At 43.9% G+C, this 1,039,482-nt stretch overlaps 107 protein-coding genes, 9 long non-coding RNA genes and 16 other non-coding genes across 276 annotated transcripts in view; 70 read left to right on the forward strand and 62 right to left on the reverse strand.

Moving 5' to 3' along the window:
- Positions 1-1,797: 1,797 nt before the first annotated feature.
- Positions 1,798-7,568, reverse strand: LOC147039581 (uncharacterized). 2 transcript variants are annotated; one of them, XR_015063465.1, is made up of 8 exons: positions 7,502-7,568; positions 7,388-7,431; positions 6,982-7,037; positions 6,532-6,625; positions 6,090-6,451; positions 3,239-4,259; positions 2,217-3,160; positions 1,798-2,151 (listed from the first exon to the last, which is right to left on the reverse strand). It is a non-coding gene; the product is annotated as an uncharacterized LOC147039581 (long non-coding RNA). The 2 variants fall into 2 exon arrangements; XR_015063464.1 differs by having other exon boundaries at positions 3,239-6,451.
- A 380-nt stretch (positions 7,569-7,948) lies between these two features.
- fam20cb (FAM20C golgi associated secretory pathway kinase b) lies at positions 7,949-34,335 on the reverse strand. Of its 3 annotated transcripts, none has more exons than XM_085904172.1 (12): positions 33,161-34,335; positions 32,302-32,477; positions 30,592-30,670; positions 14,673-14,765; positions 11,255-11,370; positions 10,600-10,780; positions 10,397-10,506; positions 10,222-10,303; positions 9,954-10,013; positions 9,726-9,876; positions 9,479-9,585; positions 7,949-9,412 (listed from the first exon to the last, which is right to left on the reverse strand). In XM_085904172.1, the coding sequence occupies exons 1-12, from the start codon at positions 33,667-33,669 to the stop codon at positions 9,361-9,363; spliced, it is 1,716 nt and encodes a 571-aa protein (XP_085760298.1). In that variant the 5' UTR covers positions 33,670-34,335; the 3' UTR covers positions 7,949-9,360. The 3 variants fall into 3 exon arrangements, with proteins under 3 accessions (XP_085760298.1, XP_085760297.1, XP_085760299.1); XM_085904171.1 differs by having other exon boundaries at positions 33,158-34,335; XM_085904173.1 differs by having other exon boundaries at positions 7,949-9,585; positions 33,158-34,334.
- A 23,372-nt stretch (positions 34,336-57,707) lies between these two features.
- Positions 57,708-59,347, reverse strand: LOC147039583 (uncharacterized). The gene is made up of 5 exons (XR_015063366.1): positions 59,253-59,347; positions 59,118-59,170; positions 58,909-58,952; positions 58,702-58,762; positions 57,708-58,376 (listed from the first exon to the last, which is right to left on the reverse strand). It is a non-coding gene; the product is annotated as an uncharacterized LOC147039583 (long non-coding RNA).
- Positions 59,348-60,401: 1,054 nt separating this feature from the next.
- On the reverse strand, positions 60,402-100,968 carry trrap (transformation/transcription domain-associated protein). 2 transcript variants are annotated; one of them, XM_085903369.1, is made up of 72 exons: positions 100,865-100,968; positions 100,113-100,306; positions 99,771-99,820; positions 99,576-99,686; positions 99,409-99,513; positions 99,196-99,279; positions 98,969-99,025; positions 98,767-98,892; positions 98,521-98,598; positions 98,093-98,181; positions 97,461-97,557; positions 97,229-97,367; positions 97,062-97,140; positions 96,449-96,683; positions 96,048-96,384; positions 95,875-95,972; positions 95,582-95,776; positions 95,317-95,508; positions 95,076-95,241; positions 94,752-95,008; positions 94,486-94,686; positions 94,237-94,388; positions 93,141-93,340; positions 92,812-93,029; positions 92,545-92,742; positions 92,215-92,475; positions 91,994-92,155; positions 91,814-91,910; positions 91,562-91,683; positions 90,621-90,791; positions 90,401-90,469; positions 89,056-89,175; positions 88,778-88,897; positions 88,415-88,579; positions 88,159-88,340; positions 87,850-88,048; positions 85,867-85,995; positions 85,208-85,474; positions 84,923-85,129; positions 83,923-84,081; positions 83,606-83,740; positions 83,216-83,326; positions 82,569-82,715; positions 80,727-80,940; positions 80,530-80,658; positions 79,971-80,120; positions 79,704-79,903; positions 79,518-79,639; positions 78,745-78,958; positions 78,464-78,643; positions 78,148-78,294; positions 77,956-78,075; positions 77,189-77,476; positions 76,971-77,108; positions 76,787-76,899; positions 76,306-76,441; positions 74,666-74,857; positions 73,429-73,624; positions 72,978-73,096; positions 72,760-72,906; positions 71,735-71,835; positions 70,567-70,768; positions 69,132-69,293; positions 67,554-67,644; positions 67,265-67,470; positions 66,923-67,184; positions 64,994-65,219; positions 64,687-64,904; positions 63,969-64,153; positions 63,703-63,906; positions 61,933-62,127; positions 60,402-61,009 (listed from the first exon to the last, which is right to left on the reverse strand). In XM_085903369.1, the coding sequence occupies exons 2-72, from the start codon at positions 100,210-100,212 to the stop codon at positions 60,725-60,727; spliced, it is 11,529 nt and encodes a 3,842-aa protein (XP_085759495.1). In that variant the 5' UTR covers positions 100,213-100,306; positions 100,865-100,968; the 3' UTR covers positions 60,402-60,724. The 2 variants fall into 2 exon arrangements, with proteins under 2 accessions (XP_085759495.1, XP_085759496.1); XM_085903370.1 differs by lacking the exon at positions 100,865-100,968 and adding an exon at positions 100,590-100,813.
- Positions 100,969-103,303: 2,335 nt separating this feature from the next.
- nptx2b (neuronal pentraxin IIb) lies at positions 103,304-105,754 on the forward strand. Its single transcript, XM_085903905.1, has 5 exons — positions 103,304-103,873; positions 103,948-104,167; positions 104,245-104,489; positions 104,555-104,734; positions 104,818-105,754. The coding sequence occupies exons 1-5, from the start codon at positions 103,433-103,435 to the stop codon at positions 105,046-105,048; spliced, it is 1,317 nt and encodes a 438-aa protein (XP_085760031.1). The 5' UTR covers positions 103,304-103,432; the 3' UTR covers positions 105,049-105,754.
- Positions 105,755-106,689: 935 nt separating this feature from the next.
- On the reverse strand, positions 106,690-108,642 carry tmem130 (transmembrane protein 130; the record flags this gene model as incomplete). Its single annotated transcript, XM_085904521.1, has 7 exons — positions 106,690-106,880; positions 107,108-107,214; positions 107,691-107,893; positions 107,955-108,039; positions 108,121-108,266; positions 108,334-108,505; positions 108,570-108,642. Coding segments are annotated over 7 exons (918 nt in total), but the record flags the coding sequence as incomplete, so codon positions are not given.
- A 1,514-nt stretch (positions 108,643-110,156) lies between these two features.
- On the forward strand, positions 110,157-119,233 carry baiap2l1a (BAR/IMD domain containing adaptor protein 2 like 1a). Of its 2 annotated transcripts, none has more exons than XM_085903696.1 (14): positions 110,157-110,406; positions 111,306-111,381; positions 111,508-111,594; positions 113,897-113,958; positions 114,095-114,166; positions 114,243-114,377; positions 115,020-115,172; positions 115,241-115,384; positions 115,738-115,864; positions 116,130-116,340; positions 117,016-117,075; positions 117,173-117,320; positions 118,293-118,333; positions 118,438-119,233. In XM_085903696.1, the coding sequence occupies exons 1-14, from the start codon at positions 110,356-110,358 to the stop codon at positions 118,508-118,510; spliced, it is 1,440 nt and encodes a 479-aa protein (XP_085759822.1). In that variant the 5' UTR covers positions 110,157-110,355; the 3' UTR covers positions 118,511-119,233. The 2 variants fall into 2 exon arrangements, with proteins under 2 accessions (XP_085759822.1, XP_085759821.1); XM_085903695.1 differs by having other exon boundaries at positions 110,158-110,406; positions 117,170-117,320.
- A 323-nt stretch (positions 119,234-119,556) lies between these two features.
- On the forward strand, positions 119,557-125,754 carry tecpr1a (tectonin beta-propeller repeat containing 1a). Of its 2 annotated transcripts, XM_085904320.1 has the most exons (24): positions 119,557-119,717; positions 120,040-120,291; positions 120,360-120,542; positions 120,606-120,728; positions 120,781-120,900; positions 120,960-121,134; positions 121,199-121,299; positions 121,376-121,477; positions 121,555-121,697; positions 121,761-122,194; positions 122,256-122,401; positions 122,462-122,617; positions 122,682-122,831; positions 122,901-123,058; positions 123,118-123,312; positions 123,396-123,492; positions 123,553-123,632; positions 123,698-123,754; positions 123,817-123,991; positions 124,061-124,196; positions 124,265-124,357; positions 124,430-124,536; positions 124,615-124,734; positions 124,823-125,753. In XM_085904320.1, the coding sequence occupies exons 2-24, from the start codon at positions 120,067-120,069 to the stop codon at positions 124,928-124,930; spliced, it is 3,384 nt and encodes a 1,127-aa protein (XP_085760446.1). In that variant the 5' UTR covers positions 119,557-119,717; positions 120,040-120,066; the 3' UTR covers positions 124,931-125,753. The 2 variants fall into 2 exon arrangements, with proteins under 2 accessions (XP_085760446.1, XP_085760447.1); XM_085904321.1 differs by lacking the exon at positions 119,557-119,717 and having other exon boundaries at positions 124,823-125,754.
- A 302-nt stretch (positions 125,755-126,056) lies between these two features.
- bhlha15 (basic helix-loop-helix family, member a15) lies at positions 126,057-127,422 on the reverse strand. Its single transcript, XM_085904181.1, has 2 exons — positions 127,270-127,422; positions 126,057-126,851 (listed from the first exon to the last, which is right to left on the reverse strand). The coding sequence occupies exon 2, from the start codon at positions 126,788-126,790 to the stop codon at positions 126,230-126,232; it is 561 nt and encodes a 186-aa protein (XP_085760307.1). The 5' UTR covers positions 126,791-126,851; positions 127,270-127,422; the 3' UTR covers positions 126,057-126,229.
- A 7,457-nt stretch (positions 127,423-134,879) lies between these two features.
- LOC147039590 (glutamate receptor ionotropic, NMDA 2C-like) lies at positions 134,880-149,399 on the forward strand. The gene is made up of 16 exons (XM_085903535.1): positions 134,880-135,025; positions 135,897-136,254; positions 136,455-136,553; positions 139,448-139,513; positions 139,641-139,829; positions 139,904-140,244; positions 140,848-140,962; positions 141,394-141,605; positions 142,161-142,329; positions 143,449-143,602; positions 143,810-143,935; positions 144,202-144,431; positions 144,951-145,111; positions 145,393-145,580; positions 146,449-146,681; positions 146,766-149,399. The coding sequence occupies exons 2-16, from the start codon at positions 135,913-135,915 to the stop codon at positions 148,278-148,280; spliced, it is 4,140 nt and encodes a 1,379-aa protein (XP_085759661.1). The 5' UTR covers positions 134,880-135,025; positions 135,897-135,912; the 3' UTR covers positions 148,281-149,399.
- A 7,752-nt stretch (positions 149,400-157,151) lies between these two features.
- Positions 157,152-157,222, forward strand: trnag-ccc (transfer RNA glycine (anticodon CCC)). Its single transcript has one exon. It is a non-coding gene; the product is annotated as a tRNA-Gly (tRNA).
- A 304-nt stretch (positions 157,223-157,526) lies between these two features.
- fbxw10 (F-box and WD repeat domain containing 10) lies at positions 157,527-163,046 on the forward strand. Its single transcript, XM_085904765.1, has 12 exons — positions 157,527-158,085; positions 158,259-158,432; positions 158,747-158,877; positions 158,947-159,048; positions 159,120-159,229; positions 159,596-159,799; positions 159,866-159,987; positions 160,131-160,285; positions 160,341-160,483; positions 160,559-160,720; positions 160,790-160,959; positions 161,024-163,046. Exons 1-12 carry the CDS (start codon positions 157,602-157,604, stop codon positions 161,251-161,253), a joined length of 2,187 nt encoding a protein of 728 aa, XP_085760891.1. The 5' UTR covers positions 157,527-157,601; the 3' UTR covers positions 161,254-163,046.
- Positions 163,047-205,027: 41,981 nt separating this feature from the next.
- trnar-ccu (transfer RNA arginine (anticodon CCU)) lies at positions 205,028-205,100 on the forward strand. Its single transcript has one exon. It is a non-coding gene; the product is annotated as a tRNA-Arg (tRNA).
- Positions 205,101-205,179: 79 nt separating this feature from the next.
- Positions 205,180-205,252, forward strand: trnar-ccu (transfer RNA arginine (anticodon CCU)). Its single transcript has one exon. It is a non-coding gene; the product is annotated as a tRNA-Arg (tRNA).
- A 716-nt stretch (positions 205,253-205,968) lies between these two features.
- trnar-ccu (transfer RNA arginine (anticodon CCU)) lies at positions 205,969-206,041 on the forward strand. Its single transcript has one exon. It is a non-coding gene; the product is annotated as a tRNA-Arg (tRNA).
- Positions 206,042-206,288: 247 nt separating this feature from the next.
- Positions 206,289-206,361, forward strand: trnar-ccu (transfer RNA arginine (anticodon CCU)). The gene has a single exon. It is a non-coding gene; the product is annotated as a tRNA-Arg (tRNA).
- Positions 206,362-206,444: 83 nt separating this feature from the next.
- trnar-ccu (transfer RNA arginine (anticodon CCU)) lies at positions 206,445-206,517 on the forward strand. The gene has a single exon. It is a non-coding gene; the product is annotated as a tRNA-Arg (tRNA).
- Positions 206,518-206,764: 247 nt separating this feature from the next.
- trnar-ccu (transfer RNA arginine (anticodon CCU)) lies at positions 206,765-206,837 on the forward strand. Its single transcript has one exon. It is a non-coding gene; the product is annotated as a tRNA-Arg (tRNA).
- An 85-nt stretch (positions 206,838-206,922) lies between these two features.
- On the forward strand, positions 206,923-206,995 carry trnar-ccu (transfer RNA arginine (anticodon CCU)). The gene has a single exon. It is a non-coding gene; the product is annotated as a tRNA-Arg (tRNA).
- Positions 206,996-207,240: 245 nt separating this feature from the next.
- trnar-ccu (transfer RNA arginine (anticodon CCU)) lies at positions 207,241-207,313 on the forward strand. The gene has a single exon. It is a non-coding gene; the product is annotated as a tRNA-Arg (tRNA).
- Positions 207,314-207,400: 87 nt separating this feature from the next.
- trnar-ccu (transfer RNA arginine (anticodon CCU)) lies at positions 207,401-207,473 on the forward strand. Its single transcript has one exon. It is a non-coding gene; the product is annotated as a tRNA-Arg (tRNA).
- Positions 207,474-207,560: 87 nt separating this feature from the next.
- Positions 207,561-207,633, forward strand: trnar-ccu (transfer RNA arginine (anticodon CCU)). Its single transcript has one exon. It is a non-coding gene; the product is annotated as a tRNA-Arg (tRNA).
- Positions 207,634-207,880: 247 nt separating this feature from the next.
- On the forward strand, positions 207,881-207,953 carry trnar-ccu (transfer RNA arginine (anticodon CCU)). Its single transcript has one exon. It is a non-coding gene; the product is annotated as a tRNA-Arg (tRNA).
- Positions 207,954-208,358: 405 nt separating this feature from the next.
- On the forward strand, positions 208,359-208,431 carry trnar-ccu (transfer RNA arginine (anticodon CCU)). Its single transcript has one exon. It is a non-coding gene; the product is annotated as a tRNA-Arg (tRNA).
- On the forward strand, positions 208,419-219,642 carry cox10 (cytochrome c oxidase assembly factor heme A:farnesyltransferase COX10). 2 transcript variants are annotated; one of them, XM_085904524.1, is made up of 7 exons: positions 208,419-209,109; positions 210,120-210,262; positions 210,924-211,242; positions 211,308-211,432; positions 217,674-217,744; positions 218,396-218,628; positions 218,694-219,642. In XM_085904524.1, the coding sequence occupies exons 1-7, from the start codon at positions 209,064-209,066 to the stop codon at positions 219,107-219,109; spliced, it is 1,353 nt and encodes a 450-aa protein (XP_085760650.1). In that variant the 5' UTR covers positions 208,419-209,063; the 3' UTR covers positions 219,110-219,642. The 2 variants fall into 2 exon arrangements, with proteins under 2 accessions (XP_085760650.1, XP_085760651.1); XM_085904525.1 differs by lacking the exon at positions 208,419-209,109 and adding an exon at positions 209,139-209,815 and having other exon boundaries at positions 218,694-219,640.
- A 2,355-nt stretch (positions 219,643-221,997) lies between these two features.
- hs3st3b1b (heparan sulfate (glucosamine) 3-O-sulfotransferase 3B1b) lies at positions 221,998-230,870 on the forward strand. Its single transcript, XM_085904044.1, has 2 exons — positions 221,998-222,747; positions 228,878-230,870. The coding sequence occupies exons 1-2, from the start codon at positions 222,251-222,253 to the stop codon at positions 229,494-229,496; spliced, it is 1,116 nt and encodes a 371-aa protein (XP_085760170.1). The 5' UTR covers positions 221,998-222,250; the 3' UTR covers positions 229,497-230,870.
- Positions 230,871-231,224: 354 nt separating this feature from the next.
- polr3a (polymerase (RNA) III (DNA directed) polypeptide A) lies at positions 231,225-295,322 on the forward strand. Of its 2 annotated transcripts, XM_085902965.1 has the most exons (37): positions 231,230-231,527; positions 231,720-231,799; positions 232,716-232,992; positions 233,166-233,284; positions 233,409-233,520; positions 235,024-235,117; positions 285,849-285,921; positions 286,388-286,523; positions 286,615-286,752; positions 286,972-287,143; positions 287,229-287,383; positions 287,477-287,716; positions 287,841-288,003; positions 288,144-288,280; positions 288,357-288,460; positions 288,531-288,672; positions 288,743-288,883; positions 288,969-289,038; positions 289,190-289,317; positions 289,485-289,623; positions 289,912-290,076; positions 290,163-290,335; positions 290,456-290,567; positions 290,788-290,906; positions 290,984-291,121; positions 291,194-291,364; positions 291,694-291,807; positions 292,459-292,545; positions 292,621-292,703; positions 292,773-292,943; positions 293,065-293,158; positions 293,229-293,321; positions 293,785-293,949; positions 294,025-294,189; positions 294,324-294,455; positions 294,598-294,730; positions 295,068-295,322. In XM_085902965.1, the coding sequence occupies exons 6-37, from the start codon at positions 235,066-235,068 to the stop codon at positions 295,214-295,216; spliced, it is 4,254 nt and encodes a 1,417-aa protein (XP_085759091.1). In that variant the 5' UTR covers positions 231,230-231,527; positions 231,720-231,799; positions 232,716-232,992; positions 233,166-233,284; positions 233,409-233,520; positions 235,024-235,065; the 3' UTR covers positions 295,217-295,322. The 2 variants fall into 2 exon arrangements, with proteins under 2 accessions (XP_085759092.1, XP_085759091.1); XM_085902966.1 differs by lacking the exons at positions 294,025-294,189; positions 294,324-294,455; positions 294,598-294,730; positions 295,068-295,322 and having other exon boundaries at positions 231,225-231,527; positions 293,752-293,887.
- Positions 267,551-273,056, reverse strand: pmp22b (peripheral myelin protein 22b). The gene is made up of 5 exons (XM_085902967.1): positions 272,964-273,056; positions 272,579-272,673; positions 272,341-272,434; positions 269,279-269,419; positions 267,551-269,071 (listed from the first exon to the last, which is right to left on the reverse strand). The coding sequence occupies exons 2-5, from the start codon at positions 272,654-272,656 to the stop codon at positions 268,911-268,913; spliced, it is 474 nt and encodes a 157-aa protein (XP_085759093.1). The 5' UTR covers positions 272,657-272,673; positions 272,964-273,056; the 3' UTR covers positions 267,551-268,910.
- tekt3 (tektin 3) lies at positions 277,142-279,575 on the reverse strand. The gene is made up of 7 exons (XM_085904030.1): positions 278,986-279,575; positions 278,634-278,717; positions 278,500-278,570; positions 278,265-278,408; positions 277,968-278,190; positions 277,571-277,725; positions 277,142-277,515 (listed from the first exon to the last, which is right to left on the reverse strand). The coding sequence occupies exons 1-7, from the start codon at positions 279,520-279,522 to the stop codon at positions 277,299-277,301; spliced, it is 1,431 nt and encodes a 476-aa protein (XP_085760156.1). The 5' UTR covers positions 279,523-279,575; the 3' UTR covers positions 277,142-277,298.
- Positions 295,323-305,281: 9,959 nt separating the features above from the next.
- LOC147039610 (uncharacterized) lies at positions 305,282-311,872 on the reverse strand. 3 transcript variants are annotated; one of them, XR_015063449.1, is made up of 8 exons: positions 311,785-311,872; positions 311,671-311,714; positions 311,261-311,316; positions 310,803-310,891; positions 308,423-310,722; positions 307,512-307,658; positions 307,161-307,434; positions 305,282-307,099 (listed from the first exon to the last, which is right to left on the reverse strand). It is a non-coding gene; the product is annotated as an uncharacterized LOC147039610 (long non-coding RNA). The 3 variants fall into 3 exon arrangements; XR_015063447.1 differs by having other exon boundaries at positions 305,285-307,099; positions 307,512-310,722; XR_015063448.1 differs by lacking the exon at positions 311,261-311,316 and having other exon boundaries at positions 305,285-307,099; positions 307,512-310,722.
- A 174-nt stretch (positions 311,873-312,046) lies between these two features.
- cbx7b (chromobox homolog 7b) lies at positions 312,047-315,248 on the reverse strand. 4 transcript variants are annotated; one of them, XR_015063313.1, is made up of 7 exons: positions 314,898-315,248; positions 314,202-314,245; positions 313,881-313,946; positions 313,543-313,609; positions 313,058-313,399; positions 312,744-312,940; positions 312,047-312,674 (listed from the first exon to the last, which is right to left on the reverse strand). XR_015063313.1 is itself a non-coding variant. In XM_085903679.1 (7 exons), the coding sequence occupies exons 1-7, from the start codon at positions 314,964-314,966 to the stop codon at positions 312,627-312,629; spliced, it is 837 nt and encodes a 278-aa protein (XP_085759805.1). In that variant the 5' UTR covers positions 314,967-315,248; the 3' UTR covers positions 312,105-312,626. The 4 variants fall into 4 exon arrangements, 3 of the variants coding, with proteins under 3 accessions (XP_085759807.1, XP_085759805.1, XP_085759806.1); XM_085903679.1 differs by having other exon boundaries at positions 312,105-312,674; positions 313,054-313,399; XM_085903681.1 differs by having other exon boundaries at positions 312,048-312,940.
- Positions 315,249-315,393: 145 nt separating this feature from the next.
- josd1 (Josephin domain containing 1) lies at positions 315,394-320,231 on the reverse strand. Of its 2 annotated transcripts, none has more exons than XM_085903682.1 (5): positions 319,558-320,231; positions 318,491-319,177; positions 318,291-318,419; positions 317,437-317,631; positions 315,394-316,977 (listed from the first exon to the last, which is right to left on the reverse strand). In XM_085903682.1, exons 2-5 carry the CDS (start codon positions 318,820-318,822, stop codon positions 316,821-316,823), a joined length of 813 nt encoding a protein of 270 aa, XP_085759808.1. In that variant the 5' UTR covers positions 318,823-319,177; positions 319,558-320,231; the 3' UTR covers positions 315,394-316,820. The 2 variants fall into 2 exon arrangements, with proteins under 2 accessions (XP_085759808.1, XP_085759809.1); XM_085903683.1 differs by having other exon boundaries at positions 315,394-316,996.
- Positions 320,232-320,376: 145 nt separating this feature from the next.
- LOC147039613 (GTPase IMAP family member 1-like) lies at positions 320,377-322,742 on the reverse strand. Of its 2 annotated transcripts, XM_085903676.1 has the most exons (8): positions 322,599-322,742; positions 322,456-322,523; positions 322,230-322,307; positions 321,965-322,015; positions 321,829-321,879; positions 321,710-321,760; positions 321,454-321,495; positions 320,377-321,118 (listed from the first exon to the last, which is right to left on the reverse strand). In XM_085903676.1, the coding sequence occupies exons 2-8, from the start codon at positions 322,499-322,501 to the stop codon at positions 320,397-320,399; spliced, it is 1,041 nt and encodes a 346-aa protein (XP_085759802.1). In that variant the 5' UTR covers positions 322,502-322,523; positions 322,599-322,742; the 3' UTR covers positions 320,377-320,396. The 2 variants fall into 2 exon arrangements, with proteins under 2 accessions (XP_085759802.1, XP_085759803.1); XM_085903677.1 differs by having other exon boundaries at positions 322,456-322,605.
- Positions 322,743-323,092: 350 nt separating this feature from the next.
- Positions 323,093-326,259, reverse strand: xrcc6 (X-ray repair cross complementing 6). Of its 3 annotated transcripts, none has more exons than XM_085903675.1 (13): positions 326,115-326,259; positions 325,758-325,839; positions 325,515-325,624; positions 325,306-325,447; positions 324,943-325,194; positions 324,674-324,860; positions 324,405-324,591; positions 324,175-324,343; positions 323,947-324,108; positions 323,736-323,865; positions 323,569-323,669; positions 323,381-323,497; positions 323,093-323,296 (listed from the first exon to the last, which is right to left on the reverse strand). In XM_085903675.1, exons 2-13 carry the CDS (start codon positions 325,828-325,830, stop codon positions 323,100-323,102), a joined length of 1,827 nt encoding a protein of 608 aa, XP_085759801.1. In that variant the 5' UTR covers positions 325,831-325,839; positions 326,115-326,259; the 3' UTR covers positions 323,093-323,099. The 3 variants fall into 3 exon arrangements, with proteins under 3 accessions (XP_085759801.1, XP_085759800.1, XP_085759799.1); XM_085903674.1 differs by having other exon boundaries at positions 323,093-323,299; XM_085903673.1 differs by having other exon boundaries at positions 323,093-323,299; positions 323,947-324,343.
- A 710-nt stretch (positions 326,260-326,969) lies between these two features.
- On the reverse strand, positions 326,970-342,178 carry shisa8b (shisa family member 8b). Of its 2 annotated transcripts, none has more exons than XM_085903052.1 (5): positions 341,630-342,178; positions 336,828-340,281; positions 331,780-331,907; positions 330,357-330,470; positions 326,970-329,019 (listed from the first exon to the last, which is right to left on the reverse strand). In XM_085903052.1, the coding sequence occupies exons 2-5, from the start codon at positions 337,463-337,465 to the stop codon at positions 328,502-328,504; spliced, it is 1,398 nt and encodes a 465-aa protein (XP_085759178.1). In that variant the 5' UTR covers positions 337,466-340,281; positions 341,630-342,178; the 3' UTR covers positions 326,970-328,501. The 2 variants fall into 2 exon arrangements, with proteins under 2 accessions (XP_085759178.1, XP_085759179.1); XM_085903053.1 differs by lacking the exon at positions 341,630-342,178 and adding an exon at positions 336,232-336,239 and having other exon boundaries at positions 331,780-331,929; positions 336,828-337,493.
- An 823-nt stretch (positions 342,179-343,001) lies between these two features.
- mrtfab (myocardin related transcription factor Ab) lies at positions 343,002-361,049 on the reverse strand. 9 transcript variants are annotated; one of them, XM_085903042.1, is made up of 21 exons: positions 360,962-361,049; positions 360,304-360,468; positions 359,512-359,561; positions 358,506-358,673; positions 349,318-349,383; positions 348,106-348,161; positions 347,897-347,972; positions 347,662-347,820; positions 347,187-347,350; positions 346,986-347,111; positions 346,820-346,888; positions 346,570-346,754; positions 346,325-346,496; positions 345,797-346,165; positions 344,776-345,717; positions 344,470-344,670; positions 344,312-344,404; positions 344,070-344,240; positions 343,851-343,943; positions 343,636-343,696; positions 343,002-343,555 (listed from the first exon to the last, which is right to left on the reverse strand). In XM_085903042.1, the coding sequence occupies exons 4-21, from the start codon at positions 358,651-358,653 to the stop codon at positions 343,008-343,010; spliced, it is 3,699 nt and encodes a 1,232-aa protein (XP_085759168.1). In that variant the 5' UTR covers positions 358,654-358,673; positions 359,512-359,561; positions 360,304-360,468; positions 360,962-361,049; the 3' UTR covers positions 343,002-343,007. The 9 variants fall into 9 exon arrangements, with proteins under 9 accessions (XP_085759168.1, XP_085759172.1, XP_085759176.1 ...); XM_085903046.1 differs by having other exon boundaries at positions 344,070-344,210; positions 360,962-361,047; XM_085903050.1 differs by lacking the exons at positions 358,506-358,673; positions 359,512-359,561; positions 360,304-360,468; positions 360,962-361,049 and adding an exon at positions 358,011-358,479.
- get4 (guided entry of tail-anchored proteins factor 4) lies at positions 361,014-364,227 on the forward strand. The gene is made up of 9 exons (XM_085903058.1): positions 361,014-361,227; positions 361,869-361,947; positions 362,133-362,214; positions 362,289-362,438; positions 362,521-362,659; positions 362,731-362,871; positions 362,948-363,023; positions 363,166-363,238; positions 363,320-364,227. The coding sequence occupies exons 1-9, from the start codon at positions 361,085-361,087 to the stop codon at positions 363,409-363,411; spliced, it is 975 nt and encodes a 324-aa protein (XP_085759184.1). The 5' UTR covers positions 361,014-361,084; the 3' UTR covers positions 363,412-364,227.
- On the reverse strand, positions 364,046-371,326 carry vps35l (VPS35 endosomal protein sorting factor like). The gene is made up of 30 exons (XM_085903051.1): positions 371,084-371,326; positions 370,214-370,313; positions 369,910-370,080; positions 369,632-369,748; positions 369,504-369,528; positions 369,268-369,347; positions 369,034-369,162; positions 368,868-368,952; positions 368,736-368,792; positions 368,582-368,678; positions 368,449-368,496; positions 368,275-368,368; positions 367,997-368,197; positions 367,877-367,923; positions 367,696-367,807; positions 367,504-367,620; positions 367,361-367,414; positions 367,153-367,233; positions 367,013-367,075; positions 366,861-366,946; positions 366,720-366,800; positions 366,586-366,649; positions 366,141-366,239; positions 365,954-366,031; positions 365,771-365,885; positions 365,535-365,674; positions 365,304-365,469; positions 365,125-365,243; positions 364,884-365,036; positions 364,046-364,802 (listed from the first exon to the last, which is right to left on the reverse strand). Exons 1-30 carry the CDS (start codon positions 371,098-371,100, stop codon positions 364,704-364,706), a joined length of 2,895 nt encoding a protein of 964 aa, XP_085759177.1. The 5' UTR covers positions 371,101-371,326; the 3' UTR covers positions 364,046-364,703.
- Positions 371,327-371,349: 23 nt separating this feature from the next.
- zdhhc16b (zDHHC palmitoyltransferase 16b) lies at positions 371,350-375,692 on the forward strand. 2 transcript variants are annotated; one of them, XM_085903056.1, is made up of 10 exons: positions 371,350-371,661; positions 373,123-373,426; positions 373,487-373,681; positions 373,750-373,838; positions 373,951-373,979; positions 374,068-374,201; positions 374,265-374,350; positions 374,423-374,546; positions 374,701-374,771; positions 374,846-375,692. In XM_085903056.1, exons 1-10 carry the CDS (start codon positions 371,474-371,476, stop codon positions 374,946-374,948), a joined length of 1,323 nt encoding a protein of 440 aa, XP_085759182.1. In that variant the 5' UTR covers positions 371,350-371,473; the 3' UTR covers positions 374,949-375,692. The 2 variants fall into 2 exon arrangements, with proteins under 2 accessions (XP_085759182.1, XP_085759183.1); XM_085903057.1 differs by lacking the exon at positions 371,350-371,661 and having other exon boundaries at positions 372,732-373,426.
- A 54-nt stretch (positions 375,693-375,746) lies between these two features.
- mms19 (MMS19 homolog, cytosolic iron-sulfur assembly component) lies at positions 375,747-382,534 on the reverse strand. The gene is made up of 31 exons (XM_085903718.1): positions 382,402-382,534; positions 381,808-381,856; positions 381,630-381,730; positions 381,439-381,524; positions 381,283-381,357; positions 381,134-381,203; positions 380,922-381,050; positions 380,767-380,828; positions 380,580-380,666; positions 380,433-380,507; positions 380,277-380,354; positions 380,067-380,205; positions 379,840-379,994; positions 379,688-379,766; positions 379,480-379,605; positions 379,321-379,402; positions 379,157-379,254; positions 378,906-379,058; positions 378,623-378,778; positions 378,464-378,563; positions 378,250-378,355; positions 378,097-378,174; positions 377,889-378,015; positions 377,713-377,819; positions 377,580-377,636; positions 377,325-377,511; positions 377,120-377,202; positions 376,890-377,054; positions 376,726-376,785; positions 376,413-376,513; positions 375,747-376,348 (listed from the first exon to the last, which is right to left on the reverse strand). The coding sequence occupies exons 1-31, from the start codon at positions 382,514-382,516 to the stop codon at positions 376,318-376,320; spliced, it is 3,117 nt and encodes a 1,038-aa protein (XP_085759844.1). The 5' UTR covers positions 382,517-382,534; the 3' UTR covers positions 375,747-376,317.
- A 431-nt stretch (positions 382,535-382,965) lies between these two features.
- On the forward strand, positions 382,966-387,433 carry ubtd1b (ubiquitin domain containing 1b). Its single transcript, XM_085904516.1, has 4 exons — positions 382,966-383,651; positions 385,124-385,351; positions 385,421-385,578; positions 385,705-387,433. The coding sequence occupies exons 1-4, from the start codon at positions 383,570-383,572 to the stop codon at positions 385,975-385,977; spliced, it is 741 nt and encodes a 246-aa protein (XP_085760642.1). The 5' UTR covers positions 382,966-383,569; the 3' UTR covers positions 385,978-387,433.
- A 948-nt stretch (positions 387,434-388,381) lies between these two features.
- On the forward strand, positions 388,382-481,963 carry mapk8b (mitogen-activated protein kinase 8b). Of its 3 annotated transcripts, XR_015063434.1 has the most exons (25): positions 388,388-388,551; positions 388,649-388,757; positions 389,293-389,393; positions 389,843-389,953; positions 391,836-391,877; positions 392,002-392,125; positions 447,467-447,641; positions 447,920-448,049; positions 448,207-448,265; positions 449,122-449,260; positions 449,724-449,889; positions 450,825-450,896; positions 451,341-451,523; positions 452,311-452,435; positions 452,509-452,572; positions 452,729-452,806; positions 453,116-453,241; positions 460,392-460,517; positions 463,216-463,306; positions 471,340-471,391; positions 472,118-472,225; positions 476,465-476,520; positions 476,889-476,982; positions 477,063-480,193; positions 481,714-481,963. XR_015063434.1 is itself a non-coding variant. In XM_085904513.1 (17 exons), exons 7-17 carry the CDS (start codon positions 447,520-447,522, stop codon positions 453,243-453,245), a joined length of 1,263 nt encoding a protein of 420 aa, XP_085760639.1. In that variant the 5' UTR covers positions 388,382-388,551; positions 388,649-388,757; positions 389,293-389,393; positions 389,843-389,953; positions 391,836-391,877; positions 392,002-392,125; positions 447,467-447,519; the 3' UTR covers positions 453,246-454,890. The 3 variants fall into 3 exon arrangements, 2 of the variants coding, with proteins under 2 accessions (XP_085760639.1, XP_085760640.1); XM_085904513.1 differs by lacking the exons at positions 460,392-460,517; positions 463,216-463,306; positions 471,340-471,391; ... (3 more) ...; positions 477,063-480,193; positions 481,714-481,963 and having other exon boundaries at positions 388,382-388,551; positions 453,121-454,890; XM_085904514.1 differs by lacking the exons at positions 460,392-460,517; positions 463,216-463,306; positions 471,340-471,391; ... (3 more) ...; positions 477,063-480,193; positions 481,714-481,963 and having other exon boundaries at positions 453,116-454,890.
- antxr1c (ANTXR cell adhesion molecule 1c) lies at positions 394,639-409,851 on the reverse strand. Its single transcript, XM_085904510.1, has 18 exons — positions 409,359-409,851; positions 404,662-404,733; positions 403,838-403,909; positions 403,477-403,558; positions 403,322-403,352; positions 403,073-403,146; positions 402,873-402,941; positions 402,512-402,592; positions 402,287-402,347; positions 402,043-402,141; positions 401,886-401,955; positions 399,774-399,852; positions 398,660-398,755; positions 398,491-398,529; positions 398,275-398,373; positions 398,045-398,209; positions 397,252-397,332; positions 394,639-395,232 (listed from the first exon to the last, which is right to left on the reverse strand). The coding sequence occupies exons 1-18, from the start codon at positions 409,520-409,522 to the stop codon at positions 394,981-394,983; spliced, it is 1,686 nt and encodes a 561-aa protein (XP_085760636.1). The 5' UTR covers positions 409,523-409,851; the 3' UTR covers positions 394,639-394,980.
- On the reverse strand, positions 410,202-413,483 carry rbp3 (retinol binding protein 3). Its single transcript, XM_085904509.1, has 4 exons — positions 412,126-413,483; positions 411,859-412,049; positions 410,945-411,087; positions 410,202-410,787 (listed from the first exon to the last, which is right to left on the reverse strand). The coding sequence occupies exons 1-4, from the start codon at positions 413,317-413,319 to the stop codon at positions 410,462-410,464; spliced, it is 1,854 nt and encodes a 617-aa protein (XP_085760635.1). The 5' UTR covers positions 413,320-413,483; the 3' UTR covers positions 410,202-410,461.
- gdf2 (growth differentiation factor 2) lies at positions 415,035-417,057 on the reverse strand. The gene is made up of 2 exons (XM_085904515.1): positions 416,673-417,057; positions 415,035-416,292 (listed from the first exon to the last, which is right to left on the reverse strand). Exons 1-2 carry the CDS (start codon positions 417,028-417,030, stop codon positions 415,394-415,396), a joined length of 1,257 nt encoding a protein of 418 aa, XP_085760641.1. The 5' UTR covers positions 417,031-417,057; the 3' UTR covers positions 415,035-415,393.
- On the reverse strand, positions 418,245-421,814 carry gdf10b (growth differentiation factor 10b). The gene is made up of 3 exons (XM_085904512.1): positions 421,328-421,814; positions 419,373-420,235; positions 418,245-419,235 (listed from the first exon to the last, which is right to left on the reverse strand). The coding sequence occupies exons 1-3, from the start codon at positions 421,716-421,718 to the stop codon at positions 419,044-419,046; spliced, it is 1,446 nt and encodes a 481-aa protein (XP_085760638.1). The 5' UTR covers positions 421,719-421,814; the 3' UTR covers positions 418,245-419,043.
- Positions 435,070-444,123, reverse strand: frmpd2 (FERM and PDZ domain containing 2). 3 transcript variants are annotated; one of them, XM_085904502.1, is made up of 30 exons: positions 443,764-444,123; positions 443,071-443,192; positions 442,831-442,994; positions 442,192-442,257; positions 441,933-442,112; positions 441,774-441,849; positions 441,600-441,687; positions 441,327-441,483; positions 441,139-441,210; positions 440,855-441,029; positions 440,634-440,769; positions 440,405-440,543; positions 440,153-440,305; positions 439,869-440,054; positions 439,629-439,788; positions 439,343-439,541; positions 439,144-439,244; positions 438,965-439,045; positions 438,671-438,778; positions 438,377-438,493; positions 438,104-438,282; positions 437,860-437,958; positions 437,416-437,509; positions 437,235-437,320; positions 436,955-437,150; positions 436,310-436,524; positions 436,075-436,141; positions 435,850-435,994; positions 435,548-435,632; positions 435,070-435,249 (listed from the first exon to the last, which is right to left on the reverse strand). In XM_085904502.1, exons 2-28 carry the CDS (start codon positions 443,189-443,191, stop codon positions 435,954-435,956), a joined length of 3,456 nt encoding a protein of 1,151 aa, XP_085760628.1. In that variant the 5' UTR covers position 443,192; positions 443,764-444,123; the 3' UTR covers positions 435,070-435,249; positions 435,548-435,632; positions 435,850-435,953. The 3 variants fall into 3 exon arrangements, with proteins under 3 accessions (XP_085760628.1, XP_085760627.1, XP_085760629.1); XM_085904501.1 differs by having other exon boundaries at positions 436,075-436,524; XM_085904503.1 differs by lacking the exons at positions 442,831-442,994; positions 443,071-443,192 and having other exon boundaries at positions 436,075-436,524.
- arhgap22b (Rho GTPase activating protein 22b) lies at positions 455,739-465,726 on the reverse strand. The gene is made up of 9 exons (XM_085904609.1): positions 465,541-465,726; positions 463,229-463,316; positions 460,372-460,500; positions 459,756-459,963; positions 459,545-459,677; positions 459,398-459,471; positions 459,193-459,314; positions 458,075-459,056; positions 455,739-457,965 (listed from the first exon to the last, which is right to left on the reverse strand). Exons 1-9 carry the CDS (start codon positions 465,724-465,726, stop codon positions 457,743-457,745), a joined length of 2,145 nt encoding a protein of 714 aa, XP_085760735.1. The 3' UTR covers positions 455,739-457,742.
- Positions 473,252-475,962, reverse strand: LOC147039629 (uncharacterized). Of its 3 annotated transcripts, none has more exons than XM_085904520.1 (5): positions 475,519-475,962; positions 475,143-475,284; positions 474,819-474,873; positions 474,415-474,694; positions 473,252-474,336 (listed from the first exon to the last, which is right to left on the reverse strand). In XM_085904520.1, the coding sequence occupies exons 4-5, from the start codon at positions 474,688-474,690 to the stop codon at positions 473,884-473,886; spliced, it is 729 nt and encodes a 242-aa protein (XP_085760646.1). In that variant the 5' UTR covers positions 474,691-474,694; positions 474,819-474,873; positions 475,143-475,284; positions 475,519-475,962; the 3' UTR covers positions 473,252-473,883. The 3 variants fall into 3 exon arrangements, with proteins under 3 accessions (XP_085760646.1, XP_085760644.1, XP_085760643.1); XM_085904518.1 differs by having other exon boundaries at positions 474,819-474,960; positions 475,519-475,961; XM_085904517.1 differs by having other exon boundaries at positions 475,210-475,284; positions 475,519-475,958.
- Positions 481,964-483,330: 1,367 nt separating the features above from the next.
- LOC147039630 (uncharacterized) lies at positions 483,331-496,546 on the reverse strand. Of its 4 annotated transcripts, XR_015063438.1 has the most exons (10): positions 494,204-496,546; positions 493,450-493,579; positions 490,753-490,840; positions 488,730-488,814; positions 488,620-488,653; positions 487,814-487,925; positions 487,569-487,700; positions 484,479-487,393; positions 483,748-484,417; positions 483,331-483,686 (listed from the first exon to the last, which is right to left on the reverse strand). It is a non-coding gene; the product is annotated as an uncharacterized LOC147039630 (long non-coding RNA). The 4 variants fall into 4 exon arrangements; XR_015063437.1 differs by having other exon boundaries at positions 493,450-496,546; XR_015063435.1 differs by lacking the exons at positions 490,753-490,840; positions 493,450-493,579; positions 494,204-496,546 and adding an exon at positions 489,007-489,248.
- Positions 492,777-501,512, forward strand: ace (angiotensin I converting enzyme (peptidyl-dipeptidase A) 1). 2 transcript variants are annotated; one of them, XM_085904499.1, is made up of 25 exons: positions 492,777-493,130; positions 494,225-494,392; positions 494,590-494,677; positions 495,252-495,395; positions 495,458-495,649; positions 495,855-495,952; positions 496,032-496,201; positions 496,272-496,495; positions 496,574-496,718; positions 496,879-496,977; positions 497,413-497,535; positions 497,607-497,812; positions 497,894-498,030; positions 498,095-498,253; positions 498,337-498,424; positions 498,486-498,629; positions 498,691-498,882; positions 499,165-499,262; positions 499,329-499,501; positions 499,561-499,784; positions 499,855-499,999; positions 500,061-500,159; positions 500,243-500,365; positions 500,442-500,626; positions 501,030-501,512. In XM_085904499.1, exons 1-25 carry the CDS (start codon positions 492,909-492,911, stop codon positions 501,224-501,226), a joined length of 3,843 nt encoding a protein of 1,280 aa, XP_085760625.1. In that variant the 5' UTR covers positions 492,777-492,908; the 3' UTR covers positions 501,227-501,512. The 2 variants fall into 2 exon arrangements, with proteins under 2 accessions (XP_085760625.1, XP_085760626.1); XM_085904500.1 differs by having other exon boundaries at positions 493,001-493,130; positions 493,298-494,392.
- itga3b (integrin, alpha 3b) lies at positions 501,010-521,921 on the reverse strand. 4 transcript variants are annotated; one of them, XM_085904507.1, is made up of 29 exons: positions 521,765-521,921; positions 516,769-516,814; positions 514,679-514,793; positions 514,140-514,372; positions 513,341-513,467; positions 509,400-509,527; positions 509,235-509,317; positions 508,907-509,156; positions 508,715-508,819; positions 508,291-508,495; positions 507,756-507,949; positions 507,296-507,384; positions 507,087-507,223; positions 506,924-507,010; positions 506,785-506,852; positions 506,578-506,723; positions 506,360-506,506; positions 506,180-506,277; positions 505,932-506,100; positions 505,735-505,809; positions 505,581-505,660; positions 505,414-505,491; positions 505,226-505,328; positions 504,877-505,053; positions 504,146-504,259; positions 503,962-504,075; positions 503,786-503,884; positions 503,580-503,705; positions 501,012-502,718 (listed from the first exon to the last, which is right to left on the reverse strand). In XM_085904507.1, exons 5-29 carry the CDS (start codon positions 513,373-513,375, stop codon positions 502,551-502,553), a joined length of 3,075 nt encoding a protein of 1,024 aa, XP_085760633.1. In that variant the 5' UTR covers positions 513,376-513,467; positions 514,140-514,372; positions 514,679-514,793; positions 516,769-516,814; positions 521,765-521,921; the 3' UTR covers positions 501,012-502,550. The 4 variants fall into 4 exon arrangements, with proteins under 4 accessions (XP_085760631.1, XP_085760630.1, XP_085760633.1 ...); XM_085904506.1 differs by lacking the exons at positions 514,140-514,372; positions 514,679-514,793; positions 516,769-516,814; positions 521,765-521,921 and adding an exon at positions 503,302-503,457 and having other exon boundaries at positions 502,570-502,718; positions 513,341-513,644; XM_085904505.1 differs by lacking the exons at positions 514,140-514,372; positions 514,679-514,793; positions 516,769-516,814; positions 521,765-521,921 and having other exon boundaries at positions 501,010-502,718; positions 509,235-509,314; positions 513,341-513,644.
- Positions 518,918-520,854, forward strand: dlx3b (distal-less homeobox 3b). The gene is made up of 3 exons (XM_085903795.1): positions 518,918-519,364; positions 519,487-519,671; positions 520,016-520,854. The coding sequence occupies exons 1-3, from the start codon at positions 519,013-519,015 to the stop codon at positions 520,331-520,333; spliced, it is 855 nt and encodes a 284-aa protein (XP_085759921.1). The 5' UTR covers positions 518,918-519,012; the 3' UTR covers positions 520,334-520,854.
- A 1,591-nt stretch (positions 521,922-523,512) lies between the features above and the next one.
- dlx4b (distal-less homeobox 4b) lies at positions 523,513-525,691 on the reverse strand. Its single transcript, XM_085903984.1, has 3 exons — positions 525,282-525,691; positions 524,865-525,058; positions 523,513-524,145 (listed from the first exon to the last, which is right to left on the reverse strand). The coding sequence occupies exons 1-3, from the start codon at positions 525,610-525,612 to the stop codon at positions 523,882-523,884; spliced, it is 789 nt and encodes a 262-aa protein (XP_085760110.1). The 5' UTR covers positions 525,613-525,691; the 3' UTR covers positions 523,513-523,881.
- A 4,402-nt stretch (positions 525,692-530,093) lies between these two features.
- Positions 530,094-563,745, reverse strand: kat7b (K(lysine) acetyltransferase 7b). 2 transcript variants are annotated; one of them, XR_015063433.1, is made up of 15 exons: positions 563,533-563,745; positions 562,642-562,792; positions 562,308-562,556; positions 562,134-562,216; positions 561,927-562,010; positions 561,742-561,840; positions 561,543-561,653; positions 561,226-561,417; positions 561,055-561,144; positions 560,841-560,981; positions 560,639-560,732; positions 560,409-560,555; positions 533,066-533,125; positions 530,369-530,573; positions 530,094-530,275 (listed from the first exon to the last, which is right to left on the reverse strand). XR_015063433.1 is itself a non-coding variant. In XM_085904511.1 (14 exons), exons 1-14 carry the CDS (start codon positions 563,548-563,550, stop codon positions 559,280-559,282), a joined length of 1,668 nt encoding a protein of 555 aa, XP_085760637.1. In that variant the 5' UTR covers positions 563,551-563,745; the 3' UTR covers positions 558,846-559,279. The 2 variants fall into 2 exon arrangements, 1 of the variants encoding a protein (XP_085760637.1); XM_085904511.1 differs by lacking the exons at positions 530,094-530,275; positions 530,369-530,573; positions 533,066-533,125 and adding exons at positions 558,846-559,381; positions 559,787-559,893.
- Positions 563,746-564,032: 287 nt separating this feature from the next.
- Positions 564,033-565,285, forward strand: ptges3l (prostaglandin E synthase 3 like). Of its 2 annotated transcripts, XR_015063319.1 has the most exons (8): positions 564,033-564,131; positions 564,195-564,308; positions 564,410-564,476; positions 564,558-564,656; positions 564,728-564,817; positions 564,885-564,947; positions 565,025-565,106; positions 565,232-565,285. XR_015063319.1 is itself a non-coding variant. In XM_085903849.1 (7 exons), exons 1-7 carry the CDS (start codon positions 564,097-564,099, stop codon positions 565,031-565,033), a joined length of 477 nt encoding a protein of 158 aa, XP_085759975.1. In that variant the 5' UTR covers positions 564,033-564,096; the 3' UTR covers positions 565,034-565,285. The 2 variants fall into 2 exon arrangements, 1 of the variants encoding a protein (XP_085759975.1); XM_085903849.1 differs by having other exon boundaries at positions 565,025-565,285.
- Positions 565,286-565,516: 231 nt separating this feature from the next.
- aarsd1 (alanyl-tRNA synthetase domain containing 1) lies at positions 565,517-568,243 on the forward strand. The gene is made up of 12 exons (XM_085903841.1): positions 565,517-565,663; positions 565,954-566,082; positions 566,164-566,323; positions 566,390-566,447; positions 566,522-566,678; positions 566,752-566,868; positions 566,948-567,078; positions 567,152-567,218; positions 567,288-567,379; positions 567,447-567,501; positions 567,570-567,664; positions 567,748-568,243. Exons 1-12 carry the CDS (start codon positions 565,625-565,627, stop codon positions 567,884-567,886), a joined length of 1,239 nt encoding a protein of 412 aa, XP_085759967.1. The 5' UTR covers positions 565,517-565,624; the 3' UTR covers positions 567,887-568,243.
- Positions 567,885-581,129, reverse strand: LOC147039638 (myoferlin-like). 2 transcript variants are annotated; one of them, XM_085903824.1, is made up of 54 exons: positions 580,866-581,129; positions 580,423-580,478; positions 580,236-580,327; positions 579,086-579,194; positions 578,922-579,015; positions 578,708-578,862; positions 578,515-578,643; positions 578,387-578,449; positions 578,239-578,289; positions 578,130-578,160; positions 577,948-578,063; positions 577,752-577,878; positions 577,584-577,687; positions 577,441-577,509; positions 577,331-577,374; positions 576,903-576,985; positions 576,765-576,803; positions 576,380-576,504; positions 576,192-576,305; positions 575,948-576,125; positions 575,757-575,881; positions 575,583-575,692; positions 575,326-575,518; positions 575,106-575,261; positions 574,908-575,039; positions 574,645-574,808; positions 574,260-574,374; positions 574,073-574,175; positions 573,819-573,961; positions 573,580-573,750; positions 573,376-573,469; positions 573,238-573,315; positions 572,988-573,169; positions 572,748-572,906; positions 572,564-572,665; positions 572,229-572,390; positions 571,947-572,112; positions 571,805-571,881; positions 571,251-571,262; positions 571,084-571,182; positions 570,858-570,986; positions 570,627-570,782; positions 570,458-570,549; positions 570,210-570,380; positions 569,979-570,127; positions 569,767-569,906; positions 569,616-569,704; positions 569,453-569,548; positions 569,247-569,388; positions 569,082-569,181; positions 568,819-569,012; positions 568,638-568,747; positions 568,416-568,563; positions 567,885-568,349 (listed from the first exon to the last, which is right to left on the reverse strand). In XM_085903824.1, exons 1-54 carry the CDS (start codon positions 580,951-580,953, stop codon positions 568,311-568,313), a joined length of 6,165 nt encoding a protein of 2,054 aa, XP_085759950.1. In that variant the 5' UTR covers positions 580,954-581,129; the 3' UTR covers positions 567,885-568,310. The 2 variants fall into 2 exon arrangements, with proteins under 2 accessions (XP_085759950.1, XP_085759951.1); XM_085903825.1 differs by lacking the exon at positions 576,765-576,803.
- A 4,103-nt stretch (positions 581,130-585,232) lies between these two features.
- On the forward strand, positions 585,233-588,486 carry fam20a (FAM20A golgi associated secretory pathway pseudokinase). The gene is made up of 11 exons (XM_085903835.1): positions 585,233-585,733; positions 586,009-586,202; positions 586,263-586,313; positions 586,402-586,480; positions 586,544-586,636; positions 586,922-587,037; positions 587,401-587,581; positions 587,658-587,767; positions 587,853-587,934; positions 587,998-588,057; positions 588,132-588,486. The coding sequence occupies exons 1-11, from the start codon at positions 585,390-585,392 to the stop codon at positions 588,400-588,402; spliced, it is 1,581 nt and encodes a 526-aa protein (XP_085759961.1). The 5' UTR covers positions 585,233-585,389; the 3' UTR covers positions 588,403-588,486.
- A 957-nt stretch (positions 588,487-589,443) lies between these two features.
- prkar1ab (protein kinase, cAMP-dependent, regulatory, type I, alpha (tissue specific extinguisher 1) b) lies at positions 589,444-593,650 on the reverse strand. The gene is made up of 11 exons (XM_085903840.1): positions 593,477-593,650; positions 592,249-592,458; positions 592,015-592,182; positions 591,858-591,949; positions 591,635-591,696; positions 591,527-591,573; positions 591,297-591,455; positions 591,164-591,224; positions 590,976-591,097; positions 590,805-590,886; positions 589,444-590,584 (listed from the first exon to the last, which is right to left on the reverse strand). The coding sequence occupies exons 2-11, from the start codon at positions 592,420-592,422 to the stop codon at positions 590,412-590,414; spliced, it is 1,140 nt and encodes a 379-aa protein (XP_085759966.1). The 5' UTR covers positions 592,423-592,458; positions 593,477-593,650; the 3' UTR covers positions 589,444-590,411.
- A 561-nt stretch (positions 593,651-594,211) lies between these two features.
- LOC147039641 (WD repeat domain phosphoinositide-interacting protein 1-like) lies at positions 594,212-598,284 on the forward strand. Of its 3 annotated transcripts, XM_085903839.1 has the most exons (12): positions 594,212-594,639; positions 594,916-594,998; positions 595,191-595,360; positions 595,431-595,527; positions 595,591-595,688; positions 595,751-595,843; positions 595,930-596,000; positions 596,105-596,212; positions 596,535-596,699; positions 596,767-596,874; positions 596,955-597,094; positions 597,162-598,284. In XM_085903839.1, the coding sequence occupies exons 1-12, from the start codon at positions 594,560-594,562 to the stop codon at positions 597,272-597,274; spliced, it is 1,326 nt and encodes a 441-aa protein (XP_085759965.1). In that variant the 5' UTR covers positions 594,212-594,559; the 3' UTR covers positions 597,275-598,284. The 3 variants fall into 3 exon arrangements, with proteins under 3 accessions (XP_085759965.1, XP_085759962.1, XP_085759964.1); XM_085903836.1 differs by having other exon boundaries at positions 595,419-595,527; positions 596,955-598,284; XM_085903838.1 differs by having other exon boundaries at positions 596,955-598,284.
- Positions 598,121-607,798, reverse strand: LOC147039642 (arylsulfatase G-like). 5 transcript variants are annotated; one of them, XM_085903827.1, is made up of 17 exons: positions 607,699-607,798; positions 606,849-607,137; positions 606,587-606,760; positions 606,376-606,504; positions 605,879-606,042; positions 605,635-605,811; positions 605,254-605,387; positions 601,227-601,463; positions 600,932-601,167; positions 600,714-600,828; positions 600,160-600,312; positions 599,751-599,926; positions 599,609-599,689; positions 599,435-599,543; positions 599,160-599,280; positions 598,943-599,033; positions 598,122-598,827 (listed from the first exon to the last, which is right to left on the reverse strand). In XM_085903827.1, the coding sequence occupies exons 2-17, from the start codon at positions 607,135-607,137 to the stop codon at positions 598,547-598,549; spliced, it is 2,667 nt and encodes an 888-aa protein (XP_085759953.1). In that variant the 5' UTR covers positions 607,699-607,798; the 3' UTR covers positions 598,122-598,546. The 5 variants fall into 5 exon arrangements, with proteins under 5 accessions (XP_085759952.1, XP_085759957.1, XP_085759953.1 ...); XM_085903829.1 differs by lacking the exon at positions 607,699-607,798 and adding an exon at positions 607,552-607,674; XM_085903826.1 differs by lacking the exon at positions 607,699-607,798 and having other exon boundaries at positions 598,121-598,827; positions 606,849-607,343.
- On the forward strand, positions 601,995-605,159 carry LOC147039643 (monocarboxylate transporter 7-like). Of its 2 annotated transcripts, XM_085903833.1 has the most exons (6): positions 601,995-602,151; positions 602,714-602,944; positions 603,060-603,203; positions 603,284-603,412; positions 603,470-604,315; positions 604,385-605,159. In XM_085903833.1, exons 2-6 carry the CDS (start codon positions 602,716-602,718, stop codon positions 604,657-604,659), a joined length of 1,623 nt encoding a protein of 540 aa, XP_085759959.1. In that variant the 5' UTR covers positions 601,995-602,151; positions 602,714-602,715; the 3' UTR covers positions 604,660-605,159. The 2 variants fall into 2 exon arrangements, with proteins under 2 accessions (XP_085759959.1, XP_085759958.1); XM_085903832.1 differs by lacking the exon at positions 601,995-602,151 and having other exon boundaries at positions 602,317-602,944.
- LOC147039644 (uncharacterized) lies at positions 605,884-609,576 on the forward strand. 7 transcript variants are annotated; one of them, XM_085903847.1, is made up of 4 exons: positions 605,884-607,032; positions 608,364-608,393; positions 608,669-608,774; positions 608,848-609,576. In XM_085903847.1, exons 2-4 carry the CDS (start codon positions 608,377-608,379, stop codon positions 609,106-609,108), a joined length of 384 nt encoding a protein of 127 aa, XP_085759973.1. In that variant the 5' UTR covers positions 605,884-607,032; positions 608,364-608,376; the 3' UTR covers positions 609,109-609,576. The 7 variants fall into 7 exon arrangements, with proteins under 7 accessions (XP_085759973.1, XP_085759971.1, XP_085759968.1 ...); XM_085903845.1 differs by having other exon boundaries at positions 605,886-607,032; positions 608,334-608,393; positions 608,848-609,574; XM_085903842.1 differs by lacking the exon at positions 605,884-607,032 and adding an exon at positions 607,085-607,320 and having other exon boundaries at positions 608,334-608,393; positions 608,848-609,574.
- On the reverse strand, positions 609,474-612,910 carry tepsin (TEPSIN adaptor related protein complex 4 accessory protein). The gene is made up of 13 exons (XM_085903834.1): positions 612,802-612,910; positions 612,414-612,486; positions 612,216-612,307; positions 612,047-612,140; positions 611,920-611,987; positions 611,761-611,842; positions 611,618-611,689; positions 611,341-611,529; positions 611,072-611,267; positions 610,885-610,998; positions 610,729-610,807; positions 610,480-610,614; positions 609,474-610,412 (listed from the first exon to the last, which is right to left on the reverse strand). Exons 1-13 carry the CDS (start codon positions 612,838-612,840, stop codon positions 610,020-610,022), a joined length of 1,626 nt encoding a protein of 541 aa, XP_085759960.1. The 5' UTR covers positions 612,841-612,910; the 3' UTR covers positions 609,474-610,019.
- Positions 612,911-613,224: 314 nt separating this feature from the next.
- ndufaf8 (NADH:ubiquinone oxidoreductase complex assembly factor 8) lies at positions 613,225-613,988 on the forward strand. The gene is made up of 3 exons (XM_085903892.1): positions 613,225-613,510; positions 613,657-613,767; positions 613,827-613,988. The coding sequence occupies exons 1-3, from the start codon at positions 613,430-613,432 to the stop codon at positions 613,845-613,847; spliced, it is 213 nt and encodes a 70-aa protein (XP_085760018.1). The 5' UTR covers positions 613,225-613,429; the 3' UTR covers positions 613,848-613,988.
- A 9-nt stretch (positions 613,989-613,997) lies between these two features.
- Positions 613,998-624,884, reverse strand: slc38a10 (solute carrier family 38 member 10). Of its 4 annotated transcripts, XM_085903869.1 has the most exons (19): positions 624,644-624,884; positions 624,268-624,519; positions 623,138-623,255; positions 622,878-622,923; positions 622,706-622,799; positions 622,480-622,623; positions 622,012-622,136; positions 621,443-621,567; positions 619,883-619,985; positions 619,635-619,817; positions 619,242-619,353; positions 618,326-618,432; positions 618,107-618,257; positions 617,225-617,395; positions 616,787-617,164; positions 616,636-616,704; positions 616,275-616,295; positions 615,898-616,038; positions 613,998-615,827 (listed from the first exon to the last, which is right to left on the reverse strand). In XM_085903869.1, exons 3-19 carry the CDS (start codon positions 623,194-623,196, stop codon positions 614,749-614,751), a joined length of 3,108 nt encoding a protein of 1,035 aa, XP_085759995.1. In that variant the 5' UTR covers positions 623,197-623,255; positions 624,268-624,519; positions 624,644-624,884; the 3' UTR covers positions 613,998-614,748. The 4 variants fall into 4 exon arrangements, with proteins under 4 accessions (XP_085759995.1, XP_085759993.1, XP_085759992.1 ...); XM_085903867.1 differs by lacking the exon at positions 622,012-622,136 and having other exon boundaries at positions 614,000-615,827; positions 624,644-624,883; XM_085903866.1 differs by lacking the exon at positions 621,443-621,567 and having other exon boundaries at positions 614,001-615,827; positions 624,644-624,880.
- On the forward strand, positions 624,238-695,441 carry bahcc1b (BAH domain and coiled-coil containing 1b). 10 transcript variants are annotated; one of them, XM_085903855.1, is made up of 31 exons: positions 624,238-624,387; positions 625,263-625,340; positions 625,471-625,487; positions 625,568-625,705; positions 656,318-656,649; positions 670,999-671,157; positions 674,426-674,536; positions 674,614-676,494; positions 677,047-677,158; positions 677,627-677,817; positions 677,890-678,030; positions 678,882-679,054; positions 679,146-679,497; positions 680,741-681,592; positions 683,391-683,557; positions 683,697-683,833; positions 684,024-684,128; positions 686,124-686,196; positions 686,522-686,708; positions 686,814-686,975; positions 687,829-687,993; positions 688,094-688,317; positions 689,155-689,323; positions 689,442-689,559; positions 689,641-689,716; positions 689,802-689,910; positions 689,991-690,104; positions 690,173-690,301; positions 690,743-692,079; positions 692,153-692,389; positions 692,548-694,950. In XM_085903855.1, exons 5-31 carry the CDS (start codon positions 656,478-656,480, stop codon positions 692,755-692,757), a joined length of 7,863 nt encoding a protein of 2,620 aa, XP_085759981.1. In that variant the 5' UTR covers positions 624,238-624,387; positions 625,263-625,340; positions 625,471-625,487; positions 625,568-625,705; positions 656,318-656,477; the 3' UTR covers positions 692,758-694,950. The 10 variants fall into 10 exon arrangements, with proteins under 10 accessions (XP_085759981.1, XP_085759983.1, XP_085759982.1 ...); XM_085903856.1 differs by having other exon boundaries at positions 624,239-625,004; XM_085903857.1 differs by lacking the exon at positions 625,471-625,487.
- A 6,177-nt stretch (positions 695,442-701,618) lies between these two features.
- On the forward strand, positions 701,619-709,765 carry LOC147039649 (uncharacterized). 4 transcript variants are annotated; one of them, XR_015063321.1, is made up of 5 exons: positions 701,619-701,824; positions 702,717-702,808; positions 702,886-704,870; positions 704,948-706,618; positions 707,711-709,765. It is a non-coding gene; the product is annotated as an uncharacterized LOC147039649 (long non-coding RNA). The 4 variants fall into 4 exon arrangements; XR_015063324.1 differs by having other exon boundaries at positions 701,625-701,824; positions 704,645-704,870; XR_015063322.1 differs by having other exon boundaries at positions 701,650-701,743.
- On the reverse strand, positions 702,645-704,882 carry LOC147039650 (uncharacterized). Of its 2 annotated transcripts, XM_085903890.1 has the most exons (6): positions 704,277-704,882; positions 704,010-704,198; positions 703,753-703,813; positions 703,594-703,655; positions 703,325-703,385; positions 702,645-703,257 (listed from the first exon to the last, which is right to left on the reverse strand). In XM_085903890.1, the coding sequence occupies exons 3-6, from the start codon at positions 703,767-703,769 to the stop codon at positions 702,975-702,977; spliced, it is 423 nt and encodes a 140-aa protein (XP_085760016.1). In that variant the 5' UTR covers positions 703,770-703,813; positions 704,010-704,198; positions 704,277-704,882; the 3' UTR covers positions 702,645-702,974. The 2 variants fall into 2 exon arrangements, with proteins under 2 accessions (XP_085760016.1, XP_085760015.1); XM_085903889.1 differs by having other exon boundaries at positions 703,753-704,881.
- On the reverse strand, positions 708,863-739,545 carry faap100 (FA core complex associated protein 100). Of its 2 annotated transcripts, none has more exons than XM_085903871.1 (19): positions 739,451-739,545; positions 737,235-738,267; positions 735,906-735,997; positions 735,616-735,734; positions 734,574-735,403; positions 734,263-734,419; positions 733,299-734,154; positions 733,043-733,162; positions 732,695-732,781; positions 731,196-732,564; positions 730,990-731,108; positions 729,472-729,658; positions 729,111-729,295; positions 719,148-719,253; positions 716,634-716,659; positions 714,332-714,583; positions 710,512-711,635; positions 709,717-710,435; positions 708,863-709,655 (listed from the first exon to the last, which is right to left on the reverse strand). In XM_085903871.1, exons 2-10 carry the CDS (start codon positions 737,305-737,307, stop codon positions 732,427-732,429), a joined length of 2,472 nt encoding a protein of 823 aa, XP_085759997.1. In that variant the 5' UTR covers positions 737,308-738,267; positions 739,451-739,545; the 3' UTR covers positions 708,863-709,655; positions 709,717-710,435; positions 710,512-711,635; positions 714,332-714,583; positions 716,634-716,659; positions 719,148-719,253; positions 729,111-729,295; positions 729,472-729,658; positions 730,990-731,108; positions 731,196-732,426. The 2 variants fall into 2 exon arrangements, with proteins under 2 accessions (XP_085759997.1, XP_085759998.1); XM_085903872.1 differs by lacking the exon at positions 739,451-739,545 and adding an exon at positions 718,608-718,755 and having other exon boundaries at positions 735,906-737,114; positions 737,235-737,312.
- LOC147039652 (uncharacterized) lies at positions 712,390-714,757 on the forward strand. Of its 2 annotated transcripts, XR_015063326.1 has the most exons (4): positions 712,390-712,638; positions 712,733-712,777; positions 712,916-712,945; positions 713,065-714,757. It is a non-coding gene; the product is annotated as an uncharacterized LOC147039652 (long non-coding RNA). The 2 variants fall into 2 exon arrangements; XR_015063325.1 differs by having other exon boundaries at positions 712,733-712,945.
- Positions 725,905-731,408, forward strand: fscn2b (fascin actin-bundling protein 2b, retinal). Of its 2 annotated transcripts, none has more exons than XM_085903875.1 (6): positions 725,905-725,997; positions 726,178-726,904; positions 730,523-730,679; positions 730,751-730,890; positions 730,928-731,122; positions 731,203-731,408. In XM_085903875.1, exons 1-6 carry the CDS (start codon positions 725,905-725,907, stop codon positions 731,406-731,408), a joined length of 1,518 nt encoding a protein of 505 aa, XP_085760001.1. The 2 variants fall into 2 exon arrangements, with proteins under 2 accessions (XP_085760001.1, XP_085760002.1); XM_085903876.1 differs by having other exon boundaries at positions 730,751-730,872; positions 730,955-731,122.
- Positions 736,625-737,869, forward strand: birc5a (baculoviral IAP repeat containing 5a). Its single transcript, XM_085903886.1, has 4 exons — positions 736,625-736,847; positions 736,957-737,066; positions 737,289-737,406; positions 737,498-737,869. The coding sequence occupies exons 1-4, from the start codon at positions 736,722-736,724 to the stop codon at positions 737,588-737,590; spliced, it is 447 nt and encodes a 148-aa protein (XP_085760012.1). The 5' UTR covers positions 736,625-736,721; the 3' UTR covers positions 737,591-737,869.
- LOC147039655 (uncharacterized protein C16orf52 homolog B-like) lies at positions 738,342-741,866 on the reverse strand. Its single transcript, XM_085903885.1, has 4 exons — positions 741,716-741,866; positions 740,714-741,056; positions 739,829-740,041; positions 738,342-739,545 (listed from the first exon to the last, which is right to left on the reverse strand). Exons 2-4 carry the CDS (start codon positions 740,817-740,819, stop codon positions 739,361-739,363), a joined length of 504 nt encoding a protein of 167 aa, XP_085760011.1. The 5' UTR covers positions 740,820-741,056; positions 741,716-741,866; the 3' UTR covers positions 738,342-739,360.
- On the reverse strand, positions 741,602-749,728 carry uqcrc2b (ubiquinol-cytochrome c reductase core protein 2b). 2 transcript variants are annotated; one of them, XM_085903877.1, is made up of 15 exons: positions 749,576-749,728; positions 745,703-745,881; positions 745,065-745,166; positions 744,757-744,906; positions 744,519-744,583; positions 744,373-744,429; positions 744,154-744,278; positions 743,979-744,076; positions 743,834-743,891; positions 743,656-743,751; positions 743,301-743,500; positions 743,104-743,184; positions 742,935-743,011; positions 742,588-742,741; positions 741,602-742,274 (listed from the first exon to the last, which is right to left on the reverse strand). In XM_085903877.1, exons 2-15 carry the CDS (start codon positions 745,733-745,735, stop codon positions 742,191-742,193), a joined length of 1,380 nt encoding a protein of 459 aa, XP_085760003.1. In that variant the 5' UTR covers positions 745,736-745,881; positions 749,576-749,728; the 3' UTR covers positions 741,602-742,190. The 2 variants fall into 2 exon arrangements, with proteins under 2 accessions (XP_085760003.1, XP_085760004.1); XM_085903878.1 differs by lacking the exon at positions 745,065-745,166 and adding an exon at positions 745,203-745,289.
- On the forward strand, positions 746,100-747,208 carry LOC147039657 (NHP2-like protein 1). Its single transcript, XM_085903891.1, has 3 exons — positions 746,100-746,331; positions 746,492-746,612; positions 746,804-747,208. The coding sequence occupies exons 1-3, from the start codon at positions 746,329-746,331 to the stop codon at positions 747,064-747,066; spliced, it is 387 nt and encodes a 128-aa protein (XP_085760017.1). The 5' UTR covers positions 746,100-746,328; the 3' UTR covers positions 747,067-747,208.
- Positions 747,599-750,624, forward strand: crym (crystallin, mu). The gene is made up of 8 exons (XM_085903883.1): positions 747,599-747,783; positions 748,208-748,358; positions 748,427-748,489; positions 748,570-748,671; positions 749,320-749,503; positions 749,587-749,708; positions 749,791-749,875; positions 749,955-750,624. Exons 1-8 carry the CDS (start codon positions 747,617-747,619, stop codon positions 750,020-750,022), a joined length of 942 nt encoding a protein of 313 aa, XP_085760009.1. The 5' UTR covers positions 747,599-747,616; the 3' UTR covers positions 750,023-750,624.
- Positions 749,890-753,075, reverse strand: LOC147039659 (ras-related C3 botulinum toxin substrate 1-like). Its single transcript, XM_085903884.1, has 6 exons — positions 752,986-753,075; positions 752,440-752,511; positions 752,245-752,362; positions 751,468-751,530; positions 751,210-751,369; positions 749,890-751,092 (listed from the first exon to the last, which is right to left on the reverse strand). The coding sequence occupies exons 1-6, from the start codon at positions 753,018-753,020 to the stop codon at positions 750,962-750,964; spliced, it is 579 nt and encodes a 192-aa protein (XP_085760010.1). The 5' UTR covers positions 753,021-753,075; the 3' UTR covers positions 749,890-750,961.
- A 2,975-nt stretch (positions 753,076-756,050) lies between these two features.
- Positions 756,051-770,624, forward strand: LOC147039660 (cytohesin-3-like). Of its 3 annotated transcripts, XM_085903881.1 has the most exons (13): positions 756,051-756,398; positions 763,059-763,141; positions 763,250-763,314; positions 763,645-763,711; positions 763,801-763,919; positions 764,493-764,573; positions 764,665-764,777; positions 765,219-765,367; positions 765,480-765,591; positions 766,555-766,631; positions 767,447-767,518; positions 767,603-767,757; positions 768,632-770,624. In XM_085903881.1, the coding sequence occupies exons 1-13, from the start codon at positions 756,380-756,382 to the stop codon at positions 768,702-768,704; spliced, it is 1,185 nt and encodes a 394-aa protein (XP_085760007.1). In that variant the 5' UTR covers positions 756,051-756,379; the 3' UTR covers positions 768,705-770,624. The 3 variants fall into 3 exon arrangements, with proteins under 3 accessions (XP_085760007.1, XP_085760008.1, XP_085760006.1); XM_085903882.1 differs by lacking the exon at positions 763,250-763,314; XM_085903880.1 differs by lacking the exon at positions 756,051-756,398 and having other exon boundaries at positions 762,957-763,141.
- A 655-nt stretch (positions 770,625-771,279) lies between these two features.
- usp42 (ubiquitin specific peptidase 42) lies at positions 771,280-778,306 on the reverse strand. 3 transcript variants are annotated; one of them, XR_015063320.1, is made up of 19 exons: positions 778,153-778,306; positions 776,641-776,887; positions 776,124-776,330; positions 775,934-776,044; positions 775,701-775,800; positions 775,529-775,596; positions 775,374-775,444; positions 775,198-775,280; positions 774,982-775,093; positions 774,771-774,911; positions 774,566-774,666; positions 774,276-774,444; positions 773,524-774,165; positions 773,335-773,417; positions 772,178-773,146; positions 771,800-772,059; positions 771,650-771,725; positions 771,475-771,521; positions 771,280-771,380 (listed from the first exon to the last, which is right to left on the reverse strand). XR_015063320.1 is itself a non-coding variant. In XM_085903864.1 (18 exons), the coding sequence occupies exons 2-17, from the start codon at positions 776,876-776,878 to the stop codon at positions 771,688-771,690; spliced, it is 3,393 nt and encodes a 1,130-aa protein (XP_085759990.1). In that variant the 5' UTR covers positions 776,879-776,887; positions 778,153-778,306; the 3' UTR covers positions 771,372-771,521; positions 771,650-771,687. The 3 variants fall into 3 exon arrangements, 2 of the variants coding, with proteins under 2 accessions (XP_085759990.1, XP_085759991.1); XM_085903864.1 differs by having other exon boundaries at positions 771,372-771,521; XM_085903865.1 differs by having other exon boundaries at positions 771,372-771,521; positions 776,641-776,861; positions 778,153-778,296.
- A 101-nt stretch (positions 778,307-778,407) lies between these two features.
- Positions 778,408-783,089, reverse strand: eif2ak1 (eukaryotic translation initiation factor 2-alpha kinase 1). Of its 2 annotated transcripts, none has more exons than XM_085903874.1 (15): positions 782,752-783,089; positions 781,859-782,026; positions 781,650-781,786; positions 781,514-781,557; positions 781,320-781,419; positions 781,159-781,239; positions 780,980-781,073; positions 780,855-780,903; positions 780,394-780,784; positions 780,195-780,303; positions 780,009-780,115; positions 779,830-779,944; positions 779,670-779,749; positions 779,360-779,593; positions 778,408-779,261 (listed from the first exon to the last, which is right to left on the reverse strand). In XM_085903874.1, the coding sequence occupies exons 1-15, from the start codon at positions 782,930-782,932 to the stop codon at positions 779,133-779,135; spliced, it is 2,019 nt and encodes a 672-aa protein (XP_085760000.1). In that variant the 5' UTR covers positions 782,933-783,089; the 3' UTR covers positions 778,408-779,132. The 2 variants fall into 2 exon arrangements, with proteins under 2 accessions (XP_085760000.1, XP_085759999.1); XM_085903873.1 differs by lacking the exon at positions 782,752-783,089 and adding an exon at positions 782,177-782,310.
- A 298-nt stretch (positions 783,090-783,387) lies between these two features.
- pms2 (PMS1 homolog 2, mismatch repair system component) lies at positions 783,388-787,477 on the forward strand. 2 transcript variants are annotated; one of them, XM_085903781.1, is made up of 16 exons: positions 783,388-783,493; positions 783,632-783,711; positions 783,796-783,935; positions 784,003-784,089; positions 784,156-784,258; positions 784,345-784,528; positions 784,615-784,782; positions 784,851-784,948; positions 785,009-785,108; positions 785,199-785,283; positions 785,384-785,536; positions 785,601-786,378; positions 786,466-786,633; positions 786,722-786,822; positions 786,914-787,083; positions 787,148-787,477. In XM_085903781.1, exons 2-16 carry the CDS (start codon positions 783,698-783,700, stop codon positions 787,289-787,291), a joined length of 2,493 nt encoding a protein of 830 aa, XP_085759907.1. In that variant the 5' UTR covers positions 783,388-783,493; positions 783,632-783,697; the 3' UTR covers positions 787,292-787,477. The 2 variants fall into 2 exon arrangements, with proteins under 2 accessions (XP_085759907.1, XP_085759906.1); XM_085903780.1 differs by lacking the exon at positions 783,388-783,493 and having other exon boundaries at positions 783,501-783,711.
- Positions 787,478-787,654: 177 nt separating this feature from the next.
- On the forward strand, positions 787,655-791,295 carry rsph10b (radial spoke head 10 homolog B). Its single transcript, XM_085904184.1, has 17 exons — positions 787,655-787,903; positions 787,984-788,059; positions 788,363-788,431; positions 788,502-788,669; positions 788,773-788,858; positions 788,962-789,082; positions 789,199-789,378; positions 789,446-789,548; positions 789,647-789,744; positions 789,807-789,996; positions 790,062-790,170; positions 790,249-790,328; positions 790,421-790,569; positions 790,646-790,750; positions 790,831-790,890; positions 790,965-791,010; positions 791,096-791,295. Exons 1-17 carry the CDS (start codon positions 787,773-787,775, stop codon positions 791,218-791,220), a joined length of 1,896 nt encoding a protein of 631 aa, XP_085760310.1. The 5' UTR covers positions 787,655-787,772; the 3' UTR covers positions 791,221-791,295.
- Position 791,296: 1 nt separating this feature from the next.
- On the reverse strand, positions 791,297-795,639 carry dlgap5 (discs, large (Drosophila) homolog-associated protein 5). The gene is made up of 16 exons (XM_085904183.1): positions 795,481-795,639; positions 794,756-795,003; positions 794,496-794,677; positions 794,201-794,281; positions 794,068-794,107; positions 793,864-793,938; positions 793,698-793,775; positions 793,553-793,624; positions 793,447-793,484; positions 792,984-793,372; positions 792,827-792,915; positions 792,602-792,762; positions 792,418-792,528; positions 791,822-792,356; positions 791,595-791,635; positions 791,297-791,528 (listed from the first exon to the last, which is right to left on the reverse strand). Exons 2-16 carry the CDS (start codon positions 794,988-794,990, stop codon positions 791,421-791,423), a joined length of 2,235 nt encoding a protein of 744 aa, XP_085760309.1. The 5' UTR covers positions 794,991-795,003; positions 795,481-795,639; the 3' UTR covers positions 791,297-791,420.
- Positions 795,640-795,694: 55 nt separating this feature from the next.
- Positions 795,695-800,151, reverse strand: ccz1 (CCZ1 vacuolar protein trafficking and biogenesis associated). The gene is made up of 17 exons (XM_085904185.1): positions 800,018-800,151; positions 799,625-799,700; positions 799,448-799,544; positions 799,255-799,352; positions 799,077-799,170; positions 798,882-798,962; positions 798,732-798,779; positions 798,542-798,625; positions 798,224-798,399; positions 798,069-798,150; positions 797,919-797,980; positions 797,735-797,846; positions 797,325-797,358; positions 797,141-797,258; positions 796,790-796,948; positions 796,548-796,675; positions 795,695-796,476 (listed from the first exon to the last, which is right to left on the reverse strand). The coding sequence occupies exons 2-17, from the start codon at positions 799,636-799,638 to the stop codon at positions 796,421-796,423; spliced, it is 1,443 nt and encodes a 480-aa protein (XP_085760311.1). The 5' UTR covers positions 799,639-799,700; positions 800,018-800,151; the 3' UTR covers positions 795,695-796,420.
- Positions 800,152-800,658: 507 nt separating this feature from the next.
- On the reverse strand, positions 800,659-801,952 carry pvalb9 (parvalbumin 9). Its single transcript, XM_085903393.1, has 4 exons — positions 801,892-801,952; positions 801,392-801,524; positions 801,000-801,109; positions 800,659-800,749 (listed from the first exon to the last, which is right to left on the reverse strand). Exons 1-4 carry the CDS (start codon positions 801,950-801,952, stop codon positions 800,724-800,726), a joined length of 330 nt encoding a protein of 109 aa, XP_085759519.1. The 3' UTR covers positions 800,659-800,723.
- Positions 801,953-803,810: 1,858 nt separating this feature from the next.
- LOC147039668 (parvalbumin beta-like) lies at positions 803,811-806,566 on the reverse strand. The gene is made up of 5 exons (XM_085903168.1): positions 806,499-806,566; positions 806,240-806,306; positions 805,958-806,090; positions 804,312-804,421; positions 803,811-804,177 (listed from the first exon to the last, which is right to left on the reverse strand). Exons 2-5 carry the CDS (start codon positions 806,298-806,300, stop codon positions 804,152-804,154), a joined length of 330 nt encoding a protein of 109 aa, XP_085759294.1. The 5' UTR covers positions 806,301-806,306; positions 806,499-806,566; the 3' UTR covers positions 803,811-804,151.
- Positions 806,567-807,827: 1,261 nt separating this feature from the next.
- On the reverse strand, positions 807,828-808,620 carry LOC147039669 (parvalbumin, thymic-like). The gene is made up of 4 exons (XM_085903241.1): positions 808,533-808,620; positions 808,328-808,460; positions 808,140-808,249; positions 807,828-807,968 (listed from the first exon to the last, which is right to left on the reverse strand). The coding sequence occupies exons 1-4, from the start codon at positions 808,591-808,593 to the stop codon at positions 807,940-807,942; spliced, it is 333 nt and encodes a 110-aa protein (XP_085759367.1). The 5' UTR covers positions 808,594-808,620; the 3' UTR covers positions 807,828-807,939.
- A 1,886-nt stretch (positions 808,621-810,506) lies between these two features.
- Positions 810,507-818,787, reverse strand: LOC147039670 (regulator of G protein signaling 9-like). 2 transcript variants are annotated; one of them, XM_085904349.1, is made up of 19 exons: positions 816,855-818,787; positions 816,048-816,144; positions 815,611-815,661; positions 815,438-815,544; positions 815,084-815,135; positions 814,952-815,010; positions 814,789-814,865; positions 814,599-814,680; positions 814,253-814,315; positions 814,021-814,050; positions 813,882-813,943; positions 813,696-813,809; positions 813,508-813,623; positions 813,353-813,440; positions 813,085-813,223; positions 812,939-813,021; positions 812,734-812,857; positions 811,657-812,024; positions 810,507-811,577 (listed from the first exon to the last, which is right to left on the reverse strand). In XM_085904349.1, exons 1-19 carry the CDS (start codon positions 817,248-817,250, stop codon positions 811,415-811,417), a joined length of 2,271 nt encoding a protein of 756 aa, XP_085760475.1. In that variant the 5' UTR covers positions 817,251-818,787; the 3' UTR covers positions 810,507-811,414. The 2 variants fall into 2 exon arrangements, with proteins under 2 accessions (XP_085760475.1, XP_085760473.1); XM_085904347.1 differs by lacking the exons at positions 810,507-811,577; positions 811,657-812,024; positions 814,021-814,050 and having other exon boundaries at positions 812,161-812,857.
- On the forward strand, positions 812,386-814,294 carry LOC147039671 (uncharacterized). Its single transcript, XR_015063421.1, has 3 exons — positions 812,386-812,871; positions 812,958-813,041; positions 813,104-814,294. It is a non-coding gene; the product is annotated as an uncharacterized LOC147039671 (long non-coding RNA).
- LOC147039672 (guanine nucleotide-binding protein subunit alpha-13-like) lies at positions 817,439-822,309 on the forward strand. Its single transcript, XM_085904350.1, has 5 exons — positions 817,439-818,016; positions 819,072-819,298; positions 820,911-820,961; positions 821,037-821,237; positions 821,317-822,309. The coding sequence occupies exons 1-5, from the start codon at positions 817,734-817,736 to the stop codon at positions 821,686-821,688; spliced, it is 1,134 nt and encodes a 377-aa protein (XP_085760476.1). The 5' UTR covers positions 817,439-817,733; the 3' UTR covers positions 821,689-822,309.
- Positions 821,121-842,684, reverse strand: bicral (BICRA like chromatin remodeling complex associated protein). 9 transcript variants are annotated; one of them, XM_085904345.1, is made up of 17 exons: positions 842,332-842,479; positions 841,354-841,501; positions 840,165-840,263; positions 837,636-837,845; positions 833,544-833,633; positions 832,881-833,204; positions 831,044-831,109; positions 830,657-830,702; positions 830,520-830,568; positions 830,337-830,402; positions 828,996-830,141; positions 828,799-828,881; positions 828,581-828,726; positions 828,396-828,490; positions 828,215-828,320; positions 827,777-828,152; positions 821,121-821,264 (listed from the first exon to the last, which is right to left on the reverse strand). In XM_085904345.1, exons 8-16 carry the CDS (start codon positions 830,695-830,697, stop codon positions 827,791-827,793), a joined length of 2,094 nt encoding a protein of 697 aa, XP_085760471.1. In that variant the 5' UTR covers positions 830,698-830,702; positions 831,044-831,109; positions 832,881-833,204; positions 833,544-833,633; positions 837,636-837,845; positions 840,165-840,263; positions 841,354-841,501; positions 842,332-842,479; the 3' UTR covers positions 821,121-821,264; positions 827,777-827,790. The 9 variants fall into 9 exon arrangements, with proteins under 9 accessions (XP_085760471.1, XP_085760467.1, XP_085760464.1 ...); XM_085904341.1 differs by lacking the exon at positions 821,121-821,264 and having other exon boundaries at positions 825,684-828,152; positions 832,881-833,025; positions 833,110-833,204; XM_085904338.1 differs by lacking the exons at positions 821,121-821,264; positions 842,332-842,479 and adding an exon at positions 842,576-842,684 and having other exon boundaries at positions 825,684-828,152.
- On the forward strand, positions 823,270-825,379 carry LOC147039674 (uncharacterized). 2 transcript variants are annotated; one of them, XM_085904352.1, is made up of 5 exons: positions 823,271-823,505; positions 823,853-824,635; positions 824,920-825,018; positions 825,105-825,221; positions 825,304-825,367. In XM_085904352.1, the coding sequence occupies exons 1-5, from the start codon at positions 823,496-823,498 to the stop codon at positions 825,330-825,332; spliced, it is 1,038 nt and encodes a 345-aa protein (XP_085760478.1). In that variant the 5' UTR covers positions 823,271-823,495; the 3' UTR covers positions 825,333-825,367. The 2 variants fall into 2 exon arrangements, with proteins under 2 accessions (XP_085760477.1, XP_085760478.1); XM_085904351.1 differs by having other exon boundaries at positions 823,270-823,505; positions 825,105-825,379.
- tbcc (tubulin folding cofactor C) lies at positions 833,912-835,160 on the forward strand. Its single transcript, XM_085904354.1, has one exon. The coding sequence runs from the start codon at positions 833,996-833,998 to the stop codon at positions 835,010-835,012; it is 1,017 nt and encodes a 338-aa protein (XP_085760480.1). The 5' UTR covers positions 833,912-833,995; the 3' UTR covers positions 835,013-835,160.
- prph2a (peripherin 2a (retinal degeneration, slow)) lies at positions 835,835-839,143 on the forward strand. Its single transcript, XM_085904353.1, has 3 exons — positions 835,835-836,469; positions 837,605-837,851; positions 838,430-839,143. The coding sequence occupies exons 1-3, from the start codon at positions 835,889-835,891 to the stop codon at positions 838,634-838,636; spliced, it is 1,035 nt and encodes a 344-aa protein (XP_085760479.1). The 5' UTR covers positions 835,835-835,888; the 3' UTR covers positions 838,637-839,143.
- Positions 842,685-842,792: 108 nt separating the features above from the next.
- Positions 842,793-854,903, forward strand: qki2 (QKI, KH domain containing, RNA binding 2). Of its 2 annotated transcripts, XM_085904078.1 has the most exons (9): positions 842,793-843,284; positions 844,430-844,578; positions 845,604-845,720; positions 847,703-847,846; positions 848,914-849,001; positions 849,197-849,481; positions 849,774-849,797; positions 851,058-851,135; positions 852,973-854,903. In XM_085904078.1, the coding sequence occupies exons 1-9, from the start codon at positions 843,143-843,145 to the stop codon at positions 852,993-852,995; spliced, it is 1,050 nt and encodes a 349-aa protein (XP_085760204.1). In that variant the 5' UTR covers positions 842,793-843,142; the 3' UTR covers positions 852,996-854,903. The 2 variants fall into 2 exon arrangements, with proteins under 2 accessions (XP_085760204.1, XP_085760205.1); XM_085904079.1 differs by lacking the exons at positions 849,774-849,797; positions 852,973-854,903 and having other exon boundaries at positions 849,798-852,647.
- A 3,391-nt stretch (positions 854,904-858,294) lies between these two features.
- On the forward strand, positions 858,295-860,135 carry timm23a (translocase of inner mitochondrial membrane 23 homolog a (yeast)). Its single transcript, XM_085904083.1, has 7 exons — positions 858,295-858,854; positions 858,949-859,007; positions 859,088-859,181; positions 859,309-859,393; positions 859,472-859,530; positions 859,604-859,714; positions 859,804-860,135. The coding sequence occupies exons 1-7, from the start codon at positions 858,749-858,751 to the stop codon at positions 859,926-859,928; spliced, it is 639 nt and encodes a 212-aa protein (XP_085760209.1). The 5' UTR covers positions 858,295-858,748; the 3' UTR covers positions 859,929-860,135.
- LOC147039679 (chymotrypsin-like elastase family member 2A) lies at positions 860,088-861,487 on the reverse strand. Of its 2 annotated transcripts, none has more exons than XM_085904081.1 (6): positions 861,349-861,487; positions 861,175-861,284; positions 861,000-861,094; positions 860,639-860,919; positions 860,402-860,538; positions 860,088-860,334 (listed from the first exon to the last, which is right to left on the reverse strand). In XM_085904081.1, the coding sequence occupies exons 1-6, from the start codon at positions 861,470-861,472 to the stop codon at positions 860,155-860,157; spliced, it is 927 nt and encodes a 308-aa protein (XP_085760207.1). In that variant the 5' UTR covers positions 861,473-861,487; the 3' UTR covers positions 860,088-860,154. The 2 variants fall into 2 exon arrangements, with proteins under 2 accessions (XP_085760207.1, XP_085760206.1); XM_085904080.1 differs by having other exon boundaries at positions 860,402-860,565.
- A 1,332-nt stretch (positions 861,488-862,819) lies between these two features.
- Positions 862,820-864,508, reverse strand: LOC147039680 (uncharacterized). Its single transcript, XM_085904324.1, has one exon. The coding sequence runs from the start codon at positions 864,506-864,508 to the stop codon at positions 862,820-862,822; it is 1,689 nt and encodes a 562-aa protein (XP_085760450.1).
- Positions 864,365-866,781, forward strand: syt15 (synaptotagmin XV). Of its 3 annotated transcripts, none has more exons than XM_085904327.1 (7): positions 864,365-865,475; positions 865,545-865,574; positions 865,650-865,837; positions 865,898-866,065; positions 866,176-866,284; positions 866,353-866,538; positions 866,633-866,781. In XM_085904327.1, the coding sequence occupies exons 1-7, from the start codon at positions 865,091-865,093 to the stop codon at positions 866,770-866,772; spliced, it is 1,206 nt and encodes a 401-aa protein (XP_085760453.1). In that variant the 5' UTR covers positions 864,365-865,090; the 3' UTR covers positions 866,773-866,781. The 3 variants fall into 3 exon arrangements, with proteins under 3 accessions (XP_085760453.1, XP_085760452.1, XP_085760451.1); XM_085904326.1 differs by having other exon boundaries at positions 864,365-865,290; positions 865,345-865,475; positions 865,545-865,837; positions 866,633-866,778; XM_085904325.1 differs by having other exon boundaries at positions 865,545-865,837; positions 866,633-866,778.
- A 277-nt stretch (positions 866,782-867,058) lies between these two features.
- nat9 (N-acetyltransferase 9) lies at positions 867,059-868,585 on the forward strand. Its single transcript, XM_085904330.1, has 6 exons — positions 867,059-867,204; positions 867,500-867,609; positions 867,683-867,823; positions 867,886-867,945; positions 868,107-868,201; positions 868,308-868,585. Exons 1-6 carry the CDS (start codon positions 867,128-867,130, stop codon positions 868,476-868,478), a joined length of 654 nt encoding a protein of 217 aa, XP_085760456.1. The 5' UTR covers positions 867,059-867,127; the 3' UTR covers positions 868,479-868,585.
- On the reverse strand, positions 868,462-870,832 carry lrrc59 (leucine rich repeat containing 59). Of its 2 annotated transcripts, none has more exons than XM_085904329.1 (8): positions 870,666-870,832; positions 870,472-870,582; positions 870,318-870,377; positions 869,847-870,005; positions 869,654-869,758; positions 869,507-869,579; positions 869,230-869,439; positions 868,462-868,994 (listed from the first exon to the last, which is right to left on the reverse strand). In XM_085904329.1, the coding sequence occupies exons 2-8, from the start codon at positions 870,571-870,573 to the stop codon at positions 868,714-868,716; spliced, it is 990 nt and encodes a 329-aa protein (XP_085760455.1). In that variant the 5' UTR covers positions 870,574-870,582; positions 870,666-870,832; the 3' UTR covers positions 868,462-868,713. The 2 variants fall into 2 exon arrangements, with proteins under 2 accessions (XP_085760455.1, XP_085760454.1); XM_085904328.1 differs by having other exon boundaries at positions 868,464-868,997.
- Positions 870,833-871,091: 259 nt separating this feature from the next.
- Positions 871,092-873,717, reverse strand: LOC147039684 (5-hydroxytryptamine receptor 3A). Its single transcript, XM_085903655.1, has 10 exons — positions 873,669-873,717; positions 873,436-873,596; positions 872,944-872,988; positions 872,739-872,848; positions 872,412-872,581; positions 872,151-872,311; positions 871,866-872,076; positions 871,661-871,789; positions 871,501-871,571; positions 871,092-871,441 (listed from the first exon to the last, which is right to left on the reverse strand). The coding sequence occupies exons 1-10, from the start codon at positions 873,715-873,717 to the stop codon at positions 871,208-871,210; spliced, it is 1,341 nt and encodes a 446-aa protein (XP_085759781.1). The 3' UTR covers positions 871,092-871,207.
- A 460-nt stretch (positions 873,718-874,177) lies between these two features.
- On the reverse strand, positions 874,178-882,518 carry rnf157 (ring finger protein 157). 4 transcript variants are annotated; one of them, XM_085903647.1, is made up of 19 exons: positions 882,041-882,518; positions 881,020-881,138; positions 879,958-880,046; positions 879,636-879,785; positions 879,446-879,563; positions 879,302-879,368; positions 879,179-879,222; positions 879,062-879,109; positions 878,912-878,983; positions 878,686-878,845; positions 878,478-878,590; positions 878,171-878,400; positions 877,998-878,100; positions 877,820-877,928; positions 877,276-877,394; positions 877,097-877,147; positions 876,978-877,026; positions 876,620-876,730; positions 874,178-875,981 (listed from the first exon to the last, which is right to left on the reverse strand). In XM_085903647.1, exons 1-19 carry the CDS (start codon positions 882,126-882,128, stop codon positions 875,857-875,859), a joined length of 1,965 nt encoding a protein of 654 aa, XP_085759773.1. In that variant the 5' UTR covers positions 882,129-882,518; the 3' UTR covers positions 874,178-875,856. The 4 variants fall into 4 exon arrangements, with proteins under 4 accessions (XP_085759773.1, XP_085759771.1, XP_085759770.1 ...); XM_085903645.1 differs by having other exon boundaries at positions 877,276-877,493; XM_085903644.1 differs by having other exon boundaries at positions 877,276-877,493; positions 877,820-878,100.
- A 391-nt stretch (positions 882,519-882,909) lies between these two features.
- On the forward strand, positions 882,910-885,384 carry srsf2a (serine and arginine rich splicing factor 2a). 5 transcript variants are annotated; one of them, XR_015063312.1, is made up of 4 exons: positions 882,911-883,456; positions 883,762-884,062; positions 884,820-884,916; positions 885,324-885,378. XR_015063312.1 is itself a non-coding variant. In XM_085903664.1 (3 exons), exons 1-2 carry the CDS (start codon positions 883,128-883,130, stop codon positions 884,036-884,038), a joined length of 606 nt encoding a protein of 201 aa, XP_085759790.1. In that variant the 5' UTR covers positions 882,910-883,127; the 3' UTR covers positions 884,039-884,062; positions 884,346-885,177. The 5 variants fall into 5 exon arrangements, 3 of the variants coding, with proteins under 3 accessions (XP_085759790.1, XP_085759788.1, XP_085759789.1); XR_015063311.1 differs by having other exon boundaries at positions 882,910-883,456; positions 883,762-884,916; positions 885,324-885,384; XM_085903664.1 differs by lacking the exon at positions 885,324-885,378 and having other exon boundaries at positions 882,910-883,456; positions 884,346-885,177.
- A 994-nt stretch (positions 885,385-886,378) lies between these two features.
- mxra7 (matrix-remodelling associated 7) lies at positions 886,379-889,155 on the forward strand. Of its 2 annotated transcripts, XM_085903660.1 has the most exons (5): positions 886,379-886,998; positions 887,571-887,723; positions 887,805-887,838; positions 888,027-888,135; positions 888,802-889,155. In XM_085903660.1, exons 1-5 carry the CDS (start codon positions 886,726-886,728, stop codon positions 888,914-888,916), a joined length of 684 nt encoding a protein of 227 aa, XP_085759786.1. In that variant the 5' UTR covers positions 886,379-886,725; the 3' UTR covers positions 888,917-889,155. The 2 variants fall into 2 exon arrangements, with proteins under 2 accessions (XP_085759786.1, XP_085759785.1); XM_085903659.1 differs by having other exon boundaries at positions 887,571-887,838.
- On the forward strand, positions 888,936-896,658 carry LOC147039688 (alpha-N-acetylgalactosaminide alpha-2,6-sialyltransferase 1-like). 6 transcript variants are annotated; one of them, XM_085903649.1, is made up of 12 exons: positions 888,936-889,075; positions 889,157-889,317; positions 890,391-890,527; positions 890,593-890,698; positions 893,262-893,502; positions 893,962-894,124; positions 894,198-894,360; positions 895,158-895,296; positions 895,359-895,462; positions 895,663-895,746; positions 895,822-895,921; positions 895,995-896,658. In XM_085903649.1, the coding sequence occupies exons 2-12, from the start codon at positions 889,217-889,219 to the stop codon at positions 896,181-896,183; spliced, it is 1,527 nt and encodes a 508-aa protein (XP_085759775.1). In that variant the 5' UTR covers positions 888,936-889,075; positions 889,157-889,216; the 3' UTR covers positions 896,184-896,658. The 6 variants fall into 6 exon arrangements, with proteins under 6 accessions (XP_085759775.1, XP_085759778.1, XP_085759776.1 ...); XM_085903652.1 differs by having other exon boundaries at positions 890,475-890,527; XM_085903650.1 differs by having other exon boundaries at positions 888,952-889,075; positions 889,202-889,317.
- On the forward strand, positions 896,544-896,657 carry LOC147039689 (U5 spliceosomal RNA). The gene has a single exon (XR_015063506.1). It is a non-coding gene; the product is annotated as a U5 spliceosomal RNA (small nuclear RNA).
- A 148-nt stretch (positions 896,659-896,806) lies between the features above and the next one.
- Positions 896,807-904,016, forward strand: trim8b (tripartite motif containing 8b). Its single transcript, XM_085903648.1, has 5 exons — positions 896,807-899,368; positions 901,455-901,550; positions 901,620-901,885; positions 901,954-902,069; positions 902,146-904,016. The coding sequence occupies exons 1-5, from the start codon at positions 898,763-898,765 to the stop codon at positions 902,796-902,798; spliced, it is 1,737 nt and encodes a 578-aa protein (XP_085759774.1). The 5' UTR covers positions 896,807-898,762; the 3' UTR covers positions 902,799-904,016.
- Positions 904,017-904,659: 643 nt separating this feature from the next.
- arl3b (ADP ribosylation factor like GTPase 3b) lies at positions 904,660-907,302 on the reverse strand. Its single transcript, XM_085904610.1, is given in 8 exon segments — positions 904,660-905,495; positions 905,564-905,749; positions 905,891-905,941; positions 906,009-906,125; positions 906,239-906,382; positions 906,821-906,913; positions 906,916-906,967; positions 907,292-907,302. Coding segments are annotated over 8 exon segments (702 nt in total). The 3' UTR covers positions 904,660-905,447.
- sfxn2 (sideroflexin 2) lies at positions 907,149-911,809 on the forward strand. Of its 3 annotated transcripts, XM_085903657.1 has the most exons (14): positions 907,580-907,969; positions 908,040-908,185; positions 908,929-909,004; positions 909,327-909,529; positions 909,594-909,764; positions 909,838-909,936; positions 910,009-910,084; positions 910,142-910,227; positions 910,399-910,459; positions 910,533-910,599; positions 910,664-910,713; positions 910,790-910,839; positions 910,931-910,978; positions 911,228-911,809. In XM_085903657.1, exons 4-14 carry the CDS (start codon positions 909,372-909,374, stop codon positions 911,325-911,327), a joined length of 966 nt encoding a protein of 321 aa, XP_085759783.1. In that variant the 5' UTR covers positions 907,580-907,969; positions 908,040-908,185; positions 908,929-909,004; positions 909,327-909,371; the 3' UTR covers positions 911,328-911,809. The 3 variants fall into 3 exon arrangements, with proteins under 3 accessions (XP_085759784.1, XP_085759783.1, XP_085759782.1); XM_085903658.1 differs by lacking the exons at positions 907,580-907,969; positions 908,040-908,185 and adding an exon at positions 907,149-907,571; XM_085903656.1 differs by having other exon boundaries at positions 907,580-908,185.
- A 273-nt stretch (positions 911,810-912,082) lies between these two features.
- On the forward strand, positions 912,083-918,346 carry timp2a (TIMP metallopeptidase inhibitor 2a). The gene is made up of 5 exons (XM_085903661.1): positions 912,083-912,438; positions 916,000-916,100; positions 916,176-916,284; positions 916,493-916,617; positions 916,681-918,346. The coding sequence occupies exons 1-5, from the start codon at positions 912,309-912,311 to the stop codon at positions 916,876-916,878; spliced, it is 663 nt and encodes a 220-aa protein (XP_085759787.1). The 5' UTR covers positions 912,083-912,308; the 3' UTR covers positions 916,879-918,346.
- Positions 918,347-922,057: 3,711 nt separating this feature from the next.
- On the forward strand, positions 922,058-929,320 carry LOC147039694 (cytohesin-1-like). The gene is made up of 12 exons (XM_085903131.1): positions 922,058-922,268; positions 924,579-924,661; positions 925,528-925,592; positions 925,795-925,861; positions 926,004-926,122; positions 926,264-926,457; positions 926,533-926,681; positions 926,954-927,065; positions 927,467-927,543; positions 927,611-927,682; positions 927,763-927,917; positions 928,187-929,320. The coding sequence occupies exons 1-12, from the start codon at positions 922,241-922,243 to the stop codon at positions 928,263-928,265; spliced, it is 1,200 nt and encodes a 399-aa protein (XP_085759257.1). The 5' UTR covers positions 922,058-922,240; the 3' UTR covers positions 928,266-929,320.
- Positions 928,112-935,893, reverse strand: pgs1 (phosphatidylglycerophosphate synthase 1). Its single transcript, XM_085903130.1, has 11 exons — positions 935,742-935,893; positions 934,789-934,984; positions 934,476-934,553; positions 932,716-932,803; positions 932,435-932,624; positions 932,184-932,362; positions 931,108-931,304; positions 930,550-930,841; positions 930,227-930,375; positions 930,017-930,137; positions 928,112-928,981 (listed from the first exon to the last, which is right to left on the reverse strand). The coding sequence occupies exons 1-10, from the start codon at positions 935,873-935,875 to the stop codon at positions 930,018-930,020; spliced, it is 1,623 nt and encodes a 540-aa protein (XP_085759256.1). The 5' UTR covers positions 935,876-935,893; the 3' UTR covers positions 928,112-928,981; position 930,017.
- socs3b (suppressor of cytokine signaling 3b) lies at positions 929,762-941,946 on the forward strand. 4 transcript variants are annotated; one of them, XM_085903133.1, is made up of 5 exons: positions 929,762-931,928; positions 933,216-933,312; positions 934,479-934,576; positions 938,030-938,315; positions 938,898-941,946. In XM_085903133.1, exons 4-5 carry the CDS (start codon positions 938,187-938,189, stop codon positions 939,411-939,413), a joined length of 645 nt encoding a protein of 214 aa, XP_085759259.1. In that variant the 5' UTR covers positions 929,762-931,928; positions 933,216-933,312; positions 934,479-934,576; positions 938,030-938,186; the 3' UTR covers positions 939,414-941,946. The 4 variants fall into 4 exon arrangements, with proteins under 4 accessions (XP_085759259.1, XP_085759260.1, XP_085759258.1 ...); XM_085903134.1 differs by lacking the exon at positions 929,762-931,928 and having other exon boundaries at positions 932,725-933,312; XM_085903132.1 differs by lacking the exons at positions 929,762-931,928; positions 933,216-933,312; positions 934,479-934,576 and adding exons at positions 934,583-935,962; positions 937,038-937,216.
- A 3,746-nt stretch (positions 941,947-945,692) lies between these two features.
- tha1 (threonine aldolase 1) lies at positions 945,693-948,003 on the forward strand. Its single transcript, XM_085904611.1, has 6 exons — positions 945,693-946,266; positions 946,661-946,744; positions 946,838-946,926; positions 947,046-947,231; positions 947,330-947,467; positions 947,548-948,003. Exons 1-6 carry the CDS (start codon positions 946,020-946,022, stop codon positions 948,001-948,003), a joined length of 1,200 nt encoding a protein of 399 aa, XP_085760737.1. The 5' UTR covers positions 945,693-946,019.
- A 611-nt stretch (positions 948,004-948,614) lies between these two features.
- On the reverse strand, positions 948,615-948,696 carry trnal-uag (transfer RNA leucine (anticodon UAG)). The gene has a single exon. It is a non-coding gene; the product is annotated as a tRNA-Leu (tRNA).
- A 198-nt stretch (positions 948,697-948,894) lies between these two features.
- eef2k (eukaryotic elongation factor 2 kinase) lies at positions 948,895-956,372 on the forward strand. Of its 5 annotated transcripts, none has more exons than XM_085904497.1 (20): positions 948,895-949,058; positions 949,213-949,494; positions 950,115-950,373; positions 950,768-950,824; positions 951,451-951,551; positions 952,393-952,453; positions 952,525-952,562; positions 952,630-952,801; positions 952,883-953,032; positions 953,101-953,233; positions 953,304-953,431; positions 953,505-953,703; positions 953,856-953,914; positions 953,993-954,070; positions 954,200-954,256; positions 954,693-954,824; positions 954,914-955,102; positions 955,176-955,300; positions 955,442-955,620; positions 955,777-956,372. In XM_085904497.1, exons 3-20 carry the CDS (start codon positions 950,131-950,133, stop codon positions 955,884-955,886), a joined length of 2,211 nt encoding a protein of 736 aa, XP_085760623.1. In that variant the 5' UTR covers positions 948,895-949,058; positions 949,213-949,494; positions 950,115-950,130; the 3' UTR covers positions 955,887-956,372. The 5 variants fall into 5 exon arrangements, with proteins under 5 accessions (XP_085760623.1, XP_085760620.1, XP_085760622.1 ...); XM_085904494.1 differs by having other exon boundaries at positions 948,896-949,058; positions 953,847-953,914; XM_085904496.1 differs by having other exon boundaries at positions 948,896-949,058; positions 949,213-949,489; positions 953,847-953,914.
- Positions 956,373-956,467: 95 nt separating this feature from the next.
- On the forward strand, positions 956,468-956,549 carry trnal-aag (transfer RNA leucine (anticodon AAG)). Its single transcript has one exon. It is a non-coding gene; the product is annotated as a tRNA-Leu (tRNA).
- A 157-nt stretch (positions 956,550-956,706) lies between these two features.
- On the forward strand, positions 956,707-962,955 carry polr3e (polymerase (RNA) III (DNA directed) polypeptide E). 2 transcript variants are annotated; one of them, XM_085903623.1, is made up of 21 exons: positions 956,707-956,854; positions 957,750-957,825; positions 957,905-957,955; positions 958,075-958,152; positions 958,225-958,340; positions 958,606-958,688; positions 958,801-958,908; positions 958,982-959,031; positions 959,126-959,245; positions 959,323-959,408; positions 959,719-959,763; positions 959,844-959,935; positions 960,104-960,224; positions 960,298-960,379; positions 960,504-960,563; positions 960,689-960,846; positions 960,917-960,978; positions 961,193-961,656; positions 961,982-962,059; positions 962,160-962,282; positions 962,361-962,954. In XM_085903623.1, exons 2-21 carry the CDS (start codon positions 957,787-957,789, stop codon positions 962,415-962,417), a joined length of 2,073 nt encoding a protein of 690 aa, XP_085759749.1. In that variant the 5' UTR covers positions 956,707-956,854; positions 957,750-957,786; the 3' UTR covers positions 962,418-962,954. The 2 variants fall into 2 exon arrangements, with proteins under 2 accessions (XP_085759749.1, XP_085759750.1); XM_085903624.1 differs by lacking the exon at positions 956,707-956,854 and adding an exon at positions 956,948-957,091 and having other exon boundaries at positions 962,361-962,955.
- Positions 962,956-963,068: 113 nt separating this feature from the next.
- Positions 963,069-968,579, forward strand: LOC147039702 (uncharacterized). Of its 4 annotated transcripts, XR_015063303.1 has the most exons (7): positions 963,069-963,241; positions 963,312-963,774; positions 964,287-966,547; positions 966,612-966,727; positions 967,547-967,627; positions 967,675-967,721; positions 967,783-968,579. It is a non-coding gene; the product is annotated as an uncharacterized LOC147039702 (long non-coding RNA). The 4 variants fall into 4 exon arrangements; XR_015063301.1 differs by having other exon boundaries at positions 963,077-963,241; positions 966,612-967,627; XR_015063299.1 differs by having other exon boundaries at positions 963,077-963,241; positions 966,612-967,721.
- Positions 968,580-971,501: 2,922 nt separating this feature from the next.
- On the reverse strand, positions 971,502-976,867 carry LOC147039703 (uncharacterized). 3 transcript variants are annotated; one of them, XR_015063306.1, is made up of 8 exons: positions 976,819-976,867; positions 976,714-976,748; positions 976,306-976,366; positions 975,823-975,946; positions 974,645-975,707; positions 973,501-973,754; positions 972,690-973,389; positions 971,504-972,628 (listed from the first exon to the last, which is right to left on the reverse strand). It is a non-coding gene; the product is annotated as an uncharacterized LOC147039703 (long non-coding RNA). The 3 variants fall into 3 exon arrangements; XR_015063304.1 differs by having other exon boundaries at positions 971,502-972,628; positions 973,501-975,707; XR_015063305.1 differs by lacking the exon at positions 975,823-975,946 and having other exon boundaries at positions 971,502-972,628; positions 973,501-975,707.
- Positions 976,868-977,307: 440 nt separating this feature from the next.
- Positions 977,308-993,416, reverse strand: LOC147039704 (rho GTPase-activating protein 44-like). Of its 3 annotated transcripts, XM_085904817.1 has the most exons (24): positions 992,903-993,025; positions 991,894-992,285; positions 986,722-986,761; positions 986,517-986,636; positions 986,266-986,342; positions 986,066-986,177; positions 985,778-985,854; positions 985,578-985,695; positions 985,430-985,498; positions 985,281-985,362; positions 985,046-985,173; positions 984,824-984,935; positions 984,674-984,755; positions 984,511-984,591; positions 983,929-984,042; positions 983,516-983,607; positions 983,245-983,425; positions 982,739-982,756; positions 982,274-982,465; positions 981,682-981,738; positions 981,088-981,576; positions 980,291-980,397; positions 979,835-980,218; positions 977,308-978,794 (listed from the first exon to the last, which is right to left on the reverse strand). In XM_085904817.1, the coding sequence occupies exons 2-24, from the start codon at positions 991,944-991,946 to the stop codon at positions 978,628-978,630; spliced, it is 2,952 nt and encodes a 983-aa protein (XP_085760943.1). In that variant the 5' UTR covers positions 991,947-992,285; positions 992,903-993,025; the 3' UTR covers positions 977,308-978,627. The 3 variants fall into 3 exon arrangements, with proteins under 3 accessions (XP_085760943.1, XP_085760942.1, XP_085760941.1); XM_085904816.1 differs by lacking the exons at positions 981,088-981,576; positions 981,682-981,738; positions 982,274-982,465; positions 982,739-982,756; positions 992,903-993,025 and adding an exon at positions 993,309-993,416; XM_085904815.1 differs by lacking the exons at positions 981,088-981,576; positions 981,682-981,738; positions 982,274-982,465; positions 982,739-982,756 and having other exon boundaries at positions 992,903-993,024.
- stx4 (syntaxin 4) lies at positions 992,511-995,800 on the forward strand. The gene is made up of 10 exons (XM_085904818.1): positions 992,511-992,740; positions 993,339-993,443; positions 993,519-993,618; positions 993,703-993,777; positions 993,945-994,015; positions 994,102-994,210; positions 994,275-994,348; positions 994,590-994,727; positions 994,916-995,026; positions 995,094-995,800. Exons 1-10 carry the CDS (start codon positions 992,711-992,713, stop codon positions 995,169-995,171), a joined length of 891 nt encoding a protein of 296 aa, XP_085760944.1. The 5' UTR covers positions 992,511-992,710; the 3' UTR covers positions 995,172-995,800.
- Positions 994,036-1,015,344, reverse strand: srcap (Snf2-related CREBBP activator protein). Of its 6 annotated transcripts, XR_015063503.1 has the most exons (35): positions 1,015,116-1,015,344; positions 1,013,734-1,013,810; positions 1,011,214-1,013,540; positions 1,010,606-1,010,836; positions 1,010,160-1,010,486; positions 1,009,842-1,010,034; positions 1,009,134-1,009,303; positions 1,008,872-1,008,968; positions 1,008,613-1,008,702; positions 1,008,249-1,008,428; positions 1,007,960-1,008,171; positions 1,007,696-1,007,873; positions 1,007,464-1,007,600; positions 1,007,213-1,007,382; positions 1,006,768-1,007,097; positions 1,006,510-1,006,696; positions 1,006,183-1,006,352; positions 1,005,897-1,006,081; positions 1,005,442-1,005,657; positions 1,005,018-1,005,176; positions 1,004,799-1,004,927; positions 1,004,345-1,004,662; positions 1,003,896-1,004,116; positions 1,003,341-1,003,657; positions 1,002,916-1,003,118; positions 1,002,469-1,002,638; positions 1,002,086-1,002,282; positions 1,001,835-1,001,949; positions 1,001,623-1,001,754; positions 1,001,327-1,001,503; positions 1,001,111-1,001,194; positions 999,000-1,001,012; positions 998,793-998,878; positions 995,068-995,275; positions 994,036-994,962 (listed from the first exon to the last, which is right to left on the reverse strand). XR_015063503.1 is itself a non-coding variant. In XM_085904813.1 (33 exons), exons 3-33 carry the CDS (start codon positions 1,013,323-1,013,325, stop codon positions 996,981-996,983), a joined length of 11,367 nt encoding a protein of 3,788 aa, XP_085760939.1. In that variant the 5' UTR covers positions 1,013,326-1,013,540; positions 1,013,734-1,013,810; positions 1,015,116-1,015,343; the 3' UTR covers positions 995,410-996,980. The 6 variants fall into 6 exon arrangements, 4 of the variants coding, with proteins under 4 accessions (XP_085760939.1, XP_085760937.1, XP_085760938.1 ...); XR_015063502.1 differs by having other exon boundaries at positions 994,037-994,962; positions 998,793-1,001,012; XM_085904813.1 differs by lacking the exons at positions 994,036-994,962; positions 995,068-995,275 and having other exon boundaries at positions 995,410-1,001,012; positions 1,011,214-1,011,930; positions 1,012,003-1,013,540; positions 1,015,116-1,015,343.
- A 642-nt stretch (positions 1,015,345-1,015,986) lies between these two features.
- On the reverse strand, positions 1,015,987-1,026,956 carry fbrs (fibrosin). 7 transcript variants are annotated; one of them, XM_085904058.1, is made up of 19 exons: positions 1,025,208-1,026,956; positions 1,024,071-1,024,247; positions 1,023,827-1,023,853; positions 1,023,676-1,023,705; positions 1,023,557-1,023,605; positions 1,022,989-1,023,325; positions 1,022,699-1,022,922; positions 1,022,305-1,022,600; positions 1,022,181-1,022,225; positions 1,021,995-1,022,042; positions 1,021,469-1,021,570; positions 1,021,155-1,021,238; positions 1,020,952-1,020,990; positions 1,020,364-1,020,435; positions 1,020,126-1,020,279; positions 1,019,807-1,019,887; positions 1,019,640-1,019,723; positions 1,019,286-1,019,505; positions 1,015,987-1,019,187 (listed from the first exon to the last, which is right to left on the reverse strand). In XM_085904058.1, exons 1-19 carry the CDS (start codon positions 1,025,508-1,025,510, stop codon positions 1,017,609-1,017,611), a joined length of 3,951 nt encoding a protein of 1,316 aa, XP_085760184.1. In that variant the 5' UTR covers positions 1,025,511-1,026,956; the 3' UTR covers positions 1,015,987-1,017,608. The 7 variants fall into 7 exon arrangements, with proteins under 7 accessions (XP_085760184.1, XP_085760183.1, XP_085760182.1 ...); XM_085904057.1 differs by having other exon boundaries at positions 1,019,286-1,019,502; positions 1,021,155-1,021,268; XM_085904056.1 differs by having other exon boundaries at positions 1,021,155-1,021,268.
- A 163-nt stretch (positions 1,026,957-1,027,119) lies between these two features.
- On the reverse strand, positions 1,027,120-1,029,015 carry mrm1 (mitochondrial rRNA methyltransferase 1 homolog (S. cerevisiae)). Its single transcript, XM_085904369.1, has one exon. It carries the CDS (start codon positions 1,028,874-1,028,876, stop codon positions 1,027,818-1,027,820), a length of 1,059 nt encoding a protein of 352 aa, XP_085760495.1. The 5' UTR covers positions 1,028,877-1,029,015; the 3' UTR covers positions 1,027,120-1,027,817.
- On the forward strand, positions 1,027,359-1,032,101 carry chmp2a (charged multivesicular body protein 2A). Of its 3 annotated transcripts, none has more exons than XM_085904381.1 (6): positions 1,027,359-1,027,509; positions 1,029,974-1,030,141; positions 1,030,228-1,030,407; positions 1,030,491-1,030,621; positions 1,030,695-1,030,756; positions 1,030,883-1,032,101. In XM_085904381.1, the coding sequence occupies exons 1-6, from the start codon at positions 1,027,480-1,027,482 to the stop codon at positions 1,031,002-1,031,004; spliced, it is 693 nt and encodes a 230-aa protein (XP_085760507.1). In that variant the 5' UTR covers positions 1,027,359-1,027,479; the 3' UTR covers positions 1,031,005-1,032,101. The 3 variants fall into 3 exon arrangements, with proteins under 3 accessions (XP_085760507.1, XP_085760508.1, XP_085760509.1); XM_085904382.1 differs by lacking the exon at positions 1,027,359-1,027,509 and adding an exon at positions 1,029,274-1,029,419; XM_085904383.1 differs by lacking the exon at positions 1,027,359-1,027,509 and adding an exon at positions 1,029,450-1,029,606.
- Positions 1,031,247-1,036,248, reverse strand: msl1b (MSL complex subunit 1b). 2 transcript variants are annotated; one of them, XM_085904363.1, is made up of 9 exons: positions 1,036,099-1,036,248; positions 1,034,531-1,035,137; positions 1,033,848-1,034,047; positions 1,033,428-1,033,735; positions 1,033,237-1,033,361; positions 1,033,095-1,033,162; positions 1,032,692-1,032,816; positions 1,032,550-1,032,622; positions 1,031,247-1,032,401 (listed from the first exon to the last, which is right to left on the reverse strand). In XM_085904363.1, exons 2-9 carry the CDS (start codon positions 1,035,098-1,035,100, stop codon positions 1,032,311-1,032,313), a joined length of 1,560 nt encoding a protein of 519 aa, XP_085760489.1. In that variant the 5' UTR covers positions 1,035,101-1,035,137; positions 1,036,099-1,036,248; the 3' UTR covers positions 1,031,247-1,032,310. The 2 variants fall into 2 exon arrangements, with proteins under 2 accessions (XP_085760489.1, XP_085760490.1); XM_085904364.1 differs by lacking the exon at positions 1,036,099-1,036,248 and adding an exon at positions 1,035,366-1,036,052.
- On the forward strand, positions 1,036,192-1,038,829 carry snf8 (SNF8 subunit of ESCRT-II). 2 transcript variants are annotated; one of them, XM_085904375.1, is made up of 9 exons: positions 1,036,192-1,036,674; positions 1,036,834-1,036,915; positions 1,037,181-1,037,231; positions 1,037,345-1,037,483; positions 1,037,567-1,037,671; positions 1,037,746-1,037,818; positions 1,037,914-1,038,055; positions 1,038,143-1,038,217; positions 1,038,285-1,038,829. In XM_085904375.1, exons 2-9 carry the CDS (start codon positions 1,036,862-1,036,864, stop codon positions 1,038,420-1,038,422), a joined length of 777 nt encoding a protein of 258 aa, XP_085760501.1. In that variant the 5' UTR covers positions 1,036,192-1,036,674; positions 1,036,834-1,036,861; the 3' UTR covers positions 1,038,423-1,038,829. The 2 variants fall into 2 exon arrangements, with proteins under 2 accessions (XP_085760501.1, XP_085760500.1); XM_085904374.1 differs by having other exon boundaries at positions 1,036,202-1,036,915.
- calcoco2 (calcium binding and coiled-coil domain 2) overlaps positions 1,037,359-1,039,482 on the reverse strand; it is a 7,619-nt gene continuing 5,495 nt past the window's right edge. For all 3 annotated transcript variants that reach the window (XM_085904366.1, XM_085904365.1, XM_085904368.1), the window contains 4 exons: positions 1,039,420-1,039,482; positions 1,039,219-1,039,342; positions 1,039,124-1,039,155; positions 1,037,359-1,039,056 (listed from right to left, as the gene is read on the reverse strand). The exon at positions 1,039,420-1,039,482 is cut by the window's right edge and continues 54 nt beyond it. In XM_085904366.1, the coding sequence (XP_085760492.1) occupies positions 1,038,892-1,039,056; positions 1,039,124-1,039,155; positions 1,039,219-1,039,342; positions 1,039,420-1,039,482 (384 nt within the window). In that variant the 3' untranslated portion in view covers positions 1,037,359-1,038,891. The remainder of the gene's footprint in view (positions 1,039,057-1,039,123; positions 1,039,156-1,039,218; positions 1,039,343-1,039,419) is intronic.

The raw sequence follows: 1,039,482 nt of genomic DNA on the forward strand, positions 1-1,039,482 counted from the left end.
TTTGCTACTAGTCTAGGCTGTTCTAAAAGACCAGCTCGTATGCTTAATACATATTAAATGAGGTAAAAGAAAAAAAAATCCCGTCATTTACTTCATAAGGTGTACATACCGGCACGAAAGGTTGCAGTGCTGAGGGACATGTAGAGCCAGTGATGACCGTGACGTACAAGCGCTGATGGCCGAGTGGTTGGACGCAATGACTGCGCAACCCGTCGTCCCGAGTTCGAGTACAGCAGTGCTCAACTTGGAAAACTAAACAAAACTGTCGACAAAAAGAACAATCTGCATACAAGTAACATATACAGTTTTGTCATGTACTTTAGAAGTAGTGCATCTTATTACTTTGCACTTTTTGCACACAAGCACATTGAAAAAACAGCAGCAGTATTTGTTGTATGTTTGTTAGGTTGCCACGAAAGATGGGCCGCGTTGGCACAGCCGTCCAATTAGGCCACCTATCAATTTTAATAGTGCAGTTTAAAGTGAAATATTTGCACATCGTCAAATGGAGCGCCAGACAGGTTAGGGCAAACTTGCCGCCACTAGATGGCAGCACTTGGAATCATCTAAAAGAGGCGAGTCACTCATTTTTGTCACGGGCCGCATCTTCGTCATACTTCCCCTTGGAGGGCCATTATGATTGTCTACAAAACAATGTGATGAACTGGTTTTGAAAATCAGATTAGTAAAAATTGTTCAAATATTTTAAAAAGACGAATTGCAATGTTTTCCTAAATGTGAAGACAATTTGTAGTTTTAGTAATGACATGATGCAAAATCTGTCTTGGCAGGCCACATAAAATATGACAAGCCACATAGTCCCCCCAGGCTTTGAGTTTGACATTTATAATCTAAACTGTCTGAAATGGTCAATTTAATAAAGATAGTCATTAAGAGTACCCCTCTGCCTCACTTGCGTGCCACCTAAACAGGTTCCAGTGGCCTTTTGTCACGTTTTTGCAGACTTAACTCTGAACTGACTGGTCTCACACAGTTCTAGTACTCAGTCGGCGGTGTTAAGTAACATGCGACCATAACAAGTGCTTTGAATTGAAGGCCATGGTTCTGGAAGTTGTATGTTATGTTCATAAATTCAAACTTCTTTGGCATCACTCAACTGTACAGCAACAGGCCTTTGTAGTCAGACAGCAACCGAAGACATCAAGATCTGTAACAAAACATGCAATACAGTCCATATTTAAGAGATACAGTATCAACTGTGCCACATGGTGAATGACGACTGACGCAAAACACACCAAAGTTGACTTAATTTACAAAAGCACCCAGAGGAACAAAACACACCAAAGTGGACTTTCATAAACACACCCACATGATGCATGACTGTTCAACAGCAAGGGGGGGGGGGGGGGGGGAAGACTTGATAGAAATTAAGGCTTCTACTCATACAAAAAATTGCACTAATACTGAGCAAGATTCTGACTTCAGTGACCATTTAACAGCAGGGTTGCAAAGAGGGTTCGGCTAAGATGAAGTTTGTTGGTCGCAACTCACTGGTTTTACATTTCCCAATGGCATCCATGTGTCAGGCCACTTTGCTTTAATCAACAATTTAGAGTGCATAAGGCTTTTCTTTGTGGACTTAAAAAAAAAAAAAAAAAAAAAAAAAAAAAAAAAAGGCCTGACACTGAATACTTAACATTACATATTTGGACACATTTGTTTAGACTTATTTCACAATTGCCTTATACACAATCATTCAATTTTGTATGTTGGCATTTAACTCAAAATTTCCACGGATAGACTTTACATGCCAATGTTTAAAATGGACGACTTGAAGTCAGTTCACAATTTAATTCAGAAACAGAGGCACACAATTACAGTACAAACTTTACAGTTCATTCCATGTATCAAAAAACACTTTCAAACAATATTGCACAATGACAGCGCTGAGAAGAAAGAGAGGCCTCATGCAGACAGTGTGCACACCCAGTGAAAAAGTGGAGGGAGGGGAAAGACAGCGCAAAAGAAACAAAGTCATACTCTCCCCTTGATGCTGGCTGGTCACTTTGCCCTCCCTGCCTTGCCACATTTGCACCCGCCCCGTGTAGGCCGCTTGTCACGGGCGGATGTCCGCTGAAGGTTTGGGTCCACTCCGGGCCATGTTCGACGTTTGGACTCATCCTCGCACAACTGCAAAAAGAAAGACGCCACTCAGTCGCATGCGGTTCACGTCTGTCGACATACTCATTACCTACCCCCTTGGTCTCACCGTCCGGTCCAGTCCCTCTCAGTGCAGGCACTCATCTGGCAACCCTGAAAGGCAGACATTGTGGTGGTTTGGCAAGAGATAAAACCCACTACCACCCCCACGTTCCACCCTGGATGCACCAGGCCATGCAGGTACTGCCGGGCGCGTCAGCGAAAGAGCGAGACAGAGGGGCGGGGGATGCCAATTCGTATCTAGAGGGTCACGCTAGTCCCCCTACTCAACCCCCTTGGTCTCGCCGTCCAGTCCAGTCCCTCTCGGTGCAGGCACTCATCAGGACCCTGAAAGGCAGACATATTGGGGTGGGAACCCCACTACCACCTCACCGACCTTAACTCGGGTTAGTTTGAATAGGGTAACTTGCAGCCTTCCTTCCGCATTGGAGCTGTCCGGTTTATGAAAGGTTTAACCCCTTAGAGATAGAGGGAGAGAGGGAGGGAGAGACAGCAAGAGGCAATGAGAAGGGGCTTCGGTGTGCACTTAAGCACAACCCGCCAGTTCCCCTCCAGGAAAGCCGGCTTGGCCCCGGGAGGAAAAAAAAAAAAAAGGAAAACGTGACGTCACGGCGGGCGTCACGGAGAGTCTCCTCGTCCTCGACACCGTCGACGACCCTGGGAACCAGGCAGGCAGACATTATACCCTGGTATTCCACAAAGGGCAGGGTATAGCCACGTTCCACCCTGGATGCACCAGGCCATGCAGGTACTGCCGGGCGCGTCAGAGAAAGAGAGCGAGACAGAGAGAGAGAGGGGGGGGGTCCACTTTGCCAATTTGTATCTAGAGGGTCACGCTAGTTCCCCTATTCAACCTGACAAACTGAGTCAAGGTCAGGGGTGCTAAAAAGCACCATATTGGGCCACGAGTGAGCGGCAGATGGTACTCATCTTCATTTGAGGAACTGCTCCGGTCCCCCCGACGCCATGTGAGCGAGCCCTACGACAGACAAATAAGGAAATGAGATTAAAAAAAGAAGTGTGTACACTATCCTTGTACATTTGATTGGCTTGTCACCTCTGGCCAGCCTTGGCCAGTCATGCATCAGGCTCCTCCATCACATGGAGACTGCTTTTCTTGGGATGATTTCTTCCTTTGCTTGCTAATCCAAGTTCTTGAGGTCTACGCTTCTCTTCCACCTCGCAAAACACAAGCAGAAAAGTCTGGCTGCGCAGTCGCTTGCGCGTTTGCACTCAATCAAGGCTGCACAACTTATTGGAAAATCAGTGATATATCAGTATTGGGCCAGACCATAGCTTAAAGTCATGCAAAAACTTGGGATGGAAATGAACGATTTGATCTGAATGGGATCAGTTAGAGGTTAACTTTAACTTGCATCAATGACTTGTCAGCTTCTAAAATACTAGTGGGTCAAGAAAACACAGCTTATTTCATTTGCCAGATTTAAACATTTCTTTTGTTTCTTAAAATACATGTCTAACAGACCACCAAATGGCAGTTTTCCAATACACGTGCAGCCCCACACACGTCACCGTTGGTGTCCAAACGGCAGCCTAGGGGCTATTTGCCACAAAAAAAACATTGGACACGTGCCACTAGGCAAGCGCCAAAAGACGACTGATCAACGGCAAATATTAAGATATGCGGTTTAAAAGTCAAATCATCTGTTCAAATTTTTACTCTCAGACGAAGACATACAGTTGTAGTTTATCCTCATTTTTGCTGTGTCAAGGTCAGGTTGATGAAGACACCACATGAATGACCTTCAAAATGAACACCACACAGTTTAGTAGCAGTAGCACAAAATGTTAAGAGCAAAGTGTCTTGATTGATTTGTGTTGAAAAAAATTTGTTTTGAAAATTTGTTTCAGTATGCGGCCCTCAAACGGACGTTTGGAAACCACTGGTGTGAATTAAAAGAAAATAAAAAAACTCAATTTCACGCGTTAAAGCTGCGCAGGTTGACGCCTCCAGGGAAGCGGGTCTCCCTCAGAACCCGGCCGGCTGCAGGATACTTCAGAGTGACGCCACAGCGCTCAGTCCACTTCTGATCAGATGGTCACGTCCCGGTCGCCATCTGCAGAAACGCAAACAATGTCAGAAACTCAAAGCGGCTAGCCACTTTTGGTTATTGTCGCCGGTTCGGGCGTCCTCCCCCTTTTGCGTCCAGCCTGCAAAAGGCAGAACATGCAATGAGTTGTGCGCTGCTCGCGTCATTTTGTCTCGACCGGTGGGTCCTCGTGGACCGCGGTGCTCGCTCCAACGCCGCCTAACACTGAGGGGAGAAAAAAGGACACGAGTACGAAAGTGGTAGGTTAGGGTTAGATTTAGTATGACAGTGGTAGGTTAGAAAAAGACAAAATGTTACAAGTCATATTGCAAAATTGGACATCCTGGGCCGGCTCGCTCCAACGCCGCCCTACACTGAGTGGAGAACAAAGAATGCAAATGTGACAGCAGTAGGTTAGGGTTAGATTATGTATAACAGTGGTATGTTAGAAAAAGACAAAAATGGAACAAATCATATTGCAAAATTGGACATTCGGGACCAGCTCGCTCCAACGCCGCCCTAGACCGACAAAGAGCGCAAGTACGACAGTGGCAGGTTAGAAAGAAAAAATGTTACAAGTCTTTTGCAAATTTGGACATTCAGTACCGGCTCACTCCAATGCAGCCCTACACCGAGGGGAGAAGCAAGAACTTAAGTACGTCAGTAGTAGGTTAGGGTTAGATTAAGTACAACAGCGGTAGGTTAGAAAAAAAATCAAAATGTTACAAGTCATCTTGCAATATTGGATATTCGGGATCCGCTCGCTCCAACGCAGCCCTACACCTAGGGGAGAACAAAGAACCCAAGTACGACAGTAGTAGGTTAGGGTTAGATTAAGTACAACAGTGGTAGGGTTAGAAAGACAAAATGGTACAAGTCATATTGCAAAATTGGACATGCGGGACCAGTTCGCTCCAACGCCGCCCTACACCGAGGGGAGAACAAAGAACGCAAATGTGACAGTGGTAGGTTAGGGTTAGATTAAGTACAACAGTGGTAGGTTAGAAAAAGACAATGTTACAAGTCATATTGCAAAATGGAACATTCAGGACCGGCTCGCTCCAACACTGCCCTACACAGAGGCCAGAACACAGAACGCAAATACGACAGTGGTAGGTTACAAAAATACAAAATGTTACAAGTCATATTGCAAAATTGGACATTCAGAATCGGCTCGCTCCAATGCCGCCCTACACCGAGGGGAGAACAAAACGCAAATACGACCGCTAGATTTGGGTTAGATTAAGTACAACAGTGCTAGGTTAGAAAGACAATTGTTACCGCCTCGCTCCCACGCCACCCTACACTGAGGGGAGAAGAATGGACGCAAGTACAACAGCGGTAGATTAGGGTTAGATCAAGTACGACAGCGGTAGGTTAGAAAGTCAAAATGCTACCAGCTCGCTCCAACGCCACCCTACACCTAGGGGAGAACAAAGCACGCAAGTACCACAGTGGTAGTTTAGAAAGACAAAATGTTACAAGTCATATTGCAAAATGGGACATTCAGGCCCGGCTCGCTCCAACGCCGCCCTACACTGAGGGGAGAACACAAATACGACAGTGGTAGGTTAGAAAGAAAAAATGTTACAAGTCAAAATTGGACATTCATTAGGGACCGGCTCGCTCCATCCGCCCTACACCAAGGGGAGAACAAAGGATGCAAATATGACAGTGGTAGGTTAGAAAAAGACAAGTCATATTGCAAAATTGGACATTCGGATCCACGTCAAAGTTTTGTTTGTGTCCATCCATGTGATAACTTCCCCCCCAAATGTGCACCATCAATGGCAATCCTAACAAAAACACTGCTCTGGATCCAGGCAAGCCACAACCTCAACCACAACTACAGCGTACCTCTGAAGCAAGTCCAACCATCAGACCCCCAAACACTGGCCACTCCTGTACCCATATCCAAAGTGCGTCCCAGAGCTCGACGCTGCCCCCTCCTGGTCACATGATCCCCACTCCTGCAACCTGTTCGTCATGCACCCATAACCAAAAGGCATCCCAGAGCTCCACACTGCCCCCTCCTGGTCACATGATCCCCACACATGTCAACCTTTGCGCTGCACCCATAACCAAAGCGCGTCCCAGAGCTCCACACTGCCCCCTCCTGGTCACATGATTCCCCCACACGTCAACTTTTGCGTGCTGCTTGATTCTTGACTGGGTGTGGAATTGGTCATTTCCTCATGTCATTCGGCTCCTCTTCCAGCCTGCAAATCACGCATCACCATTAATTGTGTGTTGGTAACTTCAATGTCCATGAGAATGTGACAACCATAGATGAACTCACCTCATATTTAAGCTCATTATCTCTTTCCTCACTGAAACCTCGAGAGCTTGCTGCTCGATTTTTATATAAGAAAGCTGCAGTAGTCATTTTGTGGCTGAAAGAAAAAAAAAAAAAGCCAATGTCATGACATTGTGTACATATTTGTGTAAAACAGACACGAATTTAACTGGCAGTTTCGGGGATCGAGCGTTGCATGTCGCTACAGCGTACCATTTACTACACGAACAACGCCATTATGGTCAAATTAAATTTGTTCAAAGCAAGTGCTCAAGACCGGACATTTTCTTATCTGCAGTGTAGTTGTAGCATTGTAGATGCTGCACGGACTGCGCCATTATGGCAGAGTAAAGCCAATTAACATCTGACAAATAGCTTAATAATTACTAATAGGCAGTTTATATTAACGACGCAAGTGCAAAAGCCGCGACATGTTATCCAAACGCAACCTACCTCGAGTCCAAAGACGATCCAAGTTTTCAGACCAAAATCAGCGGTGTGGAGCACAGCTGTACAAAGGGCGGAAACCGGAAGTGAAAAATGTTTGCAAACGATTTTTAGGCATGAGTTTGTCACAACTGAGTAAACCAATACCGAAAGTGGACGAATATTTAGTTTTGATAAGAATTCGCAACAATCTTTGGTGAAAAGTACATTCAAGTTTGCATGAAAACGTCGAATAAAGCACCACTCAATATTCAACAGAACCAAGAAACGCGGACAATTTGTCGAACAAACATTTGCATTCAAGCCCCAGTAAAAACCACCACGCGGGAAAGAAAAGAAAAAAAAAAGCTGTCCAAAAACCAAAGAGCCCACCGTGCTACCTGCAGCAATTCAAAGTGAACTGTGACGTTACCGTGCTTTGCTCAAATGCTGGAGCGGTCCTCAAGTGTGAAAATCCTGCAACAAGCAAAAAGGTATCGTGAAAAAGGGCAGCAAACGACAAACATTCGTTCGTGAGCAGACCCACCTGCGAAATGGCCACACGGGAAGACGCCATCTTGCTTCACCTGTATTTAATAATAACTCCTTCCGTGCACACCTGTCTTCAATTTACCTAAGGGCCTGACGTCACGTCCGCCAATAATCCATGGTAACCTTCTTCTCCTGCTTGTCCAACGGCGCTATGCACACGAGCGCCACCAGGTGAGCTATTATGGTAGCTGCTTCGATAAACCTGGAAATCAAAGTCAATGTACAAACTTGCGCTCATTGCAGAACACGACATCGTCTTCAGCCGCAACGCTGTCGCCATCTGCTGGTCAATTACAGCCTGCTTGCTTCCTGGTCAGTTTCATTGATTTGACTGTAAAAATGACCAGGAAATTGAAAGGAATTGGCAATTACTGTACATGCGTATTGTATCCCTCAATGTATAAATTTTGTAACAAATAAAGGGAGACTTTGGATTCTTGCGTATTTTGTTTTATTGCACTTTAACCATGATGCAAAAAAAAAGGAACAAAAATCCACAGAAACAATGTCTCGATGATGAAAATATATTTTCTTTAACTTGAAGAACATCTTCTCAGTGGGTCTTCTCTCACCTACACTTGCACACACACACACAATGGATTGACACAGGACTGTAGAAAAGCTTTTGTAGAACGGATGGAATGGGCACACACACTCATACGAAGACCTCCCCATTTATCACTACTCGTCTCCGGGAGGAGTTGAAACCTTTTGGTAATATGAAACCAAGACATTCAAGTTTCTATCCTTGCAACAGGCACTAGATTTTCCTATGGTATATATTAAATTTGAGCCAGTGACAGAACCACTAGCTCGACCGTCAAAGCTGTTGTTGATGAATGAAATGTGCACCCTGAAAAATAATCTCTCTGGTACAGCAACATCTGGACACCAACTCGTATATTACAAAGAAACAATAATACAAAACCACTTGTGTAACAATTGGCTTTTTGGTACCATTTACACTCACTGGCCACAATATTAGGTCAACTTACATCCAATTTGTCATATGTCCAAAATGATGTTTGACAAAGATGCTCTGTTTTTAATTTGTGTTTTATTAGAACAGATGCTTGATAGCACTGCAAATTGTTCAATAAATACATGAAATGATATACAAAGGCGAGTTTATAATGTGCAAGTGTACCTAATTTTGTGACTGGTGATTACAGGTAATACAAATGAGACAGCAGTTGGGGGGAGTTCAATGACAAACTCAAGTGTAAACTTTTTTTTGTTTGTTCCTGACCTCTTTCACTGCTTGTTTTTCACGCAGCACTTCCGCCCTCTTGTGGGGCAAATAAGAAAGTACATCACTATGATGTTATTTTTGAGGCTGCTTTTGGACCTATTGGCTTTCAAACAATAAATATGGTTTTTAATAAATACTCTCATTTATGGGCACTATTAATGGACAAATTTGGGAGTTAACCTGCACTCCAATTAAAATGATTTCAACCCCAGGCAATAAAATAGATAAATTCCTTTCCTGTAAACAACTTACTTGTATCTTTAAGATGACAAAAACAACCAACTCCTCCTCCAGGACAACTAAATTGAACATTGGTGATGTCATCAGCACATATAGAAACACATTTGTCAGCTTGGAGAATCTCGACAAGTCCCTCAGAATTCACTGAATTCAAAACAAGGTCCAGGAGGAGACAAAGACAAGGCGTCTCTTACGAGACTTTCACGGTCTGCTAGTGCTGCAGTGGGTCAGTCTGACTGCGGTGAAACTATCCTACACTTAAGTGTGGCTTGGCCTTTTTTTTTTTCTTTTTTTTTTTTTTTTTTAAGAGCCTTGGTGCGGCAGCGTGGTCCAACTCAATAACGGCCCGATCCCAGATCAACCTACCTTGCCCCTGCGTCCACTCGGTACTGACCTGCGGGCGGGCAGCTTGGCCTGAAAGCGCTCACATCGCATCAGGAGGCCATTCAAAACCTCCGAGCTCAAGTTCCATCCAGCTACCTTCTCCTTGGCCCGCTGTGCTCTGTCCATTGGTTCCCTTGGAGGTCGTTCTCCACCACGTAACTGTAGCCCTCCTTTTCAATGCATTCAACCAGCACCTGCAGAACCTGCAAAAAAAAAAAAACAGGAGCCGCAATGTCGTTTTTAGAAAGTCATACAAAACGATTTTTAATATAGACACTATGTAGGAATTGGCCTTCGGAGAAGTATTTAGCTAATGATGCGATACATAAAAAAAAGTGCTGACTTGGCGAAGGCGGCGGTCCATGGCGTCCAGGTGGGGCTGGATGAGAATGGGGCTGAGACGATCCCTCATCAGGGATTCTGCCACCAGTGTGGACAGCTTGTATTCCTCCTTAGCCAGCAGCTGCAGACGCAAGTGGGTGGACTTGCGTACCCTGCAAAAAAAAAAAATGAATTCCAGGCGATTAGCTGAAGCGCACACGACACACGGATGCTCTCAGTACGATTTTACCGGCAGCACTGTGTCAGTGGCACCAGGATGGACTTCTCATCATGAGAGTGTTTTCCAAACCTCCACGAAAAGAAACAAGAATGGAAAGTTAGCACAATTTTGAATGTCTAACAGAAGAGGCTGTTTTTCTCCTCCACTATTGCAAATTGAGCATCACTGATGCTTCCTAAAAAAATTGCAATGGTTGATGAATGCCACAAGATGGCGACAAAGTACTGCTGTTCTATTAGTCAGGACTGTTTTGAGATTCGATTTATAAACAATGTACCCCCTGCCGTTGTCCAGATGAATGATGAATGTCTCGTTTCCAAACTTTTCAAACGTCTCATAATGATGCCGATCCATGTTACCTGTCATGATAAAAAGGAAATAGCAAGTACGATGAGTACCTTATACCTATATAAGCAATATGATTGAAATGGAAAAAAAAATACCCAACTGACCCATAAGAAAGTCAAAGATGGTCATGTCCATTATGTCCAGAAGTCTTGTCCCACTGTCATAGGGCGGAGTCTGTTTGACCTCCTCACAGTAGTCCGGGTCAACTTCCCATCTGAGCATCACAGAATCAAAACTCTTGTTTCCTTCCCCTCACTCGTGTCTTCTCTCATTAAGATGAACGAAGTGAAAGGAGGGCCGATCTTACTCTGCCTTCTTGCGTTTGTGGTAGGAACGTCTCCACGGGTTCCTCCAGGTTTTGCGCTTAGCGAGGGCGAGGTCCGGGAGGAAGGCGGCGAGGGAACCTTCTATCTGGTCGGGCTTGCCGCACAGGGCGTGCTCGGTCGAGCAGTAGTACGAACATTCCCCATAGAAGCACACATTGTTGGCTGTGGGAGGAAGTCATCAAATATTACTCATGTGGGCGGAGCCAGAGCTTAAACACACAAGCTATAGAAAAATAGAGTGACGATAATGAAGAAAGAAAAAAAAAAAGCGAATATATATATATATAGTCCTCGTCAAATTCAATTTTTCATGACTTCACTCTTTTTGCTCTTTAAGAATTCACAGCACACATTTTGGGGAAGGACGCTCAGACAAGATTAATGGCCCCTGGAGGGATTCAATGACTTGTATTAATTGCTGAGACTGTGAGTAAATTCAACCCCATGAGACGCCCCCACGTGCACGAGACCGAAAAGTTGCACAGCTCATTAAGTGCTGTGCTTTGAAGCAAGCAAGCTTCCAGTTGCTCTCCATTTAATGAATGTCCTCAGCATCACAATTAGCTTTATACTAAAAACATTTGCATTCGTTGCTTTGCTTTCTTCATCTCCACTGGAAATCGAGGTGTGGGCTACCTGGTGATATGAAGAATGTCCGCCACAGCTTTTTATCACGCGTGACATCTCGGATCTCCTTGGTCATGTTGACGAGTCTGCCAGCCACGGGAGGGACGCGACGGAAGTCCAAAATCCTACATAAAACCAAAAAAGGCACAGGATTATTAACTTATCAGCATCGTGAGTGACTAAAATGGTCTTATTGCAAAACAAAATAATGGCCACCAGGGGGCACTAAGATCACGCTCTGCATCGCCACCAGGCAAAGCACCCCACGGTCATTGTGTGGCCACCATTCCATTCCATTCCATTCCACACAAGATGCCTGTAACCTCCAGTCCACGCCCACACACAGACACACAACATCCAACAAGACACAACTTCACCATCCGTTCTGGTAAATTCCTCCATTGACCGTTAAGGCGTTTGTGGTTGTGTGCCTTTAGCTGGCACAGTTTAAGTGGAAAGGCAGGTTGGGGTATTGTGGTAGGAAGAGAAGAGAGGTATTCCCTGGCTGTGTGTGTGTGTGTGTGTGTGTGTGTGTGTGTGTGTGTGTGTATGTGTGTGTGTGTGTGTGTGTGTGTGTGTGTGTGTGTGTGTGTGTGTGTGCGCGTGCCAAATGTCCATTTTATGCATCTGTGGTCTTCAGTACGGCATCTTTAACAATTGATAGCCCTTGACAACTGCTAATGGACAAAGGCCTGGGGCAGGCCAGACCAGAATAGATGATCACCCATCAAGAAGACAACAGTATAAAAACTATCACTTATTTAAATCAGGGATCTATTTACGCTCTGAATGTCAATGTAGCAAACCACTTCAAAAAAGCAAATGATTCATTATTAAGAATTCAGATGAGAGGTTGAGTAACACAATTCAAGATTTGAGCTGTAAAAATACAGGTACAACCATCATGTATCAAAATGGTGGAGATTAGACGATGGCACGGCCCAAAAGTGCCAGAACCGGCAAATATCTGCAATTTAATTCAATGGAATGATTTGCATTAGATGTACATAAAGCGCCATCTGTGGGTTCTGATACGGTACTGTCCCACTTGGCCATGGTGGCAAATACAATAAAGTCCCAGACTAACACAGTCACGTTTCTTTAAGCTGCACAGATGGTCACACAGCAGTGTTTGTTCTGCAGGATCTGCACGCACGCTAAAGCAAATAGCATCCCGCCCTTTTTTTTTTTTTTTTTTGGTCATTCACGTGTGTTGATAAAACATGGACGAGCAACGTACGGCTCAGATAAGAATAAAAATAGCAGCAATGTGAACTACTCATAAAATCCAAATGAAATGAACTCATCATGAATAAAAAAGAAATAGTTATTTGTGTCAAGCAATTCATTTTATAAAGCTATTTTTATATGCAGTGGATATAAAAAGTTTACACACCCCCGTCAAATCCCATGCAAATAAACATATACAAACCTAAGATGAACAACTCCAATTATTCAATAAAGCTCAGATGCTCTAGCAAGCTTTTCCTGACATTTTTCTTTCTTTCTTTCTTTATTTTTGAACCCACTTGTCCATTGTAAAAACAAAACGGGGTCCTTGAGCACACACATCCGTGTGCTAATAACCAATTCACCGGGTGTAGGGCATCCGTGCTTGTTTATCTTTTTGTACCTGCTCCGATCGCATAATGAAGTGTGTTAATGGCAGCGTAGCCCATAAGAGAAGCGGCGTTGGCTTTAAAAAGGAGACTCTGTGTGGCTACGGGCCCCCTGGGAGGCAGTGTGGCCTCACTCTGCAACGGCAGCAGCAGCAGCAGCAGCCGCAGCCGAGGTCTAATTTAGAACAGACAAAATAAGAGGAAAAAAAAATATCAAGTGCCGCTTTTGGCAAACCCGCCCTGGCTTATATTTAGAATGGGCACGGAGCCTTTCATGCTTTTTGGTTTCCTCCTCTTCCCTTCCCCTTAACCCACACATACACACATATGTTGCCAGGATGAGTGTGTGCAGAAGAGGACCAGATGTGTAGCAGACTGTTGACAAAAGCTGCTGCTGCTGCTGCTGCTGCTAATGCAATTTATGCACAAGTGTGTCATTGCGCCCGAAGGAAGGAAGGAAGCGAGCGGGTCCAACGCCGCTCCCCTCCTTGGCCCCGGCCACGATGTGAACGGACAAGTGTTGTAACCTCGTGCTCGTCTTGTGCCGCGATGGAAAAGGAAGCGGGGAGGGGGGGGACACACACACGACCCACACACCAGCAGTCCCGCTACAAAGCTTTGTAGCCTCGCAGATGCTTGCTATCTTTTCACAAAGCTACCCTCGAGCGGGAAGAGTCAAGGAGCGTGCCGCTTAGCTAAGTCAGGAGGATGCAGTCGCTGTTGGAGGGAGGGAGGGAGGGCCACGTTCGACAAACAACCTCTCCGATTTTATGAGAGAGAAAATTGATGGAGGTGGTGAAAGTATCAAAGCAGTGCAAGGATTCAATGGCGACTAAAAGAAGACGGGAGGACCTTGACCTTCTGCTTCTTTTCACTGTCGTTGGAACCTGCATTACATAAGGAATGCTCTCCGCCACTGGTGAGATTTGTTTGCCTTTGGAATGCCTCTACAAACATCACCCTGGGCTTGCGCGACTTTCGAGGTTATTTGTCAGGATTATAATTTTTTTTTGCAAAATAGCACATCCCTCCTAAGTTACATTGTGTACATGAACCTTCATATTTGGATGGTGTCCATATTTGAATATAAATATTTGCGGATTTTCTTTCTTTTTTTTTTGTTAGTTGCCAAAAAACACACTTTCTGTTTTCACATTGTCTGGGAATAATAACAAATATTTATTTCGAACATTTCTCTCTCTGGAAGTTCATGCAAGCCGACGCAGTGGAAGAAAAGAATTTCAACGCTTGTTTGCTATCAGGAGAAATAAAGCAATAACCACAAAGGTGTGTGGGGGGGGGGGGGGGGGGGGACTAAACAGAACGCCAAAGTAGTTTGGAATAATGTCACTGTCATTTCTTTGTTTCTATAAACAAAGGGAGATTTTTGCTTTCCTCAAATTATTCTTGGATGGTAGTTGTAATCATTTTATGCTAATTCACGCCTTGATGTGAAACAGCTCCAAAAAAGGCAATTCCGACATTAGTATTCTGGTCTTGATGTAAAAATAAAGGATCATAATCCAAAGGCAAAGGTGCCCTTCACATCAAGTTTTTGTGCAGCTTTGCCATCTTCTCTGCCAGGTGCTTAATGAGCTGACATGAGGAGGTGCAGATTAACAATCAGTAAAAGCAGCAGGACATCAAGCAGGACATTGTACCTCCATGTTCCCAAAGCGCCAGAGATTGCACTTGACCTTCTTGTCACCAACATGTTGGTGGAAGAGCATCGAGCTATTTTGCTCAATCGTTATTATTATTTTTTTTTGCGCTCGTATGTGAGGCTAGAATCTTTGGCTCCGTCTTACTTGTCGAGATGAAAGGCGGCGATCTCGGCGTTGTGTCTCTCAAAGTCGGAGAAATAGAAGAAGTCCGGTGGGGTCTCCTGTTCTCGAGTCTGCCTGAAGGGAGACATCGAAGAAGGTAAATGAGAAATTCAATCATGCAATCCTGTGTGTTATTCTCATCGTTTGTAGAAATAAAACCCGGCCGCAATCAAAGCGTCTCGATCAACACCCTTAAGGAGCGAGGACGATTCAAGGTCAAAGTGTCCCGTTGGTGTATTTATTCTCGCTCCACTCTGATCCTGCGGAAAAATTGCTTCCCTGTGCACAAGCGGGCTTCTAAAGCTCTTATAAGAAAGGCAAGAGCCCTTTTTCAGATTTGAAAAGGCAGCGTCGATGGAACAGCAGCCAGAACGGAGTAGGTCAACGTGTAAAAATCTAACAAGTTATTTTCTCTTTATGAGCTCTGCTTTGCTGTTGTTGTTTTTTTTTTTTATTGACCAAAATAAATGCCTTGCACAGAAGTAACAATTGCAAAGATTTGGCTGACATCCTCTGCCATTTCTTCTTCAACTTGCCAGAAGAAGATGAGCAGCCTCGGCAATATCTTGGCATCTTCTCTCTCGCTTCCTCCTCCACTTCTTTATTGCGTCTTTGCTTACTCCACTTGTGTGTGCACAACTTAATACCTCGCATCGCTCCACTTCTCCCTTTCTCGTCTTTCCTCTCCAGGCTGGCTGGCTCACGCCCGCCACAGCTGTGTAGCTGACATACGGCACCAGTCATTAACTAAACCAAGATGGTGGCCAGAAGCAAAGTCATTCTTGCAATAGTCCTCCATTTCTTTCCCTTGCAACTCCTCCACACATTGTGCCCGTGCGAGAATTTACAGCTCTGTATGACATACATATGTTCACTTTCCAATCAATGAACGGCTGAGGCAAGTGGATGAGAAAATGTTATTTCTAGAGCGGGCAGTTGGGACAAGCACAAATTTAAAAACAACACCGCCTAAGTTCCGCCGCATTACGATGATAGAGAAACATACATAAATGCATGACCGCATCGTAAAGTTTCGGCTCCATAAATGTTTGCGTATGCGACAAGCTGGGGAGGAAAACGGAGGAAGGCTGCTTCCTCTTTATCTCAAATTGGACCCGCTTTGCTTTAAGACCGTGACTTACAAGCGTAATTTGTTCAGAGGATTGTTTATAAAAAAAAAAAATATTCATGCACAATGTGGCGCCTCTATACAGCTGCCTCTCCGTCCTAACATCAGAGCTGTGCTCAATGACGGCAGGTGAGACATACTGTGCCCGGCGTGACCTCGCTGACCCCCAGGGGAGGCCCCCCCCCCCGGTAAACACATAGTTTACACGGTTTGGACGGACACTTTCTTGGCTCTGCTTCCAAGGTCCGAGGGGCCCCGCAGCAGCGAGTGGAGGTCGAACGGCAAACACACCACAATGTGAGAAAGGTGAATGGAGGTGAAATCTACCTGCACAAAAAGTACTGACTTGAAAGCAGCAAGATTTCACATGGACTGAACCGCAATTTAGTGGAATGTGACAAAAAATATTTTGGTCATCTTCTGTAGCTACAAGAATATGTGAGACAGGTACATATATATGATAAACTGTTACTGATACTTCTGTGCAGCACACTGCCACCTACAGGACTGGAGTGGAACTGTATCAACCGCAAGCCACCGTTTCAATTTCAATTTGTTCCTGTATTTTTTGACTCCGCACAGGTGAGCATTACATTTATGGGAGGCTAAGATAGCGCAGCATCATCACAGCGAGGAAGCCGGTGATGAGAGGAGGCGGACTATTGTTTTATCTTGAGCTGCGCCTGTGTGAAGGCTGACCTTTTAAGCAATGACATTTGATAAAGTGACTAAACGGCTCTCGCCGAGCGCGCCAGGCAGGATGTGCCTCCGCATCGGACCGTACGTGGCGGCTATTTAGCCGTGTCGCCGCTCTGTAATTTTATGTCTGCTGTGTGGATTTGGTGCCCAAATGGGGAGGCGTGACAGGCTATTGTGTTTTTGAGTAAGTGGTCTGCACATGGTCGAGATGACATTTGGTTTATGTGAGCGGAGGTGGAAGCGATGGAGAGGTGGGGGGGAAAGGAAACAAGGAGAGGGACGAGAATGATGGAGAGGATCTTTGACAGGGAGGGAGCGAGGTACTGTATCATGCCGCAAACGGGAGACAACCAAATGGAAAAGCTCATTATTATACATAAGGTGAGGGAAAAAATGGAAGGGAAAAAGAAATGAAAGGCAAAGCATGATGGAACAATGGAGTGAAAAAAAAAAAAGGTAATTATGAATGATGTTTCTTTAGATTCCATTTCGCCGATCGGGATCCAGACAGGGACGAGAAAAATACATCACAATAGCCTGGGGGCTTTCGAAATAACTTTGGCAGTGTGATCCAGGTGTGTGTGTGATTTTCAGTTTGGGGTTGTCAGAGCTCCCCGGGCGCTACAGAGCTCCTCTAGTACTTCGCCTCTATTTTCTATTACCTCTTCAGAAGCAAGACTGCTATGCAGACAGACAGCCCATTCCTATCACATCGCTCACGAGTCACAGTTAGATGCGGCAAGACCACGGCAGTTCTGCAAATGGTGAATAATTCTTCCCCGCGAAAAATGTCAACTTATCATGAAAGAAAGAAATATGCATACGGTGCATTCAAAAAGCGATGAGCCACAGAACCCGTGGTTGGGACAAAAGCAAGCGTCACAATAAAGACGGAATAAACACAGTATCAATATGATGAATAATGCAACATCCAGTTTAAGTTTAGCCTCTGTCTCCCGAAGGGGCCGACTGACTGCGTGCATAAATGCAGACATCTTGACTAAACACCCTCGGAACACACGCAGACAAAAAAAAAAAGCTTTTATTATTCCACCATTTCAAAAGAGAGTGCCACCAAAAGAATAAAAATCAGCACTCGTATTAGAGCTGCAGTATGTGGTAAGACGAGGAGGAAGAAGGATGCTCAAGTAGATTGTTATTGAGAGGCTTTTTAGATGACGGCGACGAGGAGGCGTGCGCCATTAATCTACGTCTAAATGGATTTGTATTGTCATTGTGTGCATTAATCCCCCCGACGGAGAGGCGTGTACGCGCAAAGCCGCACACAGTTGTTCATGCTAGCCTGGAATGAAAACACCCAGCGTAGATAAACAGTTCTTGAAGATGAAGCCATCATCTCAAGATAATCTGATAAGAATAGGTTGAGAGAAAAAAAGGCCAAAACACTTGCCCTTGGTTTAAATGAATGACAAGACTATTTAAAACAATTTTTTTTTTTTTTTGCTTTGGTTGCACATCAAGAGCACCGTGACAGGGCAAGCTCGGGATGCGACGGCTTTTATTTGCTTTCAAATGCATCAAAGCCCAGATGCAAATCAGGAAGAGTTCTGCGGTAATTAGATGGCCTATTTGATTAAAATGGAGGTTTGGAACCCATCCGAGCGTTGCAAAAGAGGAAGGATGAGGCAGGTAGGGACGGATGCTTTCAAGATGCGTGGAGGAAAAATGCGGATGAAAAGGATGGCTTAAACACACACACATACATTGAAGTCCCCATAAAAAAAGGCCTCACCGCTTTCTAATCTCCATTTCTAAAGCGGAGGTGGATTACACGTGTGGAGATGATGAATTTTGCCGTATGGCAGCAAAGATGAACCCTAATCTCTGCCATTTAGTTTTCAAAACCAATCCCATCAACGCCACTGGTCTGCTCCCGCTCAATGCAAAAAATATATATATTTATTATATATATATATATTTTTTCCAACATCAGAAATTTCAATCTGTTCATTCAATTATAAGAGGAATCATGCGAGGAAAGCCAGCTTCTGTACATCCCATTGAATTATTAATTAATACAGTTGGGGTCTTCTGGGGTTCATGAGAGCAAAGTCGTCCATCCCTGGCCCCCAGATCCACTTTAAAGCTCTTGGTGCCAAATGGAAACATTTGAAAAGGATAAGAGAGTTGTTTGCGTTCAAAGTCTCTTTCCCTCCGAGGCACAAACAAAGTGATTGGTTGAGATCAACCCAACGGTGTTATTACCAAGACCCATTGTGGTGGCGAATGCCGGCCATTTTTTTTTTCCATTCAAAGTCACCAGCCGGTAATCTGTGGGTTTGGCTCAACCCACATAGTTGAAGCAGTCCTCCTCTGCCTCCATATATGTTATTTTAAGGCTAGCCTGCGACTGAGTTTGAAAAAAATAATAATAATAAATTTAAAAAAAATACCATGATTGCATCATCACGCTCAGTTTCTAATTGCTCCTACCAAAAATGTCTCCAGTGCCGGTTTGTAAAAATAGCCTCTATTCAGAGTTGCAGTCTTTACGGGATGATTATGGGACATGCTTGGCTAAGACTGATTGCTGTGGCCTTTCCAGAGCTATTCTGGCTCTGCTGAGTGTGTGTCTTCCACACCACATCGATCTATCGACCGCAGTCCACTAGAACCCGGCTTGGACCAAAAGGTGAATTTCATTCCGGCTGTGCCACACGCGCACACTCACGCAAGGGTGCTCGTGCGGTCACAGATAAACAAGCATGTTGATTTTTGATGACAAGATTGATGACGCCTTTACGTTTTTTTTGTTTTTTTTTTACCCCATTGTGCCAACAAATGCCGCGCGCTCCGTCTCTAGTGCGCCATCGAACGCTCTTGACTGGTGCGCTGCTTTCACCGCGGCGATACAATTGCGTGCAAATCATCCGAGTGGAGTTAAGAAAACAATTGCCATCATTGATGACGATAAGTACTACCTAGCTCGTACAGTTAGCGGTAAAACCGACTGTATTCTATTCACACGAGGTCTATTCGCTCATCTCGGTAAAGAGTCGAGGAAATAAAATGCTTATGATATCCCGCATACATTACGACGCTTAAACACTTAAGATGAATAATTAAGGCAGGATTGATTACGAGGCACATAAATCAGCCTCTTGAGTATTACTAAAAACAACAACAACAAAAAAGCGGCTTCGTCTATAATGCGCCTTTACCTCCAAGTGGCTTTTTTTTTTTTTTGGTCTCTGCAACAGAAGCTTATGAGCACGGCCAGTGTGTAACTAAATACAGAGCTGCTGCTTTACAGCTCTGTCATGGCCCATCTTTCTTTCACTTGATGCCTGCAGCCCGCGGCGCTTCAGTGCGGCGGGAAGGCTGCCAGTGCGGCTTTGTATCGGACCTTTTTTTTTTTTTTTTGCGGGTCAGCTGGCATTATTTCCCCCGCTGAATTCGGGTGACGTACATACGCAGTACTTTACGTGCACCTGGAGCAAATGGTGAGGTCATACATGATGAATATCTACTGGGGTTTTTTTTTTCCTATTAGAACAACAATTACGGGTAATTATCAAGCTCTCTGCTCGGCTGATTGGCTTAGCTCGCAAAGCACGTCCGTCTCATTCGTTGGCTCACACGTCGGGCCGTTTCTCAGCAGTTCTATCTGCTTCTCCCGCTGCGCGAGTGGCCTTCATCCGCTCGTAACCACAATGGCGCAGGAGGATGCCGGGCCGTCGCCGAGCCTGATGGGAAAGTTCCGGCGCGCTCCATTATTCATGAGCAAGCGGCTCGACGCCGCTTTCCATCTTCCTTCTCTCATTCGCACTTTTGCACCGGCGGTGAGCGCCGGATTTATTAGCAGGTTGCGTATTAGCCGGATGATCAAATCGTTGACCCATTGGTTTCTTTTTTTTTTACAGCCCTAATTTTTATCAAAGCACGAAGATGTGAGCCAAAATTTTACATTAGAGGAAATATTCAGCCCAATGGCATCCAAAGCCCAAAAGAACCACTCCAGTGTGGGCCTTCATTCAAACTTATCAGAGCACTCTCCAACAGTCCACGCTAATAGAATTAGAAGGATTTCACCAGAAGCGAAGAAAACGACAGCCGAGATTTATTCCCACAGCAAAGTGAGCTGGTTGCAGCCATTGTGTGGGCTCAGTCAGGGCGGACATGCTTCACATCAAATGAACCGAGTCACATTAAAGCCCCCCCCCCCGAAGGGACTCAGATCCACTTCTGGGATGGCAAAGCAAGCAAGGCGGAAGAGGAAGTCGGCGACAGGTAATTTCTCGTGGGCCCGAGACTCCCACCGGGGTGGGTCAGTATGGGCGGCATGGCAAAATGTGTTTGAAATGCACCCGCCCGCAAGTTATTAAGGCCTCACAATCGTTACAAAAGCATTTGGCAACCTTATCTAGTTGAAAGAATGCTTGATGGTGGAAAATGCGCATGATGAAATTGTATTACAAGAATGGAATCAAGTAATCATGCAGCATAAGTGGCAATTATGTTACCTAAGGCTGGCTGGCATGATGTAATTGATAGCGAAAGATGAGACTTGAGAAAGACTGGCGCGCGCGTTAAATGGCAAGCAGGGCTGGAAATTAGAGCAACTTAGTCTGCTATTGAGAAAAATTCTTTTCTGCTCATTCAGTGTTTTGGCGTGCTTGAGCCCAAAAAGCTCAATTACAGCGTGTCAATTAGAGGGAACACCCTGTTCTTCTCCCTTTTAAAAGAATGATTTCACTCTCCCACGATCAATTTGCATTCGACTCTGGATTTGACTCAATGTCTTCTTCACTCCGGGTTCTTTCTTGGTCCGAGCACATGATGAAATGAAGCCCAGTTTGTGGCTGTGGCTAGAAAAGACGCACATAGTGCAAGATGCCCTCGGAATTCCTTTGATATGGAGCGCAAAGTCATCCATCTCCTCATTTTCCCCCTTTCATGTTGGCTACATTAGCGACAGGAGAGTAATCAAAGCCGCCCCGCCATTAATGCCCGACCATTTCCTCTGCCCGGTCCTCCCACGGGAGCGGGACGGCGCTTCCACGAAGAGGAGTGCGCCACGTCGCTAATGCAGCTTCCTAATTTCCTCTGGCTTTGGACTTGAAAGGGAAGCAAAGAAATCAGTAAGATGGCGCCGATGGTAAGTGGATTTGGGAATTTGTTAATAGGGCATCATTAGAGTCAAAAGGGGCTTTCTGTTAATAACCGCTAAGTCTGATATGTTTATTCCTGCAAACTAGTCCACGCCGGCGGGCGGGCGGTCCGGCGGGCAGGCTGCTTCCTAATGGGGGGAAGCTCAAATTAAGATAAAGGAAGATGTGTGCTGCTTTTGGGAAAGGGGGGGGGGGGGCTGTTCCATATTCAAGTCTTCTCTTCCCGCATAAATAGTTAATTTAAAAAAAAATATGAAGAGTTTCTTTCTCGACTTACTTTGCAATTCTGCTGACTTGCAGGGAGAAAAAAAAGCAGCAGCTCGCTTACTCTTCCTTTGGCGCAACGCTGAAGACGAGAGATGCTGCGTCAAGGTCGATATGTCAAACATCGTGGCCTAAACGCGGGGTTTATACATGACGGCATATCATTGTAATCCTTAGATAGCAGGCAAGCGTGCCCCCTGGTATCTGCGGGCGAGATAAAAAGGAAATCCGAATGGATGCTCAGTGCCTCGACATCATTGCAGCGAGATGACATCATTCGTTCGCGGGATGTTCGGAACACGTCTTTCGGAGCGGAGAGGAATCAAAGCCGGACGGATTTGGTTGCTTGATTATTTCTGACAGCTGATAAATGAAGATGAAGAAAAATTCAACTGCCATGGAAGCCAATTTTCACTTTTTGCATTTTATTTCATGAATTAAAAAAAAAGTTGTTTAATTTAATTTAATAATTATAAAAAAATAAAAATAATTTCAAAATAAAATTTAATGTCCTGTCTACTCAATTTTTGCCACTAAGTCTCGGCTACCGCAAAAAAGTCTGATCGAAAGGGCCACATTTGTTCAAAGCAAAAGTGACTTTTTGATAGGGATGGAAAAAGAAAGGGGAGGACATACATCAAGGTGTGGTAAACCGTGAGTGACTTCAGCCAGTGCCTGCGGTAAGACCGTGTTTGGCAAATTGTTAGGTGGGGCGCGCCAAGCGTGGCACTTGATAAGCAAGACGGGAAAAGAGGGCAAAAAAGGGAAAGCGTGGAGCCGTTAGACGAGCGCGGCGAGGGCCTGGAAGGCAAACTGGATGCGAGGAGCGCAGGAGCATCACTGAGATGGATGCAGACAGAAATAAACCAACCAGGAGCCACAAAAAAAAAAAAATCCCAGCGTTAAAATGTAATCAGTTGTTCTGTTATGTAAAACGTGGATGGAAGCGCAATGCAAATCTGACCTTGTTAAACATTTATAAGGACCGTTTGGAAGGTTTTTACCAGCAGCGAAAAAAACACATTTGGTGACAACGGTGACAATTTACAACTGGAAAATTTTTCCACGATGATGTGTGAGGAGAAGAAATGAAAGCGGCGTTGCGGGATATGGGAGGATTTGGATTTGGTCTATACTGTACTATTTAAGTCCCCTCACGTTTCTACGGATGAAAAGGAGTCTCGGTTCGCCTGACGTGTGGGTGAGACATGCCTGGAATATTATGGACAAGTGGGAGGGGTGTGGGGGGGGGGGCATGGAGTTTTCAAAAGTTGGCGGAGAGCGTGACTGCCAACTGGCCCAGCAGACGACAGGCAACAACAACTTGCGTGCAGTCACGCATTTACCCGCTGAAAGAAAGCAGCATAATCCTCATGGAACATGCGAGTGTTTGCAAAGCGACTGGAAAGAGACTTTTTTTTTTTGTTTCGAGCAATAACACAGTGGGAAGCTTCATACATCTTAAACCCATTTTGTCATTTGCGCTGTATTCACAGGAGGCCGAGGAGCACTTAACCAATTGTTTGAAATGACAGACATGACAGTCTATTTTCAAGCTGATTAATAAATGACGAGTTAACACGGTGATGTTTTTTTTTTTAACCAAAGCGTTTCCTATTGCAGGATAAAGATCTCCATTATCGCAATGGCTGTTGCCAATAAACAATAAGTGTTTGAAGTGTTGATGATGAATCATGGCTATTTGCAGCAACGGGAAATTAGCTCTTGTTCATTTCCATTGCCGATTCAAATTTCTGCTCACGGCCATTTAAAAAAAGCCAACTATATTTGGGGACTTTATTGATTTGATGGAGTTGTATATATTGTATCATAAGCTCTGAGCAATATGGCTGCTCCTCCTCCTCCCGATGTATTTCATCGGGCGGATCTTCGCCAATGTTTGAAGGGCCATAATCGTCTCATTAAATTGTCCGGCCGATTAATTGGCCGGGCCCTGTTGTATAATGTATGTAGCGGAGTGCTACGGCAGGATTAAATGACACATTTCTCACCAAATTAAGGTTTTATAGTCAATTAAAAATAGCTCACGCAGGCATGGCTTGAGAATGGCGCTAAAGGGGGCTAAAAGAATGATACATTGGGTGTGGGGGGCAAATAATTGATATTTTAGAATAGCAAATACGTTTTGGATGGTCTGAATTGGAACTTCACAGATTTCCGACGGGACTTAAGATACAAGCTTCCGCTATATTGTATGTTTTGTAACCATTAGCATTGTGCACAAATCTAGCTTATCTAATGACCAGAGAACATCTCCCATGAATGCCCTCAACTCTTGGCCATTTTTTTTTTTTTTCTAGGCCATCTTCTGTTTCGGTTCCAAAGCTCATATTTGAATAAGCGCCGGACAAACATTACCCCCCCCCCCGCTAGCCGGACACGCTGCTGAGCGTCATATTGGGAAGGATGCGCTAACTTGCCGCGCGTTAATCCGCGCCCACTTTGCCAAGCCGCTTTCTCCTCGGCAGGCCTAACAATGCTCAAGTCACTTTTTCTCTCCGACTCGCTCATTTCCTCGCTCCCCCTCCTTCTTGCGAACAACAACAAACCATAATCCTTTGGTGAGTCCTAACATATGGTCTTTTCTTTATCCTTTCTTTATCCACACGGCACTGACATTAATAATCACGGGGGGGTTGCGGGGATCGTATAGGGATGCTATAGGCCCAAAACGCTTAAAACAGCGACTCGGTTGTTGTTTTTTTAATTCCGTGCATACTATTTCGATGGCATTTGTTGGACTTAATAAAAATGCAAAACCGTCACAAATACAAATGCAAAAACCCTCACTCGGAGACTGAGTCATGAGGAAATGAACGGCCAACGTTTTCTGTTGACGAGCTTATTTATCCAACCGACTCAAAACACTATTTCGTTTTAGATGCCGCAATGACCAACCCAAATATTAGGTACATCCGATTTGATGAATTAATCGTGTTTACGATTACTTTACGATACTTGCAGTGTTCATTCCAAATATGACTCACTTTCACTTTTAGTAAGGGAACTAAGTTACTCATCGGTAACTGGGCTCCATTTTCAAGGTATATTATTATAAAGTTGCCGTGCTCCCGATGTGATTCGTGATGCAAGGCAAGCATTCGTGCCGAGACTTGTGCATGGCGGGTGGCTTTTTTTTTTTTTTCTTTTTTTCTTTTTTCGATCTCCTCATCTGGGCTTGGTTGCATCACTTGTTTTGACTGCGTAGATCTTTTCTTCTTTCTGTCTTTGCAGGACGGAGCGAGTGAAGCGCGCGGGAATAAGCAGACACACGAGTAAAAGCGCTCGACTTCAATCACGTCTCGGCAGAACGCGGCGGCGTGGAACAGATGCCGCAGACGCGCCAGGGAGGGGACTAATTAGGCCTAGCGTCCAGATGCTAAGAGGTGAAGTTAAAGGAATGAGGTAAATGTAAAAAAAAAAAAAATCACATGAAATACCTTAAGATGTCTAATTAAAGCTGACAATGAGGAACATGCAGTCCTTGTTAATTATCCCCTCCCCGACCCCTCCCAACCAGGGAAAAGGTGCTTTCCCTGACAGTTGTACAGGAGCGTCCAAACCACAAAGAATGAAGATCACAAGAGAAACCGTGGCGGGCTGCACACCAGATTGCACCACACCATAAAATGTTGCATACTTCTGTAAAACTAAAGCAGTCAGCCCCAGTGGTATAGGATAAAAGATAGTATCTGTTTTTATATGTTCCTCCATCTGCTCTCAGATCCCTCGTCACAAAAAAAAACGCGGCGACATAAAAACACCATTTCCACGCTAAATCTGTCTTGTTTGATCCTTTGACAAATTGCTTTTGGAAGCATCTGCATTATTATCAGTTGATTCAAATGTCCCATTTCTTGACTAATGGCTTTATCCTGATGAATATCCTGTTTGGCTTCCGTGCAGTAAATACACGTGAGCGAGTCAGCTGCTATTTGTCGATTGAATTTGGGAGTACAAAAAAAAGAGGGAGAGCACCTCTTCAGTCGGGTCGGGCCAAATGAATCGATGCGTTCCACTGGCGCGTCAACTCCCAAAGTGCGCCGGCATTCAGACAGCCGGTAAAAGCCGCCTTTGATTGACAGCTCGCCCTAAAGCCAAGAGACAAGCTGATAGACGTTTGAAAAGCTAACCCGTCCCACACAGGCACAAAAGATGAACTGGGTTTTTACAACATGCGTGTAATTAAGAGGTTCGGGTTTTTTTTTTTGCTCCCAAATGAGGAAAAAAATAGATTTAAGGAGCAAACATGCTTTTTATGAGGCCTGGGGAAAATCCGTGAGTACGTCACAACAAAAACATTGCTCACAATGCCGCTTTATGCTATTTCAGGAAACTTTTTTTTTTTTGTAGGCGGTAATTACAGTATTAAAATATGTCATGTCTTAAAAACATTGTTTTCAATCATGGCTGCAAGGGCAAACAGGTTGGTTCAAACAGACCAACCTGAAAAATGTCTTTTTACTGGGTCATTTTTTCGCGGAATATCGAAGCTTTAGCGTCTTATCGTTGGTCCGACGGAAGAATGAACGCTGATAACAATTAGCTGAAGGGGGCATCTGAGCGATAACATCGTTAAGACATTCCGGCTCCTGGAAGGCCCGAGCTGCACGTTAGATACACATCAGCCCGTAAATACGAAAAAATGGCGGGATTTCCGTCGAGTCCTTCTCCATGCAGATGATTTTAGTTTGTTAAACAAATGCAAGCCGAGGAGTGTCAAAGTAGTCTTTTTTTTTTTTTTATGTGCTGGCTAACAGAGTGCGAAAAGTGACTTGCGTCAAAGTTAATGATTGAGCTTCTAAGCAGCACTGATTGGAGCCGACGTGTGTGTGTGTTAGAATGCATTAGCGGGCAAAAGCTTTCTGACTTACTGTTATCTACATGAATCACGATGGCTGCTCGACACTGGAGATGGCATCACGCCAGCGGAACATTAACAGATTATTGCCGCAGACTTGTTTGGGCACAAGCTGTCCTATTCCCGCTAGACTGTAGTTTAGTTGTATTGCACGATGTAAGCTTCTTGTGTGATCGTACTCACCTCAATGCATTTTAGTCCAATTCATTCACTACCGTTGACGGTTATAGACGTCGGTGAATAAGTTCAAGTGTATTTTAATAGATAGGGAAGAACATTTCATTTTAGTCGTTCAATTCCAAAAGGGAAAGAAAAGAATGGAATTATTTCATTATATACATTATAAGTCCAGACCAGAGCGGTCCGGTTGGCCGGTCGCGTTGAGGCAGCTAATGAAGCCCGAAGGCACAATTGGATCCTTCATAATCACGCCGCTGCTCACTCTGCACCTTTAACTCATGTTATTCTTACTCGATTTAAAAGGCAGTCTTGGAAAAACGCCTCATGGAACACTTAACACAAACTAGTGAAAATATATCTGAATGCGGGTTCTTAAGTGGCGCTAAACACGTTGCACAGTAATTACCGTTTGAAACCAAACAATCGGTTGTTTGTGAGTAGGATGAATGGTTTGGTTGCCGTGGTATTTTTCAAGCTATTCTGACTGTGATTATTCATGCACTCAGCGCACGCAGCATTGTTGTGGATGTGGCACACTAATGTACTAATTCATGATTTGCAAATAACAACGGACACCTTGGGATGTTATTTAAAGGGTGCATCAATTCTGAATTTCAATCATGTGAGGCATGTAAAGGACGTCGTTGATGTTCTGTCAATTATTTGCTCTGAGGTTTAAATGCTTTATGATGTGGTTGAGCGCAGCTGCATGATGTACATGCACTTTATATCTACCCCCCCCCCCCCTCTGGGACGTTCAAAATGGAATGGCCGTCACCTCCTCTCTGAATGACTTGTCTCCGGGCGGTTCATCCTTTTATTTCCTGACTCAAAGTCAAAGCATGGGCACAAAACATGACTGCAAACACTCAGGAAGAAAATTGATGTAAAAAATGCCATAATAATTTCCAAAACAATTTCAGTGAGCTATTGACATTCCCTCCATTTTCTTTCAATGGGCTTCTGTGCTTAATAGTAAACCAAAGTGAATGTTGCTATTCAGAATTCGACATTCTCCTGGAACAAGAACATCTGCTGATTCCTGTACGCCAATGGCCCCTTGCCCTTACATTAGCAAACTAGAAGACAAATTTCCTTCAGCGTCATTTTCCCGTATGCCACATCCAGTATTTCTCACGGATATCGCACATTTAACACAGACGTTTCCTCCGGGCTATTATTTACGCCTTTGTCAATACATTATTGACACAAACCAGACGACATTATGTAGCCCCCGCCTCCCGTCTCCCCACGGTGTCAATCAAAGATGACTCACGGGAGCCCGACTCAGCGCAATTATGGATCGGCCCATTGGGAGATCCGGCCGGCGGGTCTCGTAAGAATACTCCCATTGATTGGGATGAGACCGAGGGGCCGGCTGATTGGCAAGCGGTACAATTAAGCGGGAGGGAGCGGAAGACCATCATTGCGTCAATCATTCCCCCCCTCCTGTCATCGATCGTCTGCACTCATTATCTAATGGGCTTTGTGCGCTCCCATGCTAATTTCACTGTAAATATTACAATCAACGCTCTTGAAATAACTTTGGAACAAAGCCATAATGGTGAAGCAGCAGAAGCCAGGAAGAACTAAAAATAAAATTGGAGCACAATGATTGAGATCTGTATTAAGTACTGTCTCAAAAAAACCGATGTGGTATTCTTTCAAAGTTTATTACATTTTTTTTTTATAGTTTATAAACAATCTCCACCCTTTGGAAGATTCAGCTCATTTGCAGTCACTCAAAATAGTCCAGCAAACAGCCAGCATAGAGCCCAGAGGTTTTGTCAATCCAAATTTAACATCTCAAGTATTGACTCTAATTGGGTTGTGCAAAAGAAAAGAGACGCCTGGAGTGATTTAAAAGCACAAAAAGTGACCAAAATTGTTGCCACCCGACTGCTGGTGTTGTGAAAATGTTATTAGATGAGCTGAGCTGGGTTTGTAGGATGTTTGGGAAAAGCAGAGTGCAGACAGAAAGTCAGAGGGTGGAGTCCCCTTTGACATCATCGGCTAGAATGCCTCCCCCGCCAAAAAACAGAAAAGCTCCGATTTGTCGTCATAGAAACCCAACACCTGAAACATTACTCACGCAAGTAAACAACTCTTCGCTGATACAAAGTCAAAACAATGGGCAGAAATCCGTGTGGACTGACTATTGTAGCAAACAAACGGGGAATGAAAACACAGCTTGCCCGGACACACAAAAGGAGCCTTTTCCAAAGAAGTAAATAAAATACAACCTGTGTCAATACACACTCTTATGTATTGATTCCTTCATGTGTGTTTTAGAGCCCAAATCTTCCAGACGGAAAAAAAAAAAAACGAGCACAGGAAAGCGGCCGGTGGCGGATAGTAAAGTAGCGAGCTGTTGTCTACAGACACGGACGGTGGGATCAATATGATTGCCCAGACAGCTCGCGCACGCCTGCGCCACTTCCTGGCTGTCGGGCACGGGCGAGGCCTCGATCTCTGTGACACGTCGAATCAAAGAGGACGTCGGAGGCCCCCGGGGGTGTGTGTGCAAATCTGACATTGACCTCCATCGTAGCTCAACTGGCTAGCGTCTGTAGAGCGCCTCATTGTCATAAATGTATTTTTTTTACAATTCCCCCTCTTCCGCTTCTCGTCATCCAGGCCCGTCAGTATGATTTTCAAGCTTGACAAAAGACCGAAGCGGTAATTACAATCGTCTGAGAAACGTCTACCTATCGAGTGCGCGCTTAACCTCGCTCGGATGCTGACAAGCCGGGGCCAAATATTAGAACGTCATTAACCGGCAATTAAATTACAATCGGCATAACAAAAGATGGGTGACATTTAAATCCATGAATTGAGGAAGGATTAGAAGCAAAGCGCTACTTCTCTCGGGATGCGTTATCATCCAAATACGACACTGCGGCGTGATTTCATACAACATGCTAGCAGCGGGTGGGCTTTGCTTATCTCAACAAGTTAAGCCACCCGGCTGTGCAGGGGAGCCCCCCGTTTCATCAATTAAAAAAAAAAAAAAATTACAAACTGTGTTCCTGAATTCCTTTTTTTAAGTGCTTGGACCGATAAATGAAATATGAACGCAAACGGTATGGACCGACTGGAGGCTAAGCCAAAAAGGTACACTTATTATTTGGCACCAGCGCTAAAAAGCAGCCGTTAAATTGTCCATCACGGTTTGCGGATTGCGAGATCACGTCAAGTCGTTTCTCTCAGCGACTTTTTTTTTATTGGCTTTAAGAGTCAATCCAAGGCTTGGCGTGAGCAGCTCTTTAAGGCACACCGGATCTTCGGCATATTAATTTGGGCTTTGTCTTTCTTAGAAGCATTTTCAGAAGCACTTAGTTACAGTAAGTTACAAGCCTTAATTTGTTTTTGGAGCATGACTATAAGGGCAAAATGTTGATCTTAAGTGCATGAAATGGCTTCTTTCCAATTAACAAGGCTGTATTGATCAGTTGGAGTTGGAACTAGCTTTTAACGCGGCGACATTAGGAACGGAATAGAAAGAGTCATGACGACAAAAAAACAATATCCGAATATGACTACAATCATAGTCCAATTTCATAACAAGATTTAAAATATCATATGACAAGTAATAAGAATGAAAAATTATCCTACTTCATGGGCTTGAAGAGCGCCTGTCCGTAGTTCTGGAAGGTCATAATGAGCTTGAGTTGGGTGCCTCCAGATTTCATCGCTGTTGGAGTAAAAAAAAAAAAAAAAATACAAATAAAAACCGGTTCATAGAATGCAAGAATATTTTCTGAAGGGACAAAATGATATTGTGAATTAAAATGACAACACTGGCTTGCGTATTCAAATTATAGACATGACTCGACAAGCTAGCTATCAACAAAGCGCTAATGAATATACTCACGCAATGAGTTTTATCATATTTTGTTTTAGCAAACAGGTAAACAAAATTATGACTTAAGTCCATTAAGCCCCATATTATCCAAAGCCCCCCCCCCCGTTTTGAGAAAAGCTTTTCGCATAAAGCTCCCAAAATGAAACAACATTTAATAAACCTATTAAGCACGATAAGAGGAAGTACGCATTTGTGCCCGCCGGGCTTTCCGCTAATGTTTGACGCTTTAACAAAGTAGGAGCAATGCCTGTTTACATCATTTAATAGCTCCAAAGCTGCATCACAACACAATACACGTGTCAATCTACAAATATTTCTCCATTGTTGGCTTTGGCCTTTTAGCCGCTGACGTCCTCTCGTTCTTCATGTTCCTAATCAGCCTCCTCTACCTCATGTCCCCCCCCCCCCCCCCCCCCCTCAAAACATGACAGCGCATAATAAAAGGCACCCGAGGCTACCAGCTCGAGGACTTTCAAAATAAGCCCGTCCTCTATATATTTGTCTGACAGTTAAGGATGAGATACAGTACATGATATAGTGGATAGAAAAAGTCTACACACCCCTGTTCAAATGTCAGGTAATATTTTTTTTTTTTTCTCTCGCGCTGAACAGTTTGTAGATCACGTTAACCGTGGATAGTTTTGATTTATCGTGCTTTCAAACAGGGGTTTATAGACTTTTGAACCATTGCGTTCCAAATCGATTTCAAATGATACCTGCGCCGTTAAAAGTGAACAGTTTGTTGTGATTCCGCTGCTAACTTATTCGTTTACGCTCGGACCAATCGTATAATTGGCAGTTAATAAAAAGGCGATAGACTGGAATATTTGCTGCCTTGGCTCAGTCGCCGCTAATGAAAAAGAACTTGTTGGTGTCGACTCCATGCAAGCACTGCTTGCCTGAAGTTGAGATAATAACCCAGCGCTGTTGGCTTGTGTTGGTGTTATGCCCTGAGCCTGTGTCACGGCTCTGTAATTACTGAGTCACCATGTATTTAACTGGCTAGAGTGCGCCTGCCTCGATCCACCCAGGCGGAGAGTTTGAAAGTAAGAGGGAGAGGAAATGATGCAAATCTCCAAGAAGTTCAGGAATGTTTCTTTTGTAACACTCCCAGGTAGGTTCTTCATCTTGGCTAAAGGCTTCTTGGGGCTTTCTTAAAGGCAGAAATGGTGCAATCCTCCTTTAAGAGTGACTGCAACATGAGCGACCCTGAGGCGAGAAGCACTTCTGGAATTTGGGAACTGAACTGAGCCAAACAGGAAGAATTTGAAAAAAAAAAAAAAAAAAAAAAAAACAGTTCTGTCAGGTGTCTATTTTCACTCACAGTCGGAGGCTTTCCAGCTCTCAGATTTACATCACGCTTGTTAATTCAAAAAAAAAAAAAAGCATTTGTCACCCCAGCAGCAAAGTGACCCCTCCCCAAAATATGTGAAACACAAGCGGGAAGCCCCCCGACTCACCCACGCTGGTGATCCTCTGGTTGACGAGATCCTTGAGCAGCGCGTCAATGACGGGGTTATGTCGGGAGTAGAGCTCGTAACGATTAATTCCTATGTGGAAGCGCAGCCAATTGGGATAGGAGTCGGCCGTCAGTTCTCCAGTGGGACTGAATTCTTCGGGATTGCCGTCGGCATTCCTGCGTGAGAAGGTTGACAGTTATATTTTTGACAGGTGCTGCACAGATGCAAACCCGTGCGGTTGCGTGGCAATAACTCGAGTTGAAGTCGTGTCAATGGTGTAAAATAGCAGTCAGGTGAGAGATTATATTTTCCCAAGACTCTTTTCCAAATATTCAAGTCTTCTGATGCACAGGTAGATTTACAGGTAAACTGGAGACAATCATTTACACCTATAGACATTGGTCTCCAACCTAAAGCACGGGGGCCAGATAACGCCCATCACATCATTTATGCGGTCCACTTACGTGTACTTCATCTTTTGTGCGACAATGAAAATAAAAATTGTGTTGAGTTTGCTCAATTTTATTTTGCCAAGTGGTTGTATGAAATAAAATCATCTGGATAAAGATAGCCCACTTAAAAAATGTATCTGGATCCAGATGAGCATTAGCATTTACTCGACGAAACCAAATTGAATAAATCAAATCTCGACAGTGTCATTTTTTTCGGATTTGTTCTTTTAGTTTTGGCTTTGTACTCATGTTTGAGGAACCTGCAAGGAACCCAGAGTACCCGAAGAAAGCATGCTAACTCCAAACAGGAAGGCTGGGGTTGAGATTCGAACGCTGAACCTCAGAATTGCAAGGCAGACCTCAATAAGGACTGCTGATTATTTAAACAAAAAATAAAAGAATACCACTCCTGCTCTGCTGCTTTGGGGTCAAATCGGATGTCCGCGTTGACGTTGAACAGCGTGTCCTCATCTGTGAGCGGAGGCGAGGACCTTTTATACAAAGGGTGCTCATAGAGGGCAGCCAGCCTTGAACCCTTGGCCGGCGTGTTCTTGCTGACTGTCGTGTCCTGAATGAACTGTCGTTTCCTGTCCCCACGCTGAGCGTAATTCTCCAGCCTCTTGAAGCCTTGAGACTTGTCTCCCGCAGCGAGGCCCTTTTCCAGGGAATGGGACGAGACGTTGGAGGTGCTGGGCTCGTTGCTGAAGTCCTGCAGGATGCGCAAGGTGTGCTTGTTGGGCCAGCCTTGCTTGGCCCAGCTCCGAGGCTCCTCGCTGGGCGTGTGCGAGCAGGAGCAACCTCCCACGCCTTGCCTCTCCAGCTTGGGCAGCAAGTCGATCATGATGTGCATGGAGCAGGCCACCAGGAACACCATAAGGATCAAAACCCGGAATTTCCGCAGGAGGATCATCTTCATGGTCTCCCTTTTGAGCAGATGTGAGTATTTACTGCAGATGATGAGCACGCAGATGCACAGGCTGACTACATCACTGATGATGTTAATTAGACTGGATGCCAGTCTAATGAAATAAACATTAAACACCAATGACCCATCTTCACTTGCCGTCTTGAGTAGAGGATTCAGTGTTCAAGCGTTGTGGCTTCAGCATCAGACTCCTGTTTTTTTTTTTTTCTCCCCCTTTTCTTTTCCCCCCCCCCAAGCTTTGTGCAGATTATTTAAAGGTTCATCAACGCGCATCCAGGTCGACCGGGTTCAGACCAACGGTCGATTTGCGCAAGCCACATCGTCGTCACACGGCCGCTTTCCAAAGAGGCCAAAAAGCGGAACCTAATATGGATCCGTTAAACGCGGAGGTCCGGAGTCGCGCATGAGTCCAACGTCCGCGCGGCGGGGAAAAAAAACAACAACCCCAAAAAAAAAAAAAAAAACACCACGCACACAACCAAAAGCTCGGATCTTCGCTGTCGAGCTTTAAAAATAAAAAATACACGGAAAAGTCCCCGTAAGTGTTCGACGCGCACTTCTCCCCAAAATCGAAAATCAGCTCTCCGGGTTGACAATTCTCAACGGAGGCGGTCCTGTTTGCACAGGTAACAAGACGAGGGAGGGAGGGAGGGAGGGAGCGGGACACCTTCAGGGCGTGCAGCTGGAGAAGCTAGAAGAGAAAGAAGCACGCCTTGAAACAAGTGAGCATCTGGGCGGGTGCATTAAATATGATGGTGAGTGGAAGTCGAGGCAAAATCCAGCCTTTCTCTGTGCGTCACTGCGCGCAGATTGGCTGAACTCAGATACAGCGAGGGAGAGAAAGAGAGAGAGAGAGAGAGAGAGAGAGAGAGAGAGAGAGAGAGAGAGAGAGAGAGAGAGAGAGAGAGAGAGAGAGAGAGAGAGAGAGAGAGAGAGAGAGAGAGAGAGAGAGAGAGAGACATAAATGATTCTCTGTGCTCCTCTCGGAATAACTTGCACATCCTGACCGTGCAAGAAGAGGGCGTCTTTTCACTGGCCAATATTTAGCCTGGCTCATTTACAGTGCGGCATTTTTTTTATATTTTTTTTATTGGCCACATGAAATTCATCTACTGGAATCCCTTCGAAATGCCTCCATGGAGACAAGTCGGTCCATCAATGAAACATTAGGCAAGCCATATTAAGGAGCGCATCAGTCACCGCAACCACTCCCCATCTCTGCTTCAGTAGCTCGAAAAGATGGAAGACTTCTGTTTTTTTTGCTCGAAAACATCAAAGAAAGAGATTCATTCCCGTGACAAAATAACTGAGAATCCATTTGAGAAATAATCGTATTTTATACACAATACAATGGTTTAAAAAAAAAATGAACACAAAGTCATTCAATGCACAATTCAAGATGCTGGCATATTATTCCATTTGCGTGCGGCATCACGGCGAAATGCTGAGTCACCGTGTTTGCTTTGGGCAGGGAGCAGCTAAGCAACATGAAAAAGTCTTTCACCTGGAGTCACCCTGCATGTTTGACTGAGGTGGCACCAATCTACCCAAGCAAAGAAATGTATCATCAAATACAATCGTCTTTTTAAGGCTAATTGGTAGCGTGTTCTGGCTCTACTCGCGGCTTTAACTCAGCAGGAGAGGAGAACGTGGAATGCGACGTGAGCGAGCTATCATTCCGTTTGTGATTACGTCTTAGATTATCTTCTAATTGAAGCGGGCCTAAGAGAGTGGAGGTTGTTCATTCATAAGGGAGAAAAATAGAGATGACTTAAGAGCAAAACAGTGGTTGGGAATGCTAATGAGGCACAAGCTGAACATAGCCTCTCGCCATTCCTTTCTATCCATGTGAAGATACCCGGCGTCTACTTTCCAGCACCGGACCACTTCCCCTGGTCACGGTGTTCGGTGTCAACGTGGAGGACAAAGTGACGCTTGTTGCTTTTCCTCACGCCGCGGCCGCCGCCAGGCTGTGTGGCCTGAGCTGAAACAATCCCTGATGAATGTCTATTGATGTCAGTCAGCCATGGATCACGGCGGTCGATGGGTCAGCGGTTCCTCACAAGGCCCCCGACTGATGCGATTGTCGCACGGCCTTTCGGTGGAAATCGAGACGAGCCTCTTGGTTCGGACGAACGCATGAATCGAATTTTATCATTTGTTCGATGTGGTAATAGGAGTCGATTGTTGTGGGGTATATTTCGAGTGGCTTTTTTCTCCGAGGTTCTTATCGTAGAGGATGCCATACAGTAGCAGAGCGACAGAGCAAACAACGTTGGCTGATATGTGGCGTGACAACAGTATTAAAGGCGAGCAGGCTTTACACAGACAAGATCAGGAAGAGGTGGAGGGCATCGGAACAGATAGCTGACTGCAGCACAGGTTGTAAATTCACAAGATTTATATCCTGGATGCTCCACGGAGGATTCGAGTGATAGCGAAAAAAAAAAAACAGCCGGATTCTTACTGGTGTGTTACCGGATCAAGACTGGCAAGATGATTCCAGTCGACCAGGTTGGGTTGGATTTGTTGTGTAAAATTTTCCAAGAAATACGATCAGGTTACTAAGATAGCATATTTTCGGGGATCCTACTTTCACACAGTTTTTGTTTTTTTTTCCAGAGTAGAATAACAAACCACATCTCAAGTGATTTATCACACAAACTTACAACTGACGTTCAAATGAAAAGCATGGAAATAAAATGTTAGCCACGTGCTTATTAGTCTGCGGAGGGTGGTGGGAAGCCAAATGAGGCGTCATCTTTGGTGGCTGCCTCGGGATTCATTTGTCCGAACGTGCCCTTGGCGTGACCGCGCTTTAGCGAGGAACAAGTCTAATTTCCATCACTGAGCAGCTGCATCTGATAGCCAAGCTTTGAATTGATATTAGGGATAACAATGGCCTCTATTGGCCTCAATAAGGCTCACGCTGCCCTCGGCTGGCTCCCCCCCCCCCCCCCCCCCTTCCCCCTCTCCTCGGCTGTAAGCGCACACACATTTCAACTGTCATAACAATCGCTGGCAAAAAGCTCACGAGGCTTTGCTGCAAATTGCTTCAAGCCGCCCCCGGAGGCTCTTCTCTTAATTCTTTGTCATCTACTTGCTTAAAACATTGGAATGGATGACCGTCGGGTTTTGTTGACTCAATGGTGGGGTTGCGAGGCGATTGCAATATTCTTGGACAAATTAGCGCCTCTTTAAGACCATCCCCGAGGATTTCAAAATAATCCGAGTGGTTTTCTTCAGAGCGCCAATTACACTTGAGTGTTTTGCACAGCGCGGCCAACTGTTTGATTGCTTCTGTCCTGTGTTTACTCTCGCAAGACACGACAAGCCGCTGCCAACGTTTAGCGTCGATATATAAGAGCCGCCGTCAGGAAATTGGCAGGGAAATAGTCAAGTTTAAATTCAAAGTGGAAATGACGTTGATATAAAAACCGATTCGTAATGGCTAAAGCTAAAATCGTCAAAGAGCTTTGCATAGTTTACACAAACCGAATGGTCAAAATGCGCAAATAATAACGATTTCTGATCGGCTGAAGGAATGAATGAGAGAGTGCTCGGAAGTAAACACACAAACAAAAAAGAATCCTGTGATGTTATTGAAGCGTTTCCCTCGTGAGTTAGCCTAACCTTATCTGCGATCAGACTGTGGAAATAACTAAATGACCTTGGGCTTATTTGTGGGAGTGTTGGCCAGACCAATCGGTCAAGACTTTGCTCACCCAGGTGTTGTCTCGCTCGTCTCTTGTGACTTGGTTCCAAAAACTCGGAATTGTGTACAGCTGCCTGCCTGGAGGGGGGGGAAAAATGTTGAAATGAGTATTTGGATCTATGTGTGTGTGTGTGTTTGAGCAGTTGCACCCAAGCACCCTTGTCCTCCTGGTTGCACTTTTCGCCCTATAATTAAAGTTTACGGCTGGCCACTTTAACGAAGGCTGCTCAGCGTTCATATCTCGAGTTTATTTTTGCATGTGGTTGTGTTAAACACCAGATTGGTCCACAAGTTTTTTTTGTTTTTTTAAATGCTCCACTACTTTACCATATTTGTGCAAATCCAACTCCTCCACCCCCCCCCCCTTCAATTATTTACCGTAACCACCATTTGAATTTGATAAAAGAACCCGGCTCGTATCTTTGTGACATTTTCTGCCACTTTCATGCTTTTATCTCACTCAAATCGCCATTTACGAGAGTACATGATAAGGATTTGATGAGAAGGAAGGAGTCGGATGGAGCCGACCGCCCTGCAGAGGCACGGCTTCATTGCCAAATGCGGTGGGAGTGGAGCACTAAATCTCACACTTGAGACAGCATGCAGAGCTAAAAGGAGACACATCCAAGAGTCATTAAGTCATAATGATAGAGAAAGAGCGATTCGCCCCAAAATTTGACTCAGGGCCAACGCCATTAGCAGATGATAGATGAAGCTATTCCATCGGGGTCCTTACTCAATGTGGACAATATACAGTGGACAATGCGCACCTAACTTATCACCGCTGACTTTGCAACTAGTTCATCCTTCTCGTTTACACATTTGCCCCGACTTGTCCTTTTTGGTCCACAAACGTACTTTTTTTTTTTTGTTGCAAGAATATTAAGTCATCTTAAAGCTTCTAGTCAGGTTTTCAAAGACATTTATTTTATTTTATTTATTTATCTATTTATTTATAATATATATTAAGCTATACACAGTACTGCTGTGTTCTTGCCAAGTGCAAGAGAAACAATTGCAAAAAGATCGATGAGCTGCTTAAGGGTTAAATCAAATGAGTCGTCTCGACTACAAATTGAAAAAAAACAACAACAAAAAACAAAACGGAGATATTCTCTCGTACACGTTGTATTAACAAACACTTTGATAAAATATCATTTTCAGTCCGAGCGTCAAAGGCAAAACGCTTTCCCGAGCGCAGGTGTCGTACATAATTTCAATATTATCAAGGTTGAGTTGCTCGCTGTTAACGACACAATAACCCGGCACCCCAATGTGCACGGAGGTGATAAAGGCCGCGTGCAGCCTCCACGCTTGTCTTTCCCCACCGTATCGCCTCATCCTCGCCTCACCTTTTCGCCGCCGCGTGTCAAACAGTCAGCCAGAGACACGCTTGAACTCAAACGACATATCTGGAAAAAAAAACTAAAGCCGAGATGGATTCATAAATATGGCAGCGACCACCTTTGCTTCCATGCGCTGCTGTCAATTTCAAAGTCTTTTCTGACTTTACAGTGAGTGGTTAAAAGACGGCAAAAGGCCAGGGGAAATGCAAAAGTCGACGTTACGAGATATCCATTTATATTCACGCCCGTCAAAAAGGTCAAAACATTGTCTTGACATTCTACAAACATCTGGGGCCTGATATCCCTTCGCCTGTTTTGGAAATGTGATAGAACCCGAGAAGATAGCCGGACAGAGCGCGCACTGTTGCTGAAGTGGCGGTGTGGAGTTTCCACGAGATTGCGAGTGGTTTGACCTTTCAGCGCCGGGCGACTTCCATGCGGGGGACTTTCCTTCCCACAGGCTGAAAAGAAGAAAGGTGTGTCCGCTGTTCCTTTGGCCTCGCTAGATTGAATAGCCGGCGAGTCTTTTCTTTCTACTCTTGCTTTTTCTACTTTTGTAAATGCCAAGCCAAAATCGTGATGCTAGCATGGTTTGACCCTAATCCATTTGCAAACCAAAAAAAAAAAAAAATCTTTTATGCTTGTAAATGAATAGTTCTCACCACGCACTAAAGTGGATTTGAAAAGACAACGGCAATGTTAAATGTCAGTTTATAAAGAAAAAAAAACGTCTTTTTCCAAAACAGTGTATTATTTTTTTTTTTTTAATCATCCCCCTCAAGGCGTTGACCCTCCTTGTGCTTTCAAATTTCGAGACTATTAAGAGAATAGCATTCCGGACAATGTATACAGACTTATTACCGAGTGATATGAAGCATAAAAGACATGAATATACGTGCTCGTAATAACCCCCCCCCCCCCTTCTACATTCGAGATGGAATTTATTGTATTTTTGCAACAATAAAGTCACTATAAAATATGATCAGTAAAACCGAAAAGCTTGGTGTGGCCTCATAAAAGCGACGTCCATCTATATGCAAACCTGATCCATACGAGAACGGTTGTGTTCCGCATGGGCCGCGTTTTAGCATTCAAAGGACATATCGATTCCGTTCTACACAAAACCCTTCCTGTCTGATTTCCCTCAAGACAGCGCAGATTAAAGGCCCTTGTGCTCATGTTCTACATATTGACCCGCTACTCTTAATAATTCAGCGCACACTTAACACCGTAACCCGTCGTGCGTCACTGCAAAGAGAAAAAAAAAAAGAAAAAATCATGCGTTGACTTTGCCTTTGATTTTATAACATCTTAAAAAAAAAGTTCCCCTGTCCTCCCTCCGATTTTGAGCGTGCAAAGAGAAACGTTGCATTGTGTGTTTGCCAGGTCAGGTGGCGAGGAGTCATGGCGTCACACGGATGACGTCGCTAAAACACACAAAGGATGGTTTCAAAAAAAAAAAAACAATTGGAATAAAATACAGAGCAGCTCAATTTGAGATGAAACTGTGGTTTGGCTGCTAGCGCCTTTTAACTAGATCACAAGCACGTAAAAAAAAAGTAAATTGGATTAGTAGTCTTTGGGTATTCAATCCAATTATTGATCCCTGGCCGGAGGAAATATTTGGGCTGCTGAGGGGGGGGGAGTATATTAATGTATTTGTTGTTATCTTGGTTGTTTTTCTATCACGAAAAATAATAGTTGAACAGGGGTGTGTAGACCTTTTATACAAGATCTTTGGGTTTTATCTGCACAATCAGCCTATTCAGGAATTTAAAAAACAATTTAGGCATTCACTGAAAATAGACCGTGGGCACCATGCACCGTTTTTTCTTTTTTTTTTTCTTTTGAATTTCCAACTAAAAAGAGCACGTTTGACATCACGCATCACGTCGTTTGCATTTAAATTGTACGAGTGACGTTTGGTCTGACAGACATAAAGATGGCGATAACATGCATGAGATATTCAAGCAGAGGCAAATTACAATGTTAATGAAGCCTTTTGAAGATGGGCCTTAAAGCAGAGATGGATAAACAGCCAGCTATGTTTCTTTTATGCTGCCGACAGATCATTTAGAACAGAGATTCTTGTCATCTTTTTTTTTTTTTTGCATTCTTTTACTTTGGGCGCACTGTAGTCTGTTTATATAATTAAGACAACGGACTTGTCTTCCTTTCCGTTTCTCCTGACTGTTTGACTTCTTCTCGGTGTATCGATTGTGAAGGTAAGGTGGGGAAAAAGAAAAGGGTTGGCTGAGAACGAAGGATTTGCTGAAGAGATACGGTGAAATTGAAGCCTTCGGCCAACGGCGGAGGAAAAGATGTAATCCTGAAAGAGGAGCAGAACACAGAGGCGGAAGACAAGAAGGGATGAATATATTCATCTGGATTTGTGATGGCGCAAAAAGAAGACGCATCGGAACGCCGCTGGACCTGGACAATGATGAGTCCAACTTCATTCCGAGGTAAGACACAAAAGGATCCGAGAGAGAGTGAATGTCTCTCCGTCTTCCTCATTATTAAAGGCGATACTGTGAGAGCATAGCAAGTTAATTCATGTTCTGACGGTTGCCATATGTCCAAGAATAGCATCACTCTAGCCTCTCAGCATCCAATCATTTGCATAAAAAGAAGGAAATGTAACCAGGTCATTCTCATTCCCTCAAGCGTCGAATCTGTTTGCAGGTTGAAATTGCGTTTTCGACGCATCCGTGTCACCTTTTCGTAGCAAACAGGTTGTGAGTCACTCGTGAAATGACATCCGGGGGAAGGGGAAAGAAAAAAAAAAAAAAGACAACGGCCATTTTTATTATGGGAAACGGTGTGGTGACGTACAATAAGAACATGAATATTTACATATGTCCTCTTATGTATTTATAGAACAACATGGAGGCTATGTACATAAAATTAGCATAAATATTTCCTGCACATGATACCATGCCAGTATATACAAAAATGTATCTAAAATAGCAGTATATCTATGTATATACCAGTATATATTAAAAAATAATAATTATAGGCCTCAGGTACCAAACAGCCCAAGGGGTGTGTTGACTTTTTATATGCACTATAACTGCTGGTGTGGATTAATTACAACATAGGCACATGCTGAATTAGAATCTAGTTTTGCAAACCTAGAGATGTGTGATTAACTGTCCGGAACAAAAGCTTAATCAGCATTTATTCCCTCCAAAATAAAATTTAGATCATTGTTGTTGTTTTTTTGGTCAAATATACCTGCGGTGCTCCTGACTGATATCACAAATGTTCCCCAATTTCACAGGGGGCGTCACTCGATCGCTTCTCCAACACGAGAAATACAATCTCTCATTTATCTCACTGTGCTCTCATTAAGTGTGCTCGGCTTTAAAGACGCTCCCCGGAGCCTTAATAGCTGCAATTAGCAAGCTAGTGCGCACACACACACACACACACACACACACACACACACACGTTTGCACACAATGTGGGCTGTGAGCTTGTCAAAGGGAATTGTAGCCCTGCAGCACTGAGTGCGAATAAGACAGAGGAAGCATGAGGAGGCAGCCATTCTTGTGCCTCCACTAATAATGTTGGGCTGTGAGTGCCAGGCTCAATTTCATTGGCTGTCAAACTGAGCGCCACTGGGCCTGGATTAGCACTGAGGGGAGGGGCTGGTGATGAGAGTGAAGGACAGACTTGCTATAAATTAAAGGTCTGTTTTAATAAAGGATGCTTAAGAGTACCACCATTAGTGGATCTTAAGCGGCTTTATCCATTTAGAAGTAACCTCGCCCTTTCGGCGGATAAACAATTAGCTTTAGCACAGATTTTCCATCTTTTGTAAATCCTTACTTTGCAGTCTTTCACATGCACAGAATCTTTTTTTTCCCAAAAATGGAAAAATTGTGACTACTGTCGAGGCAACGGAGGCAGAATCGGCACAGCCTCACCTGCATAAATGATTACATTCAATAATTTTCCATTTCTCGTTCTCTAGTTGCCGTCACAAGAACAAGAAGCAAGTCCGAGTAATCTTCCAGGGACACTCTTATTATCCGCCCCGCTGTCTCAGAGCGGTGAGTTCGATCCCCGGGGCGCGGCACACACGCAGAGTTGAGAGACAGACCCATAATCTGACAAAGCAGATGTAGGCACGCATGCATCCAAGCATACACGTAGACAGTGAGGGCAGGTAGACAGGCAGAGGTGGGCTTTGTACACGCAACCCCCCCCCCCCCTACCCACCCACCAGGTCCCCAAGCAGCTCCAGATATTGCCGCTTCACTGAACAGCATAATGACAGCCTCTTCTTCTACTTCTTTTTCTTCTTCTTCACAGGGGCTGGCTGTTGTGAAAATCCACTCAGGGATGTTCTTTTGCTTCCAAAAGAAACTTCATTCTTATTTTATAACCCCCCCCCCCCCAACACACACACATGCTGTATATTTTCTTCATTTTTAGGAGTTTCATGTCATGTAAACATAGCCAATGTGGTTGCAGGCGTTAAGGAGAGGGAGGTTTTTAAGTAAACACCTTCAGGGTCAAGAGCTTTTGGAGGTTATCTGCATGGATCCAAACACACAGGCGAGGTTCGGCATCTTTATTTGAACAGTGTGGTTGAGAGATGAAGATCAGCCACAGATCAGCAAAAACCAACACTATATATACCCACATATATATTTTTAATAAATCTGGTCAGTCCACCATTTTAGTGCCACCTAAAAAATTGAAATATAAAAACTGAATTGAAGAATAAATAATAATAATAATAATAATAATAAATATTATTAATTAATATTAAAAAATATTTTTTTAATCTAATTGCAGCCCTTGTGATTTGCATTCCACTGCATTGCGATATCAATTGGAATCGGAATAATCGTCTGCACTATTAGATTGCAATTGCATCTGTCCACAAACACACACACCAACTATTTACCCCCGTCAGTCAGTCAGTCAATCAGTCACTCTCCTTTCGTTATCCTGATAATTCAAGAGGAAATGAAATCATCTGGCACAATGATGCAGACTGCCGAGTGTGATGCGATGTTTTATTTGCGCTGATTGGAAGCCAATTAAGTAGGTAATGGATGGGCAGCCTCTCACCCAAAAGCTAATTAGCTCAGCATTTACGTTACGGTGATTGGAATTTTTGCTTCTTCTGCTGACTTGGTTCCGAATGCAAAAAAAAAAAAAAAGTATATACATTTTTTTAAAACTTGTTAGTCCACTGTATAACTTCATTGTCATCAAATATGGAGGATTGAATGTTTCATAATGCTTTAGTCAGACTCCAACTTTGAATACACTATTCATGAATGTGCGACTTCAGCAGATTGCGCCGCAAAGATAACCTCGGCGATGTCGCCCAGCCATACCGCCGAGGGGACCCCAAAAGACAAGAAAGCAATTATTTCTCTACCCTTGTTCTCATTTCCAGGTGCCCTCTCTCTCTTTCTCTCTCTCTCAATCCCACACCGATGAGAAATGGAGGAAGAGGAGCCAAGCTGCAGTTGTTGACTGGAACTACTGTCATTACTTCAACCCTCAAATTGGATGGAGTGGCAACATTCACACTTAGCAGCTGGAACGTACGTCTTGAATATTGTCTCAATAAAGGTGGCTACGTTATCACTTTGACTCAATTGCTGTCGCGAGACCGATGGAAGCAAAAGGGCCCAGCGTTTGCTGGCGTTTTCCAATTTCGCCCTGCCACAATACGGGGGGGGTGATACCAAAGCATTTATCTGATGTTATTAGGGGCATACTGATACAAGATAGCGCACACTTGTGTCGGTAACGTGATCTGCTTGTCATATCTGCGGCTACGTTCTGCAGACGAAGAGACGAGAGTGCTAAGCGAGAGCTCAGCAGATGACTTCAATGAAAATATTGCCCTTTTTTTTTTTTCAAAAGCGTTTGGCTCATCTCACTCCCGTCCTTCTCCGTCATCATCTTTCAATCTCTGTCCCTCTGTTTTTTTTCTTTCTTTTTCTGATTGATACACTCATTTCATGAAGATTTCACGCTTGACGAATCCCAAATGGCTCTGCCCTCATGACAAACAGATCCATTTTTATACACTTCAAAGTTGCTAGTCTTGAAAATTCTTTGACCATCTTTCAAGGCACTTTGGATTCGCACTATTATTGGGGACTTTGGGACATGAATTGAGCTAATATAAAAAGTACGTCGCATTGTTGTTGACATTTCACGTCAGCCGAGATCACCGTCTTGATGTTATCGTTGCCGAGCAACAAGCTGTTGAATTGCTAAGGAGCTACTAATACTTTATGAGTTCAAGAAAAAGAAAAAAAGATGGTGAACAAAGAAATGAAGTGAGGACTCCATGAAAGCAAAGGCAACGATGAAAGCAACCGCACGACCGACGACCCTCGTAAAAACAGCCGATGAGCTCGTGGGCATTTATATTTCAAATGATAAAGGCGGCACGGAACTTAAAAGCAGCGTGGAGACAGAGACGTGCGAAGGCAGCAATTAAAATACATGCATCCAGCATTGTTCAGAGCACAGCGTCGCAGGGAGAGAAAGCGCGGCTGTGCTTTGATCGCAGCGGGACGCCGCCGTCGGGAGCTGAGCGACGCATTTCCATTTCCTACGCAGAGCACACAGCAAGGTGAACCCCAACGCGCTTTTGTGTACATCTAGCAGGGTAAAGGCTAACAGCTCTGAGGATACACACAAATCTTCTGATTTATATTGTACGGAGAAGAGTAAAGGTTGCGCCGTTATTCAATGCTCCGAAACATTCTCATAGTGCTTACTCAGGAGTTCTTTGTTTTTAATGATTCATAAAGGATTTTTTTCTGCATTGGCAAAAACAAAACAAAAAAAAGCACATTTCTCCACGAGTGCCACGTGAATGAAAAATGAGCGGGGCCTTGAGGATGCCACCGCTTGCCAGTCGACTAAATAAAGGATGCAGTTCCTTGATACCAAGATGGTGGCAAAGGACTACTTTTGTCTAATAAACCCCCCCCCCACTTTTATCTTGACAGCAAAATTCCACCATATTGCTACTGAGGTCACAAGCAGCATCATGTGTCTTCCCATAATGTAACACGATGCATGTTATTTTTGTATCAAACACCAAGGCCCACAAGATATCAGCAGTATTGTTTTTTTTTTTTTTAATTTTTTTTTTTTCATAGAAGTTGACAGTAGGCGCTGAGGTGGTGGGTGGTCAGTGGTTAGAAACAGCTCTTATTACACCGAGAAACATCAATATGTGCAGAAGATGAGCCCTCTAATTGATTTTGCAGCACCGGATAGATGCGAGAGGCCCAAAAGTCAGACAATTGCGAATGTTTAGTCTGAATCGATTGGTTTGATGCAGAAAGGTGGGAAAAGCGGTATCGGGTTCAAAATGACTCGGGCCACTTCAGTCAGAGAAGCAGATAACCTTGCGATAGTGTGGAAGGACGATGGTCTCCATGGTAACAGGAAAAAAAAAATGGTCATACTTAGTAATGGGTTGCAAACGTTTAACAACAATATTTTGGGTCCGTTTTAATTTGATGGATATTTAGCTAACATAGCATCCTACTTTTAACATCAATTAGTGGAGGTCATTTTAAGGAAGTCATATGGGATGTGCGGCAACAACAACAATAATGGCGTGTTATTAAAAGAAATCCGAAAGTCTTTACCTTCATTTTGTGTCCCGCGGTGACCGCAGGTGGCATTCGGTCAAGCGTGTCCAAGCCAAATGACAACAATCCCGCGTCTTAGCAATTGTGTCCCTAAGGTGGAAGTGGTTCAATAAGTCGTACTCCTGCAAAATAAGAGAGCGGTTTTATATAAAAAAAAAAAAAAAGGGGTTTGGGCATTAGGCATATCTGTGAAAACAGCACGGCTACATTTGCTATGATTCTTCCCAGTGCTCTTAAATGGATAGTGTTAACATTGGGCACAAAATACAACCAGTCTCCATTTCATAATGATTTGCTGTCAAAGATTTTATATATCAGAACCTCCATTAGCATCTGAAACTCAAGAGCTGGACCGTAAACGACGATTTGGCCAATCAATAGGGTAATCCCATACGGGAATGGATGAAGGAGTTGTGTGTGTGTGTGTGTGTGTGTGTGTGTGTGTGTGTGTGTGTGTGTGTGTGTGTGTGTGTGTGTGTGTGTGTGTGTGTGTGAGGCAGCCATTTTTTACACACAAAAGCTGAGAGCATCCGAAAATGGACAGTTGGTTACTTATGGGCCTCCTTTCTTACTGTATTTTAAAATATTTTTTTACACATTAACTTTTACTCCTGGTAGAAGAAAATAATTTAGAGGAATACAAATATTTTACACACATCTTACTTTTACTCCTGGGAGAAGAAAATAATATCAAATAATTTAGATGAATAAAAATATTGTATATACTATCTTACTAAATAATATAGAATAATTTAGATGAATACAAATATTTTTTTACATATCTAAATGTTATTCCTGGTCTAGGAAAATTATTTAGATTGGTCACTGCTTGTACTTCCATTATGTAAGCACATTAAAAGGTACTTTCTACAAGACTGCTTGTCTGTTGGGTTTGAGGCTCATGGAGTTTCAAGGACAAGCTTGAGGGAACAATTTGGAGGGGGGGCGGGGATATATAAGCGGTGGGTGGATGAAAAAAAAAAAAGAGCAGATGAAAGCAAAGCATGATGGGAATGAAAGAAGAAGAGACAGGAGTCTTAACGCCAACTGGTCTTCAAACATTTACCGTCGCATGGTTCGGTTTTTGGGGGGGGGGGGGGGGGGTCGGCTTCTGTCTTTAATGGCCATGTCACAGTCTATTAAGTGCATTCATCTTTGCCTCCACTATATAGCGGCGTTGAACAAAGACAGATGACTGGCGCTTTCGCTATTCCCACGCACCGGACAAGGTGGAGGACACGCGTCCATTCGGCATACTCAGCGCAAACAAGACATTGTAATAAACGCCACCCAAACGTGCACGGCGACACATTCATCTTGCTGTCCAACGTGCTAACCAGGAAGTAACATCAAGAAGAAAGCAAGGTGGTCGAAAGTCATATCAGCATCACGACAAAATGGTCTTGTGGAATAATAGCGCCCAAAATGACATATCTCTGCATTTAAATCCAAATATGTGATATTAGCACCAATGCATGGAAAACTTTTGCCAAGTATTAATTTGAAGAACAACATTTGAGTCGACATTCCCCGAGTCACATTTCATAGTGGAAGAGAGACACGGTGTACCTTGGAAAGTAATTTTCTAATACTTCTCTACAATGGCACACTTTCTTCCCCCTACCTAAAAAAAAAGTGATTCATTGCTTCTCGCCAGTGTCACAAGTTGCATTCGATTTCACAGGCAGGATTGAAAAACCAAAAATCATGTTCATCCAAAAACATTAAGCTTCAGAAGCCATTTTGGACTCGCCAGATACAAATGGATATGTGAATTATGTTCTAATTGAAGGAATTCTACATGTTGGCGAATTTTTAATGATCAAATGCTTCATTAAGTCATTTCTGCATGGTCATTCATTGTTGAGTACATCTCCAGCAGTTGTGCGTATGTTAGGAAACAAAATGGCTGACCTGGATGTAGATCTCCTACATTCATAATATGATCTGACCGATACTTCAAACGAGCTCCTCGGGGGCCATGTTTAACTCAACTGAGCTGCCTTTAACTCATTTAGGGCAGCTTTTAGGCCTTCTACGTTTTCAAAATGTATAATCAATACGCCGTGGCGTTACTACATGACGAATGGCTTCGGCGTGGGGAGATAAACGGCGGCGGAGCGCTCGTCATCTCTCTTGCAATAGATAGCCCCTGTGTAAATGATTATAACCTAATTCGGAGGAGAACATATGAAACCCTCGCCAGAGGCCATCAGTCAGTCAAAAGGTGTTTTATTTTACACTTCCTTCATTGACGTTGCCCTCGTATAGATTTATCAAAAGCTAATTAAGCTCAATACGATGAAATCATTCATGTCAGCTTACTGCGTGTGCCTCCTGGCAAGAAGACACGCTTCCCTTAAAAAAAAAAAAAAAAAAAGTCATATCTGTCACTTTCCCGTTAATGAAAACAAGTTTGCAGGCACATTTAGGTCCAATTTAATTTGTATTAATTCTCTGTCAGCCCTTGTTAGCGCCATTATTAAAGTGGCTCACAAGCAAAACAAGACGGTTGGCCTGAGCTTTGCTAGCATTTAGCAGCTCTAAGCAGGCAAAATATTGTCAAGTTAAAATGAGCAGAGCTAAATTTGTACATGACGAAATATTTTGGTCAAAAGAATAATTTCAGACAAATCGCATTGTTGCTAATGCTAATGGGTGGTTAACATGGCACAGATTATATTTCCATATTGAATGAAGTACATTTTAAAGCCTTGATATTAGTGGCGTGAAAAAAAGTTCCACGATATGAACTATTTTCGAGCTTTTCTGCTGACTCTGCAGATTCAAATTCCAAAAGCAGTGAAGACGAATAGCGGGGACGACAACTTGATCTATTACTTTGCTATCACAAAAATGTGCATTTTATTTTTACATTTTCAAAGACATTTTGACAGGTAACAAAGTCAAAAATGTGTGATAAGAAGGAATCATTAAGGAATTGCATTTATCACGTCGGCTGAGTTGACGCGTGCCACCGTACTGTCATATTTTCTTAATGAGGACGCCTTTGCAGCGACTAGAAAACGTGCGAATCCGATAAACACTTTGGGTAAGATACTCGGTAGCTTTGCGTGCATTCCAGGTTAATTATTCACACCTTTTATGTTAGCTGCTATAATTTATTTTCTGTCACAGAGAAGATTTTATTTTTTATTTAAATCAGTGTCAAGGATATGTTGAGGGAAAAAAAATTCGCCGGGCTTTTGGGAACTGAAATAACGACGACCCGAGTGACCGAGCGGGCTGAATGTAAGCTGCGTTTTATCAATAGCTGCGCATCTGCCCGAGGGTGACTCATCACAAGTCAGGTAAAGCATCGTGGAGGACATCTAATGTGGCGTGACATTCAAGTTAAAGTCCCATAAGTCATGTCAGACATTCAAGGTGAAAAGATGGGATAATCGGAGAAGTGGATTTTACAGTTGGGGGACGGAGGGAGGGAGGGAGGGGGGGGGGGGGGGGGATATGCTTTGTAAAGCATTTGTTGCAGGCGAGATGCATTTCTCACTGGGATCATGTTGAGCAAAGCTTCTTCCCCCTCTGCGCTGTCTCGATAAATATTCACAAGCGCAGCCCACGGGTCATGTTGGGGGTGGCGGCGAGGCAAAGAGCGTTTTGCAAAAGGTTGATGCGGGTCTTGTTGACGGAGCGACTCGGATGCCTTTCTCATTTCTTCTCTACATAAGATTTAAATGTTTCCCCCGGGAGCTTCGCTTTGCTCCCTCGCCTTCTTGAAAAGCGTCTTTAACGCGAATGAATTGATGGCTTACAAAAAAAATTCCAACTTTTCAATGCTATTTTTTCCCCCGACTTTGCGACTCGTTTTATTTATTTTTTATTTATTTTGATTTATTTATCAGGGTGTACTCGCAAAAGACATTTACACTCTCAAAATTGGACCCAAGTGTCATTTCTTCAGATTTATTCTCATCTCCCATGGCTTTGGTGAACTCGATGTTATTTGAAAGATTTGAATCGACGCGCTCGTCATCGCTAGCTGAGCGCTAAATCGGCCTTCTTGGTCGAGAAGTATCTCGGAGAGTCTCACTTTCTAATTCCGAGCGCTCCAGTTGCTATATTGGCACATAATTCAAAGCGACTGTACGCATGTCATGAATCCATAAGCGTTCCCCGGTTTTTGGAGCAAGGTGACCCCGTTCTTAATCATCACCCGGCGTGGATGAGGTTAAGACTGGAAATTGGTTGGACTGTGAAGTGAATGCATGATGGCGCCCCCACTTCCCCTCCCCCCCCCAACCTTCTCGATCCTCCATCGCTGGCCTGCCCTCTTTTGTTTGACGCAATTTTACATCGCGCTGGCTCTCCTCGCCTACCTTTGTCCTCTTTGTCATTCGCCTGCCGCTCGCACATCTCTGTCGTGTAACGGCAACCTCAGCATGTTGATAATGGGATTTATTAAAATGGAGACCCCTCTTTATATTTTGAGGCGACATCACTTATTTTATGAAGGCATTATTCCTATTCTTCCCCGTTCAATGCATACGCCAATTTTTTTTACTTTTCACACCAACACATCAAAAGCCATAAGTAGCCCATTTTGTCTTTTTTTTTTTTCCTCTCCGCAAAAGTCAAACAGTCAAAGTTACAATTGACACGCAGACATTAAACAAGCATTAGCGTTTTGTTTTGCTTACCATGCGTGTCGGTACATTCACAGTTTCGGTAATTAGGAAACAGTCAAACAATCTAAAAAAAAATCAATCAAATGAAGCAATCAAGCAAATGAAACTAATTATAGCACATAAGGGAGATTAGAAATTTAAAGTGGGAAGTACTTAACAGAGGGACAAGAGTCAACCAAACAAAATATGTTGTTCTTCAAAAGCTCTTAAAGAGCTCGCAAAGTTCCTACTTACGGAAATGCATTATAACGACAGCTCGGCTAAATTGTCATTCATTCTTGGTATTGTGTTGTTGACGATTTTACCACGAAAGGCCAAATTTGTTTTTTCTTCCAAACTACCAATCGAAACTTGGTGTGAAATGAGGAAGGAAAAGGTTTGTGCGCATGCCAAAATAAAAAAAAAAAAAAAAAAAAGCCTCACAATATGAACAGATGCTACAAGAAAGACTTTTTGACTACTTTGACGCAATTTACACGATTCCCCAATCTTTCTACCATTGAATATGTTTGAGAGAGCGAGCGAATGAGCCAGGGAGATGATATCAATAGCGGAAAAATAACACGACTCGCTGCACAGTAATTAGAGATGGGGCGAGATGAAAAGGGGATTTGCTCTTTGACACGGTTCACCCACAGAGAGAGACAAATGTGATCTAAATGTCATCCGGCCCTTTCACGTGTCAGGATGTGCGGCGGCAATTCATTATTTGCGGCTATTTACAATCGCCATAACAACGCAGCGAGGAGGAGAATCATCGTTGACGTATGTTCAAACATTGCCGACTGATGTGTGAAGGAACAATCTCATTATTATATATGACAAAAGTGTGAGATTGAAAACTATCAGCTTTATCTGCTTATCCTCCTTGGACTCGGAGGCTCGGGCTATCGGAGCGCACATCAGTAATTACTGCAGGTTGTCAACAATTTATAACTGAGGTCCCGCGAGGCGAACGAGACAAACAAAAAAAAATAAAAACACCAACGCACGGGGGCCCCCAAAAGTGTCGAGAAGATCAGCGTGCATTACTTCCTCTGTCCTTGGCGATAAGAGCAATTCAAGGAAGAAACACAGAGGCAAATGCTTAGGTGACTCAGCAAACCGCTTTGCAGAAATGATTTTTCGATCACAACCTGCATTTCATCTTCGAAACTCTATGCAGACCATGAATTTAGCTGCGGGAGGTCAGGGAAAAACTCAATTCAGATAATTAGAGGCACTTTAAAAAGTGACGTTTGTGATTCCCCTTTTAGACGAATTTGAAATGTGAGAGACAACATATTTGAAACGTTGCTCCAGTATAACATAATGCAGTAGCATACTACAGCTACATTGCTATTTTTAAAAGGGTGTGCACATTTATGCAACCATATTACTTTTTTAATTTGTTCTCATTTTTATCACGTAAAAAAAACGGGTATTTAAACTGGGGGTGTGTAGACTTTATCAAGCACTCACTAAAATAACTGTCGGCAACTCATCCAAATACTTCGGCAAAGACGGCAATCCATCATCACACGGCGGAGGTCACCTCGCAAAGTCAGCTACCTGCAGTTTTAAACCTTCCACGGGGTGCCGGCACGCCGTGCGCTCAAAGCGTGACACGGAGACACACAAAGCGTTAAGTGTTCAAATGTGATTTATGGAAAGTGACAAGAGCGTCGCTGTTTTTAATTATTAACGAGGGAGGAGTCGACGGGAGTCATCTCTCAATCCTCCCACAAAATGTAATGAGGTTATTTGCTGGCGCAAAAAGCGCTTAAACTTTGATTCATTTGACGAGCGGCCCGTTACGCGGCGGCAGATAAGGAGAACGTTTGCGGTCATCCTTTGACATTGACCTGCTTCACGGGAACAGACATTTAATTCTTCGGCTAACCTTACGAGTTCTCCTACTAAGATACCGTCACTACTAGAAAAGCTAAAGGTCGGGAGGTGCTGGTGAGGTTGACCTAAAGTTAAATTGCATTGGAAAGCAATAAAAGTTAACGCTGTTTTGGAGTGTGAAAATTCGGGATAGTTTTTTGTACAGCTATTACAAAATTAAAAAAAATTAAAAAAAAGGACTTCTTATACTGAAGTCCAAAAATCCAATTGCCAAATTGATCTCTAAACTTTTCCTCATCGTTTGTGGTGCAGTTTATTAACAAGCAATTTTCTTTGCGAAAGGTGTCTATTACTTTTATTGGCAAATCCATTTTAATTGTTTTCAGGATTGCGATAGCCAGTTGCTATATTCAGCAACACTTTTGTTTGTTACAAGGCTTGTAGTATGTAACTGCATTTTGATTCTAATATTTTGGGTCCCACCCTCAAAATACAGTAAACATTACATTAGCACAGTAAGATGAAATCGTCACTCCTCTGTGTAAGCCCAAAATCTAATATTTGTGTTCTTACAGTTGGAAAAATTTCACTTTCCCTTCAGGGTATAAGCAAGCGTTTTTCCAGGTAGATAAATTTGAACAAAATCTACAATTGGCTGCAGTCTACCGCCGAGACGTTCTCATGTTCTGTTAGCTAGCACCATCAAATTTATATTTCAAATTTCATCCCCACTTAAGAATCTCATTACCTGCACGTTACAAGGTGCCACGCCCACCAAAAAAAGCAAGCAGGAAATTCATCTCTGCATGTCTGCCATCACGCCGCCATCTTCCTTGTTTATAGCGGCGAATGCATGGGCAAAGCAAATTAAAAGTCATATCTACGTGCTCCAGGCTCCCCACAACTACTTTTCCAATCAGGAGGAGAATAACTTAGCATAAACAGTGGGGTTGCATTACCATCACAGGAGGCTGCAGCAAGGACAAGAACAAATATTGCATATTCATAATCTGCTTTGCCCAAAATCGTGTGGGCTGGTGCTGAAGCTTTCACTTCAGCTCTGCAAGTCAGATAAAGCTTTTAAAAAGAACTTTTTTTTTTTTTCCCTCATCGTTTGAAGCTACTGCAATTCCATACTATCCACAGACTTCTGTTGAGCCAATGCTGAGCGTTTTCCTACAATAATGCCACATAATAAAGTTGCAATTTCCCCTTTGGACACAGACTTGGCAAAAAAATAAAATAAAAAACCCATATCACATTCTGGAAGGTAAGATGGTATCTACTTCTCAGTTTGAAGCAAAGTAGTTTGAATTTAGCTGAAGACATTAGCACATATATTGATGTGCTTTACACAGCCACAAAGGAGCCATTTTTAATCCGTTTCAAAAAAGGTCAATGTAATTAATAGCCATGAAAAATAAAAGGTCTCTAGTTAGTTTATTTTCTCAAATCGTGTGGATTGGGAGGTGGAAATTTAGCATCTCAAACACCCCAAAGTTACAAGAATAAAAATTCTTCATTTCCCATTGTCATTAAGCAGCAGGCCCATGTGTTGACTTGCTTGCAATTGCCGCACAGCACACAATTGACCCTCGGGCACATTGAACCAAAACAAAAATCTATTTGACGTTTTATTTGTTTCACGTGGAGCCGCGGCGCATCGCAAAACAATTTTTGTGCCCATTAGTTTATTAACATTAGCAAAGGAGGCTAATGGCGTGTGCGCAAATGGAGGCTTGGATGATTTATGATAAAGTCATCTCAAATGGAGGCAGACAATGGTCTCGTTGAAGACAATTTTCATGCCTTGGAGCCCCCTGCACTCATCCTTTCAAGCTCTTCTTCATCCCTTCTTCTTGTTGCTGTCAGAACGCATTAGGGCGTTGTTAACAAGCGACTTAAATTAGGATCCCCTGCAGTCCCATCCAGGTGCGGGTAATGAGGTGAGGAGACGCAGAATTGGGCTAAGACCCCCACAGACAAAAAAAAAAAAGAGCACATCACATTTTCCCCTGTTTGTCCAGTGGATGCATAGAAGGGGGGGGGGGGGTGAAAAAAACAACATTGAGCCATGCTTGGATGAGCACTTATACAACGCCTAGACGACAACCGTTTTTTGCACGCAACGGCGTGGATTAATGGAGAGTGGCGAGGAGATTCGCAGACAAGCCTAATGATATGGAAATTGAAGCTGTAAGCTGGCGAGATGCGGCCTCTCAAAGGCATCAGTTAGATGCGAGACACCCCCCCCCCCCCCTTCGCGGCTGATGGGGTGTGATCCGCTATCATCCAAGTGGCCTCCCCACTAAATAGGTGGTCTCCCTCCACTGGAGGTGGAAATGAAGCCCGCCTCACATTCACTCGACTCTCTGCGGTTCCACAGGCCGCAATCCAAGGATGGAACCGCTCGACAAGCGCGTGCACTTCAGTCAAGACGCAAACTTTCCCACCGAAAAAAAAATAGATGATCGATTGGAGTGTAATTTTATTGAATGCAATTTACCTGTGATTCTTTCTCAGGGGTTGATCAGAGACGGCAAGTGGAGCAGAGTCAGCGTAACAGGTTTTTTTTTTTTTTTCTCCATCTCGCTTCATCACTGTCCATCAAGCCAGTGGGACTTATCAGAAACAAGAGAAGCCTTGGCAGAGTGTGGCACCATCACAATTGATAGCCACCTGTCGACACTGAAGTTTTGGAGAGAATTCAGGGAAGAAAAAAAGAATTGATTAACATCTTGCCTTGCTGCATCAGCAGGTTTGCACAATCAGAGTTTACTGTTTAGTAGAGACAAAATTAGACTTTACAGTCTTAATTCAGTTGTATTTAACTTTTAAGTGGAGTTTGCAATTAATCTTCACAACCTGTTAAGTTACCTTTCATGATAAATACATTTTAAATCGTATCATGACGAAGGTTTTCCAAAAAGTTTTTTCTTAAAGCATTTGGACTACTATTCCTTTTTATTTCTTTCTCGTACTGTTGAGACTCGGGGATGGAGCCAAGGGAGCGCGACACCTCTTTGCTGAAGTGGTGCTTTATGTTTCAGGTGAACATGAAAATAAAAAAAATCTCTCGTGTGATTCGATTCCATTGAAGATCTGTTCTGTCAAAAATGTAATTGCAATGAGATCAATCTCCTGACAGAGACGAGCTATACGGGGAAAAAAAAAAAAAGTCTCCTTGGAAACTAATTGGACATACTGGACAAGTTCCAGCATGTTGTTGTGGAGCAGATGGGTCCCCTAGTTGCACCTGGTGCTTTGTCTCCACTTTAAATTGAGCTCGGGCCTTCAAAGCCGCACGTCTCTCCACCAACTCCCAAGCGAGGCGAGGAAAAGACGAGCGTGTCGGCGTCTGACTGACTCGCCCCCTCCCTCTGTGATACATCCTTCATTCTCTCCACAATCCGCTCAAGCAGCTGTCAAGGTGAGGCACTTTTACACGGCGAGCCTCCAATGCCCTTGTCCAATTTCACTTTGGAGTGAAGCTGGGCTGAACGTGCCAATCCCGATATTACCAAACAAATTAAATCACGTTCTTGGATGCAGGCGAGCGGGGAGGGAGAGGGGGAGAGAGGTCGTGCCGAAGATGCTCATTGAGGAGGGCAACGAGCTCCGGGGGTCGAGCGGCGGGTTATTGTTGTCAACCGGGCTCGACAGCTTTCGGCGAGTGCGATCAGGACATAAGCGACGGGGAGGCATTAAGATCGCTCGGTTGCACAGCTGTGAACACGCCATTGTGACCCTGCTACATATGAAGAGCTTAATAAACACAACCAACATGCAGGTCAGCATTTTGGGACTTCTTTGCTGAGACTTGAGAATACTCACAGATGCCCCCCCCCCCCCCTCCCAAAAAAAAAAAAATTACATGTATAAACGTAATAGTGTATTAGGCTGTGCATACTTCGCTGTTCTGAAATCAAATCTGAATTTATGGAACTATGGAAATCCATCTTGTGACTCTGAAAGTAGTGCATAGACATTTTGCTGGCACTATCGAAATGTTGAAAAAAATATATAAAATATTAACATCCATTTAATTTGGGGGTTTTCTTACCGTTACATCTCAGCATTGATTGAGTGAACTTGTTTAAAAAAAAAATGGAATGAAAAATGATATAATACAAATATCCCATGCTTGTTTGTGCCGTGTGCTGTAAAGTAAAATAGAATTATTAGCAACTTACCAACTCTGAAGTAAAATCTTGATTATGCGGCTCTTGCCGATCATTTTCCTTGGCAATCTAAAAAAACCAAAACAGTGTTGTGTAAAGCTTTGTTTCAAATGGCTAACAAGTAAGAAATGACTAATTTGAACAGTATCAGCACATCCTTCAGAAACAATACTCTATTCATTCAAATCTGTCGATGAGCAGATGGCACTTTCCCAGCCGCACCGCATCAATTGCTGAATGTTGACATCTGGCGATTATCTATGCACATCATTTTGTGCCACATTTAACTGGAGAAGGCATAATCAACGTTGAAAGCAAAAGTGAAAGAAATGGGGAGGATTGGCAGAGAATTACAGTCACGGGAAGCAAAACAAAAACGACCATCCCTGTTTCACCTGTCTTGCTATTTTAAGACCATCGTGATCATCGCCGATGCGTTGAAATTTAATGGCCGCTTGCACCCTCCATATGCTTTCTGTCTAAACAATGAGGAAACATATAAGTGACAGTTTACGCACACTTACTTCAGCGCCGTGTCAGCACAACGTGGCCTTCATAATTAATAGAGCCGTTCTTCGCCATACTTTAGCACAGCTGACGATGCCAACTGGCAGCAGTCGAGAGAACTCGATGTAGCTATGGGAGATGGGAGGAAGTTAACAAATTGGTTTAAAATACTTCAGGAAAAAGTTCAGGAACAAAAAAAATACCGTCGACAATTTGCGACATAACCGGGATTGATTGGAAAGATCATCGGGCAAGCAGATCAAAAGCTCTTAATGAATTAAATGAATGCAAACTGGTTTTAATTAGCATCCTGGCTTACTTTTAAAAAATAATTTGGAAAAGAACTAACTAAATGAATAAGTACATATAAGCAGCAGAGAAGAAAAAAATAACAGCCTCCTGTTTCACAGAAGTAGAAAAGTGTCTTTTTAATTGGAAAGGGACTTCTGTTTGATTCATTTAAATGAAGATAATTTGGAAATAATTACTCCATCTATTCTAAGTAGCTAGTTTATTGTCGTTAAATAGGCTTGAGTAGAGGAGTATCAAATGTTCTGCTGCTACGTGAATACAAATTTCCATAACTTTCTCGATCCATTTAAAAGGCTCGAGAACAAATTGCACTTTTTTTTTTTCCTGCTACCGAGACATAAAGTGACTTTGATTGCTGCATCCCACTTGGGCAATTAAAAATTGGAATAGCAGATTTGACACACAAACACTCCTCCAAGTAAAAATGTCATTAGAAATCCTAATGGGACTCCATTGGCGAGCGACAAAACAAATCTTCCGCTTTTGGATATGAGACGAGCCCCTTCCTGGAATGCAGATAAACACATCGTTGTCATTTGATTAATACGGTTTGTTTACACGAGGACACCAAACAGAATTGTGCACGCCTCCCGCTGCGCAACAAGGCCTAAAACAATAAACCGTCGGATGCCGGCTGTGACGACTGAAGAGTCAGATGATTGAATTATTGGAATAAAAACATTATATCGCTCAAGTAGCCCTATTTGGGTTTTATTTTTGCAGATTTGGAATGAAATGCAGGACAAACAATAATATTAAAATTCTTTGTGAGTTGATTTTTGTGGGAGGAAAAAAACAAGGCACAAAATGTGTTCTTGCACTTGTACTTACTGTTGGTTTGATGTTCAGCCATTTTGAGTCATCCTCGAAAGGCAATTTTTATTCATGAGAGCTATGGAAGGAAAAGCAAAAAAGAAATATTTGACAAAAAGTGATTTATTTTTCCAACCATTGTTGTAGGGCTTGATATGACATGAATTGAGAAATCTATTCTGAAAAATGAAAGAGCACATTTTACATGTATTTTTTCATACTTACAAACTTTGTCATAGATGAAAAATTGCTGGGTGCAATTAGTGTGGCTGAAAGAAAAAAGGAAAAACATACAAGCCTTGGCTAAATTCTTCAATAATAGATTTGAAATCTCGAAAACCTTTTATGGAAAAAAAAAAGGTACAAAGAAATGACACGGAACAATTTAGTCATAATCCCACTCACTAATAGAAAACGATTCCTATGGTACTTACGGTTGAAGAATGATGATAGCAGCGTCATGCTTTAGGAATATTTATATTCAGGGCTTGATTGAAAGAGGAGATATTTATTAAAAGTGTGAAATATAAGCACTTAGGACATTTTTTTGTAACTTTATTTTTACTTACCGTTCTATTTTGTCCATCAGCTAAAGCTAGCCGCCCTTTTGCGCATCCTGGTCGCACAGGTGTTTCAAAACAATAATTAAAAATCTATATTTGAGGGCGTGTTTGAAATTTACCTCCGTCGCACCTTTAGCATCAATTCCTGCACGCATCCAACACTTGCGCACTTTGCGGTTCTATTGCGGCGCAAATCAGTTCACCCGCACTCCGTTTTTCATGCACTCTTAATACGGGGAAAGGTAAATTTGCGCAACGCTGAGTTTACGAACGATCAAATTAAATCAACGCTCTTTCGGAGAAATATTCCCCAACGCGCCCTATCTGCCCCTCCTTGTCATGCACTACCTGTTTTTTATTTGATTTAGTTTTTATTATAATTATTTTGACTTCTCCTAATTCTGACCTACTTCAGTGACTTTTTTTTTTTAATTTATCAATAATAACAACAGACTTTCACCTTATAATTGAATCTGTCAAGTATAAAAAAAAAAAAAATTAAAAAATGGCTCCAATGTTAGAAATTGCTCCCAAGTGGAACTGAGACCTTAATAGCTTGTGGATCAGAGAAAAGTAATATTCGCTGATGTAAATATGTTCAAGCAAAAAGGATGCAAGTGTGTGGTTTGCTGGAGACCTAAGTTGTGTTTATGGGCGCAGGGGGGCCATCTGACAGTCCGTGTAAGTCAAGTGAGGGCGGCCTGCTGAGAGATCTAAAGGCGAACATTCATCAGGCAGCAGGGGAGGAGGGGGGAAAAAAAAAAAATAAAAAAAAATGCCTCAACGCACTTCGACAGGGCTTTCTAAGCAAGGGGGAGGCAATGACCCCCAAGGTTATTGTAGCGATGAGTGCAACGCCTCTCCATAACAGTCGAGGGGATGCGGGATGACGGCAATCAACTTGGGAAATGTTGGGGAGCGTTTTTTTGTGTGCAGTCATTTCACAGTGTGAGTTATGATCACAATAACATCCAGGAGTGTGTCCTTCAGGGCGATTATGACGGCGACAAAGTGATACGGGGAGGGATTGAGGCACAGATGGCGATTACCCGTTATTATTGCTCTTTTATAACCCAACTTCAAGAAACTAGGAAGAGAACTAATTGCAGAAAAGTTTTTTTTTTTTATGATGAAACTAAATGGAAAAGGAGAGAGTAGAATTAAAAAATAGCATTTTATTCAAACAAAATGCTTACCTACAAGAGCGGCACGATGGGCTTCTGTAACAAAAATAAAAGCTTGACACAGTAAATGAAATTTGTAATTGCTCATAACTGTTTTTCCTTAAAACCATGTTGTAGTTCAAAATCTGTAACAAAATGATTCAGATACAAAAATAAATACACAAAGGATTATACAAAGTGGCCCATTCAGCATGATCATAAAAAGTCATTTTAGCATTTATTCAAGATGAACCTTTTTCCCCCCAACCTAAGTAAAAGACTGGCACGTCGTCTTTTTTTTTTTTTTTTTTTTTTTTAGAGCCAAGGATGCCACGCAGGGTCCATGCGACATAAATTGTCCAAGCTGTTTGCGGCAGCCACCAAAGTGTTGACTTTACTCTCGCCTCCCTCGAACTGCGCCAGGTTGTGTAGGCGGGTCATGATGGCAGTGACGGCTTTCTGGACCAGCGACACCAGCTGCTGAGAGTCCATGTTCTCTGGCTGGCCAGCCGGCGACAGTGGCATGGACGTGTCCTCCTGGGTTTTCTTGTGCCAAGCGATGATTTCATCACGCAGGACAGCCTTCAGGATACCATCCACCTGGCAGAAAGCAAAGACGTCAGCTTTGAGGTAAAAAAACAAAACCCAAAAAAACAAAAACAAATGTTTACTTGTAAAGTCCGACGGAATATTTCCAACCATTCTTTAGTGGTTTGACTTGTTTGATTTGGATCTCGAACCAATGACCTCTAGCTGACCATGGCCCATTTTTAGAGTGCCTTTCAAGTCTCTCAAAATTTGACAACAGTAAGAATATTTTGAGGCGTTACCATAAGTGTGGCTGCGAGCCGCCCACATTCCAGCCAAATTCCGAGCTAATTCGATAACCGTGCGGGGTTTATCTCAAAGTCATCATTATGTGTCTGAGAATGCTGTTTACATGGGCACAATGCGCCAATCTGGAAGGAAGCGTTATCCTTGGCTGTGTGTTTTAAGAGGAAAACAAAATAATAAAAAAAAAAAAGCCAATGTCAAACAAACACATAAAGCAGACTCCAATTTAAGGTAGGGAGAGCTGCGTGCGCTGTTAGCAGTTCATTATGGTGACCAAGACTTAAAATACACAACCAGTTCAACCACAACAGCAATAATCATCACCTAACTAGGTACACAGTGTTGGCTTATGCTTCCGCTTGGTTGCTATGCTTGTTTATTTGGCCACATCCCCGGAGACGGCGGGAGCCTTGACGGGTCTGCGTTCTTGTGTTCCTGCGTGTTAGCATGTGAAGCTCTTGGTTTCCCTCCGTAAGCTTCAGCAAAAGCGGCCACATGGCCGTGGTTACCGCCCCGCTGGGTTATGTGGACTAAAACGCAACCTGCTGCTTATTCATTGCGCTGACTTTGTTTAAAACAAACGTTTGGTCAAGACTCTAAAAGGTGCTGAAGAAGCATTTGGGTCGACTATAAAAGGCATAAAATAGCAACAAACAAACAAAACAAAACAAAATAGAGGGGGCACCGACCTTGAAGTTGGGTTGAGCGAAACACCGCGCCACAGCGATCATGGAGGCGGTGAGCGGTCCAGAAACGCCGATGGTGGTCAGGAACTCGGAGATGTTCGGCGTCAGGCGGAAAGGAACCGGTCGGTTGGCGTCTAGGTCGCCCGTGGCGTCGTTGATGTCGAAGCGGAAGTACGAGACGTTGAGCTTGCCGGTGTCCTGCGAGCGAGAGCAAGGCGTCAGCCGTATTGCGCGACACTCCCGGGGGTCGATATTGAGTGAGTTGCCCGTCAACCTTGAGCTGATAGAACACTTTAGGTAAAGGCTGGCTGACAAAAACAGGCTGCGAGCTGTTATTGATCAGTCCTCTCAGACACAGTAACACGTCAAACTATCCGTCGCTGAACATCTATAATCCTCATTTCGCTTTCGCTACCTTCCCGCTCGGACTTTTAATACGTACGAGTTTGCATTCGTGAGCGAGGAGCCGCCATTCCGCTCATAAGCTCCCTTTATACGAAAGGGGCGAGCAGCTCTGACAGCTTTACGGCCATCATGCAATTCCCTGCAGCTCGTGCTGTCTGCTCCGCCAGGCCCCCGTGGCGAGCCTCGGGGGCGGTGGGCAGAGAAAGCCTCCCCCTGCAGCGTGTTCTGGTCAGACTGCAGACAGTGATCAGAAGACTAAAATCAGCATGCTAGTGACCGGTTTCATTTGAAGTGCCTGCCGGGAAATGAGATACAGGCCTGAAAAGTGCTCATAGTTCCTTGACCTTAAAAAAAAAAAAAAAAAAAACTGGACGCCTGCAATATGTCAATTAAGTCTTGCTGACAAAAGCGATGGCATTCATGCATTGATGAACTCCACAAGGGCGGGGCACAAATATGTGGCGGTGATGTCCTGTCCTTGCAAACTCCAGCTTGGCGCACACTCCGCACCGTAATCCCCCCCCCCTCGTGTGTCTAATGGGATCTGCCGAATGGAACAGGCAGAGTAGGGGCTTAATACCGGCGCTTAGCTGCCCGAAGGAACGCCTGTCAGCAAAGGGCGATTAGGATCAGAGGGGCGGGGCGGCTGACTGACACAATCATCTTTAATAATGACTTGGGGGAGAAAAAAAAAAAAGCTGGCTGAGGACCTTGAGTAGGGACTGAGAAGCAGATGCGCTCACACACACACACACACACACACACACACACACACACACACACACACACACACACACACACACACACACACACACACACACACACACACACACACACACACACACACACACACACACACACACACACACACACACACACACACACACACACACACACACACACACACACACACACACACACACACACACACACACACACACGCAGCCTCTTCAAATTGAAACATCTTCCGAGCGTTGGCGCGCGGAGGGACCGCGTTGAACGTTCTGTCAAAACATCCGCCGCATTTATAGCGGCTGTTGACTGATAGACGTTAATGTGAATGTCGCAGGGGAGGAGACGGACGGACGGACGGATGAGTCATGAAGACCGATACGGAGGAGGTTAATGGTCATCTCGCCGCATCGACACAAATGTGCGGCTGTCTATTAAATGAAGGTGCATGAAGCCTGCGTGCCCTTGAAAAAAAAAGTCGCAGTGGGTGACTCATCAATTTCACCGATTCATTTGTGAATATTACTGAGAACTGACGCAAATCCCTAAAGGGGGACGGGGAGCTATATTCGATTTGAACAATTGATGTAAATTTGTTTTTTTGTTTTTTTTAGGAAAGTGCGAATGATACATTACCTGAGCTATCTGCAGCATCTCCGGGTTGAGCCGATTCAAGTGGAGCATGAACTCAGCCAGGCCGATGAGAGCCAGCTGGATGGTGAACATTTTGCGGAAGGTCCAGTAGTCGGTGGCGTTGGGGAAAGTGTGGAGGGCCCATTCCTTGAGCATGCTGCGTGGCACCATGTTGCCCTGGACCTCCTTCAGGATGTCTCGTAGGACCTGGTGGTCAACAAAGGTTACGCACGGTCCAGAGGAGACCTAGCGTGATTCTCCCTCCGTACCTGATGGCTGGCCTGCGTGCCTCGGGCTTGTACGGTGGCCAAGCGATCGTAATATCTGGAAATAGGGTTGTCGTGTTCGATTCCCTTCTTGGCACAACGCTGCTTGTAGATTTCGACCAGTGAGAGAGACGAAGGGTTGTCTTCCACTAGCCGCATCTGAGGGGACACCGCCACCACTCTCGGCACTAGAAAAAGAAAAAAAAAAAAAAAAAGAGATGAGTATGAATACTTCAAATGCAGCCTAGCCCTGGAACTGAAATATTTTCGAGCTGACAATGAACCCGTCAGTCTAAACCGAGAAGGCTGCGGGTTGAACCGCGCAGTCAAAACCAAACCTAAACATTTAAAACACTAGCCTCGCTTGATTGAAGGAATTGGCTTGGAACCGACGGCTGAATTCCGTATCCTTACTTGCCCCTTAAACAAACCAATCAAGAGCATAAATGGAGAGTAGGCAAACATCTGAGCGGAGGCGAACCACAGGGGGGGGGGGGGGGGGACGGTGTGGGAGGACAGAGCGGAAATGAAATTGTGTGTGCCGTGCTTGAGGCAGACGGCCAGAAAAAGAAATGAGTGGAGTGCGGCGTTCCTGATATCCCAAAAATGTTGACTTAGAACGACCACAATAGCAAAGCTTATTTTTCTTAGCATGTCTATGGCATTTGTCATTGCTTATTAGCACAGAGCTAACTTATGATCCGAACTTTGTGACCCCTACCGGTAAAGAAGAGGTGCCTTTTGGTGGTCTCCTTTCTCTTCTCCAGACAAGGGTTGAGGAGTCGAAGGAGCTGCAGAACCCTCTCCTCGCGTCGGGATTCGGTCAGGCAGGCGTCGTTCATCACCAGGTAAGGGTAGATCTTGCCGTTGTGCCCGCGAATGTAGAGACGGCGTGCTGCCGTATTGTGCTTCTGGACAATCTCCACTCTCGGCATGAACCTGAAGAGAGGAACCGTGAGCAAATCACATGATCATATTTTCTGGATATGGAAAATAATACGGGAGTGGAATTTTCCAGTGCTAGTCACCTGGCAATTTTGATGTAGTAGTGTGTCGGTTTGGGCATGAGGAACTCCCCGGGGATCTCCACCTCTGCAGTCTGAGCGGAGAAATTGCTGAGGAAGCGGCATTTCTCCTCAATGAGGAAGAACTTGGGCAGCTGCTTGGTCTTAGCCTCCAGGATCTTGATCCATTTCTTGAGCTTGGAGATCAGATTGTGAAGTTTCATGGAGCCTGGCACGCTAAAGTCAAAGTCTGGCGGGAGCGGAAGACAAACAAAAACAAGACGTTAGCCCTCAAGTGAGACAACAAACAGCAACTGATGTTTACCCAGAGGCTTCTTAACACCTAACGGTGAGCACGAGGCCTCGGTGACCTTGAGAATATGAAAAGCTCCATTGGAGCTGATCTCAGCTGCCAACAGTACACGGCTGGAACACGAGTGGGCAGCTCCCAGGTGTGCTTGTGCATGTGTGACCGTTAACCTTCCCCGGAGCTGCGAACCCCCCGAGCTGTTACTAAAAACGTAAGCCCTCTTCCACATTAAAATAAGTAAATCAATAAAAAATAAAATAAATAATTGTTTTTAAAAAAATCTAGAATTTTATGTATAATTAATAATACTAATTTATACTAATAATTTATAATAATAATTGAGGAAACACTACAGGAAGCACAAGGTTTGACCTAAAATCCCCTTCAGGAGGTTGAGACATCATTAAATCAGAGCTACCAAAAAATATAAGAGTGTTAAAGTATTAAATTGCACGCAGCATGTTTTGATGAGCTGTAATCAGCAACAATGAAGAAGGAGGCGAAGCGGAGATTCGCAAAGCCCTTCTGGATGGGAGGTGAAGACTACGTACGTCTAGCTTCCCCATTTGAGGCTTTGCCAGTTCGAACAAATCCATGACAACCGCAAAGCCGTGCCGTTTCAAAATCTGTTCAATCTCTGTCAAAGTGAGAACACCTAATACTTTTTTAAATGAGCCTTTATAAAATTGGAGATGAAAATGTTCTTTTTGCATTGGCCCATTTTGTTGCCTGCAATTCACCTGCAGCGGTAAAATTGCTACGGTTCGGAGAAATTGCTACAATTTATAGCAGCTACAAAGCAACGCAGTAAATATTCAATCTCAGACCAGATACAAAGCGAGCACTTAAGTTGACTCCTCTAACAAGCGGCGGCAGACTCCCCTCCCCCGGGAGGCTGGCAAAGTGACGAGGGCGAGAACGTTGAACAGCTTGCTCTATGACCCGTGTTCTTAAGCCAATTCTGGTTCCATCTGCCCATCTGACGCCAACATCCATCATTATGCATGTTCACTTCAAGGGGGTCAATATGGCACCAAACATGTCAACAACAAAAAAAAAGTTAGTAAAGCTGACAATTGGTACCTGGAGGGAAATGAAACGGTCATAGAAGCCAGACACATTAATAGCAGGTGCAAAAGCAATATGCGCCGTAACGCTTCTCCTACCCGAACACACAGAATTTGAATAAACAGAAATATTACGCAATTCCCCCCCCTCCTCCTAGAAAAGCGGCTGTGACAAAAGTCTGCCGTTCAGATCCCTGACTAAAACAGCAACTCATGCAAATAACGTTTGCCGTAATTGGATTTGAATGCCTCCCTGCTGCCAGATGTTATATATGCTCACATAAAGCCATATTTTCCGGCCCACAAACCCCGTGAAAAGCAAGTGAGCCACTAGCACGGCGCGGGGAGCTTGGCGGCTCAGCCGTTCTGTAAACCCTTTTTGTTCCGCTTTGGCGAAGGCTCGGGCACGGCCGTGGGGACAGCTGGGTAGCGATGGTGGACGGGGGCCGGCTGGCGGCGAGGCGGGATGATGTCTGGCTGCGTGAGCACAGCTGGCGCCGCAACATCTGGCCAGATTTAGCGGCGCTCGCGTCGTCGTTCGGTGGTCGCCACGCGAGACGAACAACGGGAACCAACCTGTCGTGAACTGGCCCTTCATCTTCTGGAAAACCGGGTCCTGGGCCGTAGCTTGGGCGCGGCGGGCCAGCGACTCCGAGGCGGCGCTGGAGAACATGGTGGACACGTTGGAAACGTTCTCCAAGCCCACGCCAAAGGTGCTGACTAGTTTCTTGACAAAGTTGAGCGTGTGCGGTGTGATCTTGGCGTCGGACACGGCACCGCTCTTCTCGAAGGCCACCGAGTAGCACTTGGCCAGGCCTTGTTGGAGCTGCCTCAAAACCTGCATCGACCAAAGGAACCCGTGTTCACACCCCCCCAAAAAAATCATACAGTATAAACAAATATTTTTTTTCTTCTCACCTCTTCATGCCAGTTCTCCCTGAACCACACCATCTGGTCCACGATCCCCTCCAGGGAGGACAGGAGGGTGGGGTGGAGTTCACGCTGCATGTGCATGATTCGGCTACAGCGCCACATTGGGGCCGTGGCCCTAATGGGTCCAGGGTCCGAGGCCCCCGAGTGAGACTGGGACCCCACCGAAGCAGGCTGCTGTTGCCCTGAAGCATCTAAGGATGCAAATGTTTTTGATTACAATATATCAAAACAAATGAGGAGAATCATCTCATTTCCACCACGTTGTGGTTCTTACCGCTTTTGTAGCGCTCCCTTTGCTCGATCTTGAGCGTCAGGTAAAGGGTGCGGATGGGGAAGTAGACAGCCTGAGGGTAGACTCGTCCCACCTGCCGGATAAAAAGGGAGGGTCACGTATTACATTTCAAGGACCCCCCCCAACCCCCCGGATAGCAAATGGAGGCAGGCAGAGGTGTGTGTGTGTGTGTGTGTGTGTGTGTGAGTGCCAAAAACGAGATCACACTGATACAGCCAGCCTGCCCCTGCTGTAACAGAGCGAGTCTTTGAAGCTGTGTGTCAAAGGAGTTGGAATGCAAAACCGAATGCGAGTGATGATGAGATTGACCTTTCCCCCCCCCAAAAAAAAAAAAAATCACTGACAACATTGGCTATAGCGAAATACTGATTTCATCGATTTTCACCGATTACTTGTAGTTTGTCAAAATAACTTCTATAAAAACGTTTTTTTTTTTTTAAAGGCTAGAAAAGATTGTTTTGTTGTCGTCATGAAATAATAAAATAGAAATCGAAAAGAGAACAAGGACGGAAATAGCAAGGAGGCGACGAAGCAGACAGAGGAAGAGGAAAATGGAGGTGGCATCTAAAAGCAGCATTAAAGATGAAAGAGACGGGGCAAAAGGACGGAACGACAGATCAGCACGCAAATGGGAAGTTAAGACTTCTTCTACGTGGCAGAAGGGCAGAAGGCTGAACGCTTAACAAGAAAAAAAAAAAAAAAAAGGCTTGGGAGGGTGTACGAGCGGGGCTGCCGAAATTCGCTCTTAACTTCTGATTCATCTCGCCACCTAGCCCCCGGGCGCGTTCTGCCTCACCTTCATCAATTTTTCAACATACGTTTTTCAAACATCCGCGCAGCTAAGAAAAAAATTCTAAATAATTCAGGAAAATGACCGCTGTAAAGCCGCCCGCCATGCATTAAAACAGGATTTTTTTCTTTTTAGAAGCTGTGAAGTGAACCGTGCTCACCTTTTACTAATCGATCATTACAAAATGGATCTATACGGGAATTGTCACTGGCATGACGACGTTGGTTCAAAAGTAACAAACCCTCATCTTTTTTGTTTTTTTTTCTTCCTCAAACGGTCCGAACAATATCCCCTCCGTCTCCTCTTTGAAGATTGTCCTCGCGCAAAAAAAAAAAAAAAAAAAAAAACTCCATTAACCATACGCAAATTAGTCCTTGCATTAATTACTCTGCTCTTGCAATGTGGATGCGTACAATTTTGTAATCATTTCATGTGCAAAGAATTTAAAATCCAATTCGCTGGGGTCGAGTGGGAGCCAATAAATGGGGTGTCAAAGTGGAAGTGGGGGGGGGGGGGCTAAATGCTTAATTTGCTAAATAGAATGCAGGCAAGAAAGAGATCGCTTGAATGCGGTTAATTCATCGCTGTTAGGAAGTCGCCGATGAAAACTGAAATGCATGAGCCAGATGTGCTGGACTGGATGAATGGAATGAAACAAGAAGACCAAAATAGTTCATCAGTGGCATCGACCCAACATTTGGACAAAATGTTGTTGCGACCACTGAAGATCATTATGATTAATAAACGATTTTCAAAGAGAATATACACACCTGGCTTATTAGATTGAGCAACGGTTTGCCTTCGGATCCAACCAAGCAGGTCAGCAGCTGCGGTATCCATGCCAACCACTGGATGGGCGGGACTCCGATGCAGTACTTGTCCACCGCGTTTGCCAGAGTGTCCTTGTCATCGAAACTTAGAAGCCACAAAACCTACAAAGAAAATACAAGAAGGCTTTGAAATCTGATAATAGATGGACAGTCTAATTTTTTTTTTTTTTTTTTTTGATAATATTTTATATAACTCAATCAGGGTGGTCTTTGGATCATCAGTCAGACTGGCTCTGCACAGCAGGAGGGGAAGTTTGCAGAGCGAGGCAAAGATCCTTCTGGCTGATCGTTACAGCCGTAAATGATGAGACGACGTGGGAGGCCATTTCTATGCCGTGCCTCATTATGGAGAAGATATTACCGACCCCCCCGCTCTCCTCCTCCGTATTTTCGACCAAGTTACAGATTGCACATAATTGCTGGTAATGAGCGGTCAACTGGCTGCATCCATCAGCGAAGGTGGTGTCGCCGCAACCACGTGGTCATAGCATTTCGAGCTAGTAGCAGCGGCGATCATGCTCTTGAATTCATCCATACACGAGGAGCATTCACGTATCGAAGCAATTGTGAAGGAGCTGCGATGAACGTGCTGAGGTGTGTCTGTAAGTCGGCGCGATGCTTGTTAGCGAGAAGTCCGTCTCATTACCTCCCCACATAGGGTTCGCTCGACTGGCGAGTGCGATAGCATTAGTCTGACTCTTTGAAAAAGGTCTGCCCGAGCGGGAGGGTGGGGGGTGGGAGATTGGAGTGTCAAGGGAGGCCATTAGACCGTCGGCGTCCGTGTAAGAGGATTCCACTCCACCATTGATCTGCCGTGGGAACCCATCCACAGCGACTGCCGCTGGACTGTGAGCAATCAAATTACGACTGAGGCTGAGGGTGGAATAAAATGTGTTTGGGCCCATCACAACCAATAATGTATGGGGCCGGATGGGGTCTAGAGACGGGGGGAATTAACAATGACCCTATTTGGAAAAAAAAAAAAAAAAAAAAAGGTCTAATGGAGAGAGGCGCTCCCGCAGGTGCACAGGCATGGTTGCTCATGCTCATATCAACTCGTAAATCTACAAACTCGTGGCTAGGGCTAGCGTCGGAGGAAATCAGAGATCAGCCTCCATGAATGAATCAATCATTCACGTGTGCGGGCTGCTAATATATGACATTCGCTTCTTTCCGTGAGTGAAGACGAAATAATTCATGCGCACTGTCCTAATAAATATAAAATATATATATAAATATAGAATATATAAATAATAGAATATACAAGTATACCTAAAAAATAAAACATGATAATACAAATAAAATAAAACATGATAATGTATGAATATAAAATATAAATAAATGAATATATATAATAGAAATGAGGCTCGCTCACCTTTGCCAGGTATTTGCGAGATTTGCTTTCGTTTTGGTGGCGACAAGCGTGAAGGTAGCAGGTGATAGCGGAGACTCCTAAATGGAGCTGCCGATCCTTGACAAAGATGTTCTCCAAATAGTCACCCCACATGGCCCACGCCTTCACCAACACGTCGTGCATCTGGACAGCGGCTGAAAAGGCCTTGTTGGCCTCTTCTGACCTGCAATGACAAGAAGATGGAGATGTGGTTTGGGGGGGGGGAAAAAAAAAAAGCTAAAATGTCATATTCTGATTTCACTTTTTTCCTCCTCTTGGCTCTCAGTCTAGTAGTCACACTTTCCAGTCCTGCAAATTCAGTGTGGCACACTTAAGGTAAATGACAGGTGCAATGTGGCAGGAGTGCCATTTATGCTGACAGGGGAATTTATTTGGAGTCATCGGTTCTCGTCACACCGTGCAGCTTTTAACCGCTTGGCATGCGGCCTGAATAACTTTTACACATTTCGACGTTTGATGAATAAACAAGGCACGAGGCGGACGCGTTCCTGCCGTCACAAGAGACAGACAAGGCCTGTCAATAAAAAAAAGCTTCGGTGAGCGGGATGTGAATAGAGCTTCCAAAGTACTTATACACAACAAAATGTCTCCCAAGACAATCAATTAAAATGTGTTCTTATGAAAGGCATTTTGGCATGTGATTAAGAAACGGGAGCTTGATTGCTTTGGGAGTCGGAGCCAAGGACCCTCTCGTAATGCGTCATGGAGTTACTGCTGCCACTTTGCTAGCGTTAAAAATACATTAAATATTTCTTCCGGCACCCGACGGATTGTCAAATTTTTGACATCCGTTAAATTGAATGATCCCCAAATCTTTTAGCACACACGTAAACACATCCCGCCACGTGAAATATCTCCGACGTAACCACCACGCCGCTGTTAATCCTCCCGTAGTTAAGCGAATTCATGATTGCAAATGAACCCCCGCCGCTGAGGTGGAGGTAAATTTTGCTGATCGCGGAGATTCTTGAAAATTGCCTCTGGTTAATTATTGAGCTGCGTATCCATTTAATAAGGCTTGCTCAATTTGTCTTTCACCCCTCAGGATAGCCTGTCATGTCAAAAATGACGTGGGACGTGAAGGTGAGTGCGATGGGCGCCAAAGTTGCCAAGTGTCATCCATCCATACTTGTTGATCTGAGCCAGGAACATGCCCTTGAGGGCGTAGAACTCAGCCGTCATCTCCTTCGTAAAGTACTTCAGGTTGGTAGACTCGATCACCTCTAAACCCTGAAAGATATCGAGAAAAAATATATAGATATTTCTCAGAGGTGATCATTAAGACGTAAGGAAGGCAAGCTTCCATTATCGTGAGCGTCTGATTAGTTGTCCCCAGTGCGCAGCAGTGACAAACGGCGTGTAGAAAGTACGAGCCAGAAGATTTGGAGGAGGAGAAAGAGAGAGAGAGAGAGAGAGGAGGGGTTCTTCTGCCACTTTTAATAGCTTGTGGTGCACTGAACCACTTCTATTAATCAGAGCTATTAAGTCAGTAGGCTTAAGTGTAATCCCTTGAGATAGAAACCTTTGCCTTCAAATCTTGGTGTAATAACATGTCAGCAAAAGCTACCGCAAATATATATATTTTTTGGATTAAAAATTAATTAATTAAAACAAAATTCTACATATTATATGGTGTGTATATGTAGAGAGAGATATTTAAAAACTATATTTGTAATTTTTCTGACAGATGATTCAGTTCAGTTGCTGCTTTGAGCAGTAAATTTAGCATGTGATCAAATGTCAGCTCAACGGCAACTGAGCGCTAAAGCAAATTCAATTTGAATGATTTAAATTCGAGTGGACCCGGTTGCTGTATTTTCATGGCACGTAATTACCATATATTGTTCCAATAAAATATTTCATGAGACAGCTGCCGGAGTTTCTGTCCTATGGCTGCTCCATGTGTGTATTTTTTGTGCATGTAAAATGACTTTCCCCTCTGAGGGGACAATAAAGTAATCTTCCTCTTTCTATAATATAGAAACAATTCTGAGGTTAAACCAAGCGTTGCATTGCCGGAATAACCTTTCAGAGATTATCATGTTGATATAAAGAAAAAAAAAAAAAAAAAGAAAATCACATATAAGGATGAAAATGCATTTACTGCAGATACATTTACATGTCAATTCAAGTAAACAAATTTGAAATTCTCACCTGCATGCATTCGTTCTTGCCCATGACGCCCGCTAGCTGTAAATAGCATTTAACCTGCTGTCTGATCTTCTGGAAGCAGTCCACAATGGGTACTGTCGGGATGGTGTGGATACGACTTAGGATGTCCAGAGCAACGTTCACCAAACCCTGTGAAGAGGTAAAAGATGATATGAATGAAATATGGAAAAAAAAATGTTTCCAAGCTTAGAATGACTCACCTGTTTGCGTCCAATCTTGCCGTATTGAATGATAGCAGATGCTGATGCGTGAACTCCCAACATGGCATTGTTGTTGTTTGGATCGTGCTGTGTATTCGTCTCGTAGGCTGTCACTATGGCTACAGAGAAGCGAGAAAACAGTCATAAAAAAAAAAAAAAAAGCTGTCTGTATTTATTATACAGGTACCATCATTGAAGAGGAGCGCGATGCACTGGGGGACATAAAAATATTGCACAGCAAATGGGGCATGGCAATGGATTTTATCAAGAAAATTCTATTTCACTACAGCAGAAGTTTCAAGGCTGTCATGTATAAATGGAGTGGATTTTATTGCCACTCTGGAGCAGAACCAAGGAAAGACACAGAGGGGGGGGGGGGGGGAGTTTATGAGTGGATTCATGTATGAGCTACATTAGAGACAAGTGCCAAAAAAAAAAAAAATCATCATACCTTGGTAGTGATGCTGGCGCCACATGAAAATGCTGCTCCAGTGCGACAGGTCATCGGACACAATGGGAAGTCTGTTCCTCCACGTTTTGACCACAGTCTTCATGTCATGGAGGCTGGTGTTGCGGCCCAGGTTGGTCGGCTGTAGCCCGGCGTTAATTTGAGCCGCTTCTTGTAACTCTATAATCTGTTGTGCCGCCTGGTGAGACGTGGTCCAAAAACGAGAAGGAGACGAGGGGGGGGGGGGGGGGGGGGTTAAAAAATGACAAGTAAGCTATTGTATCTCATTCTGTGAAAAGAAGCCTCATTGATTGGCCCAAAGCTGCTTTGTGAAAGTGTAATCAATCATTCCATTATAACTACGCATCAATCAATATTAGCGCCGGCTCTCCCGATCGATGTGAGCTGGTGATCATCCATTGATTGCCAGACGCCACTGGGAGGGCTGGATTTGATGATAACTTGCTTTTTGAGCCTTTCTGTTATTTGCCGAGTCGGGCTTTCTCAAGCCAAACTGGATGTGGGACATAAAGTTTGGAATGGAGATTTACAGCTGGCTGCTCAGATGCCTGCCGAGAAATGAATAGCTTGTTTTTTCCCCGAGCTGGACGTGCCACACGCACACACACAAGTGTGTGTGTGTGTGTGTGTGTGTGTGTGTGTGTGTGTGTGTGTGTGTGTGTGTGTGTGTGTGTGTGTGTAAAGAACAACAAAGAAGGTAATCACCCAATTTGCATTCCACTTTTCTAAGGACAAATGCGGCAAGTAAGAGATGAGCTGAAAGATTACCTTTTAAGCGGGCGAGCTAAATAAATTGGGTAATATAATATTTATTCACAATTATCAGTTGATATCAGTTGATGGCCCGCTTCTAACCTTCGTTTGCGGTTGTGCTATTCATCATGTAAATGTAATTTTGCCGCAGGTATTTAATCAAATGCTATCTTAAGGCAGGGAAGTAATTACGGCTAAACTAACTCTTCTTTTCACCTCTCGCAGCGTTTCATCGTCCTTAAACTCCATCACCCTGTTTTCTCTTCTTCGCCCATCCTCCCTTTTTCATCTATTTTAATCTCTTGTGGAGGAACTAAAGAGGCTTAAAGATCCCCCCCCCCCCCTTTGCGCATCATCTATTCATCTAACTCAATTTTGCAAAATGGAATGAGGAGAGGAGATAGAAGCCGTTATCGACGTTACTGATGGTCTGTATGATTTGCTCCCCAAAAAAAAACGTCCATACCTGAAGCAGTGGCGTGTGCACGTGTGAAACGATATGAGGCAACCTTCGCCACTCCCGGATGGCGAGACTGGACGCCATCTCCACCAGTCGCTCGATGAAGTTGAGCTGCTGCTCCTCAGGGTGGCAGATGGCTAGGTAGCCGCGGTGCATGTTCACCTTCCAGGCCATCTCCTTGGGACAACTCAACTCCACCTGGAGATGAATATGAAAACAGTCTTTGAATGCGTTCAAATTGATATTATGTTTGTGGTTTTATTTTTTTTATTGAAGCAGGTGAATACTTCGAAGTAGAGTTGGAATATAATTTTCGCTTTCCAAAAAAACAATTGGTCGGCTATATTGCCATCTCAAGCAAAACAGAACAAACAATTTTAAACGTAACAAGGGAAAAAGTAATTAACTCAGCGTTTTCTACTAAACAATAACATGTTTTCCAATTCATATTGTGCCTCAGGAGCTTTTTTTTTTTTTTTTTTACTTCAAACTAATCAACCTGGCTTTGACATGCCGGTAGCAGAACGGGCTCTGCTATTGATTAAAAATGCTGAGTTGATTAGTGCAAAACAAATAGGAACCCCAGGGGGGAGCGGTGGGGGCTTCAAGTCCAACCTGCGTTTAAACCCAAAGAAGAATATGAAGACAACTCCACCCAAAGAAGAATATGAAGACAACTCCAAGTGGTGGACAAGGGCAGGAAGCACGGCTGTGTATTTGCATTGGCACTTGAGAAAATTACAGTGATTGGTCAGAGCGGTTATCGGAGGTGACGCTTGATGAATGTCCCCGAGACAGGCACGGCCTTATCAAGAGCCGGTTAATTGAATTCAGCCGGTCATTTTTGGAATCCGCTTCGGAGCTCACGAGGAAAGCTTCCCTTCTCTACACGCCGTAAAACAAATCAGCCCACAGCAGATGCCCGGGGTAATTATTCACACGGCGAGATGTCGTAAATATTCGAAGGGGCAAATGGAGCGAGGGAGGAAGAAGAGCGGGTAAATGGGCAAACGAGCGTCTTTACTTGAACGAGTTAAAATTGCTAACGGTGGGACGGAAAGGATCAGAGCAAGAAGAAGGTGATGAAGTGGACTTGGTGTTGCCGTCGAGACAATTTAATTAGGTGTCGCCTTAGGACACGGCGGGCGGCTCAATGGATTGGTTCCAAGTCTCCTTGAAAGAGCAAAGTAGGATTATTTGTTATACGTCAGGTACTATCACACACTTTCCATCCGTCCGTGCTTCCCCCTTAGCAAACGTGCCGCCGATAAATTAACGCCGCTTTACGGCCGTCTCTCTCTCTCTCTCTCGCACACACGCCCTGGAGGTTGCGAAGCGACCGGCCGGACCTTGCTTCCCCGCCTCGGCGTGAGGTCTTGGCGGGATATAAAACATTGCAGTCAATTCCGGGAATCAAATGAAAGAAAAAGTGGAATTGAGTCTCCGGTTGAGCGAGTTCAAACCTGAAGGTTCCGCACCATCTGTGATGTTCTTCGTGGGGACTTTTGATTACGCTTCTTTGCCGTGCCCGTTTTCTGTCAGGCTTTTTCATTTCCTTGAAAAGCGAGCGCCTGGTTGTACGTGTGAATGCAAAGGTGTGCGGAGTCAAGTGAGCTAATTTGACACGGTGACTGTTTTCTCCTCACCTGCACTAGAGCTTCCTTCATGGCAGCCCAATTGGAAACCCTCCAAGCACACTCCAGCACTAAATAAGGATTGGAATGGGCTTTAGATTGGCCGTATTCTGTCAAAGGTTCCCACTGGTTCAATTCCTTCGAACAGCTGGAGAGGGAGCAAACAAAAGAAAATGGTGACTCCACAAACACTTTGTGCCTCACAATGCAAATAAAATCTTAAATAGTCATAAAAAAAAACAAAATCTGATGGAAGAGAATCATTCGGTTCAGAAGGGAGAACTAGACTGTGTCAAGCTATTTTCGTGAAGTTGTTTCACTGAGATGGCTCATAAAATCTGACATTTCCCCGACATCAGTAATACAACTTTGTATGAAAATTGTGCTGAAGTAAAACTGAGGGAAGGTGCCGTACAAAATAAAATAAAAAATGCAATAACTTCATTGTGGATTATCTTGACTGCTCTTTGGGGGGAATGACGAAACAAATTACCGTATCCAGTGGTCTTCCCACAGCTGGTACTCGGGGAATATGGCGGGAGACACGTTGCTCCTCTCGTGTTCTTTTCGAGCTTTCTCCATCGCTTTCTCGTAGCTTTCCTGAGCCTACGGACCCATTTAGATGCGTTTAAAAGAAAAAAAAAAAAGGAAAAACAGACTCCTTCACCTCAACTTACCTGTTCAAAGAAGCCATGTTGCTCGTAGGCAATGCCTGTGGCGGTTTCGGGGAACTTGCATCGCTTCTGCCACAGCCCCGCCCACATGTCCTCTTCTTGGAGGAGAGAGTACAGTTCTGCCAGGGAGTCCAAAATCTCCTACAAAAAAAACAAACATTTTTTATTCCAGATTTTTTTTTTTAAAGATGCGTCACCATGATGGACAATCAACACTTCACCTGTTGAGGTGGCGTGATGCTCTCCTGCTCGTAAACTTCTGCACTTTGCTTGGGTTTGGTGTGGAGACTGAGACCCTTTTCGAAGGCCTGCTGCTCCAGCATGAGAGTGGAGCGCAGCCACAGGTTATGCGTCTTGCCCAAGTACTTGAGTACGCAGGGACGGATGGGAATCGGGGGTACGCATTGAGACATGGCCTCCACAAAGCAGTTCAAGGCACTGGGCTGACAATCTCGCTGGGCTTGGTGGCTTCCGCTACATAAGAAGGGACTCATTTCTCCAGATAATGCCTGCAGAGGTCAATAAAAATGTGGGTCAATGAACACCCACAAAATATTGAGTTTTAAAACGCCTTGATGGTCACTTCAAACAATATCGTAATAATGAGGAGCAATCGACAAGCAAATGAATTTTTCAACAAGCGACACGAAATCCGACGGCAGATAAAGAGCCCTCGCTTCCACCGCGACGCGTTCTGGTCTCGTGCGATAAAAAGCCAACGCGGCCATCGGACTTGGAAGTGTGTCATCATTCAAATTCTCATGACTGCATCATCTCTGAAACTGAAGAGCTCAATCACTTCAAATCAAGGCCTTTCAACCTCTACTCCAGATTCATTTGGTTATTAGTTCAGCTCATCAAAGCTTTCCCTTTCCCCAGCTTCTCATTTCCATATTTGGCATAAATGAATCCTCCCTCATTAAGTTGAGAAGGCAAAAAAAGAAGGTCATATTTGTGTAATCGTTTTGGGATTTTTGGTGCTACTCACATGCTGCTGCCTGTCTGATAGAATCTTCCAAAGACGAGGAAAGAGTTGCACCCAGGATCTCTCGGCCAAAGGTGTGGCGATGTGACACAGTTGGACAAGAGCGTTGAGCAGCGCGCCGGTCTAGCAAAAAAATGAAATGAAAAATGAAAACCAAATATTCTCATCGTTTCCAAACTATTGCTCGCTCACTACCTTGACTTCCCGTAAAGAGTCGAGGAACTTGTCGTGGCGATTGGTTAGCATGTGCAGCTGGTTGCCGGCGTCTCTCTCCGTCTGGTCTTTCGTCTTTGGAAGAGCGGTTTGGTCACCCGGCGCTAATTCGATATCAATCTCCACATCCTGGCAAGAGAGGAAATGGTAAAGGCGTTCACTTTGCACTAATGTGTGAGAGGGAAGATGTGAGAAGAAAAGCGATGCTTTCATCTCCCCGGGAGGAGAGTATGTTGCACGCTGCTAATGGGATAATGTGCTAATTGATGTGAGACGGTGCTTCACGTATGCGCCCTACCTCCTCCTTGGTCTCGCTCGTCTCCCTCTCCCGCGGCTCCTGCTTGACGTGCGTGGCCATGGCGAAAGCGGCGCGATCGTGGCTGTCGGCCAGGTTGATGACGTTCGTGATAGACGGAAGCATGAATCCCTGGCAGCTGGTGCCGATAACGGTATTGCGTTCGCACACCGCCAGCAGCAGCTAACGAGAAAATGCAAATGAGACCACGACCGGGTTGCGATTTGAGTCGGTAACGCCTTGGGATTTGCTGACTCGGCACGTTGCCGAGAAAGACGGCTTACCTCGATACATTGCTTGATCCAGAAGTGGCTCCCCATTGCCTCCCAGTTCTGAGAACAACAGATGTAGAGGAGCCTCTCGTAGACTCGTCGCTTCATGGAGGCGTCAAACACCTCGAAGAACTTGGCTCGGATCAGCGGCTGAGTGCAGCGAAGTCCGGAGAGAAACGCCGGCTCCAACTTTGAAGTGATGTCACTTCCTGACAGTGTTTCATCCCTGGATGGCGACAAGGATGAAATATTTACTGATGAACTTGTGACTTGTCTCTAAGGGCCTTTTACATGATAGACCCATTTGTACTGGAGAAAAAAAAAAATAGTTTGCAATTATTTTGTTCCGTATAGATAAAAGGAACCCAAAAAAAAAAAACACAGACAAGGCTCCAACAGCTGGACGTGGCTTCTATTGACGCCACGCTTGATCCAACATTGTTCGGGCACAGCTGCTTTATTATCCATCCCAATATCATTACTGGCTGTCAATCATAGCTTTACCGCTCATTTGAAATCTCCTGACACAAAGAGCAGATGGGGCGGAAAAGGCGAGGTGGGTGCATTTGCCTGATTAAAATTCGAATGGGCGTCAGTCACGGCCAAAAGATGACAGTTGATGACGATGGGATAAAATGGCGAGCTCTGGCGGTTAACACGGCTCTTCGTGTCATTTTTTTTTTTTTCCTTGCCCGACCTTCCATCCTTTATGATGAGACGGATGCAAGGGCGGCTGAGCAGCCGTGGCACGGCCGCTTGGCCATATGATGAATAGCGGTAATTACCTGTAGACGTAATTAACGAGGTCCAGGAACTGGCCGTTTAACTCCAGCTCATCGGGGAAACGCTTCTCGATGTAGGTCATCATCTTAACCAACAAGATGGACTTCTCGCGAATATTGGGCATCTAGAAGGAGGAGGCGGAGTGTTACTTTGTCTCAATCCGTGTCTCTCTTACTCCTTTGTCTTACCTGATTGGCGGCCATAGGCGAATTATTTTTCACCCACTCTTCCACAATCTTGACCACGGCACGGAGAATTTTGGGATCGGCCGACTTCTCGATCAGCGAGGTGAGAATGACCTGAATAAAGTTCTTCCTCATCTCCATGCTCATGACGGAGAGTCTCGTCTTGACCAGGTCGAGGCTCAGCATGACCAGTTCGCTGGTCACTGTGAAAAAAAAAAAGACGAGGGTTAGCTAAAATCTACGGCGAGGCTTGACAAAGTCGTCGTTTACCGGTGCTGTTCTCGGTAGCTGTTTGGTTCGCTTGCTGGGGGCTCAGGTGCTCGCGCACCATCTTCTGCAGCGAGCGCATGAACACCGAGATGAGACGATCGATGTAGCTGGCATTGTAACTGCAGGCTGATTTGAGGATCATCAGTGTGCCTGGAAAACAAACAATGAGTCAAGCGCTGTGAATTACAATACAAACAAAAAAAGACCAACACACTCCCACACGGTCACTTTTTTTTTTTTTTTTTCTCCTCGGCTTGATTATTTTTTTTTTTTTATTGCAACGCGACGGTTCCATGGTGTCACAGTATGAGTAAGCCCGACGCCCCCAAAACAATTCCGCCGCCGTTGCTACTGCTCCCTGGAGCAAATGTTGGAATGTCAGCCTTCCCAGCCAAATGGATACATTACTACACTACCTCCGTGACATAAAGAGACCAAAGGCTTTTTATTGACCACAACTGCAAGTTCGGGGAAATGTGACACATCGCTCATAGCTTTTTTTTTTGCCTCTATAAAGGTGGAAAAAAAAAAAAAAAAAGTCAGTGCGAGTCTAACTTACCAAAGAGCTGTGTGGGGTTGGTTTTGCTCGTGGCTTTTTCATAGTTGTTAAGTCCCTCATAGATGACCTTGCCTACGGCTGCATACAAACACTCCAGCTCTTCATACTTTGATGCCACGTTGGATGTGCCTGGAATGAGATAAGGCGGTTTTCACTTTCAATCTTAAATCCCCACTTTAAGTTGTCGGTCGCCTTACTGGGTTCGGTGGGAAAGATGCTCATGAGGCGAGAGAGGAGAGAGTGAACGGCGCGTAAGACTTTGGTGTTGCCGCAGGTCATACAGGCGGCGATTCCTCTCTGGAGGGGTTTGAAGTGGGCTAGGATAGCGGGTGATTGGAGTACAGTCAGAAGGAAGCAGAGAATCTCCAATCCGGTGCAGATGTTGGAGATGTTAGCCTGAGCTGGCTGCTCCTGAAAGAGAGGAAAAAAAAAAAAAAAAAAAAAACGAGACGCGGCAATCAATATCGAGGATGATCTTATCCCACGAGAAACTTGCGGTAAACATCTCCAGAGAAACTACAAATAGGCTGACTGATTGCTTCCACTTCTCGGCCGGGTGGTCCGACTACTTTTGTCCGTCATTATCACCAATTACCACCAACCTTCCTGAATCCGAAAATCCAGACGACTTCAAAATCAATACGGTGCGAACGGAGGTATCGCTCTCAGAAAAAGAAACGAGGTCGCTGCGATTTGTGCTAAAGCAAAGATCGATGACACACATACGGGCCTAATTTGGTCTGACTTGTAATCAAGGTGCACAAAGATGACGAGGCCAAGAGGATAATCGGAGACAAAACCGCGGCGCTAATCTTGACTAATGAACAAGGTGACCCCCCCCCACCCCCCGGTGATAAGGCTTTGGGTAGATATTAGCGTCGCTATTGATCCGCCGCCGTATGACGAAAAAACGAGTATCTCTTAACATGCGCACGGGGGAATATGCCCGCTTGTAATTGTGTACACGGCTCGTCCCGCCTGCCCGCCCGCCCTCTCACATTACCCCCCTTCCAGCACTGACATGACAATCCAATGAGATAATAAAAGTTAATCTGATGTAGGGCATTGCTCATTAACCCGATGGACATGAACAGCATACTCCCCGAGAGACAACAAAAAAAAAAACTATTGTTAGCGATAGACCTACGCGGACCCTTATTTGTCACACCGTCTGTCTGAAATCCAGAGAGAGGCTACTTGGCAGGTACAGAACAAGCACAGGCAGAGACGACAAGTCGAGCTGATGCAAAGATCCCTGCAGGAGTACAAAGAAAATATGGGGTAACTCTGGGGGTACGCCGATAACCTTGTCTTGTCTGTGCTGGCGAATCAGACCGGCGAGAGATGAGCAAAGACGGAGGCGAGCGACAGATAAGGGAGACAAAGTGAAAACAGAGGCTGAGATGATGACAGCGGAAGGTTGCGGCGAGGGACCGAGGCGGGGGGGGGCACCGGCTAGCGATACTGCAGGCAAGGACAGAGAGTTTAAGATGAAGAGGACGGGGAGTTGAGAAACAAGTCGCAGGCCAAAACCGGATACTCTTGTTATCTCGCCACTGTCATTATTTTGTCATTATGGCAGTTGGCGCTTCACTTCAAGTAAAACTGATAGCAAGGCACACGGGCATTTGCGTAAGCAGCCAGACGAGTGGCTAAGCTGGAACGAGGAAACTTTTGCCGTCCTTTGGGAAGAGGTAACCCGGCCAATTGGGAATAGTGCATGTTTAAAAACTTTGTTGGTGATTATATAGTACGCTAATAATTTGGGGGTGTGAATACTGCTGCTGCTGTCATCATAATTAAATCTGTGTTCCTGTTCATGGTGCAATTTTTCGAAAATGAAATAATAAAAATTTAAATAAATACACATTTAGATAATACAAACTACAAAATTTCAATAAACATATATATTTTTTTTTAATAAAAGTTCCAAACGTTTTTTTACAATAGATTTTATGTGGCCCCAATTCTGATTATTGTGTACCAATTAAGCAAGAAAATGGAAAACGGTGTGGAGTACTTGGCAAAATCCTTCTCACCACAGTCATGAGCAGCCTATCGAACCACTGCAGCTTGAGCTCGGCGCGAGGCCACATGTCAGGTCTGAGGGCCGTCTTCATCAGACTGACGCAGCGGCGAGACAGCAGCTCCCCCGGAGACCCGGCCACGTTGGTGGTGTCATTCACCTATGGAGGGAGAAGGGGCAGTGGGGGGAGTATAACAAAAGGTTGGGACACTTATCACCGCCATTGCCAAAGAGTCTTCATCTTCTAATATCACTTGGACTTCCCGGGGCGGAGAGAAATCACATAGGTCGAGGAGAGACTGGAGAAGGAAGAACGTTTGCTCTCGGGCCAGCATTTCATTCATGTGACAAGTAGGAGAGTCGCTACTTCACGATGGAAACTATCATTCAGCCAGCGTGCCGGTTCAAGGCCGAGCGCTGACAATGAAACCCTGGCGGCAAGAGAGTCTTGTGTACTCCTGCTTGATCATTAGCCCTGACATTTTTCTCCTGCTGGGTTTGATGTAGTATCACAATCGCCTGTTATTAAGCAACAAAGAACTGAAAGACTGTCTCGCTTTGGGATTTATGTCGTATCGTACAATGTATTGAAATAGAAAGCAGGGGAGAAAACAATTTCAAATCACTTACAAAGATCTTTTTATGTGTTGGAGGTTTTACCTGGCATGCGATCCGGATGAGGAAATTGACCACGGTGTCTGTATGTTGTTTGTCGACGGGTTTAGTGAGCATCGTCTCAGTGCCCGGCATGGACTGACTGCGACCAAACACCTAAAAAACAAACAAGAAGAGTTGATTTGATTTAGATGACAGAAATTGCCCTTGGGATGATCTCCAGTGAGTTCCCAAAAGTGAAAATAGTTCTGTTTGCGATGACAAAAACAAAAGAGAGAGAAAACGCATGAAAGATGACAGAAATGATGCTGTCGCCTCCTGGCAAGTTTTGAGATGTTGTTTGATTTGCAAATATTTTTTCTGGAAACCGCTCAAGGGCAACCGTTGCACGGTTGGAAGTGGCCATGACAAATAATACGATGGAAATGAGCTCACAGTAGAGGCCGTTCCCGATGCTAGACGGAATCTTTTAGCATCCTGTCCAGGAGTGGCGCCATCTGCAGAGAGTCCGCTTTTCACGGCGCCGCTCGTCCCTTCACCGCTGGATCCTCCGTCTGCCTCGGAATCGGGCTGGAAGAACCCGAACAAAAAGAGAAAGTAGTTGGGAAAACAAATAATAAATCAGTTTTATTTCCGAACTTTTTTTTACATTTTTCCATTTCCAATTTCACGGACCACTGCCAATATCGCCACGGACCAATAGAGGGCCGCGAACCACCGGTTGACAATCGATGCTTTTGAGTATTTCGCACCAGTTGGTCTTTGATCCTTTGCAGCTCCCACTTGATGACCACCTCGGCCAGATCCACGGCCAGTTTCCGATGCTCGATGGTCACGGTGGGGGTGAAGCCCAGACGCTGCATTGCGCTGATCATGTGCTGCACCAGGTGGTGGCGAACCGGGTAGTACACCTGCAGATGTAACCATTTGCTCATTTACAAAATTAAAATTGGCTCTTCATTTATTTTCACACTCCGGTTACGCTGAGTTTAAGGCGCAATCACCGTGAGCCCGAATCACAAAAACAGTAAAGCTTCCTAACTGGGACTCTCAAGCATCCAGACAAAAAAAAAAAAGAGCAAGACATGAAACGTCGATCGAGGAGGAGGCTGCCGCTAGTGACAAAGAATATTCACGCTTCTCACTTTGAGGGTAATTATAGTCGATGGGGTAGGACTTAACGACAGAGAGGCTAAGCCCTGTCCATCACATGTGCACGTACTCAAAAAGTCTCTCATCTGCCTGTCATTATCTCCCCCCAGTGCAATTATGCTGATGTGATTACATTAGATTAGTCATCTGGCCCAATGAGAGCAACCCGTCAGCGAGATAGAGCCAAAAAAAAAAAAAAAAATGTCAAAGCTGTTCAGAAACACCCTTTCCCTGAACCTGTGAATCCACGGACATCAAATGAGGAGGTAGCAAGTGTCCGTATAGTTTTAAGACGAGCGCTAACGCACGGACGGGTCAATGAGCCTTTTTGCTGGTCTTATTTCACGGGTCACGCTTTCTGAATGTATCTGCTTTAAAAGGCGATTACAGGCAGAAGATGGCCGCCGCGAGGGAGCCGAGGACCATTATTCCGCCCGCTGTCAATAACTTCCATCAATAGGGTGCGAATTCAAAGTGGCTTTTAAAAGTGGGATAACCATGTGATTTATACGCTGAGAAACAAACAAACAAATCTCCCGTTGGTTAAGTGGACGCGTTGGAAATCGCACAGAGAACTGAAATTCTTCCACATCTACTCACCCGGAAGTGCTGCACGATGAGGTGAAGAATGTGGACCAGCTGCGGAACCGTGTGGCCTTCCTCCACGATGATTTTGCGCGTCCAGTGCGTCAGCATTTGGTGGCCATCTTCCATGCGGGCCGGCACAGCTGGAGTGAGGATGGCCATGGCCTGACGGACAATGGCACGGGCCTCCATGGTGTGGGCTTTCAAAAGGCTGTGGAAGACCTAAAACAAGCCCCAGATTTTTTTTATTCTGGTCAAACGGCAGGGCCGCAGTTTGACTCCCCAAATGGAAAACGTTACCTGAAGTACAATCTTCTTGTGAATGGCGAACTTTGCGATGATGTGTGCCAAAAGTAGATGTCCGCTATATTTACAGGCAGGGTCCACGCAGGCTTTCGGCAGCAGGCATGGCCAGGCGAAGGTCATGAGTCGCCGCAGCTTGCTGTTGCGGGACTTGTTGTTGTCGTGAATGTGGTGGGGGGCGTGTTCTACCAACAGAGTAGAAAACTGCAGTAGGCATATTCGGAGAGAGTCCAGCAGGTCCGCTTGCTTCTCGGGATCTAGAACCTTAAAGACATGGAATATTTTTTCAGTACATAACACTGACATTCAAATTGGTGTTCAGTCATGGGAATATAAATGTAAATCCTATTTCATCCAAATATTAATTGACTTTAATTGCATTCAGTATCCGCCGAGTCTTTCAGATGAGAGCGCACCCTGTCAGGGGAAATTAATTTCAAAACTCGACAGAAAAGCAGCCAAAATAGGGCAGGTGTTTGGAAGTGACGGAATCTACAGCTGCACAAAAAAAAATCGCCGACCTTTAACATGGTCACATTGTGACATTTAGACCGGGAATTATCGTTTGGTCTAATAAATGAAATGGGACCAGTGGGATCGCTGGAGGGAGCAAAGACAATCAAGATGGACTGCTTTCAAAGTGTTGCGCAATTTACCTTTGTGATGAAGACGCTGGTAATGCTTTCCGGATTGTCCCCTTCGGGATTTGGCGGGCCGAGGAGCTGCTCTCCTTCGCCCTTCTCAAAACTGTACAGGAAGGCTGGATTCAGGATATGTTGCAGCACCTTTCGGTGAGAAAAACACAGATTACGATTCATTCCCGAGAAGGAAGCCAACGTTAATCGCTAATATTCCAGCTCTCGGTCACATTTTAATTGTAAAGTATATGGAAGGAAAAATGCCGCAACAGCACTAGTGTAAGAACCACAAATTGAACACTTGCCAGACTTCTTGAAAATACAAATCCCTACCATGAGGCATAAAAACATAAAAATAACCAAACGATAAACTACGGGGGGAAGTGCTGATGGCAGAATAAGCAAACGGCGGCGCGGGCTCGATTAGCCAGCGAAAGGCACGAGACGGTGCCCGCAATAAAGCTAACGACTGCATTTATTAAAGAAGCTGCTATCTGTTAATGAGCCCTCTGATTCCATCCATCATCGAGGAGGACGGGGGCGACGCTTGCTGAAGAACGATCACGCCGGCATATGTTCCCCCCCCCTCCTCCGTTGAGGGCATTACTCACAGGCATTCGGCAAGCGTGACGGATACAAATGCGGACGCGCGGCACTGCGGCCGGGAATGAAGACGGCGAGAAAAATGCGCCGGTCGGTTCTCCGGCCTCATCTGTTCCCATCATTTCTTAGCCTCTCTGACATCAATCACAGCACATTTTGGTGATACGTATAATTAGATCAAGTCATCCTACAGGCGACTTGATGCATATAAACACACGCAGAAGCTCTTTGTGCATGTGTAGAGCAGAGAATAGCTATTTAAAAAAAAAATCAAAATTGCAAAATTTGATCTGCCAATTGGTAATAAAATGTTATCATCGGCATTGAGGGGAAGAGGCGGAGTTAAAGGGCGGAGGGCAAAAAAAATAGTATAGAGGAAGGGGCTGTGAAGGAGCATTAATTATTTATAGCACACACTGATCATAAAACAGCAGTTGAATTGTAAACAAACTCTGCTTGCGCCGCATGTTCGGAAACAAAACCACATGGCCGCGCACCGTGAAACAATGTGCTTCATCAACTTCATGCTCGCTTTTGTTCGCATGTCTGCTTGACTTATATACACCCCGACTGGAAAAAAAAAAAAAAACATCTTTATGGCCTGCATGAGGGGGGGAAAAAACCCAAATGAACCATAAGACGATTTCCACTAGGAGGACCCGTTAGAAACAAACTCGAATTGAGTTTGCGGTGGAATTATCACAGGATTGGGAGTCTGAGTGCAATTACCCATGTGTGCTCTAAGTATATGTACAGATCCATGTTTGCCAAATAGTCATTTGGCTTCGGCGCGCCGGGGCAAACCTTCCCCACTGACCTGTTTTCGTGCAAAAAGCTGTAGCTACTCTCTGCCAGCTCAAAATGTGCGTGTATTTGCGTGCAATTAAAAAAAAAAAAAAAAAAAAAGCAGCTAGAATGATTTAAATGCTAGCGGGCGGCAAGTCAGGTCGAGACTACGCAGGCATTCATCTCCGCTGTCTGAAAAAAAAAACTGTTTAAAAAAACCATGACCTTTGTGACTCTATCAAAGAACTAAGTCGCCAATGCTCACAGCGGAACAAAGCAAGTCGGCTGAGGTGACAAACTCATAATTCATGCCTTATAATTTATGACGCTGGGGAGAACAGTTAAAAACACGTTTCAAGCCGAAGCCAAACTTTTTTTCCCCTCTAGACAAAGGGTACATTTGTCACGCGTTTTGTTGCATTATTGATGATTTTCAGAAGGGACAAAATGGATGGATGCTTAACAACAGCAAACTAGGTCATATTTGTTGTATACCGGAGCTTTGACGTCAAAGTGAAATCGACAGCCACCATCTGCGTGTCGATTCTAATTTCCAGTTGACGGAAATATCAGAAGCGCGGAGGAAATTACATCCGTCGATAATGACCGTACCTTAGCTTTGAGCTCGTCGTTGAAGTGCGGGTCATTGAACTCGACAAAGCGGAAAAACAGGGCACGCTTCTGGAGGATGGAGTAGTTCCTGGGAATTTCCTCCTCCATGTACTCCTTCAGGAAGGTCATGTTGCACAAGAAGCGACCCGTGAAGGCCCGTAGCAACTGGAACAGCAACTCTATCTCGGAGTAGTTGCGCCTTTTGATTGGGGCAAAAGGGGTCGGGAAAGTTCAGCGTAGTCAAAATGTTCAAGTCCTCTTGGCTAACAATTACACCGGACGGTTGTTGAAAATGTCAACGATACGTACTTGCAGTAGCTAAGAAGACAATAAGCCAACAACTTGGGCTCCTTCCAGTTGGTGGCGGCCATGTTGTCTTTCCGATGTCTCTCCTGAAAGGCCTCGCTGACCCACACCCGTCTGAGTTGATTGACGAGCGAATGTTGGCCTGCTAGCCAACCTTCGTCATTCTTCACGATGATACTGATGATCTAAACGGAGGCAAAAAAAAAAAAAAAAGTTACACACATCCCAAGTCTTACTCTCCAGGCTGTAATAGCCATACCTTAATGGCTTGAAACTGGAGGTCCAGTCTGGCTGTGGTGGTTGAAGGAGATCCAGGTCGGACAGCGGCAGCCGTGCCGGCGGGAACCAGCAAGGTGACAAAGCGGTTGGGATTGGACGCCAGTACGTCTCTTAGTGGCTTGGCATCTTTGTGTTTCAAAAAACTCTGTGTACAAACCACATACACATTAATTAACTCCAAATACAGTCGATTTTGTACCCAAACAATACGCGCTCTTCAGTTTGCCGCTAAATGGAAAGCTAAGTATCGGAAAAGTATCAGCATCCTCGTTATGACCTATTAGCGGGAGCGCTAAGAACCCAGCGGCAGAGGGATAACCGCTTAGCACGGCTCATTTCTGACCATGAACATGCGGCTCCACTGGGGGTCATTAAGGGTCGCCTCCATCATGAACAACTCCACAGTCTGGGAAGGGTGGCGAGTCAGGAACTTGATCAAAGGCTCCCTGAATGGACTGCCGGCCTGGGAAAAGATTAACTCACTCTCAAAAACACTTTTATATATATATATATATATATATATATATATATATATATATATATATATATATATATATATATATATATATATATATATATATATATATATATTCTTTTTAATTGATTTATTTTCTGTATTACTTCGATGAGCATGGCCCTCTCGGTCTTCATGACCACCTCCAGCAGAGGTTTGACAAGCGTCTGAGGTGCAGCGGGGATCAGGTGGAAAAGGTTAATGATGGCAGAACAGATCTTCATCTCCTACAAAAAAAACAAGTCAGAAACAAAGCAGAGGGGGAGTAAATCAAAGGATCGGGGAAATGTCAGCGCAGGAAAGAATTTATTTCGGATGAGAAGCCACTGTGGGGGGGAAAAAATTACAAGGATGAATTTTAGTCAAATGAAAAAAATGCATTCTGCGTCAATTAGTAAAATAACTTCGACGGGGGACAGACAGTCAGATGAGTTACAGAATTACAAAGCCACGGCAAACAAACACTTTCGGGACATCGAGTGTATTGATTCTTTCAAAACCACTGTCGTCGGCATCTTGGGAGGTGCAGTTGTCAGTGAGGCTTTCAAAAAGATCAAAAATGTGAGAAGAGCTGACATGACAGTGTCTGCAGACAATGACAAACACATGGAACAAAAAACAAAAAAAAAAAAGAAGAAACAACAAAAAAGGGCAACTTTCACGAGCACAACATTGGCTCAAGGAAGCTTCAAAACGTCACCGACAGAGGGCGCGCTACCAGGTCGCATCTCACCTCAAAGCCCTCCAATGCAGGCTGTACCAAAACGGGAGACAATAATCAGATAAGACAAGTTGATAGTTAAATGAATGGTTGGCCGGCTACAACCTTGACATTCGACCTTAGGAACAACTTTTAGTGAGCGGAGTACACAAACTAGAACCCAGCAGCACATTTGGAGGTAAAAGGTCACAAATGAAACGATTTCATCCCCCTCGAGTGTTGTTATCAGGCTCGGCTAATTGACCCACGTGACCCCTGCGACTTCACAGCTCACTGTCAACTGGCACCGGTTGAGAAATGAGAGAGGGGGTGGGGAATAAAGGGAGCTAATTTGCATGTGATTATGCAAAGCATTTCGAAGTGGGGAAGTTGTAACTCTGGTGCAATGAAAGGTCGAAATGGTTTTACTTCCAGAAGAGAGGCGACTGTTTTTACATGCTCTCGCCTTTTCTTTGCCTTTACAAGGTTATCTATCTGTCAGGATGATAATGAGGAGACGCCGCGCCGTGCCTACCGCCGCCTGGCGCCTAATTAATCATTGATTGTAATATGGCCACTCACAACCCATCTGGGAGGCGGCCACGCAGAGGATGCTTAGACGACAAGCGACTTAAGCTTGGTGGCGTTTCTTCTTTTTAAGTTTGGGCAGATTCCAAGTGAATCTCAACTGAGGTACATCAACACGTCAGTGGCGCCCTGCGGAATTGTTCAACTTGAGCGCGGATACTCACACTTCCGTCGCTGCGCTGGCCTCCCTTGTGTGTTATTACAACCACCTCCATCCACTTTCGCAGGTGTTGCTGATGAGACGGAAAAACAAAACCAAAAATAAAAAAAACAAAGATGTGAGACGGTGTGGGCGAGCAGAAAGACGACATGGAATAAAGAGAATTAAAATGTGCAGTAAGAAACCGTGAAAAAGAAAAAAATAATAACAGAAATGTTCCTTACCATCATTTGATCACAGAACTTGTCATTGAAGGAGTTGGGGAAGAGTCGCGTGACAGAGGTCAGCCGGTTGACCACGTTGAGCGTGAGGCTGCGGTAGTCGCCCAGCATCATAAGCAAAGGCCGCATGTGAGTGTGGATCTGGTCCACTTCGATAGTGGCGCCCTCCAGGAACTATAAAAGAAAAAACACAGGGCGGGATTTATCGTTTCGGGGAAACTCCACCAGTCCGTACGATAAGATACGTTGTAGTGTGTGACGGGTTCTCTAACTGTTCGGATAAAAGTGGGCTGGCCCAGTTGCAAACAAGCACACAACAATATAGAAGAAACAAACACATACACACACACACACACACACAGATGAGAGAAAGACACATTCATTTTCCTCTCAGTGGAGAGAACAAACACTCCATCCTGTATTGATCGGGCCACAGCAATGCTCATTAGTGCTATCAGGGCAAAGATGAAAGAACGAGTAGGGAAGGGGCGGTGGGGGTGGTCACGGGATAAAGAGCGATGGCGGTAAAGACACAAAATGAAGGGCACGGAAATTGAAGGAGAAAGGGGACAAAGAGCATCTCGGGTGAATGGATTGGGGTCTTCGTGGGACGGATCGATTGATAAATAGAGGCCAGGCTGGTTCGCTCAATCTGATAAAGCATAGGAAAGTTGGGATGAATTCATAAATGATCTCCGCGTTTGAAAATGTCATGAGCGACGCAACGAAAAAGAAGCATCGAGATGCGGGGAAACTTACTGGAGTCATTAAAAAAAACATGAAAGCGCCTCACAGCTCGAGCAATGTTGTGCGTGAGGGTCTCAAGGTTTTTTCTTTTAAAGGAGGTTTATATTCAATAAGAGTTTGAGGGACTTAAAAAAAAAAACTAAAAGCGTATAATCCTGACAAATAAGGTTGAGATATTTTTATTTTTTTGGACTGACCTTCCTCATGCACGCCTCCCCTGCTTCCTGAAGCTCACTGTTGGTAGAGTTGAGGGCCTTGAACAAGGCGGCGATTATCTTCTCTCTGGACTGCGGCAAGTAGTTGCAGGCAGCCAATGCATCTAAGAAGGGAGCATTAAAATAAAGTAAAAAATAAATAAATAAATAAAAAAGTAGCCCTCCAAACTTTTTTGCAGCCGAGTCGACTGGACGGCTAATTGGTTTAACCCGCTTCAAGAAGACACGACTCACTGAGAGCAGCTATGCGCAGCGGCACCAGAGACGGGAGGCTCTTGTAACATGGCAGCTTCATCAGCGCCGCGTCGTCCGCCTCACACAAGTTCAGCAGCTGAAGACAAAACAGCAAAACGAGGTTGAAGTACGGCTAAGAAAAATAAATAATAAGAGGTGTAGTGCTCCCATGTTGCATACCTCGGTATAGAAGACCTTGTGCTCCATGACATTGAGGTCCATGGTGAAGAGGCGGGGCTGCAGGGTGGTGCAGAAGGTGTTGCCTTCCATCAAGCCAATCTGGGCGTTTGCAGGTTGGTGGCGCAGAAGATGCTTCTTGGGTGGAACCATATCTTGCAAAACCTGAGAACCAACGACCGATTAGCCTCTGAATGGATTTGATTGGTCATCCGACGTTTTACCTCCTTGTGTGGCTCCATGATGACAGTGACGCTTTTGCCAGTGACCTGGGCCAGCACCTGCAGTGAATGCATGGCCTGCTTCCTGACAGTGGAGTTGGGGGAGGTCACCTCTCGAACCAGGTCGTGCGTCACCATGTGGAAAGATTTGTCTTGGGCGGTTAGGAGTTCTTCGCTTTTTTCTTCATCCTTCAATGGAGTGGCGCAGCGGACCAGCAGCTGCTCCAGGGTTGTCTTTGCCATGGCGACAGCGCCATTTGACACCTGGGTCAAAAATCCCATTCAAAAAGTTGAGCAATTCAGAATTCGCTAACTCAAGTCATTTAAGCTCACCTCTCCTGTGAGGTCCATCATTACAAAAAGCAGGGCCTTGAGAAACGTAAGCTGGTTTTGTAGAACCCAGATAAGAGGCAACCTTTCCATCAGGAACTTGATGGACACCACGCCGCCCAGCTTAGCATACCAAGCCTGCTCATAGCAGCAGGCGCACAGACGCTCCACAATGTATGAGAACAAGGGAAGCTGACATGCCTGCAAATGGAGTGTTGAGCAAAATAGTCATTTAGATTTTGTGACGCCTGGAAAAAAAAATGGACTCACCCTCTCCTTGGATCCAAGGATGATGCTGGCCACATCAAAAATGACAGCCAGGGCCACCTCGCCGATCTTACACAATTCCCTTTCCTCGTAAGCCATGCAGATGGCTATGGCATCGATCAGAACCAGTGGATCCATGCCCTTTGACCCGTTCTCTTCGCTGTGGAACATAGCCGTGCTGGGCTGACTGCCGAGCTGGTAGCACGGCAACAGGAAGGGACCTGCGTCAAACGGAAATCCACAAATGAATTTGAGATTATCCTAAATAATGAATATTGTCATTGAGGCAGAGAAAAAAAAAAAAAAAAAAAAAAGGCCGACATTTGTCTTACCACACTGCTGAGCCACGGCAACCATGGTGTAGTGGCGAATCAAGCTGGCGACAAAAGGTAGCGCACTGGGCCTCAGGTCCTTTATCACGGCCGACATGAATGCTCCAGTCAAAGCCTGTTCAAAAGTTCTGCGGGCAGGCGTGTCTTGTGCCTTGTAGCGGTGAGAGATAATAACGTTGGGGATCCACTTCTCGGTAAAGCTGGAGGGAATAAAAAAACAAGATTGACTCCACTCTCCATTTACTGACTGTGATATTAAGATGTTCTCTAATGCAGGATTATCATCATAAAATATTTGCCATTAAAGTAGCATTTGGCGGTTTTATTTGTTTAGCAAATTGTCATGTCAATAAGCAAATTTTTATATGAAAAGGCTTTTGATTTGCATTTTTGTCCTATTTTCCGCAGCTCTGTTGGTATTTGTTATTTACAACAGCTGAAGGCGACGGCGCCGCCGTGTTATTGAGCAGCTGTTTTCTCCATGCTTGAGCTTGTTTTATAACGCCGCACGCCGGGGGTAGAACTGATGGATCGCTTCATCTAATTATTATTTAAAAGGCTGCGATCGGAGGTGGGGGGGGGGGCAGGTGAGCAAACAGGAGCGTGACAAAAGCAGCGCAAGTCGAGCGGCGACTGCCAGAACGTCCGATCAATTGGCCTTTTGTCAATCGCGTGTGGGTTGCCACGGCGACCTTACTGTGTTCTCACAACGGCTGTATTTAAAGTCATCTCGTGAGCGCAGATGAATGAAGGAGAAAAGCAGAGAGAATCGTTCATGAGGGAGGACAAATCAAGATGTCTGACGGGCCCGCCCCCCCACCCCAATCATAACTGACACACTTCATTAGCCCCGGGCAGAACCGTGCACACGGACACACTTGTCTTTCTGCGTGAGCGTGAGTGCGCCTGTAATGAAAGGAGAGCAAAAGGGCCAGGATGTAGCATAAACAGACGGAAGAAAGTCAATTAGCCCCTGCCCGGAATCAATGACGCTAATGTGACTAAGCCATCCCACCGGCACCTCTTCTGTGTCTGTGAGCTCCCTGCTAGTTTTCAAAGAGAGCCTGCGTTGAAAATCAACATGCAATATGCTTACTTGGGATGAGAGAGAAGCTGGTACAGAGCGTGTTTGTTATCGTCCAGACTGGTCATGGCCACCAGGAAGCACTTGATGACCTCCCACGCTTGTCGTCTGTAGTAGGGCTCTGTGTTGGCGCTCTTCAGACAGTCGAGGGCTGTCTCGATAGCCTGGGATGGAATACGGCGCACGAAAATTAATCGATGGAATCATCAATCCCAAAAATGATTGGATCATGGGAGCCGTAGCGTGGCAGCGTGGTCTTACCTTCTCCATCGGGAGCTGAATGGAGGCTTTGCAGTCGGTGAACTCGGCCTTGATGCTGGGCCCTTGAACCTCGGTCACCACGTAATGCAGCCTCTGAGACTCCTTCAGCATCTTCCTGTTGCTGCCGCCAAACTTCCCCAAGACCCGGTAGGCTACTTGGGAGATGGTCTCGGCCGGGTTCCGAAGGGTCCGCCACAAAGCCTTGGAAGACAACATCTCTTAACATCTCCTTTGAAATTCGGTTGATTCTGTAAAACCCGCCTAACCTGCATGAGCTCAGCCCTGACGGGCTGAATATGATCATACAGGAAGTCCGGCTGGAGGTTGTCCACGCAAAGCTCTAAAGTCCGAAGACCCTGGCTCACTAAAGTCTGAGAGCCATTCAGGGCTGACACCAGTGGATCCATGAGCATGGGCAAATATGGCAGCAGAGAGCTCAGGCGCACCGGCACGGTCAAGCACAGCTCCACAAAAAGGTCCTTTATGTGTTGCTTGTGAAGGCCACTCTGCAGCATGTTCAGACCTAAAGCAAGAAAAGTCCATACAGGTGAGCATGGAAACATCGCAGAGATTTGATTTGAGAGTTGCACCTTGTAGCAGATTGGGTAGAAGCGGGAGGAACTCTTGGTAGAGAAGGTCATGACTTCCGCCACCAATGGAGCGGAAGAGTGCCCGTAGGAACAGGAAGTAGTTGTACGGCTCTTTAGCTGACTGGGCCAGTTCCATTGAGCTGTTTACAATCTTGTGAAGGTGCGGCTGAGGAAAAAGGAAGTATTTGATCACTTATGTGAAACCAAAATGTCGAAATTTAACCAATGTATGGCAACTTACTTTGAGCATCTGTTCGTTCTCGGCCGCAAAAAGCGACACGGATCCAAAGACCAGTTTAAAGAGCTTGAGGTAGAGATTGGAGAGCTCCACGTTGGAGCCCATTTCGGGTAGTCTTTCCAGAAGGTACTCCACTAAGATGGTGGCGAAGAGAGCCGACGTTGACAAGTTGGCCAGGAATGAGTTGGCCACAATCTGTGGAAGAGCGAGATCAATTGAACAAATAAAATACAAAGTGAAAGATTTGTTGTGTAGTTGCCGTGTGTACCTGGAGAGCATAATTCTTGGAAATTCTCTCCACCATGTAAGGAACAGTTGTTTGAAAAATCTCCTTAAAAGTAAGTGGGTTCATCATGGTGAAGACCCCAGCAAAGTGCTCCAGAACTTCCTTCTCCTCCTTCATGCGTACCGCTTGGCAGTTAGCCACTCGGATGTATGCTTGCTGGTTATTGGCGACCTGAACCTGAGCATATAAAAAAAAAAAAAAAAAGATTAATTTCCTTCTTTCTAAAAAAAACTGCACAGTGGTTCTTGTTAAATTCAGCAATTCTCTCGTGGTACCTGATAGATGTCCAAAGCCTGCATGGCGTACTTGACCAACTTTATGTAGATCTGCGTTTCCTTTGGTTGGAGCTGCTTGTTTGGTATGAACTGCGCCTCTGTTTGGAAAAAAAATTAAATACAATTCCACAGGTTGAACAATTTCTCATCTCAATTGATTTTTGTCGCCTTACCTCCAGGGGCCTTGCATGAGGTGATGCCCCACGTGATGGTTTTCACGCCGCACACCAGAGTCTTGACTAAACTGCGGCAGTCTGACACTTGAAACGTCTGTTTGTCCTCCTTCTCGCCTTGCCGGTCGAAGGCGGTCGCAGGGGGTTGCGGCGCGCTGGCGACGGGCGTGGGAGGAGCGGGAGGCGGGATGGCTGGCGTGATGGATGGAGTGGGCGTGGCAGGTACACCCGGTAGGACTCCCGGCTCCACCACGCCCATTTCCGACTGAGGTTTGCACTTTTTGAAGATGGAAACCAGCTGGTAGCGTGCGATGGTGTGAAATTTAAGCACAAACACCTGATAAAACAGAAATGAATTTTAGAAAAGCCACTGCAGCGACGGGAAAACGAAGCTCGGCTACCTCCAGCATCCTCATGAGGATGTCCCGCCCGTTGCCGTTCTCCTGCTCGGACTTGGAGCGAATGCAATCCACCAGGTTGAGCAGAAGCTTGCAGGACATGGTCTGAATGTTACTCGGAAGTGACTCGTCGTCGATGTTCTTAGCAAACAGCTGCACGGCCAAGGACAGATCCGTCAGGGGCAGGTTCTGACGGACGTGGTGGACGAGGTCTGCAAGGGTGCTGTAGGCCAAAGGTCTGAAAACAAAAGTGATGATGATACAAGAATGAATTTTATTTGAGGAGATGTGAGAAAGGTGCCAAGTGATAAAAAGAGCGAGAAGGTGAACTAATGAGTGACAGTGATATTCCCGCCAGCTCTTACGCACTGCTAATTTGAAATGACAGATCACTGAAGTGGCGAGGGTGGGGTGGCAGGTCAAAGAGGGGCGGGAGGGGGTCGGCCCTCGGGAGCCGCGGGTGTACATGACAATCTGACAGACGGATCTCAGATGCGGTCAGAGCTCCGAGAGATGTGCCTCATTAAGATGCAAAGGACTCGGAGCTGTCAGAGCAATCGTCCACTAAACAAGGAGATGATTGTGATAGGTGGGGGGGGGGGGGGGGGAAACTTACCGAAGAGTTTCCCGGGCGGTGTAACCCGAGCCAATGAGGATAGATTCGTCAAAGAGTTTATCCATGCAAGGTATAAATTCTGCAACAACAAAAAAATTCTAATCGGCAACCCTTTCACCAAGTGACAAAAAATATCACATGCTTGTTTGTTTTTTGTAGGAACATACGGTTGCGTAGTTCGGTCGTGAGAATATGTTTGGCGGCGATGAGCAGCTCCTTGCGGAGGTGAGCCGTCTCCGAGGGGCAGTTGGTGAGCAGCTGGAGCATGCCCTTCACCATCTGCTGGGAATATTTCCCAACCAGCTCCTGAAGAGTTGGAAACACACATTTTAAAATGCGCGCGCTTCAAAATAAAAATAATATTTTTTTTACAACTGAATGAATATCAAACGAGTATACCTGGTAGATTCGAATGATGTAAGCCAAGAAGGAGAGCGTCTTGATCTGTGCGGCAATAAAATCTGCGTACAGCTCCTTGTTATAAAGCTTGTGTTGCCTGCAAAGAAAAAAACAAAAACACACAAGTCAATTCCTCCTCCTCAACATAATGCCTGCAGTAGGTGACAATTAATGGCGGGTAAAATGAGGATCTACATATGGGATTCAATTCTACATGCATGACTTATTCATTTGTGCGGCAGCTGTTACAGCGGCTCCCAAAGAAACTTTCTCCATACCTGCCACACATTCCCGAGGTTTGTTGTTCCTTAATTAACTCTGCTCCATTTCCCTTCCTATTCCCGACGTCTAATGCAACCCATCTTCTTACGTTCAAATTTCACCTCCCGCTAAGCCAATTTCTACTATTTTAACTTTCCTAAATGGAATGGAAACGGATTTAGCGACGCCATCAAAAAAAATAAAAAAATAAAAAAATAAACCTTCTGCCAGGCAGAAGCGATGAAGGGAGGAGGGGGAGGAGGGGTAACATTCTATTAAGTGTGCCGCAATCTCATTCAGAAGGCCATAAAATGAAAATTAATTTAGTTAGTGGGGGTGTTGGAATTTCTGTTTGGGCAAATGGATGTTACCTGGCTTGTGGAGACACCTGGAGCATGATGGTGCTCATGATGAGGGGCACAAACTCTGACACCACGTTGTGAATATTCAGCTTGTAGAGCTGTGAAGAAAAAAAAAAAGACTTGATCATAATACAGCCACACAATTACAGATAAGGTGATTTTATTCGAGGGATTAACATGCATTTGGGGAGGATATGAATATTTTCAATCCACTCACACCTCTCCCGACTCCAATTATCCCAAAAAACGCAAATGAGTCAATCAAGCTTCAATATCCTTGAATAAATAGCACTTTTTTTAATCTCCTGTTGAAGGAAAAAAAAAAAAAAAAAATATATATATATATATATATATATATATATATATATATATATATATATATATATATATATATATATATATATATATATATATACCCAAATTTTCATTTCACTCACCTGATACATCAGCACAACGATGAGTGGCAGTTCTGCAAGCACTTTGAGAGACAGCGATCCTCTTGGGATGATGGTGTGCTAGATTGAATCAAGTATCAACCAAATGTCAGCTTCAGAAATGAGGATTAATAACAATATCTAAATTACAAAAGGCTGCCGATGTGGAGCACTGCTGCCATCTAGCGCTTGGAAGTGGTAGTTCTAAACTACTCAACCGTGATGTCAAAGAATGAGCGTTGCGATTACCGTTCGCGTTTCACTGTCTTCTCTCTCGGGCGCCGTCTTCACTAACACGGAGGTGATCATCCCGACCATTTCCGGGGAAGGCACCGTGTTCTCAGCAATCACCTGAGGGTTCTCAAAGTACCGGGCCTAGTGGATGCAGCACAATATAATAAATGGTGGTGCGCTGTATCGATGGGAGTAATTAAAGCAAGCAAATACTTACGACGACTTTTGGGAGGTCTTTGTAAATCTGCTTCACAAAGTCCAAGAAGTGATGAATCTAAAAAGATATATATTTTTTTTTAATATATCAGTTTTTTGCTGCTGTATTTTTCACTGCAAAATTTGTTGTTGTTTTTTTTTTTTATTATTATTTTACTGTTACAAAGTTACAAAACTAAATAATCCCTCCAGAAATATCTATAAAAAATTGTGCTAAAAAAAACTCACCTCTTGTGAGATTGGAGGACGAAATTGTTTGTGCAGTTCGATTATAATGCGAAGGCATATCAGCACATTTTCCTCACTTTCAATCTAAAACAGAAAAAAGTGACAACATTCAGATTCAAGCTGATGTAAAACAAGAGCAAGCGTTATGTAATTTGTTTTATAACAAAGACACATGATGCGAACAGTTCCTAAAAGATTTAAAAGCACCCTTACTTCCAAGAAGCGAAACATAACGGACAGGATGTTCTTGGTGTGCGGTCGAAGGTGTTCGTTTGTGGGAATGCGGTGGATGATTTCCAGCACCAGCTTCCTTAATTGCTACAGCAACACAACAGTGTCACGTAACAAAATGCCAAACAGTGTTCCAGAAATGTCCATACCTGTGTTGGCTTTTCTTGTAGAAACTGCACCTCTCCATCCTGAAGAAAGGTGAGGAAGCGCGGGATGATGTGCTCCAGGAAGGTGGAGTACTGAGGCGAGGAGGTCACATTCTGAAATGGAAAAAAAAAACAACGTAGCAATATAATGGATTTAGAAAAAAATAATAATAATTCCCTGCCATGTGTCAAACTCACCTCAAAGTTCTCACTGACTTCCTGCATCATCTTGAGCTTGGTCTCATCAGCTGGAAGATTAGAAACAATACATCCAATTGGTTAACTACAATTTTATACGCCTTCCTTCCCCATAGAGGCTTAGCAGGGGCTCTCAGATCTTATCAGTTTAACTTTCATTGCCAGTTTGGTCAAAAAAAAAAAAAGGTACACACACTCTCTTTGCACACGCACTTTCGGACAAACACGCACACTCACATACATGTACCTTTAACTGGACTAAAGCGTATCGCTCTCATCATTGCCCATGCTAAACATGCGTGGCTTTGATCTCATATTAATTGCTAAGACCAATGAACGTACGTGTGTTTGTGTCAGTGAGCGCCGCCACAAACTGCAGGTACTTTTTCATCAGCGTGGTCTGGTCCACCACAGTGGGACTGGGAGCTGGCCCAAAGGCCATAGTGGCAGTTGGAACAGACAGTGAGACACCGAAAGGGAACGTGACAGACTAAAAGGTCTGCACGGACCTCAGCTTTTGTTCATGTTGTGTTGACCTGCATAAAGAAAAAAGAAAAGAAAAAAGGAGGGGTTAAAAGTACATAGTAGAAATCTAAACACACTGGTCTAGGAACCTTGCCAAAAAGATAAAACCCATCTTTCTTTTCTGTGAGGATTCCCCAAAATGAAAAAAGTTCAAGAAATCAATTAGTTTCGGAAATAACAGTAAGCGATTTTCCATTCAAAACACAGGCGCTTATTGATGACGTTTCACCGCGCGTCGGTTAGCATAATTCTGTCACACTCTAGTAGAATTTCTGAATTAAATACTTGCCATACCTACGTCAAAATTCGAATGTGCTTTCAGGGTAGGCGTTTAAGTATTTTTATTCCAATCACAAAGTCAATACTTATTGAACAACAGAAAAGAGCATTGCCCCCCAATTAGCTTGATGAAGAAAGAGCTCTTTGACGTTCTTAAACTGTTTAAGAGAAATATATATTTTACAACAAAGAGAGGAATCATATGCGTCTAAAACCTAAATCCCTACTGGTTGTAGAAGAAAAACAATTTCCCATAAAATTATCAAAAAAGAGGGAAAACATTATCTTACCTTGTCCGATTTAAAAAGAGCGAGTCTGCAGAAAGCACTGCGCTGCCTCTCTGAGCTCACTGAGCAGCATGGATGTAAATGATATCCCTCCGCACATCACGTTCAGAATACAGATATTTTACGTATATTGGCAACAACTTTATGGTTTATTTGTGATTTAAAAATACATTTTTACTATCTGTGTCCAGTTTTTTCAAACAATGTTCGAGGTATTCTATAATATATGATATTCTAGTGCAAGTGGAAGGATATAGTCCTACAGGCGGGTGGTATATGACCATCGTTTTCGATGGTTTTGTCGCGACTATATGGTGGCCGAAAAAGGACTTTAATTGTATAAGTGCGAAATCCTATTTCGCTTTAATGTTAATAAGTGTCTAAATGCGTAGCTACTACGGAACTATTACTAATTTTGAGTGCACGAAATGTTTCACTAAAATTTCACTCCCACCATATTAAATTTATTATCACGTTAAAAGTTATTTATACAGCATTATTTTCTGGGGTCAAATGCGTAAGGTAAATGATCCGAGTGAGCATAAAAGTCCTCCATATGCAATCCATATTTGCTCAAATATCGCAATTTTTAAAAAATTTGATGTAAATATCATGGTACAATATTACAAAAACGTGGTATTTTTATTTCTCCCACAAGATGGCAGTATACTAAAGGTCTCGTGCTTCCAAGCCTTTACTGACTCAAGGTAGCTTATACACAGAACAAACATAAAAGTACTCAATAAAATCATCTTGACTCATGCAACATTGGATTTTGCAAAGATGTATAGAGAGAAATAACAAAAAATAATCGTAACTTTTGTCTCATATGATCTGAAACCCAATTGTGTTCAGTATACCCAAAAAAAATGGAATTGACCTTGCTGTTGCTAATACTTTTGAAGGGGGCTCTATTTAGATTCACAATCGTATATAGCAAACGATAACTAAAAAGTATTTGACACCCACGCTCCACACTCTCCATTGGTATGAATGTGAATGTTTGTTTAATAACCAGCAGTGAAAAGCTGTTCAGCATCCAAATGCAAGTCATCTTCTTTATTCAGTTCATCTTTGAAACGATCTCCCTTTTAAAACCTGGACACCTAATGTTCTTGCTTTTCTGTTGTTATTTCAATGATTGATTCTGTTCTGTTCTCTTGGCCAGACTAATGGGGAAAAGGATCAAATTGCCTTTGTAATAGCAGTGTTGATTGATCATTAAATACATCATCCTATCAACCCCCCCCCCTCTTGTGTCGCTGGTGGGCTTTAATTAGCAGTTGTCTATCAGTTAACCCAATAACAAGAGTCTTCAGAACACAATATCCCTTTCGACAAATGTCACATAATGTTGATGATAATGCTGGCTTTTTCTTTCACGCAGTGTTCCCCAGGTAATAATTATCTGCTAAAAGAGATATGTGACAAGGTTATTGCAAGACTTGTTTGTTTCATTAAGGTTGTTTTTTGTTTTTTTTATTATAAAGGGGTAAAGAAAAAAAAAACACAGCGGCTCCCCATCTATAAAAGACCACTTATGTGTCCATTAGATGTGTTTTCTCATGCGGTGATACAGCCTGTTGACGACCTCTCGGTGCAGCTGGATCACACGTAGCGAGAAGTGCACTCTCCCGTAGACTGACAATACTCTGAAAACCTATTCATGCATCTAAAGCCTTGCTCTTCTTTCATGGTTTGCATAATGAACTGCTCCCTAGCTTACCTCTCCGAGCTCCTCCAGCCCTATAAGCACCTGCCGGGTGCCTCGAGGGCTAAACGGAGACTCGGAGGTCAGGATCGAGCCTTTGGACTTTGGATTGTTCCTGTTCTGCTACTGTATATTCATTTATGTTTCAATATCACTGTCTTTGTGGTTGTGCTGTTTTATTTGGAGGCCAAGTTCAATGCTCAGTATGTCTTCAGTGTGCTCACCGGGATTTATTGACCTTTCACGACATGGCAGTTAGCTGCTGCTAATTGTTTACGTATTGCATCCTCATTCTTGATATGCCTTTTGTGTGCATTTGCATATGCCATATGTATTTTAATCAGAATTTCTTAGCATATCTAATTTATATGGACAGAAACAAAATGGCTGATAACAAAATCTTGATTGAAATGAATGAATTAAATAAGGTTATTGTGTATCCCTCTTCCCTTGTTTTCCAATAGGCGCCTCGTCATTGCTTAATGAAGTGCTCCAACAGATAAATAAATGTGTCACCCAGCTGGCTGCTGACGTCATCCTACTACAGCCAATCGCAGACGTTCTGTAGACACCTTTTTTTTGATAATCCTCTTTCCCTAAAGATCATTGCCCCACACTCCGCGTCGTTTGCGCCAGGAATAATCCCGCAAACAAGCCCCATTAACCGGTCTTAAACAGACAACTCAGCCTTGAAGGGATTTTGGTTTGCGCTGTTTGATGGATCAATTTAGTTTAGTACCTTTGTAAAAATCCGACTTCCGTGCGTAAATTGCAACTGGCGTCTTTTACGCACAGATCGGATGGCTTCATAAAGTGTTTCCTTTTATTATTACTCGTATTTGAAGGCATCCTTTGCAGGTATGTTTTCACTTTTTTACAGTTTTGTTATGTTTTGCGCGCTGGGCTACCGGCAGCTTGCAGGCGGCCAACCGGACGACGGTAAGCGCTACATTTGCCGAGCAGTGCCCCTCGTCGGTGACACAAGCTGCCCGGTGACCATATTACCCGAAATCAATGCCGGTGGGCAGGAAGAAGAGCTCCGCAATACCGTCATGCAGCTTCGAGAGACTATTCTGCAGCAGAAAGAAACACTTTCCAAGCAAATCGGCACGATTAATGAACTAACCACCAAACTGTCCCTTTGCGCATCAACTACTGATGATAGAAAATACGAGAAGGGGGCTCAATGGGGAAAAGTGAAGCAAAACACAATGGGAGACGTCCCCAGAGATCCAAATGACACTGTGGAGAATCTCGGAAGAACAATGCAGGGGCTCAAGGACCGGCTGGAGAACCTGGAGGTAAGTTGCTGATGCGTAAAAGCTGCTACCCATCCGTGGTCACCTGTGCGTATTTCCTGCTCATCCATCTTTAGCAACAGCAAATGCGGGCCAACATATCCGGCACCTCGTTCCCCAGCGAGCTGCGTGATTTACTGCAGCGTCGCCTAATCGAGCTGGAAAAGCAGCTCCTGAGAAAAGTCAGTAACCTGGAGGAGGAGAAGAGCATGCTGTCCAATGCCACCGCAGCGTATCGGCTCAAGACGGAAAGTACGCTCAACGCGCTGGTGGAAAGAATAAGTGAGCTCGAGAAAGGTAATGTGACCTGAGCAAATGTGATGGATTTTTTTTTTTCCCTCATCAAATGTATATTTAAAAAAAAAAATGGTCAGGAGGAGAAGATTTCAAATCCCCCGAGCAGTTCAAGCTCTCCCTGCCGCAGCGTACAAACTACTTATATGGCCGCATCATCAAAAGTCTTCCGGAAATGTACGCATTCACACTCTGCATGTGGATCAAGTCCAGCGCCACTCCGGGTATCGGAACCCCCTTCTCCTACGGCGTGCCCGGACAAGCCAATGAGATTGTATTGATCGAATGGGGAAATAACCCAATCGAGTTGCTTATCAATGACAAGGTGAGTCATCAGGGCTTTTTGAAATACAAAAACCAGTCATTATCTAACGATCTTTGACCGTGAAGGTTGCACAGCTGCCTTTGGAAGTTCGTGATGGGAGGTGGCACCATATTTGCATCTCCTGGACCACCAGGGATGGTCAGTGGGAAGCTTATCAAGATGGAGAAAAGCAAGGAGCAGGAGATAACCTGGCAGCATGGCACCCTATTAAACCAGGAGGGGTTATCATCCTAGGTCAAGAGCAGGTACGACCCTGGAAATCAAATTTGTGATGACATCATCAATATCATTCGCCAGAAAGATACAAAGATGATCCTATCGTCCCCAGGATGTCGTAGGTGGCCGCTTTGATGCCGGTCAGGCCTTCGTGGGAGAACTGAGTCAAGTCAATATCTGGGACCGGGTTCTGAAGCCAGCCGAAATCCAGTCAATGGCCAACTGTACGTCATACTTGCCTGGTAACGTGATCTCGTGGCTGGCGAGCAATGTGGAGGTGTTTGGAAGGGGAGCCTTCAAGAGGCCCTTGGAGATGTGTCTGGAGCGTCTGCCTAATACCTAAACAATTAGCATCTGCCTTGTTTTTTGCTAATTAGCTGCTATTTCATCACATCTTATATGATGACTGTCAAAAAGTGATCCACATAGCGCTGAATGTGCAAATTAGGTTTCTATGTTTCTATTTTTTACTGCCTGGTGTCAATTACCGTCTCTCTATTATTACTTTGACACCTTGAGAGGCTTTGAGGTGACTCATTCTAGACTCAGAAGACCCGGAATGGCGTTTTACATGTGAGCTGCTGTTGCGTGCCGTTGGGGAGAAAGTAGGAGAGAAGATTAACTCCAAAGGTCTGGCTCATGTTATGTCTGTTGCTTAACAGGAAAATCGGCTTGGAGCCAAAATCAATCACATGTCGTATCCTGACATGTTCAATAGTCTTTGATTCATCACCGTGCTTTTTTTTTTTTTTTTTTTTTCCTCCTTGCCTTGTCCATATGAACAAAAAAAAACTGTTGGATGGTGTTTTGTATTGATGGCATGATTTTATTGGATTTTTTTTATTTATTTATTCTATTGTGTATAGATACAGTGGATTTTATTCATCATTGTCGGCACGGTTCTAACTGTGAATGTCTACTTTGTAATTTGTGGAATGTGTAGTGGTTTATATTGTGCTGCAATGCTTTTGTGTTTAAAATTATATTTGTGTGGCCTTGATAGGGATTGAAGTGCCAAAAAAATAAAAAGTGGTTTTATATGTCTGAAAATGCCATTAAATAAAAAGAGGTAATGCCTAAATGAACGTTTAAGCTTTTTTTTTTTTAATGTATCGGTGCTGATACATTAAACCGGAATACCTGTTAGCGGGAACTGTCAGGTACGATAAAGGATGTGGGTGTGACATAAGTAGTATAGCTGAGCGGGATATTTTGACTGAGCTGGCTTGGCTTCAGGACAACAGCGGCATTAGCAATGCTTAACAGAGCCAAAGGTCAACAGTGACACGTTTTAGCATTTACACATAAAAGAAATTGTTACAAATGTCCGATATTGATCAAATAAGAGCATAAGGTGAGGTCAAAGTTGAAGATCACCATAGCAACCGCAAGCTCCCTAACTGTGTCTGTGTCAGGACATATTCATTAGGGATGTCACTATTATTAATGAACAAGGATAAATTGTCATTAGAAAGAGGCTTGACTGACTCTGCCGTTTTTCATCACAGCTGGGGAAAAGTCCTCAAGTGACATAGTCACTTTATTATTAATAGCTTTTCTCTCCGTTTTTTTTTTTTTTTAACCAGGTTCACTGTATTTATAACGTGTCACCTGATGACACCAATGTAAAAGAAAAAAATATCCAAGCAATATTACTAGAAATATTTTTTTCATATTTTTTTTCTGTCAAGAAATTCACAAAAAGAAAGCACACATTAAAAATAAAATAAAAACATGCACTGTACTTCCCACTGAGCCTAAGCGAACACTGGGTGCAAAAAAATGACCTTTATGAACGTTAATAATTCATGATGGGTTTTGCTCCAGCGCTGTGGGTCATTAATTGATCGTTCCTCACAAGATGCAATACAAAGGTGCTTCCTGACCTACGAGCCTGGTGAACAAACGCGGCTAACTAAATGATTCATTCAAACAGCATGGCAGGAATACAATTGCTCCAGTTCAACTATATGTACACTGCTTTTTTTTCATTTTTTTTTCATAACGTACCAAATCTCCGGCAGGACTCATAAATATGATCGGTTAAGAGTAATAGGGTGTGTAATCCTGTACCCACAGAGGTTGTCTCTCTTCTCTCTGAACAGGAAACAGATTTAAAACAATTTGGCCATCAGCGTGGCCCTTCAAGAATAAAGCGTTGCTGGGTGTTGCCATCTGCAAAAGAATTGAAAGAAAAAAATTCAGTGTGTCAACGCTCACTCCTTCCTTTAATTCTCAGTGGTTTGTTCATAATTTGGGTCAAAATTATCCAGATTTTTTTTTGGGGGGTTATCCAAGATCACATTCCGGTAATTCGTTTTACTTGATCAAAAGCACCTTGGATCGGATCAGACAAATCCGGATCCAAACTTTTAAAAATGACTCAATCTGGATAATGGTACCTGAGCTTTGTTTTGATATCGAGGATGGCAGGCGATGACTGTGATGAAAGAGAAGGTTGCTACAAAAATAGCAGCGGAAGACAAGATGAAGAGGATGTTGGTGTTGTCTGGAATAAAAACGGTGGACAATTGCGGCACTCAAATATTTCCCACAAAGAATGCTATGCTAGGCTGGAGCATAATCGTAGCATGGCCACAAGAGCAAATCAATTAAGCGCAGCTACATTTGCACATTTCTTAGATTCGACTGGCCTCTTGCCACCTGTGGAACTAACGCTGAACAGCACATTGAAAGTTTCATGCGCCTCGTGAGACAGCAAAACATCTCCGGTTTCTCTGTGACTGCTTCAATAGAAGAAAAACTGATACAGAATATAATAATAATAATATAAAATAAAATAAAACAAAATAAAATATAATATAATATAATATAATATAATGTAATATAATATAATATAATATAATACAACGTAACGTAACGTAACGTAACATAACATAACATAACATAACATAACATAATACAATATAATATAATATAATAACAATAATAATAATAATAATGAGCGTTTTAGATTCCTCTTACTGTTTTTCCTGACAAAAAGATTGAAGGAGGTCTGTAGCTTGCTGATGTCATTTCGAACGCTGATGTCCAAGCAGTGAACCCCGGCCGTGGTGAAGGTGTGGTTGAGCCACAAGGTGTTCCCGTACAACATGGTCAGCGTGCAGCCCCCCGTCGTGTCGGGTACGCAGTTGGCCACAAAGCGCCAACACACCCACATGGGGGGACTGAATGACACAATGACCTCAGCTTCAAATCAAAAGTAGAAAACAAAATGTCACTTTTTACCTGCCATCCACGTGGAAAGCCAGCCCGGTGGTTTGAGACACCTCATAATCGATAGGTCCCGTCAACTTGATGCTTTTAATGGCATCTGTAAATCGATTTTCACACTTGTTAATCAAAAACAATCATCAGATATTTGAAATCTACCATCGGACATCAAACTACAAACCAAGCACTTGAATATCCTTGGAGTATACTCCGATTAATGGAGGTGTGTATTCAGTTATATTGACTCCGATTTTCAACCGGAGTGTGTAGTTTCCAGACAAGGCGTAATGGTAACGGACAACAGGCTCGGTCCCTTGGATTACCTCTCTGCATTTCCGGAAAAAAAAAGATCAGCACAAACAATTGGCAACATTTAAATTAGCAGGCTTCATACCCATTTCCTAAATCCCAAGTGTAGCTGAGGTTCGCCGTGCTGAAATTCTGTTGGGGATCAGAAAGTTGGAACATGGTCTCGGTGGGGATGTCTGAAGCCAGTTCTCCTTTGTCTCTCAGATAGGTGGCGTTGCCGTCCGTTTGGTAGAAAATCAACTTCCCGGCGATAGTTTCTGATTCAAGAAAGGTGACATGTCATCGCTGCATGCAAAGGAGTAGAAAGTCATGTTGGATTACCTAAATTTGTCAGAGGAGTGTCAGGCTCTGCCACACCCGGGAAAACCAGGATGAAAAGCAACACTAGTGTTCTGGAAATGTATCATCAAGTTAATGAACCATTCAAATGATAATAACTTTTTGAATAAAAGCATACCTGTCCATGTATTTGCTCTGCTGGTCCCCTCGAGGATGTAAATAAACAGGAAAATCCAGAGTATGAAAAGGAAGCAATGTGTGCAGAGGACTTTTGAGCTCCTCTCAGATTGCCATCATGTCAAGGCTTGAAATTGCCACCATGAAATGAAATCATGTGCCACTGAAAGAACAACCTACTTTTGAGCCTGGTCTTCTTTTCATTTCTATGGATGCTGACCATTGGCTCAAACCACCCCCTTAAATTTCTCTTTCATCCATTTGGGAAGTGAAAGAATTTATATTTATATTTGAACAAATTGAAAGAATTGAAAGAATTTTATTTTGTCATTCTTCTCAGCACTCTCTTAAGAGCCATGCTGAAACAAACTGAAAAAAAACATGTGGAATTAATGGTGGAAGCACGTTTTGCATTGTACTGTTGCCCTCTTGTGGTTCAAGTATGAAGCACATGCTTAAACCATTATAATGCAACATAATGAAATAAAGTAAAATAAATGAAAATAACGAATACAATTATAAAATAAATAATTATGAATATAATAAAATATAATATAGGAAACTAATATATAATATAATACAATATATCATAATATAATATGATAAAATATATAAAATAAAATAAATAAAAATAACTAATACAATTATAAATAAATAATTATGAATATAATAAAATATAATATAGGAAACTAATATATAATATAATACAATATATCATAATATAATATGATAAAATATATAAAAGATAAAACATAATGTATATATGAATATATATATATATATATATACTATATTATACTATATTATATATTATTTTTCTATATTATATTTTATTATGTTCATAATTATGTGTTTTCTAATTTAGTTATATAATAGTATAGTATATAATATAATACAATATATCATAATATAATATGATAAAATATATATAAGATAAAACATATTGTATATATGAATATGTATATATACTATATTATACTATATTATATATTATTTTCCTATATTATATTTTATTATATTCACAATTATTTATTTTATAATTGTATTAGTTATTTTCCTTTATTTCATTATGTTGCATTATAATGGTTTAAGCATGTGCTTCATACTTGAACCACGAGAGGGCGACAATACAATGCAAAACGTGCTTCCACCATTAATTCCACATGGTTTTTTTTCAGTCCTTCGCCTTCCGTGTATGTGTATTTTGCACCGCAGAGAGCCATGGCTCTTAAGAAAGTCAGCACAATTTAATATATTTATAGCAATAGTTATAGGTGTTATATTATATTATATTATATTATATTATATTATATTATATTATATTATATTATATTATATTATATTATATTATATTATAGAGGGGGACATAATTTGATTTTATTTTATTTTTTTACTCAGCAGCTGAGTCAACCCTTGTGACGTCAAGGTCCCACCCTCTTAGTAAAATCTGACAGCGTCCCTGCGAGTGAGGGAGTGTGCAACAACAAGCCGGTTTGCCTTTATGCACGCGTGCATTGCGCCAGAGGTGCATGGCATGCCCGGGAGGAATTCTCGTGCTGTGGGACCGACTGTAGCGACTGGTCACTTGGATTACAATCTTCTCTGTCATTAAATATTTTTTAATTTTTTTTGGGAGAAGCCGAGCACCAACATGTCCGGGACCCCGCAGGACGTGAGCAAGCTCACCGAGCTAACCTATAAAGTAAGTCTTGCAATTATTTGGTTCTAATAAATGACGTTATTATAGTTTGTATAATTTTTCAAATGGGAAACTTACTGTTTTCCTGTAAAGTTTGCTTTTAAATTCCATCAAAGGAGACAAGATGAATATTTTTCAGGGCTTTCATTCCCCCTTGTTGGTCTATATGACGAGCCATTGTTTTCATGTTGTTTGAAAACAAATTCAACTGAAGCGCTGCAATATTAAGCTTGCAACAACAAACCCATTCTAGAATGTCACACTGGTGCATCAGTTTGTTTGAAAGTGCGCGACTCGTGTCCAATCACTGTTTGTTTGCTCCTGCTTATGCACAAATGAGAACAGTAGTCAGTGTGGTGATTGCTTTAATTTGATTTATTTTTGTCTCTATTTTAATCTAATCTTGTAATGGACATACAATGGCATACAGAAAAATAAAATACAAAGGCCAGTTTGACAGTCTTCAAGTTTGAATGAATTTAATATATTAAAACTGTGTCTGTGTTGGCAGACATGCATTAGTTTCAGTGAAATGGGGAGGAGAGAAAGGAACCTGTTTTTTTTTTTTTTTGCTCTCTTAACTTCACTCTGCAGCACGTTTCTAAAAGTCACGCCTGTATCTTCATTGTTACTTTCGGGGTGTGCCAGGAGAGCAAGATGGGGAGGTGAACAACCCTGGACTGCTCAGGCATTTCAATAGAGTGGGTGGGGTGGGGGTGGGGTCAGTTTTGTGCAGGACTTTGCTCCTCTAAGAAAGCGGAAGGTCAAGTTAAAGATTGAAGGTTTTATTACTACTGCATTTAAAGAGCCACGTGCACTCCACCTCTTTTATCCTAAATGACAACATGAAATTGACCACGTGCCAATCAATTCTGACTCCAGTTCTAAACATTTCTCCCCAGAATGTAATGGACCAGTACAATCCCAGTCTGAGGAACCTGGTCAACTTAGGAAAGAGCTATGAGAAGTCAGTCACAGGTAAGAACATACCTGATTGTTTTTGTTGACAACTATTAAAAAATAATTAGCATGTTTGGGGGTCATCGTTCTGAACTTCTTGGCTTAGTTCTGCTCACAAATTGGGTTTGTGATCCTCCCACATAGCCATGACCCTCGCGGGAAAGGCCTACTTTGATGCCGTCACAAAAATTGGAGAAAACGCTACCATGTCTCCAATTTCCAGGGAACTTGGTAAGTCACGCTAATCAGGAAAATTAAGTTGGATGGAGAAATAGATTTTCTCAGTAAGCTTGTGTGTTTTCATCCATCACCTGACTTATCTTCCATTTACAGTGCTCGAATCCTAAAGCCTTTCTTAATTTTCAAAAAGATCCAAATACATTTTGTTATGCTCCATCAACTTACCGCTCGGTTCTAATTAGACACAAAAATAAGACAGCCAGTGAATGCGTTGTCAATTAATTTGAAGCAATGGTGTTATTGCCAATGTGAATAATTCAATGACATTGTTAGTCTCCTTCACACGTTTTGAAACAACCGCAATTAGCTTAAGACTAAAATAGATTCCTTTCATCAGAGCTGACAGGAAGTATTTTTCACACTGTTTGCATGCGGGTCATAAAGTTGCATCATGTGGGTGTATTTAATATCGGACGCTTGAAGATATGATGACACTTAAGTTCTTCAATCACAACGACCGTCCGTCCCAGAGCGATGTCACTCCCTACTGCAGGGACTATTTCTCGAGAGAGTGTGAATTCTCCCGCAGCCTGCTGCCGGCGTCATACGGCAAACATGCTGAATAAACACGAGCACAGAAGAATGTCTTCTCACTGCTGATCCTTGCTTACTCCCAAGTTTGACTCACCCTAATCCGCCAACTGTTTGCCGGGAGGCTCACAGTTGAGCCGAATTGATATTTTATGTTTTTTTTTTTGCGTGATTGAACCGCCCACGTCTTGTAGTTAGCATATCTGAGATTCTGGGTTTTAAAAAACTCAACTATTTGCTGTGTTTGTGTTAAAGGAGAAGCAATAAAAGTATGACTTTGGCGCCGTTTTGTGGCATCTTGGTGTGAACGAACTATGTTGACATGACTGAAAGAGTTTTATTCGGAGAGAAAATGTGGTTTATTGCCATGTTGGTGTTAAGGAACTATGGAAATTGAGTTGAGGAAGACTATTTTTAATTCTTAATAATAATTTCCTAGTTTCCATCGAGTGTGTGATAGCCGACAGAAAGATGACAAAGATGAGCTCACAAGTTTCCCGTTGTGCTCTGAGTCAATATAGTTTTTACGATTTTTTTATTATTACTCTTACACACATTGGGCGTAACACGTCTGAGGCAACCCGTCTCCGGGACTGCCCTTCCACGTAGGATGGCGAAAAACCTTTGGAGCGTGACGCACAGACGATGTGGTCACACAATGCTTGTGCGGGCAAGCTCAGTGATGCATTTCGTTGGAGTTGCGAGAGAGAGAGAACACATTGATATATGTTCTGTACTTGGCGGAATGACCAAAGGACTGCCAAGGGTAACAAACTAAATAAAGACACTAACATTGACTCATATTGCACAATTAATGGATGCCAAATAGGTAATGGTGGATTCGTTTGTACTTTGAGTATGATGTCATGTGATAAGAATGTCGTAGGTGGTGTTCTCAATGTCTTAGACTATTCACAATCCTGTCCAGAATTGTTTTCACAGCTTGTTAAAAATTAGATGCAGCAATTAGGATCCCCGAAATATATTTTATTTTTTTATTTTTTATTTTTATTTATTCATTTATTTAATTTTTTTTTTTTTTTAAATTTATTTATTTTTTATTTTATACATTTTTGATGCAGGTCCAGTATTGGATGTCATTATATTTTTATGAGATCTCCCACTTTTGGGTATCTGTGGAACGTTTGTTTCAAGTCACCCACACCGCAACCTCAGCAAGTTTTCACACCTTATTAAAAGCCTGCAGGTGCACGCTGGCCTCTTTGGCCCCGCCCACTCCTCAACCAATCTCGCGACCCGTGCCACAGCGATCCGTTACGTGGCTTGTCCAAACAATCTTCCGGCGCCACCCTTCCCCGTCGGGAAGCACAAAGGCAGCATTTACTAGTACTTTCTGCTGACCTTCAGAGGGCAATGTTGTTGTAGCTGGACGTTAGAAGTAGCACTCATCGAATTGGGGGGGGGGGGGTGTCAGGTCAAATGTCATACTTTGTTGAACCCGTGGAAAATTCTGGTCATGTTAGCTAACTCATTGCGTTGCTTCCATATGTCCGCCCACCGTATATAATCCTAGAAACCACGCAAAGGTTTACTCTGGATCACCGTCCGGCAGTAAACCAGCGCTCTAGATTTCACCCCATTGTCATGGATGGAGCACTCCTAGTTATTTACAATTGTCAGTGTTGACTCACTTCCATTGTACGCTGCTGCAGCCTGACTCTGAATGGAGACAGTTCTATATCTGCTCCAGTCCAGTGCCAGAACGATACAAATTGTTCTGACAATGATATTTTGTTTCTAGGTATGGTTCTGATGGACATTGCAGATGTCCACATAAAGGTCCATTTTGAACTGGAGCAAAATGTAAGTAGGAAAGAGCGATAACATTAGGAAATGTTTAACCAGTGAGTCCATTATGACGACCTTTTGTCATAATACCGCCACGTGAAGATTTTTTTTTTTGATAAGGTTTTTTTTATTTTTGTCACTTTTATTGCAGTTTAAGAGATTCCACCGAGATGTTCTCTCAGAGTTGGAAAAAAAGACGGAAATGGATGTGAAGTATATGAATGTAAGGAACTCCACGTGTATTTTATTTAGAGTTAAAGTATATATATTAAGTGACCCCCCCCCCCCCCCTTGCTCAGGCTACATTTAAGCGCTACCAGTCAGAACACAAGTCCAAGCAAGACTCCTTGGACCGTTCGCAAACTGACTTGAAGAAGCTGAGGAGAAAAAGCCAAGGCAAGAACGTCTCAAAGTACGAGATGAAGGAGAACGAGGTGAGCATAAAACAACTACTAGCCTAACTCGGAGCTGACTTTCTGGAATCTAGCTCGTCTAGAAAGGCCTGCAAATGACATAACACATAATCATCTTATGAACCCAAATACCTTAGCTGAAGTGCGCTTTAAAATACTACAAGATGGCAATTTGTCTATTGTCTGGCAGGAACTGTCAGACGCTCGCATGAGGTGTGTCACAAAACGTTTCGGAACTGGTGTTAGAAAATTATGTCATGTTTTGTTATATTATATTATATTATATTATATTATATTATATTATATATAAACTTGGTTCAGTGCGTCAGAAGAGGTGAGAATTGTGACATGACAACTCATGGCTGCGTTACCATGACAACGCGACTCTACTGAGTTGAAACGGTGAGCCTCCCTTCTCTCAAGTGGATTTCTAGCCAGAGTGAAGTGAGGCCTGGTTATCGTAGGGAGTGAAATTAAAGGGCTGAGGAATAGATTGCTTTTATTGTTACCATGACAACCTCTGCAGGGGGAAAAATAGAAAAGTGGAGATGTGTTTTGATGTTTTCAAGGATTGTCTTCCATTTGTACGCTTGAACCAGGAGGATCATTCCAAAAAAATTTGCCTTACCTTTTCTGACCTTGCAATTTATTTTGTGCCCGCAGTACATGGAAACCATCTCCTCGCGCCAGATGGACATGCAAAAGTTCATCGCCGACGGCTGCAGAGAAGCTCTGCTGGAAGAAAAACGACGTTTCTGTTTCCTGGCTGACAAACACTGCATGTTCTCTTATCACATTAGCAACTTTCACGATAAAGTAAGAACGGATTCATAAGTAATCCCACCCCGGGTTTTACATAGAAGCGTTCCAATCTGTGCCTTCAGGCAAAAGTGATGCTGAGCGAGAAGATCCCAGGCTGGCAGGAGATATGCTGCAACGTCAGCAAGGTGCCGGACACCGTCAAGCACATGATAGACGGACTTTACATCAATCAAGAGCAATCGCTGCTAGCCGACCGCTACAACAGGGTATTTTTTTTGTTTGTTTTTTAATTCAGATCTGTTGGATGTCACAATTGATCAAAATCAACATCAATAACGTTTGAGCGGCTTAAGTGTTATTATCTCGTCATGGCGGCGCCATCTGATGCATCAGATGTTTGTGTAGCGTGGATTTTAGTTGATTATCAGCCATGAAGATTCCACCTTTTGTTTCTCTCTGATAAAGCCTAGAGAACATTTAGGCCACCTCTCGTGTTGCTACACAGATAAGATAATAATCATGTTTGGCATCAATAACTCAACATGGACTTTGATCCGTGCATGGTTATCAGTTGAAAATGTCTTTTTCATGTGAATTTGATTGTTTTCTGTCCCCTTAGAACAGCGTTGAGTCAATGGTGCCGCCCCCCGCCCCCCCACTGAAGGCGCTAACTAGTCCACTCGCAAACATGTTCAACCCTGAGCCCAGATTTCCAATCACTTCCTCTTTAGAGACTCATCACTCAGGTACAGTTGTGTTTTATTCATTATTATAAATTATTTCCAACAATATTTTTTTTCTGGATTTATTTCAACTTTTGTTTTCATTCTATATCAAAAACACATTTTGAATGTTTATGAGCATTTTTTAAAGATTTTTTTGGGTATGGAATTTTCTTATTTGCTTTCTTTTGTCCCCCCCAAGCAAAAAAAATCTAGCACCGCCCCTGGCTGACCTGAACCCTTTTTTTACTGTACATATTTTAATGAGCCTTTGCTTTTTTTTCCCCAGACCAGGGCATGCTCAGCAATGACAGTCCATCCCGGTCGACCTCCCAGTTTTCGGGTCCCGTCATGAGGAAAAAGCCTCGGGTCAAGACTATCTTTCCTCATTCGGCGGGAAACAACGACACCCTCCTCAGCTTTGATGAAGGCGACGTCATTGTACTTATTAAGGAAGAAAAGGACGGCTGGCTTTATGGCGAGATGGAAAAGACTGGCCAGTAAGTATATCATTTTTATATTTTCTGGACATTTCAAAAATGTGGTTTTTTTTTTGTAAGCTGTTCCACGAGTTATTTTTCAGTGGCCTTTTAAGTGTGACATAACCTGTTCCATCTTTGTAAACAAGCACATTCTCCTTAAAGCTAGAGAATGTCTTGTTGTCCTTTTTCGCCCTCAGCCATTGTCAACTTCGGCGCCTATACCAACAATTGTGCCGCCAAACTGACAGCCACATTTTTTTTCCACAGTGGCAACTTTGTGCTTTGTGTCTATATTTTGTTATGTTATTACGGCCTGAAGGAATACAAGAATATGTCAAGTATGTTCGTGCTAGCATACCTCTTCTGGTGACTCTTTGTGCTTGCCTGGCTGTCTGGAACGTACCCAAAAAAAAAAAAAAAGCCAACACCAGTATGTGCTACAAATATTGGAGTCGGCTTCGTGGGAACAGTTTTGCCAAAACCACTTTAAAAATATATCCTTGGCTGAGTCCCAGTGCACATGACAACAACAAAAAAATGCATAGATGATTTTGACGTGGAAGAACCTGAGCGACGACTACGTAAATTCCCACAGATCCAGAAGAGCGAAATCCCATTAGCTGTTTTGCATGCTAATACATTTCAATGCATTATTATAAGTGCTGTGCCTAATATTGTGTTTTTGTTTATTAGGCGTGGTTGGTTCCCCACATCCTACTGCAGACCTTATTCGGAGTCTATTATATCAAATAGGTAAATAGACATATATTGTGTGGTAAATATAATAATTTAATTGTAAATAACCATGTGCTAATATGTCAAAATCAAAATGTCGCATGTCACACAGCAGCAATTTGGAGTCACCGCTGCAAAATCTGAGCATCAGCAGTTTACCCGAGCCGGATGATTTCGAGTCGTTGTTACTACCGCCGGCGGACTACTCGGATGATTTCCCGTCACGCACGACGATCCCGTCGACGCAATCGCCACAGAATACGGTCAGTTGAATTATCTATACTAAACGGAACATCTGAATTTGATTCCTGCTTATCATTTTAGACAAGGTTGTGACCTTATGTCAAATATTTCCTGTAGTGATAATTTAATTACTTTATGCAAGTTCATTATCACGCACACTCGCACGTTTTCAACTATGACTAATTGTTTCTTATCAACCACGCCCTTGAACGAGGCACGGCTAGAAAAATCTTTCCAGCCGGTCATATTATAAGTCACAATATTTATCTATGCTTGATAAGAATGTCCTATATTCAAACAAAATGTGTTTTGAGTACATGAGATGAATCAGTAACTAATTACAGAGACGGAAATAAAAAGACAAGAAGGTCCAGTCACAGCACGAGTTGACGATTTGTCTGACGATAAAGCGAGAATTTATCCAAGCAATCAGCATACATGCCCAGGCACGTCCCTCCTCCATTTTCTCGTCCCTGTTCCTGTACTCAATGTCCTCTCTATTCCTGCTGCCTCAGGGTTTTACTGTCTCCAAGCCACATGCCATTAATCTTCATTTTCTTTTACGACTTTTTTTTTTATGATATCGATTTTTTTAATGTGCAGTGTTGAAGAAAAGGTCAAAAAGCTAAATGCTCTTTTTAAATCTTGTTTATGAGGCTGTCAGACAAAAGTGGACTATTAGCGCAGGGCTAACCGGTACTTTTTAATCTTTAATGGGTTTTTGAATAGGTTTAATGTGATTAAAAAAACAAAAAAAAACTTCTGCTTATCAGAAAATGATCATCTTGTTTAAACAAGAGAAAAAGAGGAGCCAGTGGGTGTTTCTAGATTAGCTAGATTCCAAACGGGGAACTTTGACATTTGCAAACGTGTTGTGTAATCTAATCCGACCAGTTTGGTAACACTACCTGCACTTCACAGCTGGAGTAGTAATTTGTGTGGATTTATGAGGAATTGTATCTAAATTATTATTTTTTTTGTGTCTTTTGTAGGTTTCGTTACAAAATGGTAATGCAAAGGTTCCTTTTCTAGGGTGAGTGATTTCACACAACTACTTCCAATCCAAAAATGTTGCCACTAATATTCTCAAGCAAAACATCTCACGATAAATTTCTATTTTTATTTTTTGGGCCGCAGAGGAGGAAATCCATTCGCCACTGTCAAACTGAGACCGACTGTCACCAATGATCGATCGGCACCTGTCATCTAAACACAAAACAGAATGGACATAGAATCAAAAGTATATATGAATGCATCTATGACTCGTACATCCCATCTCATGTAATTCCAAATAATATTGGATTGATAAATGCATTATTTTTTGTCATGTTCTTGACCAGAATGCAACCAGGCTGACTTCCTGACTTACAGAAAACGAAAGACACATAAAAGAAAGCGTTTACATTTCTATTTTTTATTATATTGAGTTGTCTACTTTTTAAAAACGCTGCGATGTTATGCGGAGATTGTGAGAATGAAGGGAGCGTGCTGTGTTGCTTCAAAAAAGGATTTGTCATTTGAGAGCCAGCATTGAAGTATGTCATTATCCGAAATAAAATGTTGTATTCATAAGCAGGATATTTGTAAGAGATATTTAAAGAAATAGTTCAGCATAGTTCACGATGTGCTCAAACCAAGCAAGTTTATGGTTTGACTGCCAGTGTATTAAATGGAAACCATTTTGATGAAGGGAATATTTTTCATGCTTCGTGATTTTGGCAGATTATGCTAATGTCGTTCCTCACTAGTTGACATTTACGTTATCCGTGAATATGTCGGGTCACAGTTTTGAAATATATAACGTCGATTTTGTGAAGAGATCAATTTTTTTGGACCCGTATTTGAATTACAGAATGTGTACTGTATGATGGACAAATGATATACTGTTATTCCTCAGTGCCTCCTTCAGTGTACCTTGCCGTTGTGTTCACAATGTAGCCTTTTATTCTTTAATAAAACAAAAGTCTACATATTTAATGTCATGTATGTGTGTAAAATTATCTCCAAATCTGGATAAAATTGTTGGTAGCACTCTTTTAAAGAAAAAAACAAACATAACTGTCACAGAAATAACTTGAATATGACTATGTATTATGTTATATTTATTATATTGTATATTATATTCTAAAAGTTGAACAAAAAGAAATAAATGGAAATAGAGGTCTATGCTATGAAACATATAGCAACAGCGACCTCTGGCGGATTCTACCGTCGTATGCAGGCGCACAACGGAAGCAGCCAATGAGAAGGAAGCACCGAACAGCGCTTCCGGGTTTGTGTAGCCTGAAAGCGTCTGTCAGTTAGATCCCAGCAGCAACTATAAACAATAAAGGCTCTCCTGCGTATTTGAATATTATCTCTTCCAGAAACCCGAAACGAGGACGTCTAACGTGTCAGTTAATGAGAGGAATTTCGAGGTACGTGCATGCATTTGCTATCTGAGAAGACTTAATCTTGTAATCCAGCACCAAATATAATCGACATAATGATTCTTCTTTATGTTCGAACCAATTTTAGCATCCATTGCAACATCTCTGTAAAATGATCTGACGAGTTTGTCGAGTGCATGAGTTAGCATAGCCATTAGCCATTTCAATAAATGTCAGATTAATGGCTTGTTTGATGTTTAATTTGTATATACATCAATGGGAAATGCTTCAAATTTTGTGCAAGAAGTGTTGTTATTATTCACTATTAAATCACTATGAAATGAAATCTTATTTTTATCCTCTCTCAAAGGTCCAGCCTGTGGTCCCAGGTGCAGGCATGCCCATCTCCAGGCTTTGGGCAGTGGACGTGCATGGATGTGTCTACAGCCTGTCCACAGCGGGCCAGCAGTGGGAGCGATGCCATGACGCTCAGATGGCGTTTAAACGGGTGACGGCCGCTCAGCAGTGCTGCTGGGGCATCGCTTGTGACAACAAGATCTACCTGAACGTCCACGCGTCTGACGTGCACATTCGCTTCCAGGAGGAGACTTACGAGAATCAAGTGGGTGTTGTTAAAAGTCTACGCTGAGTGGTCAATTTCTCAACTCACATTTGTCTTTTTTTTGTCAGCGATGGAATCCCGTGGATGGTTTTTCCGAGCGTTTGTTGCCAAGCGACCGCTGGCAGTGGAGTGATGTCACGGGTTTGCATCACCAGCCACCTTCAAATTTCCAGCTTCCATCCAGCAGTTGGGAGTGGGAAGGTGACTGGTATGTGGATGAGAACTTTGAAGGGGAGCCCACAGAGAAAGAAGTGAGTCCATCATATTTTTCCCCCCCAACTACCATTTTTTTAAATGATCAATATATTCCATAGGGATGGACTTACTCCGTTGACTTTCCAGCGGTTTACACCAAGGACAAAAAATGGAACTCCTGTGTCCGTCGCAGGCGATGGCTCCGTCACAGGAGATACAAAGCCATGGATTCATGGGCTGAGGTGAGTCCTCATCTGTTTCTCCTGTTTCTCTTTTCATCTCTTTTTCTGCTAGATCCCCTCCCAGAAGACTTCCCTACCAGATCCCTTCAGTGACATCAGCTGTGGTGGATGGGAGATAACCGAGGAACCCCGTGGCCTACTTTCATTATGGGCTGTGTCGCTCCAGGGGAAGGTACAACTTCTTGCCATTTTGTAGTTACGTAAGAGCATAAAAATATGCTCGCTGTGCAGGTGTGGTACAGAGAAGGTATTCACCATCACAATCCTGAGGGCTCTACGTGGCATGACATCACCCTCCCTGGGGAGGTGGTCCAGATCAGCTGCGGCCCCGGGAACCTGGTCTGGGCTGTGCTGTGGGAGGGCCAGATGATTGTGAGGGAGGGCGTCAGTCGAGATAATCTCCGAGGTACTGATATCAGAAGTCTTGTTTTCTTTGGATTCTGTTATTGGGATTGTTTTCTTCCTTTCAGGTAGCTCTTGGTCGATGGTGGACTCTCCCGATCCTGATGTAGCAGTTATGCATGTGGCGGTAGGAGTCAACGTTGTCTGGGCTTTGACCAAAGATAATAAAGTAAGTTTGTGGATTTGATGCTGCCACATTGCAAAATGTATTTTTAATTTTGAGTTATGATTGGTCGCTTTCCCAGGTGTGGTTCCGGCGGGGTGTTAACCCCCATAACCCGCGAGGCTCAGGCTGGATCAGCATGGTCGGAGAAATGCTCATGATCAACGTCGGACTTAATGATCAGGTCCGCATCACTTCCTGTCCTGGAAAAGCTTTTCCTGGTGTGTCTTTTTTTTTTTAAATTGTACTAAAATTGCACAGGTTTGGGCGATTGGTAGCGAGGACCGAGCCGTGTACTTCCGGCAGGGTGTCACGGCGAGCGAGCTGAGCGGGAAAACCTGGAAAGCCATCGCTGTTCTCCGAGATGGAGATCGACCTCATTCCAGTGCTAGCAGTCAGCAGAGGTAATTATTATTATTTTTTTAAGTAGTCCAAATCATACAACAATGTCATTTATTTCATCCCAGTGCCGGATGTTACTTCAGTGAGTCGCATCCTCCATCAAGTGGCGTGGAGTCTGATACAGAAAAAGCATCTACTGAAGAAGTCAACATCGACACCCCCAAAGCTCATATTCCAAAGGTCACAAGTGACAGCTTCATCTCTCAGCTGGTTTCTGACAGAGAGCCAGTCTGTCCTGTTGACCCACAAGAGGAGAGCATCCCAGAGGAAGAAGATAAGAGCTCTCGAGCCCCCGTTGACCCCCAGTGGAGAAATGTGGATTTGGAGGCGCCGCCAGACAACGCGGACACCTGCAGCCTGTCTTCACTGGCCACGTTAACGATGGAAGACTCTTACGGGGTAGATGGTCATCCTCTGTGGGCGTGGGTCAGCGGAGGAGGCTGCTCCGTGGACAGTCATTCCCAACTGAACTGGTTCCACAGCACCATGAACACCTCATGTATGTGAAACTGATTGAAGAATTTGATCTCTTTTATGATTTTTAAAATCCCTCCCTCCAGTGTTGGCCCAGTCGGTCCAGTCCTTGAGCCTGTCTTTCACTCCGGCCCAAATGGCCACATGGCGGAAGCAAATTTTCGAGCAACTCGACGAGAGGACGAAAAGAGAGGTGGATGAATTCCGACATTATGAACAAGCCGTAGAGCAGGTGAGTAAATCGACACGAGAGAGATTTTTGCCCCAGATCTTATATTTGTCTCCTTAAAAGTGCGTGTGGGTGAAGAAGGGTACCATGCAGTGGTGGAGGGACTGGAAGCCGCACAAATGGGTCGAAGTTCATTTTGCACTGGAGCAGTTCTCAGGACCTGAGGGCAACAAAGATGGCATTCTTTTTGTTTATTATAACTACTATGAGGAGAAGAAGGTGAGAAAGGGAGGCTTACTATGATGTGGCGCAGCATTTACTAATACCTCTGGTTTCTTTCCAGTATCTGCATGCCTTCATCAACGAGGTGACAATCTTGGTGCCCGTGCTCAACGATGCTAAACATACTTTTGCCATCTATACCCCCGAGCGGATCCAAAAGAGGTGGCCGATTCGAGTAGCGGCTGCAACAGAAGAAGAGATGCATGACTGGGTATGAAAAGATGACCCTCAAATATTCCAGGAGGAATTTTGATTATTATTTTTTGGGTTTCACCTCTAGTTGGCGCTGTTGAGCGCATCATGCTGCGACGCCAGAGGCATTCGCGGTCCTCCTTCCAAACAAGCCATCTGGTCCATCACCTGTAAAGGCGACATCTTTGTCAGCGAGCCCACCCCGAGCCTTGAGGCCATGCCGTACCCGACTCCCTGCGACCAGATGTAAACACGCCATTTTTGACGCCGTTGCTTTCTTTGTAACTCACGTGAGGATTCCGCAGGTTCTGGCGTCAGATCGGAGGTCACCTCCGCGTCGTGGAGTCTAACAGCGTCGGGATCGTGTGGGGGATCGGTTACGACCACACCGCTTGGGTTTATGGCGGAGGTACTGAGCACGGTTACACGCAAACTGACGTCAAGAGCGTTTACATCTACGAAAACCAAAGATGGAACCCCGTCACCGGCTACACCAACCGGTAATTTCCTCACTCAGTGTTATTGGATTAATTAATCTTTGGCGTCTAAGCACTCTTTTTTTTTTTTATTTTTTTTTTTTAAGAGGGCTTCCTACTGACCGCTACATGTGGAGCGATGCTTCCGGTTTGCACGAGCGCACCAAAACAAGCACCAAACCTCCGTCCCCTCAGTGGGCATGGGTAAATTAACGCAAAATGAAGTAACACCAACATAAAAAAAGAATTATCGGTTGTCTTTAGGTGTCTGAGTGGGCCATCGACTACGGCGTATCCGGCGGGACGGACCGAGAGGGCTGGCAATACGCCGCTGATTTCCCAGCGTGGGTTTCGGTCTTTAAATTGAACCAAACAAGGCCAAGAATTATAATCTCAATTTTCCATACAGGTGGTATCATGGCCATAAAACCATGAAGGACTTTGTGCGACGCAGACGATGGGCCAGGTAGTTTTTAAAAAGCCATTTTTGTGGCCACTGGTTAGTAATAAATCTTTTCTCTCGGGCAGGAAGTGCAAATTGACCACGACGGGTCCCTGGCAGGAAGTCCCGCCCATTCAATTGAGTGACGTGACCGTCATGCCGTGCGGGCCCGACAGCGATGGCGATGTGATCCCGGTGTGGGCCATCAGCGACAAGGGAGACGTGCTCTGCCGGCTGGGAGTCAGCGCACTCACTCCTGCTGTGAGGAAGGCGGCTTTTCGTTTCCCAAATGACATAAATAATAATATTGAATCACTTTTTGTCGCCAAGGGAACGTCATGGCTTCACGTTGGGACCGACCAGCCCTTCAAATCTATTTCCATCGGAGCGGCGAGGCAGTTGTGGGCTATCGCGAGGGACGGTTCTGCTTTTTTCAGGGGATCGGTATTTCCTCAGACCCCTGCAGGTTAGTCGAGGGATTGGGCAGACTTTTATAATAACGCCATAACTTGTGCTTTTTGTCTCCCTCTGTAGGAGAGTGTTGGTACCACATCCCATCCCCAACCAAACAGAAACTGAAGCAGGTGTCCGTCGGAAGGACGTCAGTCTTCGTCGTCGATGATAACGGTGAGGCTTTTGTCGCCATAGTTACCAGATATGTCATATTTCTAATTTGACGCTCGATTTGTCCCGGGTCAGGTCATTTGTGGTACCGGAAAGGTTTGACCCCCAGTTATCCTCAGGGCTCCTCATGGGAGTATGTTTCTAATAATGTGCGCAAAGTTACAGTTGGGCCTTTTGATCAGGTCGGTACCAGCATACCACAAATATCTTGTTGATAAAATGGCTCAAGCTATAAGTCTGATTTTTATTTTTTTTTTTAGGTTTGGATCATCGCTGATAAAGTACAGGGAAGTCACAGTCTGAGTCGCGGGACAGTGTGCCACCGACTCGGAATCCATCCTTTGGAACCTAAAGGACAGTCGTGGGATTATGGCATTGGGGTAAGCCACGTCTATTTATCAGAAAGACACTTTTTAAAATTCCAGGAAATAAATAAATAAATAAAGGGGATTCCTTTTTGCCTTCTAGGGTGGGTGGGACCACATTTCAGTTCGAGCGAATGCCATGGAGCCCCTTCATTTCGGTCTCTCTGCCCTCGCCAAGCCTCGAGGAGCCTCTAGTCAAGAGGTCAATTAGGTCACGTCATTTCCTTCATCGAACATTTCAGCGTCTACTGTATCATGGTAGCATTATAGAGATGATTATTGTGTATAGTATTCCGTGTAAAACCATCCGAAATGCTTAATTTATAGTCCGCTTCCTATATTTACCCGGTAATATTTTTGGTCGTCTAAATTCGAGTGCTGTAAAGTGACAGTTGTTGTCAGAAGCAGCCATCAAGTTTAAATGAGACACCTTTAAAGTCAAGCCGAGCACCCTTAAGCGACAATTTCAATAAACTTTCCGTTTTAGTTGTGTAAAGAGTCAAATAAACGACTAGAATTTAGTCGTTAAGAGGCTCTACTGGGGCGGGTCTCTTGGCACCACCCTCCTAATCATTTACTTTACAAGGCTCTCATTAAGCTGGTGGTTACTTTTTGCCTCTCAACAAACTAATGTTTAATGTTGTTAGACCACTACTGAGCATGTGCAATGGAAAAGGGGAAAACTGTCTCCAACTTGTTGGAAAACAAATGTAACAAATCTCTTAAATATTACTTTTTTTATGAAATGACTGTTTCTGTGTTTGAAATTTTTCAGAACATTTACGCCTAACTGGGAAAAAAATACGATTATTGGACAGCCAATAATATTTTGGGTATTTTCCATTTTTTTGGAATTTATTTTCCATATTTCCACAAGGTAACTAATATTGACTCTTTAGAAGTGTTTTCTGGACAGTTTTGTGGTGCATGTAAAAAAAAAAAAAATGTTTTGCAGACCACCTTGAGAATATCCTTGCTCCCCCTGTCCCCCCCCAAAAATCTTAGCTCCGCCCCTTGTCATGGTACAATCCACACGTGTAAATGCATGATAAAAGAGCAGTCAATAAATACACACATTTATTGATAGCTCATCTTCAGTACAATATCCCATCATGGGACATTCCAAAAAAAAAAAAACGAATATCTCGTCAGACAAGTCAGTTGTGTTCTTAGGGCGATCATCTCCACCATGAGCAAATGAGCAAACACTTCATTTAAATGCATGTGCTCTCTTCCTTGACTTTTTGACTGAAGGCGATGCTTGGCAGTTTTTCTCCCCCCCCCCCCCCCCCCCCCCCCCCCCCACTGACAAAAAAAAAGCAGGAAGATCACTCGGTTACAAAAGGAGAGTAAGAATTCCCAGCTTCCAAACTAAGACGTTAAAAAGAGAGAGAACAGTCTGAAGTTCATCCTTCGTTTCGCTTGAAGAGCAGCCCACTTAAGTGTTCAAGAGCTGCGGTATAAAACTCGATTTCCCCCCCCCCCCTTCAAAGTCCACTAGCTTGCTCTGCTAGCTGTGTTGGCTTAAACTGTGCATGTGGGTGAGATACTGGGTGAGCCCTTCCTCGCCTTCCTCCTCAAGATGTTTCTGGTAGCACTCAAGCAGTTTGGCGGCACTGGCCTCTGACGGGACCTCGCCAGAGGGGAGGCAGGCCCCCGACATGTCCAGAATGATGGAAGTCAAGGCCTTGATGTAGTTCTTTGCCAGTGTCAGCGTCTCAATCTTGGAGAGCTTTTTGTCCGTCTTCACGTGCGGGATGGCTTCACGTAACGCTTGGAAGGCGTTGTTGAGTTTGTGCATGCGCTGGCGTTCCCGCTCGTTGCTCTCCAAACGTCGGATGCTGCGCTCCTTGGTGGTGGAGCCGCGTCGCCGACGACCTCCGCCCCCTCCTTGCCGCTTGCCCTCCCTGCTCCTCAAGGAACCTCTCCAGGAGCAACCGATCCTCACCGAGGCCTCCGAATCTTCTTGTTCACTGGAGCCCGGTTCCGCTTCCGTATCTGGTTCCAGTTCTGGCTCCGGGTCAGACCAGGTTCTTCTGGATGCTTTTATAGCTTTCCCCTTGGATTTCATCCTGTTTTTTTTTTTGTTTTGTTTTTTCCTCCCCTCCAAATATGTCACAGTGCCTGTGGGCCTTGAGGACAAAGTGACAGATGAGTTTTAACTACATCACACCAAATCACATTACCAGGATCAATAATGCACAGATATGATCTCCTATCGGGAATTCGTTTTTATTTTTTCCAGAGCCAGTCTCCAATTGAAGTAGCCAGTCTATTGCAGTGTGAAAACTCCACGATGTTGGCCTGAAGCTTATCCGCCTTGCCCCCGAGATAATGTCAATTTCAAGGTTAGACTCACAAACGCCACTCAAACAAATGACTAATTCAACCATTGCTCTTATTGATTTGGATGTTCATGTTGAAACACAAATGCCCCAATTCAAACCCCCGAAACCACTTTATGAAAAAAATAAATATTGTTTCATCACTAGCTTTTTACATTGAACTTCTTATCAATCAATGCAATCAATTAAAAATATAGATCCTTACCTTTTAATTCAACTTTTCCTTTTCCTGATGGTTATTCACAGAAAAATCTTGCAGTCAGTTTTTTGGACGTACCATCATACGTGGATGAGCAGGTCGTGGGGAAAGCCGCCTTGCATGACCGTGCAGCCGACACACGCAGGTGGCAGTCTCACATACGAGGGACCCGGAGCAGAATGAGGTACACGTAGCCCTCCTCGGCCAATCATTGTACGGCTCACAAACAAAAGCTCCGCCCCCGACCCACCGTTCCTCCTTCCACACATACACACACACTAATAGGGCCTGCAGTAACTTCACTTTAGTTCACATAATACACTAATGGGCAAAACTATCATGCATTTTTTTTTTTTTAATGATCTATGAAGCAATTCTGCTCAGCACAACATGAAATTAACAAGAATAATATATTCCGTCCTTGAGTAACTTGTGTGTCACAGTGTGTGTGTGTGTGTGTGTTGGACTGGTCCTGCCAGGTATCTAATCAACCCAAACTTGCTGATGCTGGCTCTGTGGAAACATTATCTTCTAGTTTGAGTTTGTTCAGTTTCTAACTTGGTTGGCCTCGAAGGCTTTGCACTGTTTATTTAGTCACCACCGCCTTGATAAATTCAGAGCTGAATACACTTCGGTAATGAGGCAAGCAAACATTGGCCTCTTAAGAAAAGTGGGGAAAAAAAAAGACTATCGAAACAACATATTTACGAAAATAAAGAAAATTTGTAGCTAGCTTAGCTGCAAGGATAAAAGTTGGCATTCAAAAGTAACGTTAGATGTGCTACTGGAAAGCTACCAGCAGCTCTTACGCAAGCGACTGTGTAATCAACGGGCAGCGGGCGATCGTGTCATTCCCACTACTTGACACACTTGTGATGTCACGGACAACAGGTGCCTTGAATCCATTTACAGTGCGGAGACGCCCCTGACTCATCACGAAAAAGCAAGGAGGCGGGGAGTCGAATCAGAGAGAGAGAGAGAGAGAGGGGGGGGGGGGGGGTCAAGATCTAGACTGCTTGTCACTTTTTCCATCAGGCCGAAGCCGCGGGTCGAAAAGAAAAACAAGTGTGGATGTCACGTCGGGCCATAAGCGCCGTGTACCTTCTTGTTATCTCCCAGCTCAAGGTTGGAATAGATTTGGTGGATCTACTGAAACTGGCACTGAATCTGCTTTATGTGTGTTACTGCAGAAAAGTTTGTTGTGATGAAATAGTCAAAATGGTTGCTAAGATCAGACGTGCTCATTCTACGGTAAAAAACCCGCAGGCGAAACCACACCGCACATACCCATGCTGGTTAGTTTTAAAATAGGTCAATAGCCTGTAGCCTGCGAATTCAGTTGATCTAACTAGTTGCCTCAATGTTTTCCAACCTCACGTTATATCTATATTAGCCAGAAGTCCCTCATGACTTCTTCTTGGAATCCATTAGTGGCTTTTAGTAGGAATAGAAAAATGAAGCTTCAAAATTGCTTCATGAGACAGTTGTTATTTTTTTGACTCTCTATTCAACCCTGACTTGCTATTTATTTAACCCTTTCTGTAACCCAACAGTCTCATCTTAGAGGAGTCCAAAAAAAAATAAAACCGGTTCATGAAGCAAATTTGAAGCTTCATTTACTCGGGCTTTCTTTCAAATGAAGAATAAACTCCCAAATCCTGCTCATTGTTTATAAAGCACAACATAATCATTTCCACACACCTTGCTAAACAACAGATTGTCCTAATACTGACTTGTCCATTAGATGATACACAAACACATGCATTATTGTTCCTGAATAAATATCAGTGCCCCCCCCCCCCCCGTCTATCTACGGAAACAAATACGCAATCGGAAACTTTCCCCGCTCACGGGTAACCAGGCAACCGCTGGATGAGTGACTCAGGAAAGGTAGAGGGGAGCTGACTCACAGCGGTTGTGACGTAAAGGACATAGAAGTACACACACGCATGCACACACATTCATCAGGTCATGAAACAATCTGCCGGGGTTCAAATGACCAAGCAGCCTTTAAATTACACAAATGCATCATTTTTGGTATATTTAAAGCTCTCAATGCAAATGAAAGTAAAAGCACCAGTGAAAGTAGAAACAGTGGAAATCCAGCAGATGGCCTTATTGGCCCAGTTTACAAAAACTCAAGATCGGCAGGTGCTTAGCTAACTTCAGTTCTGATTTTAAAAAGACGTACAGAAAACCCAACATATTTAAAATATGTATTTAAAGACAATTAAATGAAATGTCTTTCGAAACCATCAACTAGAAGGGTCAAATGTCACGCCATTGGCACAGTTATTGTTGAGTCCTAGGAAATGATTAACCAGCTCAGATCAAAACTTACAAAGTGAAAATCAAGAAAAATAGCAGGGTCTATGTCACCTCTTGCTAATGACCATCAGATGGCACACTTTACTCATGTTTTGGATTTTAACTCAGGAGTCTGACATTCGGTTAGATCAGCTCCCCTTGTGCCCTCGTCCGGTTATTAACCCTTCTCCTCCTGTTCAGTTCCCCACTGCCTTGAATTCCCAAATAATTCCTGGTAGCCCAAAGGAGTTGATTAAAGTAGTTTACGGAATTCCGAGGACTGCCCTTAAATGGTTCAGGTCATATCGATCAGTTTTCATGAAAGCATTGATGATTTCAAATCATCTCACCAAAGGAGTTCCGCCGGGCTCAATTCTTGGTCTCTTGTTGTTTTTAGATCAATACGGCATTTCATTCCACTTCTATGTGGACGATTACCAAATGTATGTTCTTTTATGAACAATCAGATTCATTGCTAATCAATGACTTTGTGGGATTTTGAATCGAAACTGTCATGGTCACTCAGTTAGCGTTTAAAATAGACCCTCCAAACTGGAGCAGCAAATTAATACAGCTCTTAAAGTTTCTTCCAACTCAGACTGTCAAAAGTTTGACTGTTTTTATCATCGCCTGACCTTGAAACAGTAATCCATGCGTCTATCACGACTTGGCTTGACTCTTTGTACAGTTAGGGCTCAATTTTTAACTGGTTCCCATAAACGAGATCACTCAAGTTCTGGCTGCCTGCGTCCATTTTAAAAAATTTGTTTTTAAAACCTGACATGGCCTTGCACCTCCCTCCATTAGACATGCACCAATCTTAGACTCCATTCAGTTTTCCCAAGTCAACGGACCGAATGCTTTTAGTTGTCCCGAAGGCCCGCCGCAAACTCAGAGGTGTCTCCGTTTCCGCTTCAAAACTGTGGATTAAATTGCCGCTATGCATCAGACAGCCTCCCTTAATGATTATTGTGCTTCCTCAGGTCAGTGGACCAGACGCTACTGGAAGTACAGAGTACTCGTTTTTTTCCGTTGCCGGTTCCGTTCTCGCTAAACAATTGGCAAGCCGCCTCGTTGTTTGTTTCTAAAAGTCGTCAGTTTCTAAAACAATCACGTTTTCACTTACATCACATTGCACGGAGGAAAAAGAATGGGAACTTTTGGATTTAATAACTGGTCGAGCCAACTTTGACAGCAATAGCCAATAAAATGTTTCCTGTTGTGTAGTTACAGAGTAGACCAGCACAACGGTCAAAAGCAATTTTGTTTTAGTTCAGCCACATTCTTGGGATAGCTTGCATGAATCGCTCTTTTGGGATCGTGCCCGTGCCACTTCAGATACTGTAATTTTTTTTTTTTTTATGTTTTATTTGGGCAAGACAACAAAAACCAATATCTCTGATCTTGGCACATTGATGGATTCTAATTTGTGACACTTTGACTGTGCTCTGACCCCCGCTTAAACTTACAAAGTAAAAAATGTGCCTATGCATGACTTTAATGACTTTTAAGATGAACTCGCTGTCTTTTAGCTAGTGGCTAGCTTTTCGTCGAAACAGGCATGGATGCCATTTGGGAAGGCAGAGTTGCTGTTTTTAGCTTGGAGCATTTGTGAAGTTGCTGATGATAGTGCTGACATCAACTCCTCCTCTGACACTCTTTAAATTAATTAATTAGAACAGAAATATTCGTCCAAAAATGTGTTATAAGACATCACAGCATCAGTGAAAACAACCAATGACAGATATCGTTGATTGAATACCTCGTCATGACTTAAATGAACACGTCTGTGAGCTTGACTCAACCAAACTCAAATGCTCTATTTTAGCTGGCATGTGCGTATTTATAGCTAAAAAGACTTGTCACCTGACCACGCCGCTCGGCTTTCATCAGCAGAAGCGACTTTTCAAATACCTTCATAAAAAAAAAAAAAAGCCCGTCGGATGGTGTGAGCGTGACAGGCACGACTAAGGTAAACGTGACGTCTAACTGTGAAGAAGACACACTTGAGTATGAATATATTATATATATATATATATATATATATATATATATATATATATATATATATATATATATATATATATATTTTTTTTTTTTTTAGATGTATATATATGGATATATTTATATTTATATATATTTGTTTTATTTTTTTTTACGTATACATGTGTGTTGGGGTGCTCTGGTCACATTCCTATTAATGGCATTGGTTTCAGACCTGTTGATGACACAGGAAACAAAGGTGATTGAGCAGGGGAAAAAAAAAAAAAAAAACTTGGGATGTGTTGAAATGATGAGAAGAGGTGAATATTACTGAGGAAATGCGGAGTGTAGTGAGTGGTGGCGGAGGGAGGAGGGAGAGGAGGAGGAGCGAGTGGGATAAATCCTCACACTATTATTATCCCAACTCACATGAAGCCCCCTCCTCTGACGAAGCACACGGAGACAAAATGAAAAGGTGAAGCGGGCGGTATTACGGCGTAAGCAAAACTCTCCAACCCTCCCCAAATCATAAAAAATACGAAGAAATCAACAGGGTGAAGACCTGCTTGTGCCCTGCACTTTTTACTCCCAACATCAGGACCGGCTTTGCTTTTGTCCCTGCGGAGTACAAGATGGAAAACTTTTTCCTAGACCCAAACCCCATGGAGATTATTGGCAGCTGAGATGGAAGGAAGTTGTTAACTTGGAGATCCTAGCTGCCGTACCTTTCCTCAACTTTGGATACACACAAGCTGATTTCCTTTCTGCATTCCCCGAGTTAAGAATTCCGCAGATAGCAAGTGACCACACACACTTGAAAGGACGCTGAGGTTTGATAGCTACGGCGAGATCCAACGTCGCACCATCTGGGAAGGGATCGATGCCTGGGATGGCGTGGTGGGGGTTAGTGCTGGATGGCTGCACGAAGCCCAGGTGAGTACTTGCACACACACACACACATTCATACTCAGTGTAACCATTGGGCCAAGAACAACCTTTTAATCTTTGGAAAGAACATCTGAGTGGAGCTAACATGTCCTTCTTGAGTCTTGGGGTCACAGTTTAGGGATGAAAGTTCATAAAACTGATTTGGTTTGTCAAGCTGTCCAGAATGACCCAAAATGACTACCTGGGACTTTTTTGTACATCCGGGTTTTGCCTACCAATTTTGTCTACTATTCAGACTTCAAGGGTGGAATTATCAAATATATATTCTCATTGAAATATATCTTCACTTTCATGTCTTACAGCCACCATGAATTTCAACACCACAATTTGCGATATTTACATATATCCCCGGTGAGATTTATATGTCTAACTATGACAGCTGTACTCTTACTGTCAATTTTCTTTTGAGTGTCAGAAAACCAATTGTCCCCTCAAAGTCACTCATCTTGCGCATCCGACAACGATTTCCTGTAAAGCTGTCAAATCGTTACGGGCGGCACCCCCACCCCATGCAGAGAAGGGTGTGTGTTTTCATACCGCGGCAGCTGCTTAAATCCTAATTGTGATAAATGCGTATGGCAGCAGACGTATGCCTCCATAGCTCAGACCGCGCAGTCGTGTATATTCAAATTTCCTGAGAATTTATACACTATTAGCCGCTATTGCTAACCAATGGGTTGTCATCAATTTATTCAAGGGATATTCACTCATCATAATACTTGGTCAACTGTCTTGAATTTTGTCAATGGATTCTTAAATGGAAAAATCATTTGTATACTTCCATGGAACACATGGAATAAAAATATTTCTACAGTCGCCGTCATTCACAGTGTTCCAATCAATGTGTGGAATATTGTAGTATGCATATGAATTCTTAGATGCATACGTGAGTCCCTCTTTCATCTCCCTAGTCGTTAAGCGCTTGAGCCAATTTAGGAAGGAGATATGTCAACCCCTCCGTACCTCCCATTACCAGAACTCCCTTAGGACTAACGAAACCGGGAGTCTGAGGCCAATTTGAACATTAACCCTAATGACTATCGTCACGGTTCGGCTCACCGTATGGAAAGACTATAGTTCCCATTTTTGAACGATGAAGGTAAAGTTCACAAACCATATGATAAATCTCTGGTGACGATGGTGATGGTGGCGCTCATCCCGTCAAGTAGATCCTCTCTGCTCATTCCTCTGCCTACCCTCCGGGGACTCAGCATGAGGACTCCATCCCATCGCAGCTTAGCGCGTAAACGACTTGACTGCTGTGTGTGTGTATCCCCGCCAGGCGCTTACCGAACACGTCTGCTGGCATTTCCCTCCAACAGGTTGTCACCCAATAGGCCTGGAAAGGCCAAGCAGACTTGGTGGAGGTGAATTAGGAAAAAATGTTTCAAAGTTTGTCTCCTGGAAAAAATATATCATAAAATAGCTTCATGTCTTTTCAAGCATTTTTTAGATTTAAATAAAGGTCAAGTCGTGCTTTGTTCGCACCAGATTAAACACAATATCCTCTCTATGTCGCAATCTCTCTGTTACCGTTCCGCTTATCCATCGAAGGCCTTTGACAAGCACGCATACGCAGTAATCTGCATCATCTAGCAGAGATTAAACTGTTAAAGGAAGACTCTATCCCCTCGCCTCCCTCAGTCGCCATTTATTTGCTTATTCTTATTAAACTGCCAAATACCGAGGCTTGACTTGTAATTCATCCCGCATGGAAAAAAAAAGAGCAGTCGTGACGAGCAGATAACGTTGCCTACAATATTCCGTGCCGACGCTGATAATACAAAACGTTTGTATCTCAAAGAATAGTTTTCCATTGAAATGAATGGTAATGTCATTAATTCGATTTCTTAAAATCGCAGATTATTATAATTTCTGCCATCTAGTGTTCAATTGCCTTCGCTGTACATCGCCGACATAGAAAGAAGAGATATATTATTTGTATAGGAAATCAATTTTCAGACCAATTAAATCAAATTAGAGAACCGACAAAAGAAGTAGCATCCAAATTACATGGAGTGTAAAAACCAAAACCAAAACAAGAGGCGCTTTCCTCTTCCATCTTTCCAAAGCGTGACCCCTCAGCGCTGATCTCGGCAGCTAATAACCGCCGCTTTGTTTTCGCGCCGTGCACCTCAAAGACCGCGAGCATCAAAACCTTATTAAGATGAATGATTGATAGCCCGCCAAGAGTAGCGAGGACGCGCTTAACCCGCTTCGGCTGTTGCTTTGAATCAAAGCGGGGCATGTGTTGTTAATTATCCCAGAGGTTTGAAGGCCGCGGACGTTTCAGACACTTCGGTGGCCTATCAAAGTAGTCGACGCCCAAGTCTTTATTGGTTATGAGAGGGCCCACCTGCACGATATTAAAGAGATGCGTTCTATCAAAGCTATTGATCCGTGAAGGAAAGATCTTCAAAAGAGTTCCATTCAGGTTTTGAACAGCGACCTTCAGTAAAATGAGGCACCACTGCTCAGCACAGTTCACTTTTTGCTACCAAGGTTGATGGGATCCTAACAAAAGGTCAGAGCTAAACTGCCAAGTGTGTCAATGAATAGATAAAGACGGGTCACTTCCTGAACGAGAACAACGAGAACTTGTCCCATGTACGTCTGTATAACAAGCAAGGTGAAAACGTAACACTACCGACCTTAAACGTTTAGCCGGAGGCTCATTTAGGTTGATTTGTTCCGCTAGCCATTCTTTCCCCAGGAGTCCTTTCATGTCAGCTCGGTCGGTATCGTTAACATTCATGAAGAACGCACCACTCGATTGGCCTGTCCGCGACCCAACGTTGACCTTCTGAATATTTAATTAGCCGCCCTGTCCTGCATAGCGAGTGTCGAGTCAAAGGTCCGGGAGAAAACGTTTTCGGATTCTTAAGTCGGTCTTTTGTAGCGGTTTCACATTTGGATGTTTTGACAGTTGATTTGTATCGTCGCTGTAGGTTTGGCAAATCCGTAGAGTAATATGGACACGTGATCTTGAATAAATTAATCATTGAACATCACTGAATGGCTCAGCTGGGCCAAATGTTTGCTGCACCTGAACTTAGCATCAAAAGAACGATTCGGCAGATGCTTCAGAGTGTGATAAAGCCCGTACCGATTTCAGACATTTCCGGACAAAAAAATGATTATAAATCCTCGTCAGCAGACAGACACACATGAAAACAAACTATGTATCGTCTGTCGGCTCGTCTGTCACTCGTGTAGCGATGGAATGATGATTACCAACATGACACCAGGGGCAGGATTAAGGCGGATTACATGGCCGACACACACTGACACATTTACCGGATATGAACAAAACATACTTTGTTACTGTACTTCAAGTATCAGTACTTCGTTTGGGTAATATATGAAGTTAAGAATGTTCTGTCCTGTCCACACAGGAAGTAGGGTGCCAACATGGCCACTCCAAGGAGAAAGTTCACACCTTCTCCCTGGTCCCCATTTTTCGTCATTCTCCTCATCGCATTCCCGGGACCCTTACACGGGCGACCTCTCCTCTTACACTCGTCCATCAACGTGGCGGTGGTGTTCAGCGGTTCCAGTTATCAGAGCGAGGTACGAGGCCGGCTGAGCGGCGAGAACTTTGTGGACCTGCCCGTGGTGGTGAGCCCCGTGACTGTGCTGGTGAACGACACGAATCCGCGCGACCTGCTCACCCGCCTTTGCGATACCATGGCGACGGAGAAGCTGCACGGCGTTGTGTTTGAAGACGATGTTGGGTCAGGTGCCACGACACAGGTGAGAGTCAATGTTGTGAAATGAAAACCCTCAAGCGTCCTTCTTACCATCTGTTTTACTGAAATGCGAAACCGTCGCCGTTCGCCGCCTTTTATTGCCGTGCTGTAACTTTGTCATCAATCAGCCATTTTTATGGAACACCGTGGAGGATAGTGGCATTGAGGCCGAGATTCATTGACATCATTTGGGGTGGTCTTCAGGTGACCGAGGTGGCGCAAATCCTGGACTTCCTGTCAACCCAGACGGCTTTGCCTATCGTGGGCATCAGCGGCGGATCGGCGGTGGTCATCCCGTATAAGGTATTGAGTTTTAATAGTTTGATGGCGACCTTTGACCTCATTCAGCTTCTTTCATCTGTGAATGCTTGAAGAAGGAGGAGAAGGGGAAAATTAACGAAGGAACCTTCTTCGAGGATGAGATGGTTTTTAAAGTGGATGAAGAAGAGAAACCTGACATAAGTCGTTTGTTGTTGCTCAGCTTTTAGGGGGGGGAACAAAAGTCTTCATCTCTTCACACGTCTTGATTTCTTTGCGTAAGCGCCGTTATCAACACCTTGTATTTTTAGCATTCGCTCTCACATGTAGACGCGCATCAACACTCCCGCACACAATAATAGCATACAGTGGGAGAAGAAGTTGCGAGTCAGGTTCCTTGGACTCATTGCTTGTTAGGTTTCATTAGGGTTTTAAGAGTAGGGCTCTAAATCCATCCAGGAATAATGCTCATTCATGATATTTACCATACATGGCATTTAATATTCTCTATTGTATGATATTTACATGGTATTTAACGGCGTATATACCGCCGAGTTCCCCGATTACGTAATTCCTTTCTTGCCCTCATGTAAATTCCTCTCAAGTGTTGAATTCAATTAAGAAACCGTCTGCTCGACCCTGAGCTGCAGGACACCATTAAAAGCCTTAATGAGACGCTTCAGGAGGCTTTGGCTCCCTCGTTGATCTTATCCGTCACCCCAAAATGCCCCCCCCCCCCCATCCCTTAAATCTATTTTGCATACCCACTTTGTAGCATCTATTCAGTATTAAAATGTCTTTTGAGCACCGAATGGGAAAAAGAGACTGTTAGACACAATAGTGCAGGTGGAGAGGCTGATTCTTCTCGCCTCAATGGCTGTTGATTATCAATACCCGCTATGACGAACGTCTTTGATGGTGTCGGAAAGAGAAGCGGCAGCCTCACCCCGGCCCTTCCATCCGCCCCCCCCCCTTTACACACCCAACTGGGTCGCTTAACAACAAAGACGGAAGGCGGGGGAGGAAGTCCTATGAGAGCGGGTTATGGCCTTTGTGTGTATGGACTGCATTCAGATGCGCCTTGCGTCATTTCCATTTGCGACTTGAAGATTTACTAGACACTTTATTAGGTATGCCTGAGCAGTGGAATAGGTTCAGTTTAAGAGCTGTATATAAAGTTTGTCAAGTTTAAAATCGGAGGGTCAATCCTGGGTTAAAGTTCCGTGTCACATCTGGCCCCATGCTAGTTTCACCGCCTCTATCAAATGATCAAGCCAACCACTTGAAGGCGGGCTGGTATTAATTAATGAAGTTTCATTCCTGGCGAGAAAAAAAATTCGTCCACGATTGGAATACCGCTGGGCTTCGGATTTGGTTGACCTCCTTTTCGGAAGAGGCCAGAAGTGAGCGGTCAGAAAAACAAACGGAGAAAGCGGGTCAAACTGTCCTGTTAAAAATACATGAATAGATCCTAAAAAAAGAAATGGCGGTGTGATCCGGTGAGACTTATTGGACCACTTCTGGTCCAAGAGTACAGCAAACGTGCCGGTGGCCTCAAATTGTGACAAATGCTTCCACGTGTCTCTTGGCTGCAAACATCAATCACGAGCTTGCACAAAAAGCCACGTTGAGTCGTTTTATTTGTTTGTGACACGGCGCAGGTGCGCTGCTATGTTAGCATACGCTCCCGTAAGATTGCTAATTACGGATTTGTGAACACGCCAAGGTCATGGCGACAGAAAGTGGACCACAAGGTGTCATGTTTTGATGTTTTGTTTGTGTTTTGTCAATCATATCGGTGAACGTTGTATGGTGGAGTTTTTACAGTTAGCTCGTTCGTTGAGTTAAGTTTAAGGTGACATCCTATTTGGAGGTTAACGTGACTTCTTAAAGTGACGCACCTTGTCACTATCAAGTACTAAATCCCTATTGTTATTTTTTTTGCAGTGATAGGCTTGTGCGCTATTTTTAAGGCTGGCTCCGTGTCGCGGCAGCACCGCACCCTCCCGGGGCGAAGCCCGAGCAACCCCAGACTGAGATTAAATTGAATGACGGCGAGTCTGGCTGTGATACTCTTTTCCGATTCCTCAGGCTCACAGCTCTCAAGAGTAGGGGGGTAGGGGTGGGGATGACAGCTCTACGCCCTCGGAGACGAGGCCCGGAGAGTCAGATCCCAAAAGGCACTTTGACAGTTTAACACTACGTGTTCCCGCCCTCACTACTTTTTATCGGCGAACATGTGCGAGAAGACGTGATGTCGGTGTAGCGCCTGTAGTGCCGCTCTTAAAATAAATACTGTACTTTATTCCGGTGCCTTCTTGCAGCAGCTATCAAATCAGAATATTTTGCATTAAAAGCTGTCTTCCTTCAGATCTCCCAAATATTATAAAAGATATCAGAATGTATTTTTTTTATGCTTATGTACCTCATTATGTAACATGGGATGACACAAACGTAACAAAATCAGTCCCTATGTCGGTTCTAAAGATCACATCCCATCTTGTATGAGTAGATATGCTAATGTATGCTAACACACACACACGCACGCACAGATGATATGCTAACGAATGCTAACACACATGCAACGTGGTGACAGAAAGGGAACAGCTGGTTCACACACACTTGAGAGCAAACACAGAAACTTAATGAGCATACATAAAATGTCAAACGTCATTGTGTTCTCCGAGAGTTCCTACAAAAAGCCGTGTGCAAGAAAGACCATTTGATGTTTTTGTTCAATTTAAATGTCATGTTTAAAAGAAATAATTGCTCTATTAGAAAAGATTGCATTTTTTTAAAAATATAAATATAACGAAAGATCACACAGTAGAGACATTCAAAATGTAGTAAATTCAAAATCTAATTTTAAACTGTGTCCCAAATGATTATATTTTTAAATCTGTAAAGTTTGTCATTAATTGCCGTACTTTCTATGGCAGTCGGAAGGTTCGTCATTCCTACAGATGGGAGCGTCTCTGGAGCAGCAGGTCCTCTGCATGTTCAAGGTATGTTGCTCAAGTTTTTTTGTCCACCAGAAAAAGAATTTGGGGTTTGGATAGGAATCATTTTGATTACCGCTACTAACCCTTGATTACCAAAAGGGCTCCAAAACATTATCACTTTCAATTTTAGATCATGGAGGAGTACGACTGGGGCGAGTTTGCCATCATCACTAGCATGCTGCCGGGATACGACACCTTCGTGGATATCGTTCAGGCCTACACGGATACGTCCTACTTTATGTGGGATCTCCAGGACGTCCTGACCATGGAGATGTCCGTCGGGGCCAACGACATGAGGACCCGACGCATTCTGCAACAGGTCCAATATTTCATATACATATTAAAACTGATCCTATAATTTCTTTGCTAACTTCAAGCGTGGGTTATCGTCAGGTGGACTCGCAGGTCCTTCTGGTGTACTGCTCCTTTGAGGAGGCACATTTTCTTTTCCGCCAAGCCTTTGAGGTGGGTCTGGTGGGGCCGGGCTACATCTGGATCCTGCCCAGCTCAGCTGTGGGCAACCCCGAGGTATCACCACCCGCCAGCTTCCCCGTGGGCGTCATCGGCGTCATCACGGAGCAATGGCGCAAGAGCTTGCGGCAGCGGGTACGCGAAGGCGTCGCCATCGTGGCCAAAGGCGCCGAGAGCTTCAAGAAGCAGCACGGCTTCATCCCCGAAGGACACGGCGACTGCAGCAAACTCGCAAAGCACTCGGGCAACAACACGCTTTTCAGGTACGCTTTCCAATTCCCTCGCTCAACCATTTTGACAACTACTTTCCCAAGTCTGCAAAGTTCTTCATGTCTTGAGACTCGGTGAAGCAGCGTATGGCTCATCGCCTAAGGTTATTTTTGGATTCCCTGTCCCGAGTAATTCAAAACAATATCGTACTTGCAAAAACGTTGGAAAATTTTACCACCCAACTTAACCAACCCAGATTTAATTGCTACCCTTTTTCTTTCCCTAACTCATTAATCATCTTTATGTGTGTGTGTGTTTTTAACCCTTGACTCAAGAGTCATTCTGTCCCGCTTGCCTGTGGCCAAACATGCAAATTAACCTTGATTTATTATTCAGAAGCCAATCTGTCATGGCCGTATCGCATGGTACGTACGCCGTATAACAAACAGCACAAATGGCCTCAGTCGGAACAACACTACCGGCCTCCTATTATCCCCTAATGACTTACCCGGCATTAGATTGAAGCCTCCTGGGGAAGCTGCAGGTTTAATTAGAAAGTGATGATTGCAAGCCTACAAATGAATATGCAAATTCCCCTCTTGTGATGTGGTAAGAATTTTCTTGATTGGAAATAAGGATGACTTTTTTTCTCACAGGCACATGCTGAATGTAACCTGGGAAAGGAGAGACCTGTCATTCAACAGCAGGGGCTTCCTCTCCAACCCTTCTATGGTTATCATCGCCCTGGATAGAGAACGGGTGTGGGATAAGGTATGGGTGAGGCGGAAATTCGTTTCCTCCCTCGTAAATCTCGCAACTTCCTGATGAGACATTATCTCCACAGATGGTTGGTTTTGCTAATGTGCATTATGCTACTTTAACATATTATTCATCTGACAAAAAATAAATAAAAAATGGAGCAAAAATGAGTCTGCTTGGAAGATGACAGGCTAATTCTAGCCTAATGCTAACTAAGAATTTCATAGGTAATGCAAGAAAACGTTTTGATGGGTGTACTGAAACGCTCTCGACGTAAAACGTAATCTCAGCTACACTTGAAATCATTTATTTCCGCTTTGGAGGCACCTCATTCATCACTGCCACCAGACCAGCTAGTGTGTATATATGAACATGTATGATGTGTGTATTTCAACTTTGAGGGGCAGAAATGATTTTGCCCCGCATATTTGACCTGAACCTAGGTGGGCACCTACGGTCGGGGCATCCTGCAGGTGCGCTACCCGGTGTGGCCGCGCTACGGCAACTTTCTGGAGCATGTGACAGATGACCGCCACTTGACCGTGGCCACTCTTGAGGAGCGCCCCTTCGTCATAGTTGAAAACGTGGACCCCGGTACGGGCACATGCGTCCGTAACACGGTGCCCTGCAGGCGCCAGTCCAATCACTCTGAAAGGTACACACAGACGCGGATGTCTAGGCTCTTTTTCCGAAAACGTGTCACCAGACGCCGGGATGAGATTATATTTTGTTTGTTTGCAAGGTCAAGAGCGAGCCGTCGAGCTGACTTGTTTGTTTCACTGATCAAAAAGCTCGCGAGCCGAATCTAAATTTGGCAATTTTATGCAAATGACATGCACTGAGCTCCTGTTTGGAGAACTTCTGCCTTTTAGCAGTCAGTATGCCAGATAATTTTTTTTTATGTAACGACTCTATGGGTAGCAAGACGGGACAAAAAAGGATGTATGGGTTTAACTAGAAATTAAATGACAAATCAAATAATTCATTATAATTCATCCTACACATCCCTCCTTCAATCAGATTGTACTCTGGCAAACAAAAAAATGCAAGCTAAAATAATTATTATAATATAAATAATCAACAAAATAAAATGTAAAAAAAATTAAGATCTATTTTATTTATTTTTTATTTATTATTATAATATAAATAATCAACAAAATAAAATAAAATATAATTAAAATCAATTGTATTTATTTATTTATTTTCTCAGCATCATCGGCCATTCTGAGTCGTACACAAAACTGTGCTGCAAGGGCTTCTGCATTGACATCCTGAAGAAACTTTCCCGCACCATCAAATTCTCTTACGACCTCTACCTGGTCACCAACGGCAAGCACGGCAAACTGGTGCGCGGCACTTGGAACGGTATGATTGGTGAGGTAAGCGGAGGTGGCATCAAAGAAGGACAGAGAAAAGTTTTTCCCTTAAGTTTCACAAACAAAAAACATATGCCGCAGGTTCCTTGAGTGTTGTTTCACCTGCAGGCACAACAAGCATTTGTAGCTTTAAATTTGCTTGCAGTCACAAGTTACTGTCGAGAGCAGAGCTGCCGTTCGGGGGGAACTTTCAAATTCTTTGAAGTGACAAAACAACTTTTTGTCATTTATCAGCCACTTTTAATACCTAATAAATGACCTTTTATAGGCCTCTGTATTATTATCGTCTACACAATTTGAAACCTGCGTCCCAATTTTGTAAGCTACAATAAAATGATAAATGGGGTCTCACATTTTCAATTCATCAAAACATTGACCGACAAGATTTTCTTTATCCTGCTGCTGCAGTTCAAATTGTACAGCAGTACAAACTAAGCCACGACAAATGAAGCTTTTCACACTTTGGAGCTGGAACCAATCGATACTAAACTTCTAATATATGCGTTATGTCGTCTTCCTCCACGCTATTAGCGCTGAAAGGCTCCCAACAGACACCTGCCTCGCTACAGTGTGGACTCTTTGATGGACTCTAAAGTGGGTCAGTGGTGTGACAGCGTGCACACACATGGTGCCACAAACACACACACACACACACACACACATGCATATGGACCGCATCAAAAAGCTGCATGAGAGAGTAAGGCGGCGCGAGCAGGTGTTTTTCTAGAGAGGAGCCTAGCATGTGCATCTGCTCCCAATGTTTATATGTATATATGTATGTATATTTATATATTTGTATTTATTGGTATCTATTTATATTTATTATTATGTATTCATATTTGTATTTAGATTTATTTATATATAAATATATATATCATTTAAATTTATTTATATATAAATATATATATATCATTAAAATTTATATATATGTATATCTATATGTATATCTATATATATATATATATATAAATTTTAATTATATATATATATATATATATAAATTTTAATCATATATTTATATTTATACATGTGCATATGTATATGCGATAAAATGATGTATGTGACAATTTACCGGTTTCTCTGAGTACCGATCGACACAATGCGTCAAACGTGTGTTTCCAGGTTGTGTACCGACGCGCCGACATGGCCATCGGCTCGCTCACCATCAACGAGGAACGCTCGGAGATCATCGACTTCTCTGTGCCGTTTGTGGAAACGGGAATCAGCGTCATGGTCGCCCGCAGCAACGGCACCGTCTCCCCGTCCGCCTTCCTCGGTGAGGTTGTTAACGGCTCCTCCCGCTTTCTCCCGGGATGGCCTACTTTTAAAAAAGTGCCTTCCTCCGCCGCCTCCCCAGGAAAACTTTCTGTTAAGCTTTTATTCCGCCGCTAGCTGGAGCCTACAACTAAATCCCCCATGTCCTCTTCCAAACAACAAAATGCGAAACAAATTCATACCCACTGACGCTTGTTTCCTCCCGCAGAGCCGTACAGTCCGGCCGTGTGGGTCATGATGTTCGTCATGTGCTTGACGGTGGTGGCCGTGACGGTGTTTGTGTTTGAGTACTTCAGTCCGGTCGGGTACAACCGCAGCCTAGTGAGCGCCAAAGGTACGTTTTGGAGAAAACAACCCAGTACGTTCCGGCTAACCTCCGTCCGCATGCGTGAGCCCGTGTCGACTTCCCGGGCTGCAGCTAATCAATCCCGGCATGCACTTCTGACAGAACGTCCCCGGTTGCACGAGTCCGAAAGGTCACTTTCTCGTTTTTTTTTAATTAGCGTTCGTCAGCGCGGTAATCGAAGCTAAGATGGATGTCGGCGCCCGCTCAGCTTGTGCTGTAATGGAAATTGCCGTTTCCTCCATTTCCGTACGCAGCTCCCGGCGGTCCCACCTTCACCATCGGCAAGTCGGTTTGGCTGCTATGGGGCATCGTGTTCAACAACTCGGTACCCATCGAGAACCCCAAAGGGACCACCAGCAAGATTATGGTGCTGATCTGGGCCTTCTTCGCCGTCATCTTCCTGGCGTCGTACACCGCCAACTTGGCCGCCTTCATGATCCAGGAGCAGTACATCGACACCGTCTCCGGCCTCTCCGACAAGAAGGTGAGAGCTTATCCGAGGCCAGCGGGAAACCCGACGATTTCCTCAAACCAATCAATGACTTTGATCTAAAGTGTTTGTCCATCAATATCCCAACGCCGTGTTCTCGCATTCCTCACCCCCCTCCCGCTTCAAGAAAAACACCTCGCTAAATGTCACCTGTAGTCAATAAGAAAACATCTTTGTTTTATTTATTCAGGTAGCCAGTTTTGCTAGCTACGCAGCGCAACAAAGCGACACGTTTCGGCGCTCGTGGAATCTTGCGGCTGATTTGACGGCGAAGAAAATATGCTTTTAAAATTGGATTTAAGGGAGAAGTGCCTCATCCGTTCCCCCTCCTCCCTTCGCCTTCACCTCCATTCTTCCTCGGAGTCCTCGCTCCCCCCCCTTTTTTTTTCCTCATTTACATGTCTTTTTACTACTCACGTATTCCTCATTCTTTTTTTCCCCCTACTCTCCCTCACGTCAGTCCCTTTTCTTTTCCTCTCATCCCGTCATCAAGTCTCCTTGGTTTCCCCGCAGTTCCAGAAGCCGCACGAGCACTACCCCCCCTTCCGCTTCGGGACGGTCCCGAACGGCAGCACGGAGCGCAACATCCGAAGCAACTATCCCGACATGCACACGCACATGATGAAGTACAACCAAAAGGGTGTGGAAGAGGCGCTCGACAGCCTCAAAACCGGGTACGGTCTTTTTTTTTTTTTTTTTTTTTTTTTTGCACAAAAGACTTATTTTTAACTCGCCCTCTTGCTACTTCGTTTGATGACACTTTTTTTTTTTTTGTCGCGCATATTTCAGGAATGTGCTGGATATATTTTTAGATTAAGAAAATCACTTCTAGTGCTTCATTTGTATTTCAAAGTGTTGTCTTTTTGGGGAGAGGTGAAATGGCTTATATTTGGGAGAGTACAAAAGATAGATTGACGTCATGGTCGCTGTGTAAGAAATGTGGAATTGTTTGCAGAAAACTGGATGCCTTCATCTACGACGCGGCCGTACTCAACTACATGGCGGGCAAGGACGAAGGTTGCAAGCTGGTCACCATCGGCAGCGGTAAAGTCTTCGCCACCACCGGCTACGGCATCGCTTTGCAGAAAGACTCACGCTGGAAGAGGCTCATCGACCTGGCGCTGTTGCAGTTCCTCGGCGACGGTGGGCGAGCGATCAAAAAGCTTGCGTAACGCCATTGTGTCAAGCGTGGAGAGAAAACGCGGACCCCCGCTTTGCTTTGTCTGTGTTCTCCAGGCAAATGTCAATGCTTGCGGTTGTTAACTCAAAGGACAATTTTACCACTTGGGAACGAGCAAGAAAAATCGACGATGAACGTTTTTAACAAACACGCCGACAATTTACCCGTTGTTATGACATTCGACACGAAGGCGTTGGGATTGTATCTCAAAATATGAAAAAAACTTTCCCCTGTCAAAGTCATTGTTGTCACGGGCCGCATCGTCGTCGTAGTTTCCTTCGGAGGGCCGTTAAATAAATATATGAACGTCCCATATTAAGATGAATGGTCATACAATTATTTCTAGAAAGTCGTGAAGACAATTCGCAGTTTTTGTATTGACACAAATTTCGTCTTGGCTGGCCATATATAATTACACTACGGGCCAAAATTGCCCCACTGGCCAAAGTTTGACACCAATGCCTTACATCCTGGCTCTACTCGGTTAAAAGGAAATATATGGCGTACCCTTATTTATTTTGCAGAATGGAGGCAGGCATTCCGTGAAGAATGAAATCCATGGGAATGGAGCGTGCGCGATTATCTACAATACATTATACAAACACACACACACACACACACTGTATACAGCATTATAAACAAACCATGAAAGCTGCTGGTACAGAGTTAATATTCATACCTTCACGGAGGGATTTAAGTCTCAACACTTATCCATAAACATATTCTTTTATGCTTTCCATGAAGCTATGATAATGCGGATGGACAATCAAGTGATAAAACCTCCCATGCGGCAGCCATGTTTTTTTTTTTCAATGTATTCTATCATTCCAGGTGATACACAACGGCTGGAGACAGTGTGGCTCTCGGGCATCTGCCAGAACGAGAAGAACGAGGTGATGAGCAGCAAGCTGGACATTGACAACATGGCGGGTGTCTTTTACATGCTGCTGGTGGCCATGGGCCTCAGCCTGCTGGTATTCGCCTGGGAGCATCTGCTCTACTGGAAGCTACGCCACTCGCTCCACAAGTCCCATAAACTCGACTTTCTTTTGGCTATCAGTCGGGTGAGGCCCACGAAAGGAAACATTCATCGGAATCCTCGTTAGCATCAATCACGAGCTATTTATTCGGTTTTCTTTCCTTTTCAGGGTATCTACAGTTGCTTCAAGGGTGTAGAAGATCACGGCCGTTCATCCGGTCTAGCCAAACCTGACCTGACATCCAACTATGCCCAAGCCAACATGCTGAAGATGCTGCGCACCGCTAAGGACCTGGTGTCCACCGCCAATGTCGAGAGTTCCCTTGACAATGCCACCAAGACGATCGAGCACTTTAGCCGGCACAGCGGGAGCGGCTTGCCGGTCCGTGTCCCCCATGTGGCTGCCGAGACGGTACCCGGAGGCTTTGCGTATGTCATGGAGAACCACGTGTCCTTCCCGCAGCAATCTATCTCGCCGCAGAGGTGCGTCAGCAGACCCACGCCACTGCGCTACACGCTCCCAACCCACTCCACTCCCTGTCTATACGAGCGCCCGCTTCCCGTGTCCAGCCTCAGCAGCCCGCACCTGGCGGTCAGCGAAACGCTCCCCCATCAGCATCCCCGCCATTACCAGACCACCGGAAGACTATATGTAGACACCCACCCGCACTCGAGGTTCATCTCGTACACAGACCTGCAGCTGCCTGACATCTATACCTCCCATCCTGTCCCCGTGGTCCAAAACCAAAACACGGAGGGAGGCATCCACCAGAGGAAACGGAGATCCAAAAGCTTCCAGTCTGGGGATGGTGACACAGAGAGAAGAAAGTACAGAGATCACGAGAAGAACAAGCTCACCCTCAGCGAGCTCAAAGCCAACAACCTCCAGTGCAAACACATCTCTACCCCCAGCATGGAGAGCATCTACTCGGTGGAAGGGACGTGTCCTCCGGTGGAGAACTACAGATCCTGGCCTCCGGAGGATCTCATGTTGAGGGGAAGACGTAGGCGCCGCCGCCCCTCATTCCTGAAAGCAACATGGGGCAGCGAGCAGATCCACCAGCTCGACGAGTCCCAATCATCTCTTTCCAGCCAGTCGCCCTCCACGCTTCCTGACCTGTTCCCGTGCATCCTCACGCCAACCATGGCTGCAAAGGCCCACAACCCCGCCTACCTCCGGAACAACCTGTGCCTCCCGCGGAACCAGGCATACCTCCACATACGGGAGGATCACAGGAGGCCCGCTGGTCGTAAAGGCCAACGGCTGAGGTATTCCCAGTCCACCCATCTCCCGACATACGGTGAGGCGGTGCGGTACGGTGCCGGCTTGGGGCGAGGGATGGTACGGAGAGCCACCAGCCTGCTCAGCAGACAGTACGCCCACTACCTGAACTCCTATCCCGGGCTACCGCTCTACCACTCCCCCCTTGACCTTCAAAACCACAACCAGACCCCAGGCAGTCACTCAGTAGCCAGTCCCGTATGCCAACTCCTGGCCTGCGGTGGGGGGCGATGCGGGGGACAGCGGTCCTTGCTGTACCAGGACAGCCTGTACGGGATTTATCAGAGCTCCCAAACTGGATCGGAGACGCAAGGAAGTCAGGGAGGAGTTGGCCAGGCAGCAGGGAGCCCCTGCGTGCTCCGACCCTGGAAACGGGTGTCCAGTTTGGAGTCGGAGGTGTGAACCATAAAGACCAAGGAGACTTTACAACTGACCACTGTGGAGAAGGTTGGCTAATCGTGTTTTTTTGGGGGGGAGACCTTCAACGATTGTGAACATATGCACTGAAGATGGGATCCTCTCGCTTGTGCGTTTCGTGCACTAAATTGTCCATGGTGTCGCTTTGTGATCGAAGTATAATCGGAATTTTTCATGCTGTGATTCGTGGTGTACATATTTTACTGTGGATGGGATCCAAACTCTGGGTGTCATGTCGCCAACTGTGAAGAGATAGCGACGGGGATTAAAGGATCACATCTTTCCAAACTGTCACCAAAAAACAAAACACAAACGCGTTATGAAAGAATGCATATGTGAAGAATTGAGGAAATTTTGACAGGGCAGCGCTATGCTAGGATGATATCGGTTTGAGACATCTGCGAACAGACATCAGGTAACTTCTTCAAAGCGGCTATCTATTTTTATAACAACGTACTACTGTAGCTTATTATTGTCAGAGAAGAAGAATCGCGTGGATCAGTAAGCTTTAAGCTTATTGTTCGATGTTTTGATAGTTTGGAGGCTAGCTTGTTTGTTAGCAGGAGTAGACAGAAACAACATAACGGCTCGCCGCTAAACTTTGCAGGTGGGTGCCATACGAGTCTCGGAAAAACGTGAACAAAGTCCACATGAACACGAGGGTGGTACTATCCGGACAGCACTGACCAGCACGAGGTGTCTTATTCATTCCAACCATGTGCTCCTTGTAGGGCCACAATACAGCACAGAAATTACACAAGGGCCTCACAATACTTTGAATATTTATTCCAAAATGTTATATTGATAAGATGTTATTTCAGTGTCATTCATGTAATCGACTTACAATAGGAATTTATAGTCACTCACAAATTTTCTATTCACGTTTCTGGCACATTGTGTCAAGATAGCATATTTGTTACTAATATACGTGCTCAGTTTACCTATTAGGATTTTCATCGCTCTCTCTTTTCCACTCTTTTGTATTCCCTCGTCATCCCCCCCCCCCCCCCTCCCCGCTTCCCTCGCGCCACTTTTAATTGCTTAATAATCAATTTTTAAATGAGGTGATTGAAAGCTATTATACTATCTATATTACCAATTGCCCTCACCCTGTAATTAATCACTCAGACCAATTAAAGAGCCTTTTGGGATGACTACAAATGTGTGTCTATTTTTATAAATAGATCTCGATTCGTGTTGTCAAGTTTAGTACGTTTATTTACCTTTAGTGCGTATAGATCAAAAAGCACAAGAATGGGGGAGATAACAGCGAGCCATGCAGAGATAGGGCAGCGAGGGGGGGTATACGAGAACAGGTGGGGAAGTGAGCGCGAGATCTATTTCTGTGGTTGCGAGACAAGGGGTGTTAATGAGAGAATACTGAGGGAAAAAGTGGGAGACGTTTGAGCGGAAATCCCTCCAAAGGTGTCTGGAAACCTCGTTCATCAAAGAAGATGAAAGTTACCATGTGACGCAGCCCGTTTCATCGTTGCGACGAAAACCAAGTCTTCAAAGTGTAATCTGACAATTATTTGAGTTGATAACATTTTTGGGGTTCGGGTAAAGGGTTGGTATTGTCGGAAAAGTTGGGTAGGGGGTCAGAGGTTAACGGGTTACAAATCTGGACACTCAAACGCGTTGGGATTAAGAGGTACGATCAAGGCTTTATCGAAACACTAAAGCCAATGTGTGTGTGTGTGTGTGTGTGTGTGTGTGTCAGGCTCGGGCCGCAGCTTGTCTCCCAATCCGAGACGATTGGATCTGCCAGCTAGCAGGAACGTTAATTACTAGCCCAATCTTCAGGCACAATTCCGATACAATCGTTCCCAGCTTGGCCCATTCAGACGGGCCCGGAAAGCAAGCCCTGCCTTCTATTCAAACCCAATTTCAAGGTACGGGGGTGGTGGAAAGAATGTAATCGAATAAGCGGAACAATAAAGATGGAATCCAGAGAAACATTCTCCCGCCCCCGTCGTGCGATTTTAAATATTAAATCTCATTTGTAATCTCTAAAATAGCCGGGGTGATGATTGATAACGGAGCCTTCGGCGGGGAATTGTGTCTGTCACCGATTTAAAGACAGGGTAAGTGACTTAATGAGACAGATTGCATCTTAATTACCATATCAAAGTTTTTGTATGAGTGACATCACAACTTTGTGATTTTCTGTTCATCAAGCCAAAAGATTCTACAGAGCGCCACATCGCCAAAAATTAAACCTGGCGAAAAAAAAATTGTTTTTCTCCGGGCTATTTTCATGTGCAGATGTTACTTGGAGGTGATATGGACAGAGCTTCGTGAAATGGAAGAGCCAACTCCATTTCAGTTAGCTTCCCAGAGGAAATCAAAAAGACGACAGGGGCTATTAGAACTTTAGGGAGACGATTCCAAAACCTGCCGGGTTCGCCAACACAGTGACATTCATCCTGATTGTTTATCAGTTTAATCCTTTATTTTACATAATCCTTATCGTCTAGAATCTGAGATAATCAATTTCCAAGACAAAAGCAATCCCTCTAGAGAGAGTTTCTGGAGACTCATTGAATTCATGTCCATCTCCTCGTCCTCCTTCTGTCTCACTCACTGGTCCAGATGCTAAATCAGGTCATTTAGCTAGAGGCTACACATGCTGTTGCTTTTTCGATGATACCTTCCCGGCGGAAACAAAGAATGACCAATTTTGTCATTTTGCATGAAAGATGCTATCTAAAGGTAAATTTGGCTCCTTGACTCTTCTGATTGAATAAATCCAGTGGCACCAAGTCGGAATTAAAAGCTTTATTTTTATACGGTGAAAATTCACTTTTGTTTTCTGCCAGCCTAAACACAACCAGAAGCACTGACCTACATTTACAACCTAAATTCTAATATTTAATATTTATAATTCCCAACAGTCTCTATACAAGGCACATTTCTTAGAAGACCTGAAATGTGAGAAATGGAATGTCAAAGCAAGATTCCTTGTTGCCCACATACGTAGTATCTCCTTAGGGCAGAGTTCACAATCATGTTCATTTAGCAGCTGTTGCGGTTTTCATTTTGTGTTTTTTGAGGTTGCAGGGCAAGAGAGATGGGCAAAGGATGTGGAGCGTAAAGTCATTAAAAGAATCGGTGACAGTTTGCACACCTTCAATTTGTCCGTGACCTCTAAAACCCTCGCGGGCATCTTTCTACACACAACCTGTGTGACAGTAAATGCGTTCCAATTCCACCTGTGGCAAAAACATCTAAAAGTGTAACTCATCCAGAACATCGTGTTCAAACAACCATATTTTTGGTGTGATTTGAGGCACAAACGGCAAATTGAATGCGGAACGTTGGGGTCCCGTGGGATTTACCGCTCGAAACCGGTCGGCGTACTTCCGAAAGGCACTCCTGATGTGATTACGCCGAATTAAAGAGTATTAAATGCCGCATCACAATTACACATGCACGCACTCCCAACTCGCACTCCCAAATCAGCATGAATAAATAACAATGCAATAATGACGACACCCTGAGACGTGCGTGCAGTTTCTCAGCAATAATATTTGCAACCTCATTTGCACCCTCACCAGTACCAAACTCCAATCCTGCACCTATAATCCTAACCAATCCTGGACCTATAATCCTAACCCCAATCCTGACCTATAACCCTAACTCCAATCCTGCACCTATAATTCTCATCAATCCTGGACCTATAATCCTAACCCCAATCCTGACCTATAATTCTAACTCCAATCCTGCACCTATAATCCTAACCAATCCTGGACCCCTAACCCCAATCCTGACCCATAATCTTACCCACAATCCTGTAGCTATAATCCTAACCCTACTCCTAAACCTAGAATCCCAATTCTAAATCTTTAATCCTAGCCCCAATCCTGACCTATAATCCTAACCACAATCCTGAACCTAGAATCTCAACCCCACTCCTAAACCTAGAATCCCAATTCTAAATCTTTAATCCTAGCCCCAATCCTGACCTATAATCCTAACCACAATCCTGAACCTATAATCTCAACCCCACTCCTAAACCTAGAATCCCAATTCTAAACCTTTAATCCTAGCCCCAATCCTGACCTATAATCCTAACCACAATCCTGAACCTATAATCTCAACCCCAATTTGAATCTATAACCCTTACCCAATCCTGAACCTATAATCCTAACCCCAACCTAAACCTTTAATCCTAACCCTATAATCCTAATCCCAATCCTATGAGCAAATTTTAGATATTGAATCCTAACGGCAAAACCTAACCGTCGCCACACCCTAAATTTTTTCCCCAACGGCAATACACGGTGAAATAGCCTGACCTCTGCGAACATCACTAAATGCGTCAGACCCTCCTCTTTGTCCTCTTGCGTGTCAGATGGAAGCAATAAGTGTCATCTTCAAGATCATCGCCATCAATACTCCCTGATGGGACAAACCCCGCGTGGTGATGACGCTCATGATAGCCTCACGTCATTTCCACGTGTTACACTCCAATAAAACAACAACAAGGGAACAAAACATAAAATATTGTGTCATTGACCCCCTTTTTCCAACAACAAAGAACTCGGCGGAGACGCTTTGATGACAAGGTCATGTTTTTTGTTTACATGCAAATTAGGTCAATCGGAAGGCATGCCATAAAGTGATTTACTGTTTTGTGAAATTTTGATTATCAATTGAGATTTGATCTTCCTGGATGGTGTCAATGTACCTAATGTTGTGACCATCAGGAACGTACGGCAGCCTTGATGGTGGGAGGGGTTAAGTGGTATGAAGGCACAGTCCCTCCTCTTCCTCTTCCTCCTTCCATTATGCCACTTGTCACAACAAAGTGATGAGTGACGAGGTCCGAGGAAAAAAAAAAAAAACAAGGGCGACCGCTCTCCATCGCTAGATGATGTCATCACCCAAACGTTGGGTGTGATGAAGAGGAAGAAAACAAAATGGTTGGTGGTCCCTCCCAATGCTGCCATCTGTCATCTTGGATGATGAAGGTCAAATATGTTGGAGATGTTGTCCCTTTCCTTAACCGCAATCCCGAACCCGGGTCTACCCTGGAGAGCGGTTCAAAAAATATAATTCAATCCAGGTAATATGAAAACTAATATTAGTTTGAACTTTGACCTCACACAATCCCATCAAAGATACTTTGAAGTTATTTTTATAAGCCCTCACTTGAACTAAATATCCACCGAGGACTTTTTAAAGCGCTTCATGGCGTTTGAAGAATGATTTTTAAAAACGTTCAAACCCACTCTTGAGTCATCGCAGCGATTGCGACATTTGATTAATATTACGAAAAAAATAAATAACATCTTGCTCAATGTCAACTAAATTCTGTCTTTTGCAGAGATGAGAGGCAAAAAGCAGCGCTTATGAATCACAGCTGTCATTTGAGGCCCGAGGGGCAGGAAAGATTCTGCCCCATAATGACACTAACGATGATTACGCTCAGGATAGTACCTGAAGCTTTCGTAAAAGGAGTTACCCAACAGGCAACACGTTCAAAAATCAAACTAATAATCCAAACGAAAGCAGCTCAACCTTTAACTGGGTTGCCATTTTTTTTTTTTTTCTCTCATTTTCGACCAGATTGATCTGAGATGGCAAAACACGTTCAATACCTGATGAATATGACACGCACACGTGCAAACACGCCCAACGTAAAGGACAATAAGGGAAGAGAGATGAACACATTCAGGCCAAGTGTCGTGTGACATGAATCAAAAATGACTCCTTCAGGTGTCTTGCAGTTTTTCTTGATCGATTCTCGCCACGGCTGTTAGTTAGCTAGCAAGATTGCGGCCTCCTCGTGAATACAAATTGAGATTTTTTCTTTTTTCTTTTGAGTCACAATTTCCCTATCACACTAAAATGTTACTTTTTTTTTATTCACATATTGTACAAAAATATGTATAAACATGACACGAGGAACGTGCACAAACAAAGTCGCACCGACGTATATATGCGAATCAACGCTATTAGTTTGTGCACCATCAATCACCAGTGACACATTATTAACCATAATATTACTGGGGGGAAGATCTAGATTGCCTCACACATACACGCGCACAAACTCTCAGTTATTCCTTCAGGCTAATTGAATTTAGTGTAGCCTAATGCCACCATTTGTTTGGTCATATATTTTTTTTTAACTGTCATAAAATTGTCAGGTCAGTTTTTCCCTGCACGGCCGACCGGAGTCAAAGAATGAAATGCACTGATTGGTGTGTTTTAATTTTTTTTATGCTAATTTAGGCCTCAGCGCTATGACGGTCCTCGGACTGGGAAAGTCCATGTGGGATGAGCTCGGTTCCCGACTGTAGGATGATTGACAGCTCAATATGCAAATGAATTGAACTTTTTCATGGTGCGAGGTTCATACTTCAAATTGGCCAATTAGTGTAGACTCTTTCGGTCCCGCCCTCTTGACTGTCAATCATAACATGCAGTACCAAGTGGTTGGCTACTTAACATCAGTCACACTTTTTTTTTTCTTTTCCCCACGAGTGATTTTTGAGGGCAAGTTTTTACTTGGTCCTACAGGATGTGAAGTCTGACAGCCGAACGTCTTGAGGGTCCAAATTATTCCACCTTTTCTGTCAACCTCTCATCACATATTCCGTCGGAAAAACGGCAAAAAATTGTCATGTTTCATGAACGTAATCCTCTTAACATGTCATCTTGTTGCTCCTCCACATCTCCACTGGAGATCTTTTCCCTTTGTTTCAATTCAAACTCTCTACCATTGATTAATTTATTAGGCTACGCTGGAATCCTCTCCGTCTCTTTTCTTTTGAGAACTTGCAAGAGTTCAAAGGTGATTAAAAGACATCAAAAATTCCTCCACATGACGGCAGCGTGATGGGCCACATGAGGAGTGGGAAATCTTCTTAATGAGAGGAAACAGTGAGACGGCTAGTGCTGTTTCTAATATTTTGGTTATTTTCTATAGCATAGATTTACCTCCCGATATGAACTAGCATCAGTTTTTGTTCTTCATCACTAAATGAAATGGAAGTCCAAAATATGTCCAGTAGCTAAGGAAGAAGAATTCTCATTGGTCCTCCTGCCATCTATCTGCTTCTCTAATTGGCCTCATGGCACTTCTTCCTGTCGCGATAATCTCCCATCAACCATCTGTTGTGCATTTCCTTTGCAGCAGTATATTAGAAAAAATAATATATATTAAAATAAAAGTTATGTATATTTCAGAGGATGTTGGCAATATCAATCTGCTAATATATAAAGATGACACACCATCTCTCCTGGTGTTTCTCAGGACACATTTTGGACATAAACACAAGTGACTGTTTATTGTTGCACTCACTAGGGAATAAAAAAACAAGCGGCACAAAAGAAGTAATAATACTTTCCGAGAAAAGCTGATCCAATTATGTCGGAAACAACGCGAGGATTAAAGTTCAAATCACTCATTTGCAAAGACAAAGTAACACTAGGACAAAAAAAATGAGTGTAATAATGAAGTTGACTGAATTATTGATAAGATTTAGATTACAAGTAATGTATCCTTGATTCCGCCATTTTACACACTTGCTTGACCAGTTGCCATTTTAATTCTTCTATCATTTTTGCAATGTCATTTAGAATAAAAGCTTTTTTGAAATTCATTGATATTTGTCAGTTTTGCTAATCTTACATTTCATTGTCAGAAATGTTAAAAAAAGACTAATCATAGGTTCCCTTTTGGTTTTTCTTGTGATTTCACCAATTCATTTCCTTGCCCTGACAATAAATGCAAACTTTGCATAATTTATGTTAAAATAAACACTTCATTAAGCTTGAGTGCCTCCGTTGAGCAATTTAAGTAGCGTCACGGCAGCACCTTTGCAAAATGCAGTGTTTCTAGCAAATCAAAACATCTGCACGTCGATTTCACAAATGCACGACTTGACTTTTTGCGCCGCGACATCCATTAACCCTTCAAATGTGTGATCTTTTGGAAGCGTCCGGCCTCTGAACTGAGGACAATTGAGCTAGTCGACCCCTAAATAACTTGGCCGCCTCATCTCGATCACATTAAATTTTGAAGCTGTTCCCCAATGTAATAAAGTTGGAATTGATTGCATGGGAAGCCTGCAGCTTCTTAAAAGCAATAATGCATCTATTCACAATCCAAAAAAGCACATTTGACCCTAAACTGGGTGACCATGAATTTGTAGTTGAACACACCCACCAAGATATAAATATTGGGACTCCATGCCTAACTTTTAGTATTGAAGAAGCCTTATGGAAAATAATTATAAAAATAAAATTAAAAGTTTTCTACAAACAGGAACAGTCCAGTTGCTTTGATTAAACCTTTTCGGACCATAAGCAATAATAAGACAGTTAATTGATGAGCTAAAATGGAGCTCGATTGGGGAAAGTAATGATTTTAATGAAAGTGTATTTCATTTGTGCAGTCAGGCACTCCGGAAAGGCTCGGTTAAGCGGTCTTTTGTTTATTTACATTACAATACCGCCACCCTGTGGCCATCATGCGAACATTACAACTGATTTAAAATTTTCTACGGAATCTCCATTTAGACAAACTACAACGCTGTGATTTTTTTAAAATATACATTTTTAATCGACATTTTTAAACCTATAACTAGTACTTGTTGCTCACATTGTTAACTATTATTGACTCAAAGTATTAGACAAAGTATTTACAGCCACGAAGCTCAAAGACGTCCGTAATAAAGCAATCGTATTCGAATGTTCGATAGGTTCATTTTTGTTATAAAGAGTGATAAAAACCAATTGTGTGACGTTCGCAAGAACGTTTGAACAGCTAAAATAATGCTTGGCCAAATTGCATAAACTTCATGTAAATTTGTTTATATATTTAATATTTGGCGATCCCGATTGTCAGCGCCGCTGGTGTAGTGGTATCATGCAAGATTCCCATTCTTGCGACCCGGGTTCGATTCCCGGGCGGCGCACGTTTTTTTTAAATTGCCTACACCTTTTATTGATCGTTATTTATCTACATTTTAGACATGCCTTTGACGTGTTTAAAAATCCCCATACCATTTACTGTTAACTCTGTATTCTCGCTACCCACCACAACCCCCGCCCTCCCCGAAATGTTCTGCAGAATCGTCATCTTTGAAGCGTGTCGTCTTCTGTGTCGCGCGATCCATCATCAAGAGTTTACTAACGCACATCTTAAACGTAATTGTTAAAGCGTTACACTCAAACTTTACATTTATTCATTTAAAATGCATCCCATATATGCACCGCACACTATGAGGTAATCATGTGTCGTAGTGACGAGCATTGCCTAGTAACTCCGCTGACAGCCCAAACAAGCCAGTCCAAATGTCCGAGTCTCCGAGCTCGCCAGCCCAACAGCCGGCGTGTGAAAATACGGACGAGCCGTGTGGCATGTGTCCATCCTGCCTCTTTGTCACCTCCACAACAAGCGAGTCCTCGCCCACGTCGCTGAACCTGTGGAAGATCTCTGACGAGTCCCGCCGGAGTTTTATTGTGGGGATGTTGTTGCGGTGCAAGAGCGTGCCTGTGCTGGAGAACATCCAAAACTCGTTGCGCCTCACCTCCTGGAACTTGCTCAGCTACGCGCCCAGCAAGGGCAATACTTTGCCGGAGCTTTACGCGCGGCTAGAGCGCAAGACGCGCCCGGCGCCCTTGATCCAGGAAATCTGGGAATGGTTCAACCAAAGTCCGGAATGGGTCCAGATACGCTACCTTTGCCTGTTGCTGCTACGGTGCGACCCGGAACTGCTAAGTATGGCCAAGAATCTCATCAGTGTGGTGGTGACCAAGCTCCGGCGAGAGCTGGACGGTAAGATTAAAAAAAAAAAAAGTATTGGGTACTTGTTGAGGTTTCCGATAACAGTACTCGAGGCAAAAATACCTATATGACATTGAGACCTATTTTGCAGTTGATACTTTCATAACCACATGCTGCTTCACAAGAAATTATAATCCAGTTAGTTTTTCTGGTGTGTTTTACAGAGCAGAGTTGCACAAGTACACAACAAAACCTAGCCAGCAGAGATGAGACAACAAAAGCTGAATTTTTTCCTCTCCTTCCGGTCCTACCTGCGATCTCAAGATTTTTGTTAGGACTCAACAGAAACCGAGACTTCATCAGCAAACTTCCCTCTGATTTGTCCAAGAGGATTTTGGGTACGTTCACATGTTTTGATTTGTCCTTAATATGCTAATTATCCTTGCATTTAATCATAATAACTCATTTGCAATTAATTTCTTTGGAAAATGACGATTAACATTTTTGTTGTTTGTGTCGTTTGTTTGGTCACTTGTTGCTCAGCAATTTGTTTCATCACTTGTTGCCACACAATTTTGTTGTGTCACTTGTTGCTAAGTAGCGTTCACAGAGCACTTGCTGTGCCATCATCATCATCATCATCCTCATCATCATTGGTGATGCTCACCTAAAGTCAGATTGGATTATATGTGGATGTTGTATGTGGAGTCAGGGCTGCTCGATGAGACGATCCTGAAGCGTTGCATGAGGGTATGCAAGACCTGGAAGCAACGGGCATGGGAGACCATGGAGGAGATACGCTTCAGGAAGCTCTACCAGGAACAGGTGGAGGCCATGATGAAGGTTGGTGAGGTGGCGCTGATGATGATCATCAGGTTTTTGGTGTTGTTGACGGGACGGGTTTGTTTTTAGCGCTACAAAGGTGTTCAAATGGTCAGTCCTTCCTACGCGAGGATAGTGGACGTCGCGGTGCCGGCCGAGGAACATGAGAGCGGGGAAGTGAAGTCGAAACACGTAAGGCATCCATCGGCCGATCGGTCGGCTTGTGCGTTGGCAGGAATCCCAATAAATTGATGTTTTCGTAGATGTGGCCCTTTGAATCGGCCTACGCCAACAACATCCGAACTAAGACGGTGCGGATGGAGGAGCGCAACATTTACTGCGGCCCGTATTTCACCTCTGTGCTGATTGACACGTGAGAATCTAACACACAGGTGTCAAACCCAAGGCCCGGGGGCCAGATACGGCCCGGCAGATCATTTGATGTGGCCCGTGAAGACAAATTGTGCATCTAATTCGTGTCATTACTAGAATTGCAAATTGTCTTCACATATTTTTTATTTTTATATATATTTGACCAGTTTTTACTCGTCTGATTTGAGTTATTTGTCAATTTGATTTGTCGCTTTTACTAGGTGCTTATGCATTTAGAATGGCCCTCCGAAAGAACCTATGACAACAATGCGGCCCGCGAAAAAAATGACTTTGACACCCCTGACCTAACAGATGAACTTTATTTTGACCACCTGACCATGTCACGATGGTGTGTTGACTTTTTCAGCGAAGATCCCCATCGTGTGGTAGATTACAAGGGCGGGCCTATGCTAAGCACAGCGTCCAAGGACCGCGCCGTGCGGCTGTTGTACGTGGGGGCCGCGACCAAGCAGGTGGGGCTGATGAAAGGTCACGTGGGCAGCATCCGTGTTGTCCTGCTATGCCCCGAGCGCCAACTGGTCATCACGGCCAGCTGCGACACCAGCATCAGGTAGGCGAGAGGATATCCGCTCGTTTCGATTAATGTCGTTTACCATTGTGTGTCGATGTGTTGTAGATGTTGGAGCGTAAGGACGGACCAATGTGTGTTGGTGCTTTATGGTCACTCCAGCATGATCAACTGTCTTGACATCCATGCCGATAGACTCGTGTCAGGTGCCAAAGATTGCACCGCCAAAGGTAGATAGTCTGGATCAAATGGCCATGATGTGGAGTCCCTCAAGGGTCAATCCTTTGACCCCTTTTGTTCAGTCTGTATAGCGTTTGGGGAAAACAGATAAATTCCCGTGTCCCCATCTTTGGATTTTTATATACCCTCCCAGTTTGGAGTCTCCAGACAGAGAAGCACCTGGAGGACTTTAACTTCAAGCACCGCAGTTCTGTGCGCTGCGTGAAGATCAACGCCACCGCCGTGTTCAGTAGCTGCGACCGAGGTGTCGTCAAACTATGGGACGCTGAGAATGCTTCGCTGCTCAGGGTGAGAGTCTTCGCTATTTTCTGAAACTCGTTCGTGCTAATTTACGCTGGGTTAGGTGATCGACGCCCACAGCAGCGCCGTCCGATGCATGTTTGTGGACGAGTGGCACCTCCTGTCCGCCGACACCAACGGTCAGGTGATGGCCTGGAGCAGCCGATGTGAAACCAAAGGATGCCTCATGACTGTCAGTCATCCAAAGTAAGCTCTGACCAGGCAGATGTTTTCAAACTGATATGATTTGAAACTCCGTTGACTGATTGGTGATTTCTACAGGGAGGTCAAATCTCTGACCCTGGCTTATCTTCGAGTGGTCACGGGCTGCGTGGACGGAAAGATCCGTATCTTCAACTTCCTGACGGGAGACTGCCTGAGGACCATCGTGGTGGAGGCCGAGACAACCGGTCGTATGTTGTCGCTGCATTTCTGCGAGAACAAGTTAACCTCAGCCTCACTAAAACATCACGTACGTTGTAAACGGTATTTTGAAGTCTTCTTCTGCTTTAGCATTTTAGTCAACGCGACGAGTTGTGTGAAGCTCTACCAGTTCGCCAAAGTTTTCTGGGATTACGAGGAGCCGGCGGACGAGGCGAGTTGTGCTTCGATCAAGACGCCATCGCCCAAACCGAACCCTGCCTCCACCTCTGCCAAGCCAAAGCACGTGTCTACAGATGAAGGTGAGTGACTGTCGGGTTTTATCCGCTCAGCACAATCTTCTAATTTTTCTTGTTTTTCGCGCAGTCACACGGAAATTGAAAAGCCTGCTTGAGCCTTTGACGCCCAACATCAGCCAGCGTACACGCCACGTGAGCCAGATAACCAGCCGCCGCTCAGAGGACAGCCAGCCACATTGCCACCGCCGCCAACCTTTGACACCCGTCCGGAACCTGCCGCGGGCTGTCAGTCAAAGTTTTACCACCAGACTTCCCCAAGTCATGACAAATCGTGCGAGAAGCAGGAATACATTGTGAAGGTTTGTTGTGTAGCATTTTCAGTTCTGATTCCTCAAAATGATTGGTCAATAACCTTCTGATCTTGAACATTGTTGGAATTTCTAAATAGTTCAAAATGTCTAAATACCTAATTGTCAGTAGTCACATGCCCACGCAATAATTTATTATAATTTCATTAAGTCCACTAGAGGTCAGTATAGTATCATTGAATGCTACAATTTTGATGCTGATTATTTTATATGCTTCACTGTTTTTTCCATATCCCCCCCCCCCCCCCCCCATTATCATTCCATTCAAGCATTTCTGCTGAAATATCCATTCCCATTTTCATGGGTAGTTGAGATAGAAAGCCAGCAATTCCAAATAATTTATAATCATTAGTCTCGGCCAACGAGCTCCCACCCACCGTCTGAACCGCAAAGTTCTCAGTCATTCCTTACAAGTCAATCCTGTTCAGCTTCTGGTGGAAGATGAAGTGAAGTCATCATCAGAGGGATGGGGCGACCTATACCCCCGCCCCCCCCTCCCTCTCCACCATACTGCCCTCTTGGCCCACTGCCTCCGGGGCGTCATTAGACTTGAGGATCAAGGGTGGAAGGCCCCCACAACCCCCTTTACATTGACAGCATCGGAACAGCTGGGAACAACAAAGAACTAAGGTATAAAGGCTCTTGTCCGTGGATAATAGAGTGCAAAATCCTAGTAAGAAAAGAAGGCTCTGGTTTTATGTATGCATGAGGCAAAAGTTTGACAGAATTGACAGGTGAGGTCTTAAGGGTCACAGGATCAAAAAAAGGACTGTTTCTGTCCTCGTCTTCAAAGGCGTCGTACATTTGCATCACAGTTCATTTGTCAAATTAATTGTTCACCCCGTTTTTGGTCACGCTGTGTCAGTGGCAAAGCTTTGACCAACAAATCTCTTGTCAAGTCATTTGAAGGCGGCATCGGTCAGGGTCAGCGTATTTGCGGGTTGCATCCGAAGGCTTCATTTTTAGGCCACACTTAAAAGACTAATTTTGAAGAAGGTTGCATTTGTAGATGTCACATTTGAAGGCAAAGAAATTCCTAAACACGTGACATTGCAGATTTCATTACGCCCCAGTTTGAAGTGGCATTCTTGCATTGTCCACCAGGGGTCCAGCTTTAGCTACAGCTTGACCTCCGCAGGCCTTAAAGCCTTGACTCCATTACCAAGTCTGATAACTCTATTTGCATTTTTCGACAGATCGACTGAAGCATAACCTTGGAATCAGTTTCAATGTTGTCACTATATGCTTTTTATTGTGTAACAACGGGCCCGTGTGAAAGGGTTCATTATGGGGGCGTCATTGGCCGAAAGCTCCAGACGCATGGCGACCAATGTTAAGTAGTCATAATTTCACTATTTTCTCACGCGTAAATGCGGAGACGTGAAAGTCAAAGGTCAGCTGCGTAAAACTTCACCGTGCAGAGGTCATTTGGTGCAGTTGGTGGAGGGGCGGGGGGTGCTGTTGTGGAACAAGAAGGCGATTCATGGAGAGTGAGTGGACTTCCTCAAGCGTGGTGACATTTCATGTGTCACCTCTTTGGAGTTTTAACGCCATTGCTAATACTGAAGGACGATAAACGAGCTAACACTTAGCTTATCTGACCAACTTGGGCTGGCTGATTTTTTTTATTTCTAATCAATGTTAACCCCTTCACTTGTTGAATGAGTAAATATCTGACATTTTTAAAATGTTTTTCCCTTTCTCTGATGTGCTTTATTCCGATTTAAAAGTTGTATCCTTGACATTTAAAATGTACAAATGTAATCTAACAATAAAATAAGATCACAATGCATTGCTCAACTGGTCTGTTTTTAGCATTATCTCTCATGCTTTTTTATTCTCAAGTAAAGTTATAAAGCAAGGAGACCTCAGCAAAATATTTATTTGGAAGCACATACCACGGGGTCAAAGGTCAACAACATGTCGATAAATTTCAGCTTTTACAATATTGAAACTGGGCACCATGTCTGAAGTGTTCAACATGATTGATTGAATAAAGTGGATTAATCATTTTTATGAAATTCCATATCCACAAATCCAAATTTAGTCACTTAAATTAATTCATGTATATTAGTAATTTTGTTTCTTTGTCATCTCTAAATTTAAATAGTAATGTTCATTCAGGATTGTTAAAAAAAAAAAGTGGCGCAATGTGGGAGTTAACGCGAGTTTGCGACGACGACGCTTTCACGTCGCCATGGAAACGAAAGCTGTGTCGCGCCGGAAGTGACGTAGTACCGCCAAAACATGGCCGACTAAGCATTCTTCGAGAGACACGTGAACTTGAACATATTTTTGGTCATGTTCCAGGTTGGTATTCTTTCCAAATTACACAGCATATTCTCTTTACATTGTTACTCTGACTTTTAATGCCAAGTTAATGCTCATTCACCACAACCTGGAACGAAAAACCGAATGATACCTGACAGGTTAGCTAGCATAAGGCAATTTCCTTTGATGTCAAAGTACGTTTGATTACAATTTTTGTATTATTATTTTGTGTGTTTGATTGTTTGTTTGTTTGTTTACAGATTTGTAGAAGACAAAAATAACACGAAAAGAGAAACACAAGCCAGGTAAGGTTGACCCCACCTTTTATTGTTGCTACTATGTACACTTACAGTATGTCAAAATTATAAATGTTAAAATGCTACTTCATCAATCACATTTGCTGTAAAAGATGGGCACCAGATTATTTAGTGAGCCACTAAAAAAAATACCCAAGCTATAATTAATACAAAATAAAATTTTGGTCTTATAAGATCCAAGTTCAATTTCTAAAACAGTGATTTTATTCTCACAATATTCCATCTTTTGTTTGAAAAAATTCTTTAAAAATAAGCATAGAGGCTTTTCTCAACTTTTTTCAAGGACTTGTCTTTATTATGAGTTGATTTGTCCCAAAACTCTAATTCTTGCACACATTTGGGGTCGGAGGCGTCGGACATTCTCAATAAATGACGCAGTGCCATACATCTGTTTGGCCCCGAGTGACGTGTGAGCCTTTTGTAAGGTGTCAACTGATTTACATGATGGAGTTCACTGAACAATATTTATTAGGGATTCCAGCCCTGAAAGCCAGTTTCACTTATTAGCGTGAATTTTGGTAGGCATGTTTTTCATGGATAGCTCAGTCTCACGGTGCTGCCATTTTCAAACCGTCAATTTAAAAATATTTTTCCACTGATCCCAAATGGATCGTCGAAATTTGACATCGAAACTAAAACTGGCCAGCTACCATGTTAATTTTTGTCAATCTTTTTGCGTGCAACTTTTCCTCTAATATCTAAAAGAATACAGTCTAAAAAAAAAAAAGTTTGACAGAATAACCCCCCCCACGCACAGCTGTAAAAGGTGTTTGAAATTTAATTTGGCATGGGGAAAAAAGGCGACTAATGTGCAAATTTGTGTACAAAACTATCCAATATTGAGCAGAACACATTTACGATTCCCATCGGGGCAGTAAATAATAATAAAAAAAGTTAGGTGAGATAAAAAAACAAGTAAGCGATACTGGTGCAGCTGCAGTCGTAATACATGTGAGCATTTAAAACGGCTCTCTGCTTCGAACGCTGCTTTTCTTCAACAATAAAAGTGCAAAATAGGAATGACAAGGCTAGAATTGGCATTCCCAAACGTTGGATAAAATCAAGTTTGAATCGACAAACAAATTCAGGACTTTATGGATTTCAAGCGAGGAGATTCCAGGAGCGTTTTAGGGAGAGCGCTTTCCCAAACACAGGAAATCCGACACCCTGTGATAGTCTGGAAACATCTTTTCATTCCCCGAGTGTTTGTTTAGCGAGCGTCCCGACGAGGCCACATCAGACGGCGGTTTCTCTGCAGATTGAAAGTTGTGGTTTGCCGCCCTTCAGTAGAGCTTCATGTGCTTTGAATTAACTGCACAAACGCATTAAAAAAATGACCGGCAGCTTGAGAAATTGTCGATTTGATCATCATTACTGCAATGACACGGTAGGTGATCACCAAAGTTGACATCGGAGGCCGTCATGTGAAAAGTACAGTCGAGTACATGGAATTTTGAAATAAAAGATGTATGAAAATATATGGTCATTTCTGAAATCAGTTGTATTGTTTGCTGCTTTAAACCTCTGTGCTAAAGATGATCATTCATTTAATCACACCTTCATTCACCAATCAATCAAGTCAACATCATACATTTTACTAGCTTACAATTGTGTACGACATGTAAAACACACTTGACACTTCGAAAACAAGGTAAGTCAGGTAGGTTTTTTTTACTAAGGTAAGTTTTTTTTTTTTTTTCATTACTGTACTTACAAACACTTGACACTTCGAAAATCAGGTAAGTCAGGTAAGTTTTTTTTACTAAGGTAAGTTTTTTTTATTATAATGTACTTTGTTTCAGCTGTAGTTGTTTTTTTTTAAGTGCCCAATAAATAAAATTGAGTTGAAGTGAGATTCCATTTTAAAAGCTGGACTGTGCTTGCATTCCATTTTACCGTCCAACTCTCTCCCTCGCCAAATCCTGGTAAAGGATTGTAATTAACAGCTGTTGTCCAATTTTCCTGCCACATAAAAGAGTCATAAAGGATGCGGTTATCACGCTCAGGAATGCTATGAAATCAGTGCAGAATGGTTGCAGCGATTGGACGTTTTCCCGCCGGCAGTGTCTAATGGTTTTGGAGTGATACATTAGTCCGTCACATCCCATGGGAGCCCACCCCAGATCCCTTCGCCGATCCTGCACAAAACAAATGGCAATTTTGCGACAGCGGGACACCAGGCTTCATCCTGCCCCCATCCATTAACCCCTATCACAAAGCGCCCACACACTGCACTCGGCGTTTGTCGGCGTCCCGCTGACAGACAGGAAGACGGAGCGCAGAAGGAAGGTAGGGGAAGTTTAGGGCGGGAGGGAAGCGGTGACAGAAAATGATAAGGAGGCGTGCAGAGGAGAGCTTTGAAGAATGAAGCTGCCATCGCAAGTGCCAGAAGTTCTCCGACGGGACATTGCTCATCCTGAACCACGCTGGCTCCCAACAACAAGATAAAAATATTTGAGGACCTTAACCCAAAGACCAGAATGTGCCGAAGGAAGGTGAAACCAACAACTCAAGACACAAAAATCGGACTTGACCTGAAGTCAGTGTCGTACTAGGGTAGGCCAGTTCCTGGTTCAAGGTCAAGTCATTTAGCTTCTGATCACTAACATGACAGTGATTGGGTGATATTTTTACCTGTTTGTCCAAAGGTCCTTGGCATATCGATCAAAACAAAACAGGAAGAAAGATGAGCCGTCATCCCGACGCATTTGTGTCAGACGGCGTCCGGCGTGTCGCTGTAATCTATGAGAGCACTTTAGGTCTGTGACGTGAAGGGGCATCCATCACCCCACCCCAAACCCCCACTGCCACTCGATCCGGTGGCACGGCAGTCCCGCCGGAAGAATTTCAATGCGATGCATCACGATGGATGCGGTCCCTCGCAACTAATTCATCATGTCTGCTTTGCATTTTGGGAGGACAAAAGGTGTCTTTGCCAAATGTTTCAGGCTGTCAACAAAACGTAGGAATGAAGTCGGATTGAAAATAAAAAAACCGAGGATCCCATTGTATTCCACTCTCGGGGAGAGTGACCGGGACCAAGGAAGATATGACCTTGAGAAGAAGGGTTGGGCACGGACTAGACAATTTTGTTGTTTCAGAATCTTAACTCCGCAGACAAAGGCATCTTTTTGAATCACGTCACGTCTATTCTTTTGTTTGTGAGATGATAAAACCTTGACCTCTCATTGGCTGTTCTGTTATCGTAGTAAATTCAGTTCATCTTGTGGATTCCAGTTGAGTCGATGTGTTGTTGTCCGCAGGCTTTCCGATGCGTCTCTTCTAATTCAAAGGAATGATCGGGGTTCGTGGTTTTTCCGATAGAATTTTGAAGCACATTGGGACTTGGTTATGGTTGCTGCTGGTTTAGGTTAAGGGTTAGGGTTAAGGTCCAGTTAAGGTATCAGGAGTTTTTCCACAAAAGAATAAATAAACTATTCCAGGTTAAGACAAGATGTGGGTGACTGGCACTCTTGAATATCTGCAAGAAATCAAGTTACCAAGGAGGAGGAAAGCACTGGTAGCGCTTAATTGAAAGTGTAGCGCTCTCGGGAGAGAAAAGGCGGCGTGCCAAACGCAAATCCGCTTGGCACTAAAAGACGGAGCAGTTAGGGAATCTTTAACGGGCCGCAATCCATTACGGCAAGCCATAAACGTCGCTGGGAATACACACATCATGGCAGAGTGGAATGTGAGCGCACTCTTCCTCCAGACTCATCCTCCTTTATGCGACCATAAGACAGACTTTTATGATGACTTTGTAGAAGTTGCTCAAAGTAAAGCTCAGACTACTTTTATGAGCGTCGAAGTTGTTTGAATGCTGTTGTTTCATTCGTGATGATGTCAACACACTGCTTGCAGTCCTCACAAGTGGATGTGATGCCGTCTAATTGAATTTTGATCAAGATTCATCTAAAAATGTCTGGTTTTGTTTCGAGGGTAAAAATAAATATAATGACAATCACTAGAAAAAGGAGAGCCGAGTATAAATAAAATGAAATGGGGGGGTTATTTTCTATGAATTAAATAACAGTAAATACATGGAAAAATAACACCAATGTTATTTAATATATTTTAAATTTCAAAAAGACTGCTAATACTGTTTTTAAAAAATAGTTTTCTGAGGGTAAATATGAAATTTGTAGATATCTGCTTTTATTTATATTGGACATCAAAATTTCCATTGGACAAAGCGAAACGGTCGTTCTGCTGAGCTGTGTTTTTAGCTGGTGTATAAAATAGACGGCGTATAGCCAAGCCATTTGTCTGCTGCTCGTTAAGCTTTAATATTACATCATGTTTTTTAATAACAACTTTTGTGCCATTCATGAGGAGGAGGGATGGTAATGCATCAGCCGCATGCATGAACGAGCCGCCGGCTGCCGCCGCTTGATGAGCGATGCTCGGGCTTCTCGTGCATCCCATGTACAATGAAACAAACTGCCATTTTGCTAATGCTCTGCACGTGTGTGCTTGAGCTTGCGTGCGTGCGTGTGTGGCATTATTCATAATATTTTCCTGGCGGGGATGCCAACGCTCACAAAGAGCATATTTCAGTTTTTACAGGCACCTGGACATTGTCATGTAAAAGGTTACGCTTTGAAATAACCTGGAGCTGAAACATTAGCGCTGAGTCATGTGATGCTAAAGCCCCTGCATGTGCACTCTAAACATTTGCACGAGCTGGGTCTCCTCATCCTCACGTTGTCTCCGGATTGAGGTTTATCTCCTGCGTTTGTTGCTGGAGCAGAGCCAGGGTGTGAGGAACGTCTACGGAGATAAACAGAACTTGGACACTGACATCTTGTTTGTCAGCGGTGACCCAAAACGTCTTTGACACGTCTGAAGATGTTGACCACTATTGTTTTTTCCATACGTACGTTTCAGGATGTTGTGGAAGAAAAAAAGTACAGAATGCGTCAAATTTGTTATAGATATCAACATAAGCTAAAAATATCTATTTTTAAGTTGGACAGTGACAATGTCTTCATCCTTATTTTTGACAAACATTGATTATGTTCATCAGAATGCAATTTATCATCTTTTAAATCTAATTTGAAAGGGGCTTGGAACTGGACTGCTCTCCGATGATCAAATCCATTGAGTGGGCCAGCTCACACAGACACAAAAAAAAAGAATCCCGAGCTGGTCCATTAATCTCCATGTGTGTGTTGTCATCGCATTGCGTGCAGCGTATTAGAAATCGCTCTCCAATGTCGCTCGCCAGCCGAGTTGCTGATGGCTTGGGAATGATAAGTGGACGGGTAAAATCCGTGCCAGTAAAAAGACCCGCGACCGTTGCTGAGCATCCGGTTTCGTGACTTAAACTGCACTGTCATTGCACAGGTGCTGAGAGGCGGTCCCTAGAAAACAAACTTTCGATTGGACCAAAGATATCACAAGTCCTTAATAATAACGTTTTTCATCTCGCAGACTTGCAGTGCATCTGGAAAGTATTCACTGTGCTTCACTTTTTCCACATTTATAATGTTAGCCATATTTCAAAATGTATTAAATTCATTGTCTGAGAAATCACACGTACCGTGAATTCCTTTATATCGCCAGCGTATCCAGCAAATTATAGCTTCAAGTCTTCTTTGTCTCATCAGACCACAACATTTTCTCTTCTGGTCTGAGAATCTTTCGGAGCCTTTGGCCAAACTCAAAGCGGACTGCAATGCGCTTCCGTCTAGCCACTCTACATTAAAGCCGGCTAACTCCTCGGCAGTCTCATTTTCCTGTAGGCGTCCAAATACATTTGTCGAATCATTGTTTGCATTTTGTAATGTTTACGTTTTTAGAACTACATTAGTCAGCGTTGAGGCTCTTATGTTTGTAGCGCTCAGTGACCTTGTTACCATGACGCCTATCTGCTTTTTTTTTTTTTTGCCCCCCCCCCCCGTCCACTGATAAGATGCTTTCATCCCGTCCATTTTTTACGGCTGACTTTGCGGCGCTCTTCAGCTTCAAAGTGGCACCCTACACAATTGCCATTTAAGGGGTCATTCCTTTAGACGTTTGATGACTCAACACCAGACCCAAAACTCAAATAACCACAAGATTTTTATTTTAAATGCAGCCCCAGAAGCTAGTTTCACTTAGCAGTGTGAAATTTGATAGGCGTGTCTGTCTCAAAAGCTGCCCAAAGACACTCTGGATGTCTGCTGCCATTGAGACTAAGATAAACCTCCAGGTTCTTGTTTGTTTATAAAAATAGAAAGTGGATTCTGTTCTTTGGGAGTGTTGGAAAACTTCAGCAACCAATGCCAGTTATGGATTGAAATCATATGGATCTACGTGATCAAAATCATTTCACAAAAACATTGTTTCTTGGTTACAGGAGTTAAACATTGTGTCTCATGACCCGTGACACAAATTTCAAACCTTTTGGATGATTGCCGTGTTTATATTAGTCTTCATTGTCATGAATGTGACCAGATGCCAAGAAATAGATCCTCTACATGTTGATAAAAGCCAGGCGCAGCGTCGCTTTGGCGAAGGTTTGTCCTTTGTGGGCGGCGACATAAGTGTTCTTTGCCAGCGTACAGTATCACCAACCAAATCTCAGGTTTGGGGCTTCTCGTCCGAGCCAGACTTTTCCCGGAACGTCTGTCTTTCCATGTGGGAAAAGTTAGACTCACTTGAGACCGAAAGGATATTTGTTTTCACCTTCCGTCACTTGACGGCGTGCCCATTTGGGACGGATCAGAGCGAGCCGTCACGTCTTCATACCGCTCGAGCGAGCACGTTTCTAGAAGTAAACACTTATGGATTCTTTTGCCCGGCCGTTTGGAAAGGACCTTCCCGGGCATCCGTCTCTGAAACATCTTGAGTTTTACTCAACACGCCGATCCCAGATGTGGCCTTTGTGCCGCCACTACTTAGGAGTTCATGGTTGCGCTGTTTACACGGGCCGTGCCAGCTGGATCCAAGATTGTGGGCCACTGGTTTGTTTGAATTATCGAGGGAGGAAAAGCTTCTTTGAGGTCCACTCTGTCTTCAAAAACTGAAGTCTGCACCACTTTTATCCTTTGAGGTCGGCTTGCATTTGAGACTTCATGTCTGTTAAATGATAGTTACTAGATGGAAAATAAGGAACTTAAAATGTAGATACTAATGTAAATCTTCTAAGAACATTCTACTCGTGTGAATGGATGGATGACAACAGTGACGGATGCAATGGTGAGTCATTTATAGATTATCGATTAATGAACGTACAAACGAACATTGTCATACTAGTTGTCCCACCGGTTGGCGCTCGGCCTTCCCCCGTGTGATGTGTTCTCTCACCTCAGCCTGTCTGCCCCTTGTTAGCTTAAGTGAATTCCACCAACCCAGACCTTCTTTTACAAGTCCGCTAAGAATTACAGCGGGCCGTAAACAGCCACTCATGCTGATCTTATGAGACAGGCCGTAAATGACTTATGAATGATACCTCCGTGTGATGACTTGAATGAAGCAGCTTTGCTATGTTGTCATATCATGACATGTGATGGACAAACATGCAATTGTTGACGCTTGCCAACAGGAATACGCTTAAAACCATACCACTTATCCTTGTTCAAACCCTAAGAACTGACCTTAAAACCATACCACTTATTTTTGCACACAAATTTTCAAGCCTTCTTTGAATTGCTGACTCTAATCAACAGGACGTTTCAATAATTTCAGAATGTACTGTAAAAGATGTCATCTCTGAATTCCCATAAAGAATGCCACTGGGCCGCCAAACAGTTCATAGTATGCGTTTTCTCTCACCGAGACCTGTCTGGCCTCCCAGGAGGTCCCTAATGGGACTGAGGTCCCCTCCCATCTGTCCTCACAGTTCAGAGGCTAAAGCAGCAGAGAAACGGGACACCGCCACCCTTGCCAGCTTGCGGGCCCCAGAGAGGTGGACATGCGAAGGGTTAAATGGGGGCCAATGTGGCTTAAAGTCGATGAGTGGACGCTGATTGCACTGCAGCCTCGTCCTGAAAACGTAACGCTGAGATGAGAGCCGCTCTCTTGGGACCAAGGCTTCCCTCTGAGAAGCTACCGGGACCCCCGGACAGATGACAGCCTAACGTACCCCCCTGCCACCACAGAACTGATTAAAGCCCTGACTGCTACTTGAAGACCTTGCCCACATTCCCTGGATGTTCTATCCACACCACAGAAACACTTTATCTTCCATAACTACTAAAATCTAAATAGAAACCTTAAATATTAGCATGGGGGACATGCATTCTGTTAGTTTTTACTCATGCTGGCTACTTTTTGCTACACTAAAATACAGAAAGTACAAAGTAAAATATAAATAAATAGTCCAAATTAAAATGACTAGCGGTTTTGCGGGAAGACTAAAGAGAGCACAGGGTGGGGGAGGAAATAGGATAGGAAGGAATCTTTGCGTCTCTGATGTTGTCATCACCTTGTTCTGATTGCATGTCATCGAGTTCGCTATCGAGTTACTGGAGACTCGCCTCCTATTCTTATTATTTTCATGGGAACTGAAGGACGGCACAGTCGAGGATGTTTATGTGGACGTTTAGCGGCTTTTATGTGGAGAGTCATGAATACAGCGAGGCTTTATGCGTTTCATATTGCATGCGTGCCAGCTGGGGAATGACGACTTGACGCCATTTGTTTTTTTTTAATCATATCTCTTCAGTCACGGCACTAACTCAGCACTTGCCATCACATAAAGACGGCGGCCAAAAGCTCCATTTGTTTTACTCGCTCCACTTGTAGCGATCGTCTCGTTTAACTGCCTTTTAATATATATTCTTTTAATTCCATTCTGCGCTTAAGGATGCTGCTGAAATATGTATTTATGACTCCACAAAGATAAAACAGGAAGACTAAGAGGACACCATCGCTTTAGATTTTTGTAGCTTTTCTCTTATCACTTTTAAAGCTGGATATAAAATGGTTTCTAGCCCAAGTTCCAGCTTCAAAGTAATTGATATGAACAGCTACTTTTATGTTTTTAGTAGAACATTCATAGAGTTAGCTGTCGGCTAGCTAACTAGCCAGCTCACCTGCGTATCCTAGCAACCGATGCCGCCAACCCCGCTGAAGGCTCCTACTAACTCGTATGTATCCCAGCATGCCTCGTCTCCTCACGACCTTCCACAATGGCGGCCTGGCAAGATAAAAAAAAGATGCGGAGGGCCGACAGCAAGTCAACAAACTCGACTGGAGTGTCATCCCGCACTTTTTCTATGTGCTTTCAAAGACGCCGAGTCACGTTTGACTTTTTCTTTGATTTTCCAGTCCAGTGATGCGGGATATTGGCCACACAAAGTTTCCTCATCGTTTCCTCGCTAACATTTACAATGATCGCGCCGCCATCTGCACCCGCCGCCGTCGTTCCCGCGGCCCACCCGCATCCTTGTGACGCTAATGGCGCTTTAAATCAGCCCTCCGAGTTCATTACGAGGTGACGGTAACGCGTCGCCGCGACAACAAGTGGGGTGTGTGGTGTGGGTTGTCATCGTCGGGGCAGATGGAGCGTATGGACGACAATGGCACCATTTTGTGCACCTGTAGTGTGACGGAGGACACGCTGGGATGAAAAAAACGTCTGTGACGTGGAGAGGGATGGCTCAATTAATCACACGAAAATGTCTGAAAACTTTCTGCTTTGAGTATCTTCAAGTGTTTGGATATACTACAGTGCTTTTTTAGGGTTAGTGGTCGCTATTTTGGAATTTGTCCCAGTGGTTTTGGTTGTATAATGTCGCCTTCATGTTCTGATCGATGACGACAAAAAGCACATTGTGTTGTTGTAGTTCATTTTCCATTGTGGCCTCCCACGTCACCCCCTGCTGTGATGTCACACAAACACATCCCTGTTGGTCCTCTGGGCTGACCAGGTGTTCCTATTATACAGCAGCTTTCACCCGTCACTCCGGCGCTCAAGCAGTCAGTCAGTCCTCCGCTATCGTCTTACAGCCTGTAATTACGACCAATCATCTTGGATCAAGCGCATCTGCGTGAAGAAGCCAGCAAACATCTGCTGCAGTTGTGTTAACAGGTAGTCTTCACTAAAACACGATCGTCATATCTTTTTTTTTCGCCAAAGAAGTCCAACCCAGATGATTGACAGGCGCGGCCCGACTCGTAGCCCGCAAGCCTGAGTGTGATTAAGTTGTTTACACAGACAGGCGTTTAGGGTGCGACTGGGCGGGAGCCAAGTAGAGACACGCAGGGATGGAAAAAAAAAACATTGGGATGCTAGGGATGCCTAATTGGTGAACATTCCAGTTGTGGCCCTGCCTCACGATGCGGGAATGGAACATTTTGGAACATCCAGGAATGTAGTGCACAGGGATGCAAAATCAGCAAATCTCATTAGACTGTGGTCCTGAGAAGCATGCCAGCTAAGGCAGTGAAGGAGACCTGATGATAGCCATAGAACAGGAAATGCCACTTAGTTGCATTTATATTCGTAAGACTATTTCTCTCATATGACAAAGAAAAGCTGTATCGTTGTAAGTAATGCAAAGTGATGTATGGAGTCATATTATATAAAGTTTGTTTGAATATCAGGAGGCAGCTGTGTGTTGTTGCTTGTACTTAGCAAACAGACTCTTTGTTTCCGCATCATTAGCCCCCATTAGTGGCCTGCAGTCATCGGCACATCGGGAACCTTCGCAGGGGGGGGGGGGGGGGGACTCACACTGCAAAACTTTTCAAGGTCTAGAATCTGAATGTAAATTGTTTTGCTTGTGAAAGCACAGGTGGCCAGTGTTGAGTACATCCGTCATGTCTGCCAAAATCAAGTAAAACATACCTGCGTTGTGTCGCCGTGAGGTGCAAAGTAGACGTTTTGGTGTGTTTTCTTATCGGCGACAAATCAATAGCACGCGCCTCATTGTTGACGGAAGCCACCGAAGCGAGCGCCTCGGACTAATGGAGCCACAACTTGCCATCTGTTGCTCATGGGACTCATCTCTAACAAAATAAACAACAAATTCCATACCTGACAATGCCAGAGATGGGAATGCAATCACATCAAATGCCCAAAACAGAGAATGTGAGCTTTTATTGGGAAGGGATTCACTAATTACCCTCCCATACTTCTCGTGCAGTCCTAATTTGACAGGACGCGAGAAACGTGATAAATCAACAATTAACATAATCTGTAAAATGTGCAAGTGGGCCGGTTTTATGGTCAATTAATTCAACTTCATAGAAGGCCATTTCCTGTGGGTTTAAAGGAAGGATGGAGGAGAAGGAAGGCAGTCAGGAGTGGGGGTGGAGGTATCGCTCTAATGGGATCAGCCGCTGCAGAGTCACTCCGGATGCTTCAATCGGTTTGTTAATGTGATTTTTCCAAGTCTGGCCTCTTCGGGAGTCGCCCCAAACAAGCCCCTCTGCCGCGAAGCACCTGCATCACTTTTCATTTGGGAACAATCCACCGCCCACACTTGACCTTCCCAATTGGGGACAAGTGCTCAAGTAAACACGCTAATCAGGTTCCTCTGCTCATTGAAGACTCTGAAAAGTCAATCGTTAGCTGCTGTCTGCTTCAATTAAAGTCTTAGCTATGTCCTCCAAACGTTGTGTCAGCCCTTAATCAGCTAGGACGTTTCATCAGTGGTAAATCCCACATGGGATCAAGTCGCCTTTCCAACACTTTGACCCTCACAAGAAAGTTTGACAGAATTCCTGGGATCTGATTGCAAACCTTCATTGTCCAAAGATACCACACCCCCTCAAAGCTTTGCTAAAATGTATCCGTCACATGCCCAAACATGCCTCTCACGTGTCTATCACATATCCAAATTGAATCTGTCACATTTCAAAACATTCCAATCAGATACCAAAAACGTTACTGAATAATTTCCATGGTATGTCTGTCCCATGCCCAAAACGTAATCATTCCCGAAGCTCCCCCATTAAATTTCCCAAATATTCCTTATCAAATGATGAAGAAACATACGCCCTAATCTTCAATGCCCATTGTGTCACATGCCCCAAAACCTCGTCAAATTCAACATATTCCATGTCACCTTGTCCAAAACCTTCCCATTGAATGTTCTGCCTAAGTGCAGCGAGCAAAAAGTTAAAAAGCAGCGGCACGGGCACCTGCAAACACATTTTCCAGGAGGGTGGTGCCTGCTGGGTAATCGGATCAGGGTCTCCATAAGTCCCTCAGAAGAGTCGATCCTGCCTCGTTTGTGCCTTCAAAGAGAAACTTTTGTGACGGCTGCTCAGGAGGAAAAAAAAAGAGCAAAGAGCTTGCTAACTCAATTTTCCTTGGAGACGCTTTAAGACCCTGAGTGAAGCCTGGTGAAGCCTGTTTCATTTGTCAGGGGACCAAAAAAACTCCTTTTGACACTGAGACACCAGTGTATGGAAGAAAGCAGATTGGGGATAGCTGTCCACTGCAGTGGCTGATGCCCAAAGGCTGACCAGTGGGAGGAAACATATTGGATATCAGACAATGATATTAGGGAGTCTACACACCCAAGTTCAAATGGTTTGTGATAGAAAACTATTAAAAGTAGGGCTGACGCCAGCCAGTGAGATCTTCCAGCCGGAGGGCCGTATGACCTCAATGCTGGAAGTGCAAACGTCGTAATGCGACCGTGGCCTATTTCAAGTCAGGAAGCGCGTGTCACACAGGCCGAGGATCAAACAAACACGGAAGCACCAATGGCCACCCGGCCGCCATCGGTCCCCTAGCCACAGCGGCTAGGCCGTTTATGCATCAGGTGCCTCGGCCAGCGTTGTCACGTCATTAAAACGCTCATTTGAAACTCAGGGAAGCGAACGTATGCCCGACGGTGAGCTCATCGGAATCGGCTCGCGAGGTACGTAACGCCGCCAAGTGGGGCAGCAATGTTTGACGAGCCGAGAGCGACGAGAGCTCCGTCATGTGAAGGCCTCCAGTTAACGCCTGCCCCTAGAACTTGTCTTAACCCTTTTAAGCATGAATTATATAACAAAAACTTTTTTTTTTATCCACCAACACATTTTGCAAGTACTGCTGACATTACGTTCATGAGCACATCAGTCTCTATACTATCCTTTTTCTCATTTCGAAGACCAAAGCCTTTGAGCAGCTGTCCACTGTAGTAACCGATGTTCAACTTTGGCAAAGACAAGACATCTTTCCACTGTTATTATATCCACTGTGCATGATAGAGTTAAAAGTGAGCTATTGTTTTAAAAATAGCATCAGCGTGATGTGCGCTTGTCACGCAGGGCTAAAATTAACACCACTCACCTCCGTGGCCTTTGTGCGCGCTACACGCCTCTACAATGCGATCAATTATCACCATGCCTGCGAGACGACACGCCCGAATGCCGGAGCTGCTGACACGGGGCGCTCTCGAGATGCTTGGTACCTGAGCACGCGGGCCCTCGTAATTAAAAGCACTTCATTGTCGTGCGGAGGTTGCATGCAAGCCGGGCAGAGATCAGGTGACAGCGGGCCGAGACCGGAGCGGAGAGGTGGCCCGGAGCCCGGGAGAGGGTGACGAGGAGGCAGAAGGGGAAGGGGTGACCTCGAGGCCGGGCCTCGCTCACCAGCTGCCGCCTGAAACGGGACACCCGAGCCCCCTTCTGCGCGCTCGTCCACCTGTGCTGCTTACCTGACACGCACCTTGCGGAAAATACAACCGAAGGGGTCAAACGTCCGCCGTCACATTGACATTGACAATAGCTGTTAAAGCACAACTTTGACTTTGGAAACAATATTTTTTTAAATAGATCCCTCACTATAGTGACTAATGTCGAGAAACCAAAAAGACAGACATTTGGGTGGGCGGAAACTTAACATCAATGTAATCAACAAATCTGATTGGTTGGTGCAAACAGGAACCCCAAAGATGTTCCTGTGGTGATGAATAATTACGCGTTGACTTTTTTTTTTTTTTGCATTTGAGTTAGTTATTAATGATGTCCTTTTGGCCTGTGAGCTACTTTCTGTGTGTTTGGAAAAGTTGTGTATGTGCGTGTGAATGTAATGAGCGGGAGGTAAACATGTCCCGCATGTCATTTATTCATGAGGCACACACGCACACAGTGCAGTGAATGGGAACAAGTTGCTGATGTTTTATTTAAGGTGATTTGTTTCACCGGCTAATTTATTTCTTCTCTCCGCCTGCACTTTATCAAACGACAAATGTTTACAACCTTCACAGCAATACACAACAATGCAGTGTGTTTTATCGACGCTCTCGCTGCACAATATTCAATTTGGAAATGTTATTACAAGTAGAATACACAACCAAAGATTCTGGAGTACTGTCCTTTTTCAGCTTTTGGTCTTGATCTTTGGTCCCTTCCCTGGTATGGGTCTGTGGTATTGCCTTGAGTCCTTTGTATTGGTCTTTAGATCTTAGCCGTTCATATTACGTTATTGGTTTCATTTAAACAGATTTATGATCAGTAATGAAAGACCAAAACCAAGGTCAATACTCAAGATCATTATTATTGATCTTAAAATTTGTGCCGCCTTTGCATTTTTGGGTGTGCTTCAAGAAGGTGCAGCCAACTGAGGCATGGCGTGCTGAGGCAGTCAAAGGCCTCACATCAAAGTTCTTGGTCAAAATGGCCGCCGGTTTGTTTGCGATGAAAAAAAGCAATGTCGATTTCCAAAATAAAACGGCTGTTCTTTGAAGTGTCACATGTTGCAATCGACGGGACGCTTTCCAGACATCTTCTTGCGTCGTAGACGCCGAGGACCTGCTGCCTCTCATCGAGGTCTTGATTGAGCCTGACGCTCCGGTTAACACGCATTCATGTTCGCCTCACATTTTCCTCGCACGCTCACAAATGCCGAGCGACACAATTCAAACTCCCCGCGGGCCCTGAACGCCCCGTCCTGGAACCTCTGACTCACATGGTGGTGAGCCCTTCGGACGCCCGCTGTTTGGAGGGAGTTCCCCAAACTGACAGAGTTCTTTCTGTGAGACGTTTATCACAATATTAAGTACAGCTGCACCACATACAACTACTGGATCAAAAACCAAATGGTTTTAATGAATTGACTATGTTTGTTATTGTGGTTGTAACATATTTGGAGCCTCTCATGTCACTAAATAAGACATAAAAACTATGAGAAACAGCTGTCAGTGAGATGCAGTGCATTTGTACACCACAATAACAAGCAATGCTGTTCAAAAAGAACTTTTGCGATGTATTCCCCTCACATTTTTGGGATGTTTTTGCCTCTGGCATTCCAGAGCTTGTAAGTGATAAGATCAATACCAAAAACGAATTCCAAAAATGTTCAATGACTGATACTTAAGACCAAAATCTCAAGATCAATGACCAATTCAAAGTGGAAGACCAAAGGAAAATACCAAACTCCAGACTAACACCAAATTCCAAAGATCAAAGACAACTACCGTGAAGTACCAAACATTGCATTGGAGGCCAATAATTAGCAAGATTTTCATGTTTAAAATGACCCTGGAAAAAAATTCTGCGGTTGTCTGAAGACTGTTATAAATACGGTTTATACACATAGCATTCCTGAAAACACGAAAGCAAGGCTGGTCCTTGTGCTGCTTTCTTTTCGCTGACAAGTTGCGTGACGGCGGATGCGGAAAAGGCCTGTTTTCAGTTCCCGGATTACTGTTGCCGTGGCAGATGCATTTTTATTTCTGCCAAGCAATATACTTTGACCAAAGGAAATGCCAAGGTGGGCGTTGTCAATTCTTTTTCTCACGGGAACATCAGATTTATTTGTTTCTAACTAGGATTACTTGGCATCAAAGCGTCACTCGCTAAGGTACGAGTATGCTTGATGGTTAGGGTTTGGAGAGCCGGAGGGGTTGGAGGGGATCACGCCCCAGTCGGCTGTTTTGATTAGCTTGGTGTTAGCGTGGAGCGTGCCTGTTGGAGATATTTGCTCAGACTTGGCCAGTGGGGGATTACGAGAGAAAACACACTTGCGATCCGCGCTTTGTCTGAGTCTTTGGGTGTGCGTGTGGTCACAAAGAAGGCCTGCATTCCTGGTCTATGACCCCCCCGCCCCACCTTCCCTTCCTCGCGTCATCGTCATACGAGGGGCTGCTGTCAGGGGGCTGTGGTAGCCCACCCGTCTTGTGCGCAAAGACCCAGCTCAGTGTTTTGCGTGTGTGCAGATGAACGGGTTGGATTTTGTTGGCTTATAGTTAAAGGGGAGGGGGTTCGGGAGAGGGGTTAATTGAGCACAGGTGACCCTAGACAGGTGCACGGCCATGTGTATGTGATGAGATGAGTCAAGAAAACAGACTGCTGAGATTCAGCTGGCTAACAAAGACTCTTCACAGCGCCATTTGACTGCTGGCCCGCAATCATGATTATGTGTTTTTGAAAAACTTGATGATACCAAAGACCAATACAAAAAACATATAATACTGAATATAAAGACCAAAATCACATCTCTAGCAGGCCATCTGGGATAAAAAGAGGCCCAATGTCAACGAAGGACACACCAAATCATTTTTCCATTTCAAAAATGTTTTTAATGATGAGCGATCCACCAGCCAAGCTTTCGTGCACAGTTTTAAACTTTTGATTGTTTAACTGCTTCATGTTTTGGGAAATATGATTCAAATTGCATGATGTATTTTCAAAATACTTTATTTTAATTAACCCCAGATTGTTTTCCCGCTTCTCTGCGGAGAACATTTACAAGAATTACAAGAATGTTTGCAACTAAATTTATTCAAACAAGAAAACCCGTCAATGTTTTGATGCACATCTGCGTCTTACAAGTCCACACACAACAAAAGCAGGAACACAAGCGGGCCTTTGTTCCTTGCGAACGGCGCACGCGGCCCCGCAGGCTTTAAAAGTGACATCGAGCGGAGGCACGTCCGAGGAAATTGGAGTCCCGCTTGGGGACGAGGGAACTCGAGTGGCGGGGAGTGTGGAAAAAAAGGACAGGAGAGTGGAAGTGAAATATAAGCATGTGTTGTAAACACACCAAGTTGAGGTGTTAGACGCAGTTATTCAAAACAAATGTGGAATAAATACGTTTGCAAAAATACTTTTTGAGATTTTGTCTTGTTGAAGACTTGAGGCCCAGGAATAGGGTAGGACAGCAGCCAATTGTCTAGGTGCTTGGCGTAGATGCCGATCTGGATGGTGCTCCATATGTCGATGAGGCCCATATTCCTGTGAGATTCTCGGACTTCTTGGACAGCATCTGTGTGTTGTCCGAGATGGCACCACCACGATCAGTTTGGTGTCCAACACGCGATATGGCCGACATCCGGGCTGGCGCGTCTGATCTGGTCTTTCAGAGTCTTGGGTATTAGGTCCCAGCCAGGATGAGAGACAGGAAAGAATCAGTTACATGAGCAGTCCAAAGTCCAAACAGTACAACGTCACTACTGAGACTGATCCCGGACGTGACAAGCGGTGTAAAATGGATGGATGGCGCCCTTTCACACAGACATGGGAAATGTGACAGGGTCCGCTGCGGCTTCAATCAGTCAAGAATAACACAGGACCGCGTTTATTTATTTGATCTTGATCAGGTGTCAGCTGAGAGGGGGTGGTGTGAGCAAATATTGATTCTTGCAGTGTCGGTGTGTCCCGGGTTGTCAGGACATTCTTGCGGTGAACACCTTCAAGATTCCGCCACCATTTGGCTGTAAGGGGTTTATGAGAGCAACCTGGCTGATCCCTTGGGGACTTTTGAAAGAGGATACCTTGGCTATCATATAATGTGAAGCCCACTTATGAAATATTGATAGTCTGAAGGGCCTCTCAGCATAATTGATCACCTGTTTAAACCAAAGATGAACATCAGCCCCGCATGTGGTTTTCTCACTTCTTCTGCTTCACCATCAAGTTTATTTGAAATAAGGTGGCGGGCGTGGGGAGTCTACTAGAATCCGGGAGCTAAGCAGTTCCACTTGTCCGACTGTTGATTCCAAACCTTCCTGAAATGAAACCCTACTGATGAAAGCCGCTTCATAAATCCAGACTCAAATATTTACGCCCACAAAGCTGGCCTAAGACATTTTCTTGGCAAAACGTCCCAACGCTTCTTTCTGCACTTCCCATCCAGTGACCCGAAGCAACGCAGGTAAAAAGCAAGCCATGAATGATTAACACCAGCTCTCTCTGCCATTTAGAACCTCTGCAGAATGCAGTTTTAAAATTCACTGAAGTACAGAACACAGATGTCAATTATTCATCAGCCGAGGACTGAAGCTGACAAAGTGGCCTGGTTGGACGTCCTGCAATGAGCACCTAGCCAAACTTGACTGAAGACTCTTCTTGGTAGCTAGCTCTCCCAAACTATCTTGTCGCAGGGCTCTGTTAAGTTCCAAATAACCAAACTCTTCAACGGTCTTTCAGTGGAATACCAGTCAGAGTTCCGTTGAATGACAATTATTGCTTCTGAATTTGGACGGGAAAGTAATCATGACTTACTGTTACTGCTACCGAGGCACGTGCAACATGAGTAGCTAATGTTCAAAACCTCGCAGAAATGCCTGCTGGACATTCTCCCATCACACTTGCTGTTGGCACTGATAAATTGCCTTGCCACCGCCAGCGCACTAACTTCAGCTTGAGGTAAAGCGCCCTTACAGCAACCTCACACGAGAACATTATTGAGTGTATGAAAAAGAGATGAGACTTTGCTAAAGGAGGCATCCATATTTGATGGTGAGCGTCACGCATGTTCTGTGGTCAATGTAGCAAAGATGCTAAGGGCCGCTCAAGGGGGTTAGGCAGTTTCAGGGTCAGTGAGGTGGATAGCGACGTGTGGCGTGTGACAAGAAGCCAAACAAGTGTGCGAGTCATGTGTATTTAGGGCAATGTAAATTTTAAAGTTGGTATAGATACTTTATAGGCAATGTCGAGTTTTACTGTTTGACTTTGATGTCTTCATTTGACCGCTTTAAATGTTACATTTCGCTGGCTTCGTTTTTTTGGGAGGCGAGCAAGAAAAACAGCGAGAACAAGATGACTTTTGGAGGAATTTGGATACCGACGCAGGAACATCTTGTGAACCTGTCAGGACTTTGACGTCACTGATGGAAAAGAACAAACGTGATGCCAGGATTCGCTCGTTCGAAGGCATACCCTGTCTTTTTCATAGACCAAATCCAATGTACACACTCAAGTTCAGTGCATCTCTCAATGCTGCCTTTGTAGCATAAAAGTAGTCTGATGCACCGCTCGTTTCCCCTCGCTTGTAAATGGATGTGACTCATGTGCGCCTGTCATATGAAAGCCACAAAATCAACGCCTACATGCACCACCAGGTCTTGCGGACAATACGGCAGCCGCTTCCCGGTGTTGTCCTTCCAGGAAACGAAAGGCTTTGGAAGTGAGCCAGCGTTTTGTCAATGGACAAGCGGCGGTAAGGAAGCCGAAGTGCTTCTCCTTCACATGGCAGGCCTTTTGATTCATTTTCCCTGCTCCTACTGCCAGGCAGGCATAAATACACTCAGACCCGCAGCGAGCTCCCCTGCCACTTCCAGCAGATAATCATCTTGTAATTGGCTCAATATTTCTGCTGTTTGCCGGCCAAGCAAAGGCTAGCTCGCCGAGGCTTGGACCCCGGCGCATATTTTCCAGGTCAGTGGATGTGTGCTGAAGAGGTCGCGGCTATGATTTTGAGTAATGTCTGCCCTGCGATGAAGAGGAAGCCCGTCTCGAGAGGCTTTAAACCTTCAAGCTTTTACCTGCCGAGCATAACATGGTCATTTGACAAATATGGTAACTTGTTTTAATTGAGATTCTGGTTTATTTCAACATGTGGCTGTGTGTCAATTCGGGAAGTTTTTTCTACCAGGAACTTTTTTCAAGATCGAAGCTTGAGAGTGCATGAAGATTCATTCCTAGTCATTATGTTAAATTCTAATGACTTCCATATGAATTTTTTTTTGCTCCCTTTCCTAGTCTTTGAAGTTCTTATTTATACCAGTATCAGCAAACATCTGGAGATCATTCATCATAATCATCAAATATGAGCACAGAACCAACTCAATAGGAAATATACATTGCCAGCCCCCAGGCAACGATAGAGTAGCAATGACACTTGGGTAGCGCCTGTTTTTGTCACCTTAATAGCTTCAGCATATGTTATCCGTCAGCACAACACATTAAAATGGATTTATGAGGCATTCGTTGTCCATTTATTTCAATCAAACCGTGCATGTTTCAGAGCAGTTGATTCATCCACACTTTATCCCTTAACACCAGATTTTCTAACTAATCCAAATAGACCTTCAAAGAACAGACGATACATTGAAAGTGTTTAAGACGGTTAAAGGATATTCGTCATGCTTCTCAAGTGTTTTCCATATCAGTTCAAATTTATACCGCACACGACATTTATTATGGACATTTCCATCAATCTCACGATCAACTTCCTGTTATTCTAAAACTGGCTTTTTCTTTGACTCGTTTTTCCGCCCGAGTGACGTCGCTATCTCGATTTGCTTTTTTATCAAGAAAAAAAAAATCTTGTCATTTCCCCAGCGGATGACTCCGAGACAGTGTCACCGCATGTTTTTTTTCCACGACTAGATGATGGCTCTCTTATCTCGTAATTGTCTAGTCTCTCCAAATTGCTTCCTACCCCCGGACACGGTTCCCATGCGCCACCCTGCTTGGTTTCTGCCGGTCTGGGGAGTTTTGCTTTTGTGTGCTAATGCGGCAATTTTCAGCTTTGAACAACTACACCGTCACTGAGAAATCATGACGCTCAGAGTTTGGATGTTGCCTAAAACTTTAAATAAATTTCAACTGATAAATCGGTCAGGCCCATATAGTCAATAGTGTAACATAAATGTCTGTTGTGGTATGCTTATCTACTTTGATACAGTTCTCACCGAGAGTCGGCCAAATATGTCCAGTGGTCTTATGCAAATATTCATTTTTATAATGGAGTTTTCCTCTGTCGGGGGGGGAATCCATAGAAAAAGCCGATTTTGTTCATCTGGCTTCTCGCCTCAGCAATCTATCTCATCTGGGGGCTCCGCTTGGAAAACATCCATCTCACCCTCAAATATTAGAGGCCCCATAAATGACACGGGAAGGGAAAAAAAAAATAATCAGACGTGGTATTTGTGAGATATGGATTATAAATGGACTATGAGAAAGAGTATTGTACCGTACGCTCACAGTAGAAATAACAGCTTGTAAAAATAAATACAGTACTCACCTTGCCCTCGAGTTTACCCTCATTTTTCGAGCTGCCGCCATCCAGCAAAGTGAAAATTTTATAGAGTTAGCTTTTGCTGGTGCGTCCTTATAAATTTATTTATACAACAGGATCTGTCTTTTTTTCTGCCACACTGTGCTGTGCCAGTTAGTCCCCAGTTTATTGCGTAAGGGAGAGGAGCACAAAAAAAAAGCTTTATCTTTACGGCAACATGTTCTGTGAATTATTCAGCTGGTAGGCGTATCAGTGTGGTTTGGCGTGGGGAAGATAGCTGAGGGTGAGGAAGGATAAAGTCGCACAAATATGTCATAACTCAACTTAGAAGCTTATTATTTTAGAGCCAGAAAGGGGGACTGGGTGAATAGCCTGTGAGAAGCTAACATGTTGATTAGGTCACTTGGTTGGCCGCTGCGTATTCTTACTGTTTCTGTTCACATCAGCATATGAATAAATACTGTGTATGTAGAATATAAAGTTTTGTTTGGGTGTGTTGAATTATTGATACAAAAATAAATGACTAAAGAATAATATGATACCAATAATACAATCATAAAATCATATTTTTACCCTTGTTGGCGACTATCACACTCTAGTTCTCAAACTCCAAACCAACAGGGGGCAACATAGCCGTAAAAGAATAGTCAGAAAATTTGCCGGTTTACCGACACTCCTCACCACCAAATTCTGCTTAAATTTCTGAATTGATTTTCATGGCTAATTTTTGTTACCTGAGGAATAAGCACTATAGCCTGGAGCTTTGAATTCTTTTATGCCGCGCTATTAAGAAACTCATGCGCTCTAGCAGCCTGCTACGAAGGCATATTCCGAGCCCTTGCATTACTTTTTCATACTCCCCTGACCCACTTTGCGGCGATGACACTCGAGCAGGATTAGCTTCACTGACACTTCCTCTCTTTGCCAAGTCAGCTTTTAGCAGGCTTAAGCGGCTCGTGGAAAGATAAGATACCTTAACGTTTAATAGCAAAGCTTATTTTTAACGTATTGTGCTTCCCAGAATGTTGGCTTACATGCTCAATGTGGCGTCATTAGGACCACCACTACCACCAACTCTCAGCCACCTCATACTTTTCTCTCTAGTGCGGAGTTAATCTGAGGGTGTTAAAATGCTCCACATAAGCCCGATTTGAATAAATCAAGTAAAATTGATGGAGTGCACAATAGAGCTTTGGAGTTGGGGTGGGATACTCACTCTGTGATAATTAGCCAGCAGCTTTTGTCTTTGGCCTGGTTACCATGGCAACATGCTCCAAAATGAGCCTGTTGGTGAGCGAAACTCAAATGTTAGAGTGTTAACTGATCCGTAAGCCGCAAAAAGTGTTTTACTGGCGCAAACACAATCCCATCCCGTTATTCCGTTTTCCTTATCCCTTATTGCTTTCGCCGGAAATCCTTTGCCGCTCTTCTTATGTCTTTCATTTCTTCACCCTTTCCTGGGTTTTGGGGTTTCTTATATTAAGTGGCTCAGTTGGTAGGACTTGACTCGGGGAATCAGAAGGACAAATTTTGAACAGTCGAATGAAGTGTTTAAGGTCACGTACCATATTACATTCCATTTTTTTCCCAAGTCCTTACACTTCTGTGTGTTTGAACCCGCGGGCCGCCAGCGGCGAGAAGCAGTGAAACTTCATCTGCGTATGAAAGCAGAGAGCTGAATTGCTGCGAAAGCCAAATATCTGACAGTAAAACTTTTAAAACAGAGACGTGCGCTTTGCTAACGGAGGACCAACAAGTTTACGAGATAGCTAAAATCCACCAGTGTAAAGCACCCAGCTCCGGTTTCTGTCCCAAGCTACGAAAGTCGAGGCGGGTGTGAGAGTGACACGGAAGAGCGTCAATGCGATTATGCCGGCTCTTCTTTTCCGTGTGTTCTGCCATTCCTTGTCCCATTTCTCCCAGGCTCGGAAACACAAAGCGGCTGGCAGCGTCAATCGCTTCCCGCATCCTCGTGCCAAGCCACAGCGAGAGCGCCACAGACAGGATTAGCAACTACAGATGCTCCCCACTTAGTACAACCTGGAAACCTCTGACATTTTTCCCATTGAATCACACCTTTATTTTGTGAGACTGGCTTTTTTGCAGACATAGATTAGATCAAGATACATAGATTAGATTACTTGCGTTCTACAAAACTGTGTTACTTAACTGCTGAGCCCCCGTGAACTCTGTTGCTAACAAAAACAGCAGCACTTACTACAATAAACTAAGCGTGCAGTCTCTGGGGACGTTTTACTGTAACAGTCGGGAAGTGTTTAAGGTCACATTACACGAGACCAGCAGGGCGGGACGCCGCAGTGAGGAAAAAGGTGAAAAAATTTCCAGGCCGAAGTAGAGCCAGCGGTTGCCGGCGGCTTGACTGAGACCCTCCAATTAACCCCCCTGCCCAGATTGTGAGAAAGCAGGGGGGGGGGGCTCCTCTTCTTCCTCCCCAGACTGTTGCGAGGTAACTCCATCCCGAGGCTGAATATGAAGTGTAACAGAGGATGGTGGTGTCTGAGCTGTCGTTGACAACGTGCTAATGTTTTAGCCTGTCGGGCCTCGCTGCATGGAGACGGATAGCGTTAGGAATAAAATAGCGTGACGGGGGCCCGAGGACAAAGGATGCAGTGTAGTGCAGGTCCACCTCCCTGTGAGGCGTCCTACTCCTCTCATGTTGCTATAAGGTAAATATTAGAAGCAACTCTAAGTATCACACTTGCGTTAGGTACTTTACATAGGACCCCATTGAAAACTATCTTGTACTGTATTTCCTCTATTCTTTACTTACCAAAAATGAAAATGTATTTGGTTGGTCAGTCTGCATTTCTGGGGCGGAGCTTAGTAAAAGGTGAATGAAGTACAACTAACCATTGAATCTATACAGCTTAAAGCCAATAACATTTTTTTTTCCAACTCAGATGCTGCGTTGCCATGGAGACGTTAAATGAGCCGTTCGTAGGCACGATAATTGATGGAATCAATCAGAGGGATATTTTCAATATTCCATCATCCTAAAAGCACATTAACATTGAGATAGAACTCCGCCGGGAGATCACGGCAGCGTCATAAAACTCAACCAGGCTCGAATGACGAATGCGGGTGCGAATAAACGCTTCTGCTGTCCACACCGCAATTAGAACAATGAATGCAGAAAGCACAACAACAGTCATCCCTCAGAAGATACTCGATTAGAAGACAAGCAGCAAACGAGACGTACTACATTAATGTGGCTCATTTTCCCGACAGTTGAGGCTAATGTGACACGCTGTCAGACACATTAGCATAAGGACTTATGTGCTCACAAACACACAAAGAAAAAATAAGTAAAACATAACATCAATTTTAGCCAAAATTTGGTGATGCATCAAAATTGAAGTGGTAATTGTTGAATTTGAAATTACAGGTGTGAGTAGTTTTACCTTACTTTTAAAAACACTGAAACATTTTTAACATGGTCATCAGGCTAAAAAGCTTTTCAAAGGCCTATTTTGTGCATTCAAGAAGAAGCTGGGATAAAAGATTTTGTGGATGCAAAGAGTGAGGGGGTTGGTAGTGGGGTATCCCGGCTGTTGCTGCTGCTGCTGGATTCAGGCCGACAGCGATTAGAAGCCAGAAAAAGTGCAAAATAACATTTAGCGCCGCCGGGCTGCTGAGTGGAAAATAGTGTGACGGTAACAAATGGTGTGTCAGAAGAAGGGTCCGCGTGGGCCATTCACACAATGTTTCACCCGTTGCGCGGTCCTCAAGCGCGGCGGGGGCAGTGGCGGGGTGGAAGCAGGAGGATTTAGCTCAACAACTTCAGCCTAATTACACCGGCTTGTCTCTGAAGGTCCATAAATCAATGCCGCAGGTGAATCCTAAAAGAGCACAATCGATGCAGTCGCATCTCGAGGGACTTAATGTGAGACTCTTACTAAAGCTGAAAATGTTCTCGGGCAAGACGAGGCTACATCCCAGTCTCAGAATGTTGGACATGAGCCATTTTCAATTTCTCCAGAGTGTTTAGACAATGACATGATGGCAGGCAGGGGCTCGTGAGAAAGTTGGGCATCAATTACACAGATAAGCAAATGATAATAAATGGTTCTTATCAAATGACTGTCTGGCGATCCGAGGAAACGAGGGACAACTGGAAGAGATTCTTCCGTGATATGAGGCTACATAAATCGTGGTGACAAGCTGAGTGAATGTTGATGAAGGATTCTGGAAAATAGCATTTGATTAAAGTGGAAGTCTATGTATGTAGGCTATACTTTGCTACCAGGAGGTGGGGCCTCCATGGTCTGTCACACGGGAAGAGAGCGCCAACATTAATGGATGCTGCTGCAACTTCCCATTGAATAATGCAGTCTTGCTAATTGGCCTGGTTAATAGTTTATGTGTGTTGGGGGGCCCGTACTTGGTAGATAAAGAACATGCGGGCGTCTTGTTCGAGAGCATCCCACTCTCACTCATTCTGTTGCACCTCCTTATTAATGACTTGGTTATGACAGCAAATGCAATATTGCAAATCGTTTGGAAGACGCCCACCCCAAGGCTGAAGGTTGAGATAACTTATCAAGGGTCTAGAATGGTGTCCGAACAATTCTGTGCCATAGCCTCAAGATCAATAATTGATTTTAGTTACTTTGACCAAAAAGATATTATTTGCATCAGGACGTCAAAGACCGACTTCGGGCAATGAGCCACATGCCCTGTCCCAAGACAAAGAACACAGTTCGATGGTTTGTCTCGAAGCCAGTGACAAGATTTAATGTTGTTCAGATACCAGAAGGATGCTAGCAGATGGGAGAAAAAGATGGGAGTGGCGAAGAAGTAGCACACACAGGAGGGTCGGAAAAATGGATTTGACCGTAAAGGTGATTTAACCCTCTCGTTCTTGAGGTGTCTGCTTTCCACATAAAAGCAGCCCATTAAAGGAAAGGAAAAAAAGTCTTTCAGGTATATGGGCCACCTTTACACCAGAAAACAATAGGATCAATAAGTCAGTGGGTGTTCAAAGAATTTCTGACTAGCTGAAAGCTTGACAGTGTTGGAAAAAGACAATAAAACACTTGACCAATGGATTTGCCGTGTTTTCAACTTTCTTCCTTGCAAGCGTGTCACATTTGCCATCAGTAGGTTAGATCAAGTGAGAAGGTGGCAGGTGAGCCCGGCGGATGGTCCAGGCGGGGGTCTCTGGCAGGCACACACGGCGAATGTAACGTGATCTCACTTGAGCCGCCTTTGGATTGTGAGAGTGATTATCGAGGGGTCGCGATTGTAAAAGTGGGACGCTCACCTCGCGGGGAAGGCATGTAACACAGCGCCCTCCTCCTCAGGCGGCCCCACTTCTCGCTCGCTGACTCCTTGACCTACGCCCCCCCCCCCCGACATCCTTACATTCTCTTAGCAGCTGAACCTGTGAGGCCGCATGCCGGGATCTCCAGAGTAGTTCCTGTCAGCAGCTGCCCTCCAATGTGGTCTGAGGACAGGTAGCAGGTGCAGGGTTGCTCCACCTGGATCACAAGCACCTGACGCACTCATCGCTAAAATAAGAGTTGTTGTTAGGCCACTTGTGAGTTCACCCAATATTTTGGCCGGAGCTCCTCCCACCCCATCATATTTCTATTTGCATAATTGTGATGATACTAATTGTGATCATTTTGGTCACTATTCTGACAATAATCTAGATATATTGTCAAAGCTAAGCGACTACTTGACCGATGACTTCAGAGCGGGGTCCGCTGAAGGTGCCCACCCTGTGAGCTCTGACAGATGGTTGGGAAGTTTTGCTCCTCGTATTACATTGTTTCAAGGATTCCATTGGTTTGTTCACTTTTGACGTTTGTGTGTACACAAGTCGGCAACCTGTGTGACCCCCCCAACCCGCCAAGAATCCCCATCCTCCCGTCATATCGCCGGTCCGCTTAACAGCTGTCGTGCCTTTTATGAGGTATTAGCCTATATATTAACCCGGCTTTTATTTTGGGATTCGGATTTCCAAAGGAGTGCTCGGAGGTCACTTTTTATTGTCGCTCAAGTGTGCAGAAATACGCCTGGATTCTCTGGAATTGCTTCAATCGTTTTTATTATCGCCAAGTAATCTGAGTTAACAACAGTCAATATCTAATATTTTAATGTTGTGAATAAATAGTATTGAATGTTGGGCTATTTTCTTCCTGAAAAGTCCAGGAAGTGACAAAAGAAAGTTAATTTTTTTCCCCCCTGGCAGGCAGAAAAATTGTTGAAGGAAGTTCTTTCTCGGAGCATCCACTGCTAGTATGCTGTAAGGCACAAACACTGGCACTATGGTCGCGTTTTGCTATCTGCAGCCGCCTGTGTAGCGATAGCACGGCTCGGCGCCAATTGCCCTGGCAGAATTGCGGACGGAGAACAAGCCAGACGGCAAGAACCTCCTCAGGCGCAAACCTCTGTTTGAGTGCCCAACCTACGTGTGTGTCTTTGTGTGTACATCCGTCTGTCTGTCAGACTCATAAAAAAAAAAAAATCAAACTCTGGCGCCACTCAGATAAAATAAATGGAACATTGAAATCAATAGAACGATGTTGACTTCTATTTTGCAAATTGTTGGAGTGTCTTCAACGTCTGCAGGCAGGAGCAACTGTGTAATCATCTGACTCGTACATTGTAAACATGAACATTTCTTCACTCTGGGCCTTTTCTACTTTCCATCTTGTCCGTCATGCGGCTCGTTTGCGGGAAAGATAGCTGACAGCTTCCGCCGCACATGCCAGCCGCCTTGATTAAAGCGAAAGAACGTGCTAGAAAATGAGTTTGCCACCCCGGACCGCTTTATTGATAGATGGAGGGCGACAGCTCGGCCCGGCATCCCGCGAAGACGCTGATGAACGGTCGGCGCGGCATGCATTGGGCGCCGTGATTGATGCACCGGCGTCCGAGTGCAAGGAAGCCGCCCGGTAATTCGATTAATCTCATCCTGCGCTGGTAATTGTTACAACAAATGCATGCTAGACTGGAGGGAGATTGCTTTCCAAGTGAGTCGTGGAGCTAATGGTAGCAACATCCTCGCTACACAGACCTTTTTTTTTTATTCTTCTTCCATTATTATGGTGTTCTCCTTAGATGAGGATTTGCATGTTAATGAGAGCAGCACAGTTCCTCTTTCTGCGGACCACAACCAGAGATGATAGATGAAGCGTGGCAGGCAGATTAGCGAGGAGTTTTTTTTCCACACGTGCGACCAATCGGGATCACGTGTAGAAATGGATCACAAACAATTTTAGCTAGAAAGCTAATTAGCTGTCTTATATATTTAGGCATGTATACATATTCATGCGCATGTATACATACTGTATGAATATATATTTACGTCCATTATGAAATCTTTAATTTTTACAAGAGGATGTCTGATCACCTAAAACTAGCAGTGAGGCAGCATGCAGTGGAAAAAGTCGATTTTATGACAAATGACAGCGATTTGCATCATTGCTTTTGGGTGTGTGAGCGACTGTTTAGGGGCGCCGGGTGGAAATTCCCACAAGCGGGACAAGTGTGGGGGGGGGGGGGGGGGGGCGTCGGAGAAGGAGGCCTGTTGGAGCTGCCACGTCCCATTAAGAGCTTAGGAGGCGTTAAAATATGGTCGGCGGGTTCCCATCGGGGAGGGATTGGCGCCGACGACCCGTCCTGGCCCCGGCGATAAACAAAGATCCAGCGATGGATGCTCGCCTCGCGCATGCAGACGAGGGATGACATAACTTTTAGAGATGAGAATTCAAATTAAGACCAGTCAGATGTCAGACTTGGTTTTGAATCAACATGGAACTCTTACAGCGTCAAATGGTGCTGTTGATGGTTGATTTCAGTCATTTTCACATTTCTCAGCTTTCACGCAGTTTGCCTGGCGGGCATTTACTTGGCAATAAATTTCACGCAGATGCCAGGGCATCACACAATCGAATGATTAGATCACTTTGTAGCCTCGACTCAGTGTCGGTGCTGTTAACACCGAACAGCGACCAGGGTAAAAAGGCGGAAACATTTCCGGCTTTAACCACAAGCCTCGACATGCCTCCCAGTGACCCTGAGCCAACCACTTCCCATCTGAAGTGCGGGGAGGGGTCGCGGGGGTGGGGGTGGGGGGGCACAATCAAAGGAGAGCACTCCAGCACATGAACTCCTGCCGAGCGAGCCTGCTTGTTTTAACACTTATTTATTCCTCTTTGCCATTCAAGGCTGCTTCTCTCTTAAATGGGCAGCATGGAAAAGGAGGAGGCGGCGGAGGGGGGCGGCGGGCCGTCCTTGGCGGCACGGTCCAGGATTCCGGGGAATCTTGGCAACGTCTGGGGATAGATGGGACCCTCATGGATATAACCCCCCTATCCCCGCCCTCTCCTCCTTGCAATCCTACAATGGATGAATAGGTAAACAGAAGGGTGAGAAAGAGTGATGGCAAAAAGAGAATGTTCACTCTCATGGTGGAACAAAGAGGGAGGTGTGTGTGCTTGGAGCCAGTCTCCGTGTGCGTGGACTGTGGAGAGGAAAAGTTTGGTCGGGCCGGCCCACTAATGGCAGTTAACTCCATGCAAAAGTTGAATAATTCCTCCTGAGACACTCAGGTAACCTTTATTACGGCCCCTAATCCTTCTATATAGCACTGCCCCATTGGACACACAGTAGAGTTAATGGGGAGGGGGGGGGATGCAGAGGTGGCATTATACCATTATTCCCTCGCCGGGCCACGGAAACGTGAACCGCCAACACTCAGCGTGACAGACGAAATTAGTCACCAACTCGGAATTTTGCCATGGAGAAGTTTTTATTTGGAGGGAACCTTAATTCTGGAATAACTGCCGAGTTATATCAACTTCAGCACAGCCTTGGATGTGTTTTTGTTTGTAGATAAGCCATCGTTTTTAGTTTAAAAAAAAAAAAGTCAAATAAATTACAGACAATTTCAGGAGGCCGAACATTTGATTTGAATTTATTGCAAAAATAACATAAAACAAAACTTTGTTTTAAATTATTTTAAAGTGTGTGTTGTGTTTGAGAAAACGAGTTCAGGATGCAGAACATTTGATTTGAATTTATTGCAAAAATAACATAGTTTTAAATTCTTTTCAATTGTGTGTTGTGTTTAAGAAAATCTTTCCTATTCACTGTTTTCAGTCTGAGGCCAAAGCATTAAAAGTAACAAATCAATCAAAAACCAACACGGATGTGAATTTATTTTAAAACAACAATGTTCTCCTTGCTTCCCCCATCGGCAAGGAGGCCACCAGGGAAGTTTCCCTCCACCTCCATGAACTCTTTACACATAGAGGAACAAAATGCTGATAACAGGCCCTATTATTCCTTTACAAGTGGACAAGAACAGAACCAAATGTTTCACATCTGTTGCTCTGCCTGGCGGCAATTTAGCATGAGAATGTGAGGGGCGGCGTGGCGGTAAAGTGGACGGAGACCCCGACACGACGGGACAGATGTGCCATCGTGTTGTTGGGATGGGGGAACAATGTGCCAGGGTTGCCTCCCCCATCCCCAGGTCCCCAGCATAACTTAACAAACCACTGCAGAATCTTTTTGTAAGCGCTCGATCAGCCTGCATTCCCTCAGAGACTAATTATTTTGTTAAAAAAAAAAGAGCTCCGTACAGCCCAGCTAAAGTAAATAACATAAGCAAAATATCTGACGTGACCATTTTCAAGTGAAATGGCAAAAGCTGAAGATGCTAGAGGATGATACGATCTCGCCGACTAGCAAATGAGCAGCGGAGGCGTCACATTAGAGCGTGTTCATTAAAAAGCAATATGTGGATGTCCCCATCCGCCATTTCCTGAAGATACCCATCGGACCCTGCGGATCCAAAAACGACAGCGAACGCCGCGTGCTTGTAATCACCGCGCTCAATCGCAAAGCACACACCGGATTATGTGAAAGCTTCGCAAGACGAATTTCTTAAGCGTTTGTTGAATCAGGTGCTTCGCTCAGTTGTAGCCGTTTAAGGGTGTCAAAGTGGAGCGTGAATCCCAAGTTAAGGTTTCAAAGTAGGATTCAAGCTTGGGTTAGTATTTCGAACTATTCCGTGTTGAGGTTTCTTCCCACCGTTTAAATTTGCACGGGGTCTGAAGTCAGAGTTAAGGTTTCAAGCTAGAGTTAGGGTTGTGAAGGATAGGTTAGAGATTCAAGGCAGCCCCCCTCCCCCTCCCTACTCATAATAAACTCCCTGAAGGCCATATGAGCAGAGATACAGCAGGAGACAAGGCTGTGGCGGATATTGCCTTCGCTCAGGAGACAGATGAGCTGCTAATGACCAACGGACGGTTGAAGTGGCTGGAAAAAGATCCATTTAGCACCGCAGACGTTCCCGCTTTTCCTGGATGCGTTACAAGTCCGGCCTTACGCCAGCCCGACCCAAGATTTCTAGGAATGTCGGTATCCGTCGCGCTTTAGGGAGACGGCGGGCTTCTCCGAAAGCGGAGCCGGGCGAAACCTCGCGGCTAATGAGAAACTGGATGATTGGCAGCCAGAGAGACTCTGTCGTGAGCGTCTGGCTGACACCTGATAGATTCAAACCGCACTCAAAACAGCAGAGTCACATGCTTAGCAAGCTTAGAGCGATGTCATTTCTTGACGCTGACAAGCCAAAATGGTTTGTTTTTAGAAAGCGATTGAATGGTTTGGGTTTCTTGCATTTGACTCCCGAACAATACTGGAAGTTTAAAAACCCAAAGTCCTCGGTTGTCTAACGATGGTGAGACGATCCCCCGAGGCAATCCGTCCTTGTCACTCGCGTCGTAAACTCAACATCGTTCAGCCGTTAGCGAGCCGCTCACCTCCTCGCCCGCCGAGCTCCGTATTCACAACACACGAGATCTTACCCGGTCAGCCGCAAAATATGTAATGAAGAACATTTGTTATTGTCAGCGTCTGCCCGTGAAATCGTCATCTGTGTGTTTTTTATACAACTCAGACACACTCGGGAATTCTGTTGGATGACTGGCTACCACAGCTAGTTATTAAAAAGCAGTGATGGGATTATGATGGTTAACCATCATCATTGCTCTTTTCAAAAAAATTTTGTCTGAAAATTGGATAACGAATATCTCATCTGCGAAGTCGCGAGGATTCACTGTACTGTGGCCTTCGAGCTAGTAGAGTCGAGTATCGCCATAACAACATCAAGGCCCTTGTTGGTAATTTACACTTGATAGATATGGAAAGTGAAGACTTCAAGCTTCCGTCCCCCTATATCTGCCTGACCACATCAACTCCTGGAACATCTCTTATTAATTCATCCAGGACGAAAGGAGGAACAAAAAAAACATAAATTACCGGAACCTCCCCCGCCTTAGCTCCATCTCATTTGGATGTACAGATAGCAAAGATGGGGGCCACGGTTTGACACCACTCATTTACAACTGCGAGCCTGGAATACATTACCTTGCCAGAACATCATCATAATGGAGGAGCATCCATCACACACATACACACATATACACACACACACACACACACACACACACACACACACACACACACACACAGCACGGTAATAAAGCTTATCTGTGGGTGACAGTGCGTCTGACTGGGCCGAGCCAAGTATCCAGCGGCTCTTCTTAACAGCACATAAATATGCGCCTGCGCCGGCCGACGTTTTAATAAGGCAAAGCTTGACGGCTCTGCACACAAACACCTGCTTGTTCAAAAAATACACGCACTAGCTGTGAGGAATGCGACGGGTTTGGGGAGAAAATATTTAAACTCTTCAGCTGTCATTACGCAGCCCTTGAAATTGTCTGATGTCTGTGTGTGTGTTTTTGTGGGTCTGGCTCCTTCCCCAAAATTTAAAACGGTTTTCAAATTTCTACCTGGAGGTTTTGTCTTCACACTTGGAGTCTTTTCACAATAGTCTTTTTAAGTACATGAAGTACAAATATTTTTAATATAATTAATGTATAATTTTTTAAAATGAATAATAAATAAGAGTTTTTTTGAAATAAATAACCATAGATGTGTTTTTGATATTGCAAGATTAAAGTTGCAGTTTTACGAGAACGTTCGTATGATTATGAGGATTAAGTTGTAGTTTTAGGTTTAAAGAAAAAGTTGTAAATTACTGATGGAAACAATTACAATGTCCTTTTGAAAAACGGTCCAGTTGAAGACCTGTTCCCAAACGCTACCGCTGCTTTTTATTTATTTTTAAATATTTAAACCCCTCAGCTGTCATTACACACCCCTGCAAATTGTCTGATATCCATGAGTGCGCGTGCGTGCGTGCGCAGCCTCCCCCAAAAGTCAAAACATTTCTCTAATTTTTTCCAGACGTTAACTCTCATCTCCACTTTTGCACATTATTCAGACGTATCGACGTCCACGTCATAAACTTATTTTCGTCGACCACCGTACCCTCAAAGTCCTCATTGTGTCCACGTGGCAGCCGCGTGATGTCACGACGTACGAACCCCTGGTAGAAAATGTTGAGTTCTGTCTGAATGAGGCTAACCATGCAAAAAAAAAAAAAAAAAAAGGTTTTCAGATTTTAATTTCCCCCCCATTCTATAAACTAAAATATTTCTAAAGGTTTATGCCCTAAACATGATAAAACTAAACCCCCAAAAGTATGACCAAGACTTCGGGGAGGTGAGTAGAGGTAATCAAGGACCGCTTAGAGGACGGAAAATGTGTGTTTTTGCAGCGTGACGCAATGACACCGCGTATTACGCCTGATTGACAAAGTGGACAGGAGTCCGTGGCATGCAAAAACAAAGTGGCACAGTTTGGATTCCAGGCCATGTGAGAAACGCTTTAAGTTAATGACCCCAACTTTGTGTTTTTATTTCCAATGGCACACAACTACAGTGAGCGGTGACTAAAGTTTTTTGAAATAACCCTCAAAGTCACTGAATTTAGCTGATCTTGTATGCTGCTAATGCTACCTGTTTATTTTTCTTAACTCGTTCCAGAGGCTGACGTTGTGTCATCTGAGCACTAGCATAGCATCGGCTCATCATCTTACCGCGGGGCTTTAACCGCAAGCTAGCTTAGCTCATATCTCGCCAGGTGACAGCCAGTCTGGTGATAAGCCGCAGTCAGACAGCACCAACAACCACCCCCCGCCCTCGTCTGTTCTACGGCCTTTAAAGACACACCCTCACATATACGCACCCGCACAAATACAAACACAAACACACTTCAGCTGTCAATCTTCACAGCCGACTTAGCATCGCGCCTTTGAGTACGTGGCGGACATTTTTATTATCATCACACCTTACTTTGATGCTGAAGCGAACCCTATTTTTACCGGCCAGGCTTTTACTTCTTCTACTGTTTGCATAATTTAGTTTGACGCAGGCCCACAAAAACAAACAAAAAAAACTAACATTTACAGAGTTGTACTTTGGCAATATAGTGGACAAGTGATTCGCATGTTGGCACTGATGAAACCCCTCCCCGTTCTTGCAAGCTTGATCAAAACTGCTCTCCAGGGTTTTACGAGGGAATAAAAATCCTAATAAGAGTCTTCTCCATCCCAAAAGTTTCATTTCAAGCGTAATCCCGCCGTGCGGTGCAGGATTTGCATGGCTAATTTAGAGGCTGTCTTTTGCTTTAGCTGGGCTTTGTCCTGACACCAAAGGGCGGCCAAGTCCCTCCTTTGCTGGCACCTCTGAACCGAAGCTTATGGGGGGGGCTAAACGAAACAGTTTTTGGAGTAAACCACTTTGTCGCCTATCATCCTGCTTTAGTGACAGCTTGTCCTTTCTCCTCCTCCCACAGTATGCTCGCTCTTAGCTTTTAGTGTGGCCTACATTTTTTTACTGCCACGTATTTGCGATATATGTATTTGAAATCTTTAGCTAGCTGAGTTTCCGGCATGGTATGTCAGCACCGTTCCAGATTGCCCGTCTGTCTCCGGTCTTACGTTGTCGTACCAAGGTCTTTATCTAGCTGACTTTCTTCCTATCGCGTTGGCCTCTCCTCCCACTTCTCCTTGTCCTCCGCTTTCTCCGACATGCTATCTACTGACCGTCCTTGACTGTGGTTCCCTCCTGCTGTAAACATGCCCGGGGAGTCACACTTTGGAATTCCTCAAACAACTCAGGTTTGATTTTTACAAGACAATTAAAACCATGCCGTAAATCACAAGGAAAGCTGCTTTGACAGCTTGCTTTTTACTTCTTCTTTGGCTGTGAACGGCACTGACAAATACCACACTCACTTAAATCCCAAAGCTTAAAAGATGGCGGCGATAATGTAGTAAAGCCAAAGTCACACACATTATTTTGCTTGGTATGTGCTATTTTGATTTTCTGACAAAAATTCGAAATATTTGTCAGCCTGGTGCAGTAGAGTCGACTAAATGAACAGTGAATGAATAAATCTCCCATAGCTACTAGATGTATGCGAAAGCTGTCACTTGAACGGAAGCATTTGATTCATCAGGGAAGAAAAATCAATAGTGGAAATATTCTGCACAGTGGCGGCATGCTATTAATCTGCAGCGAGATTAAAATGTCACACAGCGGCGGCTGTTCTTCACGTGGCTCCACGCGCCGGACAGTAATTGCTTATCAATCAAGAAGTGTGCCATGTTGTCGTTTGTCTATGCTAAGACAACAGTAGAAATATATTGCATGGCCATGTTTACGATGCATCGAAATATTTGATTGAAAATTTTTTTTTAAAACTTTCTGGGCTCAACTTTAACAGGACGAATAGTTCACTATTTAATTATGGGTGTTTTATTATTTCAGTGATTTTGAAAACATTAGGCAAATATATGCTTTTATAATGATACCCAGGCAACACATCGCTGTCAATAGTAAATTACGGATGGATTCAACTTCCTCTTGGCAGCCTTAGAATTCCTCTCTTTGGCACTTTGCTGCCTCAAAGGAGTTACTTTCAGGAGGAGCAGATGTTATTGTGCAAGCTTGTTCTCTTAGAGAGCATCAAGGGCACTCGAGGGAGTCGTTTTGGGTGAAATAGAGCGCCGTGTGGTACCTGCGAATCGGCCGCTCAGCGAGGGCCCACGTCAATACTTTCACACAACTTTCTAAGCCACCAGATTTTAAAAGCGTCTTTTCTCGTGTACGCTAATCCTTGTTTGGTTAGTACGCGGCGCTTTAAATTCTTTGTGAGTCAAAATATAGGATTAGCAGCCATGTAAATCTCTTCAGGATTACAAAGTTTACTTTCGATTTAGCAACGACGCCTCCGTTCATTGACCGGAATCGGTTATGGCTAACACTACTGACCCGGCATTGTGTTTTTTATTTGTATTAGCATGGATGAGTTACAAAGTATCAGCTGCTTGGTTCGCGTTTTGCACGATCATGCCAACTAGCTACATTAACTACGCTTCAGTCATGTTAAGCCATGTTATTTTCTGTTACATTACATTTTGTCCTTTTTGTTTCTATTTGAGAAGGGCGCTTGGGCAAAAAGTGTGTCCCGTCATTTAGTTTGAGCACAGGACGGACAAGCCGTGAATCATATCGTCTGACACATTAATACGGCCTGCGTCTGGACAAGGACAACTTACTCATCTTGTTTGGACTTGGTACAAATACGACCGACACTAGTGTGTCGTATACAAACGTAGCAGGGCGCTCATCTCGACGGTGTTAACTTTTATAGGCACGGGGTTGCTGGTGGTGGGGGCGAACTGCCATTAATAAAGGTAAGTGCCGGCCGGATTCTTATCAGACTGACGCCGGCTCCACTTTGGAAGAAGACAAAGTAGAAGCACTGTAATGAAGTCATCAAACGGCGGCGCAGCTGCTCTGCGTCTTGCAGCTGCTCCTGCGTGAAATGTTTATAAGTGACAATGTTTGTCTCCTGCAAAGACAGACAACCACATGAGTGTTGCTTACCGTACTAGTTTGTTTATGTGTCGTGAACTAGTGGTTAGCATGTCTGTCTTCTCGTTTGAAGGTCCTGGGTTCAAATCTTGGCTTTGACTTTTTGCGTATCCTAAGTGGAATTTCTCATTTTTACTGTGTTGTGTGCTCGCCTCAAGTTTGGATTCATTAGTACTTCTCTTTCCCCGACACCCTCCAAGAAGACACAATTTTATCACTCCCGCCGCTGCTTGTTTACCAAGACAGTCTGCACACTTTCCTCCCTTTTCCCCTCCTTTCTGTTTTCCCACCAGACTATGTGACCAATTAAGGGCTTTAGATTGATTGAGAAATGTGAAGGAGTAGAAAATATCTTAGAAACGAAACAGTGGAGGTTAGGATGGTTTCTGGGACAGATAAGGAAAAAATGTTGCCAATGTGAAAAAACGGACCCATCAGGGACATGTTAGTCATTAGAAATTTCATTTCTTTGCTGTCTGTACATAAAGCTTGTCAAACTCACTTAGCAAAAATATTGCTGTTTTTATTGGACCAGTGTTGCATAAACACATCCTAAAAACGATACACGAGCGTGTTGACATAATCCAATTAAGTCTAATCGAAGATGATCGCGATGGAAAAATTGCAGGCCGGCCGATGCTGACGCGCTCGTTTCCTTATAATGATCGGACCGGGAACACACACTGCTGCGCCTTTATCTATGAGCGGCGATAAAAGTCCAATAAAAGCGACGGGCGCTGGGCAGTTAGCGTGCTTCTCCACAGATGAATTAAACATGAGGAAAAGCAGACGAGTTATTCATGAGGCGTGCCAGAGAGCGCTGCAAGCTGGTCAACGTGATCAATGCCCAAAGCAAATGTCGACCACATCGAGGCAATTTTATCCATATCTTGCATTCCTCTATTACTTGGCTATTAGCGTCGCTAATTTCCGTGTTCCGGTGATGCCTGAAAATTAAATGTCCTATCACTCGTCACGTTGCCATTTTACTACCAAACGAAAATCTCAACATTTGAATCATTTTTGTGTTTTGTGTTGTATCTTTTCCTTACAATGTCTCCTTTGGCATACATTTTCTTAACTGACTCCTTGTTACCTCATTTCCTCAATGCGTCGAAACGATCAAATAGTGTCAGATGTTCAGAAGGCTAATCTCTACAAATATGGGTGAGCTGTGCCCTAATTTCAGCTCTAACTATCCATTTCCTGCATCCATTACGGCACACATTGGGCTTCTTTCTTCTTCTCTGAAGCCACTTATTACTTGTCGTTTTCACCGCAATCCCAATAATGTCCCAATGTTTATTTGGAGTATCCCAGCTAAAATGTTAAAAACCAAGAGGAAATGGGCAGAAACTATCATATAGGTGGCATTAGATTTAAAAAAAAAACAAACAAAAAAACATTATAATCTGAAATCTGCTATTGTGAAAAAAACAAAACAAGAGAATTTATTCTTAAGCCATATCGCCCTGCCCTTCCTCGAATGCCATTAAACAAAAACACACATACGTACTTGTATTTCTCACATTTGCATGACTTGCTCAATGCCCTCGTTGATGCACGTTAACACGATGCATGACCTCTCCTTCCTGTTATTTATTGACATACAGAATTTTGGAAATGCATCCTCACGTGCCCACACAAACACGCACTGCATCTCTCCTCGAAGTCTCCAGATCCCGACCTCGACACAGAGAGAGAGAGACGGTTTCTTGTTTTGACGGAGTGCCGGTGGTCAAAACGCACCGCACGTGTGGTGACCATCACAACAGCCCTGTAAAGTATCCGTGCATTCCAGAACGTACGGAATGTCCATCTTTTTCCGCCCCATTCGTCTTCCGCTTTTGTGACTGAGGCCGCAAGTGCCAGATGATGACTTTTCCATGTGGCACCAATATCCTAAAATGTTGTGACCAGAGGAAAAAAAATAAGGCACAGTGTTCTGGACAGTTTTAGCATATGCGGACCTTTGGTTTGGATGAGCTTGGAATGTTGATGAAAATGGATGACAGAAGAAAAGCTCCCTGCCAAAAGTACCGTTGAACATTCCCGACTACCGGAGAAAGCATTTGGCATAAAGAAGCACAATTCCAGCCGGGCAGTGTACGAGAAGGAAGGGGACATGAAAGAAGCCCTTCATGAGTCCAACTAGCTCAAGTTTCCAACTGGTCACCCTACACACACAAAGCCACAACACAGAAAACCATTTGCTGAATGTCCGTAGCGAGAAGTGGCGTCGGGATTGGCTCTGTGTCGTAAACAACGATGGAATTCCGCCCAATGAAAACTTACAGGCTTCAGTAAAAAACTAGAGGTCTTTTGAAAGACAGAGTAAAACAAATAACTGTTTGTTGAGGGGTAAACACTAATCATTGTTTTAAAGATACCAAGGTTCATATTTCTTCCTGGAGTACAAAGAAGCTTGGAATAGACACCAATGAGTAGCCCCACAAAAAAGACCTGTCTTATTAAAATAGATTTTTGGGGCAATTTTGTCTGGTGGTGTGCCGTGACATTATCTTGATATAAAATATGTGCCTTGGCTCACAAACGGTCGGAAACCAACATACTTGACAGACGGCAATGCTAAATCATGAGAAATTGGAGTCATTGTCCTTGCGTGTGGGAGGAGCAAGGCAGTCAAGTGCGTGGATGAGGAGAACGTCTTCCAGCATTTGAACACAGAAAGGGATATAAAAAGTCAAAAATAGTTGAGCTGGTATGGCATAGCTTTCATAAGGATATTACAGGAAAAGAAAAGGAATTGTGCAAAACAAAACATGCCTCTTTGGTTAAAACATTGGCGAGTAAGAATATTTCAAGAGGTTTTATGATGTGGTTTTCTTGTCATTCCTCAAGTTTAAAAGTCAATTGGGTTCAATTCAGATGGAGAGGCAGATTCCCGCCAATGTAAAGTGGATTTATAGCAGGTTGAGAAGTACACAGCCGGATTAGGTTATGGGTTATGATTAGGTCAATGGGACATTATTCCTCCCGCAAAGCCATAAACGTCCGACGGAGCGGAGGGAAGTCTTCAGCAGGAATTGTCTCTTAATGTCTGCTTTTGCAATCATTGATTCACCGGACCTGGACTGGGATTTCTTTTGCCCTTTTGACGGACACAACTTGCTGAACATGATCCTTTGCAGATTTCAAATTAGAGTTTCAAGACACCATGGGTATTTGGAGTTTCAAGACTAGGGTAGCATATTGAAGAAGTGCACACCTCATCTGGGAGTAAAGCGATCCCGCAAAGACAGCACAGAATTTACGAGTGGGAGGCAAGTGCGACTGAGCGAGGCCTATTTACTCTCACCTAGGCGGAAAGCTACCGCCACTGCTGCACTCAGATTTACGACAGGGGTGGCACGACTTATTATTCCCAGTTGCTGCTGGGAATTGGATGTGGTCCTTTTGAGCGTACGCACTTTTGTTTATGACGCAGCAAACCCAGGCAGTGTGTGTGGACCCCGAACCAAAGACCATAGACAAACTTACCTCCTGTCTCAAATCAGGCTTTTAGGCTATTCAGGAGTCCACTCCACGAGGCCCACTCATCTCCCATGCTTGCCTGAGGCTTTGGGTGAAAGGGGGCTTCACTACGTGATGGATGAGCCGTGACCAATTACAAGCTTAGCCTAAGAGATAGTGCATAAACACTGGTGAACATCAGGGGCCTGAGAATACCTACTGTCCATTGAGCGGGGCTTGTGTCAGCCTGGCAGCTGAGGCTCCAAAATATCCATGCGGGTGGTGTTCACTAATTGTGGGTTCGAGTCCTATCTGGGGTGTTGTCCTGTTCTGTAAATTGCTTAGTACTATTTGATTACTATAAATTATTCTGTTCTTTGTGACCCATTTGGGGTATTGCCCTTTCATTGGTGGCTGGTACTGTAAATTGGTGCAGAATGAATTTTCACAACTTCTATCTTCTATAACTTCTCCTATACTTGTGCGCCAGTGGCTTAATGGGTACCAGGGGTTGTGGGATCCTGTCCCATCTCGATTTTACCGTCCAGTACTGGTGTTTCTAGGCCGTTACCATTGGATTTCATCTCACTATATCTTCAGCTGTTAGGCCTCAGTGGCCTAATGAATAAGGCACTGGGATTGTGGGTTTGAGTCCCACCTGCGGTGTTGTTGTTACATTGTTGACAATTACTGGAATTGTTTGGCTATGACAATTGAATTTCTATGACATCATCCTCCAAAATCTTTTACCCTTGTGCCCCAGTGGCCTAATGGATAAGGCACTGGCCTCCTAAGCCAGGGATTGTGGGTTCAAGTCCCATCTGGGGTGGTATCATTTCTTTGTCTTCTAGTTTGTTCGGACGTTACTATTGAATTCGTATGACATCTCTTCAACATTCAGTTTTTGTGCCTCAGTGGCCTAATGGATAAGGCACTGGCCTCCTAAGCCAGGGATTGTGGGTTCGAGTCCCACCTGGGGTGTTGTTGTTACATTGTTGTCTTCTGTGATTTTGTTCGGCCGTTACTATTGAATCCGTATGACATCTATTCAATAACATGCGGTTGTGTACCCCAGTGGCCTAATGGAAAAGGCACTGGCCTCTAAGTTAGGAATTGTGGGTTAAGTCCCATCTAGGTTTGTGTCCTTTCTTTGTTCTCGTGTTGTTCGGTCGTTACTATTGGGTTTGTATGACATCTCTTCAACAAAATGCAGTTTTGTTCCTCAGTGGCCTAATGGATAAGGCACTGGCCTCCCAAGTCAGGGATTGTGGGTTCAAGTCCCATCTGGGGTGTTGTTGTTACATTGTTGACAACTACTGGAATTATTTGGCTATGACAATTGAATTTCTATGACATCATCCTTCAAAATCTTATAACCTTGTGCCCCAGTGGGCTAATGGATAAGGCACGGGCCTCCTAAGCCAGGGATTGTGGGTTCAAGTCCCATCTGGGGTGGTATCCTTTCTTTGTTGTCTTCTACTGATTTCGCTCGGCTGTTACTATTGAATTCGTATGACATCTCTTCAACAACATATAGTTGTGTACCCCAGTGGCCTAATGGATAAGGCACTGGCCTCCCAAGTTAGAAATTGCGGGTTCTAGTCTCATCTAGGTTGGTATCCTTTCTATGTTTTTGTAGTGTTCGGTCGTTACTATCCGGTTTGTATGACATTATCTTCAACAACATGTAGTTTTGTGCCTCAGTGGCCTAATGGATAAGGCACTGGCCTCCTAAGCCAGGGATTGTGGGTTCAAGTCCCATCTAGGGTGGTATGATTTCTTTGTTGTCTTCTGTGATTTCGTTCGGCCGTTACTATTGAATTCGTATGACATCTCTTCAACCTCCTGCAGTTTTGTGCCCCAGTGGCCTAATGGATAAGGCACTGGCCTCGTAAGCCAGGGATTGTGGGTTCAAGTACCATCTGAGGTGGTATCGTTTCTTTGTTGTCTTCTGTGATTTCGTTCGGCCGTTAATATTGAATTCGTATGACATCTCTTCAACCTCCTGCAGTTTTGTGCCCCAGTGGCCTAATGGATAAGGCACTGGCCTCCTAAGCCAGGGATTGTGGGTTCAAGTCCCATCTGGGGTGGTATCGTTTCTTTGTTGTCTTGTGATTTCGTTGCCGTTACTATTGAATTTGTATGACATCTCTTCAACCGCATGCAGTTTTGTGCCCCAGTGGCCTAATGGATAAGGCACTGGCCTCCTAAGCCAGGAATTGTGGGTTCAAGTCCCATCTGGGGTGGTATCATTTCTTTGTTGTCTTCTGTGATTTCGTTCAGCCGTTACTATTGAATTCGTATGACATCTCTTCAACCTCTTGCAGTTTTGTCCCCCAGTGGCCTAATGGATCAGGCACTGGCCTCCTAAACCAGGGATTGTGGGTTCAAATCCAATCTGGGGTGGCATGATTTCTTTGTTGTCTTCTGTGATTTTGTTCGGCCGTTACTATTGAATTCGTATGACATCTCTTCAACCTCCTGCAGTTTTGTGCCCCAGTGGCCTAATGGATAAGGCACTGGCCTCCTAAGCCAGGGATTGTGGGTTCAAGTCCCATCTGGGGTGGTATCGTTTCTTTGTTGTCTTCTGTGATTTCGTTGCCGTTACTATTGAATTTGTATGACATCTCTTCAACCGCATGCAGTTTTGTGCCCCAGTGGCCTAATGGATAAGGCACTGGCCTCCTAAGCCAGGGATTGTGGGTTCAAGTCCCATCTGGGGTGGTATCATTTCTTTGTTGTCTTCTGTGATTTCGTTGCCGTTACTATTGAATTCGTATGACATCTCTTCAACCTCTTGCAGTTTTGTCCCCCAGTGGCCTAATGGACAAGGCACTGGCCTCCTAAACCACGTATTGTGGGTTCAAGTCCCATCTGGGGTGGTATCGTTTCTTTGTTGTCTTCTGTGATTTCGTTCGGCCGTTACTATTGAATTCGTATGACATTTCTTCAACCTCATGCAGTTTTGTGCCCCAGTGGCCTAATGGATAAGGCACTGGCCTCCTAAGCCAGGGATTGTGGGTTCAAGTCCCATCTGGGGTGGTACCATTTCTTTGTTGTCTTCTGTGATTTCGTTCAGCCGTTACTATTGAATTTGTATGACATCTCTTCAACCTCATGCAGTTTTGTGCCCCAGTGGCCTAATGGATAAGGCACTGGCCTCCTAAGCCAGGGATTGTGGGTTCAAGTCCCATCTGGGGTGGTACCATTTCTTTGTTGTCTTCTGTGATTTCGTTCAGCCGTTACTATTGAATTTGTATGACATCTCTTCAACCTCATGCAGTTTTGTGCCCCAGTGGCCTAATGGATAAGGCACTGGCCTCCTAAGCCAGGGATTGTGGGTTCAAGTCCCATCTGGGGTGGTATCATTTCTTTGTTGTCTTCTGTGATTTCGTTCGGCCGTTACTATTGAATTCGTATGACATTTCTTCAACCTCGTGCAGTTTTGTCCCCCAGTGGCCTAATGGATAAGGCACTGGCCTCCTAAACCAGGGATTGTGGGTTCAAGTCCAATCTGGGGTGGTATGATTTCTTTGTTGTCTTCTGTGATTTCGTTCGGCCGTTACTATTGAATTCGTATGACATCTCTTCAACCTCCTGCAGTTTTGTGCCCCAGTGGCCTAATGGATAAGGCACTGGCCTCCTATGCCAGGGATTGTGGGTTCAAGTCCCATCTGGGGTGGTATCGTTTCTTTGTTGTCTTCTGTGATTTCGTTGCCGTTACTATTGAATTCGTATGACATCTCTTCAACCTCTTGCAGTTTTGTCCCCCAGTGGCCTAATGGATAAGGCACTGGCCTCCTAAACCACGGATTGTGGGTTCAAGTCCCATCTGGGGTGGTATCATTTCTTCGTTGTCTTCTGTGATTTCGTTCAGCCGTTACTATTGAATTCGTATGACATCTCTTCAACCTCATGCAGTTTTGTCCCCCAGTGGCCTAATGGATAAGGCACTGGCCTCCTAAACCACGGATTGTGGGTTCAAGTCCCATCTGGGGTGGTATCGTTTCTTTGTTGTCTTCTGTGATTTCGTTCGGCCGTTACTATTGAATTCGTATGACATTTCTTCAACCTCATGCAGTTTTGTGCCCCAGTGGCCTAATGGATAAGGCACTGGCCTCCTAAGCCAGGGATTGTGGGTTCAAGTCCCATCTGGGGTGTTGTGCTTTCTTTGTTGTCTTGTACTGTAATTTCATTTGGCCGTTACTATTGAATTTGTATGACATCTCTTCATCAGCATCTAGTTCTGTGCCCCAGTGGCCTAATGGATAAGGCACTGGCCTCCTAAGCCACGGGTTGTGTTCGAGTCCCATCTGGGGTGTTGTCCTTCTATTGTTGTCCAGGACTGTAATTTCCTTAGTCGTCCTGTACTATTAGCTACAGGAAGAATAGGATGCGTCCAGGAAGTACACATTATCAGCTGCATCTGGTGGACACATGTCCTGAAGAAGATAGTAAAAGGAAGTTGCTTCTTTACTTGGGGGCTGGGCTATTACATGTGTTTGTAGCCAGTCACAAGCTCTCTGCTCGACTGGCAGTACGGCGCCGGCCGGAGGCTCGTTAGACAACAAGAGAGTCACCCTTAAAAATCAATTACAAACAGGACAGCGCCGGCGCATCTGTTTCTGCTCGAGAGTTATGCGGCACTGTCTGCTTCCTACTCCGCTGCCATTCCGATGCTCGTTCCTCTGGGATTAGAGATGGCACTGCAAACCAGTGGGACCCCTTGTAAATCAGGGTGGGAGAAATGGGGCAATGACAGGCACAAGCATGGGGTAGTCTCTGTTATTCCATGAAGCCATTTTATTGGAGTGGCGCAGAGGGTGGTCTCTTTACAGGTCAGTGTTTTGACCAGTAGACATTCTGTTAAAATCAAGACAAGTGTGGAGGGAAAGTACATAAATGAATGTGGTGCATGAGGAAATTTTGGTTTCAAGTACAGTTTGAAAGTTGTGTTTCAAGACGCAGCCTAACATTAAAGTTTGGGTTTGCACCCAGGGTTAGGACAAAAGGCATCTCGGGGTGAAAATGACCTCACAAACTTTCCATTGTTAAAGGTTTTCCACTCCATGTCGCCCATCTGTTGCTGATGTGCACCTCATGGACAAAAGGCAATAAAAGCCTGCATGCATTTGGCTTTTCTTAGCAGGAGTGAACATATACAAAAGAATAATGTACATCTAACGGGGGCTTCACAACAATTGTATTTATATTTCATCTATTAGTAAAGAAAATGAAATGTACACATGATGTATTATTATTATTATTATTATTATTATTATTATTTGTAGTAGTATTGTTAATATTGTCACTGTTTTTATTATTATTGTTGATGTTATTAGTGGTGGTGTTTGCGGTCGCATGACGTCATGTGCCCTAAACTTGTTAGTTGAGGTCGCATGACGTCACATGCACCGGATCTACTTGCAACGTCACATCCTGAGGTCATAATGGCGGCTCACTACGTGTGAAGGAGACCAAGAAGGAAACCGGCTTTATTTTGACCAAAGATCATGTATAAGACGCAATGTAGTCGGCTAACAGGTAATGTCTCTCAAACGCGGACTGCACGGCTGCATGTTAATCCTCGTTGTTGTCATCCAATCGCGTACCTTTAAAAACAACGTGGTCGAGGACGGCAGCTAGGTTGCTAAGCTAGTCGTGCACGGTTACTCAATGCAAGAATGTTTTCCTAATCAGTGTCTTGACCTTTATAATGAGGTCGTAGTCCTGCACTTGTGTGCCTGCAAGTACAGAAATAGTTCTTCCACAACTATTTGCCGTTGTACATTATCGTTCTGTGATTGGATGTTCATCACTGCTACTAAGTATTGTTTTTGTCTCCTAGGTTTGTTTGGTGTAAACATAAAGCAAACATTGGTGGGATGTAGTCCCCGATGCATGCAGACAGCCCGCAGCCGCGTTCTGCTGCACAGAAGAGATCCGTCACACTGGATGACCTATCAACACCTCAACTTCCTCAAACGGCAGGTAACATGCATTGCTTTGTCACCTTTTGTATGCATATATTATGCATGATAATTTTTTTAATGTGCTTTCTCTTAAACAAGGCTTAATATTTGCTTACACATTTATATATTATTTTTACATCATATTTTTTAAAGCATCATTTTAGTTCAGTGTTTTTGTTTAGCCGACATCAATCATCTAATTTATGTAGATTTTTATTTATTTATTTTATTTAACCAATTCTCATAGCTTGCTTGTGCTTTTTATAATTTACTACATTTTACTTGGGTATTTTGATTTCCTTGAATTTAGTCAAAACCTTTAAGCACAGCTTTTGTTGTTCTTTTAGTTTAGTATTATTTGATTGTTGTTAAACATATATTTGCATTTCATATTGTGTGAGGGCTTCATTTCCTCCAGTCACATTTTATTTTTAAGCCAATGTTTTTCACTACATGCGCATATTTATATTACATTTAAATATTTGCTTATTTGTTTTTATGAATCTGGTTCGCATTTTAACGCAGTTATTATCAAGAGCAAATCATATCCTTCACATGTATACATAGTTCCTTTGTGAATGGAGCTTCTGTGTATTTTGATAGATTTTTGTGCGGTCATTTGTATTATTACAAAATTAATGATTCAATCTAAATTACATTTTCTTCTTCTTCCCTGTCAGTATGTGTCAAAGAACCCGGCTGAGCTTCAGCAGCGTGCCGTCCCTAAACAAGTGCTTGCCGACGTGGACGACAACGGCGGTGAAGAGAGACAGGTCCAAAGAATCCCGACGATCGAGCCCACGGCGGAGGACTTGTCCAACTCCGAGATCGCTGAGGAAACCTCCAAACCGGCGACGACCTCAAAGGAGACGCCGCACGTGCAGGTGGAGACAGACGAAGCTCGAGATGCGCGTCTGGACCGACAGTGGAAGCAGCTGAAAGTGGAAGTGGCCGACCTGCCTGACATCTACGCCCGATTGGCCAAAATCAAACTCACGGGTAAGGGATGTGCGGGCGGCCATGATTGGTCACTCTGTGCGACTTCAACTTGCTGTTGGTTTCAGCGCTTGTGGTCACCACGGCGGCGGCTGGTTATGCAATGGCGCCGGTGCCCTTTGACCCCGCCATCTTCTTGGTAACATGTCTGGGGACAGGACTCGCCTCTAGTGCCGCCAATTCCATCAACCAGGTGAATTTGCATGAATGAATTTTGTACATAGACAAAATATTTTTCATGTCTTTTTTTTTTTTTTTTTTCCTGCAATGCTTTGGTGTGACTACAAAGTTTCTCTGTTTCTTCTTGGAAAGAATCTCTGGCCGCTGCAGGTGTTCCAGCCGTCGCTACCTTTCAGTCTGGCCCCCCTACGTGAGCTAATTGGATAATTGAGTTAGACCAGAGTTTCAAGCCGGTCTCTAATAGACATGTCGACCCCCCCCACCCCCCTACCGCGTAATTCCAAACCAAGTCAGCCTCGCCGTGTTTGCTTTTGTGCGCGTTGGAGCGGGCTCGTTTTGTGTCATTTCTGTTTTCCTGTTTTCTTTTGTGTCTGCGCGTCGTCTCCCGCCGCGAGGCTGGCACGCATAAGCGAGCCCCCGCGCAAGACACCCCACCCCCCGTCCCCTTCTGCCTGGCCACTCTAAACTGTGCCCTGTTCAGACATGCATTATTTACCATTCTGCTTGTTTGCATTTTGGGCAGGGCCCTCCCTCGTCTTGATAAGGAGTCGTTTCATTTCAGCGTTCGCCAAGGCATCTGTGGAGCCCTGACGTGGTTTTGGATTTTATAGTAAAGTTTCTTTGAAAAGTGGCTATATTTTCATTTAATATTGAGCTCATATGTATAATCTAAATAATAATTACTGTTGCTATACTTTGCAGGTAGCTACGTAAATCAGATTGTGACTCAGCGTGATGTTCGTAACAGCAGATTATTGGAATTTTTTTTTTTTTTTTTTTTTTAAAGATCCTATGATTGTACCACCGTTGTGGGACCTTTGACAATGTGCGACAATGACAGCGTTTATATTATCGTTCTCAACTTCGTCATAGCCGCGTAATGACACCGTTTTCTTTTTGAAAGCGCCCGCCATTATCGCCATTGGCATTGTTACTGTAAAAGAGTGTCATCGCGGCAAGCGTCTGCTTTCCGTACCAACAAAAAGCGACAGGCGATCAATCACTGGTTTCATACAATTTCTCAAAATGGCCTCCAGAATGGAACAACCTATATTGTTGTGTCGCCAGTTTATTTTGTGGCTATTTTCCCGTGGGGGGGTTTAAGCTTTAAAGGTGAAGAACATGTGACGCGTTCGCTGACAGATGCCGCGCTTAAGATGTCGTTTTCCTCGAGCTGAGCTAAAACAAAAGCGCGCGTTGATCTTTGACTCGAGCGCCTTTGATGCCGGCGGCTTCGGGGAGGACACATGGAGTGTCCTTTTATTTTCTTCTAATTGCCGCGCAAAGAGGACTCCTCGACGGCCACCCTCCCCATCACGGATGAATCTTTAACGAGGCCGCCTTGTTTTGGGCTTAATTTATTTAAAGCCTTTTTGTCTCGTGTCCATTTGAACTACACAAATCTCCCCGCAGCCTCAGATGGCAGACAGATGCATTGCTCTGATAAAAACACCCAAAAAAAAATTGCGTGATAAGCGCCGACGGCGAGGGAAAAGGATAGCAGATTAGATTGTAAAATTAAATAAATAAATGAATAATCACAATACAGGAAACAGTGAAGCCATGAGAAATTGGTCTTTTCAATTTTATGGAAAAAAGCGTTTTGTACATGCTTAGTGTTTAAGTCTTATCCGCTAACCAATCATTTTTACGCAAATAGTCTTGTCTCTGTTCAAACGTTACGTCACTGACAATGACCTCAACGTGTCATTATTTTCCATCAAGTTGGTTCGCCGCGAGCTTGTCGGGGCAAACTTGTCGCCACCGCGTGCTTGCCTTCCACTCGAGAAAAAAAACAACGCTTTTTAGACAGGTGGAGGCCCCGCGTCCCGCCTCGCTGCTTAGCCTTTTAGTTGAGCACAAAACACGGTGATTACGGCCCTCCCGTCTAAAATTTCGACACAAACCAGACTTGAGTCAGAAGTAAAGGGGAGGAGCCGCCCAGCTGAACGGCGCCTGACATCGGTGAACCTTTCTGCACCTCTGCCGCTGTTTTTGGCAACAGCTGAGTAAATGTCCAGAAACAAAGCGGAACGCGTCACGATGTTGCCGTTTTCAGCGGAATTACGATGACGGATTGTCGACATATTTTACTGCACGAGTCAGCGTTAAACTAACAACTCGCAACAAATTTATTGGATTACATCAATCGTCAGATTCTTTGTGTTTGTGCAGAAACAAAAAGACTCTAGTGTGAGCGTTATGAAATATTTAGGTCATTTTGATTTTCTTTATGGATTAGCATACAATCGAATTTCAACTTTGGCCCCGCTCCTTTTTTTTTTTTTTGAAGGCAGGTCAGTCGAAGGGAAGCTGCGTCGCTAAAACGTGTGACTAATTGACAAAAGTAGACCAGCTAGTACAGGCCATGCCCGCGAGACAACATCGCAAGCTCATTTCAAGCCTTTCACATCTGAAAATTGTTTGTTGGGCACGCTCCATTTCAACAATTAGCCCTCTTTGCATTAATTTCCACCTTGTCTCCTGTGGAAAAATATCCGGACATCTTTGAAAGACTTCTTTTTATTTTTTATTTTTTTACCCCTTTGGCTCTAAACTGCCATTTATTGTACTCCCACTCAGGTTTAATAGCACAGGAGGAGAACGTCGTCCTTTGTGTATCTTACCCAGATCCCGAGTATGAAATAGTCACACTTTGTGTGTTCACGCTGAGACGATGTTGCGGTCTTCCACACGCACGATGCTCCTTTTCCTGCCGGAGTGCACCTATTATCTTTTAAACGTTGCCCTGTAATTAGCGCTTGAGCTGGCAGAAGAAGCCTCTTCAACTGTAATAGTGGCTCTTGGCTTTGGTTAAAAAGCAATCGGTCGACTGGAGATACAGATACATTTTGTCCGAGCACTATTTCTTATCAGGCTATTAATGATTTTTATTTTTTTTTAAAACACACCCAAGGCAATAAAATCTCGAAATATAACACAGTTGCTACGGGCCTAGGCAGCTTCCTCGACGCTCCGATTGGCATAAAGACGTTGGCAGCCGTTCAGCTGGGGCTCTCTCGATGAACCGCAAGAGGATGGGGACACAGCTTGAATCTCCTCACGTTAGTCAAGCAATTAATGCGAGCCCTGATGGTGAAAATACAGTCAAGAAGATGGGAGATTTGGTAGAGAGAGAGAAAAAAAAAAAAATAGACTAAAATTAGAAAGTTTTTTTCCGTCTCCGTTTGATCAAGGCAAGCTTTGTTTTATATCCAGTCAATCACATCGGGAAAGTTTTTGGCGTGAGGCTTAAAATAATAGAATTTCTATTTTTGTGTAATCTTGACGAGCGCGGGGACTAAATTATGTCGCAGTTTGTTACGCATACCCAGCGTGTCTTATCATTACTTCTGTCACTTGTGCTGCGCTAAGAATAGTTCTTCAATATATCCATTTTTATGCACGTGAGCGTTTGCTAGCATGAGGTAGACATTTTTTAGACTGTCGAGCAGATTATACACCTTATGAATTTGGCAAATATTTTTATTTTAAGTTTTACATTTTTCATCTTATTTACTGACATTTGAGTGGCAAAATTTAGTGTAATCTCTCTCTTTTTTTTTCTTCAAAGAATTCTATGTAGCCATTTAAATATGCAAAACTATTGGAAACTACCAGCTTTTATTTATTGCCTTGGAGAAATTATGACCATGACAGATCTTAAATCATAACTTGTGATATTTAATCGAAATACAAACGGCGCCCTTAAAAAGTTTATTCAGCTCAATCCTTTAGCGGTTTCGTGATTTGGACTATTTTGCAGGATTTGCAGAACGTGGTTTGGCATCATTTTGCGGCGCAAACTCATACGTTGTTGCTGCTGATGCGCTTTTTTTTTTTTCTTTTTCACTCCAGTCCAAACATGCGTTCCGTGCCAGTGTAGCAAATTCCTTCACCCTTGAAAACTTCTTTGCGTTTGAATGACAATATAAATTTCTACTCCTATCAAAAGATCATTTGGAGAACTTCCAATTGATGAGTGAATTGGATTTGTTTATCTTAAGCCTCTCCTACATTATTTGTACAGCTAACTTTGATCTTCCAAACACTTTTATTCAAACAGCGGCGCCTTTTCAAAGTCACCTCCACTTGTTTGCGTTGAGCGTCTGTTTAGTTTTCACCGCGTTCTCACCCGTCACAGCCATTGAAGCCACTTGTGACGAGAGCTTAATCGGAGTCCATCTCTGGGCGCGTTGTTTACCTAGCGCTCGATCGGAACCTCTCCAGTAGATTTGGCCCATCAAACAGGGCGATGTCCCGACAAGCGCCGAGGCGGTCCCGTTGTCTTGTTTACCGTCGGGCCACCCCCCCCCCCCCCCCCAAACACCTGCGCTGGCTTCAAACGAGTGGAGAGGAACGTCGTGTTTGGACCGGCGGATGTTTCTGGAAGACAAAGCCTTCCAGCTGCTCAACTCTTGACGTCTGTTTAAGTGCGCGCACACACGCTGGCTTTAATGTAGGCACTTTAACTGGGGGAAAAATACTTCCGAACAGAACTTAAGACACAAACACACCACCAAAAAAAAGTCTTTTTAAAACTTTACCGCTGAGTTATTGACGCTTCAACAATAAAACAACTGGATTGGCACAACCCAAATAGCTCACATTCAATTTCTGTAACTTATTGACTGTTTAATTTTCCTCATCTCTTAATTGTGGAATTTTAAGGAACCATCCTTATTATCTTCAAAGCTTTAGTGTCAAGTGTGCGTAAGAAGAGGCTTTCGTGCGGTCTGTTATCAGTGGACCTCTGCCGCTCGGTCTTGGATCACGTTCAGCCGTAATAGCTCAAAGGATCGTCTGATCTTCTTTTAACTTCCCCCGTCGCCTGTTTTCTGTCCCTCCCGTCTGCGACGTAATTGTCATTCCACTTTTGTAGTACATGTGTTTCAAAAGAACAGACTCCACTTCAAGCTTTTTTTTTTGCTTACGTCATTGTTTTGATGGCTGTTTTTAAAACTAACACTGTATACAGCAAGTTTTTTTTTTTTTTTAAGTTCGTCATTGAAATTGCTAAAATGCAAATATTCCGGCGCTGTGACGGTAACACTCGGTGGGTGTCGTCGGGCGGAAACAATAAAAATGGGCCGGGCGGTTGGTTGATCCGAACCAGATGCTCTTAGTTAGCTTAAAAAGACAAAATAAAATGCCAAAGATGGACTAAAGCTGCTGCACAGAATGATTTGACTTCATTTTGTCATCCAAAGTAACAATAAGACGATCGCTTCTCTCCCGCCGCATTTCCTGACCCAGGAAATCGAATTAACACCTCCGCCCCGACCTCCGGGTCCCGCGACCGCAGCTGTGCGATCGGAACGGAACATTAAAAGCACCGCCGTTGTGGGCGTGTGATGTATTTTAGCGCCCCACGCGCTATTTTCACAATAACCGCCGTATTTTGGAAATCAACGAAGAGTCGTCGGAAGATGCTCCAGCTACATCACTGCCGCGAGAGGGGATCGCCGTGGTTTTGTTGAAGCGATCTTCACACTCGCTTGATCTGTTTTCTTCATTATCCTCGGCCGTTACGAGGGAAGCAAACGCACGTACACAATAGCTAGTTCCTGTATTTAAGCACCCCCATGTGTTTGCATTTTAGTCACACATTGCCAATCTCGTGGGAGCACTTTGAAGCCTTCTCCAGAGCGGACCATAAAACGGAAGTATAAGTCGTTTTTTTTTTTTTTTCACAGAGTTGTATCCCACAAAACTCACCAGCATCACCTCCCACCCACCACCTTGAAACCATTCAAACTTGAGTGACGGGTGAGCGCTAAGCAGCCTGATGTCACATCATTGTTTGGGGAAAAAAAATGGAGCTCCTCCGGAAGCCAGATTTCAGTTAGCTGTGGGAAATTTTGCTCAACTCGCAACCAATTCAAATCGTCGGGCGCTACCACCTCATTTTTTTTTTCTCCCCGCAACAGCGTTTTGACGACTTACAATAAAACAGGAAACTCTTAAGCGGTCGGCTCAGCAAATTCACGGCTTGACCTTTCGTGTCCTCCCTTCCTGGGGTTATCAGCACTAAAAATAACACTTGAAGACATGTCGCTTTGAATGTAAATAAATGTTGCTTGAAGAGTCAGAGGAAGGCTGTACTATGTCAATGGAAGTGACAGTCGCTTACTGCTGTTTGAGTGGGGGGGGGGGGGGGGGTCGTACCCACTTCCACGATAGATTTATACAATCTAGTAAACTTACTGTTTTCTCATGCAATTATCCGCTTTGTGTTTTTTTTCCCCCCGCAGTACTTCGAGGTGCCTTTTGACTCCAACATGAACCGAACCAAGAATCGTCCACTAGTCCGAGGACAGATCAGGTACATTCTGATTGGTCGCTGCTATTTTATTTTTTTTACTACCCTCAGAAGACCCTCACATAGGTACAAATTAATGCAAAATGTAAATTCTTTGTCGTACAAAATGTATTTTTGTTTTGACGTTACCCACCTGACCTCATCATCAAAGCCCTGCCATGCATTCCCCCCTCACCCCCACCCATTCCCTCCTTGAAGCCCCCAGATCCACAGCCCCCTTGCCCGCCCACCCGTACACTCAAGCCACATAAAACACCTCTAATTACATTAATGCCTCCAACCACCAAATAAAATTGCTTTTCATTTTGAAGAAGAACGCACCCGGGTTTGGTCAAGATGCTAATCGGCCCTCTCTAATTCACGGAGCGTTTAGTGGCAAACGTCAAGCCGCTTTCAATATGAGATAAGTGGATGAAGAGGAGAACGTGGAGGTCTTGATCCAGTTGAAAGGCTTTTTTTTTTTTTTTCTTCTCCCCTTCCTACTTTCGGGCTTTGATCTTAGGCGTGTTGTCGATGTTTCCGGCCTCAAACTCTTATCAGATGAGCTTTCTTTAAGCCTCCTGTTTGGAGACGCTCTGCTGACTCTTGTGTAACGCGTATGTGAGTGTGTATTCTAACTCACCTGATCCTCTTCTTTTTCTCCATCATCTTCAGCCCCCTCCACGCCGTCGCTTTTGCGTTGGCGTGCGCCGTGCCCGGCGTTACGCTGCTGACTTGCGTGGTCAACCCTCTGACGGGTTTCCTGGGCGCCCTCAACATTTTGCTGTACACGTGTTGCTACACGCCGCTCAAGAGGCTCACCATCGCTAACACGTGGGTTGGTTCCGTGGTGGGCGCCATACCGCCCATCATGGGCTGGACGGCCGCCACGGGCTGCCTGGACCCAGGTATACCCTGCATTCATTTGAAAATATCTCCCACACACTAAGCCCCGCCCCCTTCCTCACCGCAGGTGCCTTGCTGCTGGGGGGCTTCCTATACAGCTGGCAGTTCCCACATTTCAACTCTCTCAGTTGGAACCTGAGGGAGGACTACTCGCGCGGCGGCTACCGCATGATGTCAGTCACGCACCCGGCATTGTGCCGACGCGTGGCCTTGCGGCACAGCGCGGCGCTCATAGGCCTCGCCCCCGTCGCGCCCGCATTGGGCGTCACCACGTGGACCTTTCCACTCGTGTCGCTGCCCATCAACGTATACATCACCCTGCTCGCCTTCCGATTTTACAGGAAGGGTGACCGGGCGAGTGCCCGTAAACTATTCTTCTGCAGCTTGTGGCACCTGCCCATGCTGTTGCTACTCGCGCTCACGTGCAAGAAGCCGCGCGGCGACGACGACGACGACGACGACGACACAGCTAGCACAAGCTAACGCAATCACGTGTATCACGGACTTTTCGTTTTTACCAAGGAACATTTAAAGGCCTCAGTGTTTCCACTGTAAATATGTTTTTATTTATAACAGGGCCCAGCACTACCTCTCTTGGAAGGCTGGGATATCAAAGGTAGGCCATCTTAAAACCTTCATTGACTGTACAGGAAATGCTACATTTAATCACATATAACTGTCAGATGACTTTCATCAGTCTCATGGAAGAATCGTAAATTTTTTCGATTGGTTGAAATCAGAATGTAGATGTTGAAGGATGCGAAACGGAGATGTTAAGTCAACATGTCTTGTAAAGATGCCACTGTAGTTTCTATGCAAACTATGTTAAGACATCACATTTTAAATGATTAAAAAAAAAAAAAATCCTTCAAATAATCCCTGCTATTGACTGAATTTGTAATAGCCCCGCCACCTGTTGGTCAACACGAGGGCTGTTGCTGCCCCTTCAGGCCAACGTTTTGGTGTTTGGTTACATCGCTATCGCTGCCCATCCCGTCGCCATAAAAGGTTTGGACATGGTTAAGGGAAATGGGGGGGGGGGGCATGGGAGGGGTGGTCCAAGGAATTTTGTCCAAGGCCGCCGGAGCTGAGGCGTCCTCGTAAAGTGCCCAAGTGAATCCGGAGTTTTATCCGAGAGGGTGAAAGGGGATTGAGCAGGCCAGCTGTTTCATCCGAAGAACAAGAAGACGGAAAAACACGCAACCTGCTCGGAGATCCGATATCAACCATCGCTAAACACATATTTGTTTGTTTTCATCCGTGTGAAACGCAACATTATATCTCAGATTTTATTAGCCGTATGCTAACTGGAAGGTAAATAATACGGGAATGTCAGCATCCTGTTGAGAAACATTGTACTCGTTAAAAATCATATGAAATTGTAACATTGTAGTCTTAGTTGACCCTCAATCCAAACAAACCGCGTGAGATACATGTAGCAATAAAAGATTGCAATGTGATCTGTTTTTGTTTGTTTGAACACGTTTAAAACTTATGTTTTGAATGGCCATATTCAAATAACTAAGCCTTTTTCTACAAAAATATATTTTGCAAAAAAGTCACTTTGTCTCTGGTAAAATTCGAATTTATGGTCAGCATATTTTTGTGTTTAGGTGTTGATTGATTTCACAAAGTCAACATTTGCATGACAGCAAAAAATAATTCAACAATCAATGTTGACATTAAAGTTTTGGTTGCATGGCAAGTTATTTTCCAAATTAATTTTGTAAATGACTAAATTTGGAAAACAAAAGTAAGTGAGCAAATGACTACATTTTTTATTTTTGAAATTAATTTTGCAAAGGACTAAATTTGGAAAAAATATTCATGAGCAAATGACTACTTTTTTTTTAAGACAAACCTTAAGATAGTGATCTGAAATGTTCATGTTTTTGTTTGCTTGTTACGACACTACAGTGCTCAAAGTTTACCGTAACTATTTTGTTTGTGCTAAACCTTGCCAAGAACATGGTGATCATTTATAGGTTCCAAAACCGGTGATCGATGGCCATGTTTAAAGTCCACTCACTTTAGCATTTTAAATTGGCAACATTAAATTGTGCTGAGAAGCAAATGACAGGGAAAAACTTTATTGTGAGAAATCTGTGTTTTTGTCTTTTGGGTAGACAATAGAGACAAAGACATTTATGAGTTTGCTGATGGAAGAAATGTCATTTATTTGTTCTTATAAAAAAAGGCAAAGTTGTGTCTGTGACTGTGTATGTGTCCTTTGAACTGCAACATTTAGATGGGAAAGCCAACAGCGATTCCGACCAAACACACAGCTGGATCAAAGTAAGCCTGCTTGCACATTCCAAAAGTCACCAAATTGTCTCCTTTTTTCCAAATATTTGTTTTTAATCAAAGAAATCTGAGAGTTTTAATTGCACATATTTTTTTTATTTAGTGTACATTCACAGACATTGGACTTGTTTATTTTTGTGGTATTTTGTAAATATTTGATTTCTTTATAACTATCCAAAAATGTCCAACTTAATTATTAAATATACCATTTTAGAATTCATCTTTGTTTTAAAAAAATATACAGTAGCAGAAATGGATTCAACTTTTTCAGTTTTTGATTTAATGTATTTACATTCACACAATTAATATGCAACACAGTAATTAAAATGAGTTACCTAGTAAATTAAATTGTTTTCAAGTTTAGTCTTTGAAGAAGTTATTTGTTTATTACCACATAGTCTATAATCTGGTGTTGATTTCAATGTGATTTAAATTGACTCCCTGTTAATTTATTTACAATTTTAAAAATAAAATTGTGACCATATGCATGTTCCTTTGAAAGAATTTGTGTCAAACCTTATTGGGAAAAATAAAAGATCATCGCTTGATTTTGTTAAATGCAACAGTTGCATATGCATTCCCTGTTTTTTTAATGACTGAGTGACATGCTTCAATTAAGCAATGCATTATTATAAATGTAATAAGATCGTTACAATTTGAGTCTAATTTTAATTAATGATATGCTTTGTAAAATTAACTAACACTTTAAAGTGCAGTTTTTTTACGGGAGACGATTAGAGCCAGTGAGAATTCCAACTTTAAAGTCAGAATTCTGAACATAAAGTCAAAATTCAATTTTAAAGTCAGACTTCTGAGAATAAAGTCAGAATTCTGACTAAAATCAGAATGTGGGTAGTTTTTAAATAGGTAAGTTATCAATAGTTTTCAATGCCCGTACTTGACGATCCCATGATCCCTCCTCCCTCCTAATTGGCTGGATTCTGTCAACAAACTGCTGCGTGTTCTCCCCAATTGAGCGTTTTGATTGGCCACTGCGGCTGCCAATCATTTCCCCCGCTGCTATATAAAGCTCTGCGCGACTCGTCTCCTGACTCCGATGTGAGGTGAATTTACGTCGGCATCCGGAGGGACCTGACATTACCAACTTTGACACTATTTTTGAGTCGTGTAAAAATGATTTATAATCCACTCTATGATCCTCCATTGTCGGATATATTCTCCTAAAATATTTGTTCGACATTGAACTCACCTAATTTGAGACGTTTCCAGGTGAGCTATGAGCGCAAATCGTCAAGGCGGATTACCGGAGTGACGGAGGCGACATGCCCCGCTGGGACGTGCCTGTGACCGGGGAGGCTTATGGAATATAGCCCACCGCGTCCCAGCCCATATTGCCGCAAGAAGAAGGCGCTCCTCCTCAGCATCATGCTCTTCATCTGGATCTTCGTGCTCTACTCCTGCGTGGGTCCCTGCTCCACTGGGGTGCTGCTGGACCGGGACCGGGACGGTGCTCCGGTCTCTGCGGCGGGTGAGAGGACCGAGCGCGCCGACCTGCTCTCCAGGCTCCGGTGGGAGGACGTGGACTACGAGGAGCCGGGGGCCGCCCGTGGAGCCGGGTCCCGGGACTTGCTGCTCAGCGACGAATCAGAGCCCCGGGCGCTGGAGCCCAGCTCGATGTCGAGCTTCTCCAACGGCGCTGGGAGCAAAAAGCTACCACAGGCAATCATCATCGGGGTGAAGAAGGGAGGCACCCGGGCGCTCCTCGAGTTCCTGCGCGTGCACCCGGACATCAGGGCAGTGGGGGCCGAGCCGCACTTTTTCGACCGCAACTACGACAATGGCCTCGAGTGGTACAGGTAAGACCCAACTCATTCATCTTCATCATTTGATCGAATTTAAAAAGAAAATCAAATTCTTCCCTTCCCTAGTCTGCGTCATTCATGCTTTACAAATTTAATGACGCTTGATTGCAACATCAAGAACTTTTGGCACGGATTCTAATTCACTTTCACACTTTTTGCACCATTTCATGCATTGTCGGTGATATTTCCCTTAATTATTTTTATTTTTTTACTTTATTCACCCTTCGATGCAAAAGTACGTTGCCGCGGATTGCAATAGAGTTTTGCAGTTTTTTGCAGCAATTTGTTTGGTTAGTGTGATTTATGTATTTTACCATTTAAGATTACCATTTAAGACTTAATCAACTCCTTAATCCAAAAAGAAGCACCTTGGCACAAACTGGAAATGTGTGCTTTTTTTTCTTCCAGCTATTAAATATGTGCAGCGTGTACTGATCTCTATTGGACGCGGTGCAACACTGCAGCTCTTCTGGCGGCTTATTACTTGCATAAATTGGTGTGAGACTAATGTTTAGTTTGAATGAAACGAGCAGCTTTGGTTTGGCACATTTTACTTTCAAATTTCCCAAATTCTGCAGAATTTGACAATTTTATTGCTCTTAACCCAAAAACAAATTTTAGGACAATTTTATGGCAAAACATGCATAATTACATTTATTTATTTATTTATTTATCTATTTATTGGTTTATTTTAAAGTGCTAAAATGGTAAATAGGCTCATGTCTTCTTGTTGATTTATTTGAGTTATTTATTTCATGTAATTTTAAAGGACAGTTTAAGTTTTATGAATAGTTAGATTGAGTTGATCATCATTAACTGAAAGGTGTAATTCATTATTATGACCAATTTGTGTATATTGTCTTTATTTTCCCCCCAGCTTGACCCAAAAACTTAATAAAATCAGAACGTTTTTTTTTTTTTTTTTTTTCACATGGATTTCCACATTGCACTCTCTAAAAGGACAAATAATCTTTATATGTGTGAGTGTTGCAATATTAGTTTTGTGTGTGGCATTGCTGTAGTGCGTAACTTTATTAGAGTTGCAACAAGGGATTGAAAATGCATTGATCGTCTATTTTGGACAATCGAATAATTTACAGACCTAGTCTAATTTAAAAGTATCCAAATGCTCCGAAATTCAGTCTCTCATCAGTAAATATTTTCCCATTTCTGTAGTTCTTCATTCAATCAGATTCTAAAATAAAAATATGCCATAAAATATTTATATTCACCTTTTATTTTGGAAAACTGATCATGTTTTTTTTTCTAATTTTCTCGTGGGTTGAATGTTTGCCTCACAATTTTGAGATTGGAATCTTTGCAATGGCCTTTTGTATGCCCCCCCCCCCCCCCCCCCCCACCACCAAAAAACATACTACATGTTAGGTTTATTGAAGTATCGAAATTGTTCATCGCTGTGAATGGTTATTTGTCTCCATGTGACCTCTGATTGGCTGAAAAACCAGCCCAGTGTGCTCCTCTCCCAACTTCTCCAGCTCACCCGAGACTAATAAGGATAAGCGGTATAGAAAACGGATAGATCACTTGGTATAGTTTAATTGTCTCCTCACAGTGATCAGTAGGTGGCACTACATTTTTCCACTACACTTTTAACTGTTATTGTTCAAACCAAAAAAATACATTCACTTGTTTTTTTCCGTAATAAAAGTGCATTTGTTTTCCTTCTCCATTTTGTCTTTGCACCTGTTTGCTGGTCTGGAGTGTGTGGCTGGCTAGCGTTAGCATGTTTTTTTTTTTCTAGTGAAAGCAACTAAAGCCCGGTAAAATGATAAAAAAAAATAAAGCAATGGTAAGAATTGTTATAATAACATTAGTGGTCTTGTGATTTCAGACTTGACAGACTTTTTGAAAGTTTTTGTCCCCAAATCCTTAAAATTCCAAACTCCTCTCTTCCTGCCCCCCTGTGACGCATCCGGGACAGTCCTGGATGGCTGCTCACTCTTTTATTCATCCTTAGCGGGGTGCGCTTGAGTTTCCCGGCAGGTGACCCCCGTCCAGTGTCTATCGCCCGTGACCTTCCTTCCTTCCCCTTCCCAAAAAAAAAAAAAAAAAAAAAGAGGCCCACCTGCTCCTTTTGTTAACTTTTGCACCATTTCTCAAAAGCATCAAACTGTCACGTTTCCTCCTGTGGCGCCGTTTGGCCAACACGAACATCTTCGTTGGTGCGGAACCTTTACGGGAATCGCTCCGCGGCTATCGACTGCCCGAATCTGATTGGAGGGCGTGCAGGGTCAGTCACACATCTGTTGACCATCTGACCACTGGACATAACGGTTGCTACCATACCTAGAATTACTTTGTTGCTTTCCACCTCCAATACCCATCAATTTATCTTTTCAAATCAACCTTCCCCCTAAATGTGTGAACCTCACTCATTCAGTCCTCCACTGTCACGCTTGACCCGTCCAATGAGGGGCAACGCTCCCTGCAGGCCTCACTGACCATAAGTGTCCCCCTTTGGTCAGCATATTTGCCCCCCCCCCCTCCAGTCCTGGCCTAAGCTGCCATTACAAGTGGTTAATTGTGAAAGCGGGAAGACCCCCCCCCCCTCCCCTCAAGCACCCCAGCGCACTCCGATCGGAACAATACGGCCACTGCGAACGCATACACATTAGTGTTTGTGTTAACACAATCCAGAATAAAAACACAAACACTCCCTGTGTGTCCCTTTCAAATTAGTCTCATTTTTAACGAGGTGATAATTCAGACGCCCCCCCCCCCCTCCCCCCAGTAAACGTCAGTTCACCGCTACTATATAAACACACAGTCCGTTAAATTTCGGCTTTTCCCAGAGGCTGCGCCAATATTAATAACACGCACGTTAATCATTATTACCATCCAGCGATTTCTCCTAAAAATGAGAAGGAGGTGACTGTGATGAAGCCGCACTCCTTGTCCCAGGTATGAAGTCCCAAAGGTGGCCATTAGGCTGCAGGAGAAGGGCGACCGCCTCCGGGAGACATATGACTGGGGTCTCCTGAGATTTCCATTAGCCAGGCAGTAAAAGCGCAGAGCTCATTAGAGTCTCTCGCCAATGTCCTCAAAGATGTGGACGTCCCTGTCCGCTTAATACCAACAGCGACTCACCTGTATTCAAACCAACTAGTGGTCATGCATGGTTGTAAGTGCTAACTAGCTAGCTTTTACTAAAGTGACACTGCCTTCCTGGAAACGACAAACATTTGCTTGATTTTTTTCCTTTTTTTTCACCTTTTTGACCCTTCAAGGCTTCACTACCAGGAATGCAAAACAACCCCCCCTTGTTTCTACCCCATGTGTGGAGTCAGGGATTGAGATGGCATGTGCTTTTTCATCTTTTATTCATTTTCGCTGCAGCGAGATCAAGGCGTCGCGTGTCTCATGGTGCATGTCAACTGTCGGGAAATCCACACAATCACACACACGCTGACTATTCACCTGCAGCTCCATTGCACAGCTCGCCACTTTTTTGCCATCCCCTACACAGCTAAACTCTCCCAAGCTGAACCTGCAACTCGGTTTGACGCCGTAGCACATGCTGCTAGCTCAGCCGCGGTTTCCTCGGGTAATTCTGGGCCGTCGCGGTTACGAACTAGAGGCGCTCCCCTCTTTCTCCTTTAAGGAGGACGCATGATGGCTACTTATGGAATTGAATCATTCGAGCTTGTCACAAGTCAACCGCAACCCCAACCACAATCATCTCTGCTCTCTATTTATGGCTTCACTACTTTCTGATGTCGCCTCCAAGACGCCGTGTGGATTCGAACCCTTTTTGTAGTCAACAGCTTGATGATGGATGGGGACGGGTTACAGCGGTCAGGGTCGACTCGGGTTCGGGTTGGGACGGAGGGTCAGCGTGTTCCCAGGCACTGGCATCGTTTCGAAGTTGCATTTCTCAACCAGATCGGGATCTGAAAGTGTCGCTGTAAAGGGGAAATCCTGCTTTTTGATCAACTTTCTGCTGCAGTAAGTCACAATAGCAGAGGCCTCCTTCAATGGATTTTGATGACACAGCAAAGTTGTCACGGCGTTCGATGTCATCCCGATACTACGATTATTTGGATGACATCAAGGGTTAGCGGTCTACGTACTCTTTCTTTAGCTTTTCGATTCAATTTATGGGGGTGAATTGACATTTGTAGCGACGCAACGGGCTCGACTCCAAAGTCGTCTTCTACGCTTTGGATTTACGAGCGACGCCCGCACTCCGCGGTTAAAGTCCGTGTCGGCGCAGACTTTTATTTCACGACGTCTGGCTTCTGTTTGTGCTTAAGTGCCACTTTATAAAATATACAACAGAAGCCCGCAATGGCTCGGTTTTGATGATGAACGCGCACAATAAAGCTTACTCACATGAAGGCGAGCGTCCCCGTGTAAACATTAGCACATGCTTGATGTGAACAATCGAGTGGCGTTTAAGATCCTTATTGGATCCTTTAACAAAACCAAAAAAAAAAAAAATCTTTGGGTCTCCCACTTGATGTTCATGTGAAGGATCTGGATAAGGATGAGAGGCTCTCTGGAGAAGAAAGGCAGCCTTTCAGTACTCGTTTCTTCCTTCCCCTCTTGAGAGATGTCACTTTGCCGTCGGACCTATGGAGTCTGCCGGGAAATCTCAGGGATCAATGGAGGCGGGAATGAATGTGGAGTGGCGCTCGAGTGGCTTTTGGATCCCACTCAAGTGTTGATGGCGCTTGTGGGCGCAAAGGTTGTTTCCTCTTGAGTGCTCGTCTTTTGAAATTTGAATTCAGTACTTCCCGATTTCACACAATCGGTATTAATAAAACACCTTTGATAGCACAGCCGTCACTCAACTAGCTAGCTAGTGGTCATCTTGGTGCGGTATCATCAAAAGGAGACAAAGTATCACTCTGCCACACAAACTCCGGCCCGATTATTTGCTTGCATTCAAATCAAACAATCCCTCCATCATTTGACATTCAAATGCATTCGGCATCCAAACCTTTTGTATCAAATAGAAACCAGCCTGCGGTGGGCCATTATCGTCCAATCAAACGCGACAGGAGGAAGAAGGACACATCAGACAGAAATAACCCACTTCCTCTCTGTTTATCTCAGCTGGGAACTGGTGGGTGGTAGCAGAAGGGGGGGGGGGGCAGGATGGTGGGCGGCCGACCTCCGTTTGATGGCGTCATGTGACAAGAGCCTCTGCTTTGTGTCTTATCGTTGCTTTTGACTTTCTGTCTCTGTTTTGTTTTTTTTTAAAGCGGGATGAACGTTGCCAAAAAAGAATCTTTGGTTTATCGTCCATATAAACGTTTTTGGCGTTGAGATGTTTTTGCACGTTCCACTTGAAGCGTACCCCTTGAAAGGTTTCTCGGCACAGCGCCTCTTGTGCTTCGGACCTTTTCGCCGCAACTCACAATGGGCCGGCTTTGAAAAGGCGGTCAAGAAACACAAGAGCTCGCTGACAGCATCTTTCAAGAGAATCAGCTCATAAATCACAAGGGAGGAGAATAGCCATTGTTATTTCCAAAGAGCCAAAGTCCACCCGCTCTCTTTTCCCCACTTTTCTGGCAACACAGAAAAGTCAGAGGTGAAGATTTTTTTTTTTTTTATGAGCACAAGGGCCTCTTCTTGAGGAATTTGGCGCTTTTTTTTTACTGTTTTGCCATCCAAGCGTCCTTTTTTTAACGCTCCTGCAATCGCAAAGCCTTTGAGGGATTCGTGCCGCTCGGATCAGCATAATCGCTAACCCAAATGTCTGCGCCACCGAATAGGATTAAACTTGTTTTTCTTTTTATTTATTTTTTTTACATTTTCTGTGTGTCTTCAAAAAAAAATACAAGTGATAAATATCAGAAAAAATAAAAAACTGTTTTAAAGTTTTATCACACCTCCCAAAGCAAAACAACAACGACAGAATTTCTTCATCTTAGCGGTCATTTATAAATCCCCCGGTCAATCTGTGCAAAGAACGACATCTTGAGAGTGAGTGATTATGCTAATGCGTTGAGCTAATCAGGTTAATTTAGCAACTAATTGCTTTTTAACTCCTCCAATGAGGCTAAGTGGGGCTCTGTAAGTCATTGATCACAAATACATTCCATCTACTTGATTAGGTGACACAACATGGCTAAACTGCCGTCTTTTGTCCTGACAGGGACTTGATGCCCAAGACCCTGGAAGGCCAGATTACCATGGAGAAGACCCCCAGCTACTTCGTGACCAAAGAAGCGCCCGCCCGGATCTCGGCCATGTCGCGGGACACCAAGCTGATCGTGGTGGTGCGGGACCCGGTGACCCGGGCCATCTCGGACTACACTCAGACTCTGTCCAAGAAGCCCGACATTCCGTCCTTCGAGAGCCTCACCTTCAAGAACAGGACTACTGGCCTCATTGACACGTCTTGGAGCGCCATCCAGATCGGTATCTACGCCAAGCACCTGGACAACTGGCTGCAGTACTTCCCCATGGAGCAGATCCTGTTTGTGAGCGGCGAGCGGCTCATCAGCGACCCGGCCGGCGAGCTGGGACGCGTGCAGGACTTCCTGGGCCTCAAGCGCATCATCACTGACAAACACTTCTACTTCAACCAGACAAAGGGCTTCCCGTGCCTGAAGAAGGCCGAGGGTAGCAGCAAGCCCCACTGCCTGGGCAAAACCAAAGGGCGCACTCACCCCGACATCCGCCCCGAGGTCGTGCGCCGCCTCAGAGACTTCTACCGGCCTTTCAACATGAAGTTCTACCAGATGACAGCGCATAACTTTGGCTGGGATTGATGTGGGCAGAAAAAGACTTCATCCGTATTTTTTATTGTTATCATTACTATTATTATTATTATTATTATTGTCAGATCCCTGGTAATTGAATGGCAAAATGTGGAGATATTGCTATATATATGTAAAATGTACAGAAATCTATTTTATAATAATTTATTTTTATTTTTAAGCAATTAATTCACTAAGCTGCCTAACCATAATTTTAATAGCATCTGGCTCACACATTTTTTTTAAATGAACATTCCTTTTGTCCATTTGGCAAGTGATTCCAGCCCGCATGATGTCCTACACTGGTTTCCAATTTAGAAAACCAGAAGCATTGATGGCTTGAACACAGAACTCCGAGTAAAAAGCGCCAGGTTACGGGTATAAAGTGCTCCCAGAGGTTTCCTTATTTCTCATTAGAATTTCTACTATGGCTACTATTGTTACAATTGCTAGTAGCACAACTAACAATAGCTTCACTAGAAACACTATCAATGAAACTACTGCTATTGGTGATACTAGTTATGCCACTATCACTAGTATGACTATTTACAGCTACCATAGTTAAAATTGCCAGTGTTGTCCTTCTAATGATAGTGTCACTAGTAAAACTACTAACACTGGTAGGCAAGTGTTTTAGTATCCAACCAACATGTTTTATGCCTTATTATTAAACCCTCACGATCCTTACTCAACTTTCTGCCCGCAAAAATACATCAAAATTACACATATCCCACCGCCTTATCTTTTTGCTTTTTCTTTTTTGTTTGTTTTCTACTTGAATCGTTAATATGCAAGAAGGGAGATTGCGCACGGTTGTCGTGGCGCTTTTTTGTTTGACTGTACATTAGCAGACGTCGCGTATTAAAACGTGAGGCCTGAATGTAGCAAAAACAAAAACAAAACAAAAAAAACGTTCTGATGTTGTGCCTCTTAAATTTATACGATTCCACTCTTTTCGACTGCTTGTTGTCTCTTTTTAGTTGCTTTTTCTCCTGGATTCCAACTCGTGTGTCCACATCTTGTATCCTCGGTGCAATGTTTAAAGAAGCATTTAGAGTTGTCATGTCCTGCATAGAAAGACTGAAGATTTTTTGAGATGGAGGGTTTAAATGGGACCGCCGCAATCATGCAAAACGAGATTAAAAAGTGACCCTGCACTCGCAGCTGCATTGTTTATATGCGGTTGAGTTTTATTCAACCTGACTTGTTTGTGTTATTCACAACAAGACGTGTGACACGGATGTTCAAAAGATCATTGTCTTTGGTGAGTGAATTTTACACACCATACAAAGAGCGAAATGCAGCGGCTGTTTCTAGACAATTAAATACTAAACATTCATAATATTTCTTTGTATGAAGAAATAAATGAGTATATATTTTACCAAACTCTTCTGGCTTTGTCTTTTTGAATTATATCCACAAATGAGGGATTCAATTTCAATGCGTTATATGCTACTGTACGGCAGCAAAAACATTATACAGAATACATATAGTATAAATCATATTTGTGTATTGATAGAATTATTATTATTATAATCTATCAAGTGTCGCAAAAATGTTAAACAAATGCATTACATTGATGCATAGTATTGAATGTATCTGTACATTTGAAAAAAAATCTTTATACTGCATACATAATGTTTGCACAGCATTGTACATATATTGTATCTAAAAAATAATTCACATTGATTAACTTTAATAATTATAAACAGGATATGACGTCAGAGACACTTCCGGGTTGTGAAGGCGCGACAATTGGGTTAGCCGTTAGCAGAACAATTAGCAGATGGCGAATTTTCCGGTCCAAACCAGAAGTGTTAAATTTGATGTGTTAATTTGTTTATTTATTCTAAATGAGGGTTAATACGTATCATGGAGATACAGTATTTGGTAAGAAAAAGAAATACATAGCGGTCATTTAAGGACGCGTAGACTAACACATGAACGTTGCTACTCGAGGACATTTTGTTTTTTTTGGATGCCTGGTCAAACGCTCCTTTTCGTTTATTTTTCACAAAATGGACGCACATTTGCGTAACCAAGGTAAGACGTTTTTACTTTTGTATAGATAGATATGAGTCAACATGTAGTAGTTTTACATTTATTTTATGAAGTGATGGTGTGTATATGATATATTGTCACTACATTGTATTAACAACGTGAAATAATTCGATAGAATTTACGTATGACGGTTGTTTGTTCATTATTTTTGAAATAGAATGTTTTTTCAAATAGGTCAGAAAGCACTCAAGTCAAGATTGGGCTGCCTCCCTCCAGTTTTCAGTGACACAAATTCCATCATGAAGCTGAGAATTGTATGTATTTTATTTTATTAATATTTATTTACATACATGGTTAATATGTCTCTCACAGTTCTGAGGTTCAAGGTTTTAATTCAGCCTTTTTTTCAGCCTATTTGTCCCGTGCTTATGTGGGCTTTCTTCCGGTAGTGCAGCTTCACTCCAAATAAAAAACAAACAAACATGCATGTTAGGTCAATTTTAGCCTCTTAATGGTACTTGGGTGTGAATATATACGGTTGCTAGGCCTGCAATTGGCTGGCGACCAGTTCAGGATGGACTCATGCAGCCTCTCGCCCAGTCAACCAGTATAGGTTATTGTTCACCCGTGACCCTAATGTGAATCAGCGTAATAGAATTTCGATGGGTTCTTTGATACTTCCTGTTCTGGTCCAGTGTGGCAGGGCCGTGACGGAAGCAGCACGGGTGGTTTCAGATGGCCCGCAGCTGTTTGGAAATTGTTATTTTCTCGTAAAAGCCACCGATGTTTCCGTAATGAGACGTGGCAGCAGCAAGGGCTCACCTGTTTTGTTTACAAGCTTCACAAACACCTTTCCACAAGAACAACTATTCAGTAGGTTTTAAAACGCTGCAAAAAACCTTAGGAACCCAACAAAGGAACCAAATTTAGAAACCTTAACTGTACACCCTACCAGGCTTGAAAGCCTAAATTGGCTAACCCAAAAGCTACATTGAAAAACATTTATGTGGAATGTTTAGTGGACAGAAAATTTTAACAATACATCACAATCAGGTTCGGGGAGAAGTTGGAGAAAAAAAAACTGTTGTCAGAAACCATCATGGATGTGTACAAGTCGAGATAATTGCTCAGCTGGAGCGCTGAAAGACACGAGGAAGACAAACAGGAAGCGCCTGACTTACACCTGCACTTACTGTTGGCTAACCCGATCAACACTCCACTTGATTCTAGGAGATACGGCAGCGACGGGGGTCCGGGCACGCTGCCAGGCGATGGCGGGAAACGATTTCCACAAGAATCAAGAAACAAAGAAACATGGCGGCTGTGCACAATGACAAAGTGTAGCCTCTGCAGGTGACGACGCGTTGTCATCCGGCATGCCTCCAGGGCTGTTATGGATACAAGTGCTCCAGGAAAGGGCGAAGACACCTGGCAGCGCTTGGCACGCAAGCCCACCGATTCACGAGTCGCCCAACCCTCACGTCCCGCCGGAGCAGCTCGCTCTATGGTGCGTTTGATCGCATTAGCTTCAAGCTGCTGCCTCACTAAAATTGCACAACATTCACTTGTCGTAAGGCGGCAAACATGCCAGAAGGGCTGCGGGGTCAGGAGTAGTTGTTGGGGTGGGGGTGGGTAAATTTAATAATTTAGTTGTGTATGCTTGCTTTTCTTTTCCAATAGCAGATGCAGCGGACACCACACACGCGATCTTGGCTAGATTACAAAACACTCAACGGTCGGACGCAAATGCCAAGAAAAGCCTCCTAGAACAACAAAACTATCCTTGGGCTTCATCACAGGTACTTTGAATGACATTATCAGAATTTTTTATTTTTACACAGCCTATTTTTGCCTGTATAATCTCAGGACTTGAAGTGTTTTTCTCACGTGTGCTCCCTTCCTCATAACCCCCCTCTCTTTTAGGCTCAAGATGGCCGACAGGTGTGCTGCATGGATGAAAGAGAATATGTTTAAAAAGCGAGACAGATGTTTGTGGCATTACAGTTGCTGATGTTGCCAAATTGATTGAACAAAGGTGAGAATATATTATGATATGTAAATATGGCTCCATAAGATCAATAACCCTTCCCACGCAATCCTCGGGTTTCTTTGTTTACATGTTAGTGCCACTTTGAATGTTTCTTGATTCACTTGATACATGGCGCTCACCTCCCCCTGCTGCTAGCCTACTGAGGCACTAAAATGGTGGCAGCGTGCAACCATCAATAATGCACACGGCAAGAGCATCCGGCCACCGCTATCATCAGGGGGAATCATCGGGTCCGCCGGAGGCCGCCGTATCTGGAGACGGATGGCGGTAATTTCTTTTTGCATGGGGAAAGGAAGGAAGAGTAAAAATCTTTCTAGCAGGGTGCTACGTGAGCATTGTCATGGAGTTTGATGCTACTATTCACGTTTTTTTTTTTTTATACCCGCAGAGATTAAATAATTCATTTAGATTTTAAATAAGTACCGCAACCATTTTCTGTTTCCACCTGCAGGGTTGCAAATGCACTTACTTTAAAAAAACAGCAACTTTTAATTATACTTTTTTTCCCCAGTTAGCGCGGAGTCAGTGGGTTGCTTGAAAATGTGTCGTCATGCATATTTTACAGCGCGGCACTCTTACAAGGTGCAAGTGGTTGAAAAGAGGCTGCCACCTACCTTTCCTCTCAACAGCAAAGAAAGTGGACGGCTACAGGAGAAAGAGAAGAAGTAGAATTTAGGCGTAAAGTGCTGGAAGGAGGATGAGGGAATCGCCCGCGCGACTCAGCCTTATTCTCGCCAATAATGCGAGTGCCCTGGGGGGAAGGGATTGTTGAGAATAAAATGGAAGCGACAGTGGCACAAGTGGGTGGTAATTAGAAATATTACCTCCATGTCAAGGGGTTATCTACCCGTCGCGACATTCTTTTGATGCTGACAAGTTGCACCCCGCCAGGCAATTAATGGCCTGTCTGATAAGAGGCCTCATGTTATTAGCTACCATTTACCTCCATCTAATCTTTTCTTCAAGTTCCTGGAAAAAAAACACTAATACGTACTACTGATTTTTCTTGAAGTGTAATCTTACGACAATACAATTATCACGACTGTTTCTACTATTTTGGCCACTTCATCTTAGCTTAGTGCATGAACAGAGCGAAATTTGGGTAAAAGCCAGAGTGCATCTTGGGAGAGCAAAGAGTCTTAGCTCCGCTGCCGCACTTTTATCGATGAAAATTTGATGACGCTAAATCTAGACAGACTTTTAGTGTCGGTCGGGATTACGCCGGCGGGCTGAAGGCTCATCAATGATTCAGGCGGGAGAGAGATCCCGCCACCGCAAACGTCTGCCACATGCAGGGAGAAATGAATGGATCAGGTGAAAGCAAATACACCTGGTCAATAAAGGCGGACATTTTGTGTGTAAACAACTCGGTCTGGTTACCTGCTTGTTGTGATGCTTTTGAAGTTTTCATACAATTGGTTGGCAATTGATTTATTGATTATTGTGAGGGGTTTGTCATAATGCTATTTTTTTTCTCTCTCTGTTTAGATTTATTTGACAACTTCAGCAGTTGAAAGCACATCCGTGCAGATGTGCGTTGTTGACATGAACAACATGGCTGTGAACAGAGACGAGCTACTGAGTGAGTACCAAATTTCAATTGCTACAGTATAACTAGCAGTTAATTCAACCACACTAGTGACTATTGGGAAAAACATGTTTGTGTTTATGCAAGTATAGGTTAAAAAAATAAAAAAAAAGCTCAGCCCTACTTTAATATTTTTCTTCTATTCCACTATATTTGTGTGTATGTAGTATAAATACATGTATATAAAGCTATATTATATTTCTATATTATGTTACGATATTATATTGCGATTGTATAGATCATACATTGTACATATTATATACTATTATATCATGGATGGCTCTGGATCGACCAAGGTAGGTGCCGGGAAACTCAACAAAGTTTTATCCAACCATACTAGTGACTATGTGCTTATGAATGTACTATATGTTTAAAAAGAAGAAGCTGAGCACTACTTTAATATATTTCTTCTATTCCACTACATATGTTTGTATGTCATATATACGCGTACATATGTATATAAAGCTATATTAAATTGCTATATTATATTATGATATTATATTGCCATTGTATAGATCATACATTGTATGTATTATATACTATTATATCATGGATGGATCTGGATCGACCAAGGTAGGTGCCGGGATATTCAACAAGGTTTTGATGGACAGGTACGTACCGGGATGACAGCAACATGTGGTTTCGAGTTACTTTGCCGTGATGGGAGAATGGCGGAAAAACACTTGCGACGGCTGTGACGAATCAGAGGGTGTTGGGGTTCAAAGACTCAAAAAAAAGTGGCGTGGAGGTGTTGAAATGAAATGAGAGAATAGATGTCAGAAAGATAGTGATCTATGGGGGGGAAGTGAGGAATTCACATGGGAATAATGTCGCTACAGCTTGTCCGCATTTACTCTGAGAGGTCAAACTCCGCGGCATTCTTTTTTTTTTGTAGCGTCTAACAGAGAAACCACAAATACATTAAATCATCCTTGATGCAAATATTAACTAGCTAAAAACAACCATAAGATGAGTCTGACAGATTCTGCAGATAGTTTTGGCTTGGATCCAAAATGGCGTCCATGGAGAGGCGCCACATCTTAACACTGCCTGCAGCGAGTCCGCCAACTAATACTGCCTACACTCTGTGAAATGGCAAGCGTGTTCCCATTTGATTTGACATAAGGCTGAGATTGTTTTGTGTCAATTTCACACACTCACAATCAGTTTTCTTTCCTGGCCAATGGTTCGGAGGATTGCGTGCTGTGTAATTGGCATCTCCCGCCTCGGGATCTCGTAGCAGATATTAACAGTCCGTCCGTCTGAGGAGCCCCACTCAACCCGTACGTGCCCCGATTCATTACTCTATTACTCATTTAATCCCAGCGTGCGTATAAGGTTCGTTATGGGCGGTGCCGGGGCCAAGATGGAGATGAAGCGGGCGCCGTGGCCTCATAAGAGCAAGGACGAACGGCACATTGAAGCTTCCCAACTGACAGCTTAACGGTGTCGTTAGCAAATTGACAGTTACATGTGGTTAAGTGTTGTAAATGCTGTGATTGATTAATTATGATCACGAGCTCTAATTAAAGTGGCGAGCAGCGAGTGTTGTTCCAGTAAGGAGCACTGATAATTTTTTTCAGTGTGTGGTCTTCATCTGCTGTCTGGTACTATATATATATATGGTTCAAATATGATTTCAAATCTCCAGGACAAGATTGCTTGAAATGAAAAGTTGCATTTATGCTTTGAATCAGCTATTTTAGGCTCATTTTTCTTGCTATGTTTTCAGGTGTGGGTTTGAGACACTTAGTTTTGATGGACATGTCTGCCAAGTGCCCTTTCTTCTGAGTAGGACTGATTAGGTGGTGAAATGTCAAACATTCTTATAGTTATTAGTGTACACCAAGCTTTAAAAGATTACCAGCAAGAGGGGCTGGAGGGTGCGAAATACAACATGAATGATTCCGTTTTTACCTCAAGGTATGTTTGGGAATTTCCAAGAGGAAGCACCGCTACACCTGCTTGCAACTCCCAGTTGTCTCCATTTAACTGTGGGGTGGAGTTGTCACAGGGTTCTTGGTGACAAGATAAATTTCCCAAATGGGAATTTTAGCCAGAAATTCCATTGTGCGCAAAATCTAGCAAACGTCTCACATCTTGGTGGCTTCATTCATCCCACCTGTAGGCCTCAGGACGTCTTTCCTGCCCCCTAAAGTCTGGGATTCCCCGCATTCCCAAAGCCAACCCTTTCACTTCCGATCCACACTCCCTTAGGCAAAAGTCTAGTGGGAGCTTCCTCCCATCTAGCAATATGCACACAAATGTCCTTCGGAAGGTTTGAGCTACAACATTGCCAAGTTGAACAGCTATCCGACTAGCACTGGTAGGTTCTTTCCAAAAACTTTTTCCAACATTGCGATGATAAGACTAGACAGCCCCCCTTCCCCTTTGTCCATAAAGTCATAAACCCCCTGGCCGGGGTCTAATCACACCCGCCAGGAGAGCTGAGGTCAGAGTCGAGGGACTGCAGGGCTAGCGGAGACGAGGCTCGACTGGATAAACGCAGGACAGCCAGACTGGAGACAGCTGGAATGACGACGTAAAGCGAAACCTGAACTGAGAGAGGGAATGTTTGCAAAAGGTGAAGCAGGAGGTGCATGATCAGAGAGTCTGAAAACTACAAAAATAAAGTAGGCTCTTGTTTCCCGGGGCGTCTTTGATTTTGATTAGTACTTGAAATGTCATTTTTTCATTTTCGTTTTGAAATGAAATTACTTGTATCACTTAATGCTATTCACAATGGCATTGTGTTGTACAGAGCTGGTAGAATATTTTGGCGATGCTATTAGGAAAAGTAATTGATGCCTCTCTAATAATGTTTCATAATAGATATCATTTTTAATGAGCAAATTATTTTGAAGGGTAATCTATGTGATGTTTTAATCCCAAGAACAAGATGCCAGAGGAATCACTAACTCCATTTATCTAGACACATGCAAGGGCATTTGATGTTGACAGGAAGCGGGAACATGGGAAACGCTTTAACCGGGCCCCCTTAAAATCAAGCGGATTAGGAGCCATATGTGAGGGTCTCTAATCTCATTTGGAAGAGCCCCCGGGTGCTCGCAGCCTGTGTTTTACATTAGTCCCAATCAAAGGCGCTCCTAACGACGATCGAGGTAGCTACACGGGTTTGAGGATCAGGACGGCCTTCCACTTAGTGTCAGACACTCCGGAGAGAGGCAATTTAACGTTGCTAATATCAAATTAAGTTTGAATCATCAAGAGTGCCACATTTTTGAGAAAATGACGCAAATAAACATCTGACGTTACTCCTCAAGAGATATGCTGCCGTCGTGTCATAAAATAAACAAGCACCACGCGGAGCCCCGTTGGAAATAACTTGAAAGCCACGCCAGCTTTGCAAAGAGATAAAAGTTGAAGCTTGTCTGTCATCACAAAGATAAATCTTGCTCTTGAAGATGAAGCGCCGTTTCGCTGGCCTCCGAGTTGCCAAATGAGGTGGAAAAGCAGAAGCTTAATTTTTAAAAGCTAAATGTATTCTGTAATGTTGAAATTCTTTTTGTATTTTGACAGAAGGATGTCAGATAGTTTTTATTAGGACACTTGGGAACTTAAATTATGAAAACATTGCATCATGTCTCACAATCGCCTCCCATCCCGCCCCGTCGGCCGCTGTCCATGATCCTGCCTCGCAATAAAGCGCGGGTCATTGCTGGCCGCTATCCATTCAGGACAGTGACCCCCGCCACTGCCTGTTCCTCTGGGCCTATTGTGCCCCCACCCCATTGTGTGTGGGATTTGTGTGGCCGGCCCACTCTCCTTGTGATTGATGCCGACCTCACTGACCCCCCTCAGGACTGGCCAGCTCCCAGAGACTCTGGAGGCAATTAGCATGAATTTGTTACTTTAAGTGTCTAAACTCAATTGTTCTTGGAAGTCCTAAAGAAGGATGAGAGGGATGAAGTGGAATGACTTGAGGGAGGATCTATTTATTTTCACCTGTTGACAATCATTAGCTTAGTTTCTTTGTCATTATTAAGATTTTAAAAAAATGTAGGCAGTGATTTTTATGGCATTGTTTTGGGCGAAACTTGTTGGCATAGTAGTACCTAGCATTCCAGCATGGCTGCTTGCAGCTTCTATCATCTTTCCCTTCCATCCTTATCCTTCTCTTTGTCAACATCTCAGCTTCCACCTCTCACAGTGTTCGGGGAGAGGAAGCTTTTATCTACAGGAACTATTCGGAGCAGTTGGGGGCTGGTGGGTAGATGAAATGGAACTTCCTTGTGTCTTATCCTCCCACCCCAAGAAAGTACGTTGAGAGGAAGTGCTCCCGTCATATCCTATCTCATCCCACTGAAAAGTGTCACCACTCTTACCCGGAGGCGGCGGCGTCTGCTCTCGGCTCGTTCTCAAGGCGATAACACCCTCTCGCCGTGCCTGTCGATGACGCGGCTACCCTGATTGCTCTCTCATATGCGCTCTGGGACTTTCAACCGGCATCTTCTCATTCTCACACCCTTGTCATACATCTGGGAAACACGTCAAGAAGTAAACCAGAGAGTCACCTTCGGTCTTTCGCCTGGGGAAGTAATGTACCTTTATTTCAATCGCAAAGGATGCCCTGGTTTTGTTTTTTTTGTCAACGGGAACAGTGCAGCATCTATAAAAAGAAACTTCTGAGTTTTGCTTCCAAACAAGTCAAAAATACAAAGCTGTCCCAGCATCAGATAGACAAAGAGGATTTTGGCCTCTCAACCTCCTTTTCTCCATATGGACGCCTCTCGGCTGTACCACATTCGCCATCCATCAAGAATTCGGATCGTGGATGATGTGACGGATGCGCGGCGTCTGCTCTCTGAGCTCTCGCCTGACCTCCTATTGGCCAAAGGTCTTTGGGACGCCACTCAAGGCGACTCTCCAGTGGCCTCACCCTGAATCATATTACAGAAGAACCACAAATGGGGGAGCCGTTTTTGCCAACACAAGAAAATGTCCTAGTTCTTCTAAGAATCTAATGTTTGAATAGTAATTACTTTAACCCAGCCTCATTATTTGTCACTTTGGCCCACTTTGTGACACTGTGGAGTGCGTTGGGGATAAAGGTCAGCGTCCCGATAGACTTGGAATGTTTGCGTTTGGTGTTTACGTTGGCCCACATCTATCTTAATAAGAAAAGGCAGGAATTTGTTTTTAGATTTCCTGCAGCACACTAGGAAGGGAGGGGGGGCACACGTTATTTATTTTATGGTGGTAGTGGGGCGGAGGGGCACCCACCACCTGTCCCTTCTCCCACTGCCACTCCCCCCACCGCCTCCACTTATACCACACACATTTCAAAACATCACTGCATTCAACGAGTGGCAGGTCCGTCTGGGTCAACCAGGACTCGGTTCACCTGGTTCGACCACAGGTCGCGGCGCTATATTTGCGTAGCTGCTTGCTAACGTCGCCCCTCCCAATATAGTTTATGATGGCTTTCTCTGTTTCCAATAGCAAATTCAATCCCATTCTTTTGTTCTCCATGTACTTGGCTACTTATTCGGTTAGGACTCTAATGTCCATTTGTGAACCGTGTTGCACTCAAATTCCCCATTTTACGACTTCTGCTTTTGAATTATTTTTGTTTGACTTTTACTGTTTTTATTCCTGTAAATGTTTTTCTCCCCGCAAAAACACCTCTGCGTGTCTCTCAGAGGCAATCTAAATCATAAATATCTTTGGCCCTGCAGACAAAACAGTCGCTTACAATCGCTAATGAAGCTCTTTGATGCCAAAATGCAAGTCATCCCTGCGGACATTGAATCCCATTTCAGGGATTGTAATATACATTAAATATAATAATATTCAGTGCATAGTCTGAGGCCAAAAATCAGATCTTTGATTTCAATCATTTTTTTCCTGATTAGCTTATGTAAAACTATAATGACAATGGCATCATTTTGTAAATAGCTGTCCCCCTTGCTTTTTCAGAGAGATATTTTTTCCATTCGGTTATTTTTCAGCGTTAATTTTGATAGCAGGCATATTATAAATATTTTTTTCTTTATTGGCAAGCACAATAAAAGTACACCCCTTAGCTCTGTCTTTCTTCATGTAGAGTTGCACAGGTGAGGCAAGACAACTTGGTAGCACATATTTTTTACAGCTTGGGTAAACTTTTTCCAAGATGAATAAATCACTGCTTCCACTGTGAACAAATAACTTTGATCTTAGATCTTTGGCAGTGTTCAGAACTATTGACTGACTTATTTGCTGTCAGTGAGCTCCTTTCATGCCATATTGAAAGTGGTTTTGCTCATTTTATTAGCAGGAATTGAAATCATTAATCGCTCTTTTTGAAAACTAATTACCTCAGGGGTCAGGAAAGGTGCTAAATGTAGCAACGAAATTACTAAGCAGAATCAGCTTTCTTGACCACCTCTGCCAGCATGAGATATGAGGAAGGTAAAACCAGCTGAGGGCTCACGATGTTCTCTTGGAGGTCTGCCAGTCTCCCTGGGTACAAATATGAGATAAGCCTTTCCCTCGCAGGGCAGAAACCTTCAGGATCTTTTACGATCCACTGCCAGCGTGGAATAGAAGCTTCTTTAACACCCTGATAAGCTCGCACAGGAACAGGTGTCTTTAGGTCTCGCTGGAACAAGAATAGAAAGACCAGGGGAAAATAGATGTGCAGTAGGAGAGAAGACAAAATGGACGTACCACATTTAGCATCTACCTATGTGCCATTGAGATGCTTGTAAAGGTGGTGGCAGAAACAAAGTGCATTTTGCTGTTTTTCTACCTCAGACATGTCACGGACCTGGCAAACTTTGAACCAGCCAGCCAAAATTGTCTCAATCAAACTTCTGCCCAACATGATTTTCCAATCAAAAGACCTGAAGGGGAAATCCAAGGCAGAGCAGATTTGCATTAAGTCCTCAAGAATTCCATCACAGCTTTTAGAACTACTCTCAACTAAAACTAAGGAGACATTTTGGAGATGATAAATCACCAAAATAGCGGATTGTTTTGCATGTAGATAACTCCACCAGGGCTTCGAAACCAGACGTCGTAATCTCCTGATCAGCGCGGATAGGAATAATCTTTAGTTTTCCCCGCATGTGAAACCTCAGCCGGGCTAAGAGGCTATCTGCTCATCTTCTCCGTGTTTGGGTTTGTCTGCAGGAGCCGTGCTGGATTTGTAACTTTTTGCACCGTGGGTCTCCCGCAGTGCACTTAGCGTAATCTGCCGCCGTCCCCGCGGTAACGTCCATCAAAGTCTCGTGTCTTGATTAAATCCTTCCACGTATTTTTAGAGCAACTTATCAGACCATCTACTTGACCAAGTTTTGTATTCATCCTCCCAAAGGTTTTATTTCAGACGAAAAAATATTTGTCTTGATTTTCACCATTCAACATTGGCACAGATCTTGCTTGGACATTTATTCCTGGAAATTGTGCTTGTTGTTAAAAGAAATCCATTGGGAACTTTTGCTTTATCACAGTAGAAGTCCGGACTGGTTTCAAGGATCAAGTGATACAAACATTCAACTCAAGTTTTCTTTTGAGATTATTCAAAATGAATTGGAATTGATAAGCAGTGACGAGCCTTTCCAGTGTGGGGCAGTCAGCGGCCCTGAACAATCAACTCTGAATATCAAAATCTGAAATTTTACATTGAATCAGTGAAATAGCTACATATTGAAAATGATTTGTATCAAAACCTGAGTGGGCTCCATGGAGGAATCAGGAAATATATGCTACCAAATATGGGCACCCAATCACCCCCTCTGATGTTGAACATGCGTGGTTGCCATCCGGTTAATGAATAAGTTAAATAGAAGCTTCATGGGAAAACAAACGGTCACATCCGGCGTTTGCGTCTGCTCACGATCACAGTCGCGTCCCCGATTCTGACCCTGGTCCCGGTGCCTCATCACCCCCAAACCCGTTCTCCCTCAGTGCCTGAACCACATGTCAGTTCCTGGCCTCTTTTCCCGCCATGGTGTAACTGGTTTCCATTAAAAAAAAAACAACAGGATCTTTTAGGGGACGTCACAGTGAACTGGAATGTATCAAAGATTTTCTATCGTCGTCATCCTAAGAGTTTTCTGCTGGGTGGCCGGGACGCGGCGCGGTTAACGGGATGGCTACAATAACCAATAAACGTGTGACTTGGAAGCAGGCTAGCAGTGAGCATGCGGCGAGGGTAATTTACGACGTGGTGCACTTAAGTTGACCTGTTGAGATTTAAAGCCTCTTTCTGTTGCGTCCTGCCGCAGAACTTTGACGACGACGCTACACGGCCTCTGAAGTTCAATCTCTGTTTCAAGATCATTCACAGATTTGGTTTGAAAGATCTAGTGCCAGAAATATTCCCCAATATTTTTCAAGAAAGTTCAGTGTTCTATTGTATGGTTTGTTAGCCAAAGTCAAGGTTATTTTGGTACTCTGTAGGATTCAGGCAGTTTTCTCCATTTGCTGTGCTATTGGTGGTACTGGGGTATAATTTTGCATAGCTGGCTTTAGTGTGCATATATACATAGAAAATGCAAGGTGACCGCACCTTGCTTTAAAAATACCGTCCAATCAACTCACATTAAGATATTTCTGTAGCTAGTTAAAAAATATGAGCAGAGTGATGTTGCTCACAAAGTAGGCCAGATAAATAAAAGATGCTCTCTGCAGCGCAGCTACCATGAAAGATTAATTGACAACTTAACAGAAAATAATGTGGAGGAACAACGTTTTGTATAGAAAAGTTGCATTTTATAGAGGAAATGCAATTTTAATCTTATGGTGAAAAATTTGGTAATGCTTGAGTTGAACCATTAGAATGAAAGGAAAGTCACTCTAGGCTAACTAAATGATAAGGAACGTTGTATGCAATTGCACCAATCAAACATTTCGTGGGCTCAACCTCATTATTGGCTTCTCTGCACGAGTGCTTTATGGCTTTAATTTAACTGAAGACAAACTAACTAACTAAGTGACTGGTGTAAGTGATTATGCTCCCCTAATGGGCCAACTTGCATCAAAAAGCAAAACATATGTTTGGAGAGAACTGCTTGTATAGCATCCCTTTGTCCAGCGCAAAAGCCTCAACTCAGCGAATGCATCGTAATAAAGCTGTCATCGTTTCTTATTCCGCTGCAAAATTACACGCGTGCAACTGGAGCATGTCAGGAATTTTGGCAACGGCCATCTTCGGGGGACTTCGCCAGTCGCCTTGTTTATCCCAAGCCAACAATCTACAGAGACAATAAATAGCAGTTGTTTAGATAAAGAAATCCATACGTAAATTGTTGACATTTTGGACAAAAATTTAAAGAAAGCATTTTTCGGTTCTATATTGATGATTGACATGATTCCTTGCTCTCTTACAAGCTGGGTGCACCGCTAAACCTCAGGCTACCCAACACAGTGTGTGTGTTTGTGTGTGTCGTCTGGTAATATATCATCAGGGCTTTAACGGCCCCCAAGCCAGAAGTTAATGAAGTGAAATGAGACTTATTAGGCAAACAGCCTTAAAGTCACTGACAAGCAAATGTAGTAGGGGGTTGAAATTATTCATGACATTTGAGATAAAAGGTGAACAAAAAGGAAATCATAGCCACAAAATAGACAGTTTTTACACTTTACGGTTTAAACCTTTAAGCATAGATGTTGCGGCACTCATCATGCTAATTACCGCCAGTCCTCGTCAGATCCAGCATACGAGCTTTGTTCCTAAATTGACTCGCAGGGGCGCTGTTGCATATTTGGGCGCGGCATCAATATTTTGGGGACGCGGCATCCGCCCCCTTCCCCCAACCCTCGTGCTCCCGTCAACATTGAACGCCATCCTTCTTCTTCGGTGACTCGTAAAGATGACCATCAATTAAGATATCAAGTTCCACGCCCACCACCCAAAGAACCGGAGGTCGACGGCGACTTTGAAGCTTGATACTTTTGCTTGCCTAAAAGGTGTTCGGTTTGAACTAAGTCAACTCCCTTTGCCCCCTCTCCCAGTAACCCTGAGCACCACGGGACACTCACCCCGCATTGACCCCTGAGCTGCGTTTGCTTAAGGGGTCATCAAGACCACGTTGCTCGTTCAACCTCAGGTCGACGCCCTCAAAGGACCTTACGTCCCAGGACGTACCCTGACCCCCGATCTTTAGTCACTCTCATGTTTGGAGCTCGGATCTGGAATTAGACTTGACAGCATCATGCTTCTGATCTGACTGGACGGTTAAACATTCGCTTAAGTCGTAATTAATTAAGTCAGTCACTACTTATCCCCAGATCTGAATTTCTGAATTACTCAGCCATCTCTGTCTCCCGCCACTAACGCAATAGCCTTGAGGCCAATGCCAGACTGTTTTCATGTGCTCATCTGAGTGGATGTGGCTTTTGGGAGGGCGTGTGAATTACCATGTGTTGTTTAATTTAATGGGGAATTATTCAAATCAAGTCCACTAACCAATCAAGAGTCAATTACTTAAGAGTTACGCTGATGAATTAGTTTAATTATCCAACATAGAGCCTGATGTCTCGTGACATATTCCTGGGAGACACCCAGGGACTATGCTCAGCAGCGAAGGTGTTTGGTGGGGGCCTGGGGGTCTTTCAGCAGACCTCTGGGAGCACGGAAACGAGAGATAAGAGACCCAGAGCAGAGGCAGCGCTCAATTCTGATCTCCGAGCTCACCCTGGCGCTGATAACCCTTTGTAGACCGTTTGTGAAGCCCGTCTGAGCGGCAGTTCCCAAGGGGGAATTTAAGTGAGGATACCACAGAAGTCGATTTCTGTCTTTAAAGGAATGCTAATTCCGAAATGTTTTTCGAAATTCAGTCTATGATACCAGATTACCTCAGCAACCTGAATGTCTATTGGACCCATAAAAAACTCAATAAGTCCATAATTTAAAATCCATCCAATCATTTTTGGTTGATTTTGTTAACTGTAAAATTGCTTTGTAAAGAAACTCATTGTTGAGTTTTTGTCGGAATGTTACCAACTGAAGGCCTGAAGGTTCTCCTGCTTAGACACAAGATAGCATGGATAGATAATGGAGACACAACCCTCAAATGACATCTCCGTCCCTTTCCAAAGACTCTCTTTGATGCATCACTACAAGCTTCCTGAAGTAAACACAGACTAATTGTCTGGATCAGTTTGAGATTTTTATCTCCGCCCTCCCCCCTCCACTACCTCCATTCAAGCATCTCCATTGAGATCGGATCTCTGGAGGACACTCGGCGAATACTCAACTGTATCCAACCGCGGTCCTCCATCACCCCCCTCGCATATCTCCTGACCTTTTAATCCAGCCAGCGAGACTCACAATTAACACAAACACCGATAAAGGACAACTTCTAGAAGCTTTAGCACCCTGTTTTAATTGTGCACTTATCTTTTAATTGGCTGCTTGCTTACACATGCACCCAGCCACACATTCACGTGCAAGTTGACTTTGTTGCCAAGTGTATGATTTGGAGGGAAAAAAAATTAGGGAAGACAAGGCGAGCTAAAGCAGGTGACGAAACGCTGAACATCTGGTAGAAGGGAAGTGAAGACTGCATCGTCCTTTTTGAAGTGTGCAGAATAAATATTGGTGCTGATGTTGTAATCTGTTTCCCCACAGACCCTTGTTACACATACACACGCCATCCTGTAAGCCCTTCATGTGTATTCTGCGAGCCTTCTCTGGGGTCTGGGATGGAATAGCTTGAGTTGTGTTGCCTAGGGTGGGGGCTTCTGGGTGCTTTAATGTGTGCTGAGGCTTGAAATTTGGTGGGTGCATCTATTATGAGTAGACCCACTAAAATGTTCTCACAAAGCCATGCTGAAGAAAATACATGAATTCCATTTTGGGTTTATTTAGTCTATTTTAGGGGTCCTTCAAAGATGGAATCTATCATGAGTAGACCCACAGGAAGAAAAAAACTCAACCTATGTCTTTGGTCAATTTGTTATGAAGCAGCCATTTGATGGTCTTTTCAGACATTTCCAGAGATCATGGGCTCAGCGTAGAGATTAATGTTAGTGTTGACATAGCTCAGGCATGTCAGTGTGTTTGTGTTCAAAGATGGAATCTATCATGAGTAGACCCACAGGAAGAAAAAAACTCAACCTATGTCTTTGGTCAATTTGTTATGAAGCAGCCATTTGATGGTCTTTTCAGACATTTCCAGAGATCATGGGCTCAGCGTAGAGATTAATGTTAGTGTTGACATAGCTCAGGCATGTCAGTGTGTTTGTGTGTGTGAAACGGTTGGCAAGTTAAGACTCCGCTCTGGAATCGACATCCTGCCAACTGCTTGTCACTCCCGTTATGCCCCCAAACTGGCACTTTGTGGAATAAGGGGCTTGGTGTTTTGGAGTTCGGGGGGTTGCGTGTGTCAAGGAAGCTGACAAGACTGACCGGTGAAGTGACCGCCCCGTCATACATCTCCCGGCGTTCCGGTTATTTGTGCAAGCACCGCCGCCTTAGCTTTTATTCAGTGTTTTTCTGCCACTCAAGACGTAGTAGAAAGAAAAATAGGTCGACACATACAGTGACACTTTTGGCGTTTAAATTAGTGCTCATGGGGTTGCGGAAGCAGCTGGGAGTGATTCATGTGGGGATTTTCCAGTCTGTTTACTTGTTGTTGCTGTTCGTGCAGTGGCTAGTTGAAGTGGAATATAAACATAGTCTTGCTGTACTCTTGTGTTTTGACTGAAGCTTTTATACTCTGCTGGGAATGTGACATACTTGGGCTGAGACAATTTTTTTTTAAAAATGCAGTGTATCATGTTCAATATTGATGCACTAGCATCCAGCGGTCGATAATGTAGCCAGCCAAGTGTAATGGAAATTCACCTGTGGCCGGCTTAGTGAAGCAACATGTGGCTAATTGCCAAACTTTCAGATACCTTGTATAGTGAAGTCGATCTGTTGTTATTTCACCATATTTATTATAGCTAGTATTGTGACATTTTTGTTTAGTGGTGTGCCGTGAGATTGAAATATATACCTTAGCCCAATAAATGCTGGGAAATAGTGCTACGGGATATTACCCCAAATTTCTTTGCTGTCAGACCTCAGCATCGACTGACTGATATCGTAACAAAATTGGCTCTATTCATTATTAAAATTGACTTTGATGTAATGATTGTTGGAAAACGTAAGGAAACGTCTAGTTATTTAGCGTTAACGCAATGGGGGCTGACGTGCATCGAGATTTACTGCTTTCTTTGACGCTCGATTGGATTTTAACTGCCGTCGCTAGTTGCTGCCCGCCCGGCCCAAATCGAACATTAGATCTTTGTCACAGATTGAAGCTCACCCACAGACCGGACAGCGTTCCCTCCAAATCATGTCGTTTGACCCGAATCTCCCATTCCATTAGCCGGCATTCCCCACGGGGACACTAGCGCTTCCCTCAACACTTGAACTCTGACCCACAGCCAATAACAGCCAGGGAGGTTTTATAGGCACGCATGCAATTGGAGCGGTCTCGCTTTATGGAATTTCATTTTGTTCCCCGCATGCCTCTTGGCGTACGGGTAAAAATCTGTCTTGTAATAAATATATATGAAATATAGGGTTGCCATGCCAACAGAGCAGGCGTAATGGTAAATAAAAAGAACATGCTATCACCTATGATGGTTTTACCAACACTAATGGGAGGCATATTTTTCCCCACACACACAATTTCAAATAGTTGTCATGTTTCTTAACATGTCTAACACATTTTAGACGTGTCTGTTGTAAAGGGGGCATCCTCGGCTCATTAAAATGAGCCCTGCGAACCTCACCCCCTCTTGTTGGATGGCTTTTGTTACCATGACGACCAGGGGCGTAGCTAACTCAGCAGCGTGGTGTATTATGCAAATTAGCCACACTCTTGAGACCTCATTATCTGTATAGAAGCAATTAAAAAGTCATGTTTCTTTGTTTTTGTTGCAAGTGTAAGGTCACCTTTATGTTTGTTTTCTTATGTGAAGTCATTGTTAATGCTAAGTTTGGCTAGCATAGAGAACAGCGTGTCCACATGTTTTTTTATACAGGTTCCAATATAGTACTTTGTTCCGTGATTACGGCGTCAAACTTCCAATGACTCATGAATATGTCCAACTGCATCCCACTCAACTGTAGATTCATATATTAAATTGAGGAAAAACGTCCAGCATGACCATATTTCCCACACAATCAGACTTTTGTATGTTTATAAATGACATGTACACGTCAGTTAAATAACTAGCGCGTTAGGGTTCGGTGATATAGCATTAAAATACAATTGGAAAATCTAAAATATTTGTAACTAATCAAATTGTAGATTTTATTTTGTTTTTACTTTCATTGAAAAAACCAAATAGCAGTGACATTTTTCAGAATTTGTCACCGTCCACAGAAATAAACATATCCATATTTTAAAGGTCCCTTTTTTCAGCTCATGTATGTAAACAAGATCCTTAATATATGAATTTTTTAAATCTTCAATCCCAAATCTTTGGTAGCCTACTGGTATAGAGAAAAATAACTAAGGATCAGCCAGCCTTAAAACGCAACAGATATTTTGAGCCGGATCTTGCGCATGCTAATCCAAGCAATGGGAACTTGCACGGGCTGCCAGATCATGCGAATTCTCAAAGTCTCCTGCTGCGATAAAAACAATCAATCCGTTTTAGACTGAAATGAACCGCTTCAAAATTAGTCCGTTTTCACCACAAATTCCCAGATGCGAGGAGTAGCGACCTCAAATCTAAGTGAACTTGACAAGCTGAACACTTGATCGGATCAGAACAGGCACATCATTCCACGATAAATACCTGCCGATTCCTTTTTAGAACCCGATAATGAGTCTGCGTGTGATTGAAACCGGCGTCTTCAGACCCAAGACTTTGAAGCGCAAGCACATCTGAAGCACACGTTCATGCATAATCCCGTGCTACACGCATCAAACCCTAACCCGCTCTGAAAAGGAATGAGTAATGACAACTCCGATGTGAGAGCTGCTGAGGCTTAGAGGAGATATAAAAAGGCCAAGGCGGTGGAACGCAGTGGAGGAAGTTAAGGGTCCTGAAGGACCCGTGGGACCGCCTGAGACAGCGAGGGGGGAGATACGAGGCAAAACTTGAAAGCTCAGCCAAGAGCTCAAGATGCTCAAAGGTTATTGGTTGCCCCTATAACAAACCACCAATGCTTCCCCAAGACCCCTCAAGCCTTACTATCGAGAACCCCGACTGGGAAGAAAGAGAAGACGATGGGCGGGTGCATCAGCTCTCTGGCCTCTTCTCCCGAAGATGATCCAAAACTAGAGTGTAAAACTTGAGTTATTGCTCCTTCCTGGAACATTCCCGCAAGATGTTTCAAGATGCTGTAAGTCCAACAAAGAAGCTGAAGTCATGGCTCCGCGGAGTCCAGTAGAATGTCCACACAACAAATCGGAGGAAACCATGGAGACCGAACAATGGACAGGGCGTTGTCAGCAGAAGATGTTCGTTGGAAATATTTTGTATTCAGAGCTAAAACCATAAAACACTGCATTCCTTTTTTTGTTGTTGCTTTTTTGGTGGCTTTTTATATCCAATTCAACTTCAGAATGTCAATATTGTCATATTCAAAGTGCCTCAATTTATTATGGAGTTACGTTAGTTTTGTTGCCGTGGCAACACATTACTTTTTTGGGACAAAATTCCACTGACCCCCCCCCTTGGAAATGGGTTTCACTAAATGCCCGCCCCCCTCATTTCTACTTTGTCACTACTTTAGTAACAAAATTATATTGCTATTGGCTGGCAACCATTCTAGGTCTTCTTTGATCAAAACCTTCCTGCTATGAAAATGTTACAGAAGAAAAAGAATGCAGGGTCCAACTGTGGTTCTTATGAAGCTCTTTTATAACTATTAACTGTGCGATGACATTGCTGGATATTCGGATTGATTTACCTCCTCAGGGGATCACTTGGCCTGGACCAAAGATTCATTGGGGGCCCTTAATGGCTCCTCCTGCCTAGGCAGTGCTTCAAAGCCAAGATCCAACGACTCCATACTTCATATCTTTGCAGTAATACTCTTATTTATGAGCGCGCTGCCGAAAGCCGTAGAATTAGACGGATCGGAGACCTCGTTTCTCAAGACCTATGGAAAGAAAAAAAATCAATAAAGTACAAAACTATAAAGTAAAAGTATGAGGAAAGTTCCAAAGCAGGACTTCATGAAAGGCAAGAGGAACCAAGAACACCTCAAAATAACAAAAATTCTACCTCCGTGATAGAAAATCAAAAACAAATGCTTGTGTCTCGAGAGTGCCTGACCTCCCATCATGTGTGAAATATAACAACCGAGTATATCCTTACTTAGCTGCTTTTCTGAAATTGTGTACGCAAACATGTCATCAAAGGTAGAAAGTTGCCAGCACTGCAGATTTTTTAAATTCCTTCTATTTTTACTTTTATTAAAACTCCTTGTAGCTCTTTTAAATTGTGGAAAAATAACAGCACAATATGTCCCCTTGTACTATTCAGAAAGGGTTGCGTGACTCTGACCAGACCCGGAAAGTAAAGTCGTCATTTGTCATCGGTTTGTCCGCAACACCGGTGTGATTAAGGCGGGATGTGCCCATGTGGTCCCATTCGTCGTACTCCAATAATGTGAAAAAATGTAGAGCGTAAAAGCAAAACGTCAGAAAACGTCCTATAGATACCTGAAAAATCTGTTGCACAGTTATAAACTTTTTTTACTTCTCAGCCCTTTCCGATTGTAATGTTGCTTGCTACTGCTGGGCTGCTGCGATCCCATCAAGCGAAAGCTGCCAATTCAGTTAGCAGGAAGCAGCGGTGGCGGATATGAGCCAAGGTTATGAACCGGAGGGCATCAGCGCTCGTGATAACGTCCTGTTGTTGTTGTTATTGTGTGTGTCCTTGGCTGAGTGGGGAGGAGTGCAATGAGCTCTCCATTGATGTTTGTTCATAGGGAGAAAGAACAGTACCATGAAAGAAAGAGAAGACAGATGAGGTTCCTGTTTTTTTGTTTGTTTATGTTCGAGGTTTCATCGTGATCAAACTTCAACATCTAAGGTCCAAATCCAGTACATTTCAGATCAGAACACGCCGTCCTTGACATTCACATTGCCAACTGCTAGCCAATCATAAAATGAAGCCTTGGAGCTTTTTGAAAGCTTTTCTGAACACGTCAATTAGTCCGTAAACTAATACTCTAAATGAAATGTCTATTTGGTATGTTTTTGTGCTGCATGAATCAGGGGGGAGATGAGCAACCGCTAATCGGCCCAGAGGCTGCATACTCCCCCTCAGGCAAACAGGATGCAACAAGTCAGAGGAATCAGTATGGGGAGGGGGGGGGGGACTACGGTGGATACTCAGACAGCCAGAGGCATGAGAATAAACCCAAAGCAGATGTAGTGCATGTACAACATGTGTGTTAACATCAAGCAGGACGGTGAATAAGCGGTTTCTGTTAAATGCGCAATGCACACGCGCCTAATCTGCTGCTACTAACCCAAACTGCGTCCAAAGGGTTCTCTTTCGTTGTATGTACGTACTTGTAGAGGGTTTTACGGCAATGTTGAAAATGTTTGCGTGCGAAAAAGAGCAAATGTGCGCACTGTGTACATTTAGTGCTGATTCTACGTAAATGAATTAATCGAGCTGTGGTGTCACATTTGTGTTTGGCGTTTCCAAGCAGACCCCACCCTTATTTCTTCTTCAAGTTCCACCCTAATGGTACTAATGAGCATGTGAAATAGTTGGAAATGTGACACGAGAAAGCAGAAAAGGAATGACGGAGCCAAACGTCGGGCCAAAAAGAGACCAGGGAGCAATTTACTGTATTTCTTCTCCCTTGAGAAATTACAAGCCTGAGTCCTAATGTCTCCGAGCCAGGGACTTGGTTCTGCCCCCAGACGGCGTGATTTTTGGGCACAGGGATTGAAATAATTTTTTTTGTTGTTTAATTCAAAGCGACAGCCAAAACCTTTGGCTCCTCAGCCTTAAAATTGTGAAAGTAAACCGATGCAGTGGAAATATGTTTCATGGCGTGGGGCTTTGTTTTATCAGTATCATATTTGGAGAAGCATCCCAGGGTGCCTCTGCACCACCGCCCTGACCCCCTTTTCATTATTTAGTTTACATGGTTTGCCAAAGACGGAATGAAATAGTCGACATTTGCTGGTTAACCATAGAAAAGTGCCAAATTCCATCTTATAAATGCCACTAGAGTCCAAAAATGAATCTAATTATCTAATGTGCTGTCATCAGCTCTGTTGGGAAGACATCAGGTTACTTTACAGGAAGATGGGTAGATGGACAGATAGACTTTCTCTTTTTTTCCTGCAAGAAGTAAACTAAAATAAGAGGACAGTCTGGCGCTGAAGCCATACCACAAATGCGCCGATGGCTCACAATATCGTGTTTGAGGTTAGCAAATGATGTTGTGCGCTTTCAGACATGGTTTCTGTCATTTCGCACATTTCAATGCTGATGGCGGCCAGATGAGTCGTCGGCGGCTGGAGGAAAAAGTTTAGATTTGGGAATGAGGACAAAACCGCAACATGTTAAGAAGGATTCCTAAGGGATTACCGATGTGGGTGTTTTCTGGTTTTTGCCGACGCCGTAGTGCAGATTTAAGATGGGAACTGCAGCCACTGGGTGAGGTCCCCCCTGCCCCCTCTCCTTGTATCTCTGACCACTTGGCACACTTTTTCCTTCAGAAAGAAATTGTTCATCACAAGGTTGAAGCAGATGAAATGCTTGTCGGGGGGCTGCCACAGCAAGCTGTTGGCCTGAGATGTCGACCATTATCCGCATGGCCATCTTGTTCAAAGGTGGGCCAAGACCCCTCTGGACGAACACCATATGTCCCCCACCCCTTGCCCTGCACTTGAGCCAAGGCACACATGACATCCTCATTGTCACGCCCTCATTTTCCAAAATGTCAACTATGCTTCTGAAGCTCAATTGAACCTGCCTCAACGTTCATGCATTCATCAGTTGATTCCTTTGGTTGGTCTCTTAACCCATGTGAAAATTTATGAAGTTTTGGTTGGTTAGTAGAATGGTTCGTCCATCCAATTGGTTTATTGGTCAGTTGGTTCCTGGATTCAGTTTGGTTAGTTGGTCCCTTTGGTGTTCGCTGGTTTTCCCATGTATCCGTCCATTGGTAAATATCAGTGAGATTTATGTATGGAAGTCAGTTACTAATATAATCATACATTAGTTTGTCCATAATGAAATAGTCATCCAGCTCCAGATAATTTTTTTAAGTAGACTATATGTCGTTTCATTTGGCCAGTAATAGGGAGCCAACACCTAATGTTGGAATATTACAGTAAGTAGTCTGTAATTGGTTATTAAAGATTTAGTTCTGTTGTATTTCTGTCTGCTTTGCATTAGTCTCCCCCCCCCACGCTGCTCCATGTTAGTTCCAGAGCTACAACCGGGGTGTTACCACAGTGTGCATGTCGATGGCCGCACGAGTGTGTTTCCGTGCGTCTGTCTCTCGCCACCAGACAGAACCTCACCTTGGCGGTTGGCAGAGAACTGCCATCAGAAGAAAACTGCAGTTTAGTCATGATCAAACAACCCCGCTGCCTATTATATGTAAAGCATGACAAATATACTCTCCAGTTAATAGCAGTGATTCTTTGCCCCACTCTACTTCATTATAACAGCAAGAGGTGCGTTTGTCTTGCTTTTGCCCGCCAAAGAGACTCCAAGTACAACAAACAGCTCTGACAAAAGGGCCGCTTGGAAAATAAAGACTAATGAGTAACTGCAAGTCAAACAGCGCAGCAACGCGCCGCTTGTTTGCCTTGTGGCGCTCGCACATGTCAACACGCTTTCATTAGACTACGAGGGACCATTCGTCACTGCCACAACAAACAGTGTTGTGGCAATATTTGATATATTAATGCCATAAACACTGGGGAAACACCAAGACTTTTATTCTGGCAAGAGAGAGGGGAAATTGCATAGAGCAGGAATGCTAACAGAGAGGCGCTAATTTCCAAAAAGCAGTCTTTGCCAATTTTAACATTTGAGAGAGAAAGCCCACCCAGCAAGGAACAAGCAAGTTTAATTCTTGCAATTAAAAAATGTGTATGACAAGAAACAAGTCCAATCTCAGAATCAGTCACACTGACTTTGGACAGAAAAGCAGTGATTTTCCCGACATACATATGTGATCCCATGCTAAAAATATTTTGGCCTTACCTCACTTGTTAAATTTAACATGTGCAAAAAAACATATGGATGTATGGAGCAACCAAAATGTGCAGTTTGACGGCTCAATTTATGATACTAAATCAGAATCAGAATCATCTTTACTGGCCAAGTATGTTAAAAGACGTAAGGAATTTGTCTGGAGTTGGAGCCGATCTGCGTGACTTTATTAAGACTTCTATGTGCATGTTTTGACAAAAGGGTAAATAAAAAAATCATAATTTGAAAGACATATTGCCCAACCCTCTATTAAGCATATGTTGTTTGAACGCTACCGCCTCTAAATTCTCCACCAGCTACTTTTAGGTGCTCTGCCTCGAAGGTTTGCAATTTTCCTCGCGGTCAATCAGTGATTGCGACGGTCTGGCGTCCGCCACCCATTTTCGGCTGCACAAAGTCGACCACCGTGTCGTTTCATTAACGAGTGCTTGGTTTTAAGCAGCCTATTTCCATCTGCAAACGACATCAAACATGGCCACAGTTGTACATTTACTCATGTGCGAAGGGGCAACTGGCTCCAGAGATTCGCAAGGTGAACGGAAATTTTAGCCACAATTGATGCCGAAGCATGAACATAAGTCTATGTACATTAGGAGCACTTGGTAGTTGACAAAAAACATCGTCCAGACATTTGCATCATGCACCATTTTGACTCACCACCTGCCCGCTACAATCAGCTACAAAATTGAGTTCTAAACCAAATGTCCAGTTTAGAAAATCCTACTAATTAAAAAATAAAAAAAAATAAAAAACATGCTCAAGGTACTAATCCCCCATCATACAAAAACATCTGGCCTTTTTTTTCACACGTTTGCATCATGTGAAATGTCGACTGTAGCGGAATGATTTCACGGGATGTCACGCTAAGAAAAGCGAGCGACGATAAATCAGTCGCGGTGGCGGCGGCAGAAATGCGGCCGCCGCTGACAAACTGCCGAGATGTCAATCACTCGGCGGACAACCATTTCGACGCATTTAACACGGCCTCTTAAAATCGGGTCTGAAGGGATACGTTGGAATGCTGGGAGAACACAAAAAAAAGAATGAAAGGACGCCTCATCTTCATTGGAGGTGGGGCGAGGGTCTCTCATCTCTGCGTGCACAAAGACATGTTTGTAACCCGGTGTCCATCATTGCAGAACAGCACCTTAACACCGCAACTGATCCAACACCCCTTCCCCCAAACTAGAACTAGAAGGAATTAAAATAAGCAGCGTCAAAGAGGCATGATCCTTGGTGGTCTTACAATTGTTCAAAATAAATGATATATTTCACCAAGGGTCCTAAATATGCTTAGATCTGCAACCTCCTTTCTCTTCGGTGACGCGTCGCCCAGGCGGCTCGCCAAAGGGGGCCTCGTGAAAGGGCTCCCTGAAAAGGAACCGCCAGTCCAGGCCCGGCAAGATTTAAGGGGGAATGAGTTGAGGGGGTCGGCACGGTCAGCCGGAGCATAAATGCCTGGCATTGTCTCTTGTGAGGAGATGCTCTCAGCGGGGAGTCCATATAAACCCCGACGGCAACACTAACACTTGCATCTCCAGGGGCTTCCTGGGGGGACACCCCAAGACCCTCTGCCTGGGAGAAACAGCTGAGGGGACCCCCTCACCCCATGTCTGCTTTTCTGCTCGTCTGCTAGGTTTATCATCCCGGGACATATGTATAGGGAGGTCACCTCGTGAAATGCCGACCCCCACCAAAACACCAAAACCCAAAATGACACAGAAAACTCTTTGTGGCAAACTGGCCAAAGCTTTTAATTCCTCCGATGGAAACAATCGGCGTGCATGCCTTTACCGATACGAGTCTATATGGCGAAGGTTGAGAATGGGGGGCGACGTCTCACCAAGTCTTTTGTGGAGCCTTCCCGCCTGCCTCGTCTCCGAGCCGTGAGATGGGCAAACATGAAATCCGAGTGGAAAAGGCCACAAAGGCTTGCGGGAGGATGACTAGAGAAGGAGCGCTGGGGGGGAAGGAGGGCGGTTTGTCCCTGCACCCCAGGCACTAGAAAGTAGCAAAACCCCACCGATTCATGTGAAAGGAGTCCTTATGAGGACCTGGCTGTTATTCCACAGCCGGATTAAGAGGCTGCCAGCTCCTGTATGGCCCTGTCCTCCTTTTTTATCTCTCACTCTCATTGGACCAACATTCTTGTGTCCATCTTGTGTCCTGACAAATTCAGACCAGCCGTATTTGATACTGCAGTTCAGGGTCGGTACTTCTCAGTATCTGATCTCCAAGATTCATTTTTACATCAGGTTAGGATTTCTTGCTAGGGTTTGGGTTTCAAATTAGGGTTCCAAGAAAGAATTAGGGTATCTCTGTACATAGTTGGACGACAACATCAAAAGGAGTGACGTGATTATTCCAATGTTTGATTAAGTTGTCATGAGGATACAAAATGGCGATGCTTCACAAAATCACAGACTAGTTTTCTTTGTCTCACTTCATCTCTGGAAGTCCCAACAAGAGCCTTCAAGTAGCATTGCGCCCTTTAGCCGCCTCTTCCTCATTTGAATCCACGTGAAATCACAAAAGCATCCTTAATGAAAGTTCTCTTCTGTCATCTGTTTTGTCTCTCTGGCAAACTCAAAGCGACCAATCTCCTGGAAGCAAGAGGCGAGGCAAGAAGAATTCGGCTAAGCTCGGGACCCCGCGCGGATGTCAAGCCCCCCCTCCCCTCGCTCCCCTCTGCCCTGTCGCTGGCTAACTTCTCATTCAGGAAGATTTACAGTAATCTGTCTGATCAAAGACAGCATTGCAATCCCATTCCGCTAATCCGCTTTGATGGCGACTCGCGCGCATGTAATAACGCCAACATGGTCTTTTTTTTTTTTTTATCCCGTTTGTCAGAATCCTTTACTGGATAACAGTCAAATATTAAACCATGTTAGCCTTTGATTACCCCAATTAAGAACATAACTAACGTAACAAGACGGTGTTGGGCTGTCACATTTGGGTTTCAGTACAGTTCAAGTTCAATAACAAGGTTAGTATTTCAAATTAGCCTTCCAAATTGAGTTTTCAAGTCAGCATGGTATTCAATTTGTGGTTTAGAGTAATGTGTAGAGTTGGAAATTAGGAGTTCCAGACAGGGTTAGAAATGTAACCAGGGTTGCAGGGTTCTATTTAGATTTGCATTTATTTCTTCATTTTGTGTATATTTTCTTACATTTCATGTGTCCTGCCTTTTATTTTTTGGTGGATCACTTTCATTCATACTGATTGTCATCCGGTTAAAGTGTAGCTGCTCCCTTGATGCTTATAAATAATCTGTATGCATTTTATATTTTGGGATCAAATTTTCAAGCAGTTGCAAAAATCTTCCAACACTCGCATGCATGTGTATAAATAATGTGCCCGTGTGGAGAGAAGTGTGTGTGTGTGTGTGTGTGTGTGTGTGTGTGTGTGTGTGTGTGTGTGTGTGTGTGTGTGTGTGTGTGTGTGTGTGTGTGTGTGTGTGTGTGTGTGTGTGTGTGTGTGTGTGTCGCTTGATCATGTAGGCAAACAGGTCGGAATCGTGTGGTGTATGCAACCCCTAGTGGTGACTGCGAGGGTTGCGCCATAGTAATCAAAAGTGTCTGAAATATAAAATAGTTTAACAAATGTACAGGACTGTCTATAATATAAAGACTATCTATTTGTAATTCTGTGAACAATTTAGAACAGGAGTCTCAAAGTCAATATATGTGAGGGGGCCAATGGAGATAGTTTTTGTGAAATATATCAGAACAATCTCAAGAAAAAAAACATGGCATCCAATTGGGACACTTTCTACCAATCACATTTATTTCTATATACAGTTGCCACCTAATGTTCATGATGTCACACCTGAATATTTCTCACACACTATATCCTGTCCAAGTCAGAAGGTCGCCGTCACAAACACGTAACATTGTGAGCTCAGGGTTTCGGAACGCCACCGGCACGATAACCTTACCCCACTAACACCCCTGCAGGGCCCATCGTAATCGCCGTCCCTGCTCGTTATCCCGCCCGTGACGGCCTCGCAGATGCTCCTCAAGGAGCTTTTGTGGATTTAATTTGAGGTGCACGTCATTCAGGGAGACATCGGACACCGCCGGGCTTATCTCCAACGCAACCCAGTTGATAACGGCCTTTGGCTGCATGGTTGAGACCGTGTGGAGATTTCCATTTTGGGGCATTCAAATGAACACCTTGTGAGCTACTAAGCTAGCAATGACTTAGAAGAGGAAGAGTCTATCTTTCCCCACTGTAGGGTGAACACCTCAGGAATGAAGAAGTCCATCTTGTCTTCAATTTGATAAACTTTTTGTGCTGTTCTCCTTTCAAGTAGCTAAAGGCGAACTAATATATACGTATGGAATCTTGTTTTCTACCAGTACCAAGAAATGCGAGCCTGATGAGTTAGTGCATTCCGCATACGACATCGCCAATCGGCAATGGCGAACGCGCCTCATTTCAAAACGGGGAAACGGTTGTCTTCTCCTGACAGCGTCCGGCAAGCTGTGGCGGCGAGATAAGCACGGCTGGCATTTTTCATGGCGACGGCGGCGTCCCCGACTTGGCCCATTATCATGAGAAAGAGGCGGTGAATTAGCCCGGAACGCTGATTCATGTTCAAAATTGGGATTAGCAATCCGGGCCAGTCAAATCCCTTCAAACGCAAGCGAACAAAACGACAAAAGATAACAAGCGAGCGCCCGGGCGGACGAGGCGATTTTTATTTATTGTCATAACACAATGATCGTCATTTTAAAATTGTTCTAAAGACACTCATCTCATGGTTTCAAATCTTTTTCTTGCATGTCACAGAAAACTGTGAATCACTTGGATTTCTATCAAATAACCTCCACGTTTTGAAATGCATATTATTTTCAAAGACAAACTTGACTCGGTAACTTTTTCAACCACATGTTGTGACGAGTTTAACGACGTAAATGCACACCCCGAAAGGGTTTTAATTCCGACGGATGAAAGCCGAGTAGCAAAAAAAACAAAAAAAAAAACAGACGCCGTCGTATCGTCGAGAGGAGAATCGAGTGAAGTCGTGCGGTTCCTCATTAAGCTTGGAGAAGCTTAGCTGCTGTCTGCCACTCCCGCCAAATGAACACTTTCACCACATAGGCCCCCACACAAACGCAAACCACGCACACTTACCTTATCATTGAGTGCCAGTGCTTATTACTCAGCGCCTGTCTGTGCTGATTAAAGGAGGGAACACACACCGGGATGTGAGTCACGAGAGAGAGGGTATGCTGGCGCTGCAAGTTATTCTCTATTTGCACCATCACCCTGCTTAGGCAATATACAGTCCAATAAATTGACTGGCTCAAAATTGAACTTTGATGAGTCAATAAAATTAAATCAAACAAGATGGGTAAGGTTAAAAAAATTAGGGCCCTCTTGAAATCTATTATTATTATTATTGTCGAACCCACCTCATGCTCAACGTCATCTGGAAAGGAGAGATCATTTTTTATTCATAAGACGACGCTAATTAATTACGTTATTTAACCCGCTGTAATTAAGAAGTGGCGTTTGGGTTGGATTTCAATCTGTGATTGATTAATCCAACAGAGTTCAAGGGAAAATCTGGAGATTGAAGTACCTATGCAAATTGTGATCTCATGACAAATTATATATATTGTGCAGATATAATTGAAGGCAAGGCGTAGTGTTACACAATGAACATAGAGTTGGGACAAAAGACAACCTTACGTCTTTTATACGCACTTTAAAATACTTAAACGAATGCACGCTACTATGTATATGTATACCACCCGGTTGCTCGCTGAACTGAAGTTGTAAGTCAAATCCTGCGTAACGCTCCCCGGTCCTCATTTGCCCTCCGCCCGACACGATCCATCACTCGTTGCACAAAAGAACAAAGGGGGAGGGGCTGTACCGCCAAAGGCGAGCCCCTCTTCAGGGGCGGGGTGAGGTGTTACGGTGCAACTCCTCCATTCTCAGCTTTCCACAGAAGGGTTAATGACGGCGTGAATGAGTTGCTATTGTCGCGCAGGAGATAGGGCGTCCATTGTGGCAGCTGGACAATGAGCTGGTCCTTTCAAAAGTTTAGGGTTTTACCTCTTACAGCTCAAAAGGAACCGAGCGGCTTGTTTTTTAGCTTTGTTTTTTTTTTTTTTTTCATGTGCAATGGGCTGTGCAAGGGCTTCAGGTTTGTTCAATGGCCACCTTTGATTGGGGGAGGGGGGAGGCCGGGAGTGTGCATCCGGGCATCAATCTTTAACCTCCAAAAAAGCCAGGCTGCTGTTCGTAATGTACCCAAGTGCAGCTTTTGCATACTCATGCTAACTAATTAACCTCCTAACAGACCAGAGTAGTTTTGCACAACCTTTTAAATCATTAACATTTATTAGTGTGAAGGCGAAGGCCTTCACACTATTGTTATTCTACTTTATTTTTCTTCTTCTTATTATTATCCTACTTTATTCCTCCCACTTTTTTGACACCTAACTACTCCCACATGCTTTAACCGATTCACTCCATTCCAACTTTCACACGTTCCAAAAATTCACGGCATGACTGCTAGTATTTTATTTGTTCATAACATTTACCGTTTTTGCATAATTAGCAAATTTGTGCCTTAAAATCCCCCATTCATTCTTAATGGCGCATTAGACACGAGCGACGTTCAAGTTCGAATTTTGTCATCTGACAACTTTTTATGATTTCTTTCCTTAACTCATTTATTTAACTCTTTTATTTTTTATTTATTTATATTTCATTCATTCATTTAGTTATTCATTTAATTTTAAGTTAAAAACATCATTTTACCGTTTTAACGGCATTCACCATTTCTATTTCTTGTTTAATACCATCATTTCACCGCACTAACAGTAAGTCGCTGTTTAGCTCAGTAAGAATACAATGGCGTTTGGAACACGAGCCACGAGGGAGTTCGATCCCGGTTGGCGATAATTTTTTTATTCTTTAATTTTTCATTCATTCAATTTTAACACATTTTAATAATTATTTTCATCATCATCATCAATGCCGTGCCATTTTTATTTTATTTAATCATCAATTTACCATTTTTATGTCATTTAATCATCATTTCGAGTCCCACAATAGTGTAAAGTGCCTTCGCCTTCACACGCAATTTCTCCAGAAATTGCCAATTCTAGTTTGCAATATATAATTTATTTCTAATTTATTCAACCTTTAATTAGCCAAGGGGCAAAACTCTTTTTTAAAAAATGTTTTACAAGTGTCCTAGTTTGTAATAAATTAACCACTTCATATATCAAAATTATACTTAACTCTAATAAGGAATACAAAAAAAGCAGATTTGCCTCATGCCCCTTTAGTTGTCAGTTGGTCTCAAAATGTGTCAAATATTCGTCACCGCTTCAGCCCTATGGTAGGATAAAATAAAGCAAAGTATGCCCCAAAAACGCAGCTATGTGTGGCCTCATTGGATTTTTACGACTCGTCCCCCGCTTTCCTGCTGACACGGCGTCTACAATCCTGCCATTTCGTTTCAAAAAAGTGCAAATTGTCCCTGCCGTTTTATGGCCCTGCTGAGTTTGGGTGCATTTATTTTTTTAATGAGTAAAGAGTAACACTTAATTTGAAATTAATTAAAGTGATTTACACTGTTTTCAATTCAAGAGAAATAGAATATCCGTCGTATCAGTTTCACCCTGTAGTATTCCAAATAAAATATTTTACTTTTGGCCTGGTCATCCACTTTCAACGGCACTTGAGCCTCTTCCAAAGACAATGGGATTATTTCGAAGCTTCCAGTGTCACCAGCAGGTCGCTTTTAATACCCAAGCAGCTTTGTGGTTCCCATTCTGCCGGCGTTACACGCTCTAATTGTGGCTCAAGCTTTCGACTTTACAGTGAAAGTTTACTATCAATAGAGAGTTGCCCCCCGCCCCCCTTTCCGCCGCCCCCTTGTGCAGCAAAGACAATGTGTTTTTACAGCACCTCATTAATGACAGCATGATGGCACTTTGAAAGGAAAACGGTTCCTTCTGGAAAGTTGCTTCATTCGGAGGCAATTGCTGGGGATTAAGGCACTTGTGGCCTTTGTAGACCAACACCTCCTTCTCCTTTTTTTCCTTCTTCTTACTAGCATTAGCATCCAAATGTCCCGAGTGATTTAAAGAGCTTGACGGGAGAAATAAAGTCCAATTTGCATTTGACTTGCTCTTAAATGCGGCGGGCAGGCAGCGCCAAGCTTGAAAAGATACATCTGTTTTCGTCTTTAAATGTTAAGTGAGAGCAAACGTGTTGGCTGTTAAAGTTGTCCATCTATAAACATACATTAATAAATAACTTTATACCGATTGTTTGTGCCAAAATTGCCATTGTTGGAAAACTGTCCATTTAGGAGCAGCAAATCACGGTTTAGATTTTCTACAAGGTTTTGTACAATCTTTTTTGTAAAATATGCCCGTTGGACCGATTCAATAATTTGGAGCATTGAATATTGTCTTGATTTGATGTAGGTTTTTTTTATTATATTTTGTTGTTGTTGTGATACACACAGGAGACACATTTGTCTGGATTGTGTCCACACAGTTATGGTTTATTTGGGGACCAGGTTTTGCGGTTCAGAGTATGGAGACCTTCCCATTGTGTCTTGTCATGGGGGTCATGGCTAGTGGAAACAAAGCCCAGTTGGTATTTTCTGCCAGATGATGACGGAACAGAACAGGAACTGCTGCTACACCGCTCCACCTGCCGCCCCCACAGCTCCGCCCCGGGGGTGCCCAGGAGCACCCGCTGGGCGGCGTCACGGCAACCAAAAGTACTCCCTCGCCGACTTGCGCCAAGCTGTTACATGTCAGCACATCTTGGCGGCTCCATTAGCATATAAAGAGAAGAGCGCTAGCAGCATCTGAGACCGTAGTGCACCCCTGAGATCCTCCAAAATGACTCCCAGGCACCTTGCAGTAGTCCCTGGACAGCAGCGCAGTCATCAAAGTCTCCTCCTCCGCCTGGCAGCTGTACACAGTTCTGGCAAGCTTATAGTCCAACAACATTCACTGGAGGTCCAAAGGTCAAACAGTAGGTTGTCAGTGGATCAATTCAGTTCCGTTAATGAAAGCAGACATCATTAAAAGTTAGTTTCCAAGAACCTTATTGACGTATGCCGATTGTGGGATGGTACTTTGAGGTACTAGTTGTAGTCAGCTGCATTTGTTATTGGCGAAACTACAAATAACAAAAATAACCAAGTTAGCGTTTCCTGGTTGCTGTGCTTTGGCAATACCACTATCTCTTCTTTTGCCTGTCCGACGTTGACCAATTACGCCTTTATTGACCGCCCGATGGCATCTTTTGTCTCGCTTTGGGCTTCTAATGATTTTTTAAATTAGAAGAAGATAGAACAATGCAGCCACGCTTACTTGCAAATGAGGTACAGATACGACGTCCGGCTGCGTCCACGTTGATTGCGCCCTAGGCTAACGACGCTAATCTGTTATTGACCAGAACTTGTTTGAGTCTCAGTGCCCGTTTATCCTGCCGAACCTTGATTAGCTCCGCCTGCTTTTGGACGCTGCAGTCTTAATTTACTAGAACGCGAGCTGTGCAAATTTAGACAGTTTCAAGTCCGATGTGTTTTGGCCCATTTATAGTGTGTGTAATTCAGTATTTAATCCTTTGGAGAACTCCTAAAATGGACCAATGGTCGCATTGGACAAAAGTAATTCAGGTAAATAACAACAACGAAAAACTGGATTAAAATTGTTTTAATCGTTTTCGTGATGTAATTACAATAATCTAATTATTTAAGATAAAATATAGAGCGATAATTGAAACTGATGGTGGAAATGTTTTCGTTCAGATATGTTTGACTCAAAGCGCTTCAATTGTTAGCGTTGTCTTTGTGTCGCAGACGATTTACTTGAACCGCAAGTGTTGGAATGCAAAAGTAACACTTGTAAAATCACAGCTCGAGAGTAGGAAGTTTCCAGATGTTTTAGCACTTGTCAGGTCCACTTTTCCACCACCCCAGGTGGTGTCCAGATGCGGGGTTAAGCCATCTCGACTCGAGGTGACTTACGACGCATCGTAAAAAAAAAAAAAAATGAAGGAAGAAGAAAAACACCTCGCAGAAGGAGTCCAATAAGATGGACTTCCTGTCAGCGTCGCACTAATGTTGTGGCAGCTCATTGCGGAGGGAGTTGACACATTAGCCCGACGGGAGGTGGGGTCAGGGTACGGGGTGTCGCCACGCGTTCTGTTCTGGATCAGCGAGAGCGCAAAGTGGCAGCTCGGGGTCACTCAAGGCCTTTGACTTATTGCCAGCTGCCAAGAGCAGCAAAATAGCGGCAAATTTCCTCCTCCAAATTTACAATATATTGTAACTTTGTGGCACCACTAGGTTGGATTTTTCCACCAGATCCAGCAGATGGCACTGTGGTAAAAAAGCAATTTTCGGTTTGATACAGCAGCATGTTTTTCCCAAATGTAACAGAGGCTTCCAAGGGTGTCCACTCTTGACACGCCTAATAGAAGTAACGTCTCTCTAATGGACTGGGGGGCCGACTATATTAGGTTGCCTCAGGAGCCCCCCCCCCCCCTTGCCTCCCACCTCCCTTTCTTTAAACACCAGCCATAAAAGTCCCTGAACCGTATAGGAATATGTTGACCACATGGCCTTTCAGTGTGTGCGTGTGATTTACTGCAGTGAGTGCAACAGTGTTTTTAAGGCGGCAAGCTAAGTGGCTAAGGTCTTCCCCGAAGGACTGCCATTGAGATGACAAACAATGCACTTTTTCTTTTCTTTTAATTAAAACAGTAAATGCTCATCAAGGCAGTTAAGCATGCTGTGCGCTTTGAAGCCAGCAACTTTCGAGATGATTCCTCGCTTGAAATCGTGCAGTGCTGCTAAATAAATGAGAGACAGAGCACACTGAAAAACAATTAGAGTAAGCCCTTTAACCAACTCGCGCTCATATACTTTGAACAGGAACGGAAAAACAACCTCAAGAAATACTGCTTCATCATCGTCTAATCGTATCACAATGTCATTTATTTTTTTTCCCACATCGTCTCAAGCTCGACACTGCCAAAAGTTCTTTGATGCGCTCATGTTGATGGATGATGGCGTGGGGCTCGACCTTGGAAGGCCCGTCGGCATGGAAGTCATGAGAAGTGTCAGCTGTGCGCGGTAAATGAGTTTGTCATTAGGGAGGGAAGTTTGGCCCTTTCTGACGTGTGCTAATGCTAACGTGCTAAAGGCAAAAATGAGCTCGCATTACACAAATGAGCCGCGCCTGGAGGCTCTTACAGCGCCGGCGATGGCAAGCAGATGGCGGTGAGACCCCCGACCCTTTAATATCGTGTGCCATTTGCATTTCATGAGCCTTAATTGAGTCTGCTGACCGCACCCCCTACCTCTCAAAGACCCCCACGCACAGGCGGAGCTAATTTTGCATCACGGTGTACCACCAAGCATTGATAGATGATGGTGCACCTTCTGGTTGGAGAATGCAAATTGAATATTTGACAAAATTCCAGAAATTGCGTGCCATTGTACTATTTTACATTTCTTTACATTTGCATTTTTTACATTTCTTTACAACTTGCTCATAACAAAATATTGTAATAAAAAAATAATAATTCGTACATTTTAAAGATGATGGTTTAAAAAAAGAAATCCCAGCTATTTTACTTGGAATCTCACTTTGTCTTTAATTACCAAATCCCCTTTTCCGGCCTTTAATCACTATCATTATTAATGATCAGCCATGACCATGACACTGGTGCCAAATGACACATGAGTAACTAATGGCGGCTAAGGCGGACCAGTCGCACATCCAGACCAGACGAATCAATCATAAGTCGAGTTAATGTTTCGGAGACAATGGAGTGAGCCAGAAAATGCTTGCATGACCCAGGGGACTGACTCCTCATCCTCCCAAGGCATGTGAATTGAGCTGCAATGCCGGCATTTCCCCACACGAGGGCAGTGCGCCGTATACATATTGTGTTGTGCGTGTCTTGTTGCACTAAGCAACTATAGCCACCAGATGGCAATGTTGCAGAGAGTTTGAATTTTTTCTCCCCAGTGATGGATGGCCTGCCATTATAACAGAAAACAACGTTGATTGAAAAGCATCATAAAAACGTTCAATTGCACGGCCTATTTACGTCATGTCGGCTCTAACTAAATATCTTAACAGAAAAAGATATGTTGGAATTTTTAGTGTGAAAAATATCATTAAAACATCAACATCAAAGTTAAAGTTATTCATGTCAGATATGTAGACGCTGCTTGAAAAAAAGGGCGAAGGGCTCTTTGGTGGTCAGAGAGGTCCTCTTTATTGGTTACGCTATAAGTCACAGTTAGCTTTGGTAACACGGCGAACGCTACACACGCGTGTAAACATGAAAAAATACACGCACACACAAAGCACAGGCGGCAAAATGGCCGGGCAGTCGTCATCAGAGCGCAACGTCTCTTCTAACTGCACCCACACTGGACATTATACAATAGATGTATATATGCAAGATGGCTGCCGCTTAGTGCTTGGTAGTGCTGGCAGCTTTGTTTTACAGTATATGATCAGGTCACAGATTAATACAATGCAAATGGTTCGAAATTAGCTTTTATTTTCACGTTTGCAGCCCTGGTAGTGTTTGCGTGCGTGTGTGTGTGTGTGTATGTGTGTGTAGTGTGTTATGTGTGTGACATTTGTTTATCCCCACATGCATCAAGTAATTAGTGCGACTTCAGTCCCTTTTCTCAGCGGAATACATCAGCGCTAGCTAGCTAATCATGAGTTTTCATTTTCAATGGAGTTAAGGCGTGTGCATGATTTTCTTATGCACAACTTTAGTACGCAAAGTTGCTGTGCGATGGAGTTCAAGTATGCGTGCAGCTGCATCGCGCTCTTCTTTGCCAACTTGGCCTTGTTTGCATCTAGTTTGCATATGTGGTTAACAGTCATAAATACAAAGTGGTATAGCCGCTATGGAAAAAGAACAAAAATAAAACAGTCAAATAATGAGAAAAAAGCTGCGAAGCAAAAGCCGCAGAGTATATCATGTTATTGTATCGTACTATTCTATCTAATACTGATAGTCCAAATGACTGCATGGATTGAAATCCGACGTCCACCGAGCGACCCACGAGTGGCGTGATGAAAGAGGAATGATAAATATTTATAATAGAGTAATAGCACCATATTTTGTTTTTGTCAAAGAAATATAAAAAGCTCACACATAGAAAAAAAAAAAAAGGACCAGATCTATCGCTTATTGTTGTATCCTGGCTTGCTTACCACTCTTTTTAAACTAAACACACACACACACACACACGCGCACACAAAACAACTTGCTAATACTTCTAGTTTGTTTTAAACATGCACTTTGGTTAATGTACTCATCTGTTAATCCTTTGGCAAATGAACAAACAAACAAAAAAAACGCGGAGGCACTTAAACAAGCTAAACAAGCTAACGTGACAGAGCAACACAAAAACTATGTACATGTATGTAAAAGTGTTACATTATAAATAGGTTTTAAACCATAGATACTATATACATCTTGAAACGGAGACACGGTCGGTTTGCTCGGGGGCGTTGGCATGTGGCGGCGATGCTGGGGGTGGGGGGGGGTGGAGATGACGTCAGCGCGGTGATAGGGATGCCGCCGCTCATTCTCGCTTCCTCAAGATAACGTAGATGAGGCCGCTAATCAGCGCCAAGGGGAAGGCCACCCATGCCAGGATGTAAGAGTAACCAAACTCCTCCGTCTCGGGCACCCACTCCGGACTCATCACCGTGTAGATGATAGCGCCGCTCATCACAAACAAACCTAGAGAAGGTCGGGAGAAAGTTTAGAAAAAAACCCCAAAACAAATTCTTTGCTCACTGTGTCGGCATCTGATATCCCGCAAAAGCTGTTTTGTTAAATTGGGTTGTCTCGCCTTTCTGAGATGTCCTGATTTTGTAGAAGCAAAGAATAACCATCTTCGATGTTCTTTGTATTTGATTACTGCTTGTGTACAGTTAGTGTACTCACTAGCAAGGATCTGGAAGGTTCCGGTGATAAAGAAGCGTCCACCCTTCTGCAGAGTAAAGAGCTGGCAGAAGAAAAGGAAGAGCGCCAGGCAGCTGAAGATGATGGACAGGATCATGAGGGCCTGGACCGCCTGGATCCACTCTGGACATATAAAAAGCAAGAGGAGACATAATCAATAACAGGCCGGTCGGTCACCGGAGACGGCATCGGAATAAACCTCCGTCATTAAGGCCTGTAACGAGCGCAGCGAGCAACCAATGTTGCAAAGGCTGTCGGGAGCATGTTTACTTCAGGGAGCTTGTAATGGATCCATAATGATGCTACTAGCCAGGGTATCTTGTTCTTGAACCCCACCCCCAGCTTCTCCCCTCCATCCATCCCTTGCATCAGGACCGGCGACTAATCATCGATCCAGACACGGCAAGACCTCCAAGTCCAAAAGAGTGGAGTCCATTAACCCATTAACCGCCTGGCATTCTGGGAATTTGCCAGATAGGCCACAACATAAGATACAGTACACATTCTATCCAGATCCAATACCCAATTTTTCAAAACCATCTTGCGTTTTGTGAGACATTATTGTAACAATTATTGGTTGTGCTTAATATGTTAATTTGTGCCAGTCAAAAAATTTGAAACAGATTATGTTAACATGCTGTAGCGATTGTTGTAGTGTCTTGCTTTGATTCTCGACGCATACGCTGGAAATTGAAATCTAATTAGGCCACACGGTGCCAATGTTGTGCTTTTATTTTCAAAACAAAGCACGCAGTGTTTATCTGTATGTGGACCGTTTCCTGTCAAACAAAACTGGATAAGATAAGCGAGGAAACCCAACACGCTCTGACTATTAGCGGCACATCGGCCATCTCGCCAAAATGCGGCCACCACCCCATGGCGGGATTTAGTTTTTGCGACTGTTACATAATCCCACAGGCTGATAAGATGATAGGTCGACGGAATGTTCCGTCCGTTGGCCTTTAAATACGGATGCTACACCGGCGTGCCTTTTTCCTTCCTCGACTGTCAACACGGGACGTTTCCCCTCCTGGTGTCATGAAAACACACAAATCAATCATGCCACTGAGCGTCACTTTGATGCCAAACAGGAAAATAACAGTTGATAAGCAATGATCTTGGAGGTCTTTAGTGTTTAATTCCTGTTTTTCGCCACTAGGTAGCTATGTGTTTGCGTTACTAAGGAAGAATAAAATAATTTTTACTCTTGTTATATACTTTGTGTCTTGGCAAGGTAGATAAAATTGCAATCTTTATAATTTTACAAAAGTTGCTTTGTCAAATTACAGACGAGTCTAAACGCTAAGGGTGCATATCAACATTACTAACATCAGATATTTTCACAAAAAAATCCTGGCGTTACCATTGGTAACGTTTGTCTCTGTGACCTTTACCCTCCAGACTAAATTCCATGAAATAATTTTTCTTGGATGAAAGAGCGCATTCTTTAAATTTGCATTAATGTGTGACCGCCGCCCCCTCACTGCTTGCCCCTTCAACGTGCTTTTCTCTGTGGCGACCGAAATTCTAGAAATTAGCTCAATTTGAGTTTGGAGTGTAAAAAAATCAAAGCGGGAAAAAAAAACTAAGTTGATTACTCAGCAGACAATCCCGCCTGGTGACGCCCTACACTACTGACACCCCCTGCCCTGGCTAGCCCTCTATCTTCCTGTCGTCTGCCTACACACACACACACACACACACACGCACGCACGCACGCACGCACGCACGCACACTGCTTGCTTAAATAAACAGTGCGTCATGAGGCCTCGTGAAAGCAAGTCAAACAAACTACCTGACAAAACACATGGCCGGCCGGCTCTGGGCCGGCCAAGCTCGGCCCATTCTGGGTCTCTGACATCATTGGCATTAAAACCCTGCAAAAAAAAAAAATACCATGTGCTGCACGTTCTAAAGTTGGCACAAAATAACCTCCACTCAAATATTGTCACACATGTGCTATATAAATCTCAAAGAGTGCAGCTGCTGCCGCCCTAAATCGTCCTGCTGGACGCTGCAAGCTAAGATGGGACACTGTGCTCTGGCACTGGGCGTGACCCTCCATCAGCATATGTGCGGCACATACACGCACACACACTGACATGCTTTAAATACTCCTCTGCAACCCCACCCACACACACACACACACACGCATCCCAAATAGCTGGTCACTATACTGTTTCTGCACACGGGACCTCAATATGGACATCACGCCACTGACTATTTATACAAGCGGCGGCCTTTCCAAAGGCCACCGGCGCATTCTCTCCCTTAGATGGCGCCAGAGGGGCAACCCCGACACGCCCTCACAATCGGCAAGTCATCCTGCACTGCGTTGGTGTACTCGACAGCAGAATAGAATTAATGTTGCCATGGTGGCTCTGCAATATCGTCCATTGCACGGCCACTGCCGTACTACTGATAGTCGTGGTATGAAAAATCTAAATAATACCACCGTAGGTTTTGGAGAAGTCCTCCATATTGTCACAAATAATAATCCCAAATATCAAAACAAGTCATTCACTGCTTTACTATTGATAATGATATTGATCAGCTCTATAGTGACAAATATGTCACTGCAGGACATCAAGTAGTCATCGAAAGCACTGCCACTCCTTAGTACTATAGTCATATTTCATGCTTTTAATAATCCCATTGTTGATTTTTTTCATGACATTCCTGGAAATATTTGATTATAGTAATAATGGCAGTAATAATAATAAATCATTAACTGTCATTTTGGGCCTCCCATTGCATTCCCACCACTTTACCAATCATTATTAATAATGTCGATAATCATGATGACATGTCAGTAACGACATTTAAAATGACCGGCACTGTACTCCCATTGCTACCACAATTAATCAGCGATGATGATGATCGTATTAATAATCATTTACCGATAATTGTCAATACTCATAATGCCAATAGTCATTAATAATGCAAGCAATCATATCAATGACATTGGGATGCCACCATTGCACTGGGGCTTCTTTACTATCACAATCGACTGTAATTCATGATTTTTAATAATGGATTCTGACCTCCAGTGGAGGCACCGCCGCAACGGTAGGCTCCATTGATGATGGAGCAGTTGGTCCAGAGGTCCGAGGTGCCAAAGTCACTGGAGGTCCACACCTGTGGAGCCCCAAAAATAAATCAATCAGTCAAACCCACGTGACACAGCATTTATTGTTTACATTAAGACCCTCCACCATCATGACCACCCATTAACCACACCCACCCTCCACACTTCTCCCATCGGGCAAAAGCGGGACTCACGCTGACTATGGTGGAGATGAAGAGGAGCACCAGAGCGGCGATGTGCAGGAGGACGATGCCCAGGAGAAGCAGCAGCATCTTTGCAAGAGAAGAGTCTAGATCAGGAGGGAGGAGGAAGAGGAATTAGAGTGTATGTGTGTGTGCATGCGTTTATGTGAGCGCACACAAGCAGAACATGGGTGTGTCACTGCAGCACGTTCAGGACAAGCGCTCCCACTTTTTACGCACCGAAAGCAATGACGCCGCATCAAGTGTCACCTTTACCGAGCCTAAATGTCCCATGCAACAATTTTTATGATCTTAATCATGTCAGCCATAGTCATATTTAAAGCACAAAGTCCACTTCCATTGCACTTTTAAAATAAATAGAGCAAGTTGTACTTACTTGGAGTCGTGAGCGTGGATTCACGGCACGCTGAAAAAAAGCGGTAATAAGTTTTTGTCCAAACAGGCGGCTGAGGAGAAGGAGCGAGTGTTGTCCACAAGCGGCTGTGTGTGACGGCGCGCTGGGAGCCGGCCGCCTCTTATAAAGTGTCTCATTATGGAAGAGACAAGACCCGCCCAGGCGGCCCGGCCCCCCTCCGCATTTAGATGCACGCCGTGTAATGGCGCGCCGTTTCCCTGGTTACCAGCCCTGTGTGTATATGTGTGTGTAATCACTGTTTTGCTTTAGTAGTAGTCGTAGTAGACATATGTTTACCAAGATACTCTAAACCTAAAATACAAGAAATAATCAGGATTGATTGTATTTGGAATAATAATGTCTTTATTGTTGTTGTCAGCCATCAAAAAGACTAAGATTAGAAAAAAAGGTCAAGATTTTAGTAAAATCGCTTTTGTCACATTTGTTAAAACTGTCAGCAACAGAAGGTTGGACTGATTTTGATGTTGATTTCAAGAAAATCCAACTCTGGTGAGCAAAAAAAATCCATGGCACTTGAGACACAATAAGGATGAAATATTTTTGAGATTGAGGGGCCACAAGCATTTGATGATTCTGAACTGAAGTGAAATTGACATTTCTGCTTGATAAGTAAGGGTATCACCTTTTTTCATTCTCAATCGGATGTACATTTAATTTAAAAAAAAAATACATCCTCAAAACTTTAACACTTTTGTGTTAACACTCCAATGTAGTAGCAATCCTGGCTACCTTGTTGACAGTGCACTGTACCTACAATGCGCATTAAATCTACATATAATTGACTCCCCACAAAAATGCATTGGTGGGAATAGAGAAAGAAACCCTAAAACTATTGATATTAATGAATATTGAAATAAAATGTGAATATACGAATCCACGAGTGTCGAACCAACAAGTATGTCGAGGTCGACTGTATAGCACTATGATGTCTCGATGATGACGGCCAGCCAGGGGGCTCCATCCAGTTGACATTGCCTGGGGTTTCCATGGTAATGGGAAAAATAAACATCAAGGCTTGTGTCATGAGCGTCGTGACTCACGGCCCGTGTGAACATACTAGCTAGCTAGCATCAGTGTAGGGCTCTCCCCTCTGTTTGATATGACTCATTCTTCTGTGGCCACTCTGTGTGTGTGAGTCTGTGTAAAAATATCCACCCATGTTGCTCATAGCGATGCAACGAACGGAATTCCAGGAAATGTACAAGGAGCGGTCAAAGCTGTAAATATTCCCAAATATTTGCTGTCGAGGATCCTCATAAAGACAGGAAGTGGCGCGTGTGCGTCAGGGCGTGCGTTTCCTGTCGCTATAATCACACACTGCGCTCATCTCCAGCCGCTAAGATGTGTCGACATCTTCTCTCTTCACAGCACTTGTGTCAAGATGGAGGCTAGCACGAGTCTTAAAGTGGCCGCCGACGGGGTGCTTAGCAACCTCTCTGATAGCCCAATGAGCCGACGGGACAGTGGCGAGAGAGCAAGCTTCCTCTCCGCAGTCAAACACGCGCCGCTGCCGCCTCTCGTTAAATGTTTTCCATGCCTTATATGTCCATGTTTGCGCAGACGCCAAAGAGTGGACGCACCTTTTTGCTTGAGAGCTGCAAATGTTGGAACGATGTATAAAGACATCCATCGATTTTTTTCATTAAGGGCTAGCCAATGTGATTATAAGGAAGCCCCAAGGGTCAGGCGGTGAGTGGGGATGGGTGCTTGGGCAGCATCCAAGAGTTTCATCTCCTTAGCTTAAAGGACCAAAGTCAAAGGTGGCCACTAGCACACTACTGTATGTAAGAAGCACGACAAGAGTGTGATCCATTCTATTGTTGCTTTCTGTTAGCCCATGGCCATTCGTGTTAAATAATTAACTGCTAAGTCCACAAAATCAAATAAATGCAGCTCGAATGTAAGCAAGCTGTAGCTGGCTTTAGCATCAGTCTGAGGAAACAAATATCACGTTCATACCACACAGTGAGTTAAAAATTCACAAGATGGCACCTAAATATTAACACGTACTTTGCGGACCATTTTGACAGTCCTGAATAGAAAATCAATTGAGGTCTTTGCTCTGAGCCAGCCAAGTAGTAGCATATTCAAAATGAGTTGGGATATTGATCGGTATATCCTTAGAACTCAGTAGCCTTCTGTACCTGGTGAAACCTTGCCTTTAAAACCAAAAAATAGATATGGGAAGTGGACAACGTATAGACTTGTTTGTTTTGACCTACGACGAGTACAACCACCATGCCAACCTTAACTCTGGATTTCTATTTCCACGCTTCATCATAGCTATCAAGTATGTTTCAAATCTTTTTTTTTAGCAAACTGCGAAACGTAACCTCAAATGGCCAAAGCACAATGGCAATGCTTTTCGCAGATTAGAAACATGCAAGATGTCTTCTTCCAAGTGTGAGGCCGTTGGGACGGGAAACCGCAGGGTGCTTATCTTTTCGTCTTAAGGCTTCCTCGCCTCGTATATTTCTTGTCAGTATTGCTCAGCGGCCTCTTGAGAGGCTTCTTCCACGCTGTAGCTGCGCTCCAACAGCCACAGGAAGTTCCCATGAACGTTCCCAACGCCTGCCCAGAGTCTCACGTGAACCACCACAGAGACCGCAAGGGAGGTCCTTGTCACATGCTAACAGCTAATGCTAGTGACTTGATGGCAGATGGCGATACGTCCTTCCAGGTTACAGAGACTGATTAATACAATTCAGATGTACAGGACATGTACTTATCTTGGATTTCAGATACCTCATACCACAAGTTTTATAGGTTCTATTCTACAGAGGTTGAGGAAAAGATAGCTCTCCGATGGGTTCATGTGATTTTGTGTGCGACTATATATCAGTGCAACGACTTATTTGCAGTTCTGCTTCCCTAGGAACAATTGACTTGAGTAATCCTTCACAATAAGAGAATCTGACATGAATCAATGTTGTTGTTGTTTTTCTTTCTCTCAGGCTCCGTTTGTAATTGCAGGCTCTCTTTCCCTCTCTCCCTCTCGAGTCTCTGCTGTCGGAATGTAAGGATGCAAAATAACACACGGCCGTTAAAAATAACCCGTCAATATGTTTGGAGCATCGCAAGGATTCCAGCGTACATTCCGCATGTACGGGGGAAGGGAGGCCCTGTTGGTGGGGGTGTCAAAGAGGAGTGTCTATTTACGTCCCACCTAAAAGGAGACATAGCGATGCAAGTTTTCATTGCTGGCCTTCAGAGAAGACTTTCTCTAAGAATTCTCGGGGAATTCCTGTACATTTTGTGAGGTCGGAAAGAGTTCAATCTTTGTTGACTTCACTTTCCTTCCCTTTTTGACCCAGCGAGTTAGCATACTGTTTATATCCTTTCTGGCAGGAGAGGCAAATATTTGCCCGATATCTTTGGATTGCAGTGATAGGCTATGAAGCTAGCCTGACCCACATACTAAGATTTCTCTTCATATTCTGACTGAAATGTAAATTATTGTTGAGTCGCAATGGTTTAATAGCATCAATCCTTGTGAACTACAAAAGCCGATTTTATCTACTGGGCTCTTGAATGTTTCTGCGTGTGCATGTACACACACCTCTATTAAACACACACGCGTTGAGGACACCATGTAGCTCCCGGTGTTGTTTGCACAGCACGGTAACAGAGAGGCTGTAAAATATTACACCCAAAGCAAAGTGCAAGCGGCGTACAAACACGCAGAAATACAATGGCAAAACACACACACAGAGTTATCAGTTTTATCAGTACAGTCACTCCCTCCAGTGTCACAAACGGCGAACCACGCCTGCGCATTTAGATTTGAGCCTCCTCATCTATTGATTTTAAAAGCATTAGTATGCCGCTACCGTCCGCAAACCCTGCCCCACGCTCGGGGCGGTGGCGGCGACGACTCAATCACGGCGTGGATAGGACCCCGACGGGGCGGCGTGAACCGGTGTGCGGGCGGGGCCGATTGCGGCGTCTCCATTCGAGGCGAAGTGCCGAGTCATCGTAAAGCTGCTGATAGATGCGTGCGATTGTGTATGTGTATACATGTTGGCCTTGACCATGAGGTGACACATCGATGTCACATCGACATAGACACATCTGCAAGGTGTGACGTTAAGTCCGTCAATGCTCACAACGGCGGTGGCGACAACTCCAAATTCGTTTTCTTGTTTTTATTTCATCCATGGGTGTTTCACACGTAACAAGCTTGATGGGGTCTTGCATTACAGTCCAGAAACTCACACAAAAGTAATAACACTCACGTTATTTACTATCATGCAATGACCTCCCACACCTTGTAAATTGACTGTAAACTAATATTGCTCAAGTGTATCCCGTGAGTCGCGGTACGCTGGGGAAGGTCTTGCGTATGCTCATGCACTTCTCCTGGTCCAGGAAGAGTGAGTTGGCCTTGATGGAGAGGTCGTGCTCCAGCGTCACTTTGGTCCTCAGCAGAGACTGGAGGCTGCCCTCGGCTTCGAGCAGCCTCTCCTGCAGCTTGCGGATGGTGTCCTCAATCTCCCGGACCTCCTCCACCAACCTGGGCGTCGTAGAATGTTGGGCTATTTGAAATCAATTCTGGCACACTCTGATACCTGTGATACGGGTTGTCCCTGCAGAGCTCCACGTTGGGCCGGCGAGTGCGCTCTTCCAGCCTTGTCTGAGCCACCTTCAATGGACTCTCTTTGTCCCGCAGAGACTTTTTCAGGGACTCTATCACCATCTCTGTCTGGTAGATCTCCTGCAGGGTCTAAATGAGATAAGCAGCTCACAACAAAGCACTCCAGTGTGCATGGTTAAAAAAGGTACTTGAATATATTCAGATGAGGTTTGAGCTCTAATTTCTTAATTGTGGAAAATGTGCTGAATGATGGATCCTGTTAGGCTGCTTTCCAAATATAAAGACACGTGTAGGTCTTTAGGAATGTTTCAGGTGGCTTCTCACTGACTAATGATCAGCAAACAGACAAGTGTGATCATGTGATGATGGACCTTGGCGAGATGGGCCTGAAGGCTGTTGCGAGCGTCGGCCGTCTGCGCCACGCGACCGGTGAAGGACACGTTAACATTGTTGAACTGACTCCACATTTCGCTGGAGGTGGCGCTGAGCAGCACTTCGATCTCGTCACGAAGTTTGCGCGAGGCGGCACGCTGGCTCTGCGAGCGCAGAACGTTGTTGTCGGTGAACTTGGACCACGACTCCGGCTGTGAGACCCTGGCAGCCAATAGCGAGACAAGCGTTGTGTTGACAATATTGAAAAATATCGGTTTTGATAGGTCGTCGCTCACGAGGGGTCAAGGCGTTCGATTCCGCGGAAGTAGCCGATGCCATCCGAAGTGTTCCTCAGGTTATGGCAGCGGTCGTCTATCCTTTGCGCCATCACTTTGTTGCTCAGGTCTCGTTCCAATTCGTGCTGCGCCTCACGGTTTAACCTGTTCAGTGTCTCACCCCCCCCCCCCCCCCCAAAATATCGACAATTATCAATCAATGTGATCCCGCAACCACCGCCATGATGAGACTCACGCAAGCTGGGCTGTGGCTCTCTCCAGATGTTGCCTCATCCTAGTCTGACAGGACTTTATTACCTCAACTTCCTGTTTGAATCCATACTTTAATCAGTACATTTTATTACTATTATTATTTTTTCCATTTTTCACCTTAATGAGGTCTTTCTCAACGTCGTCGTGGACCAGGTCGATGGCCATGCGCTTTTCGCGGTGGTACAGACATTCCTGGGACACCTGGTGAAAATTTAACACAACTTGATGTAACGGCTACCGTTTAGTTCTCTGCGATAATAGTAGGCAAAAACTATTCAGATTGTTGCTGACTTTAAAGACAGACAAAGATAGACAAAAACTGTCAATTGTCTTAGTTCAGATTCAGGTGAACTCAACACAAGTTAGTGTGTCTTCATGCTAATGGCTAAAATCCTGTGTAATGCTAATAGAGCAATATTATATATTAACCGTTATTTAACCTTTGACATCATCGGTAGTCAACGCTTACCTGAAGGGGCCGCTCGGTTTCAGCCACGGCCCTCTCCAGCCGTCGCTTGACCTCGACCAGTGTAGCAGTCTCTCCCGCCACGTTGTCCACCTCGTGGCTCAGTTCCGAGCGCCAGAAGGCAATGTCGTTGAGGCGCTCGCCTATGTACTTGCTGGTGTTCTCTTGCATGCGGCGCGTCAGCTGCTCCTTGTCCTGGATCAAGCGCATTGTGTCATGCCGGAGCCGCTCTGCACTGTTGCGAGATGCCTCCGACTGGCGGTAGTTGCCCTGGTTGGACTTGAACCAGTCATCCGGTGTGTAACGAGTGCTCATCGTGCTCCGGTTGGATGGGTAGAACATGGTATCTGTGCGGATCAGATCTGGGATGCTTCGCTGTAAAGTAGGGACGGTGCCTTCGTTCTTGTAGTAGCTATTGGTTCTCCACTGGTTGGCGCTGTGGCTGGCAGGTTGCGTGTTTCGGTAGCTCGGCCCCATGGTGGAGATAGCGGGTAGGAAGTGGCCCGTCTTGGGTCGACCATATGAGGCTGTCATCTCCATGCCTAAAAGTGGACTGTCTTCCTTTAGCGTCAAGACTTCAAGCTTGTGCTTCTTTGTGCCACTCACCTGCAAATGAGCTCAAGTCCTCCACAAGGTGATGCCACTTGCATAATTCATTGCTGTATTCTAAGCGTGCAAGTCATTCATTGGTCAGGCCAACCAATGGCAGCGTCAAGCGGTCTGTCCAAGATTTCTGTTGACACAATGCTGGTTGCCGTGGGTTACCGCTGCCCTCCCCAGTGGGCAGCGTTCATGCTGAGCAGGTGCTTTTACTTTGTCAATAAAAGAAGCTAAAGAGACTCTGAGTTTAAAATGACACAACGTTTCACTTCAAAATCTACAATACAATATAGAATGAAATTCCCACACTCAAAATTGTTGACTTACACTACATTGAGGTAATGGAGAAAGGAATGTGAGTGTGATTGGTCGTTTGTGCCCACAGATTGACCGGTGACCAGTCCAGGATGAAGTTTGCTAGTGTCTTTTAAATTTCATTGAATGAATCCATATCCTCTATTTAAACGTTAGAGGAAAGTTAGACTAAGTGCACTTTTTGAGGAAATGCTAGTCCTGCCTTTTAATTTGAGAGTTAAAATTACCTTAAATGTAGAAGTAGCTACCACAAGCTAGGCTAGTTGCATTCCAAAACTGGTGTAGTTTACTTTGTAGAAAACTACTGACTTGAATTTTTTCCGCCAATATTTTTGCGTCGAATGGGACGACGACAAGCAATCTGAGCTGGCAAGCAAAGCGCCAAGCTGTCAGTTTGGATTACACTCACCTGTTGATTAATTCATGCGGCAGGAAGAGGACATGCAATCATAGCCTGTGTTGAGTTACACAATGTTGAAAATGTGGGTCATTTACACCAAAGTCTTCTTGAGATATTTTGTAACGCAAGAAAGAAAAATTGGAACTGCAATCTGCTAACCAATTGTTGTTTTTTGCACAAGCTTGTTTATTTAGACTTGAGCCACGTGTTTTTTCGTAGACCTGACGTAAAACAAATCGGAAGTCGGCCATTTTGTTTTGAGCCAGTCATTCTGAGCTTTCGGTCAAGCCGACTTTATTGTAAACATAGTGGCTTGTAGTTCGAATGGAATGAAGTGTCTCCGCATTGCTTAACATGGCAAGGTTAAAGAAGCCCCCCCACACACACACTCCCACCGTGACCTCACTGGCTATAAATAATACCCCCTTCCAAAGAAAGTAGGAATAAGCCAACCGGCCATGAAATTCCTCCTGTGAATGGAAAAAAAGTTTGTGTGTATTCTGCAACCATTGCAGATTACGACATATGTTGCATGAGTGTGGTGCGGGTACTTTGTGTGTGGTGATTTTCAGAAAAGTTCTCTATCTACTTTGGCTGAGGGACACGGCTAAAGAAATGGTACTTTTTTTTTCTTCTTCTTTTCATTTGTATGTTTAATGTGTAGCCCTAAAAAGTGAGAAAAGAGCCGCTAGCTATTAGCACTACCGCGCTGATCCAGTGGAGCTTGTAGCGCATGAATGCTGGCACTCTGTCGTACCAAGTGAGTAAATAAATAAATAACGGTCACAGAGTCATATGTTAGGGTCTGGACAGTGCCCTCCCCCCCCCCCCCCCCCCACTCCCCATTAATTCTCCCCTCCCTCCCATCAGCCCGCATGGTCGCGGCCTCTCCTCCGCTCTGCTGTGCTCGACACAGTGCCTCCGATGGAATGTGATGACCACGGAGCGGACAAAGCCCACCATTCACGGCCCCTCGGCCCACACTGGACGCCTGCAACTGGGAGCCTTGATTTTACAGATGGGAGGGGGTGCATGAGGGGACAGGGATGGGACAGGGGAGGCTTGTGTCCGCCCCAGTGTAACTCATTCTGTAGGATCAAATACATGGCTGAAATAGTTTAAGGCGATTGGGAGGACTTTTTAAACATGTCCGTCTACTTCCTGTCAAGAGTATCCAGTGCGGAAACACAATAGAGTCTTTGCTGTTGCCGTGCGACTAGTTATAAACACTCGACACTCTTGTTGGGTCATTAACATGCCGACAGTGGATTGTATAAAACAGTGAGGATGTTTCATAGGAAACAGGGGAAATATAGCCACACCCGTTGTGAACTTGCAAAAGTCACATTATTACATGTGATGGGCAAAATTTGGTATTCAGGCTTTTTTTTTTATCGCTAAACATCACAATAGAGTATTTGTCTGACTTCTTTGGACGTCCTGTCATGCTGGGTTTGCCTACCTGATTTCTTAATAAATGGTAAAACGGGAAGTTTTGCAGAGTTGAAATGAAATTCGGACACTGTTAAAGATAGAAAATAAAAGATTCAGTTCTGAACCAAGTGCCGTATCACAAGTCCAGCTGTGCAGACTTTGCCGCGCACACACCGCCAAAATTTTCTTTGTGCGGATAGGACATTGGCCTCCAGCAACTATAAAAAGTGCACTGAAGCGACAACGGCAGCCAGTGGAACGCCGCAGCAGGTGATTGAAAGCGGTGAGGAACAAAAAAGTCGTGCAAGATTTAGGAAGGCAAAAATTCTCATCCAAGTGCAGCCAGTCGCCGCGCAACTGCCGGCGCTGACTCAACAAGCGCAAACTGTAGTAGGGGTCTCTATGAGAATGTCAATTCTCTGAGTTACAGTCACACTAGACTGGTTGGAAAAAATATATATTTGTTTAAAAAAAAAAAAAAAGCCTCCTTCTCTGTGCGTAAGTGCTCAGGAGGAGGGAAATACTTGGAGGCAAATAACTTCAGAGACATGGTTATATTCTTTTGACTAAAGGGTGATGATCGTTGTGCTTCCATGTCATCTTATTCTGCGACAATACGCTTAGCTCGGTGAAAACTAATCCAGCTAGCCACCGTCGCCAAATATCCTCTGACGTCTTCGATTAATCGTTCAGAAAAGATTTGTCGATCAAGGGAATGTGTTTAAATGTCTACCCTTAAGCCCGCTCACTGTCCAGCGGGATGCTTTCTAAAAGGCTGCAACCGGAGCTCTGCGAGTTACGTGCGACACGTAAACCCGACACAAACAGCTGCTCCCGACGCATTCCCGCTCGCCTTGCGCTCAATCTGTGTGCGCGCGCGCCGCCAAAGGCCAAAGTGCGCGCTGGAAGGTGTCGGATGCGCCGGCAGGCACGCGAGACACGCCCCGCTGCCATTTAGCCGCTTCTGATCGCACACCCAAATAGACACGTTTGAGCGCCGTGTCGGCGAAATTCCTTCGTCCCAAACAAAAGCGAGAGGGGCGGGAGATTCAGATGCGCCACTTCTGCGCGAGGCGGAGGAGAGGCATTTAAAACCAAGGCCTTTTTGTTTCTCCAGGCATTTTCCAACCCCTGCAACCAAACCTCCCCCACCGAGCATGCCGGCCGCCCCGCACAAGTGCTCAAATTGTCCTCCCGCTTCCCAAATTTGGGACCCCGAGTAGAACGAGGCTTTTGTCAAAGTGTGACCCGGCCGAGTCCGTGGTCTGTTTGCCGGATGAAGCGCGCTCTTCATTAGTGCAAGTCCATCACCCCACCCTAACCTCATCTCTTCAGTCTACAGCTCTGTTAGCACATCTGCCTATCTTCTGTGGAGTTTGCACGTTTTCTACAAAAACAAGCATGTTGATGAATTGCCCATAGTTGTGAATGTGAGTGGGAATGGTTATGTGCCTTGAGATTGACGATGAGGACAAGCACCATTGGAAATGAAGGCGCGTATTCTCTCCACCATGCATTCATTGTGTCAGGTGCACGAGCCACGTGAGAGGTCCTTGTGTATGATTGTGTGTGAGAGACGGCCGGCAGCAGCTGGGAATGCCCGTCGACCTCAAAGCGACTCTGCCAAGGTCGGCGCGGAAATTTAAAACTCGATAACGACGCGATCCTAGCGGACGCCGCCAAAACGGCTGAAATCCCTGCCGTGACCCGAGCGTGATGTCATCAACTTCCGGGAAAGCCCTGCGGCAAAATGTCCGGAAACGTGACATATCGTAGCCGCCATCGCTCTGGGAAAAAAAAAATTGTCTGTCATCTGCCCAGCTGCGCTTGGTTTGGTGGGCGACCACCCAAAGACCCGCGGGTCACGTGGCCGATCCTAGTCCGACTTGGAAGCGTCCTGCCTCTTTGGCATCAAGCTGCCCACCACGGGCGGGCCCCAAGAGCACGTCAACTCAACAACCAAAACATTAGCTCGTCTTGCAAGAACAACCAAGCCACAACGTGACAATGTATAAACCGTTCACAATGTTTGATTTTCTTCATGCATCTCTGCAAACTAGCACGGTCACACCTCAAGGATAAAAATAAGAAACAGCAGAGTTTCACATACTGGACACGCTCCAGTCGGTGTCACCGAGAGGGGAAACGCTTGTAATTACCAGTCATTTTATAGCTAATACATCATGTCAGACACATTTTTTACGACCTCATTTATTGCGGCGCTTCAGGCGACTTGCCGCCATCTTTGCATTTATTGTCCCGCCAGTGCCACAAAACCCGCCTCTGTGCGATCGTCCGCCTCGTATTCTCCCACCCGCCGCACGTAGGCGGGGACGGAATGGATCGTTTGAGTGACGTCAGCGCTGCGGACGGGACGCCAGTCGGGAGGGGCCGCTGAGAGGGCGTTGGGAGAAAATCCACCGAGGAAGTCATACAAGGACGGAAAGCAAAGACTTGAGTTCAGTTGCTCGGTGTGTCACAAAAAAATATTTGTTTTTTTGCGACAGTCCCATTTTAGTCACGATCGGCAGTCCTAAGCGATTCATTTTAAGTATGTGACACTTCTTGGGTCAACATGAAGGCCACACCAAATATGGGCCCGCAGTTCAAAGTTCAAGATCTCCCATTGGGAGGATTGTGTGAAAGTGGTGTTAGCATTAGCATTACGCAAATGCCATTACTCTTTTCACTCGCTCACTCTCGCCAACACCCGAAGCATCCCAAGCACGTCGGGTCGGATCGGCTCGCACTTTATAAATACCACCCCCAACCTCCCTTTAAACATGTCTGACATTCATTGCATGCATGCGCATGTCTGTGTGTGTTTATGTGCCAACGTACATGGCTGGGTTAGACCCAACAAACCTTAACTCAAACTTAGCCATAACCCATTTTACCCTTAATGGTTAATGTTCATTTTACAAATGCCAAACCCGAAACTCTTCTCATCCTGATTGCTAGCTCGAACCCTCGAACCTATCCCAGCTGTCTTTGGGCAAGAGACAGGGGTAGGACATGTCACTCATATTGTCACTTACAGAAAATTTAGAGCCTTCAATCAGCTTAATAAGCATGATAGGCACATATGAATATGAGTTGTATGTGCAATTTATGTTGGACAAAACGGGAAAAGGCATTCCTGATCGGTGTGTCTTTTTGGAACAATGTCGAATAGTATTCGCTGATGGGCGAGGTTCCAAGTGACCATGTCGTGACCGTTTCCACCCAACGTGAGGTCACGGAGTCCTGACACGACACATCCAGTCAGGCAGCACTTCCTGCCGTCAGCGAACGAGTACCCTCTTCCTTCCTGCGAAAGGCCAATGAATGAATGAACACTTTCATCTGGGGGGCGCATGTCGTCAGAAGCTCCAAAAGCGTGAGGGCTAAGGGGATGAAAACCTTTGACTGATTCGCATTATACGTTATTGTACATATAAGGAACAATTCTATTAACATTTTGAATTTGTTATTGATTGATTACTTACCAATTGGGGTGGCAAAACATTTGGTAAGCATCTGCCACCCTGTAAAACCGCCTATGGTAAGCAGTATACTCAGCTTGCCTGATTAACAGGTACTGGTACTGGAGATAGGTTTTACTTCATGCTCCTAGGCTGCCCCCTTGTGTCCTGTCTGTATTTTACCAATACTTTTAGGTAAAAAAAAAAAGCTATTTTAGATGTTTGTCCTATTAAATTACATGTTTTGTGCAAATTAAACGTTTCTGTGGAGTTCTTAACCGTGCCATACTATCAATACTGTATTGTTGTTTATGTTGTTGTTACGATCTACAAAGTAGTCATTTTCATACTCTTAGTCCCTCCATGTCTTAAATTCCAAGAGTCCACACATTGTACACATTAATTATTTGAAAATAACTTAAATCATATAAAGAAATTTGTAAGAATCGATACTAGCTTTTTAGCATCGATGTGATATCGATACACAGACTAGTATCCATTTTATCGGTACTTGGATCGACATGTCAGTCCTACCGGCCACCGTACAATGTCAGCGTGTGTTTGTTTGCTAGGCTAGCCCACAGCATGTGGTTGTGAAGTTATATTTCTGCATTTTTTGTTGGCTGGAATGAGAACATAAAACATTTCTCTAGATTGGTGTAGGAAGCGAAGCACTGCCAAGATGCCGAAGGAGCAGTTCAGAGAGACGGACGTGGCCAAGAAAATGTGAGTCGCTCGCTAGCATGAGTTAGCTAACGTTATGACAGTTTACGAACTTGCATTACTTTTTTGTTCTTTCTGTTTTCTTTTGGCCATTCAACCACGTGGAGGTGGTGTATAACTTTTCACATTGGAGTTGCGATATCGGACATGACAGTGATTGGGTCGAAAGTTTATTTACATTCACCAAAAGACAGAGTCCAACGATGTAACTATTATTTTCTTGAGACAAATATCAAATTATATTATCAAAGACTGTGGAAATGCACCCATCTCTTGCCAACAACTTATTTTATTTGTTTAAAGTTTCAAACATTTCTACCACTCAGGAGACCTTTGTAGTTATCTCCTCCAGGTTGTTCAGAATCTTTCAAATGTCAACAAAGAGAGTAAATTTCCGAAGCAGAAAAAATTACTGTGTGTTGTTACCCCTTAAGTTTACCAATTTCTTTTGTTTTTCTCAATTCAACAGAAGCCACATTTGCTTTGGAGTGCAATCAGCTGATCAAATGCGTCAGCAGGCCCACATTCAGGTGGTCAGCAAGAATCTGTACAGCCAGGACACAAAACATTCGCCGCTGCCTTATGGAGTTTTGGATCACCGCATGGTATATAGAAATGCTGTATTTAATTAAGCAAGTCATTTGAAACACATCATCGGTTGTGTGTTGATTTGTTTTCATATTTCTTGTCACACAGGGGACCAGCGAGAAAGACCGACCCTGTTTAACATGTGGGAAAAATTTGGCCGATTGTCTGGGACACTACGGCTACCTGGATCTGGAGCTTCCGTGTTTTCACGTTGGCTACTTCAAAGCCACCATAGGAATCTTACAGGCTAGTGCACGATTTGTAATATATTTTTGAGAACAGATTCTCTTGCAATGATGACCTGGCAGCAGAGTCAAATAAAAGCAAATTCTTAAATGTTCACCTCCATCCCCTGTTTTTCAATCCAAAGTCCAGTCACAAAAATAGTGGCAAATTGTAAAAATATAAAAGAACGATGAATTAAAAAAAACCATCAAATTGCAAACTCTGTTCATTTTCCTCCAGATGGTTTGCAAGACGTGCTCGAGCATCCTGCTGAGCAAAGAGGACAAGCTGCAGTTCATGGACATGGTGAAACGGCCCAATTTGGCCTACTTGCAGAAGCGAGGGCTTAAGAAGAAGATCTCCGACAAATGCCGCAAAAAAAGCGTGTGTCCCAATTGTTCAGCGTTCAATGGTGACAAATCCCACCGCGAAATTATCCGTCAGACTTGGAGCTGTCACGCTCTTATCTGGTCTGTCCGTCTGTCTCGCTTGCTCAGGCACTGTGAAGAAGTGCGGCCTGCTGAAGATCATCCACGAGAAGTACAAAACCACCAAGAAGGTCGTGGAGCCGTTTGTGTCTGAGTTCCTGCAGTCTTTTGACGAGGCCATCGAGCACAACAAACTCATGGAGCCTCTTTTGGCACGGGCGCAGGTGACCCATAAAACCGTGCATCGATTTGTTCTTGGCATTTTTAATTGGCAAAGGAAAAAGAGAGTGAAGTGTATACGGCCGTCTGGTGTTTAGGAAAACCTCAACCCTGTGGTAGTGCTGAACATCTTCAAGCGCATTCCCATCGAGGACGTGCCGCTGCTGCTGATGAATCCCGAGGCAGGCACGCCGGCCGACCTCATCATCACCCGCCTGCTGGTGCCTCCGCTCTGCATCCGGCCTTCTGTGGTCAGCGACCTTAAGTCAGGCACCAACGAGGACGACCTCACCATGAAGCTCACAGAGATCATCTTTCTCAATGACGTCATCAGAAAGGTTTCAATTTTTTTTTTTTTTTTACTTTCACTGTTTTGCTTCACAAAGAAGGTCTTAGCCCTTCTGCAAAAATGGAAGATCTTACACTTCCACTTAATGTGAATTTTTATCTCTTGTGGTCTAGCATCGCATGACGGGGGCCAAGACGCAGATGATTATGGAGGACTGGGACTTCTTGCAGCTGCAGTGCGCGCTCTACATCAACAGCGAGTTATCGGGCATCCCACTTAACATGGCGCCCAGGAAGTGGACCAGAGGCCTGGTGCAGAGACTCAAGGGCAAGCAAGGTATGCGGCCGCCTTCTCGGGAAGCTTTTTTTTTTTTTTATGTTGGCGGGCGACCATTACAGGCTGCATTTTGTAGACAGACCGAAATGAAAATACTTGTTCTGCGAAACGTTCTTCAAGGAAGTGCTATGATGTCGCAGGTCGTTTCCGAGGCAACCTGTCGGGCAAAAGGGTGGACTTTTCTGCCCGAACCGTCATTTCCCCCGATCCCAACCTAAGAATCGACGAAGTGGGCGTACCCGTGCATGTGGCCAAAATCCTGACCTATCCGGAGAAGGTAAGCGCCGCTGCAAACCTCTGACGATGCCTTTGGCTCATCTTGTTTGTTGACCGTATGATGGCGTTGAACAAAGGTGAACAAAGCCAACTTGGAGCTCATGAGGAAACTGGTCCGCAACGGCCCGGATGTTCACCCCGGGGCCAACTTTATCCAAGATCGACGCAACAAAATGAAAAGGTGATGCGACGGGTCACCGCTCAGTCGTCATGTGGAATTTTCTCCACTGTAACGCTTTACTTCCGGGTAGGTTCTTAAAATACGGCAACCGTGAGAAGATTGCGCAGGAGCTGCGCTTCGGCGACGTGGTGGAGAGGCATATGATCGACGGAGACATCGTCCTTTTCAATCGGCAGCCCTCGCTGCACAAGCTCAGCATCATGGCTCACATTGTAAGCTTGCTTCATCCTTCCACCCAGACGTTTCCCACGTGTGGCCCTTACCATTTTTCCCATCCGGCAGGCCCGAGTCAAGCCGCACAGGACGTTTCGCTTCAACGAATGCGTCTGCACGCCGTACAATGCTGATTTTGACGGCGACGAAATGAACCTGCACCTGCCTCAGACCGAAGAGGCCAAAGCTGAGGCTCTCATCCTCATGGGGGTACATGGCGGCAATCCCGCTGGTGGAATTCCTATCCCCCTTGTCTTCTATTCCGACTCTGCACTTTTTTTTTTTCCTTCCCCAGACAAAAGCTAATCTTGTCACACCGAGAAATGGCGAGCCGCTGATTGCTGCTATTCAGGACTTCCTGACAGGTAACGATGGGCTCCGTTTAAACCCTCGCATATTGTTTGTGTTACTTCACATGATTTGAAGTACAGCTACATCATGTGCTTTCAAATCAAGTCAGGACTTTTTGACCTTGTGAGAGAAGGGTTAAGTAGCATGCTTGTTTGTCCCTCCTAGCGGGCTATCTTCTGACACTGAAGGACACCTTCTTTGACCGATCCAAAGCGTGTCAGATCGCGGCGTCCATCCTCGTCGGCAACGACGAAAAACTCAAGATCACGTTGCCTCGCCCGTCCATAATGAAGGTATGATTGCTCTCCGAAGCACTTCTCTATCTCACTTGCTATTTATGAAGTAATTTATTTTTAAGATGTGTCATTCCAGACACGTGACAAGAAAATATTTGGTGCGACAACGCTGTGCATTTTTTTGCTTTGTTGTTCATATGTGTGTATTTTTTGGTGTCCTCCAGCCCATGGCCCTGTGGACGGGCAAGCAGATATTCAGCCTCATCCTGAGGCCGAACAAAGACTGTCCCGTCAAGGCCAACCTGCGCACCAAGGGCAAGCAGTACTGCGGCAAAGGCGAAGACCTGTGCCACAACGACTCCTGTAAGCAACCGAAAGTTTGCCGACACGACGTAGTGGTATAGGGAACCCCGCTGTTTGTCACACAGGTCGGAACTGAAACCTTCTGCGAGTAATAAACGCCGACTAAAAAATATTTGCAATTGCCACAAGATGGCGGAAAAGCAGTTTTTTGCCAGCTATGGGTTGATGAAAATGAAGCTCCTTCGGACAAAGATGCCACAAGATATGATCATGAGTTGTAATAAGCAGGGATTTACTGTTTGCATTTTCTGTTTTTGATCTGAACCTTCCCCTTCTAATTGTTTCCAGTCGTGGTCATCCACAACAGCGAACTGATGTGTGGCAGCATGGACAAGAGCACCCTGGGCTCGGGCTCCAAGAACAACATCTTCTACATCCTGTTGAGAGACTGGGGAGAGCTGGAGGCGGCAAACGCCATGTCTCGCCTGGCACGACTCGCCCCTGCCTATCTTTGTACGTCATCACCTCCTTCCCATGGCTTCAAGAGATTTTCGCTTGATATTCAGGGTGTCGTCGTTGTTTTTTTAAACTACTCGCAGCAAACCGAGGCTTTTCCATCGGTATCGGGGACGTGACGCCCGGCCAGGGTTTACTGAAGGCCAAGCAGGACCTGCTGGATGATGGCTATCACAAATGTGACGAGTACATCGAAGCCCTGAAGACGGGCAAGCTGCAGCAGCAGCCTGGCTGCACAGCTGAGGAGACGTTGGAGGTTTGCATCATGTATTTGGAGTTGCCGTTGGCTTCACTTGCGCCATATGATTTCAATTGTCTCCTTGGAGATTGGTTGCACATGGTGTGATTCATTTATTTTTCTTCTTTTGGTCAACAGGCGCTTATCTTGAGAGAGCTGTCAGTCATCAGAGACCGTGCTGGCAGTGCCTGCCTCAGGGAGCTGGACAAGAGCAACAGTCCTCTGACCATGGCTCTTTGTGGCTCCAAAGGCAAGTCTTCGTTCATCTCAACAGCTCTATCTTGACTTAGAAGTGCCCCGTTCGGGAGTTAGTCTACATCCAGCCTCCATCAGTCCACATGCTTATCTCGCAATCAAAGTGCCACTGTTTGTCTTTTTTTGTGCACAGTTGTGCAATGAACAAATTAAACTACCTTGACTTGTGTCCATGCACACTTGAGACTATTCCTCCATCTTTGTTGTGCATACAGGATCTTTTATTAACATCTCTCAGATGATTGCCTGCGTGGGCCAGCAGGCCATAAGTGGATCTCGAGTACCTGATGGTTTTGAAAATCGCTCCCTGCCTCACTTTGAAAAGCACTCAAAAGTAGGGTCCCGGATATCCAAACTGCATAATGCGTGTCCTTTTTCACTCTTCTGAAAAACGCTTTTTCATTTCCACAGTTGCCCGCTGCTAAAGGCTTTGTGGCCAACAGCTTCTACTCCGGTCTGACACCCACCGAGTTCTTCTTCCACACAATGGCCGGCCGTGAGGGCCTGGTGGACACGGCTGTGAAAACCGCAGAGACTGGCTACATGCAGGTAAGTTAGAAGGGAGTCCCAAAAAAAAAAAAACCTCACAAGAATGACCTCTCTTTTTTTTTTTTTTGACAGCGGCGTTTGGTGAAGTCCTTGGAGGACTTGTGCTCCCAGTACGACCACACGGTGCGAAGCTCCACCGGCGATATCATCCAATTCATCTACGGGGGCGACGGGCTGGACCCCACCTACATGGAGGGCAAGGACGAACCGCTGGAGTTCAAGAGGGACCTAGACAACATTCGGGTAAATATGGATGCACTATTGATGCTCTTGAGCCGGGAGCGCGGCACAATAGTGGCAGGTGACCATCTTAACCACTTCCCAGTCTTCTTCTCAGTCACTCGAGAGAGAAAAAAAGAAAAAAGACATTTGGCTAAACACATCAATAAAATAAAAAATAAAAAAAAAAGAATATGTAATGTATTGCAGACTTAAATGAAGTCATAGCTCTACCAATCTGCGCCACTCTAACGCCAGCTTGTACCACGTAGTCAATGGCTGCCTTTTTTCACCCATGTAGTCCAATGAAGATAACTGTCTCTCCTCTACCCTTCCCTTTTCCGTCTTCACAGGCTGTCCACACGTGTCCGGACGAGCCCACCCTCAGCCAGGGCGAGCTGGTTCTGGCGGCAGATGCTATCATCAAGAAAGCCGACTTTATGTGCTGCAGAGACAGTTTCTTGGAGGTATACACGCCGAAGCCCATCTGTGTTCTGAGATCTGTCCATTTGTCAATTGTCATTTTTTTATTATTCTTATTCCTTAAAAGTCCCAAAAGGTGAAGCCTCGTGAATCCATAAAGTGTTCTGATCAACTTTATAGAAATCGGACTATGAATTTTTTTTGTGTTGGAGAAGGCATCCTACTCTGGATTCACGACGTGAATGAGCGCATGTGTGTATGGTAATTGCTGTTGAACTTTTTGTATAGGCGCTAACTGAGACAGGCTCAGAGAAGTACCTGCAGGTATCGTGGCCGAGACCTGAATGGAGTGTCATTGTTCTAATTTTTGAAACCTAAAAGCCTTATTTGTTGAAGCAGTGATTCTCAGTCTGCCATGTAAAGGACACTTGACTTGGATGTCACTTTTGGAGTTCAATACCTTTGCTTTGAACCTAGAACTGTGTATTTAAAACTTTCCTTCTGATACAATGTGACTTTTTTTTTTTGTGGCTAACATTTGCGGCTAACAGTAGCGCATACTCTTTGTTGCTAGCCTGAAATGCGCAACGCATGGCCTGCCCAGCTGCTCAGTTGTGCTGTGTTCTAAGCACAGCATGCGATGCGCATGGCTTTGCACCTGACTCCTCTCACCGCTTGTTCTTGGCCATCTGCAGTCAGTCAAGGAATTCATCAAGGGTGTCTCAGAGCGGATTAAGAAGACAAGAGACAAGTACGGCATCAACGACAACGGCACCAGCGAGGTAGGCGGATGCCGCATATGAACGTTGAGATCTCCACGTGCTCAAATCCTTTTGACCCTTTTGACTTGCCTGCAGCCGGAGGTCCTCTATCAACTGGACCGCATTACACCTACGCAGCTCAAGAAATTTTTGGAAACCTGCAGGAACAAATACATGAGGTTGGATTGCTGGCTGACACATTTCGGTTGCCTCAAGGCTGCCTTCCAATTATGACCGCTGTCCCCAAGAGCGCAGATGGAACCGGGCTCGGCTGTGGGGGCCCTGTGCGCCCAGAGCATCGGAGAGCCCGGAACGCAGATGACCCTGAAGACCTTCCACTTTGCCGGCGTGGCGTCCATGAACATCACTCTTGGCGTCCCTCGCATCAAGGAGATCATCAACGCCTCGAAGAACATCAGGTCCGACGTTGAAAAGCTTTGTTGAGACGAGTGAAAAGTGGCCACGCCAAATTGGCTGGATTTTGAATTTGACTCTCATCTCAAATGTTTCTTATATGTGATTTTGATGCTCCCCGCTCAGCACGCCGATCATCACCGCGCATTTGGACACGGAGGACGATGCCGACTTTGCCCGGCTGGTGAAAGGGAGGATTGAAAAAACGCTCCTGGGCGAGGTATTTCGCAACTTACTCTGATCCTGGAGTGAAGAGAAGAAATGGGATGGCACTCGTTTTTCTTTTGCAGATTTCGGAATACATCGAAGAGGTTTTCCTACCAGATGACTGTTTCATCTTGGTCAAATTGTCCCTAGAGCGAATAAGGCTGCTTCGTTTGGAGGTACAACACATCGCACTGTACTTCCGACTTATCTTTCAAATCGTTAACAAACCATTGAGCGAATGAGGAAAGTGCCAAATTTGGCTTCAATTATGATTTTTAGACTTTTTCCCAAGAGCTGTCGTGTGAAGGAGTGACGACGTGTCGGTGGAGCAGCAGTGAGGTCTCCTGCTTGCAAAGGAGACACGACATTAGCTAACAGTTCATTCACGAGCTGGTGGAAGCTCAGATAGATGTAGTAGCTAATGAATTGACTTTTGACAACATTCAAGTTCCTCTCTGTAACTTCATGAAAGATAACGAAACAAAGACTTTTTGGGAATATTTCTTTCTGTAATGAGCTAGCCACTCACCTTTCTGCCACCTGGACTTAGTTTGGCGCCACTTGTGTTCAGTCATTCTGAAAAGGGTCCGTTGTTTTCACGCACAGTCACGGTCGTGACGGTCTGGTCGGCCTTCCTAGGTGAACGCCGAGACTGTGCGTTACTCCATCTGCATGTCGAAGCTGCGGGTGAAGCCGGGAGACATTGCCGTGCACGGCGAGGCTGTGGTGTGCGTGTCGCCACGAGAAAACAACAAAAGCTCCATGTACTACGTCATGCAGTCGCTTAAGGCCGAGCTTCCCAAGGTGAGAACGTGGGCCAGTGTTCAAGGAACACAATTGTGAACGTGAACACAATCTAACAAGTTCTTGGCCTAAAAGGTGGTGGTTCAAGGTATACCCGAGGTAGCCCGCGCTGTCATTCACATCGACGAGCAGAGCGGCAAGCACAAGTACAAGTTGCTGGTGGAGGGTGACAATCTACGAGCTGTCATGGCAACCCACGGCGTGAATGGAAGCAGGACCACTTCCAACAACATCTACGAGGTGCCAATGAAAAGACCACCAATGGAAAAAAAAAAACATTTTACTTGTGCTTTTTGTCCGCTTTCTATGATACCCGAGTGTTCGACGACAGGCTCCTGACCCCGATGTCACTGTGGTGCTTTGATCTGACACAGGTGGAGAAGACGCTGGGAATTGAGGCGGCCAGGGCAACAATCATCAACGAGATCCAGTACACAATGGTCAACCACGGGATGAGTATCGACCGGCGCCACGTCATGCTTCTTGCCGACCTCATGTCCTACAAGGTGTCGTCTCTTGTTTGTGTATCAGGCCTGACAAATTTAGATCCATCAAAATTAGAAATTGGATTGGGAATTCTTTTTTGGGGGGGTAGTCCAATATTGAGTAACATTAGCATACTTTGTGACTTTAAAAAAAAAAAAATAGGGGGAGATACTTGGAATCACCAGGTTCGGCTTGGCCAAAATGAAGGAGAGCGTTCTCATGCTGGCATCCTTTGAGAAAACAGCCGACCATCTTTTCGACGCCGCCTACTTTGGCCAGAAGGACTCTGTCTGCGGTAGGCCCATGCTTCTAGGATTTCCTTTCATCACTCATGTTGTGTGAAAAAGCTGAGAGAATTTTGCATCCACAACCTTTCACTCCTTCCACCATTCTCATTTGGATATAAATTGCCCCAAAGGTTGCAGTTTCACTATTAATTTGATATCCAATCCGTTGTGGTGGTGTGACTGGCGTGAAGATGAGATCTGTGTCCGTGTCCCAATATTTCTGCACCTGACAAGTCGTTGCGTCAAAATCAACAATGCCCCCTTCACTGTCAACCGAGTAGCTTCGAAATGTGGCCTTTGTCAACTTGTCACCGACTGACCAAATGCTGTTCATCCTGTTTGCAGGCGTGTCCGAATGCATCATCACGGGGAGTCCCATGAACATCGGCACGGGCCTCTTTAAACTGCTGCTCAAGGCGGACAGGGACCCCTCCCCGCCGAAAAGGCCCCTGCTGTTTGACAACCCCGACTATCACCTACCTCTCTTCTCGTAACAGGAAGCCAATTCGGACAGTCTTTAAGTTCCTGCTTATTTCACATGTCTTCAGAGTCTTGTTTTGTAATTTGATTATTTAGAAGATATTACATCATGAACAGTGATCATGTGTACTATTTGCTTTTTTATTTGATGATTCCCCTCAATTCTGGTGCAGTAAAAAAAAAAAAAAAATGCATTATATAGTTTGTTTATTCACAGTGAGAGAGGGAAGTTTGTTGGTGACTCAAAGAATCTAGTGATTTTAAGGGCTTTTTGGGGACCCACTTTTGGAGCTCACTACGCCTCCAGAGTCTGGCACAGAAGCATTGTAATGCGTATTATTCTCCTGGTTGGATTTGGCGTACATACGTGCATACATGTGTTTAGATATAGACCTAGATAAATAAATATATAGATTTAAAAAAAAATGTTGAACAAAAAAAAAGCATGGACTGTAATAGTTCTGTTTATGAAGTTGAGTCTTACTCTATTTACAGTAAAATCAATGACCATGACCAGGAAGCTAGCAGGCTTTAAGTTTATAGGAAGCTAACCAGGAGATGGCGACAGCGGGGCACCTGAAGTCGATGTGTTCTGCAAAGATTGCAAGGTTGCTAAAGCAATCACTTGGTGGCGCTAGCGTGCAAAGCGCCGTTGGACAAGCAGGAGAAGAAGGTTTTAATTGGCGGACGTGACGTCAGGCCCTTAGGTAAATTGAAGACAGGTGTGTACGGAAGGAGTTATTAAATACAGGTGAAGCTATATGGCGTTCTCTCCCGCGTGGCCACTTGGTAGGTAGGGCGAAACACGAGCAAATGTTTGTCGTTTGCTGCCGGTTTTCACGATACCTTTTTGCTTGTTGCAGGATTTTTACACTTGAGGACCGCTCCAGCGTTTGAGCAAAGCACAGTAACGTCACAGTTCACTTTGAATCGCTGCAAGTAGCACGGTGGGCTCTTTGGTTGTTGGACAGCTTTTTTTTTTCTTTTTCCCACGTGATGGTTTTACTGGGGGTTGAATGCAAATGTTCGACAAATTGTCCGCGTTTGTTTGTTCTGTTGAACATTGAGTGGTGCTTTATTCGACGTTTTAATGCAAACTTTTGAATGTACTTTTTACTAAAGAGATCGTTGCGAATTCTTATCAAACCCAAATATTCTTCGACTTTTGGTATTTCTACTCAAGGTTATGTGACAAACTTAAACCTAAAAAACGTTTGCAAACATTTTCACTTCCGGTTTCCGCCCTTTGGACAGGTGAGCTCCATACCGCTGATTGTGCTCTCCAAACTTGGATCGTCTTTGGACTCGAGGTAGGTTGCGATTGGATAAGAAAATGTCCCGTCTTGTGCGTTTTTGTCGCTAATATAATCTGCCTATTAGTAATGATGAAGCTATTTGTCACATGTTAATTGGCTTTACTCTGCCATAATGGCGCAGTCCGTGCAGAATCTACAATGCTGCAACTACACGGCAGATAAGAAAATGTCCGGTCTTGAGCACTTGCATTGCCCAGAGTAATTTTGAACAAATTTGATTTGACCATAATGGCGTTGTTCGTGTTGTAAATGCAACGCTGCAGCGACATGCAACGCTCGATCCCCGAAACTGCCAGTTTAATTCGTGTCTGTTTTACACAAATATGTACACAATGTCTTGACATTGGCTTTTTTTTTCTTTCAGCCACAAAATGACTACTGCAGCTTTCTTATCTAAAAAGCGAGCAGCAAGCTCTCGAGGTTTCAGTGAGGAAAGAGATAATGCACTTCAAAATGAGGTGAGTTCATCTATGGTTGTCACATTCTCATGGACATTGAAGTTACCAACACACAATTAATGGTGATGCGTGATTTGCAGGCTGGAAGAGGAGCCGAATGGCATGAGGAAAGGACCAATTCCACACCCAGTCAAGAATCAAGCAATACGCAAAAGTTGACGTCTGGGGATCATGTGACCAGGAGGGGGCAGTGTGGAGCTCTGGGACGCGCTTTGGTTATGGGTGCAGCGCAAAGGTTGACATGTGTGGGGATCATGTGACCAGGAGGGGGCAGTGTGGAGCTCTGGGACGCGCTTTGGTTACGGGTGCATGACGAACAGGTTGCAGGAGTGGGGATCATGTGACCAGGAGGGGGCAGCGTCGAGCTATGTACCAGATATGGGTACAGGAGTGGCCAGTGTTTGGGGGTCTGATGGTTGGACTTGCTTCAGAGGTGCGCTGTAGTTGTGGTTGAGGTTGTGACTTGCCTGGATCCAGAGCAGTGTTGTTTTTGTGCTAGGATTGCCATTGATGGTGCATTTGGGGGGACGTTATCACATGGATGGACAGAAACAAAACTTTGACGTGGAGCCGAATGTCCAATTTTGCAATATGACTTGTAATATTTAGTGTCTTTTTCTAACTTACCACTGTCATATTTGCATCCTTTGTTCTCCCCTTGGTGTAGGGCGTTGGGGCGAGCCGGTCCCGAATGAATGTCCAATTTTGACTTGTAACATTTTTTCTTTCTAACCTACCACTGTCGTATTTGTTTTCTCCCCTCAGTGTAGGGCGGCGTTGGAGCGAGCCGGGCCTGAATGTCCCATTTTGCAATATGACTTGTAACATTTTGTCTTTCTAAACTACCACTGTGGTACTTGCGTGCTTTGTTCTCCCCTAGGTGTAGGGTGGCGTTGGAGCGAGCTGGTAGCATTTTGACTTTCTAACCTACCGCTGTCGTACTTGATCTAACGCTGTTGTACTTGCGTCCATTCTTCTCCCCTCAGTGTAGGGTGGCGTGGGAGCGAGGCGGTAACAATTGTCTTTCTAACCTAGCACTGTTGTACTTAATCTAACCCAAATCTAGCGGTCGTATTTGTGTTTTGTTCTCCCCTCGGTGTAGGGCGGCATTGGAGCGAGCCGATTCTGAATGTCCAGTTTTGCAATATGACTTGTAACATTTTGTATTTTTGTAACCTACCACTGTCGTATTTGCGTTCTGTGTTCTGGCCTCTGTGTAGGGCAGTGTTGGAGCGAGCCGGTCCTGAATGTTCCATTTTGCAATATGACTTGTAACATTGTCTTTTTCTAACCTACCACTGTTGTACTTAATCTAACCCTAACCTACCACTGTCACATTTGCGTTCTTTGTTCTCCCCTCGGTGTAGGGCGGCGTTGGAGCGAACTGGTCCCGCATGTCCAATTTTGCAATATGACTTGTACCATTTTGTCTTTCTAACCCTACCACTGTTGTACTTAATCTAACCCTAACCTACTACTGTCGTACTTGGGTTCTTTGTTCTCCCCTAGGTGTAGGGCTGCGTTGGAGCGAGCGGATCCCGAATATCCAATATTGCAATATGACTTGCAACATTTTGACTTTCCAACCTACCGCTGTTGTACTTAATCTAACCCTAACCTACTACTGACGTACTTAAGTTCTTGCTTCTCCCCTCGGTGTAGGGCTGCATTGGAGTGAGCCGGTACTGAATGTCCAAATTTGCAAAAGACTTGTAACATTTTTTCTTTCTAACCTGCCACTGTCGTACTTGCGCTCTTTGTCGGTCTAGGGCGGCGTTGGAGCGAGCCGGTCCCGAATGTCCAATTTTGCAATATGATTTGTTCCATTTTTGTCTTTTTCTAACCTACCACTGTTATACATAATCTAACCCTAACCTACTGCTGTCACATTTGCATTCTTTATTCTCCACTCAGTGGTGGTCGGCGTTGGAGCGAGCCGGTACTGAATGTCCAATTTTGCAATATGACTTGTAACATCTTTTTAACCAACCGCTGTCGTACTTAATCGAACCCTAACCTACCACTTTCGTACTCGCGTCCATTTTTCTCCCCTCAGTGTAGGGCGGCGTTGGAGTGAGCACCGTGGTCCACGAGGACCCACCGGTCGAGACAAAATGACGCGAGCAGCGCACAACTCATTGCATGTTCTGCCATTTGCAGGCTGGACGCAAAAGCGGGGACGGGATGCATGTATGGCACGGACCCAGCGACGGTAACCAAGAGTAGCAAGCTGCTGTGAGCTCCAACTTGGGGTGCTCTTTGAGTTTGACATTGTTTCTGCAGATGGCGACCGGGACGAGACACAATCTACTCAGAAGTGGACGGACCGCTGTGGCATCATTCTGAAGTATCCTGCAGCCGGCCGGGTTCTGAGGGAGACCCGCTTCCCTGGAGGCGTCGACCTGCGCAGCTTCAAACGTGAAATTGAGTTTTTTTTTTCTTGTTTTAATTCACACCAGTGGTGTCCAAACGTCCGTTTGAGGGCTGCATACTGAAAGAAATTTTCAAAACAAAATTCATTCAACACTAAAATCAATCAAGACACTTTGCTCTTAACATTTTGTGCTACTGCTACTAAACGGTGTGGTGTTCATTTTAAAGGTCATTCATGTGGTGTCTTAATCAACCTGACCTTGACACAGCAAAAATGAGGATAAACTACAACTGTATGTCTTCGTCTGAGAGTAAAAATTTGAACAGATGATTTGACTTTTAAACAGCATATCTTAATATTTGCCGTTGATCAGTCGTCTTTTGGCGCTTGCCTAGTGGCACGTGTCCAATGTTTTTTTTGTGGCAAATAGCCCCTAGGCTGCCGTTTGGACACCAACGGTGACGTGTGTGGGGCTGCACGTGTATTGGAAAACTGCCATTTGGTGGTCTGTTAGACATGTATTTGAAGAAACAAAAGAAATGTTTAAATCTGGCAAATGAAATAAGCTGTGTTTTCTTGACCCACTAGTATTTTAGAAGATGGCAAGTCATTGATGCAAGTTAAAGTTAACCTCTAACTGATCTCATTCAGATCAAATCGTTCATTTTCATCCCAAGTTTTTGCATGACTTTGCGCAATGCAATGGTCTGGCCCAATACTGATATATCACTGATTTTCCAATAAGTTGTGCAGCCTTGATTGAGTGCAAACGCGCAAGCGACTGCGCAGCCAGACTTTTCTGCTTGTGTTTTGCGAGGTGGAAGAGAAGCGTAGACCACAAGAACTTGGATTAGCAAGCAAAGGAAGAAATCATCCCAAGAAAAGCAGTCTCCATGTGATGGAGGAGCCTGATGCATGACTGGCCAAGGCTGGCCAGAGGTGACAAGCCAATCAAATGTACAAGGATAGTGTACACACTTTTTTAATCTCATTTCCTTATTTGTCTGTCGTAGGGCTCGCTCACATGGCGTCGGGGGGACCGGAGCAGTTCCTCAAATGAAGATGAGTACCATCTGCCGCTCACTCGTGGCCCAATATGGTGCTTTTTGGCACCCCCCCGACCTTGACTCAGTTTGTCAGGTTGAATAGGGGAACTAGCGTGACCCTCTAGATACAAATTGGCAAAGTGGACCCCCCCCCCCCCCCTCTCTCTCTGGCTCGCTCTCTTTCTCTGACGCGCCCGGCAGTACCTGCATGGCCTGGTGCATCCAGGGTGGAACGTGGCTATACCCTGCCCTTTGTGGAATACCAGGGTATAATGTCTGCCTGCCTGGTTCCCAGGGTCGTCGACGGTGTCGAGGACGAGGAGACTCTCCGTGACGCCCGCCGTGACGTCACATTTTCCTTTTTTTTTTTCCTCCCGGGGCCAAGCCGGCTTTCCTGGAGGGGAACTGGCGGGTTGTGCTTAAGTGCACACCGAAGCCCCTTCTCATTGCCTCTTGCTGTCTCTCTCCCCCTCCCTCTCTCCCTCTATCTCTAAGGGGTTAAACCTTTCATAAACCGGACAGCGCCAATGCGGAAGGAAGGCTGCAAGTTACCCTATTCAAACTAACCCGAGTTAAGGTCGGGGAGGTGGTAGTGGGGTTCCCCCCCCCCCCCCCCCCTCTTGCCAAAACCACCCCAATATGTCTGCCTTTCAGGGTCCTGATGAGTGCCTGCACCGAGAGGGACTGGACTGGACGGCGAGACCAAGGGGGTAGGTAATGAAGACGTTGACAGAAGTGAACCACATGAGACTGAGTGGCGTTTTTCTTTTTGCAGTTGTGCGAGGATGAGTCCAAACGTCAAAACACCGGCCCGCAGTGGACCTGGACCTTCGGCCGTGACGAGTGGCCCGCACAAGGCGGGTGCAGATTCAGTGTGCCCAGCCAGCATCAAGGGGAGAGTATAACTTTGTTTTTCCTTTAGCGCTTTCTTTCCCTTCCTCCACTTTTTCACTGGGTGTGCACACTGTCTGCATGAGGCCTCTCTTTCTTCTCAGCGCTATGTCATTGTGCACTATTGTTTGAAAGTGTATTTTAATACATGGAATGAACTGTAAAGTTTATACTGTAATTGTGTGTGCCTCTGTACCTGAATGAAATTGTGAACTGACTTCAAGTGGTCCATTTTAAACATTGGCATGTAGACTCAATCTGTGTAGATTTTGAGTTAAATGTCAACATACAAAATGGAATCATTGTTATAAGGCAATTGTGAAATTAGTCTCAAACAAATTATTCCAAATATGTAATGTTAAGTATGCTGTATCAGCTTTTTTTTTTTTTCTCCAATACATAAAGAAAAGCTAAATGCATTCTAAATTGTTGACTAAAGCCAAGTGGCCTGACATATGGATGCCATAGAAATGTAAAACCAGTGAGTTGCGACCAACAAACTTCATCTTAGCCGAACCCTCTGAGACCCTGCTGTAAAATGGCCACTGAAGTCAGAATTTTGCTCCATGTTAGTGCAGTTTTTTGTAGGGGTAAAAGCCTTTATTATAATCAAGTGTCAGCCTTTTAATTTTTTTTTTCCTTTTTGTGATGGAACTGTCATGCATCATGTGGGTGTTTTTGTGAAAGTTTACTTTGGTGTGTCGTTCCTGGGGGTGGTTTTGTAAATAGTCAACTTCGGTGTGTTTTGTCAGTCGTCATTCACCATGTGGTTCAGTTGATACTGTATTGCTTGAATATGGCACCCATTGCATGATTTGTTACAGATCTTGATGTCTTCGGTTGCTGTCTGACTACAAAGGCCTGTTGCTGTACAGTTGAGTGATGCCAAAGTAGTTTGAATTTATGAACATAACACAACTTCCAGAACCATGGCCTTCAATTCAAAGCACTTGTTATGGTCGCATGTTACTTAACACCGCCGACTGAGTACTAGTACTGTGTGAGACCAGTCAGTTCAGAGTTAAGTCTGCAAAAATGTGACTAAAGACCACTGGAACCTGTTTAGGTGGCACGCAAGTGAGGTAGAGGGGTACTCTTAATGACTATCTTTATTAAATTGACCTTTTCAGACAGTTTAGATCATAAGTGTCAAACTCAAAGCCTGGAGGGGGGTCATATGTGGCTTGTCATATTTTATGTGGCCTGCAAAGACAGATTTTGCATCATGTCATTACTAAAACTACAAATTGTCTTCACATTTAAGAAAACATTGCAATTCGTCTTTTTAAAATATTTGAACAATTTTTACTAATCTGATTTTCAAAACCACTTCATCACATTGTTTTGTAGACAATAATAATGGCCCTCCAAGGGGAAGTATGACGAAGATGCGGCCCGTGACAAAAATGAGTGACACGCCTCTTTTAGATGATTCCAAGTGCTGCCATCTAGTGGCAGCAAGTTTGGCCTAACCTGTCTCGCGCTCCATTTGACGATGTGCAAATATTTCACTTTAAACTGCACTATTAAAATTGATAGGTGGCCTAATTGGACGGCTGTGCCAACGCGGCCCATCTTTCGTGGCAACCTAACAAACATACAACAAAAACTGCTGCTGTTTTTTCAATGTGCTTGTGTGCAAAAAGTGCAAAGTAATAAGATGCATTACTTTTAAAGTACATGACAAAACTGTATATGTTAATTGTATGCAGATTGTTCTTTTTGTCGACAGTTTTGTTTAGTTTTCCAAGTTGAGCACTGCTGTACTCGAACTCGGGACGACGGGTTGCGCAGTCATTGCGTCCAACCACTCGGCCATCAGCGCTTGTACGTCACGGTCATCACTGGCTCTACATGTCCCTCAGCACTGCAACCTTTCGTGCCGGTATGTACGCCTTATGAAGTAAATGACGGGATTTTTTTTTCTTTTACCTCATTTAATATGTATTAAGCATACGAGCTGGTCTTTTAGAACAGCCTAGACTAGTAGCAAAAAAGATAATTACAAAAAAAACTTGCTTAAATTCTAAAAAGTTAATTGCTTTATTATTAATCCTTGTTGAGAGAATGCAATGCAATGTGGTCAATGCTGCTGGGAGAGAGGATCCATTAGGGTTAGTACAGTGCATGGATAGTACAGGGCATGGTTAGTACAGAGTATGGTCAGTACAGGGCATGGTCAGTACAATGCATTACATTTCGCAGGGATGGGGACTCGAACCCTGGATCTCAGGTGTTCAAGCGCAGCGACGGAGCCAGTCGCCAATCGTGGCCAGCTCGGCGGTCACCCCGCTTTCACTTCGAGTCATTCTTACTCCTTCTGTTATTGCGCTCCGCGCGCGTTGGGTAAGTACAAAAGAGTGCAGACGGCCGAGAGCTGCCAGGTCGAAATGCTCGACCGGTTCACGACACGGGTTCTCGCTCAGTAGAAACCTGGTTCGATCCCAGGGTGAGCATGTATCTGAATGGCCTTTTACACTTGGAATCTCTCCATGTATAAGTGTACGCATATGCAATCAAAATTTGCATATGCAAGTATTTATGTGTAAACGAATAAGGTGGCCCCGCCCCCTAGTGGGCGGACCGAACCGATGGGGCCACGCCCCCCAGTGGGCGGAGCTACAGGCCACGCCCCCTGGGTGGAGCTACAGGCCACGCCCCCCGCCCTAGTGTAATTAGAATAAGGCAGGGGGCGGGGCGAAAACAAAATTGTTTTTATCATCATACCAAAAAAGGGCGGTAAAGCACTTTTACATTACAAGGGTTTACAAATGTACAAGTATACAGTCAGAAGTATGCGTGGTCACTACTAGGATACATTATAGATACAGATTCAACATCAAAAACCAGAAAAAAAACCTACAAAGTTTGTATATATATATTTATATATATATATATATATATATATATATATATAGCCCCGCCCCCTACACTACTAGATTTCTATTCATTCTTAATTACACTACTAGATTTTTATTCATTTTTAATTACTCTAGGGTAGGGGCGCCCCGCCCCCTGCCTTATTCTAATTACACTAGGGCGGGGGGCGTGGCCTGTAGCTCCGCCCACTGGGGGGCGTGGCCAATGGGCGTGGCCCCATCGGTTCGGTCCGCCCACTAGGGGGTGGGGCCACCTTATTCGTTTACACATAAATACTTGCATATGCAAATTTTGATTGCATATGCGTACACTTATACATGGAGAGATTCCAAGTGTAAAAGGCCATTCAGATATATGCTCACCCTGGGATCGAACCAGGTTTCTGCTGGGCGAGAACCCGTGTCGTGTACCGGTCGAGCATTTCGACCTGGCAGCTCTCGGCCGTCTGCACTCTTTTGTACTTACCCAACGCGCGCGGAGCGCAATAACAGAAGGAGTAAGAATGACTCGAAGTGAAAGCGGGGTGACCGCCGAGCTGGCCACGATTGGCGAGTGGCTCCGTCGCTGCGCTTGAACACCTGAGATCCAGGGTTCGAGTCCCCATCCCTGCGAAATGTAATGAAATGTACTGACCATGCCCTGTACTAACCATGCCCTGTACTATCCATGCCCTGTACTAACAATACCTTGTACTAACCATGCCCTGTACTAACCATGCCCTGTACTAACCCTAATGAGTCCTCTCTCCCAGCAGTACTAACCACGTTACATTGCATTCTCTCAACAGGAAAAAATAATAAAACAATTACCTTTTAATTTAAGCAAGTTTTTTTTTTGAATTCTCTTTTTTTAACTAGTCTAGGCTGTTCTAAAAGACCAGCTGGTATGCTTGATACATTAAATGAGGTAAAACAAATATCCCGTCATTTATTTCATATGGTATACGTACCGGCACAAAAGGTGGCAGTGCTGAGGACATGTAGAGCCTGAGAAGCATAAACGTCAGAAGTACGGGTGGCCGAGCGATTGGACGCGTGACTGGGCAACCCGCAATCTCGAGTTCGAATACAGCAATGCTCATCTTGAAGAACATTACCAAGCTGCAAACCGGAATAACAATCTGCATGTAGCTGTATGACACACATTAAAATGCGATTTAAAAAATAATGCAAATGCATTTTATTCTTCTTTGTACGTTTTACACACATGCACATTGGAGAGACAGCGGCAGTATTTATGTTTATTAGGTTGCTTTGGGCAAAACATACTACGAAAGATGGGTCGCAATAACCTAACCGTCCAATTAGGGCACCTGTCATTTTTAATAGTGTAGTTTAAAGTTAAAAGTGAAGTATTTTTGCATATGGTCAAATGAAGCGTCGGACAGGTTAGGGCAAATTTGCCGCCACTAGATGGCAGTACTTGGGAATTAATCTAACTTACTGGTGTCAAACGTAAGGCCTTTTTTGTGGGCCGCATTGAAGTCATAGCTTCTTTCAGAGAGCCATTATGTCTGTCAGCCCAAATAAATGTATGAGCACCTCATTATATACAGTACAGGCTACAAAACAAACTGACTCATTTTCAAATAAAACGAGTAAACTGGTCAAATAAAGACAATTTGCAATTCTAGTAATGACAAATTTGATGCACAATATGTCTTCGCAGGTCACATAAAATGTGGTGGGCCATATCTGGCCCCTGGGCCTTGCGTTTGACACCTGTGATTTAACCTGTCTGAAAAGGCCAATCTATTAAAGATGGTATTAGTACCTGTAGCTCACTAAGTAGGTTGCAGTGTAACCTTTACTCGTGTTTTTACAGGCTTAACTCTAAACTGGTTGGCATCACACAGTACTGGTACCAAAGTTGACGGTGTGAAACATGCAACTAACATGTTCTTTGAATTGAAGACCAAAACCCTTGAAGTTACATGTAATGTTGATAAATTCAAATTAACAGCACTCGACTGTAGCAGAACAGACCTTCTTTGCAGTCGGACAGCCAGTAAAGATGTCAAGACCTGTAACAAAACATGCAATCAGTTTGAAATTAAAGCCTTACAGCAACAGAGCCCATCGTGAATGACAACTGACAATACACACCAAAGTTGATTTTAATACAAGACCACCCACAGGAACAACCCACACCCAAGTCCATTTTATTCACAAACACACCCCTGTGACAATTCAATCGCAAAAAAAAACAACCTTAAACTTGAAAAAGTCTTCTATTCATACAAAAATAATGTGCCAACATAGAGCAGGATACTGACTTAAATGGCCATTTTACAGGAGGGTTGCAAAAAGAGATGCAACACGTTCACTTTTACACTTACTCGACACGCTTGTGATTTGCATCTATGTGTCATGCTACTTGGCTTTTGTCAACAATTTAGAATTTATACAGCTTCACTTTGTGTCATTAAAACAAATGTTTGACACATGACCTATTTGGACTCATTTGTTTGAGATTAATTATATTACCTTACCAAAGAGAATGTTTTAAATGTCATTTATCTCTAAATTGGCATGAGAGCCTCTACATGCCAATGTTTAAAATGGACCATTTCAATTCAGTTCACAATTTAATTCAGGTATTAGAGGCACACACAATTACAGTACAAACTTTACAATTCACTCCATGTATTAAAATACACTTTCAAACAATATTGCACAATGACAGCGCAGAGAAGAAAGAGGCCTCATGCAGACAGAGTGTGCACACCCAGTGAAAAAGTGGAGGGAGAGAACGACAGCGCAAAAGGAAAACCAAAGTCATACTCCCCTTCATGCTGGCTGGCCACTTTGCCCTCCCTGCCTTGCCACATCTGCACCCACCCCGTGTAGGCCGCTCGTCACGGGTGGCTATCCGCTGAAGGTTTGGGTCCACTCCGGGCCAGTGTTCGACGTTTGAACTCTTCCTCGCACAACTGCAAAAAGAAAGCCAGCACTCAGTTGCATTCAGTTCACGTCTGTCGACGTACTTATTACCTAGCCCCTGGTCTCACAGTCCAGTCCCTCTTGGTGCAGGCACTCATCCAGCAACCCTGAAAGGCAGACATTGTGGTGGTTTTGGCAAGAGAAGGGGAAACCCACTACCACTGTATCTAGAGAGTCAAGCTAGTTCCCCTATTCAACCTGCCACACTGAGTCAAGGTCGGGGGGATGCCAAAGAGCACAATATTGAGCCACGAGTGAGCGGCAGATGGTACTCATCTTCATTTGAGGAACTGCTCCAGTCCCTCTGACGCCATGTGAGCAAGCCCTGCGACAGACAAATAAGTAAATGAGATTAAAAAAGTAGTGTGTACACTATCCTTGTACATTTGATTGGCGTGTCACCTGTAGCCAGCCTTGGCCAGTCATGCATCAGGCTCCTCCATCACATGGAGACTGCTTTTCTTGGAGTGATTCCTTCCTTTGCTCGCCAATCCCAGGTCTTGTGGCCTCCGTCTGTCGGCTCTTGATTTTGTGCAGCTTCTCTTCCACCTCGCAAGACACAAGCAGAAAAGTCTTGCTGCGCAGTCGCTTGCGCGTTTGCACTCAATCAAGGCTGCACAACATATTGGAAAATCAGTGATATATCAGTATTGGGCCAGACCATTGCATTGCGCAAAGTCATGCAAAAACTTGGGATGGAAATAACTATTTGATCTGAATGAGATCAGTTAGATGTTAACTTTAACTTGCATCAATGACTTGCCATCTTCTAAAATACTAGTTAGGCAAGAGAACACAGCTTGTTTCATTTGCCACATTTAGACATTTCTTTTGTTTCTTAAAATACACGTCTACCAGACCACCAAACAGCAGTTTTCCAATACACGTGCAGCCCTACACACGTCACCGTTGGTGTCCAAACTGCAGCCTAGGGGCTATTTGCCACTAAAGGCCATTGGACACGTGCCACTAGGCGAGCGCCAAAATACGACTGATCAACGGCATCAAATATTAAGATGTGCTGTTTACAAGTCAAATCATCTGTTCAAATTTTCACTCAGGCGAAGACATCCAGTAGTAGTTTATCCTCATTTTTGCTATGTCAAGATCAGGTTGATAAGACACCACATGAATGACCTTCAAAACGAACGCACAACACCGTTTAGTAGCACAAAATGTTAAGAGCAAAGTGTCTTGATTGATTTGAGTGTTGAATGAATTTTGTTTAGAAAATTTCTTTCAGTATGCAGCCCTCAAACGGATGTTTGGACACCACTGGTGTGAATTAAAACAAGAAAAAAAATCAATTTCACGTTTGAAGCTGCGCAGGTCGACGCCTCCAGGGAAGCGGGTCTCCCTCAGAACCCGGCTGACTGCAGGATACTTCAGAGTGACGCCACAGCGCTCAGTCCACTTCTGATCAGATTGTCGCGTCGCCTCCCAGTCGCCATCTGCAGAAACAGAAACAATGTCAAACTCAAAGCGGCTAGCCACTCTTGGTTATCATCGCCGAGTCAGGTGTCTTCCCCTTTTGCGTCCAGCCTGCAAATGGCAGAACATGCAATGAGTTGTGCGCTGCTCGCGTCATTTTGTCTCGACCGGTGGGTCCTCGTGGACCGCGGTGCTCGCTCCAACGCCGCCCTACACTGAGGGGAGAAAAAAGGACGCGAGTACGAAAGTGGTAGGTTAGGGTTAGATTAAGTACGACAGTGGTAGGTTAGAAAAAGACAAAATGTTACAAGTCATATTGCAAAATTGGACATGCAGGGCCAGCTCGCTCCAACGCCGCCCTACACCGAGTGGAGACCAAAGAATGCAAATGTGACAGCAGTAGATTAGGGTTAGATTATTTATAACAGTGGTTGGTTAGAAAAAGACAAAAATGGAACAAATCATATTGCAAAATTGGACATTCAGGACCAGCTCGCTCCAACGCCGCCCTAGACCGACAAAGAGCGCAAGTACAACAGTGGCAGGTTAGAAAGAAGAAATGTTACAAGTCATATTGCAAAATTGGACATTCAGTACCGGCTCACTCCAATGCAACCCTACACCGAGGGGAGAAGAAAGAACGCAAGTACGTCAGTAGTAGGTTAGGGTTAGATTAAGTAAAACAGCGGTAGGTTAGAAAGTCAAAATGCTACCGTCTCGCTCCACTGCCCTACACCGAGGGGAGAAGAAAGAACGCAAGTACGTCAGTGGGAGGTTAGGGTTAGATTAAGTACAACAGTGGTAGGGTCAGAAAGACAAAATGTTGCAAGTCATATTGCAAAATTGGACATTCGGGACCAGTTCGCTCCAACGCCGCCCTACATCTAGGGGAGAACAAAGAACGCAAGTACGACAGCAGTAGGTTAGAAAAAGACTAAATGTTACAAGTCATATTGCAAAATTAGACATTCCATACCGACGCGCTCCAACGCCGCCCTACACCGAGGGGAGAAGAAAGAATGCAAGTACGTCAATAGTAGGTTAGGGTTAGATTAAGTACAACAGTGGTAGGTTAGAAAAAGACAAAATGTTACAAGTCATATTGCAAAATAGAACAGTCAGGACCGGCTCACTCCAACGCTGCCCTATACAGAGGGGAGAACAAAGAACGCAAGTACGACACTAGTAGGTTAGGGTTAGATTATGTACGACAATGGTAGTTTAGAAAGTGTTACAAAAAATGTTACAAGTCATATCGCAAAATTGGACATACAGGCTCGCTCCAACGCCGCCTGACACCGAGGGCAGAACACAAGTACGACATTGGTAGGTTAGAAAAATACAAAATGTTACAAGTCATTGCAAAATTAGACATTCAGAACCGGCTCGCTCCAACACCGCCCTACACCGAGGGGAGAACAAAGAACGCAAATACGACAGCGCTAGATTAGGTTAGATTAAGTACAACAGTGCTAGGTTAGAAAAAGACCCAAAATGCTACCGGCACGCTCCAACGCCGCCCTACACTGAGGGGAGAACAATGAACGCAAGTAAGAGGTAGGTTAGAAAAGTCAAATGCTACCGGCTCACTCAAACGCCGCCCTACACCTAGGGGAGAACAAAGCACGCAGGTACGACAGTGGTAGGTTAGAAAAAAACAAGTCATATTGCAAAATTGGACATTCGGCTCCACGTCAAAGTTTTGTTTCTGTCCATCCATGTGATAACGTCCCCCCCAAATGCACCATCAATGGCAATCCTAACACAAAACCAACACTGCTCTGGATCCAGGCAAGCCACAACCTCAACCACAACTACAGCGCACCTCTGAAGCAAGTCCAACCATCAGACCCCCAAACACTGGCCACTCCTGCACCCATATCCAAAGTGCGTCCCAGAGCTCGACGCTGCCCCCTCCTGGTCACATGATCCCCACTCCAACCTGTCCGTCATGCACCCGTAACCAAAGCGCATCCCAGAGCTCCACACTGCCCCCTCCTGGTCACATGATCCCCACACATGTCAACCTTTGCGCTGCACCCATAACCAAAGCGCGTCCCAGAGCTCCACACTGCCCCCTCCTGGTCACATGGTCCCCAGACGTCAACTTTTGCGTATTGCTTGATTCTTGACTGGGTGTGGAATTGGTCCTTTCCTCATGCCATCCGGCTCCTCTTCCAGCCTGCAAATCACGCATCACCATTAATTGTGTGTTGGTAACTTCAATGTCCATGAGAATGTGACAACCATAAATTAACTCACCTCATTTTTAAGTGCATTATCGATCCTCATTGAAACCTCGAGAGCTTGCTGCTCACTTTTTATATAAAGCTGCAGTAGTCATTTTAAGGCTAAAAGAAAAAAAAAAAAAGCCAAGTTCAGACATTGTGTACATATTGGTGTAAAACAAACACTAAGCTGGCAATTTCGGGGGGCGAGCGTTGCATGTAGCTGCAGCATCGTATCTACAACTCCAACAACACCATTATGGTCGAATTTAATTTGTTCAAAATTACTCTTGACAATGCAAGTGCTCAAGACCGGACATTTTCTTATCTGCCGTGTAGTTGCAGCGTTGTAGTTGCTGCACGGACTGCGCCATTATGGCAGAGTAAAGCCAATTAACATCTGACAAATAGCTTCATCATTACTAATAGGCAGTTTATATAACCGCCAAAAGTGCACAAGACGGGACATTTTCTTATCCAAACGCAACCTACCTCGAGTCCAAAGACGATCCAAGTTTGCAGATCAAAATCAGCGGTATGGAGCTCACCTGTCCAAAGGGCGGAAACCGGAAGTGAAAAATGTTTGCAAACATTTTTTAGGTATGCGTTTGTCACATAACCTTGAGTAGAAATACCAAAAGTGGAAGGATATTTGGTTTTGATAAGAATTCGCAACAATCTCTTTGGTTTAAAGTACATTCAAAAGTTTGCATGAAAACGTCGAATAAAACCACTCAATATTCAACAGAACCAAGAAACGCGGACAATTTGTCGAACAAACATTTGCATTCAGCTCCAGTAAAAACCACCACGCGGGAAAGAAAAAGAAAAAAAGAGCTGTTCAAAAAACCAAAGAGCCCACCGTGCTACCCGCAGCAATTCAAAGTGAACTGTGACGTTACCGTGCTTTGCTCAAACGCTGGAGCGGTCCTCAAGTGTAAAAATCCTGCAACAAGCAAAAAGGTATCGTGAAAACCGGCAGCAAACGACAAACATTCGTTCGTGAGCAGACCTACCTGCGAAATGGCCACGCGGGAAGACACCATCTTGCTTCACCTGTATTTAATAATAACTCCTTCCGTGCGCACCTGTCTTCAATTTACCTAAGGGCCTGACGTCACGTCCGCCAATCCATGGCAACCTTCTTCTCCTGCTTGTCCAACGACGCTATGCACACGAGCGCCACTAAGTGACTTATTGTGGTAGTTGCTTCGGTTAATTAACTCTGGAAATTAAAGTCAATGGGCAACCTTGTTATCATTGCAGAACACGACATCGTCTTCAGCCGCAGTCCTGTTGCCATCTCCTGGACAGTGTATGAAATGCTGTCGGTGACAACCTCGGACCACGAGCCCAAGATCCAGACCATCACACAGTACCTGAGAGAGCTCATGAAGAGCACGTCAGATGTTCACGTCAGAAGACCAGGTGTGTGTGTGTGTGTGTGTGTGTGTGTGTGTGTGTGTGTGTGTGTGTGTGTGTGTGTGTGTGTGTGTGTGTGTGTGTGTGTGTGTGAGACCTGTTTTTGCTCAAAAGCAATTATGTTAAATTTGCTCAAATTTCAATACATCATTGAGTACATTAGTGAAAGCAAACATTTACATCATTTTATTTTTACAAGACATTTGGGCTTTTTTTTTTTTTTTATTCCTTTCAATTTCACTGCAATAATTCAGACATTTTGATTTCTTCTACTTTCACATCTCCACATATATATTCCTCACATTTGTGATGTCGGGCTTTTGGGTGTAATTTTCAAGATCGAGATAGATAAATTTCAGGTGAGAAATTAGTTATGCAGTGAACCACTTATCATTTATGACTGCTTGTTAAAGGATCATTTTTTTTCTCTCGTAGACTACATACATGTGTGTAAGGTGGGTGTGAGCCATCCGCATTTCAGCTCCTGTCCAAGCCCCCAAAAAAAAAGGAAGGGTTGCTGAAAAAGTTCGAAACCCCTGCTTCCCGCTCATACCTCCAGCCCCCACACTCGAAAGAAGCCCTGGGCCACGCGGGCTTCTCGGAACGTGACGGTGAGAGCGTTGATGGTGACGTCGGTGACCGTCACCTCCGCCGGGCTGACGACGGGCCTCCACACGGTTTCGGTGATCTCAGCCTCTGTGAGCTCATCTTGCTCAAGAGCTGGCCTCCACATGGCGGCCTTCCTCTGACCTACACAAGAAAAGCAAGAAGAAGAACCTTCGAGAATTCCGTGTTTGGTGCGCTATGACGGATTTGACCTTGACATCCGATATCTGATCACAACGAGTCAACTATAAGCATACTTGCACTCCTTTCTCGAGTATCCTCACTGTGCTCCTCCTCTTCCTCTTCAACGATATCATCTTCCGCCTCCTCTTCATCGTCCAAGCTTTTCCAATCCTCTTGTGCAGGACTCACCGGCCTCGAGGTAAGACATCTCCGCTGTGGCCTCCTCTTGCTGTAATAGGGCGCTCTACTCCATGCAATGTACGATGGGTCCTCCTCCTCCTCTTCGTCCTCCTCTTCCTCCTCCTCCTCCTCTTCGTCCTGCTCCTGGAGTAGTGAGCGTGTCAGGGAGAGATGTAGCCGGCGTTTGGGCATGTCTGTGGTTTTGTGAGCGCTGCGGAGGTCCATACTATACACTGTGTTCTGAATCCAGTTCAAGAAGAGACAATCATTAGCATCACTCAAGTCCATTTATCCATCGCTATCTAGTTACGAGAAGACCCCATCACACATCACGACAAAAGATCTTTGGTTAATTCATAAATACAAGAAGAATTCTATTTCACCTGTAACAGAAATTGTTTGGCCTTGGATCTTTTCCTCCTGTGACCCAGAGTTCGGTCTCGCTGCTCTCTGAGGAAAGACAAGCATACCATAAGTAGGTGAACACAGAAAAAACATCCATGGACTTAACCATTTAGGCTTGTCACAATAATGATTGGATTGACTTCTTGTCAGAGAAACAATATTATCTAAAAAAATACAAATAAACAAATCAATTAGAATAGTCAAATGGATGCTAAAAGAAAGTCATGTAAAAAAATTAAAGTCAAATGTCTTTTTCCAGGTGAACAATATCACCTTCACAAGTGACCTAAATAGTTTCCATATAATCACATCATACTTCTCTTCATAGGATTGAACTAGACGCTGGTCCAGAATGTGTTCCTCAGGTTCCCATGTGCTGTACCTATTTAAAAAAAATAAAAAGTTGCAACATTTTTCAACATTCAAGTGTCACTTATGCTTGTCAATACACTGTACAGCCACAGGACGGCGCTAAAAACAACAAAAAGAGCTTTTCAGCAAATTAGCCCTATATTCAACACTGCCCTTTGCATGTATGCCATCCTAGATTAAAAATAATTAAAAAAAAAAATCACATCATCAGATATTTTTCTTTACATATGTATTCACTGAATGTGATCCAAATGTTCCCACTCACTTTGGAGGCCATCCTTTCCATTTCAATAGGTACTCCACGTTGCCCTGCGGAGAACAAGAGCTTTTGAAAGCAGCAACAGATAAAGCACTTAAGACTTATGTTGTCAGATGAATTGAAGCGCTATCGTCATCATGCTTCCGGTTAACGGTGACGTCATCACTTCTTCCAATTCCACATGCAAGGTTTGAGCCGCGTGATCATGAATGTTGTGTTCCAAAAGTTGTTGCATGTAAGGAAAGTGTCAATATTAAGAGTGCTTCGGTCTCGCTTGCCGCTTGAGGGAGCAGAAAAACGTTATGAAGGTAAATTAATGTAATCATTGCGAGGAGGGGAGGGCGGGGGTGTAAACTTATACAAAAAAACTTTGTCTTACTTGTTATTTTGCTTTTTAAAAAATGAACAAGTTAGCCAAGACTATTAAATTCATAGAGTTTATTAAGCATTTTTGGCATTTTGCTTTTATTTACAATAAATAAACCAATGACTTAGCAAGACAACAACAGGCCCTAAACAATAAGATTGGCCAGCTGTTTGTTTGAGTCCTCCTGAAAGTGGACATGTAAAAAGGAGCTGCGCAACAACAAAAGCCCATCATCAGTAAATGAGCTCGGATGTCATTATCATCCTCTTGGAATATATTTGATCACGACGTAATAGCATCAAGATGACATGGCAAATATGAGCGTTATGTGTTACCTTCCGAACTCTTTTCTTCATGATGGATTCCACGGCGAACACTTGCTCGCCGATAGCTGACAGCTCCATCAAGTGCGCACCTCGGACCTGCCAGGAAAAATAGTAGCGTCTTTGACGCTTTGAATTAAGATACTGAAAGCTGCTGGCAAGTGGCCCGCTTCATTCGCGGAGTAAAGGGACTTTTGGGCCCATTGAAACGACAACAACTTGCCCACGCTGGACGTTTTTTCGTTGGAAATACAAGCTGCGACACATCTGCACGCAGCACTGTGTACCGCGACCGCGTCTCTTTCGGGAGCGCGCACTCACTCTTGGCCGCGCGCGCCCCCCAGTGGTTAGAATATCAATGTGGCCTCCAAGAGAACATCATTAGGTGTGCGGTTCAAAAAAATGGATGGATGGATGCTGTTTCTTTATTTTCACATCCATCCATTTTTTTTTTTTCACACTTGACCCTCCAACCAGCCTGACAGGAGGAAGTATCTGACAACAAATACGTTTTTCGGAGCAATGGCCCATTTAATACACTCGCACTGCAGCTTTGACATAAAGTGCAATTATAAGCATTTGAAATTTACGCAGAAAACCCCCCCCAAAATAACAGTGATATTCATAGAATTTTCTTTAAAGTATAATGATATGGATTGCTATGATAAAAAAAAACATTTTGTGAGACATATGGCAATGGATTAGGACAGTAAAACAATTACTGTACAAAAATCAAACTGCTGTAAATAAAAAAAATCCTTGGCAGCAACAAGTGAAGACATCATTGATGGATTTGCAACTCAAAATTAGTGCTTTGGAATATATGTGTGAAATTGCCCACTCAGCATCCATGTAAACAAGTTAAGGCCAGTATGGTCCCAAAGACGATACTTTTGAGCTGAATGATCTCAGAGCTACAATAGCGAATCTCTCATAAGGCTCATTTCAAAATGAACACAATCACGTTTTTTTTTTTTATACAAACGCCCTCCACATTGACGAAACGAAGGCAAACATTCTGAGGAACAAATGTGTGTTTACCTATGAAGCAACACATCCACACTTAAGTATGGAAAATTGAAGTCATGAAATGACTTCCAAAAATCAATTTTTTTTTTTTTTTTGTAGACACTCATCATATTTACTTGCTTGTCCTGAAGCTTTTAACAGTGTGGAAAAAAGTTTACCGACCGCCATTTTGAATGGTTAACTAAGGCTTCAAGCGACAACCGTGGTGTTCCATACATCGCCGTTATCATAAAAAAAAAAAAGCGTATACACTTTGTGTATGAAACTCAAGAGTGCAAACATGATTGTGACGTTTTAGGATTTGTAAAACGCTGTGACATATGAAACAGCTTCTTAACCGTAGCAGTTATTACTGCTGAGGCGTTTTTTTTTTTCTTAAAGACTACAGCTTGAAGGGATGCGACAACGAGCCCAAATCTCCAGTAGAGACTATTTGATGGGTGTCGCATTGTTTTGTTGCCGCCTGAAAACTTTGGGTCTGCACAGACTGCACGATCTGCGGGACTCACTGTCGTCTGTGGCGTGTGATACAAAAGGTGAGCAAACGAGGAGCGAGACGTCGTCACAAAGAAGGTGAAGGAGGGCACGCTTTGGTGAAAGCGAAAAGACGTTCTTTCCGCCAAGGGAGATACGACGACATTTTGAGAGTACTCACGAGACTTTGGATATGTGAATCCTAAAAAAAAATATATATGTATAAACCAGCAGATTACAACAGACTGAAAAATAGTCAAGATATGTTGTATAAAAAGCAAGAAAAGCAGAAATTGAATAATCTCCTCTTCAAAGTCAAGAACTACAAATGCTCCCTGGAAAGGTTTTTGCTTTCGTCATTGCTTTGCATCGGTCCAGCAATTGTGCATGTAAACAACACCCCCGCCCCCAAAAGGGGTTTAAAAATAAAAATTAAAAAAAATCCACCAGTGAATAAATCTCAATCAAGCGCAAGGCCAAGCGTGGCTGTGATTGGCCGCTTTGTTCCTCAGCTGTCTGACCGCCACGTTTGCCGTGCCTCCACTTCCTCCGACACCACCAACAGGAGTTCACAGTTCTTCCCTCGCAGCTGTTGGCGGAGGAACTTCCTGGTTTGTGGTCAGGTTTTACAAGAAAACACAACAGCCCTCCGTTAGGGGAAAAACAAGTCTCAGTCTACCAGGAAAGCTGACATGCGCCATGAAAGTTGAAAGTTGCTGTATTGAATGGCTCAGTCTGGGAAAAAGAATCTGATAAGCATTCCAACAAGGACCCAAAATAAATTTGGGACAATGACAAAGACTACAACAATGGAGAAAGAAGCCCAGAGGTAGAGATTATATATCATATTATAATACATTATAAAATATTACATTATTGTATGTTCATATTATATATGATATTATATTCGTATTTTATTTTTTATTATCGTTATTTATTGATGATAAAAACGGAACTATTTACAATATGATTAAATAGTGTTATAAAATTAGCATTAGCATCGTAAACAATATTGAGTAAGTCACATGACATCCCAGGTGAGACTCACCTGAGCTCATCCGGACTGCCGATGGGTTGAGGGCCACGCAGCTTGGAGTCTAGGTTGTAGTAGACCCCCGCCACCTCTCGGACCCCGATCCAGTGCTGGCGTTTGAGCGGCAGCTGTAGAGGTCCCCAGCGCAAATTGGACGGAACGTTGAGAATGAAGCCCGTCACGTTGGACAGCTCGATGCTGCCGACGTCCCTGGATGGAACAAAGACGACGTTTGTATGCGTTTGTCCTTGTGTCACTTTTTTGGAGTTCAGTTTCGGTGAAAGCACGCTGCTAATCGTTCTTGAAGTAAACACGTCAAATGGAAGATATATCTAAAATTTTGCACACTAGACTGATTGGTTATCATGGCTGTGTTGAAACAGTGAACCACCACTCAGTTAATGATTGTCACATTAGTCTTTTTGGCTCACCCGGAAAAAAAAAAAAAAAAATACTGCTTTTCTGATAAGGTTTAAAAAAAAAAAAAAAAAAAAGAAAAAAAAAAAGAAAACACTCACATTGTGACTAAGTGGTAAGTAACATTACGCGCAGTCATGTGACTGCATTTGATTGGTGACGTGGACTCAAATGTCCCTTGAGGTTCTGTTGGATTGAAAAGTCATGTGATAATGCTAGTGGCGGATATTTCTCTGGCAAACCAAAACAAATGGATTAGTAAAAAGCAAATTAAAATAAGTCCAAAAAAATGGCTGTTTTCTTCTAAACAAAATACTCATGTAAGAATTATGCAGCATTAAAAATAAAACCATCTTTATATACACATGTATTTTCAAATTTGTATCGAGTCTGTCCATGAAAAGCCATGTTGGTATCTTCTGCAAGTTTCCCTCAATTGCCACTTTACCCACCTCCTTTTATCCCACCAAACTGCCTCAAAGCCCCGCGTCTGCAAAGCGGCCATGATGACATTCACGTCGTAGTTCCCGTTTCCCAGCATGCTCTTCTTGTGAGACGTCACCAGAGTGCTGGGGGAAAGCCTAAGCGTGATACAAGAGAGGATCATAGTAGGCGTACTGAGGACAATCTGAATTAACAAATGTTCCCACACCTTTGGTAGATCTCCTGCAAGGTGTCCCTGCTGAAGGCTGACCCGTCCTGGAAGACGTTATTGAGAGCGTGCAAGGCACACAGCTCCCGCCGCTGCTTCTCGTGGTAAATCGCCGGACGCCCCGCCGAGGCTCGAGGAAGCTGCGGTGTCATGAGCATGCAAGTGAAGGTGGGTATATCCTGTTGCGGCTCACTGCCCTTGTGTTCCTCCGCTCTCGCCAGCCCACTTCCACATTTCTGCTTGCTGACCTTCCAGGGCATGCAACCCAGCTCCTGAAGGCCACCCTTGCTTTTCTCCTTCCACTCACCACCTGGATACGGCGTGCTACCCATCCCACGTCGTTCGCCACGCGCCTTCGGGTAGCTACATCTGCATCATGACAACTATCGCCATGGTAACCACTCGGTCGCCTGTACGAGAGGAGCTTTTGTGTTTCTGGTTGATTGAAAGAGAGGTGAGAGTTCACGGATTTGTGGAGATACAAAGTCTGTCTTGGGTGGTAAATTTGGAAGGCATGGGAAATTGTGGAACTGAAATCGGAATTTTCCCCAAAACTGACAATTATGCCTTCCTCACAGTGACGACTGTCTCCATCCTTGATATGAATTTGCATCGATTGCTTCTTTCAGATTATAATTTGTTTGGTCCTTTGCTCCATCACCACGCTGCCAAACATCCACTGTTAATCTGGGAAGCAAAACAAATCATTTAAATTAGCAACGGTTTACGACTTAAATGACAGTCCATAGCGCAAATCTCGATGTGGTCAGCCGACCCAAGCATGACAACAAACATCCTCGGCAGCTTTAGAGGAAGCTTGCTCGGTTAGCTAGCAACAACACAAAACGTCTCCCAAATAAACCCCATACATGAAGTCTCAAAACTGCAAATATACCTCCAAAACATACATGTTCCAGATTGAAGCAAAAACCGCAGCAGTGACAGAGAAGATTGTCTTGTGCCTGCGCGACGTGAGTGTTGTCTTGAGCAAACAACCTCTGGCGCCTCCTCTTTTTTTCTTCTTTTTTTACGTTTGGTAACTTCAATTTCGGGCGGCGACAACTTACCGAATCTTTTGTTGAGAGTCCCCCCCTGGTCGACTGTCAAAACACAGCTTTGAGGGTTAGAAGCGGACTCTTGTTTTCCTCGCGACAGTTGTCTCCTTTGTCTTTAGTCACTTTTCACCAAGTGGCTCTTCTGTGGCTGAGTCTGTGGGGGCGCGCATGCGCACTGGCCTCACTCTGGCTCCATGTTGCCGTGACTGCGTGCGTCACTCATCCGAGGGAGGAAAGAAAAGTGAGCGAGCAGGGCCGAACCACACCTTTTCCACCTTATTGTTTCAATGTTGTGACTCAAATCCAAATGTTTCTTCTGTATTCATAGTCCACACAAAAAAAAATATCAGATCAGAAGGCCCATAATCCATTTCTTAAATCATACACTTTCATATCTTTCAGGAATTTCATTAATCATTCTGTTTGGGTTCAGACATTTTTTGGATGAGGTTTCCATACCCTTGCTGGGAATTCAAATGACCATCACTGGGGACTTTCCACAAGTCCTGCCTGGTAAATGCATCATCAGTAGGCAAAGTAAATGGCATTTCAGCTGTCTTTCCACAATACCAACCCCAACCTTTCTCTCGTTTCCCATTGCACACAGCACAGCTTCTGTATAGCTAATCATCATAGCAATTTGGTGTGAATCTGTTGGAATGTAATCTCCAACATGACACATTTTTCCCACTCTCAGACACTCCGACCAGCTCTAAAGACAATGTCATATACGAGGAGCAAAAATAAGGCAGGAGAAGCTGTGCATTTTGTGGGAATAACTTCTTGTCGATCATTTTAAATTGCAGCTCACTGAAAATACATCATCTGCAATTTGATTTCTTTTTTTTTTTTTAAGATGTCATGGCAGAGATGATGTCAGCCAGCAGCTCCTCCCTGACACGTTCCTCCCGCCTCTGCCACTCGTGGACAAAATGTCCCCTGAGCCCCTTCAGCTCGAGGACACGCCCCACCAGCATCCTGCGCGTCACCTTCTGTTCTTCCGGAGACCGATCTGGCCTAGTGTCCAGCAACTCGGGCCTCTGACCGCACACCGACGTGAGTTTATTCACGCCGCCGGCATCCGTACCCAGCAGGTGCTCCAAAGTGTGCCGTCGACCCAAGCGGTCGGCGTGGGTTAGCACCGGGATGATGTGCCCGCGGATGCTCTCTCCAAACAGTTCCAGTGTAGCTTGGATGGCTTGCATTGCCTCTTGTTGCGTCACGTTGCTGGAGCGTGGTGCCTGCATCACCAGCAGGATGGCGTGAGGACCGGGACTTGCCATCTGAATGCTCCTCAGAGCTTCCTTGACTCGAGTAACTCTCTCCAAAGACTCACTCAATAGATCCGGCGTATCGATCACAGTGAGTTCCCTACCGTCCACTATGGCTCTTCTTATGGTACTCTCTGTGAGAGGTTCCTCTGGTTCTTCTGCCCAGCTGTCCAACAAAGTGTTTACCACAGATGTGCGTCCCCCACCAGCAGGGCCCACAACGATCAGTCTGAGGCCTGCTTTTAAGGGACTCGACAGGTTCAGTCTCATGGTCTCATTTGCCATATACCCTTCAGTGGACCCTGTATTGTTTTAAAAGAATAATAAAACAAAGAAATAATTTTTGGGGATTATAATAACTGGATCTTTAAGGGGCGGGGCCTAGTGAGTGACACCAGAAATGATACTATTTTTGCATTTACGTACACATCGATTCACTGTTCTATACACGAGAAAACATGAAAAACTTTTTTTCTCCGCAATAGCACCATCTGCTGGATTTAAAAGGGCACTGAGCCCACCTGCCCCTGCTGCAGAAATCACCATTTGTTTGAAATGTGATAAAAATATGACATTAATATATGTTGCATTAGGCAGTATGAAGTAGATAAAGCAGAAAAGTCAGGTTACAACTCACCTGCGAGGAAGGGAAGCACCCAATGGAATTTGGCAGACAATCCTGAAGAAGGGATTTATGGACACATTATTTTGGTTATTACATGTTGTGAATCTTTGCCAGGAGCACACAACAAAAAAATCAAATGCTTTTTTTATATGCAATTACAATGACTTGATGCTCACTCAGATTGTTCGAAAAAAGCAAACATTACACAAGTAATCAAAATGATTTCCATGATTACAATGAAATAAAAGGAATAAGGAAGAGTGACTACCTTTGATAAACTTCCAAATCCGAGACATCCATTTGCACAGACTCTGGATTCCTACAAAATGTAGAAGACAAATTGTTTATGTTGCTGCTGTTTGTCAATATGTCAGAGATGTGTTTTACCTCGGAGGGTCCCAACAACACGGCTCACCCATCCCCAAAGAGCTGACAGACCTGAGCAACGCAGACACAAATGACGTAATTAATGGCCATACGCAACTCTCATGGCATGCACAATTCCGAGCGTAAATAAACTCACCAGTTATAGAGCAGAAGAAACGAATCGGCCATCGGATGAGCGCGGGAAGGGCTGCGGAAGACAGATAATTGCTTCAACTTGCAAAGAAAAAACCAATCATATTTTTACAGAAGCACCCACATTTCCAATTAATATATTGCTATGATTGATTATTACAAATCTATTGAGGTTCTCAACAATTTTGAGATTTCTATTTGTATGGTGATTAAAATAGCGATTCATTTAATTTCCTTTGTGTTTTACTAAAGAAGCTAACGTGACTGACTCTGTGAGAATCTGTACAGAAGATACCCCACCACGGTGTAAGCTCCCATCTGGGCATTGCTGCCGCTCAACCACCAGTCTAAAAAAAAATAAAAAATTAAGCACATCAATTTTTCTTCCAAATGGAGTATTTGAAGGTATTTTTGCAAAGAATAACCACATTTACATTTTGACTTCCTGTATAACAGGTGTCCCAAAACATTTGTTCACATTGACAAACGTCTTACCAGTAGTTGCATCTTCGGCATTGCTGGTTTCGCATTTACATTCCATTTCTCAAGTATACGAGTTGAGTCTACAAAGTTAAACATTTATTTGAAAAGGTTAGGAAAACAATTGTTTGCTTTATCTAAAAAAAAAAAAGACTGACCTTCTTCTCCTTTTAGCGAGTTAAACTTTGATCAGACTTTGACTGTGATGTCTTCTTTGTGTGCGAAGGCCTGCCCCCCAACAACAACACACACACACACACACACACACACACACACACACACACACACACACACACACACACTTACGCTGCTCATGTTAATCCATTGTGCAGTCAAACGGCGGTATGCTGCTCACACTGCAGCATTTCTTTCATTTAACACACCTTTGCGGGACAAGTAGAACTGGAAATGTTACAATGGTGTATTGCGCTGCAGTTCAAATAAACAAGAGTGGAAAAGCTCAACGTTTTATTTTCGTACATGATGTGAAGGAATTTAGAACAAATGCCAATATATTGATTTTTTTGTTTTTTTTTTCTAATGAGGCTGAGTTTTAGCGACACTGCAAACTAATTTCAGTCATCTGAAATGATTGGTCAAATAAGCTCCGACATAAAACTGCAGCTGCAATCAAACGTAGTTTTGTTACCACTCGAGCCTTATGTGGCAAGTTTGTCAATTAGAGCATCCATCAGTTCCTGTTTCTTGGTTCCAGTGGTCCGGATGCCAAACTGCTTGCAGGCCTCCTTGAGCATTGGCACAGTCATCTTTCCCAAAGTTCCTTTCTGTATGTGGGCTCTCACGTCATCTTCTGATACCTCCGCTTTGGGTTTCTTCTCAGCTGTACCGCCAGCTTCTGCTTAAAGTCAGAAGAGTTAACGGTGCCGTGCGATTCTGGAACAACCACTGCAAATAGTTTCAGAATGACTTCACGGCTGACCTGCTTTGCGTTTGGCGCCTGGTTTGTACTCCGGGTTGTAGTCTGCCGGGTAGACCAAATCCTTAAACTCCTGGACCAGGGAACCCAGACGCCCGTCAATCTGCTCCACCTTCGGCACTGAAAACGAGCAGAATAGAAATGATGCGACGGCTTGACGGCTGACAAATTTGGTGCGGCTTTTGTCTAACTGATGAGGTCTTCGATGTCGTCTGGAGCCGTCATATCCAAAGCCAAGGCCTCCAAGTTCCGGTAGTGTTGCTGGATGACGGGATTCTCAAAAGCCTCACTCCTGCATGATGTTCGAACTAATTGAAATCATAGGACAACTTTTAATTTTGGCAACCCAACCCCTTACCTGTACTTAAAGCGCACTTTATGAACAATCTCCTTCATCTTGTCCACCTGTGCCGGTGACGCAGACGGCGTCCGCGGGGGATCCAGATTCCGTAAATCGTCGGCATACGGCAGGTAAATAACATTAAAACCTGTTGAAATAAGATGAAGGGTGACCTTTTCGAATCACATGACCCCGCTTGCCCTCATTTGCACTGACAGTGTCATCGTACCCGGTGGCGTGATCTGTACATTCTTCTCATCCGTCTGCTCTTGTTGAGGCACCAAGGCGACAAATCGAGGCGGGTAATTTCTGCGGGAAACGCAGCGGCACAAAGCAAAAACGTTCTTCTCGATGCACTTAGTCAACAGTGCCGAGAACAGGCAGGAGCTTCCTGTTGAGGAAACGCATATTATGTCAATAACTTCATGTTTGCATCCATGTTCACATGGAGCATTACCTTTCACTTCGCCCTCCTCGGGATAGAGGAAGACAGCGGGACGAATGTGGTGGTGCAGTTTGAGCTTTTCCATGATTTGGAATCCGATCAAAAACAAACCGGGGTCATGAAACTTCTTGATGGCGTTTACCTCGTCTTTTTCCATCACGATCTGCTTGTTACCATAAACCTGCGACAGGGGGGGGGGTGGAGGTTAAAAAGTTGTTGATTTCAATAAGCCATGTTCCTACCTGGGCTTTCTTTATGTCACTGGGCAGCAACAGGCTTCCTGTTTGATTATTGAAGATGCGTGTTTTGCTGCGGACAGGCTCATTGGTTTCCCTGTACAGCCTGATGGCGCCCGGTTTCCGAGTAGTCACTGCCACGGCGTACATTCCCACGGCGATATTGATACCTTCACCCAGACACAGATTGAGCCTAAAGATAAGTAGAAGGGTTGAGAAGATGAGGAAAAGAGTGGACCACAAACATAAATTGAGGCGTTGGAATCGAAACGTACCTGGCCATCGTTCTCTTTTTTTGCTCTTTGGCCAACACTCTCCTCTGGAGGTCTTCCAGTTTTTCACAAGGCTCATGCTGCAGTCCCAGCTCACTCTCGTCCTCCGGCGGACTTACAACGTCACGGAAAAAGAGGGAGACGTCAAAGCCGCCTGCTTTCATCAAGTGCATTAGTTCGATGACAACGCCTGAAGCAAAAGAAGGGCAAAATGTTTTAGGAAGTCAAGGAATGAATTTTCTTTTGCAGAACTTTTGCTACTTTGGACCCACCAGTTTCTCTGAGGTCACTGGCTTTTGTGCGAGCCTGCCTATCTTTGACACTGTCACCCCCGTGTGGTTGATCCTTGCAAGTGAAGATGAAGAGGCGTTTGCTCCCCAGTCGTAGATTACAGTCCCGGTACAGATTGGCACAACACCACAGGGCGTCAGACAAAGATGTTTGATCACTGCCCATTTTCTCCGCTGCCAGCAGGGCACCCTTTTCCCCTCGTAGTTCGTCTACCTGTTGTACTCGTTTTGCACCTGTGGAAATAAAATAAGCGATAGACGATAGGAATTAATACAACTATGAATCCACGTAATGTTCTTGTTCGAAATGGAAAAAAATATCTATGAGCTGTTGGAATGTCTCACAGAGTTCATTCAGGTTGTGGTAGACGTAGACGTGCTTGAACGAGTTGGTTGGATCTTGGTTCTGCTTGGTGCCATAGAAAACCAATGCAACAAGGTCTCCAGGAGTGCTTATGATCTTACGGGTGTACACGGTGCGCACCACCTACAAGGAACAAAACGCTTTACTGCAGGTGCAGGGTGGAAAGAGACTCTTTGAGTGAGGGACTTACTTGCATGGTCATGTCAAAATTAGTTGGCTCCCCATTTTCTCCTTTGATGAACATTTCCTTTGACGCATCCACCAAGAAAACTAAGCAGTCTCTACCTGCAACCTTGTAATCTCCAAATAAGAGACACAGAACAGTAGTTTTGTCGGGTTGTCAACATGCAACAAACAATCTAAAATGCACCACAAAGATCAATATTCAATTGCAAAATGTGGAGTAGTAATTTTTTATTTTTTTTAATCGCACCATCTTGTTGCTCTCCCTCCTCCTGTGCTTCACCGTCATCCTCATTCCGGAAGTAGGCGTTCCACTCTGCCATTGTTGATATCTGACGCATGTCCAAGAATGGGGTGAAATAGTAGAAATAACGTTTCTCGTTTAAGCATATCCTAAAATCTTAAGCGTTGCATTAGCAAAAGGGACTTTAGAACTAATTGAGTGATGCTAACCAAACTAATCAAGCTAGTACGAAGTATGCTAGCTGGCTTCTGATTAGCTTCGCATCAAAACGTGATTGCAATGCAGACTATATCAGTCAACGAGAGCACAAAACGATTCCGTTTCTTTATGTGTGTACTTCTGTAAGACAGTAAGATCACTTACCGACTTGGTAAAGATTTAAAACAATAAGTCCAAGCAGTCCAACTATTATCAACTCGACCAGTTGTGAATGGCGTCCGCGCCTCACCGTCGATTGGTTAATCTTTGTCCAATCACGAAATCGACCAATCATATTGCAAAAGATGTCCTCAAGGGTTGTTTCAGGACGTCGATATTTCAGTTTAAATTGTTTAAATAAACTTCAACGACTCCAGTAAAAAAACATTATTAGATGTTTTGTTGTATTCATAACATAAATTTCCATATTAGATCCTCCATTAATAACTACAAATCACGCCGTTTGGGTTCCTGCAATACCAATTATAGCCACAGAGTGTCGCTATAGGCTTACAAATAGCGGTTTACATCGTTTTTACCAGGTCATAATTTCATTACTGGTTTACATCGACTCATATTTTAGGCAGTCACTAGATTTCTGTAAGGTTAGAATGCGACTGTAAAGACCATTTTACTAACATGCAATTAAAGATTTTAATTGAAAGCTCATACAGCAAGGATCTGACTGACCTCTGACCTCATTTAACCCTGATGCAATTGGACAGTAGCAATTACACAATTCTTGTATCTGCATCTTAAAGTGTTCTGACTTGGAACTTGTATATATCTGTAAATTTACATAAAATTGTTTGCACAGTGCAAAATAAAATGTCTTTCCCTTTTGCATTTGTGTTTGAAACATTTAATAATCATGTGTTTATGAGATTACTGGAGCCGGCGAAGAAGCGAAGTCTTCAGGAAGACGCAGCAAATCTTTGATACATGTACACAAACAAACTCCACAGTAGTCTTTCAATCTTTAATGATTCTCTGTTAAGAAGTTGCTTCAGCTACTGTACAGTTTCTCTAAAGAACAGTTTTCTTCCCGTCGTTTCACTTTTCTGGGATAAATACTACTTGTTTTTGCTACATTAGATCTCACCCATACGTATTAGGTTAGCATTACTATAATCACGTTGTTATTCTTGCATTGTGTTTCCATACGTGATGTAATTGCTCAAGTTACAATTTGAGATGCTACAAATAAGCTTTACCTTTATAAACAATTTGTTTTTCATTTTCCAAAATGAATCACTAATGCTGATTATAACAGAAAAATAAATTCTTTGGAGAACTTGTCCACTTTTTTAGTGTCATATTTAAATTACGCCACTGCGTTTTATTTGTCACTGAAATAATGTGACACACAGCCCTGAAGGCGTATTCTAACCACCTCACTTGTATTATGATTCCTCTTACTATACAAATAATTACATTTGACTCTAACACCCCCTATAATAAATTCTTAGAAATAAATAATACTTAAAGCCCTTTTTCGACTAACTGTGTACAAAATCTACAAAGCTTCACATTGAGTTTTACAAAGCAAATAGATTTTCACAAAACACTACACAAATCCCCAAGATGCCACGTTTTTAAAAATAGACAACATTTACATGAAGCAGGTATTGAGTCACCAAAATGCAATAGATAGTTCTGATTTGATAAACAGCTCTTCCATATAAAACAATTGAACGAAAACCCTCATTCCGACCATTTCCTGAACTTCACCAACAACTCTCAACTGTTGCTTGTTCACAGCAGCATGGTGACTTTTGCTATCCAGGCTTCGAGTAGTGTTAACGCCCTGGGCTTGGAAGTGCCTTCACATATTTCTCTCCATTGGTGCCTGAAGGCAGGAAAATAAACACAGGTCCACACACTCCGAGTTATGACCCAGACAGTTCGCTAGTGAGGAACTCAGATTAACAGTGACTCGTTGCCTTCCTTCCCCCCGAGGAAGCGAAACAGGGTTTGTTTTCTATTTTCTCTTCTCTCTTTCCTCTTTCTCCTCTTTTCTAAAGGATCCAAGCCTCTGGCTCTTCTGAGCCACCCTTTCCTCTTCTCCCTCTCCATGGTTTTCGATGGAGCTTGATGGGAGTTGACGTGATGGTGGCATTGTCCTCACCGTTGAGTTAATGTCACCCTGGGGGCTGCTGTCTTGCTGTATGCTTGGCCTGATGGCACCAAAAGCAAAACACTACATGGTGGAGCAAAGGGTGGGAGGGTTCCAGAGCCAAAGCAAAAGGTACACAGAGAAGCCAGCTGTGCATAGAGGTAGACAATGAGATGCAAAGTCCTTCTTCTTCTTCTTCTTCTCCCCCCACAGGGACAATAGGCTCAGTGAAGCATCTACAAAAGTGCTACATACAGATGATTGTATTCAACCAAGATAAGAAGAAATAAAATAAAGCTTGAGCCCTGCTAAAATGGTTGAGGATTCATGGTAGTGGTCTGAAGGAGCCTGAGCGGTTTTCAAGTAAATCTAAACGCTTTCTCCAAAGTACAATATGCTTATTGGTTTCTGAAGTTGTTCTTCTTCACCCCGTCGCTCAGACCGTGACTTCAGTCGAACTGTGCGTGGAGTAGTTCTTTTGCCTGGTGTGTTGGTAGTAGGTTGTTTGAGAAGGGTGTTGCATATGGAAATGCATCCCATGAGCTCCTGCTCCACGGATCCCGCCACAGGGCTGGCTAAAAAGATCCGGCATGTTCTCAATGCTCTGTTGCCGACGGGTGGAGTAGGCGTGTCTCCAGTGAGAAGCGTGCGTGGGTCCGGAACCCGGGGCCGAGCTCTGCCTTTGGACGTGGCGCCCGACCGGTTCCCAGGCTTTAAAAGCCGAGCTGGACAGCAGCGGGTGCGTGGTGGTCTTTGGGAGGTGGGAGTGCTCCAGATGACTGGAGGGGATGGAGATGGAAAGAGGAGCGTGGAGGTTGGATTGCGACGGGAGATGCTGGTGGATGTATGATTTTTCTTTGGGCTGCATTGGTAATGGTTGAAAGGCGGGTGCTCGGTAGTGGGCAAAGTCCATGAGTGGGAAGCTCTTATAGTAGCTGTGAGATGCACTGTCCGCTGCATAATTAGGAAGAAGGCAAAAAAAGATGAGAACTTTGTATTATTGGAACCTTGGTCATCATCAAAGCCACTTTAATTTGGACTCTCACCTGACTGATGATCTGCATTAGCTTAATCTGTCTTTACTCCCCAAGGACAGAAGCTCGGTCACGTGATAAAGCGACATGACAGACATTTAAAGGTACGAGTGCCAGCCAGGGTGTGGTAATGTGGTACTGGTGGTTTATAAATACTCTCGCCCAGAGTCGTATGTGTGTGTGCATGTTTATGTATGTGTCATGGGATGGCATGAATGTCAAAGGGAATTATAAAAAAATAAAGTCAACACTAAGGTTGTGACTGCAAGCGTTCTTGCCATCTGAACTGTTTTTTTTGTTTTTTTTTTATGTGCAGGTTTTCATCTATCGTCCTTAACCGAATATCATTTTTGAAATTGAATTTATATACCCGACAAAACCATTTTTATACCGGCTACCCGAAGGCAATAATACAAATAAACATATTTTGCCTAATTTGAGAATATCTACAACAATCTACAAGATAAACAGTGATGTCAGAGGAAAAAAACACGGCACTAATTAAAAAGTGTGCGTCAACAGAAACTAAGAAGATGGGCAGAACAGAAGGCAGCTGAAAAGGGCATTTGTACAGAGGATAGTGGATGATAAAGGTTAATAAAATCCATCTTGTCAAGCAAACATTTGCATGTCTGAGGCTGGAGTTAGTTCAATGTCCTGTTACACCAGCTCGAGGACAACAACAACTTTTGCATATGTGGTGACCTTTAACCAACATGAGACTTTTTGTACTCTCTAACACCCGGTAAAAAGCCTCAAGCTTGTTAGTCGAGGTGCAGAAGCTTTGTTGTTAATAATTGAAACAGGTTTAATAACTAAATAACTAAATAAATAACTAAATAACTAACTAACTAAATAAAGAAATTAATTGATTAATTAAAAAATACTCAAACAAAACATTTAAAAAAAATCAATGAATAAATAAACGAAATGAATTAATTAATCAATTAAAAAATACCAAAATAAAATACAAATAAATAAATAAATAAATAAATATTCCTTGGAACTGACCTGTGCTGATAGCTGATAGAAAATATTCCTGAGCTAATCCCTGTGGGACATTACATCTGAATCTTCACACGGTGAAATCACACCACAGGACCCGAAGTGTTGCTTCCTTTTTAAGATCACCTTTAAGGTTGCCACTGGGCAATGACACCGTTGTCAGCCAGCCGGCTGTTCTTACACTGCCAAGTACCTGCTCTCCTCAAAAGGTTATCATGCCATTTGATGTCAGCGTCATATTGGGCGACTTACCCACGGCTTTGAGGGAAGTGTACTTGTTGAGTCCCACTGTGCCATGATTGCTGTGAGAGTGAGGAATGCCTTGTCCTAATGGACCATGAGCTGAGTTATTTAGATGGTACTGCTCTAGTAGGATAGGTGGGGAAAAAAAAAATAAAAGTCAGTTCAACATTATCTTGCATTTTGTCTGCTCTCTTTCTGGAACAAACATAAATTCATGCATAACTTGCCCAACTGTGACAGCCTGTCATTCCTCATGCCAAATGAACTGAGGTTGATGAACAATTGGACCAAACTAGCTGGGAGAGTAAAGTCGCGGTTATTAGCATTAATGAAGTCCACTGATGCAGCCAACGCACTCGATGTCAGCCCCGGGGATGTAAGCGGCGGCGCACAAACCACACGCAAAGGCTTTTAAGTTCATTTTGGGGGAGAGCGCAATCAAATCGCCAATAATGGCCATAACCCGGTAAAATGTGTCGCAGATGTTTTATTTAACAGAACTGCATTGTGTATTTGATTCGAGCGCTCGTTGGGGGTTCGGCACGCACAAGTTAAGTCAGCAGTTAAGACAAATCATCTCATCATTTCAATGACTGTGGGTGAAATGCGATACGTGGCGAAACCTCGGGATACTAATCCCGTGTCACACACTGGAAAGAAAGAGGGAGCGTCACTTGTGGTTAGGATGATGAAAGAGGGAAGAAGGAGGAAGGCAGGTTGTTTGTTCTGGTGAAAGAAATTTGAGATTAAGCCAGAGAGGTTGCCAGGGGTCAAAGTTCAATTCATGGTGAAAATTGTGTATTGAATGATCTGTTGTTCTGCTGCTCCATTTCTTCTGCCTGTTTGTCTAAATAGGTCAGCTTATTTTATTTTTTTTTGCTCCCAGCGTTTTTTCTGCAATGAGTCATATTTTCTGGAGAATATTGGACCGCATTTTTCGCTTCCTATCTCGGGTGAACGTCGCTAAGCCTCTAATAGCTCACGGAAACTTCCAAAAGTTGATCTGACTTGAAAGCTTTTTGATATGTTAGTTACAGACAGAAACCTTTTACCACTTGGCTCTCATCAGTTTAAACACACTCAATTAGCTTGCATATGTGTGTGTAAGCAGCATGAGTTTTTTTTTTTCTTTTCGTTTTTTTGCCAAAGGCCCTCTGCTGTCCATCCTACTCTGGAAAAACCAATACGGTTCAGCTGTTTAGAACACATGCAATCTATTCAATGTTCCACTTTATCACAAGGCTCAATGGTTTAACCTTAATGAAGAAATGCAAGCATTAAAAAATGTCACCTGAGAAATAATAACCCTGTCACTTTATTAGGAACATATCATTATTCTAGTAGCATCAAATATTTTCACCATCTTGGACATTGTTGCTATCAATTCAATTGTTGTCCGTGTCAGTCAACATGTGTGTGTGTGTGCGCTCACCGCTCCTGCTGCGCTTCATCCTGGACGAGACGCCATTGGCTCTCCCTCCGCTGGGCGAAGTGGTTACGGCGTTCTCCGCTGGGCTCACCTCTTCTTCTCCCTGTTGCTTCAGTAGGTCAGTGAGTGCTCTGGGTGGCGAGAAGATCAAGTCTTCTTTTAAATGTACTAATTGCTTGATTTTATTTTTCCTCCAAAAAAAAAAAAAGTCTCAAGAGGCACATTTCCAACATTGGTGTTTTGCTTCGCTCAAGGCTGAAATCCAGTCGTACTTGACTGGCGGCTTGTTTCGCTCTACAACATATGGACATGTTTTTTCTCGCAATATGGTCCTTTTGGATCTAGAGTTTTCTCCACGTGCACACACACACACACACACACACACACACACACACACACACACACACGAGTACTGCTGCAGTTTTCTGATTTTAGCATTGATGCTATTCATTCCCTTGATCAATAATTCAAACAGTAGTGCCACTGTTCTACTAATGAAGCTCATGTGCTAACACACTTGCACACACACACACACACACACACACACACACACACACACACACACACACACACACACACCAACTGACAGCGACAGATTGTGGCAGTGATGATGTCATTGAAAAATAATGCCCCAAAAAAATAAAATGCTTTTGTGATACACCTAATGGTATCACCTTTCTAAAGCACTCGAATAATATTCATTTATCTCCAGAACCGCTTATCCATAATTGTAGATAGGATAGGATGATTGTGAGCAGCTCTCTTTACCATCGGCAAATTATATTCATACATTCAAATTGATTCCGATCCTAATCATCCTTTTGTGCAATGTGATTCAATTTTGACGCAAAGTAGCCAGGCCCCCGTTTGAAATATTCGCTTTGGCGGGACAAAAAGAGCTCATCCTGCTCCACCCCGCCTTCTCCCAAAACTAAAATTGCTGTCTATTTCCCCTTCTTCCTCTTCTTTAAATCATCCCGTTAGTCTTTGTCTCCTTCAGTCTGACTCATTGCCATGCGGAGCCCCCCCCGGGGGCCACCGAGCGAGCTCTATTGGCTCGCCGCTCAAATAACAATAAGACTTTCCAGTCTTTAAAAAAAAAAAAAAAAAAAAAAGCATACCTGTCCCCGAGCGATGGAGTCTTTAAGGAGCATTGGCTTAGCGTCATGCTATTTTCTGGAACATGTGACCCATCGTTTATCTCAACCGACATTTCAAATACATCACCATCCAAATTTCGGTACGATGAAGCGCTCACCCATGTATAACCTTCAAATGTTATGTAAGGACATTTCAGACAGCTGTGGGTTCAACCTTGCCAACCACACGTGAGACTTCATGAATGTCCTGTGACCGACCCATCGATCCCAATAATGTCACAACCCCAGACACGCTGATTAGTAACAGCGGCTTATTGATCGCTTTCGTGACCTATACATTGCTTGACAATTGTATCGAATTAGACGTCACGTTATAAAAAGACATATCGTCCGGTAGATTTGGCGGAAAGCTGCTTTTTTTGGGCTGATAAAGTCGTTGAGCGCTTTCTTTGTAATATTCCATCTCTCTGACTTTTAAGTCACACTGACAGATAAGTGATGGTCCTCTTTTGCCCCCCCCCCCCGTCAGTCCGATAATCTACTTGGGCCACAAATCTTGGCCCAAATATTACTTGACAGCGTGCGTTTTAAACACAACACTTTGAGATTGTGTTTTAGTGAAAAAAAAAAAGTGACCGTGGCAAGTATCTCTGTTTGAGTTCTCTTTCGGTGTCACTCTGTCTCTTCATCAAAAGTTAAAGAGATTCATTTTTACTGGCTGATAAAATAAAAACCATTTAAGCCAAGTTTGATACAATACAGTGAATATAAAGTCTACACACCCTTATTCAAATGCAATTTTTTTCTTATTATATTGAAAATTAATTATTTCAAATCCATTTAAAATAAAAAATAAAAAAATTCTAAATTTTAATTCATTTTTTTACTCACGTCTCAACTGAATTAGAATAGTGGAAAGTAAAAATAACCAACTGAAATAATGTATAGCTTACAAGTGGGATGCGGAGGTGTTCAGAATTAACCGATCACATTCAAGCCCATAAAAGGGAGTCAGCACACACGTGCCTCACGTCAGATATAAGCTTTGTCACACAAAATCCTGAGAAATGTGGATTAGTCCATTATTAAATCCCGTGATTAAGATTTTCCGTCGACTTTCCTCACTTCTACTCTCAAGCAAACGGGAAGACAGATTTTAAACTAAGACTATGCTCTTTTTAGTCCTAAAGCGTAAGCCAACGTGTTTCTCTCTTGAAGGAGCCGAGCATATTCCAAATATGATGTCGTTGGGATGCACACAATCGTTTGGAGACATTATCAACCAGCATTTTTTTAGCATCGGCTTCATTTTTAAGATGGACTATGACGTCGGGGGAATAAAAAGTGGAGTCCAAAATAGTTAAAGGTTTCTCAGGTCCTCGGGACCGTTGACTAAAACCTCACTCTTGTCCAGGACCAAAAGTCTACACACCCCTATTTGAATGCCACTTTGTTGTGATAAAAAAAATGAGACCAACGTACATAATCTGAAACATTTATTTCACTATTAATATATCCTATAATATAACATTTATAAGTCAATAAAAACTATTTTTACCAGGGGGAAGTAAAAATAATGTGGTTGCACAAGTGTGCACACCCTTATGACTGTGATCAGGATTAACCAATCACATTCATATTCATTTTAAATGAGCACACTGTTTGTTTCTCTGGTAACCAAGTTGAGAATGACCAATTGGCTGCTAACTGATGAAAAGCAGATTGGGTCAATAACAATATGCCCTCACTTCCTCTCTGTCAATGCACTCAATGGCAACAGCGTTCCATAACAGCAGCTCTCTCATAATAAAATTCATTCCAATAGCATCTATTTTATTTATATGTGAAATTTCCAGATTTTGTTTGAGATTTTGAATTTAGGTTATTTGAGGATTAATATGAAGCCAGACTGAATACATACAAACAAATGACCTACACACAAATGACATACCGGTAAGGTATGAAATTCTGTGAATGGCTTTTTAAGCAATTAGAATGTGGATGATGAAAGTCGACGTGATCCCATTTGTCCCCCAAGTCCATATGTGCTGCAGTAAGTGAGATTTATCTATCCGACTTAAATCGGGTCAACAGTCAAATACTTTAAGTGACTCTGTCCTTCATTACGTAACATGGTGGCTAATAAGTGCAAACATGCATACCAAGCCAAACATATACAACAAATCTATATGTCCAATAATAAAAAAATTGCAAAGAAAATAAAATTGATTGTCTCATTGGAACTCCATGCAGGCACGCACACACACACACACACACACACACACACACACACACACACACACACACACACACACACACACACACACACACACACACACACTCAAGAGCCCGTAGATCTCTGCTGGATTTTCACAGTTTGAACATTAAATAGGAGTGAATCTCCCCTACTGACTATCCTGGTGACGTGAACCGTGCTCATGCAACCTAAATGCCATCGCCATCATTCTTGTTGTTAATTCAACTATAAAGTGTGTATGTGCTCTTATACACACACATATTTTTTAGATATATATATATCTAAATAATATGCACGTTTAATCTTAGTGCGGGATCACCTTTGGATTTTTCGTCTCCAAAGCTGATTAAGGAAAAGCGCTAGGATTTGAGAGTGCTAATCATCTTGTGCGAGATTCAGTGTAAAACATTTGAACACGCCGGTGTGACAGCTGCTGCTTTTTGTGAGTTGTTTAGGACAAATGTGGGAAGTGAATCAAATGTACACACTGTATTTGTGCTTTTTGAAGTTCTTACAGTATATGACATGTGAGACGCATGAAGTCGGGATTTCTGTCAGCGTGTTTAATAGCTAAATGAGCAGTCCAGAGACAGTAAATCTCAATAATCTTCTGAAATGAGGAGAGGCAGCATAAAGATTATTCAAGATGGGAGAAGGTGATGCATGGAGAAATGAAGATGCGGGATGAGGCAATATGGCTGCGCCCGGTTTACTTCTGTGCTGCCTTGAAGACTTTGTTCAAAAGAAAACGAGGAAACCAAACAAGGAGAAGATAAAGAATCGTTGATCACGAGGAGGACGCCCATGTTGGTTTGATGTGAAAAATGCCAAGTCGGCAAATTACAGCAAAGATATCTCTAGCACAGTTCCTCAAAATGTTTGGTTTATTTCATATATAAGTCATGCTTACAAGAAAATAAAAGGAAGAGATGCGCGGGAGAAGCAAAAGATGGCAAATAAGACACACAGAGAAATAAAAAACAAAAGAAAAAAATTAGAAAGTAGGCTACGAATGGAAACATGTGCAGCTATGTTGTTTTCCTGCAGGCTCTCCAAAACAGTGACTCATTAAAAATTACATGACTCATAAAGAACAACATAACAACCTAAAGTCAGCTGGGATTTGAACTGGCTATTTTAGGTACTGATGTCTTCCTAATTTCATTTAATCACGTCCTCATTAGGTGAGCTGGAGCCTATCACAGCTGACTTTGGGTGAGAGAGAGGCCTTACACCCTGGATTGGTCGCCCATCAAACCTAAGTTTCCATGACAACTATTTCGACAGGATCACATGATCATCTTCTTGTCTAATTATCTTGGAAATTACTTTTAGATTTATGCAAGGGAGAACAAACATGCACTTATGTCAGTTGACTTTTTTTGCATGCTTGGTTGTAAAGTTGTAAATTTATCATTGCCACATTTTTCCACCTCAGCTGTGTGTTCCAATTTGTTTTTCTTCTTGGAATCATTTCCAAAACATACACACACACAATGGACTCATGCTGACGGCGTGAAACAATAGCAGCTGTAGAAATGAGTAGATGGAGCTTCCAGGTCCAATATGTGGAGGGAGCTAAAATATTGAGTTTCTTTGTGACTCTGTCCACTCTTTTGTACAGTTGATTGACGTAAAATGACTTGACTTAACCCCCCCCACACACACACACACATTTTTGCCATGCCTCCTACCTGGAGTTGAGGTCAGCGTGTGTGGCGGCGGTTGTCCCTCCTCCTCCGCGACTTTTCTCCAAGCCCAATTTGGTGAAAATGCCCACCAGGACCATGATGGCCACCACGCCGCAGATGATGTAGACGATGAGGTGCGTTCGATCCCGCTCCTGGTCCTCCTGGCCCTCGGTGACGGTGGCCACGGGTTTGCCGGTGTTGGCCCAGATGGGCGTGTCGTAGTTGGAGCAGATGCGCTGGTCCAGCCGCTGCTGGCGGAACTGGCAGCAGAAGCGATAGAAGCAGGTACCGCAGCAGTACAAAAAGACACCGGCGTTACAGTTGAACGGCGGGTCCCACTGGCCCATCACGTCGTAGTAACCCTGGCAACGCGTCCCTCCGACAGGCGGGCCGTCCTCGTCGTCCCCGTCGCCCCCGCTTGAGGGAGTGGACGGGCCGGAGTCTTGCAGGGGGTTTTGGGTGGTCTCCGCATAGGTGGGAGTTGTCTTGTTGACCAACGTAGACGGGACGACCAAGGGGTTGTCTTGGGGAACCGTCGCCGTGGAGACAGATGGATCTTGAGTGACGGCGGGCTGGGTAATTAGGAAGGAAAGGTAAAAGAAGAAGAAAAAATAGCAGGAGGGAGGAAGGACTGCGGCCATGCTGCTATCCAAAGTCCAGCTAGAAGAAAGATCAAGAACGGGAAAAGAAGTTCAACATATTTAAAAAAAAAAAAAAATCCCCAAAATTGATTTGAGTGTGGCTCATCTGCTTAAAAAAAAAAAAAACCCACCAAAAACATCAGAAAGAGAAAAAACTCACCTTCCAAATAAGAATTTAAAATCCCCTCTTTTTATTTGGACACAACTTGAAGAGTCCCCATAAATCCCTGCTCTCACCTTATCTTCAGCAATCCCACCCCCAAAAGTCCAACGCTTGAAAATTCCCTCTAGAAACACGTGCAAACTTTACTCAGAAGCATTTTCCCTCCCCTGAGCTCTTCTTTTCTCTTCCCTTCATGTCTTTCTTCTCCATCGTCGACTGGGTGCTTCATCCGGAGGCAACCGTGCGCTCCTCTTCTTCTTTTTTTTTTTAAATTTAAAAATCAACTCTTCACCTTCTTCTCCTCCATCTCAGTCAGTTCTTGCGAGTCCACAACTTGTCCTGCCCAGTGCAATGCATGCATGTGTGTGTTTGTGTGTGTGTGAGGAGGAAGGGGGGGATGCTACACTGAGAGCTGCAACAGTTCAGGACTAAACCAGCTCCCCTCCTCTGTTTACCTCTCATCAGTGAGAGAGAGAGAGAGAGAGAGAATCTATTTGCGATGGGAGGGCGGAAATAAATATAAAAATGACTTTATTTGGGGCCGCCACTGTCTTTTTGCACCAAATAACAAAACATGCATAAAAAAATTATACAATTATTGACGTAAAATTCAAAGTCGCAACTTGAGTACCCATGTCTCATTTATGTTTTTTTTTTCTAATCCCTGAAGCTTCACATTTGTGTTTATAATTATAGTAATTAGTTAATTACATTTTTTTTTTTTTAAATCCACGCACATCCACGTGATTTTAATTGTGCCTCTCTCTTTCTGTCTTTCTACACTCGATTTGAATAGATTTGCATATAAATCTCATTTGATCATTTTCCTCGGCATTTCCCAGGTAATTTCTGGACATTTCTGAGCTTGTGTTGTTGTGAAATATGTAGAGGACAGTCAACATCTGCTGTGGTCACTCCTGCTCAACATCTCCTTATCGGTACGCCCGTCACCGTCTGTTCAGACATTTCATGCATGTGTGAGCTTCTCTCACTTGAGCGTATGTCATCATGGAGTTTTGATTTTTTTTTCTTTCTAAACCACCACATGGACATTTCTAATGAAATTCTAAGTCAGATTGACAAGGGCCTTTTTGCTTCTACTAATCGCCTCCCCCCCCCAAAAAAAAAATCCTCCTCCTTTATGTGTCGTCATCTGGAAGCTAACTTTGCGCATCCTTCCACGTTCTGTTGCGTGTCGTGTGTGTGAGGGAGAGAGGGAGTGTAATGGAGAGAGTGAAAAGATGAGCGGGAATGTAGGACAGCGAGGAGGAGGTCGACTGAGAAGAAAGAAAGAAAGAAAGAAAAGAAAGACAAGTGGGGGAGGAATTGTGAAAATGAAATGTTTGGCTGGTAACCAAAGAGAAAGGTGGTCACATGGGGTGTGTTTGGGTTTAGTTCAAATGAAAATATGTAAATGATATTTTGATCAATTGGGAATGGTTTGCAATCTGCTCGTAAATCTTCTTTGAGCAGATTGACACCAAACATCAGATTTTACTCTGTGAATGTAAATGCAGTACACTGTATTAACATTTGCTGTCTTCATAAGAGAATAAGAATGAGAAAAAGATTTGCATTTAGACAACAAAAGCTCAAATTGGAAGAAAAAAAAAAATCTGTGCTTTTTATTTTTCTTATATTTGCATTTTGGGTTACTTGTGGTGTGTCAACTCTGAAAATGTTTCTATCTGTAACTTTTCTGTAGAAACGAACAAATGCATAATAGATTTAAAGAGCCCATATGAGGAGTGGAATTCAAAAATCTGCGTGTGTGTGTGCATTTATTGTCAGATGTTTAGAAACCAGAATTCAAAACTCTGATGAATTAATGCTTAGCTCGAAGTCTATTCACAAAAGGCATGTCGGTCTCCAATTATTATGTCTCCCAAATGTGTTGAATATTTAATTGGCATCATTCATATTGTTGATGAATATTCATATTTTAACTTTGTGTGTGTCCACTAATACCAATTTGTTATTTATCGCTGCCAATTATCCAATCCTTCGGAATTGTCAGTGGAATTCTAGTAGAGACAATGGCAATGCATTTTTGGTTAGAGTTTTTTTTTTTTTAATCTTAATTTATCCCATTGAGATGTTTTTTCAAATGCGTATCAGTTGTCATTTGCTGTTTAACTTTACTCACGTTGAAGCTTTTTAATTTAATCCATTTAACATTTCGAATGTTTATGTGCATGTTTATTCATTGGACCATATGAAGGGTGCATTGCAAATTAAAATTCCCCCAAATGAAAATGATATAATTTCCAATTCGGCAATGGGAAATTCCGACATCCTCATAGTGAGTGAAAATGGAGTGCAGAATTATCAAAGTCTGTTTAGCCCTGACCATTTGACTGCACTCACTCAGCCAATTAGAAAAGCAAAGACGAACGAGGTCATTGATGTCCGCGGGGGATGCAGAATTAACAACAGCCGCAGCGGCGCCATCATTTCAATGCTTACTCGAGATCATGTGATCAGCATACTTGTTGGGGGGAAAAAAAAAAACAATATGGACCACAAATTCTGAATTTACAGAAATTATAAGACCTTCACTTTTAGTTGACTTTAGTCACTTTTTCTTCAGCTGGTGTGATGCATTCGGTCGAATTCTGAACTGTTCACCCATTCGGCGACCATCCAGCACCAGCTGTAAAAAAACAAAGACAAAAAAAAACAACAGAATACTATGTTTAGTATGTTTTTTGTCATACTGATGTGTATAGTAACCGTGTACATTCCCAGTGACCCATTATCGGGCCATTGATTGATGGATGATGACATCAGCGCCAGGATCAATTAACCCGGATAGAGAGACATGAATTTATTTTCTTTTTAAATCTATTAAATATATCTTTTCACTGTGATACGGCAGTAATGCGGCTGCACACTGATCAAGTGAAGCTTCCAAACTTTACAACACGAGACACGAAATCCATTGTTGGATCGATTTTTATCCAGACGAGTTTTTTTTCTGACCCGTCGCTCTTAAAGTTCAAAGTGTCAAGTTTTTTTTTTTTTTCACATCGGATGAGTGCTTCCGCCATGTTGTGTATGCCTGTAGATGTTTTTGGGTATCCATCCAAGACAACAATGTTGAAGGCTTCCGAGAAGATTCTTGTTGATCGATTCAGCAACCTCATCCCAAAAGTGCATTGAGGTTGTTCTGGATCAAAAAAAAAGTTTCATGTGAATTGCAAAACAGCAGCCAGCTGTAGCTCAATCAAAATTTCATTTAAAACTTGTAGTTCTGAGTTTTTTGAGGATCTCCTGACTCCATCATTATCCTCGCGCCATTCCAAGTCAGTCCCTCGATCGTGACCTGATCCCTGCACAAATTTGAATTGAATTATCTTTTTATTTTCAGTAGCCAAGTCAAGGTGGTTTCTGCCAAGATCCAAAAAAGAGGGCTCAAATCTCCTAAGTATGTTAGGACCTTCCCTTTGACACTTGACTCACGTTATGTTTGACAAATTACTGATGTATGATTCAAGAACTGGCTGTAGTGGTGGACGCGTGTCAGGCTGGAGATGAGAGAGCTTCAACCACGGATGCCCCGTGGCACTTTGGAGCTCAGCGCCGTTCATTAGCGGCAGGGGCTTTGGGACTTTTATCGGCTTGCTATAGGGTGTCGTGGCGCCGCGTTAGGGAACTGCTTTTGACTCGTGTGTTGAGGATATATATGAGAGCTATAGATGGGGGAATTTGCGTGTCCTTGAGAGGGGGATGAGTCAGTTGGTGCTCCAGGGACAGTCAAACATGACATGTAAAGCTCTCAGTCCAGTAGGTGCATAAATATTACAATTCAAGGAGGCCATAAAACTGCTGAACAGCAAATCAACATTAATTACATTTATCACAAAAATAAGCCCACTCTAAACTGTAATTCAGTGTTTTTCTGCATGTTATTAAAAATCCCCAAATTATTCTACCTACTCACTTTTAGTGTTTTTTTTTTACATTTCTGTGACAATAACAAAAAGCTACAGGAAACGTACCTGCTTCTCATTCCGTGGGATGAAAGTGAAGCATCACATGGGACCAATTCAACATGAAGCCTCCTCCATCATATGTTTGCATTCTGTGGGAAAGGAATTACACATTGGGTTTAACAAACTGCGCAGAATATAAGAGCAAAACAACACTGGTGGAAAATGTGCAGTCTATTAAGGTTAGATACAAGAAATGTAACAAATATCCTATTTTTACATAGATAATGCTCAATTTTGAAAATGTTCATTCAACAATCAATAACTAGATGACTGACAATTGTAATAAATACGTTTTGAGAGTATGTCTGCTTTGCTGTGTAATGGCGCCCTCTTGTGGCCATTTGTAGGCTTCTTTATTTACTGTCATGACTTCACTAAGTTAGGGCTGAAAGTTTTTGATTTTATTTAAAAGGATAAATGAGTGGATCAATTATAATTACTAATTATTCCAAATGTAAAAGGTTTATTGCAAATAATTTTTTGCCATTTTCCTCGGGTTTCAACTTAATATTTGAATGTAATGAGATAAAAAAAGACCTTTTAAACCCCCCCATCATTTTTAAACTACATTGATTCAGACAATTGTTTTAAGAGCTTGTTTTATTCTTTAAAAAAAAAAAAAAAAAGTTTTTGGACAACCCACCCTCACCCTATTTCCCCCCCAGCTGGCTAGCTCCACTAAACAACCAGCAAAGAAAAATAGCAATATGAACAATTGATAATATACACCCCATATACAGCAAAACATAGTGGTCTACCAGAACGTTACCGATAATACGCAACCTCTAACGAGGCTTCGAAAGTCGCCACTGATAAGATTTAATTTCAACAGCAACTGACAAGCAATGTCGGTTGTGCGTGTTTTTTCTTTTTTTTTTTTAACTCGTGTGGGTGGGCATCAAGTTGCTAAGGTGACAGCTGCCTTTTGCCTTCCCTCAGCTGACCAGTCTCGTAACCTGAAAGGTCTTCGCCCAACATTCCTGAACGCCCACTTTTAAACCAATCCGACATAAGTGCAAAGTTTAGGAGGCACTGACACGCTTGCATTTCACGCACACTTTGAAATTTAGCAGATGAGCGTGCAAAAAAAACAGTCCAGACTTGCTGATTGATGGATCCTCATTTTGGAATACTATCCAAATGACTTGAAGCTCATCTCATAGTGCATAATAAAGCCAGTAATAGTATGTGTGCGTGCGTGGGAAGCCGGTTGAGCATTTCTCTGATATCCTTCATATGGCGTGTTGAGCTGGATATCAAGGACATCAAATCAACACTTAAACACTTTTCCAATCTGCGTGTGTCAGTGAACCCAGCAGTGATAAGAGACAGCATGGAGAAAGTATCAATGTGGAGCCTGAACGCAGCACGCGCTCATTTGAGGCTACAGACACGACTCCAAGTGTAGCTGCAGGTCCGTGCTGTCCAGGAAGTCAGCAGAGAAGACGCTCGGCGGCGTGTGCGGAGCCAGCGGAGTCAGGCTGGTCCCCCCGTCCCCTCCTCCTCGTCCTCCTCCCCCCGCACCGCTGGAGCTCCCTACCATGGAGATGTCCAGCCAGTCCATGCTGTCCAGAGCGGCGTCCCCAAAGTCCAGCCCCGTTGAGTGGGGTGAGAAGCCCAGGTCGGACGTGTCCATGGGGGAGGGCGGGTGGTCCAGGATGCTGCCGGTGCTTAGCATTTGGCTGTGGAGGTCGTCAATGAGGGTCAGGCCGCTGCCTGGCTCCACACCGAGTAGCGTGGAGCTGTCCAGGAAGTCCTCCAAGCGACCTCCGCCCGTGCAGGGCTCCCTTGGTGGGGCTGGCGGGGAGATGAGGGGAGAGGTAGGGGTGGGAGGGGAGAGGTGGAGAGGGGACGGCGGGGAGGTGGGCGAGGGTGGGTCCGAGTGTAGAGGGGCGAGCGACGGGTCCGGGTTGGCCTTAAAACCTGAGATCTCTTTTGGAAGACACAAAAGGAAAAGAGTTTTATGAAATAAAAATAAAAAAAACTCGGGTGTGATTGCAATATTTTCGTACCTCCACTCTTGAGAAGGATGTCAAAGAGGTCGTCCATCTGCTGAGAATTGACGCCATTTCCCTGCAGACACGAGAGACCAAATTGTGAGCAGCGTACAAATATAATAAAAAATGCCAAACGCCCTTTGTGATGCAACGACAACAAAAGATCGATGAAGTCAAAGTGACAAGAGCGAAGCGGTCAGAAGAAGGTCCCAAAAGGAGCGAGGACGTACTTTGGAGCGCTTTGTCGGAAGAGAGGTGTTGGGTTTGGGGGAGGGAGGAGTAAACAGAGTGTGTCGGTCGTAAGGCGGACACACCCGCTCTGTCTGCCAGGATGGAGTGATGAAAAGATGGAGAAACAAAAGGAAAAAGGCAACGAATGAGAGGAGGAACGAGGAGCACGGATGGAGACGGGAGACGAGCGTGCGCCGCGTCGATGGTGCCGACGGTACCTTGAAGGAGAAGAGCAGGTTGCTTTGGCTTTCGCTGTCCGACGTGTCGTCGAAGAAAGGCTGCAGGTTGGGAGGGGCGGTGAAGCACGAGTTGGCCGGCGGGACGCCGTTGGTGTCCACGTGCAGCTCCGCTTTGGGTTCCTGGAGACAGCATGTGTCCATCAGCTGGATCTAAAGCTTACTTCAGTTATTTGGATCATAAAATGACACGATGATGGATGGTGACTGGGTCATAATCGCACCTTTTTGATTGGCTGGCTCACACCCTGGCTGTCTTTCTGCTCTTGTGATTGGCCGGCAGTGCTGGGCAGCTTGCTCGGAGTGGACTGTAGTCTCTGTGGGAAGGCAAAGACCATGAAGGACATCGCGCTCGATCAAACGGAGTTATTCCGCTCCGTACCTGCAGCGTGACGCGTCCGTTGCTTTTGGCCTGCGTGGACGCTCGGTGGTTCTGACCGTTGGTCGCGCTACTGGTGAGGGCGATCAAGTAGTGGTTGCCGTTGGTGTCGGTGACCAGCGTGCCGCCGGCTTTAAGGAGGTCTAACGAAATAGCCTGAGTGTGAATCTGAGTGCCCTTGGGTTGGTTGAAGACTGACGCCACCTATGGGGGGACAACAACAATTGACTCGTTGTGCAGATGAAGCTATGCAATGGGTGGGAGTGGACCTGCTTGAGAACTTCTGCATGACTCATGATGAATGCTCACCTGCTGGGTGCTGACAGTGGCCGTCTGCTGTTTGTGCTGCTGCCGTTGCTGAGCCTTCAGCTGCTTCTTCTGCTGGCTTTGGCTAGCTGTAGGCTTCTGGATCTGCACCTGAACCCGCTTCAGCTGAACTGAGCTCTTGTGCTGCGTTTGGGTCTTCTTTCCTTGAGCTTGTTGAAGCTGGTTCTGATGGGCCAGTTTTTGCTGCGCCAACTTCTGCTGAGCCTGCAGCTGCTTCTGCTGCGTCTGCTGGATGATGAGCTGCTGGAGTTGTTGTTGCTGCTGCTGCTGGAGCAGGATTTTAGATTCCTTCTTGGGCTCGGGCTGCTTTTGAGGGTTGGACTTGGGCTCCGAAATGTTACGCGAGTGCTTGAGGTGTTCCACTTGTTGGACTTGCAGTCGATTAATCTGCTGCAGTCTGAACAGAGTCTCCTGGGAGCACTGCATAGGTTGCGCCGCTCTTTTGCTTTGGGCTTCTTCCGTTACTCCCGTCATGGCTTCCTCCGTCTCCGCTTCCTGCTTCACCTTCAGCGGGCCATCGGGAAGCACGGGGGGTTCGATGGCCGAGGCTTTAATGAGCGTTGGAGCTTTGCCAATCGGAGATGGCGTTTTCTTGTCAGCTCCTTCCTGCTCTGCTGCCACACCTCCCGTCATCTTTCCCAGCTCGAGCTGAGATCTGAGCGTCTCCACCAGCCTCTGCTTCTGCCTCAGCATCCGGGTCAGCTCCTCAATCTGCTTGTCCTTCTCCTGCAGCATTTGGTCTTTGTCCATAGCTAACACAGAGAAAGGCTCCAGGGGCTTAACCGAGCCGGGTGAAGATCTGTGGAGGCTGCATGAGCTCTTGCCTTCTTCTTTGGGCTGACTGAGCGGTAGGGAAAGAGGGGAGTTGTTGGTTGGTTGCTGGGGAGCGGGATGGATGGTGAGTTGAGTCAGGGGAGAGCTCACCTGAAGAAAAAAAAAAAAAAAAAAGGTGTTTGGGGAAAAGCCTGAGTGACAATTTTTATGTGAGTGATGAATTGCTCACCATCTCCCCAAACATGTCTCCATTACAGCTGGTTTCATCTGGACTCAGCCCCGCTAATGAGCGTTCAGATGGCGAAGGAGACACAGGCGGGCTGGAGCTGGTGCTTCCAAAACGCACGACTCGACCGGGAAAAGCCTGAGCCAGCGGGGACAGAGCCACCTTGAACCCTCCTTCAACCTGTTGCTGATCGCTGCCTGTGGCCGGAGCGCTGTTAGCTGCGCTTTGATGGATGGCTTGCGATGCGCCATTTTTCAAGACCGCAGGGCCGGCGTTTTGCTCTTGGTAGTGGCGAAGCCTCTCGATTAGATCGTTTTTGGTGCCAGAGACGGTCAAACCTCGCAACTTCAGCTCCTGTTTTAACTCGGCGACCTGGAACACAATTTTTTTTTAAACGTTGTGCAGTGGAGTAGAACTACTATGACTCATACTGGGAAGTGTTTATCAATGATAATGTTGAACTAGTTCATTATTAACCTTGAAACTATCATAAACCAAAAACTAACTGCCGCTACGTTTGACATGATTTACTTTGAACTCATCCAAGTTGGCGGGCAAAGCGGTGGGTTTGGCCGCTCCCATTGACGGTTGGCCCTGGCGTGCATTTCCGCTCGTTGGGGTTAAGGTGGCGATGGGGGTCGTGGGAACATTGCGAGTTGGGGAAGGGCTGGGGTTCGTCGGGAGGGGCTGCTCCGGTGCTGGCCTGAGGGCGGACGGAAAAGCAGATGACATCCCAGTCCCGTGTTATGCTGTATACAACCTGTCTTGAGACTCACTTTGGAGGTGCAGGTAGGATGGTGTGGTAGTTGTAGTGCTGTTGTTGCTGGTTGAGAATCTGTAGCTGTAAGAAGAGCTGCTGTTGCTGAAGGAGTTTGGCGTAGGACGAGTCCATCAGAGGAGGACGCTCTTTATCCGCCTTCTGGTCGGGAGGGATGTACTGATGGTACTTGAGCTTCTTCACCTGCAAGTCATGAAGATGATGAGTAGCAAGAAATGATTTTTTTTTTTTAAGTCTTGTTAGCTTACCTTGGGTTTGTTGTCCTTTGCTTTTTTGGATCTCAGCGGGGGACGGTCGGAACTCGTCTTAGTGTGAGACTGTGGTCAGAAAAGTTATTTAGTAAGAGACTGAATTTTATGTTGATTAGAATTCCCACACACATAGATTGTCATTAGTGAATATTTCAAAATTCACCTTGAGCTGCACAAAGGGTGAGCGGGAGGTTACTGTGGTCCCGTTTGTCACTTTGAGGGGAGGAGGCGAATCTGAGCTTTTTACCACAGACGTAGGAAGAGGCTGTGGCGTGGGCTGCTTAACAAGCTAGAAAAAAAAAAAAAACATCACGTGTTACATTCAAACACGCACATTGGACTTCATAGTATTTTTCGACAGAACCTGTGTGGGGGACATGTCTCCATTCTGGGAGAGCATGTCGGCGGGCGATGGCTGAGGGACGTTACTCAGAGGAGAATCGTGATTGGCGAGCTGGTCGGGTGACAGCGCATCGCTGCTGTCTTCGTCCAATGAGGAGCTTTCTCCACCAGCTCCCTTTGGAGACTCTAAGACAGACCAAAGACATCCAGCGGTGTCATCGACAGCTACCATTTAACAAATTGCAAAAAAAAAAGGACACCGTGTTCACACATTGCTATTGTGACATTCCTCTTGTGTTGTGTAACATTTATTATCAAGTGGGACGAATACAAGAGGAAATGTTTCTTGATAATTCTAAATATCGGTCAAATGTATAGAACAAAGAAAAAAAAAACATGGAGAAATAGTTACCAGGTGGCGTGTGCTGATCAGAAAAAAAAAATAACTATGAGGGGGGGAAGAAAAAAAAAAAAAAAAAGACAGGAGAAATAGTTACCGGGTGGCGAGTGCTGATCAGGGCAGACAGACAGGATGTTCTTGTGTACCAGTTCGATGGGACCCGGTCTATGCGAGATCTTATCGTTGAGGTCGTCGGCGAGTCGAGCTCTCTTCAGCTGCAACTGCTTGGCCTGCAGGGAGGGCTCCGCTGATGTCTCTGCATACACGGGACAACAATTCTTTCTCATTTGACTTAAATGTGTTTGTTTGAAAATAAAATGACAGACACGCACCCTCCAAAATGTGCATCCTGACCAGCTCAGAGCGCTCGGGACGACTTCGGATCTTCCTCTTGAGATAGTCTTCAGTCTGTACGAAAAAAAAAAAAAGCACACGAGTCATCACAGTGATGATGACATTGGTTATTTCGCAGGCTTTTTTTTTTTTTGGGAGGGGGTTGATAAGGTTTACAACAATGGTGAATTGCTTTAGATTAACTCACCCTTGCACGTTCCAGACTCCGCCGCTGCTCGTGAAAGGCTGCCGGGCTTTTTAGCGCTAGAGTGGAATAAATAAACGTAATAGAAATTTAGAACTGTTCTCGTTCAGCTAGTGGCAAGTGTGACAAAACTGCTAATGGCTAAAGCGGCTGCAGAGAGGGGAAGGTCAGAATTGTTATTCGGAACCACGCGCCGATGATGACGAGGCGGCGTGTGTCGGGCCATGAGCGCAACCTTTACTGTTATTAGCCGAGGAAACGCAATGTCTTTGCCATCCAGATGATTGTTGGGATGAAACAAAATCTGCAAAATTAAGCAGCAACACACTTAGCAGCTAAAATCAAAATTCTTCAGATTAACCGAGCAGAATGCGTTTAGGGAAGGATATTGAAAAGACTGGCAGTTGGGAGTGTTGAAAGCAAGCTATCATCTGATTGGTCAAGGGACTGGTGAAATCCATGCCCCGGGGACACGCACGGTGTCGACATTCTGACCACGAGATGACACCCGGCGTTAGAGGACGGGAGACATTCCTCGTGTTACGATCGCTGACGTTCAAAGAGGGGCCCACATAGCGAGCGTGATGTAACCGAAGCGTCGACGTCACCACGCATAGCGATGTTATGTGTGACCCCATATAACATGGAATCGGGTGTTAAAATCTCCAGAAAATTACAGTCGGGAAGTATGCGCACATACCGACAGTGGTGTATTTCCACTCGGACAATTTAATGGGATTGGCAGTGGGCCTTGTAACATTAAATGTCTGCGGATAAATTTACGAAAGCTACTCAAGAGAAATAAAAAAAAAAAAAAGACACTGCAGTGCATTTTCTACGTTGGATCGGCTTCAATGCACTTTTATTTTCGATCTGCGTGCTCTCGACTTGATGATTGTACATTCCGTAAAACTACATGCTATTTTTTAACCTCAACTTACTCTTACTGATGTGCAAAACTGTGAAACAGGAAGTTGGATGCAACAGAAGAGGAAGCTGCTCTTTTTGATAACATATGTGCAGAACTTGAATGAGACTAGCTCTAAATTTAACACACGATTAGGTGCAGATTCATTTTTTTTGTTAAATGCATTTCATAGTCTGCTTTTGTCACGAGCAACTTTTGAATGGGCCACCTCAAAGTTGTTCTTTCTGGTTTCAGTCATCCGGTTATTATGGTTGGCAAATACGATATTGAACAGATGGAACACTTACGTGGCATGATCCCTTGACTGACCAGCTCCTCTCGCGTGCGTCTCTGTTGGAGTTTGAGCTGGAGGACTGCATGGAGACAGCGGAGGTGAAGGAGGACAGAAAGGAAAATTTGAGTAGGTGGGTAAAATGTTGAAAAAAAAAAAAAGCCCTTTCTTATTGTCTTGCTGATCCAGAGTCCATTGTTCAAATTGAGTACATGAATCCACATACAAGTCAAGATGTTCTAGCAGTTAGCTGTCCCTCCACTTAACCCCCGTATTTTGTGAGTTGTTGTTTTTTTTAAAGCGACAAAAGAGGCGGGTAGAAGGAGCGCATGAGTAATGTACACACTTCCTCTTTCTCACCCATTCTTTTTTCTCTCTCCATGCTCAAAGGCCGGTTGAACAATTAACACCATTAGACGGTACAACACAACAAGATCAATCAACAAAAAAACACAAAACAACAAATACTTTGGAAGACATTTTTCGCCAAACAAGTCTAGAGTGAGGTTGATTGCGCCATCTTTTTCAAACAGGAAGCACTTATTACATAACCCGACAGGCGGAAAGACTTTTAGAGAACAAGACCGAGGAGAACACCAGTTAGACGGTGATTATGCAGTCACAATGTATATGTACGATATAAATATAGCTGAGATGTTACTCATGTGTGTCCGAAGCTAGCAAGCTATCATCCGTTATTGCCTGCCAATTGGAGGACAAGCAGCACCTGTTACTTCGGAACTGACAAAATGATATTTGTACCGGTCAGGCCGTAGCGTGCCGTTCTTCTGTTCTGACAAACGTCTGCCATGAAAATGTCCTCCCTCAACTTTGAAGCGTCTGTTTCATTTACACGTTGACTCTTAGAGGACGAGAGAAGCGCATTTTAAGTCATAACAAGTCAGGTCACTAATGTAAACACAGGCATGCGCGTTCAGGTCTGCTCAAAAGATGAATCGTCCTTAAGACGTAAACACGAGAAACTCACGTGCTGCCCAAGTGTGCCACGGAGGAGGACGCTGAATTAAGAGAAGGCTGCCATGCAAATTGGCACTTGCCAAGATTACGTTTTATTCTGGGAATGAGAACCTTTCCTATGACTCCATCTTGGCATCTCACTGCTGCTTACTAGTATTTGCACATAGACTAAACACTCCAATTAATAACTGAATGACTATTTGTTGATCTATTCTGTGTCACTTGTACTCGATGAACTGAACACCACAAGTTCGCTGGCCTTTCACATGAATTTTTACTTTGACCTGCTCGGTATGTACACACAGCCCGCCCAGTGATGATATTCATATTTACACAATACTAACTTTGAGTGCCGTTATGGTTAATTTAAGATAACAAGATATTAGAGAAGGAGGATGTGGCTTGGGTTATCTAGCTCAATTATGGTTTTTTTATTTACCAAATGTCCAGTGCGTGTCTATCGTGTGGGAATGGGCACATTGACGCAAAAACCCAGCTGTTCCGCTGAGGTTAAAGTTAGCATTGGTGTCAAAATGATCTATTTACAAATGCTGCGCGCATCACTTTGCACCGAGCAAAAAAAAAAAAAGAAGTTGACCACACTATTGGCGCGGTTATAAGCAGGCAATATATTCAGATTCTTCCAGTGGCTTCACACTATTCCATTCATCTGTGAAAGGCACCAAGAATTAGAGTCGTGTAGCAGCCAAGTCAAGTTGAAGACTTGAAGTATGGATACAAAGATGGATGGTCTATTTTATTAGCCTCTAAAGTCCCATATTTTATCAAGGATTTGGTTCAGTTTAGTTTTTTAAAATTTATCGATTAATCGGCAACTAATTGCTAAAGTACTGAATTAGTGTCAAGAGGGTTCATGAAGTACATCAGTCATGTGATATTGCTTATTGGTTGTTTTGAAATCACTAAATACACTTTAAGGCAAAATATTTTATCCGATTAATTAATGTAATAATCGACAGATTAATCAATTTTAAAAACATTCGATGATGACAGCCTCGGTTCAATTTGATTATTTTCCAATTTCAAAAGTTCTGAAGGGTCCCCCAATAAATTTGATCAACATTTTACAACCAATGCACTTTATACTGCATCGTATCTGTTGTGCATTGATCGTTTGACGGAAAACTAAATGTTTATGTTACAACAACAACAACAAAAGAAGTATTTGCGGGGATATAGTATGACATAGCATTTCTTGCAACCATAACTTATCTCTAGCTAACTCAGCTTTAACTATTTATATCAAGCAAATAGAGTAACTAATACGAAGACTGTAGACCGAGCGGCATAAACACAAATCAGATTGGATGTCCTGCGCCTCTACTGACCGCATGCTGCGATGGCTTGCCCACCTTCTTTCAGGCTATGATAGACATGTCTATCATGATCTGTCCTCAATCCTGCCTTGTCCATGTCACTGCCCATTGGTGGAGAACCCAACAGGGAGTGTTCAAAGGACAGGCAATGGTTGGTGTCCAGCATAATCATTGAGAATGGAATTAGTTTGTGGTAGTGGCAAACATTTAACTTTAAGGCCACCGTCCTCTTCTTTGATTCGACAAACTCGCCCAGTTGTTCCTGTAATGAGCAGTCTTTTTTCCTGAGGGGGGGGGAAATATGAGCCAAAATATTCTCGAGAGGTCCGCAGCTATGCAGGGCAGATTTCTAAAAATGAAAAGGAGAGAAAGGCTGCCTCTCCTCTTTTACTGCGTCGCTTCTCTATCAGTATAATCGATTGGTCTGCCTCAACGTCCCACGCCTTGATTCCCACTCTCTTCTCCGCAGTGGCGGCCGGCGAGTCACGACAACGTTGCTATGTGAATCTTCTATCCCTCCCCCCCCCCGAAGGATGTAGAAAGAAATCCACAGGGCGATTCGTAGGCAGGAAAAACAAGCCGTGGGAGGGAAGCGGAACGAGGGCCAGTGGCGGACGAAGAGAGGACAGCAGTGAGCTGAGCAGTGAGTGCCCAGTGAGACTCTGCTGTGGTTGCAGCTCCTCCTGTATCTCAGGCGAGCACGAACACACATGCAGTAATGCGTGCGCACACACACACACGCACACACGCACACACGCACACACGCACACACACACACACACACACACACACACACACACACACACACACACACACACACACACACACACACACACACACACACACACACACACACACGCACACAAAGGCAGGGAGTGTTGCCGATAAAGTTCTCCTGCTCAGCTGTTGCCATTCATTCACTGCTACAAGCAGAGGCAGGCTGCCACTTACATACTAACATGTCGAGGGGCGATTTGAAAACACGTTTTCCCCAAAATGAAAAAAAAAAAAAAAATGTGGTTGACAATATTTGTTGTAAAGTGCAAGTGATAAATTCAATAATGAATGGTAAGAGCTGAATTTGTAAAACTGCTGGTAAAGTTCAAGACTCCAGAACATGGAAGCTGATGCTTTAAAAAAAAAAAAAAAAAAAAAAAAAACGACAAAGAGCCCGTGAGTTTTGTCGGAGGCTGCCGGTAAATTGCCTCTCGACATACTCTCCACGCTCAACTGTTTTAAATAGCATGACCAGCTGGCAGTAAGGGGGGGCTATATTCAGCGTGGGATCACCTCTGCACTCAAAGGCTAAGGTTACTTTCAGAAAAACATACACACAAACTTAAAGCTCCATATTCTTAGAATGAATAAATGTTTGATGAACCATAACACTGCTTCTATTACATATTCGCTATTTTGTATGCAGCACAAAGCCGAGTAGTGATTCAGAACATCATCGGACGAGAAAGCAGGCCTAAACCCAAAACAAATAGCGTCCCCGACGAGAATATCTCACAAAAACAACTCAATGATTCAAGTCAAGCTGCTCACAGTCTGGACAGCAGACACACAAAGGGATGACAACACACAACGGGACTCGAAAGTAGTGGGCGGCGCAATATAGACAACGCGGTACTCATCGATTACGTCGCAAGTGACTTTGTGACATCGCTCGAAGACAACACTTGCGTAATAGCTACGTCTGTGTTGTGGGAATGATTCTTTGACATTAACTCCGATTACCACAGCTTTAAAATGCTAAGCGAACATTCGCATTTGTGTTTACTTCTTGCCAGATATATTCAAATATTTGGACTCTTTGGCGATGACAAAGATGCTCGATCTAAGAACGACCCGCAGTTCCGTTTGTTTGTGTAGCTCACGCTTATTTAAGGATTCAATCCCATGTGGTTTCCGCAGTTTCTCATGGAACTATTTAAAAGGGGGAAAACCAACAGGCCCAAACCAAGTCAGACTCGCAATGATCCGAGTAATAACGACCAAATTTGAGTTGTATTTAAATCCAGTTTGAATACAATTTAATAGTCAAAAGTTGGCCGTGACAAAAGTGATCATAGTTCAGACTTTGAGAACATTCCACGCAAACTATTTGGCGTTCTTATCACGCTCTATTCATTCTTCACTGAATTACGTTACAAAAATAAAGACACTTGCTTTTCTGCACTGTCTGATAGACTTCCTGTGGATTCATAAATGAAAAACAAAGTCCCTCCCCCTCAAATTTCAGAAGGTCATTTTAACCTAGAGGTCTTGGGAGGAAGAACAGTCTACTACAACTTATGTGGAGTGTGATAAGTGACTCATTGCATTGTAATTCCTTGGCAAATAGTCCCGAGTTGATAAGATTACGTATCGTGGAATCTGAAACGATTCTAAACCGGGTAATACATTACCCCTTTTTATTCACCACTTCCTGTGCATTTTTCAAGTATTACACTTTAGGAAAATTACGAAAAGTAGTAAACCCAAACAAGACCAAGCAAGCCTGGTTGAACGCAACTGTGCAATGTGGGGACACACATGAACCACCCGAATCCTGGCAATTTTTGTTGGGTCCTGGAAACTTTGAGTTCTTTGTATAGCAAGGCTGCAGTTGCACCCTCCACTTTGTCACATCTTGTCCATAAAAGCCGTCCCAACTGAGGTCTAATTGTACACTGTTGAAGGACTTTGCAGAGGTCTACGAGAACACTCGTGCTGAATGAAATCCAGCGAGGCAAGGGCCAGCTGGCAGCTGCTCCTGCATAATAACATGAACCTTCACTGTACACCAGGCAAGGACTGAGCGAGATTAAGCCGTTGTGAGCACATGGGAAATTCGCTAAGAAAGAAAAAACGCCAACAAGAGTTGAGTTGGTCACAAGCCGTTACGTAATCCCAACATCTGAAAGTCATTTTCATTGTACCAAAGCCCCCCTAACCTCCTAGCCTACTTGCGGAGGAACTTTGCTTGCTGGTTTTCCTCCAGTTCAGTTTCACTAAACAGGGTTGAGAAAGGTGGCAACTGCTAATTAGAAAACTAAAAAGTACAGATTGCAATTATAAAAAAAAAAAAGTACCTTTGTTTTGACAGTATTTTTGGGGCTTGCCCTAACAAGTTCTCTTTTTAGATGTTTGTCTTTTTTTTTTTTTGTCAAGTTGCTCCATGCAGTATTAGACTTCTTCCTATTTCTATCCTTGCCCTTAACATCTAATAAAAACCTGCACACTGACTTATTTGACTGAACCCAATGACCGGATCATAATTAGACACAGACCTTTAATACTAGCACGCATTTCTATTTTTTGTTTCAGGGTCAAACACTGAACACTGGTTGAGCATCAGTTTGTTCCGATTTTGAAACATGTTTTGCATTGTTTTTCATTGTTGCAGTAGTCAATATAGGATTTTCCTCAGCGCACAATTGAGTGAGTGAATCACTCAAAAAGAACAGCAGGACCGCGGTTGAGTGAATTCTGCTAAGTGCGCCGTGCTTGCGGTTTCCAGGTGAGTCATACCGTAATGGCCGTTGTATAATTTAGAAAGACGAGGAGGATCGGTGCCAAAGACAAGACACAAACATACGTGTAAAAGGTTTTACAGGATTTGTGGAGGAGATAACCCATTTAAAAAAAATAAAAAAATAAAATGGGTGTGGCACAACATACTGAAAGATCTTTTTCAATACTTGTCTAGACAAGTGCTTAGTAATTGCACAAATTAGCTAGCAAGTGTGTTTTAGCTCATAATGACTTTTGTCGTGCAACATATGCAAGTCATTTCCAAGTTTTTGGTCAAACACTGAATAATTCAGCATATGATGCCGCATGATTTTGTAAAGCCGCAAGGCGATTGTTAAGTGTGTGTTATTTCCCGGCAGCATGAGTGGGCTTGTGTCTGTGGGTGTGCGTTTGCCATTGCTCAAGCTGTAGGCAACACATCTGATTTTGGCTCATCTCTCATTATTGAAAAGGTTTCACAAATCAAAGTACACTGAAGGTATGCGTACTGTATGTGTGCAAGTTGCTTGTTGAAATCTGACACCGTCAAGACAGGTAAGTGCATGTCCATGTTTCAAAAGTAACATGAGCTATGAAGAAGCCGCCTGAGGTTATGGTTGGTCTCTATTAATGCAACTCATGACATTTTTTCCATGCTAAATCATATTTTGTCAAGACATACAACTATTTTCCAAACCCATTTGTTTCCCCCTCTTCAGTCTGACCGAGTCCTGCGTGTGTCTCCGCTATTGGCAGCCTCCCCATCTGTTACATAACAATGTTTCCCTAAAACTGCTTTCGTCAAGGCTACTGAATCTTACTGAAGAATCTTACTGCACTTCAGCATGTTGCTGTTTTGCAATTTTAATGTGCGAGGATGAAACCCACCCAGCCCTCATTACCTAACATCCTCCCATGTCATTGTCATTACGCAAAGGGTGGGGAGAAATCTGCAATCTGTATCTGTCTTTGTTTACATGCCAGGATGATGTGGGCTAGCTAAGAAGGACACGGGTGGACTTTCAACATCCAAGTCTTCCCTGGAACTGAGCACCGGAGTATTAAGGATTCAAAATGAAACTCTTCTTTAAAGCAGGCAGGGGGCAGATGGGGAAAAGTAAATTAAACTATCAGATTACAGCATACGCTGTATTGTAAGACGGAACAAACTGTTCTGAGGAAACTCGTAAGGTCATGTCAATCCTCAGTCTTTAAACTAGTAGCCACAAAAAAGAACAAAATTCATAGATCGGTTCTCCAAAACAACAAAAATAGAAAGTCATTCCTCCAAAATGTATGTTTGCATGCAAGCACTCTCACCCCACCCCCTACTCGGGAAGTCCATTCAAATGAAATTTTGAAACATTCTTTTTCCAGTCAAATAACTGTCAATGACATTACCTGACAGGAGAGTCATTTCCCTCTGGACCATGCCGAAAGGAAGCGTCACCCTCCCGGAGAGATTACCGTTTCATACTTCCAACAAAAGCAGCGTAAACAATGTGCCGAGAGGAAACGTGTTTAAAAAAAAGAAAAAGGTGCACAGCTGTGTTGCAGAAAAGTCACATTCAACGCAGCACTCAGTTCCTCCACAGGTTGCACCTCACATTCCCATTCTGTGGGCTGTCTACAAGTGAGTGCATGTCCCGGCAGAGAGGGCGTGTGTAGGTCGGAGTGGTTGACAAGGTCCACCAATCACTTTCCAGCTCTCGAGAGCTTCAAGTTGACTTATTTTCCTCACATTTCTAACATTGCATTGTCATTTACAAAGAGAGCAAAAAAAGACATTTATCTCTTTAGATGGGGTCGGGGGGGGTTGTCTTCTTAGCTTGAACACATTCTTGCTTTTCATTTTCCCTCACTCGCGTCCCTTCAGTTCCCTCTCGGCAGTTATGCAATAATGACATTTCGGACCCCCCCCCCCCCCCCTGCTCGTCCTTCTTATAGCTTTACAATGTGCCGCACAGTCAGTCCTACACACTAAAAAGCTTTTTCACTTAGTAACTAATACAATAGCTGTCATCACAGCAGACTAGAAGTTAACAGGATATGAGGTATTTCTTCAGTCATGTTCTCGTTTCGAATGAGTTGCACTTCTTATCATCTTCCTGGAAAAACATGTCACCTCTGTCTATAGACACACAATACATCTTGCAAATGTCTGAAGGCTATTGCATAACTTGGTTGTGCGATATAAAGCTTTGATAAGCTTTATGGGGGCATTCCGCTTTTGTCACCCAGCCAACGCCACAGTATGCAGGCACACACGCCGTCTTAAAGCATCTTCAAGCGTGGTGACTTTCAGCTTGCTGCAACTTGTCTGCTTTGCGCTAGAACGAAGTAATAAATAGCGAGAACAATGGGAGTGGCACCCGGAGGCCGTCTGATTTAGTGAAAATGGCCTTGGGATATTTCTTTGATGTACCTTCTGCTACATCTACTAAAAAGATTACAAAATTACAAAATCCCAGCAGTGGTGAGTAATTGTAGATGACGCTATTGTTGCTGTAACTCTAAAAAATGTGGTCAATTATTGACAGATCTAACCCCGCTAATGACAAATTCACAATAGTAGCGGGCCCGTATCGACAGGTACGAATCTGGATCAATGTAGAAAGACAATGGACAGTGGTAACCTAGCAGCATTCCATGGACGAGAATATCAAGAGTGGATTTTTATACATACGATACAAATATTTGTGGGCGTGGTCAATACTGAGATTAATCAAACTATTGACTGTATGATCGTGAAATGTAACTCCAAATGTTTACCACAGAGGATATTTTGTAAACAAATAAATAATACACTCAAATACAGTTAAAGAAATGTAAACAAAATCTTAACACTTACAGAATTCAAGGCTAAATTTGCTAAATACAAATATTATCCACTTACTTTTCCTCTTGCTTGTACTGTTAAAACCCATTTCCTTTTATGATGTCATCAAAGTCACTAAAGCCCCACCCCTTCACATTTGAATGATGCAGATGAGGATAGTAGAAATTTGCAAACATCTGATCTTACATTGGAAAACAATTCTGGCAGTTTTAAGGAATATCTTTGTGATTTATTTCCCTCCATTTCAATGACCTCACTCTGGCACTCGCATGCACACACAAAGCTTGTCCCCCTCTCTTAGTTTAAACAACCTCCACGCTGAGGTAAACTGTCCACTGACAAATGAACAAGATGTACAAACACACTGACATTTACCTTTTTGGTTCTGGCAGCAGTCATTTTTTCCAAGCGTACTATTTTATCCAAACCTTTTAGAACATTTTATTTGTAACCTTCGAAACATTTCAACCACAGCCAAAGAACTAAGGCAAAAATAAAAGAATTCTCCCCGTAGAGTACAATTTGTCTGACTGAGTCTGGAGGACAACTCACCATTCTTGCGTTCCTGCAGCCGTAGCTCCTTCTGCGCAGGCTGCAAGGACAGTTCCTGGAGCTCGCTAGTCACGGCCTCGCTTTGTGGGCTGTGAGACGAGACCCCCGCCCCCGTGACTTCCATGTTGTCGGCTTGTGGCTGCAGCATTGTCAGCCTGGCAGAGAGACCTGCGACAAAATATACTTTTAATTTCACGTTATATCACACTTCCATGTTATTCATAAAGTCTGATAAAGTCAGATTGCAATAATCTGTTTAGAAATGTTGCATAGATTTGAATTATTTTGTAAACTGAGAGAGAGGGGGGGGGGGGTCACATTTCTCGCTGGGGAGAGAACAGATGCCTGATGACCTGTTGACAAAATGCGCTCTAAAGCTGAGCAGTTTTTGGCTCACGTCAGAACCTGAATGTCAGATTACGCTGTCAATTTGTCATGAAAACTGGTTACCCTTGAAATGATTGCCTACGACATGAAGCCTCTTAATCAAATCCGTTTTGAAAAACAAAAACAGACAGGCTGAGTAATTGGACCCGCGGCTTTGTTGTTTATTGATCGCTCTCTTGTCCTCTTAGCAAATATGCTAGCATCGGGGTCCTTGTGGGGGGATTCCTGCACAGTGAGCCTGAAAACAAACATGCCGCTCTTGCTGTCTCACTATCAAATTCCAGCGCAAACATATTTGAATGGTAACCACACAATTGTGCTAAAGCTACAGTGTAGCGTGTGTGTGTGTTTTTATTCTTGGGCAGCACAGTGGATAAACCAGAAAAAGAACAACCAACACTCAAATGTATATAATAATTTTAAAAAAAAGAAGTCAAAAAGTATGTAGGAGTTAATTGTTTTTCTGCTTATGCGTGTGCACACACCCAAACATCTCAGACATGTCAACACATTGAAAGATATAAACAAAAACAAGTGTAGCCACATATTTTCAATTTCAGGCTTCAAGATAAGGAGTAAGGTTCTCGCTTGCCGAATCACGAGCAGGAATCAGACTTACCAGATTCACTTTATCTTAAAAGGCTGTGCTCCCATTCCAGCAAGTCAAAGCTGTTAAAGATAATCCAGAGGAAAAAAAAACATTACTTATGTCAATTATCTTGTTCCAGTCCTACTTTACTGGTCATCCATTAAGTTTCTTTGCAATGTAGGAAATATATTAGAAACCTCTTGTGGCATATTCAAGGTTTAAACTATTAATATAAGCAATTATAATCATTTTTGGTAGAGGGTGAAACATTTTCACAAAAATCTAGCTATTTGTGGTCCATTTTGTTGCATATGACCACGTATAACAGGGGTCCAACTGACTTAAAATACACAATAACAATCAGATGAAAACTTTGATAAGTACCATAATCGCGTTATATATAGATCGCAAAACAGAGGTGACAACAAAAGTGGGCGAAAGAATCCACGTTGCAGGAGGCCTGCCCATAGTTGCCATGGGCGAGTAGCAAGACTACAGCTGTCACTGACCAAAACAGACACACAAGCTACGCTATTGTTAGCTTGTCGGGTGAGAGTTAACCCCAGCTAATCAAACGAAAAGAAACATAAGCACTAACATAACAACATGAACATAAGGGGGGAAAAAATCACTGTGCAATAATGAAACCGGTTCGGCGTCCACACTCGCTTCGTTAATCCAACCCAAGTTAGCAAAGCACTATTAGCATGCTTTGCATGTAATTCCTAGCTAACAGCTCACGGCGATTACGCAGTAGTTTCCGTAAATGAAGTAGTATTTATCAAAGTGGCTGAAGTGTTTTAACTTTGTCATTTTTCTTACTTATCGTGCTCGCCAGTGGTTTGTTTTGACTGCGAAGACACAGCTCAGACACCTCCGCCGGTCGTTGCCACTTCCTGATGACAAAGGAAACTTTAACCGGAAAACCCTCCTCTCCGTGGTGGGACGCACCAAAACGCCTCTCCCAGTCGAATAGCCACCGCTCTCCTGAGGGATTAAAACATGTTGTATTGATCACACGTTTGATACAATTTATTATACGTTATACTGTACTGAATTTTATCGAACCGTAAGCGTGGTTAACATCATTTGAACGCATGTGAATGACAGTTGACATTTACCATCAGGTATTTGGCGCCCTCTAGTGTAACATAGCTGTACTGCAAATACTGAAGTAAGCTACAGGTTAGTAAACACATAAATAACTAAACACATATTGTGAAAAAAAAAACAGCTAGCCAGGTGGCTGATGTGATTTAAAATGTTAATTTCTTAATCAATCAATAATACGCCTTCAAAAAGATGTTACAAGTTCACAGAAACTGTTTTTATGTGGGTCGGGGTGTAGCCGTCCGATATTGCAAGATATAATATGAAAAATAAAAATGAAACTACCGTAAAACGAAATTACCGTACACTTTGGAGTGATATTGACCCCATTACCATAGTTTTAATTTTCTAGTATTGTTTTCGATCTTACCTATTTTGCCGCGTACTCATAACTACGGCAGGCAAAGAGGGTCAAGTGTCTTTTTTTTTACTTCCGGTTTCCGCTGTCAACATTTGAGCTACTGTGTTAAGTCAGCACCGCTGCGGAGCTACGATGATGTCGGAGCAGGAGTCCCTGAGGTGCTCCAGTGGTAGAAACCGCGGAGGCGTACAGAGGGTTGAAGGCAAACTACGAGCCAGCGTAGAAAAAGGAGATTACTATGAAGCACACCAGATGTATAGGACGTTATTTTTTAGGTAAGATTTCACAACAACGTTCTAGTTTGCAGTTGGTTGCTCCTCGAGGCCTGCTACGTTCCAGATCTCTCTGCTTGCTACCCTTGCTCATATCATTCCAGAGTCCGATTGGGCAGAATTCGCTCCGGTTCCGCCCACCCATGTCGGTTCTGCCGTTTGTTTGGACAACGAATGTGTCAATTCACTCCGGTCTTAAAATGGACTGCTAGCGAAGTGCTTACTAGCAGTGTTGCTACACGTTTTGTATAGAATCAATGGAAGTCTTCATTTGTGTAGACTCCACGACAGCTTTTATCGTAATCGATTAAGAGTTTCAACCTACGTTGAGATCATCAGATTGCAACGATCAATTTGCGGTTCCTCCCCAGATGTGCTAGTAGCTAGCAGTCTAGATTGTGTTACCTTGCTATGACATTCTCCACCAATATCCATTTAACCTTTTGTAATTTGTGTCTCTATACATACACAACTGAATTACAGATTGCCTAATTTTATCTGACAAACCAGTAGAGAAACAACCACCATTATGGAAACAATGGTTTTATTCCCATTTTAAAATTGACAGTAATGTAAAGCTGACCTCACAGCCCCACATTATGCTGTTGGTGTCCTATATATTCTATACTGTTGTCTGTCAACAGGTACATGTCACAGGCAAAACACAGTGAAGCCAGAGAGCTGATGTACAATGGCGCATTATTGTTCTTCAGCTATAACCAGGTAAAATCTCTTAGGAATTTCTACCGGTGTGATATTTATGATCTAACTTATTTGGTTTTTATGAACCAAAATGATTTGTGGAAAAAATACCTCCACACCTTTAACTATAAAGGTCTGGTACATTTGGTTGTTGAATAAATAAACATCTAATAAATTAGTTTCATCCGCTTTGCTTCACTCTGCAGCAAAACAGTGCAGCAGATCTCTCCATGCTGGTTCTCGAGGTGCTGGAGAAGTCAGAGAGCAAAGTGGAAGAAGATATATTAGGTGAGCGTTCTCCTGATTCAACGAATCCAGACATCTGTTCCATCGCCGCTGACGCTCGTGGATCTGTTGAGCAGAAAGCTTGGCCAAGCTGTTCAGCCACATGGATCACAACTCTCCTGAAAGAGTAGCCTTCGTGTCCAGAGCCTTGAAATGGTCCACGGGAGGTTCCAGCAAATTGGGCAATCCAAAGCTACACCAGCTGTTGGCTGTTACCTTGTGGAAAGGTATGACGGGTATAATGAATTCAAAGGAAGAATTTTTTTTTTTGCCAGCTTTGTCTTTTTTATTTTATTTTTTAAATTCTAGAGCAAAACTACAGCGAATCTCGTTACCACTTCCTGCATTCGTCCGACGGGGAGGGCTGTGCGCAGATGCTGGTGGAGTATTCCTCCTCTCGAGGTTTCCGCAGCGAGGTCGACATGTTTGTTGCCCAGGCGGTCCTACAGTAAGTCCGTCTCCACTATAGAGTTGAAATGTCACACAGACTGTCACTTCCCAACCTTTTCAATTTGCCAGGTTCCTCTGCCTAAAGAACAAAAACAGCGCTTCCGTGGTGTTCAGCACGTACACGGAGAAACACCCGTCCATAGAGAGGGGTCCTCCATTTGTTCAGCCTCTTCTAAACTTTATCTGGTTTCTGCTGCTGGCAGTGGATGGGTGAGATAAAAAAAAAAAAAAAACTCAGCTGTGTTAAAAATAAAATGCATTTCATTGTTGTTGTTTTTCTACTTAGGGGTAAATTAACAGTTTTCACAGTGTTATGTGAGCAATATCAACCTTCCCTGAAGAGGGATCCCATGTATAATGAGGTAAGCACTTAAATCGATGGATTGTTTTGCGTATGAATTCACGACTTATTTTGTTTTTATTTTAGTGTAAGCCTTCAAAAGAATTTGTGGGTTCACTCTAATGTGTTTGTTGTGTTTTTGTCAACTCTCTGGACACGTAAAGTACCTCGACAGAATAGGACAGCTTTTCTTCGGCGTCCCCCCCAAACAATCTCCGTCGTACGGCGGCCTGCTAGGTGACTTTTCCGAAACATTGTCCATCGTCTTTGTAAAAAAAATAATAATAATAATAAATATGACAAAATTTCCCTGCACAGGAAACTTGCTGAACAGCCTGATGGGAGCGGGCGAGGACGACGACGGCGTCGAAGAGGCCCGGGAGGACAGCAGCCCCATCGAGCTGGATTGAGCAGACGGCTGACGAAGAACAAAAACAACACACACGCCCACAAAGACACACACAAACACACACAAAAAGAGGGGAGGCCACGCCCACTCCTGACTTAATCATTACTAATTGTTCCGAGTTTTGGTTTTCATGCACTTGACAGCATTGTAGACATGTGTTGCTTTCTCACGGGGTGTCATTTGCTTTTGTCAGCATTTCTCTGCACCCACCACCACCACCATTCATTTCTAGTAGTTATTTAAATTTGCCTGTTGACCCGAGATTGTTTCTGGGTTTGTCATCTGTAGCAAATGGATGGATGGATATTTATTGAGCTTCAGAATTCAGTGTTTTGGGGATTAAGTCACCTATTGATGATAAGTAGACCTTGAGGAAATTACTGACTAAATTCAATGCCAAGTTTTCTATCATCTGTGCAAACATGAAATTTGCATATATAATTAAATATTAAATTTTGGATTTTAAATTTCTTGTACATTTTTTGTATGCATATGTTAGTGTTTAAAGAATCATCCCTAATCTAGAATTGCTCTCGAGCTTTTGCTATCAGTATTGGACTTTTTTTTTTTTTTTTTTCTCTACAGTCATCACTGTTGTGCAGCAAATGTTCAACAGCTAAAATAACAATTTCCAAAGAGACTTTTGTGAATTGTTGGTTCTCACACCGCTACCGACAATTGTGTTTACTTTTTCTTCAGTTTGACATGACATAAGTCACTGCAGTTTGATTTTCTTTTTTTTCCCCCTTCTTTGAAAACATAAGCGGGACCCTTTCTTTTGTCATGACACACTAAGACAATAAACTACCATTGAGAGGATTGAGACTGATGTGAAACAAAACTTTGTCCTGTTCATTTTCTTTATTGAGGCATGATGGAAAAAAAGCACTAACGTTACAAGTCAAATCCAGCAAGGACATTATTTGCTTCATAACCAAGCTTAATTCATCAATGAGATCAGCATTGTATAAATATAATGGAGGATTGAGATAAATATATATAAATTATATGAATGGCACTGCATGATAATACAACCAAGCGGCTGCTGTTTTAATGTGTTATTTTAAATGCTGCTTACAGGATTCACTACAAGGCTTGTTATTAAAACGTAACATTTATTAATGCTCGAAAAATGCTGACGATGTCCGTAAACTCGTGTCAAGTCTGATGATGTTTGTTTTCATCAAACCTAACTTAACCATAAGGCTTATATTTTGTTAAGGCAATTTTTAGTGCTTTCCACTTTATAGTGAACCTTACTTTTACCAAAATATATTTGTTGATGTTTAGTACTCAAGTACGAGACTGCAGTGCGAGCCTCTGGACCGTTTCCGACAGGTGAGACATGTCAGCCTGCAGCGCCTGATGCTTCATGGACTCCAATGTTCGAACCTAGGCATAGATTTGATTCCATTGGTAAAGTGATACATTTCTCAAAAAAAAAAAAAAAATCGTTGTTGTTGCAAAACTCACAGAAATTCGCGTCTCACAGTGTCCATGTTTGTGACTGAGATTCCACAAATTGACGGCCAGCTGGCTCAGCTTGTTGTTCCTCAGGTCTCCGTGAACGAGCAGGACGCAGAAAAGCGAGAAGGCCAAAACGCCTTGGCGGCGAGTGCTCAACTGCTGCTCCCAAAAACACCACACCATTTTTTAAAATTTTTTTTTACAATCTCCTCGCAAGGCAGGAAGAGCTCAAAACACAGTTTCTCACCTCCTCTCGACCGAGAGCCTTCAGGTGGTCCAGGATCTGCCCGATCAGGGTCTCACACAGTTTGTTAATTTCCGTGAGGAATTTTGGGTCTCCGCCGTATAGGGTCTCATTCGAGTCCACTGAAATGTTGAAAGGACGATAAAAGTGTTTGCCGTGATGAAGAGATTGTGCCTGTTTACCTTTTGGAATTGTGTACAGGTAAGTTTCCTGGCTCATGGCAGCCAGCAGGGGGAGGGCGGAGATGTACACGCGCACTTTGGCGTCACTGTTGTCCTCCCAAGCGTAATCCTGCACCATGTTGAGCACACCTCGGACTAAGTAGAGCACACCATGTTCTGGATGATCCTGTGAGCGTGTATATTATGAACAACTTCACTCCATGCTTGTCTATCAAAAGTCTCTGTTAGTACCGGGACGACCAGAAGCGTAGCCAGGAAGTTGTTGAGAAAGTCGAGCAGGAAATTCTCTGAAGAGCGAAGCTTCCCTTCCACGCTGATGGAACGCGGAACCTCCGGAAGGATACTGACTGCTGCTTTTAAGAAAGCATCCGCTGCAGGACGAGAGCCATGTGGAAAGTCGACAATGGAATATGAAATGAGGTTTTTATAGACAGGAAAAAAAAGGTTTTTTTTAGTGCAGGCCTTACCTTGGGATAAACACTGGTTGGCCAAGGCAACCTGGCCAGACAGAAGGTAAAGATGGAGACGACTGAAGATGCTGCTGAGTGACGGGATGGTGATAAAACTGTAGGCGGCACATGCCTGGAGGACAGAGAGGGGAAACGATCCATCAACTGGCACCAAATTGGCGAGATGTCAATTGAACTCACCCGGACGAATGCGGCGGTTTTACGGGAATGATTTCCACGCATCACCCTTCTGGTTTCCATCGCTAGCTGATTCACCGTCTGAATATGATAAGTGAATTAGCTTTTATTGTTTTTGAAGAAAATCCTTTTTAAAAATCTGGATTTTTTTTACTTTTTGATGAATCTAGATTACGAGTTTCATACTGACGTGAATGAGCTGAACCAGGACGGGCTCCAGGTTGCAGAATGTGGCTCTGGCCTCCACGCAAAAACTCAACTGTTGCTCAAAGTCTCGGCCAAAGGAAACCTGAAGACAAAGACATAAAGCTCAAAAAGAGAGCTCACCTGTAAAATTACAGATCGGACATAAAAAGTAATTATTTACCAATTTAATGTTTGTGAAATTATTTCCAAATGTGCAATCTGAATCAGCTCCGGATGAAAATTGATCAGATTCTGACCTAATTCTTTTCCCCCCCCATTTGGTATGATCAAGATGTGGATTACCATAAAAAAAAAAAAAAAAAGAAATATTCTTGATAGAAAACCTACCCATTGTAAAAAGTCAGGTTGACAGAACTGCAAACACGAGCACGTGTCAATAAAACGACAAACCTTCTCAGAAGAAGTCATTAAAAGCAAGACCAGCTCACCACGCGCATGAAGCCGATGATGAGCACCGACAAAGATCTTTTTTCATCCTCGAGGGTGAGAGCGCTGCAAAACACACATGAGTAGATCATTCCCATCTACAGTCATTTACCCACCCAAATATATTTTGCCTTACTTGACAGAATCATGCATGGTCTTGCAGATGTGCATCACGGCGTTGAGGATGACCGGGTCTCTAGTTGGCTCCAGCTGATGTCTGCCAGTCGAAGCGGTTATTTGGCATATTTTGCATTTCCGAGAGAAGCGTAGCTCTTACTTGATGAAGACATCCATGATGGATTTGCATACTTCCACCCTCACACCGTCTTTTTGAAACATATCCAAAAATGGAAGGAAACGCTCCTGCAGGAGGTAAATATTGAACATGATGATAAACTGAGGCAAGATGAGAAGTTCAACTTTACTCACCATGGAAAAGAGGACTGAGAAGTCGTGGAAGTGGGCGAGGATCTTCCTGATCACAGACTGCAGCTAAGTGCAGAGACAAAAAAAAAAGTCACTGGAGAAGATGCGACGAGAGGATGGGGGAGCTGGTGAAGAATATCAACCTGAACGTAGGCGTCCTCAAAGGCCCGGTCGGGAGTCATGTGTTTGATGATGTCCGCCAGAACGGTGTTCACTTCACGTTTCTTAAAAGCAAAAAAACATTTTTCTCTACCGCACGTTGTAAAAAAAAAAAAGATAAAAAGATGTGAATGCCTGGATTCTTAAGAAAGAAAAAAAAAAAACATCCTGGGCATTGAATGAGTTTCTTACTGTGAAATTTCGACAGGTGAACTCCACCCAGATCTCAGCACAGTTGACATAATCCTGCAAACCAGAAAAAAAAAAAAAACCATCTATTCCATTTTATCGACATTAAAAGCACCCGTGGGAATGCAGTATCAATCTCCCTGTACCCGAGGATTGCGGACTTTGGTGATGACTTTCCAGGCTTCGTTGAGGATGGTCAGCCTCTCAGATTCTGGAGGGTCAGCGCAAGCCAGACAGCGACCCAGTGATCCAAATAATAAATGCTACACAAAATAAAACATTTGTGGATCACGAAGTTGATTTAAAAAAAACAAAAAAACAAAACACAGATTACTCACCTTGGGGAACCCGGCCTCGTCGCAGTCTTTTATCATCCCGATGAAATCCATGGCTCTTGTGGCGACAAACTCGGGCCTAAATGCCCTCATCACTGAATTCAGGAGCAGGGCACTGCAGTATATTAAATTCCAATCTTTTAATCATGCTAATCAGAACATACAACCATACATTGTTACTCACTTGTTACCCAGCTTCTTACATCTCTCCATCATTTCTGTCAGGACGCTCTAGAGTGAAAAATACACATGAAATAAAAATGTGATTTTCATTGGTTTCTCATCGCGAGCATCCCGTCCACACCTCCGGTGCTCTGTAGGCACTACAGTGTAAGATCCAATTGATAGCGGGCGAATAGAGAGTCAGGTACTCGGGCATTTCCACTCTCTGCGCGAGCAGCTGGCTGCGAACACTCTCCCCGTTGATCTGCCGGAAGGTTCCGAGCAGGTCGAAGAAGTTGCGCTTCAGGCTGTCTTTCAAGCTGGGGGCCACTTCCATTCCAACCTGGGCAAAAAAAACAAAACACTATTTGAGATTATTTGAAATAAAACAAAGTCATTTTGATGGCATCTGGAATTTACCCTGCAGAGGTACGCTCGGGTGTAAGCCGCCACCAAGGGGTCGCCGATTCCTCTTATCATGGCGGTCAATCGTGGAAGAGTGTCCTGAATACCGCTTTTGCAAGGGGGGGGGGGGGATTTTTTTGAAATGATGATGAATTCAATTTAACTCAATAGGAGCCAAAGACTACTCACGATTTGTTCAGGAAGCGATTGCACTTGAGGATGGAGGCTTCCACGTATCTGGTCACAGATATTGTTAAGGAGGCAAATTCCAGAATCAATTGAGCTATCATAGTAATCACAATTTGGAAGGGGGGGGGGATACAGTCTGGGTAAGAGTTCTCTAATGGAGGCAATCTTGAAGAACCAGTTGAGGCACGTTTCTTTGGCTGTGTCATTGACATCGCCTGCTGTAAATGAGTCTGACAAAAAAATAATAATAATTTCATGCCGCAACCAGTGGAACGTAAAATGCATACCTGGTAAAGGTTTGGGATCTGAACACATGCTCCAAATTCTGTCATACACAAGCTGGCCTGTCCGAAAAAAAAAAGGATGGTCAGTAAAAATAACAACAAAGAGCAGATGAATGTAAAAGATTCAGTACATACCAAAAGTGTCAAGTATGTCAGTGATGAGAACAAACTTGCTAGGATAAAACTGGATTACCGAAGTGTCCGAGAGAAGTTTGGAGCACTGGGGACATAAATCAACAGGAGTGTGTTTCGAGTCCCTTCATTTTTTCTTTCCATTATTGACACATAACACAGAATTCACCTGGATTACGATCTTCAGTGCTTTGACCTTTTGATCCGAGGCCCAGGCCTCTTTTAGAGACTGGTTCAGCTCTTGGATGCGGTTGGCATATTCCTGCTGGGAGAGATTGAGGAGCTCTCTCTGGGAACCCTGCAGACAAATGTAAGCTTTCATTTTTAAGATGACACTAGAGGGGAAATATTTTGGAAATTATTTTAGATTATATTATTATATTATACATTTTAATATTATTACCTCTTCTAGATCATCCAGTTCCTCCAGCCGAGTGCGAACCTTCTCTGACACAGCAGAGGATCCGGGATTCTGTGAATTTCCTAAAAGTATTTTTTTTTTTTTAAAGGAATAGAAATCATATGACCAAATAGTCATGAAACAAAATTTGATGTACTACTAAAATCTCTTATTTTGTATTTGAAAAAAAATCTGTATAGTGGTCATTAAATACAATACATACTTCTTACTGTCCTTACCTTTGTCGGATCCCAAGCATAGGTTCTAGAAAAAAAAGAAAAAAAAAAAAGAAAATGAATGTTACTATAATAATAATATTGAGCATGGTGCAATACAAAACATACGTTTGTGACATAGGACGACTTACAATTGAGAGTTTCTCAGTGGTGGTAAACCTCGCCAGGATCTCGCCTCGCTTCATCGACCAGGGCTCAAAATCGGCTCCCACTAGCTCCTCCTCCTTCTCCCCTTTCTTCCTCGCATCCTGGAAGCACAAAACTTTAGTTTAGTACGACTGACTGAAAAAAAAAACACCACAAAGTCCTCTTTTGTATATTATTCATCATTCAATCTCAATTTAGTTCATTGTTATGCAAAATATTTTTTTACTGCGTGTCAAAGTGGGAGTGTAAAAGTGCAACTGACTCCGGCGAAGGCAACGTGTGTCATGGACGGAGTTTCAGCCGCAAACATGGACAGTGGATCGGTTCCGTCCAGCATAGAGCTGAGGGGGTCCGGCGCCGCTGAGGAAGAGCAGGATGAGGAGGAGGAGGTGCTGCCCTTGCGAGTTCCACGGCGAGCTTTGCTTTCTGTCACCTAAGGGCAGGTTAACATAATATAATATGAGTAAAATATATTTTTTAAACATATTTATTTCATTTGAATTTTTTTTTTTTTTTCAGTTTTCTTATTTTTATTTTTTTCCTTCTACAAAAAAAAGGCATCTTACTAAAATAGGTTTGAGGGGATGGGAGTCAGAGAATTCAAGCGGCATCGCTTCCAGACGGGTCCTCTGCAGCTCAGCATCATAGTCGCGCCACCGAGAGCGCCTGGATGAGAGTAACGAGAGCAAGTTAAAAATATTAATATTATTATTAATTTTTTTTTTTTGTAATGCAGAAGGTAGCCAGAGTTCCAGTTGGGGGAAACACACAATAGCAAAGGGAGAACATACAGATAGGCCTGAGGTGACGTTTAATCCTTGAACTGCCTTTTGCATTCATCAAGTTTGTCCACCAGAATTTTTAGATGTGCTTTGATTATGTGACAAAGAAGATTTGAAATTGATTTGAAATTGCAAAGTGTGGGATTGTCAAAAAAACAAACGTGATAAATTATTAGATCTAAAATTGTATTAAATCATTTCCATCATGGGAAATTCAAACAGTATCCTTCATTTTTAAATAACTGAACTATTAATGGTGAATGGTCTAAATTATGGGGGCATTATTCTTACCAGATTTTTATTTTTCGTATTTATATTTGACTTGATCAAGTTTCTATACATTTTAGTTCCTATAAGATAAATAGTGAAAAACATCTGACGGATATGTTCGAATATAAGAAAGTCACACATCCCACAATTAATTGTTTTTTGTTGGTTTTTAAGAAGAATAAACGCAATAACGCCCACAGTATATTTTATCCTGCTTGTGCAGAAATTCCTGACGGCGCATTTAAGGTAAAATGCAAAATCTGCATATTTTACATTGAAAACAGATTAAGAAGAGGCATAGAAATGCAATGCATGTTTGACAATACAATCAAACTGTGGTGAAGAACAATATTTATATGTTTGGGACAAACAGACGCATCTTACCACATCACAGCAGCCATTTTTTCAGTGATCACATGACACCCTTTACTTCCTGGTTATGGTATATGTCGGCTTTCAGAAAAAGTGTGAAATTATTTGGTTAAATATTGACGCTTGTCTTTTTAAATAGTTTATTATTGTCTAACCATATTATGAAATTATCTGTACTGCATTGGCATTGGTTTGCACTAAATCGGATTAAAATTAATTTCCCACAATACACGGCGTTCACGAGTCACCATCAAAGAAAACCAAATAACAAAGAGTATTACTACGTATTATACTTTTAAACTCGCTGTTATGTAGTAGAGCGAACAAGAAGGAATAAACCGAATACCCCCCACCGTCATCAACGAACTTAACCTTCCTTTAAAATTAGATTGCTTATGTTAAATGCATGGTGGTTTAATTGTATATTTTCCAGATTTCCTTTTGAGTGTCTCATCTGTTAAAGAGACGATCTTGGAAGAACCAACGCTCTTTGGTGCTGAGATCAAATTTAATGTTTGGAGATCCTGCAAATATGACGTGACCTCAGGGCTGTCACTTTGTGCAAATGTCCACACAGTTCACCTGAGCAGGTAATGCACGTCGGCATTTAGGTGTGTTGTCTAATGTGTCTATTAACGGGATTAGTCAACACGATTTTGGTCGTTGTGTGCAGACAGCTAACATTCGATTTGGCTAACATTTGATTGACAAGTATAAGCGCAGATTTTGATGCGGAACCGGACCACAGTCACTTTGCATTGCAATGCGTGTGTCTTCTGTACGGAGACCGCAATGCATCGAATTTCCGTAGGCGGTGTTAGTTAGGTGTAAGACACTGGACGTCGTAACCATGTGAAATTGGTGGTGGGGGATGTTTTGAATTGCTCTGTCGCCCTCTCGTGGTGAAGGTCTGATGCACATGCTTAAACCATCAAATACGTATAAATATATAACAAAATATAAATAATATAAATATAGGTTAGGGTTAATTAAATTAGGGTTATATAATAATAATAATAATAATAATAATTATTATTATTATTGTTATTATTATTATTATTATTATTATTATATATTATTTATTTATTTTTTATTTTTTCATTTTAATGGTTTAAGCATGTGCTTCGGACTTTTACCACAAGATAGATAAATAGATTGATACTTTATTGATCCCAGGAATGCCCTCTTAATGCTTAAACCATTAGAATTAAATTAAATATACCCTATATTTAATCAAATGAAATATAAATATATTTAATAAAATTAAATACACCCTAAATCAATTTTCCTAACCTATATTTATATTTATATATTATTTAAATACGCATAATCTGTATTTATTTTATTTTATGTGGTTTAAGCATGTGCTTCAAACCTTTACCACAAGAGGGCGACAGTACAATTCAAACTGCTGCACAACATCAATTTACATGGTTACGCAGTCCAGTGTCTTACGTGTATTGTATTTTTGCCCCGCAGCGTGCTTTTTAAGAAAGTGAGCGATAATATAAAATTAAGTATGAGTAATAATAATAAGTAAATATAAATTAAATAAAATAGCCCTGGGGCACAAGGGATGGCAATCAGTGTTGGGGGGGGGGGGCTTTGCAAATACCTGGCCCTGGGACCCAGACCCCCTATAATTCGGCCCTGACTCACATAATTAATAATGTCTTATTGAAGAACAAAAAAAAAGTCTTATCTATGTAATCAATACTTCCACTCCTCATATGCTGTGCTGAGGATCAGGTGGCCCCTTTTTTCTTCTTAAGAAGACATCCACTCCTTTTTGTCTTTCCTTCTTATTAAGTTACCACTTTCCAAACCTTGTGAATTATTAAATGGATTTGTTTGGGTGGAAGTCCTCATTCTCTTTGACTGGCAGGTGGAAGGTAGTAGTGTGCCTTCCCAGATATTCATCCTCCTCCTGCATCCACCATGGAAAAGTCCCTCGTCATCCAGCTTCGCCATGAGGAACTTCTTTTTTACGCCGCTTGCATTTCTAACAGTTGGTGTGTGTTTTTGTGTGTTTGTGTGTGTCTGGAAGGCAGAGTGTGTAGGCGAAGGTGGGGAGGTGGCGTTGGTATGCGCGTGGGCAGCAGCTGGAGGCGGTATCTCTCCCGGGCCATGCGACTTGCACTTGCGTGGTGTCGACAGTGTCGTCCAAAGAAACCGGGTCGGGGCAGGGGAGGCCGGCCTCAATCCGGCGGTGGCTTTGGGGCGCTATGGAGCTACAGCAAGCTCCTGCTCAAGTCACTTTACTTCAACAGCCTCAGCAACTCTGACACATTGCTCGACTGTGCTTTCGAACCCGTGTATTGGATCGTGGACAATGTGACTCGTTGGTTCGGAGTGGTGAGTACATTGCATCGAGTGGAGATAAAACAAGTCAAACTAACCTCACTCATCTCGCAGGTTTTTGTCACTCTGGTCGTCCTGCTGACGACCTCAGTGGTGGTTATTGTTTATCTGTACGTCCTTCCCACGATTGTCGGGAGCTACGCCGTGCCTTGGATCGTCTGGCATCTCTGCTGCGGCCACTGGCTCCTGGTTATGGTGGGCTTCCATTACTACAAGGCCACCACCACCTCCCCCGGATACCCGCCTAAGGTACCTCTGGTGGTCCTTCTTTTTTAATGACTGAAAACAACAATAACAACACATTTTATTTGTTTCAGGACAACATCCATATTCCCTCGGTGTCCATTTGTAAGAAATGTATCAATCCAAAACCGGCCAGGACGCACCACTGCAGCATCTGCAACACGTAAGCGCAACATGTTATGATTTCAAGGATGGAAAGAAAAATAAAATAAAAAAAGAGTTTGATTCCAAACGACGTCTATCAAAGAATAATGTTGCCTTTGCTTGCATTACAGCTGCATCTTGAAGATGGACCATCACTGTCGTATCCTTGCAACGAGCGTCACATAACAAACGCCATCTGCTGCTGCTCTCGTTTGAATCTTCTTGTGTTGAACTGAACACGTCTCCAGCTTGGCTCAACAACTGCGTAGGTCATTTCAACCACCGCTACTTTTTCTCCTTCTGCGTCTACATGACTCTGGGCTGCATCTACTGCAGCATCAGCAGCAGAAACTTATTCCTGGAAGCCTACAGTGCTGTTGAGGTGAGATTGGATTGAATGATGAAAAGAATTGGTTTTGATCCAATCAATTCACATTTCCTTCAGAGTTACTACCAAACCCGTCCCCCGCCGTACACGTCCACAGAGACGACCGCCCACAAGAGCATCATCTTTCTCTGGGTGCTGACCAGGTGACTTACACTCTCCAACACCATGTCTGCCACACAAACAACGATGTCATGATGGCTGCGTGCAACCCGCAGTTCTGTGGCCGTCGCTCTGGGAGGGCTGACCCTGTGGCACGCCGCGCTCATCTGCCGAGGGGAGACCAGCATAGAGCGCCACATCAACCGCAAAGAGAGTAAAAGACTGAAGGAGCAGGGCAAGGTACAGAAAAATGATTATGGCGGGAAAAAAAATAAATAAAAATGGATGTGAATATTTGGAGGAATATCACTTCCATAGGTCAATGCTTTTAATTATTATAAATGTATTATATATATATATTTTATGTATATACAAATGTATGATTGGTTTTCAGGTGTTCAGAAATCCGTATCATCACGGGATGACGGCCAATTGGAAGCGGCTGCTTGGTGTCGAGACGCGCAAGTGGGTTTTCTGCACTCTTATCATTCAACGTGACAAATTAGATGCCAATTTCTCCATAACTGTTTGTTTCCCAGTCACTGGTTCACACGCGTTCTCCTGCCCTCGAGTCATCTTCCTGCAGGAGACGGCATCATGTGGGACTGCAACTTTTCCAGGAGAGACCCCGTGGCCATCTGAGCCGTCCACATTTCAAAACGCTATCAGCTCGTCTTTATTCTCACTATCGTAATGATAAAGAAGATTTTTTTTTTTTTAAAGGTGTTGCTGGTCAGCATTTGATTCAGTCTCAGATGTAATTAAACATCATATAATGAGCTGCACGTTGGTTTTGAACCACCTCTGTGCCTGATGCAGCGTTCCAAAGTGACAGCTAATGGCTATCAAATGTTGACTCCATGATAAATACATTCCACTTTCACTATCAGCCAGCTGATCTTTTTTTTTTTTTTTAAATGGAAGCCTCAAGTTCACATTATCATAGTTTTGGATTGTATTGCATTTTCCAATTGTCCCTAATGATGTGGCTCTTGAGTGTGAGTTTGAACTGAGAAATGTCACTGTTTGCACGTGGCACTTTATAGTGGAAAAACAGGACAGAATGATTTTCAGGGAAAAAAAAAAAAAAGAGTTAAACATATTGATAATGTAAGTGGAATTATTGTTTTATTAATGTGTGTGTTGTTGATATGACCATTTGAAAAAGAGTTCTGGTGCCAAATAAGGGCAAAGAGGGGCATGATGTCTCGTGCCTTGTTTGCAACCAATTAACTCTGTGAATTACTGTCCTGATATGAACTTTTTTGCAAGTTTTTCTAGCATAGTAAGTGGTTTCCATGGAAACAAGACCTAACTGAGTGATGTGCCCACCGAAAAGAGCTGTGCTCAGTTCAACTGCTGTCCTTTTAATAAAAATAAAAAAAACCCAACCTGTTAAGATTGCATTTTGATGATTTTGTGATTGAAAATGACACCCAATTATAAATACAATTATTTTATTTGCCATTTTAAATTCATCTCCATGGTTAGAATGAAGTTTCAAGTCAATCCGTCCTAAAACAAAGATTGATTGATATTGCGTGGTCTAAACCTAAATGTGTAAAAGGTTTAACAACAATGGACTCTAAAAATATATTTACAAATCATAAAACGGGAGTCTGTTTTCTCGTGTAGGTCATTGTGCAGCTCATTTAAATGTGTTTTGTGTATTAATTACACTTCAAATGCTGTCCTTTGAGACATAAACAATCTTTAATTATCTTAAAAGTAGAATTATTAAATAATACTTTAAGGCCCTGTTCAATCGATACAAACACTTGATTACATTCTTCAGAAGACAAACATTGAACAAAAACAAAAAAACTAAGTACATAAATATACAAATAGATGTTAAATGGTAACGTTCTAGGAGTTGGTCCGTGTGACTCAATTGTGCGTTTATGAAGACAGAAGTCACAACCAACCCGCATTTCAGTAGGGAGGAAATTCTTGATCATTTGAATATCGGACTCCATGTGTCTTTATTCTTCGACTATATTGGGTAGAGCTTTCACCTTCCTCCAGGACTTCCCAAGAGGAACCTTAAAGAAAGACATTCTGTAAGTGACTGGAAAATGCAATTGGACCGAATGTAGTGGATCTTACCACTCTCCTCGCGCCTGAACCGCCTCCCTCCTCACCAGCCTCTTCTTGTCATCCAGAGGTCTGGCCAAGGCTCGCAGCACTCGGGCCCGGAATGGCAAAACCTACAAGTTCAAACTAATGCTTAGACTTTTCCTGTAACATTATGTTTCGACAAAATAGTCAAAATAACGTGTTGTAATTTTACCCTTAAAATTGAACAACTGAAATGAATTGTTTTCAATACTATCAGTGCCTGCAATAAGGTGAATTGAACAGACTATAGTCCTTTGCTGCCATCCTGTGGCGTCTCTAAGTAATTATTCTTTATTTTTACCTCATGCTCAGGGAAACGGGAAAGGGCGTAGATACACCGCAGTGATGCGATCTTGACATTCTGCAAGACAGAATAAATTCAAACAAACCGTGTACTTTTTTTTTTTCCCCCCTACCCTACTGACATTTAATTGACGCTTCAAAATCGTCGGAGGTCTTACTAACCATGGTGGGAGCGGACGTGAGGGGCAGCAGTCTACCCATCAAAGCCTCAAGCTGTTGGATGAGCGCCGGTGGCGGGTCAGCAATGACAGGCTCCAGACAGGACAGCGTGGAAAGCTGGACGGCCTGGTCGGGGAACGTCAAGGCCTCGAGCAACAGTGACAGCAGCTGGATATACACACACCAAAGTATTTTTGAATCATTTCATTTCAGTTTTTGTTTTCTTGACTCACCGCTGGTAGTTCAGTAACTTGAACCTGCTTGGGTAGTTTGTTGACTATATTGGAAAGAGCCTTCAGGTAGTTTGGTTTCTTCTCTGGAGGAGAAACACACAAATAGAAAAAAAAAAAAGTTAATATTTAAGGGCATCGTGGTAATAGCAAATAAATTACCTGTAATAAAAGAATGAGAAATATTAAAAGAGTGCCAGTGGCTCACCTTGAGGAGCCGCGGTGAAACCTCGCACCAGCTTGGCTGAGTTCTCGCTGAAGAAGCGTTGGCGGTACATGATGCGAACATCTGCGTGGCAACTGCGGCTTAGGACGTCGGCGGAGTCGCTCATTAGCAGCGAGAAGCCGTCAGCCGCCGCCGAGCCCAGATCGGCGTCGTCCAGCAGAGAGAAGAGCTGAAATGAGAAAATACGGCGGCTGGATTTACACACCAGGTCCAAGTGCTAGCATAAATTTTCTTTACCTTGTCAGTAAGTGTTGTGCATGTTGGGTGATAGCGGAGAAGCAGAGCCTTGGCCACCTAGAGACACGAGCAACTTCAGTGTTCAGTTGACGATAGACAGTTTGACACACGGTTTCGGTGTGGAGTCACTTACCCATATCAAGAGAGTGAACGCCTGCATGCGAACACCTAAAGCTGGTGCGTTTAACTCGTTCAAAATTCTGGTCATTGTCTTTTGGAGTAGACTGTCAAGAGAGTCGCCTAAAGAAAAAGCAGCTCTTGTTGCACAGGTTCACCTACAAAAAAAAAAAAAAAAAATAAGTGACTAACCCGAGGGGATCTTGTTGACCAGGCCAGCGAAACACTTGGCAGCGGAGATGTATGACATCGGGTGGCTGCAGGTGCAACTCATCTCTTCCAGCTCTGAAAGCAGCCGCTCCAATTGGGGCACCGTCACCTACAAACGAAGGAGAAACAAGACTATTTAGCATTTTGTTAGGCGGACTAAAAAAATCAAAAAAAATCGGATAAGACTCACGGTACGAGGTAAAGAGCACACGCATGCCATCAGCAGACAAACCATCTGAGACAGCTTCCAAGAGTCATCGTACTGTTTCTGGGATGAGCAAACAGAGAAAAACACATTCAAATACTCCCCACCGTTATATTCCAATCAAAAAGATGTGCATACATTTGCCAGCAACTTGATGTGTGGCGGGAAAGAGTTGCCGGGCAGGAAGATGACGTCACCATCCAGGAAGAGCGAGACAAACTTCGCTGCCGTCTGGCCCGCCACTCTAAAAATAATAAGACGAGGTGAGAACCCCACAACAGGAAATGAAGAGCTTGGAAAATAAATATTTGGGGCAAACTTCAGAGCCGGTGTTAACTTGTGAAATACGAACGTTGGTTGCAGCCTGGAGCAAGCTGTACTGATGATAGCGACCATAGTGGAAAGAACCGCCTCCTCTGCCAGAGGACTCTGGTGAGTAGATGAGCTCTCACCTAAAATGGACGTCAATTTTTTAAAATGCATAGTGGATAATAATTGTGGACTCTCGCACCTTTAAGGGCTGCTTGAAGTGCTAGTGAAAGCAGTCGAGGGATGATGATGTCATGGAAGCATCGGCCGGAGTCTTCGGTGTCTTCCACCAGCTCGGCTATTTTCTTTAGGCTGCCGCACGCTAACACGGCCTCCTCTAATGAGAAACCAAATTTGCCTGCAATAAAACAATTGAGGTGTTTATTTCGTGTGAGTTTAGTTTTTTTTTTTTTTTTGAATGATTTTTATTCAGAATTGTTGGTCAACAAAGCGTTCGAGGTTCTGTGCATCAGATAACACTTTACCAGAATGTGCTGCATCGAGGACTTCCAAGAGGACTGACGTGCTCTCCTGCGCGACACTGGGCTTGACGGAAACTGCCGCCAACACGGACAAACAGCGCTGGCGCACTGCAGACTGCGTGTGTTTTATGTATTCTCCGTCTAGCTCCATTGACTCTGAGCATAGGAAATAAAACAGACAATGCGATTAATAATTTTTTTTTTTTTTTTTTTTTTACATAGACTAACCTCTCCTACAAATAACTTTGACATACCAGAAAAAATAGTTTTCTTCATCCTCGGGATCATATTGCTGATGAAAACACTCGGGTGCAGTTCCGCCAAGACTCCGGCACATGATACCACAGCGAGACTGTCAGAAAGAGAAAATGTCTTATTTCTAATGTTGGGAGACAGAAAAAAGAAAAAGTGAGCTAACCTGACTGCGTCGTCTTCATCCGACAGCAACAGTCGAGCCAGATGATCGACAGCCAGTTCGATTTGAGCCTTTTCTAACAAACCTAGACGACAACGAGGATTCCCTTGAGAATGCACGGCAAATCAGATTCGGTTTAATAACATTACGGCATTATCTCACCGCTTTGTCGCGCCAGTGCCACGAGCATAGCCGTGGCTGTGATTTGCAAGCTGCTGTTAGTCTCCGAAAGAGCTGCAAAAGTGAGGCAGCACAACGACGGACAGATGCCAGAGAGCACTCGCTCCTCTAATGGACACACACATTTGTGTGGAAATTAAGTTGTTTGGAGAAGAAGGACGACATTGACGACCCTGAATGCCCCACTCACCGTTTTCTGATGACTCGCTGCTCTTAACAGATTGAATAAACCGCAGCATCACCTCCAATAATGTGCGTCTATGTGAACACTGAGACAAGACAACAAAGTGACGCGATGTCATCAACGAAGGCGGGACTATACCGCCATGTTGGAACGTCTACCTGGTTTTTGCTGTTGTATTGCTCGATGAGCGACGGCATGACTGCCGAGACTATCGTGTGACTCGCCCTGTTGGAAGCGCTGCAAGCAGCCTGGAGTAGCTTAGCGCTGGGCCACATTAGCTTCAGGTCCGGCTCGCTCAGATGATGCTTGCAGTCTAGAAAAATGTCGTAAGCTCATTCCCCCCCAAAAAATAAATAATCATCTTATAAGTATGAGAATAAATCACCTTTCAGAACCATATCCAAGAAAGTGCTGAGGGCGTCTTCAGAATCTGACTTAACAATCGAGCGAGAAAGACAGGAAGTGATGGCGGTAAGAGCAGCGAGGCCTGCAGACTCAATTTTTTCACTTGAGGTTTGGAACACCTGCAGTGGAGAGAAAAAAAAACAACGACTAATTGTAACCGCGTAATAACACAATTTGTCGCTTAACAAACCTCTCTGCGCAGAGACGCCCACAGTCCCTCGAGGAATTCTGCCAAATCTTCGTGTTCATACGTTGCAACACCAGCAGCCTTAAAAAAAAAAAAAAGTGGAGCTAAACAAGATACAACAGCACTGTCTCTAAAAGAGGAGCAAGTGAGATTTCCCACCAGGGTCTGAAGAGAGTCCAACTTTGCGCTCTGAACATCCGAGTCCAGCTTTTCAATGATGAGCGGCAACAGAAACTGAAAAAAAAAAAGAAGCTCAATGGCGAGCGCATGTAGCAAAATGTCGGCGTGAATAACACGTAGACAGACCTGAGCAAATTTAGGAGTTCCTGTGAGGACTTGCCTCAGTTCTTGGACCAGTTCCTCTCTGGTGATACCACGAGGGTCGTTGGGGGGCTGCGATAAGCGGGTACAGTTGATAAGAAGTTTTCATGAACTTATTCTTGTCAACTTTCATTAGTCACTCACCAAAGCAGTTGAACAAACAGGAACTTACCGGGGTAAAGTCAACGGGGAAATAGCAGGACGTCACATCGAAAAGATCCTCTGTATAATGACCTGCAAATACACACAAGAGAAATAATAAAGATATTTCAATTTCAGATGATGACCGTGATGCCGAACATCTAAATGTGTGCGAGAATCTCTCACCCAGACTGTAACCTCTGTGGATGATCTTATTGGCAATTTGGAAGGCTAAGAGAATGTTGCGAGGGTCACTCTCCCCATCTATCGATTGGATGAATCCAAAAACAAAGTCTGCTCCGAAATCTTTCAGTTCTGTAGATAAAGGGATTAAATGGAGCGCACATCCTGAAAACATCCATTAGAAGTATTATTAGTAATCTTATCATTATTAATACCAGCCTCTCTGGTGTCCATGACGTTAAGGAGCATCTTAGAGAGAGCCACTCGGTCAGCCAGCAGCAGCGACTGTGGAAAATAAACAGGCAGCGTGTCTCGAGGTTGGCAAATCTAAATATTTATCAGTTGCATTAAAAAAAAAACGCACCCGAACATAAACATTATGAAAGATAGACTTCAATATGGAAACTGCTGCACCGGGAGGCAATCTTGGGCTTTGTATCTGAGCGGGAAAAAAAATAAAATGCATCGATTAATAATGTTTGAATAAAATTAGTTTATAGTTAGTTCTTAACCAACTCACAAGTATTCTGAGCCCCTGCAAGACAGGCGGTGTGGTTATGTGATCGTCGCCCAGCCGGTTCTCATAAAAGGCTTTCAGCACTTCAACTGAGGAGACACAGATATTATCTTAAACTAGAATGGAACATAACAATATTGACTTTTTTTTTTTAATCCCCTCCACATAGAAAATTAAACCATGGAGAGAAATACCTTCTTTCTCAGTGAGGTCTCCATAGCAATCTTCTAACACTTCAGAGAGCAGCTTGATTCCTCTGGCTCGAGTTTGAGGCTGAGTGCTGGTCAGACTCAGTCTAAAGAAAAAAAAACACACAAAGAATACATAAAATATTTTATGTCTGAATATATTTCTGCTATATTGACAGCTCACCCCAATGCTTCTACCAACTCCAGAATAGTAAACTCTCCATTTTTGAGACCTGAAAACAAACAACACATTAATCTAAATACACGTTCATGGTCATACACACACACACACACATTAGCCAACAGTATGGAGGTCAAAGGTTAGTTGACTTTGACTTCACTTTATTCATTCTTTGGGATTTCTCCCTCAGGAAATTCGTGTCCAGCAGTATTTACAATGCAGAGTGGGTAAATAAAAACATAAAAAATACACAGATGATATGAGCACAAACTTAATAGGCTCCAAGAAAAGGCAAGAGGCCCAAATAACCCATAATACCGAGACGTCCGCCACTCAGCCACGCAATGTCCAGAAGACAAGGTGCAAGCACTTTTTTAAAAGAATATGCGACAAAGACAATAGTTTCATTGTCTTTGTTTGTCGTTTTATTGTACGAACTTCTGATGATGAGAAAACTTGCACTGCGGTTACAGTACCAAAACAGGATGTTGAGGCGCTAAATTAGCTAATTCACCAGCATCTAGCTTTGCACACATTTAAAGAAACGGCAGCGAAATATATCAAATTAAGAGTCAAATTGGACATATATTTATGCACCTGCAGCTGTATCTTTGGCTTTACTGTCTTGCAATTGGGAAACAAATTCCTCCACAAGTGACACCAGGACACTTTTTTCAGCCATCATGCCTCTTCGCGTTACTGGTACGCGCATGCGCAGTTGCGCACAAAGTTATTCTTCTTCTTTGGAGTTTAAATGGCGGATTAGAGACTTTACCGGTGTATTAGCGCTACCTACAGGCTCACTAAGTCCATAACTAGTGTACCAGTCACTTAGATTATGGCATAAAGCCTTTATGATAAAGGCCAGAGGATTTTAAAAACCTAATTAGATCGGATACGACTTTAGGATCCTTTAGTTGTAGCAATACAGGGAGAGAAACAGTGGTAACACTCAACTGCGCACAAAGTTGAGTTGTGACATCCAAATGTTGATTTTAGATTAAAAAAAGAACGTATTTAATCACACAACGTGCACAACCTTCCATGCTTGACATTTTGATGTAATTGGTCGCGAGCATATTCACTGTAGCATTCTGTAAAAAAATTTTTTAGTTTACTTTTATCCTGATTTACCTGAACATATCATCACCTTAGCGAATGCGCAGGCGCAAAAAAAAGTTCAGTGGAGTCGAGATCCACCGTCAGTAACCTTTTGCTGGAAGAGGAGTGATATTTAAGACTTTAAATAGGAAATTTACATGAATTGACACGATCGTGGAAAATCATAATAGAAAATAGTCGTGGGGGAAAACAGTAGCTTCCGATCATCTCCACAATCGAAGAAAAACTGTTGGGGAAATACCTCTCGTGTTCGAAGTTGGTGTTTTCCTGACGAGGAAGCTAACTGGCTAACATGATTAGCTTGGGGCGAGAAAAGTGGACGATTTGTCAACATCACAACGGGGGACAGTAAGAAAGAAAAAAATACTCTTTGATCGGTCCTTGTTTTCTAGGCCGGACGTTTTGAAAGAAAACGGAGTCGCTGTGTGAATTTACAAAGTCTTTGACTCTTAGTACTGTGGCCCACGAGTTGTGACGCTCTTTAATCGTGGTAACAACTGATCCAGGTAACACGCAGTGATCTCAACACTTGGCTTGCAACATCAAAAACCCGCTGCCCATCCTCCTTGCGAGGCTACAGTTTGTAATGGGGCCCCTGCAGAGTTAGTAGGACGCCTTAAAGCAGAGTGAATCCCATCCAACCATGGGAGGATGTGTGGGAAGATACTGGGAACGATGGGATGATACACAGAGCAGAGGTTCTTCCAGAAACGGTGGTCGAGGAGGTAAGAACATCACGTCAGGAGTAGCAAACATCTTTAATGGCAAATGTGACGTTGATCACTTGTGATTGTGTTTCACTCATCAAATTACATTGAGGTTCTGGTGTCCAAGGGTGGAAGACAGCCTCAGATGCACTGACATGAAAATAATTCTTAAATATATTAGTTTTGATTTGGATAAATCTGCAGCATTGCAAAACTTGAAATGGATTTTTTTACAGATAGTTTGGTGAATTCATTTCTGGTATCAGTAAGAATGCATGTGATGCCAATTATTATTATTGTAGAGATTTATTATGTCTGCTACTTTCTTGGAATTGAACATTCTTCAAAAGAAAAAATGCCATATTTTGAATTTCTTTCCTACATAAAAATCAAGACTTAATATTACATTAGCGACCAGACTAAACTGCAGAAGCACGCAGACGTGCTTTTTATACGGCTTGCATAGTTTCTGACCCAGAGAACAATTCAAAAGAAATTTGGCTCAGCATAACACAAAAATTCCTTTTAATTATTCGGCGGTTAGAGGCTTTGAAGACAACACTGGTGAATGTTGTTATGGAGTTCTGCTGTTCAACAAGCATACATTTTCCCATTATCATCATTATTATGCTGAACTTCTTTCACTGTTATTTTTAGAATTTAGAGGCCTTCCCAAACCTTTAAACACTTCAAATCTACTGTGTTAGAGACTGAACCTATGTGTGTTATTTTTATCTGAAGTCACAGAAGGCTGAAGCGTTGTAATGATAAGCAGTATTTTAAAGGAACCAGCCCATATCTTCTTAAAGTATACATCCTTTATGTTCATGCTCTATATCATTATAGACATCCATTGCGGTGCCAAGTTTCCAGCCTACATTTATGCCATTTTTCAGAAAAAAATATTTTGGCCCAAATATTTTGCTGATGTTTGTCAGCCTGCGTCACATGTATGTATTATATAAAAGAATTGTCGGTGCTTGCGAGGACTTGAATCTTACACTGTGACACCATGTCCTCCGTAAGCCGCCTGCGTGATAAATAATTAGTTTGAAAGAAAAGCGACCGTCTTGGATTTGCCCTTTTTTTTTTTTTTTAAACTCCTCATTTCCCATTGCTTCCAATCTCAATGACTGGGAATGAATTAAGATGGTTGGTCATTTGACTGATGATACAAGCTTACACATTTCTCTTAAAGAAACCATTGTGTGAAAAATGTGCACGCACCCGGCGGTCTATTAGATAAGTGCTTAAGGTAAATATTTAATGATAGGGGGAAACACAAGTAAAGTTCTATAGATAACAGCGACACATGCTTCATGCATATTGTAAACGTTGAATGGAGTCTTGAATAGTAAGATTTGTGCTGGATGTTCTCTTGTCAAACCAATGCACGGGAATTCAAATGACGTCATAACTTGCTCATTTTTTATGAGGTGTACTTTTTTTGCCAGTGTGTGCTATCAATACAGAGCCTTTTCTGTTTACAGCTCGTAATGAGCCGCTAAAGAAAGATCGACCGAAGTGGAAGAGCGAGTATCCAATGACCGAGGGCCAACTGCGGAGCAAGCGCGACGAATTTTGGGACACAGCGCCGGCTTTTGACGGCCGTAAGGAGATCTGGGATGCCCTGAAGGCTGCCGCCGTGGCTCTGGAGTGTAACGACCACGAGCTGGCCCAAGCTATCGTCGACGGCGCCAGTATCACCCTGCCGCACGGTGAGCCGTATGATACAATACTACAAAAAAAGAACAACTTTTGTAAACTGATCTTTTTTTTTTCCCCAGGTACTCTGACGGAGTGTTACGACGAACTCGGCAATCGCTATCAGCTGCCTGTCTATTGCCTCGCTCCGCCCGTCAACCTCATTTCAGAACGCAGCGACGACGATCACAGCGACAGCCCCCAGTTGCCCGTCGCGCCCAAGAAAGAATTTCAGTTGAAGGTATACATGACACTTGGATTTAATTGAACAACAGTTAATCCAAAAATATTCTTCAACCATCACTTAAAAAAAAAAAGTAAGTTACTCAGGGCCAGTGTTAATTCTTACCATTGTTGGTTCCTGCAGGTGCGCCTGTCCACGGGTAAGGATCTGCGTCTGAGCGCCAGCATGACGGACACTATCGGTCAGCTGAAGAAGCAGCTGCACGCCCAGGAGGACATCGAGGCCGCCCACCAGCGCTGGTTCTTCTCGGGAAAACTTCTTACGGACAAGACACGGCTGCAAGACTCCAAGATCCAAAAGGACTTTGTTATTCAGGTCATCGTCAACCCTCAGGCTCAACCCAAGATGTCACCTACAGCAACCACCAGCAGCAGCAGCAGTCCTGAAACAGAATAGCTGAGGTCCAAAACAGAAAGGACCTTCAGCGGGATGAAGCCACCACTACGCACGCAATTCTCTGACCTTTGCCCCTTTTACCAACGCTTGCTAGGTGCCAATGGGGAAAAACGTGAGGAAGTGTTTGTGCGGGCATCCATGGACTCATTTATGTCACCGCAATCCAGGATAACAATCTCTTTAATAGTTCCTTATATTGTGAAAATGACAACAATGGAGCTTTTTTTTTGTGTGCACATTTTAGGAGAACACTCAAAGGTGTTTGTGTGCCTTCTATCAGACAAAACAAAAAAAGGGTTCATGTCCACGTGGAAAGTTGAATTGCTAGTCTAGCCCCTTTAAAAAAAAAAAAAAGATAACAAGCTAAGCTGCCCTTTTTCACAATCGGTTGGGTGTGTGGACAGGAATATATCACCCCTCACATTATTACACACCTTCTTCAGGAACTGAAGTCACTTAGACAGGAAATTAAGAATTCTTTTCTAAATAACACGTCTGTTAATGACACTATCGAGGCCCTTTTTGTTTTGTTCTCGCTGTTTATGTCTCCGCGGTAAAATATCAGTCCAGTAACCAGTTGTCGTTACGGCTCGGTAGAAACCGCCCCTCGGTAGAAACTCCTAACTCGTCCTCGTTGGACTTAGGTGTTCTAAAGCACAAAACCGCAGGAGAGTACCAATTCCACAAAAAACAAAACAAAACTGTTTTGACTTGCTGTTTGCAGATAGCAGTATGCTCTCTTATGTACTGTAGCGCTGCACATCATGAGTTTGTTTTGTCTGAAAGGCAAACTGTCCAGTTTGCTGGAGCAAAACTACAACAAAACAACTTATTGCTATTAAATAGCTATCAGGTGAATTTTTCAAGCTGGAGGAAAAAAAAAACCCGTAGCAAAAGTGTAACTCCACTTGAACTTAAATCTGATTCCTGTGCAATGCAGTGACTCATCTTGTGTCTCATGACTTGCCTTTACACAGTGTGCTGCTGGTCGCCGTCAAACTTGATTTATGCTGTTATTATGTCGATATTGTCTCTTAAAACAGGCAATATCATTGGATTGCAATGTCTTGTATTTTTATTTTTTAAATCGTACAATCATAGAAATACATTTTAACCCCACCTCACCATAGCAAGATTTCTGTATTTATCTGCTTGTTAGCCAGAGCTTCTTGCTATGAGTTAGGTTTCTTATTCATTATGCAAACTTAAATAAGGAATTTCTCTATGTGCAATAAATACACTCTAGACATAGGCCTAGATGACCGTGCATTTGATAGAATACCAGCTTTGTGTATGTGTTTCATATCCGAGCAGGAACAGACACGACACCTCTTGTATGAATCGGCAGACGCATTTGTCCATTGTTTGTTTACCGTTAACACTTTGTATTCCAAGCTGTTGCCCTGACCTTTTACCTGGGAGCTCATCTTTTTACAAAATAAATAATTATTACAAATTGCCTGTCATTTTTTCTCTTTTTTTTTCAACCTTTCTCATGTTCTATTTTTTTTTATGGGTCAGTTTATCATTAAGGGGTTTGTCACATTTGTTTTAGTAATACAATGACTAACCAGGTCATATTTTTGTTAGTTTTGAAATCAATGTGAATTAATATGGTGTCTCAATAACACTCCCAACACATCAACTAAACGAATCTTAATTCAGAATTCCTTTTTTTCCCACAAATTGATTTTGACTCAAGTTTTAACCAATCCAAACCACCAGTAGGGATCACTGGATTATAATAAATGAATAGCCTTTCATTTAAAATTTTATTTAAAGTATATAATGTAAGGCAATCTAATAAAGAGCTATTCATAAGTCGTAGGACTACCAGAAATTCCCAGCAATAAAATGCAAGTGTTCTAACCTACCACTAGATGACGCTCCTCGCCCGTACAATGAACTAAACTGGAAAATGAATGCCATCATGTAGTTACTGTAGCTTCCTTTGAAAGCATTGCTCCAACAACTCCCCCTTTCTGCAAACCCAAGTTAGTCACTTGCGGATCTGTGGAGGATGTGGTGCATGCAAGCAGACCCGGAGAAAAAGCCCCTATTGACAGTGGAATTTCACTGGGAGCTTCATGTTTGTGGTCACTCTTCATGTCTCAGCCCATTCTACACTTTTTTCCAAAGCAACAGCACCACTGTAGTCAATGCTATTTATGAGGTTTTGAGGGGGCTCACAATCTCCGCTGTGTACGTTTGATTTATTTTTCTTTAGCTTCTTTGTTCATGTGAATAACATATGCATAAAACCAATGTTTAAATGACGTCACATAACATTACAGTAAAACGTCAGCCCAATTTTGGCCGTAGTCCTGTAGCTTAAAAAAAAAAAAACACCTCAAGATATGAATGAATATATCATTTTATTTATGTGCGTGTCATCAATCTGGTAACCTCGGCAACGATACGAACTTGGATGAAGTACACAATATTTTACGAACTTCAGTGAAGTACACATTATTTTAAGTGCGTAGGGTACAAGTGTACGAAAACTGTAGACTTTGATACGTCATTAACTTGCCGCCATGTTGGAATGGAATCATCCAACATGGAAAATAATATGTAAGCAACAATTTTTATATTCTATTACAATGTAAATGTAATACGATAGAATTGATAAATCGATATTTACGATTACAAATATATTTTTTGGGCACAGGAACGGGAACTTTACCGAACGCCGCCAGTTTTCCGCTGTTTTGGTAGAACCCGAAAAAGTGGGGAACAAAGGGCGCGAAAAGTTCGTAATGGAAGGCAAGCATACAAGGGTGAGTATTTGGACAAGGTCTGAGACTTTGAGGATAAAATAATGAGGGAGGTAGCATCAAAAGTGAATACATTTGAATTAAATGTTAAATTAAAACTGAAAAAAGACTTACCAACACAAACGTTTTGAAACTCGAAGTTTTTAGACGTTGTCTTTCATTCATTGGATACAGGTAAGCTAAACTTAATAGTATTCGTGTTAGTATTCATACTCTTTAAGTTGTTGTTTGCTTTAAAGATGAAAACGGCCCTTTTAATTATCAGAGATAATGTATTTTTTTGTGTTGTGGTGATAAATATTTTATCACAGGAAGCTTTGCCAGAGTTTGGCTTCTGCTAGCTTGGTGTAGCACCTGCGGCTAAAGCAAAACCCTGGCTAGGTTAGTTACTTTCTGGACCTGGATTTGACATTTCTGGGCTTGACTAACTAGCTTGGTTTCCCAATAGTAATTTCCTTAAGACTTGAAGGTTTTAACTTGAAACATACTTGTGACTTGCACTATGTGACTTGACCTTTTTCTTTGTCTTTCTTTCAAGGAACTTTACTGAGTTGGCGGGGTCATGCTCCCATGGAGCCCATAAAATACCTAAATTTTCACCAGAAAACAAACACAAGAATTGATGAGTTTTCAGGCATGGTGAGTCCCAACAAAACTCTGATTAATTTGTTTGAACAATAAAGACAACTACAAACCCTGGTGTTGACTGCCTTTCACTTTTACTTGTATAACAATGTCATAGTCAAGCTTTAATTGCTTCTGTTTTTCACCCCATTCAACTTTTGAACCAAAGTAAACATTGCTAAATGTTCCCAAATCTGTTTTTACCAATTGAGTGCTATTTGACTGTTGCTTTCCAAAGAAAAAGTCTCAAAAGTCATATAATGTTCTGATGGTTATCAATACATCATATTGTTATACAAAGTTTCCCACCAGAATAGATAGGAGTCAAATCCTCTCAAAATCCACAGTGTTTGTATATATAGTCTTGTTATAGCAGCTTAATCCTCCATCTCCTACTCTCACCGTACTCTTATGTCTACTTACCTAACACTCAACTAAATCTAGACTGTGTGTGTCACCTGCAGAGCTTTTACTGTAACCCCCGAAGTGAACTTGGTCATCCTCTAGTCTGACAGGATTGGTCACAGGTCCCAGTAGGACCACAGCCAATGGAAGGTGGACCAAGGACAGAGAAGGTAATTCCATATCAGAATGAGTTCTTCATTTTATTTAATGATCATCTAGAACAGGGTTGTTCAATGTGTGGCCTTTTCTGATCCGTTATCATCTCCATTGAGCTTTTACATGAGCACATGTCCTGTAATATAAAATTTAAAAAATATATTTTTATGTTTATATTCATCTATTTCATTAAATAATTTGGTAGTATTGTAAATTGTTATTTTTTATTGTAAGCCACATAGCATAATTGCCTCAGTCATATTTGAGTATCTTTGGAAATGAAGAAAATTAATTTTAGAGCACACTATTTTTTTCCATTTGCGTGTTTTTCCATCCCATCGTGTTAAGGTTTTTATTACAATCCATTGTTTTTGTTTTATCCAAAAGAACCAATTACCCAATTTGATGTTTACATAAGATGTTGCCAAGTGTAACCCCCCCACACAATAGCACACCCTAAATACACACATCCTTATTTGCAAGCCAGCCAATCAGGAAGTGAGCTTTTCTTGTAGCAGACTGAAGCTTAGGAGAATCTTCTGGAGGCCTTGCAGGTTTGTCTAACCCTCACTTTCCCACAGTTGTGGGGAAACGTGACGCTGCGGGGGCTCGAAGCTTAGCGAATGGGGAGGGGAGAAGAGTCGAACCTGAAAATTGCAGGTTTGACTTAAACATTCCCTCGAGCTCCTTTCGCTGTGGTTTTCTGGAAAGCTGCTCAATTCATATACTGTATGTGGGCTTAAAAAAAAAACGGAGCCGTATGCACACATGTAAAGGAAATCGTTATTCATATATCAAGTATTCTTATTAAAGAAGTATTTGTGAAAAAAAGTTGAGAAATTGCATTTAACAAAATGTACTGTTTAAAAAATAAAGTCCTAATGTTTTGCCAATTAAGTCTTGATTTGAATATTGCGACTGAATACTCAGTCAGCCAGTCAGATAGCATTAGCAGCTTTTATTTTCTCCACACCATTTAAATCACTTTCTTCTGACAGAAGAGAATCCCTTAGTGGAACGCTCCCGATTGAAAAACACAGGCATCTTCAGAAAAGTGGCCTACATAAAGCTCTGTCCAAGCCGCACGACAGGGCACGGCAGTGGAAAATGACAATTGCTGTCACTGCCTCTTGAGCTATCATGTTGCGCAGTCAGAATTGCTTGGCGGCATCAGACGTTCACCGCGGACAGATGGCGAATTCGCATTCATCACATTTTTTAGCAGAGGAAAAGTAACACTGTGACGTCTTAGCAGAACCACTAAAATGGAAAGAGGCAAGGATGGGCTTCCTGAACTCTCCTGCTGCTTGTGCATGACAAAAAAAGGTTTTGGTGGAATGCTTACTAATTTTTCCACACATTTCCCTCCACCACTTTTATCATATTCAGCCTATCCCTTTATACTGGTCACCACTTAATCTGAAAAAATAAAAAGGACCAACCATGAGACCACCCTATTGACCCTTCAGAGTGATGTCATAGGTCTTGCTTTCAAGGGATATGATACACGTCCCCACTGTTAAAAGCGGGGCTCTGTTACAGATGTGAGTGGAAGGAAAGGGTGACTGTGGGGGTGGGAGTAGATTCTTTGCCACACAAGTTGCCCCCGGGCTTGAGTGGTTACTTTGGCAGGAAAGCAGGGGAAAAGAAGAGAGTGTGTGTGTGTGTGTGTGTGTGTGTGTGTGTGTGTGTGTGTGTGTGTGTGTGTGTGTGTGTGTGTGTGTGCCACGTTTGCATCACACCACTTTCATCCCATCTAGTGGAGAAGCAGACTCCCTAATACTTTGGAACACCCCACATATTAATGTTTCAGTATTTGCAAATTCATTTATTCCCAGATTGTGTTTTGGAATTCATTCTCCACATTATTCTCTAAAAATTATTTTTTGTGCTTAGGCACCCTCTGGTGGCATCCAGGTGTCAAGGAGTAATGTTGAGGTGAGTTGAGGAGTTTTGTTGCATTATAGCAGATTTATGCAATATAGCAAGAGTGCACATAACAAATTGTGATTATAGCCAGGGAGCATCAATTAAAGTTGCAATTTTTTTTCCTCCCTTGCAGCAGTACAAAGAGGTTCCAAGACAGGGAATGTTTTGCCGTTTATTTGAGTCGCCATGGTTACCAAGAAAATCCAGGAAACAATGATGCATCATACCAACCTCGCCGCATGGTGTTTTTGTATCAGGTCAGTGAGTTTCAGTCTGGGGGTAACGCGAGACCGAGTTGAAACATCAGCGCATTCCCAAATGCTTTCATTTGTCTGGGTCACTAAGAAAGAAAGGATGAGAGACAGCGCCGTAGAGGGAAAACCAAACAGCCGTAAACATGTCATCAATGAAATTGGAGACAAAGAGCAAATTTTCCCTCCTCGGTTTCTTCATCCTCATGTTTTGGATAGTGCCCATGCCTTAAAACATCCCTCAACTCACTTTGCTTCACATAAGGGGGGAAAATAGACTTCACACTCCACACAAAGTATCGAATGGGTGGGCAATATTGTACCAGAAACACAAATACATTTGTTATTCCTGCTACAGCAGAATACGGTAGGTAAAATGTCAACTATTGCTACTGGGACAACACTGAAGAACTGAAATGTTTCTACAAGGTAAGTGCTATTGTACATCTTGCAATCTGAATTTACTGTCCCCACCCAAATCACTCAACACACAGCCCTTAATGTGTAAACCTCTGGCAAAAAAAACCAACCCAAGACTCCACCCCTAGTATTCCTGTGAATGGAACCCTTATCCACTGCAAACCTGGTAAATGTGGACAGGCAAACCCCTCTTACACTCCACAATAACATTTAGATTCAGTAGAAGTAGCCTGATAGAAGCTTGGGAGTCAACCTTTATTGATACAGTTTAAAAGATCAAACCAGTCAAGAAATCATATACGTCTTCCATAATTGCATCGCTACTACTTTTTTTTTTTTATACTGCACTGATTAGCATAACACATGCCTCTTAAAAATGTCACATACCCACATGTAAGCCACTGTATCTGTTTCCCTTAATGGAATTCCTGCATTAGGAAATACAAAAGGCCAGAGATGCTTGAGGTTCACCTTGATTTCGCCACTCTGAAAGCTCGAATCCAAACAATCACAATGGCATATAGCCACATTAAAAATTCATTCAAAATCACCGTGAGGATAATAATGATTACTACACACAATAGAAGACAAGTGGTTAATGATAAAGTCAATAAAAATGATTGCATGTAATTGATATAAATACTTTTAATCAAGCATTTGAGTTTTCTGATTTGATACTTGTTATTTGGAGTGCCAAAATAGCGAGGGAAATGTAATAACTTTTCCTGCTGAAAATTGATTTAAAGCAACAATTTTTGATGTATTCTGTGAACCCGTGGCATAACTGATTTAAGTACACAATAAGAGACAAAATCAAGTTGTAGAAGAAAACAAAAATTAAAACATCAATTCATAGAGCACTTCATATGAAAGGATTATTTTTTTTCATTTTTCAATCCCTCCAGCCAAAATAATTCCCAAATCTCATTCACTGGACACTACATTACAATGACATAATGCAATCCAATATATCACTTCCAACAAGACCTAATGTCCCCTGTGAGTGCACATTTTACCCAATTCAAAATACTAAGGTCTGTTATAACCTGAATTTGTTGAAAAAGCTGCTAGGCCTCATGTGACTGGCAACCTAGTTTAGACTCTGCACACAGTGTTTATAGTCGGTGGTTGGACACCTTGTCGATTATTCAAGTACTCTCCTCTATTTCGCTCAGGAAATAAATTAGTTGCTCTGTGAACTGCCCTGCAGTTGCAATGTGACTGTTGATTTAAAAAAAAAAATGCAGACATAGCATAATACAAAAGTAGAGAATCAGGATTGAGCCACAAAAAGATGAGGAGAGTCATTAACCTGATTTATGGCAGCTTGAATTCATGACTTTTAAATTCCATAAATGCAAACAAAAACAGAGTACTGTGTTCCAGCAGTCTATGTGTGCAGATTTAAAATGAACCTAAATAACCAAAAATTACATATTGTCGTGTTGTAAATCAAATCACATGGTATAAGGACAAAATCCAAAGCCTCAAAGAGAAAAAACAACAACCAAAAACACATCATAAAAATATAATGAAAACACATATTTTAGGAAAAAAACTTCTGTACACTTCCCTGTCAAAACACATTACAAAAATGTCTGTCTTTCAAAATGATTTCCTGAATTAAGAAATTGCTCTTTAGTATGTTTTTGCCTCAAAAAAATAGTACATTGACAAAAATAATACCAGCATTTTGGCTAATTGAACTCAACCCAATCGATTTTGGAAAAATAATTCCCAGATTCTAAACTTCATTCACTTCTCGATGGCATAGGCACAACTCAGTAGTTGATTAAAAAAACATCCAATGAATCATCTGTTGACTTTGGTCCCAATAGGTTTTGCTGTCCTGCAACAATTATCCTGTTAAACAATTCCCTGCATCACCCCGTTCACTTTGTACAAAAGTTAAACTACAAGGCAAACCCATAAATGGTGTGCAAAACACTGATAAAAATGTGCTTGTTCATTAAAAAGATATTGCTCATTAAAACATGTTCTCAGTGAGGGGTGATAATAAGCATTTATATGATTGCTGAGTCATATTTCTTTCATAAATTGTGTATAGCCATCTGAGGGCTTTCAAAAAAATGAAATGGTCCCTTATAGTGTTTAATAGCACCCGTGGTGAAACATACATTGCAAACAATACGGTAAGTCTTTAAGGTAAGTCTTTAAGGTAAGTCTTTTAGATAAGACTTTAAAGCCACAAGTAGTATGATATAAAACTCTTGGCTGTTTGACTTGACAGATTTTGTACATTAGAACACAATGAACTGATAACTGGTCAGGCTGGTGTTGTTTGGTGAATAGCAAAAGAATCCCAGGGTGGAGGACCAACTGTAGACTGAAGGTGGTCAACAGGGTGGGTCAGTCAGTCAGTCAAGTCAAAACGGGTCCATGAGAAGGGCGGGGCCGCGGGAAAGCGTGGGGGATGTCATTCATGGTCGCAGGCTAGGTGGTGGACGTGACGGCGGTGGGCAGTGAAGCCCGGGGGGCATGCGGGATGGCGGGGGACCCGGTGGTAGCTGGACCACGGGCGGTGCTCTGGACGGAGGGCTTGAAGTGACGGGGGAATCTGGGACGTGGTGGTAGTCAGGCTGCGACGGTGAGGGGGTGTGGATGGGGCTGCGCGGTGCCGACCTGGCCGGTTGGGACCCCGCTTTCACTCTCGTGAAGTTGATGCACCGACCCTGAAGTTAAATAAAGTCACATACTTTTAACACTGGCGCAGCCAAAGGGGGAGCCGCAGGGGCACTTTCCAGTGTTGTATTTGTTCTTTTCAACTGGTTGTCTAATCTCTACAGTTAGTAGAAACATTCCGTTATTTTTTTATTAGACTTTTTGTTAAAATTTTCAGAAAATACAATGGAAATTGTTGCAGTTGTGTGCCACCGGCATTACCTCATTGACCCTTTAGGCAGTTAAATACCTTCTGAGGAGACTTGTGTTAAATGAATTAGATGTGCACAGGAAGTCACAACTAAGTGATTTTCGATCGTGTGTCTGTGTGGAGTCGTCTTTTGTGTTTGTAGCTCAGCCTCATGCACGCTTTGACGTCAACATAAATGATGTGGTTTGGAGCAGAGGTTACTGAGTTTATTGCAGGCAAGAGCTGAAAGAGCTGTGTGTGTGTGTGTTGGTGTGTGTGGAATCTTTAAGACTTCCATGTTTGTGACTTAACTCGTCCGACATGTTGAGCGCAGTGGTTTTTAACTGTTGTCACTCTGAGAATCTTTTGTTTTTACTAGCTTTCCGCAACCCTGCGAACAATCCTAAAAGTTAAACCTGCTCAGTATTTGCGATCATAAATCCTTGAGCGTTATGTGATCAACACAGTTTGGTCGTGCCACAGACTCCACGATTATGAGGTGTTCCTCGCTAGTGTATGAAACAAAAACTTTCAAGAGATCCCATGGGTTTTAATTTCAGTATTCTAGTGCGTTTGAAGCCGAAAAAGGACCGATTACTCATCCCGTCTTCCTTCCTCTGCCCGTCTGGTTCACTCCTACTGGCTAATGTCTCCCCCAAGTCGACTCCTACGTTTTAACACCTGCTTCACATTACGAACCAGAAATGGGCGTCAGAGGCTGTGTGATTGCTGGCGCTGTGTCATCCTTGTAGCTCGATATCAGCCAGTCACAGAGATTCCCATAGTTTATTTTTAAAGCCTGCAGTCTTTGTATTAGAAACCAGATAAGATCTTGTCTGAGTTAAGAAAAATCTGATCTGAAAGGTGAAGTTAAATGCTTGAGAGTATTTGTGGTTATAGTATATTCCTTTTATCCCTCAAGTGTTTCAGCAGTTTTTGAAATACTATCATTTGCTTTTATTCGTTCTGCTACAATCTTAATCTGTCCTGGTCCAAGCACCAGTTAAAATCATGCTTCTCCTTGCAGAAAATACTCCAATAATTCCTTTAACAGGAACTTGTACAACCCTTTTTGCCCTAAGCGACTAAAAGTCGCCATCAGATTTGCAAACTGGCAGACACAAAAAAGATTCAATTTCCGTCATTGGCACGTCTCTACTTGGTGACTTGCACTGGCTAGGCATGACGCAACGTTTGCCTTCAAGACGAAATCATGCCATTTTCCACTAAAGTCAAATGCGGTTTGCAATGAAGCCTTAGAAATAGCTCCAGGCTAGCTCATTTCCAGGCACTGGAATGCTGTATTTCACTCTGAGTGGAAACAAGTATCTTTTCATTTAATCCTTTGATTTGAAGACGCGTTACCTGAGCTTTATTTGGGAAAATGCGCTTGCCAAATCACAGTCCAAAATTTGGGCATTCTTTAAATAAATAGTGGTGCACAAGTGGGCATTAGTGTTGCTACGGAATGCTTGTTCATGGTGAGTCAACAGCTGTTTCATTACTGCTGTACATGACACTATTTGGACCTTGGGTCTACACACAAACTGCAATTTACGTCAGTCAAACTTGACTTATTGGAGGAAAACATCTTTGAGGTTTGATATTGAATCTTCAGTGTTGACGTGTGGATGGGTAATTTTATTAACTTTCGGAAACAAAGCTCAATGCACCATTTTAGTTTCCTAGTGGTGCCAATATACACAATTTTGCTCTTAGTCTTCTCAAATCTTGTAAGAGTCATACACAGTGCTTGGTTGAAAATCAGAGGAGCTTAAGTCAATTTAAGAGCAAAAAGATGAGTAAGAGGGAAATAGATGAAGTGCAGTTGGCTACTCACATGATCACCCGGCTGGGGCCTCATCAAAGAGACCTGATCGTACCCGCGACGAAACAGTGCCCATATAGCATCCAGTTTACCCTGAATAACACAGATGGGATGTCCATTTAACAACGGAAAAATATAACATTATCTCTGTGCCATACAATCCGGGCTTTACAGATACCACGTCTGCCGCTGCTATGGTCATGACGTTCACTATGAATCATACTTTATCCCTTTGTAACATACTTGTGGTTAGTTAATGCAATGAATTGCTTTTTGACAACTAAGGATTTATGAGATTCAATGTAATATTATTTAACCGTAGCCTACATTTTGTGAACCTAAGTGTACTGGAATGTTCTTTCCTTACATAAGGTGAGTCTAGTCAGCATGCACAGTGACTGGACATTTTCCTACTGCTGACTGCGGGGTGTCGCCTTTCACCATGAATTACAGCAGTGGAGGAGTCGTGTCCAAATACGCAGGCAGTTTACAGATAACACTGCTTCTCTACGAATGACTGGTGTTGTTACATAGAGCTCTTTGTGCAACACTAAAAACACAAACACAACTGACGCCAGGTCTAATAATGGTTCAGTGTTTGGAGTGGATGTTTGTTTATTTCTTTGGATGTTAGAGGAGACCCACATCTTCCCTCTTTAGGAAAACCTGTTGATATACAGTATGATGAATATCATGCTCATCCACTTAAAACACTTTCCAATCACTACTTTTGCTGACTACACTGGATCCCTTTTCTATTATGTATGAACAGTATGAATAAAAGCACACTTGTGGCGCTCTTTACCCGAATGGGTGTGTACCACTTCCGGTTCTGAGGTGGCTTCTTGGGAGATTTCTTGGGTTTGGGCTCAAAGGGTTCGAATTCCTGCTCCGGCATTTTCACCACCGCGTTCTTCGGCTTCTCCAGCTTTGCCCCCTCCTCGGTGGATCCCTTTCCGCCCCAACGCACCTTTAAGACAGGAGTGACCGTTTATAGTTTTACTTGCTACTTAATATATCAGTACCATGCATTACCTCCATCCTCTTGATCCCTCCGATTCCTCTTCCGCCATAATATGAGGCATCCACAGTGGGCCACTTCTTCTTTGGCAGACCATCTTCATCATCTGACTCCTATCATAGCCATACAGTACGATAATCTCATTCAAAGACTTTCGGGTGGGATGCTACCGTATACAGTAGTTCACCTTTCCCTAAATAATTTCCTCTTATTAGTATGTTTCAACTTACAGGCTCAGGAGGAGGTGGAGGAGGAGGTTCTTTGATCACCTGGAAAAACAGCATACATAATTCATGTTCACAAGAGATCAAAACAACATAGTTTTGCTTTTGAGAGAGTTTTGGGGAGCCCTTATATTCCTGTAGTTTTTAGACCAACTTCTCCTTTTAGTGTTCTTACCACTGTGCAGCAGAGAGGCCAGAACCACCACATGAGCAGTAGGGCCAGTAGGAGAAACAACACCAGCAGGGTGATTAGAAGAATGGTCCCATCAAACTGTGAAAGACATAGTATTTAAAAGATGACAAACAGAACTTATATGCTCTTGTCTCAGACATTAGAATCAAGACCACAATAATTTTTTAAAGCCTTGACTCATTGACAAGATATGGTAACCTTAAGGTACAGTGAAATTGACCTGAATATCTGAGTGTTGCTGTGGACCAGAACCTGACAGGAAACCACCAGAAACTATGTAATTTGTATCCTCTTGACTCTACCCTTGCACCACCCCTCAGTCAAACAACCGGGTCAATTGAAATGACATCCAGGCATAGCCTCTGGACACGACTGTGGAAAGATCTTGCACAATCATACCTCCAAATCAAGAGAAGCAATCACATTAGAGGCAATATAAGTAATGGAAAGTTAAGTTGTACAAGAAAAATAGTGACGGTTATAATCATTGCTGAAGTCAACAACTTTACACGTTTCATTAGTAGAAAGGCTGCCTTCAGGCTTCTACTGTCAGTGGTCAATCTAGTGTTTGTATTTTTTTAATCCCCCCCTCGATGACAGCAGTTCATGTATCTGGGAGATCCCTAAGCGAATCCATCAGTCACTTTAATCTTAATGTCCGTGAGCTAAGTATGGTTCCCATTACGGTACCACAGATGAGGATCAGATGTAGGTCAACTTAAGCCGACATATCTTGCGGGCAAAGACGGACTATTTATCAGAAATCAGCAGTAACGCCGTCATAGACATGGTCGAGGACTGATGAACTGTTTCCTAGAAGGCAAATAGTACATTTGTGAGTTCCATGAAAATTGCTGATTAGCTGGCGCATGTATGACGCAATTTGACTCCACTACTTTTGCACAGCACAATTTGGAAATGACATGACTTTCAATCATGACTTATTTGCAGTACTGATTTGTTTCCCTTAATGTTCCGAAATTTTGCTTATCCTGGGCTACAGTTAAAGAGGACAGAAGATGATTGAACCCACATGCTATAAATAAAGATATCAACCCTCCTTTTAGAAACAATTAAAATATAAGCTGCCACTTACACACTCTGTGGTCTTGATGTGCACATTACTGCTGATGAAAGACAGACCGTCGTTCATGCTCACTTGAAGATAAATAACCCTGAAACAAAACAACGACAATTTAATTGAACATGAGAGTCAATGCCAAGTATGTTTCGATTCAGTCTGATGTCTATTCGAATGAAGTCATTGAACTTGGCACCAAATGTCACTGAACCACAAGATCGTCAGTAAGTAACGTGAAACTTGCTTATAGCCTTTAGCAACAAAACACAAAGGCCCCATAGACAAAGATTTGGCAGTTAAAGCAAAAAAATTGTGATTGACAAAAAGGAGCACAAAAAGATTGGGTGGATTTCAATAGGAACTAATGAAACAAATAATACCATTCAAACGTCTCCTGTTCTTAAGGATCATTTAGGCCCCTATTTTTGTTTTAATTTAAGAATTTCCTCAGCCCTCTTGATGCCCTAAATCATTTCCTCCTGCAAGGGTGGAAAAACAATTCTGCAAAATCCTAGTGACCTCTGGTGACCCTTTGGCAGTGAGCTCCCTAAAAACGTGGAGGCTTTTGGACGCCCCCACCCCAAACCCCTCCCTTGTTGAACCAGGTGAAGGTGAAATAAGTTTAGCAGATGGAAAACAGGCCACCCAACTGATAAAGCTGCTTGAACATTGACAGACAAAGACTGTCTGGCTTATAAGAAAGGGTGACGATAAGGGAACGCTTAGTGGCTCCAGTTCATGAACAGAACCGTGCATATGATGTTGACATTGTCATTAAACTACTAGTGAGCAAAAAAATGGCTGTTTGATGTGCGACATATATGAGGCGGTTGGCTTTTTCCAGATGTGGTTTAGTTATCCACATCACAAATACTGATGGTAATCTGCAACACATGTGATAAACTGAAAGTGCAGGACGGCAACTAAAAAAAAACAAGAATAGAGTGTAGCTCTCCTCCAAACTCATTTTTCAAACATGTTTATTCAGGCCACTTAATAATTCCATAATTACACTATAATTCAAACTACTCTAATCCCCCTCACTACTACCATCCATGTTAAAAATTGGTCTGCGATAGATCTGGTAGATGAATATCTTAGCCTACTTTAGGGTAACTCGTAAAATGTACATTTATGGAAACATGAGAAATGAGATTCAAGTTCAAAATATTTCCATCTGGATACATTTAAAAGGCCTTAAAATATCTCACTGAATGACAAAATTACGGATTTCTCTGAAGTAAACCAGCCTCCAGTTTTTTAACTGACATTCCGGCACGCAAAAATATTTTTAATGGCCAGTTGTGCCGCAAAGATGCAAGAGGGCTCTCCCTGCAGGCTCTCCGCCATGCTGTGAAACGAGATGTGTGCAAGCACAACAAATGGCCTCACGTTTGAAAGACCCCCACTCGCTGCTATGTGGCTTTGATCAGCCCAGCTAGACTGGTAAAGCTGATGAGATGACATCCTTTTTTTTTTTTTAAAGGGACACTGTGAAATGTGGAAAGAAAATGACATGCAGGGAGGCGTAGATAGTTTGTGGGTTGTGAAGCCACAGTGGCAGCAAATGTTAAGGAGCAGGGAGGAAGAAGGATGGTGAAGAAAGATGGTTGGAGTAGCAGATGGTTTTGGGGTGATGCATGAAGCCATGGAAAATTACGTAGGATTTTTAAGTGGGACGCATGATGAAATGTCTCCACAATTGCTGCTACCACGTTAATATCTTCAACATCATCTGTAAATTGTCTTTTCATTTTCTTCTGTTACAAATAAGTCATTTATAACTCAGTGGCTGTGCTTCATTACATATGCAAGTCTTCATTCGCTACAAGAGATTTAGTTTTACTGCCTCTTTGTAACAAATGCACAAAGCTTCTCGTGCGCCGCAGAGCTGCTTATGTTTTACTAAGCGGCCCTGGAATTCAGAAAAAAAGGCAGGGGTAGTGTCAGGTGTATAGTATGTATGTACCAATATACACGTGACAGACACTGTTTTTCCATATCAACAGGAAAAATGTTGGCTCGTAGAAGACATTGCGGAAGTGTTTAAAGGGGTCGCATTGGAAAACTGACTCGAATGTTTGGATACAAAAAGACAATTTCAATATGCTGTTTAAAAAAACGTACTTTCCGACTTCCTCAATGACAGGAGCTGGACATAGCAGGACGGTGTTTTCTACACTTGCAGGTTTCTCATCTACACAAATCAAATAGAGCAAGTTTTCACTTTCACATGGAACTTAGGTCCACAACTGTGGAATCAAAACTGTTGATGTCTACTTACTGATTGTGATGGTATCGTTAATTTTAAAGCTGCACAGCACCTGGTTGATGTTCCTGCCATGGAGGAACCCGTTGCCTCGCACCACCACTTGGAATGTCTCTGGTTACATGCCAACATATAAGATTAGTAATCACAGTCAAGTGGATATTGCATCAATGTAAAATCCCTAGACTTAATCAGTTTAATTTAGGACAGCACAGTTATTCTGGTTTGTGTGCGTATGCTCGCGTGTATGCTGCCCCACCTCCTGCACATACACTGGATGGCTCAGCTGCCAAGATCTCAATGCAAGATTTCTTAATAATCTGAAGAAGAAAAAAGTTTATATTTTCACGTCATACATCTTTTACGCTGTATGTTTGCATCACAGCTTGTATCAAATGACATATCACAAAGGTTCAGCAGCACAATGCAAATTTTACACAATACAGTTGTTGGCTTTCTTTATACCATGTAGCTTTATATTTACCGAATCGATAACACCTCGGAGGGCGTGGAAGCCTCCCAAAACAGGAAACACATGTTCGATGGTGTCTGCAATAGTCGCCAGCTATATTTATCCATGACCAGGATATCAGGTGGGAATAGAAAAATAAAAGAGAAAATTAATTACGATTTTAAAAAGTACCTAATTGATACAAGGTTAATGTTAATCTCCTTTCTAGTAATTGTCAAACTACAATAGTAAACCCTACGAATATATCCACTTTATGAAACATCAATGGTATTGAATAAATACATAAAGAAATAAACCTGCTGTTGAACATCAATACAGTATTTAAATGCATCGACAACACAATTTGTACTTCTAAACAAATAGCATAGGATACCTGAGTCTCATTGAAGTCTTTAACGCCAACACAATACACAATGGCACCGAGAGACCTGGCTCGCTCGGCCTGTTGTAAAAAAGGCGCAATGTAAATTATTCCCAGAAAAACAAGCAATCAAACAACGGGTGTTCCCTGGCTTCTCGAAAAACGTATAAACGTATAAAAGCGTGTGCCACTTTAATAGTGCGGTTGCTAACCTCTTGCTGTGCGTCGATAAGTTGATGCTCTTGCAGTTCTCCGTCTGTCAGTGCGATAATTACGCTGGCCTTGCCTGCAAAATAAGAACAGTGATGGTACAGCCACTACAAAATCTGAAAAAAAAAATGAAGGGTGCCAATAAGGAATGCACCCTTTGAATAATTATAAAAATAGTGTTCAGATCTCAGTGTTGCTTATTGTGTCTTTGTTTGTTATACCCTGTTAGTGATTAGTCAGTAGGTGCTCACCAAAGTTCTCCTGGTATATCTGCTCATTTGCCTTTAACAAGGAGATAGGTTGGTCAGAATGATATTTATATTTTATAAACACTAGACAGTGTGCGCTACTCGCCATTTGACTCTTTCGTTAATAAATAATACAGAGCAGGGCCTTAATTGCCTACCTTATAAAGTCCAAGGTGCATAAATGTATCTCCACCCGGAGTCTCTCTTTTCAGTGCATTCAGCCCTTTTTGGATGTCCACTCTGCAAAAGAGAACACATCCGTACGTGTTTGCTTGAATTAGTGTCCTTATCAAAAAAAGCCAAGCGGTTTCACGCAGTAACGGCAGCACACGTTCATTTAAAACAATGTGTCTCCAGGGCAACATCTGCTTTCACTCCGATGCCATGCTTTGAATTAAGTTTGCTGACGATTGCTTCCTTTTGCGTGAGAGCATGCGGCACTGTCTTGCGGTTTGGGGCTTTAGCCTCCTCAGCTTTAATGTCATTAATAATGTGGATGGTCAAAACACTTTGTCTTACCTTTTCTCTGTAAGTTTTAAGATGGTTGATGCGCTTGAGGAGAATGTTATGAAGGACATCCTAAGCATGGGACTGGGGAAAAACAGAGGATAGAATGAGCAAATGAGGCTTTTTTGGTAAATGGCAAGAGTCATTTCTGCTCATTTAACAGCTCAACTGATTGAAACATTAGCCTGCTAAGTGTTTCAACATATGATGGGATGTCGGGATACACTTCATTTTATGACTCTGTATGTGTGTGTTCCTCTGTGTAGAACGTCATGGGGCTTCAGGAAGTCCAAAGCGGAGGAAAGACATTTTCAAAGTGTCCACAATCGTAAAATAGTTTCACGACCTCATATGGTCCACTTGAATTTTTGGAAGTGCACACAAAACATGAATATTGGCCTTAAAATTGTGTAGTAGCTGACTGTTGATAGTAAGTAACTATTATTTTAACATTCAATTAGTCTGTTGATTATTTTGTCAATAACTTGGATATAAAAGCATGTTTGAATTTTCATTATTGACAGTTCAAATTGACTGTTCAGAAAATGCACTAATGTGAATTAATAATGATTAACGTACTGGTTTGGTTCATGACGTCAGGAAATTGGCCAAAATGTTGTTCATTATTTTCCCAAGATAATCAGTCCTGTTTTGTAGAGGACTTTATAGAAAAGGGAGAATATACAGTATACTGTAGAGAAGTTGAAATTCAGAACATTTGGAAAAAATTTATTTCATAAAGTATACAAACAATTCATCGATCATCAAAAGTTTATTCAGATGATAATGGATTCATTGTTGATTAATCGTTGCACCTCCAGTGGATAGCATCTTACCTTTTGAATTTCTCTGCTAAATTTTCCACAAAATAGTAGATTTCATCCCAGTGATTCTGCACACTGCCAGACCTGAAACACAAAAACAAACCCTTGCCTTATAGGAAATGAGCTAATCGACTGTGGTAAAACGACAGCTCCGTGCAGATGATGACGCCTACTCAAGTTCAAGGGAGACAGAATGTTTTTGTAGGTGCTGACCGACTGATGTAACAATTTTGGACAGAAACCGGCCAACATGTGTTGCTGTTGTAGGACAACACCGGTTTTCCCACAGTGCTCACTTGGGTTAACTCCCTTCATGCAAGATGGCTGCATATAGGCCCGATTGGATGTCTCTGAACAATTTGAATGTAGAGGGTGAGAGAGAGAGTTTGCACACATGGACATGTCAAGCCTTCCCAATTAACCCAACAAAGGTCTTTGGACTGTAAACGGAAGTTGAATTTCCAAGAGACAACCCACACAAGCTCTGGAATAAAATGCAAACCCTCTGAACCTTGCTGGGTGAGGCAATAGTGCTACCCACTCATGCACAATGCTGCAGCAACATCAAATACTGTACATTCACTGAGATCATTGTACATGGAGAATATTTTGTCATGCCAAGTCTCATCATATACATGATGAGCTAAAGACAGCTCGGGGTTGACTCATATTCCTAGTGAGGAGGACAATGGCAGATTATAGCAATGCTCTCCCTCTGTGATTGAGCTTCAGAATTCCCCATGCAGACCACACAGGCTGCAAATATCTCCACCCAAAACAGAGAGGTCTTCCACAATGACATGGACTCCGTGAACTCCGGCGTCTGCTTGCGCGCAGAAACCAATGGCGGCCAAGATTTTAAGTCAGCATTTTGTCCCTCCTTGTTCGGATAAATCCCCCAACACACACACAAACATGTTAAGCCTTTCCCGTAATGCTGACTGAGCTAAGAAGAGGACAAGACCTTAAAGATAAACAATGTTCATACGGTGTAACCGCATGTAGAAGGAGTTCACATTCAGCTACACAGATTGCAACGTAAAACAACTATTTTGTAGCAGTGATGGCCATTTTCTGTAGCAAGTAGTCATAGGAAAATGTCATATGTGAGTATTTAGCATAAGGTTTATTTGCTAATACTTCTTGTTTGACTTGGATTACTCCCATTGTGTGAGGTGGCTGCCATCCTGGGACTGAGGTCTAGCTTGCAGTTTTGCTCACCTGTTCAAACACCACTGGGAGAAAGGAAGTGGGTCCATTCTGTGTGACAATTATTTTATCTGGAGTGCTCTCCCTCCACTAATTTCTTTTGAAATCATAATTTGGTGGTCTAACCCAAGCCCGAATCTAAAGTGGTTTGGGGTCTGTCAAAGGTGAGGGGGTATTAGAATGTGTGGACGAAGCGTTTGAGGCCAAGTTACATCATCACAAACCATTAGGCATCCACAAAACCTAGATGTTGAGAGCAGGTCTTCAATAGGTGGACTTCACAGGTTTATTTTAAGGATAATGGCCCTTGAGGAGCAGAGTTGCCCATCCCTGGGGTAGTGGGTAAACTGAAGCCTGTCCTAGCTAACTTTATGTACTTTATGACACCTTTTACAGCGTTCTCATATTAATTTTGATGTGACCGCTTTGTATTCGTCAGTGTGAGAGACGTCCTGATCACGCCATATTATTCCTTTGTGGGAGAGTGAGCATACACTGTATTATGGCTAAATCACTAGGCAACAAAATTTCATGGTCACTGACAGTCATAGCACTTGGTGAGAACAGTCAGTTGGAAACAATGTTGTACACCATTTTCCCACATGTTGCTGCAGCAAGGTTTTCTATGTTGAAGGACTTTGTCTTTGGGATTACGCGCAGATTAGAGGTGAGGTCATGTGAAAACTCTGATGGCTCTATGGTTCGCTAAGTATTGTGGCAAAAATTGACCAAAGGCTTCAATTTGAGTGCCAAGTTGTGTGTGTTGTAACCTGCTTTCAACACAGCTGGCAAACAAGTCAAAACAGCTCAGAACTGGTATTCTCTACTGCACTATTAACGCTATCTTGCTGAGTAGGTAAAACACCGGTGTCTCGATGTGGAAAACAAAATGAGTCAGTTACTCCTTTGTAGGGGGAGGTTGCAAGTCAAAATAAGAGAGAAAAACACGAGATTGCGAGGGAAGACTAAGATATTTCCACATTTTCAGTACATGGGCATGACTAATGTAAAAAACTGCCTATCACAGATTAAGTTCAAATTTATTTCTACATTTACACAATTGAAGAAAAAATGCCAAGTTATGGAGACCGCCTGATATTACAGCCTACTTTTTGTTTAGTTGAGGTTAAGCCAGAGTGGACAGGACCTCAGCGAGGTTGGATGACATACATTTACACAATTGAAGAAATAATGCCAAGTTATGGAGACCTTTGCATATTACAGCCTACTTTCTGTTTAGTTGAGGTTAAGCCAGAGTGGACAGGACCTCAGCGAGGGTGGATGACAGCATATGGGGAAAAAGCCCTGTTGGTCTGACTCTGGAGTCTTTGTGGCTTTCGGCTCTATTCTCACGCTTCAAAGTGTGGAAGAAGGAAAAATAAAATTTCAAAAATCCCTACAGCGACCGAGACGGCTTTCTGCCATTCCAGCTGGGGCTATCCAGACCACCCCAGTCTGGGGCCAATAATGCCGCTCCAATTCAACTGACTGGGCACAAAGATTTGTTTGTTTAAAACCACTAACCTACTTTTACAGCGAGTGCTACACTACGACTCTTTACTGGAGCACTGCTGAGTGGATGCACATATATACATGCAACTGAAATGGGATGTTTGAATACAAAGTAGAGAAATCCCATCTTTACATTTCAGTTTCATTAGCTCTTAAACGTTTCATTTTAACTATGAAAACAGTAGGTATGAGATTTATCCATCCATCCATTTTTTATACCGCTTGTACCCAAATATCTAAACTAGAGATGACCACATCATCAATATAATCATATATTATACAAAAAGCAAAGTGGATGTGAACGCATACCACACTTTTGCTCTCTAGTATCTAATCTAGTAGAATGTACTTACATTGTAGAAGCTGATATCAAGAGATTGCTGCCTAAAAATAACTTTGATCGCGGTTAAGAGGCTAGAACATCATTCGTTCCAATGCACATGGAAACATTTTATGGTTGCATTACACCATGCCATATAAATCCTCAATCCAATGTACACCCCATAACTCATACTAATGCCAGGAAAATCAAAGATATAGATAACATTTATGTTAAAACAACTACAATAACACAATAAAATAATTATCTGTTCCACTTCACTATACAACTGTTGTACTTTGTAGTATAAACAAACACAAGACAGCTAGCTAGTGGGGGGATGAGTAGATGCTGCTCCTTTCCAACCACTCTGGATGGAGCCATAAAATACGGTCATTAAACTCTTCACGTCAGTGGTAAAACCTACTATAATCGCTTATTTGGAGATTTAATAGGGTTTGGGGTTTTTATTCAAATCCTCAGGAAAAAGATTTTTGTCAGTCATGAAAAGTACTCTGCTTTTTCTGTTCCATATGGATTAAGCCTGGTTGATGCTGTGTCTGCAAAAAAAATAAAACACCCAAGGGATGAGGCTGGGTGTAGCTTTAGTTAGATTTCTGGAGAGCTTCCTTAAGTCCACCATCCATGTTTGCATATAAATCTCAAGTCTGCCATGGAGCAGGCACTGCAGCCGGCACAAGAGCTAACAATAGCAGCACCCTATATTCACGTTATTCTTAGCATGGATCTGTGTTTTAGGCAACAAAGCGAGTCAACAATGGCCTCCACATCTGGATAACAGCTCTGTGATGTAGCTTATGATTCGAGTTGTGCAGCAGATGCTTGTGGGCACAGCACGCCAAACATAAATCTGTGTGGTTAGAAGATTGTATATTCGTGATAAAGACATTCGCCCAATACCTTGAAACGCTATGTCACAAAGCCATCAGAAACAGGCCTAGATGCTGTCCTATATTTTGTTCAAGTTATCACTAGGTTTTTCCATACTCTCATCAGTCACTCATGCCCTTTCAGGTCTCCTTAGATCAGTAAAGGGTAGTTGGTAGTTGATAATCAATTGGTGTTTATTCAGTTTTTTTGCTTAATTAAATTTGAAAGTGTGTGGAAATGCCATTGTGGTGGACTTTGCAATGATTATTCATTGCTTACTCTACTATAAATTACAGTGCATTTATGAGTGCCTCTCAAATGGAGGAATGCATTTTTTTTTTTTTTCACCATTTAATTTTCTTCACTGGCAGTCTGCTCCGCGCTGCCGAGATGTCACTAAACCACAGCGTTTTTCCAATGTGGGAGTACAGGCAGCAGTAATGACACTGAGCATTCTCTTTGCAAACAAGAAAAAGTAGTAGGCATTGCGAGTAGGTCTTTGTTTAAAAAGGTTTGTGTGTGAATTCTAGATTTGGCTACACAGAACATGACTGTATCATCCAAACAGTCGCTCCTCTCTCTGCTGATTCAGCAAACCACAAGACCTCCTCCTCTGTTGCGTCACCCCAATGCACATGGATGTAGCGATGCACATTAAAACTCATGGCACAGTCATCATCTTTTAGAAATCCAATTTCTGACACTAATTAAGCAGTACAAGCACCAAAATGTTTTGGACAATTATATTTAAGTATTCACAAAAACAGTCAAAACTTACTTATCAAGCACAAAATAGAGGTCAAAAGCGCCTTGACAAGAACTCTCTTCCTCCTCTTCTTCATCCAGCACCTCCGGTTCTGCTCTGGCGGATGATGAAGTGAGCAAAAATAATCCAAACAGAAGCAGAGCAAGAGACATGCTCCACAATAATCTTGGCACCATTTCTTCTTTTGTTCGGGGCGAAAAAAAAGTAGTTCCTTTGCGGCGTGGTAAAAACACACTCTGATAAAACAGTGTTCTCACATCCCACCAGTCAGCTTTTAAATGAAACGGATGCAAGGAAGAAACAAAGAAAAAGTGTAGTCGGTGTCTTTGCGAAAACGATTAAAATAGGGGGGGAAAGTTTCCTGTCAGAGAGTCAAAACATGTTGAAAGTGGGGCAAAAAGGAGGTGAAGAAGCAGAGCGTTGTTGGCACTAGAAGATCTGGGAACCCGTGGGACAAGCTGGACTCTAATGGTCCAGGTTTCATATTTCATCTTGAGGAGGAGAAACCGAGAGAGTGAGAGAGCGAGAGGAAAGAAAATGGGTTAACATCCCATTTTGCCCCTCCCATGTCAAACCGGGAATAAGAGCAGAGGAATAGGCTGATTTTCCCAAAAGTGTGAGCCTTCAAATTTACTCCCACTCCAATAGAGTTTGCATTTTTTTTTTCTCAATATGGAGACCTGAAGTTTAAAAATGGGACATCTCTTAAAGTGACCCTTTCAAATGTTATGAACAATTTATTGTTCAAAAGACAGCAAGCAGACATTTAATTATTATTTTTTATTTGGTCTCGGCACAAGAACAGAAGCCCAAATAGGTTTTTCATTACATAAATTTACCAGCAGAATAGACAAATTGGACATTCAGTGTTTTCAACTCACAAGGATCAAAAATGATTATGTTTGACATAATTTAAAGTATCCAATAACAAATATCAGCAACAATGTCAGCCTTAATCAGTGTTATTCACATGCTCCCATCTGCAATGAAGTAAAAACTGCCTTCAACATTCACTTTTAAAACATTGCTCTATGCCACAGACAGACTAAGTAGTTGGAAATAAAAAGGAATTCTCACGCTCCAACAATTTTGTCAGGGCAAAAGAGGAGCGCAACTCACTTCTGACTGCCCAAGTGCTTGTTTAAAATGCCCTTAGCTGTTTCGAGGGCAGCCGCCGCTGAGACAGGGATGTGAGGTGCAATGCCGCTTCTCTCCCAGGCTGGCATCAAGGTAGCGTCGGAGTGCACCGTGGGGATGCTTAGGAAGACGTCGGTAGCGCCAACTTGGAAGGTCTTTGCCGGGTGGGACCCACCGAAAGTGGTCTCTCCCACTATCATAGCACGGCCGAGCCTCTTCATGATGAAGACAAACTCCTCTGCCGCCCCGGCTGTTGCTCCGCTGGTCAGGATGAGCAGACTCTTTTTAGACCCGTACCTTGTACCTAAATCAAACGGGAAATGTCAGTGGGTCATCGGGAGAGATGCTTTAACCGCAGAAGTACTCAGTAAAAAACTTATACACGAGTCAAGAATCTTAGTTGGCAGTACTGTATAGAGAGCAGCATTAGAAGGTGATGGCCTGATGCCATATCGAATTACCCGTGAGTTCAGGCAGTGTCCGGAGTTCTGTGGAGGTGCCAGACTGTCTGTCTGTGAGCTTGTCCAGTACAATCTGCTGGTCGGCGTCAAAGAAGTAAGAGCAGAAACCGGCAATCGCTGTTGTAGGCCCTCCAAGGTTGTTCCTGTAAATTCAGTTATGAAAATTCATGATTCAGTAAAAGGTCATCTCAGGTTGTCTGACAAACAGGAAGACATGATGGCTTTACCTAATAATTCTTACAAGCGGGTTTAAGATTTTAACCTGGAAGACTCAAGTTACACTCCCTACATTTATCCTCCATCAATTTGGAGCATACTGTATACCAGCTTGTCAAAAAATATGTGGTTTTGTGCAAAACAACCCAGATCTGATTTTTTAATCCAAATTGGGTTGTTTTTTTAACCAGCAGTTGTAAGAGTCTATAATTGGATGTGTGAATCATGACACTACCAATGAATTTAAGATGATCTCAGTTAATTGTGGATGAAAGCTGGATGACATCACGGACTAGCTGCCAGTCAGTTTCGCGGCAGTTGTTAGAATGACTATTTCCTACCAAATGTGTACACAATAGTTGACTGTGTTGACTCACTTCATGGTTACAATTGTACAAATACTTTTTGAGTATACCTACATATAGTATTCTATTTAGTATCCTATGTATGTACAGTATTAGTACTAGTAATATTTATAGTATAGTTTTTTAACCAGATACTAGAGCTTGGCCAAAGCTACCCACCTGTAGTTGTTGACTGTGTTGACTCACTTCATGGTTACAATTGTACAAATACTTTTTGAGTATACCTACATATAGTATTCTATTTAGTATCCTATGTATGTACAGTATTAGTTCTAGTAATATTTATAGTATAGTTTTTTAACCAGATACTAGAGCTTGGCCAAAGCTACCCACCTGAGGTCAATGATCATTGCATTAGTGTCGACAACTTTGCTCCAAACATGCTCCACAATTATCTGGGCAATGTCCTTGACTTCCTCGAAGTCTCCGAACATGTCAAAACGCAGGTAGCCTATGTTGTTTTCGAAAATATCCGTTTGAAAGGAGACTTTGATGAGTTCAACGTACATCTCTGGAGTATAATTCTGAGGAGACAGACAAGCAGTACTTTCAAAAACACAACAATGACAACAATAATCAGTCTTTGCTTTGGGGTCTTACAATGACTGGCAGGGCTGGAGTGTTGATGGTGGTCTTCAAGTTCTTGTCTCCAGATAGGGTCTTCAGGTCTGCAGTAAGTTTCTCTTCAAGGTCGCTCTTAGAGACCACCAAGCTGTAGTCACCATTCTCAAGAAGCCCTTTCAGCTTTGTTGCAACATCGGCACTGGTCTCCTCAAAGGCATAGTTGTCAGCAATCAGAGCTGCCGAGCCCTCGATGATGGCAGGCACCTGGGCGCGGAGTTGAATTATCTCGATGGCTGTAGCAAGGGCGTCCTCTTCATTGACTTTAACATCGGGGGTGACGCCGGTTTGCTCCCAGCTTGAACCAGTGATGGGGTTGATGGATTTTGCGGTAGGCAAAGTCACATAGAAGTCTGTGTCACCCACTTTTAATTTATCTACTTTGACTGAGCCCCCGGCGGTCTTCTCTCCAACAACGGTAGCCCTCTTTAGGTTCTGCAGGCAGTACGCGATATCTTCAGCAATGCCCTTGGTGTTCTTGCTTGTGAGGATAACGAGAGGTTTGATTGTGCCGTATCTCTCGCCCAACAGTGTGGTCAGAGTCAGTATCTTAGAAGTAGTGTTGGAAGGACGATCATACACACTGTCGATGTGAATCACAGATTCGGCTGCGGTGAAGTACGAGACAATATAGGAGAGTCCCGTGATGTCCCCGCTGATGGTGTGGCGCAAATCAAAAATTAGAGCTGAGGTAGGCAGGACTTTGTTCCAGACTAACTCTACCAGCATCTTCCCGATCTTGTCAGCAGCCGCCTCCCCGAGGATGTGATCAATCCTCATATACCCGATGTTGCCCTCCAATACATCCAGCTTAATGGCGTTCTGGAGCATAGTGATGAGATGCTCAGGGGGCAGGGCAGGCATTTGCGGGGCAACTACAGGGACGAAGTCTGGCTCGTAGGAGACCTTCAAACGTGGGTCACTGATTGTGGTCTGGAGTCCAGCACTGAGGACTCGAGACAAAGACTCACCATCTGGAATATTGAGGATCTCTGTATTGCTGCTGGCTGCTGCGATGGCCTCCTTCAGCCCTCCCAGCTTCTCTGGCGAGCAGTAGTTGTCTAAGACGATCTTTACCATGTCAACAATAAGGCTCGGAGGAAACGCAGCATAGTTAAATGCAACATTTCCTAAAACTAAAAAGAACGGCACCAAAAAAAGAGCTTTTGCCATTTTTACCAGTTTCACCACACCGAAGATGAGTGGAGCTGGTGAACAGACCTCTGCCTGTGAAGAGATTCAAATGCCTCTGTTATGGCTGCACCATTTCTGTAAACACACTCATAAGAGGATTTAACCCACAATAAACCTTTAATCGTATTAAATCTTTTGTAAGGCAATGACACATTCGCCAAGTGGGCGTAGAAACCGGGAAGCATTTCTAAAGATACGGTATGTAAATTTAGACAAGGTGTCTGGAGCGGCTGTGCCAAATTAGCAGTGCCACTTCAATTGATCAGTTAAAGACAAAACACATAAAAAGAGATTAATGGTGGAGAGAACTCCAGAAAATACTATACCCTGAACATTTATGGAGTGTCTTTTATCTTAACTGGCGGACATTGTTTTAATCTTTTACCAGTACAGTTCTGTGCATAGATACAAACTTGGATGAGGCCATGCTCGGGTTTTTTTAGTTTTTTTTTTGGTGCTGTGTCCCCCTCTGCTGGTCAGTCAAATACAACTAAACACAACTAAACAATTATTTCTGTACATTGTACCAGTGACAAATAGAAAAACAACATGTTTTGATATTGTCTGGGACAGATATCACCAATGTGGTTTCCGCAGGCACAAGGTAGCCCCCATGAACCACTTGAGTTGCCCACAGGCTTACTCTGAATATAGCTAACAAATGGGACATTTGCGCAGTGATCGTTTGAAAAAGTAATCACTTACAAAAATTATATCATTTCTGTTTCAGCATATTGTATATGCAGGCTGATATTAGCTTGCTGTAAATGATCCCCATCAGCTAGAACAGCATTCAACTGACAATGCTAATGTCCCTCAAGGTAAATGGACAAACATTCCCACAAATGCACACATTTAAGCACCCAAAAGCCTGATCATACTTATATATTATCGTATTATAAAAGCTCACAACAGCGGGTGTACTTTAGTGCAGTTAAGTGGTCACGTCTGGGTCACTTCACAGCTGAGTGTTTGTAGACATGTGGCATAGCTGCTTTTAATCGCAGGTTCCTTCACGGTGGAAACAAAAACAAAGTTAACTTGCTCTGTTTTGACCCTTGCAGTTTAGTCTACAGAACTATAGAACCTTATTTGAATTTAGTTGGGGGACCTTCGAGGTCCTGATCCAAACACATCTGTACCTTATTCAGCAACACTCCAAATGCTTAATGCCTTAACTTTCAATCTCTTCAACTTTCATAACATGTATAAGAAAACTATTTCATGGAACACCAGTAACATTGCTTCTATTCTATACACAGTGTACAATGTGTATGAGACCAAAATGTAGACATTATTTCTTCGCATTTGCTCACCTAAAATATTCAGGCAAAAGTATGCGCACATATTCTCGACTGGCAATGGTAATCTTTGAGCTGGGATAATCTTTTTAGTTAATTAACGTCTCAGTAGGTACAGAATGCTTGCCGTCACAATCGCTAATCTTTTCAGCCTCCTGAGAGATTTAACTGACTTAATAAAGTTGATTGGTATGTATTCAGTTTGGCCTTTGGATGCTTCGCATATTGACGTCAGTAAATATGATGTTTTATTTATTTGACTGTACTCAAAGTACTCTAACCAACCGCACTTTACAGCTGTAATGATTCATGACCATCAGTTATGTACACTACCACTGGCCCATGATAAATAATTTTCCAATGCACTTATATTTAATGCACAGACAGCCCAAGATTATTGTAAATTAACCAGTATTTAGTCTTTTTAAAGTGATTATTTTGCACTGTTCTTTATTTATGTAATAAGGCACAGTTTAATCATAAAATGTAAAAAATACCCTGCGTGATTTTGGATCATTTTTGCATAGTAGAAGAAACCAATGTACTCTACTGAACTATGTACAGTAACTTTTAAGTGGTTGTGGTTTGTTGAGTACCAAAAACAATCTGCATATTCTGATACTGCAGTAAGAAACTGTATATTGAAATTACAAATGTACAGATTTACATTCATAAAATAGCAGAACACTATAAATACGGTTTTACTAATCACAATAGCAGATGTACACATGTAATAGTCATGTTCTTTCTGACTATCTGCACCCACATTCTGCCACCTTCATCTCCTCATATAAGTATCGGATAGTGACGAGTCCATTCTCCTGATACATGACAGTGATGGGGTCCAGTTTGATGGGGACGCAGCATGCCATGTTGGCCTTCTTGGGGTTGCGGATGTTCATCAGTGTCTGGATGAGGGCGTGCTTGGATGGGGTGGATTCGTCTGTCAGTGGGTGATAGCACAAGCCTCGACATTCAAATGCGTCATATTCCGGAGGTGCCACGATCCAGCTGTCCCAGCCAATGTCCTTGAAGTTGACCTTGAGAGACGTCCGCCTGCAGTATTCCCGCTCCGCCTTTCTCCTCTTACGACGATACTGAGCTCCGGGAATCCGGTTGGCCAGATGATCCTCTGTGTTCCAGTTCGCCTCCGAGTGGAAGATGGTTTCCTCTTCATGGAGGATCATCTCTCTGAGTTCTTTCTTGGCCTCTCGCCTTCTGCTGCCAAGGTCATCTGAGAAGACGATCAAAGCTGCTGAGGTGTTATCTCCCGCTGAAAGGCTCAAGCTCCAACCACCGCTTTCATCATCACAGCCATTTCCATCCACCACGACATCAAATCCAGTTATTCCACGGCCTGATATGACTCCGTTCTGTACAGCTGAGGTGACATCCAGAGTCACCCACATGTTCTGAGAACCTCTCAATTCTTTGCAGGCCAAAATCTGTGAGTTGGATTTCAAACCGTTGTCATCCGTTTTGTAGACGTTGACGGAGGCAGTGGAACTGTGGGGGGTCACCCTTGACCTGGCATCTGGGAGAAAGAAGAGTTGTAATTCAGCTGTGATGACCTTTTCATAGCTGGGTATGCTGATGTTGAACAGCAGCCTTTGTCTTGACTTTGGGCCATTTGTCACAGAATGTGTAATAGCTGGAAGAAAGACACAGATCAGAAGAATCATGACAAAAGTTGCAGATAAACGATTCAGGCATGACACGACACCATGCTACATAATAGTGAAAAATAAGGAAAGAATGCTACATTATTTCAACTCTTATATAACTGTTCTAAGATACATCATGACTTCTTGCTGATATTTTTTAGTTTTCAACTGGCCCTACGAATGCAACCCTCCAATTTATCTGGACCATAACTGGATATACCCAGTGGCTGGGTGTTGGATATTGAGCACTGGATAATAATTAAAGCCTCCTTAAAATGTGGTAAAATTTACTATGATGAACGCTGCCTTTTTTAGTTTTGCTGCAAGTGCTGCTATTTCAAGTTTTACTTGCGCTTTCTCACCATACCTTGAACACTGAAGCTGCGAATAACATCGAACTGAGGGATCGCCGTGCTGTCCGAAGAATACTTGTTGTAGAGCTCCATCATGAAATAAGGCGGGTCAATTTTTCCGTGCTCCTGAGGTACATCTGAAAGGTTGAGTTTCCTCAGAAAGTCTTCTTTCATGGTTCCGAGGAGATTCGCCATCCTGGAGTCCATGTCTTCCTCCTCTAGAAGGTCCTTCTGTGTGGAGTGTTGTGAGTAAAATCCCTCAAGATCATCATCAACGTGGATGTCATTGCCAATTGGCTTGCAGGTGCAGGAGCCTGTGGAAAGCACCAAACTCAAACACACCTGGAACAAGAACCTCCTGGAGTTGTGCATTTTCAAACAAACAACTTGCTAGCTTTTGTGATGGCAACGTTGAACAAAGGAGATTTCCAGTGAAAGGACCATAGCAGTGATGTCCACTCCCATGCTCCCAAGAGTAAATACAGGGGGGACTAGTGTCAACTAAAATAGTAGCACGGCCATGCTTATCACTGTCATTGATGGCTTCTTTTAAGCTTTGCTATCGCTGGAGGGCTGGCCACTAATGAAGACAGTGTAAACACTTGACGGCGATAATGAGGGAGGTCCTGGAAAAGGCGAGGTTACTTGCACACAGGGTGAAAGTGTCAAGGCCAGCGGAAACAATACCAAAGCAAACGTTCTATTAAAAGAAACACCAAGTGCATTCTTTGCCACCCTCGTTGCCATTTTCACAACTCTAAAGCCACCCAGTAAGTGCGGCGTTTAAAAAAAACCCATCTATTTCCAAATTACATTTTTGAACCAATCCTCCATTACACGACTGTTTTGCTTAGACTAAAAGCAATACAAGCATTACTTTGGTGCCAACCATTGATATCTTGGTGCCAAGGAACTATGTTGAAGTGAATCTAGAAGCTTTGCCACAATCTTGTTGCCAAAGATCTATATTGTTGTGAGTTGAGATTTGCTTTGTTCCCATCATGTGGCATACAGAGGCAACTACAAAACGTTTTTTGATGACTGACGTGAGAACAGTTCACACTATTTGTATTTGTTGCCCCCATTACAAAACTCTGTCATAAAGACGGAAGACGGGACAGCAGGTTCTAGTGGGAGGGCTGGAGGGCTGCACCACAAATCCAAGCCAATGTGTCTGGGGACATTGGCCCAAGTCCGGCCTATCTTGAAATTCTTGTCTCTCAAGCCACGAACCCATGTGGCGTTTCAAATCACTTCAAGTGTGGCCCGTCATGCTTTTAGTAGTTCCCACTGGAGCTATGAAAGTGATGGAAGTTAATGATCTCATCACTGAGGGAAACAAACACAGCAGGGAGATCCAAGCTAGGAATAAATTGTAGTTTTCTTCCACAGTTTTGCAGGAGAAGATATGATTTGGTCAATTCATCAAATTTTCCATACATATAAGGTTTAAATATGAGAGCGAATGGTTCATATATGCCAACATTTCGAGAGAGTATTTGTCCCCTAAAGGATAAGTGAATTAAATGTATCGTAATTCTCATAAGGGAAAACAGTGAGAGTCATTGTGTAAAAATACTGACTGGTTACTTTAATGCAAAAAAAACAACAACATTGTTATCATGCATTTTGACACAGGCCAAAAGGGAAAAAGTAATAAAATAGATGATTACAATATATAGTAGTAGTGTCTACATTCGTGCCGATTCGCAGTAAATTGTCAAGCATTTGCCACAAAATGTATAATTATTAAAATCACAAATATAGTATGTTATAATAAAAATAAAAGTACTGCAATGGGGTATATCAGCATTTTATACTAATTACTGTACATATCACAAACTGTACACATTGTATTGGATATACTGTAATGTGTTGCATTATGAGCACCCCTGCCTGCAATGTTCCCAAAATGAACAGCAGGGGGCTGCAGCATACAAGATTTTCTATGAAACCTGACCAAAACAAAAAAAAAAAACTCTGCTTACTGTCTATACAGTAATTATAAAAATGTACTCATTATGTACAACATAAAGACAATGTTAATCCTCATGCATCTCCAATGTTCTCTGACCATTATATGTATCACTATATAAGTGGCATAATACACTTTTACTTTTGTTGCAAGGATTAGTTCACTTAAAATGATATCAATGGCTTGCTATGGTAATGTGTGTACTTATTTCAGTCTTTGACGTCATTCATTCACCAAAGCTGTCCAGAGCTCACTAAAAAGAGTCCTTCAAGGCTGCATGAAAAATAATGATAGTTATAAAAATTCCCCAAAATGTAAGGAGAAGCCTGAGTTTCTTTTCAATCAGAACCAATCAAGTCCCAACTGCCTGCACTTTGAGCCTTCACCTCTTGGAAAGGCTCCATTGGCTCCTACCGGCAGGCGCAAGTATCCACAGACATTCCTGGATAAACCTTGAGCACCATATTTCTATCCGGGTCCAGGAAGAGCACACTGAGGGGACTCATCTTTTCTGGCACGCAGCACGGTTCCGGAATACCTGGCACGATTCCCACTGCCCGAACGATGCTCTGGATGGTGGCGTGGTTGGAAGGACGGACCACCTTGAGAAATAAAACAGAAGAGTTATTTCTGGATGTGTGCTGAAATAAGAGTAGGGACATGTAGACATTAAACTTACAGGAATTGTGTAAACCTTTCAATCGTACCTTTCCCTAATAAATGCGTTTTGCTCACTCACCTTAGGGATGGGGAATCCACAAGAACCAGCACAGTAGTAGGCGTCGAAAGACTTGGGTGCTAAAACCCATTCACTCCATCCTATGTCAGCAAAGTCCACCTTGAGGTAGCGCCTTGCGCAAACCCTGGGCTCACTCCATTGTCTTCTGCGAGCCTTCTTCATTGTTCTCTCATCAAAGCTCAGCACCCCCCTGCCCTCCTGGTTCTGCTTCCTTCCCACTTTGCTTTTGGATTTGGCAGGGAAGTAGGTGCTCTGCCACAGTTCGTGGTTCTTAAGGGTGTTGAACTTGACCTCTGGAATGTCGTTGGTTTGTATATGTAGACGGAGCTCTCTCCGGTTCCTTGAGGGTGAGGTTGACGTGTCCTCCACCACGGGGAAGGGCCCGTATCTTTGCAGGGTTGCGGCCACGCTGTTGGGCTCGTCTGTGGCTTGATCATCAGCGTAGACAATTATGAAAGGCACATTGCCTTCAAAGACGCGCTCTTGGTTGTTGAGACTTGTGTGCTGCTGATTTGCCCGAGTTACCAGATGGGTCTCCACCATAATGATAAGGTCTCCTCTGGCCTGCTTGATCACCATCGTGACATCCCTTGATTGCCACGGCGCTTTCTTAAAGGAGTTTACGGTGAGGTTTCCCAGCAGTGTTGTGGAGGCAGAGTTTGCTGACAAGCCACGGAAGAGGATTTGCAGGGCGGGCGCGTGTTGACGGTGGGCGGCGGCGGATGGACGACGAGATCTCCGGAAACGTCGTGGCTGCTGGTGTTGACGCTTGTGGAAGAAGTGAAAGGAGGCAGAGAGGATGACCTCCGACTCTTGGATAGAGGAGAGGTTGAACTGGAACATTTCTTTTCCACGCAACAGTCCTGGGGAATGCGCAAGATAAGAAAAATGAACAAAGATGACGATACATACAGTGTTTGCTTTTATGCACCCTTGTCTCAGTTACTCATTCAACACCCTGAGTTCATCATCCCCCTGACCTCAGAGAAATGGACCATCCATTCAAGGGAGACCTCTGGGGCCCAATCAATGGCTGTAGTGTATAAAGCCTTTTTGTCGTCAGACATATTACATTATTATATTTTATTTTTTTGGACTATTGAAGTGATATAAACTAAATCCTGAAAACTATGAAGAATGGTAACGTGGCTGTCTCACGCATGAAGAAAAAAATCTTTTTAGATCTCCGCTCACTTAACTTTTCAAGTGAGTACTTCCACCACAGCCCAAAACCCAAACATTAAATTCGTACAAGGGTGGGGTAATAGCATATGGAAATGATTATGGGCTTTGTCTGGATGTGATAATAGCCTCTTGTCCAACACCTTGGACTTTTACAGCTACTGGAGAAGTCAATCACTAAAAAGACCCCAACTATACAAAGATACGTCATCTACAAGCTCTAGATCATAAACTTGGTCAGTTAGGAAATACTGATAATAGACTCTTAATTTAATGAAATAAAATGCTTGCATGTATCTGTCTAAATTGACCCAAAATGCCGGTCGGATGGAGCCCTTCGCAGCGATCTTTGGGTCAGGGGCTATACACCTTGGACTGGTTGCCATCCAATCACAGGTCACATAGAGACAAAGTACATCTTTCTGGCTCTATTTAATCTCGGATCCTTATTCATCCAACCATCCATGATAATGAAATGTGACATTTATAATCACAAATATGAAGGTGAAATTATTGCATGACTCACAAAATGTATTGTAACTCGGAATGTGTCCATTTTCCGTGGCTAGTGGAAACTATTTAAAAAAAAATCCGATTTAAATCCAAATGACAGAATAGTTAATTAACAATAATGTTTTTCATAGCAACAAATGTGTGCGATTAGTACATCCAGTAAAATGGTACATTACGTATATGTTGCTGCGTAAGCTTTAACTTTCGTTTCAATATTTAAACTTTCTCCACGCGTGTGTTTCAATGCATATGTAACTCACTCGGGACAGCTGTGAAGCTCCTCACTGTGTTTCCCTGGTTATGGCTGCGCGGGTCTTCGCTGTAGCTTTCGTAAACTTTAAACATGCTACTGGTCACCACGTCCCGACCGGAGCTCGGATGCGTAAAGACACGCCGCTCCGACGCGATTTTACGCAGATCATCGGGAACCGTATTACTCCAAACCGGCTCCAGAATCACCAGCAGACGTAACGCGTAGACGAACCACGTTGCCATAATTGTATTTGTTTTCAAATATTCCTTAGAAAGTGAAGCGGGATTGATATGCGTATTTCCTTGCGCACGAACCGAGCGATATCCAGGTAATCCACGTTGGGCAGTCCGCGACGTGCAGCTGTTCTCGCGGTGGGAGGAGAGTGGGACTGTTTGCATGCAGCACTGCTGGCGAATGACAGAAGGTGACAGCCCAACTATTTTTACTGCACTCGCGCTGTAGTGATGTGGCCTTTAAGTGTGCCCACGCATAAATAGAACATCACGCCCATGTACGCAGCTGGCCTTTCCACCAGGGTGGGTCGTTATTTAGTGATGGTTTGTGGTCATGGGGGGTGGGCAGATTAAGTAGGAAATTGCAGGCACCAAAATTAGAATTTACAATTTCTTCTGAAATGGAGTTTTAAGGAAATCAACTCAGACCTACACCATATGTGTACTTTGCTTCATGAAAGTAACTGGCACGGTGATGTAGTGGCTTGCAAGTCTCCCTCGTCATTAAGAGGTTCTGGGGTCAAATCTCTCTCCAAACCATGGAGCTGTTTTGAAGTTGGAAGGTTGGAGTGTTACCTCTGAGTCAAACAACTATCCAGTTGAACAAATCAAATTTAAAATGAATGTCTAATTCCGTTTAAATTTACATTCCCAGCATTGACTCCAAATCGAAGGCACACGATGTTTCCTATTTGCTACATTTCCTAAGGAGCTACATCGGCTCCACATGGCAAACTGAGGGGAAAAAATGTTTTACAACACTGATTAGCTGCCACATTGGAGCTAATTGAAACCACCGAGTGTATGTCGCGGCCACATTTGTCTTCATAGAGTTTCCCATTTTATGGTTGGCCGGCTCCACTTATATGGGAAGTAAAGAATATGTCAGAGCTAGGTTTTCTCATGGACGTCTCATAATTTGTGGGATTGAAAATTCAACCCAATGAGCGCAAATTGTCAATGATCATAAAGTCACCTCATTATAGCGGCCTCGCTGCCAAACTTGTGCTCACTCACGTCAGGTCGGTTCCTCATATAGCTGCAAAACAAAGTGGAGGCTATAGGGAAAGTGACGAAAAATAGTAATTATAAGGTGCTTTGAAATATACATTCCCCTATACTGCAATCTACACATGAATGAAGGCATTTTTTTCCAATGCTTTAAGCTAAACAGCTGGCCATTGGAAAACACACTGACTAAATGACTGATCTTATCTTAGTTATTTTGATTTAAAAAAAAAAAAAAAAAAAAGGCTTTGATAGAAGACTAGTCCCCCATCACGCCCTCAAAAGACAAAAATACGCTCATTCACTGAATATTTGCACGGCATGCTCATCAGATCCAAAACCGTGAGGAGGACAGACGAGCCCACCATGTTACTTTTGGCCCGGGACCCGATCCTTCATCGAACCCCCCACCCCCCTCCTCCTCCTCCTTTTCCTCCCCTTTGATTTGTTTTCATACTGTTGGCTGGGGCTGAATGACCATTCATGCTGTTGTGTTGGATATGGAAGGGCCATGACATCCTTTCAAATGATGTCTGCCAAGCTCTCACACATGCACGCACACACACACAGTGAAATAAGTCTTGCTGATATATGTTTATACTCATACGCACAATAGGGTAGTGGTTCACTCGGTTGGCATCAGTGTAGGCAGGGTGGGTTCAGTTCACATTCAGTGATGGTGATTGACTGGGGACCTGTCCAGGGAGTAATCCACATTTCGCCTGAAGTCAGCTGAGATTGGCTCCAGATCACTTAAGTAAAAAAAAAAAAAAGTAGTCCTGGGGAAAACACTCAAGGTGTGAGTTGATGAAACTTTGTTGTAAGACTGAGGGAAAGCGGATTCAACAAGTTTGATGATTGGCGTGCAGAACTCCACCAGTGCTAAACAATAATGGCAGATATTGATGGTTTCTTCCTTCCTTGTGACTTGAGCATAAATCCACAGCACCTCAGCTGGTCACGCAGAAGTAGTGCTCTATATTTGATCTAATTGGCAAAATCAATAATTGCACAACACCAAGTTTCCTCTTCTGTATGAAATCACCAATTAAATCGAATTCGTGCCTGACAAAAAGTTATCATTGTACTCCACTCCAGTCCTGTGGGAGGCAGTAAATATCAGTGCTTGCCAGTTGACAAATCAAATGTATGATCTGTTTGTGCAATTCAGAGAGACACAAAATGATTTACAGACACACAACAGAGCAGGATGCATGGTCGGAAACATGACTTCACTGTTCTGTTAAACAACAGATTTAGTGTGACGGACTCAAAACTCCTGATTTCTTTTTTTTTTTTCTCCAAAGATGAGGCCCAACCCTCCACAAGCGAACGCACTCACTTTGTCAATCTGCGACCATGTGACGGATGAGTCTGAATGCCTCCCATGTGAACACCTTTCATCAGTTAATGGTGATCGCTCTCCTCAAGCGTTTTGGAGACGGCAATTTTCCCCTAAAGCGAGACCCCCCCCCCCCCCCCCTCCACCGGCTATTTATCCTCATAGGGCCCCTGTCTGAGAACAATCATCCACTATATGTGTTTGTCAGCCATTTGAAAAATTGACAACAATCTCAAATTGCGCTTATTATTCACAGCTCAGGCTGTTGGAAAAAAAAATGAAAAAGCCAGGGAGGAAGAAACGCACGTGTTGCGATTCCATCAGGAATGTTTTGCAGTCTTTTATGATATGTTTTATAATACGGTCAGAGCAGTGCACAAAAAACTGCTAACTGCACCATGTTCTGTCCTTGCAGCAATCCATCACGTTATGAAAGGCTATTTTCCCATCATGCAGTGTTCCCAGTCTTGCAATTACTCACTGGCTTAATGGACCAAGCTGCTCAAGTTCTTTTATTACCTTGCCTTTGTATACCTTCTTTCTCCTCAATCACTTGTCATATCAACCTTGTCGAGTTGGTCTTCGTGCAAGGGGATACTTTGTCTGTCAGTGCCCACGTCGCTCGCACACAATTTTGCACATTTTCCACACTGCCTTGTACCTTTTTTTCAGTCTTTGTGCAAAAGAATGGAATTAGAGTTGCATTTCAGCCCCCTGTTCTTCTGGCCCAGGTTATTGTTTTCATTGGCTACCTCCCTTTAAGTCTATTGAAACCGGCTTTTTTTTTTTTTTTCATGTCTATAAATGGACTCTTTTCATGACTTTTTGACTGAACGCTCGCTCCCACTAGGTGAAGATTTAGGAGGAGACTGCACCACATTCAGACAAGGACACGAGATTTATGCTGTACATTAAAATACGCCCCACATTCGCTCTGATAGGAAACAGAAGGCTAAATCTAAATGACCTATAGTGCTAGTTATTGATATTCTTACCAATGTGCTGAAGACAACTGCAGAGGTGATGACAGTTGTTAGTGAATTACTTCCCATCTCCAAACTGATGAGAGAATGAAAAGATGAGGCAGCAGGCAATCCAATGGGTGACTACATTTTGGATTCCGCTTCTCTCAATACAGCCAAACCACATACAATTAATTGTAAAAGCATTTGAATATATGAACAGGACTTGTTTAAATTGTTCCAGTACATGTGGCCTAATGGCACACAAAATGAGGCCCCGGGAATGTTTGCTCTTTTGATCGCTTCTTTTAACTCTAATAATTGTGTCATATTCTCTTTCATTGTTGTTGAAAAACCCGCAGTGACTGTATATTGACTCACGCTGCTCATTTAAAGTTCCGACTCAATTATTCCTGCAATAATAGTCCCCCATCGCACACCATGCCGCTTGTCTCAGGTTGCTGGAAACGATCACATGACCCTCCGCTGAACCCCCGGCATCAAATACTCCAGATGTAGCACGACGTGATTGTAAAACGTCAAGTTAAAACCGCAGCCAACCCAAAGGGCCCGTCGCCCCACTTTGCCCCTCAAGTCCTTCATAAAGTGTCACAGAGCAATTCCCAGAGCACAGCCGTACTCTATTCTTTTACACTTCCTGTCATTCTGTGTTTTCTGTGCGTCGAGCCTTCATTTAGCCGCTGAAGTCGGTTCTTGCCAAGACCCTCACAGCGAGAAATTTGATACGTTGTATAACAAGAAAGACTGAGCTTAATGTGTCGCTTCACAATTAACTGTCACAAGATAAAGTTTTGGCTGAGAGACCGCGTCACTCGTTAGAGCGGGTGAGCGATGCAGGGGTTGAGTGGCGGTAAAAATGTACGCTAAAATAGTGGCATTAAAAAATAGCTACCATGCCAACTGTTCCAAAACACAGTAATACACTGCTAAATGAGAACCTCTTGCGATGAATAAATCAAAATTGAATTGGTTAAGGTGCTGATGGCTTTCATTTAAAAAAAAAAAAAAGTCCAATCCGTTGCGTTTGAACAGATTTGCGCAATGTCCCGTAACATTGAGTTTAAAATAAATTAAATTTCCCCTAATGTGACGCCAAACGAAACCACGAGTTGATTAAAGCCTCAAACTCCCAAGGAAACACTGCAGACACTTCACACTTACAGTCTGTTTTTGTCCTCAATAATGTTTTGGTTAGCAGTAGAGGTCAAAGAGGCATTTATTTGATTCGTGATTGAAGACTCCTATATCGTCCTTCAATATCAATGTGCCCTTCAAACGGCTGGCTACCAGTTGAGGATGTACCCCGTCCCTCGCCCGTAATCAGATTAGAGGCTTAACGTCACCCACAACCCTGATGAGGACAAACACAATAGAAACTAAATTGATACTTTGTTATTTTCAAGCCTAACTGCATAGAAAGTGTCACATTTGTTTCTCATATGACTATAATTTCCTCAAATGTGTTTCTCATCAGTGCTTTTTTTTTTGAGCTCTCAATTATTGTTCCCCTCAAATCACGAGAGTTGTAACAATAAATGCAACACATGAGCACGGCGGGCTTGGCTTATTCCATCTGATTGCAGAGATGTCACCTTAAGTGAGAAATGTGCACGGAGCTGCCACTCGAGCAATGCGTCTTTCTTTCACCTCGTTGTTTAGCTTTCATGGCCCGTCAGTGTAGCGCTTGGCTCGCTTTGACAGATCTTATCCATCCCGCGTCCAGATGGAGCCAGCGACTTGGCCAGGAAGCCTCAGATAAAGTGTACGCTGCATCAAACGGAACCAAAGAGGAAAATGAGCCCACATGAGCAACGTTGTGTAAGGTGAAGAGTTAAAGAGTCCCCTCAGGACTTTACAACTGGGGCCAAATTGGGAAATTGAATAATCGGCTGTTTTCAAACAAGCGCACTAACTTCATGAAGATTTTTCCACTGCAATCTCATCACAAGATCTCTTTTTGATCTCGACAATACGAGGCGTCATAGAATATAGTGACGCGAAGAAAGTGAATGATGTGAGAAGATGTGACCAGCAGATCTGGAGGAAAAGCAACATCCGTATGGAAATGACCCAGACACATTTCTTCATCCACGATGAACCCCGAAGGCCTTACTCACATCTGGAGGAACTTGAGTCTGCAATGTATGTGTTTCTAAGGAAATAAGAGGTCCTAATGGAAAGGAGACCAAAGGACGAAGCACTTAGGGTGCAACAATGAGCTTGGTTGGAGGAAGTGACACGACTGTGATTTGGTGACTATGTTTGTTTGTCTATTTCTTTTCAATCAAGCCAACGTGATTTCACTTTATCTTGGTGGATAAGAAGAGAAGAAAATCATTGAATGCATCACTCGAGAAAATTGAGTCAACACTGTATTAATAATATGAGATAAACAAATGGCATGGACTCAAGTCGTAACCGATTGCAGACAATAGCTGAATTAGCTTTACGTCCTTTTGTCATTCAGCTGCTCTGTTTTACATCTGCAAACATGTTCAAATGAAGACTCCAGCAGGACTGCGTAGACATTCATCAGTCCTATTCTACTTGGGCTGCGTTTTGACTGACACCGGCCAAAGACTCAGCAAGCAGCCTGCTTTATTTCATCATGAAATTTTAACGCATGGAAAAATAACAAGACGTGGAGCCGAGTGGCCTGAGAAAGAAAGGAAAACACAGAGCCCCCCGAGACAAAAGACGTCTGTTGCGTTTAAAAAAAAATAAAAAAATCAAGGTTGATTAGCAACTTGGCAAAGCTGCCTCCTAAAGCAAGTTTCTGGTCAAGAAAAGAATGAGTCAGGGTTCCATTGTTCACATTTTTATGTTAGGCTCTAGCTTCTAAAGTTTGGATTTAACACCCACGAGCTCCCCTACAGTGCGTCTAACGACTTTGTGACCAAGTGCAAAGAATAATTATTGGACCATTTAGAAGCCTCATTCCACCAGTTTCTCGGCTCTGATTGACGCCACAAAAAAAAAGCGGCAAGTCAAAGAATTGTATAAAGGTGACACATATTCTGCCGTTCACCTGAGTGCCATCCATCTCCATTCACAGGAAGTGTGCGCGCACATAAGGGACTACACTAGTCTGGACTTGATTGGGAGGCGAGCGGCGAGGCGGCCAATTTGTCATCATTTGGGTGACAAGTGGTCTGAGTGACGCACTCCCTCTCTGACCTCTCCGTGTGCTTTGAACTGACAACACAGGCGCGCATGTCACGGGGTGTTTGCAGGTTAAAAAGCAGAAGAATGACAAGAGGGAAACTAGGGACGTGTAGAGGAAGAAGAAAAAAAACCCAGCATCTCTGGATTTAATGGGAAAACTGTTTGTATGGTATTAGCTTTATTTAAAGCAATCCATGAGTTTGAAATACTAGCATCTTGTCAAGACATGGAGACAGCTCCTTTACCATCCTGTTTGGCTACTGTAACAAGCCAAACACTACTTCTTTGTTAGCGGACAGAAACGCTCTCCCTGTGCGATCGCGGCAGGACGCAAGCCTTGTAGCAAACATACGCTCACTTTGCACCACAGCCAAGGAGAGTCTCCATCTTATGAATGTTTAATGAGTGAGGAGAGGGGCCAGTCATTTTCCCACACACCCAAACTTAATGAGCACTGTCTCTCATGTAGACCTATAACTGAAGGCAGGAATGGTGGGAATGAGGGGAAGATGTGATGGAATGCTTGCGTTTGTGGATGTACAAATTAAACGCTGCCTGTCATGTATCTGCATGTATAAATACGCTGGTGTCTGCATATGAAATCTCCCTTTAACTATCGCTCTTTAAATTGCCTCGTGGCTAAACAATTAGCAACATCCCAGGAAAACTACTCTGCAATAAAAATTTGGTGTACTGTATGCCAGTTACACTCAAGGTAGCTCTAATTATCGAGTCACGTGAAAAATGGCATTTTTGGGCCCAATTAGTAGGAACTAGCAGTGAGGGCATGAATGGTTAGATAAGCTGTACACTGACTATTTCACATTGTAGCAAAGTTTTGTTTCTTTTGTGCTGTTCTGTGAAAATATATAAGAAATGGTTGCTTGTGTGACATAGTGTGCATCCAATTACCATTATAGACATTTAAGACATTAAAGGCACAAAGCCGTCTGAGGTTGAATACCTGGAGGAGGGAGCATGAAATGATATATGCGTAAGATATGACTTACAGGATCTGGGGTAAGCCCCTGACGGTTGTAAATTGTCTGGAGGTGTCTCAGTGATAAAAGACTTGTGGAATTAATGCGGGGGCGGGGGACCCTCCAGCCTGTGGGCCATATACGGCACAAGAAAACATCCAAAAAGCAATTCTAAAAAAACGAAAATATCTTGTGGCCAAGCATCATGTTTGAATAAAGGGGCTTCATCTTTTCAAGCCAAAACATTTTCTAATAATTAAAAAAAAAAGGCTTGTTTTTTGGCAAGTTGGGTCCATTCCCTTTCAGAACAAATTTGGTGTATTTTGGACCTAACTTGATTTAGAGTGTTGTTTCCATTAGGGTTGGTGGCGGTCATAAAATACCCACTTTCCGCTTATTGTGCTGCAAATACCTTCAGCAGCTAATCAAGCCCATTCATTAACATGGTGCTCCATATTCCATGGATGAGCTCATCTCTGACGCTCGCAGGGAGACCTACCACTTAGGAAAAATGATGGTGGTCCAATGCGTGATGATGTGCCGGGTTGTCTGGGAGCATGCGCGAGGAGGAGGTTCAGAGGTAATCTAGGTTCTCACCTCTTAAAACAACCTTAAAAGACACAAAGAGGACTGGTGGTGATGAAGTGAAGTCGGAAAATCCCTTCCTTACTCATCCTTCAAAGGAGAAAGAAAACCTGCAAAGCTCTTTAAGGCACATCCTCTCAGCACAAAGACGTGAGGGACATGATTCAGATACTTTATTAAGATCTCGAGTCATAAAGCCACTGGAAGACGGCGTGATCCACAGCCGTTGGGGCGCCATGTCCAATAGGCTGCAATGAAAATGTTTGATGCATAGCATACATCTGGGATACAGCTTTAGTGCTGAAGTCCTCCGTGCTGGAGTCCAGTCCATGTCCTGCAGACATTTCCTCAGCCCTGGACGTAACAGAGATTAATATTGGGCTACAATAGAATTTGAATTGGGCCAAAGAACTATTGGCTGCAGTAAGTAGCCATGAGTTTCTAAAAAAGTCATAAATCTACAATTTGGTGGATCACATTACAGGTGCATAGACAAGAGTGTAGCCAGAGTATACAGGTAGATCCAAACGACTGGAAAATTACAATTCAGCAGTGTGGTCAGAGATGGAAAAGAAGACACATTTTTCAACCAGCTTAGACCATCTTTGACAAAGTCAAAAACTTCCATCCATTGATACATTTTCTGCGTCACGGGTGAGCTCGTTCCTATACACACCTGAAGGCAGCTTTGAGTCTTCAATGAACCTGCTGTGCATGTTTTTGTAGTATGAAAGGAATAACAGACTATCTGGAGAAAACCCACGCAAAAATGGAGAGAACATTCAAATCCCACACCTGTCTAGGTTATAAACAAGATTGAATCACCACCACAATTTAACCAGCACAACGTAACGTAAACTTTAACTATCATTTAAACTAAACCAACACACTGCAAGCAAGTCAGTGTTGTGCTTATATCCTAAATAAATGTGACTTTTGGGATCAACTTCTACTTACTGACCTCTGCGGCTCTTGTTTTTGTCTTTCCTGTCATCGGGTGGGGTGTGGCCAGCAGGTAGAGCCAGTGTTGCAGTTCTCATTAGTGACCTGGGCTCTTTAAAGCAGATTCTATGGAGTGGGCTGTGTCATAAAGCATTCGTTCATGAGCGGACAAACCCCACGTCCGACTGTCACTATGATGCCTGTTGCCCGGTTTGGCCAAACACAGCCTGCAGGAATGTGAGCGTTTAATCAGAGGACAAATGCCATATTTTGAGCAGTTTGTTTTTACGACCCAGCGGGCGTGTGTGATTGCAATTCTGTGTGTGTGCCCGTGTCCAAATGAATTTGTGCAGAAGTTAACACGTGTTTACTTTATGGTTGTGTGAATTAATGCTTGTGACTTGCCTCTCAATAAGAGCGTGCACGTTCAGCAGAATGTATATGCCAGCCTACTGGGACTGATATTTGTATACATCCCACTCTTTGAGTTTACGTGCATTTGTGTATGTTGGGCTGGTGGCCCAAAGTGGCCACCCATGATGCTTTTAGGGCCTCTGAGTAACACAGCTCGAGTCAACAGCGACACAAAACACATCTGAACCCCGCTGAGTTCTACTATATGGAGCCATTTAGGAGTGCTTCCTTCAAATACAAACAGCACATATATGCACCATTCAGCGCACACTAGAAACGATTGTGCATGTCTGCCTACATGTATCCATCTTGTTTGGGCTTGTCAATCCGGTGGACCATGAAAGCACTATTTTGTGCATAAATGAGCATCTTAAATAGAATGACAATACAATCAAAAGATGCCAATGGATCGTAATAGTAGAAAACCTTTCATATAAAAGGTTTAACCCAAACCTTTTGACTAAGCACAAAAAAACTTGGGAATTCCTTCACTGTCTGTGGGGAAAAAAAAGTGGTTAGGCTGGCCTCCCAGATAAAGTCTGACTGACCTGGACCACGTCCAGTTAAGATGTTCTAATAAAACTCCTCTTTCAGTCGGACGGCGGCCTTATCAGATTTTAAGAAACACAGCTGTGAGATACAGTAAAATTCGGTGAACCTGCTGTACATTGCTGCGGCTCAAGCCAAGAAAACTGATAACAATCATCAACAATTGTTTGCTGTTTATTTTTGTTGGCAGAAGTTTAAAATGCACATTTTCTCCAATCCCAATGAGAAAAGCAGTAGCAGTTGTTGAAACAGGATTTGGTGTTCAAGTTTATTTAATTTAACAATGATATCTATGGTTAACCTGCTAGTGGCTAACTCACACCACCAACCACATAAATAAGAAAAAAAAAAAAGGACAATTGCTCGGGTGCATCAAAAAGATTTCTGACTCAAAGATCTGCCATATTTTCTCTTTTGGACAGAAAAAAAAAGTGTCTGAAATGAAATGATGGCAAGGCTATGATAAGTGAAGAAACATGTCGACACACCTATTTGTATATTTTAACAGAGCTTCTGGCACCTGGAGGATACGCGGATATACTGTATAATATAACATCTATCATTCATTACGCGGAGAAGATGACACGTGTGCTGCAGGGAAATATTATACCTGCTCGGTGTAGTGTGTCACCTTATCATACACACACACACACAAAGTTGGAACAGGTATCTTGGTACCGCAATCGTTTTTATGGGACCGTTTTAAAGCCATAGTTCGTTTGTGCATTCAAGTTGAGACTAGAACAACGAAACGCTGTTATTTATGAATTGTGTGGTAGGAACGGTAGGTTTAGGGCAATTGTACACATTATTAAACAAAGAATGAGAGCTTTTCTGTGAGGTGATTTGGCACTAAAACTGCTTGTAAATGTCAAGCAGGGGACAGTTTTACTTCTATAGATCCTGCTTTACATCAGTTTACAATATACCTTTGACTAATCGGGTTAGATTGATTTGGCTTATTTCTCTAAAGCAATGCAGATTTTTTTTTTTAGTCTTAGTCTGGGAAGAGCGGGCTTGAAAACACTCAATACGTCGGCCTCGTTATTTCAAGCAAAAGATCAAACGTGACGGGACATGTATTGGAATATTGACACCACGAGGTCTGCACTGCCATCTTCTGGCTTTACATATTCCATATTCCATGCATAGTACTTTTACTGTATAAGAAACAAAACCATAGGTAGAAGGAGATGTTAATTTGAGTTGGAGGTAAAAGGATGCATCCAGTGATTTCTGTTGATGGCAAGCAGCCTGGTGGATTCATGCAAATTTAAATCTACAGTACTGACAAAACAATGGGACAAGCTGTCAATCTGTAGATCAGATTTAACATTATTTGAATCGATAGATTTTGGCCATGTCTGATTCAGTAAAATTGTTTTATCTAGCTAGCTATCTCTAGCAATCTGGCTATCAATAGTGTTAAGATGCCAATATGGAGGTAAGCCAAAAAAAAAAAAAAAGAAAAACGGAATGTTGATGCCTGGTCTATAGCCTTTTGACTCTGCTGATTTTATCTTCATCTCTTAGAGCATCTTGATGTTCTGTGAAGGTTATCTTCAAACTTGTCTCTTCTAAAATGGGTCTTTAGGGTGTGGTTTGAGTGAGGAAATGACACCTATGGGTGGAAAAACAGTGGTCTTATTGAGGCCATGTCAAATAGGGTAGGTCTTGTAAAACTTGTCTCGACCCGATACGGTCTTGCTGTATGTTTCACGGTGGGTGATGTTAACTACTGTAGTGAGGCAGAGGGTCCCAGCGTGGTGTGTTTAAACTGGAGATGAAGGGAGTTACTTGCCAAAAGAGGGGAAGAGATAAATTTGTATCATCCATTCTGCGGGTGAAGACAACTTGGATTTATAACACACACGAGTTGTATATCCTGTATTAGCTTTTTTTTTGGGGGTGGATGCTCCTGCCACCTAAATGACAAGATGATTATTGCCTTCACAATTCATTCCCCATCCATAAGGGACATGCTTGAGATGTTTTCTTCATCTTGGCCATCTTAGAAACCCTGAGTCTTGAACAGGAATCCCCACAGGAATATTCCTAAGTATGTTCTGCCTACTAAGTTTGTACACTGTGCAGGTCAAGTTGAGAGCCACCCCCCCACCGCTATAAAACAACAGCTACGATATGATTTATTTCTTGAACATTTTTGCATGCATACCTAGGTGGCCCTCTTCCGCAAAATCCATCTTGTAAAGTTGCGGTGGACTGCGTTTTAACCATTAACCCATCCACTTCTATGTTCTAATTTCACCCTTAAAGTAATATGAAGGGGCCTTATTGGGTCCGTGGCACACTTTCCACAATGTCAGATTTTTTGGTCAATTGGAACTGGGGAAGCGGCCAGAGAGAAGGAAGACTGCTTCCATCACCAACTTCGGACTGGATAACAGAGAACAGGATTTAAGGTTGATTAGAATAACATGGTTTGTTTTAAATCATGGTAGTGCACCCAGCATCCATTGCTGTCTCTGGACTGGACCGTGCATCACTGTAGCGGCAATGGAAAATGTGAACAATAACCTGTAATGCTTAGCGAGACCTTTGAGGCTTGCCAAAAAGCATCACTGTGCCCATTTGTCTGGGTGGTGTTTCACAAGGCCCTAGCATTACAACAATCACGTTTACCCATACGCTTGTGTTGGCAATCTGTAAAAAAAAAAAAGAACGCCCACCAGATGTTATGGTCATGCTCTAATTCTCATAATGTCAAATCTTTTTGATTACAAGGGATTTTGGGAGGTTCACGGAGGGTGGTGTAAAATGTATGAATTATTATGTACTGACTACACCCTTTTGATTCTAGGGAGGATGTATTGACTCAGATGGTGAAGTGTAAATAAAGTCCTCACTTCAACTTCTTTTCATTAAGCTCTCCTCCAAATTGTGTTGGCCATCAACCAAGGTTTCTGAAAATGACTAACTTGCTAAATAACTCATTCCCAGCCTACAGTAATGTACTAAAATAGTGTAGGCCGTTTCTTACGAGAAAACGATCTGACATTGTAACAATTTTACTCAGTTCTCAATTGCAAACTCCTCAACAGTGACATCACAAGGGAAAACTACGTTAAAATCTGCCCTCACTCCAGCATTCCCTCATCAGTCATCGCCACGTGTAGTGACCTAAGCAGAGGCTGCAGAGGTCAAGACCGTGCTGTCCATTTCTGTTTCTCCGCTCATGAATAAACAGAGGCTAGTGTTTGGGTGTGCATGTCCTTCAGGGCGATTACACACACAAAAAAACACATTCGTATACTCAAACAGCCTTGGGCCGTCTCCGCTGGCATAATTAGAAACATTTGGGATCATTTGCAAAGGGAGCACAAGTTGTGATGAGATCCAGATGCACAACTGGGTTTTGCCGAAATACAGGAACCCTTATTTTACGAGGGACGATTAGTCGCTCTTCCTTACCCCAGGAGGTGTGTGCAAGTGACTGCGCTCCCCAATTTGTCTAGATATTTAATTGGTGTTTTTTAAGGGGGGGGGGGGGGGGTCATCCACAATCAGGTCAGATTCTGGGTCAGGTAGTTTTATTTTGGACAGAAAATAGTAGCTTCCCCAATGAAAACATCAAAGAATAAAAAGTTAGACTTCACGATACATATACAGAAGCAAAATTCAAAAGTATTCTTCCATGGTTCAAAGAAGCACACGTATTCTTTACAAGATCAGAATTGCTGTCGTCTTTTGATGCATATTCCAGTTACCTATGGAAGACAAATCAAAATGATACTATCAGTACATACTGGCTAGTAGGTAAAATAACATTGAACCCAACCATAAAGGCATCTGACTATTTTACGCACAAGTCTGCCACCTTGTGGTAGTTGCTTCGTAATATTTCCCACTAACCCAGTTTGCAACATTGGAGTGAGGATGAATGTCAGCGATATGTGGCTGTGTGGTTATAGATAGGATATGAAACTAATCTATGATAAGGATTAAAAATACAGTTGAAGGTTTCAATTATGTATTGATACAGATAGTGTGTAGTCTGTTCCTTACCTTTAGACTTTGTTCCTTCCCTGTACAAACAAATGACTGACACCTCTGTATCACCTGCAGTCAGTTCATCTGTTTCTTTCATATCCTGGGCGCATGAAATGATACAATGAAGTAAAATCAATCAGCCTGTTATGCATGCTTATGTAAATTTCACGGTATATTAGAAATTCAGCAGAGCTATTGTTTCTTTATCACCATCCTTCATAATCCAATTCGCTGTCCAGAAACATCTGACTCAATCATGAGCGATGGTTTATAAATTTAGAATTCCAGATATTTGGTCATAATGCCAAAGCACTGACCTGGTTGAGCAGATCGGTTCTTCGTAACTCAGTTCTGTCTGTTCACGATGGCAGGGACCTGCCTGTAAATGTTCTCATTTGCCGCCATGCGGCACATGACTGACTCATGTTCCCCCGCTAAGCTGAAGGATAGAAGGAAGGATCCCTAAAGAAAACACAAAGTGAGAAATTAAAATGTAAACAGAGCGCCGATGTGTATGAGCATACAGAATTGTGTTTAAATACCCGGTAAAGGTCTACAGAGTGTCAATCGGACCTCAGGGCCTGACGTCTTGAACAACTTAAGTACTTTCTAGAAAAAAAAAATATCAATTGTGAAACCAATACCAAACATAAGTTACACAATTCTTCATACAGATGGTGGATTAGTGTAAAAGGTGACATTATGATAAACGAAACAAATATTTACAAGAGTACCATTAGAGCTGAACTTCCAAATTTTAAAGCCTAATCGACATACTGGGTAAGACAGCTCCTTGAGCGACTGCCCATTGATGGCCAAAAGTACATCGCCTTCATTGATCTTGCCGCTTAACTGGGCCGGTTGGCCAGGAAAAAGTTGCTTTATCCGGATCAGGTTGCCAACGTCTGGAATGGGTGGGTCCAGTTCACACATAACGAAGCTGAAGCCCAGACCGTCGGTACTCTTAGTCAGGGTCACTTCCTGTGAATTTTCTGAGGTGTTTTGGTGAGGGACAATAAAGATGCAGGGAATAACACAGAATGCTTGTCAGTGCACCAAACATAAAATGAAATCCAATTGGGATTGTGGAGCGGTAGTTGGCCTTCAGTGTACTAAGTAGGGCATCAGCCGGCAGGAAAAAAAAGTCGCTCATTTCTCAGAAAATGATCTATGTTAAGCAGTAGGGACGGCAGTCCCGAGGATAAGGAAGGCCAGAGGGATAAGAAAAGGAAGGTCAGGGTCAGAAAGGAAGATCAGGAAGAGGAAGTGTGTGAAAGTTCAGTCAGATGAGTTTGCTTAGTGACAACTCTCACGCAAAGATCTACAGTATCTCCAGCACAGTTACATTCATCCAGTCTTGGGTGAATTGTATTCTAAATACCTTACAACAAGTAACCCCAGCTAGAGTCTGTGTGAACATACCGTCAGTCACAAAGTTGTAGTCCCTGGGCCCGTGACGGAATATGTGGGAAGGGGTGCTAATAGATGAGGTGTTGTTCAAACTGAGCTGCCTGGTAGCTGCATCCATGTTACGAGTGGCTTCACTGGTGTCATTGTCGGCGTTCAGAGAAACCCTGGGGAAGCTCCTGAGCACATGCTCCACAACCAAAGTCACCATCTAGACAACAGGGGGTGGCATATTTTTCATTAGCATCCCCCCCTCAAATGTAGAATGATCGATCAGTCACATTTTGAACTTTACCTCCCCAGTTTTGCACAGACATTCCACGGCCTGTTCATAGGTGACACCTTGAAAGTTGATCCCATCAACCTCTAATATTCTATCACCTGGAAGACAAAACAGTACAATCATGTTTCCGCTATTCTCGTGGGGCCAGCATATAATGTGTGTGTTATGGTTTTAAAATGCATTCATTGATTACCTGCATGTATACGCCCGTCTCTGTCAGCAGACCCCCCAGGAACAAGGCTCTTGATGTAGATTCCGCCATTGGAAGCATTAGTATTGACATCATCCTGAATGATAATTTGCCTTGCATTATTTCAGTACAAATAAGTAATACTGCAACATTGATAGATGGCTGAAGCAGCAGGATTGGTATGATGAGTGATCTTTCTAATGCTGTTGGACCACGAATGTTAATGAGATTGAGTCGAGCAGACTTGTTGACCCCCCACTCTGACTCATGCTCTTTTCCTGGCCTGCTTAACTGGCCTGCAGGTGGATGGATGCCAGAGTCATCACTTTTCTGTATAATCATTGAAGTCAAACTATATAGCAAATATTGATTTTGTGCACCATATTTTTTCCACATTTAGTCAGTACTCAGAGCCACACCTCCCAAGAAAACACTTTGCAAACTCACAGTGATGCTGATGCCCAGGCTTCCGGCAACCTTCTTGAGCTTCACTATCTTCTCCTCTGACTTCACACAATTCAGAGAGGAAGAAAGCGAATAGCCGTCCTTAAAATGACACACAACCGTTGTTATGATATTGAATGTACATCTCGTGACTGATGTCTATTTTGTAGCTTAGGCGATTGGAAGGAATTTATCTTACAATACTTTTAGGAGTATACAGGATGTGCAATTTAAAACATTGTTATACCTGCGCGTTTAGAATACGGACTTCCTGGGGAGGGTAAAGTCTGTTGCCAGTCTTTGGCTCCATCATGAGTGAGACAATCTCATCCAAGCTGTCTCCTGGCTGTCCATATGCCATAAGAGTAGTTTGCGACTCGTAATTTCTCAATGTCGAAGGCCGCTGAGTGTTTGGAGTTTGAGGGGCTGTGATTAACAGTAATGTTATTTCATAGGATCTGAACAAAATTATTTTGCATAAAGCACGCTAACTACACACGTATGCCCACACACAGAGCACCTTTTGGCTGTGAGATAATGAGCTGAACCTCCTCCGGGCTGCTCTGCATGACCTCCGCTGCCTCGCTAAAGGTGGCGCCCTCCAAGCTGATATGGTTCAGAGAGATCAGGCGACCACCTAAGGGAAAAGGTCATCATAATTTAGGTTGCCACCAAAACAATGTTATGGAAAGTACAGCGTTTGTAATACTGCCAATATGCTTCATGGTTAAGCAAGATCATACATAACAAATATAAATTATACTTTAAAAAATGACTAATTCATTACATCACAAAGCCCTCTTAAATTTTGTACCTGCTCGTATACGTCCATCCTTATCAGCAGGTCCCCCAGGCACTACAGATGCAATAAAAATGCCCAGCTCATAACGTCCCACCGTCTCTTCTCCCACAATCATGATGCCTACATAAACACATGATTTGGAAATAGTCTACTGCCTTTATAAATGATGTTACCACTTTCAATCTTTCAATATTTTTCAAGCACTTTCAAGCACAGAAAACACAGCACAGCAGCCAAATGATAACACTAAATCCAACCAATCATTAAAAATTGAAACCGTAGTATCGTGGTATCGTAAAATGTTACCAAGGCCAAGCTTTGGGTCTTTCTTGAGAGAAACGCACAGGACCTCTCTCTCCGACGATGGGCCTTGTTTAGTTGGAGATTCTGTGGGCCATAGAAATCTACAATCAGGCAAATATTGTTGCACTAACTGAAGTGCACTTTAACTGGACGCCAGTCTACACGTGAATGACTGGTTGTACCTCTGGCTGCTGGTGACCTAAAAGGAGCTTCAGAGCCACTTCTCTGAGAACGGGCTGGAGAACGCATGCCAGTGCTGCCGCACTGACTACTGGAGCATGTGCTGCAAACGAGACATTTCATAAATACATTGCCAACAACACAGTCCTTAATATGCAACATCAGTTGGAGTTCCAGGACATAAAGTTGAAGACCATGTACCTTTGTTCATAAAGGCACTGGCGCTGCTTTTTAAAGCGGGCCTCTATCCTAGCAGCAACATCCTCACAAAGCCTCGTCAAGGATTCGTTTTGAGGAGTGTTAAGACCACTGTCATCTTGCGGTGTCTCCGAACCCACGATGGACTTGAACCGGCTGTTTTGAGTCCGGCAAGGTGATGCGTATTGAGGAATGTTTACATCTGGAAGCAAACACAACAGAATGATCCACCAAATGATGGTTTATATATCCGTGATCAATTTAGCAGTCTTCATGTCGTAAAATTAACCTGAGACCAGGCTGTGGTTGAGCTGACGTGAATTCATTTCATTGTTGAACTTGTGCTGTGATGAGCAGAGGTTACACAAGTATTTGGCTATCTTTGACGTCTCTGTGATGAAGGTGTGTTTCTTCTTGCTGGCCCGGCACTCGATTATAAATCGATGCCTCTGAAAAAATATCAAGGAGTTGTTTTAAATGGGATTTTGCAAACATGAGTTGGATATTTTAGATGAAGCATTCTACTCACATTGGAGGAAATAGTTTCTGTTTCCCGCCAATGAAACGTCTGGCTGGTGCTTCGGCAGCCGACTTTCACCACATAGACAATAACGCCTTTGGCACAAACTCCAAGGACAATTTCTCCTTCTACAGGCTTTTTTTCACGTGTCACACGGTGGAACAAAACACCGTATTCAGGCAACTGCAGACACACCTGCATCATTGGGGTTAAAGTTAGGGTTAGGGCTGCCTGTTCTCTGTAACCTCAATACGCGTCTACGATAATAAAGAATCTCGAATAAAATGCGTTACTTTGAGGAACTCAAGTTCTGACTCCTCTGTGAGCATCTGGGCATTATTTGTATGGAGCCGTTGCAATTCTCCAAGAATGTAAGGCAAGGCACGTTTCTCTATGACACTTTTGGGGACATATTGATCAGGGCGACAGTAGTTTCTACCATACACCTGGAATAAAAAAAACAAAACAGCATTATTATTTGTCCTTTTAATCTACTTGTCCCATTAAAATGCACCTAATGTACAATATGAGGTCTTTCTCCAAACCTCAGGCATGCAGTCCCCATACTCTGTCTGCAAGGCCAGAGCTCCGAGGTACAGAGCAGTCTCCTCATGGCAGGACAATCTATCGTCTAAGAGGTCTTTTCTAAGTTGGAGGTAGTACTGGTGGCGGGTCTGTTTGTGCCTGACAGGATGAGACTCTGAATCACCTCTATTCATTTGTAACAAAGAGTAAAATTTTGAGGGGGATAACTAAGTAGGAAAAAGTACTTACAAAAGTGTAGAGATGTCATTGACAAAGAATTTGACCCTGAAGAAAAGGACAAAGGTGGTTGAAGGCACTTTCTTCCAGCTTTCCGGAGCAACTTTGGAAATCTTGGTATCGTTGTCCACAAAGTAAAACTCATTATCTGATGAAAGAGAAAAGGAGACTTAGTTGTTAGGACGATACATCAACTGAATTGTCATATTTAATTGTCTGTAGGTGAGATTTACCATCAATGTAAGCAAGGGCGAAGTAAAAGTGTTCCACCAGGTTGGCATGAGCGACAATCATATCAAACACATCTCCGCCTCTGGTTTTCACTTCACATTTGATGGCTATGTTCTGACCGCTTGGCATCACCACAGTCAGTTCTCTCTGTGTGGTTGGCGATTTCCCTTTTTTTGACTACAATATAAAGAAATCAAGATGGAAAAAAGAGTGAAAGTGTTTTTTTAGATGACTAAAGCGTGATGAGAAGTAAAAACATGATTAATGAATTCCTTTGGTTTCTCACCAAAATGGATCCAGGCAGCTCTAAGACAACAACGGGCTCATCCGACATTCTAATAAACTCTGGACCCATGTCCTACACCAAAGGATGTCGCAAATGAAAATATATAATCATTACTCAATCATAACCCTCAACAAAAGGAATTGACTTTTTGCAGTCACTGTATTTTCAATAACATTAATTTTCCTCACCTTCATTTTCTTATCATTCAGACTCATTGTCGACTCAAACTGCATGAGAAATCTCGATTTAGCACGTCGACCGCCATCTAGGTATGGGCTACAGACAGTGCGATTGAACTGTTGCCAGCTCCCATTACTCTCAGTGCGTCGACATCCCGAGGGGATCCTAAGCAGGAATGACTTTATCAGTCCTTTAAATCTGTCACTGCTGAGATCTTTTAACCAACGTTTCAGTTTTGGTTTGAAAGATGTGAAATGAGAATGCATCACTTCACGTCATACCCTGTGGACTCAGGTGTATAGGATGCTCCTGAGAATGTTCTGGAGATCTTCTTCTTTGTCATCCATGTAGGGTTACAAAAAGACCGACCTGAAATACAATCCAGTACTGAGTAAGGTATACACGGTACATTGTGGTTTTTTTTTTGTCTCACATAATACAATCACTTTTCTTACTGTGTAACTTGTCTCTGATGATCTGACTGCGATCACTCATCAGGGATCCATTTTCTGTCACTGACAGAGGCTCTACCTGTTGCATGAGTGTTTGGGCTGTCAGTTAAAACCAGTGGAAACCACCGTGATCAAAGAATGCGAGGTTCGTTGTCCGCTAACCGAGTTTCGGTAGATGTCTTCTACCAGCTGCTTGACAAGCCGCTCGGCCGGATAAAGCATAAAGTTCTTGTGGTGAAGCTCGCAGGTCTCAAGCACCGTCATCAGGTCCGTCCGCCTCGTTACCGTGTCCTCGCACATGCTCAGTAGTAAACCCTCCAGTTCTGCACTAAGCTGAACAGGCTTTCGCAAGAAGAAGCATGTTGATAAAGGGTTGATACATTTTCTCCATCACTTGACACTTGAAGGAGCATAGTAGTACCTGGTTTTGAGGTAGTTGATAATCCACGCACCAGTAAAAAGTCATACCCAGTGAGTATACAAGTGTCTGTGGGAAAGCAGGGACAGAGACGAGGCCTTGTTATCCCAAGTGTGCTTTGCAAGCTGTAGCAATCCATTGGCCAATAACTATGTTCAAGGTTGTGGGACTGTTGAGAACTTTGGATGTAAGAAGACGTTTGTAGTAAAAAATTGGGGGGGTTTTTTGCGGCCCCCTTGAGATATCCTTGCCCCACCCTCAAGGAAAAAGTCCTCGCTCCACCAGTGGACAGACTAAACCCTGTCATGGTTGTCAGGAAATCATCAAATCAAGGGACAAGTTATGCCAGACGTATGGGATTGTCCGTGTTTTATAAAGGCACTGATCATTGCCAGATTACTATCAACTTTAAGTCAAAATTACGATGGACTAACTTGAATATTGCTTAGTAAGCCCTGAATGTCATGAAATTCCTATCCTACTTTAGACTTTTTCCACTTTAGATACCACTACTGTTTCTTGCTTTTAATAGGAAAGTAGTATCCCTGTCAATGTAAAAATATCTTGAAATTGTATGGTAGAGTGCTAAAATTGAACATGCACTGATCTGACCTATGGTATCTACTGGATCACTTTTACAACCTTTTCAGCTGTGGTTCTTGTGGAGGCAGTGTGACCCTGAATGACTTCAGGAGCCACAAAGGAGGCCACATCATCATTTCGCCCACAGCTCTTGAAGGCCATACGCCCATTAGCGGACAGTAGCACCGTGCCTGGGCTGAGGACACTGCACATGTTGCCAGAGCCTAAACGGAACACAGCAGAAACTTTTGGGGAGGAGGAGATGGCTAATTTGTGGGAATGTTGTCTGAGGCTAATTACCTTTTTTGCAAATATCCAGTAAGGCCTCTGTGGTGACAAGCAGTAGACACCAGACCTCATCCTCATCTAGCGGTGAACCTCTGGCTTCTAGCACCTCTGCCAGGGTCACAAAGGTACCCATCCTAATGGAAAACACAGCTGCTGTGTGATTCACGAAAACCCTCAGTTTCTCTAGATATCAGCCAGTAATTGTCTAACAAACAACCAAACCAAATGTATAATTATAGGCATGTAAGGAAAAGGGAAGACATTGGTCATCTAGCAGTTGGGTTTTGATGGTGGAATAGCATAACTTCTGTCACATTTCCATGTACCGTATGTTAGCTCCAATTAATACTCTAAAATACACATCGTTAGGAATAAGAGTCCAAATGTTTGTCTTTCTCTGTCAGTCCCGCTTCTTTCCCTATTCTGTAAATCAACCCTGAATTGTCCATGTGAACACATGACCAAGTTCTCAATTAAATTATAGATATGTGTTTCTAAATACTGCATTCACATCGTTTGCTCAACTGTAGTGTGAATATTAGTGAGCACACATGCCTCGTCGGTAACTCTAGTTCTGATATAGTGACAAAAACATACCATCACAAACTTTTCTGCACCGCAGTGCAACTAGTACGGTGTATTTCCGGTGGTCCTTTAATTGTACTTAGATGTGGTAGCTATTTGTTTACATGTAATGTATCTTACCTTATTCCCTTTAATTTCCCTCAGACATCTGCCTTGTGAATCTAATCCTTCCTCTTACACGTCCCCCACTTCCATGTCATCCACCTCTTCTTCGTCGCTAGGTCCCCATCTGTCATGGCAGCTTGTCATTATTGACGTCATTTGCTCATGACAGATCAATTGTCTTTGCAAAGACCAAAGACCACAGATATCATTTCCACTGCGCTCACAACTAGTGACGTGTTGATTCTGTGTTTTCTGTCATTTTCTACTATTTTTAGACCAGGGACCTAAGCACATAATTGGATTTGCCGGACAAGCTAATGGCAGCTGGGGCAAGTAAAGGGCCAATCCAATAGAGGCACTGTGTTAATGAGCCATTGCAAGTGCAAGGGAATGTCTCCGTCAATTAGATCACTTTCTTTCGTTATCTTTCAACAGCTTAGCATTATATCAAGTGGGACGCAAAACATATATTTCAAATGGCAGGTTGATCCATCACGCCAAATATCTTCTCAGTCAGGAACTGTTGGATGCTCAAAACCTTGCAAAAGGTACCACATTATGACGTTTCAGAAAGAAATTCCATTCCAATTCTTAACTATATTTACTGTTATTTAAATCTGATGTGCGAGAGGAAAAGATCTGTGGCAAACTTGGAATCGGTGTTAAATATTCATCTAGAAAAGTGAACTTGCATCTCTGAATTCTATTCAGTCATTCTTTGGTATTTTATTTAAACCTAAAGTAAAATATTCTTTAAAATCAAATGTTCCTCTGTGTGTGAAGCACAATGTCTGTATATGTGCATTTATGGTTTTATTGTGGAGAAATTGGCTTGGAAAAGACGAGGGAACACTGTTAAAAAATGTCAATTGGTTCTCTTGAACGTAGCGGAGTTGCAAAAGGTTGCGTAATCGTCATTTCCGCTTTACGCTCGGAGTTGCAACAGGGAACGGGTCTTGAACGTCTCACTCTGGTCCTCATTGTGCAGCCGAGGAAACGTCGCAAGGTTCCGCCGACGTCGGAATGAAATGGCAGAAAGTGCTTGTGTCACGGAAGCTCAAAGATTAGGTTACGCCGTAGCCACACATGCATATTGCCGGGACCCCGGCCTGTTAGTTTGAGGGCCGCCCAAGTGTCTCCGAAGACAGATTCAAGCGTTGTTTTGTCTCCAAAACCGCCCAGGTTGTGTCTCCGGCGGACAGTCAGCGAACGGCGACTGCGGGTCGACACTGTTGGAATTATCTGGAGAGGGGTGAGCTCGACGTCTGCTTATTTGTTTTTTACCTATGAAGCGATTGTCAATAATTGTGGGGGTGGTTCGTGCCCAATTCGTGTCACGTTTAGGACCGTAAATAGGTGTTTGCTAGTCACGCCACTACAGGAGATATGACAGGTCTGGCCTAACTGGTACATGGCAACCAGCTACTGAAAAACATACTACAATAGTGTTTTTTCTGTTTGTGTTGCATAATAACCACAAAGTATGAACATTGGTTTGTTTAAAGAAACAAACCGTGTTCCACTAATGCTGTGACTGTTGCATACGATGAGCAGATGTCAACAAATTTACACGCTGTTTTGCTTTTTGCAAACTGTGCACCCAGTGGCCAAAATGGCCATTTTAAAACAGTATGAAAAATACTTTAAAATGAGCAATTTAACATGTTAAACGAATAAAGCACCAGATTTCATTTAAATCAATTGACCTAACTGTATGACCGGCAAATTGCATCGGCATAGCCGCATTTTGCAGTTGCATAATGCAGCTGGAGTTTTTAGCTGTTATAATTAAAAACAATGTATGGTAGCATGAATGTTTTTGCAATTCTATCATCTCTTCAGCTGCATTGCTATTGCCGCATTTTCTGCTGAGAGGTTCTTTTGTCACCTCAGCACCACCACATGATCAATAAATATAAAGTAAACTGGTTGAGGTGGACGTTTCACTCAGTTTTCGGTCTTTAATCATTGTAAAATGGAAGCCCAAACTGTATCCTAAAGCTCTATCTCAACACACTCATCCAAGATTGCAGGAATGCACCTATCATTCAATTTGAATTGATACATTCCACACATAATTATAGTGAATACATGTACCAACATGTACCACAATGGTCCCTTTTCAAATATTTTCTTTTTAAATAACAAACACACTCATGTTGTAAGTGGTTGTGTTAGTGATAAACTTTGCAGTATTTCCCATCTATATTAGTATGGGCCTATAAGAAATAATATTGATAACCTACCTTCAACTTGTGTGTTAAGTCGAGGTGTAACGTGTATTGGGAAAGGTACACACATCTTATTTTGAACTAATGTAAGCAAACTATTTGAATGACCGTGAACATTTTGACCGTGTACTTTATATGCAGTGACCATTTAAAGTGTATTTAGATAAGAGCAAGGCTTGTTTACCAGGCATTATCAACATGGCAAAACTTGCCTGTGTGTGGACTTTGACTCTTATGTGGCCCGATCAACAATAAGAATGGAAATTTAAAATTAATGAACCTATTATCATTTATTCAATTTCTTAAATAACGCCTGAGTGTGATCATATGATTAGGTTAATGATGTGATACATTTAACTTTGAGATACGGTGTCACGAGGCTTGCGTGATGGACTCGTCGGAAGGGTAGCAGGGTACCTGTGGGCTGCTTGCCACTTTGCAGACTATTAGGAGGGAGGAAGTTATGTTATGATAAGAGTTCAAAGAAAAGGAGGAGGCAAAACTGAGTAGGAAGTCTGAAAAAGACTTTAGAGGAGACAGACAAAATGGCATGCTTGCAATTTTAACAGACTTACTGGACCGTATCATTTTTTTTTTTCCGTTTGCAAAGATAATCCAGTAGTATCTCATTTTTCAACATACAGCCAATTTACAAACCTCTTTTTTCCTGGCCAATTTTCAAATACTTACCTACTGCTGATACCGAGCTTGGATAAAAACAGATAAGTTGTTTCAGGAAGTACATTCGGCATAAACATTGTGCCAGCAAAATTATGCAAGTGACTCACAGTGGCGACCTCCCCAATAGGTCAAGCTGAAAGCCGTACACATGAAAACACAGTTAATAGTCCATTGTGAACTTGAGCGTGGTTGACAAATAAATAGAAACTACAATGGATGTTTGACGGCTAATTGGCGCTGAAAGCAGGGTTGCTTGGTAGTCACGGAAATGAAGATCAGAATAAGTCACGGTCCGAGAAACATCCAGCTATCATAGTCAAGCCAGTCTTGTCAGCACAATGATCCAAATGCCTCTAATGATTCCTCCTTTTTGGATTCAGCATGAGCCAACTTCCTGCTTCCACTCATCCTCTGCCTATCTCAATGCATTGTTTTGAACTTTTTACCTTTTCCGTGAAGCACATTCACAGCACTGACATTCTTGTGGGACGTTTACTGGTAGTGGAAGGCTTCATTTTGTGCCAGTTTAACTCTACATTGATATGAGTTTGAGTGTTAGAGTTTGATTTACAATTGCAGGTCGCACTGCTAAGTGGTGTAATAACCACAATGGACTTTACAAGTTGTTTTAATGGGAAATTATAATACAGTAAGCCATTATGTTATACAGCTCTTTATCTTTCTTTCAGTTTCTTGGGCAGGGACTCAATCCCAGCTTTGGTTTTATTATGTCAACTTGCTGACAGTGTAGAATTAAATGTAAAGAATTGTTTTCAGAACATTATTTTTTTTTCTGCTGTTTGTAGGTGTTGAACGATATCCTCCACTTGGATGCTCAGCCACAGTCCAAGGCAAAACCATGAACCGCAACAAGCGTGAAAAGGAGTACTACAGTATAGATGTGGGCGACTCAACATTTATGGTTTTAAAGCGCTACCAGAATCTCAGACCCATTGGATCCGGAGCACAGGGAATTGTCTGGTGAGTCACTTCTATTTTTGGCGGCTTATTTTATTGTGGGGCTGACCTGGTGCTAAATTGATCCGTAAGGAGCTGTTGAACAGCAATCGCAACCGGGCTATATTTCTGCACACCATAAGACAGGAGCCAAATAAAATCCAGTAAAAAAAAAAACCAAGTGAACCAATGTGAATTTTAAAACTCTGACCCACAAAGCTAAGATATGACTTTCCCGTGAATTTGGCTGCACCGTGCATCCAGCGATTTCCCTGAGCCTTTGCTTTGCATTTTCACTTCAGTTCGGCTTACGACCACAACCTGGAGAGGAACGTCGCCATCAAAAAGCTGAGCAGACCCTTTCAGAATCAGACTCATGCGAAACGAGCCTACAGAGAATTGGTGCTCATGAAATGTGTCAACCACAAGAATGTAAGTTTTTATTTGTATTCAGATTACTTTGTTTGTTTGTTTGTTTGTTTGTTTGACAGACTTGATTTCCATATCAATTCAAATACACATGCGGTGGCGGTCATGTTGTCATTTTGATCCACTAGCGAGTAATAACCTCCTTTTTTTATTTTGACAGATAATCGGTCTATTAAATGTATTCACACCACAGAAGACACTGGAGGAGTTCCAAGATGTGTGAGTATAACCCAGTTAATAGCTCAGCTCACACATTTCACATTTCAATTAATGCAGGAGGAAGCACACGAGGGGACTCGGATTATATTTGCCGACATTTATAGGCACTTAGAGAGTTTGGCTGAAGCTGCGGTTGGTGTGGAAGACTCCTCTAATGTGCTACAGATTTATTTATAACTGCGTCTAAAATCAGACAAAGATGGTGTGTTATGTCCATTGTTCAATCAAAATGAGTTGATTATATTTCAACATTCCATGACTAATAAATATCTCTTTTTGACATATAAACTACCAAGATTTGGACTGGAATGATTAAGTATACCACAGAGTGTCATCCCATTGAAGTCGAATCGTACGCGTGGCTCTTTGTGTTTTTGTGTTTCTCGTTTCTGCCTGATTGAAGCTAAAAAGGAAGCTGAGCAAAATGGTAGCTGGAGGCTTGCAAAATAAGTTCCAGGATGAAAGAGTAGCACTCCATTTATGTGTGGGTGTGCCAAATTCAAATTGATCCTGTGTGTCTTTCTGCGCATTTGTACAATAATCAGTCTTTGACGCAAGTTACTTCCTCCGGACACAAATAATGAGCATTGAAGTGAGAGATGCCATTGGGACTCAATTATTAATCTAAACGTTCCTGACAACAATTTGCAGATGGTGACATAACAGCTGTCAACTAATCTTATGTCATTCTTAAAAATGAGAATTTTGTCTGACAGTTCTCAAATGCCGTGGGATACAAATGGCAAAAATATCCATGTAACATTTTTATTTTATTTTTTGCACCAGTGTAATGATTTTTCACTCCTGCTAGGATTTTTTGTATCTTTGATGACGTACATTTTTGTGCACTTTGTAGATATCTTGTTATGGAATTGATGGACGCCAACCTCTGCCAGGTGATTCAGATGGAGCTGGACCACGAGAGGCTGTCTTACTTGCTCTACCAAATGCTGTGTGGAATCAAACACCTCCATGCAGCTGGAATCATTCATAGGGTCAGTACACACACACACACGTCTGGATTTCGTGACATTTTGGTCAAAAATACCCGACAGACCATGAAAGGGGTTGACATCTACAAGTTGTTGGAACACACTTGTGTTCACCTTGAAGCGACAGAACGGTCTAGAAAAAAAAAAAAAAAAATGGTCACACGCACGTACACACACGGCAGTCTGTCAATCACCCGCATCGAAGAAGCCGCAGCAGAGCGCCTCTTGCTCTGCCAAGCGGAACTAATTGAGCTAGAGGCGGAGAAAACCGGACTCACTCACACTGGCACGTCTTGGCACGCATAGCCTTTACTAGGTGAACGGATGCAACATGACTCATGGCCACGCATTTGACTGTTTGGATTCTATTAACGGACTCATTCGAGCTTGATGTTAACCGAACAGATTGGTTCCAATTGGAATGAATGATCTACTTTTCTTACTATTTTGTATTCTCCCCCCACAGGACCTGAAGCCAAGTAACATTGTGGTCAAGTCAGATTGTACCCTTAAGATCCTGGACTTTGGCCTGGCCAGGACTGCTGCCACGGGGCTCCTCATGACGCCTTATGTGGTCACCCGTTATTACCGTGCCCCTGAAGTCATCCTGGGCATGGGTTACCAGGCTAACGGTGAGTGCTAGGAAGGGGGCTTTGGAAAAAATCAAATTGGCAGCGTTGTTTCCTTGTTCTTCCAAATGTCACGCTCGGCGGGGCATCCAGGCATGACTGGCATTTCTGCTCTGCGGGGGAACTTTCTTTGCCCAGTGATATTTTAGCATATGTTTGATGGGGCTTGTCCTTATCGTCATGCAGCCGGATTAAAACAAAGTTACAACCTCTGTCAAGGCACAACAGCATACAGTTGGCTAATCATTTCTAATATTGCATAGAAGCATACACAGGCATATTAGCCAAGTTAGCCACATCTAATATTAATTGAATACCGCCATAATATGATTTAGGCTTCTATGGAGATAATTCAAAGTGATAAGATCCACAACCGCCATAAATATAGTAATAGTAAATAAGACAACTTCTGCTTCAAGCTGCAGCCCTTGCGAGTTGCAAGAAAATAAACACCTTTTGCTTCTTGTTTTCTTACCCTGGCTTGACCAAAGTCATCGAAGTCAATCTTTCCCTGCTGACATTTGTGTTGCTGATTCTCTTCCCTCCTTCAATGCTGCACATTTGTAGTGGATATATGGGCTGTGGGCTGCATTATGGCAGAGATGGTTCGCCACAAAATCCTTTTCCCAGGAAGGGATTGTATCCTTGAATTGCTTGCAGCCTTTACTTAAACTACTGGCAAAACAAAACATCGTCTCCTACTGATGAAGCATTCAGAGTGTTGACACACCTAAATATTTTTGACTCGATGATACGATAGTTTCTTTCCTCACGGATGATATACGTTTCTGATATATTGCATGTATTCACCGCAGCCCTCACATTGCAAGTACATGTTCCGTGTTCTTATGTTTTTTGTCCTTTTAAGTTCTCAGTATTTCTTGTTTCATCATTTCCATCATGCATGTTAATTTAGTGGTTGTCATTCCATTTTTCAGTTGATGTCTGGTCTGTTGGCTGCATCATGGCTGAAATGGTCCGGGGTAGTGTATTGTTTCCTGGCACTGATCGTATCCTTATGTCGAACTTCCATCCAAATGCCCCAAAATGCCGTCTTCTCTCATCCTTGTTCACATCTTTGCTCGCAACAAGAATTATTTTATTCCATTATTGTACCTCATTTTGATCTGTTTTGTCTTCTGCCGTGGCTGAAGACAACCTCTATTTGTTGATCTCCTCCCTCGTATTTGTCTACTACTAAAGGAAACTGTCTGCAGTGAGAATAGGTATGGGTAGTTCTCAGAAGCTGTGGTCCAACGGGATGGTCAAACACTGACTAACTTTTCTTCCCTTTACGACCAATCACCAGATTTCATACTGCAGAGATAAAAAAAAATGTGACTGAGATTTGTGCTGTCGTTTATGTTCGAGTGGATTTCAAGACCCGCTCCCTCACAAAAATGCCAGCCCTCCATCATTGCGCCCAGTTCTTCTCTTAACATTGTAACCTAAAGATATTGACCAGTGGAATAAGGTGATCGAGCAGTTGGGGACGCCGTCGCAGGAGTTCCTGATGAAACTCAACCAATCGGTGAGGACCTATGTGGAGAACCGACCGCGCTATGCCGGCTACAGCTTCGAGAAGCTATTTCCCGACGTTCTGTTTCCCGCAGACTCTGAACACAACAAACTGAAAGGTAAATATAAGCTAACTGTTCACCTTCAATGTCCATCCTGTGAACATGATGCACACGCTTGTGATTGTTAAGCGTGTTGTGCAACACACTATCGAAATGTGTTTGTACAGAAGATGTTACTTGATTTGCTCTAGTGGTATTTGTTGGCAAAGTTGCATATGTCGTACTTTGCAAGTGACAAGACGCTACTTTAGAAAAAGCGCTTAATGTGGAAGCTGACACTTGAGCAGCAAGCTGTTTACCGTGACCAAATTTAACCTCAAGCGTGTCTTTGTGAGGAAAGGGAGAGAATGTGACAAGAACGTTCACAGTAAGCACCGCAAAGCTGTTGCAGGCAAAGAGGCGGGGAGTCGTACATCTTTCTGTCCTCATTAAATAAAAATAAAAAATTGAAATATTGGATTTGACAGCTGTGTTTCCTGTCAGGACCATTTCGGTTGCTTTATGATAGATCATTAGTTCCAAAAGGCCATGTGTGATTCAAGGCGGAAAATCATCGTAATGCATGAGAATGATGCGGTTGTTTTACTATTTATCCACAGCACTATGGCGCTTATATTGTAGGCTTTCAAGGGGTGCTGGAAAATACAAAAGTGCCTGAAGTTGCATTTTCAAGGTTTGAAATGATCCCATTTACATACTTAGAATTACAGAGGTACCTTGAAGGTGAACCACCCCGAGGTAAAAATGTCCAAAGGTCCACTATTTTCCAACTCTGCCAGTTGCACATAGTTATGATATGGTTCGGCATTAATTTCTGTTTTTCCCTTCCAAAAAACTTTGTCAGCAAGTCAAGCCAGAGATTTGCTGTCTAAGATGCTGGTCATAGATGCTTCCAAACGGATCTCGGTGGACGAGGCCCTTCAGCACTCTTACATCAACGTGTGGTATGACCCCACTGAAGTGGAAGCAGTAAGTATTCACTCCCCTCATTCTCACTCATGTTGTCTGAGTGTGTTTGAAATGCCATCAATCCTTATTTTAGCCGCCACCGGCAATCACCGACAAGCAGCTGGATGAGCGGGAGCACACGGTGGAAGAGTGGAAAGGTAGGAAACGTCCCATCCATCGGTGTCTTCTCCGCCCCTTTGATTGACTGCCATGGAAGCTTAGCTGTTAGCGCTGTGTTTTGTTATATAAGAGCATTTCCACAGCATCATCCAAAAAAGGGTTGTGTGATATAAATAATGATATTTTTCTTTCAGAGTTGATATACAAAGAAGTCTTGGACTGGGAGGAAAGAACAAAAAATGGTGTCATAAGAGGACCGCCAGCGTCCATCGGTTAGTGTTAATGTACCTGATGTAATTATTCCTGATCGTATTGGTTGATTTGCGAGTTTCAGAATAGTTTCCCACCTTCACAGTTTGCCATTCATAAAATCACCGCCAATTTATTTTTTACTTTGTTGCCATCATTTGGCAATGTGTAAAGTTAAAGTGATTTAGAGAGAGAGAGAGAAAAAATAGTGCTTTGCCATTAACCTTCATGAGGCCCACTTCCAGATTTTTACTCTTCCTTGCAAAGCTCTGTCCCATAATATTGTACACTAACTAGTTATGACCCAGTGCTCCGTCCCCTCTATCCCATAGCACAGGTGCAACAGTGAGCAGCGACCCCCCGCAGCAGCACCAGCACCCCCCCGCTACACGCTCCCCCGCTCATGTCACCTCCACGTCCACAGAACCCGATACGGGCGACGCGCTGGGCCGCTGCAGGTGACCATCTCGTAATTCTCTTCCGTCTCAAAAGACAGATTTTTTTTTTTTTCAAGTTGTTTTGAGTAAACAATCTCAAGGTAAGAGACAATTTTAACAATTTCACTACAACGCGGTTTGTAACGACCCGACTGTGACGACCTAAATGTGGAACGCCCGTATGCTACTGCTGGGGTAAACGTCCAATGACTCTGTACAGTTTTGACACGAAATAGTCGGTAGTTAATTGACACACCCCTCCTGTCTTACATAGTTATTCAAGGCTTTAGGAGCGATGTTTTAAGTGGAACCTTCAAAGTGGAACAAAAAAGGGGTCCGAGGTGCCGATTTCCAAACAATTTGTCTCATAGAAAACATGTAAAGTACATGAATTAGTTTTCAGTGGTTCAATCAGCGCCATCCTAAAACCTTTAAGTGTATGGCAATATTTGAAAAATCAGGCCAAAGAAATATAAATATTGCTTTGGCCATTTTGTGGAGTCCTGCTGCCAAGGAACTATGTTGAGGTGAGTTGAGGAGCTTCCTTTCGTCAATTCTAGTCCATTGCTGTGACGATTTCACACATTCTTCCACTTTGGAGGTTCCACCGCATACAAATGGAGGGTGTGTAGATGGACCTACGATAAGATGGGTGGAAGTGTTGCACGTGAGAATGTTTCCGTTGAAAAGGTTATCAGGATGTAGAACATATGACAACGCAAGTGATTTTTATTTGAATGAGAAAGTGAAGAAGAAAAAAATCATCCCGTTATTAGTAACTTTTAATACTGTTGTGTGTTCATGATGTCTCTTGGGACAGCTGCGGTTAAAAAGCGATTAAGTTGCATGTTTAAACGGCAGCACACCAAAAAAAAATGAAAGAAAACAAACAATTCTTACTTTATGCAATAATGTTGTCCTTTGAAGTGTTTGTTTTCAAGAAAAAAGTGCCTGTTGTACTGTAAGAAGTCATTCATATTGTTTTGAAGGCATCTGAATAGTTAACAGTAGTTTCCAACTCGAACCACTACTTTGTGTGTGGGGGGGCAGGGGGGTACATTTGTATATTTTTCTACTTTGTTTTAATTTTGACCCTCGAGGGACATCATAGGTGACGATGTGTCTGAGGCAGGCAGTGTCACCAAGGTCTTTCATCAAAGTTTCGCAATCAGCAAAACAATGGGCCCCTTTCTGCAAAATATAAGATATTATATCGAAATATAATATTAGCCAGGGAGAAAAAAACAACAACAATGCTGGAGTAGTTTGCATAGTTAAACGGGCAAGGATATATTTAGGGGGAGGCATATGTTTTAGGTGGAGGCCATATCTATTATTGTTTTTATCATTGTTAATGTTGTTTTTAATTTTGGAACCGTGCAGTAAACATGACCGAAAAGAAAGTACGTTGGTTGTAGCTGTTTGCTGTACGCTGTGTTGGCAATGCAGTCGTTTCTGTTAAATATGTCAAGGACTACTGTACGATGGCTCCTTTCAAAACATAAAATCATAACTTCACATTGGGTTGTACCAGCAAACTCTGAATAAATTGTGCAATCTACAGTCATCCCTCGGGAAAACCAATAAAAAAAAATAATCATTTTGATCAGAAAAAGTACAAAACATATAATTCATGTAAAAATGAAATTAGGGGGAAAAAATACTTTTTTTTTTTTAAAATCCTACTATCCAAATACATTTATATTTAAATCAATGAAAAACTTCTTCTTTACCCCAAAATTGAAATAAATATATACAGGTGTATCTCCACACATTAGAACATTGTCGAAAGGTTAATGTATTTTATGGTTACATTCAAAAAGAGTAATTCCTATTTTGTGAAGCACCCAAGAATATACTTCTCCGTGCAAAATACTGCTTAATTGTAACGTACAAATTACTGTAATAATCTAATATCCAAATGTATACAAAATAAAATTAAAACATTTCCCTCTGTGAAGTGACCCTATTTCGCTTGAATTGAGAAATGTTCCGTTTTCAACAAGACTCTGTATAAAATAATAATAATCCCAAGCGGTTTGAATGGTGCAATCCAAGTCGAAGTTTACTCTTTTTGCCCTTTTTATTTGTTTTTATTTTTTATTTTGAAAGTGCTCTTAATTTTCTCCACACGGCTTTTAATTTAAAAAAATTCCTTCTGTCTCTAATTTGTCCGAATCACTAATCTATCGGCTTTGATGAACTACCTCACGCTGAATTTCTGCCACTTCTTGCGTCATCATCGTTGCCTGCATGACATGTGAATAACAGATTCCATTATTATTTATTTATTTGACTGAGTTTAAAAAAAAAAAAAAGTGTCGCTTTCCACAGACTTTGTACATAATGTAAAGTTCGCCTACCAGTGAGAGGAGAGTCCTATGTATTTCCTTTGTAGTTGTTGTTTTCCAACTTAAATGTGCAATACTTTCAGCAAAGTGTGCTCTCGAAGCGTCGCCTGAAGGTAATCAAAAGTGTTGGTACTGTCAACCCCCACCCACTCCCCCCCCCCCTTTTTTTTTTTGCATAATTCAGATCCATTTTAAGACTTCAGCCTTACCCGCCTGACAGATTTTAGGTTGCGGTAAGACAAATAATAGTAACAAATAATCATATGTATGGTGCTGGTTTGCGAGTGACTCCAGCCAAGAAAGTAAAAATAGTTCCAAGAATTCCCAAGTATTTAAAAAAAAAACAAAAAAACATACACTGGGATCTCATGATGCCTCCTCTTAAATTCAATACAATGGCAGAACAAGAAAACAATGTGTACTACGAATAAAAGAATCCACTTTGGTTATTGGTCTTTTTCTTTCCACATTGATCACATGGTTAAGATTTCCACTAATATAATTTCATACAAATTCAACATCTTCGATGAACCCAATGTCAGCTTTATTCTCCATAGGTGTCTATTCATTACAATTATGTATATCCAAATAAATAAAAAAGCACCATTGATGAGCCATCAAGACATTGTGACATAGCCGTACATACATAAAAGGAACATAAATGTTTTTATTGGACTGCCGTGATAACTGTTACGTGGAGTTGGTAGTAGTCTTCTGTGACATTCCTGTGCAATAAAAATCCTAACGTCTGCTTATAAAACGCAGTATAGTTAAAATAAACAACAGTCACGTGGTTTTTACTAAAGCACATTTTCATTATTATGGGCCCTTTTGTTGAGTCATTTTTAATCAGCATGCTCCATGAACAAATATGCACAAGCTTCATGTTCTTCCCAAGAGAGTTAGTCCAAGACACAAAATGGAGGAAACGCTGACCAGTGCATTTCCTCTCAGGCTGGCTTCATCAAACACAATTACATTCACTACAAGGATACATTCTTTCCATTCATAAGCACTAAATCACTTTCACAATAATTGGCACCTTCTAAGATATCGATCATCAGCACTTTTGTCGACTTATTCATGAGTTAAACGGTCTAGAGGGAGGTTACGCTTGAGGACCGGGTCAGGCGGCGCTAACCTTTTTTATTCATTTCAATATTTAAAAGGACTTCCCTGAAGGCACAACTAGGAAATACCATTGTTTCTTTAAGGGCAGTGTTGAGCTTCATCTTCCAAAGTCAACATGGCCGCCAGGTCTGACTCACTTTGAACTGGCCTTCGTTTTAAACCACAACACACTCGAGGGATGACCTGTAGGTCATGTGACTAAAGAGGCACTGGAAAGGCCTGAGGGCAAACGCAGGCAAGACTAGCTGACTGTTGAAAGAGAATACAAATATGTGTTTATGCTCCAAGATGGAAGTGGAGAACTGGCAACTTAAGTACAATAGCCATTTCCTATCTTTAGTCATATTAAATCGCCCATCTCCAAACAAATTTTGAACAAATATTCGTATTGCAACATAATTTGTGACTATAGTGAACTCCTATTTGCAGTTCTCTATTGACAAATATTTGTTCGTGTCTATTTCTGTGGTCCCTATCCTCAGCTGTTTATGAAAAAAAAAAAACTACTCTTGTGTTCAGAGGAGCTAAGCTTAGTCGCTATTAAAAAGCTCAAGCTAACTACTTAGGTGTCATTTTTTTGTATGACAGTTGTTATTTTTAAGGATGATATTTTCAGGATCATAATTTATGAGGTTATTTACATTTTAATATATTAATTTGAGCAGTTCTAAACATTTTGGAGGGGTTGTCAATTCCTCAACAGTTTTGGTCCCTATTGCCTTTAAATGGGGATTGTGTGTGTGTGTGTGTGGGGGGGGGGGGGGGGTTAGTTTAATGTATCTTAATATTTAGCAAACATTCATCTACATGTGAAACAGGAGAGATAAATCGCATTCAATCATCATTTGACTTGCTACAATTAGGTCACATTGGTCAGTGCTCACCAGTAAGACGTGACTGCATTCATGTTCCATGTGACGTCTGGCCACATTTCCTCCGGCGTTGTTGTCAACGCACACAAACATGGCCGAGCGTCTTCCGGCACCGAGGATGCCGTGAGCCCTTTTCTAAAAACAAACCCTGGCGTCGTCATATTCGGGTCAAATATCGCTGGTTCTCGTACTCATGGTAAGATCTCCCAGAGTGGAAAAGAAGTCCTCCATCTCCTTCTCCAGGAGTTTGTTGCGGTTCTCGGCGTCCTCCCGAGCTCGCTCCGAGTTCCGCAGTTTGATCTCCAGCATCCGCTGCCGCTTCTTCTCCTGCTCCATCTCCTGCTCCAAACGTTCCATGTGAGCACACAGGGCGGCGCTGGAGTCCTCCAACCTGTACGTGGCCATACAAATGCACGGATATAAAAAGTCTACACACCCCTGACCAAAACATGCTTATCAAATATAAGCATTTCATAAATCTTCAGCTAGCATATACTCACTTTTGAATCCTGATCTCATAAGCAGCCTTCTGTTTCCCGAGCTCAACCTTGAGGCCTTCTACCAGACTGCTCAGGGTGACGTTCATTCCCTCTCCGTCGTCGGACGTGACGACGGACGGTACTCCAACGACCATGCTCACGTTTCCGTTCTCGCTGCAGGCCGCACTGCTGCTGCACAACTCCATGGCCTCGCAGCTATCCTGTTCAGAGCTCGGATCCGCGGTCGTCCCCCCGTCCCGTCCTCTCTCGGGCTCCCGCTGAACGTCCGTCCACTCCCCCTTGTCCCCGCCCTCACCCCCCGCTCCGCAGTTATGGTGGGCCGAGGGATCACCGCTCCCAGAGTCTGGCCCTGAGATCTCACAGGACGAAGTGGACCAAGGAGTGCTGCCTACACTCTGAACGCTGCCCATGCTGGATGAGGAGGTGACGTTGTCATAGGTTGATAGTCTTTGTGAGGAACCGGTGGAGTCGCGGTCTCGGGCCGATCTTTCACCTGAAGAAGTACGTCTGTGCCCTCTTAAGGAAGACAAACCGTTCATCAGCCAGTTACTGCTTCCTCCCCCGCCTGAAGACACTGCGCTGGGTTCCACCGCCGAGCCGCTCTGCTTGGGCTGCGGCTGCGAACGAGGCGTCGAGGAGCCTTTAAAAGAATACTTCCACGAGGGGATGCTCTTAGCTTGTTTACTCGGGCTCACAACCGTCTCCCCTTTTGCTGACGAAGACCCTAGTTTTGGGCTCTGAGTGGGGGTGACGGCGGCGCACAGTTTGGCTTCGAGTGACGAGGCACTACTGTTCAGTTCTTGTTCTGGGTTAGATACGGGGCAACTCTGCAGGTCCTCTTCGGAGATCCAAGCACCAAGGCTACGATTGAGGAGCTGATGCTCCGCTTGGAGTGCCGTGGAGCCCTCCTGGTCCCTCCCTGAGTACAAACGCTTGTGTTCCCTGATCAAGATCGTCATGAGGTGCTGCACTAAAGAGGTACCTAGGGGCAATGGATTATATTCAGTCTCACATTTTATTTGCTTTATCATGGTCCTATTTGTTGTACCCTTTCCTTCCCAAAAACAAATCTGAAGTTTGAATAAATGAATTTTCCAATCATCCTTTGTATATTGTACCTTCCATGATAGTCACGGGATCTTCCATCTTGGGTCGAAGAATATTGGGCCCAAACACTGTGGCCAGGTTCTGAACGCTCATCTTGTTTTCATTACAGTGCGATTGGACTTCATCAAGGAATCTAGAAAGCAATGACATTTCTTGCTAGGTTATTCCTCAAATGCGCTTGTCAAGATGGAATGGTCGTCCAAAATAATAGCTTACTTGCATATGTACTTGAGCAGATTGTAATTAGGCAGAGGTAGTGTGTTAACTTGCTTCCCGAGCTCCTGAACCCCCTGTCGAAAAGCAAAACCTTCAACAAAACAGCAAGCACGCGTAAGGACGGAAACTTTTCAAGTGCACACATACCTCCTCCTCATCTTTGGACAAAAGCTGTGCACATGTTAAAAAGTCTTCATATTTGGAGAAGGGAATGACAGGTTCAGGTAGCTCTCGTAGGTACAACTTCAGCAAGGATGCCACAGTGTGAACGTCTGTGTTGCTGCAGGAATTCACAAAAACAAAAATCTCCAGCCAGGGTGTTTGGTCTCACTTCTCTTTCTTCACTTGACATGCCTACCTGTCAAAAAGAGGCTTGTCGCCACAGTCGAAGGCTTCCTGCAGATCTTTAACCAGATTGGCCTGGCCCGGCATTCTGAAGAGACCCTCCTCGTCTAAGCCCCTCTCCCTGATGAAATCCACACATTGCTCCACTAGCAGCGGAGCCAATCGGGGGCCAAACTTCTTCTCATACTGCACCGTGTCCTCTAATCGCTGGCCGAATATCCCTTAGAAAAACAAAATAGTATAGTAACGAGCTCAGCGGCTGAGTTTGCCGGTGCGCCGATAGTTGCACACGCTAAGAACACTAAAGCAGAAAATATGTCCTGCTGACAAATGGCGAAGCAGCTGACAACACAGATGCAATGCGTGAAGACTTTTTAGTGCCGCTGTTAATGACAGCTCCAGAAGTCGGTGACAGATTTGTTCTGGACAGACAACTAGGGGGTCTTAAAATATTGCCTAGGCGGTTCATCGTATGAAATTCTCGAGGTTAAAGATGATACGGAATGGATTTCATTTTAGCCATAGATAATATTCTTTTGTTACAATGGCTTCAATTGACAACTGTACTATCAATAAATGTAGACATGTTTATGCCTGAGGCTTGCAGTCAGTTAAAGCTTTGCCTTTACCTCCTCCAAACGGTGCCCAGATGACCCGCCGTATGGCCTTGACCCAGTCATCCATGTCTGTCTGGGAGTTGGCCATGAGCAGGAAGGATTCATGGCTGATTGGTGCACGGTCCTTCTCTCCCGTTCCTCCTGGAAACACATAACAGGTAAAAAAAAGAACATGTAAAAAATAATAAGAGTGCTACTGTGAGGCTATATCAGATACATTATTCCCCAACTTTGAATTCAAAATAACTATGTGTATACTTTGCAGTCAAAAATGTGTAAAATATTTAAAAAGCCCACAATCATGTGACAATGTTAAACAACAAAGCAAACATGCTGTGAATGTTTTCTACCACTAGATGGCGTTAGAGCTCAATTTGTTTAAAACGGAAGTCATCCTAACCATCAGGAAGGTTTTAGTTAGATCAAAATATCTCATCCCTTAGACAAGATAAATAGTCGAATAAAAAATACCCAGTCTAATCAAGGTCACAGTAACATTACTCGATGGCATGCGTCTTTGGCAAAAATTGGTAAATTAAGCAAAGTAGAAAATCCATCCTCCAATAAACAGCACTTTTAATCCAAAGTGCACTTTAATAAGCGTGGGATAATAGTGTGACCAGATTCAGTCATTGTGCTCATAGACATTTAGCTGCGAGAAAGGAGTCCAAATATAAACAGTGGTGCCATAAAGTCAAATGCTATTGTCACCCAGCTTTGCAAACTCACACCATCATGATGATCACACTGGTCTGTCTTTTGAATCTGTCTGGTCTGCACTTGAATTGGTGAACTAAGTTTTTCTCCAAACACGAGCTGAATGAACATCGACATTCGGATTTGTAGATTTCGCCTGCACAACTGAGATCATTTGAAACTCTAAATGTAAAAAGACGTCTCAGACATTAAGGAGCCCGGACATCTCTTGATTCCACTCCACAGAATCCTGACCTGATAACACACACTAGTGCACACGCAGACAGAGACACACAAAATCAATGCATCCAAAGACAACAGACCACTCGAGCATCTCAGCCTCAAGTGAATGGATAAAAAGTACAAAGATCCCTGCCGGAGCTAATTAAGATTACACTAAATGATAAAGACTGTGCAAGGCTGCAGCATTTGAGTTTCTGCAATCACAACTTTACTCTTTGGCCAGACAGGTGGGAAGCAGGAAATAGATTCAAATCAAAAGTGAAACAAATCATCTGATATTCCCTACAACAAAGTTATTTGAAGAAACTGCCCAGGAAATGACTAGTGTTGATAATCATTGATCAAATTCATGTAACCAACAACAGAAGCTAGTGCTCTTCCATACTGTGACAATACTACAAGTTAGTTTACATATAGTGAACAGCTCGGCTCTTTACTAGTCTAGTTAAAAAGCTCCGGCATCTGCTTCCTGTTACCTTGGAGATGTTGCTTCTTCAGGGTGTCCGGCTTACAACAGACCGGCCCCATGTCTGCATCGACAGTTCAGACCAGAGCAGATGACTACTCGGGTAGCGTCGATGGCCAGAAGCTGCCAGTGAGGCATGCTCGGTGCCAAACAGAAACAGAATCCATCAAATGAGTGCCACTCCTACAATCGCTTATTCCCTCTTTTCATTGCCCGGTTTCTTCCCGCCGTTCCCATTGAGCAGTGTGGGCTGCAGGTCCTTTCCCTTAGCCCCCCTGGGGAGAAGTAAATCCCTGAGGAGGAGTGTGACGAGTCTCTCTCTCTCTCTCTCTCTCTCTCTCTCTCTCTCTCTCTCTCTCTCTCTCTCTCTCTCTCTCTCTCTCTTTTGGTCTGTGTGTGCTGGAAGGTGGGTTGTCCTCCAAACTTTGCCAAATAAACTTGTGCACATACTAAAAAAAAAAAAAAAAAAAGCAGATAATGCTGAACAATTTCTGTGCTTACAAACCATCAGCATTACCACTTTGACCTGATACAAATAGAATTGGTCAAAAAATCCGTAATGGCGTTTTTTAAGACCCATAAAGTCAGTCAGTGGACCCGAGTCAGTCACCCTACCGAGTCAGTCACCCTATCACAGCAGTACTTTCCGCCCTGAGTCAGCTGTTATTAAATCAAAAAAAAAAAAATTCCAGTAATTCCACAGCTTCCCGTATGCCTCCAGGCTTTGATACAAATAACCTCAGTTCCAAATTAGGCGCGTGACTAAGGAATCGGCTTTGTTTGGCTCCACGGATTGTTGCAGCTACAGCGCACAAACTAGGAAAGAAAATAGTTTCCTGAAATGGTGCCAGGATTTTTTTCCTCAATGTTTTGAAAACGATTAAATTATTCACTGCTGTTGGTGGACAAGGACGACCGTGAGTTCATGTAAGGTCATTTTGGCAAATGTAATCTGACAATGACCGTGACCTTGGAAGGGTGCAAACACAGCAAATAGATAGACAAATGAAATAGCACATATAAACAGTAAGACAATATAAATGTTCCAGGTGAGACTCCAGATTTGCACACTTGCATCGGTCTCCTTCCACCTCATTACTTTCCAGTGTGCCTATGGCGAGAGGATCATTTGAGTTCACACCCTTCTGCAATGTTGACCGCCCATAAACAAAACACACAAGTTGCTCGTCCACTCTAAACACAAGGAAAGGTCCCTAAGCAAACACTCCTCCGAGGATAGTCTGGCACAGGGACCAAGAATGTATTGGACAGATTTCATTTATTTATTTTTTTCCATTTATTTCATATTACAGATGTTTGGAGAGCAATGTGCTTGTGTGTCAGAATTAAATGAATTATTATTAATGCTAGCAAAACATTGTGTCACCAAGTGTGAGATTAGAAAATTACAATAACACACAACCTGAAATCTGCCTCCTTGTTATTCACAGCATGAAGTCTTACCTGGCACAATCTCAAAAAGATGTCTTCCTGGTTCGTCTGGGTTGGCTGTGAGTTCGTTCACCTGGCATCCCTGCAGAGGTATGCATCCCTGAAATACACAAATACAACACTGAGCTTCGAAAAAAAAAAGCAGAAAGTGTAATATGTAAATCTTCACCGATGAGATCGTTTTTAATTATATAGCTGTTCCGAAAAAGTGGAACTTTAAAGAAATTGTTCCGTTTTCGTATCCCCCTTGTCATGAATTGAACTTGGGCCCACAATGCATTATCAAGATCAATAGCCATTTAGCTACGACAACTAAAACCAAGTGAGCTGTGAAGCCATGCCAGCCAGCATCAGAAGGTCGGCCCTGTTTAATCTGCTGACTGGCATCCTTCATCAAACAGCCTGCCGACTCCGCCAAATCGCCACAGCCTGTGGGCCGGGCCCTCGCCAACATTAGTCGCCATGGCAACAATTGGAAGAGCTGTGACTGGTTGGAGCGCAGAGAAAAGCATAGGAACCTAGGGATTGAAGGTTCGGGGAAAGGGGGGGGGGGTCCCTGGGGTGCTATGCGCTCAACAACACAGGCAGCAAGGGATGAAAGATTTACAAAGGGCAACACGTAACCTGAGAACACAAATCGTGCAGAGAAGAGTAGAGTCGGTTGGTATCAAGCTCGTATTAAAGTATCATTTTGTGCTTATTAAACAGTCAATTGCTTGAATGTGATCTAATTCATGCTGAAACTCAACTGCTATTTATTGTCTATCCAGATTAGCCCGAAAACCTGCCCTTGGCACATGTTTCAAATTTGTATAAGCTTCGGCTTTTAATAAAACCCCGACAGAGCTCGGTTACCATGACGCAGGAGGCAAAGTTCCAACTAGCTATTGTTGACACGCCCATCTTAATCCGGTTTGCCTATAAATGCCCATCGTCAGTTTGGATGCAACCAATTGGATTTTAAAGTGCTCCAAAAATGTACGCAGAAATGTGTTGGAAACACAGCCGTTCATTTTTTTTTTTGTCCAATAACTAAAAATAAAAAGTCCCTTTATTGATTTTCACAGTGTGCTTTTTCACCGTGCGATCGATTGCCTTTTTTCTGTCATTATTTTCTGTCGTCTTTGGAAGCGGGTTGGACTTCTATTGTAGCAATAAGGCAACTTCTCCCCCTCCTCCCACAGAGCGCCACTCCCAGTTTCAAATATCCCATCGATTAGAAGATTAGAGAGAGAACTAAGGCGGGGTGACACGTTCTCACACACCCCTGGATTGTGTGAGTTTTCATTTCCTTGAGTTATATGCACGTATGCCCATTTCAGCCTTTTCTTCCAATCCACGAAGGTTTACCAATCAATACAGCTCGGATGAATATCGGCAAGCTGTGATGATTAAAGGCCCCTTTTTGTCATTTGGTCCCCATGGAATAGATTCCGCAATGAAACCGAGACGTCATCCTATGTGTGTTCTGTGGGCGTGCGGGGAAAAGACAGTGATGGCAGATGGCCTACATTAAATAAACGGCAGTCATCCGAAGTGAAGGCTTGGAAGAAGAAAAAAAAGAATCAATACAAGTGACAAGGTTTCAGTCAGGAATACTCTTAAAATGATGATTGTTACATCCTCCCCTGCCTAGAACATTGTAAACCGCTAAACAGCCTCATCCCACCCCACAAGCAAGGCCAGTCAAGTGACACGCCCACTCCATTACTTCTAAGTGGTTATTAAAGAGGGAAACGATGAGTCAGCACACAGCCACAAAAAAAAGTGTCTTCAACTGAGAAAGTAATCGAATCAATGAAGCATCTTCCTTGCAAATATTTTTAGGCTGATTGCACTAATGGAAGTGTTATGCCATGTGTACTAGAAGCACTTGGAGCGGAAATGTCCGTCTCATACATAGCTTTTAGCTTTTTCACTACAATGGTGCTGTGAGATAGCTAGTTATGTGACGTGACTGCTTTAGAGCGTCTCGTTGTTGGCCCTGAGTGTGGGGAGATTTTATTACAGCCAGTGTGGACCGCTTTCAGCATATTCAATGTAGACGCTTGAGAGTGGAGACAATGGCTTGCTTCATATAATTATAATTTTGATGCTTTGTATTCATTGAAAAGCGAAATGTCAAAATTCCCCCTCCAAAAAAAATGTCAATTAATATTTGTGGTGGGATGATCAAATCTGTGCAGTTATTTATTGGCAATGTACACAAACATCCTGGATGGCTCTACTTAAATGACGTGACTGCAGTCCATTCCGCAAACAACCAATTTTGTCATAAATAAGTTAGAATAATAGCTTCAGCGTGCGTCTAGCTTTATAATTACCTGTGGTTTGGTTTCTTCTTCATCTTTGTAGAAGTCGAGTTGTTCTGAGCGCAGCACGAACCAACGCAGTTGCCAGTTTTTCATGATGCTTCGCTGCTTCTTCAGCCAGCCGGCTTTTAGCGCCCCCTCGTGGAGGCTGGGTGAGGCCGGCTGGCAAGAGCCTCGCGTCACCTCGCCCATCACCATGCTCTTGGACCTGGCTGCACATACACACGCATATGTTTCTTCTTTATTTTATTTTTTTTAAGGTATAACAGTGAAAAGTAAATAGTCAAATAAAGCACAGTACATTACTTCCCAGCATTGAATACAGACTAGTCAATCACTGAGTTGACAGAAATTAGACTACTCCATTAACCATCTTGGCTGTATGCCATTTTTTTTTTTTTCTTCTCATTTTCACTCTCCAGTGTTATCTTTCATTGCGCATGCTGCTCGTCATTCACCAACACACAACCTCCTGCCCCCGGGGCTCGAACACCTCAAGATGAGATACAGAGGCAAATATGAAAAGGAACACAAATAATGTCGAAACAGTAATGGCACACGTAACGCACACACTCCCGTAGCCTGCGGTAACATAGATTGTACTTCCCCCCTAACCCCTTCACCTGCCTTCCATTTGCAAGGTCCTTGGGCGAGACCTATTGTCTCGCCACGAGCCAAAAGCAAGGCAAACGGCTTGGGCTTCAGATAATAAGACCACATGGGACCGACAGGCTGAATCATTCTCAACAAATGTGTGAAACCTGAGCTCAGCCGAGGGCACTTTCAAAGCAAAGGGACTTGGCCGTACCGCCATGTCCCAGTGCGACATCAGTCTTTTCCCCGACTGAGATCACACACACATTGTCCTTTTTTTCAAAGCAAGTGCACGCTTTAATATACTGTTCAAGTTACAACCATATTTCACTGTCAACTCGGCCGTATGGATTCATTATACACAGGTATGAACTGGTGGCAGGGTATGCAAACAAGGCAGTGCGATTTAATGATCATGAATAATTTATCCAACTCAACCGCGCAGACGAGCTCCCGAGATATGATCAATGTCGCTGAAGGAATACGAGGATGGAGAAATGGGAAAAAAGAAAATCAATCCTTTTCCATTGTCTCCATTTCATTTCCTCCAGCGCACACATAGATAGCAACTAGGATAATGTTTTATAGGTACTACCTCTCTTGCTTAAAATATATATATATATATATATATTGCTCCCAATCATAATTTTTACAGCTTGAAAAACAGTTAATGGCTCTTTGACCTTGTCTTCAAGGTGGGAAGTGTTTGATTCATTTGAACTGTCACCGATCATTGGACAGCCAGTTAGAAATCGGTAAATCGAATACAACAGCTGCCTTGACAAAGATAAGACACAGTTATAAAGATATAGATATAGATATATTTCTCATTTTTCCTAAACACTATACCCATAATGTTGCAATCGATGATGTGAAGTTGTGTTGTCATATTTCATCTTAATGACGCTTATCCGTCCATTAGTCTTCCTTAGACGCGGTCTAGTTCTTATCTCCCCTGCAGCGTTGCTTTTAACTCAATCACTAATTGCCGTGTTATTACTGAGAGGATGCAGACACATTCGTTCTCATACGGAACACATTTAAAACGAGACACCATATTAAGTCTACTATATGGATTATTTCATCGAGCCGTTCCTCAAATGTTGCTGTTACGAGCCGATACGAGCTAGAATCGACTCCTGTGGTCTGAATGGCAGCTGGTGTTATATTAGATGAACGCCATCATATTAATTGTTTGTCAGCACCTCATTAAAACAGTATGTGAGTGTCCGCTTATAGCTTTAAGGGCAACTATATGAAATATAATAACAAAATTAGCATCTTTGATATAAAATCTATGGATGAATCCCTAACCATATATTTCCCATCCCTTTTCGATTTGCTAGTGTTCACATAAAAGCATTCCACAGTTTTAACACGTCAGCTGTGTGTGAGTGGAACACAAGCTTGTCTGTGATTCACGCCTGAGTCACAGTTTCTTTTTTTTTTTTTTTTTCTTGCCTGTGTGGGTCTCAAAGTGCCAAAACTCCGATTTGAACCTCGTGCCCAGGGTGATTCAGTCCTTCCCTTGGCTAGGTGGAGCTGTACTGGGGCCACTTCAGTTTTTGGTGTCAAAGCGTGCTTTATGCATAACCACTGCAATTTCTTGGAACGGAGAGCAGCATTAGCATTTGTCATGAATTACATTGGAGGAAGGGAAAACATCAAGAGGCTTAGCATAATTTCTTCCTAGGCGCAGTCCATTTATACACCTTAATGTAAAACCTATAATACACTAATGCATCCGTATAAGGATAATTATTGGACTCAAATGTAATATTTATACCTTTTCCAAGCACACGGGCATGCTCTCAAGTTGTAAATGTCAAAGGGTGTAAAAAGTGTACCCTTGAGGGTACCACCCTAGCAACAAACTATTATCCCCCAACTACTGTACCTGTATGTCTATTAGATTTTATGCATACTATCCTCATGGGTCCTTTTAAAGCATAAGTAAATCAAGCAAGCCAACCACTCCAGCAGGCGGCACATGTCCAAAAATGGATTTGAACAGCTTTCAGTAAAATCATAGATTACCAATAATGTTGACACCGGTGCCTGAATTTTGGATCTGTTTTTGCGAGCATGGCGGATGGGGGGGGGGGGACATATTTTCTATGTCTGACATGTATCATCAAGCTATAGATGCATTTTATTTCACACACACAGGGATGCTGGAGGAATTTAATTCCATTAATCTAGTCGTTGGGTGGTGATTTATGGCGGACAGAGTTACAGGTGCATCCGCGCGGAACTTGCAGTTAGCCTAGCACTGTTGATAAATTACCCGGCTGGTTTGTGTATGTATGTGTGTGTGTGTGTGTGTGTGTGTGTGTGTGTGTGTGTGTGTGTGTGTGTGTGTGTGTGTGTGTGTGTGTGTGCTCAAGGGGGTTTGAATCTACACACTGAGGGCGGGGATATGGCAATTGACAATCATAAACAGCCTGTATGTGGAACTGATGCAGCAGGATGTGTATTTCTCTTCTCGTGTACGTATAATACGCCAGTTGGCACATCTGCAGAATGTCAGCCAATTGCCAAGTCGCACGACTTTGATGGTAAAAAAACCATGGCAACGGGCATCAAATAGATAACGGTAGGCGAGGCAAGCGGCTTATATGCAGGCAATTAAAACTGACAGAATCTGGAAGAGAAAAAAAAAAAAAAGCATTATTTTGACATGACCAATAATTTGAATGCAAACCAAATTGTGAATACTAGTCAGTCACTAGTTCGGCAAAGACTTTCGGGTTGATCTTGAAACAAATTCCATTTATTTTCTACAGCTACTAAAGTACGAAACGTGACAGGAATCTAACCATCGTAATCAAGCAGCTAATACGGCAATTCATAAAACACACATGAGACCGATGCCTATTGTGTGATAACTTATGCAAATGTAGATTGAAGCCTCTTTAAGAGCAATTTCACGCCGCTCCAGGAGAGGATTTCCGCATCCCACTCCGATTATCGGGAGCTATTCATTACATCTTAATCACATCCAGATGAATAATTGCGAGTAAGGATGGAAGGAAAGACACGCGGACTGGGACGCATATGCACACATGGGTTTATTAACGCATCCTTTTTACGAGGGCGCACACATCACACGCTACACACGCTACACACGCACACGCATGCGGCGCCACCAGCTGACAGGAGGCTCATAGCGGGGGGATGAAACTAGAGATGCAATTGACTCCAAACAGATTTTACACAGGCAGTTGTTTAAATTGGACATTTTCACAATATCAAAATTTGAATGATTGGGTAAAAAAAAAATCAAATGATATGAAACTGCATGTCAGTCCCAATCCAATAATACTTGAAAGTTGAAGAGATAAACGTCCAAAAGCGTCCTACCTCTCCGGGTCTGTCTGATCTTGGGACTCAGCATGGTTGTCATGGCTTGTCGGCGCGCTCTCCTCTCGGCATGTTCCTGTACATCCAAGCACCCCGCCCCTGCTCGTCCTCTCCCTCAGCCTCCTCTTCCTCTCTTCTCTCTGACCTTCTGCAGTGCGGCCGCCAGCTGGGGGTTGGGAACACAGGGGAGGGGAGCGCGACAAGAAAAGAGGGAGGGACTACATCGGTGGGTTTCCCCCCCCCTCGCTCAGTGGCCTCGACCCCTCCCTACTGCATTATTCATAGCGGTGCATCCGCCTGAGGGTGGATGGAGCTTTTGGACGACAACAATATATACCTGATCAAATGTAATGCTAATTTTAGGTCTAATTTTCCTAATTGGCATCTTTGACAAGTTTGGATTATTTCAAAGTGAAAGGGAATTGAGTAAGGAGGTTGGGTCCTGTGGCAGGTGCTGCTACCACCTCCACCTAATTAAGACTTTCTGAGCTTGTCTCCCTTTATAACAGCCCCCCTGCCTCATTTCTTCCTCCTCCTCTATCCTCTATTTTCTATTGCTATTCTAAGAAATCCATTTGGTCTTGCTGGAATTCCCTTCTACTGTATTTAACCACGTTCCCAAAATACATCATCCTGGCCGCTTCTGGTTTTCCTCGAGTGTCATTGCTTCGCGACTCAAAGTCAAACGTGCGGAATTCCCAGATGCTACGGTGGGTCGGTAATTACTTGCTCCAGGCATTCCGATGGCACGGCTCAGAAAAACTAAATATGCTTCCAAATGGGTTTGACAACATCCTGTCCCCTAGAGCTGCTGTCTGGATTGAACACATGACAACTTAACACATTGTTGGCTTGATTTTGCAAAACACATTTTTGTTACAATTATTTAATGGATATGAAAAGTATACACACCCCTATTCAAATGCCTTTTTTTTTCCCCCACCTTAAATCATTAAAGTAATGTGGTTGCAGAAGTGTGGACACCCTCTTATAACTGAGGCTGAAGTTCATTTTTTTAAAGCCGTGGGTTTTTTCTTTTTAGAGGTTTTAATTCACCTCACATACACAACTTGGAATGTGTGAGTGAGCTATAAAACCTGAGCTTTGAACTCAGAATCTCAAAATTGTGAGGCAAACCACTTAACCACTGTGCTGCCCTATCCTAAAAATGTGAAATAATGCAAATTTGAAACATAAGGTGAAAAGAAGCGATTTTATTCCCACGAGACTCGCTTCAGCCACATTTTAAACATTTTGTGTTGGGTTTTTTTTTCTTCCTCGTGGGATTCCTAAATTTACAACACTCAAGTCAGTTCAGTGGTGTTGTTGTAGGCGCAGCTGTGCCACAGCAGAAGCCAGTCTCCCTCCTTGCTCCAGTCCACACTGGATAATAGCCATAAGTCCTGCACTGCAATTGAATCAGAGCGACCACAGCTGCTCTTATTACAGAGCAAAGAGGGAAGGAGACATGGAGAAGGGTGGAGGGCTGTGTTTTTTAATGTGTGCCCTTTTTTCTGACAGACATGCACTTACACACAAAAGCAAACAAGCATCTGAAATGAAGCAGCACTTGATAAGACACGCGTAGCTCAAACTCAAATCAAATGAGATCCAAAGCCAGATAAGAGGTCACATGACCCGAAATAGTAAAAAGTGAGGGGGGGAAAAAAAAGACAATAAAAAGCTGTGGTGTTTTGAAAGTGCAGTGACCGCTCCATCCAGGGTGTGGCACCACCCAACCCAATGTTGTTTTTGTCCCGAGTGGAAACATTTTGGAACAAAAAAAAAAAAAAAGACCACACAAAAAAATGTGCTGATACTGTGGCATTTACATCTTTTTTTTTCTTCCCCCAGACCACTCCATCCCCTCTGACAACTGCTTACTCTCCAACTGCCAAAGCTCAAGGTGATCTTCAGCAACAGCTGTCCAACCACAACACAGCTAAAACCTGTTCCATTATCACGTTGCCACTAAAGCTAAATAACATCACTGGGCTTGAGAGAACCTTCTGAAATATTGACGTGGAGGATGATTAAAATTTCATCATAGCAGGGCGGGGACGGTGTTAAAACAAGCCAGTGGAGATGGGGTGGGGGGGTGTCTGGACCGTTGAAGGTGTAACTGTTGACTTAGCGTTATTTATTGATCGGGCACGACCGGCTGCAATGGGCCTTTTTTCAGTCATCTGCTGTGCTGTCTCGGCTATATTTCAATCGTATTCCTTAAATTAAAATACAAAATGTCAAGTGTAAAAAAAAAACAATGCAATTTAAAATGGCGGAACAAACAATACACACCCGAGTCAACCATCTCACCCTCACGTCACCATTAGGACAAAGAAAGTCATATGATGTCTTTCTAAGAGAGTAGTTGGACAGACTAAAGGGGCACAAAGTAGACAGGTGTTGCACTTTAACCCCTTTTAGCTGCCATTCAGCTCCTCTGTCAGCGACAATTAGCACATGGCCATGACTTCATCCACTAATGCAATGAAGAGAGCTGACAGGATAAGCAGACAAAATGGCAGCACTCTGCTTTTTATCTTTTCTTTCCAATATTCATTCAATTTCATTCTGAAATCCCATGAATTGACTCACAATAGGTTTATTCTGTTCATTTTCGTTATTTCAGGGTCTTCACATGCAGCGGTGCTGGATGATGTAACTAACGATATTGGCAATGGGACGGTTTCTTTGGAATTCACCTCAGAAATATTTGCATTTTCTTTCTTCTGATGAGGTTGGTGAAAGCACGCAAATTTAAAAATGATGAAATGGGAGCTTGGTTCATGGACTGTTAACCCCATTTCAGAATATAACGTTTCCCATTTTATTAGTGTGTAGATTTTCTGCCACCTAGTGGTGAACTAGTAGAACGCAATCACCTAAATTTGAAGCATGAGCATTTCAAATTTTAGCAGAGTTGAAAGCTCAAATGAATTAATAATCCCTATAGTGGCAAAATTCATTGAACCAGCTTCAATGCACAACCCATGTAACATTAGTCATTACTAGACCTATTTTTCGAAATTTATCTGACTTTCTTTTGCATATTATTGCAATTTATATTGGGTTTATAAAATGAATGAACAATCAAAAATTAAAAAATGGTTAGAAAAATAAATTACAATTTAAAACTGAAAGGCCGTCCTGGATCAAGCAGTTATTTCTTGCTACCAGGATTGTTAAAAACAAATTGTACACACTACAGTATTTACAAACGAGGAGTAACATTAATGGTGAAAAATTACCAACAGCTATCAAACTGCACGTCGTCTTAATGCGCAAGAAACAGCTTGCTAATGTGTCTTATCATATGATCCCCCTTCGATAATGCAAGTGACTCGTTTGGCGAGACATATCAGCAAATGACAGATCAAACTTGGAAGATAGTGCCGCATTCACTTTGGCCTTTCCAGTCTCATTTCCTACAGTCCAATCGACCTCTCAGCCGATATGGGAAACAAGGTCTAGTAATTCAAATTAATTCTATTTGTGGCCACGAGCTTGGCTGCCGAGGCAATTTTATTCATTCTGCCTGCCCGAGTGACATCCACACAGAGAGAAAGGGAAGCGGAATGGAAAGCAAACTAATGGAATAGCTGAGTGGGGAAGCAAGGAGTCACACAAAGACAGTCCATCTATTTGTGTGTGCATAGCTGGGAATTGATTTTCAATAGACTACATGAATCCGGGAGCATTGTGCAGTGAGCAGTCGATTGTAAAAAAAAAAAAAAAAAAAAAAAGGCCACAGGGTCAACCAAGGTCTTGATTTATTAGTGATTTGTATTCAAAGAGCTGAAGAATTGGGATATTTTCATTATGAATTGTGAATTTCAAGTAGTACATCAAATTGGATGTGGATCACGCTAAAGTCACACCCGCAGCTCGGCTAAGTCGATACCAGAAGGCTTGCATCCTAATGAATTTATCTGTTGAGATCTTATTTCTGTCCACTCAGCACTCCTCAGCTCAGCCATGTGGTTAATAAAAAAGACAAGTCAGTGGACTGTGAGGTTATTTGCACTTTTTTCAAGTCTTATCGATGAACGCTGCCGATTCAGTCACCAGAAATCGGCACGAAGGGGAGAATTGATTATCTCCTGGAAATAATGTGGTGAACAAACAAGTGTTAAAGCAATCAACAGATTAGTCACTGCTTTTACCACCCATTTAATTATTCATGCAAATGGATTTATACATTTATATTGTTCCCTAGAATAAGAAAATCCTTTAAATTAATTTCCTTGGAATTTTACTGAGTGACTATTTTTATGACCAGAAGTCTTTGCAGCCCTCTAGTGGACACAAATCGATTTTCTGCTGCTTGACGGTTTATCCAGGGGTCAGGGAAATTCAGCCACTGGCAATAATTTCCAAAACAGTGTCTAAATAGATTTAGGTAACGGTCTCCACTCGTGGAACGTGCACAGCAGCCTTAACTTGTCTTGCTTTCAGCAGCTTCTTTCTGTCTGTTCTGCAATTATTAAGGCAGACCTCACATAGATTGGACGCATTAGCCAAGAAAAAGGTTTTCGGGAGAGCCATTTTCTTTAAGTCTGGGGGCGGAGGAAAGGGATTTCTGTCCAGGTTGATTTTTTCCAACTTTGGGAGGTTTGCCAAGCACTTGGGCACTTTGGAAAATTTATTGTCAGAGAGCCCGATGTAGACGAGCTCATGCAAGTCCCCGATGGATGTGGGGAGTGTTTGAAGCTGGTTGACACCCAAGTAGAGCTTCTGGAGGTTCTGCAGCAAGCCCAGCTCCTTGGGGACTTGCTTTAGACGGTTGTTGCACAAATTCAAAACCACCAAGGTCTTTAGGAGCCCGACGGTTGGAGGGATCTTCTCCAGCTGCGGCCAAAAAGTGAAAAGTTGTCACATAGAGCCAGGCAATAATAACATAGCTCCGTACGACCATGTTGGACTCACATAGTTGCTGTGCAGGTCCAAAACTTGGATTTTGGTGAAATCAAGAAGAAACTCTGGCAGCTGGGTGATGAGGTTCCTGTCCAGGATCAGTTCCTCGACTCGCCACAGTTTCTGGATGCTTTCTGGAACTGCGTCTAACTGTTTGAAGCTGAGATTTAGGCGCTGTCTGCCATCCCGCATCACCTTAATGCAACCCATGGCCATTTCGATGTTGAAGCGCTTGCTCCGTGGAATGATTTTTTTCTTCTTCTTCTTCTTCTTCTTCTTCTTCGGCATGCTTCTGTAAATGCATATTTATTTGAAGATTTGATTTGACAGTACACAATTATTTGTTTGGAACGTACACTCAGAGTATGTCATTTTTCTTTTAATCAATAGGCACATGGTTAAAATAGGTTTCTTACCAGTGTCAAGTTGGTCTACGAATGTCCTAAAAATGTCATCGACTCAGCTGCTTAACTGCAAATGACATAAAAAGCTCACGCTGATGATTTTTCCCCAAAGTAGTCAGGAATACTTCCTGGAGTTACTGTGTGCCTGATTCACCTGAACAAATATTGCATTTGTTTTCTGGTGTTTCCTAGCAACATTTGCAGGTGTCATTAAGGAAACCGATAGTTAAGTATTTACGGTTCAACATAATCAAGTTTCAAAATCTGATATTGTTACTGGGAAAATGATTTTGCTGATTTGAAAAAGAATGTTAAATTGCATTTTATTTTACTCACATGTGAAAGAAAACATTTGTATTAAAAATGTTTCAATTTGAGGATCCACCAAACGGTTCAAACTGACCCTTTCACTTCTGCTGATCATGGACAAGATCCCAGTCTGGTCCAGTTTCCATGCTTCGTGAATAGAATTCTCCTTCTGCACAAACATGCACACACAAATGCATTCTCTCTCTCTCGCACAGTCAGCAGCATATAGCATCATAAATCATGCAGTTGTGATTACTCAATTGTCAACTTGTGACTAGTGTGTAACTTTAATGTTATCCTATAGAAGTGGCACTTGTGCTGCGTTCAAGTTATCTTGGGATTTTTTTTTTTTTGGAACTTCCAAAATCTCGATAGGAAAATTGAACAATTAATTTGTACTCACATTACCGTCCGCCTTTTATTCGTTTGAGATGTTGAGCATTGACTGATTCTCACGCGTACGCCTTCATGTCAAACTAAGGAATATAGACATAGTTGTATACTAAGCAACGGACCCAATTGACTGACGTTGGTTAAATGCAGGGAACTTGAGTCCAGCCGATGACGTAACGTTATGTGCTTATCTATTGGTTTAATTCAGAGTCGCCTTCTGTACCTGAGTTGTATGACGTCATAGCGCAAGCTCGTTTTGGCTGATGTGTTCACCGACACTGAAGTTGTACTTTAAAAACGATACATTTCACACACTGCTGGCACCTGGTGGCGCTCGTGTGCAAAGCGTCGTTGATCAAACAAGAGAAGAAGATTGCAATTGATTGGTGGACGTGACGTCAGGTCCTTAGGTAAATGGAAGACAGGTGTGGAGTTATTATTAAATACAGGTGAAGCTATATGGCGTTCTCTCCCGCGTGGCCACTTGGTAGGTAGGGCGAAACACGAGCAAATGTTTGTAGTTTGCTGCCGTTTCTCACGATGCCTTTTTGCTTGTTGCCGGATTTTCACACTTGAGGACCGCTACAGCGTTCGAGAAAAGCACAGTAACGTCACAGTTCACTTTGATTTGCTGCAGGTAGCACGGTGGGCTCTTTGGTTTTTGGACAGCTCTATTTTTTTCTTTCCCACGTGGTGGTTTTACTGGGGCTTCAATGCAAATGTTTGTTTGACGAATTGTCCGCGTTTCTTGGTTTTGTTGAATATTGAGTGGTGTTTTATTCGACGTTTTCATGCAAACTTTTGAATGTACATTTTACCAAACAGATTATTGCTAATTCTTATCAAAACCAAATATCCTTCCACTTTTGGTATTTCTACTCAAGGTTATGTGACAAACGCATACCTAAAAAATGTTTGCAAACATTTTTCACTTCCGGTTTCCGCCCTTTGGACAGCTGAGCTGCATACTGTCAATTTTGGTCTGCAAACTTGGATCGTCTTTGGACTCGAGGTAGGTTGCGTTTGGATAAGAAAATGTCCCGTCTTGTGCACTTTTGGCGCTAATATAAACTGCCTATTAGTAATGATGAAGCTATTTGTCAGATGTTAATTGGCTTTACTCTGCCATAATGGCGCTGTCCGTGCAGCAACTACAACGCTGCAACTACACGGCAGATAAGAAAATGTCCGGTCTTGAGCACTTGCATTGTCAAGAGTAATTTTGAACAAATTTAATTCGACCATAATGGCGTTGTTCGTGTTGTAAATGCAACGCTGCAGTGACATGCAACGCTCATCCCCGGAACTGCCAGTTTAATTCGTGTCTGTTTTACACTATGTACACAATGTCTTGACATTGGCTTTTTTTTTTTCTTTTAGCCATAAAATGACTACTGCAGCTTTCTTATATAAAAAGCGAACAGCAAGCTCTCGAGGTTTCAGTGAGGAAAGAGATAATGCACTTCAAAATGAGGTGAGTTTATCTATGGTTGTCACATTCTCATGGACATTGAAGTTACCAACACACAATTAATGGTGATGCGTGATTTGCAGGCTGGAAGAGGAGCCGAATGACATGAGCAAAGGACCAATTCCACACAAAGTCAAGAATCAAGCAGCACGCAAAAGTTGACGTGTGGGGGAATCATGTGACCAGGAGGGGGCAGTGTGGAGCTCTGGGACGCGCTTTGGTTATGGGTGCAGCGCAAAGGTTGACATGTGTGGGGATTATGTGACCAGGAGTGGGCAGTGTGGAGCTCTGGGACGCGCTTTGGTTATGGGTGCAGCGCAAAGGTTGACATGTGTGGGGATCATGTGACCAGGAGGGGGCAGTGTGGAGCTCTGGGACGCGCTTTGGTTATGGGTGCAGCACGCAAAGGTTGACGTGTGTGGGGATCATGTGACCAGGAGGGGGCAGTGTGGAGCTCTGGGACGCGCTTTGGTCATGGGTGCACAACGGAAAGGTTGCAGGAGTGGCCAGTGTTTGGGGGTCTGATGGTTGGACTTGCTTAAGAGGTGCGCATTAGTTGTGGTTGAGGTTGTGGCTTGCCTGGCTCCAGAGCAGTGTTGGTTTTGTGTTAGGATTGCCATTGATGGTGCATTTGGGGGGACGTTATCACATGGATGGACACAAAACTTTGATGTGGAGCCCAATGTCGTATTTTGCAATATGACTTGTCTTTTTCTAACCTACCACTGTCATATTTGCATCCTTTGTTCTCCCCTTGGTGTAGGGCGGATGGAGCGAGCCGGTCCCGAATGAATGTCCAATTTTGCAATAAGACTTGTAACATTTTGTTTTTCTAACCTACCACTGTCTTACTTGCGTTCTGTGTTCTCCCCTCAGTGTAGGGCGGCGTTGGAGCGAGCTGGTCCTGAATGTCCAATCTTGCAATATGACTTGTAACATTTTGTCTTTTTCTAACCTACCACTGTCGTACCTGCGTGCTTTGTTCTCCCCTAGGTGTAGGGCGGCGTTTGAGTGAGCCGGTAGCATTTGACTTTTCTAACCTACCTCTTACTTGCGTTCATTGTTCTCCCCTCAGTGTAGGGTGGCGTTGGAGCGTGCCGGTAGCATTTTGGGTCTTTTTCTAACCTAGCACTGGTGTACTTAATCTAACCTTAATCTAGCGCTGTCGTATTTGCGTTCTTTGTTCTCCCCTCAGTGTTGGGCGGTGTTGGAGCGAGCCGGTTCTGAATGTCCAATTTTGCAATATGACTTGTAACATTTTGTATTTTTCTAACCTGCTAGTGTCGTACTTGCTTTCTGTGTTCTCCCCTCAGTGTAGTGTGGCGTTGGAGCGAGCCGGCCCCGTATGTTTAATTTTGCAATATGACTTGTAACATTTAGTCTTTTTCTAACCTACCATTGTTGTACATAATCTAACCCTAACCTACTAGTGTCGTACTTGCGTTCTTTATTCTCCCCTCTGTGTAGGGCAGCGTTGGAGCGCGCTAATCCTGAATGTTACATTTTGCAATACGACTAGTAACATTTTGTCTTTTTCTAATCTACCACTGTTGTACTTAATCTAACCCTAACCTACTACTGACGTAGTTGCGTTCTTCTCCCCTCGGTGTAGGGCTGCGTTGGAGCGAGCAGGTACGGAATGTCCAATTTTGCTATATGACTTGTAAGATTTTGTCTTTTCCTAACCTACCGCTGTCGTACTTGCGTTTGTTCTCCCCTCTGTGTAGGGCGGCATTAGAGTGAGCTGGCCCTGAAGGTCCAATTTTGCAATGATTTGTAACATTGTCTTTTTCTAACTTACCGCTGTTGTATTTGAATTCTTTGTTCTCCCCTCGATGTAGGGCGGCGTTGGAGCGAGATAGCCCGAATGTCCAATTTTGCAATATGACTTGTAACATTGTCTTTTACTAACCCTACCACTGTTGTACTTAATCTAACCCTAACCTACCACTGTCGTACTTAATCTAACCCTAACCTACCACTTGCTTTCTTTGCTCCCGCCTCGATGTAGAACAGGGTTGGAGCGAGCTGGTCCATGAGGAACCACTGATTGAGGGTGCTCATTACATAATGATGTGAGCAGCACACAACTCATTGCATGGTCTGCCTTTTGCAGGCTGGACGCAAAAGGGGGAGGAAGCCCAACTTGGCGACGATAAGCAAAAGTGCCTAGTCGCTCTGAGTTTGACATTGTTTCTGTTTCTGCAGATGGCGACCGGGACGAGACACAATCTGATCAGAAGTGAACTGAGCGGTCTGGCATCACTCGGAAGTATCCTACAGCCGGCCGGGTTCTGAGGGAGACCCGCTTCTCTGGAGGCGTCGACCTGCGCAGCTTCAAAAGTGAAATTGATGGTTTTTTTCTTGTTTTAATTCACACCAGTGGTGTTCAAATGTCTGTTTGAGGGTCGCATATTGAAACAAATTTTCAAAACAAAATTCATTCAACACTCGAATCAATCAAGACACTTTGCTCTTAACATTTTGTGCTACTGCTACTAAACGGTGCGGTGTTCATTTTGAAGGTCATTCATGTGGTGTCTTTATCAACCTGACCTTGACACAGCAAAAATGAGGATAACTACTAAACGTCTACCTCGGAGTGAAATTTTGAACAGATGATTTGACTTGTAAACAGCATATCTTAATATTTGATGCCGTTGATCAGTCGTATTTTGGCGCTTGCCTAGTGGCACGTGTCAAATAGCCCCTAGGCTGCCGTTTGGACACCAACGGTGACGTGTGTAGGGCTGCACGTGTATTGGAAAACTGCCATTTGGTGGTCTGTTAGACATGTATTAAGAAACAAAAGAAATGTTTAAATCTGGCAAATGAAACAAGCTGTTTTCTTGCCTTACTAGTATTTTAGAAGCTGACAAGTCATTGATGCAAGTTAAAGTTAACCTCTAACTGATCTCATTCAGATCAAATCGTTCATTTCCATCCCAAGTTCCTGCATGACTTTGCGCAATGCAATGGTCTGGCCCAATACTGCCATATCAGTGAGTTTCCAATATGTTGTGCAGCCTTGATTGAGTGCAAATGTGCAGGCGACTTTTCTGCTTGTGTCTTGCGAGGTGGAAGAGAAGCTGTACAAAACCAAGAGCCGACAGACGGAGGCCACAAGACCTGGGATTGGTGAGTAAAGGAAGGAATCACCCCAAGAAAAGCAGTCGCCATGTGATGGAGAAGCCTGATGCAAGGCTGGCCACAGGTGACACGCCAATCAAATGTAAAAGGATAGTGTGCACACTTTTTTTTAAATCTCATTTCCTCATTTGTCTGTCGCAGAGCTCGCACGGGCACGCACGGGCACGCCCACTGATCCTGCCCCCGGAAGGAACTGCAGGCCCCGCCCCCTGGGTGGAGCCACAGGCCACGCCCCCTGCCCCAGTATAATTAAAATACGGCAGGGGGCGGGGCGAAGCCCCGCCCCCTGCCCCAGTATAATTAAAATACGGCAGGGGGTGGGGCTTTGCCCCGCCCCCTGCCCTAGTGTAAATAAAATAGGGCTGCCCTATTAATTACACTGCCCTAGTGTAATTAAAATAGGGTAGGGGGCGGGGCAAAGCCCCGCCCCCTACCCAGTGTAATTAAAATAGGGTAGGGGGCGGGGCAAAGCCCCGCCCCCTACCCAGTGTAATTAAAAATGAATAGAAATCTAGTAGTGTAGGGGGTGGGGCGAAGCCCCGCCCCCTACACTACTAGATTTCTATTCATTTTTAATTACACTGCTAGATTTTTAATAATGTAATTAATAATGTAATTAAAAATGAATAAAAATCTAGTAGTGTAATTAAAAATGAATAGAAATCTAGTAGTGTAGGGGGCGGGGCTTGCCCCGCCCCCTACACTACTAGATTTCTATTCATTTTTAATTACACTGGGTAGGGGGCGGGGCTTCGCCCCGCCCCCTACCCTATTTTAATTACACTAGGGCAGGGGGCGGGGCTTCGCCCCGCCCCCTGCCATATTTTAATTCTACTGGGGCAGGGGGCGGGGCCTGCAGTTCCTTCCGGGGGCGGGACCAGTGGGCGTGCCCCATCGGTTTGCTCCGCCCACTTGGGGGCGGGGCCACCTTATTCATTTACACATAAATACTTGCATATGCAAATTTTGATTGCATATGCGTACACTTATATACAGCGAGATTCCAAGTATAAAAGGCCATTCAGTTTTGAGCTCACCCTGGGATCGAACCAGGTTTCTACTGGGCGAGAGCCCGTGTCGTGAACCGGTCGAGCATTTTGACCTGGCAGCTCTCGGCCGTCTGCACTCTTTTGTACTTACCCAGCGCGCGCGGAGCGCAATAATAGAATGAGTCGAAGTGAAAGCGGGGTGACCGCCGAGCTGGCCACGATTGGCGAGTGGCTCCGTCGCTGCGCTTGAACACCTGAGATCCAGGGTTCGAGTCCCCATCCCTGCGAAATGTAATGCTATGTACTAATCATGCACTGAACTGACTATGCCCTGTATTAACCATGCACTGTACTAACCATGCTCTGTACTAACCCTAATGAAACCTCTCTCTCAGCAGCATTAACCACATTACATTGCATTCTTTCAACAGGAAAATATAATAAAACAGTTAACTTTTTTTTGAATTTAAGCAAGTTTTCTTTTTTTTGAATTATCCTTTTTTTAACTTACTAGTCTAGGCTGTTCTAAAAGACCAGCTGGTATGCTTGATACATTAAATGAGGTAAAACAAATATCCCGTCATTTATTTCATAGTGTACGTACCGGCACAAAAGGTGGCAGTGCTGAGGACATGTAGAGCCTGAGAAGCGTAGACGTCAGAAGTACGGGTGGCCGGGCGGTTGGACGCGTGACTGGGCTACCCGCAGTCTCGAGTTCGAGTACAGCAATGGTCAACTTGAAGAACATTACCAAGCTGTAGATTGGAAAAACAATCTGCATATAGCTGTATGACACACATTAGCACGCGATTTAAAAATGTTGCAAATAAATTTTATTCTTACTGCTTTGTTTGTTTTACTCACATGCACATTGGAGAAATCAGCAGTATTTATTAGGTTGCTTTGGGCAAAACATACTACGAAAGGTGGGTCGCAATAACCCAGCCGTCCAATTAGGGCACCTGTCATTTTTAATAGTGTAGTTTAAAGTTAAGTGAAGTATTTTCACATATAGTTAAATGGAGCGTCAGACAGGTTAGGGCAAATTTGCCGCCCCTAGATGGCAGCACTTGGGAATTAATCTAACCCACTGGTGTCAAACTAGGCTTTTTCACCGGCCGCATTGTAGTCATAACTTCTTTCTGAAAGGCCATTGTCTGACAACCCAAATAAATGTATGAGCACCTCATTATATACAGTAAAAGCTACAATACAAATTGTCAAATAACTCATTTTCAAATCAGACGAGTACAAACTGGTCAAATATTAAACAAAAAAAAAAAAGATAAGACCATTTGCAATTCTAGTAATGACACGAATTTGATGCACAATTTATTTCATGGGCCACATAAAATGTGGTGGGCCATATCCAGCCCCTGAGCCTTGAGTTTAACACCTGTAATCTAACCTGTCTAAAAAGGCCAATCTAATAAATACAATTTATGATTAGCTCTGGCTCATTAAGCAGGTTGCAGTGTGGCCTTTACTCGCGTGTTTTTACAGGCTAAACTGGTTGGCATCACACAGTACTGATACCAAGGTTGGCGGTGTGAAGTAACATGCAACTAACAAGTTCTTTGAATTGAGGGCAGATTCTTGAAATTACATGTAATGTTGATAAATTTAAAGTGTCACTCTCACTTGTACAGGAACAGACCAGTCGGACATTCAATAAAGATGTAAAGACCTGTAACAAAACATCCAATCAGTTTCAAATTTGAGATGCATCATCAATTGAACCACATCTTGAATGACAAGTGACAGCACACAGCAATAACGATTTTATTTACAAACACCACCCACAGGAACATAACACACCCAAGTCAATTTTATTCAAACATACCCCTGTGGAAATTCAATCGCAGAACAAGGCTTTGAGTCTTAAAAAAATATGCACCAATTTGGATCAAGCTTTTAACTTTAGTGGCCATTTTATAGCAGGGTTGCAAAAAGGTATACAACATAGACGGTCTTTACACTTACAACACTTGTCATTTACATCTGTCATGCTACTTGGCTTTTGTCAACAATTTAGAATTTATACAGATTTCCTTTGTGTCATAAAAATAAATGTCTGACACTGCTGACATATTTTTACTCACTTGATTGAGATTTATCATTTCCTTATCGTAGAGATTGTTCCATATGCCGTTAATCTCAAAATAGGTATTTATAGCCTTCACCTGCCAATGTTTAAAATGGACCATTTGAATTCAGTTCACAATTTAATTCAGGTACAGAGGGACACACAATTACAGTACAAACTTTACAGTTCACTCCATGTATTGAAAAACATTTTAAAACAATATTGCACAATGACAGCGATGACAAGAAAGAGATGCAACATGCAGACAGTGTGCACACCCAGTGAAAAAGTGGAGGGAATAAGGGAGGGAAAGAAAGCGCAAAGGGGAAAATAAAATCATACTCTCCCCTTAATGCTGACTGGCCACTTTGCCCTCCCAGTCTCACCATATCTACACCCGCCTCGTGTGGGCTGCCTGTCACGGGCAAAGTCCTGCCAAAGCTTTGGGCCAGTGTTCAACGTTTGAACTCAGCCTCACACAACTGCAAAAAGAAAGCCAGCACTCAGTTATATGCAGTTCACTTCTATCCACTTACTCATTACCTGGTCTCGCCATCCGTTTCAGTCCCTCAGTGCAGGCGCTCGTCCAGCAACCCTGAAAGGCAGACATATTGTGGTGGATTTGGCGAGGGGGGGGGGGACCACTACCATCCCCGGACCTTGACTGAGGTTAGTTTGAATAGAGTTACTTGCAGCATTCCTCCCACATTGGAGCTATTTGGTTTATGAATGGTTTAACCCCTTACAGAAAGAGGCAATGAGAATATGCTTCGGTGTGCACTAAAGGACAACCTGCCAGTTCCCCCTTAAGGAAAGCTGACTTGGCCCCGGGAGGAAAATAAGGAAAACGTGACGTCACAGCGGGCGTCACAGAGAATCTCTTCATCCTCGACACCGTCAACCAGGCAGGCAGACATTATACCCTGGTATTCCACAAAGGGCAGGTTATAGCCACGTTCCACCCTGGATGCACCAGGCCATGCAAGTACTGCCGGGCGCGTCAGAGAAAGAGAGTGAGACAAAGAAAGCGGGTAGTCCACTTTGCCAATTCATATCTAGAGGGTCATGCTAATTCCCCTATTCAACCTGCCACACTGAGTCAAGGTCGGGGGAGTCCCAAAAAGCACCATATTGGGCCACGAGTGAGCAGCAGATGGTACTCATCTTCATTTGAGGAACTGCTCCAATCCCTTGGCCGCCATGTGAGCAAGCCCTGCGACAGACAAATAAGGAAATGAGATTTAAAAAAAAAAGTGTGTACGCTATCCTTGTACATTTGATTGGCGTGTCATCTCTGGCCAGCCTTGGCCAGTCATGCATCAGGCTCCTCCATCACATGGCAACTGCTTTTCTTGGGGTAATTTCTTCCTTTGCTCGCCAATCCCGGGTCTTGTGGCCACCACCCGCCAGTTCTTCGTTTTGTGCAGCTTCTCTGCCTTTCAGATCCCAAGGTGTAGGTCACAGCTACTCTTGTTTACCATCGCCAGGTCAGTCGGTGCGTCCCCCTTTTGCGTCCAGCCTGCAAAAACCAGATCATGCAATGAGTTGTGCACTGCTCGCGTCATTATGTCTTGAGCACCCTCAACCTGAGGTTCCTCGTGAACCGGCTCGCTCCAACGCCGTTCTACACCGAGGAGAGAAAGAAGGCAAGTTCGACAGTGGTAGGTTAGAAAAAAGACAATGTTACAAGTCATTGCAATATTGGACATTCAGGACCGGCTCACTCCAACGCCACCCTACAATGAGGGGAGAACAAAGAACGCATACAATACAATACAAAAAGACAAAATGTTACAAGTCATATTGCAAAATTGGACATTCAGCTCCACGTCAAAGTTTTGTGTTTCCAGCACCTCATGGACCAGCTCACTCCAACGTCGCCCTACACTGAGGCGAGAGCAAAGAACGCAAGTACAACAATGGTAGGTTAGAAAAAGACAAACTGTTACAAGTCATATTGCAATATTGGACATTCAGGACTGGCTCACTCCAACGTCGCCCAACACCAAGGGGAGAACAAAAAACGCAAGTACGACAATGGTAAGTTAGATAGACAAAATGTTACAGTAGTCAAGTCATCACAAAATTGGACATTCAGCTCCACGTCAGTTTGTTTGTGGCACTTCGTGGACCGGCTTTGTCCAACATCGCCGATGGGAGAACAAAGAACACAAGTACGACAGCGGTAGCTTAGAAAAAGGCAAATGTTACATGTTATATTGCAAAATTGAACATTCAGGACCAGCTCACTCCAATGTCGCCTTACACTGAGGGGAGAACAAAATGAACCAACGACAGTGGTAAGTTAGGAAAAAGACAAAATGTTACAATAGTCAACAAGTCATATTGCAAAATTGGACATTCGGCGCCACGTTAAAGTTTGTTTTGTGTTTCCAGCACCAGTTCGCTCCAACGCCATTTACACCAAGGGGGGAACAAAGAACTCTAGTACAACAGATGTAGGTTAGAAAAAGATACAAAATGTTACAAGTCATATTGCAAAAATTGGACATTCGGAACCCGCTCACTCCAACGTTACCCTACACTGACTGGAAAGAAAAAAAAAACCGCAAGTACAGCAGTCGTAAGTTTGAAAAAGAAAATGTTACAAGTCATATCCCAAAATTGGACATTTGGCTCCACGTCAAAGTTTTGTGTTTCCAGCACCTCGTGGACCAGCTCGCTCCAATGCCACCCTACACCGAGGGTGGAACAAAGAATGCAAGTACAACAGTGGTTGGTTAGAAAAACACAAAATGTTACAAGTTATATTGCAAAATTGGACATTCGGGAACAGCTTGCTCCAACACAGGGGAGAATAAAAAAAAAAAAAAAAAAAAACACCAGTACGACAGTGGTAGGTTAGAAAAAGACAAAATATTACAATAGTCAAGTAGTCGCAAAATTGGACATTCGGCTCCACGTCAAGGTTTTGTTTGTTTCCGGCACTTCGTGGACCGGCTCACTCCAACGCCGCCCTAAACCGAACGGAGAACAAAGAACGCAAGTACGACAATGATAGGTTCGAAAAAGAATGTTACAATAGGCAACAAGTCATATTGCAAAATTGGACATTCGGCTTGACGACAATTCTGTTTGTTTCCGGCACATCGTGAACCGGTTCGCTCCGACGCCGCCCTACACTAAGGGAAGAACACACAAGTACGACAGTGGTAGGTTAGAAAACTACAAAACATTACAGTCATCAAGTCATATCACAAAATTGGACAATCAGCGCCACGGCAAAGTTTTGTTTGTGTTTCTGGCACCTCGTGGACCAGCTCGCTCCAACGCCACCCTACACTGAAGGGGGAACAAAGACCGCAAGTACGACAGTGGTAGGCTAGAAAAAGAAAATGTTACAAGTCATATTGCAAAATTGGACATACGAGAATGGCTCGCTCCAACGCCACCCTACAACAAGGGGAGAACAAAGAACGCAAATACGACAGTGGTAGGTTAGAAAAAGATTAAATGTTACAATAGTCAAGTCTTATTGCAAAATTGGACATTCAGCTCCACGTCAAAGTTTTGTTTGTGTTTCCAGCACCTCGTGGACCGGCTCGCCCTAACGCCACCCTACACCGAGGGGGGAACAAAGAACACAAGTACAACAGTGGCTCCACGTCAAAGTTTTGTTTGTGTCCATCGACGTGACAATGTCCTCCCCCAAAGCTTACAATGCACCGTCAATGGCAATCCTAGCACAAGACAATGCTGCTCTTATAGCAAAATTGGGCATTGGGCTTCTGCTCGTGGTACCCAAGCTGGTTCTTCCACAAAACCTGAGACAAAAGGGGTGAAACACGACTGTACCGAGTCTAGTCAAGTCTCAAAGGCAAAAAATTGAAGTCCTCCCCCAAAGCCTACAATGCGCCGGCCGGCTTTCAACCACTATCCTCGCACAAGACAAAACTGCTCTAGATCCAGACAAGCCACAACCTCAACCACAACTAATGCGCACCTCTTAAGCAAGTCCAACCATCAGACCCCCAAACACTTGCCCTCATTTCAAGGCAACCTTTCCAGCGTGCACCCATAACCAAAGGCAACCAAGGAGTGCCCCAGAGCTCAACATTGCCCCCTCCTGGTCAATTGATCCCCACACATGACATGTCCACGATGGCGTGCTCCTTGATTGACTGGGTATGGAATTGGTCCTTTACTCATTGCTCCTTCCTCTCCAACCCTGAAAAACATGCAAGACACCATTGAGTGCTGGTAACTACATTTGTGCCTACCCATTCCCATCTCAGGCACAGAAACTCTTATTGATAATCAAGCTATCTTGAGGAATTACAACTACTATCCCATTCAAAAACACCCAGTATCAACAATCAAAGGAGACAAGACACATTTCTTACCATTACTGCCACTCAGTGTGCTGAGCTTTCAGAATTAGTGAGCAGTTCACTTCAGCTCACTTGTTGAATTCACAAAAGCCATTGTTCTGATGCAGCACAGGTCAACATTGCATATTCGATTGAACAAGGACACTGAAAAGGACAGAAGAAAAAAACAAAAACGCTTTAAATCAAAAACCCTTTTTTTTCTATTCCATGTGGATCGTTATGTTGGCATGTGAGATCACTAACAAGTTGAAACCAACTTATTTTCACGCGGTTTAGGAGTGTCTTCCTCATTGCTGAGACCCCTCTCGTCACTGTCCACAGGTGGGAACCCCCGGTCCGAGGTTCTCTTGCTCACTTTCAGTTTTAGTTCTGCAGGAAAAAAAAAAAAAAAGCCATTACAAACATACAAGTTAGTTTTGTCACGGGTACGGATACTAAGGCTGCAATTTCTAAGGACAATGTGTCTTAGTGTTGAATGCCATCTAGATGCAGCAACCTATAAACACCTGGTACAACGCCATTAGCGGATATAGCAAATTAGCATCAACTTAATCCATCAAATAGCTTCAAAAGTACTTGTTACTGACATTCTATCATGTTAGCAATACGAGTCCAGATTTGTACATTTATCCAAATTTCAAGTCCAAAATTGGCAACATAAAACTATGTGGTGTCCAATCCAACCGGAAAGCTGAGAAATTAATGCTTGCTAAACGTTTCGAGGTCTGATTTGTTCATGTGACAACTGGGAGGCAGTGGAGGAATTCAGATGAGATTTTTTTGGACTATATTTGCAGCAGAAAAGTTTGGGACCATTTTATCACATTCAATGTTCAAATTAATTGCAAATTAACATTCAAGAAAAATGAATTGCATCAGCATGAACAAGCCACCACTAATAAAAAAAATTGGGCAGTTGACATGTGCATATAAAACATTTGAAATACTTTAATCAAGAGGAGAAAAATAGCTGGGCAGTAAAAGAGAAAGAAATAAACACTTCAGTGGAAAAAGAAACCTTAATGTGCTAAATCAAACAAATTGCAACAAGATATGCTCAGACCTCAATGATATTGTGTCCCTCGAGTGTGGAAATACTGCAACAAGCAAAATAATATCGTGAGAAACAGCAATAAACGGCAAACATTTACTTTACGACGCGGTCGGTCGCACCTGTGCACAGGTGCACATGATTAATGCGCGCAAGGCCTGCTGGGAAGTCCACCAATCCATGCCAACCTTTTTCTGCGCATGCCCACTAAAAGACGTAAAAAGAACGCGTTTAATTTGGTGGATATAAAATAAAAACACTTTAAAATCACGCATACCTTTGTGAATCTCAAAATAATCACATCAAAATTACGCATCGAATTGTGAAAATGCACGAAATGTTTGAGCGCGTGGGGTGAAAGGCGCAGACTTACAAAGGCGCGTTACGTTATCTACTTACCGCCCGCCATGTTGGATATGCGTCACCGAACACGGTGGCGGCCAGTGTTTTTAGGGTAGTTATGCTGTTTAAATTGATTTTTAAACTTCATTTGAGCGGTAGTAAAGTAAAATCTCAAGCTCGAGCTTCCAGTCCATGGCATTTATGGCTTCCCTAATGAACAAATTAGTGGCACCTGCGCCAGGTATTGCGCACGCGCATATGAGCTCTCCTGGACGGCAACTACATTGGGACAAAAAAAAAAATAGAAAATATCTAGGCGACTTTAAAATACATAAGTAAAAGTTTTCAATTCGATTAAATCGTACCTGTATTAGCACGAACTGTGTTAGTTAGATATACACAAATGAAAATACTTTGCTTGTCGACAGGAACAATAATTTTAATTAACGTCACCAATTTCAGTCAAATGCGTAAAGAATTGTGGGTAATACACTCCATTAAGGGGCTGGTAGACGGTGCACTTCGGATCATTTGTACACCTTTACGCACACTTGCACCTCCAACGAAAAAACACAATTGAGGGGCGCAAAGGTGCAAGTGCGAGTGTTTGGACAAGGTGCTACTGAACAAAAAGTGCACTGTCTTAATTGACAAGGTTTGTCCGCTAGAGGGCAGTATAAGCTAAAGCAACAGGCGTGTGATAAGGTATGATACTGTGGATAAAAAAATCAAGTCCTCAGCAATATAACATTATATATTTATGTTATACATGCAAATCCACCCATCCGTCCATTTTTATAATTAAAAATAGCAACAACCTCAACAATATAACCTTTATATATTTATATTATACCTGATTTTTCATTATATATATTTATATATTTTAATTAATGATTTATTTGACATATTATATTTCTTTATGAAACTTGTAATAATTATTCTGAAGAGCTTCTGACTAACGATGAATTACTATGAGTTTACTTAACACTCAAACTGGATGTTTCCATTGTTGGAAATGATTGCCTAAATATTTGTCGTAAACATGCTCAGAAAACATTGTTAGCGTGTTGGTTTTTGAAAGTAGGGCAAGTTTTATCTTTCAACTTTAACCAAATCAACCTCTGATCTACTCAGTTTGAGGCTAATGATCAAACAAAATAGTAAAAAGATTTTTTTCAAGTCACAGTCCTTGGTGGGTCTTTGGTGGTTTTCACCCTCATCTAATCTAGTGTAATCTAATCTAATTTTAGGCCTTCTCTCAGAAATCAGCAGTGTCAAAGTTAACCTTTCACCCGAGCAGAAGTGGGATTTCTAAAACGCTGTTTTCCTTTAAAATGTTTCAAGTTGTCCTTTCGTTCCATTGTATACATTAGTCACACTCTATGACTTCAGACATGATGTTAGTTGTGTCAGGACCGCAAATATGCCAACGGGATCTGCTAACCATCAATCATCATTTCACACTCACAAAACAGCTCAACGCAAGCGCCGCATTTGTGGAAAATATTAACGCGAAACTCGAGCATGACGCTGGCTGGCTGCGACCATCTGACGTCTTGAAGAATGAATACATCTTGCGTGCAATTTGAACACAAATGCATCAAAGGGGATGACACAGCACTATCAATTCAAGATATCCTATCGCTGGGTCTCCTCCCTCACTGATTAGCTGTATTCAGACGGTGCGACGTACACACAAGTCAGCACGGCACGCTGCTGCGACCTTTTCGAAACATCCATCCATCTAGTCATCCATCCCGATACTGAGCCACGTGTGGCTCATAGTTTGGAGAACAAACTCACCTCTAACCTGTCTCAGTCCCAATGTCGGTCACCTGCTGTTCCGCCAGCGGCCGGTTAGTGTTCTCAAGGTGCTTGAGTTCAGACTCCCCTGAGGAGAAGGAAGAAGAGTTCAATTCGTGTTGACAATTTCATGCCCCCTTAGTCTAACACGTTGCAACACACAGGTTAGCCTTCTTTATTGCCCTTAATAACCCCTTAAAATCCATTACAACATAGAAGGATATGGCCACAATAAATTGCAAACAATTCATGTAGAGTATGTAATACTATACACATTCAAATGATAATAATAAAAAAAAATACAGGAGATGCCATCACAACTTATTTCATTGTTGAATTAGCAAATGGATGACTTGATGTGACAAGTTAAGCTGTCTGTCAGCTAGCGTTAGCGTGGCGTCCGTGTTGTTAATGCCAAAACGTGTGCTTGATGATTGACTTCAAACTACAACCCTCCATTCAGAAGTGGCAACTTTGACGGGTCAATTCAAACTTGGCTATTATAGTGAGATTATTATTTAAGAGCATTTAATTGGTCTGAGCAACATACATTACGTAAATCAAATCTCAAATGTCTAAATTGTCTAATGGCAACCTCAGATGAAAATCAGCCTGACACAAGGTGGGTGTGTGGGGGGCACCAAAATGAATTATGGCGGACACCTGATGACAAGCGAGCTCACACACACACACACACACACACACACACATTACACACCATGGCCAGCAGTGCACAACGTACACCCGAGATTGGCTTCTCTAGGCTATCACACTCCTTTCACACCTCACAGGATTCCATTACAGGGGGAGCCACATTCAATTATTTGGGGGATTGGAAGACTGCAAAAAAAAATATATCACTTGCAGGAGCCACGCAGACTGAGACACATGCTCACACTTGGAATACAAAATAGCAGTAAACACTTTATGACTTCCCACCTGCTGCTCTGTTGGCAAACTTAAACCCTGTTGGCAGCGCACATGCGGACACTCATACTTACTAGCTATCAACTAGCCATCACTTTATCAGTCGCGTAGGATGCACTCTGTCAATAAGTTGCCATTTATGTTCAGGTGTTTCCATAGACATCAGCAAGATTGCGCAGATATGACTTATCTTTGGCAAAAAGTCATGATAAACATTTATGGACATTTAGCACAATGGAAGATCTACTTTGAGATCAGCCAGTGTGTTTTCAACCCAAAGATAAGCCAATGTGGCCATGAACGTCCAATGACCGCCTTGACTGACACCTCAGAGATTGAAGGTTCTGTTGAAGTACAGCGGTTCAATCGGTTTTATTGAGCAAAGGGGCATTTTTGGGTGATTATTTGTGACGCAGTGGAACAAGAGCAAAGTTAATTTACACGTCAAGGCCGGGAAATATTCAGGCCGACACGTGCGCTGTCATCGGTGGTGTAAATCAAAAGGGAAGTCTGTGCGTGAGTGTATGTTAAACATTAATGAGCCCTAATAATGATCATTATTATCATTTATCCTTTCTCATGATGTGTTTATGATATTTTAGTGGACAGTAAATACGAGAAAATAAAAATAATATTTACACAGTACAACGGTCCTTTTAGTTCTCAGCGGCAGATCACAAGAGTAGATAATGTTTACAAAGTATTTTTTTTTTCATGGGACTAAAAGGTGTGATATGAATATCCACTTGAATTTTAAATATCCACATTTTTAGTCGACCCAAAACATTTGAATAGCAGATTATATTCTTCTAAATTAACTGGTGCAAATTTCAGGATATATAGATGATCTCTTCAGCGGGAAGAAGTGTGAAATTTAATTCTTAGGGTTTGTGTGCGTCTCACTTTTCTAATTTCCCCCAGCCCGTCAAGCCTCTGCTTTCCACCAACCGTGACTAGAGCCCCCCCCCCCCTTCTGAGCCCATGTTTGTGAGAGAGAGAGAGAGAGAGAGAGAGAGAGAGAGAGAGAGAGAGAGAGAGAGAGAGAGAGAGGGCGTTAGTGGTGCTGCGTTCAAGGGTGGGGATTGCGTTCGGGCTCAAGTGGAGGCTGAGTGTGGGCTGGGTCACACTTGGACTTTAAAAGACACTCGCCGAGCTTGGTGACCAGTCAAGAGGGGCTTGAGTCAAAGGTGTTTTTTTTTTTCATTTACACTTGCTGCTGAGAGGCAGACATGGATAAGTTTGTGTGGTCAGTTGTGTTGGTGCTGCAAATGGTGCGGCATGGTGACGCTCTGCCAGACAGATGGCTGCCAGGGGAATATTCCAACACTGTGGCCGATGCAGTCAAGTTCCTCAAAAACTACAACAGCACAGCGGAGGAGGTTTTCTTCCACAGCGTGTCGGCCAGCTGGAACTACAATACCAACTTGACAGCGTACAACTCTCAACTCCAGGTAAGGTCGCTCCTGGAATAGTCGCGCTGTTTCCTGGCAATGTGTACACTCCAGAGCACTGCTTGATTTCCAGAATTTAATCGTCGGAAAAATTATAAGCGGCCAACGTGCAAGCTTTTATAGTTCTAAACAGTTTTTGTTTTTTTTGTCATTGTGGTTTTTCTTAGGGATGTCATGACATTAACAGTAGACTGCAGTGAGTTGCCATCACATGATGCCCGAGGAAAAAAGGGCAGTGGCACGCACCAGTGAAGCCAAAGAGACACTAAGAGAGTTTCGAATGATTATTACAAAAAAAGAAAAAAAAAAAAGAGCTTACTCTTTCTTCTGAAGCTTTTATTGTGATGTCCGTGCTTGTACAGCTGTCACAACAGGAATTCTCCAGGCTTGGAGAACAAGTGGAGATGCGGGGCCCCCGCCATGCCGCGCCAACATAATGTGTCTTGAGGCTGACAAAAGTAGAACGGATCAGAAAGTAGGATGGGAAGCCATTTAAAGCCATCTTTTGAATGAAAAATGGCCTTGCAAAATGAAATGCAAGTTAATTGGCTGGTTACATTTTCATACTGGAAATCAATTAGTTTACAAATTCGCCGCTTTTACAGCTCGCTGGGAAAGCCGCAGATAAGCGCGCTCGCAACAGAAACACCACCCTAACGGTCCAACGTAATCACAACGCGTGTGCAAATATTTTCCTATTTGTGATTGACTCACTCTTAACCTTGAACAGCATTGCAACATAGCTTCATCGGTCCAAAAAAAAAAAAAATGAAATACAGCATGGGAACATACAGCGTGTTGTTCTTGTGAGAATTTAGGAGGGGATTGAAATTTTGCACCTGCACAAGCTTTTTCTGGGCAACAACAATCCACTAGAATAACATTCTGGATATGCTGAACTTTCAGTAATTCAGTAATTCCCCCACATTTAACTGAGGCCATGTTTATAATATATAAAAAAAATAATAATACTATTTATCCTGTGCCCTGACAAATTCCAAACACTTGTTTACTTCCAAGATATGCAAAAAAGCAGCGGGCAGCAAATAGCTCCACGCTTGCATATTTCTTACACGTCCTTCCTGTGTGCTCAGGTAAACGCATCGTTGGAGGAGCAGGCCTTCACTGAGGCTTGGGGGATGAAGGCCAAGCAGGTGTTCACCAGCGAGTTGCTTAACACACTTGAGCCCAAAGATAAGAAACTGATGAGCAAAGTCATGGTTCTCGGAGCCGCCAACTTGTCTCCTGAAGAAAGAGGAAAGGTTTGTCTCTAATATTTTGGAGTCATTCTCCAGTGTATAGTCGTCGTTAAAAGAATTGACGTATGATTTCCTCAAAGTCCGCTTTATTGTCAATTTCTCCACATGCCAGGCACACAAAGAGATCGAAATTACGTTCCCCACCGCCCCACGGTGACTAGACAGTACACAACACTGTGTTTGTGTTTTTGTGTGCACAGTACAACACAATTCTCAGCACCATGGACAGTATTTATTCCACGGCTAAAGTGCATCCGCAGCCAAACGTCAGCTGGAGCCTGGAGCCCCGTGAGTAAAATCGATTGCGGTGGTTATAAAAGGGGAGGTTCGCGGAGGAAAAAGTCTTCTTATCGGTTCCTGTAAGAGTAACAGGATGGGCCAAGTTACTTCACAGAGGAAGTGTTCTGAATGTTGAGTACAACGCTGGAACAACAGTGCGCTAATAGTGTTGAACTGTGGGGTGCACTGGGAACAATGGCCTGATGTTTTGTCTGCAACATAGCTCAGTGTTTCCCAAGCACTTTCTTTTTTTTTTTTCTTCAATTGGCCAATCCAATTTGAATTTGAAGCCTCAAAATTGTGATTTAATATCCGATTATATTTATGTATTTATTTAATGTACTTTAGTTGTAATTCTTATTTATTTTTTTATTTTAATTGTAATTTATTTATGCACGTATTTATTTATTTCACCCTTTTTTTGTTTTATTTAATTTATATAGTGTGTATATTATTTATCATGAATAAATAAATACATACAAATTGTCATGCATTTGGTCTGTCATCCTCATACCTGACTTTGGAGGGAAAGGAGAACTTCGGGCTCCCTTATCCAAAGCTAATTGCACGTTGTCCCTTGCAGATCTCAGGGACATCATGGCCACCTCACGGAGCTACAAGAAGCTGCTGTACGCTTGGGAGGGCTGGCATAACGTGTCAGGTGTTCCCCTCAAGGAGCACTATCCCAAATTCGTGCAGCTCAGCAACAAAGCCTCACAAGCTGATGGTGAGAAAAATACAATAATCTTCAAGAAGATATTCTAAAACAATGCATCTATATTTTTGTAGGATTTAAAGACACTGGGGCAGACTGGCGCTCTTGGTACGAGACGGACAACTTCCAGGAAGTCATCGAGGGCTTGTACAAAACAATCGAACCTCTCTATCAGCACCTGCACGCCTTTGTGCGCCGACAACTCTACAAGCAGTACGGCGCCAAGTACATCAACCTGCGAGGACCGATTCCCGCTCATCTGCTGGGTACAACAACACTCTCGTGGCAATCTGCTTGGGGAGGGGGAGGCGGGCAGGCGGGCGGGCGGGGGTCAACACGCTCCTGCGCCAGCTTATCTGGTCACGGTGGACGTACACGCTTCAAGCAGGCATTTCCTATGGAGCCAGCCAGCCTGCTATCCCATAACGAGGATAGATTGTTGCTTGAGTGTGTTTTCTTCCTCGCCCTCAGGAAACATGTGGGCCCAGACCTGGAACAATATCTACGGCTTGATGATACCATTTCCTGACAAACCCAACATGGACGTGACTGGAGAAATGGTCAAACGAGTAAGGGAGGGGCCGGAGAACACCTTACAGTAAAACGGTTCTTTTGAGATCATTGCAATTTTTTTTTTGTGTTTGCCAGGGCTACAATGCTACGACAATGTTTCGTGTGGCGGAGGAGTTCTTCACATCGTTGGGTTTAGCCCCGATGCCTCAAGAATTCTGGGATGAGTCCATGCTGGAGAAACCCGATGACCGTGAGGTGGTGTGTCACGCATCTGCCTGGGACTTTTACAACCGCAAAGACTTCAGGTAATCAGGATTTGATTTTGAAAGACAGCTTCGGTGCAAAGAAAGATTGTGACGGGAAATACTTGTGTAGGATCAAGCAGTGCACCACCGTGACCATGGAGCAGCTCTTCACCGTCCACCATGAGATGGGCCACATACAATATTACCTTCAATACAAGGATCAACCCGTGGGCTTCCGTCGCGGGGCCAATCCCGGATTTCACGAGGCCATCGGCGATGTTCTCTCTCTGTCCGTCTCCACGCCAAAACATCTGAAGACCATCGGACTGCTGGAGTCGGTGACCTCCAACGTTGGTATAAGAGACGACGACAGACAGACAGATCATGAAATGGGAAAATGTTCGACTCAAGTTCCACATTGTGCTCCTTCAGAATCTGACATCAACTACCTGTTGAAGATGGCACTGGAGAAGATAGCCTTCCTTCCTTTTGGCTACCTTATCGACCAATGGAGATGGGGCGTGTTTGGGGGCAACACCCCTCCGGAGCGTTATAACTCTGAATGGTGGTACCTCAGGTGGGTGAACCTTATTCCTATTCAAATGTATCACAAAGAACATTTTCTTTCACCATTCAGTTTTGCTACGTGTTATTTCAAAACTAGCACAAATATTTACACTGAGTAACTTTCCATGATTGGTTCCTTCATCCATCTGTTTCTTATTTCTTCTCTCAAGGACAAAGTATCAAGGCATCTGCCCACCCACCAGGCGCACCGATGAGCATTTTGATGCCGGCGCAAAATACCACATACCTGGAAACACGCCGTACATCAGGTAGCATCTTGTTTTGTCTACTGCAAAAACAAACAAAGTCTTTTAAAAAAATATTAGATGTGTGTCTGTGTGTGTGCACCTTGAGGTGTTTCTACACACACACACAAAAAAACGTGCAAGGCAAAAAGGAAATAATGGAAACAATGTAATGCAAAATGGGAATTAAACATGTTATTGTACACGGTGATCTTAATGCATTCATCGGAATGGCCGGTAATGGGATTTTCGACAATACCAAAGCTTTACAATAACAGGAAACTCTCTGCATGGATACCAGCTGCACTTAGTTAACCACAAAAGAACACAACAAATGCTAGAAGAGGAATTTTCATTCCCAACTTGAAAGGATTCATTTGTTTTTAGTCAGATGGCACTTATGGGTTACCCGGCGAGTTTGCTTGAAGTAAGCGTTGCAATTTGTTATTGGTCTTCCAGGTATTTTGTTAGCTTCATCCTGCAGTTCCAATTCCACGAAAAACTGTGCGAAGCAGCCAAACACACGGGAGACTTGCACACATGCGACATCTACCGCTCTGCAGAAGCGGGGGCCATTTTAAAGTAAGTGTTATATCATCAAGGGGGGTCAAGTTCAGGAGAGCTGCTGCTGTTCAACAAAACATTTTTTCTAGAAAAGTTCTTCAGGCCGGTTCCTCCAAGTCTTGGCCTGACGTGCTCCAAGAGGCTTTGGGTACAAACAAACTGGATGCAGGTGCACTGATGAGATATTTTGACCCCATTATCAAGTGGTTGGAAAAACAAAATGTCGACGAGGTTCTGGGATGGCCTGACTTCAACTGGGTCCCACCCATTCCTGAGGGCTACCCAGAAGATATTGGTAAGAACCAAAGCCCTGGAACCACATTACATAGAAATCCTTCACGGTAGATTTCCTTGATTGTTGTCCTTGTCCGTGCAGATAAAAATACAGATGAGCTCGATGCCAAGAATCTTCTGGATGAGTACAACAGTACAGCTGAAGTGGTATGGAATGCTTACACGGAAGCCTCCTGGGCGTATAACACGGACATCAATGAAGCCAACAAGCAGATCATGGTGAGGCCTTGGCTTTTTCTCCTAATGGAACATCTGCTAAATAAAAGCCAATTTTGTCCACCAGCTTCAGAAGAATCTGGAAATGTCAGCCCACACTTTAAAATACGGCCAACTGGCACGGCGGTTCGACACGGACGACTTCCAGAACGACGCCGTGAAACGCATCGTTAAGAAACTCAGCGACATCGAGAGGGCCGCATTGCCCTCAGCGCAACTTGAAGAGGTTCTTTGTGTCTTACAAACATTTGTGACCGTTGTCAAGCTGTTGCTCCAACTAAGCAAATGTTGATGATTTCTTTTTTTTAGTACAACAACCTCCTGTCAAACATGGAAACCAAATATAGCGTGGCAGAGGTCTGCAGAGAGAATGGCCAATGCCACCCACTGGATCCTGGTAAGAACCAAAACCATAATCCTTAGTTGACGTCACAGTGAGCGAAAACGTTATCTTTCAGACCTTCAGAAGATCATGGCAGAGTCCAGAGATTACGATGAACTCTTATTCGCCTGGAAAGGCTGGCGAGATGCTGCCGGCAAAGTGCTTCGCTCGGATTACGAGCAGTACGTCGAACTGGCCAACCAAGCTGCCAGACTTAACGGTAGGACCTGAAAATGACCAGATTATAAAAGTCAATCATACAATCGTATTCTTCTCTCTAGGTCATAGCGACAATGGCGCTTTCTGGCGCTCTCTGTATGAAACGCCCACTTTTGAGCAGGACCTGGAGAGTCTTTGGAAGGAACTCGAGCCGCTCTATCTCAACGTCCACGCCTATGTTCGCAGGGGTCTGTACAATAAATACGGCCCGAAGCGCATCAACCTGAAGGGACCCATACCTGCTCACTTGCTAGGTAACTTAGCTGGATTTATTCTTGAAAGTTCTTTCACTCAATCAGAAAAACCACAAGCGAGTCCGCTGTGGAATTCACACCCCAGTCAAATGTGGCCACAAATATTCCACAGTGGACTGTAGATGACTTTGGAATTGGGAAGGATTTTCTTTTCTTTTAAGAAACGTCAAGCGTGAGATTGTGTGTGACACTTCCACATAGTTAGGAATGAAAGAATTCAGCTTGGTGAATAAACATGGCAGAGCGGAGGTGAATTCTTATGGTGGAATTGTGTCGCTTCAGGTAATATGTGGGCGCAGACGTGGTCTGGAATCATGGATCTGGTCATGCCTTATCCACACGCCACGCAAGTTGACGCCACGCCAGCCATGGTGGCAAAGGTACGCGGGAAGTATAATGAAGAAATATTAGGAAGTGTAATTATTATTTTTTTTACCTGCACCAAGGGCTGGAATGCCAAAAGAATGTTCCAGGAATCCGATAACTTTTTCACCTCTCTGGGGCTGCTGCCAATGCCAAAAGAGTTCTGGGACAAATCCATGCTGGAGAAGCCCACCGACGGACGCCAAGTGGTCTGCCATGCTTCCGCATGGGACTTCTATAACAGAAAAGACTTCAGGTAAAATAGAACCACTCAGATTTGAAAACATGCGACTAAACATATGTCACGAAACCCAGAATCAAACAGTGCACCGTCGTGACCATGGACGACTTGATCACCGTCCACCACGAGATGGGCCACGTCCAGTATTTCCTGCAGTATAAGGATCAGCCCGTGGCGTTCCGTGAGGGTGCCAACCCTGGCTTCCACGAGGCCATCGGTGATGTTCTGGCCTTGTCCGTGTCCACACCCAAACACCTGAAGACCATCGGCCTCCTGGACAAAGTAGAGAACAATCACGGTGAGTTAGCAGAAACTGAAATGTATACGTGAATACACACAAACAAGAATTCCTCCTTTTGACATTCCAGAGAGTGACATCAACTTCCTGATGAACATGGCGCTTGATAAAATCGCCTTCCTACCTTTTGGCTACTTGATGGACCAGTGGAGATGGAAGGTGTTTGACGGTCGCATCCCGCCATCTGAGTATAATAAAGAGTGGTGGAACCTCAGGTAAGAAAATCCCTGTTTGAGAACCGCTGAGGCACATTAATGGTTTTTTTTTAAAACGCAGGATGAAGTACCAAGGCCTGTGTCCGCCCGTCCCCCGCACGGAGGATGACTTTGACGCAGGTGCAAAGTTCCACATCCCCGCTAACGTTCCCTACGTGAGGTGAGTGTTCTAATCCATCACTGATTAATCCACACTCCAAGCATATTTATGACAAGGAAATGATATTATCATCTCCTCTCCAGGTACTTTGTAAGCTTCATTATCCAGTTTCAGTTCCACCAGGCCCTGTGCAATGCCGCCAAGCACGTGGGTCCCCTGCACACATGTGACATTTACAAATCGAAGGAGGCTGGGAAGCTTCTGGCGTGAGTGTACACTGCAAAACGTGAATCATGTCATAAATATAAAATCGACGCGGTTTTGATGACGCCTTATCTGCAGAGACGTGATGAAGCTGGGTTTCAGCAAACCTTGGCCCGAGGCCATGACCATGATCACGGGCCAGCCCAAGATGAGCGCCAAGCCACTCATGGAGTATTTTGAACCTCTCATTAAATGGCTGGAGCAAGAGAATAACAAGAATAAGGACATTCGAGGGTGGCCCGATTACGACTGGAAGCCTTTGGGTAAGTATTGAAATAAGTTACAAGATCGAGTTTGACATATGGGAAGCGCATCGAGTTAATTTTCTTCCGAGAGGAAATGGTAAAAAGATTTGCTGGCAGACTATTTGGAGTTGCAGTTTACAACGCAATCTTTCTCCAGCTTGTTTTCCTGATGAGATCGTGTTGAAAGGATGTGGCCAGATTAGATTGATGGGAGTGAACGAAAGCGCCAGGGAGAGACAACAGCAGCTGTTGTTTGTTTGGACAACACACAGAGTTTGGGTTTAGTCAGCACACTCCCATACATGTTGCTAACTTGCCTTTATCGTCAGATTTTCCTTTCGCATGAAGTATCGGCTGGCTGGTATCGGATCCGTCAAAACGGTTCAATTGAAATAACAACATGCTTACTCATTGTTCTTAGCACATCCAGCCGATGAGCCCAAGGTGGACTTCCTAGGAATGAAGGTAGACAGTGCGTCTGCCGTTGCGGCCCAGTGGGTCCTGTTGGTCCTGGGTCTGGTCCTGCTCGTTGCCACCATCTTCCTAGCCTACAGATACAGGAAGTCAAAGAGGTCCAGCAGGTCGCTATCAACAATAGAGCTCAAGCAAAAAGACTGAAGAGCAACAGGGCAAAATGTGAATATCGCTGTGTTGTCCTTCTGTACAGTGCATCTGATCACATTTGATTTGAAAGTATTTGTTTTGTTCAGTCTTGTATATTTACTGTACACTCCAATTATAATTTTGTTGCCTATGCAAAATAACATTTTGTAATTTATTTGTAATATGTTAATATGTAGGGAGGATATATTTGTAATGTCATTGATTGTGTAAGCAATTTTTTGTGTGTGGATGTTTCTTATTTCTACAATAAAAAAAAAAACTGACGGATTTTGTCATGAGACCAACATTTGCAGAGAATTCATTTGACAGAACTGAATTACATTAAAACTGCACAGTATAAAAATCAGAGCATTTTTAGCCCCCCCCCCTTCCCCCATCCATCCTGAGGAGTCAAAGGGGCCTCTGTAAGGTTTGCAGTTCTCAGTGTCACAGCAGAATACCTGGCAGCTCTCAGGTAACATGAGCAAAAGCAGCAAGGCAACATTTTGTCCCACCAGAGACGACTGAATCAATGTCTTCTTAGTCCAGCTTGCTTTCAGGTGCTGAAAGTTTCCCAAAAAAGCCTTGGACGACATTCCAAAGTCCCGTACAAATAAAACAACAAATGATGTCCACTCACTGGCCAATACATTAGCACAATCATTTTTTTTTGTTAATTTGCAAAATTAATCGACAACTAAAAATCAAACATATAATTTCCCTTGTATTAAAATAAAAAGTGCCCAGTGAGTGTACACTATAAGTTCATTCAAATAGTCAATGAAACATTTTAGCATAGCTACACATTGTTTGGTTCTTCACAACATGAAGCTTTGCTGAATCCAGTGTTGTGACTCCCTGTGTGAGATCATCCTAAAGTGATCTCCTGCAATGTTCACACAAGACGGTAGGTAATAAATAATCATCAAGTCAAGGCCTTGGGATTCAAAAGCGGCTCCATCAAAGTGAGAGAATCCAACACATTAGTATCGCCGCTCTGTCTGCTGTGGCATTCAGGTCGCTTGTATCTCGAGGCACTATTGTGTTTAAAATCATGGAGAGAAAAAATTCACGGCTTCAATGGAGAAAAAATAAAAATAAAAATCATCACGGGGGAATAAAAAGAATAAGAAAAGTACCACACCGAATCCTGAACATCAAAACAAGCGGCAATATTCAATTTGCAACACTGCGGTCAATAAGAATACGAAACAATTACAATCTCTGAGGCAAAAAATGTTCCATATATTGCACGGAGAAATTGACAAATAAAATCTGGATAATTTTTTTTATCCAAAGTTCCTCCAGACCGGGTCCAATTTTCTTTGGCCCGTGCCAGTCAGTAGTAGAAACGTTGCGTCTCCGTCCAGTTGGTGACCCAATACTTTGGGTGTAGCTCCTCTGGTTGAAATCTCACATTGAACTGATAGCGATCGGCCTTGCGAAGTTTCACCCCGCGGTGCTTTGGCATTATCCGGTAGTAGAGGGATCGCTTGAAGAATTCAAGCTGGGGAGAAAAGAAGTGACACGAGAGACTAAGGCACAGCGAAGATTTAAAGGCGGCTTGAGAACCACATTTAGGAGATTTAGATTCTTTACAGAGACGGAGCGTCGGGAAAGAGCGAGGGGTGACCCCGAGTACCCCCACTCGGGAAAACGTGGAAAGAAAGCATAAGCGAGGTATACAGAAAATACTCATTCCCATTGAAATGAAAGTAAATGCTGAGAGCTTTAGTTTTATTATTATCTTCAAAATCAATTATTATTATTGATTTTTTTTTAAATAAATGTACATGGTTAAACTTTTTTTTTTTTTTTAAATCCTATCGTAGCAATCTATGAATAAATCAAATTAAAAATGTCTCCGAATGATGCATTTGTACACCAAACAACTTTTTGGTGCATTTTAGCAAAACTCTCAGCATTCAAACAATGACAAGCAGCTTAAGTTCCAGCCTGAAAAAGGAAGCAAGGAGATGTTAATTGAAGTTCATGATGACATAATTACGCAGAAGCCAAAGCATCAGAAAGAGCGAGGCCAGACCATCACTAGAAAAGTTAAATCCATTCATGGCAGGGGGTTCTATTACCCAAAAGCCCCACTGGTGTGTGCGGTTGTGCACCCATAGTGGGTCTCAGTAGTCCTCAGTCAGCCTCTCTGTCTCAGAGGGCTGGATCTTCATCTCAGCCTTCTGGGCTTTGGCCTCATACATCTCCCTCCTGCTGGCCCTCTGGAAGAAGCCACACTGCATGGAGGTGGACGTGAAAAAGTTAGACTCGATCGGGCCGTGCGAGTGTCCGGGAAGCATGTTTTGAGGAACTAGGTCAGTGGTGTGCTAGGTCCACATGATAAACAGGGTGGGCTCACCTTCCAAAGTATAAGAATGATGATTCCTAGAAGTAGAACGCCCGCTACGATGGCAGAGATGATGATCCACAGAGGAAGTTCATAAGGCGTCTCCACCCGAGCTTCCGGTTCGATATCCACCGTGAACTACATTCGGGTGAAAGACGGCGGCCATTTTAAGTCCAGCTGTTAATGACGGTCGATAATTTCGACTTGACGTGCGTTACCAGAGTGCTCTGCCTTTCCATTTTCAAGGTGGGGGTGTCTGTCATGAGTTTTAGTGTGGCTTTACCTACAACTTTGATCCACAAAGCATTGGCAAAGTCCTGAAAGGCACACATCGTATCTTTGTTATTGCTCTCGTGTAAATATTGATGATTATTGTCGCAGCTGATCAAAGTACCTCCAGCATGGTGCTGTTCCACAAACGAGCACGGACGTGAATCTTGGCTGAGTTGGTCATGTTCAATAAAGGACACGTAAAGGTCACGCATCTCGCCGTGCCCTTGGAGCATTCCTGAAAACCACAAAGAGGAAACATCAGTACATGAAGGGGGGGGGGGGGGGGACTGACCGACTCAACTCACCAACTGGTCCGATTGTTTTCGCGGCGTGAGCAGCGAGAGGGTCGCTTGCGGCTCGATCGTCTGATCGTCCGGTTCAATCTGCCTTTTGACGCGTTTCGCTGCACTTTCTGACAACTGCAAAAGGAACGTGGGGAAGGAAGCAGAGCAGACGGAGACATGACATCAGAAACAAAATGAATGGCTTTGATGAAGCCATCAGCCTCTCAGAATAGCATCCCGACTTCTATTTTCGATTTTGCGGCCCAGGGAGGCTCAAATGTGGTGAATCGGACATTGTTCCCCGAAGGACTTTAACACAGGCTTTGTTTTGCATATGAAGCACTTTCAAAACCACTGCTCAGACAGGCGCACCACTGCTATTAACACATCATGCATGCGTTGGCATTGCAGAGTGGAAACATCTCACACCGGCCACTACATTAGGCACACCTGCGTCTTATAATCAGAATGTCTTTCTATGAGATGGTGCTAAGGCCCTAGCTAATAGGAAAGTAGTCATTGACATCAAGGAAGCACTGTATGCTGTGAGTGCTACATCTGATATGTTGGGGAGAAGCTAAGTTTAGCCTGGGTTGTTAGTGGAAGTTATCAAGAGTTGGAAATCAAATCTTCTCAAAGCGATTTATGTTTAAAGGGTGATGTTGTCAAATGAGTTTGACATGGTGTTTGAATTCCAGATTCAAGGCTGGATGAATGATGCACAGGCATAAAGCTAAAAAAAGGAAGCTCACAGTTAAGTTCAACGGGTTGATGACGTCTCCAGGCGGTCGACATTCGCTCTGGGACTGAGCCTGAACGGTAATCTGAATCAGGTACAAGAGCCACTTCCCGTTGGATGCCTCAAAGGGCCACTCAAACTCCACAGCTAGGGTCCCCAAGTCCCCTAAGGGCGGCCCCCTCATGTTGACCTAGTGATAGAGGCAAAAAAATAAAAAAAGTCAACGGACAGTTCCTCTCGAGCCCTAAATAGCATCCACCCCCACATACAGCCATGACTTGTTTCCTCAAAATAATATTAACCATCTGACAAGTCCAAGGCGTCAATGAGGGAGTAGAGCCGAGTGGTTGAGGGTGACTCACATTGAAAGTGAACTCAAGTAGGCTTCCCACGTTGCTGCTATTCACCATGGCCGACTCGCCCATCACCGTGCCGCCAAATTTAGTCTGGATGAGTGCATTTGCACTGCACGGAAAAAGGTAAAAAAAGGGTAAAAAAAATAGATAGAAATAAAGAATGTTTGTTGTTGTTGTTGTTGTATGCGACTCACATGGAGAAGGAGGGGAGGATGGTATTCTCAATCAGCAAGGTGACAAGCACAGGAAACAGGTCGCTCTGCTCACTGAGACTAAAGAAACCAATCAAATGACATCGCCGCATTCAAGCCGTTCTCATTTTTATCATTATTGTCATAGCGTGCAAAATTTAGCCGCTTACGTCGACAGCAGCAGCTGAGTTTGGATCTCCTGCGTGAACAGATCTATGCCTGACGTCTCCAACCACAAGGCGAGTGACACCTGTTGACAAAAAATGGACGGTAGTTTTATTTTCAGAAGATGCTAAAAAATAGTTCAAGGAATGCCAGACGCACCTCTTCCTTGCCTTTGAGTGGATTACCCAATTCACAAAGGACGGTGCCGTCATAGTGACATTCAACATCACGATCCTAAACAAAACAAAAAATGAATTATTTAGATTTAAACATAAACATATGCAATGACATAAACATAAACAAATATGTGTGCAAGTGTTGCTACAGCGTCATCTGCTGCCCCCTGTTGACCATACCTGGGATCTGACGGCAGAGTATTTGAGCGCTTCGGGGATGGTGACGTTGAGCATGGCCTGGTGGGCGTCCTCAGCTAGCTTCCCTCTTGTGGGAAAGTTAGTCACCTCTACAATCAGCTTTACTATCTTCATACTGCTGTTAAACTGGAGGATTTGGGATTTGTCCTTCCTGGGAACAGGAACCAACATGAAGCTTCCATTTTTTTTTTTTTTTGGGCTGTAATTCAAATCATGAATTTTTTTGTCACCATGGAAAGGGGTTTTCCTTATTGTCGGCAAAATGGGCCGTCATCTGCAGGTTGCTGGTGCACTTGTTGTCGGAGCCGCACTCCTTCTGGAAGTTAATCTGGTAACAAAGCAGGTTTGAGATTGAGAATGCATGCGGTAGCATTAGTGTAATACGACCTTGTATGCACTTTGAACCTTACCTCACTTCTTTGGGTGAGTTTCTGGCCTTGACTGAGAATGGCAAATGAATCCAGGTTCTGAATGGCGCGTCTTGGTTTGGGTTTTTGTTCATCTAAGGACATGTTGAGGGAAAAGACCACTGGCTCCAGTTTGTCCCTCACAGGGGCCTTAAAAGCACATTTTCAAATGACAATTTATATCAAATGATCTCATTCTGAGAACCAAATAAAGTACGTACCACGACAGTCAAGTTGAGACGATGACAATGAATTTGTGAGTCTGGCAGGGTCAACAGTCCCGTATACGTGTCATCACCGTTTTCCTGGAAACGAACCCGGGGGCTCCTTCTCCTATCGATGTCGGCCTCCACTGTGTACTTCACCACTGGCACGTGATCAAAAGTGAGTTTATGTTCAAGTGAGACACACAATCATTTGTGACTTACTGATGTTTTTCTTGAAGTTTCTGTTGCCGTTACTTAAGGTGAAAGACACGCAGATAGTGGCCACGATGCTGGGAAAGAAAGAAATTCAAATATATTACAAAGACTTCAAAGATCCACTTTGACCTTGATGCTCGCTCACCATGGTGAACTCCCTTGGCACTGATTAGGATCCACAATCTTTGGCTCCACATTGAAGTCCTTCGTTAAGTGGACGACAGGCCGAGTCCTGTCATAAATAAATAAAAAACAAATAAGCAGGATAAATGTTTAACATCACTTTTATACAGACCCAAATTTCCCACCTTAGCAGGGCGATTCGGTCGTCCAGGGAGCCCACCAAAATGTCTGGGTAGCTATTGTCATCCATGTCCATGCCTCCATTGATGGAGTAGCCAAACGTTTGGAATTCTCCGTCAGCCACCGACTTGCCCTCGATCACCTTTCGAGGGCAGATAAAATGTTGAAAGTGGGCATGAAGAGCTTGAAGTGTTCTCCACATCTGTTGTGTTACCTGGCTGGGTTGTGCCGAGATTCCCTCTTTACTTCCCATCCAGATATAAACCTTGCCCGTGTGGTGGAATGGAGCTCCCACGGCAAAGTCTGCAGATAGATAGATAGATATGTAATGACAACAAAAGGCCAGTAGAGGGCAGTTTGACACTGTTATGCACAGGTTAGTGCTCCACTAGCTGTTTTAAATTGACTAGTTATGCTGTATAGCGTATTAAATAATAAAATGGTTTATCTTGATCTGACATAATATTTAAAATATTTACTATAATGAACCATTTATTTAATAAAATTAAACAGGACGTGTTCAATTAACCATTTTATGTTTACAAAAAATAATAATTTTGTTTTAATACCACAGTAAGCAGTTAACTCCTTTTTATTTGGCATTATTAATCTAATTAAAACAATATTTTTTTTTCACAGTAAATGATTTAATCCAGGGTCATATATCTGCTTGCCTTGGAATCCATCCTGGTTGATGTCACCAATGGCGGCCACTGCGTTACCAAATGCAGAGGATGGAGGGCCCTTAAGAACCATAGTAGGAATGTTCTGGAAGGAGCCATTTTCATTCATATAGATATAAACGGCTCCTCCTTCATCCTTCATGCGGTCAAAGTAAAACGGGGCCCCAACAATTAAGTCGTTCCAACTGCAAACACAAGAAAACAAAAATCTGCCTTAGAATGTCAATTTTGTGCCCAACTGTCAGTCTCCATCAAGTTTTATTCATGCATGAAAAGAAAAGGCAGAAGGTGATTTGGCCATGATATCATAGCAAACACCTTGAACGGGGTGCTGACAGCTTTTCAATTCTGCTTACATGTACTTCAGTGCACATTCCACATAACACCACAGGTCACGGCCATAAAGCAGTGTGGCGGCTTTGAGAGCCAAAAGATAACAAGATCAACCTAGTCTCCCTCTGGAACGTTTTGGTAACATGTAGATCAAACATTGTGATTTTGTGACCAGGATCTGATATTCACATACTTGTCGTTATTGAGATCGGTGACAGCCAGACTGCTCCCAAAATACGAGCCCACTTGTTCACCAGGGATGATGAGCGCCGTCTCGATGTTGTTGTCAGTCTTCACCCCGAGAACCACGGAACCCTTGGACTCATACCTGGGGGATCCCGTCACCACTGTGTAGTCGTTAATACTCAGCAGGCGCTTCTCTTCAAGGACGGAATAGCCTGCAGGGCAAAGATTTTAAATTGGACCTATATCTAAAACTCCAGGGTGTAATAATAATAATAATAATAGTAATCATTTATTTGTATTTCATTATAATAAATAAAAAAAAAGAAAAGGCTTAGAGCGGATCCTTGATGCACCTCAATACATTTCCTAATTGAGCTAAATTCAAAATTCAGACAAATTACCAGACGTATGAAGCAGAAACAAACATTTACCCATATAGTGGAGTTTATATTGTTTTTTCAGAGAGCCAAAGTCTTTTTCGCTGGAGTCCCATGAATTGACAGGATCAGGATTTCTCCATATGACATGTACATTTCCTATAGGAAACAGAAAAAAAAAAAGTTATCCTTCATGCAAAACACTGTGAGAATAATCCATTTTATTCCCGGCCGGCCGGGACTCACCTTGCCACATGTAGCTGCCTGGGCTGCCCACGTAGATCTCATCCTCCGTCATGCCGCCCGAGATGCCCATGTTGCACATGCCTTCGTCTCTCATATCGGAAGTGGGGTCGCACACCTCGTAGTTGTAAGTCTGCCAGTAGTCATTGCGGTCAAAGGTTAGGTCGTTGCCCCTCACGTAGCACTTTCCGATCATCCGCCGCTGCTCCTCTGAGCCACTTCCGAAGATCTTGACGTAGCGATGGCCGCAAGCCTGCACACCAAAGAACACACACAAGCGTATGGAGACCCTGATTGAATGGGAGACAATAAAAAATGGCCGCCGTCTCACCAGTACGCGTCCGGACGACTGGACTCTCTGGCTGGCCACAGTCACGCCGAGCCACATGCCCTCCACCATCTCCGACGGGTCTGCTGTAAATGCGTCAAAAAAGTGACACTATTAAAAGTCCGCTTGTCAATCACATCCTTGATGGTAACTCTTCTCCTCACTCACTCGAGCTGACCAGGTCTATTCTGGAACAATCCGAGGCGTCCGTGGTTATGGGGCAGGAGTAGACAGCACCTGTTTCATTGACATTTGTCAGCGATAAGGATTTCTCTTTGGGCGCTCCTGCTAGAAGCCTGGATACACACACACAAGCAGACACACACAAAGTTGCAGATAAAGATGACAAGATTACATCGCAGTCATGGATTGTATACAAAGACGATAGCAACGTGATAAATGAACCACGCGCAGAAAAGAAAAACCTCACGAAAGGTTGGCAAAACTAGATTATTTCGAAGAAAAAAAACTGAATGGCGTGTGAAAATCTTTTTGCCGTGTACGTTTTGACACGCCTTTCAACACAGCGACCTTTGAAATGGCGGTGGACACACTATTTATTGAGCGCCACATTTATTATCTGCACTCGTAGAAAGAAAGCGAGGACAAACCTGTTTATGGCGGCTGATCTGTTTAATCATGCGTGGAGGGAGGAAAAAAAGTCAAGTGACCAAAGTGAGATGTCTGTTTGCAGTTTCAAAAAAAAAAAAAAAAATGCCCCCATAGACACCTGCAATCTTATCAGCATCAACATGGAGCTAGACACAACTACATCCTCTCCAAAGTCTTTTGTGGGAAAAGACAGATATATTTTTATTTTTTAGATTACAAAGCAATAAAACGCAAAAAAGGAATTTTAATGCAAAAACGTCCTTCAGAAGGTTCCAATTATCTTGTCACTACCACCAGAAGGATATGATCAGCCCTGAAACAATTATCTGGCCCTGGCGATGACAACTCGCTGGAGCCAAGATGGCCGCCAGTGGTGATTGGAGTGTCTGATAAATGAGATTCCATGAGTTTGTAGATATTGCTGAGTTACAGTATGTGGGGAATCCTCGTTCTGAATACATTTCTCCTATTATTGACACCACTGAGCTAAAGTAACCCGCAAAGTAGCAATAAACAACTTCCAGAACCGTCCTGACTCAGCCATGACAACGCAACTCATGGTGCCAAGTCAAACAATGTGTGTTTGCCTCCCTTGCCAGCTCATCACCTCCTCATAAAGACGCTGACACGGGAGGGATGGCGAGCGGGCACCGAGCGCCTGCATTCCAAGTGAGTATACGGGACGTGTTGAAATCTGCCCTCTGCTACTCAACTACATTTATTGTGGCTTACACGCCCAGATGAGGTGAGAGTGGCTGCCTTCTTCACATCGCGACTAAGAGGACACCATTTATATCGTAGTCGGAACCATCCTTACTACCCATCAGTCAGCCGTACTCGGATGTGACCTCGGGTCTCGTCGTATAAACATGCTCCGAACTCTTCTATTATCTAATAACACAACAAAAAGCTACTAAGCAAAGACGGAAAACAGAACGCTTCCACTCGGAGGGTAAATACACACATTGCTAGCCGACCAATCAAAACAACACAGACTGACTCAAACGTGAACTGGCAATGGACAGTGACGCAACAACCTTCAAGAATTCAAATTGTCCTGTAGAAAAATAAAATCAAATTGTATGGTTTGAAATGATGATCACTGATTCTGACACTGCTGAAATATGAAAACATGTGAACAGGAAGTTGGCAACAGTAAGTGTGAAAACTTCTTGGCTTGGAGTGAACGATACAATCTTCATAGTCATTCAATTCAATTGAAGGTCAGGCACACAATACCGAGGGATTATCGCACAGACAGCGGCCTTCAACCACAAAAATGTTATCTTTCCAGTCATCCGCCGACAAAATAAACTGAATCGAAGAGCGGGATGAAAGTGTGGACACCTTTGAATCAAACCAAATGAATCACATCCAATGACAACAAAAATGGGACACCTGTGTTGTTCCCACCTTGTCTAACGCTACCCCAGCTGGCCAAACATCCTGTTTGCAGCCGAACAAACTCATTCCGAAGCCGGAGCGACAAATGAAACGCGGCACGGCAACCGACTAAGGAGTTGACAGAACCATACCGTGTGTAAGCCAACACTCGTTTCAAGGATGAAAAATGGTCTGAGAGGTATTGAAGCATATAGTTTTTCTAGTGACAGGTGACCCTCATCCACCCGGAGGCCAGCTAACTTACACCGGCTTCTTTTTCGCACAGGAGCAAAAAAAAAAAAAAAGGAAAAGGATCTCTTACGGCTGGCTCTGCAGGTAGCCGTAATGAAAGCCCCCAGTCAGAGAGAATCTTCTCTGTGGAGAATAGCAGGAGGTGCAACATCCTGCTGGGATCCATTTCAGCAAGTTATTAGAGGCCGTCGTTCAGTTGGGACACAAACATGGACACACACAATAAATCGGGAGCCTTTTTACCTTGAGCTTGTTTGTGTTTGTAAAGCTCACTGCATAGTTTGACCTACCTAATCTGTTCTCACAATAAAAAAAAACAGGGGCGGGACCAGCTAATTAAATGGCGGACTTTCATGACCCGGGGCTGATAAAGTCAGACGGCGGTGGAAAAAATAAAAGACCAAAAAATTTCAATTTGGAATTTAATTGGAGACTTTTTTTGGGGGGTTCACTTAGAGTCTTGATGACAAATCGAAAGAATGGTCTCTGCTAGGAAATGGAGTGAATTCCCGACAGATCATCACCATGACTCCTGTCTTGTCTCAACCTGAAACCTGGCAGGTTGTGACTGTGCACAGAAGGCTAATACATTCCACACATACCGTGGGGTCAGGGAACTGGAAGAGCCAATAGGTGGCCAGCTGACTGCCCGGTCCCTCCTCCCGGCTACAAAAGAGAACAAAAAAAAAAAGCCCACCGAGGAGACTTGAATAGGCGACTGCTAGTGGGACCTGTACAATCCAGCCTCAGGTAGTTCAACTTTAACTTCAAGCTAGTCCAAAAACTGACCCCACAGAGCCAAGATACACAACTAGATTCAAGCTAATTGCTTAACGGTGTCAAGGGTTCATTGCGTTTACTTTATTGCCAAAGTGGGAGTGTCGGTCGTGTCTTGACTTTCATCCCGTCTGACTCATGCCCACTTTTAAGTGGCAGGACTTGTTGAAGCTGGTTCATGCGCTTGTATTTTTCAAAAAGTGCGCTCAATAGGATGAATTGAAATGATTTAGTCGGAGGAGTTGCGGGGACCCTCCTCCGTGCCACTAGCATGTGGTCCACTTCTTGAGTGTCAGTCCACTGAGGATGTGTGCGACTCGATCGATGGCATGTCATATGGACGCTGCTCTTCATTCTTCTCACACTAATGCACATCTTTGTCCCGCTTCACTGAGATGAGACAGTGATGCTAATAATCGTCCACTCGGAAAGGCGGTGTGTATCGGTTTGCCCCTTTTTGTCACAACTCGATTCCTCAAAGCGGAGGCGGGACGTAGATAACAGTGGGGGGCACTGTAATTGACCGGGGTTCAGGTTCTGACTTTAAATAAACAATGACATCATTCATTTGGAAGAATACTGCGCATGTCTCTCACACTTTAGAGAATATGGTGGCTTTCATTTCAAAGAGGATAAAGAATATATGCCTGTGAGTATTGTCACACAGGTTACACAATACGTTTGTGCGGACTCCAGAATGGCTGAATATGCACAAAGAGGAGTTAAATGCACACTAAGACACGCAGACACTCCACTTTGCCTGAGGCGGGACAATTTACCGAGCCCAGCTGTTTTACCTGCAGCGAGGGAAAAATAATGTCTCCCAAATGAAGTCTTTTTAAACTATTTAAATCTTAAAAGGGCCCATTCTGTTTTTTTTGATAAATATATTTCAATAACTTATAAACAGAGAACATGTTTTTTCCACAATGTAGTTGAGTAGTTGAAAAGAATATGGCTGCTTTTCTATGTGCTCAGTCAGCTGTAAGGCGGTAGTATCTGGTTCCGCCCACTGGGTCAAAGCAGGTGTCAGTTGTTTCCAAGCCACTAGCCATCAAACGAGAATGAATGAAAAAGTAACTTACAGGTATTTCCTGGAGCCCTCCGTCTGTTCATGCATGGCTACAGACAATCCAAAGAAGCTCCCTTTGGTTTTGCCCTTTTTGATCACCGGGAAGCGCTCGTCCACGTTGAATCCACGGCACACGGGAGCTGCGAGGACAAAAAGCAGCAATGTGCAAAAAAGTAGCCTCGGGGACATTTTGTTTGTTTGGAGCGGCAGGTCCTCGCCGATAGGTAAAAGACAGCAGGGACCTCCCAACGCAATAGCTGCAATCCCGACGCGCGCTCGCACACTCATTGAGAAGGTGAGCGCTCGCTTGCTCGCTCTCTCTCCCCCCTCCCTTCTCTCTCTCTCTCTCTCTCTCTCTTTTTCTCGCTCTCCCACTAATACCCAAGCGGCCCACCTCCACATGAGCTCTCTTGTGCCTCTGCCCACCTATCGGCCGCACTTGTGTCTTGGAATCGGCCGTTGATTAAACCCTTAATCCTCGAACAGAAAACTTGATGGGGGCAGCTAAAGTTTTTTTCTGATTCGAAAGCCCGTCTCCATTTCTATATTGATTATCGACACAACATGGCAGTGTGTACACTGAGGTGGAATGTAATTCGCAATTTACTGTATCTCCCAGTTTCCTGTCTTTCTTTTCCTCGCAGACTGAAGAAATCAGGAAAATTCCCCTCCTCCTTCTGTCTTTAATTGAGGTTAAGCCTTTTGCTTGCAACACCTTCCTGCTCACTTGTGAATTTTAATCCACAATAACTAGAGGAGGGAGAATAATAAAGCCAGTAGGACATTGGATGAATATGAAACACAGCACGCACTTGCTCGCCGAGTCGTCGCCCCTCCGCGATGACATAGGCGGCCGTTGCCATGGCGCCGGCGGTTGCTATGAAGCCAGTATGTTCTGGACAACAGGAAGACAGCGTGGCCCGTTTAAACTTCAACCAGGAGTCTCGCTGGGCTCGGAATGACCTTTCCGCAGGAATCAAACTTCATTTTGTGAAGCGAGCCCGACACTTGTTGCGGCCTAATGGCGATCAAATGCGAGTCGAGACTACAACACAAACAGAATTTCAGGCATAGCGCAGTCGGTATTCTTCGCTTGTAACTCGATCAGGCTGACATGGATGAAATCGAATTGCAGGAGAAAATCATCAGAGATTAATGTGCTAAATCTAATAATTTGTCAGTTCCTTCATGGTTTGCATGCAATGAGATTAGAGCAAGGTGAAATGCATTTTGCACAGGTTCTCAAAGATTCAAGGAGTCCTTGAGTGGAGATTTTTTGTTTTTCAAGGACTACTCATAATCCAAACGCCAATTAAACATGTATTTTGGGGATATTTACAAGGTCTCTCACTTGTTCTTCAGGTCTAGGTTTGCGAAAAGCCAGGAATGTTTAGCCTGAGGAGGAAGGTGTGGCTCGGAACTCTCCCACTGTCCAGTGGCACCTGTTTTTGGGTTTAGCTTTGGGCCTGACGGAAAAAGAGAACTGGGAGTCAGTGGGACACACTCAGCATGTTGTGGAAACAAAACAACTTGTGTTATTACTACAGAACAAGGTACAAGTCAGACCATAAAAACAATCTGGCCAACGGCAAAACGTTGACAAGGTCAAACGCTTTTCAGGTTACAAATGAGCAGTTTCCAGTTTGAATAAATAAATCCTTGGCCAATAAATTAGGATTTATTTATTTATCATAAAATAGGTTTTGAGAAAAAGGCGTATTTACTTTTCAGCGGCACAAATCTAGAAAGGAAATCCAATGTTTTCTCAGTCGGCAAATACAAAAAGAACAAGGCCCTAGAATTGAACCCTGTGGATCCCCCAAAGAAAAACACACTTTGAAGATCACAGTAAGTGAGTTTTCAACACTTATAGTTCATATTTGGGTATAACTGTAACTTATTAGACTATTTTCTAATATGGAAATGAGGTCAAATGTTTGGTTTGACACAAAGCGGAAAAAACAGAAAATAGATTCTCTATCCACCTCTGCCTCCTTGCCTTTCAATGCATTACCAGTGAAAAGAATGTGTCATGAGTTAATGATTTATTGTAAGAAAAAAAAAATAATAAGTGCCATGGTGCTTTGGAGGCGGTGTTTAATCATTAGGGGAGTTGCTCAAGACTAAATTCCTCCTTCTCTTATTCTAAATGAATCACACTGTAGATTGTGAGTTTTCTTTTGGCTGTGGACAAACTAGTTCACCCAAAGAAAGTAGAAGGAGAGGGTGGTCGTGTCTGTGGAGCATGACACCATCTTGACCTTTAGTTTATTCCTCACATGCACTCTCGCCGTGTTCTCGTCAACTTCGCAACACTTTGCTTTATTGAAAGGTCAACGTCATCGTGGTTGCCTCAGAACTTGATACTTAACAAGCCCAGCGTGATGCCCACACAATGACTTCACGTCCTGCAATGTTTACTTAAGGTGCAGCTCTAGCAGCTTCACATGTGGGGACGGATTTGGGTCCCATCGCTCACCACTCTTCCTTCAGATCGGTTTTTTTTTTTTGTCTGTGCACCTCCTGTGAGGAGCGACTATTTTAGACCGAAAAAGTCATTAGTCCTCGTGGGTTGTTTATATCCTGGACGAGCACTTGAAGTCATCATCACCTGGCCTGAGAATAATAAATGGTGTTTTTAGTCACACTTTGCTATATTTCCAAATTGGATGGGGGGTTTTTTTCAAAGAGAAAAAAGGGTGGTAGACCGGGAACTCCCAACATGAGCCAAGCTCAGGCATGCCCGGATTGATTGCTAGCTGTTTTCACAAGGCTAGCAAATGACAGCCTTGACTAAAGTACTGAAAAAAAAAAGTTTCAAATGCCACGTTCATTTTCACGACATTACTCTTCATACTTGTCTTTAAGATGGGAAGTTTTTCCTGGACAGTGTTACCGAAATGTTCCCAATTCGCTCGAGAGCAATTACATCTTGTCCCGAGTCGAAACATGCTCAGATTCAGGGTGGAGTTTCCTGAACCACGGGAGAGACAACATCAACAAGAGTCCAAATGTCACCACGGTTACCCTTTTTTTTTTTTTTTTTTTTACTCCGATAATCCCTAAATGGGATGCTAACAAGGGGGTGAGGGGTCAAGATGTTCCTGAGAACGAAGACCGAGATTAAATTAGCACTCAAGGGAGATGGTTTGGAATTTGTAGAGGTTCCAATAAAGAGAATTTCACGAGCCAATGTGTTCTCATACCGATTCATACGTAGAAGTGTTCCGTGAAAGGCAAGAATTGTAACTCTTGCTCACAGAAGAGTGGAAGTGGCCCGCGAGGGGAGCATTAAGCCGTTGCGGAGATGTTTACGTCACGCTTGTTTGGACAGGGCATGCCCTTTAACATGTGGATACATACATCTGTCTTCTATTTACTTTTTGGACCATGTGGGCAGCTGCAGGGCCTTGGCGGGAACACTCAATGCAAATGTCTTACCTGGACCTCTGATCTGGATCACTGTGGAACACACGTAGAGAGCCACCTGAGAAGAGAAAAAGAATTTTGTTTCATTCGAAGTTCCTCGTTTTATCTCGGGTCAGAAGGGGGTGGTGAAGAGGAGCGATAACCCCCCCCCCCACACACTCAGCAGAGAGCCTGACTCCCATTCTATCAGATCAACTTAAACTAGCCCGTGGCCGTTCATTACCAGGATTCGCTTGGAGTTTTCAAAGGGCGATGGAATTGCGTCGCAGTGAAGGAAGCAATTGTGTGGCCGTCATCCGCTCGTAATTGCAACGTGTAAACATCCTCTGGGATTTTGCGTCGTATGTGGAATGTTAAAGCTGACTTATTTGTCAATAAAACAATAAAAGACAGGTGTAAGACCTTTACGTTATGAAGCAATATGTGTTCAGTACTTCCCCATAATAACTGTCTTCTGTAAGCCCTTCATATGGCGCAATAACATCTGCTGCCATATTTTTACCCGCAGGCCGAGTATGAGAGAGCCTGAAGGAGATGCAATTGAAAGTGGAATGCAGAAGGTTGGGATTTGAAAATAAAACTACAACAAAGAAATGGGAGGAGAGAGAAAGAGATTGTGGAATTTTTTGATAACTATAGTCTTTAACGTTCAAGGTCGTGTGAATATGGTTGGACTGTATTTTTAGTGGGGGTCAACTGAGAGGAATCATCTGCCTGTTGAAGGTTCAATTAATAGTTGTTTTAATAGTTTTAGGGTTTTGTTTCTTGCTTATTTAATTTATAAACTTAATTTTAGTAGAGTTTAAGAATTCATGCATTGTTTGGCTTGGCGCTTTGGTTCAATTCTATATTTGGTCCATTTGCGCCATCTACTGGATATGAGTGTGAATGGACACTTACATTTTCTGTGACGTAGCTTTCCTGTTTTTATTCATTTCAGTATTTTCTCTTCAGGTCAGATTGCAGATTCTTTTCTTAATGATACATGACATTAAACCCAGAAGTAACATTTTTCCAAAATTTATAGACTACTCAACAAATGTTTGGGATGTTGGTTGGCTTTACTGCATAATTTAAAATAGTTCCTAGATGTGTATAAGACCTGCACAAGATCACTTTCGAACACCGAACTATAAACAGTGACGCAAACATGCTCCACTACCTTTTTTTTTCCATGTGAAGTTGAAATGTGGAGTTGCACTGTGCTAATCCACCAACAGAGGGCGGTAGAGTATCATGAAAGAGATGACAAAGAAACAACGATTGTTGTTCTTTATAAATAATGGACGAGATTATTAATAAAAAGAGTGCCGAGTGTGTTACATTTAAGTATAATTTATCTAATTTACGCACATAAAATAAAGTTATCTTGATCACATTTTAGATAGAGTGCGCTGCAGGTCAGAATGTCACCATGAAAATATTAATACAACTCAGAATTAAATTTAGCTTTAAATATTAGTAGTTCAACACAATCAACATTATATAACCATTCCACCTTTTTAACACGTCCATTTGTCCCACCCACACCCCAGAAAAAAAGCAAAACACACACACACACACACACGGCACACTGCAGAGGAATTCTCCCCGGGGGCTCCATCAGCTGAAGCAACTTTTTTTTTTTTTAACCTATCCTTCCTATCTCACTTTTTCCCACTCCTGCAGTTGCCTCTCGGGCCTTTTGAATGACAATACCAGGCAGCAGGGAGCTTTTTCATTTAAATGAACTCAAGTGTGATGTCCTGGAAAAACATTGCATAAAAACATTAAGGAGACAGTCTGGTGATGGGATTAGTCTCTTTTAAAAAACAAACAAGAACAGTCTACCACCTTTAAAGTTGTGAAAATGAAATACACAATTAAGCTAATATTGTTGGACGAAGTCCCTAAAGAGCTTGGAATGTTGTGATTTCTCACCGCGAACAGGTAAATGCAAATGCATCATTAAAAACTGAAAAATCCAAGACGGTGAGGTTTGCGTGCGGGCGCGCTTGACTTGAAGCCTGCAGGGAGGGGGGGAGTAGTGTGGGGTAGTGGTGGAGGGTGCAGTGGAGCCAATAGGAGCGCAGCATCCCACCCATTTCTCTATAACTTCATGTCACAGACAGCCAGTCATGCCACAAGCAAGTTCTTGCAGCTCCAAGACTTTAAGTGGACTTTGCCCCTGAAAGAAGCTCTCTTCCTTCATCCACGCGTGGATTTATCCCAGCGAGGGAGTCCCCCCTCCCAACCCACCCCCCCTTCCATACAAGCATGAGTACCGAGCAGCTTTACGAGAAGAAAATCTCCAGTATTCTGACCGACCTTCCCGGATCTATGAGCTCCCACCCGAGCTCCAAGGACTCTCCGACTCTGCCTGAGTCCTCGGTGACGGACATGGGCTACTACAGCGCGGCGCAGTCGGCCCACGGCCATCCCGAGTACTACCAGGGTCAAGCGTACGGACAGCCCATGAACTCTTACCATCATCACCACCAGTTTAACCTGAACGCAATGGGAGCCGCTGGAGTGTATGCCACCAAATCAGAGTATCCTTACACGAACGGCTACAGACAGTACGGACATTATAACCGAGATCACCTGCAGGCGTCACCTCCCAACTCAGGTGAGGAAATGATCACTAAAAACAAAACAAAAAATGCATGTTTAGTGGTTCACAAGGACTGATAAAGAACCAATTCTTATTTCTATTTAAATGTGATTCCCATTTGTTGCTTTGATTTTTAGTTAAAGAAGAGCCAGAGCCGGAGGTCCGCATGGTGAACGGCAAACCGAAAAAGATCCGCAAACCCCGAACCATCTATTCCAGCTATCAGCTCGCTGCTCTCCAGCGGCGCTTCCAAAAGGCGCAGTACCTGGCTCTGCCCGAGAGAGCCGAACTCGCGGCTCAACTGGGACTGACCCAAACACAGGTAAGATACCCGGAGCAATGTAGTTCATTTAAAAAAAAAAAAGGAACCTCGATTTCCTGGCTGTAAAAAAAAATAATCATAATAATTTTTAAAAATGTGTATACAAAATGAGTTAAACAAACCAAAATAATTTGCAGACTTGATCATCTTGGGGAACAATATCAAGAACTATTCAACTTTTATTTGTTTTGAAATGTATGGGAAAAACAATCAGCAAAACTTAGCCCTAACTTAAAATTTGATCATTTGTTGCCTTGACATTTTGGCTTCAGTCACTTTTAATTTTTTTAAACAACACTGTGGCAAACTTGTTTTCATTTTAAAGCATTCTATCTCTCTCCTAGGTCAAGATCTGGTTCCAAAACCGGCGATCCAAATTCAAGAAGCTATACAAGAACGGCGAGATGCCCCTAGACCACAGCCCCAACGCCAGCGACTCCATGGCGTGCAACTCGCCGCCCTCCCCCGCCGCCTGGGACAGCGGCACCCCCCAAAGCGGCACCCCCCTCAGCAGAGCTCAGGTGCCGCAGCCGGCGCATAGCTCGTCGCCGTCGTACATGGACGATTATAGCAACCACTGGTACCAGCAGGGATCCCACCTACAGCACCCGGGCACCGTGCACCACCCCGTCCCGCCACAGAGCGTGGGAGCTGTTTATTAACCCGCCAAGACTTTTTTTTTTTTTTTTTTTTTTAAATCAAGGTCTACCAAAGAATGCATTGAACATTTGGACCGGGAACAAGCCTGAAGAGATGATCCAGTCATCCACACCAGAACATTTTCTTGTTCTATTCACAAAAGGGATTTGTGATCACTTGTAGCGACGTATTTAAAGGACATCTGACGTGTTTTTTTTCAATAATTTATCACCTCTGTTATATTGCCCATGTTCTTTTTTTGTAAAGATATGCAACTTTATTTTTGTTAAAGTGTAAGCACGCAATAACAGAAATAATTTCCCTACTTTCAATAACTCATGCCAAGCGTCACATTAATTAAACTCAGGTCATATTTATAAGGATTTGTACAAAGCGTCAAAGGCTGTAAATACGTGTTGATATAGAACCACTATTTTGATCATATTTGTTGGAGCAACACAATTGTGGTTCTCCCTGTAGAAGTCATTTTATATTCATGTCGTTTGCTCACTCGTTGCCTTCTTGTCCTTTGAATAAAAATGTTAATTGCACGTTGTGTTCAGCCCCTTTATATGGTGATTTTTTAAAAAAAATTGTAGTCATTTAATAAAATTTAAGTCTTGTGGTTATGTAGTGGTTACAAAATATTGTCATCATAGTTTAGTTCGGGGGGGGGGGGGTAAAAAAACAAAATAATAAAACTGTGTTTAGATTATGCAGCTGTACCTAATGTATTGACCGACGAGTGGCCATTCAATTAGAAATGAAGACTTTAAATTAGAAGCATAGTAAACGTTTTTAGTTGCCCCCCGTAAATTTAAAAGCAGATTCAAAACAACCTCGCTGATGTCACATTTGTTCCTTGCTTTAATTTTCTTTTTGTTTAGCGTCAACCTGTTCACTTGACTGGTTGTTGACAGCACCGAACAATGGTGTTGACGTCAGAAAACGCGTAACAACAAAAAGTTTTCCTGATGAGTGCGTGCTGGCAGCATTGAAGTGCGTTGCAGTAGGAGGCGACGCAAACGCAGACACGCTGGAGTCGCTCGGTTTTTATTGCGTCTCTTTTGGCGTGTGTGTGCATGTGGGGGTATTTGGGCCGGGGGGGGTCTCAGGTCTTTCTCACCGGACGAGCACACCGACGAGCAAAAGTCAAATCAATTTATATGACAAAATCAGCAGATGTGAATATTTCGCAATCTATTAATTCTCATCAAGAGGTCATGTGATCTCCCGGAGTTGACCCTCTTGGCCGCGGCGCCCGACATGTGTGGTCCTCGCCCGGAGAACCATTTGTGCTGAAGACAAACGCGCGTGAACGTGTGGGCCCGTCACGTTATCTCTAAATATGAACAAGTGGAGTGAAGGTGAACTATTGAACTTGAATTTGATCCTTGCACGGCGAGAAAAAAAAAAAAAATCACTTGGTGCTGTGATCCCAGTGAGACTTTTACCTCGGTCGGTAGTCAACAGGATCCGATCTCTCGGGAGGAGCAACGATGCGGGTTGAGGTGGAGGTCGAGAGCTCCTCGGTAAGGCCGACGCGACGACGGAAAGACTTCCAGCAGCTGTCCGGCCCGTAGACCCACCAGGTCTGGACTGGGCCTCAAATAGTGAGCTTTGCTGTAAACACAAAGGAAATATATGGGTGAGGAGTGGACAGCTGTGGACGTGTGAACCCAAGTTGACCCTGGGCCAGCTCGGCTACACAATCGACATCTCAGAGTACGTAACATATATTAGAAGAAGAAAAAAAAAAAAGTTTTGAATGTGATTTTATGGGGAAATTGTCATTTTTGGCGTGCCTTCTTTTCTCTCAGCGTGTTCAATGTTTTGGATGTTTTGAATGTTTGTAAGCTATACTTTTTTTGTTGGATATCGTTCGACTAAGTCATAAAAAGCTCCACATCATAGTGACTCCCATCCAACCCTTCCGGGAACAAAGAGCGAGTCTCCATCGCATAAATCATGACATTGGAGGGTGAAGACTTGAGATGGAGAGGCAAAGTAGTGATTATGGTTTGGGGAAGTCTCCAGAGAGAGCGTGTAAGTCAACATAATGTCATCTGCAGCGATGTAAACACAATGGCGTGTTTGTGTGTCCTCCGCTCGCGAGTCCGACGCCTGCCAAAGTCGATTCCAGCCTTTGAATCTCGGGAGGATGCCGCGTCGTGTCCCGTGGAAGTCAAATTGTGAGAGGAGACTAAATTGTCACGTCATTGTAGTTAATGATAATAATCACCCTGCTTGGGTTCTTTATTACATTTCGCCTTGTATTGCGAACGCACAATCATAATTGCTTTGAAAGATTCATCCGTCCAACTCCACAAGGCATCGTTCTAATCTGGAGATGTAAAATTGCCTATCGTTTTCCCAGACGTCTAATCGCAATGCTCAACAAGGCGCATGATTGTCATCAATGAGGAAAGGCCTTGCATATTGCAGTGACAGAGAACTATAAAGAGTCAAGTTTTGGACGCTCTAATGTGACTTCTTCAGCGCTTCCTCAAAGAAGACACAATTGAGCTGCAAACAAGGTGAGGGTGTACGAAAAGAAATTTAAATTAGGTAGAATAACAAACGAGTGAGCGCTAATGTTAGCTTTGGAAACAAGTGTTTACAATCAAAAACGATTTGCTTTTTTTTTTTTAAGGTGCCTATAACTAGAAAGCACGACGATAAAAATGCTGTGATAAAACGTTGAGTCAAGATATTTGTCGTGAACATAATTACACAGGTTATTGGATATTATTTGAGCTACAGTAAACATTCACATGATGTCTGGTAGCAAATTTGCATGATCTAATTTGAACAGAGATGAGCTTTAAATATCAGGCAGTCTGAAAAGAAATTGATTAAAATTCTCTCCCCCAAATCTGCAGTTTAATTTTAACATCACTGTGACGTACAATTTTACCAAATTAAATGTGTATAGTACTACGCAAATTGTCATGTGTATTAAACGGAATATTTTGTGTGTATATATAAATATATATAATAATTAGTAAAATTATATATGTATGTATGTATGTAAATATCTCTAAATACACACATTTACACATACTACAAAATAGACATTTCTACATATAAATAAATACATATTTACTTGGATTTTTTTGTTTATTATCAGTTAACCGAATGTAATATTCAGGATAAAATGCTGTTTTGTTTGTCGAGGTAATAAAACACTGGATTCGTCACAAGGTCATAGCAGCAGTTAATTCATCTTTATGTGTTCAATACAAAACAGAAGAGAGACAGTGTTTTATTTGCAGTTCACACGGATTTGTTGGCTTCCATTCCAATGTCCGCTCGCTGTCGAAGCCGGTCAGACATTTGGCGTATTTCAAGGAGGCATCTCGGCTATAATTACAAAGTCACAACATCTGTTTGTTCGCTTAATACTCAGAGAATGTGTTCAATAGAGAATGCCTCTGTTAATAATCATGCGTGTGACCAGTTCACAACGCATTCATCCAGGTCCTCTTTGGTGTCTTTGAAATGTTTCGTCAAATGACGCGCAAAATTAGCGCGTAATCCAGCCAGATTTGCACAATCCATCAATCCTCCCTCACATCATCTGATGTCTGGACATGGCCTCCTGGTGAGGATGTTGGCCGGGGTACCAGTGGCCCAAATTGTTCATGTAGTTGTTGGGGTACATGGGGCCTCCTGCTTTATTGGCCTGCATGGACACGTCCCAAAGTTGCGGCATCCCGTGAGGCGAGCACGGCGAGGGTGAGCTGGTGCTGCTCAAATGCTCGCCCTCTGCACCGCTCCCGTGCTTCATGATTTTTTTGTACTTGGAGCGCTTGTTCTGAAACCAGATTTTCACCTGTAAGAGGGAGAAAGACAAAAAAAAAAAAAAGCACAATCTTGATTACAATGGAACTCAAGAAATTACATTTTTTTTATTCACAAATCAATAATGCCATAATTTTTATTGACACGGCTAGAAAGGCTTTTAATCTTGTGCTATTGTTTGTGGAACCTCATGGCAACATCGAAATATTAGAAACCGTTCCTACATCTGCTGATGTCAAAACTATCATTTAATAAATGATTATTACTCAAATGATCAGGCCAACAAATGCCGCCGAGGGTGATATTTTTGGAGAAAGAAAATAAACTGTGTATTAATGAGGAGATTTATAGCCTTGGCATTCTTACACACAATCAAACTTAATGTTCATGTCATCCAAAACCAATTTCAGGTAGCTACATGTAATTAAACAGCCTCCAATTATCACACCTATAAATAAAATTATCAGTTCTCATACTAAAGGTTTGTGTATTTGTTCTTGTGGTTAAGTGAGTTAATCAAATAGTGTAATTAGTGGAGTAAATAAGTCAGATCAGTCAGTTAGGTCCAATTACAAATCACAGCAATTATATTCTAAACCCCCGCCCCCCGCATGCCTGGAATAATCGCTGATCTTTTTTTTACCTGCAAGGCAAGTTTATTTTTTGATGTTGTTGCAAAACTGGTACTAGTACATCTAAGGTGCATGATTTAAACATATCACTATTTAGCTGACTGTCTTGGGCACCCACCTGAGTCTGAGTGAGTCCCAGTTTGGCCGCCAGGTCTGCACGCTCGGGCAGGGCCAGGTACTGGGTTTGCTGGAAGCGCTGGTGCAGAGCTTGCAACTGCAGACTGGAATAGATGGTGCGTGGCTTGCGGATCTTTTTCCCTTTGCCATTTAAACGCATGTCCCGGCTTTCCAGCGCGGGGGACTTGTCGTGATCTGGGAACCAATGAATTAAAAAAATTGAATAAATTGTGCAAATAGTCAAAATAATGATGCACGTCTTTATGACTCTGAATTGATATTTGAAAATATATTTATAAGTTATTTTCTCAGACCTTCTTAAGACGCAGTATAGCCAGGATTGACATAATTTGAATTAGTGCAATCACGGGTAATGTGTGAGTCCATGCATGAAGATTTTTTTTTTTTTTCTACATACCTGCGTGCTCTAATCGTCCGTGCAGGCTCAAACTGCTGCTGCTGGAGCTGCTATTATTGTTGTGCTGGTAGGGCATGTAAGCAGACTGGGGGTGAGAATTCGAAGCGCCGGGGTAGGCGTAACCCAAAGAACGGCCATAGGACGAGCCGGCCGGGAAAGAGCCGTCGTGCTGCGAATTGCCGGCAGCGTGGAAGCCGTGCACGGGGTAAATGTGAGGAAGCCCTGCGGAGCGCTGCTGGTGAGCCGGATGCGCGTGTCCGAACTCGAGAAAAGCTGATTTGGACGGGTCGGGGCCATTGAGGGTGTCAGGCATGAGAGCCATAGACATCATTAGAGCGTCCACACGGGAGAAAAGATGGTTTCATGAGTTCTGAGGAGGAGAACCTGTACCAAATCCAGACGAAAATAACGAAAAGATCCAAATGCGCGCAAACACAGCGCCCCCCCCCCCCCCCTCCACCCAAAAAAATCCAATAAAAACCAAGTTTGCGGGGAAAAAAAAAACAAATCTTTCCAGCTGACAATGCTCGTCAAACACCTCCTACGTGCAGCTTCAACACACTGCTTGTCTTGTGTCTTGCAAACTCTCTCTCCCTCTGATTGGCCTTCAGCCGCAAACTGTCACTGGAGCTCGAGGAACCTCATTAACATGCGCTAAAACGCGGCTTTGCACGGGCACGCACGCATGTGATGCAGGAACCTCCTTCTATATAATAGCAAAAGATTCAATCATGTACGTCGTGTCATGTGCTGATTGACAGAAGTTCACGTCCGCATGCGTCCAAATTGCGCCTCAAGCGCACACGAATATGAGTATTCTTTATTGGCTATTAATATTTTATTGAATAGAAATCCCGCTGGGGAAATTGCTTGAAAATATTTGAAGTGAATATTTTGTAACCGCGGGTATTTTAATCAAGAGACAAACAGACAAAACAATACGGAATCATGGAACTCAGCACTAGACAAGACATATTAATCGAATTAACGGCATAAAATCAAAATCAAATGGAATGTCCTGATGTTAGCTTAACAATTTGTATTTTGCTATACATTTAATCTTTTTTTTTTTTTGCTTTTAAATGCATTTTTTCTGCAGACAGAATTTCAAATCTTTACATTAAAATCACTCTAGCCAATCGGGTGCCATTAAAAACAACCCTATTACGATAATTTAGATTCCACAAACGAAATAATTTACTAATATCCACCTTGAATAGCTACAATATAAATCTTAGATGAAATTTTGCAATTTGATTTGTTCAGTTTTGCAGGTTCGGTAGGCCGAGGCAACATTTTAAATGGCAAAATGTTGCGTAATTTCGTAATACACGTAGCTTACTTGCAGCTTCAGGTAACAAATAAATGCTAAATGCATTTATTTTCATACGTTACGTGTTTTTTTTTTTTCAACCACACCATTCCCGTAAGGGGGGAAAAAAAAGATCGTGGCATAATTACAAACGGACTCGCTGGCCTGCAAATATGTCACGCAAAAAACAACAAAAAAAACAACAACAAAAAACAGCGACTAGCCACGTAGTCCGTGTGCACTAAATGACAACGTTTATAAAATAAATAAACAGTGATGGGGAAATTGGGGAAACGCGGATGTGGCAAAAGAGGGTGGATGAGTTGTGCAAACTCAGCAAAAAAAATAATGGCACATACGCAAACAGAGGATATGAGTGTAAAAAACGGAATCTTCAAAAAAACCAAAGTAATCCTGTGTTCATAAATGGGAAAAAAAAAACAAGCAGACAAGGGAAAAGCCTATTTGTACATCTAAATAGAGCCGTCATGTGTTCGCGCCTATGTACAGTAAGATATGGTGGCATTGCTGCCGTGTTGTCCAAACCCATCATTTTGGTCAGGTCCTACTAAAAGTCTGCCTGCAGCCACACAGCCATCGCAAAGGCCCTGCTGGGAACTGGAGCACTTCCCCAATCCTCAAAGCAGCCACTGAGCCAAAACAGGCCGCCAGAACAAAGCCACAAATTATTATTCTCATGGAACAATTTCATTCACAAGTTGAAATTTTGAGGTCCTCTGAAATGAAGTGTTAACACAAGATCTATCCTGTCACTGCATTGGAGCTGAGATGCCAATGGAAGAAAGGAATCCAGAACTCGGATTTCTGTACCAATTAACTAGAATCCTTAATTGGAAAAATGAAAATATAGGCCTTGGGGCTATGATGAGCACCTTAGACCTGACATTCAAAATGCACTTGACTTAATTTGTTACGTGCAGGTCAGTCCTGCAAAAATCTCAACACCAACAAAATCTCCGAAATTTTGTACGCACGCGCACATACTCATACACAAAAGGAGGACGGGAGGCCCTGCCAGGCTTGTAATTATGTCTGTACAACGAGCCAAGAACAAAGACGGGCCCTGCAGCCATGGGGCGAAGGGATGGGTCCACGCCATGTCTCTCTTAACACAAACATTTTCGAACCAGTCAGCGCTCCCGAACCTTGCCCAGACTCAGTGGCGTCTCCTCCACGAGTCCTGCGTTGGGGCGTGTTCGGCGCAGGTGTACACTCATACACACACACACAAGCTGAGTTTGTCCGTCATGTGTCTTGTGACGCAGACTGACAACATTCTTTGTGCATTCCCAAACAACTGCAGCAGCTCTGATCTTCCACGCTGGCACGTCATGTTTTACAAGCTCATCGCAAGAGGAGACCCACGTGGAGCCATGAGGCTTCAAGATGGCGGGCACAAATGGGAAAACCTGATACATGCGACGGAGGACGAGTCAAAGGTCAACAGTAACCACTGTTCCGTCCTTATTGGGCACAACAGAAAAATATAAATGCTGGGTGACTAACATGTTTGTATAAGAAATGATCAATTACGTATTTATGTTGCTTTAAAAAGGACACGATTTAGATTCATTGAATGGACGTGATTAACTTAAAAAAAATACTGTTATAAAGTGAAACTTGTGTTAAGCTTGTGTTTTAATTGACTCATTTACATAATGACTACCAGACAGCATCATCGCCCGGTGTCAACTTTTAATTGATTAGTTGAATTGAGGGCTTCTGGAATCAATTAGGCACAATAAGCTTGTGCAATAATGAGCATCGTGGTGTCACATGGTCACGCGTATTTTAAACGGCGACAATTAGAGAAATTGCGTCGAGTCCACTTGGTGCCAGTTCTGACGACGGGGATTTTGGCGCGCTCGCATACGGTTTGCTATACGGCGTCCGGGGGCGCGGCTGATGGACAGGCGGTGATACAGTAGTGGTACTGTTTTGTGTTACTGTGCTTGCTGGAGTGTTGCTTGCGCTAATAGCACTGCCTCATGCACGCATGCTCCACATCTGGAACAGAGAAACTAGTCTGGGTCCACGCTGGGTGTTTACAGCTCAGTTTTTGTTTTTTTTCACATGCTTCACAAAATCTTGCCAAAGCACACATTCCAGATTCACCAGCTCAACATGGGGAGGGGGGGGGAAAAACGCTATATTTTTCCATTGTAAATCTTGGTCACAGTGCCAAGTGGGTTGGGTAGAACAAAAAAAAAAAAAAAAAAAAAAGCTGGCATGCATCAATCCTAACAAGGTTGGTAACAAAACTGTGACCCAGAATCCTGCTTTAAAGCCTGCTATGGTTTATGGGTGGCAGAGGGGGGGGGCGGGTGAGGGCATCATGAGACAATAGTGATAAGTTAATTACGGAGGAATATTGTGTCCCTATCATCTAGCAAAATAAAATAAAACTATATTAGAAACGCCTTGCAGTATAATTTTACCCCACTATCATTACCATTATTCCCCCCTTTTTTATTTATTGATATTTTATATATATATACTTTTTTTTTTTAATAAGCGAATAATAGCGAAGCTAGCGGAGGATTTTCCCGAGGGAATTGTAGAAACAATAAAACGCAGCTATAGGTCCTGCGAAAGGACCGGTTTACCAGGTCCGAGGATTATCCTTCTGAGGTTACCTGCTCCCCCCCCCCCCTTGGGAAACATGACCCCCCCCCCCCCCTTTGTGGTCCGAAAGCCAACAATGTGCAAGATAAGCGTCAGTTTGAAATGCCAGAGGTGACGAGGATGACAAGTGGAGGAGGAAGCCCCCGTCTGTCTGGCCTTCTGGACAAGTGACGGTTGTGAGGAACAACAACGGTCCACTTTAAACGGGAGTTGGGAAATGTCAAAACAAGTAGAGGGATCTCACAAATGAAAACTCACTCGACTAATATTTTGACTTAATGCCGAGCAGGGGAAGTATCTTTTTGTAAAATATATAATCATAATAAATACGTTCAATCTTGCTGAAGTCACCTCTCTGTCTTTCCCTCTTGGATGGGAACAAGTTGAAGGGATCAAGTTCGGCCGCTCACAACAAGCCTCGTTTCTGTCAAGTGTTAAGTTCCGTTGTAACGTACAATGTGACACAAAGGCTCGGCTACAGCCAGATTCAACTTCACGTCCGATCAAATAACTTTCATAGAGAAACACGGCGAGCTGATATTACACGATGGCTTATGTGTCTTGAATGCTTTTTTTTTTTCTTCTTCTAGGACGTTTGCAAGGAAGATATTTCAAAGCACAGTATAAACAAGATGACACAACAACATAAACAAGCTGCCTGCTATTTAAATTGCTCTTTTGACCCCGACCTGGACGTGCGCCTTTAGCGGGAGCGCTCAAGGTGTTTAACCTTGTCATATTAAAGAGTTTGTCACTGGAGGGCGAGATGACCGAGGCCAAGATGTGCCGGGCCCGGATTTCGTTTTTGGTTTTGACGTCAGTGAAGCGTCACACTGAAAATATGACATCGACAATGAGACTGAATAGAAATTTAATGTAGAGCACTTTATCACGCGTGTAGCTTTGCGTGAATGGCTGACACATTACGCCAGCCGCTCTTGGCGAGGCGACGGTTTGAGTCTGAGCAAGCCCGTTTTGAGAAAGGCGCAGCCTCCCGTCAGCTCGGGGCCAAGATTGATGGCCAGGAAGGAGCTACCTGAGGCAGAGATCAAAGTCAGACAGGATACATACGCTTTGACATTTAACTCTTTCATCTCCAACCTTTTCTACACGAGTCACGACCTCTCACCTGTCTATCTGCTTGACCTCCCAGTGATGAATGCTGAAGCCTATTGGGCTATGAAAAGGTGATTTTGCATGCCAATGGGGGGAAAAAAAATATCCAAGGCTTAGCAATCCTAAACATGACTCCTTTGAAGCGCTGGAAAATACAACTCTACTCCAGTCCTGTAGGTGGCAGTAATGTGCATTACTGGAGCGTGATCATAATTTCACTAGGGAGAAAATAATGGTGAAAAATGTGATTGAGTTCACCAATACAATCCATGAAAATGAATGTGAATATTTGTTATTTTAAAAATACAACAATATATGACAATAAACTGTCGAATTAGATTTAGCGGGATCCATTTTCTAAACTGTTTCACCTCACTAGAGTTGCTTATGTTCTGGTAATTCAGCCTTAATGATCAACATTAAAATACAGTAGTATAGTTTAATTCTCAATAATATTAACTTTAACATGAAGCTGCAACATTAACACTGCCTGGCTATACTAAAATAGTAAAAACCGTATTTAAATGATTCAATTAAAATGCATAGCATGCAAAAGGTAAATAAAATACTTACCTGAACAAATGCTTGCAAACAAAGCGATGTCAAAAATGAAATGCAATTGCACAGCATGCCAAAGTGAAATTGTCCACGTCATTCTTTTCCTTTTGAATACATTTTAAAGCCGAGTATAATCGAAGCGATTGATCAAAATAAGAAAAACGAAATCTCTTTGCTCCTCGGCGTGGGTTTTTTCCTCGCCGAGGAGGTTTAGCAGCAGAGGCCTATTTGCATTCCAGCAGTGAGAGTGAGGACAATTAAGCCATTTCCCCTCCAATCTATCTCCCTCCAGCCAGGCAGCCATCCAGGCAGCCCGGCACATCAATGGAAAGCGCAGCTGCTCGGCCCATGTGTGCCAGGCTACGAGATGGAGGAGAGAAGATTGGGGTTAAAACCCTCCTGGCCCTCAGATTGGCTCCATACCTGAGTCAAAGTGCAGATGAATCAACAGCTGTTGCCGGGCGAAGAAGGGAAACGGAGCTTCTAACCCCGTATGGGAAAGCGGCCAATGCTGTTTGTTTCCCCCGATAGCATGGGCAAAGATTTTGCATCCAGCATCATTGGAGGGGATCATTGGAGGCGGTTTCGGTTTACCACCACGGGCGCTTCAAACTAGCCACTCCAGAATCAATTAGCCAAATCGCATTTCACCAAAGTAGCTCCGTTGTGCTTTGGACCGCTCAGGCCCCTCGGGTGTCAAAGAGCCGGCTTAAAGGTGCGAGCGGCCAGCTCGGCTTTAAATTGTGTGGGATTAGACTCAACAAAAAGCCACAGAGGCCCAGTCACACCTGTGGAGCTAATAGGGACAAACTTGGATCCAAATGGCAGGTGCTCAAAACTTAATCTCGCGAGCCTCACCGAGTATCGCTTTCAAGCGAACAGTGTCCTGAACTTGGACGTAATCACAGAAACGTCTTTGGAACAAGGACCTCCACCTCCACTAAGCGGCCCTCGCCGAGACCAGGTGATTAATCATTTACATGTGTAATTTGGAACCGGTGTCAAAACAGAAACTGTACACTTGGCGGAAAACAAGTTCAACTGGGAGAAGAAATAGAGAGACAATAAGGCATAGATATTTTTCTGCCACCCACGAAGAGAAGCGCTTCTGAAATTGTTGTGTCATGCTAGCGTGCTTAAAACTAATCTGCGGCGTTACAAACGGCTCCGGAGATAAAAGGTTGCGCCGTCAAAGCGAGCTGGTGTTTATTCAGGTTTAAAAAAAAAAAAAAAACTTCCTTAAAGCGCTAACAAAATACCGAGACAACACGTGGCGAGTAAAGCTCATCGCTGATGGTAAACAAATAGAGCTTGGCTTCATAAATACCTTCAAGCGCACGGGTCAAGCGACTTTTGTTTTTCTCAAGTGGCTCAATGGCCTTCTAAGGTCATGACAAAGGATTACAAAGCAAAAACAAACACAGCGGAAGGAGTTGCTTTGAATACACTCAATGAAAGTACAAAGGACCCTTATGGAGTCAACCTTGAACGGTATTATTAGGTCAATCAACTTCCTTAAACACTGAAAAATATTTTGGAGTTTGTTCCTGCTACCTGAAATTTGATTCTACTTGAATTCTTTTTTTTATTCAGGGTTCCAAGTTAGCCAGATCTTAAGGGATGCCTTTCCCGCAGTTAACGGGTGTGTTTAAAGGTGGGCACGGGAATGCAAAAAAAAATAAAATACCAGTGCCCAATAATCCACCTGTCACCTGAGGGGGATAGGTGTGGCGCTGCAGGCTCTAAGGAGGGGATATGTGCAGGCTACCGTGACTTATGTGGACTCATCTGGCCGCCACCTCAGCGCCTAGAGGGGGGGCGGGGGGTATTTAAAGGAGCCTGTCTGGGACGTGAGTTTAAAGTTTCTCGACGCTGAGTGGCTGAGCTTTGAAGAGGCAGCTCCAGTAATGAATTGGCGTATTGTCTCCTTCGAGGGAGAAGAAGTCTCTGGGTGGGACATCACATCAAAGACTCCGATTTTATTACTTATAGCATCAGTTCAGGTATGCAAGTGGACACAGTGAAGCGCAAAATGTGACCCCTAATACGGATTTAACATGGGACTAATTGAATTGTTGGGTTTTCGCCTCAGTACATATTTATCATTGTTGACATATTTATTATTATATTATATGAATAAAATGCCACGTACCTTTCCTGGTTGAGCTTCAAATCTCTGAGTTTGAGTCAGTGATGCAATGGCATTGGTCTTCTGAAAAAAAAAAAAAAGGATTATTCAATTATTTTTGAAATAATCAATGAATGGAATTCATTTAAAAAAACTGGACATCATTTTAAATTGACAGTTCAGAAAATGCAACAACAAATTATTATTCAGTTCATTATAATTCAGGCTTGTCAGAAAATAAGAAATTGATATTTATAATCAAGTGAATCACAATGAACGTAAATGAGGAATTTTAAACCTGCAGGAAATCACAGATGGATTCAATGTTGACACCCCTTTTGCTGTCCAAGGGGCGGTGAGGCATCACAGACCACCACCACCACCACCCGACCGACACAATCTCCATACTGTATGTTCTGGATCGCCTTACGGTGGGAACACTCGCTCTCTCCCTTCTGCTTCTCGCCAGCTGTGAACGCTGCTCAGTCAGCCAGGCGTAATGTTCTAATTGTCATGTTCCTCTGCTCCTTGTCAGCCACAATGCACGTAGAGAGGTGAATAGGAGCCTTGGCAAACTGGGTGGATCTGAGATTATTTCCACACCTGTTCCCCCAATTTTGGTAATCTGACCGGCTGTCCTGTGTTGGTTTGAAACGTAATTTTATATAATCCTACATCACACATTTTTTAACACGTACATTTCTATTGCTTGCCAATAGATAAATAAAATAAGAAAATAAAAAAATAAAAATCCCATGGTCTCAATTAGCCATGATGACTTACCTAAGGGGATTTTGTGTTCAAATAAACCATTGTAATTTTTGCCAGGGAGGCAAAATAATTGATTTGAGGGCCCTGAACCACAAAGCAATTACTGACCACTTATTTCTGTTTGTCAGGTACGGCAGCGCGGTTTTCAATAAAACAAGTCGAGGGGAAAACAAAAATGTACCTTTAGGAATCGTTTCTCCCTTTGGGAAAATCAAACTGGATTGAGCTTGTCTGCAGAAGATATAACGTGAGTAGACCTCATGATTTTTTGGCTTCCTCAGAATCTTTTGTGCCATTCTTGAATGATTATTTTTATGTTTGAGATCTCTTTGTACGGGACAAAAAAAATGAAGTACGTGGTTTCTTCTTTTTTATCTTCAAACCCATTTGATTCTGGACTAGGATAGTTGATAGAAGCAATGCAGGGCGAGGCAACAGGTGGTCAAAAAATTCCGAATATAAGAAGAAAATCATTTGAGCGACAACGTTTTTCGAATATCTCCTTATAAGTCAACGAAGCTCTCAGCATTTCGTCGGACGTGACCGGCGTCGGCATTGGTGCGCTTCCTGTGGGTTTGTCCGCCAGTCTGGCCCGTGACGAGATCTCACGATAAAGTTTGGGCCCGTTTTCCCTACAGCTGCCTCCTCCGGTCGGTCACATTAACTTGGAACTCATTAGTCATAATCGGCTCCCTGTAGGCCAGCCTTGAATAACCTCTGTCTGGCAAAAGGCATCGCTCCAAACGCTCCAAGCGAAATGTGCTTGACCCAGATACAAAAAAAAACACTTATCTGATGCATGGAAGTTTGGAACTTTTCCTGTATGGAAGTAGATTACAGATCTTGCTTGTGAGAACAAAACTGCTGCTTTGCAAAAAAAACTGCACAGTCCCTTGCACTGGGTGGTCTGTTTTGCAATTAATTGATAAACACAAACCAATGCATAAATCCACTGATAAAATAATGGCTTAGTCTCTCATTTCCAAAAAGCCACAGAGGCAAAGGGATGAGCCAGCAGTAACGGGGAGGTTAGCAATTGACTTGAGGAATTTGGTCTCGCTTCACGGTGACGTGACGAACTGGTAGCGATAACGCCATCGGAATGACTGATCCATCCCGCTCATACCGAAACAAGGAAAACAGTCCTTCAAACACATCCATATTTCAGTGACAGCAAGCTCCAGGGTAAAACAACCCATTTACCTGTAATCTGTTTTCAAAGGCGCCTAGGAGGAGCAAGGTGGGCCCGCAAAAAACCGACAAAGCCAGTCTAAGGAGAGCTCTGCCTTAGGAGACTCTCGTCAAGTGTTAAAAAATAGAAAGACGAGAGGTTAGGGTGAAGCTTCAATTGACCACAGCTTGACCTCATTTGGTTGCATCCCTTCAGGCTAACTCCAATGTTGTTGTCATGTTGCTCGACACGAGACTTACGGAAGCGTACGGTCACTCCCCCCCACTGGCTTCTACCTTCCTGCTGTATAAATGGATTGTTGGGTCAGAAGGAATGTTGCATTAAACCCAAGCAACAATGACCACAAAACACCAACAAAAGCAAAAGAACCAAACCCGACTTAGGTACCGCCCCCTGGACATACAATGCCATTGCGTTACCTCAATACTCAACCTGCCCCTCCAATTCGACCCAACCCTTGCCCCCCTGCCAAGCCAAGAATGCTGGAGGAAGGTGACCTTTTCACCCAAGAAGTCCCACCATGGTTTCTCAGGAAGATTATCTAGGGGAACAAGTACCAGGTGTAGTACTCAATCCTGGTTGGAGAGTATTCCAGTATTCTGGAGGTGGACCAGACGCTAAATTAGGAGAACTCGTGTCTTGGATGTCATGATGGAGTGAAACAACCTTGCAAGCTTTTTATCTTTCACTGGTTTGGCCATCATTCAAAAATGTGAAACCAATTTTGTAGCGAGGCAGCAGGTTTCTATTATCAAGCCTTCCAATATGAAGAACCAAACTCGGTCTCATTTAAGGGGCTTTTCCTCAATGGCAGTAGACATCACAAACAGAAAAACGAGGCACTGGGTTTTATTTCCAAGTTCCATTGACTTCTGTGTTGCTGTTGGACTGATGCCCAAAAGCGTTTGGGTCGTGTGGGAGGCTCCTATGAGGATGGTGCCACAGGGGTGCCGTCAGGTGCGTTCTGCCCTGCTTCGGTGCTCATCAGGTGGCTCACGACAGATGTCCAGGTGGCAACAGTGATCCACGACTGGGAGCCCCAAATTCCCCAAACGCACACATGTGCACATTCCCAGGAGGTATGGCTCGAGTAAGATTCACAGACATAGGATTGCGCAATTTGAGGTGAGGCTAAGTCTGCTGGCGCACTTTACGTCTTGCCATTTTATTGACATAGGGAAAAATGCAAAATCAGCAGTTTTACCAATAACGTTTCTGAATTCATATCCCTTTATAGGCGGGTGGTGGCAAACAAAGTCTTTCACGAAAAGGCCAAGACGTAACAATCTACTGTACAGCTGCCTGGCACATTGAAGGATTACCTCAACCCCATAAAATTGCAGCAGCGGTAGAAGAAAAGCAGCAAAGATAAACAACAGCAAAAAGTGATTAGAAAAGCTCCTGAGACACTCTCGAAATTAACATCTCGCCAACAGCTGGGTGTTACCTCAACAGACCGAAACAAAAAGCAAAAAAAAAAATCTTTCCTCAATTAAGGCTTTCACAAAGCATAAAGTTTGAAATTCCAGTGCTGGGATAAAAGCCTAATCCAGGGAGCTCAGTCGTGATAACCAAAGTTAGCAACCATTACTGCAAAGTGTTGCCAGATGCTTCAACAGCACAACTAGCGCTCGATCCTATCTTGGCTTTTAAGTCTTCAGATAAACAAGCCTGGGTTAGCGATGGGATATCAATCATTCCCATTAATATTTCAACGAATGTCTGATATTGTTGCGCAAATAGTTGCACATGAGGGCAAAAAAACAACAACAACAAAGTGCAACGAGGTTATAAAAAGCCTCCAGCTCCTTACATTGGCACGGCGCCATGAACATATATTAAAATGCTGAAGCTGCAAAAGCCACCTGTTGCTCAGGTTGTAAAACATCTTATTTGATTTATTGCAGGTGATACGAAAACAGTCACATGTACGTTTGTTATTCTATATTTACTTGGAAAATTATCTGGCAAATATTGTTATACTTTGAAGAATATTGCTAATGTGCCCATGCTTATAACTTTGCATCTCAAATTCACTAGATAAAATATAAAGCCTCAACCTCAGTACTATTTAGAGTTCTTCAATTTGTGTTTCAAGAGTTTTTATTTTTATATGGACCGTGAAACAGGTGCGCTTTTTGAGTTCCCCGAAATCATTTATGCACTCAGGAAACATCACATCAGAGCTAACTAGCAGGTCTGAAAAGAAGCAAAAAGGCATTGTTTTCTTTCACTCTGGGATTTGTTTCTGCAGGAAGTTGCAGCTTTGTGCGCATCGAGGCACGATGGAAACCTAATCCATCAGGGAAGATCGAGGCGGGTGGGCCCGCGGTGTCTGATATTGGCCAGACGCCTCGGTGACAGCTCCTGCTTCGGCACTGATGCACGTGTTACCCGGCAACAGAGGGCCAAAAGAGGATAGAGCCACAAAAATTGAAGAAGAAAAAAAATCCCGCAAATGAAACATTCATGAGAATTCCCAAACTATTGTTGAAGATATGGCGAGTGATATAAGAATCAAACTCAAATGATCTGCATCACATAACTATATTATTGAAATGTTTGTTTGTTTTTTACTCGTCGCCGCTAATTCTTTAACAGCTCGGTAATCGTCAGATCGAATGTCGGCAGCGGCAAACAGAAGCATGCGCTCTCTTTGTGCTAATCCACACAAGCGGCTTCCTACTCCAATCAAATCTTTTGTAAACTTCACAACTGGTGCGCCGCCGACACCTCGGCTGCTTTATTTCAAACCACCTTCAGACCACAAATAGGCCTAAATCGACCCAATTACTTAGTGCCTCTTTAAATACTTGGAGCGCATTCACTGATCCTTTCCAGCAACGAATTCTGTGATTCGATTCTTCTTTATTTGATTTCCGCTTTCGAACAGCCATCACTGGGTTACATGATATTGGATATTAGATACCAAAATTGGATTTTTCTTGTTTGGGTGTTTACTGACGTCAGCAACATTAGATTATATATATAAAAAAATAAAAAAAGAATCTTAAAGTTAAATACAACTGAACTACTTACGCAGCAACTCTTTTAGGTACCACTAGAGGGTGCTATTCCGACTTTGTTTGAAACTGAATTTTTATTGTGTTTGTGCAACTTAATCTGAATTTTTGAGAAGGAAACGTTTATATTTACTTCCCTATTTTTACACTGCTGTATTTTTGCAAAAGGTAATTTAAAAAAGCATTGACATTTTTTTCATATTTTGTATTGTACACATTTATTTGTACTACATTAGACCTAACAAGTCCGGATCTTATTTCTTATGAATTTTTTCGTGCATGACACATTTTGATACGAACCCCTTCAAAGTTGATTACCGCTGAGCTTCGCCAATATTACATACAGAAATAGGAGAATATAGTCAATGAAATTCAACACTTCACCCATTGGTAATAATGCACACTTGTGCCATCCCGTCGCAGCACTGAGAGACAGTGAAGGTGACAGACGAGATCGTGCTCCGAGTGGGCCGGCATATGGGAGCAATCAGCGAAAGTGGGGGTCTGCCGGCCCAACGGTAATTAGCACACGGCCTCATGTTCATGTTTCTTATAATAGCTCAACACAGGCCGGTGTGGACTAAAAATAAACAGGGCAATTAGGGGCGGTGAGGAAGGTCGTCATTTCAGGGGTGTGACCTTTGAACCCGGGTCAGAACCCGTATAGAGGTGTCCATGTGGACCACCTGCACCCTGCTAGGTCGCTGGGGAAAGAAGCCATGTCGTGTTTATGTTAGGGGTCAGGCGCAACGTTAGACGCTTGTTGGCTAAACTGGACGTGTGAGTAAACATTGTCTATTTATATCAAGAGACTGAAAGCGGGTTGTGTTTTGGATGCAACCAAACTAGCAACTGCTAGTTATGCACTTGCTAATGGCGCACATAAAAAAGTTATGGTCAATATAAAGGGAATTTGATGATAATTAAGAGCAGAAATTGGTGATAAGATGATCATGAGTAGACTTTCACCGAACGAGCTCCCAACAAGGAAGATACAGTTTCTAGTTGTTGTCATAGCTAGCTAACTACAACTCCAAAAGTTTCAGCTTTTTTTGTTACAGGTAATTTTTTTTAATGAAACTCAAAAACCTTCGACGCATACCATTCACCCGTGAATGTGTTTTCATCTAAATGAGTCCACATTTGAGCTTCACCATGAATCCTGCTCCTCTAGCATTGGCTAAAGTGTTCGGCACAGATGTTCACATCAGAGTCCCGCCCCCAAAAAGTAAAAACCTTTCACACCTGGTAACTCTCAAACACAACTTGGCACCAAAAAAAGTAGCAAAGGTTGTCCCGCCCTGACCTTTCACCTCTTGTGATGTCAATGAACCTCTCGTCCAATTAAATGATGGAAGCGTCCCTTGGACGTGTCAAGCGCAAAGACAAATGATTCCATTGGATTCATCTTTTTTCTCTTAATGGCAAGCAGAGAAACACAAAATGTTTCTATTACTGGAAGTCATTTTGTGCGTGAAGGTTTTTTTTTTGTTGTTGTTTGGTGCCTGAGTGACTCCAGAAAAACAGCAGCAGAAAACCTTCAGTTTGTCAACGTGATTCAATGGCAGACTCAAATGTGATTGACTGTGAACAGAGCTGGCGAGGTGCAATGACAAGGAATCATATTGTGTTGCTTTGCATATGAAGCGGATTAATGGCAGTACGTTGGGGCCTCGGCGGGCCAAGAGAAACAGCCCGAGCAAGCCGCACATCCACAGGCCTCGCTATTTTTAAACCCACATTTGGCCTCGGAGCTGCACGCCTACCACAGCAAAGGCTGTTCGATCCATCATGGAAGCCAAGCACAAAGACAATGTCAAAGTCTGGAGGCTCAAAAGCACTAGCAAGGCCAAATAATGTATTTTTACTTTCCGGTTCTCGCCCGCACTGACTCGCGAGCTTGACTGAGCGGTGACAGTCCGGATGGCTCAACGTTCGCACTCTGCTTTCTTTCTCCCGAAATTTTTTTTAACTGGCTATCCAGGTCCTTCACAAAGCTTCAATTTGACCTGGTCATCGGACGAGCCCCCCTTGACCTCCCGAGAGAAGAAAGACCCCTGCGCCGCTTGCAAAGTGTTTGTTCTTACTGTCAGCCTTCAATTGAGGATAATTGTCTCTTTTAGATCTCGAGGGCCTGTGATCTGCCATCCATTGAGCCCAAAAGGAGGTTATGTTTCACCTAAGGAAGGGTGGAGGTGGGGTTGGATGGGGGGGGGGGGGGGGGAATCCAACAAGGGCCGCCTTGACATTGATGTAAACATAGCATCGACATCAGAAGGTTAATACGAGATTCTTAAGACAAACAGTTGGATCATATTTTGTGGAATGCAGTCATTCGGTACGCCGTATTAAATATCGCAAATGTTTCTATCCAAGGTTCAGAACGTAAGCGGTGCCTTGAGTTACAAATGACCCAAAATATGAGACTTTTTCTGGTCTTTCTTTCCAAACTGTAGCTTGAATCTTGCCCTCCTCCCCCTCCCTCCTACTATTTGGGCAAACTCTCCATCTCCCTATCAGCGCCAGGCCGTCACACTCTCTTCCTGGCTGCTGCTTCAGCGCCTCATGTGGGGACAATGTGTGCGCTGTGCTGTGGCAGAGGAGACAGCCGTCAGTCTGTAAAAAGAGGAAGTGGTGCTGTTTACCCCAGAGGAGTAGGAGTGCTTATCCTGACTCGCCGACTTTGATCTTTTACTGTTAATCACTTCCTGCAGCGCCCTGTATGTGAACTACACTAAGGGCCCAGCTGCCATCTTGGGTTCTTCAATGCAAAGAAGGCAAAGAAGCACTATCCAAGTATTAGACTCCTAATCATCACTTTTTTTTTTTCCATTGATTTCCCCTCTTATTTGTAAAAATACAGTATTTAACGCCGTATGAGATAAAATGCCTTTTTTTTTCTGTTTAACGCAGAATTATTCTTACTTTCAATTTGAGTTGGTTGTCATTGGTGCAAGCCCACCTTCACAGAGACAAACACCACATGTCTCAACCCCCTGAGCATCTGAGAGCATTTAAAAGGACTTTTGAAATGGGACGGCCGACACCCCACGACTGAAATTTAGAAGTGCACCCAAGGACTTTTCTACCTCAAATAAGACTGCGTCTGACCTCTAGTTAGACCATTGGATGATGGCTTGTCATGCACCGAAAGGCGATTTTGAAAGACTCCGTTGTCCGGCTTGCCTTGCTTGCTTTGTGTAGACGAGACGATGAAAAGTATTTGTGTTTGTGCGTGAGTCGCTTGAATTATGCGTCTACGTAGAGTCAATGTCGTGCGGCTTGACGACGAGTTCATGCGAAGTTGGGGAGATGTGAGTCGGATTATTCCTTGACTGTGGTGGTGCATCTTTCGGTTTAGACATTGAGCAATGAATGCCCTCCCCCTAGGGCCGTTTTGAAGCATGCTGCCAGCTTTGCTTTTACTGCTTTGTTTTTGTACAATTTGGCAAGCCAGAAACTTAACATAGTGCCATCCAAATTAATCAATGCAATACCCACCGAAAGGACACTTGATTCGGTACACATGCACAACAAAGAACCAAAAGCAAGTCTTAAAGATTCTCCCATTTCAAAGATGAGAAACGGGTATTCACCCAAAAATGATTTATTGCAGTGGTTGTAAGATGAAGTTGTCTGAGAACTTTCGAAAATTTCTGCTAATATCATGACGGACGCATCAGTTCTGTCCAATGCCAAGCGTGTCCCTCCATATTAAAATATATTTTTTCTCCTTATATTATTTGAATCCTTAAATCTTGGGACTTATTGGGCTAACCTGGAACCTCAGGAATCATTTTGTATTTGATTTTGTTGGCTCACGCAACACACTGTACATTCCTGGCATGCAAATACATACATGAAGTAACCCCAGAATCATGAAGTCAATTGACTGCAAAGCCATGTAACAAACACTAAGTCACACCACATAGTTGTAACAGTAACATGTGGTTAGAATTTCAAATTGCCACATAAAACACAAACACAACCTTACACAATATAAGAACTTTGCCATCCCGGGTTGCAACTCTGACTCATTCGAGTGTGAGGTTTCGTCTGGGTCTTTTTCCTGCGACTCCTTGTGTGTACGTCTGTGTGTGTTTTTGATGAGGCTTGCGTGACTAGCGTTGGAGTGTTCGAGCCGAGAGTGGAAAGGTTCCGCCTCTCCTGCCTAAAGGGAAATAGCAGTGCGTAGTGTGCATCAAACCTCTTCTAATCCCACAGAAACTTTTAAAAGGCCGCGTAAAACAAGCAAACTCCCCTCGGCTAACTTTGCTTAACATAAGGGTATTATGATATCTTGCAGCGACACTACAGTTCCAAGAAACCCAAATCAGTCAAGTAAACAAATGCACGTTTTGAGAAGTTGGGTTTTGTTTTGGTTCCCCGCCAGTTTGGAGGGAGAATGATGCGGAAGAACTGGACTTGGTTACAAGTAGAACAGACTGCGAATCAGGCCAAACAAAAGAAACTCAGGGTGGTAGCAAGCTGCTTTACCACAAAGGGCGAGTCAAGTCGGGCCACTCTTCACAAGTATAATAATAATCAGAATTCTTTTTTGGCATGCATCTCAGGAGATTTACAAATGACGTGCAACGCCGTCTCTCCACTTAACAGGTTTCTGCGGCTTCGTAGCAGTTGAGGTGAGTCAGACTTGTCATCTCACCGCCTTAACAACATTTGTTACCTTAACTGGCCTGGCTTGGGTTTTTTTTTTTTAATCGTGGAAGTGATGCCAAAATTAATCACTTGTACACGCGTCGAGGATTTCGCCAAACGACATGGATTGTGACGAGCAGCTGCTGTCGCATGATGTCACAAAGGAGTCCGAGTCGTATATCATCGGAAAGAATCTATATCATTACCGGTCTGGAGTTTTGGTTGGTGCTGAGCATTTCTGTTGTTTATGACAATGACGCTCTCTCAGATATCAAAGTGTTTGGGGCGGAACAGTGGTGCCTTCTTAGGATTTTCTCCACATGTCGCATCGCTTTCATTTGTCTTTCCAAAAGTAGCAGATGTCACTTCTCATGCTAACTGCCGTCACTGGGAACGTGAGATGCGGAATCATGTTTGGAAGTCAATTCCAGACAGTATTTGCTGGACAATAAATGCTCAATTTCGAAAAGTAGCTCCAAGCATGTAAGATCTGATGCATTAAGAGTGGGAGTAACAGCAATAGAGCGGTGCTGGGGGGTAGTGGGCAAAGTGGAGGGATCCACCCTGCTGCTTCCCAATCCCAGTGACAATGTGACAGGTGGAGGGGGCCGGCCCATTTGGGTGTTCCAGGCAGGGCCTCGGGGACGAGCTTCACCTGTTGCGTTCATGCCCTGACAGGTAAGACCCACCTTCCATCAAGCCCACCCCACCCCCACAATCCCAACCGCAGTTACCCGGTCCCAGAACCCAACAATTCTTTTATTCCGTGCTGGAGTTCAATCTGTCCTATTCAGCCCCCTAGTGCGCTTTGGGCAGATGTGTGTCAGCTTAAAGGTTCCCATCTGTTGTCCTTGAATTGGTGCCGGAGAGAAGCTAGGACTGCCAGGAAGTGGAATTGTTGCGTTTTCTTCCATGACCGGGACTAGAAAGCCTTCAATGATATTTGTGTTGGAGTGAAGAAGGAAACATTGATACTTGTCATTGTTGTCAGATCAAAAACTTGCTTGTCGTCATTTCTTGGACGTGTCTGTTCTCACTGTTGCACATGTCTCGTAAAATTATTGACAACAGCAACATGGAATCAAGTTATTATGTGGCAGCTGAGAGAAAAGCTTTCACGCGATCTTGCGCATCAGTCACTGACTTTTAGTCACTGAGGAAAAGGTGTTCTTGAGGATACTAAAACAGTTTATTTAAAAAATGTAACAATAACATGTAGAAGTCGCTTAATCAAGACAGATTTGGTAAGCTCCCTTGTGCGGGAGACATGGAAGTGGTGGCCTGGTGCCGGTGAACACAAGCGCTTTTGTTTGTGGGAATCGGCCTCAGGTGCAGTTGACCCCTGACCTCTAAGCCTGCAGGTTGAACAAAGGGCCATTAAGTAGACCTGGGCATGTCTCCACTCCAGAATGACTGAGACTGACTGAGAGACTCACCCCCTCAAAAAAGTGTGTAAAGGGTCAGAACTCCACATATCGAAGACATCTTTTGAGCTATTTTTTATACAATGAAATAATTAGGTGTCTAAAGCAAATGGGACACTTCATCCTCATGTAAAACAGAGACCCAGTTGACGAGTAGACTTATTCTACCCCTGATTTGGATCATCTATCAATCGGCTAGCCTTTCGGAGAGACATCCGGCATCAAACAAGCGCTGACAGCCGTCATCGATGCTTGGGAATCCTGAGCAGCTCACTTCATCATTTGATCAGGGGAACAAGGTCCCCCCTAGAAGTAGCCCCCTTGTCCGCCTGTCACCGACAAAACAAAGTCGAGACAGCGGCGTGTCCTCTGGGCTATTGCTGGTGACAGCCACGTCCCTTCGGACTTAGCAGCAGCACACAATGCTCCCAGTCTCTCGCAAGGCCCCGGTGGGACAATGGTCTCATTCAGATGGAAAAAGATTGTGTTGTGCGGGCATCATGCATACTGACTGCCTTTACACCTGAAACTGACAGGTGGCTGATGGCCGCGGCTGCTTTCTGCATATTCCCAACAAAGTCACCAAATTTTTTTCCTCCTTCCACCAGAGGACAAGGATGCCAACTGGTAGCTTCAAGTTGCTCCATGTATCCTGTGTGGAAAGATTTTGCTGTGTCTGCATGGAGGTTTGTCCCCCTTCCACTCTCCATTCTGGCTCAAGACTGCCCCCTAGCGAGACAGCCTGGAAAATAAACTGTCCGGTGTCTTGAATAGAGCTTGCCATCTCAATGTCCAACAAGTGGGAGAAGATGAAGGTGAGATTTTTGATTGCGCCATGCAAGAGTTGCTAAATCTCCCATTATGGATGCAGAATAAAGTCACAAAGTGTTTCGAAAGGAGGCGGGAGAAGGAAGAAGAAACTGTGCTAATAAGGCTCTCAAAATGAGAGTGTTATTGTTCACTAATAAAATGGGTGGAGGTTGCAGAACAGTTCCTTCTTCCTACTTGGATCTTCAAATACATTCCTCAGCGGTGAGTGTCTGTTGGGCCTGTGTTCCAGCTATGATGAGCACAGTTGGCCGCGTTGGCATCAGAAAGTAGCTTAGCAAGTTTCTTTATTGCCATGTGCAATTATTTCCTCACGCTAGCATCGCTCGGGACAATTGTCGCTTCCTATTACAAATTGGAAAATATCTTTAGGTTGAACGTCAATGTAGGATAATGACAAATAGCAATGTTGACATGTGAAGGACTGTCAACTAGGCAAGACTCATAGCGGGTAATTTGGGAGGCATTAACAAAATGGTTCCTCCTTCAAAGACTTTTAGTACATTGTCTTCCGCTATTATCCTGATAGAAAGCACTTCATTAGTGGGAAGGGAGACGAACTGTCAGAATGTTGCTGTAATTAGTGACGGGGAGGAAACAGGGGCTGGAAGTGGGGGGGGGGACGCGGGAGATGTGAGATGGTCAAAGTGGTTGAATTATTCAGAGTGGACTTGGGATGATCTCTCCTCCTCCATTTAGTTTACAACAAGGAATACATAATAACACACTGATTTTAAAGGGCGTCGGAATCGTTAAGTGCGACTTTTAATCGTGGTTATCGTTATAAAAGTAGTTTATAGGTCTCGTCGGCCGATAATACATTAGAAATGTACGTTTGAAGTATATTTTATCAAATATATATTGTAAATTATGTAGTTTACATGACTCTAAATTAATTGTATATATCGAGTGATCCACAACTGATTTGCCATGTCACGGGACATTATTCCATTTTAAACGCAGGTCACAAAAATACTTGTCTCGATGTTCTGATGTGGGATTACAGGTATTAAATTTTCTTTCCACTGTGCAAGAAGAACCACGGTCTCAGTCCCATGCGGTTGAACATTTGGATGCATACGTGCGACAGCGGACACCTGAGCGTTATTAAATATTCATCACAGTTCTGAAACCCCTCCGTCTGTCTCAATTAGTTCCTCTAAGACCTCTGGTCTAACAGTACTTTGTACCTTGTTAAAAACAAGAGAGCGTGTCTCCCCACCGCAAGGACCAAGGTGGTGCGTTGCGGCATTTCAAGCTTCACTGGTGTCATTGCTGATCATTTTTTTTTAGCTGTACTGATTAAGCAGAAGACAACATTGTGGGTCTAGCTATACTTGGTCTCAATTTTCATAATGAGACAAGTCAAGAGGTATAAATCCTAAGTCTGGCTGAGGCTGTGTGGAGAGAGAGAGAACGGAGCCTGCTGATAAATAATGCAAAAGCTTGACCTCAGAGTGTGACTAATCCAAACTTCTTGACACGCGACAGGCATGACTCACATGTACCTCGATAGCGACTTTTTCTTTTCAACAAATACCCTAAAGGTGTTTGAAGTAAATGTGTATTTAGAAAGGCAAAGGTACGATCTTGCAACCATCAGGAATTACTGCTCCGTTTTACATCTTAACTTGGAAACCAGTTGATCCAAACAGAGAAACAAGTTGGCAGCACAACGAGCAAACTGGCAGTTAGAACATTGCTTTAAGCAGCATGTCATCGCAGGTAAATGTTTGATTTCATTTTGTCAGTATGCGTACCATCGGTTTACCTCGTGAGACTTTTAAACAATTGTTGTAATTTGTTTGGCTAGTTCCAAATGCGAAAGATGCAAACAAATATTCAAATCTAGCGCCGTAGCCTTCCGACTATGACAGGTGAATCTGAGCCGCATTCACTTGTAGTGTTGTGTAAATTGGCGAGAAGTTAATGGCCCAATAATGTTATAACACTCAACAACGATTTCCATCCACACAAAACCCTGCTGCAATGGAGGTTTCCCTCGATAATTGGGGCAATTAGAGATTCCCTTCTCCACCGTGCCTGCTTGTGGAGGAACCCTGCTATTACTGTTACGCACGCCGACAGAAAGCTTCTCCTCAGGGGTCTGAACTCATCTTATCTAAATTATCGTATCAGTTTGCCTGAGTTGATATGAAAGAACAACTTAGCTAATGTAAACAACCGACAAGAGAAAGTTGAGCATTTACGGCATAACGAGGGGTAGCATGAGAACAATCGGACGATGAAAACCAGAAGGTAATTGATCCTCCATAGTTATTTGCATATATGCTTCTTCCATAGGCGTAAATATACGACCTGAAATGAGTTATGGAACAAAGTTTCCATGCCGGCAGCCGTGTCTGTCACTCATAAATGTGAACAGTAACATCAAACACAGGGTTGTCATAGAAGTAACACTACTCGAACAGCAGCAGTAGTTGTGACGTGCTCCATCATCTTGAAGCTCATGACAATCGATCGCAATCGTTGGCCTCTCTCTGTCTTGCAGCGTAACCTGTTGCGGAAAACTTCTAACCCTTCAGTCCCGCCCTGAATCTTCACACGCAAGCTTCTTCAATCAACACAACTATCATTTGTCGAGGTACATGAATAACACCGCATGGTATACTTAAAACCAGTCGAAAGTCCATTCTGATAGGAAGACTTCCTGGATTCACCAGAGACCTATTTAATGCTATGGCAGGTTTGAGTTGTAAAGAAATTAGAAGTTTCAACGTGAGGAAGAAAAGGGAAGGCCTAGATCGAAGGCTTGGGGTACCCCTCGGAAACAGCAAACACAGCCCCTAAGACTCTTGTTAGTCCCTTGATGTCTCCTCGGGTTCCTCATGTTCGCAGGATTAAGCATGTTGGTCCTTGATGGCCAAAGATTGCGAAATCCCGAAAGACCCACGCAAATATGCATGGCAGTGTACACACACGGTGTTACGCTCCTGTTTTGCATAAAGAGAGCATCCCGCCAGAACGCCGTGGCGCAGGTACGTCTGACGCCACGTTAAGCCACCCCAGTCCTGCTAGGGAGTATATTTTAGCAAGCCCTGTCGTCTACGTCTGGCCATGACAATCATGAGAAAATCACAAAGTGGCCTAAGGGCGCATCTCCTGGGTTACAGGTATGCTTGTTGACACATGTCAAATCCTCCTCTTTCTCCTAGCTTGGCAGTGAAGAACCTGCAACGCCCTGTCTAAAGCTCAGACATCACATAGGCCGACAAGCAGGGCAGAACATGTTGGCCTACGAGATGGAGCCAGTGGCTATGGCGGGGCCTCTGCTAAGCACGCATGTGGGTAAACCTGTGTGACGATCACATACACTTTACGTGGCTGACACCAGGTAAGGTGATGCCGCCTGGAGGCACATTGAGGCCTACACCGGGTCACAGTTTTGCCTGTTCTAGTCGTGTTGACGGATGAGAGCGCTGGAACATTCCGCTGACAGGTGACGGGTGCAGCTCTCATTTGATCTGCCAGCGAGCGCTGAGAGAAAAGGAAGAAGCCGAGAAAATCAAATTCCTCTGAAGCCGAAGCTGTAAACAGCCGGCAGGCCAACAGTGAGTGGAGATCCTAATCCTTAGGTATTAAAATAATTTTGCATATTTAGTTTATATCAGAGGGATCTGCAGTAGTTAAAGACCTGTTTTGGGAGACAAACTAAGACTTCCTGATGACCTTGGTCTTACTTTACCGACTTCCATTTACCTCACCACGATACCATCGCCAGGTAAACATTAAGGGACACGTAGAGTAGCTTAGCAAAAAAAAATGATTGCCGCACATGTTGAAGGTGTATCTATCATCACCTGCTCCACTTGTTTGCTTTGCCCTTGTAAGTATTTGTCAGGGACACAACGAGCAAACGGCCTTTTACTGTGGTCACCCCTGGAGACTTTCCGGCAAGAGCAAGCTGGGTGGACTACACAGGAATAAAAATAATCCCAAATCCGGTATCAGCTTCGGTATCGAAAGGGCGTTATAATTAATCTTACACTCCTGTGGCACAACTCTGCCTGGTTGCAGCATAGTGTTCTGTAAACAAGGCCGGCTTGGATTTCCCATTGCCTGCCAGGCATGCCATGTTCCCTTCATCCAATTCACTTTCAGGGTATGTTTACAAGCCAACGCATGAAAACGGAATTTGCAAACTGATCTAGTACCGTTTTGTAAGCATCTTATTTTTTTCTACAAGGCTACGATATTTTTGGGGGTTGAGTCTCCACTGTTCACAGCAAATGTACGCACTTCACTGGCTCCTTACGACTGTTACTGGAGATAAGCTGGGGACCTTTTTTTAATCATTTTGACATAATTACGCTATAGTGTAAACTCCCTCAGAAGAGGGAATGCTGGCAAATATAAATGTGTGTAAACTGTGTGTACATTTGAGGAGTGAAGTGGATGTTGTGGAGGGAAGGTGGTTCAGCCACCGCCCTGACTGACTTCCAGACTCCCCCGACAGAACCGCAAAATCCCGCTCCCCCCAACCCCCTCTACTCACCCCCGCAGAGGCCGACGCCAGATTCAACACCGCATCCACGAAACAAACACAAACTCCCACTGTTCTCGCCGATGCGGCTTGCAGCGGTTGTGCAAGCCGTTTAGTCAAAATTCCTTGTTTATATCGCAACCATAATACAGCGGGTCTACAAAGAGGTACTCGGGCTTACAAACCCGACCCATTCAAAACATTACTGACCGGTCTTTAAACAAAGAAATTGAGCCTCATTGCAATGTAAAGTTTTGAGGCTACTGAGGTTTTTTGAATCTGCCTGGAAACACAGTGTGCATGTGTTCTTATCACAACAGATTTACATCATTTCACCGGGTGATTTGTTTGCAGCTCTTATGCGTTTTATTCTATTTGATGCATACGTCGTGATGATGTATTTGTGTCTATATGGCAGGTTGTAAGGGCCGTTTCCCTCATATCCCCCTCCATAAACCTTCAGCACGCCTTCCAGTCTCAGCACTGCCACTCTGTAATTGTGGAGAAACCACAGCACACAGCCCCATATATAAATACCCTTTTTCTTCCAGCCTTGTCAAAATAAAGGTTGTGCGGGAAGAAAGAAAGAAATAAGACTTCCTTCGGTGCCTATCGTCCCCACTTTGTTGCTATTTTGGAGCAAACTTTAAGTTTGGGTGAAGTTCCGAAGATGTGACGAATGAAGACATATTTCCTTTTTTCAAGTGGAGGTCAACAGCGAATGACACGCTTTTCTCCCAGGGATATAAAACTTAAGAAGTGAACTAATGTAGCTGTTACAAGTCGGTAGCGCTTTTGACACGACATAAGTCGCAGGTGAGCTGACGTGATGCCTTAAATGGAGCAAAGACTTGCCAAGTTTGATGTGTATCGAAGGTCCTTAAGCTATGGGGAGTACACGAGATACTGTTGATGCGCCAACGCTTTGATGTGTGTTTTCAGTGGGCCGAGACTTCCTCGTTTTCATTGCACCTACCCGTCTGTGTCTACAGTGTCTGGTCGCCACTCAAAACACACAAAAATGCTTTGAAAAGGCTCGTCACCTGCCCCTGGCAGGTAAACTGACGCGGCTTAAGACTAAAACGTCATTGCTTAACTTCAACGGGAAGTAAAAAAAAAAGCTCGGTTCAATTGGTACTGGTGATATGAAAGAATTGTTGACAAATAAATTATATACTAACCCTAAATGGAGCTTACCCTAGATAACCGATGACACAGTTTTACTTTACGCGCCACCTACGGGAATCAGTCAGCAGTACTCGACCAGATATGCCATTATTGTTTTTGTTATGCAATTATTATTATTATTATGACACAATACCTTTATACTGGAAGCCAAAACACTGAGATCGTGTGTGTTTGACTGATTTGTACGTAAGCCTTAGTAAGTGGAAAGTCACTCATCTGTACTGTTTGCAGTTACGGTTCATTACATACCTGGAAAGTCTATTTTTAAAACTTTCTCAAAAAATTAAAAAAACAAGCACCATAATGCACTTGGCTGGTTGCCTTCCAAAGCCACTCCCTGACAACTGCTGTAACGATGGAAACAAAACAAATGTCACTAGTGGAATCACGCAAGGCTCTGACATCCCTTTTTTTTTTTTTTCCGCCACACCTGCCTTGGAAGACAACATGGCAAGCCGCCTGTTTGAATTTGGGAGTGGCGAGGAGCCAGTCTGACTGGCAGGTGAGGATGGCTTCAGAACAATAAACCGCGACTTGAAGGTACAAGGCACCGGCAAATTTCTTCTGGATGACACAGATAGAACACCTTCAAACGCAGCATAGCGTGTCCTTAGGTAATCCAAAACAAGAACTCTACCATTACCAAAAGTAACTATCCCAAAATATTTGATCATGACATCACGAGCAATGTTGGCGCCCTGGGTGTAACACACGCATTGGGTACAGCTGTGTACATGCATATGCACAAACATTGCATCTTTCACTCGTTTCCTTTCCTTACTCGCCATTTCTCAACACATAACCACACGCACACACATATACACAGCCAGCCAGCCAGCCATTGGTGGAGGGAATGTGAGGAATGCTCCAAACCCCAGGCTGGTGTTCTGACTCGTCCCAGACTTCATGCCGTCACCGCCGGGGTCTGTGGCCAGACCTCCCTGTGCCAGACCCACTGGCTCCAACACCCGCCCAGGCCAGCCGAGCTACAGCTCGCGACCCATAATTACGGAGCAAGCTGCATCGCAGCGCACATCCTCTACTCCCCTCCCCTCCTGACAGTACTGCGAGGCCCCCCCTTTGAAAGACAGACAAAATTCTGGCTAAATATTGCAGATCTAGACAAAGACGATCCTCTGAAATCGTGTTCGCAGAGTAGCTGGGAAGGCAAAGTATTATTTGTCTAAGCTTGCCATGCGCCTGCTCTCTTAAAAGGCATGAATTCTTTTGTAGCAAATTTGCATGCAATGTTGAAGATAGTATAATTACAGCGCTAAACATCAAATAGGAGAAGGATTAGAGTATGACAAGAGTTGTTTGTAGTATAAAAGCAATGGCGGGGCAACTGCGGTTAAGATGTTTGTCTTAATCACATTGCCGCCAGCGTTGGCATTTACTTTAGAAGTTCCTCAACTCATTAACATGTTTGATGCTTCCAGCATTATTTTTCAACACAGCAGCCAATGTCCTCGGTTGGCTCAAAATGCTGCAGCTCACTTGCTAAGTGTGAACACATAACTCAAATTCTGGCCTTACCCAACTGGCATCTTAGAATTCATTCTATTCATTTCCTTGTGTCAGCGAACCAGTTGCTTCGGGAGGTACGAGACAGAAGTTCAGATAGGCCTTTTTAGGTTGATGGACAATATAGGTCTGAAGGAAGAGTTTTGGGACGGCCCTAATCTGAATATCAAGGAACAAAGATATGCTTAGATGAGTTCAGTACCAAAGAACTCAAGAGCCTCAAACAACAAGTTTCTTCTGGATGAATATTCCCAGAGAGACACTCCAGAATTTTATAAAGGAGTGGGAACTGTTTTAGCTGCAAAGACATTTTTCTTTCCGACTTGAGAAATTAACAGGCGTTGTGATCATATACACTTAAGATCTATCCAGCTCCATAAAGCACTTGACATTAAGCTCCATACGTGCTTTCCTGATGTGGGGTCATGGCTTGTAAATTTCACAAGGCTTCCTCGAGGAATACCTCTTCCTTTGAAAGAGAAACAGGAAAATTACAGTGGACAACCCACTTGGTTTTTCACCCCCTTTCTTGCACTGTAATTTCCTTCTGCAGTGGGTCAGCCTAAAATAACCTTAACCTAATATTCACAACATGGAGAACCTTTGAGAGATGCTGGAGGTCTCTCCCCCTGGGTGGCAGTGGGCTCTCTCCCCGGACCCTTTTAGACACTGTTTACTTGATTACCTTTCTTCTACATCGTCGGCGGAGTTCTCGGTGAACCGTACGTGAACCGTTCCCAAATACCAGCCGTGATATGGCTGAGTATGATCTACACATCCATTGAAGACTCATTATGGTTCATCACTGAAGGATCATATATAATAGACAGCAGATCCCTTAGCTCAAGCCCGGCGATGGGTATCACAAGAGAAATGCCCATGATCTCACCAGAAGCATAAAGTTTCCATCATGCAGGTTTCTCATTAATCAGAGGCTCCTCTCGTCTCCATATCCTCATCTTATTTCCATCACCAACGACCGTGACGCCGCAGATATTTATACAGGCAAGTTTAGAGAAGGATCAGCTCCAGGAGCCGTGCTGAATAGTCAATATCCTGCGATGTGACAGTGATTCATGATGTGTCTTTAAAAGGAATACCAACTGTGGTTTCATGCTCTTATTGTGAATTTTTTAAGACGGAGATCTGCTCTGTCGCATTTGGGGGCCAAACTTCTATTAGTTGCGATGGGGTATTTTAATAGGACAAAACATCCATGCTGATGCAAGACACAGCAAGACTCCCGACATTAATCGCAAAACACTCTTGTGCATTTCCTCATAAACATGCACACAACTAAACCCTCCCACTCCTCTTTCCTTCTCCTAAACCCCCAAAGCTCACACACCATACCACAGGCACCACACACACAGCGCTTCTCATATGGAATATCGTGGGTGGCGCTGGAGCGGCTGTAAATAGCACTGGAGCAACCCCTCCATTTCAGCGACCCAAATTTCCTTTTCTGAGGTCTGCTGCTTGGCCTGGAAGTGCTGTACAGCAAGTCTCCAGTCGCCACTGAAGACCACAGTGGCTACGCCAAATGCACTTCACAAGGACCACGGACGGACGGCGTGGCTACGGTGACCAGATGGCCCTTGCCTCACATCGCATGCGTGCCCTCACGTTGACGTACGTGCGAATAGCCACGTGCTAATACAGCAACTTTTATCTACTTACAGGACACTGTCATACTGGACTCACTGAATGAGAAAAGGGTTTAAGGATCCTCCTTAAAAAAGTGCTCCTATACTTATAGAGTTGGGGGGTTGATTTCTTTGGATTTAAAAATACGATGCATGACAATGAATGGGAATTCAATTCCGTAGACGAAAAACCCTACAACCTCGAAATAGACACGAGCCATGAGGGAATACAAGAAGGGTCTGGGCAGGAGAAAGACTTGTGGTTGCCCATGTCCTTCCTTCAAAGAGATTTTTGTTTGTAGAGAAAGGAGTGAGGGTTGCCATTGATTTCGGCCATTTTAACTTGGTACAATATTTTACAAGCCCTTCAGAGAGGACCTTTTGCTTCCTTTTCCTGTGGTTTGGCTCGGGCTGTGCTGTCAGGAGAGGGGAACAGCCAAACCCAAATGTAGATGCTCAACTTGGCAGGCTCTCCATGGAGTGTCCTGACCAGACAAAAGCAGGGAGCGGACTACAGCCAATTTATTTATATTCACTGTGGTTTTGCGTGTTACGTCCTAGACTTCCAGACCCTGGGTGGATATTCCATCTGAGGATTGAGATGGATGGATGGGGTTCCATTGACATACACAATAAAAACTAGAACTATAAACTAAACAAACAATACAGAATTGATGTCACATCCTTAATTTATGTGTTAATCAAATGTGAGGTTTTGATGTCTTGCCCACCCTGTTTTTACTTTATTTTTTAAGTCATGCCTCGAGACAGTCAGGCTATGATAGAAGACAAACTGCCCCGCTTTTATGACTTGACATTTTATGTGATTGTCAATATTGGCAGCGACAGAATATGCAAGCAATTTGGACGTCGTCAGAATCACAACGTTGAGCTCCTTCCCCTTCAGGGGGATGACCTCATCGCTGTCAGACGAGGTATGGAACCAATTTAGGGGAGCTCCCCGGAATCACTCCGTGTGTTTGGCTTTGTCAAAACTAAGACATTTGAAGCCATATCCACTTCTCCTGCTTGGAGACAACATGGGTTTTAGGGATTCGAACGATAACTAGCGTAAAAAAACCCAACAACAGTCTGACTCACATCCAGGTACTGTTGCTGCGTGGGCGAGCTCATAAATGAGTCAACCAAAGCTATTTGGATATAGGACGGTTTGGGGGATGCATACGGTCATGCGCAAACACACACGAGCACACAGAGAGTGGCTGCGGCCAGCTAGACCTCTCTGGTCAGGAGTCGCTGCCAAGAGCGAGCCGAACAGTGGAACACTGGGAGTCTTGTGCCTGATTTTGGAGACTCGTGTCTCTCCCCCGACCTTGCTTCAAAATATACTGCGGCTTCAAGGAACAGCACTCTCAGCAGTAGGGAGGCCAGGCACGGAAAATTTAGACGCAACACCAAAGTTCTAGGGGGAGGGGTGCAGAGCTGAAGTCGTTCTCATGCTCATTCACATCTGCGGCCGTGAGCGTTTTTCTTAATGCTTTTAGCACATTTACTGTAAAAGGAGCTGGAGCGACACTGCGTTGCGGCAATAGTTGGGGACAATGATGGGATCATAAAATTCTATCAATCATGGATAAACTGTTAATCAAAGGTTGACTTTGTCAGGAGAGATTTATTTGCCGATTTTTTCTTAATTGCAGAGGATACCAAAGGGTGCAACTGAGTGACACAGAGGTTGACAACTCATAATAACACCTTGTCTTGCTAATAGTGAGTGTTATTGCTACACTAACCTATAATCTCTCACTTTTATTTGCGCTTTTGATGACAAAGAAAAATCAAGCTGGCACAGAACTGTTCAATCCGCACATTGCTGTAGTAAGTATTACAACATAGGTTTGCAGAAATGTCTAATTAATTCGATGTACTAACACAGCTTTAGTTAGACGCCCGCCTCTAGCGAGAATGTATTTTGATTGACATGTTGAGAGCGATATCAGTTATTATTTCTGTCGAAATGTTTTGAATCATGCAAAGACCACTTCAAATATTTTTATTACAAGAAAGCATCCAGTGGCGGTATTCTAGAGAAGCAAGGCCTTTTGTTTTAGCTTTAAGTTATTTGCCTGCAGCAGGTCTTTCCGGCTCAAAGTGAGAGAGTGATAACTGAAAAATTCTAAGGTGTGTTGTCAGGTACATTTTTAGTACAATTTGAAAAATGGACTTGTGAAACATCTGTGCTCTGACAATATTGGTTTAGAACCTTGAACTTCTATGCAGCCACATATAAGGTAGACTTCAAGGGACATTCGTATCAAAGTCAAACTTTTTTCAATGCCCACAATAAAAGAACTATTTGCCTTTCATCATTTTATTTGCTTGATTGTGAAAAATCACAGGGGTAGCACAAGCCGGCTTGACTTAACTGCTTGGTGCTCGAAATAAAGAATTTCTATTGTACATATAGGACATTTTGTTCTTCCCCTTTGCACGAGACTATGCCAATGCCCAAGGATGTGAAAGCCAACATGTTTTGTCTGTTAGCACCCCCCCGTTTACACCTCGCCACACCTCGATACACCTCAGCACACTTCGGCGCAGAATGACTTACGATGCACGGGCACGCCTGTGGGCGATGAGAAAAATTACGAGGGAAATTCACCTACGCCAAAACGGGCCCACGTTCAGAGTCTAAGGTGGCTGACAGAGGGGAGTGAGTGAGCACTGAAGGGAAGGGAGGAAGAGAGGGAGGGTGTGGGAAGGGGGGGGACGAGGGGGGTGCGTCCTGTCGCCATTCCTGCCTGCCCATATAGACAGACTGCAAAAGAGTGTGTATCTGAGTCTGACTGCAAGCCACATGACATTCTCTCTGCTTGCCTCTGCGCCGAGTGATGTGTTCCCTCCCCTCCTTCCAGTTCCTCCCTTCCTCCCTCCTTCCCTCCCACCCTCCTGCCCTTCAAAGCTTTGACATGTCATCTCCCACCACAAAAACAGAGGTGGGAAGACTCGCTGGCGCTACCGCTGCCTCAGGGTGTCTGGCACTAAAGCTGCCTGCAAATACAAGCGAGGGAGAGGAGACAGAAAGGATGACAGAAGGAAGGAGGGATAAAGACAGAAGGAAAAATTGGACAAAGAAAAGGAGCAGCGAACAGCACGGTGCACAATGAAGGAGACTCGTAAAAAGCCGGGTGTCAAAAGAGCTGTTAGAAAGATGGAGGGCTTTGAGATGCATCTGTTTTTTAATGTGACACTGCTGCAACCGCACTGTTGCCTCATGAGTCACACACGCAGACTTCCAGCAGCTGTTTACAAAAGGGGGTACTCAAAAGTCTGGGTGAAACCTCCAGGGTCCCGAACCACAAGAAACACAAAGATACCCATAAAGGTCGGACAAACCCAATGAATTGTATCCAGCTCAATGAGAAATGAAGGCAAGCCACAATCCTATATTGGAACTTATATGATTTTCCAAGAACGGTAAGAAGTATCTCGACCAGCATCGTGGACAGACAGACAGCCACTACTTATGAATAAATGATCCCAGGCCAAATGTTTGCAGCTCGGATGCCGCAAAATTTGCAGATTGACTTAAGGAGCAATTATGCACTTGGCTTCTGAGCCTCTGAGGCTTTGGGAATGAATTGCTGAGTGGCTCCTGGACAAAGTAAGCACATCTGACCAAAGTGGGCCTTGCCATCTACTGAGGGTGTCAAGGAAGCCGCAAGACACATACAAACAAGAAGTCTGATAACGGGGACAAATTCAAGGCCTTTAGCTATGAAGTAATTGGAGCTTGATAACAGTAAAGCAAGTTCCAGGAATGGTGCCACAAAATCGTGATAGAAACTAAAGCGGTACTAGCTCAAAGCGTCGGCATCCAAAAGAATGACATTTTAATTGAGTGAGATGCCAAAGCAGTAGTGGAACACGGATGAAGTATGAAGAATCATTTTACTGGGTATGACCGCAAAGTCACAAGTCGACACACTGTGATTTACTTGAAGTCAGCTGCTTTTCAAGCCACTGAGGGTGATCTGTTTGCTGATGGTATCGGCTCCAAAATGTTGACTGCTGAGGTCTGCGCAAGTGATGTCGACGACGACGCGTCTCTTTTGGCCTTTTGGCCCAAGGATTCAAAAGACATTTCCATCATGGTGCAAGCGGAGCCCGCAAACCTGTCTAAGACCGGTTTGAGGAACCAAGTCAAAGCCAAAACGGAAAAGCAGTATTTCACTCAAACGAGAACACAGAGGAGCCATTTCTTATGCTGTGTCTTCTCAAGAGAAAAAAGCCACAGAAAAGTGCCACAGGGCACAAAACGAGAAAAACAACTGAGGGAACAAGAGAGATGGCGACACTACCATGATTTACTACATTATGTCAGCGAGGCTGTACCGCCTACCATTGTATGGAAGAAGTCTTCCTCACATCATGTCTGTTCTAGTTTGGTGTGTCAAACTTCAACATCAAACCGGTTCATCATCTCTTACAAACTGTGACTCAAGTTATAAGGACACTCATCTTGAATATCTCTTGTTTGTATTTAGTTCAAACGTTTTTTCATTTGAAGTCTGACCAAAAGATGAGCATTTCAAATCTTTATAGAGAAAAAAAAAAAAAGCATTTAATTTGTGACACCACATCATCTGGAAACTCTTGAACTTGAGTTTTCCTTTTTGTCAATTAATATAATAGGAGGGTATTTAGTATTGTGTCTATTGACTGAACAGAATAATTTGCCAATTGGCAATTAGAACTCTGGTGAATCCCCAGAAATGACAGTTATAGGTATTGTATTCGTTATGTACACACAGATATTTAGAAAAATATGTACACAACGAATACAATACCTATGACTGTCATTAAAGTAAGAATCTAGACTTTCCAGAAAAAATAAAGTTTGGGTTCTTCTGGTATGCGTGGGACAACACTACCACCTTCTGGAAATGATGTTCATTGGTTTCAGGCACAAGCACACTTTCATGGGGTTTCTTTTGTAAATATATTCCTGAAGCAAATGTTATCAACCATTACTCTTCGTTTGCTATAACAGAAATTAGATGAACCACGCAACCAGGCGAGGATTGTATCAGTATAAAATCCTGAGGTTGTTTTATTTGATTTTTTGTGCATTTCTTTTACAGTGGTACTTTCACAATTTTAATTTGCAGCAAACCATAAATTATATTCTTTCATTATTTGGCAGAGGAATTGAGACAAATCCTGTATTGATGGAAGGGAGCGTGGAAACATGATTCACAACCAAAGATGTTTAGTCAGTTTCAAACCACAATGAACATTCTTAAGCTGGTCAATAACTGCTCCCTTGCGAACTCAATTCGAGATTGTAAACACTTTAATTCGACTTAAATATATAGAAAGGGAAATTTAAAAAAAAAAAAAAAAAAAAAAAAAACAGAAAGATGTTCTGCTCTATACTGACAATTTGGGGCTCGAGGCTACTTGTGGCTGGTGAGGCTGAAGGTGAGTTTATTGAGTAGCCTGAGGATGCGCGTACTTATGTCCCTTTGGGAGGGGTCCATTTTAGCGAGCTGGGGTCAATGGTTTTGTTGCCATTGCCTCTCTTGACCTCCTTTGCTTTCCATTCATCAATTAGATCCTGTGTGGAGGAAACAAACTATGGTGAATAGTAAGCCATCATATGGAGTGGCACAATTTATCAAAAGGCATACAACCATAAGGACCAAGCGTTAATTTGCATTAGTATGAGCTCAAATGAATCAAATGATGAAGTTGCACATTTAAGTAAAGCTCAAGCACATGTTAAAAATCTACAAATTAGATTAGTCGGGTAAACTGCAAGCCACTACTACGCACGGGAGGTCTACATACGCAATCAAGACATGCATTAATTAGCATTAGCACAATCATGCTGCTATGTAAGATCACAACATGCATTAGCATCAGCACAATGACGGCACGCGATGACACCCTTGACTACACAAACACGTGCAACGTGCAATGCAAATAGAAAAAAAAGAGCCACTAATGGAAGTTTTCTCACCTGTCGCTTCAAGACCAAGTGCTTCCCCTTCCAGTACTTGAGCATCTGAAGAGACTGTAGCGTGCTCACAATGTCCACGGGATTGACGGCAGTTTCCTGACTAATCTCTGTGCATCAAATAAACAGCACAACTTCGTTCAAAGCCTTACGCTAAACTTGTCTTCATTTCCCCGAGGATCTCTCCTTAACTGCGCAAGCGACGTGTGTTTGAGTTCACACACAAAGACTTACCTTTGATGACAATCTCCTTTCTCTCCCTAACTGTGCGAGCTACATGTGTGCTTGAGTTCACACACTCACTCTTACCTTTGATGGAAATCACCTTTCCTTGGAAATTGTGCATGTATCGGAGTAACACTTCTCGTAGGGTAATCGTTTTGTGTTTATGTGATTTAAGTCGACTTTAATTAATTTCAAGCTCAGTAGCTGCGGTAGGGACGTGTGTTTGAGTTCACACACAAACACTTACCTTTGATGACAATCTCCTTTCTCTCCCTAACTGTGCAAGCTACATGTGTGTTTGAGTTCACACACACACTCTTACCTTTGATAGAGACGATCTCCTTTCTCTCCCTGACTGTGCAAGCTACATGTATGTTTGAGATCACAAACTCACTCTTACCTTTGATAGAGATCTCCTTTCCTTGGAAATTGTGCATGTATCGGAGTAACACTTCCTTCCAGTAGCTGCGGTAGCTGATGAGGCCGAGGTCCGATAGCGGCCTCTCTGGCGAACCCACCTTCTCCTCCACTTTGGAAAGGAGGTAGCCTTGAAGAGAAAAGCAGACAAGTGTCAGCACGGACGCTTTTAGATAGGCAGGAAGAACTTTGGCGAGCGTCTATGGTACATACTGAAGTCGATGAGCATCTTGCCGAAGCCCTGTCTCATGTACTGGGGCATTGTCAGAATGCAGGAAACATTATAATTGAGGAAGGAATTCTTTTCCTACAAATAAAAAAAGACAATAAATACGAGCTTTTGAAAATAATAATAAAAAAAAAATACTTGCAATTTTTTTTCACTATTTGTAGCAGGGCTGGGTTCCATCCTTACTTTGGAAAAGTATCCCACTAAATGGCAGCCCGTGTTGTCGGCCTCAGTCATGACATAAAACAGAAACGGCTCTACGTCGTAGTATAACGTCTTGTGGTCCAGGAAGAGTTTGGCGAGTAAACACAAGTTCTGGCAGTAGATCTATGGAGTAGCAAAAAACTTTTAATCAATGAATAAAATGATGCTGTTGTGTACGCGACTGCATTCACCACACCTTGTTTTTTTTGCCGTCAACTTCAAACACAGATATGGCACCTTTTCTGTACACTTCATCTCCTGGAGGATGCTTCCACACACACTTGGCCTGACACAAACCCATACACAATTGAAAGACTCTTGGCAAAACACAATGAGCATTTCTACCGCAATCGTTTGTGATTCTCACCATGTGCCGCCTGAGGATGGTCTGGCTTTTCATGTACTTGAGGCAGAATTCACAAACGTAGAGGCGACCTAGGCGGGCGTATTCCTCAGGATAGGGCGAGTGGTACCAGGTGTCCAGCTCATAGCGGCCAAACAAGATGGTCTTGATCATGTTGCTGCCCTCTGTGATCTGACCCTGGATGCGGAGCTTCTCCTGCGGGCGGGCCAAAAACAGGAAGTAAAAATATGGTCAGAATGCGTTTATAGTTACAGCTTTGTAGGCAGTGCCTCTGTACTCTATTGATTTTGTAGACATTATATAGGCGAGGAGATTTTTACCAGGTCTTCAGAGGCACGAGCCTGAGCTTTCCTGAAAAGCTCCAAGTCATAATCGCTTGTGATGTTTTCCAGCAGAGGCTCCCTGGTGTTGCCGTGCGTCTGCCGATGCTCCTGTGGAAGACAAAGGATGAAACCACATGACAAGCGAGGGCCAACTCAGCTGCCAGTCGCTGTGGCAGTAGAGGAGATGCACTGGTACCATGTGTTTTTCTTTCTGCTCCTTCTGCAGGCCAGAGTTTCGCCCCTTCCTCATTTCAGCAACCTGCTCTTTGTATCTGCTCTGCTTAGAAGTTGGTGTCTAGATGAAACATTAAAGATTCACTTATGCAATTCCACATTTTCCAGAGCCAACAAAATGTGCCTAAAAGCTTGCCGAAACCAGACCTGGTGACGGGTTGCATGACGTGAATGACTTTCTTCTTGTCCCTTCAACTCTTCGTCTTGCTTTTCACGGCTAACAGCTTTTACCTGACAATAAATGTTAGCATGTTAGCTAAATCGAAATTATGTAACCTATTAAATGCTGTAAACACACAAACTGCGACTTGCTTTGCCCACTCAAAAACTGCTGACAACTTGCCAAAATCTCACCTTGCATTCATCTGCAGACAGGTTGTGGTACAGGGGGCATCCCGACACGGCAAAGTGACGTTCGTGTTTTCCTGTGAGGTGACCTATTTGAAGTCATTGAAATAATTAATACATGGATAGATTCTTCTTTGATATTATCAAAAACAACTTGAGGCAAGTGCAAGGCAAATTCACCCAGTGAATTGCACCCAGGGGTCGGGCATTTCATGTTGAAGTTGTACGTCTCGTGGCATCGGCGACGTTTGGGTCGGTGGGAGAGATCCTTATCAGAGTCTCTGTTGGCCTGATCTTTGGCTTGGCTCTCATCGTGAGATGCATTGGGGCTGGAGATATCCAGCTCAGACTCAGAGGACGGCGCATTTCCCGTCGGCGTCAGTGGCGGGGATTCGTCATGATCTGGAGCCTGCTTCAAGTCAGCCGTGTCTGCGATAAAAGAGGACCAACCACAATTATTTATTCCGCAAATTGAATGAGAATATGACATTATTAGTATGACATGTACACAAACCATGAGAACTCTGGCTCAGGCGAGTGGAGGCTCTGGTGAGGCGCTGTCTCTTAGTGCGGGTCCCATCACTTTCGGAACTGTTGGTCTGTTCTCTTTCAGCAGATGAGTCTGAATCTTCAGTTCCATCTGAACCACTCCCAGCCATATGTCTCTATTGTGATGAACAAACATGAAAGAAAGTGAGACACCAAGGAAAGGGATATTTCCTCTTCAAAATTGGGTTTTCCCCCACAAAGCAACTAATTACGTTTAGAGTGTTATGTCTTTCTTACAAAAACGCCTCATGCTCCAAGACAGGCCACAGTTTGCTATTTTATGATACGTGTTACCAAAACACTCAGTAATAATGCTAAAAAAAAATCCAGTTTAAATCAGAATAAGGCTAAACATTTGTGTCACCGAATCCCAGTGGTGTTATTGTAGCATATTAGCGCCTGGTTTTAAAACCGTTTTCTTCACGTACCAAACTGCATTAACAAATTAAACATTTCAGGCATTACACCCACTATTCTCATTCCCAGCTACTCTTTGGGTAGAAAATTCATCGAGCTAATAGTTAATGTGAACCTTTTTTTCAGTTCGACGTCTATATTTTCACACAAAATAACACGCTTTGTCCACCATGTTATCGGCGACGCTAAAATACATTTAGCTTCATGTCATCTAGCTTTAGCTACGTACGTGCGCCGACGGTTTTGGAGTTATAACAAAATGAATATACAATTTTAAAAAAAATTAATGCTTCTCGGTTCCATTTAAACACTCAAATAAAAAAACTAAATGTGGTGTGGCGTTAAATGGTGGAACACTTTGTCGACACGGAGAGTTAAACATTGTTGCTAACGAGCTAACCCAATTGACATGGTTGCTAGCATGCCACTTTTTTCTTACCTGACGTCTGCGCGGCATTTTCCCGCTCAAGAATGATTCGCTCAGACGGGTGTTCGAAGGAATTGGCACAGTTCCGTTAACTTAAACGTAGTCAAATGAACGTCTACAGTCTAAGTTTTGTCAGTATAGTCTTATTCTGCCACTACATTGCCCTGACGGACTCGAGGAAAATTATTTGGCGGCTAGCAGGTGGCTACTTCCTGTTTTACTCTTCCTCTGTTGTGTTTGTTAGCTGTACGCAATATACGTTGATGTACATTGTCGCCGTCTAGCGGATTGGAGTATACACTCGTGACCATTTTTCATTAAATTTATTTCAGTTTTAGTTTTCTAATTATAAATCTCTTTTATAATCATAATCATAATCCAGAAACTGCATGTTTCCTCCAGAAATATATTGCGTGACCTTAAAAGGTAGTGGGATACCACCTCCCCCAACAGCTTCTCCCTACTACTATAAATAGCATCTTCCAGGCCTTTCTCCTGCATTTGAGCAACCAACTTGAAAGAGTGAGCATTACTCAGGAGAAGTTTTTCTGTTGTGGGTTTGTCCAAAGCTTTACAATGAACAAACCTAAAATTGTTAGACCAGAGGAGAGGTAAGCGATGGCTTTTTCTCTTATTTATTCCTAACTTTACTGTTTTCTTCTATATTCCAACAGTCAGCCAGCACATGCGGTGTGGTTTGACAGGAAAAAATATGTCACCATCAATTTCAAGGTGCAGAAACCTAAAGATGTCCAAGTAGACATCCAGACAGACAAAATGACTTTGTGGTGAGTTTAAAAAGTTCACCCATTGTGTTAACGTTTGGATTGTGTGTGTGCACATTGTATTGTTGGATTAAGATGCCTGTTTGTTTGGTTTTTTCTAACAGCTGCAAGAATGAGACAGATGATGTGATTTACAATGAACTCCACTTCTATGAAAAAGTCCAAATCCACGTCAGTATCCCATTATATTAAATAAATCCTAATGTGCTAGTTCCAAACAATAGATGTATTTATTGTTGCATTTCTTTGAAGGACTCGAGGGAAAGAGTCTATGATCGCAACATCAATGTCTTGCTAAGAAAAATAAAGCCTGATTATGCATGGCCTCGTCTTCAGAAGGATCCAGAAAAGGTATTTGAATTGATTTTACTTTTAGACTGATGTTTGCATTTACAGTAAAGATGCCTTTCTTCCTTGCGCAGCCCAGTTGGATTGCTGTGGACTTTGATAACTGGAGGGATTGGGAGAATGAAGAAGATGATGGAAGGGAAGAGTATGAAAAATACGTAGACGTAAGTAGACTCATTTAGATGTATTTCTCAAAGCCTCGGCTTTTTGAAAATACTTTTTCCCCACCAGATGATCCAGGACATGGCCAGCAGTAATAAAGGATCAGCACCGGACATGGGGGATCTTAGTGATGTAAGTCTAGTTTGAAGCAAATATAAAACTATCCCTATATAATATATTGATCATTGATCGTTTCACTTGCGGCACAGTCTGACTGACATGGCCTTCTATTCTTTGGAAACCACACTTCTGAGTTGATTCATCATCACACAAACAATAATACTATTAATTGTGAGTCTGTGAACAATTTACAAATATAAATTTCCAGTGTTATTTATTCATTGGTTGTGTTTTTAATATGTAGTATGTCATTGCCAATTGTAATTGTGTTTTTAAACTATTTATGTCATTTTTAGGTTATTATTTTCTTCAATGTATGAGGTACTAATAAATCATTATCAATTTAAATAAAAACATGTCATGGTGTGAGAGTCTGTTATTTATTGTTTAGTTCTGATAAATGTTTTATTTACTTGTAGGAGCATGTCAACGGCAGATTCTACCATCCATAGAAACGTTATTCTTTAAAAAGACATTTATATTAGGAAAAACACTTTCCATTGAAATGCGTTCAATCTATAATCATTTATTTTGCTTTGATAATGTAATTTTTGCCAGAATCAAAGAATCGCTTTTGTTAACTTTGACCTTCCCGCTACCCGTACATAAATGTCAGCGACCTAGCTTCACACTCACCGTAACCTTTTCGTTTCTCATCATTTACTGTTTTTCTCCAAAAATAAGTCAATATGGCTTTCCAATGTCAGAGGGACTGCTACATGAAAGAGGTAAGAACATGCCTATGGTGATATGTTAACGCTTTATTGCTTTAAATAATAACACCAACACTATTTTCTATGCATAACCGGTTAGCACAGTTGCTAGCGTAGTGATAGCATTGTATTGTAATAATATTATTACAGTTGGGACGAAGTTGCTGTTTTCGTAAAAAGTACAGATACGTAGAAAATAAATTATTTTTTTTATTTTACTTCCCAACACTGCACATGACAATATTACATTATTATATTAGATTTGTTTTTGCAGGTCCAGATTTTAATTGATGTTTTTCACTTAGTTTGTCACAACTGTAGCTTCCTGCTCCCCATCGGAGCTCAAGCTGGAAATCGGTGGAAAGAAAGAAAACGTGAGTGGATTCACTGTGAAGCTGCAAGATACCATCTTATTTCCTGAGGGAGGCGGCCAGGTATGTATGATTTTGGATATCTAAGGACAGGACACAAACACCAGCAAAATATTTGCAGCTTTTTATCTTTTCCTCCACCAGCCGGATGACTATGGGCTGATAGCGGACATCCCTGTTTTGAGGGTGACCAGGCAAGGACAAGATGCAGCTCACTTTTTGACCTCGCCCCTGGAGGTGGGTCAGGAGGTGCAAGTGAAGGTGGACTGGGAGAGGAGGTTTGACCACATGCAACAACACTCAGGTGCGCCTCCCAAATACTCTCCCAGAGTACTCTTTACACTAATAAGCATTTTCTTTATTCTTTTAGGACAACATCTCATCACAGCCTTGGCAGAAACCATGTTTGGCTACATGACCACATCTTGGTATGTTCAGAACACTTTATTGTAAGGCTGTATGGATACAATTTTGCTGTACTCACCCATATCTTTGTTATCAGGGAGCTGGGGCGTCAGAAAAGCACCATTGAACTGAACACTCCGGTTGTTCAAGCAGCCCAAGTCCGAGCGCTGGAGGAAGCTGCCAATGAGAAGATCAGAGCTCACATCCCAGTAAATGTTAAGCTACTTTATAAAGACAGCCCTGAAATGGAAAAGGTCAGTGCTAAATTGACTATTTTGTGTGTGTGTTGAAGCCAGTGAGTGTTTATGCGCTACGTGTACTATGCAGGTGAGGAGTCGAGGATTGCCGGACGACCACGCGTGGCCAATTCGAGTAGTTGATATCGAGGGAGTCGACGCCAACATGTGTTGCGGAACGCACGTGTCCAACCTCAGTCACTTGCAGGTACATGAAAACACTTGGAAATATTTTAGTTTAGACTTTGTTAGCATAACTTCAAGGGGGAATGATTTTTTTTTTTTAGGTAATTAAACTCCTGGGCACAGAGAAAGGGAAGAAAAATAAAACCAACTTGATATTCTTGGTGGGAAATAGGGTGCTGAAATACGCAGAGAAAAGCTACAGCACCGAGCGCTCTTTGGTGGCTCTTCTCAAGTAAGCTGCATGTCAAAGTTTATTTGTGTTCAATTTAAATAATAAAAGATTTGTACTTACTTCTCATCAACAGAACTGGCCCTGATGAACACGTTGACGCTGTGGACAAGTTGCAGAAGTCACTGAAGCTTGTGCAGAAAGTGAGCCAATATTTATTGCTTTTTATCTTTGGATGTTTTTGTAAAATTGTTTTTTTATTTTCCTTGTAGACCAACTTGAGCCTACTTCGGGATATGGCCCTCCTCGTCGCTCACAATTTTAAGAATGATCCGCACAGAGGGAATTTTTTCACTTTGCACAAGTAAGAGGTGCTAATTTTCCACATTAGCGAGTGTTGCTTACTAAATGGTGTCCTCACTCATTCATAGAAAAGAAGGAGACAATGAGTTCATGAACATCATTGCCAATGAAATAGACACTCAGGTAAGAATGCAAAATGTCATTTTTTGGTATTGAATGGTCAATTAATATTCTCTCTTGACTATTCTCAGGAAACTTTGGTTTTCCTGACTGTAGGAGAGGAAAAGGGGCCAGGTTTGTTTCTGCTGGCTGGACCCAGCGAGCAAGTGGCGCAAATGGGATCACGGTACGGAGGGGGAAGAAAAAAAATAAATAAAATCCTACAGATTACACAATATGATATTTTATCCATCTTTTTCCTCTGCCCAGGTTGCTGGAGCTGCTTCAAGGGAAGGGAGCCGGAAAAAATGGCCGCTTCCAAGGCAAAGCTAACAGCCTTGCCCGAAGAGCGGAGGCGGAAGCTTTATTGCAACAACACTGCAAGCAACAGAACTCACAAGAAGAATAAATCCAATTTAATCGTTTATTTACAACAACAGTAATACAAAGAAAATAACATTTGCGGCAATATGTAAAAAAAAATGTGTTTGTAGCTGATTAAGGTAGGAGCACAATGTTGTCAGATGTTGTTCAATGTAATTTTCTTTAATATTTCTAATTTAAAACGCTTGACATGTGATTTTATGGTGTGTTTTTTTTAAATAATAGAACCAATTGAGTGAGGCTAGTGTGGGGAAAAGTCAATCACCTTTCTGTGTGTAGCTGAATATTGAAATATTGAAAGAGTGCAAAACAAGTGTCCCTTCCCAGTCACACGTTTTGTATATATATATATATATATATATATATATTAAAAAAAAAATAACATTACTGCATTTTGATACTTTTGACGTTCTCGTCGTCCTTTACACGTCAAGTACACCTCATCCTCTTTATTGTAGTGGCTTTACTATTTTCATCGAGATGTAGTTCTGGAAAAGGTTAAAGAAATATAACATAAGTCAAAGCACAAAGTTCGGCTATCATCTAAATCTTACCGGTAGAGAGTAGAGCAGGATGGCGAGGAAGAGGAGCAGGATGGTGAGAATGATGAGTCCGATAAAGAGACACCGGAAACGTCGCCACACAATAAACTTCATGGTCTTGCATGGGTTGGTAAACCAGAAGAAGGAAGTTTCAGGTCGCCTGTTGGTGTTTTACAAAATGGCGTTCGTGAGAAAAAAGTCATTTAAAAAAAAAAAAAAAAAGTGAGTTCTTACTTAGGAAAGTCCAGTTTAGGGTTCATGTTAGGTTCATCTCTGCCTTTTCCTGCTGGTTTTTCATCCACATCAGCCTCACTCACAATTTCCAAAGTCATCTCGACTTTGCCCTACGGACACAAAACATCCCATTTTTGGACCCGATATGAGATCTGGTGTCATTTTGTTCATCCTCACTCACCCCCAGGGCCTTGAGCCCATTTTGCTCAATAGAACACGGCCACCAGCCTCTCACGGACTTCTGTGTAAACAGACACTTGGCAGCTTCAGGCTTGTGCGGCACGTCTACGTCCACCTCATCCATCATGGATAGCGTACACTTTTCTGGCGTCTTTGCAGGTGGAATCAAGTTGTGCAAATAGAGCTCCAGTGTTCCTGGGATCCAAACCAAAAACGCATCATTGAAGAATTACTTCACTCCAACAATGTTTCCCATTGACTCACCGAGATAATCATCCAGCGAGAATTTGTCATTGTCCCATATCTGAATACTCAGCTTGGGCGGGATCCTGAACTCGGTTTTATCCAGACTCCAAAAATGCTCCTATTGAAACAAATAGAATTGTTTTTTTTGTCGAGGTCTAAACCTGGAAGGGGGGGGGGGCTCACCTTTTTGGAGACGAGGCAGAGTTGTTCTGCGGGAAGGTAGTCGAATTCAAAAACAAACCTCCAGTTGAAGTTGCCGTCCCCGTCGAGAGACCTGTAATGGACGTCCGTCCTCTGCTTGTCCTCCTCCATCCCTGCCATCCAACTGCGACAAATCATTCATTTTGACTCTTTAAAGAGTTTTTAAGAATGTAAATAAATAACCGTACCCCTTGACGTAAATGTCGCTCATGTGCTCTCCGGTGACGCTCGTTTCATCCAGCGTCACATCTGTCGTGTTCCAAATAACCACGCGCAGGAAATGCCTGAAATGTAAAAAAATTGGTTAGGTTTGATGGCGTGATTCAGTAGATGATTTTTAGAGATGCTCACTTCTTGGCTTTGCGTGGGGTGATGTCAAAGGGCGGCCCGGGTACGCCCATGCTCTTGGGAAAAATGTCGACCCACATTTGAAGCCTTCCCTGTCCGCACAAATGGACAGGTTGGTACGGGGACATCATGTGGACATTGAATCTGGACAAACCTGGGACAGATTAGGCTGGAAGCTGCTATAAAGAGTCCTGGTCTCCACATGCTCAGGTACAAGTCCCTGCGTTCGTAGGATGTGCAGACACAGACGCTCACGAGGCGGACCCAAGTGTTCATGAATCTCCTTTTTGCCCTCTGGAAGGAGAAACAAGTCCATGTAGTCTTTTGGAACAGCCATGAGACAAGACAAAAAAAAAAATTTCTTACCAAATTGAGCTAGTGTGTATTCTTTCCCGTTGAAGCTGAGCGAAGTGCCGTTGTCCTCACTCCTCGGTTTGGAAAAGCCTTTCAGACGAGCGAGGTTGTCCAAGATCTCAGACGGCTTCAGCTGGTCCCGCCATTGGTTGATTCCAGAACTGACAGTGAAAACACAACAGTTGATATCTACACCAAATTTTGTTTCACGTATGAAAACAATTTTGGGCTTGGTTGCCATACGTGCAGTAGGTTTGCGGCAGGCCGCAGTAGGAGTTGTAACGGGACAGGAAACGGTTCTCCAGGTCAATCACGGTCTCCCCGACTTTTTCGTCACGACTCAGGAGGTCGTAGTCGTAGACGCAGATTTTCAAATCCTTGTCTTGGGGTAGGAAGCAGCTCGTCTCAAACATCCTACGGCAATAAAAATATTGTGCTTTAATCCTCTGCGGGATTATGTCACATGAATGCTAATTATGCTAATCAGCTACCGTCCAAACACAGGATTGGTTGTGTTGGGGAGGTAATGGTCTCGGTCATCTAGTGTGTTCTTTCCCAGGGAGATCTTCATGTAGGGGTCACACTACAGGAAAAGTTTAACACATTGAGTTAACAGCATTGTAAAAAAAAAAAAAGATTTTATTGTTAATTGATCCTCACTCTGCCATTATTGTCTTTAGGCTGCAGATTGATGGCCCGGACCACATAAATCCTAACCAGACACTCCTGAGGGCCGCTATCTGGCAGTTCTCGAAACTGCCGGGGAGGAGGGGTGATACCGGGGTCGTCTGGCAACGGGTAAACTTTAAACGAGCCCTGCGGGCGCAAGAAGACGGACCTCACTGTTTAGAAGTTTCATTTTTCTTTCGACGTGTAAATGTGTCAAAGTACCTTGAACTCCCCGACCACACTCGGATCATCGTCGCCGTCCTCGTTTTTGCCTCGCTGCAGTTTGAAAGTCCTGCAGAAGTCTGTCAGTCCTTCAAATTGGGAAATATCTTCTAGTTCTTGGTCGTACACCTAAGAAAATAATCCAAGATAATGAAATCAAAGATTGTTTATCCAGAAAGCTTCTAATTCATCAATAGCTTGAGAAACCAAACTATTTGAAACTTACTGTGAGGGTGTCATATCCTTTTTTGAGATAAGGGCCACATTTCTCATTTTCTCCCACTGAAGCGTAGAATTTACTCCACCAATCCACCGTCTGCTTTTCCTACAAAGTGGATTGACTTTTACAATCAATTTATTCTCAATTTGAAAATAAAATAAACACTTACTTACCTTTTCCACGTGCTGTGAATAAAAGAGAAAGTCATTTTTATTATTATTAAATAAACGTTTCTTGAAAAAAAAGTGGTGCGTGATTTGCAGTTTTCAAGTTAACCACAAGAGGGCGACAAAACAGCACATTTGTGTTAACAGCACATTGTTTTTTCTTTTTTTTCTGTGCTGCTGATAAAAACATCCAAGCCTGGAATTCATTTTCTGTGCTCGTTAGATGCGATGAATAAAAGAACAAAAGAACAGATGGCAAACAAGCGTTATCTATTAATGGCATTGTGACATCATTAGAGCTGTGCTTTCTCAGCTTTCCAGTGTCATTAGTGTCCAGCTTTGAGACTGAGCGACAAAAGCAACATCTAGTCTTCATACATACAAAGTGGGAGGGAAGGGGAGTCATTTTGCTGACAGCATCTGACATGCTGCACATGAACTGCAAGCCAGAGTGACATCACATGTCAAATTTGACTCTGCACGTCAAATTATGACTTTTTAGTCCAAACGTTGATTCAAATTATTAGAAGAGATGATGAAATATTCTTAATATTACCTACCTGGGATTCTAATAGGAGTCTAGTTTCTTCCATTTTGATAGAGATTTGTCTGGAAGGAGTCGCTGCCATGAGGGCCACTGCAAGAATTATTATTTTTTTGGGTCATTCTGTCCAGTATTGGAGAATTATTTTGTCTCCTCACTTTTGGACGCCATGGCTCCCTCGGCCTTGATGACATATGGGTCGCAACGAAACTGCTCCAGCGAGGTGATGGTGCACTGGCCCACCACTGGTTTCCTGCCGAATGGACGGTGGTCAATCACCTTCAGCACAATGGGAGGTGTGTACATCTCATCCTTAGGTAGAAGCTGGAAGGATGGGAATTAAATGAGTTGGTAATGTTTGAACCAGGTTTGGCTCATTGTTGACTTGACAAATGATATGTTGACGGAATTTCTTCAAGGATGAAATCCAAAGTGGTTACCACTTTGATGAAGAGGACCGAGCTTGGAAAGTTGGGGCTCTTTTTTATGTTCCTGATGACTGTGGATTCCACTCTTTGCCCGCCGCACTCCACCACCAGACTGGGAGAGGACACTGTGGCCAGTTGATAGGACTTCATGTTCCTCAGACCCCATGCGAGAATCTGCATGCAACAATTCCAAATACAAATAAATAAGAAAATATTTCAAAATAAACATTTAAATATTTGAAAAAACTAAACATTAACATTTAATTAAAATGTATGCATGTAAAATGTAAAACAATTTATTAAAATGAAAACAATATGAAAATAATGAATAAATAAATAAATTTGACCTCCACGGCAGTGAGTTGCACAACAGGTCGGATGCCCTGTGGAACCATGTAGAGGTTTTCCGCCCTTTTGGGGGGGACAAGAGGAAGATCTGAGTCTCCTGACTGGAGAGAGAGAGAAAGCAGATCATCAAATCAAGATGAGAATAAATGTCCTTTATTAAAATGATCAAGTTCAGATGCAGACCTTATCTTTGAGGATAAGTTCAGCGGCCACCAGTGCCTCCCCTTCCTCACGCCCCCCCTGCATGATGGGGTGCCATAGAAGTTTGGGCACCTGATCCATACTGGGATTCAACTTGACCAATGGAGCGCAAATACATCGACCCAGCAGCTCATCCTTGCCCTAGACGGTTACAAATCTCGTTTATGGAAAAACATTTCCTCAGGCGGGATTGACTAAATGATTCTCTTTGTGTGGCGTTACCACTTGGTCATGGTCGTAGAACTCGATGACAACATCCGGTGGATGTTCCGCAAGAGCCTTTGGGTCTCCGTGAATTTCCACATGGTTGAAAATGAGAGTTTGGTCCCAGGTTGGGTTTAAAGTCGCACGGAGCTTCTCTGTCGTTTTACTTAGATGCAGGAAGGACACGTGGGCGTATGGATCTGTGAAGCGAAAATGTATTATGACCGCAGATTGGGACAATTTATGACGGCAAACATTAGCGACGTACCAGAAAAACTGTCTTTGTCCATAGATGTCATGTTTCTTGCTTGATAGACGTAAACACGCAGGTGATACACGCATGACCCTGAAGGAGGAGGGGGGGGGGGTTAACAATTTCATTTGCTCTCATATGCTGTCCACTTACTTTCTAAGGAGCAGGACACGGTGGGTGTGTTAGCACCAAACATCTTGGTGACGTCGCCTTTGGAGCTTTTCTCTTTTTCGTCCGTATCAACTCCCTGCAAAGTAAAATCAACAAAACTGCTGAGGGGAAAATGCCAACGGCTGTTCACACTTAATACTTAAGTCAATATTTAAGACTAGAACTGGATTAGACAAAACTACCTACCAGTGCACCCTCCAGTTTGAAAATAGCAGACGCCCCCAAGCGGTCTTCCGGCGCCATTTTTCTCCTCCAGCGCCTCCGGCGAAACGTATCCGACGACCGTTCCTTCCTGTGGAACTTCCAGCCGATCAGGGAAGAGAATTCCCAACCCTCTGGATCGCCGTGGTCTTGCTTCTGTGGGGAAAGTAGCATGTTGGGCGATCCCTTTTCTAAAAACTGTGTGACGGTGAGAAAGTGCTGACCTCAGCGGACGCGCCCGGGGGAAGTGCGGCTCTCCTGCGAGGCCGAACCACCCGTCGTCTACGGTGGACGTGGTACACCTTCTCTGCCGGCACCCAAGATCGAGGCTTGTCCTCTGGGGGAATAGTCAGGCCGTATTCCCATCCTGTGGAAAAAACAAAAGTATTTTTTCTCTAATTTTCAGACCAGTTAGAAATTTGAATATTTGCTTAATGTATTTGTTTGTTTTTTCTTAATCAAATTTCAATTTCGGCACCTTGATCATCCACAGCTCTGTTGTCATCAACTGTCCACTCGTCCTCCCACGCCCAACCAGGAGGACATTCAAACTCGCCCGGATTCCGGCTCTTCTCGCCATTCTGCCCAACAACAACACACAAATCAACCTTCGTGTGTGCACTTGACAGCTTCCCGACATATTTGCATGTTTGCGCTTTCCTCACCACGTCTGTGAAAGGCTCGGAGGCCGCCTTCCACTCTCCGCCGGGGAAGCGGGTTTCATTTTGGAAAACCTCATCCATGAATTCAGTGTGTCCTGCGTCTGCCTCTGTTAAGAGACTTCCAACACAAACATTTTTTTAAATTAGGTCACATTCATCTTTTTGCTTTCCTTCGACAGATATTGTTAAATTGGGGGTACAAGCTCGGGAAACGGAACCCTTTCACCTTCCCGGCAAGAGTTATTTTCTCTATAAATGTGGCACGAGAGGAATGTAAACAAACGGCCAACTCATTTCCTCTGCAGAGCGGAGAAAAATGAGCCTAATAAATGAACATTGTGCAAGCAGTGGAACTTTTTTTTTTTTTTTTTTCCTGGGTTGAACTCACGCTTTCTCTGGGTCAATGAACCAGTCCGACTCCCACTCCCATCCTCTGGGCGGCATGAAGTACTCCTTCTTCAGTTTGAGGTTGCCTGTTACGTCAGAGAATTTATGGCGCCCCACCAGTCCCGTGGTTCCCCACTTTCCAAACATACTGGCTTGGTTCTCGTACTGCGTAAAGCAAAAAAAAAGAAAGCCACCCGTGGCTCAGTTTCATTCTAAAATTTCTGTAGGCCAAGTTAGCTTAGCCTTTTATTGAAATGAACCTACCAGCTCTGCAAACACACTGAAAGTCCCCTCGGAGAAAGAGTTGAACTTCTTCTCGTGCGCAGACAAACCCATCCACATGTTGACTCGGATCTGAACGGGCACCTTCAAACCTCTGCTTTTGTCCATGGGGTACTGAGAGGAACACGATAGACTCGGTCGGACAGGAGAGACCCAGGCAAGCTAATATTTGAACAGTACCTTTAAAATGATAGTCTGGGTTTTGCCACAGTGTTGCCCGCAAGCTTGCTCACTGTATGTGGAGAAGAGGATTTTATGAGCTGGGATGCGGCTGTAGGCCACCCTCCTTTCACCGCGGAGCATCCAGATGATAACGTCAGGCATGCTGTTTTGGGGCTGAAGGTATAAAAAGTGAAGCTTAACACCAGAGGTTGAAAATTAAACTCACTCATGCTTTCACCTCTTCGGCAAGCGTCGCAAGTTTATCCGCCCATGACTCGATGTCGGGTAAAGTTTCGGGAATGTCCTGAGCTTCTTCTCTCATGCGTCTGGCTGCTTGATTGATGCTTTTCAAGCCACTATCTCGGAGTTTCTTGAGTTGGATGTCCAGGGAGGTCAGGTTTGAGCGACCCTCCAGAACCGGTGTTGGGAAACTAGATCAAGGAGAAAATGTGAGGTTTTTGTGCAGACATGATTGATTCCCCATCATTGACGTACTTTTCTAGGTCTTCAATCAGCTGACTCAGCAACTTCACCCACACACCAGACAATTGATTTTCGGGTGTTTTAGCAGAAACGGCCGTTCTGAAGACTTCCAGGTTAGATTGCTGTAACGAGAGTGAGCTCAAAAAAACGGGATTTTTTTTAATTGAGAAGAAAATGGAGTATTACCAAGCGGTGATAGATGTAGAGGATGGTATTAATGGTATCCATGCGGTGGCTGATGTCCTCCCAGAATGAGGTGACCACAACGACCGGTTTAGTGCCCGCCCATGGTAAGTAATAGTAGTGGTTACCTTCAAACACAACACGCTGTTAAAAAAAAAAAAAACATTTAATTGTCCAAATTGCGTCTCACTCACCATCAAACACTGCACAGCTATACTGAGTGGTGGAGGCCAGCGGTTTGCAGGTATTGTCCAGTTTGTTGCCATAGTTACCGATGCTGACTTCAAATTGAATTGGCTCGCCTGGTTCCTGGATCATGCAAGAACTGTGGAAGACTGCACAGAGACAGTACTTCCTTCTCCTCTGGTACTTCTGATGTAGGAGATTCAAACAGCAAATAAGTTTTCTCAGACTTCCTTTTGTATCTTTTACTCTTACCTGTACTACCAAGATGTCATCATTGGAGATGCTGTCTACTGCTTTGTCAACTTTGCCTTCTAACTTAGTGGACATTCCCACCAAGACCCGACCTCTGTAGGCCACTCCTTCACCCTGACCAAAAAAAAAAAAAAAAAAAGTTAGAAGTAATTCAAGTGTATTGAAATGAGCTCTTGTCCAAAAATAACCTTTCCCAAATTCAGATCTTCATAAGGATCTGGTAGTCCGGTGAACTCTCTGGGGCTGCCGTAGAGGTTGATGTAGCAGGGACCAAAGACGGGCAGAAAACCAACCTCGGACTCTCCTGTTGCCGCTTTGTATAGATACAAACAGAATTTAGCCTTGGATTTTAATATGCAGTTTGTTAGTAGGCGGTGAAATGCTTGTTAGTAAGCAGGGAAGGCAGCTCTGGATCAGGAAAGGGAGGGGGGGAGGGACAAAAGTGCACAACAACAACAATTATGTTTGAGCAGTGGCGGAGTTGGGGGGGGGGGGGGGGGGCAGGGGCAGCGCAGGCACGGCCTGCATGATAATAGCAAACATGCAACACAGCAAAATAAAGCACAGGTGAACCTTCATATGACGACAATTCCGCATTTGCCGCACGTTCCTCTATTCCAGGACGAAAGACAAAAAAAAAAACAAAAAAAAAACCACTATTTAGAAGTCAGTGGTGCTAGATTTTGGTGCAAAATAATTCATTCGCCATACCTTCTATTTCACCCCCGGAGGAGGCGATTTTGGCCAAGTTGAGGTATGTGGTGCCGACAGCATCGTTCCCAGTCACGCGATCCCTGAAGTCATTAGCACGCGGATCAGCGCTCACATTCATGCGTGAAGCTAATAGAGGTGAATTTTGTCATACAAAAAATATTTTTTCAGAATCACTTCCTCCATGTCGCTTTCCTGGACCTGCCTTATCTGATATATTGTTCGCTCGGGGAGTACAAAGTGTTGATAAAGAGCAGGAAGACAGTGCCAACAGGATTACGGATTTTGTTATTCCAAAGGGAAGGGAGGGGCCGGAGCAGGCTGACTCACAGGCCACATAATTCTCATACAGCTGGTGATGGAGCGCGGAAATAGCGCGTGCTAAAACTTCCCGTTAGCATGTAGCGGCATAAGCGTTTTGGACTCACCAATCGAACACTGTCAGTTTCACGCGCTCACACATGGAAGGGAACTACGAGAGAAGACGTCAAACACGATTACATCTTGACGTCGCTATTGGGATGTTCAATTAAATCACCTTGACTTGAAGATTCAACACTTGGTTCCACTCTGGGTTTGCATTTCTTTCTATAATTTGAGTACAGAGCTGCATAGGAAAGAAAGAGGTGTCATAAGTATCCTTGATAAATGCATGAAAATGAAAGATGAAGGAAGAGGAACCTTTTTGCCCGCAAAACGAGCCTCTATGAAGGGATCCACCAGGTTCTTCTTATTTTCATTTCCTCCAAAAACCCCCTTCAATGACTGGATGAAGGCATCATCCACTAAAAGTGACATTCGAGTTCTTGCTCAGGTTGAATTGGAAGAGGAATCTGCAAGGTATCTTACTTTGAGGAATGTCCTCCGCACGAAATACTTTGAGTGACAACGTGGCCCATCGGAGAGTGACGCCAGCCGGAAGCAGCAGGTTGCTTTCGATGTCGTCTTGGTCGTCATTTGCTTCTCTCTTCTCCGACTGTATGAGCAATACATTTGTTTACAATACAAACATAGAACTAGGTTGTTGTTTTTTTCTTCTTCTTACCGGTTGCTCGTCGCCAATCCCGACCACAAAAAGGCTGACTTTCAGGTATCCTTTAGCTCCAGAGCTGGAATCATCGGGATCATTCAGAAGTAACCACTTCCTCATGACGCAGTGGCCTACAGCAAAAAATGGAATTAGTTCCCGAATAGATGGATGACACCGTTTTTTTGCCACAAGCTCACCTGCTTCATCGTAAACATAGCCAACGTCAAACTGTGTAACAAGACCAAAAGAGATGAGATACATTTCCAAACGACTCGCCCATGAATGGGCATCAATTCACAACAGTACCTTAAATTCTCCCATGAGACTGTCGGCCCGCAGAGAGTAGGAATTATAAACCTGCAGGGAGGCATTAAAAAAGTCCACAGCTCAATTAAAATAAAAAAATGTAATGACATTCCTTCTCAGTTATGCTCATTTTGGTCTACCTACTTACCCGAAAACTGATGTTCTGTTCAAACAAGTCTGATGGAAGCATGTGGACGTTATAGAAAAACATCTGCAAAAAGTGTTAAATGCTTAAAACCTGACCAATTAAGGGGGAAAAAAAAAACTATTAATTACCTCATCAAAGAAGGGGTTGTTCCCCCGCTTGATTCTCGTCCTGTGCGTCTGTCCGCACACCTGAACCTTGACCACCGGCTTGATGTTGTTGCCTGGCAACTGACGGGCCTCGATGATACGGATGCGGATCTGATGGACACCATCGAGGTGAGTGGACTTCATATAAAAAAAATAAACTCACAGTCTAAGTTACCTGGAAGTCCTGAGGTTTATTGATGAGCCGGTGTCTGTTCTGTGACTTTGCAATCCGCCTGCGGAGGCTCGACGACAGCCCGGGAGCAGATGGGCCGGCGGCGGAACCGCTCGGGGTCCCGTCGGGTGCCGTCTCGTCGCCTTGCTCTCCACCACCTCGACGGTCACGTACATTAGGGTGCTACCCTAAAATCAAGTACTGTCGTCGAACATACCGGAATCCACGGTGGAATCGCCATCATGGGATTCTTCTGCATTTGGGTTGGCATTGGGTGGCGGGTCATAGTTGACCACGAGGTTCATCGTCGCCTGCAGGGAAGCAATCTTGTTTTTATATTCCACGAGTGACGTCGTACTAAACAAGGTCAGATGTACTTACACCGATATTGTGGCCATTCTCATCAAGCAAATGCGCATTTTTGACCGGAAGTGATCGAAGTTGACTTGAGGCAAGTTCTCTCAAAGGAATTCTCGTTGATCCGATGAATCTAACCCAAAAAAAGATATATATCACATCTCAGCACTGATTTCCTGTGCCGAGTAAACTCTAGCCAGCCAATATAAATGCAAGTCATGAAATGCCCAATGTGTGCTCAAAAACGTCATTGACAAACAATTAAGGTCACTGCCCTGAGCTAACAAGCCCCGCCTCCTGAGGTAAACAAAGGCAGAAACAGAAGCCAGTAAACATTTCATTGACAATTCCAGTAGAGTTTAGTAGAGCATCTTGACTTGTTATTAACCTGTTAAGATAATCACTGAAGGAATCTGCTAATCACGTCAGTGCTGCTTCCAATTTGGAAAATCGAATCAGTCCAGAGGGCACGCATTGCCCCCCCCCCCCCCCCACTCAATTCTTTTTAGCGTTGCCATGAGCACAAAAATAGATTCTGGAAAACTACTCAAGACAGGAGGGGAGGGGTGGGGGAAGGGATGAGGGGAACCCTGTGCTATGACTGCATACATCTTTGGGGAATGTGTCAGACGCGCCAGTGGAAAACTTTGCTCAACGTGGACTCACACTGGAGACATTTGCTAAAAGCTCCTCCCTTAGTTTGGACTGTCACATGCATAAAGGGAAGGGGGGGGGGGGGGGGAACTTAGTCAAAGACATGCAAAGAAGAAGAAAAAAAAATCAGTTCACAAGCTCAAAAGTTGTACGGCAGTAATTAGTAAGCCAGAGGAAACATTCTTTGCGGCTGCTCTGAATTCATCCCATATGTGATTCTGCATTTTCAACCACGAGCTGCTTCTTGTTGCTCATGTCATGTTGTCCAGACATGATTGGAGAGAATTTGCCCCATCCTCGCCAACTGAGCGCACAAGCAACGATTCATCCGTCGTGTTGCCCAATCGCGATCAGGCGTCCCACACGGCTCGGCAAGTCTCGGCATGACAAGCGGGGCGTGAGGGGGCAGAGGCAGCCAGCAAACTATTGTTTTTTTTTTTGCTTATTCAGCACATAATGCTCCAGTCGAGCTGATCCATTTCTTGACTAACAAAGGTCAAAACAAAGAACTAAAACGTACTTATCTTTTCCAAAGGTCTCAGAGTCTTTCACAATCACATCAAGGTGGGAGTTGGGTTCGAGTGCGGATCCATTCAGGTTAAACTCAAGGACCTGCGAGGTAAGATGAAAAGACAGCAGTGAATCGCCATACAAATAAGATCTGACTGTAAAAGCAAAAAAAAAAAAAACATATATAAAACATTTACCTCGTTCCATACTGGATTCACCTCATTGTCAATGGTGTTTGTTTTTTTCTTTTCATCTGAAAAGAAGAGGCCAATGAGAAATTAAAAACACAAAAAACACTAGCAGTGCCTCTCCAAATGTCCTTTTTAGAAATCATTTTGGATGCAACAAGTGAAATGCAGTTGTTGCCTCATAAGGGGAAGCATAAAAGAAGAGGAAGAAAAGCCACACCTGCAGACTATAGGTAACTGCCATTTTACCCCTGGATGATCTCGATTTGTTTTACTATGAGAGTTATGACCCAACTTGACAGACATTTATAAGTTATCTCATTCCAAAATGGCATTTTTCATCTCCCTGGGAATTAAGATACACGCGTTTGTTTTCAGATGACTTTATTCCTACGTCAAATGCTACACTTCATTCAATTTAACAATTTCTATTTATAATAAAAGACATTTACCTTTAAACACTACTGTCGTGAAAGGATCAGGAGTTCCAATTTTCTTTTTGGAGAGCCCTGCAGCTGATTCAACCAAAATCCGCAACATGATGATCCAGTTTGACAAAAAGAAAAGGAAAAAAAAGCCCACAAAGGTTGTTTAATGAGTGAAATGCACAATCCCATGCAAAATGATCAACCCTGGCATCTTCACAGACGCGTCCGAGACGCAGACAAAAGTTGATTTTTAAGTGCAGCGTTAGGAAGTGGAAATGAGGGCGGACCACGGGCGTGTAATTATCATGAGTGGCAAGAGACAAATAGTGGGCAGCTGCTGCCATCCTGCGAGGCATTGACACCAAACTTCATTTAAACTTGCAAATAAATAACCCTTTTAAATCAACCATTAATTTTGGAAAGGTGACTTTAACCACCACAAAACAAAAATGAACTACAAACCTTCACTTTACCAAGTTTTAGCAAATATGTTGTATTTTAGCACCATCTAGCGGCCATAGAAATTCAATACCATTTCGACCCTTGATGTGTACCTTTTTTGTATATCATTGAAAAATGTGTTTTAAAAAACAATCGGTGCAAAAGGTGGATATTTAATAAAAAGACGTGTGATGAATATAAATGTACAAACTTAAATATTATTTTTATTGCTTGACATTGATAAAAATGTACTTTCTATCCATCTCCATAGCCATCTTATTAATTTAATTTATATTATTTTAATTTATTATGGTTTAATCATGCGATTCTGACTAACCACAAAAGGGCGTTATATTTTTATTTTATTTTATTTTATTTTGTACTGCAGTAAGTCAATATGTAGAAAAAATATTGGACACAAAACTGGGGTTAGGGTTTCAACATGGGTTTAAAACTAGGGTCAGGGCTTCAAAGTAGGGTTTCATACTATTATGTATTTTTTTAATTATTGTATTATTATATTATACTATATAAAATATGTTTTATTATTTTATCATTATTACATTATATTATATATATTAGATTATAATTATCGTATAATTATACAATTTATATTCAATTATAGTATAATTATATTATTATATTATTATATTTATATTTATATTTGCATTTGTATTTGTATTTCACGGTTTAGCATGCGCTTCAGACTTCAAACCACAAGAGGGCGACACTACAATTGAAAACAGCCGCCCACCGTCAAATCCAGGTTTTTTTTTTTCAGTCCATTGCCTTACGTGTATGTGTATTTTTGCCCCGCACTATCGCTTTTAAGATAGTGATCGCTGAGAAGTTTACAATACTACATCGGCTATATCGGTTATTTATATTTATATTTATGTTCATGTTTATATTAGGGTCAGGGCTTCAAAGTAGGGTTTCATACTAGGGTTATATTATGACAATTATTTTTTATTATTGTATTATTATATTATACTATATAAAAAATATGTTTTATTATTTTATCATTATTACATTATATTTTATATATTATATTATAATTATTGTATAATCATACTATTTATATTTAATTATAGTATAATTATATTATTATATTTATATTTGCATTTGCATTTGTATTTGTATTTCACGGTTTAAGCATGCGCTTCAGACTTCAAGCCACAAGAGGGCGACACTACAATTGAAAACAGCCGCCCACCGTCAAATCCACGTTTTTTTTTTCAGTCCAGTGTCTTACGTGTATGTGTATTTTTGCCCCGCACTATCGCTTTTAAGATAGTGAGCGCTGAGAAGTTTACTATACTCCATCGGCTATATCGGTTATTTATATTTCATATTTATATTTATATTTATATTTATATTTATATTCATTTTATATTAACTGTTGTATCTATACAGTAAGCCGGTGTTCTTGGAAAGCTCTGACCACAATGCGGTCAGAGAGGCTTCTGTCAAAGCGTTCTGGCGCTACGGGTGATCCTGACCTTACTTCACTGGTCAACTCTCATTGGACTATGACATAACTTCTTGGTTTTATTATCAAACACCGAAACGTCAGATTCCGGATTCCATTTGTAAGCGCACATGCTTCAAGTTGGCTACATCTTCAGCTATTTGATACTGCCAGGTCAATCCATTTTCTATGTAATGTAATCAGTACCGCTCTCCAGCGCCATCTCATCCCTCCCATCACTCTAATGAGCCCAGTTTAGCGGTAGCATCCAAAAAGATGACCTGCCACTGCACCATCCAGGAAACAGACAAAGGATGCAAGGAGGAGACAGGTGTTGACAGGTCATGCTGACTCATCAGAATTCTGTCCTTTCACAGCGGGCTCATTGGAGCCGCATTGGAGCAATCAAGGCCGTTACAACAATTTGTCTGTAATAAATCGAGCTCTTGTCAGACAGACAGTAAGTTCGAGTCTGGAGTAGTTTCCTCGAGGACTTCCATGCACTCCCACGTCTTGATGTATGAGGCCAATATAAACACACAGGCTGGACAGTCTGGCTGTGCATACTTTATCACCTCACGCTCTTGTGTTACACCTTCTCCTCTCCAACTTTGAAAAAAAATATTCCTCCTGCAGCCACATTCGAAGCTTAAAGCTGCTTTTTATTTTTCTTAAAAGTCCGACACCCGTTTTTCATTAGCTTCTTATTTTAGCTATTTTAAGGAGGCACTTTTTGAGATTTCTGCAGAGGGTTAGGCTTTGAAGGTGATTCCAGAGAATGATAAAAATACATCCTCTGCAAAGAAGTTCAGATGGACTTCCAAAACAGCTGTGAGACTGAACCAGTATCATTCCAGTAAGCCACAGCTATGTCGCTATGTCCTGACTGGTGTTTTTATTGGGGTCACTGAGGGTAAACTGTGTGAGCCACCAGTGCTATACAAGTTCCTCAGATGGTGCGTGGTGGTCAATCGTGGTCGTAAACAAAGTCGTAAATGCTAAAAACGGACTAAAATCACACACACAATGCCAACAAACAAGGAATCGGCGTCAAGGAAGTCTGGTGAAGTGGTACGACAAGGCCAGACGTGAAACGAGGAGCTCGATTATCCTGAGGTTGAACTATTTTGTGCAACAACAGATGTTTAGCACACACAAACAAACGGGTCTCGAGCTCAGCGTTCCCCTTTAATCATCTTTTAGCCAGAGGAATTGTTTGTCGGGCTGAGTCAAGTACATCTGGAGGTGCAGAAGAAGAGGAGAAAAAAAAAAAAAATCCATTCCACAAAGAGCATTTCTTCATCACTCTACTGCATTTTTTACAAAAAAATCTCACCAAAGTCAGTTTACATTTTGTCTGTATGAATAATTGCCATGTGTGCACGTTTAGGCTTGTGCACATCCAACAGCGGTCAGCTATAAAAGGAACCATCAAGTCGTCAGGGAGGGAATGTGCCAAGCTACAGAGTGCTTGGTTGACCGCGAAGAAAGGAAGCAAGCGGAATGAGTTATATTTAAGGTGCAATTGATGTGGAACGGGGGGGAAATATCGGTATATTTTTCATTGTCTGGGCTATTCTTCATTGCTTTTGTGGCTGAGAGTGCCAGCCGTCGAGACTTTTGTGGCCTTGTAAAAAATAAAAAAATAAATCCTCTGAAAACTTAAGGAATGCTTTAATGAGAATGTTTCTCGACGAGAACATCATTTGCACACAAAAAAAAAACAACCCGATCGAGTTTCCCCTCACTGTAACAGTGTAAACATATAAATCACATCATGATATTATAGATTTCAGCTTTAATGAATGGCTAGCAAATGATAAGTCTCTCAACACGGCAGGGCGGGTGTTCCCTTCGACTACTACGTTTCCATTTCGCACAAAAAGCCTGATCAAGATAAATTCCAGCAAATATCAACCTAATCACTTTCTATGCATGCTCTAATCTAGCTAGCAAAAGTCTTCTCACTTTGTTTTTCCTCCAGGACCAATAAAACAACACCCAGACACTGACGTGTGTTTTTTTTTCTGCAGCCGCACCCGCGTGCACAGACGCGTAAACATCCCCAAACCAGCGACACTTATTCCAAAATACCCACGACAACACACTTGCGCGTGCCGAGTCGAATGTTTTCATAAAAAACATCTCAGAGACCGGAGCATGATGTTTACTTTACTTGTTGCCCTCCATGAAGTTGAGCAACAAATTTGTCTGGTTAATGATTTGTGAACATTCACTATTTGACTAAGAGCCAAAGTTGGACCTGCAGAAGTGTCCAACATGGCGTCTCTCAAAACCACCACCCCCCGCTGTGGTACGGCATCAAGCAGCCACCCCTTCGACGCCCTCTAATCTGTGTTTACATACCTGCAAGCAGGCGCCTCCACCCCTCCCTCACTCTCTCTCTCTCTCTCTCTCTCTCTCTCCGATGCACACGATCTCTTCCCTCCCTCCCTCTCAGTGCAGCAGTTCACGGGAAACGGTCCAGCTGTGGGCGACTTTTACCAATCCATGCTCACTCCTCCTCTCAGTTCTTCAGCGACTGCGCCAGAGATCATTGCAGTGATGCCTCGCCCACCCCGGTGAGAGCCCCCCCCCCCGATCGGCAACTTGTTCCTCTTCTTCCCTTTTCAACAATGAGAAAAGAGCGATTATTGTTGGCCGTAACCCTCACCGCCATCTTCTCCGCTGACCTCTACTTCATCCTCCTGCCAAAGCTGCGCAACGTAGAAGGACTGGGACAGTTTTGCTCTTGTCGCCGTGGTAACTTCAGCTTCCCTGCTCAGTTCTCCAACTGGACTTCTGTCCCGATCCAGGATGTGTATGCTTCTGGACTCCCCAATGGGGGCTCCAAACTCGAAGGCTTGTTCGCCCATCCTTTGTATAACATCCAGAACCCGACGCTGGAAGCAGAGGAGAGGCTGCTCCAGATGGACCTCCTGATGAACTACTACAGGAAGAAAATATCACGATGGGAAAGGTCAGCTTCTGTCTTCTTAGAAATAGAATAGAAACACACTTTGGCATCAGTGCATGATAAGAAATGCAGCTGTGAAATGACAAACAAGGTTTTTGAAAAAGACAAAGCTCTCCTAGCTTGTCTGTGTGCTCATTCAGCAAGAGTGGGAGATTTTTGGACACTTGAGGTGGAAAGGGATAAGAATTATGAGCAGTCGAGTTCTACTTTATGGCTATTTCCACTTCTCGAAAGCAATTTGTGGTTAGGTTGCCTTTAAAGTCAAGATTCTTCCTCAGACACATGAAGTTGTACAACGAAGCCGCGTCGACCTCCAACATCACGATGATCGAACACAGAGTGGACTTTGACGTCGACGCTAACTGGCTCAAGTTCCATACGGGAATTAGTCGCCATGCTTTGTACTCCCGCCATGACCCTGGGATCAGGCGGCTCCTCGCGGACATGCACGACATGATGATGGTCAACGCAGGTGAGACAGTTGGACTCACTTTTCAAGTGGTCGCGATTGTAATCTGGGAAATTGTTGCAGATTACACTCAAGATGAGAAGGCCTTAAAAGGAGCGTGTGACTGCAGCCAAGGTAAGGTCAGTCCACCTTTTCACGTTACAACATGTCCACTTAAAGTTAATACTTTAAGATAATGGATGGTTGCTTTCTATCTATTCAGTGGTGAAGCCCAGTGGGCACCACCTGAAACTGGCACTGAAGATGCAGAACTTTGGCAAGGCCATGTTCAAGCCAATGAGGTGAGCGCAGCCTCATGAGCCATCTTCAAACTCATAAATGATGTTTTTGTGCCTCTGTGTCAGGATGGAGAGAGACGAGGAGACTCCGGATGATGTCTTTTTCTTTGTAGATGTCCAGAGACACAATGCAGAGATTGCTGCCTTTCACTTGGACAGGTACCGTCCACATCTTTCCTAGTGGTTCGGTTAGCCCCATTAAAAAATAGGAGTGGTCAAATGCAAACAAATAAATAAATAAATAAATACATAAATAGATACATTTAAAAACTAAATAAATAAATACATAAATAAATAAATAAATAATGTGGTTAACCCGATTGGAAAATAGGAGTGGTCTAATGCAAATAAATAAATAAATAAATAAATAAATAAATAAATAAATAAATAAATAAATTAATTAATTAATTAATTTACTTACAGATTTTTGTGGTTTTCTGTTAGGATCTTGGACTTTCGAAGAGTTCCACCGGTGGTTGGCAGGTATCTGAACCTTACAGGCGAAGTGCTCCAAGTGACCCGAAATGATGACCTACGGGCTGTCTTCTTCACCTCACCTGGTAAAAAAAAAAAAAAATAAATAAACTCATTTAGTACTGCAAATGCAATCAATATTTATTTCGTTCATCTATATTCAAGTTTATTGACATTTTTTAACTCGGCATCGTCGACAGTATGCTGTATTATTCGTAGTGAATATGGCGCCGTCTTGCGGACAAACAACAGCATTACATCTCGCTCGAGCGAAAGAACATTTCTGTTTTTCTTTCAATAAGTAAATATTGGAAAAACCAATTTACTCTACAAATACGGCAAAGCGCACACATCCTGATGGGTGAAGCCTAAATTGTAGTAAAGTGAAGCAGGCTACATGAAATACAGTTATATATAAATATATATTTTTTTTTCTCATCTCATTACAGCAAACAACACTTGCTTTTTCTCCAAATGCCTGTACACGTGCAAGACAGAATACGCAGTTTGTGGACACCCCGACCTACTGGAAGGTTCTTTGTCCGCCTACCTGCCCAGCCTCAGCATCGCCCCCCGCATCTCCATCCCCAACCCTTGGATACGCTCGTACACTTTCACCGGCCACGAAGAGTAAGACCCCGAATTTGAATGGAGCTTATGAACAAATCAAAACATTTCTGGATCATATGTTAATTTTCTGGAAAAGATGGCAGGTGAATCCATCCTACTGCGACAACGTAAAGAAACTTTATCCTTACAACTCAGGCAACCGCCTCCTCAATATAATCGACATGGCCGTCTTTGACTTTCTAATGGGTATGTTATTATTGGGAATAATCTCTTTTTTACAACACATATAGCAAAAGAAGAAATGTATATATATATATATTTTTTTTTGCAGGCAACATGGACCGACACCACTATGAGATTTTCACCAAATTTGGCGATGAAGGATTTCTTCTCCACTTGGATAACGCCAGAGGGTAAAATAATACTAATAAATATAAATATATCAATGCAAACGTAGAACCTTCATGTGATTGTAGATTTGGGAAGCACAGTCAAGATGAGATGTCCATTCTTGCGCCACTCTCTCAGTGCTGCGTGTAAGTTGAACTGCAAAAAAAAATAATTCTACAGTATTCGTCACAAATAAATCTTTATATTATTTGCCCGACAGGATAAAGCGCTCCACTCTCTTGCGGCTCCAACTGTTGGCCCAACCGGACTTCAGATTGAGCGACATGATGAGGGAGTCTCTGCAAAAAGACCCCCTGTGGCCCATCCTAACAGAAATGCACCTCTCAGCCTTGGATCGACGGCTCGTGAAGATCCTGCGAGCGGTCCAACGTTGCGCGCGCAAGCTGGGTTCCGACCAGGTCATCATCAATGACTTCATCAGAGCTACGGTGAACCCTCGAGCCAACGCAGAAAGCAAAAAGGCCAGGTAGCAGCAAACGGTGGCAGTCAACTCTGCTCCTTAAGACTTCATGATGGAGTGCAGTCGTTTCGATTTTAATGGAACAAGCCAGGAATCAATACAAGATGCTGTGAAAGCGGGAATCTGAGGAGGTTCCGCGTAAAACGCATCGATCTATGCATTATTGACAAGCCTGTTGTTGCACATAGGCATATGAATGTTAACAAAAACAGTGCGCATCAAATATAAAGTTTGCTAAAGACAAACAGGGGTGGGTAGACTTTTTAAGCCTCAATGTCTCCCTCTAGTGGCTTGAGTTGAAAATATTTTCATAAAGGCACCCTGAAGTGTATACAGCATGTGTTACCCATGCATAACACACCAAATAAAAACCGCTTGAGTCAGATTCTTTTCACTTTTTTTATTGCTTAAACTGCCATCTGGAACAATCTATACCAAAAAGGATAAACATCTTTCCACATATAAGAGGTCAAACTGAACACAGGGAAGAATAGAAAAAGAACGGTCCTCTCATGGCCCATACCGAGACCCGCTGGAATCAGCGGGGGTGACTGACGACTACTGTTAAGCCCAGGAAAAGTTCAGCTAAGGCAAACCGGGACGACTACGCTGTGGCTAAAACATCAAAAACCGATTGCTGAGGTTGCGGCTATTTACACGGAGACATTCGTCCGACAAACTTTTTCCTGTGGAGAGAGATGGACAGGAAGTGACTAAACGTCGTGTTATCTTTTCGGGTAAAAATGTCGCAGGATTGAAGGTGGGCTGATATCACTTTGATAAAATCGCAATGACATCACAAATGAAATTTTGTCCTTCTCGTGCCGAGGATGCGAAACAACATCATGCCGAATAAGCGCGGCGAACAAATCACAAGCGGGTGGAAAAAACAGTTTTCCAGTCGGCAACAAAGCAAAAATTTTCAATAAATAACTCGCTCTTAATACATAAATACCTCAAATGTCCTGAAATATTACTCAAAAGGCAATTTCGTAAGTTAGGGGAATGGGGGGGGGGGGGGGAAATCGCAACTCATTATTACACAATACAATTATATACTGTTGTGTCAATAGACAAGAAGCATTTATTTACTTTGTGGCACTGAACAGCTAAAATAGAATTTATGGAAAAATAAGTGTTTACAAAAGACAAGAGAACATATCTTTTTTTTTTTTTTTTTTTCTTTTAAGATTACCATCACTCCAAACCATAAATTTAAGAATAGTTATTGAGTCATTGAACTAGAACATTTTGATTACAAAGCAAGTGACCAAGTTATTTGGTGTCTACTAAAAGAACGGAATACTGAAATATACAATACTTGTGTATGTTTTTTTTTTTTTTTAAACCCTTTCTATATATATATTTTCTGATTTTAATCTTCAAGTAAAGGCGTTCTACTGATTAGCACAAATAAAAAGGATTTGAGGGGAAAACCAAAATCCTGTCTAATGCTCCAAATAGAAAGTAACATTGCATCTCAGGTGGAATGAACATTTGGCATCAGCCTCTACACACTAAAACTCAACTCAACTGATTCTACTGCTCAGGAAGCTGAAAAAAAAAAAGAAAAGAAAAAGTCTGCCTGACATTTGGTGCAATCATCTCCTATGCTGGCGAGCCTCTGTTGCATGTGTCTAATGGGAAAATTGGAAAAAAGAAAACATCCGTCTGTAACAAATTCCCCATGTGAGGTTTGTGATTGTCCTGTCTTTGAGAGCCCGGAATCTCCTAACAAATGTGGCTTTGCGTTCTCCGAAAAACAAAGCGGAACCCAGCGCGTATCTGACAAAAGCGGCGTGAATGCAACTGTGCCTACACGGTTAACGTTACAGCGGCTGGTACAAGCGCTGGTGAACGGCTAAAAGCCACCTCCGGGCGGCTGGGAAAGAAAAACACGGGGAAACTCAGGAGAGGAGGGGCGAAAAAGAGGAAGCAAATTGCGTTGGTGGACCCGAAGTCGAAAAGGGCGAGGGGAGAGAGGGGGGGGGGGGGGGGGGTTGGGGGGGTCGAGCCCCTTCAGACCGACAGCGAGACGAAGCTGTTGTACTGTTGGATGTTGCGTTTGAGGATGTCCGAGCACGGGCCCAGCACGCGCTCAAAGCGAGGCCGGTCCAGCTTGACGCACTTCAGGGGGCCGCGGGCCACCACGGTGGCGGCGCGGGGGCGGTTCATCAGCAGCGCGATCTCACCTGAGTGAAAAGTGCGATAGCTCTTAAAAGGAAAATTCTTCAAATTTGTCCAAGTTCATACTTTTTCCACATATTTCAACATGAATAAAAATGGCAATAATGCTATGCGCACCTTGGCCACACGAGGGCGGTATAAAATAAAATAAAATATGACCACTTCCCCAATAAAAGAAACCATGAGTCCCAAATATGGACAAAAAAAAACAAAATCTTTCTTTACCAAAGTAGTCGGATGGTCCTAATCGTCCCACTTCGACAAACTCCTCGTTCTCCGAGCGACGTTGCAGCACCGCAGCGGAACCCTGACGTAAGCACGCGACAAACACGCATGATGCCGAGCGTGAAACCGCCGCAGCTCTTTTGCGTGCTCCTCTTCGACGGCTGCATTTACCTCCAAAATGATGAAAAACTCATCTCCAGGTTCTCCCTGAACCACAATCTTCTGGCCGTCCTCAAACTGGACCGGCTCCAGGGCATCGGCGACGGTCAGGCGCTCCCACTTGTCCAGAGACTCTGAGGGAATCAAGCACTCAGTTGTGAGTTCACGCAGTGCGACAATAACATTAAAAAAGGACGCACCTAAAATGGACACTTTCCTCAGGAATTCCTCGTACATCTTCCTCTTCCTCAAAGTGCTTCCCTACATTCAAACACAACATTTCCGGTTAATATTCTTGGCCGCCATGTGAGCCAAACGCCGACGTTTGGGCACCATGAGTATTCTCCTGTAGCTGTCTCTGTCGATCCCCCACAGCTTGACGTTGGTCTTGGCCCGGACGGTGGCGGCCCTCGGGGTGCCGTATATCAGCGCCAGCTCTCCGAAGCTGCCGCCTTCGCCGATGCTCGTGACCCATTCGTTGTTCACGTATACCTGGACCATAGAAGAAGAGGAGGCAAAGTCTTCCTGCTTGTTTTTCGGTCATCATAAGAGAAACTACTCACATCCATCTCTCCTTGGTCAATAACGTAGAAATTGTCACCCTCATCACCTGCGGATGGAAATTTGTAAATACGGGTCTTGATTTGATATTATTGTCAAAACAATCCTACCCTGCAAAATGACGACCTCCCCGGCAATGTAGGTGACAGGAAACATAGCGTCAAAGATGTCACTGAAAAAAAAAAAAAAAAAAAACGTTTGAGAGTTAGTTCATGAAAAAAAAAAAAAAGAAACTCCTCCCCTTATGGGCGCCAAAGCAGTACTTTTATACCAGTAAGGGCTTTATAAAATGTTCCCTGGAACCCCCCCCCCCCCCAAAAAAAAGTCAAGTACCTCCTTTCATTGTCGTCCAAGTGCGAGAAGAGCACGTTCTTTTCAATAGCTTTGGCTAAGGCCGCCATTGTCTTGTAGTCCTTCGGAATGACCTGAAGAGACAATGCGTCTGAAGGAACCGCTTCAACTAAGCATGTGGCTCTACACACTTGTGTACCTTTCTGACATATGAGGCGGCATCCTCCTCCGTGTAAACCTCAGCGCTGAAGGCTCCCCGCCGCCTGCGACCCTTCACCACGGGGTTCATGGGCGGGGACACCTCCTCGTCGCGGGAGTCAGAACGCGAACTGGCCTTCTGCTGGTTCTGGATCTGCTTAGCCTCCTCCTGGTGGGGAGAAGGGATGAAAGAATAAAAAAAAATCCTACAGTCCCATGAAGAGCGTGTACGCACCTTCTCAAGACGCTCAAAGTACTCCCTGAGGAAAGCCATGGGCCGCTCGGGCCTGGAGGTGCACAGCTGGACAATGCAGTCCTTCAGCAGCTGTTGAATGTTGTGTTTCTGCACGTACTGCTCGCACTCCCTCAGGCTGCGCTCCTCTTCGCTGCTCGTGCTTCCAGAAGCCATGACGACAAACCACAATCTTGCTCTATGACCTCTAACCTTGGGAATGAGGGAGTGAGCCAACAGGAAGGGGGGGGGGGGCAGATGAGATTATAAATGAGCAATGTGAGTTTCTGTGTAACCAATGGACAAAAATAACAAGAACGTGAGAGAAATAGAACCAGAGCGAGAAGGCGGAAAGACGTGTGATGTTGTTTAGCAGCAGGCCAGAAGATGGTCATATGATGTCTGTTTTCAAACCGCAACATTTTTCATCCCCCCCCCCCCCCCCCCGAGTCAAGTTTGATATCACAAAGATCGACTATGAAAGTGTCTCATGAACAACGCATGCACAATTTTGCTTTCAATTAATAGCAAAAAATGTGACTGGCCTCTTAGTTAAAGATTCTATACCAAGAGAAAATCTCTTTTTAGAAAATGCGATCATATGATCAAACACTTAGAAAACAAGAAGTTGCTTGGCCTTTATCAAACAGGAAAGCCTTGACAGTTATACCTAAAAACTGAAAGTACAAACCACATCCATCCTGCTCTTGCAACACTATCGGGCATGTGTCGACACCATTATCTTTTCTATCTTATTTAAACATCCAGTTTCCATTTGAATGTCAGCAATCTTTTATATCGAAATCAGAACGATGCTCCGTGACCTTGCCTAAAAAGCAGCGGTTGAATATGCGGCTGGTAAATCTAAATATCAAATAAATACTGTCATGTAAATCTCGCAAGTTAACATTGTGTGCAGTATGCAATGACGTCTAGGTCAGGGAGTGCTTGGCCAATGCAAACCTTGGCCACTTCGCGAGCATCACATATTCTTAGATTTAATTTAGATTTAGAGTTAGATTTGTTTTACTCATACACCTCATGAAAATTCCGCGTTCAAATCGCGATGGAGGTTTTGACGTATAGCTTCCTAGCTCCGTGCAAAGGCAAAGCCCTCTTGCCTTGACGCCATCTTGGGTTCCATCATAAACAAACGCGAGAGAAGACAAAACATATTTCACCTATGCAGAGGTCATGCCGCGCGTCGGCGAAAGGAAAGAGAAATACTCACAAGATGTAGTAAAATCCTACCGAGCCCTTCGACAGTGACTCGGGACGGGTGTTGTATGTCAAAGCTGTAACCGTTAGCAGGTTGAGCTCGGTTCGATCTTTTTTTCCCCAAGCCCTGGACCGCTGCCCCACCGGATACGGCTGAGAGCCAATCAACGGCCTTCACTGACGTCAATTCTCCTCGTTCTGACATGTGAGCCCGTAACCCCTGGCAACCTTAAAGGGGCCAAGTCCTAGCCGATGACGTCAAGGATCTCAGCTCGAACTGTAAAAAAGTCACAAAAGTTGTTTCAAACATTTTAATCATGGATATTATAATCACACATTTTTCAATGCAATGATGTGTGTAGATTGTAGTATGATGAAGATTACATCGTTATGTATAAGGATAAGGGTTAGTTGGTTTAGTGGCAAAGGGGTGCACGATTTAACACATTCCTTTTATGTTTGAGATACAAAGATTTGTGGTTGTTTGACGTATTATTTGAATTTCGTTTGAGTTTTGTGACATAAAACCGATCAAATGCACAGTGAACAGATTGATAACACTGTTAGCCAATGGAATCACCAAAACAGTCCATCGAGCGTGACGTTGACCAATCAGTAGTTTGCTACGTCAACTTACTCGACTGGCAGTTGTTTTGACAAATCAACTCTATGCATTATACAAATTTGCGTGCGAAAATAGAAGGCGGGTCTTCTGTAAGTCTCCCAACCAATCAGAACGCACGTTAGAGTGACGCGTCCTCCCATCAGTTGTTATTGTTTTGCTGTATGGAGCCTGCAAGTTCATATTCATATTAACAGTACCGTCGTTGCGTGTCATAGCAAAACGACACGATCGGTACCGTTGATCACTTCCACAATTTAAAGCGATCAGGCGATCGTTCGCTGTCGTCGCTTGAATGCGTACTATCCGGGGCTAGTCCGTCCGGACATTCCTCTCCCCGAGGACTGTGAGCGTGGCGTTTGGAGTCGGGGAAGAGGAGGAGGGGAAAGCGGGGGTGCCCCCCGGTGTGGATCGAACCAAGCCCGAGGCCTCTGAGCTCGATCGGTGAGAAGACAGGGAAAAGTGGCTGCTCGGATGGATTCCCAAGACGAAGGGGACGGCGGCCCCGAGATGCTCCGAGGCTTCATCTGTGCCTCGTTTAACCAGGACACCACGTAAGCAATCTGAAGGCCTTACTTACCCTGCACGAAATAAAGCTCCTTAACGCACCTGCACCGCAAAGATGTTTATGGAGATCATCCCAAAAAGTGTTTTGGGTTAACTAGATCATCTTTCAACTCCTCAAAGTCATTAAAACTGCTTTAGCATAGGATCAAGTTATCACTGCCTACTTGATCTCAGCTGCATCCTCCTTTATGGGACACTGACAGGAGTGCTACTACCAAACCATCTATCGTTGAAAATGATTGAAATGCTTTTGATCCTTTTAGCTCCTTGTCGGTAGGAACCAAAAGCGGCTACCGTCTCTTCTCTGTCACCGCTGTGGACAAACTGGACTGCATCCATGAGGGAGGTGAGAAATGCATACAAAATCGTTGCTATACACAATGAACTCTCTTTTTGCAACATTCAAAATGGAGCTGACCATAAAGCACGTTATGAACCCATGCTACAAAAAAACCAAAAAAAACCCCAACAGCATTCACATTAAATAAAGGTCTGGTAACTTAAAATAGCCCTCGACATGATTTTCCTTCTCACCCAGTGGAGTGTCCCGACGTTTGCATCGTGGAGCGGCTGTTCTCCAGCAGCCTGGTGGTCGTGGTGAGCCAATCCATGCCGAGGCGGATGAACGTCTATCACTTCAAGAAAGGTACCGAAATCTGCAACTACAGCTACACCAACAACATCCTCTCCGTCAGGCTCAACAGGCAGGTAAGATCCTCCGACGGTGTTTCGGATCGGCATTTGTCAGGATTCACGTTAAATTTAGCGTCTCCGTCAGCGACTGGTGGTTTGCCTGGAGGAGTCCATTTACATCCACAATATCAAAGACATGAAACTTCTCAAGACTCTGCTCAACACGCCCACAAACCCATCAGGTAGGAATGGAATGAAAGCTCCAGTTAATTTGAAAGTCATTTGACATGCTCTGTGCTTCCCAGGTCTCTGCGCCCTTTCCGTGAATCATGGCAACTCTTTCTTGGCATACCCTGGTAGCGCCACTATTGGCGAGATCACAGTGTATGATGCAAATAATCTGGTGAGGCCTCAATTAACAAAATATTTGCAAGTCATGACGCCGGTGACACAATTTTCGTTTAGAGCACCGTGACGCTGATCCAAGCTCACGCCAGTCCCCTGGCGGCGCTCACCTTCAACACCTCCGGCACTAAACTAGCTAGCGCCTCGGAGAAGGTGAGTCCTTTTCTGGAAACACCCCCCCCCCCCCCCTTCACGGGGCATGGCCCACCGGATTTCCGTATTTCCGTCTTCCTCCGCAGGGCACCGTTATCAGGGTGTTCAGTATTCCAGAAGGACAGAGGCTGTTTGAATTCCGGCGAGGGATGAAAAGGTTAGCAAACATATCAGACAATGTCAAAATAGCCAAGACATCGTGGCGTAAATGAAAACATCATAGGAGCAAATTTTGTCTAATAATTTCTATCTCATTCTCAGATATGTTAGTATTAGTTCGCTGTCCTTCAGCGCCGATGCACAGTTCCTGTGTGCCTCCAGCAACACTGAGACAGTTCACATCTTCAAACTGGAACAGCACAGCCCCAGGTAAAAAAAAATAATAATAAAAATAAAAACAGCTGTGATTATACTCAACAGGGACAAATAGATGCCACCAAATGGCGGCAAAGGCTACTTTTGTATAAACAAAGCTACTCAACTTGATGGCACTAAACCAATTTTCATTTTTCTGAACAATTTTTTTTAAAATTCAAGATATAGTAAATAAATTCCTAAACAGGCTAAATCATGCCAAACCACAAGAATGAAATTTATTACTCAACTCATGTAACTACAAGCCTTTCACCCAGACGTCTGTCTCCAAAGCGACTTTATACAGTCCTGGTGTTTTTTTTTTTAACTTTTCTAGTCACGAGGAGGAGTCTCCCACATGGTCTACGTACGTGGGCAAAATGTTCACAGCCGCTAGCACCTACTTGCCGGCTCAGGTGTCCGACATGATGCATCAGGACCGCGCCTTCGCCACCGTGCGGCTCAACATGTGCGGCCTGAAGAACATCTGCGCGCTGGCTACGTAAGTTTATCATAAGTATTAAACAAAATAGCTTCTTAATCTGATTTTTGCTTCTTTTCAACGGCAGGATTCAGAAGCTGCCTCGCCTGCTAGCGGCGTCCTCAGACGGCCATCTTTACATTTATAATGTCGATCCACAAGATGGAGGCGAATGTACGCTGGTGCAAAAACACAGGTGTCTTTACCAAACACAGTAAAGCTTGGCTCGGTAAATATTAAGAAACAATAACGACGATGGGAATTTTGACCCGGCAGGTTGTTTGACGACAGCGAGGAGCAGGTGGAACAAAAGGAAGAGGAGACCCCCGCAGAGGTCTCCAACCAACCGGCCGGCCAATCGTACGCAGCCACCGTGGGACTTCCCTCCAGCCCGCCCTGCTCTGCCACACTTTTGGGTGAGTTATCCGACAACATTTCGGGATTTTCGCCCCGACCTCAATCGACCTTTTCATCAATTTCCAGGATACTCCGAGGAAGGGGGAGCCCAGAAGGGAGACGTCATCCCAGAGCACGAGTTCGCAGAGAGCCCCGTGCGTCTGGATGATGAAAATGAATTTCCTCCAGTCAGTAACTAGAATAATTCAACACTACCGATTCCTCGGTGGAGGATCCAGAGATAAGGGGGAGGGGCCTAAAAAGCAGATTCTTCCTTCTACGCATACCCCTGCAGGTCAAGGGGACCAATCTTACCAGAAACATACGAGAAGCGCTGAGCTTCTGAGTAGGTCAACATTCCCCAAAGTGGACCTTGTATGTTGTCCTGCTTATGAGAATAAAAATAGTAGAAGTGGTAGAATGAACACTAATAACGCCATAGCGTATAACGTTTTATGAGAAAAATAACACTACAATTATGTGAGACGCCATTGAAAGAGAATAATGTTATTATTTTACGTAACTTTAATTTGAAAGAAAACAAAATTCTAAAGTAGCTTTTGTGCAGAGTTGTCCTGCTGAAAACAAAACCAAAGGATGTGTCTGAAAACATCACTGGCGGTTGTTTTTTTGAAAAAAGAAAAAGAAAAAAACTATTTCTACGCAAAATGGCTTCTTGCAAACTATGTTATTGTTCCAGTTGAAGTCTGCAAGAGTTTGGATGTTTGACACACGCTAAGTTTGTTTGTATTCGCTTCCGTACGGGCATTTGCATTTTGAATTAACAAAAGCCTCGCCGTTTCAAATAAGCACATTTCAATCTTTGAAGTATTGTATAACTTAAGGATGTAACTGTGATATGAAAGCCGAGACACTTAAAGATTCTCACGGATGTAAAATGAGAATTTCTCACATGAAGGAGCCAATGGTTAAATGTGAATCGCTTAATGGTACATGACAAAAGGACGGACGAGTCCTTGAATTTCAAGATGGTTATTTTTTATTACACAATAACGCAAAATGACCATGCATACGTATATTTTAAAGATTTTTTATTTTATGTAAAATGTGTATATAACATACAAAAGAAGTTTTTTGTGAGATGTGCTCATAGGTGACATTGAATTTTGCCAAAAGGTGGCGCTGTTGAGACACCTTCAGCTATTGTATACTGACAATGAAGAAACAATAAAGAGTGAGAATCAATTCACCTGAAGGTTATGTTATTTCTGAGCGGCGAAGAAAGAACAAAGGCTTAGAGGACATAAGAAAAAGTGTTTTTTTGTTTTGTTTTGCAAATGTTCTGAACGACCAATAAATGCTGAGCAAATATTTTCTCTTTGCCTTATTGATCACACAGGCTTCTCTCTTTGCTCTTTTTGTTTGTTTACACCCCTCCTCATCGTGTTTGGACATTGTACCTACCAAACGGCACAAGCTTCTCCGCACACATCCTCGAAATGTTCTTGATGTCAACCCAAAGAGAGGCAACGGCAAACCGGCCGCGTCGCTTCGCAGCAAGGCGAGGCCGAATCGTCCGTCGCGTAGTCGGCCACCGACACGGACGGGTCGGTGGCGATGTCCCATAATAACCTCTCCCTCCAGAGTTTGACTTTTTCGGCTGTCGTTTGGTATTCACGCGTCCCGACCTTTAAGGGCGTTTCCTCGGCCGGGTCACGCGCTAAATCGAATATCAACGGCGGGTCGTGGAATTCCTGCGTTCCCACATCACCGCCGCACGCTTCGGCTGAACCTGTAACAAAATAGATAGAAACTCAAACAGGATTCTGCTATTTAATCACGTTAGCTTAATCTCCATAACAACATCTGGGCGTTAGCGATACCTGTTGAGCGAACATGACACCTACCGGTCAGGTAGTAAGCTTTGTATTTCCCAACCCGCACTGTCTGCAGGTCACCCAGTCGCCCTGCCGCGCCACTGTTAGGGTGGAAGAGGACCTACAAATAAACCGGCCGATTAATAGAACACCTGCCTCTTAACCCGTTTAACTCGTTTTACCCAGCGTCCACTTTGACATTTATTGCAGACACAAACACTCCAAAAAAAGGAACGAGCCTCTGTACCGTGTGACCACTTTTCACGTCGTGCAGGAGGACGTTTGTCACGTCGATGCCATCGTAGCGCCGGTCAGAAGGTGGCGTCACTCCCGCCAGTGATAGGAGTGTCGGGAAAATGTCCATTCCACTGTGAAAAGGATTTCTTGGTTGATTCAAGTAACACAGGAAAGGTCTGCTTGCAATTGTCTGTTTAATAAATAGTTTTGTGTAAACAATGGCAATAGAAAGGCAGCTTGGTTTCATATGTTTGAGGAATTTCAACTCGTGCGAAGTCAACAAACCTCAGCAGCGCCGCACTGGTGGTGTTTGTGGGGATCACGCCGGGCCAGTAGGCCAAAGATGGCACCCGGTGGCCTCCTTCCCAAGTGGTCCTCTTAGCTGAGCCCCCACCTAGCGAGGAAATTCCCGCCGTTACACTTTAAGCTAAATTAAAGGCAACTCGGCGACTTGTGTACCTCTTTGAGTCTGCCACTTTCCTTGAAAAGGTCCCGTACTTCCTGCGTATTGACATTTCTGCTCCCAAGGACCGTTGTCACCTAAATGTAAGAAAGGCTTTTTCAGACCACCAGTAAAAACCAGCAGCACACGGGAACTTACTGGTGAACCAGATAAGCGTATCATCTGCGTCCGAAGCACTTCGGATGGTCCCCACGAGGCGATCCATTTCTTGGAGGCTGGCGGCGTATACTCGGCTGGCGGGTTTAAATGGTGGGGCCAAAGGTACGTGCATGTGAGCGAGCGCTATATAAAGAAAATACGGCTGTCCTTGCTCTCTGCGAGATGTAAGACACAAAAATATATTTCCGTTCAAGACAAAAACATGCTATGATAATAACATGATTATGTGTGCTGTTATATTGTCAGTCTACATGTGTTGCTGCATTATTTGTGTTCAATCTGTGGCTTAGCACAGATGCTATATAGCATTAGCATGAAGCATGTGGACTCAAAGACTAAGCTTTGCGCTGGTTTTGTTGGGTCTCGAGAGGATTTTTTGGGACTTTACCTGGCGTGGCGCATCGCTCTGAGAGCAGCAGACTGGTACTGTTGCGTAAGCGTCCACAGGTCGAGCGGTTGTGCCAGGATACTGCTGTTTTCAATCAAAGGAAGGCCCACTTTGGAATAGCAGTTCCTCGCTTTGCGTTCGCTCCTTCTCAATCTACAATTGTGATGAGAAGACTTTAGGCCATCAGTATCAAACACAAAGCCCGGGGGCCAGATACGGCCCGCTACATTATTTTATGTGGCCCGTGAAGATTAATTTTGCATTCCTAAAACGACAAATTGTCTTCACTTTTTCCAAAATAGCAATTTTGATGACCATTAGTGTTATAAACTAGTTGAACAGTTTTTTACTAATCTCTGTCTCCAAAACTCAAAGACGTCGATAGTCATATTGGCCCTCTGAGGGAAACTATGTGGCTTGTGACAAAAATGAGTTTGACACCCCTGCCTGAGGCACACAAGATAATACAGACCTCACTTGACTACTTTGAAATCTATTTCAACTCATCAAATACTTGCACGTGTGGATTTTGAATAGAATCCAGTCCCACCCACTTGGTGATTTGTGGGTCAGATGAGTCACAAGCGAGGCACTGTGGAAGATCATATCCAGGGTGGTCAGTGCATCCCATATCGTTGCTATAAGGGATTCCAAAGTAGTAATCGAAACCTGCTCAGAAGAAACGGGTTACATTTATTTTGTATCGAAATACAGCAACCCCAAATTCCTCATTTGTATGGTTGCTACGCGGTAAGGTCAAAGTCCTCTTTACCTCTTTTTGTCGGGCCATATGGTCCGTTATGGCCCAGATGCCATTTCCCGATCACGGCGGTATAGTAACCCGCCCGCTGCAGGAGCTGAGGCAAAGTGACTTCGGACAGAGGCAGACCGCCGACAGACCCCACGGCAAAATTGTGAGTGACCCCATTCCTGAGTCCGTAGCGGCCGGTCAGGATGGAAGCCCGAGATGGAGAGCAGGTTGAGGCCGGAGAGTGGAAGTCTAAAAATCTGGATGAAAATATCAGTGGGAAGACTTCCACGAGTTCGCTTTAAGAAGTCGGTTCTACCTCAATCCTTGCTGGGCCATCAGGTTAAGATTGGGCGTATTGTTGGCTTTCTGCTCAGGTAGGTTCACATCCAAGTCAGCCCAGCCTAAATCATCAGCCAGGATGAGAATGAAGTTGGGCTTCTTGTTGGACTTCGGAACCACTGATGCCCGCTTTGACATCAGATGGAAATACAGGCCGCCCAGCATCACACAAAAAAGCAGCGGCGTCAATCCCGCCGGCATTTTGTGATGAAGTCTGAAAAAAAAAAAAAGAGTCAGATTTTGGAAAAAACGTCCTCTATGTTGATCTTTAAGTGGAGAGTATGCAAAAATAAAACAACCGAGCAAAGCAATCCGAAACAAATCTGAGAGCGGTCGAATATTTTTATTATTTTTTGCTTTCAAACATCTTTGTTGTTTTCTGTTTATCAAGCTTTCCAATGACATTCGAAAATAGGGCCCCCACTTACTTGCGTCTCTGATTTAAAAAAAAAATAATTTGTAAAAACGTCCTCAAAAGGATATTTTACATTTTATCATTAAAAACCTTTGATGTAAAATAAAACCTTTTATGCCCGGCGCAATACACTAATTTGGAACGTCCCATGACTGCTTGTGCCCCCCACAAACGTCTATATACGCCCCTGGCCTTACCTATTGAAAGAAAATCACGTCCCGCTTCGTGCTAACGACTTCAATGTAAACACGCAATGCAAAATTGGAGCGCACCCAAAAAAAACTTAGCGGGCGCAAACAGCGCCTCCACACCATACATGTATAGTTTGCGAGATGTTGTTTGGGCGGCTGTGCGAGGAAAACTGGTTGGATCCAGATCTGTCTTTAACCCTTAACTTTCCCATAACATGTGCCGTGTGGACAAAAGTAAAGCGGGTTGAGTTTAGAAACGAGGAACGAATTTCTACGCTGCGAGAAGGAGCGCACAGGTGAGACGCGACTTTACTACCGCTTCTATTTTAACAATTGGGAAATGATTAACGTTTTTTTTTTTTTTGCCCTCCAAAATATGTTTCAACCTAATAATAGAGTGGCAGAGTATTTCGAGATTGTGAGACATCGAACCGGTAAACACGCGCGAGGGATTGCGTCAGATTTCACTTCAACTTTTCCCGTCGGAGTGCCACTATTCAATTTAATGTGCGCTTCTAATAGAAATATTTGCCCTATAGTAAGGCGCACCCCAGCCGTAAATAGGGTGTGTGGTAATATATATGGAGTGTAATATATATGGAGGCTTCAAAAATATGCGCACGTGGCTCGTTGTTTATTACGAGCGTACGATTACAATGTCCGAATTTCACTTTTTGTGTTTGTTTTAATTGTTTGTAATATTCAAAAGATGGTTCATATTGGTATTAGAATTTTTTCTCATAATTTCATGACCATAATGGGCAATATTGAGCTGTCACATTGTTTAAGTTTACCCCCAAAATATATATTTTTAAATGTACTATTTCAGAGCATTTAATTATTTTTATTTTTTTTTAGAAATGGTGCTGTGTGGACCAAATTTCTTGGGCCCTAACGTGTACGCAAAGCCCCCAGATGGAGGCTGGGGGTGGGTGGTGGCCGTGGCCTTTTTTCTGGTGGAAGTTTTCACCTATGGCACCATCAAGAGCTTTGGGATTTTCCTCCAAGTGCTGATGGAGGAATTTGGGGAGAGCAACAGTCGGGTGTCCTGGATTGTTTCCATCTGTGTCTTTGTCATGACCTTCAACGGTGAGTGTTTGGAAATACATGAATCAATTTTTAACATGAAGCCAAAGAAATATCGGAATAAGTTAACCGCTAATGTGAAAGATTAACTTCAACGTAGCAATTTCTAACGACACAGGTCCTCTTTCGTCCGTGCTGACCAATCGCTTTGGGTTCCAACCCGTCGTTATGACCGGAGGTGTACTGATCTCCTCTGGAACCATCACTACTAGCTTCACCTCGTCCATCAATCAAATGTACATCACTTACGGCATAGTGGCAGGTTTGAAATGACTTTTTAAATCATTAGCCTTTTGAGATGAGTCATGGTTTTGATTGCGCCTTTTGTCCTCCTGCTGGTAGGTCTCGGCTACTGCTTGACCTTTTTACCCACGGTGACGATACTCTCCCATTATTTTTCACGACGACGGTCGCTAGTCATCGCCGTGGCGTCCACCGGAGAGGCCCTGTCCATGTTTGCTCTCGCCCCTGGTACGTTTAGAATCATCTCCTACTTTGGATGACTTACTAGCCGTTGTTTATCTTCAGCCTTCTCCTCTCTGAGGGATCTTATCGGCTGGCGTCGTACCATGGCGATGATCGGAGCTTTACAGGGAACCATCATTATTTGCGGCGCTCTGCTTCGGCCAATCATCATCCTACCACCAAAAACACAAGAGACAGAGACTGCTGGATCTTCTCCTAAGAACGAGGAAGCCCAAAGCACAGACTTGATTGGACAAGATTTTGTGAGAAACTGTCCCGTTGAGAAGGTCAACTGCAACCCAGAGGAGAGGACTTTACTAACAAAGGAAGTGAGGCCAGACGTGCAGTCAAGTGTAAAAAATAACTTCGATCCAACTCAAGGGCAGAAGAATGATGTCGAAGTTGATGAGAAACCTTCAAAGTTCAAACTTCTGGATTTCTCCATCCTCAAAGAGTGCAGCTTCATCTTGTACTCGCTCTTCGGACTGTTTGCCACGCTGGGCTTCTTCGCCCCTCAACTCTACATCATCGAGCTGAGCGTCAGTCGAGGCGTGGAGCGCGATCGCGCCACTTACATGCTCTCCACCATGGCGGTGGCTGAAATCCTCGGTCGATTCTTAATCGGATGGGTCCTGACACAGAATCGAATCCAGAATCGGAAGCTTCTCGTCCTCCTGGTTTGTGTGATTTCCATGACTGCGGACCTGGTGGGATTTACTCTAGTCACGGAATTTTACGGGCTAGCGGTATGCTGCGCTGTCTACGGGTTCTTCATGGGGACCCTGGCGTGCACGCATATTCCCATGCTGGCAGAAGATGACGTGGTGGGCTTGGAAAGAATGTCCTCTGCTGCTGGAGTTTACGTCTTCATACACAGCTTTGCCGGCCTGGCTGGACCCCCACTCGGAGGTAAATATTGGATTGTGCCCCGCCCCCCCTCGATGCGTCCCCTTAAGCGCCTTTTGTCTTGGTCTCTAGGTGTCTTAGTGGACGTGACTAAGAACTACGGGTCGGCCTTCTACTCCTGCGCAGTCGGCATGGCGGTGAGCGCCGTGTTCTTGGGCTTAGTGAGACCTGCCAAGAGAGGACGACTTTGCACGAAGAGAACATTCAAACCAAATAATAACACACCTCATATTGTGATAGAAGGCGGTGGCGCCAATGAAGCGGAAAAATTCACAGGCAGTACTGACGTTAGCGCCGAGGCACACGAAGAACGACAATCATGTCGAGACATTAGTCACGTAGCCTGACATGCGGGTTTGACATGTCGCTCGAACATGCTGGCAAAGCTCATTTATCTCCTCACCAATCCTGTTTTGTGTGACTGTCTGATTTGCTCGCTGTGATATGATTACATCTTGAAAATGTTGGGCAAACATATAAAACAAAAAATGCTAAGAGGATAGATGAGCTTTGCCAGCAATCTATGATACATACCAAATATACCAAAAAGTGTTTCTTTCTAGAACTGTATTGTTGAAATGGCTTTAATTTAAAAAAAAATATATTTGAAATAGTCTTTTAAGAAGAATTACCATCTAATAATGTGAAGCCAATGTAGCAGCAAATACTGTACATGTAATTGCACGTCTGTAACATTAACCCTTACGTTTGTGTTACTTCCGCCAAGCTCAGGAGACTCGTAGGATTAATTTTTTTTAACCAAAGCGCACATGAGATGTCAAAGATGCACTATTTTTGTAAGAAAAATATGCTAGCAATAAAGCAATAATGTTTTTATTCTTTAAAATCCATTTTTTTTAATTTAAATTCTATTTTTTTAGCTGACTGATAAATATATCCAATTTGATGTTCTCTGGAAAGTTACATCTTATCCCTGTTACCGTTTAGTGACGTTCAGTATGTCTTGGCACTTCTTCAGCCACAGTTTGGCCGTATGAAAAGCTTCAGTAGGTTTGGGAAAGGAGGTCTTCGTTGGTGGTGGCCTTGGCTCCTCTTCCATCCAGTGCAGTAAAGCCTGTGAACCACCCCGAAAAAAAAAAAATCCTTAAAATACAAATACACTATTATGTGGTAAGGCTTAATCAAAAGCTATTTTCTGTGGAGTCCACATGTTTGCATATTGATTTTTTTTTATGCAGAATATGTCTTGGCTCAATAAAGAAGGAGAACTAGCGCTGTAGAAGATGAGCAACATTCCAATAAGATGACAGCGTAAACATTCTAAAATGTAATGTGAGGTGCCGCCCACGTTTTTTTTTTACCTCGTATCGCTCGGCTATTTTAAAGCCCAATGAGGTCTGAAGTTTGCGTAAACAAACGGGACAGAGATCCAGCGGGCGTCGGTCGGACTCCTCCAGGTGATTGGAGCCTTGCATGACACAGCTCAGCCACTGGCAATGCCTCATTCCAAACATATGGCCGATTTCATGCGTCATCGTCTGGTAAGAAATCATTCCATGACTTTCTTTTTTTCCCCCCAATTGAGACAAAGCGTGTTAGTACAACCTTGCAGGATCGCAACAGCAGAGTGCTGGTGATGGGGGGAATGTAATGGCCGTCAAAGGCGGAATAGTCGCTCTGCTTTGATTGATGCTGTTTCTTCATCCTTCCTGCATAATTTTTGCTGCAGAAGTTGTCATCGTACCTGGCAAAGCTGAAAACACCAATTCCTGCAAAAAAAAAAAAAAAAATGCAATTAACTTCCCCTCAAGGCTGAGAAATATAACTATTTCACTGGAGCGCCATCTAGCGGTGTCACAACCAAATTACACCATCATATTAGTAGACATCTTTTTAAAAGTATTTTTATATCCAGCTCTTGGGCTACTTTATATCTAATTTAATTTATGAAGCCCCTTTTGTTTTTATTATATCAGATGATTTGCAAAGCTAACTCAACACAGACAGGAGGCGGAGATTATTCTCCACTACTAGGCAGACATGCTAACCGCGACCCGCATTTGTTTGATTCTCTGGAGCGAAATAGAAAAGTAAAATCGTACCCTTATGAAGAGATGCTTGTCCAAATACAAAATTCCAGGAGTCTCTTGGGTACAAGTCAATCATTGTGATTCCAACCACACAAAAAGCATCCTTTGGCTTGCTTTTGCATAAAAACTGAAGCAGGTCACCTACCAGAGGATATGGAAATAGTGCAAACAAATAATAACTCAGAAAAAAAACAGCAGGCTTCAAGGAAATATTTCCAATTACCAGTGAGCAGCTGAAGGTTTTGTGAGTTCTGGTTAATTCTGAATGAGCAGCCTGTTTGTGCAACTGTGACAGCTGGTAACCAACGAACAGGCAGGCCATAAAAGAATGCTTGGCAGTATTCTCGAAGCCATTCCACGTATTGCTCTGTATGGGGCCCGGCCTCGCCAAAAGAACCTGCAACAAAACAAGAGGGTCAAACTATGGCTAACAAACTTCCATCAACTTTCTAACAAAGAAAAATCATCTACCGTCATCAACTAACCTATGGTCTGAATGTAAATCGTGCCACAGCTTGCACTTGGGGTCTTTCTGTGAGGATCTTTATAAAAGCTCTCAAAATCTTGAGGGTTCTCAGGATGTGAGGGAATCCAGTCCGAGTCTGAATGAACAGTCACAGGCTGGAAAACAGAACCAGGCTGCCCCGGATGTAGTCCTTCCTCTAAAAGGTGACGTTCTTCTTTGGTGTACTGTTTATAGAGCTCAGTCAAGTCCTTGCAATTGGAAATCAATGCTGTTTGCAGGGTCTCTGTAGAATGGTGAATCACCTTCATCTGTAGAAAAGTAAAGAAACACCACCAACATGACATTGTGTAACTAATAGCTATAAAATGCTAAAATACCATTGCAATCTAAAAGTGTTTATTTGGTAACGAGGAATTTTGATGACGCTTGATGTGGTACTTTTCCATCATTTCTGGCATGTACGGGAAATTGGGCTGTATTTATTTGGAATGGTAAAGTAATATAATTCTATTTTTCCCCACTGCACGTCAATCTGATTTGTTCCTAACACCGCAAATACCGGTAGTCAACTCTAATATTTGTTTATCCAAGTTAGGCAACTCATGAGAACATTTTTTTTCATTTGCAATGGCAATTAAATGTAGTAAAAATGAAATAAGAGAATAGGTAAAAAGCAAAAACAAAACATGTCATTTGAGATCGCGCATTTTGTGTGCACGTACGTTTCAGATTGAGTAAGACGCCATCAAAACAATATCAATATAATTATTTTTTTTTGCCTGCATAAGCGATGAAAATGCAAGACAATAAATACAAGTCACTGAAATAGCATGCAAATTACGAAAATGAAGCAAATAAAAGGATATTACGTCGGGACTCGCAAGCTGCTTTTATGCAACGCCGCTACTTCCGCCATTGGTCGATGGCGTCATGACAACAGAGGGGCGGGGCTTGTGACGTCAAGGAAACGTTTGGGACTACTGTAGTTGACACGAGCTGGTAAGCCCATGTCATTTCAAAGCTAAAATGTCGCTTATGTGACTCGACAATTTCAACGTTATCGTGCTAAATTGATTCATTTATAGATTTGACCGTTAGTGGATCTTTTCGAAGAACAGCCAAGCTCCTGTTTTCTTTATTTTTTTTTCAGCAGGGCTAGCGGAATACGACAGCGGAAGAACTTGGTCACAGTGCAGCGTTTTTGTTTTTTTTGGGAGGGGGGGGGGGGTTAGTTAGCTCCCACAGTTAGCCAACGTTACTAGAATTTGCTGTCATGCTGATATTTGCAAAAGATTTCCACTAGGATTCAACTCAAAGCTGTTCGACAGCGACGGAACACCACGCTACGATTGCAAGTGTGATCTTGCATCTTAAAACCGGCTGCAGCCTCTCACAACATACACACGCCAAATAAGAAATAAAGAGTATGTCTTGCAGCATACTTGTGGAGCTATAGCCCGAGTCAGAAGCTTTTTTTTTTTTTACTTTCTAATTCAACTCACAGGGAGTGTCCACCTTTCTTTGCCACATCTAGCAAGACTGCAGCAATGCTGACAGATAACAGGTACAGTAACTACTTTCTGTGGGCCATCTTTTTTGCCCATTCCATGCTAATGTCATGTTATCAACTCCATAACGAGCTCAGTGAATCATCACAGTCATAACGTGATCACGTAACTGCAGCGATTGTGTGTAGCCGTAGCTATTTTTGGTTCATCTCAGTGCTCTTTTAGATCCACGAACCCCCCCGCCCTCCCTTTCCTTTCCACTCCTCTACTGCATCATTCCTTCAAACACACTCATTCACATTTGACCATTTTTCATTTTCCCTATGTACAGGAAACGTCATCGGAGCAGTGACAGTGAAGACAATCAACAGCTGAGCCCTCAGGCCAAGAGGTCAGGAAGGGGTCCGAGCCTGCTCGTATCCGATTTGGACTCCGAGGTACACGTGGGGTGTTGTGCGATGTTTTCTTTCACAGTCAAGTCAAAGTTGCTTTCTCTGTTTTTGTATTCAGTCTTCAAGCAGTGACAGCAGCAGCGGCATCTGCAGTACGGAAAGACCGATGGTGGTCACGAGCAGGCCGTGCATCCACAGCCAGAGCGAGCGCATCCCCCAGTGTTCGCCCAGCGGCAAGCCCAAGGACTCGGCGGTGTCGTCGGCGCAGCGCGGTTTCCACGGCGACGGCAGTACTTTCTCCTACGACTCCATCAACAAGGTCCTGAGGGAGGCGCACTTCAGCAGTCTACAGACGAGAGGGAGCCCGGGTTCGACATGACCGACGACATCGCTGACGCCGTTTGACGTCTCGAGTCCAGCGTAGTCTAATCGGGATGAATGAAGAGTGGGGACGTTTACATATTATGGGCTGTAAGGCTCATCCTCGCCCTTGCCATATACCATTTGTGAAGACCATAAGCACATTTGCCTTTTCACGGCCCAGCCACTGTGGTTTATTGTGCAGTATTGATGTGTGTGTGTGTGTGTGTATGCGCGCGGGTGTGTGTGGACACGACTTGTGCACTTTAAAAAGAGGTATCATTCTCTTGACATGCGTGCATTTGATGTGTGGAGATGTTCATTGGTGCTAATCACGAGAGAAGTGGGTTCCAAAGTGCTTGCAAAGGTAAATAAAGCGATGCACTTTACTCCAAAAAAAAAGGTGCCTCAGTTTTTCCCTACCCATCAGACATCACACTATACCCAAGTGGGATCTTTTATTAGTGGACATGATAGATTGGCATTATTGCAAATATTTTGCCTTATATATGACTGACTTCAAATGTCACTTTGCTTCTCTGGTTCCACACAAAACAATTCTAAGTGTAGACATGCACTCGAGCACCACTTGCATAAATCGATCGGCTGTAAACACAATAAATAATAGTAAGATTGTGATATAAAATGATCTTTCCTACATTTGCATTAGTATGATAGCAAACACTGGAAGACAAGTCTAAGATAGCAGGTCTTCAGGAAAATGATTTTAGTGCAAAGCAGAGTGCAACTTGAATGTGCTGAAGAGGTTGTTTTTGGAGCCTGAAATGAATCCTGAGATAAAACTCAATAAACCATCAGAACAGATTCACTCAAGAAAGTCCAACAATGTGCAAAGAGTTGGACGTGAAAATAAATACTCAATGACATCTCTGTAAGAGATTTTAAAGGTGGAGAGCGCCTCGCCAGAGGTCAAGAGTTGAGAAATGAGAAAGCGGACGACTGTTGGCTGCTCTCAGACATAACCGAAGCTGGGGGGTTGGGGCGGTTCTCTTTTCGAGAGTCCTGTAGTGAGTCTGGGTCCACGTGGGACTCGGGAGTCTTTGCCCTGCTCACTAAAGTCATACCACTGAATAGGGAGAGTCTGGCGGCACATGGCTCAATACCCTCGTGGTCTTGAATGGCAGTCACCTCAGTCCTAATAGGAACCGGGAGCGGTTTCTCACAGTTGTCCACAACTAATGGCGAATATGTAGATGTGAGCAGTTGGCTGGATGTCAGGTTGACTCGATGACTGTTGCTGGCTGGATCCTGTTTGGGGGCATCGTGAACGCCACCCATCAGGGCCTTGAACTGTCTCAGGATCTGGTAGAAGCAGATACGAAAAGAAAATATGATCTCCTGTTGAAATTATTGTTACTGCCTCGCACACCTTCATGGATTTGTTGGCCACTGGTCCTGGAGGGCCTTCACTGAGCTGACGGAGCCGACGTTGCGTTGCTCCAAATATTTGCTCGAGAGACAGAAGGTCAGCAGTCATAAGGCAGGCTATAGCGCACAACGCCCTCTAGAGATCAAAATGAGAAGGACAATAGGAGTTGGTCAGTACTACTACTACCGCTGCTGTTGGTATTTAACCCCCCCCCAAAAAAAGCTTGACAGTATAGATAATAGTTATTACCATGTTAACAGTGCTGGAGGGATCTTGTAGCCTTTTGGAGAGCAACTCCACCACAACCTCACAGTTGAGTGTGGAGCACCTGACAGGATTCAACAAAGGCGCTCGTGTCAACAACGAAAAATGGTTCAGTTGAATAAAATTGCTGTCTGTACTGACTCTTTGGTAAAGTGCTGGCTCTCCTCATTGGATAGAAACACTCTGGAGCCTTCCATCAGCTTGCTAATGAGCGCCATCTCTTGGCCGCAGTCGCCCAACTGCAACGCTTCAACCCTGGACGACAGAGAAGAGACCAACAAGTCTTTTGGGTGATTTTTTTTTTTTACAAACAGGTCTCTCTGCTTACCGCTCTGATAAGTCTCCGCTGCTTTCTCTGCTGGCCCCCGATTGGCTCCCGGTGCACGCCGACTTGCTACCCGCTGAGGCTCTGCTATTGGTGGAGATGTCCTGAGATGAGTTGTGAGAAGAATTGTTGCCGCTGTCAGTCTCTTCCCAGCCGCCTCCGATCTGCCCTGGACACCGCTGGGTTGATCCTGTAGTGACTAAAAAAAAAAAAAAAAACATTTCAATGAATTCCGAAAATAGATTAATCCCTAAAATGCTTTCGTTTTGGACCTTTAAGTCTGTGAGCAGGCAGGCTGTAGGCACATGCTGGTACAGCTACTTCTATTGGCGCAGATGGCGCCACTACAGCTCGGTAGTGGTTGTCGTGGAGACGGATGCCCTGGTGTTCCGTCGGGGGAAGGACGGCACTGGCCACTACTTCTGCGGCTTTCTGGATCTTATCTAGAAGTGAGTCGTTGCCTGTTGAAAAACACAGATCATGTCGTAAGGATGATGGGGAAGAAAAAAAAAAAAAAAAAAGCTGTGACTTGAACAAATAGTGAGTCACCTGTCCCCTGCTTTCCTGGATTATAGCCAAAGCCTTGCATTCCTCCCTTGTGGGGGGCTGCTGATCCCATACCTGAACAGAGAGACACATTCAAAAGCAAATTCTGACAAAAATCAGTCATGTGGTCAATGATGGTCACTCACCCATTGTTGAAGTTGCCATATTTAAAGGCAGTACACCAGTTTTCACATAAAATGAATCAGTGAAAAGTAGTCGCGCAACGTCCTGCCAACAAAGACATTACGTTTTTTTTTTTTTTTTACCTTGTGTATGGTTGTGTGTATTATTATTTTTTTTTTTACCTGTGCGGTGTTTCTCACTTTCTGATACAAAGCCGTGCCGTGGATGGGATCAGGTGGCCCACTGTATACTTAAAAAAGAAGATTCATGTTATTGCAGGCACAGAAGAGAATCATCAAAAGGTCCAACCTGATGCCTGCTGAATGAAGGTGGAATTCCTCCTGAGTTCAGTGAGGAAATGTTTGGAGCCATGGCCGCACAAATGAACAAAGATCTTCAGCACCTGAAACACAAGAACCCAAATAACATGACTGGAATAAATACATGGAAATTCTATATAATCTATAAACTGACGAACCTTGAGTTTGACATGACAAGACTCAACCTGAAGCCTCTCTAGCAGGTACTCCAACAAACATTGATCATTTGCCAAAGACTCGTGGGAGATTTCTGCAAAGGGATGACAGTTAAGGGCTTTTAATGAAATGGTACATTAATGCTTAATTGAAAGTTTTTGCAACAAATGTGGAGTGCAAAATGGGCTGCCAAAGGATACTTCCAATTTCTTGGAAAATGTACCCAGGACAAGGGCTCTCATCATCTGCTGTTGCCTTCATCAAAGTCGGGACCTTCAGTTGAGAGTGGGAAGAGAAATTAGGTTTGTTTATACGTAAATTCACTAGTCTTTAATTAATCCAAGAAAGAAAATGTCTGTTGTCGTGTTGCACATTATGCACCTGTTCCTTTGAAACTATGACAACACGCAATGAGGAGTAAAAATGACAATAATTTATACTCTGTTTTAGTTTAGCAGGGTGTGTTGCTAGTAGCTAATGGCATAGCTAGATGGCCTCTGTGACACGTAAACAAAATGCCAATTGCGCCAGCGAGCGATTCGTTAATGCACGATTTAATAACAAATGATTAAATCAACTGTCACTTACTTTCTGAAGGAAAGCTAACCGTTCCATGAAAGAAGCCATGATGAAGCAATCGGAGCTGCGGGTTACTCATTTTTCAGTGGACCACAGTGGAGGTGGGGCTGGTTGTGACAGCTAGCCAATCAGACAACAGAACGTCAACATTCAGAATGAAATTCAATTGGCTGTTGAGAAACAAAAACAACCAATCGTTGAACAGTAGTCTTTTGGTGGAAATACAAACGAGTAAATTAGAATCCAGAAATAGTACAGCCCATCAGGTATTTTTATTGTTATTTTTTTATTAATTTTAAAAACGTATTGAGTTAGTAGTTGTGACGTTCGTTTTGGAAACGCCCCAAAAGCCAAGACAACCAATCACAAAACGCAAAGCTGCTAGTTACTTGATTGACAAACACAGGAGCGAATCAAAATGTAGATCTTTTGCTGCGTTCTTGTTTACGCATGTAACGTAATGGCGGCGTCCGTATAGTTACGAACTCATGTATTATTATTTTTTTGTTTCTTAATATTTAAAAGAACCATTTGACACATTAAGGGGAAAACGAGGAGTTAGTAAACTTCCCCGAACCTTCGGGTTCTTACTATTGCAAGGCTGAGCTAAAACAATTGCTGTTTCAGTCATAACATCATGTCAGGGTCAAATGTTTGGCATCGTAGCCGAGATAAATTGAGACGTTTTTCAGAATTCTTTGCACAATGTTCGGAGGAGGTAAGCATTGAAAGATTTCTCATCGCTGTGCATGAAATTTCTTGCATTGAATCAGCAACTTGTATGTGTATATTTAATATCTGTGAGTGCATGTTTAACAGAAATGACTTCATTGCGTCGTTTATTCTCCCATGATTGTATTCCAGGCATCAATTTATGGCAAATGTGTAGCAGCGACCACCACAAACAGACAAGAATTGAAGAAAGACCAATGTGCTAAAGAATTTGCAGCCCTCAAGATGTGCTTTGAAAATGCTGTAAGTAACTTAGTCTACAATTGTACAGGTCCCCTTTATTAACAACTGTTTTATTACAGGCCAAGAAACATTCCAGATGAGTGGAAAATCCAGATTTGAGGATGTAGTAAAGTCAACAGAGGACTGAATGACTGTCAGAAAAGGACTGTACGTTACATAAAAAAAAATAAAAACATTTGAATGACTATTTTGATCAACTGAGCGATGAATAGAGCTGTCTCACAGTTCTGAAGTTCTGGGTTCGAATCTCATCCTATACCTTTAGGTGTATGAGTGGTTGTCAATGTGTCCTGATTTGCTGGTCCGAAGCATACCCCCGAAAAGGAATCACACAATTTTGTGACAGAGCCTTTATTATCATCTGAATACACATAAAAGCATTGTAAATAGAAAAATAGTCCAAAAATACCTTTGTACAAAAACGATGCATGTGCTGACGAAATGTTTTGAACTACATTTCTGATATAATACTGATACTTGTCCAAAATATTTCAGTAATTTGACAGCAGAAATAGCTGACATGGATTACAAGACACACAAATCAAAGAGGAAACTAGAAAGTAACTTCAATAAACCATACCAAAAAAAAAATACCTTTCATAGAACAGGTAGGTCCAGCATTATGTTGAAATGAGACTCAAAATGAAAGAAGTATTATATTTACAGTATTTACCTCTCAACTTGGAGGGGGCAGAAAAAAAACAAGTATGGGCAAATTGAAGTCATAATAGTCAATAGAATCGATTTGCATAGATTTATGTACATTTAAACAATTTAATAATCACTCAAATTCTGCCCCGTGAGACAATAAGTTAATATGTACAAACTAATAAGGACTGGACAATTTCAACGTTGGCCGCATAAAGTCTTTCAATACAACTTAGAAAAAAAGAGGCACCACTGCATCTGTGAAGGCAACGACTTGTATATCTGGAGGCTTTCCAGGTAGAAGTGGAAAAGAGAATGTTTGAGTGATGCGTGTTATTTCATCTTCTTGTCCTCTGAGGCCTGCTTAATCTGCCGCGAGTGCACCATGGCCCCCGCGAGCAGCTTCTCCTCCAGGGCTACGTGCAGGTCGGGCCCCCCCAGCTCCAGCAGGGGCTCCAGCCCATGCACGGCCCTGGGCACCTCGGGAGCCCCAGCGTCTTGGATGGGTCCCAGGGCCCGGCGCCTCCGCTTTAGATCCAGCTCTCCCTCGTCGTCCGCCTTCTCGTGGGAGCCCCGAGGGCGAGCTTGGGCTTCGACCGGCTCGGCTTTACCGTCCTCTCCCGGGTCGGCAACTTCCTGTTTGAGGTCCCGTCCTCCTTTCTTCAAAGCTTCGCTGTCTTCATTGGGAGCCCCCTGTGCGGCGTTGCCGGCGTTTTGAGCTTCTTTGGCTCGCTCCAGCGCCTCTTGTTCTTTTTTCTCAAGCAAAGCTTTGCCCGCTTTTTCAATCTCCTGCTGGCGTCTCTCTTCGGCGGCCTTCTCCTGCGCTAATTTCTCTTTCTCCAGCTTCTCTCTCATCTCCCTCTCCTGTCGTTCCTTTTCCACCCGAGCCTGCACTTCTCTCTCGATCTTCTCCCTCTCAAGTCGCTCCTGCTCTCTGGCCAGCTTTGCCTCCCTCTCCAGCTGTTCTTTCTCTAATCTTTCTTGTTCCACTCTCTTGTCCTCCAGCGCCGCTTTTTCCTTCTTCTCCCGCTCGAGCTGTTCCAGTCTGGCTTGGGCCTCGCTCTCCATCTTCTGTTTTTCATCATCCAGCTTGTTGTCTTCATCCCTGACAATTTGTTCCTTTGGCTGTCGGACCTCGGGTACTTTCCTCAGGAGAGGCACTCCTCTCGCCCCCAGCTCATTTTGCTGATGGGACTCGACCGGGTTGTTCTCTTTGTAAGGCGCCGGAGGAGCTACCTTGGCTAGCTCAGGTGCTTTGTCTTCAACCTGAGAAAGATTCGGCAGCGCGGCGGCGGCAACTTGCGGCGCCCCGGCGTCTGCCGGCTCCTTGGGCTGCTGCGCATCTGAGGTCAGGCCTGAATCTCTGGGCTTCCCAGCTCCTCCTTCTGCTTCCTCCGCGTGCTCCTGGAGTTCTGAAGGAGCAGCACATTTCACGGATTAGATTTCGAAATCTAAATCCACAAGACAATACACAAAACATACCGCCTGGCTGCTTCTGATGGATTTCTTTGTGCTGCTCTTCTATGACTGCCAGAAGCTTTTCCTGCTGATCAAGAAGTCTCTTCTGTTGCTCTTGCTGCTCCTTGATGACCTGGAGCAGTACGGCATGGTCCAGCTGGCCTTCTACAGGGACAGAGACAGCGACTTAAAAGGAGGCCGTGGAAGGAAAGAACGACCGAGGGTGATGAATGCATTATTTGATCAAAATCTACGCTAACATATCGAAAGACTACAAGGACTACGTTAGGTGAGTTTAGCTGATTACGTGTCTCGCTATATTATTACAATTAATATGGACAATAAATAGTATTTTTGAGAAATTTTAGTAATAGACCAAGAGAGCGGGAGGGATGTCATACCTGCAACCAGCTTTTTTATCACTGTGATCCGGCAGAGAAAGGAGCAAAGAGGTAAAGATTGAAGAGGAGAGAGAAAGGAGGGGAGAGGGGGGGAGCAGAAGTCAATAACAAAATGAGAAAGTGCCAAAATGAAAATAAAAAATAAATGCCAAGCGTGTATCCTGCATTGTCAGAGAAAGGTTCAGCTTCAGCCCCCCCCCCCCCCCAATTTATCTTTAAAAAGTGCAATAAGCAAGAAAGGATCGAAGCGATGACAAAAGAAGCAAAGAGTGATCAAAAGTGGCAACTAAAAAATATTGTATCATTAACTGTAAACTGTCTTTACGGTTTCATTCGTAGTGAATAAATTCAACGTGCTCACCGTCCATTTTCTCATCTCCGGCGGAATCTTTGCTGTCAGCAGCTTGAGCGTCTTCAACAGCAGATGGCGCTACAATCACATCAAGGTATCAAGCTTGGAGCGCTTTTCCAACTTTGAGCCACAGATTTTGACGTTGGCCTAATCTACTCACGTTTGCCTGCAGCCTCGACGGCTTTGTCCACTTTGTCTTCATCGGCGTGTGTGGGGAGCACGTCTTTGGCGACGTCGAGCTTCTCCGCTTCTTTTGGGGGTACGACTTCCTGATTCTTCTCTGCTGACTTCTCAAGCACCTCATTGGACAGGTCCTTCTTCACAACCACGACTGCAGGCTTGAGGACGTTTTCCTCGCTCTCTTCAATTTTCACGACATCTTGACCTCCGCCTGGCTCTTGATCTCGTCTGTGCTCTTCCTCCATTGTTTTCTTGGCCTCCTCCAACTCGTCATTGTTCTTCCTGCTGTCTACGTGGACTTCGTCACGCGGGATGGGCGGTTCGTGGCGGTGGGCTTCTCCCTCTGGCATGGCTACACCTGCACGGACAGATAAGTGGGATTCCACGTCGTTTTCTGACCCGGGTTCAGTTTTCTTACCTGCATCGGGGCGGTCCAACTGGACCTCCTCCTCCTTCTTGTTGTCAGGAGGTTCCACGGGTCCTTTAATCTGGAGGGGTTCCACCGGCTGCCTTTTGTTAGGTTGCAGCTCATCCACTGCCGGGAGCTCAGACTTGTCGATGTCGATTGCTTTCACATTAGCAAGATTCTCTACGTGCGGACAAATAAAATGCAACTTTTCCAATTTGGCACACATAGCCGATAATACAATTCTACGCCCATGACGTCACATTTAAATCTGAGCAGCTCTCACCACTAGGTGGCAGTTCAATACATAGACAAAAAAAAAAGAAGCAAATTGCAGCAATGGCATTGAGATAAAATGGAGGTGACAAAGAGGAAACGAGCGAGAGAGACATTTAAGTTGATATTGAAAAACGGAAACGATCAGGAACCTCAGCACATCAACTTTCTTTCTTACCTCCAGTTTGCTTTCTCTGGCAAACTAATATTTCCTTCTTTCCTTGATATAGACGCAGCTTAAAGGCCTTTTTCAGGCGCCCGGGGAGATATTGGAAGGTAGGTAAAGACGGAATTTGTTGTGGGGGTGGGGGGAGGGAAGGAAAGGTGTCGAGAGGAAATGAGGGAGTGGGGGTGCCGAGAAAATTGCCTCGGTCTGAAGGGCATCACTCTTGCTCCATCAATGTCACATGCTCAGAGATGCTCAGAGATACTATCAAAGTCTTATCTTCTTGCCCGGCTTGTCTCCCTATCAGTCATTCGGTTGGGCATGAGATGAGAAATAATGTGGCTGTATTTTTTTTTTTTCTTCTTCTTTCTACTGGATTGCAATTTCCTTACATTGCTTGGACTCGGATGGAAATTAGTGAAGGTGTTAAAGCCACCGACGTCGTGGCTTACCGTGCAGCTCAATGATGTCGGCTATTTGTATGTTGCTCTTGTCGGCTGCTGGAGGAGGAGGCGGAGCTTGGGCTTTGGGGCCTTGGGCTGAGATGGACAATGTGGTGAAGGTGCTGATGAGAAGGATGCCCAGACCCACGCAAAGCACGAGCTATTGGAGAAGATGAGAAACTCTTAGTTGACTTTCCCCAAAAAATGTTGCTACAAGACATCTGGCACCTGAGCGATGATGCTGCTCTTCTGGATCTTCCTGTAGATAAGAGCGGGGCATATGAAACAGATGAGGCTACCCATCGTGGCTCCAGTCAGACCCAAAATGGTTTCCACTAAAGAGAAACAGAAGCAGACAAGTTGACATTGTAGTCGTACAATGCCTTCCAATCAGCCATGTTGTCACAATGGCAAAAAAAGGGGAGTCGCCTCTTGTTCCCTTATCTGTAATGCCATTCAACTGCCATTCACAATCAGCCGCCGCCCAGCCCCTCACTCTGGGCTCGCGTCCCTGGCATCCAACTCCTGGCGGCAGACCGTCCTCGGCCCACCCCCTGGATCCGTCCACTGAGTTGGCTGGATGTCAGACACCCGAAAGGCATCGCTTATCCAGAGGACGGACATCATATTGTCTCCCTCAGATTTAGTGTCTGTTCTCCCCTGGGGTCCTTACCTCCCTTCTTCTCAGTCTATTAGTCTGATTAGAAACACAAAGAGCCCAGCACAGTGTTTTTTTTTGTTTTGTTTTTTTGCAGCAGCAGCAGCCAACCTATCAAAGCTTTAACACGCAGTGGGCCATAAAAAGGATGAATGCAAGAAAACACATTCTAACAGTTACAACTCTTGCGCCATTTTGGAACCGTGAGCGGGACCAATTCAGACCTGATGCCGAGTCAGCGACATTGCCGTGTGTACGTGGAACTGCCACGAATAACACTCGCCCCCTCCCCCCCAACCGCCGTCTGAAAGGAGATAAAAGTTAGAGCCCTGATTTAAAGACTGTGTTGCGGTGTGACAGTCACTGCCTCATAAAGTCACATTCGCACGGGTCGTTAAAGTGTCCCGGTGACTCTGCCCACACAAAGAAACACGTGCACCTTTCCAGACCTCCAGTCAATGAAACACACACACACGGCGACTGTACCGTTGGGGATGAGGATGCCTCCCAACATGGTGCCAAACACGATGCTGAGGGTGATCATCTTGAAGCGCAGAGGGGGCATGTACCCGCCGGCTGCGAACGTGCCGTCTTTTTGCTGCAAGGGGTTGACATGAAGACAAATTTAGACGCTCGTTTGTTTTGGATGTTCCTCACTTGTGGACGGCAAATGGATGGTGCTCAAGTCAGCTGTGTTTGTGTACCAAGGGGGGGGGGGTGCTGAAATTGAGGTCACGATGGTATATTTGAGGACTTATATAGGTCACGCCATTGAGAATGACACAGGAGTTTCTAATCAAGCACACCAAACACACGCATGGATAGGCCGAGCGTGCCGCTATACTGTTTGCGGTCGCTGAAGAGAACTTCCAAAGTCACCTGCTGCTCGAAAAGCATGGTGTTGATGGCCTGGCGGCACGGTAAGATCATCATGGGGAAGCCGACGGCCACGGACATCATGAAGCCCACTCGGATGACCCCTGTCACCAGGTTGGAGGGGAAGTTCATCAAGACGTTGCCCGCGATGTTCTCCGTGAAGCTGACATAGCCGAAGAAGCCCACCTGGAGGAAAGAAATGGAGTCTTAATCGTCGGCGTGATATAAAAAGATGACGTGTCTGCACTGACGGTGATGTAGAAGACTGTGACCACTTTGAGGGACGAGGTGAAGATGGTGCTCATGCGTTTGACCGACGGCTCGTCCAGGCTGTCGTAGGTGGGCAGCACCTGACTGCGAGAGACAAACATACTGACATGGAAACGGCGGTCGCAGAGGAAATGATCTCATGTTCTGTCCTTCTCTGTTTCACTTTCACACGCTTGGAAGTTTATGAGCAAGAACTGCCCTGGACTCCCACTCGGTGCTTCATCCACAAACCATTAAATCTCAATGCCAAGGTTAAACAAAATGGCATACGTTTTTTATGCACCCGAGCCTTTAAAAAAACAACTAAACAACAAAAAAAAAAAAAAGGCCAGCTCCTATTCGGTCATAATGGCAATGTTAAGTAATGATGTAACGGCGAGTAAACACGGTTCATGAATGTAATAAAACTCCAATGTGCTGAAAGCTATTTAATCAGGCCGTGACTGCATCAGCGTTGGAGCGTAGGAGGGCCGCAGTCCAGCGTGTTGATTCGTGCTTTGGCTTCAGATGCCTGCCTGCCATCTAACGGCGCTCCCGCATCGCTCGGGCCCTGACAACGGGCCAAACGCAACACGCTGCCAAATATCACTCAGCGCCACTAGTGGGACCTGGCACCCAGACACACACAGCATTTAAGTGTGTACGCAACTCGTTTTTTTTTATTGCATGTAGCTGCAGTCAAATGTGTTTTTTGTTTGTTTTTCAATTATAGTTACTAAAGTGAGAAAATATTGTGAATTTGAGATTTGAATTTCAGAGAAGAGTGCATTATGCCCAATTTAAATGATTAAAACAATTCAAGTATGTAAAATGAGGTTTCAATTGCTGTCATTTCCAATTTCCAAATAATTATAATTACGCCAATGTAGCATTTTCCCTTCAAATGCAATCAATTTTTTTTTCTCTTTTCTGAATTCACTTTGAGTTTTGACTCGCTTGCTGTCACTTACCTCTCGTTCTCACACAAACACACACACACACACACACACACACACACACACACACACACACACACACACACACACACACACACACACACACACACACACACACACACACACACACACACACACACACACACACACACACACACACACACACACACACACACACACACACACACACACGCACTTTAAATCTGCTGCCTTCAAATTACATGACGTGAAATAACCCATAAGAAAGATTAACATAGAAGACACCAAAGAAAAAGAGCATGCAGATGATAAAAGGCGGGATAAGAATATAAGTTGAGTGAGATGATGATGTGGAACTCCCACTTTGTCATATAATAGCCATAATGGGCAAAATAATGCCGACCTGGCTTCATTTACCACGTGAGAGGCAGAGTAAAAGTTATTATAAATTATAATTCCCTTGCACTGCATATTGTCAGATTCACCCCCCTGTTGTGCTTTCCAGAAATCACACAAGGATAAAATGTGACCACCCATCCACCGTGGGTTCTTTGGGGGACCACTATATGTCAGTCACTGAGCTTGTGAGACATTTACAGTCCAGTCCTGTGCAAGAGGTGTACTTACGACTGACAGGCGGAGGCCATCCCACAGATGGGGAGACAGCGAAACACCCCCTCCCAGCGCACCACATTGACCTGCCCTAGCCATTGGCCACTGAGCAGCCCGTGTTTGAATGAAGACAGCACCATCTAAGGGGAAGGAGGGGAGGGGGAGGGAGTTACAGTGCAAACCAACTCAAGACAGGTGACGAAAGAGGGAATTGGGGGGGGGGGGGGGGGCTCCCATGCAATAAATAACTCATGAATGAGGAGAGAGAACCAGAAGAAATGAGGAGATGGACAGCCCATGCTCCGCAGAAACCTGCCAAAGTCAAAATGATGAGCATGGCAATAAAATAAACAAAATGAGAGTAAACAAGGAATACAAATGAAAGAATTTGAGTGAAAGGTTCATCCGTGGAAGCACTTTTGCAACCGTACCCGGCCTGCTCAACGAGATAAGATGGGGTCCAAAATATTGACGATTAACATCGCAACTGCCATCCAAACAAACACACACACACGCACGTGAGGAAAATCACGCCCTCCTGATGGTGTGAGACGGGGGGGGGGGGGTCCCCGTGATTTACTTACGGATGACAGCAGAAGGTGGTGGCGATAATGGGCAGGCACTGAATGACGCCCTTCATGCGCCACAGGTGAACCCGCTCCAACCAGGAGCCCGAGACTATTCCGTAGCGGAGGGACGACAACACTATCTACAACATGAGCAGCGGGGAGAGCGGCGGGAGAAAGTGGAGAAGGGCGTCAGAATGGAGAGGGAGGGGGGCAGGAAGTCAAAATGAGGGACAGGAAAGAGTGGGAGAGATGAGAAGGAAATTTGTGATTGTTAGAGGGATCAGAAAACGTATTCCAGGTTGTCGCCACTTTGCAGTCACGACCTAAAAAGTTACTTGCAAGCTGCGGTGAGAAGTCTGTGGAAGCAGGAATATATTGTGAGTGCACAAACGCACAGATGAGATACGACAGGCAAAAAAGAGCCCCCCCCCCCACACACCCCTTATTCGGCATTGTACGTTCAAACTGGGCGGCACGGCTCACCGTGAACATGAAGAAGGTGTAGAACATAAGCGCCATAGCCGAGAAGGACTGAATGGAGGACATCATGTTCCTCTGCAGACTCAATGGGAGCACGATGAAGAGCGACACGGCAATCAACAGCAGCACGCGAAAACCGCCCGTCACCTAGGGGAAAAAAAAAAAGTAAGAACCAAAAAATAATTGTTCTTGTGCTATGTTAAATTCTGTTGTTGATATTCATGCAAACCTGCAAGCTCAAAAGCTGAGCAAAAAAATTGGAACCCAGATCGGCAATGACCACATAAAAGGCGATGCACGTCCCCAACATCAAGCCGATCATACTGCAAAGGAGACGAGAAGCCGCATGTCAAATATATTGTGTGTGTAAAAGCAGACATAAATGTGTCGTATTGACTCACCTGGTTTCCACCAGAGTTTTTCCTGCTTTGCCGTAAGCGTGGAAAGCTGCAAAGACAAATATGACATCAGTGTGGGAACAATCTGTGTACAAACACAAGGCCATGTCCAAAAATAGTCTTTCTCTTTTGATATTGAGAATCAGCAAAACAAAGCATGCCACACACATAAAAAAAAAAGGTATTATTTGGTGGTGTCTCCCCCCCCCCCAAAAAAATAAAAATAATGTAATTCCTGCACATTTTCCTAGATGACATCTCACCCAATCCCGCATAAGTCCTTCGCTTGGTATTGCTGGCGGTGTGAACTAGGAACATGCATGACTTGTGGGTCATCCAGGAGCAAAGGAATAACAGGAGCGTTCCCAGCACAATCCCACACTGAAACAAAAACAGGAAGACAACAAAGGACACAAGCATGAACAATTGCGCATACGTAACCAATTTGATTTTATTATTAAAATGACGCTCCACCAATCCTTATTTCGTTTGCTCTCTTCTAGTTTTGACTGCAGCATTACATTGTTAGAACATTTATTCCTGTGCAGTGTTGCGATAAAAGGTCATTCTCCATTAAGGATTGCTCAGAAAGTAAACTTTCCAAACCAACATCAATGATAAGTGTTCCTGTAAAGTAGTTTTAAAGAATCTCCATCCTTGTTTTCCTGCTTAATGAAGGCCTCCGGTTTAATTTGACTCATGAGGAACTACTGTTAAAAAAAAAAAAAAAAAAAATCCTGCACCTTGGGCTATGTCATTGACTATTAATGTTTTACGATTGAGACGCTACTGAGCTTCATTAACTTGTTGATGAGCAAAACAAGCTAATCACTGCAGTAAATATCCAATGGGATATTTGTGTAGTAAAATCCAGAGGCAAGTTTCATTTTCTCCCACAAAACAAATGTTTATTTACATGATTACTGTGTGGTCACTGTTGTTTATTAAAAACTAAGATCAAAATCCCACAGAAAGGAATACCTTTGGTGAGATATTGATACATATTTTGAGTATTTGCAATGGAACTTACTGGACGGGTATAGCCAACATTTTAATTTTATTTTAAACTGTATGTTGGTCTCTTATGATAAACATAAAAGGGGAGTTTGCAGTTGTTGCAACAGCTTTGTGGCAAATAAAAAAAACAAAACACTTGATTACTAAAGTTCATGTATACTTAATGGCTGGGAAGGCATTCCAAAAATCCAACTATTCAAAAACACAAGTTATTATTAATATCGTTATTATTTGTTTGGTGACAAGTAATGAGCAAAAAAATGAAAACAAACATTTAAAAAGTTCATTTTAATTTTTAAAAGCGGGCCTTGAAACGTGTGCGCGCCCGCATTCACCTTGACATGTTACGAGCACGCGCACGCCATCATTAACACACCTGTTTGAAGCAGAAGGGCATCGTGAGCACACTCACGCCGACGATGCTATTCACCACGTTCATGATGAGACCCCAATTCGACGCCGTCATTTTGGGAAACTCGACTTCTTCTTTCCTTCGGTAGGCGAATGCCAAACAACACGAGAAAAAAAAAAACAATATATGGAAACAGGGATAAACGTCAAAACGTCACAGTTGTCACGGGGTTCGTCTGACTTCCGGGGTTCATCAGTTTCTGTCAGTGACGTGGCGCTGTGGGGACAGTAAACATACGTCAACCAGTTAAATACTTTTAACCTTTGAATATAAAACATACGTGAATGTATGCGTCACAAAGGAGGTTTTTATCAACAAACAACAAATATAGGAACTTTACCGTTCAGTTTCATCGTACACCGAGCGCGTCGTCGACCTGTTTATGTAATCATGGATTATAAATATGGCGACTTTGTCAGCAAAGTAGCGTGCAAGATGTAGTCTGAAAAACAACACTGTTGGAAATAGTAAATCAAACGCGCTCAGAGTGGTTTGCCCCCAAGCAGCTCACACTCGTAACTAGGAAGTAACGGCTGTAGTCGAGGAAGTGAATAAAGACAACACAAGCTGTACCTTCCATGTCGGTGAAACACTCGGACGCCTCCTAGCGCGTCGATAGTGCTTGTACTTTTGTTAGACGTTGTGGAACATCAGAGGGAGAAAGTACAAATAAAGGCAAATTTCAAATTTGGAATACGTAGGTAAAAGTAAAAAGTACAGAAATTAAAACGTACTTGCATGCAAAAGTCTATGTGTGTGTGTGTGTTTTTTTTTTTTCAACTGTCAATCATTTATATCCAGGACCCATTTTGAGAAATGTTGACATCATGACATCATCTACAAAGCTTGAAAAGAAAGTAACAAGATAGTTAGGATCTGGATTATGTTGCGTTGCACTTGTGACCTGTCACAACAATAAAGTTGAATCTAATCTAGTCATTTGTTTCCAACATTTTCAGACTTTCATCCTTTCATCTGATGAATTGAGATGCCGATGCCATGTTTCAGATGTCTCTGTTGAGAGCCGTTGACAGCAGGTAGCATCACTGACCCCCTTCCAGATGGTTCCATTTAACTGCTTGTGGTCCACATCATTAACTGTTTCAAGTATTTATTATGTTTTTCTTCCTTGTTACTTTAATAATACCATTTTATGACCTGCTCCAGCACCTGAATATAGAGTTGTGAGTGAAAACAGTTACAAAATCAACATTGAAAAAAATAAAATAAATGCAATCATTTTAAATATTGCTATTTTTTACAGGTTGGCCTCAATTTATAATGGCACCGACGTTTGATGTTTTGTGGTTTTGCCATGAACGTATGCAAGCCAACATGAAGTGCATTTGATGTTTTGTGGTTATGCCATGGACAAGAGTATGCAAGCCAACATGGAGATAAGGTAAGCAATGTTTTATTTTTTTGTAATACAATTAGAGGACATTAGGGACTCAATGGCGTTGAAAATGGGTCATATAGGAACAAACATAAAACAGTTGGGGCCCTTGCACTCAAAAAGTGCGGCCGACTTCCTCTTACACTGATTGGCTTTGTAATCATAACGACACTAATATATCTATGTATATAAGTGGATCCTGTTTTTCCAGCCTTCAAATTCCGGTCAGGAAAGGGAAACAAGAGGCTAAAGGTGTGAAGGTAAACACACCAAAGAGAACAAACCTAAAACATACTCAGGGGCGGAAAAAAACATTAAAGTCCAGCACTTTCAATGTAACTTGTGATGGTTTATTCCTGCTGACTGCCTGGTGCCCTCTCAGATAGAACACTATTGTGTTGTTTGACCAGGAAATGGAAGAAAGACTCAAGTGGTGGTGGGAAGGGGGACGGGGGGGAGCGTTTTACCCAAAAAGGGTTACGCTGTATCTCCAAAGATCAAGGTTATTCTGAGGCTGGGATGTGATGGTTAGTGGTGGGGGGGCTGAAATAAAGTGTATGTTGTATAATTGATGCAAAATAAAATGATTGTTGAAAATTTTGAAAAATGAATTGCAAATAAGAAGTACAGGTAAGTGGAAAACCAGGTAAGTTTTTTTGAATTTTGATTCTAAAAAAAAGAAACTTGAAAAGTGATGTTAGCATTTTGTTTTACAGTATGCTTGTTTCCATTGCTTCTATGTACACGTTACAAATGTTTACAATATTTACCATTGCAAAGCAACTTTTTAATTGTTCATTTTATGACACAAAATAACACACACACATTGCACAATCGGTGTTTTGGTAGCGCAGGAAATTATTGATAGCATTTTCATTCCTTTCAATTGGGGCAAGATTATTTGAGAGGCGATTATTTTGCGTGAGTGGTCAAGGGACAAAATAAGTCGTCGAAAAATACAGTCACTGACAACCTTCTACGATTCTCATTTACACGACAAATATAGCGTCTTATCAATGTGTGTGTGTGTGTGTGTGTGTGTGCATATGTGTGTGATCAGAGAGGTTAAGACAGGAAAGCCCTGCTCCTCGTGCACCGATGACCCCTCCAAATCAATGTGACGGACCACTTGATTGGCTGGAGGGTCCCGTCTTTCCCCACCTAATCCCTCAAGGTGGACCCTCGGCCAGGCCTGCTGCATTTAAGCGTGCGTGTGCGTGCGCTGGCTCACGCGCGTGTGTGTGTCTTTCTGCACCTAATCCTTCAAGATAGAGCAAAAGCCACGGGTTGAGGTATACTGGCGCAGTTATAGGGGTCAGGCCTGTGTGTGTGTATGTGTGAACGCTTGAGTTCTTCTCCCCGGTAGTCCAATTAAGAGTGCGACGTAGCGATGTATATTCCAAAGGGTCAGTCATGTGTTTGGAAGTAGTCGTGGGTTATCGGGGCGGGACGAGGGGCACATTTTAGGGCAGATTTGGACAGATAACCCACTTTGGGCGAAATTAGACGCAGGCATCTGGATTTGACCCGGGGTCCTCGCTGTGACCCCCAGAGTGACCGAGGGGGTCACGGGGCACAAAGCAGAGCGGTGACCCCGCGCAGGTCAAGCATGCGGGCGGCTGAAAGGACGCCTTTGTGGGGGCCTGCCGTGCTCGCTATTTCCCATGAGCGCCGGGGGACCGCGTCTGCCCAGGAAACCGGAGGCGGAGAGACCAGGCGCGTGCGCGTGCGCGCGTACACCGTAATTGATTTTTGTTTGGATTTCAAGTTGCTTGATGTGTGATTATCCCTGACAAGATGCCCCGATTCTTTATTTGCGACCGTCCCACGTGGGTGCGTTTGATTTTCCTGCACTCTCAGAGAGATTGAGTTTGTCTCATGGAAACTTTGTCACGACAGTTTATTCCCATTCAAATCATCACTCCTGATTCCCGAGCATCTCGAAATCACGGAGAGGAGTTTCATCCTGGCGTGCGCTGATGTTGGAGAGTGAAAGCTTCGAGGTCGGCCCGTGGTCGCCGGCGCTTGTGTACATCTGTTAGCAGCTCCTTAATGAGCGTGCGCCGCTGCCTCCGCCTCCGCAGCTTGCGTGTGGCCCTCGGAGAGGCAGAGAGGAGCCCTCTGCTCCGGTAATCACATTTAATTACACACCAGCATTAGACGGCCCATGAATAGCGTTTTTAGGCAGGCCTCTCACACTGGAATTGGCCGCGTCCCACTCCACATTGCCTACCTTTGTCCCGGCCGTCCCCTCTGTCTTCTATTAAGACTTTGTTAGTTGACCATCAGCAAGGCACTAACGGATAACGCCGCACATTAGCAACTCCAAGGTAAAGCGCACAATAGGTGTTTTTTTGGGGGGCTGAGCGGCGTGTGTCAGTCTCATTAATGAGCCAAATGGACCACACATTAGACTCATTTAAAAGAAAGGCTCCCAGAAAATGCTGCACGTTTGCTCTGGTATTATTTAAGCTTAAAAAAAACATAAAATAGAGAGAGGCAAAGTGTATTCTGTTCATCTCCAAGGGAGGGCGGGCGGGAGTATAGGTGGTCGCAAGTGTGAAATCAATTTTTGAAGCAAAGCGGTTTGAAGATGCACACAGGCGGGAGAGAAGAGATGCCAGGTCACCATCTGCACGCCACGGCGTTTACGTGTTCATATCGACATCTTATCAGCTGTATGTTTACGCGGAAAATTATGCTCCCCCTCTGCCCCCCCCCCCCCAAGAACAACCCGGTTTTAGGTCAACACATGTAAAACAGTTACGATCGCTCGGTAGCAGCAGTAAATGTAATCGTTCTTTGCAGAGGATAAAGAATGCGTGTAAATATAGTTATATTGTCTGTCTACACGTGTTGTTTCACCATATTGTTCAAATCGCCGTTAGCATTACAAAACGACCACGTAAATGCTGTTTGTTAATATGGTTGTTTTCTGTTGTGTTAGCATCAAGCTAGCAAACGTAGAGGCAAAGTTGTTTTAAATACACAATGCCAAAGCAAAAAAAAAAAAAAAAGTCGTATCACTTGTAGCTCACGGCACCATACTGTAGTGTCTTTTTTTTTTTTTTTGTAGAGTTGTTAAATGTTACTGTTCTCCTCTCATAACATTCATTTTTGTCATCACTTCCTGGCTTAGACAGCATTATTTTCCATTTTCTGCTCTAAAATACCGTTTTGGAACGACGTCCTTACCAATTTGCCCAGGCTTTCGCTCAACCCCCCCTCCCCTCCCATTCTCCGTCACACGCCGGCGTACACACATACACACAGTCTCAAAGTGACCATAAATCCAGTTTGTTTTTCAAAGGCCAGACTCGTAAAGAGACGAGGTGACAGAGCAGCACTGATGGGTCAATATAGCCTCTCTTGCTACAACACACGTGCACGCGCTCACACAAGATGCATGACCCCCCCCCCCCCCCCCCCAACGCCTTACGTACACACACAGGTATGTCGAATTTGCATGAGAACACATTGACTTTTATTCATATATGCACATTGTACACACACACACACACACACACACACACACACACACACACACACACACACATTAACAGGGGCAGTGCGCTGTGAATGGTATGTTTGAGTGGAACAGAATGACTGCGGGAATTCATGCTGGCTTTCCTCTATTAAATCTGCTCTGAGGCTCGCTGTGTACGGGAGTGCTGACGTCCCGGCCCACTGTGATGATCTACGGCCTGTACGTGTGTGTGTGTGTGTGTGTGTGTGTGTGTGTACCTGTTGCCAATGATCTATCGCTCGGGGGGAGTTTTATATAGCATATACGAACATTTGTGGCCATTTGCACGCGTTTAAATCAGGCTTTTGCGAGCGAGCGTGTCCGCGCGGGCGTGCAGCCGCATGCTCCATAGCTTCCTTTTTGCAGCGTTTAGGGTTTGGCACACAGAGGGTGGGAATTCCTTCACATTCACCTTAAGACAGAGGAGGGTCTCGCAGGCAACTCCGCACGGCTGCAAACCTCAGACGCAGGGGAGTGATAATTTACTGTCCGAGCGGGCCGCAACTGGAGGGGGAAATCGGTGGAAACAGGACGGCGTGTGTACTGTACATGAAGGCTGTCAGAAATGTTCCAGGACTTGTTCTTCAGTCAGTGGGTGAGAAGCTAGGGTTGTGGGGGTGTCCGAAATGTTACACCCTAGCTAGGGTTGTGGTGAGACTGAGCGCCTAAGCATCTGACAGTTCCTGGTCAAGAGCTGGAGCAACCTACCTACTCATTTGAGGTGATTTTTTTTTTTTTAAGATCTTTCCCCAAGTGTATAATGTCACCAAGGAGACACTTTTTTTTTAACATATGGATGACATCAAGATGTTGGAACTTTTCTCACTTATCTCCCTGACATTTACAATATGTAATATAGTCATGTATTGAGTAACTTACGAATTAAGGGTTAGGTTCAGCAACAGGTGGAAATTCTTTTTCTAAAATGTCATAGCTTTAAATGATGAGACTTTTGACATAAAAAAAAAAACACGCAGTTGTCATTGCGTTAAACAGACATGCAACCCGCACAGTTAAGCACCATTCGTTCGACAGATTTTGCGACGCATCTCAGGATCGGGCCTTGTGAGACTCGACACTCACTCCGTCGTCGACATAGCTTTCAACATTCCTCCCATTTCTTTTTCTTCCTCCCCCGTGCGGGATATACTATCCCCCCCCCCCTCTTTTTCACGTTCCCTCCCCGCCTCTACTTGTTCCCCCTTCCTCTTCCTTTCTTCTGTTCTCATCGAAATTCAGCCCTCGCCGTGGACACCATTGATCTCGCCTTCCTGCATGTTTAAGAGCCGCTGGGCGGGCCCAGTGTGTTTTTTGAGGGTTTTTTTTTTTTTTTTTGGGGTGGGGGGCTGTGGGGCAAGATAGCGGGGAGGATAAGGACGGCAGAAGTGGGGGGGGGACGCAGGGAGCAGAAAGGGAACGCTGAGAGGAGAAGTGGGGCGGCGAGAAGAAGAGGGCCTTTAATAGCGGCGAGGAGAAGAAAAGACACGGGCTCTCCTCGTGATCACGTCTTCCGCCTCTCTTTTGGAGACACAAGAGAGCAGCTATTTAGTGGAGCCCACACATAACGGCCACTTTATTTACTCTGCGCCTTTCAGCTTGTGCCAAGCTGTCGGCCCAAAACAGTAAAACGACCTGTTTGACAATGTACAACCCCCCCCCCCCCCCCCCCCCCGCCTTTTCAATATACTGTATATTATTTACTCGCAGATACGACAGCTCAACATTTAAAAGCCTTGTCGATGGCAAACGTGACAAAAGGTGGAAAAAGGGCTGGTTCAACTGCTGTACTGATAAAAGTAAAAAAAAAAAAAAAAAAAAAAAAAAGGACAGAAATTTCTAGGACAAAACGTTTAAAACAATTAATCTTTTATTGTCTTTTATATAGAGAAGTTGTTACCGACCAAAAAAACTGTATTCCTCTCATCATAGGGACGCTCCGTAATACTTTTTTTCAACAGTGCCAAGAAGAAGAAAAGTTAAAGCAACTGTAATATTTATTCACAACTTTAATTCGGTGATTCTTTCACGTGCCACTAGGGGGAGCCTGCGTATCATATTTTGATAGTTACCGCTACGCAATAGCTATTTTAATATCTTGGCTAGCATTAGACTGATTTTGACACAATACGCTTTCATAAGGAGCAGAACCGACGTCTGTTTTCCGACCTAGTGAGGAATAAAAGTCAAGTCGTCAGACAAGCAAACTAAATCTACTCAAGTACAGTGATTAAGTACCCATACTTAGTTACTTCCCCCACCCGCTGACAATATGGACAATAAATGCCAGTATGCGCAGTCTCCTTAACATGTGGGCGCATTTAGATACGACCCACCTTTAATCCCCCCTCAGGCCGCACACATTGGTCCACTCTCCTCATCCAGAGCCTCGCCAGCGTCAGAAAAGGTCAGCAGGCCTACCCGGGCTGTCCCCAGGCCAGGCTGGCGACCTAGCAGTCCCCCCCACCCACCCCTCAATGCTGTTCCCTCTCCGCTGACTCCCCCGCTGACCTTTAAGGAGACTCTCATTGCTAGCAGACCTCTGACAGACTGCAGCTCCTTAGAAAAATCACCAGGGAATGTTTTTTGGGGAATGCAGGGGGGGGGGGGATTGTACAAAACACCCTGTGGCATTTTGTATTAAAAAAACATTTTGTATTTTTGCTAAATTGATCTTGGGGATGTCGGCAAGGAAATCTGCAGATTTCTTTTTTTTTTTTTTTTTTTGACTGAAATGTCTCATTTTTAATTTCAGTTTTGAATTGTAGTTTTCGGCTGAATTTTCTTTGTCCTTGTCACAAAATTGAATGAAGGAAATAAAATAGCCAGCACCGGCATCTGTTAGGCTTTGGGAATAATATAACCCAACATTCTTTTGATTTGATTTAAACTCCCTCATGACAAAATTCTTTTTTATTTCCTATGGCATTAATTTATTTGACTGTTTGTCAGAAGGTGAATACAAAAACTGCATTAGCATGTAATGGGGGGGGGAAAGCAGACTCCGCAAAATCTTTTGTCCTTTTACGAGGATGCTTAAGGAAGATCCTGAGTCGTACCCGCATGTGAATTTGCGTCGTCGGTGCATCCTCTGAAGTGACGCTCACGAGGGCTGATCACAGGCCCGCAGCAAGTTGCGTGTGTTCGGTTTTTTTTTTGCGTCTGCTGACAGTACAGTCGTTGACATGACGCCCCTTTTCTGCACCCCCTCCGACAACCCCCCCCCTCCCTCCCTCCCTCAACCCACTGCACTCAATACCTCTCGTTTGAGGCCTCTGAACTTTGTGCATTCAAAAGCAAATAGGCTGCCACATAAAGATCATCCCTCATTTCTTCTGCAGTCACTCAGAGCTTCACTCACACACGCACACACACGCACAAAGCTAGCCCATCAGAACATGCCCTGCGTCCTTTTCAACATACCAGTCAAAAACATTCCAAGTATTTTATTATCATATGAGCAGTAGGGATTTTTTTTTGACATATACACGAATGCCAACATAGAGTTAAATAGATAGCACAGCAAAAAATTACACAAATTGAGATGGTGCTCAAATTTATGATAAATCAATCATTTGAGCTGAAATAATTCCAAGAATAAAGTCAATAAATAAAATGACTAAATACACTTTCATGTTCCAATTTTGGCTCAATTAATACAATATAATATTCAAAACAAATGATCATGTAAATGCTCTGTGGGTTAGATTGTGGAATGGCCTCAGGGCCATGCTCTTCCCACATCTGCACTCAATTTATACAGTGAAATGATACCCAATAATAATGTGAACATTCAAAACTCATTTCAGTGCCCCTCTGAGTGACCTCAAACAATCCATCTGTGCGTGTGCGTGCACGTCCACACTGACTTTGCATCATTATCGTTGTATTCAGGCATGACTAAGACATGACAAAATGCAGATCCTCACAGGTGTTCCCTATTCGCGGTTACCATGACAACTCCCCCGTGTCCCCCATCTTACCCTTACCAAAGTTGAATCGTAAAGACTTTCGGGATCCGACCTCAGCCGTCGCCGCTTTTACGTGAGCTTGCGGTTCAGCGTGAGGCCAGCAGGGGAGGCTGTGGCTCACCCTTTTGCTCTCCAGCTTGTCATTTCCCCCCCCCCACAACATAAGACTGGCTGATCTCAGAGGTCAGAGGTCGTCACCCCGCGTTCCACTCGAGCTCCCTCGGACGGGAACCTGCGGCGGCGCAGGTGTGGAGTCGTGCAGCGCGTACGCCGACTATAAGGATGCGACTCCTCATCTGTCCTCCCCGTGCAACCTCTGACCCCTTCTCCTTTGTCAAGTTGTAGCATAGTTGCCATGGCGGCGGCGGTTTGTTTGAAGGCGTCGCGGGCTCATCAGTTATGTCACCTGACCCCATGCTGAACCCGCGCGCCCACTCGCGCAATTTGTTGTGATAGCATTTAAAGCAAAGGCCTTGTTTTAAAAAAAAAAAAAAAAGTGTGTGTGTGCATGTCAGGCCGTAGAGGAATGAAGAAAGGCTCAGCTGTGGCCTCAGCTCACCTCCTTTTAATTTTATGAGGACGAAAGAAAGTGCTGGCTTTGGACATGTATGACAGGACATGAACGGAGAAGCACATGTGACCCTGCGACACACCCCGCCGCGTAAACACACGCGCACCGGGCACACACTCTCACATCTGCTTTGGCCATCGGCTCCAGTTGACGTGCCCCTCCTCCCAAGACAGCCACATTAATTCTCCCTGTAGTGCTGCTCCTCATAGCTTTCTCTATCACTGGCAAAGTAAACCCACCATGTGAGAATGATGAATGGGCCATCCTGCACCGGAAACACACGTTAAAACCTCCTGCCCGACACACACACACACACACACACACAGCCCTTTGCTCGCTCCCGCACTCTCCCTATCTGACTGCCTCTCTTCTCCTTCCCCCAACACACGTTGATGGTGTTGTGCACAGAAGATAACTGCCTCTTCTTGTGTGTACCTACATACAGTATGACCTCACCGACGGAGAAATAGAGACATGTTTCTTTGACCAGCCATCGGGTCGTACTTGAACTGTCTTTTTTTTTTTTTTTTTTCTCCCCAAAAGGTAAAGTTCATATTGAACTACACGTCCGCAGCTAAATTCAAAGGCATGTCCCATAAGGAAAAAATACTCCCATTTAATTGAATCTGTCAGAGGTTTTTATTTGACAATTGTTTATTTTTGTGTTTAAAGTGCTTGCCTCAAAAGGTCAAACACATGAAACCAATTATGATCCATGCCCGACATCCTATAACGTTAATTTAAAAAAAAAAAAAAAGAAAAAATCTTTTCCACTGACATTCTTGCAACCTGAATCAATTCTTTTATTTTAAAATCCTTCATACTAATTGACTGACCACATTGCCCTGCTGTGCTGCCAATTTTACGTAAAAAATATTTAATTATCAATGCTGCCACCACCCGTCATCATCATTATATCATTAGCATTTGAACTGGGGTGTGTAGACTTTTTTTTTTATTTTTTATATCCACTCTATATAGTTTCTCCTGACGTAAATATGTGCAGAGCTATTTCAGAATAATCCAAGTTTTGCATTTGTACCTAATATTGTGACCAGCGAGCCCAGTCCCCCGCATTCATTCTAATGAACGTTGCACCTCGTAATCATAAATTTAATCCGTTGTTTTCTTTTGCGTACTTGGCGGAGTCTGACATCAGCCAGGGGAGATGTTCGAACTCCAGGTGGTCCATAACTAATTAAATAAAGCATCACTGTGAGAGAAAATCCCTTTAGATGCATTGAGAAAGCGAGAAGGGGAGGGAAAAAAAATCCCCACAAACCTAAAGTATGGAGCAAAAAAAAAAAAAAAAGGAAAAGAGTTTCATTTGCTGTCAAAACATTTGTAGTGGAATTAAACATATGGATGCCACAGGCAACGTGAGGGCTGGAATACATTAGAGCTGCACAATGTTACACTAACCCTCCAGTATCTTACACAGCTCACAGAGATTAATGGAATAAAGGGAAGAGAATTGTGTGTGTGTGTGAGAGAGAGAGAGTGTGTGTGTGTCAGTCAATCCACTGCAAAAATCAATATTCCTCTATGATAAACCTCTTTTGCTGTTGGACTTAGCGCTACATCCCCATCAGAACTTAAATTTGACGCCGTCTGAGCGACAGTTAAACTTCCAAGTTAATTAGACAAATCCGTTTTGAATTGTAGTATTTGACTTGTGTGTGAATCGGCTCCGTTTGATAATTTTTGTGTGTTTCTTTTTTTTTTTTTTTTTTAAAAAAGCTCCGAAATCGTCTTTGTGCTCCGACTGAGAGTAAAATTGATTCAAATTCAAATGTGTTTCGCTGTCCTAAACATGGTGGCACAATGTTTTATTGATTTCCTTCTAAACTTTTGAATAATATCGTCGTGGATTACTATTTTTGTCAATCGAGTTTGCTTGCATTTTATAATCTGTTTACAAAGAGTGACATCATCATTCATGTGATAGATTTATTTATTTTTTTACATGAGGTCATGGCAAAGTACAAAGGTTGAATTGAGGCAACATGGACTCTTGTTTGCTAAAAATATTTCCCTTGATTCCTGAAAAGAATAAAAAATAATGACAATCGAGCCAGTAGTCTAATGAAATATTTTTTGCTGTTTCAAAACTGAGATTAAATTAATTAAACAAAATGGATGCAAAATTATATTTTTCTCGTTGCATGACAATTGAATCATCAAAACAGGTCTGAATTGTTTACAGCCCTGTTCCGTTTTCATTTATTTTTTTCCCCCGGACTATTATTCACACCGTTTTCAGTTTTGCCATTTACCAATATCATGCCGTGAGCTTTTCCAGACAATTTTTTTTTTTACTCGCAGCCTGCCCATGTCACCAAATGAGCAATTTAAGCCACTTTGACCTAAAACGCAACATGCGAGGCAAACCCGGTTATTTGAGCAGGCCTTTTCGAACAAAGGCACACACGGACAGTTGCCCCACCCGGACTAAATTTGGTAAACCATTTGGGCTCTTGCATATTTCCTCCAATGTTTCTGCCCATTATTGCAAATTCGGAGATCCCACCGTGCGGGGACGACGGCCAATTTATCATTCATTGCGGTAAATCGCAGTGGAGACTGCATTTAATTGAGTTTATATTGTATTTCTTAGCTGGGTGCCTTCTCGCTATAGGGTGGGAGGGGGGGGTGTTCTCCCAGGCTCTCCCAGTAGCAGCAGCAGGGGCCGAGGGGAGGTGGGGGGCCAGGGGGGGGGGTGCGGGACCCCTCCACCACTACCTCTTGACAGCTCCGCCTCTGACTAACTACTAGTGAAAACCTCTCATGTATAATGTGTTTGTATCTGCAGCAGTACGCTCACAGGCCACTTGCACCATGATAAAGCTACATGGAAATGATTGCTTTTGGGAAAGTAAGGTTTTGACAAAATAAAGATGTCTTTGATTTTAAAAAAGAAAAAAAAGAAAAAAGAAAAGTTTGTCCATGTGCTTGTTTTGATTAGTATTAAAGAATGCAGTGCGTTGGAGTTCTACGACCAAGCTACAAATAAAACGTCATGAGCTGACATTTTTGAATACGCCTCCACTAGATCACGTTGGGTGTCCCTAATATTGTGGCGGCCAAGTGTGTACTTGCACAAAAGTAACTTTTGAGATAAAAGACTTCCTCTGAAGAAGATAGTAAAATGGTAATGGTGTCTCATTTGACCATGTTTTCATTTAATTAGCTGAATCTGACTCGTGTGTTTAAATGGGGAAAACAGCGTGAAGAAAAGCGAGGACGTCTTATTCATCAAAAGCAAACGTGAGGAAACTGTTGTGTTGCTATTAGCAGCATGTAATGAAAAAGGCCGGCTCCCCAGACTTAATGACGCTCTCTTATATTCCACTTCAAAGCTTCATCATTTAGTTCATTTGCTTCTCTTAATGGACTGTGATGTCATTATAGGACACTGGCTATGGATCACGTGATTGTTGTCTGGTCAGTCAGTTGCAGCTGGGCCGGCAGAACTTGCCGACCCTGTTCTGTTCACGACTAACCCGACCCGGAGGACTCGCAGTCAATAGAACACAGAACACACACACTGCCAGTTATTGTGAAATACATTTTATTTTTCTTTACAATTAATTTGAATTACAAAAAGAAAACACCGATGCTAATTGAAAAACCTTAATTTCACATGATACAGCTCACGAGACACATGTATACTCACATGTATACACACACACACACACACACACACACACACATACTACACACATACTTGTGTGTTCAATAATATAATTCTGAATTATATTTGTCAAATAACAGCAATCCATATATTAACATCATATAAAATGTTTAATGAATAAAAAATAGAGAATATGCAGTTGTGCTCATAAGTTTACACACCCTGGCATAACATGTAAGCTCGATGAGCAATCAGGCATAACATTATTTGTAACAGGATTCAAATTCAACTCAAAAGTTTCATTCATAAACATTATATTTGTTGATGAAATTGCTAATAGTTATCCGATACTAACCCAATATGTAAATCTTTAAGTCCAACTATTGTATCTAAAAGCAGGCATTCATTATAAATCACTCATATTGTTTAACTTAAGATGGTTTATTTTCTTTTAAAAAATAACATAACATTCCATTCCATTAAATATGATGCATTCAAAAAGCCAATTAAAGGTTAAATTATTATTTGCCTCTTGTTGATTATCACTTAAAAGTTGTTCGATTGTTTTTAAATTCATTTATTAATTGCTAAATTAAAATTTTCCAAATAAACTATCAAGCTTCCACGCTAAAACACGAACGCGCGTGTTATTATTATTATTCCACAAAGCTGCCAGAGATCGTTGGTGCAGCGTGTGATCTTCACACACGCACACGGAGAAAGAGAATGTGGATTTTTTTCGCCCAAAATGTGAGCGTGAAATCCAAAACGGCGAATAAAACAATAAGGATAATACACGCGCATTTTAATAAACCGGTCGTGTAGGTTGTGAGGGGATGAGTAGAACTAAAAGCGTGTTCTTGAAAAAAAATCCAGTCCACGCTGTGTAATTATGTAAAGTGGTGCTAAGCTCTTGCAGCCAGCCTGTAATTTCGCATTTGCCGAAGTCTGGTGAATTTAGACGACTATGCAACATCAAATGAGACAAACCGAGAGGAAGCTCCCCCTTTTTTAAAGTTAAATTGTTTTTGCTATATTGGAAAGGAGGGGAAAAAAAGGACTAGATTAAAGTTCCGTTGTGGAGCTTCTTCCCGTAAGCACACCCACGCACACACACACATTCTGCTGACGAGTAGCCTATGTTCAAGATTTTAATTGCAACTCGGTGTTCTTTTTCCTCATTTATAATCAAAACACGTTCATGAAAAAAAATAAAATGTCATGTCAATTATACTTGAAATGAGGGGGGGGGGGCATGCTGAATTCTTTAGGATAAACTAAACACACACGGACACGCGCACGCACATGCGATTATGTTCTCATTCTGTGTCAAGTTACATTGAAAAATTTTAATTGGAATTCAGTTTGATTTTCCCCTCATTTCTAATCGAGACACGTTTACGAAAAAATAAAAATGTCAAGTCAATTATGCTTGAAATGAAATAGAAAGGTCACAGTAATACTGCTTGATTTAAGGTAAACTAAACACACACACATGCAAGATTGCAAAATAGTGATTGATTCCTACTTTTACTACGTTTGAGCTTACACGCCGCGGTCACCTATTATTTAAAATTTAGATATCGTAAGGACGATATTGTGCAAATATACAATATATTTACATTTTACAATTACAATTGTGTATATATAACTATACTACTCGCTTATTGTAAGTATAAATTATACTAAATACATTAATGACACATTATTTGCGAGTTGTAAGAATAAAACAATTTACCTGTGCAAATAATAGAAAAAAAAGTAAACGAAGAACAAAAGGGTGATGTCCTCGCCGTCCGTCCACATTCTTGGCCAAAAGTGTAACATGAAACCGCAGCAAAAGAAATCTCGTGCAGAAAACGGCGTTCGAAAATGGCGCTCTGCAGCAGAGGGGCGTCTGTGGGAGGAGATGCTGGTGATAGCTTGGCGGAGGGGAGGAGGAGGGGGGGGGCGTCTCCAATATGGAGCTGCAGTCTCTTCTTGCACCTCCAACCCCCCCACACACACGTCGAATTTTCAAAACTGTCCCTGGAATTCGTCAGCCAAACGCGCTTAGACACTGCTTGACTTGTCGCCCTTGCGTTGGAAGAGATGCGGGACCGCGCGGTGCTGTTGCGCGCCGGAGATAGGCTCGCTTGTCCGCTTCGTTCCTGAGCGTCCCCCCCCCCCCTCCCCCCACCCATTCCGCTTGTTTTTCTTCCACGACACCTCGAAGATCGTCAAAACGCTTTCTATCGTCGTCCACGCGACACCTTTTCTCTTTCGTGCGCCTTTGGAACGATCAGCTGGTTTCCTCGCTTCGTCGTGCATCCTCCAAGCCTCGGTGTGACCGCGTCTCGTGGAAGGCAGGCGGGCTGTTGTGCGGGGGGCTTCCGTTGGTCGAGCTGTGAAGAGGGGATCGCTCTCTCTTTCTCTCGCGCCGTGGAGGAGAGAAGGGGAGGAGGAGGAGGAGGGAAAGGAGGGGGAAGCCCACGCAGGGAGCCCCAGCATGTTGTGTGTGCGTGTGTATGTGTGTGTGCGCGCATTATAATGGTTGCTAGGAAATCCTTTCTCTGTGCGTGAGGGAGGGGAGGATACATGCAGGGTGAGAAAGAAGGCAGCTGCAAGATATAAAAAAAAAAAGGGGAAAAAATCATCTCGTTTCAAATATAGCTTTGGTTTCTTGGTTCTTTTTGAAGGTATAATGTAAGGATTTGGTGCACACAGTATGTAGGGCGTTTTTTGGTGTGTGCAGGGCTTTGTTGTGTGTATTCATATGCGCACACAGGCTTTGAATAAATCTGCACATTCTTTGGGACTTTATAGGGTGAAGGCTCGAACCTTGATTGAGCCAAGGAATATATTTGACATCAACATACAGTGTACTGTATATGGTACTGAAATACAAATCAGCTAATTTTATAAACATAAGATGTAGTTCCACTTGTTTGTTTTTTTCCAAAAGCCTTTAAATGTTTTCTTCTCGAAAATTGAAGTTTTTGATAAGTAAAATAACATATAAACCCGGGTGTGTCGACATTTTACATCCACTAAATCGAGTTTTTCTGAAAATTGTTCTTTGAGATTTTTTTTTTTTCTAAAGTCCAAGATGTGCCTTGGCTCATTAAAGGTTGCTAGAGTGTGTTTGTGTTGGTATTTTCATTTCAATCACTCTCCGCTCGTCCAAGCGTCAGTCCTCACCTATGTAAATGCACCCCTGAGGGCAACAGATTTATCTGCTTCACCCCCCCCCCCCCCCCCCCCCCCACGCTTGCGTAAAGACACGCTTGCCCCCGGCAGCCCAACCCAGCTCACCCTCTCCTCTCTCGCCGTGCCCCGCAGTAACCCCCTTCCCCACGTGCGGAGATGGATGGCCCATATCCCCTTTGTTTAGATGCAAATGGACTTTAACCCCCAATTAATGGATAACTCCCCAAAATGGTTTCTAATAATACACCACTCAAATGATGCGCACACACTTTCACCTTCAGCCGCATTGCAATATTTAATTATCAAGTCCATAAAGGCAAAAGGGAACATTCATTATTAAATTTGTGAATGGAGACTAAAAAAAGAAAACACCAAGGTAGCAGTATTGAAATTTGCCATAAGAAATAATGGAAATAGAAAAAAATGAACCATGATTATCGGCTGCACTCTCTACGCTTCACGTTTTAGTCGCAAATACAAATGAGCTTATAAAGTTTTACATATAAATAGGTTCTATTTAAATAAAGTATTATTTTGAAGCTTAGTGTCAAATGCAACATAAAACCATGACAATGAGACATTGTGTATATAAAACAAATCAGATAACTTTGCCTTTAAGTCTGTTAGCCTAAAGCTAACACATGATGGGAAATCCCATTGACAGGCTAACGAATAGCATTTGAGTTGCCGTGTCATAATCCTTAAAGTAGAAATGAATTTGAAGACAAACTTCCGTCAATATATTCTTTATCTTCTGCAAAGAACAAATCCCATTTTGAAATATGTCTTCATCTTTTTTTTTTTCCCTCCGTGATGAGCGTTCCCAAATTCAGATCAAATCAAAAAAGCCATTGCGGAGAACCGCAAGCAGCAGAAAATAAAACCCACCGACTTTCTTTGCCAGCATTTATAGAGGAGGACTATCACGTTGTTGTAATTCTATTTTCATTTTATGCGAGCTTGTTTGAACTTTGCCTTCTAGTTGGATCCTGTGCCAAGTGCTGGGGGATGATGACAGACGCTCAGGGTTGAACATGAAGCGGGGTGTAGGAACAGCGATATAGATATGATCCCCCCATTAGCTTCGGCGCCATGCTGCTCCACGACATTACCGCAGCACTAAAATTTTATTTTAGTATAGGTCCGTTCATTCAGGTTGATCTCGGAGAAAAAAAAGAAAAAAAAAACGGCGCGGGGGTGGCTTTAAGGCGTGCATCTGTATTCAGACGCAATCTTTTTCTCCCATGTGTACCCGTCAGATTCTCAGTGCAATCAATGCCCCCCCCCCCCCCTCCCTTGCTCAATCTGCCCCATGTCAGCAGCAGAAGGCATTATGTCAAAATTCATCGAGGGAAGAGGCCACTTGTTGCTGGATATGGCGAAAGCTGGCCGAGGGTAGCGTCGACCGATGGTGGGGTGGGGTGGGGGGGCATTTCATACACGCAAGATGGATACATCTGTAAAATGTCACCTAAACAGAGCTGTTGTTAAGGACACATCAGTCTGCGTGGTAATAGAAAGCAATGACACGTTTTGCAGATGCGGCTAACTGACGTTAGCATGTTTTCCCGTGTTATGATGAACTGATTGACAGAGAGAAAGAGAGAGAGGTCATCGAATGTTGTTTATTTTTGTGGTGTATGGATTACATAACGACATAGACCATCATACTTTTATTTTAAATCAGACCCCCGCCCCTAACATTGATTGGACTTCAGAGAGCGCTTGTGTGTTTTATTGTTTTCTCATGTGGGTCAATGGATGAACATTTGATCCTCTGAACTCTCTCTCAACTCAAAAGTCATCCGTCACTGCTCGTATCATCGCATTCACTCGGTCCCATGATCAGTAAAGGTTGTGAGCCCAAGTGAGTTTTTTAAACGCAGTGCAACAATTATCACATTTGAACTGACTTTGGTTTTTATTGGTTTCACTCATGTGCTATGCGTAGTTTGAAGGAGCGTATAACTGACCTTAGGCTAACCTAGGTGGGGTGGGCAAAGTAAGGCCCGTGGGCCACTCGTGGTCTGCTCTTATGTGCCTTCAAGGGGAAGAGAAGTGAGTTATTCTACCTGCCATTGTCCGCCGGTGTAGAGTAAAATCAAGTTGACCCGCTTTTTGAGTCCAACCGATGCTATCGGCTTCGAGTTGACCGCTGACCTTCCACGTGTCCACTGCAACACACATGCCTTTTTTTCCCCGGCGAAGACGCGACTGAGATCGCATGACTGGCCGGACGTTCCTCGTGACTTCGCTGTAGATTTGAAGGCCAATGCTTGAGTGAATTCTAAAAAGGAGAAAAGACTTTTTTTATTTTTTTTTTATTTTAAATGATTGGAAGACTGCTAAAGGGGGTAGTGGGGGGACAAGAAGAACAAGTGGACTCATCAGCAGACAGCGAGGAGGGGCGGGGGGCTGACAAAGCTAGCTTTGTCCCTCTTCCGGCTGCTCCATTAGCAGCTGCAATGTAAAAAAAAGAAATAGATGGACGATGGCATGGGTTTGCCCTGCTTGACGTTAAAGTGATGTCTCTGTTTGTCTCTGGAGTACAATGCATTTTAATGCCGCCGCGCGGAATATGCATAACTCACAGAGACGTTACAGTGTGGTCCATCAACTCTAAAAGGAACCACTGTGCGTCCAGTGATGTCATCGTCTTTTATGACGGCTTTGAAAATGAGTGGGAAGACGAGCCGTTTTAGTGGACTGGCAAGAAGTCATATCCCAGGATGCTTTGCCGGGCCGGCTTAGCTCACCCCCTTTTGTGGCTCTGGCTACTCACCTATGGGGACCGCTATAAACTTGAAGGAGGGCCATGTGTGTGTGTGTGTGTGTGTGTGTGTGTATGTGTGTGTGTGTGTGTGCACACTTTGCTTCTGAAGCAAACAACCACCGCTCTCCAAAAATCACATGACCGTGTAAAAACCGTAGAAAGCGGCAGCATCTTCAAGTCCGGTGCCACCTCGAAGCGTTTTCCATTTGGCAAAAAGAAGCTGGAAGCTAAAATTGGAACCCGAGACAAGTTTAACGTCTGACTCTTAACGTATCACAGCAGTGTGAATATCATACGCACGCATATTCTCGCAGCGGTATTACAGCATATCAACAATAAGCAGCAGCTTGGGAGAGTTTTATTTTATTTATTTTTTTCCCCCCCAAAATTAGGCCGTATGTTTACTGTCACAGTAAACATGAAGATAATTACACATTGTGCATTTAAAACAAAATAGCTTTGAGTAATGCTTGCAAGCAATGCGAAAGCCAATTGACCTGCTAACAGTTAGCTCGGTGATATACTTGAACACAAACAGTGGAGCAACACACGTAGACTGATAATGTAACAAACAGGGACGCACTGGGAGGTTTGTAAATGGCGGCCATCACACTAAGAAACGAAATCATTCATGGCCGTGTGCATATACCACATCTTTTATATCAAATCCGATTTACCGATTCAAATGTTTTTTTCTTACACCCCTAATTGTATGTATGTATGTATATAAAACATAACATTGAGCTCTTGTACGTAATATCTCATGAATAGTGTGTGGTGTACCTAATGAAGGGTCCAGTTACTGCCCAGTATTTGGAACCATTGTCTCCAAAGAAGCTAGCTTGTTTAGTGATGAATATTGCAGATGTTTCCTGCGTACATGTGGTTGCCGCATAATGATAAGGCCCCTTTGTGAATCCACTGGACATTTTTACTATTTCAAGCAGCTTCAAAGCCTTTTTTTTTTTTTTTACTGGCCTAAGAACAAGAATGGAATTTCACAAATATGTATTTATGTATGAGAAGAACCGGGACATGTAGGAACTACGCCACTGAAGTATGTTTAGCCAACACAGCTAGAGAAAGGGAGAGGACTTGGGCGGTAAAGCGGCCTTGGTCGGGATTCTTCTAATGAGGAGCGAAGGGTCGAGTTTCAGGGCTGCGGGCGTTCCGAGTTTGACTGAACGCACCACAATTGTTCCTCATCAGAGTTGAAATAGATGGATGGGGTGAGAATGTGGATGGCATCTATTTAACCATTCAGTCCGGGGTCAGTTTGAGCGCGCTCTCCTGTTACAGCTCGCTTGGAAAACAAGTAAATCGGGTGGGGAAGTGGGGTGGGGTGGGGGGGGCATTTGGATTATGACAGGAAGAAAACATAAGGAGCTTCCGCGAGCTCCAGCAGAGGAATTTTTAAATCAAACAGATGTCTTAAAGTGTCTTTCTGAGAAAAAAGAAGAAGAAGAAAAAAAGGCTGGTTGTGCGTTCGGTTCTTGTGAGTTTGTCAATGATTTCTGGAGAGATTTTCATTTTTTTTTTTTGCTTAATCAGAAATTGTAAAGACAATGGAGATGGATTTTTCCATCACTACGCCAATCTCAACAAGAACTGTTGACACGTTTTTTGTTTTTTTTAATTCAGTTTATGAGACAGGACTGATACTACCTGTGTCCTCTGTAATGTAGTGGTAGTCAAATATAAATAAGCTTCTGAGTGGGTGAGGTCAATCTTGACACCTTCGTCACCTCATCAATCATCACCATGCAAAACCAATGTGTGTGTGTGTGTGTGTGTGTGTGTGTGTGTGTGTGTGTGTGTGTGTGTGTGTGTGTGTGTGTGTGTGTGTTGAGTAGTTTCAACATAGAGAAAAAGGCTGCTTTGGAATAGAACTTTGCTCAGGCTTGGCAAGTTTATTTGAACGGAGTTGCCTGTCGGGGCCTGTAAAGGGCTGATCCTTTTTTGGTGGATGTTACGCGGTTCAATGTTTTTCCAAGGCTTTTTTTTTTTTTTTTCTCCCACTTTCTCTATGTTGTTTAGTATTTCAGGCTAGATGGGCCTGTAGACTGTCAATCGGTCACTATTGGTAGAGTACAGTGGTGCTTTGAGGTACGAGTTTCATTTGGTCAATAACCACCATCTCAAATCATCTTTTCCTATTGAAATGAATGGAAATGCCTCAAATCCATTTCATCTTCCCAAGAAAAGTGTTTTTAATCATTTAATTGCACAATATAAAAGACATACTGGCGCAATAATGTGATGCAGCACAAAGGAAGTCAAACTCAAAACTCGGAATAGACAATTCCCATTCATTTAAATTATGAAGGAAACCTGTTTTGTATTTCTTTTTTTTTTGCGTGGGAACTGCAGCCCCCCCCCCCCCCCCCCCCCCATTTTGACCCCCCCCCCCCCTCTCTCTCTCTCCTAAATGCTTGTCTACATTTCGGCCACTCGACACGCACCCGCGTTCCGGACGCGGCCACGCAGGGGTTAACGTGACGGTGACGTGGTGCTGGTGGAGCGGTGACCCACGGGAGCAATGCGGGGGGGGGGTTATACTGTTTTGAAAATGCAGGAAGGACGCATAGTGCAACAATCGCCTCGTTTCTTGCAGTTATTTCCTCGCCGGTCGTTTGTTTTACGCCTCCACTTATCCGGCGCGTAAAAGTGACCCACTAGTGGAAATTGTTTGCGTGTTTCTTTAATATTATTTTAAGTTGTTTTACGGCGCGCCTGTTGGCAATCATTACGACGCGGCAGAGCTGGGGATGAACTTCCCCCCACTCTCCCTCGAACCGTGAGTTCAATTCACTTTTACGCACAAACTTGTCCGGACCGCTTGGAAGTGATCAAAGGCTGCGGGGGCTTCAAGTGCGTGGAAAATGCCCGTGGACTTTAACGCCCGTGCTAAATGTTTATAGTTCTCCTCCAATTGGACCAGCGTGTACGTGTCTGCGTCCAAAATGCTTGTAAAAGCTCCAGCAGTGTATCGGTGGGTTTTCTTAATGCTTTAACGGCGGCTGCACTCTGACCTCCAGACGGAAGTTTAGATCTATTATTGGGTCAACTATTAATAAATAACAAACACATGACATATGAAGTGACTTTTGTCACAGTATCCACAAAGACCGATTGCCCAATAGTAAACAAAACGAGGAGGGGGGGGGGGGGTATTGTAATTGTAAACACTCGGAAGAGGTGTGTGCGTAATATTTGCCGGCAGGAGCGGAAGTGGGTGCAACTCGCACGATGATGTGCCTTTGTACCCCTCCCACGATTAAAAAAAAAGAATCAAGAAAGCTGCAAGAAGAGAAGGTAGGGGAGCGACGTTGCTCCTATTGTGGGAGAGAGCGTGACGTAAATTGAAAAGTACAAGATGTCACGGAGCCTCGCGTCCGCAGGATCCGGTGCTTGTCTTCGGGGAAAATCCCACGGCGTGTAAATTCTGCACAAGACGTTTGAGGTGATGCGCTCTGCAGGTTTCGCAACTTTAAAGTTCTGTAAAAGATAAAAAGTTGTCTTTAGGTAGGTGTGTTGTGCTTTTTTTTTTTTTAATTCAAGCGTTTGATAGAATTTAGCACGCGCAGTTACAACATTGCCGTGCGCTTCCAATAACTAAACAGGACGCGCGTTTTGCAGTTGAGCGTGTCTTTTCAATGCTTGCCAATTAAGTCAATGCAAATGGACGGATGGGTGTTTTATTGCTCTTACGTGACAGATTTGTCTTGGAAATCGAGTAAATGTTGGAAGGTTTGTCAATTTGGGGCCTCTCGAGGGCAATGTGGTGTCACGGAGTGGCGCGTTCGCGCCGATTGGAGCATGTCAAATGTGCTCTCCCTTTTGAGTTCACGTCATATAGGCTTGGCGTGAGCTTGGCTTACACACCGAGCTCTTTATTACGCTGTTATCGTAAAAACCAGCTAGTCAGCATCGCTTCATGCTTGCTTTTAAACTAGAATTGTCCTTATTCTCAAATTCAAAATACAAGCAGCTACTTTAAGTATCGTCACACATATATTTTTAAAAGTACAGTTCAGTTGTATTTCACTTTCAAGTACAATATATTTTGCATTATTTTTTTCAATTGATTCCAATTATACACTTTTCCACTATATTTAAGCACAGCGTTAAATATTCAAACAATGCAGAATGTTGCAAACTTGCCTAGTAATTGATTGTCACATAGGCCTACTATACCACTGTATTTTTATATTTATTATATTTATGACACTCGGTCTAAAATAATTGACAATTGCTACTCCGTGATAAAAGTTTCCTTTGATGCATCCACTAAAGTACCGAGTGCGCTATGCAAAGAGCTTTTGTTGAAATTATTTAAAGAATCTTCCAAAGATGAGTGCTGCGTTGCACGGGGTCATGCTACCCTTTGACCCTACGGCGGCCTACAGAGCCACTGTGCTAAACCCAACCTAAACATTCCCGGACATTTTAGAGTTTAGCAAAACATGTTTGTAATCTTCAGTTAAGGCGCTTGGGTGACTTTTATTTTCTATACATTTTACTCCCGGTGAGAAAATATTTGTGAAATTTCACGAGTCGTCCGAGTTGATTTGTCACTTTATGCCAAGCAGAATTTTTTTTTTTTTCAATTTGATGTCAAGATTTAAGGGGAAAAAAACCCCACTTTTGAACGTGATTACAAATTGCGCAAATTTACCATGTGAACACACGCAAGACAACACGCTATGGCCATAAATCCTTACGATAATTACAGCCTCTACCTGCATGTTTTGATGGCCCATAAATAGATGCCGGTGTCGTCTCCGCACAGGCTTGGATCTGATTACACTCGGATATATATCTATGTGACAGGTAGTAATTTGGCGCCCAACCATTCCCCACGTTCAGCCACCATCTATCTCCTCTTGAGCGTCTTGGCGTTTACTTGCCATGAGCTGCTCTCCATTTCATTTGTCTGCATGATCGCAAGCAGCAACAACAATCCCAGGAAAAGGTCATGTTGCGTTTGCGTCCAGTCTTGTCTTTTCATAGTAGAGTGCGCCGAGCGATATTTACAGGCTCGTCCACCAGAAGAATACAAAAAAAACGATGCCGTGGAGCTCACTCAAAGCTTATTCGGTCGTCCGATGCCTGTCTTTTGTCTCACGAGATGGCCGCGGCACCTTCAGGGCAGCCCCGCTCTCAAATGAACGGCTGTGTTTTTGTAATTCTATCAGAATAGGGGACGGCTGTCTCTTGCCTTGAGTGGCACCCGTGGAGACTCCCCCCGGACCCCCTGCCCCCCCCCCCCCCCCCATTTGGAGCTCGTTTAAATCCGGCATGTTTCCCATTGGCAGTGAATTATGACTTTTCAAAGGGGTCTTATTTAGACCTTTCAGAAAGTTTGGTCAGTTAATATTAAGGTGGCTGGCATGCCACCTACTTTAGGTTAATTTAGCCATTTGCTGCTAATGTGCAGGAAATATTTTATTCGCCTACTTCCAGAAAGTGAAGTTGAATGGCTCAATAGGGACTGTGTGTGTGTGTGTGTGTGTGTGTGTGTGTGCGCTGTACTGCATCAGATTGTGAAGTGTTTCTAATATTTTGATTTCGCTCCATTAAAGAGGTAAACTAATTTTTATATATAACATTCATTTTACCATATCAATATACAATAAGTTTAAATACCAATTTTTACAAGTTAAAAAAAAAAAAAGTTGTCTGAGCTCAAAATTTAAATGTCAATCATTTATATTTTAAAGTTGTTCCAACTTAAAATGCCATTTTGCCCCCCCCCCACAACAAACCTTCATTGGCAATGTATACTCACCAGTCATTTCATTAGGTACAGCTCCGCAATCTGATCCAATGCGTGAAAGATTGCAATACTCCTTTTGTAGTCGATCAACCGATGATGTCATTTCTTGTTCACCACAACACCGTCGCCGACCAGTTTCACATCAAAACATATTTCGGCTTTAATGAGAGCTTTAAACGTCCATGTGCCATCGTGAAGTCAACTCAGCAACTTATATGAACACCATCTTCTAAGTAGAATCCAACATTCCTCATCATGCACCACTGGCCTTTTAATTAGGTACACCATCTGTATAGGGAAAAAAGTCACTTAACTATGTTTTAATTCAAATGTGCTTTAATGAGTAGCTCGGGACATGGCGGGGAAGGAGCCTTGCAAACCGGGCTGGAGTGTGAGGAGAAGAGGAGCAAGGCCCCTATAGAATAGAAAGCCGCGAGGGGAAGGTGGAAAGTGTCAGTCAGGGACGCTTCACTGCTTGAGGACAATCCTAGTGCAGGACCGCTCTGTTTCAAGAGCAATCAGTCAATCCGCATTAATTATCCTGCAACACCCCCCCTCCCCACCCCACTACCACCCTTGCACCCCCTACTACTCAATCGCCCAACCACCCCCACCCTCGGCACGCGGGCTCAGGGAAACGCACACACACGCACGACCCCCACTTTAACGTGGAAAAAGAACCTACAATAGCAATGTATAAAATAAATAAATAAAATCTCAGCAGAAATGTAAACGTTTCTTTTGGGTGAATGCTTAAAATGATGTCGAGGATGACTGGACAAAAAGAAAACTTGAATATTTGTTTTTTTTTTATTTTGTGTGAATGTAAACAAATGTGTAAAAAGATATGTTATGTACTATAACACAATTCTTATTAACATATTTTAACATTTGATATTTTTTCTTAATATTCTTTAAAAAAAATAAAATAATGAGTTATAGTTCTTCATGCGAAACTTTTATTTACACTCTGCTGTATATTTTGTTGTTGCCCAGCACACAGAAGCAAATCACTTCATGATTTAGTATGCAGTGAACGGATGAAGTCCACCTTGTATTGAATTGTATCAATATGTATGAGCATTTTTAACCTCTGACCTTAACAATTGCCATTTGCGATTCAGGTTGCTTCTCATTTTGAAGTATTTCATTTGCCACCAAATCATTCATTCAAGTAATAAATGCAAAAACATAGAATATCTTGAATTGCCTCAGTTTATTTGCAATCAAATGTTTCATTATTTAGCAGCATATAGTGAACACTCAACAACTTTGGAGATGAGATCAACTTTATTTCCCACACTCACATTCAAGTCAATACAATGCAGTTCTATTTGTGTGTATATATAACAAATTATAAATATTACAAATGACATATTTGTAGCCTTAGATAAGTGCAACGTTGTGCAATTCTCAACGCAAGTTAAATAGGCAAACATGGTAATGATCATCTAATTACAGACCTAATAAATTTGCTTCTCAACACCCTTACATTTTTTCCTTAAAATTACAGGCTTATATTTAAATTGTTCTCCTGTAAAGTCTTCTTCTCAAAGCGCAAAGAGTATGTCATAGTCACTCATCTCGTGGTTGTACGGACATGCCGTGTTTTGTTTGGGCCCGGACCAAAGCAAATGATACGTTCACGTCTGCCTCGACTATTTCAGGCATTTGTATTTCCGTTTGTCAGGACATTAAATTATATCAATGATTTGCATCACTGTGGTAAAAAATGTCTCATTCTATTGGAACAAATTATTGTCAAGATGCATTTAGAAAATCATAAAAAGAAAAGAACACGTGCATTTCGTAATTGTGGCCAAAGCGGTTGCAGAACCATATCAAGCGGCTTACATCATCGATAGAGCAAATTTAGGGCGCGAGGAGCTCACCGCGTTTAAAATCGAGAATCCCTGCGTGCAAACTTTTGCTGGGACCCCCACGCGCTTGTCGGCTCCTTCCCGGTTCCGCGTCGACGTGCTCCCCTCTTCGTTTCCTGCACACAAATCTATTGTCGTTGCACCGAGCTCCTCTGCATTTCATACGGCGTGCAAATTTGGCCCCTTCTTACCGTATTCCTTTTGATTTAGTCACTCTTGACTCCTTTTGCTCTGGGGGCCAACGGGGGCTTCGCGCAAGGGGTGAGGGGGGACGCCTTGAAACCGCTCCTCCTTATCTCCTTTCGTCGTTCAGAACGGGTCGCCTTGAAACCGCGGGGGCAGTAATTGCTTTTTTCAGGCAGCACAGTGCGGACTGGCCAGCAGCCAATCAGAGCCTTGTTTACACTCTCTGATGGACGGCGCAGTGGCTGCGCGCCAGCCAATCGGGAAGCGCGTAAGGAGCCGGAGCCGCGTTCACCAGAGCTTTGCGATACAGAGATGTGGGTATCGATCAATACCCAGAACATACAGGCCCCAGTATCGTCGATATTGATACTGATATCAAGTACTTTTAGATTTTAAAAAAAATATTTTCAATTGCTTTTCCTAATATATAACGTGGTTTGTGCAATTTAAACTCTTGTTGAGTGCTTAACCCTGCCATAATATCTTTAATGGACTGTCTTTCATAGTAATCTGCATACTCTTACTCGCTGCGTCTCTTAAATTCCTTTATCCCAGACAGTAGTCCGACTTTATGTAGATTCGATTCGTTAAATAAACTAATCACTGCAACCCATTGTTTTGATTTCCCTTCCACTCCCAGTTCGAGAGAACACAAGGAAAAAAAATGTGCACTCCGCTTGCAGGTAGTTTACCTGTGGTTAACTTTAAGCTATTATCACTCAGAAAGTATATTTTATGTTGTGCTAGAAAAATAAATAGCTGGTCGGTGGAAAAGCTCAAACAAAGCATTGAATGTAAAATGTCCGTCACTGTAAAAATGATTATTTGAAAGTAACTGTATTGCGGGGCACATTTATGTCTAAAAAGAATGACTAAATGCAAAGGATTGATACTAACTGTATGGAATTGATGCGATACCGATACTCACATTAGTATCATTTTTATGGACACTTGGATCGATCTGCACGGCCCTAGCGTTAACCCTTCAAGTGCCAGTGTAAACATAACTGGATGGAATGCTGTAGACGGGTTACTACATCAGCTCATATATTTCGACGTGGAAGCATGCAAGGCCGTATCTTTACACTTTTAATGGGCTAAATTACTCAAGCACAGGGAAGGCTAACCCCGAGGACAGTCGCGGAGAAGGCAGCGAGTGTGTGTGCATGTGTGTCTGCAGCCACACATTAAGCCAGCCATAAAAAACAGCCAAAAATAAAATTCATTGTTAAACAAAAAGTTCCAACAGCAAAAAAAAATGTCACAGAAAGTATACAGTGAATTTATTGTGTAGTGGAAGATCATTTAATATTTCTGCATTACTGTCACTATATGTCACTGCATAGATAGATATAGTATTTGTAGAAAGTAATTTTCTAACCAATTATTAGAAACAGAATAGATTAAAATACAACTTTGTTTTTATTGATATAATTATGGTAAAAATCACAGACCCCCCCCCCCAAAATTAACAGGATACTTATTTTCAAGTTTTGTTGTGTTTATATTATTATAGTCGTAGCCTATGGTTTTACTTATTTACATTTGAAAATAAAGTTAATTGAAATACATGAAATTGGATGACTTACCTCAGCAGACCTAATAGTTGGTAATCATTTGCAAATATTTTCATATACTGTGCTAGTGTCTAATTTATCATTTGAAAAAGGGATTCGGTGAAAGGACAAAAAACCAAAATAAAAAAGCAGTTTCTGCACAGTTATTCCACCCCCTAAAGATAAAAAAATAGCAAGAAACTTGACCATTTGATTCGGTTGAATGGGCCACAAAAACTACGTAGGGGACCAGATTTGGCCCCCGGGCCTTATGTTGCTATGGCCTTGACATTATATCGTAAACATGCAATAAAACGAGCGGTAGCTGACATACAAGAGACCATCATGCAATATTTAAGCCGATTTGAAGTAGGAATAGTTGCTGACTGAGCGGGCCTCGTAGTACTTGCAACCACGCAAGTGCTCCCTTACGGACTTCCAAATCAAACCCTGAGCTGTTTCCCTCCTCGAGTACAGCAACATCCTCATTGGCTCAGATGGGCAACCAATAGTGATGGGTGTTTACCGACGACTGGGAGGGGAGGGGGGGGGGGCCTCTTGTATGTGTGTAGCGAAACCCAGGGTGGGGTAAGGGCGGATGGAAGAGGAAGGAGGGGGGGTGCCTCACGGGCACGCTTTCACATTGTCGTCCTCAAACCAGTAGGCGCGCGCGTTCAACCTCCCCGCACACAGCCCCCCCAACCCTCCACCATCCACCCTCCGCCTCCTCCCCCCCCCCCGGCGTGTCTGAGTCCCCGGTTGCATGAACGAGTCTCGATTCACTACAAGCCCGAACTTCTACGGCGCGTCTGTGCCATACCTCCAGTGAGTGCGCAGCACAGTGTGCAGCAGCAGCAACAGCAGCAGCAGCAACAGCAGCAGCATAGGATGTAATCAATCCCACATGTTTCATCTCGGCGACTCGGGGATTTTGCATGATTTTTAAGGCTTCGTCTGTGATACTCTTGCTTTTTTTGTGGTTGTTGTTCAGACACCACCGGCCAGACAAGGAATATAACTTAGCAGTAAGTAGCAAATGTGTGTTGTTTTAATATCTATTTTTTTAATATCATCACTAAAAATGTGAACCTTTGCTGGCTCGCGCGATAGGAGTGTTTAAATGCGGCGTTTTCTTGAAATCATACGAGGTTGCATTGTATTAAAAATAGATATATTTTAAACAATATTTAGTTGTAGATGAAACTTATTGAAGTTAATATTGTTTTCAGTGCGGTTCTAACTAAATAACAACAAAACATGAATGTTCACGAGTGCAGATTTCTTCTGCATGATGTGTCACTTTTGGGCTGGTTCCACTTTTACAGGTTTTCTGTCTAATTCATTCATTCAATTAATTTTAATTTTTTATTAGACATTTGACTTGATTGCTTTATGGTTATATACGTGTTTTTTTGTGAGTGTATGGTTTTTTTGGGGGGGGACGGGGGGGCAGTCCAAGATAATCACACCATAGTTTCATTCTCCCCGATGCGAAGGCTATGCTGACGCCGGGCTTCGTTCACTCCGGCTGGGCTTGTGCGTCCGGTTCAGCCGGCCCCATATAACGTTCTGGATTTAGTGTCGCGTCGTCGCGTTGTGACTCGACTTTATTTCCGAATTGTTCAACGTAACGGGTTCCCATATTAACCGAGGACATTTGTCAATTTCCTGCATTTTCTACCTTTTTGTCTAAGGGTTCAGTAAATTCTAGGTCTTTTTGCATTCCTCTTTCGTGCATGTAGATGAATATGCACCATAGAACATTTCGACACTTTTACTCAATCTTTGTTAGTCAACTTTTATTGTAATTTCATTATTTTGTTTTATTTTTACAATAGTGTGTAAGCTAAAGTGCATGTTTGTGCGTGCATGCGTGTGTGACCGGGAGGCGTGTGTGCACGGAGTCCGTGGCAGTCAGTCAGTACGCGTCTTCCCGTCACACACATACACACGCAGACACACACACACTGCATTGCGTCCAAATTGTCTTTTTCTTTGACTTTACTATACGAGATCCACGTACGGGTTTGCGTGACCGTGCAATAAGACGAGACATCGCTTCAGCTTGTTAAAATGTAGTCCGAGTGGTTCTCTATTTACGTGGAACGTAAACACGTAGACGTGAGTTTACGGCTGAGGAGGAAGGTGGGGGGGAAATGCAAAATGTATAGAGCGATGTCAGAGCAGAGTTGTTTATGATCGCTGTCCCGTGGAGAAAGAGAAATTGTGTCGAACCCACGCAGAACAAGGGAGAGTCCATTTTGGTCTCCCTGTAGCGCGTTTCAATAGGCCCGCAATTCTTCTCTTGTGATCACGCACGTCGTCATTTCCCACATACGTACAAATAAAAGAGTAAATAATTCAAATTTGCGTTTAATTGACGATATCAAACGTGCCACCACTCGCTCTTAGTGTTGTTGGTTTATTTATTTTTTTTGCACATACATGCACTTCGCAGCACGGACACACATCAAGTTGCGCAACTTTCAAAGTTCCCCCACTCGAGTTTAAACGTGCGCATGCTGATTATATTCTTTAGCATCAAAACATTTGACCCAGTCAAGAAACAGATTTGTTTTCTTTGTTCCTCGGTTCCTGGGAGCTTCTATCACCAGCTCTAGATGGACACTGAAAGGCCCAATAGATGACTCCCCACCCGAGCGTCACAGGGAGCCCTATTTAAGTAAATGACCCGGGCTGCAAGGCATACATATAAAGTCGATGATTTCCGACTATTTCGCCGTTTATTGCCACGCACCCCATCGTACCGAAGCATAAAGGTGATTTGATTTGTGATTACACTGCTTGCTGCGTTGTGTGCTTCTGCTGCTGCTGCTACACACACACACACACACACACACACACACACACACACACACACACACATACACACACATGCATTGCATTTGCCTCCACATTGATGGAAATGTGCTTTCATAGATGTTGCCATACAAGAAACAGGCGCAGTGCATCTACTAGAAAAAAAAGGCAGAAAAGAGAAAATACCCCATAAATAAATTAATAAATTAGAACGAAATAGAAAGCACCTCGCCCCCCTCCTTTGTGATAAGTGGGAGAACAAATGCAATTTTATCATTGTAAACAAAATGAGGTCTGAGCACGATGGGGGGCAGTTTGCAAAACAATGGTCATAATTTAGACAAATTTCGCCAACTTTGCATGCTGGCCCTGATTGTTTTTCCATTTCTGAACAATCTAAGTGTGTGTGTGTGTGTGTGTGGGGGGGGGGGGGGGGGGGGTGTATTTACATGATGGATGCATGCAGGAAGCTTCTTGTACGCGGCGCTAAGGGAGGGGGCCAAAATAGATCTTGCATCCTGGGGCCAAATGTTGCTCACAGGACACCAGCTCACCTTTCTCCTCCAAAATGTTCCTCAGTCAGGCTTGTGGTTTTAGCGCGTAAATGTACTTTATTTTTTATGTGAACATCTGAGCAGCAAACTGTATGTCAGTGGAGTCTTTTCTGCATGGCTCCATCCCAGCTTGACTCATTATTGTCAGAGCTTTGACGTGTCTCCTGCCTTCTCCTTTGTAGGAGATGACGGGGACTCACTTTCCACCCTGCCAAGCCAAAACTCCGCTCAATGCGAGCGGATCCCGAAGTTCATAAAGGGGATTATTTGCATCTGGGCGCCTGAGACCTTCGGTGCCTCCGGATTTTACTTGGGATTTGGGATTTATCGCTTCTCGGCCGGATGGAAAGCCGTAATTTCACTCCTCCGCACCACCTCCTGACGGAGCGGAGCGCGCTGGTGCACAGCGCCGCGTCTCGGATGGCGCCAGGCGGCCACAGCGCCGTGCAGCACCCGGCTCACTTCCAGACGGGGAAGTACTACTCATCCCATCTCTCCATGGCTCCGCACTCAGGTCAGTTTGGATCCGAATTGTTTTCTCTTCCGTGTGAATGCTCAAGAAAAAGCGAAAAGGTTGCAAGAAGCAAACTTTCGGATCGTTGGAAAAGACGGGCAGCTGTATGTGCTGGAAACGCGCACGTTTTAAGTCATGATTTCGTAACAGCGCAATTTTAGTCCATTTCTCACACGTGGATTAAAAAATGGTTTCCACCGGCATAATCTTGTCACATATTTATATGATTCATCAATTAGTAAACTACTTATCATTGTCATTCGATGTAATTAATTAAGATTGGGTAATTCCACTGCTTACACCTCCCATTAAACAATAAATTAAGGCTATTAACTGCGCCCGTCCCAGTGCACGAGGAGCTGGTCGTATGAGGTTTTTGGTTCGGTTCTGGTGGGCAAATATAAGTGTTTATAAAAGGGGCCGGGTGGGGGGCTGCTGCTTCGAGGGGTGCTCTGGCTAATGGAGGTGCGGGTAATACCAGAAAATCCCGTTTCTATATTGAGCGCCGACGTGACGGGGTGCGAATGGGTTGACAGTGCATGCATTAGATTTAACAAGTAGCTTTGGTATCCTGTCTCAATGGGGGGGCGGCTGGGGGGTGGGAAGGTAACCTCGCGTGTGCTCATATCCGCGGGTGGAGGTCCCGGGGAAAAAGAAAAAAAAAACCCGACTTCAAACCATATAAGCGTTTAAATACTGCGATTAACTGGATGCACGTGAACGTGTCTGATGAGAGAGCTCATTAATTAACGCTTGCAAATGCAGCGGATTCTTTAAAATGGACCGAGATACTCAGTCCTGTTGTATAGGACCCACTTAGCTCATCTTATTTGCATATTCATTAGTTGTAAAGACACTCTCAAATCACAGATTTCTATCTATCTCTACATATCTATATCTATCATGTGGCTATCAAGTGCACGGCCCATGTTATTTAATTTAGAAACATAGAAATATATATATTTTTTTCTCATTCGAGTTTTAATGAAAGAAAAAATATACAGTATACACCAATACCATTTTAATATATTAGCATATTTTTCAAAATATGTTCCAAGCAGTGTCAGTGAATACGACACTCCAATGATACGTTTTAGTTTAAAAGTACCTTCAATTTATCAGCACGGCTGCTTAATTTTAATGTCTGATGAATTAAACATAGTTTCTAAATGATGCGCTGCTCTTATGTAAAACATTCTTCATGGTGTAAATACATAATTATGGATTTTGTTTCATAATTGTTCTTCGTTGTGAACTTTCAAACTCCGCCATATGGATTATGAAATTCATTGTCCAAATATACTGTATTTCTTCAACTGAACCCCCCCTCCCCCCACCCTCTTCCCAAATCAAATCTCATTTCTACATGCAAAATGGGCTTGTTTAAAGTAACACACTTCTAACCTGCATAACGCCTTAACCAGATTATTGTGCACAAAGACTGATAGCGCCGCTCGCCCACATGCATTATGGTCCAATTTAAACCCGATTCTGTAATGTCGGAGGGGGAGAAAGCATAGTAATGCCGGCTGATAATGTTATTGAAATATATTCAAGGGGGCCTCTCGCTGGGTCTCAAGGTGCATGACACTGTATTGAGCTCGCAGATATCCAGACTCTCCATGCATGTCTCTGATGGGCTTTTGACTGACATGACGGGCATAGAGGATTGCTGTTTTGACGATGGGGGTTGCTATATTTGCTTGGAGGTGAAGGTTTTTTTTTTTTTTTTATCCGAGGGGGGGTGGTATACCTTTTGTGCCTGCCCCCCCCCTCCCTTGGAGATTTAGCAAGCTGTATGCCTGGCTCCAGGCCTTGACTAAGGGGCGAAATATGATTTGGAGTTGGCTAAAGTGGGACAGGAGGAGGAAGGGCAGTGTGTGCTAAGCATACGCACAATTCCTACCATCTTCTCCCCTTTTTTTTTTTAAAAAACATCTAATTGAGCGTATCGGAAAAATGGATCCCACCCCCGGAAAAGCATGCAATCCATCAATTCTTCTGAAGCCTCTTATTTACATCAGCATGGTGTCTGCTTGAATATCGACACGCTTGACAAGGTGATGGAATGATGGTTGCATACCAACGCCCCGAGACCCCTCCCGCCACCCCCCCCCCCCTTCCATCCCCCAATTTGATAAAACCCAATAATGATATTACACAGGCGTTGTGATTACTGATAGAAAAGGATGGGAAGCAAGCCTTTGTCTCTGTCTGCCTTGCTGCCCCCTCATTTTCCTCCCTTGTGCTGTTCTACTAGTTTCTTTCTTCTCTTTTTCTATGGTTAGCCCTGGGCAGTGGCTGAGCGTGTGCACGTGCACGTGCGTGAGAAGTTTTTTTTTTTTGCCTGCAGTAGCACAGGTGTGCAGTATTATGGAGGGCGTGGCACGGCTTGTCATTGAACAGGTGGGTTACTTCCCAGACAGCAGTTTTGTTTACATGACCGTGGATGTGTGAGAGCGTGTGCGTATGTGTGACCTACAAAGACACACACACACACACACACACACACACACACACACAAAGAAAAGCTTCTTTTTTTTTTTTTTTTTTTTTTGCAGCTGCACACACAGCCACACATCGGAAACTGCGTGCGCGCTTTGAAAAAGTAATAAACCATAATCGCAATGTTTCTGTAGGAGCAGATAACCTCTCCATCACCTCTCTTGTTTTTTTTTTTCCTCCCCCTTTCTCATTCTTCCCCGTATTGAACCCCCACCCACCCCTTTTCCTTCGACGCACTCCATCGCTCCTCTGCCGTCTCCTCGTGCTCGGTCATGTTTGAGACGCACCTCCATTCACCATTCCTCCACGGGCGTATGGAAGCATCTATTGGCAGCCTTTCATTGCTATAGGTTAAAAACAACCTAGCAAATTATTTTGGAGCAAACAACTTGCTTACTTTGTTTTGCTCACTATCATTTCAAGTTGGTCAAACTTAAAATATTCCTGTAGCCTAAAAACTACAAAATGTGTGCTTTTCTTTTCAGTCCACTCAAACCGCATGACTTGGGGGGGAAGGGGGGGGGGGACAATGCGTGTGTATTGTTTGTAAGGATGAGTCAGCTAAAGTGCATCGTTGTGTACTCGTATTGAAATGCACAAAGGAGACGGAAAGGCTGGAAAAAATGAATGAGAATGGCGACGAAGGAGGTACGGCAGAGGGAACGAGGAGGCTGAATGTTTCCACCTGGTTGGTAATCCAGTCGGATTACAATCGCCTGACGGCACCCGCCGGCCGCCATCCCTGTCTCCTCGGGCTGGCGTCTCCGCCACCTCTCAAGAGTGACAGGAAGTGAAAGCGAGAGAGAGAGACGAGGGGGGGGGGTTATATGTGAGATGAGTCAGCAACGGATGAGCGTCTCAGACAGACCGGGCTGGTCTCGACTGCGCCCAGGGCGCGGGGGAGCACGTCCCGGGTGCGGCGCGCAAGACGACCCCCCGTGGGGAGGGGACAGCTGGTGGAGGCTGCAGCCAGCTGAGCTGCCATTGGACACGGCAAACTGTCAACTCACTTCTGTTCAAACATACTGTACGTATTTGTTTGTTAGTTAGCGGGATTACACGTAAGCCTCTTAACCAATTTCAACAAAAACTTTGCAGTGTGTCATGGCAGGAGATGCGTAGATGGAGGTGTACAATCTACCGCTTATTCAAATTAGGTTGTTTTTTTTTTGGGCTTATCTATTGTGCGCGCTCCATTTTCCACATATTGTCAAAATTGGGAATGAGTTGATTTTGCAATGTTATAGAATGCAATTTTATATCTAAAATGCTTTTGCGGAATTTAGCGTAAATTTACCTATAGTGGGCGGGTCCCTAACGTACCCCCCCCCCCCCCTTCCTCGGGGCAAACAGAGGTTTACTGTATCTTCCAAATTGATTTAGACAAAGGAAAAAAAACAACAACAAAGAAACCGAAATCACGGCGCATAATGTGCCACTTATCTGCATCCAATCAGGAAACACAATTCGATATTGAGTGCAAGTCTTTTTGATGTCAAAGTCTTGAGTGGAGAGCATGTTTGTTCCCAAGCACGTTTGCTTGGAGGACAGAAAGACTTTTGTCTGGCCTCCAACTCTCATCCAACATGTGAACAGCTGCTTATTGTCTGCGGTGGTGATACGAAGGGAGTCGGGCCCGCTCGGTTTCAACATCTCGGGGCTGTGAACGCACGCCGCCATCTGATGATTTGGCATGTGAATGGAAAGTGCCAGACTCTCTCGGTCCGTGTGCTCCTTTTCCTCTCTCCTCTTCCCCCCATTTTTCCCCACTTCTCTCGCAGGCAAGACCTCCCCTCCGCCTCGTTCCTCTTCCACCACATGCTCGCCCTTCCTCCTCCTTCTTCTCTTCCTCTCCTTCTGCTTCCCTCTTTCACTTCCCCTTCGCTCCGCATTTGCTCCTCTCTCTTTCGAGTGGTCCTCAGGGCTCCCTCCTCTTCCTCCTTCACCTTCTCCCCGCACCTCCCTGCGCTACACTCCGCTGTCACTCTCTTTTCTTCTCAATTGACCCCCCGTCCCACCCTCCGCACACCTCTTACATCTAGCTCCTCTCCACCCAAACGCTCTCCTCCAATCTCTCTCGATTTCAAATCGTTTCCTTTTTTTTTTTAACTCCTTCATTTTGGAGCTCAATTGCACATGGCCACTGGTGGAATGTGACAAAGTGCATCCAAATGCTATAAAAAAATAAAATAAATAAAATATATTTTACCTTACACACACGCATATATATATATATATATATATATATATATATATATATATATATATATATATATATATATATATATATATATATATATATATATATATATAGTATAGTATTTTGCTGCCAGTGTAGAATATTTTATTATGTTACAATATGCTTTTCCCTCACAGCCCAAGTCCTCTTTTACTATAAGGTGGCACATAGGCCATAATACTTTTTAATAAGTTCCTGTTGACACCTTCACCTTTATTGCTTTCTAAGTTCAGACTCTTTCTTGTCAGATCGTAAAAATACTTTTCAAGTTTAAGGCCAGTAAACAAGCGTTCAAAGACCGTTGTAATTATTTATTTGATACCGCAATACAGTGTTTTTTTTTTTTTTTTTTATGATCGTTTTCTTTCTGATATGTAAGTGCCACAATCAATGAAAAGATTTGTGTGTATGTGTGTGTTTGCAGTCGCCGCTATTTTATGGGCTCTTGTCTTTGTCACAGGGGGTCAAGGCAATCCCCTCGCTTATGCCATGTGACCGAGAGACGAGATACTTTGCGCGGGGGAGTGGGGTATGATGTCACAGCCTCCTATCCATACACACAAAGCCATCCACCTTATCTCCGTCGGGCTACACCTGAGACTAGCCGGCCTTTTCATCCGTCTGCAGGTCACATTTAGATCCTGACTCGCAGACACCGGAGCGGACTTGTTTGATGCGTTTCTTGTGTTGCGTCGCTCTCCTTCATTCATTTCAGCTGTTTGCTCCATTCATATTATAATGGATCCCATTCAGGCGGGTCTATGTCCAGTTTGTTTTGCTGTCAGGGGCTCAGATGGATAGAGGGGAAGAGGGGTGGGTGGGTGGGGGAGCGGTGGAGGTTCATCTGGAGGTGAGGATTAAAAAGCCTCCACGATGCCCGAGGTTTCTCCATAGTCGTACTGTCGTGTAGACGGAACAGATTGGTGTGACAGACAGGTAGATATTAAATAGGTAATACGTAGCCGGGTGTGTGTGTGTGTGTATCATCGGTATTGGGGAGTCGGAAATAGAGAGAAGCAGCTGTGTGGAACAGCATGGATCGTTACACAGTGACACACATGAAAGCATTAAGTATATTCAGGAGCCTTTGTTGAATATACATGGAGCCCGTATGTGGAGGTGTGTGTGTGTGTGTGTTTGCGTATCTCCTCCCTTCGCGCAGACTAGTGATGGGGAAAAAACAACTAGAGAGCTCGGAAAGAAAGCAAAAAAAAAAAAAAAAAAAAGATCAACAACAACAAAGATCCGTCATCAGTCATTCATGGCTAATCAGTCTCGCGGGACGCACGTGCACGCGCTCACGCATCCGAGGTCCTAATCCCACCGGGGCTCCTTGTGCCTCTACGTGTGGCTGTCTAAATTTTGGTTGGGGCCTGATTAAAAGCGAAACTCTCCTTTTCGGCATGTGTCTCGCAGCCTTTCTCTCTCTTTCAGTCCCTCTTTTTAGTTGCGCGCGTCTTTGATTGCCGCTAAAGTGTCTCCACTTCTTCTTCTTGTCTCTTTAATAACCGCCCAGTGTCTTTCTCGGTGGTTTTGATCTGTGTTTTTGTAATGTTTGGAAGATGTATGGAGTCTGATTTGGCCTATATAAACACACACATGCTGTGTGTGTGTGTTTATTAAAATCATCTATCCTTTCCAACATTTAAGCCTTATTTGCAAAGCCAACAAAAATTTTAGATATATTCAAAACATGGATTTAAAAAAAAAAAAAAAAAAAAAGGTCATAGTGACAAGTATTTCACAAGCGACATAATTTGCTGATCTGCCCTAAAATATAAGGAAGTTTACGTTCGTCTTTCAACTGGGAAATTTTAGTGACGCTTACGTTGTCTGTTGGAGACGTTAGCTTAAATCGCTTTAATAGGCCCTTTGAGGAAGAAAGTGAGGCTCTGGCTGGTGTAAAGAGGAGCCCATTATCACAGAATGGATTGGAATAAATAATAACTAAATGATTGAAGCACATTACTCTTCATTTGCATATATGACCAAAAAGTCTCGTGTAGTACCGGTTTTGAAATAGCGCTGGTAAAAAATAAAAAAATAATGTTTTGTGGTTTTCTTGATACGCTCTCTTATCTGTAAAATAACTTGATTAGCTGATTAATTATTAAAGTAGCATAGAGGATCTTTGGAAGGGAGTTTGCTCTTTGGCTCGGGTGCAAAATGTCAAAAACAGCTCGCTGCGGTAATAACAAAAAGAAAATACAAATTTGCATTCTATGAATTGCTGCCTGTCATCACGAAGCGTTATTGTTTTTGTAAATGCAGCCATGTCGTTTGATTGTCGGAGTGTGCCGAATTTGGTGGCTAAGGTTGACTTGATTGTGCGAGGCTTTTCATCCTACCCTTAGCCACAATGTCATTACAAGTTAATTATGTGCATATTTTTGATTAAATGCAATTACTGAGACACATATTGTACCTACTATAAAAGAGTTTGAATAAAAAAAAAAAAAAAAATCATGAAGGTTTTTGTATTTTTGGGCGACACACATTTTTTAAAAAAACTACCCTTGCATTTTTTCTGACTCAAACAAAAATTCAAACTTTAGACATTCAGAGTTAAAGAGTATCTGTAACTTTGAGGACAATACGAGGGATAATTAGCTCTTTATTTTGAAATATCGGAAAGCCCAAAACGATTTTGTAGAATCGCTCCACTTAAAATGTTACCAGTTTGTTGCCTTGAAATTTTGAGCTCCCAATTTTGACTGACTTCCTATGAATTGACTAGAATTTCGAATTGATTTATTTTTTCCTCCTCCACTATTCTTCATCTCATCTTTAATTTCATCTCAATGACTCTGTCCAATAATCTTTTGTTATTCCTCCGTAAATACGAAGGCATATGAGAAGAGGAGGCAATGGCGCGCAGAAATAAGGTCACACTAGGTTATTCTCATCTCTCTGTCTTCATCACAGCCTCCAATCGTCTCCCTCTCTGCTCGCTCCCTTGTTGCGCTCGCTGTCTGACGATCCTCTGTCTTGTTTAGTCTCCTCGCTCGCACTGGCAACACACACACACACACACATGCATGCTGAGGCTGACACCTGCGTGTGGAGCCGTTGAGAGTCTAATTTAAGTAAAGTGCTTCTCTAGGAACCACAACCCCTCAACTCACGATGGTGGAGGTTGATACGGAGCGCTGCGGTTAAGCACACACAGTAGTCACACACACACACACACACACATCCTGCTTCGGTGATATTGCGCTGTGACCGCAGGTGTAGGATCGGTAGAAGTGGCTTGGATGGCTTAGGAGTAGTATTGTGTTGTAATCATAATGTATATTTGACCCCTCCCGCCCTTTTGGGTAATTGACCTTAGAAGACGTGGCAGGATGTCTTGCCCAAGGACACTTAAGCAGAGTGGATGCTGCCCGGCCGGCATTGGCAGCCCAAGATTAAAAATGAGCTCGGAGGTTTTGTTTCCATTCTTTTATTACGACTGGGACAAAAAGTATTGAGACAGATGTCTTCACTAGGCTAGAACAATTATTTTACACTGAATTCTAATCAAGTGTTTTTGAATCCGTTCAGGCAATTCAAGTGTTGATAGAGAAGTATGGTAATCGATTAGTTGCTCCATATTCTGCTGTTTTTGTGGAAAAGTGAATTTTTGATTAATTATGTCTTCAAGCAACTGAGGCAAATTTAAGAGGACAACTTGGCTGTTATACTCCAGATGAGTGGAAAAAAAATAAAGCTGGAATATTGAGGGTTTTTTTTTTTCCCTAAATGTTCTTTTTTAATTCCCACGTTGTCCCCATATCTTCCCCAGTGGGTATATAAATAATTCAAATTTGGGGTTTTACAGTTACAGGTCAGGTGTCCTTTCAATAGGGGTGTGTAGACTTTTTTTTTAATTTTTTTTTTACATTTATATTCACTGTAAAAGTGAATGGCAAACACCCATGTGGAACAAATAAAAGAATATTTTCTCTTAGTCACATGAAAATACTTCCAAACTCTTGAATTGTAGAATTGAGCACTCCTGGAGCACAGACTTGACTCCAAAACATTTGGTACTTTTAATATGTTCTATTTTTACAAATCAAGCTCTGCGAATGCATGTCCCATCTGACGGCACGATCTTTTTTGCGCGTGTGAAAATGTCACCAAAAATGTGACTGTGTTATCCGAAGAAAAGATTTCTGGCTAATGTTTAGACAAGAGAGAGAAGAGCAATTAGAGCGATATTTTTGCACCAAAGTTTTTCAAGCTGTAATTGTAACGAGGAACACATGTTAAAGGCGTAGCAGCGACGTAATCCAGCACCACAGAACACGGTTTTGAATTGGGATTGTGCTCGAATTAACTCGAAATGTGTCAAACTTGGATTTTGTCTCAACACGCCGACGGGTGCCGTTTAGCTCTCGCCGACGGTTTTGCTTTCGGACCTCCAGGTGGATGTCGTCCGACGCATCGCTCTGTGTGCACGTGAGCGTATTCGATTGGGTGTGTTTGAGCGGAGAGGGACCAGAACTCCCAGAGCAAGCTCGCACACAGGCACTCCAGATGAAATTGCATTATTGACTCTTACCAAGCCATTCCTAAATATATCTGTAACCTTATGCTTCTAATTCATGTGTGTGTGCGTGTGCATACCAATCCGACCCAGTCTTGTATGACCCGTTCTTTCCAAATTCCCCCGATGTTCTTTGATACCCCCCCCCCCCCCCCCTACGTCCCCTTTGTAGACCACCTCTTTTTTTAACCAATGGCAGGGTACATTACAATCTAAATTCTAAAAGGATTTCCATTAGGTTGTTTCGTTAAAAAAAAAAAAAAAAGAAAGAAAACTGAATAAAAATATGTGTTGGATTAACAGTTTGCTATTTGTCAAGACTTAATTCTGAGCATAGCCAGATCTTCAGTTGTATGAGCGTGTGCACACTTGTGCAACCAAGCGATTTTGTTCTTTTTTTTTTTTTTTTTACTTTGCATCTCTAAAATACTTTTAAAAAGTCAGTTTGTGTAGTACAGCTTTGAAGTCAATTTTTTGTTTTGTTTTGGGGTGTGTAGACTTTTTATTCAGGTAGTCGTGCATGTCATCCAAAAAGTCTGTAGTGAGCAATTGTAACATTTTCCTTCTTCCTCATATTTTGATGTAGCATTTTGTCTTCACCTTTGTCAAGGAAAGACTTTTTTTTTTTTTCTTTTCAAAGTGGCCTTTTCTGTTCATTGAATTCAACCTGCGAGTCCGTTTTTATGATTGATTCTTTGCTTTGTGTAATGAGCAGGCACTCCCAGCCAGCAGGTGATGCGTCTTGTAGGGGGGGGGGGGGGGGGGGCTTGCCGTCGAGATTGGGGATCTTAGCTGGTTGTGTGTGCGGAGAGACATTAGTTTCTGTGTGTGTGTGAGGGTGTGTTAATATGTGCGTGTGGCGAAACTCTGGTCCGCAATCTGGGAGTCAGGCTTTGAGCTGCTGTTCATAGTCTGCTGATTTATGCGCCTCGCAGGGAAATCTCTCATTTGTTGCTCTTTCATCTCATTTTTTTTTTCCCCCTCCACTTTCTCTCCTCCGTTCTCCGTCTTCTCGCTCTCCCTCTTTCTTTTGCCGTAACGTGATGCAGTGCAGCCGCTCGTCCCAGATGACACGCCGTGCTTTGCCTCCCTCCCTCCCTCCCCGCTTACTCCGACATGAATGAGTCAAGAGGAATAGTTGATGAATAATAAGATAGAGCAGAAGGGAAAATGCTATCTGAATGTTGCCGAGCAAAAGAACTCCTCTCGCTCCCCGCGAACATATTCTTTGTAAGCACTGTTCAGTCCTTTTATTGACACACTGAATGTGTTTGCACCCCCTCCACGGGCCGGCGCGTGCGCGTACGTCTCGGAGCCTTCCGCGACCGCCTTGTTTGAGTAGCCCTGTCACTTGTGCAATTCTGGGGTGTCAAAACAGATCAGAAAGGTCTGGCTTGACTCCTGCCACTAAATACAAACACACGCGCACGCACGCACGCACGCACGCAAAGACTCGTACACACACGTAGTCCGACACACACACGCTGGCTCAAGGCTCATTGCCAGGGCCCTCGGTGGTTGGAGGCTTATGAAAGGGTCGGCCTGACGAGAGGTTGCCAAGTGTACGGCAATAGGCGTAGCAGCCAAACTAACGAGAGTCAGAACCTCTGACACACACACACACACACACACTGGGACCGGACAGACTGAGTCTTTCAGTAGTGTGTGCGCGTGTGTGTGTGTGTGTGTGTGTGTGTGTGTGTGTGTGTGTGTGTGTGTGTGTAAGAGTGAGTTCCATATAGATGTGTGTTGACAGAAGCGAAAAAAGAGAACACAAAAAGCCATGCTAACCGATAAGCTAACGAGGAATGTTTAAGTGAAAAGACAACAGCTACACTAGAGGCTAATACTTATTTGATGGATTTAATATTTGCTGTGATTGCCTGATCCAGTTTAAACGTTGTATAAACGTAACATTTTTTCCCAAAAATTCTTCTTTCTACAAAAGAGCGAGAAACCTTGTGACCATCGGGACTGCTATCTTTCATTTCTCAGTTAGCTTTCACCTTCGATCTTTGCTCAGACGTGCAACACGCAGGTTTATTTTGTTTTTGTTTTTTCTTCCCCCTCCGCACACCTCTTTCTTTTTTCTTGTTTTATGTCTCAAGTAACATTCTGCACATATTTTTTACGAGTAGTTTAAAATAAATGCGAGAAAAGAGAGTTGTTATCATCCAAAAATAAGACGCTAACCTTGGCTGCTTTTCATCCTTTGACGCATTCCCGGGATTTTGCATTTAAAGCGTTTATCCTACTACTGTCTTTAAACTGACAGCGTGGCCTCATTGAACCGCGTTTAATTAAAATTGCCACTCGTCAAAAAAGAGCTGCCTTGTACCTGTGAAACCGAGGGCACTTAAGTACAATGCGCCTTGCGCTCGAAAGTTTCTCATCAACCTTTTGGGTCGTAATAAAAGGAAAAAAAATCAAATTTGAAATTGACATATTCCTATAAAGTGTAACTGAGGTAGCCTTGATTGTTTTACAGGTAAATAAAAACTCAAAAATGCTTTTATTACAATTTTTTTTTTTCAAGCGCATAGATTTATCTTTGGTCCAAATCAACCAGTAGTGCTGAACATTTTTTTTTTTCGGGGCACCAAAGTTCAATCAAAAGTCGTCGTGGGGATGACACCAAAAAATTTGCAAAGCAGTCGAACCTGGTCGACTACTTTGCCTCCTCCGCCGCCTGTGCAAGCAAACGTTCGTCAAACGTCACCGTCAAGCGTAAAGCAACAAATCAAACTGTCAGAACAGCCGAAGGAATTAAAGCGAACAGAACGTCCTAATTTTTGCCGTCTTGGTTTGTCAGCATCTGATGGGAGGATTCAACGAGACGGTATTGACACGCTTCCATCACATGGTGCCATCTGGGAGAGTGGGCCCGCACGTTCTCCACTTTAATCACAAACTATAGAGAGCAAATATAGCGTCTTTCTCAGACAGCACTTTCCGTTTATAGCAAATAACATGTATCGTAACGCGCACCGCATAATCTCGAGGTCGCTCGGGTCACGCATGCATTTATTTCCTTTGCCATGTGCATGCATGTCTGCGGTTGACGTGAGGAACAAAAGCCTGGCTGAATGAGGTTAGGGCGCGTTTGTTTAGCTCATCGTTGCGTCTCACGCGGGAGCCTCCTCCGACATATCCCGTCAGTTTACGCACGGCGTTTTCGCATTCATCATTGGCCGTTTAGGGTCGGAACGACGGGGGGAGGGGGTGAGAAACAACGGGAGGATGTAACGGTGACAGATGGAAAGGGAATGTTGGGATCGGGATAAAACAAAAGCGGAAACAGAGGGCAGGAAGAGACCAAGGGGAGGTGGGGAAAGAGAGAGAGAGAGAGAGAGAGAGAAAAAAAAGCAAGCGGACGGGAATAAGGTTTCTGTTAGCGGCTGGTCTCTCAGATGATTTTTTCCATATCAGCGGGCCAGAGGAAGCGGGCAAATATGATTTTTTTTTTTTTTCTTCTCCTCAACTCGCCAACATAAAACAGACTGAGCGGGGAGGTGACAGGAAAGAGGGGCAAAATGGGCCCAAGATAAGTACATGGAAAAAGATGGAGACGAGGGGGAAGGGTGGAGCTGCGACCCAAGAACAGCTGTGGGAAGAAGGGGCCGCCGCGCTGGAATGCTAAGCATTTCAACTCTTCGAGCGCTAATCAATATCACCGAGTGTTTGAAATCAAACGTTTTATTGACTTATTTCATCAACATGAACTTTTATGTCTTCTCCAGACATTTTAAGATGGCCGTAACTTCAAAACTGGAGTGCGTAGCTTATAACAGACCTTTTTTTTTTGCTGCTGTTGTTGTATGTCATAAAAGATGAGGTACAGACAGACCAGTGAGTCTATCATTTTCTCTTTGACACACACTTGTGTGTGTGTGTGTGTGTGCCCACACTGCCAGGGGGCCTTGTGAAACCAGCCCGAGACGTACTGTATATGAGCTGTGTTTTATTATGACTGGCTGAAAGGCCACTGATCTACTGTCGTACAAGTGTGGTTTGCAGCTTCAAGTAAAAAAAAACAGAAAAATCTCCCGAAACATTTGGACTTGGCGAAGAAAAATAGAACAGAGTGGGGAAACAAATAGATCAAGACGGGAAAGTTGTGCCAAATTCATTTGTTGTTTTATGTGGACTAAAGTCAATGGGGGCACATCTTTTTAGCAATGAATGAATCAATCAGACAAATAATTGTCATAATAAAAAAATATAGAGCACTTTAAAATCATGTTTACAAACTGCAGCGAAGAGTAAAGAGTAGATAAAACAAACCAAAGAAATAATACATTTATTTATCCCGTCGATTAATCGAATAATCCGATAGAAATCGATTAATGCATTTTTATCAAAGGTTCGTGTGTGTGTATGTGTTGTGTGAGTGTTAAGGGACCAAAACTAATTTCTTATATTTATTCTACACTTTTTTCAATTAATCGTTTTTTCTGAATCATCGATATTACTGTATAAAGCCAAAGCGCAACTGCCTGGATTCAGCGTGTGGTAGCGAAGGTTGCAAACGTTCGTTCATCCGTGCGCCTGTGCCCCGCGTGCGCGCTCGACTCTCCGACGCAAACCGTTGTCGTAATTGTCTCGGCGAGGCAATGTTTACGGGTAACGACCCAGCCCGGCGCGCTTGCTCCGTCTCCGCATCCAGCGACTAATTACCTGACTCCCTGTGGATTTGTTTCTTCCTTCCCCCCGACAACTGTTCAGGTTGTTCCGCCAAATGAGAGCGCGCTGATAAGCCCGGATACATACAAACGAGCCAAACTAAACAGAGCCCGATCGCTCGCGCCGGTCGTGCGCGCGCGGTGGATCAGTACCGCCGAATCCCTCCTTGATTTTGTCTCGGAAAGACTCGTCAAGTCCTCAACGTGTTGAACCGGCAGCGGCGGAGAAAAATATCCTTCGACAAAGATTCCAAGTAGCTTTAGAGGAAGTTTGTCTTCACATCTGTTCTCATAATTAAGCCTGCTTTCATTCTTCTCCAGAGCCAAATTTAATCAGCAATGTTCAGAACCGTGACCTCTGACCTTTTTTCCCCCCCCCTTCTGTCTCTCAGGTGCTTCCTTTATGGGTTCCTTCCTGTCCAGCAGTTTAGGTTCGCCGGCCTCCCACCCGCCTCACCCCTCGGGACCCGTTTCCTCCCCATCCTCTCCCTCGTATCGAAGCGGACCCCATTCCAACGCTTCCCCGATCTGGTTCCCTCATTCACACGAAGGTAAGACACACACACACTCGCGTGTAACCGCACACGCGTAGCATTTGCTCTCTGCTTAATCCAAGGTTTTGGTTTTGGGATTAGATGGCGATGAAGCCATTAAGTGGTTTAAAGCGACAGCGAGGCCAAACACGCGAAGCTGCGACGCTTCAGATGACGCCGCTTACAACACGCACGCACACGCTGAGCTCATCTGGCACGACAAACATGTGGGCTTTGTGTTTCGCCCCGGTTTTGGCCGCGTTTCAGTACCCTGACCCCCCAAAAAATGCCTTCTAATAGCAACTTGAACAACAACAAAAAAGCCAAGTCAATATCAACTTGAACAAAAAAAAAAAAGCCAAGTCAATATCAGACTTTTCACTACACACACACATTTTTTCTTCTTCCCCCATTGGCTTCCTTTCACCTATCATCCTTCGCCCCCTGACCCACTTTGAGGGTTTTATGAGGTCGTCCAACCTCGTTACACACACACACGTATACAATTTCCATCGCTACAGAGGAAATTACATTGACTTGCATTCATTTCCTGGGGACGGCATTTAACCGCAAACCGAGACTCGACCCTAAAACATAATGATATACTTTATGGTGGGCTTCATTTTCATTCCCAAAGACAGGTGTGTCCTCGCCGATCCCGCAAACACCTGCGCAAACGATTCACTTTGAGAGATGTATCGTAAATAAAAGATGATTATGGGTTTGTTTCAAACATCCAAACGTTGTATCTCTTTAAATGTAGGTGCCGTACCTAATGAAGAGTCCAGTGTCAACCTATTGCCCCACAAATTATTAAGAGCTCAGAGTGAAACCTTAGTGAGGCAGCCCCTCCACCCCCCCCACCCCCCACCCCCCCCGTGGGCAAACCGACCTCCAACGGCCCCCTTCCTGATCACAAAGATCTAAACGCACAGTGTCGTCTTTTGGCAGTTAACCGTTTGTGGTCAAACAATGAGTTTGACGTGGTTATCTTGACTTTTCAGTGCGGGTTTTAGGTTGGTGTCTGACAGAAATTTGACAGTTCAGGAATCATTTGACTCATTCGTCCCATAATGTGTGAAATCGAATCATAAAAAGGACAAATAATTCTCGACAGGATTCAAATAAAAACAACCCTGACTTTGGAGAAAAAAAGGAACAACTGCTACTTGGGTCGATTTGACCCAACTGTGGGTTGTTTTATCAAAACAATCCAATTTGGGGGCGGTTGTTTTATTTAAAACAACCCAGAAAGTTGGGTCGAACTGACTCAAGTAGAGTTTGGCCTTTTTTTTTGTGTGTGTTGGGGGGGACTAGTTGTTTTTCATCTAGCAGTTTTAAAATTGGAGTAAAGCTTTTGTTAAGCTCAGCTGTGCTTGTAAAAAGTGGAAACCATATTATAGTCCTGCAAGTGACCAAGACAATTTAATTGTGACGGTAAACCCTAACTAATGACTAGATTTTCAACTCAATGGATAATGACAAGAAACAGCATGGCTGACTCTTTAACACGGAGGAGAGCCGGTTTCTTTGAGGCTTTCAACTTTGTGACAAATTTGTATCAAACTGTCGGACGGCAGAAATTCAAATCGCCCTTCCAGTCGTGAAACCAGACGAGTCGTCTCATTTGTAGTTCATCTGGCAATAAATAGCAACATTTAAGCCCGGGAAACGAGCGCCAATGTCTCCTAGAGTGGCTGTCTTATAAATCAGCTTCATAGAAAGAAGCGGCGCGGCGGTGGTGGGATGGCAACCAATGGAGAGCGCGCACGTGTGTACGAGCGTTGCCTATCATCAGACCGATTTTGGGCCCGCCTTGGCTCAGCTTTTGATTTTCCAAACACGTGTGAGCACGCACGCACGCACGCACGCACACGCTCTGGCATTCACGAGCACGCCGGCACACTACAAATGATTGTTTTTAAGAATTCAAGCCGGGGAGCTCCGCCGGGCCCGCTGCCAGCTGGCCGCTGTCCAGAGAGTGGAGTGTGGAGCCGGCACAAAGAAGAGAGACCTGGCCGACACACACACACACACACACCCACACAAAAAGGCACAGTTGTATGACATATTTACACGCACACACCTGTCCTTGTTTCATGGCTCCTCTTCTTACTTTCTTTGCCGCCATCCTCTCATCTCTTCCATCTAAAAGCTGTGCACTTTCCTTTCACTCCTCCCTTCATCTTCCCTCCCAAACAACAACGCAGCCACATCTGCCTCCCGGCACGGCACGGCACGGCAGCAACACGGCATTACGGCCTTTTCATATTGACAGGCCCCCCCTCTTCTTTTACTCGCACTCCCGCTTTGTCATTTATTCCATCTCTAACCCCTTCGTCCCTTTTTTTTTTGGTCCCCCCCCCCCCTACTTTTTGCTTCAACGCTCTTTTGTTCCTCTCTTCTTCCCACCCTCCTGGATTTTATCACTCGTCATTACTCGGGGGATTGGCTTTAGATGGCTGATAGAGCCTTTTGGCTAATTGTTGCCATTTAGATTCACTGGTTGTTAACCATTCAGAGTAATCGCGCACACATACACTCACAGTGTACACGTCGGTGCATTTACATGGCCGCATGAACAAGCCCCCCCCCACCCCCACCCCAAACACAGCCACACATGCCGGAGCAGAAAAGGGGGTGTCGGCGGTTTTGCAGTGCGACCGTGGAATGCGTAGGATGAGTTTTTATGGAGTGCTGTTTACTTTGGCCACCACCATTAAACTTTTAACGGCTGCCAATTAACGGGCCAGCAAGGACACTCTGTGGGGCATGAAACCAGCTGCTGAAGAACACAGCACGGCCGCAAACGCAATTGGAGCCTTTTGGTCCCACTCGCCTGGGAGATGGGGGCCTTCTCGCATGTTGTTGTCATTTGGCCACTTTCTGATCCATCGCAATTCCACCACGCAGTTCAACGTCCTCGAAGACAGGGAACAGAGCCCAAGGACCGTTTACCTCTCGGCGACCTCCCGGGAAGCTCGCCGCGACGGTTCGCGCTATATTTGTCTCGCGTTTGGGGTGAAGAAATCTCTTTTGGAGGAAAACAAATTCCATTCGTTTAAATGCTCCAAACATTTGGCAGTAGCTGGCTGCTGTGGTTTTTGTCACCACTTTGTCCACTGTAAATAATGTCAAGTCATGTGGCATGTTAGTGCAAAAAAGTGAATGTAGCCATGTTGTTTTTGTCTGTTTTACAAAGCGGCAATTTTCTGATAGATTGTCGAAATAAATTGTATGTTTAGAGAGCTGCTGAGTGTCAATGCTCTCCCCTTCCCTTTGACAGGGTACCCCAGCTATTCAGGAAGTCTTGCCTCCCCTTTTCTTCCCATGAGTCCGCTGGATCACCATAACAACAGTCTGTATGGACAGCACCGCTTCTATGAAACTCAAAAAGGTAAGTTTTGCAGAGCACTTGATCGATTGAGCCATCGATCGGCCCGGTGACGGAAGGTTCCTTTTCTCTTCTCCCAGATCACTTCTACCTAAGAGGCCTTCCGACCCAGCCCCCTCTGCTCTCCACCAATCACAGCCTTCCCCCGCTCGTCAGATCGGCTTCCGGCCACCCGCTCGGCTCCTGCGGCCGAGAGCCTGACGGCGCGAGCAAGAGCGCCAGGGACGCGGGCGAGAAGGTTGTCGCGTCCTTATCAAAGGAGAAAGACAGATCCATCAGTAAAGAGCGCCACCAGGACAATAAAGAAAAACATCAGCTTCCTCCTCATCAAACGCCACCAAGCATCCACCACAAAGCCTACCCGCACCCCTCCCATGCTCCTCCCATGCTTCACCTCACTCTCCAAAGCAGGGAGGAGGATTCCAGACACCTTCTGGAGCGTCACAAGGAGCACAGAGACAACGACGGTCAGGGAGGGAAACATAGCAGTGCCTGTAAACTTTCCAGTGTCTCTGGTGCGGAGACTGTCCCCAGTGAAAAGGGGAGCGCGATGAGCGGCTGTAGCGGGGGCGGGGCAGGGAGAACTTCTTCTGGAGGAAGTCGACGTTGCTATAAAGAGCCCGTAAACGGGGAGATGAGGATCAGCGACTCTTCCGGCGCTTCCTCGGAATGTATACGAAGAGGTACGGCTGCTGCGGCGGCCATCTTGGCACCTCCGCACTCTGTGGCCTCCTACTCCATGCCTCCTCCACCGCCGCCACCCCCGACTCATAGCTTGCACATGGGCTCAGCAGTAGTAGGAAGCTGGCTTCACCCGCATCACCATCCGCATCCCGATTTTTACTGCCACCCGGCGCCTATTACCGTCGTACCCTCCAAAGAGACACTCTCCGGAGGGTCCAGCAGGGAGGCTAAAGTCATAGGCTCGACGTTTGTCCCTTCTGTGGGAGCGCTGGGAGATCTGGCAACCCCCGAGTGTCGCGCCGGTAAAAAGGGAGAGGACAGGAACGGAGAGGGATCTTACGAAAGTCCCTCTCAGCACCTCAGTCGCCTTAGCAGTTGCCAGAAGAAGGACAAATCCCAAACACATTTGCAGCAGCTGGGATACGGCAAGGCTGACAAGCCCCCCGACTGGAGCCAACAAACACAGCACTTCCCAAAACACAATCCCAGTTCCAGCTCTCAGCCTGAGCTGCGATCCTGCAGCCTGGAAACGGCCTCGTCCCTCCGAGACGTGGAGGTTGTGGAGGATGTTTGCCGGCCCTCGCTCCCACCAGATGCCCCGGGGACGTACCCCGGGGTCGGACATTGGTCCACGTCCAAGACTGGCTCTCCTCCTTTTAGGGACTGCGCTCAGTCGGATGGAAGGGCGGGGTCAGCCATTCAGAGGGAGGGACAAAAAGTCGCCCGCATACGGCACCAGCAGCACCGCAGCCACGGTACGGAAGAAAAGGGAAGAGATGGCCAGGTGACGACATCGTGGGGTGCTCGAAGAGATGAGCAGAGGAAAGAGTCCCGTCAAGCCTGCAGCAAGGACAACGACCAATCTACTCCGCTATCCCATCCCTCGTCGCCGAGCACAGCGGCGGGAGAGGGCAACGCCATGAAGAACTTGATGAACTACAGCTCCCAGCAGCCTTTACTGCTGCCCCAGCGGAGCCCCTTTGGGGGCTTGGGCTGCCTCAAGCAAGGCGGGGAGAGATCAGAGAAGGGGGAGAGAGGCGGAGGCAAAAACAGCGGCGTACAAGACCCACCCAAACAGTCGCTCCCTCCTCGCAGAGGCTCCTCTAACGAGGGAGAGAAGGGCGATAAAGGCGGGAGGGAGGCTGGCGAGGCGGGAGAGGGGGAGGTGAGGCAGCCTCCGGTGGGTATTGCAGTAGCGGTGGCCAGGCCCCCCCATCGCTCTCCAGACATCACCCCTGGACACAGCAGACAGGGCAGAGTGCTGCCCAGCATGAAAGGTCAGACGCTGCTCTATGTTCTTTGCATTCAAAGTCAATTCATGCTATTTTGGGCCTTTGGGCTATTTGAACAGAAATAGGAGCCGTTGGTGTCGCCTCCATTACTTGGTCCGTTTGATGTTAATTGGGGGACGCAACAGGCCGGCCAATTATAACAAGGCAGACCATTTTTTTTTCCCAAGCGCGCCAGAATCTCACAATCAAAACTGAAAGCAGCGTCTATGTCGACGTGTCATTTTGCACGATGGAGAAAGGAGATGAAAGACGTATTTTGATTGCATTCACGGGAAATATCTCTTTTTGGTTCAGTTAAGTTCCCAAGGCTTTTAAAGATGAGCCTCTGTCTCAGGAAAAGCATACTTTGTGTACTTTCCATGTCTACTCAATCTGGCCAATCAAACCAATACACACACTCCTGGTTGGCTGTTAGCATCCAATTAGCAACAACGCTACAATTTCCATTCTAAGGAAGTCACAACAAAGACATCAAAGTGTTTTAATGCTCTCGTTCATTTCTCCATTTGCAAGCATTTCGCCGCATTTGTGTTCCAGGGGTGTCCCGACCCATGTATCCACTCGGCCGCGAGGCAGAGGAGAGGAAGAGGATGACAGAGGATCAGATGGGTCTTCATCACCTGGACAGGGACAGAGACTTGATGATGAGGTACGTACTTACACCAAAGCATGAATGAACGCATGTGTTTTCTCTCGTCGCAGTCCTTTTATTCTTTGTCCACGGTTTTTGGTCGCTGTCTCTTTACACCCCCTCACTCACTCCATTTACTCCACTCAGCCTTTGATGTAGTGTTTCCGTGCCACCCCAACACACACACACACACACACAAACACTATCTCTTAGTCTGCCTTTTAGTCTGAGATGGGCCGCGATGCCTTAATGGTATGGGGACCAATACAAATGTCTCTTAAGTATCACAGCTCTATTATGGGCCTTTAATAAAAAAAAATAAAAAAGAAAAGTTGGCTGTCACTCATCCTTGATGAACATAATGGTTGTCGTGGCAATGAAGATCACAAGGACGGTAATGATCATAATAGCGATTGTGACGATATCGAATGAGCTAATGAGCTGATAATGACCAAAGTTTTTTTTTTCTGGTGTCCGGTTGAAAAGGGACAGCAAGGATCGCATCGAGTTTGCCAGGATCCACCCTTCGAGTAGTTGCCACGGTGACCTGACCTCTCACCTCTTGGTGCCCGGAGGCGCCAGCCAGTTGGGGGCAGACGCCGCCGCCGCCGCTCACGCCCATCATCACTGGATGCACAGAACAGGAAGTCCCTCTCTCTGGATGGGACATTCATATAGTGAGTGAACATTTTTCACCGATTGGCTTGGACGACGGCATGCTGAGAGGACTATTGCGCCTTTTATTCCAGGTCTGAACCACGTGGGGATGAGTGCCAGTTTCCCCCCGGGCTTACCCAGCCCTCTCCAGCCTGTGCTTGGCTCGCTCACCCAAGACCCCAACTCCTCGCTGATGGTCCTTCCTACAGAGCCCGGACCTCATCATCACCTCGGTACGTCCCGACACGCACACACAGTACATGGCAAGTTCTGGCCGCCGTCCGAACGCCAGCTCCCGTCTCCCTCCTCTCCATTTGCGCCAATGGAACTGCTGCCATTTCTCTCCCAGCGTTTTAGTATCATTGGCTAATCATAATATAATGCTCAACTAAGTCCCTCTGTCAGTGCGAGCGTGTTTTATAGCGTCGTTAATGGGAGCAGCTATTTCCATTGCCCTCAGCAGCGTGGGCCCCGGCATTATGCAAAAGCGTTTCAACTGACGTTCGTCTCTCGTGACAAGCTAAGTTGTGTCGTCATGTCTGGACCGACATAAGACGTTGATCAGCGTTAAGGGTTCTGGTTTACATCTTCGGGAAGTAAGATCGCGTGTGTGTGTGTGTGTGCGTGCGAGTGTGTCTGAATCTTTCTTTGCAAACAGGCTGTGAAATTTAATTATCTCCCGCCTCCCTCGCTCCGCTCCGTGGGAGTTCCTGCGGAGAAGGGAAGTGCATCCACTGAACCCTTCCCCTGGGAAACATTAGCCCACTCAGGCTAATCTCGCAGAACAAAGGTTCCCAGTGACAAAGCAGCCAAGGAGGCATATGTGTGTGACCATGTGTGTGTGTGATGAGGACAGGGCGGGGCTGAACGGAATAACACCCGATTTTGAATAGTTAAGGGGGACGGGTTGCGGCGGTTTTGGGAAGATGGCCTCAGCCAAGCATCCACAAAGAGCACCTTTGTGACACACTTGTCTTTGAAGCCGCTCCACACACACATATGGCTGGCTTTTTCTTCACAAAGCAACTACGTCGGGCTTTAAAGTCAATATCTCCAGAACCGCTTTCTTGTCCGTCCCCCGCAGACGTTTTAGAGCAATCGGGTCTGTGGCCTTCTGTCTACGGAGCCCGCGGGGCTCCTCCTCACCTTCAGCATCACCCCGTCTACTCCCGCTCCTCATTCCTACGGCAACAGGAACTCTACGCGCTGCAACAGCATCGGGCCATGGAGCATTTTCAGCGCCATTCCTTGGGACAGGTACCACATGTCGGACCGGCTTGGCCCGCATGTATACTTTTATCTCCTCTCACGGGAGAAAACGTTTTTTTTTTTTCCCCCGTGTTCGTAGCGAAAACACGACGAGCAAGCCGCTCCGTCGGAAGACTCGAGAACCTCGTCATCCTCTTCTACCACGTCCTCCCATATGACCAAACCTTTCTCGCACACGCCTCCCCCGCCAAAGACGTCGGCGCCGTCGCCGGGGTTGTGTCCCAGCAGCCGTCAGTCGCCGTGCTACCACTCCCCCTCGAGGCGAAGCCACCCGCCCAATCCCCTGACCCCCGCCCCCAGCCCGGCTGCGGCGGCTCCCCGCTCGCCGGCACTCAGCCCCGCGCCGTCGCTCTTACCCAAAGGCTTGGAGAGGACCAGCGACAGAGGAGAGGGGCAGCCACCTCAGGACTACCCGCAATCCCTCGAGCCTGGTGAGTGGGAATGTTAATGATTAATTGATAAATGCTGAGAGCTTTGGTGAGAGAAAAAAATGGAGGCTGCATCTAAGTGAATATATAAGTGAATATTTAACAGCGGTGGGAAATAAGCAGAAGTTCACATAGAGTGTTTCGTTACTATACGGAAAGTCCCTATAATGTGAATTGTCTTCTGAATTTGACGTTCCACGCAGATTGTTATGAATATAAATAAATAATGCAAAAAAAAAAAAATCCATTATATCAAATAAAATCAAGCTCTAGAATTGGTAGTTGATCCTGGGCTTTTCCCACAGTGCAACAAGTTGCTTAAAAGTAGCAACGCCAGTGCAAAGGCTCTGTTCACAAGCTGGCTGATGACTCACACTTTGAAAATAAAAAAAAATAAAAAAGAAATAAATGAAAGATGAAAGTCAGAAAGACAATGAAAGAATAAAAGAAGCTCTAAAGCGGCCAAACCAGTCAAAGTTCCACTTGTCAAGTGACAGAAGGAGGAAAACACATTTTTGGGATCTCAAAATATTCTAAGGGACTCTTCACCAGGTATGTCTTCACCAATCCAACCTGTCTTGGTACACTTAAAAAAAAAAAATCAAAAATATGAGTAGAATAGATGCAATTTTCCTCTATGCATGTTAAAGGGGGGTCGGCGGTCAAGGACGGGGATACCATATGGACCCCTGTGTGTGTGTAAGCGCGAGACCTGCCCTCCTTACCCTTCAGGGGTCCTTGAGAAGTACAGGCGGAAGGATAAGCATTCATCTGGCTGCATTGTCAGGGGGTGGAGGGATACCATCAATAATAGGCTGACAGGGCCGGTGCTGCAATCACAGGGAAATGGCAGAGTGTCATCAATATCCTGCTCACACACTCGCACACACACACACACACACACACACACACACACACACACACACACACACACACACACACACACACACACAGAGTAGCAAATACTGTAACATTCACACTGTTCCTTTCTTCTGCACCCTGCTGTCAGTGTATTATGCCAACTTTAATCACATTCTTCATCCTGTCTGCCAGAGCTGAATGGTCATACATTTCAAACAAAAATGAAAAATGAACAGATGATACAACCCCCCCCCCCCCCCCCCCCCAACCCCCACCTAAAGATTGTTTGATTCCTTGAAAATGTTTAATGTGCTGCTTTTGTGTTTTTTGTTTTTTTTGGGTGGGTAAAGTTTCATTGGCTTTTGTCTTCTTGTCTTTCCACCAGACTTGCCACCCGTCTACGCCTTCCCTCCGCTCTGCATGGGTTTCAAGGCCGGGCCCTCGCCGCCCGAAGCCCGCTTGGCTGAGCAAACCTCGCAGGAAGCGCGGCTGGCCGAGCCTGACTCAAAGTCTCTCCAGCCTCTTCCCCACATCCCGCCTCTCACTAAAGATGAGACCAGGAGGGACAAAGAAGAAGAGGCGGAGGAGCGAGACTGTGAAGTGGTGGAATCCCACAGTGGACCCACAGAAGAAAAGGGGGAGGAAAGTCAAGGGGGTGGCTTCGCTGTTGCCGAGCATGAAAAGACCACTTCTGGCCCGCTGCCCCCGTCTTCTGTCCCGGATCCAGCCGGCCCGGCCACGGCTGCGAGCGAAGCCCTTCGGCGAGCCCAGATATCCAAAGACGATGAGGAATGCGAGAAAGACGAGCTCGCAGGAGACAAAATGGAGTGCGAAGCAACAGACGGCTCTCTCCTGGGAGAGCCTGGAGAAGAGACAAAAGAGGAGGAAGACCAGATCAATCAACATGAAGAGTTGGTCGTCGACGGTGACGAAGAGAAGCAGATTGAAAGAAGCGTAGAGGAGCCGGATGTATCCCAACTTCCTTCTCCATCCTCGCTTGGGCCTTCTCCACCTCCATGTGTCAGCACGGCAGCTCAGCAACAAGGCGCCTACATGTGGAGCCTGGAGCTTCTCATCGCCGCCGCCCTGTGCGCCACCCGAGATGCCTTGCACGCACCGGCACCCGCGCCCCGAGCTCCGAGCCCTCTGGTCCACCACGGCATGGAGATCCTGGGGGAACTGGCTGAGCTGGAGATTCAGCAGCGGAGTCTGGAGAGCAAAGAGAACCAAGACGAAGGTGACGACCGAGTGGCGTGTTCAAAACTCTTACTCCAGTACAGATTATGGCGACTCTGCTCACACTCTGGAAAGGAGCCAGCACACACACACACACACACACACACACACACACACACACACACACACACACACACACACACACACACACACACACACGAAATACAGGCGCACACGCATGCATGTCCCCCAGGCTCTGGCGTCTTGCTTTGCTAATTAGACCCTTTTCCTTTTAAACACTTCTCCTGTAAGCGCTCCTATTTTCCTCTTGTCCCTCGGAGAGAGAGTGTTTTTATTTATGCCAACGCGTGTGCACGTGCGTCTGCGAGCGAGTGTGTCAGCGAGTGTGTGTGTGTGTGTGTGTGTGTGTGTAAGCTGTTAAGTAATCCCAGATGAATCCCCGCTCTCTTCCATCAGACTCTGTCTCCCCACCAGGCTGCTTCCCGCCTCTCCGCTTGACGCTTTTTTTTTTTTTTTTTTACCTTTCACCACACCTTTTTTGTTGTTTTTTTTTCCTTATTAAGCCATTGCAATCTTGTCCCTCATCTCCCAAAACAGAATTAACACCTGTAAAAATCCTACGTCACTTTTTGTCCATATGTCGTAACACGTACACGGTGTGTGCATTGTTTACAAGCGACACACATTTCACACGCATGTGTAATAATAGGCGTGAAATCAATAAGTCCTGTCACGGCTCGCAAAACGTTTGCCAAATCGCAACCGCTGTTATTAATACCGCTGATGGCAATTTTTGTCATTGCAACCGTGTTGGGGGAGATGAAAGCGATTCCGGGCCGACGCTTTCACACTGCTTCTCGGTGCGGAAGAATATCGCAGACGTTGGCTGCAGATCGCAATTACAGATAGCGGCGGAATCAAGATACCTCCTCCTCGGTATAAATTAGCACCGTTTCTTTTATTGGCGCGCAGACAGGAGCTTTTGTATCGGGAGGTTTTTTGTTTTTTTTCCCCCCCTCTTCTTTCATATTTCCTTTCTATTAAAATTCTACTCATTAAATATAATAGATCAATGTTTTCTCACCGGCTTTGCTTTTATTCATATGTTAGTGTAGTCAGCAAAAGTATTTGGTCAAAAAAAAGAAATAGCCAAGTGACAACAACAGTCCACTTTGAAATGAAAAATGATTTGTAAACAATGGCGTGCATCTTATATACCTCGTAGAAGAGGCCGTGATGCTCCACTCCGGTCGCTCTCCTCCAAAGGCTAAATTGGCTTCTGTCCATGTCCGTAATGAGGAGATGTGGGAGAATAAATAGATAGCTCAATAAACACTTTACCTCTTATTGCTTCCCCTCCCTCCGTTCTCCTCCCTCTCTTCCTCCCGTCTGCTGTCCTCCTTTGCGCTCGCGTGCAGCCTGCGCACCTCAGCACAACTACTGTACGTGTGTATTTTCATGTACAAAAAGGTGTGTGGACAGTCTCATGAATATTCTGTTTCATCTGCTGGTGCCGTGACAATGACAGAGCTAATGACATTGACAGATGTAGTGATTGCGCTCTACGTCTTCTACGCCCCCCCCCCCCCCCCCCCCCCTACGGCACGTGTTGTTTGTGTGCACGATTAGGCAGGAGCAGCCGTATACATCAAATAAACTACACAGCTAATATCGTAAACATCACCACTCTTCAAGGCACGGCTACGGCGCTAGCAAAATAAATCAGCTCGCCGCCCGCAACATGTTTGTAGAACGCCGTCAGCCGTCTTGTCACTGAAGCGATGTAACAATCCACCACCCCTACCCCCACCCCCTGCCTGTCATCCGTCTCTCCCCAGGTGAGCGTATGCTGACCTTTGACCTGCACAGTCTGGCAACGCTGGCGGCCGCCCGGGCCTTGGAGATGGGGGAAGGGGCTCGTCACGGCGGAGCCGAGCAACGATGTCAAATTAGGGAAAGGCTGAATTTGCGCAGGAAGTGTAGCTGGACGCCTCGCCATGAGCCGGTGAGCTTTTTGTTTCAATAGTTTTGGGGGTTCAGCGTACGCATCTATATCTGTAAATAATACACGGCATATTTTTGTTTGGGTTGAGCTTTAAAATCCTCTTGCTTTGTGTGTGTGTGTGTGTGTGTGTGTTTGTCAGGTGTGTCCAGCGAAGGGCTCCATGGAGACGATGGGAGGGGAGGAGCTGGCCATGCGTGTCCAGTTGGCCGAGCTACAGCGCCGCTACAAAGAGAAACAGAGAGAATTGGCCAAGCTTCAGAGGAAACACGACCACCAGTAAGCACACACACATGGATGTGCACCTTTTGCACTGCTGTACATTTCAACACCCACAATACTGCTGTCATGCTGACGCCCCTGCTCTCGCACCTCAACACAGTTTGACCCCCAGCCAGAACAAGTTCCCTCTGTAGTCGACCCGCTCTCCTCGTTTAATCTCTCATCTTTTGCCTCTCACTCTTTGCAGGAAAGAGGAGACGTCTCGCAGCCCTGCCCGCAGGGGGCCGGGCCGGCCCCGTAAGCGCAAGTCCACCCCCGGTGCCTCGGCTCCAGATGCCTCCAAAAGACTCAGGTGAGGTCCCGCGACGTGGCGCCCGCACAATCAGCCTGATTGGCGAGGCCGGGGCTCATTTGGCCTGATTTGTGTTTGTGGTTTTAGTGAAAGGCGCGCTTGATTTTTCAAGAAGTTCTACTTCTTCAAATCAATTGATTTCAACGCGCCGCCTATAGCTGATGATTTGCTTGATTGGGGCGCAGGAAGGAGCTGCTTGTGTGCACACACACTGGCAGTTAGAGTGCGGCTCATCACTTTGGCGTTGTTGTTGTCAACAAAGTACAATGGTGCCTTGAGATACAACTTTTAACATTTTCCATGGCCACCCTTGTAACTCAAAACACGTCATTATATAATCCCATCATATTTCAGTAATATTAGTCATTCTATGCAGAGGATAAATAATATATGCCCGTGAGTAGTGTTGCATTTTTCATCTTCATGGGGTTGGTCAAATATGCATTGCTGTAAAAGCCACCAAAAAAAAAAAAATGCTAGCTGTTAGCATGTCAATGGCGCTTTGCATAGTTTGTTAGCAGTAAGCTAAGCTCATGAGAAATTGAATGCGAGTTCACGTTCCACGCTTGGGCAGGATTTTTGAGAGGAGTCCTGATGAAAACGACAAGACCCTTCATTAATCATCATTAATCACTTTTAATCATATCTATCACTCGCATTGATTATGTCCCGCTTCCCAGTGAACCATTAGCATGCATTAATATAGCCGGGCAAAGTCCTGATGTACAGTTATTACAGTGATAAACGACTCCACACCGGCCGCGCCCACTGCAACGCACCACCGCGCGTTACTCGGCACACGCTAACACACACCGACACGCACACTCAGTATTCCACCCCGCTTACTGATGAATGTGTTTTCTCATGCCGCCCCACCTCTGTTGGCATGTGCCCCCCCCCCCACCTCTCGCCTAGATAAAATGATTAGAGAAACTCCAGGTTTGTCACAGTTACCATTATTAGAAACGCTAATGGGAATGCCAATGAAAGGCTTCACTCGCACATGCCTTTGCGATTCTTCGGCGCACATTCTCAGGCAGAGTTTGTTTAATTACTAAAGCTGGCTGCTACGTGCCTGAACACCGTTTCTTTTGTTATTAATCATTTGTTTATGCTTTCCTCTTGTTGGAAGTGTTTGGCGCGCAAGCCACAAAGGGAAGGAAGCGAATCGCTAGCATCAACAACTAGCTTACATCTATGTCACTCGATCAAGTGCCGTTTTTTTATTTTTGTTTAATATTTAGACGAGAGAGTTTGAATAGCATTAATGATCACATAATTCATAATTATTGTAAAGATGTAAAGTCAAAGAATAATCAAAGAAATAAAATGTCGGTGTTGTGCTTCACGCCAAAAGCCTTGTGCACAAAGTGCTTTTCCAAACACTTTTGTGTTGCAGCATTACAATTTCTCATAACTGGGCTCTCTCGATGCTGAGGCCCCGACGCTTCCCTCTGTGGGAATATAAAATTCCCATGCCTCAGACACCAGCCGCGAACCCGCGTGTGTGAGTGTGTGTGTGTGCACGGAAGCGCCAGCGTACAATGAAGGAAGGACACAGCGAGAGAGGCGGGTGGGGGCGGAGGCGCCGTGGTGTAGTGTTCAATAGATGTTAGTGTTTATTGATCGAGCCCCGAAGCTCCGGTCAACGGACAGACTCCCTGGAGACTGCTTCATCTCGCCTGTTCCCTCCTCTAACAACCAGCCTCCTCTCTCTCTCTCTCACACACACACACACACACACACACACACACACACACACACACACACACACACACACACACACACACACACCGACACACCATCCTCATCACCCTTTTAATGTGGTGATTCAGTCGAATATTTTGCCTCATCCAAGTTATGAGACAGGGTCGATTGAGGGGAACCGGAGAGTGGATAACGTAACAATGACGGGAATGAAGGGCATACAGATGCAAATGTGTGATTTTTTTTTTTTTCTCTCTGACTATATATTGTCTCTGATGTGTTTTCCAGGGCTGGTGTTAATTTACAGGATGAAGAAAGAGTCAGGAGGAAGCATGACTTCAGCAGCCTCAGCGCCACACAGGTCAGTCCCACAGACGCAGACGTCCACTTTCGGCTGTTACCTTTCCATTACTGGGAGGATATTTGTCAACTCAACACGCCAATTACCTCAGAAATGGTCTGTTAATGCTGAAAAAAAAAAAAAAAAGAAGGCGTCCAGTCATCATAGGAAATATTCGTAACAATACAGCGCAAATTAGAAACGCCTTGAAAATCTTTTTTTTTTGAATGTCACCAAAAGTATATACTGTAAATAATGACTTGATGTGAAATAGAAAAATGAAAAGTAATACAAGTGAGCAAAAGTCAAAGCCGCTTAATCAGTAGCTAACGTGTCGCTTCCGTAGTTGAAAGCCAGCTGTAAGCACAGAGGTCGGCCCAGCGCTCTGAGCTCCAGGCTGGCCAGACGCGAAAACCAGTTGAAGCAGAAGGCCGCGGCCCAGCGCACCGCATCCTCGGCCAACGCGCCGCATTGCCGAGCGGCCGCCGGTGCGGAAGACGGACCAAAGAGTCACAGCGGACACGGAGGAGCAGGTGAGGAGGCGGGGGGGGGGCGTGCTGTAGACTTCATCTCCAAGCACCCAAAGAATGATTAGAGGAACTTACTTCCTGCTGCTGGTTTTTGTTTTCCAAATCAAGACTCACAACAGGAGTGGGAGGCCAGTCAGATGGTTAAGAGAAAGCGAGGTCGCAAACCAAAGGCGTTGATGAGCCCCGACCCAAACCGAACGCCCGGCTCGACCCGTACATCTGAGAAGCAGGAAGTCAGGGAAAGGAGTGACAGCGAGAACTCGGGGCATGGTGAGTCTGAGGAATTTGCTCTTTTTAATTCATCGATGTAATTCTTCACAATAATAAGGAAACAGACGCAACACTCGATTTGTGCAAAAGCGAGTTGTCGGCACACGGCCCCGGCCGTCTCCCGTCATTAGTAGTCTCTTCTCACTTCTCGGCTCTTGTGTCACAACGTTCCAACTGTTAACGACTTGCCGCGGGCATGCCACGCCGCTCCCTCTCGTAACTTAATTCGCCGCCAACCCGAGGCCCCACGACACTGTACGGTAACACGATCCCGCTCTGGCCCCGTTGAGAATGTCGCACCCATGTCCTCGTCGCTCTTCTTCACCCTCGCGGCTTAGCGAGGATTGCCTACTCGGAAAGCATTTTTGATTTGCCCCCCACGCGGGATGCGAAACTTCCTGCAAGGAAGTGGTTGACCTTGTGGCCTTTAATGACACCGAGCGAGTACGTGTGACCGTGCGCGGTCGAGTGTTGACGACGACGGCGGCGTAAGTGACAAGTTTGTCGGGGACGTGTCGACACTCGACACGACCCTCGCCGTCGGTGACACACAGCTGCCAATAACTATCAGATGCCAGCGCGCCCCCGCGTGCAAATCAAGGTCGGCATATGCCGACGTGCGTGCGAGGCCAAATTGGCTTCCCGTCAGTGCAAGGACCCCGCCGTTCCTAATATTGTGAGCCTACTTACTATTAGGGAAGTTTTTCAACACGCGCGCCCACGCTAAAGGAATATTGAAAGTCGGTTGTCGATACATTCCGTCAAGCGGGTCCCCCGGACGTAGTTAACGGTGTTTGCATTCAGATCATTCAAACCTTATGTGACTGATCCCATTGACGTTGTGCTTGGGCAGAAGACGAGGAGGACTGCAGCTGCGACAGCGACGAGCGAGCCAATGACATCGGGATTAGCTCCTCCGCCAAAGAAGCTATCGTGAACGCCGGCGGCTCTTTTTCGGCCCAGTCGTCGAGGCTCTACTCAAACCACAAAAACAGTGTTAAGAAACCGGGAGCTCCAGGTGAGATTTTAATGCATATTTATCATTCATTTACCTTTATGGGTGATATTTACCCCCCCCCCCCCAAAAAAAAACAACTTTGGTTCCCTTTCACACTCAGGAAACGCGGTTATCTCGGAGCAGACCAAGGCCCACAGGAAACAATGCCAGGCCGATTGCAAAAGTGAACGTCACCATGATTTGAGAAGAGCTTCTCTTCCCAACTGGGCGGCCTCATCACTGGGCTGCCCTTTTGGAGACGGCCATGGAGCTCTGCAAGACGACAACAAATATTGCAAGGAAGCCACCAGGAGAGACTTAGACATGCACAGTCATTTGGGAAAGGTGAGACTCTTATTTACGTAAACACAGAATCTGCCCTTAACTCAAATCATAAAGACCGAGATGTCCCGGAATATAAAAAGCAGAAAGAAATAAAAGCTGATCCCTTCTGAAAAAAAAAACACAACACACCCTGATAGAAAACCAGTCCAAACTCCCAAGAACTCCTCCACTTCTTTTCAATGCTTGAGTCACCATAGCGGCATAATAATAGATTATGTTTGACGCAAGACCTGGAACACGCCCGTGTAACACACACTCACGCTACCGGTGCCGAGAGTGGGAGGATAATCACGCGTTGCCTCTGGTGCTGACAAAATGCCGGCCGCATGCGGGAAATTCAACCCAAACGCCAGCTCGTGTACACTTAGCACGGCGTGGAAAGACTAAATACAGGCACAAACCTGTTGGACGAGGTGACTTTTCATCATCACTCATCAGTTGTCTTTGGAGAGGGACCAGCTTAAACCTGTCTGGGCATGGGTAGTGTGTGGGTGAGTAGGTGAGCACAATAAATGAGACTTTGGTTTCTGCCGAAGCAGGCGGTCCTTACTCTTGCACGTGCACCGACGGGCCGGTTGCTATTAAGTTCATCAGTACACAAAAAGAGAGCTGTCCGCATCTCCCATTCACGTTTGAGCATTACATGGCTAACATGGGAGCAATCCGCCCTAAATGAAAGCTGCTTTTTCCAGTCGGGCCATTAAGAACAATAAACCGATTTTGAGGAAACGGAGCATTATTACTTCAGTGTCGATGTTGAGAAGACTTATGTTGGCTGGGCTTGTGCCTAATGAATTGACACAATATATTTCAATGTATTGTTATTTACAATTGCAGGCTCAGGGTCACGCGGTCAGCCGACTCCTGCAGAGCTTCACCGCCGACGATGGCTTTCGCCTGGAGGAAGAGAGCAGCTTCTCTGAGGGAGAGGAGGAAGAAGAGGAGGAAGACGAGGAAGAGCAGACAGCGTTGCACCTTCCTCCCAAAATGCCTTGCAAAATACCCGGTAGGTGACGCGGCGATCATTAAAAGTTTTCAACAGCGTGCTGAACCAATGATCTCACATAGTAATTTTCCATCTTGTAAATGGTTTTGTCTCATTCCATCAATGTTCTCCTCATCAGCCTTGCCCAACTGTGTGCTCAGCAAAGAGATGCTTGTCGACGGCCTGAAGATTTTGATTTCCAAGGAGGATGAGTTGCTCTACGCAGCCCTGGTGCAAACTCTGGACCTACCTGATATGTACGAACACAATCTCTACTGTGTGAGATGTTTTGAAAAGGTCGGATTGATATATATGTATTTCTTTTTTTTGTCCCCTAGCTTTAGTGTTGTCATAGAAGGGGAGCGCGGGAATCGCCCCCGGATTTATTCACTTGAGCAAATCCTACAAGAAGCTGTGAGTTTCACTCGCGCTAAAGTTCTATCCTCATTCAGATCACATTGTTGTTATTTGCGTCTTATTTGTTGTATTTGGGTCAAAGGTTCTGGATGTGCGGCCCCAGAATGAGGCCATCTTGGCAGCGGGAACGCGAGTTTGTGCCTACTGGAGTGAGCGCTCACGGTGTCTTTACCCCGGTTATGTCCACCGAGGTGAGTGCGACACAAATCCTCGGAACGCACCACCGAGGGGGGGGGGAAAATAAAAAAAAAGACTCATCGCTTTTCTGCAGGGGGCGCAGGCGACGAGAAGGAGGGAAGCGTGATGGTGGAGTTTGATGACGGGGACCGAGGACGCATTACACTCGCCAACATCAGACTCCTCCCACCTGGATACCAAATCTGCTGTGAGTATAATTGTTTGGGGTCACAGCGACAAAATAGAAGTCGTCATTGAGCGAAACCTTCTTGTCAGGTGCGGAACCGTCACCGGCGCTTCTGGTCACACCGGGCCGGCGATATCGCCGCAGCTCTACACAGGAGAAGAAGGACATAGCCACGGCCAATGAGGAGCCAGCAGGGAAGCCCCAAGAGAAGAGACCAGGTGAGGCGAGCAGCTATGCTATCACCTTTTCCTCCAAGTTAGCGCACGTGACTTGGATGGACGTCTGTGCATTTTCAAACGTTCCTGTCCAACTTTGTTTGTACATTCCGCGCAATCACAGATAGGCTCACGTTTCCAACTGTGAGTCAGAGAGGAGCATATTGTCAATGGAGATATGTGAAGAAAATTCCTTTTACGCTCTGTATAACTACATTCGTCAGGATTTTACGAGGTGTCGTCAGAAACATGCGTGTCACTCGTGGCGATAATGCTTCAGGTAGAGACAGGTATCGGATATGTCCAAACCTTACCTGGCCCGGTAGAGATAACGGTATTAAATTTCTCCGGCGCTCTTACCTCCACTATTAATCTCGCTCTGTTCCCAACAACTGTCACGTCGTATTGATTCCGACTCCTCTCTGCTGTCATCTCCTCGCTCAGTTGGCAGGCCCAAGAAAATCCACTCCCTTCCTAAGACTGCCGGCGCAGCCGAGTCGGACTCTCGGAGCAAAGGCAACGCTTCCTTGGTGAGCTGGTCCGCCGCGCCCAGGAAAAGACCCCCGGTGGACTTCTTCCTCTTCAACGGGACTTCCCGTAAGACGCAGAAGAGATTTCGAGAGCGAGACGTGGGCCTGTTTGATCGCCCTGCCTCCCACCCGCTCACTTCCACAAGCCCGCTCAGAGGCATCTTTGGTTCCCCTTTTGCGGTTGACTCTTTTAGTAGTATTGCTAACGGCTACTCCGCCTTTGGTAGCGGCGGGAACTCCGGATCGGCGCGACACGCCAACACGGGCTCTTCCTCTGGGCCCCGGGAAATCTCAGCTTGCTCCTCAGTCGTCGCCGCCGCGACTCTAGCAGCAGGGAGCAAGAAGCCGCTTAGTGATCGAGACAGAAAGCAGTTCCTGGTGAAGCTCGATCACGAAGGGGTGACCTCGCCGAAAACAAAGAACGGCAAGGCTCTACTTCGACTCGGAAATGGAAGCAAAGGAGGTAGAACTATGTCCTCTGCGGGTGCTCCGCTCCGATACGTTCACCCCGCCGTGCTGGTGAAGGACGCAAAGAAGGGAGGAAGCGATCGAGAGAACCGGCCGGACCCTCTTCAGAAAGATCGAAGTGCAGATTACACTTTGGACTGCCACAGCGACGGCCCGAGTTCGTACTCGGAGCTGGATGAGGACGACGAAGACGGCGGTCGAGGTGCCAGGGCGCGAAGAAGAGGAACGGCGTCCCACCGTAGCGGCCGCTTTCTCTCCCGTCTCTCAGTCTGCTCCTCCTCCTCCTCCTCGTCATCGTCTTCCTCCAGCTCCGTATCCTCCTCGTCCCTTTGTTCCTCAGACAACGATTCTTCCTACTCGTCCGACGAAGAGTCGGCATCGGTTCTCCTGCGTCGCGCGCTACTCCAGCAGGATAAACACAAACACAGACAGAACCTGAGCTCAGAGTCGAGCAACGCCACCCCTCCCGCCACAGTAGCGGCTCTCCCCTATGTGGCCAAGGCCGGAATGGCCCACTCCGGGTCAAAGGGTAGGACAGAGGACAGGACCGAGTACGTTTCCAAAGGAAGCGTGGTGACAAACAGTACTGCGACCAAGACCCAATTGAAAAGAAAGGACGGAGTTGCCAATAGCCACCATCAAGGTCCGAGTGGTCCTCCACCTTCCTCCAAGGACCCGACGGCAGCTAAAAGGCAGAGGATGTCCTCGCCTGAGCCTCAAGGCAGCGTAACGCCACTGCTGCCTGGACGCCAGCTGTGGAAATGGTCCGGTAACCCGACACAGGTAAAGAGAAGCTTATTCATCGGAATCAAAGTCAAGTTTGTGATAACTATGAAGAATTTTCTTCCGCCACCAGAGGAGAGGTCTGAAGGGCAAAGCCCGCAAGCTCTTCTACAAGGCCATCGTGCGCGGTAAGGAGACCGTGCGGGTCGGAGATTGCGCCGTGTTTCTGTCGCCCGGGCGGCCCCAGCTGCCTTACGTCGGCAGGGTGGAGAGCCTGTGGGAGTCGTGGAGCTCCAGTATGGTGGTCAGGGTCAAGTGGTTCTACCACCCGGAGGAGACTCGCCTGGGCAAGCGACACTGCGACGGCAAGGTAAAGACCTATAAAGTGAAAAGTGGGAACAGCCATGACATTTTCATTAGAATTTTTACAGGAACAAAATTGAATTTGATTTCCGTGCCGTGTCCCGCGTTAACCGTTTTTCGCAAAGGTAAAACGTTCATAAGACATTGTGACCGACTCTCTCCCAGAACGCCTTGTACCAGTCCAGTCACGAGGACGAGAACGACGTCCAGACCATCTCGCATCGCTGTCAGGTGGTCGGCAGGTCCGAATACGATCACATGATCCGCGAGCACAAGTCCGGCGCCACGGCCAACGATCTTTTTTACCTGGCCGGCACGTACGAGCCCACCACCGGCCAACTGATTGCTGCCGACGGCACGGCCATCGTATCCTAGCGTTCGTAGCGAGCGTGACCAAAGCTGTTCGGCCAACCGCCTCCCGATGGGATGGGGCGGGGCGGGGCCGACGGGATATATCTCTGCTGGATCACGAGACGGAGGAAAACTCACAGGAAGCCACAATTCGTTTTGGGAAGGTCGGAAAGGTCACTTACTGCTTTTCTTCTCCACAGGACCAAAAACAAAAAACAAAAAAACAAAAAAACAATGGAGCCTCCAGGTGTCATTTTGGACTGTGCGCACGAGCTGATTGGTTGCAAGCCAAGATGATGTCATGTCACACCTACAAATGTTTTGCCCCTCTCAAGCCATACACATCAATACCTCTCTTGCATCTTTGTATTCGGATGCGAAGACACGTACAGGTAGTCGGATTGCTTTTTTTTCTTCTTCTTCTTCAAACGTGTGCTTGGATGAGTGATTGGCTTAAAGTGGCCTCGTGTGGATGTATGATCATGTAAATATTATACATAAATATTTGTATAATATTTCTTTGCAGCCGAGATGCTTTTATATCAACGGCTTTGTGGATGGGGGAGGAGGTTGAATTATGAATGCACTGAACAAAATCACAGATGAGGTCAAAATGTACGCCCGGCCGGCGTGATTGGCAAACCCCATTTAGGGGGGGGGGTTAATCCATTTCCTGTCGGACTCTTACTGGAAAAGAAACCAAGTTTCTGCTTTTCACTGATCCGGAAAGAATCCAGTCAGACGTAAATATAAATACTTATCCGACGTCTAAAATATACCAAAGCACCCGCGTGTTTACACTTCCCATCACAAGAGAATTTTATGAGAATGATTAAAAAAAAAATCAATCAAATCTGAATCCGGGACCCCTGCAATCAATCACCGAGGTATTTGAAGTAGAGTTCCTCTCGTCTCAGTGTTGCTATGACAGCCTCGGAGAGACGTCGCGGCGACATTGTCTGCACACTGCCCAGCTGATGCACTTGAGGTCTCTATGACAACCAGAATGGCATCACGTGACTGTGAAGGACAATCAGCGCCAATCAATGGGACAATGTTGAGACAAAAAAAAAAAAAAAGGATCAAATCGCAAATGATGCTTCTTGTCACTTTTATTCCTGCTTTGCCAAAAAAAAATGTGTGTGCGCGCTGGTTTTCTTAGTTCACCGTGGTCTTACCGTTTATGCAAGCCTGTGATGACTGTTGTATAGGATGTACAGGGGGGGGGAGAACACAAATGCCTTTTTCTTTTTAGGGCTTTGACTGACTTTTGACGACTACGTTGGCAACAAACACTTTTTTGACATGTGAAATTTTTGTACAAAAAAGAAAAAAAAAAAAAAGATAAACACTGGATTTACTTCTGATCATCCCATTTCGACGGAAGCGACATTTTTTTGGTTGATTTCCTTTCCCACTGGAACCCGCTTTGTATGGTTGAGATGGAAAAAATATTATTTCGCTCATTCTCATGGAGGTATTTCTTACATATTTCCATATGTACAAAAAGAAAAAAATATTTATCTTAATTTTATTGCCTTTTTGTGTTTCATTAAAAAAAAAACAATTCTTCCAAAAAGAGAAAAAAAGTTTTATTTTACTGCTTTTTTTTTTTTTTTTTTATCCCCCTTGGGCGCGAGTTCCGTGAATAGCGCCTTGTGTTCATCAATGGCGATCATTTGTCAGCTGAGGGAAAACGGACCATGGGATAAAAGCGCAAAAGAATGAGAAGGAAGAATGGGGTGGGGTCGTTTGAGAGAGGAACAAGCTATTTGAAACTGTAGCTGTAGTTGATAGATGGCGGAGGGGTGGAATTGCGAAACTGTATCTTCCCGGCAGGCTGTACAGGTGGGTCGGGTCTTCACAAGAATCAAAACGGAACACGACCATTAAAGGAACAAAAGGCGAGGGGATTAACTTTCACTGTGCATAGATTTCAAACTCACTTCAATCACAAGTAACCATTGACCTTTGCTCCAGGGCTCCCCCTACAGGTTTGTAGTCTTACTTGAACTTCAAGTTGCATTTCAAAACTATAAAGTGAATAAAAAAAACATTCAGGCTTTGAATCTTGAGACAGCAAAGAGGTGGAGCTAGAGGTTTTTGGACATAAACATGTCTTAATGTGTTTCAAAAATGAGTTTTATATTTTTGTGTGTGCATGCTTGTCTGTGTGTGCAAGCAGGCCACTGGAAGGAACGTTGAGATCTTCTCTCGCCGCCCATTTCTGGGACAAGGTGAGCCAATTAACACGCATTTTATCTGAGACTTCCTGTAACATATTCACACCTTAATTTTTTTATGGCACTGTAATAGGAGTGACACGTTATTGCGCCATGAATGTTTGGATGGAGGCTTTGATAGCATATTTGCTTCTCAGTCAAGGAAATAACTCATGACTCACCATTTTTTCCTCTGAAAAAGCAAACATTGCTAATGAGACTTTGTGACAGTTAAAAATCACCCACACATTCACATACCTTTGTCCATCGCCGTGTGTTTACTTTCCTTTTTTGTCTGGCATGTTTTAGCCGTTTAGCTTGTTATTACAGAGATACGGAACACCGCATCCAGCCAACGTGACCGCACACACACACACACACACACACACACACACACACACACTGCGGGTCCTCCTCATTGGCTCCCTTAATCAACCGCCACCTTGAAAGCACACAAACGTTAAGTGCAGTCTGATTCCTTATCAGCAGGTTTGCATTGAGCTTATCTAACCTGACATTGTTAAGACTACTTTACCCAGAATGCTGCAGGAGATAGGGGCACAATGGGAGGGGGGGGGATGAGGGCGCCCTCCGGGGTTAATGAGGGAAGGCTTTTTATGCAGTGGGAGCAAACATGCCGCTGGCTCATTTTGTGTCTGCGTGTTCAGGTATTCATAGCTTTATGGGGGGGGGGGGTCTATTTTATTCAGGCCACACCCCTTAAAGTCACAAATACTACAGTGAGTACAGTGTTGACATTGTAGTAGTGTACTTGTATGTGGGAGACAAAAAAAAAAAAAAAAATGAGCGAGATGTGAAATAGTCACGTCTGAAGAAAGCTCTCCATTTCGATACAGGCCGAACCTGTCACCGAGGTAAATAAATGGTTGGCAGCTGCTCTGAGATGAGCGTATGTTAGCAGATAGTTTCAATGTGTGTGTGTGTTGAGGTACATTCAGGTCACTGAAAGTAAGTGTAAGAAGATCAGCCATCTATCGTTCATATGAGCCCGCGTGAGCTCGTCACTCGTATCCATCTTGTCCCGGCATGTGTGTGTTAGGTGACAAAAGTCAAGCTTTACCATCTGATCCGCATTTGTACCTCCAAAGCTTCAGTGCGGTGTATTTCGATCAACTAATGATGCAAACGTGCGTATGCATCAACCTTTCTGTTCTTTGCCATACACAGCAGGGAGGATTTAAATAGCATACGCCCGCCTTTGCAACGTGTAGCATATTAGCGCTGGGTGACTGTCTCGTTTCGCCCAACGTGTGCTTTTATCAGCAATTTACATTCTGTGCATTGTCTCAAACAATATTTTGTACAAAAGGAAGGAGAGCAATAGCTACATGGAAAAAATATCGCTAATAGCTAATTCCCGGGTAACAGACGGAGTTAGTTGAGTTAATTATTTTGACGGAAAAGATGAAGCTAGTCGCGATATTTATCTACTTTACCATCTCAGGCTTACAACAGCAAACATGCTGGAAAAATTCCATATTGCAGATGGTGAATTATTGACTTTCCATACTTGAATGAGCTTTGCGTGGTTCAACTGAACAATCGGCATGAGAGAAAAACTGAAAGACCTTGTCCTGTGAAAGGAATCGTAATTAATGAGATTCTTCACGTTACCTGTTGACCTCCCCGCGTTTCGAAATGAGACTTTGCACATATTCTAAGCCTTAGCGCCATTCAAACCATGTTGACGTCAAGTTGCGGTAACCATGGTGATAAATTTCCAGAAATGTAATTAGCGGTGGTGTTGATGGAGCCGCCTTTGTCACTTTTTCATGGTGTGAGGACACACAAAGAGCGTTATGGGGTAAACAAGCGCTTCGCTTCAAGGTCGTGTACGCCGTGTCACGCCACCTGACGTCGTCCGATTAAGATTAATGCACATCGCGTGAGCCAACACGCCACAAATGCTTGTGCGAGGAACTCTTCACCTTTGGGGGAAAAAAAAAAAATAATGTAGATCCAAATTGTGCTTCTCAATAAAGCAGTACAGTATCTCAACATGTAGCTCGAGTTATGATTGGGGAAAATGATACTCATCACAAATGAATGGATGCTTAAGAAAAACATTTTTACTACGGGTGTGTTTATGAGGGCCCGTCAATGTTCAAGCGGGGCGTGAGCGTGCGTGTTTATTGTTTTATTATAGGTAATAAATCAGCTCAGTCATGACATGGGAACAAATTTTCAATAAGGGTACGGTTCGAAAGAATCACTTTACATTATTTGAAAGGACTTCTAATCGTTTACATGAACGTGTAAGGCTTACTCGGTCTGTCGCCACTTTTCGCACGTTTGCATATTTTGTAATTATAATTTGTACTATTAAGTGTAAGATTGAAGTCATGACATGAATGAAAAGCCGACATTTACGGTGTTATCAAAGTAGTCTGACTGAATGTGGATTATTGAGCCTGTTATAAAACGAATATTATATTATAAAATTGTTTATTTTGTGGATACATTTAGCATTTTATTTACAATAGAACTGAATTGATGAATGACGTGGCCCATCTTAAAAAACAAAACTTTGCCAACTCAGTTCCTTTGCCCCCCCCCCCCCCCCCCCCCCCCAAAAAAAAAATTCCTAGCTCCGGCAGTGCTCGTGAAAATTTGAGGCCCTAGTCATGCTCCTCACTCTTTCATCCCATCAAGTGTTCATCAGTCCTTCCCTCATCAATCACAACACATAGCGGATCACTCATCGACCGTGGGCCCCGCTTTCAAACGATAACATCTCTCCATCTCCAGACACGCTCGGACTGTAAAACGCCCACGTGTATGACGTAGAATGTGATCATAGCCACTTTCAAAGTCTTCCTGCTAACACAGCAGGAGGCACCTCCCCCTTCCATAACACCCTCACGCAGCTTGCTGTTGGTCACCACGGCGCGTACAAATGTATACACAGGTACAGTTGCCATGGTGACGGATAGGCAGCCATGCCGAATGAGTGCACAGTCCCTCGGGACGTCGCCTTTGTCCATCTATCCATGGCTCTCTTTTAGCGATGACAAGATGTCTCCTCTCTGTCTGAACCCCCCTCACCCCCACCCTGCTCGTTCTTCCTCCTCCTCCTCCTCGCTTCATTATGGCTAATACATGTGTTTCTCTAATTTTTCTTTGCGGGCCTACCAGTTTCACTTTCTACATTTGTCCTCTGACCCTTTCCCCTCAATTTAGCAAACGGCGTCGCTCGGCGGGGACTCGAATCCCAGTCGAGTTGGTTCATCCGGCGGACGCAATAAACGGCAGGTTGGTTGGAGGCGTTTTGAGTGGCGGCTTCTTATTATGACGGAGAGGCTATTGAGGGGTTTGCAGTCCAAAATTGCGCAATTTTTTTTGCTGAAATGACGTAATATATCCTCATTTCGTCCTGTTTTTGCTGTATTTTATGACACCTACTGGAATATCCAGTGGGTGTATGTTGCACAAGTTTGCTACCAGACCTTCGCTCACTTTAGTTGCTCAAGCCTTTAAAAAAACAAATTGCAAAGTTGCAGAATGTTTTTAAGTGGCCCCCAGGGTAAAATGTTGCAAATTTACCCATCGGGGTAAAATGTTAAGACAACATCCTCTGCTTTTAGCCTGCGATGGTGCCCTTCTACCCGGTGACTGATGACCCGCATCACATGACCTCTAATAAATAACGGTGCAACTCCACACCTCCCGTTTATTGTGTGTAAGTTTACGTGTATGTGTGTGTCAGAGACCTCCCCCTCCCCTTCCGCATGTCCCTCGGCATGTGAAACATTTTGACGTGCCTGGCGTTAAGCTGTCCATCAAACGGCATAGAAATAATAAATAAAAATAAATACCCGCTATCATGCGCACACATGCAAAGAAGCTCTGAGACGCCTTCCCTTCTCTTCTTCACCGACCTTCTCTTTTTACACATCTTCCGCTCATCCATCTTTCTCACCATCATTCATCTTCTTTTCTATCGCTCCCTAAATATCCCCCTCTGCTCAGATACTCACCCGTCCGTGTTTGTTATGAAGTCGGCAACTGCTTACTGGCCGGGTCGCGATATGGCCGACCTCAACTTGCCTCGGCCGTGCTCGTCGACTAGTTCAATCAAATTTGTGTTTTATGTTTTCACGGTATCTTAGGACTTGCTTGAAACTCAACGTCAAGACTCAAGGCTGTCTTAATGGCTTTGCACACATGACTTCCGCCTTCGTCTGGTGATTAGTGTTTGAGGTTAGATGGTATTTATGACATGATGATCTTTTGATATTGAATATTGCACAGATTTCGCAGGTCTTGAAGTAAAGCTGTGTTGTAACCTTACCGCCAGGTTGTCTCACTGATGAGTGACTGCGATGACCTCCGAGTTTTTTTCCACCATGAAAAGTGATGAGAGGGAACCTTAATGTCTCTCAAGAGAGACGTGCAAATAAAGAAGCGGCGCCGTCGGGGAAGGAAAAGCTCGGACCGTTCCAAGATCCCAAACAGAGCAGAGCTCCAAAATACATGCGATATAAATGGCTATATTGATGGAGTCCAATAACCTTGTGAAGGCACGCAGAATGGCGACAACGCAGCTATGTGAACTCCAATCATGCCAAGATGGATATGAATTAAGGTAAAAAAAAAAAAAAACCCCACTTTCTATCAACTACTGTCAGGGACTCGTTAAACTGCAGTAATATCTTTGTTGTAAAAAAATATATATATATCTGCTTGTAATTCACCACGTCCCCGTTTGTGCCCCCTGGGCCATACTTTGTTCCACGCCAGGCCTGTAGGGGGTGCTATGTCTCAGAAGTAGTTCTGATCTCACGGGTCACTGCCTCACTTGGCCCAATGCAAGCAGACTGTAACGATGAGAGATGGGCAAAAAACTCAACGGGTCCTCCTTGGCTTGTTAACTAAATAAACGACCCGACAAACGCTTATCAAATCGTAAGCTGTCAAATTTTATGCTTGACAGAGGAAATAAGGAATCCCCTTGTAGCATGTTCTACTTTGCATATTTCCCAGTGGTCTGGAGAAGATTTCCAAGCTAATATAATCTGATTTGTGCACACTTTAGCGTTGAGGTCCATCAGCGGCATTGAGTCCGCGGTACGTGTACAACATGATGTGTATCACCGAGTGAGTGCGTTTACCTGTGGAGGAAACACAAAAGGTGCGAGACAAAGGGAAAAGCTAAAAGGAAGAAAAGCATCACAGGGGCCTTGATGGAGCGACAAACATCGATGGATGGGAGAGAGGCATCGAGAGCTCCGCTGGGGCAAAGGAGAAGGCTCGAGCGTGAAGAGGGAAAAAAGACTAAGTGAGATTATTTTGCAGAGGTCGAAGACAATGGGAGAAGGATAGGGGGGGAAAGCCACAAAGGGAAAAGAAGAAGGCCGCAAAGGAATCATTCTCTTAGATGTGTTGCACTTAGAAAGCTCTTCAGCTTCCCTTTGAGGATGGACATAAAGGATGGACTTCCATTTGTCCATTAATTAGTCAGTCTAATTGTCACCTTCTTTGTACATACTTATGCATAGGATCTGTGCAAGTGACGTCATTTTTATTGAATTTTTATTGATAGATAAACTGTTGTCATTCATCCAAAAACAGGATACCAGGATATGACCTCGCTGACGTGAGTATTAATGTTTGACATCTTCATCCCATCATTCCATACGCTTTTGTTGTGCCTGTTTTGAATCTGCATCAATAGTGGGCTCGTGTTGTGCGCAATGCAAGAGGAGCATTATGGGCGTTCTCCAGTTGCCTTGATTGAATAATTATTCAAATCCTCGTAATAATCTTTTTTCTTTTTAATTTCATCTCCCTTTAATATGCCAGTAATATGTGAGCGCATGAATGACTTGGTGAAGGGGTGGTCACGAAAACAGTGGGCGATGCACACTTTGTAATTGCGCCTCATTATCCTCAGCATTCCGCTCACGCCAGACAACCACATAGGACGAGTGCCACTCACGAGCAAGTCATCAACCAATCAGAGGGTGGCATTTGTCGTTCAAGAGGGGGGGGGGGGGGTGATAATGATAACTGTAATCCCGGAGATCTCCCAGATAGCTCGTTTATTTCATTTAAAAGCCAAATTACAAAACCCGAATGCAGCCGAGGCCGCGTGATTGAGTTGCCGTGTCGCGCCGTTATTAAGAAAGGACTCGGCGTGCAATTAATGCGGCATCACAGGGTTCGCACGCCCACACGCACACAAACGAATATAAAAATCTGTGCAAAAATGCTTCTGCGTCTTTGAAAGAAGGTTTTTTTTTGCAGGTATATGAACAAATAGATTAAGACATTTGCACCTAAGTAATTACAGCTATATAAGTGAGTCCCTCCATTTTTTGTGTGGAGACACCTTATATTTTATTTCAAGTTGTTAGGAGCGCTTTTTCACTTTTCTCCGGAGAGTTCGGTATTCAGCCGCTGAAGGGGGATGTAAAGCGCCACCTGGAGGTTTGAAAAAAAATCCACTCGCGCAACCCCTTTTAAAAGAACGTCTTGAGCTTGTTCATTGTCTTTAAGAAATGCAAATAAAATTGACACAAATAAGAGTTCGTGTTTCTTTTGGTTATCAGATAAATTAGAAAATGATTGGTTCTATGATTTTCGTTTTGAAATAGTAACACTAGAATTGAAATACGGGCTGATTTGCAAATTCGCTTTCATTTCCAGGGTCAAACCCGAACAGTTATCATGGGTGGTCACCTGGTGGCGCTAGTGTACAAAGCGCGGTTGGACAAGCAGGAGAAGAAGGTTGCCGTGGATTGGCGGACGTGACGTCAAGCCCTTAGGTAAATTGAAGACAGGTGTGGAGTTGTTATTAAATACAAGTGAAGCTAAATGGCGTTCTCTCCCGCATGGCCACTTGGCAGGTAGGTCTAAACACGAGCAAATGTTTGTCGTTTGCTGCCGTTTTTCACGATACCTTTTTGCTTGTTGCAAGATTTTCATACTTGAGGACCGCTACAGCGTTCGAGAAAAGCACAGTAACGTCACAGTTCACTTTGATTTGCTGCAGGTAGCACGAGTGGGCTCTTTGGTTTTTGGACAGCTCTTTATATTTTCCTCTTTCCCACGTGGTGGTTTTTTATTGTGGGTTGAATGCTAATGTTTGTTCGACAAATTGTCCGCGTTTCTTGGTTCCGTTGAAGACTGAGTGGTGTTTAATTCGACGTTTTCATGCAAACTTTTGAATATGCTATTTGCCAAACATTGTTGCGAATTCTTATGAAAATCTAATATTCGTCCACTTTCGGTATTGGGCTACTCAAGGTTATGTGACAAACTTGTACCTTAAAAAAAAAAAAAGTTGGCAAACATTTTTTCCCTCGGGTTTCCGCCCGTACGTGTCACGCGCCTTCTTTGGACAGCTGAGCTCCCTTCCGCCGATTTTAAACTGCAAACTTGGATCGTCTTTGGTCCAAGGTAGGTTGCGTTTTGGATGAGAAAATGTCCCGTCTTGTGCACTTTTGTCGTTACCTTAAACTGCCTATGAATAATGACGAAGTTAATTGTTAGATGTTAATTGGCTTTACTCCGCCATAATGGCGCAGTCCGTGCAGCAACTACACGGCAGATAAGAAAATGTCCCGTTTTGAGCACAATTTTGAACAAATTCTTTTTGGCCACAATGGCGTTGTTTGTGTTGTAAATGCAACGCTGCAGCTACATTCAACGCTCGCCCCCGAAACTGCCAGTTTAATTCGTGTCTGTTTTACACTATGTACACAATGTCTTGACATTGGCTTTTTTTTTTTCTTTTAGCCATAAAATGACTACTGCAGCTTTCTTATATAAATAGAGCAGCAAGCTCTTGAGGTTTCAGTCAGGATAGAGATAATGCACTTAAAAATGAGGTGAGTTCATTTATGGTTGTCACATTCTCGTCGACATTGAAGTTACCAACACACAATTAATGATGCGTGATTTGCAGGCTGGAAGATGAGCCGAATGACATGAGCAAAGGACCAATTCCACACAAAGTCAAGAATCAAGCAATACGCAAAAGTTGACGTCTGGGGATCATGTGACCAGGAGGGCCCAGTGTGGAGCTCTTGGACTCGCTTTGGTTATGGGTGCAGCACGCAAAAGTTGCTGTGTGGGAATCATGTGACCAGGAAGGGGCAGTGTGGAGCTCTGGGACGCGCTTTGGTCATGGGTGCACGACGGAAAGGTTGCAGGAGTGGACAGTGTTTGGGGGTCTGATGGTTGGACTTGCGCATTAGTTGTGGTTGAGGTTGTAGCTTGTCTGGATCCAGAGCAGCGTTGTCTTGTGCTAGGATTGCCATTGACGGCGCATTGTAACCTTTGGGGGAGGACATCGTCACGTCGATGGACACAAAAAAAACCTTGACGTGGAGCCACTGTTGTACTTGTGTTCTTTGTTCCCCCCTCGGTGTAGGGTGGCGTTAGGGCGAGCCGGTCCACGAGGTGCTGGAAACACAAACAAAACTTTGACGTGTAGCTCAATGTCCAATTTTGCCATATGACTTATTGACTATTGTAAAATTTTGTCTTTTTCTAACCTACCACTGTACTTGCATTCTTTCTCCCCGCAGTCTAAGGCGACGTTGGAGCGAGCTGCTCCCGAATATGCAATTTTGCAATATAACTTGTAACATTTTGTCTTTTTCTAACCTACCACTGTTGTACTTGCGTTCTTTGTTCCCCCTTGGTGTACAATGGCGTTGGAGCGAGCTGGTGCTGGAAACACAAACAAAACTTTAACGTAGCGCCGAATGTCCAATTTTGCGATATGACTTGTTGACTATTGTAACATTTTGTCTTTTTCTTAACTTACCACTGTCGTTGGTTCATTTTGTTCTCCCCTCAGTGTAAGGCGACATTGGAGTGAGCTGGTCCTGAATGTTCAATTTTGCAATATAACATGTAACATTTGCCTTTTTCTAACCTACCGCTGTCGTACTTGTGTTTGTTCTCCCATCGGCGATGTTGGACAAAGCCGGTCCACGAAGTGCCACAAACAAACTGACGTGGAGCTGAATGTCCAATTTTGTGATGACTTGACTACTGTAACATTTTGTCTATTTAACTTACCATTGTCGTACTTGCGTTTTTTGTTCTCCCCTTGGTGTAGGGCGACGTTGGAGTGAGCCAGTCCCGAATGTCCAATATTGCAATATGACTTGTAACAGTTGCCTTTTTCTAACCTACCATTGTTGTACTTGCGTTCTTTGTTCTCACCTCAGTGTAGGGCGACGTTGAAGTGAGCTGGTCCATGAGGTGCTGGAAACACAAAACTTTGACGTGGAGCTTAATGTCCAATTTTGCAATATGACTTGTAACATTATGTGTCTTTCTAACCTGCCACTGGCAAACTTGGGTTCTTTGTTCTACCCTCGGTGTAGGGTGACGTTGGGATGAGCCGGTCCTGAATGTCCAATATTGCAGTATGACTTGTAACATTTTGTCTTTTTGTAACGTACCACTGTCGTATTTGCGTTCTTTGTTCTCCCCTCAGTGTAGGGCGGCGTTGGAGCGAGCTGGTCCCGAATGTCCAAAATTGCAATGACTTGTAACATTGTCTTTTTCTAACCTACCACTGTCGTACTTGCTTTCTTTCTCTCCTCGGTGTTGAAGCGAGCCGGTCCATGGGGAACCGCAGGTCGAGGGTGCTCAAGACATAATGACGCGAGCAGTGCACAACTTATTGCATGATCTGCTTTTTGCAGGCTGGACGCAAAAGGGGACGCACTGGCCGGACCGGCGACAAAAACCAAGAGCAGCTGTGACCTACACCTTGGGATCTGAAAGGCAGAGAAGCTGTACAAAACGAAGAACTGGCGGGTGGTGGCCACAAGACCTGGGATTGGCGGGCAAAGGAAGAAATCACCCCAAGAAAAGCAGTTGCCATGTGATGGAGGAGCCTGATGCATGACTGGCCAAGGCTGGCCAGAGGTGACAGGCCAATCAAATGTACAAGGATAGCGTGCACACTTTTTTTTTAATCTCATTTCCTGATTTGTCTGTCGTAGGGCTTGCTCACATGGCGTCGGGGGGACCGGAGCAGTTCCTCAAATGAAGATGAGTACCATCTGCCGCTCACTCGTGGCTCAATATTCTGCTTTTTGGCATCCCCCCGACCTTAATTCAGTGTGGCAGGTTGAATAGGGGAACTAGCATGACCCTCTAGATACGAATTGGCAAAGTGGACTCCCCGCTTTCTCTGTCTCACTCTCTTTCTCTGACGCGCCAGGCAGTACCTGCATGGCCTGGTGCATCCAGGGTGGAACGTGGCTATACCCTGCCCTTTGTGGAATACCAGGGTCTAATGTCTGCCTGCCTGGTTCCCAGTGTCGTCGAGGACGAGGAGATTCTCCGTGACGCCCGCCGTGACGTCACGGCTTCCTTTTTTCCTCTCTCGGGGCCAAGTCAGCTTTCCTTAAAAGGAACTGGCAGGTTGTGCTGTAGTGCACACCAAAGCCACTTATTGCCTTTCTGTCTCTCCCTCTATCTCTAAGGGGTTAAACCTTTGATAAACCGAATAGCTTCAATGCAGGAGGAAAGCTGCACGTTAGTCTATTAAAACTATTCTGAGTCAAAGTCGGGGGAGTGGTAGTGAGTCCCCCCCCCACCGCCAAAACCACCACAATATGTCTGCCTTTCAGGGTTGCTGGACGAGAGCCTGCACTGAGGGACTGAACCGGAAGGTGAGACCAGGTAATGAGTAAGTTGATAGAAGTGAACTGCATGCAACTGGGTGCCGGCTTCCTTTTTGCAGTTGTGCGAGGATGAGTCCAAATGTCGAAGACTGGCCCAAAGCTTCGGCGGGACTTCGCCCGTGACGAGCAACCCACACGAGGCGGGTGCAGATATGGCGAGGCCGGGAGGGCAAAGTGGCCAGCCAGCATTTAGGGGAGAGTATGATTTTATTTTTCCCCCCTTTGCGCTTTCTTTCCCTACCTTATTCCCTCCACTTTTTCACTGGGTGTGCACACTGTCTGTATGATGCATCTCTTTCTTGTCATCGCTGTGTCATTGTGCAATATTGTTTTAAAATGTTTTTCAATACATGGAGTGAACTGTAACGTTGGTACTGTAATTGTGTGTGCCTCTGTACCTGAATTAAATTGATCTGAATTTAAGTGGTCAATTTTAAACATTAGCATGTGAAGGCTGTCATGCCTATTTTGAGATAAATGACATTTGAAACATTCTCTAAGGCTAAATGATAAAGTCAATCTCAATCAAATAACTCCAATTATTATTAGGTCGTGTGGAGTATTTATTTTTATGCTACAAAGGAAAGCTGTATAACTTCTAAAGTGTTGACAGAAGCTAAGTAGCATGACAGATGTAAATGACTAGTGTTGTAAGTGTAAAGACTGTCTACGTTGTATACCTTTTTGCAACCCTGCTATGAAATGGCCACTGAAGTCAGAATCTTGTTCCATGTAGGTGCATATTTATTTTTAAGACTGAAAGCCTTGTTTTGCGATTGAAGTCTCACAGGGGTGTGTTTGAATAAAATTGACTTGGGTGTGTTTTGTTCGTAAATAAAGTCAATATTAGTGTGTGCTGTCACTTGTCATTCAAGATGTGGTTCAATTGATGATGCATCTCAAATTTGAAACTGATTGGATGTTTTGTTACAGGTCTTGACATCTTTATTGAATGTCCGACTGTGAAGGTCTGTTCCTGTACAAGTGAGTGACAGTTTAAATTTATCAACATTACATGTAATTTCAAGAATGCTGGCCCTCAATTCAAAGAACTTGTTAGTTGCATGTTACTTCACACCGCCAACCTTGGTACCAGTACTGTGTGATGCCAACCAGTTTAGCCTGTAAAAACATGTGAGTAAAGGCTACACTGCAACCTGCTTAATGAGCCAGAGCTAATCATAAATCGTATTTATTAGATTGGCCTTTTCAGACAGGTTAGATTACAGGTGTTAAACTCAAGGCTCAGGGGCTGGATATGGCCCCGCCCCCTACCTTATTTTAATTACACTGGGGCAGGGGGCGTGGCCTGTGGCTCCACCCAGGGGGCGGGGCCTGCAGTTTCTTCCGGGGGCGGGACCAGTGGGCGTGCCCCATCGGTTTGCTCCGCCCACTTGGGGGCGGGGCCACCTTATTCATTTACACATAAATACTTGCATATGCAAATTTTGATTGCATATGCGTACACTTATATACAGCGAGATTTCAAGTATAAAAGGCCATTCAGTTTTGTGCTCACCCTAGGATCGAACCAGGTCTCTACTGGGCGAGAGCCCGTGTCGTGAACCCATCGAGCATTTCGACCTGGCAGCTCTCGGCCGTCTGCACTCTTTTGTACTTACCCAGCGCGCGCGGAGCGCAATAATAGAAGGAGTAAGAATGAGTCGAAGTGAAAGCGGGGTGACCGCCGAGCTGGCCACGATTGGCGAGTGGCTCCGTCGCTGCGCTTGAACACCTGAGATCCAGGGTTCGAGTCCCCATCCCTGCGAAATGTAATGCTATGTACTAACCATGCACTGAACTGACTATGCCCTGTATTAACCATGCACTGTATTAACCATGCTCTGTACTAACCCTAATGAAACCTCTCTCTCAGCAGCATTAACCACATTACATTGCATACTTTCAACAGGAAAATATAATAAAACAGTTAACCTTTTTTTTAATTTAAGCAAGTTTTCTTTTTTTTGAATTATCCTTTTTTTAACTTACTAGTCTAGGCTGTTCTAAAAGACCAGCTGGTATGCTTGATACATTAAATGAGGTAAAACAAATATCCCGTCATTTATTTCATAGTGTACGTACCGGCACAAAAGGTGGCAGTGCTGAGGACATGTAGAGCCTGAGAAGCGTAGACGTCAGAAGTACGGGTGGCCGGGCGGTTGGACGCGTGACTGGGCTACCCGCAGTCTCGAGTTCGAGTACAGCAATGGTCAACTTGAAGAACATTACCAAGCTGTAGATTGGAAAAACAATCTGCATATAACTGTATGACACACATTAGCACGAGATTTAAAAATAATGCAAATAAGTTTTATTCTTACTGCTTTGTTCGTTTTACTCACATGCACATTGGAGAAATCAGCAGTATTTATTAGGTTGCTTTGGGCAAAACATACTACGAAAGATGGGTCGCAATAACCCAGCCGTCCAATTAGGGCACCTGTCATTTTTAATAGTGTAGTTTAAAGTGAAGTATTTTCACATATAGTTAAATGGAGCGTCAGACAGGTTAGGGCAAATTTGCCGCCCCTAGATGGCAGCACTTGGGAATTAATCTAACCCACTGGTGTCAAACTCTAGGCTTTTTCACCGGCCGCATTGTAGTCATAACTTCTTTCCGAAAGGCCATTGTCTGACAACCCAAATAAATGTATGAGCACCTCATTACAGTAAAAGCTACAAAACAAATTGCCAAATAACTCCTTTTCAAATCATACGAGTAAATTCTGGTCAAATATATATCTAAAAATATATAAGTGAACACAACTTGCAATTCCAGTAATGACACGAATTTGATGCATAATTTGTTGTATTTGGCCCCTGGGCCTTGCGTTTGACACCTGTGATCTAATCTGTCTGAAAAGGCCAATCTAATAAATATGACTTATGATTACCTCTGGCTCACTAAGCAGGTTGCAGTGTGGCCTTTACTCACGTGTTTTTAAAGGCTAAACTCTGAACTGGTTGGTAGCACACAGTACTGGTAACAAGATTGGTAGTGTTGTTACGCAACATGTGACTAAGTACTTTGAATGGAAGGCAGAGATTCATTAAGTTACATGTAATGTTGATATATTCAAAGTACCATCACTCTAGACTGTACAAGATCACACCTACTTTGCAGTTGGACAGCCAATAAAGATGTTAAGACCTGTAACAAAACATGCAATCAGTTGTAACTTCGGGATGCATCAACTAAAACCAGTCGTGAATGACCACTGACAATACACACCAAAGTTGACTTTCTTTACAAACACCACCCACAGGAACAATACACACCCTAAATTTTATTCACAAACAGCCCTGTGACAATTCATTTGCAAAAAATTAAAATAGTCTTTTCTTACAAAAAAATCTACACCAACATGGAGCAAGATTCTGACTTCAGTGACCATTTTATGGCAGGGTTGTAAAAAGATATACAACGTAGACTGTTTTTACATTTACCACACATTTGTCAATTACATCAATTTCATGCTACTGGGCTTTTGTCAACAATTTGGAATTTATACAGCTTTCCTTTGTATCATAAAAATAAATACTCCACACGACCTATTTGGACTTATTTGATTGAGATTGATTTTATCATTTAGCCTTAGAGAATGTTTCAAATGTCATTTATCTCAAAATAGGCATTATAGCCTTCACATGCTAATGTTTAAAATTGACCACTTGAATTCAGTTCAATTTAATTCAGGTACAGAGGCACACACAATTACAGTACAAACTTTACAGTTCACTCCATGTATTGAAAAACATTTTTAAACAATATTGCACAATGACACAGCGATGACAAGAGAAGCATCATGCAGACACAGTGTGCACACCCAGTGAAAAAGTGGAGGGAACGAAAGCGCAAAGAGGACAAATAGTCATACTCTCCCCTAAATGCTGGCTGGCCACTTTGCCCTCCCAGCCTCGCCATATCTGCACCCGCCTCGTGTGGGCTGCTCGTCAAGGGCAAAGTCCCGCCGAAGCTTTGGGCCAGTGTTCGACGTTTGGACTCATCCTCGCACAACTGCAAAATGAAAGCCGGCACTCAGTTGCATGCGGTTCACTTCTATCCACTTACTCATTACCTGGTTTCACGGTCCGGTCCAGTCCAGTCCAGTCCCTCTCGGTGCAGGCTCTCATCCAGCAACCCTGAAAGGCAGACATATTGTGGTGGTTTTGGCATGAGGGGGGGGAACTCACTACCACTCCCCCGACTTTGACTCAGGTTAGTTTGAATAGAGTAACTTGCAGCATTCCTCCTGCATTGGAGCTATTCGGTTTATGAAAGGTTTAACCCCTTACAGCAAGAGCGAGAGACAGAATGAGGCAATAAGATGCTTCGGTGTGCACTAAAGCACGACCCGCCAGTTCCCCTTAAGGAAAGCCAACTTGGCCCCGGGAGGAAACCAAAAAAAATAAGGAAAACGTGACGTCACAGCGGGCGTCACGGAGAATCTCCTCGTCCTCGACACCGTCGCCGACACTGGGAACCAGGCAGGCAGACATTATACCCTGGTATTCCACAAAGGGCAGGGTATAGCCACGTTCCACCCTGGATGCACCAGGCCATGCAGGTACTGCCGGGCGCGTCAGAGAAAGAGAGCGAGACAGAGAGAGGGGGGGGGGTCCACTTTGCCAATTCGTATCTAGAGGGTCATGCTAGTTCCCCTATTCAACCTGCCACACTGAGTCAAGGTCGGGGGAGTCCCAAAAAGCACCATATTGGGCCACGAGTAAGCAGCAGATGGTACTCATCTTCATTTGAGGAACTGCTCCGGTCCCCCCGACGCCATGTGAGCAAGCCCTACGACAGACAAATAAGGAAATGAGATTTAAAAAAAAAAAAAAAAAAAAAAAAAGTGTGTACGCTATCCTTGTACATTTGATTGGCGTGTCACCTCTAGCCAGCCTTGGCCAGACATGGCTCAGACTCCTCTTCATCACATGGCAACATCTTTTCTCGGAGTGATTTCTTCCTTTGCTCGCCAATCCTGGGTCTTGTGGCCTCCGTACGCCAGTTCTGCGTTTTTTTTTGCTGCTTCTCTTCCACCTCGCAAGACACAAGCAGAAAAGTCTGGCTGCGCGGTCGCTTGCGCAGTCGCTTGCCGTCGCTGCGCGTTTGCACTCAATCAGGGTTGCACAACATGTTGGAAAATCAGTGATCTGGCAGTTTGGGCCAGACAATTGCATTGTGCAAAGTTGTGCAAAAACTTGGGATAGAAAAATAAACTATTTGAACTGAATGTGATCTGTTAGATGTTAAATTTAACTTGCATCAATGACTTGTCAGCTTCTAAAATACTAGTAGAGCAAGAATACACAGCTTATTTCAATTGCCACATTTAAACATTTCTTTTGTTTCTTCAAATACATGTCTAACAGACCACCAAACGGCAGTTTTCCAATACACGTGCAGCCCCACACACACTTGCACCGTTGGTGTCCAAACGGCAGCCTAGGGGCCATTTGCCACAAAAGGCCATTGGACACTGGCCACTAGGCGAGCGCCAAAAGACGACCGATCAACGGCATCAAATCTTAAGATATGCTGTTTACAAGTCAAATCATCTGTTCAAATTTTCACTCTCAGACGAAGACATACATTATTATTAGTATTTCATCCTCATTTTTGCTGTGTCAAGGTCAGGTTGATCAAGACACCACATGAATAACCTTCAAAATGAACAACCGTTTTGTAGCAGTAGCACAAAATATTAACACTTATCAGCAAAATGTCGTGATTGATTAGTGTTAAATGAATTTGTGTCAAAAAATTCCAAATTTGTTTCAGTATGCGGCCCTCAAACAGACGTTTGGACACCACTGGTGTGAATTAAAAGAAAAGAAAAAAACTCAATTTCACGCGTTGAAGCTGCGCAGGTCGACGCCTCCAGGCAAGCGGGTCTCCCTCAGAATTTGGCTGCAGGATACTTCAGAGTGATGCCACCTGGCCAGCCGGGAAAGCGGTCCACCTCTGATCACTGTGTCGTGTCCCAGTCGCCATCTGCAGAAACATAAACAATGTCAGAAACTCAACGAGCACCCCAAGTTGCAAGCTACTCTCTTGGTTGGGTCGGGCCGTGCGTCCCCCTTTAGCGTCCAGCCTGCAAAATGCAGAACATGCAATGAGTAGTGCGCTGCTCGCGTCATTATGTCTCGAGCATCCTCGACCTGCGGTTCCTCGTTGACTGGCTCGCTCCAACGCCGCCCTACACTGAGAGGAGAACAACGAATGCAAGTACGACAATGGTAGGTTAGAAAAAGACAATGTTACAAGTCATTGCAATATTGGACATTCGGGCCCGGCTCTCTCCAACGCCGCCCTACACCGAGGGTAGAACACAGAACGCAAGTACGACAGTAGTAGGTTAGGGTTAGATTATGTACAATGGTAGGTTAGAAAAAGACAAAATGTTACAAGTCGTATTGCAAAATTGGACATATGGTGCCGGCTCGCTCCAACGCCGCCCTACACTGAGGGGAGAACACAAGTACGACAGTGGTAGGTTAGAAAAAGACAAAATGTTACACGTTATGGCAAAATTGGACATTCAGGACCGGCTCGCTCCAACGTCGCCCTACACTGAGGGGAGAACAAAGAACGCAAGTACGACAGTGGTAGGTTAGAAAAAGACAAAACGTTACAAGTTATAATGCAAAATTGGACATTCTGGACCAGCTCGCTCCAACGTCGCCCTACACTGAGGGGAGAACAAAGAACGACAGTGGTAGGTTAGAAAAAGATACAAAATGTTAAAATAGTCAAGTCATATCACAAAATTGGACATTCAGCTCCACATCAAAGCTTTGTTCGAGTTTCCGCCATCTCGTGGATCGGCTCGCTCCGTCGCCCTACACTGAGGGGAGAACAAACGCAAGTACGACAGTGGTAGGTTAGAAAAAGACAAAATGTTACAAGTTATAATGCAAAATTGGACATTCGGGACCAGCTCGATCCAACAACGCCCTACACTGAGGGGAGAACAAGGAACGACAGTATGACAGTGGTAGGTTGGAAAAAGAAAACGTTACAATAGTCAACAAGTCATATCACAAAATTGGACATTCGGCTCCACGTCAAAGTTTTGTTTGCGTTTCCAGCACCTCGTAGACCAGCTCGCTCCAACGCCGCCCTACACCGAAGTGGTAAGTTAGAAAAAGACGAAATGTTACAATAGTCAACAAGTCATTTCACAATATTGGACATTTGGCACCAGGTAAAAGTTTTATTTGTGTTTCCGGCACCTCGTGGACCGGCTCGCTCCAACGCCGCCCTACACCAAGGGGGGAACAAAGAACGCAAGTACGACAGTGGTAGGTTAGAAAAAGATACAAAATGTTACAAATTATGTTGCAACATTGCAACATGGACATTCGGCTCCACGTCAAAGTTTTGTTTGTGTCCATCGACGTGACGATGTCCTCCCCCAAAGGTTACAATGCGCCGTCAATGGCAATCCTAGCACAAGACAACGCTGCTCTGGATCCAGACAAGCCACAACCTCAACCACAACTAATGCGCAAGTCCAACCATCAGACCCCCCAAACACTGTCCACTCCTGCAACCTTTCCGTCGTGCACCTATGACCAAAGCGCGTCCCAGAGCTCCACACTGCCCCCTCCTGGTCACATGATCCCCACACGTCAACTTTTCCGTGCTGCACCCATAACCAAGTCAAGTCAAGTTTATTTGTATAGAAGCGAGTCCCAGAGCTCCACACTTGCCCCTCCCGGTCACATGATCCCCACACGTCAACTTTTGCGTGTTGCTTGCTTCTTGACTGGGTGTGGAATTGGTCCTTTCCTCATGCCATTCATCTCCTCTTCCAGCCTGCAAATCACGCATCATCATTAACATCAACAGAAATTGCGTACATATTGCTGTAAAACAGACACGAATTAAACTGGCAGTTTCGGGGGCGAGCGTTGAATGTAGCTGCAGCGTTGCATTGACAAGTTTATTCAAAATTGTGCTCAAGACGGGACATTTTCTTATCTGCCGTGTAGTTGCTGCACGGACTGCGCCATTATGGCGGAGTAAAGCCAATTAACATCTAACAATTAACTTCGTCATTATTCATAGGCAGTTTAAGGTAGCAACAAAAGTGCACAAGACGGGACATTTTCTTATCCAAAACGCAACCTACCTTGAGTCCAAAGACGATCCACGTTTGCAGTCCAAAATCGGCGGAAGGGAGGTCAGCTGTCCAAAGAAGGCGCGTGACACGTACGGGCGGAAACCCGAGGGAAAAAATGTTTGCCAACATTTTTTTTTTTAAGGTACGAGTTTGTCACATAACCTTGAGTAGCCCAATACCGAAAGTGGACGAATATTAGATTTTCATAAGAATTCGCAACAATGTTTGGCAAATAGCACATTCAAAAGTTTGCATGAAAACGTCGAATTAAACACCACTCAGTCTTCAACGGAACCAAGAAACGCGGACAATTTGTCGAACAAACATTAGCATTCAACCCACAATAAAAAACCACCACGTGGGAAAGAGGAAAATAAAAAGAGCTGTCCAAAAACCAAAGAGCCCACTCGTGCTACCTGCAGCAAATCAAAGTGAACTGTGACGTTACTGTGCTTTGCTCGAACGCTGTAGCGGTCCTCAAGTGTGAAAATCTTGCAACAAGCAAAAAGGTATCGTGAAAAACGGCAGCAAAAGACAAACATTTGCTCGTGTTTCGCCCTACCTGCCAAGTGGCCACGCGGGAGAGAACGCCATTTAGCTTCACCTGTATTTAATGACTCCTTCTGTGCACACCTGTCTTCAATTTACCTAAGGGCTTGACGTCACGTCCGCCAATCCATGACAACCTTCTTCTCAACCTTCTTCTCCAGCTTGTCCAACGGCGCTTTGCACACTAGCGCTACCAGGTGGCCACCCATGGTGACTGCTTCGGGTTTGACCGCATGGGTCAGACCAATCGCTTTCGTCGTTTCATCTGTAAAGTTGTGAAGTCTTAGTGTGAATATTTAACTTGAATTTTTTCCCACTTGAAAAACTATTAAAATGTAAATTTGTGGTGATAGTAAGAGGCTATGTCCAAATTCAAAGGCTACATCACATGTTTAGTTATTTTAAAAAAATATATCTTATCACATACAGTCATTGGCAATATACTTTATGACATTTAATTCTTTTTTATTTAATTGTACAATTAATAAAACAATTATTTTGAAATTAAAATATTTAAGGTTGTATTTCTTTATGGCACATTCAATCTTCAATAAGAGAGTGAGGTCACTTTAAAAATGCTTACAATAAAAAAAAAAGCCAAAATAAAACAAAAAACATCACATTCCACCCAACAATTCAAACTAATCATTAAGTCCTGCAGTATGAACCTAACCCATGAGGAAGCTTGATGAGGGACACTTCTGACACACTGCCTTTTATCTTTGGCACAGATACACACACACACACACACATCACACACACAAACGAGTAAGATTGGGAATATCTTGATTAGGAGGCTTAGGTGGTCCTGGGGAAATACACTCATCTCTCGCTCCCCCCCACCCTCGTCTCTCTGGCATGTTGTTATCTCCCGGGTCCAAATGTTTGGAGATATCTCCACACACACACACACACCTGATGGCAAACAAGCTCAATTGTCTCCCCTCCTCGCCTGTCCTTTCTTCTCACAGCCTTGACCGGACCCACGGCCTGTTTACAAAGAGTCGAGGCCCCGCCTGACATGCCGTTTAGTCCCATTTTAGTGAAAAAGCAGAACCGGGGTGGGGAGGGGTGGGGGTGTGTTCCAGGGTTGAGAAGATGCCTTCTACCTCAAATCCCTTTTCTGGAAAATTGGATTTCTTACCATTTGAGTAAGCACATTTGCATTTTGTACAGATAATGAACATTTTCTGCACTTGCTTCCTTCCTGGTCGCTGCTATATTTATTCACGGCACCTAGGTGAGATAATTAAATTAATCTCTTTAAGTTCAATCAAAGGCATCAATGAGAAGCGGTGCGAGATGCACCGTCCTGCTGAGAAAAATGACAAGCAGCCTCATAATGACGGAGGGCAAGTTTGCGCAATGATATACGGCCGGAGGAGGAGCCGAAGTCGGCTTTTTACAAGGCCGCAATGTGTGCAAAAAAGGGGGAGCCGGGTTAAGGTGACTTGCTTCATTGACAATGTCAATTATAATTTAAAATTTGAAGTATCCAACCTGTGCTTTTGGAATGTCAATGCGCTTGCTTTTTGTGCGAAGCCATTCGTTCTTCTCAGGTGGGGGAGGAGAGCAAGCACTACGATAGATTTCCATCGGCAAATGCGCTGAACAAAAGGCCTCTACGGCTCGTATTTTTTAATCAGTTTCACTTGTGACTAAATAGGAGGTTCACTTTGCAAGCGAGGCTTTTGAAGATGAACCTCCCTAAACACTCATCAACCAAACACTAGTTTCAACATTCATTCCGTATCATTGCATAATAGACCCTGGCTCTGAGATTGACACCGACAAGATTACAGGACAGATATGAACAATCTTGATCATTCTACTGAAATTCCAGCAGCGGACCAGTGCAAAGAAGATGACTGACATGAGTACACACACTGCAGACATTTGCAAGCGCACACACTGCAGCCTCTTTATCACTCTCATTCACACGCACGCCTCTGATCTGGTTGACTGGGTTCCGCTCAGCACGTAATGAGTGGACTATGTGCTTTTTATTTTTCTTAGTCCCCTAATGTTGACTCATGCTCAGCTGCCTGGCGCACGAGTGTGTGCGCGTGTGCTTTTGTGTGTGTGTGTCGACACGCTAACAAAATTCTTCTTGGTAGATTCACAATAACTGCTGATGAGGTGTGATCAGTGACTGTAACCAAAAACTATTGCGGACATGTATAAAAACGAGGTGGTGGTGATGTTCAATTTTTCAACCGACTGGCTGTTGACAGCTTGTGCTGCTTGTGCAAATACGCAAGCACACAACACAAGAGAGAATAAAGCTGAAATTTAAGTTACTGATCAAAACATACCGTAAAGACACCTCATCCTCCGTCATCTGTGTTGGAAAAAAAAAAAAAAAAAAGTTAGTTCATCACACAAAAACAATAGAATGAATACAGACTCATTCACACAAATACACACAATGAGCTCATGCACATATACACAATGAGCCAGGTATTGCTTAGTGTATATGTGTTCCCAAGTAATTGAAAACAAGGCAGTATCATGTGGGGAAAATGACAGCTTTGAAAGATTCCGTGAAGTCAAACATTATCACATTTAAGTATGTGAGCATTGGAGGATGTCTCTCTCTTTCTCTCTCTGTCTGTACAAAGACAGAAGCACTGATGAATATTTACAACTTAATTCTATTTATTTATTCATTCCAAACTGACTGTTCTTCTGCTTTTGTAGCATTTGTCTTGATCGCATACCATGCATGTTATGTGGCCCTAAGATTTTTTTTTTCTTTTCTGTCCAATCGTTTTATTATTTTTGTCTCACAAAAACTGGCATTTGAACAGGGGTGTGTAGACTTTTAATATCCTCTCTACTCATGCGTGCCGTTATATAGCATTTTAGTATTGATTTCTATATTTGCTATATTTCCATAATTGCGACATGATGGCATTAAGAGATGGATTAAATCGGGTAAATCCCCATTGGAGGGGCCAGGTATAAAATGCACGGCCTGCAACTGGTGTGATGAATCAGTGACTCACGTAGCAAATATTGCAAGAGTCGACAAAAAAATATTTTTTTTTTTTTTTGTCATCTTCCTGAAATCAGCCATCCAAGCATACCTGTGATAAATCGTCTAATTTGCATAGCCATGATGCGGCTGTTTAAGACGCTGATTCTCAACCGCCTCCAGTTGACGTGGTGATGACCCACCTTTGATTTATCTAGCGGCCTGCACTCAGGTGCTGTTTTGTTAACAGGATTGAAGTCATTTCTAACTGTGTTTTATTACTGGACTAAGATGATCACGCACACACTTTTGGAGGTGCTAATTCAATCGGCTGACAGGTGAACATAGCAAACAAGCATCCATTATGGACTACCAGCTAATTGCTAATGGTAGGTGGGGTGGCTGAAAGATGGTGGATGGGGACTTGATCTTTCTATGGAGCTAGCATTCTGGTATATCCGTACAGGGCAGCATTTTATTCAGCATTCTTTGGGGAATTTGGATGCTAGGTGTGCCAGGAAGTAGAGCATCGAGTTGCTAGGAGAAAAGGGGGCGGGGTCTCTCACAGGGGGCGATTCGAGCTAGCACCGCCACCGCTTACAAATATGTAACAATTAAATTGGACAAAATAAAGCCAATGTCTGTCGGACTTTCACGAAGTTAATATATCTATGGCTCGTATTTTCATCACACCAGGTTATCCATCTGGTTTGATTTATCATTTTTGGGGTCATTTCCTTTGGGAGGAAAGTTATTCCTAGAAATGACAAACATTTTGGTACGATCTACAGCCCCTGAGACCAGAGTTAACCTGTAAGCCCACCAAACAAAGATGACATCTCAGGCTCTGGTGGCATCAAACTGGAGGTGACATTTAATAATTTCTCATCTCCCACTCGCACTCCCTCCCCTCCTTCATCATTCGACTCTCCATTAGAATTAAAGATAAATCTTCTCCCATACACAAAAGAAATACAGAGGGAGAGGCAGGGCGGTGATGAATGAGCGTCATTCATGCAAAGACAAGATCTTTTTGGAATCCTGGCCCCCTCTTTGTTTATTTACTCCCTCCATGCAACCTCCGTTGCACCACATCAGCAACACCGTGATGCTGGATGAATGGCCGGAAATGCAGGCAGACCGTCAGACAGATGAAGTTGCAGGGGGGGGGGGAATAAATAATATTGTTTGAATCCAGATGAAAAGAGGGGAGGATTTACAGTGAGGAGAGGAAAAAGGGGATCTTAGCAAGGACACAGAAGATGAAGCAGGCAGATTTGAGGACTCGGAATCATACAATATAATCATATACCGTCATTAAATTGTCATTAACCATTCATCCATTTTCTGTTGTCGTTATTACAACGGGGGTTGAGCTGGGCGACAGGCAGTGGTGGGCAAAAGGAGGGCGGGAGGTAGTTGGCTTTAAGGGTCCGTCAGGCATCCACCAAAACGGTAATCTTGAAAAGAAAATAATTAAAACGCAAATAAACACACACATTGGGTAATATGTGTAAAGCTAGCTAGCTAGCTAGCAACTTGCGTGTTCCTCGCATGTCGTGGGTATCGGGAACAGAATTTGCAGTTCATTGAACAAAGAGATGCTAATCATACAGTAACCAAGGAAATGAAATACAAAACACGTGACTTCATTTTGCTCAGCAAAAATAAAAAGCTTTTTTTTTTTTTTTTAAAAGATATAATCACAGTTTACTTCTCTTCATCAAACCAAATATGAGTGATAAGCATCAGAATACTTCTCATTCTCTTTACTTGTCACATCCTTTCGAGCTCTCACCGCAGCACCAGAGAAATTCGACTCCCAACTTTTGAATTAGAGATAAAAACATACCTCATGAATTGCTTGAAGGGAGCAGAACATCACGCGGGTTTCCTTGTATTGTTGCCATGTCTTCAACGTGACCTCATGGCCAACAGCGTGGACTCCATTTTCCCATCTGAAAGAAACACCAAGAGATCTCATTGGATCAGCTTTCTTCACCAGCACGTTTCATGCGTATGTTGGATTTTGTGTTGGTCGTGAATGTGGATCTTGAATAGGCGCTGTGTTTGTGTTGACTGACACAAGGTCACAAAAGGGGGGCTTGGAAGTTTGATTAAAATTCTTGGTTCATGTTTAACTCACAACTTGTGCTGCAGTATTAAGCACCTCAGTTATGATCTTTGGCTTAAAAACACTCACGCTGTCTTCGTGTGAATGTTAGAAGAAAACATGAAGTTTTTTTTTGATAAACTAATATTGAGTCCTTGTTTTTTTTGGCATTTTTTTTTCCCAATTTAGGTTTGCCAATTTTATGGAAAAAAAAAAAAAAAAGAATGCATCAATGCCACGTTAGGAGAAAAAAAAAAAAAAAAGTCTATTGAGACACGATGTTGTTTGTCTCACTTGTGAGTTTCTCTCAAGTCGTCATGATAGGTTGCCGCATACTCAGCACATTCTATGCGCTTGAATGAACAAAACATCATTTCAAGGACAAAAATAAATTTGGGAGTTGCTACGGCTTGTGTTGTTGTGTGCAAAAACAGTGAGAGAAAAAAAAAACAGCAATAGTCTCACAAGCTGGTGAGACTACTGTAGATGAATGTATATTTATATGCACACATATACGTACACAAACACACACATGGTGCTTTGAGAACCTATGAAGCCCGGGGCCTTGGGGGAATAATGGTTAGCAACCTGAAAAATGCCCTCATCACCAAGGCCTCTGACATTAATAAATGAAATAGTTGAGGCATAGACATTAATCCACACTGATGCTTCTCTTTGTGTGCATGTGTGTGTGTATATTTTTATATATGTGCTTGTGTGTTGAGTATAATTCAGATTCTTCCTCATCCATCTCTACACTCTTCAGACAAGGATCATATACCTTTTTCAAGGTCAAATTCAAGCACATTCCAGGATCCATTTGTTTTTAGTTTACAGCTGCCATACCCGAAACATTTATGCATAAACTGTACACAGTGTTATACTGTTAAATCAAATTAAATCTGATGAGCGGGAGAAAAACACATTTCATGCATTGTTTCTGTTTATTTGTTTGTAGGATTATGCAAACAAGCTACACCATTGTTGTCCAGAATGCAATTTCAAAAAAATAAACCACGGTGGTAGTAATCTAGACCAGAGATGGGCCTGAATTAGCTCTAACTAACATAACCTGTTTCACAGGCCCCAACAAGGCTAATTGTTTTTTACCGGAGCCCAATTTTCCTCCTCTTTGTTATGACCATTTAGTCTCCTCTCCTCATCCCGTCATTGTCTGTACCTGTCCCCCCGACCCCCCCCACCCCTCTTCAAACAATGTATATTTGGGGCTGTCTATGGGGAGATGGGTCATTATTAATCTTGCCCCTAGCTTCAGGCAGTGTCATGTGTGTGTGTGTGTGTGTGTGTGTGTGTGTGTGTGTGTGTGTTTACGGTTCCCAAAGAGGTGAAGGAGAATGTTTTGCAAGCGCTCACCATAAAAGCAGCATGCAGGGTTTCGGGTGTGTGAGCATTTTTGAGCAAAGCAAAGTGCATTTTACCATGATGGATAACGAGAGACCCCCATTCTTAATGCACACTCACACAAGGCAGACCCCCATGAGAAATGAAGGAGAGGCAAAGGATGGGGGGGGGTCGAGGGAGAGCCCCTCTTCCTCCTGAACTCATTAAACGTTGTCCTCTTCGCCCTCCCTCCTACACTCCCACAATAGCAAGCAGCGGCGTGCATCAATAACGCCGGTGACAGCACAAAGGGGGACGGGTCAAGACAAGCAGCCAGCAATCTCCCTGGCAACCAGTACTATGGCCGCCATCGCCGTGACGACAATCGGCCAGGACACATAAGCGGGATCCCCTTCCTGCGGGACGCCACACGGCGAGCGCCCTGCTGACACCGGATCAGAAGCCAGATAAAATTCGCAAAGTGCATCGGTTGACTGACTCATGTCACCGCCCCAAAAATAAAAAAATCACTGATTGAAGTTCCTATTTTCAATCTAACATTTGCGTTGACTTGAACTAACAAAATGCAACGGTGTAAAAATAAACTGAAACAAAAATAAACCAAACAAAACCTGAAAGAGTTGCTGTTTAAAACACATCTCCTACTTTGTTACACGTTTTTAACAAGTAAGTCGGAATTTAAGACCCGTATTTGATTAAAATAGCAATAATGTTTAAGGCCTTTAGGGGCAGTGTAGTTGTGAGAGCGAGCAAACAATAAATACAGAACATAATTGAAACTGGTAAATCTTATAAGGTCAACCATTACAAGGCTTTAGTGCTTAATAGACTTAAATCGAGCTGACTAAATCAGGCGATTAATTTTCATATACTGTGCAGGGGAAAGGCTTTTGTCGTGTATTGTGAGTAACAATATTCCGCGACCGATGACGCCCGATTTAAAAAGCGAATGGTCAAGGTTCTACATATGTACTTTGGTTTCGTGGTGCATTTTTAATTGCCAGGTCATTGGAATCATCTTAAGTCCCCCTTGCTGTTTTGATGGATGGATGGATGGATGGATGGATGGATGGATGGATGGATGGATGGATGGATGGATGGATGGATGGATGGAAGGATGGTTGAAGGAAGTGATGGATGGTTGATTCATTTCAAGTGTGAATGGATGCCAGAATGGATGGATGCTGTAGCTATAAAGACTAATTGGATTAAGTTCTCCTGCCTGTTCATCTTTCCTAATATAATGACCTCATTAAAGGTTAGCCGTGTCACGACGTGTGTGTGTGTGTGTGTGTGTCACATATACGTGATGTCACAAGGACATAAATCATCTACTAAAACTGTGCGCATCCTCAGGTAAGGTGAACCACAGACCAACACGGAATGCCGGGACGCGTTGACTCAGTGTTAAATATCGCGCGGTAGTCGTGTATTTCGTACTTTGTCGCCGTTAAAGAGGCTCGCTGTGACATGTTGATAAATGTGAAGCGAGACCACGGCGCCGAGACGAGGAAGCGCAAGCGAGCCCACGGAGCTCGCGAGAGGGATATTTCCCTTCCTTGCGGAGGGGAAAACAAGCCGGGGAGGGGCTCTACGGGGAGAGAAGGCCAATGGTGTGGTGAGGTGGGCTTCCAGTTTGGAGTCTAGGCCAATGAGCGGTGGGATGAGGGGTCCTCACCCCACGTGGGCTCTGATTTGCCAAAGGACAATATCAGGCTTTGGACCAATCAGAGCCGACTAAGGTGTTAATCTTTGCGGCGATTGGCTGCGTGTGTGTCCCGGTCTCCCTCACTCATCACGTTTAGCCCGTTGATATTAACTCCTTCCTGTCACCTAGGAAGGAACCGCTCTGCCCATAATCCACAACCCTGCACTGTAATAGCCAAATGTGAATTAATGAATGATCCAGGGGCGGTTTGTTTTTAGAAAGCCAATGTATCAGTTCATCCGGACTGTTCCAAAGCCTCGCTTGGGACAGATTTAAAAAGAAAGGAACATCAGGAGCTTGCTTTTGAAACCTTTCCCTAATCATAATGAAATTAGCATGCAAGAGAAGCGGGTGATATTAAAAGCACATGAGAAATGCAAGCGTCGCATGCGGCGCAGAATGAACCATAACATTCAATTCATACATAACTTTGTGGGTCAAAAAAAAAAAAACGCGCTCCCGTTGTGCAAACGCGACAGCCTTGTTTTAATTGCATTGATGTTTCAGGTTTGATTCGCTTCTATAAGACCCCCCCCCCCCCATCCCACTTGCCCCGACCCCCACTAAAAAGCCAAGCATTAAAAGCAGCCATTTAAAAGGGCTTCTTCATTCATTCTTCTCAGGGTTGTGCAGTCACACAGGCACCAACAGTAACGATACAAGCATCAATCTTTTTTTCCCACCTCCATGAGATGTACAGTAAAGTATAGCAACCCCCCCAACACACACATACAACTGCCTGCTGGAATACAAGTCTCATACCGCCACTTAGCGGTGGCTGTAGGTACTACAACCTGCAAGAACGCACAAACGGCACTATGGATTCAAAGTCCAAGTTTGACAGGAAGAATAGATCACAACGAGAAGGTTCCAATGGGACCAAGGTGAGGTGCAACATTCCAGCGGGAAACGGATGGATGGACTGAGAGAAAGGGCGAGTGGAAAAAGAAGAAACAAAAACAAATAAGCAGCTGATCTCCTGGAAAAGGACTGTGGCGAGCTTACGTGTGGGTGTGTACACATGGGACCGGAGGGGGGGCTGTGGAAGTATAACGGGACGCTGCGGGGTGCGAGCCAGCCTCCCGCAGTCCCAAGTAATGGCAGAATAGAAGTTAATAGGGGGAGGGAAAAAAAAAAAAAAAGGCCTGTAGGCTGTTAACTCCAAAACGGTCATTTTTGAATCCTCCCTCCCGGTCACTCCCACCTCTCTTTCATCCCGTGCAATTTCATGCTATCATTCCACCGTTCACCTTTCAGATTTTCTCCCCTCGCCATCTCGTTGCCTTGCCCTCTCTTCTTTCTTCCTGGTCCTGTTCATCTACCTCTTTTTTTCTCCTCTCCCCCCCCCCCCTTCTCCCTGCTCTGTGTCTCCTTGGAGGAGGTGTAATGATAGCTATTTGAGTGTCATCAGAGGGCCGATGTAATGGCCTATAAAGGACCATCGCACGGTTGCCACGGTGAACCTGGCACGGCCACCTCGTACAATGAAAGGGGGAAGGGGAGAAAAACATCTGGCAGGCTATCGACAGGCGTCCGCGTGCCGACAGCGGCGGGCTCGCTGGCACATCAGCAGACGATGACGCGGGCCCCCGAGGGGCCGCGCGGCCTGAATTAATGGCGCGTGAGATAGAACACACATGAGGGGGAATTACATTGGAAGTGATAATAGTAACAGTAATGAAAATAATGGCGCTGATGACAATAACGCTGTATGATTTTTTCTTTTTCTGTGGAGTGTTTTTGTTACCTCAACCGCAAACATCACAAGTGTGGATGTCATGACAAGGGAGGATTCGATGCATTCAAATGTATCATCTGTTTTCCTAATTAATTGCGGTGGCCACCCAGCCTAGTGGTTAGCATGCCTGGCTCGCTGTTCTGATGTTTTGGGTTCGAATCTTGCCTGAAGTCAATCTTTACTGATTTCACATAGGCGTTTCTACGGTGCGTGCAAATGGGCCTTTGCCAAATAGACGGGGTGAGGCAACGGCGGTAGATTAGCCACGTTGAGATGATTGGGTTGAGGATTAAAAGGTTTTGAGAACAGACACGTTTGTTTACCCGATGAAGAAGTCTAACAATCGGCTGATTGGAGAAGCTGATTACACGCATTAACACACAAGCACGCGCATAGGGTGGGAGTAGGGGAGTACACAAAAGTCTGCTACTTGGTCCTATTAGAGCTGATTCAGGGAGTGTGCAATCAGAGAAGGTGTGTAACTAAAGCCTCTGTGTTAGAGGGTAAGGGAAGCCGGAGAAGAGCAGGCACAAGGAGTGCTCTGGTTACTATCAGCCTGTGCCTCGTCTTCATGTGCCAGAGAGTAAAGAACAGAGCCAAAGTTGCGAAAAAGAGCAGAGGAGTCAAAGCATAGCGAGATGGGAAAGGTGACAAAGGCAAAGCATCCTTTGGTGATGGACACCTTATGATTGGAGAAAAAGGAGTACTTGGATGGTTGAGGATGTTCTTGGTCACACTTAAAGAACCTGGTAGACCGAGCTTAAGTTCAGAAAATGAGGAGAAGATGACTAGCAAATGAAGACTCGGGAGTGAAGCGGTCAAAAAAGCTGGACGGGTTCAACAGGCGAGAGGGGGAAGCGGCACGCCGAAGATGAGGAGATAAGCGGTCCAGAGCAAAATGAGTCCACGCGGCACAAGAGACTGACGACAGGCTCTCCGCCGAGGAGCTTGACTCAAGTCTTTGCCGCGTCTAACCTGATTAGGCAAGTGGAGGCTGGGAGGGAAGGTGGAAAACCAAGGCAGGAATTACAACAGGTCATTTGGTGAAAGAAGACTCTTAAATCTGGGAGCCGGAATTAGAGCTGAAGAAACAGCGGAGAGGAAGCCACAAAACCACAGTAAGTAAATTAGGAGGCTGCGGCTGGAAAACTATCGCGAAAGCCATGGGTGGGGGTCGGAATTTGCCGGTCTCTGGAGTGCTTTCCACGTTGTACCTTAATGAATTGATTTCCTGTCTTAGCCATGTTTGCATTTCATCACTCCCCATGACATCACCTCTATTCGTTTTTTTTTTCCCCCGGCCCCTGTTGATTTAGCAGAGTGCTACAAAGAAAGGAATAAATCTAAATTAAATGCTAATTCTCCCACAACAGCATGAGTCGTTGGTAATTTTGTCAGATGGAGGAAATCTACCTTGTCAGCGCTGCAATTAACTGTAACAACTTCCATTCATTTATAAAATGGAATTTTAGTTTTCTCTCCCACTACGGATTGAAAGAATTATTGGAAGTTCGACAAGTACGGCAAACAAAGGGCAAAAAAATTGGAAACAAGCGGCATGAACGCTGCTGTTTTTTTTTTAAGGCCATGAAGTTGAACCTTTTGATCAGCTTTATGCATCCAACTTTATGGAAACAGTTTGGAGAAAGTTTATATCATCTATCTTGTGTTTTTGATTGTAGGTCGAGATGCCGTCCAATGGGAATCACGCTTTGACGCTTCAGTTTGGTCTGATCAACCACGAAGGCTTCTACCTCACAGCTGAGAGATTTGGCTTTAAGGTTGGGGGGAAAAAAATCCAATCAATTGCCGAATTACTAAATTAAATTCAAACAATATACATGTATAATAACTTTAAAAAAAAAATTAAAAGTCCAATCAATCCCTGAGCGACATGGCTCAAGGCAATTGGATTGGAGCATCCTGAAAACGCCTAACACTTTGCTATCCTTGTCTTTCAGCTCAATGCTTCAGCTCCAAGCATGAAGAAGAAGCAGATCTGGATTCTGGAGCAGGAGTCTCAGGACACCCGGGTGGTGTACCTGCGCAGCCACCTGGGACGCTACCTGGCCTCCGACAAGGACGGCAAGGTGAGCTGCGAGGCGGAGAGCCGCCACTCGGAATGCCGTTTCCTCATCGCGGCCCAGTCGGACGGTCGCTGGGCTCTTCAATCCGAGCGGCACCTCCGTTTCTTCGGCGGCTCCAGGGACTACCTGTCCTGCTTCGCTCAAGGCGTCACAGACGCCGAGCTGTGGGTGCTGCACCTGGCTCTCCACCCGCAGGCCAACTTGTTATCGGTGGCCCGCAAGCGCTACGCCCATCTCTCGGCGGAGGACGGCGAGATCTCGGTGGATATGAACATTCCCTGGGGGGTGGCCGCAATCCTGACCCTCGTCTACCAGAGCGGCAAGTACTGCCTGAAGACCTGCGACGGCCGCTTCCTCGGCAATGATGGGAAGCTGGCGAAGCAAAGCGGCAGGACGGCAACGTACACGCTAGAGCTCAAATGTGGAAAATTAGCTTTCAAAGACTGTGAGGGGAAGTATTTGTCTCCCATGGGCCCCAGCGGCACCTTGAGATCCGGCCGCTGTTCCAAACCGGGCAAAGACGAACTGTTTAACCTGGAGGAGAGCCAACCGCAAGTGGTTCTGACGGCAGCCAATGGGAAACACGTCTCCATGAGGCAAGGTAGGTAAAGCAAGTCTTACATGAAAAGGTGAAGTTGCCAAGATTGAATGAAACTCCGACAAATGCGACGTCTAATTGTGTTCTTCCGAGGTGTGAAAGCACAGCATTGTTTTCCGAGTCCTTTACCACATAATCAATCATAGAAATGTACTTTTTTTTTTTTTTAGAAGACGAAAAAAAAAAAAGTCTGGCTTTCCCTGTAGTGGCGTTGCTGGCTAATGCTGTTAACGCGCTTTTTTTTTTTTTTCCCCCCCCGCTGGGCCTTCTAAAACAGCTGCTTGTAACCTATATTGCACGTGGCAGAATTGTGTTGATATTGCATTATGTATTTATGCTTTGGTCTTGTCACAGGGCAGTTGAAGTGGGTTATTTGATCAGCGCCAGGGCGGACATGGCAGCGTTGATGGATTACAGCTGCTCCGCATCAGCTTCAAAGTCCATTCTCGTCCGAAAAACAAGGCCGCGTTTCTTTCATGCGTGCGCAAAACTCGAGATTACGATTGCCGGGGCTCATTTTACACCCGAGTAGAAGTACGCTACAAGTGCTCGCTAAGTGTTTGGTTGCTGAGGGTTGAAAGGCACGCGTTGGTCTGATTGGGGATGGATTAGCATACTGTCAGCATGCTGAGCCACTGGCTGCAGATTCTTGTCTGCGGGCTCGTGTTACTCCATCCCGGCTTGTTGAAACCCAATCTGACCCCCCCCCCCGTTCATTGTTTCTGGTTAGCGAAAGGGGGCTGCCGACAGAAACCAAATGACCGGGAGCGCGTTAAGATTGATTGGCTGAAGGGAAGGACTGGAAACGGCGAGAGAGTCCGCCGCATTGGGTGTAAATTTCCATCCTTGCATCGTGCCTACAGTTAGGTTTTCCTCACACAAACAAAAGCTTCGTCTTTCACAATCACACAGGCCCGCACACACTAACATAATGTCCCGCTGTGGCGAGTGGGTGGGGGGTGAAGTGTGTTGAATTATTAATGAAGTTAGTCCCCTGTTCCTGGAAGGTAAAGAGAGCGTCTGCTTTCAGAAACACAACCCCCCCCCCCCCCCTACCTTGGTCAAAAGCTTCTTGAGTCACCTAATCTAACCCACTGACCGCTGACTCCCTAACAATGCGGCGGAATATGACGTAAAAAGGGGTTCAGCAAAAAAAAAAAAAAAAAAGGATGATATTAGATCAGCAGTGGGCAATGCATTTACGCTACAGAGAGTACCGAAATATAAATATTTATTCATCTTTTTTATTTTATTTACCTTCATCTATGAATGTCCATCCAACCATATCAAATGTGGCCCTTGAGCGCAGGTTCCACATTGCATTGCAAATAAATATTTGCCCATAGCGGTATTCATTTAACAATACAGTCAGGTGGAACACAGTCCATACGGCAACGCTGGCCGCGTAGGAAATAAAGGAAATGGAAATATAGTTACGACTTAAACCGATGTCAGCATGAAACCTCCTGCACTGGATATAAAATCGTACAAATTCCAGGCTTGAGCCAAAATCTCCCAAATGCATGTACAAAAAATGGATTCTCCGTCTTACTCATTTGCCACAAAGAATTGTTGAGTAAGTCGAGAGAAGTGTACCTCTGCTGCTCGACGAGATGATAAAAGGAGACGGAGGTGAAAGGGAAAGCGGACAAGGGAGTAGACGACATGTTGTTTGGGGATTCTTAAGAACCGCAGTCAGTCACCGGACCTCACTTTGTGCGCATTCTTGTTGCTAATGGACTCAGCCAGTCCAGTAATCAAAGAGGCTTTGATGTTATTAAGATGAGAGATGCTGAAGATAATAACAATAAAGTCTTTCATTATTTATTCAGTTTTGCTTTTTACGCTTATCGTGTCGCCTGTACAAAAGATTATTTTTCCATCCAAACATTCCAAATGCTCACATGAACCCAAGGAAGAAAGTGGAAGTGAAAGGAGCAACATGAAAAGCAAGCCCAAATGCAGAAGAGCAAGATAGCAGATTGGGGGAAAGAAGAAATAAAGAGAGGCAGGAGGAGGAGGGGGGGGGGGGGGGTAGTGGCATCAGCTTGCCATTAATAATAGATGGCAGAGCTGATGGATTAGTCGGGCCTGCTCCACTTTCAAACTGCAGGTAGGACAAGACCGTTCTGGGGCGGCGTCCCAAAACGGAGGGGCATGCTAAGATTCTATCCGAGGGCCCGATTGTAAACAAGGAAAGTGAACTTACGTATCTGAAAGACGATCGCGGCTACGATCTTCTTGTGTATGCTTGAGCAAACCTTGCGATGGTCATCAGCACAGCTTTTGATATTTTTTTCAGATTGGTTCCTCAGATTTCAGCGTATCCAATCTCTTTCCTCCTCAGTCCTACCGTCCATTGACGGCACACCGGCTGCGATGTCCAGCTGAGCCCTGACGGAGGATCATTTCTAGGTTGAATTAGTGTGAAATGGACACATGGAATAGGTAGACAAAGCATGACATTGACTCAGGATGGAGGAGACTATATGAAAGTAACCCCCCCCCCCACCACCACCACCACTCCTTTCTACCTGGCATGGCCGCCACTCTGCTTCAAACATACGTACCTCGTTGGTATCAGTGATGAGTCACGCCTGCGCACGAACTCCCCCACTGACGCCTGATTTATCACGATTTAATAAGATGTGCATTAACGTGTCCAGGTAGCTTCAGAGAGCGGGCGTGACATCTTTGTCGCGTGTCGTCACACTCTCACTTGTCTCTCTTCCGCATGTAATTGAAATCAAAATCCACCTAAGGGGAGAGAAAAGAAATAAAAATGAGAAAATAAATGCAATCTGCTGAAATAATAAGGGAGAAGTGACAGTATGGTATATTAGATTCATCTCCATTTGCATCCATATCGTCTTTATAGATTTCGTGATGGTGGCGAGAAAAAAAATACAGCAGTGTTCTAAACCTTTTCTGAGCCAAGACACATTGTGGTTTTCTTCACTCAAAACTATTTTAGCTTAAAAATGTTCGAGGTCAACATTTGTCAAATAGCAATCAGTTTTTTTTGGGGGCTTTTTAAATCAAATCTTGCCTCTGAATACATATGGAATACATTTATATATAATATAAGCTTTTAGGCTTTAGAAAAGCCCTTCTTGCCTTTCCTAAATGAGCTTATTAACATAAATGCACTTTCATTTTTGTTCTGCCTACATTTGATCATCGCTTTCTTGAGAGTTGAGTGGCGTTGCCAATTATCTGCACATCCTGCTAAGTGTGGACCTATAAATCCAGCGCTCTTCCTGTTTTTTTTTTTTTTGGGGGGGGGGGGGCTTGATTCTTTTATTGAGGAGATTGAGGGGCTAGACGGGCAGCACTCGAAAGCTGATTATATCCGAAACCCAGCTGTGAGAGAGGGCAGATAGGCAGGCCCCAAAGGTGGGGCAAAGGTGGGGGTTTGGGGTGAGGGAGGAGGGGAGGGGGGTCAGGGGTGAGGAGCTCCAGAGATGATTAGAGAAGGATGACCAGGAAGAAGAGAGAGATAAGCGAACGGTTGTTAAGAGCTTAGTAATATTCATGGGGGGATATTGTGCAATGCATCGAATTAAAGCCTGCACAATCTGTCTGTCTCGTGGTCATGTGACTTTGCTCTTCCTTTCCCAGGCGTAAACCTCGCCGCCAACCAGGAAGACGAGACGGATGTGGAGACGTTTCAGATGGAGATGGACAAGGAGAGCAACAAGTGTACTTTTCGCACCAGCCGGGGTAACTACTGGGCCCTGGTGGCTCATGGAGGCATTCAGAGTACAGCCACACAAGTGTGAGTGGTGCGCTCATTCTTGGATGTCTTTATTAAGTTCAATCATTGGAAAAAATGTATATTTTATGTAGTTCAGCTAACACCATGTTTGCAATGGAGTGGATTGGTCACAAGATAGCATTAAAAGCAAACAATGGTAAATATATTTGCACCAAGAAGAATGGACAGTTGCTAGCTGTCAGTGATTCTATAGGTGAGTTTAAATTCCCGACAAAATCTCATCTCAGATTGATTTCTTTGAGTAAAGTGACTGTTTGGTTTTGTTTTTTGTCAAGGGGAGGATGAACAGCTGAGTCTGAAACTAACCAACCGGCCCACGTTGATCCTCCGAGGAGAGAATGGTTTCATCTGCCACCACAAGAACTCCAACACTTTGGATGCGAGCAGATCTGTTTACGATATCTTCAGCCTGCAATTCAGCAACGGCGCCTACCATATTAAAGGTCGGCACACCAAATTGGCTTTCAATAAAATGGTTCTTCATCATTCTGTGCTGTACTGCATTGTTTTTTTTACCCCGCAGGTGCGACCGGTCGCTTCTGGTACGTCAACAGTAGCGGATTGGTGTGCTCGGACGGTGAAGTGCCGGAGGATTTCGGCGTGGAACTCCCGGAGCGCGGCCGCCTAGCCATCCGCAGCAGGAGCGGCCACTATCTGCGCGGCGACCAGGGAGGCACGCTGAAAGCAGATGGACTCAGCTTGAACAGCTCGGCTTTGTGGGAGTATTAATAAAAAAATAAAAGGGGGGGGGGACGTACCTGTGACCTCGCTGTTGGATCTGTTGTCATGGAGACAGCAGTGCCTAGAAATTGAAGTTTGAGGTACAAGATGGAGGATGCATGGGAGGCCCTTATGATTTATTCCAATGAGTAGTCACAACATGATGGAACCTTTAGCATATTTTTGAGAGCAAGGACTATACAGCAGTCTATTTCCCCCCCCTCGCTGTTTCCTCAAGGAAAGTGTAATGACACCTCCCCCTCGTGGGGGGTCATTTGAGAAAGACACAGGGACTGTCAGGGGAAAATGGAGGTCACCTTTTAGACAGAGTCCTCATTAGTGTGGTACAAGTGGCCCACGGAGTTTATTAGCACATGAGATCAGGTTTCGTGAAACAGTAGATTCTACTGGACTGTAATTAACACTTATTCCCACTACATTAAATAATCACAGCTCTTTTTTTCCTTCCCTTGGTGGGAATGTAGACAAAGTAGTGATGGACATTTGAATAGAAATTGTGGTGAAACGTTCCTACAGTTCACTTGTACCATTTAATCAACTCAAACCAGTGTTATGATTACCAATGACAAAGTGTTAGCTGTGCAATGATGCTTGGTTTTTCCTTTTGCAATGAAGACAATACTGCACTTTTTTTTTCGTTTTCTAATTTCTGATCAAAGCTTTTTGTGTGTTGTCTCAATCTCTTCATTTATTTATTTACTACAAACATGTTTTTGCTGACTTTGCTTGGATAAACACATTGGACAGTAATATGCTGCCCCCTATTGGAATATTGAAGTATGAGCCATCAATGCTCCTTTGCAGCAATTTAAGAGTGTGGTCCCTTTATTAAATATTTTTTTTTAATTGCGTCTCATTTGTTAAAAAAGTATCTTGCGATATTTTTAGCAGGATTTTTTTTTTTTTATAGAAGTTATTGCACAGTTATCAGAAGACACACTTTATTGCTGTCAAATGAGTAATATGCTCAATTACAATATATGTAGACACTATACTTGGTCAGTCGTTAAATAATAAGCAGAGAATTTTCATTTTCTCTAAGTGCTTCATACACACTGAGAAGACATGACGTCACCTTGCTCGTGGACATGCCTTCACCAAAGTTACAGGAGACTCGACTTTGCCGGAGCTGCTGCAACATTTTCTGACAATCAGAATGGACAAAAACAGATCTTGTATTGACGAGTAGAATATTTAGTGACTTAGACATTATAGACAATTTGGGAAGTGAGTTTTTGCTTTTTTTTATATGAAAAATCGATTACAAGTCTTACCTCAGCACGCTGTAGGGCCTCTCTCATACGTAAATTCCGCATGCTGATTGTGGAAGAAGGCCTTTCAGGCACCCTCTGCAACAAATTCTGTATCAAAGCAAAAGAGATGTCGATTCTGAAAGGCACCAAAATATACTCAGAATAAATACAGGGTGTCCCAAAAAACAATAACTCACTCATTGTCTGACAACTACACAAAGATTTGGGAGTTTTTTTTGCCTTTAAAATGTTTAAAAATGAAATATGTGGTCAGTTAAAATGTGAGTAATTTCTTTTTTTTTTTTTAGTGCCACTCATTAGATTTCGACTTCCTGCATTCGGTCCAAAACGCAAAGGTGCATTTGTAACCTGTATTCTCCGCAAGACTGCATGATGCATTCCACACACAGCTCCCAATGAGAAGCTCTCGACCTGAAGCTCCACAATAGCCAGGGACTCCTCCGCCGCACCGTCGTCTGCGAGGTCAACCTGGACGACAAAGCCAAAGCCCATCAGTCATGCAACTTGCATTTTTCAAGGCGAAAAGGATAATTCAGAACATTTTAAAATACAAATCAGATCGAATGCCTTTCGCAATATTAAAGCAACAAAATGTGCATGTGACCTCTTTTGCCGTCAGTTTTATTGTGTGCCCGTTTGGTGCTCGAGCGTGGACGACAGAGCTGTCGATGGCCATCTTGTCTCCTCGCATCTTCACGCCTCCGTGGCCTTCACGGAGAAGCCAGTCCAGCAGCGTAACACACACGTTTGAAGGCATCGCTTTCGAGCTCCCCTCTGAAGGTTTCAACACGTCCCTTAGTAACTGCGACGACACCTTAATCGTCATAGAATGCAGATGCTTCTTCGCATTCCATTCTTCGCCACGGCGTGATTTCAAAAGCGCCCAGACGGGGTCCGCCGCGGTGACGTCGTATGGTCTAGATGCGACGTTTCTCTTTGACGGAGCGAGCGCCCGCAGAGCGTGCAAGCAATCCACCACCAGCGTGTTCAACGGTAAACTGACAAGACCGCCATCTGGGAGCGCCGTCGCTGCTTCCTCTTCAAGGAGGTCTGAGAGTGAGAAAGTGAGGGAGAAGGAAACGCTATAAGGTAACGACGAGTCTTCTGCGGTCGCCAGTGGCAGGGAAACCTCCAGTTTCTCGCCCGGGTGAACATTCTGAAGAGGGAATGAATAATGTGTAGAAGAGCTTTGCCCATTGGTGGAATTGCACAGGGAAGATGCGGTGATGTTTAATGTCCATCCTTGCTCCAGAATATGACCACTTCCATTTTCTAGGATGCATTTCAAATTCAAAGAGTCTTTTTGAAGCAATGTGATCCAGCTGGTAGTGGCGTGACATTGGATTGCAAGCGTCCCACTGTCTGCTCCAGCTTTCAATGAGAAGCTGATGTTGAGCACCTGATTCAGCTTTTTCAGGGTTTGGTTTCTGGATTTGATTGAAGCTTTCAGCACAGACGCTCTAAAAGGGAAAATAAGTTTACTGAATTTTTAATGACACATTAGATTCCCCCCCCCAGCATGTTAAAATGTGGCTGAATGCTACGGCAGCAATGTGGAAAATGGATACCTTCTAGAAACATTTCCGATAGCTGACAGAACATCTTTGATGCTGCGGCCAACGTGTGAAGAAGGAAGATGGGATGATCCGCCATCTTGCAATCCGACAGGCAAACTAATATTCCGCAGCTGGCCCCTGCAGGACAGTCCTAGCAGTTGAACTTGACCTGGTACAGAAATATTTTTCATAAATTGCACTTTTGAGTCACCCAAAAAAAAAAATCAACTAAAAAGCTTTATAACATCAGAACTGAATTTATTTGTACCTTTGGTTCTGAGGGATTCTATGTCAAAATTCCATGACTCACTGAGTTTTCTTACCTTCAGCGTTCCTTGCATGTCCGGTCAAGGCAATGACCTTACACACATTTAAACTGATGACATTCCGAAATGCAGCAGCTCCTTTTTGCAATCCTGCTTCTTCAGTGAAAGCGAATGTCAAATCCAGACCCAGCAAGTCTGAACCGGTGCTGTAGTAAAGGCAGCAACTATCAAGGCAGGCACACACTACAGGTCCAGGAACACACACCTCGGTAAAAGCAGTTCTGACGCCTCCTCCTTCCCGTCTTGCTTGTTTGGATGTGACAAGCACAACTTTGCCTTGTTCACCCAGTGCCACCAAACAGCCTACCGGTTCTGGTGGGGTCCCGGTAGGTGAACCGACAAACACCACAGGCTGATCGAGGCTGTGGAGGACTCGGAGTTGCGATCCTGGAACACGATGAGCGGCAAAACACAGACGGCCATCCGGCAGACCGCAGAGAAAAAACGGTGAGTTGGCTAGGGAAGCGTCTATCCCGAATAGGAGTTTGAAGAGGACCGGCTCGAGGGAGATGTGACCACTTGGTAAATTCGATGAGGATGGTGAATCTGCAGGGTGGACACAAATCAGCACTGGCCTCCTTTCGCCGGACTCATCTGAGTCTGATATCAACGGCAGTTTAAATGAACCAAGTGTTTCATAGCCACTGAATTTTGACACTTCAGCTATTTTGTAGCGTGTCAACAGCCAGGATGTTTTGGTCCGCTTGAGGTTCAGCAGCACAGAGTTGATCACGAGTAGGGCTAATACTCCATCTTCTCTGATAACGAGTTGCTTGGAGGATACATTAACACGAGGTACAGTAGAGGATGCTTCCAAGCTTTGAACCCTGAGGTGAACAGAAATCACTTGCATTAGGGCAGTATTTCCCCAAACGTTATTCCCTCTTCCACGTGGCTATAATTACATCCATGATGTTTTATGAATACTGTCTTTCTGATACATTGAGCACCCTTGCGCTTATAAAGGTGATTATCAATAAAACAGCAGTTGTAGTAGTGTGCAGGCCAGTGATATATGAAAAAAAAAAAAAGTTCTCACCTGGAGGGTAAAGATGACAAACAGATCCCATAAACTCCACTGCAGCAGGCCACATAGAGGGTCTGCTTGTCTTCATTCAAGACCAGGTCTCTCACAGGGACAGGAAAGATGAAGACCACCTGGAGGAATTGAATTATTAGCGGGGCTGGGTGATTGCATTGATTAATCCAATTCAATTTCTATGGGTCATTTTTATAAGTGATATGAAAAGTGCCCCAAACGGTGGCATTATGGTGGGATAAAATGTCCCCTAAATTTTGATAAATCATGAAAACATATCCTAAACTTGCCTTCAACTGTCTGTCTTGGTAGTTGTATACGTAAACCTCGTCGCCTCCAGTGCAAAGGAAAATATGGGATCCCACTCTCAGAGTGCTTGACGCTGAAGAAAAGCCAAACTCTGTCAGCGTGTCAACTACACATCTGCCTTGCATCACTACAACTCCCCAAAAATTAAACGTGGGTGAAGTTAGAGACAATTCACAATTAATACATTTAGAACATTTGACGTAGCTTATGTCCCACCGGATGAGAAACACAGAACATTTCGCGCGTGGAATTCTGACCAATAGCAGTTGAGAACATTCTTTCTCTGGTGTTTAATGGCAGTTGGTAAATAGCAGTTCGACGCATTACTGCCACTTACTGGATAGTCATTAACATTACGCCAAAGCACGTAGTTTACTTTCATTTTGTTACGACCTAATAATACTACAATTTGGCTTTTTGCAAAATCTCAGAGTGTATACAAACATTACCATTCCCCTCTGGAATTTGACCTGATACCAAACAACTGAACTCATTTATGGAGCACTTTAAGAACAACAGGAAATATGTCTGTTGTCAGTAAAGGTAATAATTAAAATTAATCCAAAATAGTGTTAAAATACTTTTTTCCCCTCAAACTACTACATCTAATGTTGCATAAAATGCTTTGCTATGGTTCAAATATAAGCAAATTGACCACTAGGTGGTAGTAATCATAATACGCCTCTGTTTTTACACCTAGAAGAAAAAGAAAGCATCATCCAATCAAAACGCCTACTGTTGAAGGCGACTGGAATTTGAAAACCGGAGTGGCGATAAACATTCACACGAAAGAAAAAATGGCAGAGCTAAATAAAATGGAGCTGTTTCCTGAGGATATCTTTAAACCGTACCTTTACGAGAATAGGCTGCAGACATTTGAGGGGTGGCCATTCGACAAAGACTGCGCTTGCACGCCGGAAAACGTGAGTATTTGTTGTTGAGCCCTGAGCTAACCACGTAAGCCGTTGAATAGCTACAAATTTAAAACCAAAATGGAATCACTCCAAATGTGTTGATCATGCGTTTCCACAGATGGCAAAAGCTGGCTTCATACATACGCCTTCGGATAACAGCCCAGATGTCGCCATGTGTTTCTTTTGCCTTAAAGAGTTGGAAGGCTGGGAGCCCGATGATGACCCAGAGTAAGATGTATACATTGCTATATTGCTCTGCAGTTTCTTGGTACTCTCCTTTTACACAGCAAAAAAAAAAACTTGAGAAATGTCCACCTAAGCCTTGCAAGTTTGCAATCCAAGTGTTTAAAAGCAGCAACTTGTACAAAACACGTCACAGTGTACAAACAAAAGTACCTTCAATGTCTAAGATTGCTTCCTCAACTGCTTCATTGTGTCTCCATTTGACAGGAAGGAGCACAAATCCCATTCACCTTCATGTCACTTCATTGCCCTGAAGAAAAACGTGGAAGAGCTGACCGTGGAAGAGATTTTAAAGCTGCAATTGGAGAGACACACTTTTGAAGTTGTATGTTACTCTAATTTGAGATTTTACAAATATAAATATATGACTGTAAACATCTGTGTATCTAATGCTATGTTTTTTTTCCCACTTGCAGAAAAAATCCTGTAACCAGGCCATCCAAAAATTTAAGGAGGCAGCCAGTAAGAAAAGAGCAGAAATAATCAAGTCAGCTCAGAGTGAAGATTAGCAAATGGGGGACACTGGTGTGTCATTTCTGTATCTATTTTGGCTTTTGTGTCACTTTGTGTGTCTTTATTCATTCAACCTGTTTCTATTGCTTCACCTCTGTTTATGCTGACACTATTTTACTACAAAATCTGTTCTCTTTTTTTTTTTTTTATATCGACAGATTCCTTTCTTCAGACATGTCTGTGTAAATATATAAGCGTAAATGGAATGAACGCTTCAATTAGATAACCGATGTCTTGTAAATTTAACAATAAAGTTTCAAAAGGATTGCGTAGGACATATTGCGCCCCCTTGTGGAGTCACCCGGCAGAACAGATGCCATTTCAAAGCTCACCCACTTGAGGGTGTACCATGTCCCTAAACTGCCTTGGCATCAGAAGCATCAAGCACAACTGGGGGACAAATAATTACTTCAGAAATAATTTCACAGAAGAAAGCATTCATCCTGTTTCCATGTGCTCTTCACTTGGCTCGCTAACATGAAATAATTCGCCGGCCTTAAAATAGCCATGTTTGCGTCTGTCGCAAGAGAACTTTGAACGGCGACGCAACACGGGAACTTTAAAACACACAAACACAACACACTCACAGACAACTGGATTCCTGCTGCTGGATCCTTTCATAAAGATACATTATTGCCATATCCTATGATGTTTCCATGGCAACCTTAAGATCCTGTGCAGACAAAAAGAGGAGGGGGAGTAGGTGTGAGGATGTGGTGAGGCTCTGCCTCATTACAGATACAGAAAACACAATAACCTGACTCAATTCAACCTTATGGACATAATTAATACATATATATTATACAGAGTACAATAGTATGCACAATGCACTGTAGCTTGAACTTGAAAAAAACTACACCTGAGTCACATCCATTATGACACAGAAAATATATTTATTTGATTGTTTACTAAAAAAAAAAAAAAAAACAGTTTTCTGTAACACAGTGAATCCCCAAATATTTGTGGTTTCGGCTTTTGCAATCACACCCTTTTGCGCTTTTTAAGAAATTAATATTTGAATACAAAGTGCGGGAAAACAGACCGATAATATAACAATGCTCACGGGCATCTACAGTATTCTTTATTTTTTGTTAAGAGTGACCGTACATCCACTATGCCAGAATTATACTGCCCCTAGGTGGCCAGACGTGGCAGCACAATACCCATGAATTGAAGCAAAAATGTGAATGATTGAATGCTTTACATTGTATTTAATTACTTAACTGTAATTAGTTATTTGTGAAATAGCGGGAGTTCACTGCATTCAGCTATTTGTTTCCATGACAAAAAAGAAAAATGTGCACTCAAATCCTAAACTAAAGCACAAAACGAATGCACATTTATAAGGCAATTTGATCCCTACATGTTAATGGTGGCTATGCACTGGAATATATTACTTTTTACTCCAAAAAAGAATTATAAAACAAGAAAATAAATATAAAAATGTCACAGAATTTGTTATAGATTGGATTGTGCTGCTCATACAACAGCTTTTACAATCACACTCGTCCCAGTTTTTGTAAACGGGGTGAGAGAGGTTATCTGGTTCCTTCGTAAGATGGTCGATAATACGCCCTTATTTAAATCCATCTTTGGAAAACTCCCCGACATGTGCGCTCCTTCAGGCCGACGCTCACTTTCTCTGAGCAAACAGATGGACGGATGTATCGGAAGTGTTGTGCCAAGCCTCCTATGAGGACATGGGGGAAAAAAAAGTCTGCATCTTCTGCCTCCAAATGGCCAAGAGTTCCCACGTGTAAAGTACATCAGCCAGGTAAGCAAACCTTCCCAGCAAACAGCAGGCCCACGATGGTGAAAAATATGGACAGAACGAAGAGGACATAGGAGGAACCCACCCCGGTGTTGTTGGGCAGCTTGTATGGCTGTCCTCCAACCTCATTGACGTAGAAGCCGATAGGGAAAATGAGGGCGGCCATACAGAAGAGGACAACTGAGGTAAGACAAGGAGGAAAGCGTGAGAATTGTCAGAGGGATTCGCATTTGGTGTGGGGAAATATTGGAGGAACTATGCGAAGAGACCCTTCCAATAAGATTTCTTTCCTAAAGATCTCGTAATTCTAACGCCATCTTCCACAAGTAGCTCAAAATGGCATATGAATTAAAAAGTTGGCAGATTTACAAAGACAAATGAAGCGATAATACAAAATAAATTGACCGTGTCTTTCACTGGCCATTATTGCAATTAAGGAGGGAGGAAGCGGCGAGACACCTACGTCCTGTGAAGGCGATCCAGCGCGCATATCGGATGACCTCACGACGCCAGTGGGACATGACCAGCAGACAACATGTGACGGTCAGCGAGAGGATGCCCAGGATAATAAAGAAAAGGGTCGTGACCCACTCCGGGGGCATATGAGGGGGAATGCACGTTCGATCTCGGCCGTGAATGGTCTGGCACTGTCGGACCAGACCGACAGTCAGAGAGCCTGGATGGGGGAAAAAAAAAAAAACAAGTGTGATAACTTACTAATCATTTGATAACATTGCCATTTTTTTTTTTTTTTTACTTTTTCCTCTTTGTACTTGTGTGTACATTGAGCACCGGTAGCCAAAATAAATGAGTCACATGGCTTGAATCCTCCAGGTGGAAGATCTCACCCTCCCAAGAGACCTCATTAAAAGTCACACATTCTCCTTCATAATATTCCCGCCTTAATTATATGTGGCTAATTAAGCCAACACAAAGGATGGTGATTTCACAGACATAGAAATATTTACTGTATGGGACAATGTAAGACATGATACACATATTTTTTAGACCGATATCAGTATGAGTATTCACTGAGTACTTACGGATACTGCTCGTACTTTTGATATTAAAAACTTGTAAACTGAGGCACTTGTAAGTTAAGCTTTAATTGGTACAGAGCTTTGGCACCATCTTGTGGCATTAGTGCGTTATGGAAAAAGCATAAAACAGCAACTAGGTGAATAAATAGCCTCAATTATCCGCAACTAGGTGGCGCTGTACTTGGTCAATTTAACCCTTGGGTTTGCACTTTAGAGACAATCGTTTAAAACTCAGTTTCCCATAAGATGACTTCTTTAAACTGCCATAACGTGGGAAGTAGTAAAAGTTTAGCAAGAGGATTTCTTACCGGCTGACTCTCCGGTGCTGATCCAGTCCGGATTCGCGATGCTGGCGATGGCGAAGACTTCTGCAGCGAGGAAGAGACATCCTGATATGACTGTCAGTTTATCCATGTCCGTGGACACACACAGGTGGTGCTGGTGGTCCGGTCTTTGTGGCTCGATCCCACTTCAGGTGTCCACAGTTAGATGTGAATCACGCTCATGACGTTGAAAGTCCATCCATCCAAAACAACCGTTTTTATTCCTCCATTAGATTTTGCCATGCAGCCCTCGGAGGAGGGATTCACCGCCTGGTTTCACGTTCCGCCATCCCGGCAACTTTCCCACGATTATTTCTCAGCAAGACGTCTGGATTAGTCACACAAAGTGGATGCGTTAGCCGCTAGAATTATTCTGCAATCATACCAAATCCATGCAGTCGACTTTCCTGCAGCCCGCCGTAACACTCTCCCCTTAGGTTATAGAATTGTCAAAAACAAAATATTAGTATAACGTTCACTTCTTTGTCGCTATTAGTATTTTGTAAATTCAATTAAATACGTTCAAGCTAGACGACGTAGTGGGGTTTTTTTACGAAAAGAGGACGCGTTCAAGCTGCAAAAAACAAACTCAAATCCAGCAAGCTTGCTTTCTTCGCGTCTGTCAACGGGAAATCTCGCGATATCATACGGGAGGAGGTGCCCCGCGGCTACTTCAGGTACCTCCAAATCTCGTTTGATATGAAACGAGTAAATAACAAAATAAAAGAGAAAATTAACCCAGTGAGCATTAACTGTCAATTCCTATTAATGGGGAAAAAACCGGAACAAATATTATGAAATTATATAAACTGTATAAAATAGATAAAGCACTGAACAAAATAAATAAATGTTAAAGGTAAAAAAAGGCCAGAATACTCCAGTATTTTTTTTTAATTAATCATGTTAATAACTTGACACAATGAGAGGTTGAAAGAAGAAACAATAGCCTGAAAATTTGACTTCTGCTTGTAATCAAGTATTTCTTACTTGCCACGTTTGATGCAAGGTTGAAGGATGTATCCAAAGTCGTAGATGAAATAGATACATCCGAATTATTCAAAAAGTCTGTGGTTTTTAGTTTTCAATCACATTGCATTTGTGCATTTCAAATCCCCTGTTGATGAAAAAACAAAGCAATATATACTCAGTTTCATCAGTTATTTGGCTTTGGTAATACATTTTTTTAATCGTATAGAGACCTTATGAACAGCAACATGACAAATCACAACTGTGTCAGGCAGATAGAATTGATCCATTATTTTTTACATGAGCTATACATTAAACTGCATGTGGGTAAATGAGAAATGATGTTGCAATGACCTCAAAAGCAATCTTAACATATATAAAGACCCAGAGGACACCTCTCAGACCAACAGTGCAGGAACGGCGCATTTCTGTTACAGTGGAGGAAACAAATTCCAAAGTGAAACGACAAGCCGAGGAGGTGGTGGAAGCGCTGGTTTTAAATTTCGTCAACGAAGGGTGTTTTGACAAGATTCCCGCTGGAGGACATGGTCTTTTTGCCAGACACAAACTTTTTTGCAGCCTGGGAATAAATGCAACAATGAGGATCATTAAAATGTGCTTCAGTCAGTCACAGAGGAAATTTACTGACGAAATAAGCAATTCGGCCACATATACACTCATTCGGTACACTTTCACCATTTAAGATCGTTCTATATTCTGTACAAATTATTTAAAAATATTCTATAAATATACGAGATACAACAAATTACTACTACTTCATCTTGGTGTGATGCGCGACTACTTCAACCAAACTAGAAAAGTGTGACTTAAGATAAAAATACAAATTGTCATACATCAGATTTATCGGAGCACAAAGCAAACAAGGGTCTTACGTTGGCCACATCCGTTAAAGAGACGTTGTCGATCTTTTTGGCAAATTCCTCCGGGGAATGGTAGGAGCCATTAGCCAGTGCCTGAGTGCCTATGGCCTCAAGCAAACCTTCTGAAGTCTCCAGAGTCATCAGCAAGTGAGACTTGAGCGAAGTCCTAAGCAAAAAAAAAACAACAAGGGTCGCTCAACAACAGTTTCAAGCATACAGGGCGATTGAAAACACTTGTTTTTCACCTCGCAAATATTTGTAAATTATCTATGAGTATTTTGCCCTTGTACACTTGTTGGGGTTGTTATAAAGGGAAACAATTGCGTGAGTTGAATACTTCCAATTGCAAGGTTTCTTACTTGGCCCGAGTGAGGTCAGCAGCTGTGACTCCGCCCTCAGCCACAGCTTTCACCTCAGCAAGAGCGGCCTTGACGACCTGCAACGCACGCAAAAATATATAACATTATTTCTCATATTTGGGGACGTGCTGCTGGAGATTGTACGGATTACGGCAATGACTATACTTACATCGCCGGTAGATCCTGCTTGGGAAATGGTGTAGACTCCAAACAGCCCAGAGTCAGAGTAGCTGGCGTTGAAAGCACTCACCTGTCAAGATAACAAAAAAAAAAAAAACAATAAACCAAAATTGGATATAAAACTGAAAGGGGGGGGGTTGCAGTTTCACTCCAAGGCCGTTGTGTGCCTATCAGGCAACTGCTCACATCAAAGGGGTCAGCAGTTGCCTTGGAAACCCCCTGCACTAGTTTGCTAGTTGCATCAGAGCCCCTCTTGATCCGTGGACCAGCTCCCAGCAGGTGCTGCAGAACGCTGAAGGCCACAGCCTCACCGGTGCCAGAAGCTGCAGCCTCGCTCACAACGGCAGAGTGGACCAGGCTGCTGGTGCTCGGCAGCCGGACCTCACCTGGAGAGCATACAGAAATACAAGAAAAATAAAATAAGACAAGTTGGAGGACTTATTCTGACATCATGAATTCTATAACATGACTTACGTTCCACATAAGTATGATTAGTATGGTCAAATTGGAGCCTGTCAAGATTGTTTAATGTGTCCCGTACCTCCACGATAGCGGGCTTGGCCAGCTGATGTTCCGCCGCCACCGCGGATGTTAAGGAACTGCTCTCCTACTTGCTTCAGAACGGTATGATCCACACCTGTAGACACCATTGAAGCTCTTTTTCGTTTTTATTCATTTCTAATTCCAAGTGTACTCGAATGTTACATGAACGTCCTTACCAAGTCCAACAAGTGCCATTCTTGCACTTGTAAAATGATTCTGGACAAACTGGTGAAGCTGAAAACAAAAAATGAAAAGAGCAACAATCAAGCTTAGAGCTGGGCTTGACACTATCAGGAAGTAGAATAGAGGGACATTACTCACATGCTCAGACTGGATATTTCCCACCATGTAGTCAGGACAGTAAAGGGAGTTGGACAGAGCGTTCTTGTAGGCAGCTTCATGGAGACTTTCAACCACAGCTGGGACAAAACAATGAACAGCAAGCTTAATATTAGAATTTGCATGTGTGTAATGTTGAGAGAGCTGAGCCACTCACCTATGTGAGCACTCTGTCCTGCTTGGTCCTTGTCAACCTTTACCCTGGGTGTGAGATTGGACACCTCCCAGGGGCGAAACTCTGGCGCTGTTGTCACATTGATCAGATACTCCATCACTGTGTCGCTATTGAAGAAAGACACTCAAATAAAATACTTGCACATAACCTAATGCTTTTTGAGTGTGTCAGGAAAATAAATCTGACATGATTGGTGCTTACATGTCATCTCGCAAGCAGTCAACAGTGTAGATCATGTTCTCTCGGGATGAAGAAGCACTAGAGAGGCACAAATGTGAAAAAGAACAAAAAGGAATGAATACCACAAATGTTAAACTGTTTTTGTTTTCCTTCTCATGGCCACTGACCTCAGTTTCCCTCCTACAGCTTCGATAACACGGCATATCTTGAAAGCTGAAGCTCCTTTGGTAGTCTGGAAAAAAAGGCACTACAATTAAACTCTACTTTCTGCCATCTTTTGGCATCTGCAGATACAGGATGTGTCAATTATTAGTAGGTTTTAGATTTTGATGGCAGAGCTGTACACACTGTGATAGTAAAATGGAAAAAAAAAAATTGACAGTTGATCGTAGCAACGCATCATACCAGGTTGGCAGCCAGTCTGAGGACGTGGGTAACGCCCTGGTTGTCGAGGGTCTCATAACGACAGCCTGCCTTAACAAACACACCGATCTTGGAAGCTGGTGAGTAGTTTTCCAGGGAGGCGATCACCAGTCCACTGGGCAGTCGGCTCACCTGGAAGAGGACGACGAGAGATTTTAGATCATTTCCATCCGGAAAGATTAAAGTAGAGATGGATGACACAGCCTTAAAATACAATTTAACATCTTTTGCAGACACAACACAGAACTATGCTGTCCGGACCCAGACTTCCTCCTCACTGCGCAACATACATGAACATCCTGGATGGAGTGAGCAACCCCTGGAGTCAGCTTGAGACCACCCAGGGGCTCAACAAGAGAGCGGCCTGCTTTGACAGCTGCATAGAAGCGTCTCTGTGGAGAAGAAAACCATCATCAACAACCACTGACCTGCACATCTTGCGGCTGAAATTTAACATGTTCAGCAGCCCTGGTGGTCTCCACCTTACGGGCAGCCTGCGCCGCGTAAAGCCTGGTCTGAGAAAATAGTAAATGGAAGGTGGGATGATAGGTAGAACATTTCACATACTCTGAAATGACTAAACATGAGTTTGTTTCTCAACTCAGTGAACCTATATTGATAAGAAGCACAGAAAGCTTATCTTCCATGTTTAAATGATCTGAAGTTGTGAGATCTTTTCTCTTTTACTCTTCCCAACCTGTCTATTGTGAATATTAATTTGTATACTATTATTATACATTATAATAAAGCATAAATGGTAAACATAAGGAAGCGGCAGTCCTGAGGTTCTCAGGTGACAGCCCTTTTCCCACAGCGAGTGGGGACGTGAACTCGGAAGAATTCACCACACAATAAACGTGAAAAAGACAGCGACAACGTGAAAACCGTACCGATTTAATAAGAGGTTTGGTTTACATGTAGTCCTTACCGATAAATGCGTGAGTCCCCGGAACCCTTTCATTTGCCCTCGCTCTCTCCTTCAGACTAGGACGACGGAGTAATATGGCGGCGTCAAAGTGCCCTACTGGGCTCAACATCTTCTTTGTCGTGTTGATGTGATTTGTTACTGCCATCTACTGGTATGGAGAGTGGCTTGGTCACGCACTCCTATTTTTAAAACAATAACACAAACAATAATAAATTCCATGTAATCAAAATGTAAAAAAAAAAAACAGATGATACAATGTCAAGTAACTATTAATATAAGGACCCAAGTGAACAGAAGAAAAAACAAATGTCCATCCATTCATTGTATCATTTTTCAACTGTAGCAGTTCCATTCCAAATCGATAGGTAGCGTAAACGCACCGTTGTTAGACCAGGAAGAGGCACCCGAAGAAGAAGTTCCATTTCCGCTAGCAACTGCGTACGCTCATTAAGCTACACGTGAAGCAAACGTTTGAGCTAGCGACACGTTGAAACATTTGTGCATTTCGTAGCAGTGAAAGAGCAAATCTCTCAATTTCGCATTTTGTTGATCCTCTATCCCTATCCAAAGGGAAATACTCCTCCGTGAAGCATTTTGCCGAGAGGGAAGAAATACCAAGAACCGCAATGGTGAGGGTTTTGTTAAATGGACCAAACATGCTATTACCATGTGCATGCTAACCGCTAGTGTCAAAGTTTAAACCATTGAGAGAAGTTCAACTTTAAGATAACTGCGGAATTAATTGTACATTTGGATTACAATTTATTTATTTTTTATTTATGAGTGCAGAGTGAAGCTCCAGTAAACCCCAAGGCCTACCCGCTGGCCGACGCCGTACTCACCAAAACCATCCTGGATTTGGTGCAACAAGCTTCCAACTACAAGCAGATAAGGAAGGGGGCCAATGAAGGTGCGGTTGTTTATTTTTATCTGGATAGAGATAGGAAATTTTAATCAAATATTTGTGTCTGGCTATGTTTGTTAAACCAGTCCTGCTGTATACTTAAAATTGTTGCAGCTCAATTTAATTGAATAAAATTTGGGAAACACTACTATAAAGTGACTGACGTTTCCTTTATTATTACGCTTTTTCTCTCCCAGCCACAAAGACCCTGAACAGAGGAATTGCGGAATTCATTGTCATGGCTGCTGATGCTGAACCACTGGAGATCATCCTCCACCTTCCTTTGCTCTGCGAGGACAAAAACGTCCCGTATGTGTTTGTACGTTCCAAACAGGCCCTGGGCCGTGCCTGCGGGGCGTCTCGAGCAGTCATCGCTACCTCGGTCACCATAAAGGAGGGCTCTCAGCTGAAACCCCAGATCCAGAGTATCCAAATGGCTATTGAGAGACTGCTTGTGTAATTTTTTTTTTTTTGTTCATACAGAACAGGGAGTTTTCAATTAAGATATGTTAAATGAGAAGAAACTTCAGTTATGTTTATATGGTTAGTGTATTTGTTTGTCATGGCATTCCCTGATTCAGAATAAAATTTTTATAAACATTTTTCTATTTGTATTTTTGCATTGTTATGCTGTACAGTACACACAATTCATTATCAAATGCCTTAGATTTGTTCAATTAAAACATAAGCATAATCAAAAAAAGATGTGTGTATGGCAGGTGTCACAAAATGGATAGACTGAATTTTAAATAAAAGGTTAGGTTCAGCAACAAGTGAGATTTTTTTTTTGCAGAGATGTAATAGCTTTAAATTACACTGCATGGTCAAATCCATACTGTACAAGGCTCTATATTGGTCAAGTTAAAAATAAAATATACATTTGACGACCACGCGGCTGTGGATCACTAAGCAGAAGAACCACTAGGCTACGCTCAAGTGTTTGAGATAAACGCATCAGAATTTTACCACGACTGCAAAAAGATCCAAACTCCACAAGCAGACTCGCAGCAATGGCCGAGCTACCGATTGTCATTTCGGAAAATCAAGTTTCTCGTCTCTTACACTACAAGGAGCTCATCCCTCGTCTGGAGGAAGCTTTAGCCAAATTTTCCCGAAGGGATAGTTCGGAGGTGATTCAACCTGTAAGGTCTACTCTGCCTTTGCAGAAATTTAACGGGTAAGTCTAAAGTATGCTGACTGGTGGCGCTTGCGAAACAATTTTGATTCTATTCGTCCGGATTCTGCAGGGAAGCTAAAATTGGAGTTGCTATTCACTCGCAAATGAAAATCTGATAAACCCCCGTTACTCGCTTGGGACAGCTTCCAGCCGCTGACGCAAACTATATTGCGCTGAGAAATATGGATTTAACTATTACATCATTTTCCCCTAAAAATCCCATTTTACTTCAAATAAAAATAACATCAAATTGCAATTCAATGATTGTAAACTTAAATTAGTTAACTAAAATGTAACTGTAACTAATTAGATACAATAAATAGAATAAAAATGTGTTTATAAAAAAAAAAAAAATCATGCCACAGATGTGCTTAAGACTGTGATTCATGAAAAATTAAAATAAAAACTTTTCTCTTTTAAATAGAAACATGTGTTTGATGCCGACGTACATGGAAAACAACGGAATCTTGTGCACAAAGTTTGCGGGCGTCTATAATCGGGAGAAAAGTTCCGAACTGCCTTCAGTTAACGCCACGGTGGTGCTCCTGGACCCCGAGAGTGGAAGCATGAAAGCCGTGAGTGGCGCTTTTCCACGCATGTGACAGCTACACCACAGAAGGTTAAAGGTCACAACAATCTGCAGGTGATGGAGGGCAACGTCATCACGTGCATGAGGACAGCCGCGGTCTCTGCAATTTCTGCTAAGGTTTGCTCTCTCTGTTTGTGTTTTGGCATTGAAAGCAGCCATTCACAGTGTGCCCCAAAAAGAAATATTCATTTGTGCAGTTGCTAATGCCTCCCAAAGCAGAGGTGCTGGCCATATTGGGAACAGGACAACAAGCCCTAAGCCACTACACTGTCTTCACTGAGATGTTTTCATTTAATGAGGTACATAGTTTATCACACAATGTAGTGCATAGATTTGTTGTTGTTGTTGTAATTACTGTAAAAAAAAAAAATCCCCCACATCAGAAAAATATGGAATACATTTTTTCCCACATTGAAATATATATTCTGTGCAGGAATGTATTATTCACTGCAAGGCGGGTTTTTTTTCGGGAGAAATTGATTATGCAAGTTTCATGCCCAAGGGTGCCGAAGTATTTTGTGTCAAACAATCACGGGCATGGAAATGAGCAGATGTTTGTGAACACTATTTAACCAGCAAGTCAAATATTAACATGTCCTCAAAACAACTTGGATTTACTTCAGTAATGTTTAAGCAAGTCCAAAAGAAATGTAACTGTTAAACCCTAAACATAGATGGTGCTGAACACAATTGTACCCAAAATACATCTTGTAGTAAATCATTTTGTCTGTAGTTCCTTCTAGTTCCAGGGTAGCAAAAATCTGTGTCCAGTAAAACCCCCTTCATCACCAGCTCCCGGTTTACTATGATTTTTTTTGGGGACAATTTATTTAACTATGATTAGTGATATATATTGTCACAAGTTTGTTAGTCTGGGAAAACACAGTATTTGTTTATTTATGATCATTTTTGAGAATGTTTACTTTAACCTTGAATTCTGGTGAAAGGTGCGAGTGTGGGGCCACAGAAAAGAAGGAATGTCAAGATTTCAGAGTTCTATCAGTGGTCCCGTTACCCTCTGCGACTCCGCCGAGGCAGCTGTGACGGGAGCTGACGTCATAGTGACCGTCACCTCGAGTTCTGAGCCGGTGCTCTTTGGACAGTGGGTCAAACCGGGAGCTCATGTGGCAGGTGAGCATCCAATGTCAGCCCCCCTCCCCAAATTGCAAAGCTTAACCATAAAAAAAAAAAAAAAAATCTTACCGGGCGGGCAGCGGTGGGAGCTTGCAGCCCGAAATCTCGAGAGCTGGATGACGTTCTGATGAAGGAGGCGGTGGTGTACGTTGACAGCAGGGAGGGAGCCATGGTCGAATCTGGTGACATCATCCTCTCCGGGGTCAGCCAGTCATTTATTATAATTCATCACTTCAATTCACTGGACTTTGTGCTGAAGTTTAAAGACGTCATCATTTTTTTAGGTGGAAGTGTTTGCAGAACTCGGCGAAATCATCAGTGGAGTAAAACCTGCACTCCGAGATAAAACAACATTGTTTAAATCACTTGGTGAGTACTCCTGATACTTTGACTTCACACTTCTCATACAACAAAGTGTGCATTTATTTATTTATTTATTTTTTTACAGGAATGGGAGTTGAAGATGCAGTGAGTGCCAAGCTGGTGTTTGAACAATGGAAATCAACAACCAACTAACATTGACATCACTTACCTATATCATTTTGGAGGATTTTATTTACTTATAAAACATGAAATGATACCATATTAGGCAAAACTGTAAATTCAAGTGTGCACAATGAGGCTCCACTGAAACATGAAACCAAGACGTCAACTTGATCATTGCTCATTTGGGCGGGGTGGTGTCGACAACGCGTTCAAAGGTTACATGCCAGCTGATGATCACGTATGTACTGGCTCCTCATGATGCAAGAGGCAGGATCTCAAAAAGAAAAAGAAGAGCTTGGGAAATGTTAATTGTTGGGAAAGCATCGAAGGTCAAATATTCAAGTCATAAAATCTGCACTTATAAACAACTGGCTGAGCATTGAAAATACTGATTTTATATGAACGACTTCACTTTTGTGCTGAGCATCACGTACGGCTGTTGAAACTCGCGTCATTTCTCAGCAAGCATTCTACAGCTTCTTTATAAGCAATCACATTGTTTTACTGCTTGCTGACTCTAAAATCAGACAGTTAACAATCGCTCCTTCGATAACAATTGAACAATAAAAAAAAAAAAAAAAGAGAAGTTAATTGAAAAGTGATTTTACCACTGCCTGAAGGTGGATTTAGGGGGTGCTGAACTCAATTGAACAAAACATATGAAAAACACTTCCTCTTATGGAGTTAAGTCATGAAGGCCTCGGGAATTTCTAACTAAAGTAAAAATATCTTCAAAAGGTCTTACTTCATCATCCAAACATTGAATAGAAAATGACCAAGAAGCTCTTGATCAAACAACAAAAAAAAGAAGACTTTTTTTTTTTTTTTACCTTTCAATAAGGACTTAGCCTGATCTAATGAGTGTTGACAAAAGAAAAAAAAAATAACAAAGAACAATCAGGAAAGTAGGGCAACAAACTCAATGTTGCCGGACGAGTTGGGATGGCAATCGTTTCCAGGCTCCAGCGTTTACAAAACGCTGCACTTCCTTCTTCTTTTCTTGACGGGCGGCGGGCAGAGGACCGCCCGGATGGCTTCATCAAACACCGTTTTAAGGCCGCGCTGTGTCAAAGCTGAACACTCTAGATACTTTACGGCACCTGGTGGAGGAAAAAAATAAATGATAATATTTCTAAAACAAAGAGATAGGCCACGTAAATTGTAGATAAGGTCATTTCAACAATAGGTTGTCGATGCAAATTGTGCACATCACTGACTTATTTCTTTCGCCATGGCCAAGCCCTGAGGGTAAATGATAGGCCCCAGTTTCTTCTCCTTGAGCTTCTCGATGGTGTCCTTGTCGTCCCTCAGGTCGAGCTTGGTGCCCACCAGGATGATGGGGGTGTTGGGGCAGTGGTGTCTTACCTCAGGGTACCACTGGTGAGCAAAGACAGTGGGACAATAAGCGGCTTCAAAGACCCCAAAAGATGGAACATGGAAAAATGATTATTAAAACAAAGAGGCCATATTCTTACCTTGGCCCGGACATTTTCAAAAGAAGCGGGACTAACTAGCGAGAAGCAAATCAGGAAGACATCCTGGGGGGAAACAAAATAGCATGAGAGAAAAGCATAGATTTCTACATTTTAAAGAAACTGAAAATGGCATTTGGTTAAATACACAATCTCTTTGTTTTCCATTTAGTTTGGCAGTGAATTTCAACTGGGAGTGGCGATACACAAATTTAAGCATCTTTTTTTTTTTTGGACCTGAAGCATTTTTTTGGAGCATTGTTCTGAATAATTGGCAAATTGATGCTTTTGTTCATGTTCCGATTCTCACATTATCCTGAAAAACTAGTTATTCGGGTCATCTGCAAGTCGAGGAACAACACTTGGTTTACCTTTGCACGAGATTAACATTTGATTGAAAATGCAAAAAGTGTGATAACATTGCAAAAGAAATGGAAAAAATTAAGACAATCTGAAGTGAAGATGTGGGTGAATGCTTTTTTCCCCCCCCCCGGCATTGTAATCCTGCAGAAACTATGTGTTCACTTAAGACCTGACCCCCACTCTCTGAGGCACAGAGACAGATTTGTCGTGAGGACAAAGGCCAGTAAACAAGAGCTCCTTTCTCTCCCTCCAGCTGCCTTCCAGACCGTGTATAGGTACTATGGATACAAGGCTCCAAATTGCTGAGCGTGCACACTGCCCCCGTCTGGGGCTGCGAATGACTCAAAATTGTCGGTGACGAGCTGAAAGGCGTGACAGCATAGCATGGGACAAGCAAAGCGCCACTCGTCTACGTACGGTTTGTGGGTAGGACAGTGGCCTGAGTCGGTCGTAGTCCTCCTGTCCCGCAGTATCCCAGAGGCCGAGGTTCACCGGCTTACCGTCCACCATCACATTGGCGGAATAGTTGTCAAAACTGAAGGGGGGAAAAAAAATCATTTTAAGGGGAGTGGGGGCATTTGTTAAGTCTCTCTGTGTTCTAGTGTGGCTTACACAGTGGGGATGTACTCTCCAGGGAAAGCATTGGTAGTGTAGCTGATGAGCAGGCAGGTTTTACCCACAGCCCTAGAAAAAAGAAAGCAAAAGTTATTTTGAATATTTTACCATATTGCTCTTTGTACGAGAGGGAAAAAGAATTGATATCAGAAGTTTTGATTACGATCTTCATTTATAAGGGACATATCCCCAGCCCTATAGTAATTGGCCCTGGGTCCAAAGGTTGCTGGGTAAATGTGATTGCTTTATCAAATCAAAATTCAAGAATGGGCATTACACTGTATAATTGTGCTATAATTAATTTCATATCCGTGAAAACATTTGATTTTATGTATGTGATGTTATGACAAAGTTGGACTTGCGAGGATAAGTAAGCATGACCGCTGCGCTATCTGAAGCAACAGCTGTGGCAGCCCGTTAGCCGCTAACTGGGTCAACGTAAATAAATGAACGAAAACAACATCAACAACACTTTAAGCTCTCAACTGCGATCATAACTGTGTTAGAAGTTGGCGAAAAAGGAGAATATAAAGTTAAACTCACCCGTCACCCACCACCACACACTTAATGGCCTGCATCGGGAGTGCTCCTTGCTTAGCTCAGTTAGCTTAGCCAGTCGAAAATCAACAAGTCCTTTAAAAAACGGTAACGTGAACGTGACAGCGCTTGAATAGAAAACAGTTGGATAATGAAGGTGATGTTTGTAATTTGGCCCACTCCCAAAGCTTACACGGCAAGAAGAGATGGATAGACACGCCAAAGTTGGAAAAGAGAAGGCAACACCCAATGAGGAAGAAAAAAAAAAAAAACCCCACTGGAGTCGAGATTAAAAGGAAAAGCAGCCGCACTTTGTGGAGAGATGAAGCCGGAGAATCCCTGCAAGGCACATCCGGTCAAACCATGACAGGCAAATGCTGCCACCTACTGCTTAGAACCAGGGCTGCAGGCTCTGATTCATTTGACTTAAAAATCGGCATAAATATTGTATTGGAATACTGTAGGCCAGATTTATTCTTTTAAACCAATAAATAAAATAGATTACTCTAATGTAGACACCGCCTGAGTAGTAAAATTGCTAGAAATAATCTAGTTCTAGTCATTGAAACAAAAGTGAGGGTTCTGTCACCAACCCATTAGGGGGGGGGCTTGTAAAACAAAACACAGGATGTAAAATGACGCAAGATGCTGAAATATTTCTCAAATGTATATTGGGGTGCGCAGGAAGTCGGCAGTCACCTGATTTTGGAGTCAACATTTCAAAAGCGCAATTGGGGATGCAGTACATGCCTGCAAAGCATTTCCCCCGATTCGATGAGCTCATAAAACAGATGGTTGAACCCAGCTGAGGTTGTTGCTTTGGAGGAGTAGTTATCCTGCATAACCAATGCAAATGTCGAATACAGACCTACATAGAGACAACTCGAGATTTTCATTATTATTTTTTGCATACGCAGATTGTTAGTCATCACAAGAGATGTTAGACTTGTGAGGTCCCATGGAGTCACAAAGCTATGTTTATCTGATCTGTTCAGAAAACACAGCATGGTAACAATAGGCCATGAGTCATCTCTGTGATCCGATTGGATCAGATGTAACGAAGCTGTGAGGCGAGTCACATGCTGATGCTGGATATGGTGGCAAATTTCTGGCCGTGGCAAGACTTTGAAAACACAACTCGCCCATTTGGAAAGATGCTGCGAGCGCTTCTGCAGCGTTAGCAAAACTAAACTAGCATTAGAAGTGTAAACAAGCCCACGATAGAAACGGATGAGACCTTTATAATGTAGAATCAATTAAAAAACAAAAACGTACCTGTTGAGCAGAAATGTTGGCCCATTCCAAAAATGACAGAGGTAGATATTCCGAAATAGTTCCAGCAAAGCTCTTGAAGCCCAACCTAAGAAGTAGAGCGTCTTTAAAAATAAATAAAATCAAGAAAAAACAAGCTCAAAATAAGAACTGAAAATGTGTTTGTGATAAAGACTTGAATTTGCAATCATTTTGATCACATGTTGTTGGTTTTGCGCGCCACATTTCCCAGAAGGCTTGTCAACAACTCTTTGCATGAAACCAAGATACGAAGATCTATTTCCAATCGCCTCGGGACCGTGTTGACAATACTTTTGGATTCTGAGTGCGGTTGAAATCAAACTGCAAATGTAAGAGTACCCTGCAGAGTTATATGTTCCTTCTCTTTGCATTAAATCAACACAAGTGGCTTTCATCATCAGAATCATGGCAAACAAAATGTCCAGCTTCGCCGCGCACCAACGTGGTCATCTGTAAGCACTCAGCGACTCTCCGGGTCACTTCACCTTCATCTCCCCGAGATGTGTGCATGACGGATCTTAATGTGGCTGACACGTACTCCCTTGTGGGGGGGGGGGGGCTGCCTTGCAGCACATCCGTCCGAATTTGTTAATCTCACCCTTATAATATGTTTTAGTGGTAGCTGGGATGGGTCAGAAAAAAAAGTCAGACTCTCACATGGTATTTGCACATCCAAATTGATTTGCAGGACATGTGCTTTGTATCTAGAATGGTGCACATTGTGAAGAACACATGCGTCAAGTTAGCCTTTCATTGATCGCAGGACTTTGGCACGGCTGAACTGTGGGATTTGGAGAGGAACGTTCCCATCAGATTCATTCTGGAGTAGAAAATATGGATGTTGGACATATGAACATGGAATAACCTATCGGTACTTACTGTAAGTGTGTCATATAAAGAAAGCAGTCGGTGGCTTCTGAGGTTGGAGCAATTATATGGTCACATGCTTCCAATGACTTGTGACTGCTTATGCTGTAGAATTTGGCGATGCCTAAAGGGGGGGGGGGGAAACAGAGATTAACTGTCAGAAAGCAGATTGCAAGCTTTTGATAGACCATATAGGATTAATTTCACAATCTGTTTGTTATTATAGTCTGTAATGGATTTTTTTTTCAAATATTCTCCACAATTCTAAAGTCACATGATGCGAGTTAAAGCAAAACTTCCTGTGTGTCCCTGTCCAAGAGAACTCGTGACTTACTTTTCCAGGGACGATCCCTAACCCCGGTTTGGAGCTGAGAGTCCAGGAAGAGGGGTGAGGCAGAGGACTCATTGTGCCACGCCGCAGGGGGACAATGGAAGAAAGTTTGAGAAAAGGAAGTGAAGTGACGGAGACGCCCTCATCCTGCGCCCCGTTAGGTTGGACGTCCTGATTTTTATATATCACGTTTATGTCATTTGAGGGTGTGTAGTCATTATTAGGGATTTTCATCAGTGCTACTTGAGAGGGGCGCACACGAGCAGATGCATGAGAAAAATACCATTTTAAATAAGGATAGATAGATATATTTTTTTATTTAAACTAAAATGTAGATTTTTTTTTTAATCCTCCTTCTACACCGGTAATTAAAAACAATACACGATTCAAATGTGTGTATTCTGAATAAATTAAATTATTTCTGATGCACAATAGCATCGCGTCAGCTTTTTACACAATGAGCTCTCATTCATTTAGCAGGGAATGTGTGTGTGTGCGCGTCGATTGCTTGCAGGGGCGGGGCTTGGGACGTCGAAGCGGTTGCAGCGGAGCGAATGCAAACACACTCGCAGAGGATGAATCAGACGAGAGAGAGAGCGAAGGGGGGGGAGAACGGTCTCGTCGCGTGGACACAATTCCATTTCATGCGTCTTTCCTCACAATTAAGGATTTGATTAACATTCATTTGTGGGCAGATTGCTGCCACTTTGCACTCGTGTAGTGTCTCCATCATCTGCTTGTCTCCAGACGTCTGACAGCCTCTTACACACCGGCTTGTCGCCGAGGAGAGAAACGGGGGGAAGAGAGAAAAAAAAAAAAAAATCCTAATAAGAGAGGAAAAATATAGATTTGCAGGGGTCCATCCGGACACACCTTGAGGAGGACTGCCCTGTCACCGCTTAGATCAATATGGATGAAGACAATCACGGTAAGGATGCTTTTCCTCCTTCAGCACTCGCTCTGACATGGATGGATGGATGGATGGATGGATGGATGGATGGATGCTCGATGTCTACGTCCATACGCTACGAAATGAGCTGCACCTTTATGCAAAAACAGCTACAAGTACTAGTTTCCTCCCTGTAGGTAATTCCAATTTCCTTGCTTAAGGAACTTAACCACATTTTGTCTTTTCAAAACAAAAACATAATTTTCCATCTGTTTGAAGCCCCTGTTGCAAAAGCTCGGAAGTCTCTCTCTCTCTCTCTCTCTCTCTCTCTCTCTCTGTCTCTCTCTTGCACACAATCTTGTATTTGAAGTCAGCAAACTGGGTGGAATTGATAAGATAAATGGATGGCAGCCACACAAACAAGTGCTCAGGCTCCTTTGTAGTTTGCTGATGAAATCCAGTGCTGCCGAATGTCCCTTCAGAACTGATAATGCGCTAGTGGCAAAAGTGTGTCATGCAAATCATTTGCTTTCGTTACCTACACTTTTGGGAAACCAATTAAGATGATGTATTTATTTGCGATATCAGATGTAGAACTTAAAACAGCATTGCTGCATAACGGAATCGTCAGTATAGTCATTTATGATCATCTAATATTTTTGCTATCCTTCTGCATCTTAAATTCTCAAACAAGCTTATTTTTTTTGACAAATGACTTTTTTCAGCCACGGTGAAAACTGCAGCCAAACCAAAAAAAAAAAAAATCGGAGAATTTAAAGTCAACCTAAAAATACTTGGAATTCATTTAAGAGGCCAAAAGATGGCAGCAAATCCCCTTTTCTATGGAGCAAAGCTAAATGAAGCTACTCCCATCACTTCAACATAGTGCAATACTTTTATATTAGCCATAATTTGGGTCCCAATAACCGCAAATAGGTGAATTTTTCAGAAACTAACCGAGAGTAGATTTCCCACAAATATCAAATCCCAATCAATTATTCTTATTTATTTATTTTTGCCAACCATCCGTCTTACTTATCACACGTGCAAATACATCCTCCATCAGATAATGCCACCCACCTTGAACACAAACGGACTCAAGTCTGATAACAGTTTGCCGGTTAAACTGTGAGAGATTAGCAAGAGTTGACGGGCATTGTCATTGCCACTTCCCCATTACCCCCCCCCCCCCCCCCCCCCCCCCATAGTCAATGTCGACCATGTGACAGGCTGTCAGATATGCTGTTTGTGATCAGACGGGAAACAGCCCCTGCGCCGAATGAATTATTCAGATAACTTATCATAAATGTTAAACTAACGGGGAGCGTCGCCTGATTCTCGCTCGAGTGCTAACAGGGCCACCGCCGCACACGTCACTTCGCATTGCTCACACGCGCACCTCCGCACGCGGGGCGTCGCAAAACCGATAAGTTAGTCGCAGATAGACGACAATATGTCACATGACATGGCAGATTCCATTTTGTAAAAGCTGGAATCCAATGTGTGATTTTGGGGAATCTATTGCTGCACCTCGGAGGGAATTAGTGGCTTCGAAGGGGAAGTTGTGAGATCTTTGTTGTGGCTATAGGCGCACTGTGTGGGAGGGCAGCAGCAGACAGTCACTTGGGGCAGCTCGCCATTGACTGCATTTTTCAACTTTGGCTCCCACTTCAAGAAACAGACACTCTAAAATTGGTAGATTAATCGTACTGACATCCCGATGAGTTGCAGGCGTTTGATAACAATAGCCACAAACAGAGAGAGTCAAAGGAATCCAGAACTCTTAAAACAAAACATGCAACTAATCAATTCAGTCTTGTGACATGTCGCTGTTTTCACGTTAAAGTCATTTTGGGCAAAAAGAAAAAAAAAAAAGCTCGATTTCTCATTAATGTCTGTTGTTGGCTCGACTGCAGGGGAGGGGAAAAAAAAAAAAAAAAGCTTTGCTATAAACGCATTGAGCCAGATTGAATTCACCCCATCCAAAACAAAATGTCTCCTTTGTGTGTCTGAAGATTTACTACACAAAAATCTTTGCCCGGTTGTGTTGTTGAAGGGCTTAAAATGAGATTTTCTTAAGACTGCAAATTGCATTTGACTGCCAAGATTACATTTGTGGGGCAACAGTAGAAGATTAAATATAGTGTACGTTATGGCGCACGTTCCGCGCTGAACTCACCCGATAGTAACAGCGAGCAAAATGCGCCTGGGAGTGAAGGGGAGCTTGTAAAAGACTTTACTATCAAGAGCGGAGAGAGGAGACTACATATGGAGCTGATTAGGAAAGAGAATGAGAAAGCTTCCCCGCATGTTCCCATCACCATGGTACAGCATTTAAATGTGTGTGTGTGTGTAGGTGGATGGGATGGGTTGTCGAGTGAGGCAACACTCAGCAAAGTCTCACGTGGATTGATTGCTTGTGGAAAGGAGAAGCTCTCCAAGTCTGTGCAGAGGAGAGAAGAGAAAGGCGTTGTGAAATTTACTAGAATAGTAACAAGTAGCGCGCAGGTCTCTGCAGAGGTGAGAAACGTGTTAGTTTCCCGTCCAACTAAAGACGATATCAAAGAAACTCATCACAATAGCCTTTCAAAAATTGCTAGATACACATGGCAATAATGTCGCCGAGCGTATCGGGCGGATTATTACAATCATTCTGTTTCCTGTCAGTCATCTGACTGACGACAGCCCGGAGGAGGCAAGCAGAGGTGTGTGTCAGGAAGTGATCGTTCTAATTTGTGCCAAAATCACTGGCTAGAAGAATAAACATTTTCTCATTTACATCTTAAAGCATAAAAAGACTTTTCAGTTGTCTACTTACTAGGTTTAAACCCACATGAGTGAACCGCAACAGAGATGTTTGGATTGACCCTAACCCTGTCCAGATGCTAGAAGAAAAAAAAAAAACATCAGAATGTTTCATTCTCAGGCCGATCAAATGCTGATTATTTTGGCCTGCCAACATAGAACGGCAAAACCTCTTAGATCCTACTGTCGATTCCAACATACTGTATTATGATAGCGCTGATGCTGAGCAGATGTGTGATCGAATGAGGACATTATGGGCGGACCACCCCCGTTGTAAATACGTTCTCGGCGGGAGGTCGCCCGTCCCCAAAAACTGCGGCTTAACCCCAAGCAATCAGCTTCTTTGAGCCCCATATCCTCTGAGAGGTAGTTAAAAGGAAAAACTACAAGCTCCCCAAATCTTTTCTCTCACGCAAAGAGAAAAGAGAGGAAAATATTCCATTTTTTTTGTTTGTTAGAAAAACAAAAAACCATACAAATAATTTAGGTGCACAACGAGGCACTCTAAAACGATCACGCCAGTAGGGAAGATGCATTTGTGGATGACAGTATAGCTAGCTAGTTAACTGGATGTCACATTTGCACCAGATAACCACTGATGCAAATGAAAGCTTTACAATTTTTATAATGTGGGGGAGGGGGGGGGGACTCATGCGAGACTCCATATTAATAAGCCGGTAAAACACGGCGAGTCCGAAAAGCAATATTTATGCAGACCTAAAATGTATTTTACATTCCAGCTCCTGCTGCATCATTGACAGCCTTGCAAGTCTATGAATAACTTCCACCTCCTGCATTATGATGACATGACAGCCCATCATTTTTTTTCGCGACGTGGCGCCGGGCCCAAACATCCGAGTTAGCGCACAACACCAAACGGCCTATCTGCTGCTCCACGTGCTTCTTTTTATCCAGCCGAGGCAAAGTAGGTTAGAATCGGGCAGCTGCAACATCTGCGTACAGGTCGGCCATACATCACACTTCCGTTTCTATTGGGGGTTTTGGAGGGGGAAGGGGAGTGTGTGTGGGATTAGTGCCAGCTGGCCCTCTCGTGTGTGTGTGTGTGTGTGTGTGTGTGTGTGTGTGTGTGTGTGTGTGTGTGTGTGTTCTTCGTCTGTCTGTCTATATGACCCTGGTTGTAATGTGAATGCTTATCCAGTGGGAGGCAATGGGGGGGGTTTAGATTAGAGGCCCACTTGTTTGCTGTACTGCCAAGCAGAGCAACAGGGATGTTTTTTTTTTTTTTTTTTTGAAAGCATTACAGTACGTTAAGTCGCTAAATAAAGCATGGCAAAATCCACTCGCAGTCACACAGCAGCCCATGTTAAGTGAGCGTGGGATTTTCACTTTCTGCAAGCTTGGTGTGCTCGATAATGATAATTATAATGATGATTGATAATGATCATTTATTGAGCCAATGCATTTATATATGTTGGATTTTACGTTGGAAAAATGGCACAGAAAACCACCCCCAAAAACTTTTTTCATAGTTTGTTTTATAAAAAGGACTGACCAATTAATCCACTATCTACTAAAATAGTTTTTGCTTGTCACTATAGATTGCAAACAGATGAACAGAGATCATTTTTTGGGGTGTAATTAACAATTGTCCCCTCGTAAAAAATTATGAAAGTGAAGGTTTGGGTGCATTCATTTAATTAAAAAAAAAAAAGAAGCTGTTAAAGCCAGTGGGTGGTTTTGCTGGGGGGACAGTTGTTTGCTTGTGGTGCACGGAGAGGCAGGGGATTTACTCCAAAAAGTAGATTTAGGGGGATTTATTTTTGAGGGGGTAGTGGGTGAGATTACAATGGGAGCCCACTTGTGTTATTGGGCACATGATGGACATTAAATCTTCTGGGCTCTCTCAAACCACTGTTACAGTTCCGTTTTAAAAAAAAGAATGAAGTCATGATTGATCGCCTTGTTCAAAATTCTACACACAACAATGTATGAGGGAAAAATATAAAGTGAGTACAGGTAGGCCTTCTTCTCTGATTCCTAACGAAACCCAAGAAATGAGTCCTGGAAGGTCATTGATGGAAGAGTGTTAATAATGGAATTGGCAGAGAAGCCCCTCCACCATTGCCAAAACAAGATTATCCACTGGCACAAAGATGTGAGTGCTGATTATCCAGTGGATTTTATGAGTTTGGAGAGACCAATAAGATCCAGTCAAGAGAGGCCTGGCTTGGAGGATAATGGTAGCAGTCGGCTAATAATAGCGATGATCTTTTATGACATGGAGCAAAGTCTACCGTTCATTAGATTTGGAATGAATCAAGATTGTAATCATGCGTGTTGTTGCCGTGAGTAGACGTTAAGTCATTAGCTAATGTAGAGCCTCGGGCAAGCCCGTTTTTGATCGATATAAATAATAACCGAGGGATTGCTTTTCCATATTTTGTTTGGCATTTTGCTGACAACGAATGGATTAGTATCGGCACTTTTCATTCATTTTAATGAAGAAAGATGATTTGAGATGCCAAGTCACAATTTAATCTCGTGTTTCAACACACCACGGTACAGATATTTTTAAGTGACCGCTAACAATTCAACGATAATGTTACAGGGCAATGTTAGCCCTGTTATATATTGTTCATGATGTTTTAATGTTTATTATTATTATTGTATCTGTGGATCTTGACTTGACCATAGGCTAGAAATGTCCGCACAAATTTAGAGCGGAAACCCCTTCTCCTAAAACTATGAAAAGCATTAAAAGTTTTTTTTATTCCGAGTCCTTAATTGGCTTTTAATATCTTCTACATTCATAGTATAGTTGTAGAAGTCCCGGCGGTAACAAGCACTAATTAACATCTTTATTATTTTCCTTCTCATGTCGCGGTGCTTTGACAGCAGATGAGGATAAAACGGAGTTTGGCCCCAAAATGAAGACGTGTTAAACGCGGTTCCCACACAGGAAATCCCACAGCTGTTCCCCCCCCCCCACAGTTTCCTTGACTCTAAACACAGCGCTTCAGGAATATGTACGGTCAATGAGGTCATTGAAATGTGTCGCAACTCTTCTGCTAACAAGATGTCAAAGTAAAAGTAAGGATGGATGTTTTCCTCTTAGCTGAGTGACCTTGTTTTTACTTATCTTGAGGGAGTAAGGAAAACTGGTGATTTTTTTGTTTTCTTTCTGTGTGTGCCGCTTTTGCCTAATGAAGCAAGATCAAACAAGTGCATATTTGACTGGTTTTCACATTTAACAACAAAGTACAGGTGCTACAAAGTTGTACGCTGAATCAACGGTTCTTAATTCGATACAAACAGCAGAGTAATCTCGGTATGATGTTATTTTCTTCCCCGAAATGTAGGCGAGATGAGCCCCGCGGAGAGATTTGTGCCACGTTAGCCTAATGAAGCGAGATCAAACATACTTAATGTGTTAGGAGGATGGATCGAGATCAAGAAGTGACTCGTCCGTCCGTTCTGCTTTCTCATTTTTTTTTCCTGGAGCTGCGAGTTAAATCGCAGAATCCTGTGTCGTATAATCTGGATTGGTTTTATTAATAGAATTATCCCTCGGGCCGAGTAGAGAAGGAGGAGTGGGCTGAGTTACTTTGAAGTGGATTAATTAAAACCTCTTTCTCGAGTTAATTAAGACTCAAGACATCGCCTCGTGATGCTTCTCGCTCCATCTAAAGGAGGTGAAACAGTCAGTCGAGCAACAGCGATAGGCAGCAAACACTTTCCCCCCCCCCCCCCGTGTTTTGCTGATCATTCTCAGCTCCTCCGGGCTGCCAGATTGGATTTCTCTTTTCCCTCGACTTCACGCCATCCCTTCATTTGCTGTTTGATCTTGGCGCGTTGTCGCCGCGTGTGCAGCGGAGGATGTGAAGTGTGTACAAATGAGTTTGTGCACTGTGTTTTCTCCATCATGCGTTTTAGTTCCTGAGGATCTCTCCCTGGAGGAGAAGGATGAGCTGTGCAACATCCGGCGTAGGAAAAGAGAGCTGCTCGACGATATTGAGGTGTGTGTGAAAGTGTACCAAATCATCTGACTTTGCAATCTTTAACCAATTTGGGTTACTTTCGAACTACTTTGCCAATTTATTTGCATTAATACGTCTGTCGCGCAGAGGTTGAAGTTTGAAATTGCTGAGGTCATGACAGAAATCGAGCAGCTGACGTGTGTTGGCGAGAGGTAAGAATTTAGGCAAAAATATTTTCCGATCCTTGTCATCCTCCAGGAAAGCAGACTATTTGTATGTTGAATCAAAATAAAAATGTTTGCTTTAACTTTAAGAAACAAAGATCAACATTTTTTGCCTACACCCCCACATGTTAGCGACCCAATTGAATCACAGTTAAATTGGTTGTCAGTTTGAAATAATGTCTTATTTTTGAATAACGGGATGGAATTTAAAAAGTTTCATTTAAAATTGATTCATCGATTAATCATAAAATTATTCATATTAGAGATGCACTTGTACAGATCTTTTTTTTAACTGTCCAAATCAAACCTATCTTCCAGTAAAACATCCCAGAGAAACAAACAGATCGCAATGGGCAGGAAGAAATTCAACATGGACCCTAAAAAGGTACTTTTCTTCCTGGAGTGTCCTCACCTTTTTCATCTTGTTCAGATTCTTTTGAAATGGTTCATGGGAGATCACCTCCTCTTCTCCAGGGAATCCAGTTCTTACTTGAGAACGACCTCCTTCAGCACACTCCAGAAGACATTGCGCAATTTCTGTATAAAGGAGAAGGTCTCAATAAAACGGTCATAGGAGACTACCTCGGCGAACGGTGAGATGATCGTTTGAAGATTTGCCAAGTTTGACCTGTGCTAGTTGACTTAATTAGAATTATGCAAAATGAAACGCTTCAAAAACCGACAAATGGAAGTTGTTGTTCTTGGCTTAGATTTTTGTCTGGCTACAGACGATTTGAACATTCAAAGAAAAAAAAAAAACAACCCCCGGTCCAAATAACTGAGGAATGTTATCATTTCGAAACTTTGCTCAATAGACAAAAAGTATTTGGCTCATAAAAAGACAACAAAGGCTCATATAAGCGGTGGACTGCTTTCACCGCAGAAACCAGCGACGACCCAACAAACCGGTGTGCGGTTTGGGGTTGAGCTGTTTTTCATCAATCTGGCACATGCGCCAATGCCTTGAGGGCCTCGGAAATGCAAAGCACAGGCCAGCTGTTGAAATTGCTTCCACACGCCACCTTCTCAGCATCTTGTGCGAATAAATTAGTAATCACGACAGGAATGCTGAGGGGAAGGCCCATTTCGACACCTGTTTACCGACTTGCGTGTGGATTGCCTTTTTTTTGTTTTTCCGACGCGGAATGTGTTTGTTGGCCCACCAGGGATGACTTCAACATTAAGGTGCTGCAGGCTTTTGTGGAGCTCCACGAGTTTGCTGACCTCAACCTCGTCCAAGCGCTACGGTCAGCGAAAAAAAAAAAGAAAAACACACACACACACGTCGTTAAACACATCCTGACAGCTCGTGACGCCAATTTCCTGTTTGTCTTTCAGGCAATTCCTGTGGAGTTTCCGTTTGCCAGGTGAAGCTCAGAAGATCGATCGCATGATGGAGGCCTTTGCTTCGCGCTACTGCCAGTGCAACCCGGGAGTCTTCCAGTCCACAGGTATGTGAACGTTTTAGAATGACCTGGATTCCTACAGAAGCTTGGTCGCAAGCAAAAATACTCCTATCAAAATTATTATTATTTTTTTTTTTAATGGCTTGAATACATTGTTATATCTGCACAAGCCACCTTTATATCCAATACGCTCCAAAAGATGACAATAAGATGCAAGAGGAGCTGTAACTAAGGCTCAATAAGGATCAAGTAGACTTAAGTAACATCACAGCTCCGCACGGCGGATGAGCAGCGAGCAAAGAGCCTCTGCATCCATAATTCACAAAGACACGACCTGGATGAGTGAGAACGCAATCTGGTGACGAAGGCAGGAACAACAACACACTCGTATATATTTGAAGATGTTCCTTATGCGTACACGGGGAGGTAAAGCAGAGGGACGTTACATACATTTAGACGTAACATGAATTGTAACACTGCTTTCAGACACTTGCTACGTGCTGTCGTTCGCTATCATCATGCTGAACACCAGCCTGCATAACCCCAACGTCAGAGACAAGCCCCCCGTGGAGCGTTTCATCTCCATGAACAGAGGGATCAACGAAGGAGGAGACTTGCCAGAGGAGCTTCTCAGGGTGAGGATTTGTCACACGGAGCGTTTGTGTCCGGCGGTGGCCTCCTTTGCCGTAAATGAGCCTTTTTCTACTCTGATGAACCGTGCCCCCTCTCTCCCGCCATTTTCCGCAGAACCTTTACGAGAGCATAAAAAACGAGCCGTTTAAGATCCCGGAGGATGACGGGAATGATCTGACGCATACCTTCTTCAACCCCGACAGAGAAGGCTGGCTCTTAAAGCTTGGTATGTAAATGGCCAGCGATAATAGAATCATCTCAACACTAATGTTGCCTACAATTTGGTGTTGGAGTTTTCATTAACTGGGCCTCGTGGGAGGCCGACCCACGCGTTGAAAATGTGAAAATTGCCATTTTGTCACCTTAGCCTTTCATCAATTATGGTGAAGTCCCATTCTCTTCATTATATAACAGCGTTAAGGATCAGAGGCAACCTTTTAAAGATAGATAACAAAACATGAGTTAAAGCTGCCTCTAAAAAAATAAAAATGGAAAAAAAGAGAGAAACAAAGGGTCCTGTCAAAAAAAACAGTCATGCTGAACTTTTTAAAGAATGGACTGGTGGGGAATGTGTGCCCGCTGCTGTGTGGCTGCTCATGGAGAGAAATAATGGAGACCTTCTCGCCTTTTTATTATCCTCCCTCTGGTCCAGAGGACTTAACAGTTGTCGGCTGCCTCCAAAATTTAATTTATAATTAAAAATAAATAAAGTGAAGGGCCAGTACAGTTTCCCTGCCAGGAAAATACATTTCAGTTTATGTTTTTTGGGTTGAAACTCAAGTCTATGAACAGTAAAGGCAACATTTTATTTTTCACGCGTTGATTTCACATCCCCTGTAGAAAAATCTAGGTCAAGCGAACATTACATATTGATTACATCAGTTTAACGGCTGCTTGGTGCAGTCTGCGGCAGACTTGTGCATAGCGCTAAACCATAACCTTGTTTTTTTATTACACAGGTTAATTACAGCACAGAATATCCACTAATCCGAATAATCTACTTTCACTAGACCATGCGAGCAGATGGTGGGATTGTGACTCCTTATAATTCCTTTAAGGGAAAAGCAACTCCATACTTTTACCTCCAACTCTGCGCCAAGGCGATTATTTGTCAGCCTGACTTTCAAAATGAAACATAAAAGAATTTCACATTTTATACTCTAAGCCTTGCACTTGTTTTTTTGTGCAGGCGGCAGGGTGAAGACGTGGAAGAGGAGGTGGTTCATACTGACAGACAACTGCCTGTATTACTTTGAATACACAACCGTAAGTATATTGTTCAATATGTGCAGAATTTTGTTGTGGGTAAACGTCTAGGCTCAAAGGTCAAAAATATTTGACTAAATATTTATTTTACCTTGTTAATGTAAATTTTTGCTCCTGGAGCTCGACCAACGGTGTTGGCACATCATGGCTGTAGACGTTACCATCATTGTAAGCTTTCACCTAAGGACAAAGCAATGATGTTAAATACAGGACAATTACAAGACAGTTGGACTGAATCTGATTTGATGAAATCAATTTCAACAGTTCCTTGGTCTCGTGATGCAAATAACAGCAAAATGATATAGCGGTGCCCCGACTCACAATTTTTTTTTTACTGATACAAGCCAGAAAATATTTGGCTAGCTAAACGGCTGCAGCAAACTCACTCACCTCACTTCACAACAAGCAGCAGTTTGGTTGTTCCAAGAACAATTCTTTGAAAGAAAGAAAAAAAACCCAGCTTGAAGCTGTTTACTGCCACTCTCAGTTGACTGGAAAGAAAACAAAAGAATTACATGTAAAGAATAATCAACAAATCACTTTCACTTAATGATAACACCCAATGCGAAACACCAGAGATGAACTACCGAAACTGGCATTGATGTTGTGGCGTATAACGAATATTTATGTACACCATGTAGCATATATTCTTTATCCTCTGTGAAAAACGACTGTTTGTGTATCAACACGTTTTACTCCCTGGTGGCCAGGAGAAGGCCAATTGAATTAAAGCATAAAACAATTATGTTGCACTAACCGTTACATCATTTTAATTGTTATTACTGGCTAGGTCACGCTGAGGTTTATTTTTGCAGGATAAAGAGCCCCGTGGGATTATCCCCTTGGAGAACCTGAGTATCCGAGAAGTGGATGAACCTAGGAAACCGGTAAAAACACATGTCAAATTCTTTACATTTTTTCTTGGAGAAAGATTTTCACACGCTCTTGGCTTTTCTGTTATGTCCCCGTAGAACTGCTTCGAGCTCTACAACCCTAACCACAAAGGTCAAGTCATCAAGGCCTGCAAAACGGAAGCGGACGGACGCGTGGTGGAGGGCAACCACGTGGTTTACAGGATCTCGGCCCCCACGCCCGAGGAGAAGGAGGAATGGATCAAATCCATCAAGTGAGCTTGGCTGTGTTTATGCGGATCCATTTACACCGAGGGGGCACTTAGCCACATCCCATGTGTCGGCTTCTCATGGGTGACCTTGACGATGACACACCACTTGTACATGTGTGTGGCTATACAAACACACAATGGAAAGACACACACGTGCACTGGTGACCGAACAGGAGTCTGTTTCTCACACTTCTGCACAGATAACACACGAGGTGACTTCTGCTTTGTTGGATAAGCTCACTTCCCTTTGATTAGCGTGAGCAAACGGACACACACGTGCACGCATGTTGACCTAGTGGTTGAGCATGTGTGGGACTGGCCTTCCTTTGTGGAGTTGGTGTCAACTCCCCATACTTACCTGTGCTTCAACACCCCCTGATGTAACCCTAATGAGTAAAAAGGCTGTAGAAAATGGATGGATGGGATTTCAGCGCTCTAAATTTGATTAAACCCTCTCTCTTGCTCTCTAATCCTGCTACAATCCACTTAGCATTGACGTGCATGTAAATGGAGCAATTTTAGTGTTGGAGTTCACCTTCACAAAGGAAGGAAAACTGAGGCAGACATGCTAAGCACTATTACGCTGTGTTTCCATGACTGACCAAAATATACAAGTGTACATATTAATTTTGAAAAATTGTGGAACAATGTCTACATTTGTGACACTAGCTCTATTTAAAACAATTAAAATCTGCAATATAAAGTAATAGTTGTATATTAAATCAGGGTTGGTTTCTGGCATGAGCAATACATAAGACACACTGACCATTAATGCTGAGTAATACAACCTAGAAATCAGAATAGATCTCTTGCAGCAGTGCATCCATTTTTTTTTTTTTTTTTTTAATCATTTGTGCTTTCTCTCCAATGTTTCCAGAGCCAGCATCAGCAGAGATCCTTTCTATGATATGTTGGCCACCAGGAAGAGGAGGATAGCCAATAAGAAATAACCAAAGGCATCTTTCAACTTCTTTCTTTTGGATCACTGCCACGTCCGAGGCCAGCAAAATCAAACTTTCCCTTGAGGATCAGGAGTTGCACTATGGGCAACATTTTGGTGGGATTTAAGACTTTGACCCGTCTGTTAAGACTTTAACACCCTCTGGCGGATATTCCGAGGAATGACATGTACTTCACTCAGCTGATGGGTACCATTCTGAACAATCCTGTCTTGACGAGAGCCTCAAACAAAATCAGCTGGTCTGATTTGTATATGCAAAACGCACTGACTTATTTGTGGCTATAGACAAACACAAAACCCCAATAGACTCAAAAATATTAGGGATATTGGGCTTCTAGATGCAATTTCAGGATGAACATAAGATGCATTACAGTGCTGCCTTGAAATACGAGTGACTCGAGCTTATGGACAATACAATAAAACCCAATGCAAATGTATGTATAAAGCGCAGTTTACAACACCCTCACCTGTAACAAAGCGCTTCACTTATTGCAAATGGGACAACCACAGAGATAGCGAAAACAGTAAATTAGTCAAAAGCTAAAGTGGGTGAACTCATGAAGACCCTTTCCCGCCAAATGACACTGCTCGACTATCGTTATAAGATTATCATTATGTTTGAGGTGTATTTAGAGCTTATACATTAAACATGTTCAATAAATTGAGACCGAAAACATTTTTTTTTGTGTGTGCGTGTGGGGAAAGCCGACTATTTATTGGCAAATAGTAAATAATGTAGTACAGGAAATTTAACCATTGCCGACGCAAGGGAGCGTAGCCAATTGAAACAGCGCCCTGACTGACGAAAAAGGAGGCGGTGATAAATAAAACATATGTCCTCCTTACCTAATGTCGTTCTTTGAATAAAAGTGGACTCCCCAAGAAGCATTTTAGAGAGCAAAATATTTTTTGTCAACAATACCATCTTACAACGGTCCTCCACGAAATATTTAATATTAAGTATCGGCGCATACCCGGAAGTACCTGCCCGCTTCTCTTGGCGCTTGTGACGTCACGTGTGATCACGCGAGAGGTCCGCCTTGTAGGACGTCCATATTACACTGCCTCCTAGCGGCCAAGGCATACACAACAGAAGGAGCACAATTAATAGCATTTCCATTCATTTTAATTCAAACTTGATTTAAATGCATTTTAGTTTCATCCTAAAATCCTACCTAAAAGCCAAATAGCTAAAAATATTTGGGGAGTAGTGTATTTTATTTGTGAAATATGTGTTCCCGTTCTTGGAATATTAGTTAGCATACTGGGAATAAGTTGCACTTTTGTATTATTTGGTGTCTTTAGAATAGCAACACAAATTTGATGATCCACCTTTGTAATTTTTTTGTAATTTATTTCCTTAATTTTTAACAAAATCAATTTACAATCTGCATGTATATGATGTACATTGTTTTTGTTTTTATGTACTGTATTTTCCAAGTGATTGAGTGACCATTCATCATTTAGTTCAGCACTTTACAATCATGGAAAAGTGTTTAAATGACATTAGCAAGAGAATAATGATGCAAAATGATGGTGGGGGTGTAAAAAAAAAAAACAATATACAGTATAGGATTTGGGGAAAAAAACATCTAGTATGATCACTGAGCAGTTCTTTGGTTATTTCATAAGCCATTTTTAAGTTTTTTTTTTAATGACTAGACCCTTCAACAGGTTATTATTCATTTAAGTGCTTCTTTACTGTATGGTGTACACATAGATATGACAATCTATTTTGTGAAAAATACAAAAAAAAAGTTTTCTAACCGCCCCTCAAATATTTAGAACACTTTTCCAGCTATTCCAGTGCAGTTTTCCACACACAAAAACAACAGTACAATTTCTGACATTAACAAAATGTATTTTAAGGCATTTACCTTGTACAATGTATAAATGCTGACATGCTAAATTAAAGGAATAATACAAGTTTTCAACTTCTGGCAAAAAGTTGCAAAACAAAACACAATCCGTACTCATGGCTGCCATCATTTCAGAGAATATGAGCAGAATTAACACATTTGTCTAAAAACAAATAAAGCAAAACAACATCTATTTATAATCCTGATACAGGAGTTTTATATATATATTTATGTATATAAAAGTAACTGATAGTACAGTTCAAAAATTAAATTCACAGTATTCCTTATGATGCTAGTAGACTCAAACAGGATTTTCTGTAGTCCCCCCCCCCCCCCCCCCCATTTATAACTGCGATTACATAATCTTTTTTTCGGTTGAGCTGAAAGAAAGACAGAAAGGAATGACTCAGAAGAGAAACAAGTTTAAAATAGTAAAGTGTGTTAGAAGAGAACCTAAACAAACGTAGGGGAAATGTGTCAGTCCAGGGCATCGTGGAGGTATCAGTGAGTGAAGCCTTGCTTGGCTTGTTTGTTCAGAATTTCCACACCTCCCACCCCAAACCCAGAAGTGAAGATGAAGGAAACTCAAAACCATCCACGCACATAGTACCCACCTTCCAAACTTGTTTTCAGCAGCGCTTGTGTTTCCCTTTCACGTGAAGCGAGTGGATGATGAGTTTGAGTCCTGAGTTCCACTGAGCAGCAGTCGAGATGTTTTAAGCTCCAGGCTTTTTGTGTGTCCCATACACGAATATATTAATATTTGTCATCGTTCACGTCCGACGAGAGTAGGAGCGTTACTGCAACTAAAAAAAAAATAATCAATGCTTTAAAAGTGAATATATATAACACTTGACGTGTGGTAAAAATACAACCCCCCCCCCCCTCCCAATGAAGCACCAGGTCATTGAATCATTCCTCCGCTGTATGTCTAGGCAAGGGGGGGTCTGGAACAACACAAGTAGAAAACATTATGAGAGATGAAAAACAGAAGTGGACAAACATACGTACAGAGCACAAAAATAAGATTTTTGTAAGTAGATGTCAAGTCCAAAATGTGACCCCCGTGACTCACTTTCAGTGCTTCATGGTACTACTCAGCATACCGGACCATCAATGGGATACAACGTTGGTTTGGCTGTAACCGTTTCCTATAAAACAACAGTGAGCTTTAATTTCGGACTTTGGTTTGCCTTTGTGTAATTTGAGAATGAGATGAACCGACCTGCGTATCCATTAAGGTGACTGTGAAATGGCCCGTGTGCAGGTCCGGCGGGGGAGGTGCCATTGTGGTCGTAGTCGAGGCGACGGCGTTTGTCCGGTGAGCTGCTGTCCTCGTCTTGCTTGGCATCCTTGGAGTGACGCCGTTTGAGGCACTCGCGTTCTTCGCTGCTGCTGCGGCCGCCGTCCGGGCTGCGCTGCTCGCTCTGGTGCCGCCTCTTTTTCTTTTTTTTGACTTCATAGCCTCGGTCTGAGTCGGAGCTCCTGAAATAAAAAATAAAGTGAGACTAATGCAGAGGTAGCAAATGCGGCACAAAGGTTTGCCTTCCCCTGATCCGGCGTGACGAGTAACGAAAACGAGTTTTGCTTCAGGTGGACTTACCCACTCTCACGGTGTCGCTCTTTATCCTTTGATTTCTTCTTCTTGCTCTTTTTGTGTTTTTTGCTATGCCGTTCCTCAGAGCTCACAGAGCGACCGCTCCGCCGAGGATTTTGCTCCTCCGACCCCGGATGAGCGTGCCGATACGGCGACCTGTTGGGCGCCGTTGACGGCGTCTCCCGATAGAGGTGGTGGTCCCTTTCCCTGCCATCGTCCCTCATCCCGCGAACTTCCCAGCCGTTCTGATCCCGCCTCCATTGGCCGTGAGACTTGTGGCGGTAGGAGGTGCCGTAACTCCTGCGCTGGTAATCGCGGTCTTCCCTGGATCGGTGGTGGTGATAAAAGTGGTAGTGGTGCGAGCAGCGGTCGTGGTCCCGCTCCCTGGGGTGGTAGGGAGTCCGCTCCCAGCGACGTTCGCTCTCCCAGTCCCGGTAGTAATAGTCCCTGTACGAGCGGTGGTGGTTGTAATGGTGGTCTCTGCTGTCCCGTCTGTAGTGAGTTGCGTCCCTCTCCTGACTCCTGTCCCTGTAGTTTCGCTCTCTGTCCCTGCTCCAGTCAGACGAGTACGGCCGGTCTCGACCCCTTTCCCGTGACGACTGTCTTTCGTAGCTTCTGGAAGGCGGACTGGGCCGGAGATGATCTCTCACCTCTGCACGGCCTTTGGAGGCCGGCGCCGATGAGCCGTTGGTCAGAGGGGCATTCGTGTCTTCATTGGGACTCTTCGGTAGAGCCGCGCACGTGCCGCCGGTGCTGTGGGAGGAGCCGGGCGAGGTGGCTGGGGGACTGATGGACGCGGACTCGCTAGATGCCGAGGAATGAATTTTGCTGGTGGAAGCGGAGGCCGTTTCGCAAGCCGTTTGCTCAGGCGGGGGATCGGTCACTTGTGTCGCCCTTACGTCGGGAGAGAGTTTCTGGCTTTCGCTGGCGGCGGGTTGGACCCTCTGAACAGAATTAGCCTGGGACGACTCTTTGCTGCGAGCACAACGACAACAAAACAGGGAAACAAGGTCAAGAGCGGCCCGAAGCGAACCCCAGATAGCATCGGTTAGGCTTAAGCATTTAAACGAAAAACCGAATCGTGATCTTTCGGCTAATGTAATTAAAAAAAACAAAAAACAAAAAAAGAGTTGAATCTGAATCAAAGTTTTGACACCAGCTACCTTGGTTGACAGTGATCAGTGTCTACTCCATTCACAGTCGAACTCCCCTCTGATGACAAACTTCCCTCACTACTGGCCGAGATCTGAAAAGGAAAAATATTAAACAACATATATTCATCACCAGATGAATTTTGTGTTGTGGGACTTGCACATTACATGTCATTACATTATGGGAAAACTCTAGCTTACCTTTTCAACACTATTATGACCATTGACTTTTTGAAGTCCATGATGGTGTCCGTTTTGTATGTTTTTAGATATGCTGTGAGCAATTCCATTGACACCGTTTCCATTGTGGTGCACGCCAGAGTCGCCATTGGCAAAGTCCTCCCTTGTTCTTTTGTTGCCGTTCGTGTGACTCTCCACTGAGCAGCCATTATCCAGGGACCCGCCGTTCTCCTGGTCCGACTCTTCCGACAACTCTTGGCCGTACGGCACCAAGAAGGCCGAGCCGTTCCCGCCGGCCTGGTGCTCCCCGTTACTGTTCGGCGTGCCGTTGACGTGGTTCACCTGACGTGGGATGAAGCGAGCCTCTGAGGTAGACTGGGAGGAGGAGGGTAAAGAGCTCGAGGAAGAGGTGGCGGTGGAGCTGCTGGCCGATGACGACGAGGAGGAGGAGGACGCCGCCGGACGATTCGGTTTGCCTTGGCCGATGCAGAAGGACAGCTTCAGGCGCTTCTCGTGCTCCGGGATCGCTGAAGGCTGACTGGCCACGTGCGACGTGGAAGAAGAGGAGGCCGCGCCGTGGTTGGGTTTTCCAGCAACGCTGCTGCTGGTGCTGGGCTTGGGACACTCCCTCAAAGACCCGTTCCCATTCATGTGGAGAGAATTCTACAGAGGGGACACAAACTTGGTCAAACACTGGTTCATTTCTTTTAATAATATCGGGATACTAAAAATGTAATATTCGTACTTCATATCGTTTTTGGGATCAGCATTACCTTGTTCATGTGCGGGGGCAGCTGTGGTCCGATGAAGCCGCCATTGTTGTTGTGATGGGCGGTGGTGTTGATGCGGGGAATCACTACGGGTCGAGGTGATGACTGGCCGGGTGCAGCAGAGTTATGGGTCATGTGACCATAGTCCCCTTCTTTCTTTCCATCGCTGGACCTTGTGAAACCACATAAGAGCCGAGAACATTAGCGATGAGACGAAAGACAAACGGCAAATGAAATACCTGCTCGACGTAAATCTCGAAAGGTAATTATTTCATGTTAAAAGGTTTACTCACTTGATGTAGAAGAGGACATAAGCCTGCTGGTTAAGAACAGACCTAATGTCGCTGACAGTCACAGACGAATCATTCATTTGAAACCACTGACCATTGCTTGCCTGCGAGACACAAAACTTTGGATCATCAGTATTTAGCCATAGCCCAGTGAACCGAGAGCAAGCTTGCGGCAAACACAACAAATGAGCAAATTGGCTCACCGTACCTTAATATAGCAGAAGTAGTGTCCAGCGTGGCAGCTGAATCCAGAGTGGACCAGAACAGCAAACAGCCCGTAGAGTTGTGGCTCTCCTTGCGACTGCGACATAAAGGGCCGCAGGTCCAGGTACTCGGGATATTTCACATCCTGATGAGCAAACGATAAATATGAAAATAACCTGCAAACACTGTCATTGAGTTGAAATGCAGGAACGCACTTTCGTGATTTTTCCTCCACTAAAGTTGGCAAAGCGTTTCAGCGACAGGGTGAGGACATTGGAGCTGCGATGGATCGTGAATCTCTTTGAGGCTGTGACCATTTTTTTGCACCTGGGAAAAACATTGGTTTTTTTTTTTTTTTTTGGGTGAGTGCCGGCAAAACAGCAGGTAAAAAAAATGCCTCGGAAAAATCTTATCATTGTGTGAAGACATACTTGGAGCACTTGTAAGCATTCTCGCCATCCAGCTGCTCTGGCTTGACAAACTGCTCTAGAGCCTTTGAAACACTGGGTGCCATCTGCAAAGAGAAGCAATCTACAGGTTAGATACCTTGAAAAAAAAAAAAAATGAGCAAAGCATGCTGAAAAACAAATCTATTCTGTGGAGTTACTTTGATTTCTAGGGTGATGTCCAGAAAAGGATCAAATGTATCAGAGACTGCTTTGCAGTTTAAACATTTAACTGAAAGAGAAACAAAAACAAAGAGTTCATCAGATTAAAGATATTATAAAAAATAATATCCACAAATTGAGGTCACAAACTTACCTCTGGACCTTAGGTAACCACCAAATACCTGATGAATGAAAGTGGTCGCCTGCGTTTGCCTGTCCAATCTGCCATAGAACAACACAGAAGGTCTTAACTCACCAGCAAATGCAGCAACTGAATACTTTCACGTCGTGTTTATTTCAAATGCTCCACTAAGGATGAAACTTACTTGGTTCCAGGCAAGCAGGACTTTTGCATAGCATCCACCGTGTACCTAATAAATTCATGGGCATCCTCCTGGCTTCCATAGCGGAAGTGCTTTGCGATTCCTGCGTTGGGAAGAGTACAGCATAAGAAACTGACTAGCACCGAAAACCCAGTTCCCTCCAAATTCATGAAAGTAAACAGATAAACAGCGCCACCTGTCGTTCACTCTGGGTAAATACAAACGCCTTTACTTACTTTTGAGCTCGTTCAGCACACCAATTGGCTTAAAAACATTCCCAGAGTTGGCAAAAACTTGAATGATGTGGTTTTGCATGGTGCACATCATACAGAAGCCTGGCTCGTGACCTGTGGCATTACAAAACGGAAAAAAATATACATTAAACATGGCAGACAAACCAAAAAACAAACAAAGAAAACAACGTACATGTTTTCGAGTGTTCCCGTGACAGCATGTAGTTGGCAAATGGCGGCGTGTAGGTGAGACACTGGAGGGCCGAGTTGAGGAAACAAGTGTTGCCCATGTTCTGCAGGCCGGCGCCTATGCGATGAACCTGGTTCCATTTTAGGCTAAGACGCTCGGGAGAGAAGAGGACCTTCTGCGGCACGTCAATGCCATCGCCGCTGCACAACACTGGACACACAACAGACTAAAATTAGACCGAGTACATTTCTCAAGAGTAGCTCATAGGACCAGTTCCTGCTATTGTGCTGCATTGCCTATTAAGCACAGAAAAAGGAAGCTGGCCATTAAGTACATATATTTAACATGTTCTCAAAATTGACAGATACTTTTTGTAAAAGTATCTAAAGACAAAGCATAGCCTTTGTTTGAAAGTTTTTTCAATTCCTTAGTTGACACAAAGCATATATCAAAGACGCAATGCTTCAGTTCAGCTTGAATTCTTGTCAATTATCATTCACACACTCATTTGTCCCCCTACCATGCTCCTTGGGCCGATCCACGGAGGGAGGCGTGCTATTGTAGACAACGGCGCCAGGCGTCGGGCCCAAGCAGCCCCCCGGAACCTTCAGCCGCGGCGAGTCAGTGGGCAGGGTGGGACCCACTGCCCAGCTGCTGGAACAGCTGCTGTCCATCCCGTCTCCACTGGTGAAGGGGGATCTCTTGCAACCGACTGACTCGTGGTCAGAATTTTCGGAGGATCTGTCAACAATGGTCATAGTTCATTGCTGTGGGTGGGGGGGGAAACATAAAAGATTTTAGGGCAGGCAAGAATCACAGTTTTGTTTACAAATTCTTTAGAGCGCTTGTGCTCTGTTTAGTTCATGAGTTGACATTGGCAAGAGGCAGAGAACACCTTGGACTGGTTGCTGGCCAATCACAGGACATATGTACACAACCTTTCTTTCATATTCACACTAATGGATATTTTAGAGTAATCAATGAACCTATATTCACACTAATGGATATTTTAGAGGAATCAATGAACCTATGATTTAATGAATTTTAAACAAAATCAAAATGTGGCTTTCATTTATTGTGATTGCACAGTTCCCCACTAAGTTGTGGACAATTTAATAGGATTTCATTGAACACACTAAACCAGCAGAGACAACAAACGTACACACACAAAAAAAAAAAACACAACAGCTTGACAAATCGTTACACAATCTCACTTTTAGTTATTACAAAACAGCAAAGAAGTTATACTGAATGTGATCCTTCACACGTATAAGTCTCCACTTGCCTCGAAATAGCATTTCTTGGGAGATCAAAAACGTACTAGCGTCGTCATAAAAAAATGATCACGCGTTATTAAAAAGAGTTGAACGTTAAACGCTTCCACTTTTTCTTTTCTCTTGAATAAAGTTGTGGGGTGGGAAAAAAAAAAGGCGAATTTCCTGGTTGGGAAGCAGCTGTTCCCTCCCACTCCCCGTTACTGACTCACGTTGGCGGCTAGGCCTGTCGCGCGCACAGCCGTTCAATCACAATAAAGCATTCCTCAAACATGAATGGTTTATTGCAGGAACACAATAATGGATTTTAAACATTTCTTCACGTAGTCAACCGAGTTTGAATAACAAACTGGTGTGAACGTTATATGGACGAACACCATAGAAACGGCGACCATTACGCAAAAGCTAAAGAGCGGAGCTAACAAGACGTGCTAACGTTAGCCGACTTAGCACGATGGACGGGGCTGACATGGCGGAGAGCGTAGCGAGTCTCTTAGCGATCGAACACTACACGTTTCGGTTTCGTTTTTGGAAAATTGTAAGTATTTTGATTGTATAGCATGAGAGCCTTGGTTTACGAACGCGTAGCTAAAGGAGGGGCTCGACACCGGCAGCCGTGTGTTCATTGCGCCGCTCCAGGAGACATGACAGTACCGGTGTAAGGATGCCACAAGAAACCCGAGCGACTCGGATCCACCAGAACGCGACGGCCGTGTCGTTGAATACCCACTTGATCATAAACGCGTCGAGACACTCACCTGGAATATTGTTAAAAGCACGTTTGTAGCTATTGTAAAGCCATTCCTTATTTCCAAGCTGGTGTCCGGCGGTGAACAATGACGTAGATGAGCTTTCCACGGCAACATCCGGGCACCTGGGATCAAACTAGGTCCGTGATTGGTTCCCTCCATCGTTTGACTGCATTTCGTGCAGATCCGTCGCACGTTCGTGCCACCGACCTTTGTGTACATGCACATTCATCACCGTGCGCGTTCCACATACAAATCCATTTCATACATGACGCCGATGGATTCGAAAAACATTTCGACTGACGTTACCGCATATATTACACTATCTTCGTAGACGTTCGAGTGCCCCTTGGAAGTGAGAGCTCAAATATTTCATCTTTAAAAAGTTCAACGTACGGTGTCCACTTCCTGAAATGGTCAAACACCAAAAAAAAAAAAAATCTACAAACGCATCAAAACATACAGGTTGTAGTCTTTCGCATTCATTTTCTGAACCTAAAAAAATAAAATATACAAAGGAGAGTGTTAATTTGACAGATGATTGTGCAGTAACCAATTAAATTTTCATTAAGCAGGAGTCAGCACCTACCTGCCACCATAAAGTGTGCCTGATTAACCCCAAATAAATTTATGATACTTGGGTAGAGTTTTCTTATTTTATTTTGCTTTCTGGTGGACACCTGAAGAAATGTGGTAAGTCTTAAAAGTATTTAACTGTTTGTTTAAGGTTCCAGGTCTGGCTGGAATTCTGCCAGAAGACCCGAATGAGTCTGCAAAACGTCTCCTATACATTTGCTTTTCAAGCTGTTGACAAGAGCACAAAAAAAAAAAAAAAAACCCTGCCCAATACTGTAAAACACTGTAAATAATTTAATATGACACAAATATTGTCTCTAAAGGACCTTTCTATGAACGTTTCCTAGACCACATGAATGCACTCGCACAAATTAAATCACTCAAGTCAAGACACATTGTGAACCTTTCAAGCATCAGGTGTCTTCCCAACTCTGACAATTTTGAAAAGTGCTGTGTGAACTTTGTAGCCGCTGTATTTGTTTCCTCAAATGAAGAATTTCTTCCTCTTGTGCTGCAACCTTTTTCTTCAAACCACAGATTACCTGAAGGGGGAAAAAAAACACATTAATATTTGTTGAATTTATTAAAAGAAAAAAAACTGGATTACATCAACAAGATTTGATTGCTTTAAATTATATACCACATCTTTACTGCAGAAGAGTTCACTCTGTAGAAGCTGGCTGGCCGTGGGTCGCGTGTTGGGCTCAATACTCGTCAGCTTCGAGATGTAATTGGCGAGGACAGGCCATCTGTTGCTGAAGGACTCGGGTATTTTCCCCTCTCGCAGGTCCCCTAATGTCCGGACTCGCTCCATCTCTGTACCAAAAGGCTGAAAAAGCTCCAGAGCGAGCACCCCAATGCTGTACATGTCTGACTAGGAGAGAAACGGCAAAGTTGAGCAAACAAAATGTAATCTTTTTATTCAATTATCCTACGACTGCTATAAATACCTTTGAATCATAATGGGAGCTACGCAGTTGCTCGGGTGATGCGTAGACAAATGTACCCACGCCCGTCGTATGTGGGGAATCTGAAAAATATACCAAAAACATGACAACACTAACATTTGATTATTCTGGAGGTAAAATGTTGGAAACAATGAGATATTACCATCAGTGGGAGAAATGACGCTTTCATGACTATTTAGTATTAGACCACTGCAGGCTAAACCAAAGTCGCCAATACGAACGTGACGGTCGTGACCGTTGAGGAAAATGTTCCTTGGCTGTGGGAGGAAAAAAAAAATTGATTACTCAAAGTGCCATTAATAAACAGTGCACAGCACTTACCTTGAGGTCTCTGTGAATTATTCCACGCGAGTGAATGTATTCCACCCCTTCCAGAATCTTTCTGAGCAGACTGAACGTGTTCTCAGCGTTCACGCATCCGTAAGGACCTGCGACGATTATTGTTGGAAACGTTACAAATCTCATACAGTAATTTCGACAAATGTGAATTTGATGCAGAGTGAATACATTTTGAAATGTGCTCCTCTTTGGGCTTGGAATTTCTCTCAGTCATCCAGTCCTTGAGCGAACGTTCACATAGCTGCATTTGGATGTAGAGCATCAGGTGGAGGCGGACCTGCCGCACGCCATACGGAACAACTTTGATGATAAAGCAATTGAGAAAAAAAAAAAAAAAAAGACAATGTTTTCATTTTTATTCACCTACCTCCTTAGCGGGTTTTGCCATTTGTTTATTGTCGCTATACTGCTCACACTTCTTTTCAACGCAGACGGGCTTGTTGTGGACCTCAATCTCACTCTTGCTGGACTCCGCCTCCAACAGTCCGGACGTGTCCCAACCAACGGCGGGACATTTAGAGGTCTTAATGGGCCCTCTCTGTCCCAGGAAGACGCAGGGTACGTAGTTCTCGGGGATACGTCGCATCATACTCGGACACACCTCCTGACCCTTCTCTTGTGTCAGCGCTAGCGGGTTGCCAGGTGGGCCATTGCTTGGCGCCACAGCGGCGTTTGAAGAACCGTTCACCTGCGGCTGGCTTCGGCTTTGGAAAACTACAGAGAAACTTGAGCTACTGCTGTCGAGGTCCTCGTCAGAACTGCAATTAAAAAGGCAATACAAGTCAGGCTGTGTGCAAAACTGTGCGGCCTTGTTTTTAGGTGTCTTACATGTCTTCTTGTGCAGCTGAAGCCATTTCAGGTAGGAGATTCTCTCCATCTACAATGGGAGACAATTTGCCATGACATCTTTGTCCGGAGGTTACCAATGACAAAAACAATTTGAGTTTCCTTACAGGTCGTGGACTGAACGTGTTCCATCCACGCTGTGTGATAGCCGACGATGTTGACGTGTTGCAAGCTGGACAGAACTTTCACTTCCCTGAGAACCTATTTCATAATCCACAGGAACGTTGCAGTTCTGAGACGATTCTTGGACGTGAAAGCAAATACAAAATATAAGACGACCGCTCACCTTCATGCAATCCTCCTTTGAGACTTTTTTAATGAGAATCTTCTTCACGGCATAGCACTGCCCATCCAGTTTGTTTACCACCTTTGTAAAAGAGTAAAAGAAATTGGGTGAGCAATACTCAACAGTCAAAATAGCCACATCATAAACAATGCAGTAAGCACCTTATTAACAGTCCCATAAGATCCTTTTCCAATTCTACCAATTTCTTCAAACTCGCTCAAATAACGGGACGTCTGGGCTTGAAAGAGTCTCTCCTTTAGTCTGCGGGAGGACAAACAGCAAATTAAAGCAGGCGGCACTTTTCAACGTAGTCTGACATGCTTCAAATTTTTAAAGTATTAAAAGTTAGCTTCACCTCAGTGCAGGGTTGTGTGTGTTTATGTTAAGGCTTTGCTGCTCCTGAAAAATAAGAAAAGAACATATACAATAGAGATTAGGGTTTAAAATAAAAAATGTTCACCAAAACAATCAGATCAATAGATTTTCTTTACCAGTGAATACGGTGAGGAGCTAACAGCATTTAGCAGCTCAGTGAAGGCCCGATTGTGTTGGAGTCTGACTGTGCTGAACTCGTCACTTATGGCCAAAGGTGAGAGAAGATTCATAGAAGCTAAGCGCTGGCCAATAACTGACAAAAAAACAAAAAAGGCAAAAGTTCAGGCGGCAGGATTTTACATGAGTTCATCCTTGCGGTCCGTACCTTTAAATAATATTTGCGAGCGTGCTGGATTACTTTCGTAAACAAAGCAGAGAAGCTCCAGCAGAGAGCCCATGAGGAGGTGGTTGGGGATAGCTGAGGCAAACTCTTGGACGGACGAGTCGCGTCGACCCGCCAGGAGAACTTCATGGTGACTGTCGGTGTCGGAAGCTGAGAGAGAAATAAAACTGACTGAGGGCATGGCAATAACAGTAGACACAAACAAAACATTTTGAATCCAAATTTTAAAAGTATTTAAAAAAAAAAAAAAAAAGCCAGTTCTCATATTACATTTGAAATAAATATATCAAATTCTCTTACCTTCTTCGATTATTTTTGCTAGTAATTCAACAATGTTTTTTTCTTTTTGGTCCATGTTTTTATAACAAACACCCAGAGCAGCACTACTGAGTGTCATGTAACATTTTAAGGCAACAATACTCATCTTGTTTATACATAAGGGGGCGTACACGGCTGCCATCCTTATCTTGAAGGCCCAGTGCCTACCAGATCTCCACCTCTCTCCATTAACAGGGAGGCAGCATATAATGAGATAATATTTTTCCAGAACACAGAGCTGTTTCATTAATAAATGTTCTATACTCCTTAAATCTCCTGACAGTCATTGTATTGGGGCAATATCGTGCTTCTCCAAATCTGCTGAATCATCTCTATATTTAGCTTTGTTATTATGTGTAGACTTTTAAGTCTCTCAAGCCAAACATCTGAATTTTCTGTAAGACTTATAGATTACTAGTAATACACACGTTTTGGAATCTTTAATTCAGAAGGCAACTACGGGGCTAACGCTTTAAGCTAATCCCGAATAGTTACCTGCTGTTTAAATTACGTGTGTAAATGTTACATAAGACAAACTATTAAGAAAAGCTGCTTACTGTCAAAGTGTACTTCGTCGTCCTCTTCAGTGGCAAGACTTGGCAGACTACTGCAGTCATGATTACCAACGGCTTTAAGCAAACGACTCCGGGGAAGTAGAATCTTATTCCTGCTACTAGAACATTCCTCCGATCGCAAGTGCCTGCTAGCGGACGTTAAACTATACATGTTAACTGCCATAATAAATAAACGAGGATCTAAATTTAGGCGAGCAAATACTATCTGTATTGGTTCAAACAAACTTGGTTACATATTTATATAATAGGAAAACAATTCTCACGAGTTGTAAGGTGGCGGCCATCTTTCCTCAGACTCAGGGAGGCACCGTCAGCCAATACAATTTATTGTTATAAAATATTATTTGCTGTCATTAACAATATGAAACTCTACAGAAAGCATATATGATTATGAACATCTAAATAAATATACATTTTGAATCAATTATCAAGAAAAATAAGTGTCTTCCCATGACGACACTTTATTTGTACATTCAACCCTGTGTCACTTGTACGTGCGCCCTAAAGCCACATTGGGCCTATGACGGTGATGAAATATTACATTGAAATAAAATATTTAGAAATCAGTTATTTCTGTAGTGAGTTATTTTTTTTACTTTTTTTATAATTTGGGGGGGGGGGGGTTACGAACAAGTTTTTTTAATTAATATTTCCCCTCTTAGGTTGTTGACATGCGCAGCTAATACGCAGCGGTGACTCTCCTAATGTCCGTCTACGCTGCGCGGTACGGTTTGAGACCTCGTTTGTTTACATCATGGCTACCTTTGTTTTGGATGTTTTTTCCACTAAAATATCAGTAAAGGATCAAAAGTCAACAATGGTCTAATCATTTATTCTATGTTTGCGTTTTATAACCAATCAGATTTATATCTCAAATTAAAACCTCTGAACGTAGTAGTGGCTCAATCCCTGCAACATTTTCTGAAAGATGACTGACACTTGGTAAATAGATTTTTTGGATTTTGAATAAGAGGAAGGGGAAAAAAAAGCGTGCATCTTTGTAATTGCCTCTTTTGCATTTCGTAGCTTGGAACCTGCTGGAGCCATCAAGGCCATTGACAAGAACTCGGTGCATCAAATCTGCTCAGGTCAGGTGGTGCTGACCTTGGCCACTGCTGTTAAAGAACTGGTGGAGAACAGTATTGATGCTGGGGCCACCAATATTGGTAAGAAAAGGAAATGGAAAATTGTATGAATCAGCACAATACTTACTAGAACTACAAAATGTTTCAGATGTCAAACTGAAGGAGCACGGAATTGAACTTGTGGAAGTATCTGATAATGGAAAAGGTGTCGAGGAGGCCAACTTTGAAGGATTGAGTACGTATCTGTTAGTTTATAATCGTTAAGATGTTTGAATGATGACACGTGTCACCTGTCCCATAGCGTTAAAACATCACACTTCAAAATTGAGGGATTTTTCCGATCTCCTCCATGTGGAGACATTTGGCTTCAGAGGTGAAGCTCTCAGTTCTTTATGTGCACTAAGGTGATGTATCACGACAGCCTGTCTAAACTGTTGCAAATCTCTATCATGAGTCCTAAATTGTACTTACTTTGTCATTCTCCAACCAGTGACGTAAGTGTAGTGACGTGCCATGAATCCAGCACCGTCGGGACCAAGCTGGTCTTTGACCACAAGGGCCATTTGGTTCATCGGCTACCTCATCCACGGCAGCAAGGCACCACAGTCACCCTGCAGCAGCTCTTCCTAACCCTGCCCGTCAGACACAAGGAGTTCCGGCGCAATATCAAAAGGGCAAGTTGAATATTTGTTTTTGATTGATGCAACAGAGGCCCGATTAATGGATCTAGACTGAATTGATTTGTCATTGGTTCTTTTAGGAGTTCACCAAAATGGTACATGTTTTGCAGTCTTACTGCATCATCTCTACTGGCGTGCGCATTACCTGCTCCAACCAAAGTGGACAGGGGAAGCGCAACATTGTTGTAAACACAAGTGGAAGCCAGAATATGAGAGACAACATAGGAGCTATATTTGGACCCAAACAGGTCGGAAAGTAGAATTTGACACTGACATGTCGAAGGTGTTGATATATTTTTTTTCATTGTTTCTGCAGCTACAGAACCTTCTCCCTTTTCAGCACGTGCCTCCTAATGATAAAGTCTTGGAAGAATATGGTCTTGAGAACACGGAACTCCCCCAAAAATTATTTTGGTGAGTAACAGTTAATGTGGATTTTGCGGATTCAATATTAATATTTTGAAATTTTGGTAGCATCACAGGGTTTGTGTCACGAGCAGACCACGGTGTGGGAAGAAGTGCCACAGACAGACAATTCTTTTTTATAAACAAGCGACCATGTGACCCCCAAAAGGTATGTAATGGATTTGTTGGTGGGTCGGGAAGAAGTCCCAACAGAGGGTTTTTGTTTCCAACCTGAATTCTGGTTCTTCTCCCCATACAGGTGACCAAACTTGTGAATGAAGTCTATCATATGTATAACAGACATCAGTATCCATTTGTTGCCCTGAACATAGAAGTTGCCTCAGGTAAAAAAAAATAAAAAAATAAAGTTAAAAAGGGTCATTTTAAGCACTGTAATTTATGAAGCATCAACCTCACTATTTTTTTTTTTTTTTTTTATTTCAGAGTGTGTGGATGTCAACGTTACCCCAGACAAACGGCAGATTCTCCTTCAAGAGGAGAAACTCTTATTGGCCATTTTGAAGTCTTGTCTCATCAACATGTTTGAGGCTGGGGTCAATAAAATTAGTCTAAACAATACTCTCATTCCCAACACCGGTAAGATGGCATTATTTCATTTAAGAAAAACTTGACCATAACATCACCTGTGACTATTTTCCAGCGACTGCATCGAAACAATCTGAAGAGAACATGTTTGAGTCTGGAGATAACACACGACTCGTGACTGAGAGCCCAAAGTCATCCCTGAACTTGATTGGTCTAAAAGCTGCTTTTTCGAATTACCACAGCTCCAATTCTGGTGTCAAGTCCAATTTGCCAAAAGCTGCCAATAATGCCCCGGTGCAAAAAAACATCAAGTCTTTCTTTAAAGACACTGGAAAAACTTCCTGTAATCCAGTTGGGAAATCTCCTTTAACACTCACGTGTAGTATGAAGACAGGCTCCTCAGAAGGGAGGTCAGTTCTGGATGGGTTCAGATATGGTAAAGGGACTGCTCGTGACTCCAAGGACATTGTTCCATCCAGTTTGGACATTCCTTCACCAGATAGTCAGAATTGTGACCCACGTTCACCTGCTTTTGATGTGGAAGAACCAATCCTAAAAGAAGAAGCACCGAAAGAGACGACAACCAAAGTTCTCCAAGAGCCTTACCTGCAAATCGAACCAACCGCTGAGAGCGAGTGTTGCTCTTTGAGTCCAGATTTGAAAAGAGCCAGAAAAGAGAATCCAGGCTGTGCGGTGGACGCTCCGGTCAGTTTACAGAAGAGGGCAGTGTCGCTCTATTTCTCATTGCAAGACCTGACTGGGAAGATAAAAAGGTTACAGGATCGCAAGCAGAAGGAAAAAAACACTGACGAGCTTCAGTACCGACGCTTCAGAGCCAAAATCAACCCGGGAGAAAGCCAATGTGCAGAGGAAGAGCTGAAGAAGGAGATCAGGTGGGCTCACATATATATATTCAACATTATTATGGCAATTGTTTAATCTGCTTTTTGTGCCCCCCCCCCCTCACCCCTCCACAACAGCAAAGACATGTTCAAACAGATGGAAATTGTAGGACAGTTTAATCTGGGCTTTATCATCACCAAACTCAAATCGGACATCTTCATGATCGACCAGCATGCCACAGATGAGAAATACAACTTTGAAATGTTGCAACAACACACAGTGCTCCAAGGACAAAAACTCATTGTGCAAGTATCCAAACATTTCAAATGAATCTGAATGTGAACCTATCAAATTAGATCGAATTAGACTTTGATGTATTTGTTTATTTTTCAGCCCTCAAAAACTTCACCTCACTGCAGTCAACGAGAACGTACTTATGGAAAATATTGAGATCTTTCAAAAAAACGGCTTTGAATTTCAGATTGATGAAGATGGTAGGATTTTGAGTTTTCAAGTAAAAAAAACAACAACAACAACACATTTCTATTGTAGATGAGTAAACATTAAATGCATTTCCCAATGTAGCTCAAGTGATGGAGAGGATCAAGCTGGTATCTCTGCCCACAAGTAAGAACTGGACATTTGGTCCTGCCGACATTGAGGAGCTGATCTTCATGCTCAGTGACAGCCCGGGGGTCATGTGTCGGCCGTCACGCGTCAGGCAGATGTTTGCCTCCAGAGCTTGTCGAAAATCTGTGAGTTGCTAATAGTTTACAATTTGACGTATTAGGGAGTCTATATTTTTTTTTTCCTGTCCAGGTTATGATTGGCACGGCACTGAGTACAAGCGAGATGAAGAAACTGGTGGGTCACATGGCTGAGATTGAGCAGCCGTGGAACTGTCCTCACGGGAGGCCCACCATGAGACACCTGGTCAACCTGGATCTCCTCTCACAAAATTGATCAAGCAATCCTACTTGATGACTGACAACCCACTGATTCACTTATGAATCAAAACCTGACCCCAAACAGATACTGTGTATAATTTTGTTAAATCATACCCGACTGTTCCATTTTTACATATAAATTCTTTTGAAATGTTATTTTAAATGTTCCATGACACCACACAGTATGAACAAATAAACAAAGTTTAAGAAATTTTTCTTTTATTGGTATGTTCTCTCATCACCCTCCCTTGTGTATTTGTGGGCTACCTATGGTTGTTTGCTTTTTGCCCCATTCAATATGGCGGTTTGCTTGACATAAAAGTATACGCTAAACGTTACTGGTTGCCATGGAAACTAGTTTGTTTATTTTCGTGTTCGCGTTCCTTCAGAAACAATCTGTCCACCTTTCACTTTTTGGCCACAAGTTGGCAACAATCTTTGTACACAATGACAACACATTCCTATTAATTATTCAAACAATTAAAAATTAGATCGAGATGCTACACGGGAATCCAAATTTAGTTCGATATTCTGCGGCTTCGAAACAGACGCATCACGATGACGACGAGCAGCAGCACGACGATGGCTTATTTGAACTCCCTTCGTTCTTTGTTTTAACTTTTAAGAGGTAAATAAACTTATTAAATATTACTGCTTTGTACTTAATAGCACAACAGAGAATGAATTTGGTCATGCTGTCTCTGGCAGATATGAGGGGGACAGCAAAGATGGTTACTTCCATGGAAGAGGCACAGCCAAGTTTAAAGGAGGCCATTCTTATACGGTACATATAAATAAATAAGAAATAAATAAAGCATTTTGCAAACACTAGCGGTATCATTCACATTTTTTTACTTTGACTACAGTATGACGTTTTCCCCATTTTTATTAAATACAGATTAAATACATTACTGTTCTGTTTGCTCCTAATATTTGTTACTTCATGACAGAAATAAATAAAATATATATATATATATATATATATATATATATATATATATATATATATATATATATATATATATATATATATATAAAAATAAAAAAAAATAAAAATAAAGAAGCTAAAGCATGGTTTTGTTTTAAGGGTCTATTCTCCATGGGAGCTATGCATGGAACCGGTATCTTCACATGGGCCGACAAGGTGACATATGAGGTAGGACATAATAATCCAAATAATAATATGTCTTGTTTAGAAAAGTGGGTCATGTATTTCTCGTCAACAGGGCGAGTTTGTGCGCAACATGCCGATGGGCCAAGGCAAGTACAGTTGGCCAGACGGCAGCACCTATGAAGGTGACGTGTGCAATGGCGTCAGGCATGGCAACGGAACGCACAAAAGTGGCAATGCCATCTACAAAGGTCAATGGAATCACAGCAAGAGACACGGAAAGGTGACTCCACACTTTAGATATTAAAATATTTTAATATCTGCTGGATCTGAGATTGCAGATGTAGTTAAAACTAGTCCTTCTCTTTTTATGTTGTTTTTATTAGGGCACAGTGTATTATAACCAGGAAGAGACTTCTTGGTACAAAGGCAACTGGGTGATGAACAAAAGAGAGGGATGGGGAGTAAGACAGTAAGACCGGATGTCACAAATTTAAAATGTTTTTTCAGGTTTCCGTCTGCGTTATTTTATTCAAAACAATTTATTATTTGCCGTATTGAATTTCTCATGACAGCTACCCTTCTGGTAACATTTATTTTGGTGAGTGGAAGCATAACTTGAGAAATGGAGAGGGCACCATGAGGTGGCTGAAGCTGGGACAGGTCTACATTGGGAACTGGCATGATGGAGTCCAGGTACAATATGGGAATGTGACATTAGTAATGGGCTTTAGGATGGATGGAATCAGTTGAATTGATTTCAAAATGTACATTAGAGTATTATGGTGTAAGCCACTTTTTTCCTCCGGCAGCAAGGTCACGGTACACACGTGTGGCTCATGAAGCGAACTGAACCCGGAGCTGAATTCCGTCCCAGCAATCAGTACACGGGGAATTTTTTCCTTGGATACAGACACGGACCGGGCACTTTTTATTACGCTGGTGGTGCCATCTACGAGGGTGGATGGCAGAACAATAAAAAACACGGGAAGGTGAATTCACCTAGTAGATTCGATCTTGTTTTGGATTATTTGTGATCATTTATATTAAACCTTTTAGGGGAAAGTTACCCTCAAGGATGGCTATGTTTTCCAAGGACAATTCCTTAATGACAAAATGGTGACTCCCAATATGCCAGCAAACCAAGCTCTCGTTCTACACGGTAAACATCATTTTCCCGTCACGCTAATAAAGATTAAAGTAACGCTACATGATAATGCTATTGAGAATGGATGAGTGAATGTTACCTGGTGTCATCAGGTATGGACGAATCTTCTCTTGGACCAGACATGACGGTCAACATCGATGGCCTTTTGGAGGAAATACCTCAGAGAAAACGAGACATTGAGCACAAACAGGTTAGCTTGCACAATATTCTTACATCAACTGGATGACAATCAATTTGTTGTTTATTGATCAGGTGAGGTTTGTTTTGCTGAGGCACAAGACGGAGCTGAGGTCCATCTATCGTTTCTACTCCCGACTGGGCCAACCCCAGATTCCGGGCGGCGCCTACCTCCTGTCTCGCATGCAAATGTGGCGCATGCTTAAAGACTGTTACGTCCACCATCGCGGCGTCACTTTGGTGGAAATTGACCTTTACTTACGAGGTGAGGTCAATTTTTAAACAACGTGTAATTGATCCATGCTTAATTTATCAACTCTCCTGTTTCAGATAACCCAGATCCAGCAGAGGTTCACTCCCCCTTCACTCCCATAATGCTCAGCCGGTTCCTCAGTTGCCTTGTGATCATCGCTTATTACATCTACCGTGATGAAACGGAGTAAGCAACAATGTAGAAAAATATTTTTTTTTGCTCTCTAGTCACTTTTCCTTTGCAAATCTTATTCTGAAATTGTAGGTCATCAAATCACCTTCTGGCAGCATGTTTCTCAAAACTATTGATTGATGATATATTTCCAAATGCCAAAAATGTAAAAGGTAGGATAAATAGATTCTATTTAAATGATTTTTTTCCCCTCCCAGCTTCATGTATGTAAAAGACTGTTAGTGTTGTTTTTTTTTGTGGCCAGGTTTTCTTTTTAATCCACCGGAGCGTACCATTGGGGCTGTGGATTTCCTAACGAAAAGCTGGAAGGTCTTTCAGGCCTATTCTAGGGTCAACAAAGCTCCGAGGGATGACAGCACCATGACCAACCGCCAACTTCTAAGGATGTATGAGGTAACAACTTGTATTTAATCATGCATTTAAATACACAACAAGCCATTGTTTGCCATTTCTCCATCTGCCGCGCTAGGATCTCAAGCTCTACGATAGTAATTTAACCATCATGAAGGTCATCGAGATCATCTGTGCGGAGGCCCTCGACCCCAGCAACCAGTCCGCCTGCATGGAATTCGAGGTACACTAAAAATAAAGTTTTAAAATGCTAACAATGCATCTATTGAGATTTTGCTTATGCTCTTCATACTTGTGCTATAGATTATATTCCTGGAATTCTTTGAGGTTCTCCTTGGCTCCGGCGAGGTTAAGTGTCAGCAGGTGAGTGCTTGTTTTTGCTTACTGTATAAAAAAAATTGAATTACATGAGTCAGACCAGACTATTTGCTCAACAGATGACGGGTCCTTACCCCAAGATAAGACCGTCTCGATCTTCTTCAGGTTTGTGCACACAACAAATGTCATATTTCGTAAGATAATATGCAAGTAGTGTGTGTCACGTCTATTATGTTTTCATTATCTCCAGCACTAGCACGTCAATGGCAACAGACGCTAGCCCAAGACCGTGAACTGGATGCTTGGAGTCATAAGATCCATCATTTCTTCAACCATATGTTCTTACCTGCCGTTGACTTTCTCCATTTATTATGATTAGCAAGATGCAACAGAGTTCAGCACACTAGAGGGCGTCATTGCACCAATTATGAGTTTTTCATAATAAAGGCCCTTTCCTCAATAGATCGACAACTTTATTTACAGATCAAACAAGTTACAAAACTTCCATAATAAAAACGATTTTTTTTTTGGGTTGTTCCCTTAAACAGAATTACAAAAGACATGAGATAAATATATTACAGTGGCGGAGTGAAGTAAATGAGGTCATTGGGGCATGTTGACTGGCGTATCTTGCTGCGCTTGTTGGGTGTAAAAAGTAGCAGTGTCTCCTGATTTGTCTCCGCCTAGAAAATATGATTATTAAGAAACCCTTCATTCAAAGAAAAGTCATAACAGAAAAACGTTCAAACCTGTGGTGGCTGTGCGTTTTCTTTGATGTCGTCGAGCAAAACTGTTGAAGAGAAGAACAATTCAGATTACGCCAAGCGTGGACTAAAAATTCTGTGTCATGAGAGAGATCATCGGGCAATGATTCAAATACGATTAACTCTAGTGATCCCCAAATGAGCTATATTAAAAAAAAAAAAAAGCTGCGGCCACTACAGATACAAACATGCACTTTGTGTGATCATCATACCGTCTTCCTGCGAAGTCGGAAGCGCAGATGCAGGTATGCCCACCAGAAAGGAGAAGCGAGTGGATTTTTTTCCTCTTTGGGAGGGCTGATGGGTGACTGGCAGCGGCTCCGGTGAATTTCTGAAGCTCGTGTTGGCGACACGACGGAGGGGAGTGAGAGCGCGCTCGTGCTGAACCGGAGTCGCGGCCGTTTGTCCCGATGCGAGGGATTGCCGAGTGACTCTTCTTGGAGTTGTTGGATAGCTGGGAGGTGTACGAAGGTGGGAAAGCGCGGCGGCGCTCAGGCGGCTGGATCGCCTCACGCAATTCGGAGTCTTAGCTGGGCTCTCCACATGGAAAAAGCCTCCATCAAAGACCACAGTGTCCGAGCGGCTTTGCGCTCCTTGAGAGGACGGGCGTGACTCGGCATCAGTGGCGCCACCGGCAGCCTTTGCGGCCTCGGCCGCCTTCTTTTGGGCTCTCATGGCCGCTTTCACCGCTGCTAGGCTCGACTTGGCTCCTGCTTTGGTTGATGTTGGCTTGGCAGGTGCTGCTTTCTGTTGTGACAAACATTTGTCATACAACAATGTGGAACACAGAAGATCTTCAATTTGTCACCTTGACTGTTTTCCTCTGCCGTAGTGGTGGCGGCGGCGGCTTGTGTTCTTCCACCCAGCCTCGTGCCTCTCCTCCTTGGAGGGCATCAAACTTCTTGTTAACGTCTTCGACCTGACACACAAAGCGTTGGACATCTTTCGCTGCCATTTTGTAAACAAACACAGCCCTCGTACGGACGATTAACCTGGAAGTAAATCATGTCCCAAAAGCCTTCTAAGTCGCTGCAGGTGGTGATTTTTTCTCCTCGGCGCAGCTCGCAGTCGTCCACCAGTTTGCTGAACTGGTTGAAGCGCTCTTTCATGAGCAGTCTGGCCTGGCCCACTGCTGTACGGATGTGGCCTCTCACTAATCACACAGAGGAAAAATAAATCAAACCAAATCACCTGTATGAAGAAGTTGGTTGACTCACCTTCTTCAGGGATGGACTCATCTTCAGCTTTGGTCTTCCACTGATCACACAGCGATGTCAGTCTGTCTGTCTCGTTGTCCATCTGTGACCTGGACATCCCAAAAAGAACATTAATAGCTCTCAAATCAGATTCTGGGGATAAAGGCGGCTTGATTACCTGAAATATGCCACATCGTGTTTTGAGTCGAGGAGGCCGTCTGAAGTCACCGGGAGAGGAGGAGGAGTGCGGTGATGAGATTTTGGGGGAGAGGATTGACTTGGCTCAGCAAGACACGCATCTCGAAATACAGCGACATCGCAGAGGCTGACGCGCGAGCGCGTCAAGTACTGCGGCATCGGCCTCGGTGCAAAAAAACGATTTGCAGAGGAAGGCGTGAGCGGGACAAAAGTGAAGTTTTCCAAGCCGGCGGGCGCTCGGAACACAAAGCCCTTGGGAGCGAATGAGGACTGCCCGCTGTCCGCCACGGGATTCTCCTCAGAACTACAAGTCTCGCCCTCGTGAGGTTCGTCCTCCGACTTCAGATGGTCCGCCACATTTGACTCTGGCTGCTCCACAAGGCAGAGAGACAGATTAGAGACAAAAAAATAAGAATAAAGCAGGATGGGGCTCAAATGCTTACCTTGGACACAAGAGGATGGACATCCAGCTCGTCTTCGTCTACAAAAAAAGACGCGTCTCATTATTCTCATTTGATAAGGAGACCAAACGAGTCCACAATTCCGTACCTGTGCAGTTCTTTTGGTTTGCAGAGGCTTGGGACGAAGGGAGAACGGCTAGTGTCTTTGTGTTTCCCTGATCTAAGTAAAAATAGAAGAACATATTGAAGAACTTTTTTTTTTTTTTTTAATAATTAAAAAAAATGATTCATACCCGGAATGGTGTCCTTGGGTTGTTTTTTTGCTGCAGGAGCTGCTCGAACAGCCTTGTTGGCTGCCCTGGTAGCGGGTCCTTGTGCAACAACCAATGCAAATAGAGAAACAACATGAGGTGGTGGGGAAAAAAAATCATAATACACCTTTGACAATGTGCTTCTCACCTGCACGAACTTCGTTTTTCTTGCCCGCTGTAATGACTGGCTGTCCCCTGGTTGGTCTCTGAGCAGCAGTTGGATCTGAAAACAAAAACCTTTCCAGTTATTATAAAAAGAGGCTTTTTTTTTCTGAGATCTCACTTGACATCAATTACTAGCAAACAAAAAGTATTTTCTGTTATTATTAACATTGAGGAAAATTCAATGTACCTTTCTTTGCTGCCATATTTGTACTGGGCGTCTTCAAAGGCTACAAAGAGGGAGGCAAAAGAAAGGACAGCAACGTTTTAGCTATAACTAATCTAAGCATTTTTAAAAAATCCGAAATTATATAAAGTGGCACCTTCTGCGATTGTTGCTGTTGCTGTCGTGTCTTTGAACGGGTGACTCTGCTGCTCAGTGACAGAGCTGTGTTTGTTGTAGTCTGTTATGAAATTAGGACAAGATCAATCCGTCGGTTGTCCAAAGTGTTTATCATCAATACAATTGCAGGTGATGAAATATTTGAGGAGCATATTAGTAAGGGACAGGTGAAACCAAGTCACGCTCTTGCTATATAACTAGTCCGCAAACAAACACTGTGCAGCTAAGCTTCTGGGTAGTGAGTCATTATTAAACCGCTGTTAGCTGTTGCTTACCTCTTTTGCTTTGGTTGAGGCCTCTGATTTTGGAATCAAAGAGAAAACGGTGTCTTTGGGATGATAAAGGCCGGTCTTAAACACCCCTTTTCGTTCTCGCTCTCGCTTTTGCTTCTTTTTCTCAAGAGCTTTTCTGTCTTTCCAGCGTGCGAGCTGATTGCGTTTCTCTTCTGCGGCCTTTTCTGAAGATCAACATGATTTGAGATGAAGCAGTTTAGCAATAATGAGGTGCATAGGCCCAAAATGGTGGAAGGAAATACCTTTTGCAGACTTTTTCTTTGGTAGGTCTTTCATTGTTGATGATGTGATTAACACAGAAGAGGTATCCAGAGTTATTTCCTGTTCTTGTTCCTGGAGATTGTCCAGCTGTCTTCGTGCATCCATTGCCCGCTCTCGATTTTCCTTCTGGTTCTGACTGATCCTGCGGGACATTTTGATCCTCAGCATGTCCACACTGCTGTCCCGGCGTCTCAAATAAGAAAATTGAGACTCCATGGTGATTCACCTCCTGTAAATAGTGAGAGAGAAAGCAGTGGGGAGCAATAAATTAATGTGTTAATATTTTTCATGAGTTTGTACTGTGAGTATTTATTTTTTTCCTGAGGGCTTTTTATTGTACTTAAATACATTTAAGATTGAGTCCTTTGGAATCTTTAGTCAGTTATTAACAGTGTTTATTTTTAAACACATTGTATGTACTTCTACTTAAGTCACATTAAAAATGGCAATTTCGGTTCTAATCAAACGATTGCCCAAAGATGTAAAATTCATGGAATTGTTGATCAATTAAATGCATGGTTTTGTGGTCGAGAGTAAGACTTTTAAGTAAAAAGAAAACAGCATAGACATCCTGTGTTAGTTTAACATCGCCAGGTCCCTTCCTAAGGTCATTTAGTCGTTTTTCGGAGGCTCTGCACCGAGCGAGTAAAAGACTGAAAATACAACGTTTCAAAACTGCATGGCAATTACAATAAAGTAATCTTACCTTTCGGTTAAGAAGAAAAAGAGTGAAAATACACGCAATGCGTCTTCAAATGAACGTCAGTAGCTTACGTTACAAATTTGAATTCAATCTATATGGCACTGATTGGCTGAACGTTGCAAAACTGGTGACTTCTCATTGGCTCTTTGAGTGTTGTGTTTCCGGTTTAGACTTTTTTTTTTTATTGTTCTCTTTAAAGTAATCTTTATTAAACTGTCGAACACAAACAAACGGAAATACCAAAAACAAAACAAAACTCCCCAAACTGTCAAATGTCTTCATCTAAAAAACAAACATTCAAGATATTAAAATGGCATACAACTTCAAAGTTTTGAGCGCTTTCTCGTTTCTACAGCAGATAGTGAAAGTAAATCTTAGATGCTATAAACGTTTACTGCAGTAATTATATACAAAATATAATATTAACAACGATTCTAGTAATATTTTAGGAAAACAATATGTTCTCAGTGGCATGCAGTTGTACTAAGATAAAACAAATACTTCAGATAAAAAAAAAAAGTCTTCTCAGTACTGCAAAATTACAACATAATTTATTCAAATTTAGTAGAGTTGTTTACAAACAAGATTTGATGTTATAGTCTAAAAAAAGTGAGCGATGAAAGCAACCTGAAATAGCAATTATGCGGACACCAGTTTGAGACACAGAGGTGTTCAATGAGAAGACATACAGGGAAATCTTAATAGAACTCTCTAAAAAGACATTATGTGCAAAGACAATGATATGATAAAGTATATTTGTACACTTAATTACAAAAGGGAATGGCATTTTAAAGGTTAAATTAAAAATAATGATGAGAAATCTTAGTCCCCCCCCCCCCATTTTTATTTTACAATGCAACTATTGCATTACACTGATGCTGCCGTGATATCCTGGAACACTGACAGTTTGTAGTGTGGTCAAAGAGTCTTTGTGCTCATTCCATCAGTCCAGGAAGAAGATGTTGTTGAATTGTGTCGCACAAAGCCTCTTCACCTCCTCTGCAGAAGAGAAAAAAACGTATTTATAGAGGACTGGAGGTTGGTATGACATAAGTTTGCCACACACATACCGTTGACTTCAATGAGGTTGGCATTCTTCTGATTTAAGATCACGTACAGTTCTCGCTGGTCAGACTTTTTACCAACAACCCAGTAGTCTGTCATGGCTTTGACTATGATCTCTTCATCTTCATCAACTCTGGAAGACACAAAAAAAACATGATGAGTGGTCTGTTCTTGGAATTAAGTTGAAGGCACCCCTCAGACTTTGTCCTTGGATTTTCAGAACCGCCTCCCGAGATTGTCGATGTACCTGGCAAAGTCACAGTTGATGTCCCCGAGGATTTTCATGAGGTCAGGATGAACAGACGTGAGACAGACACTGGCCGTCTTTCTCATGTGTATCGTGCTTTTCTCTGCCAGGTTCATGTGGTTGAAGTAGATAAACTTAAACTGAGGCTCCTTCTCTGGCCTGCATAGAAGGCGGAATTGCAGAAGTAAGACAACAAATCGAGCACCACACGCATTCTGTGCAGCATGATCCTTTTATAAACGCTTAATGGTCACAAAATCAGATTTGTGACTTCCCTTAAGAATGTCTTTTCGTGCGAAAGGATGAATTCAGCGAGTTAGTTCTGCCAAGCAGTTATAAAGTAGAACTAACCCCGATATCCTGCGGTTGATGGTGAATTGTTCGCATATATCCGACGCCAGCAAAGTGAGCTGCGGCCCCACCAGGCCATCCAACTGCTCGCAAAACTCCCTCGTCATCTCCACAGAGGCTGCGTCGAAAGAAAATGTTGAAGAAAAGTCCTTTTTGAACAAAAAGTGCACTCTTAGTTGCTTACCGTTGACCATAAAACAGGCGGCAGCGCTCATCGCCTGAAAGAGAGCAGGTCAAAGCCAGAAACAAGGTCACACAGGTTTGAAATGACATTGATGTGCTGTATAGTCATTATTTTAAAATGCAAGTCTAATCCTGAAAAAAAAAAAATCCATATCCTCAGTTAAGGCTGCAGCATATTTGGCAACGATTTCATCCGCTCACACGCTGAAAGGCTTTTAGGAACATTCCTTTCATGCAGTGAAACTGTGTGTAGGGGAACTAATCCATTCTTTAATGCATTTAGAATCAATTACACATTTCAGTCATCAATTAGTGGAAACAATGTTGCTATTGCTTATACTAATTAAATGGGCCTTGAGGGATTCCCAACACTCAGTGAGGTTTGGCTGCACTATATTCACAACGTGTTACCTTATACACAATCAGATGCAGCTCCTCGTGACCATCCTCTGCGCTGACAAATATTTTGGGAAAACGGAATTTGGCCTCGGGGTCTTTAAGGTTGGGCGGTCCTGTTAAAAACCTGGAGAGGACATTGTGTGTAAGTATATTGGATATTATCATAAACACAAAATGGCATGGTTTTGGGACTCACCTCCCATAATGCAACAAATTGCCCGCAACCTCCGGCCTCAGAGGAGAATCCCTGCCAGCCAACTATGCGGGGTAGATAGAATTAAATGAGGGGGAAAATTGTGCAAATATATACTGACAACATCCTCAGCACCTGAAATGTACACCTTACCTCTGGCTCGGAGTGCCTGGGGAACAGCGAGGTGGTCAGGTACTTGTACAGGATCCTCATGTCATCTTGTTCCAGGCCGCTCCTGCACATACAAAGTCGTTTCAACACCCGAAGAAGTATCAGAGCGAGCTGAGCCCACGCATCCGTCCTGTTACCAGATGAGCTGGTCGTTATATAGGAAGGCTGTGTATTTGATGAGGCTGAGACTCTCTTCCACCCGGTTGACGAAGGATTGGATCTTCAGGTAGGACATCTTGTCCAGCGGGAAGAAACTGATGCCTCCAAATACGTCCAGGAGGTCACAGGACTGCAGGTGGAGAGTCTGTAGGTACTGAAGATACAGAAACGGGACGAGTCGGTGATTAATCGATGCGCCGACACGTCACGTTAAAAATGTGCTCGCAGGGTAGGGCCTATTTGAAACAAAATATAGAAATGCAAACAATTTAGGAAGCACTGGATATGGTTTTTACCCTGTAGAAGAACTTTTCAAGCTTCTGAGTTAGCAGCTCCACTCCGCCGGCCTCCATGGCTCTACTAAAGGTACCGTTGAAAAGCTGCAGCATAAAGGAAGACATCACACATGTTGGTTATAAAAAAAAAATATATATATATATATTTTGAGACGGGGTGGCTTGTCCAACCAAAAATATTAGTGCTTACCTTATACATACTGTAGCACTGCTTTACCACTGCACCATAGACCGTGTCCTTGGGGGAGTAAGGGAAGCATGGTTAACAACTAAAAGCTGATCGTATTAAAAAAAAAAAAAAATAATAATAATAATGATAAAAAAGAGAACAAACACTGACAAGTATTTCCTCTTCCTGATACTCTATTGTGGGAGGTTTTCCATCTTTGTTTAGTTTTTCAATCATTGGATTTCGAACCACCTGAGCAAAAGCAAAAAAAAAAAAAAGTACACAAAATCAAGTGGGCTTTGGGAAACAAAATTGGATCACATTCCGGTAATTATATGTAAACAGGTGAAAAGCTTGAATTCTTACCATGACCATCCAAAAATTCTCCTCAGGCTCAAAGAAAAATTGACGGTTCTTTTGCGTGTGCAGGGATTTTGCTGGTTTTGTTGGGCAGAAAGTTCTAAAAGAAAAAAATATATATATATTAGTTGCTCCCACACTTCTATACATCACTATTACAATATTTCCCTTTTAGGATGACTACCTCGTAAACTGGACAATAGCTTCACAAAGGCCCACATTTCGGATCTTCTCATTCTTCTCCACCTCGCTGGGATGATAAAACAGGATCTTTTTCTCTTCCTAATATGGTAAAAACATCACCTTATATCAGTCATTTTCAGAATGGAGGGAAAACTATGGAAATAGCACCAATTCAGACACAAATTGAAAATCACCTCTCCTTCCCGTGGTCCAAATGTGGGATTATAAACAAAGAAATTGAGTAGAGATGCTGTGAACTGTTTCTCTTGCATTCCTGAGGCCATTCTGGGGCTAACAAGACAAAAAAGAGAAAATAAGTAACTGGACATAAACTCACTGTCACCTTGTCGAGTAAATGAATCTGTTTTTACCTTATCATCAGCATCAGTGTCACGTTTGTCTGGATTTACTTTGCACGAATAATTCTGTTGCTAGCATGCCGTTTGCCTGCAGAAGTGAAACAAGTAAAGGGAAATTGAATTTTGACAGGATCGCACATAAATTAACATGTAGAATGAATCTCGTTGGATTTTTGTATTGATAGTGGCTTTAACACATATTTTTTTTTAATTATTATTCCTGTTATTGTAAGTCCACTCGGCAAATAAAAAGTACAACGAATAGAACATTCCAAATAAATGAATCCTAGAACGTTTAGCAAGTTAGCTTAGCTTAGTTAGCAAGATTTCCGGTGTGCTGACATCCAACGCGTAAAACCAACAATCAAAAACAAAACCGTTCAAGAAAAAAAAAAAAATCCTCACCTTACAGTGCATAAATCAAAGGGTTCGTATGCACGCCGTTGTGTTGCACCAGTAGGAAAATGTCATTTAACTAGAGGAGAGACGATGCACATCGTCTATTTCCTGCTTTTGACAGCTGAGTGTCACGTTTAAAACCAACCGGAAGGAAAACAAGGCATTTGTGCTCGCCTTGTTTTCCACCCGGTCAGTTTTAGACGTGACAACAACAACAACAACAACAACAACAGCAGCAACAAAAACTACTACTACTAGTACTACTACTACTACAAATAATAATAATAATGATAATGATAATAATAATAATAATAATAATAATAATAATAATAATAATAATAATAATAATAATAATAATAATAATTTATGTTCATGTGCAATCAATAGGGTTAAAATGCTACTTTGGTGCTTGTGAGAAGCAACTTGTACTTCTACGAAAGAATACATTGCGACATTAGAAGAGTAATTTAGGAAAACTAATGTTGCAAGGCGCTTGACTATCCATTGCTACAAACTATTTGATAAAACAGAGAGCCCACGCATTTCATTTCTTGCATTGTCACAGGTTTGAAGGACAAACTTTAATCGTTATTGTCGATTAATGAGTGCTAGGAAGGAAATGAAGCATATAATATTTACTGAAATACAAGCCAATGAAAACAAACCCAAATAAATCAATGGAAATGGAAGCAAATCGATCCACATGCAAGACTCAGGACAGAACCATCATCTGGAATTCTAAACAGAAACAAAACATCATGAATAGAACATCTGAAAATACATCACTCAATGCATACACATGTATAACGATCCACCTAAAATAAAAATCTGTATATTTTATTTATCAGAACAGACCAAAGTGTACTGTGGAATTTGTCCAGCATCATGAATAATTGAAAAGCTTTAGTTAAACTTGAGTGCGTCAGGGTAGCAACTTGCAGGAAAAGTGCCTGAATGCCTGTTTAGCTGCATGAAATCAGATACTAACCCTCTGCTCCGATCCTTCCATCGCTGTCGTCATCCGCCGCCGAGATGAAGCTTTTGGTTTCAGCCTCAGTCAGCGTTCTTGCTCCCGGGACAAACCGCTGCAGGAAAAACCTAACACGAATGTCAATCAAGATGTGTTGCATTAATAGTTCAAACACAGCAAATCACAAAGACACACTATTTGATCACATCCCAACATAGTAAAAGGTGAATTATGTAACACTAAAAAACATAACACTTAAACATGTATAATCCACACGGATTACAAAGGGATGGCTTTAATACAGCTGTGTGAGTTATTAGGTAGGCCCTAATCTCTCTGTCATGCACACTGTTACATTTTACTCGAAGAGATCTTGAAATCAACAAATACAAAACAAAAGATGTCCCCACTTCAGCTCCGATTCCTCCAGGTAGCCGCTGTTGTCCTCGTCGAGGATTTGGAAGACATTCTGGACCTCCTGGGGGGTCTTGGAGGAGAGGCCACATAGTCCAAAGAACTTCTTGTGGCAGAATGAGTCTGGAGCTGTAGAAAGTTTCAGATGCACACCCAGAAAAAAAAAAAACAGCAAACAAACATACAGTAACATCATAAACAGAATTGAATTATTATTTTTTTTTACACAAAGGATGCCGCTGCTAAGAGCTTTGCCCTTTTGACTGTGTTTTTTTTATTTTTTTTTATGTATAGCAAAGTCATGCAACCACCAAAAGGGACAGGATGATTGAAAAGCTTTTGCAATCATAGAGGTGGAGATAAGATGGTACTGTACTGCACAAAAGTGAAATGAATGCAGCCAGAGAAAAGATTAGTAACCTTGTCTTTTGTTAGAGGTTAGGGCAATCGCAGATTGATCTGTTTTATATTATAGTTTGGGTATTATGTGTGTCACCTTGACAGTCTTTCACAGCGTTTTCAATGTCTTCAGCCGATAGGATGGAAGTGAGGGACATGCTGATTCTGCGGGGTAAAAAAGAAAAACTTTTCTCATCTTTCCCTCATTATTGACATTTATGCAAGCAAGTTGAGAAACTTTAAATATGTCAATTCACTTAAATGTATTACATTTTTATTTCTAACAAACTGCCTGGTAAAAAAACAAAACATCTTGGCAGATTAAAAAAAACAAAAAACAAGCTTGCCTCGATTTGAGTTGCTTTTTGCAGCATTGGTTTATTGGGAAGCAAATGCTGCAAAGATTATCAAGCTAATTTAAGTCTGTTCAATATTGTGGCTGTTGTTTACAGAGGCGGACAACTGCATTGCATCATCCAATATTCATCTCCTAAATAAAGAAACCAAAATCTGAGTAAATCCTTCACCTCTAATCGAGTGCAGTGTGCAGCCAACAATCGGCACTCCTACACACTATAAAGTCTTCTTTAAAGTTTTTAGTTAGAGCCTCCAAATATGGAATATGATGCAAATTCCATATCCCCCAAATATGCGACTCACCTCTGTGGACCGGGTGTCCTCTCAGGTCTAAAACAACAGCAGATAACAGTCTTTGTGGTGGCAGCCCCACTTTTATAGACTCTGCTTGAATTTCCACCCCAAGGATCAGATGTTCCTCACAGCTCGTGTTGCTCTACCTGGCCGATAAACTTTTTATAGCTCTGCTCACTCTTCCTTTCAGCTAAAACGCATACAGTTTTTTTTTTTCATCCAATCAAATTTTCCGAGCTCTCTCTCTTCCAGCCTCCCTCCCTCCCTCGCTAGCTCCGTATGTGCGTATTGGAGATTATACACATATCACATTTAAGCAAAGTGCTTTAATCTACTGTATATCAGGGCTTGATGTTTAAAATGGATAGATGAGGTAAGAGGTAAAAAGAGGTTAGAAAAAAAAAAAAGGTCAAATATGTCAATATGTTATTTTATTGTATTTAGATGTTCTTGTTCTTTAGGCTTTTTCACAGTAAGCCGCTAAAGTAGGATAAAATCAGAGCAGCACAAATACATTATGTACACATCCCTATGGATCATGTGAGATGTTTTTTTTCAGCTCACGACATGACAGTAAAACAATCCAATTGGGTGAGCAATCACGAGTGGACATGCATTCTGATCAGATGTCGCTTAGTCTGGGAAGGAAAAAATATAGAGCGCACAATCATAAATAAGATTGGGAACAGTACAAATTAAATGACACATGGTTACCGTGACGACCAGCTACTTTCTCACTGATGGGTTTCCTCTGCAAAGGCAGCAGCATCATCTCTGGTGATTTTCGTCAGCATTTCTGTCAAACACAGGTAGGGTGTTTTTTTTTTTTTTTATAATAACGAGAAGCAAGGGAATAAAGGTCATTATTTCTCCCTGTTTCTTCTTCTGGGGTTTGGTGTGTCAGCATTGCTAGTACTGCGCCACTATTTAATTAGTGTTATTGATATTTAGTAGAAGAAACTATTGCTACGATTAAATCAATAGGCCTTCAACAACTTTGGAAAAGCAAGTCAGAGCTACAGTGCCAACTTGTGATGACAAATTCAAAAATTAATCAGCATTTCAATCGGGTACACTTGCATTGTCAATACAAGTGTGGGATCAAAATAAAATCGGTATAACATAAGTTTGTAGTTTGCTAACATGAGACATTTGTGAACACAAATGGTGCGGTAGCACTTGCAAACAGACAATGTAAAAATACTCTTGCAATGTACTCTGGACAAATTGCATTTTTGGACATGGAGGTGGTTATTATGTGAACTAGCCCTGCTGCAGAAGTGCACAACGTCTCAGAAATAGGTAAACAGAAAAAAACTTGATGAAATAAAAACCAGGGTCAGATGTGGTACTGAAAAAGCACCTTTATTGTTGTTCTCATCGTCCGTCCATTTGCCATTCAAGTGCACGGGCACTGATGTCACAGTAAGCAAAGGTCACAGTACAACGATGACGTCAGAAGTATTTGAGAGAGAGAGAGAGAGAAAGAAAGGAAGACACACACGCACACCACACAGTCAGCTACATTCATTGTGGGCAGCACAACCAACAGGAGGCGGAGCGGCTTGATTTGGCTTTAGAGCTCAATGGCCAAATGTATAAAAAAAAATGGAGTTGAAGGGAGAAAGTGAGAGAGAAGAAGAGAATATCTGGGCTCAAGTTGTTCCTTAAGAGTAGTCAAGTAAGATGTTGGTCAGCTTGTTGGTTTAGCACTTGACCAAAGCAGAAAACTCTGCAGAAAATGACAATACACATGATTAAATAGTGCATATTAGAAATAAATATGTCAAGGCACAAATAAATAAATATTTTAAAAAAAAGTCTCTCCTAAAGTAGTTAGGGACGCAACAAGACACATGTTCTTACCCTCAACTCCGATCTTGCCATCGCCATCAGTGTCGCCAGCTTGGAGAAACGCCTTGGTCTCTTTGTCAGTCAGCTCTCTGGCACTAGCAGAGAAATTCTGCAGGAAGAGCCTGCCACAGAAAAACAGATTTTCTCAACATTTTTAGTTCTGCTTCATGCTGTCCAAAAAGTCTCATTTGTTCCATGATTGCTTAAAAAAAGTCTACACACCCCTTTATTATAATATAATATAATATAATATAATATAATATAATATAATATAATATAATATAATATAATAAATATAATACGTAAAATATTGTATTTTATTATATTCATAATTATTTATCTTATAATGTAGTTATTTTAATTTATTTTATTTTATTTCATTGTATTACATTATAATGGTTTAAGCATGTGCTTCAGACTTTAACCACGAGAGGGCGACAGTAAATGCTTCCACCATCAATTCCACGTTTTTTTTCAGTCACGGTTTATATGTAATATAATATTATATTATATTTTACTATATTTTACTGTATTGTGTTTTATTATATTCATAATGATTCATTTTAGAATTTAGTTATCTTAATTTATTTTACTTTATTTCATTGTATTGAATTACATTATAATGGTTTAGCATGTGCTTCAGACTTTAACCACGAGAGGGCGACAATACAATGCAAAACATGCTTCCACCATCAATTCCACATGTTTTTTTTCAGTCACGGTTTATATATAATATAATATAATATAATATAATATAATATAATATTGAAGGTGTAATATAATATTATATTATATTATATTATATTATATTATACTGTATTGTATTTTATTATATTCATAATGATTTATTTTAGAATTTAGTTATTTTAATTTATTTTACTTTATCTTATTGTATTGTATTGTATTATAATGGTTTAAGCATGTGCTTCAGACTTTAACCACAAGAGGGCGACAGTACAATGCAAAACATGCTTCCGCCATCAATTCCACATGTTTTTTTTCAGTCACGGTTTATCTATAATATAATATAATATTATATTTTACTATATTTTACTGAATTGTATTTTATTCTATTCATAATGATTTATTTTACAATTTAGTTATTTAAATTTATTTTACTTTATTTCATTGTATTGTATTACATTATAATGATTTAAGCATGTGCTTCAGACTTTAACCACGAGAGGGCGCCAGTACAATGCAAAACATGCTTCCACCTTCAATTCCACATGTTTTTTTTCAGTCCATTGCCTTACGTGTATGTGTATTTTTGCCCCGCAGAGAGCCATGTCTCTGAAGAAAGTCAGTGCTATTTTTTTATATTTATAGCAATAGTTATAGGTATAATGTTGTAGACTTATAATTATAGAGTTATGGAGTTCTGGTTTTGTCCTCGCATTCAGATTAATACTAAAATCTACATGACATAAGAATAAATAAAATACTACATCCTGTAAGTCAAACATGCATGCCATAATTATCTGCATGTCAGGCCATTCAACACCCCAGCCGTTCAAATCCTCTCAGATGTTGCATGGCCCTGACATCATTCTCATTCCAGACATCCAATCTACGCAGAAGGTTCTGAGAAGCTGAAATCTAAGATGAAAGAGGGGTGGTAGGGGTTTGGATGGGGTGTTGGAGGGGGCGTCACCTACTTGAGCTCATCCTCCTCGATGTAGCCGCTCTTGTCCTGGTCAATGACAGCAAAAGCCTTCTTGACGTGTTCGTCGGACCTCCCGGCCAGCCCGACCTTAGCGAAGAACGCCTTGTGGTGGAAGGAGTCGGCAGCTGCCAGGAAACACGAAGGCATGATGGACATTCTCACATATCATTTGCATTCTGACTGACTTTTTTCTAACAGCGTATTCAATGAAGTGTAATTATGACATAACACAAGTCAATTCAATGTGTGACTCTGACTACATTGAAGTTTTTACCTTGGCAAGCAGCAAGGGCTGCAGCGATGTCAGAGTCACTCAGAATTCCGGCGAATGCCATCTTTAACTGTAAAAAGGGCAACAACAAAAAAAAATGAACATGTTGTCAAAATCGAAATGCATTCCACTAATTTAAAGCACAAAAGTTAGCCGGCCCCGAAATAAAAAATCATCAAAAAGTCCTGTGGTTGCTTCCATAACTCCCAGACTTCCATGGTGTGAAGTTGAAGACCTTAAGCCTAGAAAGAGTGAAACTCACCTTGTGGTTGGATCTCAAAAGACTCGAGAGGGTTCACTGAGAAGAATCTGTTCACTGCAGTGGGGCCCGGCGGCGATATTGCATCAACTTATATACCTGCACTGGGTCGAAACATGATGCATAGGCCAAGTAATAGACACGCTTCGCAGCATGGTCGAAGCAGACGCTAAAAATGTGTCAAGTAGACACAGCTGTTCTATTTATATGTACATTAAACGAAGATGCTTAAATGGTAGGCCCACGTGGCGTGCGAAGGGTCCATGTCGAAAAGTGCTTGGAGCTAATTATACACGCTGCTGATTGGGGTGAAACCCGCGCTCGAGAGCAGCGAGACAGACACGAGGGCCAACTCCATTTGGCACTAGCTAGGCCACCGTGTCGACATATTTGACAGCTGGGTGGGTTTGTTTGGTATCGCAGCAACCGGTTCCCTCCTAAGTCGGGGTTTGTCCACAACTTAGAGTTTCACTTGACACGCGATAGGTTGAAATAAATGACGGATGGACGAGAGAAAATCAAGGAATAACGAATGAATTATTTCAATCGCTGATTTGCGGTTTATTGTGATGTTTAATTCTGCATTGCTCAAGTTCTATTTCGGTTGAATCAACTTACAATGGTAATTTAAAATTCGTCATGGTCAAGCGAGGTCAGTCACCTCGGACGACGCGGGGGCCTCAGAGACTGGAACTATTCCTGCACCTACTTCAATATCCGTGTTGCATTACAAATATCCTAATAGCAGCATTTAAAGCCCATTAAAAGCAAGCAACGTCTAAGCCCCTCGGATTCTCAACATCATCTCGAAGTGACTTGATTCAAAAAAAGGACCGTAAATAACCCGAGATCTGTCAAGAAACACGGACGCTGAAATGAAACAGAATAAAACTTTACAACTTTGAATTCATTCCGTAATTTGACACCCAAGTGGATGTTTGGCCGCCATCTACTTACGCTCGTCTGCTTGCGAGTGTGAAAGTTTGAAATAAATGCGTCTCACTGACACAAGTGCAGGAAATGTGCTGGCACAAAACCGCCGTGCCGCTGGCCAGTTCATTTCGGAACATTTTGAGACTGGGCCAGAATTCAGGGTTCCCTTGTCCAAATGCCAGATTGTTAACTCTCACCTGCACACCACACCGATTACTGTCAATCATAAATACGACTATGATGACTACTACTAGAATCAATAACATTATAAATCATGTGACTTTTTTTTTTTTTTACTGAAGATCATAAAATTACAAAGACTTTATTTTAGATGGTGTGTGTGTGTCTTTATTTATATAACCAGTATGAGGAATAACATTACAGTTAAGATTCATTTATTTAAACACTTGGAATGTTTTTCTACTCAAAGATCTTGTGTCTGTGGCTAATTTAGAACATCCACCCTGAGATTATTACCATACAATAAATCATACAGACATCGAGTCAGCTCTTATGAAGACTTGACCAGTGCGGAAAACTCTGAAATACAAAACAAAGAGGGGGGAAAAAAAAAAAAAATCATCTTACTATTACATTCAAGTAAATTCACTTTTTGTGCTTGGCTCTTGAAGATTATTTCGAGCAGACATTTACAATATTTAAAATAGAACTGGCATGACGTTCTCAAAATTGTAAAAAATCAATCAATACCTTCCCATCCAATCTTGCCATCACCGTCAGAGTCGCCTTCTAGCAGGAAGCCTCTGGTCTCAGCAGCAGTCAACGTCCTGGCTCCTTTGGAGAAGTTCTGTAAGAAGAGTCTAATGGCGACATGATCAATGCCACCACTCAAGAGAAGAAAACAAACTAAAAGGTGGAAAATGAATTCGGAACTCAACTGTAACTCATCCTGCTCTATGAAGCCACTTTTGTCCTGGTCCAAGATGTTAAAGACCTTCTCTATCTCAGTTGGAGTCTTTTTTGATAAACCCACGACTTTGAAAAACATCTTTGGGTTAAAGGAATCCTTTGCTGGAAGAAGAAAAAGACAAATATTTAAGATTCAAATCTTATCCTACAACCTTCAGAAAAAATAGCTCATACCTTTACACGCGTTAATCGCTGAGGTAATGTCCGAGACGGCGAGAACATCAGTGATGGCCATACCGACGGAGATAGTTGTGGTTGAGGTCGAAGCCACAGTGATTTGACGCCAACGTGGTAAAAGAAACAAGGCAGTGGAGCGAATAAGCTTTCACCCCCACCACCGGGTGTCAGAAACCACCAGCGTCCTTCTGTCCGCTGTCACCTACAGCTGACCACTTAAGACGTTACTAACGTATGGCCCGGTGAAGCATCAAGAAAGACGTCAGAGCAGAGGTCGGAGGTCATAAGAACATCTTAAGTCACAAAACTTGTTCTCTAATTGGTCTATATTCTTTTAAAAATAATCATATTTCAGTGTCAGGTTAAGTTTAGTGCAAATGTTATGATGCTAATATTTCCTTGCTAGCTTACTCGCTGGCTCCTTGCCATCCTCTTAATCATCCATGCAACAGTTCCACAAGTTGTAAACATCCTGTTATTATCTGTCGTGGTCAGGCCGAGCTCCATGGAGATGTCCTCTCCATTGCCTCATGCTACATTTAGCATGTGGAATCACAGATTGGAAGTTTTTTTTGTCATTACATTGTTTTGGTAACTTTAGCTAACAGGTAGTTAGCATGTTTGTCACATGATCTGAAGTTGATGTGTCTACATGTTCTTTGCAATTATCCGGATTGAACGATGATACTGATTTCAAGTTGTGTTTGTTAAGACACATTAGTGACAATTTGTTCCACATCCAATGCGTGAAAGAAGACTAGAGCGAAGCGGATTTTACGACGTTACGACCATGTGAGCGCTTCTGGCTCAGCCACGCGGTGACGCGAGCCCCGTTTCCTCAGGATGGGCCTACGGCGAGACCCGCGAGAAGCGGTGCAACGACAAAAACATCCGCTGCCGCCCCCCCCCTCTCCCTCGCACATCTGCACCCCCCCCCCCCAACCTTGGCCTTGTGCCTTTCCTTACTCCCGTGGCTTGTTTTCAGGAAGACCTGGTTTCCTGTGTGATGGATGAAATGTGGGGAAAAAGGGGGATGGGACGGAGGTTGAGACAGATGGCTGGCAATTGCACTTTTGGTTTTGTCCGTGGAAGAAGTGATATGAAAGAGTTTGTGGTTAGCTGTAGCTGGATTGGAAGAGGAAGCTAAATAGGAAGAGGTCGACAGGTCGTTTTGGGACTCGGAGTCAAAACACAGGTATGAATACTTTATTATATTTAATGAAATACAAAATGGACTATTTGACTAATATGGTGATTTATTGTGTAGAATCGATTATTTTATTTATATAATAGCATTCTTTTTTTTATTTAATTTGGAATGAATGTAATGTTAATTATTAAATCACCAGGTTTATAAAGTACATATATAGTACACTATATTATGTGTACCTCATCATATTTAAGATTAGCCTCTGAAATTTAGACCGTGTGTGTGTGCGTGTGTTGCTCATCACAACAATATTGAAAAAAAATTGAAGTATTGTCTTGATCATCTGAAACGTGTGATAAAAATCAAGAAGGGCAGAAATACTTTTTCATTGCTAAGAAAATCTATAACACTTTGGATTATAATTACTCTTCCTGAATTTCCCTGCAGGCAGTCGAAGTGAAACTAAAGCCGGTGTGACCGCTGTCGAGCTATATCAAATTTTAAGCAACTGAGAGGGGGAGCAATCCATCACGAGTCCCCCCCCCCATGTGAAAATAGAATGTGAAACACAACGGGAACAAGCCGTATCATGTCGAAGCAGAAATGGCGTACTTGTTACTAAGAGACCAGCTGTCATTGTGAATTTATTGCAGGATCTTTTCCTTTCTTGCTAACTTCTGATAACAACATCCTGATGCTGTTTGGGTGTGGCAAACAAAACTCCAGCATCAGTGATTTTGTTGCCAGAGGGAGGACACCATCAGCCAAGTCGGGAAAAAAAAAATCCCTTTTTACTGATATAAATAAGACATGTTAAGGACACAAGTTATTTATTCACATATTCATTGAGGCACTTGACACAAGTTGTGGAATGTACCCGTCAAACAGCACACCATTTAAATAAAAATGTACATTATTTTTTTTTTTTTTTAATTTGTAAACATACTAGCGTTGCTCACGCCAGGCACCGGAACATTGCTATAGTACAAAAACAGCGGCACATAAAAACGACATGTTGCTAAAATGACTTCACCATGTGTACAAGTACTCGTCTCAGTGTACATTATTACCAATGAAAAACGTGTACGGTGAACCCCAGTTTAAGTAGATAGAAATTTGAAATATAGAGATATCATATTTAAAAAAAAAAAAACGATAATATTATTTTGCAATTCTCACATACTTTCACTACATTTAAACTTAACACTCTTTTTAAATAACAGATAGGGCAGGGGAACGCTGTATCTACACATGTTGGAGTTTTTTTCTTATTATTAAAAAAAATAGATACAAATAAAAGAACTTCCTTTTTTTTTTTGCACTTTATTGAATATTTTTTTGTTAATAAAAGAAAAAAACTCACAAAATGTGCATGTTTTTCATTGGAAGGCAACAATAAATAAATAACACCAAATGTTGTCTTTGGTGCTTTAGTATAATTGGAGTTATCCGATTCAATATCAATAAAGTAAGTTTGTTTATCAATTGATATAATTACCGGTACGCAGTGTAAGGCAAAAGCTAAATAAGGCGTATCATTATCAATAAGGCTGCATTGGGGCTACTCGGAATGAAGTTTGAATGTGAACGCTACAATTCATTTTGAAATGCTTTTTAGACGTTCAAACAGTAGAGGGCAAGTTTGATCCCATTTTTTGGGGGGGGTGGAATGTTACAAGAAGGCTGAAAGAAAAAAAAAAATCTTTCGGTACCTTTTTTGTCTTTTGTTTTAGCCAGTCCCATTGTGAGGGGTGAGGCTCTCCCAGGGGCAGATGATCTCCTTGGCCCCCAAAGCACCCTGGGAGGAGGCTCGGTTCTCGTCTTCTTCATCCTCGGATTCGATGGGGTAGATCCGACACTCCGGGGGGATGTCTACCTTCAGTTGGAAAAAGCTGACATAGACAGGGATTCATATTAAGACTTTTTAAAATCATATTTCAAATACATTTTGTGACACATCTTTACACTCACTTGCCAATCCTCCTGGGCGGGGCTTGGCTGGAGGAATCCGGACTAATCGGCCGGATTCGTCCGCTGGCCCCGGCGACCGCTTGGCACTTGGGCGAAAGGCTGGTGAAGATGGAGGAGGGTCCGCCGCCCACGCCGCAACCTCGCCTCAATAGCCGCCGAAGCGAAAGTACCACTCTCGACTTGCACGTGGAGTCTCGCGCCGCATCACCGTCCCGTTCCGCCTCACCCCCTGCTTCTGTGCTGTAAGGGGCTACGCTAACGGGGGACGGGGCCAGGACGCCCAGGGAGGATGAGGCGTTGGCGGTGGGGGAGTCCATGAGGCCCGAGTACACAGTCAGGTGGGGGACTGGGGTGGTGAAACGGCATAGCTGCGGGATTAAACACAGAAATGGAATTACAACATGGCTGGCAAATAGCAGGGCCATCTCACAATGACAGTAGGACAGGACATGGAACTTACATGAAACGTGTAGGTGGTGGATAAAGAAGAAATCAGTTTTGATTTTATTGCTTACGTTTCTCCATCATTAGACTCTTCAGTTGACAATGCGACTTAATGAGGATGGTCATCATCTGCGAGATGGACATCGGTGGCGGAGGAATGACGGGACAGACAGATGAAGTGCTGCTGGATGTTTTATTATAGTCGCCGTGACATGCGTGCAGACAGTACAAATTGGACGTGGAATCATGGATGGGGGAGTGGGGGGGGGGGGGGGAGACAAACAAAACAGAACCAATATACAGAAATATAACATGACAGGATGTTGCTTTAAATGGCAATTTTCAAAAAGCGATACATTGTGGGGCTAAGATAAAATGATTGTCTTAAATTGAGTATTTTATGAAATATTTTGCATTCAATATTGTATTGGCATTTTTTTATTTTTTAGATATATTTATTAGTATTACATTTGGGCTGATTTTAATATGGAGGAAAAGATGATTTATATGTTGTGGGCAATCATAATAGTGATAGTAACATATTTGCAAAACGGCCCAAAATGATGAATGTAATCTGGAACTTGATAGACACACACAGAATTCTCATTTCTGCCTGCTGAGTTTGCTCATGACCTGCGTAATGTCCACGGGCGCGTTGGCAGCCATCTTGGCTCGCTGCTCCAGCTCCTGCTGCCGGAGGATGATGGGACTGAGGCTGGGCCGCCGGTTCTTGGAGTTCTGCTCCAACTGGGTGTCCCTGGGAGAGCATCGGTAATATTTATTAAAAAAAAAAAAAAAAGCTGCGGGGAGATATTGAGTCCAAATGTTGGCCACTTACGTGAACTTGTGCTCCTCAGGGCAAATGGCTTTCTTCAACGTGTCCTTGAACACCTGAGACTTCATGTAACGGCCATACGAATCCTGCAATTCCACACTCAACGGTGAATTCTATGAAAGGAATACATCCGGCTCGTGCTAACTGACCTTCTTCATGAGCATGTAGATGTGAGTCTGGGCGGCATCCAGAACGTATCTGTGCGGATGCTTCAAGCCGTTCACCGTGATCTCCATCGTCTTCCCGTCGATGTTGATCCACCTTGGTGCACCGCGGGCCAGGAAAGTCCTCGGATCAAAAGATCAAAAACAATTAGCGCAGTTGAGATGTGTATTTTTATTCGATTTTTTCAAATATAACAGAAACTCTCTGACTAGAAATAATCCACAAAGTAGATAAAAATTTGTATCGATTTACTTATATATCTGCTCGGCCTTCTCCCGCATGGTCGCCGCCGTGCCCCATTTTAAATCCTCGCAGCCTTCCCAGAATGCCAAGTTTTCACCTGTAACCCAGCGAGCATTTTGTATTTTAAAATGCATTTCCATAATTATCATCATCTACAATCATACCGCTGAACTCTTTTTTCAAAAAGCGTCTGAAGTCGTCTCGCCCTCGAGGATCCAAGAGCAGCTCGCCGAAGCTGAACGTCCAGCGCTCTACGCGCATCTTGGTTGGCGTTTCCACACTACAGTGAAAGGAGAAATAAATTCAATAGTCATCGAGTACTGCCGTCCGTCTAAGGTGATTTTGTTCTTACTTGGGCATATTCAAAGTCCAGTATGTGATGTCGTCTGTGTGCCAGGGGTTGCTAGGAAGACATTTGGAGAGGAACGGGTCGTGGCTGTTGTAGGTGGCGCTATATTTCACCAATCTGCATAACAAATCATTTACAGTGAAAAAAAAATAACACAATAGAAATCGACAATATGGATGACAAACGTACGCGCCAATGGACACCGATGACTTGACTCTGGGCCTCATGATGGACTGCTGGGTGAAGATCATCTGCAAAGAGAAGATATGACAAAATAGAAGTCAAGAGGAGTTATCCATTTCAACAAAACCAGATGTGGGACACTTACAATTCTTTCATAATAGTCGGGCGTTTTCACCTTTGAATAGGAAAAGAAAAAAAGGATGACGACAGAAATATTAAAAAAAAAAAAACGAAACGTGTGAAAGATGATCACTTTAGAAGAAAGAGCAGCGAGAAAAGCCTGCAGGAGACAGAAGAAGAAAACATGCTTAGTAAGAAAAGAAAAAGACAAAAAGAAGCAAATTGATAAAAAAAAATCCCATCCACTCACCTGTTACCTCATCTGCGTTTGGATCGATATGCCGATCGAGTCCGTAATCCATGGCGCTCACGGTGCCAGGCTGGGTGCACAAAAAAAAAAAAGAATACTGGCAATTAATAAGACAGACCTAACGCGTGAACTTGACAACAAGTTGTCACACGAGGCTGGAATGGAAGCCATGTAATTCTCCTATGCGATGTGAAATATTAATCGAGCGTGACCTTTTGGCGCTGATGGGAGATGTGATGGCAATGCAATATCGTGGGTAGAGATAATGAGATACCCCGGGAAGAATGAAAGCTCAATTTATTTCGAGTCGCTCGGCATGTGTATGTACGTAGAAGTGTGTGCATTTGTCTCACCGGGGGTCTGTGGACCACCCAGTAGGCCCTCTCCTGACAGTCAAACACCACACGGTCCGGTTTCTTCCTCTCCTTGGCAGCCCTGAGGTTACACAACGTTTTTTTTTTGGATTGTATTTTTGCATTCACTTCACACTGCAGGACTAAATATGATTCTGTGAAAAAAAAAAAAATTATGTTCACATCCTACCTGTATTGTTCCTTCGCCTGCATCACAATAAAGTCCCACTTGTGATTCATCCACTTGTGAAGGCGGTTGTACTGCTCCTGAGGACCCCCCAGAGATGACATCATAACCGTAAGGACCTCCAGCAGCAAAAGCTACAGTTGTGTTTTTATTTTATTTCCCTGACCTGCTCATGCATCTCCAGGATTCCCTTCTTGCGGATGTTCCTCTTGGCCAAATAGATTGCTTCAGCACAGAATTGAAGCATGCAAGTTTATCGTTGGGTGATGTAGAGAAAATTGATCACACACACACTCACCGTAATCTGTGTCCTCCACGGGCCACTGCTGGGCGGGCCAGAAGTATGGCGTCTGAAATGAAAAGCGTGTTTGTGTAGATATGAATAAAATCGAGCTATTGAATCAATACACAAGAATGACAAGCTATAAATCATGTATTTGCTAATTCTACACAAAATCTCAAATTGTTACCTTTAGCTGTTACTTCACATAAGGATCAATTCTGCCCTCTAGTGGACAAGCATTAAATTGTTCTGCCTGTCACGATTGACATTGGATGAACAAAGATAAAATTGTAGTCAATTAGTTTTGTCCCTATTATAATTTCCCATTGGGGATCACTGATGAAGACAATCATTATTTTATTGCATTACCTGAAAACGATAAAGCGACGCGTCGGGTTTGAGCAGCAAACGTTTGTGGTCCTGCAGCGGGTACACGAAGCCAAGCGCCACAAGCATGGAACCCAAACTCCTGGCCTCTGACCATAACGATACAAATTGACCTTGTTGTGTCAACTTTTAAAGCGTTAAGACATTTAACTCACCTCTCGAGTCGATTTGGAATCTGTCTACCAGCCACGCAACCATATCTTCGCCTAGAGATCATATATGCAAATGAGATTATTTTTGACTGACAGTGTGTGTGCATGTGTGTAAATGCCAGACTCCCCTCTGACACACAGTAGGAGAGAAGTATGAAGTAGAAGATGTATTTTCTCCCTCTCGACCCGCCTCCTCTGTGTATTCCTTTGCTTACGTTTCAGATCATTATTTCATTTTTCCTCCTCCGACTTTTTCCTTCACTTTGACGAGTCCGCGGAGTTGTCATGGCGACAAAATCTGCAGCCCTCGACTTTGAGGCAGCGTGTCTCGGCTAATATCCGTTGATTACACAATCACTCACTATCCAAGTGTGTACTGCTCATCAGTGAGTGAGTGTGTGTGTGTGTCTGTGTGTGTGTGTGTGTGTGTGTGTGCTCACCAGTAATAGCGTGGGGTATGGTGGTGATGACCAGTCGCTGCGGCTGAGACTTCACCCCCGATTTGGGATCCTGCATCTCCAGCAGTACCTTTTCCGCCTGCGGGGGGGAGGAAGAGGTTACCGTGACAACCCATGTTGGGGATGGTGGTTGGATGGGTTGCTTTGACAACAGATTGCGACGGAAGCTGTGGGCTGAATAACTTCTAGGTTCTTTTCATGACAGAACTTAAATAATGCAATTAATAAAAACATTGCGGGTAAAATAAAATTGAAAAAACGGATACGTTAATGCTTTCAATCGAAACTGGATTTTCATCTGAATTTTGTATAGGAATAGATCATCGATGATATTTGGAATTAACTTTTTAAACACTACAATTCAAATATTACAGGAAAAACAAAAGTGTAAATAAAGATGCCCACGCCTTCCTCCTCACACGTGACGTAGGTGAGATGAGTCAAGCTCCAGTAGCTGGATTAACTTCTTTCTGCATGGGGTCTGCATCACTGACAATGATCCTGTCTTAATACCTATTAAACTGCATGACCTTATTAGAATGACGAGGTGAAGTTGAGTAAGTAGGAGATGATGACATTCTGATAACATGTCATGCATTTCTAATCATGTTTATTGATTTACATTCATAATTGAAGCCATGCAAACAGCATCACGGGAGCTAGTCAAATGAAATATTGTATATTACACAAAATATTTTGTTTCACCAAGACAATACATGTTTTGTTTTCTATACCCATTGAGGATCTTGGGAACAGTCTGTGATTTGTATGAGATCAGCAAAATCTCACCTTTTTAAGACACGCCATCCTTGGCCGATATCTCTGTCCGTGATCCCGCAGAGTGTTTCTAATTGTCATGATGCCTGGTGATAATGTCCACTTAGACACACACACACACACACACGCACTCAATGCAACTGCGAGCTGTCGCGTAGGGATGCTGGCTGGATGGGGACTTGGGATAATCAATATCGGTGGTGCCTTCCCGTGCTCCCGGAAAAGGTTGGATTTTGATATAGCGGGCAAACTGACGATATTGTAGTGATGGATTACTACATTTGCAATAAAATACGCGTATAGGCGTGCGTTTTTAAAATAGGTTAGGGCGCTATTAAATTCCTTCGATTGCAAACGGCAACCGTTTATAACAGCAATGCCCAATTCCGTTGTACATGAACGCACCATACCTAAAAACTAAGAGGAATCGACCAATGAGGAGACGGCGTTTTTCGACCACAGAATAATTCCACAACTGCCCACTTGAGGGCAGTGTTGCATTATCAAGAGTTTAAAGTTTAATTTTTATGAGTGTCCCAGTTTTTAAGAATAAAAACTAAATGCAATTTTTCGTCACTTATTAGTTTAAATATGTCGTTCTTTTTGAAACACCCCAAACTTCTGTTTGAGCTTGCATGGGGTTCTCGTCATTGCAAGTGTTATATGGATAAACTACTCGATACAAAAACTTCTTTTACGTGGACGTCTGAGCGATCGGATGATTAGATATGTCCGCTTTTTAACGAACTAATCTCGCTGTTACCGCGCACACCGCAGACAGCCGACCAAACAAGTCTACTTCCTGAGTGCAGGGAAGGGGCTTGGTCCCGTGCCTCCTTACGCCGCCGCGTACAGCGCAGCCAAATTAGCATCGATGAGGCTCTCGCGAACATGGCGGATTTCCTGCCGTCGCGCTCCGTGCTTAAAGTTTGCCTTCCCGTGTGTCTACTCAACAGCAGCGAGGTGGAGCAGGTCCGCCGCTCCAAGGAGATCGACCGGCGGCTCTCCCGAGAGAAAACCTATGTCAAACGCCTGGTAAAGATACTGCTACTCGGTGCGGGCGAGAGCGGCAAGTCGACGTTCCTCAAACAAATGCGGATCATCCACGGCCAGGACTTCGATCAAACCGCCCGCGAGGACTTCCGTGCAACCATTTATAGCAACGTTATTAAAGGTGAAATTTAACTTTTGGAAGAAAAAAAAAAAGCATTGAAATTGCGCTTTTGGGACACGTGAATGCAAGGCGAGGCTCGCTTTTTGTTGGTTAATAATGGCCGGGAAAAGTTTGCAGAGGCACATAAACAGTCCTCGACACACCCTGCAAGAGAGCCCCCCTTCTGCCTGTTTAAACCTGTTTACAAGAATACATTATCGCTTTGTATCGCCGTTTAGTTTTAATCTTACTTTTTTTAAAAGTGAGGAAATTAGCTTTAGTGGATTTCCCCCCCCCCCTCAACAAATAGCTTAAATGGGATAGAAATGTGGTGTTCCTGTATGGCCACCTTCTCATGGAAAGTAAAACGAAGGTCAACCTGCAATAAAATAAGAGTCACCATAGAAGTGTAATAAATTCGATCATAGTCATGCTAATCTGATTCTGAATTCATAGATTGAATTTATATCTAACATTAGTTAGATGGTACTTAAGGCGTGTGACCTTGACATAATCCAGTGTTTCCCGACCGTTGTTAAACCGCAGACACATTTTGCATGATACAAATCTCACGTCTGCTAAATGTAAATTAGGTTAGGTTAATTGCACTGTGGTGGAACAACTTTCAAATTCTTCTCCCTTATACTAAATGTTGCTGGTCTCGCTAGATGAGCAAATTTGTAGTGCATGTAGCTAACATGGCTTCTAAATGGAAGGTTGGTGAAATGGTATCGATTTTGGAGTATCAGAGCATTTTTAACAGTTGAGTATAGAAGTACAGTACCCGCAAAAGATTCCAATAGTCTTACCAGTGCGTGGAAGCGCTTAGTCTCACGAGGGTTGCGGGCGTGCTAGAGCCTGTCCCAGCTGTCTCAGGGTGGTAGGTACGGTACACCCTGAACTGGTCACCAACCAGTCGCAGCATCCCTATCAATAAACTTTAATTAGGTACACCAATACTAAATAACAGTAAAAATATATTGCTACTACTCATTGTGAATAAATGATGTATTTATCTGTATTGTCGTTAATGTCAGATTATTTTGTATTTAATGAATCTGCTAATCCTCGCCCAGGCATACGTGTGTTGGTGGACGCCCGTGAGAAACTGCACATCCCGTGGGGGAACCCGAGCAACCAGCAGCTCGGCGACAAGCTGATGGCGTTCGACACGCGTTCGGCCAAGATGGCGCGCGGACTGCTGGAGACGTCGGTTTTCCTGCAGTACCTGCCCGCCATCAAAGCCTTGTGGGCCGACACCGGCATCCAGCATGCCTACGACCGCCGTCGCGAGTTTCAATTGGTAAGTGGAAATACATCAACTAATTGTAAGTCAACCTTCCTCGGAGATGACCGTTAAGTGGACAGTCGTGTCACTCAGTCAACTTCCTGTTTACACCTTCCGCCCTCTCGTAAAATGCTGACATTTCACCCAGATGTTTACTATAACGTATCGCCAGGGATGGAAAGATAAATCCGCCCTTTGCGACGTCTTGACAACTTCCCCATGTGGCTTTCTCGTGGAAAATTCACTTTTTCTAAATGGGTTTGTTTGAGTTGCACAAGGCTGCTGCAGCGGGTTTCTCAATGGTGTTTTGTTAATGCCGGGCCACAGACACAAGTGTGATTGGAGCTGGAATGTTGATCTGTCGTTAAACTGCTTTATACTTACAAACAGGGGGCCTTAGCTTGCCCACTTAGTGTTACTTGAGCACTTGCATTCTTACATGAAAAATCAAAAATTGCATGCCATATATACATCGATTCAATTTATTCAGAGGTCTTATATGATAAATAAATTCAAATGCCAATTGTGCTATATATATATATATATATATATATATATATATATATATATATATATATATATATACACATATATTTAATTTATTCTGAGGTCTTATATAATAAATAAATTATAATGCCAATTGCAAATAATTCAAGTCATTTAAGTGAGGTTCTCAGGGTGGACTGGAGGGACAGGAGAATTAATTTTAGCATGTTGAATGTATACAAAGGGGGCGTAGTTAAATCAGGTCCTACAAGTTTGCTACTTAAACAGGCCAACGGTAAAACCGCATGTTTAAAGACGCCTTTTAATTAGGACATCCTTAGAAGTGGATTTATGATTTCGTCACCCCTAAAAGGATGACGCACATATATATTTCATTTGTAAGTTTCAATTCTGGATGAAATGTCAGATATGGGGTTCACGGGTATTCTATATGAAAGGAAGGAAGTGAGCGTGTGGGCAATGACTTGTATAGCTATACAATCATGTTCTAGATTTGCTTTCACAGCACACGGAAAAATCTTTTTTTCGTCTCGCTTCTCCTTTTTTATTCCCTCTCTCGCCCCGTCTGACTAATTTGTCGACAATTTTGAAACGTCACCCTGCGCCTGTCCTTCATCACAGGCAGGTTTTAAACTGAAAATTTAAGGTTAGGTGCTCCTTTGCTCTGAGGTAAAAAAAACGCCCACACAATACAGACACAGGTTATTCTAGTCTGATTGGTTTTTGAAACGTTTTGCAAATGTGTCACCAGGATATCAAGAAATTATCATAAAATGCATGCAAAGGTTGTTCCAGTGAGATGTGGTAGCATAACTAAAAGCCCTTGAGAGACACCAGGAAAAACGATAAGGAAAATCACTGCACACACACACACACACACACACACACACACACACACACACACACACACACACACACACACACACACACACACACACACACACGCGTGTGCTGATAAAGGAATGCATGCGAGTCTCTCCGGCTTCGTGCCCGGGCTTGCATTAATTGCCCCTTCAACAGAAGCTAGCACATTTCCACATATGCTAGTGTCTCCATTTTTGTGTCTTGTCCAACTGCATCATCCACATGTATATAATGTGAGCGTGCTTGTATCTTGCAGGGCGAGTCCGTCAAGTATTTCTTAGATAATCTGGATAAGCTTGGCGAGCCAGTAAGTTTTTTTTTCTTGTTTTTAAGTCACTACTTTTACTTTGAAGTCAAATCATTATGTCTTTGCGTGTGCCAGAATTACCTGCCGAGTCAGCAGGACATCCTGCTGGCACGAAAGCCCACCAAGGGAGTCCATGAGTACGACTTTGAGCTAAAGAACGTCCCCTTCAAGATGGTGGATGTGGGCGGCCAGCGGTCCGAGCGACGGCGTTGGTTTGAATGTTTCGACTCCGTCACCTCCATCCTCTTCCTCGTATCTTCCTCCGAGTACGACCAAGTAAGGAAGGGACTTTTTTCTTCTTCTCTAGAGAGGTAGAGAGCAAATGAAGACATGATGAAAATGAATTGGCTCACAGGTTCTGATGGAGGACCGCCAGACCAACCGGCTGTGCGAGTCGCTCAACATCTTCGAGACCATCGTCAACAACCGCGTGTTCGCCAACGTCTCCATCATCCTCTTCCTCAACAAAACGGACCTGCTGGAGGAGAAGGTGAAGAGCGTGCCTCTCAAGGACTACTTCCCCGACTACAACGGGCCGGAGCACAGTCTGCCCGACGTGCAAGCCTTCTTGGTGGAGCGCTTTCGAGCCAAGCGACGTGACGCCACCCAGAAGCCGCTTTACCACCACTTCACCACCGCCATCAACACGGAGAACATCCGGCTGGTGTTCCGGGATGTCAAGGACACGATTCTTCATGACAACCTCAAGCAGCTCATGCTCCAATGACCCTTGTGTGTGACCTTTTAAAGGGGGACTCTAGAAGAATCATCCGGTAGAACGCATCGGCTGCTTTTGTAAGTTAGTCGTGGATCGGTAGTTCGCGGCGTGGGGCCGACCCGACCCTAATGCGAGACGTCTTTTGGCTAGGTTAGAACGTTTCACACGAGCGGGATCAAGAGGACGCTCGAAGATATCAGCTGCGTCGATTAGTCTGTGGTTTTTTTTTTTTTGGGTCCGAGCACTGAATTCATGCAAGTAACTCAATCAGTTGTTGCACTACCCCGCCCCAAAACCCCGTGTTACTTTGTGAATAGATGAACAGTAGTCCGTTTCTCCCAAATCTTCCCGGTCTTTATCTTCTCGCTCACAAGTCTGCGAGGGAAAAAAAAAAACTGACTGAACCTGATGCCTTGACAGGGACCAAATTATTGTTTAAAAATCAGGATTTGTGCCTGCAGTGATTCCCAGCTGGTGTGCCTTAAGAGATCAGGTGCTATGCAGAAAATTATCCAGTTTCACAAATTATTTATGAAATAATAGTCTGTGTTCTTTTATCGATGCCATGTGAAATGATTAAATGCTCTTACAGTAGATGGCAGCAGATGCATAATAAACCAGTGTATCTGCTTTTTGTCACATTTGTTTGGCTTGTTATGTGATAGACAATGGCTCAATAAAGATAAGGGAACACTCGGTCAATTGCAGTGTTACCTGACCTTTATTGAGCTAATACACATTTATTACATTGGAAACATTTCACAGCGTACCAAACAAATTTGACCAAAAGCAATGGGCTCTCTCTTTTAAATTTTTCTGTTACTTGTGTATACCACAAGATGGTAGAAAAGCATAACTATCTTTTATCAAACAGGGCTATGGCCTCATTAATATAGTTCCTTGGCACCAAGATGGTACCAAAATGATATATTACTTATCAACAAATATACAGCTTTCTATTACTAGCTAATTCAGTAGTGTGTTGCCAAATAACAGACACGAGCTGACACTTCTCTCAGGGTTGATTTAAAATTCAGTAAATAATTTCCATTAAAGCTCCATACTGTTTCTATTCTTTGCTCAACACCACTTATGCCTCCTTCTTCTTAAATGACAAGCTTTTTGTTGTACATAGCCCAATCATTTTTCTTGTAAATAATACCTAGTTTTATCTTGTATGTAAATGGTTCTAGAAACTTTTTTTTTGTTTTAAATCACTGCGTTTTCCAATAGTTTCTTTCTGGTTTCTGACACTTTTCTGCCATCTTTTGTTGGAAATTAATTGCCCTGTGTCAACTCTCATGCCACTCTAACGTTTATCAATAAAACACTTTTCTAAAGAAATGTTACAATATTTGATTGCACATTTTTTCTCATTGAGTTCGCCCACTTGCTGTACCTCAAAAAGGATCACTTTCACTTTTGTTTGAAGGGGATTTTTTTTTTTTTTACCACAAACCGGAAATGCGCCTGACTAATACATCAAAATCGCGTCAAACCCGTAAATTAATCGGATCACATTTCATTTAGTTAATTACAATCTATCAATCGAAGTACCTGAAATGACGAACCGCGTTTATACAAAAATTCCACACATTTCTGATTAGGCCTCTGGCTGGCCACCTAAATGCAACTCGGGTCCTTCTTCCATTCGCCTATCATAACATGACCGTGAACGCAAGTCCGCGTGTAACGCTTTAGGTATTTGCATTTGTAACATGAACTACTTGTACCGGTTTAAATTCACATTGTAAGTCTTTTTTTTTTTTTTTTAAACATCACTTACATTTTTTTTTCGTTCGTAACCACCTGCAAAATGAGCTCCGGTAAGTTTCGAAAACGCTAGTCACGTGACCTAAACTACCTATTACTAATAAAGAATTATTAGGTCAACTTTGAAATTATTACTCGTTTTAGTAGTTTAGCTATTATTCATAGTATTAATAGCTAATATTCATATTAGCATATATAAACCAGTATGGAATAAGACTATGTGTAAAAAGTGCTGAGTACTTTGTGGATGCACAGTAGCATGAAAATATTGTAATTTTGAAAAGCGCCTGAAGGGAATTGTTACTAATTTCAGCATATGACAGCAGCGTGTGCAATTATCAACATGCGTTTTTTGCAAATTCCATTCCGTTCATTGTTTATTTTCTCCTCCCAACTACAGAGGTGTGTCCGTTCTGTGGGAAATCCTTCAAGCGGTTAAAGAGTCACTTGCCCTACTGCAAGGCAGCCAAGGCCCCTTTAAGTCACCATGAGCCCATGGTGTCCTCGCCACCAAGACAGCTAGAAGCAGACACGTTAAAGATAAAGGGGAAGAAAACACCACAGCTCGATAAGAAGATATCACCAGAAGCACCTGAGAAAAGTGGACAAATGTCGCCACAGGTGAAGCCAAAGAAAAAGAGCATTCGTGCCGCAATAGAAGCGGCAAAATCCAGCCAAACTTCTCCGGGTTCGGATTCAGCTCCACAAAGTCTGAAGACAGTACCTTCAAGATCCACGAGCACCAAGTCCAAATTATCTGCAGAGTCCCAAAAACCCAAAAGTGCCTCTAAAGGGAAACAAATCAAGTGCCCAGAAAAAGAAATGGCCGTCGAAAAGGAAATGCCCAGGATTACGCTCCAGCATGTTGGCAGCACATTGGGCCGGGCCAAGACCGACAGGCCTTCCATTGAAACTACTCAAACGAACACTAAATCAAGTTTAAATCCAGTTAGTTTGAGTATCATTACACAACCAAAAAAGTCTCTACTTCCGCTTAAAGATAATTTGAGTGGCTCCAAAGCGATCTCCCATAAGCCTTCGATTCTGCCCGACCTCAAAACATCTAAAGTTAGTTTTCAACAGACAGAATTCACTTCAGTGTTGCCAACGCACTTTGAGAACTTTCAGTCCAGAACTGTAGATACAGCAGCGACAATAGAAATGAGGAAAAACAACACATCGGGTCAGTATAGCATATAGTATAATAAATGTGAATTATAATTTCAAAGTAAAACTTTTAAATCTGACCTAGGATCAATGTGTGTCTGTTAAGTGTTATTTGAACAGTAATGTATCAAACTGTATACAAAATAAAATTAATATTAAATGAAAGAAATTCAAACGCCACGTTTGAAAAAAAAGAAAAAACAGATCAAGCTGTTCCATTCATAAATACTATAGTCATTAATATAAAGCCCAATTGTTTTTTAAAAATTCTTACTACTGACATCTAAGTTTGTTAAGCAGGACGGAGCCTAGGTCAGGTGACACTGCGGGAGCTTCCTGAGTGGCTGGCCTGCAAAACGCCACGCTGCCCGGGAGACGCGGTGCAAATGATGCAGAGAGGTAAATTAGAAATACAAATATTGTATACTCTCAACTGCCACATCATTAGGTACCTCTCGTCATCTGCACTGTGCGCCCCCTTACAGGCTGGCAGTGGTACTACAGGAAGTATATCGACGTGAGAAAAGGCGGCGTAGGCGGTATTGGCATGCTGCTGGCCGGATATTGTATGCTCAGCTACGTCTGGTCTTACCCTCATCTTAGTATGTATACATATAAACACTTGTCTCTTTACAGTGTTGAGATTTGGGGTTAAAGTATTTCATTGTTTTGTTGTTTTTATAGAACATGAGCGCTGGAGGAAGTACCATTAAGAATTATTATGCATTATATCAACTATAAACTGAGGAAAAATAAAAAAGATTCAGTTACTCAGTGTACGGGTCTTTCTGTTATTCACAATTGCCTCCTTAGTCAATTTTACGTCATTTTATTAGATTCACACCCACCTGACAGTATTTTAAATCCCCACAGGGTGTCGCTGTTGCGTCATGCATCATGATACAATTTTAAAGGGAACGGGGACTATTTTTTTAGATGGATATTTTCTAAAGCAAATGTGGCGACTTTATCTTTTGGGGCTTTCCTACCTAAAAGTTCCTCCTATGCCAGCACAGATATTGTTATGTGCTAGAACAGAATAGCAAGAGAGACTCACCGTCATATTTGTATTCAAAATGAATTTATTGTTGCTGTGAGCAACGCAACAATGACCAACTGACATCTAAATTATACAAAATAATTGCCATTTTCTCAATTTTTTTTAACATTCTTTTCTTTCCTCCTCTTCCATAGAAAAATTATAAATATTTTTTATTTTTGTTTGTTTGTACAAAACAACAAAATATACAGATTAAGTCGGACAATACGGATAAAAAGCGGGAAAAAAAATCCTTCCATCTTTACTTAAAAACAATAATTCGACATTTTGTTTAATGCGCAGCAGCGGATAGAAGAAGAGTGAATATCCATCCCATCAATTTTCTATAGCGCCAGTATACCTAAGTGATGCGGATGAGCTGGAGCCAACAATCATTCCCATTGACAACTAAGGACGATTTACAGTCATCAATGAACCTAAACTGCATTTATCAGAAATGTGTGACAAAGCCAAAGTATGCCAAGGAGGACATGCAAATGTATACATTTCAACCCTGAACCTCGGAGCTATGAGGCATATGCACTAAACACTAGTACACAATGTTTTTTTTTTTTGTTTTGTTTTTTTAAAGGCCTTCAATCTGCTGTTGAAGCTCACTAGCAGGTTTAAACTTTGGCAGAAATGGACTGGATTCAATTTCTTCAGTCTGACTCATCGACTCATTTGATTTTCAATGTGTAACAACTAAAGTTAGTTTTAGTCCCGTTTGAAATAAACAAAAGATGCTTTTTTTTTTTTTTTTTTGGTTGTGCTGCTGATGAGGGGAAAAAAAAAAAAAAAAAAAAAAAAAAAACTAGACAAGACAAAGCATACAAATCGACAAACTCTCCAGTTTAAAACCAAAGTAAATAAAAACACTTCTTAAAAAAATATGAACAAAGTAACATCCTCAATCTGAGGATTAATCTTACCCCTAACGCAAACACATTGAAATGATAGGCGAGTTTGCGTGTTTGATGTGTAGGGGCTCGCGTACCTTTAAGGTACAAAAGAAAGGGGTGGGGGGGCAAAGAAAATGCCAAATAAAAGTGAGCGAGGGGGGGGGGGGCATGGCGGCTTACGTGTGCAGTCACATGTAAACGGCTTTTAGTGCAATTCATCAAAGAAATGTAGGATTCTTCATGTAAACCCTTCGTCATAAAAGCCGAGGAGGAGGAGGCACGGAGTTGCCAAAGCGAGCAAAAAAAGAATTGTGGAGTCTCGAAATTGCACATTCCCACGGCATTGTGGGTAATTATAAGAAGTGCCTGTTTTCAGAGTACGGGGGGGGGGGTCCTCGTTTTATGACATACGGCATTTACACCTAACACAAAGTGGTCGTGATGAGTTATTAAATGTTGATAATTATGGCACGAGAAGGCACGCTCAGTCACTACCGTACTTACTGTTGTACACTTGTTTTCGAACAACAACTTCAAAGTGTTTTCATCCACACATTCTGTAATGAGAACATTTCGAGGTTATGGTTGGCACGTTAACGGACGAGTTTGCATAGCAGCGTAAGAATACAGCGTCGCGCGGCACAATAAGGCACGCTCACAAAGTGCCGTGGTGTGGGCTTCATTGTTTTGTTTTTTATTTATGGCCTAAAAGTGTTTTTGCACACAAATATTGACCGCAGTTATGATTAGGAGTTTGCAGTGGTGTAAGAATTTGTCGCCATCCAGCACGCTTACGTATTGTACTTTGTCTTATCTTGAATTGTTTTATATTTATAGCCAAACCTTTTCCTAAACTTGTTCACTGTAATGGTGACATTCCGAGGTTACGCAAAGGGAACAATTTATTTATTTTTGTAGTATTGTAACAACGCCGTCACACAGCACAATAAGGCACACTCAGTTAGTGCCAGATTTATGGTTTCTCATTCGAATTTTCTTTTTTAAATATATTTATGGCCTACATGCGTTTTTAATTAAATATTTACGGTCATTCTGACTTTATGATTAGGTAATAGACAACTACACTTTCCGACAATTTCAGGTTATCTAGAAACAAAAGTCAAGTCGTAAACTGAGGACCCCATGTATCTGTCAAAATAAAACAATAGTGCTACATAAAAAGCAGAACAAACTGGACAAATAAACAACAACAAACCTCCTTGTGGTTTGTTAACATTCCAGAATGCTGTTGACGGCCGCCTCCAGAGCAGAGTCCGTGTCCAGGTGTAGCGGCAAGGCTGCCTGGTGGTCTGTATGACCCCCTGAAGATGCCGCAAAAGATGAGTGGTTACCTTCCTGCCCCAAGTGCTGCTGGGATCGCTTTAGCTCGAGGATGCTCTTGTTGGCCGCAGATGAAGCTTGAAGTGGAGTACCACTGCCTCCACCTCCACCTGGGTCGCCAAAGCCAGGCTGGGAGTCTGTTCTGTAAGCCGGCTCCTCGGAGTGTGCGGCGGGCGGCGACGGCGGAGAGGGGACAGGATCTTGCAAACGTTTGGATTTCAGCCCACAACAGAAATCCTCCAAGAAAGCGTCTAGAAGAACAGGGACAGTGAGACCTTCCGTGGACTCAAGACGGTAGTGGACGGACTGGTACCTGGATCGACAAGCAGCATGCGCTTGTCTTGGGTAAGGCAGCTGCGCTCCTCTTGATTGAAGGTCCTGTCAATCATCACCATCTCTGATGAAGGACTGGAATGCTGCTTGCAAGGAAAGAGGATGACTTGACTTCCTGCCTTGATTTGCCTTGCAAAATATAAATGGCACGTGTCTAATACCTCAGATTCAGCCAAAAGCAATCGTCTATATTTATTGATCATGGCCTGGGTCCTCATCAACACGTGCGTTGCAACTGATTCAAACTCTTCATCCACTGTCAATAAAATGAACAAAATGAAAGCACAGATGAGCCTAAAATGCTTCCAAAAAAAAAAAAAAAATGGCAAAAAATAAATCAAGGTACCCTGAGAGAACTCCTCCTGGCTTGGTGGCGTGCCTTGAAACACATGGTAGGGCAGGAGCCGTTGCAGCACATCACTGAACGATGTAAAATGTCGCCGATCGGGCATGTCCACCCGCTCGTGATGTTCCCTTAGCTGCTGTAAAATCCTAGCGAGAAAAAAAAAAAAAAACTTGACATTTATAACTTGATCTTTTCAAATTGGACTAGATCGAACTCACATTCCTCCTTTGGTAAGCGGCGCTGGGGCGGGCCTCTTCTGTGCGTTGAGCTGCACTTGTTTGACGGCAACGCCAGAAGCGTTCTGGGAAGTCAGGAAGTGATTCATAAGTTCAGATTGTTAACTGATAATAGAATACACTTAAAAGTCGTGATTCCAAAGATAGCTAAGGAAGCAATAATCGAGTGCTATCCTCACCTGGCTGTGTTCTTGTGCAGGCGTGGCCGCGTTAGGTAAAGGGGACAACGACGTGCAGTTGGCCGTTTGCGTCACCAGGAGGCGCTGCACGGGGCTACCCAAGGGTTGCGCCTGACTGACCAGCGCAAGCCGGCCCGGTGCGCTCGTGGTGGATGCGGCGGTCTTCCACGTTTGAGCCGTGCCGCCGCTTGCAGGGCCCTGATTCAAAATGAGCTGCCCAGCGGTTTGCGCTGTACATTTTTGCCCGGCGACAATCTGCACTGCGTTGTGGGCATTGATATGGGCACCGGGGTCCACAGGGGGGTCATTGTGGACGGCCAAAGAAGTGGGCAGCAAGAACTGTCCCGCTTGTACGTTAGCTTGTGCCTGCTGCTGATCGACTACCATGGAGCCATTGGCGGTGTACTGCGGTGTAGCACTGTTTGTCACATTTGCCAAATGGGAGACCGTGGGCTGTAAACTGAAGACAGTCTGAGCCCCAGCTTGATGCGGTTTAGGCTGGATCGGCCTAACAAGAGTCTGGGTTCCTCCCGGACCTCTCTGAATGATGACGTTCTGGAGGGGAATGTTCTTAAAGCCCACTTGACCGAGATGCCCTTGGGTAGGAGCGTACACCTGCCCGCCTGGAGCTGGTGAGCCCGCAGCGGCGATGGGGCCTGCTGGCCTCAGGACAATCTGAGGAGCTCTCTCCAGACCACTCAGCGTCATGACTCCACTTCCCGCCCCGAACGACCCCAACACCTGGATGTGCTGAGTGGAACCGTTAGGCAGCGGTGAGACGCCTTGAAGGAATTGTCCAGCCGGTAATGTCGCAGCCGGTGTAGTGACCACACCCCCTCCGTAGCCCCCAGAGACCTTCTGGGACGGAAGGGACGCAGGGGCCTGAACGAGGGTAGGTGCGGGCTGCGTCTCCAGCAAAGCCTCCTGTGCCAACGTCTGCTCCGTGATGTCAGCCTCCAGCAAGGATTTCTGGAGGATGTCAAAGGGCTGGTCTTCACCGAGGTCGACGCCGGCTCCGGGAGGGCTCCCAGACCCCAGCTGGTCCTCGATGAAGGAGAGACTGCTGGAAAGATGTAGGCTGTCTCCAGCCGGATCGCCTCCAAACTCCGCCATTGAGGAGGAATCATCTTTGAGTCCAGTATTTGCCTAAAACAAGGCAGTTAGAGAACTGAGGAAGAATTTTGGAGGATGTTGTAGCTTTCATAGTGTTTTACTTGTTGTTTATTTGTATTGTACACTTTGGTGGTTTTAAGAATTAATGAGTGAAATGGGAACGGAAATGGAGGGTAATTAATTTAATCCTTTGGAAAAATATTATATTTAAAAAAATGGTACACTCACAGCGTCACCAGAGAAGAAAGATGCATCTGAGCCATATGCAGCATTGGCTACATCGTCCTCTTCAATCTGCATGGAGGAAAAACACACGCTAGCATCTACCTCAAGAATTCAAAGTTCCACGTAAACATGCCAAATGTGTGTGGCTGTAAATCTTTTTTTTTTTTTTTTTAAAGAGCCACTCACGGACTTGCTGTTGTTGCCGTGTAGATAGTCATTCAATGCATCCACATCTCTGAAAACAAAATAACTTTGTCAAGGTCACATTGATGCCTGGTTGCTTCTAATAATCCCACAATCAAATGTGAATGTTTATATTTTACCCTAAAATATCCAGAAGATGGCGATCGTCCTCATCATCCATGACACCTGAAGACAAAAAATAACTACGGTGAGATGTATAAAAGCCACTTTTGAATATTACTTTTCTATAATTGCCCAGATTGCTTCATTAGGTAATTTGAAACAGTTTACTTGACATGATGGTAGTACTATTATGTTTGTTATTGCTTCAGTACATTCCGGAGTTTGTACTTTCAAACTTTTATTTAAAGCATCATAAGAGTACCTCTACTTTTACACAAATATCTGTACTTCTACTTTCGAAGATTTACTACTTTCTACACCTTATGTAATCTGTATTCAGTTATTTGGCCCTATACGAGTTAACGTTTATATAACGTGTGCATTCACAACTTTGTCTCACTCACTGATTAGTGTCGGGCTGCATGGATCCAGTCATGTAACACCCTTGTTGTTTCCAGTAAAGGGTTGGGCTGCAGGGGTGCCACAAAATGACAAGTGTTAAGTTAGGCAGCAGACAGTATGGGGAGAGCTAAAAAGACAATGCAATATATCACCATAGGAGAGCAGTGTGGCCTTCCTTCAGAGAACATTGCTACTGTGACACACTACTCCCACCCATCACCTCCAAATGGTGAAAAAGTGCATTTGGGTGGAAGTAAGCACACTATGCTCTAAATAACCTCCAAAGGCAGACATAATGGATTGCTGGCTTTATTTTAGCCATCAAGTGTATTGTGTAGCAAAGAATTAAAGGGACAAGAAGGCCTACTAATTTATGTCAGCACTCGAGGAGTATAAACATTCACGTTTGGATTTTTGTGTGTGCATTGGTTCAGGAGCAATGTGGAATGTGGATTTTTTTTTCTTCCCAGAGCCAGAAGGAAATGCTTATTATATGCTACAGTGAGTAAAGCGTGGCTGGAGTTACATTTTCAACACTGGACAAAATAAACTGACAAAATGGCTGCTGTTTAAAGCCAGACTGTCGTTTTTGTTGTGCAACGCCTTGCTCAGAACTGATTCAATGAACCAGTCTGATCGACAAAGCTCAATGTAATGTTAAGAGCTATTTTCACTGCAGAAATCGTATATAACTGAAAATTAAACGTTAAATCGTCAAAGGCGCTTCTAATTTTTGTAGAAATGCAAAAATTGCAATACAACGACATTTTGGTCACAACAACTCTACAGTAACTTTAAAAGGCATGCGTTAATGTTAAGATGAATTTAACAAAAAGGTCTAACATGAAACCCAAGAACGAGTTCGAAATGGCGTCGTGTCCGAAGAACAATAAGTGTCGTTTGAAATGGCGTCATGAGAAGAAAAAAAAAAAGTGAAAGTGTGTCCTTTATACAAGATCATTTAAACAGAACACTAAGCAACAATATATATCGTCATTCGGTATCAAGGACAACTACAATCCAGCTTCGGTGTCATTATTGTGCAGGACAAAGCTCGAATTGCCCTTCAAATCGCCTTTGCTTGTACGCCATTTTGTCCCGGACGCATTTGGTCAAAAACGCCTCAAAAAAGAGCCGAGAAAATGAGTAAAATGTGCAGCCTGCAATCTTTTATTTTCCAAAATAGCACCAAATCGACATAATCGCAGTCCGGTGGCCAGTCGACGTGGTTTGCCTTGACGCGTTTTTTGGCCAAGGTTTTCCCACTCGTCCCGAGCGGCGTAAAACGTCACATTTCCCCCGAAGCCAAAGCTAGGCCAGTCGGGTATACTCTGTGTCGAACCCGGTCCTCGTCCTAGTCGGCTTCGTTGGATCCGGAGATATTTTGACAGCCAAACGACAAGACTTTTTTTTTTTTTTTTGGTTGGTTAGCTAGCCTTCCGACTTGTCGTCGACGCCCTCCCCCTCTTGAAGGCGCAATTTGGCGGAAAACGAATCTATAAATATTTATCCCGATTAGCATAACATAAAGAGTCGCTGAGGCAAACCCTTTTTTTTCTTTACTCCCTTCTCCACTCCACTTGAAACCCAATATCTCCATTTGGCCAACTTTTAATTCGCTCGCCCCCTCCTTCTCCTCCTCCTCCTTCTTCTCCCTCTCTCCCACCACTCGTGTTATTTCGCCTCACTCCTGTCTCCCCACACTGTGCTGCCTCGGCTCCATTTTCAAAGTTGTCTCCCTAACCCTCCCCGAAGGAGGAAGAGGGAAGGAGGCCGTGTGTGTTTTTTCCCTTGCAATTTTTATCCCAAAATGATAATACACTCAAAGGGGGAACTCACCGTCATGAAAAAGCAGTGCCTTGTCAACGGGGTTTCCTCGCCATGGCTGCACGGGCTGTGGGGGCTACCGCGCGCGCCGCTGGAAGAACAAGTTCAAGGAGGGCACAGCAGCACCGGCGGCCCCCCTCCCCTCCGTTCCACAATCCTGCTAGTGCCATAATAAAAGTTGACATGATGGGAGAATCTGGTACAGACATAAAAAAAAAAAAAAAAAGAGAAATTCATTTACACTGAATTGAAAAACCACGTCTGATTGAAATTGGTGAACTTTTCCCAACAGTAGAGGGCGGGCCTGTGATGCATGACGTCACTCATGACAAGTGCCTGTATATAAAGGTGTGGCAAATGTTACCTGGGACGAGTGCTCATCTTTCATACACAGGAAAGAAAGTTTTACATACCAATTTTATCTTTTTTTTTTTTTTTGCAGTCTGTTTTCAAACGAGCACGCTTACTCGTTTGAAGCGAGTAAGCGTAAAAATCAAGGTTTTGACCAAGGCTGGCCAAAACCTTGATTTTTATTTGAACTACAGCAGTGGTTCTCAGTTTTTAGACCAAGTAACACAGGCAAAAAAAATAAAAATGCTTACATACAGTAATGCAATAATTAAATCGAACGTTTTTGAGAGTCATGTCACGACTCAATTACAAAATTGTTCTCACTTTCATGTCCATTGTCTCTGTCATACTCCCATCTCCCTTCAAGACAGAGGTCTCTGTGTTGTATGCCTCTCCCGGTGTCAGTCGATTCCTCTACAAAGCCAAAATTAATATATTTCTAACATTTCATTGAATAATCCATAAAAGAATATATATTACTTTCTTATTTGTCATTTTAGGTTTTTTGACTTGACTTAGTAAAACACAAACTACCTGGTTTCAATAAGAACTGTCATTTTATTTTAAAACAACTATGCAATGTACCCGTGAACACAACAATAACATTTTTACTGATAGTTGGATAATAATATTATTATGATTAAAGGAAAACCTCATGCAAAAAAACGCGGGCTGTATTTATTGATTACGTTGTAGTGCCGCCAGGCGGCGCAGGACCCCATCAATACCAACGAGAACAAAGAAGAAGAAACTAAACGTCATCACCGGGCGACAACATGGATGTGCCCGATGAAGTTGTTCAAGCGAAAGATTTGGAAAGCGCGATTAAAATGAAGGAGCGTTTGGAGAAACGCAACAAAGCAAGGCTTGAGGACGTGGAGCGGCGCAAAGAAGCCAAAGAGAACCAATCGGTCGCCAAGGAGAGTGCTGACTATTTTTTCAGCACCTTCAACGTCGAGCTGGCTGCTGTCGAGGAGCTGCTCTGCGCCTGCTCTGACGCGGACCAAACGGCGGTGGCGCAGAAGCTGGAGGAAGCTACGAGCAAAACTGTACAATTGCAAAAGCTTCTCAACGACAGCATGGTTTTTCTCACCACCTACGACCAACGGAAAGCCCAAATGGCCCTTCAGAAGCTTCAGACACGTCTCAATGAAACAAGGGAGCAGGCCATGCCGAAGAAGAAATTCGGCTTCCGGGGCCGCACCAAAACGTCAACAGCAACGGTGACGGACCCTGTCGTGTCTCCATCAGCAGAGCACAGCACTGCACAAGTGGATGGAAACCCTGATGGTCCACAGTGCGGCTTCTTTAACATCAGCGACATGGTCCTCGTGAAGACCTCAGAAGAGATCCACAAAGAAGATGTGCTCTTGTCCCACCTGTCCAACTGCAAGGTGCGTCTCTATGGTACGCCCAGCACGCTGCACCTGAAGCACATCGACCGCTGCGAGATCCTATGCGGGCCTGTGTCCACCTCAGTCTTTGTGGACCACTGTCAAAGCAGCACCTTGGCTCTGGCCTGCCAGCAACTGCGTACCCACAACACCAAAGACACCTGTGTCTACCTGCACGTCACCAGCCGTGCCATCGTGGAGGACTGTCACGGTGTCCGCTTCGCACCGTACACCTGGTCCTACCCCAACCTGGATGAAGACTTTGTCGTAGCTGACCTGGACCCAAGTTCTAACAATTGGGAGCAGGTGGATGACTTTAACTGGCTTGCCGCAGGGAGGCCGTCACCTAACTGGACGGTTATTCCCGAAGCAGACCGGAAGACCACATGGGACCCTTAGCGTCCCCTCAGTGCCTTTAAATTACAAAATGCGACGACTAAGTTCTATCTAAAATGTAGAATGCATTGAGAAGTAAACGCCTGTAATAAAGCTTGTCTGATTATTTATTAAATCAATCCAGATCCAACGTGCCAATGTCTATCTTTCTGTGACACTTTCAGTATCTCTTGCAACATGGGAATGACTCTGAGCTCATAGCCCGCTGGCCTTTAAAGGTGTTCTGTTCCAAGCCTCACTATTTTTGATCAATCAAATCCTCAATCGGCAAGATGAAGATTTTCTAATTGACCCAGGAAGTGTATTTGGCTACTGAAATGGTGAACTGCATTGTTGATGTCTTAATGGCCTCCGGCAGATAAGACATCCGCTTAAGTCTTGAACCTGCAGACCTGCAAGTGTGAATGACGCCAGGAATAGCCTTGCTTCCTTGCCGCTCATCTTCAGAGATCCCGTCATGAAGGTGACCAAGGCGACCCGCGTGATCACTCAAACCAATTAAGGCTCCCGGGAATGTGGCGTCAAATCGGGCTCATCTTGTGCTGGGGGATTTTTTTTCTCACAAATTGGATCAGGCCCGCTTACAAGAGCTTAGCGTGACGTATTGCAACTTGGTGAGTTTAGTCATGAGAATCCTCGCAGAAATCCTCCGGGCGAAATCCAAGCAAAGTGAAGGCGTCGAATCCGGGAAGATTTGGGGAGCAATGGCGCTGGCTTTGAATGAATAACATACTTGGGCTTCGCCGTGGCACGACAGGAATGCTTGCTGATGGATTACTGATGCACCAAAGGAAATTGTTAAAGTTCAAACCCTGACTTGGTTATTCAAAAAGACCCATCTCGAAGTTCTCCTAGGATCTAACGGTCTCTGATTGAACAATGGCGTTGATGAAGGTCAAATTTGATCTGAAAAAGCGAGTGAAGCTCGCCCAAAGCGTGTGGTTCCTCTTCTGGTTCGCCGTCATGGCCGGCGTACTGGTCTTCAGCATGGGGCTCTTCTTCAAGATCGAGCTGCGTAAGCGCTCGGAGCTGATGGACAACAACGAGAGCCACTTCTTGCCCAACCTGCTCATCCTGATGGGCCTGCTGGCGTGCGGCATCAACGCATTCGGTGGCAAGGTTTGCTACGACTCCTTGGATCCCACCAAGTTCGTCAAGTGGAAGCCCATGCTCAAGACCTTTCTGGTGGGGTGCGTGGTCTTCAACGTTCTGCTGGTGCTCACGGCACTCCTGTGTTTCGTCATGCGCATCCCGCTGCAGTTCACGCTGGCCGAAGGCCTGCGCAACGGCATGCGCTACTACAAAGACACGGACACGCCGGGACGCTGCTACATGAAGAGGACGCTGGACCTGATGCAGATGGAGTTCCGCTGTTGTGGCAACGACAACTACAGGGACTGGTTCGAGATCCAGTGGGTCAGCAACCGCTACCTGGACTTCAGTTCCAAGGAGGTCAAAGAGTAAGTGGACTTCCTATGAATTGAATGTGTCTTTTGAGTTGTATTTGGTAAGTCACCTCTGACCCCCAAGGTCAGTTCACAATTATAGAAATAGTCACAACATATTAAAACTGCAATCTGGCTTTAGGTTGTAAATCTAGGTCGGTGTTTTGATAGTGGTAAGAGAGAAACAACACCAATCATTTGACCCAAAGGAATATGGAGGCGGTGGTACTTTGAAGCTGAGTTCAATATAAGTGGATTTGGGGTGATGCTAGGTCAGGGCAGGTATGTTATTCTCGGATTAGCGTGACAAAATTGGCAACGGTAAATGAGGAAATGAGTGGAGGTTACTGGGCAGTTTTGCCACAGTGATGTATGGGAGGCTAGTTTGGGGATTAAGCGCAGAAACCGATAAGAGGGGTCAAAGTAGCACAAGGGGGCAGGGGATTTCAAGTACATGTCAATTCATTTGTGCTGGCCGTAATATTAGGTACCCTTGCGGATAAAAGTCAATATAAGAACAGGTCAGGTTTGACCAAAAACTATGGCAAAATGTGAAAATTACTACTTTCAAAACAAATATTTTGGTAAAACTCGAGCTACAGTTTTACTTGTATTCATTTATATACATTAGGTATATGATATGTTGTTTTTATTTTTTAGCTTAGAAATCGAAGTGCAAAATATTAAAAACACTTGTCACATGCTGTGCCAGTTCTTTTAAATTCCCAGACCATGACTGTTAAATCGCTGGGATTAGCGCTTCAAGCATCAGTGTCCTTTCCAATCAGCCCTGCAGGACTCCAGGAAAGCTAATTTGAAGTTTTTACAGCTTTGCAGTTATATTGGGAAGAAGGGAAAGTGTGTTGACGTCGATGACATGCGGTCGAGGTGAAATGTGACTGATTAAAAATTTTAAGAGCTTCACTTTGTGGATTGTTTTCAAGCCCCATATTGGTTGCAGTTCCGCGCCTTGACCTATTTGTCGCATTGCCTGCACAATCAAAGAGGTTTACTCGGTTTGGTTCTGGATTAAGTGCTTCCGACTCTGACCCATAAATGTCACTCAACGGTTCCTGCGCTGTGTTGCATTGTTGACTCTCAACTGTAAAATTGTTTCGACAGTAATGTAAATGGAACGTTTGGTTTCTAGCCGCATCGGGAGCAACGTGGACGGCCAGTACCTGATGGACGGCGTGCCCTTCAGCTGTTGTAACCCGGGCTCGCCGCGGCCGTGCATCCAGCTTCAGATGACCAACAACTCGGCGCATTACAGCTACGACCACCACACCGAGGACCTCAACGTGTGGAGGAGCGGCTGTCGTGATGCTTTGCTCTCCTACTATGGTGGCATGATGGCCACCATCGGCGTTCTGGTGCTTCTGGTCACCATGCTAGAGGTCAGGGAATACATAACAATGAAACATCATCATCATCGGTTTAAAGTCCGCTTTCCAGGCGCCCCTGGGTTGGACTGGACCATCAAGCATAACATTATTTTTTCAATTATAAAAAATAAATTAAAAAAGTCTGAAGGTAAAAAAAAATTGGGGGGCGCTCCTGATATAAACAAAATATTTTTGAAACGCATCGTATGGTGCAAGGTGAGCAACACTTGACCCACTTGGCGTTCCCATCTTCTACTTCCTTCCTTTGTTTTCCTCATTTCCCTAAACAACCTAATAATAATTCTTCCTTCCCTTCAGTATCTCTCTTGTAACGATATCCTGAATCTAGTCTTGGCTGCAGACACTTTTAGGTAATGTCTCAAATCCAGCAGACAGTAGTTTTGTTCTAGAAACTTGAATGGAGGGCGACTCCCTGGAAGCTGATCCACTTGGACGAAACCCAGATTGGAAATAGTTATGCAAGTTAACTCTGCTGGCAGACAGTGAAGTCATAGTGGAGCGGTATTATTGTCGGTCTATTGGACAAAACACTCTTCGTTTTTAACGACCTTTTCCTCGTCTTGCCACAGATCGCCGTGACAGTGGGCCTGCAATACGTGGACAGCTCGCTGTCTACTCTGGCCAACCCTGAAGACCCGGAGAGCGAGAGCGAGGGCTGGCTCCTGGAGAAGACGGTCAAGGAGACGTTCACCGACATCATGGCCAAAATGAAGGCCATGAAAGGCGGCAAAGTGGAGGAAGGGGGCGAAGAGGGCGGCGTAGCCACTGTGAGCTGAGCGATCTATCAACTCCCCTCACACCCTGCCAAAACTGACACCGCCACCACGCCCAAATGGAAGTATAAGGACTTGTGAGATGATTTTTTTTTTTTGGCTCTTTGCAGTAGTGAAAACAAAGGCGTAGTGAACCAAGGGAATGTAAGACATTAAATGCAAATGAGATCCGGGCAAAGAAATTTGGATGGGGATGGTGGTTACTATGCAACCCCCCTGTCGCAGAAACGCAACACATTCACAAGCCAATTGAAGAGGAAATTATTTTTGTTGATACCACAAATAAATTTGGCAGCTAAATATTTTGTTCCCCAAAAGCAATCCACAATCCCCCTGTCAGAAGTTTATTCAGTCTCTTTATATTTAACAACGGGGTGGCGGTCTTTGTACATAGTGTAGAAAAACCGTGGCGATAAAACATTTTTTTAATATAATGTACTTTGTCTATTTAAATCTATAAATATATAAATATCAATGTAAATGTGTGTATATGGGCTGTGTGTTTAGAAAACGGGAAAAATTAATAAAATCACTTAGAGTTTGTGTAAGGAAAGGTCTGCTCGTCTTTTGACTTTGCGTCAAGGAGGCCCGACACACAGCGAGAGCCGCAAGGCTCCCGATTAACTCGAAAAACGGATCAAGGCAATTATGCTCTTTACTGCTTTCACATGCACGGACATGAGATGACACTTAACGTGCCCCTGACCTAGCAAGCCTATGTGTGTGTGGTGGTCTAAAAACGTATATTTGTGATTTGAATATAAATCTCACCAAAATATTTGGACTGTGTCTATCGCGATTCTTTGGCTTTTTAACGTGGGTTCATCCACATCGAGTGGTTCCAAATACACTTTAATGTATAGTAAAGTTTGAAAGCTGAAAATTAACCAAAATGTTTGATTAAGTCATCATTGAGAGATTCTTATTTGTACATTTATGACTTGTCGAGCTATTTAGTTAACATTTATTGCTGTTCCCTGATGCATGAAAGAGGCCGTCTCTTCTTTGCACGGTATTTCAGTTGCTTCCAAAGCACAGAAAAGCAGGACTGAGTCAATAAGGAGCCTAATCGGATTTGAGATTAGCTTGAGTCCCCGTCAGCCAGGTGAGCGGCTGATGTCCAACCGCAAGCACTTATGCGTCACATACTGGACATGCAAGAGTTAGGGAGCGGAAGGCCCACGGGGGAAATAAAAAAACAGGGAGTGGAGTTGACTTACTGCCACCAGCCATCTGTTTGTTTATTTATAAGGAAAAAAATATTTACGTAGATTACTGAATACATTACATCCAATATAAATATTTTTAAGTTAAATCCAGAGTAAGCAATTATTTAACTCGCTGGTATAATAATTTTATTTTTAATCACAGAAAGCTGCTGCTATTACCTTGTCGCTATGTCGCCCCCTGTAGGCCTTTGTTGGTAATGCACTAAAACGTTTATACCCACTTGGTTTGAGCTTGTTGTTTTATACGTTGTTTTAGAAATCAATGGCAACAATTTGCCGCACATACATTTTAAAACACTCACCTTTTCTGTCTTTTCCTCATTTTTGTGTCTTCTTCCACATCTTGACCTGAGACAGTTGCACCCATCGTCCACAAGAAGGCGTCTTTTTACAAGCCTTCACTGTGAAACACAAATGTGGAAAAGTAAAAGATTTCATGAGTCAAATCATGTCAAGTTTATTTATATAGCCCTAAACACAAAACACAAATTCGTTGGCATTGATAGGACAAAAAGGAGACAGGCAGTCAATGTGTTTGCCCTTTTTACTCTGAATATTTGTGTTATTCATATTAAACTCGTGTTTTCAAATTCCATCAAGACATTTTTTTTACATTTTTATCTGAAATATTTAGGTTAGTCAGACGTACAAGTCGTGAAATATGAAGGGACATCTTAATGATGGACACAGTATACGGTAAAATAATTATTTAATTCTGAAAATCAGTTATGATTTAAAATATTTTAGTGGATTGAATCTATGTGAAAATTAATTTATATTTCAAAACGTGTTTAAAAAAACCGATTACATTGCCTTGTTGACTTTCTAGACATAAACATTAGATGGAAATCAATCTTTTGGCACTTTATCATAAAACGTCATTAGTTATTTGTATATATGCTTGACGGTAGCTGATTATTTTTGAATAAGGTCTTTCCGAACTGATAAGGAGCTATAAATTATTCAGTGCGTGCATCATGGAATGACGTATGTAGGGAGCACGTACTATATGGCAGCTCCAGCATGAATGACATGTGCTTAGATTTGAAGTATGATGAGTGAAGGGGTGGGTGTGAGGGCGGCAGGGGGTCTCGAGCTGCTTGACCTTCGTCCAAATGGTTCGGGGCACCCCGGCTCTCACAACAACCATCGCGTCTCACTTTACGCCTCGCCCCGGCTGAATAAATATGGCCGATAGAAAGCTAAGCAACAGAGAGAGGACGAGCGAGAGGCCCGTGACTGGTGGATGTGTGGCGAGTTGCTCAGAGGGGCATTGTTGGGGAGCCATGAGAGGACAATGCACAGCCCCCGCCCTGAATACTCGCCATACCAGCTGACCAGCCATTACCATGCTGCCCCGTCACAATTGACACACACAGATATAGACAAGGCTGTATCCCACCCTCAAGCAACCACACACACACACACATATTGTCTCACCTACGTGCGTGTGCGTGTGATTTACAGCACGTTATGTTTAGACTCTCGCACCTATCTGTTCCTTCAACGCTGACATTTCAGGCAGCCACCCAGCAAGAACAAGCGCACACTTCGCGCCGCCTTGTTAGTTCAGCAAAGCATCCACCTGGTTGCACAGCCGCAGGACTTCGGGGTGTGCCGACCCACTGGCCTTATTTCACTGGAAAGAAAACAGAAGATTGAACACATTATCATCACTTTTTTGTCTTAGACAATAAGATAAACTATACTGGACAACAACAATCCAGAATAATCAAACTAGCTATCTAGCTAAAGCACTTATGTATTTCTAAATGATGGTTAGTGTGCTATGTTATTTTTAAATGTTGCTTATGATACTGTAAAACAGTAGCGTCTATCAACACAAGTTATCAAGCCAGACCATAACATTCATATCTCATTCTTATACTAGTTTCTAATGCTAAGATTCTTAAATGTTTTGCATCATGCTGAAATTCAATGTATCAATATATTGATTAATCATGTGGATAGTTATAGAGATCGAACTGTGCAATAGATATCTAGTCAAGCTAATTAGCTGTCAAGTGAATCCATATACTGTATAATTAGCTGGTTTGCTATGCTAACGCTTTGCTTGCTTATGTTAAAATGCATTAAGATACAGCGAAACTCTTCATATTTGTCCTTTAACATTCACGAATTCATATATTCACATTTTTAACTCACCCTACATTATTTGTGACAAAAACGCTCTCACATATTTCCCGTTTTTCCAAAGGGGCTTCATTCATAAAGCTAGTTAGACAGCTATGCTAAATAAAGAATGACAATCTATCAGTGAGTCAAAATATAAAGTGAAAGTCAAGAAATATTTATGTTAAATCAATAAAATAAAAGTGTAATATATAAAGTAAGACTAACGTATGCTAATCAATGTAGCAAGCTAGCTAACCTTCGCGCTAAAGTAGCGCGCGCGCGCCCCAGGTCGAATTAACGCAACAGTTGAGGTGAAGCAACAGATGCGCATACCTTCACGTTCGTTCGTACGTATTGTGCGTGCGCGTGACAATCTATCAGGAAGTCAAAATATAAATTAAAAGTCAATAAATATTTACGTTAAATCAATAAAATAAAATAAAAGTGTCATATATAAAGTAAGACTACCGTATGCTAATCAATGTAGCAAGCTAGCTAACCTTCGCGCTAAAGTAGCGCGCGCGCGCCCCAGGTCGAATTAACGCGACAGTTGAGGTGAAGCAACAGATGCGCATACCTTCACGTTCATTCGTACGTATTGTGCGTGCGCGTGCGCGACGCCACACAGAAGGGAGGGGAGGAGGCGTTTGTAGTATGCGCTTCTCAATGGGGAGCGCGAGCCCGAGCCTCCACCCCTCGGGCGTTGGCGGTGACGCGCAGCGCGCTCCCCAGAGCCCCACTCGTGCTCACCCGCACTACTGTAATCATATGATAGCGATCCGGGGTCCGTCACACCGCAGCCGACACCAACTTGTTCGCGGTCCACTTCGAACAACTCTCAAGGGAACTTTTTCTCCCACCCCCTCCCTTAAAAACAACTTTGGAGTCGCCGGGGGTGGTCGAGGAGGGGCTCGCATCATCCGGAGACGAGTTGGGCTCGGAACCGAGCAGGGGGGGGGCGGCTGTGATTTGAAGAATAGCCGCTTGAGAGACACGCTCGTCGGACAGAAGACCCGTGGTGTCCGTTTGGAGACTTTTTGTTTTTGTTTGTTTGCTTGTTTGATAAACCCCTCCACCATCGTTCCACCATACAATATTTTTATAATAAATCAAACCAGAGTGCTTTTGCATCGACGCTTCAGCCATGGTCGGGGAGACAGAGGTGAAGGAGCGACCCAAGTCCAACCCGGACTATTTAATGCAGCTGATGAACGATCGGAAGGTTATGAGTTCATTGCCAAACTTCAGCGGCATCTTCACGCATCTGGAGCGGCTGCTGGATGAAGGTAAGGTGGGTGGGACGGGGGGGCTCGAGCATGTCACTTTGAGCAAATCAAATGTGCCGTTTTTAAAGTTTACATCTCATCCAAAATGCAATTCTCTGTGCTTTATCAATTAAGCACATGCAGAGTGAATGAGTGAGCGTGTGAGTGAGCGAGTGAGTTGGTGATGGGAACAAACAGACAGTTGTTAGTCTTTGCCAGTGACCTAATGCGCAGGCTTATGGTGGGAGTGATGCAGCCCATCCCTGTACTGGAACGACACAACATGTCACTGGGCAACTTGTTCCATTTCTCTTCACGAAAGTGCCAATCGTCAAATAATTACATCATTGCAATAGTCTCCTTTAGTCATCTGCAATCTTTTTTTTTTTTTTTCAAGCTTGCTGTTCTTGATATGGAAAGAATTGTTACAACTGGTCAAGTGACAGTCATTATTTTAAAAACACACAAAGGCGACAGACGTCTCTGTCTCTCCCCGCACCACATGATAGCGTGACAGCCACGTTTAGAATCAAAGTGACCCGTGTTCGGCGTGTTCTGGCCCGGCCAGAGTTATGTGGACAGGCGCCCAGATCAGAGAGCCGCACACCCTTTAGTCCATATTATGACGACTGTACTGTGCATCAAATCCTGCTAATTGACATGACAACTATTCATTTGTGACATGAAACAACACACAAGACGAGCTAACGACGACAGAGTTTCGCTATGGCTTTCTTTCACTTCTCAAAGTGTGGCCACACATGACCCAAAAGTGGAGGGTCACAATAGGTTGTTAAGGGTTGCTGAGGTCAGACGATATTTGCACCTCAAGGCAGCCATTGGCTCGTGTTTGTGTGAGTGACTGCGCTCGGCATGCAAGCACTTATTATTGCGCCGGGGTGTCATTACAGAGGCATTGTGGGCCGCCGGGGTCGAGCCTAAACAAACATTACAAGCATGACAGTGTTTTAATGGAGCCCGCATAAGAGCAGACTGCACGGTTTTTTTTTTCAAAATGAGCAAATCCGTTCTGTCCAGTTTCGTTATTGGGTCACACTGACCTCCCGAGCATATTTACTGGGTTAAAAGGGAACAGCATGTGTCAACATAGCAGGAGAAATTGTCAGCGCTGTCTCATGAGTCACTTTTTTTTTCTCGCCCGGCAGAAATCGGGCGGGTACGCAAGGACATGTACAACGACACGGTGAACGGAGGCATGTTCAACGGACGCGATATGGAGGAACTGCCCGAAGCCGTCGGACCCGTGGCCCAGCTGCAAGAGAAGCTCTATGTACCGGTCAAAGAGTACCCCGACGTGAGTCGGGGCCGGCGGGTGACCTTCGAACTTTTCTGCCAGTTGTTTACTTTTCCCTTTTATCTCCTGTCGGTGGCGAGAGGGAGGATGAAAAGTCAGTTGGGCCTCCCATTTTAAATTTCAGGAGACAATTAAGATGCCATAAGAAGAAGAAATGACCCAATTTCTAAAATCAATATGCGAAATGTGCCAAAATAGTAAGAAATTAATTTCTAAAATGAGCTGTGATGTCATAAAAAGGTGACAAGCCTAAGAAAAGGTTTTGACTTCATCCCAAAAAGTCAAAACACTGTATTCATTCCCCCAGTTTTATTTGCTGATAAATTCTGATTATTTTTGCAGTTTTCCCCAGCGTGACGTCGTATCTCATCCATATTTAGAGGCGTTTAAATAACACGGATTAAGTCTTCTCCCCTGCCGTAAATATTAGGCCCGCGTGCATCCGGCACATCGTCGCCACTGCTGCCAAGTACAGTTAAGTACTCCAATATGAGTCGTGTTGATCCAGATTGAAAGGCTCACATGATTTCTTTGCAATAATTTATATAGTTTTTTTTTATTCCTTACCCTTCACTTCCCCTCCTCCACGCATCAGCTCGCCAATCAGCCAGTACAATGACAGGCTGTCCTCACTCACATGACGGCGAGGCAAACGCTTGAGATCAAGGTTAAATTTAGTCGGAGCCGCTCGTCTCTATCGCTGCGTACGCGACCATGTGAGTCAGAGGTCAGCGCGCCATCGACGTGTAGCCACTGTGAAAGTATTGTGCGTGAGCCTGTGTGTTTGTACCGTGTGTGAGACGAGTATACACACACACACGGGCCAGCTGTCTTGTTAATCACTCAGTCTCCGTGACAGATAAGGTTAAGCGAGCGCCGCCGTCCTCTCATGCCACCTATAATGATCTATTTTTGGTCTCGCTTGGTAACGCAAACACATCACACAAGCCGACCCCCAAGCGGGCTCGTGTCAAATGCGACCACCTTGATGTTATTTTTATTTATTTTTTGTTTTGGGTCCACAGTTTAATTTTGTCGGGAGGATCCTGGGCCCGCGAGGACTGACGGCCAAACAGCTGGAGGCGGAGACCGGCTGCAAGATCATGGTGCGCGGGAAAGGCTCAATGAGGGACAAGAAGAAGGTACGTGCCACTCTTTAACGGGCTCCAGGGTCGTTTGGGGATCTTGTTTTATTGCGTTTACTAAAAAGGATCTCCTATTAAAGGATCTGTTAACTGTGGCTCCAGGGCTCCCCCTTGAGTTGTGACATCATTTCATCAGTTCTACCACAGAAGCCTCTCAAATGGACATGCTAAGCGCTAACAGAATATTTGATTGTTTATTCTTTGTCATTGGACAATTTCTAAAAAAAATTGACGTCAATTAGGAGCAATTATGAAGCGTCCTTGATAGATTTTAAAGAATCCAATGAATGTGCAACGGTTCTCCTTGTTCTTAATTTATGGCAGGAATGGTTTAATTGCATTTATTGAAAGGATTCACTAAAGGAAACTCCTCCCCTGATTTGTCCAACAAATCACAACACTAAATAGCAACACAGACAATTTCAAATATATTACTTAAAAGGTTAAAACTAAATATTTGTCCTGAAAGGTGACATTGAGTTTATCAGGTCAATAGTGACCGAGCGAGGTATCACTTCCCGTTCTCACACAAAATGTTTTTTTCTTTGACATGCTCAAAATAATTGTAATGACTCATGTGAAAAAATGTCCAGACATCACAAGTTTGATTGCACAATAGATGAATATCGGAAATGGGCGAAACTACAGAACCCAATAAAATTGGGTGTTGCCTTCAGGGAGTGTTTGAAATCATAGTTTTCCTCACATCTCCATCTTTCCATGTATAGTCGCCACCCACAATGTGATTTCACTTTATCCCGCTGCTTCGTCCATCTGTCTTTTCTTCCCTCTCCCCTGTTGTCTCCTCCCGTTGGCTGGTTCCAGCTTTCCAAACGGCAGGTGGAGCAAGTCCAGCATTCCATGCGACGCCCCCCACCCACCCACCTCTCTTTCTCTCCCTTCCTCTCTCTCTCTCTAGAACATTCCCTACCCCGCACACCCTCTGAGAGACACACACACAGAGGAAGGAAAACAGAGACACAGTGGGAGAGGAGGCCAAGAGAAAGATGTTGACTTTTAGTGCTCTTCAAAACGATACATCTCACTTGACAAAACATTCGCAGAGCGGGCTAGTCTCTCAACCCAGCGTGTACGCCCCACACTGCGACGGACGCTTTCGTAACTTCGTTTTCCGCCAGCATGTGGTTACAGCCGATATTCATCTCCTATTACCTTTTTTTTTTTTTTTTCGAGTTATGAAATATGAACTAGAGTCGAGATGCTAAAATTGTTCACGATCCTTTGCCTCAATGGTGTTTATCAAAGGTTTGCGGTGTAATGCATCCATTTTTTTTTTTTTTTACTGCTCATGAAGAGCCTATCAAAAGTGACACTGGGATTTACTCGCACTATATGCAAAGAGCCAATGGTGCAATTTTTCTTAATGACATCATAACATTTTTTATCGCAACATGCTTAACCTTATGCAACCCGACTTCTGAGATAAATGACACAATAATAAGGGTGTTGGAGCGATGATGAGGTGTCAAAAAATTTTGCGGAAAGGTTTGGTCATTTGGGGCGTTTTGAGAAAGTTGCACAAGTTATTTGTCATCAACGTGCCTTTGTTTCTTGTCATCATATCTCATTATTAACACTGAAAAACACATCACAGTTGCTTAGGGATCAGGTGACGACCAATCACGGGTCACCTCTTTTCTAACTTTGGTCATGTGATGTTGGCAAGCAGAGCCCTGTGATGTCATTATGTCAAGAGCAAGTGCCAAAATGGCCTCTGCGATGGATAAATAGATTTTGCCTCTTAATTCATATTCCATGAAACACAATAGATATATTTTTTTACTTGACTTCCTATTTAAAATGGGTCACATTGCCCCGTAACATAACAGGATTAAAAAACAAAACAAAAAAAAACACCCGCAGAGTCTCATTACATGTCGCTCGTTGTAGCGCGTGAATAGGAAAGGGCCCACGCCGTGCATACAAACCGAGTGTGCTTGTTTGTGTACTCCCTCCAGGAGGAGATGAACCGAGGAAAGCCCAACTGGGAGCACCTGAGCGAAGACCTTCATGTCCTGATCTCAGTGGAGGACACGCATAACCGCGCCAAGATCAAACTGCAGCGGGCCATCAATGAAGTCAAGAAACTCCTCATCCCCGCTGTGAGTATCCGAAACAAAACGAGGATGAGAGTTTAGCATTTTGGTATGCACGGAAAGAGGGAGGGGGGGGGTCGGATGGGATTGTCGGTCCAAAAGTGTGTGTGTGTGTGTGTGTGTGTGTGTGTGTGTGTGTGTGTGTGTGTGTGTGTGTGTGTGTGTGTGTGTGTGAGTATGTGTAAGGGGTTAGGGTAATTAGGGAACAGGCACAAAAAGGGGTTGCCACGGCAACACCGGGTTGTTTGAAAGGCTGCGCGAATGAATGGCGAGTCTGTTCACTCCTTCTCCCCACTCCATCACTCCTTTCACTCGTTCACAACTCACTTCATTCCAAACGACCGGCTACAATATTCCTTTTTTCTCCCCCCCACCACCACCATCCCAATCTTTTTTTGTCGTCATTGTTGTACGTGCACAAGGGCCCGTTTTGATTGGAGTCCTCTGCATCGCTCGCATTCTCCGGCGCCACCTACATACGTCCCGCCCTCCCTCCGCTGCTCACATGTGGAATATCACACACACACACACACACACATATAAGATTGCGAAATCGCTTCCTCTTGCATCAAGTGGGTCAGAATGAAAAGAACAGCGGGGGGGAATTCTATTGCCGTCGAGGCGAAAAGGTTAAGGCCGTCAGACGTCGTGGTCGTCAGGAGCACCTGTTCATTCCCTGTTAACGTTCATGTGCGCTGAGCTCCGACTAATAATACGTGTTGGCTTAACCGGCGCAACTTTGCCTTGAAGCAATAAATCAGATGTGCTTCGCAGCGGGAAGTAACCAGAGCTAACGTACAACTAGCTTGTTGGAGACACAGACTGGCTACTGTATGTGTTCTACTTTTGGGCGATGACGGAATGTTGACTTGCAGACATTATTCGGCCAGATGATGTCAAAGTGGGGGGAAAAAAATGAGGCCCAAATATCGTAACTCTTAGACCGATTGCTTATTATCATAGAGGCTAGTCAGAAATCACCCCACTTGACTCTTAATCCACACTTCCTGTATATCTGTGAGAACTCTCATTGTTGTGGTGGCGTCCATTTTGAAATGCGTGTCTTTGCGTAGGCTGAAGGCGAGGACAACTTGAAGAAAATGCAGCTGATGGAGTTGGCCATTCTCAATGGAACCTACAGAGACGCCAATGTCAAGACACGTAAGGATCACAGCACAGGATGGGAGGGGCCGCGAGGGAGGGGGGGGGGGGGGGTCTTTCACAGGAGACCACTGTATATACAAACAATGCCTCTGTTCCTTGTAACATAGACTGCTTGTCCCTTCTTCGTCCCCTGTCTATTGTGTTTACGTGTGGGTGCGTACACACAATCATTGTCCATCTTGTGTCCCGCAGTCACCGCCGGCTTCCCACTCGGCACCCCGCAGGCCCCTCGCATCATCACCGGCCCCACGCCCGTCCTGCCACCCGCCCTGCGTAACCCCGCCCCCGTGACCACGCCGACCATCATGCCTCTGATCCGTCAGATCCAGAGCTCCGCCCTCGTGCCGGGCGGCAACCCGCATCCGGCGCTGGTTCCTCAAGGACCCGAGTCGGGGATCATCTACACGCCCTACGAGTACCCCTACACATTGACGCCCTCCATATTGGAATACCCCATCGACTCGACCGGCGTATTAGGTAAATAATCGCTACGGTTCATCATGATCCTACATGGACAATGGGTGTATTATGAGACCTCGATACTTGGCTTCAAATCATCAACCCAAAAAGCGCACGCAGAAATTAGTATCAGAATTTACGAGTTCTTGAAACTCTACTGTGAGCTTTACAGATGCCACGTTTGATTCCTCGACTTTTAATGTCACGCCACTCGATCGATGATGACAATGCAGCCATCAGTGTCCAGATCTCGTAATACATCCGTCTTCGTGTAACCCCAGCATGCGGAAGCTTATCGTCGGGCTAATAGTCCCTTCGTCCTGTGTTTTCGCAGGTATGGCTTTCCCAACCAAAGGCTAAGCGATTAGCTGTACGTCTTAGCGCACACGGACTGGCTTGCAGAGAAACCCGCCCCCCCCTCCCCATCTCCCCGACCCCTTCCCCTTCCAGAACCAACACCCCAATCCCATCCACCCCTTCCCTTTAAACGCTTCCAGTATGCTACGGAGCAAAGGCTCACAGCTCGCTCACACTGTCGGACGACAGATTCCTCGCGCTATAGTCGAGTGTCCATGGCTTCTTCTCGCTCGTGACTTCTATTAGCTGACTAGCGTGGTGGTGTGATGCCTTCAATTCTAACCTTTTCTTTAAAAAAAAGTAAAAATTCCGCTTATAATTGTAACATTTTTTTTCTAGCGTAGATGTTCTAGCGCGCTTTTTGTGATTTTAATATATCTTTTTTCTAAAAAAAGAAACCATTTTATTGACTCCAGTGCCTCATCAGTGTGATTTTGAAGCTACTAGTGAAACTTATTTTGGATAGAAAGTAGTGGTTTGGATTCATTTTTAGAGAACAGAAGACCACAACACGATATGACTTTGAATGACTTAACCCTCCTGTTATGTATGAACGCTTATCATTTATGGCTGAGGTGAATTAAGATGTTTATGTGTATGTGTGACAAAATAGAATTGACCGTTTCTGACGTCTCGCTTTTAGCCTGTTGTGTCGCTGCCAGGTTATGTATGAGAAAGGAGGTATTTGCAAATTATTTTTTAATATATATGAAAAATAAAGGCCAGCAGCTCAAAATCCCAGTTTAATGATGACAAATAAATGCAAATTATTTGTTTTTATATTTAAAAAAAAAAAAGTTAAGCTTGAGTAAGGCCAGCATAAGAAGTTTTTTTATTCTACAATTGTTGTCCCTTACCAATAATGTTTATGGGTCAATATGACCCACTCTATGTGTAATCAACATATTAAAAAAAAGTTGTATATTTTTAAATTATTCTTTTTTACGGCCAGAAAAGGGAAGACTAGAGAAGTACATTTTTTTTACAAAAAAAAAAATATAGATTTTTGAAGTGATCAGTTTGACCCACAGAATAATAAGAATCTCAAAACGGGTTGATTTGACCCACATCATAACAGGAGGGTTAAAATCTTCATCCACCCGACCCCCATCCCACCCACCCCCCTTTTTGTGGACATTGTCAAATCTCCCAGAAGTGGCGGCTGACGTTATGATGTGTCTTTTCTGATGAGTAACCTTCTGTATTCTGTTTTGGCCAACATCATCGCGCTTGTTAGCAGGTGCCATGACCGCTAAGGTACGCCGCCAAGACAAGAGAATCCATCCTTACCAAAGGGTAGTGACCACAGACAGAGGTTAGTTAGCTCACCAGCCACTTGATGTGTACGTGTGTGTGTGCGTGCGTGTGTGCATGCAGACCAAGGGACCAGTTATTGTGAGTTTGTCTTAGCATGGCATGCCAAGATCAAATGTGAAAACAGTCTTGTTGCAGTAAGAGTGACAATTTGGGAGGAGCCATGACAGGATGAGGGGGGGGGGTGCGCTTATCTCTTGTTCGATAACCTAGGCGGCCCGTCTTAATTAGTGTGAATCACTCCATTCATGTGACTCCTGGACTTGGGAGTCCTTTTTTTTTTTTTTTTAATCTCTGCTACTTCTTTTTACCCAGTACGTCCTTTGGGAACCTATTATTTATACAAGATTTCATTCCACTAAGTTCCCGTATTTTTGGTGTGAATGATCAAAAGTGTTGTGCCCAATGACTACACGCCACTTAATCCCGTTTTACTACTAAAACACAGCGTGTGATGACTACTGAAGTCTGTGTTCCAAGCTCTTTTTTTTTTGGTATGAAATACTATTGTTTGTGGTCTTATCAGTCGCCCACTGGACTTTATCATTGGGACTGTTTACATCTTTCATATTATATTTCCTAGCCAGAGTGGTGCTGTTGCCATGTATTTAGCTGCAAAGAAAAGAAAAATACATTTGTATATAGGGATTTTAAAGTGCTTATATGAAGCTAATGGAACAAAATCGCTTGAAAGTATTTGTAGGTTTTTTTTTTTTGTTTTTTTTTAGTTTGTACATTTTTATTTTTACGGTATGCTTTTTATAGATGAAGTGTCTCCATGTAAAACTTCTATTCCGAGTGTGTAGCTTCCACTGTTCCCTGGAAGGCGGCGTTGTTGCTCTAGTGTGTGTGCTTTTTGTTTTGTTTTTGATTTTTGTTGTTTTTAAAAGATGAGGTGACCTTCTCAATGCACAGGCCTCATGACTGTCTTATGCAATATAGACATGGACTAGCTAGCTGCAATATGTATGTGTGAGCGGCGGTGCTCCTGTTGTACAAAACAAGCAACGGAAAGAAAAAAAAACAACAACACTAAAAGGCAATAAAGACGACTATTGAGAACAAAATAAATCTCCAAAGACAACCTAAAGACTCTAAATTCTTGTAGTTAGACTGTCTATTTTGAAATCACCATCTTTTAACCTCTCATTGCTGTCTCTTACTATGGCACCTCTCTGCTCACAGTAGCCATTAGCCGCTCTGCTAATACTTCCTAGCCAATGGAGCAAAAGCATAAACGATATTAATAATAATCAGTCAGCCTTACTCGCAAATCTAGCTACTTACAACGAGAGGGTCACGCTCTCACTTACATGAAATCATGCCGTCCGTGCTTACCCAAAGTGCAGGTGGTGATAAATCTGCAACCACATGGACAAAATTGTATATTTTTGTGAAAAGGAAAAATATTTTCACAGAAAGGTACATAAATACACTGAGGAAGAAAAATTGTCATCTTACAAGAATCATTTTTTTTTCTATACACTTTAATGAATGGTGGCCAATGCACACATATTTGTCCCCCCCCCGCCCCCCAAGTGCACTTTGGGTAAACACAGCGTCTCCTCCTCTGCCTCATGGTTTCACCGTCTGGTAGCATGGGTAGCGTCACGGTAGCGGCGGTCACATGATGCTGGGGGCAGCAAAGCATCTGCCCCTAGCACCGTGTACAACTGCCGTAAAAAAAAAAAAAATGCCTTGTTGTCATCCCGACGCCACTAGCTGAAACTAATCTCTCTTCTATCTTTTGTTTTTCTTTTTATGTCCCCTTCTGTGTGCCCTCTTTTTTTTGGTTTCCGTTTCCTTTCCTGGTCTGTCTGTGTCCCGTCTAACTTTAGCTGCCACGGCAACTAACCCATGACACCTTTTCCACCCACTGATGACCCCCCGACCCCAACCCGTCTCATTGGCCAATTGCCCCTCACTCCCGGCTCCGCTGCCCCCCCCCCTCCCATCCCTCCGCGCCCCATCCCCTCTCATCCCAATCCGGCTCAGCCAACCAGAAGCCGGCGCCGGGAGCGACCCTTCGGTCTAACCAGCAGCGGATGGCGGCCGCGGTGGCGATAACCCAGCAGGGATCGAAGTTTTAGCCCACGTGCCTTCCTCTTGAATATCGCCCACCATCTCCATTGTGGGGGTCCAAACGAGCTCCTGCATAAGCAATAATTACTCCTCTTTTATAACTCAACTACTGAAGATGCTAATTGTTCTCACCCTGCACTCAAACTATCCTCAGAGAGAGGTGTTCTACTTCATTTCCAGCAACAAACAAATGCTAACATGTTAGCACGGCAGGACGATCCTTATCGTTAGCATACCAACTGTTATCTTAGCATTTTTCATTTAAAAAAAAAAAAAAAAAAGCTAACTAACAGGCCTGGATAAAAAAAAATATATATATCATTATTTACGGTCCCAAATGTATCCTTTTATGATAACGCACAAATTTGCATATTAATAATACCAACTACAGAGATTAAAACCGTTCCATTAAGGTTTTATTTTATATGATTTGATTAATTCTTCCTTTAAAGAAAAACAAAAAAAAGAAACTCAAGGCCTAAAATGTTCCTTGTATTCTTTTAAATGTCACTAACGTTTAAGGAGTGCCTTATTGAATTTTATGCTTCCGTTAACCTCGTAAAATGCCAAGGCGGATCCTCTCTCTCGCTCTGCGACGACAAAAAAAAAAAAAAGTGAAATTCAAAAAGGCCAAAGTATCGTAGTCATCAAGTCAAGCATTGCTTCTTTCGCAAGTCTGTGAATCAACACACCGGGTTTAAATGCCAAGCGCATACGTGAAAGGAAGCTTGCACAACGACTGAACAAAAGTGCCTTTAAAAAAAAAAAAAAAAAAAAATCACCAGTATTACATTTTGATTACAATTTACCTCTTTACTGGCCAATCCCTCCCCAAGTGCCACTCAGTATTACGCACTGATGTCTTTTCACTTATGTGTGAGGATGGAACACTGTTATATGATTATTATTTTTTTTTGCCCGCACATATATAAACAAGCACATGCAACACAGCCAATCGAGGCCTTGCTATCAAACATCAGGGGGTCGTGACACCTGTAATGAGTTTATATGTATTTTTATATGCTATTTTGTATATTAAATGAACTTTTCAGAGTTGATGCCTTACTATATATATATATATATATATATCTATGTCCTGAAATACTGGATATGTTTTCTGTGTTAACTGGAGCCTTGAAGATGAACACCACCGCTTGCCTCTTGTGCCTTTGTTTTATTATAATTTTATTTTTGACAATTAACAGTATAGTTCCATATTAATCTGCAGCCACTGTATAGGCTCTACTAAACATTTCTGTGTTTAACCACTTAATTGTATCTGTCTTTTTGAGAGGGGGGGGGTTCTTGAAAAAAAAAAAAAGCTATGGTAACGATGGACTCTTTAACATTGTGAACAGGAATAACATTGTAATCATTAAAGTTGTAAAAACTAACCAACTTTGTTGCTTCTCTCACTCTCTCTGTAGCCCTTAATTATGCAAATGAGCTTCCTTTCTGCATACTAATCACCAAAAACAAGAGCTTTCCACACAATAAAAACACACACACCCCCTTTAGATGAAATGCAGGGAAAAGGCCATAAAAGTTCCGTCCCACTTCCCTCTTTTCCTTGTCTTCTCTCCATCCTGTCTCTCTCTTGAAGAGGGCATTGCACATATTTGTGCAATAAGAGAGAACAAAACACACCCGGGCTCGCCATGGTTTCTGCGAGGCATGCACATGTATAACAAGGAGGTGGGGTCGGGGGGGGGGGGGGGGGGTCAGGTTTGAAAGTCGAAATGTCGAGGGAATATAAGGGAAATTGATTACGCAAGCGCGCCCTGAAACATCTGCGTAGGATCACAGCGAGTAGTGCAACTCCTACAACAACAGCTGGTCCAGAGATTCGAGGCGAAGACAGGAGCATCATCATCACGTGAGGTCGATTTTGCACCTAGCAAAATATTAAAATGATTAGCAAGTGCTCGCAATGGGATAAAATGGTCACTTTAATCCAACATGGCCGACTTTTTGAGTCTTTTCAGACTTTTTTCTTTTTAAGTGAAACTGGCTTTTCTCAAAAAATGGTTGCTTCAAACAAAACTTGGAATTACTTAATGACTTTTTTTTTTTTTTGTATGGGAAAGCCTTTAAAGGAGGATGAAAAAAATAAGTACTTTCAAGAGGGGCCTTCTTGGCCCTCGACATAGAAATATAGTCATGTCACGCGCACTTAAAACAAAGTTTCCCTTTAAATCCCAAAGTTAAACAACAACACAGCGTTTTCGGCGGTGAATGCAGCCATGGGTGGCTCATTCGTCCTCTGCCTGCCCTTCCTGCTTTCATTGTGGAGTTTTTGTTGGGGTGGGGGGCTGGAGAGGGGGTGGCGGGGGCTTGATATTGAACTTCAGGCTTGGAGTTGAGCCTGCTTCACCCCCCTCCCCTGATCACTGAGAGAGAAAGAACATAATGTGACCGCCACTGACAGTCCTCTGGACAGGAAGATAGCACTAAAGGGAAAGTTTTTTTGTTTTTGTTTTTTTTTTAAGAGGGGTGTGAGTGGCTGGAGAGAGGGGGGGGGGGGGGGGTCCGTGCATGTTTTGGGATGGGTGTGTGCGCTCTTGTCATTTTTTTTGCCTGTTTTCAATCATCTTCTAAGCCTCTTGTTACATTTCTCAGGAAGCGCAATAATGTTCTTCGGTCAATTTGACCTGAGGCGGGTTGAATTGTTAGAAAGAAAACATACTTTTTTTTTTTTTTTGTTAACTTGGGAAGAAAAACTCACAATTGAAAAAGCCAAGTTTATTTTACTTGTATTATGTGGTCTTCGCTAGTCTAAATACGGTCTTTTACTTATTATTCTGCAATATGAATTTAGAATAAAAATCCACCTGTTTTTATCCATCTGGGAAGCGGCCATTTTTGAGTGAAAACAGATGACCCTCAACATTAGTTTCACCCATCAACACAAAAAATCGGTGGACATTTCTATCATGCTAGAACACATAAAAAGGTCTGAAACACATATATGGCTGAATTTGGACAGAACCATTTTGGTTTGGTGGAACCATTTTGGGCTTCAGTCTATCAATTTACCCAGATGAGGTCGGACGGAAGCAAGCTTTCATTTGTGTTGTATTTCTTTAACTTTCAAACGGATTAATCTGACAACACAAGGGGGGTTAAATCGCTTGGCTAATATATTCTGCAGTCAGCTCCGGCCACCGAGCCAACACACACCAAGGCTCCCACCACAATCAAAGAGTGTGTGTGTGTGTATGTGTGTGACAGGTTGATTTAGACTGCTATGCATTCTCCACATAATGAACAGCTCTACATTTCCTCCGCTCGGTAAATATTTGATGCGGCGGAATGATTTTTTTTAGCAGCAACGACGAGGTTGGTGGGGAGAAAAAAAAAAAAAAAAAAGTTGTATTTAAAATCTCCAATCTTCGCTCTCACCCTTGTCCTCTTCCCATGTAAATAAGCCCCCCCCACCAAAGAAACTCCACACACCCCTCAGTGAAGGCAGTTTAAAGACCCAACACTGTCTCCCCGGCAACCAGCATACACTGGGGTCCTGTCGTGGCCTCCCCTTGTCTTTTGTGTTTGGGAGCTCAGAGAGAGAGACAGAGAAAAGGGTAGAAAGACAGGAGGAAAAGGAGAGAATGAGAGACAGTGAGGGGATGAAAACAAAAATAAAAGATGACATCACAGCTATGTTGCAAAAAAAAAAAAATGATGAGGATTATAGATAGCACCCCCTCCTCCCAACGGATGCAGAATAAGGACGAAAGAGAGAGAGTGGGAGAGTGAGGCCCCGGGGCCTGAATGGGGCATTGTGGGAAGACAGTGGGCACACTGGGCAGCAACACAGAGAACACTAACTCACAGATGATGCCAGAGAGTCTGAAAAACACCCACACTGGACGACAATGGCAAACTTCATCGCTCCACTTGGCCCCTTGTGAATACACACACACACATACACACTCTCTGTCACAAACTCACACACACACACAATAGCAGAATACCCGGCTAAGATGCCGTGTTATTCGGGAAATTCGGCAGCGGCACACTGAATTCCTTCAGTGGCGCTTTGAGAAGCAGATGGGCCTCCAGGGGGGCCCGCGTTTTAAAACGTGCACATATGGGAGCGTGCGTGTGGTCCATTGCGCCATTGCATCATGGGGGGGGGGGCAAAAAAGGTGCGAAAAGGCCGACTGACATGTACCCAAGTAAAATACCTTCTCTGCATTGTGTTAAGCAAAGAAAACTGTTTAACCTCGGGTTAAACAGTAAGGCAGTAAATGAGACATTTTATGGAATCATTTAATATTTCTAACAAAACAACCACGTAGCCAAGGTAACTAAGTGTTAGCTAACAGTGGAGCTAATTAATAGTAGAACCAATCCGGCTTTCTCCACCAATTACATGATTATCCTGGCAGGACACAGTTCTCGAGTGAACCACTTTGATTTAGTGCAAGCATCATATCAAAGCACTAGGGTAAGCAGAGCTGCAATGTTAGCATAGATTATCTTCTGTTAATAATATACTGTAAATTCAGATAAGATGTGAATGTGGTACTACTATGAAGCAACTCTGCAGAAACTGGAAGAAAATGGAAGGTCTAACTTTGGGAAAAAGTTTGGAAATAAACAATGCATTCATTAGAACAGAAAAGATCAACATAAACTTAAAAAAATTATATTTACCATTCAGTATTTACATATTTACTTTTCTATATCTGCACAACCATTCAAAGTTTTTGGACATATTAGTAACTGAATGAAAAACTATCTGTGGTAATGTACGTATGGTTTGAAATAATGTAGGTCAATGAATAGTTGGCGAGATAAGAAAATTGTACGTTAATAAAATGTTTTGTTTTGTTATCAATATAGTTGACAAACACAGATTAGTTAAATTTGCAGCGTATAGCGCTCTCTTGTGGTAGACATTTAGTAAACAAACAATACTTAGACAAGTTTCAAATATATGCAGTGCACACAATTAAAAAAAATGCAGTGTATTTTAAAAGAATAAATGCATGAATTTGACGAATATATCTCACAATATTAAGAAAAATATATATTATTGAGTTTTGGGGCATCGGGGTAACTGCCGTAGTTCATCCTCACCTGCCGTAAAACGGATGCAATATTTGTTGCTCCTAAAGTGAACGAGACTTACCTTAAACTGTGTGAAAATACCTTTGGTGGTTCGCTTACCTTACTTATGGTCGTGAAACTTCAACATTTCAACTGACATTTTCTACCACACCGTGCTCTCCTTCTCTCTTGGTGGCACCGGGTTGTTGACGTAATTTGACAAAATCGCTTTACGGCAAGAGCGTGCGGCTAATGTGTGTGGAGGTCAGAGGCATGACAGAACAGCGAGTTCTTAATACAGTTATGCTGCTTTCTTAAAAAATAGAAACAATCCGTCAACTATAATATCTTTTTTATTAAATATTGACGTTGAATACAATAGTTCAGCGTGGATAATCTAAGTCGTTACATCATAATTAGCATTGCTTAGCCGAAGCAAGAACCGTAGTTGTTTTTATTCCCTCCGACCACCCAAACATGGACAACAACCCACAAGGCTCTGGGGGACTGAAGGCGAGTCTCGGTGGTCTCTTCGGAGGTGGATCACCCGAATATTCCAACACGGAGCTCGCCGGTGTTCCATGTAAGCAACCTGGTAGCTCCACGGCTAGCTTAGCAACTCACCGGCTAGCATGGTGAAGTCAGTGTTGACGATTGGATTGTTTTTGTCATTTTAGTGACTGGAATGAGCCCCTTGTCGCCTTACCTTAACGTCGACCCTCGTTACCTGATTCAGGTAATGCAGAGGTTTAAATGAGACAATGCACTGTGATGAAATTGTGACAAAAAATAATAATAATAATTGTGTGTTTTCAGGATACAGATGAGTTCATTCTGCCTACAGGCGCCAATAAGACAAGAGGAAGGTTCGAGCTGGCTTTCTTCACAATCGGAGGTTCTTGCATCACAGGTAAATGTTTGCTTTTTTTTTTTTTTGTATGCATGATTATACGGCAATACAACTTTACTACTCTGCAAAAACATTCAAACACACAACCTTGAGCTTAAGTTACAAATTGCCTTTTGTTTTGTTGCAGGAGCTTCTTTCGGTGCTTTAAATGGTCTCAGGATGGGCCTGAAGGAAACCAGAGACATGTCTTGGTCCAAACCACGAAATGTACAGTGAGTATGGTGCCGACTGTTCTGTATCATTTTACTTCATAAGATGATGACTGTTGAAATGTTCTGTTTTCTCACCAGGATCATCAACATGGTGACAAGGCAAGGTGCTTCGTGGGCCAACACTTTGGGTTCAGTCGGTAAGACCCAACGCGGTCTTATTATGTAAACAAAGTCGTTTATGCGGCATTGACATTTGTTATTTTGGCTCAGCCTTGTTGTACAGCACGTTCGGCGTGGTGATCGAGAAGGTCAGAGGAGCTGAGGACGACATCAACACAATAGCAGCCGGCACGCTGACGGGGATGCTCTTCAAGGCAGCGGGTATGTCGCGAGTTATTCAATTCTAAACCCGATTAATTAAATAATATAGGATGAATAATATCTTACTGCTCTGTTTTTGCTTTTGCCAGGTGGCCTCAAGGGTGTGGCCCGTGGGGGTCTGGCTGGTCTGGCCTTGTCTGGCGCTTACGCCGTCTACAACAACTGGGAACATCTGACCGGAACGTCGTCACCGTCCTCCTCTAGGCTTTACTGAATTCCTCATCCTCCTTTTCCTCTGATGTTAGGGCCAAATTATTTGCAAGTGGATCTTTTCATGATGAACTTTGCCTTACAGTCAGTTCTACTCTTGTATTTATTTCACCGTGACAAATCATCAGAAGCTGTACTTCAAGAACTTGTGTCTCCCCATCATTTGATGTAATAATAGAGAAATACCATTAAAAAAAAAACGCAAACATTTTATTGTTGTGGAAGCGACATCAATGCAGGAAGAAGTCTCGGATGCGCGTGGCCTCGATCCAAGGGATGTAAGCGGCGGTGCGGGTGAAGACGCTGGGTTTGTTCTCCACCGTGCAGCCGATGGGGCCGAAGCTCACCACGCCGTGGACCTCCCAATGCTCGCGGCCCAGCTGGCACAAGAGAGGCCCTCCAGAGTCCCCCTGAAAAGAACACCGCTCTGATTTATATTTTTGGACCCCCCCCCCCCATCATGAGGCTGAAGCCGACCTGACAGGCGGCGGGCGGATCCTCAATGTCCCTAAAGCCAGCGCAGATCATGGAGTCTCGCACGCGGTCACCCCAGAACTTCTTCTGCCGACAGGTTTTGAAGTCGATGATGGGGAGGCGGGCTTGGTTGAGAGCTTCTGCCAGGGAAACGTTTTCCTTCCCGCCTGATGTATTTCAACAAAACGTCTGTGTACTTTTCCCCCCCCCAAAGATCTTTTCGAATTCCTTCAGACTCACCCCGAGTGTCGCCCCAGCCGGTCACCCAGCAGTAGTGTCCCGGCTTAAGGCTGGTCTGCTTGCGCGGCAGGCAGGCGTAGCGGATAAAGTTGGACGGGAGGATGTCAACGGCCGCCTTCACCAAAGCGATGTCATAGTCCAGTTCGCTATGCGCCGGGTAGCGGAAATTCTCATGCCGGTAGATGCGCTTCACTGGGAACACCCTCTCGGCCGTTTCGGAGCGCCTCAGACGATGCTTACCAAGCACGATCCTCCACGAGCCGGCGTCCTCAGCTTTTCCCCTAAAATGAGATCGAATTTAATCCCTCGAATCTCTAACAGTACCAAAATGTGCTTTTTTTTTTTTTATCTTCTGGGTTACTTTTGGAAGCAGTGAGCAGCAGTGAGGATCCAATTCTTGTGGATCAAAGTTCCTCCACAGACGTGAATGTGATGTTTACTACCTCGAGGTCGAACCTGACAAACAACCCGACGGGAAAAAAGCCTCAGCAGGTGCTAGTTGACATTAAATATTAATATTAATTCTTCATATATACCTGCAGAGACACTTGCCAAGGCCAGGAATGCGGTCTAGCTTCGTTGCCCGAAACGATCCTCTCGACCATGTTGGGTTTGAAGTAGGCCATCCCGCAATCTTTGGGCCAATCTGCAAAAAAACAACAACACGTTGTCAACCTTATCGTGATGATAATACGTGTGTGTATTCTCACCCAGGTGTAAAACCTTATGTTGCTTGCCAGGTGTGTATGTGTACGCAGCTTCCCGCGACAGCGGCAGCAGCAGGAAACACACGACATGAAGCGCCACGGCCATCGTTTTGCGTACAAAAATCATCAGGCCGCGCGCAAGCCGACGTTTTTATAGCAGCAGGTACACGCATACACAAATACACAATGAGTTGTATCACAACAAAGCGCTGGATTGTTCTCCTGCTGTGATGACTTTTCCACAAAAAAAAAAAAAAGCCTTTACACACACATCATGTCAGGTGACGTACTACAGTGGCACAGTGACCTTTAAATGACCTCTGGGGATAAACAACACTAATATTTGTGTATTTTATGGAGAAAAAGTGAACCATCCTTTGAATATAAAAACACTTTTGAACTTCTATTGATCATGTGATGAAGTATAGAAAGAACTATCTGGAAATCACCAGTGAGTTTTTACTGTTTTTTTTTTTTACTCTGAATGGGAATGTGCACGCTCATCTGAAACACTGAATGGTCGCAGCACCTCAATACGGTTCAACAAGCTGACTGTAGTTAAAGAGCAGAATATTAGGTACACCCGCATCATTGAACCTGGCTGTGGATGTTATTATTATTGTGGTTGCAGAAGGTGGTGATGACTTTTAGAGAAAGTATTTTTATGATGTGCCAAAATATGATAAAAGTGGTGCAAAGTTTGACGACACACGTGCAATACACAATTCATTGATCTACTTTTTTAATTAAACAACTTTCATCACCCAACAAACTGAAACAAACATATGGACGTTTTCTATCACAAATCAAGTTCGATTACAAAAAAAATCATGGAATAATACATAAATATTACATACGGAATAAATAAAATAATACAGAAATGCCAAAAAATGTCTTATTTGGGAGCACAAACTCCCATCATCTTTGTGCGGCTATTCTTGCTGTTCCGTATTTGGCCACATGAGGGCGGTATAATGCAGGCAGACGGCTAAATTTGGGGTATTCTTCCTAATATGCAAGATTTAATGATTTGTTTTGGTTTCTTTATTAGTAAACTTCATCCGTGAGTGGCAATACAGAGATTGAATGTTCCGTTTTGAAAAATTGTTAACTATGAGCAAAACTCATTATTTTGGATGGATTTTTTTTTTTTTTTTTTGCGTTTGATTTTGTTAATAAATCTGTCTGCACTCAAATTGGTGGAAAATTCCGCCCCATTCTTTAGTGATTATCGTTTTAAATGACCTGTGCAAAGAGCAGCAATAGAGCAGCCATGTACATTTATGACATTAGTAACAAAAAAAAATCACTTTCAATGTGACTTAAAATGCAAAGTGCAATACATTGTATCTTCACGTACCACAATGTTGCAGTTCTAAAATGTTGCTGTTGAGACCTTTCATCAATTCTCAAACTTTTTTTTCTATCTTGCATATTTTAAATCGGTTGTGCTACAGTAATCAGTGAATTTGTCTTAGTCATCTTCCTTTTTTGAGCCTCCACACCATCCTGGTCTTAGTGACCTAATAACACTCCTTTTCCGGATGGTCCCACGCGAGAGCGAGGGGGATTTTGGGATGTTGTCATTTACCGCGTCTCCTTCCTCCGCTTTGCTCGTTTCGCGAGGGTCCTCCTCCTTTTCGGCTCCTTTGTCTTGTATCATCTCCTCTCCGTTGTCTGAAGGAGTGGCGTCGGTGAGCACCGCAGAAGGAGGAGCGGGAGCTTTGGTCTTCTTCTTCGAAGGCCGTTTGACAGTTTGGGGGCTGTTGTGTAGTTCCAGATGCTTCCGTATGGCCGCGGTCAACACTTCCGACTCCAGGGATGCTCCGTGGACGTCCCACGTCATTCCGTCCTCGTCCCACTGCACCTGCTTCATGCTGCTCCGCCTCCTCCCCCCTCCCAGCTCCTTCTTCTCTTCCCCGGCCTGCGCCTTAAGGCACGACCTTCTGCGCCCCAGAACGTCTTTCAGCTTCTCATCCTCCTCGCTCTCGCTCGGCGGGATCATGCTGGAGGAGGGTGACACCAGGTTAGAGTTGGAGTCCACAGAGGCCTTCAGGTCTAGTTTGGATCCGGGAGGCGAGCCCAGTAGAGAGTGGGAGGTGTTACTGTGGAGGTCCAACCATGAACCCGTGGGGGACAGCGTCTGCACGGCGGTGTCCACCATTTTCTTCTGGGCCTTCTCCTTGAAGATGGGCTCCCTTTGAGTTCCTCCTCTGGAGCATCTGCACCCTTCACCCAGAAGCGAGTCGCTCAGCGAGGAGACCAGAGGCGACCTCCTTGGCTGCGGTAGCCAAGGCAACTGGAGGTGGCACACCGAAGCTTCTTCATCCAGTTCTCTCTCCTCATCCTCTGAAGTTGACACCTGAACTTTGCCATCAGATATCTGGGGTGTCTCCTCATCCAGGCATCCAGGGGATGGTGATATGCCTTCCTCTGAGCACACGGACGACGCCATTGGGGAGGGATACTGAAAATAAAGCAAGCGGTTACCGCTGGAGGTGTCTTCTGTACTCCTCACCCGAAAAAAGGGCTCAGGAGGCAGGGTGGTGGATGCCAGGGGGGACCCTGGGGAGTCTCCGTGCTCAGATAGCAACGTGGTTGTGGACTCCAGAGGGGACGCCGGGGACAATTGTTCCACGGATGGCAGAGTGGGTGTCAGCAACGGGGAGATGAACGGCGAGGAGGTGAGAGTGGTCGAAGAGCTAGAAGGGGCACAGCAGGCCACGTCCTTCGCCAGGCTGCCGGGTCGCGACGCGCTGCCGGCCCACACCACCGTGTCGGGCGTGCTGCTGCGGCTGTGCACGCTGTCTCCGCCGCTGCAACGGCTCCAGCGCCGCATGTTGGCCACCAAGCGCTCACCGATGGCGGGCGGGTTGTGGCCGTCCGTCGACTGCAGGCTGCCCACGCGCCGCCACCCGTGCAGCTCCTGAAGCGTGCCCTGTTCGACGTTGACGCTGGAGCTGCGCCGCAGATCTAAGTCGCTCCACGCCGGGTCACGCTTGAAAACATCCATGGAGCTCTTAGAGACTGAGAAGATGGGGGTGTTGGCATCACCGTCATCCGCCGGGCCTTCCGTCAAACTGGAGTAGGACACGGATGGACTGACGGAACAACACACCGCTGGGTAGATTTCCGAACGGGGTCGCACGGGCTTCATTGCCATGGTAACAACCTAAGAAGAACATCTTAAATTAGATGATTTTTACTGGATGGTTATTTTACTGGAATAATAATTGTTCGATAAACAACACTCCAATGCGAATCCAATCTTCATACCTTAAAGTGATGTCCTCGTCCGTATGGCTAAATGGCGACCCGTTTCCTTTCCGACATCTTTCCAAACACTTCTTCTGGGTGAACAACCTGTAGCATCAAAATGGACGCCGATCAATCATCGGTGCGTGCACGAAGGAACGAGTGCCGTGGGGTTGTGTCGAATCTTGGGCCCCGAGGATTAACTGTCATCCAATTAGCTGACAGCCTATCTCTGGAATCCGTGTGTGTGGCTAAAGAGTTAAGATCAGGTCAGCTGGCAGGATTTCAAAGCATTTATTCTTGTACAGGATAAGAATAATCAATCTCTTGAAAAATTCAACCTTGACATTTTACAGTCCAAAGTACTGTCCCTAATAAAATGACTGACCAATAGAGGGCGTGTGTACATACGAGAAAGCAGCCAGCTGTCTCCGCCCTCACACACGTGGACACACATTTGACTTTGCGTCTCCTGTTTTTTTCCGATTCGATGGTTTCGGTTGGTCTCACTGCAGGACTTGTGGTGCTGCTTCTTTTCATTCTTCTCCTTCTTGGTCTGGTGATGTTCTGTCAATGGAGGTGGAAAAGGAGGCGTGATCGGAGACAATACCTGGAGTTGGTTGCTGCCGTGCCTCACGTCCCATCATGCACTCCTGTGGTCATCCCAGTTTCGCAAGATTCCTGTGCCAAGTCAGTACCATCAGTAAGTACTGATGATTTGTTTCTCACATTTTTTATCTTAAGGCTCGGCGACATCCCGTTCATGTTGCCTCCTCGCTTTCCAACACTTCGGAAAGACACGGAAAAAAACGAGGATAAGGCAGAAGTGACAAAGATGGACATTCTGGCTCACCGGGGCTCTCTTTGTGTTCAAAGTAAGTCACCGCTACTTTGAATCGGGTTGGATATAAAAATCATCCCAGTTTACATTTTTAATGTTCCAGGTTGGTACCCAGTTGGGACTGTGCTGGCCGGTTTGTATTCTGGCTCGGGGATGAGCAAGGTGGTGGCGCCCCCGCCCGGCATGACCGCTCGTCTCTGCTTCTCAGTGGAGTACCGTTACGGCGGCGAGCAGCTAGCCGTCTCCTTGTTCCGCCTAAGCAACCTGCCGCCTCGTTTCCACGGTAACGTCACCCTGGTGCAGCTCCGCCTACTACCCGATGACCGGCGTCCCCGCCAGGCCAAGTCCAGGACCACCGGGCCGGACCCGGAGTTCAATGACTGCTTTCTATTCCAGGTGAGAATATGAGCGTGCGCACACTTGAGGATGTGACCCCAGTCTTCTTGACCTCCACAGGTGACAGCAGCCCGTGTGTCACGGAGCACGCTCAGTGTGTCCGTGCTGAGCGTGTCACATGACGGTAAACGCCACGCAGTGGGCCAGGTGCTCTTTCCTTTGCTAGGAGAACTAGGACAGGCTGGTAGGGTACTCTGGAGAGACTTGGACACTGAAGACCACCATCATGTATGTGCATAGTGACTTATTGAAATGAATATCAATTGCAATAATCTATTCGAGCCCCCAAATTAAAAAAAATGATGTTCACAGCGCTGAAGATTATGTGTTCCTGTTAGTGTTCAGAGCTCGGTGAGATCTTGGTGACCCTGAACTACAACTCAACTCTACAGCGCCTATCAGTGGAAGTTCCAAAGGCTCGAGGAATGCAACCTCTGATGGATGAAGGTGGGAGGTCTTCTGGGTGGTCTCTTGATACTCAATGTGCTTTATTTCAACATATCTTCTGTTCACAGGTGTGTGCGTGCGTGCTAGCTTGCAAATTCACACTCAGGTGGTGAAGATCAAGAGCAGCAGCGTCGTGAAGGCGGACGGCGAACCGGAATTCCAGCTCAGGACGAGTTTCAAACTGCGGGCCGAACACGTGGACGAGGCCTGCCTCCGCTTGGAAGTGCGGCGGGTGACCGATCGCGTTTCCTCAGGTGACTCATTATCTTCTAGAGTGAAGTTACACTTTTCTAACTAGCTAAATATCTTCACTATTTCTCCTATTTTTCGTTCGTCTTACACATCCAGAACCTTCAGTTCCGCTGGGAGTTGTGGTGCTCGGTCCATTCATGTACGCCAGGGGCCCACAGCTGCAACAGTGGATGGACATGGTCAACACACCACTCCAGCCGGTCAAAGTTTGGCATGGACTCTGCACAACCACTTAAGGCTTTTGTGTGGAGTGTCTATCTGCAATATATTTGAGATATACACAAATATATTTCAGTAAAGAGGCTAAATAAAATGAAAACAGACTGATTCATTCAAATGGAACAAAACAAGACAATTGTTTAGATGTTTCAGGTGAAATTTTTCACTCAAAGACAGAAAAAGTATTGAAATGCAAAAATTGAAATACCGCTGATGTCCGCAAGACGGCGCAAGTCGCCGCTTGTGCCGTTAAATTAGTAGCGTAGAGTGAGAGGTAACCCGGAAGTGCGTCAACTTAAAGTTTCTTCTTGTAAATGCCTGCGTTTAATTACGAAGCCACGTTTCATTTAGACATTAAGACAGATTTTAATCATGAAAATAAATGAGAACACGTTATTGGAAGGACATGAAGTCATGTTGGTTCCGTACAATGCTGAGCACGTCCTAAGGTAATTGCAACTAACACGTAACACAAGAATACTGCTAATTTATCCACAAAACAGAACATTAAAGATGTACTATGTTGGGAAAAAAATAAATTATATATATTTTAAACAGGGTCCATCAAGATAGGTTTAAGTCAAGAATAAAAGGCAAGGAGGATAAATAGTATTAAGTTAGGAACTATGCAAGTAATTGGGTCTGAGCACGTAAGGATGGAAGGCAGAAAGGTAGGAAGGATACATGAGTCAAAAGTAGATCCTAGGAAAGGAAGAAAGGTCTGTAAATGATTTCTTTCTTTAGGTACCACGAGTGGATGAAGTCTGTGGAGCTGCAGCAACTGACTGCCTCAGAACCTCTGACACTGGAGCAGGAATATGATATGCAACGGAGCTGGAGGGAAGATGCAGACAGTAAGTTGTTTGGCAAACTGAATTGTTGATGTACACAGATTTTCATTGCTCCATTGTCTGGTTTTTTCCCCAGAGTGCACCTTCATCATCTTGGACAAACGACGCTGGGGGGATTCTGGTGCAGACGAGGTGCAATGCATGATTGGAGATGTTAACATCTTCCTGACCGACCCCACGGATCCTTCCCTGGCCGAACTGGAGATCATGATAGCAGGTCAACAAATAACCGAGATTTGCTTCTTGCGTCTCTCCTTATCTAATTAATTTTATTTACAGAGCCCAGTTACAGAGGGAAAGGCATCGGGAAGGAAGTGACACAAATGATGATGCATTATGGTGAGCTTTTACTTGCATGTTATTACTACATGTTTTTTTTTTTTTTAAAGAATGAAAAATAACACTTTAAATAAAAATCATAACGTGAAGGGGTGTGGTCGTATTTTCACATGAATTTATTAAAAAAAAAAATGTTTTCACTGTGCCTTGTCCACCACTAGGGGTCACTAAACTTGGTATCAGCAAATTTCAAGCCAAAATCGGCCTGGATAATGAAGTCAGCATTGCTTTGTTCAAGAAGCTACAGTTCCAACAGGTAAAATCAATCATTATAAATTTGTCTGATGAGGTATTATCTTTTTGGGGGTGTCAATTATTTCGGTATTTTTTTTCTATGAACGATTTGCATGATGATTCCGTAGGTGTCAGTGTGTCACGTGTTCAAGGAGGTCACTTTGGAGACAGCGGTGGACGGGTCACTTCGTCGGATGCTGTTGCAGCAAGTAGGTCACATGACCGAGCGGGACTACCTGGCAGCTTGCGACCGAAGACCGGAACCAAAGTCACAGACGGCCGCGGACATTTCTAAGTGAGGTCGTTTGACAGAGGTGCGGAGTCAGCACGTTTATTTCAAGACGTGATCACATTGCAAGAAGAACGTCGCAAAGTGGCGTGAGGAGACAGAATTTTTCTTTTTTTTTTTAAAACAGATGGTTGTACAAAGAGCGACAATTCCATAGGAATTTTCACACGTTTTTGTCTCTCTGCGTCAACGACAAGCGGCAGCAGTGGCCATATTAATGAGAAAGATTCATTTCAAATCCCAGTTTAGCTTTTGGACATTTGCATGGATTCCACAAAGTCCTCAACAGCTGAAGACAGATTGCCGAGGAGCCGGCGGATGATGATTTCTTGCTCACGGGCCCAAGTCAGGCCACGGTCCAGGGCGGCATCCAACGGCACGCACACGTCCTCCCGCCGCAGCTCCGTCAGCCGGCAGGTGGCTGTCAGAACGGCCATGCCGAGCAGCAGCAGGAGGAAGAGCTTGAAGAGAAGACCTAAGGCGGAACGGCAAGGCTTGGATGCCGACACCGCTACGGTCTTTTTCCCTGCTGACGTGACACAAAGACAGGAGATTGTTTTTAAAAAAAAAAACAATGGTTACCTGTTTTATTAAATATTTGGATGTATCCCTGATTTTGACAACAAAAATAAATATATTTTCCCCATATATGAAAATGTTTTTGAGGAACATTTTTCATCATCTAAAAGTATGGCCCCCAAAAATGTATTGACAAATTTGGATTCACAATGCAAATCTTTTTTTTTTTTTTTTTTTTTTACCTGTGGCATGTCCATTCTTCTTTTTGCTCTTCTTCTCCTCGTTCTTCTTCTTCTGCTGCTGCTGTTGCTCCTGAGCGGCGGTGGCAGCGGCCACCTGGGCGTTGTATTCCTTCCTCCGCTTCTCTTTCTCCTCTGCTTTCTCTCGCTTACGCGCCTCCTTCTCACGGGCCTCACGTTCCCGCTTCTTAGCCTCTCGCTTCCTCTCCAGCTCTAATCGAAAAAGACATTTTTAAAACTTTCCAATATGTTCTCAATAGATCAAACATTATTTCCTGACCTTTCTCCCTCAAAAGTCGCTTCTCTCGTGCGAGGTCGGCCTCCTCCTGCAGTCCCTGCATGTACTTCAAAACCTGATAAATAAAACAATAACTTTTGACTAACTTGACATCTTTTGCTATTTTTTATTTCTGCATGTCTTTCATACCTTGGTAGCACATTGCTTGCACTGCTTCTCATCCAGGCAATCTCCCGCCACTTTGGCCAGGCCCGCATCCAGAGGATTGTCTTTCAGGTCCAACCACTTCAGACTCTGACAGTAAAAAAAAAAAAAAAGTGCTATTAGCTTAGCAACAGGAAAAGAAATGCCACTTTTGTTATGTATATGCGCTTCCGCTCACCCGTAGCTGGGAGAAGCTAACAGGCAATACGCTCAGCTTGTTGTTGTACAAATCCAAGTGCTGCAAACTGGCAAGGTTTCCGATGTCATCCGGCAAACAGGTCAGTTGGTTTTTGCTCAGGTCTAACTTCATCAAGTGGGTTAGGTTGCAGAATTCAGGCTGGCGTGTGAAGAATACACAGAAAAAAAAATAGTAGCCCGGGGGGTAGAGTTTCAACGCAAGGGTTATGAGTGACGTCAGAGAATTTTCAAGTGGGTGAGTGACGTCAGAGAATTTTCAAGTAGGAGTTTTTAAACTGTTTTATGGTTTCAACCTGGGGTTGTAAATTCCAACACAATGTTACATAGATCGATTCTATGCTGTTTTTTTTAAATCCTTTCAGCAGATGAAAAAAATGTTATACGAGTAAATTTATTCATATTGCATTTTTTTTTAAAAACAGTTCTAGGTTTTAAAAAAAAATGCACTTACCGGCAGAGAGGAGATGTTGTTGCATGACAAGTCCAAAAACGTCGCTTTGGTGAATAAAGCCTGTTGGTATGAAGTTATTATTCGTTAGTTGTTTTTTTGAAATGAATATTATAAGTGAATTTTGTAAGCTCTCCCCTCACACGTGCAAACTCACCAGCTCTTTGACAGGCACCTCGGTAAGGTTGCACAGACTCAAATCCATCTCCTTGTCGTTTAGTTTATCTTTTAAATTAAACACTTTGTTGCTTTTACTCATTTTGCCTACCTGTGCAAACACGTAAAATACATCAATTCATGGCATTTAAATATAACATTTGACCATTTTTTTGGGGTTAATGACGCACTCACCTCTTTATTACACCGTGTCAAAAATGTCTCGAAGCAAAGCTAGCGACAAAAAATACAGGTATTTGTTGGAAATATAAGAAAAGTGACGTAAAATCAGGCGTTGAGGTGCACTGTAGTGCGAATTTTGGGGCGACTCGGACTCTGAATGAAAATCCACGTCACTGATTTGTGCCACACAGGGGAGGCAGGTCAAAGAGCAGCACCCCCTATAGTACCGGAGGACACATCACACCCACCCCAAAAAATAAATTGATATAACTATTCCTCCTTTTATATATAGCATTTAATATATCAAAACGGACTCTAAGTGTGTTTCAAAAATGAAGCGGCAATTAGTATTTGCGTGTATTACATTTGATCATTTTAAAGAGTCTTCATTGTGAACAAGTGGTTAGCAGATGTATGAATACAGTTTTTTTTCCAGGCATGCTTGTACTGTTAAAAAAAAACACGTAACTCGTATATTTAAAAGTAAATCTACATCAAGCAATGGCATGCATATATTATCTAAAGCCCGCTGTGGTATCGCTATATCGAATCTTTCATTCTTGGTGGTTTGTCCGCCAAGTAAAGAACAACACGGTTAAAAACAAAGACACAGCAGTGACGTAGATGATAAAAAAGATTCTGTTGATTTTCAACGCGAGTCTGGTCCAGTAGCCGGGCTTGTCCTCTTTTTCCTTCCTGCTCTCGAGAAGCAGCGTGAGGGCCTTCATCAAGTCCCTCGTCTCATTGGTGAGTCCCTCCAAAGAGTCGGACTCGGTCAGACGGCCATCCTGCAACGAATTTGATAGGTTATTGTGAATTTCTGAACATTTTGCAGAGTTCTAGAAACCTTTATCATTTCAGGTGGATTTTCATCCGTGGGTCCTTTACAGATGCATGAACAAGTTGGACTTTTCTTTGCTGCAAACAAACAAAATGAAATGAATCAGAATACCAGGTTTATTCCATTTTCAAAAGTTTTGAAACACTTTAACAAAAGATCTGTTCACCAGTAGCATTTTCATCCACGCTGACCGTGACGTCTTCCCCGTCATTATCTTTTTCCATCAGATACATGGCGAAAATGGTCTCCAGCAGGCTGAGCAGCATCAGCGCAAAGATACCGATGCAGTAGACGGCTGAAGGAAACGGACGGACGACGTCAATGAATATGAAAAGCGAATCAGTTTATGTTTAATTTCACATCTGGCTGACCTATGAGAGGGATTCTGTTTGATGAGCAGGGGAGGATCTCGTTGAGAATGAGCTGCATGACAGTGACGGCTAGCAGCACGGTCACCTTGAAGCTCAGCTTCTCGCCGCCCTTGTCCGAGATGAAGAACGAGGCCAAGTCCAGGGCCAAGAAGAAGAGGACAGGCAACAGGAAGTTGATGATGTACAGCACCGGCCTCCTCTTCATGTTGATCTGTGACATCCCGTGGAAAAATTTGGAGGTTAGGAAAAGTGATCTTCAAAGTGTATTTGTGACAAACTACTCACTGTATAAACAATCATGTCTTGCTGGATGCCAAATTCGCTGCTGGTCTTGTTGACAACGGTCATGCTGACAAAGAGCCATTCGTTCTGCGTGCGCATTACCTCCCGTGACCACTGGGTGGCCTCAGCGGAGCTGAGCGAGTGAAGCAGCTGGAGTTCCTGCGCTGAGACAGATATCAGCAATCTTTATTTACTTACTATATATTTTTTTTACATTTACACCATTCTAGAATGGCAGAAATGTAACATTTTGGTGAGCCTTACATGAGTGGACCACAGACTTGAAGGTGAGGTTGCAGCTCTGGTGGTCAAAGGGGAACTGGTAGATGTGCAACTTGCACGTGCTGAGCAGCACTTGGTCGTTTTGCACGTGCACACGGCCATTGTTGACGATGGTGAGGTGTGGGCTCGGGGGGGCCTTGTCCTTCTCTATCCTGCATGGTAACATCACGCTGCAGATGTCAGGCATCAGAATTTGATCAAATTTTAGTTGAGGTTCAGATTGGTTGGGTTACTGGGTTAGAATTAGCATTTTAAGATTAAAATGTGAAGATGATGGTTGGAGGTGTTAAGGAACTGGGTTGTACTTACATTTCTTCAATGGTCAGATCTGGTTTCCAAAAGAATTCAGTAGGGACAGAGACGTTCTTAATCCCGCAAAACTCCTCGGGATCCCAAGAGATGTGATCATTATGCCAGCTCTGTGCAAGAAACACAATTAAAATAATTACCCCCCCAAAAAAGTCTGGCAATTTTTAAATCAACTCAAAAAAATAGTAAAGTGTTTTGAAAGAACCGTGAAAATCCAAACATAGGGAATGAAGGTCTGGTCAATTTCCCTCTGTTGACAGACAGACAGACAAAAAAAAAAAGAAAAAAAAAGCATTAACAATTGCATTCAAGAAAAGATGACCTACCCCCAATCTGCCAACCAAAAAAAAGCTTTCTTGGATTTTTCCAGCTTTGGTTAATTATTCATCCAATATGATGGAAGCCACTTATTACAGTTTAGAAAGCCATCAAGCAGCATCAGGGTCTGACTGATTAACCACAAAAGGATTTGGAAACTTTCCATTTTGTTTATGATGTCACCTGGCAACCACTCAATCGATTTATTGCATTTATTATTTAGTAAATAGCAGCCCTTCCTAATATATACATATATTTTGCCATTTTTAACACTTTAATTGCTCAATAATTTGTAAAAATAACACACATATATATATATATATATATATATATACAAATAAATATATTTCTAGAGACAAGTCAAGAAAAAGAAACTAACCACATCTAGAATGGCGTATAGAATAAGCTCCAGCGAAACTACAGTCGGCTTTTTGTAGTCTTTGACCGGCCTCGTCATGTAGTACAAATTGCTTTGTGCGGTCAAGTTGAGGTGATTCAAAACTTCGTGGTAAGAACACACTCGCTTCGAAGACTCCACTCCTGCACAGCATATCAACATTTGACGAAATATATTCCAACAATAGAAAATAATAAAATCCATCACAAGCTCACCTGTGAGGAAGAGTATGAAAAAGAAGAAGAGTCCAGAAGCTGGCATCATGATGTAGTGATTTGTGAGAATGTTCTCTTTGGTTGATGTGGACTTAGGAGAAAGAAAAAAAAAGAAAAATGGGCTGGACCACATTTAATTCCCACATGTCCAAATTGGAAATGCAATCATTCATGGCGCCAGTAGATGCTCATTGCTTTCTCATTAATGGTCATATCCGTCCCTCTCTGTCTGACTGACCACTTTAATGCTCGAATATCACAGTTTGATACATTTTTTATAATTGTATTTTATTGTGGTAAATGCAAGATTGACCGTGTTGTTTTGGCAATTAAATATAAGGAAGTGATTAACTTTTTGAAATGAAAGGCAGTGTTTACAAATGTTATTTTTTAATATGATCAATTACATCATTCTTAATTCATCATAATCTTCATCGATAATTATGGCCCATCATAAAATGAATATATAACCGTTGCATTCTGTCGGCGTAAAAACAGGTTTGAAGGACTTGAAGTTCAATTAGTTTTATTCGTTTTTAGAAATTTAATTTGAAACATGATACTGTGTCGCCGTCTTGTGGCCACAAGCGGAATTACGCAAACATGGAATTACAATGCAGGATGGATTCATGTATTGTAAATCATAGTTCCTCATTAAAATCAATTATGCACAACAGAATCTGTGCATTTGATAATAACCTTGTACTTGAACCGGCACAGCATTACTTTAATAAAAACATCACAACTAAAATATGAAAATAATAACAATAATACTTTCAAACTCAATTGGTCAGTTGCAAAAAAACAAAAAAAAACAACTTTATTTTCCATCTCACGTTCACGCCTACAATCCTACAAAAAAAATCAGATTCACCGCCTACGACACATTCAGACTGTAATCATGGGACCGATCGTGACAGCTTGGGAAATTGAGGGCCACTTGACACCTGGATGTATCATGCTTCACCTTCAGCCTCATGCGTTGTTACGTCGCCTAGGAAACGACTAATAGTGCATTAAGATCCCTTTACAACCAGCTACAGTACGTGAGTTAAGTGTTTAGCATGTGTAAACCTTTACAAATGTTTCATAGTTAAATCCACATTCTAATCAACAACACAGTGCTTTGCAGCGGATAAAAACACAAATCAACATTGAGAAGAGGTTAACAAAAAAAAAAAAAAAAATTACAATACAATAGCAACAAAAAAAAAAAAGTAACTAACTTAGCAGTTCAGTGCAAACTGATGAGAAGATGAAGCCATTTATTATTGCTGGGTGGTGGCTTCAAGAGATGCACTGCAACAATACTGACATGCTAATACGGCTGGGTGGGCGGGGCTTTAATTCCAGTTCATTGATGTAGCCAGGGATGGGCATAATTATCACTATTCAAATGTTAAATGTTTCAGTATCTATATTTTTATTTGATATAATTTGCTTTTCTCCAAAATCTCCAAAATGAAGCTGAATGGCAAAATCATCAGGTTTTCAATCAGGTTTCATCTTGTAAGAATTCAAATACTACTTTTAATTTTACTTTAGTGATCAATTATTTCTTGTTAGAGAAGAGCAAATTGTACATAAGCATTAAAATTTCCACAGTTCAACCCAAATTCACCTTAAGAGATTATATTGCATTTTAGATTCATCCTAAAATGTATCAATTCGTTTTTAGGAGTAGTGTCTATCAATGAATTGATTATTTGCATGCTAATTTTCCACATAATGAAGGAAAACAAGTCAATGCCCATCCGACCCTTCTGGGTTCCTACATTCGTTTCATGTTCAGGTCCATGTCTGCTTTTTTGTTTCACATTCAGCAGAAATCATCCAGAGAGGAGCAGCAGTGAAATCGCCCACCTGACATTGTAATTGATCACAGTAGCCCCTGACTGATTGGCTGGTGATGGTGGAGCAGCAGCAACTTCTACATAAAGTCACAACATGAAACTGTCACAGCTAAGTTAGAACTATGAGTAATAAATAAGAACAGACCGGGGGGAAAAATTTTTTTTTTGAAAAGTGCTCAGATAACACCTCATTGGAGAAGAACCTGGAGGTGATGGTGGTGGTGGTGGAATTCCCTGCTCAGCTGTTATCCAGTAATGAAGCACTGAGTAGGAAGTGCAAGGAGGAGTAGTAGTCGTAGTATTTGTGTTTGGGTGTGTGTGTGTGTATGAGCGCGCTACACAATGAGGGGTCCACGACGGGGGTGTTTGGGACTCTGACCCTCCCGGTTCTCCACCAATTGTTCCTCCCGGTTGCTGGTGGAGTCCAAAACGGGCCTGTAGCCGCCAAGATACATCAAGCCTGAACGAGAATGGAAAGAGACGATGCTGTTTAAGATAAGTGAAAAGAAATGCACAATGAAGTTAAGGTAAGGTGAATACTCGACGCAAAAGAAAAAAAAGAAAAAAAAGAAATTAATTATTGAAGAGCAGTTGTCAGATCTCGAGTCTTAGCCAACACTGCATACCTAGTCCTCAATATGTACTGGGCACGACTCCTCATCTTTCCATCCGAAAGAAGGCGAGAGAAGGGGAAGAAAGGGAAGGGAGGAGGAGAATACGGGATGGGAGGAATTCACAGGAAGAAGGGAGAGATAACAGAAGACATTTTACGACACAAAGAGAGAGACGACGTTTGAGCTAAAAAAAAAAAAAATGGGGAAGGAAAATGAGTTTGTGAAGAAGATGGCGGACGTCAAGGCAATGAATTCAAAATGTTCATACAAAGCAAATGAACACACACATGCATGTATGAACACAAACACATCAGGGCTTAAAGATGGAGGGAGCGCGCAGATACTTGGTACCAACAAGCAATAAAGCAGCAAAGGAAAGAATTGACAAATAGGAGCCTGCGTTAGCCTCTGCCGCAATTCTTTCTCCCTTGTGTTAGCCTAGCAAGCTAACTTCGAGCATCACTTCTGGTCGGCGTCCACTCACCGGCAAATCGGCCGTCAGGAGCCTGCTCATTGTCCAAGCCCAAAGAGGGCGTGTCACACAAGGCCACGCCCTGATTGTTATTGGCCAACTCGGGACACCTGCTCCGCCCACCTGCAAGCGAGGGCATAGGTCAAACAAGAGCAGCCAAGCACAGCGGGCGGGGCACGGGGGACAGGCGGGAAGGGAGGTGGTCGGCCATGCGAGAATGAAGCGTTGCTAAATGTGGTGCGCTTCGTGGTGTTTGTTTTTTTGCAATGTGCAATACCGCCATCAACAGGACTGGAGTGGAACAGCATTGGTTTTAATTTTTCCTTTTTTTTGTATAATGTATCAAATGAGGAGTGGTCACCGTAGTTACCTTTGCCATTGGATGGCGAGGAGCGGTCCTCTTCTGTGACATCATTTCCCTAAGAAAACAAAGAGCTCAAATAAAAAGTTTCCATGAAGTATTCACGCGAGTCATTATAGGCCAGTCACCTCAGAGTCCTGCTCATCGACAGCCACGGAATAGTTCAATTCTGTTGACCCCTTGGAAAAGGGAAAGGATCAAAAGTCAGACTATAGAGGTCAAAGGTGTTTTTTTTTTTTTTTTTTACTTGGGCTGGCAGTGAATGAGTTTTAAATTGGTATTAAAATACACTATTTTAAATTTTTACCCCTTCCAGCTGCGAGGGTCCTCGGCTCTCCATGCGGGTGTCTCGGTTCTCCTCGCCCTGGGCGTCAAGCCCCTCCTGGCCCCCCCCGGGCTCGCCGTCCGCCCCAGCCAGGTAGGACCCTGACATGGAGGACATGGTGTCAGTGCTGATGTGGGAGTGCTGCGAGTGGGACGAGGCCATGGACATCACTGACTGGGCCAGGCTGCTGCTCACTGGGTCTGGCAGACACACGGAGACACACATCACGGTCCGACGCCATTTTTTTTAAAAATCTTCCCATCGGATCCGCTCAATGCCGCACCGTCTTATAATTGATTCATGTTAAAACGTTCCGTGAACTGGACTGACTTTCCACATTTTGTCTCCGTTTCGGAAATATACAACTTGCCCTCTACGACTCGAATGTCAATACTACTTAAATGGAAACCGTTCGATCTTGAAATCTTCTTCCCGACAGCTTCTGCTTTTGACACGCGGTAAAGTATTTGTAGAGATAGCAGCTTCCTTTGTGAGATGACTTTTCATAGATTACGTTTTGTGTTACCTTCAGGGGAAGTGATAGTGGAGGAGAGCGGCGTTCCAGTGCACGGCGACTGGTCGATAGCCCCGGAGGAGGAGAGAGTTAGATTTTCGCTATCTGGTGTGACGCCGCACTGTAAAACCAAAAAGGCGTTGTAACAGGAGCTTCCAACCTGACCAAACATCTGTAAAAATATACACACCCCCTGCGGATCCACCGCGAGTTTGTGGTGACGAGCTTCTAATTCACTACAAGACTTCTCATCCTCCTCCTCGGGAAGCACTGAGGAATTCTGGGAAAGCGACCTAAAATACGCAGATGTGCGGTTTGGATCGGCTTCAAAGAAGTAAAAGAAAAATAATGACATTTACTCACTTGGAACCGCTTTTCTTGAGTTTGAGCCCCTGACTTGAGTTGGAGTGCTCCAGAGGGGAAATGGAACGGGCCGCCGCCGGGTGGGCTTCGCTGCCGTACGTGGGTAGCGCCCCCGACACGTGACTGGGGCCGGAGTGAAGTGGGGGCGCCACGGAGGATGTAGCGAGGGGGCCGTTGAGAGCTTCCAGCAGGGACACGGCCTCGTAACCCGGGGGGATGTGCTCGGATGCCTTCAAAGAAAAGAAAAACCAAAAACGAATGGTATCTAAAATCCAAACATTAGCTCATATTAGCTTCATATCCGTACCGAGTGTTCCTCCGAGTCTGACGTCTGTGAAGTGATGACGGGGTTAAAGTTGGTCGGCGTCAAAGGACTGAGTTTTTTCCTCATGGCTCGGATCTGCAGCAGAGCTCTGAAGGCTAAAATAAACAAACCAAAAAAAAAAAAAAAAAAAAGAGTTTGGGAATGTTTGGCAAAAAAGAAAACCTCCCCACATTTGCGACGGTGGACTCACGCAGTCTGCAGATGGGACAGCAGTTAGCTTGATAGCGCAACGTGTCGGCGCAGGCGTTGCAGAGACACAAGTGCCTGCACGGCAGGATGAGAGTGTCGCGGACGTCCGATAGACACACCACGCACTCGGCGCTGTTGTCGCTGATTTCGTCGTCGGCAACCTGGAGATGAATGACCCCGCGGGTCGTATCAAGAAAGAGAAAAAAAAAAACTCTCGTCACGTTTACCTTTGATTCTTGGCTGTTGTATTTGTTCTCGATCCCGTAGATCTCCTGCAGTAGATAACTCACTCCATCCACCTGGGAAATGGAAGACAAAAGAAATGATGTCACATCTCCAGGGGGGGATCTAAAAAAAACAATTTAACAGGTTCTCACCACTTGTTTCTGCTTCAGAGGCTTCACACAATAGCTGCCATCCATGTGCTGTCATAGAAAACCAGACAATGAGGAATTCAACTTCATCTTCAAAGAACTTGTTGCCATCTAGTTTACCTTCTCAAACGTGGCCAGCAGGATATGAGAGTGGCCCAGATGTTCTGCGTGGAGAAAAAACACAAAAACATTCACTCACAACATCATTTTAAAGTCACAGGTTGGCGTCGGAGCGGAACTCACCGTCGCCCTCGTCGACCACGGCCTGTACCACCATGGGGAAGATCTCCCTGTCCATGTCAAAAAGCAACTGAGGAGTACAAACAAGGGGTGTGGATACTTTTAGCACACACAGCGGAGGTCATTGTCTTCCAGAAAGTGTATCACCTCTTCGTCCGCCCACTCGCTGAGGTTGACGGTGTGCGAGGGAAGACAGAACTGCTGGCTCACCCCCTTCTTGAAGTGCACCGTCTCCGACTGCAGAGAACTGTCCTGGGGCAGGTAGCTACAGCGAACCGACGAAAATGAGAAATTCAAGCTACACCACCATGTTCTCTTTCTTGATCTCAGAACCTACACTGGCACGCCGTTATGAAACTCCTCTATGGCCTGGTAGTAGATGGTGATGGCCACCTGCGTGTCGGCATCGAAAGTGAACTCCACGTTGTAGCAGGCCCGCTGCTTGCCCGCCTCGTCGTCGCCGGGCAACTTTAGATCCTCGCTGCATCTGCAAGGTAAGAGCAACAACTTGGATTTGGCCTTCAAAAAAAATGTGTCAACAGCCTTTTTTTTTTTTTGCTAACTCAATTCCAAAGCCTCGAGTTAGCGGTTGCTGTTCATTCTTAGTCAGCATTTCTGCAAGGGTGGGGCGGAGGGGGGACGGCTGTGTTACAACGTACCGTACAAGCCGCAGTGTGTCCTTGCGGATGTTTATAAGGCTCCGTAGCGTCTTCACCGGTTCCTGAGGTGGAGGGGCTGCGTATGGGAACTGAAAGCATTGGAGTCAGTTAAATAAAGCCACAAACTGCAGACTGTGCAAAAAAAAAAAAAAGACCAATCGAGGATGTGGCAACATAACTCTACACACTACTAGTGGCGTTACACATCTGGAGCTCGGTGAGAGTCGTCCTCGTAAAACACACGCAGGCCTTTCAGTAGACGACAGTGGAAGGCTTATTAGGAATGTCACAGCGGCCATTCATGCTCGTGTATATTAAACAGCTTTTGTAAACATTCAATTCCTTATGGGAGATTATTGCCTGTGGGGGAATGTGTGTGTGTGTGTGTGTGTGTTTCTAAATATAGCTTGTCCGTGATCGTATTTGCAAGAGAGCTAGAGTGCAATAACTCAAGCTGGGTTTATGATTTTACCACGCCATCTGCTCACAAGCCACCGAGCGTTATATAACGTCGCATTGAGTGTCTCATTCAAAGAGAGATGAAAAAGAGGGAGAAATGCTTTATGGGTGAATTCTGAGCCCGCGGGAGGATTTAAATGGTCTCATAATCGGGGGAGGAAAAATACTACTGCTAATTTTAGCCTGAGTCTAGACATAAACGGGGAGCAAGACCACAAGGTTGACTTTAAAATGTTCCGCATGTGAGTTTAACATTTTGGTGACACAATCGAGACAAATAGACGGACGTATTTTTAATTATACTGAACGGTTGACAAATTTGTGTTAATAACAAATGAATGCCAGATGATGGAATTGGCTGTCAAGTAAAAAGAATCGTTTGGTGAAGTTGTGGAAATTAGAACAGAACATAAACCTCTCAACAACTCTCTTTTTCAAAAATCATGAGAGTAATTTCAAACAAATGTGGATTGTGTAAAATGAATTAAAAAAAGGAATAATATCAGATTGATTTTATGATTTTATAAACTTTTTTTTTTTTTAAATGGTCGTAACAATTCAGGGAGCTAAATTGACTTTACAAGTTACAGTGCAAATACTCACCGCTACTGGTCTGGTCCCGAGGAAGTTAAGATCGGTGTTTTCTCCAAACAGGTAACCTTCCGGGTGGGTTGAGTCAAACTTCTCTCCACCCATAATGAAGTGGCTGGCGAAGTAACTTCCTGTGGACCCAGATGAGAGATTGCAAAATGAATTTGAGTGACAGCATAGATCTCCAAATTTGGCTTGTAAAATATTCACTTTTTTTTCTTTCTTTCGTGATGTACAGCTGGCTTTGAATCATGACAAGAATATAATAGTTGCAATTGGGATAAATATTTGACAGGCTGTGGGAGGTGTGGATCGAGTCTGACACCTTCAAGACTTGTTTGACATGCCAGCAGACTAGAACAAGAGTGAATGACATCTCCTGAAGCAGGTCAGCAGCTTTGTGACTAGATCCCGCTGCGAGGAACTGGCTCTGACAGATCAGTTTCATCGACAACCTTCGTTCTTCTAACACTGACGAGATGATGAGAAACAATGATTTCTATGAATGCCATAGAATTACATTTTAATAGGGGCATATTATGGAACATTTAATTTATTTATAAGCCAACAAAAAAAATTAAGAAGATATTTTTCAATCGGTTCTGTATGCACGTGATGAGGGGAGGGGGGGGGTCTCTTATGGGGTCCCATTCAAGCTAGGACCGCCACTGATTGCACGAGTAGGGGAGAGAGAACTATTTGTAATATTGCATTTTGAAATGCAAAGATCTTATGCAGGTGACGTTTTATTTTTGTTACCTTTACAGACACACAGGTTTGTGTTAAATTCACCAATTATTCTTATTTACAGTAACTACAAAGCAATTTTACACTACAAAAATATGACACGCTATGTTAATGTTGGCCTTGATGGCTTCTCAGTAGCTCCTTTTCCAGTTCCTCAGCAGCATCTGTGATCATGTACTTTTTCAACATTTTAGCGCAAAACACAATCCCCTGCAATACGCTCTGCATAATCAAATACACGCTCACATACACACCCCATTGGGCTGACCTGTTGTTAGTGTCTTACCAGATTTCGGTGGATAACGGTACACCGAATTCGATGGAATATCCACTTCTTCCACGCCTATGTTTTGTCTGCTCGCGAAAGCCCCCATCTCCAGTCAAATGACGGTAATAAAGACCAAATGGACATTCAAGGTTCGCTTTGTCGAACCCCCTCGATGACGATTACTTCGACTCATTTAATCCGCTTGGTCCTTGTCTATATCCATTTCTTGTAAAAAATAAAAAAAATACAAATAAAAAAGATCGATCTTCCCCTTCTATACCGTGGATGCGACTGTCCCGGGGATTATAGACTGGTCCGCTGGTTGTTTGTTCTCGCCGGTCAACGGTGGAGCTCAGTTGGTTAGTTGAAGGGGGTAGGTAGGGGGAGCAGAAATAGTGGGATTCTCTTTAAAAACGATCTTAATTTGGACTTTTAAAGCACCAAAAAACAGCAGTGCGTCGATGCTGTCAGAGGGCTGTGGATCCTGTGACGTCACAAAATCCGGACCCTGGTTTTGGCGCAGTAACCCCCCCCCCCCTCCCTCTCTCTCTCTCTTAGCAGCTAACATAGCCGCCTCATATGTAGCCTAAGCCCCCCCCACACGGCGAAGACTGCAATGCAGGGTCAGATGCACGTAGCAGTGAAACACTACCGAGGGAAACTTAACTGATTTACTTATGCAAATAATTTTATCTTATATGAGGATGTAGTAAAAGCTAAATAATAATATATGATTTGGTTTTAATCATCTCAAAAGTTGCTATATCTAGCAACAACGGTGCTGCTAACGTATCGGCAGGTTATAGCCATGTAACCTCCTCGCCACAAGGGGGTGGTAAAGCGCATCCAGGGGCGCGGGGTACGAACGCGCGAGGATATCAGCCAATCAGAGAAAGCCACCACAGGCGGGGAAGAAAGAGAGGAAGCTTTGTTGCCGCCATTTCGCGTACTGGTAACGCACGGATCTGTTTGCCTACACGTGCGCGGTTCAAACTTAAGTTCGGTTTTGAGTCTCACTGGGATTCCAGAACCACCGTCGACTTGTTATTTTATTGCTAAAAGTTTTTTTTTTTGTTAGTGAAGCTCGGTTGGTTCCGCGCAGAAAATGAGTTGTTACGGTAGGCCTCCACCAGACGTGGAGGGGATGACCTCCCTCAAAGTGGACAACCTGACATACCGGACCTCGCCGGAGACGCTCCGCCGAGTTTTCGAGAAGTACGGCCGCGTCGGCGATGTGTACATCCCGCGGGACCGGTACACTAAGGAGAGCCGCGGCTTTGCCTTTGTGCGCTTCTTCGATAAGCGCGACGCCGAGGACGCGATGGACGCCATGGATGGAGCCCTGCTCGACGGCCGCGAGCTCCGCGTGCAGATGGCCCGCTACGGCCGTCCGCCAGACTCCATGTACAGCCGGAGAGGAGCTCCACAGCGACGGTACGAAGGTTAAATTAAGATCATAATTGAGTTATGCAGTAAGATTGTCAAGTGCTGAAAGTGTGGTTTACTAGGTCGCCGTTTCCGCTAACGTTCTTTTAAATCAATGTTTTGTATACGTTGGCCGCCATTTTGTTTTTCTCGGAACGTGCATCTTTAGTAGAAGACATCTAGCTCTATTGTTTCTATGTACAAATCAAATGTTAAATAAGTGGTTGCAATGTTTTTCTCCTTGACTTTGCCCTCTGCAGACAACAGTAAAGCAATAATTAAGCTGGAGTGCCATTCACTGTTTCTCCTTGCAGACGTTCAGTGAGCCCCCGTCGCCGCAGACGCAGCCGTTCCAGGAGCAGGAGCCGTTCCCGATCCAGGAGTCGTCGTCGCTACTCCCGTTCCAGGTCCCGGTCCTACTCCAGGTCCCGCTCCAAGTCTAAATCCAAGTCCAGGACCCCAAGGCGTAGCAAGTCCAAGTCCCCCTCCAGGTCAAGGAGCCGAACCCCTGCCTCCAACCGCGGTTCCAGATCCCGGTCCAAGTCCAAGAGCCGACCCAAGTCTCCAGAGGACAACGGGACGGAGCCTTAGCGCAAAACTGGATGCGACGTGATGGTATATAGTGAGATGGGTTGAATGTCATGAATACATGCGTGATTAGATGTTTAGTATTCTGCTCTCTTGAGGTTGCACTTTCAACTTTTATACAAGCAACCAAGTCAGCAGAACTATGTCTAATTCAAAACTAAAACAAACAAATGCAATTTGGCTCTAGCATGCGTGTTGTCACAGTGATTCCAAACACATGCATAAGAGGAATTGAAATTTGGCTCGTATGAGTAAATATGGGTGTGCTTCACTCCAATCGTTCACTTAATGTGAAATTCTTTCCTCCAAGCTGCTGAGTCCTGTTTGCAAAGAGAGGAGGAGATGAGGGTGTGGCAGTGTGAGAGCAGTTATAGTGTGTGAGCTGGCCATGTCACCTGCCCATTGCTGGGGGGGCCACGGCAGTTGCTCGGGAGCAGGTCACCCAGGCAGCGCCTGGTTGTTCAGGAGCAGGTCGTCATGGCGGCGTTGCGGGGCTGTCAGTTGGTGTTTGAGGCGGTGTGGTGAGGTACGTTCGCGGGGATCGGGGGCGGACCCTCCACCCGCCGCCTGCGCTTTGCCCTCCTGCCTTTCGACCCAAAGGTTTGTTTGAAAGTAACGCCCCCGGTACCAGTCCTGTGTAGAGCTAGTCTTTGGGGATGTGGTACCATGGAAGGTGCGTAAACATACATGAGGTGTATTCGTAGAATGTCAATGCACGGGTCAGGGGTTAACGATGGGGTCTCTTTAGATGTACTTTTTAACTCTGTTCTATCTTTTCTTGCAGATCTCTTGGATGAGAGCTACTTTTTGTTGAGGACGTCAGGATGAGTCTCGCCATGCTCAAGGGGACTCCACTATTGCCACTGAAAGATAATTGAAAGGTTATTTGGAACTTTGTCGAAACATTTTCAAAATAGTTCATTTTACCCGCGCAACCGAAATAATTGTCATGTTGGTTGTGCGCAAAGTTGAGCATCTCAAAATAAATGTGTATGTTTTTTGTTCCCTCTTATAGCTGGTTTTATTTTTTGAATTTATACTCTCCAATAAAGCCTTTTTGGAGTTAATTTCTGTAATGGAAGACCTTGTCATCTTCTCTTGGCAGGAGGTTGTCAATTAAAAATTTTGGTTTGTTACCCCCACTCAATTGGACAGATTTATATGTATATGAATCGATGTGGCTTCATTTTTCTTGATGACATTTTGTTCTCCTGTCAACTCTTGCTGTCTGGTTAAAGTTGCTTCCTTTGACTCTAACCCTTTTTCTTGTGTATCTTTTGTGCACTAGGCGCAGTTGTGTAGCAGTTGAGTAATGCTGGTTAGCTGTTAAGATGTGGTGACATGGTGTGGCGTGTTGCGGTGCTGAGTGCCCGGTCACTGTTCCGGGGCGCTCGACCCTCCGCTGCTGTTTGCCGGTTTGTAAGATCACAGTTGTTGCAGATCACCCTCCGTCCCCGTGTCCTTATTGACTCCCACCCTCTTCACCTCCCTCCCATGTCTGGTTCATCACTTGCTTTTTTTAGGGGGTATGGGTCCAGTGGGGGCTCACAGTTGAAGGGTTGACTATTAAGAAAAAAGCGGGGGCTGCTGCAGCCCCCTCATAAATTTTTTTTTGTGCTACGCATTCCCCGTTGACCTCTATTTTTGTCCATTTTCTTTAGGTGAATGCTAATAAAATGTAATTGAAACTAGGCTGATTGTGTGCTTATTTTAAAGTAGAGCAATTTATTGGTATCGTGTTTTGTCGTTAAGGCACTGTTTTGAGAAGTTGAGAATTATTATTTTTTTTTTTACATTTATACGAGATACTATACTACTATTTATACTATATATATTTATATATTATATACTATATATACTATATTAGATACTATACTATTTATACTAGATATATACAGATACTAAATAAACTATTAACACTGCTGCACTGAATTAAAGGCTTGAATACTGAATATTTCTATGCCTTATCCACATATTAAGCCACATAATGTTCATAAAGCAGGCGGAGCAAACTACTGACTTATTGACCATCTTGAATTTTATTCGTTTTAGTTAGCAAAAGCACATGCTCAAACATTCCTGATGATATATTCTGCCTTCTATTACAGCTTTTAATTTTAGGCTTGCCCACCTTTTGAATAACTTATTGATAGCCCATTGCATGTATTTACACAAATGTCGATTATTTTCAATGCACAAAACCAAATACGTTTGTGCCAAAATCAGTCAAAGCCAAAAATGCATAACAAACGTGTGTGCTAGTTGTAAACAAAATAGGGGGGGGGGGGAATGACCACTGTCGTCATGGAAACAAGTCACGTGATCCTACCCCGGAAGTGTCCATTCGGTCAAGGCGAGTCTTCCGCTGACCTGTACATGACTTTTTCCTAGTCACCCTGCGCTACACGGGTGCTGCCACAAGCTATCCATCCGCGGTACATTGTGGACATTGGGCCGCTGATGAGCTTAACACCGAGATGAAGGGCCAAGCACGTTGCTGGCGCGCCTGATCGCCATCGGAGGAAGAGGGCGGTGCCAGGTGTTATGACGTCATACTCGAACAGAGCCTCCCGCCTGATCCAGTAAACGCTGCTTGTTTAGCCAGCTAGTCTAGAGGAGATTATCCTCAAATCGTCGCTATGGCTGCCGGTGGAACCTCGCCGGACAATTAAAGCAACTAAATATCAGCTATGGATGTGACTTTCATCTTATCAGCCGTCATCTTCACGCTTCTCGCCCTGGTGGTCGCGACGTCGCTGCTGAACGGTTCCTCCTGGTCATCGTCCAGGAGTTACCCGTCTGAACCGAGTGCGGACGCCGGAAAAGGAGGCGAGACGGTGGCCAAGCAGAACGGACACATACCGGAGAACATCAAGCAAGGGGAAACTAAGGAGACGGCAGACTGGTGTGAGCTGAGCGGCAGCTCCCACGACCACTGGGACGTGGTCAAAAATGTGCTATCAGTGAGTGTCCTCCATCCACATTTGTTTGTTGTGCTAAAGATGTGATCGAATTACGTCACTCGCTTAAGCTGTTTACCTTCCCCTCCCACTGTCCAGTCAGGAACAACAGAAGTTTGTCTTGACCTGGTTCTATGCACATTAGAAATTATTTTATTACTGCAATTCAATTTGTTATCACTTTTTGTGCCAGAACAAACAAAGGCTGTTTACTTTCTCATCTTCTTACAGTTTGTTACACCGTACATAACAATCATACCAGTGGAGACTATTTTTATGCACTCAATTATTTTTCATCAATAGCGGCCGAAGTTAAATGCACTTTAGAAAGGATTTGTTGTACAAAGTTAGCATGGGTATTAATAGAAACAAAAACTCAATGCAAAATCACTTATTTATTTACTTGTTTTTGTTTTAATTAATAATAGTGGGAGCCTATAGAAACAAAGGCTCAAATCAATTATCAAGTCAACTTTCAATCATCCTAAGAGGGATACCGAGCAGCCACGTCAGCATCCCTTCAAGATGATGCCTCTTCTCTGTCTCTTGTCCCGCCGCTTCATTCTGCCACACAGGAGGAAGCGGAAATCCGTCCCACCAGCGAGGAGCCGGAGCCAGCGCCGGTTGCGGCGGCCGTGACCGAGCGCTCCTCCTCCTCCTCGGCAGCATCCAGCCTGTCCGTACCGCAGCCCGACTCCAGGCACGCCAGCTTTGACTCATCGTCCGAGGCATCGTCAGGGCGCGGGCGGCGTTCCTTCATCGGGCTCTCTGATCAGGAGCTCCTAAAGTGTGCTTTCTCTTCCCCCCAGACCAACGGAGACACAGAGAGCCCGGAAGTCAATGGTGAACATCAAATTAGAGCTCTCGTTACAATTTAGTAGTCAGGGTGCATCATTATGATTACAGCTGGACTAGATGTTCCTCATTCATACACACAGGATGAGCAGAATATTAGGAACACCACTTTAGTTGACTTGGGCACATTTTTTTGCATGTTTTTATTGAATGGTGTACTTTTTTTTTTCCTGCAGATAAATCAGAGTTCCAAGCCAACAACTCTTTGAAGTACATCCCCGGAAAGTCGCGCTCCCACCATATGGAGATGATGATGTCCAAAGAGGAGCTAGAGGAGGAACAAAGGTCAGTTCAAAACATGCAGTGACCTTCTGTGCTGTCCGCCTTTCACTGGCGGCCTTCAGCTCTTAAGCTGCCGTGCGATCCGGGCTAGACTCACTTAAGGCCAGATTGAGTCCCTGCCAGCTTGCAGGACACTTGACCTGAGGACGTGACGCCTAGTGTTGACTCACCCCTGCGGATTGTGCTTAGAAATCATCACCTCTGCGTGTTGTTTATTAGAGGTGTCACAGATCCATCCAAGTGTTGATTGACTCTCCTGGCACAGCAGTCACTCGAAGCCTTGCTTATTTGTCCTTCCGATAAGCATAATGAGGTCTTGTGGTCACAGTTTTCATTGATTTGTGGCCAGATAATTAGTGTAATCTGTATGAAAAATGCTGACTTTACAAAGACAAATTATAGTAAAACAAAACAAAATACTTGGAATAAACATTAACCATGATAGTAATACATACCCTGCATGGACTGCCCCTAAGTGACCGCCAGAGGGTGCTATAGTCGACTTTGAAAAACGGCCGCTATTTCAGCCGATTCAGTGCGTTTATTTATTTTTTTCAAGTTTTTGTTTTATTGTGAAAGGTGAGTTTTTCTATTTGAAACGATCTATCATTTGAGAAATGAAACATTTATTTAAAAAAAAAATGTAAGTAAAGACCCCCCCGCCCCCAGGGTGCAGCGGGAACAGCTGGCCGCCATCTTCCAGCTGCTTAAGGACAACACGGAGACGTTCGGTGACGTCTCCGAGGGCGACATGGAGGATCAGCTTCGTCTCTACTCCATTTGAGGAGGAAGAGAGACAACCACGACATCACTTGCGCTGCCTTACCTCGCCGACCAAATTCACTAACACACTTGGGTGACAGTATTCCAGCAGCCGCTAATTTGTTATGACAGAAACAAATGATCCATTTGTATTGTTTTGGCCGTTGTTCCCCCAAACCAAGTGAGCAACTCCAAATATAAATTTAATTTTCACCCGTGTAGCACTCTGCTGTTGTATAATAAATATAAACTGAACATGCAGGTGGAATTTGTGTGTTTGTGACCACGCGGTGGTCTCGCCGGGCAGGTGCAAAGTGACGCGATGGTCCGCCACACCACCAGGATTTTTACCTGGCTGATCGTCGGCTCCCTTGGCATTGTTGTTTTTGTTTTATTTCAAGGAGACCCCTCTGTGAAAGTCAGGTAAGTGACTTTTTTTTTTTTTGCTGGTAACATGCATATTGCTTTTGAACATGTTGGGAATTATATTAAAAAAGATAACTCCTCAAGTAGCCTAGCTACTATCCATGTAAAGTTCTTCTGTAGACAGAAAAAAATAACATCAGATAAGACTACTACTGAAACGTGTGACATACATTTTTGAAGAGAAAAAGGATAGATAGTGGTCGCTTTTTCTCTCATGTAACTTCTGGGGAAGCGGACTATTATGAAAATGAATAACGTCAAACTGTTTACTGGCCAACAGCTAAAATGGCAGCTCAGTTGCTGAGTTTGTAATGTCATGCTAATTATTTCTGATTAACTCATTCAAATTAATTGTCGGGGTCATAAAAAGTAAACCTAAGTGAGTTTTTAATCAAAACGAATTTGTTCCTCCTATAAACATTCAATGAATCATTCTGCTGCTGTTTCTCTCACCTCCAAATCAGTTGGACCACTTCTTTTAAGAAGTTTGATCTAGTAGAAGATGGAGACGATTGCCACAAAATGGGATTATGAGGGAAACACCACCATGGCAACAGCCAGCGATGTTTTCAATATAATAATGTCCACTGAGTGGGTGAGCTCCATACATGTCAGACAGTCTGGTAATGAAACGGCATAAATCACCTTGCGTGTTGTCAACCCAGAAACCCCCATGCCCATTCTCTTGAAGACTAACTTCTCCAAACTTCCCTTGTGGAATTTCGAGTATGTGTATCACCAGGATGTCACACCCAGAAACGTCATAAGATAACGTCTTCGATGGAAAGGCGAATAATTGATTTACATAACTGGTTCTGTTTTTACTACACTGCACCCATGTAGATGTGCCAATAGTACCTGAGGAATTAACGGCGGCATCCTGAACGGCTCCAATATGGGGAAAGAAATCGACGCGCACGATTACGTCTTTCGGTAATATGCAATATTACGTAGAGAGCAACAAATTTCATTGTCAGACAGGAAACAATTTCTTAGATGTAAATAAATCGCTAAATCTCAGCACAATGTTTTATAAAACCCGACCAAAAAAAGACAATAATCCGTGTCAGGATGAACGGCGCAGTCACTGAGGGTTGCGAGGATGACGTGGGGAACAAAACGTCCGTCTACATCCACACGTCTTTCTCCATCAGTTCGGCTGTGTATTTGTTCAAGAAATATGGCTACAAGTCTGCCCCCCACGACGAGATAAGACCACTCAATTTATTGATTCAATATCGCAATTGCTCACTCGTACTGCTCATTATGTGCAGGGCATCAAATATGTGATGATTCTAGAGGACATTAGGGACTTCCAGTGGCTTCAAGGACTCCTCCGTGGAGAGAAGGTGCAGCGTGGAGTGTACAAAAACGAACAGTGAGGATTATTCTAGCTGAATGAATTCTTATTACCAAGGCAATACCTCACAAAAGATTTATTATTACCTCCAATTTAGAAAATATATATATCAAAGCTTGTAAAGATCATTCAATGATAAAAAAAAAAAAAAAAAAAAAAGACCATTCAATTAGTTGTTTAGATACATATAAAAGATAACTTTAATTTTTTGTTACTTTGCAATTGTGTGAATATTTTGTTATTCTTTTTCATTTTAAAACTTTGACTTTCAGACCCCGGACGTACTACTCAGGGCAGTACAACGAAAGCCGTTTCTACGTCCTGCATCCAGATTTCTCGCGATATTTGCGCAACAGGTTGACCTTTACGCATAACTTTAACCTTTCGTAATTATACTGTTTTCATCCGAAGCATATTTTTATTTTTTCCAGATTCCTTAAATCTCATTTCCTGAATAAAACTTTCTGGCATATTGTCCGACCCACCAATGGTGCTTTTGCACTCTTCCTGGCTCTTCACACGTGTGATATAGTGAGCTTCTATTTGTTGAACACAATAATTTATTGGCTCAAAAATATGTTCAGTGTCCAATTCTTTTTGTTCCCAGGTTGATGCATATGGCTTCATCACGAAAGACTACAATAAATACCCCTACTACTATTTCCACAAGCATGAAAAGATCCGCATACCTTTGTACGTAAATCACGACTACCGTCTGGAAATCAAAACCTGGGAGAACCTGCACAACGGTAAAATTATGCGTCTCTATCAAAGAACTGAAAAGGAACCCCCTCAAAAGGTCTAACTGGAAAGAAATACTAAAGTGGCAGTCCTCTGCCGGCCTAAACACTACCAAAAATCAATGAGCATTTGTAATGAACACATAATTATTTTTTTCAAACTATGACCGCCAGCCCAGCACTTTATCATTGAAAACATCAAACAACTTCATTTTTAAAGAGAACATGATATTCAGTCATAGTATATGAGCTGTTTTCATAGTAAAGATGTATTCAAATCTGTTGCAGCCTTGATTTTCGCCAGGAGGCGTCGCTGTTACCTAGTCTTAAAAAAATCCACCCTTTTACCAAACAGTCGGTCAAAGCAGTTCAGTACTTCACAAAAGCTTCATTAGACGATCACTTTTTTTTTTTTTTTAATCACTTGCACACACGGACACCATCATATCACCATTGTTTGCCTAAAGATTTATAAACGAAATAAAAATGCGGGAATCAAAATCATGGTGCCTCCACACATGACCATCACTTGTTTTCACTATTTTTTTTTTCCCAATCTTGTTATATAGGTGTGTTATGTACACTCCAATGTGTGTGTGTGTGTGTGTGTGTGTGTGTGTGTGTGTGTGTGTGTGTGTGTGTGTGTGTGTGTGTGTGTGTGTGTGTGTGTGCCCAGCATGCATTTGCCACTAACAGTGATGTGAATTCCAGTTCTTTTAGGTGAACTGAATCTTTAGAATCAGTTCACTCAAAAGATTCGTTCAAACGAATCGTTCAACGAATACCAGACAAGTAATAACATAAATGTTTATTACACTAATAATAATAATAATAAAAGTACATCTCAATCCAGCAATCTAATGTGAAATCTAATGCATACACGTTATTTAAAATCTAATATAAGTAAATTGTAAATCTACATTCTGGCTTACATAGATAAACTGGAAATATGAATCACTCTCACTGATTCGTTCACTCACAGATTCGTTTGTTGGTGAATGGGAAATGCAATTCACGAGAGGTGACGTCACTGATTCGTAAAGTCCCTCCTCCATCTAACGCTCGTTGGCGCTGCTGATTGGTCTTCACGAGTGAGTGACAGACAGTTTTATGACGAGGTGGCACCAGCTTCAATGGGCATTACTGACACCTACTGGTTGAAGTCATATGAACTGAAAAAAGAACGAATCACTTTACTCGTTCACTGGTTCACTACCATTAAGTGCCACTTCCACCTCAGTAGAGCAGCCCTTTCTCACAGCCGGCCAGGTTACAGGTGACCATGACCTTCCCTATATCCAGAATTTTTACTTGGCTGATGGCCATTTCCACTGGAATTTTATTTTTTTGGTTCTTTCAAGAAAATTTAATAGTGAACAAGTAAGTTTTTTTTTTTTTGAGTGTGATTTGAAAAGGTTTGGTAGGGTTTACATTTGGGCGGTGGGAGTGATGATCTAAATTTATGATTTACACACTGTTCAAAGCAGCATGATTATTTTGGAAATAGCCTGGTTTAGCCCTTTTGGCTTTTTTTGTGACACTGTTGTGTGGCAGCCTTTTATAGGAGCCTACTAACCTTGCTGCTGGAAACCTGAATTCCCCCCCCAGCAATAAATAAATAATCGATCAATCAATCAAAAATGGTACCTTGTGATACAAGTAGTTCCCCAACTTATGATCTCTGTTTTTAAGGTACAGTTGTAATTTTTTTTTAGCAAAATTCCAGCTTTTCTTTCGTAAATTACGATAGCATCAGTGTCACCGTGTTCATTTGTGAAACTCAATACCTACTAAATTTAGCAAACGATCCAAATTGCATATCACTTTCTCTTCCAATCCAGCTGGACCACATTCTCCGGGACCTTTGAGACTATCGCCTCAAAACAGGATTATAAACAAAGCATCATCAGACGTACCACCTTAAATGAGCTCATCACGGAATTGGAACGATCTAAAGAAAATGTCTCCACACCTGGCATCGATCTGAACACCCCCATCCCCATCCTCTTTAGATCCAACTTCTCCAAACTTCCTGTGTGGGATTTTGATGACGTGTACAACCAGGATGGACCCGCAAGCACAGTAAGTACACACCATGGGATGAAAGAAAAGAAAAAATATATATATTTTTCCCCCCTTAGATAATAATAATAATAAATTGCATTTGTAAAGCGCTTTTCATAAAAGAAATCTCAAAGTGCTGCAGAAATAAGACGAGCAATAATAAAAACACAAGAAACCAGAATAAAATACATAAAAGCACAAAAGCGATAGAAGACACCTAAGAGGAGCCGGGCAAAGCCTTTCTTAACAGAAAAGTTTTAAGCCACTTTTTAAAAGTGTCCACAGACTGGGGTTGATGTAGGTGAGCAGGGGAAGAGTTCCACATGATGAGTGAGGAGTAAGGAGATCTTTGAGGTATTGAGGGGCGTTAACTGTAGATGCAGAGCTGGGTAATGAGAGCCATCTTGTAATGAATTCTTGATGTTATGGGAAGCCAGTGTAGGTACATATGATCATGTTTGCGGATTTTCATCATAGATGTGCCAACAATCATTGAGAAATTCCACAGACGAGACCTTCATGAAGGCTTTCCTCCCCAAAATACGTTTGTTCCTACACAAGAACAACCTCAACATGAGTGAGTGGAACAGACTCTCGCATTTCAACAACCCGTTTGGCTTCATGGATTTCTCTTATAATGGTAAGGTCCTTTTCCATTTTGTCCATTAAAGATTTGCCATGATGCGCCAGAATAAATGTTCTATTTTTATCAGATGTAATGTCCTCAGTCAAGTTGATCCCAGAGCCAAAGGAACCTCTCCTCTCTCCAAAGGCCGGCGGCGACGGTTGTATTCGTTGCGCCGTGGTGGGCACCGCTGGCATCTTGAACGGCTCCAAAATGGGCAACGAAATTGACGGGCACGATTACGTCTTTAGGTAAAATTTTATTTTGATTTCCAGCCGTTTGCTTGATTTCTCACCTAGCTGTTTTATAATAAATACCAATAATATACTGTATATAAAAAACAAATGATAATTGGCTTAAGCTCTATATAATTACAAGTTGTCATACAATATAATATCAGTCCATTATTTGAGTTTAAACGTCAGCAGCATTCTTAACATCCTCCAGGATGTTTTAAATAAACATTACTCAAGTCACGCATGCACAACACCACACAAATACACAATGGAGCAAAAGAAATAGGAAAACCAGTTTGTCCAGCATGCATCATTCAAAAGAAAAGATTTGTATGTGGGTTGGTCCTGTGCCACACAATGGTGAGATTATATTGGAATTAACATCCATTCAAAATGAGTAGAATAAAACATCTGCTGCATTTTGTTGGGATTAATATGTAACTGTGTTTAGATTCATATGCCTCCATTGATGATGAGGTGTTCCCAATATTTTAATCCGTATAATGTATGTGGATGGAGCTGTCCTGTGACATTGTATTCATACCAGCGTCTCAGCCCGAGGAAGTAAAAGAACAACACATACAATGGTATCAAATGTATCAGTGATAAAGGATTGCTGTTTATTTTTGAAGTTCACACAATACCAGGCAGACAAAAGCTGCTGGTTGAACAGGAAAAATGACATTATTTTCCAGACAGGTATTTAAAAACTTATCATGCTAACTTCTCAACTGTCTAGTTTTCATCATTGTGTAGAAGTGATGACTATACAAAAAAAAAAAATTAATAATAATGCTAATCATGCTTATCAGGATGAACGGCGCGGTCATCAAGGGCTACGAGGATGACGTGGGGAACAAAACATCCGTCTACGTCCACACTGCTCACTCCATCACTACGTCTTTGTATATGTTCAAGAAATATGGCTACAAGTCTGCCCCCCACGACGAGGTAAGACCACTCAAGTTATTGATTCAATATCGCAATTGCTCAATCGTACAGCTTTTGTGCAGGGCATCAAATATGTGATGATTCCAGAGGGCATGAGGGACTTCCAGTGGCTTCAAGGACTCCTCCGTGGAGAGAGGGTGCAGCTTGGCCCGTACAAAAACAAACGGTGATTATTGAGCATAATTTCAGGACATTTATTATTATTATTATAAATATTACATTAGAAAAGTATTGTCATGTTCTTCAATTGTCTTAAACAAATCCAAGTACGGGTTTTCTAAAGTTAAATAAGTTTTTAAATAAATCTTTTGATTGTTGTTTTACCGCTGTATGATTCCTTTTTTTTTTTTTTTTTCCCACATTCAGACCTCGGACTTACTACTCAGGCCAATACAACGAGAGTCGCTTTTATGTCCTGCATCAAGACTTTATGCGATATGTGCGCAACAGGTCAAAGTTCACTCTTTGTATTATGTTTCATGACCACATTGTTCCTACTGCAAGTATATTTGCACCACTTTTCAGGTTCCTGAAATCTCCCAACCTGAACAAACGTTACTGGGCAATAGTCCGACCAACCAATGGTGCTTTTGCACTCTTCCTGGCTCTCCATACATGTGATATAGTAAGTTATTTGATCATTTATTGATTTACTGAAATCCTGATCATCGTCCAATTTTTTTTTTTGTTCTACACAGGTTGATGCATACGGCTTCATGACGAGAGACTACAAAAAGTACTCCAACTACTATTTCCAGAGGCACGGCAAGAGCCGAGTGGTTTTCTACGCAAATCACGACTACATTCTGGAAATGAAAATTTGGGAGAATCTGCACAACAGCAAAATCATGCGCCTTTATCAAAGAAGTGAAAGGGAACTCCCTTAAAAAAAAAAACATAACTGGGAAGAATGGCTGACAGGTTTGGCTTTTTTTCCAAATACTATTACTTGTTTGTCATGCACAAACTTGGCCGATTCACTATTTTAAAAAGAGATGACGGCGCACGGGGGTGACGTAGACGACTCAGAAATCCTGTAATCTCCCAGCATCCTTTGCGCTGTAAAACTCTTATTTAAATGATTTATACGTTTGTTCAGTATTTTCTGACTTTGGTGTATTGATCTTGTATGAAAATTATTTTTCCACTATGATGCGTGGGTGTCGAGTTAGTTTCATTCTAAAGACCGTCAGTAAACGTTGTACGATTAACAATAACGTCCCTCGAATTGCCATCATCTGGTTAGCACACTCTTGTTTCTCTTCAGATCGTATAAATCTTTCGCCTTTTACTAAAGATTTCCGTGGGGAGGAACAACAAGAGTCTTAACTAATTTTTTGATGCTCTGCTAACGCGGAGCTTCCTCTATATGTCAAAAGAAAAAACAACTTCTCAATGAAATCTAATGCGGACGCCCTCTAGCGGCAGCATTGAACATACACAGATGTGAGTAAATGTACGGAGGAGCAAGAAATACGTATTAAGATCAAACAGAAATACACGAATCAAACGCAAACTTAATTGAATTTAGATTATCTTAAAAAAAAAACCGCTTAACTCTATTTTTATGTTGCTCGTGACAATCTGCGTGATCACATGCTTATTTTCCTTGGTATGTAAATCAACTTCCATTGTTTACCCTAATATTAAGTGCAGTGATAACACTGCTGAGTCAAACGGTCCTTCTTCACTACGGATTGTCAGTGCTTAATTTTGAAAATCAGAAAAAGGAAATAGTTAATTCTGAAACGCCGGAAGTAGCCCGTTGGGCCGCTCGTCTGTGTTGACGCTAACGGGAGGAAGCGTCCAGCTCGCCCGCATTCCTCCTCTGTCGACAGCCTCGTTGGGGCAGAGTGAGGCACAAGAAGAAAGGAGGCCATCAAAGAAGGCGTCAAATTATATTTTTTTGTTTTCCTCTTTACCACCAAAGCGAGTTGGATGTTTATAAATCAGGAATAGTCGACTTTTACACCGGACCGTGTGACCAAATATGGGCCGTGACTAAATAGCAAGTACGTCAGGACTGTCGACTTTTGGACCTGAAGAGAGAAGAGTGTGATCAAACAGAAACCAAAAAAAAAAACCCAAGCGTTTTTAGTAACCGTGTCGTCGTTAATATTGTGTAAATAGACGAAAGGCTTCGGTGAAACGACCTCTAACCTTTTTTCACGGTGGATATCCTCTGTATTATTTTTTTTTAATATCAAGATGGCTGATGACAGCAGCTAGCCCGTATAACAAGGACAGCGGAGTGACTTCCCCTTTTAATATCCTCATATTTTTATATTCTAACCCTGGAACGGTTACAAATCTATATTTAAGAAAAGAATGTATATGTTGTATGCAAGTAAGGGATGCGTTTGTGAAGATAGTGTGGTTTAAAAATATGTACCTGTGCTACAAAATGGTGAGGTGAGTCACTTGGTTTTTTTTTTTTTCTTCCCCCCCCCCACGATTTTTGTCGAGATAAGTCGATTAAATATGTTATTAGTCGACGGCGGGGGCGAGAGCAGGCGAATAAGTAGAAAGTAAGTAATAACTTAATTGTATTTTTTTTGTGAAAGGAGGGAGCAGCTTATTCGATCGATGAGTTTCGAAGCTAGCAACATTCCTGCAGATCCTTAAGCTAAATAAATGCTCTTTTTGTTCAATGGTTTCGATTGGAGCTCTTAAAAAAAGCGACAACTATGCAGTGAAACCGTATCCAAAGCAACGGGCCCGGCTATGCATTTATGATTTCTCCATCTAATAAGATTAGTAGGCCCTTTTGTTATCGAGTGGAAAGTGCCAGAGAGAGAGCCGCGGCCTTGTCTGTATGTATACGAGTGTTTGGATTATTATTCATCTCATGGAAATGGCGTTTCACGTCAAAACATAACCGAGGCGTTTTTAAACCGGAATCCGCTTGTGCACTTAACCGAGCCCAGCCTTCTGTGCTGCTCTGTTAGGTATGAGGTGTGACTGTTAAAGGTTTAGTGTCAGGTTTTAAAAAAAAATAATAAAAATAGCATTAATCAGGGTGTGGGAGCAGGTACACGAATCACGCCCCTGGCAGCTGTCAGTGCACTTGCAGGAGGTCCTGTGCTCATTTGCATATTTGGCTGCCCCCCCCCCCCCCCCCCCCCCCTGGCTTAGTTATCTGTGCCTTGTATGGATTCCAAGGTTTTACCTGCAGGCTGCTTCTTGCTGTAGTCTACACACAATCACTCCCTGTGTGTTTGTGTGTCACAGTTTACAGTAACGTCAGCCTCACTGTGTGTGTTCTCATTTTGGTCAGTTTTCCGGAACTTGCCGCAGCAATAACTAACAAGTCAGGGTGTCAGCGCAAAGGTAAAACGCACACTTTAAGGATAGTGTCAGGTTTTTGTTTTTTTTTCTGGGAAGGGTTGGTGTGTGTGTGTGTGGGGGGGGGGGAGGCTCGGGTTTCGTGAGAACACAGACTGAAACCCCGAGGCATTTTTTTTGTATGCCTGCTCCCGCCACCATGGCGTCTGACATGGCCGAGACGTGGAAGAACTGCTTCGAGGAGGAGCTCATCTGCCCCATCTGCTTGCACGTCTTCTCCGAGCCCATCCAGCTGCCCTGCAAGCACAATTTCTGTCGGGCGTGCATCAGCGAAGCCTGGGCCAAGGACTCCACGTTGGCCCGCTGCCCCGAGTGCAACCATGCGTACAGCCAAAAGCCCAGCCTGGAGAAGAACCACAAGCTTTCCAACATCGTGGAGAAGTACAATGCCCTCAGCGTGGAAAAGGCATCCGTACCACCGCCTCAATGCATTCTCTGCCGACGTGGCCCCCCGCTGCCCGCCGTTAAGGTGTGCCTGCGTTGTAACGCGCCGTGCTGCCAGTCGCACGTGCAGACGCACTTGCAGCAACCGTGCTCGGCTCTCGGGCATCTGTTGGTGGAGGCCGAGGCGGTCAAGGCGTGGACGTGCCCGCAGCACGACGAGTACCGGCTGTATCACTGCGAAGCTGAGCAGACCGCCGTGTGCCAATACTGTTGCTTCGCTCGCTGTCACCCCAGCCACGGGCACGCCGTCGCCGACGTGGAGCTGCGCCGTAACGACATCAGAGTAAGACATCCGCACACTCACCACAGTAACTGCTTTGTTTAGGTTATTGTGGACTTGCTATCTGAGTCGAATTTGGGTTCTTGAAAAGTCCCAGTGATCATTTAATTAATGCCCTTACGTAGATTGAATTCATGCACACAGAGGCAGGAGCAATTTTTATTTCCTTACCACATTGACCTAAATCTTACGTTATCCATAGAAGTGAATGTCGGCCATCTTGAGGGAATTCTGTCAAGTTTATCCATAATCAATAAGTGCTTCTTGGAAGGATCGCACACACACACACAGGCAAAAGCTATCACTTTACATTTCGTGTAGTCACCAAGCAACAACAAGCATATTTAAACGGGGTCCTTGAAATTGTCACGTTTTCGTTGCAAAGGCCGCAATATGCATCCAGCTTGCTGCAGTCGTCCTTCTCATCTGTCGGAATGCCACACAATGCAGTGAGCGGCGGAGGGTGGAGGGGACAATGAGGGTCCCTCATTGTGGAAGGGGAGGGGGGGGGGGGGGCGGTTTCTTATCTCCCCGCCACAGATGCATCCTTGCGCGGGGATCGCCAGCGAGGGATTATAGTGATTCGTCACTCGATTGTGTGGATTTTATTTTTAAATGACATCTCGGTTTCCTGGTGTTTTGACCCCCCCCCCTTTTTTTTTAACGCGTACATTTTTCAAAGAAGTACGCAAGTCGGGGAGGGGGGAACGTGAGGCGTCGACTGACTCATGACGCCGGCTTTCAGTGTCAACCCCGTCACACCGCCTTGTACTTCCTGTCGCAATGAGTCAGCAGGAGGGGTGACAGGGGTTATGGTTGGGGGCGTGGTTGCCCATGTGAACTGTGAAGCCATTCCACCCCCTCCTCCCTGAAGAAAAAAAAAAAAAATCTTTGCCATCTTTTTCCTACATTATTAATGCTCTGGATGGTCGCTAATTAGAACCCGCTGAATTATTTAAGGTCGAATATTTACACTGCGTTCTGCATTCATGTATGTAGATATGAGAATCTATTTAACATATATTTCCATATTCACCAAATCCACACTACCTCTTCTTTGCCAGCCTCCCCTTTTATGAATAATCGTCGATTCCAGCTCAATCAGCCATCTTTAATATGATTTCAACTCCCCCTCGCTACGCCATCCCCCTCCCCTGCACTTCCATCAGCCCCACACGTCTAATTCACCTCCCTGCACCTCCAGGCGTGGCCAGACCTTCTTCACGCCCCCCCCCCCCCCTGGTCCTGATGGAAAAGACACTGTGCTGAAATGACAGCTAAAGAGCCCCCCCCCCTTGACCCCTAGTGTCCAATCTCACCCGCCCTACGTATCCATAGCTGCAACCTCCCTCTGCTAAGCTTCTTCTCCTTCGACCCCGCAGCTTTTTTCTGCTCGCAGCCCGACTCAATCAATCAGCACAACCAGGTCACAGTCCTGCATGTAACATGGCAACCATGTGTGTGTGTGTGTGTGTGCATCTGTGTGTGAGATATCTAGGCCAGTGATTTTTCAGCCAGGGAACCTATGATCAAATCAACTGTGTGTTTAAGATTTTTGAACCATGTCGGACACTTTTTTGCAATCCCATCTCCACTGGTTGAAAGGGCTAGCATGCTAGCGTGCTACACGCTGAGATAGTAGAATAAAAAAATAAAGATGGGCCCAATAAACACAGAGACCTGTCTGTCTGTTGACATTAGCATTTAGTTGGATGCGCTAATTTGACTGAATTGCCCAAATCAACAACTAGAAATAAAAAACATTCCATTTTCTCTTGCATTATGAAAACACATCATGCTTTTAACTGGCCACTAAAGCGATGAAGAGCTTTTCCTGCCTGCTTATGTTGGTTCATTTATCAATTCAACCCCCCCCCCCAACACAAACACACACACACACACTTATGCAAGCACAAAACAGCTGCGGGTTGCCATGGCAGCATGGTCCTCCCCTCCTGTGGGGATTGTGCGTGTCGGATTGAGACTAACTAAGCGGGGATGGATGGAGGGAGGAGGGGGGGGGGGATTTGTTGCACTCTTTAAAGACCTTTTTTTCCCCCTTTGCTTTTCTTCTTCTGTCACCTTGCAGCAAAGCCTACTGAAGCAGCAGGAGCGTGTGGAGGACCGCGTGCAGGAGATCGAGGAGCAGCTATGCAAGCTAGACTCGGACAAGTGCGTGGTGGAGGTGCGTACTGGAGCTGCATAATTCAGCCTCCATTTTGTCTTGACTCTCCTTGTCCTCCTCCTCCGCAAGGACCGTGTGCTGGAGCTGAAGGAGGACGTACGTTTGCAGTACCAGCGCATGCATCAGCTCCTGGAGGAGGACTTGGGTCGCACGTTGGAGGCGCTGGAACGGGCGCAGGCGCGCTTCTGCCAGGAGAACGCCGCCCAAGTCTTGGCGCTGGGTGAGCAGCGGCACGAGGCGCACAAGCTGCTGAGTGCCATCAACACGGCGTTCGGAAAAGCGGAGGAGCTGGGCTTCATGAAGAACACCAAGCCCGTCAAGATCCTCGCCGACAGGTATGAGGGTTGTCGGCGTTGAAGTCTTATAGGTTGTACTCGGTGGTCTCATCTGGAATGTTTTGTAGGTCTCAGGCGTGCGTGGGGAGCACTCTGCCGCCTTATAAGGTGGGCAATTTAAACGCCAAGCTCTTCCTCTCGGAGATCTCCAAACGGGAGAAAAGCTTGAAGAGAACGCTGGAAGGTACAAACCTGGGAGAGGTGTCAAAATGTCCTTCCTGAAGTGTTTTGCGTGAACGTGTTCTCGTGTCTACCCTCAGCTCCGCTCACCCCTCCCTCCACCTTCCTACAATCTGTCCCGGCCTTCCCCAGCGGCCAAAGCTCAGCCTCGGGAGTAGAGAAACGGAAACATTCCGCCGCCTTTCCGGAAGGAAACTCCAGCAAAAGCGGCACGGCCAGTTTCAAAGACGGATCATCTTCCTCTTCTTCTTCTTCCTCAAGCAAGCAGCCCTACCTGGGCTCGTCCTCCGGAGAAGGTCAGTCTGCCAATCAACCCTGCGGCCCACCGCACATCACGGACGGCGCCAACCACCATTCCGGCTCAGTCTTCGGCTCCTCACACTTCCCCCCCGGCGGGGGCGGCGCCACCGGGGGCTCCTCGCACTCCTCCCAGCAGGCCGTGCTGCCGCAGTACGGCGGGCGGAAGATCCTAGTGTGCACCATGGATAACTGCTACTGCTCCGGGGTGCCGTCCGTGTCGGGCCACCGCGGCCACCCGCCGTACCCTCGCTCGGGCTCCTTCCCCTGGGTCAGCGCGCAGGACTACCCCCCGCCGCCCGGCCTGGCCTCCGGAGGGCCGTCCATGCAGGGCCTGGCGGTGCGCGACTGGATCGACGCCTCGCAGTCGCACAGACACGCCGACTTCTACGGGCTGTACGGGCAACCCTCCGCAAAGCACTACGTCACTAGTTAACACACACAGCAAAAATATGTCATCCCTTACTATTTACAAATAATGGGTGCCCTCCTAATAGCTTCTATTCGTAGTTTCAACTGTAAATCTACCACCAACAATCTCCTCGTATTTTTTTTTTCTCCCCCCTCATTTTTAACTCATTTCATATTTCCCTTCAAAATAAATTGGCCCTTTTTTTTTTTTTGTTCAGAAAGAGCACAAAAATTTGGGACGGGGAAAATCCCGACGTTGTGAACCGCAAATATGCAGGGGATTACGATAGACTGCTTTAAAGCCGTTATAGCCTACACACATTTAAACTGTACACACACACACACACACACACCTCTAGAATATAATGTATACACATTCGGGGGCAGGGTCGATTGCTTTTTATTTTGAATTTCGTTTCAGTCAGTGTTGTAAAATGGACGTTCAACTAAAAAGAAAGCATCGAAAAACCCGAGCGGCTGTTTTAAGAGACTCTGAGGGAGGAAACAGAAGAGGAGCTGTTATTTATAGAGTGAGAGATGGAAATAAACTTTTAATGGGGTGGGCCAAAAAAAAAAAAAAAAAAAAAGACTCAAGTGTTCCCGGTTCAGCATCCACCGAGGTCCGTTGCCTTACGTCGTTGTCATGAAAGCCGATGATTTGTTTTTTTTTTGGGAGGGAGGGGGGTCCCTCTGTTGTGGCACTTGTTACTGCTTCCCAAGCTCTTCCACCCAATACCCACAATGCACTTGTAGGACGCTTTCCCATGCCCCCCCCCCCCTTCAAATAAGAGAGCCCAGAGTGGCGAGACCAAACCAATCAGGCGTCAAGTGGAAGAGGATCTGACGACGCTGTTTCACGTACTTCCTTCAGGGCGATGATGTCACTTCCACTCAGTAAGCACACACACACTCACACATACGCGATAGCGCTTGGCTTCCTCTTTGCTGCTGTAAGCACGCAAAGGAAGACATTTTTTTTAAGCACTCAAAAGAAGAGACATTGTATGCAGTTAAAAAAAAAAAAGAAAAAAAAAAAAGACTGTACCATGATCTACTTTTTCTAAAAGAATGAGAATGGACCGGTCATCCTTCTTACATAGAAGCCATTAAGGACACTTGACTGTGAGAGAAAGTACAAGAAAAAAAACAACAACTTGAAAGTATCTTTTTTTGTAAATATTTTGTGAAATGGAAAAATGACATGATTTGGAGAATTCCAAATAAAGAAAGGAATTTAAATCTTTCCTGCCTGGTTGATTAAAGTAACAAATGTTTCCCAGAACCTTCCCAACAGTTAATATTACAATTTCATCACCTTAATTCTTAAAATGGTAACAAAGTGGTTGAATGAATCAATGGCTGAGGCAAAGTTGCATGGTAAGTAAAGCTTTGCACAGATTAGCATTAGGTGATAAAAACAGCTAGCTAAATATTGTGTTAAATCTCCATGATATGATTCTGTATTCCTTCTATTTGGCAAGCCTTGTAAGAACACTACACATTCCCGACCCAACCTTCTTGCCACTCCCACATATGTGCCCCAACCTTCCACATAAGTTTTTTATTTTTTATTTTAATGATTCGTCTCACTTCCTACAGTACGCCCACATAGTAATAAAACACTCCCTAGTTTCTCTCTCCTGACATTCTCCCATGCGAGTACGCACAGCTGTCGTGCAGCTGTCCGATGCAATGGAAAGAGAGACATGGTTGCCCGCCAATCACTGGTGTGTCATTTTTTTAAATCATCATTTACTTAACAACTATACAAATGTCAAACATATAGTATTTTTTTTTTGTGTGCACGTGTTTGAGCGATGAAACAAAGTGTTGTTTGTATAAGACGAGCACTTTAGCCTACGTTAAAAGCTTTTTTGTCTTTTTCATGATGCTATGACCTAGATTGCGCAATAACGCACCACGAGAGAATTTAAAAGAATCCATTTTTTTGTCCGTTTTGAGTCGAGCTGTCTCCCGCACACACTCTCGAGACCTCTTCACTGACACCAACAGCTGCTGAGCACAAAAGGCAAGCATACTTTTTTTTTTTTTTTCTCTCCTTTCTTCTTTTATTCACATACAGTACCTTTAGCACAGATTACATTCGAGAATATCGATTTAAATCCCCCCCCCAAATGTCACAGAAGTGAAACAAAAACAATCTGCAGGTACAGTATGAGGACTACAAAATAGAGCCGAGTAATACGCATAAAACATACGAACGCAGGGAAGGGGGGGGAATCCCCACACTATTTACAGTGGATTTAAAAACACCTCTAATTCATCTAATTTCTTTTTATACATATCATATACAATATCGTTCTTTAGTGGGTTTAGGGTGATAAAAGCACACTCTACTTAACTCTGCCATAAATAAAACGCTTACAAAAATAGAAGACCTCACGTCAAAAACAGAGCCATGAAAGCGCACGTGGAACGATTCAGAAAGAATGAAACGCTTTGACTTCTAATCTTCCTCTTGAAAGACAGCAGCTCAACGGAAAGAGTTAAAAGTGTGACGGGCGGGAACGCAGCAGTTAAAAAAAAAAAAAAAAAAAAACTCCTTGTTGGATTCGTTGTAGTGTGTACATTCATAAGTGTACCCCGGAGCGTTTTAAGGCTCAGGAGACGTCGCCGCACGTCTTCCTGAGAAGAAGACGACCGAAAAGACGAGTTACTTCTTCTTGGAGTTGACGCTCTTGCACACCCAGTTCATGCCCTCCTGAAAAAAAAGAGCAAAAGAATGAAAAATAACTGATTGATAATCAAAAAAGGAAAAAGATGGCAGACCTGGATGCCTTCGCTGGTGAGGGCGGAGCATGACTGGATTTGCCAGATACGGTCACGGATGGTGTGCAGGTTGAGTCCCTCGGCGATCTCGGAGGCCGGCGCCGCCGTCAGGAGGTCTTGCTTGTTGGCGAAGATCAGCACGGGCACGCCGCTCAGCTTTTCCTCGTCCAGCAGCTCGGCCAGTTCCTGAAAAGATACACATGACACGAGTCAGTTGTCATTACAGTGGTTCTCAAAATGGCCGCCATCAGATGATGGTTACAAAACGCACGTATCTGAAGCGTGAATGTCACCAAAGTCTCAATTAACCTCAGATTGGGTACATACCTGCCCCGTCTCCTCAAATCTTTTCCTGTCAGCGCTGTCGATGACATAAATCTGTAACGAAACAACGAATGACCATACGAACTCTGACGTAGATGTTTCGTTAATGTTACGAGCGTACCAGCACGTCGGTGTTTTCAAAGTAGTTCCTCCAGTAGGGCCTGATCTTCCTCTGGCCGCCAATGTCCCAAACGTTGAGTTTGAAGCCTTGCGACTGGACGCTCTTGATGTTGAAGCCCTGGAAGAGGAAAGAAATTATGACATTGTTTGCCCAAAGTTAGCCTATGGTAAAATAGGCAAGCATTTTTAAAAGTCGGACTGCAATTGTGCTGAGTTGCCATCATTGCTTACCTGGGTGGGGGTGATGTGGCTGATGTCCTCGGAGGCCAACTGCTTGAGCAGGGTGGTCTTTCCGCCGTTGTCCAGCCCCAGCAGCAATATCCTCACCTCCTGGTCTGGTGTGCTCTTCAGTTTGCGCAGGATTGACAGCAATCCCTGCAAATGGCATTCACGAACATGTAACAAGACATTGACGATAGCTGCCATTGTTGCACATCTTCCAAATGTGATGTTGATAGCAGATTTTCATCAAGCAATGTTGATGAGATTCGAACCCCAAATGTCAGAATTGTGATGCAGACGTCTTCCAAACATGTATTCAGTGCACAATCTAAACGTTTTTTGGTCTTCATAACATCTGAATTAGTGTCCTGTTGTCTTTTCACTGACTGGCTTTAGGCCCGGATATCGACGGTACGGAAGATGCTAAACGCGGCTAATTTGCTAATCTCCCCCTGGCAACAAGATGGCTTTTGAGGATTGCTCCAGCGAACAGCCTTAACAACTTTGCAATCCTGCCGATGTTAGAATGAGCACATTTTGACCCGTTTTTACCTAGTTAACGGTCATTACGAGGGAATTACGGATACTCACCATCTTGTTGTCTTGTGTCGTGGAGACGCCGCCGCGGAGGGTTACTAAGGACGATGACGTCACTCGCACAGGAACGCGCCCGAGTAAGTGGCTATTATCAAACCGCTAAAGTGCTTGGAAAGCACTTTTATGAAATTATTCCCACGCCTTAAATACGATAAGTGGTCATACTTAAAAAGTGATTGTAATAAAGCGAACTACTGGACGTAAAAATTCAATATGTTGTTCACACTCCCATCCATAGGTGGCGACAGTGAGGCTGAAGTTGCTTGCACCAACTGCTTTGTGTTTTACCTGCATTTAGTCGCATAAATCAATTCGTTTTATTTCGTCAATGATATAGGACTGGAGTGTGTCGTCACGCGGAGTAGTGGAAGACCGCTAGCTGTAGCTTTAGCTGTATACATATAGCCGATGGAGAACAGTAAGCGTAGTACTCTTTTACTGCACGTCGTTCTTCGCAGCATTTACTCAAGAGCCATGCTGCGGGGGGGAAATACTCATACATTCAGATCTTAACCACGAGAGGGCGACAGAGCAATTCAAAACATCCGCCCACCACCTATTCACATGGGTTTGCAGTCGAGTGCTTTACATGTACGTGTATTTTTGCCCCGCAAGCTATAGCACCAGACTCGTTAAAAAAAAAAAAAAAATGCGGGCTTTAGGACCCAGGTGACTCTCTGGGAGTACGATACCACGCCAGGCCAGAGGTGGCGACAACGGGGCTGATTTCCCTGACAACAGCCAAGTAAGCACATGCAACCACCGTGTCGTGCCTATATTTGTCTTGTTTGTCATACCGTAGCAGTAAGAACGAGTTTTAAAGACATAGGTGATTTTTCCGAGGTTTATTGCAAATGTCCGGTAGGTCGTCTCGTAATCTATGAAAATAAAAAAAAATCACTCGACTCGCACGCTAGCTCATTCCACATTTACTTGCTTCCGGGTTCTCCACCAATCACAAGCCTCTCGCACGCAGCCTTCGCGTCTTGTCGCTTCACGTACCCCCAGATTTTAAATTGTTGTTTCTCTTGTCTAGCACATACTTTCCAATATATTTTTGTCTATCTGTTAGAGGATTGTGTAGATATAACTGTATGGTGTTTTGTGACTCTGCATGTTATATGAATACAATTTTGGGAGTAGGTAAACCGTGGATTTTTATTTTTTAAAGATTTTAACGGTTTAGCAAGCGAGAATACTGAGTGAATTTCAGGTATTAGGACCCAGCAGTTTACTACGTCGCGGGGAGCTGCCCCACCATGTCATTGGCGGAGAGCTTGCCACGTGCAACACTTCTTAATGTTTCTTGACTCGACCTGACATATTTTTACACAGAGGCAGCGAACCATCCGCTCTAAGGTGAGTTTTGCGTCCTAATTTCAAATCTAAAGCATCAAAATGTGCCGATTCCGTTTTCTTTTCCTCGTCGCCGCGGGCAGGGCGCCAGTAACATGAGACACAAGTTTCATCAGTCTGCCGGACATATGTTTTCTCTCCTCTTTTTGGCATCACCTCCCCACCCACCCAACTCTGTCACAAACTCTCGAATGCAATTAAATCCCATTCTCGGTTATTTTTTCATGCAATCAAATTCATACTTAACGCCCAGGCCTAGACCGTCTAAGGACTTAATCCAGATGCGCTCCGCCTTGTAGATCCAGTTTGTCAAGGTGTGCGCAGAAGTGCGTCTTTTAATAGCTATACATGTATTAATTGAGAGAGATATGTTATATGAAGTTACTCCAGTCGTTTAAAACCGTGATCCGTGCGTTTGTTTACTAAATAAACATCTGCACACCTGAACGTTACAACCTCAAAGAAGCTTATTTATTTGATCCAACCACGTCTTCTTCTATAGCCTACTTTCATGCATAATTTCCTGCAGAGGCCTATTCGTTCTATGCTTGTTAGTAAAACTCAGTGTTACGAAAATTATTGACTTTGGACACAAGCTCACATTTCTAAGTAAACAGAACCAGAACCATCCAGCTCAAGCCTGGTGAGGTTGCACAAAGTCTCTGAAAAGCAACAATTGCTGCAACATCTGGGAATAACTTCACATGTGAATAATTTGTATATTATGTTTTTATTTTTTCATTTAGGAAGCTGGATTCTGACTTTTGTGGTCGGGTATTGGAAGGCTGCTGCAGCTAGAGAACCAGAGGAACCATTTACTAGGTGCTTGTCAATTATTTCTAGCAGGGGACTTGGTTAGGAATTTGTCTGAAGAGGTAACAAAGGGCACATTTCCCTCTTACAAACTTTACAAAGTCTTCTTACGTGACAATTCCGATCTGTAGTTGAATATTAAATGAATGCCCTAAATCATTTTGAATAAAAAAAAAAAAAAGTGGCTTTGTTATGTAAGCAGTAAGAGAATGTAGGTCATTTCCTTTATTTGTCAAAAGATTGACTTTTGTGTGATTGCTAGTGAATTTGAACCCGTAAATCAACTTCTACTCTCCTCCTGGTGGAAATGTAATTGCTCTTCCTTCCTCAGGTCTTTGGCCAAACCTTTCTGGAGGACAAATATCAGCGCTCCACCATGGCACTGAGCCCCACGTTTGACATTGACGCCCCGCGATGGGACCAGTCCACCTTCACGGGGCGTCTCAAACACTTCTTCAACATCACCGACTGGCGGACGGCGCTCCTGCCCGACTCGCGCTTGGATGAGGCCAAAGCCTTGGTGGAGAGCTGCAGGTTGCTCACATGTCCCCCCCTAAAATAAATGTACACGACATGACGATGGTTTTGATTATACCAGGGCGGGTTCGGTCCCACCGGGTACCACCGAGGAGCAACTCCACTACGCCAAGAAGCTGTACGACTCGGCCTTTCACCCCGACTCGGGCGATCGTATGAACATCATCGGCCGCATGTCCTTTCAGGTTCCCGGCGGTATGGCCATCACCGGCTGTATGCTCCAGTTCTACAGGTAGACTAGTGCAAACTTCACCACAAATGTTAAGGGACTGAAAGTTTTTTTTTTTTCATGGCTGTCTTTTTAGAACTGTGCCTGCGGTGGTCTTCTGGCAGTGGGTCAATCAGTCCTTCAACGCGCTGGTTAATTACACCAACCGCAACGCCGCCTCACCCATCACCCCTAAGTAAGACGTCGGGCCTTCGTTACATCCGCCACCATTGCAGGCTTGGAATGACATCACTATTGTGCGCCTCAGGCAAATCGGCGTGGCCTACGTGACGGCCACCAGTACGGCTTTAGCCACGGCAGTGGGACTCAACCTCTACACCAAGGTACGATTGTCATGAATGATGCAAAGTTCTTTTGTGTTGAAAGTGTCTCTGTTGCAGAAAGCCCCCCCGCTGGTGGCACGATGGGTCCCTTTTGCGGCCGTGGCAGCGGCCAACTGTGTCAACATTCCCATGATGCGACAACAGTGAGTCCCTCGTATACCTTTTGAGGACTTTTAAGATTAGGAGCTTTTTTTTTTTTGTGGTGGCACTTTAAATGGTCGCTGGTGTGCTCTGACAATGTATAGCCGGGAAATCAATCCAAAGACTCAACTATTAAAAAAAGAGCCAATTTGAAAAATAAATTGTGTCTTCAGGGAAATTTTGAACGGCATCGCTGTCACCGATGAAAACGGCAACAAGCTGGGCCACTCACAGGTGAGATTTTTTTTTTTTTGGTAAATATTGAAGCAAAAAACTGGTCTGTAACATCCTTAATTCACTCCTGCAGAAAGCGGCGATGAAAGGCATCACACAAGTGGTCATCTCCAGGATCACCATGGCTGCACCGGGAATGAGTACGTATAAAAAAAAAAACAGCTCTTTATTTTGCCGTCCCTGCTCACATGCTCTCCTCCGCAGTCATCCTTCCCATCATTATGCAACGGATGGAAAAATACAAATTCATGCAGGTTTGATCCTCTTTTGCATTTTCCTCCTTTTCTTTGTTGAAAGTGAACCCGTGACGGCTTTTCTTCTCCGTTGCAGAGAATCACGTACCTCCACGGGCCCATTCAAGTAATGATGGTGGGCGTCTTGTAAGTACAACATCTGGCGGAAAAGGCATTGGAAGGATCCAAATCTCAGTGTAGGGGTCAACTCTCTTTTGTTGTGCTTGTCTCGAAACAGTTTGACCTTCATGGTACCAGCAGCCTGCGCTCTGTTCCCGCAAAGATGGTAACTCACGTCTGATTTATTTTGGATACTTATTATTATTATTCCAGAAGTAGTTGTTGATCATTATTTTAGATATAATTCTATACATATGTTTAAAACAGCATATTACATTTTAATCATTTTTTTTAAATTACATTTGATCAGTTCAAAATAGTAAATAATGCAGGCCCAATTTGATTGTCTGTCTTAACAACTGAAATATTTCTTTTCTTTTTCAAATGTATATAATCTTTCGTGTTTGTGTCGCAGCACCCTTGCGGTGTCGAAGCTCGAGCCCGAACTCCGCGACTCCATTACAGCCAAGTACGGCGAAAGCGTGCGGTGCGTCTATTTCAACAAAGGCCTCTGAGAAGTCCACCTGCTGGACTCACTGCGTCCTCATACTCCTTCTTTCCTCAATTTTTACTCAGATGTTTAAAAAGGTGCTTATTACGTGGAACTAATACCGTATACACGAGGGATTTTTTGATGAATGCTTTTTAATTCTCCTATGATGAATTCAGTTACACTCTCATTTCAAACCAAATAATCTTTTCTCAGGAATTTTCTTTTTATGACTTTGCAAGCTCGTAACTGAACAAAACAAGTCGCGGTACATTTTTTTTTTCCCCCCCTTAAAACTTTTATGTGCCTTGGACAATATCTGTAAAGCAAAAAGGCTTTCTTAAAACACTTCTCTGCACGGCTCAAGATGGACAAACGTAGGTGTTGTGCAAAATGGAGGGCGCAACTGACTGTGATTTGCATGATTCATCTGAAATTATGTACAAAATTGATACCACAATCAACAGTGTATGGTGGAATAAAAGATCTATGATATTTAAAATTAAATGCTGTTGCATGCAGGTTTTATTTGTTCGAGCAACTTCATTGTCAACAGTGTATTTATGTATTATTATAAATGAATTTAATTTAATTTATATTTATTTTATATTTATGTATTATAAATGAATATATTTGGCTGTAGGAATAGGCATGATGTATGTACAGTAAACTGTCATTGCTTTTTTGTTGATGCGATTCTATTTAATTTGTCCTTTTCCACTTGCCGTAGCCATAAGGGGGCGTGACCAGGCAGCAGCTTCTATAAAAGAGTCGCGCACCCGACGATAACAAGAGTCCTTGAACGGCACTTCGAAGCTTGACAACCCTGAATGCGGAACGGAACTTGACTTTATGACATACGTCGTTGTCGTCTTGACTCGCTCTATGAGGAAAAAAATATTCTAAGCAAAAAAAAAAAAACTGAAAAAAGACAATTATCATTTGAATCACCAACGCTGCAAAAAAAAAAGAGAAATAACCTCGCATCGCGGTGTCTGCATCAACAATGCCGCTGAGCGTGAACGGCGTTCTGTGCACGCTTGCACTGCTGCTCGTGTGGCGGGCGGAGGAGTTGACCGAGGCATGCAGCTGCGCCCCGGTGCACCCGCAACAGGCATTCTGCAATGCCGACGTGGGTGAGTACACCGCCCCTCTCATGCCCGGACACGCTTGTGGTGATGTTGTTGTTGTTGTTTGCTGTCTGTGCCTGTTCCACATGCAGCAAGCAAAAGCAGCCTAGTCATCGATCTCTTTAACGTTCTAGTGGTTGGGTGTGCTGCTCAAGGCCACGACTCGGTTTGCATGCTGATTTGATTTGTACAGCAGCACCCTGCTTTTGCAGACCACCCCAATCGAGACCACCACAGACCTCTTCACTGTCAAAACTGGGTTTAAATGGAGAATATGTTAATTTAGTGTAAATCTGTCAGCCAATGAAGCAGGAAACTTTGACTTGGTAAGATTTATTGCAAATATAGCTTGCCTCAAAACCCATATGATAAAGCTAGTAAAGTCAAATTACCTGAGCAGGAACTTTTTAAATATTTGTATTATGGTAGTGTTAGTGTTAAGATAAACTAGGTCAACAAATTTGCTCATGTCAATAAACGTCCCACAAATTAGAATCCCCAAATTGAAATATTAAATATATTTATAACATATTTATTATGCTGTTTATTATTTATTTTGAAATATCCCATGCTTATTTTACAATATTCTTCAAAATAAGTACTTTAAGAATGATTTAATTTGTCAGAAATGTTGAACCAAAAAAAAAAACGTCTCAACAACTCAACTGTTAACTGTTAACAACCCAGGCTAAACTTGGCTCCTCCCTCACAAGGAAAATACTTTTTTTTTTTTTTTTTTTAAATATGATACAAATCTTTAGCCAGTTTTCCCCATTCTTCTAATCTCCCTTCAGTTTAGCTGGGGAACATTTCATGCAAAATAGTGATTCAGTTGTGACATTAAAGTGTATGCGTAGTTGTTTCATAGTCCTCAAGTGACCTTCATTGTGTTTGACTCGGCTTCAAGTTGCCTCGGAAACACCATAATGAGTTTGATCTTTGTGAATATAAATGAATGAATAATATTATACCCGTAGTTTTGACTTTATGTTCTTGCTCCATTAGTATGTAGAAGCAAAACCTTCTTGTCTGACTTTCTGCCTGCCTGTCATTTTATTTTATTTTTTTCTGTCTGTTTTTTTGTTTTCGGTAAGTAAGCGCAATCTGGAAATGAGATGGCGCCTTTACGAGGCCTTCGGGATGCCGACGCGGCTCGGCTGGGTCAACGTGGCATCGCGGAGGGAAAAGAGAGAAGCAGTGTGGAAAGCTTCGGTCTCAAGGTTTGGGGAGGGGGGGGGGGGCGTTTGAGAAGAAATCGAATCTCAACCACACTGCAAACTTTCCTCTCTACCTAGTCTGTCTTTTGACTTGATTTCCACTCCTTTTTGTGTGGAGGGGTGGTGCAAGTTTTGGAATTACTGGAATGCTTTGCAACTTTAAAACCCGCCCCAAAAAAAAAAAACATCAGTAATGCTTGAAGTGCAACGCATGATGCGGAGCTCTGCAGCTCGGGTGACATCTGGATGACATCCAGGGTGTGTTTTCAAGTGAGGGGCTGGGCAATGAAATTCCCAATGTCCCTGTTTGTGTTGTTTTCGTCAGTGGGGATGTACGTTGAACTCTAGCAGCAACTAAAAATATAAATACAACCTGACGAAATAAACTTTGATTTCTTGCTTTGACAAACAGGATGTCCGTCTGTGCTCGGTAAGCCGGTGTGTCAATAAACCATTACAGGAAGTCTAAAATGTGGTTTGGAGTTCACACGTGACACAGCAACAAAGTTGTAGACAGGATTTTTGTTTTGTTTTGAAGCCGCAAGTCTGCGTGCGCTTCCCGCAAACGGACTCTGTCAAAAAGATGCGGTGTTTGTGTAGTGGCTTCCATATTGTAAATAACCAGCTGTTTTTCCTGCTTATGCGGTGTCATCCTCCCGCCGCAAATGTTGGAAACAATACCATTATAACCTACTCGTTAGTGCGGCAATGCTTCCCTTGTGGTTACGCGGTTGCTTGTTGCTCGGCAGAATTTACGGCCTCATGCCCAATTATATATTTTGAAAAATGGTCAGTAATGCTTACAATTTCCATTTCAACCTGGGGCACACAGGTTGGTATCACTGGTAGCGCTCTAGAGTGGTTTCTACTTTTTAATTAGCCTAGGTGTTCCACAGGGATCTGTTTTGGGGCCCTTTCTGTTTTCAATGTATTTGCTCCTCCTCGGCTCTATCCTACAAAAATGATAACAGATGACCTATGCCCTGCCCCTATAGGACACTGGAATGATTGGCAAACATTTACTCATCCAATATGTCACAACTGAATTGCTACTATGTTATGTACATAAAATCCCCCTTCCATTCCACAAAGAGGAACATTTAGATTTCACCATTTCACATATGGTGAGCTTAAGTAGTAAATGAGGAAGTTGAAACCAAGTTGGGACGTTTCAAAATAAAGGTATTTGTTCACACGCTGCTGTTGCACATTAGCGTTGCAGACGGAATACGGCTGACGTGACGGAAATTACAGCTGACGTTTTCGTTTTAGAGCAGCCTGATGTAATTGGCTCAACATGTGGAAAAGGAAGAGGGTCGTCATGGTGGTGGTGGGCTGAATGGAAGGGGGGGGGGGGGTCGTCCTGCATGGAAAAGTTGTCCAAAATGTAAGTGTGAGTCATTCTGCTGCATCCTGAAAGCGCTAACAATCGAAATGTGGGTCACTTGGTGGTTTGTTGTCGGATTGGCGGCCTGACGCAGATCACATGACCTTGTGGTGTTTTTATCTGCAGTCTGTGATTTGTCTTCTCCTATTCACATTGTCCTCTTTGACTGTTAGCATCTTGTGTAGTCTCGATAGACTAGGGGGCACTACTGAGTGACTTTTTTTTTGGGGGGGGGGGGGGGGGGGGGGGCGTTCAGGTCTTTAGCTTCCACCGTGCATATTTAACAGCAACTTCCTATCAGCTTAATCCTGTGCTCGTTGCAACTCAGAATGAGGTCAGGAAGTGAAAACGGGGTGGGGGGAGGAATGCAGGCCGTAGCGCCAGCCAGGTACAACCACTGTGTGCTGAATATTTGCAGAGTGGGACTGAAAATGCTGAGGTCTGCAAACAGATCCGAGCATTGAGCATTATTCCAAAAAAAAAAAAAAGTTTGCATTCAAGCAGCGCACACTGCTGTTGACTGTTAAAGTGCCAATTATGTTGGAAAAATGACATCAATGGAGTTACAGTATGACGTTCAAGTGTGTGAATAAACTTTTGGGAGTGTGTCCGTGTGTGTTTTCCTCCACTTCTGAAGGTTTTTTTTTTTTTTTTTTCTTTCCCCCCCTTGACTCGCTTGCTCACATTTTCCATTGAGAAACGCACACACTGTTTTCGTATCATCTTTCAGGTTCTTTTAATAGAGCAGAATGAAAAGCCTTTTTTAGTCATTATATAGCAAATTCAACTCAGCGTGTCTGGAAACAGGAAGGCTCAGTCAAAATGCAGCGCTAAAAAAAAAAAAAAAAAAGCCCCTAGCATGGTTTTTATTAAAGAAGGCCAAAGGTCATTAAGTCCAATAGATCTCATACTGGCATGGAAAAATTTGAGAACCGGGTCAAATTTGTTTTTTTTTGTTCACAGTGATCCGAGCAAAGGTGGTTGGCGAACGAGAGGTCGACTCTGGCAACGACATCTACGGGAACCCCATCAAGAAGATTCAGTATGAAATCAAGCAGATCAAGGTATATGCGAATCGATTATCGGGTGTGTGTGTGTTGTTTTCTCAAAAGCTTTTTTTTTTTTTTTCCACACCTCAGATGTTCAAAGGACCCAACCAGGACATCGATACCATCTTCACCGCGCCCATGTCGGCCGTGTGCGGCGTCACCCTGGACACCGGCGGCAAGAAGGAGTATTTGATCTCTGGTGTGTGAGAAGAATGAATTTTCCGTCCCATAACAAATGACAAGCAGCCCTAACGTTGCCATTTGATGCCGCCATGACTCATCCTCCTCTCCAAGGAGCGTCGTCAACAAAACGAGAGGCTGCAGCAGCGCTCCCGAAGACTGCAAACGCAGCAGATGTTGGGGGGAAAAAAAACAAATTGATTTGTCGTCCTCTGTGTTTTTCGTAGGCAAGTCTGACGCCGGTGGGCAAATGCACGTGACGCTGTGCGATTACATCATGCCCTGGGACTTCTTGAGCAACACCCAGAAGAAGAGTCTCAGCCAACGCTACCAGATGGGTTGCGAGTGCAAGGTAAGATTTTGCGACTTTCTCGCACATCCAAAATGTTCGTTTATGATCGCGGTGGGCCTGCAGATCGTTCGCTGCCCTTCACTGCCCTGCGAGATCTCGGCCCCCGAGGAGTGCCTGTGGACGGACCTGATGATCGATAAGCAGGTGTACGGTCGTCAAGCCAACCACTACGCCTGCGTCAAGCGGGCCGACGGATCCTGCTCCTGGTACCGCGGCGTGGCCCCGCCTAAGAAGGAGTTCCTGGACGCGGAGGACCCCTAGGGGCCCGCAAGTATGAATTCACACCCCCATGGAAAAAACAAAACATAAAAAAAAACATCAGGCCATTTTGATTTCAAGGGGTGGGGGTCTGTAGCCTCTCTGTGTTCATTTTAAACCAAATGAGGGTTCTTTGTTGTCACGTTCGAGGCATGAGACTGGTCAAGTGATTTTTTTTTTCCTCCTGAGGCTGGCGTCAGGAGGACATAACTTTAGTTTTTTCTTTTTTTTGGGGGGGGGGGGGCAGCAACAGAGCACTTCCTCTGAAGCTCTTTTTCTGTTAAGTCCAAACCAATCGATCCCTGAGCTGAATCACTTCAATGACTTCCTCGTTGTCCATTTTATCCAAAGCAAATATTCCAAGTTGCCTTTTTTATTTTTTTTATTTTGCCTTTTTTTTTTTTAAGCACGCCCACGTCAGGCTCATCTCTTTTCGAAACAACACAATTCAGTATTTTCGTTTGGTGACAAATGACTCACTGGACCAGTCTATGGTGTGCGTGTGTGTGTGCGTGTGTGAACGTATACAGCCAGAAAGGTCGACATTTCTTTGCTCCCGTTTAAATGGGAGCAAGACTTACAATAATATACCACGTTCTATTAAATCAACTAATAATTGCGTCACCTTCTAATCTGCAGTGTCCCACTCTACACCAATGCATTTTAGTCCTTACTTGACTATTATTTTTGATGAATTATTCACTGCGTTAGTTTACTAGATTTGCACTATTTTTAACCCCCCCATGCAGAAAGACCTGAACACTGATTTCACAATTATTAGTATTAGTCGTATTGCTATGCTTATGGCACGCGTTCACAGAGCTTCCCAGAGGCTTGTTGAAAGGAATTAAGACAAAAAGGGATTTTTTTTTGAAAAATTTGATTTCATGGCTTATATTAGTGTTCTTTATTGATTGTATGTGCATTTTCACCATTTGCCAATGTACGGGAGTGGTCCGGTGTAGCCGTGCCCCTCCTTTTCTAGATCTTTTCTCCGACCAAGTTTCTCGCTACAGCGCTGCTTTATACGCAAGAAAACATTTGAAGAAAAACACAATTGCATACACGTTCTAGTTTCAAAGGTATTGTGCCCTAAGATAAAAACCAACAAAATTTTATTTGAACACCTATTTTTAAAGAATTGTGTAATATATATACAGTGGATTTAAAAAGTCTACACACCCCTGTTGAAATTTTCTATTCAAATTACACCAAAATAAATCATTTTAACAAAACTTATTGTGACCTATAACTCGTACAACTCTATTTTTAGAGGCAAAATAGAAATAATGTTGGTTGCAATAGTGTGCACACTCTTATAGCTGTGTATGTGTAATAGTTTTGTTTATTGTTTTTTTTTGTCCTGAAGGTTTTGTGCTAGCACTGATTGATATTTGGAACTGTTTATAAATTTCCCATATATCCACTGTAACTATTTAAACTACAGTAAAGCATCCCCCAAAAAAAGTAATGCTTTGTTGGTTTTCTTCAAGGCGTACCAGATAAATTGGCAAGTGATTGTTTATATGCAGTATAAATGTAAAGGAGTATTAGAGGCATAATTTAAACTCAAATTTTCCATTCTGTTACCTGTTTTGTGTGCGTTTTTGGCGTTTTTTCCATAATCATTGTCTTAAAAATGTGTTTAGCCGTCGAGGCGAGGTCCTCTTGCGCTGGAGCACCGTGAGAGTGAAGAGAGAATATTCATCTTTTTTTTTCTTTTTTTTTTTTTGGTGTGTGTGAATAATAATAATAATGATGATAATAATAATAATAGACCACCGTGCATGTCTGATGCTTTGTGTATGTCCAGTAAAAAAGGACACACATATTCCATATTATCAAATAAAAAGACATCTTTGAAAGGATCAATGTTTTCTTGCATATTTTTTCTCTTTGCTGAAAATACAACACAGTAAAATTAATACAAGGAATACAATAACACATATTTGGAAATAATTTAAACAATGTCTTTTAATGTAGTCTACACAAAGTAACTTCAAATTTACATTTTAAAAATATCAAATTTAAAATAAAAAAAAAAGTTTTTCTTTGTTTTTAATCCTCAGTTAGGTTGCAAGCAAGTGTGAAAGACGTAGCAGACAAATCACTAGAGTTACTTGACTCCAGTTGGAAAATATTTGAAAAATGTGCAGCCCAGCCCAGGGAGCAGGTTTTGTCATTTTTGTTCATTCCTGCGTCAAGGTTTTTTTTTTGGGGGGGGTAATCGGAGCTTGTGAATTTGGGCTTTTGTTTGTGCACGCGGACGTGAATTCGCGCGTGCCCGATCCACGCTTTTTTTGTGTCTCTGCTTGCGTGCGCTTGCATGTCAAGACAACCGCATTTGATCTGCTTTTGACTTTGCTCTTCGGATGTTTGCTGCAAAATGGGTCAAACGCCCTGCTTTTTGATCCCCCCCCCCCCCCCCCCCACGCGCGCATAACTGATTTTTATGCTATAAAACGCTTGTTTATTTCAAAATGTCTTGGCCTTATTGAGCCGGGATGTAAATTATATTGTAAAAGACGTTTGTATAATAGTTAGCCAGGAGTATAAAACTTTTCCAATGGAATATCTGTGACTTGTCGCCCTCTTGTGGCCACCTGAGGTAATAATGCTAGAATTGTGAAAGGCCATTGAATGACAATAACAGTACAGTAGCCATAATGTGAGTCTTTTACAATATAAAAAAAAAAATAATACGTACCTAAAACTGTATTGATAGTAACACTGATACATAAATTATATGTGCTATTGTCAATTCTGGAGATGTTTCTTTACATTTTAAGTTGACCAAAATGTGCTTGGTTATTATTCATTCACTTGTATTATTTGATTTTTGAATTAGCTACATTTGCAGATAAAATAGAAAATGAGGATGCAAGAGAACATTCTGATCATTTTTTTAAATTCTTTCAGTCTTCTTGCTTGTTTTTTGACCTTGTCTTTCAACACCAAATTCCTCAAAGAAAACACCTAATGTTTTAGGCTGCTTTTCCTCTGAAGAGAAAGTGAAGAAAAGTCTCACTTAGTCTACACTTTCCTCCCTATACTTTTCCTGATGAGTCATATTATTGGATTGTTGTCTTTAGCTGCATGCAAATGACCAGGCCGAGGCTGCTTGCATTTTGCCGCCTACACGCACAGTTGTCATTACCATAAAGCAGCAGGAAGAGAAAATATTCGACTTTGTAAAGAGATGAAAATAAATAATCAAAAAGCAAAAGCAGACCTGTGAAGGGAAGGGGGGAAATGTCTGGTGGCAGAAAAGTTCAAGAGAGAGGTCGGCAGAACGAGGTTAGCACTGCAGGGAAAAGGAGAGTTATTATTGGACCAAAATAGTGCAAGGGAAAGTCAATGTCAGTATGACACAGAAACTTAATATGTACATTTATTTTATTTTTTATTTTAGATTAAACAATATATATATAAAATATATATGTAAATATATATAAAAATATTATTTTATCTAATGTTTTATTGGTCCAGAGTAAAAATAAATGAATATTAGCCAAGAGACAGCAGAAATTCTTGCAAGCAAATTCCTTCACGTCTGATATTAAAATAGCTGCATGTATGTATGCGCACACGAGTGGGAGAAAGAGTTGGTGTGCATGTGTGCACGCCCATTTGTCACCATCACTTCCAATAATACTTGAGCAACTGTTCAGAGTGTCATATTGGATGTCCATGTGATAGTGTATGAGCGTGGATGTTGAGAGTCAGGTCAAGTGTGTGAGCGGTGGAGAGAGAGTGAGATGAAGAAGAACATGCTTCTGGAAGAGTCCATCGCAAAGTGATGGTGTCAGTGGACGGAGACAAATTCTGATGGTGCTGTGAGTTTTCAACCAAAGAGGGATTGCGTTATGGGGAGTGTCAGCGAATTGTGCGCTTCCAGTTTTCAGGCGTTTTTACGCCCGACGATACGAGCTCTGGAGTCTGCTGCTGCTCCTGCTACAAAAGGTGAGTAATTGTTTATTTTAATTGTCACGAGTAAAACAATCTGTGTAATAGAATAATCACATACTGTTGACATAAAATCAAAACAATCATTCCCAAAAAAAAAAAAGCTAGGTGTGACAGCAATCATATTGTCGAAAGTCAAAACTATAATTACCAATTGATTAGATCCTGGCTGGCGTGATACAAAAAAAACTGACATAATCACACACAAAATCTCAATAAAAAAATGGTCCTTAAATTGTGTGGCATAACTACATAACACTGATGTAGTCAAAACAGTCAAATTGAATTTAAACACAGTTTATCTTCATCCCTCATGTGAATATCAGGGCAACATGTTGCAGCCGTTGCCGTGGTGATTTCCAAAAGTGCGTGTGCGTACCATGCTGTGTTTAGTTCATTTGTTTATTTGGCATTTTGTTGTTCACGCACACGCATGAGTCAGGCAAAAACCTGCGTGCACGAGATGGTGGGCTCCATTTGAGAGCGTGACGCACATTCGTCATCCTCTCAGGCCCAGAATGGATCCTCCTCTCAAGTGGGTGCCCGAGTGGTACCATCTCCACGATGGCCCATCGCTCTCGCCTTATAGCCTTATATGTCATTTCACCTCATTCAAACTCCATTAAAAGAGATCAAAAGAGTTCTAGTGGACCTGGATATTATTTGTCATTCTGTCTTGTTTTACTACAAGGTAAAACCGAGACAAGTTTGCTCCACTCAGAGGTTAGATTTCATCTAAGATCATTTTCTTTGTCAGATTCAGGAAAAAGGCCATTAGCAAGTTCCTGAGATCTTTCTTTAACCCATCCTCATCATATCCTGTTGTTATCGTGTCCAAAATGGCTGATTAAAGTGCACAGCTGCAATGCTCTTTGGCTCCTTTGCTTCCATCCGAACACATCCAATACAACAGCTGCATCCTACACAGAAAATGACTGAAAACGTTTTTTTTTTCTTCATAATATATCTGCTATAACTAAGTCATTCAAATAATAATAATGTGTATAACTGGCTATTTACCTAACTGTGGCACAAAAAACAAAGAAATTACTTCTTGTTTGATCAAAATGCAATCAATTAAATAAGCCTATATAAGCTATATTCAAATCTATCATGATGAAATGAAATTGTTTGAATATATTTAACTTTTTATTTTTATTCCTCCAGTCAGATATTGAGTCAGATACAGTCGGCTTCTGATTGGCTGTCTCTGCTGAAGTCACGCCCCCTCGTCTGAGCCTCAACACCGGCTGTCTTGATGGAGACCGTTGTCAAATTTTCACTCCATCCAAACGCTTGTACAAATCCTCTTTTTAACCTTTAAAGTTACTCAAAGTTTTGAATTCTTGTCCCATTCGGGCCTTGCTTCATCTGCGGGCTGTTGAACAGCGACGCGAACATGGTTTTAAAGTCGGAAGACGGCGTCGGTAAGTTGCCTTGGGGGTCCTTTTAATTTGAGCGAGGGTAACAAAGTTAGCTCGGCGAGTTGGGCTAATTAGCAGCTAACGTGATGTAATTCAGAATACACCATCAAAATAATCATTCGCGTTTTTATAAAAGTAAATAACTCGTCTCCGACTGTGTCTATAAAAGCTCTTTGTGGCCACAGAAGCAAGCCATTATTAGTCAACTTGGACCGAGGCCACACTTGATGAGGTACTGTGCTCATTTATTAGCACTTTAACCACAGCATCCATTTTGAGATTTTTTTTCTTTTTACGTCGTTAAAGGATGTTTTTTGACATCAGGACTTTGTGTGACGTTTTATAAAAGTTGATGTTGTGCTATGTTGTATTGTTTGTCTCATTTTATCAAAGTTGATCCGGCAATTTGTGTGTTAACACAAAACAAGTTGGTGTGTTAAAAAAATAAATATTGCCTTGTTGCTAGGGAAATTAAGCCTATAATGAACACACGGGATCAACAGAATTGGTGCAGCTCTGTTGGTTTGAAACAGGAAATGTTAAAAAAAAAAATATATATATATATATATATATATATATATATATATATATATATATATATATATATATATATGCGTATAGCAGTTGCAATAGTATCTCTATTGTTCACTACACAAAGAGCAGCGTTATTTTTATGGCAGGTGTTTGTGAGGTTGGGTCTTCCTGCAGTTTATGTAGATTGTGCCATTTGTCCTGCATCCAAAACCAGCTCCATCTCATTCCTCATTCTTTCTCTCTGGCCACATGTCTGCTGTGCTGTGTTGAATACACGTTGGACTTTCTGTTGATGAATACCTCCCAGTCTCCGTGGGGACTTCACCGTAACCACTGGATTATATCACGCCGTGCCCAGCCAGTTAGCTTCGGGGCCAGCTGCCGTGGCAAAGACAATCCTCGCTTTATGAGTGGAGCGAGACGACCAAACGCATCATTTTCTTTTCTTCCCAAATAAACCCGCTTGGTCTCGGGTGCCATGTCAGCTGCGTCTGAAGGTCCCAAAGGGGTAGGATGGACAAGACCGGGCTCAGCCGAGAAGGCGGCGCAAGTTTAATTTGCGGTTGCTGGCATGTGATGACCACCACTGTCCGGGCTCCTCGTTCTGGTAAAAACAAAAATTGTTGTCGTGGCGGGAAGAGAATTTCTCGCTGAATTTCAATAGAGCCAACAACATGGAGACCCAAAAGCTGTTTTGCATACAAAACTTATGATAAGAGATAAACATCATTTGGAACACAGTGTCGGTTAGGGCAATTCATTTCACACCAATATACTTTTTGACTTTATTTCACACCTCACACTTTATTTGCATGACATTCAGTCAGAAGAAAATGTCTTTTCCCACCGGTTTAGGCGGCAAACTTGCTTCGGGACGTGAGCCGCTTGACGATTGTTGAATAAATCTAATTCCACTTTCGGCTCATGATGCTCAACTCGAAGGTCACGCTTGGAGGGAGGAGATAGACTCAAGGCGGGGGGCGGAATTGGGGGAGGGAGACGTTAAAGGGTCTCGCCCCTTTCTGGCTGTCTCACATCAGTCTGTTCTCCCATGCTGGCCATCATGTGGAATGATCAACTCTCAGATTAAGACAGGTGGATGGGATCGGATTGACTCTTTCATGGGTAAGAAGCAGCTTGACATGTGATAGGCGCTAACATTTTCCAAATTGATTTCATTCATGTTTTTGTGCGTGTGAACTACTATGACAAGAAGTCCCGCGACACGAACAAACACGCTAAGTGGCCTGTTGTCTCTTCTGTTATAACTTTGTCATTTTAAATGTGCCTCTGTCAAGTGTTTTGCACATTTTTTTTTTTTCCTCACAAAGATGTGCTGTTATTTTTGTCCTGGGTTATAATAAGAGCAACTTCAGTCTGGTTAAGTACATCTGTCTGGGAGCCGTGTGCATGTGTTTGCCCTTTTTAGAAGGCATGTAATGCCGCATTCATTTAGCCAGTGGAGAAAGTACCAACCACCGGATCACAAGGCAAAATCATTGCATTGAATGCCAACACCGGGTCAAAGTGACACTTGCACAATCAAGATGGAGCTAATTTAAGAGCTGTCGTTTGGTCTCTTCATGGTTTTGCATTTGGAAATGGTTAGATAACTGCAGTGTTTTTTTAATTTTTTTTTAATTGTATATTATTGAGATTTAGATTTGCATGGATGTGGATGGGTGGGGTAATACATAATGGTGACAAAAAGTTACCATAGCAACCCAGAACAATCTCTTTGTCAATTTGTTGTATTTATACATTCTTGTTGGCCCTCAGTGCCCGATGACCTCAGTCCAGAGGAGAGAGAGGAGCTGGAGAGCATCCGCCGCAGGAAACAGGAGCTACTGCAGGACATACAAGTAAACACAAACACTAATGCACATATGCACACAGTCTACCTCGTGGCAAAACGTGACCGATCAGTCTCACTTTTCTGCGAAACTTAATGTTCTGCACAGACCGGATAATTGCGGGAAGGGGATAGGTTGCACGTTATTATTTTTTTCCCCATAGAGAATAATCCAAAATGAAATAGTTCATTCTTATTCGAGCGGATTTTTGAAGTAATGTTATTAACTGCCACTCAAGTGTTAAAAGAAATGAACACAAAATTAAGAGAAAGCAAAAAGCACTCACAGGAATTGAAATGTTTCTTAGTCAGTCTTGAACCTCACTTGTCTGCTTTTAAGTGTGACTTCCACGTGCCCTCGGGACAAATGGGCAATAGGCCGTCAAATATTCCAGTAATGGAGACACGGGACGCCGCTGCTTTATAGGGAGAAGGGGGGGGGGGGGGCATTTGTAACCAGGGTGACACAGACTGGACTTATTTACTTGGGGTGGGGATTGTGTCTGGGCAGTTCCTAATCGGAGATAGTCCTCATCCTATTTTTCTCCTATAATGTTTTTGCTCCTACAGGCTGTCGTCTCTTTATTTATCCTCTTTTTCTTGCCATTCCTCGTCACTGCATTCCCCCTACTTGCTCCATTCTGGGCCAACTGTCAGGGGGCTGTTGAAGGAGGGAGGGAGAGGGGGGGGGGTTGTCTGGCCGAGCAGACTTGTGATTGTGGGTCAAAGCGTGAGGAGAGGGGAAGCAAGGTCGCCGGGCTGAGCCAAGAACAGGTGCTCCGGCTCCCACAGAGGAGTTGAGAGAGAGTTGCAGGGTTTCACTTATCTATGTTTGGATGTTTTTTTCCCTATGTTCTTTTCTTTATGCTCTTATAGAGGCTGAAGAATGAGATAGCCGAGGTCACCAGTGAAATTGATAACCTGGGTCTGACTGAAGAAAGGTAAGAGGTTTTTCTCGAAACATTTTTGTGTGGGTGTGCAGACGATGAAAGGTGACACCCCAAATTCAGGGCACCATTTTGTCTGCTTATTTGCGAGTGGCCTAGTTCCATTTCAACTCAACTTTATCCAGATTTGCATTTTGACACTTGTACATTATCATGGATTTTGTATGACATCTGATTTTATTTTCTGCGTCATTAGGAAAAGCATGCAGAGGAATAAACAGATGGCCATGGGCCGGAAGAAGTTCAACATGGACCCCAAGAAGGTGAGAGTAGTACATGAAAGATAATCAATAAAATATTCTTCATATATTTGAGATAAAAAAAAAAAAAAAGAAACTTTTGTTTTCACAACTGCACATTTGAAGCAGTAGCTCAATTATGAATGTATGCATATGTAACATTAAGGGGATCCAGTTCCTGATCGACTGCTCGTTGCTGAAAAACACTAGTGATGAAATCGCACGCTTCCTCTACAAGGGCGAGGGCCTGAACAAGACGGCCATCGGCGATTACCTCGGAGAGAGGTCAGTGGTTTTTCGGACGCTACCTTCAGACAATTCTCCCATCTGGAGCACATCTTTGTCCTTTTTACAGCCAGTGATGCTGGTTACTCATTTGAGTCACTGATTAATAAATCTGTGTGTGTGTGTGTGTGTGTGTCGCAGAGACGATTTCAACATTGAGGTGCTGCACGCCTTCCTCCAGCTGCACGAGTTCTCTGACCTGAACCTGGTCCAAGCCCTGCGGCAATTCCTGTGGAGCTTCCGGCTTCCCGGCGAGGCGCAGAAGATCGACCGCATGATGGAGGCCTTCGCCCGGAGATACTGCTACTGCAATCCCGGCGTGTTTCAGAGCACGGGTGAGTGGGCGAGATTCAGCCTTGGCATTCTGATGGGTCTGCACTTGTAACAACGAGGACTTTCTATTCCCGCAGACACGTGTTACGTGTTGTCCTTTGCGGTCATCATGCTTAACACCAGTTTGCACAACCCCAACGTGAAGGACAAACCCTCCGTTCAGAGATTCACAGCCATGAATCGAGGCATCAACGACGGCGGAGACTTGCCAGACGAGCTTCTCCGAGTGAGAGACTTAACTTTCCCTGAACTTCCATCGTTTTGTTTATTCCTGTTGTGCCAGGGGACTGTTGTCATGAAAAACTGGATAGAGAATCCATCACGTGAATTATATGGTAGTAGAAACGGCCAACTAAAAAAGGCATCTGCTGACAGTAGTTGAGAAACTTTTTGGAATGTACGACATTTATCCTAATATTTCTATTGTGCTGCAGTGCCACTATCGTGAAAAAGTGTATGAGCTTGTGCGTAACGCTTTGTCTGGCTCTCTGTGTGCAGAACCTCTTTGAAAGCATCAAGAACGAGCCCTTCAAAATCCCGGAGGATGACGGCAACGACCTCACGCACACTTTTTTCAATCCCGACAGAGAGGGCTGGCTGCTCAAACTAGGTACGCGTTTGCCGGGAGCGCCACCTGGTAGATTCTCTTAAGAGAAACTCTCAAGATAGTGTGTGAACGCCAGCGGGCGTGACTGGAAAAGAGTTGACTGTTTTCTTTCTCTTCTGTTTTTTCTTTTTTATGAAACCAGGAGGTAAGTACCGCCCATCTCGGCTTTAACGCACCGATCGCTCTTGCCTCACCTCACCGCTGTGTGCAAATTAGCTTTGAGCTCATGCGCTAGCACCCAAACTACGTCACGCTTCCATCTCCCATGCTGTGCTTTTAATCTTACAAACGCTGGCTTCTGATCCCCTATTTTAGTGGGAACATCTTTTTTTTTTTTTTTTTTTTAACCTGCTTTAAACGCAAATATGAAGGATCTTCACACCTGACCTGTCGTTGGTCCGCAGGCGGTCGAGTAAAGACCTGGAAGAGGCGCTGGTTCATCCTCACAGATAACTGCCTTTATTATTTTGAGTTCACAACAGTAAGTACACTTTTAATAACATTTTGCGCCAATTACCCTAATTATGAAATGTCTTTTCTCCTCAAAGGACAAAGAACCCAGAGGGATCATTCCCCTGGAAAATCTAAGCATTCGCGAAGTGGATGACTCAAAGAAACCGGTAAACTCTTAGAACTATGCGAGCCGGATGTGGTTTTCAACCAGCTCACTGGCGCTCTTCCTCCTCGTCCCGTTCCCAAGAACTGCTTCGAGCTCTTCATCCCGGACCACAGAGATCAGGTGATCAAGGCCTGCAAGACGGAGGCGGACGGCCGCGTCGTCGAGGGCAACCACACTTTTTACAGAATTTCCGCCCCCACCGCAGAGGAGAAGGATGAGTGGATCAACAGCATCAAGTGAGTTTTATGAGTCGTCTCGTTGTGATTGTGCTGAATCAATTGTAGCTATGGCATACTTTAACCGTATTTGGTAACTGAAGCCAAAATGATGCCGTAGAACCATGTGACCCGTGTCGTGGGGCACGCAACCTTGTAAGATCCCATCTTAAATTGTAGTAGCCATTTATATATAGAACAGAAACAAAAGTCAGTTGCACAATGTGATTAACCTTTATTTAATTTTAAATCCTGGTCCCCATGCCATGTCCTTCATGTGCCTCTTGCAGAGCCGCCATTAGCAAGGACCCCTTCTACGAGATGTTGGCCGCTCGCAAAAAGAAGGTTTCCTCCTTGAAGGGCGTGTAGTGTGCGCAAACACACTCAGGTTTGACTGATGAGTGGTGCTGGAAAAAAAAAAAATCGAGCTCAAACTGTCAAATCAATGAACCACTGTTGCACCTTCAACTCATTTCCTTTTCTTTTTTTTTTATATGCATACAGTATGTTTGAGGACCATCCTCTGCCTGTTTTCGTTTGTTGCCTCTGTGGGTGAGAAGCTGACTGAGCATTTTACATTTCATGAAAGTTGATGGCACAAAAAAAGAAAAACTGGATCTTTTCATATTTTGTCCCTCACCTCCCAATGCTTTCAAAGCACAATTCGTGGAACTGGTGATTGAAGGTGTTGCTTGGTATTTATTTGTCCTTATTTATTGTTTTGTCTGATTAAAAGTTTACAACCAGGTTCTTTCTATATCTGCATTCTTTGGCGTGAATTTCACAGGAGGGCTTTCACACATAACCCCACACTTTTTTTTTTTTTATCATACAAAAGTACATCTGTAATTGAACAATGACACATTCTTCTCCTTCACAGTGTCCAACATTATCTTCTTGAAGTCTGTTTCATTTCTCTGACGCAGAAGATCTTTTTTGAAATGTATTATGGATGTGAAACAGTATGTATATATGTATGTGTGTGTGTGTGTTTCAATTCCTGAAACATGTTGGCAGGGATACTCAAGTCTGTCTTTGAAATGTGCAGTATCAGCAGAAACGGCATTGCCCTCGATGCTCTCCATCTGCGTAACGACAACACAGACACAAGGCTGGTGAGGTTTTTAAAAAAAAAAAAAAAAAATTGAACTTGAAGCCGTGAAAGACAACATGAAATGTCTGATTGTCCCAATGTCTGTGACAATACCTGTTTTCACCACTAGAAGGCACATGACTCCAGGCTGGAGTCACAAAGATTTTCTGCCCCTGTGGATTTCTTACACAAAGCCTGGATTGGACCCAAAAGAACTGTGCTCTTAACAATAACACTGTCCTGTCTCTCAGCAGATGATAATGATCTTCACAGTTGTCTTTTTTTTTTTAATTATTTGGTGCAAAGGTATTGAGCGCTGCCTTTTTTTGTTTTTCCTGCCAGGGACAACAAAATAGCAGAAGCAAAACACCGTGTCTAACAATGGCTCCTGTTCTGAGGTCATACAAAGGTAGATGCTGTTTTCTTATCAGATTTTTTAAAAATGCAAATTTTGAGAAGATGCTAAAAATATATCTATATTTTAAAGACATTTTAAACAAAATTATTTAAGCATAAGTTTGGGTAAAATGTGATAAACCTCAAAACAAAGTTTTGGAACCGACTCAAAGAATTTTCTTTTTTTCCCCACAACTTACTGTGGTCACATTGTTTGTTGCCACGCACACCAAACAGTGTTGCCGATAGTGGAGGTAAGCCTCCAAAAATGGCGGTCATAAATAAATGTGAGCGCGTGAGTCAAAACAAGAAGGGGTGAGTCAGCCGTGGCGCTTTTTTGGGTGGGGGGGGGGGGGTGTTCTGCTGGGAAGACGAGGACAGGGGTTCGGGACGGGCCGCAACGACTCTGGAAGTTGCTTTAGAAAATTGCCGGTTGGATTCTGGTGACTGTGCATCAGACCAAGACTATTAATCATTTCCATGTATGGATGATGTCACAGAAAACATTCAAGCAAGCCAAACTCCAAAGAAGTTTCAGTGTACTCTTCTTTCCAGTGCATGCTATCCCCCTGCCAAGCCAAAAGGTAAGCTGAGCTGCAATATAGGTACTCAAGAACGTTGATTCTATTACCTTAGAAGAAGTTCTTGATGAACGGCGTGACCAGTTTGACCCAAAGCTTAACGTGACGGTCTGGCTGCTCAAATGTCAATCCAGACACCTCTGAGGACCGCCGGTATAACATTTCCTGCTCCTGTTTCATGACACAAGACGGTCAAATGCCTAAATGTGACTCCGTTGGAATGTCGTCTTACTGGGGTGAGGACGGCATAAAAAGCAGACCTCTCGCAGTTGGTCCTGCAACTGCTCATTCTCTGTGATGATGGCGATCTGGGCCTCCAGGTCGCGGTGAACTGAGCGGTAGCCAAAATTCGGGGAGCCGATTAGTGTGAGACATGGCCGGTCCTGCTCTCTGAGGTAGTACCACAGACCTGGAGGACGAGACAGAATCACCATATAGGCTTTATCAATGTGGACTGGGATGGATGGTACTCGGTCGGAGGATCTGGAGAAATAATGAAATTGCAATTTCCCTCGATATTGTGATTGTGATGTATTTTATTTTTATTTATTTTTTTCAAGGTCCAGATTGAATATGGAGTCACCTTTGGCATGGAAGGTCCACTGCGGCCTGTGGTACTCGTGCAGTTGCACGCGGCCCTGCTGGCCCAGCTGACGCACGCGCTCGTAGAACTGCCTGGCGATGTGCGTGTAGGCGTCGGGGATGGCGCCGGCGACGCCCTTGGCTCCGAAGAAGCCGTTGACCTCCGGTGAGGCAGTTAAGATGCGGTAGCCCGCCCCCGGCCCCAGCACCAGATGCATGTACGTCCGCGTCAGGTTGAAGTAGCCCGATGTCAAGTAGATGGTGGAGTCCGGCCCCGCGTCTCGCAACAGACGCTGGAGAAGGCAAGATGGTCTTTGTTCTTTTTTTTAATGACTTTCCTTACATTTATTTGAGAACATTATGGAAAGAGTTCTGATACATTGTGCAAACGAAGCTTGCAGTGTTGACGCACTAGTTTACATTCCATTGCGCTGGCGATTGTTGTCTGAGTTTATGCCCAGAAAATGTGACCTAACTGTGCTCAAATATTCCGCTGTTAGTCATCTTTTGACTCTGTGAGTCACACGCGCAGGGTTACAAACACGCCACTCTCGCCCACCTGTGTGACCTGCTCGTCCACCCGGATGCCGAGGGGCTTCATCTGGACCAGAGGGAACACCCAGGTATCATTTTCTTCCTGTTCCTCCTCCTCAGTGTGCTGATGCTGGCTGAGGAGTAGCTGCTGGCGCACGCGAGCCATGTCCACCACCTCCATGATGTGCTTGCTCGCCACCGCAGAGAAATCCTGCCTGTCACCTGGTCGTCATGGAGATCCAAAGAGGGTCAAGACAGCCGAGCATGTATTGTTGGTTCACGCATCATACTAGAATAAGTTTTACACAGCGCCTCACTTTCTTACAGTATTTGTACGTTTTTTGACCTTATTCCAAAATGAATGATTTTTTTTTTTTTTAACTATGCAATACGCTGGAATAACACGAAAAAAATTTGAGATTATTGCAAGTGTATTAAAGTAAAAACAAAGTGTCAACACATGATCATAAGTATTCATTCTATTTTGGAATGGAATGAACATACAAGTGAAAAAGTCACACGCTTTTACCTACTTTCCGGATGCTTTGTTAATAGCCATTGTGGTTTTTTTATTTTTATTTTTTATTACTCATTACAAAGTAATTAACAGGTTGGGTTTGCCTTCATTTTGGCTCATTTGTTTACTCATCTATGAGGAAATGCCAATTGTATTTTTTTTTTTTTCAGTTAACTTCATGTTTGTGTTTTCTCCCAGGGGGCATATCATCCTACAGCATCATTGTAACGTCACAATTTACAATGCCACTCCCGGTGTTTGGTTTCCAGCAGACATTATGTCATTTGCAGAGGTGGCATCTTTGAAATCTATATATTCCGGTTATGCAAGTAAGTGAGTGCGTTTGGCAAACTCTTCATTAGGTACTCTTGTAAACTTGTAATGAGAGAAGCAAAACTAACAATGTGTTATATAACACTAGAGGCATCCAGGATATATTTACAACTTTTTACTTCTTCCAACCTTATTCCAAATTGAAAAAAAATATTTCTCATCTCTCAAAATTCTCCACACATCACAATCAGCCTTATGGCAACCAAAATAATATCAATCATCAATCAAACCGAAAACAGCCGAGCATTTACCTTTGTATGGGTGTACCATGCCATCCTGCATGGCCACCGAGTCATCGGGCCCAAGCTGCAGCGAAACATCCCCGACAGCCTCCACCAGCTCAGAGAAAAAATCCGCAAGTTCCCCACAGTCCTCCAGCAGGACGTAGCGGTCCTGACGATTAGTGAAGTAGGAGTCGCTCAGATTGGCCCTGGAAAAAATACATCCAATTTGATTGATTTATTGTGCCTCCATGCACCAAAAGATAAATGCATAGACCTACCCGCTAATGATGAAGCTATCGTCAAAGAGGTAGACCTTAATGTGCTGCACGCCGATGGTCTCGTTGAAGCGCTGCGGTACCAGCATCCTCAGCAGGCCCCTCAGGTCGGGAGTGTGATATAAGGACACGCGCATTTGCGAGGCGAAGCGCCGCAGCAGAGGCAGCAGCATGGTCCTCGAGTTCACCTGCCCTGCGGAGAGGAACAATCGGGGGAGGATGAGCCCCCACCTCCTTTTGTTCCTCTGGTAGACTTATTCGCGGTGACGGGGACGACCACTGACCTCGAGAGCCTCGTGTATAGTCCAGCAACACAGAGACTTTAAGGTCGGGCGCGTTTTTGTTTTCCAGCGCTTCCTGCATGCAGTCCACCTGCAACATAGTAACAAAAAGCACTAAGAAATATACAGCAGTCAAAACTTAGGTTTTCAAAAATTTCCTTCGGGGTGAAGCACTACATGTCGAGAATGATTTAGGCTTTACTCTTCTTTGGATAAATCAGAGAACCTCTTAGTAAAAACTTGAGTCACTTTGTTCTTGCAAGTTTGGGGGTTTTCACGTCACGCTGACGGACGAGGTCTACGTGCACTTTTCTGTTCGCTCCATGCCCTTGGGTTTTTCCAAACACGACATAACACAAATTACCAAATGATAATTGCAAGCTGACAGGTTAATAATGTTGTTGTGGTGCTTTTAAATGTAACAAGCAACATTATTTGTTATGGCAATATCTGTCCTGTTTAGTTTATTTGGTTGGTTTGTTGTTTTTTTTTTTGCTTTCCAGGCAGCCTGGAGAGGAGCATTTTATAATGATGACTCAAGTAGCACATCTGGTGCCCAAATGCATGCAGCCAACTCCTTCCTCTTTCTAGCAGTGACACGTAGGTACACTCCCCTGAATGTTAATGCTTTATCTTAGCCACACGGTTTTGCATGCCTCCAACTTAGTGGGAAGGCCAAGGCGCAAAGAGTGGAAGTTGTTGTAGCCGCAAAGGAAAGCAACCACATATGCAATCCAAAATTTATTTTCCAGGTTAGCTGTTCTTTGTGTTAGGCGGTGTTTCCTAACCACAGTGTTGTGACTTTGGTCCCCCCAGAGTCACACACGATTTTTTTTTCTTCATGCCAAAATTCTTTACTAACACAGCCCACCCATTTAATCAAGTTTTGTAAAGTAAAAGATTTCTCTATTATGTATTGTATTGTGTGATATGCAGAACCAGACAGGTGGTGGCCATTGGGACTTTCAGGAAAATGTTTGAATTTTCCTAAACCGATGTATTTCTCAAACTGCACAACAGTGGAGCTCATCATTGTTTCAGTAAAGTACTTTTTTTTTTTTTGGTTTGCCTGATATTTGTCCTCAATTAAACTCTGATGTAAAGTACCGACGTGGAATTGGGGTGGTTGAAGTTGACGCAATGTTGTACTCGCAGAATAACAGACGGAAACTCCCTGGCTACACCTTGTTAAAAGTACACCGCAAATGTAATTATCTGAATGGCGGTATTGACGGTTTCTTATCATATTTGCACGTCGTCACAATCTCATACACGACGACGATCATGCCTGGGATTTCTTCAGAGGGGGAATGACTCATCCTCAAAGATTTTGGCAGCGACGCCAGCTCACTCGGATTCTTTTCGCCGTGTGACTCAGCGTACTTTTTGTGTATACGTGCATGTGTGTGTTTTTCAAACAAAAACAAAAGGAAAAGAGCTGAATGTGAACATCAGCCCAGACTGTGGTTTTCATACTGTTATGCTGGGCTTCCAGGCATGGAGAACAGCATGCCAGCACAGGCCGGCACCGGTGTCCTTATACCCGTAAAACCTCAACACTCTGCAGTCATTGATTTTGGTTGGTGCCGGGAACGTTTTCATTCTGGACCTCTTGTGCTAGAGTGAACCGGTGACTCACTTTTTCTGGCATCTCTGAGGGCTTCTTTGGCCAGGGCCTGTGTTTTGATATTGCTCTCACCTGCCCAAACTAAAGATGGCCGTTCTCTTGAGAACACACACAGTTAACACCACGTCTCTCTCACCAGGTCCTGTTCCAACTGACCCGTTCCCAAATACAAGGAAGCCAACACCACACGTCTCTTGGCGGTCCTGACACGTGCCTGATGGAGAAGAAACCCTGAAGGTGAGTATGTAGCACGAGATGTGAGCGTGAAGTTCATCAATAGATGTAAGATGATTCATATAGGACATTACTTTCAAGAGGTGCCAAAAAGACAAGTTACATTCAACAACTTAAATAATTTTACGACAATTAAAGACGACGGAAATGATTTCCTCAATTAGTTGAAGTGGAAGGGGAGGATGACAAAACTCAGTATTTGTCTTCCAACTGACCTTCAGCGTCTGGTAGAACTGGTCAGGCGAGGTGAGCACGTGGACACGTGCGCCGTTGACCCGGAAGGCCGGTACTCGCTCCGCCATCCATCGGAAGTGGGCGTGGAGGTTATGCGGCGCGCCTGGCGCAGTAGCGGCGCTCTCTGGATCGGGCTCGGCTTTGGCCAGCAAGGGCGCTAAAAGCAGAACGGAGGAGCTGCGCCAACAAAAATGTGAAAATTTATTAACCCGAGATAGAATGCTGAAAGCCCATGCCTCTGTGCTGAATATTAATGCGAGGATGGAATACGCAGGCTAAGTAAGACATGTCTAATTTGACTCATTGATAAATTTGTGTGCCAAAAGCAGTTTCTAATAATTTAGTCGAAAAAATAGTAATAAATGTGATTTTGTATGGGGGGGGGGGCTACTGTATTATAGTGTAATTACAAATAGTCATTTTTCATTCATTTTCCGATTCAATATGGCGGTTATTTGTTTACATTGTATACGTCACAATGTTGTTGACTTTACAAACTGGGCGGGACACACAGGGAATCCAGCCAATGCCATCCCACAGCATAACAACCAATCAGGCATCAGAGCGCCGCAGCACTGGGAGAGCCGATGATTATCGAGGAGAGCCGAAAAATAACGAGTGTCGTTCTGAGCATTTTAAATAGCTCACGAGTTCTCCCGATCAACGCAACTTCGTGAAACGATGATCATTAGAGATCATTTTATGGAAAACACATTTTTGTGTCTTTTCGTGGGGATATTTGGGGGGGACTCGAAAGGACTCCAGCCAGGGATAAGGACGTTTAAAGCTTACAGCAGCATTTAAGTGGCACACAGTGTTACCACATTAGCATTCAAAGGCTGCAACTGCTTCTGTCAACGGGATGCCTATCTTACTCCACGAAACGTCGGATTTCTCTCTGATTTCGGCATTTTATTTGGACATCGTCTCTTACCCGCCTCGTCGGTCCCGCGCGCGGAAGAGCCGATCGGATATTCGCGTGAAAACCCCGGCCAGGGCCGGCGAGTACACGGAGTACACCAGCCTCCTCCACGACATGGGGGCCGCCATTGCTATCCCAGTGACCATTTGAAGAAAAAAAAAAAATAAAAACACGCAAAACTTTATTGACACAAAGCGGTGGACACTTGACAAGATAACCTGCGAAGGCTCCCAGTGAGTAGAACAAGCCGGCAACGTTTGACACAATGATAACTTGAGTAAATGTCACACAGGAGGTATCAGCCTCAACCGGATACAGTATTTGCATATTCTTTAATAACATTCTATACATCAGCCATGTACCCGCATGCACTTGTCACGTATTTTGCCCTTTACCGACAAAATGTTTTATATATTCTTTTATAAATCCTAATTTTGTGTCTGTTTGCACACTTAATTCATATGCAAAAGAGAAGAAATACGTTTAGATATGCACGTGTATTATTGTAGATGTGGGCTTGTGGTGTATTGTGCAAAACATAGGTTTTATCGAGTGAGGTGACATATACCAAATCTGGACACATGGGTATGAAAATAAATATTTGAAAACTTACAACGGGTACTCTAGCTGGACTGCTATTTCTTATTGACTCAACATTAATATTGAATCAAACCCACTCAATCTTAATTAACTGAATTGGTTCTTAACTATACCTAATAAATCCTAATTTACAAACACATATTTTCTTTTAATAATTGATGAAAAAATGACAATACATGATCATTTCATTAATCAAATAGCTTTTTTTAATCTTATCAGCAAATTATCTTTCCATTTTAAACGTCAAAGGAGAACAAAGGTTTGCCCACCCCTGGATATGTGTAATTAGCCAGCAGTTAATGACAGTACCGTTCAACATGTGCAATGAGTGCGCAAATGTAATGGTACATGTACGCCTTATAACGAAAAAACGCATACAGAGTGATGAATTATCACGATGAATATTTCATGCCGTGTAAAATGCGCATGGAATTGCTCGAGCGGTACCAGGAAGCGGACCCTGCTGCAAAGGTCACCGCGATTATTTACTGGCAATCCGCCAGAGCGAGAGCCGCGCGAGCATGCACGCGTGCCCGCGCGCCAAGATCGTGCGCGCGCGCGGACCCGTGCGTTTACTGGAAGAACCTCAGGACAGAAGGGGGCGGGGCCTTACGATCGGCTTTACTCACTGGAAACAACCTCCGGTAACCTTCCGCCACACTCATACACACACACACACATATGGTCTGTCTACCTCTTGTCCCGCAGACGGCAGCGCCGCCGCTGACGAAGACGACCGTTCTCGGCATATGTTTTTGGCGGAATATTCCGGCGGGGGGATTTTAATGCCTGAGCTAATCCTCCTCCATCTAGCACTACTCTCGGGTAGTTTGCCGAGTGTGTCTTTTGGCGACGAGCTGCGGCGAGGGGCTATATTAATCCGCAAGGTAAGTTACGGCTCGTGCGCAAAGTAGACCGCGTTAAAATATGCTGAAAATTCAACAATGGGTCTTAGTTACTTTGTAGTCCAAATGGTTTGACTGAAATGGCGGCTCCGAGCTGGAACAGAGGTCTAGCCGGGGAAGCCCCCCCCCCCCCCCTGCTTTTCCGTACCCCTACCGCCAGGCTCCAGTCCAGACATGCATGGGGCCCCCCTATCTGTGTGTGAAACCGGAGAAAGGGGCCACTGTGGCTGTAATGCAAACGGGCTGGGGTGAAGGGAAAAGAGAGAGGACAGTGACCCCGTTATTTTTGAACGCCCCCCCCTTCCTTAACGATCGATTGCAATCAGGCTCCAGTTGCTGAATGGGCTGCAAGGTGCATGACAATATCTTATTTAACCCTTACGTACTGTTTGGGATCAAAATTTCTGCCCTGAAAAGTGACGACTTTTCCATAAATGACCCCCTAAATACGCAAATAAATTGTGTAAGCAAATTATTAGCAGTGAGGCTGTTTTTCGTTTTACCGGTGTCAAATCAGTCTTGAGAACTGTCTACGTTGGCGTCATATTTGCCTAGCTTTGCAAAAAAATGTGCACCTGTTGGTCTCTAAAGGGCCATAGGGGAATCTTGAAATAGTACAAATGTAAAACAGCACAAGAATAGTCATGCATCCTACTGTACTACTAAAATTGGCCTACTAAATACTCTGCATGCATGGAAAATGAACCATGTGAAAGGCTTAAGTTGTGCACCATTCATGCATCTGTCCCACATGACTCGCATTGATTTCATGAACAGCATCTGTCTACTGTGCAGGTGTGTCTCTCCCAGCCACTCTCTGGATGCATCCAGCTCCTCTGCCCCCGGGCCCTGGACCCGGTGTGTGACCCCGCCATCCTCCCCTCTGTCCCCCTCCGCGACCGGCGCCTTCCCGCCGCCCGTCCTTTGCCCAGAGGCGGCGGACCGTGGCGCCATGGTGGCCACTCGTCGGCGCGAGCCCCTCGCCATGAGCGGTGGGACCCCCTCGGAGGGACGGGCCCCGCAGTCCGACTACACCCCGCATCACTTCAAGCCATTCAGCTCACATGCACACTACCAGCAGGTTAGTGATTTTTTTTTTTTTTTTTTTTAAACTTCCTTTTACTTCTGTTTAGAGACATCTCCCAGCTGGAATTGTCTGCAAAACATAACATAGAAAATTACATGTCCGTTATATTTAACCAAACTGCATAACTTTGTACTAAGTCCACTAGCTTCACACAAACACATAATAGGGAACACCAGAGATGGTCTAGCAAAACTATTGATACTACTGCGGTAGTTATAAACAACTTATATTTCAACCGAAACACTAACCATACAAGTAGACAAATATGATCCTTTGCAAAAAACGAAAAATATTTTTGCACCTTAAATGAAATCTACATGTAGTTGTTGTATTTTACTGCCTCCTGGTGGCCAAGGAACAAACAACAGAATGAGCAGCACACGATGTCAAAACGACTAGAAACACAACCATTATTTACCATTTCAATCATCTCGCACATTAACTTTCACAAATCATGTTCTGTGATCATAATGATGAAATATTTCTCCCCAAAAAATGCACGCTAATGCAATGAAAGAATTGAAAGAATCCCAAAACTAAGTAAAACAAACCCCAACAACAATTCACTTGTTTCAGGTGATGCGCGCATTGGGTAAGCTCCAGGAGAGCGGCTTCTACTGGGGCGCGGTGGGGGGCCGCGAGGCCAGCTCCCTGCTCCGCTCAGAGCCCCCCGGGACCTTCCTGATTCGAGACTCGTCGGACAACCGCCACTTCTTCACGCTGTCGGTGCAGACGCCACGCGGGACTAAGAACCTGCGCGTCCACAGCGAAAGCAGCGGCTTTTTCCTGCAGCCCGACGCACAGTGCACCCAGGAGCCGCCGCGCTTCGACTGCGTGCTCAAGCTCATCGCGCACTACATGGGGAAGGGCCCCGCCGGCCACGCCGCCGAACCCGGCTCCGGCCGCACCGTTTATCTGATTCACACTGGCGGCGAGCGGATCCCGCTGGAGTTGCAGCGGCCCCTCCTCAACTCTCTCTCGTCCCTGCGGCACATATGCAGAAGGACCCTGAACAACCAGGGCCTGGGTGGGGCCGAACGGTTGCCGCACACGCTCAAAGACTTCCTGGAGGAGTACGACGCCCCCATATGAGCGACCAGACGCTGGGCTCGGACCAGTTCTCGGCGGTGGACGTGACAGAGAGAAGAGGTAAATGGTCAACCTTCTCTCAATGACTGACTTAGACGCCGAGCAAAGCCTCATAGAAGACTAAACAAGAAGAAATATACACATGTTCACACGGGACCAAACTCGTACTTTTTTTTCTCTTTTAATCCAAAACCGGCTGCAAAAATCCACCATGATCTTGCAGATGGAGAAAGCAGAAAAGTAGCCAATGGGATTAAGAAGTCGTCAAGGGAGAGGTATAGTCGTACAAAGAAAAGACACCTTGCGCTTCGAGGAAATGACAGGCAGATGCCCCCACAGTCAAAACGGCGTCGAGTCTTAAGATGTTTTTTTTGTTTGTTTGTAGTTCTCATTTTATAAAACACGTGTGTCCAGGCTTTTACAAATACAGATAAGAAAGGTCTTTGGTTTACGACACAGTTCCGTTTTTATGACAGTGTTGTAACGTGAATTCACCATTTGCAATGCGCCAAATCATTAGTGTAGTAAAGCCAGAATTACTGTTTGCAAAACACAGTCCAATGTCAAGCAGTAACTGAGCGTGCCTTTTTATTTGGCCTGACGAGATTCTCATAGCGGAACACAAATTGGATCTTTTATTGCATGCCATTTGAATCCTAAATTGTTTTTATGTCAGGACCATCGTAAACCAAGGAATTATAGGAAATTAGATATATCAAAATGTCTTAATTTGCAGTACCACCAGAAACTATGGGGAGCAGTGTTGAGATTAGAATAATCTGCCGAAAGGTAGTTTCTAAGTGCCCATCACGATGCAATTTAAAATAACATAATCGCGACACTTAGCCGACAATAACATCACGATTCAGCTCTAATTAATATCCAGGGTGTCCTGAGTTTAGAGCGACTCAAGCCAAATTTTTACACAAGTCCAAACGCACCGTCGCTAACCTATGCTAGCACAGTAGTGGCTGTCACAATTAAGTACGGTAGTAACTGAGTGTGCCTTCACGTGACCATATATTCTAATGAGTTTATCGCATGCCCTTTGAAAACTCGTATATCGGGACATTCGTAAATCGAGGACCTCTTCGGCATGTCTTGGCCCAGTCTCCAGACTGACTGATTGACACTGACTGATATTACCCAAGATGAATTGCGACAGTTGTTATTTCACTATTGAGGCAACCGAGTGGAAAACAGTTTTTAAAAAACAAACAAAAAAAAAAACCGTATGATTTAGTTGCATGCTTTGGGGTAAAAAAAAAAAAAAAAAAAAGTAGCGCCATCTAGTGGACAAACTTGAAAGCCAATACAGGGGCATCCTCAATTTACAAAAGTTTTGTTCATACATCACAGATGTCATAATTTCACAAGATGATTGTCTGACAAACACATTGAACTCATAAATATAAATCAATGCAAAGAAAAGCAGGCACCTCGAGACCTTATATTTTGGGACCGTTATAAATCGAGGGACCCCCTGTACGTGCTTTTCAAATGACGATATATAAATATAACTATATATACACGTACATACATAGATGCATGAGTGCTGCCCCACGAGGTCCACGCACTTATTTAGCGTCCGTATCATTAATTCATTAAAGGCGAGCATTGATTAGTTGATTTAATACGGCGCAGTTGTTAAAAGACTGTATAAAATATTAATAATGAACCCAGACGCATGCTTTTCACACAAAGTATGAGTAGGAACCGGTTACTTTGTTCATTATTAACCCCCACATTTCAAAAGTTTAGCAGTAAGATAAAAGTTTTTTTTTTTTTTATACTCTTTGATGCATGACGGTCACCAAATTAAAGGTGCAATTACGCCTCAATCACAAGGTTTTTTTTTTTAGCACTGGTGGAATTGTATAAATCGATGGTATGAATTTGGCCCCGGACACCGATTTCACTGATCGACCTAAAATATAGCAGACAAGTCTAACATAACAGGACGCACATAAAAGTCTCACGGGACCATATGAGTTGAAGAGCAAGTCGGCCGTTTTGGTTCAAAGCAGCCAATCGTATTGTGACAGCGGGAGAAGAAAACAGTGTGTACTTTTTGTTTTCATCCCACTCAAACCTCTCGGCAGCACGTCTTCCTCTCCCCTTCCAAAAAGGGATTTATTTTTTACTCATTTTAACAGTCATCTTTGCAGAAAACAACAACAAAAATATTTCTTGGAACGGCGCTAGCTAACCTGTGATAGCCTCCGCTGCCGTCCCAAACACTAAAAACAAAACAAGAAAAGTCACACATTTGTGCCGGTGGACCTGTCTGTCAACGTCACGTCATGTGTATGTATGTCAAATTATTTTGTCTTTTATAAAGACTCTACTTAACCGCAGCAGGCTGGTGGCCACTTAGTGTGGCACAACACAAGCTGTAATCTCTCAACAACAGCAACAACAAAAACAAAGCAAGAAGAATAAATAACCCAAAAAAAAAATGGAACGTTGCACATATTTATATTTCTAAAATATTTCAATAATTTATATTAAAGAGCACTATTTTTACAAAAGCCAACTTGCATTTGTTTGCCTATTCCTTTTCACAAAGAGCTTTTTAGCTTAGCTCGGGCTTCCCTTCTTGTGTTAGAATTGTTTTTTCTCCCCCCCCCCCCTCTCCTCAGCTGCTGCAAAGCCTTGTGGGTAAATTCCATAAAGCCAGGCCTATAGGAAAGGAAAGGCGGGGGGGGGTAACAAAGGGATTTACCAGAAGAGCCGTTGCACACTTGGACACAGGCCTTACTGTGCAAAACGTTCACTTTGGGCCGGACCTAACTGGAAAGGAATGCAGTCGGCCTTTTATACATCCTGCCCGAGGGGCTGAAGGAGGATGTGTGTGTCTGTAAAGGGCGGCTAGATACATGGATATATTTGGGAGTGTGTACATGTGTGAAAAAGGGGACATTTCCGACATTAGCCGCACATCAAATGTTAGTCTCGAAGGTAAAGCGCTTTCAAAAATGACGCACTCATCCACGCGCACGCGCACACTCACGCGCATGCACGCGGTTCCCATTCCCTGCATACCTAGTGTTTTGTGTGTGACTGGCTTCCAGGAAAGAGGCACTTTAATTGAGTTGAGTTTTTACGGCTTGCCTGGTGTTACTGTGTGTGTGTGTGTGTGTGTGTGTGTGTGTGTGTGTGTGTGTGTGTGTGTGTGTGTGTGTGTGTGTGTGTGTGTGAAGGGGGGGGGGGGGCCTTGACGTGGAGAAAGAATACTTTTTTTCGATGACGCAAAAAAAGCCCTCAGCTGCGGAGAAATGATGTAAAAGTCATTATGAAGCGCATTCCTGGCACTCAGGCGCGCGCGCACACACACACACACACACACACACACGCACACACACACAATGACAACCACACACACACGCACACACAAAGGACCCACATGACTGCAAACAACTATTCGTTCACATGCAAATGTCGCGCAAGGTTATGCAGTAAAATAATGTGACACCAACAAGATATTTAAAAAAAAAAAAAATAACTCAATTTAATCGGTAAAAAATACAATTTATTAAAAAATATTTAAATACTACTGTAATGTAAAATGCAAATTTAAAAATGTTTTTTTTTTTTAATAAAAGCATGACAATTTAAAAATAAAAATACACTTTGGGATATTTTTATGCCCTTAAAATGTCTATAAAAATCTGAAAAGTTTCCGTCCGTCCTTTTCCTCCTCAACACTTCCAAGGCAAAGAGTGCAAGCAGTCTAATGTACAAAAGGGCTCAGCTGTGACTCAAGTTCTCCACATACCATAATTCTTCCCTGCATCATTTTCGCCAAGTCAGAGTCTTTCCAGCACGAACATTGAATCGTTTGGCGGCCCTAGATTTTTTTTTTTTTTTTTTTTTTTACTTAACTCCACTGTTAGGTCACAGTATAGGTGGAATTGCGCAACAGCTCGCTCACGTTTTCAGAATAGATAATCAATGTTGACTTTAATTCAATCGAGTCATTAATTTATTGAAAATGTGTTTCAAAAATGAAAATCAGGAAAAAAAAAAAAAACCTCGCTCCGTCAACTCCTAAACTGTCGTATAAAAATACGCAAAAGGGGGCTTACTCTGAGTGCGCCCCTGCGACGAGCGCTCCGGCGGCACTCTTCCAGGAAGAGGCTTTGCTGATTGTTTCTTCCAGGAAGGCCTTTTTTGTTGGCCGATCAGCGCTTATAGGAAAGCCGTTCGGGGCCGGCCCATCAGCGCCAGTATTGTCACAGCCGCTTCTGATAAAGCCCGAGCGGCTTCCAGGAAAGCGGAGATTTACCCTCCAAGCATTCCATCATTCCTTCAGCGCCATCTCTGCGCGCGCAAAGTGAGGGAGGCGGGTGGGGGGGGGGGGGGGGGGTATAATAAGGATGCGGATCAATAAAAACCATATGGTGAGCATGCACACGATGTATCGTTGAACGCGCGCAATCTTGTGCCGCCGCCAAGTGTTGACCTGCAGCTCGCTGCGGTCACTCAGCGACCGCTCTCGCTTAAACCGCATTACTATTCCGATTTATTTGTAGCTTTTTCCCCGATATTCTCGTGTGTGTGAACTTTGCTCGCGACGGTGGGATGAAAACCATCCGGGATGCTGGGAAGGCCGGGAAACTCCACTGAAAACAAACAGAGCATCCCAGTCCGAAAACTTTTATTCACCTCCTCCCTTTCTTCTTTCTTAACGTGAGGGGGTCACGCTTCGTGTTCCCGTTAGAAGAAAACAGGGGGTCCTTTGTGTATGTGTGTGTGTGTGGTGCATATCAAGAGCCAATCACTGTGTGGTACAGAGACTGAGCCCCCCAAGTACTGCTGGTTTATAGGGTTCGGCTTCAGAGAAGTCACGTGACTTCCCAGCGAGAAAGCGAGGGAGGGTGACGATGGTGGGGGAGACTGATGAGTGAAAAGGAGGTGACAGAAAGGGTAAAGCGAAGGTTTGGTGAGGGGAACGACTGAATGAGAGCTTGCTCAAGGTGGCGGATGAATGAGCGAGGGAGGGAGGACATCTTTGAATGAGCGGCAGGAACCCGCAAGGTCAGGTTAACCTCGGTACTGACGTGCTTCCTGGAAACGACGGGCTGCTTGTATGAAGATGATTCACAAAATTGCCATGAGACGCTTGTTCCTCTTGAAGTGGATAAGTAGTTGCGAGGAAAGCGCTTCAAGGATTCCATGGAAATATCTTTCATCCTTTTGCCCCGCCGCAAATGAACAGCTCATTCATCACTATTGGATTGGGATAAACTATAATGTAGCGTTTATATGCTTCAAATTGTGGGAGGAGTGTAAAAAAAAAAAAAAAAAAAATTCCCCATTTGTAAGTGACGCAATGAAGGAATCAAAATCACTGTGCAAAGTGCAGAACTTTCTGGTGTGTCCCAATATTACAGTCCTCACTTTACTGGACGGGTGACACATTCTGAGGGTTGGGCACCCTGAATTATGGAGCCTTGGGAAGTACCCTGAAAAGTCTCAGTGCGGGAAGGGTGAGTGAGGAGGGATGGGTGAATCGGAGCTTAATGCAAACCAGATGTGAGCAAGTCTCAAGCATTGATGTCAACACCTTTTAAGCAAAGAGCATCTTTGCCTCGATATGCGTGTGCGTGTGTGTGTGTGTGTGTGTGTGTGTGTGAAGACTTCCCATAAACACCTGCTTTTGTGCGGCAATTGATAGTGAAAGAACCAATGAAGGGTTGGGCTGGGGTGGGTGGGTCTATTTCAAGCCCCCCAACAGGCTTTATGGTTATTGGAAAGGCGTTGCCGTCTCGTCATTGCTTCTTCCCAGAAAGGGGTCAATATTTCTCCTGCTTCATTTCTGCCTTATTCAATATTTTTTCTCTGTGTGCCATGAAAGTCGCTGGCCACAAAGACTCGAGTGTGTGAGCCGTCACGCAGCTGGATGGCCCATTATATTACAAGCAGACGCCCGTTTACTGGCACTACGTGCGCGCGCACACGCTCTTATCAAGTGATTACAATCGCACAAGAGTGGGAAGTGCGTGCGTGCGTGTGCGTGTGCGTGCGTGTGCGTGCGTGCGACTGGAATTTGATCCAGTGGATTCACGAGTCCCACGCCAGTTGACGTTTTGACATGAGCAGCTGTACTGCAGTCAGTGCGCGTGTGTCGATGGCAGATGGTCCATAGAGGGCGCTCGTGAGCCACACCACTGACTATAGTCACCAGGTTTTAATTTAGTGCAGCAAATTACATTTGAAACACTATTTGCATGCGTCTATCATAGTTTTAACCCAGAAAACCATTGTCTTGGATTACTGTATATTTTACTGTATAATGCATAATATTGGTTGCTTTGCATTTTAGTGTTATAATTATTATGTTAACATTACGCTGGAACATTTAGTATACAAATATTTTATTTTAAAAAATATATATTTTGTATCATACAAGTACGTGTGCACTTATGTATGTTTGTATATTATAACGAGTATATGGCGCCACCCAGTGGACAATATTGACACGTGCAATTTTGACCAGCTATTCGGGCATCCGTTAACCGTCCTGCATGAGGTCAAGTAAATGATTATCGATGGAATCGATCCAAAGTTCAATCCCAATTTTTCCAAACTGTTTACGCTGCAGAAATGTCCCTCAAAACATTTTGTTGTAAGTTTCATTTTTGGGGTCGCGTCGTCGCTCTACCATATGCCGGAAAACGAAGTTACTACAACAGCGGGAGCTCCGGACCATCCGAATCCTGCAGGGCGACTCATGGACGGGTTGTGGACCTCCGCAGCGACACGGTGACCAAACCAGGACCAGCAATGCGTCGGGCCATGGCTGAGGCCGAAGTCGGAGACGATGTGATGGGCGAAGACCCCACAGTGAACGGTAGCTTCCAATTACGAGTTAGTTAGCCCGGTAACCAGCTAGCACCGAACACTCTTCTTGTGTATTAAACTATCACTTAACAAAAAACGAGCCTTGATGTTTTGGTTTTATTTATTTAAATTAGATTTTTAATTTAATAAAAGAAAAGAAAAAAGAAAGCCTGAATATATATGATTATCTTTTTAATTGTTTACCGTTATGAAATTAGGATTTTTAATTTAGTAGTAAATAAATAGCAAAACATGAGCAGGATTTATTTATTTATCTATTTATTTATTTTCATTTTATTTTCACATAATTGGTAATCTTTTGTTACTATTACGGCACATTTTCATTCCAAATACATCACATAGTATTACCATGCATGAAAAGGATTTTGGCCTATTTATTGCAGAGTTGCAGAAAATTGCAGCTAACCTGTTTGGAATGGAGGCAGCGCTCTTTGTCCCCTCGGGAACAATGAGTAACCTCATCGCAGGTGATTTGAAACACTTTATTCTCAAATATTTTAGTTTTTGGTTGGGGGGTCTGGATAGAGGTTTAAATGACCATCATGCTTCGGTCACGATAGTGATGGTGCACTGCAGGGAGCGCGGCGATGAGATAATCGTGGGGGACCGATCCCATTTGCACATCTACGAGCAGGGAGGCAGCGCTCAGGTAAACTGAATTTAGATTAATTGTGTTTATATATGTCATATATTTACATAATATACCTGTGTATGCAAATTATATCGTCTTTTTTGAATGCATGGCTTTTTATGTTGATGTCGACACAGCTCGCCGGCGTCCACGCCGCGACAGCCACCACTCTCGCTGACGGCACCTTCGACCTGGACCAGTTGGAATCTAAGATCCGCCACGAGTACCCGGACCCCCACTACCCCCGTTCGAGACTTATCTGCGTGGAGAACACGCATAATATACAAGGAGGACGTGTCATGCCGCTTCGCTTCCTGCAAGAGGTGTGCGAGTCTATCCATTTATTTATGCAACTGCAGATGAGTTAGCTGCCGTTTTGGTTAATGGCTCCTCGACATCCACGTGTGTTCTCTCTCCGAAGGTACGAGCTCTGGCCGACAAACACGGCCTATCAGTGCACATGGATGGCGCGCGCCTGATGAACGCTGTAGTGGCACTGGGGGTCCCGGCGACGGACATATTGCAGCACACACATACTGTCAGCGTGTGTCTCTCCAAGGTGACATTTACTTGTTAGTCATGAGAAGGTGAGCTAATCCTAGAAAGAAATTACGGTAGTTGTGTGTGTGAATTTAACAGGGACTGGGTGCCCCGGTAGGAACTATGCTGGCTGGGCCCAGAGATTTGATCTCCCAGGCGGTGAGGTGCCGTAAAGCTTTGGGGGGTGGGATGCGTCAGGTCGGCATTTTGGCAGCGGCAGGGAAAGTGTCTTTGCTGGACATGGTTGAAAGACTACAGGAAGATCATGACAACGCAAGAACCTTCGCTCGAGGTGTCTTTGAGAACCCGCACACAATCCTGCTATCTGTCGCCATGACAGCAAAATGTTTTCCCCTTAACAGCCTTGCAAACGTGCGAGCCGCACATGTTTGCCGTGGACATGGCGGCCGTGGAGACAAACATTCTGCGATTCGGAATCCAAGAACCCGCCTTGAGTCCCACGGAGTTCTGCGACCGCATGGCCAAAGTCGGAGATGGAGAGGAAGACGCGTTGGGCCAGGGAGTACAAGTCCTCATGTACCCTTATTTTCGTAATTCTGTGAGAGCCGTGTGGCATCTGGGCATATCGGCCCAAGATACGCAACTGGCCATCAGGAAATTGCAATTTGTCGCCCGTCAGTGCTTGAAGAATAAACAATAAAGGGGCTTGTAAAATGTTTGCAAAGTCTCTTATATTGAGAATCTCTTGAAAGACAAGCATAAACAGAAGAACTTTTATTTGATCATTTACACATCAATGAATAAATCAACAAATTGTTGAATAAGATAAATTAAATGAATTTAATTAATTTTTTTTTTTCTCAATTATAATCAATAGGAGTAAAATTAAGTTACAAATGACATGTATTTATTATATATTCACATATTTGAACTTTTTTCCACCCAATCTACAGCCAACCTGGATAATCTGTTCTTTTTTCAATTCAAATGAAGCCATTCACCACAAAATAATGGCCTATTATAACCTAATATATGTCCATGAATTTTAAATCCAATTTTTGCATTACTTTTAATGACATAGTTTTACTATAGCCAGCTACGTCCAAAGCATGGTAACAATAGTATTATTCATCAACAATCGAATAAGTTTAGACGTTTACCTTTATATGTTTCTTTTTTTTTTGGACAAGTGTAGAAAAATGTACTGGCAGCGGTGGGATTCGAACCCACGCCATCGAAATGACTGGAGCCTAAATCCAGCGCCTTAGACCACTCGGCCACGCTACCGTGGACGGTGAAGTAAGCAAATATTAGTCGTTACATGTGTGACTTAAAACTCGAATGGTTTCGTTTCACAATGTAACCACGTTTTTATGTGTCGAATCCGCAAATCCGAAATATAATGAAGCAGCAGCAAGGGAAAAGACAGAAGTCGAGGCAAATGGTGTCTGTTGAAATGACACTGTCGAGGCAGGGCATCAAGGGATTTTCTTAGACAAAGGCTTTGAAAAAAAAAACGATTAAGTGTAAAAATACAACAACTGCAAAGTGACGGGGGTCTACTTGGCTTTCAAGTGTACATGTGCGACCATTTCCGCGACACCATACAAAGCTCTTCCGGGTTTCGAATTATACATCTCTCCGTGATGGTAGGTGTTTAAAAGTGTCACCTTTTGTATAAAATATGTCAAATGTGTTGAATTTATTAAATAGGTTCCATTGCATCAATTTATTTATGCATTTATTTATGACTGCCTCTCTTGTGGGGGCGTTTGTTTTGTCCTTTCCCTGAAAAACCTGCAGACTGCGTGGGGCGGGGCTGTCACTGAACACTGTTGTTACGTGCGGACGGTCCATATCGGTGTGGCGGCTGGTGGAGAAGCCCTCCCATCGAACCGCTTGCCTCGGGACCCAAAGGGCTCGCAGGAGAGGCCGGGAGGAATTCGTCGGGGAGAAATCGTCAAACTGCGTGACAGCTTATCGCCGAGAGAGTTTTTTTTTTTTTCTTTCTTCCCCCCCCCCCTCCGACTCGAGGAGAGCGCTTGCTCAAACAAACGCCTGTCACACTGTCAAGATCCAGGTTTGGTGGGTTCATTTAACGCATGCGTTTCATTTTGGATGAATCTTGATGCCCGTTTCGAATGGAGTGTGGAGATTCCCTTTACAGTATGCTTGCAATTGAATATAGTGTATCCATGACAAGCATGGTCAAATTTTGTCCCAGCTGCAGCACACTATTCAAAACATGCAGAATCAGCTTGCAGAATGGTACAACAGGGTGGAGTTTTCCCATATCACTCCATGTTTGCATATACTACTTCCTTTTCGATCTATTTTATCTTCTTTTGACATTTTATCTTGTGTTCTGAATGCCCTTTTATTTATATTCTTTGGACATTTTAGCTTGTGTTCTGAATGCTCTTTCTATTAAACAGTTCTTAGGTTCAGGTTTTTTTTTTTTTTTTTTTACTTCCTGCAGCCATATTTGGTCTTGAGGGGGGGGGGCTGAAGTAGATGGAATATCAAATAAAATGCTGGAGGGCCTTCACTGGAGCCACAGAAATTTCTGACAGCGCCTTTACCATTTATTAATATATTGCATGCTTTGAATGGGGAGGAAAGTTGCACAGTCTGGTGAACTAATAAAAGTTAATTGTTGCTGTTCCACCACTTACAATAATGTAGTCTTTTTTTTTTTAATTTAGCACATCGGTGGACACGATGGAGGACGAACTGATGTTCAGCATGGAGGAGGAGGGCAGTAGCAGCAGGTCCTCGGATAAAAGGAGTACGCCCAAACATCGGGTGTCCTCGCTCACCGACGACGATGACGGTGAGGAGGACGACGCTTTCATCTGCTCCATCCTGGACGACCCTGTCCGAGACATCTGCCAGTACATGCAGAACATAGTCAACAACCACCAGCTTTCAAACTCACTGCCCAAGACAGAATTCTTGTACAGGGTGAGGATCCGTCGCCCCCGTCATACATCTTAAATCCTAAGTGATTCTCATTTGTCCCTAGTGGGGAAAAAAAAAAATACACAAAAGTGCTGTAAAATATTTTGTATTTGTAGCCACTTTAAAAAAGTTTTGAACAAGAAAGCACCTACACAGAATATACTAGAAAGTGTGACATTTTTTGCTGCATGCTTTGCATTTAGTGGACACAAAAATGAAATTCACTAGACAAAATATATTTCATTGTTTTCAATGGGATTTTTTTGTCACTAGGAACAAAATGTGTCTGGGTTTTTGTGTGTGTAGCTTTGCTGAAGTTTTAAAGTTTGTCTTGTTGCATTTTGTGCTCTGCTGATGAAAAGTGGTGCGTTTTCTCCACCTTTCCCCCCCCACATAGAATCAAACAGAGCATTTGGCGGAAGGTTCGTACCACGTTTTGTCTGAGAGTGCACGGGTATGTTATACAATTTAAATTACTATTCTGTATCGTCCTCTCACTACTGATACTCTTGAATCTTAATCATCTTTCCGACTGTCCTTCACTATTTTGGGATGTCTAGTTTCCTGTAACCTTTCATATTTTTCTCTTTTCTGTTCTCATCTTTATTTTTGGGAACTGACACTTCATTAAATCCACTCGTATAGGGTTAGTAGTTAGTTAGTGAACGTGGCGACGTACGAGGGAGACGTGCGCCTTGCCCCCGAGCGGTAATGCATGAACTTACTTGACATGATGAACGACCAACCCCGCCCGTTAGGGAAGTTATTTTCGGACACGGGTGCAGATGACTGCGAGAACTCACACAACGTGTCATCCAACATGCTTCCTAGACCAATACAAACAAGTTGTACTTGCGCTTGTTTATCTTGGTGTGTCTTAAAGTTCACCAAACCAACTCATTAAAAAAAAAAAAAAAAAGTCAATCTGGCGTTGTAATGATCAAAAGAGTGCAACACTTTAGTTTTTTAGATTACAGGAATAAGTTAGAAATGTCTAAAAATCAGTTTCTATCCACTTTGAACACACTTTTAAAAAAATACAAGCTCATTTTAATTTATGTCATGTGCTTGTTATGACAGGAGACATGGAAAAACGCTATTATGAAGGCCAAAGCCATGCCGGACCCCTGGGCCGAATTTCACCTGGAGGACAAAGAGACCGAACCCTGTTTGCGCTACAGGTGGGAAGAACATTTTGAAAAGTTTGTGCTACCAGTCAAGGGTATGACATCATCTTGTCTACATGTACTTGATCTCCTTTATTGCTTACATTCTTGCAAGCAAAAGGAGAAGTGCTATTTTGGGACACTTTTCGCTTGTGAACAGGAAATGAGTACATTTACAATGTAAAAATAGAATTGCTCCTTTGACCTAATTTCTTTTTACATTCTTACAACCAGTATGAGAAAAGAGACGAAGCCCAACGCTCGCATCTGGCTCAGACACGTAGCGCCACAAAACGTATTTGGCAGACGCACAATGCAGGAGGAGTTTATTTCACATTGAATGTTTTGTATAAGCCACTCCGAGAAGGAGAAATTGAAGGAGTGGCGGCTATTCATGTGCTCTCCTCCTGCTCCCCTTTTTTTTTTTTTAATGGCCACTTTAGTATCGCGGAGCCAAAGAGTACATTGTGTTCTCTGCAAGGCAAAAACAAGACTTGAAATGTTTGTGGAGTTGAGTTCCTCCATTTTGAACTCATTCCCCAAGCTCACATCAGTGCCAAGATAAACAGGCACGCTAACCTGCTGCTACGCATACACGGAAGGTGGCAAAGATTAACTTTGGAGATTATTCCATTCACTTGTCTAAATACAACATTTTTTCCATTATAGTCAGATGCTTTAAAAATATACATCATGCCATTTTCAGTGTGTTTTTTTTTTTTTTAAATAAATATTGACTGGCTTTTTTTTTTTATTACTTACAACCCTTTTGTGCATTAAAAATATTAGATGCATCCATTTTCTGCTGTAGCCAGCTATTTATTGCATATGCTTTAACAATCAAAATGCATTGCAGGTATAACGCCATCACAGGCGAGTGGGCCCAAGACCGAGTCCACATCAAGATGGCTGCACAGGTATCAATTATCAATGAAGAAAGATGCAGTTTCATTCTACTTAAGACTTCTTATCCTTATCTCCAACACAGCCATTTGGCAGAGGAGCCATGAGGGAATGCTTCAGAACGTAAGTGGAACGAGTCGAGCACCCATGTTTATGTTTTTAAAGCCGTAAAACTGGTCTCGGCTCTCAGGAAGAAGCTGTCCAGCTTCTCGCACAGCCACAACTGGAAGACTGCCTGCAACTACGTGGCCAAGCGTTACATGGAGACGGTGGACCGGAATGTCTACTTTGAAGATGTCCGGCTCCAGATGGAGGCTAAACTTTGGGGTGAGGAGTTCAATCGCCACAGGCCTCCCAAACAGGTAGATGAGACCTCGTGACAAAATTACGCTTTGAGGCAGAGGAGGCCGTAACATCTGGAAATGTTTCCATACGTTGGCCAGGTGGACATCATGCAGATGTGCGTGGTGGAGATGACCGAGAGGCCTGGAAAGCCGCTCTTCCACTTGGAGCATTACATCGAGGGCAAGTACATCAAGTATAACTCCAACTCAGGCTTTGTGAGGGACGACAACATCAGACTGACACCGCAGGTGAGTTGATGGCAAAACTGCCAAATATTTCTGCCATTTGTGAATCTTTCAATCTGATCTGTTGTCAGGCCTTTAGTCACTTCAGCTTTGAGCGTTCTGGCCACCAACTGATCGTAGTAGACATCCAGGGCGTTGGTGATCTCTACACCGACCCTCAGATTCACACAGAAAAGGGATCTGACTTTGGCGACGGGAATCTGGGTACGTCTCTCTACTTTTTATCATCAGGTTATCAGATACGGTAAATTCAAAGAATCTTTTGCGTGGCCAGGCGTGCGAGGTATGGCGCTCTTCTTCCACTCTCATCTCTGCAACAAGATCTGCAAAAGCATGGGCCTGACGCCTTTCGACCTGTCCCCGGCCGAGAGGCAGCAGCTGGACTGCACCAACAAACTTCTGGTTGGCGGCCGCCCCTTGCTCGGAGCTTCCAACCCGCCTCAGCTCTCCTCACCTTGCCCTTCTCTCACGTTAGAAATCAGCCAAGACGGTGCTGAGAGGCTGCGAGGAGCAGTGCGGTTCCCCTCGCGTCCGCACCATGTCCGGCAGCCGGGCGCCGCCGCTGCTGTCCCGCCTGTCCGAGACATCGTCAATGGACGAGAGCATGAGCGACACGGACTCGGTGCCCTGCTCCCCGCTGGTGGCGCCCGCCTTCATGGCAAGGTCTCCGGCCGGTGTGTATCCCAACTATTGCTAATTCAGCCATTATTTTTCCAGTAAGGACTCATTTAATCGATCATGTCAAGTCAGTTCGAACTTCACTATTCAATACTCCCAAAATGTCTCCAGGAAGTGAACATGCACATTTATTGGTCAGCTTTCGCAGGGTTATCCTTCACCGGGATGTACGAGCAGGAACGAATCGACAACGCAGGGGAACACAGGGTAACCAGATTCAACTTTTTATGGTGGAGTCCAGCGTGCTGAAGTCTCACTTTTTTTTTTTTTTGTCTATGTGTGTAGGAGTCGGACAGCGGCGGGGACAGCGGATACCCCAGCGAGAAGAGAAGTGAGGGAGATCCCAACGACCGCCCAGATGGGGTAAACGATCCAACACAGACGTATTTATGTTCAGAATTTGTAACCCTGCCGCAGTTGTGTATTTTACTCTCTTTTTTTCTCCACACGCAGTCGTTTTTATGATGCATGTCTTATCTCAAAACACCGTAGGCCCGCCACCACTACCAAAGACATTATTCTGAGTCGGACGAGGACAGTGTCAGACGGGTAAAGAAACATACGCGACGCCGGTGTGCTGTATTTAATCGACTGATTGTCATCACATTTCACCTCTCCCTTGTTTGTGCACTAGAGGGCGCTGGTTGTGATACAGAGAGCCTAGGAGAACTTCAATTCAAACAAAAAGCATGCGTTCCATAACCTTTTGTCCATGTAGTGTTGATCCATATTGACATATTTGGTTGCACTTGTAACATACCAAAAAATCAAACCAACCATCTTCCTCCTGCGTTATTGTGTGTGTGTGTTGTGTCTTTGCCTTTGTTGCCATGTGTGTGTGCTCCCCATTCATACCTGCGACGTGCTCCTCAAGTTAATCAAGTAGAGGGGTACATCTAGTAGAGAGTGCTTCATCGATGGTGGCGCCATTGAGAAGTCGCCAATAAACTGTTTGTGTGTATGTCTGTGTGCATTTTCCACACAGCTGACGGAAGAAAAGTGGAGCTTCTTCCACTCATCCCGCGCTCACGTGCACAGATCCTCCTGCGTTGCCACTGAGATGGAGCGACTCAACTCGCTAATGCAGAAGCGTATAGGGCAGTCTATCCTTGGAAAGGTGAAAAGACAAAACTAAGAAAAAATTGTCCACACGGTCCCCAAAAAATATAGATACGGTGTTGTGATTTGAACATTGCTGGTGTCCAGGTTCACCTGGCCATGGTGCGCTACCACGAGGCGGGACGCTTCTGCGAGAAGGACGAGCAGTGGGATGAGGATTCGGCCATGTTTCATCTGGAGCGAGCCGCCCAGTGCGGCGAACTGGAGGCCATCGTGGCCATCGGCCAGTGCTGCCTGCAGCTTCCCCACCACATCCTGCCCAATATGGAGCTGGAGGTGCCACGTCCTTGTCCTGTCTCTTTTCTCTCTGACCTTAGTTTGACCGTTAAATTTGTTGCGTCGCTTTTAGGACAACGCTGGAAACAGAATGAAAGGCTTCAAGTATCTCCTGCAGGCTGCCGAAGCAGGCGACCGATCATCCATGATCACTTTGGCCCGAGCTTTTGACACGGGTGTTAATCTGTCGGCAGACAGGTGGGTAGAGCTCATTGAGGCCTATGTGAAGATGTTGTAACACTGCCCTCTAGAGGAAACTCTTGAGTGGTGCAAAATGTTTCTTGACTATCGACGTAGCCTCGTTGCATTCACTTTTTTTATTTTTTTTTATTGCAACAGACATCAGGACTGGCAGGAGGCAATACGCTGGTACGACAGCGCGTTGAACATGGATGAGCACGACGAGGGCGGCGAATTCGACGGCATGCAGGACGAGCCTCGTTACCTCCTGCTGGCCAGGGAGGCTGAGATGTTTATGGTGGGGGGCTACAACCTCACGGCAGACCCACAGAAAGCAGGTGAGAGCCACGTAGAGAAGCCATAACAATATAGTCAACTTTTACAATTGCTTACACATACCGCTAGATGGCGGCAAAGCACTATATGAAGCTTCTTACTTGAACATACTTGTTTGGCACCAAGATCATAAGATTGAACCCCATCTTTCCCTGCAGGTGACCTGTTTACAGAAGCCGCAGAAGCTGCCATGGAGGCCATGAAAGGGCGCTCGGCCAACCAGTACTACATGAAAGCCGAAGAGGCGTGGGCGCTAGTAGAGGAATAACTTTTACCACAAAAGAAAAGCACTTCAAGTGTCCCGCCTGACCCAAAACCAGTTGCGTTTACATCATTTTTTATATAACAGGTTTTTAGTTAACAGTGCTTTGCGAGTTTGCATGTTTAATTAAGCCTTCCAGCATTTAAGCATCATCGGGTTTTCTGAGCAAGATTCTCTTTGTTGAGGGAAAGATGATTTCCATGTTGAGTTTGTCTTCTGTGAATGTCGTTCATGGAGCCAAATCCAATGCAATTGTTTACCTAACACATTACTATTAGAAGAGTGTGTATGAAAACAGTAATTACTTATGTGACTGTAAAAAAAATAAAGTTTGCATTGAATTTTATGAATTCTGTCATCCTAGTGAGGAAATGTTCAGAAATTGGATGGATAAGGTGCATAATTATTGTAGAATTTGGGGCAAATTTGTGGTTTGTCCGTTAAGTCGAACAAACCAAAAAATATGTCTTTTGCAGCAGGTAAACCCTCTAATGACAATTATTATAAGGATTTTATTTTAGCTTTAAAAAATCACCGATTTTGTTTTGCGCGATTTTATTACTTGTTTGGATCCCGTTATATTCAACGGTAGCGTGGCCGAGCGGTCTAAGGCGCTGGATTAAGGCTCCAGTCTCTTCGGGGGCGTGGGTTCGAATCCCACCGCTGCCATTACTTTTGGATTCGTATCTATTGAAAACACACATTTAAATTTCTACATTTAAAATAGCCCCCCCCCCCCCCTCGCTTCTGACAAGTTTTCACGGATACAATAAACAAAAGACAAAATTTATATTCTAATATTTCATCACCCGCTTTGCATTGTGGGCTCGTCTCCGCTCCCCACGTGTCTTATGTGGAATCGAGTCAACATGGTTCCCACTTCATGTGTGTTTGTGCTTCTTCCACTGTGCTGTCCGCGTTGTCGGACAGATGTCACGTTTTTGAGATAGCTCAACACACTCGGCAAAGTACAGGTAACCGTATATCACGATGGTACAATATTCAGGGAGGGCTAATTTACGCTTAAAAGCAGGCCCCGTCCGCTAGCTTGATGTTATTTCAACCGGCGTGTGTGAGGCAAAGCTAGGTAGCTAGGCTAAAGTTGCTAACCAGTGGCTACTTTAACGTTAACTCATTCGTCACGTGTACGAATGTTACTAAAACATAAAACTTTACGTGGTCTTCGTGCAGCTGGTTTTAAAATACACACGGTGTGATATTTTGCTACCTGTTTTTTTACTAGTTTGACGGAGTTTAGTACAGGCCCTCTGGACAATTTGCTGTGTTTTGCTATTGTGCTAACACACCTCAAAATGTATATATTTTGGGAGAATAATGATTCAAAAAGCATTAGAATCAGTATTAATCGCTGCCCAGGGTTGTGAGTTAGATTGTTGAAATGTTTTTAGACCTTGGAATGTAATTTGAATTCGATTACGGGGCCTTGCATCATCATTTTGACCTCATCATTATCAGTGTTTACCTGCTTCCCTCAGCATTTTAGCCCTGAGCCATCACGTAAATGTTATTATTAGACTAAAATACAGATTTATCACGTATAGTAGTTGATTTCCTTGCAGTTGAAACATTGTTTGCGCTGTTGCTGCCCACAGATATGCGGGAAATGATCATTTAAAGCGGTTTTGTCTCCTTTTGAAATTGACATGGAAAATTGAGTTTTGGACGTTTTTTTTGCGCAAATATTTGGTGCTCTGTATTATCTGTCCCCCATATCAAACAAATCCTAAAATTTGTGTCTGCCTATTTTCAAATAAGTGTCTACTGTAATCATGAACGACACCTAATTGCTCTGTGCAGAGAGACTGTTTTTAATTGTTAAAAAAATAATAATACATGTCTCTTTTAAAGGTTGGATTCACTCTCCTTATATCACCTTCCCTAAAATATGGCCAGCGGGGATGACGACGACCCCATTATAGAGGAGGTATGTGCTCAGCGGAAAATCAAAAACACTTGCTGGTTAGTCAAGCGGCACTGATCACTTTTTTTTTTTGCCCTTGCAGATCGATGTCTATCTCGCCAAAAGCCTTGCAGAGAAACTTTATCTACTCCAGGTAGGTTTAGTTGGTATTGCATCCCATGCAAATGAGTTGCCGCCATGGCCTATGGAAGGTCTTTATCTAAAATAGCTGATAGCTGAATTATAATCATCATTAATTATCTCGCATTTCAGTACCCCGTGCGACCATCCGCCATGACCTATGACGATGTCAACATTCTGGCTGCTAAGATCAAAACGAAACAACAACGGGTAAAATGAAAATCTGATTTTACTTTAAAACTATTTCCTTTAGTCTTAATTGTGGTGCTGGCTTTTTGTTAGGTGGAGTTGCAGATGGGTATTGACACCAAGAGCCCCAACTACTGCCGCAGCAAGGGCGAGCAGATTGCACTGAACGTGGACGGCACTGGCTATGAGGAAAGCAACACATATTCAGTGTATGTTAAGCGCTGAGTTTACCTTGCTAGCGAGCATTTTGACTGTGTCGTGTGTTATGCTGAAACATCTCCACTAGATGTCGCTGTGCACAATTCAGAAACACAGAATTGCCCTTTTCCACTCCTTAAGGAAATTTCTAACCATGTGTATTTTCATGCTTTCTTTGGTGTCACTGAACAAAATTATTTTTCTTATTGTATTCAATAAAACAGCAATTAGGAGGTAGTGGAAGTCAATTCTCAGTCATTGATGTCTTTTGTGCAGGAAACTGATGGACAATCAGACCTTCTCGTCTATCCAGGCCACCACCAACACTTCCCGATACGCCGCTGGCATCTTTCGAAAAGGTCTCAATTTGTTGTGTTTCTTAAAAAAAAAAAAAAAAAAACTCGGTGGAACCATTTGGTTCTTTCTGATTAACTCTTCCAAAAGCTTTGATTGAATTGTTGTTGTGCACAGGTGAGCTTCACTTGACACCGCTGACAGGAATCCTGCAGATGAGGCCCAGCTTTGCATACCTGGACAAGGCCGATAACAAAACCCGAGAGCGAGAGGCGGACAACGAGGGTACCACTTTAGTTTTTCCGCCCCTCTATTTCTTTTTTCTTTTCTTCCATTTGCTGTATTCCCTTCCACACAGGTGGAGACTCATCCCAGGAAGAAGGCGAGGAAGAAGCCAAATCCGTTTCGGTGAGTGCTCGCGTTCAAACAAGTGCCACCCCATTAACTCAAAGCTTGTCACAATCTAACTTCGCAACCACCCTGACCCCCCTCGTGCCCTCAGGTGAGGTATGCTCGGCCAGAGTCGGAGCAAGCGCGGCAGAGGAGGATCCAGTCGTATGAGTTCCTCCAGAAGAAGCAGGCCGAAGAGCCGTGGATCCATTTGCAGTATCACGGTGTCAGGGTAACACGTCACCACGAGTAGCCGCCAAGTATCGTCAGACTTGCTACTAATACGTCCGCCATTTTGTTTTGCTTCAGGACGGGCGGTCGGAACATGAACGTCAGTATTTGTTCAGTCAGCATGTGGACACCTCTGACAACACTGAGCTGGTTAAAACGCCCAAGTGAGTTCTCCAACACGTCTTTTACGTCTAAGTTGCGGAGTGGATTTTCCTCAATGTGCCCTTTGGACCATTTATTTACTCAACTCAGATATTTCTCTTCCACAGTATTAATCAAATACATGAGGTCTAGGCCGTCGTTATATAAACTTAGCAGACCTTTCAATAGTTATACTGGTGTCTTGAACATAAAATGGAGATCCATTACAATCTGATGTCTCCATAAAAAGAAAACAAAATAATACAGCATCATTGTTCATTTGGATGACTTTCTGTACGTTGCGATAACTATGAAAATTCTTTGTCCCTTCAGGGAGTACCTTACTATGCTGATGCCACCTCTAGCAGAGGAAAAAGTGTAAGTCTTCATCTTTTATTTCTCACTGTCGTTTTTGGCACAAGGATGTTCACCACCCGCCGTCTTGTTCTCCACCCTAGCGTGAAGCCGGTCGGCCCGAGCAACGTGCTCTCCATGGCCCAGCTGCGCACACTGCCGCTGGGCGAGCAGATTAAGACGCTGATGAAAAACGGTGAGCGAACAACACAAATGAATGCCATTAGCGATCGCGTGCATTTACGTTATCAAGACAATAGGGACTGTTTCTGAATATTTGTACAGTCTCAAGTCACAATACGATAGTTACACATCCCGCTTGCTGCCTTGTATTTGTCTTTGTCCCTGTGGGCAATGTCTGCAGTCAAGGTGATCCAGTTTGCGAGTCTGATGGGCCTTTTGGCGTCAGGCACCGACTCTACCGCAGTGCTGCGCTGCATCCAGCAGGTGGCGCTGCTAGTCCAGGGCAACTGGGTGGTGAAGAGGTATAACAAGGCCCAGCTAGCTCAATGACAATCAGATCTGGCTTGGTTTCAAGCTTTCGGTGTGTCCTTTCAGTGACGTCCTGTATCCCAAAAACACGTGCAGTCCGCACAGCGGCGTTGCAGCGGATGTCCTTTGTCGGAGCCGAGACTTTGTGGTGAAGAATTTTTACGTTGTTTAAGTTTGCTTGAAAACATTTGTGAAGCCTTGGAATTATCTGCATGTCTCCATACCTCACTCATAACATGTGATCTGATATATATATATTTTTTACTTAACAGATGTGGCGGTTTACGCTGGAGCGCTCCCTGATGAGGAAGGAAGTGGCGGCCGTGATTAAAGTAAGCCCTGGCGATTTAATTAGCCTTATGTGGCTACCTTGAGAAATCAATCTGAACAAAACAAAAGATGCTCAAACTGAATGATTCAGGTGAATGTAATGTAAATGTGTTTCCTCTCTTTGCAGCTTCCTCCAGAGGACGTGAAGGATTTTCTGGAGCAGGTGGCGGTGCCGCGTGTCAACCGCGGCTGGGAGTTCCTGCTTCCCGCAGACACCAACTTTGTCAAGAAGCACGCCGACGTGGCCCAGCGGCAGCACATGCTGTGGCAGGGCATCCAGAGCAAGTGGGTCGTGCCACATGTTTTCCCCGAGGAAATTCTTTCAACTTATATTTTTGGTCTCTTGACTTTCAAGGTTGGAAAAGGTCTTCCACTTCTCAAAGGACGACTTTGTGCCAAAGAATTCCCCGCAGCCTGGTGCGTAGTGAGCAGCTTCACGCAGTATAATCAGTGACAAGTGAATAGAAAAATGTAAATGTCATTGCGGCTTCTTTAACACTTGAGTTGAAAATACCGGAGCCAAATCACTTTTTGTTTTATTCAAATAATTGGACAATAGAGCTGATTCAGATTCTCACGGTATGGTATTTGGAATATCAGTATCGTAAGCTTTGGGTGTGTGCTCTCACAGCGCCGGTCCACATCAGTGGAGAGCAGCGTCTCAAGTTGGCCAAGGACCGTGCGCAGGAGAAGCAGACTTCTCTCCAAAAGGGTCTAGACGCCAAGCGAGCAGGAAGCAGCGGCTCCGACGTCACCATCAAACAGGAACCCCCTAGCGACGGCGAGCCCGAGCCCATGGACACGTCCTCTCCTCCGCCGTCCTGTTCGGGCATCCCTAACGGCTCGCTCAACGGCTACGCCGGGACGGAGTGCGTAAACGGCGGCACCCTCAGTAACGCGCCCTCGCCGCGACTGCTGGACTTTGTGACAGAGACCTTCGGGAAGAAACCCGTTTTGACGCTGAATGAGCTCAAGAGGCTCTTCAGCCTCCACCTGGCCACCGTGCCGGCGGGGCGCATTCCTTTCGGACCCGTGTCGGACCACATGCTGCAGGACGCCGTGCTGCTCAGCCGCTGCAAACGGATCATGGTGCCTGTGCGTATTTTTAAGCTTTTAGAAAAAAATCCAATTTCACCAGACTCTCTTTTAGTAATTTCAGAAAGCTACTACTTTTGAATTTTGTTTGCTTTGAAATGTTCTTAAATCTTTTGGTTGCAAATGTGTTTAAACGTCAATAGTACATTCTTTTAACAATTTTGATTTCAAAGTAGCTTATTTTGTTCTGTGAATGTTATCAGGGGTTCTATTTGTTAATGCTTTTCGATTTTTGTGGGAAGCACATTGAGTTGCGCTTTAAATGAAATATAAATACATATCGTTGCCTTGCCTAAACCTAACACTGTTTCTCCTCTAAATGTAGTTCCCCGCTTTGACCACAGCTTCTGCCGACGAGCAAAAGGTCTTTGGCTTGTGGGAAACCGGAGAGGACGTGGACAAGGTAAACGGAAAGGATGGGATGGACAAGCTCCACTGTAAGAAAAGTAATCAAAAGCTAATTTTTATTAAAAGTTCATTTATTTCCCCTGGGGTGAGAGCAGCACCGGCGCCTGCTCTACGAGATGTTCACCAAATCGTACCACGTGAAACGAAGCGCAGTGCAAGCCCGGCTCGATGAGGAGTTTGGCGAAGTCCCCAAGGCTGACGTGGACCGGTTGCTCAAGGTGAGCACTTTCTACCGAGACGGGTATCGGGTTCTTTCATCTGTATATAATTTTAAAAAATATATATTTTTGAATCAGGAATGCTGCACCAGTTATGCCGGCATGTGGTACCTGAAGGGAACCATCCAGTCCTGACCCAAGCAGCCCGCCCCCAAGGGTACTTTTAGCCAAACACAGTGTCCCAAGGGAGCGCGGCCGAGGTGAGAGCCGGTCGCGGCTGGTCACGACAATGACGCCATCGTCTGTCGCTGGGAACGATGAAAAGAGGTGTTTGAAGGAGAAACACGCGAAACAGAAAATGCCTCATTATTTAAGGGTTATTTTCTTTCTGATGGACGTTTTTGAAGGCAAAACGGCTGCCATTTTGTGTTCATCTATTAACGTGGACATACTAGAATGCAGCAATTCACAAGACACAAGTAGCTTCAGTCATATCAATCACCTGAAGGCACTTTTTCTTTTATCACTAACCCCAAAACGAGACTGAAACCGTTCAAAGGTTCATTTCCAATTGATCGCATCGCTCGCTGCCTGTGGTCAGAATGGCAGTGATTCAAAAGACGGGACAAACCTTTGACAGCTGCATTTTGTTTTCTTTTCGATTGAATGGACAAAAAAACGGTTGTGGCTGATCAATAAAATTAAATCATGAAAAAAAATTTGAGGAAAGACGTCATGATTCATCAGTTTAGTGAGTGGGTCAGCAATTGATGTAAATATTAAAAACTGGAACAAAGGCCGAGCCTACGCGCTCTCTCTGCAATGATTGCAAGGTTGTCAAAGCAGTCACCTGGTGGCGCTCGTGTGCAAAGCAGCGTTGGGCAAGCAGGAGAAGAAGGTTGCCATGGATTGGCGGACGTGACGTCAGGTCCTTTGGTAAATTGCAGGCCGGTGTGCACGAAAGGAGTCATTAAATACAGGTGAGCAAAATGGCGTCTACCCGCGTGGCCACTTCTCAGGTAGGTCTGCTCCCGAACAAATGTTTGTCGTTTGTTAGCGGCTCTCACGATGCCTTTTTGCTTGTTGCAGGATTTTCATAGTTGAGGACAGCTCCAGCGTTCGAGAAAAGCACAGTAAAGTCACAGTTCACTTTGATTTGCTGCAGGTAGCACGGTGGGCTCTTTGGTTTTTGGACAGCTCTTTTTTTCCCCTCTTTCCCACGTGGTGGTTTTTATTGGGGGTTGAGTGCAAATGTTTGTTCGACAAATTGTTTCTTGGTTCTGTTGAAGATTGAGTGGGGTTTTATTCGACGTTTTCATACAAACTTTTAGATGTGCTTTTCGCCAAACATTGTTGCGAATTCTTATGAAAATCTAATATTCGTCCACTTTCGGTATTGGGCTACTCGAGGTTGATATATGAAAAATTCATACCTAAAAAATGTTTGCAAACATTTTTTATTTTGGGTTTCCGCCCATACGCGCCCTTTTTTGGACACCTGAGCCATTCCAACTATTTTGGACTGCAGACTTGGATCGTGTTTGGACTTCAGGTAGGTTGCGATTGGATAAGAAAATGTCCCGTCTTGTGCACTTGCATCGCTAACATAAACTTAATGAAGCTATTTGTATAGATGTTAATTGACTTTATTCCGTCATAATGGCGCAGCTCCTGCTGCAGATACGATGCCGCAAGTATACGGCGGATGGGAAAATGTTCCGGCTTGTGCACTTGCATTGCCGATGAGTAATTTTGAACAAATTTTATTTGGCCATAATGGTGTCGTTCGTGCTGTACATACGATGCTGCAGCTACATGCAACGCTCTCCTCCCGAAACTGCCTGTTAAATATGTACACTTTTTCTCTTGACATTGGCTTTTTTTATTTTGTAGTCGTAAATTGGCTACTGCAGCTTTCTTATATTAAGCGAGAAGCAAGATTTGAGGAGGTTTCGGTGAGGACAGAGAAAATGCTTTTCAAAATGAACTGAGTTCATCTGTGGTCATATTCTCATGGCAATTAAAGTTACCAACGCACAATTAATGGTGATGTGTGATTTGCAGGCTGGAAGAGGAGCCGAATGGCATGAGGAAAGGACCGATTCCACACCTAGTCAAGAATCAAGCAACACGTAAAAGTTGATGTGTGGGGATCATGTGACCAGGAGGGGCAAGTGTGGAGCTCTGGGACGCGCTTTGGTTATGGGTGCAGCACGCAAAAGTTGACGTGTGGGGATCATGTGACCAGGAGGGGGCAGTGTGGAGCTCTGGGACGAGCTTTGGTCATGGGTGCACAACGGAAAGGTTGCAGGAGTGGACAGTGTTTGGGGGTCTGATGGTTGGACTTGCTTAAGAGGTGCTCATTGGTTGTGGCTTGTCTGGATCCAGAGCAGCGTTGTCTTGTGCTAGGAATGCCATTGACGGCGCATTGTAACCTTTGGGGGAGGACATCGTCACGTCGATGGACACAAACAAAACTTTGACGTGGAGCCGAATGTCCAATTTTGCAATATAATTTGTATCATTTTGTATTTTTCTAACCTACCACTGTCGTACTTGCGTTCTTTGTTCCCCCCTCGGTGTAAGGCGGCGTTGGAGCGAGCTGGTCCACGAGGTGCCGGAAACACAAATAAAACTTTTACCTGGCGCCAAATGTCCAATATTGTGATATGACTTGTTGACTATTGTAACATTTTGTTTTTCTAACTTACCACTGTCGTACATGCGTTTTTTGTTCTCCCCTCAGTCTGAGGCGACGTTGGAGCGAGCCGGTCCCGAATGTCCAATTTTGCAATTTAACATGTAACATTATGTCCTTTTCTAACCTACCACTGTCGTACTTTCGTTCTTTGTTCCCCCCTCGGTGTAGGGCGGCGTTGGAGCGAGCCAGTCCACAATGTGCCGGAAACACTAACAAAACTTTTACCTGGCGCCAAATGTCCAATATTGTGATAGGACTTGTTGAGTATTGTAACATTTTGTCTTTTTCTAATTTACCACTGTCGTACATGCGTTCTTTGTTCTCCCCTCAGTGTAAGACGACGTTGGAGCGAGCCTGTCCCGAATGTTCAATTTTGCAATATAACTTGTAACATTGTCTTTTTCTAACCTACCACTGTTGTACTTGCATGCTTTGTTTCCCCCTCGGTGTAGGGAGGCGTTGGAGCAAGCTGGTCCACGAGGTGCCCGAAACACAAACAAAACGTTGACGTGGCGCTGAATGTCCAATTTTGTGATATGACTTGTTGACTATTGTAACATTTTGTCTTTTTCCAACTCACCCCTGTTGTACTTGCGCTCTTTGTTTCCCCCTCAGTGTAGGGCGACGTGAGAGCGAGCTGGTCCTGAATGTCCTATTGTGCAATATAACTTGTAACATTTTGTCTTTTTCTAACCTACCACCGTCTTACTTGCGTTCTTTGTTCTCCCCTCAGTGTAGGGCGATGTTGGACAAAGCCGGTCCACGAAGTGTCGGAAACACATACAAAACTTTTACGTGGAGCCGAATGTCCAATTTTGTGATATGACTTGTTGACTATTGTAACACTTTCTCTTTCCAACTTACCACTGTCGTACTTGCGTTCTGTTTCCCCCCTCAGTGTAGGGCGACGCTGGAGCGAACCGGTCCACGAGGTGCCAGGAACACAAATAAAACTTTGACGTGGAGCTGAATGTCCAATTTTGTGATGTGACTTGTTGACTATTGTAACATTTTGTCTTTTTCTAACCTACCACTGTCATTCTTTGTTCTCCCCTCGGTGTAGGGCGGCGTTGGAGAGAGCCGGTCCCGAATGTCCAATTTGGCAATATGATTTGTCACATTTTGTCTTTTTTTCTAACCTACCACTGTTGTACTTGCGTTCTTGGTTCTCCCCTCAGTGTAGGGCGACGCTGGAGCGAACCGGTCCACGAGGTGCCGGAAAAAACAAACAACACTTTGTCGTGGAGCTGAATGTCCAATTTTGCAATATGACTTGTAACATTTTGTGTCTTTCTAACCTACCACTGTCAAACTTGGGTTCTTTGTTCTCCCCTCGGTGTAGGGCGGCGTTGGAGAGAGCTGGTCCTGAAGGTCCAATTTTGCAATATGACTTGTAACATTTTGTATCTTTTTCCTAACCTACTACTGTTGTACTTGCGTAGTTTGTTCTCCCCTCGGCGTAGGGCGACATTGGAGCAAGCAGGTCCACACAAGGAACCACTGTCGAGGGTGCTCAAGACATGACGCGAACACCGCACTACTCATTGCATGTTCTGCTGTTTGCAGGCTGGATGCTAAAGGGGGACGCCCGACCCAACCGAGAGTAGCTAGCCGCTGTGATCAAGTAAGCAAGTGAGCTTCAACTTGGGGTGTTCTTTGAGTTTCTGACATTGTTTATGTTTCTGCAGATGGCGACTGGGACACGACACAGTGATCAGAGGTGGACCGCTTTCCCGGCTGGCCAGGTGGCATCACTCTAAAGTATCCTGCAGCCAAATTCTGAGGGAGACCTGCTTGCCTGGAGGTGTTAACCTGCGCAGCGTCAATGCGTGAAAGTTTTTTTATTTATTTATTTTTCTTCACACCAGTGGTGTCCAAACGTCTGTTTGAGGGCCGCATACTGAAACAAATTCAAAATTCTTTGACACAAATTCATTTAACACTAATCAATCACGACATTTTGCTGATAAGTGTTAATATTTTGTGCTACTGCTACAAAACGGTTGTTCATTTTGAAGGTTATTCATGTGGTGTCTTGATCAACCTGACCTTGACACAGCAAAAATGAGGATGAAATACTAATAATGTATGTCTTTGTCTGAGAGTGAAAATTTGAACAGATGATTTGACTTGTAAACAGCATATCTTAAGATTTGATGCCGTTGATCAGTCGTCTTTTGGCGCTCGCCTAGTGGCCAGTGTCCAATGGCCTTTTGTGGCAAATGGCCCCTAGGCTGCCGTTTGGACACCAATGGTGCAAGTGTGTGTGGGGCTGCACGTGTATTGGAAAACTGCCGTTTGGTGGTCTGTTAGACATGTATTTGAAGAAACAAAAGAAATGTTTAAATGTGGCAATTGAAACAAGCTCAGTGTTCTCTTGCCTAACTAGTATTTTAGAAGATGGCAAGTTAAAGTTAAAGTCAAACTGATCTCATTCAGATCAAATAGTTCATTTCCATCCCAAGTTTTTGTGACTTTGCGCAATGCAATGGTCTGGCCCAAACTGTCAGATCACTGATTTTCCAACATGTTGTGCAGCCCTGATTGAGTGCAAACGCGCAGCGACGGCAAGCGACTGCGCAAGCGACCGCGCAGCCAGACTTTTCTGCTTGTGTCTTGCGAGGTGGAAGAGAAGCAGCAAAAAAAAACGCAGAACTGGCGGACGGAGGCCACAAGACCCAGGATTGGCGAGCAAAGGAAGAAAGTGGGTTCCCCCCTTGCCAAAACCATCACAATATGTCTGCCTTTCAGGGTTGCTGGATGAGCCTACACCGAGAGGGACTGGACTGTGAAACCAGGTAATGAGTAAGTGGATAGAAGTGAACCGCATGCAACTGAGTGCCGGCTTTCTTTTTGCAGTTGTGCGAGGATGAGTTCAAACGTCGGAGACCGGCCCAAAGCTTCGGCGGGATTTCGCCCGTGACGTGCAGCCCACACGAGGCGGGTGCAGATATGGCGAGGCCGGGAGGGCAAAGTGGCCAGTCAGCATTTAGGGGAGAGTATGACTTTATTTTTCCCCTTTGCGCTTTCTTTCCCTCCACTTTTTCACTGGGTGTGCACACTGTGTCTGCATGATGCTTCTCTTGTCATCGCTGTGTCATTCTGCAATATTGTTTTAAAATGTTTTTCAATACATGGAGTGAACTGTAAAGTTTGTACTGTAATTGCGTGTGCCGCTGTACCTGAATTAAATTGTGAACTGAACTCAAGTGGTCCATTTTAAACATTGGCAGGTGAAGGCTATAATGCCTATTTTGAGATAAATGACAGTTGAAACAATCTCTACGATAAGGAAACGATAAATCTCAAACTGAGTCTAAATTTGTCAAATTAAATATGCAATGTCGGACATTCATTTTTATGACAAAGGAAAGCTGTGTAAATTCAAAATTGTTGACAAAAGCCCAGTAGCATGAAATAGACCAAATTGACAAGTGTATGGTAAGTGTCAAAACCGTCGACGTTGAATATCTTTTTGCAACCCTGCCATAAAATGGCCACTGAAGTCAGAATTTTGATCCATGTTGATGCATATTTTTTTGTAAGAGGAAAATCTCTTGTGAATGAATTGTCACAGGGGTGTTTGTGAATAAAATCAACTTGGGTGTGTATAGTTCCTGTGGGTGGTGTTTGTAAATTAAGTTAACTTTGGTGTGTCAGTTGTCATTCATGATGGGCCTTAGTCGATGCTGCATTTCTTGAATTTGAAACTGATTGCATGTTTTGTTACAAGTCTTAACATCTTTATTGGCTGTCCGACTGCGAAGTAGGTGTGATCTTGTACAGTCCAGAGTGATGGTACTTTGAATATATCAACATATGTAACTTAATGAATCTCTGCCCTCCATTCAAAACACTTAGTCACATGATGCGTAACAACACTGCCAACCTTGGTACCAGTACTGTGTGCTACCAGCCAGTTCAGAGTTTAGCCTTTAAGAACACGTGAGTAAAGGCCACACTGCAACCTGCTTAGTGAGTCAGAGGTAATTATAATAGTCGTATTTATTAGATTGGCCTTCTCAGACAGATTAGATCACAGGTGTCAAACGCAAGGCCTAGGGGCCAAATACAACAAATTGTGCATCAAATTCGTGTCATTACTGGAATTGCAAGTTGTGTTCACTTATATATTTTTAGATGTATATTTGACCAGATTTTACTCGTATGATTTGAAAACGAGTTATTTGGCAATTTGTTTTGTAGCTTTTACTGTATATAATATGAGGTGCTCATACATTTATTTGGGTTGAGAGATATAATGGCCCTCGGAAAAGAAGCTACGACTACACTGCGGCCCGCGAAAAAGCCTCGAGTTTGACACCAGTGGGTTCGATTGATTCCCAAGTGCTGCCATCTAGTGGCGGCAAATTTGCCCTAACCTGTCTGACGCTCCATTGAACTATATTTGAAAATACTTTAGTTTTAACTTTAAACCACTATTAAAAATGACAGGTGCCCTAATTGGACGGCTGGGTTATTGCGACCCATCTGTCGTAGTATGTTTTGCCCAAAGCAACCTAATAAATACTGCTGATTTCTCTAATGTGCATGTGAGTAAAACGAACAAAGCAGTAAGAATAAAATTTATTTGCATTATTTTTAAATCGCGTGCTAATGTGTGTCATACAGCTGTATGCAGATTGTTTTTCCAATCTACAGCTTGATGTTCTTCAAGTTGACCATTGCTGTACTCGAACTCGAGACTGCGGGTTGTCCAGTCACGCGCTCAACCGCTCGGCCACCCGTACATCTGACGTCGATTTTTCTCAGGCTCTACTTGTCCTCAGCACTGCCACCTTTTGTGCCGGTACGTACACTGAAATAAATGACGGGATATTTGTTTTACCTCATTTAATATGTATCAAGCATACCAGCTGGTCTTTTAGAACAGCCTAGACTAGTAAGTAACAAAAAAGATTTTTAAAAAAACTTGCTTTAATTGTAAAAAGTTATATTATTACTTCCTGTTGAGAGAATGCAATCTAAAGTGGTTAGTACTGCTGGGAGAGAGGTTTCGTTAGGGTTAGGGTTAGTGCAGTGCATGTTAGTACAGGGCATGGTTAGTATAGTGCATAGCATTACATTTCGCAGGAATGGGGACTCGAACCCTGGATCTCAGGTGTTCAAGCGCAGCGACGGAGCCACTCGCCAATCGTGGCCAGCTCGGCGGTCACCCCGCTTTCACTTCGACTCATTCTTACTCCTTCTGTTATTCGAATAGGGCAGGGGGCTTCGCCCCGCCCCCTCCCCTAGTGTAGTTAGAATAGGGCAGGGGGCGGGGCTTCGCCCCGCCCCCTCCCCTAGTGTAGTTAGAATTGTGTAGTTAGAATTGTAGTTAGAATTAAGTTAGTTATTAACTAGTTAGTTAGAACACTACTAGATTTTTATTCATTTTTAATTACATTAATTACATTATTAAAAATCTAGTGTAATTAAAAATGAATAGAAATCTAGTAGTGTAGGGGGCGGGGCTTCGCCCCGCCCCCTACACTACTAGATTTCTATTCATTTTTAATTACACTGGGCAGGGGGCGGGGCTTTGCCCCACCCCCTACCCTATTCTAATTACACTAGGGCGAAGCCCCGCCCCCTGCCCTATTCGAATTACACTGGGGCAGGGGGCGTGGCCTGTGACTCCACCCAGGGGGCGGGGCCTGCAGTTCCTTCCGGGGCGGGACCAGTGGGCGTGCCCCATCGGTTTGCCCCGCCCACTTGGGGGCGGGGGCACCTTACTCATTTACACATAAATACTTGCATATGCAAATCTTGTTTGCATATGCGTACTCTTATATGTAGCGAGATTCCAAGTATAAAAGGCCATTCAGATTTGTGCTCACTCTGGGATCGAACCAGGTTTCTACTGGGCGAGAGCCCGTGTCGTGAACCGGTCGAGCATTTCGACCTGGCAGCTCTCGGCCGACTGCACTCTTTTGTACTTACCCAACGCACGCGGAGCGTAATAACAGAAGGAGTAAGAATGAGTCGAAGTGAAAGCGGGGTGACCGCCGAGCTGGCCACGATTGGCGAGTGGCTCCGTCGCTGCGCTTGAACACCTGAGATCCAGGGTTCAAGTCCCCATCCCTGCGAAATGTAATGCTATGTACTGACCATGCACTATACTAACCATGCCCTGTACTAACCATGCACTGCACTAACCCTCTCTCCCAGCAGTACTAACCACTTTACATTGCATTCTGTCAACAGGAAGTAATAATATAATAACTTTTTACAATTAAAGCAAGTTTTTTTAAAAATCTTTTTTGTTACTTACTAGTCTAGGCTGTTCTAAAAGATCAGCTGGTATGCTTGATACATATTAAATGAGGTAAAACAAATATCCGTCATTTATTTCAGTGTACGTACCGGCACAAAAGGTGGCAGTGCTGAGGACAAGTAGAGCCTGAGAAGAATCGACGTCAGATGTACGGGTGGCCGAGCGGTTGAGCGCGTGACTGGACAACCCGCAGTCTCGAGTTCGAGTACAGCAATGGTCAACTTGAAGAACATTACCAAGCTGTAGATTAGAAAAACAATCTGCATATAACTGTATGACACACATTAGCACGCGATTTAAAATAAATAAATAAATAAAATAAATTTTATTCTTACTGCTTTGTTCGTTTTACTCACATGCACATTAGAGAAATCAGCAGTATTAGGTTGCTTTGGGCAAAACATACTACGACAGATGGGTCGCAATAACCCAGCCATCCAATTAGGGCACCTGTCATTTTTAATAGTGGTTTAAAGCTAAAACTAAAGTATTTTCAAATATAGTTCAATGGAGCGTCAGACAGGTTAGGGCAAATTTGCCGTCACTAGATGGCAGCACTTGGGAATCAATCGAACCCACTGGTGTCAAACTCGAGGCTTTTTCGCGGGCCGCAGTGTAGTCGTAGCTTCTTTCCAAGGGCCATTATGTCTCTCAGCCCAAATAAATGTATGAGCACCTCATTATATACAGCAAAAGCTACAAAACAAATTGCCAAATAACTTTTTCAAATCAGACGAGTAAAAACTGGTCAAATATATATAAGTGAAGACAATTTACAATTCCAGTAATGACATGAATTTGATGCACAATTTGTCTTCACAGGCCACCTAAAATGTGGTGGACCATATCCAGCCCTTGAGCTGAACACCTGTAATCTTACCTGTCTGAAAAGGCCAATCTAATAAGTACGACTATTATAATTACCTCTGGCTCACTAAGCAGGTTGCAGTGTGGCCTTTACTCACGTGTTTTTAAAGGCTAAACTCTGAACTGGTTGGTAGCACACAGTACTGGTACCAAGGTTGGCAGTGTTGTTAAGCAACATGTGACTAAGTGCTTTGAATCGAAGGCAGAAGTTCTGAAAGTTACATGTAATGTTGATAAATTCAAACTACCATCGCTCTGGACTGTACAGGACTTTACAGTTCACTCCATGTATTGAAAAACATTTTTAAACAATATTGCACAATGACACAGCGATGACAATAGAAGCATCATGCAGACAGTGTGCACACCCAGTGAAAAAGTGGAGGGAAAGAATGCGCAAAGAGGACAAATAAAGTCATACTCTCCCCTAAATGCTGGCTGGCCACTTTGCCCTCCCTGCCTCGCCATATCTGCACCCGCCTCGTGTGGGCTGCTCGTCACGGGCAAAGTCCCGCCGACGCTTTGGCCCAGTCTTCGACATTTGGACTCATCCTCGCACAACTGCAAAAAGAAAGCCGGCACTCAGTTGCATGCAGTTCATTTCTATCCACTTACTCATTACCTGGTTTCACGGTCCGGTCCAGTCCAGTCCCTCTCGGCGCTCATCCAGCAACCCTGAAAGGCAGACATTGTGGTGGTTTTGGCATGAAGGGGGGGGGGGGGGGAGAGACTCACTACCACTCCTCCGAGTTTAACTCAGGTTAGTTTGAATAGAGTAACTTGCAGCATTCCTCCTGCATTGGAGCTATTCAGTTTATGAAAGGTTTAACCCCTTACAGCAAGAGCGAGAGAGACAGAAAGAGGCATGAGAAGATGCTTCGGTGTGCACTAAAGCACAACCTGCCAGTTCCCCCTTAAGGAAAGCTGACTTGGCCCCGGGAGGAAAATAAGGAAAACGTGACATCACAGCAAGCGTCACGAAGAATCTCTTCGTCCTCAACACCGTCGACGACACCGGGAACCAGGCAGGCAGACATACCCTGGTATTCCACAAAGGGCAGGGTATAGCCACGTTCCACCCTGGATGCACCAGGCCATGCCGGGCGCGTCAGAGAGAGAGCGAGACAGAGAGAGGGGGGGGGGAAGCCACTTTGCCAATTCGTATCTAGAGGGTCACGCTAGTTCTTCATTCAACCTGATAAACTGAGTCAAGGACAGGGGGTGCCAAAATAGTATAATATTGGGCCACGAGTGAGCGGCAGATGGTACTCATCTTCATTTGAGGAACTGCTCCGGTACCCCCGACACCATGTGAGCAAGCCCTGCGACAGACAAATAAGGAAATGAGATTTAAAAAAAAAAAAAAAAGGGGGGGGGGAAAAAAAAAAAAAAAAAAAAAAAAAAAAAAAAAAAAAGGTACACTATCCTTGTACATTTGATTGGCGTGTCACCCCTTGCCAGCCTTGGCCAGACATGGCTCAGGCTCCTCTTCATCACATGGCAATATCTTTTCTCGGGGTGATTTCTTCCTTTCCTCGCCAATCCTGGGTCTTGTGGCCTCTGTCCGCCAGTTCTGCGTTGTTTTTTTTTTTGCTGCTTCTCTGCCTTTCAGATCCCAAGGTGTAGGTCACAGCTGCTCTTTGTTCCCATCGCCGGATCGATCGGTGAGTCCCCTTTTGCGTCCAGCCTGCAAAAAGCAGACCATGCACTGAGTTCTGCGCAGCTCGCGTCATCATGTCTTGACCACCCACGACCGGTGGTTCCTCATGTGGACCAGCTCACTCCAATGCCACCCTACACCGAGGGGAGAACAAAGAACGCAAGTACAACAGTGGTAGGTTAGGAAAAACGACAATGTTACAAGTCATATTGCAAAATTGGACAATCGGGATCAGCTCACTCCAACACTGCCCTACACCGAGGGGAGCACAAAGAACCCAAGTATGACTGTTAGGTAAAAAAAGAAAATGTTACAAGTCAAAATTGAACATTCAGCTCCACGTCAAAGTTTTGTTTGTGTTTCCAGCATCTCATGGACCGGCTCGCGCCAACGTCGCCCTACACTGAGGTGAGAACAAAGAACGCAAGTACAACAGTGGTAGGTTAGAAAAAGACAAACTGTGACAAATCATATTGCAAAATTGGGCATTCGGGACCGGCTCGCTCCAACGTCACCTTAGACTGAGGGGAGAACAAAAATCGCATGTACGACAGTGGTAAGTTAGAAAGACAAAATGTTACAATAGTCAACAAGTCACATTACAAAATTGGACATTCAGCTTCACGTCAAAGTTTTATTTGTGTTCCTGGCACCTCTTGGACCAGTTCGCTCCAGCGTCGCCCTACACTGAGGGGAGAACAAAGAACGCAAGTACAACAGTGGTAGGTTAGAAAAAGACAAAATGTGACAAGTCATATTGCAAAATTGTACATTCGAAATGTTACAAGTCATATTGCAAAATTGGACATTCGGGACTGACTTGGCTCCAACACCACCCTACGAGGGAGAACAAAGTACGCAAGTACGACAGTGGTAGGTTAGAAAAAGACAAACTGTTACAATAGGTCAAGTCATACCGCAAAATTGGACATTCAGCTCCACATCAAAGTTCTGTTTGAATTTCCAGCACCTCGCTGACCGGCTCGCTTTAACGCCACCCTACACCGAGGGGGGGAACAAAGAATGCAAGTACAAAAGTGGTAGGTTAGAAAAAGACAGTGTTACAATAGTCAACAAGTCATAACAAAATTGGACATTCGGCGCAACGGCAAAGTTTTGTTTGTGTTTCCAGCGCCTCTTGGACCAGCTCGCTTCAACGCCGCCCTACACCGAGGGGAGCACAAAGAATGCAAGTATGACAGTGGTAGGTTAGAAAAAGACAAAATGTTACAATAGTCACAAGTCATATCGCAAACTTGGACATACCGCTTCACGTCAAAGTTCTGTTTGAGGGAACAAAGAACGCATATACGACAGTGGTTGGTTAGAAAAAGACAAAATGTTACAATAGCCAAGTCATTTCGCAAAATTGGACATTTGGGTCCACATCAAAGTTTTGTTTGTGTCCATCGACATGACAACCTCCTCCCCCAAAGGTTCCAATGCACCGTCAATGGCAATCCTAGCACAAGACAAAATTGCTCTGATAGCAAAATTGGGCTTCCGCTTGTGGTACCCAAGCTGGTTCTTCCACAAAACCTGAAATATAAAAGGGGTGATACACGCCAAGGATTTGTTTGTGTCGGTCGGTGTGACGGACCAAGTCAAGTCAAGCTTATTTCTATTGCCCAAAATCATAGTCAAGTCTCAAAGGCAAAAAATTGAAGTCCTCCCCCAAAGCCTACAAAGCGCCGGCCGGCTTTCAACCGCTATCCTCGACAAAGCTGCTCTGGATCCAGACAAGCCACAACCTCAACTACAGCACACCTCTTAAGCAAGTCCAACCATCAGACCCCCAAACACCTGCCCTCATTTCAAGGAAACCTTTCCGCCGTGCACCCATAACCAAAGGCAACCAGAGTGCAACACTGCCCCCTCCTGGTCAAATGATCCCCACACATGACATGTCCACGTTGGCATGCTTGCTTGATTCTTGACTGGGTGTGGAATTGGTCCTTTCCTCATTGCTTCTCTTCAACCCTGGAAAAACATGCAAGGCGCCATAAATTGAATGCTGGTAACTACATTTGTGCTATCACATTCATGTACAAAACAAAACAAAAAAAAAGCTTAAACAAGCAAAGACATTTCTTACTATTACGCTCAGTTAGCTGAGCATGTCACTTCGGATCATTGAATTCACAAGAGCAATTGTTTTGATACGGCACAGGTCAAAATTGCGCATTTGCACACTCTGGCTCTCCTATTGGACAAGGACACTGAGAAGGACAGAAGAAAAAAAAACAAAAAAAAACACTAGGAGTCAACATTTTTGTTGCTTTATTCTTCCACATCCGAGACCACAGCTTACTTAAATCCTTACACCCAGTCATCTGATCAAAATAAGCAGTTTAGGCAGATGCAAGTTGAATGAGTGAATGTATAAGTTTTCAAAACATAATTGTTAATCTATATTTTTTGCAAATTAACTTCAGGAGTCAACTTAGAATTTAATTTATCGTTGAACCTAATTGTGAACGTAACATTTTAAATCAAATTTGGCTCTCTAGCCCCTTATGTTGGATACAAGTACACAAATGATGGAACATATACATCGTTTTATATTTATTCAACTTACCTCACGTCATGTGGATAATTCAAGTTTGCAGACCACAAACGACGGGGTAACACGTGTCGAGCTGAGCCGTCCAAAACGGGATGTCCGGTGCAAAGCAGAGAAAACACACATTTGCAAATAGTTCCAATGAATAGGAATGAATGGGGGCGCCATTTTGGGCAATTTTTTGGAGCGGAAGAGTTTGATTTTGAGAAGGGGAAAAACTCATATATATACGTTGGCAAAACGTGAAATTAAATACCACACTATTTTAACAGCTACAATAAAAAAAAGCAACAGTTATATTAGACTATAGTCAAACAAACATATTGACTTGAGTCAAACACAGTATTAAAAATACACGAGAAAGTTTTGAAACACTGCTAAACGCTGTAAAGGCAAGTGCATGGAGACGCGCTGCGCTCAAACCTCAAACGCGGTTGCGTCCATCGCGTGCGAAAATCCTGGAACAAGCAAAAAGGCGTCGTGAGACACGGCAACGGCCGACAAACATTTGCTCTTGTGCCCGCTTACCTGAGAGAATTCCACGCGGTGAGGCACCATCTTGCTTCACCTGTTTTTGATGACTCCCTGGTGCACACCTGTTTTCAATTAACCTGAGGGTCTGACGTCACTTCCGCAAAATGAACTTCTTCTCCTGCATGTCGAATGGCGTTTTGCACACTAGCGCCACCAGATGGCCTGTAGAGGTGACTGATTCGGTTTACCCTGTAAATTTAAGTGTACGAGCAGCCTGCCAATTATTACAGAACATTAGTCTTCAAGCACCACGCTGTCGCCCTCTCGTGGTCAGCATGTGAAATGCAGTCGGTGACAACTTCTGGGAATCCCAATCAAATAGAACCGTGTTTCCATTTTTGTTGGCGGACTAAATATTGAAAGTCAAACTGTAGATTGACTTTTCCCTCCTCTTATCAGACAAAAAAACCCCTGAGAAAATCAAATTATATTTCAATGTTAGTGTTCCTAATTCAAAACGAAAATCAAATATCCAGTCATTTTTCCATTTTTAATATTTGCTTCCAAACGAAATATCCAATGACCGAAAGAGACACGGACCCTCCACCACAAAACACACATAACCTGTCAGTTTTACATTCCAGTGAATCGCGTAAAACACAAACAACACAACATAAAGGCGGGTGATTATTTGAATTGTTCTACAGTAGGTTTAATCAAATATTGTAAACAATGCAGATTAGCTGTCAATTCATATTGTGAATTAAACTCTGGTCTGTTTTTGAAGAGTTCAATCCCACTAATTCCATGTCCAAGTCAACATGTATTGTCCATTTCTTTTCTCAAATAAATATTAAAATCAGCCCAAGGGGGTTAATTGTGTAAAACAATAGACTATAAGTGCTAATATGAAAAATGGAGACAAAACAATGAGTGTTATCTTCATGTGTTCATTTCAATCCAGCCAGTATTTCTATACATCTACATATATATTTATACTGAAGTCCCTATATACATAGCATGTATGTACAACAACTTATTTACACTTTTTTTTTTTTGCGTGTGCCAAGTGAGAGATATATCTGGTCCCATGTTTGAAAGCTTCTCCTTGCCCACATGGGTGTCAAGTAAAAAGCTTTTGCAAGAAATAGATCTGTATCATAAATACTCTGCTGAAAATAAACAGGATGCTTTGCACATCTATGCCTTCACATGTGGTCATCATCCATGTAGAAAAAAAGTGCATCCATCAACTGGGACAAAAATAGTAGGGGCCCCCTCTTGGTGATGAGAGCATGTTTTTTTTCTCTCTCGTTCACCTGAATGACCTTCTCGATCAAGGGTTCTTCTCAAAGTGTGGTGCGCAAGCTCCCTCTAGCGGTACACTAAGGAAACACTGATTTAAATGTTCAATCTGTGTACGTTACAGCATCTTAAATGTCTTTTTCGGATGTATTATGTGTTCTCCTGTCAATATAAAATACGATCTGATGTTTGATTGGAAATCATAAACTCTGCAAATGTACAGTATAGACAATAAATAGTTTTCACTCAATTAATTATAACCACCAAGATGTTTTTTGTTTTGTTTTTGTTTTTGTTATTCGGCTAAGTATCTACAACGTGCATGTTGGTTGATAATACGCACGCACGCGCACACACATGCAGTGCACACTCAGGCTGATGTCCATGCCGAGAGGGGAATAGTTGTCGATATTCCTTGCAGAAGATTGGCGCGCTTGTGTGTTCCTTGTCTGGCGTTCAAGTCATCAAATAAGGCAAAGAGAAACCAAACATAGGGGGCAATCCAAATGCATGAATACATTAGGGGGAGAAGGAGAAAGGAGGGGAGAGCCTGCGGCGTCATAGGACCGTGCTCTCCGAATCCTCCACCCCCTCCGACTCGGTGGTTCTGAGGCGGCTCGAGTCCAGCAGCGCTACCGAGTGCCTGAGGTGGGAGATTTGAGCCAAATCCAGAAGGCTGTCCAGCTCCATGTTAATGACGGGAATATCTAGGTTGCAGAAGGAATCTGCAGGAGCAAGAGGAAAACATTTACTCATCATTCAGAAAGCCTTCAGGTTGGGATGCTGAGAAGATTCCAGGTGGGGGGGGTTGGGGCCATGCTGGGCGAGGAGTGTGCGAGTCCAAATCAGGCATGGGGAAGGAAAATAATATCACAAGATGACCAGAGAATGTTTTATAATGTTTCTACCGTGTCTCACAAAAGTGAGTATACCCCTCATCCGTTATGTAAATATTTGATTCTATATTTTCAAGACTGAAGAAATGACACTTGGCGACGAACGGCGTAAAGTAGTCCAAGTACAGCTTGTACAACAATGTACATTTATTACTCCCTCAAAATAACTCAAGATAGCCTAAACTGTCCAATTTGGGTCAAAGTGTCAACATTGTTTTCCAGCAGTGACTTAAAAAGTGATGGGCATGGAGTTTAACAGCGCTTCATGAGTTGCCTTTGGAATGCTCTTCAATATTTCCGTAAAAACATCACAGAGCAGGAGGATGTAACTTTCTGTTATACAAGATGTACACCGACTACCTCGTAGCAAATCATATTCTGTATATGCACACGTGGAGGAGTGGGGAGAGGGAGGGAGGGAGGGAGGGAGGGAGACGGTGGCAAAAGGTAGGAGTGACGCTCAAAGCTGGCAGCAGGAATTAGAGGGACCAAGCTGTCTTTAGCTCAGTTTCATTTTGTGCACCCATCGTGCCCGCATGAGCCATGCAAAATGGGCGCAATGAGACGTTGGCTCTGACTTATGGTGGGTGGGGGGGGGGTGGGGGGGGGATTCGCCATATGGCCAAGATGCAAGTTGGAGGGATGGTGGGGGTTAAATGAAGTCCTGCTTACCCTAAAAGTCCCTCAAACAAAACGACGGCTCAAACGGCTGCAAATAATCAACAACAATTTCACATCAGAACAGTTCAACCTATTGAGTGGTCATCTAACACAAATAGCGACTCACAAAAAAAGAGAGTTTGACCCTTTTGAGTTTTGATACTCTTGTGGTGGATTTCAATCTTATTGAAGAAAATGACAGCACGTACCTGTGGACATGCTCTCTCCAGGAGACAAACCATCCAGCAGGCCCGACGAGTGCTCCAGTGGCTGGGGGCTGGTGCCGGGTGTGGAGGGCGGCTGCGGAGGAGGCAAGCTGGGCCTCTGCCGGGGCGGCTTGGGCGTGGGCCGGACTTTGGTGAGCGTCCCGGCCAGCGAAGGCGGCGAGGACAGAGACGGCGTGCCGGCCATCTGGACGTGTCCCAGGGAGCCGATAGTGGCGTAACCCTGCGGGTAGCCGAAGCCGTATGGCGAAGGGGTGCTAGGGGGCGTGGGCGATAGGCTGACAGGAGACGGCTGGCCCGTGGATTGCTCCGACACAGCCCCCGTCTGGCTGTAGGGGACTTTAGGCGGGATTGGAGCAAGCTTCTTTGCTAGGGGATGAGATAAAACAAACATCCAAACTTTGAGGTTAACTAGAGGCACATGTGATGACATCATCTTACCTCTCCGTAGCGTGTGCGGGCTGTGCTCAGACTGGCAGCCAGAAGAAAATGACCCCTGGAATCCCTTCTGCCCAATGACTGGAGATAGTTCCTTGTTCTTCAGAGTGCTGAAATGAAACCAAAAAAAAACACCGATTTAGATTCCAAGATGACCTCACCCATCAGATTTGCACCCTGCATTATTGTAATTACAAAAAGATCTCACAGCTCAACTTACAGGATAGCCATAATGAGGGTTGAAGGGCAAAAACATCTAAGGCTCGACAGAAGTTTCCAGCAAATGAAGATGACTGCAGCGTTTCAAATTGGGGGCGGAGCCATGCAAATGAGCCTTTGACATTCACATGATACGACGTCACAGCCATGCTTTCCTATTTTTGCGTGTGAAGCGGTGGAGTCTCACACATGCCGATGTGACTCATCACCACCCACTTGCCGTAATCAAAAAGTTAAAGCTTTTATTTTGGACCCGAGCCCAAAGGTAAGGTAGAAAGTAATTGGTTAAATATTTTTGAAATGATACAAGATGAGTCTGCGGACCCCTGTTTCCTGCCCACACGTAATCCCCCTTTCATCACAGGAGGCTTTGACTCTTCCTTGTTGCCTAGCAACTGCCTCCTCCGCATTTCCTGGCAACCAGCACGTAGCAGCGATGACTTGCATTAAAGATGCATTGGATAACGGCAAAAAAAAAAAAAAAAAAATGCTGCTGCTATCCCATCACCCACCTCTTACCTGTGTGGGGGGGGGGGGGGGGGGGAAAAAGAAAAAAAAAAAGGGGGTGTTCTTGCATTTACCTAGCGGCCTTGCGTCCTCGTTCTCGGCTACAGGTGGCCCAAGGAGGGGGGGCGGATAAGGGCGTGCCAGGGGGTTTGGGGGAGCCCAGGAATAGATCGTGGCGAGTAAGAACGAGCGGGGGTTTGATGTAGAGGGAGGATCCGTTTGTGTCGGCAGGGGGCGCATGCAGGGGCTCGGCTAGGGAGGCCTGCTTGTGCAAGGGCGGGGAGCTTTGGGCACGCGGGTTGGAGTTGATGTCAAGGGGCTGCGGGGACGAGCACAGGGAGTGGAGGAATGGGGGCGGGCTGTAGCCCGAACGGCGGGGCACGAGCGACGGGCCCACGGGCACGCATTCGGGACTGCGGGAGAGCGGGCGCATACCGGGGGGTGCTCGGGTGGAAAAGTGTTGGGGAGGGAGCGAGAAGGGTGAGGAAGACGGGTAAGGGGGGGGCGGCCTCTCCTCCTCAGGGGAGGGGTGAGCGTTACAGGCGTCCGAAGCGTCATCCGAGCTGGAATGATAAAAGAAACGTTTTACGGCGAGCGGGGTAGCTGTCGGAGAGGAGAAATGGGTGGGAAACATCACCCCATGGTGAGGAAGAATAAAGAAGCATCACCTCATCCACTGCAGAGCCTTGCGACAATGGAAGGTGAAGCTGTGAAACATGCGGGGGCTGACGGCCAAAAGACAACATGAGAGCGCCGCACGTGCAGCCGTGGCCCCTTTCACGCCGACGCAATTGGCACATCACAGGAGTACTAGTTGCATCGCCGAAAGTTGCGCTTCTTTAGACGTTATCTCGCTGCCGAGGAACTATGTTGATGTGAGAGGAGAATATTGCAGCCTTCCCACGCGTGGTTGCAATTTGCTACTAATTCATTCATCTCTTAGCAGGTTTGTTCTGGAATGAATTCGCCAACATTCACGAAAAAAAAAAACTAAATCCTATTACCGCAAACCTTGTACCATCTTGTGAAATCTTACAATAGCTGGGTAAAAACTCCACCGTAACGCCTCCGATGCGCAAATATGCTCGGAAGGCAGCGTGAAAGGGGCTAAAAAAAAAAACATATTCAAGCATGTCTGGGGTCAAAGGTTAAAAGGTTGAAGGAAGGTCTTCGGAGGGGCACGATTAAAGGTCAGCTGCGGGGCACAGGTTAGGGGGCTGAAACGAGGGGGTGGCCTCGGGGGTGGCACAACAGCCTTACCTGGCTCGCTCGTTGTTAGTGGGAGGAGGGGTGGGGGAGGGCGACCCCGAGGGGGTTCCGGGCGGCTCGGGGGTGAGCGCGTCCGTGGGCGGGGTGGGCGCCCGCACGCTGGGGGGCGTGGATGTGGTTTTACGTGAGGACGACGAGCCCCTGCGGGACACCCAAGAGGTGTCCATCACCCTGACTCCCATGCTGTAGTGGGACACAGACGCACAGCCAATCACTGCAAAGGAGGGCTTGAGCTTGGGGGGGGGGGGGGGGGGCTCGTTCACAGGATCCACTTCCGACGTAAGAACACGGATGTTTTAGGACTGGAAACCCTTGTGTCTTCCCGTCGAATGAATCCAAAACATCACAATGATGCAACTTGGATACACAACCTGGCCGCTTTGTTCAAGTCCACCCAACACCGACACGACACACAACGAATCCGTAACGAGAGGGGTGAAAGGGTGATTACGCTACCTCTGGATTTTCCTGATGCTGCATGGTTCAAATTGAGAAAAAGAAGTAGAATGAGGACACAAAGAAAGGTCAATCTGTGAAACTTGTGTTGGGGCTCAACAAAGTTGTTCTTAAAACAAATTCAATCCAAAAGATAGGTGAATGAATTCATAAAGGTGATTCATTCTTCAAAATAATAATAAGAAAAAGTATTCAAGAGGGCCCAAATAAGTTGAACTTAATGGATCGGAAATTGATTATTCGTATCACGCTCAGATACTTTCACGTCAAATCCTTTACAGCTAAGACTGCCGCTGGCTACGGATCAGAGCCGGGTCCGGGTTAATTAGCCGAGTTGCGCCGAGACGCCCCGGTTGGGGCAGATAAGAGCTTTAAAAGAATGGTGGAAGGATCACAAAAAGGGAGAGAGACATAATCCTTTGTCACTTTTGACTTCAAGTCTCTTTCACAACCACTCGCTATGTTAAGCAATTTGGGAGTATTTTTTGGAAAGCCGGAAGTCCTACCCATCTTTCTTGTAGAACTCCAGCATCATGTTGTCAGTGGCCACGCTGAGGGGTCTGCGGCTCTGCTCGTTCTGCCGCCGCTCCATCTGCTCCATGTCGGGAGACGGCATGGAGCTGTAGTTGGCGTTGTGGTTGCTGTGCACCGGACTGCCGTAGTTGCCCGTCACGTTGAACTCAATTTCTGGTTATATATATATATATATATATATATGAATATATTTGGTTGATGGGAGCGTTGAAGATGATATTCCAGCAGGTGTGAGCGCCTCACCTCCGGGGAAGAACCAGTCGGCGTGCTGTATGATGGGCTCGATGATGCCGACGATTTGCAGGGATACTGTGGTCATCATCTCTGTGATGTTGCTGCAGAGGACACAAGGTGAACAAGCTACCAAAACAGATTTGTTATAAAATTGACATCATTTGGAATCATTTCTTTTTTTTTTCTTCTCAAACTGCTGCGTCACCATCGTGAACAGACCCCAGCTCGGAAACGGTCGTCCGGAGGTTTTTAATCAGCACATCCGAAAGGACGATAACAAGTCTGAAGGTGGTGCTACTGTCTTGAGATGTCACAATTTCTAATTGTTCAAAATGGACGATCATTTTTAAATGAGGTATAAAAAAATATATATATATATATATTCAACTAAATATTTTTGGGTAAATGTAACCTGGTCCTACCCGTCGCTGTGCGTCCACAGCAGGTTGGGCCCCAGCACGATGGCAATGTTCCCGGGAGTCATCTTGTTCACATCCTGGTATTCCGTCAGTTTGGACAGGAACTTAATCAAATATCTGCAAACATGTGGCAGGAAATAAGAGCAAGGTCGTCGCGCACATTTGCATAACCTACTTCTCCTCATTTCTTCTTCTTCTTTTCCCGGCGGAGCCACAAGAAGAAAAACACGAGATTACTGAGCTGTACAAGCTTCCCGACGACCAAGTGGAGCCGCGTGTGATAAACTTCCATAAAAACCTCCCAGAGCTAAACACAACTCCCCATTTGAGAAGACCCTTGAGGAAAGAAAAATGGGCCAGTGGGCCGGCCGTGTGTGCTGGTGCGAGCATCAGGCGGCTCGCTATGGTGAGCGACGCTGTCTGACATCTCCTCTGAGAAGAGGCGCTAAAAATAAACTCCATTTGTAAGATGCGACAGATACACCCACGCGTGCAGTTTGCGCTCCGTCTCATCACTTTCATCACGGGCCTCCAGCAAATATCCAAAAGGAGCCAACAACTTGAAGTTGAAGCCTTCAGTCTCACCTGAAGTTGTTGTTGCTGGCTGGCGGTAGTTTGTCACAAGCGCCGCGGAGAGCCTGCAACCTTTTGTCCTGGTCTGGAATACTGTAGGAAGCAGGACCAAGTTAAAAAAAAATATATAATAATAATCCCACAATTCCACTCTGTAGATGTAAAGACTCCTTACTTTGAGGCCTGAATCCAGTCGTTGTAAAGCTCAAACGTCATCAGGGGCTCGGGGAGCTCACGCAGGTAAGATTTCAAAGCGCCTACAGGACAAAGATTGAATTTGTGTCAACGACATGAGAACGCACACGTGGGCAACACACCAGCTCACCTGCGATGGCGTGGGGGTCAGCTGAGTACTCCTGGACGTCCAGCACGCCGCAGTCCAAAGACGCCTTGAGCTTCTTCAGCTTAGAGGCGGAAGGAGCCACTCGGAACAAACCCTGAAAGGCCCGTAAAAGAAACCACAGGGCACTTTTGAGCATCATGGAGGTCATGTCAAATGATCTTGTGTGTGCGTGCATGACATCATCTCAGTTATTGTCCATCTGACCTCCTCTTGCATGCCGCACTCCAGCAGCATGGTGACACAGGCCTCGATGGGGAAAGCAATATCTCTCCCGCTGAGCTCTAAGTGCTCTTCCAGCGGCTTCCCGTAGCAAGGCTTCTCCGCCCACGACTCTGACAAAACACACACGCACGCATTAGATGCACACTCGGCCATAATACAGTGTTCCCCCACTATACTGCTGATTTTCCTATTTTTAAAAGCAGTGTGTGTTGTTTACCCTGATGAGCTTTAATCTGAGGCAGAATGTTCTGCAGCAGCTCCAGTGACTTCCTGTGGTACTCGGCCTGGACTTCAATCAGCTACGGGATACACAGCACGAGTCAATGTGCGCTACGTTTTTTTTTTGGTTTTTTTTTTTTAACATACGGTCTGGAAGTAGCTTGCATAGTCGAGTTCTTTGGCCATGGAGCTGTACATGTCGGCAGACAGCTGGTCCTGGGGACGGCGAGCAAAATCAAATGAAGATCGGGTCCATTTGAGAAGGCAAACATTGCGTTTAAGGTGAAGTCCTGACCCGACAGATCTCCATGCGATTGGCGGCCTCCTCCATCTCCTCCCTCAGATGCTCGGCTTTGCCACCGCTGGGCTGGAGGTTGCTGGACAGGCCCGAGGACTTGCCGGACTGATAGTACCTGTTGTTTCAACGCCAGGGATGGAAAGCGTACTGATCTCAGGTCTGTTTCTCACACACATCGACAAGGGTGCAAGACTAACCGGGTGCGAGCGGAGTCCATATCCAGGACCAGTTTGGTTAAATGTTTCCTTTGTTTCTGGATGTTTGGGATTTCCACCTGAAGGAGGCGAGCAGAGTTGACTTTTGTTGTCAGTTGCGAGCCAATGCGACACACACAGTCAATCAATCGTGTGCGCTGCTCTCATGCGGATTCTTTTACAAGCATGCAGGTGTCACATTGAGGTAGAGCGGCAAACGCAAGGTCACAAGCATTTCATTACTCCCCCCCCCCCCCCCTCCTCCTCTCCTGCCAAGCGTAGCTATAGTACCTCGGCGAGGTCATATAACGGGTCCATGACGTCTCTCTCGATGGTGCCTTCGAACAGGACGAGCTCCTGGGACAGTTTGTCCTGCGTCTCGCCGCACAGCTTCAGCATCTTCCTACGGCAGCAGAAGCGACGACGGCCATTTAGGACTGGGAGTATGCCAAGCACTAAGAGCTCCGCCACCACCGATTCCGTGTGCTCACCCAAGCATAGTCTCGTCCCCGAGCAACGCCGCCCCCTCCACCATGCATTGTGCTAGCGTCGCGAGAGGAAGTTTCTTCTACATGAAAACACAAAATGGATCATAATGATGACCGGCTTCACGTGAGACTTGTTCTCCTCTTCCTTCTTTCCTGCAATGCACGTCAGTGCCACCTACTGGACCGGAGTCGAGCACGTTTAATCTCGGGTAGGTCAATGAGGTCAATAAACAAAGTGTGTCTCGTCTTCTCACCGACGGCGACCTGACCGACTTCTTGTCCACCTCCACGTTCTGCTGACCCTGCAGACACGCCGCCAACTTCTTGTGGGTGCTGTGCGACACCTGCTTGACCAGCTCCAGACGCTTCTCCGCCTGATACACGACAAAGAAGACACAAGAAATACATCAAATCGTTTTCATTTATTTGAGATGAGCGCACGTGTCCATTCGTACATACCTGGAGGAGGTCTTCGCTTAACACTTCGGTCTTCTCAGCCCTGCGAGAGAATAAAGAAAAGAAGCCTCATTGAGAGTCAGGCTCAACTTGGACGGATATGGTTGCCATAGCAACTGGGAAACACACACACACACACACACAGATATTACATGCATGTCACAATCCCGTTCGCTGCATTTCTTATGAATATTGTAGGAGGCAAATGATTCATTGCTAGTTTCTGCGTTGACGCAGACTCGTGGGAAGCCCCCCCCCCCCCCACACACACACACACACATTTTTGACTTCAGAAAAGTCCTCAATGGAAAAACCATGTTCTTCAAACGTTTGCCGCTCATAATAGAAAATCTGTCAACAACAAAGCAGCATTCTCGCTGACGTCTGTCCGTCAAAAAGACAACTGCCTCAAGCGGCGAGCGATCAATAAAATCATCAGCCCGCTTGGGTTCGTTCTTCCTCACTTTCTGTTCGAAATAATATTTAAAAAAAAAAAAAAACCACAAACTCACAGAAGTGCAGCTCGAGCTCTGCTCATCCGTAGCTTTCGCTTCCACATGCCCTCACCAGTAGGTGGGACAGCGACTGCTTTCAGGCCCGTCGAGGCATCAAGTGAGGAGGAGGAGGAGGAAGCATAGGGAAGAAAGAATGAAACCTGACTATCTGGTCCTTTCACTTTACCTCATCAGCCATCAATCAATCTGCCACTCAATGGACATGTTTTACATATGCTAGCGAGTGTTAGCATGCATGTGTGTTAGCGTGCGTGTACTTCCTCCACCTCCTCATCGACACACAGTGTCACAGCCTCAATGTCAGGATTAACAGTGATGTGACTAATAGGTCTTTCAATCTGAGCCCATTGTTAACCAGCCGGTGGTCTCCATGGCAACCGCAGAGCGGGAGGAAATACTTTCTGGGATGATGTCACCGACAGGCAGGCAGAATAGTAGTAGCGGTAGCAAATGCAATATTAAGACTTCTAAAAATTGGTTTTGGCCAATGATCCGACTAACTAGCGCATCCCCTTCGCCCCCTGCACTGGTGCTGCTGGTGCTGTACTGGTATTGCATGACAAACATAGGGGTCACGTGATAATCAAACCCGGCCCGAAGCTGGAGCTGGCCCAGAAAGAGGAGCTCATGAAAATGCTGCTCACGACCCAACCTTGCCCCCTCCCTCCATCCCCAAGGCCTCACTTCTCCAAACTCTCAGCACATAGACAAAGCGGGCTGCGCTCCAAATTCCACCGCCGTACCCCGACCCACTTTGGTGGCAAGACCGTTTTTAAACATGGCGTCCAATCTCAGCTACCATCTTCCATTTCATTATGTAGCTCACCTGCAACCCTAACGGATAAATGGAAAAGAAAGTTTCAACTCCCCATCATGGAGCTGGTGAGTAAGTGCTGAGGTTCTGATTCTGACACAGAACTTGCTGCAGCAGCTCCAACTTAAAACTTTAATGTTTCTCTCAACGACAGCATCAATAATTCAGCCGGGCTAAAAATAACAACAACACTTCCACGCCTCTATTCAATACAGGAAGTAGGCAGCGTATAAAAATGTGCGACTTTTAAATCTGGGCAATATGGGTTTTATTTTTTTTTTATCCCTCAAGGTTAAAAAAAGAAAAAATAATCACACATTCTGACAATAATTTATAAGTAACAGTCAAAATAGTGTATCTGATGAAAGGCTTGTTTGTGGTGGTTCATGACAATTGATTTACAAATTAAATGTGGCTGCGGTGGCGGCAGGCGTGTGCAGTATGTACTGTCCTGTCAAGGCATTCATTCATTAAAAAACAAAAAAAACAAAACGGGTGATGATTGACGAGTAGCGCAAGGTTGACATGTACTTAACTATGGAGGGCAGGCGTCCAAAAAAAAACAAACATACCAATTCCTTCCCCTACAAACAACAAAAATATATTTTGGGAAAAATAAGTACTGCTTTTACACAGCTTTAAATGCTCCATTATTGATGACGGATCCTGATGTTCACCTGCTTTTACCCCATCAAGCAGGTGTGTTGCAAGCACAAAGTATCACTGAGCAACATTTTCAAGGACGCTCTCTCTCTCTCTCTCTCTCTCTCTCTCTCTCTCTCTCTCTCTCGCTCGCTCGCTCGCTCGCTCTCCTTTTGTGTCAAGGCAGCTCAGCATGTTTGGTGAAGTAAAGAGAGAGGAGGATTCTGTGCGTTTTTCAAAGCGCCAATTGCCCTCAGGCTCCCTCACAGCTCCTCTGGGTCCGCGTGGACTCGTTACGGCGAGCTCCCAATAAAGCAACGGGCGCCATTTAAAGCAGGGAGATATTTACGGCACTCCCCGCAAGGCCTCTCCTCCTCGTTACGACCCACATTCCTCGTTCCTCGATGTTATCAGGAACGTGTAGATTTTTTTTTTGGAGGGGGGTCTGGCTTGTCTGAAACGTACGAAAGATTGAAAATTTGAGAATATGTCACGATAGAATCAAATTTAGTGCAGCTAATTGATACGAGTACAAATTGTGTCAACCCTTATGCTAACGGTAGGCGCAAAATGGCTACTTTACAAATTCAGTTGTTCCCAGACAGATCCACTCATCAGTCCTGAGAAGAAACGAGGCGGACGGTGGGAAAGTCCACTGAGCTCTGACTCATCTGAGCTTGACTCACACGAGCCGGCATTCTGGGACTTGACTTTTTAAAGACCATATCGTGTAAATGAATGATTATAGTACATACACGTAAACATTGCTCGTGAGCATTTTTCTTCGAATAAAATTGTTCCTCGCTGAACGGAAATCGTAATATTAATATAGCTAAGAGGTTTGCGGATGTTGCCCACCCGTCATGTGATGAATGCCCTTGGGTCGACTTTCATCAGTGACCATCTCAGTATAAGACACATGGACGCGGGGAATCACATAGTTGCCATGGTCACAAGAGGCCACAACCGTTGCCATGGAAACGCCTAATCGAGGTCACGCATTGCAAGGCGCCCGTATGTGACTCGACAAAGGCTGCCCTGATTGTTGCAACAGCTCTAAATAAAAGATGCAGCTGGTTTTCAACATTCCTCAACAAAACAAAACATTTCCGAGGCGGTTCTCATCAAGGGTCTCCTAGCATGTGATGTCATTTCCTGTCACGTCTGTGCTCTCAAGAGCGCACCGACAGTACAGCTGGCTGGCTAACGTCACCTCGAGACAACCGGGCCCCGGTCGCCACGGCAACAAAGGCATGTTCCACCACAGCTGCATCAGACACACAGTCGACACGCTCGAGTTTTAAGGCTCGCCTTGGAAGGTCACAAGTCACCAGAGTGCAGATGTTCCTCAACAACACTACAGGAGAGCACATAAAGTAGTCACGACTTGAACGGACTAATGGAATGTTTGTCATGAAGCTAGTATGCTAACACGTCAATTTTGGAAAGTTAACAGAAAATCTCGTACAAAATGATAGCCAAAGTTGAGACTCAAATGGATTATGTTTAGGAGGTTGCAATGTGAAGGAAAAAAGAAAAAAAAAATTAAGCCATTCAAGAAAAAGTCATTTCAAGTCGCGTCTTCACTCACAGGAACCGGCAGCCGCTAATGACTTTAAAATGCAACACAATTTCTCCATTTTTATAGCCTATGGTTCATCAAAAGAGTCATTTTTACTTTTACTCCATGCCTCATTTGTGGCCACAAATTAGGTGTACTATGCACACAAAATAATTACCAAGACGTCCAAATCCACAAATCGTTCCACCTCTTTTTGTGACAACAAATTCCTCACGTCATAATTTTCGTCTCCATCTTTTTCTTGACGGCGTCGTTGCCATGGAAATCGTGAATGAAGTAAGACTCGTCATCCTCCGGCACTCATCCTCCCCTCTTTGGCTTTACACTTTGTCGCTCAGTCACACAGTTTAGGCAGGATTAACACTGCACGCTTGCTGTTTTGGAGATGAGCTGAACTGCGTCTGAACCTCTGGCGACCCACATCTGGATTGGAGCGACGCCATTGGGGGGGAACAAGTTTAGGTGGTGCTAAATAAATGCAACAAATATCGCAAAACTCTTGGTAAGACAAAAGCATACATGATGATGATGAGTTTCTGTGTTTCACTAATATCTTTTCATTCACGGCTGAAATTCAGCGCCACTGTCTGCAGGCCGGCGGTCCCGGCTTCCGTTTGAACAAACACTGAGCTCGTTGGTCAATGAAAGGCGACAAGTCGACCCACTTTCTTACTGTGTGGTCGACACGTGCTCCAATAACAAGCGGGCCTGTTCCACACTTCTACTATAGTGGAAATTGGGCAAATGTAAAACCCACAAAAACTAAAAGATTAGATTCAGGGAGCACCACGGAGATCCAGGTTGGTTTTCACAGCTGAATATTATGACAAAGCTAAAAGACAGCGCAGAAAAAAAAAAAAGCAGCTTGCATCCATCATGCTGTACAACTTGTACCCGAATTTCTCTCCCATTTCACCTGAGAGCTAAGCCGGGAAATGAGAAGAAAAGAAGACAGGTAGAAAATGTCAAGTGTTTCTATACTTTGTGGATTTAGGCAGGATGAAGCACATCTCTCATCAAGCGTGACGTGTCGTAGTGTTGAACTGGTACGGCCACAAAATACTTGGACAGCCGGTTCAAGTCTGGGATTAAAAAAGCTTTTCTGGAATGCAACACAACTAAAGAAAAAAATAATAATAGCATTTTGTCTGCTGATACCAATCTAAACATTAAAACAAGCCAACAGCAAAAAAGACGCGTTGACTTCATAATCTACAATGTCGCAACAACGATGCACATTGGATAACATTAACATAGAAAAAAAAATGATACAATGGAAACACTTGTATGACACATAAAGGATGTTGAATATCATCAGTCACAATTTCAAACGCATATACTCTCACTGGTCACTCAATTAGGTACACCATCTAATGACAAAACCAGATGTTTTCTTTTGAATAGATAGACCGATAGTGAACGTAATCAAGTGTCCTCAGTGATGATTGTCAGATCAATACGTGACAGCCATGCTAGTGGGACCATCCCCCCCCCACCCCCACTTATCACTGCAGGGTGCCTAAAGGGGGGGGGGATGCCCAGTCATCCACGGGCATCATGTCCGCCCCTGTCCGTGTACGCCCACGCCATCAATCACACGACCTCCATTCATTGCAGCCTACCTGCCCACTGTTTGGTTGGCGAGCTGCCTCATTCGGTTGAACTGCTTCTTCATCTTGTCGTCGTCTTCTGCGCCACACAAGCTCCGCGGGGTCTCATGGATGACGTCCGCCGCCGTTACATCCACGGCGAGCAACCGCTTCTGGCTTCATTGCAGCAGCGGCGACGAAGGACGACGACGCGGGCGGACGGCCGGCGTGTGTCCGTGGGTCGCCTCCCTCACTCGCTGCTCCCGAGGTGTTCACGGTGGTGCTTGTCGACCGAATCTGGACGTCCGTGCTCGGCCACTGACAGCTCTCGCTCTCCCTCCCACTTGCGCTTGACGCTGGTGCCGTGGTGCATCATGGGAGGTGAAGTGCATCAAAACACGAACGTTCAGTTGAGCCCAGTAGCACTGTCATTGAAAGTGTCAAACAAAACATTTATCTTAAGAAATACATATAAAATACCTTAAAGGAGATACATATGCTATTTTTCAAAGGTACAGGTTTTTATGTCCTCGCTCGCTATGAGCAAGTTCTGGAGAACTCGTTTACCTGCTGGTTCGGAACAGGTACTACACTAAATTGGGTATGGTGAAATTACACTGCTACGCCGCTAAGCGGCGCTGATGAACCAAACGTTCGTCTCTGATTATCAGCGGAGGTGAAGAAGAAGGAAAACCGAAGCCCACAAGTAAACTTGTTGAATGACAACCAAACTATTAACTTTTCACATTTTCATCGCTGACGTTATTTCACCCCGCTGACAAGTCAACACACTTCGGCGTACCGCTGCGGCGTCTCCGGCATTACTCTGCGCGGTTAGGAGCCAACGAAAATGCGGGATCGAACTAAAGAATTGGGCAACGTAAGTGCGAGAAGTACTACAGGAGTGTTTAGCTTTAGCACGCTAGCATGCATTTTAGCACCCAATCGAGTAACGGTCGGAAATGTCATCTTTAACCACGCGACAACCTTCTCATTGGGACAGAATCGAAATGCGTTTGAATAGCCCTTAAAACAATTTGACCTTTAGTTTTGCCTCGACGTCCGCTTTGGGCGTTGTTTTATCGGCGACTTCCGTTGGAGGATGTGCAAGGGCAGTCGGACAGTCGTAGTTGTGTATCAAGGCACATCATGATTTGCATACGAAAAAAATCTACTATACACGTCACAAAAACTGGACATTCGGGTTAAACGTACTTTTTGATATGTGGTCTAGAAGATCATACAATTATGTCACTTTAGACTGGGGAAAATACAGTATTTTGATGTAAACAAACAACTTCCGGTCAATTAAGCCTGCAAAATCGAAAGAATTTATCCACCAAAAAAGCCGAACTAAAATGAACCCTGCAAAGCTTTAATTTATACACAACCCTGCTTTAAAATCAAACAAACTGCAAATTCTTTGAAACCTAACATTGTTGACTCACTCTGGCTGATTTCTTTTTCCACGTTCGCAGAAAGGCGACGCTTCAGACGATGAGGATGAGGGCAAATCGCTGATGATCAAACCTGGAAGCTCCTCAGCCAAGGAGGAAAAGGACAATGAGAGCTTCCTTAAAAAGGTGAAGACAATTTTTCACGAGATTGAAAATGACTTAGAACAGTGGATTTTAAATTGGGTTGTTTGTCGCGTGCAGGTACAAGAGATCCACGAGGGTCTCTTCAGCCTGAAGAGAATGGTGTGCGATCTCGAGAACAAGCAGAAAACGGTTCTGGGCGTGGCGCTGCCAGAGGAGGGTGAGATGGTGCTTGTTGTGTTTATATGTGCAATGTGTCTCAATGACACAACTTAGTTTCTAAGGCGTGGTGTCATCTTTACAGGTATGAAGAAAGAGCTGCAGACGCTACGAGACGAGATCAAGACGCTGGCCAGTCAAGTCCACAAGAAACTGAAGAGTAAATGTCACACTTGAAATCAACTAACTGGAGTTAATAGGTTTAAGTTTCGGAAAGCTGGTCTCCGATGACATGCACTGCTTCCACTAACAACATTTTATCAGAACATTTGAGATGTTGTTTTTTTTCCCCTGTGTGTGATTTGACTGCTTGTTAATGCAATGCAGGCATCGAGTCCAAGAAGGGAGACGACGATAGCAAATATGTGTCCGTCAATACTCGCATGCAGCGAACACAGGTGATGCCATACATTTTTTTTTTTTTAGATCTACTCCTAAGCACTTTAAGAACCGCGATTTTCTCTCTCTCCGTATTTGTGCACAGCATGCCGTCCTGTCCAGGGAGTTTGTGGAGCTAATGGGCCACTGCAACACCATCCAGGCACAGTACCGAGACCGCAACGTGGAGAGGATACAGAGGCAACTCCGAATTAGTGAGTTCCACGTATTGTGCCACCTCTCGGCTGCTATTAAAACGACGTGATCTTGTTTTTATAGCTGGCACAAAAGTGACAGACCAGGAGCTTGATTCAATGTTGGAAAGCGGACAGACAGATGTTTTCACACAAAATGTGAGTATGGGATAAATTTGTTATCAATTGATGTCTATACTACCGGTGTGATTTATTGCTCGTTTGTTAAAAATAAAATGAAAATATTACATTTAAAATCGTAATATTTGGGAAAAGAAATCCCAATTGTATTTTTTCTCAAAATCCTATAATGTATGAAATATTTTATAGGTACTATTTTGGCAAAAGATTTGGATCGCTCTCTGTATTCCTAAGACCGAGTTTTTGATTTGTGGGGCAGATCCTGAGCGACGCCAAGGCGACCAAACAAGCGCTGAACGAGATCGAGTCGCGGCACGACGAGATCCTCAAGCTGGAACGAAGCATCAGAGATCTTCACGACATGTTTCAGTACTTGGCCATGGAGGTGGAGGCTCAGGTGTGATATTCAACTTCTTACACACACACACACACACACAACTCAAACACTCACGGGGATGTCTGAGATGCTCAGAATTTATTTTTTTATTTTTTATTTTCTTGTCCCCCATTGACACGTTTCAATAACGAGTGGCAGTACATTTCATTGTTTTTAAAGTGCATGTAATTACCTCTTGTGTCCCGCAGGGGGAGATGGTGAACCAGATTGAGCACAACATCAAGCAGTCATCCAACTATGTGGAAAAGGCCAAGGACAACACAGAGAAAGCAGTCACGTATCAGCAGAAAGCACGCAAGGTAAATGTTGTTTCCCGTTTACTTGAGATGAGCAAACTTACACAACACTTTTTTCACTCTCACGCAGAAAAAGATCTGGATCGCAATCTGTTTGGCCGTGGTCATCATCATACTCGCCATCTCGCTGGCCGCCACCTTCTCCTGACGCAGACGGCCACCTGAAGCACTTCCTCCGGCTTAGCTGGAAACGTGCCCAGTGCCTCACGTTTGCCTCTCTAATATAGTCAGCCTCGCCGTTGTCGCTCATCCCTGTAAAAAAATTTCAATCCATCAAGAGCAGGACTGTTACACCCACCTCCCCCGAATCAGACTGGAGCCTGACCGGCGTTGATCGATCAGTACTCAGGAACATTTTTTTTTTTTTTTAGGACAATGGGGGGGGGATTTGTTTTTTTTTTTTAATTGTACATACTGTAATGTATGGTGTTCACACAAACTTTTTAAAGCAAACTGCCTTGGTGTGTAAATACAGATGTTTGTACATCCACCACCCCTTTAATAGCATCACGGACCAGCTTTGGTATTTCTCACTTGAACTTGGGATATGTGAGATTCCTAAGAGCACATGAAATTCTTCTTAAACGTCTCATCATGCACTGAAACGGTCTAAACTTTTTTTTTTCCTTCTTCTGCTAAGTCAAACTCAAGCTGCAGTTGCATTGAAACAAGTTGGGAGTTTCATTTTGGGAAAAAAAAACAAGTATTGAATTGTATCACTGTTGCTTTGGTCTTAAAATAAAATGCTGCCATCTTCTGTAGTTTTGTGTCGAGAACAAGAGTACAGGTGCCCACAAACGCAAAACATATCAACTTCAATGTACCTTGCTAAAATAATACAAACTTTTTGACATTTAACATTTTAAGAGTAATTTGATGATTTATAACAAAATAAAAGAGTAAAAAAACAATCCACATGATCATGTGACATTTTAAATCAAATATTCGATTAGTAGTATTAAATGCTTGACCCATCCTTTGCATAAAGTATTAATTAAGCTTTTTCAAGTTCAGTACAAAATACACAACCTAGTCTGAAAAGGAGTAGAAAGAAAACCTTAGTATTGGGGGGAGAAAAAAAAAACAAAAAAATACATTTTTGGTCTTTTTATTCAATAGTAACTGTCTTAATTGTTCAAGTAAAACAATGTGGAATTATTACAAGGGATTGAAGGAATGCAACAAATGAACTTACAACCCCCCCCCCCCCCCCTCCAAAACAAAAGACCATCACCGAAACTAAACAAACCGTCCTGCACCCTCAATCCCACACCCCAAAATAAATTCCATCACTGGTCACCTTCCATTCACACATTTGTACTCTTTGTACTTTACACAACAAAGACGTGACAAGTAAATCAATTTGGTAGTACGCAGAAAGGGTTTCTTGATCATTTCCCCAATTTTTTTTTTTTCTTCTTTTGATGAGGGGGCGGGGGGGTGGATTTTCTTCACAAGAGAGAAACGTTCAACACTCCATAATCAAGTGCTCCACAAGGCAGACAACTCAGATCGGAACTTTTTCCACAAGGCCCAAGAGGCACTGACGCACTAGAAACACTACAGTAACTTGGCCTCGGGGGCTTGCTGGGACCACATCACACATCTTTGCTGTGATGAGATGAACCCACGATGGAAGAATGGAAAAGAAGTGAGATGTGCAAATAAGACCAGAGGAAAAAGCAAAGAAGTTCCAGCTCGAATCCACCTTTGCAAAACTTCTTCAGTCCTGAAATGATGACATTACACCACGTATCCGCTTCGCCCTGCCTGCTCTCAACGTGGATCTTTTCTACCCAGTCCAGCCCCCCCCCCCCCTGAGCCACCCCCCGGCCATCTTGGCGTGTAAAGGAAGGGGAGAGGGCCCAAGATGCCGGGAGGTCCCTGGGCTTATGCGGAAACCCCGAAGGTCCGGACGCGCTCTGTGTCGACACCTCATGTTCCAGGGCTCTGGCGCTCATGTCTTGTTGTGGCGTTGTTGGTTGGCTGAGGATCGCGTGCTGGCCGCAGGGGACCGGGCCTGGACGGCCGCCGCTGCCGCCACACTCCTCAGGACGCGGTCCGGCGTGCCGTCTGCCCCCGCAGCCTCCTGTGATAGCCTCTGAGATTTACGGCTGCTTTTTCGCAGGGCATGCCGATCCTTGCTGCCCCGCTCGACGCTGCGGTCTTGGTCACTGCCAGAGGAGGCGGCGCGAGAGCTAGCCCCCTTGCGGTCCGTGTTCCAGGAACTGACACTGCGGGCCCGCCGGCTGCTGTCACTGCTGCTTCGACTTCGGCTACTTTGTGGCCGCCCGACATCTGCCCCGCCTCCACTGCTGTTGTCAGACCGCCCGCTATCCGGCCGCTCGGCGTCCACCTCACCGTCGCTACTGCATGCGCTGCGGCCCTGCGCCACCTCCCTGTCGCCCTCCTTCACCTTTGCCACCTTTTGACTTGCGGCATCCTTTTCATCCACTTTGGGTCTCCTATATTCAGGCCCCTCCAGGGGGGGCACAAGGGACCCTGGGCACTGCCTGGTGGAGCGAGGAACGGAGCGACTCGCCTGATTGGGCGTCGAGGCTTTGCCGTCAGTTTTACTTTTGGTAACAGAATTGTTTTGAAGAGAATCTGCGACAGTTTTACTTTTGGATTTTGGGTTCTTCTGGTCAGGAGACGACGCAGCAGCAGCGGCAGCGGCAGCAGCGGCAGCAGCGGCAGCGGCGGCAGCAGCAGCAGCATTCCCAGCTGCTTTAGAGTCCTTACGGGGGGTGTGACCTGGGGTGTCCACCCTTCCTTTCATGGCAAGAAGCTTGGCGGCTGCATTGAGTGCAGAGCACCGCTTCCCCAGGACTTCAGGCTCCGGGTGCTGTGGGGTCACGCGGCTAGGGGCGGCTTTCTTGTCTCGAGAAGACCCTGCTATTCTCCTTTTGATCCTCGCAGACGAAGAGTCGCTGCCAGAATCACCGCCAGTGGATGTGTTGGCATTACTGTCTGAGCTGAGGGCGGGCTTCTTCCCCCGACGCTTGCTGCTCTGCCCCCTGACTTTGTCCTGGTTCTGGTCCCAGTCTGGCAGCTGGTGAGTCAAGCGGCACTCCTTCTCTCTCTCGTCGTCGTCTGAGTCACAGGAGGACGAGGAACCGGATCTTCCTTGAGATAAAGTTGCAGCAAGGTCCCTCTCGTTTTCGTCCTCTTCCGTTTTGACTTCCGTTGGCGTATCAGAGGTGACATCCACTCGCCGCTTCTTGGTAGGATGTCGGTTCTCGTATGTCCTCTTGTGGTGAGCTTGACGAGTGAGAGTGGACGTGGAGCATCCGGACGAAGGCGACGACGAGCAAGCAGACTCTTGGCTGCTCTGACGACTGAGAGATCTTTTTGGAGTCTTGAGCTCCTCACTGGGTTCCTTGACTCCACTCTCAGGGGAGGAGGCACTTTTGTCTCCCTCGGCCACTTGGTTTTCTTTCTCAACGGGCTCTGCCTCACCACAAATCTCCACCTTTCTTCGTTTGATATCCACCTGTGCGTCCTCTTCTGCCTGAAGATCACCCACCTGGCCTTGATTCTTTTCAGACAAGGGTGGGTTTGACTCTGTACTAGAAAGGGTCTTTGCAGATTTGGACGAAGAAGGGGCTGCACCTAAGGTTTCTGCTTGTGATGAAGCGACCGCGGGAGTTTGAGGAGCGAGTGCTGTCGTCAGTGACGTGGCCGAGACTTCTACGTGGGCCGCGCTCGTCTGTTCTTCGCTGGGTGTGGTGCTACTTGTGGGAGACGGAGTGATGAGTTTAGAGCCTACCTTGTCAGATGAAGTAGCAGAAAAGTCATCCTGGGATGTCGAGGTTGTGACTGTGCCGGTGAATGTAGAATCTATGGTGGTCGTTGCTGCTAATGGAGTGAAGGTTGGTGAGAGTGGAGCAGATGTTGGCAAGATTGGATTTGCAAGTGGCTCGGTTATTGACGGCTCCACGGGGTGCTGTCCGTCAACCGCACAGGCTACACTGACCATTGCCGACGTGGGTTCGCTGGTCTTTGACTGCGCCGACACATGTCCAATCAGGTCTGGTTCTGTGTCCTCCGCTTGGCTTGATGAGATGGGTGAATCATGGTTGAAAGTTTCTGTAGTGTTGGCTGGCTGATCGCTAACAGCAGGAGGGACAGTGGCTGCCTCCCGCTCTGATGTCGGGTCTGCCGTTGGTGGTGATGGACAGCAAGCAGATGAAGTCGCACTAGTGGTGCTTTTGGCAGAGTCCAGTTCTTTTAGTGGTTCAGATGGAGCATCAGATGATCCAGAAGATACTGGCGCGGGATGAGGTGACAAGACGAGGCTCACGGATGGCGATACACTTGTGGTACTTTCAGGGATGAGGACAGTGGAAACCTCATTTGGAGTCGCCGATATAGTGTCTTGGTCCGCGGATGGGATGGAGATTGGATCAGAGGAGGCTACCTGAGGTTCTGGTGCAGCATCAGCTTGGACTGTTGAAATGGAGACTGAAGAGGACGTTTCGTTCGTAGGTGTTGTCGGCAATGCAGCTTCTACAGTTTTTGAGTCCGTTTCTTCAGCTTTGGCAGACAAGATTTGCTGATGCGTGTTGTCTGACTTCAGTGGATCGGGATTGGATTCAATGGAGTCGTATGCAGCAGGGGTCACTTTTTTAGAATCTGAAACAAAGTCCGGAGTATTCGTGGGGTCTTTTCGCGGCCGACCCCGCTTACGCTTCGGGGAAAGACTTCCATCCTCACACGGTGAGACGTGTTGCGTGCGAGGAGGAGATGCTGTAGTGTTGAGATCAGGTAACCTGGAGGGACATTTAGGAGGCCGGCCCCGCTTTCTTTTTGTGGGCGTCTCAAGGGAATTCACACTGGTCTCGGGGGAAATGGGGGAGGTCTCTTTACTCAGCGGAGAGTCCGTTTTCTTGTGCTGGTTCTTCCCTCGACCCGCATGCAGATGCTCTCCAAGCTGAGCCGCCATGCGAGATTCCGTTTCCAGCCTGCGACGCACCGGAAGATTCCTCAGCACGGGCATGTCCGGGGACAAATGGGGAGGAGAATATGGAGGATAGGCTCTGACGGGCTGGAGGTGCACAGGTGGACTCGAAGTAGAGTCTTGGTCTGGACAAGATTTGGTCAAAGTGTCTTTCAAGCTGCTGTCAGAGACCAAAGATGGAGTGTCTTTATTTGGCTCCTCGCTTGAGTTCTCCTCCACTGACACTTCCTCTGAAGACGCTCCAGCTCCACTTCCTCGCCACCTCTTCTTCCTCGGCTCTTTATCCTCCACCACAGTGACGAGCCGACCCGGAAGCTTCCGCAGGACTTTGGCTGACGTTGAATCATCCACAAGGCCCTTCAGGACTTCATCGTCGGCGGACTGGCGCTTACGAGGTGAGCGACAGCTGGTGGAGGGTGGAGACATGGCGCTTTGGTCTTTAGCCTCATCATCTTTTGCTTCATGGTCCAGCGGACAGACGGATTCCAGGGAGGACTCCGAAATCCCGCTTTCCTCTTTGACTCTCTTCGTAGTCTTGCTCTCAGTCTCTGCAACACTCTGTTGCTTCCCTCCAGGGGCCAACATTGAAGGGGAGGAAGGCACTGGACTGGCCGGAGTCTTGATTATGACGGCCTGCTGGTCTACGGCTTGAGATGACGAGGCTTTGGACGATTTGGAGGGATCCTGCAACCTAGTTGTCGGTGTCTTTGGAGGGTCTGTGCGAGACGAGATACCAGAGTCTTTGGCAGGGGGGCGTCCTCTTAAACCAGCGCGGGCAGGCACTTCTCGATGTGTTGTGGGCTCGGGCTCAGTTTCAGGCGAAGCCCCACGCAAACGACCACTAGTCCTTGTTGAAGTGACAACCTTCATTTTGTCCTTGGGCTTACGTCCACGTCGTGCGGGAGCAGGCTGAGCGGGCTCCGCAGAGGCTTGAGCCGACAAAACCTCATCTTCATCAGAGGACGCATGAAGCCGGAGGCCGCCCTCCTTGGCCTGGTCCAGACCCTTTCTGGCAGCTTCCACTTGTTCCTGACGACACAGAAAAGATCAGATGTAGAAACTCTCGTTCAAAGCTGTCAAATTCAAGTGCTGGCAGCCAGTTTCCACCAGGCTACCGAAGACTTTACCTCAGCTTGTTTCAGTTCTTCTTTGCAGACGTCTTCTAAGGAAGCTTCCAGAAAGTTCATGGCGTAGCGCTCAATAGGAGTGAGCTGGAAACATTCAAATGATAATTGGGATGTTTATGGAAAAAAGTAACGGGTGTAAAATATTTTTTATAGGGGCAAGAATCATTGTTATTATTGTTATGTGAATACAAGCAGTGATGTTAAATGACAATTCACCTGTTCCACTAGAGCGGCTATTTCCTGCTCCGCTTTAGAGAGCTCCTCCACTTCTTCCTGCTCGCCTGCGTCGTCCAGTGGAATGTTCTCGTTGAACTCTGCCAGCTCTGCCACCTGCTCGGCTTTGGCTTGAGAGGCGGCCACGATGTCCTCCTCGTCTTCCGCACGACAAAGCGCCTGCAAGATGGTTGTCCCACTTTGCTGAACTTTGTTTATAAAGTACTTGAAAAAGAAGCCTGCAGGCGTCCTCGGTGCTTGAGGTGGCACTCCTGAGGGTTAAGAATGACTCATCTAACCTGCTCCAAAATGGTGGTGTTCTGCTTGTTGCCAGCTTCCTCATCCTCAGCCTGAGCCTGAGGCATTGACACCTCCACGGCCGGCTCCCTCTTCTCACCATCGTTGACGTCAAACAGTTCACGGATAGTTTGCTGAGGAACAAAATTGGGCAACATTTATTTCAAAGCTTTTCACACGTCATTTCAGCGGTCACTTGGGTAGGAATTTGTACCTCTTTGAAGAAAGCAGTGGTGAAGTTTCCTCCTTCGATGGCCATATCTCCCAACATCCTTTTCTGGTTGGCTTTTTTCAGAATGTTCTCCTCCACGGTACGTTCGCTGATTAGCCTGAAGACAAGGATCACCATCGTCATCATCACAAATACTAGTGGAGGGTAACATGTATGTTCTTGCAATGTGGAAGAAAGCCAGAGTAAAGCACGGGGGAGAAGATGAAACCCCCTCAAATTTGAGCTGGGCCCACCTATAGATGTGGACGTCTCTGGTTTGACCGATGCGGTGGCACCGGTCCTGGGCTTGAGCATCCATGGTGGGGTTCCAGTCACTGTCATAGAACACCACTGTGTCGGCGCCCGTCAAGTTTACTCCCACGCCTCCGCTGCGAGTTGATAAAATGAAGCAAAATATCCGCCGATCGGCGTTGAAGCGCTCCATCAAAGCCTGGAAGAAAACAAGAAGGTTGAAACTCATGTCCAGAAACAAAGATGGGAGGAAGTAAGGGAATATTCTTAAGTCTTAACCGTCAAGTCACAAGCAAGAGCCAAGTTACTATGGCAAAAACCAAGCAAGTAAATATCAAACGGACAAGACTGACGTTGCCCTCCACTGAAAGACATCAGCACCAACCTGTCTCTGCTCCACTCGTGTGCTGCCGTCTAACCGCAAGTAGATGTGCCCGTGATAATTGAGGAACTGCTCCAAGATGTCCAACATACGAGTCATTTGCGTAAAGATCAGCACTCGGTGCCCGCCCGTCTTTAGGTTTCTTAACAGGAGGTGGAGGGTCTGTAGCTTCCCTGAAAGAAGACAAAGGCAAAGTACAAAGTCAGGACGATGACGGTGTAAGAAGTACACAACCCCAAAAAGTGGGACAAATTCGTCTTGGACTGGAGTTAACTTTTTTCCCCTCCTTCTCTAGCTTTTTTGTTTTTTTTTCCTTCAGAATTTATTTGCTTCATTTCTTCACTGTTTCAACACTTAAGTTTCACCAGAAAACCCAATGTGGCTAAACTTGCCTAAATTATTATTATTTTTTTTTAAAGTATTTTCAATTATGCAAAAACTTATTCTTACCGCAGTCATACTGGATAAGCCTCAGATCGGGGAACTGGGTCCTCATGCTGCACTGGATGCGATGGAGGCTGCGAGTGAGCGGCGCCACGTGGGCCGAGAGCTCAGAGGAGAACGCCCCCTCCTTGAGGCTCAGAGAGGGTGGAGGATGGCAGCAGTGCATTGTGATGTGAGCGGCCTCCACTGGCGGGATGACAAATGTAAACCTGACAATAAAGAGCACAATTTCGGTTTTTCTACACAGCTGCTTGGGTAAAGTTAAAAAAACAAAATAATAATAATAACCAATAGAGTGTTAAATGCTTTAAGTTTGTACCATAGTGGCATTTTATCTGTATCAAAGTGCTTTAAGCAAGTACCGTTTTAGTATTGCAAATACATTTTGAGCATTATCTTCCAATTCAAACAATTGAGGATTAGAAACCAACCGGTCCACGATGTCTGACAGCAGCAATAACCTCTCCTCGATGCTGTGGATGCCATCTCCCACTGAGTGACTGTGACTCCACAAATCGTGCGGGTGTCGCCACTGTGACATCAAACAGCTGCTGTGGCCCGAACGCCTCCACTCGGCCTCGGCGGGACGCAGAGCAGCAGGCGAGGGCCGGGGCCCGGGCAGGAATGTCAGGAAATCCAGAACTTCCTTGCCAAACACAGGCTTTGCAGCGGAGTGGCGCTCGCTAACCCTGAAGATGTGGTCCAGTTTGCTGTCACGTTGCTTCTTGAGGGTCTCGGCCAGCGAAGGCTGTCAGGTGGGAGAGGGGGCAGCATATATGAAGAGTGATTACAGGATGGAGACGACACACTTGACAAACTTTTTTTTTTTTAAACACTCCCAAAAAAGAATGGGCTATTGAGCCTGTAATATTTGTTCTAAAATAAATGGCATCTCAGATTTATGTGATGATTTCATGACAATAGAAGTTAGTCGGCTACAAGTTGCATGTTGGTGTTGCCGTCATTTTAAATGTATTTAAACTTACAATGTAAAAAGGAGAGCGAGGAATCGGTCGAGGCCTTCTCCTGGGTGCTGCTTTTGGAGCAGCACTGGGTTTAGCCTTTACTGCAGCTGGTGTCTGACTCGTGCTGGCGACTGCAGTGGTGCTTGTAGTGGCAGTGGTGGTTCTGGTACTTGTTTCTTTGCTGATGCCATCTTGAGCGGGCGGCTTGGATGCAGCACACGACGTTGTCGGCTCTGCTGGAGCTGAAGAGGAAGAGAGCAAAGTCATCGAATTAAATGGTAAGTCATCAAACAGTGGAAGAGTGATGTGGGGGAAAAGAGGAGTGAAGATCAGCTGCCAAGTGAAAAAAAATTGGCACCTTTCGTCCAACTCGAGTCAAATCATGTGACTCGAGTCCCCCACTTCTGGTGCTGATCCACATCTGCTCATGCACATGCCATATTAAGAGACAAAAAGTCAAGTTCTCTCACCTGGCTTCTCTGTGCAAGGTGGAGGAGGCTGCACTATTTTGAGGATGGGGGCCCGGGGCTGGGCTTGGTTGGGGGTGGAGCTGGGAGTTCTAGGGGGCGCTAGAGTGTAGTGGACGGTGGCAGGACCGGGGGTGCGCTGGGCGAGCTGCAGCGTGGCCGTGTTTCGGACAGGGGTTGCGCTTGGGCGGGGGTGGGAGGGAGCCACGCGAGGAGACGGGGCTACGGCCAGGGTGGGAACGGGACTGCCATCCTTGCCTGCTGCCTGACGCACCACGATCTTCACCACCCCGGCGCTGCTCACCACGGCAGAAGGCGGCACTGAGAATAATTACGTGAAATGTTTAGAATCTGGAGCTGTCATCATATGAACAACTTGTGAAGAAGATACAATTTCACTCAAATATGAATGAGGTCTGAAAAATACTGCAATAAACAACTAAGCCGAGACAGCCACCTTGAGACGAGGCACTGGGAGTAATTCGGTGGGCAGCGGATGCAGCAACCGGGCTCTGGACGGTCAACTGGGCTGGTTGGCTGATGAGATGATGCTGCCCTCCGCTGGACAACAAGTGCATCACATTGCCTGCAGGGCAGAAAATGTGCAGGTCAGGAACCAAAAGCGGGTTGAAGACAACTATTAAAAAATGACAGTGTGCCCTCAAAATTGACATACCTTGTAGAGGACGGGGGGGTGGCGCCTGGTGTATGGGCGCTCCTGAGAGGGTCAGTTTGTTGCCCTGCAGCTGGAAGGTGACCGGTTTACTGCCCTGACAAGACGATACCGGGCGCCCCGCCAAGGAGGCCAGCTGAGCTATGCTCACCACCTCACCAGCTTGGTGCAGACACAAGGAAATGACCAATTAAACCAAGGCTATTAAAAACCTCTCATATCTTTTAAAATATTTTAATGGAACCATACTGAAGAAAAGGAGTTACTGATGTTACTGTTTGGTTTTGTTGTGTCAATATACAGTCGATTCTCTTCAATTTTACAGTAAGCTTCGGTTGGGAGTGAAACGTAAACAACTTGAAGCAAGCACACTCGATTTCTTATTATTTGATGGCAGAATGAGTTCGAGTTAAAGTGAAGGACTTACAGGGCAGCCTGGCTTGCATGTCCGGACTGAGCAGAACCCTTTGTGGCATGATGCTGCCGGGGTTGGGAGTCGGATGAGCGGGAATGCCGGTGGTGCTCGGAGCAGGGGGAGGGCGCACTGTCAGTACCTGCTTGGGAGCGCTGGATCTCACGGCTGTTTGAGCACCGGGGGGCAGAGGGGTGCGGGGAGGGGCTGCGGTTGTCACTGAACAAATCACTGTAATGGAAAAAAATAGGAATTCAAACAAGAGAATGCCATTTCTGTTGAACTTGTGTGTGTGGATGCTGAAAAGCAAGGCGATTTCTGTTGAACTTGTGTGTGGATGCTGAAAAGGTGACAGTGAAAATAAATGATGTCAATTGAATTAGAATGCCCAAGTACAATAGTGCCTTGACTTGCAAGTGGAGTTTGTCTGGAAAGAGAAAATGTGATGTCATCACAAGCACAAGACATACCTTGCTGAACAGCAGGGGCCGGTGGAGGCGCAGGCATGGGTGCTGGTGTAGGTGTGGGCACAGGCGCCACTGTGGCCTCTGGGCTCAGAGGTTTGGGTGCCTGAGTTGCAGGTGGCACGGAGCAGGTGGGTTTGCTCATCACAGCTGCAGAGCGGCTGTCGCCTTTGGGAGGCGGGATTGGAACCCTAAAACATCAGATGTCATCATTGAGTCAGCAAAAGCATCTCTCCAAATTTCTTAAGATTAAAAAAAAAAAAAAACCTTTGTTCTAAACATATTTCTGTACCTGTTGACTTTCAAGTGGATCGCTCGAGGTCTTGGCAGGGGTTCGGGAGACTCCGTAATCTCCTGAATGAGCTGGCGGCTGACTTTGCGGTTTGGTACAAAGACGTCAGCCTGGTAGCGAGTCACACGGCCCTCCAAACCAATGAGGTCGAACATAGAAAGGTCGCAGCGCTGCATGCGGATGAGAGACAGAAAGGTCTTCAACACAGTTGCAAAAACCTGACTGCACATTTTCGGCACTAATTCCCGATCGTTGTGTTGCGGCACGTTTTTGTGCGGTGAGAGATTATCAAGTGTGCTGGGAAACGCTATTTTGGGGGATACCAACCTTCAGAGGAGGCACTTCCAAGGCGTCCAGCGCCAGGGAGGCGGTATGGAAAACAATCGGCTTGGTGATGAAGGGCGATTGGATGGGTCGAGGGTCAAACAGGTTGGGATGGTTGCACACTTTCCGGAGCTGCATCAGGATATTGATGACGGACATGAAATGCCCGCTAGCCAATGTCTCCTTGGTCCTGAGAGCAAAGAGATGTTTAGAGGTGAGACTACACAGAGACCCAAAAGTCCTAATGTGTATTTTACTCACGAGGCCTGCGCCATGAAGTCATCGTAGAGGAAGCGCTGCCTCTTGGAGAGGCGACAGCGCACCACGTGCTCGTACTTCTTGGGCATTTGCTTCTCCACGTCAACCTTGATCCTCCTGAGCAGGAAGGGCCTGAGAACCTTGTGGAGCCGCTTGACCAGGCCCTCGTTGTACTCCTGGCTCCCCTCGATCATGCCCGTCAGCGGGTTGGAGAACCACTCCTTGAACTCACGGTGCGACTGGAAGACGTGCGGCATTAGGAAGTGCATCAGAGACCACAGCTCCATCAGGCTATTCTGCAGAGGAGTTCCTGTCAGCAGCAGACGTCTGTGGCTGAAATGGAGAAGACAAGGCCAAGCTTTAGCTGGACTAATTCGATTGTTGTTGACACCGATACGTGCGGTTGGACTCTTGATGGAATCTCAAGTGCTTGTGTGGATGGAGAGACCTATTGAAGTTCAGCAGGCTCTGCCAGCGTTGCGACTTGAAGTTTTTGATGTTCTGCGCCTCGTCGAGGATCAAGTAGCGCCAAGACTTGCGGCGGAAAGCCTGGTGATCCTGCAGCACCAGCTTGTACGACGTGATGCAAACGTGGAAAGCGTTGGGCTTGGTCCAACCCTGTCGGGAAAAACGGACGCGCTTAGAACATTGTGTCTCAAACATACTCTTAATATGTTAAGTAAGACAACGGTGCATTACCTGTCGCTTCAGCTTCCTCTCCTTTTGGCTGCCAAAGTAGGTGAGGATTTTAAAGCCGGGACACCAGCGCTTCAGTTCCATCTCCCAGTTTAACATGACACTGGTGGGGACGATAATGAGGTGAGGGCCCCAGTTACCTGCACGCAAGACATAAATCATTAGAAAACGTTCATAAATAAAAAATAAAATAAAAAAAAAACAAGTGTGTTTGCAAAAAAAACATCAACGCTACTTTTTTCGCAAGCGAGATGAGCTAGAAGCGCGATGGTCTGGATTGTCTTCCCCAGACCCATCTCATCTGCCAGGATTCCATTCAGCTTCTTCTCAAACATGGTGACGAGCCAGTCCAGTCCGATGTGCTGGTACTCTCGTAGCGTGCCGTGAAGCAGGAAGGGGATGGGCGTCTTGACCTTGACGACACAATAAAATGCGATCCAAATGATTGTCACGTTCTGTACTCAGCTTGTGTCCATTTGATGAAGTGCAGCAAGTTCACCTTGGTGGTGGCCAACGTGTAGCCTTTGGGCTGCAGGCTCTCCGCAGTGGCGGCGATGTGGCTGATCTCTTTCTTCGGCCGTGAGCCTGATGAAGAAGGGCTGTTGTCTCCCTCCTTGAGCAAGATTTCCATCCCTTCATCAGCACCGTCGTCCTCATCCCCACTCTCATCTTTCTCACTGTTTTCCTCCTCATCGCTTTCCCCTGGAGAGTCTTGACAAGACACACTCGTTCGTCATCAGGGAGGCGAAACGCCGTTGGTTGATTCTCGCTAAGACTCTTGTCGATACCTGAGGATGAAGTGTTGCTTTCCACATCACTCTCATTGTCACTGTCCTCGTCGTCCTCCTCCTCCTCGTCGGACGCCTCCCAATCAGAGCTTACTTTGGAGCCAGAGGCAGAGGGCTCCTCGGCATCCGAGGCGTATGCTCCTTTGTACTTTTCCAGGAGCTCCTCCATGCTCATGTCTCCTACAGGGAGTAGACAGAGGTGTCAACCACCGTGTAAAAGCAGACTGGATGCCAATTAAAGCTCTAATCTCTCAAATTCGACATCCCTGCAAGAATTCAATAAAATCAGGGAGCAGAGGGTTTTTGGAAGAAAAAAAAAAATATATATATATTTCTGGCAAGCAGAAACAAAAATGTAACAAACCCTCTTTGGCCAAGTCATCCAGTTCTTCTGCATGATTCACATCTCCCTCTGCCTTCTCCTGGGCAGCTATAGTGTCTTCCTGATCTTCAGCTGGAAAACATTCAAAACAAACAATTAACTTTTACTACCATCAAATGTTCATGTTAACAGTCAATGTGAAACTTTACCATGTACAATCACCTATATTTGACTTTTTGACTTGACAAACTTTCCACAATACAATGAATATTAATGAAGTTAATATTGAAAGCAATCTCACCATCCTCTTCATTGGCAGCAAATTCTCCATCTTCTTCTTCTTCTTGCTCTGCCGACGAAGACGATTCATGCGAGCGTTCTTCATCTGAGACGGAGTCCTGCGCAACCCAATCAGTCATTGTTCAGTCTCGGAATGTGCCATTCATTCTCCACATTTTCCGCTCTTCTATTTTTTAAACCGTCATAACAAGTTTATCAAGAAATACTGTCCGGTAACTCCTGCCAATTATTTTATTGGTGGTGGGCGCTGATGGGTGTCACACCTGCGTCTGTTGCAAAGTGCTGAGGAGTTGGTCCAGGGGCAGTGTGCTCTCTTCCTTCAATAGCTCGATCTCCCTGCGCCGGCTCTCGGCATCGTTCCCGTCCTGCTGCTCCTCCACCTCGATGGTCTCCTCGTCGTCTTCCTCCTCACACGGAGGCTCAAAGTCTCGATCTGCGTGAGAGGGACACGTCTTTTATTTTGCCACTACAATGTGAGGCGAATCGAAATGTCAAATGCTTTGAGGCCCCCATTGGATGAAATCAGTGAACAAGAATAGAGATTCAAGGTCAATCTGAGCTCATGTAGTTGTCCTCAATCAAGTGCGAGTCATGTGAGGCTGCCCTGGTGGAGCAGGAACGATGCGTGAGTAATAGCGCGGCGCTAGCGGCAAACAGGTTAGACGGGTCGTGATGGCCCAAGTCCTGCTCCTGGGCCTGTTGTGTCACTTTTGTCTGTCGGCTTCAAATGCATTACAAGCGCTCAGACCGAGACTAAAGTACACTCACCAGCCATTGCTTCTATTACTCAGTGTCTGTGATGTGTAACTATGGAAACGTCCCTGTGGAAGATCGGATTCACAATGAAGATAGAGATGTTTGAAGGAAGGTTTTTTTTTTTTTTAACGACTTTTGAATAAATCTCTGAATTGATTAAATAAGACCCCATTTTCAATTGTCTTGGGCGGGCTTATGTGAAAGACAGCTCTCACCATCTTCTTCTGCGGTGGCGGGCCCAGAAGTCTTGGAAGCCGACGGGTTAGGTTCGGGCCGAGCGGCGGGCGCGAGAGATTTGCTGAGGAGGTCAGAGTATTTCTCAGTCTGTCCGACGATGAAGTCCAGCTGGAGGTCCAAAGCCTTCTTCCTTTTTTCTTCCAGCCGAGACTGCTGCTTATACTGCACCACCTTCACGAGACAAACAAAAATGCAAAAGCTCTTAATCCTTTTGTCATCATCAGGCAGTTCTGCAACCTGAACCAAACGCCACAACTTGGTGTGGCTAAACAAATAATTGGAACAGCATCCCATACCTTCTCTACGCTGCTCCAAAAAGCCCGGACCTCCTTGGCGATGGAAGACGCCACTCTCCTGAGTTTTGCATGCTCGTCTCGCTTGGCCTTTTCCTCTTTCTGCCTCAAGTCCTCGTGGTGTCGCATCACCATTCGGACTACCTTCCTGGCCACGCCCCTCTTCCAGCGCCTCTCCTGGGCAAAGTCGGCAGACAGCCACTGCATCTCCTCGCACAGGTAGTCCCAGTGCACTTTGGGCCGTGGCGGCTCAGAGAGGCGGTTGAGGCGCTTGGTGGACCAAAAACCCTCTCGCTTCAGCGCCTGGCTTCGGTGCTCTATGTCGGCCTCCTGCGGGACAGCCAGAAACATTCGGTCACAAGATTGCAGACAGAAAAATAGAAGCATTACAGTGTAAACCTAATAAAAGCGAGAAAAGAATGCACAAAGTATTGGAGTGGTCCACTCACATGCTTGGCCAACTCAGCCATGTCGGAGCGCCGCTCTCCACGCTGCCTCTGCGGGGTGGACTGATCGGGCGGGGACAACAAGGAAGTGTATCCCCCCATGGAGGTGGGAGATACAAACTTGCCGTGAGGTCCTCGCAGTAGTAACGACTTGTCGCGGCGGGAGCCGGTCCAGTCGCCGCCAGGTGGCGGTTCATAGAAGGAGGTGGAGGGTGAAGCCCCATCTGCTCGCCACTGCCAACACAAAGAGCACGGCTGAACGAAAAGGTAAAAAAAAAAAACAGTTCTTTGTGTAACACTTTTGTACTGCACTATCTAGTTTTACGATAGAAACAAAGTTAAAGTGTGATCAACAGCAGTGAAAAATATCTAGACCAGAGGATCTCTAATTTGATCCCTAAGGAAGTTATTTGAACAAGAAAGTGCTTTTGAAGAGTGAATTTTTAACGGCATTATCCTCGTAAATTATTGCCTTTATTCCATAACATGTCGACTGTTTGAAAAAATAAAATCGTGCAGTTGAAGTGTCAGCAGGAGTGAAAATATGACATGAAATGATGCATGTATATCGTTGGACGCTCAGAAACGCTTTACAGTGGATCCATTATTACCTTGCGCGACGAGCTTTGTGTGGTCATTTCCGGTCTCTCCGCATCCTCATCGCTGCAATCATCTTCACTGCTGACTTGTCCCGACGCGACGTCCAAGGCCTCCGCGTCCCTCGTTGATTCATCTTCATCATCGTCGTCGTCGTCATCATCGTCCTCTTCATCCTCTTCCTCATCGTCCTCCTCAAAGGGGGAGTCGCGGTCAGTCGCAGGGTCCTTGGCGCTGGATGAAGGCGTGATGGCACTTTCCTCACTAAAAGCACGAGGTGTCAGGTTTGAAGTTTGAATGACATTCGAGGGCTCCGATTGGCTACAACGCAAAGCTGTTGTGGTCCTTCTGGCGATTGGCTTCACTTCGCTTTTTCCGTCGCCTTCAACGGCCGGTGAAGAACCGACAGTGGGAGATTCGACGGACGGCGGGGTGCCCTGATTGTCTTCTGGTTTTGAGTCCACTTTCTGCTGGAGGAATGAAGTTGTCTGCTTCAAGAGAGATGCTGCTCCCGCTTGGATGAGCAACAGCTTTGGATTAATACCTCCTGCAGGGTGAGCGATAAAAGCCTCTGGTTGGGCTCTGGTGGAGGCAGCTGCTTTCCGGGATGAACCCTCAGACAGAGATTCTTTGGTACCTGCAGCAGAGGAAACGCAAGCCTCCGGCGTGGCGTTGGAAACTTCCTGCTCACTTTTTGCAGCATCTATGAGCGAGGGCTTGTCCTCGCTCACCTGCGGACAAGACGTCAAGACTTGTGTCGGAGTCTGCTCCATGGGGAACGAGTCCACTTCCAGCAAACACACCTGGTTGGAACTGGCGTCCAGGACCAGGTGTTGTCCCACTGCAGCTACGGAGAGACTGTGGACATTGTTGGTGGAGCAAACCTGTGCTTGGCTTGCATCACGTTCCTGCTGGGATATAATGACTGTGTCACTGTCAGTAATCGTGTGGATAGAAGGTTCGAGGTGAGATTCCAGGTCCTCGGAGGGGTCCAGCAAAGCGTTGAACAGGTTGACCTCATATCCCGGAGAGTGAGGTATCTGCACACTGGTACTGACACACACCGTCTCCTCGCCCACCTCTTCCACCAGGCCGCAGAACTGGTACACTTCCACATTTTGCGCGTCCAAGCCCATGTCGGCCCGCACGCTCTCCTCGTACAGCTTGGCCTCGGCCGGCGTGTGCTCTGTGACGATGGCGGCCTCGCACACACTACCGTCGGCGCGTTGCAGGAGGTAACCCTGCTTCAGGTGTACGTTGGACCAGCCGCCGCCGAGGTGCGCCGCCTCGCTGACCACCACGATTTCCTGCGAGTCAGCGGAATGCACCAGTTCAGTAATCACTGGCATTTCCGTTAAGGGTTGAGACGGTCCTGCCTCGGCCTGCAAGGACACAAGCAGGTCCGAGTCGAGCACCGAGGGGACGGCCGAGGACTTGGGGGAATTGGCACTCTGTTCGTCAGTCACGCAGCTTGTGTGGGTGTGTCCTGTGCTGTTAAACAACACCGCCGTATGTGGAGAACCTGATCCAAGTTCTTCTGCGTTTGGAGTCTCAAGTGTTTCAGCCGAGGGAGGAGTTGCTTTGTTTGAAGCGTCCTCATTAATGTGGACAACATCCCGCTGGACCTCTTTGAGGACCTGTGGCAGGTGAACTTGTTCCCCACAGTTCGAAGCAGCAGACAAAGGCGTCGTCGAATCCTGACGTGCGCTCGCTTGATCCGACTGCTCAGTGGCTCTGTTTGAGAGGGATGAGGCCGTGATGCATATCTGATCTTGTGCGGCAACAGTTCTGCTCGTGTCTTTGCTTTCAAGTTCCAAATGTGTTTTAGTTTCCGAGTTACACTCCAAACTTTCCTGCAAACCAACCACAGGTCCAGCACCGGCTTGGGGAGGTTGACTATGAAGTGTATCGCTATTGGACATGTTTGTCTCTTTAGTAACAGTATGTAAGCCATGTTGCAACCCTTGAAACTCGCTGGTGTTTTGTGGATGTGAGGCGAGGGGGTCACAAGGTTTGAAGTCCTCAGGGTTGGACGAGCTGATGCCATCAATTTGGGCAACGCGCTCGCCCTGCGGGACGCAGACGTCAGCAGCACCGGAAATCGGGACTTGAGAAGCGGTCTCCATAACGGGAAATGCAGAGTGGACGCTCTCTGGCAAAGGAGGGATCGGGCGGGGGGCAGCGGCGGCGGGCTGCGGGACATGTCCAGGTGACTCCCCAGACACATTGTGTGCGGCCTGGGGCTTGCCACCCAGCACATCCACAGCCGGAGAGGCTCGCTGCCGCACTGCCGCCTCCCCGCAGCCTCCTTCCTCGCTGCTGCTGCGGCCACACGTTGAACCTGGAGATCAAAAATGAAAATGACAACTCAAGGAGGAAAAACAAGACTTATACAGCTAGTCTTGACTATAAGTAAGAGTGGAACCTGAACTTTTGACTTGCCTGTTGAGAAGACAAGAGATGGACCGCGGTAACAGGCGAACACTGTACATGCAATCACATTTGTGCACAATATTTGACCACATGCAGCTCACCTGTCTGTGGAGTGAGACACGGATCTTCAGAACTTTCTACTTCCAGGATGCTGAAATTAAGGTCCCCTCCACATGTTCTTGGGAAACAAACAGTCACAAACAAGTTTATTTATGCTCGATATTAGCTCTGAGCCTGTTGTACATTACGTGAGAAGTTACACAGAGGGCAGTTTAGTAAAGTGTCATCTCATCTCAAATGTCACAGGGTGTGAGGTGAATGAATAGCGAGCTAGCTCACTGCTGCTGCTCCTGCTGCCCCAGTGTGCTGAGCTTGTGTGTATGGAGTGTGCATCCTGCAGCAGCAGTTAAAAAAAAAAAAGAAAAAAGAGTGAACTTGTGTTTGCTGCATTCGCCCACAGGAAGACGTCTGCACCACGCACTATCACACCACCGGCGATTCATAGTGTTGCCCATTGCTCATACATCTGAGTCCTTTTTAAAAGAACCACCATCGACCACTGGCCGGACCTTGATTACAAAGACATCTCCATTGGAATCTGCATTTAACCATTTCACATCTATGCTCGATGGATGCACGAGCATTGGTGGCTTATATAAAATGCACAGACACGTAGCAACAGCGGGGGGAAAAAACAACACAGTCAAAGAAAACACCCTTTCCCCGTCATAAAAGATGACTTAGATTTGGTGTTTTCGCAATGCCGGTTTGGCTAACGCGGTTAGCTGGTGAGCTAGCTAGCGTCGTACAACAACAGTGCTAGGGTGGCACTAGGCAGCTAACTAGCAAGCTAACTGGAGTTAGTCGGCTGTGTTCGTGGGACGCGCAGGCGCCGCGTTCCCACCCGCGCTTATGTAATGCTTTCATTTGTGCTTTAAAACGTGACAAATTGTTTTGAAATGGGCCACGGCGACTGAAAATGTGCCATTAAAAGCCGCTTGTGCATGTACTTTAAATGGGGGACAATCGCTCGTGACGTCATTACGCGGGGGTCAAATGTTTTAGCAAAAACTAAACCCGCTCATTTTTTCTTCACATTTATCATGCCAGGTATTTGCCCTTGTAGTATAAGTGAAAATAAAAATTAAGTAGTTACATTTCACATGCATTTCACAATTTTGTTAGGGGGGCTCGCTGTGTCCGACTGTTGGCTCTTTTGAAGCGACCACAATGATACAACACTTCAACCCTCGTTTCTTCAGATAACCACTGTTCAGTTTAATCTCTAATTCAAACGACGACGTAGAAATAATGTGTGTGGTCATAGTGGCTTTTAAATTCAGACAACCACTTACGGGTGCAAAGCGAAACAATGTGCAGGGCGCTAGTGTTGTGTCGTCAGTCGGAGCTTCCCCCGAGTTTCTCATGACTTCCTCTTTGGCCCCCTCCCTTTCAAAGTCCGCCATCTTAAGTTCCCACCTACCTGAATTTTCCGACCAGTTTTCTTTTACTAAATTCTCGCTGAAGGAGTCGTCATCCGTGTAAAATCGCACTCTATCCGTGATGCCGGTGGCCCAAACTGCCTCCCGGTACCCAACGAGGTAGCAGTCGACCTCGATGAAGAAGTTAAAATACGGACCGGGAGAGAGTGTCTTTCGGCTCAGAATGTAGCGGTCGCGGGGAGGAGACTTAGCGCAGCGAAATGGTGGAGTGGCGCCGCTCCTCGCAAAGTACATAACACACGCAACTCTCGCGATACTTCAAACGGCGCGACGCTTCAAACGACGGCGAGTTTGCAGTGGAATTAGCGCTTTAAAATCAAAACAAAGCTCCGATTGGCAGTTTAAAATAAAAAAATATATAGAATGTATTTAATATACATGGTGTATTTTAAATAACTATTAATAACTCTACTTCATTGAGGGGGGAAAAAACTTACGATCCTGACTGTCGCATCACATTTATTAAATAGTTCTTAAAAATTGGGAGTTTCTTTTATTTTGGCAAAACGCTATCACATAATTGCTGCACTTTCTTTACTTTCAATAGAAATGAGCATATTTAAACCAAATTGCTTAACCCGAACGATAATTGTATATTTAAATATTTGCACGCTCTATTTCCCATAACATTTCACCCAAATTGTTAACATTAAATATAACCAATTTCAGGATTAAGTCCCTTTATACAGCAAAGCTTTAATGGCCCTCCGTATGTGGTTTGCAATTGATTAAATGTAAACACATTTTAGTCAGCATTAAGTTTGACATATTCTTTTCATTAACTATTTGACTGATAAAGTATTTCAGCCTCCTTCTTTTACAAAACCAGAACAAAAGACCCACACCAGAGAGTAAACAACAGTTCATTTAATAATTAATCTTTGAGGTCTCTAGGGGAGGGATTGGAAAGGTATAAAATGGTCATATTAAAATAATCGACCCAGTCTTTCCCCTCTCATTACGTCCACTGTGGATGTCCTTTGTATGCCTTTTCAATTCTTCAGCAGATGTCCCACTCATCCAAGTATATAACTTATTCTTTTTTTTTTGTCAGCAACACAAATTGTGTTTCCAGATTAAACTGTACAAGCCTCTACATCATCCCAAATGGCTAAAACACACAAAGCAAGGGCACACAGTCAAATCTCCCTGTGAGCATAATAAAGGCATAGAGATGAGATCCTTGAAGAGTCCAAAGGCTGCTCTTCAACCAACATTTCAACCTTTAGTGTGAAGCAAGCCTTTTTTTTTTTTTCTTTTTTTTTGCAGGATGTGCAGTATTACTACCTGGAGGGACAGAGAGTACTAGTGCATACCTGAAACAATGACAATAACATAACAGTGAATATATTTATTATTATAGAAGATAATGTTAAGAATAATAATTACAAAGGCATTTTGTCTAGACTACTATAATCTGGTCCTGCTCATATAGTCCAGAGGAGAGTGGGAAATGGAGGAAGCTCTAAGACGCTGTGCGAGTGACCACAACGCTGCACAGTTCATTTCGCCATCTATCCCCGGGGGGGAGGGGGGGAACAAAACAAGCCCCCAAAAAAAAAAACTGAAAAGGGATGAATGAATTTCATGACGCTGAGGCTTTTGGGGATTTTTGGGTAAAGCAAGAAATTGAGGTACAATACTGACTCATGGATTGGTCTCATCAGTATTCTGTCTTTTCACAATGACAAACGTACACACAAACACAACGTGCCTCTTTGAACCATTTCGTGTCTACGCACTCTCTTCCCCAGCGCCACGTTTTACAGATTTGAGACTCACCCCCGATGAAAATCTGAATTCTTGACATTTTCAGGTGCACATGCCTATGGAAGTCACCGCTGATCCACGGCAAAAAACAACAACAACTTGTTAACAAAAAAACGTGCCGCCAATGACGACCTTGCAGTAACCGACTGCCCGCAGAAGATGAAACTGATCAGATGCCAAGAATGTATCATGGGAAACCATTTGAGCATTTACTCCAAAATCCCTGATATCAAGCCTCAAGTCCATTTACACTTTTTCCTCAAGAGTAAGACAACCCTAATAGACTCTATGGAAAGCTGTTGGCACATTTACTTGTTATCCTTTTAAGGTCCACGTAGCTCTTTTGTCCTCTCAATAGCAATTTTTGTACCACGCAGTCGTCAACAAGTGCAATTTTGAATCTGAAAACATCGGATAACACTCAAATGGGCTTAAGGAAAGCCCTTTGAGCATTTGTTTATCATTTTAGTGCACTGAATGGTTTTTACTAGTGTAAACAAACACAGACTTGAAGTTGGATCTCCGGAATAAATGCTCAAACAGTGATCCATAATGTATTCTTAATTGCACTGGTAACTCATGGGTGAGACTTGCATCTCTACCAGCAGCTAGGCTTCGCTTGCTGGGATTACTTTCTGTGAGAGACTGTGTTAGCGAGCAGCACAGTGATCCTGACATTTCCCTTCATCTCCTTCAAACCTGTACTATCTGGACTCTCCGTCTTTGTGGGCGCCGAACAGCGTCAGCTCGCCGGGGCCCATCAGTCTGGAACCACGAGGCGGCGTGGACGCCCGGCTGGTAATGGACGGAATAAGAGGTGGCGGCGCCCCCATTGACAGAGCCCCCACCAAACCCGCGGGCGTTTTGGCCAGAATGCCGTTGGGCACGTGGTGTGCGTTAAGTGGGCCCAGACGCGAGTACAGAGACGCGTGATGCTGGGAGGCGGCGGCTGCGGCTGCTGCTGCTGCTGCTGCTGCGGCGGCCCCTGGAGGCAGGTGGTGGGACAGAAGGCCAGGGTGCAGCTGCTCCAGGTGAGCAGCATGAGAGGGGCTGGAGAGGTGCGAACCTGGCGGAAGATGGGGGTGCATGCCGAAGAAGCGCGCCCGCTCAAAGTCTTCCCGCAGGATTTGTGCACGCTGCTCCTCGTCCATCAGGCCCCCTCCCGGCGGTCCCAGTTGGTGAGGCCGGTCGAAGTGGTGGGCCATGAGGGCGAGCTCCTGGCGGACCGCATGGCTGGAGGCAGTGGACGTAGAAGGGTGGTGAGCAACAGCCGCCGCCCTTTCCGCTTCCAGGAAGCGCTGGTGCTGGAGGAGCCGCGCCAGGTGGGGATCCGAACGCAGGCTGAGGTGCGGGTCGGAACGAAGTGCCATTGCCTCCCTTCGATGTTGCTGATGCTGCTGGGCTGCAAGCTCTCTCCAGGGATCCCAGGTGAAGCTGTGGGGACCTTGCGGCGGTCCCTGAGGTGTCCCATGGGCGAAACGATCCCCACCCGGGCCCATTACCAAACCGGACCCTGCCCCGCTACCCAAATAGGCTTCAAGAGCCCGGGAGCGATCCAACAAGGTAAGGTGGGAAGGCTGGTTGGGAGCGGGCGGAGGGAGGGGAACACCCGGAGTGGGAGTCAGTGAAAGAGAAGACGAGGGAGTACCAGAACTGTGGTTGTGTGGGTGGCTATTGGGGCGGTCAAAAGAGTTGTTGGGTACCGGGCCAGGCAGGGAGATGGGGATGTGCTCTGGTTCCTCTTTACGCTCCTCCTTCACTTTAACCGGCGCCAGGATCAGGGGCGGCTTGGAGACGGGCGTGGTGGTCCGATCAGACTTCTTGGCCTGAGATAAAGAAGTGACGGAGGCAAGAGCCGCCGAGGATGTGGGATGGGGGCCGTCTCTTTGGGGGTGTTCATTGTGATGGACGTGTACTGCCGGGCCGAGCTGGCGGGGGTAAAGGTCCAGTGGTGATTGGGCAGAGCGACTGGCAGGCGGGGGGGTGTTGAGCACGGAGGAGGAGGAAGAGCGCGGTCTGTCTCTGTCTGCTACTAAAGTGGAAGAGCCATGGGGAAGCCCTCGTGAAGACACTGTCGGCAGCGGCCTCTTTTCCCCGTCTCTGTCCCGCTCGCGTTCTCTGTCTCGGTTGAGACTGCGAGTCGTGTCCTCGGCAGGCCCGCCTCCTGGGCCAAGGGAGCTGCTGTGGCCGTTGATGTGGGAGATCGGGGTGCTACTGCGGGGCTTAAAGGACGGCGCCACAGGAGACATCCTAACAGGTGGACGGCCATAGAGTGTGTTGTCTCTGCAAAACACAATTGTTTTAGTAAATCAACTCAATCTTTGGTTTCTATGGATACAAAACCATCAGATCATTTCATCGATACAAACGTGACATCCTACCTGTCCTTTTCATCTTTGATGTGTGGTGTGTCTCTCCGCTCGGCGTCCTTGGCGCGATCCCTCTCGTCTCGCTTGTCGCTTCCTTTGGCCCAGCTGGGGCCCGCCGGGAAGCCTGCCGGCGTGCCGTGGAGTCGGTTCCAGGCGTCGTGGTGGTTGGAAGCGTTGGATAAGCTTCCCACCACGCTGGCAGGTGAGTCCTTAGGACCGAACATGGATCCTGCTGCAAACCAGATGTTGTCACTTTAACTGGGAGTCCAATCTATTTCACATTGATAGCATATCATAACTCATGGCCGAGCTAATATATAAGCAGATGCCAAGTCTTTACAAGAATAGGGACACAATGAGACTGACCGAGTGTTGGGCTTCCCAGTCCTCCAAAGGCACTGGAACCGAGGGCTCCCAGCGGGGTAAAGGGTGGAGATCGGCCATACGGGTCTAAAACGTGCACGCATAAATGCCAACCCAATCGTTAGCCAGTGAGTGGATGAAAGCAACTCCGTCGAATGAAAACGGCTCACCCAAATGTGCAGGTGGGGCGAGGAAAGATGAATGCGGTGCTGATGGGGCGATGAAAGGAGCCGAGGACGGATTGACTGCACCTGCATGAAGTTAACGTGAGTCTTGAGACAGAAACGATCAAATCCAGTTTTTCCGACTACGACTCAGCTATGAAGCGCTTCTGATAGTGAGGGAAATTATTACATCAAATTTTTTTAAAAGTACTTCTGCAAGTCCGAATTTGGAATTTGTGTGCTTTCAGTTTGAAGTAACTTGTTGATAGGTTGGCGAGTGTCTGCATAAAAAAAAAAGTTCAAGTTGCTGGTTGTCTGGCTGCACCTGTCGCTGAGAAGAGACCGGGAGGTCTGGTCAAGTCGTGACTTGGAGGCAGGGGCCCTCCCATGGGGCCCATTGGGCCGAGTCCACCGGCTCCAGGAAGACGAGCCAGCAGGTCACTGCGGAAGTCCAACTTGTGAGGATCAGCCTGCATCAGCTGTGGAGGAAAAAAACAAAAGATTAAAATCAAACATCTTTTTTTTTTTTTTTTTAAAGAAGTGCTCCTACTACTGGGACGTACCTTTACTTTCTTCTGATGGCTCAGGATCATCCAGGCCACATATACATGCATAGCACACCACTTTCCAGGTTTCTGCACGCCGCAAAAAAAAAAAAAAAATTGGGCTTTGTTAATCCATCAATTTGGCTGTTACATATATTTTTTCTCTCTACTCCAGGAATGGGCAAACCTGAGTGCTCAAGGGCCCCGTCTGAATTTTAAAACAGTGGGCCCCATCAATCTTAGATGAGGTTTTTAAAAAAAATAATAATAATAACGAAATGATTCGTGGGCCGGATTAAAGAATGTCGGGAGCCGTGTGAGCGCCCCAGACCGTAATTTACCAACTCCTGGCTACTCACTAGAACTAAATGACACATTTCTAAGTGATCTCTCAACGACTTTTTACTCTTAAGTGAGTGCGGAAATCGTGGGGACAGGAGAAGTCAAAGCATTGTGGAAATATGAAATATCTGACTGGTGTGCAAGGCCACTGAGCGAGAGCAATAGCGAGGCAACATGTTGAGGTTAGTTAGTGCGGCGTGAATGAAGCAGTGAGAAAGTAAGATAAGTTGAGCCAGTGCATTCAAAACATCAGTTTGTGCTTACATTACTGATTTTCAACGATGTCCCGAATGGATCAGTTAGCTACGAGAGAACACAGTTGTAAAGCCACTTTAAATCCACATTTCTCACACTGCACAGGAGAAAGTTGTTTTGTTTGGAGTACAACTTGACAGGCCACATATTGTGCTGCGACCTGAGGTCACACTAGTAACGACGAGTCTGGCTTGACTCAAGACGCTCCTTACCCGGTGATCTTTGGGCTGCATGTGGTGCGGCACCACCCCGAGGCGAGCGCTAAGATCCGGACCGGTTCCCTGAGGGACAAGAGGCTGTTGCACAAAACGAGCCGTCAGGCACCGCTGGCAGACAAGCAAATCAACAACTATGAATATAAAATATCCAAATGTGTCAAACGATGTTATTAACATGAGGCCATGACTAAGTCTTGCGTGTCCTCTTCGAAGCGGAAGGTAAGCCATTTGTCAGATTCCTCAACCGCAAGCGGCCGCCGCCCACTTTTGATTTCATGAGTCAGGACAGGTATGAACATTCTTCTTACCTTTGGCTGAAATGCTCCTTGCAGGGAGCTAAAAGGCCCGGTTGGAGGAATCACAGGCTGGATGTTGGGCACTGAGGGCGGCGGCGGGTATTGCGGGAAGAACTGTCATGACAGACAAAACGGATCATGACCACTCCGACATTCAATCAAGAAGCGCTCGCAAACGATGCCTGAGACAAAGTATGTGCCTTCCTTCCTATTTTCACTTTCAGATCATCACGCTAACTTTCAGGTCGGACAAAATCAACGTGAACAAATATAAAATTCTAATCCAATCCTATCTCTGGGAAAACTATTTGGCCCTTGTGCATAATAAGTTGTCGATCCACCCTTGGCAGCATTAACTGAAATCAAACATTTGCAATGTCTGGTGATGAGTCAGCATCGCTGTGGTGAAATTTTGGCTGACTCGTCTTTGTAGAATTGTAACTCATTTATACTGCATTGTAACACAGCATGGGAATTACATTTAAGTCTGGATTATTACTTGGCTATTATTTTTTTTTACCGCCGCATCACTACAAACCTTTTGGGCTGGGTGGCCATCAATTACTTGCACATTAGCGGTGGCAATCTGTATTTACAAGGGAAGTCCATATTAAAATTAACTTGGTGAGCCAAAACATTTAGGTGTGATAAGAAAAAAAAAAAAAAAAAAAAAACTGAACAGAAGGCAGGTCTAAATACTTTTTCACACCAGTGTGGTACTTACAGGATGCCGGTACAGCCCATCCATTTTGCCAGGATACTTATCAAACTGAAAAAGCCAAAGTGAAAGAAGGGTTAATCAACAAAAATATGCAAACCAGTCCACATGTGACGAGGATGCTCCTCACCAGGGGCGGTGCGGTGGCCGTGGGGTGCAGGAAAGGCGTGAAGTGTTGGTGCGTGTGCGTATGCTGGTGCTGGTGGTTGTGCTGATGGAACTGGTAAGCCAGCGGTTGGACGCTAGGCTGGTTCTGCGACGTCCGACCCGTGGACCCAGGCGTGGAACTGGACGCCGACGCCCCGCCGGGAGTGGAGCGACCCGCGGTGGCGTTACTACCTTCGGCCCCGGGAGCGCTGCGTCGGCCCTCGCGCTCTTGTGCGTTCAGGAAGTGAGAATTTAAATTCTGCCGCAGCATTTCCTGGTCTGTGGTGGATCGCATAACATGGCGGGCAAGACAATTTAAAAAAAAAAAAAAAAAAAAAAACACTTGGTGAAATTAAAAAGTTAGGTAATTACTGTACCTGCTGCTGAAGAGTGGGAGGGGCCCTGTAGTAGTGGCGGAGGGGGAGGCAAGCCTGGTGAGGAAGTAAACAAAGCCCCCGAGTTGGCTCGCGATGAGGGTCGGAGGGGCCCCGAGGACCCTGCGCCCCTGATGTAGGACATGGAGACACTGGTGGAGGGAGTTGGAGGGCGCATGGAAGATGAAGATGATGCAACAGACGGAGGTTTGACTGGAGTGTTGCTCCTGGGGAACAAAACAACAGAGTCACTCACACCTCTGCTACCTGGACAATGAAAAAGTCAAACGAACCTGTTGTAAAGGGTGTGAGACCGTCCCGGCAAGGTGAGGAAGGGCTTCGGTTTGGACAGCGGAGGGCTGCCGTTGTGGTGCCGCCCGCCGTTAACGTTGACAGAGCCGGGCCTGGGAACCGGCCCTGCCGCCGAGGCCGGGGAGCGGGAGGGCAGGCGGGAGAAGGAGGCGGAAGAGGTAGAAGACGAAACGGCCTCCGGGTAATGCGAATCAAGGCTTTTCTCCTGACTACGCTCCAGGCCAGAAACTCTGGGCGTCACCATCAAGCGTGGGACGCCGCTCCGCGCAGGCATGCCCGAGCAGCTTTTGTCCACGGTTGAGAGCGGAGGCTCGACAACTTAAAAGAAAAAGTCAAAATGACCAGTTTGCCACGCGCACACAAGAACAAAAGATCCAGGTTATGTCGGTCATCAAATACATTACTTAGTAAACCAAAACATTTTCATGGAAATAGGCCAGTCCCTAGTTAGGTGACAATCAGTTCTTCTGATCTAAATGTAACCTCATGCATCAGGTAAAGGTTATACTGGTGGTGTCAGGTGGATGCAGCACTTCATAAGACACCAACCTTTTCTGGTGCTGACGGTGAACACTGGATCCATGTCATGGTCCGAGGCCTTGAAAAGTCAAAGAAGCTTATGAGACCAAATGTCTAAAAGAGACAGATGAGTGAGTGCAGCAACATACCTTGTCTCCAGCATCGCTCTCCGTGTCACACTGAAACCAAATTGAGGTAAGAGGGAAAAAAAAAAAAAGGTCATTTGCAATACACAGATCAGATCATGTAAGTCTGCAAAAATGATTCTACATTATGTTCGATGTTTAATTTGACACTTACAATATAGCCAGTCTCCAACGGGTGTCCCTAGAGCAGGAATGACATTTTAGCGGTTGTTTATAAAATGACACTTCAGTGTTTAACATTTTAAAGCGGAACTCAAGAATTTCCGATACAATATTTTACTCTACTTGCCCCCATTTATTAATCTGGCATTGGTGGAACAGGAATTAAGATGAATATTCCACCCATGCATACCGTGAATCAGCTGACAGGACACCAGAGCCCGAAGGATTTGTCTCACCTCGAGCTTCCTCCTCTTGTTCCTACACTTGTTCCAACAGCTGCTGGAGTAGCTGTGCGGAACGCCTTCCTCCGGCTCGGACAGCGGCCCCCCGCCATTCTCCTCCGGACCCCTCTTGCCCTTGTTCCTCCTTCCCAGCATGTCATTGTGCTGGCCTGGCTTCATAGAGCAGTCCATCTGAAGAGAACAAACATTTGGGTACGCTTAAAAAAACGGGACGAAAACGATAAAGTAAATAGAGGCTGAATCATCAACACTGGCCATCATTAGTATTTCTGCACTGAACAATCACAAGAAAACCATTTGTCATAACGTTGAATAAAATGAATATGTGTTTGTGTGACAACAAATTGATCTCTTTGATATGGATTTAGGTCTGCTCAGAATCATCCCACTGACCAGTTGAACAGCAGCTGATGAAGGCTCAGCGCTGCTCCTGTTTGTGCCTGTCTCCATGGTAGCGCTCTGATTGGCTGTAATTAGCATCGAGGCTGACAGTAACCCTTTACCGCCCACCAATCTGTTCAAATCAATCGACTTTTGACGGCTACTCCTCTTATGTATTTGTCAATAATGTACACGTGATTTCTGACTTATGATGATCACCAGGAACGTGCATTCAAATGGGAAAATCTTTGGAGAGAAATTAAAAACTCACAGTTGCCGTGGCTTGACAGTGATACTCTTGTTGAGACACACAAACACATAAATGGCTGCGGGTCATTTCTCAAGCATTTTTCTTGCAAAGCCATTTGGCATCTTATCAACACCTCCCGGAATGAGTGCATGAATAATTGAGGCCTCTCCAAAAGTCATCAACTGACTGAATTGCATTTTCCAAGCAAGGAATGGTGTCAGGGTTGAGGAGTTCATCAATGGGTGTGAACTTAAAACACATTATTATCTCTAAGCGTGGATTTAATTTGACATTCTTAACTTTTGAATACACGAGAGCAAATGATCCATGTTTCAATAGTTCTTGCACAGCTTGCTGTTCTCTGAAAAGCAAAATGCACACAGGCCTTTGCACGTTTGAATTTTATTTTTATTTTTTTAATATGCCCTAGTTGAATGAAGTTGGAAAACAACAGCAAAGACTAAATGTCAGATACTGTCAACATGCAAATATTTACTTACCTCCAACGCCTCCAAGCTGACAAAGCTGGCAATAGCGAAGCCATCGATGATGTCTTCCTCACACGACACCGACTCCCTCTTTCTCCGACGCGGTGGTCTGTGTCGACCAAAACCTGGCCGGCTCTCTTTCTCCCCCGGACCGATGACTTTGGTGGCCCCGCGATCCTCCCGATCAGAGCCCGACGACAGGGACGTAGCCCGTTCCTCAGGCAGGTTGACTGTCCTCCGCCGCCGCTCCCTGTCGCGCTGGGAACGGGAGCGGCGGCTCTGCCTAGATGCAGTGCTTCGGCTCGGACCCTCCATGTCCTCCAAGCCTTTTGTCCAACTCCGATGACGCCAAAGGCACTTAATTTAAGTCCCTTTCTGGCGGAAGGTGGCACCTAACCGCAAAGAGATGACACCAGCCCCTCCGGGCCGTAGCTCGGAGCCCCAGTGAAAATGGCGTTAATTGAGTAGTGGTCGTCCTATTGTCCTTCCTTTGACAACAGTCTATTGGCATCGGGATCTTTCTTTCGGCGGAATTTGAGAGTCATTTCAATTATTTGCAACGACCCGCGATGGAAGTGAAGCACAATCGCAACGATCAGGACATCTTCTAAGTGGCTAACATTAGCTCGCTAGCAAAGAAAATGAGCGAATAAGCATGTAAACAAAAACGACAGTCCCGCTTGGTTTGATGACTAAATCAACTAAACGGTCTAACATAGGGTTGCTGTTGAGAATCGGGCCATCGCTAACTAATATTTCCGTCAACAATTTGCTGACAATTGATTTGAGTGCTAGCACAAAATTGACACGGTTAGCTAGTTAGGAAGGCCCAGAAGCCAAATACTAGAACGCCAACACACTGTCTGTCGTGACATTGTGATATTAAGTCAAAACGACACCAATCATTCACAAATCTCAAATCTAAGAAGAAAAATGTGGAACAATACCAGGTTGGTGCGCGACCGCTAGCCAAGCACTCGGCTAGGCTTGACTCCAGCAAATTAGCATTTGCTAATTCCGATAGCACAATCTGGGCTAACTTCAATACATCACAATATATTCAGACAGCAACCTAAGAATAAATATGTTTTTTTCGACATCAACGCACGACTACCAACCGGACAGTTAAGCGCGTAGCCAAATAATAATCCCGAATCGACTAATCTTTTTTTCAATTATCGATATGTTTGACGGGCGATAGTGATGGTTTGAGTTTGTAACCCATCAAAAGAAAGACGTACTGTTAGCAACACAGCTAGGTTAGCATTAGCCAATCCAGCTGTTAGCTAGCGGGGGTTCATCCTTTTTTTTGCCTCCAAACGAAACTGGAGGAATGCGAAGCCACTTCTGACAATCACTCGTGTAATAACGTTATATGTGTCCTTCACGCACGAAAACACTTCTGATCCCCCTCCATCACTCGGAACAAAAATTCAAGGCCCGTTCTTGAAAGCCTCGGTGTCGATTTCCATAAACGAGGGTGTCGGCCAACCCCCGTCTGGCTGGGCAGCTCCACCGTGAAGCCTTCACTGTTTAGATCCAATGTTTAGAACTAGTTCAACCGGTCGCCGGGGTCCTCTGCTCACGATTCCATTTCCTGACAAAATCCAGTGCGTAAAAATCATATGTGGGGGGGCACGCCGTGTCCCCCGCCGCTTCCTTTTTACGCGTTTCCTCGGAATTGTAAATGTATCATGGACATCGGGTAGTCGCACTCCTTGTCAGCCGTGCAATGCATTGTGTGCGCACGTCTTCTTCTGCCATACGACGAGTGCCTGATGCCACTACTGTTTGGTCACACTGCCACCTTGTGGTAGAAATTGAGAACGTGCACTTTTGAAATTACACGTACTGAGATAAAATACAATTGTAGCTGTGTTAAGTTGGACTATTTATTTTTCGCTTCTTTTCACCTCCTGCCTTTCTCATCATAATGTTGTGGCTAACAACAAAGTTCTCTAAAACAGCTATGCTAGAGCAATGACCAAAAATGGACATAGGTTCAGAAGCACAAGTATTTATTTGTCTTTAGCCATCAGTTATCACATTGTCATCCTCTTCCATTTGTTGACCTCGTGTTTTGGACAAACTGCTTCGATTGGCGCTTCGTGACATTTCGCCTTGATGGTAGTCTTTGTCACTAAACCAGCACGCAACAAGATCACGTGACTGCTTACCCTTTTTTAAAGCGTGGCTTTGATTTGACCTTCTTGCTTCGTGTGGATTGTACAGACAGTTTGTTGCTGAGTTTCTGTTGCATTCTTTATTTACGGTATCTGCAGACATGGCTGATAACACTATGGTCGAGAACTCGGTAAGATTGTCCTTTGTCAAATGGTGTTTCTGTGTACATGTCAAATAAGCCATCTCTTAATTGACAGTGCTCCGCCAGTCTCCGTAGAATTCGACACAATCTCCGTCCTTGACTGGATGTTTTAAAACCTGAGGCAAACTCTGTTCAAAAAAAGTGTTCTTCGGTCCTTACTTAACCCACTGCCATAAATGTTTACCACTTGCATAACCCTTAAAAAAGATGACAGACACCAGGCATGTGCTTTATATCAGGTAAATGTTGTTAAAATGACCAATTTTAAATCCTCCAAACTTGAAAGTTGAAAAGTGTCAGTGCCTGATAGAGGCTAGCAGCGAGTGCAGTAGAATCCCAGTGGCCACAGACACATTGAGCGACTCTATGCCAGGTAGAAGCTGTCTCCCAGCTGGAATGGTCACAAGCGTCTGACACAAAGCCAAAAGCTTCCGGGACAATCCCTCACCCTCCCCTCCAATCAGAAGCAGCGTGGGCGCGGTCATCCGGAAGTCCGAACAAGGCATGACGGCAACGCCGGATTCCGGCGCCTCGGCCGCCACGGTGCCGACTACCCGCCAGCCTTGCGCCGCCTTGACCCGGACCATGTCCTCCAGGTTTTTGTACCCGTACACGCCCATCACTTCCATGATGCCGGCGCTGGCCTTGCTCACCACTGGGGTCAAAGGGCAGCTGTTGCGGATGCTGCTGGCCACTCGGTCTACGCCAAGAAAATACGCAGAGCGCAAGATGGCTCCAAGATTCATCGGGTCTTGGATTCCGTCCAGGACTAGCCAGAGAGAGGTGGACTTTGAACTCTGGGCTGAGTCTTCAGTCAGGTAGCTCAATGGAGTAGCTTGCAGGCAAACTCCTTGATGAACCCGACCCAAAACCATTCTATCCAGGTCTTTCTTACTGACCCGCTGGATCGGAACTTGACGCCGATGAGCCTCCTCGCAAACCTTGTGGAGCGATGACCTGTGCAAGGTCTCGCCGTCTTTCACGAATAGCTTCAGGGCCTTCCGGCGAGTCTGAGTGAGAGCCAGGAGACAAGGAGCGACTCCAAAGACTATCTCATGCTGGTTTGAAGACTCCATAGATGGCTTGAGTCTCTCAGTCTTTTCCCACTGTGACGACAAGTGCTCCACAGCCAACTTCTGAAGCTCTGATGATATCCGTCTTTGATTAATACGTTTATTTGGCAATGCTTTGTCATTAGGAAGCCTTCCTTCTGCCATTTTAGACTTGCTGGCCGTCTTGAAATTGTTCACTCTGTTGTCCTTATGGTAGGCAAAGTAGGAGTCCACAACCTTGGGAAATCTCCACATCCTCATAAATAGCAACCTGTGCTTAGAAACATTATTGAATAACCCCATATTGGGGCTTTCAATAAAGTCCTTTAAAACGCCAAACGCAATGTCAGTCAAATATCACGCAAACGGATTATTACCATTTTACCTGAAGACTGATGACTGAGAACCAGTTGTAACCACGTTGGTGTGTAAGGAAGCGATAGTGTTGTTATTCGGACAGGACGAGGGTTTTGCACTACAAAAATAAAAGTATGAACATTCAAATTGATGTTTCACACTTCCCAGTGGTAATTTTATGATTAAAATAATATACATATTGGACGATTTTTGTAATTATAACAACAAAATTTCTATGAAAAAAACCCTCAATGCTACTTTGAATCCAATACAATACAATCCACTTAGAACTTTTATTTTGAAACAAAACAATGTTTATGAAAAGTCACTTCCGACCAATACGTATAACGTCACTTGTGACGTAATGGTTAAATCACTAACCGGAAGTAAAACTAGTAACGCGGAAGTAGCTGCAAACAACCAAACAATCGTTTGAGAAGCTCGTCTGTCGTTTGGATTCTCGTGCTGGTTCGACGAGAGCGCATCAAGGTGAGCTGCGAGACTTTGTTACGGCTAACGCAAGTAGTAGAAGCGGGTAGGCATGTGTCGATGAGGTAATGACGGCCATAAATAGACGTCACCAAATCAACAGGCCTTAAACTTCTTAATTGACAACAATGTTAAACTGGATGTACACTTTTTTTCTGATCGAATTTGGTCCAAACTATTATTTGACGTAAGTTTTGACAATTACCTTTACACACCTTAAAATGGGAACGCCCTCTTCTAAAAAGTAAATACCCCATTAAGAGCAGAATACAGAGAAAATACAAATTTCGATGTGTTGTTTCCCAACCTCAGTTTCACATATGAACAAAAAAAGTGTTTTGTACTTGAATCTCTGCTGTGACGTTCATGTGTGGGGTTTCCCTGTTCATGCCGTCCTTGCGTAATGTTTTCATCTCACATTCCAAAAACATGAATGGTGAGAAGACAATGAGGCTGGTGACAAGTTCAAAGTTTACACCACCTCTTGCTGAAAGTCAGCTTGCATGCACCATTGAAAATATGTGAATTTTATTGTATTGTGTGCTTCCAAACAGATGGAATTCCTTTTCGGGAAGAGAAAGACTCCGGAGGAGATGCTGAAGCAAAACCAGAGGGCACTCAACCGGGCCATGAGGGAGCTAGACAGAGAGCGATCAAAACTGGAGCAACAGGAGAAGAAGATCATCGCTGACATCAAGAAAATGGCCAAACAAGGACAAATGGTGGGTAAAGTCTTCATGGAAAGCAAAAACAGAAAATACACAAGTTGATCAAATCACATACATGCTTGTGATTGAAATGTGTGCAGGACTCCGTCAAGATCATGGCCAAAGACTTGGTCCGCACGAGACGCTACGTGAAGAAGTTCATCATGATGAAGGCCAACATTCAGGCCGTCAGTCTGAAGATTCAGACTCTAAAGTCCAACAACAGCATGACGCAAGCCATGAAGGGGGTCACCAAAGCCATGGCCACCATGAACAGACAGGTCGGTTTCAGTCATGTCAAACGCTCGAAGAAAACATGACAGCATGTGCAAGTGATGCTGATTACCTGCCTGTTCCTCCATAGCTTAAACTGCCTCAGATCCAGAAGATCATGATGGACTTCGAACGTCAGAGTGAGATAATGGATATGAAAGAGGAGATGATGAGCGACGCCATCGACGATGTCCTGGGGGATGAAGACGATGAGGACGAGAGGTGAGCCACATGGTGTTTTTAACCTGTCATTTTTGTGCTGACTTCTCTTTTTTTTTTTTTTTTTTCTCTTCAGCGATGCCATTGTGTCCCAAGTCCTGGATGAGCTGGGTCTTAATCTCAATGACGAACTCTCAAGTAAGAACAAAATGAAGCTAAATGTTAGCGCTGTTATCTTAAGTAGACGTTTGGGAATAAATTAATATAGTTTGATCAATGAAATTAGAATTTAGGTTGTAAATTGTCCACTGTGTTACTTTCCAGATCTCCCGGCGACTGGAGGAAACTTGTCGGTGGCCGGCGGGAAGAAAGCGGAGCCTCAAGCGGCCCTCGCCGACGCGGACGCTGACCTGGAGGCGCGACTCAATAACCTCCGCAAAGACTGAACGCATGTTGACATTACGTCTTGGTATTTCTTTGAAGCAACGTTAGCCCTGATGGTGGATGTTTTTTTTTGTTTTTTTCCTTTCCTGCGGTGGTTTATTTGATGTGGGGTATATCAAACTTACAAAATAGGTCCTGTCATTTATGACAATGCCAGATTTTGTCTACTCACTTTTTTGTAATTTCAATTAACACGACTGTTTAATAACCCCAGCAATTTGTTTTTAAATAATATAAATCCAAATCCGTGAAGCATAGAGATGGTCATTTTATTCCAAAAAGAAAATGCAACTTTCAAAACTTTTCATCAACATACAATCATTGAATTTTGAATGTACGCAACACGTTCCACATTAAATAATAAAAAAATAACAGCCATGTTTTATGTACATTTGTTTGTGAAAGCTTATGTACAGAGAACATTTCCAGATTGACGCACTTGTACAGAATAGCGCTGTCGCATCTTGGAACAAAACAAACCGACTGCGAGGGAAGAGCATGGCATGTTAACTACAAGCTAGGAACTTTACCTTCTATAAAATGGACCCCTGATGTTAAGTTAACTGCTCCTGGAGGAACTATTTGTGCATTAATATTCTCTTACCCTCACTGGACGCTTGCAGCCCAAAGTCATGCTTACGTCTTTTTTTATTTTGCTTCAGAGCAAAGAAGATCCATCGAGGGGTTAAGCCATGCTACCGTTGCAGCTAAATAGAACCCATGCAATTCACATGTCTACTCACAAAAAAAAGATTTGGGGTGAAATTTTGTTATGTTTAACCTTTGAATTTTTTTTATCTCCATACTTTTCACTGTGCAACAGTTTTAACGTGTCTGTACTTTTTGCGGAACGGTAGAGAAGTGGACAAAAATTGCAACCGAAAGCCTGTTTACCTTTTTTTTGTCGGTGGTGTAAAACCAAAACAAGTAAAAAGAAGGAACAGATTACTTCAAGTTAACATTAGGACCCGTCTATATATTTTTTTTTTGTTTCACAGATTCAGGCTTTTTTTTTCCCCCTCCCTTTGCTCTATAGCTGGATGGTTTAGCCACAGATACACAGCACCACAGTTAGATCAGGACTTTTTTTTTTTTTTTTTTAACCAAAGTATCGCAAAATTTAAAGCTGTCCAACGAACTCCGACATGATTTTTTTTTCTGGTCTCAGCCGAGTGCAGTAACAGTGACGTGATGAAAAAGTGGGAACAGAGCTACCGCACAACAACGAGTGATATGTGTGACACGACCTTGACCTCCGCACAGAAATGGAACTACCGATTAATGGCGGCGTCTCCCATTCTGCGACATTCACTTCCGACAGGTCCGGTGAGGCGTGTGTTTCTTGGGCACCTCGATGCGACAGCGGCTGCGCTCGTCCAGCCAAGGCAGCTCAAAATTCCTGAAAAGGGGGGGGGGGGGGGGGGGGAGGAATTATTTATCAAACTTGACCTCTTTTTTTTTTATTAGATAGTCATAATTTGAATTTATAGCCTAATGTAGGAAGTCATATGACTGATATAAAGGACTTATAAAATGTTCAAACTTACTCTTGTGAGAGTTTGGGCAATGGCCGACCAAATGCGACCACTGGCAAGAAGGGTGTGATCATAATTGCTTCAACTAGAAGGAACAAGAAAGAAAATTCAAGCTCCGGAAAACGATTTTGGCCGAATATGAACCATGAGGTACCGTCTTCAGTTTCCGGATAGAATGACGAAAGCTCAGGCTCCGTTTCCGGTATGATCTTCTTCCTGTTCATGCGTTGCTGCAGGCGCTGAAACATACGCTGCTCTCGGATCCGCTGGATGTCCCACCTGTGTGCGGGAATTAAGAGGAAGAGAACCAATTGCTCTTTAGAAAACCTCCACCTAACATTCAAAGTTCACAATTGCACCAATTTATCCGTTTTAAATTCATTTCGACCCTTATTTGTCGATAAGCTAATCTTTTGTAGCCTATTGTTGCGCTTTAGCACCCTCCATTGCCACAAGGTGGCGCCAAAGCACAAAACACTGGAAAATAAATCTCAAAACAAACTTCTTTTGGTCATTCAATGTCATATTTTTCCCTTCAAAAATGACAATGTGGTCACCTCTTCCTCCTTTTCTCGTCTAGTTCCAGCTTGGCATGGCGCTTGAGAAACACGCCGTCATCCAGCGGCTGGAGGCACAAGAAAATGCAGATATTGAGTTTGACACCTTTTTTTGCCTCTCGCGCCTCTGCGACGTTCTCACCTCTTGCGCCTCGACGCTTAAATCCTCACCCAACGCCTCGATGACATTTTCCCGCCACGATGGAACCGAGAGGCGGCACGAAGACGGGAAAGGGAAGTTATTCGTGGAGTGTGTGTTGGGTGGATCTGAAGGACATAAAGCAGCGGAAAGTTAGTCTTATGAATTAGCATATTGTCAACTACATCACTCACTGGCCACTTCTTCCTCCTCCTCCTCCTTCTTGGGAGAGGTCTCGCGCAGAGGCGATACGGGCGGTTGGTTCCAGCAGCACAGGTACATCTCGGTGGTGGACAGGAAGGGAAGGTCGTCCATCTGGCAGCTCAGCTCCGCCGCCTCCTCTTTGCAGGGCAGCCTGGCGGGGGCGCTCTTCTCTGGCGTCTCCCTGCTGCGAAGCTCTCGCTGAGACGGAGACGCTGGTTGACTATCCGGCTTGTGAGGACTCAGCTTGGCGCTTTTGCCACGAGATTTCTGGAGTTTGGAGTCACCGAAGCAGGATTTTCTGTGGGCGAGCACATGTGATGTGAAAAAACGAAAGTAGAATACAGATTTTCTTGCATTCTCACTTTGGATGTGTCAACTTAATTGGATTTCAGTTCAGCATATTTCTTTACCTCTTTTGACCTTTGCTGCCTCGACTTAAGGGCAGCAGGGCAGACGGATTGGGCTGTGGGTTTTCCTCCACTTCTAGGTCCCACATGTCCTCCTTGTCGGGGGTCCAAGGCTCCAGCGGCTGGAAGAGGCGCTTGTCGCGTGGCGGGTCCTTTTTGGTGAGCTGCAGGCGACGCTCCATGCGTTCAATACGTGCCAAAAGCTACACAAGCAGAGGAAAAAGGTATCATTGCTTAACTTAGGAGTGATTCAGAACCTGAAATATAAACATGTCTATCTTATTGCTAGTAGTCAATGGAAAACAATAGACGGACAAGGTTTATTCTAATCTGAAATATTATTTCTTCTATAAGATGTAGCTGCATGCATGTAATGCACACTGCCCCTTAGTGGCCAATGTGTGCACAGCAGGTATCTATTTCTGTGCAGGGTTTTTTGGTTGTTCTTCCAAGTTCTACTTAAAAGTTGACTATTGCTGGTGCTCTAAAGTTTTGAAATGAGTGACTACGTGTGTTTATTAATTATGATTTTAATATCAATAAAAATCTATCATTTTTTTCCATAATGACTCAATCCTATGTGAGAAGTCGGTCAGCCAGTCAGGGGTATGAAATTGGATTCCAATGACGATCATTTTGTTGAGAACGTTAAAAAATTGCCTCAATATATTTAATGTTTTTCATACCGTCTCCTTGTCTGCTTTGAGATCATCAATCTCCTTGTCCTTCGACTGCAGCTGTTGCTGCTGTTGTTCGATGAGGTCCAGTTGCAGCAGCAGAATCTGCCGCAAACAGTTGGCCTGCGTGTGAGGGTTTGCCGGGCTCTTCCGGAGGTTCTTCCACTTGCCCTCGGATGACACTTCGATAGATGCGGCGCCGACGACACCGTCAGCATCCTTGGGCGTGTTGTTGTTTGGCGTCATCTGAGGATTTTCCATGTTGTCCACGGAGAGGGGTTTGCCTTTCACCGGGGTTCCCTCACCCCCCATTGGTCCGACAGGGGACAGAAGCCCCACGGCAGCGGTGGCCCGATCTGCTTCGATGACCTCCGAGACGTCACCGCTCATGTAAGTCTGCTCCGATCGCTTGGACCTGCCCGGGATCTTTTCGGCCCACCGGAAGTCTCCTGGAGCATCCGAGGGTGAGCCACGTGACTCCCTCCTGAAGCTCACGGGAAGCAAAGAGAACGTCCCGCCTATGGCGTTAGCGTTAGGCTTGGATCCCAGTCGCGGACCCGGGGAGGCTCTCATGCTCATGGTGACTGTTCATGGTGCGACCGTAGCTCGCTGCCCCCTGTAACGTGCACACAAAACAAGTTTATTCCACTTAGATATTAAGTTTGGCCACCATTAGCTCAAGCTCACCCACCACACCGGTGAGAAGATAAGTGGGATAGAAAATGACTGCATGGATCCTTTTGTGCCATCCTACGCTGGCAGAGCTTCATTTAGTCAGGCCATAAGCTCATCATCGAATAAACTGCTTTCCCACCATTTTTAGCATCAACAGGAAATTACAAACCTTTTAGTGTGGACGTCATGGTCAGAATGGCTCGGTCCCTATTTCCCTATGTATCTTAAATGTGCATGACACCTTTTGGTTCTAGCTTTTCAGATGAGTCTCGAGGTTTTTTCTTGGAAATAGAAACCGTCAAAAACAAAAACCAAGTAAAGATTTCACCAAAAGCGTTTCTTCGAGCCTTGCATACAAATCTGTGATCAGAATTTTATCACCCCCAACCTCAATTAGAACCGGGAAAAGTCCCTGTATATCTAAACAAACGTAAAGACACGGTTTTGTTTGTGACACTCACTTACGGCCGCGTCATGTCCTGTCTGAACAAATACGATTGCCTTCATTTTATTACTTTACGTCAAGTCTGCGTTCCCCTTCCTTTTCATACGAGTCACACGCCGGGGTTTGAAATTCCAAGCTAAGCTACACAAGCACGCATACGCCACACAAACACGCGAGAAATAAAATACTTCAACGACTTCAACTACTCATGTTAGCAACTATCTAGCAGGGGTGAGAGGGGACGTTCAAGGACCCGGGAGTGGCAGTGAAGCAACCTCCATTTTAGCTCCTCCATTTTAGCTCGCCGTGAAAAAAACAATAACAGCTACCTAGCCCTAGTGGCTAACCTAGCAGGTTAGAAAAACGCGCGGCCAAAGCGCCACCACCGCCGCACCGGTTGCGTTTAAACACTCAAATCCCTCACAAACAATCCCATTGAGTTGTATTGTGAGCTTACCCGGGCTATTCGTGAACTCCACCAACAATGCTCGTCATATTCCCTCCTCAAGTCAAGTTTTAAAGCGCTCTATACTGCGCATGCGCGGTGTGTTGGATAGCCATGTCTTGCTTTGAGGTTTCCATGAGGACACATTTCACTATCATCATCAGTCATCCCGGAAATATGACGAAATAGTGAGGGAAATCCCGTTCAAGTACAAAACGAAAGTATTCTGCACACAACAGCATGCGCATATTTGAAATGATAGTTGTTTTCATTTTTATTTCCTCGTGAAATCCATTTGAATCGATTTCATTTTTTTCCAGAAAAGATTATAGTTGGACCAAAATAGACACTGTATATTTTTCCCCGCAAAAAATAAAAAAATTTCAATTAAATTGAACTGCAATGACGCATAAAAATGAAGGCGTCATAATCGCCGGGCCACTAGGGGGCAGTCATTAGAAAATAGCTACTTTATACCAAACTGTCAAAATGGAAACGCTTGCACGGAAGTAGCTCTAACATCTGTTAATCGTAGCAAATTTTTGAAAAAATGTAAAATTTTATAGCAGTTTAACTTGAAACACACAAGTGAGTAGAAACCGCGGAAGTCAAAGGTTTTCAATAGTTGTGTACCTCGTAGAAAAGTGCTGTTATACTGATGTAAACATTACTTGAGTGGGTTAGCTCCTTCGTAACATAGAAAACTGTCGTCATTTTGAACATAAACGAGGTCTCCTATCGTTTTAGTGCTTTCTCCCCTTATATTAAAATTAAAATGCACCGGAGAGGCGTCGGTGCGGGCGCCATCGCCAAAAAGAAGCTTGCAGAGGTAAGAACATTCAAATGTTTTGTAAAAATGTGAACGCAGAAAGCAAACCTAATGGTAAGTAACTAAAAAGGAAAGGTCACCAAAATGCAATGAGCCCAACTAATCATCAAAATCATGACAGAGGACAGCTCTAAAAATTGAAACTATCCATTCCATCAAAGTCAAGTCTGTACTTTGGCTGCAATTCAGGGAGCCTGCATGAAGTAAGATGTTTAAATGACACTATTCTTAAGAGATTTTTGACTGACTTCCATTTTCCTTTCAGGCCAAATACAAAGAGAGAGGAACTGTTCTCGCAGAGGATCAGATCGTTCAGGTAAGTGTATTGGCTTTATTACATGAAAGTGTGTCCACCTTTGTATAAGTGATGTAATATTGCACTTATGCTCCGACAGCGACATGGTTATATTTTCTTCCCCTCTGTGTCAGATGTCCAAGCAGCTGGAAACATTCAAGTCCAACCTGGAGGAGTTTGCCAGCAAGCACAAACAGGAAATTCGCAAAAGTTCCCAGTTCCGGGTCCAGTTTCAGGAGATGTGTGCCACTATTGGAGTTGACCCGCTTGCCTGTCAGAGTCACTATGAAAAAGAATCTTTGAGCATATTCTTGAGTGTTATTTTATTTTGAAATAAAAATGTGCTTTCTTGACAGCTGGCAAAGGTTTCTGGTCAGAGATGCTCGGGGTAGGCGACTTCTACTATGAGCTTGGTGTGCAGATTATTGAGGTTTGCTTGGCCCTCAAGCACAGAAACGGAGGTTAGTGATCAATGCCACTTTATCAACATCACCTTGGCGATAGCAGTGAAATGGTTTTATTTTTTTCCTGTCAGGACTCATGACTTTGGATGAACTGCATCACAGGGTGCTTAAGAGTCGCGGTAAATACGCTCAGGATGTCAGCCAGTAAGTGTTTCCAATACAACGCAGATATTTTTAAAAATCAAATTCTTACACATTTCTCAACCTCACATTGCTTTATGTGTCGCACGTTTCCTCAGGGATGATTTGGTTCGAGCTATCAAGAAGCTCAAAGTCATGGGCAACGGTTTCGGAATGATTCCGGTGGGCGGCTCCTACTTGGTGCAGTCCGTTCCGGCGGAGCTCAATATGGACCACACGGTGGTCCTGCAACTGGCTGAAGTAAGCCACACTCACCCCCAAAACAATAAATAAAAAAAAAAAAAAAAAAAAAGTCTCTTCTTCAAACCCATTGTCACTACTTTGCAGAAGAAGGGCTACGTGACGGTGAGTGAAATAAAGGACGGTCTGAAGTGGGAGAACGACCGAGCGAGTCACGTCCTGGTAAATCCACGCCAACAACATCCCACTCACAAGAAAAACATCTCTTGACCTGTGTTGTCATTGGTAGGACCACCTGCTAAAGGAGGGCCTGGCCTGGCTGGACTCTCAGGCATCGGGCGAGCCACAGTACTGGCTGCCCGCCCTCTTCTCGGAGCTCACTTCCCTTGACGTCACGCCCGAGGAGGCCAATCAGATGAGCCCCTGACCAAACCCCGGATGAGGATTTAGCCCATACTGTGCCAGCGCAAGGGTGGGGGGTGTTATGGACACACGTGACTGTACAAAATGAACCCCCATCATCAAACACACCCGCAATATGTGATCATTCACGATATAAGAACGGCAAAACACACACAAGAGTAAACAACACTTGCTTCTATTCTCTGCCTCTTCTTCTTGCTCCTAATTACGCCGCTTCTCTTCTACAAGTTCTCGGTACTGCTCGTCGTGAATACTGTAAACACTGATTCCAAAAGTACATGCCTAAGAATCTGCAATGTCGCCGGAAAACACTGTAATGTCTTCATATCAATGTCAAATGTTTTCAAGAACAGTTGAGCTGTTTTCACATGAATAAAAATACATCTTGTGATTTCTTTAAGACTGGGCAAAGCTTTAGCAACATTTCAGCTGTAATTATACTGCCTTTAAATTTAGCCGGGTGCTTTTTATGGTCACATCTCGTGACTGTAGACATGGTCTTCAAACACATTCTGCTCCATGTCGTCGCAGATGAGCGTGCAGAAAGGACACACTTGATGATTGCGCTCGTGACATTCCACCTCCGCCCGCGTACTTCCTGGGAAGCTCTCCAGGCAGTGACGGCACATCAGGGTTGACTGGAGGAACACGTAAAAAAACTAATTTAAGACCAGTCACTATTGAACAGTCTAATAAAGGGGTTACCTGGTCTTGCTCTTCATTGTCAACAATGCTCACTGCAAAAATAAAAATGGATTGAATGTATAAATTAATCATACTAAAGCTAAATATACACTGACCAACAGGTGTGTCATCCAAAATGTCACACATCTCCGTTGCTTCTGGCTGCACCGAGCGTGCAGTCAACTGCTTTTGAAGATCATCTAAAGTCTTGCGCAGTTCCTCCATGTCATCTGTGAGCTTCTAGCAATTAAATGGAAACCAAAGTGAGGACAGCAGTAAAATAGCAAAATGTGCAACATCAACAAATGGGTATTTACTTGGTTCTCTTGAGCAAGCTCCTGGTTGTGGCGTTTCAACATGGTCGTCAAGTTGTTGTTCTC

Source organism: Syngnathus leptorhynchus, chromosome 22 (assembly GCF_054491065.1).
Source record: "Syngnathus leptorhynchus isolate UIUO chromosome 22, UIUO_Slep, whole genome shotgun sequence".
Taxonomy (NCBI): domain Eukaryota; kingdom Metazoa; phylum Chordata; class Actinopteri; order Syngnathiformes; family Syngnathidae; genus Syngnathus; species Syngnathus leptorhynchus.

Coding starts and splice junctions, on each gene's coding strand:
- bahcc1b (XM_085903853.1), top strand. CDS start 668,553: ATGACACCAAAAAATTTGCAAAGCAGTCGAACCTGGTCGACTACTTTG. Junction 674,537..674,613: donor CTTCTATGAAACTCAAAAAG/GTAAGTTTTGCA, acceptor CTCTTCTCCCAG/ATCACTTCTACCTAAGAGGC. Junction 689,717..689,801: donor AGCAAATCCTACAAGAAGCT/GTGAGTTTCACT, acceptor TTTGGGTCAAAG/GTTCTGGATGTGCGGCCCCA.
- trim8b (XM_085903648.1), top strand. CDS start 898,763: ATGCCTGCTCCCGCCACCATGGCGTCTGACATGGCCGAGACGTGGAAG. Junction 899,369..901,454: donor TGCGCCGTAACGACATCAGA/GTAAGACATCCG, acceptor GTCACCTTGCAG/CAAAGCCTACTGAAGCAGCA. Junction 902,070..902,145: donor CTTGAAGAGAACGCTGGAAG/GTACAAACCTGG, acceptor GTCTACCCTCAG/CTCCGCTCACCCCTCCCTCC.
- pmp22b (XM_085902967.1), bottom strand. CDS start 272,656: ATGCTGCTGCTTCTCCTGGGCATCGTCCTCCTGCACATCGCCGCTCTG. Junction 269,420..272,340: donor CGGCGGTGCCTCCACTGGAG/GTCAGAATCCAT, acceptor TTATATGTCCAG/AGTGGATCCAGGCGGTCCAG. Junction 269,072..269,278: donor AACCTTCCAGATCCTTGCTA/GTGAGTACACTA, acceptor GACCTTCTCTAG/GTTTGTTTGTGATGAGCGGC.
- tekt3 (XM_085904030.1), bottom strand. CDS start 279,522: ATGGAGATGACAGCCTCATATGGTCGACCCAAGACGGGCCACTTCCTA. Junction 278,191..278,264: donor ATCGAACGCCTTGACCCCTC/GTGAGCGACGAC, acceptor ATTGGCTGCCAG/GGTCTCACAGCCGGAGTCGT. Junction 277,516..277,570: donor AGGGACAACCCGTATCACAG/GTATCAGAGTGT, acceptor TACGACGCCCAG/GTTGGTGGAGGAGGTCCGGG.
- snf8 (XM_085904375.1), top strand. CDS start 1,036,862: ATGCACCGGAGAGGCGTCGGTGCGGGCGCCATCGCCAAAAAGAAGCTT. Junction 1,036,916..1,037,180: donor CCAAAAAGAAGCTTGCAGAG/GTAAGAACATTC, acceptor TTTTCCTTTCAG/GCCAAATACAAAGAGAGAGG. Junction 1,037,484..1,037,566: donor TGGAGTTGACCCGCTTGCCT/GTCAGAGTCACT, acceptor CTTTCTTGACAG/CTGGCAAAGGTTTCTGGTCA.
- rbp3 (XM_085904509.1), bottom strand. CDS start 413,319: ATGGCAAAAGCTCTTTTTTTGGTGCCGTTCTTTTTAGTTTTAGGAAAT. Junction 411,088..411,858: donor GCAATGATCATTGACCTCAG/GTGGGTAGCTTT, acceptor CTGAATTTACAG/GAACAACCTTGGAGGGCCTA. Junction 410,788..410,944: donor GACACTGCCTGAACTCACGG/GTAATTCGATAT, acceptor CGTTTGATTTAG/GTACAAGGTACGGGTCTAAA.
- dlx3b (XM_085903795.1), top strand. CDS start 519,013: ATGAGTACCGAGCAGCTTTACGAGAAGAAAATCTCCAGTATTCTGACC. Junction 519,365..519,486: donor GGCGTCACCTCCCAACTCAG/GTGAGGAAATGA, acceptor TTTGATTTTTAG/TTAAAGAAGAGCCAGAGCCG. Junction 519,672..520,015: donor TGGGACTGACCCAAACACAG/GTAAGATACCCG, acceptor TCTCTCTCCTAG/GTCAAGATCTGGTTCCAAAA.
- LOC147039659 (XM_085903884.1), bottom strand. CDS start 753,020: ATGCAGGCCATTAAGTGTGTGGTGGTGGGTGACGG. Junction 752,512..752,985: donor TGTGTGGTGGTGGGTGACGG/GTGAGTTTAACT, acceptor TCTTTTTTCTAG/GGCTGTGGGTAAAACCTGCC. Junction 751,093..751,209: donor GGCCATGGCGAAAGAAATAA/GTCAGTGATGTG, acceptor TTCCTCCACCAG/GTGCCGTAAAGTATCTAGAG.
- nptx2b (XM_085903905.1), top strand. CDS start 103,433: ATGTTTTCACTTTTTTACAGTTTTGTTATGTTTTGCGCGCTGGGCTAC. Junction 104,168..104,244: donor AATAAGTGAGCTCGAGAAAG/GTAATGTGACCT, acceptor AAAAATGGTCAG/GAGGAGAAGATTTCAAATCC. Junction 104,490..104,554: donor AGTTGCTTATCAATGACAAG/GTGAGTCATCAG, acceptor TTGACCGTGAAG/GTTGCACAGCTGCCTTTGGA.
- syt15 (XM_085904325.1), top strand. CDS start 865,091: ATGGTTTCGGTTGGTCTCACTGCAGGACTTGTGGTGCTGCTTCTTTTC. Junction 865,838..865,897: donor ATGACTGCTTTCTATTCCAG/GTGAGAATATGA, acceptor TGACCTCCACAG/GTGACAGCAGCCCGTGTGTC. Junction 866,539..866,632: donor GACCGATCGCGTTTCCTCAG/GTGACTCATTAT, acceptor TTACACATCCAG/AACCTTCAGTTCCGCTGGGA.
- crym (XM_085903883.1), top strand. CDS start 747,617: ATGGCCGAGCTACCGATTGTCATTTCGGAAAATCAAGTTTCTCGTCTC. Junction 748,490..748,569: donor TCTCTGCAATTTCTGCTAAG/GTTTGCTCTCTC, acceptor TCATTTGTGCAG/TTGCTAATGCCTCCCAAAGC. Junction 748,672..749,319: donor AGATGTTTTCATTTAATGAG/GTACATAGTTTA, acceptor TTCTGGTGAAAG/GTGCGAGTGTGGGGCCACAG.
- fscn2b (XM_085903875.1), top strand. CDS start 725,905: ATGCCGTCCAATGGGAATCACGCTTTGACGCTTCAGTTTGGTCTGATC. Junction 726,905..730,522: donor ACACGTCTCCATGAGGCAAG/GTAGGTAAAGCA, acceptor TTCCTTTCCCAG/GCGTAAACCTCGCCGCCAAC. Junction 730,891..730,927: donor AGGTGAGTTTAAATTCCCGA/CAAAATCTCATC, acceptor TTTGAGTAAAGT/GACTGTTTGGTTTTGTTTTT.
- LOC147039638 (XM_085903824.1), bottom strand. CDS start 580,953: ATGTTGCGGATTTTGGTTGAATCAGCTGCAGGGCTCTCCAAAAAGAAA. Junction 576,126..576,191: donor ATGACATCTTGGTAGTACAG/GTAAGAGTAAAA, acceptor CTCCTACATCAG/AAGTACCAGAGGAGAAGGAA. Junction 569,182..569,246: donor TCTGCCTCGTCTCCAAAAAG/GTGAGCCCCCCC, acceptor TTGTTTCAATAG/GAGCATTTTTGGAGTCTGGA.
- LOC147039642 (XM_085903826.1), bottom strand. CDS start 607,173: ATGTCATGTTGGTGGTGTTTCTTTACTTTTCTACAGATGAAGGTGATT. Junction 606,761..606,848: donor GATTTACATTCAGACCATAG/GTTAGTTGATGA, acceptor GTTTTGTTGCAG/GTTCTTTTGGCGAGGCCGGG. Junction 605,388..605,634: donor AAATAGCCGAGCGATACGAG/GTAAAAAAAAAA, acceptor GGTGGTTCACAG/GCTTTACTGCACTGGATGGA.
- vps35l (XM_085903051.1), bottom strand. Junction 369,348..369,503: donor ATGCTTGGGATCCGACAAAG/GTAAGGACAGTA, acceptor AAATACTTTTAG/GAAATTCACAGAATCCCGGA. Junction 365,244..365,303: donor CCTGTACACAATTCCAAAAG/GTAAACAGGCAC, acceptor TCAACATTTCAG/TGGACTCGAATGAGACCCTA.
- ptges3l (XM_085903849.1), top strand. CDS start 564,097: ATGAACAAACCTAAAATTGTTAGACCAGAGGAGAG. Junction 564,132..564,194: donor ATTGTTAGACCAGAGGAGAG/GTAAGCGATGGC, acceptor ATATTCCAACAG/TCAGCCAGCACATGCGGTGT. Junction 564,818..564,884: donor AGTATGAAAAATACGTAGAC/GTAAGTAGACTC, acceptor TTTCCCCACCAG/ATGATCCAGGACATGGCCAG.
- timp2a (XM_085903661.1), top strand. CDS start 912,309: ATGCCGCTGAGCGTGAACGGCGTTCTGTGCACGCTTGCACTGCTGCTC. Junction 916,101..916,175: donor ATGAAATCAAGCAGATCAAG/GTATATGCGAAT, acceptor TCCACACCTCAG/ATGTTCAAAGGACCCAACCA. Junction 916,285..916,492: donor GAAGGAGTATTTGATCTCTG/GTGTGTGAGAAG, acceptor TGTTTTTCGTAG/GCAAGTCTGACGCCGGTGGG.
- tbcc (XM_085904354.1), top strand. CDS start 833,996: ATGGATGTGCCCGATGAAGTTGTTCAAGCGAAAGATTTGGAAAGCGCG.
- LOC147039643 (XM_085903832.1), top strand. CDS start 602,671: ATGTACTATTTCAGAGCATTTAATTATTTTTATTTTTTTTTAGAAATG. Junction 602,945..603,059: donor CTTTGTCATGACCTTCAACG/GTGAGTGTTTGG, acceptor CTAACGACACAG/GTCCTCTTTCGTCCGTGCTG. Junction 603,413..603,469: donor CATGTTTGCTCTCGCCCCTG/GTACGTTTAGAA, acceptor GTTTATCTTCAG/CCTTCTCCTCTCTGAGGGAT.
- mxra7 (XM_085903659.1), top strand. CDS start 886,726: ATGGATGTGACTTTCATCTTATCAGCCGTCATCTTCACGCTTCTCGCC. Junction 887,839..888,026: donor AGAGAGCCCGGAAGTCAATG/GTGAACATCAAA, acceptor TTTTTCCTGCAG/ATAAATCAGAGTTCCAAGCC. Junction 888,136..888,801: donor GAGCTAGAGGAGGAACAAAG/GTCAGTTCAAAA, acceptor CCCCGCCCCCAG/GGTGCAGCGGGAACAGCTGG.
- ccz1 (XM_085904185.1), bottom strand. Junction 796,949..797,140: donor ATCAACCGCAGGATATCGGG/GTTAGTTCTACT, acceptor CCTTCTATGCAG/GCCAGAGAAGGAGCCTCAGT. Junction 796,477..796,547: donor CAACCTCATTGAAGTCAACG/GTATGTGTGTGG, acceptor TCTCTTCTGCAG/AGGAGGTGAAGAGGCTTTGT.
- LOC147039629 (XM_085904520.1), bottom strand. CDS start 474,690: ATGCCGAAGAAGAAGAAGAAGAAGAAGAAGAAGAAAAAAATCATTCCA. Junction 474,337..474,414: donor TGGACCTGCACAGCAACTAT/GTGAGTCCAACA, acceptor TTTTGGCCGCAG/CTGGAGAAGATCCCTCCAAC.
- birc5a (XM_085903886.1), top strand. CDS start 736,722: ATGGCAGAGCTAAATAAAATGGAGCTGTTTCCTGAGGATATCTTTAAA. Junction 736,848..736,956: donor GCGCTTGCACGCCGGAAAAC/GTGAGTATTTGT, acceptor GCGTTTCCACAG/ATGGCAAAAGCTGGCTTCAT. Junction 737,407..737,497: donor AGAGACACACTTTTGAAGTT/GTATGTTACTCT, acceptor TCCCACTTGCAG/AAAAAATCCTGTAACCAGGC.
- LOC147039590 (XM_085903535.1), top strand. CDS start 135,913: ATGGCCACTCCAAGGAGAAAGTTCACACCTTCTCCCTGGTCCCCATTT. Junction 141,606..142,160: donor CAGTCCAATCACTCTGAAAG/GTACACACAGAC, acceptor TTATTTTCTCAG/CATCATCGGCCATTCTGAGT. Junction 145,112..145,392: donor CTCGACAGCCTCAAAACCGG/GTACGGTCTTTT, acceptor AATTGTTTGCAG/AAAACTGGATGCCTTCATCT.
- chmp2a (XM_085904381.1), top strand. CDS start 1,027,480: ATGGCTGATAACACTATGGTCGAGAACTCG. Junction 1,027,510..1,029,973: donor ACACTATGGTCGAGAACTCG/GTAAGATTGTCC, acceptor GCTTCCAAACAG/ATGGAATTCCTTTTCGGGAA. Junction 1,030,408..1,030,490: donor TGGCCACCATGAACAGACAG/GTCGGTTTCAGT, acceptor GTTCCTCCATAG/CTTAAACTGCCTCAGATCCA.
- gdf10b (XM_085904512.1), bottom strand. CDS start 421,718: ATGCAAACAGTCCCACTCTCCTCCCACCGCGAGAACAGCTGCACGTCG. Junction 420,236..421,327: donor GAGCTTCACAGCTGTCCCGA/GTGAGTTACATA, acceptor CGCATTCCCCAG/GACTGTTGCGTGGAAAAGAA. Junction 419,236..419,372: donor GTGGATTCCCCATCCCTAAG/GTGAGTGAGCAA, acceptor TTATTTCTCAAG/GTGGTCCGTCCTTCCAACCA.
- get4 (XM_085903058.1), top strand. CDS start 361,085: ATGATGTCGGAGCAGGAGTCCCTGAGGTGCTCCAGTGGTAGAAACCGC. Junction 361,228..361,868: donor TATAGGACGTTATTTTTTAG/GTAAGATTTCAC, acceptor GTCTGTCAACAG/GTACATGTCACAGGCAAAAC. Junction 362,439..362,520: donor GGCTGTTACCTTGTGGAAAG/GTATGACGGGTA, acceptor TTTAAATTCTAG/AGCAAAACTACAGCGAATCT.
- xrcc6 (XM_085903673.1), bottom strand. CDS start 325,830: ATGGCAGAGTGGAACGCCTACTTCCGGAATGAGGATGACGGTGAAGCA. Junction 324,344..324,404: donor GTGACATAAAGAAAGCCCAG/GTAGGAACATGG, acceptor CCCCTGTCGCAG/GTTTATGGTAACAAGCAGAT. Junction 323,300..323,380: donor AGGCGCCAAACGCAAAGCAG/GTCAGCCGTGAA, acceptor TCTGACTTTAAG/CAGAAGCTGGCGGTACAGCT.
- LOC147039694 (XM_085903131.1), top strand. CDS start 922,241: ATGGTTTTAAAGTCGGAAGACGGCGTCG. Junction 925,862..926,003: donor TCAACATGGACCCCAAGAAG/GTGAGAGTAGTA, acceptor TGTAACATTAAG/GGGATCCAGTTCCTGATCGA. Junction 927,918..928,186: donor GAGTGGATCAACAGCATCAA/GTGAGTTTTATG, acceptor TGCCTCTTGCAG/AGCCGCCATTAGCAAGGACC.
- baiap2l1a (XM_085903695.1), top strand. CDS start 110,356: ATGTCCGGGACCCCGCAGGACGTGAGCAAGCTCACCGAGCTAACCTAT. Junction 113,959..114,094: donor ATTTTGAACTGGAGCAAAAT/GTAAGTAGGAAA, acceptor CTTTTATTGCAG/TTTAAGAGATTCCACCGAGA. Junction 114,167..114,242: donor TGGATGTGAAGTATATGAAT/GTAAGGAACTCC, acceptor CCCCTTGCTCAG/GCTACATTTAAGCGCTACCA.
- mrm1 (XM_085904369.1), bottom strand. CDS start 1,028,876: ATGGGGTTATTCAATAATGTTTCTAAGCACAGGTTGCTATTTATGAGG.
- aarsd1 (XM_085903841.1), top strand. CDS start 565,625: ATGGCTTTCCAATGTCAGAGGGACTGCTACATGAAAGAG. Junction 566,679..566,751: donor ACAGCCCTGAAATGGAAAAG/GTCAGTGCTAAA, acceptor TGTACTATGCAG/GTGAGGAGTCGAGGATTGCC. Junction 566,869..566,947: donor CCAACCTCAGTCACTTGCAG/GTACATGAAAAC, acceptor TTTTTTTTTTAG/GTAATTAAACTCCTGGGCAC.
- shisa8b (XM_085903053.1), bottom strand. CDS start 337,465: ATGGCCGCAGTCCTTCCTCCCTCCTGCTATTTTTTCTTCTTCTTTTAC. Junction 330,471..331,779: donor GATGAAGCGCAGCAGGAGCG/GTGAGCGCACAC, acceptor CTATCCTACTAG/AGCAGTACCATCTAAATAAC. Junction 329,020..330,356: donor CACTTCCCTCAAAGCCGTGG/GTAAGTCGCCCA, acceptor CTAATTATGCAG/CGGACAGTGCATCTCACAGC.
- mms19 (XM_085903718.1), bottom strand. CDS start 382,516: ATGCGCGTACCAGTAACGCGAAGAGGCATGATGGCTGAAAAAAGTGTC. Junction 378,779..378,905: donor CCTCGATGCAGCACATTCTG/GTAAAGTGTTAT, acceptor GTTTTATTGCAG/GCAAATTTGGTTTCTCATTA. Junction 377,512..377,579: donor GCACAACACTTACTGACAAG/GTAAAGAAAATT, acceptor TTCTCATTTCAG/CTCTTCTCTCTGCTGGACGA.
- bicral (XM_085904345.1), bottom strand. CDS start 830,697: ATGGATGATGAGGACGATCGCCATCTTCTGGATATTTTAGG. Junction 830,403..830,519: donor ACGGCAACAACAGCAAGTCC/GTGAGTGGCTCT, acceptor TCCTCCATGCAG/ATTGAAGAGGACGATGTAGC. Junction 828,882..828,995: donor CTGCACAAGAACACAGCCAG/GTGAGGATAGCA, acceptor CTGACTTCCCAG/AACGCTTCTGGCGTTGCCGT.
- uqcrc2b (XM_085903877.1), bottom strand. CDS start 745,735: ATGAAAGGGTTCCGGGGACTCACGCATTTATCG. Junction 744,430..744,518: donor GCTGTAGGAGGGAAACTGAG/GTCAGTGGCCAT, acceptor GTGCCTCTCTAG/TGCTTCTTCATCCCGAGAGA. Junction 744,077..744,153: donor AGGACAGAGTGCTCACATAG/GTGAGTGGCTCA, acceptor GTTTTGTCCCAG/CTGTGGTTGAAAGTCTCCAT.
- usp42 (XM_085903864.1), bottom strand. CDS start 776,878: ATGACCATTGTTGACAGATCCTCCGAAAATTCTGACCACGAGTCAGTC. Junction 776,045..776,123: donor ACGGGAACACTCGAAAACAT/GTACGTTGTTTT, acceptor GTAATGCCACAG/GTCACGAGCCAGGCTTCTGT. Junction 775,094..775,197: donor AATGCTTACAAGTGCTCCAA/GTATGTCTTCAC, acceptor TGTTTTTCCCAG/GTGCAAAAAAATGGTCACAG.
- LOC147039704 (XM_085904817.1), bottom strand. CDS start 991,946: ATGAAGAAGCAGTTCAACCGAATGAGGCAGCTCGCCAACCAAACAGTG. Junction 985,499..985,577: donor ATCGCATGGAGATCTGTCGG/GTCAGGACTTCA, acceptor CGCCGTCCCCAG/GACCAGCTGTCTGCCGACAT. Junction 983,426..983,515: donor CGACTGGTTCTTCCCCGGAG/GTGAGGCGCTCA, acceptor ATATATAACCAG/AAATTGAGTTCAACGTGACG.
- josd1 (XM_085903682.1), bottom strand. CDS start 318,822: ATGGGTAGCACGCCGTATCCAGGTGGTGAGTGGAAGGAGAAAAGCAAG. Junction 317,632..318,290: donor GTTTGGTGGGATAAAAGGAG/GTGGGTAAAGTG, acceptor TGTTCCATCCAG/GGACGTCGGCAGCATCGAGC. Junction 316,978..317,436: donor GGCAGTCCGGATGAGCTCAG/GTGAGTCTCACC, acceptor CTCCGCCAACAG/CTGCGAGGGAAGAACTGTGA.
- LOC147039644 (XM_085903842.1), top strand. CDS start 607,259: ATGTGGTACTTTTCCATCATTTCTGGCATGTACGGGAAATTGGGCTGT. Junction 608,394..608,668: donor GCAATGCTGACAGATAACAG/GTACAGTAACTA, acceptor CCCTATGTACAG/GAAACGTCATCGGAGCAGTG. Junction 608,775..608,847: donor TATCCGATTTGGACTCCGAG/GTACACGTGGGG, acceptor TTTTGTATTCAG/TCTTCAAGCAGTGACAGCAG.
- rsph10b (XM_085904184.1), top strand. CDS start 787,773: ATGCTACACGGGAATCCAAATTTAGTTCGATATTCTGCGGCTTCGAAA. Junction 788,432..788,501: donor CCGACAAGGTGACATATGAG/GTAGGACATAAT, acceptor TCTCGTCAACAG/GGCGAGTTTGTGCGCAACAT. Junction 790,751..790,830: donor CCGCCTGCATGGAATTCGAG/GTACACTAAAAA, acceptor CTTGTGCTATAG/ATTATATTCCTGGAATTCTT.
- tecpr1a (XM_085904320.1), top strand. CDS start 120,067: ATGCCCATCTCCAGGCTTTGGGCAGTGGACGTGCATGGATGTGTCTAC. Junction 123,059..123,117: donor CCGACTCCCTGCGACCAGAT/GTAAACACGCCA, acceptor AGGATTCCGCAG/GTTCTGGCGTCAGATCGGAG. Junction 124,537..124,614: donor CAGTTGGGCCTTTTGATCAG/GTCGGTACCAGC, acceptor TTTTTTTTTTAG/GTTTGGATCATCGCTGATAA.
- srsf2a (XM_085903662.1), top strand. CDS start 883,128: ATGAGTTGTTACGGTAGGCCTCCACCAGACGTGGAGGGGATGACCTCC. Junction 883,457..883,761: donor AGAGGAGCTCCACAGCGACG/GTACGAAGGTTA, acceptor TTCTCCTTGCAG/ACGTTCAGTGAGCCCCCGTC.
- fam20cb (XM_085904171.1), bottom strand. CDS start 33,669: ATGAAGATGATCCTCCTGCGGAAATTCCGGGTTTTGATCCTTATGGTG. Junction 30,671..32,301: donor CCAGAGGATCACCAGCGTGG/GTGAGTCGGGGG, acceptor TTACTCCAACAG/CGATGAAATCTGGAGGCACC. Junction 10,507..10,599: donor CACAAACGCAAGAAGGCAGA/GTAAGATCGGCC, acceptor TGTGATGCTCAG/ATGGGAAGTTGACCCGGACT.
- LOC147039613 (XM_085903676.1), bottom strand. CDS start 322,501: ATGGAATGTAAATGCGAAACCAGCAATGCCGAAGATGCAACTACTG. Junction 321,761..321,828: donor TGTTGTTGGGACCCTCCGAG/GTAAAACACATC, acceptor TACATTTTGTAG/GAATCCAGAGTCTGTGCAAA. Junction 321,496..321,709: donor GATTTGGAAGTTTATCAAAG/GTAGTCACTCTT, acceptor TCCCTTCTTCAG/GATTGTCTGCCAAATTCCAT.
- eif2ak1 (XM_085903874.1), bottom strand. CDS start 782,932: ATGGCAGTTAACATGTATAGTTTAACGTCCGCTAGCAGGCACTTGCGA. Junction 779,945..780,008: donor TAATTCACAGAGACCTCAAG/GTAAGTGCTGTG, acceptor TTCCTCCCACAG/CCAAGGAACATTTTCCTCAA. Junction 779,262..779,359: donor TCTTCTGCAGTAAAGATGTG/GTATATAATTTA, acceptor TTCCCCCTTCAG/GTAATCTGTGGTTTGAAGAA.
- LOC147039688 (XM_085903649.1), top strand. CDS start 889,217: ATGGTCCGCCACACCACCAGGATTTTTACCTGGCTGATCGTCGGCTCC. Junction 894,361..895,157: donor GGGCACGATTACGTCTTTAG/GTAAAATTTTAT, acceptor CATGCTTATCAG/GATGAACGGCGCGGTCATCA. Junction 895,922..895,994: donor CTCTCCATACATGTGATATA/GTAAGTTATTTG, acceptor TGTTCTACACAG/GTTGATGCATACGGCTTCAT.
- socs3b (XM_085903133.1), top strand. CDS start 938,187: ATGGTGGCCACTCGTCGGCGCGAGCCCCTCGCCATGAGCGGTGGGACC. Junction 938,316..938,897: donor CACATGCACACTACCAGCAG/GTTAGTGATTTT, acceptor CACTTGTTTCAG/GTGATGCGCGCATTGGGTAA.
- polr3e (XM_085903623.1), top strand. CDS start 957,787: ATGGCCAGCGGGGATGACGACGACCCCATTATAGAGGAG. Junction 958,689..958,800: donor CGCTGGCATCTTTCGAAAAG/GTCTCAATTTGT, acceptor TGTTGTGCACAG/GTGAGCTTCACTTGACACCG. Junction 961,657..961,981: donor GCAAACGGATCATGGTGCCT/GTGCGTATTTTT, acceptor CTCTAAATGTAG/TTCCCCGCTTTGACCACAGC.
- LOC147039669 (XM_085903241.1), bottom strand. CDS start 808,593: ATGGCCATCACTGATGTTCTCGCCGTCTCGGACATTACCTCAGCGATT. Junction 808,461..808,532: donor AGCGATTAACGCGTGTAAAG/GTATGAGCTATT, acceptor TTCTTCTTCCAG/CAAAGGATTCCTTTAACCCA. Junction 807,969..808,139: donor TGGCAAGATTGGATGGGAAG/GTATTGATTGAT, acceptor TTTGTATTTCAG/AGTTTTCCGCACTGGTCAAG.
- pvalb9 (XM_085903393.1), bottom strand. CDS start 801,952: ATGTCCCTCACTTCCATCCTATCGGCTGAAGACATTGAAAACGCTGTG. Junction 801,110..801,391: donor CTGGAGGAATCGGAGCTGAA/GTGGGGACATCT, acceptor CATTCGTGTTAG/GTTTTTCCTGCAGCGGTTTG. Junction 800,750..800,999: donor TGGAAGGATCGGAGCAGAGG/GTTAGTATCTGA, acceptor GTTTCTGTTTAG/AATTCCAGATGATGGTTCTG.
- LOC147039670 (XM_085904349.1), bottom strand. CDS start 817,250: ATGGTGCGTTCATGTACAACGGAATTGGGCATTGCTGTTATAAACGGT. Junction 815,662..816,047: donor CATACCCCACGCTATTACTG/GTGAGCACACAC, acceptor TATGATCTCTAG/GCGAAGATATGGTTGCGTGG. Junction 813,224..813,352: donor AAGGCCGAGCAGATATATAA/GTAAATCGATAC, acceptor TTTTGATCCGAG/GACTTTCCTGGCCCGCGGTG.
- cox10 (XM_085904524.1), top strand. CDS start 209,064: ATGAAGCCATTTTATTGGAGTGGCGCAGAGGGTGGTCTCTTTACAG. Junction 210,263..210,923: donor TCAACTTCCTCAAACGGCAG/GTAACATGCATT, acceptor CTTCCCTGTCAG/TATGTGTCAAAGAACCCGGC. Junction 211,433..217,673: donor CCGCCAATTCCATCAACCAG/GTGAATTTGCAT, acceptor TTCCCCCCGCAG/TACTTCGAGGTGCCTTTTGA.
- LOC147039660 (XM_085903880.1), top strand. CDS start 763,019: ATGAGTTTGTGCACTGTGTTTTCTCCATCATGCGTTTTAGTTCCTGAG. Junction 763,315..763,644: donor CTGACGTGTGTTGGCGAGAG/GTAAGAATTTAG, acceptor CCTATCTTCCAG/TAAAACATCCCAGAGAAACA. Junction 767,758..768,631: donor GAATGGATCAAATCCATCAA/GTGAGCTTGGCT, acceptor CAATGTTTCCAG/AGCCAGCATCAGCAGAGATC.
- mrtfab (XM_085903041.1), bottom strand. CDS start 351,788: ATGATTATGCTGGACACCAACCATTGCCTGTCCTTTGAACACTCCCTG. Junction 347,351..347,661: donor TGATCAGCACTCGCCACCCG/GTAACTATTTCT, acceptor GGTCTGTCTTAG/AGTCTCCAAAGGGAGCTGGT. Junction 344,405..344,469: donor ACGGACGCGTCACGCTGCAG/GTACGGAGCGGA, acceptor GCCTTCCCACAG/AGACTACAGTCCACTCCGAG.
- lrrc59 (XM_085904328.1), bottom strand. CDS start 870,573: ATGAGTAAAAGCAACAAAGTGTTTAATTTAAAAGATAAACTAAACGAC. Junction 869,440..869,506: donor GCGACTTTTGAGGGAGAAAG/GTCAGGAAATAA, acceptor TTTTTCGATTAG/AGCTGGAGAGGAAGCGAGAG. Junction 868,998..869,229: donor GAAGAATGGACATGCCACAG/GTAAAAAAAAAA, acceptor GTGTCACGTCAG/CAGGGAAAAAGACCGTAGCG.
- LOC147039657 (XM_085903891.1), top strand. Junction 746,613..746,803: donor AAGGAAGGGGGCCAATGAAG/GTGCGGTTGTTT, acceptor TTTCTCTCCCAG/CCACAAAGACCCTGAACAGA.
- bhlha15 (XM_085904181.1), bottom strand. CDS start 126,790: ATGAAATCCAAGGGGAAAGCTATAAAAGCATCCAGAAGAACCTGGTCT.
- LOC147039680 (XM_085904324.1), bottom strand. CDS start 864,508: ATGGCAATGAAGCCCGTGCGACCCCGTTCGGAAATCTACCCAGCGGTG.
- eef2k (XM_085904494.1), top strand. CDS start 950,131: ATGGAGGACGAACTGATGTTCAGCATGGAGGAGGAGGGCAGTAGCAGC. Junction 953,033..953,100: donor ACATCAGACTGACACCGCAG/GTGAGTTGATGG, acceptor ATCTGTTGTCAG/GCCTTTAGTCACTTCAGCTT. Junction 953,704..953,846: donor CATGGCAAGGTCTCCGGCCG/GTGTGTATCCCA, acceptor TTTATTGGTCAG/CTTTCGCAGGGTTATCCTTC.
- rnf157 (XM_085903644.1), bottom strand. CDS start 882,128: ATGGGGGCTTTCGCGAGCAGACAAAACATAGGCGTGGAAGAAGTGGAT. Junction 877,027..877,096: donor TCGATGAGCAGGACTCTGAG/GTGACTGGCCTA, acceptor TTGTTTTCTTAG/GGAAATGATGTCACAGAAGA. Junction 875,982..876,619: donor TCCTGACGGCCGATTTGCCG/GTGAGTGGACGC, acceptor ATTCTCGTTCAG/GCTTGATGTATCTTGGCGGC.
- zdhhc16b (XM_085903056.1), top strand. CDS start 371,474: ATGCATGGTGGTTTAATTGTATATTTTCCAGATTTCCTTTTGAGTGTC. Junction 373,682..373,749: donor CCCCCGGATACCCGCCTAAG/GTACCTCTGGTG, acceptor TATTTGTTTCAG/GACAACATCCATATTCCCTC. Junction 373,839..373,950: donor CACTGCAGCATCTGCAACAC/GTAAGCGCAACA, acceptor CTTGCATTACAG/CTGCATCTTGAAGATGGACC.
- srcap (XM_085904811.1), bottom strand. CDS start 1,013,325: ATGGAGACCGCTTCTCAAGTCCCGATTTCCGGTGCTGCTGACGTCTGC. Junction 1,001,950..1,002,085: donor AGAGACGTCCACATCTATAG/GTGGGCCCAGCT, acceptor CCTTGTCTTCAG/GCTAATCAGCGAACGTACCG. Junction 1,001,504..1,001,622: donor ACACCACCATTTTGGAGCAG/GTTAGATGAGTC, acceptor ACCATCTTGCAG/GCGCTTTGTCGTGCGGAAGA.
- hs3st3b1b (XM_085904044.1), top strand. CDS start 222,251: ATGGAATATAGCCCACCGCGTCCCAGCCCATATTGCCGCAAGAAGAAG. Junction 222,748..228,877: donor AATGGCCTCGAGTGGTACAG/GTAAGACCCAAC, acceptor TTGTCCTGACAG/GGACTTGATGCCCAAGACCC.
- pgs1 (XM_085903130.1), bottom strand. CDS start 935,875: ATGGTCACTGGGATAGCAATGGCGGCCCCCATGTCGTGGAGGAGGCTG. Junction 934,554..934,788: donor AGTTCTACCAGACGCTGAAG/GTCAGTTGGAAG, acceptor CTTCTCCATCAG/GCACGTGTCAGGACCGCCAA. Junction 930,138..930,226: donor TGCAGGACCAACTGCGAGAG/GTCTGCTTTTTA, acceptor GTCATGAAACAG/GAGCAGGAAATGTTATACCG.
- dlx4b (XM_085903984.1), bottom strand. CDS start 525,612: ATGATGTCTATGGCTCTCATGCCTGACACCCTCAATGGCCCCGACCCG. Junction 525,059..525,281: donor CGGACGATTAGAGCACGCAG/GTATGTAGAAAA, acceptor ATTGGTTCCCAG/ATCACGACAAGTCCCCCGCG. Junction 524,146..524,864: donor TGGGACTCACTCAGACTCAG/GTGGGTGCCCAA, acceptor TCCCTCTTACAG/GTGAAAATCTGGTTTCAGAA.
- frmpd2 (XM_085904501.1), bottom strand. CDS start 443,191: ATGGGTACCTTTGTGACCCTGGCAGAGGTGCTAGAAGCCAGAGGTTCA. Junction 442,113..442,191: donor ATCAACTACCTCAAAACCAG/GTACTACTATGC, acceptor TTCTTGCGAAAG/CCTGTTCAGCTTAGTGCAGA. Junction 437,959..438,103: donor TCCGTATTCTAAACGCGCAG/GTATAACAATGT, acceptor TGTCATTTTAAG/GACGGCTATTCGCTTTCTTC.
- LOC147039641 (XM_085903836.1), top strand. CDS start 594,560: ATGGATTCCCAAGACGAAGGGGACGGCGGCCCCGAGATGCTCCGAGGC. Junction 596,213..596,534: donor CTGGAACAGCACAGCCCCAG/GTAAAAAAAAAT, acceptor TAACTTTTCTAG/TCACGAGGAGGAGTCTCCCA. Junction 596,700..596,766: donor AACATCTGCGCGCTGGCTAC/GTAAGTTTATCA, acceptor TTTCAACGGCAG/GATTCAGAAGCTGCCTCGCC.
- faap100 (XM_085903871.1), bottom strand. CDS start 737,307: ATGGGATTTGTGCTCCTTCCTGTCAAATGGAGACACAATGAAGCAGTT. Junction 735,735..735,905: donor ACCAAGACAGACAGTTGAAG/GCAAGTTTAGGA, acceptor CAATTCCTCCAG/GTGGTCTTCATCTTTCCTGT. Junction 732,782..733,042: donor CAGTCTTGCGGAGAATACAG/GTTACAAATGCA, acceptor GCTTTGATACAG/AATTTGTTGCAGAGGGTGCC.
- arhgap22b (XM_085904609.1), bottom strand. CDS start 465,726: ATGGTGATGGGCGAGGTGACGCGAGGCTCTTGCCAGCCGGCCTCACCC. Junction 459,678..459,755: donor GACAAGCCTCTTTTTGACAG/GTAGGCATGTCA, acceptor GAATTCCTGCAG/CAACACAGACGTTCACACTG. Junction 459,057..459,192: donor TCCCGTGACTATCATGGAAG/GTACAATATACA, acceptor CATTGCCCCTAG/GTACCTCTTTAGTGCAGCAC.
- cbx7b (XM_085903679.1), bottom strand. CDS start 314,966: ATGGAGCTGTCAGCTATCGGCGAGCAAGTGTTCGCCGTGGAATCCATC. Junction 313,610..313,880: donor GTTCAATCCTATGAAGAGAA/GTATGATGTGAT, acceptor GTCTTTCCTCAG/AGAGCAGCGAGACCGAACTC. Junction 312,941..313,053: donor TACTCGAGAAAGGAGTGCAA/GTATGCTTATAG, acceptor TTTCTTGTGTAG/GTCAGAGGAAGGCCGCCATG.
- LOC147039668 (XM_085903168.1), bottom strand. CDS start 806,300: ATGGCATTCGCCGGAATTCTGAGTGACTCTGACATCGCTGCAGCCCTT. Junction 806,091..806,239: donor AGCCCTTGCTGCTTGCCAAG/GTAAAAACTTCA, acceptor GTTTCCTGGCAG/CTGCCGACTCCTTCCACCAC. Junction 804,422..805,957: donor ATCGAGGAGGATGAGCTCAA/GTAGGTGACGCC, acceptor TTTCTGTGGCAG/GCTCTTCCTGCAGAATTTCT.
- pms2 (XM_085903781.1), top strand. Junction 784,949..785,008: donor CTCCCCCAAAAATTATTTTG/GTGAGTAACAGT, acceptor AAATTTTGGTAG/CATCACAGGGTTTGTGTCAC. Junction 787,084..787,147: donor CCAGAGCTTGTCGAAAATCT/GTGAGTTGCTAA, acceptor TTTCCTGTCCAG/GTTATGATTGGCACGGCACT.
- dlgap5 (XM_085904183.1), bottom strand. CDS start 794,990: ATGGAGTCTCAATTTTCTTATTTGAGACGCCGGGACAGCAGTGTGGAC. Junction 791,636..791,821: donor TCCGACTTCGCAGGAAGACG/GTATGATGATCA, acceptor TCTCTTCAACAG/TTTTGCTCGACGACATCAAA. Junction 791,529..791,594: donor AAAACGCACAGCCACCACAG/GTTTGAACGTTT, acceptor CATATTTTCTAG/GCGGAGACAAATCAGGAGAC.
- trrap (XM_085903369.1), bottom strand. CDS start 100,212: ATGGCCTTTGGGCCAGCTCCCAGTCCCACTGTGGTGGACCAGACCACG. Junction 96,684..97,061: donor ACCGCCCGGGAAACTCTTCG/GTAAGTTTCCCC, acceptor TTTTGTTTTCAG/ACCTTTGGCCTACAGCACCC. Junction 73,625..74,665: donor TGCACACGCCACTGCTTCAG/GTATGGACGTTT, acceptor ACGTCTCACCAG/GCGGCACAACAGATTATAGA.
- qki2 (XM_085904078.1), top strand. CDS start 843,143: ATGGTCGGGGAGACAGAGGTGAAGGAGCGACCCAAGTCCAACCCGGAC. Junction 847,847..848,913: donor AGAAACTCCTCATCCCCGCT/GTGAGTATCCGA, acceptor GTCTTTGCGTAG/GCTGAAGGCGAGGACAACTT. Junction 849,482..849,773: donor CGACTCGACCGGCGTATTAG/GTAAATAATCGC, acceptor TCGGGCTAATAG/TCCCTTCGTCCTGTGTTTTC.
- tepsin (XM_085903834.1), bottom strand. CDS start 612,840: ATGGCTTCTTTCATGGAACGGTTAGCTTTCCTTCAGAAA. Junction 611,690..611,760: donor TATGGCAACTTCAACAATGG/GTGAGTGACCAT, acceptor CTCTCTGTTCAG/GTATGGGATCAGCAGCCCCC. Junction 611,268..611,340: donor GCCTGCTCACAGACTTAAAG/GTCCAAAACGAA, acceptor TTTTTTTTTTAG/TCACTACAGGATCAACCCAG.
- polr3a (XM_085902965.1), top strand. CDS start 235,066: ATGTGCGTTGTTGACATGAACAACATGGCTGTGAACAGAGACGAGCTA. Junction 235,118..285,848: donor GAACAGAGACGAGCTACTGA/GTGAGTACCAAA, acceptor ACATTTCTCTAG/ATTGGTGTAGGAAGCGAAGC. Junction 288,673..288,742: donor TCAGCATCATGGCTCACATT/GTAAGCTTGCTT, acceptor CCCATCCGGCAG/GCCCGAGTCAAGCCGCACAG.
- prph2a (XM_085904353.1), top strand. CDS start 835,889: ATGGCGTTGATGAAGGTCAAATTTGATCTGAAAAAGCGAGTGAAGCTC. Junction 836,470..837,604: donor AGTTCCAAGGAGGTCAAAGA/GTAAGTGGACTT, acceptor TTTGGTTTCTAG/CCGCATCGGGAGCAACGTGG. Junction 837,852..838,429: donor TTCTGGTCACCATGCTAGAG/GTCAGGGAATAC, acceptor GTCTTGCCACAG/ATCGCCGTGACAGTGGGCCT.
- prkar1ab (XM_085903840.1), bottom strand. CDS start 592,422: ATGGCTTCTGGAAGCACGAGCAGCGAAGAGGAGCGCAGCCTGAGGGAG. Junction 591,225..591,296: donor GCTACAGGAGAATACTCATG/GTGCCCAAACGT, acceptor GTTTGAATGTAG/GGAAGCACTTTGAGGAAGAG. Junction 590,887..590,975: donor AGTTTTTCATCATTTTGGAG/GTAAATGCAGCC, acceptor TGCTTACGTCAG/GGTTCCGCTGCGGTGCTGCA.
- stx4 (XM_085904818.1), top strand. CDS start 992,711: ATGCGGGATCGAACTAAAGAATTGGGCAAC. Junction 993,619..993,702: donor CGTGGCGCTGCCAGAGGAGG/GTGAGATGGTGC, acceptor TCATCTTTACAG/GTATGAAGAAAGAGCTGCAG. Junction 994,349..994,589: donor CAGATGTTTTCACACAAAAT/GTGAGTATGGGA, acceptor TTTGTGGGGCAG/ATCCTGAGCGACGCCAAGGC.
- ndufaf8 (XM_085903892.1), top strand. CDS start 613,430: ATGTCAGGGTCAAATGTTTGGCATCGTAGCCGAGATAAATTGAGACGT. Junction 613,511..613,656: donor TTGCACAATGTTCGGAGGAG/GTAAGCATTGAA, acceptor ATTGTATTCCAG/GCATCAATTTATGGCAAATG. Junction 613,768..613,826: donor AGATGTGCTTTGAAAATGCT/GTAAGTAACTTA, acceptor GTTTTATTACAG/GCCAAGAAACATTCCAGATG.
- LOC147039684 (XM_085903655.1), bottom strand. CDS start 873,717: ATGATGCCAGCTTCTGGACTCTTCTTCTTTTTCATACTCTTCCTCACA. Junction 873,597..873,668: donor TTTCATACTCTTCCTCACAG/GTGAGCTTGTGA, acceptor TATGCTGTGCAG/GAGTGGAGTCTTCGAAGCGA. Junction 872,312..872,411: donor CAAGTCTGTGGTCCACTCAT/GTAAGGCTCACC, acceptor TATCTGTCTCAG/CGCAGGAACTCCAGCTGCTT.
- slc38a10 (XM_085903867.1), bottom strand. CDS start 624,357: ATGACGGCGTCGAATTGGGGTCTCATCATGAACGTGGTGAATAGCATC. Junction 618,433..619,241: donor AGGCATCCTCATCCCCAACG/GTACAGTCGCCG, acceptor GTTTCTCTTTAG/TGGAAACCATTTTGGGTCTG. Junction 617,165..617,224: donor GTTGGACCGCCCCGATGCAG/GTAAGAAAACTG, acceptor CTGTCCGTGCAG/GTGTAGCCATGCCAGAGGGA.
- LOC147039650 (XM_085903890.1), bottom strand. Junction 703,386..703,593: donor AGAACGCAAGTACAACAGTG/GTAGGTTAGAAA, acceptor TTGTGTTTCCAG/CACCTCGTGGACCGGCTCGC. Junction 703,258..703,324: donor GGGGGGAACAAAGAACACAA/GTACAACAGTGG, acceptor CCTCCCCCAAAG/GTTACAATGCGCCGTCAATG.
- nat9 (XM_085904330.1), top strand. CDS start 867,128: ATGAAAATAAATGAGAACACGTTATTGGAAGGACATGAAGTCATGTTG. Junction 867,205..867,499: donor AATGCTGAGCACGTCCTAAG/GTAATTGCAACT, acceptor TTCTTTCTTTAG/GTACCACGAGTGGATGAAGT. Junction 868,202..868,307: donor AGAAGCTACAGTTCCAACAG/GTAAAATCAATC, acceptor ATGATTCCGTAG/GTGTCAGTGTGTCACGTGTT.
- itga3b (XM_085904504.1), bottom strand. CDS start 513,615: ATGAGTGTGCGAGCGCGCGTCGGGATTGCAGCTATTGCGTTGGGAGGT. Junction 509,318..509,399: donor AATAGACCTGGTCAGCTCGA/GTGAGTGAGGAG, acceptor ACGCATTTACAG/CAGACCCGTCGGAGATGGTG. Junction 502,719..503,579: donor TCATTCTTATACTTTGGAAG/GTGAGCCCACCC, acceptor TTTTCTCCCCAG/CTTGAATTCTTCAAGCGATC.
- timm23a (XM_085904083.1), top strand. CDS start 858,749: ATGGACAACAACCCACAAGGCTCTGGGGGACTGAAGGCGAGTCTCGGT. Junction 859,008..859,087: donor ACCCTCGTTACCTGATTCAG/GTAATGCAGAGG, acceptor GTGTGTTTTCAG/GATACAGATGAGTTCATTCT. Junction 859,531..859,603: donor CAACACTTTGGGTTCAGTCG/GTAAGACCCAAC, acceptor ATTTTGGCTCAG/CCTTGTTGTACAGCACGTTC.
- LOC147039672 (XM_085904350.1), top strand. CDS start 817,734: ATGGCGGATTTCCTGCCGTCGCGCTCCGTGCTTAAAGTTTGCCTTCCC. Junction 818,017..819,071: donor TTATAGCAACGTTATTAAAG/GTGAAATTTAAC, acceptor ATCCTCGCCCAG/GCATACGTGTGTTGGTGGAC. Junction 820,962..821,036: donor TGGATAAGCTTGGCGAGCCA/GTAAGTTTTTTT, acceptor TGCGTGTGCCAG/AATTACCTGCCGAGTCAGCA.
- mapk8b (XM_085904513.1), top strand. CDS start 447,520: ATGAACCGCAACAAGCGTGAAAAGGAGTACTACAGTATAGATGTGGGC. Junction 452,573..452,728: donor CACGGTGGAAGAGTGGAAAG/GTAGGAAACGTC, acceptor TTTTTCTTTCAG/AGTTGATATACAAAGAAGTC. Junction 452,807..453,120: donor AGGACCGCCAGCGTCCATCG/GTTAGTGTTAAT, acceptor CCCATAGCACAG/GTGCAACAGTGAGCAGCGAC.
- kat7b (XM_085904511.1), bottom strand. Junction 561,841..561,926: donor GTCATGCAACCCGTCACCAG/GTCTGGTTTCGG, acceptor TGTTTCATCTAG/ACACCAACTTCTAAGCAGAG. Junction 559,382..559,786: donor ACTTGGTCTTGAAGCGACAG/GTGAGAAAACTT, acceptor TCCTCCACACAG/GATCTAATTGATGAATGGAA.
- LOC147039674 (XM_085904351.1), top strand. Junction 824,636..824,919: donor GAGGAAAAACAACACATCGG/GTCAGTATAGCA, acceptor TTTGTTAAGCAG/GACGGAGCCTAGGTCAGGTG. Junction 825,019..825,104: donor GGTGCAAATGATGCAGAGAG/GTAAATTAGAAA, acceptor GCCCCCTTACAG/GCTGGCAGTGGTACTACAGG.
- antxr1c (XM_085904510.1), bottom strand. CDS start 409,522: ATGGTGCCAAGATTATTGTGGAGCATGTCTCTTGCTCTGCTTCTGTTT. Junction 398,756..399,773: donor ACATCAAGACCACAGAGTGT/GTAAGTGGCAGC, acceptor TGTCTTTCACAG/TTTGATGGGACCATTCTTCT. Junction 395,233..397,251: donor GGCCCCAGCCGGGTGATCAT/GTGAGTAGCCAA, acceptor ATTTAACTTCAG/GGTCGGTGCATCAACTTCAC.
- fbrs (XM_085904056.1), bottom strand. CDS start 1,025,510: ATGGAGGGTCCGAGCCGAAGCACTGCATCTAGGCAGAGCCGCCGCTCC. Junction 1,023,706..1,023,826: donor CGTTGGAGACTGGCTATATT/GTAAGTGTCAAA, acceptor ATTTGGTTTCAG/TGTGACACGGAGAGCGATGC. Junction 1,023,606..1,023,675: donor AGAGCGATGCTGGAGACAAG/GTATGTTGCTGC, acceptor TGACTTTTCAAG/GCCTCGGACCATGACATGGA.
- ubtd1b (XM_085904516.1), top strand. CDS start 383,570: ATGGGAGGATGTGTGGGAAGATACTGGGAACGATGGGATGATACACAG. Junction 383,652..385,123: donor CAGAAACGGTGGTCGAGGAG/GTAAGAACATCA, acceptor TTCTGTTTACAG/CTCGTAATGAGCCGCTAAAG. Junction 385,352..385,420: donor CAGTATCACCCTGCCGCACG/GTGAGCCGTATG, acceptor TTTTTTCCCCAG/GTACTCTGACGGAGTGTTAC.
- tha1 (XM_085904611.1), top strand. CDS start 946,020: ATGTCCCTCAAAACATTTTGTTGTAAGTTTCATTTTTGGGGTCGCGTC. Junction 946,745..946,837: donor AATGAGTAACCTCATCGCAG/GTGATTTGAAAC, acceptor CGGTCACGATAG/TGATGGTGCACTGCAGGGAG. Junction 946,927..947,045: donor AGCAGGGAGGCAGCGCTCAG/GTAAACTGAATT, acceptor ATGTCGACACAG/CTCGCCGGCGTCCACGCCGC.
- LOC147039679 (XM_085904080.1), bottom strand. CDS start 861,472: ATGATTTTTGTACGCAAAACGATGGCCGTGGCGCTTCATGTCGTGTGT. Junction 861,095..861,174: donor CTTGGCAAGTGTCTCTGCAG/GTATATATGAAG, acceptor GTTGTTTGTCAG/GTTCGACCTCGAGGTAGTAA. Junction 860,920..860,999: donor GCTGCTCACTGCTTCCAAAA/GTAACCCAGAAG, acceptor ATCTCATTTTAG/GGGAAAAGCTGAGGACGCCG.
- msl1b (XM_085904363.1), bottom strand. CDS start 1,035,100: ATGAGCATGAGAGCCTCCCCGGGTCCGCGACTGGGATCCAAGCCTAAC. Junction 1,033,362..1,033,427: donor GGAGGAGGAAGAAGTGGCCA/GTGAGTGATGTA, acceptor TATGTCCTTCAG/ATCCACCCAACACACACTCC. Junction 1,032,402..1,032,549: donor TTGCCCAAACTCTCACAAGA/GTAAGTTTGAAC, acceptor CCCCCTTTTCAG/GAATTTTGAGCTGCCTTGGC.
- fbxw10 (XM_085904765.1), top strand. CDS start 157,602: ATGTCCGAGTCTCCGAGCTCGCCAGCCCAACAGCCGGCGTGTGAAAAT. Junction 158,878..158,946: donor AGGTGGAGGCCATGATGAAG/GTTGGTGAGGTG, acceptor GTTTGTTTTTAG/CGCTACAAAGGTGTTCAAAT. Junction 160,721..160,789: donor CTGCATTTCTGCGAGAACAA/GTTAACCTCAGC, acceptor CTTCTGCTTTAG/CATTTTAGTCAACGCGACGA.
- gdf2 (XM_085904515.1), bottom strand. CDS start 417,030: ATGCACAACTCCAGGAGGTTCTTGTTCCAGGTGTGTTTGAGTTTGGTG. Junction 416,293..416,672: donor TCGCAGCTTCAGTGTTCAAG/GTATGGTGAGAA, acceptor TCTTTCTTCCAG/CTATTACACATTCTGTGACA.
- sfxn2 (XM_085903658.1), top strand. CDS start 909,372: ATGGCACTGAGCCCCACGTTTGACATTGACGCCCCGCGATGGGACCAG. Junction 910,600..910,663: donor CATGGCTGCACCGGGAATGA/GTACGTATAAAA, acceptor TCTCCTCCGCAG/TCATCCTTCCCATCATTATG. Junction 910,979..911,227: donor GCTCTGTTCCCGCAAAGATG/GTAACTCACGTC, acceptor TTTGTGTCGCAG/CACCCTTGCGGTGTCGAAGC.
- LOC147039655 (XM_085903885.1), bottom strand. CDS start 740,819: ATGGATAAACTGACAGTCATATCAGGATGTCTCTTCCTCGCTGCAGAA. Junction 740,042..740,713: donor CAGCACCGGAGAGTCAGCCG/GTAAGAAATCCT, acceptor TCCCCCATCCAG/GCTCTCTGACTGTCGGTCTG. Junction 739,546..739,828: donor CTGGATCGCCTTCACAGGAC/GTAGGTGTCTCG, acceptor GTCTTACCTCAG/TTGTCCTCTTCTGTATGGCC.
- ace (XM_085904499.1), top strand. CDS start 492,909: ATGGATAAGTTTGTGTGGTCAGTTGTGTTGGTGCTGCAAATGGTGCGG. Junction 493,131..494,224: donor CGTACAACTCTCAACTCCAG/GTAAGGTCGCTC, acceptor CTGTGTGCTCAG/GTAAACGCATCGTTGGAGGA. Junction 498,883..499,164: donor CATACCTGCTCACTTGCTAG/GTAACTTAGCTG, acceptor GTGTCGCTTCAG/GTAATATGTGGGCGCAGACG.
- fam20a (XM_085903835.1), top strand. CDS start 585,390: ATGAGAAAAGAGCGATTATTGTTGGCCGTAACCCTCACCGCCATCTTC. Junction 586,637..586,921: donor GCTGCCTTTCACTTGGACAG/GTACCGTCCACA, acceptor GTTTTCTGTTAG/GATCTTGGACTTTCGAAGAG. Junction 587,768..587,852: donor CGTCTTTGACTTTCTAATGG/GTATGTTATTAT, acceptor TTTTTTTTGCAG/GCAACATGGACCGACACCAC.